The 1153433-nt window shown below is 36.1% G+C and overlaps 25 protein-coding genes and 6 long non-coding RNA genes across 57 annotated transcripts; 14 read left to right on the top strand and 17 right to left on the bottom strand.

Moving 5' to 3' along the window:
- The first annotated feature begins 16228 nt into the window (after positions 1-16228).
- On the top strand, positions 16229-18502 carry LOC105204480. The gene is made up of 2 exons (XM_026132398.2): positions 16229-16532; positions 16741-18502. The coding sequence occupies exon 2, from the start codon at positions 16746-16748 to the stop codon at positions 17508-17510; it is 765 nt and encodes a 254-aa protein (XP_025988183.2). The 5' UTR covers positions 16229-16532; positions 16741-16745; the 3' UTR covers positions 17511-18502.
- A 1466-nt stretch (positions 18503-19968) lies between these two features.
- LOC120357607 lies at positions 19969-20889 on the top strand. The gene has a single exon (XM_039448448.1). The coding sequence runs from the start codon at positions 19969-19971 to the stop codon at positions 20887-20889; it is 921 nt and encodes a 306-aa protein (XP_039304382.1).
- Positions 20890-21299: 410 nt separating this feature from the next.
- Positions 21300-27433, top strand: LOC120357606 (uncharacterized protein K02A2.6-like). The gene is made up of 4 exons (XM_039448447.1): positions 21300-22376; positions 22639-22642; positions 22702-23663; positions 27290-27433. The coding sequence occupies exons 1-4, from the start codon at positions 21300-21302 to the stop codon at positions 27431-27433; spliced, it is 2187 nt and encodes a 728-aa protein (XP_039304381.1).
- A 7612-nt stretch (positions 27434-35045) lies between these two features.
- LOC120357605 lies at positions 35046-35879 on the bottom strand. Its single transcript, XM_039448446.1, has one exon. The coding sequence runs from the start codon at positions 35877-35879 to the stop codon at positions 35046-35048; it is 834 nt and encodes a 277-aa protein (XP_039304380.1).
- A 10044-nt stretch (positions 35880-45923) lies between these two features.
- Positions 45924-143475, bottom strand: LOC105204129 (solute carrier family 26 member 6). 10 transcript variants are annotated; one of them, XM_039448573.1, is made up of 12 exons: positions 137226-137311; positions 136856-136908; positions 136636-136779; positions 135067-136453; positions 97679-97860; positions 97439-97603; positions 91155-91259; positions 90932-91065; positions 59924-60086; positions 59523-59723; positions 56833-57081; positions 45924-46454 (listed from the first exon to the last, which is right to left on the bottom strand). In XM_039448573.1, the coding sequence occupies exons 5-12, from the start codon at positions 97835-97837 to the stop codon at positions 46017-46019; spliced, it is 1614 nt and encodes a 537-aa protein (XP_039304507.1). In that variant the 5' UTR covers positions 97838-97860; positions 135067-136453; positions 136636-136779; positions 136856-136908; positions 137226-137311; the 3' UTR covers positions 45924-46016. The 10 variants fall into 10 exon arrangements, with proteins under 10 accessions (XP_039304507.1, XP_025996134.1, XP_039304504.1 ...); XM_026140349.2 differs by lacking the exon at positions 135067-136453 and adding an exon at positions 143291-143475 and having other exon boundaries at positions 136636-136908; positions 137226-137429; XM_039448570.1 differs by lacking the exon at positions 135067-136453.
- LOC120357630 lies at positions 79558-80413 on the top strand. The gene is made up of 3 exons (XR_005574643.1): positions 79558-79768; positions 79844-80009; positions 80300-80413. It is a non-coding gene; the product is annotated as an uncharacterized LOC120357630 (long non-coding RNA).
- Positions 79892-90608, bottom strand: LOC120357628. Its single transcript, XR_005574641.1, has 2 exons — positions 88289-90608; positions 79892-86633 (listed from the first exon to the last, which is right to left on the bottom strand). It is a non-coding gene; the product is annotated as an uncharacterized LOC120357628 (long non-coding RNA).
- Positions 86204-87132, top strand: LOC120357629. The gene is made up of 2 exons (XR_005574642.1): positions 86204-86422; positions 86549-87132. It is a non-coding gene; the product is annotated as an uncharacterized LOC120357629 (long non-coding RNA).
- On the top strand, positions 143220-181840 carry LOC105204358 (bifunctional peptidase and (3S)-lysyl hydroxylase JMJD7). 4 transcript variants are annotated; one of them, XR_005574638.1, is made up of 6 exons: positions 143220-143457; positions 146084-146563; positions 180541-180787; positions 180865-181058; positions 181437-181517; positions 181583-181840. XR_005574638.1 is itself a non-coding variant. In XM_039448574.1 (5 exons), the coding sequence occupies exons 1-4, from the start codon at positions 143397-143399 to the stop codon at positions 181052-181054; spliced, it is 978 nt and encodes a 325-aa protein (XP_039304508.1). In that variant the 5' UTR covers positions 143220-143396; the 3' UTR covers positions 181055-181058; positions 181437-181840. The 4 variants fall into 4 exon arrangements, 1 of the variants encoding a protein (XP_039304508.1); XR_005574639.1 differs by having other exon boundaries at positions 143327-143457; positions 146242-146563; XR_005574640.1 differs by having other exon boundaries at positions 180541-181058.
- Positions 181087-198648, bottom strand: LOC105204356 (zinc finger protein 184). Of its 4 annotated transcripts, none has more exons than XM_011173406.3 (7): positions 198493-198648; positions 188284-189073; positions 187461-187667; positions 185844-186077; positions 183332-183597; positions 182281-182674; positions 181087-181750 (listed from the first exon to the last, which is right to left on the bottom strand). In XM_011173406.3, the coding sequence occupies exons 2-7, from the start codon at positions 189049-189051 to the stop codon at positions 181493-181495; spliced, it is 2127 nt and encodes a 708-aa protein (XP_011171708.1). In that variant the 5' UTR covers positions 189052-189073; positions 198493-198648; the 3' UTR covers positions 181087-181492. The 4 variants fall into 4 exon arrangements, with proteins under 4 accessions (XP_011171708.1, XP_011171707.1, XP_011171709.1 ...); XM_011173405.3 differs by having other exon boundaries at positions 198175-198494; XM_011173407.3 differs by lacking the exon at positions 198493-198648 and adding an exon at positions 197993-198477.
- An 11017-nt stretch (positions 198649-209665) lies between these two features.
- On the top strand, positions 209666-210840 carry LOC105206439. Its single transcript, XR_005574587.1, has 3 exons — positions 209666-210003; positions 210080-210268; positions 210547-210840. It is a non-coding gene; the product is annotated as an uncharacterized LOC105206439 (long non-coding RNA).
- A 10970-nt stretch (positions 210841-221810) lies between these two features.
- On the bottom strand, positions 221811-226043 carry LOC120357625. Its single transcript, XR_005574635.1, has 2 exons — positions 225586-226043; positions 221811-221979 (listed from the first exon to the last, which is right to left on the bottom strand). It is a non-coding gene; the product is annotated as an uncharacterized LOC120357625 (long non-coding RNA).
- Positions 226044-245535: 19492 nt separating this feature from the next.
- Positions 245536-250150, bottom strand: LOC113004598. Its single transcript, XM_026138395.2, has 2 exons — positions 246371-250150; positions 245536-246063 (listed from the first exon to the last, which is right to left on the bottom strand). Exons 1-2 carry the CDS (start codon positions 250148-250150, stop codon positions 245536-245538), a joined length of 4308 nt encoding a protein of 1435 aa, XP_025994180.2.
- Positions 250151-269382: 19232 nt separating this feature from the next.
- Positions 269383-270940, bottom strand: LOC120357604 (tigger transposable element-derived protein 6-like). The gene is made up of 2 exons (XM_039448445.1): positions 269714-270940; positions 269383-269649 (listed from the first exon to the last, which is right to left on the bottom strand). Exons 1-2 carry the CDS (start codon positions 270938-270940, stop codon positions 269383-269385), a joined length of 1494 nt encoding a protein of 497 aa, XP_039304379.1.
- A 46069-nt stretch (positions 270941-317009) lies between these two features.
- Positions 317010-386211, bottom strand: LOC105197244 (E3 ubiquitin-protein ligase MARCHF5). 4 transcript variants are annotated; one of them, XM_039447740.1, is made up of 7 exons: positions 385883-386211; positions 380474-380688; positions 380235-380403; positions 363550-363755; positions 347436-347754; positions 329727-329910; positions 317010-317781 (listed from the first exon to the last, which is right to left on the bottom strand). In XM_039447740.1, exons 2-7 carry the CDS (start codon positions 380649-380651, stop codon positions 317632-317634), a joined length of 1206 nt encoding a protein of 401 aa, XP_039303674.1. In that variant the 5' UTR covers positions 380652-380688; positions 385883-386211; the 3' UTR covers positions 317010-317631. The 4 variants fall into 4 exon arrangements, with proteins under 4 accessions (XP_039303674.1, XP_039303673.1, XP_025995910.1 ...); XM_039447739.1 differs by having other exon boundaries at positions 363550-363758; positions 385883-386208; XM_026140125.2 differs by having other exon boundaries at positions 317596-317781; positions 329727-329895; positions 363550-363758; positions 385883-386205.
- Positions 386212-407315: 21104 nt separating this feature from the next.
- On the bottom strand, positions 407316-407954 carry LOC105205576. Its single transcript, XM_011174975.1, has 2 exons — positions 407856-407954; positions 407316-407789 (listed from the first exon to the last, which is right to left on the bottom strand). Exons 1-2 carry the CDS (start codon positions 407952-407954, stop codon positions 407316-407318), a joined length of 573 nt encoding a protein of 190 aa, XP_011173277.1.
- A 39-nt stretch (positions 407955-407993) lies between these two features.
- Positions 407994-408722, bottom strand: LOC105205575. The gene has a single exon (XM_011174973.1). It carries the CDS (start codon positions 408720-408722, stop codon positions 407994-407996), a length of 729 nt encoding a protein of 242 aa, XP_011173275.1.
- A 27623-nt stretch (positions 408723-436345) lies between these two features.
- Positions 436346-660336, top strand: LOC105200444 (sodium/potassium-transporting ATPase subunit beta-1). The gene is made up of 7 exons (XM_039447782.1): positions 436346-436481; positions 436558-436746; positions 493536-493655; positions 531796-531971; positions 552569-552664; positions 607961-608126; positions 658881-660336. The coding sequence occupies exons 1-7, from the start codon at positions 436346-436348 to the stop codon at positions 658982-658984; spliced, it is 987 nt and encodes a 328-aa protein (XP_039303716.1). The 3' UTR covers positions 658985-660336.
- Positions 558959-565861, top strand: LOC105201604 (52 kDa repressor of the inhibitor of the protein kinase). Of its 6 annotated transcripts, none has more exons than XR_005574467.1 (4): positions 558959-559278; positions 559642-559678; positions 559769-560199; positions 564500-565861. XR_005574467.1 is itself a non-coding variant. In XM_039447783.1 (2 exons), exons 1-2 carry the CDS (start codon positions 559480-559482, stop codon positions 560113-560115), a joined length of 546 nt encoding a protein of 181 aa, XP_039303717.1. In that variant the 5' UTR covers positions 559428-559479; the 3' UTR covers positions 560116-561972. The 6 variants fall into 6 exon arrangements, 1 of the variants encoding a protein (XP_039303717.1); XR_005574466.1 differs by having other exon boundaries at positions 559627-559678; XR_005574468.1 differs by lacking the exon at positions 559642-559678 and having other exon boundaries at positions 558959-559085; positions 559180-559278; positions 564500-565858.
- LOC105197009 (myosin regulatory light chain 2) lies at positions 659141-675405 on the bottom strand. Its single transcript, XM_011163198.3, has 5 exons — positions 675250-675405; positions 667079-667297; positions 662774-662957; positions 662623-662695; positions 659141-660907 (listed from the first exon to the last, which is right to left on the bottom strand). Exons 1-5 carry the CDS (start codon positions 675250-675252, stop codon positions 660754-660756), a joined length of 633 nt encoding a protein of 210 aa, XP_011161500.1. The 5' UTR covers positions 675253-675405; the 3' UTR covers positions 659141-660753.
- A 10799-nt stretch (positions 675406-686204) lies between these two features.
- On the bottom strand, positions 686205-941889 carry LOC105197011. 2 transcript variants are annotated; one of them, XM_039447795.1, is made up of 19 exons: positions 941697-941889; positions 917882-918104; positions 915090-915255; positions 914685-914895; positions 901764-902040; positions 885592-885857; positions 878578-878761; positions 842463-842702; positions 842297-842387; positions 838069-838313; positions 820943-821117; positions 765239-765510; positions 764164-764275; positions 746368-746454; positions 746160-746294; positions 727072-727346; positions 724020-724144; positions 686543-686698; positions 686205-686425 (listed from the first exon to the last, which is right to left on the bottom strand). In XM_039447795.1, the coding sequence occupies exons 1-19, from the start codon at positions 941764-941766 to the stop codon at positions 686340-686342; spliced, it is 3396 nt and encodes a 1131-aa protein (XP_039303729.1). In that variant the 5' UTR covers positions 941767-941889; the 3' UTR covers positions 686205-686339. The 2 variants fall into 2 exon arrangements, with proteins under 2 accessions (XP_039303729.1, XP_039303730.1); XM_039447796.1 differs by lacking the exons at positions 746160-746294; positions 746368-746454.
- Positions 734616-736358, top strand: LOC105203282 (120.7 kDa protein in NOF-FB transposable element). The gene is made up of 2 exons (XM_026141217.2): positions 734616-735594; positions 735996-736358. The coding sequence occupies exons 1-2, from the start codon at positions 735042-735044 to the stop codon at positions 736286-736288; spliced, it is 846 nt and encodes a 281-aa protein (XP_025997002.2). The 5' UTR covers positions 734616-735041; the 3' UTR covers positions 736289-736358.
- On the top strand, positions 755803-758494 carry LOC120357462. Its single transcript, XM_039447798.1, has 2 exons — positions 755803-757883; positions 758247-758494. The coding sequence occupies exon 1, from the start codon at positions 756163-756165 to the stop codon at positions 757879-757881; it is 1719 nt and encodes a 572-aa protein (XP_039303732.1). The 5' UTR covers positions 755803-756162; the 3' UTR covers positions 757882-757883; positions 758247-758494.
- On the top strand, positions 806632-807940 carry LOC120357463. Its single transcript, XM_039447799.1, has 2 exons — positions 806632-806988; positions 807072-807940. Exons 1-2 carry the CDS (start codon positions 806941-806943, stop codon positions 807429-807431), a joined length of 408 nt encoding a protein of 135 aa, XP_039303733.1. The 5' UTR covers positions 806632-806940; the 3' UTR covers positions 807432-807940.
- On the bottom strand, positions 868044-868490 carry LOC120357464. Its single transcript, XR_005574470.1, has 3 exons — positions 868476-868490; positions 868207-868375; positions 868044-868098 (listed from the first exon to the last, which is right to left on the bottom strand). It is a non-coding gene; the product is annotated as an uncharacterized LOC120357464 (long non-coding RNA).
- An 8201-nt stretch (positions 941890-950090) lies between the features above and the next one.
- LOC105206767 lies at positions 950091-952167 on the bottom strand. The gene is made up of 6 exons (XM_039448444.1): positions 951689-952167; positions 951100-951150; positions 950920-951000; positions 950622-950869; positions 950216-950387; positions 950091-950155 (listed from the first exon to the last, which is right to left on the bottom strand). The coding sequence occupies exons 1-6, from the start codon at positions 951912-951914 to the stop codon at positions 950091-950093; spliced, it is 843 nt and encodes a 280-aa protein (XP_039304378.1). The 5' UTR covers positions 951915-952167.
- Positions 952168-1042254: 90087 nt separating this feature from the next.
- Positions 1042255-1090727, bottom strand: LOC105199278 (putative U5 small nuclear ribonucleoprotein 200 kDa helicase). The gene is made up of 6 exons (XM_026140413.2): positions 1090525-1090727; positions 1090155-1090318; positions 1075466-1075985; positions 1074363-1074609; positions 1050601-1050928; positions 1042255-1047885 (listed from the first exon to the last, which is right to left on the bottom strand). The coding sequence occupies exons 1-6, from the start codon at positions 1090567-1090569 to the stop codon at positions 1042788-1042790; spliced, it is 6402 nt and encodes a 2133-aa protein (XP_025996198.1). The 5' UTR covers positions 1090570-1090727; the 3' UTR covers positions 1042255-1042787.
- A 1686-nt stretch (positions 1090728-1092413) lies between these two features.
- On the top strand, positions 1092414-1094777 carry LOC120357452. Its single transcript, XM_039447723.1, has 5 exons — positions 1092414-1092611; positions 1092694-1092927; positions 1093049-1093211; positions 1093328-1093429; positions 1093566-1094777. Exons 2-5 carry the CDS (start codon positions 1092897-1092899, stop codon positions 1094005-1094007), a joined length of 738 nt encoding a protein of 245 aa, XP_039303657.1. The 5' UTR covers positions 1092414-1092611; positions 1092694-1092896; the 3' UTR covers positions 1094008-1094777.
- A 13-nt stretch (positions 1094778-1094790) lies between these two features.
- On the bottom strand, positions 1094791-1097001 carry LOC120357603. Its single transcript, XM_039448443.1, has 2 exons — positions 1096381-1097001; positions 1094791-1095781 (listed from the first exon to the last, which is right to left on the bottom strand). The coding sequence occupies exon 2, from the start codon at positions 1095757-1095759 to the stop codon at positions 1094791-1094793; it is 969 nt and encodes a 322-aa protein (XP_039304377.1). The 5' UTR covers positions 1095760-1095781; positions 1096381-1097001.
- Positions 1097002-1103747: 6746 nt separating this feature from the next.
- On the top strand, positions 1103748-1132354 carry LOC105199494 (serine--tRNA ligase, mitochondrial). 2 transcript variants are annotated; one of them, XM_039447808.1, is made up of 5 exons: positions 1103748-1104207; positions 1104313-1104402; positions 1109823-1110562; positions 1120954-1121121; positions 1131902-1132354. In XM_039447808.1, exons 2-5 carry the CDS (start codon positions 1104400-1104402, stop codon positions 1132242-1132244), a joined length of 1254 nt encoding a protein of 417 aa, XP_039303742.1. In that variant the 5' UTR covers positions 1103748-1104207; positions 1104313-1104399; the 3' UTR covers positions 1132245-1132354. The 2 variants fall into 2 exon arrangements, with proteins under 2 accessions (XP_039303742.1, XP_039303741.1); XM_039447807.1 differs by lacking the exon at positions 1104313-1104402 and having other exon boundaries at positions 1103750-1104207.
- Positions 1132355-1135091: 2737 nt separating this feature from the next.
- On the bottom strand, positions 1135092-1150002 carry LOC105199493 (protein krasavietz). 2 transcript variants are annotated; one of them, XM_026140493.2, is made up of 8 exons: positions 1149844-1150002; positions 1149255-1149326; positions 1148647-1148927; positions 1141058-1141362; positions 1138361-1138604; positions 1138064-1138283; positions 1135626-1135787; positions 1135092-1135541 (listed from the first exon to the last, which is right to left on the bottom strand). In XM_026140493.2, exons 2-7 carry the CDS (start codon positions 1149313-1149315, stop codon positions 1135636-1135638), a joined length of 1263 nt encoding a protein of 420 aa, XP_025996278.1. In that variant the 5' UTR covers positions 1149316-1149326; positions 1149844-1150002; the 3' UTR covers positions 1135092-1135541; positions 1135626-1135635. The 2 variants fall into 2 exon arrangements, with proteins under 2 accessions (XP_025996278.1, XP_039303798.1); XM_039447864.1 differs by lacking the exon at positions 1149844-1150002 and adding an exon at positions 1149458-1149627.
- Between the last annotated feature and the right edge of the window lie 3431 nt (positions 1150003-1153433).

Raw genomic sequence — 1153433 nt, 5'->3', positions numbered from 1 at the left:
GTGGACGCAGGCTGCGTGGAATCCATATGGTTACTATACAGATCGTTGTCCGACGGCGGATTCTCAAATTCCTCCTCGTCTGAGAGATACAATTCAAAGTCTTCGTCTTCTTCGTCTGTTTCTTCTAATAAACCGGCTATAATTTCTGCGTCTTTCGGGTCATTAGGATTCAAGATTTTATTATGCTTAACTACATTACAGATTCTTTCATTGCAATTTACTGGATTTCTAGATAAAGCGTCGGCATTTACATTAGTTTTGCCGGCTTTATATACTACATCGTAATCGTATTCTGCTAATTTAAGTCTCCAGCGAAGTATACGCATGTTGGCATCTTGTGCATTTTTGAACCAGAGTAGGGGTTTATGGTCTGTGACTAGCGTAAATTTGCGTCCGTATAAGTATGGACGAAAATGTTTGACGCAGTATATTATTGCTAATGCTTCCTTTTCGTAGGTGTCATATTTTATTTCATTATCGGTTAGTGTTCGAGATGCGTATGCTACTGGTCGATCTTTATTTATTTCTCCTTGTGACAAAATGCCTCCCACGGCTATTCCAGATGCGTCGGTGGTCAAAATAAATGGTTTAGAAAAATCAGGATATTGCAATACTGGTTCTTCGCATAATTTCTCTTTCAATGCTTCGAAAGAATCCTCTTGAGCGGATGCCCATTCGAAGCGAACGTCGTTTTTTAGCAAGTTAGACAGTGGTTTGGCTAGTGCAGAAAAATTTGGTATAAATCGCCTGTAATATCCCGCTAGTCCAAGAAACTGTTTAATATTTTTCGGAGTTTTTGGTCGAGGAAATTGTCTTACGGCTTCTAATTTTTTCGGATCGGGCTTAACACCGTTTCTACCTATTATATGCCCAAGGTATGTCACTTCAGTCTTCAGAAATTCACATTTATCAGGTTGTAATTTTAAATTTGCTTTGCGGAGTCGATCCATTAATAGATTATATTTTCTTTCATGCTCTTCCAGTGAAGTAGCATAAATAACTATATCGTCCATATAGACGAATAATTCCTTGCCTTGCAATCCGGATAATACTAAATCCATTAAACGTTGGAAAGTCGCAGGTGCATTTTTTAATCCGAATGGCATTCGTTCGAATTCATAATGCCCGAAGGGAGTAGTAAATGCCGTTTTGTGACCATCGGCGGGGTCCATTTTTATTTGATGGAAACCAGAAGCTAGATCGCATACGGAGAAATATTCCGCTCCTCCTAATTGATCCAGGATGTCAACAATGTTAGGTAATGGATAAGCGTCGCCAATGGTTTTTTCATTTAAAGCGCGGAAATCTAAAACCATTCTCCAGCGTTTGTTTCCCTTTGAATCTTCCTTCTTAGGCACTATCCATATGGGCGTATTGTAAGGTGACTGAGATAATTTTACTACGCCTCCATCTAACAATTCTTCAACTTGTTTATTTATTTCTTCTTTATGAATTTGAGGAAATCGATATTGTCTAGTATTGATGGGTCGGTCGTCTGTTGTCGGTATTTGATGTTGCAACACGTGAGTCGCTGTTAATTTTTCTCCGGGTATGTGGAATCTATCCTGGCTGCCGGATATAAGACTTATTACGTTATCTCTTTCTTGGATATTTAAATGATCGAGACGTAATAACTCCATAATTTCTGCGAGCCTATTCTGCTCCAAATTTTCAGAAATTTGAAAACATTCGCGAGGTATTTTATTTTGCAAATCTTGCTTCTCTTCTTCTGTTTGAATTTGTTTACTTTTAAAATTTTCACTCATTTGTTGAGTTGAGGCAACATTTTCTGCAAGAGATTCATTTTCTTTAGAATAATATAACTTACTTATTTCGGGGGTCGCGGTTCTGTTCTCCTTTGAACGTATTTTTGTAATTGAATGAGAGATGTCATCGTTTCTTATGACTGTTTTGTTTCTAAGAGATTTTATTTTTTCTTGAGAAATAGAGGAACTCTTTTCCTTCGGTTCCCTTAAAATAAAAACCGCATCGCTTGACGAGGTTTGGTAACTTCCCTCTTCACGATCGGCAGGAATGAAGTGCTCTGAGGGAGGGGTTTGGAAACATCCCTCACTAATAATTTTTAGATTCTTGGATAATCCATTAGAAGTTTGGTAGCTTCCCTCCGTTTGGATTTGTGAATCGCTAGATAATTTAGGAGGAATTGGGAATTCTCTCTCCCTAAGAATTTTAAGATTACTGGACAATCCAAGGCAGGTTTGGTGATTTCCGTTTTCTTGAATTTTTGAATCTCTGGGCAATTCAGGAGAGATTTGGAAGCCTCTTCCTCCAAAGTTTTGGAGATCTGGATTTTTGAAATTAAAATTGTTATTCAATTCTTCATTTTCCTTTAAGATTTTATCTTCAGTTTTCTCTTTTATTTTTGCCTCATTTTTAAATTGATTTTCCTTTATATTCATTCTTCCATTTTCCTTTTCTTCGAGATTTTTCATTTTTATTTGATTACTTAATTTCTCAATTTTTCCATCAATTAAATTTACCTTCTCGTAATGTGTATTATTTCCACCTTCATTATTAATTTCTTCGTTTACTTCTTCTTTGTTAGTCTTGCATTTTATTTCCATAATTTCTTCTAGTTCATTTGGCATCTCGATTTTATCCTCGTGATCGTCGAGTATATCATTCAAAGGCTTGAGATACAGAGTCGGTACTTGAACTTCTACTTCCTCATCCAAAGTACTTATAACATTCAGGTAGGCTTTTCCGTCAACGTTTTCTGCTATAGTTTCCTTTGAATAAATTCCATGGGCAATTTTTAATTTAGGTATGTACCCGATTTTTATATCAGGGTTCCCTACTCTCACATAAAATAATGATTCGGACCGTGGAGCTGCGGTAATAATTTCTGGAGAAAAGAAAGGAACGTTAGTGCCTGCTACGTTTAAATAACCATTAGCATAGTCGATTTTGGAAAATGTTTGTTGAAAGAAATCGTTACCTAATATACCGGATTGTGATATAGGAAAATTACTTGACACGATATGGAATGTTACTTCTTTCCCGAAAAGAGGAAGAACGATTTCTCCGAGAGTATAAACCGGGTATTCGTTTATTCCGCTTAACTTCAAAATATTATTGTAATTGATAACTATGTCCGTGGGTATAAAATGTTCTTTAATTATATTCGGTCCTGACCCAGTATCCAATAAAAAGGTAGTTTGCGGAATCGTTTCACAAAAATTTACCTGAACGGTAGGCACGCGACTATGCTTGTCAAGATTTATGGTTACTTGGCGGGCGGTCAACACATGCTTATTTACTTGGTTTCTTTGGCTGGCGACGGGTGTGAGATCCTTCCGGACCCCTGCTGCACACCCGACGTCGAGGGTCCATCCGCGTTTCCCGAATTGTTTGCTTTTCTACGATTGTTGCTTGCAATTCGCAGTTCGCAATTCTCGAGGAGGTGCCCCTGCTCTTTGCAATATCGACAAACTACCAAATCTTTAGGTACCGCATCTACCTTTGGATTTGATCGACAATTTTTTGCGATATGCCCGAAATTATTGCAAATTTGACAGGTGATTTTTAATTTGTGCACCTCGCCGCGTTGCTCATTTTGTTTTTCCCAACAATTATTGGCCGTATGCCCTAGCCGATCACACCACTGGCAAACTAGAGAGGGCTTATTTTGAATATTAATTTTATTATTTCTACATGACTTAGCGTCATGCCCGGATTTAGAGCATAATTGACAAATGACGTTATTTTCCCGTATCATTCTAACAGACTGTCGAGTTTGAGGATCGCGTAACCGACATTTGTCGGCACTGTGCCCACGTTTTTTGCAAATTTGACATATTAAAATTTCAGTTCCTAAATCGGATCCGATATGACCCAGCTGAATTGTCTGAGTCAATTTTCTGCATTTTGAAGCTGAATGTCCCTCCTTGTAACAAATTTGACACGTTTCGCGCGGCCGACTAATAATTGTTTCTCGGTCGGCAGCGCTACCTTTGCCTTGTCGCAAGTCGGTCATTGAGCGTAGTTCGCGCTCTATTCTTAATGCATCGGATACGGTTTCGTGAACATTTAAATCTCTCGCGATTCTTTGCTCAATTTCCGGTTTCAATCCTCTAATGAAACATTTGCACATGTCTTTTTCCAGTGATATTTTTACATTATGATCGGGTGGGCCATTTCCCCATGCTTTATATGCTTCTAAGATTTGTTTTCCTAACAATTTTACTCTATTCGCATAAGTAATTACATCTTCTTCATTTTTTTGATAAATGCACCCTAATTCCCCTTGCAATTGATATACGGTCTTAGATGCCCCGTATACTTGTTTTAAATATGCGGTTAATTGAGCAACGGTATCGAAATTTTGATCCTGAATTGTACGGCGCGCTTCGCCGACGATTCGTGTTCTAATTATGCGAGCAAATTGAAGCTCCGCCTCGGCGGGTAGCATGGACTTAGCTTCCTCGCATCCCTCAATAAAATAAGATAACGGAATATTTTGTCCATCAAAGAAAGGGACGGCTTCTACCGCGTACTTCAAAGAAGCGAACGGATTTGAGTGAGCCATTCCGGGTGGTTTAGTTTTAACGATAAGTTCGGGTCCCTCTATTCTTTTTACTGTATCGTCTCCCGCAACGTCGGAGTCGTCGAAACCAGGTATTAGCGTCTTGTCGCCACCTCCCAACGAACTCTCCGAATCATGCAAGGTAAGATCAAATAATCTAGGAATTTTTTTAAAGGATGTGGTGGGAGTTGATGTCTGTGTAATCGTGACTGGTTTACGTCCAGGTATACCCTGGTTTTCAACAGCAGATTTATAAATGTTATCGATTTCTTCTTTATTTGATCCGGACCTCGTAGTCATTCCTGCTCTTAAAAATTGCACTTCTCATCCCGGAGGGGCCCCCAAAATTTCTCAAATGGTCTGTTACGTCCAGAATTCTCGAAATAAGTCTCTCGGGTCGGTTGGCAGGTAGAGACTTAGAGAAATAATTCGAGCGAGGTAGGAAGGACGGAACAAGCCTAATCTCTCGCACACATGTCTCCGGGCGAGTGCGACGAGTCGAATGCGTCAGGTGAGTCAGAATGTAGGTCAGGTGTCGAGGATGACGACCTATGACTCTCATTCAGACTCTTGCATTCGTGTAGTCCTTATTTTGCGTAAACGAATCGAATCGCTTTTACGCGGGATCGGACTAAGTGCAATTTTATCGGAGCGGGAATTAGAGGTGGTTGAAGTAAAGAAAAATGATTGAGACTAAGAATTACAATTTATTTTAACATCATAAAAGAAATAACCAATTACAATGATAGGTGATGACTAAAATAATAATTATTAATGTACAAATAATATTTTTGTTAGTAGAAAACATGTATAATAAAAAGAAGAAAAATCTTATGTTTTTAATAACAAAAAAATTGTGATTATAACTTAAATTCTAGTTGGTTATAAGTGTGCATGTGTAGGTGTATTTTTTGATCAAGGAATTTTTAGTTATCCAGGTAGGCTTTGGAGCGAGTCGAAGATTTCTTCAAATTCATTGAGTACTCTTCGATTCGCTTCGATATTTTCATTTACTATATTCTCTACCTGTTCGGAAGTAAATAATGAATCGGAATGCGGGTTTTCTTGGGGAAACTCTAGCGCGGGGGAATATGGATCTTCCGGAGGTCTTCGAACAGGTGAATCGGAATTACGATAAAAAAAATCGGGGGAAGGTGTAGGAGGAAAGTCTGTAGGAGAAAAGGTTGAATCCCGAGGAGAGGCTAAGGGTTCTGCAAAAGGATCGAAGGTAGAAGACGGTGACCCTGGTGGTTGTTTAAAATCTGGTTCTACATGAGATCCAGGAGAGTAAGAGGGGGAAGGATAACGACAGGGGGAAAAAGAGTGTGATTCAGGGGACGGATTTGAGACTGGCGGAGATGAGTCGGTCGGTTCGTCGGAAGTACTCAAATTAATTAGAGCGTTAGGTAAAACAGAAATTTTTGCTCGCTGTTTGCGTAATTTACCGCAGAGCGACAACGATGCGCCAAGCCTCCGGAGCTTCTTATTTCGGCGATTCCGACAGTTCTTAATGGCTCTTCGAGTTTTATGGTCAGGGACTCGCTTACGCACTAAAATGAATTTGAGAATTGAGGCTACGTTCTCTCTTTCTTATAAAGGGAAATAAAATTTATATTATAACTTCTTGAAAGAAGAAAAAGGGAAAGCAAAAGAAAAAAAGGTTTGAATTAATAAAAGGAACAGAATTCTTCGTTTCCGCTGGAAGCAAAGAAAACTGCGAATTCAATCGAACGGGAGTTCGATTGTATCCAGCAGGGAATAAAGAGAGTCGTGGACCCAATCGAAAGAGCTCGATTGTATCCTACGGGAAATAAAAAGAGTCGCGGACCCAATCGAAAGAGCTCGACTGTATCCTGCGGGAAATAAAGAGAGTCGTGGACCCAATCGAAAGAGCTCGATTGTATCCTACGGGAAATAAAAAGAGTCGCGGACCCAGTCGAAAGAGCTCGACTGTATCCTGCGGGAAATAAAGAGAGTCGTGGACCCAATCGAAAGAGCTCGATTGTATCCTACGGGAAATAAAAAGAGTCGCGGACCCAGTCGAAAGAGCTCGACTGTATCCTGCGGAAAATAAAGAGAGTCGTGGACCCAATCGAAAGAGCTCGATTGTATCCTACGGGAAATAAAAAGAGTCGCGGACCCAGTTGAAAGAGCTCGACTGTATCCTGCGGGAAATAAAGAGAGTCGTGGACCCAATCGAAAGAGCTCGATTGTATCCTACGGGAAATAAAAAGAGTCGCGGACCCAGTCGAAAGAGCTCGACTGTATCCTGCGGAAAATAAAGAGAGTCGTGGACCCAATCGAAAGAGCTCGATTGTATCCTACGGGAAATAAAAAGAGTCGCGGACCCAATCGAAAGAGCTCGACTGTATCCTGCGGGAAATAAAGAGAGTCGTGGACCCAATCGAAAGAGCTCGATTGTATCCTACGGGAAATAAAAGAGTCGTGGACCCAATCGAAAGAGCTCGATTGTATCCTACGGGAAATAAAAAGAGTCGCGGACCCAATCGAAAGAGCTCGACTGTATCCTGCGGGAAATAAAGAGAGTCGTGGACCCAATCGAAAGAGCTCGATTGTATCCTACGGGAAATAAAAGAGTCGCGGACCCAATCGAAAGAGCTCGACTGTATCCTGCGGGAAATAAAGAGACTGAGAGTAATAGAGGGAGAAAAGGAAGGGTAGTGCAATAATACTGAATATATGAATGTTTTGAAAAATATAAATCAACAAAACAAATATCTTATGAGAGAGAGAAGGTAGTCTTATGAAGAGTAAAAATAAAAAAATAAAAATACTGGACGGCTGAGACTTACTGTTGGGTGAAGTTTTGAAGGTGCGAACGATTTAGTGGTTGGCAGAGCGGATTCAGCTTACTACGGCGGACGGTTGGTCGACGGTTGGCACTCAGAGTGTTCGGATCTCACAATGCCGCGTCGAATTTAAGTACGGTGAATACGAATCCGAACGTCACAAACTCGGACATATAATGTCACGGAATGTGCGCCGGATCGAACTAGAGTGAATCGCGAAGCGAAAAATGAGCGATTGATCAGAATGAAAAAAGGTGCGGTATGTGCCCGTAAGTGACTGTAAATGATTGTAAGAAAGTAAGTAAGTAAGTGCCCGTAAGTGACTGTAAATGATTGTAAGAAAGTAAGTAAGTAAGTACCCGCGGGCTCCGGAGCTCCTTCCTTTTATACCTGATTCTGCCTATGATTTCTATGGGATTTTAATCCGCAGGTGTACTGCTTCCTATTGTCGTCCGCGCGCTACTTTTTAATTGTACGACAAGTGTTTCGTGTCGATGGGGTCAATCATCCGCCAAAATCGGCACGTGTCAAGGATGGACCAGCCGTATTGACTCGACTTTAGTGTATCTGCGCGGTTAAGGTAGATCATCTTTTCGAAATTTTCGGTTGCTTGGCTGCATCGATTTCGAAAGAAAAGAATTGTTACTCCACAGGACGTAACAAAATAGAATAGGTAACTTCGTATCAGCATATACTAGATGTATCGTGTACAAGTCCATCATAGCACCTCATTTCGAGTACTGTGCCACTCTATTAGTTGGGATGGGTGAAACGCAATTGAATAAACTTCAGATAGCTCAAAACCGTGCCATGAGAGTAATTTTACAGTGCAGTAGATATACCAAAATTGAACACATGCTACACGCCTTACAGTTCATGTCTGTAAGGCAACGGTTATATTATAACGTTAGTGTATTTATCTTTAAAATATTAAATGGCATGGCTTCGGAGGCGTTAAACAATAAAATAGAGATAGTGGGAGGAGAATGCGATAGACAAACGAGGCAGACAGGAAACTTAGCAGTAACTTTCCGTAGAACTAGAAGTGCTCAAAAAAGCCTTTTTTATGAAGGTATAAAAATGTATAATTCGTTACCCACTGTGATTAAGCAATGCAGCGAATTAGTAGCGTTTAAGAGACTGTTAAAAGAGTATATATTAGGTAATATTAATATATAGTTATAATAATTGTGTACAAAAAATAGCTGTGAAAGCTAAATAAAGGTCTATCAATCAATCAATCTCTCTCTCTCTCTCTCTCTCTCTTCTCTCTCTCACTCTCTCTCACTCTGTCTCTCTCTCTCTCTCTCTCTCTCTCTCTCACACTCTCTCTCTGTCTCTCACTCTCTCTCTCTCTCTCTCTCTCTCTCACTCTCTCTCACTCTCTCTCACTCTCTCTCACTCTCTCTCTCACTGTCTCTCACTCTCTCTCTCTCTCTCTCTCTCTCCCTCTTTCCACTTTGTTTAAAAAATCTTAAACATCCTAAAATGCACAACTAGAATAAACGTATCGGCTTTTTTGCAATAATTTATTAATTTAATATGAAATAATTGTTTATTTTATTACAGTTACAATAAATGTTCAAAGTGTGCTCCTACATATTCTTGCGTTTTTTCGTACATTTTGCGTAGCTCTTCGAACTTGATCATTGTCAATTTTTTCAATAGTGCGGAATACCAATTCCGTCATCTCGTTAGCTGTCTGATGTGCATAAATATTTTTTCTTTTATTGTTACCCCCCAAAAAAAATTGCATGGATTGTAATCCGGAGATCGAGCAGGCTACGGAGTAAATACCCACACAACACATGGACGTCCCCGGACGTCCAATACATGTCCACAAAAGTCCTTGTAATGTCCTAGTATCTCGTACGTCCATAGGACGTTCCAAAGACGTCCGAAGGACATCCTGGTTTATCATAGCTGCAGTATGACGTTTGTAGGACATCCGCAAGACATATTTGGGATGATTCGTAATATTTAACATATTATGTATATTAAACATGTTTCCAACATACATAATAAATATACATTCGAAAATTGCGTTGTTCTTTATATTAAATAAGACATTTTGAAGATGTTCTAAGGACGTCCTTTAAATGTCTAGCAGATATTAGTAGTACGTTCCGAAAAGGTCCGTTATATACATATACGAGGTGTGTTCAAAAAGTATCGCGAATTTTGAATTTTCGCGGGTTACGTATATTCGAATTTCGATCTTTTTGTGGCGTTATGTTGGTACTCATGTCTCTCACTTATGCCGACAAGCTCGGCCATTTTGAATGTTCACTTAATTGTTGACAGCTGCTTTGCTTGCACGTGTTTTGGATCGTCTTCGATTTTTACCTATTCAAAAAAATGGATCAAAGAACCTGTATCAAATTTTGTGTGAAAAACGAAATTAAGTGCGCGGATGCATTCCGAATGTTGACTGTGGCATACGGAGAAGCTACCTTGGACCGAAGCAACGTTTATCGGTGGTACAAAATGTTCTCAGAAGGCCGAGAAGATGTGAACGACGAAGAGCGTGCCGGACGCCCGAGCACTTCAACAACAGACGAAAAAATTAATGAAGTGGAGAAAATGGTATTGGCCAATCGTCGAATCACCGTTAGAGAAGTTGCTGAGGACCTAAACATATCGATTGGCTCGTGCCATTCGATTTTTATCAATGATTTGGGCATGAGACGGGTCGCCGCGAAATTCGTACCAAAATTGCTCAATTGCGACCAAAAACAGCATCGCATGAACATTGCTAATGAGATGTTGGACTCTGTCCGCGACGACCCAAATTTGCTCCAGAGGGTCATAACTGGTGACGAATCGTGGGTTTATGGTTATGACGTGGAAACCAAAGCTCAATCATCTCAATGGAAGCTGCCGCACGAACCAAGACCGAAAAAAGCTCGCCAAGTTCGGTCGAATGTGAAAGTTTTGCTGACAGTTTTCTTCGATTGCAGGGGCGTGGTGCATCATGAGTTCTTGCCACAGGGTAGAACGGTCAATAAGGAATATTACCTGTAAGTTATGCGCAATTTGCGCGAAACAATCCGCCAGAAACGCCCGGATTTGTGGAAGAACAAAAATTGGCTTTTGCACCACGATAACGCCCCTGCTCACACATCGTTGCTTGTGCGCGACTTTTTGGCCAAAAACAACACACTAATGATGCCGCAGCCACCGTATTCCCCAGATCTGGTCCCCTGTGACTTTTTCTTGTTCCCTAAACTGAAGAGGCCCATGAAAGGACGACGTTACGCTACGCTTGACGAGATAAAGACGGCATCGAAGGAGGAGCTGAACAAGATAAAAAAAAAATGATTTTTTGAAGTGCTTCGAAGATTGGAAAAACCGTTGGCACAAGTGTATAATATCTCATGGGGATTACTTTGAAGGGGACAAAATAGATATTCATGAATAAATAAATAATTTTTGAAAAAACACAAAATTCGCGATACTTTTTGAACACACCTCGTATGTCAACAAAGTTGAGTATTTTTATTATTATCATCATTATCATTATTATTATAACACAAGAATTTTATAAATTATAAAATTATAAAGATAATTTTTCGTGTTAAAAAATATTTAACAAAAGATATATTTAACCATATATAAACATAAACTACAAATTTTGATAATATGAGAAGCTTTAATATACAGTATATAGCTTTTTAATAAAATATATTATTCGTTAATATTTAATATTTCATTATATATAATATTTAAATTATGTAATATTTAATACATATGTATAATACTATAACGATTAATTTAATATGCTATTTAATGGCTATTTTATTTGTGAGGATAAACCTACTCAAAATATAAATAAATAATAACGTATATTATATCAAGTAAAATTTTTCTTGGAAAAAACGTTTTGGAACGTAAACTTAAAATATAAAGAAAGTAATTATACATCTAGCAGGTATAATAAAAGGTATATATATTTGATTTACAGAATCATATCTGTTTACATGATTCTGTGAATCAAATACATGTATACATTAAAATTCGATTTAATTATAATTTATGAAATCCTGTAATTTCGGATTGAAATGAATTTAACAAGTGAGTGCTGGCACCACTGCTAGGCGGTCACGCCGCGAGAGATCTTCTCGTGAGTCGAATGCGGCCACGGGCGTTATATCTAGGCGCCACCGCGGCCGACTCCCCAGCTCATAACTTCAGTAAGACTTTTAGGAGCTGTTTGTTGTAACCTCGAGACGAATACTCGCTCAGTCTTTTCAAATGTGACGTGTGTGTGGAACGCTGTTCCACATAAATTTTTATAATTTTTACATGTAAATAACAATTTGTATTGTTATTTAATCTTGTACAAAAATGAAATATTTAATTCAAATTTAATCTTTTTTTAGTCTTTTTCAACGAAAAGGATACAAGAAATATTTTTTTGTAAATTAAACATTTATAACATTTTATATTAATGTATTCTGTTTTAATAAATCTATCTGGGTTCCGATTTTATAATATTTTCAATCTGTCTTTACACCATATTTTCGGTGCAGAAATCTCGATTGATTCGGATTACTTTTTTTTTTAATCGGTTTTAATCGCACATTTTCGGCAGGGTTAATACTACTTTTACTAATAAATATCATTTTTTACTAAATAAAGTCCTAATCGCGCAATATAAAATAATGTCCAAACAACGTCCATAAAAGTCCTTTTTGTGTCCTGCTGAGATGTCCTAACGACGTCCATTTGACGTCAGAAGGCGGTACATTGTACGTCCGAAAGACGTTTCCTAGACGTCTACAAGACACAATTAGTATGTCATCTGGACGTCAAGACATGTCCGACCACGACGTCCATTGGACATCTAAAGGACGTCCTTGTGTTGCGTGGGTATTACTTCGAAAAAGTAAGTAATACTTCAAAGAAATAATATTTTCTACAAACAAGTAATATTTATTTACGTAAAGTAAATAATTTGCTTGAATGATTCTAATATCATATTTACGTAAACACGAAAATACTTTTTACAGTGCACATACATAGAATAACTTGCTTTTATACAATGACTTCTCGTTAATTAATTATAATTAATATTAAAAGCATATCGTTTGTTTGAGACAAACTTTACATTCAAGTCTATTTATCTATTACACTACTTCCAATATCATAAATCTTATTTAAAGGCATAGTTTGCCGTTATGAAATTTTCCCCCAATGGTTCGGAAAAGGTGCAATAACTCCGTGGTGTGCTCGATCTCCGGATTATAATAATCCATGCAATCTTTTTTTTGGTGATAAATAAAAGAAAAAAATATTTATGCACACGAACATCGAGACAGCTAACGAGATGACGGAATTGGTATTCCGCACTATTGAAAGAATTGACAATGATCAAGTTTGAAGAGCTACGCAAAATGTACGAAGAAGAGCAAGAATGTGTATCGAGGAGCACATTGCAAATATTTATTGTAACTCTAATGACCCAGATAGACAAATTTCGGCATATTGTTTGCATATTGCCGAAATTTGCCAATTGAAAATGCTTGCATAAAGACGTCAAGATGCGTCGCCAAATAAAATAAATGTTATAAAATAAAAAATGTCTTCTTATGCTGCAAAAATTGCGGCAATATGCTGCTTATTTAATCAGAAAACTAGTGTGATTATATATGTTTGCAGCATATGGAAGAGTTTATCTGATGACAAGGCCTAGTTTACACCGAGCACTTGATACGCGTACTAACTCGTAACTTTCTATTAATTTATCTTACTGTCGACAATGCGTGTATACATAATACATATATTTAATTATCTTGATACATATTGTACCAACTTAATATACTATTTTTTAAATTTATTGCCGAAATTAAGATAATTTAATAGAAAATTACTAGTTAGTACGCGTATCAAGTGCTCGGTGTAAACAAGGTCAAAGCCAATGAACACGACTGTATAGTCGTGAGCTAAAAGGTTGCAACCTTAGAACATATAGACATGGAAGGAGAATGCTTATTGTTCTCGAAAGAAAAATATGTCCAGGGGAAGTGAGAAAAAAAATTATAGTTGCCTCTCTCTCTTATGAGTAACTGCTCAACAGTGCGCAGTGTAGCTTACGTTTGCTTGGCCGGTTTTATCCATGAAAATAGGTTAAGATTCTTTAAGGTTCCAAAGTTGTTAAACGTACTCTTTCGTGAACTGTCAAAAGTTAAACAATGGGCTTATATTGCATTTTATGTGGTAAAAAAGACAAAAATATCTACATATATCTACATCTACAGATACGATGCTTGTATGCGTCAAATTGGCGCGCATGCGCATTTTCGAGCAGTTACTCACAAGAGAGAGGTAAAGTCCCTAGAAGTAGAGAGTCTGGGCATCTGCCCCTAAAATGTCGGTGATGAATATGCAGCGTATGTACGTGAGCTTTATGTATGTGTATGTTTATCATTGTGTGCACTTGAACGTGTTGTATGCTGTTATCGCATTGGCTAAATAGGATTAAACAAAGATCCGTATTGGTGCTGCCATTTTAGGTGCACAATCACTTTCATCCAATCACGTGAAACCCCGAGATGTCCAGACTCTCTACTTCTAGGGACTCTAGAGAGAGGCAACTATGACTTTTTTTCTCACTTCCTCCGGACACATTTTAGTCTGCTATTCTGCTTCCATGTCTATATGTTCTAAGGTTGCAACACATTTTCTTCGATGGTTTTTGGAATGTAGAATTACCCATCAATCAGCGAACGTGATTGGTTGTATCCACAAGTAAGAACCAATTATGTTTGCCGTTTGATGAGCAAGTCTACAGGTTACATCGGCCAGCTGTCAAAACATAATTTATTAACACTACGATACATTCATGATCGCTGACGCAGCATCCGCTTATAATAGTCATGAACGTAAAAACAACTAAGAACAAAACGTGGATCCTAGAATCGGACCCCAGGCATACCTGGCACAAACTGTACACCCAAGGACTTTGATTCTGTCCATGGGAAAATTTTTAAAACTGAAAAGTCGCTATCTTTCTACATACTTACAGTTCATGATTAACGTAACAACCAATAAGCTCTAGTTGTATCATTAATCATGAACTATGAGTATGTAGAAAGTGGTGACTTCTCAGTTTGGAAAATTTCCTCATGGACAAAATCAAAGTCCTTGGGTGTACAGTCGTATTCATTATAGTTGCGACACTTTTTTTTCGATGGTTTTTGGAATGTAGCTTTGCTCATCGAGCGGCAAACGTAATTGATTGGATCCACGAGTAAGAACCAATCATGTTCTCAGCTTTCGTTATAGTTGCACGTTCAGAAACACATCGAAGAAAAAGTTTCGCAACTATAATGAACACGACTGTACACACTTTATTTTATTATTAATTGACGATTATTAAACTTGTTAATTGTTTTCGAATTAATTTTAAATCAATTTGTATTTTTCACATTACATTTAATTACTCCTACAACTTTTTATCTCGTATTATTATATAATTTAGCAAAACAAGAACGAATCATTTTTTTATTTAGTAATAAAATGATGTTCTTCTGAATTACTCCATTATTTATTCGGAGTTATTTGTACCAATCGTACCAATTCTTACTTAAAATGTAGCTAAGTAGTTCTCGATTTGGCCAATTTTCGGACCCGGGGGCACTGAGATCTTAGATTCTCGGACCTCTCCTTCTATCTTATGGAAAAGTGGAGGTATTAGCATTCCACGGTATCGATTATCTAACTAAAATATGGTGAAAATGTGAAAAGTGAACAGTTTACGTGATTTTGTAATTTTCACCATGGTGAAAATGTGAACCATCTCACGTGAATTTATTCGACAAGAAATGTCTTGCCGAATAGTGAGATTGAAAAGAGAAAAATAACTGCTACATGCACACATGAGAAAGATAAATATGCCAAACTCGCTACATAAAATATTATACGCATCGATTGAAAATAATCGCAGAAATCGTAATCGCTGTTATTTGACGAAAAAAATGAAGAGGAAGAATAAATATTAAAAGTTACAAGAAGAAGATTGAGGGATCTAATCCGTTTGCATTACTAGAAACTCAATTTCGTTCGTTATATAGGTGAAATTTATATAATATTAATGGAAGAGATTATGTCATAACTGTATCCTATTAAATAATAAATAAATTGCAGATTATCTAGAGAATGGATTTCTGTTCAAGCCTCAGTACTATATTTTATTATTTCTAACTCTCACTGAGTCACAGTACCACGTGAAAAAATAGTATAGTCTCGAACAAAATTATATTCCCCATATTAGTAAACTAGTCGTATTTTCACTTCATAGTTACACAATTGGGTGAATATTTTCACGTGAGATAAAAATGTGAGAAGTGAACCATCTCACCAAAATTATACAATCATGCCCAGAGGTATCCCACATAGCACGTAATATTTCTGTGATATCACAGAATCATTGCAATATCACAGAAATATTACATATTACTGTGAAATATCACAGAAATATTACTGTGATATTACACAGTGATAATGACATTGAAATATTCCACTGATATCACAGAAATATCACAGAAATATTACTGTGATATTACACAGTGATAATAACATTAAAATATTTCAATGATATCATTGCAATATACTGTTGCAATATTTAATTCCAAAGAACAAGGTAATGTCAAATGACTTTTTTATTATGTCTTATTAATGCAACGTCACTATCTCTTTGATTAATTTCGATATTTTCAATATCCATAATATTCTTGGTAATTTCGGTATCCTATAGAAGAAATCAACTTACAAATAAAATAATTATGTCTTTGCCCTTTCGTGGAATAAAAGTGAAAGTTAAGAAAAAAAGTTAATTAACTTTATTATTAGTTTAGATATTTACTTAGTTTATCCCTTAAACTGTATATATGTATAAACTATAATGTACGCTCTTCTATGTAATCTATCAATTTAACCCTTACGAGGTAACGTCGGGTCACTCGTGCCTCGGCAAAAGTGACTCTCATTGGTAGCTCGGGGAGGAGGGAAGGGAGCCCGACCGAACTGTGCTGGAAAAAATTGTATAGTAGTAGGCTACTAGATTTCCAAGTGCCGACTCCGCAGTACCTTACCAGCAGTCGTGAGAGCCAGACGTATTTTGGAAAAGGCACGAGTGACCCGACGTTACCGACAACGAGTGCAAATAGTGCAAGGTAAGAAATTTAGTTTTTTCGATTTTTTGCTATTTTTTGACTACAAAAGTGTGTTTTTACAAAAGGATACATAAATCTAAACGAAAAGAGTTATCTAAACGAAAGAGAAACATTGAGTATTCTAATGTAATTCTTGAATGTAAACAGGTATTGAAAATTGTAAGGTTATTTGTAATGTTTTGATGGAAATTTTTATTTCATTATATAGAAAATATGTTTCAACGATCACCTGCTCAGATTGATCGCATTTTGCGTCCTCGAGAGCAAGAAGTCGATTACGGCGGCGAAGAAAGCGACTCCGAAGTAGATTACGTGGAGGATCGAGAATCCAGCGAGACGGAAGCTTCGTGTTCAGAAGGCGAGTCAGACGAAGTAGAAGACGAGATAGAAGATGAAGAAGACGAAGCAGCACCGGTCCAAAGGCGTCGGCGAAAATTTGTGTACGGCAAGGATAAATATAAGTGGTGCCTCGAAACCCCGGAAACACGCGGTCGTCGTTCCGACTCCTTGCGGTTACATTTACCAGCAGCAGAAGGTAATAGCTTGAATGCTAGCAATCCTTATGAATCGTGGAACGTGTTGTTTACCGATGAAATGCTTGAACTGATTTTGAAATGGACCAATGCTGAAATTGAGAGGCATAATATAGATAATAACGCGAATAATGCAGAAGCTGCAACTTTTGCTCCTCTTTCAATTAACGAATTGAAAGCATTTATCGGTTTATTGTATTATCAAGGAGTAAACAAAAACAATCATTTGAATCTGACCGAAATGTGGTCTAATGAATTTGGGAGCAATTTGTACAGGACTGTTATGTCTGAAAAAAGATTTAGTTTTATCGGGGCACGGCTGCGCTTTGATGATAAGAGTACTCGAGCTGAGAGACGTACGGTTGATGTGCTCGCTCCTATTCGCGAATTCGGGATTTGTTTATCGGCAATTGCCAAAAAAATTACACACCGGGCAAAAATTTGACGATAGACGAGCAGTTATTGGGGTTCAGGGGTAAGTTTTCAGCTCGCGTGTACATTCCATCGAAGCCAGCTCGCTATGGCATAAAAATTTTGTCGCTGAATGATTCAAAAAACTTTTATTTGTATAATGCGATTCCGTATACTGGGAAAGTTCAGCCGGAGCGAGCAGAATCTGTACCAACTTTCTTTGTAAGGCGTCTTTCCGAGCCAATTCACGATTCAGGCAGAATAATCACATGCGATAATTGGTTTTCTTCGGTGGAATGTTTCAAAAAAATGCTTGAATCCCACGATTTGCGAATGATTGGCACTTTACGGAAAAACAAAAGGCAGATCCCAGAATCATTCAAACGCACCGCTTCTGCTGGTACAATGAGAGTAGGCTACGACGGAAAACTTTCGTTGACTTCTTACTGTCCCAAAAAAAATAAAGTAGTGCTCGTGTTGTCGTCAGTGCATAAATCCGTGAAGATGAATGAAGATAAGTTGAAACCCGAAACAATTCTGTACTATAATGAAACTAAAAGTGGAACAGACGTTTTCGATCAATTGTGCGGCAATTATTCATGTGCCAGAAATACACCGAGATGGTCGTTACGTTTATTTTTTGGAATTATTGATCAGGCAGGAGTTAACAGCTGCATCCTGTGGAACTTACTTACCGAACACGAGATTTATACGCGTCGTGAATTTCTAAATAACTTAGTTCTTGCTTTGGTGAAGCCGTATTTGCACGATCGCATGAATATTCCAAGACTACCAAAGGCGACGCAGCAAAATATTAGAGTCATCTTGGGTACTACTGAGAATCACAAAGTTTTTGAATCAAATAAAATGGCCAAACGAAAACGGTGTGCTTATTGTGAACCGTCAAAAGATAAAAAAACATTTTTGTGCTGCAGCAAGTGTCGCAAGCTTGTTTGCGAAGAACACCGATACGAAATCTGTATTCATTGTGTGTAATTGTAATATTTTATATTTTTATACTTAATAACATAAAATTACACATAAATGTTATTTTCATTAATACATTAATTAAAAAATAAGGAAATGTCTACTTTATTGTAAATTTTATACATTTACGCATTTTCTAAAAAATCGATTTTTCATGCTCAAAACTTAAGCATTCTCTAAATTTGTTGAGCAATTTGAGTTTTTCTTCTTCAAAGTACAACTCTTAAGCTTTCATTTTCCGTTAAAATCATTACAAAATATTAATTTTATCAAAAGTTATTTAGAAAAAAAAATTTTTTAAACATTTTCATTTGTTTATTTAATTATACAAAAAAAAAAATAATAATAAATTGCCAAAATGGTTAATCGTCTTCATTCTAGGATAGTAAATGAGTCACCAAGAATTTTTTCAGATTTTTTAAAGCATTTTTAAGCAAAATTTTAATCATCGGACACGAGTGACCCGACGTTACCATGTAAAGGTAGTAAAAATGACGTTACCTCGTAAGGGTTAATTATTGCTTTACAACTCGATCAATAATGATTTTATTAAAAAATTACATTACCTTTGTATTTGTCTTATTACCATTTATAATTTTTACAGGAGCACAAAAATCGATTTTAATTTTTAAAAATTTTTATCATAAGGTATTTAAAAAAAAAAAGTTTACAAAAAGTTTTGTTAATACACATTTAATATTCACTTGGCAATAAATATTTTAAAGTATATTTAGAAGTTTTTGAAAAAAATATACATTTTTACGTCGTTTAATATTTACTGCTCGGTACATTATTTTATGAAATAGTTTATTCATTAATATTGATTAGACTATTAAACACCACAGTAAAAGGTTTTTCAAGTTTTTAAAATATTAAATTTCCAACAAATTTTTCTTTAGATTTCATTTTTTTTCAACTCTATTAAAAAATATGATTATATATATTCTATCATTAATTAGGTATTTTATAATGTTCATTAATTATATGTATGTGTATAATGTTGCGGCTCGGTCACCGACCGTCACACATACGACGAAACAAGTGAGCGCGTGCACAGCCGCTATGCGGTCCCGCCGTGTGTATAAGACTCCACGCAAACAAGTGAGTGCTGGCACCACCGCTAGGTGGCCGCGCCGCTGGAGACCTTGTGGCGTTCTTACACTCTTTCACTTACACTATTTATTCTTACACTTACACTTTCTACACTTGTTACTTAGCAACACACTAAACATCTTTTGTTAAAAACATTTACTTCTTTATTAATATATTGTCTGTCAAGGAATGAACACGTTTATAATAAATATCTTTCAATCTCGAATAAATCTAGTGATTTATACATTAAGTCGCTACATTTTTGGTGACCCCGACGTGATCACGGTGTGAGCTGAAATATCTCTTGACGCGGGAAGTTTGATTTCCGAAGTGCCATTTGGTGTCTACAAGAATCTTCGAATTTTGATTTCTGGATCGTCTTGGTTCTTCTCTGGAAGCATCAGTTTAATAAAATGCCTGTGGACAGAACTCCTGTTAAATCTGAGTCAACTCCGTCAACTTCTACTACTTCAGCGTCAACCGTAAGCCTACAAGAACAGGTCGGAACAGAGATTTTAAATTTATCTTTTGGTTTTGAACATCAGTCATCGGGTGAGTCCACTCAGATTCATTCAAATGAATTTCGCCTTTTGAAACTTCCAACCTTTTGGCATAAACAACCTAAGCTGTGGTTTGCTCAGATTGAGAGTGAATTTACTGTATACCGTATCCGTTCTGAGGATATTAAATATAGTTCAGTTATTCGTCATCTTGATGAACAAGCGTTAGTCGCGATTTCAGAGATTGTTGAAAATCCGCCTGAAATTGATAAATATAATCAGTTAAAGAAAGCACTCGTTCATCGTTTCACGGATTCTGAAGAAAAACGTTTGAGACAATTATTAGCTAGTATTGAGTTAAATGACAAAAGGCCTTCAGAACTTTTACGTGAAATCCGTCAATTATCCGGTGGTTCTTTAGCAGATAACATTTTACATTCGATTTGGCTACAACGTTTACCATATAAAGTTCAAGCGACTCTTGCAGTGGTTGAAAATGTACCTTTAGTCAAGCTCTCGGAACTCGCGGATAAAATAGTTGAACGTGATACTGGTTTTCAAGTCGCGGAAGTTAATACGCAATCAACCTCTAAACAATCTGATTTTGCTGATTTGGAACAAAGAATCGCTGCGCTTGAAGTATCTCATCGTCGTGGCAGATCTTTTAGCCGATCTAGAAGCAAATCAAAATTCAGATCAAATTCACGAAATAAAAGATCTAATTCTAAAGATCAGTCAATTTGTTTTTATCACAAAAAATTTGGTAATAAGGCAAAGAGATGTACCATTCCTTGCTTGATGTCAAAAACTCTTACCGACTCTCAGGAAAACTAGAAGCGCCGTTGAAGATTGAGGCTGCTTACAACGGTTTACCTTGCCATCGCCTCGTAATTTTTGACAAATCAACTAATTTACATTTTCTTGTTGATACTGGTGCTGATATTTCCTTAATACCTAAGAGAGTTTTGTTTAAACCATTACCAGCTAATTTTAAACTTTTTGCTGCCAATGGTACTCAAATTCATACTTATGGTTCTAAAACTCTTTCTTTGGATCTTGGCCTCAGGAGAAATTTCCGTTGGAAATTTTGCATCGCGGATATTCAACGTCCCATTTTAGGTGCAGATTTCCTTGGATATTTTAATCTCCTAGTTGACATTAAAAACAAACGCTTGGTCGACTCTGTTACTGGCCTTAAACATTTTGGAAAGATCCAAGAAGTTTCACAATTATCCATATGTACCATGTCTCCTGACTCTCCTTATCACAGGATTTTAGCGGAATTTCCTGGACTTACTCGATTTGCTCCTCTTTCTTCGGTGAAGTCTTATGGAATTGAACATCGTATCATCACGGAAGGATCTCCTAAATTTTCAGTTCCCAGAAGACTTTCTCCGGAAAAACTCAAGTTTGCCAAGGAGGAATTCAAGTTTATGATGGAACAAGGAATTTGTAGACCTTCGAGTAGTACTTGGGCAGCCCCTTTACATATGGTTCCCAAATCGGAAAATGTTTGGAGACTTTGTGGTGATTATCGTGCATTAAATTCGGCTACCATTCCTGATCGTTACCCACTGCCTCATATTCAAGATTTTACTTCTGGGCTTTATGGTAAGAATATCTTCTCCAAGATTGACTTAGTAAAAGCGTACTATCAAGTACCCGTCGCCAAAGAGGATATTCACAAGATCGCCGTTACCACACCTTTTGGACTTTTTGAATTTTTAGTCATGCCTTTTGGTCTTCGTAACGCAGCTCAAACTTTTCAAAGATTAATGAACTCACTGCTCAGTGATTTAGATTTTGTTTTTTGCTATCTTGACGACATTCTTATAGCTTCCAAAAATGAACAAGAACATATTGCCCATTTGCGCATTATTTTTGATCGTTTATTACAAGCCGGAATGTCAATTAATGTATCCAAATGTCTTTTTGGACAAAAAGAACTTTCTTTCCTTGGATACCTAGTTTCAGATCAAGCTATTAAACCTACAACAGAAAAAGTAAAATCTATTATTGATTTTCCTAAACCTAAGACAATTCATGATATGCGCAGATTTATTGGCATTATCAATTATTATCGTCGCTGTCTTAAAAATGCAGCCGAACATCAAGCTTTACTTACTGAATTTTTAAAGGATAGTCGCAAGAGAGATAGAAGAGTTATCCCTTGGAATAATGAAACTGAAACAGCCTTTCAAAATTGTAAAGAAGAACTTCTCCGAGTTACTACTCTTTCTCATCCTGCTCCACATGTTCCTTTGATTTTAACTTGTGATGCTTCTAATTTTGCTGTTGGAGCGTCTCTAGAACAAACCATTGTTAGTAAACTTATTGCATTCTTTTCTAAAAAACTTGATCAAACTCAGAAGAATTATAGCACCTATGATCGAGAACTACTTAGTATTTATTTAGCTATTAAGCACTTTAAATATTTACTTGAAGGACGTCAACTGATTATTAGAACAGATCACAAGCCTTTGATTTATGCTTTTCGGCAGAAACTTGATAAAGCATCTCCTAGACAGATCAGACAATTGGATTTTATAGCCCAATTTTCTACTGATATTGTTTATATTTCAGGCAAGTGAAATTCTGTAGCCGATGCTCTTTCAAGAATTGAATCAGTTTCAATGCCAATTATAGTTTCTCTTGATGAGTTAGCTGATTATCAAAAAGAAGATGAAGAACTTCAAGACTTACTTTCTTCGAACTCTTCTCTTCAGTTAAGGAAACTTATTCTTTCTGGTTCAACTTCTCCTATTTATTGTGATTGTTCCTCTGAACTAATTCGTCCTTATGTACCTAAATCTCTTCGCAAGAGGATTTTCGATGTTGTTCATGGTCTTGCTCATCCCAGTGGTAGATCAACAGCTAAACAACTTTTGCATAAATTTATTTGGCCATCTTTAAAAAAGGATGTTAAAGAATGGACTCGTACGTGTCTGCCTTGCCAACGTTCCAAGATTTCAAGACACACGAAGAATGTTCCTGTTAGAATCGAGATTCCGGATCAACGTTTTCAACATGTCCACTTAGACTTGATTGGTCCTCTTCCATCTTGTCAAGATTTTCGTTATTGCCTCACGATTATTGATCGTTTTTCACGTTGGCCTGAAGCTATCCCTCTTAAGGAAATCTCTGCTGATACTGTTTCTACAGCTTTTTATACTCATTGGGTAGCTAGATACGGTTCTCCCTTAACCATCACCACGGATCAAGGATCGCAGTTTGAAGCATCTCTTTTCAAGGCTTTAACCAATTTGATTGGTTGTGACAGGAAAAGAACTTCGGCTTATCATCCTGCTTCAAATGGCATTTTGGAAAGGTGGCATAGGACTGTCAAGACTGCCATTATGTGTCATCAGACGAAGAATTGGCTAGAGTCTCTTCCTTCAGTTCTTCTGGGTCTTCGTTCATGTTTTAAAGAAGATTTAAAGGCTTCACCTGCGGAACTACTCTATGGAACCACTCTTCGGATTCCTGGAGGATTTTTTATTGAAGAGGATTTTCCTGCGGATCCTGAAATCTTTTTAGAAAAACACAGAATTCATATGAGGAATGTTAGATCTTCACCAACCAGTCATCACATCAAGAAATCTCCTTTTGTACATAAAAATCTTTGTGATTGTACTCACGTTTGGATTCGTGATGATGCTGTCAAGAAATCTCTTCAACCTCCTTATTCTGGGCCTTTTCTTGTTGTCAAACGTATTTCTGATTATTTGTTCTCTATAAACGTTTCAGGTAATATTGTTAATGTTTCTACGGAACGGCTTAAACCAGCTTTTCTTCCAAGAGAAGATTTCTCTGCAGTTTCTACTTCCTTACCTTGCTCTTCTTCTACGGAACCTGTAACCAGTTTGGATGTTCCCGCTTCTATTTCTGTTCCTGTTTCAAGACCTTTAAGAACTTACCCGGCTAAGAAGAAAGTTCATTTCGCAACGTAGTCGTCGCTTAGGGGGGAGTACTGTGGCGTTCTTACACTCTTTCACTTACACTATTTATTCTTACACTTACACTTTCTACACTTGTTACTTAGCAACACACTAAACATCTTTTGTTAAAAACATTTACTTCTTTATTAATATATTGTCTGTCAAGGAATGAACACGTTTATAATAAATATCTTTCAATCTCGAATAAATCTAGTGATTTATACATTAAGTCGCTACAACCTTCTCGTGAGTCAAGTGCAGCCACAGGTGTTATATCTAGACGCCACTGCGGCCGACCGAGCCGACTCACCACGACTCACTAGCTCACACTTAAGTGATGAGATTTTAAAGAAAATCGTTGCTTGTTGTAATTTGAAAACGAATACTCGTTCTAATTTTTTTCCCAATGTGACGTCCCTTGAAAAAAAGTTGATAAACTTGTTCTAATGAACTGATTTCTGATCAGTAACGGATTATATTTTGTCAGTTAACTGATAAAATGTCATCAGTTACTGATCAGTAATCAGTTTATTGAAACAAGTTTATCAACTTTTTTTTCAAGGGGTACGTGTGGAACGCTGTTCCACATAAAATTTTATATTTTTACATGTAAATAATATTTTGTATTGTTATTTAATCTTGAACATAAATTAAAATTATAATTCAAATTGAATCTTTTTTAACAAAAATGAAAAAGGATACAAGAGATTTTTTTTGTAAGTTAAACATTTATTACGTTTACATTATTGTATTGTTTTAATAAATATAATTATTTTTTTCTATGTCTAATATATATTACATATAACAATATGAAAATAATATTAAGTATAACAATAAAAATGAAATAAAGTAAAATAATTTATTTATTTAATTTCTTGCAATATTATTTAAATATCACATAAACATCACAGAAATATTTTGAAATATGACAGTAATATTACTATGAAATATCACAGTAATATTACAGTGATGCGTTTTCGCGGACATTTTGATATTACTGTGATATCACAGTAATATTTCGTGATATTTCTGCAATATTTCATTTGTAATATTGCAATGTAAAAGTGATATTGCTGTGATATCACTGCAATATTAAGTGCTATGTGGCCCACATAGCACGTAATATTTTTGTGATATCACAAAAATATTGCAATATCACAGAAATATTACATATTACTATGAAATATCACAGAAATATTACTGTGATATTACACAGTGATAATGACATTGAAATATTCCACTGACATCACAGAAATATCACAAAAACATTACTGTGATATTACACAGTGATAATAACATTAAAATATTCCAGTGATATCATTGCAATATATTGTTGCAATATTTAATTCCAAAGAACAAGGCAATGTCAAATGACTTTTTTATTATGTCTTATTAATGCAACGTCACTATCTCTTTGATTAATTTCGATATTTTCAATATCCATAATATTCTTGATAATTTTGATATTCTACAGAACAAATCAACTTACAAATAAAATAATTATGTCTTTGCCCTTTCGTAGAATGAAAGTAAAAGTTAAGAAAAAAAATTAATTAACTTTATTATTAGTTTAGATATTTACTTAGTTTATCCCTTAAACTGTATATATAAACTATAATGTACGCTCTTCTATGTAATCTATCAATTTAATTATTGCTTTACAACTTGATCAATAATAATTTTATTAAAAAAATACAGAAAAACCTTTGTATTTGTCTTATTGCCATTTATAATTTTTACAGGAGTACAAAAATCGATTTTAATTTTTGAAAATTTTCATTATGAGGAATTTTTTTAAAGAAAATGTTTACAAAAGTTTTGTCAATACACATTTATTATTCACTTGGCAGTAAATATTTTAAGGTATATTTAGAAGTTTTTGAAAAAATATACATTTTTACGTCGTTTAATATTTATTGCTTGGTACATTATTTTGTAAAATAGTTTATTCATTAATATTGATTAGACTATTATACACCACAGTAGGTTTTTCAAGTTAATTAAAATATTAAATTTCCAACAAATTTTTCTTTAGATTTCATTTCTTTAACTCTATTAAAAAAAAAGATTATATATATTCCATCAATAATTAGGTATTTTACAATGTTCATTAATTATATGTATGTATATAACGTTGCGGCTCGGTCACCGACCGTCACAACATACGACAAAACAAGCAAGCGCGTGTACAGCCGCTATGCGGTCCCGCCGTGTGTATAAGACTCCACGCAAATAAGTGAGTGCTGACACTACCGCTAGGTGGCCGCGCCGCTGGAGACCTTCTCGTGAGTCAAGTGCAGCCACAGGTGTTATATCTAGACGCCACCGCGGCCGACTCGTTAACTCACACTTCAGTGAGATTTTAAGGAAAATTGTTGCTTGTTGTAATTTGGAGACGAATACTCGTTCTGATTCTTTTCCCAATGTGATGTGCGTGTGGAACGCTGTTCCACATAAAATTTTATATTTTTACATCTAAATAATATTTTCTATTGTTATTTAATCTTAAACATAAATTAAAATTATAATTCAAATTAAATCTTTTTTAACAAAAATGAAAAAGGACACAAGAGATATTTTTTGTAAATTAAACATTTAATACGTTTACATTATTGTATTCTGTTTTAATAAATATAATTATTTTTTTCTATGTCTAATATATATTACATGTAACAATATGAAAATAATATTAAGAATAACAATAAAAATTAAAGAAATTAAAACAATTAATTAAAATAATAATTAATTCCTTGCAATATCATTTAAATATCACATAAACATCACAAAAATATTGTGAAATATCACAGTAATATTACTGTGAAATATCACAGTAATATTACTGTGATGCGTTTTCGCGGACATTTTGATATTACTGTGATATCACAGTAATATTTCGTGATATTTCTGCAATATTTCATTTGTAATATTGCAATGAAAAAGTGATATTGCTGTGATACCACTGCAATATTACGTGCTATGTGGGGATGCATATCATTTTTTGGGGGTGTGCATCGTTACAATTTAAAGAATAGTATACTAAGCTGGTACAATATAAATCGAGATATTTAAATATATGTACCATGAATACACGCATTGTCGAAAGTAAGATAATTTAATAGAAAGTTACGAGTTAGTACGCGTATCAAGTGCTCGGTGTAAACTAGGCCAATATGACACGCTTGCTCCTTGAACTCTGACTACGAAAAGGCGCGCTCCTGCTGTTTGCGGGAGCCTATATAGCTTGCGACACGATCTGTTCCCGAGGGTTTCACGTGAAACTTTTTGCGGTTTTGCAGGGAACAAATCGTGCCGGACTTAGCCGTTCAAAATACGCGAGATCGTCGCCGAACGCCAATTGGTCAGCTACCGCGCGCATCACTCGCGCAATCACGCAGGCGGTAGACCGAGCTCACCGCTTCGCTCCGATCGGCAAACAATAACACGTTAATTCCAAAGCCAAGAATCGATCGTCTGAAACTAAAAAATAATAATCTCAGCGCTTCGTAACATTCTTAGCTTTAGAATTAATGACTGACAATTTAGAATTAACTCTGAAAAAAGCTGGAAAATTGTGGCGTTCCGCAACACAAACTAAAAAATAAACTATGATAAAATAAGAAATAACTTAAAATAATTTTTTTCTTTTTTGCTTTAAATAAATAAAGTATCAACAAGCACATACATCAATAATATCAACAAAGAAAATATTTTTTTATATTAATAAAAATAAAATATTACGTACGTATTAATAAGATTATAATTTTTTACCTGTGGAAACTAATTTTTATTTGTTCTAATACTTTCTAAAATATATTTTTATATCTGTCTAAAGAATTTGTCGTGAAACATTCTGCTACTATGCATTTTACCATTTTTATTTTTAAAGAGTGAATTAACGTTGATGAATAAGACGAATGAGTTTGAGTATCTAACCTAACTTTATAGCTGTCACACTAACACAGCGCAAACGGAATGTTACTGACACATATCTATGTATAAGTTTTTTGAAACCAAGATGGCGAAGAACGGTTCCCTCTAGAGCAGAGCTCGGCAAGAAATGCACATTTTGCCCGATTTTCAGTTGACTCCACCTAGCGCTCGTCCCTTACCTCGACGTCCCGCGCGCAGCCTACGAGCCGCGCGAGGCTCAGGACCGTGTCACCTCGCGACTCGCGACCGTATCGTGTCACCGGTCACCGGACCTCGAATACATATTTTTAATAGAGTTGAGCAAAAATTCACTACCTGTGAATTAGTCACTGATAATAAAAATTCACGTTCACGACCTGTGAACAAATATGAAAATTCACTGTGAATAGTATGAATGAGACTTTTGGCTTTCCGCACTGTCGGGTAGTCACCAAATTACAAAATTATACATTAAAATGCGCAATTAAAGATTATTTGCAATGCAAAGTACAAATTAGAATCTAAGATTTATTAAATAAAAGTTTTATTTTACGTTTTTTATAATATATAATATATATTATAATATATAATATATAAGATTTATTAAATAAAAGTTTTAGTTTACGTTTTTTATAATATATAATATATATTATAAAAAACGTAAACTAAAACTTTTATTTAATAAATCTTAGATTCTAATTTGTATTTTGCATTGCAAATAATCTTTAATTGCGCATTTTAATGTATAACTTTTTAATTTGGTGACTACCCGACAGTGCGGAAAGCCAAAAGTCTCATTCACACTATTCACAGTGAATTTTCATATTTGTTCACAGGTCGTGAACGTGAATTTTTATTATCAGTGACTAATTCACAGGTAGTGAATTTTTGCTCAACTCTATTAAAAATATGTATTCGAGGTCCGGTGACCGGTGACACGATACGGTCGCGAGTCGCGAGGTGACACGGTCCTGAGCCTCGCGCGGCTCGTAGGCTGCGCGCGGGACGTCGAGGTAAGGGACGAGCGCTAGGCGGAGTCAACTGAAAATCGGGCGAAATGTGCATTTCTTGCCGAGCTCTGCTCTAGAGTCCAATATAAAGAGAGAAGCGACATTGATGTCCGAAGCTCTGATTGGTAATCTGATTGATACTTGATTGGCTAAACGAGCAGCCATAATGTAAACACAGCTGTTGCAGAATGATACTAATACGGTGTTTGATGACGTTAGAGCGGTCCCAAAATGGCGGTGAAGGACTCAATTGGATACTGAAGGTTGTGGTGGGGGTTCGATGTCGCTTCTCTCTTTATATAGGACTCTAGTTCCCTCTGCATGCCTGAGAGAACACCCCCTCTTGCCTAAAGTAGGGCTTTATGCTCCGTCCTTCTATTCCTAAGTTCGTGTTAAGAAAAGTGAGAAAGCCAGAGTGAGCTGGGAGTGTGGTAAAGGGGAAGGAAGGGAGGCAAAGCGCGCGTGAGTAAAGGCGCGTACGCACGGTAGTGCGTTCATAAACGCATTCCGTCCGGCTTGTCCAATTAGCAGACGCCATAAAGAAATAAAGAAAAGTAGAGCGGAAACCGAGCAGGAATAGGAAGAAGGATGGAGGAAGGCAAGAGTCGCGTAAATGAAAGAGGCGAAGAAAGAGGTAAGGGAGAGGTTGAAAAGAGGAGAATTAAAAGAATTGAGAGGTGGGGGAAGAGAAAGCAGTAGAAGTTTGGGAGTACTGGAATTATGGAAAAGGAAAAGGGATATGACAGAGGGGATGAATTTAAGAGAAGCAAAAAAACACTGAGAACGCCGCCAAGAAGGGGAGGAAGGGAGAGGGAGGGGGAGGTAATGTTGATGATGAGAAAGGTGAGAAGGTGGATGGAAGAGTGTAGTAAAAAATGGAAGAGGATGGAGGGTGTTTACGATAACCTAAGTTGAGTTGGTTTCCACTAGGGCCAAAAAATATTAAGCATGATTCTCTCTAGTACCTTTATGATTCATGACAACTCAACGCTGTATCGTATTGCCTGAGTTAAGTTAAACCTTGTGCTCAATCGGTAGACTGCGTAGAATAGTCGAAATATGAAACAATACGATTATAAGGCACGAATTAATTTTAAAAATAGAAACATCATGTATGCAAAATTAAATAAATGTTTTGAATATATTTCCAATTTAAAAAAAAACTCCATATGGAAACATGCTCATTAATTCTCGTAAAAACGCTAAATTTTTAGGTTCTTGTATTTCAATTAAATGTTTAATGGGATTATGCTTTGCGAAAAACCAAATTCTTTGTTATAATATATTTGCACTTTCAAATTAAGTCAAGATCATTTAAAACTTATGTTTAGTATTATAAGACAGCAGTCTAGATGCAATAATAACCCTATAGTTTAAAGCAATTTCAAAGTGCAATAAAAAAAATTTTGCTTCATATGGAATTAAAAGAAGATTCATCTGGAAACTGTATTTTATTATCAAATATAAATATATTACATTTTACTTTTTGATTAAATTTAATTACGACAGTAAATAAAACCTCCAATAATGAAAAATAGACATTAGTAACTGATGCATCAAATTGTGATAATAAAAACTAGAAATATATGATATTGCTTTGTATTGTAATAAAAATAACTCGCAGCTAATTAGGAAATGCTCCCGCAGTATTATTTCATACATATCAGGCATTGCAGTACGTTTTTTAACAAAAAAAAAATTTTGAACAATGTGTTGACGCTTTGACAGAACTCCAGCTAAATTCTTACGACCATGATTTGATTTCCATAAAAAATAAAGGAGGCTTATTATTTCCTTCAAAAGATGCAATATTTATATGTGAGGTTTATGAGAAACTTATACAAATAGCTATTCTGAAATTTCTACATAGTACATCGGCTGAGCACGAGGTCTAACTTAACTCAGGCAATACGATATAGCGTTGAGTTGTCATAAATCATAAAGGTACTAGAGAGAGTTACGCCCAACATTTTTCGGCCCTAGTGGAAACCAACTCAACTTGGGTTATCGTAAACACCCGGAGGAGAGCTTAACAGGCATTGTGAAAGAGTTAGAGGGGATGAGAAAGAGGGAAGAGGAGTGGAGGGTGGAAAGGAATAAGATGGAGAAAAGAATAAAAGATGTGAAAAAAAGTGGGAGAAAAGACTGAAAAAAACGAAGGGGGGAAGGGGATAGAGAAGTTAGAAAAAAGGGTCAACGAGCTAGAGAGTAGGGAAAGAGAAAAAGGAGAGGAAGGAGAGAGACGGGGAATGGAGGAGAGAATTAAGAAAATTGAAATGATTTGGGAGAGGAGAAAGAGACAGGAGAGAAAAAGGAAAGTGGTGTTGAAGGGATATATGGAAGATGGAAAAAAAATAGAGAATAAAATAAGGAAAATATTTAAAAAAATTGGGGCGAAAGTAGATAGAGGAAATAAAAAGGATCAAGGAAGGCAGAGAGGAATCGTTGAGAGAATGCCTCTGCAATCCCGGGGCGTCCCTCACGTCCCATGTAAAGGTGGATCACCATGGGGTTTTAGCCGGTAAGAGTCCGGCATAACCACCTCCCTTCCCCCCGGAAGGGAGGGGTATCCTATGAGGATTTCCCCATGTAAAAAAAAAAAAAAAAGGCAGAGAGGAATGGGGGGGAATGGCAGTAGTGAGATTGAAATTGGAGGTAGAAAAAGAGGAGGTTATGAGAAGAAATAAGGTGCTGAAAGAGGAAAAAATATGGATAGAGGATGATTTAAAATGGAAGGAGAGGCAAAGCAGATGGAAGATGAAGAAGGTGGCTAGAGCGGAGAAAGTAAGAGGGGCAAGGGTGTTGGTAGGGAATAATAAGGTGAGAATAGAAGGTGAATGGTGGTTTTGGGATGAAGAGGGGGAAACTTTGAAAGATAGATTGGGAAGGAAAAGAGACAGCGGAGTGATGAGGAATTCGGGGGAAGGGGAAAAAAGGGAGTAAATGGAAAAGAGCAAGGGGAAGAGGATAACGGGGAATGTTCAGTGGGAAATACTTAAATTTCACACACTGTATTTATTTAAATGTTTTATTTATAAGTGCACAGTTCAAATAATTAATACAATTCACACGTGTATTCCTCACGTACTGCGAAACGATTGGATGAGCACGCGTGTGTCCAGAAGGACGTATTCACCGCAACAACGCCGAGAGGCAGTAACCCTGAGCCCGTGAGGACGTCGCCGTGGAGCCACTGCCCTTGAGTCGCGGAATTGTAAATACGAAAATTTGTGAGCGTGTCTCTTTCTCGATCGCGGAGAATCACTCGCGTGCACGTCTTTATAATAACGTGTTTTTTCAGTCTCGGCAGCGTTAAGGGGCAGCCGCCCTGAGTCTACGAGGACGACGCCGTGGAGCGAAGCGACGCGATTACGCGACTATCCCGCGTCTTGATCAGTAATTGATTTTGACTCGTCTGCTCAGCTCTGCGGTCGAGGACGTAATGAATCCGAGACGCGGATTCGAGACAAAAAACTGATATTGGATTGCAATTATTTTTAATGAAAAGACGTGCGTTTGGCGACAAGGAATCCCGAGACGCACGTCTGCCTGGTAACAGGCAATCCCGAGGTGCAAATTCCTTGAATTGACCGAGACTCATCTTTTGTTTAAATCGCGCCGCGCTACCCGTCCATCGTTCACTCTCGTTGACACATGTATACATTCGCACACGTGTGTGCGAGTGCGTGCCTTGCTTATTATGTTTATGTTCGCATGTGTGTATGTGGGTGTCGTGCACGACGCGCCTGTGTAAATGTACGTTTGTACTTAACATACTCCCCCCGTTGAGAGGGTGATCCGATCAACTCTTTCGCACGAGTATGTTATCTGCAGATTAAATCGAATTGTTATAATATTGTTATTGATTAACAATTACGCATTTTCCCTGAACTGTTTCACGACAACGCCTAAGGGTTAATGCCCTGAGTCGATCCACAATAACATTCATGGGTTTTTGTAATGTATTGTGTTTACAAGGTTTTTTCGCATGTTATTAATATTTCGTCATGTACTTGCGCAATATCGTTACACGGCTATCGCTCAATTGGGAGTGAACATAATGCCCTCGCTGCATGCTTTATATTTCCGGTCGCAGTTTTTATCGTGGCGGCTCGTACTACTCCAGCATCACCCGGATGTACTTCTGAAATCCTGCCTAAGATCCATTGATTGCAAGGCAGATTCTTATCCTTGATGCATATGACAGTCCCCACTTCGAGTGTCGGTCCTTCTTTTGTCCATTTACTCCGGATTTGAAGTTCATTCAAGTATTCCAGGTTCTATCGAGCCGAAAAATCCTGTCGGACCTTTGAAATGTGTTGCCATACGGATAGTCGATTAGCTGGAACACATGATAAATCGCTTTCCGGAAGGGTGATTAGCAGCTTGCCGATTAAATAGTGAGCGGGAGTTAACACAAGCAAGTCATTCGGATCTGACGATAAAGCTGTGATCGGTCGCGAATTAAGAATACCCTCGACTTCGGTAGCAAATGTATTGAGCTCTTCAAATGTAAATAATGAATCTCCCACAACTCGTTTAAAATGGTGTTTGAAAAGTTTCACCATCGATTCCCAAATTCCACCGAAGTGTGGAGCTGCGGGAGGAATAAAATGGCAAGCAATTCGATGTTCGTTTATAAATTTGTTGATAAAGGTCTGATATTGTTCAGAATTGAATAATGCATATATTTCTTTTAATTGATTATTTGCTCCCACAAAATTACTGCCGTTGTCGGAGTGAATGTGGGCTGGCAGTCCTCGTCTCGCAACAAATCGTCGCAATGCTGCAATAAAACCCTCGGAAAACATATCGCTCACAACCTCGAGATGCACCGCCTTGACTGACATACATACGAATACACATACACAAACTTTAATTCGCGTTCGGTTCCTGAACTTCTTTTCTTTAATATAAAAGGGTCCACAGAAATCAATACCGGTGTTAGTGAAAGGTATTGCTTCCCGTACACGTGAAATCGAAAGATTTCCCATTTTATGCTCGATCGCTTGGGCATTGAATCGAAAACAACGCAAACAAGAACGTATAATTTTGCGTACCTGATTCCTACCGTCAAGTAACCAGAATTTCTGACGAACGAGATGTAATGTTGTTAATATGCCGGGATGATGATATTTTTCATGCGTTTCGCGAATGATATTATCGGTCAAACGATGTCAACTTGGGAGTAAAATTTGGTGTTTTTGTGTAAAGGACATATTTGAAACTTGAAGTCGTCCTCCGACTCTGATTAGACCGGCGTCGTCTAGAAATGGATTCAAATTTGCAATTCTACTTGTATGACTTAAACTTTTATTTTTTAATTTTGCGATTTCGTCAGCAAACCGGCTAATCTGTAGGCCCTTTAATATTCGAATTTCGGCCTTGTCTAATTCTTTTGCGTGTAATGGACCGGAATATTCCTTAGTAATCCGAAAACGAAGGCAATACGCTACAATTCTACATAATCTGTAATAGGATGAATATTTATTTAGCAAACTGAAATTGTTTAACTTTGTTGTTAAACAGATGTTCTTTTTTAGTTCCGGTATTTCGATTGTTTGTGTGACTTTGTTTGGCCACTTGATCTCATTCTTGACTAACCACAAAGGCCCGGAAAACCAAATTTTATTTTGTATAAACGCGCGCGGCAATTGACCTCTCGAAATCGCGTCCGCGGGGTTGTCCTCGGACCGAACGTGCCGCCATACGTGAGAACCGACGAGTTCCTGTATTTCTGCGACTCGATTTGCCACATACGTTTTGAGTAAGTAAGGCTGTGTTCTTATCCAATGCAACACAATCGTTGAATCGCACCAACAAATCATTTTGGCAGGGACAATGTTCAATGCTTTACTTACTTCACGATATAATCGCGCTAACAACAATGCGCCGCATAATTCGAGCCGCGGTATCGTAACGGTTTTCACGGCGCGACCCGAGACTTGGCGCACAATAATCTCGTAACTATATTTTTGTTTTTTCCGCGCGTCCGTACATACAAACACGTCCCGTAACCGACGTTACTCGCGTCGCAAAATCCGTGTATTTGCATTTCCTCATAGTCTTCTCCAAATAATTTGCGTTCGAAAAATACTTTATTGATTAAGTCTAATTGTCTAGCAAATTCTGCTCACGTGGTATAGATGTTCTGTGGGACGGACTCGTCCCAATGTAATTTACATCGCCATACATCTTGCATAAGTTTCTTTGCATATAATATCACGGGGCCTAATAAACCTAATGGATCGTATATTTTCGCGATTTCCAAAAGTATGTTTCGTTTAGTTATTTTTTCTGTAACTTTAATTGAATTTATTGAATAATGTAATTTATCTCCATCTGTACTCCACGCTATTCCCAATGTTTTAAAAAATCGACCTTCATCGAACGTAAACCTTGCGTGTAATGCACTGGTCGCCAGATCATCGATAATACGCTTATCATTCGAAGCCCATTGCCGAATAGAAAACCCGCCTCGAGCAAGCAACGCGATTATTTCGTCTCTAATTATTCGCGCTTCCTCGATGCTGTCGGCTCCGGATAACAAATCATCCACGTATAAATGAGATTTGATCACTCGCGCGGCGGTAGGAAATGCGTGCGCTTCATCGTCAACGAGTTGTTGAAGGACACGAATAGCAAGAAATGGCGAAGACGATACACCAAATGCAAGTTTATTAATTTGATACGTTTCCACATTATCGTTTTTACGCCAAAGAATCCGTTGATAACGCCGATCATTTTCGTGTAATAATACTTGCAAATACATCTTTTCGATGTCGGCGGTAATGACGTATTTGTATGTACGGAATCGAATTAAGTGCGAAAATAATTTATCTTGAATTGTTGGTCCGACCATTAATATGTCATTTAATGACAGGCCGTTCTTTGATTTCGCCGACGCAAACACTACTCGCAATTTAGTAGTGCTGCTGGTTTCTTTAATTACGGCATGGTGAGGCATGTAGTATCCGTCATTGCTCTTTCGTTAACGAGATATGCCCTAACTTCACGTGTTCTTCAATTACTCGCGTATACTCCTCTCGGAATGCCGAGTTCGCGTTGAATTTGCGTTCTAATGATGTTAAACGATTAAGTGCCAATGTTCACGATTCACCAATACGTTGATTTGTCCTGCAAAATGGTAAACTAACTGTGTACCGTCCTGTATTATCGCGAGAAACAGTCTTTATAAAATGTGCTTCGCATTCGATTTCCTCTTCGGAGTTTAATTTATCCTCCGCGATTTCTTCGATTGTCCAAAATTTTGTTAATTGGGTTTCTAAATTTGTTAAGTAGCATGCAAATTTCGAAGGGGCTTGCCAAGACGCTCCCCCGGCGACCACCCATCCAAGACGCGTCTTTTGCAAATATAAATCGTCCCCTTCGGGTGACAAATTAATTCGACCAACGGAAAGCATAGACAAAGTCGCGCCCGAACCGATCAACAAATCGACTGTACGTGGTATATGAAAATCAGGATCTGCTAATTTGATATTGGGAGGAATCTTTATCAAATCTCGCGGAAAAACCTCCAAGGGAATTAAATCCACGATAGCTGGTATTGTTAAGCATGTCAATTTTTTGGAAAAACTGTTTTGCATTGATTGTATAGTCACATGCACAAAACCCTTTGATTCAGGCTATCTATTGCACCGATGGATAAAGAATGTGCCATCACCGGGATGCCCAAGTATTTAACGAAAGACTCAGATATAAAATTTGCAGTGGCACACGTGTCTAAAAGAGCTCAACATTTAATTAAATTGTTTTCGCGGCCGCAGATATAAACTACAGCACTCGTTAATAATTGCGGTACAATTGCACGAGAAATCGTGGCTAAACTCGTGACTCTATTGTTCGTCGTATCGGTTAGTCAATTGGTTTTGTCATTAGACGTCTCGGTACTGGATGCGATTGTTTTGACTGGCTTTGATAATTTGTCAAGGTGGAGAAGCGAGTTGTGTCGTTTTTGACAGATTGTACAGTTAGAAAATTTGCACGGACTGTCGCGATGAGATCGAAGGCAATTGTAACACAACTTCGCATTCTTCGCTATTTCTATGCGCTTCGGCACAGGCAATTGTTTGAATGCATCGCACATGTATAGCGGGTGTCGTTTAATTTTACATACCACACAATTACGTGCCGAGTTGACTACGAACGCTCGATTTGACGGGTGTGTTCGCTTTCTTTTTATCGGGGGCTCGGCCGTGCCTTTATCTGATTCGCATAATTTCGTTCTTTCGCGCCTTGATGCACAGACCGCGGTTTTATATATAAATTCGTACAATTGATCTAAAGTCGGGAGTTCGTCTCGATCTAGCGTCGTCTCCCACTTATTCAATGTAGGTACTTTTCGGCAATTTACTCTCAAGCAAGTATAGGATCATTTCGGATCTGACCGATACGTATAACGCGGACAACGAAGCGAGATGTTGTTGAGTTTCATCCGCCAATTTAGATAAGCCGATCGTAGTTTCTTTATCTAATACTGGTAAATTTACAATGAGTGATAAATGCCGTTGAACTAAAATTCGTTTAACTTCATACGACCGCTCCAATAACCCATGCCTTTGCGTAACTTATTCCGTCTATTTCGAGTATTTTTACTTTATTAGCAGCTTCTCCCGTTAATGCTGATCTCAAATAATGTAATTTGTCGATGTCTGTCAAATCTGTTTGACCGCCGATCATGCTACGAAACGCATTTTTAAATGACAGCCAACTTTCAAATTTACCATCGAAAGTGGGCAGAGGCGCCTGAGGCAATTTGATTCGCCGTTTTTTCGTAATAGCTATGGAATCCGCGTTGTCACTTTGAGATTCATGATTCGATGTACCGGCATCCGAAGTATTCGCAACGTTCACGATGTTTCCGATTCTAGCCGCGAGATCATAATACCGATTTTGAATATTTAAATACTCGTCTCGATGAATATCACTCAGATCCAACATCGCGAGCTCGTCATTATACTCTTCAAACGCGTGAAACAAGTCCGTTAAACGGGCGATTCGGAGCTATAATGCAGCACCGTCAAATGCACCTTTGTCGAGGATACTCGATAGATTTGTAATCTGAGACTTCAGTGAAGTCCGTTTTTGCAAGAGGAATTTAATTCTATCAGGCATCGTTGCGGTCGAAATAAATTGAAATCGAATGACTTACTTTACATGTAAATACTCAATGCTTTTTGCTCCCGGGCCGGACTCCTCTGCTAGTGTGAGCCAGCCAACCAACGCCGTACTCGTCGTACTCGTCTGTCGAAGATTGACTTCTCTGAGGACGCTGCAACTCGCCGTATGAATCCGCCAACCACTTGGATATCTTGTTTGCACTTCGTATCGCAACTCAGAGTCCGCGATACCTCACAGGAGGCACCAAAAATGTTCAGTGGGAAATACTTAAATTTCACATACTGTATTTATTTAAATGTTTTATTTATAAGTGCACAGTTCAATTAAATTAATACAATTCACACGTATATTCACCACGTACTGCGAAACGATTGGATGAGCACGCGTGTGTCCAGAAGGACGTATTCACCGCGACAACGCCGAGAGGCAGTAATCCTGAGCCCGTGAGGACGTCGCCGTGGAGCCACTGCCTTGAGTCGCGGAATTGTGAATACGAAAATTTGTGAGCGTGTCTCTTTCTCGATCGCGGAGACTCACTCGCGTGCACGTCTTTATAATAACGCGTTTTTTCAGTCTCGGCAGCGTTAAGGGGCAGCCGCCCTGAGTCTACGAGGACGACGCCGTGGAGCGATGCGATGCGATTACGCGACTATCCCGCGTCTTGATCAGTAATTGATTTTGACTCGTCTGCTCAGCTCTGCGGTCGAGGACGTAATGAATCCGAGACGCGAATTCGAGACAAAAAACTGATATTGGATTGCAATTATTTTTAATGAAAAGACGTGCACTTGGCGACAAGAAATCCCAAGACGCACGTCTGCCTGGTAACAGGCATCCCGAGGTGCAAATTCCTTGAATTGACCGAGACTCATCTTTTGTTTTAATCGCACCGCGCTACCCGTCCATCGTCCACTCTCGTTGACACATGTATACATTCGCACACGTGTGTGCGAGTGCGTGTCTTACTTATTATATTTATGTTCGCATGTGTGTATGTGGGTGTCGTGCACGACGCGCCTGTGTAAATGTACGTTTGTACTTAACAGGGGAGGTAGGCAGGTTGAGAAAGAATGAGGAGAATATTGCGGAGAAGAGAGTAAAGGGAAAAAGGAGTGTTAGGGAAAAAGGAGGGCAAGGTAGGGAACGAGATAATGAGGAGATGAGGGTAAGGAAAATAGCTTTTTGGAACGTAGCAGGAGTAGGAAACAAGGATAGAGATTTTTGGAGGGGGATTGTGGAATGAGATGTGGTGATGTTAGCAGAAATGTGGATAGAGATAAAACACTGGGAAAAAGTGAAAGAAAGGTTACCAAGGGAATTTAAATGGAAAGTGAAATTGGCTAGAAGGAAAAATAGGAAAGGTAGGATAATGGGAAGGGAATGTTGATGGGAGTAAGGAAGAGGATAGAAGAGAAGAAGCAGGAAGAAATAGAGGGGATAATAACGAGGATAAGAATAAAGGGGGAGAGGTGAAGGATTATTGGGGTTTATATAAATGGAGACTTTGAGGAGAAGTGGGCTAGGATTAGGGATTGGGTGGAGAAGGGAAATGGAATGAGAACAATAATAGATGGGGACTTTAATACGAGGATGGGGGAGTTGAGAGAGGGAGAGAGGAAGGGAGAAAGTCGAAGGATAAAAAGATAAACAGGGAAAAGTGCTGGTTGAGAAAATTGAAGGAGATAGAATAGTTTATATATAATGGGTGCGGTAAAGGAGATAGGGAAGGGATGTGGACGTACGCAGGGGCAAAAGGGGAATCGGTACTAGACTACGTGATAAAAGATGGGGAAGTATGGGATAGAGTGTTAAGGGTGGAAGTGGCGGAGAAGGTGGACTTGGACCACATCCCAATGGTGATTTCAGTTAAAAGGGAGGGTAAAGGGGTGAACGGGGGAGATCAAAGAGTAAAGAGATGGGAGTGGACAAAAGTAGGAAAAGAGGGCGGATCCCGATAGCGCACGGGACCGATAGTCCACCACCACTCACAGTGGCCGATGCCTAGAGTTGGTTTTTCCGTTGGTTGGGTTAGATAAGTCAAGATGATTAGTTGGTGGGCTATCGCACCGTGCGCTATTGGATCCCATCCAGGAAAGGAGTTATTTAGGGAAACGATGGAGAGAGCTCTGGAGAGAAGAGAGGAGGAGTGAGAGAGGGTGGGGTGGGAGGTGTTGAGGAGGAAAGTAAGACAACATTCTTGTTTGGTATACTTGCTTTCTGCAGTGATTGCAATATTTCTCCACTGTGTTCACACGTCTTTCTGGTTTTGGCAGAAAGAAACAATTTGCGTAGGAACTGCTTCGGCAGTCTTGATCGTAATGCCCAGTTTTTCCACATTTTTTACATTATATTGCGGGCTGATAGGAAATTCGTTTCGGCGGCTCGTATTTATTTTTTCCTGTAAACGGGTTGTGGCGATTATTGGGGTTTCTAACTTTTTTCTCTGCTATGGCGCCTGTTATTGCCTCTGCCAAGGATGTATAGCGCTGGGAGCGCACGAGTAACTTGATGTCTTCGTGTAGCCGGCGGTTTGATAATTGTGAAGGGCCAGCTCTTTAATATTTTCTAGTATCGTTTTTGCTGAACGGTGTGTTCTTTCCCTTCTTCCATGGACTCAAATAACTCTATTGCTAGTTGGTCCACGCGACGGCCAAAATCTTGGGCGCTTTCATTGTGCCGTTGCTTTAGCGAGTTGAATTCTATTTGGAGGTGGGCTGTACTCCGTTTTCCGAGGTATTCTTGTTCAAGTTCTCGTTTAAGTTGATTGAAACTATGAATTTCACGCGTTTGAAAGTCGGTCATTGCTTTGTCTTTGAACTTGGTGCATAAAATGGCTTCCAGTAACGTATGCTTCTCGGCGAAATGTATATTTTTTATGGCGTAAGTGCTCGCGTTTATAAATTCTTTTACGTGATTTCGCTTGGTACCATCTATTTCGGGTATCATGTTTCTAGCGTCTTTAAGCGGCAAAAAGATGACTGTGGACGTTGGTTCCTTATATCCTGCGAATACGGGTCGTGCAAATTGTCGAATACGTGTTCGTGGAAGCTTAATCGGCGGGTCGTGGTAATTCGTGAAATGCGAGCTTGAGCCTCATTTTCATCTATCCGTATTTGTAATCTTCGTATCTCGCGCATGATAACTTGTAGTCAAGTTTGCCTCTGGGTCGGCACCCAGGGGGTCTGGTATTAGTTGCGTTTCACGAGTTGTTACGGCGTTTGACGGGCCAAGATTACTTGGTCCCGCGGCCGTTCCGGCGGGAGAGCATGCCATTCGGAAGTTGGCATTAAATGGTAGTTCCGTTTTCGTTGCGTTAGTATTGTCGTTGTCCATTAGAAGTTGAGCAATCGGATTAAAGTGGCGTTCGGTAATCACGCGGGTTGAGTCGTACTTGACGGAGTCGGTTAGCGCTTTATCTGCGTCGCGGTGCGTTTGTCTAAGCGCGTTTTCCTCTACTCCACTCGTGTTAGGTGAGTCAAATAGTTCGGTTCCCTTCGTGGTTAGTGAGTCGCTTTTCTCATCTGACATTTGCGGGAAAAGGAGAGTGATAGTGACTTACAGTACGATGAGAATGACTGCTCGCATATTGTCGTTTCGGTCTGCGCTGCGTAATCTGATACTCAGCGGTTTATCAGCAGGGCAGTAGGTCAGCGTTGGCCTTGTCAACTCTGCAGGTCGTTGGCTCGTTGACTCAGCGTTTTAGCGGCACGACGGCTCGGTGGCTTGGCGGCTCGGTAACTCGTTGTTCAATGGATCTGCGACTCGATGGCTCGTGGCTTGATTGCTTTGTGGCCTTATGGCTCGATGGCTTTGTGGTTCTGCGGCTCAATGGCTCGATGGCTTTGTGGCTCTGTGACTCTGTAGCTTAATGGCTCGATGGCCATGTGGCTCTATGGCTCGATGGCTCTGTGGGTTTTTGGCGATACGTAGATGGATCTTGGGTTCTGGCAAGGGTATCTCGCCCTGGCTTGCCCTTTATCTTCCTTATCTCTCGGGCTTACTTCTTTTCCGTGGTTTTGGGATAGATCCCGCTTCTGACACCAGGTTTGTTATGCGGCAAACGCACGAGGTAAGCCTAAGCTCGCGGACACCAAGGATCTCGAGGTCCGGTGGACAGGATTAAGAATGACAGAGTCCGATGACTTCAAATAATAAATATAATTGCCTTACGGTTGGTTACAGCGTAGTTACACTTAGATGTAGCTTCTGGTACGACGAGACACACTATTGCACGAGCGACTTCATTGATTACTCTTCGTCGCTTGATCGCTTCGGCGGTGCTTTTGTACAGAGGTGATTGCGCTAAGCCGTTGCTTAGCGCAATCGTTCGTCAGCATTTTCATGACATGGTTAATCTAAGTAGTCCGCGGGTTTTGGGGATTTCGAGCTCCGTGTTGCGAAAATGCTTTACATTCGTTGCATGGTAACCTCATTTGGTTGTCATGCCTCGCGTATTGCTTAATTATAACATTTTTGTGGCATGGTAATCTCATTTGGTTGTCATGCCTCGCGTTATTGCTTAACTATTTCACAAGCTGATGTGTATTTAATATTACATTAAGAAATTGAATTTTAGAAATTGATAAAGAAGCGAAAGCAGCACCTATGAAATTAAATCAAATCGAATCGAATCTTTGAAATCGAATTGAATCAAATTAAAAATTTTCACATCAAATCAAATTTTTCCAAATTTCTATTACATACAAATTTAAATAATGTAATAAAGTGTTTTCAATGACATTGTAGAGTTTCAACAGACGAGAAGATTATTAGCAAGAATTTTAGAAATTACAAAAAATAATGTGCTGAGTAAAAATTTTTAACAGGTATTGGATAATAAGTATAAAGGTAAATTGAGAATTAAACATTAAATACATATACAAATTACAATGTCATTGTTCAAGTATTTTAACACACTTTAAATAATAGAAAAATATAACAGCAATTTTTAATTTTGATAGAGCGATTCAATATTCAATAAAATCATTAAACAAAACTATAAAATACTGAAATTTTACAAAAATGATTGTTCATCATGTACACAAGTTTTTAAATATTTTATAAGATTTATTATACAAATGACAAAAAAGTTTTGGAAATGAATGAAGCAATATTTACAAAAAAAATTGTTAACCAAATAAATTATTATATATTATATAAGTATTATATAAGTTCAATATTGTAGCCACGCCTCCATTTCCCAAACTACACTGCTTTTATAATTGTCACCGGCGGTAAAATGTAAGAACTGATTTGCATAAATTATATAACGGGCAATAACAAAAATTTATTTAATAATTAACACAAAGAACCACTTCTCCGGTCAACGGATTAGATCGCATGAATGAGAAGAACGTCAATACGCACAAATTTTCAAACGCGCGTATAAATCCGGTACGGGTTTAAAAGTCTCTTGTTTGCTTCTAAAGAAAGCAAGTTGTATTTGAGCATCAGAACGAACGCGTACTTCTCGAAAATTTATATCCTATTCACTGAGAGAAAACTCCTCGATCGCGTATTTGGGCAGCATATTTAAGAGAGCGTAGCGTGCTTACCCAGTATCGTATACGTAAATACGGCATGTTGGACCTAGGATTAGAAAATTGAGCAGATGAAGTACATTTCACTCTATATTTCAATGTGATATTAAATCGAAATAGTAATATATTTAAATTACACACTTCCCTTAAAGATATTGAACCGTTCGACGATATTATTTTGTGAATCAATAACAGCAATAATCACGAAATCTTTTAATGCTACCTACATGAATTCATTACGAGTCTGCATGAGTCTGAGTGAGCAGTAAAGAAGAGGGTTTATCAATTTCTGTAGGCAGAGCCAGCGCAAAACGAATAAGTTTTTGTCTGGGTCAAGAAGTTCTTTCTCAGTGAGTAGGTTATCGATTGTCACATTTGCACTTCTTATAATTAAGAAATGTTTAAATCTCTTCAACTTAAGCCTGCCGCAGACGATGCATTTTTTCTTACTAGATTGCTTGCTTGCTCCCCTCTGCTGGCAATCTTGCTGGTTGATGTACTGGAAATGTATAGCCTACTGGCCACGCTGCTGGCTCGTTTGCTGGATTTTCGTAATAGATCAGGTGTTATCAGGTTTCTTACTTGATTTTGTACTGGTTTATTGTGAGAGCCAATTAGGACGTAGTCTGTATAGGTTATATTGGGTTATACCAGATTATACGATCGAAATGTCGTCTTTACATCAAAGTTTAAGTGGATTCACTTCAAATTTTTCAATAATTAAAAATAATCCAATTTTATAACGATGCACCACTGTTGCAATAATTTCATTTATTTCATCCATATTTATTCTGTCAAATAAATTTCAGTTGTTCAGCCTGCACGAAAACTGGCGCACCGTATGAAACCACAGCCAGCAGCACTGCAAGTATTGCTGCCCGTGCGGTAGCAAGCAAGAAAATCCAGTTAGAAATCCTAGGAAAAACGCATCATCTGCAGCAGGCTTTAGTTTCAACTAGTTTAGGATCGTTATCAGGATGCTTACTATGTGATTAACTAACAAGGGGAGGATTCATCAATGATCGCCGATTTTAATAAAATTTTATGAGTGTGCAGTATTCACTCACACCTTTATTGTAATAAAGACGTTTGTTGCGAAACTTAGGCATTCTCGAGAAAATGACGATTAAATATTTTCAGCATCTATAAGTACCGTTACAGAAGAATGATTCACAAGTAAGCGGTGTGGCGTAGGGCATTACGATGTCGATTGGTACGCTTGGGATCCCAAGTTCGATCCCCGTAGATGCGTTTCTTTTTATCTTATATTTTTTAATTGTATTATATAATTTTTAAACCGTTTTTAATTATTTAATATAAAATGTTATTTTTTAAAAATGAAGGAATTTAAAAATGCTTTTTTATTATTAATTAAATTAAAATTCCTCATAAACACGAAAAATATATAATACAAGAATAAAAGACCTGAAAAATAAGAACAAAAAATATATTTACAATAAAAGTTTACAATGATTGTTTTACAATTTTAAACAAGGAGTTTCGTATATAAGCTAACATAAAATCTAAAAAAAAGAAAAAAAACTATAACAAAACCGTTTTACCTGGAGACCGTTATAGGTATGATGATTAATAGAACCTTTTATTTTGACGTTTTTAAAACAGTCATTGCAAATTTTTATTGCAAATATATTTTTGTGTGTTCATGAAAAATTTTAATTTAATTAATAATAAGAAAACATTTTTAAATTCTCTCATTTTTAAAAAATAACATTTTAAATTAAATAACTAAAAACGGTTTAAAAATTATATATAACAATTGAAAAATATAAGATAAAAAAAATCGTATCCGCGGAAATCAAACCTGGGATTCCAAGTGTACCAGTCGACATCCTATGCCACGCCGCTTACTTGAGAATCATTCTTCTGTAACGGTACTTATAGATGCTGGAAATATTTAATCGTCATTTTTTCGAGAATGCCAAAGTTTCGCAACAAACGGCTTTACTACAATAAAGATGTAAGTGAATACTGCACACACATAAAATTTTATTAAATTTTCGGCGAGATCATTGTTGGATGCTCTCCTTGTAAGCACGGGAAAATGCATATAGTCAATCTGGACCTAATTGATCATCGAACATAATCACGCACATGCGAGTAAGTCAGAAAAACTAAAGCAAACCAGAAGTCTTTGTCCAAACAGAACTTCTCGCTATTTCGAATGTTCGAAATGAAATTGCTAGCGCATTAAGAATATGTGGAATTTTCAAATAAATGTAAATAAATAAGTGAAAAAGTTAATTTTTTTGTAAATTTCTCTTAAAATAAAACAAAAATGAGCTAATTTCTAAAGAACTTTTTTTCTTTTACAAATTTATCAATTTCCATACGTTCCTGTTTAAATTCGCAACACTTTATATATATGTCTTATTACATAGTATAATAAAAAACTATTCCTTTTATTATCTTGGGGCCATTTCATTTTGAAAATGAGCGATGGCATCTTGTATAGTCGCAAAGATTTTCAACGACATCATCCCATATATATACAAATCACATTTCTTGATTGTTTCGAAAATAGGACTAGGACAATTGACGAAGCAAAAGTCAATATTTACCCGCGCAAACTCCTCTACGATCGTATGCAATACCTGAACGCTACTAGGATCGATGTAACTCAATGCACTCATATCCATTATTATACATTGCAATTCGCACATCTCTTTGAAGTTGTTTTCTTCCAAGAAGTGACCCTCCTCAGCCAATTTTTTTCTATGCTTGATAACCTTTTGGGGACACACTCCTACGAGTCTGTACACGATGGACTTGAAATAACTATTATTGGCAAAATTCAAACTCCCGCAATAGTGAAATATTTTTATTCCGCGTATTTCCATCGCCTGAAAATGAGGATCAATATAAAAATTGATTAATAGTTCATCAGGATTATTAACGTAAAAAACCAAGAAGATTTGAACTTTAAGGAAATTTCCTTTTTAAATAAAATTACAGATAATGAGAAAAAGGAAGTGCGAGTCAAACGCGGACGTTGGTGCGTCAATAATAAGTACAAATATATTTACTGAGTAGTCAATACATCAATAGCGCAAAAACGTAAATAAGATTCAAACGCGTTTTGACTTTATTTAAAGTCATTATCAACGGAGGTTAGTATTTAAATTAATATGCTAATATAACAATATAACGTAGTAACAATAAACATTGTGAAAAACTTCTTCAATTGACCAAGCACTGATTGTATGCGACAAACAGAGCGAGAATATGGCAGGCTGTATGGTCCATAACAATCAATGTTCCAACAAAGTTGATAAGCCCGGTGGACATGAGATATGTTGTAAGCAATAACGAACAGTAGAAGTTACAACATAAAAAATAAAATAGAAATGTCACAAACTCACCAGCACTGCCACATAATGCTCTTTAACAAAGTGTTGACGTCAAATCGTAAATTAACACCGTTAATTAAAAACTTAAAAAGTCAAACGTAGCATTAATAATAAATTAATTGAATAATCAATAAGGAAGCACAAAACAGTGTAATAGATGTCATATTAATAAAGTGGTACGGTAATAATCAGTGTTTTATCGTCAACGGTACAAGCACAATCGAGAGCGAAATCATTGCCGACGTACAAGAGAGGTCAAAATAACAGTTATAATTTGTCTAAAATCACAGTGTAGGCATGGTTTAAAACATCGGTATCTGTTTGTAAATTCAAACTCTTATTCTGAGACTTAATGTGTAGCATCTTAGAAGTAAAACGTTTAAAAATGTTTCTCTCAACATCAAGAATTCGTATATTATTCCAATCGAACTCATGATTCTAATACAGCCTATAGTCAGTAATAACAGAATTCGTTGTTGCATTCCTGTGTCTATGTTGATGGTGTTCTGAAACTCTCGTGTTTAATTGTTTCCCTGTCTGACACACATAAGAGGCGTCACAATCTTTACACAAAATTTTATAAACAACGTTTCTTTTGGAAGTATTCTGGAGAAGGTCTTTATGAACTTTAATGAAACTTCCGAGTTTATTGATACTGTAAAACGCTAAACTAGAGTCAATGTCTTTAATAGTGCCCCTGAATTTGTTGGATACAGAATCAATAAAAGGGATCGTAAACCAATTTTATATCTGTTCAGAATTAGAATTATTGGTGGAATCTTTGTGTTTAGTATTAAGATTGTAAACCAAACTTTTCAATTTTGATCTTATAGTTTTGAAAATAAATTTTAGTGGATAGTCATTGTTTAATCAAATATTCACAGTTGATTTTAGATTTCTCTGTTGGAAGTCAGGGTGTGATAAGAAAAAAGCTCCTATCGATCATATCCATAACACCTCTCTTTTGTGAAAGAAGATGCTGAGACAAAAAATTCAAATATCTCCCTGAAAAAGTAGGCTTATGGAACCAGTCAAATTTAATCTTTTTGTTGTAAATTAGAATTGTAGTGTCCAAAAAATTAATTTTATTGCCACCAACTTCAATAGTGAACTTAAGTCTTGAATGAATCGTATTAAATCTGTTCAGTAACATGTCAATGTATGACGGTAGTACCGCTGTTACAATATCATTTACGTAATGGTAATGAAAAGCGATGGGAAAATCAATTGTCTCGAGCATCTCACCCTCCAAATCGTGCATAACTAGATCGGCAATGATTTGAATACTAACCTCCGTTGATTATGACTTCAAATAAAGTCAAAACGCGTCCGAATCTTATTTACGTTTTTGCGCTTTCAATGTATTGACTGCTCAGTAAATATATTTGCACTTATTATTGACACACCAACATCCGCGTTTGATTCGCACTTCCTTTATCTCATTATCTAATTTTAATATTGTAAAAGTTTGTTTTCTTTGTTTTGAATTTTGTTTTCTTTTTTAATTAATATTTAGAATAAGGTCGCAATTTGTATATTATTTTTATTGTAACTTTTTAACAATGGGTATTTTTCTGAATATAATATTATAAATTTAAATATTATAAAATTTAGAAACGTTTAAATATTATACTCAGAGACTTACGATCAGCAATAATTCAAAAAGATTACAGCTATTTCAATAACCTTTTAGTAATAGTAATAATTCAGAAAAATTTCATATTTTTTTTAGTAACTTTCAGTAATTTTTCTGCAAGCATAAGAATTGTACATATTTTGCTATTAGAAATATCTTAGAAATGTTATAAACATATTTCGCAACCTTTATGAAATATTTCATTTTTTCAGTTGAAAGATTTGAGACATCTTTGAAAAATTTAGATCCTGTATAAATACATTCTCATATAACAAGCAAGTTTTTATTAAAAAACTCAGTGACCGTAAAAGACAATACACCATTCTAGACTGACTTTATTTGAATTCTGTATTTTCAATCAGTTAGATCCATATTTTGAGACCACAGATTATTATGTGTTATTCAATTAGTATTTCTTTTTTTTAGTACTTTTTCAAACATAATATTCAAAACTTAACGAACCTTTCTTTGGCAAGTGCATAATTAAGAAACATTAAAATATGTATAATAAAATGAAAAAGTAGTAATTTTGGTATTTACGTCGCAGAAATACAAAATATATTGGTAAGAGGAGTGAGAATAATTCACACAAAACCATTTTGTTATGTATCTTTATGATATAATATTACTCATATAGCACATTGCCGTCTTTGTTGTCGTTTTGACACCAAAATGACACCAAAATTATCACTTGACATCAATTTTATGTCAAATTGATATCAAATGACAATTTCGGTATCATTTTGGTATCAAAACGACAACAAAGACGATAATGTGCTATCTGGGTAGTACTGTTTGATTTTAGTTTTTTACTGTTGATATTAACGAAACCATACTGACAATGAGAGGTTACTCTCTGCTCTTTATCGATTTTGATAAAATTACAGCGATGTTAAAGGAATTTATCAAGTGAATACTTTTACAGTTGTTTCTTTCAAATAAGCCTTAGAAGCTGAACGAGTAATTATAAATACATACCCAGGGAGAAATGATAAGTCGAACGACATCAATTTGACATCGATGGCGTCTATAATGTTTCCAAGTCGAGACATCGACGTCAATGTTTTCCAAGTCGAGACATAGCAATCAAATCGACATCAATTTGACGTCAGTCATCGATGTCAATCAACAGCATTTACAATTTTTGTTAGGTTTAGTAATAATACCGATAAAAAATGGTAAGTTTAATAACATTTAAAATTGAATAAAAAATAAATTAATTAAAAATTGTATTAAAAGAAATTGAATTAAGTTAAGTTAAAAGTTAATTTTTAAAAGTATTCTTTGTATTGTTTTAAATAAGAATGTAATTTTTTAAAATTTAATTTTTAAAATTATTCTAAATAACCAAACAATAAAAAAACATATATGAACATATTTTATATATAATTATATATATTTTTTACATAAAAATTTTTTACCGGTAATTGAAATTTAAAATTTAATTATGTATAAAACAGAAAATTAAATTATTATTATATTTAATTGTATGTATAGAAAAACTTATTTACATGGCAACATGCTTTAAATTATTTGGATGTTTAGAATTCCGTTATTGGGTGCATAGACGTTGCAAGAAAAAAGGAGCGCTGCAGAAACTAGAATAAAATGATAATAGAATCGATGTAAAATTGACATCAAATTGACATCAATTTGATGTCGCATCATTTCGATATTAATTCAATAAGTCATTTCTCGTAGAGTTATATAATAATAGCGATAAAAAATTGTAAGTTTAATCAAATTTAAAAATTGAATAAAAAATAAATTAAAAATTGCATTAAGAAATTAAATTAAGTTAAATTAAAAATTAATGTTTAAAAGTATTATTTGCATTGTTTTAAATAAAAATATAATGTAATCTATTTGACACCTATACGTTAACATCTACACTATCTATATTTATCTTTCAAAATCTATAGATATATATTATACATTACATATATATATATATACACATATATATTACTTTTATACATATTTCTTTTTTTAAATTTAATATATCTCTAAGCTGTTAAGAATTTCCAAAAATTCAAGAAAATTCGAAAGATTTTATTTTTCTAATTTTATAAATTGTTTAAGTATAATGCATAATAAAAAAATTTTTAAAAATTTTAATCAGTTGCATTAAGAATCCTAAATACTCTCAACGTACACGTTTAGGAATCTTGACATTAGTAGCGAGAATAGATACGCTGAGACGCAAAAAATTCTTGCGTGCTATTTTTAAGTAAAAAGCTATTTTGATAAAATAATATTGTAAATCATTTTAACTAATTTGTAACTAATTTTAACTAATTGTTCGAAAACTATTTTTTTTTCTTGAAAGTTGTTTATTAACTGCCAAAAAAAGCATAGCTTTCGAACAATTTTACAAGTTTATTAACATGATTTATAGTGTTTTCATCAAAATATCTCTTTATTTAAAAATGGCACACAAGAATTGTCAGCGTCTCAGCGTGTCACATCGCATTAAAATTCAATTTAATTATAATTTATAAAATCCTGTAATTTCGGATTGAAATGGATTTAACAAGTGCTGGCGCCACCGCTGTGGATCTTCTCGTAAGTCGAATGCGACCACAGGCGTTATATTTAGGCGCCACCGCGGCCAACTCCCCAACTCATACTTCAGTGAGACTTTTAGAAGCTGTTTATTGTAACTTCGAGACGAATACTCACTCTCATTCTTTTCATTCGTGACGTGTGTGTGTGGAACACTGTTCTATATAAAATTTTATATTTTTACATGTAAATAACAATTTGTATTGTTATTTTATCTTGTACATGAATTAAATGTTTAATTCAAATTTAATCTTTTTTTAATCTTTTTTAACAAACAAGATATAAGAAATATTTTTTTTGTAAACTAAACATTTATTACGTTTACATTAATGTATTCTTAATTAATAAATTCTTAATTAATTAATTTATTTATTCTTATTTAATAAATCTATCTGGGTTCCGATCTTATTTTCAATCGATCTTAATACGTATTTTCGGTGCAGAAATCCCGATCAATTCGGATTACTTTTTTTTTAATCGGTTTTAATTGCACATTTTCAGCATATTATATTTTTTAATAAAATGTATTTTTAATTAAATATTTTAACTTCTGGATTTTTCCATCTTTCCAGTTCATTAAACGATTCCTGTGAAATAATAATGGAATCGATGTCAAATTGACATCAATTTAACATCGAAATTATTTCGACGTCAAATTGACATCAATTTGACGTCGTCATTTCGATATTGATTTGATATAGGTCATTTCTTGTTGAGTTATAGTACCAAAAGGATGTTAATATAATTTATTAAATGTTTTATACACTTTGATATTGACATCGAAATGGCATCGAAATTTGAAGATTTTAACATCAATGTTGACGTCAAATTTGATCTCATTTCGACCGTCAAAATGACGTCAATCCGACCTCATTTTTCCCTGGGATAACCTCCATATGCGTATTGGTATATATTATTATTGCAATAAACCAAAAACTACGTAGGCTCTGTCAACGATTAAAGTGCTGAACTACGGTTCCATAGGATTTCTCGCGTAGATTCGACCGATGAATAAAATTTTTTCTTTTTTTTATACATATTATATGGAAAAATTATACATATTATATAAAAATATATATCACCGTTGTACCATTCTAATTGGAAAAATTTATTTCCAAAAAACATCGTTCTTATGATAACGATTCGTAATATTTATAAATATTTTTAATGCTGTCGCGTTTCTCAAAAAAAAATATATTTTTTATATATTAATTAATTAAATATAATTTTATATATAAAATTCTACAAGTATAAAATTTCATAGATTCTGGCATTATTTTTTTTTAACTTTTCGAAATATTTTTATTTTTTCCAGAATTTTTTTTCGCCAGGACTCCTATTTTTCTGATTTCTGCAGTATAAATCTTCGCAAATATCGTAAATACCGTAGTTACCCTAAGGCACATTGCCAGCAAATAAGCAACACAGATTTGCACAATTCTGCTTAGATGTACTTTATTATCTGAGTGTATTTGGAAAAAAAAGATGGGGTATTATAAATGGCAGATCTTCAAGGTTTTTATTAATTTTCTATACTTTGATAGTATACGGATACTATCACCATATGATTCTACGGTTAAGAAACTACCCAGATAGCAATGCATTCCTGGCACATAAAGAGAAATATTTACTATTACAAATTTTCCTTTAGTTGCAATCACGTTGCTATAATGAAGATGGTAATCCCTTCGTACACGGCAACCTAAAAGCAACAGGAAGGAAACTGTTTGCCAGGCAACTGAAGAGCAATAGCGTACAGAACTTATTAATATAAAATTTCCAGTAACTTATTATAAAGTCGTATACGCGGTATGCGTTGCTGGCAATATCAGAATTGGAAGCCGCTTTCCTCAAACCTCTCGAAGTGTCACTCCGATTTTAATGAAACTTTACACACATTTAGGTAACATAATTAGATGATTTTAGAACTATCAGTTGCGGCCCATATTCAATTTCAAGGGGTGAAATCATCCCTTATGTGTATAGCGGTTTTCAGTTTTTTTCATTATATCTCGGAAACTATTCGAGATATCAAAAAATGTTTTATACAAAACATTTACAATAAATTTACCTCTATTCATTTACGTTAATAACATTTTTTAAAAATAATCATTAAAAATATTTTTTTAAATAATTGTTTAAAGAATTATTCGAAAAAGATATTAGTGACGTGAATAAATAGAGATAATTTTATCGTGAAACTTTTGTATAAAATATTTTTTTTTATATTTCAAATAGTTTTCCAGATATAGAGAGAAAAGCTAAAAATTGCTTTACACATAAGAACTGATTTGACCCCTTAAAACCGTGTATTGACAGCAACTAATATTGTCTAAAATCATCTAATTATGTTACCTAAATGTATGCAAAGTTTCATTAAAATCAGATTATGACACTTTGTGTTTTGGCAATAAAAGAAGACCTTTTAGAACTTTTTAAAAAAGTATTAATTATTAACATGTAACGACCTTTCTGCGCACGCGCGGTAGTCGGCCGGAGAACGAGGACGCGGAGGAGGTCGCTAAGAGAACTAGATGTGTTTATATAGATATTAAATATAACAACGGTTTTATTCGAAAAGAAAAACAAAGTCGAAAAGATATATACAATGCGTGGTGAAGCCACAAACGCGCGGATGGACGTTACGAATATGTTTATAAATCTACACGCGGACGAACGAACAGGTAATCTATAATTGAGTGACGCGCGGACGGACGGAACGGATAAAAGAATACGCGGGTACGGACGCGACGGAAAAATCGCGACTATGTACACGAACAGGTGATTCCGAGACAAACTCAAAATCCTTGTTCACAAGTCGTGCGATCTATTATTCGCTCGGCCTTGCCGAGGGTGCGGCCACGGCGACTGGCGGTGACGTATCGCGCGCATTACAACTGTACTTCCCGATTTGCGACGCGAAGCGATTAATATCGCAATGATGTACGACGGTGGCAACAACTTACGCCAAGAGCACTTGGTAGAGGCGCGGAACTCCGCACCCCTGGTCGTGAGTAGTTGCCCGGCGGAAGGAGAACGAATGGTGGATCTTCCGATGACCAAGATCTGTTGGTCGGAGTTAGTTTAAACCCGTGAATTGGCGGTCTAGGAGTTGGAACGTTAACTGTCAAGATCTTTTGACGGAAGCCAAGTTCGCTTGACTTCTAAGCTAGCACGGGAGACATTTTTTTACGGACAGAAAGATTCGGACGGAAAGAAGGCAATTTTCAAAGAAGCGGCGTCGCTTATATACCCGTATCTCGAAAAAAGGGGATGGTTTAGGAGCGGTCGGTATCTCGACGGAGATGGCCCCGCCACTCAAGATCGGCAGCGGCCGCCATTTCGGTCGCGTTTACGGCGCGTGCGTGCGAAGAATTTTTCGACGCGCGGATACGTTCTCGCGCATCACGCGTAATTTGAAAATATTTATTGGCGCTAAGCGCCGATTCTTTGCTGTTCGGCGGGTAATCAGCCAGATAGCACGGAACGATAGACGGTCCGGGGAGGGGAAGGGAAGGGGGCAGAAAGGTGGTTTGTTACAAACAAAATAATAAACTGCTATCATTTTTACATCACCTTTTATAAGGTAGATTAGCATGGTGCGCTTTTTTTATAATGGTTTTTCCCGTAGGTCTAATCCACTCTCTATTCCATTCTCTATTTTTTAATGCACGAATTTTAAATGTCGTCTTCACTTTCTTGAAAGATATATTATTATTACATAAAAATTCATCCAACTTTTATATGACAAAACATCTTATGTTATAATGCGACAAAAAAATAAAACTTTTTATTTTAAATCTGCACAAATTTCGATATTTCCATGATATCAAGATGAATTACCATACCATATATTTCCTGTAATGCATAAGCACAATTTTTTATTATAAACAGTAATAAATGTATATTGATTAATTTATAACTAATTGTAAATGTTGTTATTAATACTAACGTGATAATTATATGACAAAATGTTCGCAATTATGATATTCTTCAAAAAAATGCTACATACAAAAATATTTCTTGCACCAGGAACATCGTATTATAGCAGGAGCATTACATATGGAGCAGAGTGATAGTTCTTGAACATCTTTTCCAGAGAAATAAAAAACTAAATTTTTGAAATGTGGCGGCCTCGATGTATCCACTTTTAAAACAGGCATATTTAAAAAGATTATGAAATCGCGGAAAAGATAGTTGTATATGCGTTAAAGATTGCAATTTGATAACATTATTTCTCAAATGTAAATTAATATCATAATTTAATAACATAACGCGATCATTGAATGTTCTCACAAAGTTTATTCATATGCTAAATCCATAAACATCCAGTAGACTTTTGTTTCTCTGGAAAGGATATTTAAGAAATACCACTCTGCTCCATATGTGGTGCACCTGCTATAATATGATGTTCCTGGTACAAGGAATATTTTTGTATGCAGCATTTTTAGAAGAATATTATAATTGCGAACATTTTGTCATATAATCATCACGTTAGTATTAATAGCAAAATTTACAATTAGTTATAAAATAATCAATATAATAAATACATTCATTACTGTTTATAATAAAAAAATGTGCTTATACATTACAGAAAATATGGTACGGTAATTCATCTTGATATCATGGAAATATTAAAATTCATGCAGTTTTAAAATAAAAAGTTTTATTATTTTGTAGCATTAAAACATAAAAGGTATTTTGCCATGTAAAAGTTGGGTGAATTTTTATGTAATAATAATATATCTTTCAAGAGAGTAAGGATAGCATTTGAAATTCGTGCATTAAAAAATAGAGAATGGAATAGAGAGTGGATTAGATCTACGGGGGAAACTACTATAAAAAAAGCTCACCATGCTAATCTACCTCATAAAAGGTGGTGTGGAAATGATAGCAGTTTATTATTTTATTAATAATTAATACTTTTTTAAAAAGTTTTAAAAGTTTTATTGTCAAAAAACAAAGTGTCACAACCCGATTATAATGAAACTTTACATACATTTAGGTAACATAATTAAATGATTTTAGAAAATATTAGTTGCTGCCAATATATTGTTTTAAGGAGTGAAATCAATCCTCATTGTATAAAGCGATTTTTAGCTTTTCCCTTTATATCTCGAAAACCATTTAAAATATAAAAAAATGTTTTATACAAAAGTTTCACGATAAAATTATTTATTCACATCAATAATATTTTTTTAGAATACTTCTTTAAACAATTATTTAAAAAAAATTTTTTAAATATGTTATTAACGTGAATGAATAGGTAGTAGTAGAGGTAATTTTATTGTAAATCTTTTGTATAAAACATTTTTTGATATCTCAAATAGTTTCCGAAATATAACAAAAAAAGCTGAAAACCGCTATACACATAAGGGATGATTTCACCCCTTGAAACCAAATATGGGCCGCAACTGATAGTTTCTAAAATCATTATGTTACCTAATTATGTTACCTAAATGTGTGTAAAGTTTGATTAAAATCGGGGTGTGACACTTCGAAAGGTCCCTTGTTAGTAAGCATCTTTTTTCTAATTGATAGCAACATGCGGAAAACTTGCTATCTGGATTTAAAAGACAATGCAAATTTTATATGCCAGCTTGAAATAAATTTGGTTTTTTTTTGTAAACACCCTACTCATGATTTTCTGACTTATTTGGTAAATCTTACCGCTTTGTATCTACCCGTATCCAAGTACAGATCTGTATGCGGTATGTGACCCAGCAAACATGTGTAAGGCTGAATAATTTGTAGTAGAATCGTGACTAGTGACACGAGCAATCCTACCAGCAATCCGATGTCAATGTTTATCAGTGTCACAACGAGAAACGTTACGATCCAAATTACAGCGTCAATTTTGCTCAGTTTCCAAAATTTAACGAGCTGATTAGCTTGTTGAAACATTCCTTTTAAAGCTACCTATATAAGAAATCTTTAGAAATTATACGCTTTTTTATAATAATTATCCTGCTGAAAATTTTTCTCAGAATTTTTCATAACATTTGTCAAAATATCAACATATAAATTTTATAACTTTTTTTAAAAAATTCTTTAGATCATTTTCCTTTACGAATTGAAAAATTTTTCAGAAATATTAAGAAAATAATGTGAAAATCCTCAATATTTTTCAGATTTTTGCAGACTAACATAAAATCTAAAATATTCAAATAAGGATATTTAGATCAATATGAACTATTAGACACAGATATCCGCACTAGTATATTTCATATACTGTAATGTATTGTCAAAACACTTAATTTATTTTTATTTTGGAGCCCAACGGAAGCTTACCTTCAAACCGTCACTATCATTATACCATCATTAAAAAATATAATAATGCTTTATGTTTATTTTATCCATGAATTTTTAATTACGAAAAATAGAGATTTGAAGATATATTTGTCGAAGGTGCCATGCATTGCTTTGATCTCAATATAATTAAAAAAGAATTCTACTTTAAAAAAGAATTTCTTTCAGAGCAATTATAAAAAATATGAAATAGTTACATCTTTTCCAAAAATCTTCATATATAAAACCTGATATACTGTAAGAATTTTAACCCCTTGTGTCGTAGTGTAGCCCTCATTCAAGATTATTTTATCAATAAATCAATTGTTTCATGTATTTTTTTATGTTTAGTATTGGATTGCTAAAGGTTTTCCCCTCTTAACTAATAAAATAAGTTTTAGAATGAGATTTTAAATAAATAATTTGTTAATAAATATATACCGAAAAATTGCCGTTTTTACAGATTAAATTTATTTGTATAAAATGTTGCTTTATAACTTAACCTAACCTATACCTCAAAATCACTATCTGGGGGTTTTCGAGGTCGCTGATTACGGATCCGATGTCAAAAATCTAAAATTCAAAGTGTCGGATATATGACAAAAAAATTTTCAAAATTTACTGGTATTCGCTTAAAATTTGGTATATTGTAGGGGTTTTCAAGGTTGCTGATTACGAATCCAATGTCAAAAGTACAAAATTCAAAATGGCGGATCCAATATGACGGACAAAATTTTCAAAATAAATTTAATTCAATTATTGAATATTCAATTTTATAATTTTGAATATTCAATTATTGAATTATTCAATTTTATAATTTTGAATACAAATTTATATATATTGTCTGAAGAAAATTGTAAGGATTACATTTCAGCAATATGTTAGAAAAAAATACATTTACAAACAGTTTTTTTAGACATATTCACCAAGCTAGCTCCTCCATTTTAAATTTCATATCTTTGACTCCAGTTTTGTAATTTGCAACACCAAAAATCCCCCCGTAGCCATTTTCAAACAAATTCAATTAATTTTGAAAATTCCGTCCGTCATATTGGATCCAATATTTTAAATTTAAAATTTTTGACATCGGATTCGTAATCGGATTCGTAATCAGTAACCTCGAAAATCCCTAAACAGCAAATTTCAAGTGAATCCATTTTGAGTTTTGTATTTTCCATACCGGAATCATACTCAGCGACCTTAAAAACCTCCGGATAATAAATTTTACAAAATTATATTCACTAGAAAAAAAGTGACGCAAAGGGTTAAGAATATCATATTTTCTATAATTTCTGAATAAATCTTATAAAATCTGAAAAATATAAAAATATATATATGAAGTCTTTTTTTTTAAACTTGATATATGAATTCTGATATATTCTCAGATTTAACCAAGATTGAGTTTTATATATTAAGTTAATATTTTTTTTAACTAAATTAAGTTAAAATTAATGATTTATAAAATTAATTTAATTTTGTTAAACGTTACATAAATAAAAAACGAACTAGTTAAAATTACGTTAAGATTAAATTAACTAAAATTAAATTAAAAGTTAATTTAAAAAGTTTTTTATTTATATAAAGTTAAAAATTCATAAGTTTATTCATAAAATTATATTACTCAAAACAATTACAATATGGATCAACAAATTTAATATTTGTAAATCAAGTTTATATAAAATCACAAAGAAATATTGTTTTTATGTGGAAATGTATTTTTTTATAATTTTTTTACGTAAACAAATGTTTAACTTAAGAAAATTCATAAATTAAAGAGAGTTTATTTAAAAAATAATTAGTTAAACTTAAAAATTTAATCATTAAAAATTAACTGATTGTAAGTTAAATTACAAGTTAATTTTTTAACTTTATTAACTTTTTCACTAGTAACTACTCAACCCTGGATTTAACATTATAATTTATGATAAAAATTTAAAAAAAAGTCTGAAAAATGTAAATTCTTTTTTAGAAACTTGAAATATAAAAAATTCGTAAAAGTACTGACATATTATAAGAACAATTTTCAGGATATACAAGATTTTATAATAATATTGTAATAATTCTAGACATACAACTATTATGGAAGCCAAGACACATCTCGGTAGAAGCTCAAAAAATGGCCCAATCCATAAAAGTATAATAAGCAACAACAAGCAGGATACGATGCTCGCTATCTGCGTGCGTCCCCCGACGGTTTGCTGAATAAGAGATCTACTCAAGGAAGCCGATATTGGCATACACGAAAAGAAGGAACCCATTATGTTACTAAGGCCCTATATAATTAAAATAATTTATCAAATATTATTAATCGGAAATCAATACGATAATTAATAGGCTTGTTTTCTATTCCTGCACTAGACTGCACTAGAACGTTCCTTCTTGCTTTCACTAACTTTCAAATATATATCCATTTCATTTTAAGTGCACACTAATTCAGGGAGTTCAGGAACAGAAAACAAACAAAATGTCTCACCATTGCCAGAAGTTCCTGATTCGATTCTATCTCATAGCTAAGCTTCTGCGCAAATATCAACGCCATTGATATAGTGATAGTATACGAAACCATGGTTATCGCAATACTGTCGACCAATACTAACGGTAATAATTTAACATTTGGTAGTTCTGGCTTAGGCAATCTATGTAAGAAACACAAAAATATAATATTTTAGTAACATAACTAAATTTTCAAGTAAATTTTAATAAAAAAATTTTAACGAAATTTTGATAAAATTTCGATGAACTTGACACGTAAAGATGTATGATAGAGTTTTGAAGATAACACCATTACTATAACATTTCGCTAAGATTTGCTTATTAATGTATTTTATTTCTCTATGTAAAATTTAAAGTCATTTAAAGAATTGTTTTTAAGAAAATTATTATGAAATATTCGTAATACTCTTATAATAACAGTATACACATTGATCATTTGTTTATTACACTATCTTGTACTAACAAGAATAAAATAAAAAACATTATAAGTATTATAATAGTACATTATGCAACATGGAGCCGAGTTTTGCTGTTCTCAACTGAAGACGATGTTTTCAGTAAGACCGGTTTTACAATGCGTCGTGTGTCGCTGTCGGATGTCATGTCGTAAAAGATGGGAAATGTTCATTCATTTCAAAGGCGACTGCCGACTAACCGACAATACAATATGCATGTGCCCGACATCCGACACCGACATACGACGCATTGTAGAACCGGTCTAAAACACGCAGCTACGCACGCTTCACGCGCATAGCGCAGCCGAGTGCTGAAAACAGCGTCCGAAGTCGAGAACGCGCTCGACCCCATGTTGCATACGGTATTTTATGCAAAGAAAGTACGTTTTTTACGGCATTCGAGGGAGAATAAGCGCGTTTTCTTGTCATTGCCTGTCCCGGTTATAGGTTATAAGAGATCAGTATACTACCTTCGCCCTTTGACCCTACACTCAGCGCATGCGCCATGAAACGTTCACAATTTCTTGACAAAAGCACAATTGCGTATGCGAACCGTACGAGAATATTGATTTTGCCGTCCACGGACGGCAATATTCCCCACTCCAAAGATTGCTCATTTACGGCCATGTTACCAACTGTTTCAGAATGTCGCGAAAACATGCTTTCTTTGTATAAACTAATAGCGATTTCGGCTGAGGCACACCAGTTGCACATTTCAGGTGTCGGTGCAACTTTTGTATTTGGCTAGTCAAATAATTCAGTCCCTTAATGGTGCCGCGTGTTCGTCTTTGCTCGATACACCTCACAAGTGCATATTGAATGTACACAAAGTGGACCTGAGAAAATAGTTGGAGCCAGTTTGTGTGCCACCAGTACGGTGGCACACCGGTGCGCTTCAGCCGAAATCGCTATAAATTTTTCGACGAATACATAAATTATAAATTATAAATTATAAAATATAAGTAAGTCACCAGGTAATTTATAAAAAAAATTATCTCCAATACCTTTAGAGAAAATGTCATTTTTGTTGCTAAGTACTTTAAAGAAACTTGGCAATAATAACTGCGTTCCGAAATTCACTACTAGTACTAAAAAGCTATAGTATACGTAACGTAAACTATAGATTTTCAGTACTTACAGTGAATTTCGGAATACAGTTAATACATGAGGAAGACGCGCGCAATATAAATGTATAACTTCAAAACGTTATCTTATTTATTATTCATAAAATTTTGTTTTTATAAACTCTTAAAAATTTGAAAGTAAGAAAAAAATAAAAGCGCAGGGAATAAAATATCAAATAATCTTATTGATAAATTAAAGATGAAATAAAAAATGTATAAAAGATAATATAATGGATATAAAAATTTAATTTAATAATGAATTACGTATGTTTCTTATTCTTATTTTATCAAATTATTATTAATACATAAATTGTGTAGGGGAGAGGACGGTAAGATGACGACCTTAAGGTTTATCAATTTTTGTTTATTTCTGTAATAATGTAAAAATAACTATCTATTCTTTTAAGGTTCACTAAAACCTTGTTTATCATCAGTAAAAGTTAGAAATTGTGAAATAAACTAAAATTTTTTTAAATTTAAATTATTTTAAGACACGTCAATTTCGTCATCTTGCCCCCATATGCGGGTAAAATGATTTGTAATTCCAAATAAGGTGAAAAACAGTCAAATAAAATTAAAAATGTACTCTTATGAATAAAAAAGATTTATTGTAATATAATAATTTTATACTATTTTGATATTACAACATAGTTAAAGAAAAACGTAAATAAAACAAAAATATTTATCTTATTTGTAATTGTAATCTGCAAAAATAAAATTATTAAAAAGGATGAACTAAACCGAGGATCAAAACGTCTAATTGTTCAATAATTGCTTGTCAATTAAATTAAATTAATTCTCACCCAAACATCTTGTGTTGGCTCTTACGGCATTTATTCATAATATTGATTTATTTCTTCAGAGCCTTTCCTATTTTATGTAAAATTATTAAAATTATGATATACATTACAATACATATTGCAATTAAAATTGCGTTATATATAATCAGAATGCTGTTAAAATCGAAAAACTAATGCACAAATGCATTACCTTACTTATGCACAATTTTCGTCATTTTACCCCCAGTCGCCGTGTTTATTTGTTTATAAAATATAAAATATTGCAATATGAAAATTGAAAAATATAAATACATTTAAAGTAGAAAGATATTCGATCGTTCATGTAACATACAAATCTAAACAAGAACGCCTTCCACGGTTGTAGCTGGATATTGGTGCTTTTGTATTCACTGCAGTTACGACCTCCATGGTCGTTCTTATTTAAATTTGTATGTTACATAAACGGTCGAATATCTTTCTACTTTAAATCACGCAGCCATCAAATGCGTTCTAACTCATATCCAATTATTGCGAGAAATATCATCACAGCCTCAGTGGTCGAGTTGGCTAACAAGGAGATGCTACGAATTGTGAAATATGAAATCAGATGAGCCTTAGTTCATTCGAAGGGGGGGGGGGGTCGAGAGTATAGAAAGTGCTAGAGCGTTTGAGTGCATGGGCCTTCGTTTCCGAGAAATTTACATATGAAGTTTGGCATTCGCCGCGCGGTGCGTTAAGTACGATTGCGCGGTAGATTAAAGCATGAAGCGTGATGGCTGAGGAGACTAAAGCGCACCTCCTATTTTGCCCTTGGCGGCCGCGTAAAAAGAGGTGTTCGAATCCTCGCAGTGCCAATTTTTTTTTCAATAATTGCTACATTTATCAATTATAAATAATTTTTATTATTCTTAGCAAGATATTAATCGTTATATATTATTCGTTACATATAATAAAATGTAATAATCAGAAAGTTTGCATATTTATTCAAGTTTATTTATTTATTTTTATTCATTATACAATTCTGATATTGCTGTACAATGTTGTGGGTGAAAATTTACGTAAAAGCATTGGAAATATTTGTGTACATATATTGTTTCGAAGCATGAGACTCAAATGAAATGAATTTTTTGTATCTGCGTTAAAAAAGATTCTGGATCAGGGGGTCGATCATGAAACTTTTTCCCTAGGGCGGAAACGTGAAAAGTAAAAATCTATACCATTGAAGTTAATGGAGAAATTTTTCATTTTTCACGTTTCCGCCTTAGGGAAAAAGTTTCATGATCGACCCCCAGGTATCTGTTCTCATGTCAACGCATGCGCAAAAATCACAATGGAAAAATCCGTTAGGATTACATAGCGTTCTCTTTGTTAGTCACGAGTATCGATCAGTAAAAAAGTCTCCATTTATTCTCTTCATTACACAGTGATTTTATACATTGTAAAAATGGAAGAAGTACATGTGGATTCATTTTTGAAGGAACATTTACAGATAATAACAAATGTGATATTTCAAAAGAAGATTTAACTGCTAGCATCGCATATTTTAAAAGTATGTAACGACTTGACTTTTTCGCGCACGGGGCGGCGTGAATTCGGCGGACGCGACGCGCGGACGGACAAATGACGGTGACGCTCGGACGGACGTGACGATGACTTATTGCTACGCGTGGACGGACTAACGAACGGGTAACGCGCGGACGGTCGGAACAGAGATAGCACGCTCGGACGGACGAAGACGGGAATTATCGCGCTCGGACGGACGGTATTTACAAGTCGCGGTGTTATGTACAAGCGAGGGATTCCGAGTCGAGTTTCTCCGAATTCGGAATCCCTGTTTACGTGCCGGTGTCGTGGCCTTGCCGAAGGCCGCGGCCACGGCCGAAGACGTCGCGCGCGCGGTACAGCTGTACGCGATTCGGAATGGTCGCGACGCGCGGCGGTTAATACTGCGATATTGTGCGGCGGTGGCAATCGACTCACGCCAAGATCACTTGGTGGAGGCGCGGAGCTCCACAGTCGTGAATCGATGCCGAGTAGGAAGAGTGGATCGGAGATGTTCCAACTACCAGGATCTTCCGGTGGAGCCCAAGATTGAGCCCGTAAGTCGGTCGGTCTAGGATGCGGACGGCTAGTCGCCAAGATCTCTTGGCAGAAGCTAAGCTCTCTTAACTTCCGGCTAGCACTAGGAGACACTTCTTTTGTGGACGGAAATCGGACGGAAAAGAAGTCTCGACTGTAGAAGCGGCGGCGCTATTATCACTAGAAAAACTACTGCATATGTAATAACTACTGGGACTTGGTTAGGTAGTGTGATGGCGTGCGGATGTGGACATGGATATAAAGTGAGGCTGAGTATAAGTGTTGTAGTGTAGGAAGAATTAAGAAAATAAAGAGATATGAACTAGAAAGGTAGGGGGCTAGAGAAGACAGGTAATTGGAGGCAGAATTAGGGAAAAAGGATTTGTGGTGATATTGGAAGATATAGGAGGAAGGAACAGAAATAGGTTAGGGCGGACAATGAGGCGGGAGAATCCAGGAGGACCGGTAATAAGGTAGGAAGGTAACGGACTGAAACTAGGAAGGTGTTGTAGTAGTAATAGAAGGCTCATAGAAGTGCGGCTTGAGGTATGGTAGAGGAGGGGGCAAGAAGAAGGAAGATGGCGAGCAAGCAGAGCCGTGTAGAGACGAAGGTGAATAAAGACTGATAGTGAGTAACAGACAACACGTGGTTCATTAATAAAAACCCACACGTTACATGGCGCTGCGGCCAAGAAATATAATAGATAATTAAAGAAAGGAAAAATAGGCAACATACTGGATCTGCTCGATTGCGGAGGAAAAAGACATCATGCCGGACACTGAGGGTATTCCACGGATCTCGGGATTAAAACCCCCGGAAAACTTGTCAAATTTGACGACAGAAGGGTTTAAACGTTGGAAGCAGAAAATTGAAATATATCGTATAACCTCGGGAACAGATAAGATGTCAGGAGAAGTACAAGTGGCCATTTTGTTACACAGTATAGGAGAGGCATGCCTGGATGTATATAACACATTCAATTTGACGAGTGAACAGCAAAAGAATTACAGCGTGGTGATAAATAAGTTTGAGGAGTATTTTGTGCCAGTAAAAAATGAAAGTGTGTGCTCACACATTTTTTTTACGAGGAATCAACAAGTTGGAGAAACATATGATGCATATATAACAGAACTGAAAAAGTTAAGTGCAGATTGTAACTATGGTGATCTCAGAGATCGGCTGATAAGAGATAGAATTGTTGCTGGCATAAGTGACAGAAGACTGAAAGATAGGCTTCTTAGAGAATCGGACTTAACTCTGACAAAAACGATCCAGTTATGCAAGACGGCGGAACTAGCAGAACAGCAGGTAAAGCAGATGGAACCTACAGCAGAGGTCTCTGTGGTAAAGAAGAAATCGGTGAAGCAGAGACAACCGTTTGCAGCGACATCGGTGGTTAAGGAGAGGGCGAAACGACAAGCAGGAGAGGAAAGGTCAACGCGTGAAGGAGTGCAAGAAGATCAAGAAACATGTCAGCGGTGTGGATACAGTCACAAATATAGAAACTGTCCAGCGTACGGCAGAATATGTAAGAAATGCGGCAAGATAGGACATTTTTATAAAATGTGTAAACAAGAGAAAGAGGTAAAATTTGTTGATACTAATAAGAGCGAAACGGAGAGCGATGAGGAGGTTATGATTGAGGTAATAAGTGTGACATGGTAGATGCGAGAAAAGAATGGGTACAACAAGTGAAGTTTGTAGACTATAATGATAAAAAAGTAGTATTTAAAATTGACACAGGCGCGAAATGTAATGTAATTTCAAAAAATGTGTGTCGAAAATTGGGTATAAAGCAGATAAAAAAATCTAATTTAAAGTTAGTAAATTATACAGGAACTAAAATTGAGACACTTGGTAAAATAAAATTAAGGTGCAAAACTCATAATAAGATCAAAAGTGTAGAGTTTCAAGTTACGAATGATACATTAGCTCCAATATTAGGACTAGAGACTGCTTGTGAATTTGATTTAATAAAAAGGGTTGAAGGTTCAGAGGAGGAAAGTGTAGCTGTGATTGACAAAAGGAACACCGATAATTTCACACATAAATATAAAGATGTTTTTCACGGGGTAGGAAGAATTAAAGATTTTCAGTATAAAATTGAATTGAAAGAAGGCAGTGTAGGGAAAATTGAGCCATGTAGACATGTTCCATTTAAAATGATGAATAAATTAAAGAAAGAACTAGTAGAGATGGAAAAAAGGGATAATTTCAAAAATAGAGAAGCCAACAGATTTTGTTAACTCACTGGTAATGGTTGGAAAATCAGATGGCACCGTTAGAGTCTGTTTAGATCCGCAGTACTTAAATTCGTGTATAAAAAGAAAACACTTACAATTGCCAACGGTAGAAGAAATTGCAGCTAAGCTAAAGGGAGCAAAATGTTTTACGACACTGGATGCTAATAAAGCGTTTTGGCAAGTTGAGCTAACTAAAGATTCCAGTAAATTAACAACATTTAATACTCCATTTGGGCGATATCATTTTAATAGATTACCATATGGCCTGAGCTCAAGTCCAGAAGTGTTTCACCGGGTATTTAGTCAAATCTTTGATGGGATAGAGAATGCAGCAATTTATATAGATGATCTATTGATATTTGCAAATAATAAAAAAGAATTAGAATTAACAACGGAAAAAGTAATGAAACGCGCACAAGAGTATGGGGTAAAATTTAATAAAAAAAAAATGTCAATTTGGTGTTACGCGAGTTAAATATTTAGGACATGATTTAACAGGTGAAGGAATAGAAGTGGATCAAACCAAAGTGAAAGCAATTAAAGAAATAAGAGTACCTGAAAATAAAAAAGAATTGTTGACTTTTCTGGGAACAGTGAATTATGTAGCTAAATTTATACCAAATTTTGCGCAAATAACGTCAAGTCTAAGACAATTAACAAAAAAAGATGTTCAATTCACTTGGAGTGAATCTCAGCAAAAAGCGTTTGATAATTTAAAACAAAAACTTTGTAAGCCACCAGTGTTGGCATATTTTGATGTGACAAAACCAATTACATTAAGTGTCGATGCCTCTAGTGAGGGTTTAGGATGTGTAATTTTTCAAAACAACAGATCTATAGCGTATGGGTCAAGGGCGTTGACGGAAACCGAAAAAATGTATAGTCAGATTGAAAAAGAATGTTTAGCAATTGCATTCGGGTGTAAAAAATTTAGTCAGTATTTGTTTGGGCAAAAATTTGTAGTGGAAACAGATCATAAACCGTTGATCTCTATATTTAAAAAACCATTGAACAAGAGTCCGATAAGATTACAAAAAATAAGAATAAAATTACAAAGTTTTGATTTTGTTCTAAAGCATATTGCAGGAAAAGAAATAATAATAGCGGATCACTTGAGTAGAATGTATTTGAAAGAAACAACGTTAGAAGATGAAAAAATAATTGAGGCTTTTGTAGCAATGATAGAAACGAGTGTTAATATTACAGATATAAGATTAGAAGATATAAGAAAAAAGACTAAAGTAGATGCACAGTTGCAGGAAGCAATTAGATATATTCGAGAAGGCTGGCCTGAAAGTAAGTCAGAAGTCAGTGAGGGTGCTAAGCTGTTCTTTTCGTTTAAGAATGAGTTAAGTGAAAATAAAGGGTTAGTATTAAAAAATACATGTGTAATAATACCGCAATGTTCTAGATCTGAGATGGTTAAAAAAGTGCATTATACTCATCAAGGAATGGAGAAATGTAAAGCGCTAGCGAGAAAAAGTATATTTTGGCCGGGAATGTCAAAGCAAATAGAAGATGTAATTAATAATTGCGATATTTGTAAAAGTTACCAGCGTGCGAACACAAAGGAACCATTGATTCAAAGGGAATTACCAAATGAACCGTGGGAAATATTAGCTACAGATATATTTTTTTTACATGGAAAACAATATTTAATTGTGGTAGATATGTTTAGCAAATATGTAGAAGTTGAAGAACTTAGTGATTTAATGGCTGAATCTACAATAGGAGCAATGAAAAGAATTTTGTCAAGACATGGAGTACCAAAAATTCTTTATTCAGATGCCGGAACACAATTTACAAATTATAAATTTGAAAAATTTGCAAACTATTGGAGTTTTCAGCACATCAAAGTAACGCCGAAGCACCACCAATCCAATGGATTGGCGGAAAGATACATTCAAACAATTAAAAAAGTGTTCATGAAAATTTTTAAAGAAGGAAAGGATAAAGAGTTAACTTTATTACATTATAGAAATACGCCAATTGATAGTGATGGTGTTACGCCGGCCGAACTATTGTATGGGCGACAAGTACGAGGCATATTGCCCACGTTTGAAGATAAAAGAAAAATTGAAAGAGATAGCTTTAAGGAAGTATTAAAGAAACGACAAGAACGACAAAAACAATATTATGACAGAACTGCTAGGAATTTAAAGGAATTGAAAGTGGGGGATGTAGTTAAGGTTCATAATGAAAACAGACAGCTACCACATAAAAGCGGAATTGTAGTTGCGTTACATGAGAATCCAAGATCATACAAAATCAAAACGGAACAGGGGCAAATAATAAGCAGAAATAGAAAAGCATTATCGGTAGGAAACAAATTTGAAGCACAGGCTAATGTTTACTTAGGAGAGTCGGAGACAGAAAGTCAGGTAGCTGGTGAGGAAGGGTCTAAGGTTGAGGAGGAAGGAGAGCGTGAGATTGAAAGTAGGGATAATGATAAAGCGAAACAAATAACAACAAGATCAGGACGTATAGTTAATAAATCGTCGCATTTGCAAGATTATGTTTGTAATATTGAAGGTTCTTAGTTATTATATTAGTTATTAAGCTGAAAATATTGTTTGTGTAAAAGAAGGAAGATGTTGTAGTAGTAATAGAAGGCTCATAGAAGTGCGGCTTGAGGTATGGTAGAGGAGGGGGCAAGAAGAAGGAAGATGGCGAGCAAGCAGAGCCGTGTAGAGACGAAGGTGAATAAAGACTGATAGTGAGTAACAGACAACACGTGGTTCATTAATAAAAACCCACACGTTACAGAAGGTAAGAAAAACGAAGAGGGTGATGGTATGCAAATAGAAAGAATGTTAGGAGAAATGTTAGAAGAATAAATCGGTAGAAACAAAGACAGAAACAGCTACAAGAAGGATAATGTGACAGGTAATGCAAGGAATCTGGCAGAACGGAGAAAAAAGCACATATTGTAAATGAAAGAATAAATGAAAGAAGATTGGAAGGAATGTACAGAGGTACGGAGACGGTGAAAAGAGTGATAGTATAGGAAAGAAGTATCAAAGGAAAATGTATTTTAGGATATAAGATAGGAAAAGGATCAGGTATAGATATAGGTACAGATATAGAAATTGGACGAGATCCGATAACGCACGGTGCAATAGCCCACCAACCAATCATCTTAACTTATCTAAACCAAGCAACGGAAAAACTCTACGCATCGGCCACTGTGAGTGGTGGTGTGCTATTGGTCCAGTGTGCTATCGGGATCCGCCCATAGAGATTGTGAAAGTAAACATAATGGAAATGGAAAATGTAAAGATATGAACGAATGTATAAATAACTGTTAATTAAGGATCCTGGGCGGCTTGGTATATAAAGAAGAAGACGGAGGGAACTTAGATCACCGGCCGTTGGAGATTGAAGTTATAAAGCATAAAGAATGGAGGAAGAAATATAGGAGATGAATAAGAAGAAAAAGGAAATAGAATAAATATATCATTAATTATCAATAAGCGAATACAAAATTATCCTGATATTATTGTTGACAGAGAAGAACAGAATTGAATACGCGGTATGATGCAATCAAAATTCAATCGTTAATACCTTCAATCGTTATTATCTGCACCGAAATTTAAAAATATGCTACAATTTGCTTGGTACGCGTCAAAGTTAACACATGAACGCTAAAATTTTTAGTAATGTGAATCAATTATGTTTTCCTATAAACTTACATAATATTAAATATTCTTGTAAAACACGTCCCTTACAAAAAAGAACTATTGCCGGCCATATGATTATTACACGCGGTTATATGATTATTACTGGTGGCTCTGTAATTATCAAGGCGAATATTCCCAGATAACCAAGCTAGATTCAACGCATCGGGCAAATTAATGCATTGCATGTATTGTTATGAATTTGCAGGCAATTTGCTGGTTACAGAATTTAACGTAAAACTGAGTCAGCAACAGGAGAGCAAAAACACAACATCAGTTAATGAAATGTTAAGAGCAAACGTTTATTAATAGTAAATTATCATGTTGACAGCAAACTGTCGGCTCGTCATGAGCTTGCATTCGTATATGTCATAATGACAGCAATATATTATTTAACAAAATAATAGCACGTATGATATTAAAAATTTAATACAAAAAGTAAAATATTTGATGAATATTGTTAAAGATTCTAAATTGCAGCTTATTATCGACAATTTGGTGACATGACAATATTCGATCTCGCCGTGTGTAAGACCTCACGCGAACAAGTGAGTGCTGGAGCCACCGCTAGACGGCCACGCCGCGAGGGATTTCTCGTGAGTCAAGTGCGACCACAGGCGTTATATCTAGGCGCCACCGCAGCCGACTCCTCAATTCATACTACGGTTCATACTTCAGTGAGCCTTTAAGAGCTACATGTTGTAACATCGAGGCGAATACTCGCTCTCTTTCTTTTAAAACATGACGTGTGTATGAAACGCTGTTCCACATAAAATTTTATATTTTTGGTGCAGAAATCCCGAACGATTCGGATTCTTTTTTTTTTTTTAATCGGTTTTAATTGCACATTTTCGGCAGGAAAGCATCTTGAGACTGTATTAATATTCTGGTGAAAGAATTTTGCAAATATTGTAGCAGATATATACAAATTTCTTGCAAGAATTTGACTGCAGAATTTTAAAAAAAAATTGAGCATAATGAGAAAGCAGATCATAACGTCCTGCTGGCAGAATCTTTCAAGAATCTACTGCAAGATTTACTGTAGTCCTGCAGAAAATTACTACTAGGGTAGTAATCAAATTGCCGACAACAAAGTTTCACGTGTAGATATCATATATGATGATGACTTGCTGACATTTTGATATCAAACACATCAGTTGAATGTAGTGTACGCATGATAACAATTTACTGAATTTAAATGAAGACTTTAATGACGTCAGAACAATAAACAGTTTGTAGAAACACCTTGGTTCTAGTTTGATGAAATTGAATGTGGAATAAGTGACAGCAAAATGTCATCTGATTACAGTCATTTGGCTATCAGAGTTATTGCTTCTATAATAATTACTAGCAACGGAATATTACTCGCCTGTTGGGTATCACTAGAAAGACTACTGCATATGTAATAACTACTAGGACTTAATTAGGTGGTGCGATGGCGTGCGGATGTGGACATGGAGATAAAGTGAGTATGAGTGTTGTAGTGTATTAGGAAGAATTAGAAAAATAAAAAGGTATGAACTAAAGAGGCAGGAAGATAGAGTAAACAGGTAATTGAAGGAAGAATTTCCATATTTCACTGTACTGTTTTGTTTTATAAATTTAATTCCTAACTTTTTCAAATAAATTTAATTCACCCAATAAATATCTTTATACGACACAGTAAAAATCGATGAACAACAAAAGAAAGCCTATTATAACACAGAGCTCACAAGCTTCCGCATCATTAGTCCAAGCGACATGCAAGAAAAGTTTTAATGTCTTTGAAGAACGCAAGAAAAACGTTAACTAATAAAAATGTTACGCACACGAATATAATAGTTCAGGGAATCACATCATTAATTCAATCATCACATCCATGCTTACTACAGAATATTAATACGGATTCCATTTTCCAACAGGATAATTTCCAAGATGCTTCTTCCATTAATTCTATCACGAAAGAATACGAATCTGTAATGATAGAAAATTCTGATTCTATTGATAATACTGTCCCAGATCTATCAATTTCATTGTAGACAGTAAAAAAAAATATCAGAATAAATTAGCAAAAGCACTTATTGACGTTAATCATGTTCAGGGAAATCGTATTCTCAGTGTTATTAGAATGCACGAATGTTTATTTTATTTACCGAAAGATATAAAAACATTATTATGTACCCCACGTGTTTTATCCAATTTATTGATAAAAGTAAGCCCCGGTGTATATCTGCACATTAGTGTTGAAGAAGCTTGGTTATGAACACTGACACTTACTCATCCACAATTAGTACCTACTATACTAGAAATTGACATCAACACCGATGGTGCGCAACTAGGTACACATGGAAAGTCAAATTTGGCCCATGCCGAATTGCCAACATACCTAGAAGTATGCCGGAAGTAATTGGCCTTTATAAAGGACCGTCAAAACCCCACAGCGCTGATCAGTTTTTTGATACTTTTGTCAATGATTTCAACGATGTAACACAAAGTGGTGGAGTGAAATTTCAGAACAAGAAAATACCCATTCGTTTGAGATGCTTCATTGCTGAAACACCCAGCGAGAGCATTTATTTTTAATCATAAGAGTCATATGTCTTCTGTCCCATGCTCAAAATGTAAAGTAACAGGTTCGCGATATGACAAATTTATGATTTTTCCCGGCATTGATCATGTTCGTAGAGCTAATGATGAATATGCTAATTGTACTGATGAGGATCACTATAAGAATAGATATAGCCCACTAGCACGTTTGCCACTTGGTCTCGTATCGGACGTTACTTTTGATTATATGCATCTCGTATGTTTAGGTGTAATGAAGAAGTTACTTACTACTTGGGTAACTGGAAAATACACAAAAAAACAAAGTTTTCAGCTCGCCAACTGTCGTTATTAACAAAAAGATTACAAATAATTACAGCATATTGCCCTCGTGAATTTGCACGACGCCCCACATCTATTCAGGAACATTATAAATTTAAAGCAACTGAATATCGTCAAATTCTTTTGTATACGGGTGTCGTAATACTGAAAGATATTTTTAAACAATCTGCTTACGTCCACTTTTTACTTTTACACGCAGCATTGAAAATTCTTGTATCCGCATCTGTTTCAAGTCATCAATTAAAATTTGCGAAGCTGGCAATTGAAAAATTTGTTGAAAGATGTGTTTTGATATATGACCCCACGTTTATGTCGTATAACATTCATGGTCTGTTACATCTTATTCAAAATGTTAGCCGATTTGGTCCTTTGAATTCACATTCGGCGTTTCCTTATGAAAATAATATGATGTATTTCCGAAAATTATGTAGAAAACCTCATCTTCAATTGCAACAAATCGCATTAAGACGAGCAGAAGAAGATAATATATCACGACGAAACATTCCGATTAATGACATTGACCTAGTTTACATCGTTAAAACTTTGGTACTCGTATTAAGATTGGTGCGCACCAATGCTTTAATACAGGCTCGTTTACATCAAACGTACTAACGTTTCTTACACGACATTTTTTAATATGTTATCGTTTCAGAGAAACCAAATAAGATTACTTATCATAAGACCGATCAATTAAGGTTATATTTAATAGGCCTAATCCGCTACAAAATATGTTTCAGTGTTTACATCGTCATTTGTATCATTTGGTACGCGTATCAGTTTGGTACGATACTCTTGCTTGATACGTTCGTACCAATTTGATCCGGCATCGTTTACATCGTGAGTACTAAAAATTTAGTACGAATTTGATACGAATATAATGCTTAATACGCGTATCAAGTGCACGATGTAAACTAGGCCATTAACATTAAAATATCGAGCAAGCACCAAGACGGCCCGCTTCCTTCGGATAGTATTCCCTTGATGAATTACCAACAATATAAAAGCATGAAAACTCCTGAATTCTTTCTTGACCAGTCTCAACGTAACAATTATTGTATTTTACATGATTCAAGAGTGTGCAATGTCGTGAACATTCTATCAAATGGCAAAGACCATTATCTTGTAGTAAAAGTATTTAGTTCTGTTTGTGAATTTTATGATATTGGTATAAGGTCTTCGTCAATTGGTATATTTAAATGCTCCGAACTTTCTGATACATGCATCACAGTTTCCCTCGAAAATGTCAAAGCAAAATGTTTTAAAATGCCTTTGGAAAATGGAATTTCTTCTACAAATTCGGATATAAGTGAAGATGAGGTAAATGAGACATCGGCACAAGAACATATTATTGCCACACTTTTATGATTGTGGTCGATACTACATTCGTTATATTACTCGTTATTTATATTATTTTGTTATTTATATTATTATTGTAATTATTATTATAAATAAGCGTGGCATTTACTTCAACGTTTTTCTTCAAAACGGACACGATGTAATCGCTGAAACATTTATGGGAATTAAGGTTCGTTTGTTATTTCAATAAGGTCTTATTTGGTTCCTTACTAGTCTAGTATAAATACGCAGTTTGTTACTTTAACATGATCGCTTTCTGCGAAGTTGTTCATATATTTTTACTAAACTAAATTTGCATTCTTTACATTTATGCCACTTAGAAATTTGCTAATATTGCTTTCTATGGAAATTTTAATTTCAAGAAATGTTTAACATACATAAACATTTATTTGCATCTTTGATATATTACAAAATAAGTTTATAAATTGTGCAAAAGAATTGGTTTACGAATGTACCCGAGAAAAAATTTGTTTATATATAATTATATAATATGTATTTATATATAAAGGATGCATAATTATATGTAATTATAATATATAAAAAATACGTTTAATTATATCTATTTTAATACGTATGGACATATTTTATTATACATATAATCATATATAATTACATATAAATATATATAATTCGTATGTATATATAAAAGCAGCAGTAACTCGAGGGCGTAGCTACTGCTGCTTTTCCCTCCTCACCGCGCCTACAGCCGCGGCTGCCTACGTCTCGGCGACCGGCGGGCGGTCCTTGCGCGCGGTGATACGCGCTTATTCGCAGACTTCATTAATTTTTTTTTTTTAACTATGGCAATATTAAAAAATGATAAAGGACTTTTCTGCTCAGTTTTACTTGATCTATCAATCCACGAAACTACGGGCGGTAGTTACCTGACACCCTGTATATACATATATATATTTGTATACAGGGTGTCCCAGACCAATGTATAAAGATTATCACGGTGAGGTAGAAGGGATCGAGATAAATGAAAAAGTCTAATACCATTTTACGATATTTGCAATAATTTTTGAGTAATAAAATATTAAGCTCAGCCGAATAAGAGCGCGCGGAGAGACAAGCGGTCGCTCGTCTGAGCCGTAGGACCGCCCACTGTGGCCCGATTGTAGGCGACGGTAAGTGGCGCGCGGCGAGGGAAAGGATAGCTTGGCATCGCACCGTGTCGAGCCGGGCGGTCTTACGGCTCAGGCGACCAACTATTTGCCTCTCCGCGCGCTCTTATTCGGCTGACTTTAATATTTTATTACACGAAAATTATTGCAAATATCGCAAACTGTTATTAGACATTTTGATTTATCTCGATCCCTTCTACCTCATCGTACTAATCTTTATACATTGGTCTGGGACACCCTGTATACAGTGTCGCGCGGCGAGGGAAAGGATACAGGGTGTCCCAGACCAATGTATAAAGATTACTACGATGAGGTAGAAGGGATCGAGATAAATCAAAAAGTCTAATAACAGTTTGCGATATTTGCAATAATTTTCGTGTTATAAAATATTAAAGTCAGCCGAATAAGAGCGCGCGGAGAGGCAAACGGTTGGTCGCCTGAGCCGTAAGACCGCCCAGTTCGACGCGGTACGGTGCCAAGCTTTCCTTTCCCTCGCCGCACGCCACATACCGTCGCCTACAATCGGGCCGTAGTGGGCGGTCTTACGGCTCAGACGAGCGACCGCTTGTCTCTCCGCGCGCTCTTATTCGGCTGACCTTAATATTTTATTACTCAAAAACTATTGCAAATATCGCAAAATGGTATTAGACTTTTTCATTTATCTCGATCCCTTCTACCTCATCGTGATAATCTTTATACATTGGTCTGGGACACCCTGTATATAAATATATATGGGCATATTTGATTTATATATTAGGAGTACAAATTGAAAACCGCTGTTTTTTATCAAAATTTGAGGATTGATTGTTGAAAAATGGTTACATACTTATTCTTGAAAGTATTGTCCATCGCTGGCCACTACTTTCTCCCACCTTTCGGGCAGCATACAAATCCCGCGTCGAAAAAACTGCTCGTCTTTTGCGGCGATCCACGAATCGACCCAGTTTTTGGCCTCTTTGTAATAATGGAAGTGCTGCTCAGCCAGGCCATGCGCCATTGATCGGAACAAGTGGGAATCTGAAGGGGCGATATCAGGAGAATACGGCGGATAAGGTAAGACGTCCCATTTCAATGTTTCCAGATAGGTTTTAACGACCTGAGCAACATGTGGCCGAGCGTTGTCGTGCAGCAACATCACTTTTTCGTGTCTTTGCTCGTATTGTGGCCGTTTTTCCTGCAATGCTCGGCTCAAACGCATTAGTTGTGTTCGGTAGCGAGCTCCTGTGATGGTTTCACCCGGTTGCAACAGCTCATAATAAATCACGCCGAGCTGGTCTCACCAAATACACAGCATGAGCTTCGAGCCATGGATGTTTGGCTTGGCCGTCGATGTTGATGCATGGCCGCGGTAGCCCCACGATTTTTTTCGCTTTGGATTATCATAATGGATCCACTTTTCATCGCCGGTTACAATACGATGCAGAAAACCCTTCCGTTTTTGCCGTTGGAGCAGCTGTTCGCACGCGAAAAAACGCCGTTCGACGTCTCTCGGCTTTAATTCGTATGGCACCCAGTGTCCATGCTTTTGGATCATTCCCATGGTTTTCAAACGATGTGAAATAGCTTGTTGAGTCACGCCCAATGAATCTGCAAGCTCCTGTTGCGTTTGAGATGAATCTTCATTCAGTAATGTTTCCAATTGTGCGTCTTCAAACTTTTTCATCTGTCCGGGACGCTCCTTGTCTTCTACGCCGAAATCACCACTTTTGAAGCGTTGGAACCATTCTCGACACGTTCTTTCACTAATGGAAGCCTCACCATAAGTTTTTACAATCTTTCGACGCGCCTCAGCCGCAGATTTTTTCGAATTGAAGGCAAAAAGCAAAACTTCCCGCAATGACGCTTATTGGGCACAAATTTCGACATTTTCGATCACAAAAAAATATATAACGCCGATAAAAATTCACAACTGCAATGATAAGGAATTGTTGCCAGATGCCCAACATTAAAAATTTTTGATCTAACGTTTGGCGCCAGCATTTACCGCTGGCGCTATTTACTGGAAAACGGCGGTTTTCAATTTGTACTCCTAATATAATTATGTATAATCATATATAAAAAATTGTTTCCCGGGTAATGCTAAAAATTGGAATATTTCATAATTGCATGTACTCATTTCGTTTACGTAAAATCAGTGACGTAAACCATGAAGTCTTATTACAAACTTTATTGATAATTAAATTATTATATTTTTTTTATATTATTTATGTACATATACAATGCAACTAAAATATTATTGTAATAAAATTGTTATTTCAGTAGTACACAGCGTCCAAAGCGACCTATAAAACCGCTCAGGCGGTACAAACGCAACTCAAGAAACTCTGACAAATATAAAAGATTTAAAAAATGTGATGTACAGTCTGTGGAACAGATGCTAAGCCATGATATCGTCAATATAAAAAAAAATGTAAGCTAACGACACAGTGAGGGACTCGGAAAATTTTGAATCCTGTTCTTCCGAAACAGAATCGTCGGGTTTAGATAAAGCACAAGGTTCTTCCAAATCTGGTGTTCGTTCCGCTTGCGAAAAGCATACAACTTTAGCTCTGTCAAATGTTAAAGTGGACAAAAAACGATTTCATTACACTCTTCTACAAACGTTTCAACCAAATGCTGTCCCATCTACATCAGTAAACAATTCAAATAATTTATCTAGTTTAGTATATGCGCTGTATACAGATAATAGAAGAAATTATACGGAAAGACCATTTTGTCCAAGTGGAAATTCTTTCATGCAAGCTCAGCTAGGAACTGTTTTGCCAGTGATCGCAACATCAACAACGAGCTACGTGCAATCTCAGTCTTATGAAACACTAGCCTACAGTCCAGTGGTCTTAAGTAGCCAATCTAATGAAACGCCAATCAATGTTCCAATAATCTTCAGTAATCGTACTGGAAAAAGTATACAAGTTTCCGAAAATCCACCAGTCAGCGAATCAATAGAAAATAATTTACCAGCAATCAGCGAATCAATAGAAAATAATGCTTCGAGAAGAAACACATTCAATATGGCAGTATAGGAAGAACCCACGGAAACTGCGAGACCTTTAAGTCGCAACTTAATTATCTTAGATGAGATAAGGTATGCATAAATGTATGAAGATTCATATATTTTATGAAGAATATTTGACAAATAAGATTTATATTCTATATGTACACCCAGCATTATCGATTCTGTCCTTCGAAAAATTTTCTAAACTGAGAAGTCGCTATCTTTCTACATATTTACATTTCATGATTAACGTAAAGACCAATAAACTCTAGTCGTTTCATTAATCAAGAAGTGCGAGTATGAAGAAAGATGGAGACTTCTCACTTTGGAAAATTTTTTGAGGAATAGAATTAATGACGCTGGATGTACAGTGCGTTGCATTGATGCCTGGGGTACCGATTTTAGGGACCACGTTTCTTTCCTTGTTATTTTTATATTCATGACCGAATGCTGCGTCAACGATTACCGCAGCATTCGTTTATGAACGTAAAAATAACCAAGAAAGAAACGTGGTCCCTAAAATCAGTACCCCAGGCATCAATGCAACACACTGTACATTCGACAAATAATATTGTATTCTATATGTACAGAAAATGACGCTTTGATCAGGTGGACCAACAATTGCAGTAAGTTTTGACTAATCATCATTGAATTATTTCTCAACTATCTATTACATTATATTAAACAATTTATGAAATGCTGTTATGTTATGTAAATATTTTTGCTAACTACAAAGTAAAGTAAGGCTTCAGAAGCTTAGATATTAATTCCAAAAGCATAAAAAAGTAATTAAAAGAATGTATCAAAAGAATGTTTTGTATTTGTGAAATTATTACTACTATATACGACGTTATTTTTACTAATACATTTAATTCATTTAAAAAATCGCCAATCCATTGTAATGAAAAATCATGAAAAATACTATATTTTTCAGTCTTCGAAGAGTATATACCCTTAAATGTCATAACGGTACATTTGTAAGATATCATTTTTGTTTGAGAAAATTAAATAATATTATATCACGCCACATAGAGCACCGAATGCCAATAAAGCCGCAAATTCTACCATTTCAGTCAATCGAAGCGTTTCAAGAGTTCGAAAATGATGAAAATCTTTTTAATGAGATCGTGAGTTTTCGTTCACTTCTACATGTATTATTCATATTTATTATAATTCTGCACACTAAATTTGATCATTTTCAGGTTGCCTACTTTAAATGGTTAGGCGGATATACGCTAAAGGATTGTGTGCATTATTGCATGACCGAGAGTCTTTCTAAAAAAATTAGTGAACATTTCACGTGGTGGGGAAATGAAAAGAAGAAAAAGCTATCACTATATAAAAGCAAGCTTATTTAAGCAATATACAGTACGTATATGTAATGTATGACATTCCTGGCTAAAAGGCTGATCAATTGGGAATATCGGAAGTATTGGTGATCCGATGTCACTGATACATTTTCAAAACTCTATTCTTTAAAAAAATGCAAAAATAAAATAAAAAATCAAGTTTTTCAAATTTTTAGCCTAGACGACCTTAACGTTTAACAAAATTTATGCTTGCAATAAGAAGTACAAATTTTGTTCAAGAAAATAAAATTTTTTATATATAAAAAATTATAATCTTAATAAATATATTTTATAATTCCTCTGTTACAGAAGCAGTGTCACAAAATCCAAGTTTTCCATCACCAACTCAAAATTTGTTACAAGAAAAGGTTTCAGAATCTCTTCGGGTGATTAAACAAAAACAAAGAAACATGTTCAGAGAGGAGAATCCGGAGAATATCGGTAACCGCAGACGTCTTGAAAACGAAGCAAACGATTTATATAACGCAGACGTACAATAACACTTTTTTTATGTTGTCAAATATATATTTTTGTTTCAATTCGATTAAAGCATTTTTTGTTTCGTTTTTGGTTTCAATATTTTTCAGAAATATAATATATGTAATATATTATAATATAATATATACACACTCACCTTATGTAGTGTGAAGTTTTAATTCATGCTCTCTAATACTGTCTCTGTCTATACAGCAAGTTCAAATTATAAGTATCAAATGTTGGCTTATTGTATACAAAATCTTCAAATATCTGATTTTTATCATGAAATAATTCTAACTTCAATTCTTAGCTTAATTATTATTGCAGTACAATCCTTATATCCTTATATCTTTCATATTCCTTTTATGAATACCATATAGATCTCGTTATAGAATCTGTATTAAATTCCAATACCTATATATTAAGAATACATATACAGAAAATTACTTAGCAGACAGAGCAGATCAGTGAACGCTCAGTGATTCTTTATTATGATTGGTTTCTAGATTCAGCGAAGAACTAAAAACCAATAATGTTAAGAAATCACTAAGCGCTCACCGATCTGCTCTATCTGTTGAACATAAGTCTTGATATGACACAGATTCCGTAACGAGATCTATATGGTATTTATAGAAGGGATATGAAAAGGATTAAAAATACTTTTATCTATTTTTTATAACAAGACGGTAATTTAAAAACACAATATGTTGCACGTCAATTGTTCACAAATTGCTGAAAATCGATGTCATCAGATTGCCGACGGATTTTCTACAAGTTTCTTGCATTGTCTGCAATCTGAGGGCAACCTAACAGCAACACTTGTTTCCTACCCATTGTTTGGATTTTAAGGATTCCTGACGTGTTGCGCGCCAGTTGCCGGCAAGTTACTGAAAACTGAGTTTAAAGTATATTGCCAATAGATTGTTGGAAACTTGCCATTATTATATTTTGAAAATTGTTACTGACAAAAACATACTGAAAAGAGGATAGCCCCTTCTATTGCTTTGCTGACAACTTAGGAGCGATATTTGTGGTAAATTGCCGACAATTTGCAATCATTTGGTTATCTGGGTACTGATAAGGCAACAATATTTTAGTAATATAATTTTTAGTTGATTTTGAAACGAAAATTATTGGACATAATCAATATATTTACTACTATTTCAGTTATGAAAAAACAGCAATAATATATTTTGATCATTGTGTCTAATACTAACTTTTTTTTTTAATTAACGGGAAATCATTATTAAAATATTGTTGTCTTATCAGTAACTACTGAAATTATTCCAAGAAACCTCTTTTATTTAGGCAGTAATATTTTGACAGTAATATATTTTGGCAGTAATATATTTCGGCAGTAGTACAAAATAATTATTGAATTTTATGTAATTGCCAATAATATTTTCTGTGATATTCTGTAATATTTTCTATGACATCCAGTAATATTTTTTTGTAATATCCAATAATATTTCCTGTAATATCCAGTAATATTTCTATGTAATTATCAGTAATATCCATATGTAATCGGCAATAGTTTTTTTTCGTAAGGAGTTATTCTTTTATACAATGTTCATGATGTACAGTCAATTTGTGTTTCCAATGCTTTTACGTTTTTAAATTTTTACCCACAACATTGTACAGCAATAACAGAATTATATAATGAATAAAAATAAATGAATAAACTTGAATAAATATACAAACTTTCTGATTATTACATTTTGTTACATGTAACGAATAATATAAAGCGATTAATATCTCGCTAAGGATAATAAAAATTATTTACAATTGATAAATGTAGCTATTATAAAAAAAAAATTAGTACTGCGAGGATTCAAACACTTCTCTTCACGCGGCCGCCGAGGGCAAAATAGGAGGTGCGCCTTATAATAGTCTCCTCAGCCATCGCGCTTCATGCTTTAACCTACCGCGCAATCGTACTTAACGCACCGCGCGGCAAATGCCAAACTTCATATGCAAATTTCTTGGAAACGAAGGCTCATGCACTCAAACGCTCTTACACTTTTTATACCCTCGACCCCCCCTTCAAACGAACTAAGGCTTATCTGATTCCATATTTCACAATTCGTATCGTCATCTCCTTGTAAGACACCCGTCCCGGAGATTCAGGAGACCCAGGGTCGAACCCTGGCTGAGGTGATATTTTTCACAATACATTCTTTATAGTTTTTTCAGGGGGGAGAAGGTTAATATTTGATGCTAGTGAGCATCGTGTATTATTAAATTAATTTTAATTTAATAATAAGTGTGATATTACTGACTCTTGTTCGATTATAGCTGTATTACAACTGAAAGTAATGGCGCGCAGTTTGTGTTAAATCTGAGAAAGTATATAAAATCACACGAGTAAATACAAAAGTACCAAGATTTAGCTACGTGGAAGGCGTTCTTGTTTAGATTTGTATAAATATGTTTTTGCATACGTTTTTAGCTATACAATATTGTGGTTTTATAGAGAAAATGAAAATATTTATTATAATTATGTTATTCCTTATGAACAAACACTAAAAAGTTACGGATAGGTGCTTCCAAAACACATTTCTTATTATATTATCTATTCTTATGGACAGATTGAAATCAAATTAGCACAGATTATTTGTTAGCATCTAAAATCTCTAATAAATTAAGCCTCGAATCGTTATTTGTTATTAACTTGAAAAAATTAACAATGCGTCATCCCCCCCTCTCCTCTATGTTAAATAAAATTGTTTTTTGTTAAAAAAATAAAATTTATATGAGCAATATTTATATAAGCATAATATTTATATAAGTATTTTTTTGTTTATGTTAAAACATTAACATTTTAGGAATTTTTACACTTAATTTTTATAAAAATACAGTACATAGTTCATTTGTATATACTTCTTACGATTATAATAACCCTTATACATATTAATAATCTCTTCAGAGAAAAATTATTATAATTTTTCATACTTGTTTACACTTTTCTCATGTTTGTCATATAACGTATAATCTATAAATGTTACAGTATCAAGCCAAGTTTAATAGTAAGTTGTTAAGCTATTTATCATTTAATGCAATGTTATCAAATTTCATTAATAAAATAATTTAATTTTTGCAACAAAATAACTCTTCTTTCGAAATAATGCAGATATTTATATATAAAATATATTATATATAATATATAAAATAACACAATATAATATTATACATAGTATATTCTTAATTCTGCTGGTGAATAAATTATCCAAAACATAAATTTTATGTTTTATAGTTTGGTATTGAAGTCAAGAGAGCTTCTATGCTTTAATTTGTAAATAAATTCTTTTAAAATTAAATAGTGATTTACTTACACAGAAAAAAAGACTATTGAATCAACAGCATTAATCTAATTAAAATATTTTGTTAATTCAATAACATTATTAATGAAACATAAAGATTAAAAGTAAAGGCAATAACAAATATAATTAAATAAATTTTAGTTGAATTAAACTATGTTTTAATTCATATTACAGCATTTTTTTGTCTGTGTAGAAATAAATAGTTAACTGAAAATTAAACATAATAATTGCATTTAGAAACTATTCTGTTATTAATAATAAATACTTTATTATCCTAAATTTTATCAAATGCAAATGTCGTTTGACTAGAGAAGTGCTATCATACATCTTTAAAAGAGGGTATATGAAAATGACCAAAATTTACCCCAAGCAGAAACCTAAAAAACTAATTCCATAATATTTCTTGATACATATGAAAGAGAAAAATAATATTTATAATGACGAGCAGTGCGGAGAAAATTGCTGATAAAATATCATGTAACAACCTGTGTTTGTCCAAGCACGGACGAGCTCAGGGAAGCCAGGGCTCGAAGAGAGGTTGCCGAGTCAATTAAATCTGAGATCGGGAGTGCGTTAAAGAAAATACAAATTTATTATAGCAGAAATAAAAATAATACATGCAAGTATGTGCTCTAAAAATAGAGAAACGCGGTACAAGAACTTCGGTGTGGTCTAGAAATAGAGGAACGCGGTATGTACAAGAACGGCGGCGGTTATTTACAATGCTCTGTCTTTTCCTCTCGGCTCGCGGCCGGTGCGAGAGAACGGCGCGGTAGCGTTGTCTTTGTCACGCCCGTTCGGTTACGACGCGTATTCTTTGCGGTGTTTACCTTTTCGCAGTTTCGTGGCCCGTGACGCGCGCGGGCTGGGACGCTATTCAGACGGCGCGCCGGTGTTCTTGGAATTCGGTCTCGCGACAGGTGTTCTACGGGATTCCCTTAGTAGGGAATCCTTGTTCGCGCGCCGGTGCCGGCTGCCTCGAGATCTCTCGATGGAGGCAAAGATCACTTTACCTCCTGGATGGCAGTCGTCACCGCGGACTCTGAGGTGAAGACGGATTTCGGCGGAATCGTCGAGATCACTCGACGGTGGCAGAGCTCGCTCTACCGCTTGGATTCCTTGGGTATCAGGAAAGTGGGATCGGAAATCACTGAGATTTCTCAGCGGTGACAGAATTCTCTACCACACGGATTTCCTTGGTCTGGCTCGGAAGCTGGACCGGGAAAGAGTCGATCTCTTCTCGAAATCGCCCGCCTTTTATACCCTGATCTCGGAGAGTCGAGGATGCTCGGGTGGAGTTCGGTTCTTCTCGGCATACAGCATTCCCGCTGCTCCGAGATCGGTCCATTATTGCGCTCCCGCTCGCGCGTACGCCTCTTTGTTGCTCCAACGCCAGGAGCGTGCGGCTTAATGCGCGTGCGCGCAAGGTTTGCACGATTAACGGCGCGTTTGCTGGGCCGTTCGCGCGCGCGTGTATCGGCGCATAGCACCTATTTGCCTGTTCGGCGGGTGTTCGGCCGGACAGGGGGGCGGTTCGTGGCCTCAGGGGAAACGGTGCGGAGGTGCATCGTTACAATCATACAAAATATGTAATGCATATGTGACATTATCCCAAGCAACATTGAGTCGACTGTTAGTCGACTATAAGCCGGCAGAAGAAGCTTACAGTCGACTGTAAGTTTTGACTAATTGCCGGCTTATAGTCGACTAATAGTCGACAAATGTCCCGATAATTGCCGGCTTTTAGACAACCAGTGTAGTCGACTTTTAGTCGACTGTTTCTTGCCGACTGTCAGTCAACTTTAATTGCTGACTTTAATAGTCGACTTGAAGTCAGCTTTTAGTCAATTTCACATCGATTGTAATTATTATTGAATTTTCATTGAATATATTGGCATCTCAACTAAAACACAATGTAAACGTTACCAAATAGTAAAATAATTATTTTTTTATTAGTTTACGATTTGATAACTTCAACATTTTGTGTTTTAGCTGGGATGTCAATATATTCAATAAAAATTCAGAATAATTACAGCCGACATAAAATTGACTAAAAGTTGACTTCAAATTGACTGGTAATCGACATAAGGATATGCTTTTTAAAAATTGTATTCTATTTTCATTGTATTTGCAATATTTTATTTTATTGTCACACATACATACATACTATATATAGTTTAAGCGATTTTTTGTAGTAAGCAATACTCGCAGATTTGTCATTAAACTTTACCAATGTAAAAAACCGTTTTTGTAAGTCACATATGTGAAAATGGGAAAAATATTGGGCAAAAGTGAAATTTGTTATTATTAATTTATATTAACTGTGTAATTATGTGTAACAATATAAATAGAATTAAAGTATATTGCATAATGAAAATAGATATTTGGTGGAAATATATAATATATCTAGATACGGATGTAGAAAAAAAAACTAAAAAACTAAAAGAAAAAACAATAAATGTAATTATATATAAAATATATTTTTGTGCAAGTAACAAACGCAATCGGTCACCAGCTCGTCGCAGCCAATCTTGCATCAATAATTCTATCTCGCTGATAGTCGCCTCGCTATTCTTCATAACAGTTTCTACAATACAAATGTAATCATCCTCCTCATCAATCCATTTCTCCTCAGGTAATATATTGTAATCGTTAACATCATGAATAGTCTCATCATCAGGTACTACTGAGAGCTCTTCATATGATTTTGTCAAATTGCATTCTTCATTGGCGTTAATAGTGTCCGAATTTTTATTTTCAGATGTGTCAGTACTGTCTTCTCTCGCGTATGCACAAAGACGGCGATTTTTTTGCCGTCTGGATAACTCTTGAAAAGCCTTTGGCATCTGTAGTAACAATTGATTTATACACTATGATTGAGTATAGGATAGACGTTCGGCTTATGACATTTACGTAATTTGTAGCTTATCATAAATTTTATTGAACTGTAACATGATAGACGTTTTATATTTTAAAGCTATTAATATGTTATGATTCTGTATCTTTTTATGTTCTTGTAAAAGATCTTTATTAAACAATAATACATATACTCTAGCCATCAGCCTTTTACAATTTTCATCTTAATCAATGTAATGAAAACAGGAAGCTGGTTGAAATAAAAAAAGAAAAAAATATAAAGATAACGTTAATAAATTGAATGGAGTTCAAAGACAAATAGATATAGCAGCACAAGCTCGGTGACTTAAAAGCTCAGAATCTCCTTTTCAAATTAATTTTTTATTAATTTCTGTATGATAATTACATGCTAAGCTATTGATTTATTAGGGAATATTTTCACAGGTGTTCTCATATTTTTGACTGGTGCTGTAATTTAAAAAAAAGAACTTATACAAAATTAAAAAAAAATATAATAAAATATAAAATATATGTATATACAAAACCGAACGGCTTTTAGTAAATAATAACAATATACAATTTATAATTATACGTGCAAATTATGTGTTTTTTTTTTACTTATTGCCTTTTAAAGTGGACTCTACATCATAAAAATTTCTAATTCAAGACACGATTGGCTGATTACTGTATCTTAAATCTATGCTAATTGCTTTTCCATGTGATTTATAAATATACAGAAGAGCTAATGAGGACACAAGTATAAAGCTCGAAATAAATATATAATTTTTACAGAAATGCATATAAAGATTCTTCTGTAGACAATATTAAGTATGTTTACATATGTATATTTAATATTCTATCTACTTTTATGTTTTTATATTATTGTTTTTTAAGTTAACTATGTATGTTTTTCAATAATAATGAAGGTCTAATAAGAGCATGTTTAATTTTTATAACTTTATATTCCTTATGTCTTCATCCTAACACAAAAACTGCTTGTTCAGCTAACATCAAGCCAATATCAATTTACGAGTAAAAAAGGATTTTCTATAATGCATATATAACAATATTGTTAAAATTGAATGTGCAAAAGGGAACAAAGGAGCAATGTTATAATTGGAAGGAACTAGAGTCCCTAGAAGTAGAGAGTCTGGACATATCGGAGTTCCACGTGATTGGATGCACGTGATTGTGCACCTAAAATGGCAGCACCAATACGGATCCCTGTTTAATCCTCTTTAGCCAATGTGATAACAGCATACAACACGTTCAAGTGCACACAATGATAAACATACACACACATAAAGCTCACGTACATACACCGACATATTCATCACCGACATTTTAGGGGCAAATGTCCAGACTCTCTACTTCTAGGGACTCTAGAAGGAACGACATCGAGCAGCCAACGAACATAACCAAAAATTATTATCACATGCGAGGACCATTATTAACATTAACCTATAAATAACTACATAACAAATAACAATTTTCAAATTGGTATATTTGTTTATACAGACGATTGTACTGCAGAATAAATCAGAATTAAACAAATATTTTGTTGAACCACACCTAAGTTGAAAAAAACAATATAAATTCTTTATGTAATTATATTATTTGATATTAATAATTAATATTCGCTTACCTTGCAGTTGGATTATTCGCGAACGCTATACACTTCTGTTTTTTGTCTACGCACTAAATAATAAAAATATTTACGAAATTTACACTTGTTCACACTCACCGGAATGGAATAAGAATAATAAGAACAAGGAATATATAGGTTATAGAATGCAGGACTGCAATAGCTGATTGCAATAGTCAGCATCAAGTCGACTGCAATAGTCGGCAAATAGTTGACTGAAAAAAGTCGACTTACAGTCGACAAATAGCCACTAATGTTGCTTGGGTATGTTTCAATTTTCTTTATTTCTACGTAATCAGATTTATATATATTATATTTTATAATGTATGTATTTATATTTTCAGATGCTATGGCATACAAATTTATATGTAATAGCAATTTTTAATAAAAAAATATAAAATTTTTTAAAATCACTCTTCTAATTCAGCGAAGACCTAGTGATTAGTCGTCTCATTTACGTACATACGACGTACCGTGTACGATTTTTTACATTGCCATAACATTTTTATAATTTAAAGACTAGGATAGAGGTTTAAAAAACTTTATTTTCACTGTGAGAATGCACAAAAGTTTAAAAAGGGTACTTGGTATGTTTGTGTGGGAAATTTGTAAATTTTCGGCGTTCTGGATACCCCTTTATTTTTAATTAAATATTTTATCAAATATACTAAGTACCCTTTTATACGTTTACTGGGTTTCAAACAGTATAAAAGTAAGTATATGAAACTGTAGAATTAAAAAAAATTATTTTAATGTAATGAATATGCATTATTACGTGCATTGTAATATTTTTTTATCTTTTATATACGCGCAAATACTGTGAAATTTCCGGACTCTTCTTGAGGTCCTTAAGGTTTCCTTAATTATTGTTGTCGGAAAGTTAAAATTTCCGATGGGCCGGGATCATACTAATAAAGTCCTAAGTGTAGCTTTGCGGCGAGAAGTAGATGAAATTCGTTAATCAACTTGAGTTCTTAATGTATATTCGTGCACTTTATTTGATAGTTGAAATACAAAAGTTTCCTTACTGCTCGGATTGATTTCGAGAAAAGAACTATATCGTCTGAGATCTAAACAGAATCGGAATCTTCGAATTTTATGCAGAACGGTCGGAGGCTTCGAGCCCTTTCTTCTCGACACGCGCTTTTCGAGAATTGGTCAAAAGAGAAAAGCAAGAGAGATGTGTTAAGCGCGAAGTATTCATTATGGTTGTGACCGATATTGTTTGTCTGATATGATGTAAATGCGACCGTCTCTCTTGTCCTCTTCGCTTAGACGGCAACAATTGTATATACAATAATAATATTTATTCATTACAACTATTTATCTATCATTTTACATTGTTCAAATAATGTTATTTATTAGTAAAATCATGATTTGCAAATTTTTCAAAAATGTCGATTTTCAAATAATTAAATTTTTTGAAATGTCTCATATCAAATTAATTTTTTTTTATTAGTCCAAGGGTCAATTAAAAAATTCTACTGCTTTTTTGCTTTAAGTTAAAAGCTTTAAAAGGGTTGTCATGTGGCTTTGTGTGTAGAGCATCGGACTCGTAAGTATCAGGCTGCGAGTTCGATTCTAGACATCCCGTACATATAAATTTTTAATTCGTATCTTTAAATATATGAAAGGCACAATGGACTACAGTCTGAGTGCCACAGGCAGATTCTCTAAACTTTTGAACTTCCCTAATCAGAAACAAAGTACGATAAAATTAAAAAATTTGAGATTTTTTTACTCAAAGTACTAATTTTTTGTGGATTTTTGCAACACAATTTTTTAAAATTGTAATTACTTGAAAATAAAATATTTTTTATTCGGGTCTCATTTATCGTTTTTATCAGATTCTGAAGCATCAATTTTATATATTATGAGATAAAAAATATGTTTTCTATTCAGAGATATAGCGTGTACAATGTTCCACAAACCCATAACTAGGAAGGAAAGTAAAAAAAAATAAGTATGAGGAGCTAAAGTTAAAAATTGCTGCTGTATATGTATGTGTAAATCTGCAAAATGCATCTGTATGCTCATATATTAAAATACATATATTAAAATATGTACAAGTCTGATCATAGAAAAATAAAGGAAATTAAAACATAATATCATATGCATTATATTTTGTATATTTTATTGTTTAGTGTTTTTCCTGCACTACTCGGCATTATAAATGTTATTTTTCTCTTTTATATACATCAAGAAACACTGAAAAATTAGTTTTTTAGGTTTCTGTGTTCGGAGCAAATTTTGGCCATTTTCATATATCCTTCTTTGATATTTCATTATATGCAACAAAATTTTAATATTTCTATGAAAAAATGTTTTATATTAAAAACCGGATATTATTTTGAGAATTTAAGGAAAATCTAATAAAACTAACAAAAAAATTTTATTATTATGAAAATTATATAAAATTATTTAATAAAATTTAATTTTTTTTTATTATTTAATAAAAATGTAAGAAAATTTTATTGAAATTAATTAAGTTTTTACCAATTTTTGATGAAATCACTTATCAAAATGTTTTAAGTTAAACCTAAAATTCACAAAATGTCATCAAAGTTTCAGTAAAAATTTTTTCCATTAAAAAATATTCGAATTTTTGTAACTAATAAGACAAAAAGATACTTATTTACATACCCTGTAGGAATGTGCCCAACGGTTTCAATGTTGTAAATCTTTGGTAAATCGCAATATCGAGAGACTAATGTCCCACCAACCACTGCAATAAGTTCAATAGGTATTGGTATGCTGCACTTTTTGCTCGCTCTTGGCTAATGGAATGTAAATCACATGTCAGCTTACATAAATAAAAAATTGAACAAAGCATTCAATTAAAGGATTAAATTTATACACTAGTTACCTTTAGAAATTCATTGCTAAAAACAAGAATAATAATTGATACAATTGATACAATCGCAGCAGCTATATTGGTATTTTTTATTTCTTTAAATATATCTATAATAGTCTGAAATTAAAAAAAAGAATAAAATCTTTGTTCTTATAATATTGCACTAACTCATAATTTAATGAGTACATTAAGGGGATATTTTCGCTTTTTGGTATCATTTTTGTATATTTTTTTTAGAAACTTTTTGAAAAAAAATAGAACTATAAATCAAATCTTTTGTACATTCATTCTTTAATATTTGAATTTTCTTTATATATTTTTTCAAACATGAAAAATATTTTTTGCAATTATTACAAATCTTTAGAGATACAACTTAATTCTCAGCCTTTTTAAAGAAAGAATTTATTTACAAAAAACATAATTTTTTAATCTTTAAAATCTCCGTTACTTTCTATACATTTCTGCTACTTTTGAGATAACTGTCAAAATCTGCTTCAAAAGAAAGATGGTGGACTCGCGAAAGATGAATAAACTCCTTCATAAAATATTAATCATTAAAAATCGCCGACTTAGTCCGGCCATCGCCAAATCCAAACGCATGGCAAGATATACTATGGGCATGTTTCAAAATTAACTGGCAGTACCGAAAGTACTGCTTTATCGTTTCGAAATAGAATTTCTTGTGATATCGGATACTGAAAATTATTAACCACTCTGCATAAATCAACCCTGCGGGATTGCTGTCTTCCGGTTGTTTTTACTCGATCCCCAAAGGTGAGGCACATGCAGTAAAAGCAGTACAGAGCGTGAAATTGAAGTTCTTGCGAAAGTTGCTGAGCAAGAGTACCATAAAAAAAAAATTATGAATTCGGATTCTCGAAATCGACTATAATAAAATGCAATAAACGATATAACGTTAAAGTATCGATAGTTTCCTAATTAAAGGGTATCGATACTACCTTAACATTCTATATTTTTCATTGCATTTTCTCTCTCTCGATTTTAAAAACTTTTCAAAACACTATAAATAAGTTTATTTTTGTTAAGTGCTTTCCAAGTTATGACGCTTGAAAGTTATAGTACATTGTAGCTTTCAAGCCTCACAACTCGGAAAGTACTCAACAAAAATAAACTTTCTTGTAAGATTTTGGAAAGCTCTTGACACCAGCTATTAGATTCTGGAATCAAAAATAGGGTGTTTCATTTAAAAAAGTTAATGTAATTTCGATATGACCTTGGCAATGCCATCCAAGGTTAAAACTGATAAGATCAATAAATAGATCTTTTAAAACCCTACAACTTTTATCTCAAACACTTTATCCAAAAATGCTTAGTTTTTAAAATAATCAAAGGGTCCGATACTTTTTGATGACCCTATATATGTCAGAATCGGTTAAATATTGAGGTTATGATATAAGCTACAAATAGTTTTCTTACTGCTTACAATGCTTTTCCGTTCTAAAATCTAGTACTAGACAGTAAAAACTTGAATTTCGGAACGCTAAAAATCAGTCATTTCAGTAATAACAGCGCCAGTACTTCCGGCTAATTTCGGAACGTTCCCTATATAGGACCGCCCAGCGGCTCCACGAATTCCGGCGCTAGAAATCTGCAAACGTCTTGTAGCCAATGTCACTTGTATTAAGTGTTAAACTTAATTCCTGTCGCTCGCTACTAGAGGGTGTTGGCTCCAACTGGCGAGTTTCGACGATGAAGTCATGTCTTTTGTAGTTTAGACATCGCTGAAAATGATTCAATCCTCATAGATTAGATTTGTCAATGCCAAAGACATTTTCCAATCGACTGAAAATGAATCGCGATAAGCTTTTTCCATCATGTGCTTCTTCACTACTTTGACCTCAAAAAAACCGCAGCTGAAGCACATCGCTTATTATCCAAAGTGAATAGTAATGAAACTTCCTCGGAAAGAACATGTAGAGTATGATTTGAACGCTTCCGAAACGGTGATTTTGATGTGATAGACAAAGAACGTCTAGGACAGCCGAAAAAATTTGGAGATGTCGAGCTGCAAGAATTGCTCGATGAGAATCCAGCCCAAACGCTTTTAGAGTTGTTGGAACAGTTAAATGTTACACTAATGGCCGTTTCAAAACGCTTGCATGCCATGGGAAAAATTTATAAGGGAAATGGCTTCCACACAAGTGTCAAAAAAATGCCATTTTGAATCGTTTAACTATTGCGACTTCTTTGCTTGCCAGGCAAAGAAAAAAAAGTTTTTGTGGCGCATCGTGACTAGCGATAAAAAATGGATATATTTTGATAATTCCAAGCGGAAAAAATCATGGGTGGACCCCAACCAAACATCCGCTTCAACACCGAAGAAAAATATTCACGGGCATAAGACCTTGCTGTGTGTTTTGTGGGACCAGAAAGGTGTGCTGTATTATGAACTCTTGGGTCCAAATAAAACCGTTACAGCTGATCGATACCAACAGCAATTATACCGATTGAGTGACGTATTGATGCCAAAAAGATCATCCGTAATCAACAATCGATGCAAAGTCATTTTGTTGCATGATAACGCTCGACCGCATGTTGCGAAAAACGTGAAGCGGGTACTTCGCGATCTTGAATAGAAAGTTCTGCCGCACACAGCGTATTCTTCAGACTTGGCACTGTCGGATTACCAACTCTTCCGATCAAGGCAACACGCACTTACGGACACACACTTCTCCAGTTACAACAAAGTCCAAAAATGGGTGGATAAATAGTTCGCCTCGAAAGACACCGCGTTCTACCGTCGTGGGATTGCTCTGTTGTCGAAAAGATGGGAAAAAGTAGTAGAAAATGAGGGAAATTACTTTGATTAAGATATTCATTCATCTTCCCTTCAAAACAAATCGATTTTATAGACAAAAAAACGGCAGAAATTAAGTTTAACACCTAATAATTAACAAACAAGAGCAGAGTACATGAAACTTTGACTTCCCTTTTTTCCCCCAATATATACGCACGTATGCACAGACCCACACACAAGATTAAATTCGATTAAGTAACCTCCACATGGTACATCTTGGGTAATGCTGATGTTGGCGGTACTGTAACTTTCAAGCCTCATAACTCGGAAAGTACTTAACAAAAATAAACTTATTTATTATTCCGGGAGACAAAGGTTAATATTTAATAATACATGATATTACTTAATCTTTTTCAATTTAGAATTGTGTTATGAATGAAAATTAATTCGACACGAAGTTCATTGAACTTGAGAAAAGTATATAAAATTACACAAACAATACAAGCACGAAGACCTAGCTGCAACGGTAAAAGGCATTCTTGTTCAATTTGTATTGATACAACAACGGTCAAAATATTTCTCTCTACTACTTATTTATTATGTTTTGAAAAGCTCTTGACACCAGCTATTAGATTCTGAAATCAAAAATAGGGTGTTCCATTTAATCAAATTAATTTGATTTTGATGTGACCTTAGTGACGCCATCCAAGGTCAAACTGATAAGATTAGTAAATAGATCTTTGAAAACCCTACAACTTTTGTCTGAACATATTTTTGATTAGACCTAATCCTGCAAAGATAAAAAGGGTGTACGGATGGTTTGGGATACTTGTATATATCGGACTATTTGCATAACGCCGCCATTTCTTCAAATTCCTTGAGCCACCTCGTCATGTTGATTTTATCGTCTCCATTGAATGTTCCCAAAGATTCTTCGATTATTACGTCTCTGATTATTAAGAAATAATTTCTTCGAGATCTTCTATCAGCCGTTGACGCATCTTTTTCGTCTTGAGAGTCGCTACTATCTCTCGCATCGTCTTACTGTCGCCGCGTGCTTTCATTTTTGTCCCCATCATCGTGTTCGCCTTATTCACGCGCTACGCTCATAATTGCCGCAAATCTTACAATTAGAATAAGTTCGTTTTTCAGCCCAGTTGTCTTCAATCGTCGTTTTTTTCTATTTGGTTTTTAATTGCACCATCGTCATTTCGACCAACTTAGATTGTCGTCTATCGCGTTAGAGCCTCGTGTCAACATTGTCTTAAATATTAAATCTTGAAATACGTCTAATAACTTCTTGTGCAAGTCACCGCCGCGTAATTGTTTAAATACACCTTGACTTCTTTTTTACTGTTCCGTTAACTTCCTCACAGTTAGACTCATAATTTCACTTGCATCTCTTTCGGCTAAATCCACAAAAGTTTTAAATGAGTACGATTTTCTAAAAGTCTTTTACAAGGGGCGATTAAAAAGTAAGGTTACAAAGCCTGCAATGAAAACAGAATGCTTTATTCAAAAAAATCAAACCACTTTGAAGTATCATCCCTAGGATTATTTTTTCAATATAGTCTCTGTTAGAGATCATTTCTATGGTCGCTAATCGATTATATTGATACTAGCGCTATCAATATTATGATAGCATTGCATGTGTGGGCGGCGCTCAGACAGACAAAGCGCATAGCGACAAAGAGCTAGAGTTCGACATCGTTCAGTTCAACTGTCATTAGATTCTTTTTACTTTTATATATTAAAGCTGCACAATTGTATATTACTACAGAATAAACACTAAATAATACCTTTTAACGGTTGTATTTTTCTTTTAATCACACGTGATATCACCACAAAAAACCTACAGTCTTCATGGCAATTTAGGCACTTATTGCTTCGTGGGATGAGGTTGAAAATTCCTTTTTGTAAAATGCCTGTCCTTGCGCGTTCAGCTAAGTTGTCGCAAAGTCTTTCACCTTCTCATTCGAAGCGAATCGTTGGCCTTCTAAGTGCTCCTTGAAGTAAGAGAAAAGGTAAAAGTCACTTGAAGCGAAATCCGGGCTGTAGAAACGGTGGTCGCAATAACGTCCCAACAAAACTGCTCCAACAATGTTGAGGTCTTCTGTACCGCATGAACCGCGTTTCGACACCATTCTGCGACGTATTAACGAGACATTACATAGTCTCCCCCTTTTAAAACTCTATCAACTATCGGTACATTTCGATCGCCGATACCTTTTTTGCTCACAGAAACTGAATAACTGAGCAGATTTCTTGGTGAGACCAGTTTTCCGAATGATTCACCATTTTTATTTGAGCTGTAATTAGCGCTGTAGGTAGGAAATGAAAAAAACTCTGCAGTCTTTCCAGCCAAAAGTACTAGAATAAATGCACACTCCTCACTTCTCTAGTTCGCAGACGTACTTCCCGAAATATGGGCCTTGTAACCTTACTTTATGATCGCCCGTTGTACTGTAAGGAAGAATTCATACCTTGATAGAAAAAAGCAGAAAAAAGAGCAGAAAACCAATCAGAACTTATATTGGTAATATATTTGCAGAAAAACAAAATCTACTATTTACAGCGCGAACTCGGATTGACCTTTGCTCTTCTGCTTTCTACTTTTCTGTCAAAGGAGTGAATTCTTCCTATAAAAAGCACTCTATATATTGAATACGACTTCTCTGAGGTATAAAGTTTTGCTTTAACATTGCGCACATTAGTTTGCTCTTTCTTCCATTTTTTTGCTTGCAAGTTGTAATTTTATGAGCAGATATACGATCCATTCAACCAATCAGAGTTCTAGTAGTCACACAGCGAGTCTCCCTTTGTAGGGTCTCTAAACTACAGGTGGATCCCAATAGCACACGAGACCGATAGCACACCACCACTCATAGCGGCCGGTGCCTCGAGTTTTTTCGTTGGTTGGGTTAGATAAGTCAAGATGATTGGTTGATGTCCAATCGAGCTGTGTCTAAACGGGTGTCACCCCTAAACTATACCCGTGAGCTAGCACCGCCATACAAGCTTCATGGCCGCCCGCTGGTCGTGTATACAGTGTATATAAACCCACCACTTATTCATATTTGTAACTCGTTCGCTTATCGCATCTGAATATTTTGTAATTACTTTATAATTTCGTTTCGTCCTGATAAATATCTTGTTTCATTTTGAAATCATCTCGTTCGTCTTGAAAAATATCTTATCTAAATTTAATAAATCTCGTGACAGTTTCAGCTATCGCATTCAGCATTTCATATACTTTCCTCTCATTTGAATCAATTTTTATTCCCGACAAGATCAAGCTACTCCGCCCAATAAATATTACGGTTGTTTTAACGTTAATAAAAACTTTTGCATATCTCGTACCTTTAATATGCTCTCTCTCTCTCCCCCCCCCCCCCCTCTCTCTCACTCTGTCTGTCTCTCTCACTCTAACTATTAAAAAAATAAAAGAAATAATCCACTTTTTGAAACTCAAAAACAAAAATATCCCATAATACATCATTATGTTACATATGAGAAACTATAATTTATGTTTACTTACAAAAATCAATTTAAAGTAACCTTTTTGCTTTGGTAGTTTTAAACCAAGGAGATCCTTAATCTGAGATATTAAAACATAAACAGCAGCTGCCGTTGTAAAACTGTTCACCAAAGTTTCGCTTAGTAATGTTGTCACTATGCCTAATCGGAAGATATACATCACTACCTATAACGATAAAAAAGATCTCTTCATTTTCCATCTTTTCAAGTTTAGAGCCTTCAAAGTTAACAAAACATTTACCTGAAGTATTCCGACCATTAATGTCACAGCTGTTGCTACTTGCATAGGTGTATATACATATGCGACATCTCCGTGATTTTGTGAAACGGCATCCGAAATATTCATGAATGTATATCCTGCGTCTGGAGTCGAGTGAAGTGTTACTACTTTGCCAGTCATTAGGCAAACCACAGCAAAAGTTCCTAATAAGTGCCAAAAATATTTAATTGTTCACGATTGTTGAATAAGATTCATTGATAGTAAAAATAACGGACAGAAACGAACAAAAAATGCATCCTATCCCATGTCTGCTTTACTATGTTTCTTAATCTATAATTACGGACAGATACAGAAAAAATGTATTCACAATTTATCGGTTTGAACGGACAATTGCAATTTTTATCCGTTTCTGACTGTAAATACGTATATACATCTTGTTTGTCTCTGACATTCGGATACATACGCATTATGTCTGATTCTGTCTGCAATTAGATACACATTCTGTTCGTTTCTGTCTGCAAATGCATATATGTACGCAACCTATTGATTTCTATCTGCAAATACGTATACGCATCCTGTCAGTTTCTGTCTGCAAATGCGTACACGAAAAAAAAACATTTTTTTTAGTCTTTTAACAGATCTTATTATTTTTATTGTAGTTTAATCTGATTCATTGTTTTGCATCTATTCTATTTTACTAATACACATTATTTTACAAATTTCTCAAAATGTGTCGACGGGATTCTAAGATTTCGGAATGATAGTCTATTACGCTATCACTGAGCTATTTGCACACTTGATGTATCATTAATAAAAATTTAGATTTGAAGCAAAGTTGATTTGAACAGGAAGAAACTTGCACATTAAGTACCGCGCAAACATTTTCACTAGCTCTTTCATTATTTATTCTTAAAAATTTTATTTATCTCCTTTTAATATTTTTTATTTTCTATGAGTATATAGATTCGGCTGTTATGTCATATTTTTCAAAACATTTTTGAAAAACTTAAAACTAATGTATTAAAATGTTTCTTTATATTTTAACATAAATAATCACAGGACTACAATGAAATTTTAAACTTAAAACTAATCTATTAAAATGTTTTTTCATGTCACATCCGTAACGCCGCGGATTATTTTTTCGCCGTTGATATTAGACACACCGAACAAGCCGGCAATTTGATAACAATAAACTTAACCGTCGATACACGTTTTGTTACATTTTCCGGTACCGAAGAGTCGCGACAGGACTCTGAACGTACTGTTTATATAATCGTAAAAATCATAGCATTATTTCCTAGATACTTTTGACGCCGGATGTCGCAATAGATCAATTTGTACGCACGGCATTCATAAAAATCAAAGCTGACAGTTCCCTTATTTCCGAAAACCAAAGGGCGGTTGCATCAGCTTCAACTCTCACTTAGCATTGCCGACTTGCCGCGCTTTTTCGCTTTATCTAAAATTGGTATAAATAGTGGTGCGGCCCACAGCTCTGGGCAGTTCGAGATCAGGGCCAGTCCAGCTAAGACAGTTCCGTATTGTAGTATTCGCGATCGAGTTCTGTTCAAGCTACTAGTCAGCGCCGAACGTCAAAGTGTTTTTGCGAGTGCGCAAATTCAAGTCCAAACAATTCCAATTCACAACCAATCCAAATCCAAATCTCGATTCAACTTAACTTCAATTTTAACCTTAAGACTTAACTCTAACTCTAAGTCAATTCTAATTGAAGTTCTAATATTAACAAGAGGAGGATCAGCTGAGTCACCCTAGGATTTGAACCAAATTTTTTTAGTTATTTTGGAGACAAAAAAAAGTTTACGTCTCCCGGCGTTTGAAAAAATAGGCCTTAGTTTCGAAATAATAAATTTGTGAAAATTGGCCATACCGCGGCGCGCCATATGAGCCTTCCCGGTAACTGTTCTCCCAACCAGTGCAGTCGGCTCCGTGCGTTAGGTTCTTGCTTCACAATTGTAAGAACCGGGTTTGCTCCCGGATATGTGCAATATTTTTTTTTTTTTAATAAGTGTATTTATTTATCTTGATGATATTGATGTAGTATGCAAATTTCTAAAATAGAAAATTTAATTTAATATCACTTTCTAAACATTAATTTAAATTTAATTTAAAGGGAATTTGAATTCAAATAATAATATTTGAAATAATAAATAGGTAGTAATAATAATAACAGGGGGTGAGGTTAAGTCTTAACCAGCGGCAGGCGTAGCGCATACAGTACTTTAAGGGCTATAGCTTCTCCCTGCTGAGAATCGTGGTGCGGGATGAAGAATCCCACCCTTCTCGAGGTGCCCCTGTCTCACAAAACACCACGCATCTAGACCAGTAAAGGTCAAGAAACCATCCCCCGCTCCAAGCCATCGTGTCGTGGCTAATGAGTATTGCACCGGGGTAAACGACGCCGGGCGGTGTGATTTCCTCTCGCAGGATCACGCCCGTCATACCTCCCGCTGCTGTCTGCGGTCATGTTTCGCGAGCAGAAGGGGGGGGGGGTCTTAGCTTTAACGCTCGGACCGAGAGGAGACCACCTCTCTAAAAAACCCCAAGCCAGTGGTGGAACAGCGTGTGCCGATGGTTGCATGACCGAGGAGGTGATCAGCCACTAACATGCGGACTCTGGAGACGAGGGGACCTCCAGTTTCAATACCCTTACCACGGCATGCGGGCTCTGCCGTGGCGGACCATCCCTTCCCAGCTCCTCGTGGGATCAAAATGGATTTGCAGAACAAACTCAAAGAGGGGGATGCCACTCCGAGCGCATCAACACACACGGAGACGGTGACGGAAAAGGCAGCAACTCCCCCCGCTGCCGGCTTCGACGACAGCTCTGGCCTGGAGGACGCCGCGCAACAGCTCTAGCACTCTGTGGAGAAGCTGAAACTGCTCGACAAACGCCTCAGCGGAGCCGCAAAAAAAGACACAGGTGACTCCTGAAATAGGGGACTCCTGAGGATCAGGCAAAACTACAAGCCATGCAGCCGATGAACACTGAGAGCAAGGGCTCTAAACGGGCCCGGTCCGACGGCTCGACACCTGAAGCGCTGGCGAAAAAGAGGCCAAAACCCACGGGCTCTGAGAAGCTCTAGGATACCTCGACGGCGAAAAAGGCTACATCATCCGTCAGCTTCAAGCAAACTGTAAAGATTAAGAAAGAGGGGATCCTTGTCACCGCGGCTAACCAACAATCTCATTACCGCACGTAATCATTCACAGGCAATGTCAAGCACGCGCAACGCCACAAAAAGGGACGTGGAGAGAGCCGCTACGCCAAATTACACAAAATGTGCGGGAAAAAGAGGAAGAAAAAGAGAGACCGAACGACGCAGAGATACCCGGAACACCCGAACAAGCAATCACGCCGGGAAACTATGAAGCAAGAGGAGAGTCAGGAAGAGACCAGCCTGACGCATCCACGCTGACAAAAGATGACAAAAACGATGTCAACGCGGCACGCAACGCGGAGCGTGACGAAACTCTGTAAATATATATATAATGCATATTTTAAGTTTTACGCTAAAGAAAAGCGCGATAATTAATTTAAGTTTTCATAAAAATCGGCATACCAACAAATGCCAACGCGCGTTAAAATCTCAAGTAATTACAAAACAAACATTTCATATTTTTTATTATATTATATACTTCATTAAATTTAATATTTTAAATCGCATAACGTTCATCACCACGTGCGCAACCAAATTAATCAGACGCAACATAATTATTTTATTTTAACTTCCGTATTTCGCCTTATATCATTTTATCGTTTATTTTCTCATTTAATTTACGTTATACATTATAAAAGCGCATACGCGGAAACAAGAAGCGAACAAACATGCGAATAATATGCATGATCACCGAACAATGGCGGACCAACAAACTGTCATTTAGAAAACTACGCATGCAAAATAAGCACGGAAATAAAAACCACGGAAAATACCGTAACGATAAAAAAAATCCACCAAAATTCTTTAATCATGCATATGACATGCGACAAGTGCGATCCGCAGGCACGACCGTTATAACAACGGGCGTGTCGTTTACTACGTAAAGGGCCGTGATTGGCCGGAGAAGGAAGAAACCCAACGTGGTATGGAAAAAGAGCCCCGCGACGTGGGGATCGTCGCGAGAAGCGACAGTCGGAACTAGTCAGCCGAACGTGAGAGTCGTTTTAAGAAGTTCGTTCCGTAATCGCGATCGGGCGAGGAAATATATCTCGCGATAACCCGACAGTAATATCGCGGTGTGAACGAACAAAAAGCCGTTTCGCCAGTGACGCAAACCGTGAACTGAGTTTATTTTTTTTTTATTTCATTACTTTATTTTGTTATTTTAATAATTTCTCTTATCGACTTTGAGCCCACGGTGCTCAAAGGCGATCAACCGTGCGGACGTTAATTTCGAATTATCACGTGTTTGAGACTCGCGTGTAAAAACGCCGTGCGTACGCGAGTGATGCGTGACGACGCATCATCATTAATTTTAGTGTGTGAGAGCGTGAATGTATGTGCGGATGAACGCGCAGCAAACGATTGTACGTAACAATTTCGTGGACGCGTTGTTTCATTTGTAAAGTCACGCAATAGACTATGTGATATATCTGTGAACACTGAGTCGCATCATTTTACGCGAACCAATTCCCACCGCACCGTGCACGTATTTCAACACACGCGAACGATCGCGCAATAAGACGACAACTACCATACGTAATTCGCTGAGCATCTACCGTGCCGAGGCACCGAGAGACTGAGGGACCTGACCTAGAGCCAGCCGAACGCAGAGACGTGCCGCTGCTTAATACCAGGTCGAACGACACCGTGACCAAGGGCGTACTTCATCGGGTAAATGACGTGATTACCGGTACGACCCGCCCGGTGATTACCTTTCTTGTTTTGGGTGATTAAAACAAGTGGCGACCGTCGATATCGATGACATACCAACAATGCTTAGCTTTTTGAAGATTTTCGATATTAATTCCGGTTATCTTGGGCTTATGTAACATTAACACGTCGAGTTCGGTTACATCCTCCACTACGGATATCCGGAGAAAAACCTCTCAAATGAGGAAATAAAGGCTATCCAGGAGGCGATTCTCCAAAAAATCGTGAACTCGGGAAGAAGGCCCCGTGAAGCCGAAATTTTTAGAGTCTACCTTCAGGACCGGCTAGATTAGATGGTCCTCAACTGCACTAATGAGGCCACCATGCAGTGGCTGCTGAAAAACGTGGGCTTTTTGACACCATGGGAGGAAGCCAGGTTGAAGGCCGTGGAGGAAAAAGACCTGCCTAAGGCCCTCATAGTCAACGCCTTCTTCCGGGACAGTGCGGAGGACAAAAACGGCAGGATCCTCAAGCTTGTTAAAGGCCAAAATGATGGCCTTAATACTAACGACTGAAGGGTCCTAAAGAGAACGCAAGAGGGAGCTACCGTATACCTAACGTTGTCGGTAGACGGACCCTCCCATGAGGCTCTCAAAAAATGTGGCTACAAAGTCAGCTATAAGTTTGGCCAGGTGGGCATTAGACCAAAGAGCGCTGCAAAATCTCTGGCTAACCCACCGACCTCTAGCAACAAGTCGAAGGGTGACTCCACCCTCACGACCACCGGACCTGGGCAAAAGCAAAGGAAGAGAGCTGCCTTGAAACCGCCCACAGCCAAAGGAGACGTCGGGAACCGGGGAGGCAAAAGTGAGACTACGGGGGCCAACGGTGCTGAAGTACGGCCAGATCTCCAAATAAGGGCCGCAAAGACAAAAGTCCTGCAAATTAACCTGCAGCACAATAAAGCGATCTCCGATGTGCTGAGCAAGACGTTCAACAAACGGGTAGACATTGCTCTTATCCAGGAGCCCTATGTCTACGGAAGCCTAGTCCGCCGACTAGCAACAACGGCAGGTAAGCTAATCTATGGAAAGGGACTGGAGAGGCCAAGGACTGCGATCCTCCTCAAAAGTCACGTCAAGTTCCTTCCACTACCCCAGTTCACTTGCAGGGACCTTACAGCAGCACAGGTGATGCTGCCAACAAAAGGGGGATGACAAGAGGCGATTATAGCCTCAGCCTATTTCCCAGGGGACGCTCCTAACAACCCACCACCGGAGGAGGTCATAAACCTCATACAATTCTACCGGAAGAGGAACAGAGGACTCATCCTCGGCTGCAATGCCAACGCATACCACACGGTTTGGGGCAGTTCAGACATCAATGTTAGAGGTGAGTGTCTCTTCGAATATCTATGTCAAACTAACCTCGTAATTGCTAACAAGGGCAGAGAACCCACATTCGTTACCAGAGCTAGACAAGAGGTGCTGGACCTAACTCTGGCGACTCCTGCACTCAGCTCAAAAATTTCTAACTAGCACGTCTCCAGAGAGGCCTCGCTCTCAGATCACAGGCACATTGTCTTTGACCTAGAGGGATAGAGAGCCTAATGGGAGAGGTAAAAAGAGTCCCTAAGCGCACGGACTGGCCGCTCTATAAGGAGTTGCTCAGAGGTGACTTAGAGGAATCAAAAGAAATTATCACATGTATAGAGGAACTGGAAAGGGCCTCATTTACACAATTCACAGGGCCTATGAAGGTAGTTGCCTGCTGAAACAAATTAAGTCGGCAGCCTCAACCTCTTGGTGGAACCAAGGCCTGGAGGAGTTACGCTCTTCAGCCAGAAAACTCTTCAATAAAGCTAAAAAGACCAAATGTCAGGAACATTGGGACCGGTATAGAGAAGCCCAAACCAATTACAACAAAGAATTGAGAAGGTCCAAGAGAAAATCCTGGAGGAGCTTTTGCGAAAGCATCAGTGACCTCCCGATCGCAGCTCGCCTACAAAAAGTAATGGCTAAGGACCACTCCAACCAACTAAGCCATCTGATAAAAGCCAATGGCAAATATACGGTTGACGCTGGGGAGGTGCTAAAGCTTCTCTCAAGCACCCACTTCCCCGGTGCCCGTATCATCAATGATGAAGTCACAGGGAAGGAAAGGACGTCGGTGCTTTACCACCCTCACTACCATCAAAGAGTTAAAAACTTGGCTAACCGCATCTTTGCGCCAAGCAGAGTTAGGTGGGCCATCTCATCCTTCAAACCCTACAAATCACCTGGAGGTGATGGGGTCTTCCCAGCTCTACTACAACGAGGCTTGGACTACTTGCTACCTCGCATTACAGATCTGTACAAACACAGTTTTGTGTTAGGACACATCCCCAAACTATGGAGGCAGGCTAAAGTGGTCTTTATACCAAAAGGAGGGGGGCGGTCTAGTGCCCAACCCAAATCATTTAGACCTATTAGCCTTACCTCGTTTATGTTGAAAGGCATGAAAAAAACCCTGGATTAATACCTAAAAAATGAGATGCTGACTCATGCCCCTTTCCACAAAAATCAGCATGCCTATCAGAAGGCAAAATCGACCACCACTGTCTTACATAGATTGGTAGGTAGCATCGAAAGGACGCTCGAAGCCAAAGAGATAGCCCTATGCGCCTTCATGGACATAGAAAGAGCTTTTAACAATACAATTGTACGACTCAATTGAGGAAACAGCCAATGGAAAAGGCTTCCATCCTGCAATCATCGCATGGATCAAAGCCATGTTGAGCAAAAGAAGGGTCAAAGCAACGGTGGCAGGGGAATCCGCAACCATCATCACTGAAAAGGGGTGCCCCCAAGAAGGGATATTATCACCGCTTCTCTGGTCGGTGGTTGTGGACGATCTCCTGGATACACTGACAATGAATGGATACGAGGTGCAGGGCTATGCCGACAATATAGTCATTACCATCAGAGGACAGCTGGATGCCATCGTTTCACATAAAATGCAAAGGGCCCTAAACATCACGCAACAGTGGTGTAAAAGGAAAGATCTACGCATCAATCCAGAAAAGACCACCCTGGTGCCGTTCACCAATAGAAGGAAGCTGCATCTCACGGCACCCATGGTGGACGGCACTAGAGTCGGCCACACAACAGAAGTGAAATACCTCGGAGTAACCCTTGATCAAAAGCTGACATGGAACTCACATCTGAAAAAGATCCAGTCAAAAACCGCCTTGGCACTTCACACCTGCCGCAGGCTCTTCGGCAGGAATTGGGGTTTAAGACCAAATATGATCCACTGGTCATACACTGCCATAATCAGACCCATGGTCACCTATGCTGCTGTGGTATGGTGGCCTAAAACTAAACAGAAGACGGCGCAGTAACAATTGCAAAAGATACAGAGGCTTGCCTGCCTTAGTGTCACGGGAGCTATAAAAACCTGCCCGACAGCAGCCATGAAGGCCCTACTGGACCTGCTCCCCCTCCATCTACAGGTTCGGAAAGAAGCCATTGGTTCGGCAATCCGAATCTATAATTATCACAAACCCATGCTGCTCAATCGAACCGGTCATATGAGTATCCTCATGACGGACGATTTGAGCGACATAGCTCTACTCCCCACGGACTCGATGAAGACCAGATTTAACCTCGAGCACAACTATGAAGCTGTCTATACAGACAGAGAGACGTGGGCACTGGGAGGGCCCCCTTTCAAAAGGGATGCGCTACAGTGGTATACCGACGGATCCAAAACAGCCACAGGAAATGTGGGAGTCGGCATCAGCGGGCCCAATTGCCGCTTATCGATCTTCCTGGGCAAGACGCCTTCTGTCTTCCAAGCAGAAGTGTACGCTATGAACTCCTGCGTCTCTATCAACCTGAACAAAGGTCTGAAAGGCGCAACCATAGATATCCTAACAGATAGCCGAGCAGCGCTAAGGGCTCTCACACGTGCGACTCTTTTCTGATCTAGGATTGTGTTACAAACCTCATGCACCTGGCCGGAGACAATCAAGTCACACTGTGGTGGATGATCCCTGGTCATGAGGGCATCAAAGGCAATGTAGAGGCAGACGAACTTGCCAAGAAAGGGGCGAGCACGCTCCCTATAGGGCCGGAGCCCTGGTATGGAGTGACTGCCAGCTACATTAAGAAACTAATATGTAACTGGGAAAAGAGGCAAAAGTCCTCTTACTGGAGCGGCACGACACGGCTTGCCCAAGCCAAGAAATTTATTTCATATACGCCGCAAATAACTAGGGACGCACTGTCCTTAATCAAAGGGGATCTAGCTATCCTCATAGGCCTGCTCTCAGGACACTGCCAACTCAGATACCACCTCAGCATAATCGGCAAGGCTGAGGACGATGGATGCCGATTCTGTATGGAGTCGGCCGAGACGGCTGAACAATGTGCAGCTGTCCGGCCATCGGCCACCTCAGACAGAAATTCATGGAGGACTCGTTACCCCTGATCAAATTAGGGTCACTCGTTACCCCTGATCAAATTAGGGATCTTGAGCCTAGGCGGGTCGTGGCTTTCTACAAGAGCCTAGCCCTGGCCAGAACCTGAGTAAGGGCATAGTCAGAATAGATCTCGGTGAGGTCTTGGCGGTATTCGCTCGGGCCCTCTTGCCACTTAATAATAATAATAATGATATATAAGTTATTTGAAATGAATAACATATAAAAGTAACGTATCTAAATTTTCAAATTGTTTAATATTTAATTGGAAACAATATTAACAGTATTTTAAAATTCTAGTTTTTAAAATAATTAATCGTAGAAAAAAATACCAGTGTTAAATTTAAACAATTTGAAAATTTAGATACGTTGCCTTTATATGTTATCCATTTAAAATAACTTATATGTTATTATTATTATTATTACCTATTTATTATTTCAAATATTATTACTTGAATTCATATTCTCTTCAAATTAAACTTAAATTAATGTTTAGAAAGTAATATTAAATTAAATTTTCTATTTTAGAAATTTGAACACTATATTAATATCATCAAAATAAATACACTTATTAAAAAAAAAAAATATTGCACATATCCGGAAGCGAACCCGGTTCTTACGATTGTGAAGCAAGCACCTAACGCACGGAGCTGACTGCACTGGTTAGGAGAACAATTACCGGGAAGGCTCATACGAGGTGTGATCAAAAAGGTGACTTTTTGAATTTCGCGCGCTCTGTACACTCTAATTTCAAAATTTTTTTTTTTGTGTTGGTACACTCGTCACGATCATATGTTCACAGTTTTGACTATATAGCATGTGTTGTTTTTATGTGAGAGGCATAAAGGTTAGACTCGTGTTTGCGTGCTCGGCGATTTTTTGCTGTTGAAAATAATGGAGCAGAGAGTTTGTATTAATTTTTGTGTAAAAAATGGTATTAAGTGTTCAAAAACTCTTGAAATGTTGACAGTGGCGTACGGTGAGTCAACTTTGAGCAAAAAAAATGTTTATAAATGGTATAAGTTATTCCAAGAGGGCCGAGAAAATGTTAACGATGAACCTCGCTCTGGACGCCCCAGCACGTCAAAAACCGACGAAAATGTTCAGGAAGTGAAAGAAATTGTGTTGAAAAATCGTCGAATCACGATTAGAGAAATAACTAATGATCTTAACATATCGTTTGGCTCATGCCAATCAATTTTAACGGATGTTTTGGGTATGACACGTGTGTCAGTGAAATTCGTCGTTACTAGTGAGTACTTTTTGGGCCAAAAACAATACTATCATCATGCCTCAGCCTTGGCCCCCTGCGACTTTTTCCTCTTCCCAAAATTGAAAAGGCCTATGAAACGACGAAGATTTGCGACGATTGAGGAGATTAAGGCTGCATCGCTGGAGGAGCTCAAGGCAATACCCAAAAGTGCATTTCAGAAATGTTTTGACGACTGGAAAAAGCGCTGGCACAAATGCATTGTATCAGAGGAGGATTATTTTGAAGGGGATAACATAATTTTGAATGAATAAATGAAAATTTTTTTATAAAAATGAAAAGTCACCTTACTTTTTAATCACACCTCGTATGGCGCGCCGCAGTATGGCCAATTTTCACAAATTTATTATTTCGAAACTAAAGGCCTATTCAATCAAACGCCAGGAGACGTAAACTTTTTTTTCGTCTCCAGAATAACGAAAAAAATTAGAATCAAAATCCCAGGGTAACTCACCTGATCCTCCTTGTAAGTTAATTCCTAACCCTAATTTTAATCTCTCTTTAAGTCTCACGCTAGCTTAAACAATCGCTTTATGTAGTTCATATGTTAATTTGTTGCTCATTATAATAAACACTAGTTACGCGCATTCCTCGCTTTCTGCCTATCTATACCCGCTTGCCGCGTTAAATCCGCGTACATCTGTAAAAATAACCGGAATCTGAGAACCACCAGATAACTAGAAGGGTTCAGAGGCACCACTATAACCAGCGCAATCTACGACGAGGACAACAACACGAGTCATTTCTACAAAAAACTAAGTTACTAGCATGTCACACAATCACCTTAATCACATCGGAACTCCCTATTTTCAATGGCTAAATTCTGCACTTTATTGTCTAGCTACTTTTCACCGCCACCAATTCAATTGTAACGTAATCTGCGTCGAATGTCATTCTAACTTACCCAAACGCGATTGTGTCTACGACCAAGTCACGCGTTATTATACAATTATCGGTGGAGACGAGAATTGCGAACAGTGCTCGTCTTGCAACAACATAATCTTTTACTCTGAAACCGCGGTTGCTTGCGCCGAGTGCTACGAAGCACTATTCGATTTTGCGCGTCATCTATATAACTCCAAAAACAAGCCGTACCTCGGATCCGAACCCACCGTTATCAAAATTGAGAAAACATTCACGTGCCCGTGTCCTGAAGAATAATAATTAACGAAATCGGAGCATGTGCCCCCTGCCGCGAATCGTTATACAGTCAGCTCGCGCTCAACGCAAATCGAATCACGTTTTCGGCACCTGGTTACGCAGCGCGCGGTGCGTAACTTCTTTATACTTCCGTAGGTGCAACGAACCGTCTATAGAGTGCCTCGAGTGCAAAAGCAAGCACTCGAGTGCCAAGAAAGGGGGTTACTTCGAAGTAATCACCCTTTACATACATTTCGGGAGTACGTAGAATCCGAAAAAGTGCAACCTTTGCGACGTGCTCGTAGTTGCCCGCCGTCACCCCTTAGATTGCAATCGCTGCCCCAGCAAATTATAACACTTTATTTGTTATTTAATCAGAGAGGGCAATTCCCCTTGGAACGACACTGACGAGATCGTATTAGCGCTGTCGTAAAACATATTTTGAGGCAATAAAAATCCTGTTTTCGATCCTCGGAAAATCGGGCCCGCCCGCCGGTAAATCCGGCCACGTAATCTGTCCCTGTGGAGTCCCCAAAGCTTAAGCTTCAAAAACAGCTAATCCTGTCAAAACACGTGCCAGGTGTAGAAGTATAAAACCGGAAATTTTTTATTAAAATTACACGTCTGTTGTTTGAAAATGATAAAAAATATTTTATTCAAAATAATCTCCATTGCTATTTATACATTTTTCCCACCTCTCCGGCAGTTTATGAATGCCACTCCAAAAAAATAGTTCTTTTGAAGCGAACCAGTTATCGAGCCATTTTCGTACATTTTCATACAAATTGAAGCATTGTTCAGCGAGAGCGTGTTCCAGTGATGCGAAAAGATAATAATCGGACGGAGCCAAGTCTGGAGAATAAGCCGCATGCGCTAGTATTTCCCAACTGAACGCCTCGTTCGTTTCTCTGACCCGTTTTGCTGGGTGTGATGGGGCATTATCATGGAGCAAAATGACTTTGTGTTGCCTTTTTCCATATTCCGGTCGTTTCTCACGTAATGCTCAATTTAAATCGATCATTTGCTGTTGGTAGCGATCAGTGTTAACGGGTTTACCAGGTTTTAGCATCTCATAATAGATTACATCCTTCTGATCCTACCAAACACAGAGCATTGTTTTTTTTCCAAAGCAATTTGGTCTTGCAGTGAATGTCGATGGTTCGCCTGGATTTACCCATGATTTACGACGCTTAGGATTCTCAAAATATATCCATTTTTCATCACCTGTCACGATTCGATGGAGAAATGACTTTCTTTTGTATCTGTCGAGCAGCATTTCACAAGCGGTTTTTCGATTTTCTTGCTGTCTTTCATTCAGTTCATGCGGAACTCATTTTCCCACTTTCTGAATCTTTCCCATAGCTTTCAAGCAAATGGAGACGGCTTTCTGCGTCACATTCAAGCCGCAAGTTCTTGTTGAGTTTAAGTATCATCTCCATCCAATAAGGCTTGCAATTCGTTGTCTGCGAACTTTTTCGGTGGTTTCCCACGCTCTTTGTTTCTCAAAATCACCACTTTTGAATTTTTTTAACCACTCGAAACACTGTGTTTTACCAAGAGCATGTTCATCATAAGCTTCGACAAGCATTCGATGCGATTCTGCAGTAGTTTTCTTCAAATGATAACAGAAAACCAATGCTGTCCGCAAATCGTAGTTTTGTAGGCACAAAACTCGACATGTTTAAGGCTATAGAAAAATATACCGCTGTATGAAACTTGGGTTATTGTGTGTTGAAAATCTTCGTCAGCTGTTAGAGAGAGATGATGGCGCTGCAGAAGCAGTCTTACAATCCCTAAACCCCTACTGATGGCTAGCACCATCTATAGGGAAATTCCGGTTTCATACTTCTACACCTGGTATATTCTGCTCAAAAACTAACCGCGCTCAGTCGGGACGTAACATTCATATTTTAACATAAACAATCACAGGACCACAAAAAATTTTTTGAGAGTTACCTCAAACCAGAGTAAGTGTTTCTTATAAATTTTGGGTCGCAGAATACGAATTTGTAAACCGTTTTGCTTCATTATGTCCAGTTTTTTTTTAGATAATTATGAAAAGTCATGGAAAATCTGTGAAAATTGAAATATTTGAGAAAAAAGCGACAGTAAATATGACATTAAAATGTCCTAGAATGGATTTAAACATATTTTAAAAAGTTAAATAAAGTGTAGGAAGTAAAAAAAGTTTTGTTATTATAGCCTATATGTCGTAAAACAAATCGACGTAGTCTATTGTGTAACAGATAGGCGATCTTCGTAAGTAAATTTTAGATCTTTTCAGAAATGGATTTTAATTGTTATTGTTGGAAGAGAAGTTAGATAGATTAGAAAGTAAGTTATTAATCAATTAGTTAATTAATTAGTTAATTAATTGGTTAATTAATTTTTTGTATATTTTTATATTTTTATACTATCAAACATTTTTAAGTAAATGTGATATATATGAAAATATAAAATATAGAATGATGTATAAAAATATAAAATTATACAAAACAAATTAACTAATTAACAAATTAACTAATTGATTAATTTCTAACTTAATTTCTAATTTATCTAACATATTTTCCAACAGTAACAACTAAAATCCATTTCTGAAAAAAATCTAACAAAGGGAGGATCAGGTAAGTCACCCGGGGATTTCAATCCCAATTTTTTTAGTTATTCTAGAGACAAAAAAAAAGTTGACGTCTCACGGCGTTTGATCGAATAGGCCTTAGTTTCGAAACAATAAATAACCTAAATACATAACAATAAATACCTAAACAATAACAATAAATACCTAAAAAACTGAACGTGATGGAGCAAAACGGCTTACAAATTCGTATTCGGCAACTCAAAATCTATAAGAAATACCTACTCTGGTTTGAGATTACTCTCAAAAATTTTTTTTGTGATCCTGTGTAATAATTAACCCTTAAACACACCGATCTTGTAAAATACGGAAACACATTTTCGGGTCATCTTTTTCAACTTTAAGAAGTTATAATTTTGATTACAATCAATATTTTTCTACAATTGTTTTTTTAATGAAAGTTCAGAATCTCAGGAGTGTGACTACACAATTGGCATTGCCGAAAAAATAATTTATTGTGAAGTTATAAAAGGCAAAACCATTAAGCAAAAATGAGAAATTGGTCAAAAATCCACTTTTCCTTCAAAAAATCATATCTTCACAACAAAAAACTTTTAATGACTTTCAAATACGGTGTTTTAAAGCTAAAGGATCACATTTTTAAAATAAAATTTGGCAAAGTCATTCCTTTTAAAAAGTATAATTATGTAACATAGAGAATATAAGATATATTTAGGCATCTAAAAATCCACTTTAAAAAAAAATCATATCTTTGCAACAAAAAACTTTTAAAGACTTTAAAATACGGCGTTTTAAAGCTAAAGATTCATACTTTCAAAAAAAAAAAAAATTATATCATTGTCATTTCTATTAGAAAATGTACTTATATAACAAGACGAATGAGGTATTTTTGATTAAATTGTGTCTAAAATTAAAAATTGATGTGTTTCACGATATATTTCGGAAAAATTCTCTTTTCTACAGCCTTTTATAGTATTCCAACTTTAGACAGAGTATATGCGAGTAACATCCGCGAACCGACCTGTTCGAACGTATTTTGTCCAGCTTTTTTATATAAAATACTCACAAAAAATATTTCACTTACACACTATATAAGTCGCATTAACCCTAACAAAACTTTGCTGCCGTGCCGTTCGAATTCTAGTTGACCAAAAAAGTTGATCAACTATATCAATCAAAAAAGGAGATTTCAAACTTTTTTTACGTCTTGGTCTGAACCTCCTATCTCATTCCGTCTTCACAAAAGAAGGGTTCGAAACTTCATATGGGGTCTCTCAGACCCACTTACGGGTTTAAAGGTTAAGTATAATTATTAAAAGTTTTTTTAATTCGAATTCCGTACATCTTTTAAACCCATTTAAAGTCCATGACCAGACCACTAAAGATAGCAAAAAATAAAAATTTGAAATATGACAGAAGCATGAAAAAACGTTACTGACGTAAAAAGTACTTTTCAAAAATCAATGTTAAAACTATTATTATAAACAAATTATTAATTATTAAAAATTGACTATAAACGTAAACTGATTACGCCAATCAATTCTACGAAAAAAATCACTAAAGAAACATATATGACTATTAAATAATTCATATTTTATGCAAAAAAAATAATTTATACAAATAATTAAAATCCGTTTCTGCCCATAACCAGACCAATAAAGATAGCCAAAAAATAATAATTGCAAATAAAACTAAAGCAAGAAAAAACATTTATGACATAAACATTTATGACATAAAATACACGTTGCAAAAATCAATTTTGCAACTAATTGTTATAAACAAATAGGACAAAAACGGATAAGATTGCTATACGTAATTGCGGACAGATGCAGATAACAATCTCGACATATACGATGCACATAGAAACAGACAGAATTTCTGTACGCAATTGAGGACAGATGCAGGTATAATGATTAGGTACAGGATGCGAATAGAAATGGATAAGATTCCTGTATGTAATTGCGGATAGATACAAGTGAAATGTGATTACGTACAAGATGCAGACAGAAACGGGTAGGATTTCCTGCTGCAGATACAGATTTTCTATTTGCATGTTATACGAGGTCTGTCCCAAAAGTATCCGACCTTCTTTTATATTTCTCCACTGGTGTTATTTTGCGTCATCAGGCTGGTGGCATCTTTCGAAGTAGTCCCCATTTGATTGAAGAATACGCTACCAACGGCCTTTCCACTTTTGGAAGCAGTCCTGGAACTTTTTTGGTATAGTTTTTAAAGCGTTTGACGTATTAGTTTCGACTGTTTTTTTGTCGTTGAATCGGTGTCCATTGAGCTGCATTTTTAATCTTGGCAACAGTCAAAAGTCGCAAGGAGCTACATCAAGACTGTACGGAGGCTGACGGAGCTGTACGACTTTGTGCTTTGTCAAATATTGCAGCATGAGGTTCGATGCATGCACTAGCGCGTTATCGTGATAAAGAAGCCAGTCACGCAATTAGAAGAAAACGGCCTCAGCTTTAGTCAAGCGGTGACTGGCTTCTTCATCACGATAACGAGCATGCATCGAATCTCGTGCTGCAATATTTGACAAAGCACAAAGTCGTACAGCTTTTGGCTGTTCCCAAGATTAAAAATGCCGCTCAAAGAACACCGATTTGACGATAAAAAAAAGCAGTCGAAACTAATACGACAAACGCTCTAAAGGCAAACCAAAAAACGAGTTCCAGGACTGCTTCCGACAGACCTCGTATTTTCAAATAAAATGGACAGCTTACTGTTAGAAATGAATGGAAATCCTGTCCGTTTCTGTTATTTTTACTAAAGATATTAGGATGTATTATTTCTAACTTATCTATAACGGAAGTCAATCAAGTAAATGTATTAAACCAAAATAATCACAAACTGTAAAAAGTATATATATCCATGATAGTAGAGATGTTTTCAATTATTTTTGGAAAATGAGAATGTTGGAACATAATTTTATCATACATCGTTAAATTCGTAATAAAATAAGCTTTATTTTGCTTATAAAAAAAATAAAAATTTAAGAAAAAAGTATGTGGTGGAGAAAAATATAAGATTTTTAAAAAATTTTATCATTGTTATAAAGTACTCTTCAAGTCATTCAACTTTCAATTGGAACATTCTTTTCTATCTCCTATATCGACGATGTACGCTTAAAGAAAACCGATTTTCTTCAAAGAGGTGTTTTACTCTCTAAAAGTAAGTATGGGTACGTATAAGAATATAGGTGTCCCTTATTTTTATATGTACTGCAACATATTAAAATCTCATCAAAATCGGAGGAGGACTTTACCTCAAAAGATTATGAGGTAAGACCAGATGCCTATAAACCGAGGTTAAAAGAATACGCTGTGCCAATTTGCCATAATAACAATGACGATATATCTTCCGTGAAGAAGAAACATACATCTTTCGATACATCTTTCGTGAAGTTAGCACGATTGTCCGTGTTACAAATGGCGGCATATCCTATCCATGCTTCAATTTTGCTATACCCCCACTACATAAGTTAGCGATCTAGTGTCGTTTAGAAATCTGTACCTAGAACCGACACCTAACCCAGTAAGCAAAATATCATTTCAGCAATGTTACTGCAACAATATCCCAGCAACATGTGACGTTGTAAAACTTGTAGTTTGTAACGTTGTATACAACGTTGTTGTGAATAAACTTTGACGTACATATTGAAATTTCCTGCAACATTGAAATGGAAGATATGTAACATTGCATATAATGTTGCATTAATGTTTTTCCTACGTTGCAATAACGTTTATCCTAATATCAAAATAACATTTCAACAATGTTGCAACAATATTTTTCTTATGTTGCAACAACATTTATCCCAATATCAAAATAACATTTCAACAATGTTGCTTTAATGTTTTTCTAACGTTTCAATAACATTTTTCGCAATATCAAAGTAACATTTCAACAATGTTGCATTGATTTTTTTTCTAACGTTTCAACAACATTGTCCCAATTAACAAAATAACGTTTCAACAATGTTGTGTTAATATTTTTCTTACGTTAGAACAATATTTATTCTAAAATCTACTTAAAATTATAGTTTTAAAAAAACCGCTTTTTTCACATCGTTGGAAAGAAGTTAGAAAAATTCCGGTTTTTTTCTAAAAAATTGCTTTTTTGCGAAAAATTGCAGTTTTTGCTATGTAAATTACATGCTATCCAATTTTACAATATTTTTAAAGTAAGACACTTGTATAAGTGCTAGAATTAATATTGAGCTAATTTTTATGTTTATATTTGGAATAATGTACATCACTTGAAGTTTAGAAATTATCATAATTATTAAACAAACTGTTTTAAAAACAAATGTAATCCTAGCAACTAGTTTAAAGACTAATTTAAGTTAATATTTATACTAATCATTTGAAGAATTGTTTTAAAATATTAGCTATTATTAAGAAGTATACGAGGTGTGTTCAAAAAGTATCGCGAATTTTGAATTTTCGCGGGTTACGTATATTCGAATTTCGATCTTTTTGTGGCGTTATGTTGGTACTCATGTCTCTCACTTATGCCGACAAGCTCGGCCATTTTGAATGTTCACTTAATTGTTGACAGCTGCTTTGCTTGCACGTGTTTTGGATCGTCTTCGATTTTTACCTATTCAAAAAAATGGATCAAAGAACCTGTATCAAATTTTGTGTGAAAAACGAAATTAAGTGCGCGGATGCATTCCGAATGTTGACTGTGGCATACGGAGAAGCTACCTTGGACCGAAGCAACGTTTATCGGTGGTACAAAATGTTCTCAGAAGGCCGAGAAGATGTGAACGACGAAGAGCGTGCCGGACGCCCGAGCACTTCAACAACAGACGAAAAAATTAATGAAGTGGAGAAAATGGTATTGGCCAATCGTCGAATCACCGTTAGAGAAGTTGCTGAGGACCTAAACATATCGATTGGCTCGTGCCATTCGATTTTTATCAATGATTTGGGCATGAGACGGGTCGCCGCGAAATTCGTACCAAAATTGCTCAATTGCGACCAAAAACAGCATCGCATGAACATTGCTAATGAGATGTTGGACTCTGTCCGCGACGACCCAAATTTGCTCCAGAGGGTCATAACTGGTGACGAATCGTGGGTTTATGGTTATGACGTGGAAACCAAAGCTCAATCATCTCAATGGAAGCTGCCGCACGAACCAAGACCGAAAAAAGCGCGCCAAGTTCGGTCGAATGTGAAAGTTTTGCTGACAGTTTTCTTCGATTGGAGGGGCGTGGTGCATCATGAGTTCTTGCCACAGGGTAGAACGGTCAATAAGGAATATTACCTGCAAGTTATGCGCAATTTCCGCGAAGCAATCCGCCAGAAACGCCCGGATTTGTGGAAGAACAAAAATTGGCTTTTGCACCACGATAACGCCCCTGCTCACACATCGTTGCTTGTGCGCGACTTTTTGGCCAAAAACAACACACTAATGATGCCGCAGCCAACGTATTCCCCAGATCTGGCCCCCTGTGACTTTTTCTTGTTCCCTAAACTGAAGAGGCCCATGAAAGGACGACGTTACGCTACGCTTGACGAGATAAAGACGGCATCGAAGGAGGAGCTGAACAAGATAAAAAAAAAATGATTTTTTGAAGTGCTTCGAAGATTGGAAAAACCGTTGGCACAAGTGTATAATATCTCATGGGGATTACTTTGAAGGGGACAAAATAGATATTCATGAATAAATAAATAATTTTTGAAAAAACACAAAATTCGCGATACTTTTTGAACACACCTCGTATACGTTTTATTTTACTTAAAAAATTCATTAATTCTGTTTTTATTTATGTTTCATGATATGCTTTTTGTTTCCCTCATATTCATATTATCATAAATAAAAAGAAAAACTTTAAGAACAAAAACTAATATTAGTTTAACTTTATACGGACCGTTTTCTAATTATTTTTCATTAACACAGATTTTTAACTCTAGTCCGCCATATCCTGATCAGGTAAAATTCTGAAATGTAATCTCATTTTATAGTTTACTTCTTTCTATATATAATTGTTACAAATTTAATTATTTCAAATCATCCTCTCAATCTGCTATTATCTTATAATATTTAGACTACGTATTTTTTAATTTTTGCAATACAAGCTTTAAAATATTAATTACAATACAAGCTAAAAAATATTAATTAGAATGAAAGTGACGAAACAAAAAGTCGAGCTATCTTACGAATAAAAATATGGCAAACTACCACAAACTACGGACTCGAACACAAGTGTGGCAAGCTACAGTTAAGAAATCATATCATGAAATAGTTGATACTGATGAAGTACCATTAGTATAACACTTTGTGAATTTTTCCAATAAATTTTTTTATCCCTGAGAAAAAACCCGAAAAAATCCGCGGAAAAATTGAAAAAAAAAAACGGGTTTTTTCCTAAGCCTTTAAAACTATACTTAAAATTGTTCCAAATATTTTATTTCTATTGTAAATAATTTGGTAAATTGTTGAAAAATATGTTACAATAAAAATAATATATTTATAACAACTATACGTAGATTTTAGAATAATGTTCTATCGTAAGAAAATTATTAACACAACATTGTTGAAATCCCTTGCTAACTGAAACAAATATTGTTCTAATGTAAGAGAAACATTAACGTTGTGTACGAATATTTGGATGTGAAATGACAGGAAAATGTAAAAGATTGAACATTTTACATTTTATTTTTTATAAATATTATACATTTTATTTTTATAAACATTTTATAATAATGTGTTCTACATAAAAGTTAGATATTTTAATCAGGTATTCACATACATATATTAATGAATTTTGTATATTATTACAATAAAATTTAACAATGTCGCATTAATGTAACAGTAAATCAACAAGTGATATTTTTTCAGCAAAAACCCTTTAACTTTTTGCTGAAAAAAAATATCGCAATTCAAAGCTCAGAACGAAAAGTTAAAGGCTGTCACTACATTTATCGCAGATTGGGACTTAATCTTCTACTAAGATTCTACTGAGATTCATTCATTCAAAATTAAGAACTAATGATGAATTTTATTTTCAAATTAATAAAAATTATTACGAACAAATGTTTCTTATGTGTTTTAAAGATTGACCTTGTTACATTAGTTCCTTTAGACAACATGCATTTGGTGTTACTAGGAATTATAAAATATTAAGTGTAATAAAAAGAAATCCATTATTTTTGCATTAAATTAAAGGCCTTATTTAGCATAGAATGATTCGATTTAAGTCCAATATGCATCGTTTTGTTTAATAACTTATTGCCATTTTGAAGGTAACTTCATTATGCCTCTCTCATAAAAATCCTCATCCCTATTGGCAAAAAACTGGGACAGTCGATTTTCACAAGCTTCTCTTGAGGCGAATTTTTCACTAGCAAAATCATTCATCATAGAGAGGAACAGCCCACGCAACACAAGGATATCCTTGGGACATCCATTGAACGCCGCGGTCCGACATGTCTTGACGTCCAGATGACATACTAATTGTGTCTTGTAGACGTCTAGGAAACGTCTTTCGGACGTACAATGTACCGCCTTCTGACGTCAAATGGACGTCGTTAGGACATCTCAGCAGGACACAAAAAGAACTTTTATGGACGTTGTTTGGACATTATTTTATATTGGGCGATTAGGACTTTATTTAGTAAAAAATGATATTTGTTAATAAAAGTAGTATTAACCCTGCCGAAAATGTGCAATTAAAACCGATTAAAAAAAAAGTAATCCGAATCGATCGGGATTTCTGCACCGAAAATACGGTGTTAAGATAGATTGAAAATAAGATCAGAACCCAGATAGATTTATTAGAACAGAATACATTAATGTAAAACGTAATAAATGTTTAGTTTATAAAAAGAATACTTCTTGTATCCTTTTCGTTAAAAAAGATTTAAAAAAGATTCAATTTGAATTAAATTTAAATTAAATATTTAATTTTTGTACAAGATTAAATAACAATACAAATTATTATTTACATGTAACAATTATAAAAATTTATGTGGAACAGCGTTCCACACACACGTCACATTTGAAAAGAATGAAAGCGAGTTTCGTCTCGAGGTTACAACAAGCAGCTCCTAAAAGTCTCACTGAAGTTACGAGCTGGGGAGGCGCGGTAGCGCCTAGATATAACGCCTGTGGCTGCATTCACGAAAAGATCCCCCACGGCGTGGCCACCTAGCGGTGGTGCCAGCACTCACTTGGTAAATCCATTTCAATCCGAAATTACAGGATTTCATAAATTATAATTAAATCGAATTTTAATGTATACATGTATTTGATTCACAGAATCATGTAAACAGATATGATTCTGTAAATCAAATATATATACCTTGCTACTAGATGTATAATTACTTTCTTTATATTTTAAGTATACGTTCCAAAACGTTTTTTCCGAGAAAAATTCTACTCGATATAATATACGTTATTATTTATTTATATTTTGAGTAAAATTTTTCTCATAAATAAAATGACCATTAAATAACATATTAAATTAATCATTATAGTATTATACATATGTATTAAATATAATTTCAATATTATACAGGGTGTCAGAAAACAATTGTTGCTCTCGTAGGTTAATAGAATAAGTCAAACTGAGAAGAAAAATCCTTTACCACTTTGCAATTTTCGTAATAGTTAACAAGTTATAAATTAATAAAAATAGCGGATTTAGTCCCGCCCGCCGCCAAATCCAACCGTGCGATCGTGGTTGTCAAGAGTGCGGAGAGTTGTTTTCTAATAGCGATGGCTGCGTAATATTATTGAATATTTAATAATATTCTATATGTAGGCGCACAATATTATTTAATTTTAAATAATATTTTAATTAATGTACTATAATGTAAACATATTTAAATTAAGAGTACGTTAAATAGTATTTTCGAAATATTAATATAAATATGTACATGTGTAATATTATAAAAATATTCTTATAGTTTTTAGATTTAAAGTAATAAATGTTTCTTTATCCAATTATTATAATAATAATAAATGGTACATTTAAACTCATTTTTTTGTGGTACAAAATTTTACATATTACGTATTTACGTACTATTTTGTACGTAAATTTTATTTTATTTTAAGAAAGTACATATTTACATTAATATTTCAAAAATACTATTTAACATAATCTTAATTTAAATTAGAATATTATTTAACATTAAGTAATATTGTGCGCCTACATATAGGATATTATTAAACATTAAATAATATTACGCAGCCATTGCTGTTAGAAAACAACAATTCTCCACGCGCTTGGCAACCACAAACGCGGTTGGATTTGGCGGTGGGCGGGGCTAACTCTGCTATTTTTATTAATTTATAACTTGTTAACTATCACGAAAATTGTAAAGTGGTAAAGGACTTTTTTTCTCAGTTTGACTTACTTTATCAACCCACGAGAGCAAAAACGATTGTTTTCTGACACCCTGTATATAATAAAACATTAAATATTAACAAATAATATATTTTATTACAAAGCTATATACTTTATATTAAAGCTTATCGTATTATCAAAATTTATAGTTTATATATGGTTAAATATATTTTTTGTGTTAAATATTTTTTAACACAAAAAATTATCAAACAACACAAAACGAAGGTTAAGGCTCTTATAAATAAATTAAATTTGAGAAAAGTGAGTTCAAGAGCCACGCAGGATGTCGGGTGCGAGTAAATAAATAACGAATAAATCCAATGTCAGGCAAACGTTTCGACCTTTAATGACGGTCTTCTTCAGTAGTATTACAAGTCTATAAAACAATCAATTTAATCACACTAGTTAAGATACAAATTCATCAAAATAAATAAAGATCAAAAATAAAAAATAAAAAAATTGAAAACCAGTTACCGAATAGATAGAGATTGTGCATAACCGCGGTGTACATCTTATTTCAACGTCTTAGCATAATAATATTGTGAATGACTTCACAGAGCGTGTACAGAGACAAGAGTTTCGTAAAACCACATAGATTGGTTGTTAACAAATAAATAAATAAATAAGAAAATAATATTAAAACAATGACTTCAAAACTTGCGACAGATAACAATACAAATAAATAGTTAAAAAAAAGGGAATAAACGAAAAATTAATAAAAAAATTAAATAAATAAAAATAAATATGAAAACTGTACAAGTCATTCGATATAAAATTGTAAAAAAAACGCATTATAAAAATTATGCAAATTCAAAAAGAGGGGGAAAAAGAAATTAAATCGAAGCAAAAATTATATACAAAATACCTCTAAGCACCGAAACTCGGTCACAGCCTTGAGATGGGATGTTACATCTCGGTGAGAATAGATACAAATAATAAGAACCGAAACGAGATAGCCTCGGTGGCCCAAACGAAAGAAATAGAAGGAGAAGGGGTGGTAAACCTAACAAGGGGGAATACGATCGAGGATAGGAAGATACGCATCCGAGAGAAGTTCGGTATCGCTTTGTTGATTGAGTCCATGCATTTCATTTTTAATGTGTAACATCTCGGATATAGATCTTTTAACATAAGATGGCTCCTTGTCTAAAATTTCAACGTTCTCCCAATTAAATTCGTGATTTTCTCCAAGGTGATGTAGCGAAATAACAGAAGGAGAACTGGCTTTCCTAATGTCTGCTTTATGTTCGCTGACTCTTGTTTTTAATTGGCGTTTCGTCTGTCCCACATAAGAAGAATCGCAGTCCTTGCAATTGATTTGATAGACCACGTCATTACATGAAAGACGCTCTATATGGTCTTTGCCAGTAGTAATAAATTTATTCAGTTTAGAAGGGATCGTGAACGCAAAGCTGCAATCAAACTTATATGAAAAAGACGTCATTAAAGGTCAAAACGTTTGCCTGACATTGGATTTATTCGTTATTTATTTACTCGCACCCGACATCCTGCGTGGCTCTTGAGCTCACTTTTCTCGAATTTAACAAAAAATTATCTTTATAATTTTATAATTAAAAAACTCTTGTGTTATAACAATAATGATAATAATAATAATAATAAAAATACTCAACTTTATTGACATATATGTATATAGCGGATCTTTTCGGAATGTATCACCGATATCTTATGAACATTTAATGGACGTCCTTGGAACATCTTCGAAATATCTTATTTAATATAAAGAACAACGCTCGCAATTTTCGAATGCATATTTATTATGTATGTCGGGAACATATTTAATATACATAATATGTTAGATATTACGAATCATCCCAAATATGTCCTGCGGACGTCCTACAAACGTCATACTGCAGCTACGATAAACCAGAATGTCCTTCAGGCGTCCTTGGAACGTCCTATGGCCGTACGAGATACTGGGACATTACAAAGACTTTTGTATCGGACGTCCGAGGATGTCCATGTGTTGTGTGGGAGGTGGTAACTACTTGGTGCCAGGTCCGAACAATAAGGTGGATGCATAAGAACCTCCCAACCAAGCTCCCGAAGCTTCTGGCGAGTCACTATCGTTGTGTGTGGCTTAGCGTTGTCCTGATGGAATACAATTCCTCTCCTATTAGCCAAAGCTGGCTGCTTCTGGGCGATTATTTCCTTCAGATGATCCAATTGTTGACAGTACAGATCCAAATTAAGAGTTTGGCCGTAGAAAAACAGGTCATAGTAGATGATTCCCTATTAATCTCACCAAACACACAGCAAAACCTTCCTGACCGTCAATCCTGGCTTTGCCACCGTTTGCGCCGGCTCACCGCAAGTCGACCACGACCGTTTTCGCTTGACGTTGTCGTAAGTGATCCACTTTTCATCACCAATAATCATCCGCTTCAGAAATGGGTCGATTTTGTTGCGATTCAGCAGCGATTCGCAGATGAAAATTCGATCTAGATGAGGTTTTTTTGCGTTAACGATGTGGCACTCATATATCGAGCTTCTTTTTGTATCCAGCCTTATTTAAGTGGTTCCAAACGATTTTTTGTGCAATGTTTAGCTCCTGGGCAATCAAAACAATGCTTACATAACAATCGGACTCGATGATTTCCATAATAAATTTCTTTTCACTACACTTAATAATAAGTTGAAAATACAGTTCCTTAATAGTTTTTAACAGCAAATTTAATTCTGAAAGTCATCTTATTGATTTGAAATTGTCCTTCAACGTCATTTTATTCAACTTTGGTATGAATTGAAATTTTTTATGAACAAGATTGCTTAAATGATATTAATTATTTAAAAAAACGTAATAAAAAAATGTTATGCAATTAATTATCTCACCTTATAAATAATTTTTGTATAATATTAAATACAACATTCTTTTCTTATTTTGTAAACTTTGAGCGATATGTCTCCAATAGATACATTACTTTCTTCATTAATTACGTAAGCGAGACTATACTAAAGAATGTTACTTGATAACAATTTTACTAATTAAAAGATTATTTTTCGTAGTTTTTTTTCTTTTTTTATATTGCGTAATTCGAATTTGGATATATAATAATTTGATAGACACATATGTTGATTATGCTCATGAATTGTTAATATACTTTGCAAGTAAATTTGGTAATTTATATGAAAATGAATACATTTATCAAAATGTCCATAATCTCATTCACTTAACTGTAGACGCAAAAAAATTTGTTTCATTAAATAAATTCAGCAGTTTTCCACTTAAAAATTACATGCATAAAATTAAAATAACGTTGAAAACGTCCAATAAACAATTATCATTATTTATAAAAAGATTTTTAAAAAATAATAAATATGCTTCATATAAAATACAAAAAAAATTATACCTCAAAGAAAATGGTTTTCTATTTATTAATAATAAACATGTGGAATGTTTTTTATTAATTTATTGTAAAAATTTCAAAATTGAGATTAAAGAACCCAATTGCAATTTTTTTTTTTAATAATGAAGTCATAAAGATAATTAGTAGGACTTCCGTTTCCGGTAGCGAAAGTGACAGTTGTGTATATGGAAAGTGTGCTTGGTGAATGGGTAAATTTGAAGATAAAGAGGGCTGTATTGTAGTGCGAGCGGGTGAGGAGTTAGGGAGGTAACAAGTGAAGTTGAGAGAATAAGGGATAGGGCAGAGATAAGGGAATAGAGAGACAGGAGGAAACAAGAGCTCAGGACGGGTATGAAGGAAGAATAAAGAGTAAAGAGAAGCAGGAAAGAGGCGGAGGCAGGGACGCCGGGTGGTAAGCGCGAAAGAGTAAGCGCGGGCGCGGAAAATTTTAAATAGAGAAAGTTGATAGATTAGGAGATCGACAGGATGGAGGAAGGAGGAGAGAAAGGGATGGAGAAAAAAAGGGAAAGGAAAAAGGAAATGGAAAGAAAAAGAGAAGGGTGGGAAGACCGAGCAGGGCAGAAAGTATGATGAGGGACAGAGCAAATAGTATGTTCTTGTTAAAATTATTTAAGAGAAGAGAGAAAAGGAAGAGGCTAGAGGGGGAGGAGGAAGAAACAGAAAAGAGAAAACCTTTTAAAAAAAGTACGAAGATAAAAAGATCGCCGGAAAAACATGAAGAGGGGATCTGAAAGAAATATTAAGGGAGATAAAGGAAGGTTTTAGGGAAATAAAAAAGGAAATAAAAGAAATAAGAGAAGGTAGAGAAAAGATGGGAATGGATGAAAGAAATGGAGAAAAGAGTAGACAATTTGGAGAAAAGAATAGAGTAAATTGAGAAAGGAAAGAGTAGGGTGGAAGAGGAGGGAGGAAGGGAAAAAGATAAAGGGGAGGAGAGAGAGCGGATGGAGATAAAGGAAAAAAAGGAATTAGTAGAAAAGACGAGGAGATTGGAGGGAAAAGAATAAAAAGCAAAACAAAAAAAAGAGGAAAAGAATAATAAAAGGGGTGAGAGTAAAGGAGGAGGGAGAAAAAGAGCTGAGGAGAGAGATAAAGGAAATAGTGAAGGCAACGGGAACGATAGCTAGAATAGAAGGGTTGAGGAGGATAAGGAATAAAGATAAGGGGGGAGAGGAAATGATGTGGGTGAGATTTGCAAGTGTCGGGGAGAAAATAAACGTGATGAAAGGAAAGGCAAAGCTAAGGAATAGGAAGGAGTGGATCACGAACGACTTGACGGAAAAAGAGAGAAAAGTAGAATGATGGATAAAAAGGGAAACGGAAAAAACAGGAGGGATGGGAAGAGAGTAAGAATAGAATATATGAAAATATGGATTGACGAGAAATTGTGGATATGAGATGAGACTAGTGATGAGTTAAGGGAATGACAGGGAAGAGAAGTAAGAGAGGAGGGAAAAGGGAGAGAAAGAAAAAGAGGTTTTTTAGAAGAGGGTGGGGGGAGAAAGAAGGGGAGAAAGAAGAGAATAAAGAAAATGTGATAGGAAAATATGATAGAGAGAGGAGGAATGGAAAAAAAGGGAGTGGAAAAAAATATAAAATAGGGTTCTGGAATGTGGTCGGCATGAAAAATAAAGAGGGGAATTTTAGAAAAAAATTGAAAAAATGGAATGTGATGTTCCTGAGCAAGACATGGCTACAAAAAAAGAGATGGGAAAAAATGCAAAAATAGTTACCGAAGGGATACGTTTGGGAGATGCAGGAAACGGGAAGGAGTAAAAAAGGGGAGAGCAATGGGAAGAATGATTGTAGAGATAAGGGAGGGATTAAGAAAAGAAAAAAAGAAGACAGAAAGGAGAGAAATAGGATTGCAGGTGGTCAAAGTTAATCTAGGAAGATAATGGTGGAGGTTGGTGGGAGTATATGTAAATGGAGACATGGAGAAAAAAATGAAACAACTAAAAAAGTGGATAGAGGAAAGAACGGAGAGGATAAGAGTAGTAATAGGGGGAGATTTCAATGCGAAAACGAGAAGAAGGGAAGTAGGAGAGGAGAGAGGGATAGGGTTAGAGAGAAAAAAATTCAAAGGATAAAAAGGTGAATAAAAGAAAAAAAAATTTTGTGGTTTTTTTAAAAGAATTAGGATGGTCGATATTGAATGGATGCATAAAAGGGGATGAGGAGGGTGAATAGACGTATACTGGAGGGAAGGAGGGAACTGTAATTAACTATGTAATCGGGAATGAGGAAACGAGAGAGAAAGTGGTAAAGATGAAGATGGAGGATTAGGTAGATTCTGACCATTAGCAATTAACAGTATATGTGAAGGAGGGAAGAAGGGAGGAAGAAAGCAATGGGAAAAGGAAAGAGAAAAAGAAGGGGGGGGGTGTGGACGGAAGAGGGAAGAAATTTGAGAAATGCGTAGGGAAGAGAGATAGTGACTGGAAAGAGGTAGAAGAGGGTTGAAGGAAGTTGAAGAGAAGAGTGAAAAGGACATTAAAAAAAGTAGAGAAAGAAAAGAAAAAAGTGCAGAAAGGATGGTGAGTGTAAGAGTATGAAAAAAAGAGGTAAAGGAGGAGTTTAAGAGATGGAAAAAGAGAGAGGAGAGGGGGAGAAATATAAGAAGATAAGGAAGAAATATAGAAAGTATTGGAGAAGTAAGGAGAAGAAAAGAAGGAAGAGAGAAAGATAAGAGAGGGAATTGGAAGAAGTAACATCGGAAGGGGATGTATGGAGGGTAATGAACAGGGGGAGGAATTATATTTACAGTCTCCTAAACCTGTCCCTGTTTATTTTCCAAATTTGGAATTGTAATTGAATATCTGTCATTATTTTCCTAAATTCAATAACAAAGTCAGAGAAATCATCTTCATCAGCATCTATTTGCTGAATTACTATTGGCGCATTGGTCTACGACCAAGGTTAATAATCTTAGATCAATGGGTGTTGGGACTGTCTTTTTCTTAATTGAAAGGTTACTTTTTATCGCTTTTTTGTTAAAAAACAAGTCACTGTTTCACTTTTCGATCTTATAATTGAATGGCAGCATTGTAATTGCATTTACAGTTAGTACTTTTAACATGTGTTTCCTATGCTACTCATACAACACAAAGTCTAAAAGACATTTCCAAAAGTAGTCACAGCGCAAAACGGTATTTAAAAATTAGACTACTATTTCCTCATAAGCAAAAACAAAATTAATTTTATTCTTACTTATCATGCCAGATAAACAAAAAGGTGTATTCTATGACATATTTTTTTCGAGAATAATTCCAATGATTGAAGCTCGATTAATAATTTCGATCAATGAGTTATATGTGTGCATACATATATTATACAAGTCATAAAGACTTTTGATATTCATTATATACACTGCCTACCAAAAAAAGCGGTACACTAAAAATTTAAGAAAAATTTACCAAACTTTAAACGCTTGTAAAACAGGAAATATTTATGACACAGGGGTGTTTCAAAAAAGGAATTAAAGCTTGAAACCAGTACTTTGAGAAACTTTTAATGCCGATTAAGTAGCATGATTAATTTGCTAATAGCCAATGATAGAACAAAAACTTGCAAAATCGATAAATAGAACGTATAGTTTCTAGAGTTGTGTGGAGTGAAGCAGTTGACGTAACTCAATGAGATAAAAAGCGCAAAAAGGTTCGAATTTTTCCCTTTAAAATGCAATTTTGCGGAAATCGATACGATAATTTTTCGCTAGTTATGCCAATTTAAAGAAAAGTTGTTTTTTACGAGATAGTAATGAATTATGAATTGCAATGTCACCGTTATCAATGCAAATCACTACAATTCCGTCCAAGACATGTTGTTGGTTTAAAAACATATCCATGTGTGTGTGCGTGCGTGCGTGCGTGCGTGCGTGCGTGCGTGCGTGCGTGCGTGCGTGCGTGCGTGCGTGCGTGCGTGCGTGCGTGCGTGCGTGCGTGCGTGCGTGCGTGCGTGCGTGCATGCGTGCGTGCGTGCGTGCGTGCGTGCGTGCGTGCGTGCGTGCGTGGATGGGTGGGTGGGTGTGTGTGTAACATATAACTCATTGATCGAAATTATTAATCGAGCTTCAATCATTGGAATTATTCTCGAAAAGGATATGTCATAGAATACATCTTTTTGTTTATCAGATGATAAGTAAGAACAAAATTAATTTTGTTTTTGTTTATGAGGAAATGTAGTAGTCTAATTTTTAAATACCGTTTTGCGCTGTGACTACTTTTGGAAATGTCTTTTAGACTTTGTGTTGTATGAGTAGCATAGGAAACACATGTTAAAAGTACTAACTATAAATGCAATTACAATGCTGCCATTCAATTATAAGATCGAAAAGTGAAACAGTGACTTGTCTTTTAACAAAAAAGCGATAAAAAGTAACCTTTCAATTAAGAAAAAGACAGAAGACAGTCCCAACACTCATTGATCTAAGATTATTAATATTGGTCGTAGACCAATGCGCCAATAGTAATTCAGCAAATAGATGCTGATGAAGATGATTTCTCTAACTTTGTTATTGAATTTAGAAAAATAATGAGAGAATTTATAATACGCGCGCGGACAGACGGATACAGATAATCGATAATTAAATGCGCGGACGGATGGACGAATAATCGCGGACGGACAGGATTGGATATACAAAACGAAAAGATCCCGATTATTTACAGCGTATGTGATTCTGAGACGGATTTCTCCAAATTCGGAATCCCTGTTTACTTCCCTGTACTGGTCTCCTGCGCGATCGCGATACGTGACGGTTAATATTGCGATGTTGTTGCGGTGGTGACAACGACTCACGCCAAGATCTCTTGGTAGGGGCGTGGAACTCCACGCCCCAGGTCGTGAGTCGGTGTCGACGGAGAGGAGAAAAGATGTTGGTTTCTCCGATCACCAAGATTTCTTTATTGAGCCCAAGCTTAACTTGAGTCCGTGAATCGGCAGTCTAGGAGTAGAATGCTAGTTGCCAAGATCTCTTGGCAGAAGCTAAGATCACTTAACTTTAGAGCTAGCTCGGGAGACACTTCTTTGCGGATGAAGATTCGGACGGAAAAAAGCGATTTTCGTAAAAACGGTGGCGCTTATGTACCCGTATCTCGAGAGGAGGGGAGAGCGGGCAACACATCGGCGGAGAAGGGATCCCCGCCACTCGAGATCGGCAACAACCGTCACTTCGGTCGCTTGTACGGCGCGTACGCACGGAGATTGCTCGACACGCTACACGTGTTTGAATTTTATTATGGGCGCTACGCGTGTTTGAATTTTATTATGGACAGTATGCACCTCTTCTTTGCTGTCCGGCGGATGATCAACCGAACAGCACGGAGCGGTGGACGGTCCGAAGGGGAGCGGAAAAGCAGTTCGTTACAATTATAAACACTGAACAGAACTAATTTAAGCCAAAACATATTTGCATTTGATTACATCTGTTCTTTGTAAATCGACTTACAAAGAACAGATGTAAATCAAGACATCATTCAGATGATTTCTGCAATAACCCACTATATTATCCGCTTGTAAAAATTGATCATGTTAGTATTACATTATATGTAATTTGCATAAAACTATGAATTTAGATTTAGATAAATTTAGATTAAAATTATACTTGATCTTGTAAAATGTTTACAAAATGACAGTTAATTATTTATCATAAACACTAAACAGAGCTGAAATACACAGAGCACAATTTAGCTGGAATAAAGAATAACATTCGATAAAAATTTCTCTAAATTCATGGTGCAAACTACATATAATGCAATATTAACATGATCAATTTTTACAAGCAAATAATATAATAAATTATTGCAGTCGATTTACAAAAAATAGATGTAAATCAAATATGACAACGTTCGGTTGATTTCATTTAAAAATTGTGTGTTGAAGCACATGCATTTTAATTAATTATACGTAACGCATTTACCTTCCTTTTCCGTACTTCTCCGATCTGCTCGGATGCCTCACGATCCGGCTGTATCCAATCGATCTTCTAGATGGATTGGTCTTTTCGGTTTTCCAAAAGAAGCACCACGTACGTTTCTACTTTTGCTCTGGTCGGTCTGCTGCACGCGCTATCAAACCTATGCGTAAGTCCACCTAAAAATTTCATCGCACCTTAAAAAACTAAACTTGCAAAGAACAGATATAAATCAATTAAGACATCGTTCGGTTTATTTCTTGTAGTACGAAGTGTGTTGAAGCACCTACATTTTAATTAATATGTTACGCACTAACCTTTCTTTTCCGTTATTCTCTGATTGCTCCTATGCATCCGATCCGGCTGGATCCGGCCGGTCTTCTTCTTCTAAATGAATTGGCATTTTTGGCTTTTTGTTTCCAAAGGAAAAACCGGAAAAACCACACGTTTTCACTTATTCACATCCGGCAAATTCCCGGCATCCCGGCACGCGCTTCCAAGCCCAAGCGAGTCGAGTCAACAAGAAGCTGGACAAAATGGTGGAAGATAGCAAGCAAGCGCGCATCTTGAGCCTAATGCAGATTGCACTAGATTTTAAGCCTCGATCATTAAGGCATGGATAATGAGATGAGATGAGTGTCTAATTCATCGATTGGTCAATCGCATTATATGCAGCAAATGCGGCTTTTATAGAGCAAAATTGCATTTGAGAACAATGCGATTATATAAATCGATGAATTAAGAACTCATTATTACAAATATTATAACAACGTTATAACAATACAAAAATCTTATTATTTAAACATTACATGAAACATAAAATAAAATATTTTTAAACTATTGCAAATACATTAAATTTACTTCAATAAACGTATCATAGTAATATTTATGAAAGATTTCAAGCAATATTAATGAAACGTTTTTTAAACATTCAAAAATACGTTATTTAGGTAATCTTTTAAAAACATTTTGACAACATTTATAAAAACGTTGAAAAAATATTTAGGACAACATTATTGAAACGTTTTTTAAACATTCGGAATTTTCACATTAGTAGATAATGTTTCAAAAACATGTATACAATATTATATAACAACGTTGATAAAAGTCACAAGAAATCAATGTTTCAAAACGTTTATATAATGTTCCTTGCTTACTGGAAAATTATTTATTAGAAACTATTTATGAGATCCTTTAACAGCAGAAAAATATTATTATTTGTCCACCAAGTCTAGGGAAAGTTAATAAAAAATCGGGGTTTATTGATTGCTGAAGTATAATACAAGTAGTTATATAAGTGTTCTATTAAGCTTTATACTATTAAAATAAAATTAATTGTGCATTTATGGGCTCAAAAAAGTAAATGGTAAATGCAGAATGAGATTTTAGTTCGCATAATATACAGAGAGTCCGAAAATTCCTGGATCGCTTAAATACTAGCCTGCAAAAATAGACAATTTTATTGCAGATGTAATAAAACTACGTGATTATTATAAATTTTTGCGTAGTGACACGAATCCGTTGTTAAAATTTGGCTATCATGTTACAATTTTGAGAAAAATGATAAAATATCAAAAAGATAAAAAACGGCGATTTTGAAGATTTTCATGATGTCGTAACACTTTTAGCAAAATGTTTTTTTAAATTGTGTTTACGCCACGTAAAAGTATAAATTTTTAGATTTAAAATCCATTTTGTTTCATTTCGCTGAGATTTTTTGTTTCGCTCGGTACAATGTCTCTCCAATGAGTACGAATAGTTACATCACAAAAGCAATGGTATCAAGACAAATTATAATTATTCTTGTTCTGCTTGATGTCATTTTGTGATGTAATAGCCAAATTCTATTAATGTTTTCATATTTAGTATTCAAAAATACATCCAAAATAACTATTCGTACTCATTGAAGAAATATCATACCGAGCAATCATATTAATGATACGCGCGGACAATTAATATTTCTTCTTCCAACTATATCTAAGAAACAAAATATCTCAGCAAAATAAAACAAAATGGATCTTAAAGCTAAAAGTTTATACTTCACGTGACGTAAACGGAATTTAAAAAAAAAAAAAAACATTTTACTGCGGGTGCTACAACACCATGAAAACCTTCCAAATCGTTGTTTTTTTACCTTTTTGATATCATTTTTCTCAAAATTGTAACGTGATAGCCAAATTTCAATAACGGGTTCGTGTTCAACATGAAAAAATAATCATGTAGTTTTATTACATCAAAAATTGTTTATTTTTGTAAGCTAGTATTTAAGGGATCCAGGAATTTTCAGACAGTCTGTATATTATGCAAACCAAAATCTTATACTCTCTACATATACTACTCACATTTTTGAGTACATAAATGCACACTGAGATCTAACAACGAAAACAACATTTTTTTTCAAAAATCATTTTTATTCATCAATATAATCTCCTTTTAGAGTGATACAATCTTTCCAACGCCTCTCCAACTTTTCTATACCATGTTTATAGAAGGATTTATCCTTTGCTTCAAAATAGGCTTCAGTTTCGGCAATGACCTCCTCATTCGAGCCAAATTTTTTTCCCTGGAGCATTTTTTTGAGATCAGCAAAGAGCCAGTAGTCGCTGGGGGCTAAATCTGGCGAATACGGAGGGTGGGGAAGCAAATCAAAGCCCAACTCGTTGAATTTTACCATTGTTTTCATGGACTTGTGGCATGGTGCATTGTCTTGATGAAAAAGGATTTTTTTCTTCTTCATGTGCGGTCGTTTTGCTGCGATCTCCTCCTTCAAACGTACCAACAAGTCAATATAATAATCACTGTTGATCGATTTACCTTTTTCCAGGTAATCAATGAAAATCACGCCATGTGTATCCCAAAAAACAGACGCCATGACTTTGCCAGCAGACTGCTGCGTTTTTGGACGCTTTGGGCGACTTTCGCCAGCCGCGCGCCACTCAGATGATTGCCGATGCGACTCCGGAGTGAAATGATGAATCCATGTTTCATCCATGGTTACGTATCGACGCAGGAAATCCTTTTTATTGCGAGTAAATAGCGATAAACAGCTCTCTGAATCGTCGATTCGTTGCTGTTTTTGTTCCATTGAAAGCAATCGCGGCACCCACTTGGAAAAAACCTTTTTCAGGCTCAATTTTTTATGAAAGATTGTAAATACGCTTCCAGATGATATCTGTGTCATTTCTGCAATGTCACGGACCTTCACTTTGCGATTGTTCATTACGATTTTTAACACTTCACTCACATTTTCCGGTACAACGGCTTCCAATGGCCTACCCGAACGTTCCGCATCGTTTGTGTCCGTACGACCACGTTTAAACTCAGCATACCAACGACAAATCGTTGATTTAGATGGAAAGGAGTCCGGATAACATTTCTCAAGCCATTGCTGGGCTTCTACGGTGTTTTTACCCATTAAAAAACAATGCTTTATCAACACGCGAAACTCACTTTTTTCCATTTTTCAAACAAATTACAAAGTGACTTTGCTCTAACCTCAATAACTCAGCTGTTTGTGGTCCGATCGACGTGAAATTTGTACACGTTTCATGTGAAGGTTCGCATTCTAGGGAAACGTGGCCAGCTTGGTACTACTAGCGTTATCTCTGGGTTAGTCTCGGGCAAACCAAAATCTTATACTCTCTACATATACTACTCACATTTTTGAGTACATAAATGCACACTTAATTTTATTTCAATAGTGTAAAGCATAAAAAATACTCATATAACTACTTGTACTTCAGCAATAAATAAATCCCGATTTTTTATAAACTTTCCCTGGACAAATTATTTTTTTCTACTGTTAGAGAATCCTGTTACGTCTAGCGCCCAAAAATTTTCTTTAATTTTCTGCGCCATCTGCATACATTTATTAATATAATTCTCAATATGGTTAAATTTTCTAAAATATGACAGAAACCAATTATAACAAGAAATTTGACATATAATAATAATAAAATAATAGACTCGTGATCGCATGATGATTGCGTGTACCGAGTGCTATCGCGCCGTACACGTAAACCTGAGATCACTATTTAAAATATCAATCATATTAAATCAGAAACAATATGTGAAACCGTTCCCCACCCCCGATACACCTCATCTACAATCTGAGGGTATAAATACGGGGCAAATTCAAATTTCCATGTCATTATAGATCTGACTGATCGGTAAGGCGCGTACCCAACGCGACTTCCAAACGCAAGATCATCTTGCTAGATTGGATGGGCTACCTATTTTTAAGATAATAGAACTTCCGCGAGACCAAATATATAGATATCCAAGAATTATTCTCAATCTTAAAATTTATTTTTCGCTGAGAAATTTTCCTAAAAATTATTTTCTCTAAATTTATTCTCTTGCTACTTACATCTCCAGAAATTATTTTCTCTCTAAATTTATAAAATATTATTCAAACGAGATTTATTTTTCATGAACTAACTAACCTCTATTCTTCTTTTCCTTTCAACAACAGTCAGGACGAGCGATATGTAGCTACCACTAGGTAGCGTAACCCTGATCTGCTTCCCGTCTAATCATGTACCCTCCAACAATCAGAACGAGCGCCTCCTAGTATCACTAGGTGGCGCTCGTTCTGATCATCCTCTTCTTCCGAATACTAGAATTTATTTCTGAAAGATAAAATCTCGTTTGAAATTAAATTAAAAATACAACAAGCCTAGCGCTCTATTTCATACTAATTTTCTTACATTGGTCTTGGAGAAAATCTATTTAAAAAAATCACGCTTATACGTTAATTACTCTTCAAAAATTTTCATAACTAATCAGCTTGCTTATTTTAGAGATTTCTTTTGTTTTTTTCCTCTCCTTTCTCTTTCTTCGCTTCTGCGGCTTTGTTTTTCTCATCTAAAAATCAAATTTTCTCTTCAGAAAAATAAGAAAACCGCTAAGCATAAAAATACATTAACTCTAAATATTCTTTGGCAAGCCTACTAATTACGCTGCTTTGCAAAATGGGTCCCAGGGTATGAGCAAGGAAAAAAAAAAACGAGGCAAACACGTGCCACCCAGTTTGACCCGTCCACTGCGTTCCCTCCTTCTCCGCCACGCACGAACACAGTTTCAAATAGGCCGGAACGGCGATTACGGACCTCTCTGCTTGTCCCAAAAAATCGAGCCAATCCTCGGGACACATTCGCTTCCATTCGTACCCCAACGGCCCACGCAAATGAGCATCTACGTGCGAAAACCTCCGTCGCCCGTACGGCTGCACATTAAACACTATAATCCAGTCAAATGCAACATAACTAAGACACCCGCAAAACATTTTTTAATTTCTTGAAGCCAAATTATACTCACAATCAGCTATACACCCACCTATGTATTCTATGTTTTTTTCTTTTTTTCTTTTTTTATATACTTAATACATATATTAAGAGTTTAAGCTAACAAACACTCTTATTATTTCACACACACCCACACTCACCTCACGCAACCCACGAATCCTTCCACACGCAAATAAATAAACGGAAAAAGAAAAACTCCTCACATTCAAACTTCAGTCAAATACTTAAAATTAATTCCACTTCACATCTCTCTTAAAATTTGTTGTTAATTAAATGAAAGAGATCCTCTATTTAAGTGACAACTGGTGGCAGCGGCCAAAAAATACAAATAAACCAATTACACCGCCAGTTCATAACCGGCGGACGTAACAATCCCATAAACAGTTTCTAATAAATAACTTAGGGGTCGGTTCTAGGTAAAAAATCACCTCCATTTAACATCCTCCTTTATGAAGCAGCTCATATAGTTTATAGTGGTCTAAATATCCTTATTTGAGTAGTTTAGACATATTAATCTAAAAAAAATCTAAAAAACATTCAGAATTTTTTCAAATTATTTCCTTATATTCCTGAAAAGTGTTTCAATTTGGGCAAAAAATCTAAGACTATCTAAAAAAGTTACAAAGTTTACGTAATAATTCTAAAAAAATTAAATAAATTGTGACACAAGTTTTTAGCAAGGTTTGTTTTATCGCTTCGTATTCTTACCTATAGAAACGTGCTTAGACGTGCCGAAAAGAAAGTATACAAAGACAGGAAAGAAGGCCATATATATGCCAACTACTGGTGGTAGATTTCCCAGAAGCGCATAAGCCATACCTTGCGGTATATGCATAATCGCCACAGTTAGACCTGAAATAATATCGGGCAATATGTTTTTTCTCCAATTGTATTGACTGAGCCATTGTACCACTGGGACTGTCGATACCATGCAAGATTGCCAGTTCTTCGATTTAACGTCGTTTATAACATTCCGTATCACTATGAACAGATAATTTGTGTTTACAAATTTATCCTGGTAAAAAAATTTTAATAAAATTTTGATAAAATGTTAATGGCATTTTATTGAATTTTATGTTCATTTTAGAACATTTTGACTAGTGATTTCTTAAAAATTTTATCACAAATTTATCAGTCAAAAAAATATCAAATAAAAAAAATTAAAATTAACATTTTCAATAAAATGTCACTAATTTGTCAAAACATAGTATATGCACTATTTCAATTTCATAAAAATTTATTACAATTTCAATACAATTTCGTTATCTTCGTATTTATGTCTCATTATTGTAACTTACGGGATGACTTTGGTTTCTGATAATCATAATTTTGATTTAGCGTTTCATGTTCGTAGAGAGGCCTTTCCAAGCGTATTTGCAATAGCGTATTGCTCTTATTCATGGCTGATTCACAATTATGTGAGTGCGCTTAATTTTAAGAACTGTATTAGTCTCTAGATTCAACGTGAAAACTGTAATTATCTCCTTATATCTGCATTATATCTGCAATCAAATCAATATCGTATTTTTATAACTGATATAATATCTTTCATCTTAGATAAAGTATATCTAAAATTCGATGTTTCTTTATTGTATCGATGATTGCATATCTTGATTAGAACAGAGCCAAGTCTTTTACATTAAAAATTGTATTTTGTTGCTTATGCTTTGGTTGAAATAAAAAAATACTATTAAAGCAGATTTTTCCTTGATTGAATATTTGAAAATATATTTCTCTATTTTAATTGGAACAATTGTGTTATCTTTTTTTTTTAAGGAGAATAAAAATACAATCGCGTAGAATAGGAATTTTCTCAATAAAGATATTGTTTCTTCACAGAATTTATTTTAATTTTGTGACATTATTTTTTTAAGACTTAAATCCATGCCCGTAATAGATAACAATGTATATACTAATATGTTATTTACAATCATAACATATATTGCTATTAGAATTCCAGCAATTAAGTCTGCATTTGCTTCTAACTTAACTTATTATTCTTATAATTAACAACTAACGTAATTACTTTATATATTTCAAACTCTTATTCGTTACATAGCAATGGTTTGCAATTAAAAGAATGAAATATAAATTATCTTTAAGAAAAGCTATCATATGGGTCATTCTACATCATTTCAACCAGAATTGGTCGCTTCATCACTTTAAAAAATTTTGATGCTGCAATCATTTATTAATTCATATTTGGAAAGTTCAAAACCAATTAAAAAAAAATTTTTTAACCTTATGTTTGATTGTAGCAGCCATTTTAAGTCGGCGACGTACAGCAATTTTTTAATTTATAAGCATTTACGTTAATTACTGTAACTTTTATTCTATTTGTCCAATTTGAATGAAAAGCCATTCAGAGCTTAAAATGTTTTCTTTTAGGTCATCACAACTTTTTCTATAAAGTTAATAGTTTATATGTTATCTTAGATTTTTTCCGTAACCTCCAGATCACCTCAATCAATTTTTAATATAATGTTGTATATGTAAAGGTCTTACTGACATGCAAATTTCAGATCTTATCTAGGTTCTCCATTTTAATTAAAACTACTAAAATATTGGACTGTTTTACAATTTTCTCATTTTTGAAAACCTATAAAAAATAAGAAAGAAAACACCTCAAATTTGTTATTTTTATTCTTATCTGGTACTCACTATTCACATAAAACATTGATTAAAGTGTTTTATCCCTTTCGTGAAATTTTGTCTTAAACATGACAAAAATTTAAAATTAGTATCTCGGATATAATTCAAAATAATATAAAAATTATTAACTTTATGGAAAAAGTTGCAATAACCTAAAAAAAAAAAACCATTTTAACCTGAAGAGAATAGTTTTTAATTCATTCAAATCAGACAAATAGAGTAAGAGTTACAGTAATTAAAATAAATCTTAAATTAAAAAATCGCTGTATGTCACCCACTTAAATCTTACTACTTAGCCAGCGTGGAATCATTCGCGTTCAAACAAAATTTCTTGCTTTGCATACGCCGGTACAGTACGTACTATACGCGCTTATACCCTGCCTAAAAAAATTTTGTTGGTAGGGAAATATGGAGCCGCTTTTTAATTACTATTATTTCAAGACATGTCAGTGTGAAAAATTCATAGTGCACTACTGAAGCTTGGCAGGTAAAAGTGCTAAAATTGGAAATAATTTTTTTATTTTTTATAATATTTTATTTTACCAATATATTTGCACATATTTGTAGCTTTTAACTTTTTATTAATAAAAGTATTTGATTTTTATATTATTGTAGAAATGTTGCATCATACGAATACATATAGTTTAAAAAAATATATAAATATAAAGATTTAATTTTTACTTTTCAACACTAAATTTGTATTAAATTCATTAAACTCACAGAAATGAAGTTACATTTATTAAAAATCTCATATTGTCTGCTAATATTATATCATAAAAATAAGCATTTTTTATATTGCTAAATTAACATTAAATTATAGATCCAAACCAATGGAACATTTTTTAATAAAAATATGATTCTTTAACTTTAATTCCTCTTTTAAATCAGTTCTCTATAAATATTTTTAAGAAAATTATGATTTTTTTAAAAATTACTCTACAATTATCGTAACTTTGTTCACATACTTGCCAAATATATATAGTTTCATCAATTGTTATTGCCATTTCACTTTTTAATCATATAGTAGAAGGTTGAAACTAACAACCCATACGAAAAAAATCACTGGCCATGTATTATAGTACATGTAATATAAATATTACAATAACCACACGTAAATATTATTGGATTTTGTGTAATATTTTCGTACAGTATGTATCGTCTTATTACAGGAAAAATAATACACGGATTACAAGAAACGTAGTACAGGGATTACATGAAACGTAGTATATGGATTACAGGACAATTATTCTTATATAATACAGGCTATAAAATCTTACAGGTCAAATTTTACACAGGCTAGCTGTAATATTTGATAGCCTGTATTATACATTTAATAAAAATATGTACAAATGTATATTATATAAATTATATTAAAATTTTTATTAAAATAAATGTATAGGTATGAAATTAGAAATGACAAATAAGCAGTTTGTTATCTAAGTATGATATACAAACTATTCACTGTATTTCTATAAATAATATGTAATAGAAGCAACAAGTTCAAAATTTTAAAACCTGTCTACTTGAATATAACTAAACTTGAATATAATTAAACCTCAGCAGTGAGAAATTAAAAGAATGGATGTCCTTGTAACATAATACGCTCAGCTCCATCCACAAGAAATAATGTCTCTTGTATAGACAAGGTCATATATTACGCTGTTACGTGTGCTGTGCATCAAATGAAATCAAACTATTCACTGCTTTCTGTAAACAATATATAATAGAAGCAACAAATTAAAAAAAAAATGCCTATGTGAATATAACTAAATTTCAAAAATCAATTCCTCACTAATGTAAAATGAAAAAAATGGAAGTCCTTGTAATAACAAATCCTCAGCTCCATTCATAGAAAACAATGTCTCTTGTATAGACAAGGTCATATATTACACTCTTAAGAGTGATGTGCATCAAATTTTCCAAGTGTTATAACATATAATTGACAAAGTGTGACATGAATATGGTAACGAAATAAAGCTAATTAGATCAAATGCGCATTATTAAATCTGTTTTTGTCTTCCTACCTTCCTTTAATGCCTATCTTGCTTTTTTCATTGAAAATGTGATTCGCTTTCTCACATCTGTCTCCAAGTCATAATTTTTTAACTCTAGCGTTAATCTAAATGTATATTTTGAATGAACTAATGTTTGAAACAAGTATCAAATGATTGAATAAAGATAATAAAAATGATTCCGATGCCTGTTGTACATTTAATTTTACAAGTTGAGTCTTAAAGGCCTCAACGCTGCATGTTCTCTCTGTTTTTAAAAATTTGTAACTGAATTAATTAATAAGTAAGGTAAGTACATTTTGAATCATGTTTATTAAAATTAAGTATAACTTTTACAATGTATATAAAGTTCACTAAACTAGATAAAATAATACATGATATTGAATGTAAAAGTAAATGTATAACAGACATTAGAATCATTCTTATATCTTCATTCAATCACTTCCCCTATAACCATTTCTGCAACTGCAAAGGTTAGTAACAGATTTTGATCCGCATATGGCTTACATTGATATTTCCGGTACTGTTAGCAGATTTATACCAAATATACTACAACTTTGTTGGCAGAGTATATGACAAATTGGCGTTGAAAAGCAAGTAAATCTGTTGAAATTTTTGACGACAAATTTATAACAAATATTGAACAAGTTTACTATTGCAAAAATGTTAGCAATTTTCACGCAAGAATGCAATATTATCCCTTTGTCAAAATACACGACAGATTGGAAGTTGATAGCAGACAAATCTGTTGTACATATGATTGACAAATTGATGGCAGATAGTAAGCAAGCTTGCTATTACGAAAATGTCAGTATTTATCACACAAGAATGCAACATTAGTTGAGTTCCGTAAAGGGCATAATGTGCATGATATAATCCTTGTTGATCATTAAAAGTTGAACAAGGATAAAATATGTTACATTACGCACGTCATGCTCTCTTTACGAAATTCGGCCATTATCTTTTTGTCAAAACAATTATGCAACTAATTTGTTTATAATAATTATAACAACTATAACAATTAAGAAAGCGTTATATGTTTTTTTAGTAATTATTTCCGGTGAATCGATTGGTGCAATCAGTTTTTCTCTACATTCATTTTTAATAATTTGTTTATAACAATTAATTGCAAAATTGACTTTTGCAACGTGCTCTTTACGTCAATAATGTTTTATAACGTCAATTATGCTTCAATACTACTTCTAATTGTTATTTTTTGACTGGTCTGGCCACGGGCAGAAAAAGATTTTGATTATTTATATAGTTTATATTAAAAATATCTAAGGCTAAATAATCATAGGGTTAGTGATAGTTTAGCAATATTCAAAACGCAAGTTTCTTTCGGTTCAATTCAGCTTTACTTCAAATATAACTTTTTATTAACGATATCACATGTGTACGATTAGCTCACAAGAGAACCTTTCAAAGTGTCACACCCCGATTTTAATGAAACTTTATACACATTTAGGTAATTTAATTAGATGATTTTAGAAACTATCAGTTGCGGCGCATATTCGGTTTCAAGGGGTGAAATCATCCCTTACGTGTATAAAGGTAAGGAAATTCATGTGCAACTTGAGTGCATCTCTAGTAAAAAAATTTTTATAAAATTTTTATGACATTTTGTTGAATTTTATGTTCTTTTTGAAACTATTTTAAATAATTTTATCAAAATTTTATTGAAAATTTATTACTTTCAATAAAATGTCATTAATTTGTCATTACAGTCTCTGCAATTTTTCATTGCAATTTCATAAAAATTCATTATAATTTCAATGAAATTTTGTTACTTTTTCATTAAATAATATTAAGTATTTAATAATTTTACGTTACATTTTCATTGAATTCTCATTATAATGTCGTCAGCTGCTTTTCATTAAACGCAAAAGTAATTTTTTTAACAAAATGTAATTAAAATTTTATTTTATAAGTAAGAACTTTGAATGGCAATACAAAGATTTAAAAAATAATTGCAAATATAAAGATACATACCTAGATCAAACTCAAAATTATAAGAGGATCAGGATGTGTGTGACATCAAATATTATAGAAATCACTTTAAGAATAATTGTTATGATTTTATTTGCTACTTCTTTGACAATAATTTTGTGATAAATTCTTGATACAGTAATAATTTTATAATAATTAGTAAATTCGTTAAAAAATTACTTTAATATCATTGCCATATGAAGAATTCATCACAAAATAAATTGTCAATAATGTATTAAATAAGATCATAATGATCTTATTTAATGATTTTTCCTAAAATTGTTTCCACTTAATCTTATTTTGATTTCTTTTGTCTACTAGGTTTTTAAAATTATACTACATATATAATAATTTGATGAAAGTTTTATATAATTAATGTATAAAAACAAATTTTGCAACTTATTCATTAAATACGCTGAATGTATAAATAGCTAGTTTTAATGTTATATTCTATATATTATTATAAACATATTTATAAAACTTACATTAGATTGAAATTATAAAAAACATTTCTTGATCTTTAATTGTCACTGTCTCGTGCTAATTATTCACTGGCTAAACTTACATTTACATATTAAAGTCCTTCCTTATAAAAAGACAATGAGATCTTTATATATATATACATATATAATAGCGCGTGACTATTATTCACGAGTGTCCATTAGAAAACACATTCATTGGCTGTGTACACAATATTCATTCACACTTACATGAAGTGAGAGTTTTCTAACCTACATCTGCTTACATCCATCATCATCGTCGTTGTAACGAACTTGTCAACAAACGTCCTGTTACATTCCTTTTATCTCGAATAAAATGTCTAATGCTGAAGTTAGAATCCAAAAGGCGTTCCACATTCTGTCACAAGAGGCAAAAGGTTTGTCTTTCTATTTCTTAGCAGATTTCCTAGCAGATACGCAAGTTAACCTTACATTCAATAGCACACCAATTCCCACGTGTTTGTATGTATCTATGTATATACATACATACATATGCATATACCGTAGTAGAAACATTTTAAGTAAAAATTTGATGAACTAGACATTTCATTAAATTTAATTAAATTTTAATGATTGTAAAATAAAATTTTAATTACATTTCGTTAAAAAAATTACTTTTGCGTTTAATGAAAAACAGCTGACGACATTATAATGAGAATTCAATGAAAATGTAACGTAAAATTATTAAATACTTAATATTATTTAATGAAAAAGTAACAAAATTTCATTGAAATTATAATGAATTTTTATGAAATTGCAAAATCGCAGAGACTGTAATGATAAATTAATGACATATTATTTAAATTATAATAATTTTGTAACAAAAAATCGCAATAAATCTCTATAATAATACTTTGTATAATAACACTAATAATGACTTAACATTTTATTGAAAGTAATAAATTTTCAATAAAATTTTGATAAAATTATTTAAAATAATTTCAAAAAGAACATAAAATTCAACAAAATGTCATAAAAATTTTATCAAAATTTTATAAAAATTATTTTACTAGAGATGCACTCAAGTTGCACATGAATTTCCAATTTTTGTTTAGTTAAATATTTATGTAAACATAAAATGTAATTTATGACAAGAATATATTAGTTTTATTTATTTAGTCTGTGTAGTAATATGAGTATTAATATCCCAAATATAGGGTATACCATTTGGTCCCATTTTATTTTTGATAGTCAAACATCTAGAAATCAAGGAATTTTATAGAAAAAATATGTTTTAGATAGAAATTAGAGAATTTCGAGGGGAATAAATCAAAAGTAATAAAATCAACTTCCAAAGAAATAAAGAATTTTCAAAGTTATCATTTTTTTTTATGGAATTAAGTTTTTTACATTTTACATAATAGAATTCTTTTAGTTATTTACATTAAAAGTATTAAAGTTATTCGAAAGTCCACAATTTATTTTATATTTTAACATATTTTTCCCAATAGCAACATCTGTATTATTGCTGGCGTATTGCTTGCATCTTAATATTGCTATCAGAATAAGTTCATATTTATTGGCAAATACCATCATGATATGATAACTTTGGCAACTTGTCACTTAATTGTCAAAGGGTGCAGAAATCACACAACTTGAATGGTTTAGTTTACACCTAGCTGTTCAATCCTAATTCATCCTAAAGTGAATTGGATTACGAAAATGTTTACGTCACATTGAGCTTATTCTTAGCAAGAGCAGAATGAAAATAAAATGTGGCTAACCTAGTAAATCATAAACATGATTTATAAATTTGAAGTTATGAGGTAAACGTTATTATATTCATTCAGAATAATAATTAACATTTGTTTCGTTTGTTTTTGTAGTTTTACTAAAAAAAATACCTATTCTTATATATTATCCTTTGCATTTGATCTTGTTACTGTTAATTAGTTATGTTATATGTTGGTAACACTCGCTACGTTTCAATCCTAAGCGTTTACACTATTACACTTATTCCAATCCTTTACTCTACTCTGCTAAGAAAAGAAGATTAAAGTGGATTGTAACTCATTTACATCCAAGAAATTTTACTTTACTCTAGAATGAATCGGAATTGAATGGCTGAGTGTAAACTAGGTCAACAACGTACTCTCTATTCCACAATTCTATATTACGCACCATGGTTTCGGCTTTTTTAAAATTGTTATTATTAAAATTCATGTTGTTGTCATTATATTGACTTTAGGTCTGTTCTTAGCTGACCGTCTTGCATAATTCTCATCTTTTCTCTTTTTCTCTCCATCGTAAAAAGAAAATGAATAGATGAACTACATATAAAGTTCAACTAATAGCTACAAAGAATTGCTTTATAGTAATTATAAGACCATACAATGCTCCGTTATTGCCGATAATACAAGAATACATGTATACATTATTTTCATTTTGCTTACGTCAATTCGAAATCGTTGAAGAGAAATATACAACAAGTTGTCAGCATCATAATATCACAGATTTGCACGATTTTACTGAGACATGCATTACTGGGTTAATATAAAATATTTCGTGAACTATTCATGAATTTTTAATCTTACATTTTATAAAAATAAAAGGCTAGAATTAAACTCTTCCTTTTTTATACATTATTTTATGTAAGAATTGAGACTTGTGAGCAGTCACTATTTTTGTAATACTAATCGTTAATATATACTGAAGAGAGATGGCTCGAAGAAAAAAGGATACATAAACAAAAACACACTCGCACAAAATACCTATATTATGTTAATGCAAAACGAAATTTTGTCCCTTTTTATGTTACAATTTTGAAGAATTTTGATATGTCCTTTTAAATTATCATAATTTTTTACAAGCTAATAGCTCAGTATTGTATTACAAAAAAATTCTTGAAAAAAAATTTTTTAATGACTATTTTATCACTACAATAATTCATCGTCATAACATGAAGTAATGAAATTTTTTTATACGATAACAAATAATAGTACAAATTTTTTTCTAAATGTTATACACTTGTATATAATTTTATTATAATTTCTTATATTTTAGAGTTGTATTTGCAAAGCGAAGTTGCAGAAATAAATCATTCAATTACACCACTCGTCTTCTATCGAGAGTACGTCTCGAAGAACATACCATTAGTCATAAGAAATGCGGTAAAACATTGGCCTGCAATAGATAAATGGTCTATACCATATTTTCACAAGGTGCTTGGCGACGAAAAAGTCTCGGTCGCTGTAACGCCAAATGGTTATGCGGATGCAATAGCTAAAAGAGATGGCGATGCCAAAGAATTTTTTGTAATGCCCGAAGAACGTTTAATCACAATATCAACATTTCTTGACATGTTGGAGAACACAAAAGACGACAGTGTATTTTACATACAAAAACAAAATTCGAATTTTATGCACAGCTTTTGTAAGTTGTGGCCGGACGCAGAACACGAGATAACCTGGGCCAGCGAAGCTTTTGGAAAGCAGCCTGATGCTGTAAACTTTTGGATGGGAGACGAAAGAGCTGTAACTTCTAGTAAGGTTTTATTTTACTTGATAATATAAATATACTTAAAAGTATTTCGGTATTTCATATTTAAACAAAATGGTTGTATTTATGTAAATTTTATTTTTGTAATTTCAAGATTTTTGCAAATTGTATTTCTCTTCATACATGACTCATATATATGTATATATATATATATATATATATATATATATATATGAGTCTAAATGAATCCACAATAATGTAATACTTAACAATATAATATAGATATGATACTATACAACATAGAAATATGTTAATATTATATAACATTACATCTATGTTATATTTGGGATTTGCTGGACATATAAATATTTCTGTAATATGTGTGTAATCATATAATATTGCGAAGAAATAAATTATTTTATAATATTTTTGTACTACAATTATTAGGTGTACAACTTAATTTTCGGTCTTTTAAAAAAATATATTATTATTTACAAAAATAAATCGAAATAAATCGAAAAAGATAATAATGTAGAATTTAAAAGTTCTGCTTAAAAAGCGATGACTAATGATAAAAAATATACACTTGATACCAAAATTAAAGAATCACCTATTCTGATTCCCAAAAATAGGCGAAATTTAAGAAAGTGTAACTTTGTTAAAAATAATTGTAAAAATATGTTTAAAAAAGTATTTTAAAGCTTAAAATCTCTAGTTTCGGGATTGATAATTTATTAAATGATTTACAGATTGTTTACGAAGTCACACGGATTCAAATGAAAATGCGTCAAATCTTAACATTTTTTACAAACTTTGCAAAGCTCCATGGCGTGAAATAAAAATTGCACACAAATGTGGTTTACAATATTCGAAAGCGTGAATTTTTATCTTTAATTTGTGTATTTGTTGAGTGTTGTACGATTTTTATTCACTGTATTATTCAATATTGAAGCAAAAGAAACCATTGTTGCTTTAGTGTTGAATAACTTAGTGAAAAAAAATCGTACAACGTTTAACAAATACGCAAATTAAAAGAAAAGGTTCACGCTTTTAAATACTGTAAACTGCATTTGTATGCGATTTTTATTTCACGCTGTGCAACTCGATAAAATTTTTATAAAATTTTTACATTTGACGGATTTTTTAAATAAAATTTGCAAAACTCCACGGCGTAAAATAAAAATCCCACAGAAATGCGGTTTATAGCATTCACAAGTGTGAACCTTTACCTTTAATTTGCGTGCTTGTTGAGCATTGTACGATTTTTATTTACCGAGTTATTCAACATTGAAGTAAAAAAGGCCATTTTTTTTCAGTGTTGAACAGCGCCAAATTTTTGTAGTTTAAACATTTTTTATTTTAATAAAATTTTATATTTTTTTTTCTTTAATTTTTTGCGATTAAATGTTAAATATGGAGCATTATTTATAAAGTAATCCACCTTTCCTCCCCCAAAAAAAGAAAGTTTTCAGCGTTTAATGCCGGTAACTTCTAGTAGACTATTTTGATTTTAAAAAATCAGTAGAGGTTTTGAAAGCTCTTTTCAAGTCCTTTCACGTTTTTCATCTTATGAAATTGGTTTTTTTGAAAAGTCAAAACTTATGTAAGATTTTTGAAAAACAAAAATAATCTTTTTTTTTCAAATTTAGACATCTTTGATTTTTTTCGCAAATATCTTAAAAAAAAAGTAGAAATTTTCCCCTTTAGCTTTTTATATGACAGAGCGCGTCATCCACGGTACAGCTCGGGCGTTGTTGCCAGTACAAATGATTTAATTAGCTTTATTGCTTGTGGCTAAACGTAAGATAACTTTTTTATATATGTATAAAAAAGCTATATGGACGAGCTGTACCGTGAATGACGCGCTTGGTCCTACAAAAACTATATCTTGAAAACTAAAAGGCTGCCTATCTTGATCATGATCTCATTATAAAGGGGAAGATTTCTACTTTATTTTTTTAAGATATTTGCGAAGAAAATCAAAGATGTCTGAATTGGAGAAAAAACGATTTTTATTTTTGCTTTTCAAAAATCTTACATAAATTTTGACTTTTCAAAAATCTGATTTCATAAAATTAAAGGGCGTCAAAAGAGCTTTCAAAACCTTTAGTGGTTTTTTTTTAATTGGACTAATCTACTAAAAGTTACCGGCGTTTGAAGTTAGACGCCGAAAACTTTTTTTGGGGGGAGGGGGAGGATCACTTCATAAATAATGCCCTATATATTCCATTGAAACTTTTCAATTAAATACATCTACTTGGATTAGAACAGATTTTTCATTAGAAACACACGGATAGTATCACTTCAATTTTATTTAAAAAGAAATTTAAGATATCACTGCTTGGGTTTTATTAACCCGTTGAGGTTATACTTCCAAATAATAACGGTCACATGGGATCCATTGGAACCCCCCTACACAAAATCAGTTGCTATTTACCAGCTTTTTGATATTTCGTCGCAAAAATTTTACTAGACATACCTTGGTCTATTCTTGGTCATCCAATAATTTTTTAAAAATAGAATTTAACATAATAAAAAAATTCAAATAAAATAACGGCAAAATTTGACTTTTACAAAAATTTTATAAAATTTTTAATTTTTGAGATAATTCAACAAAAATTTAGGAGTGTATTCTCAAGATAGTATACTTTCAGATAAAAATTAATTTCGTAGAAGGTTGTTTGATTTTGAATGGTCTGTGTACCTTTAAAATTAGCGTGGGGTCTTTTGGACCCTAGTAACCTCAACGGGATAAAAAATAAAAATACTATCACTTCCATTTTATTTGTTAAAAGTAATACAGCAATTATTTCTAAGAGTAATATACAATATTTTCCTTATAATTGGCGCAATTTAAAGATTTCATACTTTTTTGGAAAAATACATTTAGATTAGATTAAATTTAAGATATTTATATTTAAGTAAATACCATTTGGGTTGGAATAGAAAAATTTTTTAATGATAATACAGAAATATATTTACGTTTTGTATAGAAATTAAAGAGATTTTCTATTCTAATCACATGGGTTAGAATAGAAAATTTTTTCAATAAGGATACAAAGATGATATCACTTGGGTTTTGTAGAAAAAAATAAAGATTTGAAGAGTACGCGCGCGCGCACACACACACACACACACACACACACACACACACACACACACTCACTCACTCACTCATCCACTCACTCACTCTCCTACCCCTTTTCCCCCTTTCCCCCAATTATTTGAAGATCACTTTCTCAGTTACGACACTATCGTTCAAAGATTAATTTTTATATCATAAAAATCTTACCAACAATAGTCATTATTACAATGGGAAAAAATTTTCGTGATTCAAGTAAATATGTTATCAGAACCATTCAAGCAAATTATTTACTTTACGCAAGTAAAGATTACTTCAAAAAAGTAAGTAATACTTCAAAGAAATATTTTTTACAAACAAGTAAGATTTATTTATGTAAAGTAAATAATTTGCTTTAATGATTCTAATAACATATTTACTTAAACCACGAAAATTTTTTTTACAGTGTACATACATAGAATAACTTGCTATTATACAATGATTTCTCGTTAATTAGATTTATTATAATTAATATTAAAAACATATCGTTTGTTTGAGACAAACTTTACATTTAATTGTAATTATCCATTAACTCTTAAACATGTAAGTAGGTCTGAAAGACCCCATATGAAGCTTTGAACGCTTGCTGTGTGAAGTTGGAATGAGATAGGAGGTTCGGACCAAGACGTAAAAAAAAGTTTGAAATCTCCTCTTTTGATTGATATAGTTGATCAACTTTTTTGGTCAAACAGAATTTGAACCGCACGGCAATAAAGTTTTGTTAGAGTCAATACACACGCACGCGCGCGCGCGCACACACACACACACACAGGGTGTAACAAAACTATCGCACCTGAAATGTGTGTGTGTGTGCGTGTGCGTGTGTGTGTATATGACTTAGTAGCAATTTTCTGCAAGACTGCTGTAAATCTAGCAGTAGATTCTTGAAAGATTCTGCCAACAAGACGTTATGATCTGATTCCTCATTCTGTTCAATTCTCCTGAAAGATTCTGCAGTCAAATTCTTGCAAGAAATTTGTATATATATATCTGCTGCAAGATTTGTAAAATTCTTTTAGCAGAATATTATAGTATAGCCTTAAATATAGCCTATATAGTATAGCCTTAAAATGAATTAAAAAAAGATTAAATTTGAATTAAACATTTCATTTACGTACAAGATTAAATAACAATACAAATTGTTATTTATATGTAAAAATATAAAATTTTATGTGGAACAGCGTTCCACACAAACATCATATTTAAAAAGAATGAGAGCGAGTTTTCGTTTCAAGCAGCTCATATATATATATATATAAAAGAGCTCACTGAAGTATGAACTGGACAGTCGCCCGCGGCGGCGCCTAGACATAACGCCTGTGGCTGCACTCGACTCACGAAAAGATCTTCCACAGCGTGATCACCCCGGTGGCATCAGCACTCACTTGTTAAATCCATTTCATTCCGAAATTGTTATAAACCTTGCAGCAGATCTTTCTGCCGCTGATTAAGCAGAATCTGTACAATGTCTGCACAAGATCTACGCGTCATTTTCGTTGTAAGAAACTTACAGAAAACTGCTGATCATATTTGAACAAAATCTGTAAAATATTTGCATGCTACTTCTGTTGAAAAAATCTTATGTCACTCTGCTGAAGAACTTTGCTAGACTGCAGTTGCGAGAAGAATCTGCTTCAAGATAGCTCAATATTTGTACCAAGTTTCTGCAAACAGTTCATATACAAGTACAGTGCACGAATATTGAAGTAGTCTGCTAGCAATCTACCAGCATGGCTGTATTGAGAATAATCTTCTGCACATCTGACTCAATTCTACTGCAATTAACTGCACGCAGATTCTATCTTGCAGAAAATGCTATTAGGGTTAGATCATCACATCATTAACGTCCTCCCCGAAGATTACCTTTGCGTGCTTACCGATATCTACAACGAGCTTTTTGCAGAAGGGATCTTTCCCCCTCAATGGCTTGACTCTCTAGTGGTCTTTATTCCCAAGTCACACGGCAGCGGAGTTAAACCTTTTTCACTTTTATCATGTTTCTTCAAAGTATTGGAAAAAGCCATTTATTTCCGGTTGAAATGGTTCATCGAATCACGCGACCTCCTTCCACCCTTCCAGATGGACTTCCTCTTGCGTAAATGCGCTTCTCTCAAATGTTTTGTTTATGCTAATCTTATTTCATACAAGATATGCGCATTTCTAGATATCAAAGGGGATTTTCATAACGTCTGTCCCAATATTTTAATTAACGATCTGACTAACCTAGGCATCCTGGCCCGCACCCGGAAATTTATTTTTAATCTTCTTGTAAAGAGACACTCCTATTTTGTCATCAACGACATTCTCAAGGGACCCTTCACTTCTCGCAAAGGCACTCCTCAAGGAGAGTTCTTCACTTAGCCCCTTGTTGTTCAATATTTATCTCAAAGATGTCGGTGATTGCTTAGTTGATGGCGCTTATATTGTCCAATACGCGGACGATATTACTATTTTTGCCGCTGCTCGTGATATTATCTCCGCCAAAGAACTTGTCCAAAAGTCCATTGATAATTTTCACAACTTCCTAACTCAAAGGGGACTTGATTTAGAACCCGCCAAATCTCAAGTCATGGTTTTTAGCAAGGGCAGATTTCTTATTCATATGCGCCCCATCCCTATCAATCAAGAGGAAGTTCCCAGAGTTGAAACTGTCAGATTCCTTGGCCTTTACCTGGACTCAAAGCTTTCAGGAAAAACACACTTCAGATACCTACTTAATAAGAGTCACAAATGTCATCTCCTCTTTGACTGGCACCAAGTGGAGCTCTTACCCCACTCTTCCCGTACAGCACGTAATATTGCTGCAATATCGTTGTAATATTTTAATATTGCGGTAATATTACAAGGAGATATTGCAGCAATATTTTTTAATGTTATTGAATAATATTAAAGAACATTACAGAGATATTGCTGTAATATTGCTGCAATACGAGGTGTGTTCAAAAAGTATCGCGAATTTTGTGTTTTTTCAAAAATTATTTATTTATTCATGAATATCTATTTTGTCCCCTTCAAAGTAATCCCCATGAGATATTATACACTTGTGCCAACGGTTTTTCCAATCTTCGAAGCACTTCAAAAAATCATTTTTTTTTATCTTGTTCAGCTCCTCCTTCGATGCCGTCTTTATCTCGTCAAGCGTAGCGTAACGTCGTCCTTTCATGGGCCTCTTCAGTTTAGGGAACAAGAAAAAGTCACAGGGGGCCAGATCTGGGGAATACGGTGGCTGCGGCATCATTAGTGTGTTGTTTTTGGCCAAAAAGTCGCGCACAAGCAACGATGTGTGAGCAGGGGCGTTATCGTGGTGCAAAAGCCAATTTTTGTTCTTCCACAAATCCGGTCGTTTCTGGCGGATTGCTTCGCGCAAATTGCGCATAACTTGCAGGTAATATTCCTTATTGACCGTTCTACCCTGTGGCAAGAACTCATGATGCACCACGCCCCTGCAATCGAAGAAAACTGTCAGCAAAACTTTCACATTCGACCGAACTTGGCGCGCTTTTTTCGGTCTTGGTTCGTGCGGCAGCTTCCATTGAGATGATTGAGCTTTGGTTTCCACGTCATAACCATAAACCCACGATTCGTCACCAGTTATGACCCTCTGGAGCAAATTTGGGTCGTCGCGGACAGAGTCCAACATCTCATTAGCAATGTTCATGCGATGCTGTTTTTGGTCGCAATTGAGCAATTTTGGTACGAATTTCGCGGCGACCCGTCTCATGCCCAAATCATTGATAAAAATCGAATGGCACGAGCCAATCGATATGTTTAGGTCCTCAGCAACTTCTCTAACGGTGATTCGACGATTGGCCAATACCATTTTCTCCACTTCATTAATTTTTTCGTCTGTTGTTGAAGTGCTCGGGCGTCCGGCACGCTCTTCGTCGTTCACATCTTCTCGGCCTTCTGAGAACATTTTGTACCACCGATAAACGTTGCTTCGGTCCAAGGTAGCTTCTCCGTATGCCACAGTCAACATTCGGAATGCATCCGCGCACTTAATTTCGTTTTTCACACAAAATTTGATACAGGTTCTTTGATCCATTTTTTTGAATAGGTAAAAATCGAAGACGATCCAAAACACGTGCAAGCAAAGCAGCTGTCAACAATTAAGTGAACATTCAAAATGGCCGAGCTTGTCGGCATAAGTGAGAGACATGAGTACCAACATAACGCCACAAAAAGATCGAAATTCGAATATACGTAACCCGCGAAAATTCAAAATTCGCGATACTTTTTGAACACACCTCGTATATTACATCCGCAAAACAATGGTCATAGAAATATTACTGCAATATCTCAGTAATATTGCTGCAATACATAATGTCCGCGAAAATTTATCGTAGTAATATTACTGCAATATTTCAGTAACATTACTAAGATATTGCAGCAATATTCTTTAATGTATTGTATAATATTAAAGAATATTACAGAGATATTGCTGCAATATACTACGTCCGCAGAAAACGGCGGGTCCCGATAGCGCACATCCCGATAGCACAAACCACTCACAATGGCAGATGCCTAGAGATTTTCCGTAGGTTAGATAAGTCAAGATGATTGGTTGGTGGGCTATCGGGATGTGCGCTATCGGAACCCTCCCGCAAAAAATGGTCATGAGAATATTACTGCAATATCTCAGTAATATTGCTGTATTACATAATGTCCGCGAAAATTTATCGCAGTAATATTACTGCAATATTTCAGTAATATTTCTGAAATATTGCAATAATATTCCTGTGATTAATTTTCGCGGACACGAGAATAGAGGTTCAAATAATGACGCTTAATGATTTAGCAACCATCTTAGGAGTCTTAAAAGGCTACTTCCGTTTCACGGGTTACTAGAAAGCCTCCTTTCTGATTTTCTTACTTTGGTAATTGATATATCATATTGCAATATTGCTGCAATGTCATAGCAATATTATAATTCGATATATCACATTCGAATATTTATGCAATATCACTGCAGTATTGTAATATGATATATCATATTGCAATATTGCTGCAATATCATAGCAATATTACAATATCGCTGTAATATTACTGTAACATCATAATATTGTCGCAATATTGTTGCAATATTATGGGACATAGCAGGATTATGCTACAGCAATTTCCTTTATTTAATTATGTTATCCGACTTGATTACACTCTTAAAACTATTTTCCGCTTCAAGGTCCCTCCTTGTATCCTCTTTTCCTTTGAGTCTTGCGTTTCTTGCCCAAACGTCGACATCTCACTCCAGAAGCTGTTCAAGGGGGAAACCAAACAAACTGCGACTAAGGCTAAGGCGCTCATTCGAGAACACGCGCAAAAGGCGATAATTATATTTATTGATGACTCAGTCCAGAACAACGGGGACAAAGTCGGATCAAGTGTTTTTGTACCTATTATAAATTTAACAATTTGTTGTGTCCGGTGGTTGTCCGTAAGCACGTTGGTAGATATTTCAGGGATCATTACAGCACCTGAGGAGTTAGGACTTGAGGAAGGGCCGCATTGTCGGGTTAGAGATTAGACGCCCTTGAGTTCCCAACGTTAATATTAATGTATATTTCTTCAGTTTGCTCTCGTTACATTTGTGTGACAATATCTGTCACTCATACACTTGCTTTCCCGGACAACCCGGTATATATAGGTCGGCGCTTATCTCCGGATTGTGTTACCGACTCGACGTGTAATCACGCACGGCGAGTAATACACCGGACAGCTGTTTGTTAGACTCTCCGTCGCTTTCCGATTTTGTCGTTTTATTTATGCAGAAATTTGTCGTTTGGTTCGGCCAATCGTGTTCCTGCAGAATGTGATTCCCACGCTTAGCGGAAATCCAAATACCGGAAAGCGACTCAGCAATAGCTGGTGTGGCGTGAGTTAGTATTTCGGGCCGAAAGCTTGAAAGACCAGCGTCTTTCGATTCTTTAGCGTATGCGGAATTTGAATCCGCTGCGCATATGCATAGCAATAGGAATCTTAATTGATTACCTGTTGCTATGCAGATTATTAGTGTATTTGTACTGGGTACACAAGCGGTCATTAATGTCTTCTCTAAGAAGGTTAGGCGTGTTCCAAACACACGCATTGCATCTAGGTATTCATCACGCATGATTGTTAAATCTGACTTGCCAGATTGGTCAGATTTAACAACCACGTATGATGAAAACCTAGATGCGATGGATGTGTCTGGAACGCGCTTGACCTCCTTAGGGAAGGCATTAATGACCGCTTGTGTACAACAAATTGGACACAAGTTCTCTTCTGACACTTCAATTTTCTCTGCCAAGGCTTGGGCAATCATTCAAGCTACACTCCTCATAAAATCCCGCAATTGGACCTCATCTGTCATCTTTTCGGATTCTCTCAGCATCCTCCGTTGCCAACGCTTGGGGTAATAACATTCAATTAATTAATAGAATCAAATCTGAAATCTTGGAACTCCAAAAGAACAACATTCAGGTCATGCTCATCTGGATATCCCCAGATGTAGGCCTGCTTGGCAACGAAAAAGCCGACGAAGCGACAAAAGAGGTTGCTTACTCTGGTCTCAGATCTCACTTCAGGATTCCTCACGCAGATCTATTTGCCGACTCTATCGCAGCTAAAGATCGACTCTTTAAAAACTATTTGGAAAATGCGACCCGGAATAAGAGTCGTATGTACGCTGTATTATGCCAAAAAACCTTGGTTTTACAAGAAAAACCTTAGCACAGAACAGTTCGTCACCATCTACAGAACTAGGTCCAGTTACTACAATTTGTCGGAGAACTTACATAGGAAAAACATCGTTCACATAGCATACTGTCACTGCGCTGAGGCTAAGGAAGATATAAATTACGTCATCTTCCACTGCTCTCTGTATAGAAACAACGCCCGCGCTCTTCTTGCATACTTGAAACTTTCCCGAATTCCCCGCCTAACACGTTACATTTTAAAAACTCTTATCAGCAAACTATGTCGCCTTCTGATTGCTTTCCTCAAATCCTGTTCTCTCAACATTTGAATTCTCCCGTCTCTTAATGTACCCCCTTTTCCTCACGCGTCGTGGTGTTCATGCTCCAACATCATACGCAGTTCTGACTTTGGCTGCGTTCTCATACCCACTGCAAGTATTGAAAATCTATAATTTACGTTACGTGTACTATAGATTTTTAGTATTAGCAGTGCATTTCGGAACGCAGCTTTTGTTTAGCCTTTGGAATAGAGTCCTATATAAAGAGAGAAGCGACATCGAACCCCTACCATAACTTCCAGTATTCTATTAACCATAGAAAACCTCTAGGAGAGAGACTCGCCAAGGGGGGCTTACGTGACCGACTCTGTGATTAGCTGGCGGAAATGTGCAGATTTTGCATTGCGACGTCAATGCGTTGACAGGCTTCGTCGCGAGGAACCATCGGTGATTCCGCGTGATGCGTGCCGACCAATGCAAAATCTGCACATTTCCGCCAATCACAGAGTCGGTCACGTGACCCCTCTTGGCAATTCTCTCCCTTAGAGGTTCTTTAATTAATCCTACCCAACACCTCCAGCATCGCCATATTGTGACCAATCTAATGTTATCATACACCATTTAATATAAACATATTTCACTTGAAACACTTCAAACTGTTACACAATCATAAATGACATATGTTAACTATGTTTCTGTTTTCATTCAGTTTCAATTTTGGATAACCATTAAGGGTACGAACCTATGGAGCGGAATAGCGTAACGCAAAACAAGAGCGGAACCAATCATATGCGTTCCGCGTTACGCAGTTTTCATTATGCTGTTTTTAATTCCCTTTATCTCCATGGAGCGGAACGAACACATCGCGGACTTTGCGCAGCCAATCACAAGTGATTATTTCAAAGAGATGCTTTAACTTCTTTGAAATAATCACTTGTGATTGGCGGTGCCAACGTAATGCAGAACGCACGTGATTGATTCCACCAGGGCTACGTTCCGAAATCTAACCTTGGTTACCGTGGTCCGTTCCAAAATACTAATGGTTAACCAATGGTAACCGTTCCAAATCGCGTAGTTAGATTGATCACAAAGGTAACTGAAACTTACTTCACAAGGTTTGAATTTCGCGCAAATTTATTACTAAATAACTTCGTACAGGATTCTGCGCTCGACACGACACGACAAGGTTTTACAATAACTATCGACTCGACGCGACTCTCGCAGAAGGACATCCGTGCCCAACGCCGACGGAACAGAGAGTGTGTTCCGATTTCTGTTACTCCGAAATCAGGAGCCTGGGGGATCGACCGATCGATCGCATTGGTCAAATTTCCTATTTACGCGCAATGACGCGGAGGTGCGTACGCACGCCGCAACGGTCGCGGGATCGTCGCGCTCATCGCCGGGAGCTGGCGTCCTCGGCCCTCCTGTACGTGCTTGGTCCTCCAAGCTTTTACCGTTTTCTTTTTCTTTTCTTTGTATTCACATTTCACTTCCCGAACTGACACTACCGATGCACGAACTACACTTCTCTTATTCTTTTTTTTTTAATCATTGATACACTTGTACGTCGCAGCTTAATTTTGGGTGGGAAATCAAATTTAATTTTATACAACTAATTTATACTATGACTCGCATAAACAGAATTATACAAAAGAATTACATTTTATATACATTGTCTTGACTCTCATCGCTCATCGGAGGGGGCGGCTTGACCCAGAGTTTTATTCTGTCCGATGAGAGAATCGTGTCTAACGGACGAGGCGCGAGGCTGCATCCAGGGATATCTGTGATTACGTAGCGATTATTTCCCAAATCTTTGGCGACCTGGTACGGCCCTTTGTAATTGGCCTTTACCTTACTGCTAGTTCCTGGTTTCACTCTCGCGTCTCGTATGGAAACAAAATCTCCAGCCGATATACCGAGGGGCGACGCAATCGGCGATCTCGGTATATCTTATTATAATTTTGCAGCTTTTCTGTTGCCCGTAGGGCTGACTCGGCTGCTATTTTTCGTTCGCTCGCTATGTCGTCGTCTACGGACGACCATATCCGGGTGAAACGTGAAAGCGGGTAATCGAGGTGATTCCGCTGGTCGTACTCAAAGGTTAATTTAGCCGGTGTCGTACCTATACCGGAATGGAACGTGTTGTTAATTATGTATTGTAATTCCGTGACTTTATCGTGCCACTCGTTAGGCTCGCTCACAATCTTCGTCAGCGTACTCTTTATGAATCGATTTACTCTCTCGGCTAGACCATTTGCCCACGGCACCGCCACGGCTACTTTGCGATGCCTGGCTTTAATTTGTTCGACGAACTCGGCAAACTCGCGGGACGTAAAAGCGGTCCCTCTATCTGTAACAATTTCCGTCCGGTTTCCCAAGGTCGCGAAAATGCGTTTCAGAATTCACGTTTCACGCGTGGACGTGGTCTTCGTGGGTGTTATCCAAGTGAATCGAAAGAATGCATTGATCACGACAAGAATATGTTTACTGCCATCGGCCGCTTCCGACAGCGGCCCGAAATGATTTATGTGGATGGTCTGCATCATTGTCGTCGGCGACGGATACGCCGATGTTTCTCCTTTGAAACGGTTCAGCGAATCGTTGGCCGTCAAACAAGTGAGGCAATTTTCTAAGTGGTTTCTGATGTGTTTTTGCATCGCGGGAAACCAATAATTTTGTCTGACGCCATAATGCGTCTTATCTATGCCGACGTGCTCCACCTCGTCGTGATGCGCTCTAATAATTTGAGAAATCATTGCTTCTGGGACTATAAATCTCAAGTTGTCTCCGACTTTAACATATAACAGACCGTCCACAAGCGCGAATTTTTTACTATCTCCGCGCTCAAGCTCGGTACAAATTTCTTTGATACGCGAATCCGACAGTTGGCGAAACTCCAACTCGCGCTTGAGAGGAAGTTTGCCAATGAGTCCGATGCACCGACTCAAGGCGTCGACGTGTTGCGCCCGGACGATGCAATACTTTAAAACGGAAATCCTACAGCACTAATGTCCATCGCGCGATCCTCAGATTTAATTTTGCTTTATTAACGGCATAAACGATTGCGTGGCAATCTGTCACCACGGTGAATTCCTTCCCGTAAAGATAAAGGCGAAAGCGTCCTGACTACCGCGAGCATCTCAAGCTCATAGCTGTGATAGTTTTTCTCCGCCTGATTTGTCGATTGACTAAAATACGCGATCACTGCCCATCGGCGGTCGAGCTGTCTTTATAGGAGGATCGCACCTAGACCGATGCCACTTGCATCGGTATGGAGTTCCGTTTCTGCATTCGGTACAGCGCTAGAACGGGCGCTCGTGTTAGCTCGCCTTTTAACATCTCGAAACCGTAACGCAGCGTTCACTAAAATCATACTCAGCGTGCTTTCTCAGCAATTCATGAAGCGGTCCGGCTTTTATGGCAAAATTTTTTATGAACTTTCTAAAATAACTGGCGAGCCCCAGGAAGCGCTGAAGTTTGTGTACATTTTTTGGTTGGTTAAAACTACGGATCGCCTCCGTATGTCTTTCGCTTAGAGTGATTCCATCGCACGTGAGTATGTATCCCAAAAATTCTATTCGACTTCGCAAAAATTGGCACTTTTTATAGTTTAATTCAAAATGATAACGTTTTAGTTGTAGCAAAACCTCTTCCAAAATAGTTAAATTCTCTTCCGCCGTACGCGTTGCAATCAGAATGTCGTCAATGTATACGAGAATCGGATTTTTTTAAATGAAAGGCTCCAAAATTTGCAGAATTTGTCTCTGAAATTCCGCGGGCGCCTCGGAATAGCCAAACGGTAAGTACCGATATTCGTACTGGCCATCCGGAGTAGCGAAGGCAAAATACTGGGTATGCTTGCTGTGAACTTTTATTTGATGAAACCCGTCCTTTAAATCTAGTAATGTGAAGACTATTTTTCCAAACAATCGCGCCAAACAATCTTCGATAAGTGGAAATGGATATTTTTGCTTGATAATTCGACTATTAAGCGGTCTTAGGTGAACACACAGCCTGAGTTCACCGTTTTTCTTTCGGATCGAAATCACTCTAGCGCAATAAAGCGATCTACTATGTTGAATAATCCCTCGTGAAAGGAGATCTTTTATGATCTCGCGCATTTCGATGCGCTCCAAAAAAGCAAAACGCCGGGGCGCGTACGCGTAAGTTGTTTTGTCTTTAATAGGGACGCGTACTGCATAACCGTCATTCACCGATTCGACTTTCTCATTCTCGACTCGTATGATCGTGTTCATTAATTCGCACCTTGCATTATGTCCAAAATCTACATGCGACTCGCGAATGAGCGACTCGACCGTTTCTGTCGTCACCTATATTTGCAAAAGCTGAGTTATTATATTTTCTTGCTCCGAGAAGCCGTTAACATCTGTTTTCGTGATTTTATAATTCAACAACAGCCTTTGTCCCGCGACGAAGTCACGACCAAGAAGCATGTTAGGAAAACACGCGCTATCATCTACGACGTAGAACTCTATTGAAAAGCTTCTGTCCCCGAGTGGCTCTAGCGTGATCGCTGTGTTTACTATTCCAAGGACTGGGAGGCGGTCATTGGTAATTCCGCGTAACCATATTTTCACGGGCAAAAACTTCTCTCCTTGCGGCAATAGAAATTCTTTAAATATTTCAAATTTCATAATCGACACGGGACTACTTGTATTGACTAAGGCGGATATATAGCAATTTATCTCGTTAACAGAGGTAACTGTCGCGCACGTCCATCTTTAGCTGACCGCCGCTCGTTAGGTGGATCATGGGTACCACCACGTCTTCTTTCGCATCTTCCTCGACCGTTGCATCCGTTGCTTAAGCTGAGATGGTTGACATCCCGATTTCTTTTTCAGCACCGGGCAGTCGAACTGCTGATGTCCTTGTTCTTTGCAGTAGAAACAGCTGGGCTCCGCGCGGCAGTCCGTATGTGGCCTTTTTTACCACAGTTCCGACACGATTTCTCCTTAAGCTTCTGTGAGCTGGCGGGCATGTTCGTCTTTTTCTCTTGCTCTGCGGCACCCTTCGCCATGCAGCGCATCTTTACCAGAAACTGATTTATAGAGTGATCGGGCAATGTCAACGCCGCTGACTTCACGGCACTCAGTGTAATCCCGCCAATCAACAAGTGGATTTTCTCCTTTGTCGACAATTTTAGCCGATTCATTATCGCCAGCTTGGCGATAGCGTAGTCATGGAAGGATTCTTTTGCGGGTAGCCACATCTTGGCTTGCACCCTCCGGAGTTCTTTATAGGCGAACTCATTACTTTCGAACATGAGGGCAAGCTCGCCCTTTAGCGCCTGCCATGTTTTGAGAGGTTCACCCTCCAGCGTGTCATACCAATCTTTTACGCTTTTCTTGAATCGACTGGAAGCAGCAAACAAAAACATGCCGTCCGTAGCGCCGTGTATGCGCCCGACGTGGTCGACGCGCCTTATCCACGCAGCAACGTTCTCTTCTCGGGTGCCCGAAAACTCTGGAATCTGCGTCGCCAAACATTGTACGACGTTACCTTTCGGGAGACGATTCGGCCGCTCGCCCGAATCTCTCCTCGGGAACTCCGCAGAGGACCCCGATGACGACTCCTCGCGCTCCGGCGGCGGTCCGGGTGGCCCATCGCTCCGACATTCTGTGCTGGTCTCTCGACTCGACTCAGGCGCTCCAACACGAGCGTCATAAACTGCTGCTGCTGCAGCTGCATCTTTCTCTGCTGCTGCGTCACGTTTTCGGCGAACAGCTCGATTGTCCTCCGAAGCTGCTCGGTGGTCGTGAACTCTCCGGAGCTTCCTGTTCCTCTTCCCGCCACGTTGCTTGGAGTGGGCTGACCATGTCTCTCTCTCTTTATGAGAATCGCTTCCACTAAAACTGCACAATCCGGCGTGAACGGGAGGCCGCACGCGATTGCCTTCTTTTGTAAGGCCTCTAGCGACGCATTTTCTAGCGCCTCTTGATCCATGTTGCGCACCGTAGCACCAACTCGAACTCCGCACTACTATCGGCTCGAAATTACGACGTACCTATACTCTTTAATTCGGCGGGCAGGCTCCAGTTTCAAACGTACGCACCGCGCCACACCCGTTATCATGCAGCCGGCGCGTGCCGACACGGCAAGAATTCGCGCACGCTCGCCAATCGCTGCGATGGTCCTCGCACGCGACGCACCTGAACGACTTGACAAGAACTACGAACTCGACACCTTTACTGCAACGAAGAATGTCTCTTTCCTCTTGTTAGTGTACGACACAGGTCACACCTAACGACTCGGCACGCAAGGTCTATCTCCCTCGATGTTTCTCAGACGGCACGGGGAGTTATCCTACTTCTGAGGCTGAAAGCTACTTCACAAGGTTTGAATTTTGCGCAAATACTTTATTACTGAACAACTTCGTACAGCACTCTGCGCTCGACACGACACGACAAGGTTTTACAATAACTATCGACTTGACGCAACTCTTGCGGACGGACATCCGTGCCCATCGCCGACGGAACAGACAGTGTGTTCTGATTTCCGTTACTCCGAAATCCGGAGCCTGGGGGATCGACCGATCGATCGCATTGGTCGAATTTCCTATTTACGCGGAATGACGCGGATGTGCGTACGCACGCCGCAACGGTCACGGGATCGTCGCGCTCATCGCCAGGAGCTGGCGCCCTCGGGCGGCTGCCTCGCTTTGCCGCTTACTTTTTTACACAAGCGGTCATTAACGCCTTCCCTAAAGAGGTTAGGCGCGTTCCAGACACATGCATCACATCTAGTTGTTTATTATGCATGATTGTTAAATCTGACCAATTTGGCAAGTCAGATTTACAATCGTGTGTGATGAACACCTAGATGCGATGCGTGTGTCTGGAACGTGCCTAACCTCTTTAGGGAAGGCATTAATGACTGCTTATGTACCTCACAAAATTCTGAAGTTGAGAAGGTAATAATATATATTTATTGATCCCCTTAAGGCTACAATCTTTTAAATACAAAACAATACTTAACCTATACTTAAACACTACCTTAGAACTACCTTAAATCTAGAACGCTCGCCCCACACACACACACGCCCGGGACCTCCACTTCCGTCGCAAGCCAACTATGCCCTCCTGCCTTCCTTCCTTTTTATCATTTTCTAACAACATCCTTAAGCTTTCCATTCGTTCCCCCTTTCATCCCTTAAACACACAATTCATACTTCCGCCTCTTACACATTCCCTCTCATTTGCCTTACTCTCTCACTCCCTCTCGCTCTTTCCCTTCCCTCCCATATCCCCTGTCCGATTCCTTTCCCCCCTTTCCCATCCCTTCCTTCTCCCTCTCCAACTCTCTCATCCATTTCTCTCCCTCTCCCTCCTCCCCCAAAATTCAACTGAATACCTCCTGCCAACTCTTCCCTCTCCTCTCCCTCCAACTTCTGCATTCCTCCCACACGTGCTCCCATGACTTTATCTCTCCTCTACACAGCCTGCATTTCTTCTCCCCCACCCCTTCCCAATACATCCTTTCTCTTATCTCGTTCCCTAATCTGAACCTCGCGACCCTCCTCCATCTACTCTCTCCCCAACTCTTCTTCAGGTATTCCGGCAGACCTTTGCCCTTTTCCTCCCCGTACCACATGTTGTACCTGAAGCTTCTTATTCTCTCCTACCTCTCCCTCTCCTGCATCTCTTTCCTTTTAACTTCCTCCCACATCCCTTTCCCCTCCTCCTTCCATCCTCCCACTCTTCCCGCCACCACTCCTTTTTTCTGAAAGAACCCTCTTCTCTCCTCTTTCCAGCTCGACCAAACCCTTTCCCTTTTTGCTCTCCCTCTTATCTCTATCAAGCACCTTGCCAACTCCCCTCCCCTCTCCTCTTCTAACCTTTTCTTGAAGCCCCAGGCCCTCCTCGCCGCTCTGCTTCTCATAATCTCCCTCTGCAGCTCCTCTCTCAACAAATAACCCGGTGTCCTCCCCTCCACCCCTAACACCCATCTCAAAAATTGTTTGTGCACCCTCTCTACCCCTTTTCTCTCTTTCCATCCCTACACCTCTACTCCATAGCCCATCACTGTCCATACCAACCTATCGAACAATTATACCCTCCTGCTCCAATCTTTACCATATCTTCTCTTCCCAATCCCCCATACCTGTCTCATCACACTCGCTGCCTTTCTTATCCTCTCTCTTAAATGTGCTTCTTGCCCCCCGTTCGTCTGAAACCTGTATCCCAAATAGTCAAACTCTTTTACTTCCTCTATCCCACTCCCCTTTCATCTCCATTTTACTTTCCTCCATCTCCCTTCCCCCTTCCTAAATCTCATTAACTTCGTCTTTTTCGCATTCACCTTTAGCCCCTTCCTGTGCATATAGCTCTCTAACCTCTCTATCATACTCCTCATTTCTCCTTCCTCCTCCGCCAACAGGACGATATCGTCCGCGTACAATAAGGCGTATACTTTCTCCTCTCTCAATATTACCCCTCTCCACCTCATCTTCCTTATCTCTTCTTCCAAATCCGCCAACACCAAGTTGAACAGCAAAGGACTGAGTGGACAACCCTGCCTCACCCTCCTCGCTGTTTAAAAACTTTCTCCTTCTTCCTCCCCCACCCTCAACCTACACCTTGTTTCCCTTAGTAACTCCTCCACTCTCTCCACCAGCCCCGCCCTTACCCCTCTTCCCCTCATTGCCCCAATTACCGTTTCCCTGTTCACGGAGTCAAATGCCGCCTTCAAGTCCACGAACAAAGCCACTAATATTCCTTTTTTCCCCCAGTTGCCTGTTCATGAGATAATTTAGGACGTATATGTTGTCCCCTTTCCCTTCCTGAACCCTATCTGCCCCTTCTGGAGCATCTCCCCCTTTTCTACTTCCTCTTCCAGCCTCCCGGCTAACACCGCCGCATATATCTTGTATAACGTCGGCATCAACGTTACCCCTCTATATTCATTTACCCTTTCCTCCTCTTAACTATAGGGACTATTACCCCGTCTTTCCATGCCTAAGGTCACCCTTTCCCCCTCCACACTCTATTGCATATTCCCCATACCCAGTCTATTACACTCTCCCCCCACCCCCATACCTCCATACCTCATTGGGTATCCTGTCAATTCCCGTCGCCTTCCCATTCTTCAGTTTTCCAAACACTCTCGCTATTTCCTCCCTTCTTATGTTTTCTTCCCCATCCGCCCTAAACCCTCTCCCCTTCCCAGCACCACTCTTCCTTCCACCTTTTCCAATAAATCCCTAAAGTACTCCTTTCATGCCGCCGCTATCTCTATATCCCTGCTTACCTGCTTCCTCCTCTTCCTTTCCCTCCTCACCACTTCCCAAACTTGCCCTTCCCTTTTCGCCTTTCCCACCACCTTTTCCCATCTCCCATTCTCCTCTGTCTTTTTACTCTCACATAGTTCCTTGTACGCTTTTTTCTTACTCCTATATTTCTCTCCTCCTCCTTCCCTCCTCCAGACTCTCAACTCTCTCCTCACCTCTCTCTTTGCGACCCTACATTTCTCGTCCCACCAGCCCTCTTTTCTCTCCTTCCCTCTCACCATCTCTTCCACCTCCCTCAGCGCTTTCCTCACTTTACTCCCCACCGCCTCCAAATCCTTTTCAGTCCCCCCCCTCTCCCATTTCCACCTCCCCTAACCTTTCTTTAAACCTCTCTTTCCCTTCCTCATTTCATACCCCCCTACTAATTTTATTCTTCTTCCTCTTATCCTTTCTTGTCCCCCTTTCCCCTTTCTTCAGCCATACAACTAATGGCTGGTGATCTAATTCTACATTGTCCCCCACCTCCATACTACTAATTTCTTCTTTGTTCTCCTCCCTTACCATCCCTTGTAATCACCGTCTCTCCTCTTCCCCCGTATATGTCCACTCCCCTCCCTTATCTCCTTTTATCCCTCCATTCAAGATAATTCATCCCCTTTCCTCCATAAAATCTACCAGCTTTTTCCCCTCCCCATTTATCTTCTTATCCTTCGATTGCCTGCTTCCTTCCTCTCTGTTCTCCTCCAGCCCCACGCCTCTCCCTCTTTTCCCCGTCCTTGCATTAAAATCTCCTCAGTTATTACTCTCGTATCCTGACCTCTTTCTTCTATCCATTCCTTTAGTTCCTCCAACTTTCCCTCCATATCTCCGTTCACATACACCCCCACTACTTTCCATCTCGTCTTTCCGCACCTCATCTCTACAATCCCCCCTCTCTCTTCCTCTCTCTCGTCCTCCCTCTCACCACCAACTCCTTCCTGATCTCCATCAACATTCCACCCAACGCCCTCCCTTTTTTCTTTCTTCTTTTCGCTTCCTGCCACTTCTACACATACCACCTTGGCAGCTTACTCTTCACCCACCCCTGCGCCTTTCTTTCCACTCACGTTTCCATCAACACTATGACATCCCACCTCTTCAAAACTCCTCCTTTCCCCGCAGCCCTCCCACGTTCCAAAACGTCATTTTCAACCCCTTGCCATCTTCCTCTCCCTGCTGTACTCCCCCTTCCCTCCTGCTCTCTCCCTGTGTCTTCCACCCCTCTCCTAGACTCTTCTCCTTCCTGCTCTACTTGACCCTTTTCTTTCCTTCCCTCGACCCTCCTGACCTCTCCTCCTTACCTCCCCACTTTTTTTTCCGTTCTATCCTTCAACTCTCCCTCTTCCTCATCACAGAACCACCACACCCTGTTAATTATCACTCTGTTTTCTCCTGTCCACACTTTGACCCCTTTCCTTTCTTCCTCCCTTGTCACCTCCCTGATCCTCCACCTCACTTGCCTTTCCCTCCACGTTAAGTCGTCCTTTATCCACACCTTGTCCCCTCAGTCCACCCTTCTTTCTCATTATCTCCTTTTTCTCGCTTTCTGTCCTAAAACTCACTACTACAACCCCCCCCCTCCCCCGCTCCTCTTACCCAGTTTTCACCTCCCTCACTTCTTCCACCTTAACCTCCGCTCTCACTTGCTTTAATATCTCCTCTACTTTACATTTCACGTCTTTCCCCTCTGCTTTATCACCATCCTCCTTCTTTCCTTCCTATCCCTCCCTTCCCACATCTCCTCCATCTTCCTTACTCTCTTTTCAAGCCCTCTATCTTCCCCTTCTCCCTCGCCTCTTCCTCTTCCGTCCTCCAATCTCCCTACTCTCCGCTCTAGATCTCCCACTCCCTTCCCTCTCCTACCTTTAAACCTTCTTCCAATTTTTTCTGCAAGCTACTCTTTTCTCCATCTTCTCCTTCTCTCTCCTCCACTCCTCTTCTCTCCTCTAACTCCCCCATAATCAGCTTCATTCTCTCCTCCATTTTCTTCTCTAACCTCTCCTCCACCTTTCCATCATCTCCAATTTCTTCCCCTCCGCCTCCCGTACCGGCAATCTCGTCTTTTTACTCCTCTGAAATGCGTTTCCTACCTCCATCCCTTCCTCTCCCTCCCCTCCCACCTCTATGCCTCTTTTCCTCTTCCACATTTCCAACCCCCCTGCTGTACTCCTACTGCGCCCTCTCCCTCCATTCTTCAACATCATCACCTTTCTCTTCTCCATCCTCTTCATCCCCTTCATCACCTTCTCCATTTTCCCTTCCCTTTTCCCTCTTCGCTCCAGCGATAAGCCTAACGGTTGAAAGCAGCCGCCCAGACAACCGCTATTTTCCAAATTTTCAGGCAGCTGATTATTTCCACAGCCATTTAATGACTACTCAATTTGTCTATTCTTGCAGCCTCATTATCTGATATTTTAATTAATAAAATTATTTTGATATTTTTTACGATTTTTACCTATTTGTTTCAATCTATGTAATCAAAGTTATGTGATTTAAACTTTAACATGAACTACAAAAGAAGACAAATTATATAAAAATGCTTGTATGACTGGTGCGTTGAAAGCCGACACCTAACACAGCCCCCGCCCACGAAATAACGGCCTGTCACTGCTTCAACTCTCTTACCGCCTTCCGCTTTCTTCTTTCTCGAGTCGCCTCTCTCTTCGCTGCCTTCTTTCTGGCCGTAGCCATGCGCGCGCGCACCTCTCAGTCTTCGCAACACCGCTCGTCTGCTCTCTCGCCTCTTCCGCCTCTATGCTTCACTCTCGCGTTCGTGCACTCCTTTCTCCCTTCCCCGCCCTCCTCTCTTCTTTTCTTTTCTCCCCGCAACTTTTAACCTCACTTTTACTCTGCTTTCTCTCCCCCCCCCCTTTCTCTCATTCACTCCACCCGATCTCTCTTCCCTCACTCACTCTACCTTTCTATCCCTCTCACTCTCTTCCCACACACTCCGCTTTCTCCTTCTACTCCCCGCAATCACTCAACGTCTGTTAACCTTCTAATCACACTCGACTACTCTCGCTCGCTCCGGAAACGGAAGTCCCTGAGGTTGAGGTTACCATCAAGGTTAACCAAGGTGATTTCGGAACGTAGTCCAGAGAGAAACCTGAGAGCGGCCATGCCGGCCTTTTTCTTATAACGCTAAAATTTCCAGTGCGCTAACGACGCACATACTTACAAGCAAACCCACCCAAGTGTTACATTTCGATTTTGATGAGCTTTGAATATGTTGTATTCTAGGTTGAAATAAGAGACACATATTTTTTTATACAGGTCCTTACGCATTTTTAAGGAGTGAACCTCTTTGAAAAAAATTGTTTTTTTCTTTCAAAGCGTATATCGTCGAAACTATAAGAGATAGAGAAAAATGTTCTAAATGAAAGTTAAATGGCTTAAAAAATACTATAGAAAAGTGATAAAAAAATTTTTATTTTTTTATACTTTTTTCCATTATATACCTATTTCTTTCAAAATTTTTTTTTATACGCAAAATAAAGCTTATTTTATTACAAATTCAACGATATAAGATAAAGTTATGTTTGGACGGAATCCGATAGCGCACGGTGCAATAGCCCACCAACCAATCATCTTGACTTATTTAACCCAACCAACGGAAAAGCTCTAGGCATTGGCCGCTGTGAGTGGTGTGCTATCGGAATCCGCCCATTATGTTCCGACATTTTTATGTTCCAAAAATAATTAAAAACCTCTCTATACGCATGGTATGTACGCGCACCCGTTCGTACGTTACGAAAGTGTCCTCTTCCAATTTTGACGAGCATTTAATATGTTGTAGTACAGATAAAAATATGGGACACGTATTTTTATATACCATATGACTGTCAAGAAAGTGAAACACGTTCTTGAAATAAATCGATTTTTTAATTTCTGAGGTAATACCGTCGAAACGATAAAAGATATAAAAAAAAAGTTTCAAATAAAAATTTTAGAGATTTCTGTGTACTTTATAATTTGCTCAGATTTTTCAAAAATGTCATTTTTCTCAAAATCCCCTTCTTCTTCTAAATTTCTGAAAATTTTAAAATTTACCTTGTGATTTCCTCGGATTCGTTTGGTAGGAGCTCGTCGATCGGAGACGTTTGAATTAAACACTCGTTGTACGGTTAATAATAAAATTCTTTATTCAAGATAGTTACACTGCTTTTTATTTGAGATAGCTAGAATAGTACCGGACGCGACGCGGTACTGTCGCGTGCTTTAACCTGAGTCCATCGCATCTGTCGTTGGCTCTCTATTTATTGGAGAGCCGGCCGATCTGGCCTTGCCGACTCAGCAGATCTGTTGTCCACTCGAGAAGGTCGCCTGTTCAGCGTTCCCGGTATCGGTTACTATATCATGATGTCGACATTACCGATACCGGTGGCGTAATATAAACAAATTGTATTTTGTAATTAATTGTTTCGTCAGCGGTGGCTTTCGCCATTCGTGACAACCTTATATCAAAACTTACAGCATATTTAACAACAAATTCAAACATGTATGATAAAGTTATAGTCCGAAGACACATTTTTCAGAAATAAACTAAAAATATCTACAGGGATTGGACAAAATAATATGAATATTCTGACTTCGAAAAATAGGCGTAATTCAAGAGAGTGTAATTTTGTCAAAAATGATCGTAAAAAAATTGAAAAAAAAGTATTTTAAAGCTTGAAATTTCTAGTTTTGAAATTGATAAGTTGTAACGACTTGACTTCGCGCACGGGCGGTGTTGATTTGGTGGACGCGGGTAGGTCGCCGAGAGAACTAGACTGGTTTCTAACAATGACAAAAGAACTCAGTTTATTGTATGTATTTACACAGAAGAAAATATACAATGAAGTATTCGCGGACGCGGCGCGCGGACAGATAAATAAAGATGACGCTCGGACGAATGTGACGTTGAACTTATCTCTACGCGCAGACGGACAAAACGGAAAAGTAACGCGCGTACGGACGGAACGGAAAAATAACGCGCGGACGGACGAACGATGGCGAATAATCACAGGATATATACACGCAGGTGATTCCGAAACGAATTTCTCCGAACTCGGAATCCCTGTTTACAAGTCGGCTCGGCCTTGCCGAAGGCCGCGGCCATGGCCACGGTCGCGCGGCACAGCTGTGCGGTACGATGCGATCGCGACGCGTGGCGGTTAATACCGCGTTGGTGTTGCGGCGGTGGTAACGACTCACGCCAAGATCTCTTGATAGAGGCGCAGAACTCCATACCCCAGATCGTGAGTCGGTGCTGACGGAGAGAAGATTAGATCGTGATTTCTCCGATCCACCGAGATCTCTCGGTTGAGTCCAAGGCACTTGAGCCCGTAGAAACAGAAGCGGTCAGAATGCTCGTCGCCGAGATCTCTCAGCAGAAACCAAGGTCGCTTGATTTTAAATCGGAACGAAACAGAGTACCTACTTCTTAGCGGACGAACGGTTCGGATAAGAAGCCTCGTTCGTAGAAGCGGCGATGCTTATATAGTCGAATCTCGAAAGGAGAGGCAGCGCGAGGGTACGGACGGTTCGGTAACGGAGACGGAATTCCCGCCGCTCGAGATCGGCAGCGACCGCCACTTTGTTTGCTTTTTAGGCGCGTGTGCGCGGAGATGTTCGCGACGCGCGGTTGCGTTTTCGCGCGCTACGCCGATTGAAAATATTTATTTGGCGCCGTGAGCCGGTTGTTTGGCTGTCCGGTGGAATATCCATTCGGCCGCACAGCGTGGAGCGGTCCGAGGGGGAAGCAAAAAGGCGGTTTGTTACAAAGTCATTAAACGATTTACAGATTGTTTACGAAGTTACGCGGATTTAAATTGGGATGCGTCAAATCGCAAAATAATTTACAAACTTTGCAAAGCTCCACGACGCGAAATAAAAATTGCACGCAAATGCGGTTTACAGCATTTGAAAGCGTGGATCTTCACCTTTAAATTTGCGTTTTTGATGAGCGTTGTACGATTTTTTTTCACCGAGTTAGGCAACACTGAAGCAAAAATGGCCTCTTTTGCTTCAATGTTGCATAATTTAGTGAATAAAAATTGTACAACGCTCAAGAAAAACGCAAATTAAAAGTAAAGATTCACGTTTTCGAATACTGTAAACCGCATATAATTTAAAAATTTTTAAATAAAGGAAGAATGGGTAAATAACATGTGATATTTGATATTTTGTGTTAAAAAAATAAAAATTTTTCTAATAGAATATTATCAATTTTAGTAAATATTTATAAATTTTTAAAATTTTTTTCTAATGAAATTTTATTTATTTTAGTATTATAAATATTTTTAAAAACGTGAAATGATTATAAAGAAGAGAAGAGAAAAGGAATGGAATAGTATTCTATAATATTAAAAAAAAGGAAGGAAGGAGGAAGGATCAAAAGAATTTAGAATGGAAATAAAATAATTAAAAAGAAAAATGAATTGAAGGTGTTGGAGAAGGTAAAGATTTTTAAATTAGAGTTGAATAAAGTAAGGACATCAATTAAACATCAGATTAAGAGTTTTTTTTAATAATAGGCAAATATTACATGGTATATTGATATTTTGTGTCATAAAAATGAAAATTTCTGTAATAGAATATTATGTATTTAATAAAATTTTTTAAAAATGAGAAATGATATAGAAAAAAAGGAATGGAAAAATATAGAAAAAGAAGGATCGAAAATGTAGAATGGAATGTAGAATGGAAATAAAATTGAATAGAGATAGGAATTGAAGGAGTTAGAGAAGTAAAGGTTTCTGAATAGAATAATACGAAAAGGAAAGAAGGAAAGATCAAAGAAGTTTAAAATAAAAATAAAATTAAAAGTAGAAATGAATTGAAGGTGTTGGAGAAGGTAAGGGTTACTAAATAAAGAATGAATAAAGTAAAAACATCAATTAAACATTAGACTAAATGTTTTTTTTTAATATTGGGCGAATATTACATGATATTTTGTGTCATAAAAATGAAAATTTCTGTAATAGAATATTTTGTATTTTAGTAAAATTTTTTAAAAATATGACATGAAGATATAGAAAAACGAGGAATAAAATAATATAAAAGGAAAGATTGAAGGAGTGTAGAATGGAAATAAAATTGAATAGAGATAGGAATTGAAGGTGTTGAAGAAGGTATAAGTTTTTGAATAGAATAATACGAAAAGGAAGGAAGGAAGAAGGAAGGATCAAAGAAGTTTAAAGTGGAAATAAAATTGAAAGGAGAAATGAAGATGTTGGAGAAAGTAAAGGTTACTAAATAAACGATGAATAAAGTAAAGATATCAATTAAACACCAGATTAAAGATTTTTTTTTAATAATGGGCAAATATCACATATTTTGATATTTTGTGTCATAAAAATACAAATTTTTCTAATAGATTATTATGTATTTTGGTAAAATTTTTAAAAATGTGAAGTGAAGATATAGAAAGGAATAGGAATAGAATAATATAAAAAGGAAGGATCAAAGAAGTGTAAATTGAAAATAAAATCAAATGGAGGTAGGAATTCAAGGTGTTGTAAAAGGTAAAGGTTTTTGAATAGAATATGAAAAGGAAGGAAGGAAGTAAGAAGGATCAAAAAATTTTAGAATAGAAATAAAATTTAAAGGAAAAATGAATTAAAGGTGTTGGAGAAAGATTTTTAAATAAAAGATGAATAAAGTAAAGACGTAATTAAACATCAGATTAAAACTTTTCTTTAATAATGTGCAAATATTACATGATATTTTGATATTTTGTGTCATAAAAATATAAATTTTTCTATAATAGAATATTATGTATTTTAATAAAGTTTTTTAAAAATGTAAAATAAAGATAGAAAAGAAGGAATAGAATAATATAAAAAGGAAGGATCGAAGGAGTATAGAATGTAAATAAAATTGTAAGGAGGAAAGAATACAAGGTGTTGGACAAAATAAAGACTTTTAAATAGAATAATATGAAAAGGAACGAAGGAAGGAAGAAGTATCAAAGGAGTTTCGAATGGAAATACAATATAAAATTGAAATGAGAAATGAATTGAAGATGTTTGACAAGGTAAAGATTTTTAAATTAAGGATGAATAAAGTAAAGACATCAATTAAACACCAAATTAAAAGTTTATTTTTAATAATGGGCTAATTTTACATGATGTTTTGTTATTTTTTGTCATAAAAATGATAATTTTTCTAATAGATTATTATATATTTTAGTAAAGTTTTTCAAAAATGTTAAATAAAGACATAGAAAAGAAGAAGAATAGAAAAATATAAAAGAAAAAAGTGTAGAATAGAAATAAAATTGTATGGAGATAGGAATTCAAAGTTTTGGAGAAGGTAAAGGTTTTTGAATAGAATAATACAAAAAGAAAAGAAAGAAAAAAAAGGATCAAAGAAGTTTAAAATGGAAATAAAATTGAAAGGAGAAATAAATTGAAGGTGTTGGAAATGGTAAAGATCTTTAAATAAAGGATGAATAAAGTAAAGACATCAATTAAATACTTGATTAAAAGTTTTTTTTAATAATAGGCAAATATTACATAATATTTTTATATTTTGTGTTATAAAAATAAAAATTTCTCTAACAAGTTATTATGTATTTTAGTAAAGTTTTTTAAAAATGTAAAATAAAGTCATTGAAAAAAAGAGAAATAGAATAATAAGAAAGGGTAGGAAGAAAAGAGGAAGGATCAAAGGAGTGTAAAATGGTAATTAAATTTGAAGGAGAAAGGAATTGAAGGTGTTGGAGATGGTAAAGATCTTTAAATAAAGGATGAATAAAGTAAAGACATCAATTAAATACTTGATTAAAAATTTTTTTTAATAATAGGCAAATATTACATAATATTTTTATATTTTGTGTCATAAAAATAAAAATTTCTCTAACAAGTTATTATGTATTTTAGTAAAGTTTTTTAAAAATGTAAAATAGTTATTGAAAAAAAGAGAAATAGAATAATAAGAAAGGGTAGGAAGGAAAGAGGAAGAATCGAAGGAGTGTAAAATGGTAATAAAATTGAAAGGAGAAAGGAATTGAAGATATTCTGGGAAGGTAAAGATTTTTAAATAGAGTTATATAAATAGAATTATATAAAAAGGAAGGATCAAAGAATCAAGAATTGATTGAGTTTTGAATAAAAATAAAATTGAAAGGAGAAAAAAAATAAAGGTATTGGAGAATGTGATAATTTTTAAATAAAAGACGAATAAAATTAAAAATGCTATTGAATACTGGTATGAAGGTTTTTTAAATAATGGTTTTTTTAAATATCGTGTAATATTTTTATTTTTTTTTGTCATAAACAATAAAAATTTCTGTATTGGAATATTACCTATTTTGCTAAATTTTTTTAAAAATTACTATTAAAGATGAAGAAAAGAAGAGGAAAAGAATAATATAAATTAGAAGGAAGGAAGGAGAAAGGTTCAAAGGAATTCAGAATGAAAATGAAATTGTAGAAAAAAAAATTTGTGATGAAGGAGGTAAAGATTTTTTTAATAGAGTAACATAAAAAGGAAGGAAAAAAGAAGGAAAGATCGAAAGAGTGTAGAATGGAAATAAAATTAAAAGGAAAAAGGCATTGAAGGTTTTGAAGGAAATAAAAATTTCTGATTAGAATAATATGAAATGGAAGGAAGAAGTGGGGATGGATTAAAGGAGGTTAGAAAGAAAGTAGAATTGAAAGGAGAAAAGAGTTGAAGATGTTAGAGAAAGTAAAGATTTTTAAGTAAAATAATACAAAAAGGAAGGAAGGAAGAAAGGAGGAAAGATCGAAGGAGTTTAGAATGGAAATAAAATTGAAAGGTGAAAGTAATTGAAGGTGTTTGACAATGTTAGGATTTTTAATTAAAGGGTGAATAAAATTAAGACACGAAATGAACATTAGTTTGAAGTTTTTTTTTAATAATGTCCAAATATTATGCGATAATATTTTCTACCATAAAAACAAAAATTTTTTTAATGGAATATTACATATTTTATTAAAGATTTTAAAAAATGTTAAATAAAGATAAAGAAAAAAAGAGATATAGCATAATGTAAAATCGAAGGAAAGGAAAAGGAAGGATTCAAGGATTTCAGAATAAAAATGAAATTAAAAGAATAGAATTGAAGGTGTTGGAGAAGGAAGGGTTCCGATAACGCACATCCCGATAGCTCATCAACCAATCATCTTGACTTATCTAACCCAACCTATGGAAAATCTCTAGGCATCTGCCATTGTGAGTGGTTTGTGTGCTATCGGGATGTGCGCTATCAGGACCTGCCGGTTGGAGAATATAAAGATTTTTGAATACAATAGTATAAAAAGGAAGGAAAGAAGGAGAAAAGATCAAAGTAGTTTTGAATGGAAATAAAATTGAAAAGAGAAAGGAATTGAAAGTGTTTGAGAATATTAAGATTTTTAAAAACAGGATAAATAAAATTAAAATTAACATTAATTAAATACCAGTTTAAAGGTCTTTTCTTAACAATGGGCGAATATTACATATATTGATATTTTCTGTCATAAAAATAAAAGATTCACTAATAAAATATATATTTAAGTAAAATTTCTTAAAAATGTTAAATAAAAATAAAGAAAAAAAGAGGAATAGAATAATAATAAAAAAAAAGGAGGAAGGCTCTAAGGAGTGTAGAATGGAAATAAAATTGAAAGTAGAAAGGAATTGAAAGTGTGTTGGAGAAAGTTAAGATTTTTAAATAAGAAATGAATAAAATTGAGACATCAATTAAACATCAGTTTAAAGCTTTTTTTAATAATGGGTCTATATTACATAATATTTTGATATTTTGTGTCATAAAAATAAAAGTTTTACTAATAAAATATTACCTATTTTAGTAAAGAAAATTTTAAACATGTGAAATAAAAAAAAGAAAGGAGTAATAAAATAATGGGAAGGAAGGAAGGAGAAACGATCGAAGGACTGTAGAATGGAAATAATATTAAATGGAGAAAGGAATTGAAGGTGTTGGAGAAGGTAAAGGTTTTTGTATAAAATAATATAAAAAGGACGGAAGGAAGCAGGAAAGATCGAAGGAGTTTAGAAAGGAAATAAAATTAAAAGAGGAAAGTAATTGAAGATATTTAAAAATGTTAAGGTTTCTAAATCAGAGATGAATAAAATTGAAAATGCTATTGAATATTGGTTTGAAGGTTTTTTTTAATAACGAGTGTATATATTTTTATAATTTTTGTTATAAAAATAAGAATTTCTTTAATATAATATTATCTCTTTTAGTAAAGTTTTTTAAAAATGTATATTAAAGAGCAAGGAAAGAAGAAGAATAAAATAATATGAAAAGGAAAGGAAGAAAGGAGAAAGAATTGAAGAAGTTCAGAATGAAAATAAAATTGAAGGAGGAAGGAATTTATGGTGTTTAAAAACGTAAAGATTTATGATTAGAATAATATCTAAATCAAGGAAGAAAGGAGGAAGAATTAAAGGAGTTTAGAAAAAAAATAAAATTGAAAGGAAAAAGAAGTTGAAGGTGTTTGAAGAGGTTAAGGTTTTTAAATCAAGGGTGAACAAAATTTGCAATTCTATTAAATAGTAGTTCGAAAGTTTTTTTTAAAATAATGCGTGAATATTATTTGATATTTTGATAATTATAAAATTATAATTATTATAAAAATAAAAATTTCTCTAATAAAATATTATCCATTTTAGTAAAGTTTTTTAAAAATAAGTATTAAAGATAAAAGAAAGTATAGAAATACAATAGAATAATATAAAAAAGAAGGAAGGAAAAAGGATTGAAGGTATTTTGTATGAAAATACAATAGAAAGGAAAAAAGAATTAAATGTATTGGAGATGGTAAAGATTTGTTAATAGAATATTATAAAAAGGAAGAAAGGAAGGAAGGAGGAAGGAACAAAGAAGTTTAGAATTGAAATAAAATTGAAAGAAAGGAATTGAAGTTGTTGGAGACGATAAAGATTTTTGAATAGAATAATAGAAAAAGGAAAGAAGGAAGGAGAAGTATCGAAGGAGTGTGGAAATAAAATTGAAAGGAGAAAGTAATTGTTCGTGTTTGAAAAGGTTAAGATTTTTAAATAAAGTATGAATAAAAAAAATTAAGACATCAAATAAACACCAGTTTGAAGGTTCTTTTCTAATAATGTACTAATATTACATGATATTTTGATATTTTGTGTCATTAGAATAAAATTTTCTCTAATATAATTTTATCTATGTTATCTGTTTATTTCGACAAATTGTTTAATTTATTACTTGTATCACGGATCCTGCAATATAGACTCTTATTCAACATGTTTTACATTGATCGTATTTCCAGTTATTATTCCCATATAATCTTCTCAAGTTAGTCATTTATTTTAAATTATTCATGCCTGTTTATATAAACAACACAAAGATCTCTTTAAAATTTTTGTAGTAATTATCTTCTTAAATAATTATTGATACAATTAATATTTAATATTTTAAAATACTAAAATTATTTTAAAAAATTTATAAATAATAAAATGCAAGCACCTAAATGTATTAATAAAATTCTAGCTCAATGAGTTCCGAAAACACAAAAATATAAATGGCGAATTTATAAAATCCAATTGAAGAAAAATTCAACCTTTTTAAAAACCACAAATATTTTTATCTGTATCTTAGAAAAAATTAATATGCTATTTTAACTTGCTTAAGTTAATTAAAATTTTATAAATTTGTAATTTTTGTACAACACTCAATATATGTAAAATAAAATAATCTTTGAAGCCTATATTATATAAAGGTAAAGGTTTGTAAATAAAGAACGAAAGAAATTAAAAATGCAATTGAACGCGAGTTTGAGGATTTTTTAATAATGGTTGAATATCATATCGTGTTATAAAGTTTTGTGTTATAGAAGTGAAAATTTCGTTAATCGAACATTATCTCTTTTATTAAAGATTTTAAAATATATGCAATGAGGATAGAGAAACGGAGAGATATGAAATAATATAAGAAAAAAAGAGAAAGAATCGTGAGTGTAAAATAAGTAAAAAATAGAAAGCAGAAAGTAATTAAAGGTGGAGAAGGTAAAGTTTTAAATAAAATTCGAAAGAAATTAAGAATATAATTTTACACAAATTTGAAGGTTTTTTTTAATAAAGGATGCATATCATGGTATATTAATATTTTGTGTTTTAAGAATTACTATTTCATTAACCGGACATAATCTTTTGTAGTAAAAATTTTAAGTGTGAAATAATGTAAGGAAGAAGGAAGAAGAATTGTGAGAGTGTAAAATAGGAAAAAAATAGAAAGTAGAAAGGATTTAAAGAAGATTGGGAAATGTGAAGATTTTTAAATGAAGGACAAAAGAAATTAAGAATGCAATTGAACACAAGTTAGAAGATTTTTTTAATGACCACGTATATCTCAGAAAATAAAATTTCGAAAGTGAACTTTTCATTGTGATATCTCTGTCCATAAAACACGGATAGAAAAAATAAAAACATTTTCATTATAAAACTTTACCCATCGTTTGAGAGTATTTAGAACTTGATCGATTCAAAAGTTATTGAGATATGATAATCTCGTGTGCTTGGAAGTTAATGACTTGTGTATAATATTTGTTTTTAATACAAAAATGCAATCATATCACATGCTAAGTATAAACGTTATTGTATATTAAATAATTATAAACTAAATAATTATAACATGTTTAAATTTTAAATTTTGTGTAGATTTTGGTTATATAAAAAAGTTGTAAACAAACATAAAAAAGTTGTACATATGGATATCAATTACAAGAATCTGATATACTACTATTAATGATAATTTTAAAGACATTTATCCTATTAGGAAGCAATATTTTTTAAATATTTAAAAGACATTATAATGAAGAATATATATATATATATATATATATATATATATATATATATATATATATATTTAATTTCATGTTTACATATAAATATAAATAATAAGAATTTCAAAAATTATACATTCATGATTAAGAATAATACAGTTCACGATGACAAATGACAGATCATGTTCTTGATGACAGATTATGAATAAATAAAAATAGAATATGATTTGATTTATTATTACCCTATCAGTAGACAATGTTTTTTAAATGTTATATATATATATATATATATATATAAATAGAATATGATTTGATTTATTATTACCCTATCAGTAGACAATGTTTTTTAAATGTTATATATATATATATATATATATATATATAACATTTAAAAAACATTGTCTACTGATAGGGTAATAATAAATCAAATCATATTCTATTTTTATTTATTCATAATCTGTCATCAAGAACATGATCTGTCATTTGTCATCGTGAACTGTATTATTCTTAATCATGAATGTATAATTTTTGAAATTCTTATTATTTATATTTATATGTAAACATGAAATTAAATAAATGGCGCGCGCCTAGCGCGCGCTTGTTGTTCTAGTGTATAAAAATTCTAATGTCAATTTGTATAAAATTCAATAGTGCTTTTCTCTATGAAAACTTGCAAGTGTCATGTTTGTTGTACTTGGTATGCTAAAAATGGAAACGGTATGGAAACATTCAAAATCATTTTGGATTTGAAATAAAGCTGGCAATTTTGAAGAAGAAACTTGCACATAGAGTATCGCGCGAACACTCTTACTAACTTTTATTTGTCCATGACAATTTTCAGAGTTTAACATTATTTATTAAACCATGTATTTTTACAATTTGCAGTGCACAAAGATCCTTATGAAAATATATATTGTGTCGTATCCGGCGAAAAGAACTTTATTTTACATCCTCCCACGGATTTACCATGGATACCATATCGAAATTATCCATCTGCAATTTACAAAGAATGTGAGCCTGGGAAATGGATTATCAAATCGATAATTAATGAAATGCCCAATTCACAAGGAATCACAAATCTCACATCAACGCCATGGATATGTGTAGATCCTCTAAATCCAGACTATAAAAAGTTACGCACATATTAATAAATTTATTTTCAAAATGACATTTATTTTAAAGATTAAGAAGAAACCAATTTATTTATAGATATCCAGAATATCGTAATACACACAGTTTGAAAGTCACACTCAGAGCTGGAGACGTATTATACTTGCCGTCCTTATGGTTCCATCACGTAACACAGTCTCATGCTTGTATATCCATCAATTATTGGTACGATATGGAATTCGATATTAAGTATGCCTACTTCAAAGCACTCGAGACATTGTGTAAATGAACAAGTAAGTGATTTAAGGCACGCTTTAAACATTGTGTGTATAGACGATGTTATTTTATTTTAAGTCATTTGGTGCATGCAAGAGATTAAAGGAATCTTATATATCTATATTTTTCTCTCTACCACTCTCCCTTTGTATATGTTTGCGCACGCGTGCGCACATGTATACGTATGCGTGATATTTTGTATAGAGATGTGTAATTTATGGCTTATAATAATACATTACTACATTTGTATCCTATTCTATAATATAATTATATACTAATTTTAACATCTACACGAATCTTCTAATTAATGTCGTTGAATTATTAAATTAAATGCATATCTTATCATTACATCAATGATACAAAGATATTAATAACATATATTATTATTCTTACAGAAGTTAGAATGTTGTGCCTTTTACAAAACTGCCACAAGACTATAAGAAAATTTAAATCAGGCTGTATCGTCGTTATCCTCAGTAAGTAAATTATATTTACGCTTTGTACCATAATTTTGAGTTTCATACATCTTTCGATTTTCTAGGTACTTTCTGTAATTGTTCTCACGTTTTCTCCGCTGCTCCTCCGCCTGTTGCCGCAATCTTTCAGGATTCATATGTGTGGTCACCATATGCCTCGTTAATGAACTCATGAATTTGTATGTAATTCCACATACATCGCAGGAAAGTATTTCCTCATTTCCTCCCTGTTGCTATTTGTAAAAAAAAAAAAAATAATTTACAGTACCTCAAATCCAAATAAAAAGATTACAAACGTGCAAAAAAATATAAAATTATGCAAATATTCGGTATATTTTCTCTTTTATATTTAAGACCACTGTACCAATTAGTAAAATAAAAAATTGAAACAATCAATAAACAAATAAAAACAACTTAATATAATTACATTTCCAAATAAAAATGATATGTTCTTCTGATTGATATTTTATGAAATTTGTATGAAAACTATTTAAAAAAGTATCAATTTATGATTTATTATTTTTGTCTTATTATTTTAATATTCTTAGAGTAAAGAGTATATTCCGTAGCTTTCAATAACAGGTACTATTACATTATTATTGTACAGCTTTTTACTTTTTAAAAACCTAAACAATGGCAATATATAACATCAATACTGTTGTTAAGAATTACAGAAGATTTTTTAAAGTCATTTAGCGAATGGTACAGTAAGCCTATAAGGAAAAAAGGAAAGATTATAAGTAATTAAAATAATTATACATACTTGTTGATGTACGAGCATGTGTCTTTGTAGATTGTTCAATCTATTAAACTCGCGACCGCATACTTCACAATCGAATTTCTTGTCAGGATCGTGATGCTTTTTGTGCATACTTAAGTCAGTCACGTGGTGAAAAGTTTTTTGGCATATATCGCATGTGTACTTGCGCTGCTCGTTAGGCATGTGAGACTCCTCGTGTTTCGCTAAACTGGACTTGTCCATGAACCGCCGACCGCAGTATATACAAGGAAGCGGTCGAGATTGAGAATTATGTAGCGTCAAATGACGACGTAGCGCTGTGGACGTGGGAAAGTTTTTGTGGCATTCCAAGCATTGGAATGGTCGATCACCGGTATGAGTTTTTCGATGGCGAGCAAGCGAACCCTGATCTGGATATCTGGTAAAAAGTAAAAAAATTGATAAGACAATTCCAATTAATAATTTCAGTAAATAAAATAATATAAATAAGAGTAGAGTGAAAGAAAAGAACAAAATTATATCAAGTTCTATATGAAGTTCTATACACGCACACGCACACATCATACAAGAGGTTTAAATCCAATGGGCAATCTCCATGTGGTACACCTTAGGTAATACTAACGTTCAACCCTCACAACTCGGAAAGTACTTAATAAAAATGAATTTTATTATAATGCTTTAAAGAGCTCTTAACACCAGTTATTCTAGAATCAAAAATAAGGTTTTCTAATTAGAAAAATCGATGTGACCTTGTCTTGACCTTGATAATGCTATTTATGATCAAACTAATAAAATCAATAAACCTTTTTAAACCCTATAACTTTTATCTAAAATATCTTTCTTAAAAATGCTTTATTTTCAATATATTTGACTGTTCCAGAACTATTGGGATACCATGTATATATTTCCCTCGAAACGATTGGATCTCGCGATACTTCATATTTTTGAATTTTTTTCCAAATATGAGGTAAGAACAGAATAACTTTATACATACCGTGCACGTATGTGTGCGTGCGTATGCATCCGCGCCAACACCTGCGCGTGTGTGCTTACACGATTAAATTTTTCAACTAACCTTTTAGGACACGAGTCACAAGGAAAGTTTCTTGTAGTTATGTCTTCTTCTCGAGCATGCTTGAGTCTATTATGCCTGAGTAACTGGAAAGATGTTTTAAAGCTTTTATTACAGATGTCACACTTCAAACTGTCCGTCGTTGGTATAATGACTTGAGTTCTCTTTTGCCCGTTCTCATCTTCTGATATTATCAAGGATATCGTTACAGTATTATCCTCATTGTCAAAATCTTGAAGCGACGACGATGATACCGTACTACTGGTTGTCTAGTAAATTATAAACACAAATAAAAAAAAAAACATTTATTCGTTATGCATATGTTACAATATATAATATATAAAAATATAGATAGTATCGCTATATATAACATTAATATATAATTAATATAGATCATATGATTAATGTTATACATACAAAGTATATGGAAACAAGTGTGAGAAAATTTAAGGAGTAATTCTAAAATAAAACAAGAATATAAAATTGTGATTAAGGCTTCAGTTTTTTATTGTAAATTGTAAATATTTAATTGTTTAAATAACTTTAGACACTTTTCATGTCAATACTTAAATATTTAAAATTACAAAATAAAAAATAGAAAAATTTTGGTGGAAACTTTGTTTTTTATTTATAATGTCTAAATAATTATAAATAATGTCTAAATACTTTAGGTTATTTTTACATAAATATATGAACATTTATTACTAAAAACCGCCTCAAATTCGTAAATTCATTATTTTTGATTTTCGTTTTATTTTATCATCTAAAATTCACTCTTTAAATTTCTTCCAGCTATTATCAAACATTAATATATAATTAGTATGTATAATGTTATGTACTGGATAAATGCAAACATTCATGTCCATTTATTATTAACCTTTAAATGGTACACCTCACTTGAGTACTTACTAATGAGATTTGACATTTTTAATTGTAAATTTATCTCTGAGGGTTAAAATAGACATTTTTTTTTAAACCCCTCTTCAATGATAAAATTTTCTTACAATGGCATCACTCAAATTTAACAAAAAAATTATTTTGCAATTGAAAATCCGTTACAAGTAAAATACCGTTTCAAACAGCTTTTTTCGAAAAAATTTATAATTCGAAAATTTAAATATTTTTCGAAAAAAAAAACCTGTTATTTTCTTGTAATTTCATAAAATTTACTGGATTTTTTAGTAAAAATAACATACTTTAATTAAAAATTATTGTTGCAAAAATAAAAAACGAAATATTTTTTCACACAACCAGAAGTAGATTTTTTGTTTATTTAATAGTAATTTAACTTTCTAGAATCTTTTAAAAATAATTTTAACAAGAATTGTTTTAACAAGAATTTTTAACACTTTTTCAATAAAAAGCATTTATTTTTTACTATTCTATTTTTCATAATATGCTACTGTATTTTATAATTTTATTCAATTTCCAATAAAGATCAATAATAAGGTGGAATCGAAGAATTATGCTAATTACAGAACAAAGTCCTAGAATCTAGAATAAGAAGATATTCATATTCTAATATTCTAATAGTCTATTTAATTTTTTATATAACTCGTAAAAAATCAAAATGTTTATAATTTCAAAATAGTATAAATAACAATTAATATACAAAATAAAAATATTTAAATTAATATTTAAATAAAAATAAGTATCTGCGAATAATGAAGAAGCATTTCCGATTTAGCATGCAGTATTAGTATACAGATGCTGATGTGCCGTAACGAATTTTGGAACTTGAGCAACTGAATGGAACTCTGCATATTTATTCCTGAGGTCCGAGGGGACAGACATATTTAACTTAGTGGGCAATTATCGCGGTAATTGTTTTTGCATAATTACTAAGTTGAAAATGTTCGTGATGCGAATTTAAAATACTATTTGAAAATTAAAACTAAACAATAATTTATCATGTAAATTTTTTTTATAATTCGATGTCTAATCGTCATCGTTTTCTACAATCCTCTCCCAATGTTCTGATAGCATACAAATAACTTGATCATAAAACAACCTAGTTTTGCTTTGACAACTTAGTTTTGCTTTGAAGAAAGAAGAATTATAGTTGTTATAATTTCCAAAGATGCAATTTTTTTTCCTATTCAAATCGTTTTGCAAGTCAAACAAATGATGATTCGATGATGCGATATCAAGAGAATGATATTTCATTTTAGTTCCATTAGGTTTGGTTTACAGCTGCAATTGCAAAATCTGTGCAATCTGCACTTAGATTAGCAGCAAACTTGATATCTGAATAGAGGATGCCTTGTTGATATTAGTTATTATATATTAAATTGTTCGTCAATTTAATTAAGTAATGTTACTTTTCTGATTCAATTTAAGAGCTAATGAAGACAAGTTGCATTTATTGCATGTTATGCTTTATGCATTTCGGAAAGGTGTAAATTAAAACTGGTGTAAAAAACATTTATAATGTTTATCAAAATCATGCCATCAGCCAATACAATGCTCTATATATAATATTATAAAACTTATTGATATATAATAATAATAATACCTGTTTATTAGAAGCAGATTTGGAATCTAAATCGGGCAAAATGAAGGTTTCTTCCTCTTCAAGTGCACTGCTGGTCTGATGCGACTTTGATGGCGATTCTTTATTGGCATTATCATCACCGCTTTCAGCAATTGCATAATTTCCGTCCTCGGTTAAATATACCGGTTGTAAAGTTCCACTAGCATCTTTGAAGTATAATTGACCATCCTCGTCCTCGTGCAAAAATATTTGATCCTAAAAAACAGGAACAAGTATAATATATTTTTAATGTTTTAAGGTTCTTCAGTCTTTTCACATAATATAAACACTTAAACTTTGAAAATATGATTAATGTGTTTCTTAAGGTATTCCTGTTTTTTTTTTCAAATTTTTTTACTATATAATTTTCTTTAAATAACTTTCTCTACTAGCATTGAGTCTCATGGAAAGGAAAGTTTTAAATAATTTAATAACATATAACAATTTTTTAAATTATATCCACAAAAAATATTTACAAAACATTTTAGAATTAAAAAAATTAAATCTATCATACTATAAAAAAAGTTTTATTTTCGAGTAAGAGTGTAAAATGTTTATACAATTCTATTCATGACATCATATATTAGTGATGTTACACTAGTGTTTATTGTTATCAAATAGCAGATTATACTGCTCAAAAATATATCGACATAATTATCATATACGATATTGCCGAAGAAAACATTTATTCTGCTGCTCGTTTGTAACGTGCTACGTGAAATAGTTTCTCGAGCGCGGACATTCCAATGTCAATTAGAGATGTATCCAACATTTGCAGAAAACGGGATCTGTTGCCGAATTACTATCAAGCTATTATTGATGCACGTGTGCATCTTTGCGTGGATGTTAAAGATTCTTGCAAACGTTCGGAGAAAATCCTAGAAACAGCGTAAACTGTGTGACTTATTTCCCTAACAGAATATTCTAGAATAGAGAAGACTAGGATTAAAACAACAGGGGTAAATTATAACATTTATATAAAATATATGTTATGAACAAGATAAAGGTGTAAAAAAGATAGAAATTCATGATCGCCATAACAAACTTCTATTTTTTTTACGCTTTTGTTTTATTTATAAATTTTTTTATATAGATACTAACACTGAACAATTTACTAGTGTTACTTTTAACCTCTCCTCTATTCATACAATATTTTGTTGTTAAAGTTGGCCAGAACAATTTAACCAGTTTTAACATGCTCGATTATTTCATAGACTACATTAAAGATCAAATAAAGCACAGACATCGATATGGAAAACGTAATGCGAAAAGAAAATCTCAGATTTCAACACCATCACTTCGGAATTAGCATATCGTACGACGACTCACATAGTACAGATCTCTTAAGGACATCTATGGAATGTTTAAAAAACGTCCTTGAGAATTTGAAAAATTTCTGTTACAGTATTTTATGACGAAATTCTTCCAGAATTATCGCATATAAAATTGTGGAAAGTTGAAAACTTTTTAAAAACTTTCCATTACAATCGGTGCTATATAGATTAAAAGATATGACTGAAAAGTTACATGACTCCCAGTTATTTTTAAGCTGAAGAACCTTCCTATAACCTTTTCAAATGTAAATGTTATATTATATACTTGAGAACTATCCTCCTCTTGATTTTGATTAGTCTCGGGATTTGCCACTTCCCAGGATATTTGTTCATCTTGTTCTATCGTCGCATTATCATACTGGTACTGCTCATTATCGTCAACGGCTTGCGCTACGTACAATGTCTCCATGTTATCTCCCTCATAATAAATAGTACCTTCAACCGGTATAGTATTTGCCTGAAGTCGTTCCATCTAAAATAATAATTTGTTTGATAATAACATTAAATTTTCTATTTTGTGAAGCTACTTTTTTTAAATCTTTAAAAATTTATTTTTAAAAATATATTTTTCAAAATTATTTTCCATTGTTTATTATTTAAAAATTTATATTTTTTTAATAATATGAATTATTATCAAATATGAATATTATCAATACTTGACATATGCAGTTTATTAATGGCCATGATTCCAAATCTCCTAGTAGAATTAAAAATTTAAACATCATTTTAATCAAAACATTTACACAATTATTGTCGAAACTTAAATTATTTTAATAACTCAATTTTTTCGCAGTTTGAACATATAAAACAAAAATAAAATCGAACTTCTTTTAACAAGTGCCATTTATTTATTTATTGAGCAAAATGAAAACTACTTAGGACGATAAGGATAAGTGCTCTGATTATAAACCTGATGCTTTTGAGCTTTAATATGTTAATAACTTTTTTATTAAAAAAAATAGCAAATCAAACTTCAATGATAATGAATAAAGGACGAAAGATAATTTTAAAAATTAGTTACTCTTTAACAGAAATTCCTAAAAATGTAAAAAATCAATACAACAATCGTACAGATTAGGAATACTAACTTTAACATAATGATCATTAAGCTTCTCTTGTTGCTGTTTAGTAGAATCTTGCTTTTTTGTTCCAAGTACAGTGTATAACAGATTATTCTCCGTATTTTTCACTATTTCTTGAGTCGACTCACCATCATCTTCAATACTATTTACTTTATTGCCATTATCATTTCGAGATTTGTCCGCTTTTCCCGCAGAGTCCACGTGAATTTTTAAATCTAATCTGTTTGATTGTAACAGGATAGTTTGATTTACATTTTTCTTATCAATTTGCACCCGTAAAGAACTCGCACGATTATCTGACAATTCGGAATTATTGTCCAGACCATCTGCACGCTCCAGTTCCTCATCCTGCCAATCCTCATCAACGTCATAATTTATAACTTGCTTCTTAGCGGTTTTCTGTGTACTATTTTTTACATTCTTGGTCGGTTCTTTGTCGATTTGAGAGGTAAACATTACATTCTCCTCGTCAAAACTGTAAAGCTCTATATTTTTACTGGTCGTTTTATCATTTCTCTTTTCAACTGTTTCAGTATCTTTTGCATCCGTCGATTTGTCTTTATCCGAGGCATCGCCATTCGGAGGTGTTTCATCAATTTCTTCAACTTCTTCAATGATCTCTATAATTTCCTCTATCTCCGTTTCCTCAGAATCTTCATTGGCTTCAGATTCAAATATGATATCTTCTTCCGTAACATTTCCATCTTTCAATACCTCCATGACATCCTTGTTATCCATAACCAAGTTCTCCAATATCTCTGATGATAATTCCATTTTTAAACTCCTGCAAAAACTCCTGAAAAATAAATACATATGTTTGAGATATTGTATACTAAGGTACCCGAGTCGAATAAGGCCCACCTAACTTATTTTATTTTTTATAAATTCTATTTACAAAGATATTGAACTAAATGAGAATAAAATGTTTCAACCACTCGCCAAAATAAAATTATCTTCTATATAAAACATTTTTAAGTAAACAAAAAAGAAATGTTTTTAAACTCTGAAATTGGGCCTTATTAAATTCTTGTGCTTTTAATAAGAGCCGAATTAAAAATAAATTGAAAATAACAAAGGAATTAAGTATTATTTTCCAACTCACTGTTAAAATGATTATTAATCACAAATACGAAATCTTTTAAGATCTATTTTACCAGTAAAACATCACAATTATTTTTAATTTTGTCTATAATTAATATTTTAACTTTAAGAAATTTTGGCTATTTCAGTGCAATTTTAGCTTATGGAAAGTTAGTATCATTGAAAATTGTTATTCTCTGTTGCAAGTCACATACATAATAAACAAATAACAATGGCTATAACAATAAATGTACAAGTGGGCACAAAAAATTATTTATTAATACATTATTTATAAAAAAGCATATTTATTCCAAAAAATTGATATACATATTTGTTTTTTCCTATAGTTAGAAAGTTGAATAATATTATAATATGTTGTAAACCATAAAATAATGTATACTTATTAAATTTACAACACATTTTTATAAAAACGACTAATTTACCCACTTTGTTACAAGCTTTCGTTGCACTGAATAAACGTGTTGCCTCCGGTATCAATTTCCTATTCAGTCTTTATCTACTTCCTATGACATATCTTTTAAGCATATATTTTAAACATAAAACGGGTTTTTAAATGGTAAATTGAAAAGTGAGCCTTATTTAGTACTGGGCTTTATTCGGCTCAAGTACCTTATAAAATCTGTTGAACAAGTAAAGAACAGATTAATTCATTAAAGCCCAAATCAGCCAAGATAGCCAAAAAATAACAATTGAAAATAAGACCGCAGCATAAAAAAACATTATGTACTGACGTAAAAAGCACTTTTCAAAAATCAATTTTGCAACTAATTATTATAAACAAATTATTAAAAATGGGCTGTAGAGGAAAACTGATTGCGCCAATCGGGGAAATTCTACAGGAAAAATGACAAAAGAAACATACATATCCGACTCTTTCTTAAATCATTCATACTTTATGCTAAAAAAAATAAGCTTTATAAATAATTAAAAAACCTGTTTCTGCCCATAACCAAACAAACAAAGCCAAAAAATAACACTTGGAAATAGGACTGGAGCACAAAAAAACATTATTGACATAAAAACCACGTTGCAAAAATCAATTTTGCAACTATGTGTTATACACAAATTAGTTGCAAAATTGATTTTTGCAATATGCTTTTTATGTCATTGTTTATGTCCTAGTCCTATTTCCAATTGTTATTTTTTGACTATCTTTGTTGGCCATGGACAGAACGAGTTTTAATTTAGTTTTTTTTTGCATAAAATATGAATGTTTTAAGAAAGTCATATATGTATGTTCTTTCAGCAATTTTTCTCGTAGAATCAATTGGCACGATCAGTTTTCTTTTACAGTCAATTTTTAATAATTTATTTATAACAATTAGTTGCAAAATTCATTTTTTAAGTAATTTTTAAATTGATTTTTGTCAACGTTTTTTCATGTTCCAGTCCTATTTCCAATTGTTATTTTTTAGTTATCTTTGTTGTTCTGGCCATTGCTTTTAATAGGTTAATGCTTCGCCACTAAAAATCTTTAGGACTCACAAATAACTGGTCTGTACAAAAGCCAAAATATAATCCAGTATATTATCATTAGATAGTCAAATTTGTCAGGAAGGTATTAATATACATTCGTAATCGAATGTGTTGCATAAAAGTAATAGAAATCTAGCAATAGTCGTAATCTGTTTCTCTAATATTAGAAATGTATCAGAAAACGAGAAGACGATATAATGACAAAATGTATACTACATTTGTTTATTTTTTCGGATTAATTTTTTCATGATTTTAAAACATTTAATATTATTATTAATATATTTACAAAATTATACGTATAATGTTTATAAAATATTATAGTGATAAACAATCATTATTTTACATTATATTGTCAACATTTAAATAATAAGAAATAAAATCTAACATTTTTAATAATCTGTTGCTTCATTTTAATATGATTTTTATGAAAAAGTTACTTTTAATTTTATAAAATTCTCACTTTGTGTTGAGATCTTTGTTAACATTTGCGTTATATTTCAGTTTATTTTTAATAAGTGGTAGATTCATTATTGTAGGAATGCGGAAAGAGAAGGCGCTGTAAAATCACTTAATTTATGCCTAAATGATGGAACCTTTCTAAAGCATGTTTTCTTATATTTTTTGATGTGCTGAATCATTTGTAATGTTTATTTCAAAATTGATTGATAGGAAAATATTAAAAATCGCATTCAAACTAGCAAAATTTTATCGAAATCTGAGCAAAAACTCGAGAATACATGACACCTTTTATCTTTATCATTTCCTATCCCACCCTTCTACTCGCGTGCGTGTGTAATGCGCGCATGGATGTATAGGGTATTCCAAAAGTGCCAGGAACCCTTAATATTTCAGAAACTAAACTTTTCTGAAAAAAATTTCAGACAAAAGTTGTAGGGTTTAAAAAGAACCATACTGATCCTATCAGTTTGACCTTGAATGGCGTCAAGATCAGGTCAAGATCAAATCAATTTTTTTAATGAAATGCCCAATTTTTTATTCCAAAATCTAATAATTACAGAGACGTATAACTTACAAGCCTCATAACTCAGAAAACACTTAATGAAAAATAACTTCATTATAGTGTTTTGAAAAGCTCTTGACACCACCTATTAGATTTTGGAATGAAAAAATAAGGTATTTTAGGATATTCCATTAAATGATAAATGTAAAAGGAAGATAAGATGTCGTGTAATCCTCAAATTTTTATTCAGATTTCGACGAAACCTTGCTACTTTGAATGCTATTTTCAATACTTTCCCATCAATCCATTTTGAAATAAATATTTGCAAATGATTCAGCACATAAAAAAAAACATGCTTTAGAATGATTCCATTTAAGCATAAATTATGTGGGTTTGTGCTCTTGAATTTTCATTAATAGTATATAGGAGTTAATAAATCTATTAAAAACGCATAGCTTAGTAATGAGAAAAAAAGTTAAATTACACTAGGATTAGCAATAAGTTACGTCGTTCCAATTCTATCATATCAATTTATTACTTTTTGTAGAAGATTGTCGGTTTACAGTATTGATGGAATAAAAAGTTAAGAATAAAGTATAATATACAATTTTTATTACACTAGTTTACAGAAAAAAATTTTTTTTATTGTTTTGAACCAGACAAGGCATTTCATATAGATTTTTGAATGTTAAAAACAATGCCGCAAGCCAATTTTCACTAACACGGTAGGTTTTCAAAGTAACTGAGATTTAATGTACAAAAAATAATTACTTTCTTGATATAAAATTTTTTTGCACAAAAGTCAACATTACCTTGAAATTCTGATCAAAAGTCATGAATGTATTGTTCTTTTCCTAAAATAAAATCCATTTTTTTTTAATATATCTTACTTTTTAACCGTGTTATGAAAGGTTTAATTAAAGTTTTGATGAGATAATAAATATTTTGCCTATAATAATAACATCATATACTTATATTTATAGTTTAGAATTACTAATACACGTACAGTGAATAAAATCAATTTTAGAAAAAGATTCATGAATGCGACGCTACCTTCTAGCTTTAATCTTTCATAACATAGCTAAAAATTATAATATTAAAATAAAAAGAATTCTATTTTATAAAGGACAAATAATACATTAATGATATCTGATCAAAATTTCAAGATAATGTTAACCATTTTTACAAAAAATCTCTAATATCACAAAAGCCATATTAAATTTTAAATATTTTGAAAACCTAACGTACTGGTACAATTTGATTAACCACATCATTATCAGCACCAAAACTCTGTAAGAAACACTTTATATAATTTAAAATAATTTTCGGCTGTAAACTGTTATTAGTAATTAAAAGATGTTTACATTATTGAATTACATTAATATCAAAAAGTAACAAATGTGATAAAAATAAAAGTTTTAATTAAATTAAGTTATTATGTAAGGGAAGGTGAAGTGAGACATGGGGTGAAGTGGGACAATGCTACTATAGGATATACGTAGTAAAATTTCAGAGCAACCAATAGCTGTCATTTATTGTGCGTCAAGCCAAACCATTTTAGATTAGTCTTTGGTGAACGTGCACGCATATTTTGTTGCTGTCATAACTACAATTTTTTTGCATAAAAGTTTTTTCCAACATTTACGGAGTTTTTATTTTCAATAGTTTTTCCTACAATTTGAAGAAGGTAAATATATGCAAAGTTCTCGTTTGTTGTTTAGTTTTATTATTTAATTTTGATTGCAAATGTTTACGAAGCATATTTTCGATGATATGCGCCATAATTTTGAAACATTGGATTTGGGGTGAAGTGGGACATTTTTTGTGGGCTGAAGTGGGACATTTTGTGTGGCTGAAGTGGGACATTTTTTGTGGGGTGAAGTGGGACATTTTTTGTGGGGTGAAGTGGGACATTTTTTGTGGGGTGAAGTGGGACACGCCATTAAAGCTGAAGATCACGTGTATGCTAACCACAGCGCAAGTCGCTACATCTCGTCGATGATAGGTATCCTAACCTCAACAGTCATCTTGATATCTCGGTTTGCAATTACCTATTATTGATAATTTTCATTCTCTAATCATTAAATAAACATTACAAATTCTATTTCAGACAATTCTTACTTGATTTTTGGTCAAATTTGACCAAAAATCATTGTGTCCTACTTCACCCCACAACTTTTTGAGATGGCCAAAAACTCACTTTTTGGAAAATCCAAAGAAAAATATAATAAAAAGTATAATTTTAAAATTCTGTGAGCATAGAAAGTTAGTTAATGAAATTTTCTATCAAATGGACATCTCAAGTTTACAAAATTATGATTTTTTTTTAATTTTTTTACGAAAAAATAACATAGTCTACTTCACCGCACATTTCCCTAAATATTATTAACTGAAAAATTTAAGGTAAGTTTTATTTTTGTTTTATAAAACAATATTTTCAACATTGTATGTACAATTTTTTAATATACTAATATAAAAACCTAATACAAAATATTTTTCAATTTTCATTTTTTCTGTACCAAAATCTTAAAATGTTAATTAATAAATCAAGAGATGACTAATTAGCAAGCGACAATAAGATGTTTATTTGTATAAATTATTTGAGATCAATTTAAATACATTTTTCGACAACTTAGCACTCTTTGGTGCTTATAAATAATCAAATAATCATATTGGTTTATAAAACGTTTATATTATTTTTGACTTTTGCAAAATATTCACATAATGACATGTAATTATTTATTATAAACACTGGAGAGAACTAAGTTAAATCAAAACACATTTGTATTTAATTTAAATTGATTTTAAATAATGTATACAAATAAGCATCTTATTGTTGCTCGCTAATTGGTTTATCTCTTAATTTATTGCTTTGCATCGAGCTTGATGTCATTGTTATATCAATTGAGCCCAATAAATAAAATTAAAATTCCTTCAAAACTAATAACGAATTCAATTGGGCTGCACTAGTGCGTACTGATGCACATTAAAACCGTTATATATTGATGATCTAAGTAAAAATAAAATGCAAATATCTCAAATGATAAAACATATATTTTATAAAACAGCACAAGTATATTGAGGATTTCGCTGTTTACTCCATTTGTATATTTATATTAAACACACATCTTTACATGGATTTATATCCAATAACTCTAATGTGAACTATTAGGTCCAACCAAATTTGCTATAAGAATTTCCGCATCTTTGCAATTATAGATTCAACTATATTTACTTACTATTACGCATTTGTAAAACTTCATCGATATCGAACTTAAGGAGTTTTCTAAATCCTTGTCATGAAAAATTCTTATAGTAGAATACATTAAAATTTAAATATATGTATAAAGAATTCGGGAAAAGATGTAGACTTTTTCAGCACTTTTAAAAATTCTCTAAAATGTTAAAAAATTGTACAGAAATTTTGAGAAATTCTGAAATAATATATGAAAAATTCTATGAAAAATTTTCACCTGAGAAATAATATTATATATATTCACATTGTATACACATAACATTGATTACTCATTTTATGTATAAACACTCAATCCTGCAAGCATTAAACTTAAAGTCTTACTTTACTTATTTTATACTTCTTATATTCATTGTGTGCAATAAATATAAAATTTTGTATTATTCAATTGTTTATATCTTGTTTATTGTTCTCATTATACATACATCTAAACTTTATCTAAATTTTATTGACTGTATAAGTTTTGTCTCGGCTTTAACTTGTGATTGTTAAACATTGTTAACATATGATGCTGAAAAATAAGTCCAAAATTTCCATGAATACTGTTTTATTCTCATATTATTACGTAGTTTTGATTTGAGAATCAATTATATTACTTATATCTAACTTAAATGTTCATTATTGATATTTTCTTATTATACATCTAAACTTTAGCTAAATACATTCTTAAATACACCTAAACTTTATTTAAATTTTATTCACTATACAAGTCTTGGCTTAGCTCATAAACTTTAAAAAAGCATAAAAAATCCTATAATTATAAATTTTATCTCTTGATTGTATGCAAAATAGTAGTTCCAATGTTATTAACAATGAGTTTTGACAATTAAAATTTACTGTCCATTAGCCACATTTACTTAGATGATTCAATCACAGTGAATTATAATGAATTATGATTACATACATTGAGCTAATTACTCATTTGTTCATATATTATGAATCTGTATTTTTATTTTCGAAATGGATAATTCAATTTTAGATGTCATCGACTTTGTCGATCTCAGTAACTCCTAATAGAACTAGACATTTACACATAAAATATTAATAGTCTACATTTCGGATATATAATATAAATTATGTAAATTATTCCAGATTCTCAAATCCTGATTGAGATATTTTTTTATAACAAGTTCTTTACACTTTTCAAAGTTTATAAATTTGATATTATCAATTTAGCATTGTGGTTACTCTCTCTCTATTCTGATTCAATTTAAAAACTGTTTCAAAATTAAATGTATCAGTGCACAATTTGAAAACCTTTAATAAAATGTATATGTATACAAACTCAAGAAATATTAAGCAGTAAGATCCTGCGCTGATCATTCATTGACTCTTTCATCCATTTAATTTGTTATACATATCACAGTATTATCTCATTTATTGTTATATAAACTATGGCTATTCATAGTTCATTCTCAAGATCAGTTTCTTAAATACAATCTTAAGACACTGATGCAAATCTTGTAATTAATTCATATCTTAAATTTGTACTAAGGATGAGATATTATATAAGAACAAACTATTACTACATTTACATGTCATCATTAATTAGGTGTAGAAACGTCTGTAGTTATGAAACTGGTCAATTACAGTCATTCCATTCTTCATAGTGCTTGTGATTAGTCTGTTTTATAATTACTAATATTATTAAATCTAATTAATGGTGACATATAAACATAATATATGAACACCAGCCCATGTCATCTATCTAAACAATAATCTATCATCGAAGATACAGAAATAATGGAATTTACATTTCACTTTTCAATTCTTCAATATATTGGGTTGGCAACTAAGTGATTGCGGATTTTGTTAATAGATGGTCTTAGCACATTTTTTTGTTTGGTCAACGTAGCACCTAACCTATAGTTTTCTTGTTGTTTGGACTTCTGCCTGTAATTTAGTAAAAAAATTTTATTGATTAGTTATTTAGTTATTTTTATCCCAATTTAAAAATGGAAGAACAAGCACATTTCAAACATATTTTATTGTATTATTTCTGAAAAGGCAAGAATCGCATCGCAAGCACACAAGATGTACTGTATATGGGAATGAAGCCTTGAAAGAAAGGCAGTGTTAAAATTGGTTTGCGAAATTTCGATCTGGTGATTTTTCGTTGATTTTAAATTGACATAAAAACAAAACTAAATAACTAATCGATAAAACTTTATTACTAAATTAAAGGCGAAAGTCCAAACAACAAGAAAACAATATAGGTTAGGTGCTTTGAACACGTTGACAAAACAAAAAAATGTGCTAAGACCATCTCTATTGACAAAATCCACAATCACTTAGTTGCCAACCCAATACTTTAATTTTATCAATATTATAGTCAGATATATTAATATTAAAATTCAATAACTTTTTTCTGTATTGTTATCCAATTTATTATTTTTATTGTTTGTATTGTCTAAATGAAAACTCATGTAAACATAATGTAAACAATATGTAAATAATCCATGTAGACATTAAATCTGAATTATATAGTGCAGCTCTCTAATCCAAATTCCAGATGAAAAGTTATAGTTTATCTACAGTGAAAATGTCTTACTCTCGATTTAGCTCATAAATAAACTTTTAGACATCTTAGAAACCTATAATTTATGAGTTTTTGTTAATTTTTTTAATTGGACAATTAAATTTGCGATAATATCGATCTCTTCACAGATCTCGATAATTTCTATGATGAGGTAACAAACCCATGTTATATATCTATCTGTAGCACAGGGCCCATGGGGTAACTTCTCTAACCCTTTTTTCAGAGTTTCTCCATAACGAAAGTTACGTGTCAAGGCTAAACAACACGACATGAAAATCAGCGGATTCATCGGCGTATCATCATGTGCATAAATTCGTGTAGAAATTGTTGACCGATGCTAAGAAAAAAATGCGCGTCCAACGTGCCGACGGATATTGCAACTCACTTTCTCTTTCTCTCGCAAGCCAAACTTGTGCGAAGACGAAGAATGAGAAGCGCAAGAAGAGATATCAAAGGAACGAGATATCAAAGGAAAAACAGTTGCAAGAAACGGAGGCGAAGGGGGTGCGACGTCAAACGTGACCGAAATGCCCGCTTCGCACGGCAGCAACGGTTCCTCCCGCTTACCGCAACGAACGGCGTCCTCGTTGTTCCACACATGTCAGGGCGGTCAGGACGATGAACGGTGAACGGACCGGACGAAGATGCGTCGCCACGACGTTGCACGCGACGCCGAGAACTCGCTCACCCGTCGGTACGAAAATCCCGTGAATTTATCAACGGCTAACAATATGGCCAACCGTGGGGACAAGGGTACGCGGGGCGGGAGGGGAATAAACGAGAAAGCGTTTATCATGCGGAATTGCGAAGAGGAAAAGGCGGAGAAAACGCGATGTGTTCGATATTAAATTGTTGTTACTAGTTGATCTGATCACCGTAACGTACCTGTCGTAGTTCTACGAGTTTGCGGGCGATACGCCACTGAGCTAATGGTTCGATGAGTGTGCTCGGTCGATACGCCGATTGTCGCAGAGATCGCCTCCTCTGTCTTCTCCACCAAGCGAGCGAGCGATGCCAAGGCAGGCCCGCGCGGGAGTTTTGCTACACAGACGCGCACGCGCGACCGGAAGTATTGCGACCGCGCAAAACATATCGATAGTATATATCGACCAATCGAGTTTAGCTGGGCTGCGTTCAAAAAAACGTTATAGAGCATTTCTATGTAGCATCAATGGTCCTAGTTTACACCGAGCACTTGATACGCGTACTAACTAGAAACTTTCTATTAAATTATCTTAAGCCTGCCGCAGACGATACGTTTTTTCTTACTGGATTTCTAACTGGATTTTCTTACTTGCTACCGTACGGGCAATGGTACTGGCAGTGCTACTGGCCGTGGCTTCACACGGTGTGAGTTTTCGTACGGGCTGAGCAACTGAAATTTGTTTCATAGAAGCGGCACGCTTAAATATGGATGAGATAGATGAGATGGATGAAATTATTGCAACAGTTGTACATTGTCGTAAAATTGCTATTGCATTATTTTTAATTATTGAAAAATTGCGACAACAAAATAAATATCGCCGACGTTTATGGAGTCGACAGTCAATACATTCTTTAATGCCTTACTTTTACTGTGCTTATTATGGTAATTTGGTGTGTTTATCGCATATAAACATGGTTCCTATTAGTAAGCCTCTATTAAACATAAAATACTTTTTTTGGACTATTTTGAAGTTTTTTCATTTTTGCACGACGTCATGTTTGCGAAGTGAATTCACGTTTGAACTTTGACAACACTTCGACAGTATAACCTGGTATAACCCAGTATAACCTGTACAGACTGCGTCCTGATTGGCTTTCACAATAAACCAGTACAGAATCACGTAAGAAAAATAGGACATGATCTATTACGAAAATCCAGTACGCGAGCCAGTAGCGTAGCCCGTAAGCTACCCATTTCCAGTACGGGAGCACGTAAGACTGCCAGTATAGGAGCACGTAAGCAATCCCGTAAGAAAAAACGTATCGTCTGCGGCAGGCTTTAATTTTGGAAATAAATTTAAAAAATAGTATATTAAGTTGGTACGATATGAATCGAGAAAATTAAATATATGTATTATGTATACACGCATTGTCAAAAGTAAAATAAATTAATAGAAAGTTACGAGTTAGTACGCGTATCAAACGCTCGGTATAAACTAGGCCAATATAACTGCGTTCCGAATTAAGGTTGGTCAAAGCTGAATGCACAATGAAAAGCACAGGCAATAGGAACAGGGAATAACAACAAGCAATAGATTTCAACTAGAGTCCTATATAAAAAGAGAAGCGACGTCGAATCCCCACCACAACCTTCAGTATCCAATTGAGTCCTCCACCGCCATTTTGGGACCGCTTAACGTCATCAAACACCATTCGTATCATTCTGCAAACAGCTGTGGTCACAATATGGCTGCTCGCTTAGCCAATCAAGTATCAATCAGATTACCAATCAGAGCTTCAGACATGAATGTCGCTTCTCTCTTTATATAGGACTCTAATTTCAACCAATCAAAAATCAAGGAATATATGCGAATCAATCAGAAGTTTCGAAATTTATTGTCTCTTGTTATTCCCTATTCCTATTGCTAGTTCTTTTCATTGTGCAACCAGCTTAAAGATTAGTTTATGCAAGCAATAACCGCAGGTGACACTTTTTTGGACACAGCACGATTGGACACCAACACTCACAGAGCTTGACCAGTGGAAAAACTCTAGGCATTGGCCGCTATGAGTGGTGGTGTTCAATCGTGCGGTGTCCAATCGTGCGCACCCCAATAACCGCTAACTTATGCCGAAAACGGTAAAAAATTAACCAATAATGATTAATTTATAGAAGTATAATTGATTATAATTGGTCAATTTTTTATCGGTTTTGGCATAAGTTAACGGTTATTGTCTGCGTTAAAAAATCTTTAAAGCTGTTCTACACAAGCGGTCATTAATGCCTTCCCTAAGGAGGTTAGGCGCGTTCCAGACACATGCATCGCATCTAGGTATTTATCACGCATGATTGTTAAATCTGACCAATCTGGCAAGTCAGATTTAACAATCATGTGTAATGAACACCTAGATGCGATGCGTGTGCTGGAACGCGCCTAACTTCCTTAGGGAAAGCATTAATGACCGCTTGTGTACAATACCATAAACACAAAACCGTAAGGTTATAAAGCGTTAAGCCTGTTCTACAATAGCATAAACACAAGACCGTAAGGTTGTAAGGCGTGGTTTTAAGGGCTCGTAAGCGAATGAAAAATTTTCATTTCTTACGTTACACCCTTATGTCTTGTGTTTACTGCTTTTGTAGAACAGGCTTTAAGGGCCTCGCACATGAAATGCATAACAAAGCATAAGCGTAGCACAAAGCCTCTGGACCAATGGGAATCTTATGTAAATCAATATGGCGACTTTATGCTGGATGCTCATTGGTTCATCGGTCTTGTGCTCTGCTTATGTTACGTTATGCATTCCATGTGCAAGGCCTTTTATTTTAAAAGCTTGTAAGCAAATGAAATCCCGTTTTCGACTGCAGTGGGTTTTAACCCAGGGGGCCTATTCTCAAAAAATATCGCATACGATATTTCACAGATGTCACTAGAATATCACATTTGGTGGAAAATTTGTATTCTCAAATTTTCATAAGTAACTCATATGCGATAATTATTGCATATTTGACGTCGAGTGGGTCAGACCATGCGATACCAAATATCGCCTACGTAATTTAAGAAATACTATCATGGATGCAACAATGCGAACACAGTCACATAAACAATAAAAAGGAAAGGGAGAAAGTGTCGACTTGTAATTGAAACATATTGCTTCTGTCAAAGCTATACGTATTCTTTTACGGATAAATACCGATCATTTGACATCGTTTTCAAAATCGCGTAAAAATTAAAATAACATAAAACTATAGCTACACATCATTTTAGCTGTGTACAATTGTATCGACTTTTGTCACAGTTGAAAAACACAAATAATTAAATTGTACCGGGCCTAGTTTACACCGAGTACTTGATACACGTACTAACTAGTAATTTTCTATTAAATTATCTTAATTTCGGCAATAAATTTAAAGAATAGTATACTAAGCTGGTACAATATGAATTGAGATAATTAAATATATGTATCATGTATACCTTAGAACATATAGACATGGAAGCAGCATAGACTAAAATGTGTCCGGAGGAAGTGAAAAAAAAAATCATAGTTGCCTCTCTCTTGTGAATACCTGCTCGAAAATGTGCATGCGCGCCAATTTGACGCATACAAGCATCGTATCTGTAGATGTAGATATATGTAGATACTTTTGTCTTTTTTGCCACATAAAATGCAATATAAACCCATTTTTTAACTTTTGACAGTTTGCAAAAAAGTACGTTTAACAACTTTGGAACCTTAAAGAATCCTAACCCATTTTCATAGATAAAACCGGCCAAGCAAACGTAAGCTACACATGTGCACTGTTGAGCAGTTACTCATAAGAAAGAGAGGCAACAATGATTTTTTTTCTCACTTTCTCTGGACATATTTTTCTTTCGAGAACAATAGGCATTCTTCTTCCATGTCTATATGTTCTAAGATGTATACACGCATCGTCGAAAGTAAGATAATTTAATAGAAAGTTACGAGTTAGTACACCCAAAGACTTTGATTCTGTCCATGGGGAAATTTTCCAAACTGAGAAATCGCTATCTTTCTACAGACTTACAGTTCATGATTAACGTAACGACCAATAAGCTCTAGTCGTTTCATGAATCATGAACTGCAAATATGAGGCTTGTTTTCTGTTCCTGCACTAGACTGCACTGGAACGTTCCTTCTTGCTTTCGCTAACTTTGAAACATCTATTTATTTCATTTTAAGTGTACACTTATTTAGAGAGTTCAGGAACAGAAAACAAACGGATGTAGAAAGTGGTGACTTCTTAGTTTGGAAAATTTTCCCATGGACAGAATCAAAGTCCTTGGGGTCGATCATGAAACTTTTTCCCTATAGCGGAAACGTGAAAAGTGAAAATCTTTACCATTGAAGTTAATGGAGAAATTTTTCACTTTTCACGTTTTCGCCTTAGGGAAAAAGTTTCATGATTGACCCCCTTGGGTGTACACCCAAAAACTTTGATTCTGTCCATGGGGAAATTTTCTAAACTAAGAAGTCACCACTTTCTACATACTCGCAGTTCATGATTAATGAAACGACTAGAGCTTATTGGTCGTTACGTTAATCATGAACTGTAAGTATGTAGAAATATAGCGACTTCTCAGTATGAAAAATTTCCCGATGGACAGAATCAAAGTCCTTGGGTGTACACCCAGCGACTTTGATTCTGTCCATGGGGAAATTTTCCAAACTGAGAAGTCGCTATCTTTCTATACAGGGTGATTCAGAACGACCCATGTGTCCCTGTAAAGACGTGTTCTTGGATAAATTCTGAGACGATTTTTCCTGTACGAAAATTTTGTCCGACGCTTACTTTTTGAATAATAAGAGGATAAAGTTAGCAAATCACGGGCCGTGTACACATGGTAGACAAAGACGGCGCAACTCACCGTCCGACGCGGGCGCTTACCCGTATCGGACGGTGAGTTGCGCCGTCTTTGTCTACCATGTGTACACGGCCCGTGATTTGCTAACTTTATCCTCTTATTATTCAAAAAGTAAGCGTCGGACAAAATTTTAGTATAGGAAAAATCGTCTCAGAATTTATCCAAGAACACGTCTTTACAGGGACACATGGGTCGTTTTGAATCACCCTGTATACTTACAATTTATGATTAACGTAACAACCAATAAGCTCTAGTTGTTACACTAATCATGAACTGCGAGTATGTAGAAAAATAGCGACTTCTCAATTTGGAAAATTTTTCCATGGACAGAATCAAAGTCGCTGGGTGTACATACAGTCGTGTTCATTATAGTTGCGACACTTTTTCTTAGATGCGTTTCTGAACGCGCAACTATAACAGGAGCTGAGAACATGATTGGTTCTTACTTGTGGATCCAGCCAATTACGTTCACCGCTCGATGAGTTGAGAACATGATTTGATTGGTTCTTACTTGTGGATCTAACTAATTACGTTCGCCGCTCAATGAGCAAGACTACATTCCAAAAACCATCGAAGAAAAAGTGTCGCAACTATAATGAACACGACTTGTACAGTCGTGTTCATTATAGTCGCGACACTTTTTCTTCGATGGTTTTTGGAATGTAGTCTTGCTCATTGAGCGGCGAACGTAATTAGTTAGATCCACAAGTAAGAACCAATCAAATCATGTTCTCAACTCTTCTTATAGTTGCGTGTTCAGAGACGCATCTAAGAAAAAGTGTCGCAACTATAATGAACACGACTGTACAATCGTGAGCTAAAAGGTTGCAACACATTTTCTTCGATTGTTTTTGGAATGTAGACCTGCTCATCGAACGGTGAACATCATTGGTTCTTACCTGTAAATCCAACCAATTAAGCATCGAACCATCTAACCATCAAAGAAAATCCGTTTGTTTTCTGTTTCTGAACTCCCTAAATTAGTGTGCACTTAAAATGAATTAGATATATATATATAATAGTTAACAATGGCAAAAAAGAACGTTCTGGTGTAGTCTAGTGCAGGAATAAAAAACAAGCCTTGTGTGTTTCAACCTTTTAGTTCACGACTATACAGTTGCCTGCATTATAGTTGCAACACTTTTTCTTTCATGGTTTTTGGAATATAGCCTTTCTCATCAAGCGGCGAACTTAATTGGTTAGATCCACAAGTAAAAACCAATCATTCTCAGTTCTCGTTATAGTTGCGCGTTCAGAAACGTATCGAAAAAAAGTGTCGCACTTAGAAAGTTACTAAGGCTGAAGTTACTATAGAAATCCCATTTATTAATAAATAAATTATTACATTATTTATCAATATAATTAGAATAATACTTATATATTTGGAACTAGCAAACGATTAGCAAACAATTCAACACTGAATTATTCAAGAAATCACGAGATAAAGGCTAAAACGGTTTTTTACTTGTCCAAATTTGTCCAAATTTTAATTTCAATTTTTTGTTTAAACTAATTAATATGCAAACAAAACAAAAAAACATGCAAACACTATCAAACGACTAGCAAACGAATGACACCTTTAAAATTGTTATATTTGTCAGGGTGCCGTCACATGGGGCGTAACTTGCGTAGCGTAATTTGCGTATTCTAGTAACTTCTAAAATACGTTACGTCATTTTAAAAGCCTTCTTTCACATGAAGCGTATTTCGCGGAATTTCAAGAAATGCGTATCTAATGCAACCAATTGCTGATTAGAGTTTCTCTTGTACTCTCTAACAGAAATGCTAAACAAATTTACGATTGGTTTTTGTAATTTACGCGTCTCGGAAAGTACGCCTCATGTGAAACTAATACTCTGCACACTAGTATGTGTGAATCATCTATGTGCGAATCTAACCTGTGCGGGCATACATTTCTGTTACTTCTAATTTTCCAAACTTTATGTATTTAAAACAAAATAAATATATGTTAGGCATTTAAGAAAAAGAAAGCATTTCACATGCAAAAAATTCAAGCAACACGGACATATCTATTAATGTACAACTATAACCTTAAATTTTTATATCAACATATCGCAAGAAGGTTGGATATGACAGAATGTTATTACAGAATAGCTATTATAAATAATAAATTTGATATAAAACTATTTCTTAATTTACCCTGATTTCATTATCCGTCTTTCAATTTTGTTCTGTTTATTTAAGTAATACATGTGTTACCAATACATGTATTACTACATGTACACAGCGTTTCTTACGCAGGTAATTGGATTCGACGTAACGATAATAACATAAAAAGCGTAAAGTAACTAAGCGGAAGTTGATGTTCCAGTAAAACGATATCATTGGTCGAAGCAAGTTACGCTTACGCAAGTTACGCCCCATGTGACGGCACCCTCAAGCCCGTGTCCCACTACGTATTGCGGATGCGGATCGGATTGGGATTGCAAATCGCGAATTAGAATGCAGCCAATCAAAGCTAGGCAGCTTCAGGGCACGTATTACGCATTTGTTCGGAATCGATTCCGATCGGAATTATTCCGTTTTTCCCTAAATTTCTATTGTGTTTTCTAAGGAAAACGGAATCATTCCGATCGGAATCGATTCCGAACAAATGCGTAATACGTGCCCAGATCCGGATTGCAAATCGTAGAATAGATGACTTCCTATTTGCTGCATTCTAATTTGCGATCCGCAATCCTAATCCGGGTACGTATTACGCATTTGTTCGGAATCGATTCCGATCGGAATTATTCCGTTTTCCCCTAAATTTCTATTGTGTTTTCTAGGGAAAACGGAATAATTCCGATCGGAATCGATTCCGAACAAATGCATAATACGTGCCCCGATCCGCATCCGCAATACGTAGTGTAACACGAGCTTTAGTCCGACAGCTGGGGTCACGGAGGTAAATTTGGCCAAGTTTGAAGATTTGTCGCACGCAACAAGCGACACAACTCAACTTAATCCTCTAATCGACACAAATAACGAATCAACACGGACAGATACCGATAGACTGCCGCAGACACGGGACACGAGACGAGACGTCGACAAAGAAATTTAAAAATATAGAAAATTTAAAGTTAATAAGAAACATGTCAATAAAGTGATTGCCATCACCTTGTTCATTACGTTTTTGATTAATAGATCGAACCCACCATTGACGTTTTCGTTCATTTACATTAGTTTTTTTTAATCTAATCCACTAAATAACTATAAATAACTTCATATTCGTATCAATTTTTTTACCTTTCTTTTGTAAAAGATATAATAAAAATAAAAACCGTTTTTGCTGTTTATTGCTCATCATCATTATTCTAAAAAATAATATAGAATTTATAAAAATTAAAGTAATAAAAGCTCGTATTATGAGAAGCAAATATAAGAAGATAAAATGTGAAAACAATAACGAGTAAAAGAAAATGTAGAGCCATTAAATTTTTAACCCTAATAGCACAGGGACGTCCTAAGGACGACCTGTCGGGATGAGCGGGATATTCTGAGGACTATCTGTTATAGTCCCGAAACGTCTTTTGGACGTCCCGTGGACTAGCAAATGAGCGCCTCATTCTTGCCTATAGATATCCTGTGAACATATCCCATCGGTAGTCCTAAAGATATCCATTTGCAATCCTCGGGTTATACATACGCATTTCAGGACTATTTTAGGATATTTAAGAAATATCTGCATAAAATATTATATTATTACACTACATAATTCCAATTAAACAAAACAATATTTTAATAACATTAAAAAAAAATTTTTCGCAAAAAAATCAGGAATTTTTTCTCAAAAATCCCTGGATTAAAAATTAAAATTTTTTTATTTTTATCAAAAAGAAAAACGTAGTTGCTTACCCAGATAGCACACAATATTTACGATAAATATTAATAAATATATATCATAAATATTTTTTATAAGTATTATAGAAATATTTTATACATATTTTATATATATGACGGAAAAAGATTAAAAAAACTTTATCAAAAATATTGTTAAAATATTTTCTAAAATATTGGTCGCGACTTGGATGGGTGACTGTTTCGGAATTTCCGAAAAAAATTCCTAAGAATGGAATTTTTTTACGAAAATTGTTTTCTAAAATATAGAAATATTGTTTTACTCATTGGGATTATGTGGTGTAATATAATATTTATGCGGATATTTTAAACATTTTCAAATAATTATCATAAATCATAAATATTTTTAAAACATTTATGATAAATATTTATGATCAGTCCAATCTACGGCCATAAAAACATTTATTAAATGTTTTGATAAATGTTTATAAAATATTAAAATAAATATTATAAATATTTAGTAAATATTTCATAAATATTTTGTGCTATCTGGGTAGTTTTGAAGAAATTTGCAAAAAGAAATTAATATGTTTTAAGTAAGTCTTTTATTAAAATCTTATAAACCCAGATAGCACATTGCCGTCTTTGTTGTCGTTTTGACACCAAAATGACACCAAAATTGTCACTTGGCATTAATTTGGCGTCAAATGCACTTGCACCAATCAGGCTACAATACATGTCGAAATAACGCCGCGAGCCGCCGTGACGTGACGTTACGCATGAGCCTAGTTTAGAGATCCTCAAGTAAGAGATTGGACATCGCTTATAGCGTTTTCGATTGGGAAAAAGTTAGTGCGCACCAGTGCGCACTCAGTTCACGCCAACACTGGACAAGTTCCATGAGTTGCACTGAATAGTGCAAATGCAAAAGAACACGCCCAAATTTTCAGTGCAAGTGTCACTTGAGTTAATTATAATAGATCACGCGAAAAAGAAAAAAAGTAACCTCGAAAAAGTAATCTCGTGCTCAGTAAGTAATGATTTTTACTATATGTAATTAAATAGTATATAATCATTAAAAAAATGCTATTATATTACATCAAATAATTAATTATATTTTAAAAAATATATAAAATTGATGTACTTGTATAAAAGATATAACACTTACGGTGTTGAGATGTAGAAGAGGGGGTGGGAGACAGAAAAAGATAATATGGAAATGGAAAGGAAATGAAATAGAGGAAGTAAAAAGGTATAAATATTTGGGCTACATGATGATGGCAAATGGGGGACAGAAAGAACATATAGAGGAGAGAGTCAAAAAAGGAGCGGTGGTGATGAGAGAAGTATGGGGAATAGGGAAAAGGAAATTTGGAAAGAACTGGGCTAGAAGGATGTGGTTATTTGATAGGTTGGTATGGACGGTGGTTAGCTATGGGGCAGAAATTTGGGGGTGGAAAGAAAGGGAAAAGGTAGAGAGGATACAGGACAGGTACTTGAAATGGGTAATAGGGGTGGGAAGGTACACACCGGGGTACATGGTAAGGGAGGAGATGCAGAGGGAAAAATTAAGGGGAAGGGCAGGAATGAGGGCATGGAGTTATGAAAAGAAACTGGGAGAAGGAGGAGGGGGGAGTTGGCAAGGTTGTGTTGGAGGTAGAGCGAAGGAGGGAAAGGTGATGGGAAAATGGGAGGAAGAAAGAAGAAGTTTCTATGAAGAAAAGAGCTGGAACATCAAGGAGATAGAAAAGTTGAGAGAAGAGGGAGGGTTACGGGGGGAAGAGGTGGTGGCAAGAGAGAGGAGGCGGCAGGAAGAGGAAAGGTGGGAAAAAATTAGGAGCTCGAAGTTCAACAGATGGTACAGCAGAGTGAAGGGAAAGGGAGTGCCGGAGCACTTGAAGAGGGATTGGAAAGAGGAAAGATGGAAAAGGATTGCGAGGTTTAGGTTAGGAGATGGTATGAGAGGAGGTAGATACTGGGAAGAGAAAGAGAAAAGAAAGTGTAGGATATGTGGATGGGGAGAGGAAACGTGGGAGCATATATGGGAGGAATGCACGGGTTGGGGGACGGAGAAGGGATGGCAGGAGATGGTAGGAGAGGTTTTAGGTGAGAGGGGGGAGGGAGAAGTTTGGATGAGAAAATTGGAGGAGATGCGGGAGGGAGGAGGGTGGCTGGGTATGAATGAGAGTGTAGAAGGAAGAGAGGAAAGGGTGGAAGAAAGCGGCGGAAACGGAAGTCCAAAGAATGAGTGTGGAGGTGTGGATGGATGAGTGATTTTTCTCTCTCTCTCTCTCGTGTGTTGTAAAAGAAGCAATGAATAAAAAGGTTGAAACTATGTAAGCGGAGCGGAAGTCCGCAATGTACTCCGCAAGGAATAAAGTACCTACTACTACTACTATAACACTTACGGTGTCATTATCCATTTTTTTTCACACGTGTTACATATTTACAGTTTTTGGAATCATTCTTCTAGTTCGGAAGATTGCAATTATTTCTTCTTCCTCGCTTGAACTAGAAGAAGATTCCAAAAATGTCTCCAAAATATTAAAAAGATCCAAATCCGGATTGCTCACTTTTTCAAATTTAAAACTTTGTTCGTTATTGCTTACAATAGCCCTAACAGCAAAACCATTCATATGTCGACTGTAAGTCGACTTTTCTAAGTCAGGTTTTCAGAGTTGACTGCAAGTCGACTTTGCATAGACGTCTGCAGACGTCCAAAGTTGACTTTAAGACGTCTAGAAAAAGACATTTTGAAATCGACTCGACTGAGCGCCACTGTAGTGAGCGAGCACCGCTGTCACCGCTGCTGCATGTAGCGCCAAGCGAGAGTCATCAAGTTTCTTGCAAGAGTCAATCCGCATTGTTGTAATCCTACCCGTCTGTCGGGTCTTGTGCTTATTGAATAAAGACTATTAGCTGCAGCCGTTCGGACATACAAAATTCTCTTGTACTCTCCGCTATTTTTTATTATCCATCGGAGCGTGTGCAGTCATACCGGTCATATGCGATTGCCATTGTGAGCCGTTGTTGAGGGACAGACGAGTCGTGAAGTAGGACTATAGTATGTATTTTTTTGTAAAACCATATCAATTAGATATAAATCCGAATATTTAAACGATCAATTGCGAATATTTTAGTTTTGAGATCAGTGATGCCGAAGCAGTTAAAAACACTGGAGATATGTGTATCGAGATTTCTCTGCCAAAGCATTTCCAATCCATGGTATTTATGTCGGTGTCGAGGTTGAGTGGCAAGAAAACTGGCAGAGTCATAAAGAACTTTACGTGACGGAGAAAAGAAGCTACAACTGAACATATTTACTACAAGTGAGCTTTGTCTTCAAAATAAAAATTAATTTGTTCATTTGAAAAACAACATACGTCAACAACTCTCACTTTTAGAGAATTAAAGATGTTTAGTTTTTACAACTGCAGCACTAAAATTAATTAAAAATTGATATTAATTAAATATTGTTATAGATATTAACATTTTGATTTTGACGCTCAATTAATTTTTTTTTTATTTAAGTTGAATTATTTTTTAAATGATTGATTCAATTGTTTTTTTAATAATATCACTTTCAATTTGTGCATTCTAATTGCAGAAAAGAACACAAGGAATGTACCAGCAATCAAGATAAACAAATTATCCCTCAATATCTTGAGTAAAACAAAGTGACATTCTTTATCTACTAGAGATTCGAGTTGCAGAATGCAAAATAAAAAAGAATATTTTATCTTTGCAGCATCTACAACAAAGGATCCATTTCTTAAAAAGTTAGCTAAGTTCTATAATTTATATAGAAAGAACATTTTACATTGACATTGTATAAATTTAGAATCTATACATGTATACAGGATATTTAACGAGAGGTGAGAAATAAAGATTTTTTTTCTTATGTGACGTCCATTAATATAATATAGTTAAAAGTTTTTATTATTTTTATTATTATTTTTCTTAACAAATGCATCTGTATACAATAGTAATATTATGCGAGATAATTTTATATACATTAAGTTATTGTGATATACATATACACACACAAAGTTAAACAAATGCGCACAATACATATACACAGATATACACATTTATATTTGCTTTACATATTATAACAATTTTCTTTTTTTTTTTTTTTAATAAAACGAATCAAACAAGTAAAAAATGTTATAACATATTTTCCCAATTTCAATATTCCTTCCTTTACAACTGCATAGAATGTCTGTAGGATGGCTAACTATAGTCGACTTATAGTTGTCTTCAAATGTATGACTTATAGACGTCTTTAAGTCGTCTAAAGTCGATTTATGTCCATTTTCCAGACGTCTAGCAGTTATGGCCGACTCATAGTCGACTTAAAGTCGACTTTGTGCTGTTAGGGAGGCTTGTTTTCTATTCCTGCACTAGACTGCACTGGAACGTTCCTTCTTGCTTTCGCTAACTTTGAAACATCTATTTCATTTTAAGTGTACACTTATTTAGAGAGTTCAGGAACAGAAAACAAACGGAATAATGCACTGATGCTTGCATGTATCCAGTGCACTGAACTGGCACGGTCAAAATATCTCGTGCCACTTATAGCGTTTTTCATTAGGAAAACTAGTGCGCACTGAATGTGCACTTGCTACAGGTAATTGGGCGTTTCCGTTGGCACCGTCATCGCGCAAACCGAAACGTCCAATTGCCAGCGGCGAGTGCACACTCAGTGCGCACTAGTTTTCCCAATAAAAAACGCTATTAGTGCGCACTGAGTGTGCACTATGCGAGTGTCGTGCGTTCAAACGAACACGTGACACTAGCCAAGTGCGCATTGGCACTGCCAATCGAACATGCACCTGACACTGAGTGCAGCCAGTGCATCCCAATCAAAAACACTATTAGACAACTTTTGATTAGTGCTTTGATTCGCCATATTGTTCAGGACACTTTCGGCGCGCTTTCAAAAAATATTTAAATCAATTTAGTATATATGTAGATTATTAATATACAAAAATAAATTTAACTAAGAATTCGGGTGTTTACTATAACTAATCGGATCTCGGATTGGATTGAATAATGGTACTCAACGTAGGTATAGAAAATTTCCCTAGGCTAATCGGATTGACGATTGCTGTCTCAAATGTAATCCGATTGATGACGAAAGCGTAGAGACCGAGAAGCATGCTTGAAAAGTCTCTTTATTTTTTTAAATAATAACACAAAAAATCAAAGATAAAGTTAAAAAGAATGATTTGAATTTAGATTTATTGTAATTTTTTTGTCTAAACATTGGATTTCGTTTAAATTTCTCTTTGTAAAAATTAATTAATCTATTCTAAAGTTTGTGGTTATATCGGAAACAAATCAAAGTTAATAAAACAATTATTAATTATTAGGTACATATTAAAGCATATAATATTTCAAGCATATCATATAGAATTCATGTTTATTATAAACTCAGTAAAAATAACTTTGAAATTATTCAACTACATTATACATTAATCAATATTAATTTATATGTTAAAAATCAATAATGTCGCTGAAAATGTTTTTTTTATTCTTTTCCAGATCGTAAATAAACTTCAACTCCAAGAATAAATAAAAATTACTGGAAAATGGATTGACATGAAAAGGGCATTATTGAACATTATCAATTTGTGCTAACTTAAAATTTGTAAAATCTGCTATTCTTTGTTAGTTGTTCATTAGAGAGTAATAATATAAGAACGGAATATACATAAATAAAATTAAAATAATTGTATGCATATATGATGCGTATATTTCATTTTATATTGTATGCATATATTCATGATGCGTAAATTACATTTTTATATTATTACTCTCTAATAAACAACTAATAAAGAAAAGTAGATTTTACAAATTTTAAGTTAGCACAAATTGATATTGTTCAATAATGCCCTCTTCATATAAATCCATTTTCCAGTAATTTTTATTTATTCATGGAATTGAAGTTTATTTACGATCTGGAAAAGAATAAAAAGAACATTTTTAGAAACATTATTGATTTTTAACATATAAATTAATATTGATTAATGTATAATGTAGTTGAATAATTTCAAAGTTATGTTTACTAAGTTTATAATAAACAGGAATTCTATATAATATGCTTGAAATATTATATGCTTTAATATGTACCTAATAATTAATAATTGTTTTATTAATTTTGATTTGTTTCCGATATAACCACAAACTTTAGAATAGATTAATTAATTTTTACAAACAGAAATTTAAACGAAATCCAGTGTTTAGACAAAACAAATTACAATAAATCTAAATTCAAATCATTCTTTTTAACTTTATCTTTGATTTTTTGTGTTATTATTTAAAAAAATAAAGAGACTTACTTTTCAAGCATGCTTCTCGGTCTCCACGCTTTCGTCATCAATTGGATTACATTTGAGACAGCAATCGTCAATCCGATTAGCCTAGGGAAATTTTCTATACTTACGTTGAGTACCATTGTTCAATCCAATCCGAGATCCGATTAGTTTTCGTAAACACCCGATATTCAAGAAAGTGATACTCAATGCATTGAAAATGAATCTATTTCAGATAAATTGGTTAATATTAATAAAGCAACAAATAATATAGAAGTAAATATTGAAGACGATATGGAAATAAATAACAAATCTGTAAGTAATATGGATAGAAACGACAAATCTATAAGCAATATGGATATAATTGATAACTCTACAAATTATATGGATTCAAGCCACGAAGATATTGAATTAAAAAACAGTGACATATCAGAAGTAACTTCAAATTTATGTGATAATTTAAATTCCTGTGATAATTGTTTTAGATATAAAATGAAAGTAACAGAAGTACAAAAACATTATACTAAATTATTCAATATTCAAAAAAGAATTCAAATAAAATTAAAAAATGCTAATTACAAAATTAAAAGACTGCAAGAAGAAATAAATAAAAGTAATAGAACTTTAATGGAAAATGCTATTTCTAAAGTTTTAACAAAGAATCAAATTAAATTATTAACTGGCGAATTCAAGAAAGTTCCAAATTGGGATAATAAAACCATAAAAAAGGCATTAAGATATAAATTTATGTGTGGTCGTTCGGGATATGAAGAAATAAGTCGCGATTTGCCATTACCTTCGTTAAGAACGCTACGCCGACGATTGGAAAATGTCAAATTTACAAATGGGATATTAGAAGAAATTTTCGATTTTTTCTATATTAAAGTGTCTGCTTTTCAAAGTAATCTTGATAAGCACTGTATGTTAGTTCTAGATGAAATGTCTATAACCCTTAGCAGATCATTTGATATTTCAACAAATTCATATGTTGGTTCTGTAGAATTATGTAAGAATAGCGATACAAAAAAATTTGCTTCTAAAGCACTAGTATTTATGCTAGCCGATATTGCCAGTAGATGGAAGCAAGTCGTAGCTTATTATTTCACAGATAACAGTGCTGACGGTAATAACTTTAACTCAATTATTTGTGATATTATTAAAAAAGCTATAAAAAAAATATAGGATTACAGGTTCAAAGTGTCACGTCTGATATGTGATCAGCAAATATGACAATGTGGAAATCATTTGGAATTAATCCGTTTGTTTTCTGTTCCTGAACTCTCTAAATAAGTGTACACTTAAAATGAAATAAATAGATGTTTCAAAGTTAGCGAAAGCAAGAAGGAACGTTCCAGTGCAGTCTAGTGCAGGAACAGAAAACAAGCCTAATGTGTCAAGGCACAGTACAATAATCAATTCCTGTCAACATCCTAATGACAAAAGTCGTAAACTCTTTTTCTTTCATGATTGTGCTCACACCTTGAAAAATATAAATCAAGGTTCCTTTAAAAGATGAAGCAATCACTATACCTGATGAAATTGTTACCACGTTTGATTTGCCAACTAATATAGCCAGAGCAAAAGATTTAAACGAATTCTGTACTTCTCAGAATGAAATAGATTATGGTTTAAGTTTGGCGTTAAAATTAAAATTACAATTGCTAGATACAAAAAATCATTATCAAAAAATGAAAGTTAATAATGCGAGACAAGTATTAAGTCATTCTGTTGCTTCAGCGTTAACATTTGTTGGGAATAATAATGGTAATATCAGTTTTATTACAACCGCATGGTTTATTGATTTCATATCAAAATGGTTTACAATTATGTCTTCAAGAACTCCAAAATTAGCTTTAAGTAAATTAAATATGACTAAATTTGAAGAAACAATAAAATTTTTACATGATGTAATTGCTGTAATTTTAAAAATAAAAGTTGGCAAATCAGAGGCATGGAAACCTTTTCAAAAAGGAATAATTATTTCTACAAAATCTGCTATAGAATTAAGTACCTATTTATTAGAAAAAGAAAATTTCGAATCTGTCTTATTAGGTAGATTTATGCAGGATTGCCTCGAAAATTTATTTTCAATTATCCGAATGAAGCACGTCATTCTAAATGCTATACAATTTAAAAATGATTTAAAATTAATAACACTTTTACAATATATAAAAAATCCCGAAAATAGTAGTTATGATTTTGATGATAGAGAATTCTTTTCAGAATTTTTGGACATTGTTGTTGTCAAAAATCGACAATTAAAGAAAGACAAAACCAAAGAGAATAATAAAATAGTACATACAAATATAACTGATATTTGTGAAAATCAGAACATAGTTTTTAATAATATAAGTTTAAATTGTTTATATTACTTAGGAGGATATGTAATTTGTAAAATAAAAAAAAGATACAATGTATGTGATGACTGTATTAGTGCAACAGGCAGTACAATTACAACTACATATTCATATGCTGCATTAACACGTGCACGTTGTTTTAAAAATGACACATTATTTTTTATCAATGTGCAGACATTTGATTTTATTTTAAATATTGAAAAAATATTTAGATTTTATTTTAATTTAGTCTATGACAAATGTATTAATTTAAGAAATTTTTATACTAAGATTTGTAATAATCTAATATATGATATACCAAATTGTCATTCTTTGAAACAAAAAATTATACAGTATTGTAAGCGGCGAAACGCGACGGCCGCCCGATGGTGCCAGTTCGTGGAGACGATCGCGAGGTTCCCGCGCGATTGCGATGTGCGTACGCCGCTCAATATGTCATGTCTTCGTCACCGCGCATATCGACCAATCTGATTGATTGGTCGACCACCTTACTCCGAAATCCCGGAGTAACGGCGGGGAACACTCTTAGTTCCGTCGGCGTTGGAGCAACACGCTCCTTTCGCGAGAGTCCTGTCGAGTCGAGGGTCGTGATATTAAGTCTGTAAGCGTAACGTTTGTAAGATCTCGTCCGAATAAACGGGAAGTGATTCTGAAGTGAGTGTCGATCAGTTGCCTGTCCCTTTTCCCGAGCATCCAATAACGGGAGGGAGCCGGCTTGCCATCTTGACAGTGGAGCACGCGGTCTCGCTCGCGAACCGGAGTAGCGCGAGTGCGGGGTGTCCGCTGCCGTGTCGTCGTCGTCGTGAGTAGCGCGGTCGTCTCGAATAGAGGAGAGCGATCCGGGCGCGAAAACGAAGTTCAAAAAGAGAAACTTACAGTATTTTATTGGTGTAAGATTAAAGCAAATGACTATAATATCACCTAATACACATGTAAACGACAATTCTTTTGCAAGCAAAAGTGTAGCTATGCATACTCGTGTTAAATAAAACTGGTTATTGATTTCAAATATTTATTTATTTATTGCAATTATGCATATTTTATTAAATTGCTTTTTGTTTCTACAGGTGCAAAAATTATATTATTTTTTATAAAATTCTTGTAATTTAAAAACATAAATAGAAATATTAATAATTTTCATAGTATAATTGTATAACATAATATATTCCACGCTACTGTCTAGATAATTTATAATGACGTTTTTATTTTAAAATTTTTCTAAAAATAAAATTTTCTTTAAACTATTACATAAATGTATATGAATTCTTAAATCAATTTTTATTAATAAGCTACATATGTATTAAATTAATTTAAACATTTGAAAGCGCGCCGAAAGTGTCCTGAACAATATGGCGGATGGACGACGGTGTCCAATCTCTAACTTGAGGATCTCTAGCCTACTTTACACCGAGTACTTGATACGCGTACAGTCGTGTTCAGTCGTGTTCATTATAGTTGCGACACTTTTTCTTCGATGGTTTTTGGAATGTTGTTTTGTTCATCGAGCGGTGAACGTAATTGGCTGGATCCACAAGTAAGAACCAATCATGTTCTCAGCTCCTGTTATAGTTGCGCGTTCAGAAACGCATCTAAGAAAAAGTGTCGCAACTATAATGAACACGACTGTTCATTATAGGCTGTGTTCCGTTTTTACTGGCAGTGCAGTAAATGTGACGTCATGACAGTACACTGTCACAACTGTTCCAATATTACTGCATTACTGCCAGCACTGCTATAGCATCGTATTTCGGAACAGCATAGTAGCCATATTGCACTGTAGCTACCTCACCTTGGAAGCTGCAGTAGTCACAGTGGCAATATGGCTACCATTCATGACGTCATTGATGTTACTATAGATGCTGTCGCAGTGCGCTGCGTACCAATAACGGAACGGATTTTTCACCACTGCCAGTACTGGCAGTTATATCGGAACACAGCCATAGTTGCGACACTTTTTATTTGATGGTTTTTGGAATGTAGCCTTGCTCATCGAGCGGCGAACGTAATTGGCTGGATCCACAAGTAAGAACCAATCATGTCCTCAGCTCTCGTTATAGTTGCGCGTTCAGAAACGCATTTAAGAAAAAGTGTCGCAACCATAATGAACACGACTGTACATACACCCATGGAATTTGATTCTGTCCATGAGGAAATTTTCTAAATTGAGAAGTCACCACTTTCTACATACTCGCAGTTTATGATTAATGTAACGACTAGGGAGTCAATCATGTAATTTCACGTGGAACTTTTCACGTTTCATAGCGTTTTTCACTGGGAGAACTGGTGCGCACTGAGTGCGCACTCGCTACGGGCAACGTGTTTCACTGAACGTTTCGGTGCGCATGAAACCGGTGCGCGCTGTTTCACTGGGAAGACTAGTGCCGAATTTTTGCCCTTTCGTGCAAGATTTCGGCACGAGCTCCCAGAGACGGTGCCAGTTCAGTGCAACATGGCTGCGCGGGACGCACGATTAGCAATTGCATTACTAGATTTGCTTTCTTCATCATCATCTAGCAGTGATGAAGAAGAAGTATTAAAAAATCCACGGAAAATTCCGAAAATCAAAAATTTTGTTCAGGTGGTGCATAACTTAACGGATAAAGATGTAAATACATCTGTTTTCATTGTTTCTGCAGATTATATTGTATTACACGTGAAGCAATAATATATATTGTATAAATATATAGTATCAATAATACAAATAATTATCAAAATATTTAAGATAGACTTGGTAGTATTAAAATTAGAGAATAAAACGTAGGAAATGCGAGTCAAATGCGGTAGTTGGTGCGTCAATAATATAAATAGTAAATATATTTCGCTATCAGTACATAAATGTGAATACAAATAACGGACGCGTTTCGACTTTCTTTGAAGTCATTCTCAACGATAATTTTAAATTAACAATTAGCATATATGATTTTGTTAATTGAAAATTATCGTTGAGAATGACTTCAAGGAAAATTGAAACGCGTCCGTTATTTGTATTCACGTTTATGTATTAATAGCGAAATATATGTATTATTATATTGACGCACCAACTACTGCGTTTGATTCGTATTTCCTACGTTTTATTCTCTAATACAAATAATTATATTATTAATAATTGTATTATTAATTATATTATTATTATTACTATTATTACTATTACTACTATTACTATTACTATTATTATTATATTACATTATTATTATTATTTTTAATCTAATGGAGTCTGTGGTACTTACCAATTAATTTTATTATTTTATTAATTTTATTATTATTTTTATTAATTAATTTTATAGAAATTTATCAATTTCTTTTCTAACATGTGCATTGAATAACCTCAAAAACCAAGATCATAAGTATATACTTACTCTTTAATTTATTATATAAGTCCGTTTCAAGCGGCTCAAGGGTTAAAGTTAATATTTCAGTATTTATTCTAAAAGAAATACACAAATTAATCGATCCTTCCATATTAAATTACAAATTTTTGTGATGCTAATGTTCAAAAGGTATCGAATATAATGCGCCATAAAACTGCACGGAAAATAATGGACGTGTTTAGCTGAGAGTGCAAGAAACTCGCACTGTCAGTGCACTCGGGCAGTGTCGCCTGGGGGTCGATCATGAAACTTTTTCCCTAAGGCGGAAACGTGAAAAGTGAAAAATTTCTCTATTAACTTCAATGGTAAACATTTTCACTTTTCACGTTTCCGCCCTAGGAAAAAAGTTTCATGATCGACCCCCTGAACTCGGCGAGTTTCCAGTGCACACTCAGTGTCGTCCAGTGAAAAACGCTATCACTTTCCGCTTTTCACTTTTCACTTTTCATTTTTCATTTTTCACTCAGAGAGTTTTCACTAGAGAGTTCACATGAATCTTTTCAGGCACAGCGATTATGTATGAATAATGCGCGGAAGTTTAGTTTGCGTTTCGAAATTTACCATTAGAGGCTTTGTCATTGCAACTATCAAGTGATCGTGAAAAAGGTTTCTACCTGCTTTTACAGTATAATTTTTACTGTAAAAATTTTATTATATAAAAAAAATTGTAAAAAAGTTATTCATAAATAAATAGCAATATTTCTTACTTATATTGCATAAACTTAATTTACAAATATAATATATATTACATTTATTTTTAATGATCCATATATTGTAACAACTATTTTATTATGTAGTAATCTAATACTCAAAATTACATTGTAATTTAATTCAAACATTGTTTTTCAAAATTAATTTTAATTAGTTTTTTATGTGTGCAAATTTTAAAGTGAATTAATTTCATTAGTCATTAAATTTAACTTTGTTTAATTAAAAAATATTGAATAATTTAGAATACGGACCTTGATCAAAACTGAATTCTCCACTCACACATGTATTTTCCAAATTTATAAGTTATAAACACTTACATGATTGATTAATATTCTATTTCACAAGACGCACTTTTCTTATATCATTGTGTATCAAAACGCGTTTAAAGTATATTTTTATTTAAATTTGCATTTGATGAAACCTTATTCTATATAATTATCAAAATATCAATTTGTCAAATATAAATATCAAACCTAATTACATCACAAAAGCATTATTTTTATTTATGTATGTATTACTTTATCCTATCAACGCAATGCAATACCAAAAAGGTTAATCTCTTCAATAATACCTCTTCAAACTGTTACCACACTTTCATTCTTATTTCAAAATACATACAATTTATTAAGTCCCTAAATTTTCACCTTTTCGCCATCACGGCTGATGGCGAAAAAGTTCACGTGAAAAAGTTCATATTTCCGCTCATGAGTGAGTTACATGATTCCCTGGAATCGTACACCCAAGGACTTTGATTCTGTCCATGGGAAATTTTTCTAAATTGAGAAGTCACCACTTTCTACATACTCGCAGTTTATGATTAATGTAACGACTAGATTTTATTGGTCGTTACGTTAATCATAAACTGTAAGTATGTAGAAAGATAGCGACTTCTTAGTTTGGAAAATTTCCCTATGGACAGAATTAAATTCCATGAGTGTACAGTCGTGAGCTAAAAGGTAGCAACACATTTTTTTTGATGGTAGATGGTTTGATGCTTAATTGGTTGGATCCACAGGTAAGAACCAATGACGTTCGCTGTTTAATGAGCAAATCTACATTTCAAAAACAATCGAAGAAAATGTGTTGCAATTTTTTAGCTCACGACTATACATATCTCCAGTGTTTTCAAATGCTTTGGCACTACTGGAAATGATCTCAAAACTAAAGTATTTGTAATTGCTCGTTTGAATATTTGGATTTACCATATATCTAATTGATATGGTTTTACAAAAACATACATACCATAGTTCCACTCCATGACTTGTCTGTCTCTCAATAACTCACAATGGCAACTGCCGCACATGACCGGCACGGCTGCACACGATGCGATAGATACTGACTTTGTTTACACCGAATACTTGATACGCGTAATATTTAGTAACTTTCTATTCAATTATCTTAATTTTGATATTAAATTTAATGAATAGTATATTAAGCTGGTTTAATATAAATCAAGATAATTAATTAAATATAGATATTACGTATACATTTACACGTATTGTCGAAATTAAAACAATTTAATAGAAAGTTACTTGTTAGTATGCGTGTCAAGTGTTCGGTGTAAACTAGGCTTATGAATCATGTCGAAACCAACCACGTTTCCAAACAAGATTGTCTTGGACAAGTCTTGACTTGAGATTTTACTCAAGGAGTATGTGAATGAATTTATCGGTAGCATTCAATCAAGGTGTCACAGTCCTTTCAGAAATTGAAATATTATTATTAGAGAATTGTTGCAGCACTAACAAAATTAAGAATTTGCGTCCAACGATTGAACAATTTTTTCATTATCACGAATCACTTATTTAGTTTTGTGTTATATATTTTTTAATGATCTTTTAACAATTTGTAACCGCCTTCTTTATGCATAATTACGCTTTAATAATAAATTAATTGCTTTCCTACTTCTGCTTGATATAAACAAATTCAATGTATTTGCATTGAGAGGGTCCCAGATGCGCACAGACTCGATCGGACATCACCAATCACGTAATCTAATCTAACCCAACCAACGGAAATACTTTAGGCATCGGCTGCTATAATTGGTGGTGTCCAATTGGGTCTGTGCGCATCTGGGACCCTCCCTTACTTTTAGTGTATAACCAAGAATATTATATATTCGGATTGTGAACTTTATTCGAAAGCAGCGTTGTCCCATCGTTTTTACATATAGACTGTTGAATAAAACCAATCATCTGAATTGTTCTTCATTGCATAATTTCAAGTTTCAATTACAATATTTGCTGGATTCTTTGAATCTAACAATCTTTCCGTTGTCATCGAGTGTCTGAAATAATATTTTATATATATTGTAACTTTTAGAAACATTTTTTAAATTAATAATAGAAATATAAATATATATATATATATATAATGTACACACACACACACACACGCGCGCGCGCACGCACACGCACGCACGCACACGCGCACACACACGCGCACACACACACGCACGCGCGCGCGCGCACACACACACACGCACGCGCGCGCGCGCCACACACACACACACACACACACACACATATTTATTTATTTATTTTACTTTACATTTTTTAATTATTAGCATTAAGGGAGACGTAATGCATTTATAAACTAGGTGTTTTGAATGATTTCACGCGACAATACCTTTCTTTCGAAATGTCGAGCTTAATTACCTCCCTCCGTAAAGCAGTAAACTAATTTTCTGTAAAAATGTAGCACGTTTTATATGATAACCAAAGAACATGTTGTTTACTCTATTAATTACTGCAAATGGATAAATATTATCTACAACATTTTGGAAATATATGTATTTATTTATATTAATACTTTCTTTAGTTCAATTAGATCAATTTTTTAAATTATTTATTTTACGCCAAAAATAAATATAAACGTTTCCATTAATAATTCCTTTTAGTTCAGTAAGATAATTTTTTAAAAATATTTATCTTACTGAACTAAAAGAAATTATTAATTAAAATGTTTAGATTATTTATTTAATTTATTTTTGGCGTAATTGTCTTTTCTGACTGAGATTTTCAATATTCGTTTTTTATGTGCTTTCAATGCTCAATAAATTATTGAAAATTAATTTAAACTGTCATACATTATCTGTCATAATTTGAATTTAGCGCGTTACGATACGTTAGGAAGCAACAACGTTGTCAGATTTGACAATGGCTGCGTTCAGCAGAAAAAGCAGCTTTGCAACTGTTGTAAAATTCTTCAATATGATTGGTTTGTGCATTTAGATCTGGCAAGAACTAAGGGCAAGAACCAATCGCATCCAAGAATTTTATAACAGTTGCAAAGCTGCTTCTTCTGCTGAACACAACCAATCATGCATGATAAAAACCTAAATGCGACGCGTATGTCTGGAACGCGCCTAAGGCGCGCCTAACCTCTTTGGGGAAGACATTAATGACCGCTTGTGTATGCACATTTCTATCAAAGCGCATGCTCAGTTCGTTATAATACACCTAGATGACAGATATCCTAACCTGTATAATCGCTAACTTTAACGTTTGATATCTCGGTTCGCGGAGCAGAGCGACACTTTTTGCTGCCAGATTCGTTGATTTTGAGTGAAAACGGGTCAAATGAGTCTAATTGTGTCAAAATCGGATGTGAAGTAGAGATATCGAAACAAATACCCAAGAGAACTCTGGCTGTCCAAACGGCTGCAGTTAATAGTTTTTATTCAATATAACAAAAACCCGACAGACAACTAGGATTACGACAACACAGCTTGACTCAATTTCACGCAAACGTGTTGGAGCAGGACGGGATCCGATAGCGCACGGTGCAATAACCCAAGAACCAATCATCTTGACTTATCTAACCCAACCAACGGAAAAACTCTAGGCATCGGCCACTGTGAGTGGTGGTAGGCTATCGGTCCCGTGTGCTATCGGAATCCACCCATCGTACACTCTAGATTCACCCGTTTTGCTTCGTAGCAACATGCCTTGTTGATCGTAGTTTAATATTATTGTAAGGTTTGCCCATTATTGTAACTTTCAGTATTATTCTTCGTTCTACATTCCTCGGTAAATTCCGGCAGGTTTATTCGTATTCAAAAGCTGCTTGTTCGCATGATTTACTCAAAAATAAGCGCAAGAAATTTTACGTGATTCCCGAGTGGACATCACCAGCCTATAGGCTATTTCTTCTCTCAAAGGCAGATTCGGGAGCTCCGCAGCTTTTCCATCGTTGCCAATTTTCAAATTCGGCCGAGATTTCATGCGAGCGAGACAAAATTAAGAGATAGTTGTAAACTACGCGGAAGCGTTTAGATATTTTGTGAGTGATCAGCAAATTCCATGCCGTGAGTGCTAGTTAACAGCCATTCGTGCCAAAGAACAGACATTTGTTCGCTTGCCTGCTCCGAAATGCACGAGGAGCAGTCGTAGCTGCACTAATATAAACTGTGCTCGCGAAGTATTCGCAGTTGTATTGAGGCAACAATCTCGTTGCATCAATAACTTATTGAAATAGTGTGCACAATCGTTTACAATAAATACTACTTTTGACTCAAACTCATAAAACTCTCGGTGGAAATTAATCAAACTCGCCTGCTCCTACTCTTATATCGTTCTCTCGCTTCCACTTTCTCATTTCTCCTTCGCTCTCGCTTTCTCACGTGCATGATTTCCATTCGTCTACGCACTCTCAAGATACCTTATGCATTCTCGCACGATCGTTTTCTTTCCAATAAAAAAAAAGGGGGGAACTCATTTTCGTATCTCGAACCATGCGCTCTCTCTGAGTGATACCGGCGGTCTGTTCAATCAATCTCGGTTCTCAAACACAAATGTTTAAAATTATAAAATCCATTAGCGATTGGTATTCAATGTTTGAATTAATAATATAATTGTTAAATGTGGATTGGTTAGAGCGGGCTCGTAGATAAAGAACACGTCCGTCCGTGGTAAGCATCAGTCAGAGAGTGGCCTAGTTTACACCGGGTGTTTGATACACGTACAGTCGTGTTTATTATAGTTGCGACACTTTTTCTTCGATGGTTTATGGAATGTAGCCTTGCTCATTGAGAGGCAAACGTAATTGGTTGGATCACAAGTAAGAACCAATCATGTTCTTAGCTCTCGTTATAGTTGCGCGTTCAGAAACGCATCTAAGAAAAAGTGTCGCAACTATAATGAACGCGACTGTACAGTCATGTTCATTATAGTTGCGACACTTTTTCTTTGATGGTTTTTGGAACGTAGCCTTGCTCATCGAACGGCAAACGTAATTGGTTGGATCCATAAGTAAGAACCAATCATGTTCTCAGCTTTCGTTATAGTTGCGCGTTCAGAAACGCATCGAAGAAAAAGTGTCGCAACTATAATGAACACGACTGTACACTCAAGGACTTTGATTCTGTCCATGGGGAAATTTTCTAACTAAGAAGTCACCACTTTCGACATATTTGCAGTTCATGATTCATGAAATGACTAGAGCTTATTGGTCGTTACGTTAATCATGAACTTTAAGTATGTAGAGAGATAGCGACTTTTCAGTTTAGAAAATTTCCCCATGGACAGAATCAAAGTCCTTGGGTGTAGAGTCCTATATAAAGAGAGAAGCGACATCGAACCCCCACCACAACCTTCAGTATCCAATTGAGTCCTCCACCGCTATTTTGGGACCGCTCTAACGTCATCAAACACCATTCGTATCATTCTGCAACAGCTGTGTTCACAATATGGCTGCTGGCTTAGCCAATCAAGTATCAATCAGATTATCAATCAGAGCTTTGGACATTAATGTCGCTTCTCTCTTTATATAGGACTCTATATTCGGGTATTCGGCTTACAGATCGAGACTGTCTAAACCTTTTGCCACATAATCGGCTCTTTTTAGAGCTCCCGCGTATCATAGTGTTGAGTAAACCCTTCGGGTGACGTACTTTCGCGCGGATCGCTGATTTTCTAGCTAGGCCGGCTACCGCCTAGCTGGCATCATAGCGGATCGGGACCCGGGCGGGGGGCTTGGGCGTTCGTCCACCGGGACTCTCACCCGGAACCCTCCTTCTCATCCCAACAAAACACCGGATTCTTCAGGAATCCCGTCCGCTCCTTTGTCCGTGTTTCAACAATTTGAAGAACTCTCCGCTTCCAACTCTAATAGTGCCTTAGAATCTACGACAAATCCGGGAGGGGGTACAGATTTGAAATTAACAGCCACATTTGCAGGGAATGAAAACGATACCGTTACTTCTACCAGAAGTCGGGTCAATAAAGCCTGTCGCAGACAATACGTTTTTTCTTACTGGATTTCTAACTGGATTTTCTTACTTGCTACCGTACGGGCAATGGTACTGGCAGTGCTACTGGCCGTGGCTTCACACGGTGTGAGTTTTCGTACGGGCTGAGCAACTGAAATTTGTTTCATAGAAGCGGCACGCTTAAATATGAATGAGATAGATGAGATGGATGAAATTATTGCAACAGTTGTACGTTGTCGTAAAATTGCTATTGCATTATTTTTAATTGAAAAATTGCGACAACAAAATAAATATCGCCGACGTTTATGGAGTCGACAGTCAATACATTCTTTAATGCCTTACTTTTACTGTGCTTATTATGGTAATTTGGTGTGTTTATCGCATATAAACATGGTTCCTATTAGTAGGCCTCTATTAAATATAAAATACTTTTTTTGGACTATTTTGAAGTCTTTATATTTTTGCACGACGTCATGTTTGCGAAGTGAATTCACGTTTGAACTTTGATAACACTTCGACAGTATAACCTGGTATAACCCAGTATAACCTATACAGACTGCGTCTTGATTGGCTTTCACAATAAACCAGTACAGAATCACGTAAGAAAAATAAGACATGATCTATTACGAAAATCCAGTACGCGAGCCAGTAGCGTAGCCCGTAAGCTACCCATTTCCAGTACGGGAGCACGTAAGACTGCCAGTATAGGAGCACGTAAGCAATCCCGTAAGAAAAAACGTATCGTCTGCGGCAGACTTAAGTCAGATAAGAGGGATAGAAGTCGTAGTTCACGTCAGGATAAGCCAACCGACAATCAGGTAAACTGCGCAGCTACCATAACCTCGTCAGTTAAGCCAATCATAAATGTCGAGATGGGTCATTCTACAGGCAAAGGTATGTCTCTCAATAATGAAAACAAAAACACTACGAATATGGACATTGATGCTATAAATCCAAAAGAAACTAAAAGATCTGCATGCGAACACACACCCTCAGCTCTGCACGATTCAAACACAAACTGTCCTCTACTAAACAATACACCCCTAAAGAAGGAGGCTGCTAGGACAAAGATACCTAAAACTAACAACATGACACCCAACACTAACGCGCCTCAACAACGAATAAATATTCCCAGAAAAAATAAATACCTTCCCACTGACAAACTTCCTTACACTATTTTTATATATTCAGACAAGAACTTGCCCAGTGACAAAATCCCACACCCAGTGTTGGTGGGCAAACTTATCACTCAAATTGCCATCAATGACGTAATTATCAACAAATCTTTTGGTAAAGGAAAAACGTGCGTAGAAGTCTCAAAAGCCTCTACTGCCAACAATCTCCTGCAATCCACCCTACTCAAAGCGCACAATTTCAATGCTTTTATTTTGGCTTTTTGCTCTCACAGAACCGGAATTGTTCGAAATATTCCAACATCAGTCTCTTTGGAGGAAATCAAGGAAGGATTGGAATCCCCCTGTAAAATCCTGGACATACAACGCATGAATAGAAGAATCACCATAAATGGCGAATCTAAGACCGTGCCCTCGTCCACAATTAAGATCTTCTTCGACGGACAGGAGCTACCGAGATACATCTTTATCTTCAAATTTAGATACGAGGTCGTTCCTTTTGTACCTCAGGTCAGGGTCTGTTTCCAATGTTTTCGAATTGGTCACATTGGCGCCAACTGCAAAAGTAGCGCGAGATGTCTTACGTGCGGCAAGAACAGACATCCCACGGGGACAGAATGCCCTCGCGGTGGGCTTCCCCCCAAATGTCTTAACTGCGGGCTTGAACATTTTGCCACCGCGCCTGAGTGCGGAGCCTTGAAAAAATACACACTGGCTACTACAATGGCTGCTTACGACAATATTCCACTCATGGAAGCCAAGCGCAGAGTGAAAATTATGTATCCCTCTCATGATAGCCACAATAGCAGCTCTGAATCGCCAAAAAACTCTCTCAGTATTGTACATAACCAAAACAACAAGAATAGCTGCGACGAAGCCATACAGTTTGTTCGTAGCCGAACAAGAGACCGACGTGATTTTCCACCTTTAAAACATTACAACAATTCTACCTCTAACAGCGAACCGCTGTTTTACAGCAAAAATAGCTTTGAAGCGCTAGAATCTTCTCTGTGTACAGAAAGGGAACGAAACATCTCTATGACACGTTCGTCTCACGCGCAGGTTGTTGCAAACATTCGCAGAAACCGAGATAGCAACGTCTCCAGCAAACATAGCAAACATAACAACACAATTCCACACTCCGCTTCCAAGAAGAACCAGACGGTGTGTGTCTCACTGAACAACTCCAACGCCCACGAAAGACACAAGGAACAGCGCTCAGATAAAACATCTCTGCCCTCGGGATGCTCCGTTCCCTCTTCGAGCAAAGGACACACCAGACCCATCCTGAGAAACACGCCATCTGTCTCAATGGATAAAAGTCTTTGCAAAGAATCAATTTCTGACAACGCAGAATCCTCAAAAACACTCTCCAATTCCGGAACCAACAGCGCACGCAAAGAAAGATGGGCAAGAACGGCCTCAGAGGGCCCTATCTATTATCCGCGAAATCAAAAATACTGTAGTCAAGATAATGACTTGGACAGCTCCGTCAAAGATCACAATTATTTTTAAAACCTCCCTTATGCATCAGATACATCAAACTTACGATTGGCATTTTTAGACTCCGCACAAAGAAATCTTATCCCCTGTTTAAAAGCCGACATTAATACCAAAGATCTTTTACAGCAAGTTCTCAATTTCACAATCAATTTTATAACCAATCTCAATCAACACTAAACAAAAGATTACACTCTAAACAGGACACAATAAGGACATCTTACAACTAACATGACCACTTTTTCTGATCAACACCGCTCTACGGTCGGCTCGATGCTCGATGCTCGTCGCGCGGAGCTGCGTATCGCGCAGTGGAACTGTTGGGGCTCTAGAGGCAGCCTTCCTTTACTACAACACACCATACATACATATAATATTGACATCATCTGTCTACAAGAAACGATCCTCACCAATTCTAATCAATTCTTCATCAGAAATTACTGCACGGTAAGAAAAGACATCGACGCTCCCGGTCAAAGAGGTATATGCATTTTGATCAAAAACTCCATACAATTTGAAATAATCGACCTAAGCAACATTCAACATCATTCAGTAGAACTGCAAAGCATTTCAATTAAAACAAAAGAATTCAGACTTGTAATAATTAACATTTACAGGCATCCAAACTCTCGTACGCCAAGATGTTTCTATAACGGGCTCTTTAATTTAACCAATACATTTAATCATATTCTAATACTCGGGGATTTCAATGCTCATCACCCATATTGGTTTAACACTTATGAGGATGCTCCTGGACGCGTGCTCGCTGGGGAAATGGATGCCACCAAATTCTGCATACTGAATGACAAGTCCGAAACCATGATCCTCGATCCTAACAGAAGAAAGTCCATTATCGACCTTACAATCGCCTCGGCCTCACTCACTCCGTGGTGCTCCTCCAACGGGGATGATGCCTGGGGCAGTGATCATCTACCACGCTTCACCAATAGGCTCCCGAGCAGCTAACACAGTATACTATAAATATAAATTTCAATTAAGCCCGAAACAATTCCGAGCGTTCACATCCTTATGCGCAAACACTCCGCTTGATGGTCTTAACTGCTTGTACCCCAACGCCGTGGAGGAATACCTATACTTTGAAGATCATATTAAGAACATCATCTTTACACTCATCCCAGAGAGTGAACATATACCAGGCCCAAGATCTATGTCACGCAGGGACGGCCCACCCCCTCTGTGGTGGAATGATGTCTGCCAATCGGCGGTGGACGAATGTAAAAAAGCCACCTTGAACTTTAGGAGAGTGCCTACACGGGACAACTACGAAAAATTTACAGAGACATCCAAAATCTGCAAAAAAAACCTTAACCAAAGAAAAAAGGAAAAGTTGGAAAAAATTTTGCAAATCGTTCAATAAACATACTCCTTCTACAAAAGTATGGTCCCTGGTCAAAGGCTTCAAAAAAAAGAACTTAAACTCTAACAATAACTCTGGCTCTTAGGGCGAAGCTGCCGCATGCTTGGAAATAATCAACAATCTGTGCCCACCTTCGTGCCTTTTCGATAACCGTGTCAACATCAACACAATGAACGAGCGAGATCACCTCGCGCTGAGACGCAGCGAAAGAGTCCAGCTGTTCTTGGAGCTGGACGAAGACTTCTCTTCACAAGAACTTATAAATGCCTTATTCTCTATGAAAGCAAACTCAGCACCGGGCCTGGACAGGGTAAACTATAGCATCATTCGCTATGCCTACGATATATGGTACTTAGAAAAACTTGTGCAAATATACAACAATATCTTCAACTGTGGTGACTTTCCTGACACATGGAAGCAATCTTTAATTATTTTTATATCTAAACCCGCCAGCTCAGGCCTCGGACCAATCTCGCTACTCTCATGCTACATGAAACTATTTAAAAAAATGGTGTATAACAGATTGAGATGGCTTGTGGAGTCGAAATGTCTGCTTCCGGATACACAGACGGGATTTAGGGTTGGAAAATCCTGCATCGACAGTCTTACCACTTTAACCAGCTTCATACACGGGTGACACTCTTTTGGACACAGCACGATTGGACACCAACCAATCATCTTGACTTATCTAACCAAACCAACGGAAAAACTCTAGGCATCGGCCGTGAGTGGTGGTGTCCAATCGTGCGGTGTCCAATCGTGCGCACCCCTTCATATACACCAACTTCCTTAAGAAACGCTCTGTTATTTGCATATTTCTAGACATCAAATCAGCATTTGATAATGTCATTCCATTTATCCTCATCAATGACTTAGAGACAATTGGTATCCCAGCAAAAACACGCAAATCCATTGAAAATTTAATCTGGAACAGAAAAGCATTTTTCGCTATCAATGGCAATCTATCGGCGCCACTCAATTTACAAAAGGGCACCCCTCAAAGAGCAACTCTAAGCCCCATCCTTTTCAACTTATATCTTAAAGACATCATCAAATCTCTTCCACCAGGAGTCAAATCACTGCAATATGCAGATGATCTGGTGATCTATGCTTCTACCAAGAACGTTGTTTCTGCAAGTGATATGCTACAACAGGCTATCGACAATGTACATCTTTTCTTAACAAACAAGGGCCTGGAGTTAAATCCTTTTTTCTCATATTCTCCAAAAATAAAAAAGTGCAGGATTCTAACGTTTCTTTAAAAATACAAAATTTAGAAATTCCAAGAGTTAAATACGCCAGATTCTTAGGCTTCTGGCTAGATAAAAAGCTTACTGGCAAAATACAATATCAATTTTTAGTTAGCAAATATCGCAAGCTAGTAGACATTATTTCAGCCTTGGCCGGAGTTTGGTGGGGATCACATCTTCAGCTTCTAATAAACATATACCGAGCCATAATCCGAAGCGCGCTGGAGTACGGATGTCAGATATACCAATATGAGGGTAACTCAACAATATTTTTAAAAATTTGCCGTTTGCAGTACAAAGCTATTAGAATTGCACTAGGCTACAAGGGCTCTACACCAATCAACGTCATGTTAAGTGAAGCCAGAGAACCAACTTTGGTCGCTAGATTCGACTTTCTAACCATCAAGTTTATTATAAACAGCCTATCAAGAGACTGCAACCCAGTAACCAATGCACTCACAGATCTCATGTGTGCAGCTCGTTCCCCAGAAGCACGTGCCAATATCATAAAAATCTTTCCTTTATTTAAATTCTACATTTTGTTTAAACATAGTGCTAACGTCATGTATAAAAGTGTCACACCTTACCCAGAATATGATCAACCTCTCAAATCAAAAACCTTTTATACTAAACATCAACACTTCCATGAAAACATCAATTCCAAACTCTCGCAATGCTTCCAACAATCTAATTCAACAAACTTTTAAAATGCAAATAGAAAAAATTCTCATCGAGGACACTGCAGCCCTTTATACAGATAGATCTAAGTTGGCTAATGGAGTTAGCGTGGGCGCTAGTATCTACATTCCCCATCTTAACCGTAGTATTTTATACAAGCTGCCTCCTGATGCCTCAATATTCTTTCCCGAGGTACTTGCAATCTTGGAAGCAATCAGAGTCATCCTACTAATGAATCTGAAGAAAGCAGTAATTTTTATAGATTCTCTCAGTGTATTACTCGCCCTGCGCAAGACTTCTACCAAAAAAGAGAGCTACCTCATCACCAGAATCAGGAGAAAATTACATCAAATATACCTGGATAACTCTTCAGAAATATTGATATTTTGGACTCCAGCACACTACGGAATTGATGGTAACAAACGTGCTGATCAGGCTGCCAAAGATGCCGCAAAAAAGGCATCCCGTTTTAAGTCCCACACACAGATCTTTACTCATATGCTACAGATTTCAGAGACAGAAAATTCAAGGGATATCTGGAAAAGCGGCGCAAGACAAGGGTGTTCTGTACGCTCAAGAATATCAGCCATATCTACTCAAGAGAGCATAGTTTCATAGAAAATTCTTTAAGCTAAAAAGAAAAGAAATAGTGATCGTTAATCGCATTCGGAGTAATCATTACAATCTCGCTTACAGTCTATGGAGAAAAAATATGATGCCATCACCAACATGCCCATGTCAAAGAAGCAACCAGGATATCAATCATTGGCTGTTCTTTTGTTCCTCTTATTCGTAGATCCTCTCTTTTCCTATCTAAGAGATGTATATAATCTGTCAGAGTTTAATATCTTTTCCGTTCTCCAACACCCTTCACGCAAGCTGTGCCGCTTACTGTGGCAGTTCTCCAAATCCTGTAACACTCTGTTATAACTCAGCAATCATACACCGCTTCCCTCCCAGGGGATCCTCCCCCCCCCCACGTTATTCCTTTTATCTTCTTGTACCTCTACCCTCTACCACAGTATATCCAGTAGCGCAACTCCCTGTCGGCACCTTTGATCTTAGCGTGTACGAAATTGAACTGCACATGCGCGAGCTAAGTAGGTAACCAATCATAGATCTGCTCTTTGGTGCTGCACTAAAATGTTGTATCTCGCTTTCACTAAACTTGAAATGTATATGTATTTCATTTCAAGTACAACGGCTGTTCCCTTGTCATCCTTTTATCATTTCCCTCTCTTTTTCAAACGTATTATTTGCAAGTTGGTTGTTATATTTAAGATATAAATTAAATAAAAACGATATAAATAAGTAGTTAATCACGCAATATACTATTCAAACAATAAAAAATGTGTAAATAAAGAAAATATATATACAATTCAACAAATATTGATAAAAAAGAAAGTGTGTGTGTGTGTATATATATATATAGTTTCTGTAAAAAAATGCGTAAAATTTAAAAAAAACGTTGAGTGTAAATAAAGAGAAAACACTACCTTTAAAACTCAACTTGTGTAAAAACAAATATTACAAGCACTAGAACAACTTATAATTCTTTATTTTATCATTATAAACTAAGCCTAAATGTTTAATCACCAGGAATATTCATTATAATAAAGATAAAGCAATAACTTATGATTTAAATTCAGTTTTGCGAAAGCGAAATACCTCTAAGACTCAATTTGTGTAATTAAAAATATTACAAATATTAGAACAACTTATATTTATTCATTTTATCATTAAAAACTAAGTCTAAATATTTAATTACTGGAAATATTTATTATAATAAAGATGAAGCAATAACAGTAATGATTTTGATTCAGTTTTATGAAAGCGAAACATCTTGGTGATTCTAAACTTTTAATCTAAATCATAACTGTTTTTGCTTTATCTTTATTTTCATAAATATTTCTGGTGATTAAACATTTAGACTTAGTTTATAATGATAATATAAAGAAATTTAAGTTGTTATATTGCTTGTAATATTTTTAAGTACACAAGTTGAGTCTTAGAGGTAATTCGCTTTCGCAAAACTGAATCTAAATCATAACTGTTATTGCTTTATCTTTATTACAATGAATTTTTCTGATGATTAAACATTTAGATCTAGTTTATAATGATAAAATAAAGAAATTTAAGTTGTTCTAATACTTGTAATATTTTTAATTACATAAGTTGAGTCTTAGAGCTTTAAATCAGAGAGCACATTTTTACAGTGAAAGGTGAAATTTACATGGGACAAATTAGAAAGGTAAAAATAAGTTTGTTTATACACATTTGGCTTAAATAACTTTACTTTGTAATCATATACATAATTTATAGATTTTTAACTGATTATAAAAATTTGATACGAAGTGTATTTAAGAGTGATACGTAAAATCTTTCTATAAATGTTTAGATCATACGGGGAATAATAGAAACAATTAAAATAAGACTAATAATATTTATAAAACAAACATTATATTAACATTCTTATTAACCTAATATTAACATTATGTAATTATAAATGAATTAACTTCTAATAAAAATTTATATTTTGAAAGTTATACACAATTTCAAACTTTTTATATATAATAGTAGTATTTATACAATTCTTCTTCTTCTTGTAGTTTTCTATTTATTAATGCAGCTATTATAATTCTTGGCACAAGAAACAGGAACATAAACAGAAACAGAACATACCTTCCACATGCACGTATCTATTGCAACCATCTATGAATTTTACAGAAAATTATTAATATAAAAAATAAAAAAAAATATATATATAGATACATAGATGATAGATATAATATAAAATAAATATAATACTGAATTGCATATGTTTAAAAAAAAATTATAAAACAAAACAGTACCTATCATATTCCTTTGGAAATAAAAAGAAGTGTCTTTTCTCCGTAGTATTGTTACACTCCTTTACGACACACCATAAACTTGATTTAGAAGCTGACATCCTCTTTCCTTATATTTTATTATCTGTATCTTCCAAGAAGCTGCACCTGCAACAAAGCTAAGATCAAAGGTGCTTCTAGAAGAGAATAGAAAATCTGTATAAATCTTATAATTAAAATTTATACAGATCAACTATTCTCTGAACAAAGATTCTCCTCGACAGTTAATATTAATTTCCACTCAGTCACTGAACACCACTGAGCACTGAACACTTCTCACTATCTTTTTTTTTTTGACACAGCTTTTCACTTCGATTCTATACAGCTGATGTACAGCTAAACGTCTGCTCCCGCCAATTCTAACCGAATTCTACATGGCATTTAAATGTGTGACAGAAAGAGCTATAGAAAAACAGTAAGAGAAAATGCGACAGAAAATCTGTTATGTGATTGGTTATCTACTTAGCTCGCGCATGTGCAGTTCAATTTTGTACACGCTGAAATCGGGAGAGTTGCGCTACTGTATATACTGTGCCTCTACCTTCTGGACGCACGCCGGAGTTTATCGCGCGCGTGTGTACAGTCGTGTTCATTATAGTTGCGACACTTTTTCTTAGATGCGTCTCTGAACACGCAACTATAACACAAGCTGAGAACATGATTGGTTCTTACTTGTGGATCCAACCAATTACATTCGCCGCTCGATGAGCAAGGCTACATTCCAAAAACCATCAAAAAAAAGTGTCGCAACTATAATGAACACGACTGTACACACCAACACACACGCGTCTGCTCCGACTCTGGATCCTGCCATCTTGTCGGAGCTGGTCGGAGCTCGATTAAAGGGCCTCGCACATGAAATGCATAACATAACATAAGCACAGCATAAGATTAACGGACCAATGAAAATGTTATGTAAATCAATATGGCGACTTTATGCTAGATGCTCATTGACCCATAGGTCTTATGTTATGCTTATGTTATGTTATGCGTTTCATGTGCGAGGCCCTTAAGGCTCAAGCACACACTTTTGCATAGCTGCATAACCATATGCATTAAGGAATTGATTGGTCCATTTCCTTATGCATGCACTAATGGACCAATCAACTTCCTTATGCTTATGATTATGCAGCTATGCAAAAGTATGTGCTTGAGCCTTTAGACTCCCGGAACATTGTGAGTTTCTATGTAACGTCGCGTGCGCAAATACAGCCATAGAAACCAGCTTACCATTCGCAATCAAATTACGTGAATTCATTGCTACCAATCACTCTAAAGAAAAATTAGACTTTGGCACACTGGTCGTATCACTCCCGCCCAACCAATATCTAGGGAGTGGGTACCACTAAACAAGAAGAAGAAGAAGAAGCCTGAGTTAAGTTAAACCTCGTGCTCAACCGGTGGACTGCGTAGAATAGTCGAAATATGAAACAATACGATTATAAGGCACAAATTAATTTTAGAAATAGAAACATCATGTATGCAAAATTGCGTTGTCGTAAATCATAAAGGTACTAGAAAGAGTTACGCCCAACATTTTTCGGCCCTAGTGGAACCCAACTCAACTTGGTTTACCGTGCAAACACCCATTGTCATACACACAATGCAGAAACCTGTAAAAAAAGACTCACATGGACATCGAAAAGAGTTTTGGAGAGGAAAAACAGACAATAGAAGAGTTTATTTTTTTATATAAATTTATTTTATTTATATTATAAATAGTGTTATATTAAAAAGAATGATATTGTAAAAATGATATAAAAATATTATAAAAGTATTATAAAAGTAATATTATAAGTGGGAGGGTTCCGATAGCGCACATCCCGATAGCCCTCCAACCAATAATCTTGACTTATTTAACCCAACCTACGGAAAATCTCTAGGCATCTGCCATTGTGAGTGGTTTGTGTGCTATCGGGATGTGCGCTATCGGGACCTGCCGATTATAAGTGCTATATTATAAAGAATAAAATATATTTTGCCAGTCAATTTGTCACATTGTTGAACAAAGAGTTCTATACTATTAAATTTTAGTAGAATATATCTATTTAAACTATCTAGTTAAACTGTATGATCGTAGCTGCAGTACGACGTCTGTAGGACGTCCACAAGATATATTTAGAATGATTCGTAGTATCTAACATATTGGCCTAGTTTACACCCAGCACTTGATACGCGTACTAACTCGTAACTTTCTATTAATTTATCTTACTTTCGACAACGCGCGTATACATAATACATATATTTAATTATCTCGATTCATATTGTACCAACTTAATATATTATTTTTTAAATTTATTTCCGAAATTAAGATAATTTAATAGAAAATTACTAGTTAGTACGCGTATCAAGTGCTCGGTAAACTAGGACATTGGCCTAGTTTACACCGAGTACTTGATACACGAACTAACTAGTAATTTTTTATTAAATTATCGTAATAAATTTAAAGAATACTATATTAAGCTGGTACAATATGAATCGAGATAATTAAATATATGTATCATGTATACACGCATTGTCGAAAGTAAGATAATTTAATAAAAAGTTACGAGTTAGTACGCGTATCAAGTGCTCGGTGTAAACTAGGCCATTGGCCTAGCACTTGATACGCGTACTAACTCGTAACTTTCTATTAGTTTATCTTACTTTCGACAATGCGTGTATACATAATACATATATTTAATTATCTTGATTCATATTATACCAACTTAATATATTATTTTTTAAATTTATTTCCGAAATTAAGATAATTTAATAGAAAATTACTAGTTAGTACGTGTATCAAGTACTCGGTGCAAACTAGGCCAATCTCGATTCATATTGTACCAGTTTAGTATATTATTTTTTAAATTCATTACCAAAATTAAGATAATTTAATAGAAAATTACTATAATAGTACGCGTATCAAGTGCTTGGTGTAAACTAGGACAGTAAAGAGGAACCGATAGTTCATACATACATCGAAACAGTATAAAAAAGAATAAGAAAAGCTACGGAACGGTACCACTAATATTTTATTTGTATTTATCATAAATATTTACATAAATATTTTTGTAAATATTTATTCTTCATTTATTATAAATATTTTGGAAAATATTTAATAAATATTTTAACAATATTTTAGATAAAGATTTTTATAATCTTTTCCGTCATATATACAAAATATTTATAAAATATTTCTATAATATTTATAAAAAATATTTATAATAAACGTTTATTAATATTTATCATATATATTGTGTGCTATCTGGAAAAGAACCATTAAAAAACGTTTAAACAGAAACGTTTTTGAAACCATAGTTTAAAAAACGTAATTTTTACGTTTCTTCTGTAAATACTGTAAAAAAGTAATACTGTAAAAAACAGTTTTCTTAACATTAAATAAAATAGAAATGTTTTTTAAAGTAAAAAAATCAAAAATTTTTCTCAAAAATTTTTTCCGGAAATTTTCAAGCGGGCACTCATTCAAGTCGTAATCGTAAAAGAGTATAATTTTACATATGTTTATATAAATAATATGCTTTAATTATATGTTTCATTATTTCAATAACATATATTGACTTGATATACATGTGTTAACACAAAGTGTTCACAGATCAATCATCAGGCATCAATTCGCAGCAGTCTTACAGGTCAAGCAACGTTCGGCGAGGTTACGACTTGAAAGAGGGTAACCGCTTGAAAATTCCCAAAAAATTCTTGAAAAAGATTCCCAAAATTTTTTTATTTTAAATAACTTCTATTTTATTTAACATTAAGAAAACTATTTTTGACAATTAATTAGAAATTCTAAAAAAGTAGAAATTAAAAAATTTTTTTATCCGTAAAAAAACACGTTTCTATAATGGTTTCTTAAACGTTATTTTATCGGAAAAGAAACGTTTCAGTTAATGTTTCTCTGAGTGGACATTTTAACGCATGAGAAACGTTTCTAAAAATTGGTAATAAAATGTTTCGGAAAAACGTTTATAAAACGTTTTTGAAACGTATATGTGCTACTTGGGGAAGAAAGGGGGGAGAGAGAGAAAGAGAGACGGGGGGACCTTCGAATAAGTTTAAGCACGTTTACTCACGCACACGACGATTAGCTTATTGTTTCCACGATGATGTAAATCGTATTAATCAGTATTTTCATTGCCGCGTTTTGACTTATGGCTTTAACCAATCGTTCGACACTCTCATAACGACATAACCAATAACATCCAGTCGACTGCTTGATATCGTCGAGTGAACACGTGTTGTGTGATCGTTACGTAAACACGTGTTTCTCCGAGTAATTTTAACGCATTGAATGATTGTAGTAATCAGAGTAGTGATTAATAGTAATTAATAAAGTCGATCGATCGGTTCGTTGCGTAATTCCGTGTTTATCGATCAAGTGCAGAGTAAATAGTGTAAATGTGGTGAAATGTGAAAAAACTTCGGGGGATAGATCTGGATAAAGGACAAATTTAAATTAAATTGTTGCATCGTGGAAACAATAAGCTGGGGGCCTATTCTCGAAAAATATCGCTTACAAAAATACTACGGAACTCTATAATATATGTAACGTATACTATAGTATTTTCGTATATTTTCGTATGCGATATTTTCCGAGAATAGGCCCCCTGATCGCCGTGTGAGTGAGTAAACGCGCTTAAACTTGTTCGAAGGCCCCCCCCTGTCTCTCTCTTTCTCTTCTTTCTTCCCTTTTTGTGCGTTTTAAAAATACTACTTTTAACTTGCAAATGATATTTAAGTAATCTCATTTGCATTAAATTTTATAATTTGCGGACGTATGTACATTCATTATAATAACCCTTACGGAAATGGACTATTGTAACTATTAGTAAAGCTATTAATAAAACTATTGGATTATTCGTCATAGTTTTTTCGCGGATTATTGGGACGAACTATTACACAGAACTATTGAAAAATTATTTGAGCCCAATAGTCACTACAATTTATATAGTCATAAAAAATATGTATTGATAAATCAATAAATTAAACGTAATAAATTATAGTTTCCAAAAAAAAAATTTCTTTTTTTTCGTTCAAAAGAATTAAATAAAGAATAAATCTGAATTAAACATTTATGTACAAAATTTAATAACAATACAAATTGTTATTTTTACATGTAAAAATATAAAATTTGAATAATTATGACAAATAATTATGTGGAACAGCGAACCACATACACATCACATTTGAAAAAAAAACGAAAGCAAAATTCGTCTCGAAGTTACAACAATTAGTTCGCAAAAGTTTCACTGAAGTGCGATTTAAAATGATAATCACGGTGGCGCCTAGATATGCCTGTAGCCGCACTCGACTAACGAGAAAATCCCCCGCGGCATGGCCACCTAGTGGAAGCCGCGCAAGCAGCGAAGGCGCGAAGACTGGCGTCGCGAAAAAGCTTTGAGACCATAGACAAAGTCAGAGCCGTAGCTAGAACAAATTTTGTGAGGGTGCCTGGGGAAAAGTAGAGGGTGCTTGCAATTTAATCAAAATAACATTTTAGGATATCAATTTAATGCCTTTTTAACAAACTAAAAAGTAAAATATATTAATATAAAGATTACAAACACAAAATAATAATGTATTATATCTTTGTAGATATTATGTCTATGTATAAACAAAAAAGGAACGTTTTTCATTGCATTTATGCATACAACTAAAATATTAAACTCTTAACATTAAAAAATAATAGTAATATAATTAGAATAACTGCAGTCTTCTTTCTTTGGCATTATGAAATTCTCTTAAAAAAGAATTCATATTTATATTTGTAGTTTTTTTCTTTTCAAAGGCTAAAAATATAAGATTAGCCATTCTTTGGTGAGTCATAGACATTCTTTGTGATCGGTTAATTTTAGTTAGAACCGAAAATGTAGATTCACACAACGCAGTGCTACATGCAAACGTTCTACATGCTACTAAGTAATTGTAGGTATCATTGAATGCTACTCTTTGGTTATACAGCTTTGAAAACGTGTCTCCTTCTTCGTTACTTTTCTCAAGATAACTTTTAACTACCATTATTTCATGTTTTTGAGGAATCTTTATACCTAGTTTTTGCAGACATTCAGATTTTTGGAAATTTAGATCTTCTGCATTGATAACAGCATCCAAAATATCACTGTTTTGGGAAAAACGTCTCTTTAATTCAATAAGAATAATATCTAAAATTTCGAAAAATAGTGGTCTAAGTTTATCTTGGTCGTCCTCCTCATTAATGTGATGCATTATTAAAAAACCGTCTATATTTTTACTGCGTTTCCTTTGTCTTTGTGCTCTTTCTTCGTCTATATTTTCATTATTTGAAAATTCTTTCATTAAGTTTTTTATTTTTTCATATTCTTCACTAGTTCTTATCTTTTCAATTTGACTAATCACAGCCGTAATTATTACCATTGCATCCTTCAGGCTAGATTCTCTTGCTTGTAGAATTTTATCTGCAGGATGAAGAATTTCCAAAATAATTTTAAATATTATCATGCAAAATAAAAATTCTGGTTTCTTCATTACTTTTAATAAACCTATACTTTCAACAATATATTCGCCCTTAATCTGTTTGTTATTTTTAATAAATGCAAGAGCCTCAATAATTTTTGCGTAATTATTGTTAATAATTTGAGTAACGCACAAGTGTCCTGACCAACGTTGCTCTAACAAGCGTGCAAGTGGCTGTCCTTTATAAAAGTTAGATATTGATCCTCTTTTCAAGAAATTGTATAACATTGAGCACTGTTCAAAAAATTGTGTGGCAATTGGTATATCATTAATTGCCTTTATAATGACGAGATGTAGTCGATGATTTGAACAGTGTATGTATGGAATTTCTCGATTTAATTTTTTTTGGATTAAGGCTTGTACTCCTCCTTTGTGACCACTCATGACTGAAGCACCATCGTAGCATTGACTTAATATATTGAAGTGATCCAGTCCACATTCTTGGAGAAAATCGAGTGTCAAATTAGCAAAAGTTTCAGCATCCAATTTCTCAACGGACTTGATTCCCAAAATTGATTCATGTGCTTTCCCGTTTTTTATGTATCTAACACCAATAGCTATATTTTCTCTATTGTTTTTGTCACGCGTGCCATCTTCTAAAATCGTGTACCATGGAATATCAGCTGCTTTCACGTCCTGTACTATATCTAATCTAACCATCTTAGCCATAATTTCAATAATATCATTTTGAATTTGGGGTGATAAATATGTTGTATTAGCAGGTATTAATTTGGCACACTCCGCTAATTTGCTGTCTTTTTGCATGGTATATTTAAATAAATTATTGAATAAACTGTTTTCCTCTTCTGTTGTGATGTCATAAGTCCCTCGTGAAGCAAGTTCATTAACTGCCAAAAACTGAATAACTTCTGCTACAGATTTTACATAATATCTGTGGCGTTCAAGAACATCATTATTCAACACAGTACATATTCTTTGTTTAAATTTATTCTATTTTGTTTATCACACCACATTGACATGGCAGCAATGTGTACTTTAGACGTTTCGTGCCTCGGAATACCTTTATTTTTGCACAATGCGGTTTTCCAATTCGAAAATCCAGTTGAGATGAATGCATTTTCTTTAGATTGGTGCGCTTGAAACTGTCTACAGGGATAGCAAAAGATTGCATTCATTGATAATGAATATTCTAACCATTTATATTTATTGAACCAATCTGCTTGAAAACTTCTTTTATATTTGTCTTTGGGATACTGGTCACATTTTATTTGTACTATATTACCACCTATTTTGGATATATCATCGACAGATTGTATGACAAATACTTTAGTTTTTGATGTAGAAGTAGAACTGGAAGCAGAATAAGATGATAATTGCGACGATATCAATATTTCTGAATCACATGCGGCAGTGGATGTGGAAGGTTTTTGTTGTTTTATGATATATTTATCCATCTGCAATGTAAAGAAAAGATCTGCTTACGTTATTGAATAAGATGTATTGTGATGGTTTTTTTTTTTAGTAAAAATCCTATATTTGGATATTTTTTTCAAAGACATTACCATAACTTTTATAGAATTCTTACCACTCTTAGGTCATATACATACCTTAATTTATAGTTTTCAAATTTTATTAATCTGCTTAGTTGCTCACTTTTGCTACACTTTTGTAATTTATAATTTTAAGTAATCTCGAAATGCACTGTTACAAAATATCAATAAGTCAAGAACGGAAGTGCAATGAAAATAATAATCGAGCTAGAGCAATAATGCCAGAAACTGCCCGGTATGCAGTAGCATGGGAGGAGATAAACAAACAAGCGCGAATCGTTTATGCGATTCGCGCTTGTCGTCCCCTCCGCTTGTTATAGGATAGAATGATGTCTGGGTGCACCCGGGTGGGAAATCTGAACGCAGCCCTTGAGGGGCCCTCCATATGCTATTGCATGCTATCGGATTCAGTTTCGGGCATGGTGGAAGGGATAGCTGTTATACTTCTACCATGGTTTCGGGCATCACTCTAGATCTAAAGGATGAGACGTATTGTATATTGCGTAGACGAATCGTGTGCGATTGTGTAAAGATACATTAATCGTTACTTGTTCTGTTTAGAGGGTGCCAAAAAAATGTTTGAGGGTGCCGGGCACCCTCTGGCACCCCCTTGGCTACGGCCCTGGACAAAGTCTATGTTTGAGACTCAAAACGAAAGCAAATTGCTCGATTTTTGAAAGCACCGTAATATGTTTTTACGTGTAAAATAACTATTAATAATTGAATGTCTTGGATATTAAGCGTATTCGGTATTTCTAAAATGATTTATAAATGTTTTTTATTTCATAAATAATATACGTTAATAATAAACATTTAATTAGCTATACCAAATGTGTATAAAATACGTTTATTATTCGTTTAAATATTGCTGCAATAAAAACGTATAAATATAATTTACGCTTAAACTTTTATTAACATATTTAAAAAGTATATCATACCTGGATATTAAATCCTATTTTTGATACGTTATTTATAGGGACACCTTTTACAAATCATAAACATATTTAAGAAACGTTTAATTAGTATATGGTAGTATTTTATAGTATTTTTATACGTGTTATAAACGTAAATACATTTCTGGCATTTTATAAACCATTTTTCAACGTATAAAATACGTTCCGTATTATATATACGTAATAAGAATGATTGTTCAGTGAACTCGGTTTCGGTGATTTAAGATTTGACGAACGAGCACTGGAAGCCGGTTTTTTCTCAGAGAAAGAACGCGGGAGCTGTGAATTTTGAATTCGCGCGATACTGCTAGCGAGCGTTGAGAGCGCGAAAGACAGCAATACCGCGAACGACGAGGAAAGAGAGAGCGCGAGAGAACGATGACGACATACGCGAACAGGAGATAACCGAGAGGTGTGGCGCTCGAGTGCAGGAACGGACGACAGGAGGTGATCAAGGATGCACTAAATGTACAGTTTTGTCGGTTCTCACAAAGTGTTTATTATCACTTGTCACAAAGTTTCTACTGTCACTGATAACTCGGATCGAGAGCACTACAATGTTCGGTATCGATATAGAGAAGTCTGATTCTGTTCGCGCGGTCACTTTTGCAAAAGGGAATTTGAATCGATCGCGTTTCTCTCGCTTCTGAGGCGTCGGGCTCTCGAACAATAGCACGAACCCCGGAAAAACGGTGCTCCGCGAAGGAGAGTCGGGAGGAGCGAATTGTTCCCGAAATGAAGATTATTGGCCAAGCGGCCCTCCTGATAGGAGTTACCGATTTGAACGAACGAGCGCGTACCGTTCAATTCGGTGTTTTGAAAATATCGATGTTCGTTGACTCTCCTTCGCTCGCGCCTTGGCGCGAAACTTGTTTGCTTCGGAGATGAGCAAATTAACGGGCAGAGATGCTCGTGAAAAGAATAACAGAATCCTCGGATTTGACCGTGACGGGAGACAAATAGAGATGAAAAACAACTTCAAAGATATTTACAAGTATCAGTGTCAAGATTGCCTTAATAATTATTGCGAGGAACAGAATTATAATTTTCAATCGAACAGTTATCAGTTTTGAAAATTTATGCGATATGCTAAAATACAATATATATAATAAAATTTGCGATTAAATACATTTGGTTCTGAACATACCGCCCGCCTCGAAATATTCGTTTCGAAAGATGAACTCGGCGTCTTCCGAGTAAGGATAGAGCGAGGCGATCGATATGTGCGCTATTTCGGAGGCTCGCCGTCGGTGTTCGATTGTTGCTCAATGTCGATCGGCAGAAAACAAAGTTTACTCAGCGGACGCTTGTATTCCGACGTAGCTGTTTTTACGGTGACAACTCGCGAGAGCCCGTCGGAGCCAGGATGACACATTATTATACGGCCCAATTCCCATTTGCACGGCGGAAGAAGCGAGTTTCTAAGCAAGGCTAGCTGCCCAACGCGAACATCGGTTTGAAGTCGGCGTCTCCACTTAGTTCTCTGCTGGAGAGTATTAACATAATCACTCTGCCAGATTTTCCAAAATTGTTCCGTCATCTGGCGAACGAGCTGCCATCGCGTGAGGCGATTTTCTTTAATATTGAGCGTAGACGGTCCAGGGCGAGCGGTTAATGCACCGCCGATCAAAAAATGTCCCGGCGTTAAAGGTTCATAATCGTCGAGCGCGTCAGAGAGCGGCGCTAGCGGCCTTGAGTTGAGGCATGCTTCGATGCCACAGAGGAGAGTGGACATCTCTTCGTATGTGAGCGTATGAGCTCCTATCATGCGACGGAGATGATGCTTGACACTTTGCACCCCCGCCTCCCAGAGACCGCCGAAGTGAGGCACGGACGGAGGTATGAAGTGTCAGCTGGTGTTGTCGGTGGCGGTTCGATTTAGAAAATCCGAGTTGCGCAGCGCTGCGCGAAAGGCGATCGTCATTTCTCGGTCGGCGCCGACGAACGTGGTTCCGTTGTCTGAGTAGATGGACTTAGGAAGACCTCGTCGAGCAACGAACCTGGCATATGCCGCTAGAAACGTAGGAGTGGCGTACCCGTCTACAATCTCCAGATGGGCGGCACGAGTGGCCATGCAGATGAATATGACAATGTATGCCTTTCGCGACGCGATTCCACGACCGGACATAGATCGGATGAGAATGGGTCCAGCATAGTCAAGGCCGCAACTCAGGAAGGCGCGCGAAGGAGGCGACACTCGCACTTGAGGGAGATTTCCCATGAGTTGTGTCGGAATCGCGGCGCGTTCGCGTGCGCATACAACGCACTTATGAATCGCGGCTCTGACGACACTGCGTCCACGAAGCAGCCAAAATTCCTGCCGCATCACATTGAGAGTCAGTTGAGTGCCAGCATGGAGTGATCGCAAATGAGCGTTCTGCACGATCAACTCAACCAACGGGTGAGATGTTAGCACAATAGGATGTTTGGTGGTGAACGGGAGCGGGGCATGAGCCGCCCGCCAACGCGAATTAGTTCCTCTTCGTCGAGGAACGGAGTGAGCAGATTGAGACTGCTTTTCGAGGCGAGAGGTTTTCCTGACCGAAGAGCGTGTCGGTCGAGTGGAAATGAATCTCTCTGAATATATTTCAGCCAAAAGACTCGAGCGTACCGGATCTCGCCAGCGGAGAGAGAGAGAGAGACCCGTCCCGCTGAATTCCGCGCGGCAAGGAGCGATCACGTACCCGAGACACAAACCGCAGGATGTATGCCGTGACCCGGAGCAGTTTCGGCCATGACGAATATCGCGAAGCAAGATCCCACGGCTCCAGCTGCCCGACCAGGTTCACGGTTTTCTCAGATCTTTGTTCGGGTAGCTCTCCGGCAGGAGTGGGGGCGATCGGCGATGGCCAGTCAGAGCTGGCGAGACGCAACCATGACGGACCACTCCACCAGAGATCGTGTGACGCGAGCTGACTCCCGAGAATGCCGCGAGACGCGCAATCAGCGGGATTGTCATCAGTGGAGACGTGCCGCCAAGCGGCATTAGGGAGGCGGGTTTGAATATCGGCGATACGATTTGAGACAAACGTCCTCCACTGCGACAGGTGTTGAGTCACCCAGGCGAGAACCACTGTGGAATCCGTCCAACAGTAACACGGAGTCGTGTCTGGAAGCCGCAGTGACTCCAGTGTAAATTCCACAAGGCGGGAGAGTAACACGGCCGCAGCCAGTTCCAGCCGTGGCACGCTCCACGGTTTTATTGGCGCAACTTTCGATTTGCTGAGAAGCAGCATCGACGACCGTTCGTCCGATAACGAGGCTAAGTGACTGTATACGGCGGCCGCGTAGGCTTTCTGAGACGCGTCTGAAAATCCGTGTACTTCGCACATGACGGTGTCCGCACCCTTCCGTATCCACCGATCAATGAGGAGGCCATCGATGGCCTTGAGAGAGTTCTCGATCGACAACCATTCATCGCCTAGACTAGCATTAATATCCTCATCCCAGTCGACGCGGATTTGCCACAGCTTCTGAAGAAAGATTTTGGCGCGGATTGTTACTGGGGCGCTCCAGCCGAGGGGATCGAAAAGACGCGCAATGACCGAGAGAATCGACCTCTTCGTACGAGGAATCGAGGATGGAACGGACACGCGGAATTGAAACGCGTCCTGCGACGGACTCCAGCTAATTCCCAGAATTTTCAGCTGCTCGTCTTCCTGCAGAGTTTTGCTACAGGCGAGACCATGATTCTCTTCAGGAATGTCGTCGAGCAGTCGAGAGGAGTTGCTTGACCATTTTCGCAACTGAAACCCGCCCCGGCCCAACACCGCGCACGTCTGATCGCGCGTCTGACGCAGGAGCGGAATGTCATCGGCGCCAAAGAGCACGTCGTCGACGTATATGTTATCCTGAAGGACTGACATGGCGAGTGGAAATGCCGGTCCTTCATCGTAGAGAAGTTGGCGCAGTATTCGAAGCGCCAGGAACGGAGCGGCTGCGGTTCCGTATGTGACCGTGAGTAATTTATATTCGCGAGGGCAACTAGAGTCGTTTTTGCACCAGAGAATGCGTTGATAATTCACGTCCCGCGGATCGACAAGAATTTGTCGATACATTTTTGCGATGTCCGCTGAATAAACGTATCTGAATTGACACCAACGCAAAATAACCGCGGTTAACTCGGTCTGAAGCTTCGGTCCAGCTAACATATGATCATTGAGTGAGGTCGCGTTGGAGGTAATGCTCGATGCATTAAATATTACCCTGAGACGCGTAGTGCTACTTCCGTCGCGGATGACAGGATGATGAGGAATGAACACGCATTGAGACGATTCGGAGAGCGGAGGCGACTCCCGCATGTGACCCATCTCTTCATATTCGCGTAAAAATTCCGAATACTCCTTCTGAAGATCCGGCGATTTTTGAAATCGACGGAGTAAGCTGCTGAGATAGCGAGCAGCGGTGCCGCGAGATGATCCGATTTTGATCGGCGGACCATTTTTGAATGGTAGACGGACGATGTACCGCCCATCAGAGCAACGCGAATGCGTTTTAAGAAAATGCTCCTCACATTGTAACTCGTCCGGAGTGAGCACCACCTTCCGCGGAATCTCCTCCACTTCCCAGAATCGTCTCAATGCCTGGTCAAGGGTGGGCGAATCACCGCGTGAGCACGTTACTTGCGAGCAACAATGAACGGATGCCGACGAGAGGAACGGCGAAGAGGACGTCGGTCCGGAGAGTACCCATCCAAAGATGGTGTTCTGCGCGTAAGGCTGACCGAATTCTCCTTTCCGACGGCCATCGAGGAGAATCTCACCGTAGAGATCGGCACCGATGATAACTTCAATCGGCGCAGCGCTTGTTGGATCTGAGTCGGCCAGCGAGAGGCCGTCTAAATGACTCCACGACCCTTGAGACGCGGCGCGCGACGGAGAATATGGTGTGAGTGAACGCATGATAGTCGCAATGACTGAAAAAGCCGGCTCGGGCGAGTGGATCGACGAGATTTCGAATTTAGCGGCGTATCTACACGATCCGGCATCCACGCATCCGACCCCGGAAATCGAGACAGGTAGACGAAGGCGCCGCAATTTCAATTCCCGACTTAAACGTTCTGAAATGAGCGTAAGTTCCGATCCGGGGTCGAGGAGAGCGCGAACGGTGCGCGTTCGACCGAGGGGGGAAGTTACAAGAATTTGTGCGGTGGCAAGAAACACCGGCGGTCGAGATTGGAAATCGCAAGCCGCGGACATCGAAATTGCAGTTGAGACTTCCGTCGTTTCGGAGAGCGTCGACGCGTTTGGAGCGATGGCGGTGACCGCAGACACGGAACCCGGGTCAACGTGAAGGAGAGTGTGATGTCGTTTTTGACATGTCCGACATGAATACTTGCTCGGGCAAGATTGAGTGGCGTGCTTCGTACTGAGACAATTTAGACAGCGCTTTGCCTGTTTGACTACCTCCACTCGTTGACTCGGACTCCGGTTCAAAAATTGAGCGCATTTATTTACATAATGAGAAGCGTTACAAAGCGGGCATGAGATCGTAGATGCAGTCGAAGCCGTCACTTGTGATCCCTTCGCACGACTGGTCGAGGTGGTCGAACTTGAGGGACTGAGCTCTTCTAGCGCGCGAGCGCGTGCTGCAAGGAACTTGTCGAGATCCTCGAACGTAGGAATGGTCGCGTCTTCGCTTCCCTTTAGTTTCCACGCTTTTCGCGTAGAGCTATCGAGCCTTCGCGAGACTGTGTGAACTAGGATGTCGTTCAGAATCTCTTCGGAGGATCTGTTCAGCTTTTTTAGCGAAGCGATAGCGCGATTCGCCTTATCGCGAAGGTCGTTTAATTCAGCCGCCGACTCCCGATTGACTGAAGGCAGATTGAGCAGCGCGGCAATATGAACGTCGACGAGGCGACGCTTATTGTCGTAACGCGAGAGCAGAATCTTCCACGCGATGTCAAAGTTGTCGGCGGTGACTGGTACAGTTTTAATCGCGTCGAGAGCGCTACCCGTTAGACTTGACGCTAGAAAGTGCATGCGGGAAAACGCGGTTAATTCCTTGTTTTGAATTATCAGCGAAGAAAAGCGATCGCGAAAACTCTCCCAATCTTCGGGTTTGCCCGAGAATGGTGGAATTTTAATCGGCGGTAAGTGAGACACGGAGGAGGACGCGGGATCCGCGTATCGAAACGTAGGACTTGCCAAGGAAGCTGCGGGCGACACGGGCTCTAATTCCTCCAGGCACTCCGTCATGTAGTCGAGGGCCGTCCGGAAAAGCTCCTCGTGTTCGTCGAACTGCTGCAGTGCAAAGTACTCGACACCCTTCTTCTGGTCCTCGGGAGTGACATGCATCAGGGCTGCATGAGCGTTTACGCACTGGCCCCAAGCGTCCTTGAGCGCGTTGATTCTAGATCGAATCTTCGCGGGAGTGTAGTTATTTCTTCCCAGTTTTTTGAAATTGGAAAGAGCGTTTGCGATCGAATGAAGCAGCGTCTGCTGCTTCGCTAGCAACTCGGTCATTGTCCCGGTCGTCAATCACAACTGCACTGATTTGATGTTGAGAACGTCGGCCTGTTCGGCGCGATAATCTCACGAGACTCACCGCGATCCGGCTCGAAGGACCAAAATGTTCAGTGAACTCGGTTTCGGTGATTTAAGATTTGACGAACGAGTACTGGAAGCCGGTTTTTTTTTCAGAGAAAGAACGCGGGAGCTGTGAATTTTGAATTCGCGCGATACTGCTAGCGAGCGTTGAGAGCGCGAAAGACAGCAATACCGCGAACGACGAGGAAAGAGAGAGCGCGAGAGAGCGACGACGACATACGCGAACAGGAGATAACCGAGAGGTGTGGCGCTCGAGTGCAGGAACGGACGACAGGAGGTGATCAAGGATGCACTAAATGTACAGTTTTGTCGGTTCTCACAAAGTGTTTATTATCACTTGTCACAAAGTTTCTACTGTCACTGATAACTCGGATCGAGAGCACTACAATGTTCGGTATCGATATAGAGAAGTCTGATTTCATTCGCGCGGTCACTTTTGCAAAAGGGAATTTGAATCGATCGCGTTTCTCTCGCTTCTGAGGCGTCGGGCTCTCGAACGATAGCACGAACCCCGGAAAAACGGTGCTCCGCGAAGGAGAGTCGGGAGGAGCGAATTGTTCCCGAAATGAAGATTATTGGCCAAGCGGTCCTCCTGATGGGAGTTACCGATTTGAACGAACGAGCGCGTACCGTTCAATTCGGTGTTTTGAAAATATCGATGTTCGTTGACTCTCCTCGCGCCTTGGCGCGAAACTTGTTTGCTTCGGAGATGAGCAAATTAACGGGCAGAGATGCTCGTGAAAAGAATAACAGAATCCTCGGATTTGACCGTGACGGGAGACAAATAGAGATGAAAAACAACTTCAATGATATTTACAAGTATCAGTGTCAAGATTGCCTTAATAATTATTGCGAGGAACAGAATTATAATTTTCAATCGAACAGTTATCAGTTTTGAAAATTTATGCGATATGCTAAAATACAATATATATAATAAAATTTGCGATTAAATACATTTGGTTCTGAACAATGATTATTATAAACGTATATTGCATTAACGTATAAAAACCGTTTTACCTATATACATATCTGCCACATACCTATACTTGTATTATACCATACTTGCGTTTAATAAACGTATAAAACAATCCAGTTCTTATTGGGTTTATTGTGAATAGTTGACTAATAATCATTTATATAATAACTATTAAAAGTAATGTGCTGGTGATTATTCTAAATAACCTGATTATGAAATCAATAATCATTCCATAAAAAAACTATTGGGGAATGATTATTGCAAGTAATCTCATTATGAAATCAACAATCACTCATTCAAAAACTATTAGGAAATGATTATTGCGAATAATCCAATTATTGGATGCTACATAATCACTATTAAAGAATGAATAATCACTATTGTAAGTCAATAGTGATTATTGCCTTTCCAATAGTTCATTTCCGTAAGGAAATGTAAACTTACTCGAAGATTTTACGGTCATCCCGATATTTGACGGCTGGATGAAAGAGATCGAAATTTGACAAGTTAAATGTAACATAATTAAAGTGACAGAGAGAGAGAGAGAGAGAAAAAAAGAAAAAGTTTAAATAACAATGTGCAGTCCGTGTTCTTTTGTCAGTCATTTGAGCGCAGAAAGCGCCTCACTGAAACATCCGCGTGTAACAGTGAGTCGTTCCTGTCTACCACTTGTATCCGACTCGTCATACGCTAAATAATTTTCTTGTAACTTGAAAACTAAGTCCCGGACAAATTTTTGCAAAAGGAAAAATCGTCTCAGAATTCGATTACGAATATGCCAGCTTCGGGACCAATATTGAATCACCCTGTATAAACATAAACTATAAATTTTGATAATACAATAAGCTTTAATCTAAAATACATAGCTTTTTAATAAAATATGTTATTCATTAATATTTAATATTTTATTATATATAATATTTAAATTATATAACATTTAATACATATGTATAATAACATATTAATTAATTTAATATGCTATTTAATGGCCATTTTATTTGGGAGGAAAATTCTACTCAAAATATAAATAAATAATAACGTATATTATATCAAGTAAAAGTTTTCTCCAAAAAAACGTTTTGGAATATAAACTTAAAATATAAAGAAAGTAATTATACATCTAGCAGCAAGGAATATATATTTGATTTACAGAATCATATCTGTTTATATGCAGCCACAGACGTTATATCTAGGCGCCACCGCGGCCGACTCCCCAGCTCATAACTTCAGTGAGATTTTTAGGAGCTGCTTGTTGTAACCTCGAGACAAAAGGCCTGTTCGTGTTGCTGCCCTTTTTGAATTAATTTCTTTGTCGTCTCTCTGTTTCTTACGATCAAATATATATTTATCTCATCTCAAGTGCAAAAATTTTTGGGGATTTCAAGCAACTCAAACAAACCTAAATACTCGCTCTCATTCTTTTCAAATGTGACGTGTGTGGAACGCTGTCCTACATAAATTTTTATAATTTTTGCATGTAAATAACAATTTATATTATTATTTAATCTTGTACAAAAATTAAATATTTAATTCAAATTTACTTTTTTTTAACAAAAAGGATACAAAAAAAATTTTTTTTGTAAACTAAACATTTATTACGTTTTACATTAATGTATTTTGTCTTAATAAATTTACCTGGGTTCCAATATTATTTTTAATGTCTTAATACTGTATTTTCGATGCAGAAATTCCAATCGATTCGGATTACTTTTTTTTTGTTGTCGGTTTTAATTTCACATTTTCGGCAGGATTAATACTACTTTTATTAACAAATATCATTTTTTACTAAATGAAATCCTAATCGTGCAATATAAAATAATGTCCAAGCAACGTCCATAAAAGTCCTTTTTATGTTCGAGACGTTCTAATGACGTCCATTTGGCGTTGGAAGGTAGTGCATTGTACATCCAAAGAATGTTTCCTAAAGGTCTACAATACACAATTGGTATGTGACTGGACATCAAGATATGTCAAGACTGCGACGTCCATTGGACGCCCAAAGGACATCTTTGTGCTACTTGGGATGTTTTTATTTTCCTTTATATTTTAATTTTAGTTTATAACTTAAATATTTTGTCTTAAAATAATGGCATATATCTTACACTGAAAAAAATATTTGTAGAATCAACAAATGACGTTCATTAATTTGAATTTCAAATATTTAATTTCAAATATTGATACAATAATATAATATAATTTAGGAAATTGTAACAACCCGCTTTTCTTGTGTAGAAATCGCGCTCGCCAGTAATTCCAGGGCACGATCTAGGTTGAGAGAAAATTAGACGGTGATTTGAATGTATAACATATGTACAAGTTTATTTAGAAAAATGAATATAAGACAAACTGATTCGTAATAACGTGACGAAAATATTTACAAGATAGGCGTAAACGGGTCACTGGTAGTTTCGTATCGTCGGTCGTATAATCCACCGGTGACAATCGTGCTGCAATTGCACGATTTTTATTCGTTTGCCGGAAGGGCGAATTACAGTAAAGCCCTTGACTCGGTAGCTTTGAAAGTGCGGTTGTCGATACTCGTGCGGCCGATGCGCGTTCTTGCCGACGGCACGGGCCTTCGACGCGAGCGATTGTTCGGCTCAACGGGCGGTCCGCTTTTTCTGTTCGTATTTTCCAAAAACTAGATCGCATCGGGCTTCACGATCGCCGGCGTGGTAGCGGGACGCGGGGTGACGCCCAGCTGAGCGTCCCTTTAAATCTGATGGATCCGCGGCGCGTTATGATTTGCAGGCGGAATGCAGCAGCTATGTCGAGTACGCTCGACAAAGGCAAAGACGCTTTATCCCGTTTGTCTTTAGCCACTGCGATGGGATCGGATCGGTGTTAAAATGCCGGTCGGGTAAAAACGCTTGCCAAAGCCCAAGCACGCTTGAACCCAGCTTCGGCAAGGAAAGACGGGTGGGAGAGCGATAGCCGCCGAGAACATTCGACAGAGGCCAAGACGCTTGATCCCAGGACTACTTCGAGAGACTTCTTCAGAAACTAGTCGGCGGAGTAGCTTTCCGAAAAGTCGGCGGAGAAGAAGCGCAGCATCTTGCTGCTACGCTCTTTTATAACCGAAGAGACGTCGAGGATGCTCGGTGGCGGTTCGGTTCGTTTTGGTGTCAGCATCCCCGCCGCTCGAGATCGGTCGCACGGAGAGTGAACGGAAGCGAGCAAGCACGCCGATAGCGTGTGCCGGTTTGAATCGGTGCGCGTGCGTGGCGAGATACTCGGCACGCGGATGTCTCATTGTCCGTATAGGCGCATTTGAATTGTATCATGGGCGCGCAGCGCCTTTTCCTACGCCGGGCGGATGTTCGGTCGGACGTTTTGTGAACGATGACCAGTCCACGGGGGTTTGCGAGAAGGCGGTTTGTTACAAAATGTTTTAATAACAAAACTTATTTTAGAATAGAAAAATATTCAATCAATAATGTAACAACAGATTAAACAAGAACGCCTTCAACGGTCGTAGTTAGATTTTAGTGCTTATTCGTGTAATTTTATATACTTTTTCAAATTGATCAATCTGCGCGCCAAATTACTTTTTCAGTTATAACACAGCTCTAAGTTGAATAAGAATCAGTAATATCGCATTTATTAAATTAAAATCAATTTGATAACACAACACACAAAAAAAGTGTCATGTCTGAAAAACTACACCTATGTATCCCTATGTATTTTGACGCCCTGAAACCGAATATAACCTCAGAATTGCGCCAGATTAGGATTTTTTACTAGGTTAAATAGTATAACTTTAAAGAATATTTGACCATTTTTTTGAGTGTAAAAAAAATCCTCACCTCATGGAGCAATTCTGAGATCATATTCGGTTTCAGGATGTCAAAATACAAGAATACATACTAGGTGTAGTCTCTCAGACATGACACTTTTTTTATGTGCCTGTGTAATAAATGATGCTAATTAGCATCTAAATATTAGAACCCTTTCCTACTTGAAAAAACTATAAAGAATTTATTACAAAAAATATCAACTCAGCCAGGGTTCAAAATTAGGATCTCCGGTAGGGTGTTTTAGCCAACTCGACCACATTTTACATTTGACGACATCTTGTGTTCGATATTTGTTGCGATTTTGCCATGAAATAACTAATTAATCAAATCGTGTTTTGTACCTGCCGCGTTTTCGCTGTTATGTCATGACGATACGCCGTGCACGATTTCTGCTGCGATTTTGCCGTCAAGAGATGATGAAGCAGACCATGTTCTATATCTGCCGCGTTTCTGCCATCATGTTATAATAACACGGTGTGTTCGATTTCTGTCAATAAGTTTTTTTTGTAAGGGAAGTGCAATAGTGTAGTGGTGCAGTAATACTACGGCACTACTGCACCACTACACTACTGCACTGAACACTATTGCACTTCCCTTACAAAAAAGATGCACTGGCTAGGAATTGTAATTCATGGGATTATTGTAATCCCGCACGAAAATATAACATTTGGTGGACCACATGCGTATAGTTATTGTAATATGAATATTACGGAGACTAACTTATTACAGTGATAGGATCAACTTACTACATTGTACTATAGTAAACTCTTGTTATGAACCTCATTATATTGGAATTTAGGATGTCGCGCTGATGCAAGTCTGATTTCGCATTCTCACTCAGAGACCACATAGTTTTAAATAGTTTTTTGTAGTATTTAGTTTTACAAGTGTTCAATGTGTAAGAGCAGCAAATCTTGATCAAGGTCAGTAAATGATTTATCATATTGACAGGTATAGGTTAGGTTAGGTTTCCCCCGTATATTTAATAAAAGTATTGTTAAAATTACATAAATCGAATTTTCAATATTACTATATTTGTTTTATAAATATTAGTCATATCTTAATCTTTTTATTAGTCCGCATATGATTTAAACATTTATAGAGATGTTATATATCATTCTTCCTTCCCTGCTGAAAATGTCCAATTAAAATTATTAGAAAGCTCTGTTCAGTCTAATAAGATTGAATTGTGTTTTTAAATCTGCATCTTTTAGTAAAACATAATACCTATTGTTAGTTTAAATTGTATAAAAGAATTAGCCGTTTCACAGTTCACAAATTATTTATTATACAGGGTGATTATTAATGACTGTTACACCGTTTTACCCTAAGAAGATAACATACCGACAGAACACTGTAATATACTCAGCGCTCGTTAGATGATGTTAGTTGCGCTTGCCGCGCAAACGTTCCCGCGTCCCCGCGGCCCCGCGTCATTTTTTGCCGCGCGACAAGCGTTCCCGCGGTATGCAGGCGCCAGTAGTCTTCGCGTCAGGTCAGGTTGGGTTATATATGTTGCGCGTTCTTATTTCAAGTGATTACAAGTCGAGTAATTATTCGACTTAAAATTAACTATTAATACTGATTAATAATAATAAAATAATAGAATCGTTTGCAAACTTCTTGTGCTGTTCTTGTGCTATCCATCAAGTGTGTGAGTAAATCCGTGAAATTGTAACAAGTTTTGCGATTCAATTTTTACAGGAGTAACAAACTTGGTGTATTTCTCGACGTTAATTTGTCACACAAGAACGTGAGGGGTCTTTATGTTACTTCTCCACGATCGTGAAATTCATTCAAGTAGCAACAGTAAAAACGTCGAATCTAACAAGGTAAGTGACAGACAGAGATAGAGGTGTGTGTGTGTGTATGTGTGTGTATGCGCGCGTATGCTTATGTGTTTTATGCTTTCGTGCAGTAGAATAATTGTCAAACAGTGATCGGAAGGGTGCCCCGCGCAAGCGCCCGCGTTGGACGTTGAGTTGCGCCGCCTCTGTCTACCATGTGTACGCGGTCCATGATTTGCTAACCTTATCCTCTTGCAATTCAAAAAGTAAGCGTCGGACAAAATTTTCGTAGAGGAAAAATCGTCTCAGAATTTACTCAAGAACATGTCTTTGCAGGGACACATGGGTCGTTCTGAATCACCCTGCATATATATTGTCACGTACTTTTTCTGACGCCGAAGAGCAACGGCGAAATACGCGATCAAACAACGGAATAACTCGCGAAACACGCGCGGGAGCGACGAGCGAACTGAGAAACACCAAACGCTCGCACCAAATCGCGAGATTGGGCGCCAGACGCGATGATACCGGTCGCATCTCCGGGTTCACTTTTCTACTCTAAACACGGATTCACAACACGCGAGAATGCGTCATGCCGAAACGCGAAATCGTCGCTCGCACGCGGCCAGCTAGCTCCTCTAACCGGTAGAGGGGCGGGGTAGCGGAGACAGGGACGAAGCGGCTCTCTTACGGGAGGCAACGGGTAGGCGAGAAATTAAGTAAAATCGGGCCGATGTAACAGATAGAGATCACATATATTGCAGTGCATAATAGAGACGGCGTACAATAGAACAAGAAAAGAAAACAAATAGCGGTTAACGTAAGACGGAAAGACAAAGAGATAAGGAGTTGACAAAAAGAAATTAATAAGCCGGACGCGGGAATTATTTCAACTCAGACCATCATTACGCTACACACGCGGCAGCCGACAGCTGGGTGCCTCGACGAGGTCTCGTGCTTGAGGTGGAGGGCCAGCCAAACACCAAGAAGCAAGGTGCGTTCAATCGCCACGCGGCGGACGCACTCGCACACCAACCTAATGGCTCCACCTCAGAACACGAGCCGGTCGACACCGACAGCTCGGGGCTTTATACAGCGGTTAGACGGGTCACCTCGACTTCAGCACGGTCCTCTTCCGGGTCCCTAGGGTCCTCGTGGATCCTCAAAACGTTCCGACGAAGCTCGCCAAGGCCGGGCACTCCCTCCGATAGCGGACACGCCGATAGCCGACCGATAGCTCGCTTTTTCTGCACACGCACGCAGTCGAACGGATCGCACGCAAAAGCCGAGAGGATCGCGCTCGATGAGCGCTACCCCTCTCACAGGGTGCGCGATATCCTTGCGCCTAGCGGCGCGGCCTATCAGCGGCCGCCCTTATCTAGCCGTGACGTCACGGTAGCGCAGTGTCGGGTCTCCGCAGGTGTCGTGCGGTCCCCATCGGCATCCGACATCCTCGTCGTTCTTGTCGTCCTCGCGGACGACAGCAGCGGAATTTTTCCAGCGACGACTCTTCGCCGCTACCCTCCTCGATGGACAGCCGGCATTTGACGGCCCTCGTCCTGGCCGTTCGTCCGCCCCCGCCTGTCCATCAGCTGTGCTACTCGCGAGTCTCCTTTGCGTGGAGCTTATCTGTCGCCACGTCTTGTCTCGTCCTCCTCTCCGTCGGCGGCTTTCGGTGCGCCGGCCCTGGACGATTGCCCTCTCCTTTCCCTGTCGCTGTCCGTCTCCCTCGCCGCTGCTGGTCCTTCGGCGGCGTTTGTCGAGGTGCCCGCGGTTACATGTAATAAGCCGCGAATGAGTAAATAAAATAACACGCCACGCAGTCCCGCCGGAGATTTCGTTCTCTCGCAGAGTGCCCGACCCGGTCATACGCGCCTCCTTGCGCGACGCTTAGGCGGAAGACGGAGTGGCGAGGCAGCCAAAACTGCCACGTCACAATATATATATATATATATATATATATATATGTCTGTATATACGTAGGTACATACAGGATATCCTATTGTATTTTTATTTTCTTTTTTTATATTCTTTTATATTCTTTTTTTATATTTTTTATATTTTTTTATATTTTTTATATATTTTTATTATATTTTATTTTTTTTATGTTTATAAATCTTTTTCTGATTCTTTTGATTCATCTGATTGTAAATTGGATGGAAAAACATCGTCTTCATGAATCCCTGGTTTATTAATTCTATCTTGGAATCTCGTGTAACTAAAAAAACCAAATTATCATAGTAATATGTGAACAACATGCAAATATATGATATGGTCATTTAAAAGACCCATTTTTAAAGAAATTCATAAAACAAGTGGTCTTTGAATTCAAAATTACTATTAGAAAACATGTATCGCAAAACTAGGTTTTTGTGTAGAAATATCGTATTTTCATAAAGTTCTCTGCACTTTGAACAATTTTAAATTTTATATTCGAATTCAGCAGACCCAAAAACATAAAAATATACCACATTCACAGGTTCCCCGTTATGGGTAACTTTCGGCCCTAAAGTGCCTTCGTTCTTTACGAGCGATTCGGCGGCAGTCGAACCGAGTGTGCCCGCGCTGTTTACAGCGCCAGTAGCACTTGTTCTTGTCATAAGCCATGTCGGCGGAACTCGCGGAGGGCTTTGGCGTAAGTTGTCTATCGCGGCATTGCGCGTTTATGTACTCGAACTCTTCCGTGTGTTGCAGCAATTCGGTTGTTCGGTGAATGCTTTCGCAGTGAACGTAAAGCTTGTACTTCGGGTGCATGTTTTCGTACAGAAGATCGAGTTGATCATCCTCTACATAACTTTCGGCTTATCATTGTCAACATGTTTGTTAAATGTTTGCGGTACGGTTTGTCCGACGCCTGTGTCCGAGCTTGAATGTCTCGACGCAATTTCGCGTAATATCGGTGCGGCAAATAATATTCGCGAAAGTCGTCGACAAAATTTTCTCATGTCTCCTACGCGGTTGTTACGGTACCACAAGGCGTCGCCGCGATACATCTCAGGCGGGCAAATCGTGATAGCACACGGTACCGATAGCACACTACCACTCACAGCGGCCGATGCCTAGAGTTTTTCCGTTGGTTGGGTTAGATAAGTTAAGATGATTGGTTGATGGGCTATCGCACCGTGCGTTATCGAATCCCATCCATTTCGGGCAAGCCGCGGAGAAGTAACACGTTGACTTAGTCGTAATCGGCCTGGAATCCTCCACGTGTTCCAGGAAGGACACCGAGTTTGTCTCGTTAAAATGACACCGCCATTTGCGGATTTGACTCATAACTTTAGCCGGATTTTCGTCGGCGATATGATCTGGCATCAAAACGCGGATTTCCGGCGAATCGAGCATGGTTTTGGTGGGACGGTACTCCGGATATGATACACAATATTCGCTCAATAGGCGGTGAAATTCGTCTACGGTACCGTTGGTAAAACATTTTGAGGACAATCTGTGTCTAACGGGCGGATTCCGATAGCACAAGGAACCGATAGCACACCACCACTCACAGCGGTCGATGACTAGAGTTTTTCCGTTGGTTGGGTTAGATAAGTCAAGATGATTGGTTGGTGGGCTATTGCAACGTGCGCTATCAGATCTCGTAGGTGTCTAACATGATCCGGGGATCTCCGGAAGCATGCTGCACGCGTTCCCGGAGCCCCCCAGTCACGGACCAGGGCAGGACACCCGGAGAGGTTTTAGTGGGTATGTCCCCGCCGACACGTCGTCGGCGGGGAAGAGCCCCACATAACCACCAGGCCTCCCCCGGGGCCTGGGGTATGCGATAATGCATTTCCTCTCCGTTAACAAAAAAAAAAAAAAAAAAAAGGTGTCTAACATGAAAACGCAGACATCGAGGAAAACATTAACGTAACTCTTGAATTTATACATGTCAATACTGCCGAGACGTAAACATTCTATTTCAAGATAAAAATGACCCAAAGTGCACGCGATAAGAAAATTGACTTTAATAATTTTTCTACATTCGCTTGACAAATTGAATTTAATATATACTGAATTGACTAAAACATTTTTGTCGCATTAAATAAAAGACAACGTAATAGCAATTAACACATACACACACACACACACACACACACACACACACACACACACACACACACACACACACGCACGCACGCACGCACGCACGCACACGCACACGCACACGTACACGCACACGCACGCACGCATTAATCATAATTAGTTCCAATCCTCAGGTTCTGACTTGCAAAGGCGAAGCTCAGATGAATAATGCAATTCAAGTATAATGAACACATTTAATTGTTATGTAAATGTGCAGTTTTCTTGAAATTGCATTATCGAGGAAAATATTTTCCCGACTAGACATATCAGTATATAAATAAAATCTGTAATGCCAAGACATATCAATAGTGTCGAAACGTGGAAGATTAAACTCTAAAGTATAATTTCCTATCTTGAAATAGAATGTTTACGTTTCGGCAGTATTGACATGTATAGATTCAAGAGTTACGTATGTAAGGACCCAAAATGCCCGCGCCAGTAGGGTGGTTATGCATATTTCTACACTAATTGAATTCAATAAACACATTAATTGAATTGTATAAATGCAGTTTAAAAAATGAAATTTCTAACTAATTTTTTAATTAGTTTCATCTTAGTTCTCTTGTTGTTAGTTGATGAGCTGGCGTTAGATAGTGAAGGTATGGAATGTGTGAGTAATAATTTTTTGTAATCCAAGTCTTCTTATCTGTAAAATGTTGAAGAGAACAAATATTCTAGTCGAATCATGTAGACCAGTAAATAAATGTTTATCTTATATTAATTACATATTATTTTCTAAACAAGAAGTTAATGTCTTACAACACCGTAATTGTTGTTATTCTTTAGTGTAGTGTCGTTTTATTTTGTAGTAAAAGTATTTCTTGATGTCTGCGTTTTCATGTTAGACACAGACTGTCCTCGACATGTTTTTGTCATTTTATGCAAGAAAAACATGCTTTCAACTTTCATTGAGAACATTTTTCTTTATCTCTTATAATTTCGACGATACACGCTTCGAAAAAAAACCCGATTTTCTTCAAAGGAGTGTTTCACCCTTAAAAGTGTTTTAGGGCACGTGTAAAAAAATACGTGTCCCTTATTTTAATCTGTACAACATATTAAAGGCACGTCAAAATCGGAGGGAATCACTTCCGTAGCGCACAAACGCGCGGACGGGTGCGCATACCGTGCGTATAAAGAGGTTTTTAATTATTTTAAAAAAATGGGAATATTGTATCGTAACTTTATCATATACCGTTGAATTTGTAATAAAATAAGTTTTATTTTGCTTATAAAAAAAATTAAAAATTTTGAAAAAAATAAGTAAGTGGTGGGGTAAAGTAATAAAAAGAATAAAAAAAATTTTTTTTCCGCTGTTATAAATTACTCTTTGAGCCATTTAACTTTTATTTAAAACATTTTGTTTTATCTCTTATAGTTTCGACGGTATACGCTTTGAAAAAAAAAAAAACGATTTTCTTCGAAAGGGTGTTTCACCCCCTTAAAGTGCGTATGGGCATGTATAAAAAAATACGTGTCTCTTATTTTTATCTGTACTACAACATATTAAAAGCTCGTTTTAATCTGAGGCGGACACTTCCCTATGTTTCCTTGTGAGTTGACGGATTAATTCGGTATATCCAGCTTCGTGGCATTTCTCGTATACATATAGTTCTCTGCGGACAGAACCGGTTTCTGTTCGGGCACCATGTAACGACCTGTCTTTCGTGTACGGACATTGGTCGGCCGGAGGACAAAGACGCGGGTAGGTCTCCGAGAGAACTAGATGCGCGAATTGATGTTAAATAGAAACTCAGTTTATTTAAAAAAAAAAAAAACACAAAAAAAATATATTTATAAAACATGGTGAAGCTACTAACGATCGGAAAGACGCACGGATGTATTTATAATCAGGAACCTTGCTCAAAATAAAATTTCGGTTCGGTTACGGTTACGGTCAGAGATTATATTCAATTATCAATTTTGGTTTTGTTATTGATAGCGGTTACGGTCACCGTTTTGATTTCGGTTTTTTTTCGGTTATAGTTACGGTTACAGATGTACAATTACCTATTGTAAAATTAGTAGTAACGTATAAAAATGATAATGTATAAAAGTAATACAACTATAACTATTATATTATAAAAAATTCCTGTATTGTTGTGTTGAATGTAAATAACACTTGTTTAACTAAAAAATGTTTGAAAATCATTTGAGGTTTCGGCTCTTTCAAAATCTTTTTTTATTTTTGTTTTACTTCAACATTTTCAACAACTTGCAGCGTTAATGGTCGTTTCTTTACTGGTATAAATGGTTTTCTCTATAAAATAACATAATAATCTTAATCAAATTATCATAATAAAAGCAAAGAAATAAATAAGTAACTCTCCGTAGACACTCTGAAATATAGTTATTTATTGAGAACCTAGAAGTAAATATCTACGGTCTTAAAAGTTTAATTGTCAAATTTTTTCGGTGCTCTAAAAAAGCCGAAAAAATTGAAATGTAATTTTAGTTTTAAAAATTTAGTTTTAACATTACAAAGATCTTATTTTTTTGTATTCACTTTATGTTCACAAATTGAAGGAAAAGTTAATCTTTAAAATTAACTGCATATTTATAAAGCATTAAAAATATTAAAAAAATAAATGAGATATAGATGCCGTGTATCTTTTTCTCTTATTCTTATCTCGTACAGAGAGAAGTCTACACAGCACACGCTTTTTTTCCTTTTTTACGTGATTTCCAGTATAATTTTTAATAGCATTTCTAAAAATCTAACCAAAAAAATCGGAAATATATTTTCGGTCAGGTTACGGTTACGATCGATTAACTTGCACAATATTTTGGTTTCGGTCTGACTAAAGTAACGGTTATGATCACGGCTATATATAGTCGTCTATATTATAGTTGCGACACTTTTCTTTCAATGCATTTCTGAACGCGCAACTATAACGAGAGCTAAGAACGTGATTGGTTCTTACTTGTGGATCCAACCAATTACGTTCGCCGCTCGATGAGCAAGGCTACATTCCAAAAACCATCTAAGAAAAAGTGTCGCAACTATAATGAACACGACTGTACACCTATGGAATTTGATTCTGTCCATGGGGCAATTTTCTAAATTGAGAAGTCACCACTTTCTACATACTCGCAGTTTATGATTAATGTAACAACTAGATTTTATTGGTCGTTACGTTAAGCATAAACTGTAAAGCCCGTATCAGACCTCGCATTGAAGATTGAGATTGAAGATTAAAGATTGAAATTTGACCAATCAAAACAAGGAAATTTTAACTCCTTTTATTTTGATTGGCCAAAGCTCAATCTTTAATCTTCAATCTTCAATTTTTAATGCGTAGTCTGATACGGGCTTAAGTATGTAAAAAGATAGCGACTTCTTAGTTTGGAAAATTTCCCCATGGACAGAATCAAATTCCATGGGTGTACACCCAAGGACTTTGATTCTGTCCATGGAAAAATTTTCCAAACTGAGAAGTCACCACTTTCTACATACTCGCAGTTACCTTGTCTCGTTCTTATCACCGACTGCGTCACTTTATATATTTTTTCGATTCTTCCTATCAGCTGCTTCTTTATACCCATATTCCTCAGCACTTTCGATAGTTCCTCTCTATTTACTCTGTCGAAGGCCGCCTTCAGATCCGCGAAAAGCATGTACGAGGTGTGTTCAAAAAGTATCGCGAATTTTGAATTTTCGCGGGTTACGTATATTCGAATTTCGATCTTTTTGTGGCGTTATGTTGGTACTCATGTCTCTCACTTATGCCGACAAGCTCGGCCATTTTGAATGTTCACTTAATTGTTGACAGCTGCTTTGCTTGCACGTGTTTTGGATCGTCTTCGATTTTTACCTATTCAAAAAAATGGATCAAAGAACCTGTATCAAATTTTGTGTGAAAAACGAAATTAAGTGCTCGGATGCATTCCGAATGTTGACTGTGGCATACGGAGAAGCTACCTTGGACCGAAGCAACGTTTATCGGTGGTACAAAATGTTCTCAGAAGGCCGAGAAGATGTGAACGACGAAGAGCGTGCCGGACGCCCGAGCACTTCAACAACAGACGAAAAAATTAATGAAGTGGAGAAAATGGTATTGGCCAATCGTCGAATCACCGTTAGAGAAGTTGCTGAGGACCTAAACATATCGATTGGCTCGTGCCATTCGATTTTTATCAATGATTTGGGAATGAGACGGGTCGCCGCGAAATTCGTACCAAAATTGCTCAATTGCGACCAAAAACAGCATCGCATGAACATTGCTAATGAGATGTTGGACTCTGTCCGCGACGACCCAAATTTGCTCCAGAGGGTCATAACTGGTGACGAATCGTGGGTTTATGGTTATGACGTGGAAACCAAAGCTCAATCATCTCAATGGAAGCTGCCGCACGAACCAAGACCGAAAAAAGCGCGCCAAGTTCGGTCGAATGTGAAAGTTTGCTGACAGTTTTCTTCGATTGCAGGGGCGTGGTGCATCATGAGTTCTTGCCACAGGGTAGAACGGTCAATAAGGAATATTACCTGCAAGTTATGCGCAATTTGCGCGAAGCAATCCGCCAGAAACGCCCGGATTTGTGGAAGAACAAAAATTGGCTTTTGCACCACGATAACGCCCCTGCTCACACATCGTTGCTTGTGCGCGACTTTTTGGCCAAAAACAACACACTAATGATGCCGCAGCCACCGTATTCCCCAGATCTGGCCCCCTGTGACTTTTTCTTGTTCCCTAAACTGAAGAGGCCCATGAAAGGACGACGTTACGCTACGCTTGACGAGATAAAGACGGCATCGAAGGAGGAGCTGAACAAGATAAAAAAAAATGATTTTTTGAAGTGCTTCGAAGATTGGAAAAACCGTTGGCACAAGTGTATAATATCTCATGGGGATTACTTTGAAGGGGACAAAATAGATATTCATGAATAAATAAATAATTTTTGAAAAAACACAAAATTCGCGATACTTTTTGAACACACCTCGTATACCTTTTCGTTCCTTCCTCCTTTTCCTTTCTCCCTCTGCATCAAGTGACTGAGAACGAAGATGTTGTCCATGGTCGACCTCCCTCTTCTAAAACCCGCTTGACTCGCCGGAACCAGGTCTCGATCTTCCACCTCCGTCTCCAGTTTATTCCTGATAAATTCCGCATAGATCTTATACGCCGAACAAAGAATAGAGATACCTCTGTAATAGCTGGCCTTCTCCTTCTCTCCTCTTTTATATAACGGCATAATTATGCTCATTCTCCAATCGTTTGGCACCTCTTCTGTATACCAAATCCGTTTCATTATCTTCACCAGCCTTTTCCAAAGTTTTTTGCCCGCGTACTTCCATGCTACTGCCGGAATCCCATCAATACCTGCTGCTTTCTTGACCTTAATTTTGCCAACTGCTTTAATTATTTCTGCCTCCACTATTTCTTCCTCTTCTTCTTTTTCTTGCTGCTGTTTCTCCTCCATTCTTACTCTCCAACGGGGTGCGCACGATTGGACACCGCACGATTGGACACCACCACTCACAGCGGCCAATGCCTAGAGTTTTTCCGTTGGTTTGGATAGATAAGTCAAGATGATTGGTTTGTGTCCAATTGTGCTGTGTCCAAAAGAGTGTCACCCCTCTCCAACGAGCCCATCTCCAAACCGTCAAGCAGGTCCATGAAGTGTTTTCTCCATTCTTCCTTTTCTATCTTTTTGTCCATCATTGTTCTCCTCCCTCTCTTCCTATTTATATATTTCCACACGTCTGCTTCATTTTTCATCCTTCTCAGTTCCTCCTCTTCCTTTCTTCTCTTCTCCTTTTGTTTCTTTTCTAGCAGTTCTTTCAGATTTCTTTTCTCCTTCATATATCTGTCTCTTCCTATTCTTCTTTTCCTCCATTTCTTGTAGATTCTTTTACCTCTCTCTTCTTTCTGGTGCAGCTTCTGTCCTACCAATCTTTATGACCTAGCTCTTTCTCCCTTCTCTTTATTCTTTTCTTCACCATTGCTTCCTTTACAATCTTCTTTATCTTTTCCCATTCTTCTTCTAATGTGTCCAATTCCTTTTCTTCCAGCTCTTCCGTGTTACACAATTGCTCCGTCCTTTCTGCGTACATCTCCTTCGCCTTGTCATCCCATAGAATCGTTTCTATTTTTACTTCCTCTTCTTCCTCTTGTTTTTCTTCTGGATCCATTTCTTCTTCTCCCCCGCTGAACTCCATCTCCAACGGCATGTGGTCCGAGTCCACTCTGTCCCCTACTCTAAACTTATAAATTCTATCTCTTATATCTACGCTTACAATTACATAATCTATAACCGTACATCCTCTTACTCCTACGTATGTAAACTCACCCTCCCAATCTCCTTCCATTGTCCCATTCAAGATGAACCAGCCTTTTTCCGTTATCCACTCTACTATTTTTCTTCCTCCATTACCTATTACTTTATCTTTACTGTGTCTCTCTCCTTCTCCTATGTCCTTACCTCCTAGTTCTCCTATCCTCACATTAAAATCTCTTATTATTAAATTTCCTTCCTCCTCTTCTCCTATAAGTTCCTCTAACTTCTCATTCAAATCCTTTCCTCCTTGTGCTCCGTAAACTGAAATAATTCTCTGTTTCTCATTCTCCTAAGCTATCTCTGTCATCACCATTTCCTCCTTCTCTTTTATTATCATTATCCTATTCCTTTCTCCTATTTCCTCTTTCCTCTTGCCTATTATAAATCCTCCTCTCGCCCTTCTTTTGTTTTTTTCCTTCCTTGCAAAACTACAAATCCATTCATGCGATTCAGGCAACCTATCTTTCATGCGCTCCCATCCGCTCTCTTCTACCCAGGTCTTACACATACTGATTATCTCAAACTCTCTCACGTATTTCCAAAATTCTTTATCTTTGTTTCCTATTCCCGCCACGTTCCAAAATAGGCATTTTCTCCTGTTCCTCTTATTTATTACTACTCTCTCCCCGCGTCTCCCTTCCTCTTCTCGGCTTAGCTGAAATTCCGATTCTCCTCTCTTCTGTCACCTGCTTCTTTTTTCTCTCTCCTTTCCTCCTCCCTCTTTATCTCTTGCTATGGTCTCCATATATCTCCTATTTTCACTCTGCTGAATCCTATTTTTACTTGAACTCCTTTCTCTTTCTGCTCTTTCCACCATCTTTTTATCCTCTCCTGCGTTCTTCTCTGTTCCCAGCTCATGTCGTTCTCCAAAAATATCCTTTCTCCTTTTAGCTTTAACTTCGACTTATTAATCATTACTTCCTTTTTCTTTTCCTCGTTCTCCAGTTTTGCAATTATCACGGGTCCACTTACTCTACAGCTTATTATCTTGCAAGTTACTTCTATTTTTTCCTTTATCAAATCTTCTGCCCACTTCCTTCTTTCTAACCTGTCTTTCTTCACTGTCTCGGGCATGTTTACACCTTTTATAATAATATTGAGTTTCCTATCCTCCCAATCTCTTTCCGCTGCTCATTTCCTAAGACTACTTATCTCTCTCTCGCTTAGTCCGCTAGAATCTAAACTCGCCTTACTGACCGTACTACTCCTCAGGCTCCATACGCTTCCAACGCTTCTCCTGTTTTCTTGCTCTCCTCCCTCCTCCACGCTTGTCAAATCTTTCTCCCTTTCTTCCTTACAATCCTTTTCCATTTCATCTATTTTTTCTTCTAGCCTTCCTATCTTTTTCTCGCATTCTTTAACTACTTTCTTGAATTTTTTCATCTTTTCTTGATACACTTTCCTATCGCCTTTCAGTATTTTTAATTCCTCCATCATTACCTTAATTAAATCTTCTCGCTCTCCTTTTTCCCTCTCTTCCGAGAGTTTGAAAGTCACTCTCTTTCCTCCTTCTTTACCTTCACTTTTACCGACTGTAGTCAGTTTGAGCTGCTTCCCTACCTTACCGACCTTCTCGTCCTTGCCTAATCCCGACATTTCCTTGCCTACCTCCTCTTTCTATCCTCGCTTTAATCCGCCTTTTTCTCCGCCAATTCTCTCCACCTACCTTCTCCTCCAATTCCCCTATCTTACCTCTCTACCTCGCTAATTCTCGCCTCCTTACACCTGTATCTATCCTAATATTCGCTATTTCGCTTCTTATCTCACATCGGCTCACACCATGCAACCGCATACCTTCACTCAGCCTAACCAAGTCCTACATACTCGCAGTTTATAATTAATGAAACGACTAGAGCTTATTGGTCGTTAATCATGAACTGTAAGTACCGTCAAATGGGGCAATTAGTAACAAAAAAAAAGTTCAAACTCATTTCTTTCGACATTTTAAAAGGAGCGATATGCGGTTTGAAGCAGATTCCACATGATGTGAGTCTGAACTTTAGATACATCTGGTGTTTATATATATTTTTACTTATTATCCTATATTTTTCTTAAAAAAAGTGGTGTTTTTTGCAAAAGTCTAAAATGGGGCAATAAGTAACACGCATAGATTTATATTAATAGAAACGTAATTTTTATCTAGAACCCATTGGAAATATATTAAAATAAAGTATGTGAAAAAATAAATATGATAAAATAAATGAATTAAAAACATGGAATTTTATCTTAACCCTATGATGAATCGGAGTCCAAACAAGCGTTCACGTTTCTTGCTCTCAATGTTCGAGCTCTGGTTGATTTTCTGGAAGCCTGTGGAGCTGGTTCTTGCTGTTTTTTCGGTCTTCCACGCTTCTTAGGTTGGTTCCAGTTCTGTTGAGTGCCAGAGGTTGATGGCTGCGGTTCCAGCAACTCGGCCATCGCTTTTGGATTTAACAAATCTTCGACAGAAACACTTTTGCCCGCAGCGACTTTTTGCTTCTTTTTTTGTTGCTGTGCAGGCTGCTCGGTTGGTTGCAGCGATTGCATGAAAGCGATAAAACTGGTTGTGTAGAGCTTCTTCTACGTTTGGTCCGTTCTGGTGCGGAGTTTCAGGCGCTTTTGGCAGACGGCTCAACATCTCTGTTAAATTCAGTGGATGTATGCCGCATTTACGGAAACCACTGATGACATTTGCCTTAAGTGTTGGAGTCGCTTTGTCCATCAGCTTCGTGAGAAGCGATGGAAATACGCTTTTGGAAACCGTAGTAGCGATCATCCCAGACGATTTCTTCCAATCAGTGAGTATTGTACGCCAGTAATGCTTTAATGGCGCATACACGGCCACATCTAATGGCTGCAGTAGATGCGTGGAATTTGACGGCAAAAATACAAATTTTATGTAATGCAATTCGCAAAGGCGAATGACTTCCAGCGACAAATGAGACGACAAATTGTCGCCAATTAGAATTTTAATGCCGTCAAGGCGTCGAAGCGCAGGAATCACGATAGTTTTAATCCAATCTTCGAAGGTGACTTTATCGAACCATCCATTCTTCGTTCGGTTAAATCGCGTTTGTGGAGGCCCACCTGACATCCAAGAATCATACATATTGGTAGCCTTATACACGACATAGATCGGCAGCATTTGACCAAGAGCATTTCCACAAAACATTACTGAGTGGGCGGTTTTCGAATTGTTCATAATTCTTTCAACGTATTTCGCCTTTCGTTTGCACAAGAAATTTTGTTCACTGGGGTTATCGCTGAAATTTGTTTCATCATAATTGAAAATGTTTTCGACAGGAACTCCCTTTAATGATTTGGCTAATTCATCGTAATACTCCGTAACGATCTCTGCGTTCACGGCGGCACGTTTTCTTTTAATATTTTGGCACAACCGAAAGGTTAGAGTGTCGCGGTGGCGCTTCAAAAACCCACGCAAATAGTCAGTTCCTGGAATGTTGTTTGTAAATCGTGGTACTTCGATGTTATTATCTGCCAGAAATTGAAAAATCAATTGTTGCAATTCCAACATTGTCAACGGATATCCCCATTCAGCACAAATAATCAAACGTTTACAAATTCTGATCTCAATTGAATGTGTTAGTGCTGTGGTTCTACCTGCTTTATTTTGTGTGTCGGGAAATTTTAATCGACGATGAATGCTAACGTAATTTACTTTAAATTTGTTTGCTGCTTCACGTAGTGTCATATGGTCTTCCGTGACCGCCTTTAGAGCTTCGCGTAGCCTATCCAAGTCGACTGTCGCTCTGCCTCCTTTGCCGATGATCCTTTTGTACGTCCTTACCATCTGACAAAATGATAAATGTCACAACAGATATTGCAATCGAAATTACGTCATTTAGCGTTGCCATAACTCTCACAAACACGTGTTACTTATTACCCCACTTTCCTAAAAATGTTGACTTTTTTCACGTTTCACGTTTCACCAGACGCAAATATTATACTATCTTCATCAAATCCGTTTTTTTTTAATCACAAAGAAATAAAGAACAACGTATGGGTTTATGGTGTAATTCGTAACGCTCCTACTTACCTGTACAAGTAAAGTTTTTCAGATAAAATTTTTCAACAAAAATTACGTTTACTTTCATTATACAACAGATTAACTAAAACGTCATCAAGTTATGGCAAGTGTCACAGAATCCGATAGTCAGTGCTGCCACCTTTCGAAAACTGTTCAATTTACGAACATCGGATAACAACAACGTCGATAAAAAAAATCCCGAAACAGAATTTAAAGTGCTGTTACTTAATGCCCCAGTGTTACTAATTGCCCCATTTGACGGTATGTAGAAAGATAGCGACTTCTCAGTTTGGAAAATTTTCCCATGGACAGAATCAAAGTCCTTGGGTGTACATACGAGGGGCGGTTAATAATTAGTCGGCCTAGGCAAGAAAATACAAACTTTTTTCGGCAAAACTAATTTTATTTCTCAACATAATCTTTAAGCTCTACATTTCGTTCAATGATTCTCCAATTTTTCGATGCTCTCCGAATAATACGATTTTTGGAAATAGGCCTTTATTTTAGCAATAACCTCATTTGTCCTAAATTTGACCACCGAGCCATTTCTTCAATTTTGGAAATAAATAATAGTCGGATGAAGTCAAATCAGGAGAATATGGCGAATAAGAAACCAATTCGTAGCGCAATTCATAGAATTTAGCCATTGTGATAGTCGATCATTGCACAATTCGATTTTATTCATTTTTGTAAAAATGCAAAAGTTGTTTGCTTTTATTTACTGTCAAACACAAATTAAATGACGTAGCGGGCTGAAAATTGGAAAGCAGTCATTTAAAAGTTAGTATTTACGAATAACAACAGTGTTGTAATATTGGTAGGCGCCGACTAATTATCAACCGTTTCTCGTACATATTGCGTAAATTGCCTATCCGCATTATAAAAATATATATATATATATATATACAGGGTGATTATTAATGAATGTCTCCACTTTGTACTTTAGCAGCGTGATTTACCGACGGATACGTATTTCTAAAATATTATATTAGAAATTACAAATGCGTGTTCCTATGGTAAAAAGTAGGTACAACCATTAATAATCACCCTGTATATATAAATTATATATGTCACTCCGCGTTACTAAAATACATGTGTAAATCCGCGTTTCCAAAATATGTTTGAGATCCGCAACTCCAAAGTATCTGTAAATGTATTGTTTGCACGCGTTACAAAGAATTTTTATATGTAAGCAACTATTGTTAACTCAATAAATATCATATTAATTCATTAACTGCATTCGATGCTCGTTATTCGCCTTTCCTCTCACTCGAATTAATTTTTGTCATCCGTCACGCATTGACAATATGAGCCAATTTTGCGCGATTAAAAATACGGTTTATTTCAGGGTTTTACAAAAAAAAGATTAGAAATGTACATACATATTTGGTGTTTTTTTGCTTTTCTTGAAAAGGTAATTTTATTTCTTCTTATTACGTCTATCTTCTTGCGCGTGATGCTTGATTTCTAGCAATCATAAAGTAGAAACACAACGATTGTTTTTCGTGTTACTCGTAATTCGTGTAGAGATACGGGCTTCGTGTTTATTTAGCACGAGACACCACTGTATCTCTTGATCATATGTAAAAAGGCATTAGGGGAGACCGGGGCAACTCGAAAAATGGAAATATCTTTTTATGGATACATATTAAAAATTTACTTTAATTACTGTAAACGCGTCCTAATGTAATGATGTTGCTAACAAAGTTTTGTTGGTAACGGCGACGTATTGAAGTCATAGTAGTGAAAAATGTGTTTTGCGACAGTTAAAGTATTTTCTGATAGTCAGTATTTCTTCGAGATTTAAGTAAGATAAATAAAATTCTCTTTAAAAACTTTGAATGTATCGTGTCCAGTTGAATGTATTTGAAACATTTCGTGTTTACTTTTTGCTGTGTGATGTCTATTTTTTGTCAATCATACTCAATAATGCACACAGTTGATGTCTGGGACTATTCGAAACACCAAACGTTGAATCGTCGTTCGGACAATTTTTTTCTTTCATAATTGCGTCCCAGGGATGGGCATGATTGACATTTAATGATTGACGATTGGTGAATAAAAATTTATTCGTTATTTGGCCTCTTGTAAATGATAAATAAAAATTTATTTATTCAGTTACTTATTGTAGGCATATTTCTGTTGTCGAGCATGGCACTGTCGATCACAATGCCGTGGGCACATTTCCATTGCCAATCATGTTACGTACAGAGGAGCACAGCGTGATTTCCGAGACTGTGATTGGCTCTACGGGATTGCATGATCGGCCCTGATTTGTTATTGTCATTGTACCCTTACGCGCGTTTTGAGAGAACCCCGAATTTGACGCGCGATTCGGCAGTTCTACCGGAGCAGCCTACGAGCACTGTACATATTAATAATATTAATATAATATACGGACACTTTATACGCAATTGACGACTTGGCTCGCGTTAATTTGCCTACTGACTATCCATCTTATGGACCATCCTTGACAAAAACCCCTGTAAATAATAAATAAAAATTTATTCGTTATTTGGCCTCTTGTAAATAATAAATAAAAATTTATTTGTTATTCAACTACTTGTGAATGATGAATACAAATTTAATCATTATTCAGCTAGTTGAAAATGTCGAATAAAAATTTAAACGTTATTTAGTCATTCTTGAATAATGAATAAGCACTTTTCCTTTATTCAATACATCTTGAATAAGAAACAAAAATTTATTTCTTTATTCAATTCTCTTTGAATAACGAAATTAACGACTGAAATTATTATTATCTCGTTATAGTCACCAGGTGTCTTTTGGACCCCATGCTAACTTTAAGAGTACACCGTACAGACCATTCAAAATCAAACAACCTTCTATGAAACTAATTTTTATCTGAAAGTATATTATCTTGAGAATACATCTTTAAATTTTGGTTGAATTATCTTAAAAATAAAAAATTTTATGAATATTTTTGTAAAAAAAGTCAAATTTTGCAGTTTTTTATTTATTTTGAATTTTTTCATTATGTTAAATTTTAACTTAAAAAAATTATTGGATAATAAAGAACAGACTTCAAGGTATGTCCAGTAAAATTTTTGCGATAAAATTTCAAAGAGCTAGCAAAGGTGTATGTTACTTGCACACCGTTCACATGCCCATAGACCACTCACACCAGTAAAAAATCTCTAGACATCGGCCGCTGTGAGTGGTAGTGGGCAAATGAACGGTGTGCAAGTGAACTGCTCCTTCTGGCAAATAGCAACTGATTTTGTGCAGGGGAGTCTCTAGTGGATCCCATGTGAACGTTATGTTATTATCGGAATTGTGACCATTACGGGTTATTTTTATTCTATAAATTCTGTAATAAATGTAATAAATGTATCATATTAAAAATTTAAAAAACTATGTTAAGCAATAACATTTTTTTCAAATGCTCCTTTACATTCTTTAATTATCAGTAAAATAATTTTAAATTATTAAAATATATATGGTCAGTTAATGCTAAGGTAATTATTTGTTACAAACAAAATTATAAATTAATCTTTATTCGTTATCCAGTATTTATAAAATAAAAATAATAATTTTATTTTATTTTGTTATTCAAAGAGAACTAAATAAGAAAATAAATTTTTGTTCCTTATTCAACATTAAATAAAGAATAAGTGCTTATTTATTATTGAAGAATGACTAAATAACGTTTAAATTTTTATTCGTCATTTTCAAGTAGCTGAATAACGAATAAATTTTTATTCATTATTTATAATAGCCTGAATAACAAATAAAATTTTATTAAATATTTACAAGAGGCCGAATAACGAATAGATTCATCATTCACAAGTGGCTAAATAACAAATAAATATGTATTCATTATTTACGAGAGGCTATAAATTTTTATTCATCACTTATAAGAGGATAAATAACAAATAAATTTTTATTCATCATTCACAAGTGGCTAAATAACGAATAAATTTTTATTCATTATTTACGAGAGGCCGAATAACAAATAAATTTTTATTCATCATTTACAAAAAGCTGAATAACGAATAAATTTTTATTCATCAATTTCTTATTCTTTAAATAAAAAATTATTCAATAATGTTCATCCCTGTTGCGTCCTATGTATCAAATACACAATTTAATACTCAACAGATGTAATTACACGAAATATGAATAGTCCCTGACTTGTTCCGAAAACGCTAAACAATAAAATTCTCTATTGTGCGTTTGTATTCTTTTATTGTATGTAACACTTCTTCATAATACTATATCCGTTTCTGAATAAAACAAAATTTTAACAATAGCTTTTTTTACATTTTTTTTTCATCTTAAGACATAAATTTCAGAATATTTTCGGACTAGCTTCGAATTCTCCCGGGATCGGGGTTATTTGAAATATTTGACATTGGTAGACTTTTTTATAAGTACTTTTTATATGTACAAAGCAAGTGCATTTCTGTGTTCTATCTATAATGACATTGTGAAGGGGAAGATTCAACATTTCAAACCGTCCAATTTTTTTTTAATGAATACAGGATTCAGGAGACACAAAAGAAAAAAAGATCTAACGAATAGCCCCGGTCTCCTCTCTCTCTCTCTCTCTCTCTCTCTCTCTCTCTCTCTATATATATATCTCTCTCTCTCTCTCTATATATATATATATATATATATACTGTGAGAATACGCAATGTATGGTCACCATTACTGAATGTAAAGTAACTAGAATACTCTAAGTTTCGTTTCTATGTTATTCATTTTGTCTTTGCTTTTTTCCCCTACGTGACGCTGCCTGGTTCTCTTCACGTTTTGTCTCTCTCGCAGTCTCTCGTTTTTCGTCCCGCGTGTACTGTTTGAATAAACAGTTCTTTGTCCTCCTATATAATCGCTTACTCTTTATTCTAAAACCCGTAATCTCATCGATATATGTATAGGGGAAAGTAGGGTTATTGTACGCACTGGGTAATTGTACGCTTCGTGGTTTGGCACCTTCCCGATGAATAAAACTTATATCACGACGATATTTGTAGGCTGAAGGCATTTTTTAAATATATAACCATACGTTATATCATTTAAAAACGTAGTTAATTTAAAAAATAAGAAAAAGTAAAATCATGATTTTTCTTGCGATTTTGGCGTTCAGAAAATAAGGCAATAAGTCTGTATTTTTACTTTATTCGTTTAATTTTGTTATACCTAACAAAAGTACGTTTTTTCCTGCGTTCTTTGAGCTATTGTTTATTAAATTTAATTAAATAGTCATCCAGTAATTGTTTATTTATCAAATCAAGTCCGCCGTCGACAATTTTACGCATCCATCTTGAAAGGCGTGAGACCACGTGAGATCAACTATAGTGCCACTAGTACAGTGTAGTGCAGTGTAGTGTAGTTAAAAGAATGGGCTATAACCTCATTTTTCCTCCGCGTCCATTTATCCAACCGCACGTACAATTACCCAAGGCCCGAGAAATTTTTTCGTTTAACCACTTGCTTCTTTTTGCTGAATATAGCATTATCAAATAAAAAATTGTTCAATATGACAATACATAATGATAAAAAAATGTTTAAAGTTTCTATTTCTGTACTCGTATCGATTTCAACTTTAAAAATCACTTCACTGCGATAAATTTCCCTTAGGTGCGTGCAATTTACCTACTTTCCCCTACAGGGTGATTATTAATGACTGTTTCACCGTTTTACCCTAAGAGGATAACATACCGACAGAACACTGTAATATACTCAGCGCTCGTTAGATGACAGCTGCGCCGAGCAGTGCCGAGTGATACGTACGTATAGGCCCCTGCTAAAAAATTTTTCTCAGATTACTTCTATATAATTTTTCAAAATGTCTGTATAATTTTATAGTTTTTTCAGACTTTTTTTATAAGAATTGGAATACTTTTTATTAGATACTTTTATTAAATACTTAGAATGTCTCTATCCTTTTTTATTCCTATTATTTTTTGTTGTATAATTTCAGATAAAATATTATAAAATTTAAAGTAGTTAAAAGTATTTTATAAAAATTATAGGATGAGAAATCTCAGAACATTTCAGAATTCACACGTATAAAAGATTTAAAGAGAAGACGTACTCTTTCCAAGTAATTTTGATTATTTCCGAAAAATGTTCCAATTTGTACAAAGATTACGAGAAAGACTTTTATAAGGGATGTTTTCGAGAAAAATATAAAAAATTATCATAATTATGGAATCGCTCTGAAAAGTTATGGTATTTTTTTATTTCTTGTTGGAAAGAGATTTAAGAAAATCTAATTATCATCATTTTTATACATCATTTTTATATTATGCAAATATAAAATGTATTTAGTATTTTAAATTACGTTATTACGTACTACGTTTATTTATTAATCAGATTAATAAATAAAAGTAATAATCTAAGTAATAAATGCAATATAACGGAGTATGCACAGCTTTCCCTGGAGAAACTTTTATCATAATTTTCTATAAAAGTTTTCATAATGTGTCATGCCAACAATTTATAAGTAATTGTGTAAACTTGTGTAAAAAGTTTTTCAAATTTTCTCACATTTTTCACTAAAACATAAAATATAAAGCTTCATAATATCACAATAAGATCAGAAAACAATCCCATAAAAAATATAAAAAAATTTTTTAATTTTCTAATATTTTGACACACTTTTCCAAAAAAGACATAACATAAGAAATCACATAATTTCTCAAAATATTCGTATGTAAAGTTATGTGAAATTCTTCAGATTTTCTAACATTTTTTAAAATCTTTTTCCAACAAGAAATAAAAAATAGCATTACTTTTCAGAGCAATTCCATAATTATAAGAATTTTTCATATTTTTCTCGAAAATATAATAAAAGTTTTCCCTAATAAAAGTTTTTCTCGTAATCGTTGTACGAATTGGAACATTTTTCGGAAATAATTAGAATTACTTGAAAAGTGTACATTTTCTCTTTGAACTTTTTATACATGTGAAGTCTGAAATGTTCTGAAAGTTCTTATCCTATAATTTTTGTAAAATACTTTTAACTATTTTAAATTTTATAATATTTTATATAAAATTATACAACAAAAAATAATAGAAATCTTAGGATACTTCATAGTTAACACATTTAAAAATTTTGAAAAAAGATATAGACATTCTATATATTTATAAAAAGTATTCTAATTTTTATGAAAAAGTCTGAAAAAACTATAAAATTATACAGACATTTTGAAAAATTATATAAAAATAATCTGAGGAAAATTTTTTAGCAGGAGCCTATATGTATGTACGTATCACTCGGCACTGCTCGGCGCAGCTGTCATCTAAGGAGCGCTGAGTATATTACAGTGTTCTGTCGGTATGTTATCCTCTTAAGGTAAAACGCTGTAACAGTCATTAATAATCACCCTGTATATATATATATATATATATATATATATATATATATATATACATATATACATCTCAATCAGCACACGATATTTAAAAAATGTTTTTAAAAACATTTAAAAAACATTTTTAAAAACATTTATAAAAACATTAAAAATAATGGATTAAGTGCCCTTTTTTTCATTAAAAAAATGTTTATTTTAACATTAAAAAAAAATGTTTTTCAAATATTATAAAAACGTTTTTAAAACATTTAAAGAAAACGTTTATTAAACGTTAAAGAAACGTTCTTTTTAACGAAGCATAAATGAGCAAAACATTATTAAAAAAAAAGCTTTTGCAATAAAAAATTTTTTCAAAAACATTAAAATTAGTGTACTACACCCCTTTTTACATTAAACAATTTTTTTTAATATTAAGGTTTTTTTCTTAAGAATTTTTTTCTCGGAAATTTCCACGTGGTCACCCATCCAAGTTGCGACTCCAGTAAACGTTGCTTGACTTTTATGATCGCTGCGAACTGATCCCTCGTGATGATCTGTAAACACTTTGTGTTTATGCATGTACACCACTGATAGATCAGGTCAATATGTCATCGAAAAGACGAAATATATATAATTAAAGTATATTATTTATTTAAATATATATAAGTTAATTTTTTACTGATTTTCATAGATGTTATTGAAACATTTTTTAAACAAATTTTAAATTCAATAATAATTGAAAAATAAAGAGCTTAAATGTTAAATAAATAATAAATAAACATAATTTTATAGAGATGAAAAATAAGTAAAAAAATTAATATTAAATAAACATTAAATAAACATTTAACAAATGCTTACTAAAATAATTTTTTTTATTAAATAATTCATGAAAAATAAATACTTAAACAATATTAAATAAATATTTAAAAAATGTTTATTAAAAATAATAAATAATAAATATTAAATTAATATTTAATAAATGTAAAATTAATGTTTTTGAAATTGTTGTTTCAAATAAAAAATTAATAAAATGAATATTAAATAAATGTTAAGCAAATGTTAAATTAATGTTTTTATAAACGGTTTTTTTAAATAAAAAATTATTGTAAAATAAATATTAAATTAATGTTGAATAAATATAAAATTAATGTTTTTAAAACATGTTTATTCAAATAAAAAATTAATGTGAAATAAATATTAAATTAATGTTGAATAAATGTTAAATTAATGTTTTTAAAAAATGATTTTTCAAATGATGAATTAATGTGAAATAAATATTAAATTAATGTTTAATAAATTTTAAATTAATATTTTAAAAAAATGTTTTTTTAAATGAAAAATTAATGTAAAATAAATATTAAATTAATGTTTAATAAATGTTAAATTAATGTTTTTAAAAAATGTTTTTTAAATAAAAAATTAATGTGAAATAAATATTAAATTAATGTTTAATAAATGTTAAATTAATGTTTTTAAAAAATGTTTTTTTAAATGAAAAATTAATGTGAAATAAATATTAAATAAACGTTAAATAAACGTTAAATAAATATTTTCCCAAATCATTATTTTAAATATTTAGTTAATGTTAAATAAATGTTAAATAAACGTTAAATAAATTTTAAATAAATATTTTTTCTAAATCATTATTTTAAATATTTTGTATAATCGTGAGGCTGTGCCTCTCCACGAATGCCACTGGAATTTGCTCGGTGACCGTGGCCGAAAGACATGTGTCTCTCTACGTTTTGTATGTCCGCTACCTTTATGATACGGTGTACTCGCTGGGTGGGGAACAAGGAGAAACTCCGCGCACCTTTTATGAAACTGTATTTCGCGTAGTACAAACGTTCACAAGAGATGACGAGAACAACGTCTATAGACACGCACCGTGGCGGCTCACAACGCGCTCGCACTTGACGACAAGACGTAGCCAAAAACAAACGAAAATCGCGGAAAAGGTCGCGAGACTCAAAAGATGGCGATGCCTACTCGCGAGGCGTAGGACGAGCCTAAAGATGTGGCGCGAATACTGGACGGCGCGAAACTTATTAAATTAAATTAAAGATACTATATATACGTAATATCGTACATATTTAATTAATGTTAAATAAATATATAATAAATATTTAATAAATATTTTTGTTATAATGAATTGTACAATGAAAAATTAATATTAACTAAATATTAAAAAAACATTTAAAAAATATTGTGTGCTGATTGGGATGGGCTGAAAAGTCCCGGGATTTTTAATGAAAACAAGCGTTTTTTTGAGCAAAGTTATATTTATTCCTTAACATAGTTGCCTTCGAGCGTGATACACTTGGTATAGCAATTTTCCAACATTTCGATGCTCTTTCTGTAGTACAAAACGTCCAAGCCTTCAAAATACGCCTCGGTTTTCGCAATGACTTCCTCATTCGATGTGAATCTCTTTGCCTGGAACCATCGCTTAAGGTTTCGTTTCTATGTTTTTCATTTTGTCTTTGTTTTTTTCCTCTACGTGGCGCTACCTGCTCTTCTTCACGTTTTGTCTCTCTCGCAGTCAATTTTTCGTCCCGCGTGTACTGTTTGAATAAACAGTTCTTTGTCCTCCTATATAATCGCTTATTCTTTATTCTAAAACCCCTAATCTCATCAGGTTATGGGCTTAGTTAACTAACACGTATAGATAAAGAGGAATAGAGTCGCGGAAATCTCAGTTTGCTATTTGAGGAAGAAAGTGTAAGTGAACGTGACTACAATGACGGACGACGAGAAATACAAAGTCTCACTCTTAGAACATATAGTACTGGAAGGAGCATAGCCCTATCAGCCCCGTGCATTTGATTGTCCGAGAGTAGATTGACAAGGTTGGAGAGATGATGGTCCTAACTTGTAATGCGCATGCTCCATACAGATGCGTGCACGGTCGCCATCCAAGGCATCTAAGCTAACCTTTAATTGAGCTTTGTAAGTATTGAGTTGTATTGAGTTCAGGACGCGTAATCAAAAAACCCCTTTGGAAGAATTGAACACTATTCTACGAAATTGTGACAATAATGTATTGCTACATTTGCAAGGAACAAAATCGAGCGTCTACATATCACATGTAAGTTTAATTATCTACAAGATCTGTTTTTTAATCACAGAACAGAAATGATTAGATTGATTATTAAACAATATTTAAAGATTCGAATTCATCATACGAATAAGCAACTTTGCAAAAAAGATAATTATATCAAGCACAAATATATGAAACTTGTACTGTTCGATAACCAATAAATAAATATACAAATTATTATTCACCTTTGAATGCGTTTTTATTCAGTTAATATAAATTATAATTTGTCACTTGTCACTTCAATATTTTTTTTTATCATAAATTAGTTTTTTTATTGACCTTTATACATATACCGTTTTGTGCTATAATTCATTTGCCCGCGCTTCCCTGGTCATGCGCATTACAAACTAGTATCATCATCTATTTATCTTTGTCAATCTATTCGACGACACTTTCAAGAGACTATGCTCCTTCCAGTATTATATGTTCTAAGGTCCCACTATTCGACGGGACGAACTATAGCAACTAGAAGTTTCGGATGCAGATTCTACGTAAGGAGCACGATCTCTGTGATTTAGCCGAGAAATCGCTTGATACGCTCATTTCAGAGCTGCCGACAGTAGGTATCTGCGAGTGCTCAAAGTGTCGCGTTGTGGAAAAGTGATAGGAAGTGTAAATCGATGATCACGCAGCGCATCGCTTACAGCCGTCTTAAATACGTGAAGGAAAAAGCTACTGCGTTTAAGATGTGGCGAACCCTTTCGGAAAGTTTCGAGCGAAGGGGAGTAGCGAGTTAACTTCGCCTAAGGAAGATGCTCCTGATCATACGTTATAGTACGACGGAAACAATGGCAGCACATTTCTTAAAGTTTGATAAATTTATACGTGAATTGAAGTCGACTGGTGCTACTTTAGAAGAAACGGACATAGTGTGCCATTTGTTATTGACAATGTCGGAAGAATATAATGACGGCTTTGGAAACACTCTCAAGTAAACAATTAACTATTAATTTCGTTAAAACAAGATTGCTGGATAAGGAGACGAAGCAAGCTGGTACGAGTGCGAGTACAAAAGGCGCAAACTCGTCAGCAGTTTTTTCGGCCGCAATGAATAAACGGAAAATGAACGTAAATAAACACGATAGCACGGCTAACGAAAAACAACGCGAACGGCTTGGTTTCAAGTGTCATCATTGTGGTATACTAGGACACAAGCGGTCGGAGTGTCATAAATTTAAACAAAAGGATAAAAATTCGGGATCGGCAAAGGTCGCGCTTGACGAAGATGTCGACAAAAGTCAGAAAAAGTTTGTGTTTATTGCTAAAGAAAAGAACACTATCAATGCTACATGATGATTTTTAGATTCGGGATCCTCAGAACAGTTAGCAACGAAGGAAACACGCTTGATTGTGCGAAATATAACGCCTTCTGTGACTATTCGCGTCGCGAAATCGGGACAAGTTCTAACTACAACCGAAGTTGGTGATTTACCTGTACGTGTGCGAGCAAACGGAGAAATTTGGAAAATCGTAATATCCGGAGTATGTGCCGGGACTTAAGTGTAATCTCCTTTCGGTTCGCAAATTGGAGATAAACGGATTTACGATAACTTTTAAAAACGGAAAAGGAATCATCCATAAGGAGAATACAATTGCCGCGATCGCTCATCGTACGGAAAAATTATTTAAACTGTATTTCGAATATGATCTAGAAGTCGCAAATCTTTGCAAGACAGAAGAAGATTCTTTGTTATGATCGACGACTGGGTCATCTCAGCAGTACAGAGATAAAGAAACTTGTAAAGATGACCGACGGAATAAAATTAAAGGACACTGATCTCTCGTCAGAAGTATGCGAAATATGTGTGGATGGTAAGCAGACATGTCTACCTCATCAAACTGAACGTATTAGAGCAAAGCGCCCTCTCCATTTGGTGCATAGCAATTTATGTAGCCCTATAGATATTACGTCATTCGATGGAAAAAGGTATTTATTAACGTTCATTGATGATTATACGCATTTTACAGTAGCATGTACACTTTGAAGACCAAAACGGAAGTATTTAAGTATTTTAAAATGTTTTAATCTATGGCGCAAGCGCATTTTAACTTGAAGATTAGTAGATTCAGCTGTTACAACGGAAGGGAATATATATCCAATGAGATTCGACAACATTTCGAGAGCTGCGGGGTTCAATATGAGTTCACCATTCGTTACACGTCTCAGCAGAACGGAGTTGCTGAACGGATGAATCGAACCATAATTGAAAAAGCACGGTGTATGATCTTGAACTCTAAAATGAGTAAAACCTGGTCGGAAGCAGCAATCTATCTAACTAATCGCAGTCCAACAATTGCTTTGAAAAAAAAACTACCGGCCAAACTCTGGTTTGGAAAAAAACCAGAGCTTCGTAAGTTAAGAATTTTTGGATGTGTTGCATATCTTCATATTCCAAAGGAGTTGGTAGACGGGAAATTCGAGTCTCGTTCGAAACATTGCAAGATGGTTGAGTATTCCCACATAGAACTAAAACCTCCAATGGACGTCTAATGGACGTCTGCCGTGGAAGTTCGGATCTTCCAGTGGACGTCCCATGGATATCCAATGGACGGCCACTAGGCATCCACAGTTCCGCATTGCGCACGTCCATTGGACGTCCATTAGACGTTAACAACGGATGTCCGTTAGACGTTACGTGGATTATTAATAAAGGGTTCATAGAGCCTTAGTGGATGACAAACCGACGTCACGTGGATTATTAGTAGAGGCTTTATGGAGTCTCAGCAGACGTAATTTAGATTATTAATGGACGTGTACCGTGGAGGTTCGGACCTTCAGTGGACGTCTTATGGACGGTAAAAAAAATTTTTTTTTAACAAATTTTATTATTTTTATAGCTTAATCTGTATTTGCTGTTTCACATATAACATTTTAATTCACTAATTACAATTACGTATTATTTTATAAATTTTTGAAACGCATCGGCTCCGGCGGGATTCGAACCTAAGATCTTCGGAACGATAACCTAGTATCTTAACACTGAGCTAAACGTACACTTGTGAGATTGTTAATAAAAAGTTATATTTGAAGTAAAGCTGATTTGAACAAGAAGAAACTGGCGTCTTGTATCGCGCGAACACTCTTATTAACCTTTTGTTTATTTAGCTTTAGATATTTTTAATATAAATTATATAAATAATTAAAACCTGTTTCTGCCCATGGCCAAATCAGTCAAAAAACAACAATTAGAAATAATATCGAAGCATGAAAAAACATTAATGACGTAAAAAGCCCGTTGCCAAAGTTAATTTTGCAATTAATTGTTATAAACAAATTGTCAAAACTGACTGTAGAGGAGAACTGATTGCGCAATCGATTCACAGAGAAAAATTACTAAAAAAACATATATGACGCTTTTTTAATTGTCATAGTTGTTATAATTGTTATAAACAAATTAGTTGCATAATTGTTTTAATAAAGAGATAATGACTAAATTCCGTAAAGAGAGCGCATGATGTACGTAATATAACATTTTATCCTTGTTTAACTTCTGGTGATCAACAAGGATAACGTCATGCGCATTATACGCTTTACGGAATCTATCTGACTTCTATGATAAAAGTAAAATCTGATGATGCTATGAAAATTTTATGGACTTCTAATGGACGTCCATCTGACTTCCATGATGGAAATAAAATCCTATGAAGCTATAGAGGTTTAATGGACTTCTAATGGACGTCCATCTGACTTCTATGATGGAAATAAAATCCCATGGAGCTATGGAGGTTGGATAGATGTCTAATGGAGATCTATCTGACTTCCATGATGGAAGTAAAATCCCATGGAGCTATGGAAGTTGAATGGATGTCTAATGAAGATCTATCTGACTTCCATGATGGAAGTAAAATCCCATGGAGCTATGGAGGTTTCATGGACTTCTAATGGACATCTATCTAACTTCCATGGTGGAAGTAAAATCCCATGGAGCTATGGAAGTTTCATGGACTTCTAATAGATGTCCATCTAACTGTTATGATGAAAATAAAATCCCATGGAGCTATGGAGGTTGGATGGATGTCTAATGGAGATCTATTTGATTTCCATGATGGAAGTAAAATCCCATGGAGCTATGGAGGTTTCATGGACTTCTAATGGACGTCCATCTGACTTCCACCATGAAGATAGACGTCCCATGGAGCTATGGAAGGGCGACGGACATCCACTGGAGGTCAATTTCTATGTGGGTTGTGTCAATGGCTATCGACTCTGGTGTCCTGAAGACAATAAAATAATCTGTGGACAAGATATTATTTTTAATGAGTCAAAGTTCGCATTTGAAAGCATCCATTCAAAAGCATCCAAAGGAACCAGTGAACACTGAGGAAACCTCCACTTCAGGCGGAGAAGAAAGTGAAGTCGGATGAAACCGGTACAACACAGAAGCAAGATGTCAACATTCTGCGGAAAAGTACACGGAAGATAAAGAAGCCTAATTATCTAGAAGATTATACGATTTTGGCGCTTTATGCGGAATCATTCGTGGAAAATGTACCTGAAGACTTCGATGACATCAAAAGAAGAGACGATGAGAAACATTGGCTGAATGCAGTTAATGAAAAAATGAAATCACTCATTGAGAATAAAACTTAGGACTTGGTTCTATTACCTCCTGGAAAGAAAGCTATTGACAACAGGTGGGTATTCAAAATTAAAAGAGACCACGACAGAAATATCGATAAATATAAAGCACGCCTTGTAATTAAAGGATGCTCGCAGAGGAAAGGCCTGGATTATAATGAAACTTGTGCGTCTGTTGCATGACTAACAACTGTACAAACTCTTCTATCAGTTGTAAATAAATTCAAGTTGAAGACCAGACAACTAGATATTAAAAATGCCTTTTTACATGAAACAATCAATGAAGTGATTTACATATATGAAACAACCTCGAGGGTTTGCCAAGGACAATGAAGTGGTCTTGCTTGTAAGTTAAATCGTTTGTTATATGACTTAAAACGAGCATGCAATTCCAGATTTCATGAATTTATTCTACGGCAAGGTTTTGAGAAATCAAAACGAGATAGTTGTCTTTACACAGGATTTTCGAACAATCACCGCATTTTTCTCCTACTATATGTGAATAACATTATTATCGCAGGAGATAATGAACGATGGATACAGAGGATTGTAAACTCACTTAAGAATGAGTTCTCTGTGAAGGATATGGGTGATTTGAAGAACTTTCTCGGAATAAGGATCGAGCAGACGATGGAAGGCATGTTGTTGAGTCAAAGGACATATATGGAAAATATCCTCTTTCGATTTGGAATGACAGAGTGTAATCCTTCGAAGACACCGATGGAAGTAAACGCCGAAAAACAAACAGACCCCGAAGAAAAAACAGTGATTAAGTTGAAACTTTATAGAGAACTCGTGGGCTGTCTGATGTACCTTATGCTTACTACACGGCCTGATCTGAGTGTTGCTGTAAATTTCTACAGTCGTTTTTAGAGTAATGCCAAACTTGCTCATTGGAAGAGACTGAAACAAATCCTTAGATACATTAAAAACACTCTAAATTATGAACTACATAATTCAAACCCAGAAGTGCCTCTCCAGACATATGTTGATGCAAATTGCACGGATAATGACCGGAAGTCAACAACTAGATACCTACTTCAAGTCGGATCTACAGTAGACTGGTCAATAAAAAAGCAGGATGGAGTAACCTTATCGTCTACAGAAGCAGAATATGTTGCCTTGGCAACAGCATTAACTGAAGTGATTTGGTTAAAAGGACTTTTGAAAAGCTTTGGTGTTCGTGTTGATGACCCTATCAAGGTGTTTGAGGACAATCAGTTTGTTATACATTTGTTAGGTAGATGGGATCATCGTAGACTTAAACATGTAAACGTAAAGTACAATTTTGTTCGTAATATGTATCAAAACAAAGAGATAGATGTGCAATACTTAAACACCAAAGAACAAATAGCGGACATGTTAACAAAAAGTCTTGAAACAGGACAGTTCGTTAAACTTTGTTCTTATATTGGAATTCGTAAAATCTAAACATGTTTTCTTTTATTTGTTTGCATACATTGAGGCGGAGTGTTAGAATAAGCAATGTATGGTTGCCATTACTGAATGTAAAGTAACTAGCATACTCTAAGTTTCGTTTCTATGTTATTCATTTTGTCTTTGCTTTTTTCCCCTACGTGGCGCTGCCTGGTTCTCTTCACGTTTTGTCTCTTTCACAGTCAGTTTTTCGTCCTGCGTGTACTGTTTGAATAAACAGTTTTTTGTCCTCCTATATAATCGCTTACTCTTTATTCTAAAACCCGTAATCTCATCATTATATATATATATATATTTTATATATATATGTATATATTTATTATATTATATTATATATATATATATATTTATATTTTGCGGAACTTGATACGATAATTTTTCGCTAAGTTATGCCAATTTGAAGAAAAGACATGTTGTTGATTTAAAAACATATCTGTGTGTGTGTGTGTTTGCATACCACAAAGATAAGGACCCCGTGGTTCGTCAATTCCACAGTATTTAAAGACTCCAAACCCTCCTTGTGGAGAGTGTGTGTGTGTGTGTGTGTGTGTGGTGTATTTGCGTACCACAAGGATAAGGACCCCGTGGTTCGTCAATTCCACAGTATTTAAAGACTCCAAACTCTCCTTGTGGTATGTGTGTGTGCGTGCGCGCATATGTGCACTAATAATGAATATGACCTTCTTGTCCGCGTAATACTTCATTCATACGATGAGGCATACTTTTTATAAGTCCTTTAATTTCATCCTGCGTTATCGTATTCCACTCGTTTTCAAGAACTCTTTGAAATTCTCGCAGTGTTTGAGGAGCAGGTACGTGATTTCGTACTTTCCTACCAAGGTTGTCCCATAAGTGTTCTATGAAATTTAAATCTGGACTATTTGCTGGCCAATCCAGTCAATTTATGCCAACTTCATCCAAGAAATCAAGCACTTTTCTCGCAATGTGTGGTCGAGCATTGTCTTGTATAAATAAGAAATTATCTTCACACATACACACACACACACACACACACACACACACACACACACACACACGCACGCACGCACACACACGCACAACCGCAAATCTACGCACGCACGCCCGCCCGCCAGTACGCACGCACGGATATGTTTTTAAACCAACAACATGTCTTAGACAGAATTGTAGTGATTTGCATTGATAACGGCAACATTGCAATTAATAATTCATTATTATCTCGTAAAAAACAACTTTTTTTCAAATTGGCATAACTTAGCGAAAAATTATTGTTTCGAGTTCCGCAAAATCGCATTTTGAAGGGAAAAATTCGAACTTTTACGCGCTTTTTACCTCATTGAGTTACGTCAACTGCTTCACTCCACACAACTCTAGAAACTGCACGTTCTATTTATCGATTTTGCAAGTTTTTGTTCTATCATCGACTATTAGCAAATTAATCATGCCACTTAACCGGCATTGAAAGTTTCTCAAAGTACTGGTTTCAAGCTTTAATTCCTGTTTTGAAACACCCCTGTATCATAAATATTTCCTGTTTTACAAGCGTTTAAAGTTTGGTAAATTTTTCCTAAATTTTTAGTGTACCGCCTTTTTTGGTGAGCAGTATATATATATATATATATATATATATATATATATATATATATAGGGGCATTCTCCGTCAAAAAGGCCACCCCTGCTGCCCATTTCAATTTTTGAGATAAAATGTTCGAAAAGGGCTTAAAATTTTCGTTGAAATGTCTATTTTTCGATGCCGTTTTTGCGATTTCAAAATGGCGGACCTAATATCACGGCTAGAATGAAAAAAGCCTTTGAAAAAATACATAATAACGTGAATAAATGTGCAAGATATGACGTAGCAGAGGTCTAATCCTTATGTGTAAGTGTGTGAGTGTGTGTGTGGGGGGAGGTGGGGGGAGGGGAGATACGCGCGCTCATACGCGTGCGTGTATAAATGAATCACGTAAAAATCCTTGCTTAACATGGTCTGGCTATCAAGACATTTGCATACAAAGTTTCGAATCATTTCATTATCCTTGTCCTGAAAAAGTACGTCACAAAAAAACCTACGGTACAGAAAATATTGTTCTTTAAAAAACATTTTCTCCACAGAATAATAGTAAGGTTACTTAAAATTACTTTGAAACTTATATTATCCCTCATAACATTTCTTACAATTGCAAATGTTGGCAACAGATTAGTTAGTAGAAAAACCGCAAACAGAAAACATACTTTGTTATAGTCAATTATGGTAGCACACTTTTGATAATATGCAATAATCTTGGTAAAATATATGACAGAGTGGTTAACAGTAAGCAAATGTCGAACATATTGATGACAGACTGTTAACAAACGCCAAGCAGTTTTTTTATTGCAAATAGTGTTAGCAAACATCACGTAAAAATGCAGCAGCATCTGTTGATCAAAATACATAAGATTGACAGTCAATAGCGAACAAGTCAATCGAATATATTGACGACATATTCACTGCATGAACCCAAAAGATCTATCTTTAAAGTCGTACACCTGCGAGTAGTACGCGGTATCGCCGCTAGATGGATGTGGCAGTGCTTATATCTCGTATAAAAAACTACACATATGGAATAAAAGGCACAGCAATATTTTTTCATTTTTCAAATTTTCTCGTCTTGTTTTGGATTAGAGAACCTCATCACAATACATTTATTAGTCACAGAATTTATCGAGTTAATTAATTATAGTTTGCAATTCAGTCAATCAATAAGTTTTTTTATGTTAAATAAAATATTCAACTCACGTTTTTGTCTCTTCTTTATCGACTTTTACTTTTTCTACAATTATTCCAATTATCTCTTACCTGTACCACATCCAAAATAAAAAATGTCGGCTAAATCTCGTACAGATAGATGTATGAATCCATTCAAGAAACTTGGTGAAAAAGGACATTGTGGTAAAAATTTACGAGTGATACCAAAATTCATTCGGGACAAATTTCCTGAGATACCGACTAATTCTAAAATTTGTTGTGCATGTAGGAAAAAAAGTAGGGCTGAATATGTTGATATGTCTTTAGATGAATCTAATGATTGTGTCACAAATATGGAATGTGATGGAAGCTCATTAACAATGGATATTGATAACTCAGAGATTTCTTATAATGAAGATAACATTCGATCACCTAGAGAAATTGAACTGGAAGAAATGCTTGATGGTCTTAAACAAAAATTTTTCACCTTGAAACACAATGATCCTTTAAGGGTGCGAATTCTCACTATAGCTCCGTCGTCTTGGAGTGTGAGAAAAATAGTAAAAGAATTTGGTGCATTACGATATTTAGCAAAAAAATCTAAGGAATTGAAATTCAACCATGGCGTATTAGCTGATACTACTAAAAGAGTTGGGAAAGTTTTACCGCAAACTACTGTTGAAAAAGTAATTGAGTTTTATAATAGTGATATAAACAGCAGGATAATGCCTGGAATGAAGAATGCCATTTCTTTAATAAATAATAATAAACGGATAATAGTGCAAAAACGTTTTTTACTATTAAATTTAAAAGAACTGCATGCCTTATTTAAAGAATCCAACCCAAAATATGATGTTAGCTTTAGTACATTTGCTAAACTTAGACCTAGAAATTGCATACTCCCTGGGGCTTCTGGAACACATTCCGTTTGTGTTTGCACAATCCATGAAAATGTCAAGTTAATGATTGATGCAATTGATGTACGGAAACTAACAGAAAATATAGACAAGCCACTTTCCAATTATAAAGATTGTTTGAATGAAATTATATGAAAGGAATCGAATCCTGATTGCTATCTTGATAAATGTGATCAATGCCCAGGTACTACCGAGCTTTCTACAAAGCTTTCTAAACTATTGGACGATTCATGCATTTCCCATGTTCAATGTTCTTTATGGACCGGAACTGATCGATCAACTCTATTAACGCAACAGTTAAAAGTTGATGAGTTCATAAACGAGTTATGCAACAAATTACAAATTCTGAAATCTCATTCATTTATCGCCAAACAACAAATGCTTTTCATTTCAGAAAAAAAAGAGAATCTTTGTGAAGATGAAGTAATTGTCATGTTTGATTTTTCTGAAAACTATTCATATGTTTGTCAAAATGCCTCACAAGCATTTCACTTCAACAATGATCAGTGTACTGTGTTTCCTGTTATTTACTATTATAAAGAAAATTCTGAATTGAAGCACAAGAGTAATGTATTTTTATTAGAGAGTTTGAAACACGATACCGCTGCCGTTTACACTGTACAAACATTATTAATTCCAGAGATTTTAAAAAATGTCAAAAATCTTAAAAGAGTATTATACATGACGGATGGGGCGAAACAGCATTTTAAAAATAAATTTCAGATTGCTAACTTAGTGCATCATAAACATGATTTCAATATTCAAGCAGAATGGCATTACAGTGCGACTGCTCACGGTAAAAGTGCTTATGATGGCATTGGTGCTACTTTCAAAAGAGAGGCATATAAAGCAAGTCTTGTTGCTAAACCACAGGATGCAATACTAACATCTCAAGTTCTTTTTAATTGGGCTAAAAAACATTTCAAGAACATAAAGATTTTTTATTTAAAAAAAACTGACCATGAGAAGGTAAAAAGAAAACTTAAAAAGAGATTTGAAACTGCACCGCCTGTACCGCAAATTCTTAAAAATCATGGGTTTATAGTTGTGGACGAAAATAAAGTACTAATCAAAAGGTATTCCAATGATACAAATGGAATACTATGTCAGTTATGAGAACAAAAGTAAGAAATATAGGATAAAAATAAAAAAATATTTCATGAAACATCTATCTACATATACAGACACACATACACATACACGCACACACGTACACACGTGAGAGGCAAGGGAACTCACGTAAATTAAGCACCCCAAATGTGAGAGGCAAGGGGACTCACTTAAATCAAGCACCTCGAATGTGAGAGGCAAGGGGACTCACGTAAATCAAGCACCCCGAATGTGAGAGGCAAGGGGACTCACGTAAATCAAGCACTCCGAATGTGAGAGGCAAGGGGACTCACGTAAATCAAGCATCCCGAATGTGAGAGGCTAAGGGATTTGCGTAAATCAAGCATTTCAAACATAAGAGTTAAAGTGACTAATATAGATCAACTATCTCAAAAAGAGGAATATAAGTATAGTATAAGTTTCAAAGTAATTTTAAGTAATCTTACTATTATTCTGTGGAGAAAATGTTTTTTAAAGAACAATATTTTCTGTACCGTAGGTTTTTTGTGACGTACTTTTTCAGGACAAGGATAATGAAATGATTCGAAATTTTGTATGCAAATGTCTTGATAGCCAGACCATGTTGAGCAAGGATTTTTACGTGATTCATTTATACACGCACGCGTATGAGCGCGCGTATCCCCCCTCCCTCCACCTCCCCCCCACACACACACTCACACACACTCACTTATACATAAGGATTAGACCTCTGCTACGTCATATCTTGCACATTTATTCACGTTATTATGTATTTTTTCAAAGGCTTTCTTCTAGCCGTGATATTAGGTCCGCCATTTTGAATTTTCCAAAAGGCCAAACGGCATCGAAAAATAGACATTTCAATGAAAATTTTAAGCCCTTTTCGAACATTTTATCTAAAAAATTGAAATGGGCAGCAGGGGTGGCCTTTTTGACGAAGAATGCCCCATATATATATATATATATATATATATATATATATATATATATATATATATATATATATATATATATTGTGACGTGGCAGTTTTATCTGCCTCGCTACTTCGTCCTCCACCTAAGCATAGCGCAAGGAGGCGCGTATGACCGGGTCGGGCACTCAGCAAGGGAGCGAAATCTCCGGCGGGACTGCGTAGCGTATTATTTTCATTTACTTATTCGCGGCTTATTTCATGTAACCGCGGGCACCTCGACAAACGTCGCCTAAGGACCAGCAACGGCGAGGGAGATGGACAGCGGCAAGAAAAGGAGAAGGCGATCGTCCAGGGCCGGCGCACGGGAAGCCGCCGACGGAGAGGACGAGACAAGACGTGGCGACAGATAAGCGCCACGCAAAAGAGGCTCGCAAGTGGCACAACTGCTGGACAGGCTGGGGCGGACGAATGGCCAGGACGAGGGCCGTCGAATGCCGGCTGTCCTTTGAGGAGGGTAGCGGCGAAGAATCGTCGCAGGAAAATTCTGCTACTGTCGTCTGCGAGGACGACGAGAGCGGCGAGTATGTCGGACGGGGACCGCACGACACCTGCGGAGACCCGATACTGCGCTGCCGTGACGTCACGGCTAGATAAGGGCTGCCGCTGATAGGCCACGCCGCTAGGCACAAGGATATCGCGCACCCTGTGGGAGGGGTAGCGCTCATCGATCGCGATCCTCTCGGCTTTGCGACCCGGTGACAAGAGCGCGTGATATCGGAAGCGAGCGAGGAGGATATCGTCCTGAGCTACCGGAAAGCGGCTATCGGGTGCCCGGCCTGGCGATCTCTGCCTAAAGAAGCGACCGAGATCGTAATACATCCACCAAGAGAGGGGGGACGTCTACTGCTTGCAAACGCGCCACGCTACAGGGTGGATTAAAGGAGCTGTCGGCCGGGGAGAGCGCGCGGAATTTTTGGCGTCGGAGATATCGGACGTTCCCGCGAAACTCGGAGCGACGTCGCTGACGGAACACCGTATAGATGTCGGCGGGCACGCGCCCATTAAACAGCATTATTACCCCGTGGGTAAGGTACAGGAAGCGATCTATGCCGAGGTCGATTCGATGCTTGAGTCCGGTATTATCGAAACCTCGAGTAGCGCGTGGTCAACGCCCATCGTAATGATCAAAAAACCAAACAACACGTATCGCTTTTGTTTGGACTTTCGCCGATTAAACGAGGTATTGAAGAAAGACGCGTACCCCCTGCCATATATGAACGCGATTTTGGATAAACTTCGGCCGGTTACATTTCGACCATCGACCTTAGCCAGGCTTACTTACAGATTCCGTTAGAAAAAAATAATAAAAAGTACACCGCGTTCACGGTACCGCGAAAAAGACTCTTTCAATTTACGCGGATGCCGTATGGCCTCACGGAAGCGCCTGCAACGTTTCAGAGGCTTTTAGATCGTTTGATAGGTCCGGAGATGGAACCGCATGCCTTTGCCTATCTCGACGATATCGTTGTTGTGACACGGACTTTTGAGGAACATCTTACGTGGTTAGGCAAAATATTTGAGCGTATTAGAGAAGCGGGGCTCATGATTAACCCGGAGAAAAGTAAATTGTGTCGCTCCCAAGTGAAGTATCTCGGTTTTCTCGTGCAAAACGAAGGATTAACGGTGGACCCAGAGAAGACCGCCGCTTCGAAGTGACACTCCGAAGCGGACAACGCTATGGTGTGACTCGAACGGTTCGAGGGCTCTCCGCGGCGACGACAGTTCCCTAGGAATCTATGCAAGTAAGCTGTCACTCGAATCAGCTTGGCCCAGTTGGAATACCTCGACGCGAGATCCCACTCCGGGCTCGCGCGGGCCGCGTGAGCGTGAGACCCTTTTTCTTCCTGGCTGGTTTCCGGAGCGGTATGAGTGGGCGACCGCGGCCACTCCGCGTCAGTAGACAACAACCAGGGCGGGCCGCTCCACCATAACGAGTTTGAAAGGAACTCAGACCCAAGAAGTCCTCGCACAATCTGCTGGATTCTCCAGCGTAGGCACATAATGCCATTCGGCCTCTGGCAGACGGGTCTGAATGTCGCTGACGCGATTGGCGACGAAGGTTCGCCATCGCAAAGGGCGCCACGCTAGTACGACCGTGGAATCGGTCCAACAATGGATGGAGCTTGGTTGAAAATTAAGGGCGGCCTTGACGAAGTCGAGTCAGGAGGGCAGCAGCGGCAAGTTCCAGCCACGGCACGCTCACAAGTTTGAGTGGAGCGACTTTGGACTTGGCGGTGAGTAAACGCATGGTAATTGCGCCGGTAGATGAAACGGTGCTGGTATAAACAACCGCGGCGTAAGCTGCGGTGGACGCATCGGCGAACCCATGTAGTTCACATCAATGAATGTTGGCTTGATAGCCGATCCAGCGTAGGATGTGGAGAGAGACTAGCTGTGACAGCTCGCCATATACTTTGATCCATTGGTCCAGAGATACAACGGGAACCGGATCATCCCAATCTAATTTTAGCAGCCAAAGCTGCTGCAGGATGATTTTTGCTGCGATAATGATCGGCGCGACCCACCCGAGTGAATCAAAGAGCTTGGCGATAGTGGACAGAATCTGCCGCTTTGTACATGGGACACTCTCTTCTACGATCACGCAAAATTGGAAGCAGTCTGAGTGGGGATTCCATGAAATACCCAAAATAGTCAAATTGTCGTCCAGCTGAAATAATTTATCGCTCGCGAGTCCGTGATTTTCGGGGGCGATATCGCTAAGCAAATCACTACGATTGCTCGCCCACTTGCGTAAATTGAACCCTCCACGTGCGAGGAGGTCGCAGACCTGAACTCGAATGTGACGCAGATGTGACGCGTCATCGGCTCCAAAAAGTACGTCGTCCACGTAGATATTTTCGGATAACACGGACGCGGGCAACGGGAACTCCTCGCCCTCATCTTGAAGGAACTGCTTCACGATGCGCTGAGCAAGATACGGCGCGGCTGCCGTACCATACGTTACTGTATTTAACTGATAATCGGTTACTTTGTCGGATTGGTCGTACCATAAAATTCTTTGATAATCACGGTCGCGAGGGTCTATCAAGATCTGACGAAACATTTTTGCTATATCGGCAGCGTAGACAAAAGGGTATTGCCGCGATTTTGTTAAGACGGTCGTTAAGTCGGTTTGTAATTTAGGTCCAATTAATAAGTGAGAGTTTAGCGACTTGCCATTCGTCGAAGGCTGGAAGCGTTAAAAACCACACGGAGACGCGTGGTGGTGCTTGTGCTGCGGATCACCCCGTGGTGAGGAATATACGCGACCTGACGGGCCGTAGAAGGAATCGGCGTCACTGAGCTCATATGACCCAGTGATTCATATTCCCTCATAAATTCGCTATATTCAGTCCTCAATCTCTCGTCCATCGAGAGTCTACGGGAGGTAGGCAGCGGTCCCGGTTAGGCAGCGCAACGCGATCGATCTCGATTTTCCAATGTCAATCGGAGGGCCCTGGTTAAAGGGGAGTCGAAGGACGTATCGACCTTCGGGGGTGCGAGAGTGCGTGGTTGAGAAATGCTCCTCGCACCGCTGTTCATCGGGGGAGAGAAACCTTTTTGCGGGGAATTCTTCCATTTCCCATAACCTCTTTAAGTCTGGCTCTAGAGAACAGCGAAACGCACAAATTACGCTGGACGACGCCCAGTGGAGCCCTCGAGCGGCCCGGAGATTAACCACCCGAGGTGGGAGTCCTGAGCTATCGGCTGTTCCGGAGCTCCCTTCCTCACACCGCCCAAGATGACGCGGCTGTACACATTTGCTCCAATTAACATGTCAATCGGAGCTGAACTAGTGGGATCATCATCCGCCAGCCACAGGCGGTCAAAATGCTTTAGGCGGTCGATTCGTTGCTTTACTGGCGGGCAGTACTTGGTGATGGGAGAGAGGATAAAGGCCTTGGTCATGAAGCGTGGGTGGGATTTGCCACGAGAATAAAACTCAATTTGAGTTACATGCTTGCATGTCCCGACTATAGAGCCGCCAACGGCGGACACTCGCGTTAACGTTCGAGCGCGCGGCACTCGTAACTCCTGTGCGAGACTCTCCGTGATGAAGGTTACTTCCGAGTTCGGATCCAGGAGAGCTTTGACGACTTGTTTCCGACCGTTGGAAGCTTGAACTATTATCTTAGCTGTCGCGAGCAAGATGGACTCAGGTTCTGGGGCGATGGTGATAGAGGACATTACGATCGCGCTTGACGGTGACCCGCATTCCGCCGACTCCTGCGTCTCTGACTCGGAGGCAGCGCGACCGCTCGCAGCGTGCGAAGTCGCCGAGGTCGCCCCGGCGTCTCACTGAGAGCTCGAGTCAACGTGCAGCAACGTATTGTGCCTCTGTTGGCACTTTCGGCAGGAATACGGTGAGCAACATGTATCAGCTGAGTGCAACGTGCGCAGACAGTTCAAGCATCGAATTTAGAATCGAATATAAACGCTCTCCGTTGACTCGGGCTTCTGCCAAGAAAGACTTCGCACTTGTTAAGATAGTGTGCTCCCGAGCACAGTCCGCACTTCGGCTCTGAATTGTTCAAGGTGGTAACGTTATGTACTTTAACTCTTTTCGTCGTCCTGGCGGCCGCAGGAGACAATTCCTCAAGAACTGCCGCCCGCGAGGAAAGGAACTTCATGAAATCATCAAAATCAAAAGCGTCCTCTGAGTTGCTACACTTTAATTTCTAAGCTCTACTGGTCGCGTGATCTAGTTTTGTCACGACGAATTGTATCAATATGTCGTTGAGTATGTCGTCACTCGTACGACTCAGACACTTCAGAGCAGTTACTGATTTTATCGCTGCATCTCGCAATGCGTACAACTCGACTGCGGACTCACGCGGCATGGGAGTCAAATTGATTAACAACGTGATATGAGTTTCAATTAATTTTTGCTTATTTTCATATCGATCCTTCAATGCGGTCCATGCGACATGGAAGTTATCGGAAGTAACTGGAATGCCGGAAATCGCATAGCGAGCAGATCCAGTGAGGCTGGACGCCAGAAAGTGCATGCGGGAGAAATTCGTCAAATCTTTATTTTCGATAATGAGCGCGGTAAACCGATCGCGAAACGACTCCCACTCCGCGAACTCGCCGGAGAATGGCGGTAACTTGATCGGGGGGAGATGCCGCAAAGACAACGCGGATTGATCGGATTTTACAAAAGAAGTCTCGTTAAAGGCGGTACGCAGCGGACTTGCCGGTGGCTCAAGTTTCTCGAGGCTCTCCGCCATGTAGTCCAGCGCCTCCAGGTACAGCCGCTCGTGTTCGTCCATCGGCTTCGCCTTGAAGTAGTCATGCTTGGCTCGTTCCTCCTTTTCCGAAAATAACTCAAGCAGGAACGCGTGGCTCTGGACGCACTTGGCCAACATCTCCTTCAACGCTGCGATACGGGAACGCACTTTGGCGGGCATCAGATTAGACTGTCCGATTTTTCTAAAATTCTCCAGTGCGCGAGCTACGCTGCGCATCTGCTCCTTCTGCTGCAGCAAGTGTTCACTCATCTTGATTCACGAACTGCCGCGCTTTCGAGAAGGTCATCAAACACGAGTTCCGATCGCGAGGATGAGCTCAAAATTCCCTTAAAGCGATTGTAGCTAGTCCGGAGTCTCGTGCGGATCGAACGCGACGCGTGTCGAAAGGCACTGAGTTTAGTAATTAAGGTTCATGATCCATCGCGTGAGAATCATGGTATTCGCGCTTCACTTTCGTGCGTTAATCTCAAAACTTCTTTAATGATTCCTTGCGCGAATCTGGTTGATTGGAGTGGACTGTATATGATTACGGGAATCGTATTAGTTTACGTGAGTTTTATTAGTTATCTGCACTTAATTTTCATAAACCTTTGTTGCGCGATGCGTGTCAGTATTGTTCGTTTCACTGATTAAGCGTTGGTCCGAGATCGATCCGGCTCGAAGGACCAAAATGTTGCGCGCGAGCGTAATCGTAAGCACTTACGCGACTACGTCACGGAAGCATCGCCGGAACACACGCCGATTGGCGTGCCGCATCTCGGACCTTGAAGTCCGGTAGTGGATGAAGGAGAGAATTAAGGATTAAAAAAAAGGAAGAGGAAAATTTGATGTTATAACACTGCGAGTTACGCACGTTTATTGATTGTCGATGATACATCCGATAGTGACGAGCAAGCGCAAACAAAGTCTTACGCACTGCGCGACATTAGGTTAGGTTGCGAGCACGCGAACGAGATCACAAGAGGTGCGCTCGCTCGGCGACGAGGGTGCGAGCAAGCGCGAGCAAGTCTTACGCACTCCGCGACATTAGGTTGCAAGCACGCGAACGAGATCACAAGAGGTGCGCTCGCTCGACGACAAGGGTGCAAGCGAGCACGAGCAAGTTTTACGCACTCCGCGACGTTAGATAGCGAGCACGCGAACGAGATCACAAGAAGTGCGCTCGCTCGGCGACGAGGGTGCGAGCGAGCACGAGCAAGTCTTACGCACTCCGCGACGTTAGGTTGCAAGCGCGCCAACGAGCTTGCAAGAGGTGCGCTCGCTCGGTGACGAGCGTGCTAGCGAGCGCGAGCAAGTCTTACGCACTGCGCGAGAGCGCGATGTCACCGACGAATCGCGTTGATTGCACTATTAGATTAGAAATTCGGGCGTAAGCGCTATACGGCCTCACCGTAGGACTTTCTTCTTCGAACTGAACTTATTTCAAAGCTCCGAGCGCGCACAAGAATGCGAGAAAATCGGGGAGGCCAATCGGAGCAAGCTGCTCCGATCTGGTGATCCATTGTCTTACTTGTTTACGCATTCCTGCATGCCCCGAAACTTGAAGGCCGAAAACGGTTGTGCTCTGCTGCTTTAAGTTAGCTCGATAGAATTTGCAAAATTTTTCGTTGTTCAATTTACGCGGACGTTCTCAGCATTACTTTTTACGTCAACCGTTTTCAGCTCTTCTTTTAATTATCGCTCAATTCTGAACAATAATTTTTTTTGTGTTGTGCCGTTTATTTTGGGAGATCGCAGTCGACATGCTGGAGATCGGTCGCTCTGAAGCGCCTTCCTCCGTAGCTCGTGACTGCAGAGGGGCATCTGGACCGATACGGTCCCGCTTGGCATGGGGGGGCAGTTTTATCTGCCCCTTTGTGATGTTTTATCTGCCTCGCTACTTCGTCCTTCACCTAAGCATAGCGCAAGGAGGCGTATGACCGGGTCGGGCACTCAGCAAGAGAGCGAAATCTCCGGCGGAACTGCGTAGCATATTATTTTCATTTACTTATTCGCGGCTTATTTCATGTAACCGCGGGCACCTCGACAAACGGACGAGACAAGACGTGGCGACAGATAAGCGTCACGCAAAAGAGGCTCACAAGTGGCACAACTGCTGGACAGGCTGGGGCGGCCAGGACGAGGGCCGTCGAATGCCGGCTGTCCATTGAGGAGGGTAGCGGCGAAGAATCGTCGCAGGAAAATTCTGCTGCTGTCGTCTGCGAGGACGACGAGAGCAGCGAGGATGTCGGATGCCGACGGGGACCGCACGACACCTGCGGAGACCCGACACTGCGCTGCCGTGACGTCACGGTTAGATAAGGGCGACCGCTGATAGGCCGCGCCGCTAGGCGTAAGGATATCGCGCACCCTGTGCGAGGGGTAGCGCTCATCGATCGCGCATCGAACGCGATCCTCTCGGTTTTTGCGTGCGACCCGGTGACGAGAGCGCGTGCTATCGGAAGCGAGCAAGGAGGATATCGTCCTGAGCTACTGGAAAGCGGTTATCGGGTGCCCGGCCTGGCGATCTCTGCCTGGGATCCCTCAAATGAAGAAGAGGACCGTGCCGAGAGTCGAGGTGACCCGTCTAACTGCTGTGTAAAGCCACGAGTTGTCGGTGTCGACCGGCTCGCGCTCTGGGGTGGAGCCATTAGGTCAGTGTGTAAGCGCGTCCGCCGCGTGGCGATTAAACGCACCTTGTTTCCTGGTGTTTGGCTGGTTCTCCACCTCAAGCACAAGACCTCGTCGAAGCACCCAGCTGTTGGCTGCCGCGTGTGTTTGAGCCGTCCCGCCGTAGAAGCCCGCAAAGCCCTCGCGCACGTGCGCGAGTAATGTTCCGGCCGCGACCGCACGGCCGCCCGCGTTATCGTATCGCGCATTTTAGGACGAATTTTGTAATTTGGCCGCGACGGCGTTGTCGTCAGCGGGTATCTTGGGTTGTGCTTCGTTTTGAATTAATTAATGCCTGTTAGCGAAAGTTCGGCTAGTGTGTTCTCGCCGCGTTGTTCAGAACGCGCGTGATTGGCTGTCGGGTTCCGCGCGGGACCAGCTGCTGTGGTTCGCGCCGTTAGCGTAATTGTTGTAGGATTTAAGAAAATTCTCGCGTTCTGCCTATTCGTTTTCGCCAACTCTTCAACTTTTTCGTTCTTTCCTTGCTTTGACTTATATTTTCTTCGTGTTTGGCTGTACTCCGTCTCTATTATACACTATAATATATGTTATTTCTACCTGTTATATCGGCTTGATTTTACTTAATTTCTCGCCTACCCGTCTCCTCTCGTAAGAGAGCCGCTTCGTCCCTGTCTCCGCTATCCCGCCCCTCTACCGGTTAGAGGAGCTAGCTGGCCGTGTGCGAGCGACGATTTCGCGCTTTGGAATGACGAGCTATCGCGTGGTGTAAATCCGCGTTTGGTGTTAGAGAATGTACCCGGCGACGCGACCGGTATAATCGCGTCTGGCGTCCAATTTCGTGATTTGGTGTGAACTTATCTATCGGTTCGTTCGTCGCTCACGCGCGTGTTTTGCGCGTAATTCCGGTTCCTTTGTTTGATCGCGTATTTCGCCGCTGCTCTTCGGCATCAAGAAAATACGTGACAATATATATATATATATATATATATATCTATATATATATACAGGGTGTCCCAAAATTCGCGCAATCCGAGTAGAAAACGTGATACTTTACGATAAAAGAAGCAACTTTTTCCTTTAGCAAAATTGCGTGCGACAAGTAGTTTTTGCAGGAAAGCACGTTAAAGTTAACGAATAAGCGTTCTTGGCTCTGCGGCGCTCAGGGCCGGCGTGCGCGCTTCTTAATCACTTGTACTTAGTCGTTGGCTAATGGTTGTAAGTAATGTCTTAAGATGCGATTCTATTACTATTACTAATTTTATATAATTATGTAATAATTATAACATTAAAAAATTAATCATTTTAAACAAATTCTTTGTTTTTTTTTAAACTTTATTTTCAAATAAACCTACGGAATCAGATAACTTTTTATTCATTTCTTACGTAAGGAATAAAATCAATATTTAATTTATTAACTTTTCATATTTTAAGCAATACGGAAGAGGTTAACGGCCGATATTCATTGATTCTTCAGTCTTAAAATGTCGTAACTAATTATAACAGAACTGTATCAGCGTCTTAAGACATTATTTACAACCACTAGCAAATGACTAGGTACAAGTGAGTGAAGAACGCGCGCGACGCCCCTGAGCGCCGCAGAGAGAAGAACGCTTATTCGTTAACTTTAACGTGCTCCCTTGCAAAAACTACTTGTCGCAATTTTGCTAAAGGAAAAAGTTGTTTCTTTTATCACATTAAAGTATCACATCTTGTATTCCGAATGCGCGAATTTTGGGATACCCTGTATATATACATATATATATATATATATATACAGGGTGTTTCAGACCAGCCGTACACCCCTTTTCTCTTCGCAGGATTAGGACCAATCAAAAATATGTTCAGACGAAAGTTGTAGGGTTTCAAAAGATCTATTCAATGATCTTATCAGTTTGACCTTGGATGGCGTCGCCAAGGTCAGATCGAAATCACATTAAGTTTTTTAAATGGAACACCCTATTTTTGATTCCAGAATCTAATAGCTGGTGTCAAGACCTTTCCAAAACACTATAAGAATGTTTATTTTCGTTGACTACTTTCCGAGTTGTGCGGCTTGAAAGTTACACTACCGCCAGCATCAGCATTACTCAAGATGTACCATGTGGTGGTTACTTAGTCGGATTTAATCTTGTGTGTGGGTGTGTGCATACGTGCATGCGTATGTGTATGGGGGAGGAAAAGGGGAGTCAAAGTTTTATGTACTCTGCTTTTGTTTATTAACTGGATTGATTATGTTTGATGATCAATCATGTCCAGATTGACTGTATGCATTTTCCCGTGCTTAGCATTATCCAGAATGAACGACGTGGACGTGACGAGAATTTCATCCCATTGGGGTGCTTGATTCACGTGAGTCCCCTTGCCTCTCACGTTTGGGGTGCTTGATTCACGTGAGTCCCCTTGCCTCTCACGTTCGGGAATGAATGAGTGTATGTTTTGTTAAGCGACTAAATGTTCAAAGTGAGCACCATTCTCTGCGATGCAAGCATCAACTCTATTTTGAAAATCATTGGTTGCTCGAAGAATTTCCTCGGCACGTAAGGATCGAATTGCTTCACTTATTCTACGAATCATATTATCCCTCGTAATCGGACGTTCATGATAGACCAAGTTTTTTATCCTTCCCCAGAAATAATAATTAAGGACGGTGAGATCTGGTGATCGGGGTGGATAATTGATTGGACCGTATTTGCCTATCCACTTGTCGGGGAACATAGTATTTAATGCCGCACGAGCAACTCTCGATGTATGAGACGGACATGCATCTTGTTGGAACCACATGTTCAGGCGCAATTGCAGAGGAATATTTTCTAGTAAGACAGGAAGATCTGTCATTATCAAGGCGGAATATCTATCACCGTTTAGATTTTCGTCAAAGAAAACAGGACCTATGATTTGACTTCCAATAATTCCACACCAAACATTGACTTTCCAAATGGTTTGATGATCTACTTCTCTCAACCAGTGAGGATTATTTTGTGCCCAATAACGAGAGTTCCAAGTATTAACAGATCCATCACTTTTAAGTGTACATTCGTCAGAAAATAAAATTTTCAAGTGGAAATCAAGTGGTTCCTGTCTTATAAAGTTGCAAAATACAAGTCTCTGTCTAATATCGTTATAATTCAACGCTTGATGAACAGACATTCTGTAAGGGTGAAATTTGTTATTTTTTAGAATGCGCCAAACACTGATTTTACTAACACCAGAATCTTGTTCTCGTCGTCTTAAAGAATCATAAGGGTTCAATTCTGTCGATGCAAGAATTTCCACTGTTCTTTCATCCATAATCGGACGACGAATTTGTGTACCTTTGTTATGTTGAGGCTGAACGACACCTTTAATTTTGATTCGTTTAGCCAAACGTGAAAAAACATTTCGCGAGTGAGGAGTCCGATCAGGATAACGTTCCCGCCACAATCTTTCCGCTGCAATGAATGTACCTCGACACTCACCTAAAATTAGCAGCATATCATATGCTTCTTCATTGGAATAGGACATGGCTAAATAAACCTAGACTAATAAAGAGGGTCGGATTTTTGTTGCGCGATTGATACTGATATGACGGTTATTGAAGACGTAGGTGACAAGTTTGAGAGAGTTATTGTCACTCGTGTTGAGTTGAGTCACTATAGCGTTGTGGTGAATACATCTCTACTACATCCTATGCAAATAACAATATGTATAAAATCACGAGTTAGACATCGTTACGCAGAAAGCCGCGCTCGTTATTGCTCGTGTGCTACCGTTAAAGTAATAATGTAATTATATAATATTATGACATACATATGTATGTGACTATCTACGGTCGCGACAGCTAACTTTCACGATTTTTCATGATCTGTTTTTGTTGGCCCGGCTCGCGTGTTTACTTTCTTTGTGTCGGCTGCATGGCTTTCTGCGTAACGCGTGATTTTATATTGTTATTTACATGGTGTTGGCGGTAGTGTAACTTTCAAGCCGCACAACTCGGAAAGCAGTCAACGAAAATAAACTTTCTTGTAGTGTTTTGGAAAGGTCTTGACACCAGCTATTAGATTCTGGAATCAAAAATAGGGTGTTTCATTTAAAAAACTTAATGTGATTTCGATCTGACCTTGGCGACGCCATCCAAGGTCAAACTGATAAGATCATTGAATAGATTTTTTGAAACCCTACAACTTTCGTCTGAACATATTTTTGATTGGTCCTAATCCTGCGAAGAGAAAAGGGGTGTACGGGTGGTCTGAAACACCCTGTATATATATATATGATAAGATTACGCGTTTTAGAATGTACATATACTTAGAGAGACAAATTAATATCTAACTTTACTTTACCTTTGTACCAACATAGTCTTGTAAAAACAGAAGATATCGACCGATTCATTGATCTAGCTATCACAGTAAATGAGGTTTGGCAACAGCGCGAGTTCTGTCGACTGTACGTATTTGCTCTTGCCATGAATGCGGCGCTCAGACGTATCACACGTTAACACTTTCAAAACATTTAATAAAAATTTTACGAAACAAAATTGAGAAAACAATCATCCAAATATAATCAAAAAAGTTGTAAATAAAAAATCAAAAAGTTCCATAGCCAAATGCCACGTTTATGCAATTAAAAAAAATTAGATGTGATCTGAGCGTCTGCCTCATACGAGAACAATGGAGAGTTAAGGCCTGGAACCTCAGCTGAGAACTCTGCGTTGACGGTAACAACATTTCGTCGTAAACAAAATTAGAACTAACAGACGTAAAACGATAGATTGACCATGAGATGTTGTCGTGCATATTATTTTGTTATTATGTGTTTTATTGTGAAAATATAACTTGTTTCGTATTTACTAAACTTGTATAAAGGGTTCGCAAGTAAAGTTTCTTTAAATTTTATACATAAAAGCACATTTTTCACTTCTTTCAATAGCTATGCGTGTTTTCTTGTCCAAATAGATGTCACTTTACGTGCTTTTTATGAGTATTTACTGACTGTTAGGCAAAAAAAGGATAGTCAAAACCCATTTTTACAAGTGTTTTAAAACTATCTGATTAGTCTGTTTTATACAAATTGTCTTTATTTACAAATGGTACGTCGGACAATATTATGTGTCATTTCACGCAATTTCACATTTCTGACGTCACGACTTCAATATAGTCGCGGCGAGTAGAAGCCTTAATATAAAAAGAAAACCGTTACAATAATATCTGATATATTTCTTATGAATATTCCACTTTATTTGAAAAGGAATTCTTTCTGTAAAAGTTTTTGCTTAGAATATGGGATTACAGGAAATTTGACTTTGTAACCTTTTAAATCAATTTTATTATGTTATATGTATTACCTAGAATATTTTTTTTTATGCAAACGCGTTAAAATTTGACTTCTCCAAGAGAGGATCGCCAACTGTGTTACGTGACCTATTCTGTGATTGGTTGGCTACAATGTGCGAATTTTATGTTGCGATGCCAATGCATTAACATCGGGACGTCACTGAAATATATTACTGGAACACATACGGCTATACAATTCTTTGTTAGGCTTACAGCAGGAAGCACACTCTTACATAGATGCGTAATCATGTGTATAAGGAAATTGATTGGTCCATTAACACATGCATAAAAAAACGTTCATTTAAATTTTGCTATTCTGAAAAATGTAATTATTTCAAAGCGCTCTAAAGCGGATTATTTCATTACAATTATATTCATCTTGATAGATTTAGACGGTCAATATTTTCAAAATAAAACGCCCCGTTAAATCAAATACTCGTATTCCTTAGAGTACCAAGACGGGAGTAAGTCGGTGAAAATCAATAAGTATTGAATTTGTTTGATCTAATCATCACGCTTTACGACGAGCTTCCCTCGACTTGCTCCTATCGGTGATCAACTATTCGGTACGAGAGGCGTTCCGCCAAAATTCAGAATCAGAGTCGCGAGCAACATATAATACATTGGTTTTGAAACGATCGAAATAATTGTACGCAATGCAGAACTCTTTTGTACAAAGACCAGTGATGACATTAAAGATTATTAATTTAAGTCATAAATCAGTACTAACTTTAATGAATCGCCCAGCTGATCCTCGTTCCTGTTCATGCCTAGATTTGCACTAAAAGCGAATCAATTAATACAAACTTTCTCGCACTTGTTTTATCATATAGCTCTCTCGTGCACAGTCGCGACAAGTGCCATATCGTTTTCCGGAAGATAAGTATCGCGACCAGAGCACAGCATTTTCACTCGCAATCTCTCTGTGTGAAGTCGGCGGTCTTGTTCGAGCATAAGGTTTCTCAAAGTGTATTCTCGAACAAATATATTTTTATATTCTGTAATGTACTAACAATAATCCATATGCATTTTATGTTCCAATTAGTAGGTAGAAATCTTTTTACTGGTCTTTCTTTATGTACAAATAGAGTTCATCCGTAACAAAAATATTTTTGTTCGTGCCCGATTTCAGTTTTATGGGGTAAAACATCCTTTTATAAAAAATTGATTCTTTCCAAGCAAATATCGTCGAAACTATAAAAGATAGAAAAAAATGTTCTAAATAAAAATTGAATGGCTCAAAAAGCTACTTTATGACAATAATTAAAACAAATTTTTTTAAATTTTTTATACTTTTCTAACCACTTTAAATTTGTTTTTTTTTTATTTTAAATATTTTAATAACAAAATTAAAACCTATTTTCATACGAATACAACCATATATAATAATATACATCTACAGCGTTTAAGCCAATGTTTTTAGATTGAATAGTACAACAATAGAAACAGACGGAATGGTACCCTCTCTCTCGTCCCGCATCTATCTCTTTTCTTCCTATTTCGACTTAAGCCTGTAGCATATAAAATGCCTGACACCGCACAAGCATAACATAAGATCAATAGAAACCACTGAGAATCTTGTGTTAATCAATAGGCCTGTTCGTGTTGCTGCCCTTTTTGAATTAATTTTTTCGTCGTCTCTCTCTTTCTCACGGTCAAATATATATTTATCTCATCTCGAGTGCAAAAATTTTTGGGGATTTCAAGCAACTCGAACAAATCTATTATGACGATTTTATGCTGGATGCTCATTGGTTCATCAGTCTCATGTTTATGTTCTGTTATGCATTTTATGTTCTATAGGCTTTAACCCATAAACACACCGATTCTGTAAAATACAAAAACACATTTTTGGGTCTGGGAGACTTTTTCAACTTTGAGAAGCTATAACTTTGATTACAATCAATATTTTTCTACGATTTTTTTTTTAAACAAAAGTTCAAAATCTCAGAAGTGTAACCGCATAATCGACATTGCTGAAAAATAATTTATTGTGAAGTTATAAAAGAAAAACCATTAAGCAAAAATGAGAAATTGGTCAAAAATCCACTTTTCCTTCAAAAAATCATACCTTCGCAACAAAAAACGTTTAACGACTTTCAAATACGGCATTTTAAAGCTAAAGAGTCACACTTTCAAAATAAAATTTGGCAAAGTCATTCCTTTTAAAAAGTATAATTATGTAACATGAAAAATATGAGATATTTTTGGGCATCTAAAAATTCACTTAAAAAAAAAATCATATTTTTGCAACAAAAAACTTTGAAAAACTTTACAATATGGCGTTTTAAAACTAAAAATTCATACTTAAAAAAAAAATTATATCATTGTCATTTCTATTAAAAAATGTACTTATGTAACAAGGCGAATTAAGGTATTTTTGATTAAATCGTGTCTAAAATTGGAAATTGATGTGTTTCATGATATATTTCAGAAAAACTCCCTTTTTTACAGCATTTTATAGTATTCCAACTTTAGACAGAGTATATGCGAGTTACATCTGCAAACCTACCTGTTCGAACGTATTTTGTTAGCTTTTTTATGTAAAATACTAACAAAAAATGTTTTACTTATACACTATATGACTCGCATTGACCCCAACAAACACTTTGTTGCAGTGCCGTTCAAATTCTAGTTGACCAAAAAAGTTGATCAAGCATATCAATCAAAAGAGATTTTAAACTTTTTTATGTCTTGGTCCGAACCTCCTATCTCATTCTGTCTTCACATAGCAAGCGTTCAAAACTTCATATACGGTCTCTCAGACCTACTTACGTGTTTAAGGGTTAAGGACCTTTCCGCACACTCATAACATAAGACCAATAAACCAAATAAGAATATTACTTAAATTAATATGGCGACTTTATGCTGGATGTTCATTGGTCCAGCAATTTTATGTTATGCTTGTGCTCTGTTATGTATTTCATGTGCAATAAGTTTAAGGCCGCAACATAGGTTTTTGCATAGCTGCATAATCGTATGCACAAAGAAATTGATGTTCATTTCCTTATGCATGTGCTAACGTACCAATCAATTTCCTTATACGGTTATGCAACTATGCAAATATCTGTGTCGCGGGCTTTAACTTCAGGCATTTGTACAATAAGCTATTAGTCGATGGCACAAGTTGTAAGCCATAAGAATTGACCAATTACAGTCGAATGTGAAGAGTATATTCAACTGTGATTGGTCAATTCTCACGGCTTACGACTTATAACACCGACTAATAGCTTATTGTAGAATAGGCTTTCCAATATAGATTATAATATATTGATATTAGCACAAATATACTTTTCACGGGACTGTACCATTCCCACTCCTGCATACGCAGTCAGCTTAAAGAGGGATAAGAGCCTCCACACAAGAACATCCGTAAGACATTACGTAATTATACTTATGTTACGGATTGCTTTGCGTTCGTCTAAGTTTATTTGTAAGTACGAGTGAAATTTATGGTTTGTATTTGCGTTACGGATTGCCTTGTGCGTTGGCCTAAGTTTATCTATAAGTATGAGCTTAAAGTTTATGGTTTATATTTAACGTAACATCTTACGAATGTTCTTGTGCGGAGGTTCTAAAGATACCTTTTAGACTGTGTCATTCCCCAAGCGGTGGGTGATCTCTGAAGCCTGTTCTACAATAGCAGTAAACACAAGACATAAGGATGTAACGAAAGAAATGAAAATTTTTCATTCGTTTACGAGCTCTTAAAACCACGCCTTACAACCTTACGGTCTTGTGTTTATGCTATTGTAGAACAGGGGGTCGAATATGAAACTTTTTCCCTAAAGGGGAAACGTGAAAAGTGAAAAATTTCTCCATTCACTTCAATAGTAAAGATTTTCACTTTTCACGTTTCCGCCCTAGAGAAAAAGTTTCATGATCGACCCCCAGGCTTAAGTGACTGGGTAAGTGGGCGGAGCTAATAAAAAGCTCCCTAGTGATTTATGAAATCTGAACGCACTCTTAAACATTAGGTGTGTCTAGTAAATAACGCTGAAAACAAATAGTAATGTAAATATCTCAGATTCAGAATAAATTACATAATAAATAAAGATAAACGATAAAGATAGTACATAAATATTTTACTATAAATATTTTTATCATTATAACTGAAATAGATGAAAATTAAATGCTAGTAGAATAAGACAAATCAATTGAAACAATAAAAATAAATTCTTATTTTAACAAATTAGATAAAGATATATGTTGCGCATATCATCTATTATATGTATATTTCATTAGTATCAGAAAATATTTGATAATACTAAAAATCTTTAACGTAATAATCTCAAATATAAATATACAACGGATTTGTGAGACTGCAGACCAAGAAACCCTACATTAATGGGATAAAAGATTATTATTTATTAGTCTAATTAGATAAATAAAATAATGAACAAAACGTTTGACCTTTACTTTGTCATTAAGATTTTTCTTTATTATACTATACATTTTAATTTTTATTTACTATGATATTTTTAATTAATCTTATTTTTGTATTTCTTATTTTTGTAAATTTGTTTTAAATATACGACCTTTATCACAATTATATATAAATTTTTATAGTGATACATTTTGGAACGCACCTTTATGTCACCCACCCGTTTCACCCGGCTCAAGGACCCATGTGGTTTTTCCACTCTCTCGAGATAGACAGAGTGACAATGTAAACGACCCACTTGATGTTTGGTAGAGGCACTCTAAAGGAACGCTTTTAGGTGCCTGGGTGCACCCGGGTAGGGAATCTGAATGCAGCCTTAATATATTTCCAGTAATATATTTCAGTGGCGTCCTGATGTCAATGCATTGGCGTCGCAACGAAAAATTAGCTAACCATCAACATACAGAATGGACTGCTGATGACCGTGGTGGACAGAGTAAGTAGACAGAGAATGTTCTTCGTATTGTCCGTTTCTCACTCTAGCTGTCTTTCTATCCCCACTACGGTTATCAGCAGCCCATTCTGGGTAGCGATCATGTAACTTTTTCCTTAGGGCGGAAAGGTGAAAAGTGAAATCTTTCGCCATTGAAGTTAATAGCAAAATTTTTCGCTTTTCACCTTTCCGCCTTAGAGAAAAAGTTACATGATTGCTACCTTGTATGTCAATAAAACTAACCAATCACAGAGTAGGTCATGTGACACAGTTGGTGATTTTCTCTCAGAGGTTCGCCTATTTAAGATAGGTGCCTTACTTTGTATTTTAACAATTTTTCTGAAACATTGTATTACAATATGCCATATTGCAATGTTTCTTCAAATAAAATCCTCTGCGTATGAAAATATATATACAATGCTTGTTTAAAATACTTGCTGTTTGAATAAACAAATTAACAAATATTCAATCCGTATGTGGTTATTAAGTACTCCGCTATTTAGCATTGATTTTGAGTAATAGATACGCTTGGGTGTATTTGTAACTTGGAATGCCCGATGTCCAGTACGACTACAAAACATAAATATGTATATAACACGCAACAAATTGTAACCACGGACACTGTGAATTTATATAACTAAATAATTATAATTTTCTTATATTTGCTAAAAAGATTATTTTGTGACAGCATTTATATATGAGATTGGATTACAAAATATAGTTTATGAACATTAAATTCTAGTAGATTTGGTATACATACATACATACATATATATATATATATATATATATATATATATATATATATATACAGGGTGTCCGGGAACTAGGGAACTTACCGCTTTGACAACTTAAAGGAGATAAAAAGGGACAAAAAAGTCTTATACCATTTTGCGATATTCGCTATAATTATCGAATTATAAAATAAAATATATGAGCCAATGCGGCGAATTCAGATCGTCGCGCCGTGCAAATTCAAACAACGACGCGTCATCTGTCCCGCCGCGCGCTCTTGCCTACGAGCTAGGCGCGATGGCGCGGCGTCACCGCACATTGGCTCATACGTTTTATTTTATAATTTGATAATTATAGCGAATATCGCAAAATGGTATAAGACTTTTTTGTCCCTTTTTATCTCCTTTAAGTTGTCAAAGCGGTAAGTTCCCTAGTTCCCGGACACCCTGTATATATATATATATATATATATATATATATATATATATATATATATATATATAGGGTGGACACAGCTCGATTGGACACCAACCAATCATCTTGACTTATCTAACCCAATCAACGGAAAAACTCTAGGCATCAGCCGCTGTGAGTGGTGGTGTCCAATTGGTCCCGTGTCCAAACAGGATCCCCATATATATATATATTGTTGTGCCCGTTCGGCCGAGCTTGAGAAGCTGGCCGAAGGAAGTTTTATCGATAAGACAAAAGAAGCGCGGCCGGCGTTTGTGTGTTGTTGTTCTGTTCTGGACGCGTAGCTGTCAAGCGACATTTAGATAATTCCGCTTCCAGTAAATTGTATATAATTACTTAATTAAAGTCAGTGTTCTTTTGTACAAAAGAGAGAGTGTAGTTCTTTCGTGCTGTGTGCTCGCGCGAGTGTTTTTGTGTGCTCGTCTCGACGAGCGTAACATTTTTGGGGGCTCGTCCGATTTCGGACCACGTAATGGACATCTCGGAAGATTTTACGGCAGCGTCTCCTGCGAGAGCGGAGAAACGTCCTCTTCTCGCCGTGGAGTTGCGTCGGCTTCTGAGAGACAAAAGCAGCGGCGGCGTGAGGAGGAAATGCAGGCACTGCTCCAAGAACGCGACGAGAGACTTCAGCGTCTAGAGGAGCGGCTGCAACATTTTTCAGGCTAGTCGTTGCCTTTTTCTGTTTGTCCTCCGATCGCGGAGATTCCTCGAGATTCCGGAAACCCAGGCGTCAATTTTAAATTAAAGCCGGATATTTTCGACGGGAGTGTTCCGCTGCGCGAATATTTTACACAATTTGAATTGATTGCACAAGCGAGTAACTGGGAAGATTCTACGAAAGCGGTCGCGTTAACCTCGAGTTTGCGGGGGAAAGCGCGTTCAGTTTTAGACGGAATAACGGAATTAGAAAATTTAAGTTATGGAGAAATTAAATCAAAGCTTGAATTACGTTTTGGAGAGGGAGAGGGTCATTTATCTCAAACTTTTTACGCTCAATTTACGAATCGTAAACAAAAATTTGGAGAAGATTTAGCTTCGTTGGGAGCCGATTTAGAACGATTATCACGTTTAGCTTATTCGGAATGTTCTCTAGAAATGCGCGACAAAATTGCTTGTGCTCAATTTATTATTGCAGTCTCTGACGGATTTTTGAGACGCACTCTTCAACTTGAGGGAATTACTTCCTTGCATTCTGCAATTGAGAGGGCGAAAGCAATTAAAACTATTCAAGAAACCAGTTTTTCTCAGAAAAGGGAAAATAAAGAAGTAGAGAATGTTTCAGTTTAGGTTTTGTAGTTAAAAATAAAAGATGAGAGAGAGAAAGAGAGAGAGAGAGAGAGAGAGAGAGAGTTACGGTTTTAGATTTAGGATTTCTTCTTTTCAAAGTTGAAATTTCGTCTCGGGGGGGAGGGAGACGTTCTATTGTTTCTTTTTCTTCCTGGAGGGCATTGGATTGGGAATGACACGGGCGGCGCTCGGTAACCCGTGGCAGGAGTCCGGGGTAGAACAGGAAGTCGTCGTGCTTCCCTGAAAGTCCACGCCTTGGAGGACGGGTTCGGAGAATCGTTCTTTCTTCGGAAACTGAGAATGAATTTCGATTCTTTTTAGAATTTCTTGGTTAAATTTAAGGGAATAAATTTGCAGCGAACGGTGTTTAGGTTTGGTTAATAGCGTTTAGCTTCCCGTAGCAAAGGCCCGGGTAAGAGCAGGAGGTCGTCGAGTGAATTCTGATTTCAGAAGTGGACGACGTTCGGTAACCTGTGGCAGGAGCCCAGGGTGGAGCAGAAGATCGTCAAGTAGATGGTGATTGCAGACGCGGACGACGCTCGGTAACCTGTGGCAAAAGCCCAGGGTAGAGCAGTGGGTCGTCATTTTGGTCTGAATCGCGGAGGACTCGGTTACCCGTGGCAAAAGCTGGGATGAAACAGAAGAGAATCTAGGATTTCTTTTTCTTCCAAAAAGGTGCTGATTTGGAAGTGACACTGACGTCGTTCGTTAACCTGCGGCAGGGGCCCAGGGTAGAGCAGAAGATCGTTGATTTTGTTTGAATGCTGTTTTATTTTAAAGATTCTAGTCTGTTGGAAGTTGTGACGGTCTAAGGTTTTCTTTTTCTTCCAAAAAGGTGTTGGTGTGAAGTTAATGCGAGCGACGCTCGGTAACCTGTGGCGGAGGCCCAGGGTAGAGCAGGAAGTCATCGTGCTTCTCTAGAAATCCTCGCCTTGGGGGATGGGGATTCTGAAGATCGTTTTTCTTCCAAAATCGGGGGGTGTGAAAGAGGAAGAGAGAGAGGGAGGTAGATTAATGTTTTGTGAATTGAGTACTCGTTGGATTTTATTTTATTTCAGTTTGGAGGCTTGCAAGATGGAACCATTTCGACGCGTAGAGGGAAGTCTGCGAAATTTTTTTTTTAAGAAGACTGCCTCGCCCCGGTTTTTGATTCAGGGTTTTCCCGTGGGCTTGGAGGCAAATGTCGAGGCGGGGACATGGGAGCCTTTAGGGCGTTGGGTCCCTGAAAGTTAATTTTTCCCCTCTTGTCCGAAGAATCAAGAAGGAAGCACTCAAAATTTAAGATGGAAAGTTTTGTACGAGCGAAGATTGAAGCAAGAAGATTTCGTTTTGAAGAAGAGGTTTCGCAGATTTATGTTTTTTGGAGAACAAATCTTCCAGTTTGGTTGTCGGAACGACAACCTTAAAGAAGGGGGGCAGTGTTGTGCCCGTTTGGCCGAGCTTGAAAAACTGACCGAAGAAAGTTTTATCGATGAGACAAAAGAAGCGCGGCCGGCGTTTGTGTGTTGTTGTTCTGTTCTGGACGCGTAGTTGTCAAGCGACATTTAGATAATTCCGCTTCCAGTAATTGTATATAATTACTTAATTAAAGTGTTCTTTTGTACAAAAGAGAGAGTGTAGTTCTTTCGTGCTGTGTGCTCGCGCGAGTGTTTTTGTGTGCTCGTCTCGACGAACATAAATATATATTTGTGTGCTCGTCTCGACGAACATAAATATATATATATATATATATATGTGTATATATAAAGGCATAAACATTTATTAATTTTATTTATGTATGTATATAGAAGGTGTCCGGAAAATGGAAAACCTACCGCTTTGAGAGCATAAAGGAGATGAAAAAGGATAAAAAAATATTATACCATTTTGCGATATTTGTTATAATTATCGACTTATGAAATTAAACATTTGAGCCAATGTGCGGTAATGTCGCGCCATCGCGCCTAGCTCAGTGGCAACGGCATGCCGCGGGAAAGATGACGCGTCGTTATTTGAATTGGCACGGCGCAACGGTCTGAATTCGCTGCACCGCGTGTATAAAATCAAATGTATTATTTTAGCTAAAGCTTCTTCTTATACATTCGATAAATAACACATTTGATTTTTGCAGTGTATGTATATGCGGTGCAGCAAATTCAGACAACGATGCGCCACCTTTCCCGCCGCGCGTCGTTGCCTACGAGGTAAATGCAATGGCGCAGCGTCACCGCTCATTGGCTCAGACGTTTTACTTTATAAGTCAATAATTACAGCAAATATCGCAAAATGCTATAAGACTTTTTTGTTCCTTTTCATCTCCTCTATGTTCTCAAAGCGGTAAATCCCCTAGTTCGCAAATATTCTGTATACAGGGTGTCCCAGACTAATGTATACAGATTATCACGATAAGGTAGAAGGGATCAAAATAAATCAAAAAGTCCAATACCATTTTGCGATATTTGTAATAATTTTCGAGTAATAAAGTATTAAAGCCGAATAAAAGCGCGCGGAGAGAAAAGCGGTCTCTCGCCTGAGCCATAGGACCGCGAACTTCGACGCGATGCGGGGGCATGAGGGAGCGGCACGGTGCTAAGCTATCCTTCCCTCGCCGCGCGCCACTTATCGTCGCCAACAGTCAGGCCGCGGTGGACGGTCCTACGACTCAAGCGAGTGAGCGCTTGTCTCTCCGCGCGCTCTTATACGGCTGACTTTAACATTTTATTACTCAAAAATTATTGTAAATATCGCAAAATGGTATTAGACTTTTTGATTTATCTCGATCCCTTCTACCTTATCGTGATAATCTGTATATATTGGTCTGGGACACTCTGTGTATGTATGTATGTGTGTATATGTATATATATGTATATGTACACACACATGCACGCACGCACGCACGCACGCACGCACGCACGCCCGCACGCACGCACGCACGCACGCACGCACGCACGCACGCACGCACGCCCGCACGCACGCACGCCCGCACGCACGCACGCACGCCCGCACGCACGCATACACGCACGCACGCACACGCACAGACATGTACGACGCACGCGTTGCGCACACACATATACAGATGTCATCGTTTTGTAGACGTATCTGGAGTCACAGTAAATAATTTTACATAACAAACGTTTGTCATAGTAATTTGTTACACATTAATTTTTTTTCTGCAATAGCACTTGAGTTTTTTATTCTACTGTAATATAAAATTCCAAAATAATATTCTTTAATAGGTTAATTAAAGTTAGATAACACTAGTAATGTAGACAAAAAAAGTTATGTTAACCATTTCTGCTTTCTTCATTCTCTTACCATATAAGGAAGGATGTAGAAAGTATTACCCATGTAATATAATTATTAAAAAGTACTGTTCCTCTAAATGTTAATTTAAAGGAGATGTCACCTTTACATTGCCCAACACCTTTCATTTTTTAGAAAATACAATTTTAAATAATTCATTGACCTCGCTCAGATACATACAATCGTTATCTTTGTATGCTTATGTACAACTATCTATTTAGTTTATATATCTGTGTGATCACCGTATATATATATATAATATTAAAGGTATATGTGTTAGACTATTTATAAATAGCACTACTGCAAAGGTATTATTATATTTGTCATACGATAAGTTTTTCAAGCGTATAGATTGGCTGTAAGATTTAAAAAAACTTCTCTCTCTGCTTGAAAAATTCATCGTACGACAAATGTGAAATCAGCCTAAAGCGCTGATCTACTTTACATTTGAGAAGTTATGTTCACATTAATCAATATTTGAATATTCACTGACATTTTATTTCACTTCAATCACTCTCGTAGTCTTGTTGCCTTTTATATAATGCTACATTGCTCTCTGTATAGTCCATTACGCGACGCTGACATTGTCTCTTGTATTGTTGTTGTTTATGATAAATTTTGAACGCACCTTTTATTGTTATAAAAGCTGCACCACCCTGTGGATATAAAAAAAAATATATTGTCATAAAAAAAACTATACACATATACACGGTGATATCATAATGCTTATCCATTTAAAGTTATTGTGTCCAGATTATTTTTAATGTACGTAATGTATATTTATAGAAATTGGAACTGTTACTAACTTCAGATGGGTAGACATTATTGTTCCTGTGTGTACAGTCAGAAGAAAAAAGGTTGCAACACTTTCGTTTCGATAAGTTTCGGAATGCAGTCTGATCACCGAGAGATTGGTTCTTACTTATGGATCTAATCAATTATGTTCATCCGCTCTACGAGCAAGGTTAAGTTCCGAAACTCATTAAAAACAAAATGTTCTTTGTGCTGTATGAGTAATGTTATATATCGTAAAATATTAACATTATTTTAATTGCTACAATAATAAATTTATTTCTAAACAATTACGTACAATTGGTCAATAAAAGGTTGCAATAGGGTGCAATACTTCTTTTTCGATGATTTTCGGAATACATTTCTTCATTTCATCTTGTATAATTCACATCCGTATTATTTTAACAGCTAACCACTCACTATATGCATCCAGAGATATCGGTCCACATTATTAAAATTTTCCTGAAAAGTTTCGAAAAAAAAGTCTAGCAATCTATGACAACCTTTTATTAACCGATTGTACATAATTGTTTAAAAATAAATTGGCTATTTAAATAACGTTAATATTTTAAGACGTATGAAATTACTCATACAACACAAAAAATTATAATAACATTAATAAAATATTTCATCACTTTGTAGCAATGGTAATAATCTTTTAAAAATATTGCGGTAGAATATTAGCATTTTAGCATAAATAACTTTCAATAAAACTAATTCAGAGCACATATAAAACTTTCAAAAATTAATTCAAGGATTACATCTGTGTAATTATGGTCTTTATTTTATCAATCGTTCCAAATAAATGCGATTACTGTTAAGAAGTCTTGCGCATAATATATGTAATTATACTTCTTTTGTACTCAAATATTCTCATTATTTATCTTGTTTGTATACGTCGGTTGAAGAAGATCAAGTTAAATCGAAACATGTCAAGATTGATATTTATTAACATTTATTTAAAAATTAAACTTTCAATCTACTAAAATTGTAATATTGTTCGTTATTTTAGCCTATATTTCTACAACAATTTGTTAATTCAGGAAATATCATGTTCTAAATTAATTTTTATAAAAAAAAAATTTTACTGTTAAATACATCTTATTTACTTTTATCTTAAAACTTAATTTTTTGGGGACTTCTCTGTTAAAAGAATCATTTAATTAGATTGAAAAATCTTACAATGTTGCGTGTTTCATTCTATTTCAGAGCTCAGCAAGAAATGCACATTTCAGTCAATTTTCAGATCAGCTCCGCCTACCACTATTCCTCTTACTTCACCGTCCTCTGTGATCGACATTCAGAATTGTATGACGCTTGTCCGTATATGTTTATAATAAATATCTATGTTACTTACAAGATGTAATTATTAACGTGTTTTTTTTTTTAAGTGATATTCCCGGTAAGCCTACAAAAATGTATATATACAGGGTGTGCCATTTTAAATGATCCAGCCAAATATCTCGAAAACTAAACCCAGTAGACAAAAATGTTGCAGACAAAAGTTGTATGATTTCGAGGGGAACATAAGATGGTGTCATTAATTTGACCTTGAATAGTTGCTTGAAGATCACGTGAAGGTCATCTTCAATTTTTTAAATAGAACTGCCTATTTTTTATTGCATATTCTTGTAGCTTATCACGAAACTTTTCTAAAATAGTATAATTTTTTCTTTTTCGTTAAGTATTTTTCAAATTGCAAAACTTGAAAGTCATAATACCGCCGGCATTAGCGTTATTTGAGATGTACCACATGAAGGTTGCCATGGTCAGATGTACATCGTGTGTGTGTGTGTGTGTGTGTGTGTGTGTGTGTGTGTGTGTGTGTGTGTGTGCGTGGGCGCGCGCGTGTGTGTGTGTGTGTCGGGACTGATCCAACCGATTAAAGCAAGATCGGGACTGATCCGACCGATTAAAGCAAGATTTGCAGTGAACATAGGTATAACAGGCGGTTTTTAAATTGGCACATTTCGAGTGCACAGCTCGATCGCATTCATTGTAATATATAGAATTGTTTTTGTTCAATTTCTTCGGCATAATAGCTTTGCAGATGATGCAGAATTCTTTTGAAACAAAATCGCCCAATTTTTCATTCGAAACAGTTGAAGGATCTACGTTTGCCTCATTCAGTTTCGAAATATAGCGAGTCAATTTATACCTATCGATGTTATATACTCGACCAACGGATCACACCGCTTTCTTTTCAATCGTCACCTCTTTGATGGCAGTCACTATGGCATTAATATGATTGTTGGCTTACTAGATTCACTTGTATACTTATGACGTGGCATGATGACTATATCTACAATTAAAACACGAAAAAATCACGAAAACTACTAAATTCACTATGAAATTGCATGAAACATCCAAATTATACATGAATATTGCGAAATACGCATGAAAGATGCCAACTTAAGTTGATAAAATGGCAAAAATGTAGTGACTCACAATTCCCTAAATGTTACATTATCAAAATAGCCGCATAGTAATTAACACATCAAATGTTCATGCAAAATTTCTATTGTGCATCGAAACAGTAGTTCACCAGTAATAATTTCGTAATATATTTATTTTTGCAATCAGTTCAAAAAAATAATTAAAATCACAAATATAAATGGTCAAAAAAACTTTTTGAAAAAAATTAAAAATTAAAATCTGGATAGACATTTAGATTATGTGTTAATGCGACGAGTGCTAATCAAAAAGTAAGATTGTATGGAGAGAAACATTTTAGCGTAGTTGGATCATGTTAAAATTTCAAATATGGCCGACTTGGAATGCTGGCTCACAACTCCCAAAACTCCCCTACTTATTTCTCATTATTTCTTTTTTATATTCATTTTTTAGCTTCACTAATACTACCGTTCTACTCTTCTTACACCTATTTTTACACCTTTCATTATGATGTTATTTCTCCTTTCCTCTGTATCTTTTTCTCTCATCCACTTCCTGATTTTTCCTACTTCACTCTCACTTAATGCACTGCATTCACTCATCATTTCTTTGCTACTAATCTGCTTGCTCTTTATCTTATGCTATATATGCTTATACTCTTACCTTCCCCCTTTCACCTTCCTTTTTACCTACCTCCATTCTTTCCTTTCTTTCTAATTCTAGTTTTAGTTCCTCTATTCTTTCCTCTAACTTCTCGATCCTCTCTTCGTACCCTCACTTCGCTTTTGATACCTCCATCTCCTCCTTTAACTTCTTTCTATCTTCTTTCATACCTTTTACCTCTTTTTTCAGTAATTCTTTAAGCTCTTGCCTCAGCCTAACTCACTCCTCTTTCCAGTATTTTTCCTCTCCTACTTTAAGAGTTACTGTCTTTCCTTCTAACTTACTTCCTATCATCAACTTTCTCTATCTTTCATCCTGAGATCTTGTTTTTCCCCCTTTACCGGCCGCACCTATCTCACCTATCTCTTTACTCACCATAACCTCACTTCCTACTTTTTTATATTTCGCTTGGAATTCCGCTTTTCTCCTACTCGCCTATTCTCACCTTTACCTCTCTATATTCTCTGCACGCCCTCCTATCTATTCTCCACATTTACACGCCTCTCCTTCACCTTTATTCGTCAAAATCTCTTTTCAAAATCCACTACGCTTTCATATACGTACTCGCTCTTATGCACACTCTAACCAAATCCTACAAAAAATTAAAAAAAAAAGAAATTCTTTCTTAAATGATTCTCTATCTTATTTTAGGCAACTTGCTATGTGCAATATGCTGATTGCGATGTTTTTGCGCACTCTCGTTTATACAAAATTCTCAAAATTAAGTTAAATGCTCTTCTCATTTTGCTTATATTCAATTACTTAACCCGGAGAGTATGTGGTGCAAAAAGATTACTTTGAGTATGTGGCGGAGTGTGACATACCCCAACACATAGGGTATGTAAAATTTTGTTTACGCCAGAATCACGTTAAATAACTGCAATATATTGTAAAAGGAGATAATATAAGAAACAATTTCAATAAAAAATAAATAATATTAATTGTATTTTAATACAATTACTTGAGATAGCAATGGCACTTTGTGGTTACAAAAACCTACTAAGATTAATAAGCTTTTATTTAAACTAAAAAAACTCTAGAAACATAAACAACATGAGATTTTGAACAAACTAAACATATAAAATCTTATTATATCATTGAGAAACATCTTAGAAACTGGAATCAAAATTAGTAGTCTTTGCAAGAAACCCCATAGACGTTTACATGCGTGTATCGTAAGCGCCGGCTGACGCAACACTGCAATTCTGCCACTATCCCCTCCCACACTTTCTTAGCTTCAGCTACTTAAAGTTGCTAAAATGTCACAATAAAAAATAAAAAAATATACCAATGAAAACAACAGGTAGGGTATGTCACACCCCGCCACGGACTCGCTAGATTAAAAGCTTGTATAAGTCATCAATAGGATGAAGCAAGAACTCCGATTATTGGGGCAGTCTGTCTCGCTCATCAGGCGGTTTGGCCATCCGAGGGTAGAAAGGTAGGCCTGGTGCGGTCGGTGACCCACCGGACCTTGGGCACGGGGTTGGCGCGAAACTTTCGTAGTTCGGCGCTCGCCACTGGCCCTAAAAGAGCGCGGAGGAGAGGGAGCGTATCTGTGTTTCAGGGCGTCCCCCTGAGATGGGGAGGAGGTTCGCAAAGCCAAAATAATTTCGGCTAGACCTCCCAAGCTCCGCTCCCAACTCGACTAACTGGCACATAGGAAAGCTCACGTTCCGATCTCTGGGGGAAGGCTACTGATGTTATGACGTATTATTGGTCGGGGCCTTTCTTCGCTATGGGCTTAGTGGGTTTTTAGTTGGTAGGTGGGGCGGGACGATCCGGGCCACTAAAAAGCGGTCAGGACTCGCGCCTGACTTAGGTCCAACACTCTCAGGTCTAGCCAGACTGGGGTCCAATGAGAATTTCACCATCGTTACAGCAAAATAAAAAATAAAAAAAAATTAAAAATCATCAATAGAATAAGCTTATTGACTATAAAAAAACGCGTTTACAATGGATAACGGGTAAATATTATACAAGGTATTCCATTTTAAATGATCCAGCCAAATATCTCGAAAACTAAACCCAGTAGACAAAAATGTTTCAAACAAAAGTTGTATGATTTCGAGGGGGACATAAGATGGTGTCATTAATTTGACCTTAAATAGTTGCTTGAAGGTTACGTGAAGGACACCTTTAATTTTTTAAATGGGATTGCCTATTTTTATTACATATTCTTGTAGCTTATCTCGAGAGCTTTCCAAAACACCACAAGAAAGTTTATTTTCGTTGAGTACTTTCCGAGTTGTAAGGCTTAAAAACTATAGTGTACGGTAACTTTCAAGCGTTACAACTCGGCAAGTGTTTAACAAAAATAAACTTTCTTGTAGTGTTTTGAAAAAGTCTCAAAATAAGCTACAAGAATATGCAATAAAAGATACAATGTTAGAGTATCGGAAGTTCCCTAATTAAAGGGTATCGGTACTTCCCTAACATTCTATATTTTTTATTGCATACGCAGTTAATGTTAAAGCTATTCGTAATACTGAGCACCGGGGCGATTCGTTAATACTGATTGCAGCGCCTATAGGTAACCCTAACCTTACGTTGACTGCGTTACGAACGTCTACGCTACGCAGAGTTAAGCATTTAGGTAAACTAAAGTTCTTCATTGATTTAGTTCAAACTTGATAATATTGTATTTTAGTAGATAGAACATAAATATGAATATAAAATCGTCGCTCTTAAGCAGGTAAAAAGTTATAAAGCGATAAAGATTGACACTTGTGAGGTTAGGAAATCTGTCACACCGATGACATAAAAAGACATGCAAACGTGTATGTTTCCATTTGTTTTTTTTATACTTATATCCTTTTTTTAAATAAAAAAAAGTCTTAGCAACAGTTTTTTACAGTCTTTCAACTTAAAACACAAATTTCGGGATATTCTCGGACTAGTTACGAATTACCTCAGACTTGGGGGTATTCGTAATTCTTGGCATCAGTCGACATTTTTATATGTACTTCAAAGCAAATACACTTCCATGTACTATCTATAGCGGCATTATGAAGGAGAAGGGTCAACCTTTCAAACCGTCTCACGTTTTTTTTTTTTTTAATGAATATAGAACTCAAAAGACCCAAAAGAAAAAAAAGCTCTAACGAATAGCCCCGATCTTCTCCCTTATATATATATAAAATGTATACGTATGAGCGTCGTATAATCCTGACTATCGACCGGCACTTGGAGCAGTGAAATAAAAGGAATAGCGATAGGTGAAGTTGATGTAAAAATCGGTTGAAATGTGCATTTTTTGTTAAACTTTGTTCTATTTTATGCGGTTTAATTACGAGAAACTTTACTTTGAACTTTGCCGTAATTATTTGGTGGCGCGTGATGCTTGGGTGAACCATAGGACATTATTTTTTACAATATTTTTGAAACATTACTGCAATATTTTGTGTTGTATCGGTAACGTGTGTACAGAGTGTTTCATAAATGCATGTCAATACTTTAGGAGATAAATCTACATTAAAATAAAGAACTGTTATATGAACAAGGCATGCAATAGAATAATTCTTGTTGTCAGACAGTTGATCATAAGGATGCCCCGCGTAAGCGCCCGCGTCGGACAATGAGTTGCGCCGTCTCTGTCTACCATGTCTACACGGCCCGTGATTCGTTAACTTTATCCTTTTATAATTCAAAAAGTAAGCGTCGGACAAAATTTTCGTATAGAAAGAATCGTCTCAGAATTTACTTAAGAATATGTCTTTACAGGGACACAGGGTGAGTCGTTCTGAATCATCCTGTATGTCGATTTACGAAGGCATTGTTTAGGAATGTTTATTTCAAGATGGAAATAAAACAGAGCACTATCGTGTGCAAATCACAAGTTTTACCTGATAGCCAAGGGTATATTATCCAAAAATGGTTTAATATGTATTGATGGATATTGTTTATAAATATTAGATAAGGTCGAGACGTACTAAGCTATACAGTAATGTGTTGACACAAAGCGGGCAGTTCAAACATTATCTTTAATGATCCATAACGTGAAAACTAAGGTATGCAGGACAAATGTTCATATAACGTTTCTTACTTATTTTAGTGTAGATTTATTTCCTAAAGTATTAACATGCATTGATGAAACATCCTGTATATTTGAAAAAAAGATATTCTGAATTTCTTACAAAAATTGGAGGAATACTTAATTTTTCTTTAAAAAAATAAACAAAATTCAGATATCTGTAACTTCGTTAAAAATAAATGAAATTTAAATTTGAAAAAAAGCTTGTCACAATTAAAAACAATTGAATTAAGGAATATGTAAACCGAGTTAAATATTCGTGTTGACATTATTTATGTACAATCAAATAAAAAAAAAAATATGAAGACTGATCTTGTTAGTCATTAAAAAATATAAATGCTAAGGAGTGAAATACTAATACTTATGTAATAGCTTTTTAGGAATTGTATTATAAGACGCAAATTAACATTTAATTTCATGAACTTACATCCAGCGCGGCTTATAGGCTCTTTAATTCGATTGTTTTTAAAGAAAGGATTTTAACCCTTAAACACATAAGTGAGTCTGGGAGACTTTCCCGAAAAAGCTTTACTTTCGTGCCATTTTATTTTAGTTAAGCAATAAAGTTGGTCAATTGTAGCAGTCGATAGAGGAGACTTCAAACTTTTTTCCACCCAGCCCGATTCTTTTTTCTCAATCAGTCTTCACACAGTAAGCGATTGAAAATCTAGGGGAATTTTCAATATGTGTTTAAGGGTTAAAAAGCTTAAAATCTTACTTTCAAAAAGTCATTATGTTATTTGAATTACTATGTAGTTCAGTAATGTGTAGTTTAGTAATTTTTACATATACAAAAGTATAAGCTAGACAAAATAGGAAGTTTTTTTCTCATTATGTAAACTTTTCACATGTAAAAAAAATCTGTGAAAATTTTCGATTTCCGAATATGAAAACTTTATAAGTTTTTCTTACAAAAATCTTTTTTTAATTATCTATTGATTTTTTGTTACTGATTTTCTACGAATTAAATAAGAGATGAACATTTCAAATTTGATTGCTTATAACTTCGTCAAAAATCATATTGTTGCAAAAAAAAAAACGATTTTTAAGGCTGAATTTTTGCTTTGTTAAATGATATAATTGCTAAGATTTTTTTAAATACATGAAGACATCAAGGCTTGGAAACTCTAATGACAGAGATTGTTACACAGTAATAGCGATAAGTTACACCGGAAGAGTACACGCAATTTATTTATTTCATGCAATTTATTTATTTAGAATTGAAATAATAAATATGGCATTACCAGTTGAAAGATTTTAGTGCTCAATAATTTTTTCTAGGTAAATTTATAAATATTTACAAAATTCCCCCAAACTGCGCCGCAATTTTGCTCTTTAAAGAAACGCACTTCAAAGAACTAAATAAATGATTATTTATTTAGCTCTCTGAAGTGCGTTTCTTCATAGAATATACATTCAAATGCATACTAGAAAAACAGTTTCAAAAGAATCTTAAAGGCAATTGAATTAATTTTATATCCAAGAACAACTTTAAATTCCAAAAATTTCTTTTTGTGAGCAAAAACTTGTTAAGAACTCACGACAAATCACTCCCCTGTGAAAGGTTGGAAAAGTACCATGATCAGATTATCCTCGCGAATGAAATAGACCTCTAAACATAGTGTAGTGTTTAAATTATGATACGTAAAATTTTCATTATAAAATTCGATTGAGAATAGGTATATGTTAGCGCTCATGTAACACTTTCGTATTGATGTTCGTTAGTTATTTAGTTAATATCCGAGTCATTTGTATTAAGTAAATATTTACGTAATTTGTATTAGCGTTCCTTTGAATGTAAATGTATATGACCCTACATGTTGGGCATTGCAATGCAGATAGCGCCTGCGACGTAAGCTTTTCCCCCACCGGTGCAACGTCGCGCTATAGAAATGTGACCGTCGATCGCGGGCAGTGTTCTGTTGCACGACGACTCGTGCAGACTCTTGTCGAAAATAAAGAAGCAATATATAGCAAACTAGTTTTCTTTACCATTTCCAACAATATATATATATAAATATATATATATATATATATATATATATATATATATATATATATATATAAATATATATATAAATGTTGCCACGGCGACACTAAACGGACACGTGAATTACACTTGTCAGGGGGCTGTTGACTAGTAAGGGTTAAGCCAGCTCTACCCAATATTTTTCATATTTTCTGCCAAACGGTTCAAACCTAGTTTCGAATTTCAGCACTAAATTAGCATCTAATTAGCACTTAATTAAAAAATGTTTTAAAATAAATTTTGCCTTGGTAGAGGGGAGTGGTAGCTAGCTTAAGGTGCCATAATTTTCGGATTCCGTAACGCAATAATTGAGGGCACTTTATTCTTATGCACTTGTGCTCTTATGATTTTTTGCCTATAATTCAGCTTTATATTATAATTCTTCAAAGCTTAAACTTTATATCTTGTATAGCTTGACTCAATTTTATAGGAGTTTGTAAAAGAAAAAGATTGAAACAGTTATTTTACAAAATGGAAATCTTTTCAAATCACTAAAAAATGAAAAAGAAAAAATAAAATTTTCATTGTAGACATTTGTGGAATACGACAATATTGTCCAGTCATTTATAGTCGAATGCTAGAATGCATAAATACAATATTTCATAATATTCTTGTACTAAATAAAACAGTTCTATAAAATTTAGGTAGGGTCTTGTTCTTTGAACTTTAAAGGATGTTTCTATAGGATTTCAATGCGCTGAAAATGACTACGTTGTCCGTTCTTTCCATCATCATACATTTTTTTAAATAATTGCAAAGAGTTTTTTTTTAATTTGATTTCTTTATGATTTTTTTCTGGCTAAAAAAAAATGATAGCAAGATCAGCTTTATAGCATTTTAAAATATTCCCACAATACTGAAAATATTTTTTTTGCAACTTATAAAAATATTTTATGCGTACCGTAAACAAAAATCTTTGATAAAATCGTGAAAAATGGTAAAAAAGTTAAATTTTGAAATATAAAACCAAGTAATTCGAAAAAAAATCTTAAAAAATATTTGATTATTTAGGCTTACAGTTGTATGTTTTTAATTTAAATATTTTTTTGAAAAATTAATTTCTGATTATTTTTTAAAAAGCTACTGAATTTAAAATATAAATGTATTTTGCGCGCGGCATTATCTACGGTGCGCAATCAGACTCGAGAGGACATCATAAAAAAATCAAATTCAAAACAAATTGTTTTTGCGATTATTTAAAAAATAGAAGGTGACGGAAAAAACTAGAGAGAACGTCTTCTTGAGTCTGATCACGCACCGTAGGTGATATCCGCGTTGGATGTATTTGTGCTTTAAATTCAATAGCTTTTTAACAAATGGTCAAAAATTAATTTCTTAAAAAAAAAAAAAAGGATTTAAACTAGAAACATGCATCCATAAACTTTAATAATCAAATATTAATATTTTTCAAGATGTTTTCTTTCAAAATATTTGATTTTGTATTTCAAAATTTATCATTTTTTTTACCATTTTCACGATTTTATCAAAGTTTTTTATATACAGTTTGAATAAAACATTTTTATAAGTAGCAAAAAGATATTTTCAGTATTCTTTAAACATTTCTATGTACAATGTTGTAAAGCTGATCTCGCTATCATCTCTCCTTTAGTCAGAAAATTCATAAAAAAATCAAATTCGAAAAAAACAGTTTTGGATTATTTAAAAAAATAGAGGGTGATGGAAAAAACGGACAACGTAGTCGTTTTAAGCGCAACGTAATCCTATAGAAACATCCTTCAAAGTTTAAAGCACAAAATCCCGCCTAAATTTTGTAGAACTGTGTAATTTTTTTTTGTTCTTGCTGACAGTAGAAGTCAATGTAAAGTCAGTGCACTAGAAATTACAATAATTTTTCAACATTAATCAGATTTTATTTTTCTTTTTTTTTTATTTTACTGAAGTTAAACAATTTCACTTTTTTGTGTATGTTTTGCACCATAAAACTATAATGGCTACAAAGTAAAGAATCTTATCGCTATTCGGAAAATTGTTAAACTCAAACTACTTAAAAGTACAAAAAATATAAAGAATAAATTTTTCTTGTTTTACACAATTATTTTTTGGTCAAAATAAAAAAAGAAAATATCGCTAATTTTTTGTCATTTTCATTCATTTGCTTCACATCTACATACTTTTTCAAAATGTTTGGCACTTCGCCTATAATTCGAGGCAGTTCCAGTTTTAAGAATCTTTTACAGTTCGATTTTTAATGGAGAATAAACAATCACATACAAATTGAAAATGCTTACTTTATATTTAAATCGTGATAACTCAAAAAATTGTTATAGAAAAAGTGAAAAAAAAAAAAAAAAAAATTTTTTTTTGTAGGAAAAACTTGAAACTTTCATATTCGGAAGTTGACAATTTTTTTGTTTGGCAGTCGAACACAGACTTTTTGGGTACATAATAAAGTTATGTCCAGACAAAGACAGACTTTCCCAATTTTTAAATGTTCAAGTTTTATTTTTCTATATGTAAAAATTATTAAACTCACAGGAACTTAAAGAGCATAGTAATTTTTAAAAAAACATAAGTTTTAAGATTTAAAATTCTTTTTTTTAAATTTAAATTTTATTAATTCTTAATAAAGTTACAGCTAATTGAATTTTATTTTTCTTTTAAAAAAAATTAAATGTTCTAATTCTTGTGAGTTTATATTTTGTATTTTTACTTGAAAAATTTATACATACCAACAATGTTCTCTGAAAATTGGAACTTATACTTTCAAAGAATATTCTTCCACATAGACTAGCAATGGTTGGTAGTAAAAGTGCGCCACAAAGAACACGCGTTGCCGATACTGGATCGTTCATTGGTGGTATATCCTCAGATTGTATACTTGTGTCTTCGTCGATGTAACTATAACAATTATAGCTTAAAAACATTATTTTTTAAATTGAATACACTTTTCATTATATTTTTTTATTTTATTATTTTGTTTTTTCATAAATAATGTTAAGTTATATATTATACAGGGTAATCCAAGTAAATCGGAGTATCTCACAAAACATCATTTACATGAGTAAAAAGTAGATCTTGAAAATACATTTTATGTATAAACAAATAAATTAATATTAGGTGCGTAACTAAGTTCTCGCTGTTTTTTTTTATGAAAATGCAACTTTATTGTGAAAAAATGGTTACAAATAAATCATTCAAAGTATTGCCCATCGCTAGCTACAACTTTTGCCCATCTTTCTGGCAAAGCTCGAATACCGTTACGATAAAAGTGTTCGTCTTTTGAGGCTATCCACGAATCAAGCCATTTTTTGATGTCTTCATATGAGCGGAATGCTAATCTGCTGATTAGCCAGACCATGTGTCATTAAACGGAACAAGTAATAATCGGATGGCACAATATCTGGGGAATATGGCGGGTGGGGTAGGACTTCCCATTTGAGCGTTTCCACGTAGATTTTAACGGGTTTGGCAACATGAAGCTGAGCGTTGTCATGCAGTAGAATCACTTTGTCGTGCCTCTGCTCGTATTGTGGCCGTTTTTCGCGCAGTGCTCGGCTCAGTCGCATCAATTAAAGTCGATACTGTTCCCCAGTGATGGTTTCGTTCAATTTCAACAGCTCATAATAAATAACACCGACCTGGTCCCATCAAATATACAGCATAACCTTCGCAGCGTAAATATACGGCCGAGCCGACGACGTAGAAACATGACCGAGCAGTACCCATGACTTTCTTTTCTTTGGGTTGCTGTAATAAATCCATTTTTCATCACCCGTCACGATACGATGAAGAAAACCTTTCCTTTTTTACTGCTGGAGCAGTTGTTCACAGGTGAAAAAACGACGCTCAACGTCCCTTGGCTTCAAAATCATAAGAAACTCAAATTCCTTGCTTTTGAATCATTCCCAACGCATGCAATCACTTGGAAATGGCTTGGCGGGTAACTCCTAATGCTGAAGCAAGTTGTTCTTGCATTTAACACGGATCCTCATCGAACAATGCCTCCAATTCAGCGTCTTCAAATGTTTTTGGCCTTCCTTCACACGGACGGTCGTCAACATCAAAACACCGTCTTTAAAGCGACGGAACCAATCACAGCACGTTGTTTCACTTAGAGCATCATCTCCGTAAACTTTTAGGAGCTCTCGATGCGCTTCAGCCGCTGTTTTCTTCGAATAAAATAAGAAAATCAACACTTCCCGCAAATGACGATTATTTGACACAAAATCAGACATTTTCACGCAATTAAAAGTATATGACGCCAAAACAAAAATCACTAACGTGTCAACGCGGTTTGTTTACCATATGTCTAAGCTTGGTTCATGACGTTTTGGGTATGTCTAAATCGACCAGCACTTACTGCTGGAGCCATCTATTGACAAACAGCGGGAACTTAATTGCGCACCTAATAAATAAAATCAATATTAGTAAAATTATTTAATCAAATAATATTGGAAACATCAGACAATAAACATTTCCAAAACTTCTTTACAAAAAGTTATATCACAAACAATAGAAAATATTAGATAAAATTTACATTTAAAATTAGCATTTAATATAAATAAATATATCATATTCAGGAAATAAAATAAACAAAATTCCAAATTATGATATGAGAAAAAAGGAGAAGAGTAAACAAATAATAAGCTATATTATTACTACAAATTATATTAAAAATTTTTAAATACATTCTAAATAATGTTTCAAAAATTTTAGAGTAGTTTGAAATAGCCACCATCCATTTTAATACAAAGTTGAGCACGTCTAATAAAGTTCTCTAACAATTGTTGTATTATTTTATGCATGATAGCTGCAAGCGCTTCAACAATTTGATGACTTATTTCCTCGACAGTACTTATGGGCATGCAATACGTATATTCTTTTATTGTTATAAAAAATATGTAAGAAAAAAAAATCAAACAGTGTTGCAAATTAAAATGCAGTTTAAAGATGTATTAAATTATAATTTTGTTTCTAAGATTTAAATATGTATTGACATTTTGAGATTATTTAAATTAGCCTCACATAATCTTTATGGAAATTTGGTTTCGGAGGAATTGGTTAAAAATGTAATATGTTGTACATCTTGTCATCCTGATGAAAAATCTCCAGGGTCACAACCTCCAATAATTGATCATTTTACCTTCACGAGGAGCTACTTGTCAAAAATGTCTAATGTCACACCTTATTTTCATCGAGTAACATGCATGCTTACATCATTATTTTACATACTTTCTAATTATTTCGGTGTATAATTTTAAATAAAAAACTGCAAATGTGACATTGACTTAAAATCGGTAATTTTAAAAATTAAAATTGTATTGAACGCTGTCGTTTCACATCAATTAACTCAGGATCTAAAATTATTTTGAAATGTGTTTGTAGGAGATTACAATAAGGAGAGCGAGTGAAGGTGAGTGGCTTTGGAAGGATTAATTAAAGTATTTTCGCCTCTTACTTCGGGGTGCTTAATTAAAGTGAGTCTCTTCGCCTTTTACTTCGGATTGTTCATCTTTCATCGGGATGACAAGATGTACAACATATTAAATTTTCAGCCAATTTCACCAAAATCCAATTTCCATAATAAGCTTTCTACAACAAGTCGGTATTATTAGTCACGTCATAAAACTTGTTCAATCACAGTCAAATATTCTCTTCACATTTGACTGTGATTGGTTAATTTTTATGTTTTATGATACTGACTAATAGCTTATTGTAGAAAAATCATAAAAATTGTGCGGGATCCTTTAATTTTTTAAACTCGAAAACTTAAATCATATATTGTTGCAGTAGTCAATTTAACATCTGGTAAAATTACTGTAGTTAATTCTTTATAACGTTATGTTATTTTCACAACACTCAATTTTTTTATGAAAACAAAAAATATATATCGCAGGCCCATAAGTACTGTCGAGGAATACATATGTGTATTTGTTCCTCTGGTTGATCTAAATCATTCTGTATAACTTTTGAAGATTTGTAGAGAGAATGATTCATGAGAAACTAGATTAAAATAAATCTTGAAAAATAAAATTGTTTTTCTAAAAAAGATATTTGTATGTAACCTTGGTTCACAGCAAGAACACATCTAAGTCTACGCATATGAATAGCATAGTAGGAAAAGCGTTACTTACAAGGGGAGTCTGCGGCAAGTATCAATTTTAATAAAATTTTATGGCTGTGTATTATTCATTAACATCTTTATTGCAGTAAAGCCTGTTTGTTGTGAAAATTAAGCATTCTCGAGAAAATAACGATTAAATATTTCCAGCTTCTGTAGTCTCGCTACAGAAGAACGATTGTCGAATTAGTAACGTAGCGTGGGGCGTTAGGATGTCAATTATACATACAATAATTTAAAAATATAAAATTTAAATAAAAAAAAATCTCATCCGCGGGAATTGAACCCGGAACCTCACACGTACTAGTCGACATCCTATAACGATCCACGCTACATCGCTATAACTCGACAATCGTTCTTCTGTACTATAGATACTAGAAATATCTAATCGTCATTTTCTCGAGAATGCCTAATTTTTACAATAAACGGTTTACTACAATAAAGGTGTGAATAAATACTACACAGCCATAAAATTTTATTAAAATAGGTAATATACTTGTGGACTCTCCTTGTCAGTATACGTAAATATGGCACGCTCGGACTCACGCTTATTGTTAAAAAATTGAACAGATCAAATAATCTCTATATTTCACTGTAATTAAGTCGAAATCTTAATATATTTAAATTACACAATTGGGTGTCCATAATTTACGAAATAGTTAAATCCATAATAAAAACAAATTTTTATTGAAGATCATTTTTATAATTAAGTATTACAATAATAATAATAATAATATACAAAATAAATGTAAAAATTAAATTTTATGGACTTACTAAAAATTTAAAAAAAAAAACAACATAATAAACTTTATTGTAAGTTAAACAAAACAAAACATAATTCTTATTTTATAAAACCTTATTACAAGAGTTATTGCAGTACTGTAAAAAAACTAAAAATTGTAATAAAATAAAAAAGTAATATAATATAAATAATATATCGAATTGATATACAAAGAAAAATTATAGTTATAAGTATTATGTTAGTTTTTGTTTAAAGTTTATAAAATAAACAAGAATCATCAAGACATTCAATGTCCTTTTGCAAATTAAATTATATTGTTCTTTAATATGTAACATATTAAAGAAAAATTAATATTGATATGCCAAATCAATGCTCTTATGTTACCCGCTGTAAAAAAGTAAGTTTACTGGCCTAAGCGGAAGGCGTTCTCCTTCTGTAAGGAAACATGCGCGAAACGGACAAATTTTGATTTGTGCTAGATATGTTCTTGCAATGAATCAAGTATAGCATGCGTAGCAAGAAGTAAGAGAGACGATAAAAAGGGACTGAGTTGATAGCAAGTAGTAGATCAGCAAACCATTGTTCTGAGAAAAAAGATTGATTTATAATTAAAAAATTTATTAAAATAAGATTATGTTGACAATTTGTGTATCCTTAATTAAGGTATTTTATTTTATTGAATTCAGAAAAGGTCCGTTTTCAAGAACTTTTAGAAAAAATATTAAAGAACTTAAAATAAACTTCTGTAGAAATATTTATTTTTTGTAAATTATGTATTTTTTATTATCGTTAATTATTCAGTGTGGATAGATTAAAATAAGATAAAAATAATGTTTAAAATTAAAATAACATCAAAATAATTTTTGAAAACTAATATTTTTTCAATTTTTAGTTTTAATACTGGTTTCATTTCAATCAATATTTGAAATGTAAATTGAGAATATTTTTATTTTTCAGGTTTCAATTACTTAGAAAGATCCATACTCGGTTCACAATCAAGAAGCGCGGTCGAGCCTCGCGCCAAGTGCACGCTTTAGCAAGTCGCAGACCCTCTTTTACACGAGTCAGCGAGTTCAAGCATAACGAGATTATCAGATCTCAGTAACGGTTGAACCGATCAAGTTCTGAGCAGTCTCAATGGATAGCTTGGGATTGAATTGTATAATAAAAGTGTTTTTATTTTTTCTCTCTTCATAAGACAAGCTGTATATTTGTTCACTGATTCATTTATTTATGCATTTTAGATCTATTTATTTAAGAAATTATTTAATTATTTATATACATATTTATGAATTTATCTACACAGAGTATCCCAGACCGTTCTATGAAGTTTGTCACATGAGGTAGAAGAAATTGAAACAAACAAAAAAAGTCTAATACCATTTTGCGATATTTGCAATAATTTTCGAGTAATAAAATATTAAGGTTAGCCAAATAAGAGCGCGCGGAGAGATAAACAGTCGCTCGTCTGAGCCGTAGGGCCGCCCACCGCGGCCCGACAGTAGGCAAGACGGTGAGTAGCGCGCGGCGAGGGGAAGGATAGCTTCGTATCGCCGCGACGCCGAATGTCCCCGTACCGCGCCGAGTCATGCGTCAAGGCTATACACTCACGATCACGATTATTAAGTATTTTGTTTTTTGTAATATCTCTATCATTTTTTATAGCAAAAAAAAACCAAAAAGTTAAATAATGTAACTTCGCAAATGTAGCATCACACCTCTCCCTCTAAAGTACAAGAACACAGTAAATATTATTTCTTTAAACAACAGTTCTAATTAATAGTATTCGAATCTCACTATTACGTATAATTTCAAGAACAAAATTTAAACTATTTCCATTTTTTTACACTTTTCATTAAACGTAAGATACTCGGATAAATAGCATCATGCTTATTATAATTTATCACAGTTCTAACGACAGTTTTCATTATAAATATTTACGTAACAATATAGCACATTGTTACTGTAAATGTAATGTCATTAAATGTAATTTAATACATTATAAAAAAATATAAAGTCTAACATTAAAAAATATGTTGCCGCTCTAATTGTGCTTAAATTGATGATTGTAGAGCGAAATATTCTATTAAAATTGCGATAAATGTTTATTTATCGTAGTTCTAATCAGTACAAAATTACTTTTTCAAAAAAGGTAAAAAAAGGCGCTTGTTTTTGTGCGCGCGCGCCTAAAAGTCTTTATTTTTTAAATCAAAATAATGTGTATTAATATTTTCTACAAAATCTTTTATTCAAAACGAAGTGGTATTTACTTAAAATAAATATCTTAAAATTGTATAATCTAATAAAAATGATGCGTTTGTCCAAAAAATGTATGAAATCTTTAAAGTGCGCCTGTTATAAAGAGAATATACTTTTTCTACAAAACCCAAGTGGTAGTATTTGTATTTTCAAAAAATTTTTAATTTTTTGCACAAAAACAGGCGCTGCTAGAAATAGTAATAATCAGGTTTTGTATAGAAATTATTCAATTGTTCTCATTGCTTTTCCTATCTTTTTATTTTTTATTAAAAATATACATTTATTTATTAAATTTATATCACAAATTTATTCAAAATATACATTTACATTAACGCTAGAATTAAAAAAGTATGACTTAGAGTCAGATCTGAGAAAGCGAACCACATTTTTGCTGGGAAAGGTCAAAATATGCATTGGAGAAAGATAAAAATAGATTTAATAAGGTGCATCTAATTACCGATCTAATTAACCTCGTTTCATTATCATATTCATGTGCACTTTGTAAATCATATCTTATGACACTTGAAAAATTTTATACGTAGCACTCGTAGGAGTATAATATAATATTGATTCTAGCTAATGCAAAATATATATTTTTAACTGCACATATTTATTAATAATAGCATTTAACGCATTTTTGCATCACGCAAACAAATTCGACAAAAAAATGTGTCGTTTGCCACAAACCAAGATATTATTGACGATTCAGGTTACAGGTTAGGAAACCTGTCATACGCGCAATCATGATCGCGGTCACGTGATGCACATCACATGGTCGCATAAATGCTGATAGTGTAGTAGCGAGCCTTTCACACTGTGTCGAAAATGTGAAAGGAAGAATTCCTGAGGGCGACGACCAAGGAGATGTATCTTACAGAAAAATGTAGAGAAATTAGAATTTGCATCGCGATATCTCCGCTCATAGGGCACGGAGAAAAAAATAAAAACACTTTTGTTATGCAATTCGTTCCCAAGCTATCGATTGAGACTACTCAGAACTTGATCGGTTCAGCCGTTGCTGAGATCTGATAATCTCGTTATGCTTGAACTCGCTGACTCGTGTAAAAGAGGCGCTCGGTCTCTCTCGCTTCGTTCGTTCAGAGAGATTCAGAGATGAGAAAAGTTTTCTTTTAAAAAAACAAGCGCGAGTCGCGACCGGGTCTCTTAATAGAATATTTCGCTCTACAATCATCAATTATCTTATTTTTCTTATAATAATGTATTAAATTATATTTAATGACATTACGTACATTCACAGTAACAATGTACTATATTATTATGTAAATATTTCTAATGAAAACTGTCGCTAAAAATAGAATAATTTATAATCAGCATGATACTATTTATCCAAGTGTCTTACCGTGTTTAATATAAAAAGTGTAAAGAAATGGTAACAGTTAAAATTTTTTTCTTAAAATTACACATAATGGTGAGATTTGAATAGTATTAATTAGAACTGTTGTTTAAAGAGATAATATTTACTGTGCTATTGTACTTTAGAGGGAGAGGTGTAATGCTACATTCGCAAAGTTACATTATTTATTTTTTGGTTTTTCGCTATAAAAAATGCTATAAATATTACAAAGAACAAAATACTTAATAATCGTGATCGCGAATGTATAGCGTTGACGCAAGCCTCGGTGCGGAAGCGGTGCGGTATCAAGCTATCTTTCCCCTCGCCGCGCGCCATTTACTATCATCTACAGTCGAGCCACGGTGGATGGTCCTACGGCTCAGGCGAGCAACCGCTTGTCTCTTTGCGCATTCTTATTCGATTGACTTTAATATTTTATTACTCGAAAATTATTGCAAATATCGCAAAATGGTATTAGTCTTTTTGGTTTGTCTCGATTCCTTCTACCTCATGTAACAAGCTTTATAGAACGATGTCTGGGACATCCTGTGTGTGTATGTGTGTGCGCGCGCGCACGCGTGTGTGTGTGTGTATGAGATCGGGGGAAATTGTTAGACGGGATAATTCGATAATTGGAAATCTTTTTATGGGTACATATTAAAAATTTACTTTAAACACTGTAAACACGTCCTAATGTAACGATGTTACTAACAAAGTTTTGTTGGTAACGGCGTCATATTAATATCGTAGTAATGAAAAATATGTTTTGCGACAGTCAAAGTAATTTCTGATAGTCAGCATTTCTTCGAAATTTAAATAAGATAATAAGGTTTTTTTGAAAACTTTAAATGTATCGTGTCTAGTCAAATGTATTTGAAACATTTCCTGTTTACTTTTTGCTGTGTGATGTCTATTTTTGTCGATCATACGCAATAACGGGCACAGTTGATGTTGGGGCTATTTGTAACACCGGGACGATTCGTTAATACTGATTACAGCGCCTAACCTAAGTTGGATAACCTTAACCCTTTGACTGTGTTACAAACGTCTGCGCTACGCAGAGTTAAGCATTGAGGTAAAGTTCTTCATTGATTTAATTCAAACTTGATAATATTGTGTATTTCAGTATATAAAACATGAATATGAATATAAAATCGACGCTCTTAAGCAAGTAAAAAGTTATAAAGCGTTAAAGATTGACTTGTGAGATTAGGAAATCTGTCACACCAATAGCATAAAAAGACATGCAAACGTGTATGTTTGCATTTGTTTTTTGTATACCTATATTTTTTTTTAAATAAAAGAAAGTCTTAACAACAGCTTTTTTACAGTCTTTCAACTTGAAACACAAATTTCGGAATGTTCCCGGACTAATTACGAATTACTCCGGGCTAAGAGCTATTCGTAATTTTTGGCATTGGCCAACATTTTTATATGTACTTCAAAGCAAGTATACTTCCATGTTCTATCTATACCGGCATTGTGAAGGAGAAAATTCAACCTTTCAAACCGTCCCATGTTTCTTTTTTTTAATGAATATAGAACTCAGGAGATACAAAAAAAGGTCTAACAAATAGCCCCGGTCTCCCCTATATATTTTACATAGATTTTTAGATAGATACAAAATAGATTTTTTTTTAACGTCATGGTAAAGTAAAAATGATCATTTTTGACAGTTTTTTAAGAAATCTGACGTGATAGAGCAATTTGCTTATCAGATTCGTATTCAACGACCCCCCCCCCCCAAAAAAAATATATAGGAAATGCTACTTGTATTTAAACAACAGAAAAAAAGTCTAAAAACGGCGCTCTGTGTTATAAGAAATCATCACCTTTCAACCCTTTATTATCTCCGGAACCGCGCTCATGCTCATCTTAAAATTTCTCTGGAATTATTATGTTCCATTATATAGTAATATTTGGTATAAAAAAGTTTGAAATTCGGGATCCAAGAAATGGGCTAAAAAACAGGTCTTTTTGGTGTTACTTTTTTTAAATATTCCTACACCATTATAATATCAAGCATACACCATATACAGGGTGATTATTAATGGTTGTACGCACTTTTTACCATAAGAGCATGATTTACCAACGCATTTGTAATTTCTAATATAATAATATATTAGAAATATAAATTTTAATGCAATTTTAGCTTATGGAAAGTTAGCGTCATTAAAAATCATTATTCTCTGTTGCAAGCCCCATACATAATAAACAAATGGTAATAGCTATCACAATAAATGTATGTATGGGTCTTATTTAATAATACATTATTTATAAAAAAATATACTTATTTCAAAAAATCAATATATATTTGTTTTTTTTTATGGTTAGAATATTAAATAATATTATAATATGTTGTAATAAATCATAAAATAATGTATACTTATTAAATTTACAACAAATTTTTATAAAAACGGCTGATCCCTACTTTGTTACAAGCTTTTGTTGCACTGAATAAACGTGCTACCGATATTAATTCCCTAGTCCCTCTTTATCTACTCCCTATGACACATCTTTTAAACATATATTTTAAACATAAAGCGCATTTTTAAATAATAAATTTAAAAGTGGGCCTTATTTACTACTGGGCCTTATTCGGCTCAAATACCTTACAAATATAAAATGTGGATTTGAGACAACAGATGGTGCACTAATGCAATATGCAGTATAAAGATTGAACGTATATGCCATTTTGTTGTGCCAAAAAGAGCCAACGCGTACAAGTGATAAATTAAAAAAATTTTTGCATAGTATTATTTTGCTGTGTTCAATATGTCGAAATTTGTGCCAAATAAAGAGCATTCGCAGAGTTAATTTTTTGTTTTTATTTGTTTTTATTTGAAGAAAACTGCTGCTAAATCATACTGATTACTTCGGGAAGCTTATAGTGAACATGCTCCATCGCAAGATACGTGTGAACGATGATTTCGGTGTTTTAAAAGTGGTGATTTCGATGTTGCAGACAAGGAACACGGAAAAACCATCAAAAAAATACAAAGATGTAGAATTGCAAGTATTGTTAGACAAAGACGATTCACAAACATAAAAACAACTCGTAGAGCAATTGAGCATTAGTCAACAAGCTGTTTCTAATCGCCTACGAGAGATGGGATAAATTCAGAAAGTCGACAGATGGATATCACATGAGTTAAATGAGAGACAGATAGAGAGGCGCAAACATGTGAAAATTTGCTCGAACGATACATAAGAAAGTCGTTTTTGCATTGTATCTGTCTGCCGTTACTGAGAACAAAAAGTGGATATATTTTGAAAATCCCAAGTTAAAAAAATCATGGTTAGACCCAGGTGCACCATCCACATCAACCGCAAGACCAAATTGTTTCGGCAGAATGATTATGCTCTGTGTTTGGTGGGTTCAGAAGGGTGTGGTCTATTATGAGCTATTAAAGCCTGGTGAAACTGTTAATACCAAACGCTACAACAACAATTGATCGATTTGAACTATTCGCTATTCAAAAAACAACCAGAATATCGAAAAAGGCAACACAAGATCATTTTTCTCTATGACAATGCTCTATCACATACGGCAAAATCGGTTCGCGACACGTTGGAAGCACTCAGCTGAGAAATGCTAAGCCCATGCGCAGTGGCGGCGCTACAGGGGTGGCCCGGGCCCCCCCAAAAATATGTTGGGCCCCTAGCCGGCCCCCCCCCCAAAATAACATTTAAAAATAAAAATATTTCAAAAATGTATATTTATAAATATTTATAATTATTTATTTATTGTTACTGAGACATTTATCAATAGAGCACAGCTTATTTTAGTGAAAATAAGAAATGGAATATATTTGGCGATAAACAAAAGAATACAATGCCAGCCGTCAAGCTGCACGTGATAAACAAAAGAATACGATGGCTCGACGGTAGCCGTCGTATTCTTTTGTTTATCACGTGCAGTCAAACGGCACGACGGCATCCTGACAATCCTTGCCAGGCAGCGATATTACATCTATTAAGCAAGAAAACAAATATCTTTTCTTTAAAACGTAATAAGTATTCAATCTGTTGTCTGTAAAAGTAAATTATATAAGCGTATTATTTTTTAATTTACAATGTCTAAGCGACATGTAACTATGCTGGATTTTTTACAAAACAAAAAGAAAAAGAACTGTGAAGACGACGATAAAATTTCATGTTCAAATGCTACAAATAAAGCTGATTCTAATATAAGCGATATTAGTTATATTCAAGACAAAAGTGAAAATGATGATGATAGTGATTATACTAAATCTGATACTGATGACCAATATGATGTTATGGATGATAAACAAACAGAAGAATTGACGATTGAACAACACTCTGCTTCAACTTTAACAGCATTACGAAAACCTCCAGGTAAAACTTTACATTAGTCATAACTATATTAGTTTAAAATTGCGCGTTTAAACTGGAAATTATTTATTAATTAATTTATGAATTAAATAAATAAAGTAAATTGATGAATGTAAATACATATATAAAAACATGAATTCAATGTTTATTCATTCATATATTCTATATATAATCTATACACGATTTAATAATACGTATAACATTTTTCAATTTTTTCTAGGACCTGAAGATCTTTCTCAAACATTAATCGATGATCCCAAGCAGCCCAACTTGCAAGAATCCTACTACTCGAATCGGCAATAGAAGTAGATCATTTCAGAAAGATTGGTATAAAAGATACGACTGGTTAGAATATAGTGTTTTGAAAGATAAAGCGTACTGTTTCTATTGTCGCTTTTTTCAAATTAGTCCTGAGAACGATTCGAAAGATGTTTATTTCTGAAGGATTTCGATCTTGGAAAAAAGCTTTAGAACAAAATGGTGGGTTAAGAAAACATGCTGCTTCAGAGAATCATAAGCATTGTGCTATAAAATATACAGAATATCTAAAGCTTCATAAATCTTCTAAATCAGTTATGACCATGGTGAATGAAGCTCATGCAAAATTAATTCAAGAAAATAAACATTTAAAAACTGTAGCTGAATGTTTACTATTAACATGAAAATTAGAAATAGCTCACAGAGGGCATGATGAATCGAGTTCATCTTTAAATCAAGACAACTTCAGAGAAATAATGACTATGCTCAGTAAACATGATCCTATAATCTTTTCACGTTTAATTGATGGTCCAAAAAATGCTCAGTATTTACATCACGATATTCAAAATTTATTAATAAAAATAATGGCTGATCAAATAAAGTTTTCAATCGCTAATGAAATTAAAGAAGCAAAATATTTCGCAGTAATGGCAGATAAAAGGAAAGATTTAAGTAAGCAGAAGCAAGTTTCAGTAGTAATAAGATATTATTATAAAGGTGCAATATATGAAAGGTTTATGGGGTTTTGTCCAGCTGAAAAATTAGATGCAATAAGTATGTCAGATTTAATAAAAAACACTATATTAATTGCGGGATTAAACTTACACAATTGTGTTGCACAAGGTTATGATGGGGCAAATGTTATGAGTGGGCATTTGAATGGCGTTCAAGCCAAAATAAAACAATTTGCACCCAATGCTGCATATATACATTGTTTTAATCATATTTTAAACTTGGTCATTGTTGATTCTTGCAAAAGTAATAAAGATAGCTTCAATTTTTTTTCAATTTTAGAAAAATTGTGTTTATGTCGTGTTCAACAATACATCCTGTATTCATGCAAAAAAAACTTTACACGAACAGACAACCAATTGAATTGAAGCGATTGAGTAGCACAAGATGGACAGTTCAATACCGTGCATGTGATGCAGTAGAACGTACTTTTGCGGCTATTATTATTGTATTAAATAATGTAGCAATGAAAAAAGATCGACAAGCTAATGCTGATGCAAAAGGATTATTGCTGCAAATTGACCAAAAATTTCTCTTACATTTAGTAATATATAAAAATATATTCAGTACTACTACCAGCTTGTCTAATTATTTACAAAATCCATCATTGGACTACGTAAAGGCTCAGGTATTAATTGAAGAAACTAAAAGAATATTCGAAGAGTGGAGAAGGAATGACAAAACATGGAAAGAAATATGGGAAAAAACCGATCGTTTAACTAAAGAAGTTGGAATTGATGAAATGGATAATTAAAAAAAAATAAATAGCGTATGCGTAAAATTCCGGAGAAATTAAAGCCGTTTATTGTAGAATCTAATGTAGAAAATGATCTTTCTGCACAAGAAATAATTACTGCAAAAATATCGTGGTTTTAGCCTACATTAGATAAAATTTTATTGGAATTTAACAGACGATTTACCGATAATAATATTTTGAATGGTCTAAGTGCATTGCTTCCAGATAATGCAAATTTTTTAAATATTGAAATGCTCAAAACTTCAGCCATGCAATATAGCTTGAACACTGATCATCTGAATTCTGAAATTAATCTTATTAAAAAAATTTTATCAAGGCCTGAAAATCAAGATATAAAAACTTTATTATAGTTTTTACACTTATTTAGTGAATATAAAGATGTATTTGAAACAATTTTTAACTTGTTAAAAATTGCTGTTACAATTCCAATTTTAACAGCATCATGCGAAAGATCATTTTCATGTTTAAAGCGTGTAAAGACTTATTTACGTACTACAGGAAATTCAAGACTAAGCGATATAGCTATTATTGCTATTGAAAAAAAAACGTGCGACTAATATAGATTTAAATAAAGTTATAGACGTATTTGCTTCTTCACATGCTAACAGGAGAATTGTTTTGAAATAAAATTGTAATAATTTCTATTGCATAATTAATTAACACGTATTTTCTATTCCCTAATTTTAATATATATATACAGGGTGATTCAAAATAACCTATTGGTCCCGAAGCTGACATATTCGTAATCGAATTCTGAGACGATTTTTCCTTTTGCAAAAATTTGTCCGGAGCTTAGTTTTCAAGTTACAATAAGAATTAGCGTATGACGGGTCAGGTACAAGTGGTAGACAGGGGCGGCGCGACTCACTGTTACACGCGGGTGTTTCCGTGGGGCACCTTCTGCGCTCAAATGACTGACAAAAGTACATGGACAGCACATTCCTATTTAAACTCTCTCTCTCTCTCTCTTTCTCTCTTTCTCTCTGTCACTTTAATTATGCTACATTTAACTTGTCAAATTTCGATCTGTCATCGGGCCGCCAAATATTGGGATGACCGTAAAATCTTCAAGTAAGTTTACATTATTATAATAAATGTACGCCCGCGAATAATAAAATTTATTGCAAATTAGATTACTTAAATGCAAGTTAAAAGTAGTACTTTTAAAACGCACAAAAAGGAAAGGGGGGGGGGAGAGAGAGAGAGAGAGAGAGAGAGGAGGGAGGGAGGGAGGGAGGGAGGGAGGGAGGGAGGGAGGGGAGGGAGGGAGGGAGGGAGGGAGGGAGGGGAGGGAGGGAGGGGGTGGGAGGGAGGGGGGGGAGGGCGGGAGGGAGGGAGGGAGGGAGGGAGGGAGGGGGAGGGGGGGGAGAGGGAAGAGAGAGAGAGAGAGGAGAGAGAGAGAGAGAGAGAGAGAGAGAGAGAGAGAGAGAGAGAGAGAGAGAGAGAGAGAGAGAGAGAGAGAGAGAGAGAGAGAGAGAGAGAGAGAGAGAGAGAGAGAGAGAGAGAGAGAGAGAGAGAGAGAGACGGAGAAGAAGGAGGCTTTAAACAAGTTTAAGCACGTTCACTCACGCACACGGCAATCAGCTTATTGTTTCCACGATGCGACAGTTCAATTTAAATTTGTCGTTTATCCAGATCTATCCCTCGAAGTTGTTTCATATTTTACCACATTTACACTATTTACTCTGCACTTTATCGATAAACGCGGAACTTTGCGACGAACCGATCGATTAACTTTTTTAATTACTACTCTAATTACTACAATTATTCGATGCGTTAAAATTACTCGAAGAAACACGTGTTTACGTTACGATCACACAACACGTGTTCACTCGACGATATCAAGCAGTCGACTGGATGTTATTGGTTATGTTGTTATAAGAGTGTCGAACGATTGGTTAAAGCCATAAGTCAAAACGCGGCAATTTAATATGAAAATATTGGTTAATACAATTTACATCAATACAATTTATTAGAAAAATGTTGCAAATGTATATTTATCATTATTTGTTAAAAATTGAATGATAGTGACTTTATCAAGATAATTATTATTCATTCTAAATATTCAAGAAATAATTTTATCAAAATCAATTTTTTCTAAATATTTTTTCTTTATTTCTTATTTTTGAATATTTGCGAAAACTGTGAAAATATTCCTCAAAATAAAATATTTGGTTGCCCTAAAAAGGGCAGATTATCCGTTGCTGTAAGGAGATTTCAAGAATTATATCCTTGAAGTTTTTTTTATAATAAATATTCTAAATAATTATCTTGATAAAGTCACTTACAATTTTTAACAAGTAATAATAAACATACATTTACCACATTTTTCTAATAAATTGTATCGATGTAAATCGTATTAATCAATATTTTCATTTTGAATTACCGCGTTTTGACTTATAGCTTTAACCAATCGTTCGATACTCTTATAACGACATAACCAATAACATTCAGTCGACTGCTTCATATCGTCGAGTGAACTCGTGTTGTGTGATGGTAACGTAAATACGTGTTTCTTCGAGTAATTTTAACGCATAGAATGATTGTAGAGATTACAGTAGTGATTAATAGTAATTAATAAAGTCGATCGATCGGTTCGTCGCGTAGTTCCGCGTTTATCAATCAAATGCAGAGTAAATAGTTAAATGTGGCGAAGTATGAAACAACTTCGAGGAATAGATCTGAATAAAGGACAAATTTAAATTGAACTGTTGCATCGTGGAAACAATAAGCTGATCGCCGTGCGTAAGTAAACGTGCTTAAACTTGTTCAAAGAGCCCCCCGTCTCTCTCTCTCTCTCTCTCTCTCTCTCTCTCTTTCTCCTTTCTATCCCTTTTTGTGCGTTTTAAAAGTGCTACTTTTAACTTGCAAGTGCACATTTAAGTAATATAATTTGCATTAAATTATTATTCGCGGGCGTACATTTATTATAATAATGTAAACTTACTTGAAGATTTCACGGTCATCCCGATATTTGACGGCCGGATAACAGATCGAAATTTGACAAGTTAAATGTAGCATAATTAAAGTGATAGAGAGAAAGAGAAAGAGAGAGAGAGAGAGAGAGAGGGAGAGAGAGAGAGAGTTTAAATAGGAATGTGCTGTCCATGTACTTTTGTCAGTCATTTGAGCGCAGAAGGTGCCCCACGGAAACACCCGCGTATAATAGTGAGTCGCGCCGCCCCTGTCTACCACTTGTATCTGACCCGTCATACGCTAACTAATTTTTATTGTAACTTGAAAACTAAGCTCCGGACAAATTTTTGCAAAAGGAAAAATCGTCTCAGAATTCGATTACAAATATGCCAGCTTCGGGACCAATAGGTTATTATGAATCACCCTGTGTATATATATATATATATATATATATGGCACTATATAGGGTTAACTTAAGTTGGGGCTGGGCCCCCCCAAGAACATTTTTCTGGCGCCGCCACTGCCCATGCGGCTTACTCGCCAGGCTTCTTCCGATTACCACTTGTTTGCATTGATGGGTTAGGTTAGGTTAGTGCTCACGCACTTGCTGAGCAGCACTTTGGTTCGTACAAAGAACCAAAAATGTGAAAAAATGGCTCGATGAATGATTCGCGGCAAAAGGGAAAGATTTTTACTGGCATGGTATCCACAAATTATCCGAAAAATGGGAAAAATGTATAACTAGCAATGGAGCATACTTTGAATAAATTACTTTTTATCATTCTTCTGAATTTAACGTGTTTTTTTTTTTTAAAAAAGAATCCGCATTTCATACTTGTACACCTGGCATATGTAGTATTAAAAAGAGAAAGTTACATTAGAACATTAATTTACTATGATATGTGGAATTTATTAATTCAAAAATAATATTATTGATACAAACCTGCTCGGTAAAAAATGCCTTAAAATAGGAACTTTGGATGCGTGTCGCCTCAAAAAACTCAGAGCTTGGTCTTCCCAACGAAGCATTTTTCCCAAAACTAACATAATTGGAATAGTTGGCAAGCCAACCAATAAAACCAACGGATCGGCTTGTTCCATCATGGTAAGGCCATCCTTATGACCCACCACTTGCATAACAGTAACCGCACCATAAGTCACAGCTGTCCAATAGATAGATCCAACAACTATACCAGCAGCAATAAAGGGACATACTCGGAAGATAACTGCGTCGATCGTGTCGAGTACTACCACTAATGGACCTGCAATTGATTTGTGTGTAGAATACACTACATATGCAAAGATACAATATAATCTATTAGTAATAAAATAACAATAATAAAACCATGATTATTTAATCTCTCAAATTTTGTAAAAGAGTTTTTAAGGATTTTTGGATTTTCCAACAATTTTCTTTTTAATTCCAAGTAAGATTAAAACATTTTTTAAACATATGTTGCATACATTTTTACAAATGTATTAATTTTTAAAATTACGTTTACAGCAAATAAACTACATATACAGGATGTCTATCCATAGATGTCTAAACAAATATCTCAAAACTAGTCAAGTAACAATAAGAGTTTTAATAAGACTTTTAATAAGAGTTTTAATAAGAGTTTTAATAAGACTCTAAGTCAACTACAATGTGTATATAAAATTTTTTACTTCGTTACATTACCTTTTCAAGTTATAAAAAAGTTGAGTTTTTTTTAATAGATATCTTTTAAATAAATATTTAAAAAAATACATAAAACAATCATCCAGTGAAAAATTACTACTATGCACAAAATAATCGGCATCTTAAGTATTAAAAAATAGCTGGTTTTCTATACTACAATTTGAAAACTAAAATTTATCAGCCTACCGGTTGTGTTCCAAAATTCATCGCCAATACTTAAAAAACCCCTGCACACTTTATACAAAAAAGGGGGGGGGGTTGTCAAATGAATTGGTTAACCTTTTAACGACAGGGAAATGTAAGATAAAATCGACCTTTTATTAGACGTAAAATTTATAAGTAAATTCAATTAATTTCTTATGTAGAGTCCCCAACCTGACTGTTGGTCGATATATCCATTAACCCCGTCCGCAAGATAAAGTCCAATGTAAAAAATTTGGTGCGAAGGTTTGAGAGTATTTTCCTACGTAATTTGATGCGCTGAATACGGGAAAAATCGTAAAAAAAATCTTGGTAGCCTCCTTGACCTTTAAAATCACCATTTCAAGGTCAAATTTTTTTTGCTATTATTTTGGCCTCAAAGTTAGTATACCCACATTTTTAGATGCGCTGAGTAAAAAAAAAAAAATAGTCATATGTGTCGCAAATGTCACCCTCAAAAATATTTCAAGGACACCAGTTATTATAGAACAAACGTTTGTCAGTAAACATGCTTACTGCCCAAAGTGTCACAAGAAGTCTGTTAGTTGCTGAATAATTGTACATCATTTTCAAGCCCTTTTACTCACTTTTACTCGTCCATTCCTCAAATAATGACTTTTTCAAAAACCTAAATATGAAAGTGGACAATGGCTTCCTAAAATAGTTTTTCAAAAAACTTATATAAAAATTACATAAAAAATTATATAGTAGCTCAATATTTTATAAAAAAAATACTCTGACTTTTGTTCTTAACGTGACCCAGGATCACGTGAATATGGCAAAAATGTGATCCCTTTGGGGTGCTTGATTTTTGTGAGTCCCCTTGCTTCTCACCTCAGAACTTGACTTCATGATAATGTCGCTTGTGTGTGGTACTCTTCAAAGCATGGTGCTGCGCATAAAGAAGTATCACAACTGGGGCATATGTACATCGTTCGACGTGTAATCTTACGCAAAGAGCACAAGTGACACCTTCGACTTGTACCACGCCTCGGAAAATGACGACCAACTAATCAAGCAGGACTATCGTTGCGAGAAGTGATACGTTCAGTAGGATCAAGTTTCAATAATGATCTAACAAAATGAAAGAAACGGTGTATACCCTTCATTTTTCAATTTATATAAAGCATAAGCATTAGATAGACATAAATAAGGTGAAAAAATAACTTGCAATACCACTTCATTAATTTTCTCACTGTTTCTGTTATAGATAATTGTCTATCTACATTATCTACACCGTCTATATTTTGATTGTATTCGTGGACACACGTTGGTTTCATAATGTCTTCATTTGTTCAATGATTCCTTTTTCCAGTTGCACAGAATTCAAGTTCGTGCACACTTGTAAGCATGTGAACACTACGTTTATCTTGCCATTTCATTGCTATCCACATCATTATGAGCAACTTGTACTTCACCTTGCACTAATTTGTTTTCTAGCTTTGGCATTCCTTTTCTATTTGCTTTTACCGTGCCACATTCCTGTGTCACAATCATGCAAAAATTTTGCCAAAATAGGAGATGTATACCAATTGTCTACATACAACATGACCCTTATAAAAATAAGGTGGTAAGAAATGAGCGACAATATCGCCAGTAACAACCAAACCAAACTTTTAATAATCAATATCTGCAGCAGTGTAAACAATTAAGCCCAATATGAATCCAGTCTTGCAGTCTACTAACTCAAAAAGCTTAATGCCAAAACGATTTCTCTTCAAGGGAACATATTGCTTGAATCGAAGCCTACCTTTCCATAATAACAGACTTTTATCTATGCAAACACTATTTTATTTTTTTGCCTGGAATAAAAGCTGCCGAGAATTTATTTTGTAGGTGATCTATTACTGGCTTCATTTTCACTAAAGAATGATCAATGATTTCTGAGTCATCTTCGTTATCGTGAAAATGTAAATAACGCAGAATTTAAATATATCTATCAAGAGACATTATTTGACCAAAAATTGGAGTGTGCAACAATTGATCTGTAGACCAATAATTTTTTAACTTGCCTTTCCGAACATGGCCCATTAGAATAAAAAAACTGAGAAAATTTTCAAAGTCATTTGTTGTGAGAAAATACCAAGCTTTTATATAGGAAATTTGAACTTGATGATTTTGAGTTTAATAACGATTCGTCTCCTCTATAATCCTTTTAAGTAATGAAGAATCACAAAAATAATTGAAATAATCAATTGGCCTATTCCCTGATGTACAGATATTCGGATTTACTTCGGAGGTACCTTCAAAATCTCTGATAGATGGGTAAAAATATGCGTCCTCAAAAATTTGATTTCCGCCATAATCGTCTCCTAAATCAATATCACCAATTTCTTCAGTCTCTGAATCTCGTACCTCTAATTCGGACTCGCCACTACTCTAACTTCATTTTCAGCCATTTTATCAAAAATAAGAATCTGATGTACTATTTGGATAATAGTGTCAAAGTAATAATAATAATAATAATAATAATAATAATAGTAATAAACAAATACTGGAAGAGTTCTAATCAGTAATATATTATAAATGAAAAGTAACAATTTGCAGCATCTTTACTTTATACAAGAAAATGAGTAAACAATTTTAGTCTTTTACAAGAAAAAAAGAACCGAGTGTTAACCATAGACATATACACGCCCGCCCGCCCGCCCGCTCGCCCGCCCGCTCGCCCGCTCGCCCGCCCGCTCGCCCGCCCGCTCGCCCGCACGCCCGCCCGCACGCACGCACGCACGCACGCACGCACGCACGCACGTACGCACGCACGCACGCACGCACGCACGCACGCACGCAATAAAAGTTTCCCTCAACGATGTTGTCGACGTTCCCCTCAACGATGTTGTCGACGTTCCCCTCAACAATGTTGTCGACGTTCCCCTTCCAGACCGAAAAGCGACAGAAACAGCACCTTACTGCGTATCGTTCTGTCCTTTAAATGATTCAGACAACTCCTCTCATAGAACGCTGGGTCTATTTATATATAAGTCTATAATACTAACCCACTGGCAGGTACTAACAATAATTTCAATTTTTGACCTTGAATTCACCTTGAAGATGAGTTTCGCAATACATGGTACTATTTTTTTTGCATCTAGCGCATCAAAAAAGATAGATATGCCAACTTTCTGGCCAAAATAGCAAAAAAATTGGGAAAAATAGTGTAAAAATTCCTGTGAGCATCCTTGACCTTGAAATAGCAATTTTCAAGTTCAAGAATGCTCCCAGAAATTTTTACACTATTTTTCTCATATTCAACGCGTAAAATTTTCCCTAACAAAAAAAAATCAAATATTGTGTCTCCTGATTGGTCGATATATCAACCACTCCCATCTTTAAAAGGTTAAATTTTTTGTATGTGGTTACTTTTAGGATGCTGATTATAAATTTCAATGAGTATGACCTCAGAAAAGTTCAACTGTTTGGTTATAAAGTCCTAAATTGCTCAAAATTGTATTTACAGAAATTGTATTTTATCTACAAAATATCACTCATACTCATACACACAATACACGTTGTATTTGTTTGTATATGTAGAATATATAGTGTTTAATATTAAGTATAATACCGTTTATGGATAGATTTATGTGTGGCTTGATATTTCGTAACATCAGGTTGACATTAATCTTTATGTATAGTTTAAATTAAATAATTACTGATGAACAAGATAAAGTTTAAAAGTGACTCCTTATCATTACATAAAAAATTAAATTAATGTGTAGAAAGTTAGCCAGTGTACAAGGGCATCTTCACTATTGTGCTATGCCTAAGCGTAAAAATTTTGAGAGTTACAATTGAAAAACTTTAATAATTTATAATTTAAAAAGTATAATAGCCTCGACATTTTTGTATTAAGGTTTTCAACATTGTTAGAACATTTGAGGACAGGATTCTCAATTTATCAAAATACATGATTGCTTAATTTGTAAAAGAAATATTTGTAGTATAGCATGGAGTATAAATCTGTTAATCAGCCAATCAACTTTTCAATGAATACGTATCATTTTGAAGAAAAAATAACGATTTATAATTACTGAAAAGTGATAGCCTCGAGGTATAGCACTTAAGTGTGCGTAATAAAAATTAAACACAATTATTTTATCAACAAAAATATCCAGAACAAAAGATAATATATTAAACATTTTGTATATTTCGGCAAATTAAAAATTAATTGGGTCTATAGACTTAATATCTTGTAATTTTTTCTTTTGAGATTAAGCACATTGTTTACGCAATTGTTTATTGAAAATGAAAACATAAAATCATTAAAATTGTTGAAAGTATTACAGTAGAAATGGAGTAAAAGAAGAGAAATATTATAAAACGCGTTGTTACAACAAACATGATGGTCAAAATTCCGAGTAATTTATAGATGTTCCATAAAAAAACTTAAATTGTTTACTTTTTTAACTGCTTTGATTTAAAATAACATTCAAAAATACAATTTATTTTAATACTTAAAATGTTAATTATTTCATAAACAATGTATAACAACAATTTTTAACCAAATATGATTTTGATTATAAATGATCCCTATTATATATAAATATGCAAAAAATTATGGACATTCATTTAAAAAAATATGCTAATTTTTATAACTCAAAAAGCAATAAATACAAAAATTTTGCACTTTGTAGTTGAGCTGGATCCGTTTAAATTTCTGTTATTATTTCTTGACTTTTCGCCGCGGCTATATTAAAGTCATAACGCCATAAGCAAGAAATAACACGTAAAAGTTTGATCCGTGGCATTTATAAATAAAGAGAATTTGGATAAAACAAAATAAGATCGCTTTAAAATACTTGTAAAAATGACTTTAAAAAAAACTCGACGCCTTTTCTCCTTTGATAATCAGTAAATAGTCTCTATAAAAGGCCTCTAAAGTGAAACCAATTTAAGCAGGAAAACACAATTAAGCTAAATTTTGATCCGTGGGATTTTTAAATCAAGAACATTTAAACAAAGCAAAATAATAAAATCGTTTTAAAACATTTGTAAGCATGGGCCTTAACACTCTTTTTTCCGACTAACAGTCAGTAAATAGTCGTAAAAAAATGTAAAGCATATTAAGACAAGAAAACACACGGACAACTGTTGAAAGGAGTGAAAAATATGTTCTTACGTACAAAAATTCAAAGATAATTTTACTTGCGGCTTATTTTTACAAATTTGATAAATATGTGATGTCATATTTTCACAATAAACCTCATAATATCAAAATGACATGTAAGATAAAATTTCATTGTCAACTTGTCACGTTTCACGCTTATTTTAGTTCTAATTTTTTCCACAATACTACGCCACTACTGTCAACACGGAATTCTCAACTAAGAAGTCAGAAGTCTTAAGATGATGCTAAATATAATTCCATATAATTTTTTTTTACGAAATTAAAATACATGTTCGAACATTGATGTATATAACTCTGGTCCATTTTTGACCAAAAACAGGAAAAAAAAAATATATAGATTCTTTTATCAATTTTTACTTTAACTCTCCATTGCTTTCGTTCGACAAACAAACGTTAGTGTTCTCGTATGAGCGCCGCGCCGACCTATGTGTCGCTGTATTAGTGCAGCGTTGCCACATAAATTACTACATAATCTATACTTGTTTTGAAGACATTAATAAACAATTATTTAGACAGTCAAATTAATATCTAATTTTATCTACTTTTGTACCAACACAGTCTTATAGAAACAGAAGATATCGACTAATTCATTGATCTAGCTATCACAGTAAATGAGGTTTCGCAACAGCGTGAATTTTGTCGACTGTACGTATTTGTTCTCGTCATAAGCGCAGCGCTCAGACGTATCACACGTTAACATCTTCAAAGCATTAAATAAAAACTTTACAAAACAAAATTGAGAAAACAATCATACAAATATAATCTAGACGGTTGTAAGTAAAAAATCAAAAAATTTCATAGTCAAATTTTATGCCACGTTTATGCAATTAACAAAATTAGATGTGACCTGAGCATCCGCCTTATACGGAAGCAATAGAGGGTTAATATGGTGGTAAAAAAATCATCGGTACACCAAAACTTCGTGGAAATATTATGCAGGTTATGTATATAAAATAAAGACAAAACCAGGTGTAGAATAAATGAATGAATAATGTTGAATCGTTAGAATTAAGCTGGGAAGCCTAATTTAAGAGAATAGAATGTTTGACAAATTGTGTACATGTGTATGTAAGATCTTGATGTAGCAGTATGTAGAAATCTGTTGATTTTTCGTAAATCGTACGTACATATGTATCATAAATCATACATGTGTAAGTCGAGTTTGTCAGTAAAACTGACGACTCCAACATCACCTTAAACTTTCTTTTAATTAATTGTAAGATATTTGCTCAAACATCTATGAACCTGTGTATATGAAAATTATGTTTATAACATTATATTTTTCTTTAAAAAATTTTATTAAAAAAAGAGCAATTTTGTCAAAAAAAGATGAATTTAAATTTAAAAATAAAAATTCAAAAATTTTCTTATAAGTATCAGGATTTTAAAAAAATTCATAATTTTTTAAGGTAAAAAAAAAACTGTTAAAAAATTACAGATTTTTTGAGTTTTTCACTTGAAATGCAACTATTATAGTAATTTAACTTTACAAGACAATGATTGCGTTCAACAAACACAATAGTTGAATAAAGATAGACCTTTAAATCCATAAATCTGAAAGATTTATGGATAGAAGAATACACTAATAGCAACAAGCGCTCACTCAACTGTTATGTTCGTTAAAAGCAACCAACCATTATAATATAGATAGAGGAAAGCCAATACTGATATAGGTTTCGTCAAGTGATACCCTTTCCTTATTTCTCGAAAATTAATTACACTGTGCTATATTAATATAATCTGTTAAATAATTAAAGAAATAAAAAGTTTATACATTTATATTTATTTCTACATAAAATAAACAATTTTTTAAAATATGAGAATAACTCTTTGTGTTGCACTTTTTTATCTGATGGATTTCCGTAAAATTTTGCAGTTCTGTTTTTTAGGTTGCTGATTACAAATCTGAAGTTGCTGATTACAAATCTGAATCAAAAATTTAAAATGGCAGGTTGAATATGATTGTTATACAGGAGTAAATCAGTATAAGTGAATTACACTTTTAGTGTTCGACTTTTTAACAGAAAGATAAAGGTAATTAAGTTACAATGTTAAACCTTCCTGAAAAATTGATCAAACATCTGGTTCATACAAATTTATGTAAATTTATGAAAATGTTTTTGAGTTTCTTCTTTTTTCTAAACTTTACAAGACAGACAATTTTTGAGGTAATATTCGTATTCAGTACATTCTAATGACTAAAGAACTTCATTACAAAAATGCAAGAAATTTTTAACATAGTATAATTTTTATCTTCATGTAGGTAATTTTTTAATAAAAAAAATCTTTTATAAAAACTCTGTAAAAAATTTAGTGCAAAAGATTCTGCAAAAATATAGGTTATTCTACGTCAACTCGACCACTTTCCTGTTCAAAATTATATCTAACTAAATATAACTTGCGGTACTAATGGAATAGTGATGTTTAATTAGATAATGAATCCACGGATCTCTCTTAGCCCTCTCCCCCTTTGCTTCTACGTGGTAACACTAGTAACTTCTGTTGAGTAATCAATCTCGGTAAAAAGCATAGAAACAAAAAGAGTAGAAATTGATTCTTCAAGTTGAGGATTGGGCAATAGGTTAACAACCCATCTCCGCAGAACTCAATTGTTCAAAAACCTGAAGTCTGGAGCTTTGGAAAGGATCGGTCAACGGGGACAACTATGGCAAAGAAATATCGATTATTCATTTGGATCTTGGAATGTATGTAGTAAGAAGACAAAAAAAATGAAGAAAGATAAAAATGGAAATATCATTAGTGATATAACTAATATGAAAAAGAAATTACTTATTTTGCAGAACTCCTTAACCCATCAAGTATACCTCTATCACAGGAAATCGCAAGACACAAAAGAGGACAATCCTCATACAACTGGCACACTAATTGTAAAAGAAATAAAGGCCGCTATAACGAGTCTAAAAGCAAACACGGTGCTAGATGCAGATGAAATATCAGCAAAACTTTTAAAGGCTAGAAAAAGAAACATAATAGAAATCATTCACAGATTAATATAATACGTGGGCCATTTGAAAAATTTTCGGCCTCATTGACATAAACTGTAGAAAAAAATTTCTTTCGCCGTTCGATAGATGGTCTTGACATATGTAAACCGTAAAAATTTGAAGTCATTCTGATGATCATTACTTTCTCTATGGCAATCTTTCAAAGTTGTCAGCTGACATTGTCTGTCAACAATGGAGAAAATTGAATATCGCGCAGTGATAAAATTCCTTTATTTGAAAGAGAAAAAGACTCAGGAAATAAAGAATGAGTTAGACTCTGTATACGGAAAAGCCTCCCTTCATTTACAACGGTCAAACATTGGGTGGCCGAATACAAACGTGGTCGTACGAGCATTTTAGACGAGGAACGTTCCGGGCGCCCAAAAATCGCTACAACTGACGAAATGGTCAATTTAGTGCATCAAACTATGATGGAAGATCGTCGATTGACTGTTAAAGATGTTGCTGAGGCTTGTGAGATATTATCTGAACGGGTGCACAAGATTTTACATCAAGAATTGGATATGAGAAAATTATTCGCGCGTTGGGTACCGCACTTGTTGACGATCGACCAAAAGCGCATACGGATGGACATGTCGCGCGAGTGTCTTAGCCTGTATTAAAAAAATCCAGCGGAATTTTTGCAGCGAATGATATCCGTCAATGAAATCTGAGTACACTACCATACACCTGAGATCAAACAACAGTTAAAACAGTAGATTGCGATGGGGGAACCAATTCCAAAGAAGGCAAAGGTCGTTCTCTCTGCAGGAAAAGTGATGGTGACAGTTTTTTGGGATAGCCGTGGAATAATTCTTATCGATTACCTCGCAAAGAGTGAAACAATCAACAGAGAGTACTACGTTGCATTGCTGGATAAATTAAAGGCCATAATTAAGAAAAAACGCATTTGGCCAAGAAAAAAATCCTGTTTCACTAGGATAACGCTCGGGTTCACACGTCCATGGTCGCAATGTCAAAATTGAACGAATTAAAGTTTGAATTGCTTCCGTACCCTTATTCGCCAGATCTAGATCCCAGCGACTTTTTCCTGTTTCCAAATTTGAAAAAACTTTTAGGAGAAAAAAATATAAGTCAAATGCTGAAGTGGAAAACGCTGTAAACCAATATTTTTCAGGTTTAGACAATCAATTTTTTTCTGACGGTTTAAAAATATGGAAGAAACGTTGGACCAAATGTATCGAGTGGCATGGAGACTACGTCAAGAAATAAATTTTGTTTTGCTTCAAAATATGTGTTTTTCTTAAAAAGGCCGGAAACTTTTCAAATAGCCCTCGTACAATGCATCGCGGAGCAGGAAAATATACCAAAGAAAAAGTAAAGAAATATAACATACCCAATATACAAGAAGGGAGGTAGGTTGCGTGAGTTATAAAAGAATATCACTACTTTGCACAACATATAAAGTATTAATGAAAATCCTGGAAAGGGGTATCAAACCTACACCAAAAAAATTATTGGAGAATATTAAGGCGGATTTAGGACTAGGCAATCAATAACAGATCAAGTATTCACAGTAAAACAAATATTGAAGAAATGCTGGAAGTTCAACATCGACGTATACCAGACATTTATGGACTTTAAACAAACATACGATAGCATTAATCGATCAACTTTATATCTGATTATGCTGGAATTTAGAATTCCAGAAAAGCTAATAAGGTTTATTAGAATGACACTAGAATGACAGTGAAAAAAAGGAGAACTTCACGTACCTAAGATCAATTCTATCGAAGAATGAAGAAAACTTCAAATTAAAGACAAAGATAGAGAATCTGACATAACAAATTATATAACATATACGGTAAACCAGAAGTTCATCGGTTAAGCTAAAAAAACTGCAATAGACTGGGCACGCGCAAAAGATGAAAGACACAAGAATACAAAGAAAATGCTCAAAGAAAGAATACATATATGGAATTAGACTAAAAGAAAGACCAAGGAAGAGATGGAAGGTCTGTGGATCTAAACAGTGTTTTGCTTTTTGGTTAAGATTCTGAAGGACGGAGGCCGAGATAGATGAAGGCAATGCCTACAGGAGACCAAGGCACAATATAAAATGTAGACCTTTAATAATAATAATAATAAATATAATTTGCAAGGTACAAAAATTTAGGTTAAATTAAATTAAAGATTCCAATTTTTAATGTCATGTGGCGATTTTGAAAAATAAATATTAAATAATAATCTTGATTTTGTGTGTCACTAAAAAAAAGATTTTTTTTTTATTATTTTCTTATTCTGCTTCCACTATGTTTCGAAAATAAAATACAGTACATATTCAATGCAATTTTGCTGAATCCAAATCTAAAATTAAAATTTAATTTTTATCATAATTTTTATCACAAATACTTGTAAATAATATTTAGTTTTTATTGATATTCAAAATGTTTTTTCTTTTTCTAATATTTAACATTTCTATGAAATTAGCTACTTATTGTAACATTCGTAATTGTACCATCAATTTTTAATGATGCTATGAAAAAATTTTCTTCGTTTATAAAACTATCTATGGTTTATTTTTCAAAGCTCACATTACATTTATTTCTCCATCTTTTTAATTCTTTATTATTTAACTTTTTTATAATTTATTTGTTTAATATAAATCTTTTGTAATTTAATTTTAATCTTTCTTTACTGATAACAAAAACTTTTCTGAGTTGTATCTTTTTTTAATAATGAGAAGTTGTACTATTAGGACTTGAAAAAAATCTACTAATTAGATTTGTATCTTTTATTAGGATAAATGCAAGTTGTTTTGTATGTTCAAGAGCTATTGCGTTTTCAAATCAAAATTTTGTTATTTTTTGTTTTTTGTCACTGAAAAATTTATTTTTAATATTTCAAACGTAAATACTATTCCTAACATACAAAAACAACATGCATTTATACCAGTAGAAGATGCAAATTTAATTATCAAAAGATTAGGAAGATTTGTGCAACTTATTATAAAGTTTTCGTACTATTAATAAAAGAGTAAAATTAAATTACAAAAAATTAAATAAAAAAATTAAAAACAAAAAAATATTTTTTAAATAAAAACAAAGAAGTAATGCGAGCTTTGGAAAATAACCTATAAACAGTTTTAATTGTATAAACGCAGAAAGCTTTTTTATAACAAATCATTAAAAATCAATTGATAGTTATGTAGTAACTGGCTAATATTATAGAAATATTAAGTATTAAGAAAAGAAAAAAGCATTCTTAAAAATAATAAAAAATACTCAAAAAGCGGGCAAATGAGAGTAAGCGCAGTTATTGAAGCGCAACAATTTAATTGATAAGACAATCTTAATTCAAAATCATAAATCCATACAAACGTTTCGACTCGCTTTCGCGTCTTTAGTGTGTTAACTAAATTGTCATAATATGTATAAAGAAAGGATCACAAATTGTCCCGTGCTCCTACACGAAGTCACATCTTCTCGAAAAAACTGAGTGCCTCGTCTACCGTGGTTACACGGCTAATAAGAGATGTATCACCAATTTTAATAAAATTTTATGAGTGTGTAGTATTATATTTACTCACACCTTTACTGTAATAAAGCCGTTTGTTGCACAACTTAGGCATTCTCGAGAAAATGACGATTAAATATTTTCAACATTTATAGTATTGTTACAGAAGAACAATTGTCGAATTAACAATGTAGCGTGGGTCGTTAGGATGTCGATTAGTATGCAAGGGATTCCGGAAACAATCCTGGAGGATAAGATTTTTTTTTTATTTAAATAAAATATCTCATATTTTTAAATTGTTATAAATAATTTTCAAATTATTTTTAATTACTTAATATAAAACGTTATTTAAAAAAATTTTAGGAATTAAAAATGCTCTTCTATTACTAATTAAATTAAAATTTTTCATGAACACAAAAAAATATATTTGCAATAAAAGCTATTGTAAATTTTTACTGCAAATATATTTTTCGTTATTTTTTAGGTCTTTAATTCTTGTGTTTCATATTTTGTGTGTTTATGACAAATTTTAATTTAATTAGTAATAGAAGAACATTTTTAAATTCCTTGACTTTTTTAAATAATTTTATATTAAATAATTAAAAACGGTTTAAAAATGATATATAACAATTTAAAAATATAATTTAAATAAAAAAAAGTGTTATCCGCGGGGATCGAACCTGGGACCCCAAGCGTATCCGTCAACGTTTTAACAACCAACGCCGCTAACACAACAATCGTTCTTCTGTAACGGTACTATAGATGCATAAGTATTTAATCGTCATTTTCTCGAGAATGCCTAAGTTGTGCAACAAACGGCTTTACTGTAATAAAGGTGTAAGTAAATACTACACATCCATAAAATTTTGTTAAAATCGGTGATGCACTTCTCAAGAGTTCCCCTTGTAAATGGTGCACGATAAAAAGTGCACTGTAATATAGATAAAGCAATTCAGTTTAACATATAAGCACTTTTTTGTTTATGATTAGAATATATGTATGACTTACCCCAGAGCCAATGTTCGGATAATTATAGAGAAATTTTGATAATATTTGAATTTAATTATAAAAAGAAAAAACACGCAAATATACACAAATCGCAGATTTGTATAATAAATTTCTCTTGTGATAGTCAGATAACAAATAAACTCCACATTATTTAACATTTTACTTAACAATTTTCCTTCCACAAACACCAAAATGAAGAAGACTAGGCTAGGCCAGTGATGCCAGAGATGCCCCGCACTCGCGCATGTGCAGAGTTAGTAGCGCCAGTAAAGTATCTAAACCGTTCGTGAAACTGGCGTTTTTAGTCACCCCAAAGAAAAATAGAATTATGGACATAATGTATAAAGACATAACTCTTAGTAATATAATCTAATTAAATTAAAATAATTAATTGTGTGGCTAAATTATAACAAAAAGATATTCTAACTAATGACTCAAGCGCGCAAACCTCATATCCCCCACAGCGTTATCTATAGCTACAATATTGCTATCTCAGTTGTAAACCAACGCGCATGCGCAAGTGCGGGGCATCTCTGGTACCACTGGGCTAGGCTAGACTTAAGTTAAGTTAGGTTAGGTTATATTAACGGATCGCGGTGCATACTAGCCCAATCCCGTGATCCGTCCCAAACCGAGACGCCGGAAACAGTTGGATTTTAGTGAGTATACCGGCTAATTTAGGTCGGTGAGTCCTACATACCCCGCGTCCTATCCCCACAGGCGCGGGAACCCATAAAGGCGCTCCTCCCCCCAAAAAAAGTTAGGTTATATTTATGATTTTGAATTAAGATAATCAATTAAATTGTTGCATCTCAATAACTGCACTTACTCTCATTTGTCCACTTTCTAAAAATGTATTTTTGATTATTAAAAGTTCTCATACTTTATTAAAAATAATAACTATTTTCATCTTTTAGATGTTGTTATCGATACAAACATTTATTTGCAAAAAAATATTTATAATAAAAATAGGTTAATTTTCATTTCGCTAGTTTCAACAAAATTACACTAAAAATAATTATTATACTTTATTTTTAAGAAATAGTGGAGATTAGAATAAGAAAATAACAAAAGTTTTTTTTCTATTTAACAGATGAAATTAAGGTGATGAAGGTTACTACTACATATTTTACAAAATCGTGACAGCAAAGATTAGAAGCTTTAACCTGAATTTTAATACTTTCAAATTATATTTACAATTAGTTAGATACAATTGGTCGGGAAGGGGGGGTGGGGTGGGGGTGTTGTCAAATTGACGTGGAATGACTTCTAAATATAATATTTTGACAGATGTAAAATATTCAGTCAAAATTTTTAGTCTCTTATCTTAAATATTTTCCAGACACAAAAAAAATCAAATAAAAGCTAATCAGAGTACAGTGCAAAGCATTAATTCGTGCGGTAAACAAACAAGTCTAGCATATACTGTATATGCTAGACTTATTTGTTTAGCTGCACAAATTAATGCTCCGCATTGTACAGCAGATATTAATGCAAAAGGCAAAATTATTAACAAAGTTTATTCATCTATAATATAATTAAACAAACAAACGAACTTTTGACTCGTTTTGTCATCTTCAGAGTACTCAATAACAAAATTCTAAAGAAATTAAATAGCCATTATCCAAAAAATCACATTGTTTAGTGCTAAAATCGTTCTTTAGTTCTTCATGAATAATTATAAATAAACAATAGGATACAAAAACGATAAAAAACATGTAAAGTAAATATTAATATAAAAAAAATGTAAAATTATAAGTAGTTATATTAAACTGTGAAGTAGTATATCGTAAAAGTAAAAAAGGTAAAAAGTATACTTTTCACTGCTACATAAAAGAATGAAATTTTGATGATCTTTTTTTGCAAATTGCATTGCAAAAATAGTATATTACAGATAATATTACAATCTTTTATGTTTGTATTTACCTAAAATTGTTTTGTTCACATTTTTCTGTATCTGCAGTTTTAAAAACAAAATCGGTCTAAAATGTAAACCGCCACATTTTTTTGTTACTAAGGATCAAATATATTAATGCATATTTGACAAATAATTTGTGTATTTCATTTCTAATAAATTGCTTATTTTTTAAATAAACTACTTTAGTCTTTATTAAATGCTTTAATTTTTTAAATATTTACTTGTAATTTTTTAATTATACGTATAAAATTCGTTTAACATACAGAAATATATTACATTATTTAATTTATTAATTTACTTTATAATTAGTTGTTTCACTATAGAAACGCGTCTGAATTCTGTTATTACTTGTCAGTTTTGGTGTCCAATTTCTCAGTTGCTCATTTTTGGTTATCTTACAAAAATATTAATTATAATATTATTACAAAATATAAAGTAGTTATAAAAATTCCTACAATATCTGATTAAAGATATTTGTAGTTTAAATTTATGATAGCAACGTTTTATTTTTAGCTTCTTGAAAAATATGATAAAACAAAGTGGTAGACTATATGTAGTATTGGCAACCTTCCTTCACTTACTTTTTTAAGTTTACATTTTGACATACACACTAACATACATACAAAATATAAATATATTTACCCATGTTTGGATATACTATAATATATTCTGTATTGCACTGTGGACATGCTACAGCATGTCCAGCGTGACCCTTTTGCTTTTCATCAACCCATCTCTGAATACAACCCTGATGAACCCATTTTGTAGTGCCTCGACAATGACATGGTTTAACCCACGCTGCAGTCGCATCGTCTTCATCAGTTGCAAAACATACCCAACAATATCGCCTGCTGGAGAAAGAGGTCAACATTATAAATTTATGCATAGAACAAATATTATAAAATACAAATAATCCTAATATGACCAAAAAGTATAACAATAAATTATTTAAATTAATAAAAACAGCAATTCCTGCTCAAAAGCAATTCTTAGTACTCAACATTTTTCAATGTAAGTTTATAAACATTTACAAGATTAAAAACAAGAATATTATTAAAGTTATTAATATTATTTTATGTAAGATATATGAATAATGGTTGTAATTCTCTACAGATTTTGATAATACAAAAATTAGAAGATACACAACAAATATGCACCTGCGCGCATGTATATATTCCATGTCAAATCAATTACTCTCCTGACTAAAATTGTATTAAACAAAATATAATTTGTAAGATATCAAAATTTAGGTTAAAGTTTTTAGTTTTTGATTCTGTATGGCAATTTTGAAAAATATCAAGAGATAACCTTGATTTTATCATAGAATACCTAGATTGTAATAGAAGAGTAGCAGTGGATCTTACGTAGAAAAGGACACTCCTTTTGTGATCGTGCGTTTTCTCTTGTTCGTGTATGTATACAAAGCGGGCGGATCCCGATAGCACACCACCACTCACAGCGGCCGATGTCTAGAGTTTTTCCGTTGGTTGGGTTAGATAAGTCAACATGATTGGTTGGTGGGCTATCGCACCGTGCGCTATCGGATCCCGTCCGTACAAAGCATACACATGTATAGGAAAGTTAAAAGAGGAACAAAAAATTGAAACAAACAGATATACGCGTTGTATGCATGCGCGAAAAAAAAATACACGGTCATGAAAAACATAGTGATTTTTTTTTATGTCGAGTCTACCATCAATCCTCAAATAACTTGAGGTTGCACAGTTTAGATATACTCGGAATTTTATTAGTTGATTTTATTCAGTAGAAAAAGTGAATCTTTATATGCACAAAAATCCAAAAAAATACCATCAGAAGCACACTTCAACTAGATTTCAAAAAACTTTACAGACGGAAATTAAATCAGTAATCATTCAACACATGATTTAAACTCTTATTTGTCCGCTCTAATTTACAGATATTATATAATTGATGAAGTATGCATCCACATAAAAAGTACTTAATGTTTTCAATCAAATAATCACTCCCTTTCTTATAAAAATTTTAAATGTATGTTTATATACCGGACAAATTTAAATATAAAAACTTTGGGAGTTTATAGAAGAACGATAAGCTACGAAAAAAACGTCCTTTAGAGATATGACCGTTTTGGAGAAATTCACAAAAAAAGATGAAATAGATACCGTAGATATTGTTCAAAATGTTGACCTCTTGCAACAATGGATGCATTCGGTACCCTAATATAAATAACAGACAGAAACCGACAGAAACGGACAGGATTTCTATCCTGTTTCTAATTGTAAGCTGTCTGTTTTATCTGTAAATACAACATGTGGATAAAAAATCCGCATTTACAGCAGTAGATCCTATCCATCTCTGCATTCTGTACGTAGTCGCATTTCACCTGCATCTGTCCGCAGTTACAAACAGCAATCCTATTTGTTTAAATCCGCATCTTGTTTGTAATCATTTCCTTTGTATCTGTCTGCAATTGTGTACAGAAGTTCTGTCTGTTTCTATCTGCATTCTATACGCTGCGATTTCTATCCGCATCTGTCTGCAATTACGTACAGGCATCCTATATCCGTTTCTATCCGCAGTGTATCCGTTGCGATTTTAATCTGCATCTATTCGCAATTACGGATAGCAATTCTATCCGTTTCTAACCACATCTTGTCTGTAATCACATTTCATCTATATCTGTCTGCAATTATGTACAGAAGTTCTGTCTGCTGCTATATGCCGTAATTTCTATCCGCATCTGTCTGCAATTACGTACAGCAATCCGTTCTATCTATTTCTATCCGTATTGTATCCGTCGAGATTTCTACCTGCATCCCAGCAAACATTTTGTACGCAAAGGGATATCAAATTGGCACCAAATTCCAGCGAAATTTTGTACCAAAACCGTATCCTACTGTGTCCGCATTAGGATGCCTAATGTAAACCAAATCTGACGAACATATCTGAAGTCAAATTGAAACCAATACCAAAACAAATTTGATAACAACAATGTGATGACAAAATGGCATCAAACACAAACCAAATCTATTATCAAACGCGTTGACAACATAATGTCAAACATACACCAAATCTGTTTTCAAACGTGCTGACAAAATGACACCAAATACAGATCAAATTTGATGTTTCCAAGAACAACAAAAAATTTCTTTTTTTTTAAAATAGGTTTTATTATTCATATAGCTTAATCTGTATTCACTGTTTCACATATAACATTTGAATTCACTTATTACAATTACGCATTATTTTATAAATTTTTGAAAACGTGTGTCGGCACCGGCGAAATTCGAACCTAAGATTTTGGAACAACAACCTAACACGCTAACACTGAGCTAATCGTACACTTGTGATATCGTTAATAAATAGGTATATTTGAAGTAAAACTGAACTAAGCCAAAAAAAATTCGCGTCTTGAATATCGCGCGATCGTTATCACTAACCCTATGATTATTTAACCTTAGATATTGTATTTTTAATATAAACTATATAAATAATTAAAACCTTTTCTTGCCCATAGAGAGATCAGTAAAAATATAATAATTACAAGTATTATAGTATCGAAGCATAATAAAACATTGACGTAAAGAGTACGTTGAAAAGTCACTTTTGCAATTAATTGTTATAAACAAATTGTTAAAAATAACTGTAGAAGAAAACTGATTGCACCAATCAATTCACCAGGAAAAATTACTAAAAAAATATACATGACGCTTTCTTAATTGTTATATAGTTGTTATAATTGTTATAAACAAATTAGCTGCATAATTGTTTTAATAAAAAGATAATGGCCGAATTCCGTAGAAAGAACGCATAATGTGCGTAATGTAACATTTTATCCTCGTTTAACTTTTGGTGATCAACAAAGATTATGTCATACGCATATGCGCTTTATGGAACTCAACAAATGTTGGATTCTTGTGTGATAAATGCTGACATTTTCGTAATAGCAAGCTTGCTTACTATCTGCCATCAATTTGTCAATCATACATACAACAAATCTGTCTGCTGTCAACTTCCAATCTGTCGTGTATTTTGACAAAGAGATAATGTTGCATTCTTGCGTGACAATTGCTAACATTTTTGCAATAACAAACTTGTTTACTATTTGTTATAAATTTTCGTCAAAGCTTACAACAGATTTGCTTGCTTTTCACCGCCAATTTGTCATGTACTCTACCAACAAGGTTGTAGTATATTTGGTACAAATCGGTTAACAGTACCGGAAATACCAATGTATGTGAACCATATGTGGATCAAAATCTGTTACCAACCTTTGCAGTTGCAAAAATGGTTATAGGGGATCTGTTCACAATTGCGTACAGCAATCCTAACTGTTACTATCTGCATTGTATATCGAGATTTTTATCCAAATATATAAATAATTAAAACTCGTTCCTGCTCATGGCCAGACCAACAAAGGTGGTCAAAAAGTAATAATTGGAAATAGGACAGGAGCATGAAAAATATTACTTACGTAAAATGCACGTTGCAAATATCAATTTTACAATTAATTGTTATAAACGGACAGGATGCAGATAGAAACAGATTAGATTGCTGAACGTAATTGCGGACAGATGTAGATAGAAATTACGTTTATAAAATGCAGACAGAAACAGGATTTCTATATGCAATTGGGACAGAAACGGATAGAATTCTTATATGTAATTCGGAACAAATAATGGATAAAAATCGCAGCACATAGAGTGCAGACAGAAACAAACAAAACTTCTGTACGCAATTGCAAACAGGTACAGATAGACATCACGGCGTGTAAGATACAGATAAAATGTGATTACAAACAAGATGCGTATAGAAACGGATAGAATTCTTGTACATAATTGTGGACAAATGCAAATAGAAATCACGACGTAGGATGCAGACAGAAACAGACAGGATTTCTGTACGCAATTGCGCACAGATACAAGTATAATATGATTACGTAAAAGATACGGACAGAAACGGACAAGATTGCTATACATAATTACGGACAAATGCAAATAATAATCTCGACGTATGTAATGCGAATAGAAACAGATAGGATTCCTGTATGTAATTACGGATAAGTACAGATAGAAATCAGGATATGATACAGGTACAGACAGAAATCAGCTTTACTTCAAATCCAAGTTTTTGTTAACAATACTACAAACGTGTAATTAGCTCATTGTCAGTGTTAATGTATGAAGTTAAAATTCCAAAATCTTAGGTTCAAATCCCACTGATGCGTTTTCAAATATTTATAAAATAATGCATAATGATAATTAGTGAAAAGGAATATATGGAAATCAGATTAACTTATAATAAAAATAAAAATAATAAGATCTGCAAAAAAAATAAAAAAAAATTTTATAACAAAAAATTTTTTTTTCGTGTACTCATTTACAGACAGAAATGGATAAAATTCGCAGTTGTTCATCCATTTTTACGGACAGAAATCAATAGATTATGAACACATTCTATTTACATCTGTCTGTAATTATATGGATACAGAAACGCATAGTAAAACAGACAGGTACGGATAGGATACGTTTTCTGTCCGTTTCTATCCGTAATTTTTAACTATTTTTAGTATACTACATTGCTTACTAAACGGCTAAGTAGCAATTTAAGGGGGTAGGACCCTTTGAAAAGTTAAAAAAATTGATTTTTTTTTTAATGTATTTTATGAAAGTACATACTTTTAACCCTTAAACACACCGATCCTATAAAATACGGAAACACATTTTCAGGTCTGGGAGACTTTTTCAACTTTGAGAAGCTATAACTTTGATTACAATCAATATTTTTTTACAATTTTTTTTTTTCAGTGAAAGTTCAGAATCTTAGGAGTGTGACTGCACAATCAGCATTGCCGAAAAATAATTTATTGTAAAGTTATAAAGAAAAAACCATTAAGCAAAAATAAGAAATTGGTCAAAAATCCATTTTTCATTAAAAAAATCATATCTTCGTAACAAAAAACTATTAAGAACTTTCTAATACGGCGTTTCAAAGCTAACGAGTCACACTTTCAAAATAAAATTTGAGTTCGTCATTCCTTTTAAAAAGCATAATTATGTAACATGGAGAATATGAGGTATTTTTGGACATCTAAAAATCCACTTTTTTTTAAGAAATCATATGTTTGCAACAAAAAACTTTTAAAGACTTTACAATACGGCGTTTTAAAGCTAAAGATTCGTACTTTCAAAAAAAAATTATATCATTGCCATTTCTACTAAAAAATGTACTTATGTAACAAAGCGAATATGAGGTATTTTTGATTAAATCGTGTCTAAAATTGAAAATTGATGTGTTTCATGATATATTTCGGAAAAACTCCCTTTCTACAGCATTTTATAGTATTCCATCTTTAGACAGAGTATATGCAAGTAATATCCGCGAACCGACCTCTTCAAACGTATTTTGTCCAGCTTTTTTATATAAACTACTCACAAAAAAAGTTTCACTTACACACTATATGTGTCGCATTGACCCTAACAACAATACTTTATTGCCGTGCCGTTCGAATTCTAGTTGACCAAAAAAAATGATCAATCATATCAATTGAAAGAGGAGATTTCAAACTTTTTTTACGTCTTGGTCCGAACCTCCTATCTCATTCGGTCTTCACATAGCAAGCGTTCGAAACTTCATATGGGATCTCTCAGACCCACTTACGTGTTTAAGGGTTAAGAATCAATCCTTAAATTTTTTATCAAAAAATTTGTATAATTACGGAAGTTATAACATTTTATTCAAAGTAAAAATTTTTACATGTGTACTTCTTTTTGATTTTATTTTATTATTTTCCATTGTAATAAGTACACTTTGCTTCCAAGTGTCTGATTAGCAATGCTTTTACTCAAACATTACAGAAAACTTATTACCTAGAATTACTGATTAGAATGACACGTATGTACTAAAAATAGTAAGTAAAACGAGTAAATTGTACTCTAAACTTTAAACACATTTTTCTCGAAACTATGTTTTTCAAACTGGTAATCACAATTTCAGACAAACTAATGAACCGATTAAATTCGCCTTTTATTTATGTATTCGAAATACTTCTTTCCATCGTTGGAGCTAGCAAAATTAAAATATATTATTGTGTTCGTTTTCTTTTTACATTAAACTTTCAAAATTTTTTGTGATTTCTTAGTTTGCTTTTACATGCATAATAATTATTTAAAAAAAAAGTTCGATTTTAAAAATTCTGGTTTCAACAATAACCAAACATTTGTAGATTAAAAATCTTTTTCGATTTGTTGTCTCAGATAATTAAGTGTTGAGATTTTATGGCCATCATGAAACAATGCGCGCTCGGACACGTCGCGCAAACAATGTTATAATTATTACAATTTTCGTTATTTTTACTTGTAAAAATTCCTAATTAACAACAAAATATAGATAAATATGTGCGCAAAATTTCAAATCAATCGTTCATATAATTTCTGTAAAAAAAAAAAAATCATAAAAATAGGCCTTTTTATCCACCGAACAATCATGCCTTCTTAATATGATTTATTGAATCTAAAGGTAAAAACTTATCACATTTAATTGCTACTTAGCCGCTCACTAAACAGTTGCGCATTTGGATGCATCCATTGACTCACTGTCTTGGCATTTTTTTGTGTAAAAATTAATGCGCACTACCTTCGAAGTATTATCGTTGTTCAAATCATACACGAGACAGTACAATAAGAGCAACTAAGAAACCAAATCGTGAAAGCAGTGCACAAAATATCAGTATTTGACTGCAATGAGCTATTCGTACTATGCAATGCTTACGTTGTTGCAAGAGGTTAAATATTTTGAACAATATTTACATTAAGTAAGTGACAATGTGAATAAATAAGTGTAAAAATATAAATAATAAATAAATATAATACAAAAATAAAAACCGTCTCTTTTGCAATTTTCTCCGAAACAAAGCAAAACAAAACAAAAAGAGCATATCTTTAAAGGACTTTATTTTTATTGTTAGTTCGATTATACACGCTTTCGAAGTTTTGACATTTAAGTTCGGGAACTCTGTATAATAACTGTTTATATTATTTGTTAATGTTAAGAAACATGCACAAAATAACATTTTGATTATTATAAAATGGTGAAGAAGTAAAACCAAAACATGTTTGTTTTAATTTAAATTCATAACAAAATAATTTACAAAAATAAACATTTTTTTGTACTCGCCATTTGATCGGTTATCTCTTTATTTATTGCTTTACATACAACAACAAACTTGTCTTGTATTTGTTATTAAAAAATTAATTTTTTTTCCCATTATTTCCTTATTTGAGTCTGCACTATTTCTTGCAAGTACAATAATCATTTGCAATGTAATTTTGCATGTTTAACCCAAATCTAAATTAAAAATTAACCGATATTTAAATTGCGCAAAAAAAAAAAAAATTAAAATTGCTGCTTTTGATAATAATTGTGTTTTTTGCAAATAAACGTATAATTTTTATTGATATTTACTTCTGAAGAATTTATAAAAATATTATTTTTAAGTGTTACTATTTCTAGGGAAGCTTTTTTCGTTTTGATACAGCATTTCTACGCTATAAAATTAAGCAGTTATATGCCGTACAATAATGTTGACATTTGTTGACATCAGTTTTTAATGATTTGTTATGTGTTTTTGGGTTATATAGAATTAAGACTGTATACCTATTATTTCCTAAATTATTTTTTCCTCTTTTGTAATTTAATTTTAATGCAATACAATATCGTAAGAAAACCGGAAAGAGTAACAACATATTTAAATAACAAGAAAGCTATATTGATCAAAAGCAGATTTTGATGATCCTGAATGTAATTATGAAATTAAATTGAAACAACAAACAATTGGGAATAAGACTACTGAGAGTCGGATATAAGTGCGCAATTAAAATAATTACTGTTCTTATAATTATTTATTCATCTTAAGCAAAATAATAAAATTAAACGAATGTTTCGATTCGCTTTGGAGTTATCTTTAGCGAATTAAGGCTCCTGACTCCTCAGCCGAGAACTCCGCGTTGACGGTAGCGACATTTCGTCGCGGACAAAATTAGAACTAATACACGTGAAACGTGATAGATTGACGATGAAATGTTATCGTGCATGTCATTTTGTTATTATGTGTTTTATTGTAAAAATATGAATAATAAATACTTGCCTCGTATTTACCAAATTCGTAAAAATGGACCGCGAGTAAAGTTTCTTTGAATTGTATACATAAAAGTACATTTTTCACTCCTTTCAATAGACATCCGTGTGTTTTCCTGTCTGCATAGACGTCACTTTACATGCTTTTTACGACTATTTACTGACTGCTGGGCAAAAAAAGGATAGTCGTGACAATATTTAGAAGTGTTTTAAAGCCATCTGATTAGTCTGTTTTATCCAAATTGGCATTATTTAGAAATGACACGTTGGACAAAATTACGTGCCCATGTGTTTTCCTGTTTCAATAGCTTCACTTTACATGCTTTTTACAACTATTTACTGACTGTTAGGCGGAAAAAGGATAGTCGTGATCAATATTAAGAAGTGTTTTAAAGTCATCTGCTTAGTCTGTTTTATCCGAATTAGCTTTATTTACAAATGGCATGTCGGACAAAATTACGTGTCATTTCACGCAATTTCTCACTTCTGACGTCACAACTTCAATATGGCCGCGGTGAGTACTCAGGAGCCTTAATGTAAAAAATAAGAAAAAAATATTCTAGCCATCAGTCACCAAAAACAGGATGCAGTCCAGTCACCAATGGCTTGCCAAATCCGTAGTGGTATCTTTACCCAGTGTCGCAGAAAATAACACTTCTCTATACAACTATCATATATTTTGTTTTAGGTAAATATATCGAATAGGGGAGGCTGCCCCAATGATCTTGACCTTGACATACGTTGGCAAGGTCATGACCCTGAGTAACGTTCAACAAGTTTTAGCCGTCGCTCGCCCTTCGTTAAAAAAATTATAATCATAAAAAGTTTATGAAAATTAAAAGCAATAATTACACATATACTCACATATACAAATCTAATATCATTACAAATTTCGACAAAAATAGGGATAGGTTAGGTTAAAAAAAATACGGAGAGGGGGTGCAGAGGGAGGGGCGGAGCCCCTCCCTCGCCCACTCGTTCTCTGTACCACATTTTTATGTGTATATGTGAGTATATGTAAATATATGTGAGTATATATGTAGTTATCGCTTTTAATTTTCATAAACTTTTTATAATTATAACTTTTTAACGAAGGGCAAACAACGGCTAAAATTTGTTGGACGTTACTCAGGGTCATGACCTTGACAACATATGTCAAAGTCAAGGTCATCGGGGCAGCCTCCCCTATTCGATATATTTACCTTGTTTTAGATAGCAAATAATTATCGTAATTAAGACTATACTTTCGTGATTCATCTATTTGAACTGATAAATACTAATAAAACCTTGAATAAATTTTTGTCCATCGAAAATTATTTTTTCCTGTCAAAGTATACACTCAAGCGTTCCACAACAATGCGTGCTCACAGTCTCAAGTAGAAATGTATATTAACTGTTTAAATCAAGTTGCTCTAATATCTTACTTTAATGCCACCAATAGTCAAGCGGTCAAGAATATAAATAATAAATAAATACACATATACAAACGTAAAAATAATAAAAGAGAAAAAAGTCATGTTAACTAAAAATATAAATAAATAAGAATAAAACTAAATTAGCAGCGAGTCAGCTTTTACAATTAAAATATCACAAATTAAATAAAAAAGTATATAAATAAATAAATAGAAATAAATTAGCGGCGAGTCAACTATTACAATTAAAATAAGTCATAAATTATCATGTTGGATAAAAATAAAAATATATAAATAGAAAATAAAAATAATTAGAGGTGAGTCAACTATTAATAAAATAAATAAAAATGAGTCACAAATTGTATATCGTTCCGGAGGATATAATTCTATTACAATTTTTTTTTAATAATGAAAGATATGCATAATGCAAGCATTCAGTGTCTGTTTGTAAATTGAGACTGTTATTTTGTAATTGAATATGTAACATTTCAGATATCAAACGCCTGCCCAAGAAACGTTTATTGTCTAAGATTTTGATGTTCTCCCAATCAAAATCGTAATTATAATTAAGTCTGTGTTCAGTAATAAATAATAACAGTAATTATTTGAATCTAAAACAAAAAAATATGATAGTTGTATAGAGAAGTATCATTTCCTGCGACACTGCCACGGGTAAAAATGCCAGTATGGATTTGACAAATTGTTAGTGACTGGATTGCATCTCGTTTTGTATGACTAATAAGGGCTAAAATATTTTTTTATTTTTTACATTAATTCATTGAAGATGATTGCTAAGTAAGTCGAAACGTTCATTTGATTTTGTTATTTCGTTTAAGATGAATAAATAATTTAAGAACATTAATCATTTTGATTGCGCATCTATATTCGCGCTGTCTCTCAGTAGCCTTATTCTCAATTGTCTGTTGTTTTAATTTTCGAGAGTCCTGAGTTACATATCATTAGTTTGAAATTAAATTGCTAATTAATTTAATAATTTTTGATGTTTACACGCATCTCTACAACTCTCCTTATCCCCAAAAAAACTGTATAGAATTTATTGCAAAAAAATATTACCTCGGCCAGGGTTTGAATCTAGATCCTTCAATTTTCCAAGCGGGTGCCTTAGCTATAATAGTTCGACCACTGAGGCACTTGACAATATTTATCGTAATAACCAGTAATGTGAAATGAGCGCATCAATAAAGAAGAGATAATAGTAATGTTTGTAAACATAAAAAAATTATTAAATTGAGTACGAAGGGGTAATCACTCGGAAAATAGATGTACACTGGACTACAAACTCCATCAAACTTTCGTTGAAATTCAATGAAATTCATTACGATTGCTAAAAGATCCTAAAAAAAGATTATCAAAAATCCCTCCTTAATAACTAATTAACTGGTTTCGACCAAAAATTCGTTATAAAAGCCAAAATTTCATGGTATAATACATAAGATTTATCAAATTATACCGGACTTCATCGAACTACGCCGGACTTCATCGGACTTCAAGGAATTCAACAAACTTCAAGGACTTCTAGCGGGTTATACACCGGAATTTAAGAGTGGTTACTCCCTCAATTGAGAATCAATTTAATTTTCGTGATATTAATTTCTTAGTTCTTCTTAAAAAGCTGTGTTTTCATACTACAATATCAATATTGTATGCATGTATATATGTACATGCACAAATTCCCAAGCACACTAATTTTTCATATTAGATATTTAAGCATAATTTTAAGAATTGAATATTGTATTTTCGTGTAATGCATTTTCTGCATTCCAACTCATTTTTTTTTTTTTTTTTTGTATAAATACCTTACAGAATTTTTGTATAAAACAACAATATTGATAACGTTGACAGCTTCAGATTAGGTTAAGAATAAATAAAACAGATCTAAATTTCTTAATTTTTTGTTTTTTTCCCGATATATTGGTGTGCAACTTAATTCGGTCCAATGATAATAAGAAAGCCTTCTTCGATCGTAGCTGGATCTTAATGCCTATGTTTACCAGGTGTAGAAGTGTGAAACCGGAATTTTCCTAGAAATGATGCTAACCATCAGTTTAGGGATCGTAAGACCACTTCTGCAGCGCCATCATCTCCCTCTAATAGCTGACAAAGATTTTCAACACACAACAACCCAAATTTCATACAGCGGTATATTTTTCTATAACCTTAAACATGTCGAGTTTTGTGCCTACAAACTACGATTTGCGGACAGCATTGGTTTTCTGTTATCATTTGAAGAAAACTGCTGCAGAATCGCATCGAATGCTTGTCGAAGCTTACGGTGAACATGCTCTTGGTAAAACACAATGTTTCGAGTGGTTCAAAAAATTCAAAAGTGGTGATTTTGAGAAACAAAGAGCGTGGGAAACCACTAAAAAAGTTCGCAGACAACGAATTGCAAGCCTTATTGGATGGAGATGATACTCAAACTCAACAAGAACTTGCGGATCAATTGAATGTGACGCAGAAAGCCGTCTCCATTCGCTTGAAAGCTATGGAAAAGATTCAGAAAGTGGGAAAATGAGTTCCACATGAACTGAATGAAAGACAGCAAGAAAATCGAAAAACCACTTGTGAAATGCTGCTCGACAGATACAAAAGAAAGTCATTTCTCCATCAAATCGTGACAGGTGATGAAAAATGGATATATTTTGAGAATCCTAAGCGTCGTAAATCATGGATAAATCCAGGCAAACCATCGACATCCACTGCAAGACCAAATCGCTTTGGAAAGAAAACAATGCTTTGTGTTTGGTGGGATCAAAAGGGTGTAATCTATTATGAGCTGCTAAAACCTGGTAAAACCGGGTTAACATTGATCGCTACCAACAGCAAATGATCAATTTAAATCGAGCATTACGTGAAAAACGACCGGAATATGGAAAAAGGCAATACAAAGTCATTTTGCACCATGATAATGCCCCATCACACACAGCAAAACGGGTCAGGAAAACGATCGAGGCGTTCAGTTGGGAAATACTAGCGCATGCGGCTTATTCTTCAGACTTGGCTTATAATATTAATTTAATATTTATTTTATTTTTTTTAAATAAATGTTTAATATTGTTTTAGTATTTATTTTTCATAAATTATTTAATTGAAAAAATGATTTTAGTAAGAATTTTTTAAATGTTTATTGAATATTTATTTAATGTTTATTTAATATTAATTATTTTGTTTATTTTTCATCTCTATAAAATTATGTTTATTTATTATTTATTTAACATTTAAGCTATTTATTTTTTGATTATTATTGATTTTAAAATTCGTTTATAAAATATTTCAATAACATTTATAAAAATCAGTAAAAAATAAACTTAAATATATATATTTATATAAATAAAATACTTTAATTACATATATTTCGTCTTTTCGATAACATATATTGACCTGATCTATCAATGATGTACATTAGCATAAAGTATTTACAGGTGATCACGAGAGATCAATTCGCAGTGATCATAGAGATCAAGCAACGTTCACCGGGGTCGCAACTTAGATGGGTGACCGCGTGAAAATTTCGGAAAAAAAAATCTAAAAAAACCCTCAATATTAAAAAAAAAAATTTGTTGAATGTAAAAAGAAGCATGAATCTATTAATTTTAACGTTTTTAAAAACATTTTTTAAATATTGTGTGTTGATTGAAACGTAAAAAAAAGGGCAATGATTAGAATTTTTGAGTGCCATATGCATGCATGCAAGCAATGAGTCTCATTTGGAGAACGCATTTGAGGCTCATATCGCTCGCACGCATAAGTATCGCACGCGTGCGACTGATATGATTCTCATATGATGACGCATCTGTCGGATACCGTGAGCTCACACCGTGTGGATAATCTGCATGGTATGCGCGCTCTGTGAACTCACTATGTGCGCATTTTGTTATCTGGGTTATTCAAAGTATTGTCCATCGCTAGCCACTACTTTTTCCCATCTTTTTGGCAATTTATGGATTCCATCGCAGAAGAAACGTTCATCTTTTGAAGCCAAGAATGAATCGAGCCAATTTTTGATACCCTGTTCTGAAGTGAAGCGTATTTCAGTCAAAGCGTTCTGCATCAATCGAAACAAATGGTAGTCGGAAGGGAAAAGGTCTGGGCTATAAGGCGGGTGAGTCAGAACTTCCCATCCGCTATTTTCCAAATAGTTTTTAACGGAAACAGCAACATGGGGCCGAGCGTTGTCATGGTGAAAGATTATAGACTCGTCTGATCGCATATTCTAGACGTTTTTCGGCTATAGCTCGCTTTAAACGTATCAATTGTTGCCTGCAAAAGTCTCCCGTGATGGTTTGACTAGATTTTAGCAGCTCATAGTGGATTACACCCTTCTGATCCCACCAAATACAGAGCATTACCTTGGCACCATGGATATTCGGCTTCGGCGTTGATATTCCCGATTGACCGGGCTTTACATATGATTTTTTGCGTTTCGAGTTGTAGTGAATTCATTTTCGTCCCCGGTAATGATTCGATGCAGAAAAGACTTCTTTTTGTACTGTTCAAACAACATTTCGGACATGCAAAATCGTCGTCCGATATCTCTCGGTTTCAATTTGTATGGGACCCAATTTCCTTTCTTTTGGATGTATCCCGCGGTTTTGAGTCGCTTCGAAATAGCTTGTTGAGTAATTTCCAATGTTTTTGCAAGCTCTTCTTGCGTTTGACACAAATCTTGATCGAGTAATGTTTCTAATTCTTCATCTTCAAACTTTTTCAGTTGACCCAAACGCTCTTTGTTTTTAATACTAAAATCACCACTTTTAAATCGTCGAAATCATTCTCTGCAAGATTTATCCTATGGCACAGATTCACCATATACTTCCACAAGCATTCGATGCACTTCAGCTGCACTTTTCTTCCAATTGAAATCAAAACTTCCCGCAAATGGTGCTTATTTGGAACAAAGCTCGACATTTTCAACGCAGTAAAACTTAAACTTGTTGTGCAAAACTCAAAGACTTGTAAACAATATTTGGTTGACAGATGTTAACACTTCACGATACAGCAAAAATCAGCTGTCGCCGTCAACCATTTATAGCACCTAGAGCCATCTTTTGAAAACAGACCAAACTAAGTTGTACATCCAATAAAATCGATGAGTTCGTACTCTATTAGTGCCTATATATTAATTATAAAAAAGGACTTTTAAATGCATAAAAAAATTATAAAAATAGTATGCGGGAAAAAATCATGTTCTGTCAGTAAAACAAGACGACTTCAGAATTTTCTTAAGTTTAAATTCATATTCATATTTAACAAATTACATTTAAAATGTTACTAATTACATTCAAAACTTATATTCTTTTATTACATGTTTTATTTGAAAAAAATGGTGCAAATTTGAATAAGGAAATAATATAAAAACTTATCTATTTGATCAATAAAATCAATCCTACTTGAAGGACACTACTTGACATCTTTCAAAACTGCCAGTCAACATAAAAAAAAACCAGAAACTTTAATCTAAATTTTGATGCCGAACAGTGAGAGTCTATTTTTTATATAGAAAATCTTTTCTAGAATTCTTGACATATGTAAATTCTTTACATATAAAAAAATATATTTCAAAGATTTATCAATTTATAATTTCTAAAAAAAAAAAATGTATGAAATCTAAAATTTTATTTTATTTTTTTTAGAAATCTTCAAAAATATTAATTATGAAAAATTCTTGAAAATATACAAATTTTATCAGTGTTTATTCAAATTTTGTAAAAAAAATTCCTTAAGAATTTTAGAATTTTATTCAAAATTTCAAGATTAGAGAATTTTTTATTGCAATTTTAAAATATATTTTATTGTATCTTTTAATATTCTTTAATCATACAATCACACAAAAGCTATTTAAGTTTCGAATATTAAATATAGACAAATATTTTAAAAAAATATGAACTATTAAATGCACACAATAATCTATCGCCACGCATAGATCCAGCTCATTGGATATAATTTAAAAAGTGACTAAACATATAATATTAATTAAAAACAATGTATTGCCATTATTTTTTATAAAACGTGTGAGTCACACGATAATGTACAATGAGGTGCATTACTGAGATCCTTTTTCGATGTAGCTAGTGCAAAAGTCACAGCAACCTTAGCCAATCAGACGAACTCACTAAGCCAATGGCAACACATGATTGGTTAAATTGCTGGAGTTCCTACACCAAAAAAGGACCTCATTAATACACCTCATTGTACGTAGATATGCCATATTTATTGCTCTAATCAATTTGTAAATTAGTAAGAAAATGAAACAATTCTGTTAGAAAAAGACAAGAATTTAAATTTATGAATAAAGTTTCTTCAAAAATTTTCCTGAGAATCAATAAAATTCTATAATTTTCAAGATTGAAAAGAAATCCCCTGAAAATTCCAAGTTCTGCCAATTTTTTTGGTATTAAATATTCCGTTTCTTTTTTTAATCACGTTATCTTTATTTTTTGAGATATGCAGCGATCATGACGCAGAGAATTGTGTGTTTACTTTCTGTGTCAAAAATCTAAATTCAAATTCAATTAAAAACATAGAATTTTTAATCAATTGTTACCACTCGGAAGACAACTGCAAACCTTTGAGAGTACCTTGTCATGAAAATCCTTCTAAAGAGATTATTCGAAATCGACATTTAAATTGTAAGTCTGTGACAATTGTACAACATGTAAATCAAAAATACTTTCTCAAGGATTATCATGTTCTCTGAGGTTAAAGACAAAAAAATATCTTCATTTTTTTTAAATATATGCAATACATAATTGCTCCAAATAATATGCGTGAGCTTACTCTTCTTCTGGAGTCAATGATGGCACACTAGACGTAATTTGATTTGGCGAGGAAGCTCCATCAGTAATATCAACAGATAGTTCATGATCCGTTATGTCATCCCACGCATTTTGAGAACTATCTTCTTCCAGCGATGCTATTTGTGCCGTAGCTTGAGAATCAGATATCTCTGTAATAAAAAGACATAAATAACTTATAAATTCTCTTTTTATTAAGCAGAAGTATGTCACTTGCTGTACCATTGTTAGGGTCAGTTGTTTGCCTATCGGATCTTAAATTTGTGCTAAGTCTTCTTAAAGCCTCTTCTAAACTTGGAAGACGTCTGATGTTGGCCCTTGTTATACCCGATTCGATACGCACTATCCTTCCACGGCTGTCAAGTCCGTAAGAGATGTGCGGCATATTATCATCCGACATCGTGCTTCAGCAAAGCAAAACCTTCACAGTTTCATCACTATTTTGAGAACATATTAAAATTATACTTAAATTACTCCTATAAACGAATCATTACTCTCTGACTTGCAAGTACTTTTAGGACTATGCTATAAATTATAAGATTACGCTACTGAAAATTGTTTACTTAGTTGCGTTTCAAAATTTACTGCAATATTGAAAATTTATACGTAATATAAATTATAGATTTTTAATAATGGCATTATACATCGGAGCGCAGCCATTTATGTAGATAATAGCAATGTTAATTATATTCTGTATTGAATAACACAATACAGAAAAAAATAATTACAAAATAAAACATTAAAAAAACAATATTACTAAGAGATAGCAATGTTAATAAATTAAACTGTGTTTTTCAATATACTAAACCTATATTGATTTTTCTTCAATAATTGTTAATATTATTACAATATTAAAACAATATTAAACAATTATATTTAAAAATTTAAAAGAAATAATATATATGTATAAATATATTTTATTATATAAAAAATAAAATTTTCAATAGACAATTTAAAAAATATACTTAACATTTATAAATTCAACTTCTCACACTTGACAAAGCATAAGGACTATTTTTTTAATCATTTGACAAGTATTTTAACCACTTGAACATAGACTATTCTTGCACTAATTATATACAATTTTATACTAATACACAGCACATAACATGGGCAGAATTTGAAATTGAATAATATCAACATTATATATATACACACACACACACACGCACACGCACATACATACATACATATACATATATATACATGTGTGTGTGTGTGCACTCTAAGTTGTGTGGAATTATGTAATTATGATTAATTTTGGTTACACGACAAGTAGAGGTTTGAGTAAATATTTTAATTTGTAATTAGTAACAGCTGATGATAGTCGAGTGAGATCAAAACGTTCCGTCGACAGTGTGATTAATACTAAACAAAATTATATTTTATATAAATAATAATTTTTCTCGTTTTGGCCTTTTATTTCTAACTATTTGTTTTCATACAAGCAAGAAATCTTCGTTATTTTTTATAATAAAGTAAATTTTTAAAAGAAGGTCAATAACCGAGCAAATTAAGATAGTTATAAAGTTATAATATATTGAATCAAGTGTTACATTAAGTTTTTTTGCAAACAAAACGTTTTGATTTCACTTACAAGGAAAACTCTTGAAAAGTGCCTCACCGATTTTAACAAAATTTTATGGGTGTGTAGTATTCACTCACATCTCTACTGTAGTAAAGCCGTTCGTTGCACAACTTAAGCATTCTCGAGAAAATGACGATTAACTATTTCCAGCACCTATGGTACCGTTATAGAAGAACGATTGTCAAGTTAGCGATGTAACGTAGGGTTTTAGGACGTTGACTAGTATGCGTGAGGTCCCGAGGATTCGATCTCCGAGGATAAGATTATTTTTTTATTTAAATCTTATATTTTTAAATTGTTATAAATAATTTTTAAATCGTTTTTAGTTATTTAATATAAAATGTTATTTAAAAAATTCAAGGAATTTAAAAATGTTCTTCTACTACTAATTAAATTAAAATTTGTCATAAACACACAAAATATGAAACAAGAATTAAAGGCCTAAAAAATAGTGTTTATGAGAAATTTTAATTTATTTAGATAATAGAGCATTTTCAAATTTCTTGATTTTTTTAAAAATAATATTTTATAGTAAATAATTCAAAACTGTTTAAAAATTATACATATATAACAATTTAAAAATAGAAGATTTAAATTTAAAAAAAGTCTTATCCGCGGGAATCGAATCTGGAATCCCACGCATACTAGTCAACGTTCTAACACCTTATGCTATGTCATTAACTCGACAATCGTTCTGTAACTGTACTATAGATGCTGGAAATATTTAATCGAATTATTTTCTCGAAAATGCCTAAGTGCAACAAACGGCTTTACTACAGTAGAAAGTGAATACTACACGCTCATAACATTTTATAAAAATCGGTAAGGCACTTCTTAAGGGTTCCCCTTGTTAGCCTTTTTTAATCGTCTTACCTATTATAATATAAAATAATAATATTAATAATGAGAGCTACATTTTCGATTAAATATAATATAAACTTTTACAATTTCATCAAGCACACATTTGTGCAAAGGAAGTTATGATGATAATGAGAGCTTACATTTTTGGTTCAATATGTACAAAAAATACAACAAATTTATTGGATAAACTAGACAAAAGAGACAATTAGGCACCAGAATTAAAGAGCACAAAAATAACAAAATTAGAACCATCAAGACATTCAGTATTCACTGAGCACAAAGCAAATAAAAATCATACATTTGATTGGGATAACACACAAATCATAGACATAAAAAAACATTTCTACGAAAAACTTATATCGGAAACAGTACACATAAAAAAGTAAAAGAACATAAATTTAATAAATGATACTGAATTGCTTGACAGTGCTTATTTCGATATTCTAAAAGAAATTGCCGATATCTCCTTCTCTTAGCCTTCTAACCTTCTATGTTTGGGTCTTTTTCGACCCAAATACTTTTTAAAAATTCTCGTGGTATAAGAGTATTATTAACAAAAGGTTTAAGCTTCGCAATTTTTTTTTAATATCTACAATATTTTGACACATTTTAGTGGATAGAGTATTACAATATGCAAAAATGTAACTATACTCTAATATCACTAGAATTCCCAAAAATGTTGAGATTGGAAAAACCCAAATACAGTTAGAAAGTTCATATTTTATATTTATATATTTACACTTCCAACATAATATTATCCACCTCCGCGCTAAACTTAGTCCTTTAGTCAAACATGAGATCTTCTGTTAAGAGATGCAGACATATCAAGCAGAAAATTTGACATCTTACACAAGACTCCTTCAAGGTATTTCTTTTTAATTTTTAACTTATAGATCATTAAAATTTAACGATAATTACTTCGATATAGGCTTTCAGATAACCCATGAAAACTCGTTTTAATTTTGACACATAAAACTGGACAAAACATATTCATGCCTTCAAACGAGTAATCTGTTGAAAAAATTGTGGCTCCTTCTGCAAGAACGATTTTTTAGAAATTTAAAACATTTTTTGTATTTGTACATGATAAACCAAAAATGTAAGCTTTCATTATCATCATAACTTTCTTTGCACAAATGCATGCTTGATGAAATTGTGAAAGTTTATATTATATCTAATCAAAAATGTAGCTCATTATTATTATTGTTATTATTATTGTCATAATAGATAGAACGATTGAAAAAGCTATGTAAAGCCAAAAACATTTTGTTTGTCAAAAAAAACTCGATGTAAGAGTTAATTCAGTACATATATATTTATAACTATCTTAATTTGCTCAGTTGATCTTTTAAGTTAAGAATTTGCTTTAGCACACATGAGCCAATCTTATTGTTTCGATTTTATAATAAAGTTAATTTAAAAGGTTTAAATGTAGCATCTTTCCCCAATTCATCTTAAATAAATAAAACAATTTTATATATCAAATTAATTGTCTGAGCATAAAAATATTAGAAGTATATTTTTAATACTATAAATCAAAAGCATATTTTTTATGAAAATATATCTCTGGCAAAGATTTTCAATTTCAATTGAGTTTTCAACTAAGAAATTATAATATTTGATGAATTTGTAGGATAAGACAAACTTTCGTATTGTGTATCCAATAAGTCCTGTAACTATATAAAAAAAATTTATTAAAATGTGTGAAACATTTTCTTAAATTGTTGAAAAAAAAACTTAAATTTTAAAAATAATATTGATTCTTGTAACGGTCTAAAATGGACTTTATATAAATAAATATATATATGTAAATGTGTGTGTGTGTGTGTGTGTGGGGGGGTGGGTGTGTGTAATCATTACAATTTATATATAGTACATTTTAAAAAAGCAAAACCAATTTTAAATAATAAGACTCATAATGTTACTTTCTAAATTTAGATTTTATATTATGTAATATGCGTGAGCTCTATATTATATATACACTGAATAAATGTTGGAACACTATTGAATAATATTCTTGAATGTTGAAAGGCAATGTAAGTGTTAAGATGTAATCGTTGTCGATTAATCGAGATATTAATATGTTATTAAAATGAAGTTTGAAACTAATGATGTTAGCACCGTATTCTTGCGTTTATCTTATTTCTATGTTGCCTAGATCTTTATAAACAGATTCCGCTGTAAGACACGAAAGCATACACACGTTTTAATTTACTGAACGTTCTCTTTTCTAACAGTTTATTCAAGTTGTAATAAATATTTGTATTGAACACAAACGAAACTGTTATTAGTAGTAAAACTTATCTGTAAGGAAAACAATAAAAAAAATATTAATTCAACAAACATTGGATGTTTCTATGTCTCCTCAAAGTTAAATCTACATTTTGAAACATTGACATTGAGTCTGAATATTGATTTGCAATAATTTGTAATGTTTCTGAAAAGTCAATTCAATGTTTGTGCTCCGTTTAAAAATTGTTAATATATTTAATTTGTGTATTGATAAAATAAAAATATAATATTAAAAATAAAAAACCAATATAAGATCTGAATTTTTGATAATCCACAAATTATTGTCTATGTAAACAATACATTAAATATAGCTTACACAGTTTACATTGTACACATGTAACTGCATATTATTTATATTTCACACATCAATCTATTTTTAATCAGTATAGTAGAAATTTGCTTTTAATGAATAAATCTTTCCATCAATTTTGATATTTTTTTTTGTTTCCAATATAAAAGTTATATGACACATTTAGATTTTGCTAAAAATTAATATAATTTTTCTTATAATAAAGTAAAATGTGATTTTCAATATTTTTACTTCTGCTTTTCTCAATTACATGTACAACATAGTTTTGATATCCGAATACAAAGAGGTTATGATAGGTTACGTCAGCAGAAAATTCTGTCGTACGAGTTATGTTTTCAGATTCCATTACGCAAATCATATAAATATTATGCAAATATTTTTTGTATAGTATATGTAAAACGGATTACACGACAATAAATTCACAAATCACGTGATTGCACATAGAGATTAAATTACCGACATTTGTCCTGCACAATGTTAAAAGACGTAAATAAATCTGGTTGAACAATAATGTAAGAACAATCGTGAATCATTTTCATCATTATGAGAAAAATTACGATTGTTAAGCGATATAACGTACGTAAGTGTGATGAATGGAGCCGTATGTAAGAACAATCGTCTGCAATATAAGCAATCCAAAGTAAACACACGTCGTGCACAGAACGGCACGAGTTATAAAACTGTCGGGCTTGTAACTGCAAGGCATGGAAAAATGTATGCGTCTCACAGATTTTACGTTGTTCGATTGGTGATTTCTCTCGAATACGATTAATCACACGATGACTATGCGTGAATACGATGTAAAACTGACACTTTTGTGACTCTCGTGAGCAAGCGCGAAAAAAAGAAAAACAACAGTCTCTGGTAACGCTTGCGATGGACGGCGGCGTTTGTATTCATTTCAACAAACAGTAATGAGAATAAAACGCTGCAAGGATTGGTTCTATATCAACAAATACCTATTACACGTTTGGAGAAAAAATATACTATAATATTTATATATAAAAAAGTATACAGTAGTAACTGATTAAAAATAAGTTAAACAATAAAGTTAAAAAGATATAATTTAATGAATTAATTTTAAATAAGTTTATTTTTAATTTTGACTTTTCCCATAGCATAGAGAGCATACAGCATAGAGAGATTGCAGAAACATTGCAAGATGATTTTATTGGAACATTCCCATACAGTACAGAACATTGCAACAACATTGTAGCAATGTTGCAAATTGCAGTACAATATTGCGTAGATATTGTAGTACCCATACAGCACAGAGAGATTGCAGGAACATTGCAGAATGATTTCACTGAAACATTGTAATATTGCATATTAATTGCGAAACATTGCTGCAACATTGCTGGAAGATTGCAGCAACATTAAGACGTCCGCTTTTTGAAATATTGCATTGAAACATCCCATTTTTCCAAAATATTCACATAAATATTATTACACCACATAATTCCAACGAACAAAATAATATTTTGTAACATTTAAAAAAAACATTTTTCGCAAAAAAATCTCAAGAATTTTTTTTTTCGGGAATTTCCAAGCGGTCACTCATCCAAGTCGCGACTCCGATGAACGTTGCTTGACCTCAATGATCGCTGCGAACCGGTCCCTCATGATGACCTGTGAACACTTTATGTTGATATGTATATATAACTGGTAGATCAGATCAATATACGTTATTACGAAAGAATAAAATATGTATAATTAAAGCACAGTATTTATATAAACAAATATAAAATTATAGTTTTTTTTACTAATTTCGCAAATGCAGAATCCAGCAAACACAGAATATATATGTTATATAATATAGGAGTAACATGTAATATAACAGATGTTATACTCTATTTATATTATAATTATAATATTACTTTATACATGCAATATAACTAGATTATGAAACTATTACTTTTTTTGCACAATTTGTCTCTTCTTTTGTAGCTAAAAAGAACAGACTTGGAGTCGGGTAGAGTCAGCAAATCGAATACGCTATGGCCTAGTTTATACCGAGTACTTAATACCAGGGTTGGGCAATTTAGCATTTCGAGAGGTTTCTTACATTTCCTACGTATGAAACGTATAATACGTAGAAAACCTGTATGAAACGGATTATACACGTTAAATCTTTAAAAATCCATTGCACATAATATTCAATACATCATAAATATAATTTGTTTTGCACTTTTATACAATATACAATACTCGCTATACCGATGAGCATTATTTGTCCTTATTTAATATTTGAGAAACCAAATGAAATTAGGTCTGTTCGTGTTGCTTGCACTTAGAATCTTCGCGATACGCGACAAATCGACAAAGCGTATAGCTTTGTTTAATTTGTCGATAAAAACTGCATACTTATTAGATTGTTGCGAGTCGCATGTCACATCATTACACTGACCTGCAGCCTTAGGTTTGTTCGTGTCGTATGCTCCAACATACTCCAAACTCCAATACATTTGCTGCAAATGCATTGGAGCCATTGGAGCTTGGAGCACTTTGAAGTATACTAGAGCATGTGAGGTAACAAATCTATTAATACAGAAATTTCTTGGATTCACGACAATGTTTAAAAATATATATATTTTAAATTGTCTACGGATTCGTTGTACTGTTTACAAATAAAAAGATGAATTCTAAAAGTGATCAGATAAATAATCAACAAATGATGTCACATATATATCTTAATTATAATTCACAGGACGACAGTATTATAATCACTTCATTATATTCTAGGTTATCCGCTTTTTGATAGAGCGGCCACAGTAACTTGGGGCGTTACGATCATTCCATACAAGTTATTTAACGCAAAAATAGAAACTTGAAAATCTAAAGCAGGAATTCAAACAGTTGTTGATTATGAATCAATCGACGATTTTTAAAATATTTGCACGTGCTATACGTGCGTATCATACAGTGGCGCCACTTTGGTTTTGTTTACACCGAATACTTGATACGCGTAATATTTAGTAACTTTCTATTCAATTATCTTAATTTTGGTAATAAATTTAATGAATAGTATATTAAGCTGGTACAATATGAATCAAGATGATTAATTAAATATACACCCGTATTCATAGCCTTCCTTATTTTAAGATTGAAGGAAGCCTCCGTGAAGGATTCCTCGAATCTCCAAGACTTCCTTGTTTCATAGACAAACCTCAAGTCTCCCTTCTAGAAGGAAGGAATATTTTAGGGATTTTTAGTAACTTACTAGAGGCAGCACCGTTTTATGGCGCTTACAACGAATTTCAAATGTTTCTCGATGCGGTGCAAGTTACACACAAAATTTTTTTTACATCGTCCGTGTACGTGTTGAGACGTGTTGAGACGTGAAAAAGGTGAACAAAGTGATAGCATTTTGCTTCAATAATGGACCAAGATAAAAATATTCATTATACAGAGCGGGAGAGAATGCTCTTGGTGCAGCTTATTTCGGAAGAAAAAGCTGTTGAAAATAAAAAGACCGGTGCGACAGATTTAAAAGACAAAGCAGAAGCGTGGGAAAGGATAACGCAAAAATATGCTAGTCAAGGAGTTACGCCTCGCACTACAAAGCAGTTAAGGAAGTGCTGGAATAATATAAAACAAAAGTAAGCACAATATCAATAATCTTATTCCTTAGCGAAAAATGATAATAGAATCAATATCAAATCGACGGTGCAATTTCATTATTTCTCGCTGGGTGATAATCAATCATATATATTTTTCTTATTACCTGATTTTACTTTTTTTAAGTATATATTTTCTTTTCATATTGTTGTACCCTGTACAACTACGATAATTATACGCATAGCAACAGGAAATCAAGATTCCTATTGCTATGCATACGCGTAGCGGACTCGAATTCCGCATACGCTAGAAATATCGAAAAGACGCTGATGGTCTGTCGGGCTTCCGGCCCGCAACACCATCGCGCTGCGCCAGCTAATGCTGAGTCGCTTTCCGGTATTCGGATTTCGGCTAAGCGTGGGAGCTGCATGCCGCAAGGAACACGATTGGCCGAACCAAACGACGAATTTCCCTATAAATATCGCGACAAAATCGGAAAGCGACGGAAGAGTTTGACAAACAGCTGTCCGGTGTGTTACTCGCCGTGCGTGACTTACACGTCGAGCTTGTAACACAATCCGGAGATAACAGCCGACCTATATATACCGGGCCGTCCGGGAAGAACAAGCAAACGAGCGACATACATAATCATACCACAAGTGTAACGAGGGCAATACTGAAGAAAATACATTATTTTAACGTTGGAACAAGCAAGTGTTTTATCTTCAACCACCGAGCGGCCCTTCCTACGAGTCCTAACTCCTAAGGCGCCCAAAAGATCCCGATATACCTACCGACGTCCCTGGAGCCATCACCGGGGCACAACAATATGTAATATCTTTATTATTGGTTTCTATTATATTTTGATACTTATTATTTTATTAATTGATCATTTTAGGAAGAGAAAATTAAACACGACAATCCAGCACGAACGTCTTATGACAGGAGAAAGTCCTCCGTTAGTAGAGCCAAATGATCCAGTGATGGAGTACATGGATGCAACCAATGCAAATTTAGATGTTGAAGTTGGTTGTACATTTGACAGCACTGCTGTGTTTGAAAAACAATGTATAAGCATTATACCCCACATAGCACGTAATATTGCAGTGATATCACAGCAATATCACTTTTACATTGCAATATTACAAATGAAATATTGCAGAAATATCACGAAATATTACTGTGATGTCACAGTAATATCAAAATGTCCGCGAAAACGCATCACTGTAATATTACTGTGATATTTCATAGTAATATTACTGTCATATTTCAAAATATTTCTGTGATGTTTATGTAATATTTAAATAATATTGCAAGAAATTAAATAAATAAATTATTTTACTTTATTTTATTTTTATTGTTATTCTTAATATTATTTTCATGTTGTTATATGTAATATATATTAGACATAGAAAAAATAATTATATTTATTAAAACAATACAATAATGTAAACGTAATAAATGTTTAACTTACAAAAAAAATCTCTTGTATCCTTTTTCATTTTTGTTAAAAAAGATTCAATTTGAATTATAATTTTAATTTATGTTCAAGATTAAATAACAATACAAAATATTATTTACATGTAAAAATATAAAATTTTATGTGGAACAGCGTTCCACACGTACCCTTGAAAAAAAAGTTGATAAACTTGTTTCAATAAACTGATTACTGATCAGTAACTGATGATGTTTTATCAGTTAACTGACAAAATATAATCTGTTACTGATCAGAAATCAGTTCATTAAAACAAGTTTATCAACTTTTTTTTCAAGGGACGTCACATTGGGAAAAAAATTAGAACGAGTATTCGTTTCCAAATTACAACAAGCAACGATTTTCTTTAAAATCTCACTGAAGTGTGAGCTAGTGAGTCGTGGTGAGTCGGCTCGGTCGGCCGCAGTGGCGTCTAGATATAACACCTGTGGCTGCACTTGACTCACGAGAAGGTCTCCAGCGGCGCGGCCACCTAGCGGTGGTGCCAGCACTCACTTGTTTGCGTGGAGTTTTATACACACGGCGGGACCGCATAGCGGCTGTGCACGCGCTCACTTGTTTCGTCGTATGTTGTGACGGTCGGTGACCGAGCCGCAATATTATATACATACATATAATTAATGAACATTATAAAATACCTAATTAATGATAGAATATATATAATCATATTTTTTAATAGAGTTGAAAAAAAAATGAAATCTAAAGAAAAATTTGTTGGAAATTTAATATTTTAAAAAACTTGAAAAACCTTTAACTGTGGTGTTTAATATTAGGTGTTGGAATTAATTCGTAGCGTTTTACGAGAGATGGCGGGGATACTACAGTTTTCTGTTTTTACCGTCAGAAGCAAATTTATCTTAAATCAATTGTCAGGTTAGGTGTTATTTTTACGACATCTTACTTTCACTTGTTAATAACATCAAGTTATAATTATTTAAATATGTCTAAATTTATACCAAATAAAGTGTTTTTGCGGGGAGTTTTATTACATTACTTTCATATGAATAAAACTGCTGCGGAAAGCCATAGGATTTTAGAAGAAGTTTACGGTGAGCAAGCTTTAGCTGAACAAACGTGTCGGAAGTGGTTTGCGCGATTCAAGAGCGGTGATTTTGACTTAGAAGACAAGGAACGACCTGGACAGCCAAAAAAGTTTGAAGACAAAGAATTGGAGACATTACTTGAGGAGAGCTCAACTCAAACGCTCGAAGAGTTGTCCACATCGTTGGGGGTTGACTTTTCAATAGTGGGAAAACTTAAAGCGTTAAGGATGATCCAAAAGGAAGGACATTGTATCCCATACGATTTAAAGCCGAGGGACGTTGAAAAGCGTTTTTTGACTTGCGAGTTACTGCTTCAACGGTACAAAAGAAAAAGTTTTTTACATCGGATTGTTACGGGTGATGAAAAGTGGATATATTACAATAACCCCAAGCGCAAAAAATCATGGGTTAAGCCTGGACAACCATCATCATCAGTACCAAAACGTAATATTCATGGATCTAAGCTTCTTCTTTGCATTTGGTGGGATTAACGGGGTGTGGTTTACTACGAACTGCTGAATCCGAATGAAACCATCACTGGGGATCGTTACCGACTGCAATTGATACGCTTGAGTCGGGCATTGAAGGAGAAACGGCCGGAATGGAGCGAAAGGCACGACAAAATTATTTTGCTGCACGACAATGCTAGACCGTACGTCGCAAAGCCAGTGCAAACGTACCTGCAAACATTGAAAAGGGAAGTCCTAACCCACCCGCCGTATTCTCCAGATATTGCTCCTTCGGATTATCACTTGTTCCGTTCGATGGCCCATGGTTTGTCCGCGGAGAAATTTACTTCTTATGAAGAATGCAAAACTTGGATTGATTCATGGATCGCCTCTAAGGACGAAGCGTTTTTTCGACGGGGTATCCGTCTCTTACCCGAAAGATGGGAAAAAGTTGTGGCAAGCGATGGAAAATATTTTTAGTAATCTATTTTTATATTTGAACTTAGAATAAATCGTTGTTTCTCTCTAAAAAAACGCTACGAATGAATTCCAACACCTAATAGTCTAATCAATATTAATGAATAAACTATTTCACAAAATAATGTACCGAGCAGTAAATATTAAACGACGTAAAAATGTATATTTTTTTCAAAAACTTCTAAATATACTTTAAAATATTTATTGCCAAGTGAATATTAAATGTGTATTAACAAAACTTTTTGTAAACATTTTTTTTTAAATACCTTATGATAAAAATTTTTAAAAATTAAAATCGATTTTTGTGCTCCTGTAAAAATTATAAATGGTAATAAGACAAATACAAAGGTTTTTCTGTAATTTTTTAATAAAATCATTATTGATCGAGTTGTAAAGCAATAATTAAATTGATAGATTACATAGAAGAGCGTACATTATAGTTTATACATATATACAGTTTAAGGGATAAACTAAGTAAATATCTAAACTAATAATAAAGTTAATTAATTTTTTTTCTTAACATTTACTTTTATTCCACGAAAGGGCAAAGACATAATTATTTTATTTGTAAGTTGATTTCTTCTATAGGATACCGAAATTACTAAGAATATTAAGGATACTAAAAATATCGAAATTAATCAAAGAGATAGTGACGTTGCATTAATAAGACATAATAAAAACGTCATTTGACATTACCTTGTTCTTTGGAATTAAATATTGCAACAATATATTGCAATGATATCATTGGAATATTTTAATGTTATTATCACTGTGTAATATCACAGTAATATTTCTGCGATATTTCTGTGATATCAGTGGAATATTTCAATGTCATTATCACTGTGTAATATCACAGTAATATTTTTGTGATATTTCACAGTAATATGTAATATTTCTGTGATATTGCAATGATTCTGTGATATCACAGAAATATTACGTGCTATGTGGGACATATATACATCCTAACAGTAGGACAATTCTTATTTTTCTTTTACAACAATTATTTTTAATTTTTAGATAATGTAAAGACGGATTGTACATCCCAAAAAACATTAATCATCCATGATACAAATGTAGAGGAAGAGGAAGATATAATTGATCTATGTAATCAAAATGTTCTGACCAAAAAATCAAGTGTTAAAAATATAGAGGTAATAAAAAGCTTATTAATTAATAATCTTAATTAATGATTTTGTTGTCAATAATGTCATTAATAAAGCAAATATCGTAACATGTCATATATTAAACTTGATATGTTACGACATAAAATAAACATAATTTTAGTTGATTTGTATACAATAAAATATAAAAATAAAAATACTCTTCTTTTTTGCTTTAGTAAAAAGAGTAATCTTTATTTCAATAAATTAATAATAATGAAATATTATAATGAAGTATTTGATTTTCAGAACATCCGTGACGAAAAAACGTTACGATTAATAAAAATTCGAGAAGCAATTGAACAACAACGGGAACTTCATGCTTCAAAAATGAAGATTGCTGAAGCAGAAGAGAAGATTGTTTTGTTAAAGCTTTTGAAGGAGAAAGAGGCAGTCAAGCAACATGTATAATACGATAAATATTAATAACGCATAATACATACATTAAGATATTAATGTATGTATTATGCGTTATTAATATTTATCATACTATATAATACCTGTGTTACTTTTTTCAAACTAAAGAGATAGTTATATGTCGTTAAAACATGCATATTAAGTTCCTAAATACCTAGTTCTTCTTGTAGTATAACATAAAATTTTTTTTTTTATTTAACAGAGACTGTACTTATATATTACATACGATGAAATTTTATTTGTTTAGACTTTGCTATTTTCAATAAGGAATATTTTGTTTACATTTTTGTAAAATAAATAAAATATTTTATGAATAAAAACTTATTTTTATTTTTACATTTGTACAATTATAAACTTGTATAAATCTTGACGTGCCATTCATATAAAAAATATAATTGGTTCACGATACAGTAGTTACGAAAAATGTGTTATAATAAAAGCATTTTTATGCGCAAGTCCTATGCCATCTTGTTCTCGATTTACAATATTCTCAAAGATTTGTTCATTTAGCTCCTCTTCGAGCACTTCGCCTAGATTATATTTAATGCATATGTTGTGCAAAACGACTGCACAAACAATTGCCACCGATGTGCTCAACTTCGTTCTTATGCCATAATACAGACGTGGAAAGCAACGTTTCCAAACTCCGAACATTTGTTCAACGATAACTCGCGTTTTCTTGTGTGCAGTATTGTATCGAAGTTCTGCGTCTGTCTCAGGTCTTAAAACAGGCGTTAATAGATATCTGCGGCACGCATATCCATTATCTCCAAGTAGAATTCCATCTAGATGCCCTAGCTTGAAACGACAGCGCAGACCGCTTCGATCAAATATTACGGCATCGTGAGTTGAACCTGGATGCCTGACAACTAGATCAAGAATTTTTCGTTGGGGTCCAGCTACAGCCTACAAATACAATAAATAATAAGGATTATAAATTTATTATTAATTCATTCATAATTATATAACATACAAAATTACGTTTAACATGCAAAAAAATAGTTAAAAAAATATACCTGTACATTTAAAGAAAACCATCCTTTTCTATTCCGGAATACCTCTCCATAATTCCCTCCAGGATTCTTAATGCATATATGGGTGCAATCGATACATCCTATTACAGATGGAAAGTTGGTCACCTCATAAAATTTATTTTTATTATTCCGACGTTTTTCTTCTGTAGAAAAATTAATAAATTCGTTTAAGGTGGTTCGAAAGTAAACTAAAAGACTAGCCACATAAATAAAACTTTGGGAGATTGTTCTTTAATATATAATAAACCATCTCTTAAAATTTGAGACCCTGTTGCCATGTAAATTATTGCAAACAAGCAATATAAAAAATCACTTTTTAACATAGCTCTTATGGGAGGTTATTGAATTTTTACCGGAAATGATATGATATCTTTTAAGAAAAACCAGAGATGTTAATAAAAAACTGATCACTGAAAGATGAAATCACAAGCTTTCCAGTGGTATATGAAAGGTTGTGTGTTGCCATGGATTTTTAAGAAAATTTAATTGAGAAAGTGATGATGCATGCGTGTCACGGAAGTAAAATGGTTAAGAGGTTATAGACGCCAGCGGGAAGACGGCGAGTCGGCTGCTAGATCTACACTATCTTCACAGTATTTGCGCACTGACGCGGAAGAAAATGGGTCTTGCGATCAAGACAATATTAATCAATCGACCTTTTATAATTATTATAAATTTATAAACTATTTATAAAAATCATTGGGAACATTATCAATATTAATAATTTTTATTTAGATAAGATGTTTAGGAAAAATCATAATGTATTTTATCAAGTTTTATGTGAGTTGTATTATTGACTAACGATGTCACTTTAGAGCCACCTTAAGTGTGATGCTAAAATTTTGGAAACTTATACAACAATTCTCGATACTGTTGCTTGGCTGTATCCTCGCAAGTCTCCATTAACAATCTGCAATTAAAACAGCATATAAATGATATGAAAATGAACTGTCTATTTATTTACTACGGTATTAGAACAAAATTTACCTGAAAACTGCTCGTTGCATAAAAACGTAGTGTTATTAACAGCTGCATTAACGGGGAAACCGGCAGTCCACGATTATTTAAACGCCTCAATTGAGCATTTACCAAAGGTAATAAGGTCTCGATCACAGCTTCTTTGCTGAATCTGTACCTTTTCCAAAAAGGAACATCTTCGTAAAATTTCGTGGGATTTTCCCAATCACGTATGTACCTTTTCGCAAGCCGCCAGATTTCGATCCTCTGGATTTTCGTCTTCAAATCCATCATTAGAATCATTTATAAATTCATTGTCCATTACCTTTTTTTTCTTTAAGTTCTACAATAGAGAAATATTAGGTATTAGGAATAGGAATTATAATTTTAGATTTAATTTTCTTGAATGTTAAACATAACGCACAATGGATACAAACAAAACATAATACATAAATATGTCGTACAAGTTGTAATTACAACATAAATTATTATTAATTTATAATGTTTATTGAAAAAAATAATTCTAAAATTTTAATTCCTATTTTTAATATGTAATATTCCTTATTGTACGCAGGCCCATACAATTTTAGTTTGAAAACGCGATACCACAAGTAATCACAAATCTGTTTTAATTTGTATCTCACACGTACTTGTGACACGCAATGGCCTAGTTTACACCGAGCACTTGATATGCGTACTAACTCGTAACTTTCTATTAAATTATCTTACTTTCGACAATGCATGTATACATAATACATATATTTAATTATCTCGATTTATATTGTACCAGCTTAGTATATTATTCTTTAAATTTATTGCCGAAATTAAGATAATTTAATAGAAAATTACTAGTTAGTACGTGTATCAAGTACTCGGTGTAAACTAGGCCATTATCAACCTTGCTCGAAACTTTGGGGCAACATGACAAATGTGATAAACTAATTTTTGAAGCTTAGATTTCATTTATATTTTACGCGTCGTCTGAGAAGGTTGCATCTCCTCTTCAAGGAAGCTCGTGACTTCCCTTGAGATAAGGGAGCCAATAAGGCTCCTTGTTTGATTCAGGAAAATTTATGAAACGTGGAATGAGGAATAAGGAGTCCTCATTTCTCAAGGAAGGACTATGAATACGGGCGACAGATATCACATATACATTTACACGTATTGTCGAAATTAAAACAATTTAATAGAAAGTTACTTGTTAGTATGCGTGTCAAGTGTTTGGTGTAAACTAGGTCTATGGCCTAGTTTACACCGAGTACTTGATACACGTACAAACTAGTAATTTTTTATTAAATTATCTTAATTTCGGCAATAAATTTAAAGAATAGTATACTAAGCTGATACAATATAAATCGAGATAATTAAATATATGTATCATGTATACACGCATTGTCGAAAGTAAGATAATTTAACAGAAAGTTACGAGTTAGTACGCGTATCAAGTGCTCGGTGTAAACTAGGCCAATGGCTTTGTTTACACCGAATACTTGATACGCGTAATATTTAGTAATTTTCTATTCAATTATCTTAATTTTGGTAATAAATTTAATGAATGATATTATATATTAAGCTGATACAATATGAATTAAGATGATTAATTAAATATAGATATCACGTCCCACATAGCACGTAATATTTCTGTGATATCACAGAATCATTGCAATATCACAGAAATATTACATATTACTGTGAAATATCACAGAAATATTATTGTGATATTACACAGTGATAATAACATTGAAATATTCCACTGATATCACAGAAATATTATTGTGATATTACACAGTGATAATAACATTAAAATATTCCAATGATATCATTGCAATATATTGTTGCAATATTTAATTTCAAAGAACAAGGTAATGTCAAACCACGTTTTTATTATGTCTTATTAATGCAACGTCACTATCTCTTTGATTAATTTCGATATTTTTAGTATCCTTAATATTCTTGGTAATTTCGGTATCCTATAGAAGAAATCAACTTACAAATAAAATAATTATGTCTTTGCCCTTTCGTGGAATAAAAGTAAATGTTAAGAAAAAAAATTAATTAACTTTATTATTAGTTTAGATATTTACTTAGTTTATTCCTTAAACTGTATATATGTATAAACTATAATGTACGCTCTTCTATGTAATCTATCAATTTAATTGTTGCTTTACAACTCGATTAATAAGGATTTTATTAAAAAATTACAGAAAAACCTTTGTATTTATCTTATTGTCATTTATAATTTTTACAGGAGCACAAAATTGATTTTAATTTTTAAAAATTTTTATCATGAGGAATTTAAAAAAAAATTGTTTACAAAAAGTTTTGTTAATACACATTTATTATTCACTTGGCAATAAATATTTCAAAGTATATTAAGAAGTTTCTAAAAAAATATACATTTTTACGTCATTTAATATTTACTGCTTGGTACATTATTTTGTTTATTCATTAATATTGATTAGACTATTATACACCACAGTAAAAGGTTTTTCAAGTTAATTAAAATATTAAATTTCCAACAAATTTTTCTTTAGATTTCACTTTTTTTTAACTCTGTTAAAAAATATGATTATATATATTCTATCATTAATTAGGTATTTTACAATGTTCATTAATTATATGTATGTATATAATGTTGCGGCTCGGTCACCGACCGTCACAACATACGACGAAACAAGCAAGCGCGTACACAGCCGCTATGCGGTGGTCTCGTCGTGTGTATAAGACTCCACGCAAACAAGTGAGTGCTGGCACCACCGCTAGGTGGCCGCGCCGCTGGAGACCTTCTCGTGAGTCAAGTGCAGCCTCAGGTGTTATATCTAGACGCCACTGCGGCTGACCGGGCCGACTCACCACGACTCACTAGCTCACACTTCAGTGAGATTTTAAAGAAAATTATTGCTTGTTGTAATTTGGAAACGAATACTTGTTCTAATTTTTTTCCAATGTAACGTCTCTTGAAAAAAAAGTTGATAAACTTGTTTCAATAAACTGATTATATTTTGTCAGTTACTGATCAGTAATCAGTTTATTGAAACAAGTTTATCAATTTTTTTTTAAGGGGTACGTGTGGAACGCTGTTCCATATAAAATTTTATATTTTTACATGTAAATAATATTTTGTATTGTTATTTAATCTTGAACATAAATTAAAATTCAAATTGAATCTTTTTTAACAAAAATGAAAAAGGATACAAGAGATTTTTTTTGTAAATTAAACATTTATTACGTTTACATTATTGTATTCTGTTTTAATAAATATAATTATTTTTTTTATGTTTAATATATATTACATGTAACGATATGAAAATAATATTAAGAATAACAATAAAAATAAAATAAATTGAAATAATTTATTTATTTAATTTTTTGCAATATTATTTAAATATCACATAAACATCACAGAAATATTGTGAAATATCACAGTAATATTACTATGAAATATCACAGTAATATTACTGTGATGCGTTTTCGCGGACATTTTGATATTACTGTGATATCACAGTAATATTTCGTGATATTTCTGCAATATTTCATTTGTAATATTGCAATGTAAAAGTGATATTGCTATGATATCACTGCAATATTACGTGCTATGTGGGGTATATATTTACACGTATTGTCGAAATTGAGATAATTTAATAGAAAGTTACGAGTTAGTACGGGTATCAAGTGCTCGGTGTAAACTAGGCCATTATGAAGCACTTGGTAGTCGGTAGAGAATCTCTAGGAGAGAGAATAGCCAACCGGGGTCACGTGACCGACTCTGTGATTGGCTGGCGGAAATGTGCAAATTTTGCATTGGACGTTAATGCATTGGCCGGCATGCATCACGCGGAACCACCGATGATTTCTCGCGACAAAGCACGGACTTAGGAATAAAGGGACGGTGCATAAAACCTACAGGGGAAAGGCACGTTTGCGGCGGGGGAGGCCGCCATGTTAGTTTCAAAGCTCGCACACATTAAACTACAGGGTGTTCGTTAATGGTTGTCCAGCCTTTTACCGTACGTAGATGCCGTACCGACTGAGCTTGCTAATTTGCTAAACGTTTCCTAGATGACAGCTGCTTCGGTTGAGCGCGCGAACGCGATCTCGCAGGACCGAGTGACACGTACAGGCCCCTGGTGAAAATTTTTCTCATGTTTTTTTCGTATAATTTTTCCGAACATCTGTATAATTTTTTATGAAACGTTATAAAATGTAAAAAAGTTAAAAGTATTTTTTTAAAACTGTGAGATGAGAAATCTCAGAATACTTCAGAATGTACGTGTATGAAAAGTTCTAACAATAAGAGATGTAGACTTTCTAAGTATTATTTCTACGTATTTCTGAAAAATGTTCCTATTCGTATAAAAATTATGAGAAAAACTGTAACCAGGAATGTTAAATTCTATAAACGAGAAATTTTATAAAAAATTATTAGAATAGTTTTTACCGGGGAAAGCTGTGCATACTTTGTTATATTACATTTGTTACTAAGCTTACTATTTCTATTTATTAATCAAATTAATAAATAAAGTAGTAAATAGAAACGTAGAATACTGAATACATTTAATAATATATCCACACAATTTTTATCACAAATTTTTAATACTTGTAATCTTTTGAATTTAAATATTATCTTTGAAGTACTTTTAATTTAAAGAACTTCAGAAATAATATTGTAATGTGATATCAAGTAATGAAAGCTAAATGGTAACGTGGACTTCCACACCACCTTTGAGGTTCCACGATTGGCGCGTTAGGTTTTTTGAAGTGGACCTTCGCCTAGAGCCATATTATACCACATTAAAGACCTATTTTTTTGGTACATAAAGCTTAAATAGATATTTTGAAGTCATATTGCGTAAGAACACACGTAGATGAAAAGTTACATCTACGTATGATCGTGCGTAATATGACAACAAATTATCATATTTTTAGAGCAAGTGCTCGAAGTGTCTCCCTTCTTCCTGCTCACAACGTAAAGCCCGACTCAAGATTGCTTGCTCAAGATGGAAGCGAGCCGATTTCAAAGCTTTATGTACCGTACTCAAACGAACTCCTAGATTCCGCGCTATGGTTCGTATACTGATGGTTGGATCATCAGTAACCATTTGTCGTATTTGCGCGGTATGTATGCGCTGTGGTCGCCCTGTACGGAGTATAAAAATAATGATACAACAATAGAATATTTAAAATTGTATTATCAAAAAATTTTATAAATATGTACCTGCAGGCTTAATAGGTTTAAATTGACCGTATGTTCGCTGCCTCGACTCCAGCCTTGCAAACATATTTCGATATGGCTGTCGTCGCTACGGATATCTGCGCGTATAGAGCAACGTAGCTTCTCACGAATCTCTGTCGCACACTGCATAAATCATGATCATGTCACACATTTCATCAAACGTAAAATTGTGAGCCATATTGCATGCACGTTCTCTCACATTTTTAATAATTTTTTTCAATTTATACCATTTTTATGTGTGGTATACAGAAAAAGTAATACAAGTAATGATAAAAAGCACAATAATGAATACTTTATCATACAATTTTATAAATAAATATGTATTGGAACATAATTTTAAAGAAATTGATCGTTTTTTCGCAACTACAACTGTAGCCTTGTAAAGAAAGATATGGCTTGCTTGCTTCTATTCTGAGAATTTTAGAGTAAACTTTCAAAGTCTCCCGCGGAAAAGAAATATCTGTCGATTTTCAATTGTTGCTGTTTCTTCGTTGTTTCTTGCAACTGTTTTTGTCGTCTCGTCTCGATCCCGTGTGAGAGAACGTGCGTGCAACCATGGCTCACAATTTCACGTATGACGAAATGTGTGATATGATAATGGTGTATGCAGTGTTCAACAGGGATGCGCGAGAAGCTGCGTTGCTCTACATGCGTAGATATCCGGAGCGGCGACAGCCTTATCGAAGAATGTTTGCGAGGCTGGAGTCGAGGCTGCGAAGATATGGTCAATTTAGACCTATTAAGCCTGCAGGTACATATTAATAAAATTTTTTAATAATGTAATTTTAAATATTCTATTCTTTTATCGTTATTTTTATACTCCGTACAGGGCGACCGCAGCGCATAGATACCGCGCAAATACGACAAATGGTTACGGATGAGCCAACCATCAGTATCCGAACCATAGCGCGGAATCAAGGCGTTAGCGTGAGTACGGTACATAAAGCTTTAAAAGCGGCTCGCTTCCATCCCTACAAAATAACCTTGACTCAAGAGCTGCATATTAACGATGAAGCTCGCAGATTGAGATATTGTCAGTGGTTCTGTAATGAATGTGAGGAAGATTATAATTTTCCCAAACGCATTGAATTTTCGGATGAATGCGTTTTCCATAATAATGGCACCGTCAACCGCCATAACATGCATTACTGGGCCACTGAGAATCCTCACTGGATGCAGCAAGCACATACCCAAGTGAGGTGGTCGGTGAACGTTTGGGCAGGTATTCTTGGAGACCACATCATTGGGCCATATTTTTTTGATGGTAAAGTCGATGGCAATGCATACCGAACATTTTTTGAAAATCAATTTGTCGACCTGATGGGTGAGGTGCCACTGGAATCACGTTTAACATGTGGTTCCAGCAGGACGGCCATCCTGCACACACCGCCAGGGCGACAAGAGAATTATTGAATCGAAAGTTCGGTGCTCATTGGATCGGTCTTCACGGTCCTCATGAATGGCCACCGCGTTCACCAGACCTTACACCACTAGATTTCTTTCTGTGGGGTCATCTTAAACAGCAGGTGTATGCAACACGACCCGAAAACGTTCAAGACCTGAAAGATAGAATTGTACGAGCTTGCCGTGCAATAAGTCCACAGGTCTTGGAGCGGGTACGTGAAGCAATCGTGAGTCGGGCTTTACGTTGTGAGCAGGAGGAAGGGAGACACTTCGAGCACTTGCTCTAAAAATATGATAATTTGTTGTCATATTACGCACGATCATACGTAGATGTAACTTTTCATCTACGTGTGTTCTTACGCAATATGACTTCAAAATATCTATTTAAGCTTTATGTACCAAAAAAATAGGTCTTTAATGTGGTATAATATGGCTCTAGGCGAAGGTCCACTTCAAAAAACCTAACGCGCCAATCGTGGAACCTCAAAGGTGGTGTGGAAGTCCACGTTACCATTTAGCTTTCATTACTTGATATCACATTACAATATTATTTCTGAAGTTCTTTAAATTAAAAGTACTTCAAAGATAATATTTAAATTCAAAAGATTACAAGTATTAAAAATTTGTGATAAAAATTGTGTGGATATATTATTAAATGTATTCAGTATTCTACGTTTCTATTTACTACTTTATTTATTAATTTGATTAATAAATAGAAATAGTAATCTTAGTAACAAATGTAATATAACAAAGTATGCACAGCTTTTCCCGGTAAAAACTATTCTAATAATTTTTTATAAAATTTCTCGTTTATAGAATTTAACATTTCTGGTTACAGTTTTTCTCATAATTTTTATACGAATAGGAACATTTTTCAGAAATACGTAGAAATAATACTTAGAAAGTCTACATCTCTTATTGTTAGAACTTTTCATACACGTACATTCTGAAGTATTCTGAGATTTCTCATCTCACAGTTTTAAAAAAATACTTTTAACTTTTTTACATTTTATAACGTTTCATAAAAAATTATACAGATGTTCGAAAAAATTATACGAAAAAAATATGAGAAAAATTTTCACCAGGGGCCTGTACGTGTCACTCGGTCCTGCGAGATCGCGTTCGCGCGCTCAACCGAAGCAGCTGTCATCTAGGAAACGTTTAGCAAATTAGCAAGCTCAGTCGGTACGGCATCTACGTACGGTAAAAGGCTGGACAACCATTAACGAACACCCTGTATACTCTAATGGCTCTGGCAGACCAGCGCGATTTGCGACACGCGACGCGTGATTATCCAATAGGCGTACGTCTTTTCAAAAAATTGTAAACGCCTATTGGATAATCGCGCGTCGCGTGTCGCAAATCGCGCTGGTCTGCCAGAGCCATAACTGGAATGGGCACTAGCCAGAAAACGTGACGAGAGAGAAAGCCATTTCAAAGGGCTACCTCTCTTTGTCAGTACAGTCACGTTAGAAAGTTTTGCAGTACCGGCACATGAGAATAGATAAACGAGCGATTTGAGTGACATACAGTCGTATTCATTATAGTTGCGACACTTTTTCTTCGATGGTTTTTGGAATGTAGCCTTGCTCATCGAGCGGCGAACGTAATTGATTGGATCCACAAGTAAGAACCAATCATGTTTTCAGCTGTTGTTATAGTTGCGTGTTCAGAGACGCATCTAAAAAAAGTGTCGCAACTATAATGAACACAACTGTACAGTGCGTTGCATTGATGCCTGTGGTACCGATTTTAGGGATCACGTTTCTTTCTTTGTTATTTTTATATTCATGACCGAATGCTGCGTCAACGATTACCGCAGCATTCGTTCATGAACCTAAAAATAACCAAGAAAGAAACGTGGTCCCTAAAATCGGTACCCCAGGCATCAATGCAACGCACTGTACACCCAAGGACTTTGATTCTGTCCACGGGGAAATTTTCCAAACTGAGAAGTCACCACTTTCTACATACTCGCAGTTCATGATTAATGAACCGACTAGAGCTTATTGGTCGTTAAGTTAATCATGAACTGTAAGTATGTAGAAAGATAGCGACTTCTCAGTTTGGAAAATTTTCCCATGGACAGAATCAAAGTCCTTGGGTGTACATAAATAAAACAAAAGCAAAATTGTATATTTTTTTAAGTATTTAAGTAACTTTTTAAGTAAAAGTTAATTTCTTCCTTGTTTCCACGGATTCTGTTACATGCTGTATCAACATGAAAACAAAGAAGAAATTTAACTTTTGAGTAGGAATGTAAGTTGAATGCTGACGCATGCGCAGAGAACGCTTAGAAAAAGAGAGGTGGCCCATCGCATTATGCTATTTCTATCACGTTTTCCGCTTACGGACGTTATATGGCAGTGCCCATTCCAGTTAGAGTATAGTTCAATTTGTACACCCAAGGACTTTAATTCTGTCCATGGGGAAATTTTCCAAACTTAGAAGTCACCACTTTCTACATACTCGCAGTTCATGATCAATGAAACGACTAGAGCTTATTGGTCGTTAATCATGTACTGTAAGTATGTAGAAAGATAGCGACTTTTCAGTTTAGAAAATTTCCCCATGGATAGAATCAAAGTCCTTGAGTGTACATCAACCTCGTCGACAGATAAATCGGCGGAAAGCCGCAATGAATGCACGGGTCGTAAGATCCGTTACCGCCTCCAAGTGGCTAGCCTTTGTGACAAGGCAGATAAAAAGGCATATGTAGCCCTTTGTTGCCCTGTGAACTCGCCTCTTGAAAGTTCGTATACAAAGCGGTTCAGCGTAGTCCACGTCAGACGAGAGGAAAGGACACGACGGACGCACCCTCTCTATCGGTAACTGGCCCATGCGCTATTGATCTGTTGCGGCTTTATAGCGCGCACAGCGTACGCACTGCCGCGCGATCATCCGGATTTGCGAGGAGCCGCCCAAAATCCAGAAGTGGCGCAGCAAGTAGCCTTTTATCAGCTGAGGGCCTCCATGAAGAGTAGCCAAATGTGCGTGACTGATCACCAGCATCGTGAAATGTCCGGACCTTGGGAGAAGCCACGGATGCCGCTCTGTCTGCGGTATTAGAGCTGCTTGAAGCCTGCCTCCCACGCGCAGCAGCCTTGTCTCATCAAGGAGAGGGTGAAGACCGTGCAAAGAGAGCGACGCGTTACAGGGCGGTCGCCTCTCAGCGCAGTGAGTTCGCTCTCAAACGCCCGTTCCTGGACCATTCTCACCAATGCACAGCGGCTTAAGTTAGGCTCGTCAGCAGTGAGATAACCATTTCGGGGAGGTTCTCGCCCCCACGCACGATGATAAAATCTAAAACAATAAGCAGTCATTCTAATAAGCTTAGTTAGAGAAGAAAATCTCTCCACAAAGGTCTTCTGCAAGAAAGTGTGAGTCTCGTGTACAGCCACCCGCCGTTTTTCATCATGGAAGGCAGCGCCGACGGGCTCGCCTTGGACGGGCCAGCTTTCAGGGGGCTGGTTAAGACAAGGCGGCCCATGCTACCACAAGTCTATAGCCAGCAATTCCGCCGGGCAGTCGCCTCTCGTCGCAGCATCCGCTGCGATGTTGGGATGTAGTTCTATTGGTCGATCGGCAGAAGGCTCTGAACTTCAGCCACTTGGATGGCTACAAATGGCTTACACCTTGAAGCGTGGGACTTCAGCCAGCTGAGGACCATCTGCGCGTCTGTCCAGGCATAGATCGACTTTACCGGGAGACTGAGATTCCCGGCGGTACGAGCGAGTAGCCTCGCCAACAGTAGAGTCCCGCACAACTCAAGGCGTGGGATGCTCTGAGTTTTTATCGGGGCGACCTTAGTTCGCGCTACCAATAAGTGTGTTGCAACTTCGCTCGACTTCTGTACTGCTCGCAAATAGACGGCAGCGGCATAGGCTCGCTCCGAAGCATTGGAAAAGCCATGAAGCTCGAGGGTGACCGTGTCTGATCCGCGCTGGACCCAACGAGGTAAGCGCACGTCCTCCAAATGTTGCAGATATGCTCGGAAGGTCTGCCACGACTGTGTCAGCTCCGTGGGCAGAGGATCATCCCAGCCACATCCGGTCAGCCATAAATCCTGAAGAAAAATCTTTGCAAACACGAGAACCGGTGCCGCCCATCCAAGAGGATCAAAGAGCTTGGCCACTTCCGAAAGTGCTCCTCGCTTGGTCATGGCCAATGGTACCTAAGAGCGTGAGTCCCCAAGCGGGGACACTCTCAAAGCGAGAGTGTCACTCTGAGGGTTCCAGATGACGCCCAGGGCGTCCACGGCCTCCTCAGTAGAAACCAGTCTCTCCTCTTGATCCGAGCGAGGGCATAGATTCCTCCAGTTGGAAGTCCACTTGCTCAAGGCGAAACCCCCCCCCCCCAAGAGCGCACTCAGTTACTTCTGGACATCCCTGGCCTCATCGGGAGAATCACCACCTGCAAGAATGTCATCTACATAAGAGTGCTTCCAATCTCCTCGGAAACCGGGATGATTTGTTCTGAGCCAGCTGCCGTAGTGTCTGCAAGGCCAAGAACGACGCCAAAGCTGTCCATAGGTGACGGTGGTAAGACGGTAATCGCGGACTTCCTCAGACGGGTCCGCTCGCCATAAGATACGCTGGAGGTCAGCGTCATCTGGATGGAGTCGGATTTGTCGAAACATCTTAACGATATCGGCCATGAATCCGACGCGGAAAAGTCGCCATCTCGTCAAGACGATCCACAGATCCGACTGAAGACGTGGCCCTGGCAGGAAGGCGTCGTTTAACGAATAGCCCGACATAGTGCGAAACGACCCGTTAAAAACAACTCAAATCTTATTAGCAGAGTCTCCCGTCTTGAATACCGCGTGGTGCGGCAGATAATACGACTCCCGTGCGGTGAGAGCTTCAGGACTTACCAAGTCCATGTGGCCAAACGCTAGATACTCGACCATAAAGTCGACGTACCGTTTACGGAGTTTCGTTTTCGTGCCTAGTCTGCGCTCGGAATTCAAGAGTATGATCATCGCGGCTCGACGTGAATCGCCGAGTTTGACTTCTCCTTCTCTTCTCCTTGGTTGACGGACAATGTAGCGTCCGTCTGGATCCTTGGAATGCGTCTCGCAAAATTGCTGCTCCGCCCAAATCTCGTCAGGAGTCGGAGGCGACTGAGAGCTGACCTCCTCTAACTCCCACAGGCGCTGAACCGCGCGAGACAGATCCTTGTTAGTTTGCGCAAAGTTAACCGAAATGCGATGTGAGGCCGTCGTCCTATGATCCACCAGTGCCAGCCCGGACAGTACCTAACCAAACGCAGTAAGCTGCGCAGAGCGAGAGCCCGGTCCGTGACGCAGGGCCGGTTCCATCACCAGATCATAGACATCCGAGCCGAGCACGGCGTCGACCGGGGCCGGGACGTCATAGGTTGGATCCGCCAGCTCCAGCCTGCTGAGATGCGACCAAGACATCGTCTTCACGCGCTCCGGCGGCAATAAGTTTGTCAAGCTTCAAAGCACCAGAGCTTCGGTTGGGAGGCATAAGCTCGGCTTATTAGGAGAGCTCACAGTGAGCCTGCAGGAAGAAGAAACCACACCCATTCGAGCCTCCTGGAGGCCCAGAACCGTCACGTTCACTCGCTGTCGCCTAGCGTGCAACTGCTGCGCAACCCACTCCGTCACGAAAGTTGACTGTGCACCCGAGTCCAGGAGTGCTCGGACCTTGATCGCGTGCCCCGAATCATTGAGCAAGGTGACCATAGCCGTCTTCAGGAGAACCGTGGGCGTAGTCGGCGCCGCCAGGGCAGCAACGCTCGTAGTCGCAGTGCTACTACTCGTCACCGTGTCGATTTCACCTCCCTCCAACGAGTCGAGGTTTGCAGCGTGCTGAAAGGTAAAGCCATGTAGCGATGTGTGATGTTTACCGGAACAGATCAGGCATCGACCCGCCGCACATGCGTCTACTCGATGCCCCGTGCGTAGGCAGCTGAGGCATAAGTTAAGTTTCTTGGCCAACTTGTCCCGGTTAGCCACGGTCATGCCTTTGTATTTGGCGCAGTATGAGAGAAGATGATTCTCTCTGCAGAGTGGACACTTTCCGTTCGGTTTTGGCTTGAAAGTAGAAGACGCATTCGCAGTGACACGCGTAGGTTTGACAGCCCTGGATCCCGACGCGGGCGCGGCCTGGGTAGGGGAGACATCCGGGTTTGCCACTTCCAGAGCTCGGATGCGATTCTCCATCTAGTTTTTTAATTGCTGAAAAGAAGGAAAATTGTGCAAATTTCCCAGCGAGGTCTCCTACTGAAGACGTGTCTGGGAGTCCATCTTGGTGACGAGCAAATGCACGAATCAATCATCTCACTTGTCGACGGGACGCTCTAACGACGCAAAAGCTCGAATCGATTGCGTTACAACTCCGAGCAAACGTTTAAGCTCCGCCGGCGACGCCTTAGACAGACCTGGGCACGACAGCAAGCTACGCATGTGACTGAAAAGTAAAATGCGCCAGTTATTATACCGAGCGACCAGATCGCTCCACGCTCCCTCATAGGCGGCATCGGTTACTGGAGCTTTCGCCACCACCGCCGCTGCCTCCCCAGAGAGACAGTTTCTCAGATGTTGCAGTTTTTGCACCGCGGGGATATCCGGCACATTATGCACGAGCGAGCTGAAGAGGTCGCGGAAATCCTCCCACGCGAGTTGATCGCTCGAGAACTTTGGAAGGTCGAGTTTCGGAAGATGCAATTGTTTTAGAAAGGGTTGCGTACCAGCTTCCGATTTATCGGTTTTCCGCTCCGGCGGTTGTTTCTTAGATAAGGCTGTCAAAAACTGAGCTCGCACAGAGAAATAACTTTCTTTAGTGGTGGTGAAGACATCGTTCTTATTATACGCGCTCGCCTCGAAACCCTCGAGAGCGATCAGCTCAAAGTGTCGCTCTTGAAACTGCTCCCAATAATTGTCAAGCCGCGTCAAGCGCAATTTAATTTCGTGTTGATCAATCTTTGCTTGGCCAAGTTTCTGCATATTCGTCGACATACGAGAGATATAGCCAGCCTGCATGGTTTGCGCTGTTTAACAAATGTCTCCAAAGTAGCCATGCCGAACTTCAATTGAATACGCGGTTGCACTTAGCAACAAGAATGCAAAGAAGCGGAGCAGTGTATCGCGCACTTTTTGGGACGCCCGGTATAGTTTCCGCGGGAATCGAATCCCGTTTCATGGTTTGCGCGCGTGCCAGACACGCGGTGCAAGGCAACTCCGGGATACGCGCTCCCAGTAGCAGCCTACAAGAGTGAGGGAGAGAGCCCGTGATCAGATGCGTGTAACCCGTGGGAGCATCCCATAGACAGCAAGCAAGAGAAGTACAGCGAGCGCGCGATCAGTACGAGTAAGACGCGCGAGTATGCCACTAACGGCGAGCACGAGAGAGAGAGAGAGAGAGAGAGAGAGAGAGAGAGAGAGAGAGAGAGAGAGAGAGAGAGCAAGACAGAGCGCGTGATCAACGCGAGTAAGGCGCGTGATAATCACTGGTCACTGGTGCGACGAGATCGCACTTACCGTTTGATGTTCACTGCAGTAAGCCTCCAGCAGGCAAACTCTGTCCACTGCATTCACAAGTGTATTAAAAAAGTCACGCCGCGAAGCGCGATGCGACAAAGATCGCCACAGCTCCGACGAGAGCGGTCACGCGGTTTGTACAATGAGCGCGAATCACTGGCGAACTCGCGATGCTCCGTAATTTTAAGGATCGGAATGATCCGGCTCGAAGGACCAAATGTTCGTATCGTAAGCTCGGTTGCCTTAATTTTGAAGAACTTAGAGTCTTTCCACGGTGTCAGTGGTCGGAGTAGGCGAATGAAAAAACACTCGGTTTGGAAGTCACTATTCCCTTTTAATGTGCACTCGATTCTCTCGTGAAAATACAAAAGACGGGCAGGCGCGCGCCTCGCAAGCCGGCAAGCCGCGCGTTTTCCTTCCCCCGCCGGCCGAATTCCCGCTCTAGCTGCTCGATCCACCGGGGCAACGGGAACTCGGCCGGCAGGTACAGCCATCTAGTCTAGATTTAAAGTATAGGCAATATGAATGCAAACAGAAACATTTTGGCATCCTCTCCATGCGCGCCCAAAATCTTTAAATTCCACCTGTGCATGATATTATTGTCTGCGGCAGCCAACCCGTCTCCTGGACCTGGTGGCCAGCCTCCGCCACCACCGCGCGACATACTGCTGCCGCTGCTTTGCGACGCGCCACCGCCACTTTGCGCGCGAATATCCCTTTCGGCTTCGAATGGGCTGCCCGGTCTCTCCGCGTCTTTCGCGAGGAGATTGAGATTCTCTATCTCCGTCATCGCGCGAATTCCATCCACCGACGCAAAGCTCAAACAAACGGTTTGTGCGTGTCGCAATAAATGAAGGGTGAGCGCGGAGTCGGAGCATTCGGTTGAGAGTCCTTATCGCTCTAATTCAGCGATCACTTGCCGGCGATCTGATAGCGCGGCCCACTGGTCGTCGTTGTCGCCGGGCAAGCTCATAAGTTCAAACGATTCCTTAAGCGCGTAATTCTCGTCGTTGTCGTGCGTGTATTGTCTGTCGTCTGAAACGGCGAATGCGCAAAAAAATTTTCTATTTGCCCGCGGAAGCCACGGCGGGTCCGAACGCAAACAGTTAGGATTCAAAATTCAACGATCGCAAATTTTATGCCCACCCAAAACGTGTTGACAATGCGTGGCCTTTGCCGATCATGCACTTTTCCTCAAATTCCGGAGCGTGTTTACGCGGAGACTAAGTATCATGTACGGCAACATTGTTTCCACGGCACAACTTCCACAATGTTATCCGCTAGAAAAGTCTCGCGAAATTACACTCCGCGAAAATTACACTCAGCGAATAATCAACACTCGCGATAGCTTTTCTAGTTAAAAATCGAAATTATTACGCGAAATTGGTCCGCTTAATTGCAAAAAAAAAAAAAAAAAATAAATCGTACATAAAATAAAAATCAGCCATGCAAAAATAATCTCAGATTTATGCTACAAAAGAAATGGAAAAGAAAATTATAACGGTGTTAGTCACAGAACACAGAAAGCGCTACACACAAATTACATGCACAAGAATATCTCGCCAACCCGATAAATTTCCTCGCAAGTTTCCTTTAAAGCAGTACTCGCAACGATCTGCACATTTCAAGGCGATTCCTGAAGTGACGCCCACTGCTTCCCCCATTACCGCTCGGCAGAGCGCCTGCCGCGTATTCGTGAGTTCGATTTTTGAGCGGCTAGCGGTAGTGGGAGAATCAGTAGGCCTCGTTCCAGGAATTGACCCGAAATGTGCAGATCGTTGCGAGCACTGCTCTAAAGTCAACACAAAAAGAAAAAAAAAGTTTATCTCGAACAGAGGTCACTAACGAAAACAAACGAAATTTATTTTTCAGGATCTTTTCCTCAACATGCCCGACACGCCAATTTTTGTCACGCCGTTTTTGCGTAACTGGCGTGTGAACGGCACGAACAAATAAAGGCTAAGATTATAAATTACTTATAGTCTCCTCTTGTCAAAATTATTTTGCGTCGTTCAGACGGCTAATCTCAATATTGCGACAATTAGTTAACGCTAACATGGATAAGTTGGGCGCCAGATGTGCTCTTCGGCATATTAATTCACTAATTAACCAATCACGAAAACGAATTTACGCGACTGCAGCTATCTACACGCGCGAGAGCCGGCTAACTCCACCGAACGGTAGAGAGGCGGAGTGAGGCGAGGTGTAGAGCTTTTAACGCTGGCCCTACGAGGAAGTCAGAGGACAGACGAGAAATTCGACGCAGATTAGTAACAAAAATAACATTTATTCAAGAATGAGAACGTTTATTCCGTCCTGAGACCGGCGTGAATTAAAGTGCGTATAATTAATAACTCGACGACAATCCGCTCGCCGTGACTCAAATACTCGAGTGTCATCGAAAAATGCCCGAACGGAGTGTTACGTCCTGCGGAGTAACGATTCTTTCCTTCGCAACCAGCGGATATTCTAATTAACGGGCGAGCGACGGTGATCTCACCCCGATCCTAAGAATTCGGTGACTCTCACGGCAATAACCGGATGTCGGAAATTAAGTAGTTATAAATTCATCAATTGAGGAGATCTGAGGTGACACCGTTGCTCGATACCGGAAACACTCAAGATAGTAAAATCAGGGATCTGGAAGACGCACGTGTGCATCCCTTTGAGTTCTGATGCCCGACACCCGCATAGCAACAAATCAAATAATTTTGTGACATTTAATGCTTCTGAGAGTTCAATTGTCAAACCTGCCGCTTTCTCGGATAACAATTACCGAGGAATATTAAAAAGTCGTAAAAGTAAATATTGCACGTGGGTGTATTAATGAATAAAGTGATGCACACGGCCCTCGATGGGACAAAGGGAATCACAGACAAAAATTTGTATAAATAGGCGCGTTTTCCAGCGGAGCGCGCAGTCTAGTCTTGATCATTCCGAATCGCAGTTCCGTGGCATCTTGTATGCTCGAGTTCTGCGACTCTCGGATCGCGGCCTTTAAACTCGTACGGAGTGCAAGTCTCGGTCGAAAGAAAAAAGTGCCATTCGAAACGTCCCTGGTTGGGATCTGCAGACCACTGTCCATCGCACGCGCAATCCCTCCGACCGGACCTGTCATCTCCCGCTGAGTGCGGCCCAGTTTGGAGGCCTGCGGCTCCGAGAGTATTCCATTCACTATCACCGACACTCACACATTCAGCAAGTAGTAAGTCCAGAATTAATCACCTAGTTTATTTCCGCTCTTGATTTTTTTTTTGAACACCTTTTCTCTCTTTGCGAAGGATTTTTGTAATAAATATAATATATTCATTAAACTTATTACTCTCCCCTCTCATACTCTCTCTCTCTCTCTCTCTCTCTCTCTCTCTCTATCTATCTCTCTCTCTCTCTTTCTCTCTCTCTCTCTCTTCTTTTCTCTTTGCAACATTTTCCTTCTTCTTGGGATTTACTCACAAGAGGAGATCCGGAAGAATCTTTTTTTTTTACTAATTCTCCTTCTTCTTGGGATTTACTCACAAGAGGAGATCCGGAAGAATCTTTTTATTACTAATTTTTCCTTCTTCTTGGGATTTACTCACAAGAGGAGATCCGGAAGAATCTTTTTCACTAAATTTCCTTCTTCTTGGGATTTACTCACAAGAGGAGATCCGGAAGAATCTTTTTATTACTAATTTTTCCTTCTTCTTGGGATTTACTCACAAGAGGAGATCCGGAAGAATCTTTTTCACTAAATTTCCTTCTTCTTGGGATTTACTCACAAGAGGAGATCCGGAAGAATCTTTTTATTACTAATTTTTCCTTCTTCTTGGGATTTACTCACAAGAGGAGATCCGGAAGAATCTTTTTCACTAAATTTCCTTCTTCTTGGGATTTACTCACAAGAGGAGATCCGGAAGAATCTTTTTCACTAAATTTCCTTCTTCTTGGGATTTACTCACAAGAGGAGATCCGGAAGAATCTTTTTATTACTAATTTTTCCTTCTTCTTGGGATTTACTCACAAGAGGAGATCCGGAAGAATCTTTTTCACTAAATTTCCTTCTTCTTGGGATTTACTCACAAGAGGAGATCCGGAAGAATCTTCTTTTTTTACTAATTTTCCTTCTTCTTGGGATTTACTCACAAGAGGAGATCCGGAAGAATCTTTTTATTACTAATTTTTCCTTCTTCTTGGGATTTACTCACAAGAGGAGATCCGGAAGAATCTTTTTATTACTAATTTTTCCTTCTTCTTGGGATTTACTCACAAGAGGAGATCCGGAAGAATCTTTTTTTACTAATTTTCCTTCTTCTTGGGATTTACTCACAAGAGGAGATCCGGAAGAATCTTTTTATTACTAATTTTTCCTTCTTCTTGGGATTTACTCACAAGAGGAGATCCGGAAGAATCTTTTTCACTAAATTTCCTTCTTCTTGGGATTTACTCACAAGAGGAGATCCGGAAGAATCTTTTTATTACTAATTTTTCCTTCTTCTTGGGATTTACTCACAAGAGGAGATCCGGAAGAATCTTTTTATTACTAATTTTTCCTTCTTCTTGGGATTTACTCACAAGAGGAGATCCGGAAGAATCTTTTTATTACTAATTTTTCCTTCTTCTTGGGATTTACTCACAAGAGGAGATCCGGAAGAATCTTTTTTTACTAATTTTCCTTCTTCTTGGGATTTACTCACAAGAGGAGATCCGGAAGAATCTTTTTATTACTAACTTTTCCTTCCTCTTGGGATTTACTCACAAGAGGAGATCCGGAAGAATCTCTTTATTACTTCTGTTTCACTCGTAAGAATTTCTTTCTTCCTAGACTCACTCGAACCTTTTTAAACTTCAATCTCTTTCTCTAGTTTCACTCGAACCCTGTTCGGGTTAACCCGAAGGAGTGTTTAAACTCCAACCTTTCGATAAACATAGAGAGAAACGGAGTTTTGTTTTGTTTTTTTGTAAATAATGATAATATTCCCCGAATCCACGAATATAAGTCCCGAGCAGCCGTGAGGCGGCACCGGAATCGCCACAATCGCCGAATCCGCCGCCTCAAAGCCATAGAGGAACAAATAAATAACATCGCTGCCCAAGTTAACTTAAAAATTATAGAGCCTTTAGTTTAAACCGTTGTTTTTTTTTTTATGAATATAAATCATTTTTCAAAATAAACAAATTGTATTCTTATTTACTACTGATTAAAATAAACCAGGTACAATAATTAATTGGTGCTAATTTCATAACCACTACCACCATCCCTCGCTCTTACAAGATAAGCACTAGGTCCAATCCCGAGGTAAAGCAATTAAGTTTGTTGCCTCAAAATAGGACCAAGGGACGCGAAGCATCCCGGATATTTTGCCATTGGGGCCTCCCGCTGCGGGCCCTACTGACCTATATCCCGGGTTGTCGACCGGGTCTTCCGTGCCGCACGTGCACACTCTCGAATTGTTACGTCCCTCCCTTCTCCCTCTATATCTTGTCTACCCTTCTTTAACCCTGGACGTAACAGGAGAAAGAAATAAAACCGAGCTCGCAAAGGCAAATTGGGTTGTATCCCGGCTTTTGCGTGCGACTTGGCTTACAATAAGGACCAAACGTTACTTTCGGCAAGCGAGCGAGATATCGGGCGTAATATCGGCGAGGCGTGTCTGATCCGAACGTGCTCTCTCCCGACGGTTCTTAAGACCGGAGGACAAGGAGCAGTGAAGCTGTGTCGTCGAGGTGACCTTTCTACGATTCGTGTAAAGCCACAAGCTGCTCGCGCTGACCCGCTCGTGTTCTGAAGTGGAGCCATTGGTATTAGTGTGCGAGTGCGTCCGCCGTGTGGCGATTAAATACACTCTTTTTGGTGATTAGTAGGCAATCCACCTTAAGCACGAGACGCTGTCGAGCTACTTAGCTGTTGGTTGCCGCGTTTCACGATATCTGTCCCGCCGTGAAAACTCGCCAACGATCGGTTTCCTGGGAAGTCGCAAAGCTCTCGCGTACGTGCACGAGTTGTGTCGCAGTCGTTATTGCACGGCCGCCGGGTATATCGGTACGTTGTTGTACAGATTGTTTTTAATAATTTTGTTTTTGGTTACGACAACTGCGTTGTCTCCAGCGTGTACATTTTATTGCGTCCTTCTTAAATTAATGAAATCTGTCACGTATTTTCTTTACGCCGGAGAGCGACGATAAAATACGCAATCAAACAAGGAAACTGAGGTGATACGCGAAACACGCGCGAGAGCGACAAAAATACCGATAGCTATGTTCAAACCAAATCGCGAAATTGAGCGCCAGACGAGATTATACCGGTCGTGTCGCCGGGTTCACTTTTCCACGTTAAACGCTAATTCATATCATGCTTAGAACATATAGTACTGGAAGGAGCATAGCCCTATCAGCCCCGTGCATTTGATTGTCCGAGAGTAGATTGACAAGGATGGAGAGATGATGGTCCTAACTTGTAATGCGCATGCTCCATACAGATGCGTGCACGGTCGCCATCCAAGGCATCTAAGCTAACCTTCAATTGAGCTTTGTAAGTATTGAGTTGTATTGAGTTCTGGACGCGTAATCAAAAAACCCCTTTGGAAGAATTGAACACTATTCTACGAAATTGTGACAATAATGTATTGCTACATTTGCAAGGAACAAGATCGAGCGTCTACATATCACATGTAAGTTTAATTATTTACAAGATCTGTTTTTTAATCACAGAACAGAAATGATTAGATTAATTATTAAACAATATTTAAAGATTTGAATCCATCATACGAATAAGCAACTTTGCGAAAAAGATAATTATATCAGGCACAAATATACGAAACTTGTACTGTTCGATAACCAATAAATAAATATACAAATTATTATTTACATTTGAATGCGTTTTTATTCAGTTAATATAAATTATAATTTGTCACTTGTCACTTCAATATTTTTTTTATCATAAATTAGTTTTTTATTGACCTTTATACATATACCGTTTTGTGCTATAATTCATTTGCCCGCGCTTCTCTGATCATGCACATTACAAACTAGTATCATCATCTATCTATCTCTGTCAATCTATTCGACAACACTTTCAAGAGACTATGCTCCTTCCAGTATTATATGTTCTAAGATATCATGCGATAGCTTGTCAAACGTGAAATCGTCGCTCGCACGCGGCCAGCTAGCTCTTCTAACCGGTAGAGAGGCGGGGTAGCGGAGACAGGGACGAAGCGACTCTCTCGCGGGAGGAGACGGGTAGGCGAGAAATTAAGTGAAGCTTGGCCGATGTAACAAGTAGAAATCACATGTATTATGGTACATAATAAAGACGGCATATAGCGAAACAAGAAAAAGATATAAGTAAAGAAAAAAGAAAGAACGAAGAGATAAGGAGTTGGCAAGAAAAAAAAGAAATAAGCAGAACGCGAGAATTTCCTTAACTTATACAACAATCACGCTAAAAGTCCAGACTACGGCGGCTGGTCCCGCGCGGAACACGACAGCCAATCACGCGCGTTCTGAACGGCGCGGCAAGAGCGCAGTAGCCGAGCCTTCGCTAAGACGAACTCAAAGACGAAGTATGTACAGTAAAAGATTCACGCCGACGGCAACGCAATCACCGAAACCGCACTACAGAATTAGTCCAACACGTGCGAGACAACAACGCACCGATAGCTCGGGCAGCCGTGCGATCACGCCCGTAACACGACTCGCGCACGTGCGCGAGGGCTTTGCGGCTTTCCGGGAAGCCGGTCGTCCGTGAGTTTCTACGGCGGGACAGCTAACGCACATGCGGCAGCCGACAGCTGGGTACCTTGAAAAAGTCTCGTGTTTGAGGTGGAGAGCCAGCCAAACACTAAAAAGGTGTGTTCAATCGCCACGCGGCGGACGCACTCGCACACTAACCTAACGACTCTACCTCAGAGCGCAAGCCAGCCGAAACCGGCAGCTGGTGGCTTTACACAGCTTTTAGGGGGTTACCTCGACTACGGCACCGCTCTTTCTCCGGTCCTGGGTCAGCGAGGACTCGTCCGCCTGGCACGTCTTCCGATATCCGCCTCCGATATCTCAGACCAATATCCGGTACGCTCGCTTACGCCTCGCACATGTACGGAACGCCGGGTCGCACGCAAAAGCTGCGAGGATCGCGTTCGATGCGCGATCGATGGGCGCTACCCCACAGGGTGCGCGATATCCTTGCGTCTAGCGGCGCAGCCTATCAGCGGCCACCTTTATCTAGCCGTGACGTCACGGCAGCGCAGTGTTGGGTCTCCGCAGGTGTCGTGCGGTCCCCGTCGGCATCCGATATCCTTGTCTCTCTCGCCGTCCTCGTGGACGACAGCAGCTTTTCCTCGTTCCTCCGTCGCTATTATTTCGGACGGACAGCCGGCATCCGACGGCCCTTATCCTGGCCGTTCGTCCGCTCTAGCCTGTCCATCCTCAGTGCCTCGCGCGAGCCTCTGCCGACGCTTACTTGTCGCCAAGTCTCTTCTCGTCCTCCTTTCCGTCGGCGGTTCCCCGTGCGCCGGCCCTGAACGATCTTTTGCTCCCTTTCTCGCCGCCGCTTACATCCCTCGTCGCTGCTCCTTCGGCGTCGTATGTCGAGGCTCCCGAGTTGACATAAAAATTAAGCCGCGAATAAGTAAATGAAAATAATACACGCTATTCAGTCCCGCCGAAGATTTTGCTCTCTCGCTTAGTGCTCGGCTCGGTCCTATGCGCCTCTCCGCGCTTTGCTTAGGCGGAGGGCAAAGTGGCGAGGCAGGTAAAACTGCCATATATGTATATATATATATATATATATATACCAGGTGTAGAAGTATGAAACCGGAATTTTTTTGTAAAAATTACACGTTTGTTGTTTGAAAATAATAAAAAATATTTTATTCAAAATAATCTCTATTGCTATTTATACATTTTTTCCACCTCTCCGGCAGTTTATGAATGCCACGCCAAAAAAACAGTTCTCCTTTTGAAGCAAACCAATTATCGAGCCATTTTCGTACATTTTTATACGAATTGAAGCGTCGTTCAGCGAGAGCATGTCCCGAGCGAGAGTGATACAAATAGACGATAATCGGATGGAGCCAAGTCTGGAGAATAAGTCGCATGTGTTAGTATTTTCCAATTGAACGCCTCAATCGTTTCCCTGATCCGTTTTGCTGTGTGTGATAGGGCATTAGCATGGAGTAAAATGACTTTGTGTTGCCTTTTTCCATATTTCGGTCGTTTTTCACGTAATGCTCGATTTAAATCGATCATTTGTTGTTGGTAGTGATCAATGTTAACGGTTTCACCAGGTTTTAGCAGCTCATAATAGATTACACCCTTTTGATCCCACCAAACACAGAGCATTGTTTTCTTTCCAAAGCAATTTGGTCTTGCAGTGGATGTCGATAATTTGTCTGGATTTACCCATGATCTACGACGGTTAGGATTCTCAAAATATACTTATTTTTCATCACCTGTAATGAAATGTATGGTTTGAATCTGGTAACTTCTTGACACACACGGTCATGCGCCGTCGTTACCGTACGGATAGGTGTGCGCAGCCGCGCGGGGGAGCGACGATTCTCGAGGGAGACAGCGGCCATGGCGCACTGAGCGACAGTTTGGACAAAATACACTTTTAGACTTTTATATCTCAAACAGTGCCTCTCTTTATTATCCTTCTCCTAACAAAAATTAGAAATGAGATTCGAACCTGAAGTGGGCTAGAATCGGGAGGTTAGAGAGAGTAGTGAACAAGCGGTTTATACAGTGTGGAAAACGAATCGAAAAGTGAAATAGATCGCTAGGCGGACACAAACGAGAAACGTGTAACATTGTGTGGTGTGAGCCATTCCGCAGTAGTGAAAATACTTGGTCAGGGAGTGAAACATTTTTTCGAAGAGACTTTCGATTGCCTATCGAAAAATGTCTGATCCGAGCAAGCTTAAAATAACGCAGCTAAAAGAGCTGTTGCACAAATGGAATTTGCCCACGTCGGGAAACAAGGCGGAACTGATTGCCAGGCTGCAAATGGCGGATCCAGATGGACAATGGGAAAACAAAGTGGACAACAGACGTGAAACTACGGCCGCCGGAAAGGATTTAGACGACGGGGATGCTTCGACAATGCCGCTTATACCCGGTAGCACTAGTAACAAAACGACGCACGACCCCGCAAGAAAAATCGAGATGCTAAGGCGGGAACAGCGCTTGTTAGAAAGAGCTGCAAGTCGCCGAGAGAGATAACAGATTGCTGCAGGACAGAACGAGTGACAGAGACAGTAGACCGGAAGTACAATTGAGTCAGTATCAAGACATTGAGCGAATTCTCGAGTGAGTTCAATGGATCGGAAAGTACGTTCCAAAATTGGGAAAGGCAGTTGAGGCTATTGATTGTAACCTACAAGTTAGATGCCAACAATGCCCAAGTGTTAATTGGAATGCGCCTTAAAGGGAAAGCATCAGAATGGTTACATTCGCGCCCTAAGCACATAGAATTGTCCGTAAAAAATTTATTGGCTGAAATGAAGAAAATGTTTGATCACCGGGAAAGCAAACTAAAGCATCGTAAACAATTTGAGCAGCAAGTGTCGAAGGCGGACAAGAGTTTCAGCACCTATTATCATGAAAAAGTAATCCTAGCAAATCGCATTCCGATTGACGACAAGGAAATAATTGAATATCTTATTGATGGAATATCAAGTACGCAGCTACGTAACCAGGCACGATTGCTGCGGTTTGACTCGAGAGCGGAATTGCTAGCCGCCTTCGAAGACATCAGCCTATTAGAAACAAAGAACCGTGATACCAAAGCATGGATCAAGGGGACGTTGGAGGGGCACGGACTCAAATAAAAAAGAAAACGTCACCGAAAAGGGAGACAACGCAGAACGTCGGCGGAGCGCAATCAAAGACACGGTGTTTTAACTGCAGCAAGTTTGATCATATGTCCAAGGAATGCAAGGCACCGAAGAGGGAAAAAGGCATTTGCTTCAAGTGCGGCGAGAAGGGGCACTTAATCGGAGAGTGTACGAGCGCCACTAAGGTAGAACTGAGCCAGGTCAATAGCGTAAACGTCACGGAAGTCAGTAATAATTTTCAGCGTTAAGCCACGTTAAAATTTAATAGTCCGAAACTCAATTGCAAAATAATTGTAGACGCGCTAATTAGTACGGAGAGCCCGATTAGTTTCATAAAAGAGAAAGTGATCTCTAGCGATTGTATTAATAACGTTAAATGAATTTTGCGGAATAAACAGGAGTAAATTAATTATTGTTGGGTCGGTTACAGTGAATGTTATTTGCGATAGTGTCAGAGAAGTCGGAGCCTAAGTCTATGTTGTCACGAATAATACGATGTCAATTTCCATGATACTAGGCCGAGATCTATTAAAGCAGGTCACATTATGTAAAAATCAGGCTAACAAATCAGAAACTGTTAGTGACGAGGGTGTTGCCAAACTTCTAAGTATTAATGCAGTAAAAATTACGAACAATGCTAGCGATTCACTAGTAATAGATCCTAAAGTTCCACAGGAAAAGCAAACAGAGCTCAAAAAAATTTTTGAAAAAGAATATGTAAAAGCGGAGCGTCCAGTTAAGCCGAAGGTGAATGCAAAACTGAAGTTACAATTAAAAGATGTACAACCTTTCCATTTTGCTTCGAGACAGCTTGCCTTTATGGAGAGGGAGGAATTGCAAAGGATACTCAACGACCTATTGGTCAAGGGGGTAATCAGACCGAGCACCTCGGAATACGCTTCACCTATTGTATTGGTTAGGGAAAAGAACGGTGAATATCGACTGTGCATAGATTATAGAACTCTTAACAAGTACATCGCGCGCACTAACTATCCTATACCTGTAATCGAAGATCAGATCAATATTCTGAAAAGAAAAAAAATATTTCAGTATTTTAGATTTAAAAGATGGGTATTTTCATATCAGAATGGATTAAATCGATTGAATATACAGCTTTCATTACACCGTTGGGGCAATTTGAGTATACAAAAATGCCATTTGGATTAAAGTCGGCTTCGGGTAGATTTCAAAGATTTGTCAACGAAGTACTCGGTGAACTAATCAGATCGGGCAATGTAATAGCTTACATTGATGATTTTCTTATTGCAACAGAATCATTGGAGCAGCATTTACTAATATTGAAAAAGATGTTTAAATTATTAGTGGCTAACAAGTTAAATTTAAGACTAGACAAATGTAAATTTATGTTCACCGAAATAGTATACTTGGGTTATCTAATTACCGCGGAGGATATTAGACCGACAACTAGTGGCATTAAAGCCGTTCTGAATTACCCTGTCCCTCGGAGCATAGGATCGATTCAAATTTTTTTGGGACTATATTCATATTTCCGGAAGTTCATTGAAGAATTTTCAGTGGTGGCCAAGCCACTCTGATTTGCTTAACAAAAGTACAGTATTCAAATTCACAGAAGTAGAGTTAAACGCGTTTGAGGAATTAAAGAAAAGGTTAGTGAAAGCCTCCATTTTGGCAATCTATGATCCACGTGACCCCACGGAATTACATTGTGACGCAAGCAGTCACGGGTTTGGAGCCGTGCTCATGCAAAAATATCTGATCTCCAATTACACCCAATTTTCTATTTTTCTAAATGCACCACGGCAACGGAGAGCCGCATTATCACAGTTTTGAGTTGGAGACGTTAGCAATCATTTATGCATTAAACCGTTTTTGAATTTATTTAATAGGAACCTCCTTTAAGATTATAACAGATTGTAATGCGTACTATGTATAATAGTGTTCTAATAATTATGTTCCATGCGTACCATGGAAAAAAACATGTTGTTTAGGTACCACGACCAAATGGGTCACCTTGGCGTAGAAAAAACTGTGGGTATGATACTACAGAATTATTGGTTTCCGAATCTAATGACTAAACTTAAAGAACACATAGCAAATTGTCTGAAATGCATAGCATACTCGCCGAAATCAGGCAAATTTAAAGGCACCTTGCACCCCATACCTAATCTCTTCGAAAGAAGAGATAAAACATATCTTAATCGCAACCGGCAAAGTAATGGTCAGGTAGAGTGTACGAATAGGACATTGATTCCCATATTAAGTACAATCGTCAATAAGGAGGAAGGAAAAAATTGGTATAAGCTACTACATGAAGCCGAATACGCGATAAACAATTCAAAGAATCAAAGTACCAGCAGAACTACGAGGCTTCTTTTTGGCATTGATCAGCGAGGTCAAATTAACGACGAAATTAAAGAATATGTGAACGCTAACGTTTGTACTAGGCCACGAAATTTAGAGGAAACTAGAAAGAAAGCAGCGGAGAAGATTAGCGCAAAAGTATAGCGAAAATTATTTTAATAAAAAACAAAAAGAACCGAATAAGTATAAGAAAGGAGACTATGTAATGCTAAGAAATTTTGATACAACAATCGGAGCATCAAAAAAGCTAATTCCACAATTTAAAGGACCCTACATTGTTAAAAAAGTATTCAGCAATGATCGCTATCTAATAACTGACATAGAGGAGTTTCAAAATACCCAGAAAAAATACCAAGGGGTATGAGAATCGAAGCACATGTGTCCGTGAATAAAGCCCAACTTCGGGACTAACAAATAAATATATGTTTTCTATAATCATTACTATGTAAGCGTTGTCATACTTCTGATAGTAATTAAGTTCATTGTAATCCTGATAGCAATTAAGTTTACTGTAATTCCGATATTAATTAAGTTCATTGTAATCTTGACAGAAATTTAAGTTGTATTACGGATAGAAATTAAGTTATGTTCAAGCGTGTTATGTCAAAGAGATTGAGGACGATTTGTGGCTAGGATAGCCAAAACTGTAATGAAATGTATGGTTTGAATCTGGTAACTTCTCGACACACACGGTCATGCGTAGTCGCTACCGTACGGATAGGCATGTGCAGCCACGCCGGGGGAGCGACGACTCTCGAGGGAGACAGCGGCCATGGCGCACTGAGCAACAGTTCGGACGAAATACACTATTAGACTTTTATATCTCAAATAGTGTCTCTCTTTATTATCCTTCCTCTAACACACTTGTCACGATTCGATGGAGAAATGACTTTTTTTTTGTATCTGTCGAACAACATTTCACAAGTGTTTTTTTGATTTTCTTGCTGTCTTTCATTCAGTTCATGCGGAACCCCTTTTCCTACTTTCTGAATCTTTCCCACAGCTTTCAAACAAATAGAAACGGCTTTCTGCATCACATTCAATTGATTCGCAAATTCTTGTTGAGTTTGAGTATCATTTCCATCCAATAACAGATGTAAACCCAGACAGAAATGATTAGTCGAATCGACGTCGATTCGACGTCGATAACACTGGTCGATCGACGGTCGAAATGTGTAGTCGATTCAACTTAAAAATGGGCTTAAATTTCGACCAGTCATTGATAAGTCGATTTGCTGTCGATTTGATGTCGAATTAATACTAATTCCCAGCGAGAAATGACCTATCGAATTGACATCGAAATAATATCATTTTGATAATTTCGATGTCGAATTGACGTCAATTTTGTCATCATTTATCACTGAGAATATCTAGAGATGAGATTATAACAGGTAATATCAACGTGTACTTGAGTAATATCGAATTGCTATTTATTACTGTAATATATTACTTTAATATGTGAATAAAATGTTGAGTGAAAATATAAATGCATATGTGTATTTGCCAAACAAAATATAATTAGAAATGCTTATCTGTTTCTTTGAACTTTTTATCACGTTTTCCAAAACTTTCATCATCTTGTTTTTGATATAGAGCATTCTTTAACCATTGTCCTATGTATAATGATAAATCTGTAACAGATACATCAGGTCTCTTGTTATGAATTGCGCCTAGAAAGTAAATGTTTTGTGTAAAATTACTAGATACAAATAAGAAATATTTGAAGGCAAAGTATTTTCCTACTGTTATAAAAAATACAAATAAAATTTATAAAGTAATATGTATTCACCTATAATCACTTCCAACAATAGTAATTTGCAAAAAGGTCTCTTTTGATTTCTATCGCCTCGAAAATTGTATTTACATGCAAGAGAATTACTAATAGCTGCAACCATAACTGAATACAATACTTCACTTTAAATTCTTCTTTGGCTTTTACTTTCATTTGTAAAAAATAATATACCTAATATAATAATGTAAATAAAAAAAAACATTATTTAACTAGAACAAACTATTTCATAATTAAAACATAAAATCAAATCAACATAGTAAAATATTCAAACAGACCTTTAGCTCTTGAAGAATACACCAATAACAGTAAACGCTCACTCAACTGTAAAACGCCTAACCATTCAAGAGACACAATTACAATTCGCGCCAAGTCTAAAAGCGTAAGTGATGCATACTTATATTACCGTACACTGCCGTTCGATAATAGTAATAGTCGTAATTTATCAACCTTGTTTGCACGATAATGATCAATGTGGGCGCATTTCGGGAATATATTTAATAATAATAAATATAATAATATAATAATAAGAAAATAATAAAAAAATCTTTTTTCTACATTTCTCATTTTACATTCTCATAGAAAGCTTATAAAATTTGACAATATTTAAGGTTTTTAAAAATTCCTTTAGAAAAATTTCAAATATGATGAATTCTTATAATAATTATAAATGTTATAAGATATGAAAATTATTATAAATATACATGTGTATAAAAAATGTTAGTGCAGCTTAGTGATATATTCATTGTAAATGCCCCGGGAAAAATATTTTATATATAAAATATGTCTAAACATAAATATATATGATTATATATATTTACATGTAATTTATATTTGTGTTATGTATATTTATATGTAAATAAATATACATATAATTATATAAAATTGTATATAATTACATATAATATAATTATAGATACGTACATATTTTACATATAAATGTACATAATTATATAATGATTATATATAAAAAAAATTTTTCCCGAGTGTCATTCTTTTATAACAGATGTTACAATTTTTAAGATCTATTTATTGTTATTAAAAAGTTGTTAAATCATGCAAATGATATATGCATCTTTACACAATTTGCAGATCAAGACTATATACAGGTTAAATGTTGATTTAATTGTGTATGTAAAAGAACACATATCGCATTCCGATATCTTAACTTTTTAGTGCATAAAAACAATGTAATAAAAAGTAAAATGTATACTGCGCCTTTCAATTTATGTTGATCTACGTAAAATTAAATAAAAGTCAATAGAAATTTTACAAAAATATTTGCAATTACTCAATAAACAATTTTTATGACAAAGTAGAAAATGATAAAAATATCGACTAGTTTTCGACCATCGACCATTTATCGACGCATTGACGTCGAATCGACGTCGATTCGACTAATTATTTCTGGCTGGAAAAAGTATAAAACCGGAATTTCCTTATAGAATTATAGATGGTGCTAGCCATCAGTTTAGGGATCGTAAGACCGCTTCTGCAGCGCCATCATCTCCCTCTAACAGCTGACATACCATCGCATCGCAATATTCACGGCAATGAAAACGCGGATATAATGGCTAAAAGGGCAGCTCAAGAAGGCCACCTCTTGGAACAAGAAATACCGTTTTCGGATATTGTCGGTACTTTTAAAGCTAAATGTAAGAAGGTCAGTGATTTAGAACTGATCAATAGAGCACGAATTCAGGGCAAAGGGGCTTATTACTTTGAAAATTATTTTAACCCCTAAACCATGGTTTGTCAAAAGAGAGAATTAAACAGAAAAGCCATTACTTCGATAAATCGGTTACGGAGCGATCATAATTCTCTTAAAAGTAGCCTTTTTAGATTCAGAATTATTAATAGTGATCTCTGTTTGTGTGGGGACGGTTCCGAAAACATGGAACATGTTTTCTGGGAGTGTTCCAGGTACAGCCAGGAAAAGAGAATTATGATTAAAAAATTTAAGAAACATAAAATAAACAGTCCGATAGATATTAGGGAGATATTAAAAAAATTGAAAACGAAAGAGATTGAAATTATCACTGAATTTATTCTCAACTGTAAATTAGAAATATAAAAAAGAAAAATACCAATTGTAATACGCGTTAACATTAAGTCTTTGTTATATCATATAATACTAATCAACTCGAGGGCAATAATTAATTAAATCTTACAAGATCCTACATAAGAATAATAGTACAATTTTCCCTAGTTATAAAATTAATTTAAGATATTTTTAAAAAAATGTATAGAAATCTGTATCAACCATAAGTTAGTTTTAATTTACTCCTTAAATTTGTTTCAAATACTACTTATTATGTAATGTCCATTGAATAAATTGTTGTAATCATAGACTAGTTTAAAACTACATGTGATAGTAGATATAAGCTCCATCAATAATGTTCCCTACAAGCAATACGCAATGTAATAGTGCTGTATACGAAAAGTCTGGCCAATAAACTATTATCTCTCTCTTGTAAGACCGCTTCTGCAGCGCCATCATCTCCCTCTAACAGCTGACGAAGATTTTCAACACAAAATAAGTTCCATACATCAGTATATTTTTCTATAACCATAAACATGTCGAGTTTTGTACCTACAAACTACGATTTGCGAACAGCATTGGTTTTCTGTTATTATTTGAAGAAAATTGCTGCAGAATCGCATCGAATGTTTGTCAAAGCTTACATGCTTTTGGTAGAACACTGTGTTTCGAGTGGTTCCAAAAATTCAAAAGTGGTGATTTTGACGTGAGAAGCGAAGAGCTTGGGAAACCACCGAAAAAGTTTGCAGACAACAAATTGCAAGCCTTATTGAATGGAGATAATACTTAAACTTAACAAGAACTTGCGGATCAATTGAATGTGACGCAGAAAGCCATCTCCATTCGTTTGAAAGCTATGGGAAAGATTCAGAAAGTGGGAAAATTGGTTCCGCATGAACTGAATACAAGACAGCAAGAAAATCGAAAAACTACTTGTGAAATAGTTACTTATTTGTCCGAAAATAGCTACTTATCCTCTCGTGGATTGATAGAGCAAGTCAAACTGAGAAGAAAAGTCCTTTATCATTTTTCAATACTCGCAATAGTTACCAAAATAAAAATTAGTAAAATTTAGCGAATGAGCGCGTACTTTCCCTGCCCACCGCGCGTGGGGACCGCCCGTCGGTCGCAAAGCCTTGGCTGCCGCGGCAGGCGGCGCGGTGAGGACGGAGAAGCAGCATTGTCTACCGGCCAGCGGCGTAAGATTCCCACTCTGAGTTGCTCGTTTCCTCGATTTCTTATTAGAATGAAATTTGTTAATATAAACTTAGAAATATGAAAAATGTATCTTTTTTATACAAATGTGTGTATGTGTGTACATACACGCATACCATGCATGCATGTATTCGTACATGCATGAACAGCGCGTGACACAGAATCGCGTCTCCAAAAACAACATTTAACAATAAAAAATTACAATGTATCCTCTAACTGTAAAACAGCAAATTCTTATTAATTTTGTGGTATAACGAATATGCTAATAAAAATTAAAACTTGTCACTAGTTTTCACGATACTTTAATTACAAGCATAATAAATCTGAGTTTAATGCGAGAAATAATGAATGATATCACTGTCCAATACCATTTTCAATACGACTACAAATATTCATTTTCGATGCTCACAAATCTATTTCTAAATTTAGCTGCGTCACAATTTTGGGAAAAATATTGAAGAAAAACGAAATTGAGAATATTCATGATATTATAGCACTGTTACGTCCTGCGGAGTAACGATTCTTTCCTTCACAACCAGCGGATATTCTAATTAACGGGCGAGCGACGGTGATCTCACCCCGATCCCAAGAATACGGTGACTCTCACGACAATAACCGGATGTCACGAATTAAGTATTTATAAATTCATCAATTAAGGAGATCTGAGGTGACACCGTTGCTCGATACCGGAAACACCCAAGATAGTAAAATCAGGGAGCTGGAAGACGCACGTGTGCATCCCTTTGAGTTCTGATGCCCGACACCCGCATAGCAACAAATCAAATAATTTTTTGACATTTAATGCTTCTGAGAGTTCAATTGTCAAACCTGCCGCTTTCTCGGATAACAATTACCGAGGAATGTAAAAAAGTCGTAAAAGTAAATATTGCACGTGGGTGTATTAATGAATAAAGTGGTGCACACGGCCCTCGAAGGGACAAAGGGAATCATAGATGAAAAATAGTATAAATAGGTGCGTCTTCTAGCGGAGCGCGCAGTACGCAGTTCGTAGTTCGCAGTACGCAGTTCGTAGTTCGTAGTACACAGTTCACAGTCCGAATCGCAGTTCCGTGGTATCTTGCATGCCCGAGTTCTGCGACTCTCGGATCCGCGGCCTCTAAGCTCGTGCGGAGCACAAATCTCGGTCGGGAAGGTGCTATAGCGAAAACCGGCATATCCGGGATCTGGTGATCGTTCCCCATCGCACTCGCAATTTTGGCTGACTGGAAAGTGCTATAGTGAGAGCGGGCATATTTGGGATCTGCCAACCATTCTCCATCGCACCTGCTATCCTTTTGGCTGAATTGTTCGTCTCCCGCTGAGTCCGGCCCCAGTTTGGAGGTCTGCGGCCCGAGAGTACCACATTTGTCAACTCTAATAGTTTAACTAACAAGTAGTAAGTTTCAATCATAAGTTTATCTTTCTTGACGGGCTTTTCTCTTTTACGGGAGATTTATACATATTCACATTACTATTTCCCCTCCAAATCGAATCAAACTCTGTTGATTCGATTCAATTTTGATTTCCATTCTGGATTAAATCGAGTTTCGGCTCGTTTGATTCAAAGGAAATTATACTCTTATTCTTCTGGATTGAATCAAACTTTGTTGACTCGATTCAATTTTGATTTCCATTCTGGATTAAATCGAGTCTCGGCTCGTTTGATTCAAAGGAAATTATACTCTTATTCTTCTGGATTGAATCAAACTCTGTTGATTCGATTCAATTTTGATTTCCATTCTGGATTAAATCGAGTTTCGGTTCGATTTGATTCAAAGAAATTTAGACTTTCTGGATTCGAATCGCTATCCTCCGATTCGATTCAGACTCACATTATTTTCTAATTCAACTACCTTCCCCTCCCCTCTCCCCAGCTAAAAACCTTTTTTTTTATTATTTTTATTTATTTATTTCCTTTTTTTTTCTTCTTTTCTTTCTCTTTCGTATATTAGAGAGAAAAGCGGGTCAAACATTTTTGTTATTTTCGTTCTAGTGAATAACCATATTCCACCCAAAATACACAAAAATAAGTCTCGCGCCGGAGCCCGCCACCGTCGGAATCGCAGAAACCGGAGAGCAAGAAAGCTTGCTGCGTCGCTCAATCTCCCTTCTGAAGCAACACCGTTTATCGCTAACTTATTGAAATTAGGAACATTACACAACAAACAATTCAACATCTCAATAACTTCCGGTAACACGCCCACCAATTTTTTCTCTGAACCAGTCGCTCTCGACGAAGAGGAACCGTCGACCCCCTCTGAACACATAAATTTACTCGCTGAACCCTCTTACTCTCCAGTCGTTCTCGACGAAGAGGAACCGTCGACCCCCTCTGAACACGTAAATTTACTCGCTGAACCCTCTTACTCTCCAGTCGCTCTCGACGAAGAGGAACCGCCAACCCCCTCTGAACACATAAATTTACTCGCTGAACCCTCTTACTCTCCAGTCGTTCTCGACGAAGAGGAACCGCCAACCCCCTCCGAACAAGCAAACTCCCCCGCCTCTATTTCGAGTCAACTCACGTATAGGATCTTCCCCGATTCTCCTATCTCCATGTCTCTACCTCCAAACCCCGAGGTTCCTGACTTCGGGGAGGACGGATTTCTGCGGAGATCTCCGAGCCCCGGGTTCCTCGATCTCGAGGAGGAGGAAGAAGCTCCCTTAGAGCCTCCGATCTTCGGATCCCACGATCTCGAGGATGGGCCTCCTCCCCCTTCTCCTGTCCCCAGCGTGGAATATCTAGACGACCTTCCACCACTTCCACCTCGTTCGTTTTTCGCTCCTGGCCCCCTCCAGTCTTTAAACGCCATCCTGTCTGTCCTCCCTTTGTGTTCCAATCCCCTCCCTCCTGGCGCATTTTCAGTCGGGCCCGACCAGTTCGATCTGGAAACCGTTCGCGCCTACCTTCCCCACCTCTCTCCTGACGGAACTATTCCCGTCTTCTTTCCCCACACGTACCCAAGTTATTATTTAGTCCCGAAATTAATGTTCCTTAATCATTTTCGCCCCAATTTCGCTACGGTAACTGAAATTAGCGAATAATATTTCTAGATAAATATGGACACGATTACACATACACACGTCCGAATACTCTGTTTGTTACATTAATATACAATATTATAAATGTAAATATATATATATATATATATATATATATATATATGTATATATATAAATGTGTATACTCGTAATTGCTAACCTCGAGTTTTCTATCACGAGTCTGTGGATTTTTTCTGTATTATCAAATTGTGTTCCTTAACTCTAATCTGTAATAAATTACTTCTACATAGAATTAATCCTTTTTTTTTTATACATATTTATCTTTCACATTTTCTTTCAATAAATCAATGACTGATTATAAGGAGTTTAATTAATTTCTCCACCTCACTCATCATCCCTTGCTCTATTAAGCCAAGCACTAGGTCCGATCCCGAGGTAAAGCAATTAAATTTGCTGCCTCAAAACAGGACCGGGGGACGCGAGACACCCTGAATGTTTGTCATTGGGCCCCCCGCTGTGGACCCATTGACCCATATATTCTGGGTTGTCGACGCGGCTCTGCCTGTGCCTCGTGGGCACATTCTCAAGTTTTTGCGTCCCTCCTTTCTCCCTCCATGTCTTACCTATCCTACTTCAACTCTGGACGTAACAGCACCAAGGACAACTTTTTTTTTCTAAATTTTATTAAGGCAACGCGAAAATATCAACGGTCATCAGAAAAATTATTTATATTTTTTGTATGCGTACATAGGTGCGTAAATACAGAAAAATATCATAATAAATTCTACTACTAACAAAAACGATTACCTTTCTCTTTAAGTAAATAAATAAGTTTTCTTTAATAAAGAACTTTTATTTTGATAATAATTTTAAACGTATTCATCACAAATTTTAGAAAAACTCATTATTAAAAAATCATATAATTAAAAAAATTACGTACAAAAAAAATATTTTATTTTGTTTCAAAGAATATTATAAAATTTACTCACAAAAAAGAATAAAAAACAATTTTTTTAACTTAGCATACTTAATACTTACTAGGATTCAGAATAAATTTTGAACAAATTTGATGCTAGTAAAGAACTGAATGTTTATGATAGATTTGCGAATGTATGAACTGTAATTAATATTTGAAATAAGTAATATTTACTTAATTCAAGTAATTTACAGTGTGTGTGTGTGTGTGTGTGTGTGTGTGTGTGTGTGTGTGTGTGTGCGCGCGTGCGTGTGTGTGTGTGCGTGTGTGCGCGTGTGCGCGTGTGGGTGTGTGTGCGCGTGTTCGCGTGTGTGTGTATACAGAAAATTTTAAATAAATATTATTAGTAAATGTTACTTGTGAGTGTATTTTAAGACTAATATCAAGAAGGTATTAAAAAAAAAAATCGCTACTTAAACAAAGTAAACAAAAATTGAATCATTGCTCTTTTTAATTAACTGAAATGATATTTTTCAAAAATATTATTCACATGATACGATGATATAGGCTCGCCTACGTGCACGATTCAAGAAGTAATTTTTTTGTCTTTTTTGCATGTGGCAAGAAAATGATAAAGCGTTATCATTTCCACACTACCTTGCGGTAGATAGCATGGCGCGTTTTTTTAAAAGTGGTATCCCCAGTAGGCCTAATCCACTTTCTTGCATTTTTAATGCAAGAATTATTCGAAGTGCCGTCTTCGTTCTCGTACGCAAAGTTCGTCCCTTTGAGTAATATTGCGCATTGCGCGATGCGCCATTTCCGGCGTCATGCCATTGAAAGCTGCGAGAATTGCTTCTCGCATCTCAATTTCCATACCATCACGTCTGTGCTCAACTAAATCTTTGATGTAACCCCAAACGAAATAGTCGAGCACCTTAAGATCTGGCAACCGCGCCGACCAAATAATTAGGCCACCTCGACCCATCTATCTGTTCGGATAGCGCTTGTTTAAAGCAATGCGTACTTGCCGCAAAAAATGCGCAGGAGCCCCGTCGTGCTGGTAAATAATATTTGCCCGTTTGCAAAGAGGAACATCCTCGAGAAGTTCGGGCAACACATTTTCTAAAAAATTGTTCGTAAATCGCCCCAGTCAATCTTGATGGGAAAAAATAAAGACCAATCTAAAAATTGTAACAGTGTGACTTTAAAAACTGAGTCTGAGAGAGAGAGAGAGAGAGAGAGAGAGAGAGAGAGAGAAACAGAACATTTCTTAATTGATATACTTACAATTCGGTCCGCTATTATTCCTGCCCATACATTGATTAACCAGCGATATTGGAACACTCCTTGATGAACGGCGTGCGGATTTTCATCTGTTCATAATATACGATTATGGGCGTTAAACACGCCCGGTGTGAACGGCGTGTTCAACGCCGCTTCGTCGTCCACAAGATGCAGTCGGGGAAAAGGACATTCCGCCGACACTGTGCGAGCAATTCTATGTTTATTTCGTCGGCAGTTAATAAGTTTCTTAAAAGTAGCGCAAACACTTCATGAAAATAATAAAAATACTTTCACAGAAGTAAATCCGCTGCTCTTCATCTCGCGCAAAAATTTGTTGCACTCGCTGATAGTGATACGGGTGCAATCCGTTCCGGCACAAAGTACGGTGCACCGCGTATCGTTACAAACCGAACGCACGAGCAACACGACGACTGCTAGTAGTAGAATTTATTATGATATTTTTCTGTGTTTACGCACCTATGTACGCATACAGAAAATACAAATAATTTTTCTGATGATTGTTGATATTTTTGCGTTGCCTTAATAAAATTTAGAAAAAAAATTGTCTTTGGTGCTATAATGTCATGAATATCATGAATATTCTCAATTTCGTTTTTCTTCAATATTTTTCCTAAAATTGTGACGCAGCTAAATTTAGAAATAGATTTGTGAACATCAAGCATAAATACATCGAAAATGAATATTTGTAGTCGTATTGGAAATGGTATTGGACAGTGATATCATTCATTATTTCTCGCATTAAACTCAGATTTATTATGCTTGTAATTAAAGTATCGTGAAAACTAGTGACAAGTTTTAATTTTTATTGACATATTCGTTATACCACAAAATTAATAAGAATTTGCTGTTTTACAGTTAGAGGATACATTTTAATTTTTTATCGTTAAATGTTGTTTTTCGAGACGCGATTCTGTGTCACGCGCTGTTCATGCATGTATGAATACATGCATGCATGGTATGCGTGTATGTACACACATACACACATTTGTAAAAAGATACATTTTTTATATTTCTAAGTTTATATTAACAAATTTTATTCTAATAAGAAAACGAGGAAACGAGCAACTTAGAGTGGGAATCTTACGCCGCTGGCCGGTAGTCAATGCTGCTTCTCCGTCCTCACCGCGCCGCCCTCCGCGGCAGCCACGGGTTTTGCGATCGACGGGCGGTCTCCGCGCGCGGTGGGCAGGAAAAGTACGCGCTCATTTGCCGAACTTTACTAATTTTTATTTCGGTAACTATTGCGAGTATTGAAAAATGGTAAAGGACTTTTCTTCTCAGTTTGACTTGCTCTATCAATCCACGAGGGCATAAATAGCTATTTTTGGACACCCTGTATATACAGGGGGAGGGAGGGGGGAAGTACCAAAACAGCAAAATATCTCGAAAATTGAGCATTAAAAAAAAAAGTGTTTCACATGAACGTTAGAGGGTTTCAAAAGATCTATTTACTAACATTATCAGTTTGACCTTGGATGGCGTCGCTAAGGTCAGATTAAAATCACATTAATTTTTTAAATGGAACACCCTATTTTCGATTCCAGAATCTAATAGCTGGTATCAAGACTATTCCAAAAGCTACAAAAAAGTTTATTTTTGTTGAATACTTTCCGAATTGTGAGGCTTGAAAGTTACAGAGTGTACTATAACTTTCAAGCGTCATAACTCGGAAAGTACTTAATGAAAAATAACTTCTGATTGAAATTTATAGGGTTACAATGGTATCACACAATCTACAGATAACATAAAAAACGCTCATTTTGCCATCCCTGGGAGGGGGCGGGAAAAGGGGGGCAAAAAAATCTTAAATACAATGCTGAAAAAATTACATATAAATATTCACACACAGAATCTGCCATTTTCTGTGATTTCCTTAGATTGGCAGTAATATTGCTGTATTACTGCTAATCTAAAGAAATCACAGAAAAAAGCAGATTCTGTGTGTGATTATTTATATGTAATTTTTTCAGCATTGTATTTAAGATTTTTTTGCCCCCCTTTTCCCGCCCCCTCCCAGGGATGGCAAAATGAGCGTTTTTTATGTTATCTGTAGATTGTGTGATACCATTGTAACCCTATAAATTTCAATCAGAAGTTATTTTTCATTAAGTACTTTCCGAGTTATGACGCTTGAAAGTTATAGTACACTCTGTAGCTTTCAAGCCTCACAATTCGGAAAGTATTCAACAAAAATAAACTTTTTTGTAGCTTTTAGAATAGTCTTGATACCAGCTATTAGATTCTGGAATCGATAATAGGGTGTTCCATTAAAAAAATTAATGTGATTTTTTTGGCAATAATAGTTTTTTATAAGGATAGGACGTCCTAGGATGTTATAATGCTTTAAACCTCTCTCATTCACGTCCCTGAACATTCAGGACGGATTCAGGATCATCCTATGGACGTTTTATACTGTTAGGATATGTACCTTTATGCACTTTAATGCACTGAAACTTTAATGACGGAAAAACCTATTTTAGACTAAAGAATACATAAATTAAGTATTCGTACATATTTCTTTATATATAAATAAACTAATTACAAACAAAAGAATTGATTTATATAATTTATGGTTTTATTTTCGATCACAAAATATGCTTATACATATTTGGAATAATCGCGTTTAGAATCAAAATGGAAAAAACTTTATTTGTCCAGTGACTTTAATCGGTTCTATCATTAAGCCGTGAACGATTGTGGGAGGACAGAAGTAGGCGTTATTTCAGAAATCAATTTGAAATATGCAACTAATTTTCAGCACTGGTATAATGAATAGAGCAATGTTGAATTCTTTGTTGCTCACTTCTGGACATATTCTACATTTTTTTTATTAACCTGTGTTAATCTGCTCAAATACACAAATGAAAAAAATTGTTTAAAATGGTTATTCTGCACGACGATGAATATTATCGAAACAGAATACCTGAACCCGATTTGGGAGCAATTCGAAATTTTTGGCGATTTGTTTGGAATCCAGATAAAAGACAGTTGCTTGGTAGAAGTGGCAAAGAATGGGGTAATTGCTAAGAAGTATATTTTTTTCAATTATTAATTGTTGATCATAAAATTATCCAATTTTTTTGCGTATATAGCTTTATTGGGACTCTTCTATTTGTGTTTCTTCGCCGTATTGGGTTCCTTGTTTGCATTGCAAATGTGGATTAGTATTGACTATGCTTCGAAATTAGAAAGACCATTTCTTCTTTATGGCGGCTTAACGTCTAGATCTTATTTTGGCGGCAACTTTCCACTTTTTCGTCAATTAGATTTTGATAGCCCAGGTAAATCTTTTATAATAAATAATGAAATATGAAGTGCTGTTTTTGGTGAAAATTTTTCTCATAATATTTTTAATAGTAAAGATTTTAATAGTAAAAAGAAGAATATTTAATAGTAAGATTAATATGCCATACAGTTTTTGGTAATATTTCTTATATTTTTTAAACTTAAAAATAAAACTTTGTAAACAAATACAAAGAACTTCTATATCTAATATACTTTCAAATTTTACAATAATTACAATAATTAAGCTTTAGTAAGATAAGTAAAAATAAATGATAAAAATGATAAAATGAGTAACGGACATCTCAAACAACAAATAATTTTTTCAAAATATTTTAAAAACATGGAAAATATTTTCAAGTACATTTTTGAAAACATTAAAAATATTGAGTTTTTTTAAATAATAAAACGTTATTTTAATTAAAAGAACATTTTTTAACATTTAGAAAACGTTTATTTATTTTAACATTTAAAGGAAATGTTTTAATATTAATATTAAATAAATGTTTTTTAACATTTTAAATTCCAAAATACACATATAAATGTTATAATAAAAAAAGTACTTCAGAATGTCTTGCGAGATTTTTCTTAGACACTTTTTGTAATTTTCAAGCGATCATTCATTCAGGATCGTCATTAACATTACTTGATCGTACGGGATATTTCTTGATGATTCACAAATGTTAATGCTTATATATTTTTTTCCAGAGACATATTTTTCAATTCAGTAGACATTGTTTAATTTGAGATCAAACAAAGTTAAAAAATATATATATTTTTTTAATAAATATAAAATTATGGTTTTTACTGATTTTCACATATGGGACATTCCACGTGAAAGAGGTTCACCTAAAAATAAATTGTTTGGGATTTTTAAAATGATAACGAAAACATGTTAGTGAATGTATCGTATTAGGTTAATGATAAAAAAAGTAAGCATTATATGCCTTGCATCAAAGATATTAAAGGCTATCATTTGAATTAAAAAAAAATTTTTTTTTAACATTTTTAGCTAAAATTATAAAATTCTTAGAAACATGATTTTTTTAGAATTTTTTCCGTACTTTCAGATAAATATATTAATTTTAGTGACAAAAATTTAATAGTATCGAAGAGAGTAATTTTTTAGTTTTAAATAAAAACATGAACAATTTTATCTATTTTTAAAAATCTGAAAAAATTCTCAAAAATACTTCTATACATGTAGAATATCGCATCACAAAGCAAATTTTGGGATCGCAATGGGATCCTTTCGAAAACAAATATTTTTTCCAATACAAAATTATAATTTCAACCAAAAGTTAAATAATATCAATTTTTATTGGCCAATTATTTAGTACTACGTAAATAACATATTTCTAACAAATAACTATAGAATACAAAATAGTTGTGACGTCTGCATTATATATTATTTAGATTTATTTATTTTTTCTTTATTTTTTTGGAGAAAAGTCTTGTTTTTCATCAAAACTGATTTTTTTTTAAATTAATTGGTCTCTCGCAGGAATAATCGCATGATATTTTAATGTACCCGGAATCGTTTTCGCTAATGCGAATCTTGGTTCCAAAAACTTACTTAATTTGTCGTGATTTGTCTTCGAAATAAATATAATTGTTTTCACTTTCATATTATTTTTAACCAACGTGTATGTACAATATCTCAGCATTGAGGAGTATACTTCCTTGCAAAGTAGCTTTTCTTATTAATTGTTTAAAATTTCCACCAACACCATCACAGAGACCTTTCCCATGTGCTGTAGTAAAGAAGTGCCATTCGGCTGTGATATCAAAAAATCTCGCGCATGGTAAAGCAAATTATAATTCTTAAATTATAATTATTAAATTAAAATTTGCAGTAAAAGCTACTTGCAAGGAAGTGCAAGGAATCCTCAATGCTGAGATATTGTACACGTTGGCTAAAAGTGGTATGAAAGAGACAACAATTATATTTAGTTCAAAGACAAGTCACGACAAATTAAATAAGATTTTGGAACCAAGATTTGTATTAACAAAAACGATTCCGAGTACATTAAAATATCATGCAATTATTCCTGCAAGAAATCAATTAATTTAAAAAAAATTCAGTTTTGATGAAAAACGAGACTTTTTTTCCAAAAAAATAAAACAAAAAATAAATAAGTTTAAATAATATATAATACAGAATTTACAGCTATTTTTTATTTTATAGTTATTTGTTAAAAATATGTTATTTACGTAGTACTAAATAATTCGCCAATAAAAATTGATATTGTCTAGCTTTTGGTTAAAATTATAATTTTGTATTGGAAAAAATATTTGTTTGCGAGAGGATCCCATTGCGATCCCAAAATTTGCTTTATGGTGCGATATTCTACATGTATAGAAGTATGTTTGAGAATTTTTTCAGATTTTCAAAAATGGATAAAATTGTTCATTTTTTAATTTAAAACTAAAAAATTACTTTTTTTGATACTATTAAATTTTTGTCACTAAAATTAATATTTTTATCTGAAAGTACGGAAAAAATCCTTAAAAAATCATGTTTCTAAACATTTTTTAATTTTAGCTAAAAATGTTAAAAAAAACAATTTTTTTAAAATTTAAACGATAGCCTTTAATATCTTTGATGCAAGTCATATAATGCTTACATTTTTTACCATTAACCTTATACAATACATCCACTAACATGTTTTCATTATCATTTTAAAAATCCCAAACAGTTTATTTTTAAGTGGATCCCTTTCACGTGGAATGTTTCATATACGTAATGGCATGTAAAATAATTTTTTTCTGTTACACATTTGAATAAGAAAAACATAATCAGAAAAAGTCAATATAATACAATAATTGAATTATTTATAGAAAGTGTTTTACTAATTTATAATAACAATTTATTTGCAAAAATAATATTTATTAAATCTTTATTAAATATTTATTTAACGTTTATGTAAATTATTTGAATATTTAGTTTACATTAATTACTAATTTAAAATAAGTATGTAATAAAATGTTTTAACATTTATTTAATAATAAAATTTTATATTTATTACATATTAATTATTTATTTCAATTAATGATTTGAAAAAATTATTATAAACAAGTCGAACATTTTATTTATTCTTAAACTTTTGCAATATAATTATCTTGTTCTGGAAGGACAAGATCTACAACTGAAGTAGGTTAATATCTCATTTCAACACGTAAAATTCTGCTAAAATTGACTTTAAATTCAAAAGTTGGTTATTTTTTGGAATTAATTAGGTTTTTGTCTAATCGTATTCAGCGACCAAAAAAAAAAAAAACATAAAGTACCATATTTTAAACCTCGGGTTATACCACGGAAGCTATTTCTTAATATTTTTTGACAAAAATATTAAGGGTGTACTTTTGGTATGAAATAGACGCTTTTGAGCCAAAAAGCAGAGAAAAATAAAATCTTTTTTTTTGGAGATTCTAATAATTATATATAATTATCATATAATTCTTATACATGTGTACTCATATTTATGTGTAATTATGTGTGATTACATATAAAATATGTCCGATTATATTAAAATATATGTATATACAGAAAAAAGAGGGATTATGGAATATCTGAAGTGGTGGATATCATGATATTTCGTATAATTTACGTTTAATTCTAAAAGCAACTTAAAATTATTTCGTACAGTCTATTTCGACTTTGTAGGGTGGTTACTGGTCATTAGTGTTCGCTGCAATTTTATGAAAGCTGAATTTCAGTTTTGCATATAACAGAAATTTTTACAGGTGTTTTTTTAATTTTCAGATGTATGTTACATATTAATTTTTAATTTTAGTTTAACTTAAAGGTCTTGAATGTAAATTTCAAATAATATTATTGAATTTAATGTGTATCATCATGTGCATATGAATTCGGCAAATAAAATCACGTTATAACATATGTGAGCTGTGGTTGTGGAATATGGTCGTCTGCTATGTGTATATTTCTTGTGATATTACATGACATCTTATTGTAGATGTTGCATAATGTTTATTAGAAGCAAAGGAAATATTTTAAAAAGATTTAAGTTTTATTTAAAATTTTTTAGGCCAAAAAATTATTTAAAGTAAGTTTCTTTAATAAAATTTATTTTATGAAATGTTCATAAAAACTTGCTTATATGTTAAATCTATGCAAGATTATTAATTTATGTTCTTTTATAAATAAAAATGTCTTTAATGACATTAGTTATTAGTATTCTACGACCTCACTGTTATTCCACAAACGCATTCTATTTTCCTTTCTTCAGTAAATTGTAAATTACGTTCATTCTATGTATCCGATGAACTTCTACTTATAGGGCGATTGGTAGAACTTTGGCTAATAAACTGGCGTTGGATAGAATTGTGTCTTGAGTATTTATTAAGTTGTTGACAAAAAACATAATGGGTAAAATTTCGGAAAAGTTACAGCAATCAAAAATTAAATGAACGTGCAGTTTTCCTATTTTTTGCTTCTAAAAACAAATTTTTTATTTAAATTTGGCGGTCGGCCATATTTCAATCGTCATCTCAAAAATACTAAAAAATCGAGGTTTTTTTTATTCTTTTACATATATCTCGGAAAATATTAATTTCCTAGAAAAAAGTGTCAAAATATAAAGCTCTTGAAATTGTTTACAATAAAGCTTCTTTGCATAATTTTTGTAATTACAACGATATACGCGTAATCATACTTTTAAATAGCGCATGTTCGTAATTGTGCAAAACAAAATACTACGAAATTGATGAGTCATAGGGTCTATATACGTGTAATAACTACACATATACTCACACGCATATTCATACACGCACGCACGCACGCACGCACGCACGCACGCACGCACGCACGCATGCACGCACACGCACCCACCCCGTTTTGGTAGATAGGTTGTAAAGCGGAGTCCCCTATCGATGGGGATGGGTGCGGGAGAAGGTGGGCCATAGGCCCACTCCTTGCTACTTCCCCGTGTGTGTATGTGTATGTGTGAGTGTATGTGTAGTTATTACACATTTATGGACCCTACGACTCGTCAATTTTGCAGCATTTTATTTTGCATAATTACGAGCATGCGCTATTTAAAAGTATAATTACGCGTATATCATTGCGATTACGAAAGTTATGCATAGAAGTTTTAGACAATTTTAAGAGCTTTATTTTTTATTTGACTTTATTTTTTTTCTAGAAAATTAACATTTTCTGAAATATATGTAAAAAAATAAAAATAATCTGCTTTTTTTTTTAGTATTTTTAAGATAATGATTGAAATAGAGCCGACAAAATGTTATGTCCGTCTCTCTCGGCACTCGCGTAATAATAACACGGATTTTTTAAAAAAAGAGCTTTAATGCAAAACTAAGAACACAGTTAAACAGGATATGGTATACGGTAATTCACCCAGAAAACGGGATCGTCCGCACAAACGTCAATACCGTTAAAGCGCCCGAATCGGACTCCGATGTCAAACTATTTACATCTCCATCCTAGAGACGATCTTCTTTTTCCGTCAATCAAAATTCCTTCATATCGATCGACTCAAGCAAAACGCAAGAACAAGACCAAAGGACATGACATTATCCCCCCGTTCTTAAGATTGTCGTCCCGACAATCTAACGGGGAATAATTTATTGCACCTTACCAACTAATTTTTTTTTCTTTGAAAATCAGGCGAGACTTCTTGCTCTACCCTGGAACAGTATTCAGGTTACCGAGCTGCTAACCTTCAAATTGTTGGCATAGGATTCTGGTTTTCTTCAAATTTTTGACGTTACATTCTAGTTGGTCTTCGTATGATGAATCTTCAGACAAGGGGGGCAATTAGTTCTCGAGGACCTAACGCCTTTAAGGCTCCCTATGTCTCCGCATCGGCATTTGCCCTTAGGCCCACGGGAAAACCTCGATTCAAAAACCGGGGCGAGGCGGTCTTCTTTAGAAAGTCGAAGAAATCAAATTTTGCCAAAGATGAAATTCTTCTCATTTCCAATACGTTTCTGGTAGATTTCTTGATTAAACTTTCAAAGTAACAGCCTCCTTTGTCCCACAGCTAACAACCACACTAACACACGTCGTTTTTCGCTGTGAAAAACAGAAATAAAAGTTTGTCTTCTTTTTCTTATGGACACGGTTCCCTTTACAAAAAAGAACATTTTACCCGCTTACCTGTCTCTCTATAAAAAGAGCTAACCTATCAGCCTTACACTTATGCCTACTATTTTTCCAAATTTGAAAAACTACCTCACTTAATTTTTTAACTATTTTATAAGGCTCTTCCTAATTTCTTTGCAATTTTGGAGCTCTCCCTTTCATCCTTTGAGGATTAAACAAGCAAACATCCTGACCAACACCGAAATTAATTTGCCTAGCTCTTTGATCATAGTAATTTTTAACTCAAGAAGATTGTAAATTCAAACGTTGTCTAGCATTATGATGGATGATGTTTAATTTTTCTCTTAAACTCTGAACACTATCTTTTTTAGAATTTTCTCTACCAATCGGAGGACTTCCTCTCAACAAATCTAAAAGAAGACGAAGATCACGAGCAAAGTATAATTCAGCTGGAGTTGCCCCCGTGGCTTCATGTTTAGAAGAATGACAAGCCAAAATACACAAAGGAATCCAATCATCCCAATCTTTTTGATTTTCCGAAATAAATTTGGATAGATAATTAAGAATCGCTTGATGCTGGCGTTCAACTTGACCATCGAATTGCGGATGTACAGGAGAAGTCCTTGTTTTTTAATTCCTAATAAATGAGCTAATTCTTTGAAAGTTTTTACCTTGATCAGTGTGAACTTCCAAAGGTACACCATGACGAGAAACAAATTGATTAACAAAAACTTCTGCAATGGTTTTAGCTCTGCAATTTTTAAGAGGAAAAGCTTCTACTCATTTTGTAAAACAGTCGATGATAACCAAAAGAAAACTATTTCCAGAAGAAGACATTGGAAGTGAATCAAGTATATCCATTTGAACTCTATCGAAAGAAGAGCCAGCATTATAAATCTGCAAAAGCGATTTCCCTTTTCCAGAAGGTCCTTTTTTTGCATTACATTCCTTGCAAGTCCTACACCAATCTTCTACATCCTGCTTACACGAAGCCCAATAAAAACGTTTACGGATTTTATCAAGAGTTTTATTGACCCCAAAAAGTCCACCAAAAGGAGAATCGTGAGCAGTTTCCAAAATTTGTTTAACACGTTTACGAGAAACAACGACCTGAAAAATTTCCAATTTAGATTTAGGAGATTCCCACTTTTTGAAAAGAACACCATTTTTAATTAATGAAGCGTCCCAATAAGAGAAATAAATTCTAGTTGAAGTATCCAATAAAGAAATTTCTTGTCTGAGAGGACGCCTACCTAACTCTTTTCCTTTAACAAAAAAGAGATTATCGAATCTTCCAATTGATGTTTTCGCCAGTTCACGGAAGTGTCTTCTTCTAAAACAATTCGAGCTACTGCATTTTCTTCTGAAGAAGTTTCTTTAGACTCAATTCTAGAGCAATAGCCACATCCTTCATTCAAACAAAGGCGTCTCGAAAGGATCAGTATTACTATGAAGCTGATCCTTTCGATGAATAATCTCAAACTCATATTGTTGAAGTCTTTCCAACCAACGAGCTAGTTGCCCTTCCAACTCCTTAAAAGACAAAAGCCAACGAAGAGAAATATGATCTGTACGAATTAAAAATTTACGACCATATAAATAATGATGAAAAGATTTTAAAGAACTAACAATTGCTAATAACTCCCGTCGAGTTACACAATAATTGCGTTCGGATTTATTCAATACCCGACTAAAATAAGCGATGACTTTCTCTTGGTCATTCTGTTTTTTGAGATAAAACTGCAACGACTCCATGATTTGACGCATCTGTATTAAGAATAAACTCTCCTTCTTCAGAAGGAAAAGCGAGTATTGGTGAAGAAATCAAAGTTTGCTTGAGAGCGATAAAAGCTTCTTGACAAAATTTAGTCCAGACAAACTTAGTGTGATTTTCCGTTAATTTAAACAAGGGTTTAGCAAGCAAAGAAAAATCTCTAACGAATCTACGGTAGTAAGAACAAAAACCTAAGAAACTACGCACTTGTTTCTTATTCTTGGGAACTGGCCAGTTTTCAACGACCGAAGTTTTTTCAGTATCCGTAGCGAGTCCCTCTTTAAAAACGATATGACCGAGTTATCTAACCTTTCTACTAAATAAAGAACACTTTTTGGATTAAGTTTTAAATTAGCTAACCTCAAACGAAGAAGAACTTCTCGTAAATTGTCTAACATCCCTTCAAAAGTTTTACTATAAACGATAACATCATCTAAATATAATAAGCAGATTTTATGTAAAATATCATCTAAAATTTTTTTCATCAACCGCTCGAAGGTAGCTGGTGCATTGCACAAACCAAAAGGCATTACTTTAAATTGCCAAAGTCCATTTCCAATGGAAAATGCAGTTTTTTTTTCTATCTTCAGAACGAATTCCTATTTGCTAATAACCACTTTTAAGATCTAAGGTGGTAAACCAGGAATTTCCACACAGATAATCCAAAGTAACGTCCATCTTAGGCAAGGGATAACTATCTTTAATTGTGACCGCATTCAACTCTCTATAATCTAGGCAAAATCTAAGTGAACCATCTTTCTTTCTAACCATGACTGCAGGAGACAGCCAAGAACTTTGCAATTCTTCGAACTCCCTGACGTTTTATATCACTAATAATAGATTCCACTTGCTGAATGGGAATCCGCCTCGGGACCTGTTTGATTGGCCTAGGGTCTGAAACATTGATACAATGTTTTAGGATTTTACAATTTTCCCGCAGAAATCTCTTCCGTGAAAACATCCTGAAATTCTGATAAAAAAAGAACAAAACTTTCCTTTTGTGTTTCATTGAACTCAACTGAGCTTTGTTGAAAAAGCTCGTTCAAAAATTCAGGAATCTTTTCATGCGAAACGCGAGAACAAATAAATGTTTCATTATTCAAATCATTTTCACTATTAAATTCTGATTCGAAAATTTCAGCCAAATTTACTTTTTTTAGGAAATCCAACCCTAAAATGCAATCGTCAGAAATTTCTGCTACCAAAAATAGGAATTCTAAACAGAATTTTCCTACTATGATTGTAGCAATTACTTTAAATTCAATAGTGACTTCTGGCCAAATTTAAATAAGAAATTTGTTTTCAAGAGCCAAAAATACACAGGAAAACTGTACGTTTATTTAATTTTCGGCTGTTGTAGCTTTTTAGAAATTTTACCTTTGTCCTTGTTGTTCATCAAATGTTAAATAAGAATAAATGCTCTATGCGTTTGTTGCGCTTTGAAACGTACCCACTATAACATCTTAGGTTAAATTATGTTGAAAACACATTTATCATTACAAAATATGAAGCAATATTATAAAATCTTCTACACTACTGAATAGAAGACACTTTCTACTTTATATTTATGTGTATCCGATCTTGCTCACGAAGATATATTTTGTCTTATCCCATGGTAAGGCAAGATGGAGAGAAATGCCATTTAAAAATTTTTTTAAAAACAAAGTTTATAATTTTCTAAAGATTTTATTTAACAACAGTTATAATGAAAAATTGATATTCAAAGAATATTTACAATTAGTGAAGAATATCTAGAAGCAAAGATGATTTGTTGGTTATGAAAATTGTAACGAACCGCCTTCCGACCCCCCCGGACCGTCTGACCGTCCGAACCGTCCGGCCGAACATCCGCCGGACGGCAGTTAAACGGCGCATAGCGCCTAATAAATATTATAAGATCGGAGCGAACAAGCTCCCGCGCTCTCGTCTTCGCGCGCACGCGCTCTCGTTCCCGCGCCGTCCGCAGCCACGCTATGCGAGCGTGGTCCGAAGCGAGAGGCCCGAGATCGAGTGGCGGGGATGCTGCCGCCGGACCGCTCCGCCGTAAAGCACCGCGCATCCCCCTCACCAAGATTCTTGGGTATATAAGGCGACGTTCGCCGGAGGCCGGGACCTGATCCGCTTTTGGCCGGTCCGCCGAATAGAAGCTTCCCCAGGTTGTTACCGAGATCGAGCGCCTCGGTCTCTGCTAAGCCACTTAGCCGCTTCCGCCTCCGATCCCAGATCCGTTTTCCCGACTCGTCGACCTGGGCTCAAGAACAACTTGGGTCCCGTTAAGTCACTTGACACGAAGGCGATTTCCCATCCAACCCGCCTCCCGAATCCGACGCCACCTCACGTACGGGAGTACGGTGCTCCGTGCCTCCACCAAGCGCACTTGGCGTGAGGGGGTGTCCTCCGGCGAACATCCGCGATAATAACTGCCTCGCGACGGGCCGCGCAACGAACCGACGACAAGACACGGATCCGTGTATGCGCCGCGCTCACCGCACCTCTCGCCGCGTCTCATCCGAGCGTCACGGCCACAATAACACGGCCGCTGAGATTCGAGGAAAAACACGCGACTAAGTTCCACGAACCGCGTTTCACGCGACAGGTGAACCCGCTGTAAATAGATTCCCGTGTTGATAGATGATTGCTCGTACCGAGTATACCGAGCCGACTTTCTTTATCACGTCTGTCCGCGCGCTTAGCCAATTTAAGTACTGAATATCTGTATTTCGTCCGTCCGCGCGCTTAGTCGATTTAAGCTCTGAATCTTTGTATCACGTCCGTTCGCGCGCTTAAAAACGAATCTTTGTATCACGTCCGTCCGCGCGTTCAGTTGGTTTTTCGAAACCCGCGTCTGACCACCGATGTAAATATACCGAAGTCCTGTAGAATAAACACATTGATATTTACCATCTTTATGAAACGTCTAATTCTTTCAAGCGACCTTTCGCGCCCGTTCCTGTATCGTCGACCGTCCGTGCGCGAAATACGGTCGTTACATGGCGCCCGAACAGGGACCGATCTAGACCGGGAGGAATTAGACCGCGCCGGGAATGCCACGTAATTGGATTTACCGCCTCGGCCGTGAACTATTAGTCCGCCAGCTACACCGACTTGAGCTCGACACCACCGGCACCGTCGAGCAGCTCCGCCACCGCTTAAGCGAATATTGCGTCCTGCATCCGGAGTATAGCCACGATATCGACATGCCGACTCCGCCGGAAACGCGCATCGACCTGACCGACTCCGCCGCGACCGAGGAGAACCCCGCAAAGCCGGTCAATCAAATTAGAAAGTGGGGATGCCATTTCGACGGCAGGGACACGATCTCGTTCCTCGAACGCGTAGAGGAACTGCGGGACGCGTATGGCTTTACGGGATCACAACTACTCCGCGGCCTCCCCGAGATGCTGCGCGGCGACGCCCTGTTGTGGTACCGCAACAATCGTTCCGCTTGGGGAGAGTGGGACACGTTCGCGGAGGACTTCCGCGCCTACTACTTGCCGCGCCGATACTCCGCGAAGTTGCAGCGAGATATCCAGTCGCGCATGCAAGGGGCCGAAGAGCCGTACCGAAAGTACGCCACGGACGTACTGACGATGATGCGCCGCGCCGGGGGGTACACAGAGGAGGAACAACTCGACCTCCTCTACGAGAACCTCCACCCGCGCTACAAACTATACGTCCGGCACGAGCAGATACGCCGCACCGCCGAGCTTCTACGCGACGCCGAGGAGTTTGAAGCCATACAGGCGCAGACTCGCGAGCGTCAGCCCGCTCCTAAGCCGTCCGCGAGTAATGCCGCCGCCGCATACGAGAAGAGCGAGTGTTGCTGGCGCTGCAAGCAGCGTGGACACACTCGCTTCGACTGCCGCCGACTCGCAAAGAAATTTTGCTCCCAATGCGGCAGAGATGGCGTGTTCACACGAGATTGCCATCCGCCGCCGGGAAACGCATCCGGGACCGGGGACAAGACCGCCGCGCCCCGGTCCTCCGTATAGATTTCACCCCGCGGCCGCACATACGCCTCGCCGTCGGAGGCACCGAGCTCACCGCCCTGTTGGACTCCGGTTCCGAGGCGTCCTTCATCAGCCCAGCCGCCGCCGATCGTCTTGAGCGACTGGGCTACGAGCGGCAACCGGCGACCGGACGCGTGTACCTCGCCAACGGGGCGAGCGAGCCCATCCGCGGATATCTCGTGCTTCCGATCCGCTTGCCGGGACACGAATTCAAACACGGATTTCAAATCATGCCGGGGCTAGACGTCGACATGATATTCGGGATCGACGTCACGGCACGTGCCCGCATGACAATTCCGCCACCGCCGCTTGTGCACAACCCCCCGCCGACAGTCGCGTCCGCAGCTCCGCGCACCGACACGATCGTCGCTACTACCGGCCAGTCCGCAAGCTCCGGCGCCGACGAGACCGACCGACTACGCGCGTTCCTCGCAGAGGAATTACCGCTCTTCGAGCGCGTACGAGGACCGACCGACCGTGTGCAGCACGAAATACGCGTGAAAGATAACCACGCGCCGATCAAACAAAGATACCGCCCGCGAAATCCGGCCGTACAGGCGATCATTGACCGCGAGGTCGACGAGATGTTACGCGACGGCATCATTGAGCGATCGCAGAGCGCGTGGAGCTCGCTCGTCGTCATTGTCAAGAAGAAGGACGGGAAACCGCGGTTCTCCATCGACTTCCGGCGCGTAAACGACGTCACGGAGCGTGACGCGTACCCTCTGCCGCAGATACCGGCCTCGCTAGATAAGCTAAGGGGCGCGCAGTACCTGTCAACGCTCGACTTTAAAAGCGGGTATTGGCAGGTACCCCTGACACCCGCAAGCCGCCCCATCACCGCGTTTACCGTACCGGGCCGGGGGTTGATGCAGTTTACCGTAATGCCATTCGGGCTACACTCCGCTCCCGCCACGTTCCAGCGCCTGCTGGACACCGTACTCGGTCCCGAACTCGAACCGCGCGTCCTCGTATATCTGGACGACATCATCGTCATTAGTCGCTCCTTCGACGAGCACCTGACCACGCTCCGCGAAGTCTTTTGTCGACTCCGGGAGGCGAGGTTGAGAATTAACCCCGAGAAGTGCCGATTCTGCACCGACCGTCTGAAATATCTGGGTCACGTCGTCGACCGAGAGGGTATCCGGACCGACCCCGATAAGACGGCCGCAATCGTAAACTGGCCCGCGCCGCAGACCGTACGGCAAATCCGCCAGTTCCTCGGTTTAGCGTCTTGGTACCGCCGCTTTATCCAGGACTTTGCGACCGTCGCCGCGCCGCTCACCGCGCTAACACGGAAAAACGCGCGCTGGACGTGAGGCAAGAACGAGCAAGAGGCGTTCGAACAGCTAAAACGCACGCTCACTTCCGCACCGGTACTCGCCTGCCCGGATTTTGACCGAACGTTCGTGTTGCAGATGGACGCAAGCGCGACCGGCTTGGGGGCAGTGCTGACGCAATACTTTCCCGAGGGAGAGCGCGTCATCGTCTACGCGAGCCGCACACTTAACCCTGCCGAACGCAATTACAGCGCAACCGAACTGGAATGTCTCGCCGTACTATGGGGGATACGGCGTACTATGAGGGAATACTTAGAAGGGTACCACTTCAAGCTGATAACCGATCACCAGTCCTTGAAGTGGCTACAGACCCTAGACTCCCCGACTGGTCGCATCGGTCGCTGGGCGTTTGAGCTCAGGCAATACGACTTTGAGGTCCAATACCGCAAGGGGATGCTCAACAAGGTCGCGGACGCGCTATCCCACTGCAATACCGCTTCGCAAACGGCGTGTACCTGGTACCAGCGTTGGCTGGAAACCGTACGAAACACCCCCGCCGACGCCCCCGACTTCCGAATAGAGAATGACCGACTATACCGTCACGTACTGCACGACCTGGACTTTACCGAAACGCCCAGCAACACTCAATGGAAGGAGTGCGTTCCGCGAGAGCACCGCGCGGAGATCCTCGCGAAGTACCACGACGCGCCGACCGCGGGGCATCTCGGCATCGCCAAGACGATCTCGCGAATCGCACGCCAATATTATTGGCCCGGCATGTTCCGGGAAATCGCGCGCTACGTCCGCCAGTGCCGGACGTGCCTCGCACACAAACCGGATCAACGCCGATCAGCCGGTTTGATGCATCCGACCGCAGTAACGCAACCGTGGCAGCACGTCACGATTGACCTAGTAGGTCCGCTGCCCCGCTCGAATAAGGGAAACACGTGGCTGCTCACGATGCAGGACCGCTTTACGAAGTGGTTGGAGATGCGCGCACTACGTCGCGCGACCGCCGCCAACGTCATATCCGTGATAACCGAAGCCGTTGTCCTGCGCCACGACTGTCCAGAGGAAGTCTGGTCGGACAACGGCACGCAACTCCGCTCGGCTTCCCTGACCCAGCTACTGCGAGCGCTCCAAATAAGACACCGCTTAACGCCGACGTATGCCCCACACTGCAACCCGGTCGAGCGTACAAACCGAACAGTCAAGACCATGATTGGACAATACGTCAATCGCGACCACCGCAAATGGGATAATCATCTCGCCGAGTTGCAGTTCGCCTACAACACCGCAACCCACGATGCGACGGGGCATACGCCGGCGTTCTTAAATCACGGTCGCGAGCTGCGGCGAGCCGAGGAACGAGAGCGTCACGATGAACCACGCGCACCGCACGTGCTACAACGCCGGCTACAAGACGCGTTCGAAATCGTCCGAATACAACTCGCGCGCGCTTTTCAGCGCCAGGAAAAGTATTATAATTTACGCCGCCGCGCGTGGCGACCGCAATTAGGGGAGTGGGTCTGGAAGCGCGACCACCCCCTGTCCCGCCGGGCAGACGCCTTTAATGCGAAGCTTGCACTAAAATTTATAGGGCCGCTACAAGTGCGGCGAATAATCTCTCCGGTGATCATAGACCTCCGGAGCGCGGGGGGGAGATGGTACCGACACGTACACATCCAGGACCTGAAGCCATCCCCTCCCCCGGCCGTTACGGACGAGGACAGCGAATCCGACTCCGACACGGAATAGTCGCTACAAGCCGGACTAGGAAGCGCGACAACAGCCGCCGCCGAATTCCCGAAAAACGTCAACATCGATGACAGGGAGGGGTCACGACGACTGCCAAATATCCGCCAGCTCATTTTCGCTCCGAGACATGGAGCCATACGAAGCTCTAGCCGCGCACGTCGAGGCGCAAGCAACCGCTGTAGAAGCATACGATCCTGCACGCCCGGGCTTGAACGGGGAACCGCCGGCTGACCACCGCCGCGCACGACAACTACCCTGGCTCACCGGCGCACCGCCTCCGATGCCCCAAGTCATCGCACCTCCACCCGGCGAGCTGCCACGGCCGACGCTGAGCCCCAGCTATGTCCTCGGCCCAGTACCACCACCTCCGATACCAGTCGAAGCTGCCCCCGGCGTCGTGGTGGACGTACCGTACTTCGCCGTCTGGATCGGCCGCAAATACACCGCCAGAGCAGGACACCGCCGATGGCGCCTGCTATTCGACCGCGCGGGGCATCTGAGGTCCAGCCGCGAGCTGTCATCGCAGCAGCTGCCAAGGGAAGACATGTAGGCCTCTATGTTCAGGCCTCATTAAAGGAGGGGGTGGTGTAACGAACCGCCTTCCGACCCCCCCGGACCGTCTGACCGTCCGAACCGTCCGGCCGAACATCCACCGGACGGCAGTTAAATGGCGCATAGCGCCTAATAAATATTATAAGATCGGAGCGAACGAGCGATTGCTCCCGCGCTGTCCCAGCCTATGCGAGCGTGGTCCGAAGCGAGAGACCTGAGATCGAGTGGCGGGGATGCTAGTAGAATGCATAGGCGGATTCTAACTCGGGGATCTCAGGGGGGTGCGGGGAAGGGGGGGGGAATATTTCGGGTCGCGCGGGGGGGTCTAACCGGCGATAAGGTCCCGCGGGTGGACCAAACCGGATGGAGGAGGGGGAGGGGGGCTTAAAACGGGGGCACACGTGTAAACCTAACCGGTAGTTCTGCGTAATCAATGTTTATATAAACAGTGATAACGATTCGAGGACCATGTTCTTGACCGATGTTTAAATAAATTTGACACCTTTGAAATGTGCCGCGTGCGGGGAAGGGGGGAATATTTTGGGTCTCACGGGGGATCTAACTGGAGACGATGTCACACGACCGGGGCAGGGCGAGGGGGGAATTAAATCGGAGACACGTGTATGAACCTAACCGGTAGTTCTGCGTAATCAATGTTTAAATAAACAGTGATAACGATTCGAGGACCATGTTCTTGACCGACACCTTTAAAATGTGTCGCGTGGAGGTAACTGATCATTTAATGTAAACATGGACCATGTACTTGTCACTCTGTTTACATAAACAGAATAAATCACACCGCGAGGAGATGTGTATGACTGTACTTTTGAAATCGGAAATGTCTGTCATCACGAGGAGGATAAGCGATACGATGGTGAATATTTTGTGGGATGTGCGCGGCTATTTCCGCGGGGCCGCCACGCCGCCGCCGCCGCCGCCGCCGCCGCCGCCGCTCGCTATCCTCTAATAATTTTTGGTTAAGGTGGTTGCAAGAGAGAGAGAGAAAAGCGCTGAACAGCTCTTTCGGCTATGCTAATAACGCGTTGAAATAATATTTAGATTTGTTTACGTGAGCTCTCTTTCGTGCACGGTTGTCGCCCAGTGGCATGTCTAATCTTGCAAGATATCTTTCTTAGTAAAGAGAAGCGCCGATAGTCCGGCTTCTAATGACACGTGTAAATGATATTTAGATTTGTTTACGTGAGCTCTTTTTCGTGTGCGGTTGCCGCCCAGTGGCATGTTTAATCTTGCAAGGTATCTTTCTTAGTAAAGATAAGCACCGATAGTCCGGCAGCTGCACGTTAAAACAATATTTAGATAATGCAAGACGCAAGCGTTAATCTTTCGATCGATTAAACAAAACTCATGTTTCTGTTATAAGTTTGGTGAATGTATTATACGATCAGTCTCGATGTGGACACCGAATCAGTCGTAATAGTTACTCTCTAAAAGATGGTTGATCATATTGAAGTTCACATTAAACGCAGTCAAAATGGAGTTTGACGACGCATTGCTTGATATAGACATAAATCTATTTATAGATTTTGATCTAGAAAAAATCGTGTACGTTCTCGATAATATGTTTATGCCGGAAGAAGAAGAAGAAACCGATGTTCCACGACGACGAGTATCGTCGATAAAATTCCTTCGCGATCGAGAATTAGGAATACGTGGGACTTGTGAACGCGCCGTGAGACAAGGTGTCATTATTAACTCAGAACGTGTTTGTAGATTGTCAGACTACAGGAAAAGAAAATTGTATTTGCTCATACTGGACCATCTGTGCGCGTTTGATAATTGTGAAGAAAAGCAATTAAACAAATACCAGTGGGCAAAAAAAATTTACCAGAATATCTCTATATACGATATCATTCTGCAGATTACGATTCTCGCTGGTCATAGACAGTGCATCGAATTTCTTGCAATAAACGTGTATACACCACCACCACAGAACTGTGACGATAAGCGCGAACCTGCAGTGATTAATTTATTTAACCGGTTGGTTGAAAAGAGAAATAGAGAGCAGGATGATCCTTGGTGGAGATACGCTATACCTCCTGATTTTTGTGAATTAAAATATATAAACGGACACTGTAACGTTCTAAGCGCACAGCGAATTTGCAAATCATGTGAACAAAATACATGCAAGTGCTCCGAGAAAGCGTGTGATACGTACTAAAAACTGAAAAAATGGAAAATAGTGAGCGAGTGGAACGTGAACTGCTCGAGCAATGCTCGCAGATTGCAAATTTAGCTGAATGTTTCGAGTGGTTGCAACGATGCGACGAGTACCTCGCGCAGCTCGAAGAACATTGTAGTGCCAAACGTCCTCGACTCGCCGTGGGAAAAAGACAATCACTTGTGTCAAGAATCGCGCGACTCAAAGGTGAAAAAGCGCAGTTAGAAAGACGTTTCATGCACGTTGGTGGCAATTATGCAAGTACTAGCGCCGGTGATAAGAATTCGCTCGTATGGCGCGAGAGCGAGACCGCGTTCAAGAATCGCATTGTGACTGGCGCTGTTATTAACATTGATTATATCGAGCCACGACATTTTTTGGAGGACGCCAGTGATTTGGTGATTGAGAGAGTGCAAGACGCTATCGCGAAACATGATAGTGTAAAGGTAAACACCGTATTTAATGGTGAATATTTTAATAATCATGATGAACGTAATATTAAAAATATCGCTACGAGGAACAATGAACTTTATCAATCGTCAAATTTGCGCGAGTGGTATGAGCAGAGTGTCATCGATGTCACGTTGGCGATGCTCGACGAGTTCCAAGAACGCGATAGCGGTTGGGCTCTTACGCGAATACTGAATTTAACGGTAAACATTAATAAACATAATCCCATGCACGCAGGATGTTGCATCGAATTGCCGCGGGGAATAAAGAATAAACGTGTCGTGATTAATGTGCAATCGAAAGACAATGCGTGTTTCGCGTGGTCGGTAGTGGCCGCTCTGTACCGAAAGAAATGCAGACCGGGAGTCGTCATATCCACATTATGCGGAAGTCTTGAATGTTAGTGACATAACATTTTCAATGAATATAAAAGACATTGGAAAATTTGAACGTTTGAACGACGTGTCGGTGAATGTATACGGTACCGAATTCGACAGAAAAGAAAAGAAACTACGTGTATTCCCGATAAGGCTCACCAAGGATAAGAAGGAGAAGCATGCCAATCTACTGTACTTGGAAGATGAACGTGATAATAGCCTCGGCCACTTTGCATGTATAAACAACCTGTCACGACTAATCAGTTTACAGTTGAACAATAATAAAAGAAGAAAGTACATTTGTGATCGGTAAGAATAATAAAATCTGTTAAAAAAAATATTTCTCACTTATAAAAATTGTTTTAATTTTAAAAATCGTCTTCTGTTTTTTTTTATAGTTGTCTGCATTATTTCTGCTCAGAAGAAAAGTTGCAGTCACACAAAGTGGATTGTCAGCAATTAAACGACTGCGCCGTTCTACTACCGAGCGAAGATAACAAATGGCTTGAATTCGATAATTACAACAACAAGGAGCGTGTACCCTTTGTTGTTTATTCAGATTTGGAGTGCATACTGCGGAAGATTGAGTCAGGAACAGAGAACACTTCAAATTTCTCGTATCAGCATCACGAGGTATTTAGTATAGCATATTATGTTGAGTGCTCATACGACGACGCGTTGTCAGAGTATCACTTTCGTCGCGATAACGATTGCATCGTGTGGTTCGCGAAAGAACTCGAAAACCTGGCGCATAGCGTGAAAGCCAGAATATCCGCCAATGTTCCTATGGAATCATTAACTAAAGAGCAGCAAGAGACATACAGTAACGCGAGGAATTGTCATATCTGTGAAAAACCGTTCGCACCGAATAGTATACGAGTGCGCGATCATTGCCATTTGACAGGGTCTTACTGTGGTCCAGCTCATTCAAATTGTAATTTAAATTACAAAAATTCGTACGTTATTCCGATCGTATTTCATAATTTATCTGGTTACGATGCACATTTCATCATAAAAGAAATTGCCACCACGTTTGAAGGCAAAATCGATTTACTACCGATAAATAAAGAAAAATATATATCTTTTACCAAATATGTCGAAAATACTTGTGATAAAGACATAATTTTCAAAAATGCACGAAATTGTATACGGCTACGGTTCATCGATTCGTACAAGTTTTTAAGTTCAAGTCTTGACAAATTGACATCATTTTTAAGTCTTGATAAATTAAAAATTTCTCATTCGGAATTTTCCTCGTTATCAAATGAAGACTTTGAATTGTTGATACGCAAAGATGTTTTTCCATACGAATACGTGGATAATGTTGAGAAACTGTATGAAACGCAACTGCCACCGCGTGAATCATTTTATAGTTCTCTTACCAAGCAGACAGTATCACAGACAGATTATGCTCATGCTCAGAAAGTTTGGCAGCGGTTCTCAATCAAAACCCTGGGTGAATACAGCGATCTATATCTCAAGACCGATGTCTTATTATTGGCTGAAATTTTTCAAAACTTCCGCGAAAGTAGCATTAATAGTTATGGTCTTGATCCCGCGCATTATTATACATTGCCAGGCTACACTTGGGATGCAATGTTGAAATTAACATGCGTAAGATTTGAGTTGCTCACCGATATAGACATGATCTTATTTATAGAACGCGGTATACGTGGTGGTTTGAGTCAATGCTCCGGTAGATATGCTAAAGCCAATAATAAGTACATGTGTTCTTATGATCCATCGAAACTATCGTCTTATCTAATGTATTTTGACATAAACAATATGTATGGTTTTGCGATGTGTCAACCATTACCATACGGTGAGTTTCAATGGATCGAAAACGTTGACAATTTTGACGTGAACGCGATCGCTTCGGATTCGCCCACTGGGTATGTGCTAGAAGTCGATCTCACATATCCACAATGTCTGCACAATCGACATACTGACTTACCTTTCTGCCCTACACACGATAAATCGCCAGGATCACGGCAGAAAAAACTTCTCGCAACGTTGTACGATAAAAAGCGGTATGTGATACATTACCATTATTTGCAACATTGCACGCGCAATGGGCTTCGCGTAACAAAAATTCATCGCATTACAGTTTGCTCAATCTCCATAGCTTCGCGATTATATAGAATTGAACACAAAATTTAGAATGAGCGCAAAAAATGATTTCGAAAAGAATTTGTACAAATTGATGAACAACGCCGTGTTTGGAAAAACTATGGAAAACGTACGTAATCACGTAGACGTAAAATTATTGATAAAATGGGAAGGACGTTACGGTGCAGAGGCAATGATCGCTAAACCAAATTTTCACAGCCGCAGCGTCTTTGCGGAAAATTTAGTTGCCGTCGAACTGCGTAAACTCGAGGTGAAATTTAACAAGCCGATTTATGTGGGTATGTGCATACTTGACATATCAAAAATCTGCTTGTACGAATTTCATCACGAATATATGTTTCCGCTATATAAAGACAAGTGCAAATTGTTATATTCAGATACTGATAGTCTTGTTTATTTCCTCGAGTCCGATGATATTTATTCAACGATGAAACGTGATATAGCAAGATATGATACAAGCGATTATCCAGCAGACAACCCGTACGGTATGCCTCTCGCGAATAAAAAAGTCCTCGGTCTAATGAAAGATGAAAACAACGGTGCGATCATGACCGAATTTGTAGGGCTTAGAGCAAAGATGTACGCGATCAAAGTAGATGGTAAAAAGGATACCAAAAAAGCGAAAGGTGTGAAAAACAATGTAGTAGCGCGAACTATTACTTTTGAAGATTATATGCGATGTTTGAACGATGAAATAGAATTAACTCGTAGCCAATCGTGTATACGTTCGAAGCTGCATCAAGTGTTTACGGTTTCAGAATCCAAAGTGGCGCTTTCGCCATATGATGATAAAGGATACCTTGTTCCATCATCATTAACAAATACATTACCATGGGGACATTGGCAGATACAGTTATAATCATAAGATGTTCTCACATTTTTACAAATATTATGCATTTTAATCTTTTTTGTATTACATTTTTTTGTATTTCTTACACGTTTAATATGCTAGTAATATTTTATATAAGTACGTTATTCATACTTTATACTTTGTATACGTTTTATATTCTGTATGCTTCATTTTACTCGTATACATCTTATGTATTGTTTCATATATGTTACACGCTTAATATATATATGACGTTTTATGAATAAGATATTTTTGATATTTTTTCAAATTTTAGGTATACGTTTTTTTTAATAAAAATTTTTATATGACATTTTGTATTAATAAGGATAGAAGAAGAATAAAGACCAAAAAAATTGTTTGTATTCATTTTGTATATTTTGTAAACGCTTATATGATATAAAATATACACATGTTTAATTGAAATAAATCAAATAACATCTTTTTTATTTATCCATGAGTTGTGCGAATCATCAAATCCCAGCCACTTGACGTAAACCTTGTTTCCTATCTTCTTTATTATCTTCTCTACCAGGTAAACATTTGGATGAGTCGTGCGATGCAACTCGTACTCATAGAAGGCACCCGCTATTTGTTTACCGCGATAATCTTCCAGGAGATAAGTTACGGGATTAGTGCGCTGTACTTTAACGATCTTAAACACCTCGGTGGTCCAATTGGGGGTGTACTCCTTAGAGAATGTCGTTTTGCTCACGCGCACCGAATCGTTTACTTTGAATTTCGCAGGTCCCATGACTTTTATGTGAGAGTATACAGTGCCTAGGAGTTTTTCAGCAACTTCCGAATTAACGTCGACTGGTCGCATGCCGATAGTACGATGCCTGCGGTTGTTGTAATCCGACACCAGACGCGGCAGCTCATTGACCCACTTGTGCGACCCGTTAAGTGTAAACATACGCCACATATCGTTCTTAAGTGTGCGATTCCATCTCTCTATTATCGATGCTTTTAAAACCGAATATGTAGAATAATGATTAATGTCATGCTTTTTCAAGACTTTTTGCACATCGGCGTTATAAAATTCCTTTCCCATATCCGTTTGCAAATTTTTCGGGCATCTTCCGCTCTCTCGAATTATCTTGGCGATTGCGTCAGCCGTCTCGCGCCCGGCCTTGCTCTTGAGCGGTACTGCCCAGGCGTATTTACTCAACGCACCGATGACGGTAAGTATGTAATTATGACCTCTATTGTACTTTGAATAGGGACGCATCTCGACGATATCAGCTTGCCAAAGATCATTGAATCCTTTGATTATAACACGTCTTCTAGGAAAATTGCGTCTAGCTGACGAGTGTAATTCTTCGATGATTCGCCTCTCGGAGCTTATTGTTTTCTTCGATGAACTCATATTTCGGCGCGTAAACGAATTGCATTACGACTGATTCGTTTAGCGGTTACACGATGTAATTTATAATGTCGGCATTGCAAAGTTCCTCTACTTTGTTTAAAAAACGTTTTTTCTCCGTTTATCAGTATTTTCTGTCTTCCTTTAATAACTTTTCTTTGTCTTCCGGTTTCTGTCGATTAGATAATTTTTCATACTCATTCTTGACTCGATCTACGGCCATTCGATAACCATCCTTCACTCATTCTTGTGTCTTTTCATAGCGATCCTGAGCCGATCGATAATTGTCTGACAACCGTTCTTGAAACGTCTGATTTTTATTTAAGAATCGTTCAAAGTCATTCGTTAAACGTTCGTAACCGTCTTTTCGACGTTCATTGCTGCTCATTTTTGTCGTCTATCGCACGTCCTTCTCAAACAAAATCAACCTCTCGTCTGACTCGTTTCGTGAGTATACGATTTAATTTATAATTATGCTAGCTTCACGAAGTTCTTCCACGATGGACAACATCTCGTTGCCGTGAGCGTCGTTGCCCGCTCGATGTGAAGCGTCTAGCAATCGTAGACGATCTACTAATTCGTTCGGATCGTCCCAGTGCACGTAATCAATCGCGTTGTCGTTTAGTATCATAGCGCGAGGTAATCCCTTTCCGGATTTATTCGTTCTCTTTGGTGTAGATTCGATTGACATCAATGGTGCGATCACGTATCTATACTTGTATCCTTTGTTGCCTCGTAGTCGACTCTTCGCGGTGTAATTACGTCTATGTACGTTTGTAGTTAACAATATGCTCTTGTACTTTTGCAAATCGTCCTCCTTATAGAGAAAATCATCGGGGAGTCTCTTAAAAATCAACTCGTAAAGACCGGGTGTGCCAGCGTATCGCACGCCATCGATAATTATGTTATCATTGATGTCCACGTCAAACTTTTTATTACCAAGCATCATTCCATCCTTGTCGAGACGAATACCATACATGGTGTCTATAATTTTCTCTTTTCCACCACCGCTGAAGAAATCTCCGATGTACTTTTGAACGAGCGGATCTAAATGCTCAGACAACGTTTTTCGACCTTCCAACGTTTGCATCTGATGTTGAACAGACGTTCCAAACGAATCGTCTGTGGTTTCGAAAACGTTCTCGAGAGTCTTGTTAGTTAATGTTGCAGGACCAATCATCGTACGCGGTGTTGACGTTATCGCTGGTGAATCCATTGCGTCGTACGCTTGTTCAAAACGTTGCTTTTTGCTCGATGTTGCTTTCGACAATTCGTAAGATGCACCATCGTCTTCATCGTCGTCGCTCGGTCTTTTCTTAATTATTCTTTCTTCCTTGATTTCTTCTTTTCTTTTAATCGGCTGAGATTCCTCAACAATCTGTTTCAGAGGTGCGACGATGGGCTTGAAACGTCTCTCCATTGCAATTTCCTCCTCGATCCTGCCGGTTTTTAAAGCGCGATGTTTCTTGCGGATCGCATCGCTCGTTTTTTCAATCTTCCTCGCGAGTTGCTCACGCTTGCGTATATCTTTGTTATTTTCCGCCATGTTCAACGTTGACGTATCGATAATGATTAATCGTTTTGCGGTACCGCGAACTCGTTAAATCCTTTTCTGTATCGTCCGTTACTAAGCGCGCTGTCCTTGTCTAACACTAGAAATCCATACTTTTGTTGCCAACAAGCACGGCACAAAGCACAAAATTCATCGTACGTCATGTCGGTGTTTACGTGATCGTTGTAAACGTGTTTGAGGTTGGTATCATCCTGTTTAAACAGACTTAGGAGAGTGGCGTTATCACGTATCAGATGTTTAGGTATCCTCGCGTACGTTTGACAAAGATAAAAGCAGTCGACATTCGAGTGGCGGCCTATTGAAAAGTATTCTCTCACCGCATCCTGCTTATCGCACGCAACGTCGTCGAAGACGAAGACTGAATTCGGAAACGCCTCGCTCGGTGGAATAACGTCGCTATTATTGGAGAACGTAAAGTAGCCGATTTCATCGATCGATGTCAACAGATTTTCAAGATATTGATACTTAGGCTGCTGCAGCGACTTGGAATAAATATAAATATTCTCGAAACGTACACCGTGCGGACTTTCCAACAAGCTTATGAGAACATTAGTTTTGCCGCACGAAGATGGTCCCGCAATTATTGCGCGGATGGTACTCGGCAGCATTTCACCGTGTTTCCGCAACTGCGCGTTGTCCCCCATCATTCGCAATTTCTCGTCGCAGTTTGTGATGCGTATCGTCAGCGACTGCCGCACGAATTTCATGTTTCACACTAAACTCGCGTGACACGTCGAGGGCCTATTTAAAGATGTGTGAAATCTTGAGTAGCTCAGTATCAAAAATGTTTCTCGCGCTGTCACATCCCAGCGATATTCTGGACCTAAGCGCTGAGCAGTTGCAATATATACCTAAAGTCGTACTGTTACGCGTGTACGGTAATTACATGGACCACGTTTGGGAACGGCTTCCGAAACATATACAGGTGGACCCGGTAGTTCAAACTTATTGTCGCTGCGACGAGCATTATAATCAACCTTGGCAGCGTACGCACATCGACGGCCCTGCACCGAGGATAAAAGATTGCAGCGAATGTCAGCGTCGAACAAAACCGGAAGTTTGCTGAATCGAGCGATAAACGCGCTTCCTTTCGAGTTACATATCCCCGGCTACCAGTTTTGCGGTCCGGGCACTCGGCTGAAGAAACGGTTAGCCAGAGGCGACACGGGCGTAAATCCATTGGACTCAGCGTGCCGCGAACACGATATTGCGTATTCTAAGAGTAACGAACTCGTCGATAGACACGCTGCTGACGATATACTCGCAGCGTCAGCACGGAAACGCATTACAGCGAGAGACTCGACTTTGGGCGAGAGAGCCGCCGCTGCAGCCATCTGGGCAGCGATAAAGGCCAAGACCAAGATCGGCATGGGTATGAATGCAAAGACAAGAAAGAGGAAAACGACGACGACGAAAAAAAAACGAGTACTTCCGTCGGCAAAACGAGGCGGCATGTTACCGATTCTGCCAATGTTGGGCGTTCTAGGATCTTTGATCGGTGGAGCTGCAAATGTAGCAAAAACGGTAAGCGCCCGCAAAGATGCGCGACGTCAACTTGAAGAACTGCAACGTCACAATCGCGCGATGGAACAAGGTCGCGGTCTATACTTGGCACCTTATAAATACGGACGAGGAATTTATCTCGGACCGTATAAACGCGGACAGGGCGTATCAACTAAGAGAAAAAAAAAAAACGTGAAAAAGACGATAAAAATGCCCGCGGGCGTGACCACCGACGTGCAATTGAACCAGCTGGCGAGACGTATACGCATACCGTATTTTAGAGGTATGTACATGCGTAATGCTTTACCGACGAGTGGTATACGTCGAAACGAGAGCGGTATCGTTAATTTGGACGATATCACGGGCCCTGGCACGCACTGGGTGGCTTACGCAAAGAGGAGCAACCGCGTTGTGTATTTCGACAGCTTTGGCAATCTTCGGCCGCCTCGAGAGTTGGTGCGATATTTCGGAAGCAATGTTACGATAGAGTACAACCAAACGTTCTATCAGACGTACAATCAAAATTTCTGCGGACAAATGTGCCTGAGATTTTTACAAACTGTTGACTTTTAAAAAGATCGATGAGGTGTTGAAGAGTCTCAGTATTCGTCGAACGCTTTTTCCATCATGTCGTTTACGCTAACGCTAAGCGGAAAGAGCAGCGTTCTCGCTGCAAATTACTCTCCGGCGATAGATTTGACCGATGCCGAATACGAACTCGGTTTAACGCTTTTTGAAACTTATAACACGATACCGAACGTAAATGCCTCAAACAATAAATTTTATTTCGGCAAAGACGATGTGGAGATTACGATACCCAAGGGATCATACGAGTTGCCGGCCATTAACGAATTTTTGAAACGCGCAATTTCGCAGAAATGTCCACGACGCAACGCGCCAGATGCCGGTGACATGCTAGTTGTCCGCGGCGATATTGGCGTGATCAATGATGACAGCGAGGAAGCGATAGTGATTCGAGCTAATCATAACATGATGAAATGTGAAATTAAATGCGCTTACAAAATAAACTTTAACAAAGCCAACAGCATTGGATCGCTGCTGGGATTCTCGAAGCGTATACTGCAACCACGTAGATGGCACAAATCGGACATGTCAATTAATATTATGAACGTAAATATTATCCGCGTCGAATGTAGTATCACCGCAGGTGCATACAATAACGGTGCGCGTGTGCATACGATCCATGAATTTTCGCCGAGCGTGCCTTCAGAATATAAGCTCAGTGAAAGGCCTGCAACAGTCATTTATTTGCCAGTGATCATACGAAGCGTTACGGATCTTACCATACGCATTGTCGATCAAAACGGACGATTGCTGGATTTTCGAGGGGAGGAAATTACCGTCAGGTTGCACGTTCGAAAACGATAACGTGACACATGAGATGTTGAGTGGAGCTGAGCGAGCAAAGAGAGATAACGCATTCTTTACAAGACCGGTGACATCATCATCATCATCATCATCATCATCGATTGATAATCCGACTCGATCAACTGAGAAGAGAAAGAAGCTCAGTGTATCAAACGTTAAATTTTTACAATCACTGGGATTCGCGGTACGACAATCTTGATTAAAAAAAAGAAAAAATGACTGATATTCTAAATATCGGAGACGAGCTAATCTTTGACGATCGAATTGTCAAGATTGAGACCCATGCTTATTCGCCGTATGCAAACACAACGTACGGGCACAGTGACGAGATAAGAATACCCATACAGCAACAGGATTTGTATACATTGCCGTACGAGAGCTTTCTATATGTCGAAGGGAGGCTGACAAAAAAGAAGAAACCTGAGGAGGTCGGCGGTGACGTGGTTTTGGGAAATAATTGTTTTGCGTTTATGTTTGACGAGATAAGATATGAACTCGACGGTGTCGAGATTGATCGTAATAGAAATGTGGGCATAACTAGCTCACTCAAAAACTATGTAACGCTGTCATCCGACACAAGCGTGATTTTGCGAAATGCCGGCTGGGAAGAACAGTTGTCTACCGCTGATGGCTGCTTCAACTTTTGCATTCTGCTTTACGTGCTGTTGGGATTCTGCGAGGATTACCGTCGAGTAGTGATCAACGCTCGTCACGAATTGATCTTGATACGAGCGCGCAACGATAACAATTGCCTAAAGGGCAATTCAGCGGTAGAGCCTGTAATAGAATTGTTTAAGATTCAGTGGCGAATGCTGCACGTAATACTGAATGAAATAAATAAACTTTCGATGCTGCGCACATTGGAGAGCGGACGATACCTCAGCATGGCTTTTTACTCGTGGGATCTTTACGAGTATTCGCTTTTGCAACGTACGACCAAGCACTCGTGGGCTATCAAAACCGCTACTCAACTCGAAAAGCCGCGATATGTCATCTTTGCTCTGCAAACCGGTCGAAAAAACGTCATGTCCGAGGACACGAGCCGATTCGACCATTGCAATTTAATCAACGTGAAACTGTACTTGAACTCTGTTATCCTTATGAAGATATGAATTTAGATATTAGTAAAAATAGATGGGCTATTCTGTACGACATGTATGCACGTTTCTGCAAAACTTATCTCGGATACGAGTATCTCGAGCCGAATCTCACAGTGACAAATTTTATACGTCACGGTCCTTTCATAATAATAGACTGTAGTCGGCAAGTTGAATCAATCAAGAGCGCAACCGTTGACGTGCGATTGGAATTTGAGACAAAGGATAACGTACCAGAAAATACATACTAGTGCCTATTGCTTGATAATACACGATCGCGTGATTCAGTACAACCCGTTGACAAACATTGTGCGCAAAATCAATTCCACGCATGTATATATATATATATATATATATATATAATACGATACATCGACGTAGACCACAGTCTTCGTTTCGACCGCGACATGTCCGTGCCAATGTTCGTGGATCTGCAAGGTTTCCCCTTTGGACGATTGAGTGGTTTCGTCGTAAAAGAATTTGCTGCTCTTAGAGGGGGAAACGTTCTCGCGCATTATATCTTTGACAGCCCCCAGCCATGGGATTGGCTGATGAAATCCGAAAGATCTTGTGCCTCCTGGCTCACTGCCATGCATCATGGGCTAAGATGGGGCACCGACGGGGTGGTTCCGTACCGGAAAGCGAGACAAGTGATTACAACTGCAGTATTGGGTACTGAAAATTTTGACAACAAGGAGATTGTATACGTCAAAGGACATGAGAAACGAAAATGGCTGGGAGAATTGATTCTGGACAGTCGGCGAGAATACGCATACATCGAGAGCCTGGATGTGGATTACGAAGACGTGGATAATTTGAATAATCTAGATGATGCTAATACTTTTCAATGTGGGTAACACCGTACGAATAAACATTGTGCTTTACAAAATGTATTCAAACTTTACAATTGGTGGACACAATTGCATAAATAAACATACGTAATATACGAGATACGTTTTTTTTTCCCCTCTATTACATCTACGTTTCTCCAACGTTTTCTCATGTTTCTCACGTTTAGTTTAACGTTTTTCATGTTTAGTTTAACGTTATTTCATGTTTTTTTCACGTTTAGTTTAACGTTTTTCATGTTTAGTTTAACGTTTCTCCAACGTTATTTCATGTATGTACGTCATGTTTCACGTACGTCATGTTTCACGTTTCATGTACGTCATGTTTCACGTTTCATGTACGTCATGTTTCACGTTTCATGTACGTCATGTTTTACGTTTCATGTACGTCACGTTTCATGAACGTCATGTTTCACGTTTCATGTACGTCACGTTTCATGAACGTCATGTTTCACGTTTCATGTACGTCATGTTTCATGTACGTCATGTTTCATGTACGTCATGTTTCACGTTTCATGTACGTCATGTTTTATGTACGTCATGTTTCACGTTTCATGTACAACGTTGCCAGACCGCGAAAACGTGTTGTGACACGTTCGAGCGATAACTATGAAATTGTTTGATAGAGGGGAAAAGTATCCCCCACTCCTTTACAATTGCAGAAGCTTTAATCCTCCTACAAACGTCGCAATTTATAATCAGTTTTGAATCAGTCGCTCGTTTGAACGGTTCTGAGACAACGCATCTCTCTCTCGGTATAAACAATGGCAAACTATTACGTTCCAATCCAGACTGAAGCGTGCGAGAGATCGTAAGTATCTTTACATTTAAATTACGTTTTATACATTTATTGTACGTTTTACTCATCTCTCCGTTTTTTTTCAGCACGTCTTTGGAATCGCGGTATACGCCGCGTATTTTGGGTAGAAGGTTCCCTCTAACCTTAACATCCTACAAATGGATTGATATTGCTATGATGGTAGGACCTGTTTCCTGCTTTGTGGAAATGTCGATTGGCGATACGCGCGGCAATCGGATCGTTCTACCTTATAAAACATGGAAAGCTTTGATCGAGAGATGGTGTGGATATTGAGCGACTCGCCCAGTCAACAGAAGCATCATCATCATCATCATCGTTAACGATTCACGAACTTTGCGTGCAACTCGTAAAACTGCGCGATGAAAATATTGTTAAATTATCGTTGCGCGATGCTTGTATTTACCTAAAACCTGCAACTATGTTATTTATATTCAACCTGGAACATTGTGTCGAGCACATGTATTGTACGCTACATCAAAACACGATTACTGCCACTGAAAAATATAAATATTCAGTAAATTTATTGCGCTTGAACTGTATCATAAATAAACGCGAAGCGATACGTATGTTGCACAGATCTTACGATACAAATTCACAAATTGAGTGTGAATTAATAGCTTACGCTATTGATACTATTGTGAACGAAGCATTACATGAACAATAAAAAAGATTTTAAAAAATTCTTTAAAATGTATTTGAAAATCTATCCTTATCCATTGTTTCCTATTTTCTTAGTAAATAATATGCGAGATAGTAGACATTAAGGAGGCGCGTGAAAGAAACAAACGGGCGGGTAGGGAGAATGAACGCGCAAGCACACGCTTGACCGTGTACGAGAAAATTGAGCGCCAGCGGCTGGCAGCGGCGGCGGCGGCGGCGGCGGTGGTGGGCCCTGCGGAAATAGCCGCGCACATCCCACAAAATATTCACCATCGTATCGCTTATACCCCTCGTGATGACAGACATTTCCGATTTCAAAAGTACAGTTATACACATCTCCTCGCGGTGTGATTTATTATGTTTATGTAAACAGAGTGACAAGTACATGGTCCATGTTTACATTAAATGATCAGTTACCTCCATGCGACACATTTTAAAGGTGTCGGTCAAGAACATGGTCCTCGAATCGTTATCACTGTTTATTTAAACATTGTTTACGCAGAACTACCGGTTAGGTTCATACACGTGTCCCCGATTTAATTCCCCCCTCGCCCTGCCCCGGTCGTGTGACATCGTCTCCAGTTAGACCCCCCGTGAGACCCGAAATATTCCCCCCTTCCCCGTACGCGGCACATTTCAAAAGTGTCAAATTTATTTAAACATCGGTCAAGAACATGGTCCTCGAATCGTTATCACTGTTTATATAAACATTGATTACGCAGAACTACCGGTTAGGTTTACACGTGTTCCCCCGTTTTAAGCCCCCCTCCCCCTCCTCCATCCGGTTTGGTCCACCCGCGGGACCTTATCGCCGGTTAGACCCCCCCGCGCGACCCAAAATATTTCCCCCCTTCCCCGCACCCCCCTGAGATCCCCGAGTTAGAATCCGCCTATGCATTCTACTGATGCTGTCGCCGGACTGCTCCGCCGTAACGCACCGCGCATCCCCCTCCCCAAGATTCTTGGGTATATAAGGCGACGTTCGCCGGAGGCCGGGACCTGATCCGCTTTTGGCCGGTCCGCCGAATAGAAGCTTCCCCAGGTTGTTACCAAGATCGAGCGTCTCGGTCTCTGCTAAGTCACTTAGCTAGCAACCGCTTCCGCCTCCGATCCCAGATCCGTTTTCCCGACTCGTCGACCTGGGCTCAAGAACAACTTGGGCCCCGTCAAGCCACTAGACACGAAGGCGATTTCCCATCCAACCCGCTTCCCGAATCCGACGCCACCTCACGTACGGGGGTACGGTGCTCCGTGCCTCCACCAAGCGCACTTGGCGTGAGAGGGTGTCCTCCGGCGAACATCCGCGGTATTAACCGCCTCCTGACGGGCCGCGCGACGAACTGACGACAAGACACGGATTCGTGTACGCGCCGCGCTCACCGCACCTCGCGCCGCGTCTCATCCGAGCGTCACGGCCACAATAACACGGCCGCTGAGATTCGAGGAAAAACACGCGACTAAGTTCCACGAACCGCGTCTCACGCGACAGGTGAACCCGCTGTAAATAGATTCCCGTGTTGATAGATGACTGCTCGTACCGAGTATACCGAGCCGACTTTCTTTATCACGTCTGTCCGCGCGCTTAGCCAATTTATGTACTGAATATCTGTATTTCGTCCGTCCGCGCGCTTAGTCGATTTAAGCTCTGAATCTTTGTATCACGTCCGTCCGCGCGTTCAGTTGGTTTTTCGAAACCCGCGTCAGACCACCGATGTAAATATACCGAAGTCCTGTAGAATAAACACATTGATATTTACCATCTTTACGAAACGTCTAATTTCTCCAAGCGACCTTTCGCGCCTGTTCCTGTACCGTCGACCGTCCGTGCGCGAAATACGGTCGTTACAAAATCTAGCTTTTATTACCTATTAGCTTTGATTACCAAATCTTATATAATCCCGTCTTGCCCCGCCTACTTTTATGTTAATTCTGAGAAGCTGTTTCAATGTAAAATGCTATATCAATTTATAAAAATGTCTTATACTGTTCCGCTAGATGCAAGATGGAGCGTGATACTATATGTGTATAAAAATTAACACAGATAGAGCAACATTTCTGTATTATTGTTGATTTGTTGCTTTAATTATAATATGTGATGCTATTAGAATAGTAGCAACTGTTAATGAGTCTGCATTTGTTGTGACCATCTTATCACGGAGCACGTGACGTGCTGTACGTAACTTTAATGCAAGTATAACTGCCGCTGCTCAATTTCTCAGTGCGGTAATGGTACAAGGACTCACTGAGGAATATCAACCAATGTGTATGGCCTTTAAACATTCTGTCTCAGCGATTATAAGTGATTCGGTTAAAACAAAATTGCTACAAAACACTAAATAAAAACAAGAAGTAAATCAAATTGCTATATATTCTAATCCAAAGCAAAAAAATAGCCAAAGGTATAGTTAAACTAAAGAAACCATGGTGTTTTAATTATTGCACTGTCGGACATCACACAAGAGACTGCTTAAAATCAAAACGTATTGAAGATGCTAATTTCAAGAAATGAAATCCAAGTTGTTTATTGGACAAAACGTTCGACAAGAAACCTGAGAAGAAAAACAGCGAAAAAGAACTATTTTCAGCCTTCAGCATTTATCATAATAGTAATTAGCACAGCTAATATATTAACTCCTGCTGTTCAAAGACTATGAGCTCAATTAAAGAGCAGATGTCGAACTATTCGGAACAGACTGGTGCAGGTATAGAGGTAACTATTGCAAACAATGAAAAACTCTACAGTAATAGCACTGGTGACGTACCTATAAAAATAAAGAATCAATTTGGTAATTGTAATAAAATTACGTAATGTAATATATTGCTAATTTATCTGTTAATTTGTTGTCCGTCAGTGAAACAGTGAAGAAAGATTATGTAATTATTTTTAACTTTAGTGGATGTAAAATCTATGATGATGAGGATTATACAAATAAGAGGAATGTACAAACTAGACATTGCTGATGATGTCACTAATCTCAATACAACTAGTAAATCTGAGAATGCAAATATTAGCATGGCAATCAAAAAAATTTGGTATAGAAGACTAGGTCATCTAAACTACGCAAGTTTATATCAACTCAAAGAAGGCATTGCTACAGGAATGGCATTTACTAAAGTATCTACAGCTCAGCAGTCACAATGTATACAATGTCTTAAAGGCAAACATTCAAGGCAGCTATTTACAAGAAGCAAAGATAAGGAATTAGCCAAAAACAGATTGGACTTAATTCATACCGACTTGTGAGGGCCTATGCCTACTAAATCATGGAGCGGTAAGCGCTACATGTTAACGTTTATTGACGACCATTTAAGGAAAGTATTTGTGTACTTCCTTACAAAAATAAAAGCGAGGTTAAAATGATTATTCACAAATTTATAGTTATGGTAGAGACGGAATGTGATACCAAAGTCAAAATAATTTTGTCTGACAACGGGACTAAATATTATAACAATACATTAACAAATTTTTTTAAAGAAAAAGGTATCAAACACGAACTCACAGTATCATATAGCCCTCAGTAAAATGGTCTTGCCGAAAGATACAATCAAACCATTATTAGACAAGGTTAGATTTATGCTACAAGATTCAGGCAGTGATTCAAGAATGTGGTTAGAAGCAGCAAATACGGCTGTTTACCTGATTAATTGTTCTCTTACCAAGAAGCTTTCTGGTACAGTACCACAACAGGTCTGGACAAATAAATATCAAATTGAAGCATTTAAGAATATTTGGATGCGAGACCTACGCTCACGTACCGGACGAGAAAAGATTAAATCTAGATCCAAAGATGTATTTTCGTGGGATATTGCAAAAACAGCAAAGCCTACAGACTGTTTGATCCTGTGATTCACAACATAATAAAATCAAGAGATGTTGTATTCCTCGAAAATAAACCAGGAGAAACTTCATCAGAAGATGATCAACCTCGGGGAAGTGGTTAGAGAAATCTATCTATTGCCAAAAAGATTTTAGTAACGTCTATGTATTGTATCTGTCCGTCTATGTATTGTATCTATCTGTGTGGTACTTTAATTGTATGCATGTATATCCGTATCCGACGGCAAGAATTATCGCCGCGGCAGATTTTTCAGGTTTACCCGCGTAACTTGTAACGGTAAACTTAGAAAGCTGAAATCTCGCGATCAATGTTCTCTGCTTTAGGTCTGTTCGCGTGGAATTGTTGCCGCAAATGGGTACTCCTAAATAATGCCTGAGCTCCGCATGCGAGCATTACGATTGCTCGCAGGGGCCTCTACAATAGTGAATTCAAGACTCTTATCTCCATCTCGCGGGACGTCGCAAGATTCAGCAGTCGCCCTCCCGAACCTCGCGCCTTTTCCCCACCTGATTGGCTCCTTGATCAGCGATGTTTTGAGCGCAAGCCTCAGCTTATTGTACGACTTCGAGAGAGAAACACCTGCGCGAAAGTTGAATAAAGTGTTATCGCTCTTGTTAAATGCGTGCGCGTTATACTACCCGGCTCTGCTATTTCTCGTCCTCTCGCAACTTAATTCAATCTATTTGGAGCGCCTTCCTGCATCGGGAAGTGCGCCACCACAATATTGGTCCTTCGAGCCGGATTTCCAATGGGCGAATCGTAGCAAGGATGAGTGAGAAGCCGGCAACTCGCCACGCGGTTTGTGAGCCATCTTGGATGCCGGAACGGTTCTTCGGCACATTCCATGCATTCTGTGAACTCTTCGTCTTTGGCGCATTGCATGTGTGTGTGCGCGGACTTGCAAGTGCACGGTACATCAGGCTGTTGACTGGGAGCGAGGACATAGCCGTGTGGAGCACCAGAAGTCGGTCTCCAGGCTTTCCACTCTCTCACGCCGTGCTGCCGTGCGTGCTTGCACTCACCGTGGAGCAGGACATTGAGAAGGAAGCGGTGCGCAAAAACCTCGAGTCGTAAACGAGCTCAGAGCAACCGGAGGACCAACGGCGGAACGTGGACATCGTCCCCTCCCCCCACAAGCATTGTAAGTTTGGTAAGAGGGAAGCGGCGCAGTGAGGGACGATACCGCCATCTACGCTTTACGCATCTACACGTTTCGCACACGTGTCTCGCTCGCGCGGAGCACGGTGCAAAATCGGTCGCTTTTTCTCTACTGGCGCTCCAGCGTGCAGCGCTCTCGCTCGCACGCCCGCGAACGTGCCTGCTACAACATGCTCCGTATTGGACGCTTGCTCGCATTTAACGTGTCATCTCTTTGCGCGATTTGCAGATATTCGTGCGACTCTCGCTGACTCTTTCTTCGTCACTCGCATTATTTGCACGCGGCCGGTCTTGTTTACTTTTTTCCGCGACGGTGCTGAAATGATACGCGCCTTAATTTTATTTGCGCCGTTATTTGCTGCTGGCGCACGCGCTGTTTTCGGCATCATGCTGTTGGACCGTGCGGAAATTGACGAAACCTTGGCGCGTCAAAAGCGTGACCTCGAGCTGATCGCGAACTTTCAGACAAATACTTCTAAACAGAAGACAGCAAAAGACATGACGCTAAGCGATTATCAAACGCGAGATCGTCTCCTTGAAAATGATTGGAAAAACTTCCAGTCAAGAGATTATGCGCTCTTTCCTCATGCCAAGGAGCTCAAGGGTCGCATATATTTTAAGGAGAACTTGTACAAGTCAGGGTTGACGGCCTATATGTTAGCAAAGTCGTGGTTAACTGAGCGCATTGCCGCGAGAACAATGCCTGTGCTAAACGGTGGACCTACGTGCAGATCTGGTTGAATTGTTTCGATCTCGACTTCCCAACTCGAACGCGTCAAGCTCCCGAAATTCGACGGGACTCAAAGGGATTGGCAGAGCTTCAAGAGTAAATTCCAATCGCTCGTTTTGAACGATCCGAACATAACCGCGGTCATTAAATTTCAGCATCTTCTCAACTCTCTGGAAGGAGAGGCTGGAGGCAAGCTCAGGATTGAAGGTCACCGGAGAAAATTTTACTACTGTTTGGGAGTCGCTCTGCAGTCAATACGATAATATTTTTCTTAGGTTCTCTACTCAATGCGTTGCTCGCGCTGCCTTCGTCGGCTAAAGAGATAAACGCGCATTTGAGTGGCCTTCTCAATACGACTAACAAAAGCATAAACGCCTTCAAGTCCCTGAAGCTTCCTGTTGAACTCTGGGATATGGTGTTCATTCAATGCATCGAGTTCAAGTCAGCTCTTGCAACACGCATGGACTGGGCGAAGCAGGTTGAAACCCTTTAGGACGGTTTCTTCCCGAAGTTTGAATTTTTCAAGAAGTTTCTTGAAGACCGGATTCAGACCTTGGATAGAGTCGTAACTTAGGCGTCAGCAGATTCCAAGGGCAAATCCTCTAACGGTCAGCAAGGAAGCTCATCGGGCAAGCAACCAAGGGGTAAGAGTACCGCTATTTACACGACAATTTCCTCCTCTTCAAAATCGAATCGTTGGAAGTCCTCGGACCCTGGATCCTGTGCGCACTGCCAAGGACCACATTTCATCAGTAAGCGCAAGGGTTTTGCCTTTCTTTCGCATAGCAAACGAAAGTACCTTGCTGTCAGCAAAGGTCTTCGCACGAATTGCCTCAGCAACCGTCACAAGGTCGACGAGTGCAAATCTCAAGGGCGGTGTCTCGTGTGCGCTGGGTTGCATCACATGCGACTTCACCAAGACGGATAGCATTCCGAATCTACAACGCAACATCTCTCCAAATCTTCAGGGGAAACCACCACGCATGTTATATCCAGCTTTCTTCAGATTCTTAGTGAGTCCTGCGGCACTGAGCAACTTCTAACGACGGTCGTAGTCACATTGCAATCTGAGACTGGGGTGTCTCTGACTGCGCGCGTGCTCCTAGATTCCTGCACAGAGCAATGCAATGTTTTAGAATACGTTGTCCAGGCGCTTAACTTGAAACGCAAACCCGCTCACGTCATTGTCAATGGCACGGGTGGCATTTCAAATGCCGTTGCTCAGAGTCGAGTTGGACTCATTCTGAAATCGCAACAGGACGCTAATTTTTTACTTAAGTTCTCAACTCTAGTGTTGAGAAAAGTCTCCAGTCTGGTGCCCAAACGGCGGGTCAAACCTCAGGAGAGGTAAAGCCATCTTGACGGCTTTCACTTAGCCGACCCTCATTACGGAGTGCCCAGCAGAGACTGTATCCTCAGCTCGGCAGTCTTTGGCGTCGCTATGCTACCTGAAGTGCGAAAGGCTGTTAATCCTTTGGAGGCTCCGATAGCGCACAAGACCGTCTTCGGTTGGGTCCTCATGGGCAGCGTAGAACCAAACGATGATTTTAGTGAAAGGACTTCCGTGCACCACGTCTCCGTCGACCATGAGCTTACTAAAACCGTGGCCAGGTTCTGGAAGATAGAGGAGGTCCCGCGTGTGCGGGACCTCCTCTATCTTCCAGAACTTGGCCACGGTTTTAGTAAGCTGGCGCCGAACGACCAGGACTGTTGGGACCAATTTAAGAAGACGACCTTCCGCAACAGAGAGGGTCGCTACGTTGTACGGGTGCCCTTCTCCGAAACTCCTCAATTTTCTGACATTGACACGACGGCGCGGGCCTGTATAATGCGTCTCGAACATCGATTTGCCAAACAACCCGACGTCGCATCCGCATACTCTGCCTTCATGCGCGAGTACGTCGACCTCGTCTATATGGAGATGGTCCCGTAGAGCAAGGTGGTAACAAACCAGGCCTATTATCTGCCACATCACCCCGTTTTCAAAAGGGACAGTGGCAAAATTCGAGTCGTTTTTAATGGCTCTCAGAAAGACGCCGTAGGCGTCTCACTTAATTCCAGGCTCCATGCTGGTCCTAAGTTGCAGAAGGATCTGTTGGTCGTGCTGTTGAGATGGTGCTTCTTCTGGTATGGATTCACCTGCGATGTGGTAAAAATATATCGTTAGATGTTAATACACCGGCAGGATTTGGACTGGCAGCGCATCTTCTGGAGGTTCTCACCCGAGACGCTGTTGTTTTCGTACCGTCTGCTCACGGTAACATACGGTACCGTCTCTGCACCGTTTTACGCCAACGCTTGTTTATTGGACCTCGCCAAAGCGGAGGCGCATCGCTTCCCATTCGGGTCCAAGCTGGTCCAAAAAATTCGCTATGTGGACGATTTTTTTTGGGGGGGGGGGGAGACACATCCAAGAAAGCAGCAGCTGCTAGGACGGAACTTGTTGGCATCCTATCTTCTTCGGGAATGGCGGTGGACAAGTGGGCTGCCAATCACGCCGACCTTCTGATACAACTGAGCCGCTGCAGCACAGGAGGCTCACAGCAAGCGACGCAGTCTCAACCTTGGGCCTGAAGTGGCTGCCTCACACGGACGTTTTCAACTTTGAGGTGCGGCTTCCGCCGTCACCTTCTGCAGTAACAAAGAGCGCAATTTTGTTTCAAATTGCTACGCTGTTCATATGGGCAAAACTGCTTTTCCAGTGCCTGTGGCTTCAAGGTGCAGACTGGGACGCTCGAGTCACGGGCCGACTTGAGCAGTCCTGGCTCACATACCGGACAGAGCTGACGGATCTGGAGGCCATAGAAATTCCGCGCTGGCTGGGTACCAGTGAGATCATGGAGTGGCATCTCCACGGTTTCTGCGACGCTTCGGAGCGTGCGTTCACAGCCACCCTCTACGTCGTAGTATCAGCAGAATCTCACTCTTAACTATTGATGGCCAAATCTAAGGTGGCACCTTTGAAGGCTGTAAGCCTTCCCAAACTCGAGCTATGTGGGGCTTCTCTTCTTGCGCGGTTGATCGCTGGCACTCTGCCGCAACTAGAAGCTCAATCGGCGCAAATACATTGCTGGTGCGACTCGCAGGTAGTCCTGTCTTGGCTACAGTTGCATCCATCAGAGTAGAAGGCATACGTGGCGAACAGAGTCAGCGAAATTTTCACCTCCTTGCCCACTGCTGTTTGGCGCCACATTAAATCTGCTTAGAATCCCGCGGACCTGGCTACGAAGGGATGTACCCCGCGGCAGCTGCAGGGATCCGGGATCTGGTGGAGCGGGCCTGAGTGGCTGACTCGGCCATAGATTAAAAGGCCCTCCAAAACTGTACTTGAGGCCACAGAACTGGAGTTGCGCGGTCAAGTTAACGTTTGGCTGACTCGATCCGACCTTCCACTTTCCGACTGGCTGCGGAAATTCTCGTCTTTCGACAGGATATGCGCAATTCTTGCGTACGTTCATCGCTGGCGACTCAACTCGAAACTGGCGAAACTTGATCGCTGCAGGGGCTTCCTGTCCTTGCAGGAACTGGCCTTCGGATCATCGACGCTTCTCAGGCTGGTGCAGATGGAGGCGTTCTCAGAAGAATTCCGGAGCCTGGCCTTGAGAGGGGAAGTCCGATCTGGCAGCCTTCTTCGTAGACTTCTGCCATTTGTTGACACTCACGGGTTAATCCGCGTCGGTGGCAGACTGCAAAACTCTTTCCTCTCGGAATCCGAGAAACATCCTATCATTCTCCCTAAGGACCATCACGTGACCGCTCTCCTTATTCGCAAGTCTCACATCTCTACTCTCCATGGGGGTTACAAATTAGTACATAGCTATCTGTTGCAGAGGTATTGGATCTTATGCGCCAACACGTCGATCTGACGCATCGTGCGGAGTTACGTCAGGTGCGTTCGTCACAACGCCATCACCTTCGAGCAGCAAATGGCTCCGCTGCCGGCCATCCGAGCTAAACCGGCTACCATTTACGGACTCTGGAGTCGACTTCGCCGGCTACTTCTGGGTGAAGGCTTCACCCGGGCGAGGTCAAAAGACATCGAAAGGGTACGTGTTTGTGTGCCTTGTGGTCAAGGCCATCCATTTGGAGCTGGTCTCTTATCTGACCATCGACGCATTCTTAGCGGCATGCCGTCGCTTTACCGCTCGGCGTGGTCTTTATCGGGTCATCTACACCGACAACGGTATCACTTTTAAGAGCAGCGAGGCCGAACTGCATAGATTCTTCTCGGAGACCTCCGCCATCGGTCAAGCTATAGCGGCTGCCGTGGCGTTGGATAAAGTGGAGTGGCGATACATTCCTCCTCGAGCTCCAAATTTTGGGGGCATCTGGAAGTCTGAAGTGAAGTCAATGAAACGTCATTTTTATAGAGTCATTGGTGACTTTAAGCTCACATACGAGCAACTGTCGACCGTGCTGGCTAGCATAGAGGTCTACCTTAATTCTCGGACAATCAGCGCGCTCAGCTCGGAGCAATGCCTCAGCCTTGACACCTGGTCACTTCATCATCGGAAGGCCTCTGGTTGCTCCCCCGGAGCCTTTTACGGAAATTAATCAGGCAGGGCAACCCTGCTCCGGATGGCATCCGCTTCAGCTAATGAGGAGTTACTTTTGGCGGCGCTGTCGGTCGGACTACTTGGCTTAGCTGCAGCAGTGGGCCAAATGGCTCAAGCCAGACCGGCAGCTCCAGGGGGAGACTTGGTCCTGTTCAAGAATAAGCTCGCTAATCTGACAAAGTGGCCATTGGCCAGGGTGGTGCAACTTTATCCTGGGAAGGATGGGCTGACAAGGGTTGTCACCATCTGCTCATCGACGTCGAAGTTGGTGCGAACCGTCAACAGACTCATTCTGCTGTCGGTACACGAACAGACACTCGTTAAGTTTTCTCAATTCGAGTCTTCCATGGCGGGCGGCGCTCATTAAGAGAGCTGTATCAGGACTCAAGATATGTGAACTCTCTTATGTATAGTGACTGCTTACATCAAGTCTACCAAAAATACCCTCAATCCTTCTAAATTGCCACTGAGTGTTTAATCTCTAGGTGTTGCGTGTGCCTAATTCATCTTGTAATATATAATTGTTCCTTTAGTTTAATTTAATTTTCTGCATAGTCATGCGTTCTGGTTTTATTAGTTACGAATTCTTTCAATTTATTCAAGTAATGTTTAAGAGATTGTAATTTTAAGACCCTCTTCACAGCCATTTAATGTTTGCTGAATTGTGATATTGGTCCTGTTAACATTTAACTCAAATCTGTGAATTTTTGGGTGTATTCACCTCCGACAAGTTGTATTACAGTATTATCTTTCATCCTGTAATCTCGTTTGTGTCTACCGCGACATGTACGTTAGGCGGTGACCACACCAAGTTATTCTATTGTTCGATCGTTTGAATCTGACATTTTGAGCGATGGCGGGCGGAATGTTTGCGCGGAATTGTTGCCGCAAATGAGTACTCCTAAATAATGCTCGAGCTCCGCATGCGAGCATTACGATTGCTCGCAGGGGGCTTCTACAGTAGTGAATTTAAGACTCTTATCTCTATCTCGCGGGACGTCGCAAGATTCGGCAATCGCGCTCCCGAGCCTCGCGCCTTTCCCCCTCCCTGATCGGCTCCTCGATCAGCAATTTTCCGAGCGCGAGCCTCAGCTTATTGTACGACTTCAAGAGAGAAACACCTGCGCAAAAGTTGAATAAAGTGTTATAGCTTTTGTTAATTGCGTGCGCGTGATACTACCCAGCTCTGCTACTCTTTGTCCTCTCGCAACTTAATTCAATCTATTTGGAGCGCCTTCCTGCATCGGGAAGTGCGCCACCAAGGTCAAACATCAAATTTGGTAATGAGGTGAAGGGATGGTTAGCGGCAATAAGCCTTGACTTTTACGTTATATTTTTAATATTTGTAATACCAATAATTAAAAATTATTGTATTTCAATAAAAAATAACGAAAAGAAGTAAAAGGCATAAAATACGTGTCTTATTATTTGCAATAACTTAACCAAAGAAAAAAGTTGCTACGAGTTTCCATTTATTATCTAAAGAATTTTAATTGTAATATTCACATGTACAATGCACATGTAAAGGAGATATACCTCTTCCCCTCTATGTATTTATGCATGTGCTTATATGAAAAAAATAATCTTAATAAATTGCATCGTTAGCCTTGAACACGTATCGACAGGTTGTTTGTGGCGCACGTCGCTGCAAATATGCGCTACGCTCAAGCCTGCCTTTTTCCTCTGCGATCAAGATTTCTGATGTAGAGACACACACTGATACAATGCAACTGTATATACATATATGAATGATCTAGAATATTCTATGGGTTCATTGATTGGTGGGGATAGACTTTTTCATGCTCCCGTTAGATGATGCAATTTTCATCAGACAAAAAACAACTATAATAAATATGTAATTAGCGTTCGGACATCAATAAATGTCTCTAAAGCATATTGAATCTATTGTCGGCGGTCCAGAAATTCCGCTGGATTTAGTTGATCAGTGCCCGGAAATAACTCGCTTTTTTGAAGCAAAGTTCACACGATATCCATATTGCATTCTGCACATACAGCAGTACTGTAATTCATGTAAAGAAAAAATTTGCGAGTGCTCCGAGACAACGTGTAATACGTAATAACTGTGACAAAATTAGAGAACATTGGACGTGAACTGCTCGAGCAATGCTCGCAAGTCGCAAATTTAGCGGAATGTTTAAAGTGGTTGCAACGATGCCACGAGTGCCTCGCGCAGCTCGAAGAATGTTGTAGTATTGCCAAACGTCCTCGACTCACCGTTGGCTCTAGACAATCCATAGTGGCGAGAATCGCGCGACTTGCGGGTGCAAAAGCGCAGTTAAAAAGACGTTTTGTGCACGTTGATGATGGCGCGCACGCTAGTACCAGCGCTGGTGACAAAAAATCGCTCGTGTGGCGCGAGATCGAGGCCGCGTTTGAATTACGTATTCTTACAGGTGCTGTAATAAACGCAGATTATATTTAACTGCGGCATTTCTTGGAGAATGTTAGTGATTTGGTGATCGAGCAAATGCGAGACGCGATCGCGAAACATAGAAGTGTAAAGGTGAACACTGTATTCAACGGCAAATTTGTAAACATTCGTGACGACCGCGATAATAAAAGTCTTGCGACAAAGAACTATAAACTGTATAGAGCATCAAATTTGCGCGAATGGTACAAGCAGCGTGTAATCGAAGTAATACTAGCGATGTTCGATGAGTTTCAGGAACGCGATAGTAGTTGGGCGTTACACCAAGTACAGAACTTGATGGTGAATATAAACCAACTTAATCCCATGCACGCGGGATGTTACTTTGAAGTGCCGCTGTCGGTAAGTGACAAACGTGCAATAATTAAGGTACATTCAAAAGACAATGCTTGCTTCGCGTGGTCGGTGGTGGCTGCCCTGTACCCTGTTGAAAGAAATGCATCCCTGGAGTCATCTTACTTGCATTATTTGACTGTTTTAAAGTTTGACGATATACAATTTCCAATGAAAGTGAAAGACATTGGAAAATTTGAACAATTAAACGACGTGTTGGTGAACGTGTACGGTACCAAATTTGATAGAAAAGAAAAGATACTTTACGTTGTACCATTACGCCTGACTGAAGATAAGAAGAAGAAACACGTCAATCTTTTTTACGTAGAAGATAAACATAACGTCATTCATGGCCATTTTGCGTGGATTAAGAACCTGTCGCGACTGGTCAGTTCATAGCTGCGCAAAAAAAAAAACAAGAAATTCATTTGCAATCGGTAAGTGTAATAATAACAAAAATTTACACATTTAATTATTGTTTAGTAAAACTAAATTTGTTTATTACAGTTGCCTGTATTACTTCCACTTAGAGGAAAAATTGCAGTCGCACAAAGTGGAGTGTAATAAAGTAAATGACTGCGCCATCATACTAGCGAGAGAGGACCAGAAATGGCTAAAATTCAACTCATACAACAACAAGGAGCGCGTACCCTTTGTAATTTACGTCAATTTGGAGTGCGTATTGAGGAAGATGAAGAACAAAACAGAGAACACATCGAGTTTCGCATATCAACACCACGCGGTATTTAGCATAGCTTACTATGTTAAATGCTTGTTTGACGACGCGTTATCAATGTATCGCTTTCGCTGCGTCGCGTGGTTCGCGAAAGAATTAGAAAATCTGGCGCATGACATGAAAACCCGAATATCCGTTAATGTTTCAATGGAACAATTAACTAGACAGCAGAAAGAGGCATTCTTAAACGCAACGCAGTGTCATATATGCAAAAAACCGTTTATATCAGATAAGCGTCTTACCCGTTACGAGTGGCTTGATAATCGGTGGGTGCGTGATCATTTGACCGGCAAGTATCGAAATCCCGCTCATAATAAATGTAATCTAAATAATATTATAAGAATACGTACGTTATTCCGGTCGTTTTTTACAATTTGAGCGGTTACGACGCGCATTTTATAATAAAAGAAATTTGTCTCGCGTTCGAAGGCAAGATTGATATACTATCGATAAATAAAAAAAAATATATTTTGTTTACTAAACATGTCGCAGCTACCGGCGTAGGAACAGAATAGGGCAAAGTACGAAATTGTATACGATTTTGATTCATTGACTCATATAAATTCCTAAGTGTGAGTCTCAAACAATTGGCGTCATTTCTAAGTATTGATCAATTAAAAATTATTTGTTCCAAATTTTCCTTATTGTCAAACAAAGATTTTGAAATCCTCGCAAAGGCGTTTTTCCGTACGAGTACGTTGATAATGCCGACAAGCTTTTAGAAACGCGTTTACCGCGTGAATCATTCTACAGTTCGCTCACCGAGCAGATGGTATCAGAGAATGATTACGCTCATGCCGAAAACGTATAGCAGCGGTTCGCAATTGAAACCCTGGGTGAATACAGCGATTTATATTTGGAAACGTATGTCTTATTATTAGCCAACATTTTTGAACAATTTCGCGATAAAAGCATGCAGAGTTACGGTTTAGACCCCTCACATTACTATACATTGCCAGGCTGCACATGGGATGCAATGTTGAAGAAAACGGGTATAAGATTCGAGTTGCTCACAGACATTGAAAAACTATTTGTGGAACGTGGGATTCGTGACGGTTTAAGTCAATGCAGTAAATCTTTACAAAAGGGGAGCAGCCTCTGACGACCTTGACCTTGACATATGTTATCAATGGGAAGGTACTGAGTGACATACGAAAGGTTTTAAGTAATGCTCACGTTTTATTAAAAAAATATCATTAGAGAAAGAAAAAACAGTTTTTCTTACTTATTTCAGAAAATATTCATTTTACAAAAAAATGTGTCAAACAAAAAATGAAGCTCGTGATAAGTTCTATATAAAAAGTTATATGCATATTTTACCTAACTTTAATACTGTAGTTGTTATAGTAGAAAAACTGTTTTAAAATAATTTTTTTTTAGTTTGAGTAGTTTTGCGGGAAATGTAGATGCTTGAGCGGGGGAGGGGCTTCGCGGAGCCCCTTCCCTGCACCCCCTCCCCGTATTTGTTCTAACCTCTAGTGCTCGCAATGATCTGCACATTTTGGGTCGATTCCTGAAGTGACACCTACTGCTTCCCCAACTACCATTCGGCAGAGCGCCTGCCGCGTATTCGCGAGTTCAACTTTTGAGCGGCCAGCGGTAGTGGAGGAAGCAGTAGGCGTCGCTTTAGGAATTGACTTGAAATGTGCAGATCGTTGCGAGCACTAACCTAATTTAATCCTAATCCTATTTTCGTTGTAATTTGGTCAAGGTTATCTAACACATCGTTCAATAAGTCCCGAGACTAACAACGAAAACAACATTTTTTTTCAAAAATCATTTTTATTCATCAATATAATCTCCTTTTAGAGTGATACAATCTTTCCAACGCCTCTCCAACTTTTCTATACCATGTTTATAGAAGGATTTATCCTTTGCTTCAAAATAGGCTTCAGTTTCGGCAATGACCTCCTCATTCGAGCCAAATTTTTTTCCCTGGAGCATTTTTTTGAGATCAGCAAAGAGCCAGTAGTCGCTGGGGGCTAAATCTGGCGAATACGGAGGGTGGGGAAGCAAATCAAAGCCCAACTCGTTGAATTTTACCATTGTTTTCATGGACTTGTGGCATGTTGCATTGTCTTGATGAAAAAGGATTTTTTTCTTCTTCATGTGCGGTCGTTTTGCTGCGATCTCCTCCTTCAAACGTACCAACAAGTCAATATAATAATCACTGTTGATCGATTTACCTTTTTCCAGGTAATCAATGAAAATCACGCCATGTGTATCCCAAAAAACAGACGCCATGACTTTGCCAGCAGACTGCTGCGTTTTTGGACGCTTTGGGCGACTTTCGCCAGCCGCGCGCCACTCAGATGATTGCCGATGCGACTCCGGAGTGAAATGATGAATCCATGTTTCATCCATGGTTACGTATCGACGCAGGAAATCCTTTTTATTGCGAGTAAATAGCGATAAACAGCTCTCTGAATCGTCGATTCGTTGCTGTTTTTGTTCCATTGAAAGCAATCGCGGCACCCACTTGGAAAAAACCTTTTTCAGGCTCAATTTTTTATGAAGGATTGTAAATACGCTTCCAGATGATATCTGTGTCATTTCTGCAATGTCACGGACCTTCACTTTGCGATTGTTCATTACGATTTTTAACACTTCACTCACATTTTCCGGTACAACGGCTTCCAATGGCCTACCCGAACGTTCCGCATCGTTTGTGTCCGTACGACCACGTTTAAACTCAGCATACCAACGACAAATCGTTGATTTAGATGGAAAGGAGTCCGGATAACATTTCTCAAGCCATTGCTGGGCTTCTACGGTGTTTTTACCCATTAAAAAACAATGCTTTATCAACACGCGAAACTCACTTTTTTCCATTTTTCAAACAAATTACAAAGTGACTTTGCTCTAACCTCAATAACTCAGCTGTTTGTGGTCCGATCGACGTGAAATTTGTACACGTTTCATGTGAAGGTTCGCATTCTAGGGAAACGTGGCCAGCTTGGTACTACTAGCGTTATCTCTGGGTTAGTCTCGGGACTTATTGAACGATGTGTAATTGACCATGTTGCGATATTTGATTTGAAATTAAGGCCCACCCTTTCCCGCGTCCACCACATTATTAGTGAACTCATTGAGACGGGGTGGGTTAGGTTAGAAAAAATACGGAAAGGGGGTGCAGGAGAGGGGCGGAGTTCCTCCTCCGCCTACGCGTTCTCCGTACGACATGTAAAAATTTGAATTTGTTAGAGTTTTTTTAAAATGGTTTTTTAATTATAACTCCTAAAGTATTGGAGTTAGGTAAAATATGTATAGAACCTTATTTGTAGAGCTTATCACAAGCTTTATTTTTTATTTATAACATTTTTTTGTAAAATGAATATTTTTTAAAATAATTAAGAAAAACTATTTTTTCTTTCTCTGATAATATTTTTTTAATAAAACGTGAGCATTACTTAAAACCTTTTGTATGTCATTAAGTACCTTCCTATTGATAACATATATCAAGGTCAAGGTCGTCAGAGACTGCTTACCTTTTGTAAAGTTTTACCGTCAATGCTCGAGCAGATATGCACAGGCCAATAATAAGTATATAAAATCATACAATCCGTTAAAACCATCGACATATTGTCAATATTACGATGTAAATAACTTTTATGGGTGGACAATGTGTCAACTGTTGCTAAACGGTGAATTTAAATGGGTCGAAAACGTTGACAATTTTGATGTAAACGCGATCGCATTGAACTCGGATACCGGGTATATATTGGAAGTCGACTTTGCATATGAGAATCATCTGCACGATCGACACAGTGACTTACCGTTTTGTCCTTCGAGCGATAAGCCTTCAGGGTCAAGGCAAAATAAGCTTTTAGCGGCAGTGCATGATAAAAAGCGTTACGTCCTCCACTACCGCAATCTTCAACAGTGCATGCGTCATCGGCTTCGAATCGTAAAAATACATCGCGTACTTCAATTCGCTTAATCCATCTGGCTCAGCAATTATATAGAATTAAATACAGAGTTTCGAACGAACGCGAAAAATGATTTTGAGAAAAATTTATATAAATTAATGAATAATGCAGTTTTTGGTAAAACAATGGAAAATGTACGTAATCACGTTAATATAAAATTAGTAACGAAATGGGAAGGCCATTACGGGGCAGAGGCCATGATCTCTGCTCCGAATTTTCATAGTTGCAGCGTTTTCGCAGAAAATCTGGTTGCCATCGAAATGCGTAAACTCTCGGTAAAATTTAACAATCCCATATACGCAATCAAAGAAAAAAAGATTGCTCTCAGCCCGTTTGATGACAAACGTTACATCTTGTCTGATTCGATTGAAACATTTTCTTGGGGACATTGGCGTATACTATCGTAATACATATATTGTAATTAGGTTAATACATTTTTTATACTTCTTATACTTTATTTATATTTTTTATGACATTTTGTATTACTATATGATAGTTATTGCGATGCTTATCTTTATTACTAATTTAAATCAATTCTGTGTGACTTATTAAAAAAAGTATTTTAAAAAGTATTTAAAAAAAAACATTTTACATAACAATGTAAGTAAATAATTTTGCGTGACTTATTATTATTGTAACAATATAGTATTTAATATAGATAATTAATTTTGTGTGACTTATTACAAGTATATCCTTCCCACTTTTTTCTTTCGTATACTTTTATATCAAATGTATGTTATTTTTCAAGTTGCATGTGTGATACTGTATGCTATATCACTTACATGTTTACAACAAGTATACCGAGGAGAATAAGGAAAAGTATTTACAATTATTCCTTCTTTTTATGAATACCTTTATATCGTTTTTACAATGTTTTTTACAAATACATGTGTGTATTACAAATATATAAATCAAACAACGTCTCTTTTATTTATCCACAAATTATGCGATCCATCAAATCTCAGCCATTTCACGTAGACTTTATCTCCTTTATTTTAAAAATTTTCTTGATAAAGAAAACGTCTGGACACTTTGCTTGCCATTGTACGTAATTCAAGAGCGATGCCAAAAACTGTTCAAACGAGCGACTGATGCAATACTGATCGCCAAATGGTAATGTTTGCAGTTATTAATGTTGTATTGGAAACGTATAAATGGAGAGGGGAGGCTTTCCCCTCTTTTCAATAATTGTATCATAGTCATTATTGGTTGAACATGTCACAATACGTTTTTGCGTTCCGGCAACGTTGTACAAGAACGAAACGTTAAACATAACGTACATGACGTACGTGAAACATGAAACGTGAAACACTAAATGAAACATCTATAAGAACGTTAAATATGAACAACCTATATGACATATGAAAAAACGTTGGGCCAACGCGGCGCCGTGGGGGAGCATCTGCAAACATTCTGGTGGGTGGTTGCGGCGGCGGCGGCGGCAAGCTTCAAAATTCGCCGCAAAATTGAGCCGCAAAAAGCGCCGCGGAAATTTGCCGCGTTATTATAAAAATATAATACACGCCGGTTCTAACTACGGGCTTCCCCCTTCTTCCACCGTTACCTCGGCGGTTACTAGAATCCTATATAAAGAGAAAAGCGACATTGATGTCCAAAGCTCTGATTGGTAATCTGATGGATACTTGATTGGCTAAGCGAGCAGCCATATTGTGACCACAGCTGTTTGCAGAATGATACGAATGGTGTTTGATGACGTTAGAGCGGTCCCAAAGTGGCGGTGAAAGACTCAATTGGATATTGAAGGTTGTGGTGGGGGTTCGATGTCGCTTCTCTCTTTATATAGGACTCTAGCGGTTACATACCGCACAGGTGACTCACCCCCATCTTCGCAATCAGTCCCACCTTTTGGTCAGTGGGTGACACCATCCACTACATCATGAGGATCAACACCCATTCCCCGTAAGTATCACTCCCCACTCCGGGTAGGACCGCGGGCTGACTCGCACGTGCGGTCAGTATCACGGGCTGACCCCCACCTCCCAGGTCAGGCCTCGTGGATCACCATCCATTCCGCGGTCAGTACCGCGGGTACCCCGCGCCTACATTCCCCTTTGCCCCTTACCCCCCCCTCCCGCCTTTTTATTGCCCCGTAGTTAAAACCCGCCTAGACTATCTACTCACGTTTGAATATAATTTGATAACGCAATGAAAATATGTAGTAAGTACTCAAACGTCTATTGAACCACTTACATGTTATGAACGAACATCTTTTGTATGTTTATTGAACACGTATCGTACGTCTATTGAATACATATCGTACATCTATCATATTATATTGTACCATGATAGAACATTTTCTGTACCACACTCTCTTGTACTATCCACGTATTATTTATCAAACATCTATTATACGTCTATCAAACGGGAGGGTTCCGATAGCGCACATCTCGATAGCCCACCAACCAATCATTTTGACTTATCTAACCCAACTTACGGAAAATCTCTAGGCATCTGCCATTGTGAATGGTTTGTGTGTTATCGGTATGTGCGCTGTCTGGACCCGCCGCTATCAAACCGCATTGTATTGTGGTTGAACGTCTAGCGTACGTTCATCAAATCGCTATGAGTCCGTTATCAAACCACACTGTATCATTATTAAATTGCTATCAAAATGTTCGTTAAAGACAGTAAAAATAATCACAGATTTAATTTTAATTTATTCACATTTTATTATATTATATCTTCTATATTACATAATTATAATATTTTATAATTTTTTTACATTTATTTATCATGTAATACATCACATACAATATACAAGCCTTAAAACACTTTACAATACGTAAAGCGGATTGATTTATTAAAAATTTTAATTTTTGAAATAAAACTTCTCGTGAAAGATTTTACCAATGGGAACCAAGTGCTATTACAAACACGGCGCAAGTACGGTGAGCGTGGTATATCATAACACAGTTGTACTTTAGATATGATTTCTCGGAAGTTTATTTTTAATACTATTCTTTGCAACATATATTTAGTTTAGCTCTCACTGTACTAAATATATATATTACAAAAAATACTCTCTACTGAATTATATGATTTCATTACCATCATCTAATTTAGTGGATTTCTACTCGTCAATTTTTGATGATAAGACGTTACAGACATTTCCTGAATCAATATAAAGTTTTATATATTTTTCAAAAAAAATTAATAGAAATGTCGATAATTTTTGCTTATCGCGTTCATTGCTAACAGCTCTAGCATACGTGGAAATGCGTTTGTTTTATAGAGGAACATTTTTCAAAATACTTTGGTAGAGAAGAGGGTATTATGGTTACTGTGGACAATTTGGCTACTCCTATTATTTCCGTTATTAGGTGACGTATTTTAACAATTGTTTATAAAATTATTTGTTTAGTAGCCCGCCGTTTCTTAGTGATGCTAGTATGTCAATACATAATGACTGACAATTGTTATAAGGCATTTTTACTTTTGAACACTTTTAAACTTTTTTCAAGGTACACTTTTAATCTTTAATTACATACACTTCCTCATTATTCTTAAACTTGAGTGTATTATCACACGAAGGTATATACAATTGAGTGTTTTTTTTTTTATTATTTAACTTTTTATTCGACTGTATACACTTCGAGTTATGCAAAGTTAAAACAATAACATGGAATTTTGTTAATATGGTTTTTTAAGCAAAATTTTTATATCAAAATAGTTCTTCGATAAATCGATTATCATTCTACAGGGCGGTGTTTAGAAACATTAGAGACTTCATTTTATGCTTGTTGTTTAAGAAAATGCTATACTGACGGGAATTACCCACACATTACAGTGTTCATTAATTTTCGAATTGGCTCTACAGATTACAAAATCCTTTTGCAGAATAAAAGTACGCACTAAAACAAAGTCCGGGCTAGTTTACAAAAAAATTTTACGAGAAAATAGAATAAAAGTTAAAAATTTATTCATTTTCGGCTCGTGAATCTGTCAGCCGAGGTTAACTTTTGTCATTTACTGACGTTCTGTAGCTCGTATGTATGAAATGAAACTAGTCCGGACTTCAGAAAACTCTAACAAACAACACTGACTATGTGTCATTCCAGTCAAAAGCCTAATAAAAAAGCTTAACATATAAACAGCTGTACAAATTTTGTTTAGCGCACGTAAACGATGGCAAGCAGAGTAGTGACTGTAGTTGATAGGTCTTTTCGTAGATGGCAAAATAATCAAAAAACAAAGATATATTTATGCGTTGGACAAAGAGCGATAGCCTGGTTTCCCTCGAAAAATAATCTGCAGTGTCGACGTCGAGGGAGTTCTTCGGTTACTATAGCATCCTCTTAATGTTAAACAAGGATAAAGTAATATTTCTAATAAACTTTTTAATGGTATTTCTAAAGTTTCTGAACATATAAAAATTCTAAATCAGGAAAATTCTAAACAATGGAAAATTAAAAATATATAATTTGGTAACAATTACATTGGCTATGGAGGTAGGTTGCCTCGCAACTGCCCCTGCAACTTATCGGGTTCCAGGAAGGTGGGGAGGGAAAGTAGAGTACACCAGTAGAGCGCACCTGCACCCCTCACCCCCCCACCCCCAGAAGCCCAGAGCGTCACAGAGCACGGACATACGCCGGGGCCTCCCCGACTTACCTTTCTTTTTTATAATTGGGGAATGCATTGCGCATCTCCGTGTCTGTGGGGACAGAGCGCGGAGTATGTGGGATTCCCCGCTCTTAGGGCGGTAAACTCCCCTCCCCCACTAAACTCCAACTGTCGGCGTCTAAGCTCGGGGCGGACCACAAAATCGGACTGAGCACACAGGTTCATCCTAACCTAAACGAGTCTCCACTCAAGAGCGGAGACTCCCTTCCGGAAGTTAGCAAATGACTATTGAACAGTCAGCCGCCCTAACCGGGATGCAGGAGTGACACTTCTGGCTCCCCGGCTCTCCGTGTCCCGCATTCCCAGCCCCAGACGGGTTAACCGGGCAAATACCCCGCCGCAGACACCTCAAGGGGCATACTTCACTGTTCTCTGGGAATATGAGATGGGAACCACCAATGTGTGGTGAATTCCCATCGTACTGTTCGGTTCCCTCCGTCTTAAAGCGAAGGAAGGGACCGCGTCGGGCAGTCCCGCGCAGCGGCGCCACTCGGAACGGCTATGCTGACTTAACAAACAGGGGAAGGATGGTCTATGTATGTTGTTGTAGGAACTTACGGCGTTTTCTCTTACCCTTGCGCCTTCTCTCTGAGAAAACCCCCGGATCATTCTCCTGGGCCCGTTTGGCGACTTCCTTCCGCGCCATAACTGTTACGCAGAAGGAGGCCACCGCCTCCCAGCACTCGGTGCTGGCGAGCATCTGTCTAACGACGCTGGGCAGATTCAGGTCGTTGCCGACTTTGGATGCGAGGGCACGGCACTCGTTAGTCCAGGCCGAACATCCCTCTAAGGTGTGCTGTGTCCCTCGCCTCCGGACAGTGGTGACATTTGGCGAAGGCCTCCTGTCCAATCTCCTCGTGCAGGTAGTCTCCAAAGCATCCATGTCCGGAGAGCACTTGCGTTAAGTGGAAAGAGAGGTCTCCGCGCCTTCTTCTTATCCACTGTTCCAAGACGGGCCTAATAGCCTCGAGCACTCTTAGAGCAGCTCTGGCGTGAGGGATCCTCTCCTGTTAGTGTCAAATCATTTCCTGTCTGGCCAGTGTTCTCCTGGCCTCGACCATCGCCTGTGTGCCGGCTTGTCTCCACGGGCGAGTCTTTCCTTCCATTCGTATCTTGGTAAGCGAGCGCGCTAAGTATACCCATTATGTCGAGCTGGTCAACACGCACGCCGCCTCCCACGGGATGGTGGAGTACACCCTCACAATCTTGACGGCCATCTTTCTCTGCTGCCTGTGCAGGAGCTTGATATTGCGGGAGGAGGCCACTAGAGCATCGCACCATACGGGTGCCCCGTACATCACGATTGAGCGCAACAGTTTCATGTAAATGCGGCGTCCCTGACTTACTTAACTCAACCCAACTCAAGCTCGCTTTACACAAAAACAATATTTTTTTACTTTTATTTTATTTTTTACACAATATATATAATTAATAAACAAAATATATGTTTAATTAATATAACAGAACAAATATATGCTTTATTTTGCACAATTACAAGCATGCATTATTTAAAAGTATGATCATACTTTTGCGATTACGAAAATTATGTATAGATGCTTTATTGTAGACAATTTCAAGAACTTTATTTTTTATTTGACATTTTTTTTCGAAAAAATCAATATTTTTCAAGATATATGTAAAAAATTTTAAAAACTTGATTTTTACTTTATTTTTTTATCTTGAAGATAATCTTGTCAATGATTTTTATTATCATATTTGTAATCAATGCACCAAAGTACAGTAGTACACTAATTGGCAACCAAATCGGAGGGTTTACCTTTTCAGAACTCTACCCCTCTTTTTAATTATTTTTATCGCGCTCGTCGCATGTGTACACAAAAATAAGACCGCTGTACGTTACGGAAAACTGTAAGAGTACGAGGCAAAATAACGTCAACACTTAGTACCTATCTCAGCGTGAAAGACCCCGTGAGAGGTACTTCAAAAGAAAAAATCCGGAATAAATTCTGACTCTGGATCTGAGCGAGGAGGTCGCGGACTAGAAGAAAATCTGTCAGCTTAGTCGTTTGATGTCGGAAAACCAGTAAAAATTACGAGCTATCCAACGACCCAACATATCTTAAATTGTGTGCCAAAGATCGACAGCACGATTCGCGCGAATTGCGAGAACCGCCTAATAAGGCGGGTCCAATCGCGAGGCGCGATAAACTCCCGTGCATGGGGGTGAAAAGTTCTGCGTGTCCCTGCGGAAAATCCGAGCGTTATGGAACCATTACCGGCAACGACAAGTCGAAAGGATCACCTGTCTGCTTCGACGAGAATATTGAGAACATTGATAAATTGGGTGCGTGGTGAAACAAACCGATTTCTGTAAAGCTGCTGATTTCGTTGATCGAATGAGTCGCGCGCAGTGTACGCCGGTGTCTTCTTTTAACAGATCGGCTTTTTTTTGCATAATCCACGAATATTATTGCGTCTGTTCTAGTATCGCGTGTGTAATTTTGTCGTGTATTAATTCCGTTAATTTTATGTTAACGCATCTAACGACACCACAGCTAAGCGCATCGCATCTCGTTATCGTCCGTATTATGTTTTATTCAATTCTTATTGTCTTTATTTAACGCGTGCGATATTTCCGATCATGTAGTTCCGACGTTATATTGAATGTTTGATCTAGAATTGTCGCGTATATTAAGCGTGTGCGAAGAGTATGGCTTATAGAATGTCGTGTTCGAATATCGTGTATCGTCAGATTATTGTTGTATCACAATAATTGTAACGTCGCATTCTGTGAATGAGCTCGTACCATTGGATGTATCGCACATTTTCCGGCTACGCCCGTGAACGGAAAACGCATTGTTGTCACAAATGAATGTTAGTAAGTGATGCAACTTGTCAACAAATAAACTTTTTTCTCTGACAGAAAAAGTAACTTTTATTTTAACAAATATAAGTTACTTTCTTCTCTGTTACAAGTCAAATACTCAGTAAGTTTTTTTGCTCTTCTCCATCCTCCAGCCCGCTCCAAACCACCCCTCTCCTTCAGTCGATTCCGTGGCTGAGTAATCAGTTATATTATTACCCATGACTTTTTAAAAAATTCCAAGTTAAACATTTTGTTAGTTTTTGCGTAAGAGTATAATGCTCTCTCGTATCTGGCGTTCAACTTATTTTAGTAATTTCCGCGTGATTGGTTATTGTAATCTACAAATTTTTGTGTGATTAATGTCACGGGTACCCAACGGAGTTGCACGACGCTCGTAAATGCGATCGTAAATTTAATACAAAAAAGATCTGAGAAAATATTTTTTGCAATAAATTTCTTACAGTTTTTTCAGGGGGAAATGGGTATATAGATGCAAATCAGCATCAAGTATTATATTAAATTAATTAATTTAATATAAATAGTGATATTACTAATTCTTATTTGACATGCTGTGTTATGACCGAAAATTAATTCGGCGCACATTCTGGTTGAATTCGGAGAAGTATATAAAATCACATAAATAAAAATAAAAGCACTAAGATCTAGCTACGACCGATGAAGGCTTTCTTACTATCATTGTGTTGTTACACTATTGGTCCAATAACGTATTTGTGATTTGAAAAAAGTTTTTTAATGTAATAAAATTTACATGTATTTATATAAATTTTAAAAACCACAACATAACGAATTTTGAGAAAAATTTTCACCAGAGAATTTACGATGAAAGTACATTTGTGATGTTATACTGTTTTATATTTTCTCCAAACAGGAATTGCCTTCAAACCGAATATTTTGTTACCTACAAAATCTCCTATTATTTGGGTAGATAATTCTAGCGCAAATGCTCGTCCAAAGAGATACGTGCAAGTCTTGAGTGACTTTTTACAAGGTATAAATACTATTAGATGTACAACTTTGCTTCCGCCGTTTTCCAAATGACTTTAGCGATATGTGGTGGTGGAAATAAACAGATGTAGACGTCATACAATAAGCTTGAGCATTTGTCAACATAATCCCATCGAAGCATTAGTCGATTTGTGTCCGCATCGTAAAGTTATTCTCAATTGAGAATGCCAGTTTACGAGTCAAATTCTGGTCAATTGTGGGAAGTTTTAATTTTCTGTTCTTCAATATGAAGAAATCTGCGACTGAGGTTTATCGAGTGCTCTCAAATACTTATGGCGAGACCACTATTAGTGAAAGAACGTGTGGTGAGTGGTTTCAATGCTTCAAGAATGGTGATTTTGACATCAAAGACCGGCATGGAGGTGGAAGAGAGAAGGTTTCCAAAGATGCAAAATTGAAAGCATTACTTCATGAAGACTTGTGTTAAACGCAAGAAGAATTGGAAAGATCATTAGGAGTGACTTAACAAGTCTTTTTGAAACGCCTGAAAGCCATGGGAATGATTCAAACAAGGAAATTGGGTGCCGTACGACTTGAAACTGAGAAATGTTGAACGGCGTTTGTTTGCTTATGAACAGCTGCTTGAAAAACAAAGACGGAATGAGATTTCTGGATCGCATTGTGACGAACTGGGGACAAAAAATGGGATTCGTTGCAATAACCCCAAGTGCAGAAAATCATGGAGACTTCTCGGTCATGCTTCCACGTTGACGTGGAAAGACCGAATATTGACAGTTCAAAGGTCATGCTCTGTATTTGGTAGGAGCAGCTCAGCGTAGTGTATTATGAGATGCTGAAACCGTCTAAAATAAACACAGGCGATCTGTATCAAAAGCAATTAATGCGTTTGCCAAAACCAAGCATTAAAAAACAAACGGCCGCAACATGAGAGACACAATGAGAGACACGATAAAGTGATTTTGTAGCATGACATTGCTAGATCCCATGTCGCAAAATTGGACAAAACATACTTGGAAACGTTGAAATGGAAAGTCCTACCCCATCCGCCGTATTCTTTAAACATTGCTCCCTCTGACTATCACTTGTTTCGATCAATGACATACGGCCTGGCTCACCAGTACTTTCGTTCTTATAAAAAAGTCAAAAATTGGATCGATACGTTGATCGCCTCAAAAAATAAACAGTTTTATCGAAGCGGGATTTGTGCGCTGCTTGAAAGGTAGGAGAAAGTAATGATCCGCGATAGATAATATTTTCGTAAATGTATAATCGTAAATGTATAATTAATTTTCTACAATAAAGTCTCGAATATCGAAAAAAATGGAGGAAGCAAAATTATACACCTAATAAATAAAAACAAATAAGCATTTTTTAATTGATAGTGCAAATATTAATATTACGGCATTGTTAAAGTAGTGTTTTAAGGGATAACGCCACCACTAAAGTTAAGAAAGTTGATTTTCTTTTTTTTTGCTTAAATCATTATTTTATACTTATAAAAATATGATGCAAGTAGTTCTAGAACAAAATTCGAACTGTATTATAGTGTTTGAACTGATCACATAAATCGTCTCTGTGCGCCAACTTCAATCTCAAGAGGTACCCTTGTGGTACCATATCTTTTATGTACGCAACTGTTATTTTAATAAAATAAGATTGAGGTTTTTGTTAGTGAACTTTCATGTTTATTATAATGTCAGTAGCGAGCAAAAACACGGAACAACAGGGACCGACGGGGGCTCCGTCGGTAAGAAAACAATACATAAACTTCCATTGCTAAGAACCATGAACTTGCTAGTGAATAAGATACATTTGTAACACTCTTCTCGTCTTTAAAAATTTGTCAGTACAATAAAAAAATGACTGAATGTCCAAAACAGTTATTGGTTTAGTAATATAACGTTGGGGAGGACGACAAGGTCTCAAAAATCGCCGTAAGAAGGGGCCGTTGAATTTGGCGCGGGGAAGATCTTGGTAGTGGTGGTATTGAAAGTGGGGTCCAAAATAGCTCTCCTGGAGGTGTAGGTGACCTTGAGGGTGCAGGTGGTACAGGTGACCTTGGGGGTGAAGGTAGTACCTGCAACTCAGCTGTAACTGGTATTAAATGATTATCATAAAAATGAACTCGGCGAGGCATATCCTCTTCTTGCGGTATCCTGGTGTTGGGTTGCTCCCCAGTTCCCTTCTCGTCACAAGAACGAATTTGATCTACATGCCTCTTGAAGCGTTTGTTTCCGTAATCTATGTCATAGTGGAGATCACCCAGGCGTGTGACGATTGTGCCTCATTAATCCATCCTTGGATTGTTTGATAAAAAATGAACTATTTGTTTAGGCTGAAATTCTCGGAATGAAGCATTAAATGTAGCTTGTTGCTTTTCCATCACCTTTGTATGTGCGTTATCTGGTCGCACCAAATCTATTCTTCTACGTATGTTGCGTCCAAGAAATAGTTGAGCTGGTGTTTGACCTGTTGTAGTATGTGAAGCCTTCCTGTATTGTTGTAGGACCTTGTTTAAATTGGGTTGCAACGATTCTGGTGTCGTAGATATTGCGCGAAGAGCATCTTTAACGGTCTGCACATAGCGTTCCGCTTGTCTATTTGTCGCCGAATAGTAGGGTGCTGTACATTTATGATACTTTACCCCGCTCGACTGTGAAAACGCTTTGAATTCTGCCGCTGTGAACTGTGTTCCATTATCTAAAACGACTGTAATGGAGACTCCGTACGATGTGAAGATTGTCCAGGGTTGTGATTGTTAAAGCTGTTGTTGTAGAATGAGTTGCTCTCACCTCTAACCATTTGCTATAAGCGTTAACAACGATAAGTAACATAGTGCCTGCAACTGGGCCTGCGTAATCTATATGTATTTGTTCTCAAGGTCCTTTTGGATATCCCAATGGTGGTCTCGAAATTTTGGCGGGTGGTGTGCGTGTTTGGCGCACTCCTTGCAAGACTTGACGGTCCGCTCAATGTCTGCATCAATGCCGGGCCAATAAACAAAAGAGCGAGCAATACTTTTGATTTTAACGATACCTACATAAGCTGCATGTAGATCGCTTAGAATCGTTTTTTGTAGTAAAGTTGGGATGACAATCCAATGCTCAAATAATAAGCAGTTATATGCCACTGTGTACTTGGCCTTTGGAGCTTTATATCCTGCGCGTATCAAATATTTACCTGATTCAAGTAATGATGTTTCATTCAAGATGAGTTTACCTAACTTTGGATTCTTCCGTGTTTCTCGGGCTATATTTTTCGCACCGGTAATTGATTGATTTCGCATAATACAAATTCATTAAATTCATCTTGAACCGTTTCTTCCTTAACTGTGATTCGGTGGAAACTGTTTGTTGTTGGCAATAGCGCGCGAGAGCAGTAATCAGAATTTGCGTTCAATTTTGTTAGTTTAAAATCGATGTCGTAATTAAAATGAGAAAGGTAGTCAGCGTAATTTGCCATACGGTTAATCCATAATACCAGGAATGATTTTTCCGGATGTAGTATTTGCGTAAGGGGCTTGTGATCCGTAATAAGTATAAAATGACGTGCGTACAAGTAGTAGAAGAATTTTTGTACAGCTCATACTATTGCTAACGCCTCTTTGTCGATTTGAGGGTAGCGTTGCTCAGTAACCGATAATGTACGGCTTGAAAAGGCGATGGGACGTTCTTGTCTATTTCTAAGTCGATGAGACAATACAGCGCCTAGTCCTATTTTACTTGCATCCGTTGCTAGCAGTAGTAGAAGTATTGGATCGTATGGCATTAAAACTTGTGAAGAGATTAATGCTTTCTTGATGTCATTGTAAGCTCTTTCTATAGCTGCTGTCCATGTAAAAGGTTCATCAAGAAGTACTTAGTATTCGGCTTCTCGTCGATAAATCTGAAATGAAGGAGTTATAGTATGTTGCCTTGCCTAGAAATAATTGCAAGTCTTCTTTTGTAGGTGGTTTTGTAGGTGCCTCTCGAATTGCTTCAACATCTTTGTCCAATTTATATATGCCGTCAATTTTATGACCTAAGAATTCGACAGATGATGTGGCAAAAACGTATTTTGCACGATTGAGGCGAAGACCATGCGATTGTAGTCGCTCTAACACTTCGTCTAGAATTCGCATTAGGTTATCGAATCCATCGGCGAATAGTAATACGTCATGAAAGAAATTCAATACATTAGGAAGATCTTGTAGAACGGTTTCCATACAACGTTGCCATATGGCAGGTATGTTTGTTGCACCATAAATTGCACGTTTGGGACGAATTAATCCATGTGTTGGCGTGTTTAACGTTAGGGCATGCCTAAATTCTTCATCCACTGGTAAGTGCGTGTAGGCATTGGTAATGTCTAAGTGACAAAAGAGGTTGGCATCTTTTATCCGATTAAACAAATGTTCGGTTTTTGGGATTGGATGCTCATCAATAACAATGCGTGGATTTAAAGTCTGCTTATAGTTGCCCGTAATACAAATTTTTCCATTTTTCTTTACTACTATGTGCGTTGTAGAAGCTCATTCTGAGTATGCAACTTTCTCATAAAATCCCGACGCAATTTTTGCTTCAATCTCCTGTACGTATTTGTAACGAAGAGCTAGTGGTACTTTGCGTGCGCGCAAAATACTGGTGTAGTCCCCGGCTTGAAATGCACGCTGGCTGGAGATCCTGTCAACTCGTCTGCTGCGTCACTAAAAACATCCTTTTTTTTTTTATAACGGAGAGGAAATGCGTTACCGCATACCCCAGGCCCCGGGGGAGGCTTGGTGGTTATGTGGGATTCTTCCCCACCGATGACGTGTCGGCGGGGACATACCCACTAAAACCTCTCCGGGTGTCCTGCCCTGATCCGTGACTGGGGAGCTCCGGGAACACGTGCAGTATACTTCCGGAGCGAGCATACTTCCGGAGCTCACTAAAGAGAGAGAGAGAGAGAGAGAGAGAGAGAGAAGAAGAAACATCCTTGTAACGAGCTAGCAACTGGTCAAGTTGCTTCTGTTGATTTGGAGACAAGCAAGATGGTACTGTATTCAATACGTGAATTTTGTTAGTAATGGAGAATAATTCAGCAAGATTAATTTCTTTAGCAAATTCTGCTATCTATTCTCGTCCTAAGAGGTTAACAAAGTGCTCTGTAACTACGTACAGATTAAGTTTCCGCGTTGTCGTGCCTAATGTGGCATTTACCTGTAGAAAGCCAATGCATTTGATATGGTGACCCGTATAGCTAGAGAATTTTTGACCTGTTTTTTGTAATACAGAGTTAGGTTTGATAGAACATAGTATTTGTTCGCTAACTATGCTGCATGGAGCTCCTGTTTTGAGATTTATTTGTAATTCACAACAGTCGATTTTTACTGAAAGTATTTTTTTACTCGGGCATTTATTTGCATTAATTTTTTTAATTTTGCTGAATTGTTGCTGAGTTGTTGCAAAGTGCCGATCTGTTCCGCTGGTTATGCCGCTGTTGTTATCTGATCTGTACTTTGAATTGCTCGCGACACTTTCTCTGACTTACATGCTTTGGTAATGTGTTCTTTTATTGCGCATTTATGGTAGACAGCTTCGCGAAATGGGCATTTATCACGTTTGTGTAGTTCGCCGCATTCCCAGCAAGGATTGAGATTGTTATTGTAATTCTTGTTTCTTTGCGTCTTAGAGCGGTGATTGCGTTGTTGACTTCGGTTGCGCGATGATGATCTGAAACGAGTAGTTCGTTTATTATGTTTAACTTCCGGTGGCACGTTGCCTAATTTATGTGTTCCTTCCGTTATATTTAATACCTCTGCTGTTTTGACTTCATTCGTCGTATAGCGCGTTGCTTCGAGTGCACTTGCGATTTCATGTGCTTCCACGAATGTCATTGGCTTTTTTGCGATAATTTCATCGCACATTTCTCGCAATTCAAGTCCGTGTAGAAACTGTTCAATTAGCATCCTATCTAGAAAATCGCCGTATTCGCAATGGGCAGCTCTCTGCTTAAGGCGCAAAAACGAAATTAGCAATGCTCTCTTTTTTCTACTGAACAATAAGACAAAATTTAATGTTTTCAGCAAATTTATTTTTAGTACAGTCAAAATGATTGATGAGTACTGTGCGCAGTTTGTTATAGATTAGTTTTTCCGGCTGATAAATATAAACCAATACTTGTTACGCGTAGTGTTGCGTATACGTTTGCTTTATGTATTATTATAATCAAATTTATTACTCGAAATAAAAGGAATCACACGGGTTTCGTAACCGACTCGTTCGTTCAGGCTCAAATATGTTAAAACCTGCACGGGCGGTTAGGCAATCCGCGTCTTTTCATCCACATACGCGCGCATACACATGGACATTCTCCGAGCCAAAAGAACGACCAACCAGAATGCGGCTGCCAAGATGAGCACACGATTCGCTGGGAATAAAGGAGTGGGATCATCACGACTCCGGAAGAGTATATCGATCGCTCATCGATCGAAAAATCATTTTCATTCTCAATTTTGGCTGGCAATCGCGTAATCGTTGGAACAATTAGCAATACACTGCGCCGTTACCGTCAAGCAAAATATAAAAATGAGAATGCGTTGCGTTACGAATACCGTCAGTGAATAAGTGTCCTCTCGGAAACACGCGAAGACGTGCACGGACCAACTTGAGATCGTGCTGAGAAACGATAAAGTGCCGAACATTTTGGTACCTCCTGTGAGGTATCTGCCCTGGTTTGCGACGAAAGTGCCATCCTGAGCAGAGGCGGTGTATCACATACGAGACAAAGGGTGCGCTACGAAGTCAATCAACGGCGTTCCCAGCAAGAGGCTCTTCACATCATAAGGACGAGCTTGCCGAGAACAACAAAACAGGTCGATCAGGAAAGTACAAGTCAATTTAATTTGATACGAATTGCATAACGATGGCCACTAGAGTTGAAATATTGGAACAAAAACGAAAGACTCTAAAGGCACAGCTTACGAGTCTCGTGAATGCCCTCGACAAAAACAAGTACGACAACGCAACATTAAAATTGCGCATTGCCCGATTAATGGAACTATATCACGCGTATGAAGACTTCAATGCTGAACTCGTGGTGTTAGATCCGGACGATGAACACCAAGCGGAATTTATGGATATTAATGAAAGATTTTTTACTCTCGCGGGCAAAATCGATAATATTCTTTACGGAACAAATGCCTTGTCGAGCATTAGCGGCCCGACAAACGAAGACACTTGTAGACCCAATACAGCAGCCGCACCGGCGATTCAAAGAAGGCGTATAAAATTGCCAGATGCCCCGATGTCTTTGTTCAGTGGAAAATTCAAAGAATGGCTTTCTTTCAAGAACGCGTTCATTAATTTAATTGGATCGCGATCTGATTTATCGGATTTAGACAAACTTCACTATTTGACGACCGCATTGAAAGGTGAGGCGGTCAATAAGATAAAGATTTTTGCAAACAATAAAATAGACTATGCTACTGCATGGAATTTTCTAGAATGATCATATGAGGTAAAGCGTATATTAATAGTGCGGCATCTCGCGTCTATAGTCAACCTTCCGGTGTTAGACAAAGAGAACACAAGCGGTTTGATGAAACTCGCGGATGATGCTTAACAGCATCTCGCAGCGTTAAAATCTTTAGGGGTCACAGTCGGTTCTGAAATGGTAATATATCTTTTAGAGAGTAAATTGCCGAGACACACGATGGACAAGTGGGAAGCGTTAATCGAGAAAGATGAATTTCACACTCGAGCAAATGTGTGATTTTTTATATAGAACAGCGGTTTGCGCGTCAAGACGCGAAAAGACAAGGTCACGCGAATCTAAAAGGAACAAGGATGCACCCCTGGCGAAAAGGGCGCGAATATCTTCCTCAAATGGGGCGTTCGCGTAGTAACCGCGTCACGTAACTGCATCGTGTGCAAGGATAAGAAACATCCGCTTTATCTTTGTCATAAATTTAAGCAAATGTCTGTGCCGGACCGCATCGAGACAGTAAAAAATGCAAAAATCTGTTTTAACTGTCTATGGTCTCATAAAGAAGTACCGTGTAAATTCTCTAACTGTACAGTTTGCAAACGACGTCACAACACACTTTTACATCTTGAAAAACCAACAGATAAATCAGATATAACCAACACTGAAGTTTCTCAATTAAAATAACTAACTAATTCGATTGGCAGCCAAGAAACAAGTCTCGCGACGATATTATATTTCGCACCGCAGTTGTTAACAAGCGCGATGACATATGTCCAAGGTCGCGGTGGGCACAAGATAAAGGGCCGAGTATTGCTAGACACGTATGCCACGGCTAATTTTATTACCGAAACTTTTGTCAAACGTTTAGGTATACCGATAATTAAACATTCGGCCACAATCGGTGCAATTGACAACGCCAGCACTGTGTCGAGAGACATAGCGCAAATTATCATCCATTCGATATACGACGAGTACAATAAATCATTGACCTGCTTAATAGTACCTACGATTGCGGATTTGATATCCGCCGAAACGTTCTCGCGTGATTCATTTAAAATTCCGCAAAATATAAGGCTAGCCGATCCAGAATTTCACATTCCACGGGGAATTGATTTGTTAGTCGGATCCGGAACAACGCTATCGTTATTTTCTGTCCGGCAAATTAATTTATCAAACAAACATCACGATCTGTATTTACAAAAGACACGACTCGGTTGGATAGTCGCTGGAAGTCCGTCCGCGCTAAACTCTTCGAAATCCCCGATGTGTCACTTAACGAGTTTAGAACGGCAATTAACCAAATTTTGGGAAATCGAGGAAATAACGACGGACAAACCGATGTCGGAAGAAGACGCGCGATGCGAAGCGCATTTTTCAGAGACTGTATCTCGCGATAATAACGGGCGTTACGTAGTACGATTGCCATTTCGCAAAGATAGCGTGCGTTTAGGCAATTTACGGGCCCTTGCTCTTAAACGATTGTTATCCGTAGAACAAAAATTCAATATAAATGAATCATTTAAAATTGGATATATTCGGGCGATCAAAGAATGGCGTTAGGATACATATCTCGAGTGGAAAATCCCGGCAGCGACGGCTATTACATGCCTCACCACGCGGTGGTAAAAGAATCTAGTAGAATACTACCACTAAAATTAGAATCGTGTTTGACGCATCCGCAAAAACCAGCGAAGGAATGTCGTTGAATTCCTTGCTAATAACAGGGCCCACTATTCAAGACAAGCTATTCGTGCATTTGATTCGATTCCGTACTTATAATTACGTTCTTACGGCCAACATAAAAAAAATGTATTGTCAGGTGCAATTACATGAAAATGACCAATGCTATCAGAGAATACTATGGCGCGTAAACGAAGAGATCAAGACTTTTCAATTTAATACTCTCGGTGTCGCCTCATCCCCATTCTTAGCAATACGCGCGATTCACCAATTAGTAGATGACGAACATCATGTCTATCCTCGAGCTGCGGCAATTCTCAAGCGGCATTTGTACGTAGACGATCTGTTGACAGGTGCAGAAACTATCAAACAAGCGCGAATGATTAAAGATGAAGTGATCGCGTTGTTAAACCGCGGCGGATTTGTCATAAGACAGTGGGCGTCTAATGACGAACGGATCGTCAACGATCTGACTACCAATACACTGCACGTAAATTTCATATTGAATATCGATCGTTAATTAAAAACGTTAGGAATAACGTGGAAGGCGCGCGACGACAAGATATGCTATTCGGCACACTCCATTGAAATACCGGGAAGACTAACGAAACGGAACATTCTATCAAAAATCGCGAAAATATTTGACCCGATGGGCTTGCTGGGTCCCGTTGTCTTATACGCGAAGAAACTAATGCAGGACGTGTGGAAATGTAAACTTCAGTGGGACGAATCCGTCCCACAAGATTTGCATACCGCATGGATGGAATTCGCTCAACAGCTGGCGTCGATAAGTCAGGTTTCTTTCGACCGCAGGTTGTTCGCAGAGGGTTGCCGTGATGTTCAGATACACGGATTTTGCGATGCCAGCAATGTCGGTTACGGTGCCTGTTTTTACGCACAATCGATAGGGAAGAGCGGAAAAACGACAATTAAATTAATTTGTGTGAAATCGCAAGTAGCACCGTTAAAAACTATAACAATCCCTCAACTAGAGTTAAGCGGCGCGTTGTTACTCGCGCGATTGTATATCGAAGCGAGCGGCGCGTTGAGCATCATACTTAGTAGAGTCATTTTTTGGTGTGATTCAACAATCGTATTGCACTGCTTAAAAACGTCACCTCATTTATTAAAACCCTACGTAGCAAATCGAGTCGCGGAAATCCAAGAAATTACCGGCCCGTGCAAATGGCGGTGTTGTAGCCTCATTAGCTACCTTAATTGTCTTGCATATCCGCTTAGCAACAATCACGCCACGAGCGCCCGTTGCAGCGGAAATGCAAGATTGCAGAATTGGTCAATCGCGCGACCAGCGTAAGCATCGACGATTGACGCGAGCATGACCATATATGGTCACCGCGAGGGCCTAATGCCCCACCATATCAATAATACAGAAACTATAAGTTAGGCTGCCTAATTATGGGCAGCGGGAGATTCTTACGAAAAGCACGAACGGCACGCGCGCGCTCCGCGATAAGTCGGACACCCGACACCCCGCAAACCATCCAGCGGCCGAGTGCGCGACAACGCGTGATCCGTGCACCGCGATTTGATTCTATTAAGTGGAAAAACGTTTATAATAAAGTTTGGGGAATAAAAGTATCAGTAAAAAGGTGAAAAGTGTTATTTGCCACCCCGCGCGTTTTCCTCCAAGTATCCTCCTCGTGGGTCCTAACCCTTCAGACGGACCGAATCCCGAAAATTTTATCTTGTTGCACCCGCCGGTACAACAGCGGATCGCAAGATAATCCTGCCGACGCAATCTCTAGAGGGCAATTACCACACAGTTTTTTGCAAAATAGAATGTGGTTTAAAGGACCTTTGTGGTTGAAATGAGAAGAAGGAGAATGGCCGTATTTAGTGACGCAATCCATAGAGATATCTGAATTAAAACGAAGCGCGTGTATGATAATTAAGCATAATGATTCCAAAATATTGCTAAAATACGTGTCATACTCTAAATTGCTTCGCGTTATTGTATACTGTTGCCGATGGCGGCCCTGTAATAGACATACTGACACATTAAATATAACAGAATTAAATGAGGCCAAAACGCGAGTTTTGAGGCTTCTTCAATCTAGGCAATTTTCAAACAAAATCAAACTTCTTAGAGAAAATAAGCAATTGCCAAGTAACAGCAAAATTATTAATTTAAACCCTTTTTTAGATAACGATGGGCTAATCCGAGTAGGAGGGCGGTTACGATTATCACATTTAACATTTTCACAAAAACATCCAATTTTATTGCCTAGTTGGCATAATTTAGTTGATAGCATTATTCGCGAAATCCACACGAGACAACATCATACAGGAATTCAGACTACACTGTATAGCCTTAGACAAAAATTCTGGCTGCTTGACGGTAAAAACCAAGTGCGAAAGGTCGTGCGGGCATGCACGCGTTGCTTTCGTTTCAGTGCTAGCATAGCCGAATATAAAATGGGAAATCTCCCCACGGTGCGCGTGCGTTTCGCGAACGCGGGCATAGATTTCTGCGATCTTTTCTTTATTAAGAAAAGAAAACATCGCAATAGAACGAAACTTAAAGTATACGTGTGCGTATTTATATGCATGTCAATTAAAGCCGTTCATCTTGAGCTCTTGAGCAATTTGTCCTCCGATGGGTTTCTCGCGGCATTACGAAGGTTTATAGCAAGATGAGGGATGTCGAAACATCTTTATTCCGATAATGGAACCAATTTTGTCGAAGCTAACAATCAATTGAAGGAAATGTACGCGCTTTTTAATTCCGAATCTCATCAAGATCTCATAAATCAGTTCGCAAGTCAGCAACGTATAGTTTGGCATTTTATACCGCCCGCCGCGCCACATTTTGATGGATTGTGGAAGTCGACGGTGAAGCTCTTCAAGCATCATGCCAAACGCGTTGTAGGAGACTCTTTGTTCACGTTTGAGGAGTTAAATACGTTTATAACTGAAGTCGAGGGTATTCTCAACTCTAGGCCAATTACGACACTTTCCTCTGATCCAAATAATCTTTTGGCATTTACGCCGGCTCACTATCTTTTCGGCAAGCCATTAACAGCAATTCCAGAGGGTAACGTCAGCTCCACTCCAGTAAATCGATTATCTGCATGGCAGCACATTGCGAAGGTCCGACAAGATTTTTGGGCCCGTTGGCAGTTGGAATATCTTAATGAGCTTCAAAAACGGAGTAAATAGGTGAAAGACAGACCAAAACTTGAGGCCGGAACGATTGTACTCATAAAAAACAAAGGACTGCCGTGCACACAATGGGCGCTAGGTAAAATCACAGATTAACATCCTGGCAACGATGGAGTCGTACGTGTTGCTACCATCAAAACGACAAATGGAGAATTAAAACGCTCCACTAGACTGTTCTGTCCATTGCCGGTCGAATATCAACAAAGATGAAAGCTACATAAAATCACAAGTTTATAACAATGGCGATTATAATTGCCGTGACTCGAACGATTCGTTCCAGGCGTTGTCATGGACACGTAACACGTGACTCAGACGATTCGACCCAGGCACTGTCACGGACACGTGGCCCAAGCGAACAGCCCGAGGCGTTGCCACCATTATAATATGCCAGATTTAGGCAAGCAGTCCCAAACAATAAAAAACATGCACACAATGACACGTCATGTCGTGGCTCAGGCAGGCGGCCTAGGCGTTGCCACGAACTACCAGCAAGTGTAGTTGCGATTCAGACGAATAGCCTTAGGCGTTGTCACTTGCATACAAAAGATTGATCACGAGTACTCGATACAAACACATAAAAATAAATAAGATCTCAAGCGACTAATTATAACGATTCTCTTAAAATCCTATGTGATTAATTATAACTCTAGATTGTCATGCGTTTTGATCGGTGCCCTCTCAACGGGGGGAAGATGTTGCGTATACGTTTGCTTTATGTATTATTATAATCAAATTTGTTACTCGAAATAAAAGGAATCGAACGGGTTTCGTAACCAACTCGTTCGTTCAGGCTCGAACATGTTAAAACCTGCACGGGCGGTTAGGCAATCCGCGTCTTCACATCCACACACGCGCGCATACACACGGACATTCTCCGAGCCAAAAGGACAACCAACCAGAATGCGGCTGCCAGGATGAGCACACGATTCGCTGGGAGTAAAGGAGTGGGATTATCACGACCCCGGAAGAGTATATATATATCGATCGCTCATCGATCGAAAAATCATCTTCATTCTCAATTTCGGCTGGCAAATGCGTAATCGTTGGAACAATTAGCAATGCACTGCGCCGATACCGTCAAGCAAAATATAAAAACGAGAATGCGTTGCGTTACGAATACCGTCAGTGAATAAGTGTCCTCTCGGAAACACGCGAAGACGTGCACGGACCAACTTGAGACCGTGCTGAGAAACGGTAAAGTGCCGAACACGTAGATTAAATTTGTTCATTTCTTACGTTCGATCGTTGGACGTGCGCATCGTTAGGACGGTACCGATAAGTATTTGTTTATAGTTACGCTTTGCGATTGCTACCGTCTCTGTTTATTTACGTTCACCCGTTCCGAGGCATCTTGTTTCATTTTTGTATCATTTTTTTTTCTTTCATTCTTCAGTTTATTACTTATGTACAAGATTAGCTTCAATAAATCTTTTTTATTTCTTTTCTACCAATCCAAGTGCGATTATTTCTCCGAACCCGGCAATCCGGCGAGCTTATCCGTAACCGTTTCTCCCCTCTTCCCGTTTCTCCCAAACCGTCCAAAAACCACCAGCGTTACAATTGCTACACGTGGCGATTGTGATTCCACGGTTTTTGTGTGCAGGATTCGATTACAAACTTCTGACACAATTTTTGTGTACGCAACTGTTGTTTTAATGAAATAAGACTGAGGTTTTTATTAGTGAACATCCACGTTTATTATAATGTCAGTAGCGAGCAAAAGCACGGAACAACAGGGACCGACGGGGGCTCCGTCGGTAAGAAAACAATACATAAACCTCTGTTCGTTGCACGGCACTGGTATGCGAACTAGCATCGATGCAACTCGGCGGAATAAAGATGCCCGTTAAATTTCTGTGAATGCGCTTGTAGCGTTTGAAAATTATGACTTTTATCTCGCACTAGGATATTCGCTTTCTATTACCACGATACGCTTACTCATCGGAATTCGATTACGAAAAGGCGAGCTCCCGCCGTTTGCGGGAGCCTATATAGTCTGCGACACGATCCGTTCCCGAGGGTCTTACGTGAACTTTTCACGGTTTCTCAGAAAACAAGTCGTGCCGGGCTTAGCCGTTCGAATACGCGAGATCGTCGCGTATCGAACGTCAATTGGTCGACTACATTGCGCATCGCGCGACCACGCGCGCGATCACGCGGACGCCAGACCGAGCTCACCGCTCCGTTCTGATCGACAAACAATAACATGTTGACTTCAAAGCCAAGAATTGATCGCCTGAAATTGAAAAATAATAATTTCAGCGCTTCGCAACATTCTTGGCTTTGGAATTAATAATTCGGAAAGAGGCTAAAAATTGCGGCGTTCCACAACATTCCGCCCGCCGTCGTTGATACGGTCAACGACTAATTGGTACCGGCCTCGCAATTGCCGGACGACGACACCGGTAGGAGCACCAGCTTAGCGACAGGACGAGTCAGCTCGGAAGTATTGTACGCACTGTTACGACGCGGATTCGCCCATCGTCGCTTGGACGCACGCTAATGACCCGCGCAAGAGGCTACTTGGTCGGAGGGTTGATCTCGCTCCTCAGTAGGCACAGGCGACCCACTTCGATGTCGGAGTTGGTTGTCCACCACTTTGGTCGATGGCGTGGAGGTATTCTTGCGACCACCTATCTCACAGCTGATCCCGCATACGCTGCACCCGAGGCGGCCAGCGGGTTCGTCCCGTAAGGATGGCTCCGGCAAGGCGTTGATGGCCGATCCCACGAGGAAGTGGCCCGGGGTGAGAGCGGCTAAGCCCTCCGGGTCATCCGAGAGGGCCTGCAACGGTCTCGAATTCATGTAGGCCTCCACCTGCGCGAGAAGCGTCGTCATCTCCTCAAAGAGTGGTCTCACCGGGAGGGTTCCGATAGCGCACATCCCAATAGCCCACCAACCAATCATCTTGACTTATCTAACCCAACCTAGGGAAAATCTCTAGGAATCTGCCATTGTGAGTGGTTTGTGTGTTATCGGGATGTGCGCTATCGGGACCCGCCGGGTCTCACCTAGCACCCGCCGGAGGTGGTGCTTCATAGATTTGACGGCAGCCTCCCAGAGACCACCAAACTAAGGCGCCGCAGGTGGATTAAAGCGCTACCGTATTCCCTGGTTGCTCAAGCCGTCCGCTACTCGCTTACTCTCCACGGTGCTGTCTGCGAAGAGGTCGCGCAATTGACGATCGGCACCTACAAAATTAGTACCGCAGTCAGAATACAGGGTATGGCACAGTCCTCGACGAGAAGTGAAGCGTTTCAAGGCCGCGAGAAACGCCTTTGACGAGTAGTCGGAAACGACTTCTAAATGAACGGCGCGAAAGCTCAAGCAGACGAACACGGCTACGAAGGCCTTGTACGCATTTATGCCCCCGCCCCCAGCTTGTCCGCAGCATGACTGGCCCCGCGTAGTCGACCCCTGCGTGTAGGAAGGGTCGAGATGGAACTACGCGAGGTCGCGGGAGATCGGCCATTCTCTGCGTCGGCGTTGCCGCCCGTCATCGCACACAGGGCAGACAACGGTGGATGGCGGCCTTAACTGCCTCCCCCCAGAGATCCAGTATCGCTGTCGGATCAGGCCCAAGGTCGCCTGAGTTCCACCGTGCAACGCTGCGCGGTGGCAGTCCTCGATGACGAGCCGCGTCAGATGAGCCCTCCTCGGTAGAATCACGGGATGCTTCTCGTCGTATGACAACAGCGAGTACAGCAATTGTTTGCCCACTCGCAGAATGCCCTGATCGTCCAGGAACGGGCTCAGCTTGACTAGAGAGCTCCTCCTCGGCAGCGCCTGACCACACCTGACCGCGCCCAGCCGCCTTTCCCACCAGACCGACTGCGTCAGCCGTATCATAGACAGGCGAGTAGCCTCTAGCTCGTCCACGTTGAGGGACGCACCTCCACCTCCAACAGCCGACCGAACGCTGCCCAGCCACCGTCGATACCAGGCAGCGACGCGGATCAGCCGATTCAGCCCAGAGAATCGGGTCACCCAGGCCGGTTCCTCAGGATCAACCTCCACGTGATGGAACCGAATGCGCACCTCGGGCAGCTCCTGGTCCGCAGAGAAGGCGGAGGGAGGCCACTCAGTCCTCTCCTTTGTCAGGACCCGACCACCACAGCGGGTGAGCCACAAACTTGTCCGGCCGCACTCTCCTGGAAGCGCAATCGGCCGGATTGTCGCAGCCCGGCACATGCCGCCAATGAGCCCTCGGGACCGTTCGCTAGATCTCTGCCACGCGATTGGCCACGTACGTCGTCCAGCGAAACGGGTGTCCCTGAATCCAACTCAAGGTCACGGTAGAGTCGGATTAGAGAAAGACCGGCACGCTCTGCAGACTCAGCGCGGATTGTACATGCGAGACCAGGCGTGCCAGCAGAGCAGCACCGGCAAGCTCCAGACGAGGCAGCAAGACTTGCTTTAGAGGCGCCACTCTAGTCTTGGCCATGATAATTGAGCTGGTTCTCTCCTCAGCAGACCGCACGCAAAGATAGGCGACCGCTGCGTACGCCCGCTCAGAAGCGTCCGCAAACCCGTGGAGCTCCAGCTGGACATGATCGGAGGAGCACCGCAACCACCTCGGAACGTGAATCCGCCGCACCAGGTAAAGCTCGGACTGAAACGCCTTCCAAGCAGTGGCGTCTGCGTCAACCAACGGGTCGTCCCAGCCAAGACCTTGAAGCCACGTTGTCTGGATATGAATCTTGGCTCTGACCACGACAGAAGCCAGCCATCCAAGCGGATCAAACATTCGGGCAGTCTGAGAAAGAACGGAGCGCTTCGTGGGAACTGCTTCTGAAACTTCACTAAATGAGAAGGTAAAGTGATCTGAAGTCGGGTGCCATTGCAACCCGAGAGTAGGATGGCTTTCGAAAGGTAGCCACGAAAAAGAGGAGGTTGTTGTCAGTTGGTCGGCTGGCGGGATTTCCTCCAGAAGGGCGGCATCGTTCGTCGACCACTTCTTCAGGGGGAATCCGCCCGCCGAGCAGATGCATGCCAGCTGCCGTTGGATCTCTTTTGCTTCCTTGTATGTGGCGGCGCCGGTGAGGACGTCATCCATGTAGACGTCCCGCCGTAGGGTCGCCGCTCCGAGGGGATAAGCGCTCTCCTCATCATCGGCCAACTGCCTGAGAGTTCTCATGGCCAAGAACGGAGCGCAGGCGAGACCATAGGTGACCGTGTTGAGCTGATATTCTCTGACGTCGTCGGTCCTGTTGTGACGCCAGAGAATACGTTGCAGGTTACGATCAGCCTGATGAACTTGGATCTGCCTGAACATTTTCTCGATGTTCGAAGCTATGACGAACTTATGCGCACGCCACCGGAGGAGAACATCTGCTAGGGCTGGCAGCATGTTTGGTCCCGGAAGGAGACTGAAGACTTCATTTAGAGACCCACCGGAAGCGAGATTAGAAGAGCCGTTAAAGACGACTCTCAAATTGGTGGAGGCGCTCGCAGCACGCAGCACTCCATGATGAGGGAGATAGTACGTTCGATTAGCAAGGCGATCAGGCGAGGGATCAGCGAGTGACATGTGTCGCAGGTCCTCGTACTGTCGCAGGAACTCGGTGTACATCGTCTTCATGATCGCGTCGCGGTCGAGTCGCCTTTCGACGTGCGTTAAGACGCGAAGCGCCGTGGTGCGAAAGCTCGAGAAATCCGGCAGAGGCTCCATCAGCGGAAGGCTCACAACGTACCGCCCATCCTGCAAGCAACGATGAGTCTTGACGAAGTGGTCCTCCGCTGCCTGCTTATCGGGGGTAAGCGGAATGGTCGTTGCAGACGGAAGCTCTTCCTGCTCCCAGAAACGGCGCACGCTTAGTGCCAGGTCGTCTCCTACGGAGCACTGCAGCGAGCTCGTGCGAGGAGGCCCGTCCTTGTCCTCGTCCGTGAGGTCACCCGATATTATCCAACCTAAAATAGTCCTTTGTCTTATAGGCTGGTTCGGACCGCCACGTCCAAGACCGTTGCGGAGAATAGCAGCACAGGCACCGACGCCGAACAGCACCTCAATGGGATCATTGGCTAAGTAGTCAGGGTCGGCCAACTCCAATCCGCACAGATGGGGCCAGTCGCCGGCGCTGCCACTGCCATCGCTAGTGTAAATGGTGAGGCAAGGCACCACGAGCGCCTTGATCGTCACCGTTGGTCCGCCCAAGCGCGAGGTAAAGGCGAGCTTTACCTTTCCCCGCAATACAGCGGTCTGTACTTCGCAAACACCGAAGATCGCGTGAGCAGCACGAGAGCGCGGCAATCTTATTTGCTGCGCCAAGGCCTCGGTGATGAGAGAGGTTTCTGCGCCAGGACAAGCGCGCGAGCCGCATGTTCCCCTCCGAAACGGTCGATCACGTGGATACGAGCTGTAGCCAGCAGCGCGGTTGCCGGCTCGTGCGCCGGCCGGCCGGCGTGATGCGACGTGCTCGCGAGCGCGACTTCGCGGGAGGCAGCGAGGAATGATGACGTTCCCCGCACATCGCGCACGATCTCTTGGATGGACATTCGCTCGCCCAATGTGACCCGAGGCAATTGCGACAAAGGCTCCCCTCCTGCACGTACTGCATGCGCTCTGGAGGAGTCTTCTTCCGGTATGCCTCGCATTGCATCAGGAAATGCTCGGCTTTACATAGTGGGCATCGGCTCCGCTTCTGCTCTTGGCCCTTCACGTGGTGAACGCGTGTTGCCTTCGCGTCGCCAGAAGTAACCTTCGTTACGCTGCTCTCTGGATTTGGCGGTTGCACTGTCTCCAGTACTCGCAACCGCTGCTCCAGAAATAATTTTAACTCTGCGTACGACGGCGGGTCCGTACGATCCTGGAGCAGTTCCTCCCAATTGAGACGCGAACTCGGCTCGAGTTGATCAACCACGGAGTAAACGAAAAAATCCTCGCAATTAGTGATTGGTCGGCCGATGCACTCGAGGTTGTCAATCGTTCCGGTGGCTCCCAGATAGAGCCTTTGCAATTCACTCGCCAAACCGTTTTTTATCTTGCCGAGCGAGGAAAAATTCGCGAAACACGAGCGAACTAACAGGTGCTTGTTTTCATAGTACTCCTAAAGCCAAGTCCAAGCCCGTTGGTAATTTTCGCTTACGATAGACAGCGGTTTAATGAGCGAGGCGGCCTCCTTCTCTAAGCATGTTCGCAAATAATGCAGTTTCTCGACGTTGGAAAGATGCCGATCGTTCCCGATGATCGAGCGAAAAAGGTCGCGAAATGATGGCCAATCTTCGAACTTGCCCGAGAAGTCCGGCACGGTAATCTTGGGCAAGGTCGTGCGAGGAGCGTGTGAAGGTAACAGCGGAGGCTCACTCGCGGGCGGTCGCGGTTCCGCTCTCGCCGTGTTCCCGACAAGCGAGCGTCGTAACATGGTACGCGCGGTGCGTTGCGACAGATAAACTTCCTCGGTTTCGGCCGCGTAACCGTCGCGAAAATAATCGCTGTCCTCGTGATCATCCCAGTACTTACTATGTAATTCTACGTGCCTGGCCTCGAACCTCTCCCAATTTTTGTCGAGCAACTGGAGGCGGTCCTCGATCACATCGACTGTAATGTTCGCGGCATCGAGCTTTCGCACGTTCTCCGCCGCGCTATACGGCCACGCAGTTCGACTTGCAGTCAAACGGCACTCTCAAAATTCATGCTCATCTTTTCAGTCTATAGCTCACAGTTGTACTCCGAAAGGCACTGAGGAACGGAGTCACCACGAATGTCACTAATGCACTGCATGCGCCGGCGGAATGATCCGGCTCGAAGGACCAGAATGTTCGTTGCACGGCACTGGTACGCGAACTAGCATCGCGTGCAACTTGGCGGGATGAAGATGCCCGTTAAATTTCTGTGAATGCGCTTGTAGCGTTTGAAAATTATGACTTTTATCTCGCACTAAGATATTCGCTTTCTATTACCACGATATGCTTACTCCTCGGAATTCGGCTACAAAAAGGCGCGCTCCCGCCGTTTGCGGGAGTCTATATAGCCTGCGACACGATCCGTTCCCGAGGGTCTCACGTGAACTTTTCGCGGTTTCTCAGAGAACAAGTCGTGCCGGGCTTAGCCGTTCGAACACGCGAGATCGTCGCGTATCGAACGTCAATTGGTCGGCTACAGCGCGCATCGCGCGACCACGCGCGCGATCATGCGGACGCCAGACCGAGCTCCGCTCTGATCGACAAACAATAACATGTTGACTCCAAAGCCAAGAATTGATCGCCTGAAATTCAAAAATAATAATTTCAGCGCTTCGCAACATTCTTGGCTTTGGAATCAATAATTCGGAAAGAGGCTGAAAATTGCGGCGTTCCGCAACAACTTCTATTGCTAAGAATCATGAACTCGTTAGTGAATAAGATACATTTGTAACAATGTCATATCATCATACCTAAGCGCGCGAAATGTCAGCTCCATAATTCGAAAATTTTAATCGCGAATAATTTGGAAACCATTGTACCCGTGACATTTTTGTATTAGGATTTTTTTCTTAAAATGTTCCAAAGAATCCGGTCTTAAAAAGAGATCCAAGTTTTCTGGGACACCTTGTATATACAAGGTGTCCCAGTATAAGTGACCACCTCCCTTTATCTCGTAAACTAACAAAGATAGATCCAATAAATATAATATCAAATTAAATGGTTTGAACTAAAATTTATTGTGAGCACAGTGGTTACTTAAAAAAATTATCTATGTTAAAGAACGAAGAGATATGCACAACTTTTACATAGTAAAGTGAATATTTTTATATAATAAAAGTTGTAATGTTTTTTCTAATGAATACAATGATGTATGATTTATTAAAATTATTTTACAAATTATAGAAGTTATGTCGGTTTAATCTATCTTTGTTAGTTTACGAGATAAAGGGAGGTGGTCATTTATACTGGGACACCTTGTATATACAAGGTGTCCCAGAAAACTTGGATCTCTTTTTAAGACCGGATTCTTTGGAACATTTTAAGAAAAAAATCCTAATACAACTTATAGAAGTTATGTCGGTTTAAAGTTCCGCAGGCGACTAATACCATTTCAGTTTTGCCCCTGCGGTGTGGCTAACTTCCGACTCCCGCTTTGGCGATTGACGTGTAACATGTTGAAATCTGAATATAACATTCGATGTACGTAAAATGTAAGTAATAAGAATACGAAAATCTACAGGTTTATAAAATTATTGCACTAAATATTACAAGTGCGTGCGTGCGTGCGTGCGGCGGGCGGGCGCGCGTATGTGTGTGTGTGTGTGTGTGTGTGTGTGCATACCACAAGGATAAAGATCTAAGCTTGCTTCACAATCGTAAGGTCTGGGTTTGCTCCCGGATGTGTGCAATATTTTTTTATATTTTTTTTTATAAGTGTATTTATTTATCTTGATATAGTATGTAAATTTCTAAAATAGAAAATTTAATTTAATATCACTTTCTAAACATTAATTTAAATTTAATTTAAATTCAAGTAATAATATTTAAAATAATAAATAGGTGATAATAATAATAATAATAATATATAAGTTATTTGAAATAGATAACATATAAAAACAACGTATCTAAATTTTCAAATTGTCTAATTTAAAATTTAATTAGAAATAATATTAGCAGTATTTTAAAATTTTAGTTTTTAAAATAATTAATCGTAGAAGAAGAATAATAAACAATCATCTGATTGTGAATGTGAATGTAAATACTTTTATTACAAAATTTATTTATTCAAGTATTGCAGATTTATTACGAAATTAAATTATTTCGATGGGAAACAATTACTTAGATGATAAACATCATAAAAACATTTAAAACATATAAATTTTCTACAGTTTGCATAATGAATAAATGAAGGAGTATTACATATACATTTATTTTTTTGTAAGTCCGGGGGGAAGCATATTTCGTTGACGTTTTGAAACACATTTCTTTCAGGAATTAATTTCGATGCAAACCAAGAGTATTTTAACATATCTGTAAAAGCTCTCGCTAATAATTCTGAATAAATTAAAAAATGAATCTTTGTTGCGTCTTCTCGCAAAGAGAACTGCCGGTTTTGTTGTAAAACTTCAACAGAATTTTGAATTCTTCGAATGAAGTTTTTCACTTGTCGGAAAAAGTCGCTTGGTTGGCAGTACGGTGTGCAATGAGGTGAAATAATTTCCACTGTTGAACTGCAATTTTTATCGTCATTAGTAAAAATACTATTAAAATGTGCTGGATCCGTTTATCCTCCCCACGAGTCCAAGATGAGCAGGAATTTGTTGTCGTTGCAATATGGTTTGATAATGTTTACGAAGAATTGGCCCAAGTAATCTTTTGTTTACGACGAATTGGACAAAGTGATCTTTTGTTAATTTACCTGATTTCGAGGCAGTGACGTATATATTGCCATAGCATTCCGATAATTTGTCGATTGCAGCCGAGACACGAGGACCAAACACCCCTTTCGACTCTTGCATACACAGGGACACTTTTGGTAGCAGTTTTCCTCAGGCAGTTATCGTATATTGTGCCGTATAACTGTGGGTGATTTTGTTGAAATCTCCGAAAAAAACTTCAGTGCTTTTTTTGCCTTTAGCAGATAAAATTCTTCGCACATCGACTCGATATTCACAGCCGGTTTGGTCGGTGTTGATTACATAATCACTGTCAAATTTTAATATTTGCCTAGCTATACGCTTTTGAAATTTTCCTGCTTCTTTTAATATATTTGAAATATCTAAAGCATTTTTCGATTTAATATATCGCGTGACTTTCCTTTGTCGAATCTGAAAGCTCTATTTAAATCTAACTGTCCATTGGTGAGACGGTACAAAATTAAGACTTTTAAATTGTACCGCTGCTTGGGAAGCCTATTATTGCAGCATTCGTAATGTCACTGGTTTTTCCTGTTTCCCTTCGCGAAAACGATCAATTGTCCATTTGTTAATGTCGTATTTTTCTTTAATGCCACCACCTTGCTCGATTTCTGCACACCATCGTTTCAAATCACTTTTACGTTGAAGAGCACTTCCTCTACGTTGATGAATTGTTTGTATACTCCAATTGGGGTGTTCTCTTACCATATTTAGAACTTTTATCTTTGTTTCCAATGGTATGTAATCAGAAATCTTACGTTGTTTGCATTGCATCTTATACTCTTTTTCGGATTCTAATTGTGAAACAATGGACGTACTAGATGAAGTGGAAACCGTTTTCTCCGGTGATGAATCAGTTTGCGGTTCTTCTTCTTCATGTTCTTGCAAAATTTCTTCCTCTGGCAAAAAAAGGGCATAGTCGTCGTAGAAATCGAAATCTTTAAGAACCTCAGTGATGGCTTCGGTCATTTTTTTCCCCAGAATTTTTACTTTTAGACTTGTCACAACTTCACTTGGAGATCCTTCAGCAATTTTTAAAGACTCTAACATTTCACAACAAACTTTTAAACCGTCTGTAATGTCTTGTTTAAGCTGCCATAAATGGAAGGTTCTGTTGTTCAATATCACAGTCGATCGTCGCTCCACTTGTTGATGGTTAAAAAATATTTTCTTTTTTTGCTCCACTTGTTGATGGTTGAAAAATATTTTCTTTTTCTGCCATTGTTACAACTTTTCACCGTGAAAACTTTTTTGATCGAGAAATAACTGCGCATGTAGCTGTGGCTGTTTACAAGGGCAAACTGGCTAAGGCAGATGCCGCCAATAGGTCTTCTCCCACCACCTAACTATAACCGTAACTTTTTAAAAGTTTTCATTGTTGCCCTACCTGAAGGTGCAGTTACATGTAAGCGTCGAGATGCGCAGAGGTTATTGCGCAGCAAGGACAAAACGTGAAAGAATTTTGGCTTTATAACCGACTACATACCTGCAAGGGAATTAAAAACCTTTCGTTTATTTACCATTTTGTATCCGCTTCTTTTACCAGTGTTAAATTTAAACAATTTAAAAATTTAGATACGTTGCCTTTATATGTTATCCATTTCAAATAACTTATATATTATTATTATTATTACCTATTTATTATTTCAAATATTATTACTTAAATACAAATTCCCTTCAAATTAAATTTAAATTAATGTTTAAAAAGTGATATTAAATTAAATTTTCTGTTTTAGAAATTTGCATATTATATCAATACCATCAAGATAAATAAATACATTTATTAAAAGAAATATATATATTGCACACATCCGGGAGCGTACCCGGATTTTACGATTGTGAAGCAAGCACTTAACGCACGGAGGCGACTACACTGGTTGGGAGAACAGTTACCGGGAAGGCTCATATGGCGCGCTGCGGTATGGCCAATTTTCATAAATTTATTATTTCGAAACTAAGGCCTATTCGATCAAACGCCGGGAGACATAAACTTTTTCTTCGTCTCTAGAATAACTAAAAAATTGGGATTGAAATCCCAGGGTGACTCACCTGATTCTCCCCTTGTAAGATTAATTTACATAAAACTATACACATATTTATAGAAAGATCAAACCATCTCCTTTCATAATATACACGATGGAAAATTAGCATTTTGGGTTCGGCAAACTGTGAGTGACTCGTCCACACACCGAACCGACAATGATCTGATATTTCAATTGAATTTTGCTGTTGAAACTTATTATTAAACTGATGATGAGTTCAAAGAAGAGTTGAAACGTTCAAACTTGTATTGAATAAACAAAGAATTTTTGTGTATTTTTGATGTCTTATGCGCATTGTTAATCGCGTTGATTTTCATTAGCCTTTGTACTTATTTTTAATTGTTTAAATCTCGAGTCTTAATATATTTGTTTTGATTAATATAAGATTGGTCACTGCATATAATTTTTTTTTTTTTTTTTTTTATACGATGAGGGAAATGCTCATAGCACACCAGGTTGGCTAGACCATGGTAGTGTTGGACTCGAGTCAGGACGGTGCTAATTCGGCCACGTAATTTCAGCAACCAGGCTCGTCCTAACCCGCTTACCAACTAAAAACCTTACCGAGCTACCTCGCCCCAGATGAAGGAAGGCCCCGGCCGGCAATACGCCATTCCATCAGTAGCCTTCCCCCGGTGTCGGAGCGTGAGCCCCCCGACGCGCCAGTTCGTCAGATTGGGAGAGGACGTGCCAGGGCGGCAGCCGAGATACGTCAGCTGCCACCTTGTCCACCCCGGGGTAGCGCCGTGAAAAACACCGCACGCCCCCCCCGCGCTCCTTTAGGGCAGTAGGCAAGCGCCGAACTTACCCATTCCGCGCCAACCCACTACCCAAGGTCCAGTGGTCCCGAGGGACCGACTGGGCCTACCTCCTATCCTCGTGTGGCCGGCTCACCGGATGAGCGAAGACCCCTACTCGTCGGGCGGCCCAACAACCAGGGTCCTCGTCTTCTGGGCATCCCCGAGCGCAGGGGCAGCCGGAAACGAGGCCCAGGATCGCGGGATGGCCCTCCCCCCAGGGGGATCACTCCGCGGCCCTATCTCCTCCGAGAATAGGCGACCCCGGGGGAGAAGGCGTCAACGCCTTCTCCGCTCGGGGTCTCAACGCCTTCTTGAGAGGGGTGCTCGAGTCTCGTCCCACTCGCTTTTTCCGTTGCGGGAGAGGGAGGGGCTCGAGCACCACCTTCACCTGGGGGAGGTTCGAGGCACTCGGGCTGTCGAGTGCCTCGCACCTCTTTTTGGTCGGCGGACTCGTCTGGAGCCCAGAGGCTCCGGACGACTCCGACGATATCTCTATCACCACCGTGATGAGGGCCTCATCGACAGAGGCCTCCGCCACGGGAGGGGTCTCCTCCATGTCTATATCGGCCACTGGCCCCCCCGACACACCACCGTCCACGGCCTGAGCGCCAGGCGGGGTGTTAGGCAGAGGGGTCACCGGCCGATCTTCTTCTGGGTCTCCGCCCTCCTCTTGCTGCGGAGGAGGGGGAGCCCTCTTCCCCGGTCGAGCAGCCGGGGGAACCCGCTCGCATTTCTCACCGCCGAGGCGGTAATTATGCGCTTTACATTTGGAGGCACACTCCGGGCAGAACGGCCTATTCGCGCATTCTGCCTGGGTGTGCCCCTCCCCCCGCAATTGAAGCAGCACCGGGCCCTGTTGACATCGCCAGGGCACCGGTGCTGCGTATGTCCCTGGGCAAAGCACCGGAAACATCGCTGCGGAGGCGCCTTGAGCACCTCCACGCGAGCCGCCACCCAGCTCAGGGTCAGACTTCCCGCCCGGGTGATTTTCGCAGCGGCGGCGACCGGGCACTGCACTATCACAGAGCCCAGCCCCCGACTACCCGACCCACCTTGAGGTCCGCCACGAAGCAGTCCCCGGAGTCAGCGACCGCCGTGGCCACATCCTCCGGGGTCACTGAATCGTCAAACTCGGAGATGCGGATCCCTACCCTTCGCAGAGGGCAAGAGATCCGCACGTCCGCCCCCCCCCCGCGACGCGACGCATCTCGGAGGCCAGTCGCTCCGCCGCTGGCCTACACTGCATATCATTTAATTTATTTTGCATTAAGATTTTCCTTTTTATTTTTTTAATGCAAGATTTCATTGAAATATGATTATTTTAATAAACAGCAAAAAATTTTTTAACGGTATTTAGTTCTTATCAGTAGTTTTACAGAATCAGACCAATATGGTGATCTAATATATTTTGATGTTAAACCTCTGCTAATTTTTTAAAATACTATGGAATCTTTTGATGGTAGTTCTTCCATTAAATCAGTTAAAAAAGAAGCGTTTTTCATAAACTATTCATGTCCAAAATCATATTAATTATCGAAACATAATAATATACATACATATATACAGCGATTTTTATTTACAAAAAGTGATAAATTTAGCAGAATATAATTGCATTTAAATATCAAAGATCAATTCAATGAAAGATTTTCATGTTAAAATATTGTGTTTTAATAATAATAACTGTTGTGTCCCGGTGATGGCTCCGGGAACGTCGGTAGGTATATCGGGATCTTTTCGGCGTTAGGAGTTAGGACTCGTAGGAAGGGCCGCTCGGTGGTTGAAGATAAAACACTTGCTTGTTCCAACGTTAAAATAATGTATTTTCTTTAGTATTGCCCTCATTACACTTGTAGTATGATTATATATGTCGCTCGTTTGCTTGCTCTTCCCGGACGGCCCGGTATATATAGGTCGGCTGTTATCTCCGGATTGTGTTAGCTCGACGTGTAAGTCACGGCGAGTAACACACCGGACAGCTGCTTGTCAAACTCTTCCGTCGCTTTCCGATTTTATCGCGATATTTATACGGAAATTCGTCGTTTGGTTCAGCCAATCGTGTTCCTTGCGGCATGTAGCTCCCACGCTTAGCCGAAATCCGAATACCGGACAGCGACTCAGCATTAGTTGGCGCAGCGCGATGGTGTTGCGGACCGGAAGCCCGACAGACCATCAGCGTCTTTCGATATTTCTAGCGTATGCGGAATTCGAGTCCGCTACGCGTATGCATAGCAATAGGAATCTTAATTTCCTGTTGCTATGCGTGTAATTATCGTAGTTGTACAGGGTACAACACTCTTCCCCCGCCGGGAAAGAAAAACGAGAAAAAGGAGTTTTTCGTTTTTAACACCCCTCCCTCGCCGGGAAAGAAAACGTTGGCACGTAGTTTTCTACCTTATTTATTTATATTAATATTATTATCTCTTATTTATATTAATATTTTTAGTTTATTGAGTATTTAGAAACGCGTGCTTTGTGTGCGTTTTAAAATTGATCTAGGTAAAGTATTATAATGCTTGCCTTCGTATTCTAACGTTTCTCTCTTTTTGCTCCGTTTCCTTTTTACAGTACATAGTATTATCCCTATTGCAACTGCTACGATTATCAACATGGTAACGTCGCTTGTTGCCATAGGGTAAATAAAGTTTTTTGATTGAAAATATGAAGTGTCAAGACCCTCATTTAATTCTTTTAACTTAGTTTCTAAATTTTTTAATTTTGGATGGTCTTGCACTATTCTTTCTATTTTTATTTGAGACATATTCATTTTTTCTTGTATTATTTCTTTTGGTAATGAAATATTGTAATCTGGCATGCATGCCTCAATTTTTGTCTCGTTTAATATTTTAGGTGATTGTAGTGTTACCTCTTGTGTTATTAATTTGCAATTACTTTTAATGTGATTTTACCTGTATTTTGAATCGTTTTCTTTATTTTTCCGTGGTTTTCACATTGGATGATTATTGATTGTTTTCTTGTTGTCGAGTATAACCACGAATGCGGATTACCTAGTGGTATCCAAATTGTGTTATTAGAAGTTATGTATCTTATTTCGCAATTGTCCCTTTGTACTTTATTTTCTACGTATATCTCTGTCTCGCATGTTGGACTTGTGTTTATGCGTTGTATTGAAAAGTTTTCTTTGCATAAGTATTTTCTATCTATATTTTTACATGTATTTAATTTGTTTTGCAAGAGTGTAATATATGAGCGTTTTTCTGTACTGATTGCTATTACCGGATTTTTGATTTTAATGATAGCATATTGGTTTTCATTTCTTGGTATAGGTAATGCAATTACGTTAAGTATGCTATATTCTGTGTGTGAGATTAACGGAAATTTTAATATCGTAAATATTTTACCGTTATTATAGTATGAGTTTATTGTAGTTATTTTTTCGATTTCAAACCATTTATTTATGTTAATCCGAAATGGGAAATAAAGTCCTTCCGGTAATTGCAAGTTTGCTTCCTTTAGACTATCTATTATACTTGTTACTGGCGTTAATTGTGGGTGTAGTATCCCTTGTTTTATTAATACTAAATAGTCTGCTATGTCTTTTGTGTCACGTTTTAAATTTCCTAATATCGCGTTAATTACTAGAAAGTGTTTGTGTATGTTGTTTTGTCTGTCATTGAATTTTAGTTGTTGTCTTAAATTTTTCGTCACATTTCCGAGAAGGTCTTCATTTTTTTGTATTGTTTCCTCGGTTTTATCTATGTGGGCTATTGTCTCTTGTAGTATCTTAATTTGGTTTTTCGTCGCGTGTTGTATCGTCTGCTGTTCGTTTTGTAGTAAAGTTAATTGTTCATTAATTAGTTTTTCGTCATTTGCGTCCATTGTGCCGAACAGAGATTTCGCGATGGTTCCTATTCCATCAATTATACCTCTTTTTTCTATCCGTGATGATTGATACATTAATTTTATTTTTTTCATATTTTTATTTATTTCTTCGAAATCTCTTTTTGCTATTTCGTAGAGGCATGTTTCTTTGTGCGCGAATGCGAGTAGTTGGCACATGTTTTTTGTTTTTTGCATGTAATCGTGTAATTGCTCTTGTCGTTTTATTAGTGTGGTAAATTCTATTTCTATAACTATTTTCCATGTTGATTCTAATGGGTGTAATTCTCCTAATTTTTTATAATATATTCCTGGATGGTGAGTAAATTCTTCTACTTCGTACGGCTCGTTGCTCGTTGATTCTCTTACTTCTTCTGATAAGGTGGGGTTTTGTTTCGATCCCTGTATGCTGGTCTATATGGTATATAACCTGTAATCATCCGGTTACATATTATCGTATTTTATTCCACGGATCCTTTTCTTGGCACTGGTTGTGCCGTCTTTATGTTTTACTCGATTTATCAGCCTTCTCGTCGCTTTTGTCGAGTGTCTGGGAAAATGTCTCGTCTCCCGTATATTGAAGCAATTTCAGTCGTTAGAGAGGAATGTCCTATTAATATATGGGATCGGTTTGCTCTTCCCGATATAGTGTATGATTGTTATGAGGAGCCTTTTGAATTTGACGAGGTTCCTGGCGTGCTTCCGGAGCCTGGGCCGGAGGTACTCTCAGATGACGATAGGTCGTCTGATGATAATTGTTCTCTACATTCTGCAGAGACAATTTTGTTAGACGATTTCGATTTTGGAGGTGCTCCTTCTGGCAGGTCCTGGAGAGGTTGTGGTGAGTTTCTTTGAAGTCTCTGTGCCCTCTCTCTTCGACTATCAGGTTCTTTTACCTGGTGTCGTTTTCTTCTGATAATTTTTATTCTGCTGGTTCAGCTTCTGATTATCTTTTTCTCTCTGTGACCTTTATTCTTTATTTCTTCTCAGTCTCTTCTCGACTGTTTGTCGCTGTGTAACGCTGTTTGAATATGTTATTCTTAGTGCCCCATTTCCCGGAGGTGGACGAATCGGCGGCCACAGGGGATTTTGGTGATGAGCTGGATGTTAATCCTCAGTTGCTTGAGATGCATTTTGTGGCTGATGAGATGGTTCCTCTCGCTGCTGCAGATGACGATATTGTTTTTATCGATGGGGATCCCCTCTCCGATGACGAGATCGAAGATGCAAATGATCCGCTTCAGGCCGCGCTTGATGAAATCGAGGTTTCTGATGACGAAGGAGCGGGCAACTTGATCAATTTATTAATGGACCCTGATTTTCCTCCACTTTTTGTGTTTAATGAAAACGCAGTGGATGAGGAGGAGGGGGGGGGGAGTACCGCCTACTCCGCCGAAGACTCCGCCAGTCTTACTACAGTTAAATACGAGGTGTGTTCAAAAAGTATCGCGAATTTTGAATTTTCGCGGGTTACGTATATTCGAATTTCGATCTTTTTGTGGCGTTATGTTGGTACTCATGTCTCTCACTTATGCCGACAAGCTCGGCCATTTTGAATGTTCACTTAATTGTTGACAGCTGCTTTGCTTGCACGTGTTTTGGATCGTCTTCGATTTTTACCTATTCAAAAAAATGGATCAAAGAACCTGTATCAAATTTTGTGTGAAAAACGAAATTAAGTGCGCGGATGCATTCCGAATGTTGACTGTGGCATACGGAGAAGCTACCTTGGACCGAAGCAACGTTTATCGGTGGTACAAAATGTTCTCAGAAGGCCGAGAAGATGTGAACGACGAAGAGCGTGCCGGACGCCCGAGCACTTCAACAACAGACGAAAAAATTAATGAAGTGGAGAAAATGGTATTGGCCAATCGTCGAATCACCGTTAGAGAAGTTGCTGAGGACCTAAACATATCGATTGGCTCGTGCCATTCGATTTTTATCAATGATTTGGGCATGAGACGGGTCGCCGCGAAATTCGTACCAAAATTGCTCAATTGCGACCAAAAACAGCATCGCATGAACATTGCTAATGAGATGTTAGACTCTGTCCGCGACGACCCAAATTTGCTCCAGAGGGTCATAACTGGTGACGAATCGTGGGTTTATGGTTATGACGTGGAAACCAAAGCTCAATCATCTCAATGGAAGCTGCCGCACGAACCAAGACCGAAAAAAGCGCGCCAAGTTCGGTCGAATGTGAAAGTTTTGCTGACAGTTTTCTTCGATTGCAGGGGCGTGGTGCATCATGAGTTCTTGCCACAGGGTAGAACGGTCAATAAGGAATATTACCTGCAAGTTATGCGCAATTTGCGCGAAGCAATCCGCCAGAAACGCCCGGATTTGTGGAAGAACAAAAATTGGCTTTTGCACCACGATAACGCCCCTGCTCACACATCGTTGCTTGTGCGCGACTTTTTGGCCAAAAACAACACACTAATGATGCCGCAGCCACCGTATTCCCCAGATCTGGCCCCCTGTGACTTTTTCTTGTTCCCTAAACTGAAGAGGCCCATGAAAGGACGACGTTACGCTACGCTTGACGAGATAAAGACGGCATCGAAGGAGGAGCTGAACAAGATAAAAAAAAATGATTTTTTGAAGTGCTTCGAAGATTGGAAAAACCGTTGGCACAAGTGTATAATATCTCATGGGGATTACTTTGAAGGGGACAAAATAGATATTCATGAATAAATAAATAATTTTTGAAAAAACACAAAATTCGCGATACTTTTTGAACACACCTCGTAGTTATAGTGTTAGTGTAGTTGTAGTTTTTTAGTGTAGTTTAATTGTAATGTAGTTTAGTGTTTACTGACTATCCTGTTCGTTTCTTTGGGATTATCTCACTTGGATTTTTTGGATTATGATTTTTTATGGTAAGTTTATAAATTTTATCTTGCCCTTTAGTTTATTCTCTCTTTTGTATATATGTATATAGTTGTGTATATAATTTTCCCCCTTTTCCGTATTATTATTATTATTGTTATTATTATTATTATTATTATTATTATTACTATTGTTCCGTATCTATTTTATTTTTGTTGCTCGCGTCGCGTTAATGATTTATAAATAATTTTAATCTGCGTGTACGCGTATTTCCTTTCGGCCTTTCTTTATCGTGAGATTTAAGTCACTGTGTTTCTTGATCACAGTGTACGGTCCTGTCCATTTCGAGTCAAGTTTTTTCGATCTTCCTCGTCGTAGGGTTTCATCAAATAGTAGTACTTGATCTCCTATTCAAAAATTTTCTTCATTGGTTTTTTTGTCAAATTGGAGCTTTGCTTTTTGTTTTTCTTCTTTTAATTTTTCTCTTGCCACTTGATTTGTGGCTCTTATTCGTTCTCGCACTTCTTGTGCATAATCATCGTATGTATATTCTTGTTTCGGCGGTTTTGTTAACGCCGTGGGCATGGTTGCCTGATACCCATTAATAATTCGAATGGCGTGAAGCCTGTAGCTGTGTGGGGCGTGGTGTTGTATGTGAACATTGCGTACGGTAACCACTCGTCCCAATTTGTTTGATCTTCATTAATATAATGCCTTAGATATTCTGCTAAGGTTCTGTGCGATCGCTCTAATGCTCCATTCGTTTTTGGGTGGTAAGCGGTCGTCTGAATTTTCTCGATTTTTAGAATTTTACATGTGTTCTTAAAAATTTCACTTGTAAAATTTGTACCCTGGTCTGTTAGAACTTTTTCGGGTATTCCGTGTTCAAGCACGATTTTTGTTACGAACTCTTTTGCTATGGTATTTGCCTCTTGGTTTATTAGTGCAATTGCCTTGCTGAAATTTGTTAAGTAGTCTTGAAATGTTAGTGCGTATTTATATCCGGATGTAGTAACCGTTAATGGTCCTACTATATCCAACGCACATTTCTCGAATGGCTTTTTAGCCGTATCCGTTATTATTAACGGCATTTTAGTTTTTTGCCTTAATTTATTTTTTTGGCAATATTCGCATTTTGCGATATACGTCTCTATATATTTTTTCATTCCGTGCCATTGATGTTTTAATTTAATTCTCTCAAGAGTTCTTTTTACTCCCTGATGTCCTCCGAGGGGGGCATCGTGGTATTCATATAATATTTTCTCCTTTTCATCTTCGGAATAATTTACTTGTCCTTCTTCATCTTCTTCGTCTTCTCCTTTCTTGTCGTCGTCATCTTTTATCGCGTTTATATGCTCGTCCGTTCGGATCGGATTTCGACTCAAGGCATCGGCGTTCTTATTTATTTTACCAGTTTTGTGAATTATTTCGTAATCGTATTCTTCTAATTTAAGTCGCCATCTGATTAGTCGAGAACCTGGATCGTTTACATTGAATAGCCATATCAGTGCTTGTGATCCGTGATAATTTTAAATTTTGTACCGTATACATATGGCCGGAAATGTTTAACCGTCCAGATTATGGCCAATAGTTCCTTTTCGGTCATATTGTAGTTCTGTTCGGCTTTTGTTAACACTCGGCTTGCATATGCGATCGGCTGATCCTGGCCTATGATCCCTTGCGAGAGTACGGCTCCAATGGCGTAATGTGATGCGTCCGTCGTGACGATAAACTCTGCGTTGAAGTCTGGATACTTCGGGCGCCGTTATTAATTTATTTTTTAATGCATCAAACGCATTCTGTTGATCGTTCGTCCACTCAAATTTTTCTCTTTTTTTCATTAATTTTGTGAGCGGTTTGGCGATCTTTGAAAAATTTTCTATAAATTTTTTATAATATCCTGCTAACCCTATAAATGCTTGAATTTCCTTTACTCGACGAGGAGTCGGAAATTTGCTTACAGCTTCGAGCTTGGATGGATCTGGTGAGATCCCCTTTTCTGTTATAATGTGTCCCAAGTATATCACTTCCTTTCTTAGAAATTCACATTTGTCAGGTTGTAATTTTAGATTACTCTTCCGTAGTCGTTTAAATACTTCAATTTTTTGTTTGTTGTGTTCTTCTAAACTCGAACCGTATATTACGATGTAATCGAGATGTACTAGACATTTTAGTCATTGTAATCCTGTTAAAATACTATTCATTAGGCGTTGGAAGGTTGCAGGCGCATTCTTCAATCCGAACGGCATTCGATTAAATTCGTAATGTCCGTGCGCTGTTGAGAATGCTGTTTTTTGTTTATCATTTTTAGACATTGGGATTTGATGATATTCCGACGCCAAATCTAGTGTTGAGAAATATTTCGCATTGCCTAGCTGGTCCAAGATGTCAGTGATGTTAGGTATTGGAAACGAATCTCCAATTGTTAAATCGTTTAGTTTTCGAAAGTCGACTACGATGCGTAATTTTGGTTTGCCTGACGCATCTAATTTTTTGGGGACTACGAGTAATGGCGCATTCCATTGACTTGTGCTCGGCTGTATTATTTTTTGGTCTAGCATGTTTTTTATTTGCTTATTTATCTCGATTTTATGTTTCTCGGGTAATCGATACGGTCTGACATTTACACTTGCTGTGTCCGCGCGTGTTTTTATTTCGTGCGAAACCTTTGAGGTGCACGTTAGCCGTTCTCCTTCTAAGTGGAAAATATCGCTAAATTCTTCGCAAATATTTAAGAGAGTTTTCTTCTCTTCTTCATTTAAATGGCTTATTCTCAAGAGGTTATTTATTTGCTCTTTTCTTGAAATTTTTGGTGCGTTTTTCTTCTCGATTTTATTTATTGGTTTTTCGAGAGTATCTTCACATATTAATTCCTCGATTTTTACCTGTGGTGCTTGGATATCTATTTCCTCTTCCGTAGTATTTAATATACTCGCTGGGCACGTGAACTCATTTGGTTCTACCAAGCAGCATCCGATATAGACTCCTGCTTTTAATTCTTCTGATTTGATTATACGAATTTTATTTTGATTTGTTGATACTTGTACGATAGTTTCGCTTCGTGATTTTAGTATTATCCTTCGATATGGAAATAAGTTAAAGCTTGTTTTGCCAATGGTCACTTTTCTTGATCCATAATCGCATGTCATTATTTTTCCTGACAAAGTCGGCCCCGAGTATTCCATCGTACTCTAAAGGTTCGTTGTCTTTGATTACGTATACTGGGTGGCTTATTTTTGCATCTTGTACATGTATATGTAGATACGTTTTCCCAAGTGTGGTAATTGAATTGCCTGTTATCCCAGTTAGTTTTATTTCCCAGTTAGTTTTATTTTTTCATCTTGTATTATAGTCTCATCTTTTAATGTCTTCAATTTTATAATCGAGATTGTTGCCCTTGTGTCGAACAAGAAAGCAATATGATTTCTTTGGGCCTCTCGTACAGGCAGTGATATCATATCCAGCCCGGTATCTTCTCTTGGCGCGTGTCGCATGTGTGACACTCGATACGCGGCGACGTTGCGCGACGTTATCTTATTTATCTCTTCCTTCTTTTCTTCTTCGCTGCTTTGTGCGCCCGAGTTTTTTATGGCTCGTATTTTTTCTGTTTTATTATTTTTACCGTTTTGATAAGTTTTTGTTTCTTTCGTTGCGGTGCCTCTTTGATTGTTTAGCCACCAACATTCCTTGCGGGTGTGCCCTTTCTTCTTGCAATGATTGCAATATTTTTCAAAAGTATTTATGTGAGAGCGATTTTCCGGTCTCGGTAATGAGAAGCGGTTTGCATATCGGCTACTACGGCAGTCTTGTCCGTAGTGCCCGGTTTTCCCGCATTTTTTGCATTACGGTGTTCTAAACGAGGGGATCTGTTTTTGGAACTCTGATCTATTCCTTGGATAAAACTTCGAATTGCGATTGCTTGAGCCTTTAATTTTTTCCTCGGCCGTTGCGCCGGTTATCGTTTCAGCCAGCGTCGGATATCGCTGTGCGCGTACAAGGAGCTTGATATCCTCGTGCAATCCGGTTTGATAATTATGGAGGGCCTGTTCTCTAATGCCTTCTAAAATGGCTCGTTGTTGTTCTTGAGTGTGCTCCTTGCCCTCTTCCATTGATTCGTACAGATCCATTGCCAATTTATCTACTCGGCGTCCGAAGTCTTGCGCGCTTTCTCCACTTTTTTGTTTTAGTGAATTAAATTCGATTTGCAAATGCGCTGTGCTTCGTTTGCTTAAATATTCGTTTTCTAGCTCTCTTTTGTTCGTAACTTCTTATATCCCGTGTTTGGAAATCCGTCATCGCCTTTCCCTTGAATTTCGTGCAGATCATGGCCTCAAGCAGTGAGTGCTCTTCTGCTGGGTGAATATTTTTCATAGCATATGAGCTAGCGTTTATAAATTCTTTTACGCGATCTCGGGAAGTTCCGTCTATATCTGGGATCATGTTTCGAGCGTCTTTTAACGTTAAGAAATTAACCGTTGATCCTCTCTGATTTCTGATATCGTACACGGATCGGCCATAAGAAAGTTCGCGGGCATGATTATGGAAACTCCTTGTTTCTTGGTTCGTGTCCCTAGGTGGGGTACCGCGGGCTTCGGGTACGGTTCCCGTGAAAGATACCCGAAGTTCCCTTATTTCTCGCAATAGTTCATGCATTAGGAAATTTTCTGTTATTGGCAAATCGTAAGTTGTTGTTGGCGTTACTTCGGGCTCGGCGTATTGTTGAGTTGTATCATTTTCTGCTACATTGGCAGTTAATTTCCTCGACGTTCCGACGGGAGAGCGTGCCGTTGTGGCGTCGGTCTGTTGTGTCGAGGTTGTCCGTCCATATTTAGTAAACTAAAATCGTGTAATTTTACAGGGAATTCTCTAGTTGTTATAACAAAGTCTGTGTCGTCTGTCTCGCTCACCGTTTCGTTTAACACTTTATTAATTGCGTCGCGAATATCTTCTAACGCGGTTGCCGCGATTTCTATTGAGGACGATGATGAGTCTGACCTAACGTCGTTTGTTTTTTCGTCGTTAAGTGTCCCTGCAGGAGCGCGTTTCCTTCTGGGCATTTACAAAAGAATTTTCTAACTTACAATAAAATCATCGTGGTCGCTCGCATGTTGTCGAGTGCTGATTATCTGCCTCTCCTCAGCTGGCTCGGCTTACGTTGCTCTGTTGAGATAGGTCGGCGATCCTGATGCCTCGTTCTTGTTGACGTTTTCTGTAACTCTGGGTCCTCTGCTTCCCGTTGTGGTCTTGCAGGTGTTGTCTCTGTTGTTGGGCGTGCTGCTTCCCGGCGCTTCCGCTCGATTGTCGTCGTCACGACTTGCGGATGTACCGTCTTCTTGAGCGTGATCCCACCGCTGCCACCAATTTTAATGTTGTGTCCCGGTGATGGCTCCGGGGATGTCGGTAGGTATATCGGGATCTTTTCGGCGCCTTAGGAGTTAGGACTCGTAGGAAGGGCCGCTCGGTGGTTGAAGATAAAACACTTGCTTGTTCCAACGTTAAAATAATGTATTTTCTTTAGTATTGCCCTCGTTACACTTGTAGTATGATTATATATGTCGCTCGTTTGCTTGCTCTTCCCGGACGGCCCGGTATATATAGGTTGGCTGTTATCTCCGGATTGTGTTACAAGCTCGACGTGTAAGTCACGCACGGCGAGTAACACACCGGACAGCTGCTTGTCAAACTCTTCCGTCGCTTTCCGATTTTATCGCGATATTTATACGGAAATTCGTCGTTTGATTCAGCCAATCGTGTTTCTTGCGGCATGCAGCTCCCACGCTTAGCCGAAATCCGAATACCGGAAAGCGACTCAGCATTAGCTGGCGCAGCGCGATAGTGTTGCGGAAGCCAGACAGACCATCAGCGTCTTTCGATATTTCTAGCGTATGCGGAATTCGAGTCCGCTACGCGTATGCATAGCAATAGGAATCTTAATTTCCTGTTGCTATGCGTGTAATTATCGTAGTTGTACAGGGTACAACATAACAACATAAAAGATTTAATAATAAACATTTTCATTTTAGAATATAATAGAAGTAAAGAGAAGTATAAAACTTCTGCGGAATGCAGTGATGGAACGTCGATTGTATCAAGTATGAAACCTTGTTTCTTTGATGTTGAAAGCCTTGGTGTTTGCGGACAACCTCCGTACGGATATACAGATCCATTGCAGCCATGTGTCTTCATTAAATTTAATAAAGTAAATAATTTTTTTTTGATTTTAAGCATTTGCTAAGAAGAGTACTTTCTTCAATAACAGTAAAGCAGAAATTGCAATTTGGGCCAATTTTCGCCTCATTCAAATGTCGTTCAAACTCATATAAAACTATATCTTGAGGTAAATTATATTTATAATAATTTAAGTAATTTCAGTTTAAACGAAGATATTTAATACGGTCGTGTTGCCATTTTACTTTAAAAATCAATATTTTAAATATTTCATGTTGCATCAAAAAACCTTCCAAAAATTATAGCAGTCGTATTGGAAAATGATGTGAATTATTCTGGATTAGCAGACTTTTCTCAATTCTTCTTGCATTTAATGCTGATACTCTTACATGTTGAAATTCAAACAATATATTTCAATAAATTCCCAAAAGAAGAAAAATGTTTGAACAATAAGTAATAAAAGACCAAAGCGAACTGAATTGATTATTATTAATAAAAAATAATTTATTCTAACATTAATAATATACTGTTGACAGTTTCAACCTCATATAACAATATTTGACTTTCTTTATAAACTATCAGTAGCACGCACACACGCACGTACACACGCATATACGCATGCACACACAGCTGATAGTTTATACAGAAAGTCAAATACTATTCTTTTTTTAGAGAATTATTTTGGAAGGAAGACAACAACATCGCTCTAAATATCTTTGTTTAAGCTGAAATTATTCAAATATTATTCAAATTTGTTCAAACTCTTGGAAAAATGTATCTTGGGATAAATTATATTCAAATTGAATATTATTTATTCCAAAATACAGCTTTTCAAAAGTTTGAACAAAAGAACCTCGCACAATTTCTATATAAAATTAGATTCTGGTAAAATTAGTTAGTTTTTTAATATGTTATAACTTATGACCTGCTAAACAAAACATGTAAAACTTAAAGCAAAAAATGAACAGTTTTCGTGTTTGATTTATCCATAGTCGTCAATTTGTTATCATAAGATATTTAATAAATTTGAAACAACTGATCCAAAGTAGATAAAATTATAGTGCTTTAAAAAGATCTCAACAAGAGTTACAAAAATATATGGGAGATTTACATACGATTATACAGGGTCTCATTTTAATTTTGACATCAAAATATCTTGATGTACAAAAAATACTGAAAAAATGTTTTAAACAAAAATTGTAGAAGGGGAACATAAAGAGGTACCATTACTTTGATCTTGAGTGACGTCGCCAAAGTCAAATCAACGTCACATCAATTTTTTAAAATAAAACATCCTGTTTTTGATTCTAGAATCTAAGCTAGTGTCAAGAACTTTTCAAAATATAAGTTATTTTTTATTAAATACTTTCCGAGTTATAAAATTTGAAAATTACAATACTATTGTATTAACCAAAATGTGCCATGCGGAGGTTGCCCAGCCAAATTCACATCTCTTTTGTATTCAGAAACGGATGGGAGAATTATCCAGCTAATGAAGATCACTGACCGATCTTGTTTTAGTTGGCCGGATCACCAATCAATCTTGCTTTAGTCGGCCGGATCACTAACCGATCTTATCTTCATGAGCTGGATTATTCTCCAACATATCTTTGAACACAAACAAAATGTAAATACTGTTGGGCAACTTCGGCGTGATATGTTTTAGATAATGCAATAATAATTTTCAAGACTTATAACTTGGAAAGTACTTAATAAAAGTACTCAAATAAAAAGTAACTTACTTATAGTGTTTTGGAAAGCTCTTGACACTAGCTATTAGATTATGAAATCAAAAATAGAATGTTCTATTTAAAAAAAAATAATGTGGCATTGATCTACCCTTGGCAACGCCATTTAAAATCAAACCAATAATACCCTCTTATGTGTCCCTTTTAACCCTACAATTTTTGTTTGAAACATTGTTCCATATTTTTTGTACATTTTAAGATATTTCAATGTCAAAGATAAAATGAAACACTCTGTATAATAAAATGTAAACCTCCCACTTTTTATTACATATTTTTGTAACTCTTGTCGAGACCTCTTCAAAACATTTTAATTTTATCTACTTAAGATTATGAATTATTTTGAAATTATTGAGTATCTTGTGGTAAGATGTCGGCAACTAGGTAAATTAAATTGTATTACACGAGGTGTAATTGTATTTGTTTTGCAGGAGAAAAAGAACTTAATTTTTCTCACTGTAGTTTGGATAGTTTATTTCAAGTACAATGTACCGTTCACGCGCGTTTTATTTTGCCAAGTTTGCGGTTTCGAACTCGCTCTTTTCAAACGCTAACGCGTGTCTCGAGAGTCTCGACGCGCCTAGGGGTAACGGTCCTGGGTCTAAGAACCGTCGCCTGGCAACCGCTACCCTGAGTCTCGACTCTTGGTTTGCTTTGGGAAAGGGCACGACTTCGCGCACTCGTCCGATACTTCTTCGATTTACGAAAAGGTTATGCACTCTAGCACTCGGGCTGCTGGGACAGGCAAAAAGAGGCCCTGAGGGTTTTGTCCACCGAATATATACCCGCGGAGGTCTTTGCGCGCTCGTCCGGATTCGCGATGGCGATTCGCGCCCTTGTCCGGATTGGCCGCTTAGATCCTTAATTTTTGTGACCGCGACGAATCCGCGTAAAGCGGTTAGATCAATCGTCGACCAAAGAATAGGCTTCGATGCTAGTCACCGATATCGCTTCAGCTATCGCCGTTTCCGGCTCAAGAACTTTGCGATTTCAGCCCGCGTTCGACAGGATAATTGTTTCCTGATGGCACGCGGTTCCGCGTCTTCAAAGCCGCGACGCCGCGGTGTCGTGCAAGATGTCCCAAGGCAACCGCGATCCATTTCAATTCGGCGAGTTCGGAAATTTTCATAATTATGTGTCGGTACGCTTTGTCGTGTACGACGATATGTGTGTGTGTGTGTGTGCGTGCATGTATGCGTGTGCGCTGTACGTGTACGCTACTTAACAGTATTACAAAAGGTTTTGGAGAAATAACTCAAATTCAGAATTCGTGCCGATTTCGCTCCATGTTAATCTACCTCATGACAGGTGGTGTGGAAATAATAGCATTTTATCATTTTCGTAATAATTAATACTTTTCTTAAAAAGTTCTAAAAGCTTTAGCCAAGAAACGAAGTATCACACCTTGATTTTAATAAAACTTTACATACATAATTAGATAATTTTATAAAATATGAGTTGCTGCCAATATAGGTTTTAAGAGGTGAAATCAGTCCTCATGTGTAAAGCGATTTTTAGCTTTTCCGCTATATCTCAAAAAGCATTTAAAATATAAAAAAATGTTTCATACGAAAGTTTCACGATAAAATTACCTCTATTTATTCTTGTCAATAATGTTTTTTTAGAATAATTTTTTAAACAATTATTTAAAAAAATTTGTTTAAATAATTATTTTTAAAAAATGTTGTTAACGTGAATGAATAGAGATAATTTTATTGTAAATCTTTTGTATAAAACATTTTTTGATATCTCGAATAGTTTCCGAGATATAACAAAAAAAGCTGAAAACCGCTATACACATAAGGGATGATTTCACTCCTTGAAACCGAATATGCGCCGCAATTGATAGTTTCTAAAATCATTTAATTATGTTACCTAAATGTGTGTAAAGTTTCATTAAAATCGGGGTGTGACACTTCGAGAGGTTCTCTTGTTAGACTACTTGCGCGATTACCAAATTCCGCAAACTTGCATTTCCGATGCAATGGGTGCTTGTAGCGTTATTGTTAGTAAGCCGAAATGCATGATAATTTAAGTAGCCACTGAGACTACAACTCCGTGAATTTTTTTTTGTTTCTTCCTGTAAGGTCTAATGGAAGATTAAGCGGAAGTCTTCCCGCTGAGTTCTTTTGCACAAAACTTGATGACGAAGGGAAAGGGGCAAATACTGCAACCCAATATCAAAATTATTGATTGTTAATATTAATGGGACACTAACTAATGCGACAGCCTTAGCAGGAAAGGAAGAAAAGATATGTCACCAATCTCCCCTGTTCCTATTCTTTGTTTTCTTGCTTGCTTATTTCTCTTTCTCTTGGTCTTTTCCTATCTCTGTTACTTACCGACTCGTGTAAATATATTTGTATTTAAATGGATATATATTATTTACATATATGTCCGTAAAAGTTTATAAAAGGGGAGCAGCTTCTGATGACTTCGATCTTGATATATGTTATTAAGGAAAAGGTCCTGGATAATTTTTCCTTATAAATTAATCGACGCTTTCGTACAGTTTTCGAGATATACTTAAAGAAAAAAAAACTTCTGAATTATTTCAGAAAATATTTATCTTGTAAAAAAATGTGTTAAATAAAAAATAAAGCTCTTGAAATTGTCTATAACAAAGTCTTTATGCATAATTTTTGTAATCGCAACGGTATACGTGTAATCATACTTTTAACATGTTAACTGCCACGCCAGTTTTACGTGCCGTTCCGTTCACGCTACAGTTAGCCGTCAAGTAGGTTCTTTTGATTTGCTCGCTGATAGGCGAGCCAGAGTGGAAAGAGATGTCAGGTAACTTAGCCGATCTTAAGGGCTTGTTTTTGTTTGTTTTCCTCTTTACTTGCCGATGAGTTGTACTCGAGGGCCTTTTCCCAATCCCAATAAATACTGTTTTGAATTCGTATTAAAGATAGCCAAAAATGTAACGCAAAAGGTTACAATCTTCTGTAATGAATGTATAGACAAACCTTACTTTTGTTAATTTTGTTTTAATAAATTACATTAATGTTTTAAGTGTTATATTTTTTTCCATTGACCAAACAAAAACCGATGTCGCCTAAATTAAATGTTCAGTCTCACAAGTACGCAAGGACTGACTCGCGCGCGGCGATAATAAGAACGAAAAGTCTGCCGCCGATCTGTACGGACCGGCGAGACCTCAACGGAAAGTCTAATGCTGGGCCCTAGGGACCGGCATGGCAGTTAACGTGTTAAGTAGCAAATGCTCGTAATTGTGTGAAATAAAGCATATAAATGGATAAATATGCTACATTGATACAAACACATACGCACACACACACACGCGCGCGCGCACACGGAGGGATGCGGGGGGGGGGATACCTGTTTTAGAAACAAAAATTGGAGACAAAAAATGAAGAACTTAAAAAGCTTTGATAGATAATAGAAACGCTTGTATTAATGTTAAAAATCATAACTTTAAGAAATTAGACGAGCGAATTCTAATTCTAGTATAACGTAGTTGTAGCTTGAATAAGTTGTGTTGCTTTCTTCCTTACGCTTATGGCAATAAATTGTAATTTACACGCTTAAACGCTTTGCTCAATTTCCATCCCTACTTCCTCTTATCTTCATGCACGCAATATCGCTAATATAGTGCACAAGCAGAAGTGTTACGGTCGAGACCCGAAGACAACCGAGCAACCAGGAAGGACGAGGACGATCATCACCTGATCGGTGCGGCCACCAAGGCATAGGCAACAGTTTCAGAAGCAACCGCCATTCTAAAAGTTAAGTCGCAACGCCCAATAAGACATGTCACATAACACGTATTTCTCAACCCGAGCCCCATATTTCAATTGGCTTAACTCCGCGTTGTGTAGCCTAGCCACCTTCCATCAGCACCAAATTAATCACACTATCATTTGCGACAGGTGCCAAAATAACTTATCCCCTCGCGACCGCGTATATTACAACTCAATCACGCGTCACCATTTAATTGTCGGCGGGGACGAAGAAGCCATACGGTGCTCGTCCTGCAATAGTTTAATCTCATTTCTGGAGACCGCGGTTGACTGCGTCGAGTGCTACGAAGCACTAAACGATCTCGCGCGTCATTTATACGATTCAGAAGACAAGCCGTATCTTAACATCGAGCCCACTGTTCTAGAGATAGAAAAAACGTGCCCGTGTTCATGCCCCGAAGAATAATAGTCACATATGATAAATTAGAGCATGTACCCACCGCCGCGCATTGCCATTTTCTCGGTCCATGCCCAACACGAAGTGAATCGCACGTTTGGTACATGGTTACGCAGTGCCCGGTGCGTAACCTCTCTGTATTTTCGCAACGACGACGAATCAACGGTATTATGCCTCGAGTATAAAAGCAAGCACTCGAGCACCAAAAAGGGAGATTACCTCGGGGTAATTACCCACTATGTCCATCTCGGCCATTTATATAATCCGCAAAAGTGCGATTCTTGCTACGCGCCTGTAGCTGTCCGCCGCCACCCTCTCGATTGTGACCGTTGCCCCCACGAGTTAGAAGAATTCATAACGTATTTAATCCAAGAAGGAGATAGTCCCTGGAACGACTCTGACGCCACCGTACTTGCGCTCTCGCGGCACACCCTTTAAGGTTATAAAACCTCCCTTTCTAGGCCATCGGTCGCGGAGAATCGGGCCTGTCCGCCGGTAAATCCGGCTACGCGATCCGCTCCTGGGCTGTGGAGCCCCCGAAGCTTAGACTTCGAAACAGCCAGTTTCGCCGAAACGCGCGTATTCTGCCCAACGGCGACCGCGCTCGGTCGGGACGTATCAGTATCATTTCTGAAATTAATCTTTTTCTAAAATTTGTTTCTGACAAGCAAACCTACTCAAGTGTTACACTCCGATTTTGATGAGCTTTGAATATGTTGTATTCTAGATCAAAATAAGAGACACGTTGTTGCGTACAAGCGTGGGTCGGACGTGGAATTTTTGATTTTTTTATTATTTTTATTTTAGGGTTTTTATATTTTATTTTATAATATTATCTAATTGGGCTGCTGTCGCCAGTCCTGCATTTTTTGTCCACGACAAAATTATTGATTTTTATTAATTTAGAATATTTGATTATGATTATTTGAGATCAGTGATTATTTAATATTTTATTGAGTTGTGAAAATATTGTTGTTTATTTAGAAAGCGTGACTAGGAAGCGGTGGCATGGGATTAGGTTAAATAATTGTTAAAGCATAGTTATATGAAAATGTTTCTATATATTTTATTTAAGTGAAAATATATGAAGGAAATAATTGGTTACAAAATTTTAACATAAGAAATATTTGGTTTTAATTATACGAGTAAATGTATGAATGTTATAGATTTTTGTTAATATGTGTAATTATAATGATAATAGTGTAGGTAAATAAATATGTAACCTTAAATATAAACTTATTTGAATAGAATTAGAAAATAAAACGTAGAAAATGCGAGTCAAACGCAGTAATTGGTGCGTCAATGATAACATGTACAATATATTTAAGATTTAGTACATCGAAATGTATACCTTAATAAATCGGACGCGTTTCGACTTCCCTTAAAGTCATTTTTAACGATGCAATTGCTTTGTGTTCGTACCGTTGACGAGGAAACATCGACTATCTATTTGTTATAATTATTAGTTTTATTTTCTCCGACTCAATAACGTCTTTTTTAAAAAAATCTGTGTTAATTTATTATTTTACGATGTGACGTCTTACACTTTACAAAACGGCTTGAATTGACAGTGCTGATTACGGCATGATCGCTCATATGTCCATCTTGGTGGTCAACATTGATGGACCATAATGTGTAAATCCGCTATGAATTCTGGTATATAAAATAGCGATTACACGGCGTGTCAATTTCTCGCTCTTGAGTCGGAGACAACGTATGCCGAGCTTGAAATGTTTATTTCTTTAATGCGACCACCACGTCATGTAACGGTTATTAATATAATTGCATCATTGAAAATGACTTCAAGAGAAGTCGAAACGCGTCCGATTTATTAATGTATACAATTCGATGTACTAAATTTTAAATATATTGTACAAGTTATCATTGATGCACCAATTACCGCGTTTGACTCGCATTTCCTATGTTTTATTTTCTAATTTTAATACTGCCGAGTTTGTTTTAAATATTTTGATTTTATTTGAATAGGTAATAATAATAACAAAATGATCTTTATATTTAAATACACATATGTATATATGACAATAGTTAAACAGAATATAATAATAATTTTACAAAATCATAATATAATTCTTAATTACGTTTGGAAATATAAAATCCAGACGGAATTCTTAATACTTTTAAATTTCTTTTAAGGTCGCAAATAATTTGCAAATTGCTCCGCCTTAAGATCAGTTTTTTAGAGTATATGGTCGGAGGCTTTAGGCGTATCGGAATTCTCTCTGGTATACTACACGGGCTGAAAAATTCCGAGAATTTTTAGTAGGTAGCGCTACTAGAAAATGAACATGACCCACATAGAACTAAAACCTCCAATGGACGTCTAATGGACGTTTGCCGTGGAAGTACGGACTTTCCAGTGGACGTACCATGGACATCCAATGGACGGCCACTAGACATCCACAGTTCCGCATTGCGCACGTCCATTGGACGTCCATTAGACGTTAACAACGGATGTCCATTAGACGTTACGTGGATCATTAATAAAGGGTTCATAGAGCCTTAGTGGATGACAAACCGATGTCACGTAGATTATTAGTAGAGGCTTTATGGAGTCTCAGCAGATGTTACTTAGATTATTAATGGACGTGTACCGTGGAAGTTCGGACCTTCAGTGGACATCTAATGGATGGTAAAAAAAATTTTTTTTTAAACAAATTTTATTATTTTTATAGCTTAATCTGTATTCACTGTTTCACATATAACATTTTAATTTACTAATTACAATTACGTACTATTTTATAAATTTTTGAAACGCATCGGCGCCGGCGGGATTCGAACCTAAGATCTTCGGAACGATAACCTAGTATCTTAACACTGAGCTAAACGTACACTTGTGAGATTGTTAATAAAAAGTTATATTTGAAGTAAAGCTGATTTGAACAAGAAAAAACTGGCGTCTTGGGTATCGCGCGAACACTCTTATTAACCTTTTGTTTATTTAGCCTTAGATATTTTTAATATAAATTATATAAATAATTAAAACTTGTTTCTGCCCATGGCCAAATCAGTCAAAAAACAACAATTAGAAATAGTATCAAAGCATGAAAAAACATTAATGACGTAAAAAGCCCGTTGCCAAAGTTAATTTTGCAATTAGTTGTTATAAACAAATTGTCAAAACTGACTGTAGAGGAGAACTGATTGCGCCAATTGATTCACCGAGAAAAATTACTAAAAAAACATATATGACGCTTTTTTAATTGTCATAGTTGTTATAATTGTTATAAACAAATTAGTTGCATAATTGTTTTGATAAAGAGATAATGATCAAATTCCGTACAGAGAGCGCATGATATACGTAATATAACATTTTATCCTTGTTTAACTTCTAATGATCAACAAGGATAACGTCATGCGCATTATATGCTTTACGGAATCTATCTGACTTCTATGATAAAAGTAAAATTTCATGAAGCTATAGAAATTTTATGGACTTCTAATGGACATCCATCTGACTTCCATGATGGAAGTAAAATCCTATGAAGCTATAGAGGTTTAATGGACTTCTAATGGACGTCCATCTGACTTCTATGATGGAAATAAAATCCCATGGAGCTATGGAGGTTGGATGGATGTCTAATGGAGATCTATCTGACTTCCATGATAGAAGTAAAATCCCATGGAGCTATGGAGGTTGGATGGATGTCTAATGGAGATCTATCTGACTTCCATGATGGAAGTAAAATCCCATGGAGCTATGGAGGTTGAATGGATGTCTAATGGAGATCTATCTGACTTCCATAATGGAAGTAAAATCCCATGGAGCTATGGAGGTTTTATAGAATTCTAATGGACGTCTATCTAACTTCCATGATGGAAGTAAAATCTCATGGAGCTATGGAGGTTTCATGAACTTCTAATGGATGTCCATCTGACTGCTATGATGAAAATAAAATCCCATGGAGCTATGGAGGTTGGATGGATGTCTAATGGAGATCTATTTGACTTCCATGATGGAAGTAAAATTCCATGGAGCTATGGAGGTTTCATGGATTTCTAATGGACGTCCATCTAACTTCCATGATGGAAGTAAAATCCCATGGAGCTATGGAGGTTTCATGGACTTCTAATAGACGTCCATCTGACTTCCACCATGGAGATAGACGTCCCATGGAGGTATGGAAGGGCGATGGACATCCACTGGAGGTCTATTTCTATGTGGGGATTTATTTCGAGAGGTTCATCTGTCACTAGTTTATGTGTGAAGTTTTGAAGTTTCATGACATTTTGTTTGCTACAGACGTTTAAGTGTCGCTACCTTCGCCTTCGTAAAAAAAAGGAAAAACAGGAATATCGATATTGATCAAATATTGTTTTTTGATGCGAAAAACTCCTGAACAATCAATAAAATAGTTGAAGAAATGTTATCCCACATCTGCTCCTTCGAGAACAACAGTTTATCGATGGTTTAGTGAATTTAAAATGAGTCGTATAAACACCAAAAACGCACCTCGCTCTGAAAGATCAAAAGAGGCTACGAATCTGGAAATTATAAAGCAAGTGTATCGAATCGTATTGAGTGATCGTAAAGTTGCGCGAGTTAGCTGAGGCCGTTGGTATCTCAAAAGAACGGGTGGGATACATTTTGCACGATGTTTTGGATATGAAAAAACTATCTACGCGATTGGTGGCGCGTTTACTGACCGTCGACCAAAAACAGCAATGCGTTGATGATTCAACGGCCGGTTTGGCGTTATTGCAGCGTAATTGAGCGGATTTTTTGACGTTTTGTGACGATGGATAAAACGTGGATCTATTACCATGTGCCTGAGTCCAATATGCAGTCTGCAGAGTAGCTGAAAAGCCACGAAAGCCGACCAAAGCAGCCAAAAGATCAACGCTCGGCCGGAAAGGTTTTGGCTTCCGTTTTTTGGGATGCGCATGGTATAATCTTCATTGATTACCTGCAGAAGGGAAAAATAGTTACGGGGGAGTATTATACAGCGTTATTGGACAAACTGAACGACGGAATAAAGAAAAAACGGCCCCATATAATGAAGAAAAAAGTTCTGTACCATCACAATAACGCACCGTCACACACGTCCTTGAAAGGGATGGCCAAATTGGACCAATTACGATTTGAATTGGTTGCTTACCCGCCATATTCTCCTAACTTGGCCTTCAGCAACTATTATATGTTCCTAAACCTCCAGCGGTAGCTCCAGGGAAAGAGATTCACATCGAATGAGGAAGTCATCGCGGAAATCGAGACGTATTTCGAAGGCTTGGACGTTTCGTATTACAAAAAAGGCATCAAAATGTTGGAAAATCACTATACCAAATGTATCGCATTCGAAGACAACTATATTGAGGAATAAATATAACTTTGCCCAAAAAAACGTTTGTTTTCATTAAAAATCCCGAAACTTTTCAGCCCATGTAGTATAGTCAGGAGAGACTTTAGCTGTCCTTGCTCTAAATTCTGAAATTTCCTTTAATATGTTGCGCGGAGGAGGAAGTTTGGAATTCGGCGTTTGTGCTGATGGTAGTGACTTTTCCAAGGAAGACGGAAAGGAACGGAGCTCGAGCCAGTATTTTGACGGATTGAAATCACAAATAGAATTCAGTTCTTTACGGAAAGCACGTAAAAATTGCCTGCGGCCTCCGGTTTTGCTACGATGGATCCTCTTACCCACGTTTTTTTTAAAAGAATTGCCATTTTGCCGATTAATTCAAATTCAAATGATTAAAAAAATAAAAATAAGTTCTTACCGATTTCTGTAAAGTAAATTGATTAGAGAGAGAACTATATTAATGGAAGCGTGTTTATGTGAACACGAAAGCGGCGTGAGAAACAGCGGAGTAGGCTTAAAAATTATATATTTAAATTATTTAAATGAAAGATTAGTTAGGAATTAAATAATCAATTAGTGAAATTTAAATTTGACAATTGAATTTAACTATGACTTAAAATTAAATATTTTAATGTAATTTTAAGTTTGATGACTGGAGCGTCGAAGAATACTTCAGGATGTCGGTGGGGGTTAAAGAAGAAAATGAGGTTAGGAAATATGTCAGAAAGAAAAAAGGTGACGAAGAAGGCGCAACGCAAGTGTGAGCTTGGCCGCGTGCAGCTCAAGAAACCTCTCTTAGAGTAAGAGGAGAAATTGAAAGGGGAAATGGCAGTAGGTGTCAGGAAGTGGTACAAGCAAGTTATGTCGCGACCGACCCCTCCACCTAGGAAAAGGAGAATGAGGAAGGAGAGAAGGATCGTAGGTTAGGTCAAGGCCGCACTCAAGCGTATGCTTGGTGTGGTACTACTGTCATGTCCTACTAGGGAGAGGAAGTGAAGGAAGGAAACATCCCGATTCCCCGGCTGCTTCGTTCTTGAAAATAACCCTCCCGTCGTTGTGATTCCTGTTGCAAATAGGTAATTAGTTCAAGTCAGTTTATTTGAGTTATTGGTTAATTTTTTTTTTCAAGTCGCGAGTTAGATGGTATTCCTTTTGACTTATTTTCCGCGCACTGTCTCAGCTTCCCGGGTTATACGGTCGGATTGACCGCATTATTCTCTCTGTAATTGTACGCTTTTATTTAAATATATACTCTACATATGTTTTAACCTGACATATAAGTATTATACTTTACCCAAGAACTCTGCAAAACATCGAGTAAATAACAGATTATGGACCCAGACTGCGTTTCCACTGCGCCAATTATACAGGTACAGGTTAGAGTTCACTAAGATTATAGTTGAAGTCGAGTCAAAAGAGTAAGATATACTGACGATATCATACGGTAAGCAAAATGACATCAATTACACATGCAACATTGCGCATCACTACCCTGTCAGAGCCAGATAACTATAGGCTCTGGAAGTTCCAGGTACAAAATCATCTTTGAGTAAAAGACGCATTAAAGATTACACTCGGAGAGGAGAGGAAGCCAGATACCGAAACAGTGGATATAATAAAGAAATGGGAAGATGCGGATGCATACGAGATGTCAATTATCGGCGTTACTGTAGAAGCGGATATCGCGATAGATTTAACCGATTGCATAAATGCAGCGGAGATGTGGCGCAAGATCGCAAGAAAATGCGACGACCAAACAGATGAGACAATAGGATCTCTAATCGACGCAGTACAGAGTCTATCAATGGGTGATATGTCGATGGAAGAGTACGTAAAAGATTGCAAAAATAAGATAATGAAACTCAAAGCAGCGGGTGAAGCAATAACGGATAAGTATGCGGCGGCACAAGTATTACGTGGCGTAGTAACGTACAAGTTTTACAAAGTCACATGGGAAAATAAAAAGGAAGAAGAGAAGACGCTTGAATCTCAGTTGCGTGGATTAATGAGAGCAGACAAAAGAGAACAAAAAAAAAAAAAAAAGCGGATCTGCATTTGCTGCTAAAGGTGGTAAAGAAAAACAAGACTGTGGCAAAAAATAATGCTCATAAATTAAAAACCTCAAAGAAGACGAACAAGAAATGTTATTTCTGTGGTAAGCCAGGACATTTTAAAGCAGATTGTTATCATTACAAGAAAAACCCACACAAAGAAGAGAAAAGAAGTAAGGACGAGGCAGCTACGTTTGTATGTCAGGCGAAAGCAAACGTCTGTAAGAATTCAAGATGGATAGCGGACAATAGCGCGAGTTTTCATATGATTTATGATAGAAATCTGTTCTGCAAACTGGATCAGAACAGAGACGGTGAGTCTATCAAGCTGGAAGACAAGAAGGTAATTTCCAAAGATATCGGTAAGGTTAAGGTAGATGCTTGGCGTAGTGGGAGATGGAAAGAGATAACTCTCGAAGAAGTTCGATGGGTACCTAACTTGAAAAAAAATCTTTTTGCCTTCAACGCAGCAACAAAACATGAACACAAGATAATCACGACCATGAATGATGTCACAGTTATGCACAAAAGCTAAGTCAGTGCAATGAGTACCTGGGATGGGAATCTCTACCAAATGAAATTTCGTTCGAGACAGTCACAAGCGTGTACGACGGAAACAATTTCGTTGCAGCTTCTACATGAGAAGATAGGCCATGCATGTGCCGAAACATTAAAGAAGAAGGTCAATAATAAAACTGTAATAAGCATCAAACTGGGTAATCTTGACGAGTTTAAATGCAAGGCTTGTATATATGGAAAGCAAGCCAGAAGATCTTTTCTATCAGTTACACCTCAAAAATTAGAAGTAGGAGATATAGTACACACAGATGTGAACGGCCCACACGAACCAACCTACAATGGAGCAAGATGGTTCATAGTCCTTAAAGACGATACAATGACATGAATTCCGGATGGTATATATTTTAAGGAGCAAAGAAGAAGCTTGTAACAAGATAATTGATTATTGTTTTTATGTTCGAACCCATTTTAAAAAGGAAGTTAAGTTTGTAAAATGCGACAATGGTCGCGAGTTTGTTAATGAAAAACTTAAGAATGCTTTAGCTAAGCAAGGAACTGTTTTGGAATTGATGGCGCTCTACAATCCAAAATAGAATGGCAAGGCAGAACGTGAGATACGAACACTGACGGAGACGGCTAGGTCGATGTTGACGAGGATTATCAAAGATGCTCTGGAGTGAAGCGGTAAAAACGGCAGCGTATCTCAGAAATATGACCTGCACTACGAAGAATAGCAATCAAACACCTGATTGAATTGTGGTTCAATAAAAAGCCGGATTTATCGAATTTAGAAGTATTCGGCTCAGACTGTTATGAGAATGTTCCAAGGATTAAACGTCGAAAGTGGGACAAAAGAGCGGAAAAACAAATTTTTGTTGGCTATCAAGGTAGCAACAATTATCGCATCTACGATCCAATCAAAAGGAAAGTGGGAGTAGCGACAACGGTGATGTTCAGTCACAAAGAAGAAAATTTCCGTTTCTCGAAATTAAAATCAGTCGTCGAAATAGATAACAAGCCTACAAGTACTTCAGAAGAACCTAATAAAACAAAGGAGGTAGAAAAAACTTCGGAGGACAGACAAGAAGATAAAGCATCAAAAAAAGAAGTCCAAGACGTCAGAAAAAGTCACATCCGAAAAGATGAAGCTTCGAAATCGAGATTCATTAAAGAAACTCGAAAGATACCCGTGTGCGCTTGTATTAATAGCAAAGCCAACTACTTACTCTGAAGCAATAAAAGAACCAGAAGCAAATAAATGAAAACAGGCCATTTTCGAAGAAGTTGAAGCTCACAAGAAGAACTCAACGTAGAAATCGGAAGAAAAATCAGAAGATCAGAAGTCCATAGATTGCAAGTGGCTGTTCAAAGTGAAGCAAACACCAGGAGAAGAAGATTATTATAAAGCAAAGTTGGTAGCTAGGGGGTTTGCACAAAAAATTTGAATAGATTATGAGGATACGTATGCGCCTGTCGCGCGCTACAAAAGCATACAAGCATTGCTGGCAAAAGCAGCAGTTGAAGCTCTTAAGATTAAATAATTTGACGTCAAGACGGCTTTCGTATATGGAGAGCTGAAGGAAAATATCTGGATTGAATTACCGAAGGTCCATGGCCAGAAAACAAGAGAATCGTCAAATTAGTAAAAAACTTGTATGGACTAAAGCAATCTCCTAACTGCTGGAACCGGAAGTTTGATGATTTCCTCAAAAACTACCAATTGAAAAAGTCTTGGGCGGATAATTGTATCTACACAAGCAAGAAGGGCGACGAGCAACTTTATTTGATTCTCTATGTAGACGATGGGCTCGTTTTAAGCACTTCAATAAAGGTACTTGATCAGTTTATGAAGAAACTACGAGAAACTTTTGAGGTCAAGGTAAACGATCCCCAATACTTCGTTGGACTGGAGATTGAAAAAGATTGAGATGAAAGGTCAGTAAAAATTCATCAAAGTAGCTATATTCAAAAAGTATTATAATAGAAAAATTTAGAATGGTAGACGCAAAGGTTGCTAGCGTGCCACTTAATCCAACAATTAAATATTCAAGTAATATGTGTCCAAAATCCGAATAGGAGAAAGCAGAAATGGTCGAGAAACTGTACAATGAGCTACTAGGATCGCTACAATATGTAGCAAACTTGACTCGTCCAGACGTCTCATATGCTGTGAATTTACTAAGCAGATACAAGGCAAATCCTGGAATATAGCATTGAGAAGAAGCTAAGCACGTCGTACATTAAAGGAACATACAAAGAAGGACTCATCTACGGAGGATCAAGAGACAATTCAGATCTACTGACGTATTCCGACGCAGATTGGGCAGACGATCAAGATGATAGAAAGTCTACAAGCGGATATATCATGATGATGTACGGAGGTCCAATCACATGAGCTTCAAGGAAACAAGAATGTAATGCACTCTTAACTCTGGAGAGTGAATATATAGCCACAGGAGCGGTAGTCCAGGAAATAAAGTGGCTGCGTCAACTGATCATATCCCTAAATGGTCAGAGATATAATATCAAATTGTTGGTAGACAATCAGGGGGTTATCTAGTTCATTAAGTCGACGGAGTTTCATCGCAAGATCAAGCATATTGACAACAAATGTAACTTTGTAAAGGAAGAAGTCCAAAATGGTAATATCGAGATTGATTACGTGTCGACAAAGGAGCAGCTAGCGGATATATTAACGAAGAGCCTACCTAAAGAAATTCTGAATGTTTTAAAGATTCGCTTAATCTAATTAAGTGAAAGTGTTGCGAATAGGTAATTAGTTCGAGTCAATTTATTTGAGTTATCGGTTAATTTTGTTTTTTAAGTTGCAAGCTAGACGGTGTTACTTTCGACTTACTTCCCGCACACTGTCTCAGCTTCCCGGGTTTTACGATTGAATTGATCGCATTATTCTTTCTGTAATTGCACGCTATTATTCAAATATATACTCTATGTATATTTTAACCTGACATATAAGTGTTATACTCCACCCAAAAACTCTGCGAAACATCAAATAAATAACAATCTCTCTGGCAGTTTTACCGTTGGCTGTCGCCTGGTAAGCGTGCACTCCGACTGTTCAGAGCGATCTGTTCAAAAAATGCTCCGCGCGCGCTTCTTTTATGGTTTTGAAAATGTCGCCGCAACGCGCCCTCGCAGCCAGCGTCGGCTTCTACGCTTGTAGACGCTTGTGCGGGGGCGAGCCGCAAAGGTGGAGAGGGGGGAGGAGTTGTGTTCGCCGGGCGGCCGTAGAGTCCCTAGAAGTAGAGAGTCTGGACATTTGCCCCTAAAATGTCGGTGATGAATATGTCAGTGTATGTATGTGAGCTTTATGTGTGTGTATGTTTATCATTGTGTGCACTTGAACGTATTGTATACTGTTATCGCATTGGCTAAAGAGGATTAAACAGGGATCCGTATTGGTGCTGCCATTTTAGGTGCACAGTCACGTGCATCCAATCACGTGGAATCCACAAATGTCCAGACTCTCTACTTCTAGGGACTCTAGGCGGCCGTATTCCGTTGCGCGACCTCGCGTCGCCGTTCAAGAAACGCTGATGGCCGCGCGCGCTCGCGGGTGTATTCTTTTAAATTTTAACGTTTTAAAATTACAATTTCTAATTTATTTAGGCCAAATAAGTCTGATATAATAATTAATTATTTAAATTATTAGTACGCAATTTAATAAATGACAATTTAATGTTAATATTATTTAAGGAAAAAGTTTTAAATTGACGCAATTGTTTAAAAATGTTTAAATTGAAAAATATTATTGGATGGCGTGAGAAAGAAAAGAAAAAATTTTAAACGCCAGACGTAACACCCCCATCGTTGATGTAGAGCAAAATCGGAGGTTTCGAGATTTTGCTCGTCTCAAGCTTGTGTTTTTAATTAAAAATAAAAACTATAATTTTGAAATTGAAATGTATAGCAACAAAAGAAAATGTGGCTATGATTTGAATGGCTAATGAAATGGCATATAAAGAAAGCAGATAGCTAGAGAAAAGAAACATGAGTAGAAGCAGATACTCAATGTCCCGAAAACTTAAATAGACTAGAAAGTACAAGTAGATAATCGACGCAAGAATATAAGATTACATAAATAATTGTCGCAGAAGAAGGTATAAAGCTAGTAATATGAGGATGACGCAGTTATAAATTATAGAAATGAGTCTAACACAGAATAATATAGACAAAAATGAATTGATACAGAAAAGTATAAGCAAGAGGGAATGCTTATTAAAAGAAAATAATTATTGTTAGCAAGCGCAAGAAAGTATTATGTAAGCAAACGCAATTAATTGACGCAAAGAAATAAACGCAAGAAGATTAAAGCGAAAATAAGATGATATGCAATTATAATTACTTAGCTAAAATTTGTAATTTCGCATCAAATATCAACTGTATAATACGCATGTTGTGATAACTAATTACAGTTTTGTAAATTCATATAAAATAGAACTAACAAGGAAACACAGGGAAGTGTCCGCCTCAGATTAAAACAAGCTTTTAATATGTTGTAGTACAGATAAAAATAAAGGACACGTATTTTTTTATACGTGCCCATACGCACTTTAAGGGGGTGAAACACTCCTTTGAAAAAAATCGGTTTTTTTTTCGAAGCGTATATCGTCAAAACTATAAGAGATAGAAAAAAATGTTTTAAATGAAAGTTGAATGGCTCGAAAAGTAATTTATAACAGCGGAAAAGTTTTTTTAAATTCTTTTTAATACTTTCCCTCACTACTTACTTATTTTTTTCAAAATTTTTATTTTTTTTATAAGCACAATAAAGCTTATTTTATTATGAATTCAACGGTATATAATAAAGTTACGATACAACATTCCCATTTTTCAAAAATAATTAAAAACCTCTCTATACGCACGGTACGCGCACCTGTCCGCGCGTTTGTGCGCTACGGAAGTAACACCCTCCGATTTCGACGTGTCTTTAATATATTGTACAAATTAAAATAAAGGATGGTTATACTTGGCTATGCCATCACCGTGGCCATAAGAACGTTTCTATTAACTTTCTCCTGAGACCTTCGCAGCTACGCCTCCACCCTGTGCCCCCCCCCCTCACATGGTGAGCGAAACGGTATTGCAACATGGCATATAGGTGGTGTGAATCTGATTCGAGCTCCTCTACCACTCTTCAATTACTTATCAATCCAGTAGCAGGGGGAGTGGCAAGTGTTATGTCTATCACTGATTTCTTCACTCCATACAGCACAAAAAATTACAGCAACATTCCAGCAATGTTGCAATGTTGCTAATTGCAATACAATATTACGGAGACTTTGCAGAAACATAAATTAATAATATGCCTGCAATATCTCAGCAATATAATATTATTATTCCGAAAACATTGCAGTATTATAATTTTTTAAGCATAAAGTAAAATGGCAATAAAGAGCCAAAGCAGAATATTCGAGTATAAAGTAAAAAAAATAAAAAAAAGTAAAAGTAATGCAATTTTCTTGAATAAAAATTTATAATTCTAAACAATATTTGTATATTAACCAATTTGTATATTACTCAAATAAATTTATACTTAAAAATGTTATTACAAAGATGTAATTTTTGCTAGTTAAATAAATAAATAAGTAAATTATACGTTTGAAATTGCCAAGATTTTTTTTATATGGAAATGTAAAAGCTAGAGAAGACTTTTGTATAATGTATTATAACGACCCTACTTTGCACACGGACGGTGGTCATAAAAGAGAATATGTATGATGGTAACAGAAAAGAAATTAATCAGGCAATAAAAGAAACGGTTATTAATAATACGAGGGTCATTTTTAAAGTTAACATTTCAAATCGATCATCCCAGTAGTTTTTGAGAAATAATGACACCCACTTTGAAAAATGTCGTTTTGAGAAAAACGCGTTTAAAGTTTTCAGGCACTTTTGAGGTGGATAATGAATAATTTCAGTAACTTACCCTTAATCTCAGCTATGCTAAGACCATACAAGAGAGAGCTTTTTCAACTTCAAAAAATTCATATTGATTGGTTTTCTCTTGTCTTTTGGCAATTCTTTTCTCCTTTGTCTCATGTGATTTTTGCTGCTCTAAACGTTTGATGCGCTTGTTGTCTCTGGTATCGGTGAGGATTTTGTCATTTTGGTCGATTTTTAATTTCATTATACCCATTATTTGCAAAATTGAATGAAAATTTTCATTAAAAATGCAAACAACTAAAAAAGTTGCAATTGTACCGTTTTCTTCTCGCAGTGTAAATGTTTCGGTGCAAATATCCAAACTAATAAATTTAAATTTTCATTATTGTTTTACGTATATGAAAACACTAAAAAAACACATAAACACTAATAACATTACTTGATTCGCAACAATGCGTCCGTTGCATGGAAAATTCGAGGCGCGCCATGGAGGCTGCGTCCTTTAAACCTAAAACTTCGTCAATTTAATGAATTATGTCTTAATATTTTAGGAGCATATTTTTGAGATTCCAAACTATAAAAATATGAAAAAAAATGGATTTTTTTTACTCGTCACATGGGAATACTTCCTTAAATGTGGTGGGACGTTCCAATCAACACGCTTAACGCGTGATTGCATGATATTCGCAAGTTTATTAGAATCATTTTCACGGTGACAAGCAGCGCAGATAATAAGCGTTCACGCGCCAGACGTAGAAAGGTCATAAGTTACAACATATGAAAAAACCAACTGATTTTATCGGAATCCAATTTTACATAGAAATGTGTGCGGGGTTCTTTGAAGGAGGCCAAAATCGGTCCAAATTGCAACTCCATAATATTTGCGTTATTAATTAAAATTTTTAAAATTCTGTATTTATATTGCAGAGATTTAACTGGGTACCAATTCCTTATAATACATCATCTTTATTACCACAGAATATGCCGCGTGCTTTGCAACAAGCTATACAATTTTCAAACAAGGTTTGATTTGAGCCATATAATTTAATATACACAGTAAAAATTTTAAATTTAATACAATTAACATGTCTAAAATATTCTACTCAAATTTGTGTATTAATTTAATAAAATGACTATATTAAACAGTGACAAATATTGTCTGAAAGATTAATACAATGAAAATATAACAATGACACAACTTAGAAACATATATTTACAGTAGTAGACATTTATAATATTATGTTACGTTGACACGTACTTTATTTATCTATTTTAGACTTTGTGTTTTGAATTTATATTATTTCTATATTACATATTTATTTATCCATAAGTTGTAAAGGAGAAGATGGTATTATAGGCACCTGTTTACATTTTATTCAATGACGTTAATAAATCAATATTTTGTATTAAAATTTAAACGATTATGTTCATCAAAGTATTGTTTAATAAATTTTAGACTCAAAGTTGTGAAATATTTATTACCTAGAACATTATTTGTAAAAATGTGATAACACCACTGTTGTGAATTTGAGTGCCAAATTACTAGCTTCGAGAAACTATTGATATCAACTTTTGCTATTTTTTTTGTCCAAGGGACGCAATGTTATTAATGTAATGTTGAACGCGATCTTTTGACAACTGTATTTATTACTCGAGGCCGACGTATACAGTCGTGAGCTAAAAGGTTGCAACACATTTTCTTCGATGGTTTTTGGAATTTTAGGAATTTAGACTTGCTCATCGATCGGCGAACGTAATTGGTTGGATCCACAGGTAAGAACCAATTACGTTCGCCGTTCGATGAGCAAGTCTACATTCTAAAAACCATCGAAGAAAATGTGTTGCAACCTTTTAGCTCATGACACACACCAAGCGTGTTTGATTCTGTCCATGGAAAAATTTTTCAAACTAAACAGTTGCTATCTTTCTACATACTTATAGTTCATGATTAATGTAATGACTAGAGTTTATTGGTCGTTACGTTAAACATGAACTGTAAATATGTAGAAAGATAGCAACTTCTCAGTTTGGAAAATTTTCCCATGGACAGAATCAAACACGCTGGGTGTATAGTCATGAGCTAAAAGATTGCAACACATTTTCTTGGTTAGATGGTTCGATTCTTAATTGGTCGGATCCACAAGTAAGAACCAATAACGTTCGCCATTCGACGAGCAAGTCTACATTCCAAAAACAATCAAAGAAAATGTGTTGCAACCTTTTAGCTCACGACTGTACATACAAAACGTTAACCCGTTGTGGTTACACTGGGTCTAGATGACCCAAGGCCATTTTTAAGTTGCTGTAGCTTCCAAAACATGATTTTTTCACATTATTTTACTCCTTCAACATTGATTTATGTCATTTAGTGATTTTCATTACAATTACCAACTTCAATCGTCAAAATAAATATACTTTTTGAAAAACTCGATATAATACTATTTTTTTCTTAAAAGTATACTACTTTTGGAGTAGAATTCCGGTAATAACTTTGATTTTACTCAAAAATTAAAATTTTCAGGAATTTTTTAGTACAAAATGGCATATTTTTCAAAATTTTTTTCTTTGTGTCGTTTCAATATTAAACAATTTAATAAAGGATACATAAACGATTTGATTACGAAAAAGAAGTCTTAAACTTCATTTTTGTGAAGGATTTGAGTCGATTCATCAAAAGGAACGCAAATGGCAATTGTTTTTTTCTGCGTCGGGTCAACTGGACCCAGTGTAACCATTACGTTATTTTTTGGAGGTGTAACCACAACGGGTTAAACAAAAAAATGTGCAATTCTCGCCAATTGAGAGAAGAATACCCATACAGCACAGAAGGCTGCAGAAATATTGTTGCAACATTGCTGCAACGTTGTAACATTGTTGCAACGTTTCGACAATATTGTTGCAAGTTTTGTGCTGTATGGAATCATACAAAGCGCGCATGGGCGATAATAAAGTATCGCGAGGCTACACAAATATGCACGAACGCATGCTAACAAGACTAAGAAAAAAAAACTAGTGCCGGATACCATAGAATCTTGCCATAGAATCTTATAAGGCGGCAAATACAAATCTAAATACAAATATCTTACAACCGTATAATGGGTTAAAGAGGAATAGGATTGGTAATACGGGCAACTAAAAAATTGATTTTAAAAATTGATTTTGTTTACAAAACACACAGTATTTTGTTAGAAAATTATATATTTTGTAACAAAAATGTTAAAATAAGTATTTATAAATTATTACAAAAACATACAATGTAACTGTAAAGTTTTGTGATAGAAAAATCCTGAATAAATTTAATTACGAAAATAGATCATAAACTATTAAAAAGATAGATTTTACGTTACAAACTTAATAAAAAAAATATATATATATAATTTGGATAAATAATTACATATATATTATATGGAAACATCATTGCAATAATTAAACAAATACAACATGTCAGATAAGTATAGCTGGTATTCACATAAAATAAAGATGAATTATTTATGTACTGTATATAATTGCATACAGAAACGTTTTGTTGAACCGATTCTTTTCTTTATTTTTTTCAACTTTCCAGCTCTTCATGTAACCTGCTCAACAAAATGTTAATATCTAAGTCCTAGATCTAGGAGAACACTTCTCTGCAAATTAATAAGATTAGCAAATTCTGAGACTACTGGAGGAGGAGTGGAGACTACTTCAGGAAGAGTGTGTCCAAAGCAAAAGTTAAAATCTTAACATCATTATCAAAGTAGTCTCTCACTAGCAGTATGACGACAGATTGACAAGAACAAGTTTGTAAAACTGATATAATTACCATCATTCTCCCCTGGTGAAAAAATTTTACACAAATGTAGGAAATGACTAATGTTTTTCTTATTTTTCAGCAAACAGGGTTTGTTACTTACTGTAACAAGATTGAACATTAAACCTGCACATATTGGAAAAAAAAAACACAAGACCCAAGGAAATCAAGAAATCGTGTGAAACAACAAGAAAAATGCAAAGAAGAATATCGAGAACATATTTATGAATTTATTTTCCTACTAACTTTAATAATTTATACAAAATATCTAACAAGTCTAAATCATCGCTATTATCCTGTATTAATTGCTACATTTTTTGTATTTCTAATTCTTTTAAAGAGCTCCTTGTTCTTGTCCAAAATGTTGGGTGTCTGAGCATACTGTGTATGCTCTTCTAGTGCTCTGTTAAATTTGCTGTAAATAATATTGAAGTATAAGAATAATTGAATTGTAAGAATATTATAGAATTAAATGCAATAGTTTACTTAAAAATGCAACAATTGTTGAATGTTTTTCGAAACTTTCCTTCAGTTCCCAATTGTGTCGTTCCGAGATATTGTTGGTTCTGTCTAATTCTTTGTATACACAGAATGAATTTGGTTTGACCAGGCATCTGTGTAATATTCAAAGAATGACTCTAAATATTTAGAGTTATTAAAAATAATATCTCATATTACGTGGAAGCCATCCTTTATTAATTTTTCAGGCAACAAAGCCAAAGCTGTTAACAATTTTACAGCGCCCGTTCTCACTTCTCCATTGCCCTTTAATAATTTGTAACAACCTGTGTTTTGTCCGAGCGCGGACGAGCTCAGGGAAGCCAGGGCTCGAAGGAAGGTTGCCGGGTTAATTAATTCCGAGATCGGGCGTGCGTTTAATGAGAAACTACTTTTATTTGAGATACAATGCTGATAATATGCGCACGTAGTTCGGGGATACACGAGGTGTATCCGCGACGGTATGGTGACGCGATTTCACAATAATAAGACGCGGTGTGTACAGAACGGGGATCTATTTACATTCTCTCGGTCGCTCGTACTCGGCCCGCGGCCGGTATGAGAGAGCGCACGATAGCGCGGTCTTGCTCGCGCTTTGTTCGGTGTCGTCGCGAGGGCTTCACGGTGTTTACGTCGTCGCCGGCCTTGTCGATCCGCGACGCGCGCGGATCGGGACGCTCTACGTTAGAAACCGCGCCGGTGTTCCGCGAATTCGCGACAGGTGCGCGGCGGGATTCCCTTAGTAGGGAATCCCCGACGTGAGTCGGTGCCGGCTGCCTCGAGATCCCTCGATGGAGGCAGAGATCTCTCTACCCCTTGGGTGGCAGTCGTTACCGCGGACTCTCGGACGGAGATGGGTTTGATGGAATCGTTGAGATCTCTCAACGGTGGCAGAGCTCGCTCTACCACTCGGATTCCCTGGGTGCCGGGAAAGCGGGATCGGAAATCGCCGAGATCTCTTAGCGGTGACAGAGCTCACTCTACCACGCGGATTTCCTGGGTCTCGCTCGGAGGCTGGACCGGGGAAGAGTCGATCTCTCTGTGAAATCGTCCGCCTTTTATACCCCGATCTCGGAGAGTCGGGGATGTTCGAGTGGAGCTCGGTTCTCCCCGGAATACAGCATCCCCGCTGCTCCGAGATCGGTCCGGTATCGCGCTCTCGCTTGAGCGTACGCCTCTCTGTCGCTCCAATTCCAGGAGCGTGCGAATTAATGCGCGTGGACTTCGGGCGTTTAACGGTGCGTTTGTCGGATCGTTTGCGCGCGCGTGTGTGAGGCGATTATCGGCGCGTAGCGTCTGTTCGTCTGTCCGGCGGGTGTTTGGCCGGACAGGGGAGCGGTTCGTGGCCCCAGGGGGAACGATGCGGAGGTGCATCGTTACAAATTTATGTTTTTTTGCATTATGTAGTAATGCCTGTAATGAGAAAGTAATATAATGAAAATGTACATATTCATTATTATGTGTTTTATTTTTTATTACCTGGCTATAATGGAAAAAGCATCCAATAATTTTGGCGTCCGGAAACACGGTTTGTAGCGCGTTTCTTTTCGCTCTTTTATAGTCAGTTATCATTTTAATCGGTTTAATGTATCGGTTAATTGTATTTTTAACTTTTTCTAAAACTGACAGGTGATTCTCAATAATGCGGCCTTCCATTATTGCATAAACAATTGGAAATGTCTAAATATTTGAAAAAAATGTAATTTGATACTCATATATATTTACATGTAAAATACTTTTTACAATAATATGAATCAATAATTTAAGAATACAGTTCTAAATTGTTTTACTCACAATTGTCCAAAATTGGCAATTATTATTTTTTAATTGGGGCACCGTTGCGAATGTGCCATCAACAAATATATTCATATTTGTATTAACTTGATGTAAATAATAAAGCAACATATTTATCAATAAATATGATGCTTTAATGTCATTATTTTTAATGACATTTTTCATAATGAATGAATGCGTTGCATCTATTTGTATTAATTTTTCCCAATGTTTATTTGTTAACATTGCTCCCAACTTATTCAAATTTTTCGGAATTTGTCCGAAACAATTTTTCTTCTTAAACCTTTTAATGGACCTTTCAATATTGTTAATATTAGTAAGATCCAGCAAGTCATCATGCCTAAATGTTAATACAAAAAATTACTAATTATAAATTAGTAGTCATCTTTATGACAACATTTATTTTCTATTTAATTCATTGTTTTTACTTACTTTAAAATAACCCTTTTCTTTATTCTAGCCGACTCATGAGGCAATGAATTTTCAATTTTTTTTTAATGTTTAATAATTTAAAAATAGGCTTTTCATTATTATGTTTTCCAGATAAAATATAATTATTATCTATCATCTTGAGGCGGGCTTTGCACGTAACATTTTTATCTTTGCGGGAACTACATTCGTAATAGCTGTGAAAAAAATACTAATAATTAAATATACCGTTAAACATGGATTCTGCTGTCTGAAAGCTTTCTTCATTTTCCTTATGTTAATATATAATTGTAACGCGAAAGCTCCTGTAACACAAGGTCCGTGGATTGGCGTTGGAGGGGAAGGAAGGTCGTTGCATAGCCGCCATTTTCGAGACAGCGAGTCAGTGTTAGTGTATGTACGTAGATAGTAAGGTACTACAGCTATTAGTTGTGTGAGTGAGCGAGTGTGCAGTAAAAGTATGGCCGCCGCCATTTTCGTTCCACATCGTTGAAGTGGATGCAACGACCTTCCTTCCCCTCCAACGCCAATCCACGGACCTTGCTGTAACACGGTCAAAGACCGCGGCACTTAGATGGCATTCTACCTCTGGGAACTCTAACCTAGGCGGCGCTGACACGAGCGAGGAAACAGCGCGAGAAGACCTCACTTAACTTAACCACAGTATAATGGCTCTGGCAGACCAGCGCGATTTGTGACACGCGACGCGCGATTATCCAATAGGCGTACGTCTTTTCAAAAAATTGTAAACGCCTATTGGATAATCGCGCGTCGCGTGTCGCAAATCGCGCTGGTCTGCCAGAGCCATAAGAAGAACAGTAGGTCGACTTCGTCACAAAGCACGGCGAAAGTTGTCTCTCGCGCATGACCGAATCGCACAACCAGCAATATGGCGGCTAGTCAGCACATATAGTAGTGATAGCAGTTGTAGTATGCATCTATAACCTCTTTTTTAGACGAAAATATTACGTGTTTATTTATTGTGCTATAATTTATTACAAAATTTAATTATTATGAATGAAAGAGGTGGCTATCGTTGTTCCTTCAAAGGTTGTCAAAGTGCGAGCAGCGAGAGCCGAGGAATAAAAGAAACTTTGTTTCAATTTCCAAAAGATATAGAGAGGTTAGTTTACAAATAATGAATCAATTTTTAAAATCATTTAATATTAAACAGATTTTTAAACATTTTTAATTTTTGAAGATAATGTATTATCAGTTAATAATCAATAAAAGCAATATTTTTTATGTTTCTATTTAATACAATATAAAGTATAATAAATTTAAGTATTGTCACTACATTAAAAAGTTAGAAAATGTAAAAACAATGAAACAAACTGTTTGTTGTAAATCAAAATTATGGGTGTCAGCCTGTGGTAGAAAAGACTTATTTTTAAAAACAGCCATACAGCTTTATAACAATTATAGAATATGCAAACTTCATTTTGAAAACCCCATGTTTTTAAATTTTGAGAAAACCAAATTGCAGCCACATGCCGTCCCAAGTTATATTGTGAGAAATAATGGTAAATTATATTCTAATAATATAGCATTAAAATAACATTATACATGATATAACACTCATAATAACACTATTCATAATATAATTATTACAGATAAACAAAGTTCAAATACCTCAAATGTAAAATCATACTGTCTAAATGATGAAAATCAACAAGAAGAAAATGTCTTGGATACGACTACATTCAGTGAAAGAAGTTTGGACATAAGTGAGATAGACAAAACAATAAATATATCAGAAACGGAAGAAGATGTATTAGAAACAGGAATGCCAAATGTATCAGAAACAGGAACACAAACGCCATTATTACTATCTGCCAAATCTCCACAAAAAATACAACTTTATAATGAGTTAAGAAGATATAAAAGAAAAATAGCCAATTTAGAATTCGAATTACAACAAGCAAAAAAAAGCAAAAAAAGGAAGATATTAATTCTTTAGACGTATTGCTAGACAAATATTTTCTGCAACAGACATCCGAGTTTATAAAAATTCAAGTTCGTCTTTTTCAAAAAGATGCAAAAGGTAGAAGATATAGTAATGCTTCATTTAAATAATATTGTTTATCTATATATTTTTCAAGTCCTAAAGTATATAAAGATTTAGCAACTAAATTATTTTGTTTACCAAGTATTACAACTTTAAAAGTATTTTCATAAAATTGTTATATAAATCCAGGTTTACATGAAAACATATTTCAAATATTAAAAATTAAAGCTGATTACAGTCTAACAGAAATTAACAAATACTGTGTACTTTGCATGGATGAAATGTCTTTAAAATCACACTTATATTATAACATAACAACAGATAAAGTCATAGGATTTGAAGATGTAGGATATTCACAAAATTACTCACAATTGCCTGTACGTAATGTAGCAGTGATTATGGTGAAGAGTATTTGTAATCCATGGAAACAATCACTAAGTTATTTTTTTTAAACTCTTTAATAAAAGCTTCTGATTTAACAAGAATTTTACAAGAAGCAGTGAGAAAACTAAAAAGCATTGATTTAAACGTTGTTGCTCTTATATCAGATATGGGTTCCAACTTTTATCAGTTAATACAAATATTAAACATTAATGATAAAAATCCATATTTTACAATAGACGGAGAAAAAATATATTATATTTTTGATACTCCTCATTTGATAAAAGCAACTAAAAATAATTTACATAAACACAATTATGTATATGAGGATAAAATTGCTTCATGGAAACATATAGAAGAGATTTACACAATAGATAAAAAGGCACAATTTAGAGCAGCTCCTAAATTAACAGATAAACATATTAATCCAAGTAATTTAAAAAAAATGAAAGTTAAATATGCAACACAGATATTAAGTCGCTCAGTTTCAGCTGGTTTAAACACATATATTAGTTTAGGTTCTTTATCTACAGCGGCTATTTTCACAGTAGACTTTATAGAAAGATTTAACAAATTATTTGACATTTAAATTCTTCAAAACTTTACAGCAGTAATCCTAATAAACAAGCATTCATAAATACAAATGAGCAAGTTACTTTTCTTAATGAAACAATAAAATTTTTACAACACGTAAAAGTAATTACAAAAGATGGAAAGGATGTAACAAATTCTATTAAATCAATAAAATGTTGGATTATTACAATTAATTCTATCCTACAATTATGGAATCATTTAAAACAATTATTACCTTCTTTTAAATACTTATTAACCAGACGACTAAATCAAGATCATTTAGAAAACTTTTTCGGTGCCGTACGTAAACAAAATGGAAATGCATTTAATCCAACGCCAATACAATTTTATTATAGCTTTAAAAAACTATTCTGTATTGATTACATTAAAATAGAAAGTGGAAATTGCATAGTTGATGAAGAATCACTATTAATTCAATGTCAGGACATTCGAGAAACACAAAATGTGATATTCCAAACATCTTCAGAAACAATATCTTTAAATTTAGAAATAGATAATTATGATTATCGTCATTTGCCAGTAACCGAAGAAAATGTTTTTGTCTACATTTGTGGATATCCCTTGCGCCGCGTTTTTATTAAACATTTTTGTGATACATGTGCATTACTAGCCAAAGAAGTCTGCAATTTAGATGAAGCTTATTTATATTCTCATTTTAAAGCATATGATACAAATGATAATATATATGGCAGTTTATACGTACCAAGTGCTACATTTGTTAATTATATCACAGAATTGCATATAAAATTTTTTGAAAATATTAATATTATAAATCAAACAAATGTTATGCAAAAGTTTATGCAAATTTTGTCTACTGTTCAATTCTCATATCCTTGTGATTTTCCAAATAATTATCTGTTAAAACTTTTTATTAAAGTAAGAATATATTATATTTTAAAATTTATTAATAGAGATTTTAAAACTAATAAAAAAAGTAATAGAAAAGCTATTATTTTGTGCCATAAGTAATAATTTAAGCTTTATATTCTATTTGTATTATGCAATATTTTTTTGTTCAGTATTACATTTATTTTATAAGTTGTGTGGTTCCTATATATTATATACTTATGACTGAACATCGTTTATAAATATCTTATTTTGTTTATGACATTTACACACATATATTTTTTACACATTTAAGCAGTGCAATATGTTGATGCTGTGCAAATCTTTTATTGCTGTGTAAATCTTTCTGTTCCGTATTACATTTATTTTATAACTTGTGTGGTTCCTATATATTATATACTTATGACTGAACATCGTTTATAAATATCTTATTTTGTTTATGACATTTACACATATATATTTTTTACACGTTTAAGCAGTGCAATACATTGATGCTGTGCAAATCTTTTATTGCTGTGTAAATCTTTTTGTCATGTGATATTTTATGTATGATAAAGAATACGTCTTTTTGAATAATTTTATGTTTTTTTATGTTACGTTCTGAATTTATTTCTATTTTTATATACTTGTACACACAAATAAAATCATTTTATTAAAATTTTAATAATTTGACAATTTGTTTATTTTAAATCCTTTAAATGTATATTTAAACAATACAAAATCAAAATTAATACATCTCTAAAAATTGTGTTGTATGTGTAATAATTGCAATACTATGCAATAAATACCTGTCTATTTTCAAATAAATATAGTAACAACACTTACACTAGTAAATAGTTCCTGGAAACTTATTACAGTTCTTGAATCGAAGAAAACATTACAAAAGGGAGTAAAATCACTAGGTATTGACTAGTAAAGTTACAAATATTTTAGTAAATTTGCTCATTTTTGTAATTTTCATCTTGTTTTAAAAACTGTAATAAGCTTCCCTTTGTTAAATTATCTAGTGAAACGGCTCAAATTCCTGTTAAACATTTTCTTACAATTTATAAAAACAATTTACAAATTTTCTTCTACATTCTTTACGAACTACTAATTTTAATTATTTATTATTTGATTTTTTATCTAAGACATGCATGGTTTATTAAAATTCATATTTATTTCACATTTAGTATTGTATAAATTATTAACTATTAGGAGTACAAATTGAAAACCGCCGTTTTCCAGTAGATGGCGCCAGCGGTAAATGCTGGCGCCAAACGTTAGATCAAAAATTTTTAATGTAAGGTTGGGCATCTGGCAACAATTCCTTATCATTGCAGTTGTGAATTTTTATCGGCGTTATATATTTTTTTGTGATCGAAAATGTCGAAATTTGTGCCCAATAAGCGTCATTTGCGGGAAGTTTTGCTTTTTGCCTTCAATTCGAAAAAATCTGCGGCTGAGGCGCGTCGAATGATTGTAAAAACTTATGGTGAGGCTTCCATTAGTGAAAGAACGTGTCGAGAATGGTTCCAACGCTTCAAAAGTGGTGATTTCGGCGTAGAAGACAAGGAGCGTCCCGGACAGGTGAAAAAGTTTGAAGACGCACAATTGGAAACATTACTGAATGAAGATTCATCTCAAACGCAACAGGAGCTTGCAGATTCATTGGGCGCGACTCAACAAGCTATTTCACATCGTTTGAAAACCATGGGAATGATCCAAAAGCATGGACACTGGGTGCCATACGAATTAAAGCCGAGAGACGTCAAACGGCGTTTTTTCGCGTGCGAACAGCTGCTCCAACGGCAAAAAGGGTTTTCTGCATCGTATTGTAACCGGCGATGAAAAGTGGATCCGTTATGATAATCCAAAGCAAAAAAAATCGTGGGGCTACCGCGGCCATGCATCAACATCGACGGCCAATCCAAACATCCATGGCTCGAAGCTCATGCTGTGTATTTGGTGGGACCAGCTCGGCGTGATTTATTATGAGCTGTTGCAACCGGGTGAAACCATCACAGGAGCTCGCTACCGAACACAACTAATGCGTTTGAGCCGCGCATTGCAGGAAAAACGGCCACAATACGAGCAAAGACACGAAAAGGTGATGTTGCTGCACGACAACGCTCGGCCACATGTTGCTCAGGTCGTTAAAACCTATCTGGAAACATTGAAATGAGACGTCTTACCTCATCCACCGTATTCTCCTGACATCGCCCCTTCAGATTACCACTTGTTCCGATCAATGGCACATGGCCTGGCTGAGCAGCACTTCCATTATTACGAAAAGGCCAAAAACTGGGTCGATTTGTGGATCGCCGCAAAAGACGAGCAGTTTTTTCGGTGCGGGATTCGTATGCTGCCCGAAAGGTGGGAGAAAGTAGTGGCCAGCGATGGACAATACTTTCAAGAATAAGTATGTAACCATTTTTCAACAATCAATCCTCAAATTTTGACAAAAAACGGCGGTTTTCAATTTGTACTCCTAATATTTATTATGATAATTTATCAGCTTAAAATTTTTTTTCAGGTTTGTATAATATACATCAATAAGTTCAAATTAAGAAAGAAGAAAGAATAATTTACGGTATCATATACATTATGATTGATTAAGAATGGATACACATTTGTATATAGATGGATGGAACACATTTGTATATTTTATATCAAATTATATTTTTTTACGGTATAATTTACGGTATCATATACATTATAATTGATTAAGAATGGATACACATTTGTATATAGATGGATGGGACACATTTGTATATTTTATATCAAATTATATTTTCTACGGCTTGTAATCATCTACACACAAATACACACACACACATGCTTAATAAAATGATTGATATATAAAAATTATATAATATTAAACATTTATGCTACAACACTAATATAGCAAAAATGTATTCATAAGTAAAATCTTAATAAATAAGTATTACTATTATTACTATCCAAATATGTTTTTTAATTTTATCTCTCTATTATTTGTTAATTTATAGGTTTTTTTTATATACATTCAATTTACTACGTTTGATAATTAGATAATTATTGGATGTAATATGTGTTTATTTATATAGTGATTTTTATATCATAGTATTTTAATTAAATAAATTAGAATAATGTTTAATATAATTTTTATGTAGTATTTTTATGCTTTTCTATTAAATATATCCATTTGTTGTGACAGTCTTTTTATTATAAAAATTTGCAGCATTTTGTAGTGTTAAATGGACTGCGCCATATATCAAATGTCTTTCAAATTAGAACGCGCGCACAACCAGCAACATGGCGATCTTGTAGTCATCAGATCAAAGGTGCCGACACCGAGTCGACCTACTGTTCCTTCTTATACTGTGACTTAACATTACCAGTGTGTGAATCACGCAGAACATTTGGTCTTTTACTTGTATACGCTCTCAGTATTTGTCTAAATACATTTTGCTCAGTTTAAAGTCAGTGGTTAAATATTGTTGTCCTCTTCGATCTCAATAGTACTAATCTCGATAGAACTCGCTTCACCGGACTGGCGTTGCGTCGAGTACTCGACAGCAACCAGCCACGTCACATAATTAATTATTTTTACTTTAAGATATTTCCCTTTGTATTTCCATACGATTTATTTAAATGGTAATGGTATCCCTTATATTTGATTTTGGGCTGCTGGATTGATAGAATTATTTTTGTGAACACTTGAGAAATTATAATGCACACAATGAAGTAAACAATCCGCCATAAATAATACCACAATAGAAAAATAAATGACAATCAGTGAAAAACAAAGGCATGATAAAACGCAATATTTGAGTTATAAAAAGCGGAATTGTGAAAACAAATATTTAAAAAATAAAAAAATTCATAGAACTATTTAAAAGAAATAATGTTTCGATAAATCCCAAAAAATTTTAATGAGTTAAGAATTACTTTACAAAATAAAAATTGGAAAAGATTAATGCAGATAGATGTAGCACATTTATTTATTACAGAATATATGTGTTATTACAAATATTATAATGACGTTAAAGTTGTCATATTTAATAATAAATATTAAAAAAAGTTTTTAAAAGCATTAAATGATAAATTAACTATATTTATAGATGGAAATTTGCGACGATGCTCTAGTTAAATAATAATAATTGTTTCAATATTAGTGGACAGTTGTTATTAGATATAATAGCACAATAAGTAAAATGATTTAGAACTATATTTTTTAAATAAATAATTAATATTACTATAAAAGCTATTCTATAAATAAGTAATTTAAATTTTCCTTAGATAAATATATCAGATATTTCTAATTATTCAATGGAAGGTAATGTAATAATGGAAGGTTGCACTATCGGAAATTATATGGGAGTATTGAAAAAAGTTATTAATATTATTCAAATCTAAATTCATACGTTAATATTAAGAGTATAAATAAGTTTCCGCCGTTTCACAAAAAATGGCGCCACTAGTATGTTATGGTTGAAATTGTCTATTGTAAAACGTTATATCGTAAGGTTGGACATCTGGCAACAACATAACCTTAAAATATTAGTGATTTTGTATCAGCATCATATATCTTTTTCGTGCGAAAATGTCGAGTTTTGAGCCGAATAAGCGTCATTTGCGGGAGTGACTAAACCAGCAATTTCACATCGCTTAAAATCATTGGAAATGATTCAAAAACAAGGAAACTGAGTTCCATATGAACTAAAGCCGAGAAACGTTGAACGCCGATTTTTCACATATGAAATGCTGCTTGCCAGGCAAACGAAAGGGTTTTTGCATCGTATAGTCACTGGTGATGAAAAATGGATCCACTACGATAACCCAAAGAAGAAGAAATCATGTGGTCCACCTGGCCATGCTTCAACATCGACAGCCAAGCCGAACATTCATGGAAAAAAGCTCATGTTGTGTATTTGGAGGGATCAGCTTGGTGTCGTGTATTAGTTGCTCAAACCGAATGAAACCCTTACTGGGGCTCTCTACCAAACACAATTGATGAGATTGAGCCGAGTACTCAAGGAAAAACGTGCTCACTACTACTCCAGACACGACAAAGTTATTCTTCTGCATGATAATGCTCGTCCACATGTTGCGGCGCCGGTCAAAACCTACCTGGAAACACTCAATTGGGAAGTTTTACCCCACCCGCCGTATTCACCAGACATTGCTCCTTCTGATTACTACCTGTTTCGATCGATGGCGCATGGCCTGTCTGAGCAACACTTCACATCTTATGAAGATACAAAAAATTGGGTCGATTTGTGGATAGCTTCAAAAGATGAAGTATTCTTCCGACGCGGTATCCGTATGCTGCCAGAAAGATGGGAAAAAGTAGTGGCTAGCGATGGGCAATACTTTGAATAAAACATTAGGTACCGTTGTTTCACAATAAATGCCCAATTTTTGATAAAAAACGGCGGAAACTTATTTATACTCCTAATTCAAGATTTTAAAATAGTTTAACAAAAGCGCTACAGATTTTCCCAAGCGCTCAAATCATTGGCTGCTTTTTTCATTACAGCCAGGTATAAGTAAAAGATAACAATGCACATAATAATAAACATGTACATTTTCTTTATATTGTTTACTTAATTACACACTTTACTACATAATGCAGAAAAAAAAAACACAAAATATTAAAGGGAGAGAATCAAGAATTGGAATTAGGTGTAACAAAATTATTGACACCTCTGGTCTTATTATTCAAATAATTAATAGAGGAAGACTCTAATATAGTTTCTAAAATTATTTTTGACAATTCTAAGTATTTAGAATTTCTCTGGAACTATTATAAATTTGGATTAACGGATTCAAACCAAATTCATTTTGTGTATACAAAGAATTAGACAGAACCAACAATATCTCGGAACGACACAATTGGGAACTGAAGGAAAGTCTCGAAAAACATTCAATAATTGTCGCATTTTTAAGTAAACTCTTTATTGCATTTAATTCTATAATATTCTTACAATTGTTCTTATACTTCAATATTATTTATAACAAATTTAACAGAGCACCAGAAGAGCATACACAGTATGCTCAGACACCCAACATTTTGGACAAGAACAAGGAGCTCTTTGAAAGTAAAAGAATTAGAGATTAAAAAAATGTGGCAATTAATAGAGGATAATAGCGATGATTTAGACTTGTTGGATATTCTGTATAAATTATTAAAGTTAGTAGGAAAGTAAATTCATAAATATGTTCTTGATATTCTTCTTTGCATTTTTTTTGTTGTTCCACACGATTCCTTGATTTCCTTGGGTCTTGTGTTTTTTTTTTTCCAATATGTGCAGGTTTAATGTTCAATCTCGTTACAGTAAGCAACAAACCCTGTTTGCTGAAAAATAAGAAAAACATTAGTCATTTCCTACATTTGTGTAAAATTTTTTCACCAGGGGAGAATGATGTTAATTATATTAGTTTTACAAACCTGTTCTTGTCAATCTGTCGTCACACTGTTAGTGAGAGATATTTGACTACTCTGATAATGATGTTAGGATTTTAACTTTTGCTTTGGACACACTCTTCCTGGAGTAGTCTCCATTCCTCCTCCAGTAGTCTCAGAATTTGCTAATCTTATTAATTTGCAGAGAAGTGTTCTCCTAGATATTAACATTCTGTTGAGCAGGTTACGTGAAGAGCTGGAAAGCTGAAAAAAATAAAGAAAAGAATCGGTTCAACAAAACGTTTATGTATGCAATTACATACAGTACATAAATAATTCATTTTTATTTTACTAGCTACACTTGAATACTAGCTACACTTATCTGACATGTTGTATTTGTTTAATTATTACAATGATGATTCCATATAATATATATGTAATTACTTATCCAATTTTATATATATATATACCGGGTGTCCCAGACCACCCGTCCCACCCGATTTTTTCGTAAACGCGACATTTTAAAGAAAAATGTTTCAGACAAAAGTTGTAGGGTTTTAAAAGATCTATTTACTCATTTTATCAGTTTGACCTTGGATGGCGTCGCCAAGGTCAGATCAAAATAACATTAACTTTTTTAAATAGGACACCTCATTTTTAGTTCCAGAATCTAATAGCTGGTGTCAAGACCTTTCCAAAACACTATAAGAAAGTTTATTTTTGTTGAGTACTTTCCGAGTTGTGAGGCTTGAAAGTTACGGTGTACTGTTACCTTCAAGCGTCATAACTCGGAAAGTCCTTAACCAAAATAAACTTATTTATAGTGTTTTGGAAAGCTCTCGAAATCGACTACAAGAAAATGCAATGAAAAATATAAGCAGAGGACACCGACTTCGCCCATGGTATCACATCGAATAATGCTTTCTCTCTCGACCCAGCGTCGAGCGAGGAGGATGCACTATCGTAAAGCCCCCCACCACTTTCCGCCCGCACCCCGATCGTCGCCGCGCAGCCTAGACACACGTACGAGCGCGGCTCCGCGTGTGTGCGGCAGCCGAGCGCTAGCGTCGAGAGACACCATTTCTGCCGGTGCGTGTACCTATAGTCCTACGCGTAGAGTTTTGAAGATACCTAATTACCGAGATCTCTAACATTCGGTACAGCTCTATGATGCCGTTTATTCTTGATTTATTAATATTAATCTTCATTTAATGTTGATTATTGTAGCAATAAAGTAATTTTCACGAAAAAGCACCCTTACATACCACTCCTAAAAGTCATTGCTTAGAATTCATAATATTACGCAACTCGTCACCAATTCACGTTTTCTAATAAGCAACCCGGTCGTAAGCGTAATTTGTAGTTATGCCTTACCCGAACGAAGAAGCTGCGTTAATGATGTCAGTTTTGGGTAGAGCTGGAAGTTTTCGAGCAGCTGAAATAATGTGGCGAAATGAATATCCCGATCATACACCACATTCGCGCAAAGTTTTCAGTCGCTTACAACGTCGAATAATTGTAAAAGGTATTGTTCAGCCGGATCATAATAAGGGAAGGCAAATTCATCGATCAGTTCGTTCAGTAAGAGCACCTGATGTAATTGCATCTGCCTTTGTAACCCCGAATGATTCTTTAAAGCGACGAGCAAGAGATAGAGGAATAAGTCGAAGCACGATCAGTCGAATTTTTCGTGAAAATTCATTCCATCCATATCGAATGTCACTTCACCAGGCCATGACATTGAACGATCATAGACAAAGACTAATATTCTGTAATTGGATTACTCAACAATTACCTAATTTCCATAGAAGTATTTTATTTTCTGATGAGTGCATCTTTAAAAGTGACGGCAAAATAAACACACATAATTTTCGTTATTGGGCACAAGAGAATCCACATTGGTATCGAGAAATGGATCATCAACGTATCTGGAAAGTCAATGTTTGGTGCGGAATTGTTGATACGCATATCGTGGGACCATTTTTCTTTCAAGAGAATTTAAACCGTTTTTTATACGCCGATTTACTCGAAAACGAACTTCCACGTTTACTTGAAGATATTCCACTCCAATTACGTCTAAATATGTGGTTTCAACAGGATGGATGTCCCGCCCACACGTCTGTCATTGCTCGTCATCAACTGAACCGCATATTTCGCGGCCGATGGATAGGTAAACATGGTCCACATAATTGGCCAGCACGATCACCGGACCTTACAATTTTAGATTATTATTTGTGGGGACGAATAAAAGACCTTGTATACCGCGAACGACCTACGACTGCAGAAGATATGAAAAACAGAATTCGACAAGTCATTCAGTCTCTAGATACTGACGAAATTCGTCGAGCGACGGATGATTTCCAAAGTAGGGTAACAGCCTGTATAAATGCACGTGGTGGACATTTTGAACATCGAGACTGAACAACATGCGTATGCACAAAGGTGACGGCAAGGGGAACCACCTTATGAAAGCACCCCGACAAAGGTGACGGCGAGGGGAACCACCTTATGAAAGCACCCCGACAAAGGTGACGGCGAGGGGAACCACCTTAAAAAAGCACCCCGACAAAGGTGACGGCAAGGGGAACCATCTTATGAAAGCACCCCGACAAAGGTGACGGCAAGGGGAACCACCTTATGAAAGCACCCCGACAAAGGTGACGGCGAGGGGAACCACCTTAAAAAAGCACCCCGACAAAGGTGACGGCAAGGGGAACCACCTTATGAAAGCACCCCGACAAAGGTAACGGCAAGGGGAACCACCTTATGAAAGCACCCCGACAAAGGTGACGGCGAGGGGAACCACCTTAAAAAAGCACCCCGATAAGGTGTAAGTACGATCTTGTTACCTACACGTGGTATACCTTAGGTAACGCTAATACCTACAGGCGGCACCGATTATTTCGTTTTTACATTTTAAAAATGTTACTTTGACTTATACCTTTATGCCCAAGATCGATCTCAAGGTCGAATTCAAGATCATCATCAGGTTGATCCCTCGAAATCATGCAAATTTTGTCTGAGCCATTTTTTTGTACAAGCACATCCCTACGTTTTAAAAGGGTGAGACGGGTGGTCTGAAACAGGTATATTTTTCATTGCATTTTCTTGTAGTCGATTTCGAGAGCTTTCCAAAACACTATAAATAAGTTTATTTTGGTTAAGGACTTTCCGAGTTATGACGCTTGAAGGTAACAGTACACCGTAACTTTCAAGCCTCACAACTCGGAAAGTACTCAACAAAAATAAACTTTCTTATAGTGTTTTGGAAAGGTCTTGACACCAGCTATTAGATTCTGGAACCAAAAGTGAGGTGTCCTATTTAAAAAAGTTAATGTTATTTTGATCTGACCTTGGCGACGCCATCCAAGGTCAAACTGATAAAATCAGTAAATAGATCTTTTAAAACCCTACAACTTTTGTCTGAAACATTTTTCTTTAAAATGTCGCGTTTACGAAAAAATCGGGTGGGACGGGTGGTCTGGGACACCCGGTATATATATATATATATATATATATATATATATATATGTATGTATGTATGTATGTATGTATGTATATGTATATACACACATAATACATGTACATAACATTAATCATTGCATAATAATTTTTACTTTATATTCTTACTTATCCTGCGCACTTTATGTTTTTACTTTATTTAGTTTTATTTTAGTAAAACATTACAATTTTATACTTTATATTTACAATTTACTTTATTATGGTTACACAAAATACTTATTTTAAACACCACGCGCGCCAATGAGGTTATGTAAACTGATGGACTTACTACTTGAACAAATCTATAGAAAATAAAAACACGTTCTTTAGGGTTTGTCGTTAGTATCAACATTATCGCGGCCGTTTTTCAGGAAAGTGTCGGCTAACCTAAAACATGAAGCAAACGTTCCAGTAACTCTTATATTCATTTTACATGGTTTTAATATTATTTTCATTAAGGCTCCTAAGTACTCGCCGCGGCCATATTGAAGTCGTGACGTCAAAAGCGAGAAATTGCGTGAAATGACACGTAATTTTGTCCGACATGTTATTTGTAAATAAAGCCAATTTGGATAAAACAGACTAAGCAGATGACTTTAAAACACTTCTAAATATCTGTCACAACTATCCTTTTTCCGCCTAACAGTCAATAAATAGTTGTAAAAAGCATGTAAAGTGACTCAATTGAAACAGGAAAACACATGGGCACGTAATTTTGTCCGACGTGCCATTTCTAAATAATGTCAATTTGGACAAAACAGACTAATCAGATGGCTTCAAAACTCTTCTAAATATCAGTCACGACTATCCTTTTTTCGCCTAGCAATCAGTAAATAGTCATAAAAAACACGTAAAGTGACATCTATTCAGACAGGAAAACACACGGGTAGCTATTGAAAGGAGTGAAAAATGTACTTTTATGTATAAAATTCAAAGAAACTTTACTCGCGGTCCATTTTTACAAATTTAGTAAATGCGAGACAAATCATATTTTCACAATGAAACACATAATAACAAAATGACATGCACGATAACATTTCACCGTCAATCTATCACGTTTCACGTGTATTAGTTCTAATTTTGTCCGCGACGAAATGTCGCTACCGTCAACGCGGAGTTCTCTGCTGAGGAGTCAGGAGCCTTAATTCAACCATGGAACATAACCTCACATGTGTTAAACTGCATGAGAATGAGCGAACGTGAAATATACATTAACATTAGATGAATGCAATATAAATATGCTGTAATTAACATACAGCTTATTTATATTGCTGCAACTAATGTTTCACGCTAATCATTCTCATGCAGTTTGACAGGTGTAAGGTTATGTCCCTTGATTTTATTAATGAAATGAATGTTAAAACTATAAAATCAATGTGAGAGTCACCAGAACGTTTGTTTCATGTTTACTAATTGGTTACTTTAGTGATCCACGTGTATTGTAAATACTGAAAATGAGATATCATACATCACAAATAAATGCTGCACTTCAAATTTTCCAACTGTTATGATAGAAGTATATATAAATATGGTCATGAAATAAAACTAATTAGGCCGAATGCGAGTGATTAAACCTGTTATTATCTTCCTTTCCCTTGTAGAAAAATATTACTGAGCACTACTAGTGCGCAGTAGTATTTTGAGGCACTACTGCACCACTACACTACTGCACTACAATACTATTACACTATTGCTACTGTAGTGCAAAAAAGTGCAGTAGTTTTCAATAGTGCTAACAATAAGTAGTGTTAAGATTTTCTCTAGCTCTTATTGTTTTGTTTTGTCATAAGTTGTTTTTTATACATATTTGAAAAAAGTTATGTATAAATAATTGCGATTCTTATCACTCAAACACATTTTATTTAACAATACATTCACATGTGAAATAATAAGACTTTATATGACCACATTTTAATATAATCCTAGCAAATATCTTATTATTCATCATGCAAGTTTACATAAGATTTGTTATCACAATGGTATACGAACTAATCAACCCAGCTAACAAGACAACGTCGAAAACATAATTATTTGCAAATCGGTTGTACTGTATTGTATTGGTTGTATTATGTTTTACTGAAAAATTTAGATTCACAATTCAATTGGAAAATTGAAAAACATAATTCAATTAAACGCTATAGAGCTCAATCATTGTACTATACAACTGATTTATAAGGTATTATGTTTTACTAAAAAATGCAAGTTCAAAAACACATTCAATCTTATTAGACTGAACAGAGCTTTTTAATAATTTTAATAGAACATTTTCAGCGGGGAAGGAAGAATGATATATAACATCTCTATAAATGTTTAAATCATACGCGGACTAATAGAAACGATTAAGATACGACTAATATTTATAAAACAAATATAGTAATATTCAAAATTCGATTTATGTAATTTTAACAATACTTTTATTAGATACACGGGAAAATCTAACTTATACCTGTCAGTATGATAAATCATTTACTGACCTTTGATGAAGATTCGCTCTGAATCACATATTGAACACTCGTAAAACTAAGTACTACAAAAAACTATTTAAAACTATATGGTCACTGAGTGAGAATGCGAAATTAGATTGTATCAGCGCTGCATCCTAAATTCCAATATGGTGAAGTTAATAACAAGAGCTTATTGTAGTATAATGTAGTAAGTTGACCCTATTACTGTAATAAGTTGGCCTCTGTAATATTCGTATTACAATAACCATACGCATGTGGTCCATCAAATGTAGTATTTTCGTGCGGGATTACAATAATCACATGGATTACAATTCCTAGCCTGTGAATTTTTTCGTGAGAAAAGTGCAATAGTGTTCAGTGCAGTAGTGTAGTGGTGCAATAGTGCCGTAGAATTTCAAAATACTACTGCGTACTAGTAGTGCTTAATAGTATTTTTCTACAAGGGTTCTTCCTCAAATGCGTATGTTGCTTATTTTTCTAGGAAACATAATGTCAGTCATTATTTTTCTGGTTTTATCGTGAATGCAATGTGTATTTTTAAAGAATTGATTTTTAAAACAAGAATTTAATAATTGAATGGAGATATAAAAATGTTTCTAATGCTCGTTTATTGTAATAACCTTATTATAATTAACGGGATTCAAACTGTCTTATCAAACTTACTTATTAATTCATTATGTTACACACTTCAGAATCAGAGAGATTTCATAAACACTCTTGACCTCAAACACTCAGCTTTTAAAATTAATGCTATCACAGACATTTGAATCATTTTTTTATCTTCATTTATTCATTATATACTTCCCAGATAACATTTTTTGCGCACAAAGTTTGCGCGTTTTATGCATGTGAATTGTGCACGCGGTTTGCGTGAGTTTTGCCCGCAAGTTGAAATTCTGTAATTTCAGATTGAAATGAATTTAACAAGTGAGTGCTAACGCCACCGCTAGGTGGCCACGCCGCAGGAGATTTTCTCGTGAGTTGAGTGCGGCCACAGGCGTTATATCTAGGCGCCACCGCCGCCGACTCGTCAGCTCATACTTTAGTGACACTTTTAGGAGCTGCTTTTTGTAACCTCGAGACGAATATTCGCTCTCATTCTTTTGAAACATGGCGTGTGTGAAACGCTGTTCCAAGTAAAATTTTATATTTTTACATGTAAATAACAATTTGTATTGTTATTTATTCTCGTACATAAATTAAATATTTAATTCAAATTTAATCTTTTTTTAAATCTTTTTTAACGAAAAGAATACAAGAAATATTTCTTTTGTAAACTAAACATTTATTACGTTTACATTAATGTATTCTGTTTTAATAAATTTATCCGGGTTCGGATCTTATTTTTTAATCGGTCTTAATACCGTATTTTCGGTGCAGAAATCCCAATCGATTCGGATTACCTTTTTTTAAATCGGTTTTAATAGCACATTTTCGGCAGGGTATCGCTTATTGAAATTGCGCACAAAGTGTACTAGTGTTTTGCTAGCGCTATGACGACGCAGTTGGATAAGGTTTTGCTTGCGTTGTAGGAATCCCTTTTACGCGTGATTTGCTGGACATTTACTCGTAAAATGTTTTCTGGGTTGTGTAAAACGTTAATTCTTTCAGAATACATATTGCATTGACAATAAAGTCAAATATTGATTTAGAGAGCTCTGTTGAAGCGTTACACATTATTTTTCTTGATAAGAAAAATGATTGGCATACCCATTCGAGGAAGGTAGAAAGATGGCAGGCTTAATTACGCGCATTCGGCCTAATTAGCTTCATTTTGTAACGATATGTACACTTTGCCAATTAATACAGTCAGAAAATAGTGAACATTACATACAAAAAATACCTCAAGAAGTGCTGTGATACTTAATAAAAAGTCGCATTTATATAAAAGTTTGATAAATAAATAAACGATCATACGCGATAAAGGATGCAAAAAAAACAAAAAATTTTTTAAATTATTTCCAGCGTAGTTAAAAAAATTGTACAATATTGTTCTTTATTTATATTTTATATTTTTATATTATTTAACCACTTATTGAATACTTCTTATATTACTTTGACTATTCATATTTTATTTATATTTTTGTAAGAAAATTATAGATACGCTGTATGCATTGCAAATACGTTTTGTATGATTCATATTTTAAAAATTGACATTTTTATAAATTTATTACAAATGTAATACTAATTTCACTTCAAAGGTTTAATGTTTGTATTTTAACGTTTTTTTTCAAAATTTTTTATAGTTTTTATAAGATTTACATAAATTTAAATATTTAAAAAGATGGAATAAAATAATATATAATAAAAAAATATTAGAATTTATTGCATTAATAATTACTATTTGCCAGATGACTGATAAAAGATTCTTTTAATATTGGAATTGTTTATACCTTTATACATGTGTTTATTAACTATTATTTTTAAATAATATGTTAAAATATAAAAAAATTATTGTACTTTTATAATTATTACATTACAGTATTCTAAAATTTATTATTATTATTTATATGCTAAGTACTTTCTAAAATATTTATGTCATTGTTTCCAAATGCTGAGTCATAAGATTCGAAGAAATGATCATTCGGCTAAAAGTTCTTTCTGAAAATATTGTTTAGGACGGACCCCGACAGCACACGGAACCAATAGCACACCACCATTCACAGCGGCCGATGCCTAGAGTTTTTCCGTTGATTGGGTTAGATAAGTAAAGATGATTGGTTGGCTATCGCACCATACGCTATCGGATCCCGTCCTATTTACTATATCATAATTTAATTATTAATTTAATTTAATTTAATAATAATTTATAATTTTGATATTTGTTATAATATAAATTATACGTTATACATTGCAGAGCATCTCTGAATGCAGAAGTGCGTAATTCCATTAATAAATAAGATATTTTGAATGCTGTTTGTTATAATAATTTTATTTTAACGTTATTGTTATAAACAGCATTCAAAATAAACTTACTTTATTTGTGAATTGAATTACACATTTCTGAATTCAGAGACCCCATTTTTTCCGTGTTACCGGAAACCACGATACTAGTTTCACCCCGCGAGATAACAATTGAAAAATTTGAAGTGTAGAATTCATATGTGGGTAATGTATGATATCTCATTTTCAGTATTTACAATACACGTGGATCATTAAAGTAACCAATTAGTAAACATAAAGCAAACGTTCTGGTGACTCTCATTGATTTTATATAATTTTAATACTTATTTCATTAATTAAATCAAGTGACATAACCTTATACCTGTCAAACTGCATGAGAATGATTAAGAGTAAAATATTAGATGCAGCAATATAAATAAACAATATAAATAAGCTGTCTGTTAATCACAACATATTTATATTACATTCATCTAATGTTAACGTATATTTCACGCTCGCTCATTCTCATGCAGTTTAACACATGTGATAATGAAGTGGTTATAAAGTTATGTCCTTTGATTGAATTAATGAAAATAATATTAAAACCATATAAAATAAATGTAAAAGTTACTGGAACGTTTGTTTCATGTTTTGTATTTAGTTACATTAATGATGCACGTGTTTTATAAATACTGAAAGTGAAATATCATACATTTTACACATATGAATGTAGCGCAATAAATATTCGAATTGTTATGTTTGAAATGCACATGAATATAGTCATGAAATAAAGTTAATTAGGACAAATGCGCGTAATTAAATTTGACTTGGGACGTGTATTATCGGGACGTGCGTCATCGAGCAAGATGTTTTACTTCGTATTTATTGGGTTATTGAGACGTATGCTAAAAAGATGTGGGCTATCGAGACGTGTGCTAAAAAGATGTGGGCTATCGAGACGTGCGTTAAAGAGACGTGGGCTATCGAGACGTGCGCTAAAGAGACGTGGGCTATCGACACGTGTGCTATAGAGACGTAGGCTATCGAGACGTGCGCTATAGAGACGTGGGCTATTGAAACGTGCGCTAAAGAGACGTGAGCTATCGAGACGTAGGCTATCGAGACGTGGGCTATAGAGACGTGGGCTATCGAGACGTGCGTTATCGAGTACGTGCGGATTTTACTTTGTGCGTTATCGGGCATGCGTTTTTTTTCGTGGGTTACCGGCACGTGTGCTAAAAATACGTGGGTTATCGAGAATTATTTTAAATTTGACGTGTGCTATTGGGACGTGCGTTATCAAGCACGTGCGCATTTTACAACATACATTATCGGGCAAATGTGCATTTTAATTCGTGCGTTATCAGGTAGCTGCGCAGTCTACTTTGTGCGTTATCGGGACGTGTGCTAAAGAGACATGGGTTATCGGGAATTATTTTAAATTTGACGTGTGCTATCGGGGCGTAGGCTATCGCACCGTGCGTTATTGGAATCCGCCCGTCGTTTAAAACTATTTATGATTTTCTTGCTTGCAGTACACAACTCTGGATTCCTCCAGAAGTCCGCGCGTACAAAGGAGTTCACACGGGAGATCTTACTCTCGCTGCCGCTCACGCGTTGTCATGCCGCTGCCGACTTGGTTTCGGCACGAAAGCGCGTGATAGATTTGGCAGCCGCAAATATAACGGTGCGATCTCGCATATATGTACACCCAAGGACTTTGATTCCACTTTCTACATACTCGCAGTTCATGATTAATGAAACGACTAGAGCTTATTGGTCGTTACGTTAATCATGAACTGTAAGTATGTAGAAAGATAGCGACTTCTCAGTTTGGAAAATTTCCCCATGGACAGAATCAAAGTCCTTGGGTGTACACCCACGGAATTTGATTCTGTCCATGGGGAAATTTTCTAAATTGAGAAGTCACCACTTTCTACATACTCGCAGTTTATGATTAATGTAACAACTAGAATTTATTGGTCGTTACGTTAATCATAAACTGTAAGTATGTAGAAAGATAGCGACTTCTTAAGGCTTGTTTTCTATTCCTGCACTAGACTGCACTGGAACGTTCCTTCTTGTTTTCACTAACTTTCAAATATATATCTATTTCACTTTAAGTGCACACTAATTCAGGGAGTTCAGGAACAGAAAACAAACGGTTAGTTTGAAAAATTTCCCCGTGGACATAATCAAATTCCATAGGTGTACGTCCATGAAATGTCCGAAGGACCTAAAATGGATATCTTTTAGATGTCCCCAATATTCAAGGATGTTTTATGGATGTCCATAGGATATCCGTATGCTGGGTATGCACGAGATTTTTGTGCTCATCCAAGACAAGATAATACAAAAGTAAAAAATAGATACTTACTTTGATGGTGATTTTTCAAATAGGATGAACACAAAAATCTCTTTGTGTTATTCCAAGACCATATAAATAAAAATATATTTTAAACCTACAACCAACTTGCTATACATACTAGCACTTTGCTCTTGTGCGTGTTCACGTTAGAGGCGGTTTTTCGGTCAAAGGGGTTGAGCACAAAAATCTCGTTATGCATATTTCGAGAGGGGGTGCGCATGATTGGACACCGCACGATTGGACGCCACCACTCACAGCGGCCGATGCCTAGAGTTTTTCCGTTGGTTTGGTTAGATAAGTCAAGATGATTGGTTGGTGTCCAATCGTGCTGTGTCCAAAAGAGTGTCACCCTTTCGAGAGTACATAATTAGCACTAAATTATAGGGTAAACATTTTATTTTTAATTTTTTTTTTTAATGGGCATTCTAACTTTCTTGAAAGTTAGCAGAAAAATAATTTTTAGCTAAACGGCTGGAGCAATAAAATTGCGATTAAAGCAATAAATTAGCACATAAAAAGCATTAAATGCTCTGTCTGTCTCATGTGATTGACCATGTTAGTGTGTTAGGTTAATAGATATTTACTTAAAAGTTTCTGCAAGAACTACCTTGATAATATTAGAGCATCCATTATCTTGTCAATCAGTAATAATAATCAACTGAATAAGGATATATCTCAGCTGCACAAAATAAAAAATAACAAAAAAGAAAAACAAAAAAAAATTATTTACTTTCTTAAATTATCTTAAAATATTTATAACGATGCACCCCAGAAATGCACCGTTTCCGGCAAACACCAGCTGGGGAAAAGCCGGCGGACTATAACCGGGACATCACAGGTGTTCATTTTAATCGCGCCATTCGAAGTCCGCTTGACAGTAATCTTCTTCTTCTTAATGATAGCCCTGGACTTTAGACTTGCTCAAAAGTCTCATTGTCAATGTTTGATGTGAACTGTATTTAGACTTTGGCCAGAGGTCTCAGTATTTGGCGGCAATCATTATCAGAGGAAACGCGCCGGGTCCTTGTACGCGCCAAGTCGGCGCACACGCGCATTCCAGGGAGAGCGTTCTTCTCCACCCGACCTGGTCCGCCGCTAAGCGCCGAGAAATAACGGAGAAAAACGGAGATGCCTGATTGTCGGGTATAAATAAGGGCAATTAGCCTAAAATGAGAAACTTCGTTAACCAGCACGTCTGATTCGCTGCACTGCGACATTCCGCTTCCGTTCGGTACCAGTGATCGATGAGATCTTGGCCACGGCAAAAGAATACATTGTTTCCAAAAACAATCCCGTTCTCTTCTTGTTTTACGAGACCAAGGATTTCGCACGCTGTCAAATGTCTTGCAATCGAGGCCCCGACACTCTCTGGGAATTACCTCCTTTTTCTCCATTGCAACAAGCAAGCCGGGATTGTTATGTTCGGGATCTCGGGCCAAGGTACACCCAAGGACTTTGATTCTGTCCATGGGGAAATTTTCAAAACTAAGAAATCGCTATCTTTCTACATACTTACAGTTTATGATTAACGTAACTACCAATAAAATCTAGTCCTTACATTAATCATAAACTGCGAGTATGTAGAAAGTGGTGAATTCTCAGTTTGGAAAATTCCCCCATGGACAGAATCAAAGTCCTTGGGTGTATTTGGTACACCCATGGAATTTGATTCTGTCCATGGGGAAATTTTCCAAACTAAGAAGTCGCTATCTTTCTACATACTTACAGTTTATGATTAACGTAACAACCAATAAAATCTAGTCGTTACATTAATCATAAACTGCGAGTATGTAGAAAGTGGTGACTTCTCAGTTTAGAAAATTTTCCCATGGACAGAATCAAATTCCATGGGTGTAGGTTATACTTTATTTCTAAACCTTTACACGCGACGTTCTATCGTTCGTACACGTAGCTGTAACGATCCGCTCATCGATTACACACCCAGGCTAGCCCGCAGATCACGCAGTGAAGCTCGCTCATCACGCGCATCGCTCGCAAAACCGCGCCTGAACGGTACGACCATGGAGTAGGAGAATAGGAGACTAAACTCAGTACTCCAATTCTCAGTACTCCACGTTCTCGTTTCGTGTTCCCTATTGGAAGGATGGCCGCTGAAAAGAATAACTTATTACGGATGAGCGCCATTTGTAATAGTTATCCTAACTTGACTTTTCATGTATTTTCATAGAGTTCAGTGTTTCTACCCGAATAATGAAATATTTATTTATTTGTAAACCAAAAAATCAAGCAGGAAATGAAATTAATGAATAAAACAAATGAATAAAAATTATAAAAAAACAAAAAACGTAATTTCTAAATGTTCTATATTTTTTAAGTTTATGTTGTAACTCAAGTTTATGTTGTTACATAAATTTATGTTAATTTATGCATCTGTTAATGTATATGATAGTGATAAATAAAAAGGAAATGAACATAGAAACGGATATTTAATGAACCACTAAGTTTATATTCTCTTATAATGAAAATGTACAATCGTTTAAAAAAGGTTGAATAGATATATCAAATAAACTTTTATCGTACAGCATTAAGTAATTATAAAGACTTAAAGTTACTTTGATACAAATTGAAATATAAATCTCAGACCTTATATTAAACTATTTGATATCAGAATAAATAAACAAATAGTCTTCAAAAATCAAAATTGATTATTGGTTTTCTTTAATGACTCGGTCGATTCCATTTCACTTGTCAAATTTAATTATTGATGTAAAATCCTTAATTTCTTTAATTTTCTTGGATGCACACTTATTTCATCCTTAAAATATATATACAATTACAAGGAGTATAAATATATATACCATAAATATATATACAGTTAAAAAGAGTATAAATTAAATAGTATCTAATGTTTTCAAAATTTCATTTAAATTATTAATACTTAATACTTTAATATATCTTGAAAAGGGCATAATCTCATCATTGATATAAATATTAATATGTAAATTTGGAAAGACAGCAATTCTTTTTTTTATGCTAAAATCACTTTTAACTTTTGTAAAACCAAAGAATTTGTCGTTTCCAGTCAAAAATCCCCAATCCGAAGAAGGCAGCTCCACTAAATTCAAGTTTTGTTGCAAATATTTAAATTTAATTTTATCTGATGCATGATATATTTCCGTGAAGTTTCTTTCTATTATATCCCTAAAATGTAAGTTTTCGTATTAATTACTAATCAAATATACTATTTCATAATTATTATGTACTTTTTCATAATATAACCTCTCTGTCGCTTGTTTGACGCAACTTCTATTTTCCATTTCCGATTATTGGACTTAGCTTGTAACACGATGTACACAATTTACGATTAGTTCTCAATTACTATTACTTTGTTGTTAAAAATGTTGCAATAAAAATGATATTTTCCAACATTTTCTTTTAAAATCGGAGTAACAACTGGCATCTCGTATATGATCTCGTGTATGCGTTGCATGCGTGATCGTGAATTTATCACATTTTGCATGTGTGAGAGGCTTTTAAAGATGGCGATCATCGGTAAGAAGTTATTTTGTTTAGCGTATTTCCTCCCAATAAGGTACATAAATCAGGAACACCTTTGCTTCGCGCGCGTTATCAAGTTCGGTCTCCTATTCTCCTACTCCATGGGTACGACCTACGAACGAGCCACCTGGCTGGTAGTGACATCGCATACCAGTGCACGCTTCCACACGCGCCGACTCTGTTGTACCTATCATTGTAGATATTTCCGTTACGTCTATCGAATACCGTTACATTTTATGCGTTTGTTTTCTTTATATTCTGTAATAAACATGCGTATAACTTCTGTCCGTCTCATTGCTCGTAAAACACATTTAATAAACCGTATGTTTTCAATTGTAATTTTATAAAGCACGCGTAGCTATTCCAGAACATTTTTTCTTCCTTCCGCGCAAACCATTTCTGCTGCATCGATAAGCTATCACGGAAAGTTGATTTATTTCACATTAAATACATATAAACCATCATTCCGCGGAGTGTGATAGGGATCCAAAAAGAATGCTCAAACAATAAGTAAATGAGACAACAACAATATATGATAAACAATAATTATTCAATAATAAAATAAAAATCCACAAATATAAATTGATAAGACGACGCGACACCCGACAACAACAGTCTTTAGACGCCTCCATTGGTGATTTTTTTTAGAGGTTTATTCCTCGCGGTCCTGATAATTAAATAAAGTCTTTCAACCTTTTTCAGAGAGAAAGAATTACGTTGTGAAGTTCGTGAATGTTGAGAACGCTAGTTCCTATATCTGAAAATTATAAAGACCTTTAAACCGTTGAGAGAAACCTAATACGGGTGCTCATTATACACGACCCATAATACCATCTTCTCCTTTATTATTTTAATGCTCAGAAATGTTTAATATCAATTTAAAAAAGAATATCTAAGTAATATAATGAAACTATATGCTAAATTAACATTCAAAAGGAAAAGAAAACGAAAATGTCTCTCTCCGATTTTGATGAGTCTTTAATATGTTGCAAAATAAGAGACGGTATTTTTTATACGTGCTTTTTTTATTTTTAGGAGGTGAAACATTCTTTTAGAAAAAATCGGTTTTTTTTCTTTCGAAAGGAATATCATCGAAAATATAAGAAATAAATCTCTTTGAATGAAAGTTAAATGACTTAACTTTTTGGAATCTATCGGTACATATGTGTCCCATCCATGTATTACATGCGTCTAATAATACAAATCCATTTACATCCACATTTACATAAAACATGACTTCGGTTATAACACAAGTAAACAAAAAATAAATCAGACTCCAAAGGGTTAACTTATAATACTTTATAACAGCAATAAACAATTTCTTTTTAATTTTCCCTTATTACTTACATTTTTCTTAAAAATTTTTATCTTTTTTATAAACAAATTAAAACTTATTTTATTACAAATTTAACGATTTATGATGAAGTTATTTTCCAACATACTATTGTTCAAAAATAATTAATAACGTCTCTATATGCATGATATGCGTACCTGTCAATGCACTCGATTGTTCACGCAACATGTTTTACTCGTATCCTTTTTATTAAGGAGGTTCATCTGGTTAGTAATTAACAGATGGATTTTGAAAAAAAAATTAAATACAAGTTAAGATGTGTATAAAAATATATCTCGCAAATTTTTGAGTCCTTTGGATACCTCAATGATGAGATATTAATAAAAATATTTAGTGCAACTTTACATTGTGTCTTATGAAAAATGACATTTTTCGAGCCTTCTTCCACAAAATTTGTAAAAAATTAACAGACAGTTTTTGTAAAAATTAATGGTAATAACAAAAAAATATGTAAGAAAAATTTATGCGAATAGTGTAGATCGATTGGATATCTGAAAAATAAGAAATGAGTAGATATTTTTTGTAAAAATCTCGTTTACGCGTAGATTATCTTCCATTACTTGATGAGCGGCAACATCGGAACTTCTTACCAAAGCACGCGCTATTTACAATGTAAAAGTTTGAGAAGGAATATTTGAGAAAACCCATAACGTAGAAATTTGAAACAATAATTTATTATGAACAATCATATATTATGACAATAAAACATACAGTAAAATTTGGAACAACTAACTTATTAATCGGACATTTTTTCCAAAAATTCAGATATTTTTTGTATCATCGACCTGGATTTTGTAACTCGCACAATCCCATTTTCATCCTCGCCAAAAAGATTGAGCAATCCCATTAATTTATGTTGCTTAAAAGAATCTAATATTAAATCATAGGAAATATCGGCAGTAATTAATTTTTTTCTCGTAGCAAATAAAGTGCAAGTGCTTAAATACATTTAATTTCTTTAGAGCATTAGGTAAATTATCATGGAAAGATTTTTTTTCAACTGCCTGGTTCCAGGTTAAAGTGTTTTCTAGTATATTCTGATTTGGAATGCCTAATTTGATTATTATTTGTTCTAGAATTATAACATCATTAATAGCGTTATGCACATCGGTAGTTAGTATTTGTAAATTACTTGCTAATTGTTCTAATTTATTTTTGCCCTTTCCTGTTGGTCCAGTAAATTTTTTTATAATCGGCAACGTATCACAAAAACCATGTAACACATTTTTAAAATGATCAGTCAGAAAAATTTTCTGAATAGCTGCCAATAATCTTGGATAATCAAATTTGCAGTTATGCGCAATTAAAATACATTTTTTGTGAAAAACACTCAAAAACTTATAGAATTGTTGCATGGCCTTAGATAGGAGAAATGATGTAACTACATTATCACGATATTTTTACTGCTCTGCGTCGATTCGTAAGCCCGTAATCTGGCTTGCTTTCTCGTCAATTTTTTGAGTTGGGTTAATATAAATAGAAAAAGTTGATGTCTCGTGTTTAGCAGCGATTTGTAAAATATTTGCTGTCTTGGAAAAACCCCCAGCTTCCAAATAAAAAAAAACTATAATAGGAAGTGAAAGATTATTAGGTATTTCAACTATAGTAGATATATCATAGTTTAAGAGTGCCACATCTGATTGATATGTTTTAGGGCCTTCTGAAAATTCTTTTTTGTGTCGTATCTGAGTCTTAATTTTTTTAAGTAAAATGCGCCTTTTTTAAAAATCTTGAGTTAATGATCTTAAATATCTTTTGCGAGCATTTGAGGCTATTGTATTTTCATATTTTGCAGTATGTTTTCCGGGGGATAAAAATAATTTTTGTGCTAATTGGGCTACGTACTCCTCTCCATCATTTTTTTTTATTAATTGCACAAGCTAGTCTATAGTCGCCCGACGTTGACGTCCCATAAAAGCGGGACTTCGGTGCTTTGCTAGCTATAATTGAATTTAAGCTTTCGTTGGCATTACTAGAAACTCCGGCTACAAACCTTTCAGTTTTATTCGCGAGTACGTCAAACAAACATTTCAATGCTTCAAACAGATTTTCATTTTGAAAACCTTCGCCTATAGAGGAATGTTTGTAAGTTTCCGGATTTTTATGATAACCGCACCAAGTTCCGCAATTAGCATGTTGATTAAAACAATGATATGGTATGTTTTTTATAGCCTTAGCCATGTCCGCAGCATCGCCTACATTCTGAGCCATACAATATGCAAAACATTGTTAAATATGTTTTATTGCAACTCCAGTGAGTTCTTTGTGATTTTTTTTTTCAATTTATAGAGCTCAGTTGTCACACCTTTATTTGTATGGTTTTTATCAGCATGTTTTATAATTTTATGACAACTAGCTGCACGCATAGCTGAAATGGAGCTACTATAATTGTCACTAATTACAATACTCAATTCAACATAACATGCCTGAAAATTTTTATTGTCTGTAGCTAGTTGTACAGCGGCTTTGGGTTCCATAGCTTTTGTACTACTTCGGGGTCATGGCCACAATCACACATTCGACATTTGCGATTTAGCGAAGTATAAGCGAGAACTTTTTGGCTAAATAATCCAATAAGTGCAGCTGAACAAGTGAGGCTGTCATAATTACGTCCAGTACCTCTAGTTTACCATTCCATATCAAATAAAGCAGCAATTTGCACAGTATTCTCTAATGAAATAGGTGTATTTATTTCATATGCACCAGGTAAAGTAGGAAAGATAAAATTAGATTTTAAATGAACAGGTCTGAAAAGGAAACGAAATAATTATGATAGACGGAAATAAGAAATTCTTTTAGATTAACATTATTTGTTATAAATCTTTATACACCATGATACATAAGTTATACATACATGTATAAATAGGTAGAAAAAGTAATGTTATTTTTTATAATATAACATTATAACAGTAGTTATCAATTCATAGAATTCGTCGAAAAATGACTTATACAGTACATGTAGATATCAGATATAACAAAGATTGAAAATCTTATGTATGGCAATTGATTATTGCAACTCTTGATCGAGAAACGCATATATATATATATATATATATATATATATATATATATAGGGGAGACCGGGGCAAATCGTTAGACGGGGTAATTCGATAATTGGAAATATCTTTTTATGGGTACATATTAAAAATTTACTTTAAACACAGTAAACACGTCCTAATGTAACGATGTTGCTAACAAAGATTTGTTGGTAACGGCGTCATATTGAAGTCGTAGTAGTGAAAAATGTGTTTTGCGACAGTCAAAGTAATTTCTGATAGTCGGCATTTCTTCAAAATTTAAATAAGATAATAAGGTTTTTTTGAAAACTTTAAATGCATCGTGTTCAGTTGAACGTATTTGAAACATTTCGTGTTTACTTTTTGCTGTGTGATCTATTTTTGTTGATCATACGCAATAATGCGCACAGTTGATGTTGGGGCTATTTGTAATACCGAGCACCGGAGCGATTCGTTAATACTGATTGCAGCGCCTAACCTAAGTTGGGTAACCCTAATCCTTCGGCTGTGTTACGAACGTCTGCGCTACGCAGAGTTAAACATTGAGGTAAAGTTCTTCATTGATTTAGTTCAAACTCGATAATATTGTGTCTTTTAGTACATAGAACATGAATATGAATATAAAATCGTCGCTCTTAAGCAGGTAAAAAGTTATAAAGCGTTAAAGATTGACACTTGTGAGGTTAGGAAATCTGTCACACCGATGGCATAAAAGAACATGCGAACGTGTATGTTTACATTTGTTTTTTGTATACCTACATCCTTTTTTAAATAAAAGAAAGTCTTAACAACAGTTTTTTTACAGACTTTCATCTTAAAATACAAATTTCGGAATATCCCCGGACTAGTTACGAATTACCACGGGCTTGGGACTATTCTTAATTCTTGACATTGGTCGACATTTTTATATGTACTTTAAAGCAAGTACATTTGCATGTTCTATTTATACCGACATTGTGAAGGGAAAGGTTCAACCTTTCAAACCGGCTCATGTTTTTTTTTTAATTAATATAGGACTCAGGAGACACAAAAGAAAAGAAGGTCTTTGCCCCGGTCTCCCCTATACACACACACACACACACACACTACTAAAAAAAAAATAGGGAACACTTTTCAGGCATCAAAAATTAGGCTATTTTCAAATGACTGTAACTCGGTGAAAAATCATCGTAGATAAAAAATAAAAAGCATTTTGAAGCTTGAAGATCCAACTTTTACGCTCTATCAGCAGATTTTCAAAATTCTTTTAACTTCTTTGTCTCATGCAGTAAAAAGCACACCCTGTTTTGTTCTTTAAAATTTCGTATTTTTGACACTTTGCAGTTCGACCAACAAATTTTTTTCGAATAATTTAAGTAAATCTTCATAGACTACAACCTTTTTGCCTACAAAATGCTTTTTTTAAAATTTCTCTACGATTTTTTTGACCGAATTACGCAACTTTGAAGCTAAACCTGCATTTTTTATAAATGATATCCGTACTCCATGAAAATTCATCGTAGACAAAAAATAAAAAACCATTTTAAAGCTCGAAGTTTCAACATGTTATTAATGTCGTTCAAAAAAACGTCGCGTTATATTCGCCGTATGAGGTCGAGCGTTGTCTTGCATGAAAATAAAGTTCCGACAGGTTCGATTTTATTGCAAAACGTGTGGTCGTAAAATATCGTTGATATAACAAACACCCGTCATTGCCGGAGGTGGCAGGATTACTAGATCACTTTGTCTTGTAAGTGATATACACCATCACGGAACCGCCGTTGTAAGAGCGTACTGGCATAACGCAACGTCGATCATAGCGTTTATTTCGTCGACGCCAAGAACGACGATTAAGGCGTCGCGAAGAACAGCCGCAAAATTTAGAAGAATTGGGAGAAATTTTAACGAAAATTTGGCACAAAATTCCGCAAGATCGTATTGCAAGATGTATAAATATGCAAGAATGCTTGCAAGCAGTAATTGATCAGAGAGGAGGAAATACACACCATTGAACACTCATGCGCGCGCACGCATGCACGCGCACGCACGCACGCACGCACGCACGCACGCGCGCACGCATGCACGCACACGCACGCACGCACGCACACGCACGCACGCACGCACGCGCGCGCACACACACACGCGCACGCACGCACGCACGCACGCACGCACGCACGCACACACGCACGCACGCACGCACGCACGCACGCACGCACGCACGCACGCACGCACGCACGCACGCACGCACGCACGCACGCACGCACGCACGCACGCACGCACGCACGCGCACGCACGCGCACGCACGCACGCACGCACGCACGCGCGCGCGCACACACACACACGCACACGCTCTCTCTCTCTCTCTCTCCACCTTGTTTAAAAAAATCTTAAAATGAACAACTAAAACAAACGTTTCAACGTTTTTGTAATAATTTAGTGTGAATTAATTGCTTATTTCGTTACAGTTGCAATAAATGTTCGAAGTGTGCTCCTTCTACTTCGATACACATTTTTACTCTTTTTTGTATATATTTAACGCTAGATCGTCTAAATTATTTTTCTTTGAGACTAGTAAATTTGGCAGATTGTTTCTTACAAAATTGAGTTATCTTTGAGAATTTAACCATTCTGGTAGTATAACAGGCGAAAATAGACGAGCTACAATATTCTTGCATGATGGCATACCTGCCTATTCTGCACGTAAGATATCTTTTTGTTATAAAAATGTTTATTACTAATAAAATTTAAAATTTATTGAAATTAGTTGAAAATTGCTTTCTCAGTTATGACACTATCGTATACCTTTAAAGATTAATTTTTATATCATAAAAATCTTACTAACAATAGTAATTATTACAATGGGAACAAAATTTTTGTGATTTAAGTAAATATGTTATTAGAACCATTCAAGTAAATTATTTACGCAAGTAAATATTACTTCAAAAAAGTAAGTAATACTTTAAAGCAATAATATTTTCTACAAATAAGTAAGATTTATTTATGTAAAATAAATTTGCTTGAATGATTCTAATAACGTATTTACTTAAACCACAAAAATTTTTTTCACAGCGTACATAGATAAAATAACTTGCTTTTATACAATTTCTCATTAATTAGATTAATTATAATTAATATTAAAAACACATCGTTTGTTTGAGACAAACATTACATTCAAATGTCATTAAAATACTTTTAATATCAATCTCAATAAATCTTATTTAAAGGTATAGTTCGCCGTTAACTCGACGAAACTTTTCTTTCAATGGTTCAAAAGAGGTTCAATAACTCCGTGGCCTGCTCGATCTCCGGATTACAATCCATGCGATTTTTTTCTTTGGGGAACAATAAAAGAAAAAATATTTATGCACATCAACATTGAGATAACTGACGAGATGACGGAATTAGTATTGCGCATTATTGAAAGGATTGACAATGATCAAGTTCGAAGAGCTACACAAAATGTACGAAAAAGAGCAAGAATGTGTATTGAAGTAGAAAGAGAACACTTCGAACATTTATTGTAACTGTAATGAAATAAACAATTAATTAATTTACACTAAATTGATAAATTATTACAAAAACGTCAAAACGTTTATTTCAGTTGTGCATTTTAGAATGTTTAAGATTTTTTTAAACCAGATGGAGAGAGAGAAAATGAATGAATGAATGAATAAGCATTTATTCTGTCCTAGGGCAAGCCCTCTAAGGACGCGCAGAAGTACAGAAAAACGTAGAGAGTAACAATAATATCACTTACAAACTAAGAGCAAACGAAATTGCAGGAGAATACTAAGCTGCAAAGAAGAAGTAGATATAACTGAGATAACTAAACTATACAATAATTCTGTAACAACAAAACAAAACAAATGAAATAACATATCGGTGATAGTAATGTTTGTGGTGAGTGAAGTTGAAGAGCGCTATGAGCCTGGCGGGGGGGGGAGGGGTTATAGCACGACCGCGGCTCAATAAATAGCCGAAAAGCGAGCGCCTAAAGGCGCTAGTTGAGGCAGTCTCCCTGACGGCAGGAGGGAGATTGTTCCAAAGAGAGCATGCGGTCGAATGAAAGGAACGTTGGTAGGTGGAGGTGCGGCAGAAGGGGATGGCAAGATCGAGGGAAGAGGAGGGGGAGGAGCGCAGGTGTGAGAGAGGGCGGTGAAGAGGACGGAAATTTTCTGAGAGATAGGAGGGAGACGAATTAAGGATGATAGAGAATAGGAGGCAACATGTGAGATACTCCCTCCTGTCGTCAGGGCTGAGCCACCCCAACTTCTCGTAGTACCCCGAAATGTGCTCATCCTTGCGAAGATTGTAAATGAACCGCACGCATGAGTTCATTAAGCGTCTTAGCTTTAGTTTTTGTTGCCCCGTTAAATCTGTAAAGAGGGCCGCGCAGTAGTCAAAGACGGGGAAGATGAGAGCCGTGACGAGCTGAGTACGGAGGCGCAAGGAGAGGCAGCCGGAGAAAGCTTTTAGCCGCCAAAGGATACCGTTGACGCGGCTCGAGGTGCCGCGAACTTGTTCCGACCAGCTGAGAGAGCTGGATAGACAAATGCCGAGATTTGTGACCTTGTCGGTTATTTCAATTGGTGCACCGTTGAGGTGAAGTTGGATACGAGAGGAGGGGATGCTGTTGATAAATTTAGAGGACCCCAGGAGCATGGATTTGGTTTTGCGAGCGTTAAGGATGAGAAAGTTGTTCTGGGCCCAGGACTCGATTGCGGCAATGTCCGCTCTGACCTTAGCGAGAGCGGCGTCAATTTCAGCAGGTGAATGTAAATTTGAAGGTCGTCCGCGTACAGGATGTGGTTGCAATGTTTTAGGACGGATCTGAGATCATTAATGAAGAGTGAAAAGAGCAGGGGGCCGAGAACCGAGCCCTGAGGGACCCCGGCGAGAACAGGCATCCAAGACGAGAAGGAGCCGTCCGGGCCACGCACACGCTGGTGACGCCCCGTAAGGTAGGACCGCACCCATTGGCAGGCGGAGGGAGACAGGCGGAAGGAGCACAGCTTACGAAGAAGGAGCTCGTGAGAGACCGTATCGAAGGCCTTTGTAAAGTCGAACAGGACGAGCAAAGTGACCATCCTTTTGTCGATGGCCAGTCTCACATCGTCGAGCAGCTTCAGTAGAGCCGTTTGTGTGCTATGCCCCCTTCGGAAGCCGGTTTGGAGAGGATCAAGAAGGTTGTAGGTCGATAGGTGGGAGGAAAGTTGCTCGAAGGCAACGCGTTCGAGCACTTTGGACAGGAAGCAAAGCAAGGATATAGGGCGGAAATGGGAAGGTTCGGAGGGATGCTTGGATTTGGGAAGTGGAATAATGTGAGAGAGTTTCCAGGAGGAGGGAAAGGAGGAAGTGGTAAAGGACCGGTTAAAGATATCAAGGATGAAAGTAAAGATGCACGGAAGACACATTAAGATGAGGCGACGATTGATGTCGTCGAGTCCGGAAGAGTTGGAGGTGCTGTGGCGCAGAGCACGCAACAGAGCGTCGGGTGTAATGTGAAGGAAGTAAAAGGTGGAAGGGTCGGCTAGAGGCGAGGAAGAGACAGAGAAGCAAGGAAGAGGAGAGAGAGAGTAGGGTGAGCTAGAGGGAGAGATTTGAAGAGAGCCTGGCGGCGGGATAGGGGGGTCGGGTGAGGCGAGGTGAGCTAAGGAGAAGAAGGAGTTCAGGATTTCTAGAGAGACGTTTAGATGCGGACACTGGGTCCCAGCGCTAGCGAGGCCCAGAGAGCGCAAGTCGGACCATAATCGTGCTGCGCTGGAGGTCGAGCCAAGCCTTTTAGTCAAGTAAGTATTTTTGGCAGACTTAATAGCGGCCTTGGCTTGGTTGCGGAGCACTCGAAAGGTTTCCCTCCTCGAGGGAGAGGGGAGGCGGAGGAAAGCTCTCCTAGCTACGTCCCGCCTTCGCAGGAGATCACGGATGGTGTCATTTATCCAAGGGGCGGGAGGTCTCCTCGCTATGAACGATTTTAATGGGAAGAGTTCGTCACGAGCAGAGGTAAGGAGTTGACAGAAAGCGAGAACCATGTCGTCGACATGGAAGAAATTACGGATGCGTAGCCAGTTGGGAGATAGCAGGAGACTGTGGAGAGTCTGTAAGTCGGTCCTAGAGTGATCGCGGATGGTGACAAGGCGAGGGGGGAGGCGATGGATGAGAAAGTTGAGTGACACCTCGATGAGGTCGTGGTTGGACAGGAACGGAACTGGAAGTTGATGGTGAGACGTTACGAGAGAGAGGCTGCTAACGAGGCAGTGGTCGATTCTGGTATGAGAGGTGGTGGTATGGTGAGTGTTGCCGAAGGGAACGAAAAAAAGATGATTGGTGGAGCAGAAATCCAAGAGAGATTCCGTGTCGTGAGTGGAACGGTTGGTGTCGATGTTAAAGTCTCCGATGATGACTGCGTTGCGGAAAGAGGGAAGGAATTTTTCAAAGTCGGCTTGGAAGATGGAAAGATGACCGACTTTGGGAGGTCGATAGATGACGGCTAGAAGGAAAGGATGGGAAGCCCTTGGGGAAACGCGAAGCAGCATGTATTCAGGCTGGCAGTTGTAGGGACCAGGGGACGCTGCAAGGATAGAAGCGCCGATGTCGCCGCGCACGTAAACGCCAATCCCCCCTCCCCCCCTCCCCTCGCGGTCGCGTCGAATGACGCGATAGCCGGGAAGGGAGACGAAGTTGTCGGGAACATGAGGCTTAAGCCAAGTCTCCGACATAGCCACAATATCGAAAGTCTCCCGGTGGAAAAAGTCCGCGAATTCAGAGAAATGGGGGAGGAGCGACTGGCAGTTCACGTGGCAGAGACGCAGGTACTCCGGAGGCAGACGGGCGACCTGAGCAGACCGTCAGTCCTTTCTGGACCGCAGGACCCTAGCCGAGGCAGCCGCGTCGGAGTTAATGTTAGGAGGGGCACCCCGTGGGAGGGGACCGAGTGGAGTCGGCGGCGCGGGGGTCGATCGTGAAGCCAGGGGAGGCCGCGAAAGACCGGCGGCGCTCGCAGGCGCAGAGGAGGAGCGTGCACCGCTCGGAGACGGCCCGACATCAACCCCGCCCGAAGAGGGCACCGGCGCCCCCGAAATCAGCGATTGCAAGTGCGCACGGTCGCGGATGCGGATAGGGGGGGTGTTAGAGTGACGCCGGACAAGGATGAGCCCATTTCTCACCCACGAGCGATGCAGGCGTCCCTCCCTGACAGCGCGCCGCGCCTCGCCAAGGACCTCACGGGCCCGAGGAGAAAGCCGCTCGTTGATGTCGATGATACCAGGCGGAAGACCGGGAACGTCGGATCCATCCAGCATCCCCTTAGCTCTCTTCCCGGCGATCCACTGGTTCCGAGCGTCGCAGGTGGTCAGCTTGACGATGATAGGGCGAGGTCGTCCACCCTTGGCAGGGATGCGAAAGCACGAAGTTATATCGCCAGGGGCGACCTCCACACCAATGGCAGCAGCAATGCTCGAAACAGTCTCGCGGAGGGCTTCAAAAGGTGGCTCCCTGGCACCGAAGATGATAAGTTCCGAGCTCAGCTTGGCCCGCTCAAGAGTCTCCAGCCTTGCCTCGATCCCCTCGAACTCCCGTTGGTCGTCGGACGGACCGCGCATCTCGAGGGCATCCATGCGCCTACCGAGAGCATCCTGCTGCGTCCTGAGATCGAGGATGGACGCAGTGAGAGTGTCCGACATAGCGGAGAGTCGCGTGTCGAGGGCAGCAAGTTGCGGCTTAATAGTCGAGAGATCCAGCAGTTGCGTCTTGATTGTGGAGAGGTCCCGCAGCTGTGTCTCGATACGCGACATCTTGGAGAGCAGAGCGGAGAGGATGGAGTCAGAATCGGACTCTGGAGGAGCAGGGCAGACAGCGGCTGAGTCACTTGGTGTGAGAGCGGAAAGGCGAGAGCGGCAAGGTTCCTGACAAATTGGACAAAAAATGTCCGGAGAGGTTGCTGAGTCGGTGGGGAGCTCCATGCATTCCGCGTGGAAGGTGTGCTTCGCATCGCGCTCGCATTGGATTGCTGTTGTCGCCGACAGAAACCTTTTGCACACTCGGCAGGACAGAGGCATACTGATTGGCTGGAGATTGTTAGGCCGGCCCGTGAAGTGTTGCGGGACGCACAGGTGATGTGGAGCAGGTAGGTTTGAGAACGCGCTCAGGCGCGCGCTCGCCGGCGATGAGTAGCAGAACGCCGAAAGCGCTCCAGTCACGGCGCAGGCGCAAGAGCAGAATGCCGCTAAGAGAGACCCATAACCTCCAGGAGTAGAGATAGCCAGAAAAGCAGCGAGAGAACGCCGAAAGGTGAAGTTGACACTCACCGCGACAGTGTGGTGTCAAGTGAAAGAGGCCCTTGACAGACAGAGGCTGAAAGAAGCGGCCCCGGAGGGCAGAAAGCAGCAGAAATAAAGCTCAGAAAGCGGAGCGAACAGGCAAGCAAGTGATCTCACGTGATCGGAGAGAGAGAGAGAGAGAGAGACTGACTGACTGACTGACTCTTTATTAACATTCTAGGGACCTCCCTGTAAAAATATGTACAGTAAAGCAAAATCGAGATATACAAAAATTAATAGAAAAACTAAACTTAATACTAACAGAACAAAATGGTATAAAACAATAATGTAAATGCATAGAAAATGATGTACATTTTTAACTATAAAGCAATTAATAAACTTGAATAAAAATAAAACAAAACAAAACAATAGTACAAGTAATAATTGAATAGAACAGAATACAGAACTAAAAATAGAGAATAATGCATAATTAAACAAGATGCCTTTATTGAAGAGAACATTAAGAATAATATACTAAATAAAGATTAAAGACAACATAACGTTGAGAGAAAGATTGTGAGTAGCATTGTTAGTGACGCGTGCCTAAAAGTAACCGCGTCTTTACTTAATTAAGTTGCATTTGGGTTTGAGGTTGGCCCGCGCCTCTCCTCCGCAGATGATCGAAGAGTAAGAGCCTGAATGATTTTAGTGAGTTTGTCTCCCTCACACTAGGTGGATGGGAGTTCCACCACTTACAACTGGTATAAATAAATGAATGTTAAAAAATGGAGAAATGGCAGGAAGGTAAAGCAAAATCCATGTGGGAGGCGGTGGAGCAAAGGTGGAAAAGGGAAGGGAGGGAGGTCTGGAAATTGCTGGCGAGAAAGGGAGAAGATCTTGAGTGGATGATGATGTAAACCAGAATACAGGATATTCTCTCCGGTCATCGGCGGTAAGCCATCCGAGACGCTTGTAAAACGGAGACACATGCTCGTCCCGACGGAGGTCAAAAATGAAACGAACACACGCATTCATCAGGCGCTTGAGTTTAAGTTTTTGTTGTACGGTAAGATCAGACACGACGGCAATAATCAAAGAGGAGAAAAGCGAACGATGTGATGAGCCGTACTCTTAGAGAACGCAAAAAACTATTCCTGTAATACTTTAGGCGCCAGAGAATTCCGTTTACACTGCGTGAGGTGAAGCAGACTTGGTCGGCCAATTGAAACTGCTGGTGATGTTCAGTCCTAAGTTGCAAACAGAGTCCGCAAACTCTATTTGCATGTTGTGTAAGTAGAGTATTCGCGGTTGAGATGGCGTTAACATATCTGGCACTGCCAAGAAGCATGGCTTTTTTTTTGCATTAAGCCGTAGATGGTTCAAGGCTGCCGTTTAATTGCGACGATATCCTTCCTGATCATTCCGGTTGCCTTCTTGAGGTCGTGAGGGGGAAATTGAATGTAGATTTGCAGATCATCTGCATATAGCAGATGATTGCAATGTCGAAGCGAACGCCTAAGATCATTGATAAACATTGAAAACAGCAGAGCACTGAGGACAGAAGACAGAACCCTGAGGTACTAGCCCGGATGCGCGATCAGGAGGAGAATGTCCCGTCGGACCCTCGCACACTTTGGAATTTCCCTGACAAGTAAGAGCTGAACCAGGCCAATACAGATGGCAAAATGTAAAAATCGCGCATTTTGTGCAACAGGAGAGCATGTGAGACCAAGTTGAAAGCCTTGATAAGGTCAAACATGACAAAAAAAGTAACCTTTCGCTTGTCGATATCTAATCGAATGTCATCTACTAGTTTTATGAGAGCGGTTTGCGTGTTGTGGTTTCTCCTGAAGCCTGTTTAAAAAGGACCGAGGAGATTGTATCGGGAAAGATGATCAGACAGATCAAAGACGATTCGCTCAAGAATCTTGGACAAAACACAGAGCATTGAGATAGAACGAAAATCAGGAGGGGAAGTAGGATTATTAGTTTTCGGGAGGGAAAGGACGTGAGACCGTTCCCAGGATAGGAGGAAAAAGTGGAGGAGCTGAAGGAGGTGTTGAAGAGATCTAGGACTATCAGAAAGATGACGGGGAGACAAAGATTAATGAAATGACGGTTCAGACCATGCGGACCGGTAGAATTTGATGTGCTTGATCTCAAAGCCTTCAGCAGCATTTCCGGTAAAAGTACAGAAAATAAAACAGTGTAGAGGCAGGCCTCACACTCGCGGAGAGAGACGAGAGAGAGGAAGCTGTGAAAAGACGGGAAGGGGATTCAGGAGGGATTGTGGAATCAAAAGGGGGAGAAGGATGAATAGAAGTAAAGAAGGTGTTGAGTTCTAGGGGGATGTTGAAGAATGGATCGGTGAATCACTGCTTGGCCAGGCCATGTGAGCGAAGCTCTGACCAGAGTCTGGTAGGGCTCATTCTGCCACCTAGCCGGTTTTGTAAGTCGAGACTTCTGCTAACGTCGATGCGCGACTTTGCCTCGTTTTTCAACACCCAAAAAGCTTCCTTCCTTTCGAGAGAAGGACGCCGAAGGAAAGCTCTTCTTGCGGCATCCCTACGGCGTAACAGGGCTTTGATAGAATGGTTAAGCCAGGGGGCAGGGAGCTTGTTGGCGACGAAGACTTTAAACGGTAAGAAGGATTCGATGGATAAATTTAACCCTTAAACACACCGATCCTGTAAAATACGGAAACACATTTTTGGGTCTGAGAGACTTTTTCAATTTTGAGAAGCTATAACTATGATTACAATAAATATTTTTCTACAATTTTTTATTTAAACAAAAGTTCAAAATCTTAGGAGTGTGACTACACAATCGACATTGTCAAAAAATAATTTATTGTGAAGTTATAAAAAAAAATCATTAAGCAAAAATGAGAAATTGGTCAAAAATCCACTTTTTCTTCAAAAAATTATATCTTCGCAACAAAAAACGTTTAAGGATTTTCAAATACGGCGTTTTAAAGCCAAAGAGTCACACTTTCAAAATAAAATTTGGCAAAGTCGTTCCTTTTAAAAAGTATAATTATGTAACATGGAGAATATGAGGTATTTTTGGGCATCTAAAAATTCACTTAAAAAAAATATATATCTTTGCAACAAAAAACTTTGAAGAATTTTACAATACGGTGTTGTAAAGCTAAAAATTCATACTTTCAAAAAAAAATCATATCATTGTCATTTCTATTAAAAAATGTACTTATGTAACAAGGGGAATATGAGGTATTTTTGATGAAATCGTGTCTAAAATTGAAAATTGATATGTTCATGATATATTTCGGAAAAACTCCTTTTTTTACAGCATTTTATAGTATTCCAACTTTAGACAGAGTATATGCCAGTAACATCCGCAAACCGACCTGTTCGAACGTATTTTGTCCAGCTTTTTTATGTAAAATACTCACAAAAAGGTTTCACTTACACACTATATGGGTCGCATTGACCCTAACAAAACTTTGCTGCCGTGACGTTTGAATTCTAGTTGATCAAAAAAGTTGATCAATCATATCAATTGAAAGAGGACATTTCAAACTTTTTTTACGTCTTAGTCCGAACCTCCTATCTAATTCTGTCTTCACATAGCAAGCGTTCAAAGCTTCATATGGGGTCTCTCAGACCCACTTACGTGTTTAAGAGTTAAGAAAGGTAGAAACAATCAATTTTATGATCAAGGTCATTCATGCGGTCCAAGGCAGGCCAGTCGTGAGCTAGCAGAGAAGAATAGAAACCGCCCTGATAAAAGTTAAACTCGTCTCTTATGCGGATAGTGCAGGGTGGGACTCTATTGACAAGAAAATTGAGTGTCACCTCTATCAAGTGGTTTGAAAGAAACGGAACTGCCTGCTGATGCCAAGATTTGATGAGGTTTATATCACTGACTGAGCAGTGGTCGAGCTTAGAATGTGATAGCGGGGTTTGATACGTTTCTGCAAAAGGTACTAAGTGGAGGTGGTTAGAGGCAATGAAATCAAGCAAGAAGTCGGTGTCATGCGTAGACCGGTTGAGATTGATATTGAAATCGCCTAGTATAGCGGGGAAAACGGGCAGTTGTAAAGGATGAGTGCAGTCTCTCGAATTTGTTTCTGAATATCGAAAGGTGGCCTAGTTTAGGAGGCTGATAGACTACTGCGAGAAGAAGAAGCTTGCACCTTGTCGGGGAGATTTTTAATAGTAAGTACTCTGGCTGATCGCAGTACCCAGCTGGAGACGACGCGAGGATTACGGCTCCGATCCCGTGACGCACAAATACGCCCACGCCCCCCCCCTTTCCCCTCTCTGTCCCTTCTAATAATCCGGTATCCTGGAAGTTGAACTATAATATCGGGAATGTAAGGCTTGCCGGGCGTAGGGGAGGAGCGATCAGGGTGGAGAGATGCTACCGAGTAGTTGAATGGGTGAGATATCAGGGTGTCTTCTGACGAAGACTTGCCCGTTCCAAACTCAGGCCCGGCTTAGACGTCCCTCTCTAACCGCGCCCCTTGCCGCTGCAAAGACTCCGCGGGTGGAGGACGGCAGACGTTTGTTAATTTCGATGGTTCTCGGCTGCAAATCCGGAAACGATGATCCGTCGAGTACATCGTTCGCCCGTTTTCCCCGCCAGCAGGTGATTCCTAAACTCGATCGAGGAGAACTTGACTATTAAAGGGCGGGAACAATCTTCCTTGGCCGGTATTTGAAAGCACGCAACGATATAATCGGGTCCGACCTTGACGCCCAGAGCGCGCGCCATTTTTATTAAAATATTCTTTAGGTTTTCGGAAGAACTCTTTTTATTCCAAATAATATCTATTCAGAGCTGCGTTTATAGCGCTCTATTAAGATATTACAGTAATTTTACAACAATATTGTAATATTGCAGTGATATTGCAGAAATATTAAAACGCGATATACCACACTGTAATATTGCTATGACATTGCAGCAATATTGCAATAGGATATTTTACATTGCAATATTGCAGTAATATTGTAGAAATATTAGAATGCGATATATCACATAATAATATTTCTGCAATATCACTACAATATTGTAATATGATATATCATATTGCTGAATTGCTGCAATGTCATAGTAATATTGTATTATGATATATCATATTGCAACATTGCTGCAATGTCATAGGAATATTATCACGCAATATATCGCATTTGAATATTTATGCAATATCACTGCAGTATTGTAATATTATTTATCATATTGCAATATTGCTGCAATGTCATAGCAATATTGTATTATAATATATCATATTGCAATATTGCTGCAATATCATAGCAATATTACAATATCGCTGTAATATTAATGCGACATCATAATATTGTCGCAATATTGTTGCAATATTACGTGCTGTGCGAGTATTTAAATACTTAATATAAATTTAGTTACTTCTTTATCAGAATACTAATTTATAATATTAATAGATATAATTTTGTACTTTTGGTCTTTTATTTTTAATATAATTTGCAACTATAAAATTCACTACTTTGTCATCATTCTTACTGTTACTTTCTAGTATTTCATTTAAAAATATGAATTGGTCAAATTCCATTGTAACCTTTTTACACGTTACTTTGTACTAGTAGTAATAGAAAATTGCGTTACTTTGTACTAGTAGTAATAGAAAATTGCACAGCTAAAATTGGCCGTGCAATAAATTTTGCACTCCATCAGTTTGCTTTGTGTATTCAAATATAAAGTCAGTGCTACACTAGTGTAATGAGACAGTCATCGAAAACACCATAAGATGTGCACTATAACAATGCAATATAACCAAATACGACGAGCGCAGTGCACTGAGCAGAGGACATCGATCGAACACGTTGTACTGAGAAAATTTGCAGTGTACACTAGTGCAAGCGATCGAATTTGCTATTAGTGTTAGTGTCGGCGTTGCGTCTGCCGCGGTTGAACGCAAAAAATTTGGTGATTCAGGGAGTCGATCTCAAGTACGGGAATTTGCCGGACCGTCCAGCTGTCGGCTGCTACGTATTTGTCCCCCTGTGAAAAATATGTGAACGATCGGCTGCACCGGAAAGCCGCAAAACCCGCGTGCACGTGCGTGAATCGTGCCGCGGCCGTGATCGCACGACCGCCATGTCCATCGTTTGATTGGCGGACGGCAATCGCGTTGTCATTATGTTGTATCTTTTCTTTCACTAATTCGGAATCGGTTATATTTTCTTAATGTAAGCCTTGCTATCGGATAGGTTTGCGTTCAGCCAAAGCTGCACTTGATCTCGTGTACATTATTTCGATAAGTTAGATTAAATAAGTTATCATAAGTCATAGTCCTTTCTTCTGGTCATTTTAGTGCATCCGCTTATAATTTTTTCTTCATCTTGTATACCATTGTTATCCGTGACTACAATATATTTTATTCATGTTTGTTACATCAACCTCAATATTTTCTTTGCTTGTTGTGACGTCTCACCTATCCGTATCTTTCTCCGCGAGAGCAGTTTTGCCCCTGTCTCCGCTTCCCTACCCCTCTGGCGGTTAGAGAAGCTAGCTGACCACGTATGAGCGACGATTTCGCGTTTTCACCTGGTAATTTATCGCGCGGTGTAGATTAGTGTTTAGCGTTGGATATTGGATCTGATGACGCAACCGTGTCTGGCGCCTAACTTTTTGTAATTTAGTAAATTTCGATATGCTCTTCGTCGCTTTCGCGCGCGCTTTGCGTATGACTTCCCCTCTCTGTTTATCCACGTATTTCGCCGCAACTCTTCAGCGACCTATAAAACACGTGATAATACACACACACACACACACACACCCATACACATACATGCACGCACGCACGCACGAACACGTATCATGCTTTCTCTCTCGACCAAGTGTCAAGCGAGGAAGATGTACGATAAAGCGTGCCCCAATCACCTTATGCCTGCTTTCCGATCTCCTCCGCGCTAACACGTGCGTGCGCGGTTTTGCGTGTGTGGCAGCCGAGCGCCAGCGCGCTGGTCGGTAGCAATTGTTGCTTCTCTCTTCTTATCGCGCCGCCACTTCCGATTGCTCATAACCTGGCGATCGATAGGTAGACCTCGTGTACGGTTGACAGGGAAAATACGCGCTCATTTGCCGAACTTTACTAATTTTTAAATCGTTAACTATTGCAAATAATGAAAAAGACCTTTCTTCTCTATCTAGTTTGACTTGCTTTATCAATCCACAAGAGCAAAAATGATTGTTTTTTGACACCTAGTATAAAATAAATTTTATTATAATAGCAAAATATTACATCAGTGACCGAATGATGTTCCTATTGTCATAAATCCAATGGCAAAATATATTATACTACTGATCGAATAGTACTCCTATTGATGAGTATCTAATGGTAACTAATACACTATTGATTGAATGATATTCTTATTGCAGTACATCCTATGGTAAAATATTTTATTATTGAACAAAGGATTTTCTTATTGAACACCTCAAATAGTAAAATCATTTATTAATGAGAATGATATTAAATGTGTATGATTTTATCATTAGTTTAAATGATTTTACCATTGATCCGCAAAGTTCCCAAGTTAGAATAGACGGGACAAAAATATCGGGACTAGAAAAAGAAATTGAATTATTTTCTTCCGGTGTTTTATTGTTTAAAATGAGATATTTGTTGGATGTTTTAATTTGTTTCAGTTTGCTCGTTTATCCCGCATCATTTTTGGGAGGAAAATCGTCTTTTGCGGAGTTCAACTTCTTTCCTAAAGAAGACCGCTTCGCCTCGGTTTCTTTTATCCGAGATTTTTCCATGAACCTCGGCAAATTCATGCCAATGCGCGCGAAAAGCGACTCCATGTACACGATAGAGACTAGCGCCACGCCACATGCAGAAATTGAAACTGTTGATGTTTTCAAATAAAACTAATTGTAACGCAGTACATATATAAAAACAAAAATTAATATTTACTAATTGTAAGATTTTCTTTTTAAGATAATAAATTAGTAAGGTAGAAGATTTTAACATTATCATATTTTAAATATTAGTGCATTTTATATAAAATTTATGAGTATGAAATATTAAAAAGAAATTTAATAAAAATTAACTTTCTTGTAAAGCAGACATCTGTTGCATGCTTTAATTTAATTTTTTCTATACTCGTCAAGTTAATAAAACAAAAAATTTTAGCAATAATTTTATGAAATGTTATTTTACAACGATACATTTCACAGGAACTTTTGCTAATTTTTAATAAGTTTCCATTCTTAGTATATGACAAACTCATGAATTTAGTAAGGCGACAGATTTCAACAGTTTAGTCAGTAGGAGTCTGACATAACCTCCCCCTTTTCCCCGAGAGTAGGGGATATCCATGATAGATTTCTCCATATAAAAAAAAGCTTGCAAGTGGCTGTCCTTATGTTTATCGATATTTGATTGATGATTGATCGTCGTTAATTGTTGACGCTTTTGTCTGTTAGTTTTGATTTTGATGTTACACGATATGTCAATAAATCGTTACTTTAAAAGCTTGTCTAGTATACTAAAAGCGCTAGTATTAATGTAATTGCGCGAGTGCAAGAGTGCGAGCAATTTTTTTGGTCATAACATTTTTTGTTACGACTGGGGAAGATTTGACAGCAGAGTTGACGTGTATACATAACATGCGTATAAGGACGTTTTTAATAATTTGTTGTGCCCGGTGATGGTCCAGGCACGTCGGTAGGTATTTCGAGATCGTTACAGCGTCTGAGGAGTTAGGATTCGAGGAAGGGCCGCGTTGACGGGTTAAAGAGTAGATTCTTGAGTTCCCAACGTTAATATAAATGTATATTTCTTCAGTTTTACCCTCGTTACACTTGTTGTGTGATTATATGTGTCACTTGTACACTTGTTTTCCCGGACGGCCCAGTAGATCGGCGCTCCTCTCTGGATTGTGTTACCGGCTCGACGTGTAAGTCAAGTCATGCATGGCGAGTAACACACCGGACAGCTGTTTGTTTGACTCTCCGTCGCTTTCCGATTTGGTCGCTCTACTTATCCACAAATTTGTCACTTGGTTCAACTAATTGCGTTCCTGCAAAATGCAACTCCCACGGTTAGCCGAAATACGAGTACCGGAAAGCGACTCAGCAGTAGCTGGCGTAGCGCGATAGTATTTCAGGCCGGAAGCCTGAAAGACCATCAATATCTTTCAATTCTTTTGCGTATGCGAAATTTGAATCCGCTGCGCATATGCATAGCAATAGGAATCTTAATTTCTTGTTGCTATGCGCGTTATTAACGTGGTTATACTGGGTACAACAAAATTTTGAAAAATAATATGTTAAAAAGTAACTTTATCATGTATTGTTAAATTCGTGATAAAATAAGCTTTAATTTGGTTATAAAAAGAAATAAAAATGTTTAAAAAAAAGATAAGTAGTGAGGGAAAATAAAAAAAAAAGTTGTTTATCAATGTTGTAAAGTACTTTTTAAGGATGTACTGGCGATAACGTCTAACATTGACAATGCTTTGAACATTTAAAAAATTTTTTCTATTTACTGTCTGAATACATGTTTAAAATTTGAAATCGATCTTTTAACTGGTTCACGAGTTATTCAACTTTAAATTTTGCATGTATTCTTATAGTGTAGCAGTGCATTTCCATTTATATCAACAAAATTATAAAGAAGCAACATTGTCAATATTCTGAAACTTTGTTTATGAGTAAATAAAATATTGAGCAATATTTCTAAAAAAAGTTTATATCAACTTATTAACTTGTTATTAAGATAACAATGACGCAAAATTTCAGTAAACTTCTAATTTCCGAATGGACTACATAACCACACTATAAAATCACACTCTATTTTTACTTGTATGAAGTGCTAGAAGGGCAAATATTAGAGAAGAAGAGGATATTATGGCTACTGTCGACAATATGGCTACCTCTATTATTTCCGTTATTAGTATTCTAACAATGGCTTATGGAGTTATTCGTTTAGTAGTCCGCCGTTTTTTAGTGATGCTAATATGCCAATACATAATGACTGATAATTGTTATTAGGCATTTTTACCTTTGAGCACTTCTAAACTTTTACACATTTAACCTTTAATTACATACACTTTCTCATTATTCTTAAACTTGAGTGTATTATCACACAAAGGTACATACACTCAAATGTTTTTTTGTTATTTTACTTTTTATTTGGCCGTATACATTTTGAGTTATACAAAGTTGAAGCAATAACAGGGAAATTTGTTAATATGGTTTTTTATGCAAAATTTTTATATCGAAATATTTCTTCAATAAATCGATTGTCATTCTAAAGAGCGGTGTTTAGAAGCAATAGAGATATCATTTTACGCTTGTTGTTTAATGTTAAACAGGGATAAAATGATATTTTTAATGAAATTTCTAATGGTATTTCTAAAGCTTCTAAACGCAAGAAAATTCTAAATTAGGGAAATTCTAAACAATGGAAAATTATAAATATATAATTTTGTAACAAGGTACTGTGTTTCTTTTAAAGTAAACTAATTTTGTAAAATTATTTTTATGAATAGCCATATTACAACCACTTTTTTTCTTCACCAATTATGCAGCGCATTAGATTTTTATAAATCATGCCCTAAATAATAAATATTTTATTACTTTTAGTCTAGAATGTGTCAAACAACACTCTGACGAATGTAATCGTTCAAGTTTCAATAGTAAATACTAATTTTAAATAAAGGTATTTAATAAAATGGAAATGGGTGCCATGTTACCCTCTTCTCTTCTATGTTAATGATATTTATTTAAGTAACTTATGGATTTTTAAATATCATTCGATATCTAATATATATTAAATTACATTAAATGTTATCAATATGCGTTTAGTTTTTTCATTTCTTACAGTTAATTTCTAGTAAAATTTACGTCCAAAAGTTTTTTGTCGACAATCGCAAAAAATACAAATATATTTATTTGTACTGCCAAATATCATGTTAACTGGCATTATTCAAGTCCTATACATGATACGAGCACATATTGTGCACGTCTTAATTTATAATAACGCAGAATTTCATCAATTTCAAATTTAAGCAACTTTTGTTTGGGATTGTCTAGCCAGAATATTCTTAAGCTATTCAATTTTTATTCAGAACATTTTTTTGATTTTTTAACACTTTTGACGATATATTTGCTTAAAAAAAACCGATCTTCTTCAAAAGTGTGTTTTACCTCTTAAAAGTAAACGAGCACGTATAAAAAAAAATTTGCATCCGTTAGTTTGATTCGTATTAAGGTACCTTAGCCGAATAAGGCTCAGCACTAAATGAGGCCCACTTTTAAATTTACTATTTAAAAATGCACTTTATGTTTGAAATATATGCTTAAAAGATATGTCATAGGAAGTTGATAAAGAGGAACTAGGGAATTAATACCAGTAACCACATGTTTATTCAATGTAACAAAAGTGTGTAACAAAGTGGGTAAATCAGCTGTTTTTATAAAAATTTGTTGTAAATTTAATAAGTATGCGTTATTTTATAATTTATTACGATATATTATAATATAATTCAACCTTCTAACTATTGAAAAAAATAAAAATATATATCGACATTTTGGAATAAGTATACTTGTTTATAAATAATGTATTATTAAATTAGGCCCTCTTATACATTTATTGTTATAACCATTGCCATTTGTTTATTATTTATGTGGCTTGCAACAGAGAATAACGATTTTCAATGACGCTAACTTTCCATAAGCTAAAATTAAACTAAAATAGCCAGAATTTCTTAAAGTTAAAATACTAATTATAGACAAAATTAAAAATAATTGTGATGTTTTACAATAAAATAGACCTTAAAGGATTTTGTATTTGTAATTAATAATCATTTTAACAGTGAATTGAAAAATAATGTTTAATTCCTTTGTTATTTTCAATTTATTTTTAATTCGGGTCTTATTACAAGCACAAGAATTTAATAAGGCCCAATGTCAAAATTTAAAAACATTTCTTTTTTTCTTTATTTAAAAATCTTTTATATAGGAGATAATTTTATTTTAGCGAGTGGTTAAAATAAATATTTTATTCTCATTTAGTTTATTTCAATATATTTGTAAATAGAATTTATAAAAATAAAATAAGTTAGTTGGGCCATATTCGGCTGGGGTACAACTTCAAAATCGGAGGGGCATACTTCCGTACCTGTCCTTGTCAGTTATTAAAAATTTAATACACAAATTTTAAAAGACAGATTTTATTATATACATTTTTTATTACTGTGTACAGAGATATACATGTGTATGTACAATAATCCGTTTTATAACATTTAAACAGTTCCAAATCTGGTTGTGGTGCGACGGAGTGAACAATGTTGATAAAGAGCATGTTGGAGAAATTGAGTATTTACCGAGTCCTGGCTTTTCCGTGCAATACTTTCCATTTGTGGGACAATCAGATTATTTGGCACCAATAGTCGCGCTTCATTTTAAAAATATTACATGTAAACCATTTTGATATCTTCTTCACTTTTTCTTTTTTTTTCTTTCTCCCATATAGAACTGTTGTACCGACGGGTGCAACAAGATAAAATATTTGGGATTCGGTCCGTCTGAAGGGTTAGAACCTACGAGGAGGACGCTTGGAGAACGTGCGGGGTGGCAAATAACACTCTCACTTTCTTATTGACACTTTTATTTCCCGAACGTTAATATAAAAGATTTCTCTTTTTTATATAATCGAATTGCGGTGAACGGATCACGTGCTATCGCGCACTCGGCCGCTGAATGTTGTGCGGGGTGTCGGGTAACCGACTTATCGTGGAGCGCGTACGTGCCGCTCGTAATTTACATTAAAAATCTCCCGCTGCCCATAATTAGGCAGCCTAACTTATAGTTTCGGTATTTCCCATATGGTGGAGCATTAGGTCCTCGCGATGACCATATATGGTCATACTCGCGTCAATCGTGCGATGCTTACGTTGCTCGCACGATTGGCAAATTCCGCAATCTTGCATTTCCGATGCAATGAGCTCTCGTGGCGTGATTGTTGCTAAGTGGATATGCAAGACGACTAAAGTAGCTAATGCTACAACAAAACATAACATTCATTAGATATCTTCCATAGTCATAGCTCAATGGAACGTCTATTAAACATCTATTATGGATATATATGATGAATCTTAACGGTTAAGCCAACGTTTTACGTAAAAGATTACTTATCGATAACAACTGTAATCCAGTAAAATCCATCTTCATAGATGATAGCTGCTCGTGTCGATCGTGCGTACTGAAAGTCCGAGTGTGATGAATAAGCAGGTTGTGTTAGCTATAATGTTAAGTGTATGTATATGCTACGTTCGCTTAGTATGTGGTAGAGAGGCACAGTTTTACCTCTGTTAAGCTAGTAGGACTAAATGAGGAAAATTAAACGGGATTGTATGATTTAGTGTTCATTTTGTACTAATTTATGCAGTAAGAAGCAATTTTGTACCTCGTATCGTTTATAAGAATTCGTAGCGCTGCTAACTTAACAACAAGCCATCAAAACCATTAAAAAAAAAAAAGAAAAATAAAAACAATTACAATTAGTGCTGTTTTGGTGTTAATTTATGCCACAAAAAGTAATATTCACAGAACTTATGGTAATGGAAGGAGAATACGGCCGACGAGTTGTGATATAAAGGACAGAACTTTTTGTTCTTCTCACGGACTTTTCTTCTCTTTGCGCACAATCACGCTTTGACAATCAAAATTTTTAGATATCGGAGGATTATTTGAATTGTTTCCATGACGATTCCTTCGGAAAACGTAATAAAAGTTACAAACAAGTGCAAAAAAATTATACGACAGAATAATCATCTTATTTTTGTTTAAAAAAATTTTAAAGATTTCTTGGCGTTGAGAGTTTTTAACGTTGTAATTAATTATAGTTTTACATGATGCTACATTTGAACATATAAAAAACCAAGACATTTTTGATAATCATAAAATACAACTAATAAAATGTATTATTGAAATTTATGTTAAAATAGATTTGTATCTTAAAGTTAGATCTTCAGGTGACACTGAAAAAACAACTGATACATTTTTATCATCAATAAATTATCTATAAAATATTTTTCTAAAAATTTTTTATTAATTCCATTACATACTATACGTAAACTGCATATTTCTTATTGTGATACTATATTATATCATAATTGTACTTTTCGAAAGTATTTTTTGTATAATAATTTAATATCTTTTTACACACACCCACGCATGCACACACGCACGCGCACGCACACACACACACACACACACACACACACACACACACACACACCTCTATCTCTGTCTGTCACTTACCTTGTAAAGATTCGACGTTTTTACTGTTGCTACTTGAATGAATTTCACGATCGTGGATACGTAACATAAAGACCCCTCACGTTCTTGTGTGACGAATTAACATCGAGAAATACACCAAGTTTGTTACTCCTGTAAAAATTGTATCGCAAAACTTGTAACATTTTCACGGATTTACTCACACACTTGATGGATAGCACAAGAACAGCACAAGAAGTTTGCCAACGATTCTATTATTTTATTATTATTAATCAGTATTAATAGTTAATTTTAAGTCAAATTACTCGACTTGAAATCACTTGAAATAAGAACGCGCAACATACCCAACCTGACCCAACGCGAAGACTACTGGCGCCTGCATACTGCGGAAACGCTTGTCACGCGGCAAAAAATGACGAGGGTTGCAGGGACGCGGGAACGTTTGCGCGACAAGCGTTCCCGCGTTCCCGCGTCGCACTTTATCGCGCAGCAAGCGTTTCCGCGTCCAGTGTGCACCCATATGCTCGATGACAACAATCAAGCAGATTGAGGTTCTGAGAATCAATACAATCTGATTTATCGGTCTCCTGTAATGTGATGCAAGATGATAAGTCAAGCTGCGACTATGAGCGCGTGAATGACCTTGCAGCATTTACAATGCCAATGAACCAATGCTTGCTTGTAGCTTGTAGGGTACTGTAGCGAATGTCACAAAGTTTCAAATATCATAATTATTTTTTACAATATTTACTAATATTATAAAAAATATTGAATAAATTATAATTATTTAATTTTGATATTAAATTTAATATTAATATTAATATTAAATGTAACTTTTTTCTTTATTTGTGAACTAAATTATTTGCGAAAACGAGTTGTTCCATGAAATGAAATATTTGATTAATAATTCGCAGAAGCTGAGTGGTCACGAGAAACGGAGTAGGGAGCGTTGACCTCCCGCGAAGCACGGATAAATAGGGAGAAACGATTTAACCGTGAATCAATTATCTTTCGATTCCTGCGTACAACGAATCTTGAAAGAAGAAAAATTGCACACCTATCATTACAGCCGCATGCAACACCTACGAGAAGAAAATTATCCTCAGAGAATGAAGTTTTGCGAGGACTTTCTAAGAAGAGTTGACGAAGATCCAGAACTTCTTTCTTATGTAATATTTAGCGATGAATCGCTAAATATTTACACGAGAAGGAGTTCTGAACTCGCACAATATGCACGTATGGAACGATGAGAATCCGCGAGTGACGTGGCTGAGAAATTTTCAAGTTCGTTGAAAATTGAACGTCTGGGCTGGGATTATGGGAACAACAATGTTGGGTCCAATAATTCTGCCAGAAACGCTAAATAGCGCTTCATATGTGGAATTTCTAACAGAAAATCTACCAGATTTTCTAGAAGAAGTACCGCTCTTAAATCGAAATAAAATAATATTTCAACAAGACGGTGCTGGTCCACATAACGCCAGAATCGTTACAAATTTTTTAAACCAACAATTTCCAGGACGTTGGATGGGTCGATATGGCCCGATACACTGGCCCGCAAGATTCCCAAATCTTAACCCATTAGATTTTTTCTTGTGGGGATACTGCAAGGAAAAAATATACAGGCAACTTCCCGAGGAAATTGAAGAACTAAATGACAAGCTTCACTATATTTAGTCCATCGAGAATGCAGTTATGGAGAGAATGTAGACAAATTTATTGAGACAAATGAGAGCATGCATCACAATGGAAGGCGGACATTTTGAACATCTATTATAAAAAAAGAATAGACGTTACAAAATAATCTGTTCTTTTCAGAGCAATCAAATAATTATTGATCTGCCCTTTCCAGGGCAACCAAATATTTCATTTCATGGAACAACTCGTTTTCGCAAATAATTTAGTTCACAAATAAAGAAAAAAGTTACATTTAATATTAATATTAATATTAAATTTAATATCAAAATTAAATAATTATAATTTATTCAATATTTTTTACAATATCAGTAAATATTGTAAAAAATAATTATAACATTTGAAACCTTGTGACATTCGCTACAGTACCCTACAAGCTACAAGCAAGCATTGGTTCACTGGCATTGTAAATGCTGCAAGGTCATTCACGCGCTCATAGTCGCAGCTTGACTTATCATCTTGCATCACATTACAGGAGACCGATAAATCAGATTGTATTGATTCTCAGAACCTCAATCTGCTTGATTGTTGTCATCGAGCATATGGGTGCACACTGGACGCGGAAACGCTTGCTGCGCGATAAAGTGCGACGCGGGAACGCGGGAACGCTTGTCGCGCAAACGTTTCCGCGTCCCTGCAACCCTCGTCATTTTTTGCAGCGTGACAAGCGTTTCCGCAGTATGCAGGCGCCAGTAGTCTTCGCGTTGGGTCAGGTTGGGTATGTTGCGCGTTCCATTTCAAGTGATTTCAAGTCGAGTAATTTGACTTAAAATTAACTATTAATACTGATTAATAATAATAAAATAATAGAATCGTTGGCAAACTTCTTGTGCTGTTCTTGTGCTATCTATCAAGTGTGTGAGTAAATCCGTGAAAATGTTACAAGTTTTGCGATACAATTTTCACAGGAGTAACAAACTTGGTGTATTTCTCGACGTTAATTCGTCACACAAGAACGTGAGGGGTCTTTATGTTACGTCTCCACGATCGTGAAATTCATTCAAGTAGCAACAGTAAAAACGTCGAATCTTTACAAGGTAAGTGACAGACAGAGATAGAGGTGTGTGTGTGTGTGTGCGCGCGCGCGCGCGCGCGCGTGTGTGTGTATGCACGCGTATGCTTATGTGTTTTATGCTTTCGTGCGGTAGAATAATTATTAAACAGTGATCGCAAGGGTGCCTCGCGTAAGCGCCCGCGTCGGACGGTGAGTTGCGCCGCCTCTGTCTACCATGTGTACGCGGCCCATGATTTGCCTAACTTTATCCTCTTACAATTCAAAAAGTAAGCATTGGATAAAATTTTTGTAGAGAAAAAATCATCTCAGAATTTACTGAGAACACGTCTTTGCAGGGACACATGGGTCGTTCTGAATCACCCTGTGTATATATATACATATATATATATATATATATATATATACATATGTATATATATATATATATATATATATATATACACACATATATACACATATGTCTTACATTATACCGTATTTCATATTTTATATCTTACATTTATCCGTATTATAATATGACACTTTGCAATTATATAAACTTAGTAAAACATTGCGCCTCACTTGGCACATGCGCAGAGAGAAGAAAAGTTTCTGAGCAGGACAGAAATATATTTTCTGTCTCTCAGATGTTGCTCACATTCTCCACTTATTGTCAGAGTAAGCTATCTTCCATTACTATCATTTCTAAGATAATATTGTAATATTTGTTGATTAAAAAAAAGTTTATTATTATAATTCAAAATTTATTCAAAAATAGTTTTACGCTCGTGTTATAAATTACAGTAGAAAGGTCAAGACGTGCAAGACGGTTGTTGATTTAAATAATTTATTAGAATCTGACAAGATTTAGAGTGCGATACGTTTCGATCTGACTTGACCTTCATCAGCCGCAAAAATAGTATTAAACTATAATAATAAGGAATTCGCACGATATATAGCACATGTCAAAAATTGATTCGATGTAGATAACATTAAACTATCATAATTAAGCATTTGCATGGTATTTAACGCATGTCAAAAATCCACCCGTTTTGTTATTATGTGTAAGGGTGTACATAGCTGATTTTACGGTGCTTCATGAGATCAGTCCAAGTCCTTGCACGATTGATTATTACGTAATTAGTCCAAGTAAAATTGTGAGTTTCCGAGCACGGACGAGCTCAGGGAAGCCAGGGCTCGAAGGGAGGTTGCCGGGTTAATTAACTCTGAGATCGGGAGTGCGTATATAAAAACGTAGATTTATTATAAATGAAATAGAAATGATATTCGAAAATATAAGCGATGTAAGAATAGAGAACGCGGTATGTACAAGACGGCGGTAGCCGAGGTGCGGGAACGGCGTGGTAGCGATATCTTCGTCGCACCCGTTCGGTTACGGCGTGTATTCTTCGCGATGTTTATCTTTCGCGGTTGCTGGCCTGCGGTGCGCACAGGTTGGACGCTACGCAGACGGCGCGCCAGTGTTCTTCTCGGAATTCGGTCTCACGACAGGTGATTCCAGGATTCCCTTAGTAGGAAATCCTTGCTCGCGCGCCGATGCCGGCTGCCTCGAGATCTCTCGATGGAGGCAAAGATCACTCTATCCCCTGGGTGGCAGTCGTCACCGTGAACTCTGAGCCGGAAGGAGATTTGACGGAATTGTCGAGATATCTCGACAGTGGCAAAGCTCGCTCTACCGCTCGGATTCCTCGGGTATCGGGAAAGCGGGCTCGGAAATCACTGAGATCTCTCAACGGTGACAGACCTTGCTCTACCACACGAATTTCCTTGGTCTGGCTCGGAAGCTGGACCGGGAAAAGAGTCGATCTCTCCATGAGATCGCCCACCCTTTATACCCCGATCTCGGAGAATCGGAGATGCTCGGTTGGAGTTCGGCTCTCCTCGGAATACAGCATCCCCGCTGTTCCGAGATCGGTCCGGTATTGCGCCCTCGCTTGCGCGTATGCCTCTATGTCGCTCCAACGCCAGGGCGTTTGGCTTAGTGCGCGTGCGCGCGGAGTTCGCACGGTAACGGCGCGTTCACTGAGCCGTTTGAACGCGCGGACATGTGACGTTTATCGGCGCTTAGCGCCTGTTTGTCTGTTCAGCGGGTGTTTGGTCGGATAGGGGAGCAGTTCCTGGCCCCAGGGGGAACGATGCGGAGGCGCATCGTTACAAAATTATTGTTATGCGACATCTCAGGATGTCGTGTTTCTATTTAAAACAAGAGAATAAACAGAGTATGATGACTGTGTAAAATTGAATAAATAATGGAATGTGAAATACAACGCTTACACAGAATAACTAATAAATAAAATAAATAAATAATATCAAATAATTTAACTTACTTACAAATTATATTACAGTGGATATACATATATTGTGCCCGTTTGTGTCTGTACCGTGCGATGTTGTGTACACGACTGACTGTAACGAACTGATCGCGGAGAACGTGGAGCGTTCAGAAATCAAGACAAATCATTGCCTCTATGTCTTACGCCATGACCTTAATTTTTCTGGCCAGCCTATCAAGCAAATCAAAATAAGATTCATCAAACAGCTCCGTATCTTTCTGTAAATTAAAACCGCTGTTTTGATCCTTTAAATGTATCATTTCAGAGATCAGCCTTTTGAATGTGTGTGAAGTTAGCCCTGCACTTTTAAATTTTGTATTTGTTTTTTAATTAAACTGTTTTGTGCTAATTTGTGCCACAAATCGCAGCTCAATAACACAAAACATTTTTTTTTATAAATAAAGCACAAAATTTTTGCCTGCCCTGCACTTTTCAAATTTTGCATTATTCTTAATTATGCTGCGTTGGGCTACATTTGTGCTGACTTGTACCATAAGGAAAAAGTCGATAACTCAAACAAAAAATGCAAAAATAATAATAATTACCAGTCCCGCACTATTCGTGACAGAGTTCAAATTTCTTTATTAAAATGCTATTACCTTGTGCTATGTTGTGCCGTCAAAAAATATTAATATCATATTCCGTTTCGATAAAAAAAAATTTACAAAGACAAACAAAAAAAGTATAAATAATTTGCAATGGTTGTAATACTTAAAAAAATATATGTAGATATTCTAGGAGTTGTGGTTTTATACTGAGGTAAAGTTGTAACGCTGGTATTTCTCGGTGAAGCGGGATATCGGAATCGGTCGCTCGGAAGTGCTCGCCGGGGTTGGCGAAATGATATCAGCCTATAGTTCAGTATAATAGTACAAAGCGCAAATATATTTTACGATAATTCGATTATACAAGAAGCAAACAAGCAGAGCGTTTGATTAAACCTCGTAAAGAAATAATGAAAGAAAACTAAGCGGTTAGCGGGTTCGCCTAGATTTCGGAAAGAAACGATTAACTCGGTATAAAAAGTGTGCAACCTAACACAAAACTCAGAAGGTAACTCAGAAGGTAACTCGATGTGCGCGAATAGTACATGCAAACAGGAACTCGGATACACGGGCAACGCAAAGTAATAATACTGTCTCGAACGCACGGGTAATACAAACGGATTCGTGTAATAACGGACGGGCTGGTATTATCTACAATACGCCCGGAGGCGGTAGTCGGAGTTGCCGTGGAGTGGCGAACTTGCGGAACGATGACACGGGCCGAGATTGGTCCGTGCGGTGATCGGTTACGGTCGCAGGATCAACGGTTCGCGGCGCGGCGGACGGTTTCACGCTGTGCGAGGGTAGTCGAACGGTGGTGGCCTGAGTGGCCTCATCCTGCGGGGGTGAACATTCCGTGGGGTACGGTGAGCCGAACACGAGGACGGTGTCGGCGGGATTGGCCCCCAAGCATACTCGGAGACGTGCGGGACGGACGGTTGCGATTGGCCGAGCATGCCCGGCCACGGGAACGACGAGAATGCCCATTGCGGTAGTCAGATCGGATTGGCCGAGCATACCCGGCCGCGGGAACGACGAGAATGCGGGGGGCTGGGACAAGGATGCCCGTCCCGAGGAGGTGCTCGAGAATGCCCGAGCTAGGAAGCACTGAGTATGCCCGGTGCTGGAGAGGATCCGGTGTGAGATCGGTTGTTCGGATAGATCTGTCTTTTGGCTGCCCACTGCCGGCTTATATATCGGTCCGCGCGGCTGGACGCACCATTCAGTGCGTGCGGCCGGGCCGGCCGAAGTGGGAACGCTTGCTAAAAGTTAAAGTAAAATCAAGAGATAATAGTCTCTAAAAGCTTAGGTATTCATAAAAATTAATAAAAAAAGGGGAACGATGAATAAAAAACTTTACATTTTAGAAATTTTTTCAGTTGTGACGGAATGTACTAGAGTAGCACAACAACATTTCCTAATGACAAAATTTTCGCAGATCAACACATTTCGCAGTACAGACAAATTTATAGAGCACACGTTAGGAATTGTAGTAATAAAAAATTTCAAACTCGTGTAACTTAGAAATGGAAAAAGATAATTGAATTCTGCGAGATGTTTTAAGTTGTGCTATGCAAAATCCACGAGCCACAAGCACAGAAAGCAGGGATTAGCTGAGAGGGACGATTATAATTAAGGAAAAAGGGGAAGGATGAATAAAAAATTTCACATTTACGAAACTTCTTCAGTTGTGCCGAAATATGCTAGAGTAACACAACAACTTTTCCTAATGACAAAATTTTCGTAGAGAAACACATTTCGCAGTACAGACAAATTTATGGAGCCGACGTTAAGAATTTTTGGAATAACAGTTTCAAACTCGTGTACCTTGCGAACGGGGAAAGATAATCGAATTCTGCGAGTCGTGTTGAGTTAGGTTAAGTTGCCACGCAGGATCCACAAGGCACATGCATAAAGAGCAGGGATTAGGTGAGAAAGACGATAAAAGTGAATGAAGAAAGGGAGGTGTGAATTAAAAATCATACCTTTTCAAAATTAATGTTGTAACAAACCGCCTTTCCGCTCCCCCCTCGAACCGTCCACCGTTCCGGGCTATCCGGCCGAACAACCGCCGAACAGCGAAAACACGGCGTAGCGCCAATAAGAAATACGAACACCGGCGTAGCGCGCGTTGACGCATCCGCGCGTCAGATCTCCGTGACAGATCTCCGCGCGCACGCGCTCGACCGGAGTGGCGGCCGCTGGACCGATCTCGAGCGGCGGGGAGACCCCCACCGATTCCGTACCGTTCCGTACCCCCGCACCGTCCCTGCCCTCGAGATTCGGGTATATAAGCACCGCCGCTCTTAGAGTCGAGGTTCTCTTCTTCTCCGTCCGATCTCCCGTCCGCAGAAGAAAGCCTATCCTGAGTGCTCACACGAAGTTAAGAGGATACTAAAATACCACGAATTACCGACATTTACAGTGCATTAAATATTTTTGGATTGGCTTTACAGAATCACAAAAACTTTTTTTAGAATTGAAATACGCGTAAAAAGAAAGGGTGCTCAGGTCAATTTTATAAGAAAATCGAACAAAAATTTAATAAATCATTAAAAATTCACACTATAGCCGTCACCTGAGGTTAACTTTACCTTAATACAGAAGTTGTGTAGTTTGTGCGTACAAAATGATAGTAGAGCACCTTTCAGAAAACATGCACGAATAACACTGACCTTGCAAAATTACGATTGAACGCCTAACAAAAAAGATACGCTAATGTGCTTTTACCACGCGCATATTTCGCTCAGCGAAGCTGAACTGTCATAAACAGAGCAATATGGAGCCCAACAGTAGTTGATAGGACTTTTCGCAGATGGCGAAATAATCAAAAAACAAAGACAGATCTATGCAATGGACAAAGAGCAATAGCCTGGTCTTGCTCGAAAAATAATCTACAGTGATCTGTAGGACCGACGTCTAGGAAGTTCTTCTGTTACTTTAGCATCCTCTTAAGCGCCTTAGTTTCAGTCAAGCAATCTTGACACGAGCCATCCGCCTTCCTAGATCGCCGGTTCACGGGCTCAAGTCCATCTTGGGCTCCACCAGGAGATCCTGGTAGTCGGCACTTCCCGATCCGCCGTCCCGTCTCGGTATTGGCTCACGACTTGGGGTGTGGAGTTCCGCGCCTCTACCAAGAGATTTTGGCGTGAGTCGATCACCACCGCCGAACATTGCGGTATTAACCGCAGCGCGCCGCGATCGGGATAGAGTACAGCTGTACTCCCCGCGCGCGCGTCGTCTACGGCCGTGGCCGCGGCCTTCGGCAAGGCCACGGTACCCGCGCGTCAACAAAGATTCCGAGTTCCGAGAATCTCGGCTCGGAATCCCACTTGTAAATAGACCCCGTTTACAATACCGCGCTTAAAAGCCGACCGTTGCAAATCTCGCATGTAAATACCGTTCGTCCGTCCGCGCGTTCTGGTTTCCGTCTGTCCGTCCGCGCGTAATTTCTAAGTTTTGTTACGTCCGTCACCCGAGCGTCACTGCCATTCGTCCGTCCGCGCGTCGTGGCTAAAACGCCACGCTATTATTTTGTACAAAACGTTACGCGAAATAAAGATTCGCTGATTTCTTTCCACACAAAAACTGTCTAGTTCTCTTGGCGACCTCAATCCGCGTCCTCGTCCGCCGAACTCACGCCGCCCCGTGCGCAGAAAAAAACAGGTCGTTACAATGTTAGAAATGTATCTGTTTTTTAATTGTAATTAGTGGTTTTATAAGAAAATATTTTAGTTTTTTTATAAACCTAAGCATGATTACTATGAAAAACATAGACGTGTTTCTAACAAATATAAGGTTTACTTAATACAAATACACAAACGGTATTTTATTGCAATTGTTGCGCATCTGTTAGAATAATGCGGCACATCCATAGAAAATGTCAAATTTGGCAAATTTGAAATTTTTTATTCCTAAAATTCCTAACGTCTGCTCCATACATTTGTCTGTACTGTAAAATGTGTTGATCTGCGAAAATTTTGTCATTAGGAAAAGTTGTTGTGCTACTCTAGTACATTTCGGCACAACTGAAGAAATTTTGAAAATGTAAAATTTTTTATTCATTGCTCCTCTTTTATATTAATTTTTATGAATTTCTAAGCTTCTGGAGATTATTATCTCTTGTTTAAACTTTAGCTTTACCTCAGTATAAAATCACAACTCCTAGAATATCTATATTTCTTTAAGTATTACAACCATTGCAAATTATTTATATTTTTTTCATTAACCTTTGTAAATTTTTTTATCGAAACGGAATGAGATATTAATATTTTTTTGACGGCACAACGCAACACAAATTAATAGCATTTTAATAAAAAAATTTTAATTGTGTGGGGTTGGTTATTATTATTATTTTTTTTTTTGTAATTTTTGTTTAAGTTATCGATTTTTTCCTTATAACACAAGTGAGCACAAACGTAGGCCAACGCAGCACAATTAAAAAAAAAAAAAATACAAAATTTGTAAAGTGCTGGCAAAAATTTGATTTTTTATTTAAAACTTTGTGTCATTTCGGAAAATATTCATTTTACAAAAAAATGTGTTAAACAAAAAATGAAGCTAGTAATAAGTTCTATAAAAAAGGTCATATACATATTTTACCTAATTTCAATATTTTTGTCGTTATTGTAGAAAAACTGTTTTGTGTCGAAAAGGTTTTCGACGCAAAATAGTTTTTCTACAATATACAGAGAAGGCGTCGGCGGGAGAGAGGCGGAGCCCCTTCCGCTGCATCCTCATCCCGTATTTTTTTTAATCCAACCTACTTTGTCTCAGGTCCGCTAATGACGGGATGCGGGAGGGGATGGGCCTTAATTTCAATTATCGCAACGTTAATTAGATATCCTTGATGAAATTACAATTAAAATAGGGTTAGGTTGGGTTAGAAAAAATACAGGGAGGGAATGCGGAGCCCCCCTCCCCCAAGCATCTACTTTTCATAAAAAACTACTAAATAGAAAAAAAAAATTATTTTAAAACAGTTTTTCTACTATAACGACTAAAGTATTGAAGTTAGATAAAAAATATATATAACTTTTTTTATAGAGCTTATTACTAGTTTCATTTTTTGTTTGACACATTTTTTTCGTAAAATGAGTATTTAGTGAAATAATTGAGAAAAACTATTTTTTCTTTCTCTGATAATATTTTTTTAATAAGAAGCGAGCATTACTCAAAACCTGTTGTATGCCACTCAGTACCTTCCCAATGATAACATATGTCAAGGTCAAGGTCGTCAGAGGCTGCTCCCCTTTTGTAAAGTTTTACCAAAGAAAGTTGAACACCAGAATCAAAGAACATGCAAATAACATAAAATTGGATTTGTCTAAGCACTCTGTTATTTCAGAGCATAGTACACATTACAACCACTCTTTTGACTGAAAAAATGTATTAATTTTAAACACAGATCCTAAATATTACAAAAGGCTGGTCTCTGAAACATACATATAGTATAAAGGAACAAAACAACGGTCTCAATTTACAAAAAGATACGGAGCTGCTTGATGAATCTTATTTTGATTTGTTTGATAGGCTGGCCAGGAAAATTAAGAACACGGCGTAAGACATAGAGGCAATGATTTGTTTTGGTTTCTGAACGCTCCACGTTCTCCGCGATCAGTTCGCTATAGTCAGCCGTGTACACAACATCGCACAGTACAGACACAAATGGGCACAATATGTATCTACTTTAATATAATTTGTAAGTAAAAGTTAAATTATTCGGTATTATTTATTTATTTTATTTATTAGTTATTCTGTGCAAGATTTGCATTTCACATTCCGTTATTTATTCAATTTTACATAGTCATCATACTCTGTTTATTTTCTTGTTTAACATAGAAACACAACATCCTGAGATGTCGCATAACAATAATTTTACTTGGCCTGATTACGTGATAATTAATAGTGCAAGGTCTTGGACTGATCTCATGAGGCACTATAGAATTAGCTATGTACATTCTTACACATAATGACACAACGGGTGAATTTTTGACATGCGTTAAATACCGTGCGAATGCTTAATTATGACAGTTTAATGTTATCTACAACGAGTGGATTTTTGACATGCGCTATGAGATGCCAAGCATCTACTTTTCACGCAAAACTACTAAAAATAAAAAAAAAATTATTTTAAAACACTTTTTCTACTATAACGACTAAAGTATAGAAATTAGGTAAAATATGTATATGACCTTTTTTATAGAGCTTCTTACTAGCTTTATTTTTTGTTTGACACATTTTTTTGTAAAATAAATATTTACTGAAATAATTAAGAAAAACTATTTTTTTTTCTCTGATAATATTTTTTTAATAAGAAGTGAGTATTATTCAAAACTTTTTTATGTCACTTAGTACCTTCCCATTGATAACATATGTCAAGGTCAAGGTCGTCAGAGGCTGCTCCCCTAAAGCCCGTATCAGACTACGCATTGAAAATTGAAGATTGAAGATTAAAGGTTGAGCTTTGGCCAATCAAAATAAAAGGAGTTAAAATTTCCTTGTTTTGATTGGTCAAATTTCAATCTTTAATCTTCAATCTCAATCTTCAATGCGTAGTCTGATATGGGCTTAATGTGAACTTTTATCAAAATTACTAATAATTCAAATATTTTATACAGAAAAAAATGAAGTATCAACAATTTAAGGAAAAGGCTAATTTATCATTAATCTCGACCCTTACTAAAAAATATAGTGGAAAAGAAAGTATTATGACTACTGTCAACATGGCTACCCCTCACCGAATAACTTTGTTATTAGGCGACGTATTTTAACAATTGCTTATTGTACAAGAAATGATTAATGCTACTGCAATCGTTAGCTTGAAAAACAGTATATTTGAGCATTACTTTTCTTACAAAGGATTGTTGGCTCGACAACGTCGATGTGCATTACACGGGAGACGGCGCTGGAGAGAGAGCGCGCGTTCACTCAACGCTCGCTATATAGCGTCGCTTCCCCTAGAATCTAGGGGCGCTGGTTAACACAAAAATGGCTTCACATGCTGCGAATAATCAAAGCAGAAAATGTTACTAACGCCTTTAAATAAAATAATATAGAAATAAATGAGTTTGATAATAACGAGAATATTATACACTTATGAAGTTATTTGTTTAGTAGCTCATCATTTTTTAATGATGCTAATATGCCAATACATAATGAGTAACAATTGTTATAAGGCATTTTTAGTTTTGAGCATTTCTAAACTTTTTCAAGGTACATTTTTAACTTTTAATTACATACACTTTTTCATTATTCTTAAACTTGAGTGTATTATCATACGAATGTACATACATTCAAATGTTTCCTTGTTATTTAATTTTTTATTCGACTGTACACATTTCAAGTTATACAAAGTTAGAACAATAGTATGGGATTTTGTTAATATGGTTTCTTAAGCTAAATTTTTATATTAAAATATTTTTTCAATAAATCGTAATTCAAGAGGACGGTGTCTAGAAATATTAGAAACATTATTTTATGCTTGTTGTTTAATGTTAAACAGGGATAAAATGATATTTTTAATACAATTTTTAATGATATTTCTAAAATTTCTGAACGCAGGAACATTCTAAATCATTAACATTCTAAACAATGGAAAATTAAAAATATATAATTTTGTAACAAGGTACTGTGTTTCTTTTAAACTAAACTAATTTTTAAAAATTATATTTATGGATAGCCATATTAATACTTTTTCTCTTCCACCGATTATGCAGTGCATTACATTTTTATAAATCATGTTCTAAATAATAAATATTTCATTACATTGAGTCTAAAATCTGTCAACCAACACTTAGACGAATACAATGGTTCAAGTTCCAATAAAAAATATTAAATATAAACAAAGTTATTCAATAAAATAAAAATGGGTGCCGCATTACTCTCTTCTCCTCTATATAGAACAGTCATATAGAAGTAAAATATCAAAATTTGTTGTTAATTTGTTCTTAATATTAACGTTGAGAATAACTGGTTTTTGATGAAACGTCACGTCATGCTTTAAGGTCCTTTATTCGATCGTTAAAGAATTTGTTGCTCTCATTATTATGGTTAGGTCCTAAAATCATCCTCGTTCATCGTACCATCGATATATAAAAAGATTTGATTTTGTTGCTAACAGTAACGCATTGGAAATAGATTGTTTATCCGCGGAACGCGCGGGTATTAAAGTCCGTTTCCTGATCATCAAAGAATTCGTTGTTTGCATGAATATTAAAATTATCCTCAGATATTGTATATGTTACGGTAAATTTGATTAATCTGTTATTATGCATAATAACCGGTTATTATGAATAATTCACAATTTGTTCGGTTAATATGATAAATAGAACAAAATTAATCAAATTTATTGGTTATTATACATAATTCCCAATGCCAAACTATTATTTTGATAAATCATCTCATTTTAATTTCTTGGCAGTCTAAGGATGCTCTTCAACAACGAAAAACAGTCAAACACTGTGACACAGTGTTACGTAGTGACGACTTGTAGCTGAAGTTGTAACTTCCACACAAAACAATTTGATTTAATTATCGTGCGAGAAGTAAATGCTTGAAAGAGGGAGCGGTTTCGCCCCCCTCCCTCTTTTCCTAATCCAACCCTACCCGAATCCAAGTTTTAATTTAAAAATTGTTTTGTGTGGAAGTTGTAACTTCTATCTGTAGATCTCGTTTCGCTCGCGAGGGCAGGGGGATGAGGTGGACCTTGCTTTGCGTGGAAAGTTGCAAATCCATGTGGAACAGTACATTTGTAAACTTCGTTTTGCTCGCGAGGGCAGTGGGTAGGTGGGGTAGACTTCGCTTTGTAAGTAAAACAAGTTGAGATTGTAGAAAACAGTCTTATTTTTTTTAATACTTTTAAAATATATTTAGTAGTTTAAACCATTAATCATATTGTCCACTTCTCCGTGGACATTATGCATAATTACCGGTAATTTTAATTAATTTGAACATTTTTGATTTCATTCATCAAATTGACCAAAACTAGCGGTTATTATACATATTAATTGGTTATTATGTATAATAACCGTATTCATCAAATTTACCATAGCATACATACATCCACGGTAATTGATTCTCTCCCTCAGAAAATTTTTCAAACTGAGAAGTCACTATCTTTTTACATACTTGCAATTCATGATTAATGTAACGACTAGAGCTTATTGATTGTTACGTTAATTATAAACTGTATGTAGAAAAATAGCGACTTTTTAGTGGAAAATTTCCGAGGGACAGAATCAATTACAGTGGGTGTACCATCGAAATATAACAAGATCCGATTTTGTTACTAATCGTAACGCACTGGAAATAATTTGTTTATCCGGAAACGCGTGGTTCGAGTACTAAAGGCCGTTGCCTAATCGAAGATTCGAAAGAATTTGTCGCTCGCACGAATATGGTATTAAAATCATCCTCAGTACCATTGAAATACAACAAGAACCGATTTTGTTGCTAATCGTAACGCACTGGAAATAATTCGATTATCCGGAAACGCGCTGCTTGCGCTCTAAAGTTTATTGCTCAAACGTTAAAGAATTTGTTGCTCGCATGATTATGATATTAACACTTACTAGCCAGCATAATTTTTTGTTCCTTATTAGCCAACGTGGAGTCACTGTAATGAGATGGATTTCAACCATAACTTTGTTTATATGTAAACCTACCCAAGTGTTACAATCCGATTTTTATAAGCTTTGAATATGTTGTAGTCTAGGTCAAAATAAGAGACACGTATTTTTTTATACGGGCTCATATGTTAAGGGAGTGAAACACGCTTTAAAAAAAAATTAATTTTTTAATGTGGTAATACTGTTGAAACGGTAAAATATATAAAAATGTTTCAAATAAAAGTTTTATGGTTTTCTATGTACTTTATAACAGTCCACTCGGATTTTTCGAAAATGTCATTTTTCTTGAAATTCCCACTCCTCTTCTAAATTTTGGAAAACTTTAAAATTTATAATCATAAAGTTGAATAGGCTCTGAGTAATAAATTAAAAGTGATGTGTAATGCCAAATAAGAGCCAAACACAAGGTCTTCTGTGTGAAATCGTGTATTCTTCCTCAAAAATCATTTTATATACGTTTCGCTCTCTGATTCGGACCATCCTCAGTGTGACAAAATTCTACAAATAAAGTAAAAAATCGGTCAAAATGAATTAAGTGTCGCATTACGTACAAATATTTTGCTCAACTCGACATTCTCTTCTTATAATTTTAGTCCATCATGAACATGCTCACTGTAATAATTTAAATTTGGAAAAAACACTAAATCTTTTTTTTTAAATAACCGTAATTAACAAAAACTCACGATTCGTGCTCGGCGAAGAGCGCACAATGTGACCAGTACGTAGAACAAAATACATTTAAGCGTATACTGTTGTGTACAAGAGAAGAGAGTAAAGATGAGAGTAAAGTTGGAACATTCACTTTTTACAAATAAACCTACGGAGATGATAATCACCGATTTTAATGAAACTTTGCATAAGTGCAGAACTTTGAAAAAAATTTGACATGTATTTTTTCCTCTTTCTCTTCCAGCGATTCTCTAATTTTACTCCACGGCAAGGAGTTAAATCTGTTAGCTACATCTAAGCTAACTGCTATAAACACCTCCCACATCAACTCCCTCCGTTATTAATTTGTAACAACCTGTGTTTGTCCAAGCACGGACGAGCTCAGGGAAGCCAGGGCTCGAAAGAAGGTTGCCGGGTGAATTAATCCTGAAATCAGAATTGCATATACAAAGAGCTTTTATTATAAATGAATAGACGCCACAGGCGCCAGATAACACGATTTTATAATATAATGAAGTAAAGAATAAACTGACGGTATATACAACGCGGCAGTGTTATTATTTACAAAGTGTAGCGTTATCCTGATCGCTCGTACTTTTGACGCGTACTCTGTCGATCTGTTTACGTCGGCCGGCGCAAGGTTCGAGACGCGGATCGTGGTGCGCGCGGTCGGGGCGTCTCGTAAACGGCACGCCGGTGCGCTTTTCGGATTTTTGTCTTGCGACTTACGACAGGTGTCACGCGGTTTTCCCTTAGTAGGGGTTTGCTGATACGATGACGACGACTGTCCCAAGATCTCTCGATGGAGACAGAGATCTCTCTACCCCCTGGGTGACAGTCGTCGTCGCGGACTCCGGTGTGGAGTTAGAGATAGCCAACACCAAGATTGCTCGGCCGTGACAGGCTCGCTCTACCGCACGGATTTCTCTGTTCTCGCTCGGAGGCTGAATCAGGAAAGAGTCGATCTCTCTACGAGATTGTCCCCCTTATATATTCCGATTTCGGAGAGTCTGAGATGTTCGGGTGGAGTTCGGCACTTCTCGAAATACAGCATCTCCGCTGCTCCGAAATCCGTTCGGTGTTGCGTTCTCGCTCGTACATCTGCCTCTTCGTTGCTCCAACATCAAGAGCAGGCGGCTTAGAGCGTGTGCGCATGGAGTTCATGCGCACACGCTCTAAGCCGCCTGCTCTTGATGTTGGAGCAACGAAGAGGCAGATGTACGAGCGAGAACGCAACACCGAACGGATTTCGGTAACGGCGTGTTTGCTGTGCCGTTCGAACGCGCGTATGTGTAAGCGTTTATTGGCGCACAGCGCCTGTTTGCCTGTCCGGCGAATGTTCAGCCAGATAGGGAGCCGGTTCGCGGCCCCAGGGAGAACGATGTAAAGGCGCATTGTTACAAGTTCTTTCGTTTACTCTATAGCATTAATGGTAGATATGTTTTTCCGAAATTCGTACTGTTGGTCTAAGAAACTCTCATTTTTCTCCAAATGACCGTTTATCCTCTTTGCTAATACTCTTTAAAAAAACTTTCTTGCTTCCGTTATTAAGCATATGGGCCTATAGGAGGAAAGGACCCCGTCCAGACTATTTCTTTTCTTAAGTGGAACAAGTCTGACTGCTTTCCACTCTACTAGGAAATATCCTCCCTGCAAACATTTGTTAAAACATTTAATCCACTTCAATATCAGTGAATTTTACGTCCATTTGATCACCTTTCCGTTAATCCCATTTGGGTCAGGTACTTTGTTGTTGCTGATTCTTTTAATTGAACGCACGATGTCGTCTTCAGTGATTTCGTATTCCTCATTCCACTCGAACTGTATAGATTGTTTCTTGATGGTGGGATAATCCGGAAAAAGATGTTTAATAATATTTTTAACATCCGCCGGTGGCAGCGACTCACATATTGATGGATCTGATTTCTTTAGTTTACTAGTCATTATTTTATAAGGCTTGCCCCACGGGTCTGCGTCTTGAATGGCCAGTAAATCCCACGCCTTTGTCTTTGCCTCTGCTTTTCTCAAGGCTCTTCTTGTTGTTTTGACTTTCCCATCTAGTGTTTTTAGGTTTCTGGAGACATCTTAGCCTTAGCTCTAAAAGCCTTCCTTCGTAAACAGTTACACTTTCCTCTGAGCTCGGAGATGTTACCATTTCACCAGTAACATGGCTTTATGCCTAGATTTTGTACGTGGCGCGGCCGCATTCATTGCTTCAACAAGCGTTGATTTCATCCAACTTACCCATTCCTTTGCTGACTATTTTTCGATAGTCTCGGACCATAACCTTATTTCCGTCGCAGCCTCCAACAGATATTTTTCCGCACGCTTAATGCTATATCAAGAAAACATAGAGTTCATTAATTTAATATGGTTCCTATCGATAATCTTTCTATCCTTAATATTTACAAATATACAAAAATAATCCGAAAGAGAAGTATTCTGATAATTCACCCGCCAACCTAATAGCATTCCAAATGCACCCCGGGTTAGCCCAGGTTAAATCTACTGTCAATGTTCCTCTGAAATGATAAGTTTTAGGTAATCTTTTTAGATTAAGTAGAATTTCGAGGCCCCTAATCCGAGGCCTATTCACTCACTGCTTGCCTCTTGTATTCAGAGTTACGTTCCATTGATGAGCACGCCCATTAAAATTGCCCATAAACAATGTAGGTTTATCCTTATATTTCCTGCTAATAACAGCCAAATTATCAAAGAAAACAGTGTATTTTTGTATCAATTTATTTAGTGAGAAGTAACAATCTTCAATAATCATTTCTTTCCATCCTACGACTACAAACTCTTGTTTTCAGCTTTTGACATATTTGTACACGGGGCGTCTTGCTACATGGTGGATTCTTTTCCAATGAGTATCATCTCGTGTGCCCATTTGGGACTGAATGCTCCGAGACTACTACCAGGGAGTTTTCCAGTTTCCCCATCTTTTTAATAAGTACATCTCGTGTTGCTTTGCTCCTGTTTGTGTTTAATTGAGCTATCAGGGTCATCGTTATAAATCGGAGTCCTCTTTAAAAGTCCTCCAAACTTCCTTATTTGCTACATTTTCTAGCGTATTTATAAGATAACTTAAGAGTAATTAATGCATCTAACCAAGAAAAGAATCTTGTATATGTACATATATGTATGTATAAGACAATTTTTATTTAACCGTTACGTTAGACACACGATATGCGTAGCTAAAAAACTCTCTCAAAAATGTGATATAGCACGTATAATACGTCTAATGCATATTAACGTCACAGGTAGCCTACATGCCTGTGCGGAAAAAAACTATTACAATGCCAATAGTAACTAAGAGAATACTAATAGTAACTATTCAATAGTTATAAGCATTTACTGCAATGAGTACCATAACACCAGTAATAAATAGTTTCCACTACAATTATAAACTATTGACCAGTGTAAACTTTTAGAATGAATAGTAAGAACTACTGAAATAACCACTAGTGCAGACATTTACACTACTTTCATACTAATAGATGAATAGTACAAACCAACAGTGTACAGAAATGTGCACTATTAAACTAATAGTGCACATTTTGTACAATGTATACAGTTGAATATTTCTTGCAGTATTTAATAATGTATACTCTTCGGTATAATACATTACACTTTAATGCCTTTCCGGTGCATATCTATATGCACATGCGTTCATATAGAATATGTTACGTGCATTACATGAAAAGATAAGGAAGGACTGTATGAGGAAGACATTAATGACTACTACTCATGTATTGTTATTCATCACTACTGAATAGTATTATTAAACCATGGCGATACTTCTTAGAATTTTTTATATTATTTCTCACCATTTTTATGAAAAGTTCAAGATTTTTTCGGACCTTTTAAGTTTATTTATACAAATTGAAACTTTTTAGAAAAAATCAGATAAAAATTGAAATTCCCAGAAAGTTTTATGTCTACAAATACTAAATTATTTACAGAATCTTTATTCAATTATTTCGGAAAATAACTGAAAAATTTTACATGTTTTTTCCCAAAATTGACTGACTTTTTCTGAAAATTATTTCAGTTATATGTACAGCTTGACCACTAATGTCTCTTCTTTCGTGGCACGACAAAAGAATTATTTATGACGTTATCGCTCGTACAGGTCATAAGAGAATGTAGAGAGTAATTTAATAAAATAACATCGTATTAACAACCCTTATAGAAAAAGTGTTATTATTAAAGTGAAAACTATTGAATAATTGGTGCGGACTATTAGTGTACATTACTAGTGCACACTATATCAATAGTAACGGGGCAAGACCCTTTGGAGGGTCAAAAAAATCGATTTTTTTTAAATTGCATTTTATGAAAGTACATATAGTACTTTTAAGAATCAACTTAATTTTTTATTAAAAAATATGAAAAATTACGGAAGTTGTAACATTTTATTCAAAGCGGTAAAAATTTTTACATGTAGTATTTCTGTTGGATTTATTTTATTATTTTTTTCATTGTTATGTCAGCTAAAATTTTCTTTAATTTTCCGCGCTATTCGCATACATTTAGTAATATAATTCTCAATACGGTTAAATTTTCTAAAATACGACAGAAACGAATTATAACAAGAAATTTGACATATAAAAATAATATAACAAGCAACTACTATAAATCAGATTTCATTATATTTTCATTATCTTCATTATATTTAAAAATATAAATGAATAGACTCGTCATCGTATGATGATTGTCTGTACCGAGTGCTATCGTGCCGTATGCGTAAACCTGAGATCACTATTTAAAATATAAATTATATTAAATCAGAAATAATATGCGAAATTTAAGGAATGCGACTCACATCGCTCGCACCTTCTCCGTGCCTCGCGGTCCTCGCCAGCGCCGCGAAACGCTCGCGCGCTAGCGCTTCGCAAATTCTCGTACGCTTAATTCGCCCATTTTCACGGCACAATTAAAAATAGTAGTAGCAACAAATTTACGAGTTTCGACCCGGTATTAATGGTGCACTAGGCTATCGGGCCATGCATGCTGTATCAAAATCGCATAAAAATTAAAGCCGCTAAAGTCGTGTATAGATTTAATACCGATAAAGAATAGTTTACGTTGAAAAATTCTAATTTTTGACTATATAACGATTCAGAAAAATCAATACTACAGTTCCGCATACTTAGAATTAAAATCCCTTAAAAATTGTATTTTATATTAAATTTCAAAAGTATCAAAATGTAATTTTAAAATCGAATGTGTCTCACCGCGTCTCGCAATCCCCGAGCTTACAAGCTTCTGCGAACGCGAATCAGAGCGCGAGCCGCGCGGTGCCGTCACATAGGGCGTAACTTGCGTAGCGTAATTTGCGTATTCTAGTAACTTACTAAAATATGTTATGCCATTTAAAAGCCTTCTTTCACATGAAGCGTATTTCGCGGATTTTCAAGAAATGCGTATCTAATGCAACCAATTGCTGATTAGAGTTTCTCTTGTACTCTCTAACAGAAATGCTAAACAAATTTACAATTGGTTTTTGTAATTTACGCGTCTCGGAAAATACGTCTCATGTGGAACTGATGCACTCTGCACACTAGTATGTGTGAATCATCTATGTGCAAATCTAACCTGTGCGGGCATATATTCCTGTTCCTTGTAATTTTCAAAAATTTATATATTTAAAACAAAATAAATATATGTTAGGCATTTAAGAAAAAGAAAGCATTTTACATGCAAGAAATTCAAGCAACACGGACATATCTATTAATGTACAACTATAACCTTTTTTTTTTGTTCACGAAGAGGAAATGCGTTACCGCATACCCCAAGCCTCGGGGGAGGCCTGGTGGTTATGTGGGGCTCTCCCCCGCCGACGACGTGCCGGCAAAGGCATACCCACTAAAACCTCTCCGGGTGTCCTGCCCTGGTCCATGACTGGGGGGCTCCGGGAACGCGTGCAGCATGCTTCCGGAGCCTCCCGGACTCAGTCGGCCAGTTGACGGCCGACTCGTCTCGCCAGGGGCGCCTTAGCGATAGGCGCCCCTGGCAGGGCTTAAGGGAGCCTAGTCTGCCCTAGGTCGGGGGAGAGGGACACCGTCCCTCCCACGCCTCTTCCCCTGTTAATGTTGGGGGTACAGGCCCGGGGGTCCGGCCCCCGCCGGATGGTTCCCAGGCCTCTTCGCGCCGCGCTGACGGCGGCGTGGTCCTACTTCCTACCCTGGGGGGGAGAGAGAAGACCCTTCCCTCTCCCCTCACCCCGGCGAGGCAGCTTATGCCGCAGGGTCGCTCCCCCCGGACCGTCAGGTCGGATCTGCCTCGCCGGGCTCACCGGTGTGAGGAGCCCTTCTCCCGCGGCTGTGTGTCCCAAAGGCGGAGCCGGCAGCCGCAGGGGAGGAGGGTCGCTTCCTCCTCTCCATATTGGTGCTGTCGCTCCCCTCCTCCTCAATTGTGGGGAGGGAGGGGGCGACAGCTGCTGATCTGCTGGCCCCTCGCCGCCTTTTTGCAGACGGGCCGCGTGGGCCCGGGGGGCGGGGGGCAAGCTTTCTTCTTCTTCGGGGCGGCCGGGGAGGGAGCCAAGGTGAGTCGTGGCCTCCGTCCCCGCCGCCCCTGTTATCGTTGTCTTCACCAGAAGGCATGCGTCCCCCCAGCCTCCGCTCTCTTATAGTTTCGGCCTCCTCCTTCTGCCGCATTATTTGCTCGCAGAAGGAGAAAACCGCTACCCAGGCGCTCTCCCTGCTGACCATCTGGCTGATGATGGCCCGCAGGGAGAGATCGTCGCCATTACACTTCTCAGGACTCCGCGCAGCTCTTCCCACGCTGGACAGTCTTCCAGCGTGTGCTGCGCGGAATCCCTGTCGGCGTCGCAGTGGTGGCACTGCGTCGTCGGCTCCTTACGTGCACAGGTACTCACCGAAGCAGCCATGCCCGGTGATCACCTGTGTCGTCCGGTAGGACAAGCCGCCCCAAGAGCGGCCCACCCATTCGTCCAAGTGGGGTAGGACGGCCTCCAAGATCAGGACGCCCTCCAAGATCGTACAACTATAACCTTAAAATTTTGTATCAACATATCACAAGAAGATTGGATATGACAGAATGTTATTACAGAATAGCTATTATAAATAATAAATTTGACATAAAACTGTTTCTTAATTTACCCTGATATTATTATCTATCTTTCAATTTTGTTCTGTTTATTTAAGTAATACATGTGTTACCAATACATGTATACACAGCGTTTCTTACGCAGGAAATTGGATTCGACGTAACGTAACAATAACGTAAAAAGCGTAAAGTAACTAGGCGGAAACTAATGTTCCAGTAAAACGATATCATGGTTGGCGCAAGTTACACTTACGCAAGTTACGCCCCATGTGACGGCACCCTCAAGGTGCGGCATTTCAAAGACCTAAACCTAAACCTAAACCATATACGAGGTGTGTTCAAAAAGTATCGCGAATTTTGAATTTTCGCGGGTTACGTATATTCGAATTTCGATCTTTTTGTGGCGTTATGTTGGTACTCATGTCTCTCACTTATGCCGACAAGCTCGGCCATTTTGAATGTTCACTTAATTGTTGACAGCTGCTTTGCTTGCACGTGTTTTGGATCGTCTTCGATTTTTACCTATTCAAAAAAATGGATCAAAGAACCTGTATCAAATTTTGTGTGAAAAACGAAATTAAGTGCGCGGATGCATTCCGAATGTTGACTGTGGCATACGGAGAAGCTACCTTGGACCGAAGCAACGTTTATCGGTGGTACAAAATGTTCTCAGAAGGCCGAGAAGATGTGAACGACGAAGAGCGTGCCGGACGCCCGAGCACTTCAACAACAGACGAAAAAATTAATGAAGTGGAGAAAATGGTATTGGCCAATCGTCGAATCACCGTTAGAGAAGTTGCTGAGGACCTAAACATATCGATTGGCTCGTGCCATTCGATTTTTATCAATGATTTGGGCATGAGACGGGTCGCCGCGAAATTCGTACCAAAATTGCTCAATTGCGACCAAAAACAGCATCGCATGAACATTGCTAATGAGATGTTGGACTCTGTCCGCGACGACCCAAATTTGCTCCAGAGGGTCATAACTGGTGACGAATCGTGGGTTTATGGTTATGAACCAAAGCTGGTGGAAACCAAAGCTCAATCATCTCAATGGAAGCTGCCGCACGAACCAAGACCGAAAAAAGCGCGCCAAGTTCGGTCGAATGTGAAAGTTTTGCTGACAGTTTTCTTCGATTGCAGGGGCGTGGTGCATCATGAGTTCTTGCCACAGGGTAGAACGGTCAATAAGGAATATTACCTGCAAGTTATGCGCAATTTGCGCGAAGCAATCCGCCAGAAACGCCCGGATTTGTGGAAGAACAAAAATTGGCTTTTGCACCACGATAACGCCCCTGTTCACACATCGTTGCTTGTGCGCGACTTTTTGGCCAAAAACAACACACTAATGATGCCGCAGCCATCGTATTCCCCAGATCTGGCCCCCTGTGACTTTTTCTTGTTCCCTAAACTGAAGAGGCCCATGAAAGGACGACGTTACGCTACGCTTGACGAGATAAAGACGGCATCGAAGGAGGAGCTGAACAAGATAAAAAAAAATGATTTTTTGAAGTGCTTCGAAGATTGGAAAAACCGTTGGCACAAGTGTATAATATCTCATGGGGATTACTTTGAAGGGGACAAAATAGATATTCATGAATAAATAAATAATTTTTGAAAAAACACAAAATTCGCGATACTTTTTGAACACACCTCGTAGAAAAACTAACAGAAAATGGGAAATCGTCCTCCCCCCCACCCCAGTACACCTCATCTACAACCTGAGAGTATAAATACGGAGTGAATTCGGATTTCCGTGTCATTGTAGATTTAGCTGATGATCGGTAAGGCGCGTACCCAGAGCGACTTCGAAATGCAAGATCATCTTGCTAGATTACGGGCGGGCTATCTATCTTGAAGATAATTGAGCTTTCCCAAGACCAATCAGACTTAGACAGATTATATTCTGTCTTGAAATTTATTTTTCGTTGAATATATTTTCTCTCTAAATTTATCACTACAAATTATTTTCTTTCTAAAACTTATAAAATCTTATTCAATCGAGATTTATTTTTCCGAGATAATTAAATCTCTACTCTTCTCCTCCTTCCAAAGGTAAGGTCAGGACGAGCGCTTCCTAGTTACCACTAGGTAGCAAAACCCTGATCTGCTTCCCGTCTAATCATACACCCCTCCCACAATCAGGACGAGCGCCTCCTAGTATCACTAGGCAAATTCTATGGCGAAACCCTTCTTCTTCCGAATATTAGAATTTATTTTTGAAGGATAAGATCTCGTTTTAGATATATATAAAGTTTATATATATATATATATAATATATATATATATATATATATATATATATATATATATATATATATATATATATATATTGCGACCGCACTCACGAGCGTGGTGCAACTGCGTTAATTGCTCGTGACGCTAGTTAGGCAGCCACGGTAATCGCGAAGTCGCTCATATCAAAAGCGCGAAGTTAGTCGATACGATTGGGCGCCAGGCACGAGCGAGCGTGCCACTCTCAGATCGGAACGTGACCGATCTCTCGATTCATACCGGAAAAGGAAACGCGAAAATACTCTACTTCGTCACGGGCAATAACGGGCTCTTTTAACCGGCAGCTCAGCCACGGAATTGGCGGAGGGGGTGGTTCGCGACGGACGAGGAGACAGAGGAGAGCGAGGGAACTTAGAGACAACGCTTCAGTCCGACAGAAATGAACAATATATTTCCGATAGATCACGCTACTCACAAGGTTCTGCGACGGTGTTTCGCGACCCGGACGCGAGCGGAAAATATCACGCGGTCGTCGGTACGAGCTCACCGAACGGAGAGAGGCACAATTCCATTCTGAGCGGCGGCAGACAAACACCGTGCACTCTCGTCACTCTACACACGCACTCTCAATTCACGCAAAATGATGGCGATTCGGTACGAAGCAAGCGTTCGGAAGTACGCCGAACAAAACGGACATCGCCCAACAGAAACGCATACATATTACAGACGACATACAAGAATGCATCACAATTAACGCGACTTGGCTGTGGTGTCGGCGACGCTCTCAATAAACGGAACCGAAAGGATCAAGACGCGACTTGGTCGGATGAGGCGCACGGCGGTTGAGCACGCGGACCGAACGCGAGCACTAGCGTGTTCCCGTTCCGGCGGAGGATTGTACGGCGAACGTGAACTCTAAAGACGACTCTCGCACGCGCGACTCATCCGGCCGGCGAAATCGGTGGCTTTACACTAGTTCGTTCGTCTCACCACGACGCTGGCTGGGCCCGAACTCATCCTCGTGCGGGGGTGTAACTCGGCCTCGAAAGCGGCTCCCGTCGTCTCGGCTCGTGGCAGCGCACTCGTGACGATCCACAGCGAAGTGATCGATAGCGCGAGGAAATTTGGCAGGCGGCACGCAGGATCTCTCGCCCCCACGCACGGGGGTTCGTCGCGCCGCGCTATTGGTTCCGCCTCATAACGCGGTCCTCGCGACCCTCTAATCAGGCTGTCGCGCCGCGGCGCGCAATTCGAGGTAGGTCGGTGCCTTCGGGCAGCTTGCGACTCTTCCCGTGGTTTTCCCGAGGCCGGATGGCTATCCCTACGGACTCTTCGACGTCCGGTGCCCCCGCGCTCGGGACCACGTCCGGAACTTTCCCTCGCAGCTCCTTGTTCGGAGTCTCCTACGCGATGATCTGCGTGGAGTGTCGACATCTCCTACGCCGGACCTTTCCTCTTTGCGTCCTGCAATTTCAGCGGCTTTACTGTTGCGTACAGGCGCGACGGTAAGAGGTAACATAATTAAATGAAGAGAGATCACCTGTCGTGCGCGCTACTGCGATCCTGCGCACGGTCCGGAAGGTCTCCAGTGGCGGCAGCCTCCTCCTTCTTCTAGTCTGCTCGTCGGGTGAGATCTTGTCGATACAAAAAAAAAGGAATATGCGCTAGCCGCCGATCCGCCAAACGTCGCTAAAATTAACGGACGGACACACGCACACAAAACAAAAACGCGGAATTATAAGCGCACTCGCCGACACGTCCGTCTCCGAGCCGAGAGGACGTAAAGCCGCAGCGTGCGTTCCTCGTTCGGATCTTACGATCCTTGTGACGGACAGCCAAACGGGATGCACGTCACAATATATATATATATATATATATGTAACGATACGCCCCTCCACCGTCCGTGAGTCTCCGTTCCGTCCACCTAGAGTCCCTAGAGAGTCTGAACATCTCGGGGTTCCACGTGATTGGATGCACGTAATTGTGCACCTAAAATGGCAGCACCAATACAGATCCCTATTTAATCCTCTTTAGCCAATGTGATAACAGCATACAACACTTTCAAGTGCACACAATGATAAACATACGGGGTGCGCACGATTGGACACCGCACGATTGGACACCACCACTAACAGCGGCCGATACCTAGAGTTTTTCCGTTGGTTTGGTTAGATAAGTCAAGATGATTGGTTGGTGTCCAATCGTACTGTGTCCAAAAGAGTGTCACCCTAAACGTACACTCACATAAAGCTCACGTACATATACTACATATTCATCACCGACAATTTAGGGACAGATGTCCAGACTCTCTACTTCTAGGGACTCTACGTCCACCGAACGACGAACGCCGAGCGTAGCAGGGGACCACGTGCGCGCACGATCGAACTTCGCCGTGCGATCACGCGGCGACACGCGCGCCGACCGTGGCGTTCCACAACGCTCCCACTCTGGCTTGGCCAACCGAGCGCGCGGATTGGCTTGCCCAGCCACGCGTTCGGATATATAAGCCGGCAGTGGAAACGCACAAGGCAGATCCGTCCGACTACCCGACCCGTCTAGAGACCGAGCATTCTCGATCGCTTCCTTAAGACAAGCGTTCTCGTCGCACTCCGATATCCTCGATGAGCATTCTCGTCGATATCCTCGACCGAGTATCCTCGACCAGTCGACTCCGATATCCTCGACGAGCATCTCGTCATCATCACCGGCCGAGCATTCTCGACCAATCACGTTCGAGATCCTCGACGAGCATTCTCGTCATTATCACCGGCCGAGCATTCTCGACCAATCACCGTCGTCCTCGAGTACCTTCACTGCCGCACCAACATACGGCCGCGTTTCGTAACCTATTCATCGGCAGGGCATAAGCAACCTGTCGATCGAGCGCCCCACTTGCACGGGGCGCGCTCGGGCGAATCGCGGAGGCAAACGCGCCGGCAACGATCCGCACTTGCGCACGCGCTCACATCACCGCGTTAGCCAATCCCGCCACACCCCGCGACTCCCTGACCGTACGGGCAAGCAGCCCGTGTAGCCCACCGCGTAGTATTTTACTGTACACTAGCTTATCCTAAGTATGTAATTAAGTTCTTTTGTTTCACTGTTATGCGCAGTTTCATTACCGATTGTGTACGCGTCTTTAGTTTTCCGTTCACGCGTTAGCTCCGAGTAATCGCGTTCCGCGCGCAATCGAACTAGTAATCATTGTATATATCTACGAGCGACTCTTTTTTTCTGTTGTAAAGTTAGTAACTATCTTTTTTTTTACTGAATAAATTATCATCTTTCTTTTGCTACTATATACTCTGGGTATGATCATTACAGACACCTGACCAACCGACGACCCTTATATGGACCGATCCCGGCATTCCCGCACCGTACCGCCTAACACCGAAACCGTGTACCGTTGTATACCCTATGATCAGAAAGTACCGGGAATTTTTTATTTAAAAGTACCGCGCATGCGGGAACCGGTTTATTTTTTTTTCTTATGTTGGTACGACCTTAAGACGCACATCTCTCAGGTTTTAGTGCCATCCGATCATTAGTGTCTGCCTGGCGTTTGTTTACATCAGTCAACTTTTTTCATTTTGTCGCATTTTACCATGAATAATTTTGTTGAACAAAGAGTTTGTTTGAAATTTTGTGTTGCGAACGAAATTTCGTGTGCCGATGTACTGAAAATGTTGCAAAAAGCATTTTGCGAATCTGCTCTATCAAAAACAAGAGCATACGAGTAGTATAAAGACTTTAAAAGTGGTCGTACAGTGGTGGAAGATTTCCCTCGTTCCGGACGTCCATCGACGTCGAACACCGATGAAAACGTGAAGAAAGTGAAAGAAATGGTGCTTGAAAATCGTTATACCAGCTTAAGAGAGATGTCTAGTGAACTTGGCATTACATATGGAACGGCACAGCATATTGTGGTTGATGTTTTGGGTATGAGACGCGTGGCAGCCAGGCTCGTTCCGAAGGATCTGAATTTCTTGCAAAAACACCACCGAAAGACAGTTGCTGAAGAGATGATTTCTGAAGCCCAAAGTGATCCAACCTTCATGAAACGGATAATTACGGGCGACGAGACATGGGTCTATGAATTTGACATGGAAACAAAGCAACAATCGTCCGAGTGGCGCTTCGAAGACGAGCCGAAACCGAAAAAACCGCGTCAAAGCCGCTCAAAAGTGAAGGTGATGTTGACTGTTTACTTCGATTGCCAAAGCGTTGTGCACTATGAGTACCTTCCACCGGGCCAGATAGTCAACAAAGAATATTATTTATCCGTTTTGAAGCGTTTGAGAGATGCTGTACGTCGCAAACGGCCGGAAATGTGGGCCGACAATTCTTGGATTTTGCATGATGATAACGCACCATCGCACCGAGCCCGAATTGTACTGAATTATTTGACCAAACATCAAGTAAATACCATCAAGCAAGCACCGTATTCACCTGATATGGCCCCGTGCGACTTTTTTTTGTTCCCCAAGTTGAAGTTGCCACTTCGTGGAAAGAGATTTCAGTCGATCGAGGAGATCAAAGAGAATGCGACGAGGGAACTAAAGGCCATCCCTTCGTCGGCCTACCAGGGATGCATGGAGGACTGGGTCAAGCGTTGGCACATGTGTGCTGCTTCAGATGGATCATATTTTGAAGGGGATAAAATAAATTTGCCTGAAATTTAACTCTATTTTGTTTTATTTAAAAATTCCCGGTACTTTCTGATCATAGGGTATATATATATATATATATATATATATATATATATACAGGGTGTCCCAGACCAATGTATAAATATTACTACGATAAGGTAGAAGGGATCAAGATAAATCAAAAAGTCTAATAACAGTTTGCGATATTTGCAATAATTTTCGTGTAATAAAATATTAAAGTCAGCCGAATAAGAGCGCTCGGAGAGGCAAACAGTTGGTCGCCTGAGCCGTAAGACCGCCCGGCTCGACACGGTGCGGTGCCAAGCTATCCTTTCCCTCGCCACGCGCCACTTACCGTCGCTTACAATCGGGCCGCAGTGGGTGGTCCTACGGCTCAGACAAGCGACCGCTCGTCTCTCCGCGCGCTCTTATTCGGCTGACCTTAATATTTTATTACTCAAAAATTATTGCAAATATCGTAAAATGGTATTAGACTTTTTCATTTATCTCGATTCCTTCTACCTCATCGTGATAATCTTTATACATTGGTCTGGGACACCCTGTATATATATATATATATATATATACAGGGTGTCAGGTAACTACCGCCCGTGGTTTTGTGGATTGATAGATCAAGTAAAACTGAGCAGAAAAGTCCTTTACCATATTTTAATATTTGCCATAGTTAACGAGAAAAAAATTAATAAAGTCTGCGAATAAGCGCGTATCACCGCGCGCAAGGACCGCCCGCCGGTCGCCGAGACGTAGGCAGTCGCAACTGTAGGCGCGGCGCTGTGTGGTGAGGAGGGAAAAGCAGCAGTGGCTACAGCCTGTGAGCGGCGCGACAAGGAGGGAGAAGTAGCGGGTACTCGCGAGCAGCGAGATCGTCGCTCTGAGCTGCTCGTTCCCTCGTTTTCTTATGAAAATGAAATTTTTTAATACAAATCTATCTAAATATGGAAATGTATCTTTTTTCACTGCAAATGCGTGTATACACATATACATGCATGAACAATGCGTGACAGATACGCGCAATTTAAGAAGTAATTTGTTGCGTTGTGGTAAAAAAATAATAAAGTGCTATCATTTCCACACCACCTTGCGGTAGATAGCATGGTGCGTTCTTTTAAGTGGTATCCCCAGTAGGCCTAATCCACTTTCTTGCATTTTTAATGCAAGAATTGTTTGAAGTGCCATCCTCGTTCTTGTACGCAAAGTTTAGCCCTTCGAGTAATATTGCGCGTTGCGCGATGCGCCATTTCCGGCGTGATGGTACGGAAAGCTGCGAGAATCGCTTCTCGCATCTCAGCTTCCGTACCATCACGCCTGTGCTCGACTAAATCTTTGATGTAACTCCAAACGAAATAGTCGAGCACGTTAAGATCTGGCGACCGCGCCGGCCAAATGATTGGGCCATTTTGACCCATCCATCTGTCTGGATAGCGCTTGTTTAAAATAGTGCGTACTTGCCGCAAAAAATGCGCAGGAGCCCCGTCGCGCTGATAAATAATTTTCGCCCGTTCGCGAAGGGGAACATTTTCCAGAAAAGCGAGTAACACATTTTCTAAAAAATGTGCTTAAATCAGCCCAGTTAAGCGAAATGGGAGAAAATAAGAACCAATCTGAAAATTGTTGTAACAGTGTGATTTTTAAAAACTGAGTCTGTGTGTGTGAGAAAGAGAGAGAGAGAGAGAGAGAGAGAGAGAGAGAATCAATATTTATTACGCGCTCTGGGATAAGATCCCCTCAAGCGCAACATCAAAATACATTTTTAGAGATAAACATTATTTAAAGTTGGAAGTTGCAGAAAAGGAACTATGATTACTTACAGTAACGCATGTAAATATGTACATCAAAATTACACTTAAGGTAAAAATAATAAAAATAGAATATAAAAATAAAAAAATAAAAACAATGATGATAATAACAATAATAATAATAGTAATAATAGTAATAATAGCTAATAATAGCTGCACAGAGACCAGAGAGCACCACAAGGCCAAATCAAAGAAAAAAAAAAGAAAGCAAGAAGCGACGACAAATCAGCGGTTCGCACTGAGCAGAAAATCATAGAGTCCGCTCTTAAAAACATTTAAGGATTTGGCATTTCTAATGTTCAATGAAAAATTATTCCATAGCTCGATAGAGGCACACCTGAAAGACCTCCTGAACAACTCAGTTCCACATTGTGGCAATGATAACGTATCGCTCGCAGCCCGGGTGTCGCGAGACGTGACGTCGCTACGGTGAACGTAACCTTTATAGATTGCGGCCGGCAAAGAGAGAGAGAGAGAGAGAGAGAGAGAGAGAGAGAGAGAAAGAGAAAGATCATTTCTTAATTGATATACTTACGATTCGTTCCGCTATTACTCCTGCCCATACGTTTATGGACCACTGATACTGGAAGGCTCCTTGCCAAACGGCGTGCGGATTTTCATTTGCCCATAATACTCGATTATGGGAGTTGAACACGCCGTTCGGTGTGAAGGTCGCTTCGTCCGTCCACAGGATGTGGTCGGGGAAAAGGTCATTTCGCCGACACTGCGCGAGCAATCCTATTGTTATGCTCGACGAGACGAGCACGCAAAAACACTCACACAAACACACAGCACAAAATAATTGAACACTCTCTTTTAAAAGAACACTGACTTTAATTAATTGGCTATATACAATTAATTGATAGCGGAATTATTTTAAATGTCGCTTGACAGCTCCGCGTCCCGAAAAACCACAGAACAAAAGCCGGCCGCGCTTCCTTTTTGTCCGATCGATAGATCTTCCTTCGGCCAGCTTCTCAAGCTCGGCCGAACAGGCACAACACTGCCCCCCTTCTTCAAGGTTGTCGTCCCGACAATCAAGCTGGAAGGCTTGTTCTCCAGAAACCATAAATCTGCGAAACCTCTTCTCCAAAATAAAACCTTCTTGCTTCAACCTTCGCTCGTATAAAACTCTCTATCTTAAATTTTGAGCGCTTCTTTCTTGATTCTTCAGACAAGGGAGGGAAAAATTAACTTTCAGGGACCCAACGCCCTAAAGGCTCCCATGTCCCCGCCTCGGCATTTGCCTCCAAGCCCACGGGAAAACCCTGAATCAAAAACCGGGGCGAGGCGGTCTTCTTAAAAAAAGAATTTCGCAGACTTCCCTCTACGCGTCAAAACGGTTCCACCTTGCAAGCCTCCAAACTGAAATAAAATAAAATCCAACGAGTACTCAATTCACAAAACATTAATCTGCCTCCCTCTCTCTCTTCCTCTTTCACACCCCCCGATTTTGGAAGAAAAACGATCTTCAGAATCCCCATCCCCCAAGGCGAGGATTTCTAGAGAAGCACGATGACTTCCTGCTCTACCCTGGGCCTACGGAACAGGTTACCGACCGTCGCTCGTGTTAACCTCACACCAACACCTTTTTGGAAGAAAAAGAAAACCTTAGACCGTCACAACTTCCAACAGACAAGAATCTTCAAAACAAAACATAGCACTTCAGACCAAAATCAACGATCTTCTGCTCTACCCTCGGCCCCTGCCGCAGGTTAACGACCGACGTCAGTGTCACTCCCAAACCAGCACTTTTTTTGGAAGAAAAAGAAATCCTAGATTCTCTTCTGTTTCATCTTAGCTTTTGCCACGGGTAACTGAACGTCGTCCTCCGCGATTCAGACCAAAATAACGACCCACTGCTCTACCCTGGGCTCTTGCCACAGGTTACCGAGCGTCGTCCGCGTCTGCAATCGCCATCTACTCGACGATCTTCTGCTCTACCCTGGGCTCCTGCCACAGGTTACCGAGCGTCGTCCACTTCTGAAATCAAAACTCACTTGACGACCTTCTGCTCTACCCTGGGCTCCTGCCACAGGTTACCGAGCGTCGTCCACTTCTGAAATCAGAATTCACTCAACGACCTCCTGCTCTCTCCCGGGCCTCTGCTACGGGAAGTTAAACACTGCTAACCAAACCTAAACACCGTTCGCTGCAAATTCATTCCCTTAAATTTAACCAAGAAATTCTAAAAAGAATCGAAATTCATCCTCAGTTTCCGAAGAAAGAACGATTCCCCGAACCCGTCCTCCAAGGCGTGGACTTTCAGAGAAGCACGACGACTTTCTGCTCTACCCCGGACTCCTGCCACGGGTTACCAAGCGCCGCCCGTGTCATTCCAAATCCAATGCCCTCCAGGAAGAAAAAGGAACGATAGAACGTCTCCCTCCGCCCCGAGACGAAATTTCAATTTCGAAAAGAAGAAATCCTAAATCTAAAACCCTAATTCTTTCTCTCACTTTCTCTCTCTCTCTCTCACTCTCTCTCACTCTCTCTCTCTCTCTCTCTCTCAAGAGAATTTTAAGAGGAAACGACACGCCATGCGTCAATTAAAACAATAAAAATCAATAGACGTAAATACAAGCGTAAAATGCGTTTGACAAGAATATTTTCTTCCTCAACCAAAGGCATGCCAAAACAACGCGAACGCAACGCGTCTCCCCATTCATCTAACACGAAACTCCTTGCGCAGAGGCAACGCGGACACAACACACCTCCAATATTCAAAGCAAAATCCCCCGCACGTAAACAAATATTTTTAGAAGGACTTAGCTGTGCCTCCCGAAGACGTAGTAGCTCCCCATCACGTTGACGAAATAACGTCGCTAACTCTTCCCAACGTTGTAGACAAATGGATCGCTCCTCACAGTACCGCTGCCTTTGTCTCTTAGTACGAAGCTGACGCAACTCCATGGCGACCGCCCGAAGAGAATTTGCTTCGGTGGAGAGTCGAGGTTTTGCAGGTGTTCGGGGACGCATTCCCTTACGAAGAGGACGTTTCTCCGCTCTCGCAGGAGACGCTGCCATAACATTTTCCGAGATGTCCATTATGTGGTTCGAAATCGGACGAGCCCCCAAAATGTTATGCTCGACGAGACGAGCACGCAAAAACACTCACACGAACACACAGCACGAAATAATTGAACACTCTCTTTTATAAAAGAACACTGACTTTACTTAATTGGCTATATACAATTAATTGATAGCGGAATTATTTTAAATGTCGTTTGACAGCTCCGCGTCCCGAAAAACCACAGAACAAAAGCCGGCCGCGCTTCCTTTTTGTCCGATCGATAGATCTTCCTTCGGCCAGCTTCTCAAGCTCGGCCGAACGGGCACAACACTATATTCATTTAGCCAGCAGTTAATATTTCTTATAACTAGCGCAAACACTTTATGAAAGTAATAAGAACCCCTTCACAAAAGTAAATGCGCTGCTCTGCATCTCGCGCAAAAATTTGTTGCACCCTCTAATAGTGGTGCAATCTGTTGCGGCGTAGAGTATGGTGCACCACGTCTTGTGATAAACCCAACGCACGAGCAGCACGACGCACTCTGTTCCGGGGATCCTCCTCGAACGCTTGTAAGATCCTCTCTTCTTGTACGCGACCTTGTATTTGTCGACCACAGTCTTGCTGAGAATGCAACACCGATCCTCTTTCCCGGCAACGTTGAATGCATCGCAAAATAACGTGAGGATCGGGATGTTGTTCTCGGTTGGGAAATTGTTCAGCGTACATGCGAGCAGCAAAGTTTGCGTCTCTTCCTGCTTCACCATACATTATTACCATTTCGGTATATTCCACAGCACTATATTCTGCCATTTGATCGCAACAAATAACGATACACAGCGATGATACACGACGGAAGCACCTCGAGATACGCAAAGACACGCAAAACACGATGAAGTGTGTAAAATAACAAATGACATTCGAAAACAACGCTTGTATCGCTGCCTGTTAATCTCCCGCCTAAGTGCGGCGACGTCAGTGTTTTTTTTTAATTTTCTTGTTTTATACACTTCAACGTGTTTTGCATGTCTTTGCGTGTCTTGAGGTGCTTCCGTCGTGTTTCATCGTTATTTATTGCGATCAAATGGCGGAATACAGTGCTGAAGAATACATCGAAATAGTGATAAAGCATGGTGAAGCAAGAAGAGATGCAAATCTTACAAGAGGAGGATCAGGTCAGTCACCCTGGGATTTTGATCCCAATTTTTTTAGTTATTCTGGAGACGAAAAAAAAAGTTTACGTCTCCCGGCGTTTGATCGAATAGGCCTTAGTTTCGAAATAATAAATTTGTGAAAATTGGCCATTCCGCGGCGCGACGTATAAGCCTTCCCGGTAACTATTTTCCTAACCAGTGCAGTCGGCTCCGTGCGTTAGGTGCTTGCTTCACAATCGTAAGATGCGGGTTCGCATCCCAGATGTGCGCAATATTTTTTTTTTTTTTTTTAATAAGTGTATTTATTTATCTTGATGATATTGATATAATATGCAAATTTCTAAAATAGAAAATTTAATTTAATATCACTATTTAAACATTAATTTAAATTTAATTTGAAAGGAATTTGAATTCAAGTAATAATATTTGAAATAATAAATAGGTAATAATAATAATAATATATAAGTTATTTGAAATGAATAACATATAAAGGCAACGTATCTAAATTTTCAAATTGTTTAAATTTAACACTGGTAAAAGAAACGGATACAAAATGGTAAATGAACGAGAGGTTTTTAATTCCCTTGCAGGTATGTAGTCGGTTATAAAGCCGAAATTCTTTCACGTTTTATCCTTGCTGCGCAATAACCTCTGCGCAACTCGACGCTTGCATAACTGCACCTTCAGGTAGGGCAACAATGAAAACTTTTAAGAAGTTACGGTTATAGTTAGGTGGTGGGAGGAGACCTATTGGCATCTGCCCTATCCAGTTTGCCCTTGCAAACAGCCGCAGCTACATGCGTAGTTATTTTTTGATCAAAAAAGTTTTCAATGTGAAAAATTGTAACAATGGCAGAAAAAGAAAATATTTTTCAACCATCAACAAGTGAAGCGACGATCGACTCTGATATTGAACAAGAGAACCTTCCATTTATGGCATCTTATGTTAAACAAGACATTACAGACGGTTTAAAAGTTTGTTGTGAAATGTTAGAGTTCTTAAAAATCGCTGAAGGATCTCCAAGTGAAATTGTGACAAGTGTAAAAGTAAAACTTTTGGGGAAAAAAATGACTGAAGCCATTATCAAGGTTCTCAAAGATTTCGATTTCTACGACGACTATGCCCTTTTTTTGCCAGAGGAAGAAATTTTGTAAGAACATGAAGAAGAAGAAGAACCGCAAACTGATTCATCACCGGAAGAAACGGTTTCTACTTCATCTAGTACGTCCATTGCTTCACAATCAGAATCCGAAAAAGAGTATGAGCCGCAATGCAAGCAACGCAAGATTTTTGATTACATATCATTGAAAACAAAGATAAAAATTCTAAATATGGTAAGAGAACACCCCAAATGGAGTATATAAACAATTCATCAACGTGGAGGAAGTGCTCTTCAACGTAAAAGTAATTTGAAACGATGGCGTGAAGAAATCGAGCAGGGTGGTGGCATTAAAGAAAAATACGACGCTATTAACAAATGGACCATTGATCGTTTTCGCGAAGCCAGGGAACAGAAAAAACCAGTGACAACACAGATGTTGCAACAATGGGCTTCCCAAGCAGCGGTACAATTTGAAAGTCTTAATTTTGTAGCGTCTCACCCATGGACAGTTAGATTTAAACAGACCTTTCAGATTCGACAAAGGAAAGTCACGCGATATATTAAATCAAAAGTGCTTTAGATATTTCAAATATATTAAAAGAAGCAGAAAAATTTCAAAAGCGGATAGCTAGGCAAATATTAAAATTTGACAGTGATTATGTAATCAACACCGACCAAACCGGCTGTGAGTATCGAGTCGATGTGCGAAGAATTTTATCTGCTAAAGGCGAAAAAAGCACTGAAATTTTTCTTGGAGATTTCAACAAAATCACCCACAGTTATACGGCACAATATGCGATAACTGCCTCAGGAAAACTGCTACCAAAAGTGTTCCTGTGTATGCAAGAGCCGAAAGGGGGGTTTGGTCCTCGTGTCTCGGCTGCAATCGACAAATTATCAGAATGCTATGGCAATATACACGTCACCGCCTCGAAATCAGGTAAACTAACAAAAGATCACTTTGGCCAATTCGTCGTAAACATTATCAAACCATATTGCAACGACAACGAATTCCTGCTTATTTTGGACTCGTGGGGAGGACAAACGGATCCAGTACATTTTAATAGTATTTTTACTGACAACGATGGAAATTGCAGTTCAACAGTGGAAATTATTCCACCTCATTGCACGCCGTACTGCCAACCATGCGATGTGTACTTTTTCCAACAAGTGAAAAACTTCATTCGAAGAATTCAAAATTCTGTTGAAGTTTTACAACAAAACCGGCAGCTCTCTTCGCGAGAAGACGCAATAAAGATTCATTCTTTAATTCATTCACAATTATCAGCAAGAGCTTTTACAGATATGATAAAGTACGCTTGGTTTGCATCGAAATTAATTCCTGAAAGAAATGTGTTTCGAAACGTCAACAAAATATGCTTCCCCCCGGACTTACGAAAAAATAAATGTATATAATACTCCTTGTAATACTCCTTCATTTATTTATTGCGCAAACTGTAGAAAATTTATATGCTTTAAATGTTTTTATGATGTTTATCATCCAAGTAATTGTTCCCCATCAAAATAATTTAATTTTGTAATAAATCTGCAATACTTGAATAATTAAATTTTGTAATAAAAGTATTTACATTCACATTCATAATCAGATGTTTGTTTATTATTCTTCTTCTACGATTAATTATTTTAAAAACTAGAATTTTTAAATACTGTTAATATTATTTCCAATTAAATTTTAAATTAAACAATTTAAAAATTTATAATAGATACGTTGCCTTTATATGTTATTCATTTCAAATAACTTATATATTATTATTATTATTACCTATTTATTATTTCAAATATTATTACTTGAATTCAAATTCCTTTCAAATTAAATTTAAATTAATGTTTAAATAGTGATATTAAATTAAATTTTCTATTTTAGAAATTTGCATATTATATCAATATCATCAAGATAAATAAATACACTTATTAAAAAAAAAAAAAAAAAAATTGCGCACATCTGGGAGCGAACCCGTATCTTACGATTGTGAAGCAAGTATCTAACGCACGGACCCGATTGCACTGGTTGGGAAAACAGTTACCGGGAAGGCTTATATGGCGCGCCGCGGAATGGCCAATATTCACAAATTTATTATTTCGAAACTAAGGCCTATTCGATCAAACGCCGAGAGACGTAAACTTTTTTTCGTTTCCAGAATAACTAAAAAAATTGGGATCAAAATCCCAGGGTGACTCACCTGATCCTCCCCTTGTTAGTGTTACATTCTCGGCAAGACCGTGGTTGACAAATGCAAGTTTGCATACAAGACGAGGAGAGGATCCTTCGAGCGTTTGTGGAAAACCCGGGAACCAGCATGCGTCATGCGCTCGGTCTATCACGGAACGTGGTGCACCGTACTTTACGCCGGAACGGATTGCACGTAATTTTCAGCGAGTGCAACAAATTTTTGCGCGAGATGCAGAGCAACGCATTTATTTTTGTGAAGTTATGTTTATTATCTTCATGAAGTATTCTCGATATTGTTAAGAAATACTAATTGCCGGCGAAATAAACACAGGACTGCTTGCGCAGTGTCGGCGAAATGCCCTTTTCTCCGAAGTATATCTTATTAAAAAATGATCTCTCTCTCTCTCTCTCTCTCTCTCTCTCTCTCTCATCCTCTCTCTCTCTGGTGTGTGAGTATCGCTTTGACGTGCCTTTTCTGCTCTGTCGCTTTCGAAGCTTTGCTGCCGCTTTTTGCCCTCCGGGGCTGCTTGTTACAGGTCTCTCCTGTCAAGAGCTTTTTTTGCTTGGCGCCTGCCTCCTGGGTGAGAATACCTCCGCCGTTTTCGCTCTCCTTTCACGGTTTTTAATCTACTGCTACGGCATAACCTCACTTTCACCGGTGGTCGCGCGCGCCGTCATCCGGACGAGTCTGTTCGTGCATGCTGATTTGCGGACCGCTCTCGCCTGCGCGCGCCGAGCTCGAGTACGTTCGTAAGTCGCCAGCCAATCGGTTTCTCTCACTGGTCAGTCAGCCTCTCTTTCCAGCCAATCAGCTTATTCTTCGTCGCCATGACGCTTGCGTGCACGGTTTGTAAGCGCTACATCTCCATCACTGATGCCTTGTGCTGCGACCGCAATCCCAAGCACATCTATCATGAAGTGTGTGCGTCAAGCCTGCTGGATCGTGCGTCGCGGTCCGATTCCCTGGTGCTTCCATGCCCTGCTTGCCGTGATTTGGGTCTCGTTGGGGGCCTGTCTGATTCCCTTGGCCTGCGAGTGGCGGAGCCACGTCATCTGCTCTTCCTCCCTCGGATCTCAGGGATCTTATCGCCACTGTGCTGGCCAAGGTGGAGGGCATTGAGCGCAGTCTGCAGGATCTTCCGGCCATGAGGGATCAGCTGCGAGAGCTTCCCGCCATGAGGACGCAGCTGGCTTCCCTCGAGAGAGGCGTCCAACAGTCTCTCGGTACCATCGAGGCCAGAACTGAGGAGTTGGCGGCATCTGTGTGCCGGGTCGATGCGGGGCAGGCTGCTCTGGATGCCCGTGTTCGCGCCCTGGAGGCGCGACCTTCCGGCGGCCCGGGCGTGTCACCTGGCGACTTCGAGGAGCGTCTGGAGGCGCTCGAGCGCGCCAAACTAAACAATGAGCTCATCTTGTTTGGCGTTAAAGAGCTCCCTTCCGAGGACTCTCGCGCCGTCGCGATTGGCGTGGCTTCCGCACTCGGGATAGAGGCCTCTCCCGATCTGATTTCTGCCACTCGTATTCCATCCAAGGGGAGCCGACCGCGACCGATCATCGTCAGGCTCTCCTCCAGTGAGGCGCGAAACCGATGGATAGACGGAAAAAGAGCCAAGGGCGTCCTCGAGGATGCCGAGGTGTCGGCTGAGCTCTCCGGTTCCCGAGTTGACGTCAACGAGAGACTCACATCGTCAGCGAGGACTATCTTCGGCGAGGCTAGGCGTGCAGTGCGCGGCGGTAGGCTGCACCGCGCCTGGGTCCGCAACGGCCTTGTATTCATCCGGCGACACTCGGACACATCACCCATCAGAGTTCGCCATCTTGGACACCTCGACAGCCTCACAGCCGGCCCTCCGCCCCCCGCTGCCGCCGGGGACGCCGGAGGTTCGGCGACTTCTTCTGCCGCCTCCACTTCGGCGACCTCGTCCTCGGCGCCTCGCCTTCCGCGGGCGCCGGCTGTCAGACCTCGTGTGCCCTCGGCGGCGTCCGGTGGCGCGCCTGGGGCCGGCTGTGCGGCTGTCGTCCCGCCCTCGTCCGCGCGTAGGACCTGACGCACCTCGATTGTCGACTCTGCTGCTGCTGGGTTCCTCCGTCTCTGCCATGTCAACTGCCAATCCCTCCTCCCCCATTTCATCGAGTTTCGCGACTATTTTTCTCGCAACCGCTTCGACATCATCGCTATGTCCGAGACGTGGCTTAAGCCCCCTGCTACTGACGATCTGGCTCGCCTCCCTGGTTACTCGCTCTTGCGGGTTGACCGTGTGGGCCGGGGGGGAGGGGGTATTGGTGTCTACGTGTGCGACGGGCTGTCCGCGAGCGTGCTTGCTACCTCGCCCGCGCGCTACTGCGGCCAACCCGAGTACATGATCGTGCGCATCTCTGCAGCTGGTCAGAGGCCGTTCCTTTTAGCTGTCGTCTATCGGCCACCCAAGCTGGGTTATCTAGTCACTTTTCAGCAGGAGTTCGAGGGACTTCTCCCCTCCTTCCCAGCGGCGGTCGTAATAGGCGACTTTAACATTGACTTAAACCGCCAGTCTCATGACGCCGCCTCCCTACGCGACTTCTGTCAGAGCAATCGTCTGCACATTATTCCGTTCTCCGACACCCACCATACCGCTACATCTCACTCCCGCATAGACCACTGCTTAGTCAGCAATCAGTCCTTCGCGTTGTCTCACCATCAACACGCCCTTTCCTTCCTGTCTTGCCACGACCTCATCGAGGTAACCCTCAACTGTAACTTTAACAGACTTCCGCCTCGCGTCATCTCTGCTCGCAATCTCTCCGGTATCAACCTTGAGACGCTCTCTCATTGTCTTGTCTCCCTTGACTGGGATTCCCTTCACCAGGCCACTGCATTGGACGACAAGGTTGATGCCTTCACTGCCCGTCTTCAGACCGCTCTCGACGCCGTTGCTCCACTCCGCACCTTTCGCGCTAGGAGGCCTCCAGCTCCTTGGATCGACAGGAACATTCGCGAACTCATGAACGAAAGGGACTCGGCCAGGAGAGCTCTTCGTCGGTGTCCCACTCTTGCTAGGTTGGCCACCTTCCGATTCCTGCGTAACAGGGTGAATATCCTTCTGGACACTGCCAGAAGTGGCTACCTCGGTCGACGCTTGGATTCTGCAGCATCGCCCGCTCGGCTGTGGTCTGAGCTACGATCACTGGGTCTTGCCAAATCTCGCTCCTCCCCTTCGACACTTGACCTCTCTCTCGACCAACTCAACTCCTTTTTCTGCTCCGCTCATCTCTCTCCTCTCTCCCCTCATCCTCTTGCCTCCTCCCCTCTGTCGGTCCCTCTCTCTCCTCTTAGCTCTTCCCCATCTTCATCTATCTCCTTATCCGATCCCTCTTCATTTTACTTTCTACATATCACGCCCATTGTCCTCCATAGGGCGCTCATCAGATGCTCCTCTAATGCCACAGGTCCTGACAACTTGAGTCGCCGCTTCATTCTTGATTGTCTCCCCTTCATCTTCCATATTATCCTCGATCTCCTGAACTTATCATTGAACTCCTCCACTTTTCCTTCCTCTTGGAAGCGTTCCCACATTATCCCTCTTCCCAAGGTCAAAACTCCCTCCTCTCCTTCCGACTACCGCCCCATTTCTCTCCTCTGTTTTCTCTCCAAGATCCTCGAGCGCATCGTTTTCGATCAGCTTTCTTTCCATCTCTCCTCTCTCCATCTCCTCGATCCTCTCCAATCCGGCTTCCGCTGCGGTTACAGCACACAGACTGCGCTCGTCAAGCTGGCGGACGACGTTAGACGGGCCGTTGATCAGAGAAAGGTCACCCTCCTCATCCTATTCGACTTCTCGAAGGCCTTCGACTCCGTCAGCCACGAGCTGCTTCTGCGTAAGCTTCCGCACTTCCACATCTCCCGCCCCGTCCTTCGCTGGTTCGAGTCTTACCTCTCTGGCAGGTCCCAGCGTGTTCGCGGTCACGACGGCTTCTCTTCTTGGAGTCTTATCCAAGCAGGGATAAGACGTTCCTCAGGGCTCCGTTATCGGCCCCCTGCTTTTTGCTCTATTTATTAATGACCTGAGGACAGTGATTCGCCACAGCCGACATCTACTCTACGCGGACGATCTGCAGATCTACCTGGACTTCTCTCCTGCCGAACTCGAATACGCGCTTGGGAGGATCAGAGAGGACATCTCCGCGATAGAGCAATGGGCTCGCAACAACCGACTCACCCTGAACGCCATGAAAACCAAGGCCATCCTCCTAGGTAGTGCTCGCTATGTCAATTATATTCTTGCTAATAACAACATCGTTTTGGAAATTAACGGCACTCCTATCGAGGTCACCGATCGGGTGGTCAATCTTGGCTTGATCTTCACCAGCACTCTTAGCTGGAACGAGCAGGTCAGGTCTGTGTCCCAGCGCGTGAATGGCGTACTCTGGCGCCTCAAATATTATCGGCACTGCCTCTCACGTCCCCTGCGCGTTCGCCTCGTGTCCTCTCTGATTTTCCCTATCTTTGACTATTGCTCTGCCGTCTTGACAGACCTCACCGGGTCGCATCGCCTTCAGCTCAGGCGTCTGATGAACTCCTGCGTACGCTTCATCTGCGACCTCCGCTGGGATGATCACGTCTCACATTTTTATTCCCAGCTTGGCTGGCTGCGGGCGGATGACAGGAGACTTTACCTCTTCGGCTGCTTCATCTTTGCCATCCTCCGTATCGGCATCCCTCCCTACTTAGCCTCCTTGCTCTTGCCCTATCCAAGACTCAGAGCGGCCTCCAGAGCTTCCCCACTGGACCTAGCGATCCCCTCCTGCCGCACCTCTACATTCCAGCGTTCCTTCGCCTTTACCGCTCCCTCTTTCTGGAACTCTCTCCCCATTGCTGTTCGCAGCGCTGAGTCTACTCGCTCCTTCAGACGTGGCCTCTTCGATTTTTTGCAGCAGCGTGGTGCGTCTCAGTCCCAGCCTCCGCCTTAATTCTCAGCTTATCTCTCAAGCTACTCTACCTTATTTTGTTCTCTCTTGTTCCACGCATATTCCCTAATCATTACTTTCATTTGTTTTCTCTTCTTTTGCGGCAATATACATATTTATTTTCTTTCACTTATTGTTTGTTCCTTGCTATTCAATCTTCGTATAGTTATGTATTTTCGTTTCTGAGCACTTCTTAGTCTTTATCTCTATTTTTGTTATTGCGATACTTTATCTGTATTCTATGCATCGTTATTCTACTTTAGTTGTTTTATTTTTATTTTTTTTTTTTTTATGTTTATAATTTAGTCTTAAGTCGACACTTTTTTTCTTTATCTGTTCTTGCTATGTATCTGCCTGTCCTTAGAGGGCTTGCCCTAGGACAGTAATAAACGCCTATTCATTCATTCATTCTCTTACGGATTCAGTTTATAAAAATTACTGTTATGATAATTTTCAGATTGGTCGCTATTTTCTCCTACTTCGATTAACTGACGATATTTACGCACATTTTTTGCAAAATGTGTTGCCCGCCGTTCTCGAGGAGTTCCTTGACGATTTTCCTCTTCGCGAATGGACGGAAATTATTTATTAACAAGACGGGGCTCCTGCGCATTTTTCGCGGCAAGTACACACTATTTTAAACGACCGCTATCCGGACAAATGGATGGGTCAAAATGGCCCAATTATTTGGCCGGCGCGGTCGCCAGATCTTAACGTGTTCGACTATTTCGTTTGGGATTACATCAAAGATTTAGTCGAGCACAGGCGTGATGGTACGGAAGCTGAGATGCGAGAAGCGATTCTCGCAGCTTTCCGTACCATCACGCCAGAAATGGCGCATCGCGCAACGCGCAATATTACTCGAAGGGCCGAACTTTGCGTATGAGAACAAGAACGGCACTTCGAACAATTCTTGCATTAAAAATGCAAGAAAGTGGATTAGGCCTACTGGGGATACCACTTAAAAAAAACGCACCATACTAACTACCGCAAGGTGGTGTGGAAATGATAGCACTTTATCATTTTCTTACCACAGCGCAAAAAATTACTTCTTAAATCGCACGTATCTGTCACGCGTTGTTCATGCATGTATGTGTGTATACACGCATTTGTAGTGAAAAAAGATACATTTCCATATTTAGATAGATTTGTATTAAAAAATTTCATTTTCATAAGAAAACGAGGGAACGAGCAGCTCAGAGCGACGATCTAGCACCGCTCGCCGCTCACGAGTACCTATTGCTACTTCTCCCTCCTTGCCGCGCCGCTCGCAGGCCGCAGCTACTGTTGCTTTTCCCTCACCACACAGCGCCGCGCCTATAGCCGCGGCTGCCTACGTCTTGGCGACCGGCGGGCGGTCCTTGCGCACGGTGATACGCGCTTTTTCGCAGACTTTATTAATTCTTTTTTTTTGTTAACTATGGCAAATATTAAAAAATGGTAAAGAACTTTTCTGCTCAGTTTTACTTGATCTATCAATCCACGAAACCACGGGCGGTAGTTACCTGACACCCTGTATATATATATATATATATATATATATATATATATATATATATATGTATATATAGGGTGTCCCAGACCAATGTATAAAGATTACTATGATGAGGTAGAAAGGATCGAGATAAATCAAAAAGTCTAATAACAGTTTGCGATATTTGCAATAATTTTCGTGTAATAAAATATTAAAGTCAGTCGAATAAGAGCGCGCGGAGAGGCAAATGGTTGGTCGCCTGAGCCGTAAGACCGCCCGGTTCGACGCGGTGCGGTGCCAAGCTATCTTTTCCGTCGCCGCGCGCCACTTACCGTTGCCTACAATCGAACCGCAGTGGGCGGACCTATGACTCAGACGAGCGACCGCTTGTCTCTCTGCGCGCTCTTATTTGGCTTACCTTAATATTTTATTACTCAAAAATTATTGTAAATATCGCAAAATAGTATTAGACTTTTCATTTATCTCGATCCTTTCTACCTCATCGTGATGATCTTTATACATTGGTCTGGGACACCCTGTATATATATAATTTCTATTAAGGAGTAACACCACTTTTGAGGCCCTAAAATGATACCTAAGTTTGGGAATTTATTGTCGGCAAATGAATAACTTTATATAAAAAAAGCTAAGATGGCTTTATTGTACATATATTGACGAGTAAAAAAATATTTTTTAATTTTCTTTCATGTACAAAATGGCGGCGTACTGGCCTATTTACGAAATCGTCTTTCCTTAAAGATGAATTTTTGCGTGAAAATCTTCTGCGGCATGATTTATGTTGGAACCAAGCAAAAAAAGTCTACATTATCTACATATTCAAAACTAAGGAAATACGTAGGGATTTTTAAAAATATTAATTTTTATCAAAATGGCAGCTATTTATAGAAAAAAGTGTATATTCACCCAAAAATTTGTTTAAAAAATGCTGATTACAAAAAGAATTTTCAACATTTCGCAAAAAGCCTACGTACTTCCCTGTAGAATAGTTACAAGAAAATTCTGTTAAAATTTTAAGTCAAACGGATAAAAGAGTGACGTTGCACGCAAATTTGAAAAACTGTGTTTTGAGAAAAACGCGTTTAAAGTTGTGATAACTGATTTTTTGTGTATAAAGTTAAAAATTTTTAATTTATTTGTAATCTGCGATGTCTGTCCCATAAAGCTGTCCTTCCACAAGTTTAGCAGCCTCATTATATTCTTTTCTTGTTGCTAATAATGATATTCTGGCCTTTTTTGCTTCTTGGGTGAGACTGCGCTCGGCAAGTACAACGCGCCGCGCATCCAATTTTTGGCAATAATAATGACAAGTAGTGTCCACCATGAGGTTTCAGACTTGCAAAATTTTCATTAAACTGTTATAGCCATCATTATAATTGCAAACAGCCAAGTTTGTTGCATAAACACAGAAAAACTAATGGCGTCGCATAAACACAGAAACCGACGCTTCCAAAACTATTTACTGATATAGCACAAGTAATAACATCTATATTGTGTTTGTTAAAAGTCTATTATCGGTACATAAATAAAGCCCAAATACCTACGAAGCATAGAAAAGACGGGGCCGCTCCAAATTGCTTGCAGCTGCTCAGTAGGCGCATAGAGACGATTCATTTAATCAACTCAAACACTATAATACAGTTTGAATTTTGTTCTAAAACTATTTACAACATATTTTTATAAGTATAAACTAATTATTTAAGCAAAAAAAAATTGATTTTTTCAAACCTCAAAGGTGGTGTTACCCCTTAATACGTACATACATATAGTCAAATATATTATTAGATATAAATTAAACAAATATGTTAAATTATACTAATAAATATACTAATGAATATATTATTTATCAAGCATTGTGTTAACTTCAATTAAAAATATATAATCATATATGAACTTATAGACGAAATAGGTTCATGAATGAAGAAACCTCGATCTACATCCTAATAAGCAGACAATATTTTTTAAATGTTTTTAAAATATTTTTGAATAAAAATTTTTTCATATTCAATTTAATTATTGTATTATATTGACATATACTTTCTAGATACATTCTTATTTAAACAAATAATAAAAGTTATTCCAAATGCTATTCCGCATTTGTAAAAATTAGTTTAATATTGCACATTTCTGCACACTATTGGTTTGTATTATTCAACTATTAGTATGAGAATAGTGTAAATTATTAAATATCTGCACTAGTGGTTATTTCAGTAGTTCTTACTATTCATTCTAAAAGTTCTCACTAGTCAATAGTTTATAATTGTGTAGTGGAAACTATTTGTTACTAGTGTTATAGTATTCATTGCAGTATTGATGAATACTTAAAACTATTGCCGGTGAATAGTTACTATTAGCATTCTATTAGTTACTGTCATTCTAATAGTTTTTTTCCGTACGGGTATAAACTATAATTTAAACATTTGTCGATATTTTTTAAATAAAAATATGCAATTATATAAATTGCATACAAAGTATTAATTGAATTTTGATCTTTAACATGTATTTCATTCATTTATTCAGGAATTTATTTATTTATATTATAGAAAATTAACGTAATCACGGAAAATGATTAGAACAAATATTTGAATCCATGAAAAAGAATCATGTTCTATTTCTGTACATAGATAGGAAATGATTCAATTTTATCATTTTCAATCCCTTTCTATTCGTATGTATGAATCAAGAATTTGGCCTTAAATAAATTAAAATGGATTAAAAAAACTAAACTATATGTTTGTAAATTATTATGATTACGCCTAATTTTACATATGAGGCAACTGAACTCGATCATTCACCTACTTTATTTCAATCATTTTATAAATAAAAATTGCATTTATTACCCAAAATAGTATCATATACTTGCCAGAAGCTTTATTTTAGAAGTCTCAAAAATTTACTTTGCTATTGAGTCTCTCCTACGCTAAATTATTAAAGGTTCCTTTCTACAAGAGCATTCTACATAAAAGCATTCTGCACAAGAGTATTTTACATAAGAACATTATTTACTGTACAAAAGTAGTTCTTCCTTTTTAAATAAGGGATGGAGAATAAAACATAGCATTTTGCTTCCAATTTCTAATCGTTTTCAAGATAAACGTGGTCAACTTATTTTATTAGACTTATCTTGCATATGAAAACTTTTTAAACGGAGTTAAAACTTCATTAAAACTAAAAATTATTTAAAGATAATAGTTACGAAGTCACGTCATTTTAAATATCTTTATATATCATTATCGGTCTGGCATTAATTCACTATTTTTGCATCACTTTAACGCTATCACATTGATCATTTTTGGTCATTTTTTGACCAAAGTTTGATATCATTTTGATGTATGCTTATATTAGCTGGGCGTTTATTAATACAATATTTTTAGTGTTTAGATTAGTGACTGTGGAATGTAGCTTGTGGGCGCTGAACATTAACGACGATGCACAGAACGCATTGGATTTTCAAATAATTCTGGGCGAAGAACTATAAAAGATTGTGATCGACGAATATTTATGTATTCCAAATATTTATTAACAAATATGCAGATATAATAAGAAGTTATACTTATTTTATGTAAAATAAAAAATAAATGTTCTTCATTTAGAGTTTTTGTAATTAAATATTTTTATTTTAAATTATAAATAATTTTCTCGTCATCAATGATTCCTTTATTATGTATTATATTACATTAATAGTACATGAAAATGTATATATTTTCTGTTATATTATATTTTTACTGAACGTAATGTGAGGTATATCTATAAAAATGGAGACAGCAGTTATGTGATAATGTTTTTGCTAATTAATTCAAACTATCTCTTATGTAAGTTTTCAGAAATAGTAAAAATATAATGTTTAATGTTCATCTTTCGAAAGTTGAAAGATTAAATTGAAAAAATTAATTCTGGTGACAGAAGATCGTAGACAGCTCCATTTATAGATTTAATATTTTTATTGAAATAAATAATTAATATTTTTACTATATATAAACGAGAAGAGAGCAGAATGAAGCTTTATTAAGTACATTATTGGTATCGACAGACGTATAGTTCGTATTAGAGTTTAGACAAAAAATTTAAACATGTATATTTGAACACAATATTAACAAAATGCCTTAACGGTCATAGCTAGATCTTAACGCTGATTACATATGTTTGATCTGTTCGAATAATTCGAAATAAAAAAGAATGAGCATCCAATTTGAATATTCGGACAAATCGGACAATTTAAGTATCGGTCTGTAATATTCATTATGTCTACAATTTGGACAGTAAAAAAGATTGGAAATGTAATATATTGGAAGTAAAAAGGTAAATTTTTACGAGTCTTTTCTTTTCCACATTAAAGAACTATACGTAATAAATGGAATAGAGAACAGAAAATAAAGAATAAGGAACAGTTGAATACATCGAATAAGGAACGTTTCTTATGTTTTTCATATTCAATATATTGAAACGTTCCTTATTCACTATTTCTTGTTCCATTTATTATGTGCAGCTTTTAATATTTCAGAAAATTAAATTTAAATTATAATTTTGAACGTTTATGAAATAAGTTAAAACAGTTCAAACATATTTTCTATTCAAAAAGGTTTGAATTTTTGAATAGAATCGATCTTGAGAGTCTAACTGTCCAAATTATTCAATCATTTAACATTTTCAAACACTAGTTTATATTTCTGGATGAATTGTTCTGGAATTTATTGCTTTTATCGGATTTGCTGTTTCTTCTGGAATCAGTAATGTTTTCTAATGAGAAGATGAAGACAAGTAGAGAGAGAAAGGGAGAGAGAGAAAGAAAATACAAATCAAAATGTTAGATGGAAAAATGAAAAGAGAAAAAGAACGACAAAGTGAAATAAAAAGAAAAAATCAGAAAGATTCATGGAAAGAGAGAAAGAAAGAAATATAAATACAAGAGAAAAAGAAAAAAAAAGTGTCAGAGAAAAGCAAAAAGTACCAAAAAAGACAAATAGAGAGGTATGAGGATATATAAAAGAAAGAGAGAGATAAACTGGAAGAGAATGAGAAACAGTCCAGATTGAATAATATAGCAGATGTTTTGTCCTCGTCACATTTTTGTCATGAAGTATGAAAAGAGAGAGAGAAAAGAGAGATAGAAGGAAAGAGAAAACAAAAAAAGAGGAAAGGCTCAATATAAAATATCTGTTTTCTTTTGAGGCAAATTGTGAATTCGATATTAATATGAGGCTTCAACCAAGGAATATTCTCTTCTTGATAATATATTTTCAGTTGGTCTTATTCCTCCTCTTCTTCGCCCGTGCCGGTCAACATGGCAATTAAGCTTGGAGTATCAATGAAACCTTTATCATCGATGTACATCTGATCGAATGCATCGTTTACTTCTTTTGGTGTAAATTTGTCACCCCACGTCATCAAAGCATGCCTTAATCTGTACAACAAACATAAAAATTATTTTTATAATTTAACATAAAAATTATTTTATATTTTTCCTCCATATGTACACGTGCATATGTATGTATGTCGCGCGCGGCCGTGTGGGTATGCGCGTTATAAAATTGAATTGTTTTTCAAAAAATTTTAATTCCAAAAATTCTCGGTAGATTAGTGGTTAAATATGTACATTAAAAGACTAGAAAATTCTTTATATAACTTCAAATTGAGAAATGTATGCATAAGTACATAAATTAAAAATAAAATCTTAACAGTTTATTTGCACTATGTATTTAAAATATTATTGCAACATTAAAATTATATGTCATCTCTACATTTTAACAATGTTTATGAGAAATTTAAATATACAAAATTGCTATATCCAATAAAAGCAGGATCGTTTTATACAATGTTTATTAAACGAAGTATGGCATAAAACATAGACGGTTATACATATTTTATACTATAAGTTTAATAAATATATATAAATACAATTCTGTTTTTAATGGGTATTGTTGCAATGTTATTGCAAGGTTTTGTATGCTATACAAAATTTTTTTTAAATATTAATTGATACATTTCAATTATGTACATAAAAATATTATATAGTACAATTATAAAAAAAAAATTAATAGTTGACAAGTATAATTGTTAATGTATAATTACCCGTGTAACATTAGCCCCCTCCCACATTAAAAAAAAGTAAACTTTCTTTAGCTTATTCGATTGCTCAACATTTGTAGATGTGTGCATACCACGATTTTTTGTTTGGACATTTCTAATAAAAAAGTTATATAAAAGAAAAAACAATTTTGAAGCCAACTTTACAATAATCCTCCAGGAGCAAATTAGATTGAAATGATTTTAATCGATAAATTTTTGTTTGCACACCTTTAGTTAAAAAGTTATAAACAATTAAAGTTTCGAAAACAATTAATTTTAGTAAGAAAACTAAAAATATAGATATTGAGTTTACAACGGCATTAATCGTAAGATTTTTGCCCATTACGGAAAAGATTGATTTCTCGTTTGCATACCCTTAATTAAGAAGTTATAAACAAAATAATTTTTGGAATTAACCTCACACGCTTTTCTTTTGAATTCTCATCAAAAACGTATTTTTTGACGTGTAAAGTTGACTCCTAAAAATTATTTTGTTTATAACTTTTTAACTAAAAGTGTGCAAACGAGACATCGACCCATTTCAAAATGTGCAAATGAAAATCTATCAATTAAGATCATTTTTATCTTTTAATCTAATTTGTTCCTAGTTTAGGAGCTATTGTGAAGTTGCTCTTTTTCTCCACATAATTATTTTTTTATTACTTTTTTAGTAGAAATGTGAGAACGAAAAATTCAAAGTGTGCACATATATGCAAACGATGAGCAATCGAATAAGCTAAGGAAAGTTTATTTTTTTTAATGTTGGAAGGCTAACTTTATACGGATTGTATAATTCTATTTTAAAAACTAATAATAATCTTTATGTAATCTTGAAAAATTGATTTCTTTCATGAACTGATTTTATCATTATTCATCAAATCTTTTTCAAGCCAAACAACTTTTATTTGTAATACTTTTTGGTAAAAAAATTATTTATTTTTTAGATATTTGTAATTCTTATATTATGTATCATCCTTTTTATTTCATTGTGATAGTCTTGAATTCAAATTAGAAAGTATGTATAATAATATTTCTGTTATATACACACACCTTTCGCCGTCGATTTTGCCATTTTCGTCGAATGTCTTGAAGGCATTGATTACAACATCGTCATCATCAGCACCTGATGAGGTAAAAAATTACATTAAATTTTGAAAACATTTTCCGATTATTTCTCCAATTAATAATAAAGTATGCAAACCTGATCCTGACATACGAACAGCGAATAAGTTCAACAATTGAGTGAAGTTGATGGGCGCTGGTGCTTCATTAAGCATTTCCTCAATTTCCTTATCAGTCGCCAGTCGACCAACGGAATCAAAGGCTGCACGAAGGTCATTCTTACCAATAATACCGTCTTTATCCGCGTCCATTAGCTGGAATGCCTACAAATATAACAATGTTGATGCAACAATTAACTTTAAAACTTTTATAAATTATTAAATTTAATTAAATTTTATTTTTTTGTGAAATTTTGCAAGATTAATATATTGAAAATTCTATTCAGGGTCTTTTATCTAAAACTTTTTTTTATGTACATGCTTCGTATAATGTGTAACAAATGATATAGTGGAAGATCAGAATATAATAAAAGAGTCTAAATAAGAATAAAATATATTAATTCTTAAACACATTCGATCTGGAGAATTACGTTAACACATTTATAATCTGGTTGACCACAGTCAATTTTAAAAAGTTGTAACTTTGATTTCAATCAACATTTTTCAACAATCTTTTTTTTTAAATGAAAGTTTAGAATCTCAAAAATGTGACTTTACAATTGGCATTGCTGAAAAGTTTATTGTGAAGTTTTAAAGGAATAACTATTAAGCGAAAATGAAAAATTGTTCACAAATCCGCTTTTTTCTAAATTATATCTTTGCAACAAAAAAAACTTTTAAGGACTTTAAAATACGGTATTTTGAAGCTAAAGAATCATAATTTCAAAAAAATTTATGTCATTGTCATTTTTATTAAAAACTATAATTATGTGCAAATGTAAGATATTTTTAATTAATTCAAGGTGTTTAAAATTGAAAACTGATGTTTCATGATATATTTTGGATCACTTTTCCACTATACAGGGTGTCAGATGAAGTTCGCCCGTGGTCGCGTGGGTTGATAGAACAAGTAAAACTGAATAGAAAAGTTCTGTACCATTTTTTAATATTCTTAATAGTTACCGAGATAAAAAGTAATAAAGTCGACAAATAAGCATGTACTTTCCCTTCCCACCGCACGCGGGAACTGCCTGTCGATCGTCAAACCATAGGTAGCCGCGGCAGGCGGTGCGATAGAGGTCCCCGCGTGCGGTGGGCACGGAGAATACGCATTGATTTGCCGATTTTACTAATTTTATCTCAATAATTGTTGCAAATATTGAAAAATGGTACAGGACTTTTCTGTTTAGTTTTACTTGCTCTATCAGCCCACGAGATTACGGGCGAACTTCATCTGACATCCTGTACATAGTATTCTAATTTTAGACAAAGTATATTTGAGTAACATACGCGGACCTGTTCAAACGTGTTTTGTTCGGACGGAATCCGATAGCGCACGGTGCGATAGTCAACCAACCAATCATCTTGACTTATCTAACTCACCCAACGAAAAAACTCTAGGCATCGGTGGCTGTGAGTGGTGGTATGCAATCGATCTCGTGCGCTATAAAGATGCGCTATAGGGTGCGCCCGTTTTGTTCGGTTTTTTATATAAAATTTCTCACAGAAAAGTTACACTCACACACTATATGAGTCCCATTGACCCCAACAAGACTTTACTGACATGCCGTTCGAACTCTAGTTAACCAAGAAAGGTGATCAATCATATCAATCGATGGAGAGATTTCATACATTTTTTACATCCTGGTCCGAACTTAACTTCCCATCTCATTCTAACTTTACAGCAAACGATCAAAATTGGTTAAGAGATCTCCCAGATCCACTAATATGTTTAAGGATTAAATCAGTATTGAATTAGCAAAATATTGAATATGTACTGAAAAATGGGTTTTATTTTTCATTACTGATCCTGTACTAGACGACTATTAAAATAATAATATTATAACTCAATACATAGATCGGTATTGAATAATAGTACTAGTCTATGAATTCCATTATCATATCCACTGCAATTAACAAAAGGAATACGTCAAGTGTCAATACTGAATTAATATATTGTCTGTAAATTTTCGGTACAATGTCCATATTAAAATTAAAAGATTGTCTTTTAGCTTGAAGCAGCACGGAACTGCCGCCAGAAAAATGTTGACTAAATTGTCTCTTATATGTAAAATATCTCGCAGTGCATTATAAGTAATGCACTGTGTAAAATTTAACATGTTCTTTCTTGTGTTAGAGTGACACAGAGTTTTTGTAGAAAATCATTACAACATTGAAAATCAATATCAATTTTTGGTACAATACTAATACTGTTATTGTATTAATATTAAGAATCAGTATGAATATTTGCTTCTATTGCACAAGAGAATCAGTATCAATTTTCAGGTATATATGTTATTTTTGTAAAAGCATTTAGAATCAGTATTGGTATTTGCAATATAAAAATCGGTATCGATTTTGGTACTGTTACGACACTCTAATCTCGTAATAGTACTTATTTTAAGTTTTGGCCTATTGTTATCATCCCAGTATTCCACTCCAATACTAACTAGACATTGAGATCTAATTTCAGATCTAACCGATATTCAATACTAAAAGTTAGTTAATACACTAAACTGGATTAATATCTCACCAATATTTAAGTTTCACTTGAAAATAAAGAAATAGTGTTGTTTTTTTTGTACTAAATTTTCTAAAAAAATAAAAAAAGACAAAATTCTATTTTTCCAAAATAAAACAACTGTGAACAATATTGTATTTTAAGGGCCACTTCAACCAACTCCAATTAATTTTAATCGACCAATTAGTCGATTGGAATTAATCAATGGCATTTGTCATTTCATATAATAGACAAATTCGATTGATTAATTCCAATAAACTAATCAATTAATTACAATTAATTGGTTGAAATAGCCCTAATAATCAAATATCCAGAAAAATAAAATTGAACAAAAAATCGATTTTTTCATTTTTTCTAAGTAATACGAAAACAAACAACTATGATAACAAGAATGGTAAAGATACTAATGTTCTTAATTTCTGGAGAAAAATGGAAGAAAAACCAAATTTTTTCCAATTTTTTTCTTAAATACGAAAAATGCGATTGTGATAATGACAACGAATCTCATTAATTTTATTATTAATTATAACTCTTAAATGTGAAAAAAATCTTAACCCTAGTTTTTCACGCATATTTTTGGTTATCTTGCTCCTCATCTATGGGTTTGTGAAAAAGTTTCTTGTAATTTTGACACGCTATATCTCTGAAAGATTATTTTTTAGCTCATTATATATGAAATCTATATCTCAGAGTCTGATAAAAATAATAAATGTGTACCAAATCAAAAATATTTTATTTTCAAGTAATTACAATATTTCGACAAAATTGTGTTGCAGAAATTTTCAAACAGTACTTTGAATGAAAAAATTTCAAATTTTTTTATTTTAATGTAAACCAAAAAATTTTGGTGGGGTTTTTTTAGTCAATCCTTTGGACTAACAAAAAAAAGTTCAATATTAGTTATTCCAAAAAGTTTAATTATTTGAAGTATCGAAAATCGACGCTTTTGAAAAATCGACAAATCATGATTTTAATAATGAATAAAATTTTATTATTTGAACAATATAAAATAATAAATAAAGTGTTAAATAAAATTATTTTTAATACTTTTGTGTATTTAATTAATGTGAACGAATCTCGGGAAGAGTTCCAAAAATTTCATAGTGTTTGCATGTGTTAGCATCTTAGAACATTCTAAGATAAGCATGCAAAAGGCGAAAGAATATTACAATGCACGTGATAATACGTATACATTACATTAAAATACTTTTCTTTATTCTGCAATTTTATATACTTATTTTTATATATTTGGAACCCAGTAAACGTATATTTAATAAAAAATAAAGAGGTATCCAATACACCGAAAATCCTTAAGTTACCAACACAAAGATACCAAATACACTTTTTAAACTTTCGTGTATTCTTATATTGAAAATAATAAAAAAAAGTGCCTACAGGCTTGTTATATCTATGGATAATTAAATTGTTTTTTAAACCTCAAACTTTGTTTTCAAATTACATTATAAAAAAGTTACAGTAATGTAAATAATTGTATAGGATGCGTCGTACCCATATGTATGGGGAGCTAGGGTTAAAACCAAGGACGTACAAAAAATAATAAAAATGGCATTATTTGGAAAAAAAAACCCGGAACAATACAGCAAAAAACTAAAAATAACTATTTTTTTTTAATTTTTCAGAATTTTTTGCTAAAACACAGTAATTGTTTTAGAATACTGAAAGTCAAAATAGAAAAATCTTGGGGAGAATTTTCAGGGAAGAGGTTCAAGGAGGGACATTTGAAAATATTATTTTTGAACTATACCTCCTTAAATTCAGCCACTTGTTTCTGAGAGAACATAGAGAAGACGCTGGATCCGCTGCGTTTAGCCTTGCGGCTGCCGCGGCTGCTTGCTCTGGCGGAACCAGAGTCCTTTGGTGTGCCTGTAGGAGTTGGTGCTTTCTCTTCAACTGGCGCTGGTTCAGGTTCGGCAGCTGGCGCCTCCTCCTTCTTTTTAGTTTTTTTCTTCTTTTCTTTATCCGCCTAGGATATAAAATGTCGCAATATTTTATAATATTTTATAATTAATTTTACTATTGTTGGAAAGAACTGTGGATCATGAAAGATATCTACATAATAATTTTATTTTACAAAATACCTGAAATTTGTTTAATGAAAAACGTAATCATTGTGATTACCACAGTGGTACAAAATAAACCCCGGAATGAAACTAGTCGTTTCCTATAGTTTTTTGCTGCTGAATACGAATCTGCTATCCGAAATGCTCCATCACGTCACAATTTTGAGAAATTTACAATTAAAGTTGCGAAAAGAGCAAGACTGCAATTAAAATTAAGTATGTAGTTAAGTACGTAAACTTTCAATCCTCAAAGGAGTTTTTGATGTCGTCTATGGTTAATATTCATGGGGTAAACTGCGGAAAGCGACGAATTTGATCATTGACAATTTACTAACTAGCTTTCAATTACATTTCTACATGATTTTAACAATATAATGTAACTTTTATTCTTTATTTTGAATTTTCCAATTTTAGTATTATATTTAGCATTATGTAAAACTTATATATATAAATTTTTGCAACAATTCGGAGATTTTTCAGTTTTGACATTCGTCATATTGAATCCACCATTTTAAAATTGTAACTTTGATATCGGATTGGTATTCAATAACCTAAAAACCTTAAGTTGTTAAAATAAATGTAACTGAAAGCTAATTTATAAATTATCAGTGATAGAATTTGCCATTTTCTGCAATTACTTCATATTTAACCCTCACTAGCTAACGTAATTTTTTGTTTCTCACCAGCCAACGTAAAGTCACTCGCGTTTTACGTTTCTATTAAAGAACACAACGTAATGAGATGGTTTTCAACGGTAATTTTACTTAGTTTCTACATTCTAGTATACGATTAAAAAATGAAATGACAATAACAATTGGTGAAACTAAGTAATTTTGGCACGTACTGTACCGATGTATGCGAAGCGAGAAAGAGTAACCGCAAACATAGTCCATTTTTCGTACCTCGATTTTTGCATCGAATTTTGTTTTAAATGATACCTTATAATGAGACACTAATCCCAGAAAAATTTTAAGTTGAACCTAGAATGGGTTTCGGAGTTAGGAGGGGGTAAAAGTACCCAGCAAACATTTTGTACGCAAAAGGATATCAAATTGGCACCAAATTCCAGCGGACCAAAACCGTATTCTACTGTGTCCGCATTAGGATGCTCAATGTAAACCAAATCTGACGAACAAATCTGAAGTCAAATTGAAATCAATACCAGAACAAATTTAATAATAATAATGTGATGACAAAATGGCAAACACAAACCAAATCTATTATCAAATGCGTTAACAAAATAATGCCAAATACAAACCAAATTTGTTTTTAAACGTGCTGACAAAATGATACCAAATACAGATCAAATCTGATGTTTCCGAGACCAACAAAAAAATTTATTTTTTTTTTTTTAACAGATTTTATTATTCTTTTAGCTTAATCTGTATTCACTGTTTTACATATAACATTTTAATTCACGTATTACAATTACGCATTATTTTATAAATTTTTGAAAACGCATGTCGACGCCGGCGGGATTCGAAACTAAAATTTCGGAATAACAACCTAACACGCTAATGGTACACATGTGATATCGTTAATAAAAAGTTATATTTGAAGTAAGTAAAGCTGAATTAAAAGGAAAGAAACTTGCGTTTTGAATATTACGCAAACACTATCACTAACCCTATGATTATTTAGCCTTAGATATTTATAATATAAGCTATATAAATAATTAAAATCTTTTCCTGCCCATGGTCAGATCAGTCAAAAAATAACAATTAGAAGTAGTATCGAAGCATAATAAAACATTATTGATGTAAAGAGTACGTTGCAAAAGTCAATTTTGCAATTAATTGTTATAAACAAATTGTAAAAAATGACTGTAGAGAAAAACTGATTGCACCAATCGATTTACCGGAAAAAATTACTAAAGAGACATATATGATGCTTTTTTAATTGTTATAGTTATTATAATTATTATAAACAAATTAGTTGCATAATTATTTTGACAAAAAGATAATGGCCGAATTTCGTAAAAAAAGCATGATGTGCGCAGTGTAACATTTTATCCTTGTTTAACTTTTGGTGATCAACAAGGATTATGTCATGTGCATTATGCGCTCTACGGAACTCAACTAATATTGCATTCTTGTGTGATAAATGCTGACATTTTTGTAATAGCAAGCTTGCTTACTATCTGCCATCAATTTGTCAATCATACAAACAACAGATCTGTCTGCTATCAACTTTCAATCTGTCGTGTATTTTGACAAAAGGATAATATTGCATTCTTGCGTGAAAATTGCTAACATTTTTGCAATAGTAAACTTGTTTAATATTTGTTATAAATTTGTTGTCAAATATTCAACAGATTTACTTACTTTTCAACGCCAATTTGTCATATACTGTGCCAACAAGGTTGTAGTATATTTGGTACAAATCTGCTAACAATACCGGAAATACCAATGTATGCGAACCATGTGCGGACCAAAATCTGTTACCAACCTTTGCAGTTGCAGAAATAGTTATAAGGGTAGCAATGTCACGTATATCTTTAACTTCAAGTCATTTGCAGTATTTTTCATTTAATTCTATGTTACAATAATTCGTGTTATTTTAAGTATCTTATAATATAAATATCAAATCAATATAAAAATATGAATTTATTCGATGATTAATTAGTGCGGTAGGGGAAGAGAACCAACTGGGCGGAGTGCATTTCCCTACATCTATTCAATTTTCCTTGTTAGTTATAACATGTGATTTTAATGTTTAGAAGAATTTCTGTGTTTTAATCATTTAAGATGAAAAACTATTATTAATCAATTGCATCTAATGTTAATTGCATCAAATGTTAAGCAATAAATGATACAATGTTATTGATAGTACTACGCTTCTTTCATTTTCTCGCGGGTGCAAGCTACATTAAATAAAGAAAATTAACTACATACATTTGAAGAAACTAACAACTGTATATCTTTATGTAATATGACTTTATGACAATCTGTCATGTCCTGAACACAAGAATGATCCAGCCACTTAAGAAAAGAGAATTCCAGTCACTGAAGGCAAAAGAATTCCAGCCAATGCCGGCAAGAGAGTTGTAACCACTTAAGACAAGAGAGATTTAGCCACTGAAGGCAAGAGACTTCCAACCAATGAAGGTAAGAGAGTTCCAGCCAATGAAGGCAAGAGACTTTTAGTCAACGAAAAAGGAACTCGCCGGTTGCACAACTCAAAAAGTTTCTGCGACACTTTGTGACGAATACTGGAACTACGTGATAACTAAAAAATATCAAGGAAAATTAAATACGTAGGGAAATGCACTCTGCCCGGTTAGTTCTCTTTCCCCCACCGCGCCAATTAATCATCAAATAATTTCACATTTTTATATTTATTTGATATTTATATTATATTATAAGACACTTAAAATAACTCAAAATATTGTAACATAGTATTGAAAGAAAAATACTGCAAGCGACTTGAAAAGTTAGACATATCGTCACTTTTATCCCCTCCTAACTCCGAAACCCGTTCTAGACTCAACTTAAAATTTTTCTGGAATTAATGTCTCATTATAAGGTTTCATTTAAAATTAAATGCGATGCATAAATTGAGGTACAAAAAATGGGCTAAAAACGCCTTGATTTTGAGGTTATTCTTTGCTCGGACGCGAGTAACCCCATGTTGGCTAGTGAGGGTAAATTATGAATATCTTATTAACTCTACCACAAGAACAAAAATTCCTTTTGAAGGTTGAAAGTTAAGATTTTCAACCTTGATAAGGAATTTTTGTTCTTGGCTACAGTTACCTAATTACATATCTACCTAATTTTAATTGCAATCGAACTTCTCTAGAATGTCACATTTCATAGTTATTTATAATATGACAAAGTACGTAAAAAAAGCTCTTTTTCGTAAATTGAATTGCAAATTTCTCATAATTGTGATGGAGCAATTTGGACATCGGATTCGTATTTAGCACCCGAAAAACTATAGGAAACGGCTAATTTCATTCCGGAATTCAAAAAGTTCTTTTTTGTGCTAATAATAAACGTTCTTTCTTTAAACATTTTTAAATAATTTGTATAAATTCTGGAATTATTTCAAGTATAATTTAAAACTAAAAAAGTTCTCACACATGTTTCAAAAAAACTTAAAATTTTTAAGTATTTTAAATTAAGCCTGTCCAACACTTTGGTCATGACCTAAAACGCTGTTATCTTTCTATTGTCTCTTTCAGTGAGACGGACACAAAAAGAATAGACGCTACTTCTTCATTTTATCTAATCAATATATAAATGATTAGTTTTAAAAAGTTCGATTTTTACTCTGTTATTTTATGTTTTCGAAAAGAATATAAAAAAATAAGTTGTTAAGACAGTTCTAAATGATATTCCAACGATAAATGTAAGTACTCTGATTAAAATGACGTTTAAATTTTTCATTTAACAAGTCTATGGGAGATTCAGAATCATATTTATCGATAACTGTACAGAGGTTAAATGGATCTATTACAGGTCTACAAAATTTAGAGAGGGGGAAGAGTGATAGATTATGTAGATATTATGTGCTTTGAACTTGGAAGAATGTTTTTCTAGGATTTTGATGCGCTGAAAACGACTATGTTGTCCGTTTTATTCTTTCACTCTCCAGTTTTTTTATAATTACAAATTTTTTTAAAATTAATGTTTTTATTATTTTTTCCCGATTACAAAAAAATAACATTGAGATTTGCTTTATGGTATTTTGCACATAAATGTTTCCACAATAGTAAAATTATTTTTTTTAATACTTATCAAAATGTGTTATGCAAACTGTGAACAAAAAACTTTAATAAAATTATGAACAAAACAGGGAAAAATAAAAAATTTTGAAATATAAATCTAACTAATTAAAAAATTTTTTTTAAATATTTAACCGTTTAAACTTATCTATATATGTTACTGGTTTAAATTTTTTTTTAATTAATTTCCGATTATTTGTTAAATTACAATATTATTATTTACATTATTTACAATATTTACGCTATACATAACAATAATTAATTTTAATATTAAATTTATATTTAATTGTAAATAATGAAGAGGAAGCATTACACATAAAATAAAATGTGTTTTTAGTGTAGTGGCTATGTTCTGTAATAAAGTGATATCTCCATGTGGTAGGGTACTAAACTTGGGTAAGTTGGCCATAGTTTTTCAAAATGTAAAAAACGCATTTTTATTTTTGTTATTTTTTAATAATGTTTAACATATCACTTCACTGAATCTTAAAGTTAATAATATTATTGAATTTAAAGAGAAAACACTTATTAAAAATCAAATATTAATAAAATATTATAACATATGTATTAGCCATCTTATCAAAATTTTAAGGAAAAGATGACCATAGTATTATGGGACAATTGGCTATACACGTTTCATGTTAAAAATGAATGTAATATTTTTTAAAGTGATAAATAAAACTTATAATTTTATATATTTAGTATAAACATACACACACACACACACACACACACACACACACACACACACACACACACACACACACACACACAGATAGTTTATACAGAAGGTAAAATATTGTTCTTCTTTTGTATTTATTGAAATGTATTGTTTGAATTCTAATATGTAAAAGTGTGGCATCAAGTACAAAGAGAATTGAGAAACCTTTGCTATTTCAAACTAATTCAGATTATTTTGTAATATGACTGCCATGATTTTTTGAAAAATTCTTTGATGTAACATCAGATACTTAAAATATTGACTTTTAAAGTAAAATAGCAATACCACTGCAGTAAGTATCTTCATTTGAGTTGAAATTGCTGAAATCGATAATTTACCTCAAAATATAGTTTTCCAGGTGTTTGAACAAAATTTAAAGAAGGCCAAAATCAGTCTAAATTGCACTTTCTCTTTTCCATAATTCATGACTTTTCTATAAATATTGGATAATTATGCGTTAAAAACGGCAACAAAAAAAATTATTTTTCGAGGAGATTTATAGATAAAATAAAAAATGCGTGTTTTTTTATTAAGAATTTAGAGATAAATTAAAATATAAAAATTATTTTGTTATTATATAATATTGTTCATTATCTTTATAAATAAAATTGACATGTCTAATCCAATTAGTGCATAAGAAAATTTACGGGTATTGCTAGTTATTGTTAAAAGTAGCAATTGAATTAGCAGTATAAAATAATTGAGAATAAATGGTATCATATGAAGAAACAATATAAATCAAACAGACTTTCGAGATTTAAAAATGCAAAAAGAGGCTAATAAATCAACTTATTAATGTATAATCAGTTATAATCATTCACTCTTGCAGCATTTATTGATCATAAATTTGATTCAGTTAAAAAGTTGTAATATACATTAATAACCGCACTTAATTCTCATTAGTCCTCTTTATTGTATTTTTTTTATTTATAAGAAGATATATCTTCAAAATGTTTAGGACATTTATATAATTTTTGCTTTTAAATGATATCCGAAATAATTCCATGAGCTTATTATTAGTTTCAATAATTTATAACGTTTCTCCTGATATTTAGCAGTTATACGTTATAAAGGGCGAAAGTAAGAGAAATTATAAAATAGATTAAACAATAATAAATTTTATCAATTTTATCAAAAATAAATATAACTTAAGAAATGATATGTACGAATAAACAAATAAAGAAAAAAGTTTAATTAAAAAAATTATAACATATAACTAATAAAAATATGTACATTTCATATTCGATGAACTATATCATGAATTATTCTTATTCTTTTCAAATTTTATAGAAATATTTTTACGACTGATTACAGGTAAAGTAAAAAATGCATATATTTGTTTTTATTAAGAAATAAATTAAATTAAAGTATAAAAATTATTTTGTTAATTATACTGATTAGTCTCTATAAATGAAATTGAGAAACTTAGTCCAATTATCGTACGAAAAGATTTATGGGGCGTTGCTGCTTAGTATCAAAAATAGAATCGCACGGAAAAGCTGCCAGGACGTATATAGAGCGATCATCCAGTTATCGTACTACCTCTCGTATTACCATTCTTACATAATTATTTTTGTACCGTCGTAATTACGGAAATGAAGCTGTATTAATATTGTGTATATGTATACATTTTATTTTCAACTAAATAATCATTTTCCACACAAAATGGAAACTGTACAGTTTATTATATTTTTTTAAATACGCTTTTTTATATCTTATGTAAGAATGTAAAAATATTAATTTTGTTTTCATCTAATTTTAAATATATGTTAAAAAGGAAAGATTCCCGAAATGAATGAGAAAGCTAGATTATTTCTAATATTTTACAGTAATTTTATACTGCAATAGAAGAAGAATAAAATAGATAAGCACATTAATATAAAGTAAAGAAGAAAATATCCTTCTTGATAACAAGGGAAGATTTTTGTATTAAATGATACTTCTATATAAATTTTTAAATACTTTTCTTGGTTCAATAAATTAATTTTAAAATTTTGTTAATTTAAAGTTTTATTTTAAAATAAACACATTAATATTTAATGTTTTTGGAATCTCAGCGAGAAAGTGACGATTGTATATATTTATTTAAAGTAATCTATAATATCGGAATTTCAAGCAATTTGCTATCAAAAAATTTGACGAAGATCACTATTGCACTGCATCGTCACAAGTCCATAATGCCAATATAATGCCTTTGTCATCAACTCGTTGCCACTTGGCATATATCGCTTCGCGCACTACGCGTAATTCATCCTCGCAAAAAGCACTCGTATTTGCGACTTGACGGTGTTCCTGCATTTTGTGATCACAGATATAAACTCTATTCCTCGCATTTCTTCCGAATCCCGTAAAATCTTATGCAATTCTCGAGAGCGGAGAATTGACAAAGAATTTTTTCGACTTACCATATCTACAGGTCGATTTTCTAAGAGGTGGACAATACGAGATGGTCACGACGAACCAACTGTCCGAATCATAGAGCCGAACTTGTCTAAGTAACTTTTGCAGATCTCCCCCACCAGCGGGCCAGAAGTCGGTCCGAGCCGGGGTGCCCTGCTCCGGGTGCAACGTCTATCTGACCATATTTAGTGCGAGTCGCCTCAAAATAGCGACCCTTTCGACGTTTCGACTAAAACAGTTTTTGCCAGGGAGTGTAGAACTTCGACAGTCCTCATTCTGACGAAGACAACGATCTGTTTCCAACGCCTAGATTTATATCCAGATGAAATACAGAGTCGTAGGCTTGTATTCATAGTCGATCCTTGTATTTAAAATCGTCTTAAGTGCTGCCTTAAGATGTCATCAACTAATCAGAGTTGGTATTATCTTTTTAAATCATTACTTAACACAATCTTGAAATAAAAATCGACTATGAATGTCGGCCATAATAACAACGTAAGGATCATTATCACTTTAATTGTCACTTATAAGTGATAATTAATGTCACGATGATGTCTTTATAATTATGATTTGTATTTTATATAGGCTAATTTCCTGGCCGATTATGAATCAGTCGAAAGCTTGTATCAAGGATAAATTACTATTTGGAGCAAGCATAATCAATAAAACAAACTTTTTTTTGCATATCATGAATTTAAAGAAAAAGAAATATAGCAAATATATAATTTTAATAATATTAACAAATTTATCTTACATATCATTTCGTTTATGTTAAGCGTAAAATAGGTATAGAGAAAGAAAATCTTACGTGTACTTAACTCAAAATATTTCTTACAAATATAACTCGATAATAAAACTAACAATAAGTCTCTCTATTTATCGTTCCATTTATAATATTTTATTGATAACGATTTTCTATAAAGCGGTTTACAGATTATCAAAGCATATTATTATTGTAACTGAACTGACGTATCAGTTTGTAGTACGATATCTCAAGCACGTGGATACTAAAAATAACTATCCGATATATTCAAGAATGTACGTGTATACTTATACACTTTGACTATATAACTATGGACTGCTAGTTACCCCCACTTTTTCTATTCTCACAATGCTTTGCTGTGTCTTCAACATAACGCGCCTTCGACAGCTAAATGGTAGAAAATTAAAACACAAAGTCGCATTTTTTTGTACATTTTATTTATTTATTACAAATGCAATGGTTTTGAACTTGCTAAGGATAATAAAACAACGCAATGTCATATCATATTCCATCTTTCTCTTTCTTCCTATTTTAACAGCAAAATGCAACTTCGTGTTTCAATTTTCTGTTATTTAACCGTCGAAGGCGCGCGTTATGTTGAAGACAGCGTGAAATGGCCAACTGGGAGTCCATAGTTATATAGTCAAAGCTTATACGTACGTACGATGTTACAAAGTTATGTGATATTAATAAACTCCATGTTTTGAACAAAATGGAGATAATTCTTTGTTATTTAAAGAGGTTCTCCAGCTTAAAAAAAATGAAAAATAGTCTGTTAAGAATATAAAGATATAGGAATTTCCAACACTGTTTTCTACAAAATAATTAATAACAAACAAAATTTAATTAAATAAAAATTTGTTATTTAAAAATATTTTCTTTATAATATTGATAAATGTAGGTAATATAGAAGAAAGTAAAAAAATATTTAAACGTTTTCAATAAACAAATGTTTTCAACTATATAAACAAATCCAAAAATTAAATTTTCCAAAAGCATAATTTTCTTATCTTTAAACTACGGTTTGAACATAAGAAAATTTTGTTGCTTGAAAATTTTAATTTTTGAATTTGTTTAGTTGAAAATATTTGGATTTCTTTAGTTGAAAACATTTGTTTATTGAAAACATTTAAATATTTTTTTTATTTTTCTAAAAAATTTTTCTTTGATATCAATATTGAAGTCCTACACAATATATGTATGGTGTAGGACTTCAGTATTAATATCAAAGTCAGAAAAAATAGAAAAAGCACCGGTAATTTAGACGCAACAATTCTGTTATTCTTTTACGTCACAATTATGTTGTGATGTGATTTCAGTGTTCTACTGTTTATATTATATTAACTAAATCATTCGTACAGCACTAAAAAATTGCAGAAACATCTATGTATTGAAATATTGCATTTTAATAATGCATGAACATTGCGAAATGTATCTGCAATGTTATTGTAAGCTTGCAGCAAGTTAAAATATTCCTCAGAAATACGAAGGCAGTAATGTCACAGTGTAACGTATTTGTTATATTGAAACGCGTTACTATTTTGTAGAATGTTTCAAAAAACTCCGCACAAATCTATCGGGAAATGGATCCCGATAGATTTAAGGGGGGAACCTCGTGTAAACAACCGTTTTTTTCTCGAATTTTTCAAAAAAGTATGAAAAATATATGGAAAATATATGTAAAAATGACAAAGTATACGATAATATTTAATATTTAACTAATTAAAAATATTTTTTTTTTGTTGAAAAACTTCAGCATGGCACAGCAGTTGTCTGAAGTTTACTCCTCAAATTTGCGTCGGAAAACCATAGAGATATTACATATAGAGTAGAGAAGTCAGCCTCAAAAGTGACCCGTTGATAGAAAAAAACAGGAAACGAGAGCTTTAGTCTATCTCTCTCTTAATGGCGCTAGTACAACAAAGACAAGAATATAGGTCCTATCTTCTCTCTCTTTCTAACGGGGGGACATTTCCACTTACAGATTTGTTTATGGCTCCTCTACTCTATATGTAATATCTCTATGCGGAAAACGCCGAGGTCACAAAATTAATCTGAAACAAAAATTTCAAGAAAATGTCGTTAGTTTATGTAAAAACGTACAACATATACCTAAGTAATTAAAAAAATTCATAAAATTGCAAAAACGGTGACATAAACAAGAAAAAGCACTTTAAACAATTGTTAATAATTATTGTCTAAAGCAAAATATTAATGAACGGATAAGTATATGCTGGGGCCAGATAGTTGGAAAATAAGCATGTAAAATTTGAAGATGATCTGTCAAGTAGTTTTTGAGTTGCATTTTCCGGCGCGCAAAACTTAGCGTTTTGAGAAAAGCACGTTTAAAGTTTTTGTAAAGACAAAATTGCGAAAAATTGTAATTTATTTAAACTTACCTCGATTTTTGCTCAATCAGCAATTTCAGGACCATACAGCGAGTCTTCCTCTTCCTCAAAAGCCTGGACTTCAGCTATTTTTTCTGTTTTATTAGGTGCGCAACTAAGTTTCGCTGTTTTTCAATAGATGGCTCCAGCAGTAAGTGCTGGTTAATTTAGACATATCCAAAACGTCATGAATCAAGCTTAGACATATGGTAAACAAACCGCGTTGACATGTTAGTGATTTTGTTTTGGCATCATATACTTTTGATTGTGTGAAAATGTCTGATTTTGTGCCAAATAATCGTCATTTGCGGGAAGTGTTGATTTTCTTATTTCATTCAAAGAAAACGGCGGCTGAAGCGCATCGAGAGCTCCAAAAAGTTTACGGAGATGCTGCTCTAAGTGAAACAACGTGCCGTGATTGGTTCCGTCGCTTCAAAAACGGTGATTTTGATGTTGACGATCATTTGCGTGAAGGAAGGCCAAAAACATTCGAAAACGATGAATAAGCTGTTGAAACCGAACGAAATTATCACTAAGAAACGGTATCGACTTCAATTGATGCGACTGAGCCGAGCACTGCGCAAAAAATGGCCACAATAGAAGCAGAGGCACGACAAAGTGATTCTACTGCATGACAACGCTTGGCTTCATGTTAGCAAACCCGTTAAAACCTATGTGGAAACGCTCAAATGAGAAGTCCTACTCCACCCGCCATATTCCCCAGATATTGCGCCGTCCGATTATTACTTGTTCCGTTCGATGGCACATGGTCTGGCTGATCAGCAGTTTCGCTCATATAAAGACATCAAAAAATGGCTTGATTCGTGAATAGCATCAAAAGACGAACACAATAGTTTGAATGATTCATTTGTAACTATTTTCTCACAATAAAATTGCATTTTTATAAAAAAAAAAAAATAGCGAGAACTTAGTTGCGCACCTAATACGAGTAGTACGGGCTTTTTTTTGTTGAACTGAGGCTGCGGCGCTCCTGCCGTTCTACTCTGTGTTTGTCATAAGCGTCCGTGAATAACTTTGCTTGCTGACCAATTTGGATATTTATATCTTGCATTATTTGCAGTAAAAATGAAAACCCATCATTAAAAATGCCAGCAGCTAAGTAAGCAGCTATTTGAATTATTTTTGTGCCACAATTTAAATGCTTCGGCGCTAAACGCCAAACGGTCGCATTGAAGCTCTCATTGGCATTCTGAGTATAACTGTAATAATATTTTCCCTTTCCCCTTGCTAAACTTGTTTTAAAGATATACAATAGAAAGGGACTGAAAAACCAAGCGCTCAACAGATGCTTGTATACCTACGCGTTCCGGCCGACTCACCTTTCTTTGAATTAACACAAAAGGAAGTCTCTTATAACTTTCTAATGTCTTTTTCATATTTTTGAGATAATTTCCTAACAATTTCAGCAAAAAAGAACATAAAGAATCGATTTTAAACGAGGTTCCCCCCTTAAATAAAACTTTGAAAATTTGTAGTTTACGATTGTTGTTTACAGATCCTGATGAATTACTCCAACTTGATGCATTGAGCCGTTTGGGCTCTAGGGACAGTTAAAAGTAAGAAATAGGCGACTGTGTAGGAAATTACCTAATAATGCTTCTCTCTCTTATCCTCTCCCTACACCTTTTTCTCTCTTTTTCTCTCCCCTTTCTTTCTCCCCATGTGTATGTGTGTGTGCGTACGTACGTGCGTGCATTACAGCAGAGATGAGTACCGTACGGTTCATTTCCGCAGTATTTTACAATTCCAAAGCCTCTTTGTTGTGTGCGTGCAAATGTGTGTGTATGTGTGTGTGTGTGTGTGTGTGTGTGTGTGTGTGTAGGGGAGGGAGAATAGAACATTGAACTAATGTTCAAACATCAATAACATTTGGTATATTATCAGGATTTTCTTGCGGTGGCCTATTCGTTGCACCGCAAATAGTATAAAGAAACCTTAATGTCGGGTACCGAACATGTTCGTTTCATTGCGTTTTCAATAAACCATAAAACATTCGCTATGTATGTACCTAGAGTTTGAACACCGGATTTGCAAGTGCAGTAATAACCTTGGATGTGAGGACCGTCCTGAACATCCATTCGATCGTTTATATCATGATCGTTTGTCGATCGATATGATATCCATAATTGATATTTCGTTGCATTGCGAAATCGAGAATATATTCTAACTTTTATTAACCAGGTTGATTTTGGGTCGACAGACGATCATGATATAGATGATGGAATGGATGTTCAGTATGGTCCTCACATCCGAGGTTACTATTGCATTTGCAAATAAAATTCTGGAGACATGTGCACACATAGCGAGTGTGTTATGGTTTATTGGATACGTACGACACAAACATGTTCGGTACTCTTCATTGATACTCCTTTATACTGTTTGCGATGCAGCAAATAAGCTACAGCAAGAAGATAATATAATAAATGTTATTTATGTTTAAACATTAGTTTATTGTTGTACCTCCCCCCCCTACACACACACACGCACGCGCGCGCGCGCACACACACACACACACACACACATTCATACGCATACAGCAAAGAGGGTTTGGAGTCATAAAATACTACAGAAGTGACGAATGGTAGGGTTCTCATCTCTGCTGTAACGCACGCGCGCGCAGGCACACACACCCACATACACGGAAAAGGGAAGGGGAGAGAAAATGAGAGAAAGAGGAGTGGGTAGGGGATAGGACAGGGAGGCATTATCAAGTGATTTCCTACACGCAATCGCCTATTTCCTACTTTCAACTGTTCCTAGGACCCAAACGACTCTATGCATCAAGTTGGGGCAATGAGAGTTTTTTATCAAAACCATGTAAACTACAAATTTCCAAAGTTTCAATCAAATCTACCGGGACCCATTTTCCATAAGATTTGTGCGGGGTCCTTTACTAGATAAACTTTGAAAATATTTAAATAAATCCAAAAACAAGGAGGTAATCACTCTTGAATTCCGGTGTACAATCCACTAGAAGTCCGTTGAATTCTTTAAAGTTCGATAAAGTTTGCTGATGTCCGGCAATGTCCAGCGAAGTCCGTTGTAATCCGATGAAGTCCGAAGTTCACAAAGTCCGATGAAGTCCAATGTAGTTCGATAAAGTCCAACATAGTCCGATAAAGTCCATGAAATCTGCGAAGTCCGATGAAGTTCGGTAAAGTTCGGTGTAATCCGATGAAGTCCATGTAGTCCGGTGAAGTCAGTAAAGTCTTGAAATCCGAAGGTTGGTGTACACTTATTTTTCGAGTGGTTACCTCCTCGTCCAAAAAAGATAAAAGAAAACTTGTTGCAATTATATAACTTCACAATCTTTTTGAATTTAAAACTTGGATGAAAAGATTATTAATTTACAAAACTACAATTTTTGAGTGCAATTTTTTGCACAATCCAAATAAAGCAAAATATTTTAACAGAGCAAGAATCAACATCAAATTTTTCATGAAAATCGGTAAAAACGAGCGAGAAATTTTTGTTAAAAACTATTTATGAGAGTCTGCCATGAAAACTGAAACTGTGTACAAATAGATGGACGGTTTAGGAAAAAGCGTCAATGATGACTCGACACGAAAGGGTTGCCTTTCAATATTATGTGTTGATGAAAATATTTAAGGTGGGAGTTCGATTTTTCGAGTCAAAAATATTGATTTTTTTATTTTTACGGAATATTTTAGTTTAACATCTCAAGAATGTTTCCAGAAAATTTTATTTCAAAATTCGTAAAATCTCCGAAGTTATGAGTCAGTCTTAATTGACCCGAATGCAGTTATTAATGAATTTGATCATGAACCGCCACTACATGAACATGTCCAGCAAGCCATAAAATCAATTTTCAAAGATTTATCAAGGGAATTGTTAAAAAGATGATTGGGTGAAACTCAAAATAGTAACAAGTTTTCACTCTACTGCAATTCGTGACTAAATACCTTCATTGTGAATCAGAAATAATTTAAATTGCGGTTTATTTAGCAACCAAAACTTTTAATGAAGTTTTTTATGCTGTCTTAAAAACTATGACAAAAAAAGGAATAATTATAGAAAAAAAAGTCAAAATATATTTCAAAGAGCGAAATCAATGCCAGCTTGAAAGATTATTGCGACGAAGCCTCAAGGCCCCAAAAGAAGTTCGGATAGAACGAAAAAACAAACAAATCAATCCCACGAAGAAGAGGAAGAACTGCTATATGACTCTGGAATATTTGATAAATTAAACTTAACACTTTAAATGCTGTTTTCTCGAAACAGCATTTTTGCGGCGGGGGGGGAGGGGAGGGCATGATATTTTTATAACTACTAAATCTTCAAATTTAGCCTGCATGTTCAGTAAACATTACTTTATCGTTTGATGAACCAGAATATTGATAGGTTACATACTTTTTTTACATAATAAAAATGGACGAATTTTTATAGTAAAAACAATAATTTTGATTTGAAAATTAATAACTTTTGCAATAATTTTTGTTTTAATTCTTGTTCACTAAACTGTGTAACGATGCACCTCCGCACCGTTCCTCCTGGGGCCACGAACCGCCCCCCTGTCCGGCCGAACACCCGCCGGACAGGCAAACAGGCGCTATGCGCCGATAAACGCCTCAGACACGCGTGCGCGAACGGTCCAGCAAACGCGCCGTTAATCGTACGAACTCCGCGCGCACGCGCATTAAGCCGCACGCTCCTGGCGTTGGAACAACAAAAAGGCGTACGCGCAAGCGAGAGCGCAATACCGACCGATCTCAGAGCAGCGGGGATGCTGTATTCCGAAAAGAACCGAACTCCACCCGAGCATCCCCGACCTTCCGAGATCAGGGTATAAAAGGCGGACGATCTCATAGAGAGACCGACTCTTTCCCGGTCCAGCCTCCGAGCCAGACCAAAGGAAATCCGTGTGGTAGAGCGAGCTCTGTCACCGTTGAGAGATCTCAGCAATTTTCGATTCCGTCTTCCTAGTACCCGTGGAATCCGAGCGGTAGAGCGAGCTCTGCCACTGTCGAGAGATCTCGACGATTCCGCCGAAATCCGTCTCCAACCCAGAGTCCGCGGTGACGACTGCCTCCCCGGGGGTAGAGTGATCTTTGCCTCCATCGAAAGATCTCGAGGCAGCCGGCACCGGCGTACGAGCGGGCATTTCCTACTAAGGGAATTCCGAAGAGCACCTGTCGCGAGATCGAATTCCGGGAACACCGGCGCGCCGTCCGAACAGCGTCCCCGTCCGCACGCACCGTGGGCCACGAAACCACGAGGAAGTAAACACCGCGCAGACTCCGCGAGCGCGACAAAGACAACGCTACCGCGCAGTTCTCTCGCACCGGTCGCGAGCCGAGAAGAAAGAAACCGAGCACTGTAAATACCCGTCCTTGTACATACCGCGTTTCTCTAGTTTTAGGTCACACCGCCGTTCATATAAATACCGCGTATGCTTGTATGTAGTATTTTTATTTCCTATAATAAAATTTTATCTGTTCTTACGCACGCCTGATCTCAGATTTAATTTACCCGGCAACCTCTCTTCGAGCCCTGGCTTTCCTGAGCTCGTCCGTGCTCGGACAAACACAGGTTGTTACAACTGAAACTACAGGTGTATAAAGTAAACGCCGTTTTGTTTTTCTGTTTCAAATTATCTGAAAGATCAATAACGTGCACACCAGTAGATGAAGAACTTTATGCAGCATAATATTCAATCATATATAACTTTTCTATTTATAACTAAAAATTAACAAAAAAAGCTATATGTTTTTAAAAAATTAATAAAAACATGATGCAAATTTCAAATTAATTGAATAGTTAGTTTATGAAAAAAAAATTCCTAAATTTTACTATGTTTTGAATCAAAAATCCGAATTCTCCCCTTAACGTATTTACGATTTGATAATGTTAGATCGTTATATTTAAATCGCTATTGAGCTGGGAATTGGTAAAAATAGTGTTCAAATAATTTTAAAAAAAGATTTAAATGATTCTCATGCGTTCTCACACTCGGCGCTCATTATTCACAAGTTTTTTGCAAAAAATCACATGATTATCATGGATAACTCTCCCTAATCGTCCCCTGCGATGTTTTTTGTTTCTTAAAGTGAAAACGATGCAGAGTATACATTTTAACGATGTGGAGAGCATCAAACATGAAACAACGAGACTCCTGAAGAACCTTCAGAAGTTGCAGTACTGTTTTCAACGAAGGAAGAAGCATTGGGCCAAGTACACTCAGTCAGAGGAAAAATACTTTGACCACGTTTTCGTTGCAGAATAATTAAAATTAAATTTTTATTTAATTTAGTGCATGAACTTTTCATCCATACTTTGCATCCTATATATAAGAAAATTATTATTATTATTTTTTTTTTTTTTTTATGAAATCTATTAAGGGAAGAGGTAGGGCAAGAAACAAGATGGTGAGATAAAGCAGGTATCCTCTGTACCGCGAAATTCAAATACAGGAATTACAATTAAGCATATGCATTAGATGTGGCGTTACAAATTACCCATAAGCTAGCAAAGTGACAGTTGAGTTATTAAGTTAGACGATAATTTATATTTTTTTGCAATTTTCTTTTGATTTTATCTCTCATTTTTTCAATTGCGATATTAATATTAAATTATAATATACTTTTAAAGTATATCCTATCTTGCCTGCGGGGATACCTCGTCTTATTCTTCCCATGGAGCAAACTGGGGAGAAATACATTTTTTTATTTTTTAAAATAAAGTTTATAATTCTTTGAAGATTTTATATAATAATAATGTTATTAAATAATTGACATCCAATGAATATTTAAGAAGTTAAAATAATTTGTTAATTAAGAAAATCTAGTTAGACACCAATAGCAGACATGGCTCATGTTTAAGATCAGCAACTGTCATATATTAAAGAGTTTTTTATTTTTCACGAAGGACATGTGGTAAGAGAAGCAACTCCTCTATTTAACATAGAAAGGAATAAGACAAAAAGGACTACTACCAACTTAACATATTTAAAATTAAATTTATAATTTAACATATTTTATATCAAAAATGTTTGATTTTTAGATTACACAATAATTATTTTTTGGTATTAGAAAGAAGAAACATTAATAGCTTGTATAATTATGTAATATCTCAATTATAACATAGAATATAAAGTTATCATCATTACCATTTCTGAACAGTGGACTTATTGAACTTGTGACATCATAACGTTACGTTATTGCTAATTGAAAGTTTGAATTTACGTATGTAATATAATGTATAGACAATGGAAAGAAAATATTCTTACTGAACAACAATATTAAAAACGCCTCAAACAAGATGCAAGACAAAGAAGAAAAAATTAATAATAATGAAAATGTTGTATTAGATGAATCTGTCTTGAAAGGTTGTCAAATTGTGAAACTAAAAGTGTTAGCAAAAAAATTAATTTAAATTTTTTGTAAGGAGATATAATAGTGTTACGCCCGGTATAGGGGTGTATTATGTTATAAACGTCTTTTGTCTATGAGTGGCGATGTTCGTGTTGTTGAGGTCTGAAGCCTTGTTTTGGTGATAGACGTGTAGAATAAACGTTGGAGTTTTTCAAAGATTCTGCTTTATTATTTATCGCACGCGAGTGCCTTTTGTGTGAGAGCGCGCGAGAGTGTTTGTGTAACCGACGGACGTAACAATATTAAGTTTCTTAAACATTGAGAAAGAACTAAGATTTTGCTTAATATCTATTTCCTTCATTCAGTGTCAAAAATGTTTGTTACTTAACTAAAGTGCCGACTGATAAGATGTATAAAAATCTTACAGAAAGGAAAAAGTACACGTATATAAGCAATACTAAAGCCGTGATTGGTAATCTTTTTACTCCAGCATTAATTTTTTACATTCTATATACCATACACACACACACACACACACAATACAAATATATTATACATACAATGATTATATATATTTGACTTAATATAAAAAGTTATATTATTTTATTTACTATTACTAGAAATGCTAGGAATATATCTGATATCAATGAGATAGATGCGCTACGGTGGATGTTGAAGTCTGTAACAAATATTGATCATAATATTAATTACAATTATTAATTGAGAAACAATAATTGTTCAAGTTACCATTTAACTGCAATGTTATTTATTTACTATATAAATTCAATAAAATTACTTTTGTCGTCCAGATCCCGTACGCCGCATTGTCGATATCCTAATGTACTTTTTCTTTTTGTTGGTATGTATCCGGGTATGTATAAACTGGGAGCTTCAAGTTTGCCATTGGACATAAGTCTACTAAAGTCTTGTTCTAATTTATTGGCAATGGGACCTGAAAAATTAAAAAATAAAAATATAATCAACAATTATGATAAGTGAAAGTATATCAATATACGTATGCACTGTAGAAGAATATGTAAAATTATATAAAAATAATAAATATCTAACAGCGGTGGACTTAGAAAATTAAATATATAAAGGTAATACCAATATAGAGCAAATTCTGTTTATTTTTGTGTAATATTATATAATATTATACATATTATATTATATTATATTATTTAACAAAATTAGCAACGTTAACATTTTGGTCTTATAGTTTAGACCATCCTCAGTATATTTGAGTTAGTAATAATTATAGTGATAATTACAATTTACAAGACACATGGTCACAGACACATGGTCAATTAACTATTAATGGTTACTATAGAGTGATTTACGTAAAGATTGCTACACATATTACCATTAGGACTGCGTTCGGGAATACACACCGAGTGCCTTGGAGTGTTGTTTTATCTTTTTGATCACTGAATGCTAAACAAGAATAAAATGATACTCGGAAGCACTCGGTGTGTATTCCCGAACGCAACCTAGATCATCTGTGTTCTCCTTGTTCACGATATTCTAGTAATCAAAGAAAACTGAAGCATAATGTATTTCAATATGTTATGTACTGTCTCGGGTCAAATAAAACATTCTCCAAAAAAATATTCTCAATATTATTTAATTTTTATTACTTAATTTACCAAGGTTAGACGACGTGAATCCGTCTATGGAGAGGGAGAGAGAGAGAGAGAGAGAAAGAGAGAGAGAGAGAGAGAGAAAGAGAGATTGATTGATTGATTGATTGACCTTTATTTTAGCTTTTACAGATATTTCTTGTACACAATTATTATACATACTCGTACATTAACTATATATTAACATTAACTGATATATATATTCTTTTAACAATCTCTTAAACGCTATTAATTCTCTACATTGCTTTATCATAGTGGGTAACAAATTATACATTTTTATACTTTCATAAAAAAAGCTTTTTTGAGTACTTCTAGTTTTACGGAAAGTTGCTACTAAGTTTCCTGTCTGCTTCCTTTGACTACCGCATTCTCCTCCTACTATCTCTATTTTATTGTTTAACGCCTCCGAAGCCATGCCATTTAATATTTTAAAAATAAATACATTAACGTTATAACATAACCGTTGCCTTACAGACATGAACTGTAAGGCATGTATTCAATTTTGGTAAATCTATTGCACTGTAGAATTATTCTAATGGCACGGTTTTGAGTTATCTGAATTTTTTCAATTGCGTTTCACCTATCTCAACTAATAAAGTGGCACAGTACTCGAAATGAGATGCTATGATGGACTTATACACAATACATTTAGTATATGCTGATACAAAATTACCTATTCTATTTAAAAAGCTAGTCTTTTTCCCTATTTTCCTAAGTATATAATCGCAGTGATCCTGAAATCTAAGTTTATCGTCTAGTATTATACCTAAATATTTCATGGTACCCGTTCTATTTTGATTCCATCCAGACACTTCACGGCAGTATTACCTCTTAATTCTTTTCTAATATTTCTAACTATATTTTGTTTTATCTGCGTTCATTTTTAACTTATTTATATTCATCCAACGTTCAATTACATTAAAAGCCATATTCATTTTTATTTCTACATCCATACTACTTTTTTCACTTACATATATAAGCGTGTCATCTGCAAACATTTTTATATTGCACCCTTCTGGACAGACTTCAATTATATTATTTATATACATTATAAATAGCAAAGGTCCTAGTACTGAACCTTGTGGCACTCCATATTCTGTAGGCAATAATTTAGACCATATCTGATTGAATCGTACCTGTTGTTTCCTATTATTTAAGTATGATTTGAACCACTCGGCACTCTAAGGTCATTCCTCTAATTCCGTATTGATACATTTTTTCTAACAATCTTTCTCTATCTATTGTTTCAAATGCTCTCTTAAAATCCATGAAGATAACTTCTACTATTTTTCCTTTGCTCACTATTAATTTGCATTCGTCTATGATTGAATCGCTGTTTCACACGAATAATATTTTCTAAATCCCGCCTGATGCTTTGTTATAATACCGTTTGATTCCAAATATATTTCAAGTTGTTCTTTTACTACTAATTCTAGCATTTTTTCATATATTGGTAACATATTAATAGGCCTATATTCGCTCGCTTTTTTGGCTTTATCTATCTTTGGGATCGGTATTATAGTAGAGGTTTTCCAACCTTCCGGACAGTGACCTTCTCTTAAAGAATTATTTATTAAAATCGCAAATTCTTCTTTTATTACAGAAAAAACTACCTTCAATATATCACTAGTTATTCCCTCTTCCGTACCTTTCTTTTTTGGTAATCCATAACTATTTCTTCTAACTGCTCTAGTGTAACAACCTCAAAACTTGCCATAATTCCTTTGTTCTCGATAGTATAGTTTTCTTATTTATATTCATCCAAAATTCAATTATATCACTGCCGGGTCTATCTACCTTTATAGAGTTTACTATACTATTAATACTTTGTATATAATATAAATTAAATTTATCGGCTATATTGCACTGTTCAGTATCGCCTAAAATCTCAAAATTTATACTTCCTACTTCCTTTATAATTATTGGTTTGCCACTAATTACTTTTTTCAAGGTTCTCCATATAGTCGTAGGATTTTCTTTATTAAAATCTATCATACTTTCGTAATATTCTTTCTTTTTTTCCCTGATTAATTTTAGTACTCCATTTCTTTCAATTTTATACTGTGACCAATTTTGTTTGGTATTGTTATACAATGCTTTCCTGTATGTCTTATCCCTTCTATCCGTAGCCTCTCTTATCTCATCTGAGAACCATTTTTTCCCCTCCCATACTTTTGGAATCCTAAACTTTTTCTTCGGTGCCATTACATTTAACGCATCTACTATATTGTTAACAAATTTTTTCGTTCTTTTACTCACACCCATACATTCACATTGCCATCCCTGACTTTCCTGTAATTTGTTTTTTATTAATATAACAAATTCAACTTTATTGAACTCTTTTCTAGCGCTAAATTCCCTGTATTTACTTTCAATTTTACTCACATTCTACTTTCAACCATGCATGGTCCGTAATCTTAGGTTCATGAATTACTTGTACTATTGTATTATTCTTAGAGAAAATTAAATCTATAATTGTCTGACTGTCTTTCGTAACTCTCGTCGGTTTGTTCACATACTGTTTCATACCCAAGATTAACATTGTCTCTTGCAATTTCTTTGCATAAAACAAGTCCGTTATAAGATCTATATTAAAATTTCCTATTACCATGCATTCTCCCTTTATTATTAACTTCTCTACTATATTCTCACAAAATCTCATGAAATCCCCGTGCGATGCGCTTGGTGAGTGATATATTATCATTATCACTCCTTTATAAAGTTTTTCTTTCATTTCTATCGCAGCACACCAGCAATTTGATTCTAACTTTTTTATTAATACTACTTCATATCTAATATCGTCTCTTATCTGCATAATAACTCCTGTGTTCCTATTTTCGCCATCACATCTAACTACAATGTAACCCGGCACATTTACTTCACTGTCTTTTATCTCACTAATCAGCCTGGTCTCCGACACCGCTATCATCACAGGATTTATCCTCTTCATAACCTGATGCTGAAATTTGTCTATATGCACTGATAAACTTTGCGCATTTGTATACATAATTATTTCTTCTTTTATTGGTAGTTGTTATTTTGTATTCTCCCAACCTGCTCTCCTCTTCTCTTCCTGTAACGTGATCTTAAAAGTCGGACATTCTCGACTGATGGCTTTATGTTCGTCACTTATCTTTAGATTGTATGTATTATTTTTGAACATACAATTCACACATTTGCTTTCCGTCGTTGTGCAAACACGCGAGCTATGATTCCCTGCGCATTTGCAGCATGTTTCTTCTCTCGTACAATTTTTAGCAATGTGGAAATACCCCCAGCATTTAAAACATCTTTTGATGTCTGACGTGATCACTGACGTGATTAAATACAGGACAGTTCTTCCGTCCTGTATTTAGTTTTGATTTCTTCAATATCAGCTCGTGCGTCTCTTTATTTCCTTCATCAATTATTATTGATCCTTCTTCATTTCCTCTTTTTTGATTTTTACTCTTTTCTATAATCATTCTCTTCACAATTCGCACATTTATCTGTATCTATTTTAGTCTGCTTCTTAATCGTATTTATAGTTTATTAACATTTAAGTTCATCTCTTCTAAATTTATGTTAACAATTTTTACTTTTGGTTTTGATTGAGACGACTCCAGCACTTTATAATTCTCTTTCAGTTTAGCTTGTACTGTCTCTTTCAATTTTTTCACCTCTTCTCCAATTTCACAACCCATAATTACTACTCCTTTGCTTCCTTTCTTTAATTTCATTATTCCCATTGCCATATTTTTTATATCTACCTTCTCTTTTATTATTTTTTTCGTGTCTTCACTCTCCTGTTGCAATTTTGGTTTAACAATTATAACGTTTTCTTTCTTCTTTTCTTTAACTGCTTCACTGTAGCTTCTCTATGGTCCTTTCTTTGATCCATATGCTGCTCCCTGTATCATTTTCTTCAAGTTTTCCAGTTCTTGACATTTCTTAATTCTTCTTGAATTACTTCTTTAATCATTATTTTAATTTCATTTTTACGCACCGCTTCATCTTTTATTTTATTTTACAGCTCTTATAATCCAATCTATTTTTTAATTAATACCTGACCCTTTACTTCCACTGTTCATTGCTGTAACCACTCTTGTAGACCCTACAGATCCTGTCGATGATGTCCTATCTCTTCCTGTCGGTGTTGGTACTTTCTTAATATTAATCAAAAATTCCTCAAATGGGCCTTTACACAGCACGTACTCTTGGTTTCTATCAGGAATTTTATGCTTAATTACACATCCTGGAGAGTAAAAAAGATTCGGGCAAGTTTTGCATTTAACAACTTTGCTCTTAATTGCCTTCCTACATGCTAAGCATCGGTATTCTGCATATTCCTCGTCCATTCTGATAATTATCGGCCGAAACCGTTAATATAAGCATAAGCGATCCATCACTGTGATCCACTTACACACGTCTATTACAGCACTATTGTATCCACGTATAATGTCTACTGTCTTGTAAGACTTCGATGTCCCGAACAATAATTTCACTGCTCACATTCACAGATCGCCATATCCCGGCTAGATAACTTTTACAGCTATCCCCGGTCTATGGCGGCGTAAGTCAAACAACTTATTTTACGTCTTTTCTCACTTTAAACCACTCAAAAGTTATTACATTTACAGAACAACTCTCGACACGTCTTCTCCTCACGCGCACGCGCGCGCGCGAGAGAGAGAGAGAGAGAGAGAGAGCGCATTCTCTAACGCACGCACATACATACACACTGTTGTTGCAAAAATAAAGAAAAACTCTAGCACGCACTAATGCCCTCTTTACCAAAAGTAATTGATTTTTAAGCAAACTACAAGGCGCGATTTACAAACGCATGAACTATATAATACAATAATATGCAATCTAAAAATGTGATGGGTTCTAATTGCGATTTATGCAATTTTTAAATACAATGTTGCTAGAAATTTTATTTATTAGGAACGGTGAATGTGCTTTCTGGTATCAAATAATTTTCTGTGTTTGAACTTTTTATTAATGTTCAAGATTTAATACTGATATAGAATGATATAAACAATACAAAACTTAGATTCCACCGTTATGATTGGCAAGAGTGGTGTCATTGTTGTTCTGAGTATTTAGAAATTACAGTGCACGTGCTGTGATACTTTGTAGTTAATTGCTAATTGCTATTCTGTATTTGTATAATAACTAAATAAAGATTCTATGGTACTTATCTCTTACTCTCTCTCTCTCTCTCTCTCTCTCTCTCTCTCTCTCTCTCTCTGTTCACCGCTCTCTCGTTGTGATATCTGTCGTTTACTCTCTTTGTTCGCCGCTCGCTCGCACGCTTCATCGCTCGCTCGTTTATTTCGTCTGGATGATAGAAAAGTTCCCGAAAGAAAGAACAGGCAATCTACGCGCACACCTATCTCCCACCAATATTTTGTCAACGCGCCATCTCATCGACAGCAGTCGATTTACTTATTTTATTTCGACAAGCCCGCGAGATCTGATTTGATATCAACTTGTAACTTGTGCAAAATTATTTCCTTCAACACACTCTCTTAATTTTGCACGGAGACAAGTACGGAGCTACTGCACAAGATTCTTTTTATATTTTTCAAACTTTTGCTTATTCAACGGTTTGGTGAGAGTGTCTGCCATTTGCGTGTCAGTTGGGCAATAATTTTATAATTTTCCGTTTAACAAGATCATGTGCAAATCGGTATTTTACATCTATATGTTTTAACCGTCTGTTGATCTTCATTAGTGATGATGATTAGACTCCATTAGTGATCAGCATCATCGCACTCTGATTGTCTACATTAAGCTCTATTGTAATTTTCTTATCTAGTAATTTCTCAAACAGGATTTTTAAAGTTTCTTGCAGCATTTCGCTGCCGCCACATACTCCGCTTCAGTACTGGAAAGTGCTATAATCGATTGTTTCTTTGAGCACCATGTTATGGCTCCGCCTGCGTAGAAGATGACATTTCTTGTGGTATTACGTCTTGTCTCCGTGTCACCGCATCACAATATGCCTCAAGTATATCGTCGTGTCTGTTGTTACAATATACAATTTCTTGTTTTATGTTTTTGCTGAAGTACTTCAAGATATGTTTTACATCGTTAATGTTTTCCTGTAAATGACTTTCTGTATACCTGTTGTTATAGTTCACCGCATATAAGATATCCGGTCTTGTTCTGGAAGAGACGTATACAGGGTGTCCCATTTTAAGAGGGCACCCCGAATAGTTCCGTTCCCTTGCATTTTCCAAGAAAATGTTTCAGACAAAAGTTGTATGTCTTCGAGGGGGACATAAGAAGGTACTATTGGTTTGACTTTGTATGGCGTCGTCAAGCTCAGGTCAAGGTCAGGTCACATCAATTTTTAAAAAATAGAACATACTATTTAAGATTTCAAAATCTATTAACTGGTGGCAAGAGCTTTCCAAAACTTTACAAGAAAGTTTATTTTCGTTGAGTACTTTCCGAGTTGTGAGGCTTGAAAGCTACAGTGTACTGTAACTTTCAAACGTCATAACTCAAAAAGTACTTAACAAAAATAAACTTTCTTATAGGATTTTAGAAAACTCTCAAAATTGACTACAAAAAAATGTAATAAAAAATATACAATGTTAGGAAAGTACCGATACCCTTTAATTAGGGAACCACCGATATCCTAACATCATATTTTTTCTTGACTCGACTTTTTTTAAATTTAACAATCAATATTACAAACAAAATTTCGGGACTCCTATGAGTTCTCCTAATCGCCTATTATTGCCGATTTAGTTATGCAGGATTTGGAGAGTGAGATGCTCGAGACAATTGATTTTCCTGTAGCTTTTTATTAGCGATACGTAGACGACATTGTCACAGCGGTGCCACCGTACATTGATACGTTAATGAATAATTTTAACGCGATTCATCCAAAGTTAAAATTCACTATTGAAGTCGGTGGTGATAAAATTAATTTTTTAAACACTACGATTTTAATTTCTGAGATTAAATTTGACTGATTTCACAAACCTACATTTTTAAAAAGATATCTGTATATTTTGTCTCAGCATCCGCTCTCACAAAAAAGAGGTGTTATCATGCGCATGGTTAATAGAGCCTTCTTTTTATCGCATCCTGAATTTCACCCAAACAATCTAGAGTCAGTAGTGAACATTCTTTTGAGTAATGACTACCCGTTAGATTTTATTTTTAAAACTATAAAAACAAGATTAAAAAATCTGACTCATAACCAAAATACCCAACAGGATAATTTCACTAATAATTCTAAATCCGAACAAACAAAAAATTGGTTTACGATCCCCTTTATTGATTCAGTGTCTAATAAATTCAGGAGCATCACAAATAATACTGACTCTGAATTGGCATTTTACAATCTCAACAAACTCGGCACTTTTATCAAAGTCCATAAGGACCCTCTCCAGGATACCTCCAAAAAGAACGTCGTGTATAAAATATTGTGCAATAACTGTAATGCTTCCTATGTGAGCCAGACGGGGAGACAATTAAACACGAGAATCTTAGAACACCGCCAACATATTTGTAGAAACACGTCAATTAAATCTGTTATTAGTGACCATAGATTGCATTAAGGTCATGATCCCATTTTGATCGGGACAATGTTCAAGTTTTTGATGTTGAAAAGAATATTTTCAAACGGCTCACTTTAGAGATGCTATATATCAGATCTCAGAGAGAGAGTCTGAATTTACAAATAGACACGGACTTTCTCGATCATACTTACTCGGCGATCTTAGACAGGTTGTGACCTCTCTGATATCGGCTATTATTTTGTGCTCATTTGTGTTCGTGCGGTTGACGAGGAAACATTGACTATCTCTGTGCCACTCTATTTTTTATATTTATTAGTTTTATTATTTCCGAATTGATGACGTCTTTTTTTTAAATCTGTGTTAATTTATTACGATGTGACATCAACATCTTACAAAATGGCTTGAATTGACAGTGCTGGTGAGTTGTCTGAATTTTTTATTTTATAACTTCCGAGGATTTATGTTCACAGATTACGGCATGATCGCTCATATGTCCATCTTGGTGGTCAACATTGATGGACCATAATGTGTAAATTCTTGTACACAAAAAAGCGACTACACGGCGTGTCAATTTCTCGCTCTCGAGTCGGAGACAACGCATGTCGAACTTAAAATGTGTGTTTCTCTTATTCAACGCAACCACCACGTGTCACAACGTTCATTTTAATGGAATTTCATTGTTGAAAATGACTTCAAGGGAAATCGAAACGCATCCAATATTTGTATTCATATTTATGTACTGATAGCAAAATATATGTACTATTATTATTGACGTACCAACTACCGCGTTTAACTCGCATTTCCTACGTTTTATTCTCTAATTATATTTTTTATTGCATTTTCTTGTGATTACAAGAAAATGTAGCATACAAGAAAATCGACTGATTTTGAGAGCTTTCCAAAACCCTACAAGAAAGTTTATTTTCGTTAAGTACTTTTCGAGTTATGACGCTTGAAAGTTACAGTACACTGTAGCTTTCAAGCCTTAAAACTCGGAAAGTACCTAACAAAAATAAACTTTCTTGTAAAGTTTTGAAAAGTTCTTGACACCAGTTATTAGATTTTTGAATCAAAAATAGTATGTTTTATTTAAAGAAATCGATGTGACCCTGACCTAAGGTTGACGATGCCATCCAAAGTCAAACCAATAGTACCTTCTTATTTCCCTCTCGAAACCATACAACTTTTATCTGAAACATTTTCTTGTAAAATGCAAGGGAAATATTTGGGATGCCCTCTTAAAATTGGCCACCCTATATAATAACATGCTTCCAACTGTCTCTCTATAAGGAAACAGATTGCATTTTAATGTTGTTTTGCTTATTTCACCTTTCAGTAATGATATTGTAAATAATTTTACGTTCTTCATCCCATAATGTTCTAGAGTCTTTTCGGTGTAGCTCTGCTGGGTAAATTAAATTTTTCTGTTTTTTTTTTGTAATTTCCAGCCTAACAAATAAAATACTTCGAGATTTTTAGCAGCTGTCATTTTGAATTCAGTACTTGCGATAAGCCAAGAAATTTTTTATATTTCATGGACGTTCCGAGAAACAGGAAACTTTTTTTACAACCTCTATATGTCGCAATATGTTGGTTAGAAACAATGGGATGTATTTTACTTGCACACCGTTCACTTGTCCATAGACCACTTACACGCTTGACCAGTGGAAAATCTCTAGGCATCGGTTGCTGTAAGTGATAGTGGGCAAATGAATCACACCCGAGATAATGTAGCCTAAATATTAAATTTCTTTTTTCATGAATTGACATTGAATGAATTGTTATAATTAATTTCCAAAGCGTATTGTTCCAAAATTTTTAAACATTAAGAAAAAATTTCTAAGTTTTCATCAACCATTTCGGTTGGGATCAAAATGTCGTCTAATATACTAATATTTTACCTTAATTTATCAATGATTGTAAAATGTACAACAAACGCTTTTGCAATTCTATTGGGCTTTCAAAATACCCAAATGGCAATTTTACGAATTCGTACTGTCCATCCGGTATAGCAAAAGAGGAGTACTTTGAGTGTTCCAAATGTAGGGGGATAGAATGAAAGCTTTCTTTTAAATGTAAAAGTGTCAGAACATCTTTTCCCGCTAATTATGTAAAAAAATTCTCGATAACCGGAAAGGTGTATTTTTGTTTTATTACCCAGTTGTTAAGTGGACGAAGATCCACGCATCGTAATTTCCCATTTCTTTTTTTAACCGGGACGATACGGTTATTAATATTTTTAAAATTCTCTTTTGATGATCTGAAAATTAAAGTTAAGTCGTTACGAGACAAAAAGTCTCATCCGAGGATTAAATGTGTAGACCAACGATTATTACTGAAAAGTTACTTGAAAGTTGACTCGAGTTAACACATTCGGTAAAATTGATGAATAAACATTAATTTCTTTTTGGCCGATTACATTAATTTAGGAATCATTCAACGTACAGAAATTTTTAAGTTTAGATATATCGAAAGTGAAGGATTGAGCAAAAAAGATTTTGAAGACGGATTCCTGTATGAATGATACTGGGTTACCCGTATCTATTAAAGCAAGTAAACTACATCTATTTCCATCAATAGATTCCATCAATTAACCTCGACTATAGATTCGCTTATCTAAGTTTGAAGTGTCTTTTCTCCTTTGTCGCAACCGACTTCTGGTAAGTTTTCCGCAACTTCCTTGGTGGTTTTTTTTAGTGGACGTTACTTCCATGTTATTGGACTTCTCCGCTGCTTCTACAATGGCACAAACTTTACCGCAAGACGTTGTTGAAGAAGCGTTTTTTTTGCTTTAAATTTTCAGCATTCTAACTTGACATGACCTTTTGTCTTACAATAGAGTTGCCCATCAAAGGGGTTCATACTTTCTTCATATGTGAGTTAGATGCAACACGTTCTTTAATTTTTTCCTGTTTCATTAGAAAAGGGGAAAATTTCTTTGTAATCTGACCATAAACATTGATCAACTGATACATTCTCTCAAGAAATTCGTCAACAGGTTTAACGTTCATTGAAACAGCAGAACTTTTGACAGTAAAATCATTAATTCCTTCTATTAGAGAGCTAATAATGTTTCTTTGTTTAAGTTATAATGGCTAAATCAACTTAATCTTTTTTCATTGCATATTCCGCGAAACTTTTCTTTGGGTAGTTCCAGCGACAGGAGTCTGCTTTTTGCATCACTGACGTAAATGATATTTGTCGTCAAAATCTCTTGGTGATAGCATCTTTAAAACAAATCCACGAATAACAAGACCAGTGTCCATATCAAACTAGTTTTTTGTCAGTTTTTGTAATTTACTAATTGCAGCAAGCAATTTAATGTTATTGTTGGCCCCATGGATAGCAGTAGTGCGTTCAATTTTACGCAGCCATACATCTATATCATCATCTGTAATTCCGTGAAACGTCGGAATCTGCAAGGCTAAAAAAGTAATAGCCTGTGCCGGCGGCACGGTAGCCAATACGAGAAGAACCTGATAGACAGGAAAGTTCAATGTACTTTTAGTCGATAATCTTGTTTAAATCATATCTGCTTTATTATCTGCACTATTGGTATAAGTTTGAGCACACGAACGACTGGGCTTAAAATCCAGAATGCCTGTATTAGATAATATAAAATCGATCAAAGTACCTTGTACTGCATTCAAAGTTGAAACATATGGTACACTTGTTCAACCTGCATTGGATTCAGTACTAAATCTGAGGCATTGTTTTGAGTCGTAGCCTGTTTATTCTTGATTAACTGCAAAAGTATAAGCTGTTGCTGTGCCAACTACCGCGTAAGTTTACTTAAAGTTTATTCAATCAAGTTTTGTAGGCTCGATGGTGCTGCATTCAGAGTGATTGCAGTATCGGAATCGCCTACGGTAGGATAATTTTTAACTAATAACCCTGTCTTCTGAGAAGGTCCTGACAACGTTGTAAGTGTCTGAGCTGCTCGTAGCTTTTCACAATGATTCATGATAGCATCAATGTATCTCTCCCTACTCCCTTAGGAATTAGCAATCCAAATTCTGTTAATTTTCTTATAAGTTCGGCAACGGAAAAATTATCCAACGATGAGTGATTCATCATAGCGTGATGATCACATGAAACTCACGTACAACGTCTTAACGGTTATAAGCACGACGCAATGCGGACAAAGGCCTAGCTTCGCAAACACAAGAGACAGTTGCAACAGTCGGTTGTTACTATGCCGACTCGTTCAAGATCATAGACTTTACGAACTTTCGTCGCGGTTCCCGAACACAAAAGAGAAATTGTTCAGAGGATTGAACTACCGATAAGATGATTCAAAGGCAGGAAAACAAACACAATAGTAATACTCGGCACACGTGTATGGAACTATTCTTTAATGGCGGCGACTCACTGAGTCGACACTCAACCTTGCGGACTGTCATGCAAAGGGGAAAACTCAATCGGGGGGCTCCAAAAGTAGGAGGGCTCCGGAAGTTGGGGGGCTCCGGAAGTATGCTGCACGCGTTCCCGGAGCCCCCCAGTCATGGACCAGGGCAGGACACCCGGAGAGGTTTTAGTGGGTAGGCCCTCGACGGCATGTCGTCGTCGGGGGAGAGCCCCACATAACCACCAGGCCTCCCCCGGTGCCTGGGGTATGCGGTAACGCATTTCCTCTCTGTAAACAAAAAAAGGGGGGGGGGAAACTCACGCAGACACCTGGCGAATGCAACGTGGTGTAATCCCACTTCTAAATTACTGTAAAACCCTGACGGGTTATTTGAATGACCGCCTTTCTGCGATAGATATACGGAAAAAATGCTGGTACATACACACTAATGCAATTTAAACACATATTCTCTGAGCGAGTTACAAAGGACTCTCAGGGCCTCTTTCATCAATCTCGGTTAAAGCTAACCAAAAGGTTAGTCCATTAGAATTGACCAATCGCGTTACCTATTGTGTGAAATAACAAATGCGATTGATCAATTCCAATGGACTAACCGATCGGTTAGATTGGTGAAAGAAGCCCCCAGTTACACACACACACACACACACACACACACACACACACACACGCACGCACGCACGCACGCACGCACGCACGCACGCACGCACGCACACGCGCGCGCACACACACACACACACACAGGCGCGCACACACGTGCACACACACACACACACACACACACACACACACACACACACACACACACACACACTTTTTCTCTCGGTTCTTTCTAGTTACATTCTTTTCCACGAGTTAGCGCTGATGGCCATGACGCAATCAATCCGGTATCTACCAAGATTGGTAGACCAATCATAGGCTTCAGATAAATATATGGATCTCAGACCCAATAGATAATGCTTAATCATGGGGCGCTAAATACGAATTTGAATTGTGGTTTAGGGAAATCTTACAAAAAGGTGCTTTACTCCCTAAAACTAAATACAGGCACGAACAAAAAATATTTGAATTACGGAAAAATTGCTCTATTTGTAAACAAAGTTCCAGAATTTTTTGAAAATGCGGGTTACCAAACGTTCTTTGTACAATAAATCCAATAGAAAGAAAAGAAATAGATGTGGAACGGGATAGAGGGCAAAGAAGCACAATCTTTTTCTACTAAAAAATAGAAAAAACTAGAAAGATACTGGAAGATACTTTTAATCAATCAGCTAAACGAGAAAAAAAATATACCTCAACAATTATATTTCTTTCTTTTTACGTGCCGAATAGAAAGAAAGTTTAGGTCCGGCCTTGAGCATGGCAGTTAGCCTTCTAGTATAGATTATCGTTTACTAGTTAAAACCCACACTTAGAAAAATATTTTTATTCTGTTAACAAAATCATTATGTTAACATATTTCTAATTATTTTACTAAATTATTTTACTCATTCAACAAAAACTTTTGTTACCAAAGCAAAATTTGTTACTTTGTTTAGAGTACAAAATATTTTTATTGGCCTATTGTGTTTGGCTGACAAATAAATTTTGTTATGATTACAAAAATTAAATTACACTTTTTTGACGTTAGCGCAAAGCGAGCGTGCCGACGCAATTGGGCTCGTCACCACGATGCGCCACGATTTCTTAATATGGTAGCTAATGTTAGTGATCAAGAGACACGGTAAAATCTTGAGCCAAGTGAACATGCAGTGTGAACAGCGGTGAGTCTGCTTAAGGCCGTGTACGTGTTTTATCCGAGTTTAGCATTTACTGAAACTCAGAACTTGGTTGTCGAAAAGAAGAGGAAGGGAACTGGTGCCAAAAGGAAAAAGAAAAAGATGAACAGCGAAATGGACACTGCGACCAGAGAGTTTTTATAAAATAGGGCCTGTCTGACGAGAAAACATTACACAAATTTGAAAGTAACAATCAAGATCGATATTAATTAATAGTTCGGTTTTAACCATTTCATGCAGTATTAAAGGCTTCGTTACGTTTTGTGCGTGCTGTGTTTATATACGTTGAAACGTGTGACTAGGAGACGTAGTTTAGCATTTTGATCATATTAAAAATCCATCATTGAGAGTCAATTACAAAATACGGCGCTCGACACGTAATAATATTCTTTTTGATTGCCAATGATTTATTGACGGGTTCTAAAAAATTCCGAAAACGCTAAAACATGCTTATCCAAAACCCGGTTAACGAGTTAAAGAGCTTTTATCTTTCCATCATCTCGATAAAGCGAAACAGAAAGTAAACAAAAAACGATTAACTCATAGGCTGATGGCAGAGAACGAGAAGTAAACACTTAAGTCTGACGTGACGTAATGTAAGGTAAGGCAGAGAAAGAGAGACGTAAGAAATGTTGTGTTAGATGTCTCAATAAGTGCATCAGAGAGACGAGATGAGTAATATTAATATATTATCTTGGGTGAGTGATATTAATATATCTAATGGGTTACAACTAAAAATTATCAGACTATCGTCAGACTTAAGCGTTTACGTTTTGTTTTCTGCCATCATCCTCAACCATAATATAGATATAATAGTAGTAACATCTTCCCATGCAATTCAATTTTTTTAGCGCATGATTGTAGCGGCCATGTTTATTTCTAGCTGAAATATACAGTAACCTAACCTAACCTTGTCACCGCCGTCAACCCATTCTGGCTCACTCACGCCTAAACAATTACAAGCCAAAAGGTGATTGAGCAGAGTAACTATGGGATCAGCCGATCGGACTCAGAGAGGAAACGGGAGGCATCTGCGCGCAAAACAACGCGGACGCATACGCCAGAGCATCCAATTACACCGAAGAGTGAAGTACTAGTCACCCCGGAACCAGTTATATCAAGGCGATACGACAGGGCGAATAGCGTACCATAGATAAGTTAATTTAACTTGCTTTGAAGTTTCCTTATTCGACTTAATTAGTCAATTTTACCTTGGCTCGCCAACCAACATCTTATATTTTCTAAAACTCTTTTATTCAACTTAATTAGTCATTTTTACATTGACTTGCCAACCAACGTCTCACACTTTTTAATTTTCTTAATTCGACTTAATTAGTAACTCAAAAATTGGCTCGCCAACAAAAACATTTTTTTTATTATTGTATTTTATTCTTTATTACCGGTGCTAAATCAAAATACAAATTAACCTATTCAAGTCGGCCCATGTACCAACGTACATTTAAAATTTAACGCAACATACCGTGAACGCTGATAATCAGGTGCTACTAAAGCGCGATAAATAATTTATCATTTATTACGATAATTTTATTTTGTGATAATTAGATTAATTAATCTTAAGCGTTCAAGAGTGTTGGTATGCGTGTTTGTGTGCGATTGCGAATAAGTGAGAGAGGAGAACGGCTAGTCAGTCATCTGGTATTTTTTATATATATATACCGGGTGTCCCAGACCACCCGTCCCACCCGATTTTTTCGTAAACACGACATTTTAAAGAAAAATGTTTCAGACAAAAGTTGTAGGGTTTTAAAAGATCTATTTACTGATTTTATCAGTTTGACCTTGGATGGCGTCGCCAAGGTCAGATCAAAATAACATTAACTTTTTTAAATAGGACACCTCATTTTTGGTTCCAGAATCTAATAGCTGGTGTCAAGACCTTTCCAAAACACTATAAGAAAGTTTATTTTTGTTGAGTACTTTCCGAGTTGTGAGGCTTGAAAGTTACGGTGTACTGTAACCTTCAAGCGTCATAACTCGGAAAGTCCTTAACCAAAATAAACTTATTTATAGTGTTTTGGAAAGCTCTCGAAATCGACTACAAGAAAATGCAATGAAAAATATAAGCAGAGGACACCGACTTCGCCCATGGTATCACGTCGAATAATGCTTTCTCTCTCGACCCAGCGTCGAGCGAGGAGGATGCACTATCGTAAAGCCCCCCACCACTTTCCGCCCGCACCCCGATCGTCGCCGCGCAGCCTAGACACACGTACGAGCGCGGCTCCGCGTGTGTGCGGCAGCCGAGCGCTAGCGTCGAGAGACACCACTTCTGCCGGTGCGTGTACCTATAGTCCTACGCGTAGAGTTTTGAAGATACCTAATTACCGAGATGTCTAACATTCGGTACAGCTCTATGATGCCGTTTATTCTTGATTTATTAATATTAATCTTCATTTAATGTTGATTATTGTAGCAATAAAGTAATTTTCACGAAAAAGCACCCTTACATACCACTCCTAAAAGTCATTGCTTAGAATTCATAATATTACGCAACTCGTCACCAATTCACGTTTTCTAATAAGCAACCCGGTCGTAAGCGTAATTTGTAGTTATGCCTTACCCGAACGAAGAAGCTGCGTTAATGATGTCAGTTTTGGGTAGAGCTGGAAGTTTTCGAGCAGCTGAAATAATGTGGCGAAATGAATATCCCGATCATACACCACATTCGCGCAAAGTTTTCAGTCGCTTACAACGTCGAATAATTGTAAAAGGTATTGTTCAGCCGGATCATAATAAGGGAAGGCAAATTCATCGATCAGTTCGTTCAGTAAGAGCACCTGATGTAATTGCAACTGCCTTTGTAACCCCGAATGATTCTTTAAAGCGACGAGCAAGAGATAGTGGAATAAGTCGAAGCACGATCAGTCGAATTTTTCGTGAAAATTCATTCCATCCATATCGAATGTCACTTCACCAGGCTATGACATTGAACGATCATAGACAAAGACTGATATTCTGTAATTGGATTACTCAACAATTGCCTAATTTCCATAGAAGTATTTTATTTTCTGATGAGTGCACCTTTAAAAGTGACGGCGAAATAAACACACATAATTTTCGTTATTGGGCACAAGAGAATCCACATTGGTATCGAGAAATGGATCATCAACGTATCTGGAAAGTTAATGTTTGGTGCGGAATTGTTGATACGCATATCGTGGGACCATTTTTCTTTCAAGAGAATTTAAATCGTTTTTTATACGCCGATTTACTCGAAAACGAACTTCCACGTTTACTTGAAGATATTCCACTCCAATTACGTCTAAATATGTGGTTTCAACAGGATGGATGTCCCGCCCACACGTCTGTCATTGCTCGTCATCAACTGAACCGCATATTTCGCGGCCGATGGATAGGTAAACATGGTTCACATAATTGGCCACCACGATCACCGGACCTTACAATTTTAGATTATTATTTGTGGGGACGAATAAAAGACCTTGTATACCGCGAACGACCTACGACTGCAGAAGATATGAAAAACAGAATTCGACAAGTCATTCAGTCTCTAGATACTGACGAAATTCGTCGGGCGACGGATGATTTCCAAAGTAGGGTAACAACCTGTATAAATGCACGTGGTGGACATTTTGAACATCGAGACTGAACAACATGCGTATGCACAAAGGTGACGGCAAGGGGAACCACCTTATGAAAGCACCCCGACAAAGGTGACGGCAAGGGGAACCACCTTATGAAAGCACCCCGACAAAGGTGACGGCAAGGGGAACCACCTTATGAAAGCACCCCGACAAAGGTGACGGCGAGGGGAACCACCTTAAAAAAGCACCCCGACAAAGGTGACGGCAAGGGGAACCACCTTAAAAAAGCACCCCGACAAAGGTGACGGCAAGGGGAACCACCTTATGAAAGCACCCCGACAAAGGTGACGGCAAGGGGAACCACCTTATGAAAGCACCCCGACAAAGGTGACGGCAAGGGGAACCACCTTATGAAAGCACCCCGACAAAGGTGACGGCGAGGGGAACCACCTTAAAAAAGCACCCCGATAAGGTGTAAGTACGATCTTGTTACCTACACGTGGTACACCTTAGGTAACGCTAATACCTACAGGCGGCACCGATTATTTCGTTTTTACATTTTAAAAATGTTACTTTGACTTATACCTTTATGCCCAAGATCGATCTCAAGGTCGAATTCAAGATCATCATCAGGTTGATCCCTCGAAATCATGCAAATTTTGTCTGAGCCATTTTTTTGTACAAGCACATCCCTACGTTTTAAAAGGGTGGGACGGGTGGTCTGAAACAGGTATATTTTTCATTGCATTTTCTTGTAGTCGATTTCGAGAGCTTTCCAAAACACTATAAATAAGTTTATTTTGGTTAAGGACTTTCCGAGTTATGACGCTTAAAGGTTACAGTACACCGTAACTTTCAAGCCTCACAACTCGGAAAGTACTCAACAAAAATAAACTTTCTTATAGTGTTTTGGAAAGGTCTTGACACCAGCTATTAGATTCTGGAACCAAAAATGAGGTGTCCTATTTAAAAAAGTTAATGTTATTTTGATCTGACCTTGGCGACGCCATCCAAGGTCAAACTGATAAAATTAGTAAATAGATCTTTTAAAACCCTACAACTTTTGTCTGAAACATTTTTCTTTAAAATGTCGCGTTTACGAAAAAATCGGGTGGGACGGGTGGTCTGGGACACCCGGTATATATATATATATATATATATAATACCAGATATACATATAGGCTGCGGTCCATTTAGTACTTCTGAACGCTCTGAATGCTACGTTCTAAACGCTACGTTATAATCGACATATATATATATATATATATATATATATGCAGGGTGATTATTAATGACTGTTCCGACTTTTTACCATAAGAGCACGCATTTGTAATTTTTAATATAATAATATGTTAGAAATACTTATCCGTCGGTAAATCATGCTCCTATGGTAAAACATGGAAACAGTCATTAATAATCACACTATATATATATATGTCATTTCATTACAAAGAGACGTCAAAACGCCATTGATACGCACGGGCGTGTCAGAAGTGGAAGCCATTGCGCTTTTACAAATTTTTCGCAATTTTCTTCCACCTATTCGCAAAATGAGGCGTGTAATTCGGCCTCATGTAATGTTGGAGGACGAAGAGTGATGTATAACTCTCGGGTAGAAAGTTTGAAAAGTTTCGCGCAAGATATTCCGCGGGGATATTTTTTTTTATTTCGGCAGTGTTTCAAATCGTTAAACAATTAACTTTTATATTACTTGATTTTTTTGTTTTCTTTTCAAGCCCACAACGTCCGAGGTTTATCAAATCGCGCGGCGATTATTTTTCTAACTAATTACCGCGATTGAGCACCGCGTATAAAAACGTTAATTACGGCGTCGGTGATGCGTGTACAATTATGCAACGAGAGTGTGTGAGTGTGTGTGGTGTGCGTAAGCGTAATACGGGAAAGCGCAAATGATTGTGAAAACACTATTTCGATAACACGTGATAGAGCATGTACGTTTTATAATAAACTTTATAATTGCTTATCAAATTATCGCATCATTATTTCACACGCCTACCGAATTTTCCCGACGCCCGCCGGAATACACACAAAACAATTACGCCTGTTAGTCGAGCATTGAGCTGCCGAGGATTGGAAGCCTGAGGAGCGTCGTACGGACGATAAATCATGCCAAGGGACGCTGATAATTAATTGGGACAACGTCATAGGTTAAAAATTAGTACGCCTGTTCCGCAGAATACCTCTCTCGTTCTCCAGTTAAGAACAAGTAGCGATCGTAATTTTAACGCTGGCACACCAACCTTTTAAAATTATTTCCAGGTTTTTCGATCTAATTACGCGTTCACAATCCGCGTCCGGTCACAACCTAACTTTGCAACCGCCGAAATTCAAACGTTTTACCCCCGATTTCACAATGTTACAGAAACCAGCAGAGACCGAGTGCGACGGAAAGACAAGTGCAAGTAACCAAATGTCCAAGAATGGCAGACCGACTACTCCGTTGCCGCGAGGTAACAATGATGACAGCGACGGCGTATTGCCGACAACCCCTCAAAGAGCTATCACACCTAAAGCTCTGACCTAGACGACCGACTCGACGTCGGGAAAACAGGCGTCCAAGCGGGAGACAGCGCGAAGCAGCGTCACCGAGCAAGCAGACGTGTGAGCGCATCGTATATACAAGTACATTTTATAATTTATTATCCATTGTGTTTTATAAGATTTTGTTTTACAAGGCAGTCCGATTTCTATGGCACGATTCTCAATAGTTTACAAAGTGACTTTATAGTTTTGTTTTAAGTGGCAGACCGACTAATGCGGCACCACAATTTTATTACAAAATATTTGTAATTTACTGACTTTTCGCGCACGGATCAGCTCGTCAAGTTTTTGGCGTTAAACCGCAAAAATAGTTCGACGCGGGAGAAAGGAAGTTCGGCGGTGCGGTTAAAATACTACACGCGAGATATAGCTTGAGTGCATTGACATGTATTTGGCTAATTTACGGGACGGACAATATGTACACGATAATATACAGGGTGTCAGGTAAATACCGCCCCTGGTTTCGTAGATTGATAGATCAAGTAAAACTGAGCAGAAAAGTCTTTTACCATTTTTTAATACTTGCCATAGTTAACGAAATAAAAATTAATAAAATCTGAGAATAAGCACATATCACCGCGCGCAAGGACCGCCCACCGGTCGCCGAGACGTAGGCAGCCGGGGCTTCTCCCTCCTTGCCGTGCCGCGCCGCTCGCGGGCCGTAGCTACTGATGCTTTTCCTTCCTCACCGCGCCGCGCCGCCAACCACGGCTGTCTACGTCTCGGTGATCGATGGGCGGTCCTTGCGCGCGGTGATACGCGCTTATTCGCAGATTTATTAATTTTTATCTCGTTAACTATGGCGAGTATTAAAAAATGGTAAAGGACTTTTCTGCTCAGTTTTACTTGATCTATCAATTTACAAAACCAGAGGCGGTATTTACCTGACACCCTGTATATATATTGTCACGTCGTTTCCGCGCGGCTATGCGAGAACGACGCGAGCAAAGATGGCCCTAGACGACAATACAGCAATTACCAGCGCGCTCAAACGTTGCCCCACGTAGTTCCGACGGCTGCGCTCGAAATCGCGACTATCACCCTGCACAAAATATTTAAGTTAGGCGCCAGACGTGCTCCTCGACACGTCAATCCACCAGTTAGCCGATCGCAAAACAAACATCCGCAAAAAGAGATCGCACGCCAACAACCGTCGAAACCCGACTGACTCTACCTAAGGAAGAGGGGCAGGGCCCCTTACACTAACATCGCGAGGACGGCGGACATTCAGGCGAGAAATGCTACATATACTTAACTTAATACTACGCGCATTTATTAACTAGGACAATCACAACACTGTCACAGCGGCTCGTCCGCGCCCGAAACGTCGCCTCACCGTCGAAGAAACGCCAAAAAAACACAGCACGTCTCCTCTGCACGTCGTGCACGGGGAGTCGTGACTCTTCTCTCTAGCTTACGTCATCCGGGCGACAGCGGGAACGAGGGATACACGCGCGGTGCGGGGCTCCGTACGGGATCCCGCACTTTCTTCGGCGACGGGGAACTTACACGCTCTCCAGAAGATCGCCAGCCAACACGCGATTCGCGGAATCTCCCCTTCAACTCGCCACGAGATCCGCGGAGAACCCCTCACACTTGCTGTCGATTCGCTTCCTCCTACACTAACACAAAATAGCACCTCGCGCCCACGAACTCTAATCATGTACGACAGCAAAATGTAAGCGCGGTTTCCGCCTCGCTCGCACGTGGGGGACACCGTTGAGGTTAACGCAACCTTGACACACAGGGCACGTTCACCGGCGTAGCGACTCTTCCTCGGCGTCGTAGCCTCCTTCCTCCTGGTCGCGGTCGTCTCGGTCCCTCGCTCTCTCTCGCTCACACGGCCTCGTCTCTCGTCCTCGACAACGACGGTCTCGCTTTCCGGGGATCGCACCTCACAGGCCCTGTTTCTCGACCGCAACCGTACGCCGAATGATGAGGATCGCAATCGATGGCGGATCGATGCCGCGCATCCTTCTTCCTCGCCGGGGTTGCACGCGACACTCGCGCGTGACGTCCGTGCGTGGCGACAGCCAATCCTTGCTGTTGGTGCGGGACCAACCTCGTATACGGGCGCGGCGCTGAAGGGCGTCTTCGGGACCCTGGCGCTACCTGGTGCGACGGCGAACTCGTACGCCCGCGCTTTTCTGGTTGCGTTATGGTCACCGCTTGTCCTTGTCCGGCGCGGTACCTTCCACCCGCGACTGTGCTCTCGGCCGGGTCCCCGCGCCTCTGCGCCCTTTACCGAACTTGCAACCCTTCTCTTCGGCAGTCTCGATCCTCGCCCGTTTTCCACACCTTCCAGTTCACCGTGCTTGAGGTGCGACACCCTGGACCGTGTTACGTTCCTGCTCGTCTCTCCCCATTGCGACGTGGCCGTAGCTTGTTTGTTGCTTCCTGCTAGCTCTCTAGTCGGCCGCGAACGTGCCCGCGAGTTTTAACATGAAAATAAGGGCGTGATTAATAAGCAGCTCAAAGACGCGGAGTTAACCCTCCCCTGGAGACCGCGGCAACAGAGGTGCAATTCCCGGTTCGGTGCGAGTGTAAACCCGCGCTCTGTGACGGCGGCGGGACGCGGCTCCGCTGCAGCAGACTGCAACGTCACAATATACCTATATATATATATATATATATATATATATATATATATATATATATATATATATAGGGTGATTTAGAACGACCTATGTGTCCCTGTAAAGACGTGTTCTTGAATAAATTCTGAGACGATTTTTCCTGTACAAAAATTTTGTTCGACGCTTACTTTTTGAATAATAAGAGGATAAAGTTAGCGAATCACGGACCGTGTACACATGGTAGACAAAGGCGGCGCAATTAACCGTTCGACACGGGTAAGCGCCCGCGTCGGACGGTTAGTTGCGCCGCCTTTGTCTACCATGTGTACACGGTCCGTGATTCGCTAACTTTATCCTCTTATTATTCAAAAAGTAAGCGTCGGACAAAATTTTTGTACAGAAAAAATCGTCTCAGAATTTATTCAAGAACACGTCTTTACAGGGACACATGGGTCGTTCTGAATCACCCTGTATATATACAGGGTGATTCAGAATAACCTTATGTCCTTGAAGAGACATATTCCTGAGGTTATTCTGAAACAATTTTTTATTTGGCAAAAATTTGTCCAAAGCTTAGTTTTTAAATTATAAAAAGAAATAGTTATCCAATAACCGGGCGTGTATAGCGGTGAGACAAGGCCGGTGACAATTGACTGTTTGTTATAGGCGATCGCAATGATCAGCTGACAGATCGAACACTGCTTTCCCTCCCTCCCATCCCTCTCTCTTCCTCTCTCTCTCTCTCTCTCTCTCTCTCTCTCTCTCTCTCTCTCTTTCTCTTTCTTCCGCTCTCTCAAAACCTCTATCCCATTCTCATTATCATTTTTTCTTATTTATTTATCAATTCATGTACTGACACTAAAGTAATGCTAGAATTAAAAACGATATTTAATTATTTGACGTCTTTTTTTTAATAATTTTGTACAAGTAAAAAAATATTCTTTTTAAGTCAAAAATAGCATATTTAAAATGCGTCATTAAAAAATAAAAATGCAGAGTGAAAAAGAAAGAGAGAAAGAGACGAGTTCAATAAAATTTGAACGTGTATACTCACTTATCATCCTGCACAGCAATCAGCTTTATCTTTACAAAGACAGAATATCCATATTGATCTTAAGATTTTCTTCTTTTTTTTTTTTAATCACATTACTTGTCACATGCACTGCAATCATTTTCTTGATCGAAAATTACTAACGCATCACTTTATACAAATCATTATCGTCAATTACTATTAGTCACTACTAATCACGCGTGAGAATTACTCAAAAAAAGGAACACGTACTTACACGACGAACACACGACACAAGTTTACAACAAAAAGATTAGGTTATATCCTCTTTGCTTTATAAGCGAGCAGTCGACTCGTTTTATTGTTCGCGGTATCACTGTGTAATCAACGTTCTAAAAGTTAGAAGGCGATAATCAAAAATTAAAAATACTGTTGCGCTTGTGACCATGAACTCGAAGATTTCACGGTCATCCCGGACGAGCCAAACGTTGCATTCGCGGCGCGCTCACGTTTCTTGAGCGACTGTCTCTTGTCTCATATCAAACTCGGTCTTTCGGTCGTCAAAAACCAGAATAACCTTGAAATCTTCGAGATCACGGTCACATGCACGTGTTTCATTTTTTGAGTAATTCTCACGCGTGATTAATAATGACTAATAATAATTGACGATAGTGATTTGTATAAAGTAATGCGTTAGTATTTTTTAATCAAAAGAATGATTGCAGTGTATGTGACAAATGATGTGATTTAAGAAGAAAAGAAAAACATCTCGAGTTTAATATGGATATTTTGTCTTTGTAAAGCTAAAGGCTGATTGCAATGCAAGATGATGAGTATACACGTTCAAATTTGATTGAACTCGTCTCTCTCTCTCTCTCTCTCTCTCTTTCTCTTTCTCTTTCACTCTGCATTTTTATTTTTCAATTACGCATTTTAAATATGCTATTTTTGACTAAAAAAAAAAATTTTTTTTACACGTTCAGAATTATTAAAAACAAGACGTCAAATAATTAAATATCGTTTTTAATTCTAGCATTATTTCAGTGTTAGTGTATAAATTGATAAATAAATTAAAAAAGAATGAGAATGAGAATGGAATAGAGGCTTTGAAAGAGTAGGAGAGAGAGAGGAAGGGAAAGAAAGCAGTTTTCTAGCTGTCAGCTTATCACTGCGATCGCCTCACGCAATTGCCCGTATCGAACGGTGAATTGCACCGGCCCTGCCTGCTATACGCGCCCGGTTATTGGATAACTATTTCCTTTTATTATTTAAAAACTACGCTTTGGACAAATTTTTGCCAAAAGTTGTTTTAGAATAACCTCAGGAATATGTCTCTTTAAGGACATAAGGTTATTCTGAATCACCCTGTATATACACACACACGCGCACACACACACACACACACACACACACACACACACACACACACACACACACACACACACACACACACACACACACACACACACACACACACATATATATATATATATATATATATGCAGTGTGTCCGGGAACTAGGTAACTTACTGCTTTGACAACTTAAAGGAGATAAAAAGGGACAAAAAAAGTCTTATACCATTTTGCGATATTCGCTATAATTATCAAATTATAAAATAAAACGTATGAGCCAATGTGTGGTGACGCCGCGCCATCGCGCCTAGCTTGTAGGCAAGAGCGCGCGGCGGGACAGATAACGCGTCGTTGTTTGAATTTGCACGGCACGACGATCTGAATTTGCCGCAGCGCGTGTACATACGTTGCAAAAATCAAATGTGTTATTTATCAAATGTGTAAGAAGACGTTTTAGCTAAAATAGCTAAAACGTCTTCTTACACATTTGATAAATTGTAAGCTAGGCGCGATGGCGCGGCGTCACCGCACATTGGCTCATACGTTTCATTTTATAATTTGGTAATTATAGCAAATATCGCAAAATGGTATAAGACTTTTTTGTCCCTTTTTGTCTCCTTTAAGTTGTCAAAGCAGTAAGTTTCCTAGTTCCCGGACACCCTTTATATATATATATATATATGTATGTATGTATGTTAAAATATCGTATATCTGCATATAAAAATTATCTATTAATTATATTTTTATATCTTTAAATGTAACAATGTGTTTTTACAAGCATTGCAATGAACAAATTCTTTCATTTGATGATGTTCCTGTTCATGATTGTTTCATTGAAACAGCAGTATTCATGGAAGAAGATAATAATAATTTTTTTATTTTATTACTTAGAAAACGTGAGTATAATATAAAAGTTTATTGCCCATTTTATTTTACTTTTTAGCTATCTAGTAGCTAATAAGATCTTATTAGTATTATTAAATAAGAACACTAGATATTTCATGGTACGATATAAGCAGATTAGCGGTTAAGTTCAAAACTAAACGCGTTCCAGCAAGTGCCTAAGCACGGTGTTTGGCCGTGTTACACAGTGTCGATCTGTGTTTTTTAGATGGAAAGCACCCAACATTCACAACAAAATATTTTACTCAAAAAGCTTATTTATTTAAAAAAAGTCCAATTAATTACGTGTAATTAATGTAAAGTAAATACAGATATTTGGTTTCAGTTTATTTCAATTTAAATATCGCAGGATAAACTTCGTTATATTAGGCTCAGAATATGGCGGCTAGTCTCAAGATCATGAAATTTGATTATACAAAGATCAAAGGTACCGCCACGTAATGTTGCTACTATTATACTATACTATGCTCTAAACTTGGAAATTTAGAATCCTGTCAGAGCTAATAGCGTGTATCTTTTTTTGTTTACTCTTTGTCTCACTTTATCGAGACAACGGAGAAATGCGCTTTAACTCGCAAATTTTGAACAAGCCTGCGCTAAAATATCTCGAAAACAATCAATTCTATAGCAAAAAATATGTAAGAAACAAAGCTAAGATTTAAAAAAGTATACTTAACGGTGATAAGAATTTGACTTAGGATGAAGTGTGCAAGGTCAAGTTAAATTTTTTAAATAAAATCTTTAATTGTTTATTGCATATTCTTCTAGCTTATTTAAAAAGCTTTCCAAAGTACTAATCGAGTATCTTTTTAAAATAAATTTCGAGTTATGAGGTTTTAAAGTTACAATAATGTCGGCATTAGCATTAGTCATGAAATAAGATTAAGGAGAGGTAACTGCATAGGCTGGGAAGAAAAAAATTAGTCATGAAAAATGTTCCGGGTTTGTTGAACAAAATAACTTGGACTATAGCGTCACCATATTAAATCAGTATCATGAAGTAAGTCATGATCAAAATATATACATACAGATTGCGTTTCCATTTCGTCTCCCTCAGTGCAGTATCCAGTGGCCGCCATTTTGCTGGATACTGCACTGGAGAAGCGTTCCCAAATTACTGGACTGGCTAAGTGGCTAGTGACAGCCTCGCACATGTATTAGCACATGTATTTTGAATCTCAGCTTCTTCAACTGCAGTTTCATCAATGCTTCTCTGAATGGACTCATTCGGTTGTTCATCCCGAATGAGCCCATTCAAAATTGATTGAGCAAAATATATATCTGTAAATTATTCACAATAAAATATTTATGAATGTGAAGTTTGAAGTCAGTTTAACCTCAAACTATGCAGATAAATTGAATTAAACAAATAAATTTCGAAAAAAACGTTACCATTTGCTACCCGCTTTGCATCTTCTGGCGACAGAAACGTCGTATACAATATTTTAGTTTCTGTATCTATTAATTGTGTCAATATTTTCTTTTTTAGCACAGAAAATTCCCCGAGCGACATTTTGATGAGGTACAATTGTCGCTAGCCAGTCCAGTAATTTGGGAATGCTTCTCCAGTACGTGCAGTATCCAGCAAAATGGCGGCCACTGGGTACTGCACTGAGTGAGACGAAATGGGAATGCAGCCACAATCTGTCACATTGCGCATTGAAACAGAAGTATAAAAGTAAGTTCTATAATTAATTTTGATAATTTTTAAAGATAGTATAGTTAAGTACATTTTATTTGTAATAATCGTATAAAATTTATAATAATACAGAATTACTTGCAGTTTATTTCAACTAAACTTTAACTAAAATCAGTTTGTATAACATAAAATTGTTTACACATTAATTGAATATAAATATTTAGTTATGGGCAATATATTTTATATTGATAATCAGAATAGATACATTTTTTTAATAGATCCGAACATCAATATAAATCTTTAGTTAATTATTTGTGCTTGCGTATTGTTAATATCCAGGGATCAATTTTTCCAAAAGTAGGTAATCAAATCTACGCCCTCAACGGTAACCCACCTTGTCGTGGTGAGAGAGCTCCCTCTTTCCTGTGAAGAGGGTCTAAGAGATCACCAGCGAAGGCGTTTGCTTTCAGTCTGAAAGCAAACGCAGGGCCTAAGGCGCATTGCGCAGAGGGCCTCTTGAGAAAAGGGGGACCGATGACCTCTGTGACTGGGGACAGTGTCGCTCTCGCCGCTTGCGTCCTAGCATGGGGGGAGTGGGAGAGGTGGACGGACCGGCAGGACTTTGGAATCTCCGAACCTGTCGGACTGGGCCGTCTCTGGGCCGCCCAGAATTGATCCGGGTTTGGGTCGGAGCGGCGGTGGATGCCCCGGCGCGGTCCCCGTGGAAAACTCTCCCCGGAGTTTCGGGCCGACGCAGCCCCGGAGCCACTCGGATGTTTTCCGAGGTTGGGGTTCGGGGCAAGTGATGCGGGACCGGACGCTCTTGTGAAGGGATTTTTCCCGGATCAGGGCATTTTGGTCCCATCGTACATGGTGGACGGGCCGCTGGGATTCCGGAACTCCCGGATCCAGCAAACTGGGTCGTCTCTGGGCCGCCCGGAAATATTCTGGGGCAGGTTCAGAGCGGCGGTGGACGGTCCGACGCGCATCTCGTGGGAAACTCTCCCCAAGGTTGCAGACCGGGCCGGCCCCGAGGCCGCTCGGAAATATTCCGAGGCAGGGCTCGGGATAAGACGCAAGTGCCCGGTGTCTCCGCGACGGCGCCCCTTCCAAAGCGGGACATTGGGTGGTGGTGTGTCTGTCGTGAGAGCCGTGTACCTCACGGCAGACGTGCTGGTCGCCACGGCGGAGGGGGCGTCACCTCCGTTGCCCGATCTGTGGGGCTCCCCGGGTGGCGCCACCCGTGACGGTCCCCCCACTGTCGGAGGTGGCGGACCCTCAAAAGCCGCGAGAGTCTGGGGCTTACCCCGCCCGCGGTAATTAAGGGGCTGGAGGCACCGGAAGATTAATTCCGGTGCCAGCGCCATAAACCGAACCCCCGGGAGTACCCGCGGCACCCCTTCCCATATTGGGGGAGGGGGGTGGGAGATACGCCGGTTGGTGCAGCCGTCACGAGGTGTGGGATAAACTAAAAAATGAACACTGACAACAACAATAAAAATCAAGGCGGGAGCGTGAGCACTAACACTTGCGCTGAGAGTGGAAAAATCGCTTTGGATCCCCCAGCGCCCACAGGCTACGGTGATGTAGCCCCAGCGGGAGGGTAGGGAGGACACTTCCTACATAAGGGGCCCCTACACCGCAGCGGGCGGGCTGGAATATTTCACCCAAAATGGTGATGAGGGCTCTTTTAGGAAGCCGGGACTTAAGGCCATGAAGACAAAGGTCTTGAGTTCTGTGAGAGTGACGCTCCCGTACACCTTACGGGAGTATCCCCCACTTAAAAAGAGGGGGGGTGGTGGGGCCTCCTCAGCTATTGTGGCTTTCGCAGAGGATGCGGAACGCATGGTGGTAGAACCAGATCTCCTCATGCACTACTCCGCTGATTATGATGGTGGTGAGTCGGATACCAGCAACGCAACGACGGCCACGGTGGCCAGTACCGCCACAAACGCAAGCCGGAAGAGGAGAGCCAATAAAGGGTCCTCCTCTGACGGCGACTAAGAAACCAAAACGCGCAGGACCATATCGGCTGAAGACCGCGAGGACGCTTACGTTCAAGCGGAGGCCGAATTGATTCAGAATTGGATGGCCAATAAAAATAACCCGGCGGCTAAAGCCCTCTCGGAGCTAGAATCAAAGGAAGGCAAGGCTAAAGCCATGTTAAAAAATCTGACCGTCCAGGAACTAAAAATTCAAATGGACAATGGGATGGCCCAAATCAGGGAAATCGCAAATTATAGGAAAAGACTAAAGAGGAAAAGACTAAAGAGAACGACAAAAAAGGCTCTGCGAGAAATCGCGACGCTTGCCGAGTCTGTCTTCAAAGAAATGAGCGAGCGATCGCGAAACGAGGAGGTTCGCAGGTTGCAGTCTGTAAATAATAAACTTAAAAAAGAAGATGACCTCTTCAAAGAGGAACTTCAAAAAATCAAGCAACAGCTTGATGATAAGGGCCAGAATAACGAAGCAGCTGCGAAGGAGAAAACCTGGAAGGCCGTGCCCGTCTGTGCCTCTTCAGCGGTGCCCAGCAGGTGCCGGCCTAACAGAAGAATCCTCAGCTCCTCGGAGGACGAGAATGCTCAAGCCAAGGACAACGCTGTCCGAAAACGACGCCCTACTATATCAACCCAAACGGCGGAAGCACAGGCCCTACCGCTGCCAACATCAAGGGATGCCGATGCCCAGGAAAAGAACCCGCAAACCAGGGAGGACGGCCTCCTTGACTTGCTGCTAAAGAAAGTTGGCTTTATGATCGACGCGAAATTCGCATCGATCGAAGAGAGGCTCCTACCAGAGAGATCGTGGAGACCTCCCTTGGCTAAGGTTCAAAAAGCCAGGAAAAAGAGAGTGGAAGCGGCGACTGAGCGTTAGGGTCTGGGGGTACCCCTTCCTTATGTAGTCTCTCAGAGCGCTTCTAGAGTCTCTAAGAGTGGAGGAAAACCTTGCGAAAACGTTAGAGGGGAACCCACCAACTTCGCCTCTACTGCGTTGGCGTCTTCGACCACCACGCCGACCAATGTGAAGACCTGGACAACGGTGGTGGGAAAGAAGGAAAAAAAGGCCAAAGCAAAACTGGCTAAGAAAGGGGCAAAGACTGGGACCACGGCGGCGCCAGCACCAGCTAAAAATGGGTATGGCGGAACCCGCAAGGGAAAGACCAACAAAACTAATGAGAAGAAAGCACCAAAAATAAAATATATCCCTACTATAGCTGCGGTGGTCTTAACAGCTGTGGACAACGCAAAGGTTACGGTGGCGGATGCCCTTGCCAAGATCAAAAACAACATTGACCTTAGGAGCAAGGCATCCAGTCGCTACGTTCCAGAAGGGCTCGAACGGGGGCGATCATTTACAAAGTCCCCGGTGAGCAGAGCCAAGAGGGGGCAGATAAGTTGGCAGCCACGCTTTGCGAGCACCTAAATAAAAACGAGGTGAAGGTCGCCAGACCCGTCAAAACAGCCGAGCTCCGGCTATCAGCCCTGGACGACGAAACCGATGCCTTGGCAGTCACTGAGGCGGTAGCTAGAGTCGGGGGCTGTCAGACCTGGGAAACCCAAGTCGGCGATATTAGGCGCCCAAGAGGCGGACTGGGGAGCGTATGGCTCAGGTGCCCCGCGGCGGCCCATAAGCTGGTGCAGGTAGGAAGGATACAGGTGGGATGGGTCTTGGCCAAGGTTGAAGCCCTGAGACCCAGACCTGCACAATGCTATAAATGCCTGAGAACGAGCCACACCATCGGCAACTGTACTTCGATGGTAGATCAAAGTGGCCGATGTTACAGGTGTGGCTGCGACGGCCACACTGCCGGCCGCTGTGAGGAAGAAGAACTCAAATGCCCGCTTTGTGCCGATCTGGGCAGGCCGGCCGGGCACCGTTTTGGGGGGCCGTTATGTAATCCTCCTCCTGAGAAAAGGGAGGGCGGTGGAAGGCGCAACGGAGTAACAATCTCTCGCAACTCTGACGCGACAATGGAGACAGAGGAGGGTCCAGTAGTGGACACAAAGCGGGCAGGAAGTAGTCAGGAGGAGGCAATGGACACGGCTCGCTAATGGCTGGTCATCGTCTCCTCCAGGCCAATATAAATCACTCCGCCAGGGCTCAGGACCTCCTGGGACATTGATACGGCAATCGTGGCCGAGCCATACGTCGTCCCCCCACCGATAGCAGGTGGCGGGGTGACACTGAGGGTCTGGTCGCAATCGCTGTCAGAAAAGGAAACACGGAGCTCTCGCTCGTCCTTGTGAACAGGGGCGAGAGCTTCGTCGCGTGCCGGTGGGGCACCAGGTTTGTCGTGGGGGTCTATATCTCCCCCAACATCTCGCTTGAAGAGTACGAGGAGAGACTGGACGAGGTCGGGAGAGTCGTCCGCCGGTTGCACCCAGGGTGGGTGCTGGTGGCGGGCGATTTCAACGCCAAATCCGTTCAATGGGGGTCCACTACAACAAACCCCAAGGGCGAGATGTTGGAGGACTAGCTCGCTGAGCTTGACCTCCACGTCATTAATAGAGGATCGGTGCCCACCTGCGTGTCAGCCTGCGGGAGCTCCGTGATTAACATCACCTTTGGGTCGGAGTCAACCTACGACAAGGTTACAAACTAGACGGTCTTGGACGAAGAGACTCTCTCCGATCACAAGTATATTGTGATGGGGATCTCCTCGCCGAGGCTTTCAGAGAGAGAAGAAGTCCGACCGGGGAGTGCTAGATACTCCCCCCCCCACCCCTCGCTGAGCCTTGAAGCGCCTCGACTGTGACGCGATCACCGTCGCAAAATCGTGGGAGGCGCCACCCGAAGAGGAGGACATTGACGTCGAGGCGGAGGCGGAGTGGTTCTGCGGAGCACTCACGCAGATCTGCGACGCCTCCATGCCTCGACGCCAGGGGAAAGGTCCTCCAAAGAAGGCGATGTACTGGTGGACGTCGGAGATTGCGGCTGTAAGGGAGAGCTGCAACTCCGCGCGTCGCCAGTACACCAGGCACCGCCGGCGAAGAAGGGTAGACGACAAGGAGGCATCCCGACGATACGCGTTGTATCGTGGGGCGAAGAAGACCCTCCAGGCGGCCATCGCCAAAGCAAAATCAAATGCCTAAGGGGAACTCATCGGGACCCTGGACGAGGATCCGTGGGGGCGTCCCTACCGCCTTGTCCGGAACGCGGGACCCCGCGGACGGAAACTCTCGATCCGGGGTTCCTGAGGGATGTCGTGTCCGCCCTCTTCCCGGCGGACGAGGAAGTGGAGGCCCGGTCTCGGGACGATTCGGCCGGGATCAAGCAAAGGGTGAACGGTCCGAGGAGTACAGTATCACTGAGGGTGAGCTCAAATAGGCGGTGGACAGAATGATGAGGAAGAAGGTCGCCTCGGGTCCCGATGGGATACCGGGGAAGGTTTGGTCCATCGCCCTGAGAGTCTTCGGTGACAAGCTGAGGCGCCTGTTTAACAGGTACCTCCAGACGGGCCAATTTCCGACCTCGTGGAAAGAAGCCGGATTAGTCCTGATCCCGAAGACCGGGCGGCCTGAGGGCGATCCCTTGTCCAAGCGCCCGATCTGCCTGATCAGAGAGGTGACCAAACTGTTCGAGAGAATAATAGCGTCTCGCCTCACGACGCACATGACAGAGGTAGGCCCCGACCTGGAACACTACCAATTCGGTTTTAGACCGAGGAGATCAACCGTCGGCGCGATACGACGGTTGAAATCCCTGGTCGACAGGGGTGGTCTCTCGGGGTGGGGTGGCGTTGGCGATCAGTATTGATATCTTCAACGCTTTTAACACTCTTCCCTGGGTAAAGATTAGGGAGGGCCTCCGCAGGAAGGAGGTTTCTCCCTATCTGCAGGAGGTGGTTGGAACTTATCTCTGTGGGCGCACAGTCATCTGCGTCGACCGAGACGAAAGGTGCATTCGCAGAGTGGTCAGCAGGGGGTTGCCGCAAGGCTCTGTGCTCGGGCCCCTCCTGTAGAACGTGGGGTATAGCCACGTTCTGAGGCTGCACCCGCCCGCCGGGATGTCGTTGGTATGTTATGCTGACGACACCCTGGTGGTCGTCTCGGAATGCGACTGGCGTGAGGTGAGATGTAGAGCGGCGACATGACTGCCTCTCGTTCTCAGGAGGATCGGGCAGCTCAGACTGAAGGTGGCCCTCCACAAAACAGAGGCTTGGGGGGACTCGGGAAAAAGGGCCACCGTGGAGGGGGATTCCGGTGGACGGCGTGTGGGTCGAGGTGAGGTCCCACACGCAATACCTGGGGCTGATCCTCGACTCGCACTGGTCCTTTGGGCCACATTGGGTGTGGATGGCCGCCAGGTTGGGCCTAGCGGTGCAGAGTTTCGCTCGCATAATGCCCAACCTTGGCGGCCCTGGCGAGGGGGCGCGCCGCCTCTATATGGGGGTGGTGCGCTCCATCGCGTTATACGGGGCACCGGTGTGGTGCGGCCCCCTGGTGGCCTCCACAAAAAACGTGGATCTGCTCCACGGAGCACAACAAAAGATGGCCATCAGGGTGGCGAGAGCGTATCGCATCGTGTCGCGGGAGGCGGCTTGTGTGCTCGCGGGCTCGGTCCCGTGGGCGTATGTGGCGTGCTCCTTAGAGGAGGTATATGACTGGAAGAAGAAGCATGCCCGCGGGCTCGGGTCGGTGGCGCATGAGTCGCTTCTGGAGAGGAGAACCCGTGTTAAACGGGAGAAGTTCCGGCACTGGCAGGAGAGGCTCCCTCATGCCAGGGTCGGACTCAGGATTGTTGAGGCCATTGGGCCCATTCTTGAACAATGGGTGGGGAAGGGTCATGGGGGCCTCTCGTTCCACATAACGCAGATGCTCACCGGGCATGGCTGCTTCGGGGAGCACCTGCACGAGAGGACTGGATGGGAGGCCACCACAAGGTGCCACCACTGTCCGGAGCCCGGAGACACGGCGCAACACACTCTTGAGGAATGCCCCGCGTGAGTTGACGAGCGCCGTGCCCTCGTGGAAGGAGACGATCTCTCCCTATCTATAGTAGTGAGAAGGATATTAGAGAGCCTGGAAAAATGGGACGCACTCGCCTCCTTCTGCGGCACTGTGAAGCTGCAGAAGGAGGCGGCAGAGCGGGCGCGCGAGGACGACCCGAACGCGCCCGCTGAAAGACGGCAAAGGGGGAGGGGGGAGACGGAGGAGGGTATACCTGTAACAACATCAGTAGGTTCTCCTCCCTCTCCAACCTCCCTGCGGGAGGGACTGAGCAGGGATGGGGTGAGCCCGTCGCCCTATCCCTGCCTACAATAGGAGATTGCCGGCGTCCCGGTGATAATAATAATTACGAGGTGTGTTCAAAAAGTATCGCGAATTTTGTGTTTTTTCAAAAATTATTTATTTATTCATGAATATCTATTTTGTCACCTTCAAAGTAATCCCCATGAGATATTATACACTTGTGCCAACGGTTTTTCCAATCTTCGAAGCACTTCAAAAAATCATTTTTTTTTATCTTGTTCAGCTCCTCCTTCGATGCCGTCTTTATCTCGTCAAGCGTAGCGTAACGTCGTCCTTTCATGGGCCTCTTCAGTTTAGGGAACAAGAAAAAGTCACAGGGGGCCAGATCTGGGGAATACGGTGGCTGCGGCATCATTAGTGTGTTGTTTTTGGCCAAAAAGTCGCGCACAAGCAACGATGTGTGAGCAGGGGCGTTTGGTACGAATTTCGCGGCGACCCGTCTCATGCCCAAATCATTGATAAAAATCGAATGGCACGAGCCAATCGATATGTTTAGGTCCTCAGCAACTTCTCTAACGGTGATTCGACGATTGGCCAATACCATTTTCTCCACTTCATTAATTTTTTCGTCTGTTGTTGAAGTGCTCGGGCGTCCGGCACGCTCTTCGTCGTTCACATCTTCTCGGCCTTCTGAGAACATTTTGTACCACCGATAAACGTTGCTTCGGTCCAAGGTAGCTTCTCCGTATGCCACAGTCAACATTCGGAATGCATCCGCGCACTTAATTTCGTTTTTCACACAAAATTTGATACAGGTTCTTTGATCCATTTTTTTGAATAGGTAAAAATCGAAGACGATCCAAAACACGTGCAAGCAAAGCAGCTGTCAACAATTAAGTGAACATTCAAAATGGCCGAGCTTGTCGGCATAAGTGAGAGACATGAGTACCAACATAACGCCACAAAAAGATCGAAATTCGAATATACGTAACCCGCGAAAATTCAAAATTCGCGATACTTTTTGAACACACCTCGTATGTCGTCGCCAGGAAAGCCTCGCTGGCGCGGCTGTATCTCCCTCCTTCCCCCTTCTTCGAATAGCCGAGAAGGAACAGTGGGGAGGGGGACCCTTGCAGCGCCGACTAGATCGGACAGAGGGCCCTACCCTCTTCACTGTTGAGGAGGTACGCCTCGGGCGGAATCAGCGGGATAGTTGCCCAGCTGACCCGTCTTGGGGCTTGGGATGCGGAAGTGCGTACCTAGGGCCCTCTTCCACAGGGGTCCGACGCACACCCGGCATCCCGGTTCGGACGGCTGGGGCTCGACCTCGGTTGAGCTCTGGCCGCTAACTCCGAAGAGGGGTTCCTGCTCTTGGGCGAGAACCCGTTTGGGCTAGGACGGATCGCGGTGCATGCTAGTTCGATCCCGTGATCCGTCCCGAACCCAGACGCCGGAAAAAGTTGGGTTTTAGTGAGTATGCCGGCCACTTCTAGGTCGGAGAATCTCACATATCTTGCGTTCCTGTCCCCACAGGACCGGGGACCCATAAAGGCGTTTCCCAACTATATAAAAAAAAGGGTAATCAAATCTAGCAGGTCTATTCTGTAATTCTTAACAACAATTTTGTTTTTATTATACATTTATACAGCTTTTTTAAAATAAATCAGCTCAATGACGTAAACGATAACCAAACTATCGTTAAGAGTCATTAATGTTTCCATAGCGACGCTGTGGTCCAAGTTATTCCGTTCAACGAACACGGAACACTTTTCGTGACCACTTTTAATCTCTGCAGTTACCTCTCTTTAATTTTATTTCATGGCATTAGTGTAACACATGAAAGTTGCATAGTGCGAATTTACAAACGATTTCATGCATTTTAAATGTAATACAAAGAGAACTGTATAAAAAAAATATCTCTTCGATTTCCGAATATAATTTACGTATTTTTCATTGAAAAGGATTCAATAGGAGATCAAAACATTTGAATATTGTTGTTAATAATAATCGATTTTATTTGTACGCATAAACAACCGTGGTGGTTTATAGAAAGACTTTGTAATCATTTATTTTTTAATAAATTTACAGTACTTCAGAAATGATATTTAAATTTATTAAAAAATGTTCACCAGGGTGTGTATTTTATAAATGGTGCGGTAAGTACTTACCTTTGAAGTGCAAAAGAAATTGTATGCATGCGCCATTATGTAATGTCTTTGTCTTTCTGCTATCAATGGATAACATCCACTCAGGAATACCCATCACTTTTCTTACTTCCTCTAAAAATTGCGCTCTGTAAAAATAAATGTATAAACAAACATATTTCTTTCACAGTCACAGCGGTTTTTGGTGTCTAATAATAATTTTTAATTTTAAAAATTTTCAACTCAAGTTGCGCGCTGCATATTCATGGGACTTGAAACGCAGTCATGAAGCCAGAATAGTAATATTAATGATTTTAGAACCATACATAATATCCCCCGTTTAACATAACTTAATCGTCAGATGGTAGCCAACATCAGAACCGAATAGGCACGACACGAAAAAAATGAAGAACTTAACTCAATTCATTTAACTTAGATTAATAATTGCAAGAAAATATCATTGCCTTGGTGATCGAAATGGTAGGACGCCCGCACGGAGTTCAAAAGATCCAGATTTGAAACCTGGTTCAGGTGTTATTTTTTTGCAATAAAATACTTTACAGTTTTTCCGGGGAGAAGGGATATTGTATATGCTTCTAAAAGCATTAATATTACTATTTTGGCTTTATGACTGTGTTTCAAATCCAACAAGATGCGGCGCGCAATTTGAGTTGGAAATTATAAAAATTAAAAATTATTATTCAGCACCAAGAACCGCTGTGACTGACATAGGCCTTCTTCCATTCTTGTGTTTTATTTTAATTTCGTCAGTCCATTATAACTTATTATTGTTTATATCTTTTCTTTTTTTCAGTGAATTATACTTTACAAATGTAAGTCAAGTAAAAATAGAAAAAGGTGCGGCAAGTATATAAAAAATGTAAAAATATATACATACCCAAGCAGAAAAAAAAATATTAAAAAAATGTTTTCAAAATTATTTAAAAGACGTTTTTAAAAACGTTTTCAAAAACATTAAAATGGGTATAGTCCTCTTTTTTCATTAAAAAAATGTTTATTTTTTATAAAAAAAAATGTTTTTTTAAATGTTATAAAAACATTTTTTAAAGATTTGAAGAAAATATTTATTAAACGGTAAAAAAACGTTTTTTTAAGGTTCACAAAAAATGTTTCTTAAATGTTAAAATAATCAGGAAAAAAAATTTTTCCTCATATTTTTACAATTATTTCAGAAACGTTTTCAAAAACATTAAAAATAATGAGTATGGTCTTTTTTTCATTAAAAAAGCGTTTATATTAATGTTAAAGAAGTGTTTAAAATCAAATAAAGTAAAAATAAAAATGTTTTCTAAATAAAAAAAAAATTTTTTTCTCTGTGAAACTAGATACTATAGAATTTTATCATATTTTAATTGTGGAAGCATCAGCTTCAAAGAGATTTTTTTCTCGGAAATTTTTTTTTTGGGAAGTTTATAAGCGGCCACCTATCCAAGTTGTAACTCCGGTCAACGTTGCGTTATTACTACGAACTGATTTTTTGTGATGTCTTATGAATATTCTGTCTAATACGCGTACATAACTGGTGGTTTAAGTAAATATACATGTTATCGAAAGACAAAACATATATAATTGAAGTATATTATTTCTATAATCATGGAAAATTATAGTTTTTTTACTAATTTTCACAAATAAAGCATCGGGAATAACTTTTCTGTTATTCATTTAAATACAAATACAACTAGAAAAAAATCAATATGGTACAATAATTGAATTAAATATGAAAAAATTCTTATTACTTTATTCAAAATTGTTATTCCAAATAATTATGTAAAATAAATAAGAACTAAAACAATTATTAAATAAATTTTAAAATAAATAATAATTGAAAATTAAATAGTTCAAATATTAAATAAACATTTACAGAATGTTTACTGAAATAATTTTTTTACATGAGTATTTTATAAAAAATAAATATTTATAAAATATTAAACAAATGATATAAAAATATTTAATAAAAACTTTTTACCAAATAAATAATTAATGATGAATAAATGTTTACATAATAATAAATAAACTTTAAAAAATATTAACTAAAATTATTTTGTCAAATGAATAATTAATGAAGACTAAATATTGAAAAAATATTAAATAAACATTATATAACTGTTTACTAAAATCGTTTTTTTAAATGTATAATTAATGGCAAATAATTGTTTACATAATATTAAATAAAATATTGTTAAAAAAATATTTTGTAAAATCCTCAAAAAAATTATTAATAACAAATAAATATTTATAAAACGTTAAATAAACGTTTAAAAAATGTTGACTGAAATCATTTTCTAAAGTAAATAATTCATGAAAAATAAATGTTTAAATAATATTAAATAAACGTTTAAAAAACGTTTTTCAGAAATCATTATTTTTTATGAAAGTTCAATGAAAAAAAAAGTCAAATAAATGTTAAATAAATACTTTTTCCCAAAATAAGTTGAGAAAATGAATATTAAAACAAAACAAACATTTAAAAAATATTGTTTGCTGCTTGGGTAATTAAATAAAAGTGCTCAAAAATATATCTGAAATCAATCTAATTAACCAAGATTACAAGAGATGAACTTAAAAAAAAAAACTTTTAAACTACATATACTTAATGACTAGAATTTTAGTTTTCTGATTATTGTGATTTTACGCAAATTCTAATTGTAAGTTATATGTACATAAAACAAGATTAAAATCGAAATAATACATAATAACTTCCCGGGTTGTATTTAATCAAATCGAAAGATATGATAGGTATAATTTCAAAATGTACGATTATTTCACTGAATGGTCAACACCAACTAATAGTAACATAACATCAATGTTATACTTTCACACTCAATATAAATACAGTGTACGTAACAGTTTTATTGTTGAGTGTAAAATTACAATATTGATATTATGTTACTATTATAATTAATGTTTTTTAGTGACTGGATCATAGAGTTTCAAGACTGGATCATAGAGTTTCAAGTCTAATCTACGATTAGACTTAAGACAATCTTTAATATAAAATTGAGTTGTAAATATTTTGTCTTTAATATTTAATATTGTTTTGTAAGTAAATACTTACACCACAAATCGCGGTGGTTTTCTAATATTTACATATTTTACGATATCATTATCAGGCTCAATATTTGTACAGGCAAATCTGTTGCTGCCAAAATCCTTATCGAAAATAATAATAGATTTGCCTATTGCAGATATCGATCCACCAAGAGGAAAATTGGAATCTGTAAATATTTGTCGCTTTTCTCCTATATTAATAGGTCCTAAACGAGAAGATATGTCGCCAACGTAACATCTAAGTGGTAAATCTGGTCCGCATTCTTCTTTATAAAGATCATTCTAGAAATAATAAGAAAAAATAATTATATTGATAGGAAGTGTATGAAGTTAGTCCCCCTTTTGTAGAAAATTACAATTTTGGAATAAATCTTAATCATGCGGAACAATGCTACTAAAGAGCCAGACACAGGATATTTGTGTGTATGTATTGTACAATAATATATTCTTGTCATAAATTACATAAGTATTTCAATCTGCAATTTAGACCATCTTCAGTACAAACAAAAAATAAGTTGCCGTTAAAAGATTTGGATGTTATAATTCATCAGAACTTTGATATCATTGAAATTATATAGCGTGAAACTTCAAAATGGTTAAGTTATAAGGCAAGTCGTAAAACGAAAGATCCAAGTATCGGTCATAATGTTACAATTTTATTCTAGGTTATTCTAACTTTGTACCACATTGTTCCAAAGCGATATTATTTCATTCCTAATGGTTCTACAATGAAACAAAAAGAACTTTTTTAACTAGCCTCTTTTTTTTAAAAATCAAATGATTCTTAAAAATTGTTCTAGTTCCAAACATTGTTCCAAAAAGGCGATTCTATAAGTCGATTAATAATTCGATGGAAGAGAAACCATTTTGATAATTATTTATTATAAGTCAGTCAGTTCTAATAACCTTGACTTTGACGTATATTGTCAAAGTCATGATTCTGAGTGACTTCCATGATTTTAATGCTACAATTTTCATTATCACTATTTATTATAAAATCATCATTATTAACAGGATAGAACTTAGCCATTATTTTAAAAAATGTATCTATATTGTTGTGTTAGTGTGACATTGCCATATAGTTTTCTTAGCTCACATGAAAATGATCGTTAAAATAAAAATAAATTAATAAAAAAAGATAAAAGTAATAAACACAATCAGTATATGTTGCATCAACACAGTTTTATAAAAACAAAAGGATAAAATACTTGATTCGTCGTTCTATCATATAAATTAGTGAGATTAGGCAACGACACGAATCGCGTCAAGTGTATGTATTTACTCTTGCATAGAGTATTGCATAGACATTTTTAAAATATTTGCTTTAAATATGCATTTAAGAGCTAAATAATAGTATATTTGTTCTTCCGTCACAAATATACTCACATATACAGATCACATGTAGGGGAGGCCGGAGTAAGATGTTCCTAGGGTACGTTGTTACGGTGGTTATAATTTCAAAATAAAAAAGATAGCAATATGTTCTGAGTACGTCACAAAACAACAACCGATCACGCAAGTGCGGCAACTATCTCAATATCGCAAGTAGCGTTTAACTTAATTTACGCCGCGGTCTGTGTAAAGACATGCTCGTAAATCAAGTAAGTAAATATTTATCCATCGTAATTTTTTGGTCTATTTCGCTTATTTAAGGTAGTTCCTATTATTTATAGTATTTATGTAGATGGATATACATTCAGAAATATGATACACAAGTGTTTATTCGTCCATTTTAATATGTAGGCAAAAAATTGTATCAAGATGTTACATGTGTCAAATGGGGCTAATTGTTACCGTAATTTGAGGTACGTTGTTACCCTGGAAAAATTTGCCCTGTCGCACATGTGCAGTTGTCTATATCGATTCTCATTTTGTTATAGGATGCGGACATATAACAAAAGATAGAAAAAGTTTTAATGGAATATACAACATTTAATCTCAAAGAATTAAAGTGGAAGCAGAAATGAGAAAATTTTATTAAAATAAAAAAATTTTAAACTACAAAAACTTGACGCTGTTAGATATTTAAATATCTATCTAATAATCAAATGTTGTAAAATATAATAGTAACTTAGAAAATTATAATAACTTATGTTGCGTTCGGGCGTGGGTCAGACGTTTTTGAGATTTGATTAAGTGTTATTTTATTTTATGATTTTTGTATTTTTGTATGAGCTGCTGTCACCAGTCCGGAATTTAGTCACGGACGATTTTAATGTTTTATTTATTTTGTATTTTTAAATTATTATAATTATATTTTATTGGTTAATTGGTTTAGGAAGCATGACTAGGAGTGGTGGCGTGGGATAAGGTTTAAATGATTTTATAACCATAGTTTTATAAACATAGTTAAGTGGTAATAATTTTATAAATTTATTTAAATGAAAAGATTAAAGGAAGTAATTAGTTACAAAAGTTTGACAGGAAGGAACTCGGACCAAAATTACGTCGGATCGAACTCGCGGATTATGTTTAACTCACGGCGGAGTACACGCAAGAAGCGTCTGTGGCCTCCTGCTTTGCCGCGATGGATCTTCTTGCCCATGTTGCTTTATAAAGAATTGCCATTTTGTTAATTATAAAAAAGAATTCCAATTAATGAAATAAAATCAAATAATTTCTTACCGGTTTTTGTTTATTAAATTATATGAAAGAGAGAGGATTGCTTTATGGAAGCGTATGCGCAGGAGTGCGACGTATGGAACAGTAGGAGTGATCTTGAAAATTAATTTAATTATTTAAATTTTAAATTGATGTAGGATAGGAAGTACTCCTTGAAGCATGTCCTGACACGTTCGTGCGGGATCGAGCCATTGCGTACGCGAACCGCGAAACCGTGCGTCCAGCGCACCCCTCCAGCGGGGCGCGGACCAATGGGGCCGTTAGGGCCTCCGAACGCGTAGTATATAACCTCTATCAAGTTAGTACCCCCACCACAGAAAATGTGAACAAGATATATATCAAAATTAAGTGCTAATTAGGTGCTAATTAGGTGCTCCATTCCTGATTTTAGTGCTCAAACAGTTTAGCAGAAATTCACATTTGAAAGTGGCGGTGCTAGATTGACGTCAAGATAGCACCGCCAATACAAAACGCGAATTAAAAAAAAAAGAAATATCATAAAATTAAGTGCTATTTAAGTGCTTTTAGGAGCAACAAACAGAATTGAAATATTTATTATATTTTAGGGGATACAAGTCAAAAAAGCAATTATATATAGTATACGAACAAGAGTAAAGTACTTTTTTATGATGTGATAGAGAATCGGTTCCGGTGTTAAACTGTTTCCTGATTTTGGTGCTCTCAAGATATGCGATATCTGATTTTGGTGCTCATCCCTCGTCGTCGAAAAACCACCCCTAACTTGCCGAGTAATGTAACAAGAGCTAGTTAAATGGAAACGAAAGTATTTGACCGATAATGTATAATACAAATTGAATAAAAATCGCCTTATACGGTCGTCGCTAGATCTTCGTGCTATGTTTGTTTTTGTGATTTTATATACCCATTCAAATTTAACGAAAGTCTGCGCTGATTACTTGTCAGACATAACACAGCTCTAAGTCAAATAAGAATAAGTAATATCACGTTTTATTAAATTAATTTTACTTATTAATTATTGATGCTTGCTTGCATCTAGATCCTTACCCCTCTGAAAAAACTGTAAAGAAATATATAAAATCACACAAAAACAAATATAGCACGAAGATCTAGCGACGACCATATAGGACGATTCTTATTCAATTGGTTAAATTGATTTTACATAAAAGAACATTTATTGCATATCAAAACATTTTATAAATAAAAATATTTTGTGCATGTATTGTGTAGTAGTACATATATGTAACAGTTTTTGTGTATGTAATATATTATTTTAGAAAGTATTATGTATATTATGTGTGTGTGTGTGTGTGTGTGTGTGTGTGTGTGTGTGCGTGTGCGTGTGCGTGTGCGTGTGCGTGTGCGTGTGTGTAATACTTATATAATTTAACATACTTATAATATACAATATACTTATATCATATACATGTATATACATATACATACATATATACACTTATTATATTTTTGTAAATAGTGTTATATTGCATACAAAACAATTTATAGAGAAACAACATAATTTTTGTTTAAAGTCTCTTCGTCATCTTTGCAATCGTCATACTTAATCCATTTATTGTTACTGCGGTAACAAATTGTTGTGTAATGGCCAATTATCGAATGCCTTGTTTGTTTTTTAAGTCCTGTGTAATTGACAATACCAATCAGATAATATTCTTTCTCGAGAAATGTGAATTTTATTTTTTTGGGGATGTCACGTAATTTAATTTCTGGCACTCCTTCATACGCATATGTTTCTAACATAACATAGGGTCCTAAAAAAGATTGGAAAACATTTAAAATTAAAAAGAAGTATACACAACCATTTAAAACTTCGGAACATTTGCAATTTTGGTGCATCTTACGAAAAGTTAAGCATTGCCATGGAAAAAAAGAAACAGTAGTAGTTTTCAAAAGTGCACTTCAAAAAGAGGAAAGATAGAGTCGTATATTTTTTTAAATTTTGTTTCTGCGATATTTTGTTTGTAAATTACATAGTGTTAAATAGTGTCACATAAAATTACATAAAATTAAATAGTGTTTTCTTCCAACGATCGTGTATAATGTAATAATAATGAGAAAATGTACAGCAACTAATGGAATATGATTAAACTATTATTAACAATTAATGTGTCAGTAATCAAATATTTAATATAATTTAGAATAATGATTACCTGAATGTGAAAACATTGTTTCCTCCAAGCCATTGCAGTTTATTCGACAGCAATGTCGAGCTCCTTCAATAATTATTGTATTTTCCAGAGCTTTAAAGTCCTGCCGCGTCAACAAGTTAATATCTGCATGCATCAGTGGAAATTCTTTTTTTCTTTCCACGCAACCGTTGGAACATTGAAAATGTTTACTGTTGAAAATGAAAATGTTTCTTATGTTTACTGTTTGAAACATAAGAAAATCAGAAGCTATAATTAATATTTCGAACACTCGAGGTCATTGTCGCATCTCTCATCTCTCTTGTCTCCCAAGATGCTTTATAGCTTCTGATTTTCTTATGTTTCAAACAGTCAGGATCCGCGAATGCCTCGTCTGTTCAGTCGATCTCACGATCCGTAGCGATTCTGAACGAAGCATTCTGAAAGTATTATTTGTGCGAGCATAATTTGAGTTGTGGTGCATATACATATAATTTGTTACAATTTGACATAGAAATTGTTAAAAATGTACAAACGCGGAAGACCTGTCAAAATAGACAGAAACAAAGTAATGGAATTATTAATAAATCATAAAAATGATATCGTATTTGATGGTGACAAAATTAAATCGAAACACGAGAGGATATGGCATACATTATCAGAGGAGATGAATAACAGTATAACATCAACTGCTTTGTATACGTTTGTCGTGTGCAATAAGCATAATGTTCGAAGTGAATTAATGGGCCATTTTCCGTCTACCGATCCGAATGCAAGTAAGACAGAAGATGAAGAAAGTAATACCTCTACAGAAGAATCATACGTGAATACTTCTTTGGCAACGAGCAATGAATCTTACGAGAGCATAATGAAATCATGTGAAGAAACTGTTTTCACAATTAATATACCTAAAAGTGACTTCGAAGCAATGCTCATTCATAAAAAATATCAGAGGAAAGATAAGATAAGTAAAAGAAGAATGACGCGGCATTACACAATTTTACAATCAGGAGTATGGCAGGACATATTTAGTAAGAAAATTTGGGAAGCCACTAAATTGTCATGTGGTTTCAATTTTAAAAATCACAAACTAACCCGTGACGGACAATTAGGATACGCAAATGGAGCTTGTCGTTGTGGTTCTACTATCAATTGCAAAATTGATAACTCTGAAAGTGAATTAAGTACAATAATAAGGTGCAGATTTACTGCTGGTGATGGACGCTGCGGTAAGCGTTATCTTCGCAGACCTAATCGAGAAACCATCGTTGAAAACATGCGCGGAAAATCTGCAATGGCTTATAGAGTACAACTGGTAGAACAATATATGGATATTAACGATGTGACAGAGTCTCCGCACTTATACACTGCTGAAGTGTTACGTAACGCAAAATATGAGATGTTACAAAAAAATTATATTGACAAAGATCCAATAAAAGCTATGCATATAATGCAATTTGATACGTTAGCAGGAGTAATTCATAGTATTGGGATACATCCGTTTTACATGCATTATTGGGCAAATTACCAATTAGATGTCTACAGAGCATATGCTGCTTCACAACCTGCTTGTATATTTATCGATGCAACCGGAAGCATTGTGAAGAAAATTCGAAAACCTAATAACTCGAATTCGAAACATATATTCTTATACAATGCTGTTATAAATTGTGATCGAAGCGGACTTTTCCCCGTAACGCAAATGCTAACAGAGAGCCATACGACAAATTCTATTCAATTTTGGCTTATCGAATGGATACGAACAGGTACACCTCATCCTCAAGAAGTCGTTTGCGATTTTTCCATTGCTCTTTTGACAGCAGCAGTACGTAGCTTTACGGGATATTTAACGCTCGAACATTATGCCGACGCTTGTAAAGATACTCGTGTACCTCAATGCTATATTCGAATCGACGTAGCACACTTCATGAAAACGTATGCAAATTTCTTGAAAGATGAGCGACCTCGAATTAAACAATTTTACTTATTTTTGTTGGGTCAATTAATTTTATGTAGAAATGAAGAAACAGCAAAAATGATTTTGGCATCTATTTTAATAATTGCACGCAGCGAAACGGAGGGAGTATCACTAGAAGATGGTACTATAACAATCTGCGAAGAGTATAAAAAAAAAGTAAAGTCTCTTATGTGTTCAACGATCGAAGAAGATTTAGGTGAACCAGTAAAAGAGAGCATGGACATTGTTGCTGAAGAAGAAGAAGAAGATAATATGAATATGAACAAGTGGACAGAATGGGCAAAAGCGATTGACAGAGATGTCGCAGATAAAATTAATGTTATTGATGGTGATCGCGAAAATGCTCATTATTTACCAAGATTTGCAGAAAAAATCATGACGCATATCAAATTTTTACCAATGTGGTCGTGTGTCTGTCGCGACAAATTTGGTTACGGTCGAGTTCCAGCTAGCAGTGCATCGGTGGAGGGAGATTTTAATATAATAAAAAATATATTCCTAAAAAATGAGGAAACACCAATGCGAGTCGACGAATTTGTAAAAAAGCATGTCAACTTTTTAAGTGGACGCACTAAACTTGTAAATGCGCAGTCGAAACACACAGAGAACACAATAGAAGAACCACACGCGGAAATAGAAAGAAATGTAATCAAAACATTTAATTAAACACTTTACGGAAAGAACGCTTTTGCTGAATATATAGATCTAAAAATAAATTTTATTGGATCATAAAAATAATTATGTTGGAATTTATTTCTCAAATTAATTAGAAAACTTAGAAAAATTTTTTGCAGTATTGCTTATCATGCGTTTCCAACATAATTATTTTGATGGTCCAACAAAATTTATTTTCATTTGTATCCAATTGTATCAATTTTCAGTAAAATTTTTAGGTCTTAACAAAATTATTAATTCTTTCAGTGTTCTACCAATTCATCGCAATCAAGCGCGACAGATTCATGTCCAGTGTGTGCGAATGGAGATACTCCTACCGGTGCACACAAATGTTACATTTGTAACAAAGCAGTGCATGCAGTAAACGAATGCTCTGCACCCGTAAACGAAGAAGGATACGGCCAAGCACGAATATGCAGAAACTGCAATAATAATAATATTGCAAAAGATGTATTGCCAACGAGAGAATTAGAAAATTGGCGCGGATTAGCCACGACTAAGGAAAAAAAGATAACAAGTAAATATCTGCATGCAAACAATATCAATAATTTATTTTCAAATAATAAAGTTACGAAAATGCCAATCATAAAAAATGGCAGTAATGTATCGATTAAGGCAATAAAAATAGGAACTAATAAGTTTTCTTATACAAATACTTGTGCCTTCGACAGCCTATTACAATTATTTACAGCAGGATATTTCGATAAAGAAGAAATAAAAAAATTTATATCGCAAAAAGAATCAAATACATTTTTTAAATTGGTGTTAGATGCAGCAACGCGTGGTATTACTAGACAATCATACAAGCTAAGAGCACAAATTTTGAATGAGACTGAGATCTTTACAAGAAAATTATTACCAAATAATATAATATTAATTGATTGTGTAGCAAACGTTGGTTCTTTAGCTAATAAATTATTTGCAAAATGTCCTCCATTTGAAGAAATTTCAAAATGTTCCAACGGTTGCGTGGAAAGAAAAAAAGAATTTCCACTGATGCATGCAGATATTAACTTGTTGACGCGGCAGGACTTTAAAGCTCTGGAAAATACAATAATTATTGAAGGAGCTCGACATTGCTGTCGAATAAACTGCAATGGCTTGGAGGAAACAATGTTTTCACATTCAGGTAATCATTATTCTAAATTATATTAAATATTTGATTACTGACACATTAATTGTTAATAATAGTTTAATCATATTCCATTAGTTGCTGTACATTTTCTCATTATTACTACATTATACACGATCGTTGGAAGAAAACACTATTTAATTTTATGTAATTTTATGTGACACTATTTAACACTATGTAATTTACAAACAAAATATCGCAGAAACAAAATTTAAAAAAATATACGACTCTATCTTTCCTCTTTTTGAAGTGCACTTTTGAAAACTACTACTGTTTCTTTTTTTCCATGGCAATGCTTAACTTTTCGTAAGATGCACCAAAATTGCAAATGTTTCCGAAGTTGTAAATGGTTGTGTATATTTCTTGTTTAATTTTAAATGTTTTCCAATCTTTTTTAGGACCCTATGTTATGTTAGAAACATATGCGTATGAAGGAGTGCCAGAAATTAAATTACGTGACATCCCCAAAAAAATAAAATTCACATTTCTCGAGAAAGAATATTATCTGATTGGTATTGTCAATTACACAGGACTTAAAAAACAAACAAGGCATTCGACAATTGGCCATTACACAACAATTTGTTACCGCAGTAACAATAAATGGATTAAGTATGACGATTGCAAAGATGCCGAAGAAACTTTAAATGAAAATTACATTATTTCTCCACAAATTGTTTTGTATGCAATATAATACAATTAACAAAAATGTAATATGTGCATATATGTATGTATATGTATATACATGTATATGATATAAGTATATTGTATATTATAAGTATGTTAAATTATATAAGTATTACACACACACACACGCACACGCACACGCACACGCACACACACACACACACACACACACACACACACACACACACACACACACATATAATATACATAATACTTTCTAAAATAATATATTACATACACAAAGACTGTTACATATATGTACTACTACACAATACATGCACAAAATATTTTTATTTATAAAATGTTTTGATATGCAATAAATGTTCTTTTATGTAAAATCAATTTAACCAATTGAATAAGAATCGTCCTATATGGTCGTCGCTAGATCTTCGTGCTATATTTGTTTTTGTGTGATTTTATATATTTCTTTACAGTTTTTTCAGGGGGGTAGGGATTTAGATGCAAGCAAGCATCAATAATTAATAAGTAAAATTAATTTAATAAAACGTGATATTACTTATTCTTATTTGACTTAGAGCTGTGTTATGTCTGACAAGTAATCAGCGCAGACTTTCGTTAAATTTGAATGGGTATATAAAATCACAAAAACAAACATAGCACGAAGATCTAGCGACGACCGTATAAGGCGATTTTTATTCAATTTGTATTATACATTATCGGTCAAATACTTTCGTTTCCATTTAACTAGCTCTTGTTACATTACTCGGCAAGTTAGGGGTGGTTTTTCGACGACGAGGGATGAGCACCAAAATCAGATATCGCATATCTCGAGAGCACCAAAATTAAGAAACAGTTTAACACCGAAACCGATCCTCTGTCTCGATTTTAGGAGGTACTTTACTCTTGATGGTTTGAACGCGCGGCAAGTTAGGGGTGGTTTTTCGACGACGAGGGATGAGCACCAAAATCAGATATCGCATATCGTGAGAGCACCAAAATCAGGAAACAGTTTAACACCGGAACCAATCCTCTATCACATCATAAAAAAGTACTTTACTCTTGTTCGTATACTATATATAATTGCTTTTTTGACTTGTATCCCCTAAAATATAATAAATATTTCAATTCTGTTTGTTGCTCCTAAAAGCACTTAAATAGCACTTAATTTTATGATATTTCTTTTTTTTTTAATTCGCGTTTTGTATTGGCGGTGCTATCTTGACGTCAATCTAGCACCGCCACTTTCAAATGTGAATTTCTGCTAAACTGTTTGAGCACTAAAATCAGGAATGGAGCACCTAATTAGCACCTAATTAGCACTTAATTTTGATATATATCTTGTTCACATTTTCTGTGGTGGGGGTGCTAACTTGATAGAGGTTAGTGTATATGCGGGTGCTCGATAGCGATCGAGACGAGACAATTCTCGAAAGCGTTGGTGTAAATCTTTCCGTTGCAATAAAGAAGCACATTTCAACTCTGGCTCGTCGATACCCTCCTAACATCCTACAAATTTTGGGGGCTCGTCCGGGATCAACGCAGTCAGATTGAAATACAGCAAGAAGCAGCGAGAGATAGCGAGAAACAGCGAGAAGCAGCAAGAGACAGCGAGAAACAGCGAGAAGCAGCGAGAGACAGCGAGAAGCAGCGAGAAATAGCGAGAAACAGCGAGAACAACATGAGTGTCAGAGAGCCGAGCGATTTCACCATCGTCGAGTTAAAGGAGAAATTGAAGGCGTTGGGGTTGAGCATAGCGAGAAATAAAGCCGAGCTAATCGCCCGATTGATAGAAGCAGACCCAGCGGGAGCGTGGATGCAAGATGCCCCCGAAGTTGCAGGGGCGAGCACGACGAACACGACGAGTACGGCGGCTTCAAGCGTCGCCGACTATCAGAGGGAAATCGAGCTGTGCCGACGAGAAAAAGAGCTTGCCGATCGCGAGCTAGCTCTTGCGAGGGCGGAGTTGCAGCTACTGCGAGACATGCAGCGAGCAAACGTGTCCGACCGTGAGCAGCGAGTAGAGCGGGAGGCAGTGTCGGCTAAGCTGAGCATAACGGCCATAGCAGATCTACTGGGCTACTTCAACGGAGACACCGGCGATTATGGAAACTGGGAGCGACAATTGACCTTGCTGAGGAGGACGTACGACCTGACGGAGGGCTATACCAGGGTTCTGATCAGCATGAGACTTAAAGGCAAGGCTCTGGAGTGGTTCCATTCTGAACCTACTCGCGTAGAGTCCGCCGTTGATGATCTGCTAAACGAGCTGCGTGAGATGTTCGACCACCGCCCGAACAAAATCGAGCTGAGGAAGACGTTTGAGCAGAGAGTCTGGCAGAGAGGTGAGACGTTTCACGAGTACGTCCACGCGAAGTCAATCCTCGCTAATCGAGTTCCTGTCGACAAAGACGAGGTGCTAGATTACATTATCGACGGCATTCCGGTGGTGAGTTTGAGGGACCAGGCATGCGTCGGAGGATTTACGTCGAAGGTATCATTGCTACGAGCTTTCGAAAAAGTAAATCTGAAGGAGAGGCTTCCCGCCAATGTTGCGAAAAAGATGGAGGTATCCGGAAGTCGTCGCCAGGATGCAGAGAAAGCGGGCAAAAAGGAGGCCCTACAGAACGAGAGACGGTGCTTCAACTGCGGCCAGCGGAACCACATGAGTGCGGACTACCCGACGAAGGCAGAGGGACCGAAGTGCTTCAGTTGCGGCGGACGCGGACATCTGGCATCAAAATGCGACAAGCAGCAAAAGACGGTGAGCGACACCGACGTTGTTACGCAAAGCATCCGAAAAAGGTATGTGAAAGAAGTGTCAATTAACGACCGGAAGGTAGAAGCGCTCATCGACACCGGAAGTGATATTTGTTTGATGCGCGCGGATCAGTATGTTAAAATAGGCGCTCCGAAGTTAGAGAAAAATGTAATTCGTTTTCGCGGTGTAGGGTCAGTAAATAACGTAACTTTAGGCGAGTTTAATACGATCGTAACTATCGACAATAAAAAATATCCGATGCTTGTTCGTGTCGTCTCAGACACGCTCATGAAACACAACTTACTCATCGGTGCAGATTTTCTAGAGACCGTTAAAACTACGATAAATGCCGGAAATATTGTCTTCGATGAACCGGAGCTCGACTCAATAAATAAAGAATTCAGTGAAATATAAGCAGATAAGCTTGGATCTCGACGAAGCAAATAACATAGACGTAACGCATATACCGGATGCGGAATGTAGAGACGCGGTTAAAATTCTAACTGACGAGTATGAGCCAAAGAAAACGCGAGAAGTCGGATTAAAAATGACAATATTGTTAAAAGACGATGAGCCTGTGTATCAGAGAGCGAGACGATTATCAGCGTTAGAAAGAGAGCAAGTCAACGCGCAAATAGACGAGTGGATACGCGAAGGCATTGTGCAGCCATCCTTGTCAGAATACGCGAGTCCTGTCGTGTTAGCCAAGAAAAAAAACGGTTCAATTAGATTATGCATTGACTATCGGCAACTAAATAAAAAAATAGTCAAAGATCGGTACCCTTTACCGCTTGCGGAGGATCAATTCGATTCGTTGCAAGGCGCGAATTACTTTAGTACAATCGATTTAGAGAGCGGGTTTTTACACGTTCCGATGGACGAACAAAGCCGGAAATTTACAGCCTTTATCGTGCCAGATGGGCATTTCGAATTTTTACGAGTTCCTTTTGGTTTGTGCAACTCTCCTGCCATTTTTCAAAGATTCGATAATATAGTTTTTCGAGATTTAGTACAAGCCAAAATAACATTAACTTACATGGACGATTTGATTATACCGTCCGCTGACCTTAAAACGGGAGTAGAGAATCTTCGGAAAGTATTAAAAGTCGCAGGTGAAGCCGGATTAAAGATCAATTGGCAGAAGTGCCAATTTTTACAACAGCGAGTGGAATATCTCGGTCATGTGATAGAGAACGGTCGCGTGAGTCCATCGGAACGCAAAACGGAGGCAGTGAGAAAATTCCCCGAACCCAGTTCAACTAAACAAGTTCAAAGCTTTTTGGGTCTCAGCGGGTATTTTAGAAAGTTTGTCCCTCAGTATTCGACTATTGCGCGCCCATTAACGAATCTGTTAAGAGCGGAGACGAAATTCGAATTTGGCGAAAAAGAGAGAGAGTCATTCGAGCGGCTAAAAGAAATTCTTTGTAATAGCCCGATTTTGAATCTGTATATAGTAGGCGCGGAAACCGAGTTGCACACTGACGCGTCGATGCTCGGATACGGCGCGATTCTTTTACAAAAAAATAAGAACGATAACGCGATGCATCCCGTTTATTATTGTAGTGGTAAAACCACGCCGGCGGAAGAAAGATACACAAGCTACGAGCTAGAAATATTAGCTATCATAAAAGCGCTTAGAAAATTCCGCGTCTATCTGTTAGGAATACCGTTCAAAATTGTTACCGATTGTCGTGCATTTGCGGCCACGATGAACAAAAAAAATTTATGCGTGCGCGTAGCTCGATGGGCTTTACTTCTAGAAGAGTATGACTACACGATAGAGCATCGGCCGGGTAAAAATATGGCACACGTCGATGCCTTGAGTCGCAACCCGTTACCGCGATGCATGTTAATAGAAGCTCGTAAAGACGGTTTATTAGCGCGATTAGGGAAGGCGCAACAAGACGACGTTGACGTTAAAAGAATTTTTGATACTGTTAAAATACGGAAAATTGATGGATACGTGATAAGAGGTGATATACTTTTTAAAGAAATAGACGACGATTTGCGAATTGTTGTACCCACCTCGTTGAGGTCTCAAATTATACGACGGGCGCACGAAAAAGGACATTTTTCGGTTGCGAAAACTGAGGCGTTATTGAATAAAGAGTACTGGATCCCACGCGTTAAAAATAAAGTTCAAGAGATTATTAAAAATTGTGTCCCGTGTATATTAGCTGACAGAAAGCAAGGTAAACAAGAGGGATTTTTAAATCCGATTGTGAAGAGAGAGGTACCACTCGATACCTATCATATTGATCATCTGGGACCGCTTCCTTCTACTAAGAAAAGTTACAATCACATATTTCTTATTGTCGATGCATTCTCTAAGTTTGTATGGCTATACGCGACTAAAACTACCAGTATAGCCGAAGTTTTAAATATTTTAAGAAAACAATCAGTAATTTTCGGAAATCCCCGTCGAATAATTTCAGACCGAGGCACAGCTTTCACCTCGAATGATTTTCGAAGTTACTGTAAGGATGAAAATATCGAGCATGTGCTTATAACGACCGGAATACCCAGAGCTAACGGTCAAGCGGAGCGAGTAAACCGCACATTAATTCCCTTATTAACTAAACTCGCGGATCCGAAGCGAGAAGAGTGATATAAGCATTTAGGTTTAGCACAGCAATGTCTTAATACAACGCTACATAGAAGTTTAGGTGCGTCCCCATTCAATGTATTATTCGGAACTAACGCGCGATTGCGAGACACTTGCGGAATGCGCGAGTTGTTAGACCAGGAATGGATCTCCGAATTTCAAGAAGGTCGCGATGAGATTAGAGACCACGCCAGAGAAAGCATTGCGAGAATTCAAAAGGAAAACAAGCGCGGATTTGACAAAAAGCGGAAAAAAGCGGCGAGTTACAACGAAAACGATTTAGTGGCGATTAAACGCACACAACAAGGCCCAGGACTCAAGTTAGCCAATAAGTTTCTAGGTCCTTACAAAATCGTGAAAGTATTGCGTAACAACCGATATATGGTCAGAAAGGCGGGCGACCATGAAGGTCCCTGGGAGACATCCACAGCCGCCGATTATATTAAGCCGTGGGCGAGCGAAATAGATGATTCACCAAACGATGAAGAAGCACACGATTTAGACTAATGGATATCCGGGTCGGATATCAATGCAGAATGGCCGAGTGTAGGATAGGAAGTACTCCTTGAAGCATGTCCTGACACGTTCGTGCGGGATCGAGCCATTGCGTACGCGAACCGCGAAACCGTGCGTCCAGCGCACCCCTCCAGCGGGGCGCGGACCAATGGGGCCGTTAGGGCCTCCGAACGCGTAGTATATATGCGGGTGCTCGATAGCGATCGAGACGAGACAATTCTCGAAAGTGTTGGTGTAAATCTTTCCGTTGCAATAAAGAAGCACATTTCAACTCTGGCTCGTCGATACCCTCCTAACATCCTACATTGAGTTTAGTTTTTTTTTGTTGACTTTATGTTATTTTTAGTTTCGATTTAAAATTAAACGTTTTAAGTTTAATTCTAAATTTGAATTCCGGAGCATCAAAAAATAACTTAGGATGCCGGTGGAAATTTTTTAAGAAGGAAGAGAGGTTAAGAAATATGTGATGGAAAGACAAAGAGATGCCGAAGAAGGCGCAAACACAAGCGTGAAACCAGGTCGCGCGCAACTCGAGAAAAACACACCTCTTGGGATATAGGAAAGAAGTGGACAATAGGTATCAGGAAGTGGTGCAAGCAAGTTACGCCGCGACCAATTTGAGGAAAGGAGAATGATGGAGAAGAGAGAGAACGAGTGTAGGTTAGGCCGCACTCAAGCATACACTCGGTGTGGTTCAACTGCCTACAAAGGAGAGGTAGTGAAGGAAGGAGACATCCCGATGCTATTCCTCGGCTGCCTCGTTTGCAAGAATAACCCTCCCGTCGTTAGGATCCCTCTGCCAGTCTTACCGTTGGCTGGCCGCCTGTTCAAGCGCACACTCCGACTGTCCAGAGCGATCTGTTCAAAAGATGCTCCGCGCGCGCTCCTTTTATATGCTCCGGACGCGCAAGGGTGGTTATGGGTTTGAAAATGGCACTGCAACGCGCCCTCGCGGCTAGCTCCGGCTCCCACGCTTGTAGACGCTCGCGCGGGGGCGAGCCGCAGAGGTAGGGGGGAAGGGGGGACTGCGTTTCGCCAGTGGCCGTATTCCGCCGCGCAACCACGCGTCGCCAAACGTTCGAGTACGCTGGACGGCCGCGCGCGCTCGCGGGCGCATTCTTTAAATTTTAATATTTTAAAATCAACACATCCACGCCAAATGAATTCAATACGTTAATAGTGAATTCTACAAAATAAACGCGATTATTTTAAAAAAATATTATCGGATGGCGTAAGAAAAGAAAAAATTTTGAACGCCAGACGTAACAACTTACAATGTTACTTAAATGTTAAAGAAACTTAATCTGTAACTTACTTCTAATTGTTTTTATAACGCATATTTTACAAGTGTTACATTATTTGCATTCGTTCTGCCAATTTTTTTCCTTGCTTTTCTTATCCAGTAGCGCCATGTTTTCATAGTTAAAAAATTTTTTATTTTAACAAAATGTTCTTATTTCTACTTTCTTTAAGTTTTTAATATTTAACTTTTTATTGTTCTTCTAAAAGAAGAACAATAAAAGGTTAAGAACAATAAAAAGTTGATTCCTTTTTTAATTTATTATTATTTAAATTAGGTACGTAAAAAGATCACAAAGATTATCTTAATATTGTTTTCCTAAAAAACTAATCATTTTTTTATTTTATTTTTATTTAGATTAGATTTTTAAATTTATTATTTAAAAGGATCGTAAAGATCATTTCAAAGTACTGATCTCATAAATACAAATGTTTGTCACAAAAAAATGAGATAAAATATAGTTTTAAATGTGGTTTATAATTATTATATACTCTATGATTGTTAACATAATTATAATTAAATATAAATATCAATTGTTTAGCTTTAATGTACCTGATTGTCTCGTTAATTTATTAAATATTAATTATAAATATAATTCGTGTTTTGATTTATTAAAAAGTTTTTTTTTTTCTAAATGGCTTTATATCTTTTGGTAACAAGTTACCCCAGCGCAGTAACAACTAACCCCATGAAGGGGTAAAACGTTCCTCTCTGACTCTTATAAATAACTTTGTACAAAAATTAATGATAATATACTACAATTAACCTTATAATCCTAAAATACAATATGATAATGATAATTGATGATAAATCAGTCAATAGTCAAAAGAACAACAAATTAATTTACTAGTCATTTTGGATATTTTCTTAAAATCGGAACTTTTATCCCCGATCTCCCCTACCCGTTATATTGAATTTTAAAATTTAATTCTCATATATGTGGATTCAGCAAGCTCAAAAACCTTATACTTTTATTTAAATATAAAACCTTATACCCTCCAATTTTAAGAATATTTATTAAGGATAATTATAAAATAAATTATTTATAAAAATCCACCTATTTTTCATTTTCGTTCCGCGATTTTGAATTTCAAAAGTATAACATTTAGATTAAATTTACATTTCACAACCCCCAAAATCTATATAATACAATTTTTAGCGGACTCAAAAACCTTATACTTTTTCATAAAAATTCACCTACTTTCCATTTTTAATCCGCCATTTGGAATTTCGAAAATGTAACATTAGCTTTAAATTCCGCAAAACCTATATAGAGCAATTTTTAGCGAGTTTAAAAACCTCAGAATATCTGTTTTCATAAAAATCTAGTTTTTCATAAAAATCGCACTTTTTTTGGTGCGTACTTATCCTACCAAAGGATTTTGTGATCTGTCAAATCAATTTGAAAATTAAAATAAACTATAACGTGTCAGTAATTCCCATTGATTTAGCATTCTCTTAAGAGGATGCTAAAGTAACAGAAGAACTTCCTTGACGTTGGTACTGCAAATTATTTTTCGAGGAAGACCAGGCTATCGCTCTTTGTCCAACGCATACATCTGTCTTCGTTTTTTGATTATTTTGCCATCTGCAAAAAGACCTATCAACTATTGTTGGACACTATTATTGCTCCATTTATGACAATTCAGCTTTACTGAGCGAAATATGCATGCGGTAAAAGCACATTAGCATTTTTATTTTGTTAGACGTTCAATCGTAATTTCACATGGTCAATGTTATTCGTGCGTGTTTTCTGAAGGGTGCTCTACTATTATTTTGTACGTACGAACTACACAACTTCTATATTAAAGTAAAGTTAACCTCAGGTGACGACTATACGAGTGAATTTTTAATGATTTATTAACTTTTTGTTTGATTTTCTTGTAAAATTTACCTGAGCACCTCTTCTTTTACGCGTATTTCAATTCTATAAAAAATTTTCGTGATTCTATAACGCCAATTTAAAGATATTTAGAAGCTGTAAATGTCGATAATTTGCGGTACTTTAGCATCCTCTTAACCCTTAAACACATAAGTGAGTCTGAGAGACTTTCCCGAAAAAACTTTACTTTCGTGCCATTTTATTTTAGTTAAGCAATAAAGTTGGTCAATTGTAGCAGTAGATAGAGAAGACTTCAAACTTTTTTCCACCCAGCTCGATTCTTTTTTCCCAATCCGTTTTCACACAGTAAGTGATCAAAAATATAGGGGAATTTTCAATATGTATTTAAAGGTTAAGAATCAAATGAAAATAAATATGTTGGACAAAAAACGCTAGCCTGGTCGTCTAGTATTAGCGCTATTCCCCTTATCCTTTGCCCGAAAAATAATCTGCCGTACCGGCGTCGAAAAAGATTAGTTTTAGGTTTAGCATCCTCTTAAAACAACAGTAATTGAGACAATTACCCTAACCTAATAGTTAGTGTAGCGAAAATGATCCTATTTTACTGTAGAACATTAACCGATTTTTTTTAATTTTTCAAACATGTGTAAGAACAATCTATAAAATTGTTTTTCTAATATTTCAAAAAGTAGATATTAACCATCCTCAAAAGGTAAGATTTTTAATTTTAAAATGTTTCCAAGAACATTATTTTATAATTATTTTTAAAGTTACGTACATTTGAATATAACCAATTTCTCAACCGGATCATAGTGAAGTTCTTATTTTTATGCATATCATATTAAGATATTTTTCGTAACTTAGAAAGTATACTTCAGGAATCAATATTATTTACGTTTAACGGATCAGCTAGTTGTGTAAAATAGGGATTCCACATGTATCCTGCTGCCACGCATCGAGTATCTTTCACTTTTACTGCGGCATCCACACCCACAGGGTTCACGTATATCGCCCAATTATGATTTCTGGTCTAAAATTAAATACTCAATTAATACAATGCACGTTAGATATGTCAGATAAATCTCAGATTATTTTTTTCTTACAATATTGCGGTCATGTTTTCCAGGATGTCTTAAATTTACTTCAATTACTGTCTCACTTTGGCTACCATCTTTATAAACAAGCTGCGTCTGCAATTATACATTGTCTCAAAAAATTGTGCAAAAAAAATACGGAAGGTTTCGCGCTAAGTAAACGCGTAGCGCCCGTGTCACTTTATGTGAGCTGATGACCCAATGAGCAAAACAATATTTTAACATTTTTTAAACATTCTTTTACAATAAAAAAATATTTTTAAATATGTTAAAATTAATGGAATAAATTTCTTCTTTACATTAAAAAAACATTTATTTTAATATTGTGAAAAATGTTTTCTTAATATTAACCCTTAAACACACCGATCCTGTAAAATACGGAAACACATTTTTGGGTTTGGGAGACTTTTTCAACTTTGAGAAGCTATAACTTTGATTACAATCAATATTTTTCTACGATTTTTTTTTTAACGAAAGTTCAAAATCTCAGGAGTGTGACTGCACAACCAGCATTGCCGAAAAATAATTTATTGTGAAGTTATAAAAGAAAAACCATTAAGCAAAAATTAGAAATTGGTCAAAAATCCACTTTTCTTTTAAAAAATCATATCTTTGCAACAAAAACGTTTAAGGACTTTCATATACGGCGTTTTAAAGTTAAAGAGTCACACTTTCAAAATAAAATTTGGCAAAATCATTTTTTTTTAAAAGTATAATTATGTAACATGGAGAATATGAGGTATTTTTGGACATCTAAAAATCCACTTAAAAATAAAAAATCATATTAGGAGTACAAATTGAAAACCGCCGTTTTTTGTCAAAATTTGAGGATTGATTGTTGAAAAATGGTTACATACTTATTCTTAAAAGTATTGTCCATCGCTGGCCACTACTTTCTCCCATCTTTCGGGCAGCATACGAATCCCGCGTCGAAAAAACTGCTCGTCTTTTGCGGCGATCCACGAATCGACCCAGTTTTTGGCCTCTTCGTAATAATGGAAGTGCTGCTCAGCCAGGCCATGCGCACTTGATCGGAACAAGTGGTAATCTGAAGGGGCGATGTCAGGAGAATACGGCGGATGAGGTAAGACGTCCCATTTCAATGTTTCCAGATAGGTTTTAACGACCTGAGCAACATGTGGCCGAGCGTTGTCGTGCAGCAACATCACTTTTTCGTGTCTTTGTTCGTATTGTGGCCGTTTTTCCTGCAATGCTCGGCTCAAACGCATTAGTTGTGTTCGGTAGCGAGCTCCTGTGATGGTTTCACCCGGTTGCAACAGCTCATAATAAATCACGCCGAGCTGGTCCCACCAAATACACAGCATGAGCTTCGAGCCATGGATGTTTGGCTTGGCCGTCGATGTTGATGCATGGCCGCGATAGCCCCACGATTTTTTTCGCTTTGGATTATCATAATGGATCCACTTTTCATCGCCGGTTACAATACGATGCAGAAAACCCTTCCGTTTTTGCCGTTGGAGCAGCTGTTCGCATGCGAAAAAACGCCGTTCGACGTCTCTCGGCTTTAATTCGTATGGCACCCAGTGTCCATGCTTTTGGATCATTCCCATGGTTTTCAAACGATGTGAAATAGCTTGTTGAGTCACGCCCAATGAATCTGCAAGCTCCTGTTGCGTTTGAGATGAATCTTCATTCAGTAATGTTTCCAATTGTGCGTCTTCAAACTTTTTCACCTGTTCGGGACGCTCCTTGTCTTCTACGCCGAAATCACCATTTTTGAAGCGTTAGAACCATTCTCGACACGTTCTTTCACTAATGGAAGCCTCATCATAAGTTTTTACAATCATTCGACGCGCCTCAGCCGCAGATTTTTTCGAATTGAAGGCAAAAAGCAAAACTTCCCGCAAATGACGCTTGTTGGGCACAAATTTCGACATTTTCGACCACAAAAAAATATATAACGCCGATAAAAATTCACAACTGCAATGATAAGGAATTGTTGCCAGATGCCCAACCTTACATTTAAAATTTTTGATCTAACGTTTGGCGCCAGCATTTACCGCTGGCGCCATCCACTGGAAAACGGCGGTTTTCAATTTGTACTCCTAATATTTTTGCAATAAAAAACTTTGAAGAAATTTACAATACGGCGTTTAAAAGCTAAAGATTCATACTTTCAAAAAAAATTATATCATTGTCATTTCTATTAAAAAATGTACTTATGTAACAAGGCAAATATGAGGTATTTTTGATTAAATCGTGTCTAAAATTGAAAATTGATATGTTTTACGTTATATTTCGGAAAAATTCCCTTTTCTATAACATTTTATAGTATTCCAACTTTAGACAAAGTATATGCGAGTAACATCCGCAAACCGACCTGTTCGAACGTATTTTGTCCAGCTTTTTTATGTAAAATACTCACAAAAAAAGTTTCACTTACACACTATATGAGCCGCATTGATTCTAACAAAACTTTGCTGCCGTGCCGTTCGAATTCTAGTTGACCAAAAAAGTTGATCAACCATATCAATCGAAAGAAGAGATTTCAAACTATTTTGACGTCTTGGTCCGAACGTCCTATTTCATTCCTTCTTCACATAGCAAGCGTTCAAAGCTTCATATGGGGTCTCTCAGACCCACTTGTTTAAGGGTTAAAGGGTTAAAGGGTCCGTGTTTAAGGGTTAAATAAAATTACAAATGTATTTTAAACTAAAAAAAGAATTCTTCCAAGTAATACCCCTTGTTTATTATGCGACACATTGTACATTGTGAAGCATATTAAAAGTGTACAACATCTTCATTAAAGAAAACAGTGAGCATGCCTGCACATTGCTCTACTGCAACATAACCATCTTTGAGCCATTTAAATCATTCTCTTATTTGTGTTTCACTCATAGAGTCATAAACTTTACGAATAATACCGATTGTTTTGGAACATATGTGATCAAGTTTTTGGCAAAATTTAATACAAATTCTCTACTCGAGTCGCTCGGTTATTGTGAAATGCAATGCTCGAAGTTTTCGACACTTATACAACTGCATAGCGTTGCCGACTGAACAACTGTTGAGTTATCATACCGCTTAATAACACAAGCACACAAAAAAACAAAAGTGTCATGTCCGAAAGATTACACCTATGTATCTCTATGTATTTTGACGCGGATTCTCGCCGGGACAGTCGAACTAAGCGGATGTGTGCAATCGCTCTCTCTTAAATTCGAGTGTAACGGTGTGGCGTGGTTGTGTGAGGGTAGCGAGTTGCGTTGAGTTGCCTTAGAGAAAATCATTAATAAGGGAACTAAGATACATTATAGCAAATGTTCCCTCGGCCCGATGAAGGAGCAGATATAATCCATATGCCAAGAGAGAGATTAAAACCGAAGCAAGGAGAGAGAAGAGGAGAATCAAGTCGGTGGTGAAGGAATTGGGTCCGAGCAACAAAGGACAAGAGAATATAGATCTCACTTCGGATATGGAGGAAAGCGGCGACAAGAATGTGTTAAAATACTGAGCATAGAACCAGATAAGTTTTTAGGGTTAGAAAGTGGCGAGATACAAGATAGGACCGTTACAGTAACGGAAAAAATTGATGAAACAAAGAATAACTCGAGCAAAGGAGGGAAGGACATGTTGGATCAAGTTGTGAAATAAACATGTTTACAGAAAGCGAGAGAACAGACCTTGTAGAACAGACAAAAGATAGGTTGGACGATACGAAATATTATAAGACGACTAAACCAGGTACGATCTTGGAACGCAATTCGAAAGGAAATACAAGTGATAGTAGTCTCCTACAAGAGAAATATGTAGTAATAGAGGGGAAATTAAAATTGATAAAAGATGTAGAAAAAAGTACTTATGATAAGTTGATTAAAGCAGTTAATTTCGATAAATCTATAAAGGAAAAATGCAAAATTAAATTGTACATCTAGCAAGGCCAAAAACAGTATTAAAATATCAATGTGGTACAATCCAAACCACGTTAGTTCATTAAGCATAGAAATAATTAAATATAATAATGCAATATTAAATTTCCAAAATTTAGTAAAAGCAAATGCTTGCTTAGATAAGCTCGAAAAGTAACCTAGCAAATGGCTGCATGGTTTTATTGAATTTTCAGATTCTTTCAGCAGGGGTGCCAATCATCAATTGGCCATATGATATTTCAGAGCTATAGGAAAACATAATGGGAAAAGAAGACATCTTGAAGATAGAAAAAATGAAGAGGAGAGTTTGGGATCAAAAGACTAAAAAATTCCAACTACAATTTACAAATAATTTTATAATCACGATGAAAGGTAATAAAATTAAAGATAGAATCAAGATTTTTGATAGATTGAATATTAGATTAAGAGTCAGACCGTATATAACATCAGTGATCCAATGCTTTAATTATTTTAAATTCGGCCATGTTAAAACCCAATGTAAAAATGAAGCCAAATATACAGTATGCAGTTTACTACATTCACCATGCACGGTGAATGTAATAAAGCGGTAACATGCAGAAATTACGCAGGTAATCATTGTTCTACCTACAAGAACTGCCCCGTTGTTCTTAAAAATAAAGAAATAAAGATGATTATGGCATACAATAACATATCATTTCGCAAAGCAGAAAGGCTAATAAATAACAGTTTTTCAAACCAAGAAACAACAAGTTATGATAGATACACTAACCCCACGAGGATTTCGCGCAACAACAGAAAGTAAGAGAGAAAGAGACGGAAATAAAGCTAACTGGATTTTCAAAATATTAATAAAATTAAGGAAAATAAAGCAATTACAAACTATCAGGAAAATTACAGAAATTCTAGTAAAAAACAAAAAAAAAGAGAAGAAGGGAAAAGACGAAGACAAAAAAAAAGAGAAAGAAAGGAAGGGGAAAGACGAAAACTAGAAGAGAAAAAGAAAGAAAAGCAGAAAAAAAACGAAAATAAGAATACCTGAAACATTACAATCAATTCAACAATAAAGGTATAAAGAAGGAAAAAAAGGGTTAGCTCTTTATCAATCAAGAGATAATGATACAAGTAGAGATCATTCAAACGAGATGAATAAAGATGAAAAAGAGATAGACTGGACCCTGAGCTTCGACTGGTCGTTACAAATAGCGAGAGACATATGCTTGGCATCTTGTGATTTTCGAAAAAATTGTTTAGAATTACGTAAGGAAACATAGCACTCATCTTCCTGTAAGAGGTAAACGCAAAGAGGAATATCAAGAGACAAATCAAGAGCAATTTACAAGACATAGATAAGAGAAAAAAAATACTAGGAAACATATCAAGAAGAATTAAGCAGAGCTAAACGAGCAAGTGTGGATGCAAGAAAAGGATATTAGGAGCGGGATATTGAAAGAGAGAGAAAGCTATGTTTAAAAATTGCGAATATTCTTATGTGAAACGCATGAGGTATTAGTAATAAAAAAGCGGAGTTCTCTACTAACATATTAAAATGAGGTTATAGCAGAAACAAAACTTAGCCGCAATAAGCCACTCTATATATCAGAATTTAATACATATAAAAGTCAAAACATAGATAATAATAGAGGGGTTGCAATTCTGGCTAAAAATAATATTGAATTTAAGATTATCGAAGAATGGGCTATTAACTCAAACAACATCGAAGCAATTGGAGTTAAAATAAAAGGTATTACTAAGAGTTATAATTTAATAGCTGTATATAGAAAACCATATGGTTGTGAACCAATATCGGCATGGTGCGATTTACTCAAGTTTAAAGGTGCAGATAAAGAAGATTCCATAATAGTCGGAAATTTTAATGCCCATAACAATGCATGGAATTGCATAAATACTGACAAAAATGGCGAGAGGTTATATATGACCAATATTTCAGAAGGGATACATCAATATCAACAATGACACTAAAACAAGGATGAATTATTATGGCCAAGTCGCAACAAATATAGACCTAATTTTTACAAACAGAGCCGGTAAAATTAATTATCAACAGCAACCAGATGCATGGGGTTTGGATCATTTCTCTGTAGATATATATGTGAATGTAAGCTTTCTACCTTACAAGAAAATAACTAACAGGATCTCGAATAAAAACCCCAACTGAAAACTATATCAGAATAAAATAGAGACCGAAATAGAAACGTCACAAGCTATTATCAGCAATATAAAAAAAGATGAAAATTTACATGAACTTTATTTTTGATTAATAATACTATGAAGAAAGCCACCCTGGTTGCTTCAAGGAAGGATCCGGATAAAATTAATAACCCTACAAACCAAAAAAGACAGGCCAGAATCGCAAGAGACAAGAAGTCAGAAGGTGGGACAACGAGTGTACCCAAGTGAGAAGAGATAAAATTGGCAAACTGAAAATATAGAGGTGCACCGGCGAAGTGTATGAAAAATCTAGAAATGAAGATTTCGTGGAATACAAAAGGTGTCGGGCCACGGCTAGGAAAATCATAAATAAAAAAAAGGGAAGATTTCATAACTTTCTGTAGCGGTATTAATTAGTTTACAAGCCTGTCATATGTTTGGAACACCATAAAAACTCTGAAAAACGTTCAAAATAAATTAAATTAGAATACATAGCAACACAAAAACAGAGAAGTGGAAATTGAAAGAACTATAGCAGATCTATCTCCACCGTGGGTAGAGGAAGTTAGAAATGAAAAATATGAGATAGCAGAATATTCTACGAATGAGTTGAATAATGAATTTTCAATGGACGAATTTTTCTGGGCCATGCATATGATCAGGAGAGATTCAATCCCTAGGCTGGACAACAACGATTATTTGATGCTGAAAAAATTATCCACAAATGGAAACTATTATTGGATATTTATAACATTGTATAGAATGAGAAATATATATCTCCAGACTGGAGTAAATATCAGGTCAATTTTATTGACAAGATAGGCAAAGACAAAGTGAGGCCAATTGCACTGTCGTCATGTATATGTAAGTTAATAGAAAGGTTAATCAATGAGCGGTTTTAGGATGGTTAAAAAGAAATGATAAACTGAATCATATGCAAAATGGATTTGAAAGATCATGTATAGAAAACCTTACAAAGATGATAGCAGATATCAAGGGTACTAATTTGGCACCGGTGATTATACCCTTGCAGCTTTTTTGGATGTAACCTCCGCCTATGATAATGATAAGATTTTAAAGTAATGATCAAGAAATTAAGAGAAGAAAAGTGCCCCTCAGACATCTACAACTTTATTAGCAAGTGGTTAAAACCCAGAGAAACTAGTTTTATTATTAATAGTCAGTTAGTGGAAAACGGAAAAGTATATAGGGATTTTCCACACAAGAGAATGAAAAACTTGGTTCAAGTTGTGCAAATTTCGGATGAAGTTGTAATTTATGTTCAAAGTGGTGACAAAGTTGAGAATAAAATTAATCTTGAAGTGGCAGTATACAAAGTTGCAAAAAATTTATCAACATTAAATTTAGATCTAGCCAAAAAACAAAAGTAGTAGAATTTTCAAAATCCGGCTTTTGCGATAAAAATTTATATATCAATATTAAAAAATGTAGAGTGTATAAAAGCCAAGGGGCCAGATTTATAGAAATTTGGCTTAACAACAGACTGAAATTTGATAAACATATTTCAGATATTAAAGGTAGAGTGAATAAAGCAAATAATATCATGAAGTACCTCAGCGGTATATCTCGAGGTAAATATGGCTTTGATGCTTGATGTATAAAAGCATGGTTAGATCTGTTCTAGATTACGACTTATTTGTGTACAGCCCTAATTTACAATCGCTACAGCTTAATCTGGAGAAAGCTCAGTTCTTTAGAATCCATACGGCCCTTGGGTACAGGAATATTACTCCTAATAATGTCATTATTGCGGAATCGAAAACAGTATTGTAGATAAGACCTTGGCTAAGAATTTTTGAAGTAAGATATACAAATATGGTGAGGACACAATTAGAGATAGTTTAGATAAGTTAAGAAACAAAGAAATGTTCGCAAAATTCAGAAAGTTGTTCAATAAAAGTGTGGTATGCGAAGCGTGAGATATGTTCGATGATAAATTAGGTAGAAAAGAAAAATTATTTGAAATTTAGGATTTAGAGTATAGCGCTATTACTAATAGAATTGACATAGATTGTGATATTGGAAGAAAAATAAGGGGGTCTAGACGCAAGAATAAAAATGTGATATAAGTCAAATCAAAGGATACCCAGTGAGCAAGATGTTATCAAAAAGAGTTCTTAAAGTATGCATGTTTGAGAGATGGACGTCTTCTAACACTATCAGAATGATAACATAGTGATATCATTATGTTATCCAATGCGACAATTTAAAGCAAAAAAAGACATCATATATATGACATCTAAAAGAATACAGCAATCTGACTTCTTATAAATGTCATCTAAAGGAGCACTGCAATCTGACTTTTTATAAATGTCATGTAAAGAAGCTCTGCAACTTAACTTCTTATAAATATTATCTAAAAGAATATTACATTTTGACTTTTTCTAAACCTTAAGAAAATGTTACTATTAAGAATTTTTTATTTATATTTATTGTACACATTTCATTTGAAAAAAAATATATACTCAATAATACATATACATAACTTTTTTATTATAAATATATATAACTCATATATTTTAGAAATCAGTATTACGTATTTATAAACGATTAAAAATAAGATCGGAACCTAGATCAGATTTATTAAAACAATATACATTAATGTAAACGTAATAAATAATGTTTAGTTTACAAAAAATATTTCTTGCATACTTTTCGTTAAAAAAGATTTAAAAAAAATTAAATTTGAATTAAATATTTAATTTATGTACAAAATTAAATAACAATACAAATTATTATTTATATGTAAAAATATAAAATTTTATGTTAATCAGCGTTCCACACATACATCACACGTGAAAAGAATGAAAGTGCGTATTCGTCTTAAGGTTACAACAAGTAGCTGCCAAACGTTCACTGAAGTACATATGAGTTGGAGAGTTGACTGCGGAGCGGAGAGCGGTGGCGTCTAGATATAACGCCTGTGGCCGCACTCGACTCACGAGAAGATTCCCCGCGGCGTGGCCGCCTAGCGGTGGCGCCAGCACTCACTTCCCAGTGAGCAATATGTTATCAAAAAGAGTTCTTAAAGTATGCATTTTTGAAAGGTGAACGTCTTCTAACACCATCAGAATGCTAATATAATGATATCATTATGTTATCCAATGCGTCGATTTTAAAGGAAAAAAAGACATCATATATATAACATCTAAAAAAATACGGCAATCTGACTTCTTATAAATGTGATCTAAAAGAGCACTGTATTTTGACTTCTTCTAAATGTCAAGAAAATGTTACTGTTATAAATTTTTACACTGAAAACAAATATTCTATTTTTTAGTGGTACCATCTTGATTCTGAAGGATTGCCTCTTATATACGGCTTTGAGAAGATACTCTAAAATGTAGAGGAATATCGAATAAGCATGGGAGGCTAGATTTAAGACAATCCTCTTAAGGGAGACTTCTTGTGTGACGGGTCAAAAAAATCGAAAAATTTTTTTTTCATATTTTTATAGTTTGACATCTCAAAAAAGTGTCTTTAAAATATTAAGACGAAATTCATTAAATTGACGAAGTTATAAAAGACGCAGCCTCCATATGGCGCGCCGACCGAGTTTTCCATGCGGCGAGCACATCGTTGCGTATCAGGTAGTGTTCTCACACCTAGCCAGATGGTGCTTAGGACGATTCTTTGTGATCCCTTAGGGGAATATCGTTTAAAATTTCCGTTACAAGAGGTTCGTTGAGATTAGTCTGCTCTCGTACTCCGAACGAAACAGACGCGAATTTTTGGAGTAAACATGGAGAGAAAAGGTAAACAAGGAGGTTACAAACGTTCGATTAAACGAAAATTTACCAATAATCAATATACTATTGAAGCTGAGACTAGTTATGCTAGTACATCGGCAGAAAAAATAAGAAACACTGGAGATAATGAGCTTCGTATTAATAGAGAACATAACTATAATATTTTCAACTTCTTTTCGGTTTTTTCTGCAATCAGTGCACTTGTTATTTGTAAAAACTGCAAAAAGGACATAACATTTAATGAAGCAAGTCCTCTTGGATTGGGATTCAAAATAGCAGTAGAATGCAGCTGTGGTGTAACTTATATAAATTCGTGTCCTTTAATTGATAACGCTTACGAAATAAACCGCAGAATTGTTCTTGCCATGCGACTCATAGGCATAGGTATAAACGGACTGAATTTATTTTGCGGTATCATGGATTTTTGTCAAGGACTTTCTAATACCACTTATTATGCATGTCTTCAAAACATCTATTGTGCAAGCGAAACCGTGTATAACATCGTGACGAGGAAAGCAGTCGACGAAGAGAAAGAAAAGAACGCTGAACACGGTAATCCACCATCGGAATTGATTGTATCCGGAGACGGCACGTGGAAGAAAAGAGGCTTCAGCTCTTTATTTGGTGTCTCTACACTCATTGGCATTTACAGCAAGAAAGTAATAGATGCACTTGTAAAATCAAGTTTTTGTCAAGCATGCAGTACATGGAAAAAGAATTTTGACACTGTGGAGTATCAAAATTGGAAAGAATCCCATGAAAATGAATGCACCAATAATCATGAAGGATCTGGCAAGATGGAAGTAGATGCGGTAAAAGAAATGTTTTTACGGTCGATGAATAAATATAAAGTAAAATATAAGAGATATGTAGGAGATGGAGATAGCAAGACATTTAAATCTCTTTCGGAGGCTCTGATATACGGGGAAGATTTTATAATTCAGAAAAAAGAATGTGTAGGACATGTACAAAAAAGGATGGGTACGAGATTACGTAATGCTAAGAAGAAAAACAAAGGCATCGGTGGAAAGGGAGCAGGAAAATTAACCGACAAAATTATTAGTGAATTGAGTACATACTACGGATTGGCAATAAAAAGAAATCCGGAGTCAGTTGAAGAGATGAGGAATGCTATATGGGCTACATTTGATCATAAAAGATCGACCGACAAGAATCCACACCACGAGCGTTGTCCTAAAGGGTCCACAAGCTGGTGCGCATGGCGTAAATCGGAAGCTGCAGGAACATTGTCTACCTTCACACATGACAAGGCACCGCTGAATGATGAAGTGTTAAATGTTATTCGACCTATTTATGAAGATTTAAGTAATGATACTTTATTAGAACGATGCCTCGGAGCATACACACAAAATAATAATGAAAGTCTGAATGCGTTAATTTGGAAAATTGCACCAAAACATTTGCACTGCGGGACCAAAACGGTGGAAATTGCTACTTTTTTGGCAGTATGTCTTTTTAATGAAGGTTTCAATTCAATTTTAAAAATCATGAACATAATGGGACTAAAAATCGGCCAAAATGCCAAAACTTTCGCCGATAATAGAGACAACGAGCGCGTCAAACGTTCGGAGCAGCACACATCACATGAGGCAAAGAAGGCCAGAATTACCAAGAGACAGGAAAAAACTGATCAACACGAATTTTTTGAAGTTGAGGAAGGTCTCTTATATGGCCCTGGCATAGCTGACTAAGGGTAAGTTACTGAAATTATTCATTATCTACCTCAAAAAGGCCTGCAAAACTTTAAACGCGTTTTTCTCAAAACGACATTTTTCAAATCGGGCGCCATGATTTCTCAAAAACTACTTGGCCGATCGATTTCAAATTTTACAGAAATGTTGTGCACATATGTAGCTATGGTGTGAACCAAAATAGTTTTGATATCTTTAAAATTACTATTTTTTCAGACTGTGAAATGTTAGAATTTTATAGTAAAAATCAGACCATTACACTTTAAGTGCCGCCATTTTGTCAATTTTTTTTCAAATTAATTTCTTTTGGTTCACACGATAGCCATTCATTACGAAAAAAATAAAAAAAAAATTATGTATTTCAGATGACCAGGACCGTATCAATCGTGGCGCCCGATGGAGGAGGATTTTAAAACTTACTTTTTTAAATAATTTGTATTTTCCATAATTTTGAGTAAAAAGGTTTGAAAAAAATTGAGGTACTTTTTAAAAGATGAATAAGTTTAAGTATAAAACATTAAATTTGTAGGTCTAACCATTTTTTTAAAATTAATTCTTAAAAATTGCATTGAAAACGGCCCGTCACACAAGAAGTCTCCCTTAATGCTAAAAAAAATTTCTTCTTTTAATAAATAACGTACAATAAAAATCATTTGTTTTTAGTTTTTAACAATCTTATTATTTTTATAGCTTAATTCTAAATTGCATATAAGATTTCTATTTCACTAATTCAAATTACGCACTATTTTACAATTTTTAAAAGTCGGCGCCGGCGGGATTCGAACCTACGATTTCGGAATGTAACCTAATACGCTAACACTGAGCTATTCATACACTTATAATATCTTTAATAAAAAGTTATATTTAAAGTAAGGCTGATTTGAATAGGAAGGAACTTGCATTGTGAGTACTGCCCAAACTCTAGTCTTTTGTTTATAACCGTTTACAATTTTTTAAATATATGTTCAATTTGATTTTTAAACTACATATTTAATATACTTAAAACTTATTTGTATCTTCTTTTCTATTTTGCCAATTCTTTGATTCCTACAAATCTTTTTCCAGAATAAAATATTAACGCTCTAATTCTTTTTATGCTCTAATAATATTCACCACATATGTGATCAAGCTAAGTTATGTTTTGTGAGAAGTTCTGTTTAGCGAAAAGATATATCATTTTTAAGAAAACTTAATGAGATTTTTAAAAAGTCCACTTAAAGAGCTCTTCCCTCTGAGACTCTAGATACATCTGTAGATAGACATCATAAAGAGCTCTTTTGAAAGACATCTTGGAAAAAGATAATTTATTGATGTTATTTTGAAGAGAAATTAATGAGATCTTAAAAAAGTTCTTTTAAAAAGGTCTTTCGAAAAACATCATGTACAAAGATAACTTATTGATATCATTTTTAAGAAAAATTAATGAAATCTTTCAAAAAAACTCTTAAAGAACTCTTCCTCTCAATAATGCTCACTGGGTATGTACAGGAAAATTTAAAACTAGTCAACGAAGTTAAAAACAATATAAATTGAACGACAGAACTCTCATTATGTATACAGGTGGCTCGAAGCCATAACATTCTGTATCTACAGGAGCAAGTGTAATATTAGAAGAGCAGGAGGATGGATATTACTTCAGGTTATCTAGGGAATGTTCTACATTCCCTACCGTAAAAGTCGTATGTGATGAAATTATATAAGATTGTATATGATATTAGCACATGTGTTTTTGGGATGCGATCGTATACGCCTGACGATTCATATATCTATCGCATACGAAAGAAAGCGTAAAGTTTTTTCGAAATAAAATTGTAGTAACAATTGTAGTTTAATTACTAGTAGTAATGAAGAGCGAATGAAGAACTAAGCCGAGCTTATCGTCTAGCTCGAGACGCGAAAAACAAAGTTATTTTTGTTTTTCACCTGTGTTTACATTTTTTAGGCTTCCAGCAGAGTTTCTTTTTCGAAAATGTTGACCAAAAAAGAAAGAATAATGCTGCTTACTTATCAAGGATTTGGAGACCGCATTAGATCATATCAAGAAGTAGCTAAACTATTCAATGCTACATATCTTAATTGCAATCCTATTTCTAAATCCACCGTTCAGAGGACAGTGATACGTTTTCACAAAACAGGAACAGTTAAAAACCGACTTCGCAGCGGAAGGCCAAAATCCGCAACAAATAATAATAATAGTTTGGATGTTTTACAATCATTTCAAGAAAATCCTCATTTATCTGTTCCAAAAGCAGCGCAAGCCCATAATGTCAGTTCCAGGAGCGTTGAAAGGATTTTAAAAAGGCAGAAATATCATCCTTATAAAATGATGATCATTCAAGAACTTTTGGAAAACGATTGTGATAGAAGAATTTAATTTTGTGAAGAAATGATGCATAGAAATAATGAAGCTAATTTTTTAAATTATGTTGTTTTTTTTTACGAAGCCACATTTGAAATAAACGGTGCTGTTAATCGTCACAATTGTAGATATTGGAGTGATGACAATCCACATTGGATGAGTGATCTTTGCACACAGTATTCACAAAAATTGAATGTCTGGACAGGAATCTGTAGTCGCGGTATTATTGGCCCATTTTTTATAGATAATAATTTAAATGCTAAAAAGTATGAAAACATATTGCAAGATCATATTATACTAGAAATTGAAAATTTATTTGACGCAAACATACAAAACGTGTGGTTTCACCAAGATGGAGCAGGACCTCATTATGCAGTAAGAATTCGAGAACTTCTAAACCGTGGTTTTCCTAATCGATGGATAGGTAGGAGAGGTACCATTGAATGGCCTGCTAGATCACCTGATTTGTCTTTTTTTGATTATTTTCTTTGGGGACATCTCAAAAGTAAAATTTGTGCGACAAAACCACGTAATTTGGAAGACCTTAGCAACCGAATAAAACAGAAAACATCTCTGATCACTTTAGGACAAATAAGAAATGTGATCAATAATTTCTATGAGCGTTTAGCTCGTTGTCAAACGGTAGAAAAAAAACATTTTGAATATTTGATTAATTGAGAAAGTGGGAAATGATATTTTCAAAGGTATATCACTTAAACACAGCAGAGAGGGTTTGGAGTCACTAAATACCGCGGAAGTGATGTGGGGTCCTAATCTCTGCTGCTACATACACACTCACACGCACACGCACACACACACACACACACACACGCATGCACGCACGCACCCACCCACGCACACACACACACACGCACGCACGCACGCACTCACGCACGCACGCACGCACGCACGCGCGCACACACACACACACACACACAAGATGAAAATCCGACCGTGCAACCTTCATGCGGTGCACCTTGTGTTATGCTAATACCAGCAGTACTGTAACTTTCAAGTCTTGTAACTCAAAAAATATTTAATGAAAAAACATTTATTTTTAGTGGTTTAGAAAGGTCTCGAGATAAGCTATAAGATTATGTAATAAAAAGTAAGCAATTCCATTTAAAAAATTCAATTTGATCTTTATATAATCTTTGTCCTCCACCCAAGATCAAATTTTTAGCCATCATTAGATACATTTTATTAAACCCTACAACTTTATTACTTACATATTTTTCGCTATAGTTAATCTTTTTCGAGATATTTGACCGTTGCCGGACTTTTGCCCATGTATATATTCTAACGGAGAGAGAACAACATGGCCAGCAACAACCGTTACCAACATAAAAAAAAATAACTGTTAACGCTACTTATATATTCAACAATTAAATCTTGTCCAAAAGCTTCACACAAATTTCGATGGGTCTAAAACACCTTTGTGCTCTTTTTAAATTTATAACAAAATTGTCCTAATTTGTTGCTTTAAAAGCTCTAATTTATAATTTTATTGCTAACTCGTAATACTTTACAGGCACACTTTGTAATAATTTGTACGGCAAAATTACGTGAATTAAAAACAATTACGTTTTTCCTGCCCTTTTGTGGACTGGTTTGAATGCAGACATCTAACTACGGCGATACAAATACGAAAACTTTCTGATCAACCTGATAACTTTCATTCAAGATTTCATTACACAAATTAATAATGTTCTATCAGAATTTTTATTAAATAACGTAATTTTTGTAAAAATTATAATACTGATATAATAAAATTTATAATCATATTAAGCTGCAGTCACGTTTTGTATTGCAACTAAATACACATACTCTTTATAAAATACGTAACACCACAAAATGCATGATATCTAAACAAAATTACCTTTTTTAAAAAACGATTAAAAAGACATCAAGTTTCTATGCTTCTCAAAAATTAAAACTTTGTACTAAAATTCAAGTGCTAATATCTTTAATTTTTTTAAAGAAAAACTTAAATGTCGTATCCCAGCTAACAAAACAATGTCGAAATAAAAAAGACATGATTTTAGTGAAAATGACGTCATGTGACTCACAAGGAGATGCTACGAATTGTAAAACACGGAATCAGATGAGCCTTAGTTTATTCGAAAGGGAGGATCGAAGGTATAAAAAGTGTTAAAGCGTTTGAGTGCATGGGCCTTTGTTTCAGAGAAATTTGCATGTGATGTTTGGCATTCGCCGCGTTGCGCGTTAAATACTATTGCGCGGTAGGTTAAAGCGTGAAGCGCGGTGGCTGAGGAGACTAGGTGCGCGCTTTCTATTTTGTCCTCGACGGCCGCGTGTGTTCAAAACCTCGCCAACTTTTTTTTTAATAATAGCTACATTTATCAATTGTAATTAATTTTTATTAATTTTAGCAAGATATTAATTGTTATACATTATTTATTACAGGTAAAAAAATGTAATAATCAGAAAGTTTGCATATTTATTTAAGTTTATTTATTTATTTTCATTTATTACACAATTCTCACATTGTACAATGTTGTGGGTGAAAATTTATGTAAAAGCATTGGAAACAAAGTGACTGTACACCATGAACATTGTATAAAAGAATAACGTGTTTTACAAGAACATTTAATATTATATAAGTTTACAGGAAAACATAATTGATTCACATTATTAAAAATTTCGCGTTTATGTGCTAACTTTGACGCGTATCAAGCAAATTGTAGCATATTTTCAAATTTCGGCGCAGATAATAAATAGTGTGTTAACGATTGAATTCTGATTGCATCATATCGCGTATTCAATTCTGTTTTTTCTCCGCCGACAATAATATCAAAACAATGTACAGCAATGTCAGAATTGTATAATGAATAAAAATAAATAAATAAATTTGACTAAATATGCAAACTTTCTGATTATTACATTTTGTTACATATAACAAATAATATATAACTATTAATATTTTGCTAAGAATAATAAAAATTAATTACGATTGATAAATGTAGCCATTATTGAAAAAAAATTGGCACTGGAAGGTTTTGAACACACGCGGCCGACGAGGACAAAATAAAAGGCGCGCACCTAGTCTTCTCTGGCACTGCGCTTCACGCTTTAACCTACCGCACAATAGTACTTAATGCACAGCGCAGCGAATGCCAAACTTCACATGCAAATTTCTCTGAAACGAAGGCCCATGCACTCAAACGCTTTGACACTTTTTATACCCTCGATCCCCCCTTTCAAATAAACTAAGGCTCATCTGATTCCATGTTTTACAATTTGTAGCACCTCCTTGTTAAATGGAACGTAATTATAACGTGATTTTTTATACTAAAATGATACCATTACGTGATTACCATTACATTAAAATGACGTGTTGTCAATGACAAATAAATGCGAACGTATTTTGTATATCTAAATATTACTCCTGTTCTTTTTATCTAAACCGGCTGCACAAATTCATTGTTCATTTTTCTCTCTTGACATTGGAAAAAGAAAGATAAACTTAAACTAATACAGCCAATTCAAACTATAAAGGAACGTGTATAAAATTTACCTAGAAAAAAATGATTGAGCGTGGTAATGCTGTATTAATTCTTTCAATTTGTTATTACAATTCCCGGTCTTATTAGATTATTTACATTGTATACACGCGTCAGTTGAAAAAGACGCTCATTTTTACATCCTCGATTATTGCGATAAATGTCCCTCGACGGTCAAACTGACTAAGACACTCTTCCCGGATGATTGGAGGGATCCAGGTTCAAAATTAATCACCTTTACACACCTTTCTTTCTTATATTCGTGAAAAGTACATGCCATTTTGATTTTTCTTTAAAAAAGTTATATTGTCACTTGGATTTTAGTAGTGCAAAAGTTCTTTTATTCGAAAATCTTTTTCATGTAAAATTTGTATATAAAATTTTCATGTGACAAATTACCATTTTTATATAACCATACACGAAGCCTTGTGGATGGTGAAATGATGCTACAGCACGTAACTCACTGGCATCGGTTGGAGAATATCCTCTTTCTACAGTAGAGCATGCCCATCTAAATGCATAAATGAGGTATCAATGTTATAACGAAAGGGAAAATAAATTATATACGTGTTGTCCCAGACCATTGTATAAAGGTTATCACGATGAGGTAGAAGAGATCGAGATAAATCAAAAATATAATACCATTTTGTGATATTTGCAATAATTTTCGAGTAATAAAATATTAAAGTCAACCAAGAGCACGCGGAGAGACAAGCGATCGTTCACCTGAGCCGTAGCATCGCGAACCTGGGCACGGTGCGGGGGCATGAGGGAGCGGTGCGCTGCCAAGCTATCCTTCCCCTCGCCGCGCACCACTTACAGTAGCCTACAGTCGAGCTGCAATGGGCGGTCCTACGGCTCAAGTGAGTGACAGCTTGTCTCTTTGCGCGCTCTTATTCGTCTGACTTTGATATTTTATTACTCAAAAATTATTGCAAATATCGCAAAATGGTATCAAACTTTTTGATTTATCTCGATCCCTTCTACCTCATCGTAATAATCTGTATACAATGGTCTGGGACACCTTATATACAGGGTGTCAGGTAACTACCGCCCGTGGTTTCGTGGATTGATAGATCAAGTAAAACTGAGCAGAAAAGTCCTTTACCATTTTTTAATATTTGCCATAGTTAACGAAAAAAAAAATTAATAAAGTCAAGCTACTGCTGCTTTTCCCTTCTCACCGCGCCGCGCCCACAGCCGCTGTTGCCTACGTCTCAACGACCGGTGGGCGGTCCTTGCGCACGGTGATACGCGCTTATTCGCAGATTTTATTAATTTTTTTTTCGTTAACTATAGCAAATATTAAAAAATGGTAAAGGACTTTTCTACTCAGTTTTACTTGATCTATCAATCCACGAAACCACGGGCGGTAGTTACCTGACACCCTGTATACATATATTTTATTTTTTTGATGTATTTGGAAATTTCAAAAATCCTGTCGCACTATAGATTTACCATCAAAATCAATTACCTTAAATTCTTTTCTTTCTTATGAATTACTACACTACGTCCTAGTATGCTTCTGGGACCAAATAGTGACAGCATTGTGTCGTTGTACAACATTATGTATCTCTTTTTATTATCCAAAGTACCGAATTTTCCACTCAAATCACCCATCTCGTATTGATCCAGCGTACCTTCTTCCGCAATTGGTATATTGCTTGTATTAACACTTAATGGATTCCAGTGTCCATAAATCGATGATTTCTCGCATGGAAATTCTAAACCATATTCTACAGGTGCCTGTAAAATATTATGCCTATTATTATTTGTATTAGAGTATAGGTACAAAATATTATATATACATATAGTGTGTATTAAATAAGTATACGAATATAGGAAAAATATATAGGAGAAGAGAGTATTATGGCTACTGTCGACAATACGGTTACGCCTATTATTTCCATTATTAGGTGACGTATTCTAACAATTGCTTATGAAGTTATTTGTTCAGTAGCCCGCTGTTTTATAGTGATGCTAATATACCAATACGTAATGACTGACAATTGTTATAAGGCATTTTTACTTTTGAGCACTTCTAAACTTTTTCAAGATAAATACTCAGATAGCACAGGACATCCTATGGACATCCGTTTTAGGTCCACACGTTCATGGACATAAAATGGACATTCATTGCATGTCTGATTTTGAACGTTTATTAATGGTCAATTTTTGGACTATAGGATGTTCGTATTTGGATGTCAATCGGGAAGCACGCTATTACCGCGCAGGTATAATGTTTCATGCGTCTTTTGTCGCAAATACAAAGTATGTTTACATTCGGACATTTTAAAAATGTCCATTTTATGTAAAAAATTTTTTAAGTCTACTCGCGACATGTTTCTTTTGCTGCAGATTTAACAATTTTTTTACGAAAAAAATATTTACTAATAAATATTTATTTTAGTATTGTAAAAAAGCGTTTTTTAATATTAAATAAAATAACAATGTTTTTTAAAGTAATAAAAATCGAACATTTTTCTCAAGAATTTTTTTTGAAAATTTCCAAGCAATCACCCATCCATGTCGTAATCGTAAAAGAATATAATTTTATATGTGCTTATATAAATAATATGCTTTAATTATGTTTCATCTTTTCAATATCATTTATTGATTTAATATACATGTGTTAACACAAAGTGTTTACAGATCATCACCAGGCAGTTCACAGTAGTTTTACATATCAAGCAACATTCAACGAAGTTACGACTTGGAGGGGTGCCGCTTGAAAATTTCCGAAAAAAAATTCTTCAGAAAAATTTCCGACTTTTTTTACTTTAAATAACATTTTTATTTTATTTAACATTAAGAAAAGTGTTTTTTACAACATTAAAATAAATTTTTATAAATAAATTTTTTTTTTCGGAAGGGTACTGAAAACTATGCTCCATTTTAGGTTTGTGGATGTCCAATGGACGTCCCGCATGAACATTTTATGGACGTCCAGCGGATTTGCAAACATCCTTCGAATGGACGCCCATCAGACCATAATTGGACATCCATTGCACGTCCCAATGTCCACAGGCGGACGTTCGATGGATGTCCGACAGATGTCCATGTGCTATCTGGGCTTTTAATCTTTATTACATACACTTCCTCATTATTCTTAAACTTGAGTGTATTATCACACGAAGGTACATACACTCGAGTGTTTTTTTTTTGTTATTTAACTTTTTATTTAACCGTATACATTTCGAGTTATACAAAGTCAAATCAATAACATGGAATTTTGTTAATATGATTTTTTAAGCAAAATATTTATTACAAATATATTTTTGGACCGATAGTGTAACAACACAATGATAGTAAGAAAGCCTTCTTTGGTCGCAGCTAGATCTTAGTGCCTATATTTATTCGTGTGACTTTTACATACTTTTTCGAATTTAACCAGAATATGCGCCAAAATTTTTCCGGTCATAAATTTAAATGTTGTTACACTATCGGTCCAAAAACATACGAGGTGTGTTCAAAAGTATCGCGAATTTTGAATTTTCGCGGGTTACGTATATTCGAATTTCGATCTTTTTGTGGCGTTATGTTGGTACTCATATCTCTCACTTATGCCGACAAGCTCGGCCATTTTGAATGTTCACTTAATTGTTGACAGCTGCTTTGCTTGCACGTCTTTTGGATCGTCTTCGATTTTTACCTATTCAAAAAAATGGATCAAAGAACCTGTATCAAATTTTGTGTGAAAAACGAAATTAAGTGCGCGGATGCATTCCGAATGTTGACTGTGGCATACGGAGAAGCTACCTTGGACCGAAGCAACGTTTATCGGTGGTACAAAATGTTCTCAGAAGGCCGAGAAGATGTGAACGACGAAGAGCGTGCCGGACGCCCGAGCACTTCAACAACAGACGAAAAAATTAATGAAGTGGAGAAAATGGTATTGGCCAATCGTCGAATCACCGTTAGAGAAGTTGCTGAGGACCTAAACATATCGATTGGCTCGTGCCATTCGATTTTTATCAATGATTTGGGCATGAGACGGGTCGCCGCGAAATTCGTACCAAAATTGCTCAATTGCGACCAAAAACAGCATCGCATGAACATTGCTAATGAGATGTTGGACTCTGTCCGCGATGACCCAAATTTGCTCCAGAGGGTCATAACTGGTGACGAATCGTGGGTTTATGGTTATGACGTGGAAACCAAAGCTCAATCATCTCAATGGAAGCTGCCGCACGAACCAAGACCGAAAAAAGCGCGCCAAGTTCGGTCGAATGTGAAAGTTTTGCTGACAGTTTTCTTCGATTGCAGGGGCGTGGTGCATCATGAGTTCTTGCCACAGGGTAGAACGGTCAATAAGGAATATTACCTGCAAGTTATGCGCAATTTGCGCGAAGCAATCCGCCAGAAACGCCCGGATTTGTGGAAGAACAAAAATTGGCTTTTGCACCACGATAACGCCCCTGCTCACACATCGTTGCTTGTGCGCGACTTTTTGGCCAAAAACAACACACTAATGATGCCGCAGCCACCGTATTCCCCAGATCTGGCCCCCTGTGACTTTTTCTTGTTCCCTAAACTGAAGAGGCCCATGAAAGGACGACGTTACGCTACGCTTGACGAGATAAAGACGGCATCGAAGGAGGAGCTGAACAAGATAAAAAAAAATGATTTTTTGAAGTGCTTCGAAGATTGGAAAAACCGTTGGCACAAGTGTATAATATCTCATGGGGATTACTTTGAAGGGGACAAAATAGATATTCATGAATAAATAAATAATTTTTGAAAAAACACAAAATTCGCGATACTTTTTGAACACACCTCGTATTTGTAATTTGAATCACGCGCCTCAAATGCGTTGTTACTCATATACGAATTGCCAGAAATATTACTGTGCCCCAGTGGTCGAGATGGTAAAACACTGGGACCGGAAATTCCGGAGGAGCCGGGTTCGAACCCTGGATGGCGTGTTATTTTTCGCAATAAATTTCTTACAATTTTTTTTAGGGGGAAATGGGTATATACAGGGTGATTCAGAATAACCCGTTGTCTTTCAAGGAACGTATTCCTGGTCGAATTCTAAGACAATTTTTCCTTTGCCAAAAATTTGTCAGACGCTTAGATTTTGAAATATTAGCCGATTAAGTTAGCGTATCACGGGTCGAATACAGATGGTACGCAGGGGCGGCGCACTCACCGTTACGCGCGGGTGTGTCGTGAGGTGCCTGTTGCGCTCAGCTGATACAACACACAAGTCTTTCTCTCCTCTCTCTCTCTCTCTCTCTCTCTCTCTCTCTCTCTCTCTCTCTTTTTTGTAGATTTCGTGCAATTCTTTGTTCGATTCTTCGACTGTACAAAGAATTTCCTGGCACTTCTCTTATTAAAATCATTAAAATTAAGAAGAAAATTAATTACATTTTTAAGTTAAAGCTAGCATTGTGATGTGACAGAGAGAGAAAAAGAGAGAGAGAGAGAGGGGAGAGAAAGACTTGTGTGTTGTATCAGCTGAGCGCAACAGGCACCTCACGACACACCCGCACGTAACGGTGAGTGCGCCGCCCCTGCGTACCATCTGTATTCGATCCATGATACGCTAACTCAATCGGCTAATATTTCAAAATCTAAGCGTCTGACAAATTTTTGGCAAAGGAAACATCGTCTTAGAATTCGACCAGGAATACGTTCCTTGAAAGACAACGGGTTATTCTGAATCACCCTGTAGATGCAAATCAGCATCAATTATTATATTAAATTATTTAATTTAATAAAAATAGTGATATTACTAATTCTTATTCGACATGCTGTGTCATGACCGAAAAAAATTTGGCGCACATTCTGGTTGAATTCGAAGAAGTATGTAAAAGTCACACGAATAAATATAGGCACTAAGATCTAGCTGCGACCGAAGAAGGCTTTCTTACTATCATCGAAATATTTATATCGAAATATTTTTTCAATAAATTGATTGTCATTCTAAAGAACGGTATTTAGAAACATTAGACACATCATTTTATGCTTGTTGTTTAATGTTAAACAAAATTGTGGATAAAATGATATTTTTTATGAAATTTTTAATGGTATTTCTAAAGCTTCTGGACGCAGGAAAATTCTAAACAATAGAAAATCAAAAATATATAATTTTATAACAAGGTACTGTGTTTTTTTTAAACTAAACTAATTTTTTTTAATTATTTTTATAGATAGCCCTATTACAACCAGTTTTTTTTCTTCCACCAATTATGCAGTGCACTAGATTTTTATAAATCGTGTCCTAAATAATAAATATTTCATTACTTTGAATTTAGAATGTGTCAAACAATATTCTGACGAACGTAATCGTTCAAGTTTCAATAGAAAGTATTAATTATAAACAAAGTTATTCAATAAAATAAAACGTGTACCATATTACCTTCTTCTCCTCTAATGTAGTCAGAAATATTTACTTGATACGATGTTGAATCAACGTCGAAAACTGAATGTCTAAATTCTGGTCGATTCGACATTGAAAGCGTAACAAATATCAATGGCTGCGTTCAGCAGACTCAACAGTTGAGTGAGCGCTCGCTATTATTGGTGTATTCTTCTGAATATGAAAATCTGATTGGATGATCTAGAAGAATGTCTCAACAATTTGATTCTGCTGAATGCAGCCAATGACTATTCAACTATCGTTTCGATATCGATTCAACGTCGAAGTTACTCGATGAAAACAGATACGTAAAATCCACGTCTTTTTTCACGTAGATCATCCAAGTGAAATCTAAGTGAGCAAAACAATATTTTTGTAATATTTACAAAACAATTTTCGCAAAAAAAGTTTCATTCTTAGGAATTCTTTTTTAGAAATTTCCAAACGGTCATCCATCCAAGTCGCGAACCTGGTGAATGTTGCTTCATTTCTGTGATTGCTGTGAATTAATCCCTCGTGATGACCTGTGAATACTTTGTGCTAATATGTGTATATAACTGGTAGATCAGTACCCAGATAGCACATAGACGTCCATCGGACATCCATCGAACATCCGTCTGTGGACATTGGGACGTCCAAGGAATGTCCAATTATGGTCCGATGGACGTCCATTTGAGGTACGTTTGTAAATCCACTGGACATCCATAGAACGTTCATGGACATCCAAAGGACCTAAAATAGGACATAATTTTCAGTACCCTTCCAAAAAAAAATTTATTTATAAAAATTTATTTCAATATTATAAAAAACCGTTTTCTTAATGTTAAATAAAACAAAAAAGTTATTTAAAATAAAAAAAGTCGGAAATTTTTCTCAAGAATTTTTTTTTGGAAATTTTAAAGCGGTCACATCGGCCCATCCAAGTCGTAACCTGGTCAAACGTTGCTTGGTCTGTAAGATCGCTGCGAACTGATGCCTGGTGAAGATCTGTGAACATTTTATGTTAAGACATGTATATCAAATCAATATATGTTATTGAAAAGATAAAAGATATTATATAATGAAAGCATATTATTTATATAAGCACATATAAAATTATATTTTTTTACGCTTACGACTTGGATGGGTGACTGTTTGGAAATTTTCGGAAAAAACTGTTGAGAAAGATTCTTGATTGTTATTACTTTAAAAAACATTGTTATTTTATTTAATGTTAAGAAAACACTTTTTTACAATATTAAAATAAATATTTATCAATAAATATTTTTTTTGTAAAAAAATTGTTAAGTCTGCAGCAAAAGAAACACGTCGCAAGCAAACTTAGAAAATTTTTTAAATAAGATGGACATTTTTAAAATGTCCGAATGTAATACTTTGCATTTGCGACAAAAGATGCATAAAACGTTATACCTGCGCGGTAATAGCGCACTTCCCGATTGATATCCAAATACAAATATCCTATGGACGTCTAGAAATTGACCATTCAACAATGTAATTGTTATACAATTCTCTTGTTATGTAACAATTACATTGTTGAGTGGAAAATTACAACTAACATTTGTATTACATGTAACTTTGTGTTTGCTGAAAAGTTACCATTCGGACCGAGTGTATGGGTGGCCGCTGTGATGGGTTCACCCATTTAACCTATGATCGGACAAATGAAAGATTGAGAGTAGTAGAAAACTAAAGTAGTGAGAGTAGTTTGATCAAGAAATAAGAGTAGATAAACAGAAGGTAGCAGGAAGAGGGAAAGAAAAAATGTTAGTGGGATTGGGAAAATCAACGATAGACCTTCCTCTAATTCGGAGAGAAAAGATTTGGCAATAAGAGTGATAGAGAAGAAAACATGCAGTGCAATGATTATAAGCAAGGAGAAAATTATTAGGATACATAGAGATATGGATAAGGAAAACGTTTCTTCTAATGGGAATAATGTGTGAGGTAAGAGAACGGCTACGGAAGATACGCTTAACAAAATTTCTGAAACATTTGTTTGTGAGGAAGTAAAGAGGAATGAGGAATGAAAAATGGCGTCAAATCGAAAAAGGAAAAAGAAGACAGACACAACGAAGGATATGATCGGAGAAGAAATGGAAAGAAATGGAGACAACCAATTAAAGGATATGAAAGTAGACATATCAGAACAACAGAAAAAAAATGAAGAGTTTGAGGACGCGTACTCAAACGAAGGGATAGTTCAAGAATTTATTGGAAATAAAGAAATAGAAATGGAGATGATAACTAATACAACACCTAAGGAAAGAGAAGTTAACCAAAGTGGAAGCAGCAAAACCAAAATAAGAGAAAGGTATATTAATGAAAAAAGAATGTTAAAAAGGATAAATGAAACAGACGCAACGAATATGAATTAATCACGTAAAAGTTGCTTCGACGACGAACACGTGAGTCCGGCAAAAGTACTCAAATTAATTAGAGACAGAACAACGGCTAGTCAAAGTAAAAATAATTTTAAGATTTTAAATGAAATAATAAAAAATAGAATTACCTTTAACTAAATCACAATGATAAATCATAATATAGCAAAAGTGACTTTTGAGAATTATACTGAAATAAATTTATGTTTAAAGAAATTAGAGAATAACAAGGACAGCATTACAATCAATATTGACCAAAGATGCCTACAAAATCGAGCGGTAGTGACAGATTGGGATAAAAATGTATTAGAACTATGGAAAGCAATAAATGATAATAATGACATAATCAAGATTGAGAAGATGTATAGCAAGGAGCACAACAAGGAGAAAGAGAAGACTACAGAAATAGAAACGGACAATATAGTAATTACATTTAGAGGAGGACAAACCAAAAGTAAATTATAATTGTGGAATAAAAAAGTCGCAATAAAGATGAGACCTTATACTATGCCGGTCAAACAATGTTATAAATGATTTAGGGTTGGTCATATAAAGGCATTTTGTAGGAGTAAAGAGATGTATATAATATGCAGTCATAAATTGCATGGAAGATGCACTAAAGAAAAAAGATGTAGAAATTGCAACGGACAACATAGATGCACAGATAAAAAGTGCACGGTACGAAAAAAAAATAGAAATATCCAAACATAAATAAATTTCATAACACGTCATATAACAGTGCAATAAAAATATTAGAAGAAAGAGAAGTATTAGAAAACATCGTATACAACAGATATAGAAAACCAGATAAATGGCGCAAATTACCACCAACGGAAGATATAACACATTTACGGACAAAAACACCTAAAAAAAGGAAAAATGAAGGAAAAAAGGAGTACTTAGAAAGAAAACAAATTGGAGAAAGTGCAATAAAAAAGACAAACTATGGCGACAGAGAGACAACATCAACAAACGAAGATTTAATCAGCGAAAACGGTATAAGATCCAAGAAGAAAGAAAATTCAACAAGAAGAGAGAAGAAAGAAGAAGATATCAGAAATATAAACAAGAAAAAAGAAAAAGAGAAATTAATCCTGTTCTGGAAAAAGTTCTCCCCCAATACGAGAGAGAAAGAAATCACGAAGGATAGCTACGGAGTAACCCTATCAAATCCACCGTTGAAAGTAATAAGTCTAAGATCACGGAATAGTAAAATAAAAAAAGGGAGGAAGTAAGAAATAGTGAGATAACAAGAGAACCACGTAAATTTAATATAGAAGGACTATATCTATTGAAAAAAGCAGTCAAAAAATTAATTAACAAAACTAATGTATAGACGAGGACAGGGAGAAGAGAAATCATGCACATGATGCTCAAAGCACCAAAAGCAATTGACCTAATGGAAGAAAACGTTAATAACAGTGAAGATGAAGAAACAACTGAAGAAATTAGAAAAAAGAAAAGAAAAATCAAAAATGAAAAAGAATTAGAAAAAATGTAACAAGTAGTTAGAAAAGCAAAAAAGAACTTCTGGAAGATAACGGAGAGAGAAAATTGAAATTAAAAAAAATCAAGAATTAATAAAAAGTGGAAAAAAGAAAGGAAAAAAATAGATTCTAACAATAATATAATTTTAACTCTTTTAAATGGATAAAAAAATAAAAATACTACTATAGAATTGTAGAGGTTATAAAAGCAAGAAAAATAAAATTAAAAAAAGAGTCAAAGAATTTAACATAGTAATACTAACGGAAACAAAAAATGAAATAATAGGATCTATTTACCTGGATTTAAAACAAAAAGTAAGGAAAGTACGGAAAACAGTGGAGAAGTAACGTAACAATACCAATACGACAAAAAATAGAATCAATAAATAAATGGCATAACATAGGAGGAACAATAAATATTATAAGAATAAGAACAAAGAACATGGAACAAAATTTTAATTTGATAGGAATATATAGAAGACCACAAATAAATGCAGAAAGGAATTACTGTAGAAGAATTATAGATTTTGATGATAAATGGAAACGATCACAAAAGGAGACTTCAATGCTCCTAATAGGGTGTGGAATTGCCAAAATACAGATGCAAACAGTGAAATATTATATGAATGGATGAAAAAGAGTTGATATGCTGAAAAACAATGACAAAATCAAGATTAGAAAATTCAGGACAATTATTTTGAAACATAGATCTATACTTTTGCTCACCGAATATATTAGATGAAATGAACTTTACACAAAAGAATGATACATAGGGGTCAGACCATTTCCCAATAGAAGGATATATAAACACAGAAATAATCAACTATAGAAAGAAAATAAACAGAATATATACAAAAAACACGAATTAAAAATACTTTAAAATAGAAATGCAGAATTACTTAGAAGAAGAGAAGGAGATTAAGGACAATTTGGAGAATCAAGGAACTGACATGAAAGAAAAATATGAATTATTTGAAAAAATTTTGAAGGAAGTGACAGGAAGAATTGCTAAAGGAAAAAATAAAAAGAAGAAATTGAAGGAAGAAGAAAGTGATTCATCAAAAAAAAAGAAAAAGACAAAAAAATGGAGGGATAAAGAATGCAAAGAAGCAATGACTCAAAGACAAGTTGCGTTCAATTCATGAGAGTAAAAACCAAATCGGGGAGACGTAATTAGTCGAGATATCTCGTTAATTATCAATTTTATTGTATTTTGCTAACATACGACTGTTTGGGGTGGTTTTTTAGGGGTTGCGGGTGGAGCAACAAATTCGGGAATTGAGCAACAAATTAGTAGATAAAGAGTTTATATTGCTTTTTATTTATTTATTTTTTTTTAATAGCTGTGCTAGCTTTAATCTTAAGTCAGCACAGCCACAATTTTCTCCAAATTGTGGCTGTGCTGACTTATCCAAATCAGTTTTGGAGCAACAAAATCTGGAATTGAGCAACAAATTAGCAACAAAAGAGCACTAAATTTCTGTTTAGTTTTATTGAATTGCTAAGTTTTATTGAATTGTTCTGTTAAGTTTTATTGAATTGTACTAAAGTGGCTGTGTCAGCTTAATAGACGTGACCGAATGGCGAACAAGCTGCGCACGCGTAAGCCACAGCGCTGATATTTCGTACGGCCGTACGTAAAGAGATGTTCGCGCTCGATTTGAGGTACCACAGAATTACCTCCGATTAAAAGAAGCTCGTGAAATGATACCGGACTTTGACAGTATTTCAAGAAATTGAGTCCGAGAATTTTTAAATGCAAGCAGCTACGCAATGTAAAATATTGACCTTATCAATGAGAGCACTTTATTAGAAGCGATACTATACACAAAACTTAAAGGCAAAGCGATGCTCGATTTTCAAACTCGCGATATCCAAAACTTCGAGCAATTAAAAAAAGCTCTCGAAAAGGAATACCTTAGCAAACAAAGTACAAGTCATTTGCAGATTGAATTTAATTCGTTGAATCAAAAACATGGAGAAAATGGCCAAGATTTCGGCCAAAGAGTCGACACGTTAGCCATGGAGCTTTACGAAGCCATGATAGAAGAAGGGACGCACGAGCCTGAGCATCAGAAAGCTATCTTAAAAATTGTAAGCGTTGCATAATTACCAACACGGCTTAAATAAAGAAATAAGATTAATTGTACGCTAACACAGAATATAACACACTATAAGAAACGATGACAGAAGCCAGCGCTGAAGAAAAAGTAAAAGGGCCGAATTATCGAAGTTATCATCAAAATAAGTCGAAAGCAATTGATGTCCGACAATTAAAAGATTCAAATTTCTAATGCCAAAGATGCGGAAAGATGAGACACTATGTACGAGATTGTCGCAGTAAGTTTATATTGCTGAGAGCAGAAGAAAGTTCTCGAGTAAATGTTGTGAACAAATTCTGCCAACACTACAAAAAGTCTGGACACATGCGCGACGAATGCGGGTTGTTGCACGGCCGACCCAGTAGAGAAAATGCGAGACAAAGAGAAACGAGTGTCAATCAAACAGCACGACACAAACACTATGATAAAAATTTAACCGTAGAAAAGTACAAGCGAAAAGATAAATCAGAAAAAGATGAGAGCAATGACGAAAAAAAAGATAAACGACGAATACGTCGTCCCATATCCGAATATAAAATTTCTCACATAAAGCAAGAGAAACTAGTTGACACTGCATTGGACTTATTTACACTGCCAATTCGCGAAATAAAGTTGATTTACTTTACGATACAGGAGCGGCTATCTCGATGATAAAAATGTAGAATTTCAAAGAAACCGCTCTGTTGCACGAGAAAAAAGTAAAATTGACTGGAATTACAGGACACGCTATGTCAACAATAAAAAAAGTCAACACTATTATTATATTAAAAAATCGCAAAATAACGCACCCGTTCTATGTAACACGAGACGACTCATTGCTCGAATATGACGGAATTCTAGGAGCAGATTTTATTCAAAAATACGTAAATGCATGCGATTATCGCTCTAAACTGATTAAAATCGAGAATAATTATTTTAAATTGCATCCGCATAGAAAAATCACTTTAAAGCCAACAAGTGAAACGATTGTGCCGGTAACGGTCGAACGAAACGTGACAGGCGTGACGCAAACAAAAGATGCGTTACCCAATGTTTTTATCGAGAGCTGCTTAGTAAAGCCCCGCCATTTTAAATGCCTCGTGAGCATATTAAATACAACTGACATGTAAACCTATCCAAGTGTTACTCTTCAATTTTGATAAAACTTTGCACACTTCTAGGGCGATGAAAAAAAATCGACACATATTTTTTTATATTGGCGGTAATTCAGTTTTAAGGGTAGAAATAACCCTTTGAATATTTGGGGATGTATTCAAGATTTGAATGATATCCATTAAACAATTTAAATTGTGAAAGCTTTATGGGGGTTTTCGATGTCGCTGAATCCAAATCTGATGACGAAAATATCATCAAAATGGCTGTTAAGACTATGGTTTGAATTCGGGCGCCCAACGAAATCTCACTAGCTAAATTCAACGCTAAGGAGTCTAAGAGATGGCGCGGACCTACCGGCAAGGGACTCTTCCCCTCTCTCTCTTTCTCTCTAGTAATCTGTTCTCACTGCTGTTTTTCTCTCCTTCGACCGTAATGGCCGAATTCGAAGTTTTGTAACAGAGCTGCGCCCAAGGCAGTCTCTGCATTTTCTACACAATAAACCAGTCTTTTTTGTCATGTGAAAGATAGACGACGCGAGTGATTATTATTACCTTGCGCTAAACACAACATAATTTTGGTCCTTCGAGCCGGATCCGTGGAATCGGCCGGATACGCGGATTCGTGAGTACACGAGACACAAGGTCTCTCTGCAACGTGGCGATCGCGTGAACGTCGAGAACGTTCTCGTGCATATCGCAGTGGGCCAGCACGAAACAAGGCTGGCTGGTTTGAGGCTGGCGCGCACCAACGCCAGGCAACAAGACCTATGCAAGGAAGCAGCGAAAAATCAGGATTTCGCAAGTCACAGCAGCCGTTACAGCTCAAGGGGGCGTCGCCGACAAAGCGCGCCATAATAAGTGCGAGTGAGCTGCATAACCTATCGAAACTTCTGGCAACGATTTGGTAAGTCTCCGGAAGTGCCCATTTCCTTATCCATTTTACCTTTTGCATTTCTCTCAATAATTTAGTAACAATGAGTCGAGGACAAGTTAAGGAGGTTAAGAGTGCGCAGAGGTCAGATTAAAGCGCAATGCACAAGAGCTCTTAGCACTCTCACATCGGACGCGGTGCATGATATGTCCCTAACGCAATTATCGGAACGTAAGGCAAAGGTCCAATTAACGTGGTCGCAATTTGATCAAGTCCAATCAGAGATCGAAGTATTGCAAGATTCCGCAGAATTCGCAGACACGCATGAGAACGAAAGAAAAGACTTTGAAGAGGCATATTATGACATTATGGCTAAATTTCAAGATTTGATTATTGTCAATAACGCGGTTAACGTTCCGTTAATTCAAGCACAGTCGGTAGCAGTAAATCATAATCAAACGCCCGCTAGAAATCTAAGGCTTCCTAAAATCGATTTACCGTCCTTTTCGGGAGTGTACGAAGAATGGTATCCATTTCACGACACTTTTCAATCTCTCATTCATCGCGATACTTCGATAAACGAAATTCAGAAATTTCACTACTTAAAATCTTCTCTCAAGGGGGAAGCCGCTGAAATAATTCAATCGCTCGAGATTTCATCCGAAAATTACAATGAAGCGTGGCAGATGTTAAAAAGGCGGTACGATAACAAGCGTCTCATCATACAAAAACACAGGCTTTATTCGAGTTGCAACCGGTCACCAAAGAGAATCACGCGGGTCTTCGTCATTTGCTGGATGGCGTACTGAAACACATAAGGGCCTTAAAGGCTATCGGTCGACCGACCGAGTCATGGGATGATCTTATTATACATTTGATAACGGGTAAGTTAGATCATATCACAAACAAAGAGTGGGAAAATAGCATTACGGAATCAGACATTCCCAATTTGCAACGCTTAACAGAATTTTTAGAGCACAGGTGTCATATGCTCCAGGCAATCAATAGGAAGATTCAGCCGTCATCATACTCACAAGTTAAACTGACTCAAGCAAGGGTCTCATCTTTAGTAAGTTCTAACACGGCGTCATGTCAGAAGTGTAAGGGAAATCATCCAATCTACGCATGCGAACAATTTTTGAAGCTATCCCCAGAGGAGCGACAAAAGGTTGTCAAGGAAAACAAATTATGCTGGAATTGCATGAGGGCCTCATCACACACGGCGAGAACTTGCAAATCAACCAACTGCAAGACTTGCGGCAAGCGACATAATACATTATTGCACAAGGATGAATCAGAAACGGCATCCACAGCGCAGCCAACACGTCAACAAGCAGATCCTTCTGTGACGAACGTCGCGCATGCAACAATGTCAAATTCACCATCACAAATTTTCTTGTCAACGCGTCAGACGCGAAAGACTGTCAAGGAAGGAGACAAACGTGTCGCATACTTCTGGATCCAGGATCGCAGTCTCACCTCGTAACAGAGGATTTAGTACGACGTTTGGGCCTTACAACAAAATCAGTTAACATCTCTATCTCTGGAGTCAATCAAACACTCAGTAAAGCACAGAAGCAAGTTCAAATTCAGATCAGCTCAAGGCATTACGAATACAAGGTCATCATCGACTGTCTGGTCTCAAAACGAATCATAGATCCTCTACCCACTGTCACAATGGACAAGAATCATTTCAAGATTCCATCGAATTTGGCATTAGCAGATCCAGCATTTTATCGTTCCACGGACGTGGACATACTTTTAGACGCTGAGGTGTTTTGGAAGATTTTGTGCGTCGGACAGATAGAGGAATCATCAGATCATCCTCTGCTCCAAAAAACCTTGTTCGGATGGATAATAGGTGGTAGATATCCGATTAACTCTCCTCATCAAAGGGCAGTACAATGCAATCTTTCAACATGTCATGATAATTTGGAACAAGCAGTTGAGAGGTTCTGGCAAACGGAACAGGTTTCTCTCAAACCAGTGCTCACCGCAGAGGAGCGGCAATGTGAGAAGCAATTCAAGCAAACCTATCGCCGAACGGAACTAGGTAGATTTGTCGTACAGTTGCCGATTAAAGAAGACAAGCTAAATACATTAGGGCATTCCTACGAAACCGCTTTGAAACGTTTCCATTCGCTAGAGCGTAAATTAAATCTCAATCCTGAAATGAAAAGGGAATACACACAATTCATACACGAATACCGTCAGCTCAAGCACATGCATCTTGCCACATTGGAAACCAAGGGAGCATTCCCTGCATATTACATGCCGCATCATGCCGTCTTCAAGGCCACCAGTTCTACTACAAGGATCCGTGTCGTCTTTGACGCGTCATGTAAGACGGACACAGGAACATCACTCAATGACATTCTGATGGTAGGACCAACCTTACAGCAAGATCTCATTTCCATTTTAATCAAATTTCGCATCTGGCAGCTCGTCCTTACGGCGGACGTGGCCAAGATGTACAGACAGGTGTTGGTCAACGAATCACAACAAAGCTTGCAGAGAATTTTGTGGCGAGACAATGATGACGAAGAAGTGAAGATCTTCGAACTGGCTACCGTGACATACGGTACTGCATCCGCATCATTCCTTGCAGTACGCGCCTTACAGGAGATTGCAAATCTAGAGCGACGTAACATGCCGATAGGAGCTTCAAGAATCTTGACTGACTTTTACGTGGATGATCTTCTGACAGGTGCCAACACGATTCAGGAACTCATAACAATACGAAACGAAGTCAATACTATACTGAATAAAGCGGGATTTTCTCTACGCAAGTGGGCTTCAAATGAGCAAGCGGCATTAGAAGATTTATCAGGATCACATTCTAGTTGCATTTTGAACATAAATGAGGATGCAAACTCACCTACACTTGGCTTACAATGGAATTCTTCAAGCGACACATTTCAATTCCAAATCACGATCTTTAAGCATGCTAAAATCTCAAAGAGAAGCATATTATGTACCATAGCACGCATTTTCGATCCCTTAGGAATTTTGGGACCAATTATAATCACAGCAAAAATTATTATGCAACGACTGTGGCAATTAAAGGTTGATTGGGACGGGACTGTTCCCAGCGATATACAAACTCAATGGTCTCGTTACGAATCGGAACTTCACACCTTGAATCATCTTCAGATACCACGCAAGATTGCTTCTCAGCATTCAGAGGTCATGGAACTATGCGGATTCTCAGACGCCAGCGAAAGGGCATATGGCGCTTGTGTATATGTTCGCAGCAAATTAGCAGAAACTCAGTACGAGGTAACTTTATTGTGTGCAAAATCAAGAGTAACTCCGTTAAAAAATCTGTCATTGCCTCGTCTGGAATTATGTGGAGCAGTACTTCTGTCTCAATTAATGCACAAGGTCACGGAATCTGTAGATTTCAAATTTGCGCGAAAACGCTATTGGTCAGATTCAACCATAACACTTGCTTGGATAAAGTCATCTCCTAGAAAATGGAGCACCTTTGTTGCCAATCGCGTCAGTGCGATTCAGGATACGTCCGATCCAAACGAGTGGTATCATGTCGACTCATTGCACAATCCTGCAGACATTATTTCAAAGGGGATGGCACCAGCGTTGCTACTTAAGTCGGAATTATGGTGGAAGGGTCCCCCGTGGCTCTCACGAGACACTGCTGAATGGCCTGTCAAGGCATTGCCACTAAATCAAGAAATTCCGGAGCAACGAAAAACGATGGCAATCACGACTACCGAGCTAAAATCACCATGGTTGTTCGACAGATACTCGAATTTTATTAAATTAATTCGAATACATGCATATATTTTACGTTTTATCAACAATTGTCTTTCCAGAAAGCCTAAGTTCAAAGGAAGGTTATCCAATGAAGAAATAAATGGTTCTGTACAATCTTTAGTTAAGATTATCCAATCATCTGCGTTCACAAATGAACTCAAATGCCTGCGCACTCAACAGCAAGTACCCAGAAACAGCAAACTCCTATCTCTCAGCCCGTTTCTTGATGAGCAAGAAATTTTACGAGTAAGCGGAAGGCTTCAGAATGCCAAGCTACCATATTCAGCAAAGCATCAAATGGTGCTACCTTCCAAGCATTCTTTCACAAAATTGTTAGTAGAATATGAGCACTCCAGATTACTTCACGCTGGCTCGCAAACTACTTTAGCAGCCATACGTCAGAAGTTTTGGCCGTTAGATGGAAGAAACACGGTTCGCCACATCATGCATCAAATGCTTTCGCACAGCGCCTGTAGCTACTCAGCCAATTATGGGCAATCTCCCATTACACAGAGTCCAAGTCGCACGAGCTTTCGCGAACGTAGGAGTCGACTTTTGCGGCCCATTTCAACTTCGTGAATCTAAACGACGAAACGCTAAAATTGTGAAATCGTACGTTGCAATTTTTGCATGTTTGGTTACAAAGGCCGTTCACGTAGAGATTGCTTTTGATTTATCCGCCGAAGGTTTCATACATGTTCTTAAGCGCCTGATAGGACGAAGAGGCATACCCAGCAACATTTTTTCCGACAACGCAACTAACTTCGTGGGAGCGGAGCGAGAATTAAAGGAATTGCGGGACATGTTCATCAAAGAAAAACACAAAATAATTCATGATATAACTAGCCAAGGTACTCAATGGCATTTTATACCTCCAAGAGCTCCAAATTTTGGTGGCATTTGGGAAGCCGCCGTGCGATCTTTCAAATTTCACTTCAAAAGAGTAGTCGGCACAGCCTTGCTGACAATAGACGAAATGCAAACCCTAGCTATACAGATAGAGGCCATATTAAATTCTCGTCCTCTTACTGTTATGTCCAATGATCCCAACGATTTATCCTTTCTATCTCCCGGGCATTTCCTCATCGGAGACACACTTACCGGCATCCCGGAACCTACGTTGCTAGACGTACCAGAAAATAAGCTTTCCAGATGGCAGCGAGTAGAGCAGATGCGTCAGCATCTATGGAAAAGATGGTCCAAGGATTATCTAAATCAACTACAGCAACGGACAAAGTGGCAAATCAAAGATACCAATGTTTCCCCCGGGGACATGGTACTCATTCGAGAGGACAATATCCCACCTCTGTGTTGGCCTCTTGGTCGGGGTTCAGGAAATTCATCCCGGCGCGGATGGTGTCGTCCGAGCTGTGACAATTAAAACGGCCAAGGGAGTTTTTAAACGGCCATGCAATCGATTAAGTTTATTACCTCTGAAGCAATAATCATTTGATTTCATTTTTTGGTTTCTTATCATTTGGCTAATCATCGTTAGGCTAAGCTGCTTACGAACAACATTATTATTTTAGTTTTGTTTCAGTTATTGATAAAACTCCAAGGATTGTTTATACATTGAAAAGCTGAGCTTTCCAAGGCGGCCGGCATGTTAAGACTATGGTTTGAATTCGGGCGCCCAACGAAATCTCACTAGCTAAATTCAACGCTAAGGAGTCCGAGAGATGGCGCGGACCTACCGGCAAGGGACTCTTTCCCTCTCTCTCTTTCTCTCTAGTAATCTGTTCTCACTGCTGTTTTTCTCTCCTTCGACCGTAATGGCCGAATTCGAAGTTTTGTAACAGAGCTGCGCCCAAGGCAGTCTCTGCATTTTCTACACAATAAACCAGTCTTCTTTGTCATGTGAAAGATAGACGACGCGAGTGATTATTATTACCTTGCGCTAAACACAACAATGGCGGATTCAAAATGGCGTCTCACTTTCCTATAAAAGGATATTTTTTTAATTTTGTCTAGAATCGGTTCTTTGATGTTAGTAATAAAAGGCACAAAAGGGTTTTCAATATCGCTGTTACGTCCGGCCTTAGAAGTGTGATTCTTATCTTACGATAAGCTGGATTTAGGAAAAGGGGTGGGAGGACGCAACGATGAGCTCGTGCACGCGTGTTATGGGGCGTGACACGAAAGGAGCGCACTGACGTTCAGACCATGTGTCAATGGTTGATCAGGATCCAATGACAAATGGCCAGCCTGCCGCTTGCGCTCTATGGTCCTGTTTCGGGGCAACGTATTTAAACGCTCTCCCCAGGATCGGACTACGTGCTGAAATCTTTCAAGAGCCAGGGATGGTGGTAGGGTCGATGATCAAGAAAAATTAATTCAAATTAGAAAAAGAAAAAAAGTTTGTTTAATAAAAAAAAACATTTTATACAATTAAAATTTATAAAAAGTTTATTTTTAATATAGTCGGGGTGTTTATAAACAAGATATATACTTAATCAACAAATTTTAACATTATTTTTAACTAACTCTACGTAAAAAAAATTTTTTTTTGTTGTGTTGATTGTAACGTATGTGTGAATAGCGGGGTGTATATTGATGTAATGATTATGTTCGTTTTGGAGCGGAGAACCTTGGTGATTATGCCGCTGCTGATGTAGATGTGAGTTACAGTTCCTCTATCTCCATCGTAGGTGGGGGGGAACATGACATGGAATCTGGTGACAGGAACTAAATAGGGGTCCGGATGACCAGAGAAGAAAAATGGGATAGCCGCCCTGTGGAGCCCGAGAGACGGTATCCCTTAGTTCATCAAGGTCTATCAGACCAGGACCAATGCGGAAGACACGGAGATGGAGAGGGGCATTGTATGTTGGAAAGGTGAAAAATTCATTGATCACGTTTACGATCTCGTGAGGATGGACATGAAGAGAAGGAGGCGGCGGGGGAATTTCCTCAAAATCGTGTGAGAAGGAAGGGGGGAAAGAGAAATCAGAGACCTCTTCGAGTCCTGGCAAACACCCCTCCTCGCACTCTCGAGGGGGTGGAAAAAGGGGAGGAGACGCGTAGGGCGAAATCTTCACACGTGGAGGTGATAAAGAGAGGGGAGCAGAAAAGTCTTTGCACACCAGTGGGGGTGGTGAAGAGAGGGGAACGGAGAAGTCTTCACACACCCGTGGAGGCGGTGAAGAAGAAGAAATAGAGATTTCTTTTATGCTTGGTGTAGGGGAAGGGGAGGAGTGCCAAGCAAATTCGGGAGATTCCGAGTGGGAAAGATCGGGCTGTGGAGGGGTTTGGCGGAATAGGTGATTATAATACTCTTCGTCGGCGACCGAATTGGCCGGAGAGTACGGGGGTGAATTATGTGGATTAAGTTGTTGGGGGAGGACTGGGGAATATGAAATGGTCGAGACCGATTCAGGGGGAGAGTCAGGAGTTATTTTGTAAGATAATAAGGAGGAATTTGAAGGGCCTGGGAAATCGAGATGAGGAGCCTGAGGGGCCTCAGGGGACTCGGGCTCTTCGAGAACAGGAGGTGGAGGCGGTCGAAGAGGAACTGGCTCAGCTCGTGGTAGGCTGTGGCCTATTCCTCGGAGGAACTCATGATAGACCAAGGAGACGACGCGCTCTCGAAGTCCTCTCTCTTTGGAGGCGTTTTGCGGCCTGGGGGGTTCGGTTTCGGCGTTTGTTATTGTTAGGCACTAAGTAAAAGAAAATATAGAAAAAAAAGAAAAAAAGAAAAAGGGGTGGGGAGAGGGGAGAGAAACAAATTTGTTATTAACTTACTATTGATGGTTTGTTAGCACTATATATGGTGGTGGTGCGTATGTGGTAACTCTCGGCCCTGGAGGTATCCGTTCGGTAGAGTGCCTCAGAATCAGATGCGCTCGTGAAAGAGTCAGGCGTGGTCGACGGCTTCGCTAACCAACGTCGAACGGGCACTTGATATAAAACTCAGTGAGTCGTCCAAGACACTTCGTGACCGAACGTTAGGTGTAACTATTGGTGCGGGATCACAGACTCGAACAGCAAGGCTGCCACAGACTCGAACAGCACGGACTGTGCCACTGCTAGGACAAGAACTAGAATGCGCTCTCCGGCTTATATACTAATTTTGGCCCATAATTCTTACATTTTTTAAGGGCTGGGTATTTTATTTTTCGTTAAGTGCGCCCACGCACTGCCAGAATCCTGGTTCTCATTACCTCTAATGTTCTCCAAAGCGACGCGCTTCCGCATAATGCCGCAAAGCACTATTTCTTGGAGCAACCTCGTAAATTGATTTTATTTTCTTTTAGACAATCTAGGCGACTCTTAGAGGATCACCTATTCAATACTTATGACATGTTTATTTGTGCCATGTGCACTGACTCTTGGCGTCAAGAGGGTAGCGATCATGAGAACTACAATTTTTGGGTATCAAATTTCTAGCGTGCCCAGATGTTACCCACTTAAGTTCGATCTTACGTTGGGCGCTATTCTTTCAAGAAGCTTCGCGTTTCAATTTTAACGTTTGACAGCTATTGCAGGCGACCTTTAGAAAATCACTTATTCGGTGAGGGTTGGCATGTTTATTGCGCCATAGATTTTTGGCGCAGAGAGAAAGTCGCGGTCGTGGAAGGGGGGGGGGGGATTCAGTGTCCTGGCTTTTCCTATCTCCGGCGCTCGCCTACACAGCTCACCCGTCTCCGGTGTCAAAAGCGTTATATTCTTAAGATCCTTCGTATTTTAATTTATCTGTGCGGTTAGTGGAGCTGACCTGTCGGCGAACCTCGGAGGCAGTTTTAATACTTTATGATGCCAGGCACACCGATTTTTATAATTATGGTTTGCATGTGCCTCCGCTTTTCGGTTGTCCTCCCCTCTTGTCTTAAGCGCTTCCTAGTCAACTCTGCACGTGCGTTAAGCAACGGTGTATTTATTCTCGAAAGAAAAGAACCGTTACTCCGCAGGACGTAACACGCTAAATCTAAATTTTTAACTGAACATTTCATAATCAAAATGTTGGATGAATATGGTAGCTATAAATTTTTTAACAAAAGAATATTTTACAAATCGGACTTGAATTATTTTGTTTATATTACTTTTAAAACCTTTAAAGTAGGATTTGATAAGATAAAGATTTAAAGTAGGTCTTGATAAGATTTATTTATTAACAGTAGCTTTGACAATAATGGTAATCCATGAAAAATTGTTTCATACACAAAGATTTTTTGCGCCACCCACATTTCATAATTGCAGTATTATTGCATAAGTCGCAAACCGGAGCACAATCTTTTAAACAAAAATCCACTGGGCTTTCAAATGCTGGTGGTTTTTCTGGTAAATAACCACTTTTGTACCAGGCATATTTCAGTAGATTTGAAAAACTAGGGGAAGAAAACTGGTTGTGAATCACTGATTGGAGCTTGATGATATTATTGCGAAGATGTAAGTTGATTTCATAGTTGTATAGAACAACTATATCAGAAAAATGCTCAATAAAATTTTTCCAGGGTTTGGAAAAGAAAACATCAAGGGGGCGATCATACCTGTTGTTTCTGCCGGAATGGTTTTAAATTTTAAAAATCTATTCGATTTTAAAACAGCTTGGAAAGTTTTTTTTATTTTGATCACTCCAAGAATCCAATAATAAAACGGTTTTTTTGTTAGATACTGGAAAAAAATCTTCTTCAAACTATTTTTTCACAAGATTACATGTCATTAAAACCCGACTGATCAAAATTCAAAACATTCTCTTCTCCAACTACAGAAATATCTCTTTTTATTTTTTCTACAAATGTTTTGATTTCTTGTTCTAATTTTTTTTTATTCTCTATGGACTTTTTGGTTACAAATTTATTTATTTTTCGAGACACAATTCTATGCTTTTATTTGAACTTATGAACCTATTTCAAAAAAGCATTAAATAAACGTGGTGGGAATGAAATCTTATCTCGTGCTTGTAAAGCCCATTTACAAAGATCTAAATCAGTAATAGATTTTTCGACAGCTTCATTGAATCTCTCGAACACAAATTCTGAAATTTCCTTTAGTTTCTTGATTCGATTTCCTCCGTTTGAGATTTGTTCCTCCCACCGATGTAACTGACAATTTAAAGTCACGCGTTTAAATTGAGATTGCACTGTCTTTAGTTTTAGTTTTCGTTTTTTCCCCGACTTTCAATACTCAACAACTTTCTGTTTATAATCGTCTTTAATATCTGTGTTTTCACAAAAAGTATTATCAGATAAGTTGAAAGACAAATTCCCCTCGATCTCAATTAAATCAGCATTATTATTATTTCCATCTTCAATATCACACGGATCTATAATTTAGTTTGTATCCTCAAAATCTAAAGAATCATAAGTTTCTACGAAGAATGAATTTCCTATTGAATCTTTTATCAGAACTTCAAGATGAGAACTAAAAGCTTTCTCATCTTCAGTTATTATGCTTTCCAAATTATATTCTGGTTGATCGAAAACTTTTAGTAATAATTGTACACTATTCTTTGGATTCATACACATGTTTTTGTTATTGTAATGAATACACTAAAATCTGAAAAAAAGCTATAATTTTGTATAACAATTTATACGTAATATAATACGTAAAGAAACATTTAAAATTTGAAAAAAAACAGTATAGAATAAATCAGCTAGCTTATATATTCAGCTTTTTACGTATTAATGCAAAAACAAATATTCAAGTAAAAGACGCAGTCCTAGACTTACCTTGTCTTACTTAAGTTGTTCTATACAACTATGAAATCAACTTACATCTTCGCAATAATATCATCAAGCTCCAATCACTGATTCACAACCAGTTTTCTTCCCATAGTTTTTCAAATCTACTGAAATATGCCTGGTATAAAGTGGTTATTTACTAGAAAAACCATCAGCATTTAGAAGTCCAGTGGACTTTCGTTTAAAAGATTGTGCTCCGGTTTGTGACTTATGCAATAATACTGCAATTATGAAATGCGGGTGACGCAAAAAATCTTTGTGTATGAAACAATTTTTTATGGATTACCATTATTGTCAAAGCTACTGTCAATAAATGAATCTTATCAAGATCTACTTTAAATCTTTATCTTATCAAATCCTATTTTAAAGGTTTTAAAAGTAATATAAACAAAATAATTCAAGTTTGATTTGTAAAATATTCTTTTGTTAAAAAATATATAACCACCATATTCATCCGACATTTTGATTATGAAATGTTCAGTTAAAAATTTAGATTTAGCGATATTGAAAACCCTTTTGTGCCTTTTATTACTAACAACAAAGAACCGATTCTAGACAAAATTTTAAAAAATATCCTTTTATAGGAAAGTGAGACGCCATTTTGAATCCGCCATTTTAATGATGTTTTCGTCATCAAATTTGGATTCAGCGACATCGAAAACCCCCATAAAGCTTTCACAATTAAAATTTTTTAATGGATATCATTCAAACTTGAATACATTCCTAAATATTCAAAAGGTAGTTTCTACCCTTAAAACTGAATTACCGCCAATATAAACAAATACGTGTCGATTATTTTTTGTCGCCCTAGAAGTGTGCAAAGATTCATCAAAATCGAAGAGTAACACTTGGGTAGGTTTACTTGTGAGAACAAAATAAAAATAAAAGTTTCGCATGTTGAAATCGAGGAATTAATAACGCCTATTGAGGAGCCTATAAATATGATAACAAAGGAAGAAGAGACGAAAATCTCTCAAGAAAAAATTCGCAACCTCTTAAGAGTTTCTCATCGCAATAGCAAAAAAAAGAAAGCATTAGTTTCATTATGCAAAAAATACAGTGACATATTTCAACAGAGAGCCACTATCATGCACGAGCAGAGTAACGCACGAGGTGACGATGCAAACTGATACCGCAAGCATAAACATATGCCCGAGAAGCATAAACAAAAAGTAAATAAACAAATTAGCAAAATGTTAAAACAAAAAATTATACGTCCTAGCAGCAGTCAATGAAACGCGCCTTTATTAGTAGTGCCTAAAAAAGCAGACGCATCAGGTAAATCAAAACTTCGCATTGTTGTAGATTTCAGAAAATTAAACGATCGAATGATAGGAGATTCATTCTCTATACCGAATATAACGGATATATTAGATCAATTAAGAAGCGCAAAATATTTTACTACCTTGGATCTTGCATCTGGTTATCATCAGATAGCAATGGCTGAGAAAGATAAGCATAAAATTATATTCTCTACACCTCATGGACACTACGAGTTTAGCCGTATGCCGTTTTGACTTAAAAATGCGCCAGCAACGATTCAGCGGTTTATGAATACAATACTAGCAGGCAGGCAAGGACTACAATGCCTAGTATTATTGGATGACATCATAATTTACGCATCCAGCTTAAAAAAACACAACAAAAGATTGAAAGAAATATTCGATAGATTACAAAAAAATAAATTAGAGCTACAACCAAAAAAAAATGCAAATTTTTACGCAAAAAAGTAATTTATTTATGGCATTAGTAGAATGTATAGGCGGATTCTAACCCAGGGATCTCAGGGGGGTGCGGGGAAGGGGGGAAATATTTCGGGTCGCGCGGGGGGACCTAACCGGCGATAAAGTCCCGCGGGTGGACCAAACCGGGCGGAGAAGGGGGAGGGGGGGCTTAAAACGGGGTCACACGTGTAAACCAAACCGGTAGTTCTGCGTAATCAATGTTTATATAAACAGTGATAACGATTCGAGGACCATGTTCTTGGCCGATGTTTAAATAAATTTGACACCTTTGAAATGTGCCGCGTGCGGGGAAGGGGGGAATATTTCGGGTCTCACGGGGGGTCTAACCGGAGACGATGTTACGCGACCGAGGCGGGGCGAGGGGGGATTAAATCGGGGACACGTGTACGAACCTAACCGGTAGTTCTGCGTAATCAATGTTTATATAAACAGAGATAACGATTCGAGGACCATGTTCTTGACCGACACCTTTGAAATGTGTCGCGTGGAGGCAACTACTGACCATTTAATGTAAACATGGACCATGTACTTGTCACTCTATTTACATAAACATAATAAATCACACCGCGAGGAGGTGTGTATGACTGTACTTTGAAATCGGAAATGTCTGTCATCACGAGGGGGATAAGCGATACGATGGCGAAGGGGTGTGCGCGGCTATTTCCGCGGGGCCCGCCGCCGCCGCCACCGCCGCCGCCGCCGCCGCCGCCGCCGCCGCCGCCGCCGCCGCCCCCCAACGCTCGATATCCTCTAATAATTTTTTGGTCAAGGTGGATGCAAGAGAGAGAGAAAAGCGCTGAACAGCTCTTTCAGCTGTGCTAATAACGCGTTGAAATATTATTTAGATTTGTTTACGTGAGCTCTCTTTCATGCGCGGTTGTCGCCCAGTGGCATGTCTAATCGTGCAAGGTATCTTTCTTAGTAAAGAGAAGCGCCGATAATCCGGCTTCTAATGACACGTGTAAATAATATTTAGATTTGTTTACATGAGCTCTTTTTCGTGTGCGGTTGCCACCCAGTGGTATGTCTAATCGTGCAAGGTATCTTTCTTAGTAAAGATAAGCGCCGATAATCCGGCTGCTGCACGTTGAAACAATATTTAGATGATGCAAGAGGGAAGCGTTAATATTTCGATCGATTAAACTCATGTTTCGGTTATAAGTTTGGCGAATGTATTATACGGTCAGTCTCGATGTGAACACCGAATCAGTCGTAATAGTTACTCTCTAAAAAATGGTTAATCATATTGAAGTTCACATTAAACGCAGTCAAAAATGGAGTTTGACGACGCATTGCTTGATATAGACATAAATCTATTTATAGATTATGATCTAGAAGAAATCGTGTACGTTCTCGATAATGTGTTTATGCCGGAAAAAGAAGAAGAAACTGATGTTCCACGACGACGAGTATCGTCGATAAAATTCCTTCGCGATCGAGAATTAGGAATACGCGGGACTTGTGAACGTGCCGTGAGTCAAGGTGTCATTATTAACTCAGAACGTGTTTGTAGATTGTCAGACTACAGGAAAAGAAAATTGTATTTGCTCATACTGGACCATCTGTGCGCGTTTGATAATTGTGAAGAAAAGCAATTAAACAAATACCAGTGGGCAAAAAAAATTTACCAGAATATCTCTATATACGATATCATTCTGCAGATTACGATTCCCGCTGGTCATGGACAGTGCATCAAATTTCTTGCAATAAACGTGTATACACCACCACCACAGAACTGCGATGATAAGCGCGAACCTGCAGTGATTAATTTATTTAATCGGTGGGTTGAAAAGAGAAATAGAGAACAGGATGATCCTTGGTGGAGATACGCTATACCTCCTGATTTTTGTGAATTAAAATATATAAACGGACACTGTAACGTTCTAAGCACACAGCGAATTTGCAAATCATGTAAACAAAATACGTGCAAGTGCTCCGAGAAAGCGTGTGATACGTACTAAAAAACTGAAAAAATGGAAAATAGTGAGCGAGTGGAACGCGAACTGCTCGAGCAATGCTCGCAGATTGCAAATTTAGCTGAATGTTTCGAGTGGTTGCAACGATGCGACGAGTACCTCGCGCAGCTCGAAGAACATTGTAGTGCCAAACGTCCTCGACTCGCCGTGGGAAAAAGACAATCACTTGTGTCAAGAATCGCGCGACTCAAAGGTGAAAAAGCGCAGTTAGAAAGACGTTTCATGCACGTTGGTGGCAATTATGCAAGCACTGGCGCTGATGATAAGCAATCGCTTGTATGGCGCGAGATCGAGACCGCGTTCAAGAATCGCATTGTGACTGGCGCTGTTATTAACATTGATTATATCGAGCCGCGACATTTTTTGGAGGACGCCAGTGATTTGGTGATTGAGCGAGTGCAAGACGCTATCGCGAAACATGATAGTGTAAAGGTAAACACCGTATTTAATGGTGAATATGTTAATAATCATGATGAACGTAATATTAAAAATATCGCTACGAGGAACAATGAACTTTATCGATCGTCAAATTTGCGCGAGTGGTATCAGCAGAGTGTCATCGATGTCACGTTGGCGATGCTCGACGAGTTCCAAGAACGCGATAGTGGTTGGGCTCTTATGCGAATACTGAATTTAACGGTAAACATTAATAAACATAATCCCATGCACGCGGGATGTTGCATCGAATTGCCGCGGGGAATAAAGAATAAACGTGCCGTGATTAATGTGCAATCGAAAGACAATGCGTGTTTCGCGTGGTCGGTAGTGGCCGATCTGTACCCTGTCGAAAGACATGCAGACCGGGAGTCGTCATATCCGCATTATTCGATTGTTTTGAAGTTTGACGATATACAATTTCCAATGAACATAAAAGACATTGGAAAATTTGAACGATTAAACGACGTGTCGGTAAATGTGTACGGTACCGAATTCGACAGAAAAGAAAAGAAACTACGCGTATTCCCGATAAGACTCACCAAGGATAAGAAGGAGAAGCATGCCAATCTACTGTACTTGGAAGATGAACGTGAGAACAGCCTCAGCCACTTTGCGTGGATTAAGAACCTGTCGCGACTGGTCAGTTTACAGCTGAACAATAATAAAAGAAGAAAGTACATCTGTGATCGGTAAGTGTAATAATAAAATCTGTTAAAAAAAAAAATATTTCTCACTTATAAAAATTATTTTAATTTTAAAAATCGTCTTCTATTTTTTTATAGTTGTCTGCATTACTTCAGCTCAGAAGAAAAGTTGCAGTCACACAAAGTGGATTGTCAGCAATTAAACTACTGCGCCGTTCTACTACCGAGCGAGGATAACAAGTGGCTTGAATTCGATAATTACAACAAGAAGGAGCGTGTACCCTTTGTTGTTTATTCAGATTTGGAGTGCGTACTGCGGAAGATTGACCCAGGAACAGAGAACACTTCAAATTTCCCGTATCAGCATCACGAGGTATTTAGTATAGCATATTATGTTAAGTGTTCATACGACGACGCGTTGTCAGAGTATCACTTTCGTCGCGATAACGATTGCGTCGTGTGGTTCGCGAAAGAACTCGAAAACCTGGCGCATAGCGTGAAAGCCAGAATATCCGCCAATGTTCCTATGGAATCATTAACTAAAGAGCAGCAAGAGGCATACAGTAACGCGAGGAATTGTCATATCTGTGAAAAACCGTTCGCACCGAATAGTATACGTGTGCGCGATCATTGCCATTTGACAGGGTCTTACCGTGGTCCTGCTCATTCAGATTGTAATTTAAATTACAAAAATTCATACGTTATTCCGATCGTATTTCATAATTTATCTGGTTACGATGCACATTTCATCATAAAAGAAATTGCCACCACGTTCGAAGGCAAAATCGATTTACTACCGATAAATAAAGAAAAATATATATCTTTTACCAAATATGTTGAAAATACTTGTGATAAAGACGTAATTTTCAAAAATGCACGAAATTATATACGGCTACGGTTCATCGATTCGTACAAGTTTTTAAGTTCAAGTCTTGACAAATTGGGATCTTTTTTAAGTCTTGATAAATTAAAAATTTCTCATTCGGAATTTTCCTCGTTATCAAACGAAGACTTTGAATTGTTGACACGCAAAGGTGTCTTTCCATGCGAATACGTGGATAATGTTGACAAACTGTATGAAACGCAACTGCCACCGCGTGAATCATTTTATAGTTCTCTTACCAAGCAGACAGTATCACAGACAGATTATGCTCATGCTCAGAAAGTTTGGCAGCGGTTCTCAATCAAAACCCTAGGTGAATACAGCGACTTATATCTCAAGACCGATGTCTTATTATTGGCTGATATTTTTCAAAACTTCCGCGAAAGTAGCATTAATAGTTATGGTCTTGATCCCGCGCATTATTACACATTGCCAGGCTACACTTGGGATGCAATGTTGAAACTAACACGCGTAAGATTTGAGTTGCTCACCGATATAGACATGATCTTATTTATAGAACGCGGTATACGCGGTGGTTTGAGTCAATGCTCCGGTAGATATGCTAAAGCCAATAATAAGTACATGCGTTCTTACGATCCATCGAAACCATCGTCTTATCTAATGTATTTTGACATAAACAATATGTATGGTTTTGCGATGTGTCAACCATTACCATACGGTGAGTTTCAATGGATCGAAAACGTTGACAATTTTGACGTGAACGCGATCGCTTCGGATTCGTCCACTGGGTATGTGCTAGAAGTCGATCTCACATATCCACAATGTCTGCACGATCGACACACTGACTTACCTTTCTGCCCTACACACGATAAACCGCCAGGATCACGGCAGAAAAAACTTCTCGCAACGTTGTACGATAAAAAGCGGTATGTGATACATTATCGTTATTTGCAACAATGTACGAGCAATGGGCTTAGCGTAACAAAAATTCATCGCGTATTACAGTTTGCTCAATCTCCATGGCTTCGCGATTATATAGAATTGAACACAAAATTTAGAATGAATGCAAAAAATGATTTCGAAAAGAATTTGTACAAATTGATGAACAACGCCGTGTTTGGAAAAACTATGGAAAACGTACGAAATCACGTAGACGTAAAATTATTGACAAAATGGGAAGGACGTTACGGTGCAGAGGCAATAATCGCTAAACCAAATTTTCACAGCCGCAGCGTCTTTGCGGAAAATTTAGTTGCCGTCGAACTGCGTAAACTCGAGGTGAAGTTTAACAAGCCGATTTATGTGGGTATGTGCATACTTGACATATCAAAAATCTGCTTGTACGAATTTCATCACGAATATATGTTTCCGCTATATAAAGACAAGTGCAAATTGTTATATTCAGATACTGATAGTCTTGTTTATTTCCTCGAGTGCGATGATATTTATTCAACGATGAAACGTGATATAGCGAGATATGATACAAGCGATTATCCCGCAGACATCCCGTACGGTATGCCTCTCGCGAATAAAAAAGTCCTCGGTCTAATGAAAGATGAAAACAACGGTGCGATCATGACCGAATTTGTAGGGCTTAGAGCAAAGATGTACGCGATCAAAGTAGATGGTAAAAAGGATACCAAAAAAGCGAAAGGTGTGAAAAACAATGTAGTAGCGCGAACTATTACTTTTGAAGATTATATGCGATGTTTGAACGATGAAATAGAATTAACTCGTAGCCAATCGTGTATACGTTCGAAGCTGCATCAAGTGTTTACGGTTTCAGAATCCAAAGTGGCGCTTTCGCCATATGATGATAAAAGATACCTTGTTCCATCATCATTAACAAATACATTACCATGGGGACATTGGCAGATACAGTTATAATCATAAGATGTTCTCACATTTTTACAAATATTATGCATTTTAATCTTTTATTGTATTACATTTTTTTTGTATTTCTTACACGTTTAATATGCTAGTAATATTTTATATAAGTACGTTATTCATACTTTATACTTTGTTTTATATTCTGTATGCTTCATTTTATACATCTTATGTATTGTTTCATATATGTTACACGCTTAATATATATTTGACGTTTTATGAATAAGATATTTTTGATATTTTTTTTCAAATTTTAGATATACGTTTTTTAATAAAAATTTTTATATGACATTTTGTATTAATAAGGATAGAAGAAGAATAAAGACCTAAAAATTGTTTGTATTCATTTTATATATTTTGTAAACGCTTATATGATATAAAATATATACATATTTAATTGAAATAAATCAAATAACATCTTTTTTATTTATCCATGAGTTGTGCGAATCATCGAATCCCAGCCACTTGACGTAAACCTTGTTTCCTTTCTTCTTTATTATCTTCTCTACCAGGTATACATTTGGATGAGTCGTGCGATGCAACTCGTACTCATAGAAGGCACCCGCTATTTGTTTACCGCGATAATCTTCCAGGAGATAAGTTACGGGATTAGTGCGCTGTACTTTAACGATCTTGAACACCTCGGTGGTCCAATTGGGGGTGTACCCCTTAGAGAATGTCGTTTTGTGCTTGCTCACGCGCACCGAATCGTTTACTTTGAATTTCGCGGGTCCCATGATTTTTATGTGAGAGTATACAGTGCCCAGGAGTTTTTCAGCAACTTCCGAATTAACGTCGACTGGTCGCATGCCGATAGTACGATGCCTGCGGTTGTTGTAATCCGACACCAGACGCGGCAGCTCGTTGACCCACTTGTGCGACCCGTTAAGTGTAAACATACGCCACATATCGTTCTTAAGTGTGCGATTCCATCTCTCTATTATTGATGCTTTTAAAACCGAATATGTAGAATAATGATTAATGTCATGCTTTTTCAAGACTTTTTGCACATCGGCGTTATAAAATTCCTTTCCCATATCCGTTTGTAAATTTTTCGGGCATCTTCCGCTCTCTGGAATTATCTTGGCGATTGCGTCAGCCGTCTCACTCCCGGCCTTGCTCTTGAGCGGTACTGCCCAGGCGTATTTACTCAACGCATCGATGACGGTAAGTATGTAATTATGACCTCTATTGTACTTTGAATAGGGACGCATCTCGACGATATCAGCTTGCCAAAGATCGTTGAATCCTTTGATTATAACACGTCTTCTAGGAAAATTGCGTCTAGCTGACGCGTGTAATTCTTCGACGATTCCTCGCCTCTCGGAGCTTATTGTTTTCTTCGATGAACTCATATTTCGGCGCGTAAACGAATTGCATTACGACTGACTCGTTTAGCGGTTACACGATGTAATTTATAATGTCGGCATTGCAAAGTTCCTCTACTTTTGTTTAAAGAAACGTTTTTTCTCCATTTATCAGTACCCAGATAACATTTTTTGCTGGCAAGTTTTGCGCGCGATGTGCATGCGAACTTTGTAACAGATTTGCATGCGTTTTGTTCGTAGAACGTGTTACATCGTGTATATTGCTTACAAGTGGCTAGCTCATGTATTGTCCAATACACCAGCATATCACATGCAAATGGATACCATTTTGCATGTGATTTACTGGTGTATTGGATAATTATATTTGCTCGTAAGTTGCTTGCACCCAGATAACATCCTTTGCGCGCAAAGTTTGCGCGTCTTATGCATGTAAACTGTGTACGCGATTTGCGTGACTTTTGCCAGCAAGTTGAAATTCTGTAATTTCAGATTGAAATGGGTTTAACAAGTGAGTGCTAACGCCACCGCTAGGCGGCCACGCCGCAGGAGATTTTCTCGTGAGTTGAGTGCGGCCACAGGCGTTATATCTAGGCGCCACCGCCGCTAACTCGTCAGCTCATATACTTTAGTGACACTTTGAGGAGCTGCTTTTTGTAACCTCGAGACGAACATTCGCTCTCATTCTTTTCAAACATAGCGTATGTGTGAAAACGCTGTTCCACATAAAATTTTATATTTTTACAAGTAAATAACAATTTGTATTGTTATTTAATCTTGTACATAAATTAAATGTTTTATTCAAATTTAATCTTTTTTTAAATCTTTTTTAACAAAAAGAATACAAGAAATATTTTTTTTGTAAACTAAACATTTATTACGTTTACATTAATGTATTCTGTTTTAATAAATCTATCTGGGTTTGGATCTTATTTTTCAATCGGTCTTAATACCATATTTTCGGTGCGGAAATTCCGATCAATTCAAATTAACTTTTTTTAAATTGGTTTTAATAGCACATTTTCGGCATGGTATAGCTTATTGAGATCGCGCGCAAAATGTGCTAGCGTTTTGCGTGCATATCGCTTATTGAGATCGCGCGCAAAGTGTGCTAGCGTTTTGCGTGCATATCGCTTATTGAAATTGCGCACAAAGTGTGCTAGTGTTTTGCTAGCGCTATGACGACGCAGTTGGATAAGGTTTTGCTTGCGTTGTAGGAATCCCTTTTGCGCGTGATTTGCTGAACGTTTACCCGCAAAATGTTTTCTGGGTATTTTCTGTCTTCCTTTAATAACTTTTCTTTGTCTTCCGGTTTCTGTCGATTAGATAATTTTTCATACTCATTTTTGACTCGATCTACGGTCATTCGATAACCATCCTTCACTCGTTCTTGTATCTTTTCATAGCGATCCTGAGCCGATCGATAATTGTCTGACAACCGTTCTTGAAACGTCCGATTTTTATTTAAGAATCGTTCAAAGTCATTCGTTAAACGTTCGTAACCGTCTTTTCGACGTTCATTGCTGCTCATTTTTGTCGTCTATCGCACGTCCTTCTCAAACAAAATCAACCTCTCGTCTGACTCGTTTCGTGAGTATACGATTTAATTTATAATTATGCCAGCTTCACGAAGTTCTTCCACGATGGACAACATCTCGTTGCCGTGAGCGTCGTTGCCCGCTCGATGTGAATCGTCTAGCAATCGTAGACGATCTACTAATTCGTTGGGATCGTCCCAGTGCACGTAATCAATCGCGTTGTCGTTTAGTATCATAGTGCGAGGTAATCCCTTTCCGGATTTATTCGTTCTCTTTGGTGTAGATTCGATTGACATCAATGGTGCGATCACGTATCTATACTTGTATCCTTTGTTGCCTCGTAGTCGACTCTCCGCGGTGTAATTACGTCTATGTACGTTTGTAGTCAACAATATGCTCTTGTACTTTTGCAAATCGTCCTCCTTATAGAGAAAATCATCGGGGAGTCTCTTAAAAATCAACTCGTAAAGACCGGGTGTGCCAGCGTATCGCACGCCATCGATAATTATGTTATCATTGATGTCCACGTCAAACTTTTTATTACCAAGCATCATTCCATCCTTGTCGAGACGAACACCATACACGGTGTCTATAATTTTCTCTTTTCCACCACCGCTAAAGAAATCTCCAATGTACTTTTGACCGAGCGGGCCAAAATGCTCAGACAACGTTTTTCGACCTTCCAACGTTTGCATCTGATGTTGAACAGACGTTCCAAACGAATCGTCTGTGGTTTCGAAAAGCCTCGAGAGCCTTGTTAGTTAATGTTGCAGGACCAATCATCGTACGCGGTGTTGACGTTATCGCTGGTGAATCCATTGCGTCGTACGCTTGTTCAAAACGTTGCTTTTTGCTCGATGTTGCTTTCGACAATTCGTAAGATGCACCATCGTCGTCATCGTCGTCGCTCGGTCTTTTCTTAATTATTCTTTCTTCCTTGATTTCTTCTTTTCTTTTAATCGGCTGAGATTCCTCGACAATCTGTTTCAAAGGTGCGACGATGGGCTTGAAACGTCTCTCCATTGCAATTTCCTCCTCGATCCTGCCGGTTTTTAAAGCGCGATGTTTCTTGCGGATCGCATCGCTCGTTTTTTCAATCTCCCTCGCGAGTTGCTCACGCTTGCGTATATCTTTGTTATTTTCCGCCATGTTAACGTTCAACGTTGACGTATCGATAATGACTAATCGTTTTGCGGTACCGCGAACTCGTTAAATCCTTTTCTGTATCGTCCGTTACTAAGCGCGCTGTCCTTGTCTATCACTAGAAATCCATACTTTTGTTGCCAACAAGCACGGCACAAAGCACAAAATTCGTCGTACGACATGTCGGTGTTTACGTGATCGTTGTAAACGTGTTTGAGGTTGGTACCATCCTGTTTAAACAGAATTAGGAGATTGGCGTTATCGCGTATCAGATGTTTAGGTATCCTCGCGTACGTTTGACAAAGATAAAACAGTCGACATTCGAGTGGCGGTCCATTGAAAAGTATTCTCTCACCGCATCCTGCTTATCGCACGCAACGTCGTCGAAGACGAAGATTGAATTTGGAAGCGCCTCGCTTGGTGGAATAACGTCGCTATTATTGGAGAACGTAAAGTAACCGATTTCATCGATCGATTTCAACAGATTTTCGAGATATTGATATTTAGGCTGCTGCAGCGACTTGGAATAAATATAAACATTCTCGAAACGTACACCATGCGGACTCTCGAGCAGGCTTATCAGAACATTAGTTTTGCCGCACGAAGATGGTCCCGCAATTATTGCGCGGATGGTACTCGGCAGCATTTCACCGTGTTTCCGCAACTGCGCGTTGTCCCCCATCATTCGCAATTTCTCGTCGCAGTTTGTGACGCGTATCGTCAGCGACTGCCGCACGAATTTCATGTTTCACACTAAACTCGCGTGACGCGTCGAGGGCCTATTTATAGATGTGTGAAATCTTGAGTAGCTCAGTATCAAAAATGTTTCTCGCGCTGTCACATCCCAGCGATATTCTGGACCTAAGCGCTGAGCAGTTGCAATATATACCTAAAGTCGTACTGTTACGCGTGTACGGTAATTACATCGACCACGTTTGGGAACGGCTTCCGAAACATATACAGGTGGACCCGGTAGTTCAAACTTATCGTCGCTGCGACGAGCATTATAATCAACCTTGGCAGCGTACGCACATCGATGGCCCTGCACCGAGGATAAAAGATTGCAGCGAATGTCAGCGTCGAACAAAACCGGAAGTTTGCTGAATCGAGCGATAAACGCGCTTCCTTTCGAGTTACATATCCCCGGTTACCAGTTTTGCGGTCCGGGCACTCGGCTGAAGAAACAATTAGCCAGAGGCGACACGGGCGTAAATCCATTGGACGCAGCGTGCCGCGAACACGATATTGCGTATTCTAAGAGTAACGAACTCGTCGATAGACACGCTGCTGACGATATACTCGCAGCGTCAGCACGGAAACGCATTACCGCGAGAGACTCGACTTTGGGCGAGAGAGCCGCCGCTGCAGCCATCTGGGCAGCGATGAAGGCCAAGACCAAGATCGGCATGGGTATGAATGCAAAGACGAGAAAGAGGAAAACGACGACGAAAAAAAAAAAACGAGTACTTCCGTCGGCAAAACGAGGCGGCATGTTACCGATTCTACCAATGTTGGGCGTTCTAGGATCTTTGATCGGTGGAGCTGCAAATGTAGCAAAAGCGGTAAGCGCCCGCAAAGATGCGCGACGTCAACTTGAAGAACTGCAACGTCACAATCGCGCGATGGAACAAGGTCGCGGTCTATACTTGGCACCTTATAAATACGGACGAGGAATTTATCTCGGGCCGTATAAACGCGGACAGGGCGTATCAACTAAGAGAAAAAAAAAAAAACGTCGAAAAGACGATAAAAATGCCTGCGGGCGTGACCACCGACGTGCAATATAACCAGCTGGCGAGACGTATGCGCATACCGTATTTTAGAGGTGTGTACATGCGTAATGCTTTACCGACGAGTGTCGTACGTCGAAACGAGAGCGGTATCGTTAATTTGGACGATACCACGGGCCCTGGCACGCACTGGGTGGCTTACGCAAAGAGGGGCAACCGCGTTGTGTATTTCGACAGCTTTGGCAATCTTCGACCGCCTCGAGAGTTGGTGCGATATTTCGGAAGCAATGTTACGATAGAATACAATCAAACGTCTTATCAGACGTACAATCAAAATTTCTGCGGACAAATGTGCCTGAGATTTTTACAAACTGTTGACTTTTAAAAAGATCGATGAGGTGTCGAAGAGTCTCAGTATTCGTCGAACGCTTTTTCCATCATGTCGTTTACGCTAACGCTAAGCGGAAAGAGCAGCGTTCTCGCTGCAAATTACTCTCCGGCGATAGATTTGACCGATGCCGAATACGAACTCGGTTTAACGCTTTTTGAAGCTTATAACACGATACCGAACGTGAACGCCTCAAACAATAAATTTTATTTCGGCAAAGACGATGTGGAGATTACGATACCCGAGGGATCGTACGAGTTGCCGGCCATTAACGAATTTTTGAAACGCGCAATCTCGCAGAAACGTCCACGACGCAACGCGCCAGATGCTGGTGACACGCTAGTTGTCTGCGGCGATATCGGCGTGATCAATGATGACAGCGAGGAAGCGATAGTGATTCGAGCTAATCATAACACGATGAAATGTGAAATTAAATGCGCTTACAAAATAAACTTTAACAAAGCCAACAGCATTGGATCGCTGCTGGGATTCTCGAAGCGTATACTGCATCCACGTAGATGGCACGAATCGGACATGTCAATTAATATTATGAACGTAAATATTATCCGCGTTGAATGTAGTATCACCGCAGGTGCATACAATAACGGTGCGCGTGTGCATACGATTCATGAATTTTCTCCGAGCGTGCCGTCAGGATATAAGCTCAGTGAAAGGCCTGCAACAGTCATTTACTTGCCAGTGATCATACGAAGCGTTACGGATCTTACCATACGCATTGTCGATCAAAACGGACGATTGCTGGATTTTCGAGGGGAGGAAATTACCGTCAGGTTGCACGTTCGAAAACGATAACGCGACACATGAGATGCTTGTGTTGAGTGGAGCTGAGCGAGCAAAGAGAGATAACGCATTCTTTACAAGACCGGTGACATCATCATCATCATCGATTGATAATCCGACTCGATCAACTGAGAAGCGAAAGAAGCTCAGTGTATCAAACGTTAAATTTTTACAATCACTGGGATTCGCGGTACGACAATCTTGATTAAAAAAAGAAAAAATGACTGATATTCTAAATATCGGAGACGAGCCAATCTTTGACGATCGAATTGTCAAGATTGAGACCCATGCTTATTCGCCGTATGCAAACACAACGTACGGGCACAGCGACGAGATAAGAATACCCATACAGCAACAGGATTTGTATACATTGCCGTACGAGAGCTTTCTATATGTCGAAGGGAGGCTGACAAAAAAGAAGAAACCTGAGGAGGTCAACGGTGACGTGGTTTTGGGAAATAATTGTGTTGCGTTTATGTTTGATGAGATAAGATATGAACTCGACGGTGTCGAGATTGATCGTAATAGAAACGTGGGTATAACTAGCTCACTCAAAAACTATGTAACGCTGTCATCCGACAAAAGCGTGATTTTGCGAAATGCTGGCTGGGAAGAACAGTTGACTACCGCTGATGGCTACTTCAACTTTTGCATTCCGCTTTACGTGCTGTTGGGATTCTGCGAGGATTACCGTCGAGTAGTGATCAACGCTCGTCACGAATTGATCTTGATACGAGCGCGCAACGATAACAATTGCCTAAAGGGCAATTCAGCGGTAGAGCCTGTGATAGAATTGTTTAAGATTCAGTGGCGAATGCCGCACGTAATACTGAATGAAATAAATAAACTTTCGATGCTGCGCACATTGGAGAGCGGACGATACCTCAGCATGGCTTTTCGCTCGTGGGATCTTTACGACTATCCGCTTTTGCAACGTACGACCAAGCACTCGTGGGCTATCAAGACCGCTACTCAACTCGAGAAGCCGCGATATGTCATCTTTGCTCTGCAAACCGGTCGAAAAAACGTCATGTCCGAGGACACGAGCCGATTCGACCATTGCAATTTAATCAACGTGAAACTGTACTTGAATTCTGATAGTTATCCTTATGAAGATATGAATTTAGATATTAGTAAAAATAGATGGGCTATTCTGTACGACATGTATGCACGTTTCTGCAAAACTTATCTCGGATACGAGTATCTCGAGCCGAATCTCACAGTGACAAATTTTATACGTCACGGTCCTTTCGTAATAATAGATTGTAGTCGGCAAGTTGAATCAATCAAGAGCGCAACCGTTGACGTGCGATTGGAATTTGAGACAAAGGATAACGTACCAGAAAATACATACTAGTGCCTATTGCTTGATAATACACGATCGCGTGATTCAGTACAACCCGTTGACAAACATTGTGCGCAAAATCACTTAATTCCACGCATATATATATTATACGATACATCGACGTAGACCACAGTCTTCGTTTCGACCGCGACATGTCCGTGCCGACGTTCGTGAATCTGCAAGGTTTCCCCCTTGGACGATTGAGAGGTTTCGTCGTAAAAGAATTTGCTGCTCTTAGAGGGGGAAACGTTCTCGCGCATTATATCTTTGACAGCCCCCAGCCATGGGATTGGCTGATGAAATCCGAAAGATCTTGCGCCTCCTGGCTCACTGCCATGCATCATGGGCTAAGATGGGGCACCGACGGGGTGGTTCCGTACCAGAAAGCGAGACAAGTGATTACAACTGCAGTACTGGGTGCTGAAAATCCTGACGACAAGGAGATTGTATATGTCAAAGAACATGAGAAACGAGAATGGCTGGGAGAATTACTTCTGGACAATCGGCGAGAATACGCATACATCGAGAGCCTGGATGTGGATTACGAAGACGTGGATAATTTGAATAATCTAGATGATGCTAATACTTTTCAATGTGGGCAACACCGTACGAATAAACATTGTGCTTTACAAAATGTATTCAAACTTTACAATTGGTGGACACAATTGCAAAAATAAACATATGTAATATACGAGATACATTTTTTTTTCCCCCTCCATTACATCTACGTTTCTCCAACGTTTTTTTCATGTTTCTCACGTTTAGTTTAACGTTTCTCATGTTTAGATTAACGTTTTTTCATATTTCACGTTTCATGTACGTCATGTTTCATGTATGTCATGTTTTACGTTTCATGTACGTCATGTTTCATGTACGTCATGTTTCATGTATGTCATATTTCACGTTTCATGTACGTCATGTTTCACGTTTCATGTACGTCACGTTTCATGTACGTCATGTTTCACGTTTCATGTACGTAACGTTTCACGTTTCATGTTTCTCACGTTTAGTTTAACGTTTTTCACGTTTAGTTTAACGTTTTTCATGTTTTTTCACGTTTAGTTTAACGTTTTTTCATGTTTCTCACGTTTAGTTTAACGTTTTTCATGTTTAGATTAACGTTTTTTTCATGTTTCACGTTTCATGTACGTCATGTTTCATGTATGTCATGTTTTACGTTTCATGTACGTCATGTTTCATGTACGTCATGTTTCACGTTTCATGTACGTCATGTTTCATGTACGTCACGTTTCATGTACGTCACGTTTCATGTACGTCATGTTTCACGTTTCATGTACGTCATGTTTCACGTTTCATGTACAACGTTGCCAGACCGCGAAAACGTGTCGTGACACGTTCGAGCGATAACGATGATGATGAAATTGTTTGATAGAGGGGAAAAGTATCCCCCACTCCTTTACAATTGCAGAAGCTTTAATCCTCCTACAAACGTCGCAATTTATAATCAGTTTTGAATCAGTCGCTCGTTTGAACGGTTCTGAGACAACGCATCTCTCTCTCGGTATAAACAATGGCAAACTATTACGTTCCAATCCAGACTGAAGCGTGCAAGAGATCGTAAGTATCTTTATATTTAAATTACGTTTTATACATTTATTGTACGTTTTACTTATCTCTCCGTTTTTCTCAGCACGTCTTTGGAATCGCGGTATACGCCGCGTATTTTGGGTAGAAGGTTTGCGCTAACATCAACTTCCTACAAATGGATTGATGTAGCGATCAACGTTGGATCTGTTTCCTGCTCCGTGGAGATATCGCTCGGCGATACACGCGGCAACCGGATCGTTCTACCTTATAAAACGTGGAGAGCTCTGTTAGATAAACGTGCGGATTTCGAGCGATTCGTCCAGTCAACCGAAGCACCATCGTTACCGATTCATGACCTTACCGTGCAACTCGTGAAACTGCGCGATGAAAATATTGTTAAATTATCGTTGCACGATGCTTGTATTTACCTAAAACCTGCAACTATGTTATTTATATTCAACCTGGAACATTGTGTCGAGCACATGTATTATACGCTGCATCAAAGCATTGCAACTGCGACTGAGAAATTTAAACATTTTGTAACATTTTTGCGTCAAAACTTTGCCATGAACAAACCAAACGCGACAGAATTATTGCGCAAATTTTACGATAAGAGTTCGCAAATTGAGTGTGAATTAATAGCTTACGCTATTGATACTATTGTGAACGAAGCATTACATGAACAATAAAAAAAGGATTTTAAAAAACTCTTTAAAATGTATTTGAAAATCTATCCTTATTGTTTCCTATTTTCTTAGTAAATAATATGCGAGATAGTAGACATTAAGGAGGCGCGCGAAAGAAACAAGCGTGGCGAGGTGGGGGAGACTAAACGCGCAAGCACACGCTTCACCATGTACGAGAAAATTGAGCGAGCGAGCACTATAGAAGAGTTTCTTTCTTTGAAAGTTTACATTAGTAATCGGGGATACTTCAGTTGTTTATATGACGTAGATTTTTGAAGAGGAGGAACTGCATAGACCTCTGCTTGCAGTCAGAGAGTCAGTCAGTCAGTCGTGAGACAGTCTTCTTGTGAAAAAGACTAAAAACAGTATTCAGTTTTTCGAAAAAATGGAAAGATTATTTCACGTAATTCGAGTTACGTATCCGGCGGATGCGGTAAGTTCTTTTCATCTTTTTTAACCCTGACATTTTTGAAAAAATATATACATATGTTTTTACATTTTTAATATTTTTTTCAGAGATTGATGGTACATAATGAGGAGCAACTCGTTGTGCCGATAAGGCACTTATTAGAATTAAGGATTACCAGCCTCCGCCCCGTAAGTTTTATTATTTATATCAATTTTAAATTACTATTTTATGTGTACAATTGTAATATTAAATGTTTTTTCCTGCTTTTGTTTCAGAACATTTCTCGAGACCAAATTGAGATAGCAGGATTTATCAATATATCCGATGCGAAATATAGGCGCTGGTACCGTCAGTGGGACCAGTGGTATAATGAAAGAGAGTGGGTCTGCAACGAGTGGGACCTGGAGGATCAATGGGACCTTCAAATATTATTCGGAGAGCGGGTCTACCAGGAGGAGATCTGGTGAAAAAAATTATTATAGAATTTTTTAATACAAAAATTTTTTTTCTGTTTTTGTGTAAAATTTTTCAAAATACATATATGAATTTTAATTTATGTACCAATTTTTTTCTCCTATCACTTATTCACCTTTCCTTCAACCCCCTCATTAAAAAAATTATCGTGAAAACAGCGATAGCGGTAGGGCGGTAGCGGGTGCTGGGTGGGGAGATGGGTCGCATACGACGAGCGAACGCGCTATAGAAGCTAGTGGATGGAAAAAGCGAGCGAGCGAGCGAGCGAGCGCGTGAAAGAAACAAGCGTGGCGAGGTGGGGGAGACTAAACGCGCAAGCATGCCCGTTACCGCGTACGGGAAAATCGAGCGAGCGAGTAAGCGAGCGAGGGACGGAGAGAGCGAATGCGTAAGCGCCAGCGGGTGGCAGCAGCGGTGGATGGTGGTGGTGCCAGCGGCGGGTGGCGGATCGCCCCAGCGGACCCCGCGTTAGACAGCGCGCATCCCCTCCACGCACGCGGCGGCGGCGGCGGCGGATCGCCTCAGCGGACCCCGCGTTAGACAGCGCGCATCCCCTCCACGCACGCGGCGGCGGCGGCGGCGGCGGCGGCGGTGGCGGCGGCGGCGGGCCCCGCGGAAATAGCCGCGCACACCCCTTCGCCATCGTATCGCTTATCCCCCTCGTGATGACAGACATTTCCGATTTCAAAGTACAGTCATACACACCTCCTCGCGGTGTGATTTATTATGTTTATGTAAACAGAGTGACAAGTACATGGTCCATGTTTACATTAAATGGTCAGTAGTTGCCTCCACGCGACACATTTCAAAGGTGTCGGTCAAGAACATGGTCCTCGAATCGTTATCTCTGTTTATATAAACATTGATTACGCAGAACTACCGGTTAGGTTCGTACACGTGTCCCCGATTTAATCCCCCCTCGCCCCGCCTCGGTCGCGTAACATCGTCTCCGGTTAGACCGCCCGTGAGACCCGAAATATTCCCCCCTTCCCTGCACGCGGCACATTTCAAAGGTGTAAAATTTATTTAAACATCGGCCAAGAACATGGTCCTCGAATCGTTATCACTGTTTATATAAACATTGATTACGCAGAACTACCGGTTAGGTTTACACGTGTGACCCCGTTTTAAGCCCCCTCCCCCTCCTCCACCCGGTTTGGTCCACCCGCGGGACCTTATCGCCGGTTAGGTCCCCCCGCGCGACCCGAAATATTCCCCCCCTTCTCCGCACCCCCCTGAGATCCCTGGTTTAGAATCCGCCTATACATTCTACTCATATTATAACAGAAAACGGACTTTTGCCCGAACCAACGAAATTAGACGCAGTAAATAAATTTCCTGTACCAAAAGTAAAAGATATAATACAATCATTTATAAGTCTAGCCGGATATTACCGCAAATTTATTGATAACTTTTCAAAAATTACAATACCTTTAACAAAATTAACAAAAAAAAGAAGACAAATTTTCATGGATAATGGAAACACAAAACGCGTTCGATACATTGAAAATTTAATTAACTACCGCGCCCATCTTGAAATATCCCGACTTTGAGCAGGAATTCATAGTGATGACGGACCCATCAGATTACGCCGTTGGAGCGGTGTTATCACAAGGCAAGGTAAGGCAAGATCACCCGATCGCGTATGCAAGCCGTGTATTATTACGCACCGCGAAGAATTATAGCACAACTGAAAAAAAATTATTAGCAATTGTATGGGCCGTGAAACATTTTAGGCCATATCTTTACAAAACAAAATTCAAAATAATTACAGACCATAAATCATTAACATGGTTATTTAACGTAAACAATCCTGGATCGCGATTAATCCGATGGAGATTAAAATTAGAAGAGTACGATTATACGTCATACTGTATAAATCAGGTAGGGCTAACGAGAACGCAGACGCGCTAAGCCAAAATGTGATCCTCACGGACAACACTACAAACAAAGAGAGAGAAAAAGAAAAAAGAAGAACAAGGAAAAGAAAACAATACGAACACTCCGATAAAAATTGATAATGAAGAAAAGAGAAAGCAAATCTTTTACAAGTACCACGATGCACCGATAAGAGGGCATCAAAGAATAAATTGCACTAAAGTCACTAGATTAATAAAGTACCACAATTCATAAGACTCAATGTATAAAGATTTGGAGCCAAAATGGCGTCGGAAAGTGTAAAAAGTGCACACTTTTATAATGTATCTACACGTTAAGTGCAATTATTTATCGTGTGACACCGTGAGATGTGTGAAATCTGTTGTGTTATTGTTGTACTCTGAGAAATAAAACAATATTAAACGTTTAAAAACATGCCTAATTTCGAATAAATTAAAATCTTTAGATTTTATAGAAATGTTTTTAAATAATTATCATACAGACTTTGTGCCATCAGACCATAATATTGTTTTCAAACTTATCAAAACATTTATTATAGCACGCATCTTTTTTACCTTAAAAAAAGAAAATATTAATATTAAAGAATTGAACACATATAATAGTAGAAGCGTTGCAATAAAATCATATGTGAATAAAAACTATTGTAAATAAAATTGATTTTTATATGCATATGCACGTTTTAAATGTGCCGCATATTACAGTCAAAATAGTGAAATGATTGCGGTACTTTATAAATCTAGTGACTTTAAATTGTACCTTGAAGAGAATTCGAATGCAATATACGTGGCCAGGAATAACCACAGACGCTGAAAAATATATTTCTAAATGCGAATTATGCCAAAAGAATAACATAAAAGATAGAAAAAAGGCACCTCTAATAATTATAGATACGCCAGAGAGCCTTTTTGAGAAATGTGCTCTCGATAGTGTTGGACTGCTAACTGTGACGGACAACAACAATAAATATTTATTAACATTCCAAAATTGCTTAACTAAATTGAGCAAAGCAATACCGATACCAAATGGAAGCTGATACTATTGCGAAAAAATTCGTGCAAAAAATTGTACTGGAACACGGAATACCAGAAAAAATTTTAATTGACGAAGGAACTAATTTTGTTAACAAATTATTCAAAGACGTATGCAAATTACAATACTAAAAATACGAAAAAAATCAGACAACTGCTTATTATCCGGAAAGCAACGGAGCTTTAGAACGTACGCATAGAACTTTAACAGAATATTTACGTTAATGAAAACCAGACAGACTGGGACGAATGGATACATTACGCAATTTAATACAACTCCTCATACAGCGACAGGGTACACCATTTGAATTAATCTACGTACATCAAGCTACCCTACCGTCAACGCTAACTATCTCTCCAAAACTCACGTATTCCTACGAAGATTACGCCAAAAAATTAAGAAAGCAGCTACAAGCAACAAACCAAATTGCAAAAGAAAACTTGAAGAAGGGAAAGTAGAAGACGAAGGAATATCAAGATAAAAAGGCGAAGAAAATAAAATTTAAAATAGGAAACAAGGTATTACTTTACGACGAAACGCTCCGCCGCAGACGATCAAAAAAGCTTGACGCGTTATGGACCGGACCGTATACAATTTTAGAAAAAAATTCCGATGTTAACTATACAATAAAAATGGGGCGGAGAAAGCTTCTAACACACGTAAACCGCCTTACGCCTTATATCTAATATTAAGATATATAAATAAAAAATTAATATATGTAACATTACGCCCCTCCACCGTGCCGCCACTCCAGACCGACCAACCGTCGGACGCACCGCAGCCGAGCACGTGCGTCTTACGTAAGACCACCGCGTGCTACCGCGCGCGAACAGCGCGCCACACGCCGCGTTCGGCAAGCGTTCCCACTCCGGCCGACTCGACCGCGCGAGCTAATTGGTGCGTCCAGCCGCGCGGAACGGTATATAAGCCGGCAGTGGGCAGCCAAAAAGAGATCCTTCCGAACACCTGATCTCCTCGGATCATCTCCAGCGCTGGGCATACTCGATGCCTCCTAGCTCGGGGATTCTCGAGCACCTCCTCGGGAACGGGCATTCTCGTTCCAGCCGCCCCGCGACGGGTATACCCGTCGTCCCCGAGGCCGGGTATGCTCGGCCACTCCGATCCGCTCCGCCGCGCGACGGGCATTCTCGTCGCGCAGGCGATCCAATCCGCGGAGCCGTGCGACGGGCATTCTCGTCGCGCGGCCAATCGAGACCATTCAGCCGAACGATGGGCATTCTCGTGCGTCCGGCCAGGTCCAATCCGCATCCGTTGCACCGTGCGGCGGGAATTCTTACCGCACGGCTTATCCATTCCGTTCAGCCGGACGACGAGCATTCTCGTCGTCCGGCCACTCCGACCAGACCGTTCCAAGTGTCCCCGGGAATTCTCAGGGACCGTCCGCGCCGACACTGTTCCTGTGTCCGCTTACCGTACCTCCCGAGGTGTTAACCCCGCGAGATGAGGCCGTACCGGCCAACACCGTCGACCTCGCGCAGCGTGAAACTGTCCGTCGCGCCGCGAGCCGTCGAGTCCGAGACCGTAACTGGTCAGCCGCACGGGCCAATCACGACCCGAGCGCGGCATTAGAGTTCGCCGCCGCGCGGCCACTCTAAATACGGATACCGTACGCTTAGAGCATAAGCCGAATCCGTCCGTATATCGCACGACTCATCCGAGTTCGTTCGTTTCCGTAACCGCGAGTCCGTTCTTGTATATCACGTTCCGTCGCAAGTTATATATGTTGCCCGCGAAACCAAAGATTGTTTCACCGAGCAACTCCGATTGCTACCTCCGAGCGCATAGCGCATAGCATGTGTCCGTCCGTTTTCCTTAGTTACTTGAAACCGTTCTTTCTTTGTATTTAGATATTAACGCCGCGAATAAATTGTGTCTGTTCCTTTTAGTTTCACGCGGGTCCGGCTATTGTGCAACCGAGCACTCCGGTGCCGCATTCATACGCGTGTATTTCAGTATTATCCGATAACGATATCGGGACTGTATGATTATTTTGTATTAAACCAACGTCTCAAAATATATTTAAACTATTTCGTTTCCACCACCAAACCACGGCGTTATCATTTGACACGAACCCGGACATCCGGCGAGCACATCCGAGCCACCGATCCTGAACCTAAATCCCGTAACCGACACCGAGAAACTACCAGCGTTACATATGTACAAAATAAAGGAAAAAATAATGACACAAACTAACTAAACAAAACATTAAAATACTTGAAAAAACTAATAACAATTGAATAAAACACAAGATCTCCGAATCAGCGGACTGTACGAAATTGAAAGCTTTAATCACAATCCAGGAGTATACTTCGAGAAAATAAGAAACCTACACTTACCAGACTCATCTTGGAAACTAATTATTTGAATAAGTATTACGTCACTAAGCCAAAGACTAGAACTACTAAGATCATACATACAGAAGACAAAAAATATGTGTCTATTGATAGTATTTGTAGAAAAGAAACCTGCCAAAATCTATACCAGATAACGAAAGAAGATTATGAAAAAATAAAAAAAGATATAATAAAAATAAACTCTATGTGTGAATCGTCAGAAAGACGAAGAAGAGAACTTATCGACGAGATAGGTACTATTACAAAATTACTATTTGGAACAATTACTATTTGGACACAAATGACGAAAAACTTATTAACGAACAATTAACTTTACTACATGACACGCAACAGACGGCACAGCATATAATAAAAAATCAAATAAAAATATTAAAACAGACGATAGCACATATTGACAATACCAAACAGACAATAGAAAAAAATGCGCACTTTCTCGCAAATATTACAAAAAAATTAAAAAAACAATTATCAGCGAACGAGCGCCAAAATAGCTTACACGAACATTTTATTATAATAAATACAATATTAGCAGACCTAACACACGCGGGACAGGAATCGATGGGTCGGGACAGGAATCGATGGGTCCTGAAGAAACTCGACCCAGAAGCCCTTGAGGTCAGCCTCCTCGCCTCCACTTGGCCGGAGGGAGGAGCTGACCTCGGAGCCGAGGAGGAGGCGGAGCGCCTCTGCGCGAAGATGTCGCGCGCTTGCGACGCCTCCATGCCCCGCAGCAGACCAATGGCGCGTCGTGCCGCCTACTGGTGGTCCGCGGAGCTCGCCGAACTTAGGCGAGCTACCGTGGCCGCCAGGCGGGCATACACGCGCGCCAAGCGGCGGGGCATGGAGAATGAGCTGAACAATGCCGAGGCGGTCCTCAGGGAAGCCAGGAAGGCCCTGAGGACCGCCATCGCGAGGGCGAAGGCTGCGGCCTGGGAGGAACTCCTCTCCGAGCTGGATCGCGACCCATGGGGGAGACCTTACAAAATTGTGAGGAAAAAGCTCCGCCCGTGGGCGCCTCCAGTCTCGGAGACGTTGGACCCCCAGTTCCTCGGAACGGTGGTGAACACCCTATTCCCCACCAGGGGGAGGGACATACCGGAGAAGACCGGCCCTCCCCCGGGATGGACCAAGGAACTGGAGGTGTCCAGACACGAGATGATCGCGGCCTTCGCCCGAATAAATGGCAGAAAGGCGAAGGCGCCCGGGCCGGACGGAATATACGCCAAGGTCTGGGCCCGGGCGTCTTCGATAATAGGGGAGGCACTTCGTGGCCTCTACACGAAGTGCCTCCGGGAAGGTACTTTCCCCAGGAGGTGAAAGAGGGCCCTTAAAAAGGAGGGCAAGCCAACGGAGAGTCCCTCCGCTTATAGGCCCCTATGTATGTTGGATGATGCGGGTAAGATTTTCGAGCGAATCATCGCCAACCGCATCATCCAGCATACGAGGTGTGTTCAAAAAGTATCGCGAATTTTGTGTTTTTTCAAAAATTATTTATTTATTCATGAATATCTATTTTGTCCCCTTCAAAGTAATCCCCATGAGATATTATACACTTGTGCCAACGGTTTTTCCAATCTTCGAAGCACTTCAAAAAATCATTTTTTTTTATCTTGTTCAGCTCCTCCTTCGATGCCGTCTTTATCTCGTCAAGCGTAGCGTAACGTCGTCCTTTCATGGGCCTCTTCAGTTTAGGGAACAAGAAAAAGTCACAGGGGGCCAGATCTGGGGAATACGGTGGCTGCGGCATCATTAGTGTGTTGTTTTTGGCCAAAAAGTCGCGCACAAGCAACGATGTGTGAGCAGGGGCGTTATCGTGGTGCAAAAGCCAATTTTTGTTCTTCCACAAATCCGGGCGTTTCTGGCGGATTGCTTCGCGCAAACTGCGCATAACTTGCAGGTAATATTCCTTATTGACCGTTCTACCCTGTGGCAAGAACTCATGATGCACCACGCCCCTGCAATCGAAGAAAACTGTCAGCAAAACTTTCACATTCGACCGAACTTGGCGCGCTTTTTTCGGTCTTGGTTCGTGCGGCAGCTTCCATTGAGATGATTGAGCTTTGGTTTCCACGTCATAACCATAAACCCACGATTCGTCACCAGTTATGACCCTCTGGAGCAAACTTGGGTCGTCGCGGACAGAGTCCAACATCTCATTAGCAATGTTCATGCGATGCTGTTTTTGGTGGCAATTGAGCAATTTTGGTACGAATTTCGCGGCGACCCGTCTCATGCCCAAATCATTGATAAAAATCGAATGGCACGAGCCAATCGATATGTTTAGGTCCTCAGCAACTTCTCTAACGGTGATTCGACGATTGGCCAATACCATTTTCTCCACTTCATTAATTTTTTCGTCTGTTGTTGAAGTGCTCGGGCGTCCGGCACGCTCTTCGTCGTTCACATCTTCTCGGCCTTCTGAGAACATTTTGTACCACCGATAAACGTTGCTTCGGTCCAAGGTAGCTTCTCCGTATGCCACAGTCAACATTCGGAATGCATCCGCGCACTTAATTTCGTTTTTCACACAAAATTTGATACAGGTTCTTTGATCCATTTTTTTGAATAGGTAAAAATCGAAGACGATCCAAAACACGTGCAAGCAAAGCAGCTGTCAACAATTAAGTGAACATTCAAAATGGCCGAGCTTGTCGGCATAAGTGAGAGACATGAGTACCAACATAACGCCACAAAAAGATCGAAATTCGAATATACGTAACCCGCGAAAATTCAAAATTCGCGATACTTTTTGAACACACCTCGTATGTCCCGGTATGGTCCCGAATTGTCCCCCGGACAATATGGATTCCGAGAGGCGAGATCGACCGTCGATGCCATACGACAGGTCCGATCCCTCTCGGAGTCCATCGCGGGGGACGGGAAGGTGGCGTTAGCGGTATCCCTAGATATCGCCTACGCCTTCAATAGTAAACCGTGGGGCGAGGTAGTGGCGGCGCTTAGCGAACACTTTCGCTTGCCGCCCTATCTCGTTGCCATTGTAAGAGACTATTTCCGGGACAGGGTGCTGGAGTTCCGGGACAAAACCGGACTCCAGCAGCGGAGGGACATGTCGTGCGGCGTTCCGCAGGGGTCCGTGTTGGGCCCCCTGCTATGGAACGCCGCATACGACAAGGTGCTCCGAGTGGCCCTCCCCCCCGGCTGCCATGTAGTTGGCTATGCGGACGACACGTTCGTGGTAGCCGGGGGAGACTCCTGGGGAAAAGCTGCCGCCATGGGCAGCTGGGCTGTGGCCTGCGTCGTCGGCTCCATCAAGAGCCTGGGCCTGCGGGTAGCCCCGGAGAAGACCAAGGCCATCTTCTTCCACGATGGCTTCTCCGGGGTGCCGCCCGAGGCCTTCGTCCGGGTGGACGACACCCGAATCCGAGTGGGGGCAACTCTCAAATACCTGGGGTTGCAACTGGACGGTCGCTGGGCCTTTGTCGAACACTTCGACAAATTGGCCCAGCGATTGGGCAGAATGACGGACGCCCTCCTACGGTTGATGCCCAACCTCCGAGGTCCGGGAGTAGGTGCGAGGCGCGCATACGCCTACGCGGCCATGGCCGGGGCCCTGTATATGGAGCTCCGGTCTGGTTTCGCGAGGCGTTGACCAGCCGCCGCATAAGGAATGTGCTGCACGCCGTGCAGCGGCGGCTGGCGCGGAGAATTGTGCGCGCCTATCGCATCGCCCCTAGCGCGGCGACCTTAGTACTGGCGGGACTCCCCCCGGCGGAATTCACGGCCGACGCCCTGGCATGGTCATATGCCAGGGCGAAGGCCGTCCGCCTGCAGGGGGGAGTGATTACCCCCAGGGTCGCCGCGCTACTGCGAGAAAGGGCTCGCCGGCGGGCCATGAGGTCTTGGCGGGAGAGTCTCGCCAATGACCCGCCGGCGGCGGGATCTCGGATCTTGGAGGCCGTCCTACCCCACTTGGACGAATGGGTGGGCCGCCTGGGGCGGCCTGTCCTACCGGACGACACAGGTGCTCACCGGGCATGGCTTCGGTGAGTACCTGTGCAGGATAAGGAAGGAGCCGACGCCGCAGTGCCACCACTGCGAGGCCGACAGGGACTCCACGCAGCACACGCTGGAACACTGTCTAGCGTGGGAGGAGCTGCGCGGAGTCCTTAGAAGTGAAGTTGGAGACGACCTCTCCCTGCGGGCCATCATTAGCCAGATGGTCCGCAGGGAGAGCGCTTGGGTCGCGGTCTCCTCCTTCTGCGAGCAAGTTATGCGGCAGAAGGAGGAGGCCGAAACTATCAGAGAGAGGAGGCCGGGGGACGCATGCCCCCCGGCGACAACAACGACGATAGGGGCGGCGGGGACGGGGACCGTGACCCACCTTGGCTCCCCCCGGCCGCCCCGAAGAAGAAGAAGGCCCGCCCCCCACCCTTCGAGCCCAGTGGCCCGTCAGCCAAAAGGCGGCGGGGATGCGGGCGATCAGCTGCCGACGCCCCCTCCCTTCCCACAATTAGGGAGGAGGAGGAGAGCGACGGCGCAAACACTGTGAGGGGGCGACCCTCCTCCCCTGCGGCTGCCGGCCCCGCTTTCGGGACGCGCAGTCGGGCGTGGAGGGGGCCCCACGTTATAATGGGGAACCCGGCGAGGCAGACTCGACCTGACGGTCCGGGGGGGACGACTCTGCGATGTAACGCGGAGCCGTACCCTCCGTCTGCCTCGCCGGGGAGGGGGCGAGGGAAGTTTCTCCCTTTCCCTCCAGCGCAGTTAGGAGGACCGCGCCGCCGCCAGCGCGGCGCGCGAAGAGGCCCGTGGCTACGGCGGGGGCCGGATACCCCGGGCTTTACCCCCAAACGATCAGGGGAAGAGGCGGGGGGGGCTGGTGTCCCCCTCCCCTACTTAGGGCAGATCAGGCCCAGCCCTGCCGGGTGCGCCCACGTTAGGGTGCACCCGGCGTGACGAATCGGCCTATGGCCGACCGGGTCCGGGGGGCTCCGGAAGTATGCTGCACGCGTTCCCGGAGCCCCCCAGTCATGGACCAGGGTAGGACACCCGGAGAGGTTTTAGTGGGTATGTCCCCGCCGACACGTCGTCGGCGGGGAAGAGCCCCACATAACCATCAGGCCTCCCCCGGGGCCTGGAGTATGCGGTAACGCATTTTCTCTCCGTAAACAAAAAAAAAAAAAAGACCTAACACGCGATACAAAAGATATGTTAGATTATCTAGTTTTAATAAAGCAAAGAATAATACCAATTGCGAATATAATACGAAATCTAAGAGACGCAAGCACTCAATTATCAGAAGGATTATATTTTTTATTTAGAATCAGAGAAAATAAATGGTCCGAAATTGAAAAGATTACGACAATAAGAGCGTATTGTAACGACGAGAATATATTTACCGTATTAAGATTCCCTCTAATATTGCACACGCAATACGAAATATTAAATGTAATTCCGTTACCCGTGCCAAACCACGGAAACCTGTTTATTATAATTGAAATAAAAAATTCCCTAACAGCCGTAAATACAAAATTGCGTTTATATCTAATATTATCAAAAGACAGCTTGCGATCATGTAAAGAAATCATCAGAAAATACATATGCGAGCGAAATTTTTCAATACGTTGCGTGAACATTAACTCGATTTGCGAAACATATATCTATGTAAAAAGTAAGTCGCAATATAAAAATTGTAATATCAAATATGTTGAATCTAATATTACCTTTTGGATACCGTTACATGATACACACTCGTGGTTGTACTCATCACCAATAAAACAATCGATAATTATTAAATGTAAATACCACGGGCAAATAAAAATCACGATTGAAAATACAGGAAAAATCTCATTACAAAATAATTGTGAACTAACAACTCATGAAATAACGTTAAGAATACAAAATATATTAAGCGAGACAAAATTAGAATCATTTCTACCTGAATATAATATCTCATTACTAAAAGAAAAAATAAAAACAAACATCAATAAATAGAAATAGAAGAGGTCATTCAAGACCCTTCAAAATTGAGAAACTTAAAGACTAATTGAAAAAAATAAACAGTGAGCTTGACAATAGCTCGTATTTTCAATCAGAAACTTTTATTTACCCTGTGGCAACTAGCGGATCAGCTATATTGTTAATTATAATGATTGCCAGGAGTAATAATATATATTATTACGTTCACGTTACAGTCGTGAACCACGTACTCTTGCGGAACCACGTTCTCACTCGCGCACAAAATAACAAGATAAATTTTGTAAAAATGTACGTTTTTAATCTTCGTAAGTCTTACAAATCAAATCAAGACAACACAACAACAACACGAACTCTGTCACTCATTGACAGAAGATGTTTTCAACTTAATTCACGCCTATACCGGGCGTAACAATATTATGCAAAAAAAGAAGGAATCAACCCAAGAAATATGTAACAATAGAAGACGCCAACGATGAATTCCGGCTACCAAGACTAATTCTTAAAAAACATAGACGTAGTACACCTTTTATAAATCAAATTTCTTTTTCTCATTACAGAAAAACTCCATTCCTCCGTTTTTCTTTTTTCAACGGGGGAGGGGTGTTGTAGCCTCATTAGCTACTTTAATCGTCTTGCATATCCGCTTAGCACCAATTACATCACGAGCGCTCGTTGCATCGGAAATGCAAAATTGCGAAATTTGCCAATTGTCCGAGCAGCGTAAGCATTGCACAATTGACGCGAGTATGACCATATATGGTCATCGCGAGGGCCTAATACCCCACCATATCGGAAATACCGAAACTATAAGTTAGGCTGCCTAATGGGCAGCGGGAGATTCTTAATGTAAAGTACGAACGGCACGTATGCGCTCCGCAATAAGTCAGTCACCCGATATCCCACAAAACATCCAGCGGCCGAGTGCGCAATAACACGTGATCCGTTCATTGCGATTTGATTATATAAAAAAGGGAAATCATTTATATTAACGTTCGGGGAATAAAAGTGCTAATAAGAAAGTGAGAGTGTTATTTGCCAACCCGCGCGACCTCCTACAAGTGTCCTCCTCGTGAGTTTCAATTCTTCAGACGGACTGAATCCAGAATATTTTATCTTATTGCACCCGCCGTTACAACAGAAGGAAATTTTTTGCAAAAATTATTTTTTAAAATAGTATAAAAATATTGTTTGCTTATGTAGATTCCACTTGGATAATCCACGTGAAAAAAAAACGTGGATTCCACGTACCTGTTTCCATCGTGTTACTTCGACGTTGAATCGACTTGAATTTCGACATTCGGCTTTCGATGTTGATTCAACGTCGTATCAATTAGACATTTCTGACTAGGTTCCAGTTTTCACTCGTGAAATTGATTGCTCACAATAGATAACACTCTCCTTATAGAGTGTTGAAAAAAAAGGGTTACATATTTTGACAGCAGGTAGTATTGATCAAAACAAGAAGAAAAGTTCTTATTAACATGGGAAAAGTTCTTATTAACCTAAAACTAATATTTTCGAAGATACAAGCTATTTTGTTATTTAAGCTCTTTGTCATTTTCTTATTAGTTGTATCCTAATCCTAACCCGTCGTTGACATTCAAACACTGCAGGATCGCATTTTCAATACATGTCGGCAAATTTCTGACCAACCAGATGTATTTGAAAGAGTGCGTGATTCTTTAAAACGTAGGGGTAAAACATGCGTAAAAGTGAATGGCAATCACATAGAACATCTCCTCTAATGCTGAATCAGCATTAAAATTTTTTGTTTTTTGTAAAAAAAAAGAGTTTTTATTTTGTTATCATACATTCAATTTCTTTACTTCAATTTTTTTATGGAAGATAAATGATTTAATATTTCATATTTCATATTAAAATGAAAATTGTTTCTTTATCTCTTTTTGTTTATTTTTTATTTTTTGAGACACTTAAAAAAAAGATATCCCCATTGTACTCTACTCTCCCTACTCCTTTGTTCATTACATTCTAAAGATGACACGACTAATAAGAAAATGACAAAGAGCTCATATAACAAAATAACTCGTAACCCTTGAAGATATTAGTTTTAGGACCCATGTTAATAAGACCTTTTCTTCTTGTTTTGATCAATACTACCTGCTGTCAAAATATGTAACCCTTTTTTTCAACACTCTGTATTTCCATGGTATATTGTACCATGTCATCTTTCTAAATGTTTGACATGTAGTGTACAACGAAAACTTTGTATGTGACAATTAATATTAAGCAATCAGTATTACCATATGTATGTGATATCTGCTCATTTTTCCATCAAGTCCTTCGAGAGATATTTCCACGTTGGTAACATCGTATTCGGTCTGTTGCAGGAACTCCAATTTTCCTCTTAAAGATATTTGTTCGCCATTACCGAACCAATCTCTGGCTACTGCTTTACGTCGATAAACGCCACCAATTCTAAAAATATAATAAAATGTAATTGTACTGTTTATTAGAAAAATTATAGTCCAGTACTTAGATAAAAATCGAATAAAAGCTCGGAAAAAATGTATACCAGCTGTATTTTTGCACAGATCTTCATTTTTGTGTTTAGTTAAAAGGCAATCAAAATTTACCATTGTATAGTAACTGTCAAGAAAAATAATTAAACAAATAAGCCTAAAATTCCAGTTTTTGGCTAATTTTTAGTCAACAAATTTTATTAAAAAAAAAATAATAAAAGAATAGAAAATTAAACAATTTTACACAAAAAATGTTCTGTAAGTTTTTTTCGTACAAACAATACTTTGTACTTAAAAAAACTATACAAGGTGTTGGTGGCGCGATGAATGTATGGAGCACGCCGATAGACAACAAATAAAGCATAGTACGCGCGAACAAAGAAAATGTCAACTTTTGAATTGATCATAATAGAACATGATCAATACAGAAATGAACACAATATCATTGGAAAGCTAAAATCTTTAAGTTTTTGTACCATTTATTTCATTATTATAAGATAATTATTGAAAATTTCCCATAACGTTCAAAATATTACAATTTTTATCGTTTTTCATAAACTTAAAAACAAGTAAGTTCCAAATTGTTAAAAAAAACGTGCTTTCAAAATATTAGAAAACATATATTTCATATTTTTACTCAACAAAAAAAAAACCCTAAAAAATATTTTTTTTAATCAAGCTATTGACGTTTTTAATTACTTTAATTAAACGTAAAATTTGAAATCGTAACTTTGCAAAAAATTGCATTAGAAAAAGTTTTTAAAAAAAAGAATTGAAAGCTTTTAATGTCTACTTTTAGTTCCACATTGCAATATTCTGTAATTTTTTGAATTTTTATTTTTTATGTAAATATACAAGTTATCGCAAAAAACTTGTTACTGATGCTGATTATCATTGATATAATGTCTTAGAATTTATAAACAAACGATATATACTCGTAACGGTTATCTAAAGATGAGGAGTAGAGGAAAAGAAGAAGGTGCTTGTAAGAACGTTGTACGGTCAAGGGCAAATGTTTGCAATACTTTTTTTTTTAATATGTTTTGGAAATTACAAGAGCATATTCCCAAGTGTAAATTTCTGGTTTTAATGAACCTTTGTATACATACAAGTTACATAAATAAATGAATTTAGAAAATATCAGTTGCTGCCCAAAAACGATTTTAAAATTACCCCTCTAGTAAAGCGATTTTCAGGGTTTTTGTGATATTTCAAACATTGTTGAAGATATTAAAAAATGTTTTATACAAAAGTTTTAAATAAAATTATCTCCCATTTTAAATAAAATTCATTCCCCTTAATATTTTTTAAAAATATTTGTTGAAAAAATTTTTTTTTATTATTTCACATTCAATTCTTTTTGCTGCGCTTTTTCAATTTATTGAAATATACCTGGTACCAATCCAAATATTTAGAAGATTGATCACTAGAATTTGAAAATTCTGCTCAATTTTGTTTTGTATTATGTTGCCTGTGTATTTTGTGAAGAAGTTTCAATCATATTGTGTTCATGGTTTAAAAATCTATATGTCTTCCGCTATGTGCACCTCTTTTGAGACTTTACAATCTTATTGTAGACATTAGATAATATTTATTAAAAGCAAAAAGATTATTTTAAAAAGAAAACATACTTAAGGTTCAATTTGAAATATGCAAATAATAAGTTAAATGGATTAGAGCCCGATGATAACAGCTACGTTGATTTCATGTTCTATCCACGTGTATATGTGGATAGGACTTTATCGACTTGATATCCACATGAATTCTACGTGGACACTTCCACGTAAATTTTAATATATTTTATCCATAGAATTACTGATGAAATTTGACGGAGATTAAGATAAGTGACAGCAATATGGATTTCATGAGAATAAATTCACATCGACTTATCCTGTACAATTCATGTAGAATTATTGTTTCAATTTGAAGGAGATAAAAATAGGAGATAACAATATAGAATTCACGTAATTTCTTTATTTTGATTTTAAACTCCAAGATTTCTTTCTTGAATACAGTACTGTTGAAAAACATAAATATTATTGATAGACGAAATAGATTTATGAATGAAGAAACCTCGATCTACCATATATCTCAATGCAAACAATATTTTTTAAAAGTTTTTTAATTGTTTTTTTAATAAAAATTTTTTTATATTTAATTTGGTTATTGTATTATATTGACATATATTTTCTGGTTGCATTTTTATTTAAACAAATAACAAAAAAGTTATTCCAGATATTTTTCCGCATTTATAAAAATCATTTTAAAAAAATTATAATTATATATACAGGGTGTCCGTCCATAAATGTCCGAGCAAATATCTCGTAACTGGTTGAAGTTAGAAGAAAGTTTAATAAGGAAAATTTACATGGTTTTTAGTCGGCTATAAAATGCACGTAAAGAAATTTTTTTTACTCGTCACCTTTTTGAGTTATGAAGGTCAATGTAGGTTTTTTAAATGGGTACCTATAATTTTTTTTGCATATTTACATAGTAGAGGTAATTTTCAATCAAAATTATATTAGGAAAAAAATTGCTACGACGCATCGTTTACGAGATAATCGGCATGCAAAGTATTAAAGTAATAATTTGGATCGAGTATTGTTGAACAAATTTGGAATATCAAATAGGTTGAGAAAGTAAACATTGTTTTTTCATGAAATATTTATTAACAAATTAATTAAGAAATGGTTCGAAATTGTTACCATCATGATCGATACAGCATTCAACGCGTTTTATAATGTTTCTTATTGTTAACTGCAGCATTTCTGTTGTAATACTTTCAACAGCTCTAGTGATTTTATGTCGTAAATCTTCTTCATTTTCAGGAATAGTTACATAAACAATATCCTTAATATACCCCCAACTTCTGTTGTAATACCACATCTCGAGCATATCACACTTTTCCGTAATTGTAAACATTGTTCTCACGCGCTCGTATGAAGTCTGTTATATCGAACAGGATCGCTGACCTTCAACTTTTCAAAATACACGACTGTTTGATTTGTAAATAAAGTATTTGTATAGCACGTAATATGAATTACAGAGTAGTATGAGTAATGAGATTATTGGACCTTTTTTTTCCATGGTCATCTTAATGGTGACAAATACTTGGAATTCTTGCAAACAACTTTCTCAGATTATTTACGCGATCTTCCATTATCAGTTTTTCGAAATATTATTTTTCAACAAGATGGTGCTCCAGCACACAATACACGTGCTGTAATTAACTTTTTAAATAATAGATTTCCTAATTGTTGGATGGGTACTAATGGTCCTGTACGATGGCCACCGAGATTTCCGGACTTGACACCTTGCGATTTTTTCCTTTGGGGGTATATTAAGGATATTGTTTATGCAACTATTCCTGAAAATGAAGAAGATTTACGACATAAAATCACTAGAGCTGTTGAAAGTATTACAACAGAAATGCTGCAGTTAACAATAAGAAACATTATAAAACGCGTTGAATGCTGTATCGATCATGATGGTAACAATTTCGAACCATTTCTTAATTAATTTGTTAATAAATATTTCATGAAAAAACAATGTTTACTTTCTCAACCTATTTGATATTCCAAATTTATTCAACAATACTCGATCCAAATTATTACTTTAATACTTTGCATGCCGATTATCTCGTAAACGATGCGTCGTAGCAATTTTTTTCCTAATATAATTTTGATTGAAAATTACCTCTACTATGTAAATATGCAAAAAAAATTATAGGTACCCATTTAAAAAACCTACATTGACCTTCATAACTCAAAAAGGTGACGAGTAAAAAAAATTTCTTTACGTGCATTTTGTAGCCGACTAAAAACCATGTAAATTTTCCTTATTAAACTTTCTTCTAACTTCAACCAGTTACGAGATATTTGCTCGGACATTTATGGACGGACACCCTGTATATGTATATAAATAATGGTTTAATTATACATGGTTCATCTTTTAGATAATACATATTCACTTAAGGGGATGCTAAAGTCGTCCTTTTTTACCGACCGAACGTTAATTTTCAGGCATGCCGTTCTTCTAATTGCATTTACAGATTTAAAAATCTTTTTCCACAATTAAAGTATAGACAGTAATGTATAATGGACGCTATATAAGGATAATGAAAACGAAAAAAATTGACAAATTATTCTCAATTTTTTTTGTTTTCCTCCAGTTTGCAGCGATCCAGTTTGCAGCGATCTTGAAAGTCAAGCAGCGTTGAGCGTGGTCACAAATTGAATGGGTGACCGCTCAGGAATTTCCGAGAAAAAATTCCTAATCTTTTTGTAAAAAATATTTTTTGAAATATTACAAAAATATTGTTTTGGAATTATGTAGTGTAATAATACAATATTTATACGGATATTTCGAAGAAATTCATAGAAGAATTTGAAACATCGATTAGATTTTGACGTGGATTCTAGTAACGTATTTGAGTGGACCATTCACTTGATTGGTTATGTAGATTCCACCTGGATGATCCACGTGAAATGATTGTGGATTCCACATATTTGTTCTCATCGGGAAAGCGATAACAACTATTAGTGTCAAATAAATGTGTAAAAATAAAAACTATTTATATTCGTATTTTACGTAACACAGTTTATTTATTAAATAAACTGTATTATATAAAGTATACGCTTTGACCTTTTTACTAACGGTTTTCATCAGTGTGTTTACAATCGAACTAGTGTGTAACTTACAATGTGATCATATCGCATCTATTATTACAATTCAGATTGAAGTTAATAGTCCAGACCTCTTCTTAACGTAAAGCTCGCGTTCCACATTTTTGGACATAGTTCAAAAATTTTTTTCTCTTGGTGGAATTATTTATTCGTAATGTATCTTGTTGGGAAAGATCGACTTTCAATAAGATGATAGGATTGCTGTGTGTTATATAAAAAATTACAATTATAGTATAGAAAAATTAATAGTCAAAATATGATTAAAGTAATAATAATAATATTATTTTAATTTATTGTATAATTTATTATATAAAAATAAATTTTAGTCAATAATTTAAAAATGTAAGAATAAATAATTAGTTAATAGAAAGAGAATTTATAAGTTAATATGTAATCAATGTACTGAAAAAATAAAAATAAAACATTTAAAATAAATAATAAGATTGTGATTGAAGGAGAATAAAGGTTTTGGAATAAGAAGACATTGAGTGATAGAATGGGGAGGAAAAAAGAGCAGAGAGATAAATTCGGAAGAAAATTTGGATCAACTTCACACATGTCCAAATTTTCCTAGCACGTTTCAACTCGGCAATTTTTCGTCGGTTAGCACTTTCGGCACCATCTTTGCGCACACCTTCTGCATTTGCAGATTGTAACAATCTTATAAATGATAATTTTTGGTATGTCTAATAACTGACACTAAACGAACACTCAATCAACGGTCTTTGATGACGACGATTATTAGACATACCAAAAACTATCGTTCATGAGATCATTACGAACAATCTGCACATACGGAAGGTATGCGCGAAGATCGTGCCAAAAGTGCTAACCAACGACCAAAAATTGCGCCGAGTTGAAACGTGCCAGAAAAATTTGGACATGTGCAAAGCTGACCCCAACTTTTTAATCAATGTTACGGGATCCATGAAAGGCAAGCATTTCGAAACCATTAAGGGGATCAAAGCAGCTTGCACCGCGGCTTTAAAGGACGTTCTGGAGACATCCTACCATGACGCATTCGATGCCTGGAAAACTCGCTGGAGCTGATGTGTCAACTTAAGAGGAGCTTATTTTGAAGCATTTTGATGTGTAGTACCAAAAAAATTCAATATTCTTTGTAAAAAAATCACTGACATTACTTTCCGGACGCATCATGTATTTGCTGACTTAAACGGAGAATATGGTGTTGTTGGCGGAGAAGGAGAAGGAGATGAGGGCAATGATAGCAAGATTTGAAGGGCGGATCCCGATAGCACACGGACCGATAGCACACCACCACTCAAAGCGGCCGATGCCTAGAGTTTTTCCGTTGGTTGAGTTAAATAAATCAAGATGATTAGTTGGTGGGCTATCGCACAGTGCGCTATTGGATCTCGTCCAGGTTTGCAAAGTATACAGGGTGTCCCAGACCAATGTATAAAGATTACTACGAAGAGGTAGAAGGGATAGAAATTAATCAAAAAGTCTAATAACAACAAGCGATATTTGCAATAATTTTCGTGTAATAAAATATTAAAGTCAGCCAAATAAGAGCGCGCGGAGAGGAAAACGGTTGATCGTCTGAGCCGTAAGACCACCCGGCTCGATGCGGTGCGGTGCCAAGCTATCCTTTCCCTCGCCGCGCGCCACTTACCGTCGTCTACAATCGGGTCGCAGTGGGCTATCCTACGGCTCAGACGAACAACCGCTTGTCTCTCCGCGCTCTTATTCGGCTGAATTTAATATTTTATTACTCAAAAATTATTGCAAATATCGCAAAATGATATTAGACTTTTTTATTTATCTTGATTCCTTCTATCTCATCGTAATAATCTTTATACATTGGTCTGGGACACCCTGTATAAGGAAGAAAGGCTTAGTGAAAAAAAAATGAATTTCTGAAAAAAAAAGAGAAAGAGAAAAAGTAAGTTGGCGATAGAAAGGGAAGGTGATAGGGGAAATAAATAAATACGGGTTTTAAAGAAATGGTAGGCAGGAGGAGTAAATAAGGGATAGGGTGAGAAGGGAAATGACGGTGATGGGACAAGTTTGGGATAAGAAAGAGGAAATTTGGAAGGAATTACAAGAAAAAATTTGGCTTTTTGCTGCTTTGGGCGGTAATAGCGTATGAGGTGGAAATTTGGAGATGAAAGAAGAGAGGTGTTGGAGGGGATATAGAACAAATATTTGAAATGGGTATTGGGGTGGGTTGGAAGACACCGGAATATTTACTAAAAGAAGAACTACTAAAGGACAAATTAAGGATACGAGCGGATAGGAGGGCATGGGGTTTTGAGGAAAGATTAGCGAAAGTGAAAGAAATCGAACTGGTGAGTTGTTGAGAGGAGATAAAAGAGAGTAAGAGGGCACAGAGAAAAGGAAGGATATTAGATTGTGAAAAAGAAAGAAATGGTTGTTTTTCAGAATAAGGGGATAAAATTAGGAGAGATGAAAAAAGACAGAGGAGAGGGAGTATTTTTACAAAGGTGAGGAAAGGGATGAAGTTAAGCAAAGGGAAGAAAGATAGAAAAAATTAGAGGATTAAGATGTAATAAGTAGTATCAGAAGGTAAAAGGGAGGGAAATACCGAAATATCTCATTGCTCTTGCTAGCCAGTGCAAAATCTTCGCCGTTGCGAATTTTGAAACCCCGTGCCGACATCCGCCAACGCGTCAATCTTCAAATTCGCAATCGTATGCAAATGAAAAGTATTTACTTTAGCATGGCATCTGATATAACAGATTCTTATATCGCACTTTTTTGCTGCGCTTGCTGGACGATACCCGTCGTAGGCTTTCGGTGCAAATTTCAGTGCAAAGGTCTACGCGGTTTTTGTATCGAGCGCGTCGAGTCATCCTAAGACTTTCTACTGACAGTACGAGTAAAGGAAAAAAATCGTGGAGCTTGAACATAACAATATTTAGGAGATATTAAGTCTGATAATCAGAATCAGTACTAATTTAAACAAGTTTTTCGCAATAACTTGTATATTTACAATTTACATAATAAATATACGAAGGGGGACCCAAAAAAAAAACGGGAATTTCATCAAAACTTCTTTATTTCTTAATATTTTTGCACCAAATTTTGATCGCCTTTAAAGTATTCTCCATTGATCACAACGCACCTCTCCAAACGATCCTTCCATTGTTCAAAACAGTTTTTAAATTCACTTATTGGGATGTTCTTAAGGGCTTCCAGCGATTTTTGTTTAACCTCCTCCACAGAGGCAAAACGCTTTTCTCGCATGCCCTTTTGAGTCTGGGGAACAAAAAGAAATCACAGGGGACTAAATTCGGTGAGTAGGCGGGGGGGGGGGAGGTGGACAATCGGTGTCATGCAGTTTTTGGTCAAAAACTGCTTTACGGAGAGGGCGCTGTGGGCCGGCTCGTTGTCATGATGAAAGAACCAGTCGCCTGTGCGCCAAAGATCTGCCCCATTCTTCCGGATACTCTCCCTCAATCTTTTCAAAAGCTCCAAGTAAAATTTCTGGTTAACAGTTTGACCCGGGCGAACGAACTCCGCGTGCACAACACCTCTGCAATCGAAGAAACAAATAAGCATTGTCTTGATGTTTGACTTGACTTGGCGAGCTTTTTTGAGAAGAGGAGAGCCAGCTGTTTAGTTTCCGCGGCAGATTTCCCCAACAGGAAACAAAATTTCACAGCCGCGCGTTGCTCTCGACAATCTGCCATCAGGATGTTAAAAGACACTGTTTGCGTTTTCGCCAAAATGGAAAATGTTGTTTAACTAACAAAATTCTCACGACCAAATCGATGCACTCACAGCGACACTACTTCGCACACTGACTCAGGAGGAGTGACCTTAACAAACACCTGGTCAACAATAAGTTCTCCCACTCTTCTTCCCCACCGCAGCCTAATTCCTGTTTTTTTGGGTCCCCCCTCGTACATTCAAAAACTTAAAAATTCAAAAAATTATAAAATATTACGATATGGAACTTAAAACAACTAGACATTCGAAGGTTTTAATTGCTCTTTTACAAACCTTTCTGATACAATTTTTTGCAAAGTTACAACAATTTCAAAATTTACATTTTACTAATACAAATTTAAACGGTAAACAAGGACGAGTCAAGCAATATAAAAATCTAATAAATTTATAATGTATCTGCGAAAAAAATTTACTACATAAACATGTTTTGGACTTACTTGTACTTTATCAGTATGTTATAATTTAAAATACTATAATAAATCGCGTAATTAATTAAAAATTGCTCATAGGTCAAAGAGCCCTGCATAAAATAACAAATAAAAAATAAAGGAATCTTATAAAAATGGAAAGAATATCAATGTTAGCTTATACGAAGAATTATTTACCAATATCGCAGTACATAGGATTTCTATCGGTAAACCTTTACAAAAGGGGAGCAGCCTCTGACGACCTTGACGTTGACATATGTTATCAATGGGAAGGTACTGAGTGACATACAAAAGGTTCTGAGTAATGCTCACGTTTTATTAAAAAAATATTAGAGAAAGAAAAAATAGTTTTTCTTATTTATTTCACTAAATATTCATTTTACGAAAAAATGTGTCAAACAAAAAATGAAGCTAGTAATAAGCTCTATAAAAAAGATCATATACATTTTTTATCTAACTTCAACTTTAGTCGTTATAGTAAAAAAACTGTGTTAAAATAATTTTTTTTTATTTTTAGTAGTTTTGTGTGAAAAGTAGATGCTTGGGCAAGGGAGAGGCGGAGCCCCTCCCCCGCACCCCTTCCCCGTTTTTTTTCTAACCCAACCTAACTCTATTTTAATTGTAATTTGGCCAAGAATATCTAATTGACGTTGCAATATTAGATTTGAAATTATGGCCCACCCCCTCCCGCACCCACCCATCATTAGTGGACGAGAGACGAAGTGGGTTGGGTTGGAAAAAATACGGGAGGGGGTGCAGGGAGAGGGGCGGAGCCCCTCCCCCGCCTACGCGTTCTCTGTATATTGTAGAAAAACTGTTTTGCGTCGAAAATCCTTTCGACGCAAAACAGTTTTTCTACAATAACGACAAAAGTATTAAAATTAAGTAAAATATGTATATGACTTTTTCATAGAGCTTATTACTAGCTTCATTTTTCGTTTGACATATTTTTTTGTAAAATAAATATTTTCCGAAATAAGTAAGAAAAACTGTTTTTTCTTTCTGTAATGATATTTTTTTAATAAAAAGTGAGCGTTACTTAAAACCTTTTGTATGTCACTCAGTATTTTCCCATTAATAACATATATCAAGGTATATGTATTATAATACATTTCTCAAAATATTGTTATGCCCGTTCGGCCGAGCTTGAGAAGCTGGCCGAAGGAAAATTAATCGATCAGACAGAAAAAGCACAGCCGGCTTTTGTTTTGTTTCGGGACGCGGAGCCGTCAAGAGTTATTCTGAATAATTCCGCTACGCTTTTATTGTACAAAGTCATTTGATTAAAGATAGTGTTTCTTTTTATAAAAGATTATCTAATCATTTTGTGTTGCGCGTTTGGTCTTCCTTTCGCAAGTGTTTTGTGTGTTCATCTTGTTGAGTACAACAATATATTTTCAAAACAAATTTTAAAAGCTAATATTCTATAAAAATTGAATTTCCTATAATACTCTATAAAAACCCAATATTGTTAAACATGAAAATTTGTACAATAGATCAATCTTCTTTAATCATGAACAATAATATTACGCTTTCATTATTTTACGATACATTTCTTATAATATATTTTTATAACAACCTTCGGAAACTATAAAGTTCTATAAAAGCTGCAGTTTTTATAACATCCATATAATGTGTATTTTTCAATATCTTATAGTATCTTATAATATTTTATACAAACTTAATAAGGTAAACCCGGGGGTTGAGCTACCTACCGGGCGCGTCTCCGGGTGGCGGATAGGAGAACGGCCGGAGGAGCCCGAGTCCCCCAGGGATAAAATCCTGCGTGGAATTAGGGTACCTCCGGTTAGTGGCGGTTATAACTGGTTTTCCAGGTGTAAAACCCTGCGTAGGGTCAGGAAGGCCGCTACCGCGGACCAGCTCCCTAAGCCAAGTTGTAAGCTATCGTGGCGATGGCTGCATGGCATTGAGGAAGCAGTGTCTTGAACGATGCCTCTGGGGCACCAGGCGACACCCTAGAGTAACAGCCTTACCCACGCATGCGGGGCTCTGTGTGGGCGAATCTTTTGTTCCTTAGCTACTTGTGGGACTTATATGGACTTTAACCAACTTAAGAACGTAGTGACGGAGATGGAGGACTCGCAGTGCGGAGGCAACGGAGGGGGGTGCGGATGGGGCTCGTCCGGGCTCCGGAGGCGCCACCGCCACCGTCTTAGAAAAAAGCTCCGCGCCAGCTCTGATGCGGAGAAAAGGAGGGCCAAACGGGAACCAGAAAGGTCTCAGTGCGGGACCTCCTCGGGCACCGTGACCCCCCCGGTAGCAACGCCGAGAGAGAGGGAGGGGCACGCCAGCGGCAAACGCCGGAAGGGCTCCACGGACACTCCTCCTTCGGCGGAAGGACTCGCTAAGAAGCATAGAACTCAACATACTGGGACTTATGCCGAGGTGGCGGACCCTTTAACAAGGGTTATCATCGCCGAGGGTTATCCCGAGGAGGAAATCACTGCTGAGCGGCTGGCTCTTTTGAAGCTGGCCGTCAGCAGGGCAATTAGTGGGATCCGGGAAGAACCCATTCCATGCTTCCGTCGTACCTTTCTTAGGGGAGGGGCCGCGGTAGTCGTAAGCAGGGATGAGGCGTCCCTAATCTGGCTCGCTGAGCAGATGGGGAACATCTCTCCCTGGGAAAACGCCAAGCTCAAGATGATGAGCCCAAAAGTGCTTCAAAGGCAACACAGGGCCGTGGTCTGGATCCCCGGGGCTCCTGATGAACCGGCCGCGGTCCTGGAGCGGCTGGAGAGACAGAATCCTGGGCTCAGCACCGGGAACTGGAAGATTATGGCTGAGAACGTAGGGGCTACCAGGGATGGTAGGAACCTGGTTCTCAGGATTCCAGAGTCCAGCATCCTTAAGCTGAAGGCGTTGGACTTCAAGCCCTACCTCGGGCACGACCAAGTCACCTTCAAGGTGGGCGGGGCCCAAGGTGGGGATAGGGAGGGCGAGAAAGGGCCCCCTATGGACGAATCGTAAAGTTCGAATATCCCGGAGTAACCTTTACTCAGATTAACTTGCACCACAGCAAAGGGGCCTCGGCGATTCTGTTGAGGAAACAGGCTGTGGTGCACACAGCCATTTCACTGATACAAGAGCCTTGGCTCGTCCGGGGCCGTATCAGTGGCGTGGCAGCATGCGGGAGGTTATTAAAGTCTCCAACAGCCAGAAAGCTCAGAGCCTGCATAGCGGTGAAGGGCATTGACGCTCGACTCATCCCACATTTATGTTCCAGAGATGTGGTAGCGGTTGAGCTTGATGTCGCCGATTCCTTGGGAAGCAGGAGGAGGGTGGTGGTATGCTCCGCGTATTTCCTTCACGACGAGGGGGCCCCGCCGCCGCCGGAACCGGTGACCAAACTGGTAGAGTACTGCCAGAGTAAGTGGCTCCCCCTGATAGTGGGGTGCGATGCTAACTCGCACCACACGGTCTGGGGAAGCACGGATACCAACAATAAAGGTAGAAGGCTGTTGGAATTTCTAGCGTCGACGGACCTGGAGATTCTTAACAGAGGTAACGAGCCCACCTTTTGCACGCCGGTGAGAAGAGAGGTTCTCGATCTTACTGTCTGTTCTAGGTCTATATCAAGGGACGTGGTCGGATGGAGGGTCTCGCGCAAACCTTCATTGTCGGACCATAGGCAAATCACCTTCAAGCTGGCTTGAGCCAGAGGAGAGGTGGCGATGTTCAAGGATCCCAGGAGGACCGATTAGGACTCCTATTAGGTGGACTTGAAATGCTATCTCGAGGGCTTCCCAAGAAAGCACGGGACCGAGGAGGAATTGGAGCTCTGCGTGGATCATCTGTAGAGGGCTCTGGTGGAGAGCTACGAAAAGAACTGCCCGCAGAGGGCGGTTAAGAACTCCAGGGGCAACTCCTGGTGGAGTCCCAAGTTGCAGGAGCTCAGAAGTGCGGCTCGGAGGGCCTGGAATAGGGCCAGGAACACGGACCGCCAGTTGGACTGGGAACTTCATAGAAAGGCCCAAAAAGACTACAGAGAGTCTGTGGTAAAGGCTAAGAAAAGAAGCTGGAAAGAGTTCTGCAAGTCGGTAGAGGGCGTGCCCGAAACCGCAAGACTATGCAGGATTCTAGCCAAAAACCCAGACATCGTCCTGGACTCCATTAGTCTCCCTGATGGGAAAATGGTGACCGGGGAGCGATGTCTGGTTCACTTGCTGGAGGCCAGCTTTCCGGGCTTTCGCAGGGAGGGTGAATTGTTCGCCCATAATGCGGCGGGCTCGCACAGGGCTCGTAAAGCGAACTGGGGATTAGCGGCCAACATTGTCAAGCCCGGAAAAGTGAAATGGGCGATAAACACCTTCAAACCCTTTAAGTCGGCGGGACCAAATCAAGTCTTTCCGGCTTTTTTTACAGGTACAAGACTAGCCCCAGCTGAATCAGTGAAATATCTGGGAGTGATCCTAGAAAAGAAACTGTCCTGGAGGGAATCATCTTGTGTATATATATATATATATATATATATATATATATATATATATACAGTGGATCAAAAAAGTTTTGGCACACTCACTTTTTTAAAAATATCTTTATTTATTGAAATGATATATTAATACAAAATATGTATTTTCGTGTCTTCTAACATACAGAAATAGTGTATTTTTCCCGAACTCGAAATAATGTGTTTATAGAAAATAAAAAAAAGAAAAACAGAAATTTCTTACTCAAAAAAGTATTGGCACACTTGTGATTCTAATATAAAGTCCATAGTTCTTTAGAATTGTTAGACAAAGCAAATTGTTAATATTTTGTGTGCAGGCCTTTGGCACTAATTACAGCTTGTAATCGATTTGGCATCGATTCCACAAGTTTTTGTGTTGTTTCCGGAGAAATTTTTGACCACTCTTCTAATAGTACCTTTTTTAAGTCATTCTTATTGCCTATTTTTCTTTTTCGAATTTGTAAGTCCAATATATGCCAAAGATTTTCTATCGGATTAACGTCTGGTGATTGAGGTGGTGTAAAAAGCTGTTTGGGTACGTTTTGAAGAAGCCACTCTCGTGTTTTTTTGGCCGTGTGTTTTGGATCGTTATCTTACTGAAACTGAAATGTTTCTTGTATGCCTAATTTAATTGCACTCTGTTGTAAATTATCTCGCAACACATCGATATACATTTGAGCATTCATAATTCCTTCGATAAATGCTAAATTTCCAACTCCATTGTACGACATACAACCCCAGACCATTACGTGTCCTCCACCATGTTTCACTGTCGGCTGAATATTCTGCTTTTCCAATTCGGTGTTTGGTCTCCTCCACACAAACTTCTTTCGATCGGATCCAAAAATGTTATACTTGCTCTCGTCAGAAAAAATAACATTCTTCCAAAACTCCATTGATTTATTAATATACGCTTTAGCAAAGCCAAGACGTTTTTGCCTATTTTTGTCGTTTATGAATGGCTTCTTTCTTGCTGTTCTGCCATAAATTTTAGCAGAATGCAGAACATTTCGTACAGTTTGAGCAGAAACTGTCTTTCCCGAAGATGTTTCGATATCGGCAGACAAACTCTGAGCACTCACAAATAGGTTTTTTACTACTTGTTTTATAATATTACGTCGCTCTCTTACTGTTAAGACCTTTGGCCGCCCTGATCGCGGTCTATTTTCCGTAGAATTAGTCTCTTCATACTTTTTTATTATATGTCTCACTGTCGAGAAACTTAACTTTAACGTTTTACCGATTTTTCGATAACTCTCACCGCGTTTACGCAGAAAAACAATTTGGTTTCGTACGAACGCAGACAATTCGCTTTTTTTAGCAGCCATGCTTTCTCTACTGAGCGTAAATCTAGACTGACTGCGTAAATCAAAAGAAGTGAGTTATATAAACAAAGTCTGTTTACATCTGTATCCTTACAATGTAAACAAAAGCGTGTAACTGCGAACTTTATATTAGAATCACAAGTGTGCCAATACTTTTTTGAGTAAGAAATTTCTGTTTTTCTTTTTTTATTTTCTATAAACACATTATTTCGAGTTCGGGAAAAATACACTATTTCTGTATGTTAGAAGACACGAAAATACATATTTTGTATTAATATATCATTTCAATAAATAAAGATATTTTTTAAAAAGTGAGTGTGCCAATACTTTTTTGATCCACTGTATATGTATATATATATATATATATATATATATATATATATATATATATATATATATACACAAGGTGATTCAGAACGACCCATGTGTCCCTGTAAAGACGTGTTCTTGAATAAATTCTGAGATGATTTTCCTGTACGAAAATTTTGTCTGACGCTTACTTTTTGAATAATAAGAGGATAAAGTTAGCAAATCACGGGCTGTGTACACATGGTAGACAAAAGCGGCGCAATTCACCGTCCGACACGGGTAAGCGCCCGCGTCGGACGGTGAGTTGCGCCGCCTTTGTCTACCATGTGTACACGGCCCGTGATTTGCTAACTTTATCCTCTTATTATTCAAAAAGTAAGCGTCGGACAAAATTTTCGTACAGGAAAATTCTTTTCAGATTTATCCACATGGGTCGTTTTGAATCACTCTGTGTATATATCTATATATATATATATATATATATATATACATACTTCCTTAAAAATAAAGAAATTTATATGTAAATTTTCTAAAGATTATTCACTTTTAAATATAATGGAATATTTATATTATACTTTTTACGTTTCAATTATTATAAATATATAACTACATTTGAAAGAACACGTCTAAAAATTGTCTTATAAAACGTTTTTATAACGTTTATTAAATTAGTATAAAAATTGTCTCAAATTTTAAACATTTATTTTTCAGTTTATACGTATAAAATTGATTTTCTACGTTTATTAAACATATTTTTTAACCAACTATGTTGCCTGGATACGCAAATATTCTAGATTCGTTAAAATAACAAATCTGTTGAAGTATAGAGACTGTGTTTGTATATAAGTTTCCTTGCCTACAAGCCCGTTATATTTGAAACAAATATTCAGATCGCCAATGTGTTAAGATCGTACACAATGTTATTGCGTTACCCCTACTCATTGTCAGTTCAGCATCCGTATAATCTCACCACTTGTAAGTTACAGTGAATTCGATGACATAATCAACGCCTTTGAAGATCATTTGTTAGCATAGGCTCTCTTTGACCTATGAAAATCTTTTAATTATTTACGCGGTTTATTATAATATTTTGAATTGTAACATATTGACGAAGGCCAAGCAAGTCCGAAACATGTTCATGTAGTAAATTTGTTATGTAGTAAATCTGTTTCGTTGATACATTATAAATTTATGATTTATTAGATCCCTATATTGCTCGACTCGACCTTTTTTATTAGTATTGTTTAGTATTGTTAAATATTTTAAGCTTGATTATAATTATTGCATTTTAGTAATTAAAAGTTACTGAAAACGTTGATAATTCGGTTTAAAAAATTTTATTTAATTTTGTCCTTTTGTGAAGTATAATCTTTGTAATATCTAATGGAATGTTTTTATAAATAAGTTGATACTATTTGTGATTAATTTTAAGATAAACAATAAAAATTTTAATATTTTATTTAAACCTTTGTAGAATTTTCAATAAATATCTTATAATAACAAAAATAAATTGCATTAAAAACTAGAGGGTTTCAACTTTATAACGATATTTCATTCATTTCAATTTAATTCATTTGTTATCTGTTGACTCTATACTTCCATTACAAATATCTTGCATAATTTTTTATGTAAAAAATTTCTCGTAAAAAATTTCTCGTAAAAAAATTTACAAAATCTTTTTTATACAGAATTTTTCATTCTTTCATTTTCTACTTTTGTGTTTTTGTGTAAAAATTAATATTTAACGATACTTAACAAGAAATTAACAAAGATAAAATTTAAGCTCTATTTGTTTAATTATTTTCTTAGCGGCCGTTATGGTGCAATTATAAACTCTTGTTTTCAATTTAATCTTACGAAAAAATGAAGTTCTATACAAAAATCCACTTGGCATATATTTTTCCGAGCTCATCTTAAATCCTGAAATGACTGAATTAGTAGTTTAATCTCTTGTAACTTATTGCACGTGTATTACATGGAACAAGCCAGCCGATCTCCTCTTGCGATTGGACCGTGATCATCATAAATAACTAAGCTTTTGCCAAACAATGCGTGAGGTCCTGATAAAGATAACATTGAGTCCGTAAAAAGTTTTCGTGTGTATGCCGAAGCGTTGACTTTTCTGCCAGCAATTTCGAGTGTCCCATGCCTCGTTAAATCACCCAAGCGACATAACGAAGCTTCTGCAGCAAAACAAAAGCTATTCAATTTCCAATCTATCTGAAATATTATAAAAATATTATATTAATTTGTGGTCCTGTATATGGATTATATAAAATATACTATATATACTATATATAGGATATACTAAAAGACACTACAAAGTAATATGAAATAAGTTTGCCATTTTAAGGAAGGAAAGTACAGCTAGATTTTTGACAATTTCTACTAACATTATTGTTCAAAAGTTTAGAACATCAAATTTCAAATTTTAAAATATTTTAAAATAAATCCAAATGTATGCAATAAACAATAAATTTTTTGAAAGAATTCGAGCATGTTATTTTCAAGCTGAGAGATCGATAGAAAAGAAAATGCGGAGTTGAAATTGCATGTAAAGGAAAACGACGTTTCACTACGTACCTTTATAGATTATCGATTGATGGGAAAAATAAGATATACTCTATTTTGGATTTATTAGTTCGAGACATTATTCATCGCATTTCTTTAGAGTACGTGTAACAAATTATGTTAGTGCAAAAGAAAAACAGGAATATTCAAAAGTGCGTAGATTATCGAACACTTAATAAGATTATGACTCACAATAATTATTCGCTACCGATAATCAAAGAACAGATTGACGCATTACAAAGAAAACGTTACTTTACGTCGCTAAATCTTAAAGATGGATTTTACTACGTTTATATAAATAAGAATAGCATTAAGTACACCAACATTGAAGCAAAAGAGGCCATTTTTGCTTCAGTGTTGTCTAACTCAGTGAAAAAAAAATCGTACAACGCTCATCAAAAACGCAAATTAAAAGTAAAGATCCACGCTTTCGAATGCTGTAAACCGCATTTGGGTGTAATTTTTATTTCGCGTCGTAGAGCTTTGCAAATTTTGTAAAATATTTTGAGATTTGACGCATCCCCACTTAAATCCACGTAACTTCGTAAACAATCTGTAAATGTTTAATGACTTATCAATTTCAAAACTAGAGATTTCAAAATGCTTTAAATGCTTTAAATGCTTTAAAATGCTTTTTTTTAATTTTTTTTACAATCATTTTTGACAAAGTTACACTCTCTTAAATTACGTCTATTTTTTGGAGTTAGAATAGGTGTTCATGTTATTTTGTTCAACCCTTGTAAATAGTCGTCAACTTTAACGAGTAATATCTTGCTTTTCAGAACAAAGCGACGCTTACTTTGTCACATTCTTTTCACCTAACCTAACCTATCTTGCTTAAATAATTTTTTCCCATTTCCCAAAGTTGAGACCATACACTTTACTTCTCATATTAAATACAATTTATATGTAAAATTTCAGATTGATCGAGGAAATAGTATTTAGAAAAACAACCAAATTTTATTTTAATAAAATAACTGCTTTATTACTTTAGCACAGTTTTTGCAAAATTTTTCTTAATTCATGATGTCGTTATTATTCATTTGTACAATCTAGAGGCGCGGTCGCGACTCGCGCCTATGTAGAAAATTTTTTTTTTTATGAAAGTCGCAGACCGACCCTCTTTTACGCGAGTCAGCGAGTTCCAAGCACGCGAGATTATCAGATCTCAATAACGGCTAAACCGATCAAGTTCTGAGAAGTCTCAAACGATAGCATGGCCCCGACTTGTATAATAAAAGTGTTTTTATTTTTTCTCTCCGTGCCCTACGAGCGGAGATATCGCGACGCAAAGTCTAAATATTCTACATTTCATTTAAGAAACGTCGTCGTCGCCCTCAGGAATTCTCCCTTTCATATTTTTGACACGAGTAGCGCTGGCATACATCAGTCAGCCGTATGCAACTTGTGATGTACTTGTGGTGTATGTGGTGTAGTACTTCTTGTCATCATCATCATATCCGTTGTGACAGGTTCTTTAACCTGATCTTTATTCGTCAGTCATTAACAATAATCTTGGTAAGAGTCTCTGACTAGCTTTGTTTTATTTTTTTTTTTTATTGTAAATTTATATATTTTATTATAATTTATTGCAGACATAAGGATTGCATTGAACATTGAGCTACAAAATAAATTATGATCAGAAATATTTAAATAGTCCGTCAGTGGAGGAGACAGACATTGCGCTGCAAATAGATAATAAAATATCACAAGAACACGATGCCGATATTGAAAAAAATATAATATAACAATTGTCAACTTTAAACAATCCGTTTTTCATGAAAGCTATGGAAAAGTACATGTCATGTGAATTATATAAAAACGATACGGTGGATGCTCGCATAATACTTATAATTCCAAAACAAGGTCAGATACATAATTTAAACGTATATATATATATATATATATATATATATATATATATATATATATAAAACACTACAAAACGCGTGATATCAGTACAAATAAATTACCTTTTCAAAAAAAAGGTAAAAAAAAGCGCCTATGTGTGTTGCGCGCAATTTATTTTGAAATTGTGTAATCTAATAAAAATGATATACATTTATAAAAAAAAATGTGTGAAATCTTTTAAAGTGCGCTTATTATAAAAAGAATATACTTTTTCTACAAAATTAAAGTAGTCGTATTTGTATTTTCTTTCAAAAACATTCCTATTCTAACCCAACTGGTAGTATCTTCAATTTTTATACAAAACCCACGTGGTACTATCTCTGTATTATTATTAAAAAATCTTCGTATTTTAAAAATGCAAGTGATAGCATCTTTAATTCTCATTGAAAAATTTTATTCTAACCCAAGTAATATTTCCTTAAATATTGTGTAATTTAATTCAACCTAAATGCATTTTTCCAAAAAATCTTTAAAACAATCAAAGTACTATTTTTGTATTTCCATTGAAAAATCTTTCAATTTTAACCCAAGTGGTTGTATTTAATTTTAATAAGTTTCAATGGAATATATAACATTTAATTTAAAAGATTAAAGAGGAAACGGTACAAAATGAGAAAATTTTATTGAAATAAAAAATTTTTGATGTACAAAAACATGGCGCTGCTAGATAGGAAAAACAATGAGAAGAATTGAATAATTTCTGTACAAAACCTAATTGCTACTATTTCTGTATTGTCATTGAAAATCTTCCAAACCAAGTGGAATTTAATTGAAAATAAATAATATATTAAAATTTTTAATCTAATTTAACCTCAATAATTTATATTTTAACAGAATTTTTATTTTTTTAAATAAAATTCAAGTGGTATCTTAAGTTTAACTTACAATAAGAATTACTTAAATGTTAAAGAAACTAAAACTTATTTCGCAAATTTTTTTTATAACGCATATCTTACAATTGTTACATTTATTGCGTTCTTTCTTACGTCTTTTCTGCTTTTTCTATCTAGCAGCGCCATGTTTTTGTACATCAAAAATTTTTTATTTCAATAAAATTTTCTCATTTTGTACCGTTTCCTCTTTAATCTTTTAAATTAAATGTTATATATTCCATTGAAACTTATTAAAATTAAATACAACCACTTGGGTTAAAATTGAAAGATTTTTCAATGGAAATACAAAAATAGTACTTTGATTGTTTAAAAGATTTTTTGGAAAAATGCATTTAGGTTGAATTAAATTACACAATATTTAAGGAAATACTACTTGGGTTAAAATAAAATTTTTCAATGAGAATTAAAGATGCTGTCACTTGAATTTTTAAAATACGAAGATTTTTTAATAACAATACAGAGATAGTACCACGTGGGTTTTGTATAAAAATTGAAGATACTACCAGTTGGGTTAGAATAGGAATGTTTTTCAAAGAAAATACAAATACGACTACTTTAATTTTGTAGAAAAAGTATATTCTTTTTATAATAAGCGCACTTTAAAAGATTTCACACATTTTTTTTTTTTTTTTTTATAAATGTATATCATTTTTATTAGATTACACAATTTCAAAATAAATTGCGCGCAACACACATAGGCGCTTTTTTTTACCTTTTTTTAAAAAAAGTAATTTATTTGTACTGATATGCTTTACACTTTACACCAAAAACATAATATCATATTTTTTATTTTTTTTAATCAGAAAATTAAAAATAAAATTTCAATACCTTATATGGATTGTAAGCTGATCCGGTGCTCAAACATCGATTTGTCCAGTTATAAAAGTCTTTTCCCGGTGAATTTTCATGTATCATCCATCTAAATAATAAATTTTACACATACATAAATGACTATTATTTATGGTAGTAAAAATATTTTAAAAGCAAAATTTACTTATGATCCACAGTATTATTTATTGCATTGCCGTCTGCATGCACAAGATGCTCTATTATTATAATAGTGTCCATTTCGGGTTCATCTCTAGGCTGTCGAAAAAGTATCTCACCAACAATAGGATATCTGAATATCACTTTTGCCGTGTACATCGGCATTTGCCAATCGGTATGCGGTATATAAAGGATGAACGTGCCACAAACCCACGGAATCATGCCTGTGTTATCAGTCTCATTGTATCTAATAAAAAAATACTTTTTACAATTTCATTTAAATACATTACGAAGAAACTCTTATAATATATAAAATACCTTATAAGATTATCGGACGTTCTTTTATAAACGAATTATTTAGAATATTTTAACAATAAAACGAAAACCGTAATACGAAAATGCCGAGGTTATAATAATTTTTAAATAAATAGAAACAATTAGAGAAGTTCTAGTGCTACTCCCTAGTCAATAAACAGTTTATTCTAAAAACTATATAAAACAATTAAAACAATAATACAATACAAATCCTAATAAGATCAGGAAGAGTAATAACAAATTGAAATAATGAATATATAATATAACATTACCGGTCGAAAGCAATTCATAGTGTTCAATAATTTTTTCTGGGTAAATTTATAAAATTTATAAAAAAGTGGGAGCCAATTTGGTGAATACGGTGGATGTTGTAATAATTTGAACTTTAATTATTACATTAATCATCGCACACATCTGATGCCTATTTTAACCTTCCGAAATCCTATTTCTTGGACGTCTTAAAAAAATTGGAGAAACGCTAAGAAAAATATATTGAGCTAAAAAAGGAAATTATGTTGAAAAATAAAAAAAAAATCTACCCAAAATAATTTGTTTTTCTATCACTTTCTAAGGACTTATTGAACAACTTTCATATTACATTTGATTTCATTTTTAAAGCCGCGTTTTAAAACCGGCAAAATTACGACGCACAGTTTTGAGGAATTTTGTAAAAGTTTATAAATTCACTTGGAAACAAATTATTAAGTACTAAAAACTGCTTTCGATTGATAATGCCGTATTCATTATTTCAATTTGTAAAAATAATAATATAAAAGCATTATCAACAATATTTAATTTGCTAGTGTCATTATACCTAATCATAATTAATTTTGTTATTTTTAAAATGTGAAGAAAGTTACGATAAATCTAAGACTTATTCGATGTAAATACCAAAAGTAGGAAAAAATATGAACCTAATGTTTATTTATTATTACTTAAAAAATAATAAATAAAATTTAATCAAAATTGAAAATACATAATCTAATATTTATTATTAAAAAATCATCATATTCTTATATATTATATTAAGTATACACTGCTTTATACTTCGTATTAAACTCGACAACATTGCATTATTTAAGACTTAGTAGCATTGTATAAATTAACTTAAGATCTTTGATATAAACTGTGGAATGTATCTTTATCACTCATTGTCAGTTAAAAAAAAAATGATAGGTTTGGTCAGTCTATTTGAGACTGTCATATGCGCCGTATATGTCATACATGCCTTACAAGAAACGTTTGCAAACCCGAAAATTCAAAAAAATCTAAAATTTTGTGTACACATACAGGAGTTCATCCATAAGACAAAAATATTTTTTGTTTGTGGCCAATTTCTGTTTAAAGGGGTGAAACACTCTTTCGAAAAAAAATCAGTTTTTTTCTTTCCAAGTGAGTATCATCAAAACTATAAGAGATAGAAAAAAATGTTTTGAATAAAAGTTGAATGGCTCGAAGAGTACTTTACAAAAATAATTAAAAATAATTTTTTTTGTTATTTTTTATACTTTTTCCACTACTTCACATTTGTTTTTTAAAATTTTTAAATATTTTAATGACAAAATTAGAGTTTACTTTTTTACGAATTTAACCATATATAACAAAGTGTCTTTCCAATGTACCATTTTTGAAAAATAATAACAAACTGCTTATATATGCACGCTATACGTACCTGTTCGTGCGCTTAATTGATTTTTCCGTGCTGGATTCGTCTCATACGTATCGTTAATCACTTATTACGTAAAAGAGCATTGAAGGCAAATCAGTATAGTATTATACAATGAATATTAAAACAAGATTTTTTTTAATAATAATAATAATAATAATAATAATAATACTTGAAATAATAAAGTAATAATGAGTTTTTTAAACGAGATTATTAAAATCAGTCAAATATTTTTAGCAATGTCAGGGTATGTACGCAATATTTTATTCATAAATCGTTTTTAATTGTACAAAGTATTGCGTACATACTTTGACATCGCCAAAAATATTTGACTGATTTTAATAGTCTGGTTTAAAATACTCATTATTATATTATTATTTCAATTATTATTATTATATTTAAAAAAATTATTTTAATATTATTTTAATATAATAAATTTATTGTACTATACTGATTTGCCTTCAATGCTCTTTCATGTAATAAGCGATTGACAATACATATGAGACAAATCTGTTCCAGCATAGAAAAATCGAACATACGAACAGGTACGTATAACGTGCATATATAAAAAATTTGTTATTATTTTTTAAAAATAGTACATCAGAAGGACACTTTATTATATATGGTTGAATTCGTATAAAAATAAGCTTTAATTCTGTCATTAAAATATTTAAAAATTTTAAAAAACAAATGTGAAGTGGTGGAAGAAGTATAAAAAACAATAAAAAATTTTTTTTAATTATTGTTGTAACGTACTTTTCAAGCCATTCAACTTTTATTCGGAACATTTTTTTTCTATCTCTTATAGTTTCGACAATATTCGCTTGTAAAAAAACTGATTTTTTTCAAAAGAGTGTTTTTCCCCCTTAAACTGAAATTGAGCACGAACAAAAAATATTTTTGTGTTATGGATAAACTCCTATATGTATACACAAAATTTCAGAATTTTTTGAATTTCTAGGTGCGCAAATGTTCCTTGTAAGCTATCTCTCCCTTTGGTGCGCGCTACTCATCGACGCCTACTGTCGGACCGCAGTACCGCGATGGGCGGTACGACTGTTTGTTTCTCCGCACGCTCTTATTTGTTTGATTTTAATATTTTATATCTCAAAAATTATTGCAATATTTGTAATAATTTTCGAGTTATAAAATATTAAAATTAGACGAATAAGAGCACGCGGAAAGGCAAACGGTCGGTCGCCTGAACCGCAGGACTGTCCATCGCGGCCTGACAGTAGCCGACAGTGAGTAGGGCGTGGCAAGGAGAAGGATGCCTTTCAACGCCACAACCTCATGCCTCCACACCTCGCCAATGCTCGTGTCAACGCTATATACTTGCAATTACGATTATTAAGTATTTTGTTCTTAGTAATATTTAAAGCATTTTTTATAGCAAAAAGCCAAAGTTAAATAATGTGACTTCGCGAATGTAGAATCATACCTCTTATTCTAAAGAACAAGAATGCAGTAAATATTACAACAATAGTTTGAATTAGTCATATTTGAGTCCCACCATTATGTGTAATTTTAAAAATAAATATAAACTGTTACTTTTTTTATACTTTTAAACATAGCACGATATTTGGAGAAAGTATGGTGCTGATTATCGCAGTTGTAATAGAATATTTTGCTTTACAATCATCAATTTAAGCACAGTTACAGCAGTAACAGACTTTTTAATGTTAGATTTTATACATTTTCTTATAATAATGTATTAAATTACATTTGTCGACATTACTTACATTTATAGTAACAATGTGCTATATTATTACGTAAATATTTCTAATAAAAAGTGTCGCTAGAATTGTGATAAAATTATAATTAGCATATTATTTATCCGAATGTCTTACTGTGTTTAATATGAAAAATGTAAAGAAATGGTGATCGTTTAAATTTTTTTTTTAATTACACATAATGGTGAGATTTGAGTAGTATTAATTAGAACTGTTTAAAGAGATAATATACTGTGTTCTTGTACTTCAGAATGAGTAGTGTAATGCTACATTCGCAAAGTCACATTATTTAACTTTTTGTTTTTTTGCTATAAAAATGCTATAAATATTACAAAGAACAAAATACCTATTAATCGTGATCGCGAGTGTATAGCGTTGACGCGAGCGTTGAAGTGATGGGAGGATATAAAGGAACGACGGTGCCAAGTTATCTTTCTCCTCCCCGCGCACTACTCACTGTCGCATACTGTCGGTTCGCGTTTGGCGGTCTTATAGTTCAGGCGAGCGACCGCTTGTCTCTCCGCACGCTCTTATTCCTCTGACTTTGATATTTTATAACTCAAAAATTATTGCAATTATCGCAAAATAGTATTAGATTTTTTATTTATCTTGATCCCTTCTATCTCATTGTGACAATCTGTATACAACGAACGGGATCCGATAACGCATGGTGCGATAGCCCACCAGCCAATCATCTTGACTTATCTAACCTAATCAACGGAAAAACTCTAGGTTGCTGTGAGTGGTGGTGTGCTATCGGTCCCGTGTGCTATTGGGATCCGCCCATATACAATGGTCTGGGACACCTTATATACGGGGTGTTTGATAAAACCTACTTATGCCCTCATGGGTTTATACAACAGATCTAACTGAGACGAAAAGTCCTTTACCATTTTTTAAAATTCGCAATAGTTACCAAGATAAAAATTAATAAAATTGGCAAATGAGAACATACTTTTCCAACCCACTACACGCGGGGACCGCCCATCGGTCGCCAAACCAGTGGCAGCCGCAGCAGGCGGCGCGGTGAGAAGAGAAAAGCAGCAATGACTGTCTTACCCGTCTCACCGCGCCACCTGTCGTGGCAGCCTATGGTTTGATGATCGACGGGCGGTCCCCACATGCAGTGGGTAGGGAATGAATGTGGTCATTTGACGACTTTATTAATTTTTATCTTGGTAACTATTGTGAATTTTGAAAAATAGTAAAAGACTTTTCTCAGTTTGACCTGCTCTATCAACCCACAAGAACATAAGTAAGTTTTATCAAACATCCTGTATGTACATGAATATATATTATTGTAAATTACCCGTAATTTAATACAATAATTACACACATGCGTTCCATTCTATGGCATGCCATATAATCCTTCTGCAACAAAATACTATAAAAATTTGATAATTGTAGTATTTGCAGTACAGTAACTACATGTATGTGATACGTCATATGTAATAATTTCGGGCGGAATTACAGTAACCATATGGATTATAATATCTAGCCAGTGATATCTTTTCGTAAGGGGAAAGAAGTAGTTGGGTGATACGGGATGAGGAAAAAGCAAAATTATTGGCTAGACATTTATATGAAGTATTCTAACAATTACAATAAATGTTGCATTAACCATAGAATATAAAAACGATGTGCACATAAAACTTATGACGCTAAGATTACGCAAGAAATTAACAAAAATATAAAATAGAAAAAGCGCCAGGAATTGATAAGATAATAACCAGAATGTTCAAAGAATGATCATAAAAGGCGGTTATGTTAATTACTACAATTATATCTTTAATGCTTACATTAGATTAGAATATGCATGATATTTTTAAAACAGCACAGTTTATTATGATACATATATCCAATAAACCTGTCTAAGAAGTAACATTGTACAGACCAATCTCGCTGTTTCCGATATTATCAAAACTATTTGAAAAATTACTCTTTAAACGACTTAAGCCATTGTTAAAATATCAAATCATCAACTTGGATTCCGTAATCAACACTCAACCATAGACCAAATACATAAGGTAACCTCAATAAATGAGAAAGCCTTCGCGGAAGGAATGTACTGCTCACGGGTGTTTTCAGATGTTGCACAGGCATTCGATAGGGTATGGCATAAATTGAGCGAGATGCTATCAGATAATTGTAGAATACTAGAGTCATCTCTTTCAGAACGTAAGTTTAGAGTAAAGTATGAAGAGGCAAAATCTGCATTCTATTCAATAAAAGTTAGAGTTCCGCAAGGTAGTGTCCTACGCCAATCTTATATCTAACATTTACCACAGATACATCGACAAAAAAAAACTGTCATAACCACTTTTGCTGATGATACAGCTATAATGGCTGTGATGAAATTGTAAGTTAAAGCAAATAAAAATCAATTCGCTTTGAATCAAATCGTAAAATGAACTACAGACTAGAAAATCAAATTCAACCAGTCAAATTCGACACATGTTACTTTCATGCTACAGCGTGTGGATCTAGATCAGAGAGTACAATTAGACAATCAACAAATACCATAGGGTAACTCGCCAAAGTAATGGGCATGCAACTTGACGCAAAATTGATGTGGAAATATCACCTACAAAAGAAAGCAAAACAAATCTGAATAAAAATACGTCAAATGTATTGGCTAATTGGATGTAAATCACAATTGGATTTTTATCACAAAAGATTAATTTACCTCATGGTAATCAGGCCTATATGGACATATGAGTTTCAACTGTGGGGATGTTAGAATTTTAATAAAATGATTATACAACGAATCTAAAACGGAATCATACGCATAATTTGTATAATTTTTATAATTTGTATAAATTATGACTTAATCGTATAAAATATGAACAAGGGATTATTTATAACTACTCTGCTCGACGTTTTGTGTGAAACTGATCACTGTTTTTATTATAACAGGAAATTTACTGGTTCATCATTCAAATTTTAATTCAATGTATTTAATTATACAGGTCAGAAAACTAAAACTTATGCTCTTGTGAGTTGATAGAGCGAGTCGTATTGACATGGAAGGTATGCAAACACGAAAATTCAAAAATGTCTGAAATTTTGTGTACACATAGAGGAGTTTATCCATAACCAAAAAATATTTTTTGTTCGTGCCCGATTTCAGTTTAAGGAGATAAAACACCCCTTTGAAAAAAATCGGTTTTTTCTATCGAAGCGTATATCGTCGAAACTGTAAGAGATAAAAAAAATGTTCTAAATAAATGGTTTGAATGGCTCGAAAAGTACTTTATAACAGCAAAAAAATTTCTTTTTAATTTTTTTTATATTTTCCTCCACCACATACCTATTTTGTCAAAATTTTTATTTCTTTTTATAAGCAAAATAAAGCTTATTTTATTATGAATTCAACGGTATATGATAAAGTCATAATGCAACATTTTTATTTTCCAAAAATAATTAAAAATCACCCCATAACGCATTGTACGCGCACCCGTCCGTCTACTATGGAAATGTCCCTCTTCGATGTTGACGAGTGTTTGTAGTACAAATAAAAATAAAGGACACGTATTTTTTTATACGTGTCCAATCTCACTTTTAGGGGGTGAAACACCTCTTTGAAAAAAATCGTTTTTTTTTTTTCTTTTAAAGCATGTATCGTCGAAATTATAAAAGATAGAAAAAAATGTTTTAAATGAAAGTTAAATGGGTTGAAGAGTACTTCACAACAATAATTAAAAAATATTTGTTTTTACTTTTTTATACTTTTCCCACCATTTTAAATTTGTTTTTAAAAATTTTCAAGTATTTTAATGACGGAATTAAAGCTTGTTTTTATACAAACCCAACCATATATAACAAAGTGTCTTTCCGAGGTACCATTCTTGAACAATACTAATAACCTCCTTATATATGCACGCTATACGTACTTGTTCGTGTGCTCAATTTTTCCGCGCTGAAACGGATTCGTCTCATAAGTATCACTAATCCCGTATTACGCAAAAGAGTGTTAAAAACAAATCAGTATAGTACAGTAAATATTAAAATAAGAGTTTTTTAATAATAATACTGTAACGGTACGCGATTTCGGTGTGACGGTGCGGGAATTCCGGGATCGGTCCGGATAAGGCTCGTCGGTTGGTCAGGAGTCCGTAATGATTATACCCAGTGTTTCAAGTAGACAAAATAGAGAATGATTTATTTAGGACATGAGTGGTAGTTGTGACAGAACAATAATTGCGAAATGGACGCGCAAGAAAGAGTTAACAAAAATGAAAGAGAGCTCGTCGATGTCCAGCCAATCGCTGGTAATCGGATCTAGTTGCGCGACAGAGTGACTTCGGAGACAAAAGGTTTATTCACGATTTATACTTAAACAAAAGAGCTTAACTACTTATTTACATACTTAGGCTAAACTAGTGTGTAGTCGGATACTATGCGGTGAGCTATGCGGGCTGTTCGCCCGTACGGTCGGGAAATCGCGGGGCGTGGCGGGATTGGCTAACGCGGTGGTGTAAGCACGTGCGCAAGTGCGCCTCCGCGATTCGCCCGAGCGCGCCCCGTGCAAGTGGGGCGCTCGATCGACAGGTTGCTTATGTCCTGCCGATGAACAGGTTACGAAACGTGGCCGTACGTCGGTGCGGCAGCAAAGGTATTCGAGGACGACGGGGATTGGTCGAGAATGCTCGGCCGGTGATGATGACGAAAATGCTCGTCGAGGATCTCGGACGTGATTGGTCGAGAATGCTCGGCCGGTGATAATGACGAGAATGCTCGTTGAGGATATCGGAGCCGACTGGTCGAAGATACTCGGCCGAGGATATCGACGGGAATGCCCGTCGAGGATGTCGGAGTGCGACAAGAATGCTCGTCTTAAAGAAGCGATCGAGACTGCTCGGTCTGTGGACGGGTCGGATAGTCGGACGGATCTGCCTTGTGCTTTCTCACTGCCGGCTTATACAGGGTGCGAGAAAAGTTCCGGGACGGCGAAATATCTCGAAAACTAAGCATTTTAGGAAAAAGTGTTTCAGACAAAAGTTGTAGGGTTTAAAAAGATCTATTTACTGATCTTATCAGTTTGACCTTGGATGGCGTCGCCAAGGTCAGATCGAAATTACATTAACTTTTTTAAATGGAACACCTAACTTTTTATTACATATTCTTGTAGCTTATCTCGAGACCTTTCCAAAACATTACAAGAAAGTTTATTTTCGTTGAGTACTTTCCGAGTTGTGAGGCTTGAAAGCTACAGTGTACTGTAGTGTGGGTCCAGCCAGTTAAGGCAAGAGTGGCGTGTGGGTCCGGCCAGTTAAGGCAAGTGTGGCGTGTGTCCGGCCAGTTAAGGCAAGTGTGGCGTGTGTCCGGCCAGTTAAGGCAAGTGTGGCGTGTGTCCGGCCAGTTAAGACAAGAGTGGCTGGACCCACACTACAGTACACTGTAGCTTTCAAGCCTCACAACTCGGAAAGTACTCAACGAAAATAAACTTTCTTGTAATGTTTTGGAAAGGTCTCGAGATAAGCTACAAGAATATGCAATAAAAAGTTAGGTGTTCCATTTAAAAAAGTTAATGTAATTTCGATCTGACCTTGGCGACGCCATCCAAGGTCAAACTGATAAGATCAGTAAATAGATCTTTTTAAACCCTACAACTTTTGTCTGAAACACTTTTTCCTAAAATGCTTAGTTTTCGAGATATTTCGCCGTCCCGGAACTTTTCTCGCACCCTGTATATCCGAACGCGCGGTTGGGCAAGCCAATCCGCGCGCTCGGTCGGCCAAGCCGGAGTGGGAGCGTTGTGGAACGCCACGGTCGGCGCGCGTGTCGCCGCGTGGTTGCACAGCGAAGTTCGGTCATGCGCGCACGTGGTCTCGTGCCACGCTCGGCGTTCGTTGTTCGGTGGACGGAACGGAGGCGCACGGACGATGGAGGGGCGTATCGTTACAATACTAATAATAATTGAAAGAATAACAAATTTGGCCCATTTCTTGGACCTCGAATTTTAAACTTTCTTTTATGCCTAATAGTATTATATAATAAAACATTAATCCCAGAGAAATTTTAAGATGAGCATAAGCGCGGTTCCGGAAACATAAAGGGTTAAAAGTGATGGTTTTTCATAACACAAGGCGCTGTTCTCAGAGTTCTTTTCTGTTGTTTACATAAAAGTTATTATTTTCCATGTATTTTTGTGTGCTAAACACAAATCTGTTAAACAAATTGCTCTATCACGTCAGATTTCTTAGAAAAGTGTCAAAAATGATCATTTTTACTTTATCATGGCGTTAAAAAAAATCTATTTCTATTTATCTAAAATATCTATCACTCACATTAAAAAAACACCCCAATCTGTGAGAGCCAATAGGGCTCACATTAAAAAAGCACCTCAATCTGTGAGAGGCAAGGGAATTTTTAGTAAAAAAGCATTTCGATCCGTGAAAGACGGTGTCACTTCAACTCTATCTATCTCGGTGAGTTTTCATACTAGACGAAAACTAAAATCACATTATAATCCGGGATAAAAATCCATAAGAAACAACGTTTCATTTTGTTATATATACCGGGTGACCCATTTTAAAGTATCCCCTAGAATATTTCGAAAACTAAACATTTTCAGCAAAAATGTTTCAAACAAAAGTTATCTGGTTTCGAGGGGGACATAAGTTGGTGGTATTAATTTGACCTTGTATAGTTGCTTGAAGGCCACGTGAAGGTCACTTTCAATTTTTTAAATGGACCCATACAGCACAGAAGATTCCAGCAACATTGCAGCAACGTTGCAATGTTCCAGATTGCAATGCAATATTACGGAGACATTGCAGAAACATAAATTAACAATATGCCTGCAACATCGCATGGCATATGCCAGTAATATTGCGGAAACATTGCAATATCATAATTTTTTAATAAAGTAATGGCAATAAAGAGCCAAAGCAGAATATTCGCGTATAATAATATATTAATTTAACTCATCCATAATTATTCATCCGCATTTAGCAAAGGTCGGGCGACGTTACTAAATTTTCCGCTCAATCTTTACATTCCCCAACAGTACAACCGTCCATATATCGACTGTAAGTCGACTCATCCAAGTCAGGCTTTCAAAGTTGACTGCAAATTGACTTTGCATAGACGTCTGCAGACATCCTTTAAATGTTGACTCTAAGACATCTAGAAAAAGGCATGCGGTCCAGTGGTGCTGTGTGCATCATAGTATTGTTAAGAAACATAAATATTTATATCAATAGATGAAATAGGTCCATATATGAAGAAATCGATCTACTGCCCAATGAACAATCTTTTCTAATTGTTTTTTTAATAAAATTTTTTTTATATTTAATTTAATTATTCTATTGTATTGATATATATTTTCTAATTGCATCTTATTTAAACAAATAACAGAAAAGTTATTCCAGATGCTATTCTGCATTTGCAAAATTAGTAAAAAAACTATAATTTTATATTTGTTTATATAAATGTTGTGCTTTAATTATACATATTTCATTTTTTTGATAACGTATATTGACCTGATCTACTAGTTATCAGCACATATCAGCATAAAGTGTTCACAGGTCATCATGAGGAATCAGTTCGCAGCGATCACGGAGGTCAAGCAACGTTCATCGGAGTCGCGACTTGGATGGGTGACCGCTTAGAAATTTCCGAAAAAATATTCCCGAGATTTTTTTTTGCAAAAAATGTTTTTAAAATGTTACACAAATATTGTTTTGTTTATTGAAATTATGTGATGTAATAATATTTATGTGAATATTTTGGAAAAATGGGATGTTTTAATGCAATATTTCAAAAAGCGGACATCTTAATGTTGCTGCAATGTTCCAGCAATGTTGCAGCAATGTTTCGCAATCAAAATGCAATATTACAATGTTTCAATGAAATCATTCTGCAATGTCTCTGTGTTGTATGGGGAACGGCCTACTTTTTATTACATATTCTTGTAGCTTATCTTGAGACGTTTCCAAAACATTATAAACAAATGTTTTTTTGTTAAGTATTTTTCGAGTTGTGAGGCTTAAAAGTTAATTTTTCAAGAAATACACTTTAGATCAAAAAATTAAAAAAAAACTAAAAAAAAACTAAAAAAAATTTAAAAAATGTGTTTAATATTTTTTTAAATGCTATGTAATAATGGCTATATTTTTTCATCATACCGCCGGCTTTAGCGTTACCGATGTACACCGCGAGGAGGTAGCACGGTCGAATTTTGTACATCATGTAGCCCTTAAAAGGGCTGACGTTATAATTGATCTTTTTAAGCAATAAGGTTCTCAAAAGTGGCACCGTTAACCTGTTGACAAAGCTGGATTCGGCGTTGAAAATGAGTAACAGTATACAGAAGTACTCAGAAGTCAGAAGCAGACTTCAAAAAGTTTTCATCGTTTTGAATTTGCTGTACTGCCCACTGACAAAACAATTGCCGTTCTTCGTGATCCTGCTCATTTAATGCTTGGTTCAAAGACACATGAGTGTTTACATTGTATCCACACTGTATCCACGTTACATCCAAATAGTTACATCTGAACCTTAAAGTCAATAAAGTCTTTTGTTTTGTGTCTTCCTTGTGTGTAAAAGTTTTCATTATCTGTTACTTCGATTTCTGAACAAATTATTAGATTTATATCATCTGAGAATCGGGCGGAATGGGTGATTACTCTCCGAATGAAATCATGGATATTCTCTTTGTTTTAAGAGAATGCCACTGTTTTATAAAAGAGCAGCAGTATTGTATCGTAGACGATATCCTATGCGACTGCATCACCCGAATGCTTCCGCAATTTGCAAAATTGAATCAAGAATTCGAAGAGGAAATATTCGGCGACAACAAAAATGACGTATAATCGACGATTATCGTATGAATGCGCGTTTTCTTACAGTTTTGGCGACAGTTCATTTGAACCCTAACATATCAACGCCCCAAATTCAAATTCAAATTGGTATCCCAAGAGAGACTGCGCAAAGATACAAAGATTGAAAGTCGTGAAGTACCACCCTTACCATTTGTCTTTGAATCAAGCGTTAAATAAGCAGAATCACGGCTATTGTTTTGTCAGTGGGCAGTACAGCAAATTCAAAACGATGAAAACTTTTTCAAGTTCGTAATGTTCTCTGACGAAGCCACATTTCACAGTGATGGATCATTGAATCGACACAACAGCCACTACTGGGTCCCCATGAACCCACATTGGATGCAGCAAATAGATCATTAACACCGCTGGACCGTCAATGTGTGGTACGGAATTGTAAATGGCTACCTCATTGGTCCCTATTGATAACACTGTCAACGGTGAAAGTTACTTGCGACTGCTAAGAGACGATCTTCCATTTTTGCTAGAAAACGTTGATCTGCATACAAGAATGAGAATGTGGTTTCAGCAAGATGGTGCTCCTCCACATTTTGCACACGTCGTAAGGAACTACCTTAATGAAATGTATCCTGAAAAGTATTAGGCAGAGGAGGTCCAATTAAGTGGCCATCAAGGACACCAGATTTAATTGCTCCTGACTGCTCTACTTGTGGGGCTTCCTCAAAAATTATGTCTATCGAGAAAGACCACCCGAGCCGATATGATAGAAAGAATTCAAATAGCGTGCAATAATATCACACGCGATACATTTTTGCATATTGTTACTCATTTTCAACGCCGAATCCAGCTTTGTCAACAGATTAACGGTGCCACTTTTGAGCACCTTACTGCTTAAAAAGATCAATTATAACATCAGCCCTTTTAAGGGCTACATGATGTACAAAATCCGACCGTGCTACCTCCTCGCGGTGTACATCGGGTAACGCTAAAGCCGACGGTATAATGAAAAAATATAGCCATTATTACATAGCATTAAAAAAAATATCAAACACCTGTTTTTTTTTTAATTTTTTTATCTAAAGTGTATTTCTTGAAAAATTAAATTTCAAACCTCACAACTCGAAAAATACTTAACAAAAAAACATTTGTTTATAGTGTTTTGGAAACGTGTCAAGATAAGCTACAAGAATATGTAATAAAAAGTAGGCCATTCCATTAAAAAAAATTGAAAGTGACCTTCATGTGGCCTTCAAGCAACTATTCAAGGTCAAATTAATAACAGCACCTTATGTCCTCTTCGAAACCATATAACTTTTGTCTGAAACATTTTTGCTGAAAATGCTTAGTTTTCGAAATTTTCTAGGGGATACTTTAAAATGGATCACCCGGTATATATGTATATATAGGGCATTTTCCGTCAAAAAGGCCACCTTTGCTGCCCATTTCAATTTTTGAGATAAAATGTTCCACAAAGGCTTGAAATTTTTGTTAAAATGTCTATTTTTTTATGTCGTTGGGCCTTTTGGAAAATTTAAAATGACGGACCCAATATCACAATTAAAATGGAAAAAGCCTTTAAAAAATACATAATAACGTAAATAAATGTGCAAGATGTGACGTAGCGGAGGTCTGATCCTTATGTGTAAGTGTGTGTGTGTGTGTGTGTGTGTGTGTGTGTGCGCGCGCGCGCGTGCGTGTGCGTGTGCGTATGCGTGTGCGTGTGCGCGCGCGCGCGCGTGTGTGTGTGTGTGTGTGTGTGTAGAGGGGATGCGCTTGCGCACTCACTTGTGTGCGTGTATAAATAAATCACCTAAAAATCTATCCTTGTTCAACATGATCTGGCTATCAAGAAATTTGCATATAAAATTTCGAATTATTTCATCATCCTCGTTCAGAAAAAGTACGTCACAAAAAACCTATGGCACAAAAAATATAGTTTTTTAAAAAAAACATTTTCTCCACAGAATAATAGTAATCCAGTCGACACAATTTGTAACTGCTATATAATCAGAGAATAATAGTTTATATAACAAATGTTTCATAATATTTACATCACAGCTATGTCTATTGCTTCTTTCTATCTAATATAAATGTGCAATTGTTACATAGTATTAGCATAACAAATATGTAATGCTCCAATATATAATCAGTATTGTAACATGATATTGTCGCAATATAAAATCAATATAATTAATTAGTTACATGATAATACTATTATTATATAGAATTTAATTATTGGAACTATATAGACGTTTTATATTTTGATGATAGGTTTTCTAACCTATACAATCGCCAACTTTAACGATTGATATCTCGGTTCGCGAGACAGAGCAACACTTTTTTCTTCCAAATTTGTTCATTTTGAGCGAAAACGCTTGAATGAGCTTAATTTCGTCAAAATCGGAGGTGAGGTGGGGTATTCTGAAAAATTACCGTTGATTAAATATTAATGTTACTGTAACGTTAAAGCAACATTGAATAAATTAATGTCAATATACAAAATAAGTTTGTTGACAAAAAGATCTTGATCTTAATGATTAGACAATATTTTTTAAATGCTTTTTTAATGTTCAAAAAAAATTTTTTTTATTTTTAATTTAATTATTGTGTCATATAGATTTGTTTCTAATTGTACTCTTATTTTAACGAATGACAAACAAAATTATTCCAAATGCTATTCCGCATTTGTAATAATCAGTAAAAAAAACTATATTTTTATATATGTTTATATAAATATTATGCTTTAATTATACACGTTTCATCTTTTCTACATATATTCACTTAATCTATCAGTTATATACGCATTAGTATAAAGTGTTCACAGATCATTACGAGGTTTCCAGTTCGCAGCAGTCGCAGAAGTTAAACAACGTCCACCGCGGTCACGACTTAGATGGGTGGCCACTTGGGAATTTTCAAGAGAAAATTCCCGAGATTTTTTTTTGCAAAAAATGTAAAATGCTACAAAAACATGGTTTTGCATTAGAATTATGTGGTGTAACCATATTAATATTTACATTTTAGAGAAATTTTAACATTGATTCAAGGGACATTAGACATTGCTGCAATGTCTCATTAATATTGCGATTAAATATTGCATGAAATGTTGATACAATATTAATGTGCTGTATGAGCTATGATCTACGGTGATTTATTTCAACATAAATATGTCGTCACTGTTACTTACGAAAAAGGGCGAAATTATAATATAGCTACAATATTGCAGTAACTTTCACGTTATATAAAACGAGATATTGAAATGTATAACTATTATATAGTAAACATATAACTGTGTCGACTGGGAAGATTACTTAAAATTACTTTGAAACTTATAATATCCTTTATAACATTTTTTGCAATTGCAAACGTTGACAACAGATTACTTAGTAGAAAAACCGTAAACGGGAAACATACTTTGTTATAGTCAATTCTGTTAGAACACTTTAGATAATATACAATAATCTTTCTTGGTAAAATATATGACAAAGTGATTAACAGTAAGCAAATGTCAAACATATTAATGACAGACTGATAACAAACACCAAGCAGTTTTGTTATTGCAAATAGTGTTAGCAAATATCTCGTAAAAATGCAACAGCATCAGTTGATCAAAATACATAAGATTGACAGTCAATAGCGTACAAGTCGATCGAATATATTGACGACATATTGATTGCATGAACCCAAAAAATCTGTCTGTAAAGTCGTTCACTTGCAAGTAGTACGCGATATCGCCGCTAGATAGTGGCAGAGTTTACATCTCGTAAATAAGAAAACTACACATACGGGATAAAAGGCGCAATAATATTCTTTCATTTTTCAAATTTTCTCGTCTTGTTTTGGATTAGAGAACCTCACAATACGTTTAATAATTACGGAATTCATAGAGTTAATTAATTATGGTTTGCAATTCAGTCAATCAATAAGTTTTTTCAAATATTCAATTCACGTTTTTGTCTCTTTTTTATTGATTTTTATTATTTTCTACAATTATTTTAATTATCTCTTACCTGTACCATATCCAAAATAAAAAATGTCGGCTAAATCTCGTACAGATAGATGTGTGAATTCATTCAAGAAACTTGGTGAAAAAGGACATCGTGATAAAGATTAACGAGTGATACCAAAATTCATTCGAGAAATTTCCTGAGATACCGACCAATTCTAAAATTTGTAGTGCATGTAGGAAAAAAAGTAAGACTGAATATGTTGATATGTCTGTAAATGAATCTAATGATTGTGTCACAAATATGGAATGTGATGGAAGCTTATTAACAACGGATATTAATAACTCAGAGATTTCTTATGATGAAGATAACATTCGATCACCTAGAAAAATTGAACTGGAAGAAATGCTTGATAGTCTTAAACAAAAATTTTTTTGAAACACAATGATACTTTAAGAGTGCGAATTCTCACTATAGCTCCGTCGTTATGGAGTGTAAGAAAAATAGTAAAAGAATTTGATGCATCATGATATTTAGTAAAAAATCTAAGGAATTGAATTCCAGCCATGGCGTATTAGCTGATACTACTACAAGAGTTGAAGAAGTTTTACCGCAAACTACTGTTGAAAAAGTAATTGAGTTTTATAATAGTGATATAAACAGCAGAATAATGTCTGGAATAAAGAATGCCATTTTTTTAATAATTGATAATAAATGGACAATGGTGCAAAAACGTCTTTTACTATTAAATTTAAAAGAACTGCATGCCTTATTTAAAGAATCCAACCCAAAATATGATGTTTGCTTTAGTACATTTGCTAAACTTAGACCTAGAAATCGCATACTCCCTGGGGCTTCTGGAACACATTCTGTTTGTGTTTGCACAATCCATGAAAATGTCAAGTTAATGCCTGATGCAATTGATGTACGGAAACTAACAGAAAATATAGACAAGCCACTTTCCAATTATAAAGATTGTTTGAATGAAATTATATGTAAGGAATCGAATCCTGATTGCTACCTTGATAAATGTGATCAATACCCAGGTACTACCGAACTTTGTACAAAACTTTCTAAACTATTGGACGATTCATGCATTTCTCATGTTTAATGTCCTTATGGACCGGAACTGATCGATCAACTCTATTAACGCAACAGTTAAAAGTTGATGAGTTTGTAAACGAGTTATGCAACAAATTACAAATTCTGAAATCTCATTCATTTATCGCCAAACAACAAATGCTTTTCATTTCAGAAAAAAAAAGAATCTTTGTGAAGATGAAGTAATTGTGATGTTTGACTTTTCTGAAAACTATTCATATGTTTATCAAAATGACTCACAAGCATTTCACTTCAACAATGATCAGTGTACTGTGTTTCCTGTTATTTACTATTATAAAGAAAATTCTGAATTGAAACACAAGAGTAATATACTTTTATTGAAGAGTTTGAAACACGATACCGCTGCCGTTTACACTGTACAAATATTATTAATTCCGGAGATTTTAAAAGTGACAAAAATTTTAAAAGAATATTATATGTGACTGACGGAGAAAACAGCATTTTAAAAATAAATTTCAAATTGCTAACTTAGTGCAGCATAAACATGATTTCAATATTCAAGCAGAGTGGCATTACAGTGCGACTGCTCACGGTAAAAGTGCTTATGATGACATTGGTGCTACTTTTAAAAGAGAGACATGTAAAGCAAGTCTTGTTGCTAAACCACAAGATGCAATACTAACATCTCAAGTTCTTTTTAATTGGGCTAAAAAATATTTTAAGAACATGAAGATTTTTTATTTAAAAAAACTGATCATGAAAAGATAAAAAGAAAACTTCAGAAGAGATTTGAAACTGCACCGCTTGTACCGCAAATTCTTAAGAATCATTGGTTTACAGTTGTGGACAAGAATAAAGTGTTAATCAAAAGGTATTCTAATGATACAAATGGAACACTATGGCAGTTGTAAAAAACAAAAGTAAGAGATATAGAATAAAAAAATATTTCATAAAACATTCATCTATATACACACACAGGCACACGTATACACGTGAGAAGCAAGGGGATTCACTTAAATCAAGTACCCTAAATGTAAGAAGCAAAAGGACTCACGTAAATCAAGCACCCCGAATGTGAGAGGCCAGAGGATTCGCGTAAATCAAGTATTTCAAACGTAAGAGTCAAAGTGACTAATATTGATCAACTAACTCATAAAAGGAGCGTGGGAGTGCATACATACATACAGGAATCAGACCTCCTCTACAAAAAGTATGCTAACAAAATTGACTATAACAAAGTATGTTTCTCATTTGCGGTTTTCCTACTAACTAATCTGTTGCTAACATTTGCAATTGCAGAAAATGTTATAAAGGATAATATAAGTTTCAAAGTAATTTTAAGTAATCTTACTATTATTCTGTGGAGAAAATGTTTTTTAAAAAATAATATTTTTTGTACCATCGGTATTTTGTAACGTACTTTTTCAGAACGAGGATAATGAAATAATCCGAAATTTTATACGCTAATGCCTTGATAGCCAAACCATGTTGAATGATTAATTTTTGCATGATTCATTTATACACGTACACGAGTGAGCGCGCGAGCGCAACCCCCCTCCACCACACACACACTCACACACTTATACATAGAGATCAGACCTTCGCTACGTCACATCTTGCACATTTATTCACGTTATTATGCATTTTTTCAAAGGCTTTTTTTATTTTAGCCGTGATATTGGGTCCGCCATTTTGAATTTTCTAAAAGACCCAACGACATCAAGAACTAGATATTTCAACAAAAATTTTAAGCCCTTGTAGAACATTTTATCTCAAAAATTGAAATGAGCAGCAGGGATGGCTTTTTGATGGAGAATGCCTCTCATATATACACATATACACACATACACGCACGCACGCACGCACGCACGCACCCAGGGTTCGAACCTGGCACCTCCGGATTAGAGTCCTATATAAAGAGAGAAGCGACATCAAACCCCCACCACAACCTTCAGTATCCAATTGAGTCCTCCACCGTCATTTTGGGACCGCTCTAACGTCATCAAACACCATTCGTATCATTCTGCAAACAGCTGTGGTTACACTATGGCTGCTCGCTTAGCCAATCAAGTATCAATCAGATTACCAATCAGAGCTTCGGACATCAATGTCGCTTCTCTCTTTATATAGGACTCTACTCCGGATTGTCCGGTACCAGTGTCTTACCACCTCGACCACCGGGGGACAGTGATATTTCTCGCAATATTGGTATATGAGTGACAACGCATTTCTAGGCGCGTGATTCAAATTACAAATATGTTATTAGACCGATAGTGTAACAACACAATGATAGTAAGAAAGCCTTCATCGGTCGTAGCTAGGTCTTAGTGCTTTTATTTTTATTTATGTGATTTTATATACTTCTCTGAATTCAACCAGAATGTGCGCCGAATTAATTTTCGATCATAACACAGCATGTCGAATAAGAATTAGTAATATCACTATTTATATTAAATTAATTAATTTAATATAATACTTGATGCTGATTTGCATCTATATACCCATTCCCCCCTGAAAAAACTGTAAGAAATTTATTGCAAAAAATAATTTTTAGGGGGGAATGAGTATATAGATGCAAATCAGCATCAAGTATTATATTAAATTAATTAATTTAATATAAATAGTGATATTACTAATTCTTATTCGACATGCTGTGTGACCGAAAATTAATTTAGCGCACATTCTGGTTAAATTCGGAGAAGTATATAAAATCACATAAATAAAAATAAAAGCAGTAAGACCTAGCTACGACCGATGAATGCTTTCTTACTATCAACAAATAATTTCATTCTTATCTATACGCAGTTGCATGCAACAAAAAAAAAATAAGATGCTTTTAATATTTTCTTATAAGTGTCACCATTCTCGAAAGTTATTTTGCCGAAAAGAAAATATACATTTTCTTCAAGGAGTGATTTTATCCCCTAAAGCTATAATTTGATGCAAGTAAAAAATGATTTTGTGAACTATTCTACTTGCACATAATATTTTTAAGTTTACTGAATTCTCGGGTTGCCCAACATTCGTCAATAAAATATTAACCATTGCAATCAACTGTTCTACAGTCAAAATTAAATAAACGATATTTTGCTAAAAGAATTATTTATTCATAACTCGTTTTTAATTTTACAAAGTATTAGGTACATACTTTGACACCGCCAACAATATTTGACTGATTTTAGCAGTTGAGTTCAAAAAACTCATTATTATTTTATTATTTCAATCACTATTACTATTATTATTTAAAAAATTCTCATTTTAATATTCATTGTACTAATATTCATTGTACTAATTTGTCTTTAACACTCTTTCGTGTAATACGCGATTAGCAATACATATGAGACGAATCCGATCCAGCGCAGAAAAATCGAGCGCACAAACAGGTACGTATAGCGTGCATATATAAAAAGTTTGTTATTATTGTTCAAGAATAGTACATCGAAAAGACTTTGTTATACATGGTTGGATTCGTATAAAAATAAGCTTCAATTCTGTCATTAAAATATTCGAAAATTTTTAAAAACAAATATGAAGTAGTGGGGGAAGTATAAAAAATAATAAAAAAGTTTTTTTAATTATTATTGTGAAGTACTCTTCAAGCCTTTCAACTTTTATTTAGAACATTTTTCTCTATCTCTTACTTTCGACGATACACGCTTCGAAAGAAAAAAACTGATTTTTTTCAAAGGGGTGTTCCACTCTCTAAAAGTGAGATTGGGAAAATATAAAAAAATACGTGTCCCTTATGTTAATCTGTAGAAAGAAAAAACAGATTGTCTCCAAAGGGGTGTTTCACCCCTTTAAACTGAAATTGGACACGAACAAAAAATGTTTTTGTGTTATGGGTGAATTCCTCTATGTGTACACAAAGTTTTAGAATTTTTTGAATTTTCGGGTTTGCAAACCTTCCTTGTGAGAAGAAAAGTCTTTTACCATTTTTCATTATTTGCAATAGTTATCAAAATAGAAATTAGTAAAGTTTGTCAAATGAGCGCGTATTTTCATTACGCACACGGAAACCGCCCGTCCGTTGCCAACCCATAGGGAGCCGCAGCAGGCGGCGCGCTGAGGCGGGTAAGACTAGAGTCCCTAGAAGTAGAGAGTCTGGACATCTCGGGGTTCCACGTGATTGGATGCACATGATTGTGCACCTAAAATGGCAGCACCAATACAGATCCCTATTTAATCCTCTTTAGCCAATGCGATAACAGCATACAACACGTTCAAGTGCACACAATGATAAACATACGGGGTGCGCACAATTGGACACCGCACGATTGGACACCACCACTCACAGCGGCCGATACCTAGAGTTTTTCCGTTGGTTTGGTTAGATAAGTCAAGATGATTGGTTGATGTCCAATCGTACTGTGTCCAAAAGAGTGTCACCCTAAACATACACACACATAAAACTCACGTACATACACTGACATATTCATCACCGACATTTTAGGGGCAGATGTCCCTTAGAACATATAATACTGGAAGGAGCATAGTCTCTTGAAAGTGTCGTCGAATAGATTGACAGAGATAGATAGATGATGATACTAGTTTGTAATGCGCATGACCAGGAAAGCGCGGGCAAATGAATTATAGCACAAAACAGTATATGTATAAAGGTCAATAAAAAACTAATTTATGATAAAAAAAATATTGAAGTGACAAGTGACAAAATATAATTTATATTAACTGAATAAAAACGCATTCAAATGTGAATAATAATTTGTATATTTATTTATTGGTTATCGAACAGTACAAGTTTCATATATTTGTGCCTGATATAATTATCTTTTTCACAAAGTTGCTTATTCGTATGATGGATTCGAATCTTTAAATATTGTTTAATAATTAATCTAATCATTTCTGTTCTGTGATTAAAAAACAGATCTTGTAAATAATTAAACTTACATGTGATATGTAGACGCCTGATCTCGTTCCTTGCAAATGTAGCAATACATTATTGTCACAATTTCGTAGAATAATGTTCAATTCTTCCAAAGGGGTTTTTTGATTACGCGTCCTGAACTCAATACAACTCAATACTTACAAAGCTCAATTGAAGGTTAACTTAGATGCCTTGGATGGCGACCATGCACGCATCTGTATGGAGCATGCGCATTACAAGTTAGGACCATCATCTCTCCATCTTTATCAATCTACTCTCGGACAATCAAATGCACGGGGCTGATAGGGCTATGCTCCTTCCAGTACTATATGTTCTAAGAGATGTCCACACTTTCTACTTCTAGGGATTCTAGATAAGACAGCCATTGCTGCTTCTGAATATAAAAAATTTTTTAAGGGAATAAGTATTATTACTCAGCCGATTAAAGATAGAATGGCATTCAATGTATGAAGTTCTAAATATTGAACCTTTCTTGAGAATTTATACCATTGCATGATATAACTAACGGAACTTGAACCATAAGAATCCAAAAAAAAAAAATCTGGAAAACAGTATCAACCACGATTTTGCGTTTTAGAACTTAAATTTGGATTCGTGCTCAGTGACCTCAAAAGAATAAAAAAAACATATTTTGTGGAGTTTGTCTTTTAGAACTGTTGAAAAATAACAGTTAAAGATATTAAGTCCGTTCTGTTTTATTCATTGTGTTTGCATTTGAATGATTGGTGTAAGAGATGAGCGGAAGGCGCATTCTGCAATAAGTTGATGCAATGATTCGTGAAGGAAGCATGGTGGAAGGATAACATGGTGCAGTTCACGCGTGTCTCTCTCTAAAAGTTTGCCCTCTTTGTCTATTGGTGGGTTATTATGTACCAGACAGCCAACAGTGAAAAGCAAAATTATTTAGCGTCAGCCTGTTGGTATGCCGAATCATCTGTCCTTGTTTCATGCACTTATTCAAGTATCTGCTTCTCTTTCTATCGGGAACAATTATGCACATGAAGTGTTACACTAATTTTTGACCGAAGATTCGGTTCATTCGGTTAGTTTCCTCTAGAGTCCTATATAAAGAGAGAAGCGACATCGAACCCCCACTACAACCTTCAGTATCCAATTGAGTCCTCCACCGCCATTTTGGGACCGCTCAACGTCATCAAACACCATTCGTATCATTCTGCAAATAGCTGTGGTCACAATATGGCTGCTCGCTTAGCCAATCAAATATCAATCAGATTACCAATCAGAGCTTCGGACATCAATGTCGCTTCTCTCTTTATATAGGACTCTAGTTTCCTCCATTTCCTCTTCATCGCGAGAACAGGTGTGAAAGAAATAGGAAACAGCATAAGAGTTCGCAAGAAATTGACAAGCCTTTAATATGTTGTAATACAGATAAAAATATGGGACACGTATTTTTATATGTATTACAACAGGCCCACATGATTGTCAAGAGGATAAAACACGCTCTTGAAATAAATTGATTTTTTAATTTCTGAAGTAATACCGTCGAAATGGTAAAAAATATAAAAAAAGTTTCAAATAAAAGTTTTATATATTTCTATGTATTTTATAACACTTTGTTTAGATTTTTTTTAAATGTCATTTTTCTCGAAATTCTCCTTCTCTCCTAAATTTCTGAAAAATTTAAAATTTATTTTATATGAAAACTTATAGCATATTTAACAACAAATTCAAACATGTATGGTAAAGTTATAGTTCGAAAACACATTTTTCAGAAATAAACTAAAAATATCTATATCGCTATACACGCGCCCCATCCATATCTGCTTTATGGCGTCTATTGTTAATATATATTTTTTTTTTCATGACTACAAGACTTTCGTATTATTATATTTTTATATAATTTTTAGGTTTAATTTTATTGTCTTTTTATTTTTTATTTATTTATTTACTTAGTTATTTTTTATCTATTTATTTTTTATTGCTAAAAATCTATACAATAATGAGGACGCTCAGAATTTAACTGAGCGAAAATAACTGTATTTGCTTGTCTTATTGTTAAGCCTTTCCAATTTAATATTTAATTTTGATATAACAACAAACTTGTTCAATTGTAAAATATTAAAAAATATCACTTACATGCAAATCACACCTTCCTTCTGACGTATGTAAATCGAGCCATGGAAATATACATACAAAGATAGAAAGAGAAACTAACATGTGTGAAACAAAGAAGGTAGATCCAGCATACCAACAGGCTGACACTAAATAATTTTACTTTTCACAGTTGGCTGTCTGGTACATTGTAGCCCTTGCAGAGCAAAAGTGGGCGTGGTTTAGCCGAACTGCACACACCATCATGGTGGAAGGGATAGCATGGTGTGCTCAATTTGCAGCCTTCTTTCTCTAAAATCTGCGCTCTCCGTCGTTTTTCTGCTTCTTATTCCAGAGGGCTGCCAACTGTGAAAAGTTGAAGTATTTCACTTTCTAAAGTCTGTACACCTGATATAACTGTCTTTGTCGGACGTTTCCTATTTTCACTCTATCTCTTTTCTTGCAGATAGTTACCGCTGTAAATAAATGTTATTAAATACAACACGACACAAAAGACTAATTGCGCTCATTGTAAAAAATTAATAAAAATTAAACAGTTTGTGTAAAATATAAAGATTAATAGTATTGAATAATAAAATAATATTTGAAATAACACTACAAATATAAATATCGTAATAAATTTTACGGTAATTTTAATAATAAAAAATAAAGTTCTTAAAAATTTAAAAAACAACTATTGATATACAAGAATTTTTTCCAAAACAAGAAATAAATAGAATTATTAAGTCCACAAATCATTACAGAATATTAATTTTTTGTAAATAAAAAATTATTGAAATTTGAAGATATTTTTTCATTAAAAATGAAAAGAAAAAAATAGTTAAGATAGTTAAATTGAATTAAATAATATTCATTGATTTTATGCTTGAGCCATGTGTTGGTGTTTTTGAATGAACTGACTAAGACAATCTCTACCGACAAAATGTGAAGAAATAAGTCATTATTTTTTATGCAAGTTTCATGATAAATATAATAATTTATTATACACAATTCTTATATTATACAGTTTTTAGATACACATAATTATTTATTATTTTATACATTTCAAAGTTAAAAAACTAAGAGCTAAAAATTCTATTTGATTTTTTTCATTTTTTTCTTGTTTTTGGTGGCGTTCAACACATTGCATATGTTTCCTCCAGCCTTCGATTACTGTAATAATAAAACAAAACATCATTGTTTATTGTATATACCAAGAATTTTGTGGTAAATTAAGATAGCAAATTACTATCATCAGTAATCGTTCAATGTTGTTCTTACCTTCTAAATCGACCCTTCGGTGATTCTGCATCTATCATACATTCCTGTATATTCGATGGATCATCAGGGCTGACGAGTAACTCGGAAGACTACATGTACATTTTCGTGGATGACGGGAAGCGGAAAATCTTCGGCTATGACTTTGAAGTCCATATTACTTTCATTGTTACTAAAATAGAAAATATAAATGTTACTTTGATAATGTTATGCAAAAAAAGGAATGTATTTTTCAGTAATTAATACATCAATTATTATTTATTCATTTTTACCTATTTTCCGTTTTTGGTAACAATAATGTTGGAACTGCACTCGGCAAAAGCGACTGTCTTCGAATGTCCATAGGAGGTCGAATCTTTTTACTTCTCACAAACAAATATTCTGTGAAGTGTGCTAAGCATATATTTGCTGAAAATTCAAATGACAGAATAATAGTTAAGTTAACTAACAATTAATAAGTTAACAATTGTCTTAGTTTACATCAAGCACTTGATGTGTGCTATGTAACTTCCTATTAAATTATTTTAATTTCGACAATACGTATAAATGTATACATGATACGTACATTTAATTATCTTGAAACATATTGTATCAGTTTAATATACTATTCTTTAAATTTATTGCAAAAATTAAGACAATTAAATAGAAAGTTGTTGGTTAGTATATATATCAAGTAATTGGTGTTAGGTTAGGTTGCTCTATTAAGATACAAATATTTACAATATTTTCTTTTGGAACAGTATTGGAATGTTGTGTGTGTGCCTGTATGTGTAATACAAATTGCAATGGAAATAATGTCATTACAAAAAATTGGCTAATAATATTTAATAAGACTTACCATTCTTAATATTTTTCGGCATAAAACTCTCTCCGATTCTCTGAATTCAGCCTTCACGCATTACTGCATTTTCCGGAAATCGGAAAAAGCTTACTTGCGCCGGTAAGTACGTTTCGTTGCAATTTTTACACGATTTCACTACACAATGTACCATTTTCACTTTATTTTACAATAAAGTTTAAAAAATAACCTCAAAGCACGTGTTGTTACTATGGACGCTATGAAGCAAAGACACTGAAATTGGAGCAATGACGCTGGCGGCGCTGGTATGACAGAAAAAGACGCAATGCATGCACTCGTACGTGTGACAAAGATGCGACCATCTAGGTTCAGCAACTTTCCGACATTAAATATTTCATTTTTTCACAGTTGGCAGCCTTCAGGAATAAGAGACACTTTGCCGTGAAAAGGGGCGTGGTTTAGCCAAATTGAGCACACCATGTTATACTTCCACCGAACTGCACACACCATGCTATCCCTTCCACCATGGAAGGAAGTCAGTCGCGTCGGTCACTTTGTTGAGTTGAGACGTGTATGATTGTCCGTTCTTTGTATTAATCTCTTATTTTTAGTTGTCTTAATAAATTTATTCACTTGTAATCATTGTTCAGTTTCCTCTCTTTGCAGATCCTAAACTTTACAAGAACTAAATATACGAGGACTATTTTTTAATTAACCTCCGATAACATTGTACAAAATGCTTAATTGCAATACAGAATCCGTTCTTGCGCAATTAAGTTGGTAGCACTGTTACCTGTATCCCCACCATTGGTCACCTCAGTGAAGTTAGCCGGGCAACTTCAACGTATCGAACTTTAATTAATTGCATTTGTTTGGTGGTCGTTTGGTGGTCTTTGGTAGTCTAGTCCGATCGTTTGGTGGTTAGTCGTTTTCCTGTAAAATAAAGAAGTAATTTTCGGTGTGAAGTTAGCCGGACAATTTTTATTTTTCAACCGATTTAACTCAAACAGGGCTCATTCAACGCGGAATCGTTTGATGGTCACGAATATCACGATGAAAACGTTTGGTGGTCAATCGTTTTCCCGGAAAATAGAAAAAACCGTACGCTCACGCCATGGGTTGCATGAAAACGTGACCTAAGCTGTGTAATTTGGTGGATAAATATTATTTTTCAACCGATTTAACTCAAACAGGGCTCATTCGATGCGGAATCGTTTGGTGGTCAACTGTTTTGTTGAAAAATATATGTACAAAACCCATAGGCCCACTTTTTTGTTCATAAACGATTCGTTTCATTACGAACGATTTCAAAAATAGGTACCCAGGACGCGATGTGAATCAGCCAGTAAGTTATTGCTCCGGCCGTCACGATATATTTCATCATCAACTCGTGTGCAATTATGCGTGCTTGCCATACAAAACAATGCAAATTGGAGTACAATTGTGTTTTTCATCATTTGAGAAGCGATACCTTTCAGAGGAAGATATATAAATTAAGTAATCCGATATTTATAAACTTTTGTTTCGACGTGTTTCTTTCTCACGTTTTGAATATGGTTATTCGTACATTTACACTTTGACTTTTATTGGCAAAAGACAATTTGTTCTACTCCGCTAGTACTCCTATTCACAGTATTCCGTTAACATGTTTTGTCGTAATCGCGATTTTGATATCGTTGACTCAAGAATGTAAAAATTTATTGATAATAAAGATAATTAACAATGCACCGATACAGACATGACGATTTTTTTTCAGAAGTACATTGGATATGCTACAACCTGCTGATCGTTATAATGGGATTGTATGCCAGTATAACAATGGATAAAATGGACAACTTAAAAGACAGCTAAGGTGCAATGTCATTTCTGTCACAGAACGAGCAACACTTTGTGGTGGCTGATAATGACTACAGTGGACAGACTCATTGTTTGAGGATGAAAATGCTACTATTGTTACACTATACGAAGATCCAGTAAGTTTGTTTTTATTTTCATCAATGTCTTATATGGCATGTTGCACTAAACAGTAGCATAGCTATACCACAGCTATATTGGTCTAAGCAAGCAAGGAACTGTCCGTTACTTTCTATAATCTCAAAAATATTAGTAAATTTGAGCTCGATGTATAGGTCCTCTTTTCAATTTTGTTAAAGCTGTTTTAATGTATTAAGAAAAATGTTTAAAATGTTTAACTCCATCTCTCTGTTGTATACGAAGGGCTCACTTAGATTCTTTTGGTGTTCTTATCAATAGAGAGTTCTGTAAAGAGTTGTGAATGTCAGTGGATTAGTTTACACCGTCCGTATGATACGCGTACTATACCATATATTCGTATCAAAACTGGATTTACACCGGCATAACCAGATATTTAATACGGATTTGATATGGATATAGTACTACTTGGTACGCGTATCAAACGGACGGTGTAAACTAATCCACTAACATTCACAACTCTTTACAGAACTCTCTATTGATAAGAACACCAAAAGAATCTAAGTGAGCCCTTCGTATACAACAGAGAGATGGAGTTAAACATTTTAAACATTTTTCTTAATACATTAAAACAGCTTTAACAAAATTGAAAAGAGGACCTATACATCGAGCTCAAATTTACTAATTTTTTTGAGATTATAGAAAGTAACGGACAGTTCCTTGCTTGCTTAGACCAATATAGCTGTGGTATAGCTATGCTACTGTTTAGTGCAACATGCCATATAAGACATTGATGAAAATAAAAACAAACTTACTGGATCTTCGTATAGTGTAACAATAGTAGCATTTTCATCCTCAAACAATGAGTCTGTCCACTGTAGTCATTATCAGCCACCACAAAGTGTTGCTCGTTCTGTGACAGAAATGACATTGCACCTTAGCTGTCTTTTAAGTTGTCCATTTTATCCAGTGTTATACTGGCATACAATCCCATTATAACGATCAGCAGGTTGTAGCATATCCAATGTACTTCTGAAAAAAAAATCGTCATGTCTGTATCGGTGCATTGTTAATTATCTTTATTATCAATAAATTTTTACATTCTTGAGTCAACGATATCAAAATCGCGATTACGACAAAACATGTTAACGGAATACTGTGAATAGGAGTACTAGCGGAGTAGAACAAATTGTCTTTTGCCAATAAAAGTCAAAGTGTAAATGTACGAATAACCATATTCAAAACGTGAGAAAGAAACACGTCGAAACAAAAGTTTATAAATATCGGATTACTTGATTTATATATCTTCCTCTGAAAGGTATCGCTTCTCAAATGATGAAAAACACACTTGTACTCCAATTTGCATTGTTTTGTATGGCAAGCACGCATAATTGCACACGAGTTGATGATAAAATATATCGTGACGGCCGGAGCAATAACTTACTGGCTGATTCACATCGCGTCCTGGGTACCTATTTTTGAAATCGTTCGTAATGAAACGAATCGTTTATGAACAAAAAAGTGGGCCTATGGGTTTTGTACATATATTTTTCAACAAAACAGTTGACCACCAAACGATTCCGCATCGAATGAGCCCTGTTTGAGTTAAATCGGTTGAAAAATAATATTTATCCACCAAATTACACAGCTTAGGTCACGTTTTCATGCAACCCATGGCGTGAGCGTACGGTTTTTTCTATTTTCCGGGAAAACGATTGACCACCAAACGTTTTCATCGTGATATTCGTGACCATCAAACGATTCCGCGTTGAATGAGCCCTGTTTGAGTTAAATCGGTTGAAAAATAATATTTATCCACCAAATTACACGGCTTAGGTCACGTTTTCATGCAACCCATGGCGTGAGCGTACGGTTTCTTCTATTTTCCGGGAAAACGATTGACCACCAAACGTTTTCATCGCGATATTCGTGACCACCAAACGATTCCGCGTCGAATGAGCCCTGTTTGAGTTAAATCGGTTGAAAAATAAAAATTGTCCGGCTAACTTCACACCGAAAATTACTTCTTTATTTTACAGGAAAACGACTAACCACCAAACGATCGGACTAGACTACTAAAGACCACCAAACGACCACCAAACGAATGCAATTAATTAAAGTTTGATACGTTGAATTTGCCCGGCTAACTTCACTGAGGTCCATTGGTCGGAATTTCCATTGTTAGTGACAGTAGAGTAGCGAGTGTGTAAACATATCAACTACGATTGAATCTATCACCAAGTGCGAAGTACAGTCGTGTTCATTGGCTGTGTTCCGATATAACTGCCAGTACTGGCAGTGGTGAAAAATCCGTTCCGTTATTGGTACGCAGCGCACTGCGACAGCATCTAGTAACATCAATGACGTCATGAATGGTAGCCATATTGCCACTGTGACTACTGCAGCTTCCAAGGTGAGGTAGCTACAGTGCAATATGGCTACTATGCTGTTCCGAAATACGATGCTATAGCAGTGCTGGCAGTAATGCAGTAATATTGGAACAGTTGTGACAGTGTACACCCAAGGACTTTGATTCTGTCCATGGGGAAATTTTCCAAACTGAGAAGTCACCACTTTCTACATACTCGCAGTTCATGGTTAATGAAACGACTAGAGCTTGTTGGTCGTTACGTTAATCATGAACTGTAAGTATGTAGAAAGATAGCGACTTCTCAGTTTAGAAAATTTCCCCATGGACAGATTCAAAGTCGCTGGGTGTACTGTCATGACGTCACATTTACTGCACTGCCAGTAAAAACGGAACACAGCCATTATAGTTGCGACACTTTTTCTTAGATGCGTCTCTGAACACGCAACTATAACAAGAGCTGAGAACATGATTGGTTCTTACTTGTGGATCTAACCAATTACGTTTGCCGCTCAATGAGCAAGGCTACATTCCAAAAACCATCGAAGAAAAAGTGTCGCAACTATAATGAACACGACTGTACACCCAAGGACTTTGATTCTGTCCATGGGGAAATTTTCCAAACTGAGAAGTCGCTATCTTTCTACATACTTACACTTCATGATTAACGTAACGACCAATAAGCTCTAGTCGTTTCATTAATCATGAACTGCGAGTATGTAGAAAGTGGTGACTTCTCAGTTTGGAAAATTTCCCCATGGACAGAATCAAAGTCCTTGGGTGTACATACGTTTTATTCTCTCTCCAAGTGCAAGTGCATTCTGTTATTTGCTTTTTGCAGACCGAATAACGCAGCTGAAATTCATCGAAGAATGTGTCGTGTGGACGATGGCTTTAGTTGCCACAAATTTTCTTCCCCTCGAACGTAGTCGACATGTTTACACTCTCGCTGCTTCACTGTCATTAACAATGGAATTCCAACCTATGATGGGGATACAGGTAACAGTGCTATCAATTTAATTGCGCAAAAACTGGTTTCTGTATTGCAACTAGGAATTTTGTACAATGTTATCAAAAGTTAATTAAAAAATAGCCCTTGTACCTATGAACGGATGGATGACATCCGATTGCCAAGGGCGTTAATTGGCTAATTTAATGTCTTTAAAATTTTCTAATTAACTAATCCAAGAGCTGTGAATGACTGTGGTCAATTGCAACATAGTCAAATGAGATTCTTTCTAAACAGGTGCATAGATTAAGTTAGTTTCAGTGAGATTAGGTACACCCAAGGACTTTGATTCTGTCCATGGGGAAATTTTTCAAACTGAAAAGTCGCTATCTTTCTACATACTTACAGTTCATGATTAACGTAACAACCAATAAGCTCTAGTCGTTTCATTAATCATGAACTGCGAATATGTAGAAAGTGGTGACTTCTCAGTTTGAAAAATTTTCCCATGGACAGAATCAAAGTCTTTGGGTGTACAGTCGTGTTCATTATAGTTGCGACACTTTTTCTTAGATGCGTTTCTGAACGCGCAACTATAACAAGAGCTGAGAACATGATTGGTTCTTACTTGTGGATCCAGCCAATTACGTTCACCGCTCGATGAGCAAAACAACATTCCAAAAACCATCGAAGAAAAAGTGTCGCAACTATAATGCAAGCGACTGTACAACCTGAAAGTTATCTTTGTTTGATTTATTTTTTATTCTATAGCAGTAATTTAGATTTTTTGTTTCAAACTTTGAAAAAGTTGCACTTCCTATTTCAGAGTTATTAATCATAAAAAAGCCAAAATTGTGATTTTTAGCAACTTTAATATCAGATTTTTTGAAAGCATAATGTAATAAAACATTTCACGCCTAAGTGTTTAATTAACCAAAAGTACATAAAAAATGATTTATTAAACTTAATGTAAAAAAATATTGACTTTTTGTTACTTAATGTTATCATTCACATAATTAATGTTGGGATTTTAATTATGGGCGCCTCAATAAGGATATTCCACGTCTATGTTCACACTACACTTTCAAATATGAGTGTAGTATGAACATAAACGTGGAATATCTTTATTGAGGCAGCCATAGTTAAGGGTGTTTACGATAACTAATCGGATCTCGGATTGGATTGAACAATGGTACTCAACGTAAGTATAGAAAATTTCCCTAGGCTAATCGGATTGACGATTGCTGTCTCAAATGTAATCCGATTGATGACGAAAGCGTGGAGACCGAGAAGCATGCTTGAAAAGTAAGTCTCTTTATTTTTTTAAATAATAACACAAAAAATCAAAGATTAAGTTAAAAAGAATGATTTGAATTTAGATTTATTGTAATTTTTTTTGTCTAAACACTGGATTTCGTTTAAATTTCTGTCTGTAAAAATTAATTAATCTATTCTAAAGTTTGTGGTTATATCGGAAACAAATCAAAATTAATAAAACAATTATTAATTATTAGGTACATATTAAAGCATATAATATTTCAAGCATATCATATAGAATTCCTGTTTATTATAAACTTAGTAAACATAACTTTGAAATTATTCAACTACATTATACATTAATCAATATTAATTTATATGTTAAAAATCAATAATGTTTCTAAAAATGTTCTTTTTATTCTTTTCCAGATCGTAAATAAACTTCAATTCTATGAATAAATAAAAATTACTGGAAAATGGATTTATATGAAGAGGGCATTATTGAATAATATATCAATTTGTGCTAACTTAAAATTTGTAAAATCTACTTTTCTTTATTAGTTGTTTATTAGAGAGTAATAATATAAAAATGTAATATACGCATCATATATGCATACAATTATTTTAATTTTATTTATGTATATTCCGTTCTTATATTATTACTCTCTAATGAACAACTAACAAAGAATAGCAGATTTTACAAATTTTAAGTTAGCACAAATTGATAATGTTCAATAATGCCCTTTCAATCCATTTTCCAGTAATTTTTATTTATTCTTGGAGTTGAAGTTTATTTACGATCTGGAAAAGAATAAAAAAAACATTTTCAGATACATTATTGATTTTTAACATATAAATTAATATTGATTAATGTATAATGTAGTTGAATAATTTCAAAGTTATTTTTACTGAGTTTATAATAAACAGGAATTCTATATGATATGCTTGAAATATTATATGCTTTAATATGTACCTAATAATTAATAATTGTTTTATTAATTTTGATTTGTTTCCGATATAACCACAAACTTTAGAATAGATTAATTAATTTTTACAGACAGAAATTTAAACGAAATCCAGTGTTTAGACAAAAAAAATTACAATAAATCTAAATTCAAATCATTCTTTTTAACTTAATCTTTGATTTTTTGTGTTATTATTTAAAAAAATAAAGAGACTTACTTTTCAAGCATGCTTCTCGGTCTCCACGCTTTCGTCATCAATCGGATTACATTTGAGACAGCAATCGTCAATCCGATTAGCCTAGGGAAATTTTCTATACTTACGTTGAGTACCATTGTTCAATCCAATCCGAGATCCGGTTAGTTATCGTAAACACCCTAAAATTCCAATGTAAAAAAATGAAATATGTAAAATATAAGAAAAAATATAAAATAAATATGAAATATATCTCACATGGAAAATGCATATTGATATATTACTATAACTATGACATTAATATTGTATTTAAATAATATAAATTTAAATATAAGAGGAGAAGAGGGTAATATGGCATCTATTTTTATTTTAACTTGGTCAATAGCAATATTTAATATTAAAACTTGAACGATTATATTCGTCAAAGTACTGGTTAACAGATTTATAACATTCTATAGATTCAAAGTAAATGACAGTGTGCAAATCTCTGCATTCAAATGCATTTTATCCTCGTTTAATAATTGATAACTGACAAAGATAGAATGATATCTCTAATATGTTCCTGAATACAATTCTCAATCGATTTATCGATAAAATTCTTTGATATGAAAATCTCGATGGTATCCATATTACATTATGAGGCCGATTAGATAGCTGCATATCGAAAATACTACGCTATTGAATAACTTTGCTGGAAATATTTATAGCTGAATAAAAAATAAAAATATTAAAAAGACATTTGAGTACATATATTCGTGTGATAACCCAGTCTTAAGTTTAGAAAGAATGAGGAAGTATGTATAATTGAATGTCGAAGTATATTTTGTCAAGGCTTTCTAAATGCTCAAAAATAAAAAGGCTTTATCATAACTATCTGCTGTTGTATATTCCCAGGTAGCATGAAACAATGCGGCAATATTGCAACGTTGCTGCAATATTTCCGCAATGTTTCATGCTACCTGGGTTGACATATATTAATGCCATTAAAAAATAATGGGCCACTAAACAAATAATTCCATAAGCAATCATTAGAATTCGTTACCTAATAATGAAGACAATAAGGGTAATCATAATGTCCGGAGCAGCCATAATACCTTCTTCTCGTCTAATATTTACTTTTAAAAAATAACTTAATTCATGATAGTGTGCAATGCATTATTATTTATAATTACAAGTTGAATAATTTTAAAGTATAACTTCAGATATGCAAATTAAATATTGCTGTTTTCTTATTTTAATTTTTTATCTTATGTATCTTTATCTTATGTATTAATTGATTTATCTTATAATTTTATGTTAAGTTAGTAAAATAAGATAAACAAATAAAAATAACTGTTGCAGAATAATATTAAAAATTAAATCGTATAAAATTTTGTAAATTACTAGATTTTTCATTTTATTTCAATAGTTTCATGTACAAAATGTTCAGTAGTAGATGAAAGAAAATTTAAGAAGTGATTCTAGGTGATAAAATGAAACAAAAATTAAGAACAATAAAAAATAAAGCTAGTCTACTCAAAATTTTGTTATTTTTTGTCTTATTTTAACATCTAGATTCATTCCATAAATTTTCTCTTATCTTATATTATACAGAGTGTTTCCGAACGCCCTGTATAATATAAAATATATAAACAATAAAAATCATGTTATATTAAAAACGAGTATTATTAAAGACGGATGCTTTTTTGCGTACGTTTCATGGTGAAAGGCATAGTACGCTTGCATGCAAATTCATAATCTATTGTACCCAACATAAATCCTTATAAAATTCTATGAAATGGAATATATGGAATATTACATAAAATATTTTTCTAGATAAGAAAAACAATGATAATAATTGAATTAATATATTAAATAATTGAAATAATATATTAAAGTTATTTATCTTGTGTAGTTTCACAAATTAATTACTTGTAAAGAATTAAAGATCTGTGGACAATACTGTGGATTCCAGAAAGTGGCAAATATGTATCCCAATAAATTCCATTCAGCGTAGCACTCCCGGGTAGAATATTATTGTGATACGATCCTTCTTTTCGGTCTTGAAGTTTTCCAGATAAATCGCCAACAGCATACTGGTCCTGAGTACCAAGACCTACACAGTTCAATTATAAAGAAATTAGAATGTTACTTCCCAGCAAACACAGTAAATAATAGTTATATAACTTGTGTGTGTCACGTTATATAACGAATTTTTACATTCTAGTAATATTGTAGTTATGTAAAATTGAATTGTTGATATTACAACACAATAACTTATAACAGTCATATAACTGCCGTTTATTAGGTTTATATAACAAACATTTTATTTTAATAATATAACTGTTATAAAACTGAATTATTAATACGACTCCTCCCTGCCAAAAATGTGCGATTAAAACCGATTAAAACGGAATCCTTTTTAATTGATTTTAATCTGTTTTAATCGATTCAATCCACGAGCGGATTAAAAGGTAATCGGTTTTAATTATATACGAATCGTAATTGATTTTAATATCGCTTTCGTGAATTATTTAAGTGTAATGAATAATATATAAATTTTTTAAAATTTTAATTCATTTGCATTAAGACTCCTAAATACTCTCAGCGACCACGTTTCAAAATCCTGACATTAGTAGCGAGAAATGATATGCTGAAAGGCCAGAAGTGAATGCTAAAAATTCTTGCGTGCTATTTTTTAAATAAAAAGCTATTTTGATAAAATAACATTGTACATCATTTTTACTAATTTGTAAAATTGTTCGGAAACTATTTTTTTCTTGACGGTTGTCAAGAATTATTAATTGCCAAAGAAAAACATAGCTTTCGGACAATTTTACAAATTTGTTAACGTGATTTATAGTATTGTCATCAAAATATCTATTTAAAAATGGTACATAAGAATTGTTAGCGTCTCAACATGTCACATTGCATTAAAATTTGATTTAATTATAATTTATAAAATTCTGTAATTTTGAATTAAAATGGATTTAACAAGTGAGTTCTGGCGCCACCACTAGGTGGCCACGCCGTGGGAGATTTTCTCGTGAGTCGAGTGCGGCCACATGCGTTATATCTAGGCGTCACGGCGGCTGACTCCCCAGCTCATACTTCAGTGAGACTTTTAGGAGCTGCTTATTAACCTCGAGACGAATACTCGCTCTCACTTTTTTCAAACATGATGTGTATGTGTGGAACGCTGTTCCATATAAAATTTTATATTTTTATGTGTATATAACAATTTGTATTGTTATTTAATTTTGTACTTAAATGAAATGTTTAATTCAAATTTAATCTTTTTTTATAATCCTTGTTAACGAAAAAGATACAAGAAATGTTTTTTGTAAATTAAGCATTTATTACATTTACATTAATGTATTCTGTTTTAATAAATCTATCTGAGTTTCGATTAGGTTTTTATTTTCAATCGGTTTTAATACTATATTTTCGGTGCAGAAATCCCGATCGATTCGGATTACTTTTTTTTTTATCGGTTTTAATCGTACATTTTCGGCAAGGCTGTATAACAAATATGATACAACTGTTATGTAACTGTTATTTTTCTTATGAATGGGAAATTACAACTAACATGGACATTACATGTAACGCGCATGTTATATTGCGTGTTACTTTCGATTTTATTTTATTAACATTGCTGTTATGTAACTGTGTTTGCTGGGTTATATCTTTTATTCTTTTAAATTTTGCTGTTAGTTTAAGAGTTTCTCTTTAATTAACCTGGTGAAAATTTGTCTCAGTATTCTTTATACAATTTTTCAGAATCTTTATATAAAATAATTTAGACACAAATATTTAACAATTTTTTTAAAAAGTTACTTACAATAAGTTGAACACTTATTGTCTATATATTTTATATAAAAATAGTATTTATTCTTATTTGAATCGTATATCTAAAAATTGCGATTTTTTTACTATTTGTATATCGTCATAAATTAATATAATTCTGAATTGTGTTTCTAAACAACAAATGTATATAGAGAAGATTTGTCAAATACGTATCATTTAAATTATTGTTATGCCCGTTCAGCCGAACTTGAGAAGCTGGCCTAAGGAAGATTAATCGATCTGATAGAAGACGCGCGGCTTTTGTTCTGTTTCGGAATGTGGAGCTGTCAATAGATATTTTTAATTATTCCGCCACGATTTAATTGTACAAAGTTCTACCATTAAAGTTACAGTTTCTTTTGTAAAAGAGTGTCTGTTCATTTCGTATCATGCAAACGAATGATCTTGCGCAAGTAACTGTGTGCTCGTCTTGTTGAGTATAACACTATCTTATATTACATTTTGGGGTGAATGAGGGAGCGTCGGAAAATGTAAATAAAGAAAGGGAAAAGATACAATAAAAACGAATAGCTTGCAACGGAAGCAGAGGTCCCGGGCGTGTGTGTGCGTCCCAGAGAGAAATAATACTTCAAATTGATATCGATTTGACGTTTATTCTAGGGTTGACGATTATCCGTTTATCCGGATATTCGGATATCCGAGATAGAGATAGATCCGAGATTAAATATCCGATTGAAGCGGATATCCGGATCTTTCGGATCCAAATTTGAAGCCGTTCGGATCCAAACCATTAAATTGTTTGTTATTCAGATGATTCTTATAGAAAAAAGATCTCATTATAAAGATAAATTTTTATTTCTTGACATAGAACGAAAACATAATATATAGAACAAAAACATAATATATAGAAGTTTTATAATAATAACTTCATAAATTAATAATATTTTTTTAATTGGTCAATTAAACAAGTTAATTAAACAGATTCCGATTTTGGAACAGAAAGACAAGAACATCGACATTGGCAGGATCAAGGCAACATCTTTTTATAGTTACAGTGTTTCCACACGTGGAAAACACTCTTTCAGATCCAGCTGATGATGCGGGTATGCTGAGATATTCAAGCTTGTCTGCGGAAGCCGTGCAATATTGCCATACCCAACTTCTCTTCTTTGACATAGTACACTTCTCAAACACTGATAAGTAGATTTTCGTTTTCTAAATGCCAATAACGCTGCCAGACAATGATAATTCAAAGCCGCGTGTTAGCGAGCTCAACCTTCGAACGGCGAGTGTGAGTGTCAACATAAACAGACACTGGCAATGTCAAGCTGGTACTTTTCGTTCTCTTTGTAACACAATTTTCAAATCCGGATCCGGATTTTTATACCAATTGTAAACTTTTTAGATAAGATGAAAAAAAATAATCCGGATTGATTCGGATATCCGGATCTTCATATTCTATCCGAAATATTCGGATATAGAATCCGGATAATATCACTATCCGGATACTCGGATATCCGGATATCCATAGATTCGGATGAAATCGTCAACCCTAGTTTATTCATCTTTTTTGATCATATTTTATGCAATTTTTGTCTGGTTGTTAAACATCGAAATCTCAAATATTTTCAGATTATTTCGATGATATAATATTTCGATATTTATTGATAACAGTAATAATATAATATAATGTTTTATCAAGATTTTTAATGTTTTTTCATGATTTTGTTTAATATCGATTTGTTGTCGATTTGACATCAATTCGATATTCGGGGTATAAGTGGATGATTATAAGATATATACAGGGGCTCAGACGTTTTATTTTATAACTTGATAATTACAGCGATTATCGCAAAATGGTATAAAACTTTTTTGTCCCTTTTCATCTTCTCTATGTTCTCAAAGCGATAGATTCCCTAGTTCCCGGACACCCTGTATATATATACAGTAATTTCTTTTATAATCTTACTTGTAAGTTGAAATCATGACTTATCACAAAAAATATATAATATTGTTGAACACTACAAAATGCGTGAAATCAGTACAAAATTACCTTTTCAAAAAAAGTTAAAAAAAGGCGCCAATGTATGTGTGTGCGCTTACCTTATTTAATTCAACCTAAGTGTATTTTTTCTAAAAAATGTATGAAATTTTTAAATTGCGCTAATTATAAAAAGAATATATTGCTCTTTGAAATAACTGCTGTATTTACTTAAAAATAAATATCTTAAATTTAATCTAACCTAAATGTATTTTTTCTAAAAACTGTATGAAATCTTTAAATTGCGCCAATTATAAAGAGAATATATTGCTGTTTGAAATAACTGCTGTACTATTTTTAACGAATAAAATGCAAGTGATAGTATCTTTATATTTTAAATAACGATTTAATTCCTTTTTAAATAAAATTCAAGTGATACTATCTGTGTATTTCTATTAAAACATTTTTCTGTTTTAACCTAAGTGGATGTATTTACAATAATTTAAAAAAGTTTCAATAAAATATATAAATACAAATTAAACAAGAATGCCTTCTGCGGTCGCAGCTAAGCCTTCGTGCTTGTATTATTTGTGTGATTTTATATACTTTCTTCAAGTTCAATAAACTGCGTGCCGAATTAATTTTCATAACGAGTTGACTAAGACACCCCGGAGATTCAGGAGGTCCCAGGTTCGAACTCTGGCTGAAGTGATATTTTTTGCAACAATTTTTTTACAGTATTTTCAGGAGAAAAAAAGGTTAATATTTAATAATATGTGATATTACTTAATCTTGTTCAATTTAAAATTGTGTTATGACTGAAAATTAATTCGACGCGCAGTTTATTGAACTTGAGGAAAGTATATAAAATCACACAAACAATACAAGCATGAAGACTTAGCTGCGATCTTAAAAGGCATTCTTGTTCAATTTGTATTAATACAGCAACGGTCAAAATATCTCTCTCTACTATTTTGAAATATATAACATTTAATCTCAAAGAATTAAAGAGAAAACAGAAATGAGAATGTTTTATTATAAAAAATTTTTATACTACAAAAAATTGGCGCTGCTAGATGTGTAAATATAATCTAAATAAAATGTTGTAAAATATAATAGTTATAGTTATAGTTACTTAAAAAATTATAATGATTTAAATATTACTTAAATGTTAAAGAAACTTGATCTTTAACTTACGCAAAGTATTGCATTATTACTTTTATAACACATATCTTACAAGTGAAACATTTATCTCATTTTTTTTATGTCAATTCTTTTCATTGCTTTTTTTATTTAGCAGCGCCAAGTTTTTGTAGTTTAAAAATTTTTTATTTTAATAAAACATTCTCATTTCTGTTTCCTCTTTAATTCTTTGAGATTAAAGCCTGATCTACAATATGCTTTTTGCTTCCTATTTCTTGCTTTTTGCCTCTTGCTTTCTTGTCTCTTCGCGCACTGTTTTACCGACAATCGTGTTTTTTGTCACGTGTCGTTTGTCTTTTCTGAAGTTCGTCAAATTTTATCTCGGACAACAAAGACAAAGAAACATGTTGGTTAGGTTAAATACAACCACGGTATCGTGGTGAATCGAACATAGTCTGATAAAAAATATGTCTGATAAAGAAAATAAAGCTGAGATACAAGTAAACGAAGCTTTTGGCGAATTGTTTGCTAATTTTGTGTAGAAAAATCCTTGCCTTTTGTGCATGACGATATCTCTCGGCTTCGTGTGACAAAAATACACAAAGCAAGGAAACAAAAAGCAGAAAGCACAAAACAAAAAGCAAAAAGGACAAGACAAAACGCAAAGAGCACATTGTAGATCAGGCTTAAATGTTACATATTTCATTAAAACTTTTTTAAATTATTGTAACTACATTCACTTAGGTTAGAACAGAAAAATGTTTCAATAGAAATACACAGACAGTATCACTTGAATTTTATTTAAAAATAAATTAAAGATACCGCTAATTGGGTTTTATTTAAAAAATAAAGATACTATTACTTGCATTTTATTTCATTAAAAATAGTACAGCAGTTATTTCAAACAACAATATATTCTCTTTATAATTTAAAGATTTTATACATTTCTTGGAAAAAATACATTTAGATTGGATTAAATTTAAGATATTTATTTTTACGTAAATATAGCAGTTATTTCAAAGAGCAATATATTCTTTTTATAATTAGCACAATTCAAAGATTTCATACATTTTTTTACAAAAAATACACTTAGGTTAAATTAAATAAGGTGCGCGCAAACACATACATTGGCGCCTTTTCCTTACCTTTTTCTAAAAATCTTTTCTAACGCAGATACAAAAAATTCAGTTTATTTGAATCTTATGCCTCGAAACAATATATATACACAAATATTTCCAATATTTTTTACGTAAATTTTCACCCACAACATTTTATAGCAATGTCAGAATTGTATAGTGAATAAAAATAAATAAATAAATAAACTTGAATAAATATGCAAACTTTCTAATTATTACATTTTGCTTCATGTAATGAATAATACATAACGATTAATATCTTGCTAAGAATAATAAGAATTATTTTCAATTGATAAATATAGCTATTACTAAAAAAAAATTGACACTGCGAGGTTTTGAACACCTCTCTTCACGTAACCGAGGACAAAATAGGAAGCGTGCGCCTTAATCCTCAGCCACCACGCTTCACGCTTTAACCTACCGCGCAACAGTATCGTGCGACGAATGCTTCACATACAAATTTCTCTGAAACGAAGGCCCATGCACTCAAACGTTCTGACACTTTTTATACCCGCTCCCCCCCCCCTTTTTTTCAAATAAACATGGTTTATCTCATTTTGTATTTTACAGTTCGCGGCATTTCCTTGTAAGTAATACGTTTTGTAAAAACGTATCATGTTTTGTAAAAAAAAATTGTAACCTCAAGGGGAACAATAAATATTTATCTTATAGTACATTTCATATTTGGCGCCTATCTTGGATGCAAATCCAAATTTGAAATTACTTCATAAATATAAAATATGAAAAATTTTTTAAACATTTTAAAATGCATTATGAAACAAATTTTCACCAAAACAATTAATTGTGTGATAAAAAAATATATCATATTTTTAAAAATATATCGTATTTATATTATTTGATCCTTAAATTCCTAATTACCTGGTGGTGGAATTGTTTTTTCGTCAATGTTCAAGGGATTGAACAACTTTTTAGTAGTTAAACATGGATTAACAGTAACTTCGTCATTTTTTACATGTTTTGGTGGTAACTCGTGAATCCTGTAAGATGCTACTTTGGTGGCGTATCGTAGTCTAACTTCCAAATCTTTTATTGTTGTTAATGAGATGTTAACCCACGTTGGATTGAATGGCGTTTCTTGGATTGCCGTAACTTGACCTTTTATGCCACGTAAATTAATTATGACCCTAAATATTTATTAAGAATTATTGTTTTAAGAAATTTCGTTTCCATGTAAAAATCATATGTATAGGGGAAAGTGGGCTAAATCGGACCGTGTCCCAAATAGGACTTTTTTAATTTAAATGAACAGTTAAGCAGATTTGGATGCAATTTATAATGTAAAATCTTTATACCCAAAGTGTGACAACAGTTTGACAGTTCTCTATTACAACATTCATAGAATATATGCGATGTGTATTTTTAGCCATCTGTAAAAATTTTTTAAAAGAAAATTTTTTAAAATTATTATTTAAAAAATATTAAAATTTTAAAAGGTAATTGATTTAAAGAGTGCAAAATTAAAAAAATATCAATTTTTTTGTAATCACTTTTGCGGTTTATTGTAAAATTTGTTCCAAAATTTAAAAGAACTCATGTCTAAATCGGACTTTTAAATCAGAATTGCAACCTGATCGTACCATTGATTATCAGCCGACCAAATTTGGTCCTAGAAATATTAAATCATTAAAATATAAGTCATCATACTCGAAATAATTGAATTTTATTAATTTCAATTTTAATTATATAATAATAACATTATAACATAACCGGGGAATGTCTAATTATATAAACTGTTTGTTTTGTTTTTGATAACATTTTTATTTTATACTGTCAAACTGCTTGTTTTTATTCAATACTAAGAAAAATATATTAAAATCTTTTAAACTTTTATTTAAAAGCCGATATAAATGGAAGTTTAGAACGAATAGTTCCAAATCAAACTGGAAAACATGCATTTTTACATTTTCCATTATAGTTCAACACAGGTGAAAAATACGCAAAAATGGTTTAAATAAAAAATGAAGGAAATTATATTATTTTTCCAACAGCATCTTTGTTTTTACGGTTAGGCTTTATTTGCACATTATAGAAAACTGCAAATAGGTCCGACTTACCCCATTCTCCCCTACTCATAGAGCACTAAAATTTTTCAGATATAAAAGAAGTAAATTTTACTGTCAAAAATTGAAAAAATAAAACATTTCATAAAAATTGCGAAATATTTCTGCAGTATTTAAAATATCTTTGGGGGTAGCAAAATGTCCACAATTTTTGCACTTGAAACCTGGCAAAAAAATGAAAGGTTACTAAAAATCTAAAATGTCTTTTTGAAATATTATTAGAAAGTTGCTGTTTACAATATATGTATATATAGGTTATTTGGTAGAGTTCATTTATACTCTCGTGGGTTGATAAAACAAGTTAAACTGAGAAGAAAAGTCCTTTACCATTTTTCAAAATTCGCAATAGTTACCGAAATAAAAATTAGTAAAGTCGGCGAATGAGCGCGTACTTTCCCTACTCACCGTACGTGGAAACCGTCCGTCGGTTACCAAGTCAGTAGCACCCGCGGCGCAGTAAGGAGGGAGAAGCAGCAATGTCTACCGGCCAGCGACGTAAGATTCCAGCTCTGAGCATCTCGTTCCTTTTTTCTCTCGCCGTGCCGCCTGCTCCTGGCTAGAGGACCACTAGGCGGTTTCCGCGCACAGTAGGTAGAGAAGGTATGCACTCATTCACCGACTTTATTAATTTTTATCTTGGTAACTGCTACTGTTGGGTAAGGTGCTTAGAAAACACACGAATTTTAGGAAAGAAAGTGTATTTGCTATTAGATACAGTAAAATCGATAAGCGCTTACCGCGTGGCAAAGAGCGAAGCGGAACCCAAGGAAAGAACAGAAGGAACATTAGATGTCATGCTAACGCATGCAGCGCTCGCTACAGCGCCATCTCAAATCAATATCACATTCGAGCTATCACTACTCAACACTCCGACTAAGATCTCGGATGCATACTTAACAGTTTTTTTAATTTATTAAACCGAGACTTTGGTAAGGCTTTAGTGAACAAATCAGCTAATTGATCTTCAGTGGGACAATACTCGACAAAAATTTTACTTGACTCAACTATTTTGCCTATATACTTGTATTTAACGTCCACGTGTTTAGTTCGCTGATGGAAAACCTGATTTGTAATCAGCTAAATTGTAGCTTGGTTATCTACTTGTAGTTTGATTTGGTCAACCTCCTCTTCTTGAAGTCCGTACAAATCAGCCAACATTTGTCTCAACCATTCAGCTTCCTGTGCTGTCTGTGAAGTAGCCACCAACTCGGCCTCCGCAGTTGATAATGTAACAATTTTCTGTCGACGAGATTTCCAGGCCATAAGTACATTCATGACAGCCACGTATCCAGAAGTGGAACGACGTTCATCCTCATCTCCTGCAAAATCTGCGTCTAAATAGCAGATACAATTACGTATTGGCGTTTCCTGGTTAAACTAAATTCCTTTGTCACATGTTTCCTTCAAATATCTCAGCACTTGTTTTGCTGCACTCCAATGTCCGGGTCCTGGATCTTGCAAGTATCCTGCAAGCTCAGCGTGTTAGCGCTAAAAGCAATATCAAATCGAGTTACGTAAGTCAAAAACTGTAGTAATCCAATCAACTCGCTATATGGAGTATTGGACATGGTTTTTCTTTCTGCATCATCCAATGAACTCATCTTCTTTGATAACTTTACATTTGGATCAGCTGGAATGGAAATTTTCTTTGCTTCTTTCATCTTGAATTTTTTGATTAACCTCTTGATGTATGTAGCTTGATGGATCTTGGTTAACCTCTGGTTCTGATCTCGATCAATTTCAATGCCCACAAAATAACTTGGAGCACATATTTTTATTTCAAAGTCCTTGTTCAATTGTAAGAAATAATGTAACACTTCCGACGATTTGCAAAGTACAAGGCCGTCATTTACAACACTAGATATAGTTTTTCTTTACCGATCTTGCCAATATATATGCAATCATCTCCTTCCAATTTTTGAAAATGATATTTTATCAGAACTTCATTAAATTTTTTATTCCAACGGTGAGGAGACTGTTTTAATCCGTACAATGACTTGCAAAGCTTTACTATACGGTCCTCTTCTGGCCAAGGTCTTTTAGGTAATTGAAACGTCCAAACGTCTTTTTTTAATATTCCATAGAGGAAAGCGGTCTTAACATTGAATTGTAACATGTCGAGTTTTTCTGAAGCAGCCATTGTTAAAAGCATGCGAATGCTTTCATAAAGTACTACTGGTGCATACATATTTATGTAATCGACACCATGCCGCTGTGTGAATCCTTGAGCGACTAACCGAGCTTTGTGCCTACTTGGTTCACCTGGCGTTACCTTCTTCTTGGAAATCCATTTACAAGATATTAGCTTCTTGTTATCCGGTTTTGGTGATTTGAACCACGTTTCATTTTTCTCATGCGCTACTAATCTCTGATGAATCGCTTTTTTCCATTGTTTAGCCGTTGTACTTTGCAATGCCTCTCCAAACGTTGTTGGTTCAGCCTCTGCTACATTTACTTGTGGATAACATAACCTTTCAGATTTCTTTATCTTCGTGCGATCGCGTAATGCTCGTTTTTCTCTGTTACTTTCAATCATCTTCTTGGGTTTATCTTCTCGTGTAGGTTCTTCTTCTTCGTCCGAGTCACTGCTAACACTGAACCATTTGATTATTTCTTCTTCTTTCTTCAGAGTTGTCATCTTCCAGACAAATAAACGCACAGTTGTTTTCTCTTACTCCCACTGTCTTTGAAGGAACTGAATAAAATGTCTCTTCGTCGAACCTTGCATTGCAACGATTATTTTCCGCGTCGTTGGATCAAACAGCCTATAATTTTCAGAATTTACCTGATATCCCACAAAGATCAGCTTTTTCGCTTTGGGATCAAGCTTTCGCCTTTACTGATTCGGTACATGTGCGTAGGCGACACATCTGAAAACTTTCAATAAGGATAGATCAGGTCTCTTGCCATTCCATTTTTTGAAAGGTGACTTGTTGCTCTTGCTAGTAGCTGACCTGTTCAGAATATATACGGCCATATTAATTGCTTCGGACCATAGATATTTAGGAAGATGCCTACCGAAAATCATGGATCTAATTATCCCATTGATTGTTTAAATTTCTCTTTCCGCTTTAGCATTCTGCTCTGGATACAACGCTCTGGAGCAGTTGTCTGATGTTCTATACCACATGCTCTAGTGAATTTCTGAAACGGCTCATTAATGTACTCTCGTTATCCGTTTTTAATATCTTGTTTGAAACGATTGCGTAAAATATTTGTATATTGAACAAATTTTTTGAAAACATCAGCTTTAATTGCGTAGATACATCGATACTCACTTGCATCGTCCTTGAACACAACTCAATATCGGTTGCCGTTACATGACTCTGTCTGAAAAAGCCCGCATACATCTGAATGAATCATTTCTCCTGGTTTGAACTGCTTTTCCTCTCGAGGCTTAAACGATTTCCGTTTCAATTTTCCGAAAATACAGGCTTCACATTTAAATTTCTGCAACTCCTCCTTCTTCAAGTTAATTGTAGGATTGTTTTCAAGCACTTTCTTCATTGTAGTAAACCTAGCGTGGCCAAGGCGTTCATGCCACAGCTGTAATTTCTCAGTTTTCTGTTCCGCTGCATTGGTCTCTGCGACAGTTTGTTTTCTAAATTCCATCACATACTATACACATCTTCTTCTGTTTCTAGCTACAGTGTGAACTTTACCATTTTTGATTACTTTCATCTCAGATTTCCCGGACTCTATCTTATAGCCATAATCCGTGCATTGTGAGAAAGAGAATAAGTTCTTACGCAAATCAGTACACATAAAACATTAGTTAGGCGACACGGTTTTCACTTACCGTTTATTAAAGCCTCAATTTTAACATCGCCTTTTTCAATTACTGGACGACTTTTATCGCCAATTTAATGTGTGACATTTCAGCTTTCTTCATGTTCTCGAACAGAGACTTGTCATGAGCCATGTGATAAGACGCTCCGCTGTCTGCAAGCCATATTTTATCATTTTTTTCTTCAGCTACATGAGCCCGTGCGACGAATACTGCATCTACTGTTTCTTTATCCTCTTCCTTATCCTTACGCTTATATTTAGTATTCTTATTCTAAGTGTTAGATTTCTTTGTTTCATATTTAGACTTTGCATAGTTAAACTTGCGGCATTCGGATTTTCTGTGTCCTGTTTTCTTACATCAGAAGCACTGGCCTTCGAACTTCTTCTTGTCTCTTTTCTCTGATGGCTTTTGTACCTTATTTTTATTTGTTGCCGACGCTGTCATCGCCGTGACTTCTTCATCCTGAGCAGATAAGAGTACTTCCGCTGCTATCAATTCTGTCTCTAAATTCAGTAACATCTTGTCTGCAAGCGGCTTGCTGTTCCAGCCAAATAAGAAACCGCTGTACTTTACGGATGGCAGTCCTTCGATAATTATCGTTTGTATGTTGTCTGAAACGCTTCGATCACCTGTAATTTCAAGCTGTGCAGCAAGATTGCGAGCTTGTGCTATGTAGTCACTCACCTTTTCGTCTGAGCCAAGTTTGAGGTTATGTAACTTTTGTTGCAACATTGTTACCTGAGCCGCTGATTTTTTTCCAAAAAGATTGCAGATCTTTTCCCACATTTCCTTGGCAGTCTTGCAATGAAGAATATACTTCGTGAAACGCTGCTCAATCGTCGCCGCGATGCAGTAGCGAGCTTCACTATCTTTCTTGCACAACGCTCTGCATACCGCAATATCCGCCTCTACCGGTTTTATCTTGTTTCCGTCGACAATATTCTTAATGTCCTTTTTCTCGAACAGCAAGGACATGTCGAATTCCCAAAATTCGAAATTATCGTCGTTAAGCTTGTCTATCGCAACGATGTCTTTGTCTACCATTTTTCCTCGCGCTTGCTCTATCTCGTACTTTCTAACCTATTTATTTTTCGCACGCTTTTCCGGACTTATCACGTGTTTCGTACCTTTTATGGGCCCACCACGCAGTGGAAGCGTGGTGGGCCCATAACCTGTCGGGTAAGATGCTTAGGAAACACACGAGTCATAGGAAAGAAAGTATATTTGCTATTTTATACAATAAGAATAAGACAAGCGCGTACCGCGTGGCAGAGAAGCAAGCAGAAGCAAGAGAGCTACATAAGATAGACCACGCTAATGTACGCAGCGTTCGCTATAGCGCCATCTAACAATAAAATTATTCAAGAGATCGCCTCTCAACAAGGATAAAAAAAATTTTTGGACAAATGATGAAAGCGCTAATGAGAATGTTCGCGCGGTACTCAACACGCAAATTTCTTACTGTTCAAATCCCCTTCACTTTAAATATAATTTTTTATTAACGATATCACAAGTATGCGATTAGCTCAGGTGTTAACGTACTAGGTTACCGTTCCGAAAGGTTTGAATCCCGTCGATGCATTTTTCAAAAAAATAATGCGTAATTGTAGTGAAATAGAACATATGCGAAACAACCCATGCGAATTAAACTATAAAAATAAAAATATCTGGTAAAAAACTAAAAAAAATGTTTTTTATACATATATTGGTGTAACTAAGAATCCATTGAAAGTAACGCACAAATGACGACAATTTGCTGTTAGTTTGCTGATTTACAATAAAGATTTTGATGACTTCAAAACAACAGACAGTTTGTGGAAGCACCTTGGCATTAAATTGCTACAATTAAATGTGGCATGCGTGACAGCAAAATGTCAACATTTTGTTCTCATTTGGCTATCTGGGCCTTGTGCCTCTACACCACGACGAGGCTCGCGTCAACGCTATACACTCGTGATCACGATTATTAAGTATTTCGTTTTTTATTTGTCTTTTTAATATTTATAGCATTTTTTATAGCAAAAAATCAAAAGTTAAATAACGTAACTTTGCGAATGTAGCATACATCTTTCTTTCTAAAGTACTAGAACATAGTAAATATTATTTCTTTAAACAACAGTTCTAATTAATACTATTCGAATTTTACTATTATGTGTAATTTCAAGAAAAATATTTAAACTATTACTATTTTTTTACACTTTTTATATTAAAAACGGTAAGACACTCGAATAAATAGTATCATGCTGATTATAATTTATCTTAGTTCTAATGACAGTTTTCATTAAAAATATTTATATAATAACATAGCACATTATTACTGTGAATGTAAGTAATGTCATTAAATGTAATTTAATACATTATTATAAGAAAAATAAAATAATTAATGATTTTAGAGCGAAATATTTTATTACAACTGCGATAAATAATTATTTATTTCAGTTCTAACAGAATATTTTGCTCTACAATCATCAATTTAAGCACAATTACAGCAGCAACATATTTTTAAATGTTAGACTTTATATTTTTTTTATAATATTGTATTAAATCACATTTAATGATATTACTTACATTTATAGTAACAATGTGCTATATTATTACGTAAATATTTCTAATGAAAACTGTCGTTGGAACTGTGATCAATTAAAATCAGCATGATGCTATTTATCCGAGTATCTTATAATGTTTAATATAAAAAGTATAAAGAAATGTAAATAGTTAAAATTTTTTTCTTGAAATTACACATAATGGTGAGATTCAAATAGTATTAATTAGAACTGTTGTTTAAAGAGATAATATTTACTGTGTTCTTGTACTTTAATGGGAGAAGTATGATGCTACATTTGCAATGTTATTTAACTTTTTGTTTTTTGCTATAAAAATGATAGAAATATTACAAAGAACAAAATACTTAATAATTGTGATCGCAAGTGTATAGCGAACCTTGGCGCGGTGCGTGAGCATGAAGGAGAGGTGCGATGTAAAGTTATCCTTCTCTTCGCCGCGCGCCATTTACCGTCTTCTACAGTCGTGCCGCGTTGGGCGGTTCTACGGCTCAGGCGAGCGACCGCTTGTCTCTTCGCGCGCTCTTATTTGGCTGACTTTAATATTTTATTACTCGAAAATTATTAAAAATATCGCAAAATGGTATTAGACTTTTTGGTTTGTCTAAATTCCTTGTACCTAATGTGATAAGCCTCATACAACGGTCTGGGACATCCTGTACATGTATTTGTGTGTATATGTATATGTATATGTATATTATACACAATTTTGGGCCGCGCGCGGCGGTGAGGTAAGGGGGAAGTGCTCGCAGTCGCAAGCCTTATCCGATGGTCTGGCCCACCGGACGCGGGAACCAACCCAGAACGCCGAGCTATCCTCTTCAAACAGAAGAGGATAGCTTCTGTTTGAAGAGGATAGCTCTTCTTGTGACTCGTCAAACAGTGTTACCATGTTGCCTTTTCCGTTTCGATTCGCCAAGCCGTGTTGCCGATGCCACGAGTGGCGCACTATTTTCACTTTCTTTACAACTGAACTATAAATAATTGTAGAAAGCATAATTCGTGATACATACGTGTGTACAATTATTTATTAATATATATAGAATTATGTATAAAAGTTAGTAGGAATTTTCTAAATTGTTATATACAATTTTTCAATTGTCTTTGACTATTTAATACAAAGTATGTTATTTAAAAAAAAATTAAGAAATTCGAAAATGCTCTTCTATTATAAATTAAATTAAAATTTCTCATGAACACAAAAAGTATATATGCTATGAAACATTACAATGACTGTTTTAAAACGTCAAAATAAGTGTTTCAACATTTTACATCTTTTGTGTTCAACTTTCATTAATTATAACCAAAGAGCATTTTTTAAATTCTTGATTTTTTTTAAATAAAAAGTTTAAAAAAAAAGATACCGTGGTATATTGTCCGCTTGCATAGCGCAAAGCAGAGAATAGCGCATTTCTCCATAACATCACGTCGTATCATGCTTTCTCTCTCGACCGAGTGTCAAGTGAGAAAGATGCACTATTGTAGTGTCTCCCACTACTTTCTGCATCTTTCTCGTTTGAGGCTGAGTCGAGAAAGACAATGCCGCGTAATGCTATAGGCAAGTTGGTGCCGAGTAATGAGGATCTCAGCTCGTTTGCCGTTTCGCGTTAATTTTCGGTTGTCAGGACATAATTAAATTACGCATTGGGTACATCGGAAGTGCAAGGCGCCGCGCGATCTTTATATCAAAGTAATTAGTATCGTATGTACCGGCAACTTATTAGATCGCGAATTTCGTTCGATCAAAGATTATGCATCACTGATCCATCGCCCGTCGGTCGATTTGATCGCATTTTTCAATCTGCGGACCGCGACTGTTTGTTTTTGATTCATATATTTGTGAGGCCTGATTTTTTATTATCTGGTTAACTTGTAGTTAAACTTAACCTGATGTTTTAACCAATGAGCTTCACCTATGGCATCATCATAAGTAAAGTTCATTGGATAAAACCTCAGGTTAAGTTTAACCACAAGTTAACCAGATAATGAAAAACCGACCTAAGTATACATACATGCAAAACGTGGATATAATAATCGTCCGGAGACACGCGTGTGTTGTGTGTCAGTAATGACTACGGCCAAGCATTTCAAAGGTTATGTTGCGCCACGCGGCGCGGCGTGAACACAGCACAGAGAGATTGCAAGAACATTGCAGAATGATTTCATTGAAATATTGTAATATTGCATTTTGATTGCGAGACATCGTTGCAACATTGCTGAAAGATTGCAGCAACATTAAGATGTCCGCTTTTCAAAATATTGCATTGAAACATCCCAGCAACATTGTAATGTTATAAATTTTTCCAAAATATACACATAAATATTATTACATCATATAATTTCAATGAACAAAACAATATTTTTGTAATATTTTAAAAAACATTTTTCGCAAAAAATCTCGGAAATTCTTTTTTGGAAATTTCCAAGCGGTCACTTATTTAAGTCGCGACTCCGGTGAACGTTGCTTGATCTCCGTGATTGCTGCGAACTGAATCCGACCTGTGAACACTTTATGCTGATATGTGTATACGAGGTGTGATCAAAAAGTAAGGTGACTTTTCATTTTTACAAAAAAATATTCATTTATTCATCCAAAATTATGTTATCCTCTTCAAAATAATCCCCCTCTGATACAATGCATTTGTGTACAGCGCTTTTTCCAGTCGTCAAAACATTTCTGAAATGCACTTTTGGGTATTGCCTTGAGCTCCTCCAGCGATGCAGCCTTAATCTCCTCAATCGTCGCAAATCTTCGTCCTTTCATAGGCCTTTTCAATTTTGGGAAGAGGAAAATGTTTCGTCACCAGTTATAACCCTTTTGAGCAGATCAGGATCATCATTGATGTCGTTCAACATGTCTTGGATGATGTTCATGCGACGCTGCTTCTGATCAAAATTAAGCAGTTTTGGAACGAATTTCGCTGACACACGTCATACCCAAAACATCCGTTAAAATTGATTGGCATGAGCCAAACGATATGTTAAGATCATCAGCTATTTCTCTAATCGTGATTCGACGATTTTTCAACAGAATTTCTTTCACTTCCTGAACATTTTCGTCGGTTTTTGACGTGCTGGGGCGTCCAGAGCGAGGATTATCGTTAACATTTTCTCGGCCCTCTTGGAATAACTTATACCATTTATAAACATTTTTTTTACTCAAAGTTGACCCACCGTACGCCACTGTCAACATTTCAAGAGTTTTTGAACACTTAATACCATTTTTTACACAAAAATTAATACAAACTCTCTGCTCCATTATTTTCAACAGCAAAAAATCGCATAGCACGCAAACACGAGTCTAACCTTTATGCCTCTCACATGAAAACAATACATGCTATATAGTCAAAACTGTGAACATATGATCGTGACGAGGTACCAAGATAAAAAAAAAATTTGAAATTAGAGTGTACAGAGCGCGCAAAATTCAAAAAGTCACCTTACTTTTTGATCACACCTCGTATAACTGGTAGATCAGGTCAATATACGTTATCAAAAAATGAAATATGTATAATTTAAGCACAGTATTTATATAAACAAATATAAAATTATAGTCTTTTTTTATTAATTTTGCAAATGTAGAATAGCATCTAGAATAACTTTTCTGTTATTTATTTAAATAAGAATGCAATTAGAAAATATATATCAATATAATACAATAATTAATATAAATATGAAAAAATTTTTATTAAAAAAACAATTAGAAAATATTGTTTGTTCATTGGGATGTAGATCGAGGTTTCTTCATATATGAACCTATTTCGTCTATTAATATAAATATTCATGTTTCTCAACAATACTATGATGCACACAGCACCGCGGGAGCGCATGCCTTTTTCTAGACGTTTTAGAGTCAACATTTGAAGGATGTCTGCAGACGTTTATGCAAAGTCGATTTGCTGTCAACTCTAAAAGCCTGACTTGGATGAATCGACTATTACAGTCGACATACGGACGATTGTGCTGTTAGGGAATATAGAGATTCAGCGGAAAATTTAGTAACGTTGCCCGACCTTAGTTTGCTAAATGCGAATGAATAATTACGGATAAGTTAAGTTAATATATTATTGTACGCGAATATTTTGCTTTGGCTCTTTATTGCCATTACTTTATTAAAAAATTATGATATTGCAACCTTTTCGGAATATTATTGGCATATGCGATGAGATGTTGCAGGCATATTGTTAATTTATGTTTCTGCATTGTCTCCGTAATATTGCATTGCAATCTGCAACATTGCTACAATCTTGCTGCAATTTTTTGTGCTGTATGGGAAGGTGATCGCGTGATTCTTTGGTGCTCAAAATTCGTCGTCCGCCGCGTTGACTTCCTCGACGGCGTTGCGGGTGACGGTAGATGCAGATAACGTTTGCGTCTTTTTGCGTTGACTTTCCGTTGTCGCACTGTAATGAACTGCTCGTCATACACTGGAGTATCATTCAGGATGTTGCGTGATTATCGCGGTGATTATTGCTAAGTATTGTTTTTTTGTAAGTGAGTTCCATAAAAAAAAAAGTAACAAACAGAAATAAAAGAGGAGGAGAAGGAGGAGGAGGACGACCTGAGAGACATCAGGCAACGGCAAAGCAACCACGGAGTCAACGTTGAAAACTTCGCTGCTGCGCATTGCATATCGGAATTATGAGCAGCTCGTATGAGATAGAAAACATGAGCTTGTTACAAGACCTCAAATTGAAAGGGAGAAAGGTCGACTCCCGATCATAGAGATTATGCATGAAAAAATACACTTGAGCAATATGAGCAGAAGCGTGTATACCGACGGTAGTGCTGAAATAAATACCAAAAACGTCTATTCAGAAGATACTGGTTAAATAAATATCAGAAACGTCTCAGATGATACTGATGAAAAAAATAGAAATGTGTATAACAATACTCCCAGTCGACACAATTTATAACTGCTATATAATTTGGGAGTAACAGTTTATATAACAAATGTTTCATAATATCTACATTACAGCTATGTCTATCTATTGCTTCTTTCTATATAATATAAATGTGCAATTGTTACATAGTTATTACTGTGCATAGTTACAACATGTTAACATGACAAGTATGTAATGCACCAATATATAGTCAATATTGCAACATGATATTGTAGCAATATAAAATCAATATAATTAATTAGTTACATGATAATACTATTATTATATAGAATTTAATTATTGGAACTATATAGACGTTTTATATTTTGATGATAGGTTTTCTAACCTATACAATCTCCAACTTTAATGATTGATATCTCGGTTCGCGAGGCAGAGCGACACTTTTTTCTGCCAGATTCGTTCATTTTGAACGAAAACGCATCGAATGAGCCTAATTTCGAAGGTGAGGTGAGATATTCTGAACAATTACCGTTGATTTTTCTACATTAAATATTAATGTTGCTGTAACGTTAAAGCAACATTGAACAAATTATTATCGATATACGAAATAAGTTTGTGGACAAAAAAATCTTCATCTACATCTTAATGATCAGACAATATTTTTTAAATGCTTTTTCAATGTACAAAAAAAATTTTTTTTTTTAATTTAATTATTGTGTCATATAGACTTGTTTCTAATTGTATTCTTATTTATACAAATGACAGAAAAATTATTCTAAATGCATTTGTAATAATTAGTAAAAAAAACTATATTTTTATATATGTTTATATAAATATTATACTTTAATTATACATGTTTCATCTTTTCTACATATATTCACCTAATCTATCAGTTATATACGTATTAGTGTAAAGTATTCACAGATCATCACGAGGGTTCCAGTTCGCAGTAGTCGCAGAAATCAAGCAACGTCCACCGCAGTCACGACTTGGATGGGTGGCCACTTGGAAATTTTCAAGAGAAAATTCCCGAGATTTTTTTTTGCGGAAAATGTAAAATGCTACAAAAACATAGTTTTGCATTGGAATTATGTGGTGTAACCATATTAATATTTACATTTCAGAGAAATTTTAACATTGATTCAAGGGACATTATACTTTGCTGCGATGTCTCATTAATATTGCGATTAAATATTGCATGAGACGTTGATACAATATTAATGTGCTGTATGGGCTATGATCTACGGTAATTTGTTTTATAAATATGTCCTCACTGTTACTTACAAAAAAGGGCAAAATTATTATATAGCTACAATATTGCAGCAACTTTCACGTTATATAAAACAAGATATTGAAATATATAACTATTATATAGCGAACATATAATTGTGTCGACTGGGTGTATACCCACAATTTAAACTTAAGTAGCTACTAAAAGATTTGCCAGAATCTGAAAAATGCAGGATAGAAACTCTGTGCATAAATGCGGTAGGTCAATTCGCCACCAAAAATCTATAATCTGCTAATCAATCTTCCAGCGTGGAAAAAAATAGCTTTATTATTTTATCTTAAATAACAGCGTGATCGATCAATGCAAATCTTGCTCTAAACTGCAGCTGATATCATTTTTCAATGATGAAAACAAAAGCATGGCAAGTTTAGATAACTATTCAAATGTAAAAAGAAAGCATTTATTCGTTACAATACATCTTTGTGTTCGTCTAATCCAGTAGAGAGATTATTTTTATTTGCCATGTTTATTAGCTCTCCAGCGTGCAGTTCTCTCTCAGATACATCTTTTGAGACATTATTGTCTTTAAAAGGCAATAATAATACACTAAATTAAATAACTTTTAATATGTTACACAATTTCTAAGTTTAATTTTGAAATTAAAACGCAATCAAAACCAAAGTTTCAGTAAGAAAAATAAAGTATATATGAAAACATTATTAACATTAAATAATTTTAAATAAAATTGGAAAAAGTATTTTGTATTTGAAAAAGTATTTATCAAATACTATTTTGTATTTTGTATTAAAATGTTTCTTTTGAAAGTATTTTGTATTTAAATACAATTTTTAATGTATTTTGCCCACCTCTGTCCCTTGTAAAATCAGATAAAAAAAGATATAAATTTAACATTTTTGGCATAAAGTCAATCACTATGAGGTACATTAATGCCTATACTTTAATTTAAAAAAAAAGATTTTTAAATTTGTAAATGCAATTTAAAAAACGGTGTGCGCAAAAATTAATCATTTTTTTTGTCGGTAAAAGAGACATCTTTAGCATCCTCTTAATGATTATATTAATTATTATAAATATTTTAAATATGTTGAAACACTGAGGCAATTTATTTTTCTAGTACTTAGAAACTGATTACAATTAGTCAAAACGTTTTTGTTTTTGTAACCATTTAATTCAGTTAATAAAAATAGTATTAACATTATTTTTTCTGTAAATAAATAAATGAAAAAATTTTAAGTTATTATTTCTCTTGCCATTTTGTACATTAACTATATAAAAAGTATACAAAATAGAATATGGAGTTGAATCCGACCCTATCTTTCTGTATATGTTCTGAAATTTCACTTTGCCACAGGAGGATTAATTATAATGCATTGCATGATATTCTTTTTACGAAAGAACGCAGTTCTTAGTACCGCATCCTTCTAGAGATGGTGTTCCGTAGTAATTATGACATAAATTAAAACTCTAGCAAACAAAAATGGATTCAAAATATTTAAAATGGATAGAAATGGATTCAAAAAATCAAAAATTTGGATTCAACAATAATCACATAAATCCATTTTTATCCAATTAAAATTTAAAAATTTCTTGAATCCAATTTAATCCATGAAGTGAGATTGAAATTACAAGATTTCTATTTTTTTTAATCCAAAAAAGTTATACAGGCTGTATAATCCATTTTAATCAATGAAAATCGATTGAAATAAGCGATTTTTATGTTTTTAATATAAAAAAGGTTTCCGCGGATTATCCAATCCGATTTAATCCGTGACATAGGATTGAAATGACTTAATTGCTGTCTTTTAATCCAAAATACATTCAAATGAATTACAATAGATTATAAATTTTCAATCCATTTACGTTTACGGGAAACAAAAATAAAAAGCCTATGACAGTCACAACGGTTCTTGTTGCCAAATTTTTAACTTTTACAATTTCTAACTCAAACTACACGCTGCATATTTGGATTTGAAACACGTGAAGCCGGAATAATAATATTAATGGTATAAGAAGCATATATAATATCCCTTCTCCCCGGAAAAACTATAAATTATTTTATTGCGAAAAAATAACACTTCAACCAGGGTTCGAATCTAAATCTCATGAATTTCGTGCAGGCGTCCTACTACTTTGATCACCGAGGCATATGATGATATTTTCTCGCAATAACTAATATAAGTTAGATGAACATCGAAACTATTATTGTTTAATATAAATGTATTTATTTGAAAGCATAATGATATAAAAGTATAATATGTTTATCATCGCTACTAAAATTTTGTTGAAATAAATTAACCTATACAAGCTAAAAATTTAGTTATTATATCATTTTAATTGTTTCTGTATAATATACCTTTTTATTAATACAAATTGTTAATTCAATTCAAGCAAAATAGTTCAATTAAAAAATTTTATTTATTCAGCCAAATGAGTCTTTGAAATTTATTTAAGATGAATATTTAAGATGAATTTCATGAATAAGCTGAATTTCCTATTTAATGCGATTAGTAATGCAGTACTTACTTGGTGTATATTGGTTTACGATGATTGATTTTTGCACAAGCTAAAAACGAATCTTCATGCACAGGATGAAAGATGACTAAGTATAAGTGACGATGTGGACCAAGCAGATCCGCCGGCATTAAAGACAGTTCTGAATCTTTGTAGAAAGTTTTATACTTTTCTTGTGTAACAGCAACTTTTACCTTGCCTAAACGTACATCGATATCTCCAATAGATTTTCCAGCGTCAGAATTATTAGGATCGAATACGTTTTGGAGAATATTACAGTCGTTTTTATCTAAACATGTAAACAGTTTAAACGTAACTATAACATCATGCATTATTTCAATAATGCACACACAAAGAAAAACGTTGCTTTATATTTAGTATTGTATTTTTGTTTAACTTATATTTACTTGCAAAACATATAAATTAAATTAGGCCAGAATAACTGAGCGAGAAAGAAGTTAAAAATAATCAAAATCATTTATCTGTACAAATTAAGGAAGCAAAACATTTTAATTTTACAAAGATCTCTTCAGACGCAAATAAAAATAAAACGTAATACATTTTGTAATTAAAGTAATTCATCATGCTACCGACAGTAACATATCGTATCATATCACATTATCGTAGTTTTAATCCTTGACATTAAATCGATTTTTTAAACTTTGTAGGTATTTTTCAAATTATTTATTACGAATTAGAAAGCAGAATTTTAAAATCCAAAATGGGTAAAGTTCCGAAAAGGTAAACCCTCTGATTTTGTTGATTGATATACTACTATATTTTGGTGCACTGATTACGAATATGATAATAAAAATCACCGAGAAGGTCATCTTCAAGATTAAAACTCAAAAAAATTCAAAAAGTATTGGTTTTTTAATATTATTTTGATAAATATTAATTTAGCAAAAAACGTTTTAAATAAAAGTTATAGTTCTTGAAATAATACATTATTCATGTACTATACATTTTTTACATATAATTAAGTTTTCGGAAAAAAGATAATCTGAAAGACACTAGCCCTCTTAACTTAATTTTAACTTATCAACAAGGCACATAATAAAAAGTGATGAAAACAAAAAAATTTATGTCGAATGGTACAATTAATGACCTTGTTTTGTTCCGTAAACAGAGAAAGGTGTGAGATGGACCTCAGTTTGCGTGAAAAGTTGCAAACCCATGTGGAACAGTACAATTACAGACCTCGTTTCGTCCTAAGCAGGGAGAGGGTGAAACAGACCTCGCTTTGCGTGGAAAGTCGCAAACCCATGTGGAACAGTACAATCATGTACAGACCTCATTATTTGGAAAGTAAAGTCCGATTTCTACATAGTTTCCGTACTTGTTTTTGGACCTTACTTTCCGAATAATTCTTGTAGAAGAATTAAACGATTTTATTTAAGAAGAAAACATAAGAATGCTTTAGCGCTATAATACTGACTATGACACGGTCATGGAAATACGGAATTATTACAATACGGGTGGTTACACGGGGTACGGAACTTACACACGGACTAAAATGATAATTGCTACAATGATTACAGACGCGGTCAGAAAGACGGTCAGATATACGCGGGCTTGTATAATATGGCTTCACAAGACAGAGTTCTCGGAATCAGCTACTGTTTACCTCGAATTCAGCCAGGTTAAAAATAGCACATACGCAACGACCGAACAATAGATTCTAGGCCCGGTGCGGTGTGGGCACGGTGGGAGTACGACACGGTGCACGGATCCGTGACTTCGATTTCGCGGCCCGTCGCGAGGCGATTAACAACTGCTATGGTCGTCGAGTGACACTGCCTTGCGTCAAGTGCGCTTGGTAGAAGCATGGAACACCGTACTCCCTTACGCGTAGCAGTATCAAACTTAAATACGGCGAGGAAAGTTTGCCTCCGACCAAGTATGCTTGGTGGAGCCAAAGCTGGAGTTGAGCCCTATGTGAAAGCGGAAGCGGAATCGGAGCGATCTTGGCCAAGTAATTTAGCAGGAACCTAGGAACTGGATTCCGGCTAAATCTATATCGTCTCCTCGGAGAGGTGGTTTAAATCGGAAAATCCTAGCTATGCGGAATCGGCCGGCTTATACACCCGTATCTCGTAATCGCAAATTCATACTGTCGCGCCGTACCAATTCAGACAATGATGCGTCACCTTTCCCGCCACGCGCTGCCTACAAGCTAAGCGCGATGGCGCGGCGTCACCGCACATTGGCTCAAACGTTTTATTTTATAATTTGATAATTATAACGAATATCGCAAAATGGTATAGGACTTTTTTGTAACCTTTCATCTCCTCTATGTTCTCAAAGCAATAGGTTCCGTAATTCCAGGACACCTTGTATACATAGAGGAGACCAGAGCTATTCGTTAGACCTTTTTTTCTTTTGTGTCTCGTGAGTTCTATATTTATTAAAAAAAAACATGAAACGATTTGAAAGGTTGAACTTTCCCCTTCACAATGTCGGTATAGATAGAACATGGAAGTGTACTTGCTTTGAAGTACATATAAAAATGTCGATCAATGCCAAAAATTACGAATAGCCCCAACCCGGGGTCGTAACTAGTCCGGGAATATCCCGAAATTTGTGTTTTAAGTTGAAAGGCTGTAAAAAAACTGTTGTTAAGATGTTTTTTTATTTAGAAAAGGATATAGGTGTAAAAAAACAAATGCAAACGTACACGTTCGCATGTCTTTTTATGCCATCGGTGTGACAGATTTCCTAATCTCACAAGTATCAATCTTTATTGCTTTATAACTTTTTACTTGCTTAAGAGCGACGATTTTATATTCATATTCATGTTCTATCTACTAAAATACACTATATTATCAAATTTGAACTAAATCAGTGAAGAACTTCAGTTTATCTCAATGCTTAACTCTGCGTAGTGTAGACGTTCGTAACGCAATTAACGTAAGGTTACGGTTACCCATAGGCGCTGCAATAAGTATTAACGAATCGCCCCGATGCTTGGTATTACGAATAGCTCCAACATCAACTGTACGCATTATTGCGTATGATTGACAAAAATAAACATCACACAACAAAAAGTAAACACAAAATGATTCAAATACATTCAACTAAACACGATACTACATTCAAAGTTTTCAAAAAAATCTTATTATCTTATTTAAATTTCGAAGAAATGCTGACTATCAAAAATTACTTCGACTGTCACAAAATACATTTTTCAATACTACTACGACATTAATATGACGCCGTTATCAACAAAACTTTGTTAGCAACATCGTTACATTAGGACGTGTTTACAGTGTTTAAAGTAAATTTTTAATATGTACCCATAAAAAGATATTTCTAATTATCGAATTACTCCGTCTAACGATTTGCCCCGGTCTCCTCTATATATATATATATATATATATATATATACAGGGTGTCGGGTAAATACCGCCCCTGATTTCGTGGATTGATAGATCATATAAAACTGAGCAGAAAAGTCCACTTTGCAGTTTACCACTTTGCAGTTTTCGTAATAGTTAACGAGTTATAAATTAATAAAAATAGCGGATTTATTCCCGTCCGCCGCCAAATCCAACCACGCAATCGTGGTTGGCAAGCGCGCGGAGAGTTGTTGTTTTCTAACAACGATGACTGCGTAATATTATTTAATGTTTAATAATATTTTATATGTAGGCGCACAATATTATTTAATGTTAAATAATATTCTAATTAATATACTGTAATGTAAAATTATTTAAATTAAAATTATGTTAAATAGTATTTTCAAAATATTAATGTAAATATGTACTTTCTTAAAATAAAATAAAATTAACGTACAAAATAGTACGTAAATACGTAATACGTAAAATTATGTACAATATTATACTTTTTTACGATTACGATTTGAATGGATAACCGTTTAAAAATTTCCGAAAAAATTCTTAAGAAAGATTCTCGATCTTTTTTTACTTTAAAAAACGTTTTTATTTTATTTAATGTTAAGAAAACGTTAAACGGTTTTTTACAGTATTAAAATAAATATTTTTTTCAAAAAAGTTGTTAAGTCAGCAAAAGCAACACGTCGCGAACAGACGTAGAAAATTTTAAAAATAAGATGAACACTTTTAAAATGTCCAAATGTAAACATACTTTTTATTTGCGACAAAAGACGCATGAAACGACCTGCGCGGTAATGGCGCGCTTCCCGATTAACATCCAAATCCGAATATTCTACCCTGTGAGCATTATTGAGAAGAAGAGTTGTAACAAACCGCCTTCCGACCCCCCCCCCCCCGGATCGCCTAACCGTCCGAGCCGTCCGGCCGAACATCCGCCGGACGGCAATTATCGGCGCATAGCGCCTAATAAATTAACCGACAACGGAGCGAACAAGCGATTGCCCCCGCGCTCGCATCTCCGCGCGCACGCGCTCTCGTTCCCGCGCCGTCCGCAGCCACGCTCTATACGCGTGGCCCGAAACGGAAGACCCGAGATCGAGTGGCGGGGATGCTGCCGTCGAACCGCTCCGCCGTAACACGTCGCACATCCCCTCGCCACGATTCTCGGGTATATAAGGCGACGTTCGCCGGAGGCGAGCACCTTGTCCGCTTCTGGCCGGCCCTCCGAATAGAAGCTTTCCCAGGTTGCTACCGAAATCAAGCGCCTCGGTCTCCGCTAAGACACTTGGCTGGCAACCGACTCCGTTTCCGACTCCGATTCCGCTTCCCGACTCGCCGCAACAGGCTCAAGTGAAACTTGGGCCCTGTCAAGCCACTTGACGAAAAGCGCTCCTTTCCGCCTCCTGAGACCGACGCTACCTTGCGTAAGGGGGTACGGTGCACCGTGCCTCCACCAAGCGCACTTGGCGTGAGGTAGTGTCTTCCGGCGATCGCTGTAGCGGTCTTAAGGCGATGCTGGACTGACGGTGAAACTCACTCGACGTCGGTATTTCAGATTATTGCAGATTTTTCTTCTACGAACTCGGGTCGCGCGTGAGGCAAAGAGTAAGGGGAATAGGCTAGCGCTCTTTGTCAAACGCACTTATCTTTCCTTGTTTTTTTTTACTTCAGCGCCTCTAATGCAGGATTTCTGAACTACCATGAACGCAATTTATGCTTTTTGCATCAATATATGTGAAAATTACATAAACAAATTTTATTCAGGCCTTTCTCTTATACTAGAACTTCTAGGATCATTCTGCAAGCGTCGTATTGTTCTTTCATTTTTTTTACTCGCCGTAAACTACTTATTTTATACATACCAAGTCTAAAACTTTTATATGGGGCACATGTTGTCACGAGTCGGCTGCAAATGCAGATAATTAAACTATAATTTTTTAATCAACTTTCGTTTTTCGTATTGAATTATAGTTTCCGGCAAATATTTTTGTCACTACTTTAATCGTGTAAAAGGATTTTGAGATCAATAAAGCCAATTAAGAGAAAAGCCGGAATAAAAATAAGCACATATATATATGTTGTCCAGCATCGCCTTAACCGCCTCGCGACCGGCCACGCGCAGAACCGACTCCGACCACACGGATCCGTGTACACGCACCGGCATAAATGGTGTCTCTCCGCGCTGACGCTCGGCTGCCGCACACACGCGAGCTACGCGAAGCGCGCACGTACGTGTTTCTTGGCAGTGCGGCGGAGGTTGGGGTGCCGGCAGAAAGTAGTGGGGAGCGTTTCAATACCGCATCTTCCTTGCTTGACGTTGGATCGAAAAAGAAGACACGGAATCGAAGCGTTCGAGAAACTGACAGAAATGGTATCCCTCGCGCCTATACGGCCGGTATACGGGATACCGCGGTTCGCCGCGCGCTGTTGTAATTTTTAATTGCATAAAGAAATTTACTCGGATACGAGTATTTGTTTGAAAAATAATGTAAATAGAATTATGATTTTTAATAATAAATTAAAATTATGTCATCGCGGCAATACAGCACTTACACGAAGAAAAAAATTTTCTTCATCTAAGCAAATTATGTCTGTTTAAAATCATAAATTTTTCCAAGATTTTATATTGTTGCTTATATATGAAACAATGAATTGTTGAGTTGACATTTAATTTTTTTCTGTACAGTAATAAATTAAAATTATGTCATTACGGCAATATATTTTAGCTTCAATTTGTGGGACTATTACTTTAGATAGAGACATAATTTTAATTAATTAAAAAATGTAAATCTCTTTAATTACTTATTAAAATAATCTGTATTAGAAAATAATTTTAATTTGATTAATTTATAGCTATGTTAACATTATTGGGCAAGCCAGTTTACTTTGTAATTGGCGTAAAACAATATTCCGAGAGAACACCCGAATGAACGTCTAATTTTTCTTTAATTTCGTACAGTAATTTGTAACGTCAAAATATGAAGAAGTCTGTCACTTCTCCGAATGCCCCACATCCTTGACGAGAGCCGAGAGAGAAAGCATGATACCATCTCTCGCAACGCGGCGTCGGGCCTTGTCATATTCTAACGCTTCTATAAGCGTCCCTATTTGGTATGGAAGTTTTATTGGCCCTGAAAAGGGCCGATCGTGGTTCAAGAGCGGCATATTTTAATAATCGGTCCAGTATGCAGACCGGTCAATCACTTGATTGAGTCGATTAGGTATCGAATCAATCAAGTTTGCAAGGAAGTCTGGGTGGAACCAAAGTTCTTCCTAGATTTCTCTCGCGTGATTAACTAACGCTGCTACCGTCCACTCCCTTCTTGGTTCCCATCGTCGAACCATTTGGGCCCAAACATTTTCGATTAAATTTAGATTTGGTGAACTAACAGGCCAGTTCACTAATTGTATCTCCGGATGATTCCGAAACTACGTTTGTGTTTCATGCGAAGTGTGGACTGCGGAATTATCTTGCACTAGTCGTATAACCGGCATGTCCTCTACGGAATATACTGCGCGTACTAAAGGAAGAAGAACTTCTTCCAGTATGCGAATATAGTCCTGAGAGTTCATGCGTGTGGGAGTTTTCACCAGTTCGCCGACAGTAATGCCGGAAATCCAGCTCCACATTGCGCATGAAATCCTTCCACTTCTGTAGAGGGGCACAACGTGATTTGGATGCAACCGTTGATCTCTTAGTCGGCATACATGAGATTGGCGGTCAGCAGACGATACAAAGACCTTTTCATCGGTCCAGATCGTCGCCTCCCACTCCTCACGGCTCGTCACACTGTTCTCCAAAGCGAACGCGATTCGCTGCTCCCGATGAACAGGAATCAGCGGAATTTTGTAGGCTAGACGGTAACAGCGATACCCAGCTTCGTTAAGACGACGCCAGACGGTCCTCTCAGATATATCCACGTCAACTGCGTTGCTGAACTCCCAAACGCTACCGAACGGTCGATCAGCAGCCGCAGCGACGATCGCCTCTACTTCGTCGGCACCGATTTTTACGGGGACGATGATCACTCAAAGTGTCATCGCCGCCTTTTGCGAAACGTCGTATCTATCGTCGGACAGATTTTTTCAGAACACGGAATATCAGCAGCAATTTCTGTTACTGATTTTCCGCCCTGAGCTTATCCGACGATGCGACCTCGCTTCTGGCAGGACAAGTTTTGAGGCATTTTACTCGCGAATACACCGCACTGTGCAAGAACACCACGGAAAATGAACTGCAGAAAACATATTTCGCGATATCTCTTGCTAGTCTTTTGTTAGATGCGTTATTATCTTTAGACGTACGAGCGAAAAAGATAGAAAGAAAACAAAATACGTCCTCCCGGGGCCTGACGCCGCGTCGCGAGAGATGGTATCATGCTTTCTCTCTCGGCTCTCGTCAAGCGAGAAGGATGTGGGGCATTTGGAGAAGTTACAGATTTCTTCACATTTTGACGTTACAAATTACTGTACGAAATTAAAAAAAAATTAGACGTTCATTCGGGTCCTCTCTCGGAGTATTGTTTTACGCCAATTACAAAGTAAACTGGCTTGCCCGATAATGTTAACATATCTATAAATTAATCAAATTAAAATTATTTTCTAATACAGATTATTTCAATAAGTAATTAAAGAGATTTACATTCATTAATTAATTAAAATTATGTCTCTATGTAAAGTAATAGTCCCACAAATTGAAGCTAAAATATATTGCCGTAATGACATAATTTTAATTTATTACTGTACAGAAAAAAATTAAATGTCAACTCAACAATTCATTGTTTCATATATAAGCAACAATATAAAATCTTCTTGGAAAAATTTATGATCTTAAACAGACATAATTTGCTTAGATGAAGAAAATTTTTTCCTTCGTATAAGTGCTGTATTGCCGCGATGACATAATTTTAATTTGTTATTAAAAATCGTAATTCTATTTACATTATTTTTCAAACGAATATTCGTATCCGAGTAAATTTCTTTATACAATTAAAAATTACAACAGCGCGCGACGAACGGCGGTATCCCGTATACCAGCCGTATAGGCGTAAGGGATACCATTTCTGTCAGTTTCTCGAGCGCCGCGATTCCGTATCTTTTCTCTCGATCCAGCGTCGAGCGAGGAAGATACGGTATCGAAACGCCCCCCACTACTTTCTGCCGGCATCCCGACCTCCGCCGCGCTGCCATGAAACACGTACGTGCGCGCCTCGCGTAGCTCGCGTGTGTGCGGCAGCCGAGCGTCAGCGCGGAGAGACACCATTTATGCCGGTGCGTGCACGTATACGCGCTCCGCCTTACCGCACCACGCACCGCGTCTCGCGACAGTTTCACGGCCACAATAGCAAGGCCGCCTGGTTTCCAGGAAAATAACGCAATGACGTTCCGCTCAACTGTGTCTCGCGTAGCAGGTGCTCTGTGTACAAATCTTGTAAATAGCTTCTCGTATTTTTGTCTGCGAAGTTCCTTGTTACGTCCGTCCGCGCGTTTTAGTTATTAGTTCAAGTTCCGCGATCGATTTCCGTCCGACCGCGTCTCTGTCATTTTTTGTGACCACGCCGCTGGTATTATTGCGTACCACCGATTGTATGGGCACAAGACATATGCTAGTCTCGCCGCACCTCGTCTGTTATCAATAAACGCTTTTATTCTTCACCAACCAAAAACGAAGTCTAATTCCCTCAGGCGACCTTTCGCGCCCGTTTCCGCACCGCAAACCGTCCGTGCGCGAAGTACGGTCATTGCAGAGTTCTTTAAAAGTTCTTTTTAAAGATTTCATTAAATTTTTCTTGAAAATAATATCAATAAGTTAACTTTGTACAGTGCGGTGCAACGATTCAAAGGGTCATAGTAGATGGCTGACTTACCAACACCACAATCTAGCATACATTGTATGTTAGACTGTGGCGTCGGTAAGTCAGCCATCTACTATGACCCTTCGAATCATTGCACCGCAGTGTACATGATATCTTTCAAAAGACCTCTTTAAGAGAACTTTTTTAAGATCTCATTAATTTCTCTTCAAAATGACATCAATAAATTATCTTTTTCAAGATGTCTTTCAAAAAACTTCTTTGAGAAAACTTTTTTAAAGATCTCATTAAGTTCTCTTAAAAATGATATACCTTTTCGCAAAACAGAACCTCTCACAAAACCTAACTTAACTTGATCACATATGTAGTGATTATTATTAGAGCATAAAAGGAATTACAGAGTTAATATTTTATTGTGGAGTCAAGAAATTGGCAAAATAGAAAAAAGGATACAAATAAGTTTTAAGTATATTAAATATATAGTTTAAAAATCAAATTAAACATATATTTAAAAAAATTATAAACGAAATATAGTGTTCGGGTAGTACTCACGACGCAGTTCCTTCCTATTCAAATCAGCCTTACTTTAAATATAACTTTTTATTAAAGATAATACAAGTACGATTAGTTCAGTGTTAGCGTATTAGGTATTTGCTATTCCGAAATCGTAGGTTCGAATCCCGCCGGCGCCAATGCGTTTTTAAAAATTGTAAAATAATGCGTAATTGTAATTAGTGAAATAGGAATCTTATATGCAATACAGAATTAAGCTATAAAAATAATAAAATTGTTAAAAGACTAAAAAAAAAATTTATTTTTATTGCACGCTATTTGCTAAAAAAGGAAATTTTTTTAGCATTAAGAGGATTATCTTAAATCTAGCCTTCCATGCTTATTCGATATTCCTTTACATTTTAGAGTATCTTCTCGAAGCCGTATATAAGAGACAAATTTTTCAGAATCAAGATGGTACCACTAAAAAACAGAAGTTTAAAAAACAGAACTTTGTTTTCAGTGTAAATATTTTTAATACTAACATTTTCTTGACATTTAGAAGAAGTCAAAATACAGTGCTTCTTTAGATCACATTTATAAAAAGTCAGATTGCAGTGCTCCTTTAGATGACATTTATAAGAAGTCAGATTGCCGTTTTCTTTTAGATGTCATATATATGATGTCTTTTTTTCCTCTAAAATCGACGCATTGGATAACATAATGATATTACTATGTTATCATTCTGATGGTGTTAGAAGACGTCCACCTCTCAAAAATGAATACTTTAACAACTCTTTTTGATAACATATTGGGTATGGACGTTCAAAAATTGGCCATTAATGGATGTTCAAAATCGAACATACGATGGACGTCCATTTCATGTCTATGGATATAAAATGGACCTAAAACGGATGTCCATAGGATGTCCTCTGCTATCTGGGTGATGTATTATTTCAAGAGCTATAACTTTTATTGGAAATATTTTTTTGCCAAATTAATATTTATCAAAATAATATTAAAAAAACCAATATTTTTTTACTTCTTTTGAGCTTGAAGATGACCTTGACGGTGATTTTTATTATCCTATTCGTAATCAGCGCAACAAAATAGAATAAAAATTGGCAACAAAATCAGAGGGTTTACCTTTTCGGAAATCTATCCTAAAATTTTATGATATTTTGCAGAATCTTTTTAAAAGTATTGCATGTAAAATGTGAAATATTAAAACTTTTTAAAAACTTTCCGCAACAAACGATGCTGTATAAGAAATAACTTTATATACATATATACATATATAATATTATAAGAAATAAATTAATAATACTGGTAATCCAAACTATTTTTCTGTGCAATGCTTCTTAAATCAGTGACACTAAAAGCAGAAGCACAATTAAAAGTTATGATAATAAACGTTGATATGTGTTGTATGCTAATCAATGTTTTATAAACGTACAGATAATAAGCACACTTTCTTAATTTTTATTTTATCTCAGCAAATCTATCATAAATATTAAAATAACAGTCATCTAATAATTTGATGTTATCGTTTTTTAACCGATTCTTTTACTCTTTTATGTAAACTATTGTATTGTTAACATGATTCTCTTACAATAGTTTAGCTCGACATCAAGTATTTTACAATTATTCCAATCACAAAAGTGATTGAATTCTAATATACATATTACCAGGTGTACAAGTATAAAATGCGGATTTGAGACAACAGATAGTGCACTAATACAGTGTGTAGTATAAAGATTTGACGTATATGCCATTTTATTGTGCCATCAACAAAAGTCAACGCGCACAAATGATAAATTAAAAGTGTTTGAATAGTATTGTTTTGCTTTGTTCAATATGTCGAAATTTGTGCCAAATAAAGAACATTCGCAAATAGTGTTAATTTTTTGTTTTTATTTGAAGAAAATTGCTGCTGAATCATACCGTTACTTTGAGAAGCTTATGATGAACATGCTCTATCGCAAGATATGTGTGAACGATGGTTTCGGTGTTTCAAAAGTGGTGATTTCGATGTTACAGACAAGAAACACGAAAAACCACCAAAAAGATACGAAGATGTAGAATTACAAGTATTGTTGGACGAAAACGATTCACAAATACAAAAACAACTCGCAAAGCAATTGAGCGTTAGTCAACAAGCTGTTTTCAATTGCCTAGGAGAAATGGGAAAGATTCAGAAGGTCGGCAGATGGATACCACATGAGTTGAGCGACAGGCAGATGAAGAGGCGCAAAAACACATGTGAAATTTTACTCGAACGATACAAAAGAAAGTCGTTTTTGCATCGTATTGTTACTGAGGATGAAAAGTGAATATATTTTGAAAATTCCAAGCGCAAAAAATTATGAGTAAACCCAGGCGCATCATCCACACTAACAAGATGCAAGCAAGAGCAAATCGTTTTGGCAGGATGACGATGCTCTGTGTTTGGTGGAACTAGAAGGGTGTGGTCTATTATGAGCTGTTAAAGCCTGGTGAAACGGTTAATACCAAACGCTACCAACAACAACTGATCGAGTTGAACCGTTCACTACTCGAAAAACGACCAGAATATCGAAAAAGGCAACACAAGATTATTTTTCTCCATGACAATGCTCCATTACATACGGCAAAACCGGTTTGCAACACGTTGGAAGCACTCAGCTGAAAAGTGCTAGCCCATGCAGCTTACTCACCAGACTTGGTTCCTTCCGATTACCACTTGTTTGCATCGATGGGTCACGCACTTGCTGAGCAGCGCTTTGGTTCGTACGAAGATGTGAAAAAATGGCTCAATAAATGCTTCGCGACAAAAGGGAAAGATTTTTACTGGCGTGGTATCCACAAATTACCCAAAAGATAGGAAAAATGTGTAACTAGCAATGGAGCATACTTTGAATAGATTACTTTTTATTATTCTTCTGAATTTAACATGTTTTTTTTTTGGAAAAAAAATCCGCATTTTATACTTGTATACTTGGTACAGAGACTGTTATTTTTCTGGCACTAAAAATTTACAGCAAACTATACTCGTAATCTGTTTCTTAGGTCTAATTATCAAGAATTATTTGAAAAATCAAACAATTGCGTTTCTTTAAATATTTATTTAATTCAAATATTCCGTTGCATCTTCTTTGAGTTTAAGAAAATTTGTTAATTTTGAAGAAACATTTTTCTCTGTGTCATAATATGCGTTATTAAGAGTTTACAAAACAAACAATAAGAATTATCAAAATTAAAAGGTATGACATCTTATAATTATGGATACTAACCTTTGCCAGTTTTTAAAATATCAGTAACATATATTTTCCAACGATGTTCAGTGTAATTTAGCGATTGTAGTTTCTGTTTGTGAACGTGATGTAAATTCGTGTAGATAATCGTATCCGTGTAATCGGTTCCTAACCATCGAAATATTACTGTTCCAGCAATAGGACCGTAAAAACGGGCTTGAGCAAATTTCTCAAGATTTTTTTCAAAAACCTAAAATAAAAAAATATTTGTTATTGATAATAGCACAATTATCTATTAATTGAAGTTATAAAATTAATAACTAACTAGTCAACTCACAATTAGAACAATTGTATGTATATAATAACTTTAATTTATTATTTTTACATTTATAATTTTTTTTATTTCTGAACACAATTTTTTATACATATATGTTGCTAAATTACCGTAATAGAAGCACATATCGTTCTTGATGAATAGTTATCTTTTAATACCAAACTCCTTCCCCACAAGCCCATTTCTCCAGTTAAAGATAAACCCGCGACTTCTATCGAACCTGTTTGATTTGTTGGCAATTCAAGTGGCCCGACTCTTTCCGTCAAATCAATGATACTGTACATAAAATGAAACATCACAGTAACAAAAATAATAATTATTATAAGATTTAAGATTCGTGAAATTGTTAATATAACAGAAAATAAGGCGGCAAATACGAGTCGAGCATGATGAACGCTGCGCAATGAGTATTATAGTAATCTCAATGTATAGTATTATTTAAAATCACATAAATTTAATAACGTTTCAGGTCCTGCTTCAATTTGAGCCATCTTCAGCATAACATTATCTTCAATACAAGGCGAACAATAGCAGCCATTAAGTTGTAAATTTGCTCGACATTTGGCCTAATATTCATTTTTATTTGTTGTTGACATAAACAAGCTGGTTTATTTGTTTTTTCTTTTAAGATTATAAATGATAGAAAGAAGCCCGAGACTTGAAAATTTGAAAAACTTGGAGCCATTTCAACCAAATTTAGATTAACCTAATCAAACGATTAGTCCATTAACCAATCGCATTTGTCTATTATATGAAATGACAAATGCGAATAGTCAATTTTAATGGACTAATCGATCGATTAGATTAATCAGAGTTTGATTAAAGTGACTCTTAGTTTTTTTGGTGACAAAAAAATGGGCCAAATTTTAGGTAAATCCATGCATTGAGGGAGCATTTCGACTCTTCTTATTCGGCTAGAGCCTTTAGTTGAACTACTAAATTTCTTGATTAAAATAATTTAATTATTTAGTAGAAACAATAAATTTCTTTAACGAAATTAATAATTTAATTGTTTATTGAAAACAATACATTTCTTTATCGAAATAATTTAACTGTTTGTTTAAAACAATAAATTTCTTTATTAAAATAATATTAAATAAAGGATGGACTTTTTCATAAAAAAACAAGTCTTTATTATAATAAATTCTGCAACGGCTCTGTACAACGTCACGTATAATAAAACAATTGCAGCGTTACAAAAAGTCAGCGACACGTGCGAAAACAGAATAAATATCGCGAGCACCTCACAAAAGACGTATCACAATATAGATCACCAATCGTTCGATCATTATTATATATAGATGAGACAGAGCATAGTTTGTTTGTACACTACTCGAGTAAAGCACGGATCAACGCTTGAGCAAGCAAATGTACAGTGCGCGTCAATAATTCGCTGGGTCATGGTAGGTAGCTTGACTTACCGACACTGAGTTGATAACGATAAACGCCCGTGCGTCCGCGTTTATTCGAAAGAGACATGAATAATAAATATTTGGCACGGAGAATATACGTTACTGATTCTCTTAGTTATCCTCTTCTTTCTTCTTAGTCTAATTTAGGTTAAATATTTTTATTTTTTATGTTAAAATGTCTACATGTTAAGCTGCATAATAAAATAAATAGTAAAATTAAAATTTAACACACGACTTTGATACTTTGTTTTCAATTTTAAATTTAATTTATTTAGTTTAATGTAATTGTGTTTTTTTCTATTGGGTATAAACAATAATGTATTCATATAATTACATACGTAAAATTGTTAACGCTGAAATGCACGTAGAATAACCTCTGTTATGTTATATTTACACCGCTTGTAGATCTATCCGTATAAATTTGATTCAGTTTTATGTTATTTTTGCACAGACAGAGATATACATAACAACAAAGATAAATGTGAATGAAGAGGTGGAAAAAGTAAAAGAATAAGTTATTTATTAAAATTAAAAATATATTAGTTTTTTAATATATTTTTATTTTAATTAAATTTTGCGTTCTTGATGAATGTTCTACCGTTAAATAACTTGGTGATTTTGAAAAGAACCGTTTGAAATAATACTGGCACCAGCTAATAGTCGGTCCAGTATCCTTCCCGTGCAACCACTTGCTGCAATCGCCTTTCTACCGAATCGTTTAAATGTGCAAAATATTGAGGCTTATGCCTCAAATTTTCCGAGTTCTTGGCATGTGCAACCAGTTGTTCTTTAGTTCTCTCATGTCTCATGGATAACTAAGAAAATCAGTAACATATATTCTTCGTGCCAAATATTTATTATTTATGTCCCTTCCAAATAAACGCACACGCGGGGGCGTACATCGTTATCGACTCAGTGTCGGTAAGTCAAGCTATCTACTATAACCCAGCAAATTATTGACGCGCACTGTACATCAAATAATTTGTTTATTTCAACTAACTATTATTATAAGGTGAATTAATTGTAAATATTTCAAACATATTTTATAACATTTACGCAAAAAAATGTTTTTTCCTTGAGTATTATTTAATTTAATTAAAAAAGTATTATTTCAAACAATCGTGTTTTTTTCCAAACAATATAGTTTAATACAACTAAACTAAATTATTTGGTATTCAACAAAATAATGTTTTAGCTTAAATGATATCGTTTTTGTAAAATAAATGTAAAACAAATAAAAATACTGAATGTAAAGAAACTTTTCTCTCTCTATAAAACACATCATAAATAGAGTCGTAAGACGCCTTAAAGGCGTCTTATTGACATCTTTTTGATAAGTATTTTGATATTTTGTAAAATTTGATATTTTGTAAAATATCTTATGAAATTTAAGGCGTCATAAAGTTGTCTGGATCACGATTCTTGTTAATTAAAACTTGACAATAAAGTAATTATTATAAAACGGTGTTTTAATTGCATATGTATATTACCTTTGTCCAATATGTTGTTCGTCGCATCTGCCATCGATGATTGTATAATCGACTGGAAACTGAGAGACTGACCACAACCATTGTTGATCTGGATATTGCAAGGTTGGCTTCAAAGAATATCGTAATCGTATCGAAGATTCTGTAGCTTTTTCAAATCGAATTTCTCCGTGAAGACCGCCAGAAGATATATATGCAGCAAGTCTAAGCGAGCTCGTGACAGTTGCTGAACAAATTATCTTTTTTAATTTAATATTTTTACAATGCAAACAAATCCTAATATAACTGACAAGGAAAACCCTTGACAATCTCACCGATTTTAATAAAATTTTATGGGTGTATAGTATTCACTCACACTTTTGCTGTAGTAAAGCCGTTTGTTGCACAACTTAGGCATTTTCGAGAAAATGACGATTAAATACTTCCAGCATCTATAGTACCGGTACAAAAGGATAATTGTTAAATTAGCGATGTAGTGTATGTCGTTAAGACGTCGCGTCGATTGGTACGCTTAGGGTCCCGGGTTCAATCCTCGCGGGAAACTTTTTTTATTTAAATCTTATATTTTTAAATTATTATATATAATTTTTAAACCGTTTTTAATTATTTAATATAAAATGTTATTTTAAAAAGTCAAGGAATTAAAAAATGCTCTTCTATTACTAATTAAATTAAAATTTGCCATGAATACAAAAAATATGGAACATAAGAATTAAAAGCCTAAGCCTAAAAAATAACAATAATAAATATATTTGCAATAAAAATTTACAATGACTATTTTATTAGTTTACAGTTTTTAGGGTGGTACTTATCGTAACAAAACCGTTTTACTCAGAGACCGTTGTACGTATAACGATTTATACACATTTATTTTGACGTTCTTAAAACAGTTATTGTAATATTTTATTGCAAATATATATTTTTGTCTTCATGACAAATTTTAATTTAATTAGTAATAATAGAAGAGCAATTTTAAATTTCTCGACTTTTTTAAATAACATTTTATATTAAATAATTAAAAACAATTTAAAAATTATACATAACAATTAAAAAATATAAGATAAAAAATAATCGCATCCGCAGGGATCGAACCTGGGATCCCAAGTCAACGTCCTATAGCCCTACACAACGTTGCTTGCTCGAGAATCGTTTTTCTATAACGGTACTATAAAATATTGGAAATATTTAATCGTCATTTTCTCGAGAAACCGTTCGTTGCCTAAGCTGTGCAACAAACGGCTTTACTGCAGTAAAGGTGAGAGTGAATACTACCCACCCATAAAATTTTATTAAAATCGGTGAGATCATTGTCAAGGGTTTCCCTTGTGAAAAGTATATCAACACATATAAATAACAAAAATGGCCAATACATTAATATTTTTAATCAGTTTATTCAACATTTGTTGAAAAAAATTTATTGTTTTCTTTGATAAATTTCTTTAATATCTTGTGGAGATCTTGATACTCGCCGCGGCCATATTGAAGAAGTGATGTTATAAGCAAAAAACCAAATATTAAAGTTTCCGCCATAGCATAAATAAAGAAAATTTGGATAAAACAGTATAACAAGATTACTTTGAAACACTTGTAAAAATGGACTTTAACTATTCATTTTTCTCTTAACAGTCAGTAAATAGTCATAAAAAGCATGTAAAGTGAAGCCTATTTAGGCAGAAAAACACACAATAAAGCTAAAGTTTTCACCGTGATATTTGCAAATAAAAAGAACTGGGATAAAGCAGAATAACGAGATTGCTTTAAAACACTTGTAAAAATGGATTTTGACTATTCTTTTTTTATATCGTTTTTAAGGAAGGCGGCATCACTATCATATACTCCCATGGATTGATCAACTTTAAGTTTTACTTTTTAATATGAATGAAATTTAAATCGTCCGAAGCCCCTCTAAAGAGGCCCTAAGGAGCAGACTAGAGTAATTGATAATACGCTAAAAGACGAAGATGAGAGTGTAATAGAGGACTCTGAATAAGCAGAAAGGGAAAGAAAGATGATGAGAGAGGCGGGAGAGGCAAGAATGCAAGGAATAAATATAATTATTTAAGGTAGGAATTAAGATTGAACAAAGATTGAAAGTTTACCGAGGACGACAGAGAGTTATTTGATGAGAGAAGTTGCTGCAGTAAATCAGGATCAAGACACATAACGATAGGTTAGCGGGCTAACCAAGTTTGATACACATATGTAACTCCGTGACGCATCTAAATGTACTTAATATATTAAACAAGGATAAAATATTAGGGTCAGTCAAATGAAAACGAGACAGACTGTATAATGAGCATGGCACGAACGTTACATGGTAACCGTTTTCTGTGTGTTTATGGACGTGACCTCTATTGGGAATTAGGGGAGAACGGCGTGAATGTTCACCGCTGTGTCACTTGTTTGCTAGACGTGCTCGAAGTGAAGTCAGCGCGTCGTGTGTGCGTTCGACATCACAATGGAGGTCGGGAAAGAAGAACAACGAGGTGTAGTGCGGTTTTTGACTGCAAAAGGGGTGTCAGAAAGTGCAATTCATACCCAAATGTCTGCTGTGTATAGCGACCACAGTATGTCACGTGTGGAATAAACAATTTTCTCGAATTCATTAATGTATGTAAATCTTCTATGTATGTTTATACACACACACACACACGCGCACGCACGCACGCACGCACACACAAAAACACACACACACACACACACTCACGCACGTACAAGTTTTGTAAGGAATAAGATATTATAAAATGTTATAGGATATTATAAAATATAGGATATTAAAGAATATTATAGGATATTGTATAATATTATAGAAAATATAGTTTGTATAAAATTTTATAACTTTCAAATCTCGTCATAAAAACATTATGAAAAATGTATCATAAAATAATAAATGCATATCATTGATTATCATTAAAAAGAATTGACACATTGTACAAATTTTTATGTTTTACATTAAATTTGTATAGAATATTATAGGATATTCTAAAAAGTATAGCTTTTACAAAATTTTATAGCTTTCAAAGTTGTTATGAAAATATATTATGAGAAATGTATCATAAATTATTACATGCATAATATTTAATTGTTTATCATTGAAAAAATTGATTTATTGTATAAATTTTCATATTTTACTTTATTAAGTTTGTATAAAATATTATAGGATACTATAAAATATTGTAGAATACACATTATAAGATATTATAAGAACTGCAGCTTTTATAGAACTTTATAATTTTTGAAGGTTGTTATAAAAATATATTATAAAAAATGTATCATAAAATAATAAAAACGTAATATTATTGTTTATGATTATAGAAGACTCATTGATCCATTGTATAAATTTTCATGTTTAACGTTATTGAGTTCTTATAGAGTATTATAGGAAATTCAGTTTTTGTAGAATATGGCTATAGAATATATAGAATTACAGCTTTCAAAGTTTGTTTTGAAAATATATTTTGAGAAATGTATTATAAAATAGTAACAAATGTATAACATTATTGCTTATGATTGAAAAACATCAAAGGGATTTTCAAATTTCTTTACGTAACATTATTAAAAAGAATCGTAACATAAAATATTATTAAATTAGATAGAAATTCTATGTACTGCGACATTGGTAAATGATTCGTCATATTAAGATAACATTGATATTCTTTCCATTTCTATAAGATCCGTTCATTTTCTATCTATCATTTTAAGCAGGGTTCTCCATAGTACTTAATTATTTTTTAACATTATTCTTAGTGTTGTGTTAAGTAGTTATGTTCTATTTGTGCTAACATTTGTCTACTAATAAACAGTAGTTATACGTATTTTGTGCTTAACTTTCTGTGCTCACTCATATCCGCTCCCACGCATGTGAATCAATAAGCGCTTTCCTGGTGAAAGTGTTGGAAAGATTCAAATATAGATTTGTTTATATGTATGTAAAAGTTAATTCTACATCTCTGCACATAAACTGCATTAACGCCGATGTCCTGCCTTTGGACAAACACTTCAAAAAACCATCGAAGAAAAGTATCGCAACTATAATGCAGGCGACTGTACTATAAATAAAATGAGTATAATGCATAATAAAACCGAAACTAGATCATAAAAAATAAGTAATGTATTAATTATAAATGAAAACTGGATTGAAAAAATTGATGTACTGCATAATGGAAAAAATCCCAAAAAAATAAAATGTTCCATAACTGTTTCTTCGTTCAGAAGTGTAAAAAAAATGTAGTCAGATAAAATTTTATGAAATGTTAATCAGGAGTAACTTATATTATTCATATTTTTTTGTCTTTATCATAAAAATTTAAACATGGAGGCTAAATAAAATTATATATTAAATTAACAAATTTCAGAAATTTATAAGTTTATAAAATTAAAATACTAACTTAATAACTGTTACGTTCTGAGTAGTAATAATTCTTTTCTTTTGAACAGATACACCGTTGTTCGACAAAAAGATACGCATAAGCTTCGTTACCGGACAGGAAGTCGATAGGCACAGATACGCAGCCCTTTCCACTGCGTAATATTTCGCGCCCGCACCACAATAAATCACTTTAAAAACTGTTATTTTCCGCAGTTCAATAATAAATCACCCACGCTCTTTACCGAGAAGCCTACTGTCAAAAAGAAATTATGAGGCTCCTTAAGTAGACGGCGCTTTTTGATGCCTGACACGTATGTGGTCGGAAAAGCGTTAGAGACAAAGAGCTTATTAAACAGAAACTCGTGGAAGAGCGCGTAGGCGTTACAATAAATAAAATCGGTGCGCACGGCCCTAAGAATCATCGGCCAAAACAGGTATAAATATGCAGCCCTTCCTAAGTAGAAAGACCATTCTTTCTTTCCATTTCATCATTTCTAATCCGTCGCATAGTCCGTGGCATCTTGTATGCTCGAGTTTGTGACGCTCGGATCTGTACATATATTCATCCTATCCATTCAAGTCTATCAGTTCGTCGGTACTCACTCTCTTCCTGCACTGAGTTTGTCAATTCGTCGAGACTCAGCTCAAACCAAATCACTTTCCTTCTCTGAGTCTATCTGTTAGTCTGCACTCAACTATATCCATTCAAGTCCGTTAATCCATTATTCAGTCAGTCACCCAGTGCCGGTTAAGTTCGCATTTTTACTTTTCCCCGAATGTTCCACACCTGAGTGTCACGAGGCTAGACATCTACTACAAGCGTACCTCCTCACGATAGGCAGTCAACAATCCATTGGGCACTACCATATTTGTAAAAAGTTAGAAGTCCGGGATTCGTTTGAGAGTTCCGCGCTACACGAAAAATAGTAAGTCACCGTTCATTCTTTCCTTCTTTCTTTCTCACCCCCCTCTATTAACTAAAAATCAATTACTAAGGAATAATCACGATAATTAATATCCCGTCTCTTGCCGATATATCGAATTAATTATAATCTGGTCAAATGTTTGAACATATCTTATAATTTTACATACGCATATTTATATACATTTGTAACAATTGTTTAATAATCTACAAGTTATAACTATTTGATTAATATTGTAATAATCGAATAATATTATTTAAAGTATATGTTTCGATTATGAACTGTCAAATATGTAACATTTGCGAATCATTCCTTTTTTTTATTTACTTACAATTCAATGAGAAAAATTAACGTTAAACCAATACATCCCTAGTAAGAAATAAATACGGCAAATCGAATTCTCAAATGTGAAATTTCCTTTTCTCTTTTTATTATATATTAATAATTATTCCATTATGTACAATAGTATAATATATGTTTAATAATATATATTAAATTATTTTTTTTACAAACACAATTAATTGTTAAAATTTATTTCATTTCTTCCTCAAATTAACCCGTCTCGTTGAATAACTCTCCTCCTAGTAAAAGATGGTCACTCACGTGAGGTCTGATCACGAATTAAAGGGATTAGATTCTCTGACTCAAATAAGGACCGACAATCGCACGACTGTCAAAAGAGCGTTAAAGCGTATCATGACACGGTGACCAGAGTCATAAAATTGCGTTCGCCCTTGTGTTGTACATCCATCTAGTACGACCACGAGTTAAAGATTTTGTTGCGTTCTTTCCTACCTTCCCTAAATTCCAAATGGTTTTTCCTCAACCATCTTTCCTTTAAGGCAGGACGTAACATAACAAGATCTCAAATTAACATAAAGATATATGTCAAATTGGATTAAAGAGGCTTCTTTCTTGGAACGCGTATCTTGCTTGACTGAGGTAATAGTCAATATAAAAACAAAAATAAACAACAATGTCATATGTGATCAATAAAAACATGCTTAAACTTTTTCGTTAGATAGCAAGCCAACCAAACAGTAATACGAATCATCGAGGAATTTAGACAATAATTTATTTTGAACTACTCCCATTGGCCAAACAATTAATTGTGACAAAAAGGAAAAAGGAGAGTAAGATGACGATTTTATGATTTGTCGATTTTTTCTAATTTTTGTGATAATGTAAATATAATGATTTTTTTCCAGATTCACTAAAGTGACATAATCTGTAAAAATTAAAAACTATTAAATAAATTAAAATTTTTTAAAATTTAAATTTTTTAAGAACATTTTAACTTTGTCATCTTGCCTCTATATGTGGGTAAGATGGTAATTAATCAAATAAAGTTAAAAATATAAGGTCAATTGGAGGGAAATGTCACACTCAATAAGTTTTTTTCTAGAATAACTTTATCAGATTATGGATTTGAGCGACGAAAATTAATATAATATTTTTGAAATTTTTATTTATACAAATAAATTAATACAAATTTTGACGTTCCAGATTTTTGAAAAAAGAAAATTAGTTAAGTCCTGCAAAACTGTCACCTTCCCTAACATACATGGATAAGATGCCACTTCCTAGAAGAAAGATGTCACAATTATTTTAATATTATGACATAATAGAAACTTGCATATTTTGTTTATTGAAAATCAAGTTTAAATTATAAAAACGCAGAAATAAGTAATAAAACGTAAATGGAAAATTTACTTTGAAAAGCAATTTTTTATACGGCCATATTTACAAGTTTAAACAGCATTTCACAAATTTAAATGTTTCAAAATGTTAAAGAAAATTGTTTTTCGCGCCTCAAGAAAGCAGAGTCAAATAAGCGCCCGCGTGCGAGCCAGTACGAGTGATGTGAGATGACGCTCGAGAGCGTGGCGTCTGCGTGCACCTTTTTCATGTATGCGGTTGGGCGAATTTCTTTGCTCGCATTTCCCGTGTGTGCGTGCACGAACAAGCATCCGCATTGTGCCTCTGTCTTACATATAATTAAATAAAACATTTTGTGTTCCTCTGAATACCGTTCCGCCCGAGTATTTTCTTTCACCACACCTCATAATTCCAACACAAAATGTTTAGATTTATATAAAGCACCTAAAATTTTTCAAACTATTTTAATGAAGGTATCAAGCTCAAATAATAGTTTTGTATAAACTGGCATCTTACCTTCAAATATTAAGAAATGCCACTGAAGTTTGTATTATTTTATTTATTGTAATATTTGAAATTATCGGGAATACTATAACTTATAAATACAATAATTATGAAGCTTATGATTATTTTATGCATAATAATTTACATTAATTTTTGAATAAAAATAATATTCGTAGAACATTTTTTACAGATATTAAAATAACATATTACGAATATTATATAAAGCGAACATATAACATTAATACAATATTTCTATATATATATATATATATATATATATATGTTCGTCTAAGGGTTGTTGCAAGGACCTTTTTTGACATAATTTTTTTTATTAAAAACACTAAAATATACCTAACTGTTTTTTTATGAATTTTTAAAATCACCGCATTAATTTCTTAGATATTATGTAAAACATAGGAAATGGTTGTTCCGGGGACCGTCCTATTTTAATGTTTTAATATGATACAAAACTTTATTAATACTTTTTTTGCATTGTAGTAACATATTTTAACAATTTCATATAACTGTCTTATGAGAAATGTACATATTAAATTAAATTAATAATATTTTTAATTTGGTCCCGGGAATCACCAAATGTATACAGCACAATTTCGGTTTACCATTTAAAAATTTAACCACTAAGGTTAATAGAGATACTCCGTACGCGATTAATTTATTTGATTGTTTCACATTAACTTTTTTTAAATGGAACATCCCATTTTTGATTCCAGAATCAAATAAATGGTGTTAAGACCTTTTCAAAATCATAAGAAAATGTTTTTAAAGAAACTTTTTGGAACATTTCCTTTAACCTTCTATTTTACATTAATATAATCATTTTCATTAATCTTCTATTTTATATTAATATAATCACTATTGCACGTAATATGTATCTTTTCAGGACGTTAAGATTTTTAGCATATCTAATTCCAAATGCTTTCTTTGTTTATTTTAAGCAATTACATATTATTAGTCTTAATATTGACAATTAAGAATTTAATGCTTATATTTCGATATTAATAATAATAATATTTTTTATTTATTTCAAGAGTTTTGTTTATAGGTGTGCAAATTATACGAGATTTTTCGACTATTTATGAAATGTAAATTATTATTAGGATACTACAACATTAAATTCTTTACTAAAATCAATGAAACATACATTTATTTTATATTTACGTTTGCATATTTATAATAAGTATCGGTATGTTTTTATTTTTTATAAATGAATCACTACGTACGAATATATGCAATTAGTAAAAATATACGCATTCACGTGATGCATTTACGTTTAAGAACCCAATAAATCTGCCGACTGTGTTTTAAAATAATAATCTCGTATATTCATGTATGTGTAGTCAGTCAATAAAAGGTTGCAATAGATTGCAACACTTTTTTTGAAACGCAGAAAAATTTTGGTAATGTAAACTAACATTTCTGGATATAATGTGCGGTTAGGACAGCTGTCAAAATAACACAGTTGTGAATTATACAAGTTGAAACAAAGAAATGTATTCCGAAAAAAATCGAAAAAGAAGTGTTGCAATCTGTTACCTTTTTTATTGATCGACTGGACTAGATTAACACAAAGAATTAATAACAAAAATTAATAAATGTGACGGTTTATTCGATGATAAATCTATTAATCATTAGTGGTAACGGTATTACACGTTATTTTTATTCAAGAAACTGTTTTATTTCATATATCTTAAAACGATTTTAATTACAATGTTATCATCTACTTGAAATTAGCAATCACTACTATTAAGCAGTACAAAAAATTGTCAATAATCTATTAACTTTTAGCGGTCCTGGTAACATATGTTTTTTCTGTTTCACATGATTCACATACATTTAAAAATACAATAAATCTAGTAACTTGTTTCACAATAGCAATTTCATCTCATTGTTAATTAGAATAACGCTTAACGTATCATTAATTAATGTGAGTAATCAAAGAACAATATCTCAGTTTTTAGTAATATCAGTAACGTAAATTCACAGATATCTATACTAAACTAGATCGCTAACCTGTGGCATTAGCATATGACAGTATTGAGGCAGGAAGGATATCCGGTTTCAGCCATGTTACCTACAACAAAATGGCCACTCCAATGCCGCTCTTGCTTGTCATTATGGCACGATATCGAAAAAACACACTCGATAATCGCAATTAATATGCTCAACGGTGCTCAGCGGTTAACCGGTTTAGTTGTCAAACCTGTCAAACACATACGCACTAACCTAATCTACGCGTAGGCGGCATTTTCTTGTTGGGTAAGATGGCCGAATCCGGATATCCTGCCGGACACAGCTATTCAGCCGAAGGTAGCGATCTAGTTGTTAGATAGATATCTGTGCGTAAATTACACAGACATACAAAAAACAAAAGTGTCATGTCCGAGGGACTACACCTATGTATCCGTATGTATTTTGACGCCTTGAAACCAAATATGACCTCAGAATTGCTCCATCAAGTCAGGATTTTTTCACACTTAAAAAATTGCCAAATATTCCTTAAAATTACACTATACAGCCCGGTTAAAGAAATCCTGATTTAATGGAGAAATTCTAAGGTTATACTATATTCTGTTTCAGAGCCTCAAAATACATAAGAATACATAGATTTAATCTCTCGGACATGACACTTTTGTTTTTTAGTATGTCTGTGTAATTGATTTTTTCTTTACCACATCGTATTTTCCCGTCTGTTCTATTAATGCATACATTTCTCTGGTGATGTAGAGAATGATTGACAAAAACGTCAAAGATATGTGTGAAAAATCTTAACCAACAATTTTGCGTAACACAATAAATCTGTTCTTTATAATTGACACAGTTTACATTTGCTGCATTTAAAGTACAATTAGGTTTATTCTTTATAGTTAAATTAGTGTTTGTGCAACATTGTATGTACTTAACTTGAAATAGATGTACATTTGCAGTGTTTTTGATGAAAGCAAAATAAAATGTTTTACAGTCCAGTTATAAAAAATAAATTCGTTAATTAGCGGTACCGGTAACATACAATGAGTACATTCAATACTATGATCACTCACTGAGCGGCTATGTGGCAATTAATTGAAATTGGTTAGATTTAAAAATAAAAACTGATCACATTCAATTACTGCTTAATCGCATCGTGAATGATCGTAATACTGAATGTACGCATTGTATATTAACGGTACCGTTAATTAACGGATTTGTTCTTTATAGCTGGACTGTAAAAGTTTTTATTTTCCTTTAGCTAAAAATACGTCAAATATATATCTATAAATAGTAGCATCCAATGCTTCATGTACTAGAACAATACAGAATTAAGAAATGCGAGTTCGATGATATATTTATTAATGGTACCAACATCGTACGTTATTTCCCATAAAACTTTCATTTCATGAAACCGTCTCAGCAAACACAGTTACATAATAGTAACGTTGACACAATAAACCTGGAGGTAACACGCAATATAACGTGTTTGTTATACGAGGTGTGTTCAAAAAGTATCGCGAATTTTGTGTTTTTTCAAAAATTATTTATTTATGCATGAATATCTATTTTGTCCCCTTCAAAGTAATCCCCATGAGATATTATACACTTGTGCCAACGGTTTTTCCAATCTTCGAAGCACTTCAAAAAATCATTTTTTTTTATCTTGTTCAGCTCCTCCTTTGATGCCGTCTTTATCTCGTCAAGCGTAGCGTAACGTCGTCCTTTCATGGGCCTCTTCAGTTTAGGGAACAAGAAAAAGTCACAGGGGGCCAGATCTGGGGAATACGGTGGCTGCGGCATCATTAGTGTGTTGTTTTTGGCCAAAAAGTCGCGCACATTGCTTCGCGCAAATTGCGCATAACTTGCAGGTAATATTCCTTATTGACCGTTCTACCCTGTGGCAAGAACTCATGATGCACCACGCCCCTGCAATCGAAGAAAACTGTCAGCAAAACTTTCACATTCGACCGAACTTGGCGCGCTTTTTTCGGTCTTGGTTCGTGCGGCAGCTTCCATTGAGATGATTGAGCTTTGGTTTCCACGTCATAACCATAAACCCACGATTCGTCACCAGTTATGACCCTCTGGAGCAAATTTGGGTCGTCGCGGACAGAGTCCAACATCTCATTAGCAATGTTCATGCGATGCTGTTTTTGGTCGCAATTGAGCAATTTTGGTACGAATTTCGCGGCGACCCGTCTCATGCCCAAATCATTGATAAAAATCGAATGGCACGAGCCAATCGATATGTTTAGGTCCTCAGCAACTCTCTAACGGTGATTCGACGATTGGCCAATACCATTTTCTCCACTTCATTAATTTTTTCGTCTGTTGTTGAAGTGCTCGGGCGTCCGGCACGCTCTTCGTCGTTCACATCTTCTCGGCCTTCTGAGAACATTTTGTACCACCGATAAACGTTGCTTCGGTCCAAGGTAGCTTCTCCGTATGCCACAGTCAACATTCGGAATGCATCCGCGCACTTAATTTCGTTTTTCACACAAAATTTGATACAGGTTCTTTGATCCATTTTTTTGAATAGGTAAAAATCGAAGACGATCCAAAACACGTGCAAGCAAAGCAGCTGTCAACAATTAAGTGAACATTCAAAATGGCCGAGCTTGTCGGCATAAGTGAGAGACATGAGTACCAACATAACGCCACAAAAAGATCGAAATTCGAATATACGTAACCCGCAAAAATTCAAAATTCGCAATACTTTTTGAACACACCTCGTATACATACATAATAAATATGCATTCGAAAATTGTGTTGTTCTTTATATTAAATAAGACATTTTGAAGATGTTCTAAGGACGTCCTTTAAATGTCTAGCAGATATTGGTGGTACGTTTCGAAAAGGTCCGCTATATACATATATATATGTCAACGAAGTTGAGTATTTTTATTATTATCATCATTATCATTATTATTATAACACAAGAATTTTATAAATTATAAAATTATAAAGATAATTTTTCATGTTAAAAAATATTTAACAAAAGATATATTTAACCATATATAAACATAAACTACAAATTTTGATAATATGAGAAGTTTTAATATACAGTATATAGCTTTGATAATATGAGAAGCTTTAATATACAGTATATAGCTTTTTAATAAAATATATTATTCGTTAATATTTAATATTTTATTATATATAATATTTAAATTATGTAATATTTAATACATATGTATAATACTATAACGATTAATTTAATATGCTATTTAATGGCTATTTTATTTGTGAGGAAAATTCTACTCAAAATATAAATAAATAATAACATATATTATATCAAATAAAATTTTTCTCGGAAAAAACGTTTTGGAACGTAAACTTATAAAGAAAGTAATTATACATCTAGCAGCAAGGTATATATATTTGATTTACAGAATCATATTTGTTTACATGATTCTGTGAATCAAATACATGTATACATTAAAATTTGATTTAATTATAATTTATGAAATCCTGTAATTTCGGATTGAAATGAATTTAACAAGTGAGTGCTGGCACCACCGCTAGGCGGCCACTCCGCGAGAGATCTTCTCGTGAGTCAAATGCGGCCACGGGCCTTATATCTAGGCGCCACCGCGGCCGACTCCCCAGCTCATAACTTCAGTAAGGACTTTTAGGAGCTGCTTGTTGTAACCTCGAGACGAATACTCGTTCTCAGTCTTTTCAAATGTGGTGTGTGCGTGTGTGCGTGTGTGTGTGTGTGTAACGCTGTTCTACATAAATTTTTATAATATTTACATGTAAATAACAATTTGTATTGTTAATTTAATCTTGTACAAAAATTAAATATTTAATTCAAATTTAATCTTTTTTTAGTCCTTTTTAACGAAAAGGATACAAGAAATATTTTTTTGTAAATTAAACATTTATAACGTTTTATATTAATGTATTCTGTTTTAATAAATCTATCTGGGTTCCGATTTTATAATATTTTCAATCTGTCTTAACACCATATTTTCGGTCCAGAAATCTCGATCGATTCGGACTACTTTTTTTTTTATCGGTTTTAATCGCACATTTTCGGCAGGGTTAATACTACTTTTACTAATAAATATCATTTTTTACTAAATAAAGTTTTAATCGCGCAATATAAAATAATGTCCAAACAACGTCCATAAAAGTCCTTTTTATGTCCTGCTGAGACGTCCTAATGACGTCCATTTGACGTCAGAAGGCGGTACATTGTACGTCCGAAGGACGTTTCCTAGACGTCTACAAGACACAATTGGTATGTCATCTGGACGTCAAGACATGTCCGACCGCGTCCGAAGGATGTCCTTGTGTTGCGTGGGAAGTGCATTTCAGAAATGTTTGACGACTGGAAAAAGCGCTGGCACAAATGCATTGTATCAGAGGGGGATTATTTTGAAAGAGATAACATAATTTTGGATGAATAAATAAATATTTTTTTATAAAAATGAAAAGTCACCTTACTTTTTGATCACACCTCGTATGTATGTATGTATGCATGCATGCATGTACGTATGTATGTATGTATATACATATGTAAGATACCAAATACAAATACCGAATAATGGCTTAAGTCAGACTGTTGATATACAAGGAACAAACACCAAGATGCCAGTGGAGTCTTTATCTAGTAATAAGAAAACTAGCAGTCGGAACGACGGACCTTGAGTTCAAACCCACCTAAGCTATTTTATTTTTCCAACTATCTTACAGTAAATTTACATCGAAGCAAAGGCATATGAAACAGTAATAGCGGAATCTTGCAGATCAACAGACAGTATTTTATAGATTTTCCTCAGAAGTGGGATAAAGATCACACAGGCGAATCGTGATTTACCTGCAGAAGGACAGAGAGATGCCTAGAAGAAGAAAAACAGAAAATACAGGGTGACCAGCTTCGGATTAGATAGACCACCGGCGCTTATGGAAAAATACATATAAAAGAAAAAAGATGCAGGGTGACCGGCATTGGAACAAGGTACCACCGGCGCTCATGGAAAAATAAATATAATAGAAAAATTGAAAGAAGATGAAAGTTAAAAGAGATAGAAGAAGATAAAGGCTAAGGAGATAGAAGAATAAAAACCTCATCGTAATAATCTATATACATTAGTCTGGGACACCGTGTATAAACCATAGTCCTAGTGATAATTCCAGTGACAATTCTAAAATGCTCATATGATAATGAAAGAAATCAAATTAAAAATGTTGACATTATTGATCGATATTATCGACACTTTTAGTTCCATTTAGTAGATATCGCAGGACCGTCGGAGTTTGGTCATCTCTCTAGCATCTCTTTAATGCATCCAAAACATTTCTTACTATAAGGTACTTGAACCGAATAAGCCCCAGTACTAAATAAGGCCCACTTTTAAATTTACCATTTAAAAATGCGCTTTATGTTTAAAATATATGCTTAAAAGATGTCATAGGTAGTAAAGAGGGACTAGGGAATTAATACCGGTAGCAACACGTTTATTCAGTGCAACAAAAGCTTGTAAGAAAGTGGAGATATTAACCGTTTTTATAAAAATTTCTTGTAAGTTTAATAAATATTAGGGTGGTCCAAAAAAATCAACTATTTTTTCTTATGTGCTTTTACCAGAAATCAAAAGTATATGTTGCAAAAGTAAATTTTGTTTTCTATTCAAATTTTTAAAAAATGTTTTAGAGGTCGCTGTAGTTGTTTAAACACGAAAATCGAGGTAACATAATATTTTAATTTTTTTAATCACATTGAGCCATATCCTGTTGAGTTGATCATTGAGATATTGTTGTCAGGAATCAAATATATAAGTTTGAATTTTTGTAGTCAAAAATACTGACAGAAAGTCATTTATTTAATTCAAAACTCGAATTTTTACAAAAATGAACATTTAAAGGCTTAAAAAATCTATTTTGACCAATCGCAGTCGAAAATCGTTTATGGTATCGGTTTTCTTGTTCAATGGAGAATATATTATAATATACAGAAACTTCAACATTTATTGATAGATAGCGCAACAGTCATACAGTTAAGAAGAGCTTTATGTTTAAAATATATGCTTTAAAATATATGCAAAAATATGACACAAAAGATGTGTCACAGAAAGTAGATAAAGAGGGAATCAATACCGGTAGCAACACGTTTATTCGGTGCAACAAAAGCTTGTAACAAAAGGCGTGTTTTCTATTCCTGCACTAGACTGCACTGGAACGTTCTTTCTTGCTTTCGCTAACTTTGAAATATCTATCTATTTCATTTTAAGTGTACACTTATTTAGAGAGTTCAGGAACAGAAAACAAACGGAAAGTGGGGAAATCAGCCGTTTTTATAAAAATTTGTTGTAAATTTAATAAGTATACATTATTTTATGATTTATTACAACATATTGTAATATTATTTAACTTTCTAACTGTAGAAAAAAACAAATATATTATAGGGCATTCCTAGATCTTGTCCTAACAATCGATAACACACGATCGGTAACGAGTAATAAATACTCATGCAGGACGCATAAATCATTGGCGACACAAACGTTTCCGGTTACGCCGCTACGAGAGCCGGCGAACAGTTGAAAATAAAGACTTGAGCCTGCAAAAACACGTTCACGACTAATCTTGTGATTTTCCCTCTGATTCCCCACAATATATATCTTGATTTTTGGAATAAATATATTTTTTTATAAATAGTGTATTATTAAATAAGGCCCACTTATACATTTATTGTTATAGCCATTGCTATTTGTTTATTATGTACGTGGCTTGCAACAGAAAATAATGTTTTTCAATGATGCTAACTTTCTATAAGCTAAAATTGCACTAAAATAGCCAGAATTTCTTAAAGTTAAAATATTAATTATAGACAAAATTAAAAATAATTGAAATGTTTTACAATAAAATAGATCTTAAAGGATTTTGTATTTGTGATTAATAATCATTTTAACAGTGAGTTGGAAAATATATTTAATTCCTTTGTTATTTTCAATTTATTTTTAATTCGGGCCTTATTAAAAGCACAAGAATTTAATAAGGCCCAATGTCAGAGTTAAAAAAATTTTTTTTTTGTTTATTAAAAAATGTTTTATATAAATAATAATTTTATTTTTGCAAGTGGTTGAAATAAACATTTTATTCTCATGTTCATTTCAATATATTTGTAAATGAAATTTATAAAAAATAAAGTAAGTTAGGTGGGCCTTATTCGGCTCGGGTACCTTATTATCCCCTTTTGTGAATTAACATTAAAAACTATCAGAGATTTATTATTATCCAAAGTCTTTAATGAATTAAACATCGACTCATCATTTGTTATTAAGTTAAATAAATTAACAATTCGTCATCTTACATTGATATCCCCCTTTCTTCTAGTGTCAGCAATTAAACAATTTAAAGATAGTAATTTAGAAAAAGCGTCTAATTCTGGTCACTTGTAAAGAAATTATGGCTCCTGCACACTAGACGCGGAAATGCTTGCCGCGCGGCTATTAGGTGACATGTTCTAACAATTGCTTATGGAGTTATTCGCGGAAAACGCGATTAATTCGTTATATTTAATCGTGTACACAACATCACACAAAACAGATACAAACGAGCACAATACTCATCCATTGTAATCTATTTAAAGGCTACATCCCGAGATGTTGTCACATAACAAAGAATTTACATGGACTAATCATTTATTGACCATTAATCGTGCAGGGACTTATACTGTTCTTGCGGGGCAACGAAGAATCAACTATATACACTCTTACACATAATGATACAACGAGTGGATTTTTGACATGCGCTCAAAACCGTGCGAATTCTCACGTCTGTAATTAGAATAGATTAATGTTAATGTTACGGCCGAAGAAGGTCAAGTTAGATCAAAACATACAGTATTTGCAATCTTATAAAATTTTAATAAATTATTTAAATAACAACTGTTTTGCTCGTTCACGGTCTTTAATTATTCTGTAATTGCTTAAAAATTGTTTTTATGAATGGCCATATTACAACCATTTTTTTCCTTCCACCGATTATGCAGTGCATTAGATTTTTATAAATCGCGTTCTAAATAAATAAATATTTCATTACTTTCAGTCTAGAATCTGTCAAACAACACTTTGATGAATGTAATCGTGCAAGTTTTAGAAAATATTAATTGTAAACAAATTTATTCAATAAAATTAAAATGGGTGAGGTCCATATTACCCTCTTTTCCTCTAACATTTTTAATAAAGATTTTGATTTTTTTCCTTCATGTATATAAAATATCTATAAAATATTTATATAGTAATAAATATTTGTAAATATTTATCATAAATATTGATTAGAATAGACTAGAATAGATTAGAACATCAATTTGACAACATTGTCGAAAAAAGTTATACAAGTCTATGCTAAAATCATGTGACGGGGTATAATTTTTTAGTATAATTTTTTATCAATTTCAAAAATGAATATATTAGTAATAGAATACGGAGATTCTGACAGTTCCACGAAAAAATTTAGCATAGTCGCTTTCAGGTTTTTTTCGAGATAAACCGACATTGTTCGTAATACGATATTTACTTCATGTAAAAATGTTGCAACCTGTACAAAACAAAATCAGTCCGAGTATGAATTGCATAATAAAACATTGTATTCTTAAACTTTGACTTAGATACTTAATATGAATAATTAATGTGCTTGAAATTAATTTGTGCATTTATATGCATGCAATATTAATGTAGTAAGGTAAAATCGCGTATTATGAGATAGGTTCCTAATATACAGGGTGATTCAGAACGACCCATGTGTCCCTGTAAAGACGTGTTCTTGGATAAATTCTGAGACAATTTTTCCTGTACGAAAATTTTGTCCGACGCTTACTTTTTGAATAATAAGAGGATAAAGTTAGCAAATCACGGGCCGTGTACACATGGTAGACAAAGGCGGCGCAACTCACCGTCCGACGCGGGCGCTTACCCGTATCGGACGGTGAGTTGCGCCGCCTTTGTCTACCATGTGTACACGGCTCATGATTTGCTAACTTTATCCTCTTATTCAAAAAGTAAGCGCCGGACAAAATTTTCGTACAGGAAAAATCGTCTCAGAATTTACCCAAGAACACGTCTTTACAGAGACACATGGGTCGTTCTGAATCACCCTGTATAAGGCAGAGAGGTTTCGGCTATATTAATAAATGCATGTAGTTGGTACCATCATAAACTTATTACTCTTGGGGTGAAATTTATTTCGTAGAAAATTCATTATTAGATCATGCGTGCAGTCGTTGAAAACAAAATTTTTTGAAATTGGATGTCAAGATTTATTGAGATGAGTCTTTAAACCCGTTTATTATAAAATAAACAAATATTTGATAATAAATTCTGCGTGCACTAATAAAGTAAAGTCGTATTAATAAAAAAATACAGAATGTGATGATTTGCTTAATTATAAATATTAGATTTGGTGATCGTGAAACCGTAAAACGTAAAATTCATAATATGAGACACCCAAAAATCCCTATTTATTATTGCATATTCTGACTTCGAGAGCTTTTTAAAATGCTATAATAAAGTTTTTTATCGAGAATTTTTGAATTATGAGGCTTGAAATATAACCCTCAACATTAACATTGAGACTTAAAATATCTCGAAGAGAATATATTTTGAAGAAAAATTTTACGTACAAAAGTTTTTGAACATCGAAAGAGCTATTTGGTCAACTAGATTTTCAGTCTAAAGCCTAATTTAAACCTAATGAGGTCCAAGTCAATAAGACCAATTTTATATAAAAAAAACCTTTGTGTCTCATATTGGGAACCCTTTTTGAATTACTAAAATTGGCAATTTTGATAAAAAATTTCATTTTGGAGATGAAACTTTTATATATTTATTATAATTTGGATATAAAAATAGGAGTTAATATGATATAAATGAAATAAATTATAAGCTATTAAAAAAAGATATCTTATAATAGACCACTTTACCCTATTTATTCTTTAAAATGTTAAAAAGCTAATTTATATAAATGTTAAAAAGTTAATTTATATAAAATTAACAAAACTATTTATATAAAATTAACAAAATTATTTTTGACCTTTTAAAAATATGTTTAAAAATATGTGAATTCAAAACCAAGCTTTAAAATTTCAAACATTTTAATTGATTGCGTTCAAATATTTTAACAAATATTTTTAAAAACATTGTTGATTACATTGATAGAGTGTATACAGGGTTATCGAAAAAATATCAGACCCTTTGATTATTTTGAAAATTAAGCATTTTAGAAAAAGTATTTCAGACAAAAGTTGTAGAGTTTCAAAAAATATATTTACTGATCTTATCAATTTGACCTTGGATGGCGTCGCCAAGGTCATATCGAAATCACATTAACTTTTTTAAAAAAGAGTTTTTATTTTGTTATCGTACATTCAGTTTCTTTACTTCAGTTTTTTTATGGAAGATAAATGATTACATTTTATATTAAAATAAAAATTGTTTCTTTATCTCTTTTTGTTTATTCTTTATTTTTTAAGGCATCTAGAAAAAAAATTTTTCCATTGTACCAATGGAACGCCCTATTTTTGATTCCAAAATCTAATAGCTGTATGATGTTAAGAGCTTTCCAAAATCCTACAAAAAAGTTTATTTTTGTTGAGTATTTTTCGAGTTGTGGAGCTTGAAAGCTACAGTGTACTGTAACTTTCAAGCGTCATAACTTGGAAAGTACTTAACAAAAATAAACTTATTTATAGTGTTTTGAAAAGTTTTTGAAATTAACTATAAAAAAATGCAATAAAAAATATAAAATGTTAGGGTAGTGCCGACACGCTTTAATTAGGAAACTATCGATACTCTAACTCTTATATCTTTTATTGCATTTTCCTATAGTCGATTTCAAGAACTTTTAAAAACATTTTAAATAAGTTTATTTTTGTTAAGTACATTCCAAGTTATGACGCTTGAAAGTTACAGTACACTGTAGTTTTCAAACCTCACAACTCGGAAAGTACTTAACAAAAATAAACTTTTTTGTAGGATTTTGAAAAGCTCTTGACACCAGCTATTAGATTCTGGAATCAGAAATAGGGTGTTCTATTTAAAAACGTTAATGTGATTTTGATCTGACCTTGGCGACGTCATCCAAGGTCAAACTGATAAGATCAGTAAATAGATCTTTTAAAACCCTACAACTTTTATTTGAAACGCTTTTTTCTAAAATGCTTAGTTTCCAAAGTAATCAAGACAGGGTGTTGAATAAAAAGGATCACATATTTTGATAGCAGATAGTATTGATCAAAACAAGAAGAAAAGATTTAATTAACATGGGTCCTAAGACTAATATCTTCAAAGATACAAGTTATTTTATTATTTGAGCTCTTTATCATTTTCTTATTAGCCGTGTCATCTTTAGAATGTAATGAACAAAGGAGTAGGGGACAGTGAGGTACAATGGGGATATCTTTTTTCTAGGTGCCTTAAAAAATAAAAAATAAACAAAGAGAGATAAAGAAACAATTTTAATTATTTTAATATGTAGTCATTTAGTAGTTTAATGTAATCATTTATCTTCCATAAAAAAAACTGAAGTAAAGAAACTGAATGTACGATAACAAAATAAGAACTCTTTTTTTACAAGAAAAAATGTTAATTGCTGAGTCAGCATTAGAGGAGTTGCTTTATGTGATTGTCATTCACGCTCACGCACGTTTCAGCTCTATGTCTTAGAGAATTACGCACTCTTTCAAATCACGCATTCTAACTTCATTTTTCTCTCCTGATATTTACGTTTGGTTCGCAATAGATACTACAAACCTACTCCTTTGTTCATTATATTCTAAAGATGACACGACTAATAAGAAAATAACAAAGAGCTCAAATAACACAATAGGTTGTATCTTTAAAAATATTAGTTTTAGGACCCATGTTAATTAGACCTTTTCTTCTTGTTTTAATCAATACTACTTGCTATCAAAATATGTGACCCTTTTTTTCAACAGTCTGTATATTTCAAAAAAATATAAATATGTATATGGAGCATTCCACGTGAAAGGAGTCCACCTAAAAATTAACTGTTTGGGATTTTTTAAATGATAATGAAAACATGTTAGTGGATGTATTGTATAAGGTTAATAATAAAAAAAGTAAGCATTATATCCTTTGCATCAAAGATATTGAAGGCTATCGTTTAAATTTAAAAAAAAGTTTTTTTTTTTTTTAACATTTTTACCTAAAATTAAAAAATATTTAAAGACATGATTTTTTTAGGATTTTTTCCGTACTCTCAGATAAAAATATTAATTTTAATGACAAAAATTTAATAGCATCAAAAAAAAGTAATTTTTTAGTTTTAAATAAAAAAAATGAACAATTTTATTTATTTTTAAAAATCTGAAAAAATTCTCAAAAATACTTCAATACATGTAGAATATCGCATCATAAAGCCAATTTTGAGATTGCAATGGGATCCTCTCAAAAACAAATATTTTTTTCAATACAAAATTATAATTTCAGCCAAAAGCTAGATAATATCAATTTTTATTTGCCAATTATTTAGTACTACCTAAATAACATTTTTCTAACAAGTAACTATAAAATAAAAAATAGTTGTGACGTCTGCATTATATATTATTTAGACTAATTTATTTTTTTCTTTATTTTTTTAGAAAAAAGTCTCGTTCCTCATCAAAACTGAATTTTTTTTTAATTAATTGATCTTCTCTCGCAGGAATAATTGCATGATATTTTAATATAGCCGGAATTGTTTTCGCTAATGTGAATCTTAGTTCCAAAAACTTACTTAATTTGTCGTAATTTGTCTTCGAACTAAACATAATTATTGTCTTTTTCATATCATTTTTAGCCTCAGCTTGTACCAACAATACCTCAGCATTGAGGATTACACTTCCTCACAAAGTAGTTTTTCTTATTAATTGTTTAAAATTTCCACCAATACCATTACAGAGACCTTTCACATGTGCTGTAGCAGAGAAATTCCATTCGGCCGTGATACCAAAAAAATCACGCACATTGTAAAACAAATTATAATTATTAAATTATAATTATTAAATTAGAATTTATTTTACCATGTGCGTGATTTTATTGGTATCACGGCCGAATGGCATTTCTTTGCTACAGCACATGGGAAAGATCTCTGTGATGATATTAATGGAAATTTTAAACGATTAGTAAGAAAAGCTAGTTTGCAAGGAAGTGCAAAAAAATAATCCTCCCCGCTGAGATATTGTACAGGTTGGCTAAAAATGATGTGAAAGAGACAACAATTATATTGAGTTTGAAGACAAATCACGACAAATTAAGTAAATTGTTGAAACCAAGATTAGTATTAGCAAAAACAATTTCGGGTACATTAAAATATCATGCAATTATTCCTCCCAGAGAAGATCAATTAATTTTAAAAAAATTTAGTTTTGATGAGGAAACGAGACTTTTTTCCAAAAATATAAATAAGTCTAAATAATATGTAATGCAGACGTCACAACTATTTTTTATTTTATAGTTATTTGTTAGAAATATGTTATTTACGTAGTACTAATTAATTGGCCAATAAAAATTGATATTATCTAGCTTTTGGCTGAAATTATAATTTTGTATTGGAAAAAATATTTGTTTTCGAGAGGATCCTATTGCGATCTCAAAATTTGTTTTATAGTACAATATTCTACATGTATTGAAGTATTTTTGAGAATTTTTTCAAATTTTAAAATAGATAAAATTGTTTATTTTTTTATTTAAAATTAAAAAATTACATTTTTCAATACTATTAAATTTTTATCACTAAAATTAATATTTTTAAGTGAAAGTACGGAAAAAATCCTAGAAAAACCATGTCTCTAAAAATTTTTAAAATTTTTGCTACAAATGTTAAAAAAAGAAAAAAGTTTTTTTTAATTTAAACGATAGCCTTCAATATCTTTGATGCAAGGCATATAATGCTTACTTTTTTTATCATTAACCTTATACAATACATCCACTAACATGTTTTCATTATCATTTTAAAAATCCTAAACAATTTATTTTTAGGTGGACGTCTTTCACGTGGAATATATTAGCCTCATATATTAGATGGATGAAAATTATATATTTTATATAAATTTTAGCATATGTTTTGCTTTGCGATTAACTCTTTGCTCGATTTTTTGTAAGTCGAATATTGTAGATTCTAATTTGCATAAGTATTCGCAAATTCATGTTTTGAATATTAAGATTTCGAAACATGCGAACATTTGCTTTAAGCATCTCGTCACGTAATAATTTAGATAATTTGGATTAATTTAGATAATTTGAATATTGTATTATATTCAGAAATATCTCTCTCTCTCTCTCTCTCTCTCTCTCTCCCTCTCTCTTTGTTTTAATTTATGAAGTTGGCCAAATATTACAAATGGAATCACAGACACGTTTTCACTCACTACAGCAAAAGAACACAAGCCACTGTATTGTTCTTGATGAACATGGAAAAACGTTCAATTTAACTCTCATATTTAAAATTGTATTAATTTGAACGCGAATAAACTGAAAAATTATTAACGTGCATTGCAATCTATACAATCCGTATGAAATTGCGACCAGACGGTGATACGATGAGTCGATCGACCAGACTGGCTAAAGTAACGGCTTGTACTTTCTTATTTCTTGTGACAGAACTGGTGGGAGTACGGAGCAGAAGAGAACGATGACCTCAATAAAAATGAAAGTATGATCAGTGTTTGCTACACCTAACAGTTTTAAACAAATATTTATCTTGGCGGGAAATCACACAATTTTAAAAAATTTATATTTATAAGTATATACGTTTACGTCGTAGAATTTATAAAATGCTCCGTCGAAGTACGTCATGCGAAACGTCTCGTAATAAATTTATTGTATGTTTAAAGATTAATAGAAAGCAATCAAATATGAATGTTAATAAATAAATATTACTTGAAATATACACTGAACACATGAATGTTTCGGGTTCACTTGCTTCTTTTCAACATGCAAAAAAAATAAATAATTTAATTACATATTCAGGGATTCATAAACGGAAACAGACGAACAACGGTCTATGTTCAAAATTATTTAATTAAACGCTAACGCAGACGTAATAATATGGACCGAGATTTCTTCTTCCATATTAGAGATAACATTTTCCCCGTTGACAATGTGTAGAGATGTAATAGAATTATTGTTGAGCCAATCGCATTATTTGTTTTTAGATGGCAACTTCGTAATTAAGTGATAACAATTTTGTGTAAAGTTATCCTACATAAAAACAATTTGTTGAAATAACGAATGAATGATATTGACTTAACGATCTGGTCAGAATAGATTAAAACTTACGTGAAAAACGTCATGTCTATTAATTAAGATTGTTGTCATAGTCAATACTTTCGGTCCTGACGGAGCATACTATTATCGACTTGTTTCCAAGAAGAGATGTAACGGACTGAGTTTCGAGTATCTATTTTGTATTATAAGTATATGAATGTGTTGTGTGTGGGATGTTATCTTTATGTACCTTTACAATTTTATTTAATTTGTTAAGGCAGCGATATCCTATCAAATGATTTTTACTTAGTTTTTTTAGTTATTGCATCAGTAGTATGATGTATGTACGGCATGACCAGACGAGAGATTTTTTATCTATAATTACATTTGATGCACTTTCTTTAGTGATGATTATCATCATTTTCATTATTTTTATAAGTGACGTCATTAGAAATAATTAATTTTTTGATTCTACGGTTGATATTGGTGAATATAGTGTCCAGCGGGTATCCATTATTAGTTAGAATTTGGATGCATATTTCCAAATTTTTCTTGTGGTATAGTAGCTGTGTTACAACCGAAAGTAACGGCGCGCAGTTTGTGTTGAGTCTGAGAAAGTATATAAAATCACACGAGTAAATACAAAAGCACCAAGATTCAGCTACGACCGTGGAAGGCGTTTTTGCTTAGATTTGTATGTTAAAAAATTAGTTTAGTTAAAAAAAACAATACCTTGTTACAAAATGATATATTTTTAACTTTCCATTATTTGAAATTTTCCTGCGTTTTGAAACTTTAGAAATACATTAGAAATTTCATTAGAAATATCATTTCATCCCTGTTTAACATTAAACAACAAACATAAAGTGATGTCTCTAATGCTTCCGAACACCACCTTCTAGAATGACAATCAATTTATCAAAGAAATATTTTAATATAAAAATTTCGTTTAAAAATTACATTAACAAAATTTCATGTTATTGCTTTAACTTATAACTTGAAATATGTACAGTCGAATAAAAAGTTAAATAACAAAAAACACTCGAGTGTATGTATAGTCGTGAGCTAAAAGGTTGCAACACATTTTCTTCGATTGTTTTTGAAATGTAGACTTGCTCATTAAACGGCGAACGTCATTGATTCTTACCTGTGGATCCAACCAATTAAGCATCAAACCATCTACCATAAAAAAAAATGTGTTGCTACCTTTTAGCTCACGACTATACATACCTTTGTGTGATAATACACTTAAGTTTAAGAATAATGAAAAAGTACGTGTAATTAAAGGTTAAAAGTGTACCTTAAAAAAGTTTAAATGTGTTCGAAAGTAAAAATGTCTTATAATAATTGTCAATTATTATGTATTAGCATATTAGCATCGCTAAAAAACGGCGGGATACTAAACGAATAACTCCATAAGCAATTGTTAGAATACGTCATTTAATAACGGAGATAATAGGGATAACCATATTGTCGACAGTAGCCATAATACCCTCTTCTCCTCTACATCTTAGAAATAAACATAATAAATGTCATAATTGTACATTTTATCAATTAAATTGAGATCAAAGATATTTAAAATAATACGATAAGCAATCACGATTAGCGGTCAACTTAACCATTTTATATTAATTTTATAAAAAACCAACTTGTATAAGATACTAAGAAATATACAATAAGATTATATAATTCAAACTTTATTTATGCAAAAGCAATATTAAATTATCAAAAAGTCGATAGAGAGCAATCAAATATGGGTGTTAATAAATAAGTGTGATTTTCAACTTGATTGACCGGGTGCTACTTTTATCACAGCCCAAATACTATATAATCGAACAAGAGTCCATAATATCACATTTATTATTAAATTAAAATTAATTTAATAATATACAATGCTCACTAGCATCAAATATTAACCCTCTCCCCCCTGAAAAAGGTATAAAAAATTTAATTTTTTAAAATTATTTTTATGGATAGCCATATTACAACCACTTTTTTTCTACCACCGATTATGCAGTGCATTAGATTTTTCTAAATCATGTCTTAAATAATAAATATTTCATTTCTTTGAGCCTAGAATCTGTTAAACAACACTTTATAAAGACGAATATAGTTCATATAATAGTTCAAGTTTCAAAATAAAATATTGATTATACAGCCATATAAAAAAAGTGTCATGTCTGAGAGATTAGATCCATATATTCCTGTATTTTGAAGGTCTGAAATCGAATGACTTCAGAATTGCGCCATCGGGTCAGGATTTTTTTGCCGAGATGAATAGTGTAATTTTAAGGAACGTTTGGCACAATTTTTTAAGGGTAAAAAAAATCCTGATTTGATGGCGCAATTCTGAAATCATATTCGGTTTCAGAGTCTTTACCAACTTTAACAGTTCCACCATTTTCCGATAAGCATCACATACATTTATTTTTCAAATTAATTTCTTTTTGTTTATCATCAGAATGAAACGAAGTACATTTAACTTGATATTAAATTTAATAAAACCTTCATTATTAAGAACAAAGAGTGGACGTAAAAGTATATCTGCAGAAAAACAATTTTTTATTGCAATTTGGAAAATGGCTACACCAGATTCGTATCGGTACATCATTAAAATATTCCCCGTCAGCCAAACGTGAACAAACAGATTATTCGGAGAGTCTGCTATCACTTTCTGTTACCAGAAAGGCAACAGATTTCACACAGACTCTGCAATATCTGCGGTGTCAGCAAACTGCTGTCAGAAATAGGACAGAAACTGTTGGCATTTAATTTCAGCAGAAATCGAGCACATAGTGTTGACAGGACTGTTGTCAGATTGGCGGCAGAAATCAAGCATAGCCTGCGCAACACAATCTAACGGCAGACTGGCAGCAGAAATTGAGCACCGCGTGCTGACAAGATCTGACGTCAGATTGGCGGCAAAAAACGAGCCAGATCTACGCGACAATTTAACAGCAGACTGGCAGCACCACGCGAACACGCCGTGCTGCCAGCAGCTTATGTCAGATATGCGACAGAATTAGAGCAAGACCTGCACAACACAATCTGACGGCAGATTGTTAGCACCAATCGAGCACCCCGTGCTAAGAGAACGTGACATCAGATTGACAGCACAATTCAAGCATAACCTGCGTAACATAATCTGACGGCAAACTGACATCACAAATCGAGCACCCCGTACTGACAAGGTCTGACGTTACGTTGACGCAGCACAAATCAAGCAAACCGTGCTGTTTTGCATATTAATTTTTAAATTGTGACGTAATTCTTCATGAATTTATTAAGGGCCTTTTCAGACAAACTTGCATAATTGCACGCATAAATAACATATGCATAAAGAAAGTGATTGATCCATTTTCTTATGCATTTGCTTAATTATTGGACAAATCAATTTCTTTATGCATATGTTCTGTCTGTTTCTGTTTGCATTCTATACGCTGCAATTTCTATCTGCACCTGTCCGTGATTGCGTATAGAAATCCTATTCGTATCTGTCCGCATGTATTTGTCTAGATTTCTATCTGCATCTGCCCGCATATATAAATAATTAAAACCCGTTCCTGGCCATCTGACTAACAAAAATATTCAAAAAAATTGGAATTGGAAATAGGACTAAAGCATGAAAAAACATTACTGATGTAAAAAAAACTTTTCAAAACTCAATTTTGCAACTAATTGGTATAAACAAATTACTAAAAATTGACTGTAGAGAAAAACTGATTACTCCAATTGATTCTACGGGAAAAATTACTAAAGGAACGTTGCAAAAATAAATTTTGCAATTAATTTGTTTATAACAATTAAGAAAGTGTTATATATGTTTCTTGAGTCAGTTTTCCCAAAGAATCGATTGGAGTAATCAGTTTTTCTCTACAGTCAATTTTTAGTAATTTGTTTATAACAATTAGTTGCAAAATTGATTTTTGTCAGCGTGCTTTTTACGTCAATAATGTTTTTTCATGCTCCGGTACTATTTTCAATTGTTGTTTTCTTGACTATATTACTCTGAAATGGGTTTTAATTATTTAATTATATAGTTTATATAGTTAATTTTTAAAATATTTAAGACTAAATCAAAGGATTAGTGAGAATGTTTGCGCGATACTGAACACGTAACTGTAAGTTTCTTCCTGTTCAAATCAGCTTTACTTTAAATACAACTTTTTATTAATGATATCACAAGTGTACGATTAGCTCAGTTAGCGTATTAGGTTATTGTCCCGAAATTTTAGGTTCGAATCCCGCCGGCGCTAATGCGTTTTTAAAAATTGTAAAATAATGCGTAATCGTAATTAGTAAAATAAAATATATGCAAATTAGATTAACCTATAAGAATAATATCAGCAAGAAAACTAAAAAAAACTTTTTTATAATAAAAATTTTTGAAAATTTTAAATAAAAATGCTTGATTTTTGCTGCCAGCGTGACGTCAGAACTTGTCAGCACGGCGTGCTCGATTTGTGCTAGCAGTCTGCCGTCAAATTGTGTTGCGCATGTCATGTTTGAACTCTGCCGCCTATCTGGCGTCACGTGCTGGCAGCACGGCGTGCTCGTCTGGTGCTGTCATTCTGCTGACATAAAATATCAACAGATTCTGTTAACAGAACGTAAGCAGAATTTGAGATCAGTTGAGTTCAGTCTGTCAACACGTGATCGAATCTGCCGCCAGCCTGCCGACACAGTGCTAACATTTTGCTGACTGGGTTTATACTTGTCTCCCCATCAGCCAAACGTGAACAAACAGATCATTCGGAGAGTCTGCTATCAATTTCTGTTGCTAGAAAGGCAACAGATTTCACACAGACTCTGCAATATCTGCGGTGTCAGCAAACTGCTGTCAGAAATAGAATAGAAACTGTTGGCATTTAATTCCAGCAGAAATCGAGCAAATAGTGTTGACAGTACTGTTGTCAGATTGGCGGTAGAAATCAAGCACAACCTGCGCAATACAATCTGACGGCAGACTGGCAGCAGAAATCGAGCACCGCGTGCTGACAAGACCTGGCGTCAGATTGGCGGTAACAAACGAGCAGGATCGACGCGACAGACTGGCAGCACCACGCAAACACGCCGTGCTGCCAGCACCTAATGTCAGATAGGCGACAGAATTAGAGCAAGACCTGTACAATACAATCTGACGGCAGATTGTTAGCACAAATCGAGCACCCCGTGCTAACAGGATCTGACGTCACGCTGGCAGCAGAAATCAAGTAAACCGAGCTGTTTTGTATATTTTTAAAATGTGACGTCACTCTTCACGAATTTATTAAAAGCTTATTTAAACAAACTTGCATAATTGCATCCATTAATAACATATTCATAAAGAAAGCGATTGATCCATTTTTTTATGCATTTGCTTTTAATTATTGGACCAATCAATTTCTTTATGTATATGTTCTATCTGTTCCTGTTTGCATTCTATACGCTGCAATTTCTATCTGCATCTGTCCGCGATTACGTACAGGAATCCGTATCTATTTGCATGTATTGTGTCCAGATTTCTATCTGCATCTGCCCGCATATATAAATAATTAAAACCCATTCCTGGCCATGGTCCGACTAACAAAAATAGACAAAAAAATTGGAATTGGAAATAGGACCAAAGCATAAAAAAATTTTATTGACGTAAAAAGAACTTTTCAAAACTCAATTTTGCAATTAATTGGTATAAATAAATTATTAAAAATTTACTTTAAAAGAGAACTGATTGCGCCAATCGATTCTACAGGAAAAATTACTAGAAACGTTGCAAAAATAAATTTTACAACTAATTTGTTTATAACAATTAAGAAAGCGTTATGCATGTTTCTTGATTCATTTTTTGAGTAAAATTAGTTGGAGTAATCAATTTTCCTCTACAATCAATTTTTAGTAATTTATTTATAACAATTAGTTGCACAATTGATTTTTGCAAGCGTACTTTTTACGCCAATGTTTTTTTTATGCTCTAGTACTATTTCCAATTGTTGTTTTTTTGACTATTACTTTGGGCAGAAACAGGTTTTAATTATTTACATAATTTATACAGTTTATATAGTTTATTTTAAAAATACTTAAAGCTAAATAATTAAAGGGCTACTGAGAATGTTCGCGCGATACTCAACACGATAAATTTTTTTCTGTTAAATCAGCTTTACTTCAAATATAACTTTTTATTAATGATATCACAAATGTACGATTAGCTCAGTGTTAGCGTATTAGGTTATCCCGAAATCTTAGGTTCGAATCCTGCCGGCGCCAATGCGTTTTTAAAAATTGTAAAATAATACGTAATCGTAATTAGTAAAATAAAATATATGCAAATTAGATTAACCTATAATAAAAATAAAAATAAAATCTGCAAAAAAACTAAAAAAAAATTTTTATAATAAAAATTTTTGAAATTTTTGAATAAAAATGCTTGATTTTTGCTGCCAATGTGACGTCAGAACTTGTCAGCACGGCATGCTGGATTTATGCTAGCAGTCTGCCGTCAGATTGTGTTGCGCATGTCATGTTTGAATTCTGCCGCCTATCTGGCGTCACGTGCTGGGAGCACGGCGTGCTCGCTTGGTGCTGTCATTCTGCTGACATAAAATATCAACAGGTTCTGTTAACAGAACGTAAGCAGAATTTGAGATCAGTTGAGTTCAGTCTGTCAACACGTCGTGATCAAATCTGCCGCCAGCCTGCCGACACAGTGCTAACATTTTGCTGACTGGGCTGTTAATTTGTAAATACAATTTAATTATAAACATAATGTCCTTTAATAATTTATAGATCAATTTGTGAAAAATTCAGTGTGGGTAAAGCCACAGCGTTACGCGCTGTAAGAAGAGTATCTAAAGCAATTGCCAAATTATCTCCTCTTTTTATTATATGAATAGAAGGTAACAGAGCAGAAGATGTTATGAAGGGATTTTTTACCACGTTGCAATTGACCACAGCCATTCACAGCAGCTGGTGCCTAGAGTTTTTCCACTGTTTAAGGCGATGCTGGACTGACGGTGAAACTCACTCGACGTCGGTATTTCAGATTATTGCAGATTTTTCTTCTACGAACTCGGGTCGCGCGTGAGGCAAAGAGTAAGGGGAATAGGCTAGCGCTCTTTGTCAAACGCACTTATCTTTCCTTGTTTTTTTTTACTTCAGCGCCTCTAATGCAGGATTTCTGAACTACCATGAACGCAATTTATGCTTTTTGCATCAATATATGTGAAAATTACATAAACAAATTTTATTCAGGCCTTTCTCTTATACTAGAACTTCTAGGATCATTCTGCAAGCGTCGTATTGTTCTTTCATTTTTTTTACTCGCCGTAAACTACTTATTTTATACATACCAAGTCTAAAACTTTTATATGGGGCACATGTTGTCACGAGTCGGCTGCAAATGCAGATAATTAAACTATAATTTTTTAATCAACTTTCGTTTTTCGTATTGAATTATAGTTTCCGGCAAATATTTTTGTCACTACTTTAATCGTGTAAAAGGATTTTGAGATCAATAAAGCCAATTAAGAGAAAAGCCGGAATAAAAATAAGCACATATATATATGTTGTCCAGCATCGCCTTAAGCACTATGAGTGTGGCTGGTGATTAATTGCAAAGTAGTCAAAAGACTCCTACCCGTTGTACATAGCATTCTATAAAAAAAATTACAAAGTAAAACATAAAAGACAATAGGTATAAACTTACTATGCACTGGCTTTTCATCGTCCAAGTTAACTCTACTACTACTTGGTCCAGCTACATCGTTACATGTATCACTTATGCTATTAAATTCTGAAGATTTTTCAGTCCTTTTTCCCGTTGAAGACAAAGTCGTTAACGGTGACATATATTTGGAATGTAATAATTCATCCATGTTCTAAAATTAAATTAAAATATTCTAAATATTTTCCTCGGAAAATTTTCCAAACTGAGAAGTCCTTTCTACATACTTATAGTTTATGATTAACGTAACAACCAATAAGTTCTAGTCGTTATATTAATCATGAACTGCCTCTTAATATTCAATATAATTAAATGATTAATTAATATTCTTAATATTAATATTCTTAATATTAATATTAATATTCTTTTAATAGTAACTTACAGAAAAATATGGCCACATTCTTGCTCCTGATCCTGATTTTTTATTATTATCTTTTATACTTTTGTATGTGCGTTTGAGTCCGGAAAACTTCGACAAACATTGCGGTCCAGTTACATCATGCCCATGTTTTTTCATTTCTTCTGCAATTGAAGCCCATATTTTCCTCTGTGAACTTTTTCCGCTGGTAAAATCTGTTTCCCTTAATTTATATTCTTCTATTAATAGAAGAATGGCTTCATGCGGCCACTTAAAAACTGTAAATATTTTTTTTTCATAAAATTTAAAAATTTTACGCATTTAAAAAATTTATGAAAAATACCTCCAACTTCTTCATTCTGGTCACGTGATGAAGATTCTATTCCAATATTTTTTACGCTGTTATCATCTAAAAAAATAATTGTATCATAAATATCTTTGTAAAATAAATATTTTATTTATATTACATGTCATAAACTATTAAAGCTGACAAATTTCTTTGACTTACCATATTTATTATGTTTTGCCTCATTTAATTTTTCAATTGCAAAAATGATATCTATTTAAAAAAAATAATAATAATGTTAATATCGGGAATACAATGGGTTATAGTATTAGTAGTTATTATTAGTAGCAGTTATGAGTTTGTTATTTTTTTTTATTTTTATTTTTTTATATATAGAAATTAAACTTTATTTATAAACTAAATTTTATTTTACTTGCCCACAGATCTCTCACACGCTTGGCCAATGGAAAATCTCTATACATCGGCCGCTGTGAGTGGTGGTGGGTAAATGAACGGTGTGCAAATGAACCTTTGGGAGTTGAGTAGAGTTAGCCAATTGTTTAACTTTAAATATTTTGCGATATTAATTTCATCTTTCATGATTTACAAATATCTTCTACATTTTTTAATATTAAGAACATTATTAAATATTAAGTGTGCGAAAGCTGTAAATGCATGATAAAGAGCATAAAATCAATATTTCAGCTCTGTATCAGCCGACACGGATCGCGCAGTCGGGGCGTGATAGAGTTAGCCAATTGTTTAACTTTAAATATTTTGCAATATTAATTTCATAACAATTTAAATTTACCTGTTTCCAAACGTTTTGCTTCCTCTGGAGTCACTAAAATAGAGAAAACTTCATTGTTCTCTGCATCTTGTAAAAAAATTTTTACTTTATCAGAAGCCATATTTTCACAGAATTGTCCCACAGAAGTTTCCTCAAGTTCGATAGTTCGAAGACTAAAAATTAAATCAAAATATAAAAAAGGAATCTTAACAAAAGTGGAATAACACAAATTTATAAGTGATTGCATCAGCAATCTTGCAAAAATTTTGTAATGGACAAACACGTACCTGGTCTCAAACAAACTCACAAGTAAATATATAAGCCACAAATAGCGGTGAACTAATACTAATTTCGAATCAGAAAAATCGTCTTTTCTGATTCCAACGAGGTTAAAGGAAGCAATAAGCGTAAAGGCTCACGTTTTATTTGAAACATTTGAAACGTGAGCGCTCGCGCTTTTGCTGCCTTACCTCGATGGAAAAAGCGTATTTGAGCGGGAATAATCACGTCAATGATGATGTCATTAAACGATCTGTTAGCGCTTACAGCGCCATAAGGAACGATGAAAGCGCCGCTTATAAGCGCTTAAAGCGTGTAAGCGTCCAAACGGAACGCACCCTACGTATTGTGTTAAATTTGATACATTTTTTCATTCATCTATTACACCGAAGAGAATTCAGATCTATGATCGAAACGTATGTTACCAATACATTCAAATTACACGCAATTGAAGAATTATTATTTGAAACGCATGAAGATCCACATTAGCTCGCAGTTGATTTTTGTTTTTCAAGAAGCGCGACTCGCACCAAGTGAACGCGTTAGCGAAAGACCACGTCTCTTTACGCGAATTTATTTTTACTTGAATTATATTTAATGATTAATATGTAAGATGTTTCTTAAAATGACGTAAAGAATATACACTTGTAAAAATTTCTACTGCCCGCAAAACTGAAATTCAGCTTTTATAAAAACACAGTAAACATTAATGACCAATAATTATCCTACAATGTCAAAGTAGACTGACAAAATAATTTTAATAGTTGCTCTTAGAAATCAACGCGAATTAAACGAGATATCATGATATTCCGCCACTACAGACATATTCTACGTTCGCCGTCCTTCCTCTATTAAATAACATGAATTATTAATGATTATTTTTCTGTCTTTTGTGTAATGTTTTTTATTGTTGCAAATTTTTTTGTTGCAAATTTTATTGTCGTAGATCCATAGACACAGTGTAACAGATAAAATATTTTGCATTGGCATTTACGAAAGATCTTATTGAATTTCTTATCAAAATATTTACTTTGCCCATCAATCACAACACTAAATTCTCAACTTAATAATAGTAATATCCTATGTTGGAATGCAACAATAGTTATATGGGCTTTCTGAACGCGATCAGAAGATCACCAGACAGCGCTAGTGTCTATTGTAGTAATGTGGTATGCCTGTGTGTGCTCTATAGCATTCCGCTTTCTTTGGCTTTGTTTCCTGTCTTAGAGTAAACCTTTACAATTCAGTAGTCACAATTATTATTCACACGTTTTGTAATTTGCATAAAGTATTTACACAGATTAAATCTGTATTGGCATTACCAAGTGTAATAAAACAAGTTTTATACTGCCTATTTCCAAACATCATTCTTAACCTTTTATAGGTTATGGGCCCAGGTTACGTGGCATAAAGAGAAATAATGGCAGATTATACGCGGTTTAATATTACAAAACTAAACAATACAAATTTCCAAGTATGGAAATGTAAGTTAGAATTGCTACTGATAAGGGAAGACTTGTGGCATACGGTTAGTAAAGAGAGACCAGCAGCACCGGACGAGCAATGGCTCAAAGCGGATAGACAGGCACGTGCTACGATCGGCTTGTTGGTTGAAGATGATCAATTAAGGCATATCAGGGATACAACCAGTGCAAAGGAAGCATGGACAGCGTTGCAAAGTTATCATCAGAAAGCCTCGCTAACGAATCAGGTATTTCTGTTCAAAAAGATCTGTAGCATGAAACTCTCAGAGACCGGTGATATGGAAAGTCATTTGAATGCAATGCTCAATTCGGTGGATCAGCTCGCTGCTCTAGGTGAGGCGTTAAAAGATAAAATGATAATAGCGTTGTTATTGTGTAGTTTGCCGGAATCATATAACACTCTAATTACGGCGTTAGAGACAAGGTCGGAAGACGAGTTAACCATAGAGCTTGTCAAGGGAAAACTTTTAGACGAGGACAGAAGACGGAAAAATGCGAAAGATCATACAGACGAACGCGATGATAAAGCGCTCAAGGCACAATCTAAAAAATTTGTAAAAACTACACAAAAGCAAGACGCGAAAGATGTTACATGTTTTTTCTGCCACAAATTAGGTCACCTGAAGAAAGACTGCATAAAGTACAAGAAGTGGAAAGCAGGAAAGGAAAAAGAGAAAGCAAATCAAGCAGTTAACGAAAATAATGATCCTCACATTTGTTTCGGTGTCAAGGACAGGAGCCGCAGTAAACAAACGTGGTATATTGACTCAGGGGCCACTAGTCATATGACCAACGACAGAAATTTTTTCGAGGTACTTAATACTTGCACAAACGAAAACATAATGCTGGCGAATGGAGATAATGCAAGAGTACAAGGAGTTGGAGATGGTTATCTCACTTGTAATGACGATAAAGGTAAACGAAATACAATTATGGTTAAAGAAGTATTATACGTTCCTACGCTAGAAGAAAATTTATTATCTGTAAGGAAATTAACGGAAAAGGGCCTTCAAGTAAAGTTTACAGCAAAAGAATGCAGGATAATAAAAGATAAAGATACTATAGCTACTGCAGACCTTAGCGGAAATCTATACAGATTGCGGTTTGATCACAAGGCTTTAATGGCAGTAAACAAGCACACGAAAGATTGCAACACATGTTACATAGGAAACTTGGTCACAGGGATCCAGAAGCGGTAAAACAGATGATAATACAAGATCTAGTAACAGGCTTGAAAATTGCAGATTGCGGTATTAGAAGCGTCTGTGAGACATGTATAAAGGGGAAAATGACGAGGAAGCCATTCCCAAAGAAGTCATCCAGTAAATCGGAAGAGTCACTAGATCTAATACACACAGATGTTTGCGGACCCATGCAAACGGTAACTCCTGGAAAGAAGCGCTACGTGCTTACCCTAATAGACGATTACAGCAAGTATACGGAGGTATATTTAATGGAACATAAATCGGAAGTAACGGAGAAGATCAAGGATTATATAAGAAGAAACCGTCGTTGCAACATTTACACATATTCGGCTCTAAGGTGTATGCACACACTCCAAAAGAATTAAGAAGAAAATTGGATGAAAAAGCAAAGGAGTTTGTATTCGTGGGTTATGCGGAAAATGCAAAAGGATATCGTTTGTTAGACACGAGTACAGATAAAGTTACAATAAGTAGAGATGTTAATTTTCTTGATGAAGGTAACGAAACTAAAGAAGTAATCATACAAAAGGAACAGAAACAAGAAACAAAGGATAATAAAGAAGTTATATGGAGTCCATTAAAAAAGGAAATTGAAAATAAAGAAAGCATTCAAGAAAAAGAAGGTCAAGAAGAAAAGGAGACAGACATACAGGTGGAGAGCAACAGTGAGGATAAAGAGTTACGAAGATCACAAAGAGAAAATAAAGGAGTCCCACCAGATCGATATTGTAACCTAGCATATTATTCAGGAGGAGAAGAATCGTTTGAACCAGACACATACGAGGAAGCAGTATCTTCATCAGACAGTATCATGTGGATGAAGAGCATGAAGGAAGAATATGATTCACTCATAAAAGCTGGTACGTGGACATTGGTGGACGAGCCTATAGATAAGAACGTCGTGGGATGCAGATGGGTCTACAAAGCAAAGTCAGATGCTCAAGGACGCATAGTGAGGTATAAAGCAAGACTAGTTGCGCAGGGCTACTCTCAGGAGTATGGAGTGGACTACACGGAGGTATTTGCACCTGTGGCAAGGCACACTACGTTCAGGACGTTATTGGCTGTAGCGAGTAAGCAGAATTTAACAGTTCGGCACTATGATGTAAAGAATGCGTTCTTAAATGGAATACTCGATGAGACGATCTATGGCACAACCCAAGGGCTTCGAGGTAAAGGGAAAAGAAAACATGGTATGTAAGTTGAATAAAAACATTTATGGCTTAAAACAAGCTGCTAAAGTTTGGAACGAAAAGTTAAGTAGTATTTTAATTAAAGAAGGATATAAGCAAAGTCAAGTAGATTTATGTTTGTATACTAAAAAGGTCAGTAATGATAAAGTTTATATGATGTTATATGTAGACGATATAATAATAGCAAGTAATAATATAAAGTATATATCAAACATGTATAAAAGATTATGTAATCATTTTGAGTTAACAGATCTCGGAGACATTAGTTTTTATTTAGGTATTAATGTTACTAAGGATAAAGATGGTATATACAGCATTGGTCAAACGGGTTATATTGAGAAGCTACTAAGGATATATAAGATGGAGGATGCAAAGGAGTCCAAAATTCCACTCGACATAGGTTACAGAAACATGAAGGATGAGTCAAATAAGATTGAAAAGAAGAAATACCAAAGTTTAATTGGAGCGTTAATATATATTGCTACGAATACTAGGGTAGATATAACAGCTAGCGTATCGATACTCAGTAGAAAAATGAATTGTCCTACAGAACAAGATTGGATAGAAGCGAAGAGAATAGTTCGTTATTTAAAGGGCACTAAGCATTTAAAGTTAAAATTAGGTTCCACAGAAAAAGATGAAAAGGATGTTCTAGTTGGATATGCGGACGCTGATTGGGCACAGGATATAGAAGATAGAAAGTCTAACAGCGGGTATTTATTCAAATTTAACGGAGGCACAATAAGTTGGGCCTGTAGAAAGCAGACGTGCGTAGCACTGTCTTCTACAGAAGCCGAGTATATCGCCCTAGCAGAGGCATGTCAGGAAGCGATATGGTTGCAAAATTTACTTAAAGATTTTAATGAGAAGCAAGTGTATCCAACTATAATATTCGAAGATAATCAAAGCTGTATCAAATTAGTAAATAAGGATAAGTACAGTAAAAGAACTAAACATGTCAGTACTAAGTATAATTTTGTAAAGGATTTAAGCGATACGGGCGTTATAAGTTATAAGTACTGTCCGACGGAAACAATGATTGCGGATATTTTAACCAAACCACTTGAGCGAATAAGATTAAGGAATTTAAGACAGCTGAGTGGTATGAATGGATAACTAATTATTGTTGAGGAGGAGTGTTGGAATGCAACAATAGTTATATGGGCTTTCTGAACGCGATCAGAAGATCACCAGACAGCGCTAGTGTCTATTGTAGTAATGTGGTATGCCTGTGTGTGCTCTATAGCATTCCGCTTTCTTTGGCTTTGTTTCCTGTCTTAGAGTAAACCTTTACAATTCAGTAGTCACAATTATTATTCACACGTTTTGTAATTTGCATAAAGTATTTACACAGATTAAATCTGTATTGGCATTACCAAGTGTAATAAAACAAGTTTTATACTGCCTATTTCCAAACATCATTCTTAACCTTTTATATCCTATTATAACGTGGTTGCACTAAATTAATTCTTAAACACACCGATCCCATAAAATACGTAAACATATTTTAGGGTCTGAGAGATTTTTACAACTTTGAGAAATTATAACTTTGATTCCTATCAACATTTTTCAACAATATTTTTTTGCACATAAAAGTTCAAAATCTCAGAAATGTGACTGCATAATTGGCATTGTCGAAAAATGATTTATTGTTAACTAATAAAAGAAAAACCATTAAGCAAAAATTATAAATTATTCAAAAATCTACTTTTCCTTTAAAAAATTATATCTCTGCAACAAAAAACTTTTAAAGACTTTCAAATACAGCGTTTTAAAGCTAAAGAGTTATACTTTCTGTTACGTCCGTCGGTTTGAAAAATAGCGGTGTAATTGCTTTTAAAATTTGTTTTAGCCGCTGTCACCAATTGTTACTTAATTTGAGGGACTCCCTCAATTAATCAACAACGATTTTAAAAGAAACATGGAATAGATTTAATTTTTAAGTGTTTGAGTGAAGTTGAATGTGAGAAGCTTTTCTCTCTTCTTTTATTTATATTTGCGTGGAAGGATGCGTGGATTAGAGCGTTGCGTGGGATGAGTGTGTATGTGTAAAATAAAGAGTATGATTGTTTGCATTTGACTGACAATGAGTTTATTACGAAGATGGAAAGAAAAAATTCTAGTACATATTACGATATCACAAAATGCCCGTCATGCGTTCTCGATATTTTGTAGTGGACCGGTTGTCCTTGATCATATTCTATACCGTTCATTTTAGAAGATGACATAATTAATATGATTGCCATAAGAGTAATAGAGTATAAGTTTTTTTTTATGCTTACCGTTTCCTTAGTAAGAAAGCTATAGGCAGGAAGCTATAATTATAGGCTGTTTTTAAAGACAGAGAGAGATATCAAGCCGCAGAGAGAAACAAGCGAAAGAAAATTTCTAAAAGAAATAGAATGATGATTAGGAGTCTGAGAGTAATTCGAGTCCTATTTATCTAGAAATAGGTAAGAGTGATTTTAATCTGGAAACATATGGTGATTCCCTGAGACCGTTGATCTTAATTTTAATTCCATTTTAATTCTATTTTAATTTCATTTTAAAAAAGAAATAATTTTACACTATACGAGTTTTATTCTTTAGAAGTGGAATCATTTTTTCAGAAAAGGGAAGATCAGGGTTTTGCTATCCTGGAGACTGGGAAGCGCTCGTCCTGTTCTATGGATAGGTGGAAGATTTTTAGACAGGATGGTTATCACGGTTTTGCTATTCTAGTGGGTAGGAAGCGCTCGTCCTGATTTTAGGTATATGGAAAAAAAGAAGTGGAGAAAATTTTATACAGGATAGAAAAATAAGTGTTCTAAAAAGTAAATCTCAAGATCATAAGATTTTAAAATAATTTTTAGATAAATTTTTAGTTCAGAGAAGGCTGAATTCAGAAAATAAATGTAGAGATTCGAGAATATGATTTTAAGTCGACCTGTATTCAGGAAAATAGATTTGTAGTAATATAGATTTCCAGAAGGGTAAATAATTTTCGACAAGTTGTTTGGTCTCGGGGAAAATCTATAGTGTTAGGAAAAGTAACCCGCCCGTAATCTAACTGAATAATCTTGCATTTGGAAGTCGCCCTGGGTACGCGCCTTAACGATCATCAGCCAGATATGAACACTGATGAACACTCGGAGCTTTGGGATTGCCCTATTTATACTGACAGGTTGTTGATGCGGTGTGCCGGGGGGGAAGATTCCCCACTTTTTGTCAGTTTTTCAATATGATTTAGGCCCTTTAAATGCCGCACCTTGCTACGCACCGCGCACCTCGCGCGCCCTGACTCCCACTCGTGGAAGCTTGTAGGCATTCGCGAGGATTGATTGCAAGACGCGGTGAGACGCGTGCAATTTTAAAGTTACATTTTGATACTTTGAATTTTAATATAAAATAAAATTTTCAAGGGATTTTGATTTTGAGTATGCAGAACGGTAGTATTATTTTTGCCGAATTGTTATGTCGCCAAAAAGTTAAAGTTTTAATATTGCTTCTGGGTGAAAATAATTTTTATTCTTTAAACATTTTTAACGCTCTCAATTTTTTTGTTATCTCAAATCTATGTGCACCGTGCGATAGCGAAGTAGGCGTACTACAAGATTGCAAGTTGAAACTTATGATTTTATTGTTGCTACTATGAGAAAACTATTTTTCTTTGTGCCTGAATAAACTTTAGGAATCGGTGCGCGCGAGCGCTTTGCGGCTCTTGCGGAAGTCGAGAGGTGCGGGGTAGACGCGCAAGCGAGTTGGGCTTTTACGATTTTTACCAGCTATAATTTTTAAGATATTTAGATGCGACAAGCGCAATATAATAACTGAATGTACGCACAACATGTTTCCAGGTCAAAAATTATGGATTTATAGTTGATACTAGGCAAAAACTATTTTTCTTTGCGTCTGAGAAAATAATAGAGATCGAGCCGCACGAGCTTCTAGGCGCGAGCCGCGGGGCAGAGGAAAGATGCGTGCGATCGCTATGAGTCGCATTCCTAGATTCCGCGTATAATATTCGATACAAAATAATTTATATTTTAAATAGTCATCTCAGATTTACGTGTACGGCGCGATAGCACTTGGTACACGCAATCATTATGCGATTGCGAGTCTATTATTTTATCATTATTTATATTTTTAAAAATATTATTCAAAAATGAGCGGTTGAACGTAGCGATTTCGATATAAATTCTGATTTGTAGTAATTGATTACGTTAAATTATTTTTATGTGTCAAATTCCCTACTATAATTTGTATCTATTGTGTTTTTGAAAAATTTAATCGTATTGAGAATTATTTTGATGAATGTATGCGGATGGTGCAAAAAATAAGGAAAAATTTTGGCGCCTGTAACACTTTCAAAAAAAATTATGGTATTGTTATTCCTTTTAAAAAGTAAAATTATATAACAAGGAAAATTTGAGGTATTTTTTGGGTGTTTGAAAATCCACTTTTTTTTTAATCATATCTTTGCAATAAAAAATTTTTAAAGACTTTACAATACGGCGTTTCAAAGCTAAAGAGTGGTACTTAAAAAAAAAATTATGTCACTGCCATTTCTATTAAAAAATATACTTATATAACAAGACAAATGTGAAGTATTTTTTATAAACTCAAAGTATTTAAAATTGAAAATTGATGTGTTTCATAATATATTTGGACCCTACGCAGAAGTCCTCTTTGTCACGGCACTATAGTATTTTAACTTTAGACAGAGTAACAGACGCGAACGGATCTGTTTGAACGTGTTTTGTTCAGTTTTTTTACATAAGATAACTCACAAAAAAATTTTACTCACACACTATATGGGCTGTATTGATCCTAACAAAACTTTGCTGCCGTGCCGTTCGAATTATAGTTGACCAAAAAAGTTGATCAACCATATCAATCGAAAAAGAAGTGTTACATCCAGCCTTAAAGGAAAGATGGTTAAGGAAAGGCCATCTGGAATTTAGGGAAGGCAGGGAAGAACGCAACAGAAACTTAAACTCCTTAAACTCGTGGTCGTATTAAACGGACGTACGACACGAGAGCAAACGCACTTTTATGACTCTGAAAATTGGGTCACCGTGCCATGACACGCTTTCACGCCCTTCCAAGAGTCGTGCGATCGTCGGTCCTTATTTGAGTCAGAGAATCAAATCTCTTTAACTCGGGATAGGACCTCGCGTGATCTTTTACTAGGAGAAGGCGTTCAAGAGACGGGTTAATTTAAAAAGGAAATGAAATAAATTTTAACAATTACATTTCTTTATAAAAACTAGCATAACATATATTTTAAAACTATCGTACATAATTGGGTAATTATTATATATTATAAAAAGAGAAAAGAAGATTTTACATTTGAGAATTTGATTTGTCGCATTTATTTATTACTAGGGGTGTATTGGTTTACCGTTAATTTTTCTCATTGAATTGTAAATAAAAGAGATGATTAATTGCGAACGTTACACATTTGACAATTCATAATCTAAGCATATAATCTAAATAATATTATTCGATTATTACAACATTACTCAAATAATTATAATTTATAGATTATTAAACAATTGTTACAAAAAATATATATAAGTAAGCGTATGTATAATTATGATACATTTTCGAGGGCGATTTGACCAGATTATAATTAACTCGATATATCAGGAAAAGACGGGATATTAAATTCCGTGATTATTCCTTAGTAATTGGTTTTTAGTTAATAGAAGGGGGGAGAGAAAGAAAGAAGGAAAAAATGAATAGTGACTTACTATTTTTGTGTAGCGGGGAACTCTCAAACGAATCCCGGATTACTAACCTCTTACAATTATGGTAGTGGCCAACGCGGGTTTCTGATTGCTCATCGTGTAAAGGTATGCTCGCAGTAGATGTTTAGCCCTGTGACTCGGGTGTGGAACACTCGCGGAAAAGTAAAAGTGCAAATTTAACCAGCACTGGGTAACTGACTGAATAATAGATTAACGGACTTGAATGGATATAGCTGAGTCCCGATAACAGATAGACTAAGAGAAGGAAAGTGATTTGGGTTGAACTGAGTCTCAACGAATTGATGATCTCAGTGAAGGAAAAGAGTACCCGTACAGCACAAAAATATTGCAGCAACATTGCAGAAATATTTCATCGCAAGATTGTAATATTGCAGAAATGTTGCAAAATATTGCTGCAATGTTTCAGCAATATTGCAGCAACGGTAAAATGTCCGCTTTAACAATATTGCTGAAACATTGCACGTAATGTTGCAGCAACATTGTAATATAACGTTTATGTAATATTATACTTTGCGTATAATGGAGGAGTACTTGCAACAATATTGCAGCAAAACATTACACAGTGTACAGCAATGAAGGAATACTTGCAGTAATATTGCACCAACATTGCTGTAACGTTGGAATGTTAATTGCAAACTTATGTATTGTATGGACTAAATATCAGACATACAAAAAATTTGAAATAAATATTAAACGAAACGCACAATAAATACAAATAAGCCATAAAACATTATATTCACTGTGCGTGTTACATTTAAGAGGGGAAAGTCATGTAATTGGCGGAAAAAAGCTGATTTTCATAATTCTTTTTGCGGCAGAAGACTTTTAATGAACTGTTCATAACTTTTCACACATATTTCTTATAATTCTACATCTACGAATTATAAGAAATATGTGAGAAAAGTTATGGACAGTTCATTAAAAGTCTTATGCCACAAAAAAATTTATAAAAATCAACTTTTTCCTGATCTTCCCTCGTTAATCTGTTTCTAATTTTTTTGTTTCTAATATTTAATAATCATATCTATTCCTCCATTGTACACAAAACCTTACTCATAGATTATATACAACTTGACATAATATTTTTAACACACAAAGTAATTAAAATTGTTCTAAAAAGACGCATCGATCTATTATGGGAAATTTTAGTATTACTGATATATTAAGACTAATATGCCAATTTGTATGTATAATAATATAACATATTTCATTTAAGAATTCTTAAAGGTTAAAAATTATAAAAGTAATTATTAATATTACACATATACACATATTAAATAACCATGCATTTATAATACAATAGAATAAGTCATATTTTTTAAAATATTTTTTAAATAATGCTGCAATATTGCTGAAATAATATTGCAAAAAAAATATCTTTGCAATGTTTCTGCAACATTGCATTGCAACGTACAACATTGCAGCATTGCAGCAATGTTGCTGCAAGCTTTTGTGCAGTACGGGTAAATACCGACTGACTCGGATGGATGAGATGAAACAAAAGAATGAATCCGAGCGTTACAGACTCGAGCATACAAAATGCTACGCACTGTGCGACGGATTAGAGATGATGAAATGGAAAGAAGGTATGCCCCTCCTGCTTAGGAAGGCTGCTTATTTATACTAGTTTGGCCAATGATTCTTGGGCGCACTGATTTTATTTATTGTAACGCCTACGCGCTCTTCCACGAGTTTCGGTTTAATAACGCTCTTTGTTTCTAACGCTTCGCTGACCAGACACGTGTCAGGCGTCAAAGAGCGCCGTCTACTTAAGGAACCTTATAATTTCTTTTTGACAGTAGGTTTTTCGGTAAAGAACGTAGGTGACTTATTAGCGAACTGCAGAGAATGATAGTTTTTAGAGCGATTTATTGTGGTGTGGGCGCTGTGTTTCTGGAAGCCGAAAGGGCTGCGTACTCGTGTTTATCGACTTTCTATCTTTAGCGTTTGGTGGGGGAGCTTATACGTATCTTTCTGTCGAACAACGGTGTACCCGCTCGAAAGAAAAGAATTGTTACTACGCAGGACGTAACAGAAGATTTCAAACTTTTTTACGGCCTGGTCCAAACCTCCTATCTCGTTCCGTCTTCACACAGCAAGCGTTCAAACTTCATATGGGGTCTCTTAGACCTACTTATGTGTTTAAGGGTTAATGATTAAATATTTAAAACAAATAGCGACAGATATACATGCTGAAGCTAAGAAGTTTATTACTCTTATATGTCTTCAGCCATTATCATATAATCAGTTGCATGATAAAATTATTGATTTTGAAATAACTGCAGAAATAGAAAGACAGGAAAAATAGCTGATTATCCTAGCAAACAAAAATGGATTCAAAATATTTAAAATTGATAGAAATGGATAGAAATGGATTCAAAAAATCAAGAATTTGGATTTGGCAATGACCACACGAATCTATTTCTATCCAATTAAAGTTTAAGAATTTTTTAAATCTGTTTTAATCTATGAAGTGAGATTGAAATTACAGAATTTTTATTTATTTTTTTTTTTTTTCATCCAAAAAAGTTATGCGGACCATATAATTTATTTTAATCCATGAAATAAAATTGAAATAAAGTGATTTTAATTATTTTTTTTTTTAATCTAAAAAGAGTTTTTGCGAGTTACCCAATCCATTTTAATTCATGACATGATTGAAATAACTTTATTACTATCTTTTAATCCAAAATGTATTCAAATAAATTATAAATTTTCAATCTATTTTCGTATACTGGGATGCTATTACGTGCGTCTATTTTACTTGCGATGCTTAAAAATAGGAAAGAAGATGCCGTTCGAGTATGGATTTTGTGAGAGTAGTACAAAGATTGTCCAACTAATGCAGTATTTATCAACAATGGTTGATAAATATGATGTATTGTTTAACACCAACAATCACAATATGCGATCAAGGAGCCTCAAATATTGTCGCTTTAAATACTCTAATTAGTAAAAGTAATAAAATACGTACAATAAGAAATTTATGTACAAGAAGTAATAAATTATTACATGTGATACACAATTTGTGTTTTCATCAACAATCGTACAATTTTAATATTTTAGTACAATAATAAAAAGTAAAAATAAATGTGCATCTGTTTCAGAAAACAGTTTTCTAATAAGAAGATATCAAATAACCTAATGTTTGATTACATACATTTATTAAGAGGAATCAGTCAATAATTTATTATTAAGAGATTTGTGTGTACACAATAACAACAAATTTGAGGAAAGAAACATGCTTCGTGGAATGACATTATTACGATATAATGACAAACATTCTTTACTAAAGCTATGTTAAATGCCCAAGTTTACAGATAAGCATGTTATACCATAGTTTATTTCGAAATAAATGAAAACCAAGTATGCAGCTAAAATATTAAGTAAGACTGTCTTTAACTTCATGGATATCATACTATATTTAAGTGCAGATAAAATTAAATATAAAATATCTGGAAACGTACAGTATAGAATACATATTCCTTATGAAAAAAATAAATCGAAAATATTAATAACAAAATGTTGTGATGTTTATAGTTTACAAATGGTGAGCATTTGAAACTGTCCAATCATAGGACGCGATGTTGGCGCCAAGTGTGGCGCAACTAAGCGGCTAGCCAGGCGCTTTGAAGGTCCGTCTACAATGGAGAGTATTAGGTCGTAACAGTAGATTGTAAGTGACGTAATTCCGGTTTTTAAGATTGTAGCAGTAGCCGTAAGCAAAGCGAATCATTTTCATTTTGATTCTGCCTACAGCCTACGGCAAGCGTCTTGCATTGCGTTGCGTTACTTTGTTTGATGTTATTGTGCGTATTCATTTAATCATTTTTTAATTATGTTGGATTTTTCGATAAATTTAGTGCAATGTCTGAAAAATCATTTGAAGAAAGTGTGATTGACGAGATAGAAAAAAACGACGATGATGAACAAGATACATTACTAAAGCAGGAATTGATCGCATTTGTCAAGGCAAATCCTGCTTTATATACAAAAAACTGGAAAGAATATGCTGGCAAAGATTTTTGTAAAGATCTAGCTTGGGAAAATATTGGCTTTAACTTGTCGAAACAAATGTCAGATGAGGTGTATATAAATCAATCAATATGTTTACCTGTCACGGTAAGGTTAAGTTATATTATTATTACAAGTTTTATTTCTATTATCAATAGAGAAAGATGCCGCAAAAATGTGGTACAATATTCGCCAGCGATTTGGTAAAGAAAGACAAAAAGTTATAGCAGTTCTAAAAGGAAGATCTGATCAAGAAACAAAGCCTTTATACGTATCACAATGGCAATTTTACAATTTTTGTTTATTATTAATGAATCACATCCCAGTAAACGACAAATGAATTGGATTGAATAAATTCATATGAAAGCAAGTTCCTGAATCCGCGAAAAATGTATTGAATTTTATATAAACTGAACACATTGAATGCGTTTCCTATATCTCTAATTAAATATAATTTATTGCATTTTTTTACGTAGATCATTCAAATGAAATCGACGTAAGCAAAACAACATTTTTGTAATATTTTCAAAAACAATTTTTGCAAAGAAAATCAATTTCATAAGAACTTTTTTCGGAAATTTTCAAGCGGTCACCCATCCAAGTCGCGACTCCGATGAACATTGCTTGACCTCCGTGATTGCCGCGAACCGATCCCTCATGATGACCTGTAAACACTTTATGTGCATATAACTGGTAGATCAGGTCAATATACGTTATCGAAAAAATGAAATATGTATTAAAGCATATTATTTATATAAACAAATATAAAATTATAGTTTTTTTACTAATTTCGCAAATGTAGAATAGCATCTGGAATAACTTTTCTGTTATTTGTTTAAATAAAAATGCAATTAAAAAATATATATCAATATAATACAATAATTAAATTAAATATAAAAAAATTTTTATTAAAAAACCAATTAAAAAATATTGTTTGCTCATTGGGATTTAGATCAAGGTTTCTTCATATATGGACCTATTTTGTCTATTGATATGAATATTTATGTTTCTCAACAATACATGATGTACATCAGGACTACAGAACCGCATGCCTTTTTCTAGACGTCGTAAAGTCAACATTTGAAGGACATCTGCAGACGTCTATGCAAAATCGACTTGCAGTCAACTCTGAAACCCCTGTTGAGCTGGCCCCCCCCCACTTTGGAGAAATTAAAAAACAAATAGCGTTAAATTACAAGCTATTTATGAGCTTTCATATCACGCAGATTAAAAATTTTGAGCTCCTTACACTGGGCAGGAATTTAATATTTTTTGTGGAGGGGCTGAGTCAACGTTGACTCAGCCCCCCCACTACTTAAAAATAGAGATATTGAATCGATCTTTGCGGCAGAATTACGAGCTATTTATGAGCTTTCGAAGTGATATAGTTTTGATTTTTGAGCTCATCCCTTTAACCCCCAAACAACCCTTTAACTGATTCAACTCAAGAGAAAAATGTTGAGAAAAATTAAAATATGTCGTATCGCGGATATAATTCGTACAGCGTATAAATTCTAAGAATAAACTCTTAAAATACGCGCATTTCGATTATAGAGCTACAACCCTTTCGTAAGAAAACCTCCTCACCTTCCCGGCTTAAGAGAGAATTGTACTTAAAATGAATAAAATTAATTATTTTGCAACTAAATATCGTTTACTAATTTATGAGCTCGCAAAATACGCGCATTTCGATTATTGAGCTACAACCCCTTCGCAAGAAAACCACCCCATCTTCTCGGTTTAAGAGAGAACTGTAATTAAAATAAATAAAATTAATTATTTTGCGACTAAATATGGTTTACTAATTTATGAGCTCGCAAAATACATGCATTCTGATTATTGAATTGCAATTTTTTTTGTAGTAATATTTTATATTCCTGCTGTACGAAAAAGTTATAAGTTATACTTATAGAATATTAATGTACATTTTATCTAAATTAATTCTTTAATAGCCCAAAGTATACAATAATTTGTTTACATCGTGTAAATCATAAATTTAAAAAAATTAAATTAATTGCATTAATTTTTTAAATTGCTTTTTTTGTGAATTACATCAATACGTGAATAACAATAAAAGGTAAATTTTCCATAGAGAATTTAATCTTAAATTCTATATTACAACACAACATTTGATAATTTTCTTACATCTTATTCTTACATTTATTCAAAAGGATATAAAATAATTACTGGAATTAATAACAATTCTCACTATCTGTTTAAAAATAAATTTATCTATTATATTCTTATTACATGTGATTTTGGATCTTTATATAAAACAAAATTGCTTTTATTATATAGGAAAATAGTACATTAGGAAAATATATTTTAAACACATTTTATTTATTAAAACTCTAGTTATAGTATAGTTTATTTAAATAACAATACTTAACATAATTAGTTATGTAATATTATGTAATGCTTAATATATATAATAGTATATAGTACATATAATATATATGTATAAGTATATGTATATTATATTAAATGAAATATAATAATAACTGTACATTTCCGTTGAAATTTGGTGATACGGTAATTTCTGTCGCCTTTAAATCGTCGTACTGTATCCAGGAATTATTTCTCCTTCGACAAATAGCAGTAAAGTGTCCTATTGTTTTTGGATCAGATTTGCGTGTTCCAGAAGATCTTAGATTAACCACTCCTCTTAAGTAGTACGGTTAAGACATAAAACTGCATTTTAGAGTTGTTGGTATGTCAGAAAGTCGTATAGTTTTATTAATATTTTCGATATCATATAATTCGCATATTATGAAATGACCTGCAAGATAAAATGTATCATTCTAAGTAAAATATAAAATCTAATAAAATACATTCGTATAGATAAAATTATTTAACAGAAAAAAAACGTTATTCATTCTAATACTTATTATAAACACTTGTTACTATTTATATATCCACTTTAATTATACATTAATTACACAATTCTTATATTGTTGCATTGCATTTATCTGTTCAAATAACTCTTTACTAAGATTGCAATACTACAAAGAACTTATACACATAGAAACGCTGTGTCTATTATAACAACTGTCGGCACGTGGCACTTCTTTGTAAGGGGCGGGGGGGGACTACGCGCGGCTTGAATCGGACACCTCTTTATAAGTTGCAGCGCGGCTTACAATAAACAATATAAAAACTGCCGCTTGAGAAAATAATGTACTTTTGTGGAGATCCGATATACCGATTACATGTATTTCGGTTACTCTTAAATTATTGAAATTGGTTTGCGGCCTGTATTTCGTCAAATATCATAAAGTCGCGCCGCGAGCTTAGATCAAAAGACGCGGCATCTTAATATCTTTTGATCTGTCCCTAAATAAGAGAGATTTCCATAGTTTCAGTAGTCAGTCTATCGAGAGAGCTCGCGTTGTCGTTTAGTCTTGCAAGTCTGTTTCGCTAAAAAGAAGTTTCGAGTAAAAGTGAACAGTTTCGAGTTAAGGCAGAATACCACCTTTGTACTTTCAAAAAATCAAAAATTTTTTTTTGCTTAAAGTACTCTTTCAAGTGTATAGAATTGAAATTCATTCATTAGAAAGGTGACCAAAATCTTTTTCTAGTGTTATAAACCGGTTTGGAGCAAGCGCTCTCGGCGCGTTTCTCAGGCTGCCGAGCGCGCACAGACTACCTGTCTCATCCTACTAGTTAATTTACCGACCTAGGTATGACCCCTTTTAGTTCCAAATAGTGAAGTATATGTCGCTAGTTACTTTTTTCATTATATGACGTATACTTCTATGTTTCATATAGTTTATAACGAATTAGTCGTGTAAACATCATTCACGTGTTGCTTGGTTTTGTCTTTCACAAGTTACTTTCAAACGTTTATTCATTATTCATCATGGGGAAGACAAAAGTAGTGGAGAAAAAAGGGACAAGAGGAGGAATTAGTCGTGCCTCTAAACCGAGAAGCAGCGGAAGGAAGCCGCTGAATCGATACATGTTAGAAACAGAAAGTGAGAGTGTCAGTACATCGGCAAAGAAGCTAAAACTTAGTGAACATGAATATCGTTAAATCCATTTATGAAGAACTCAGCCAGGATGAACTATTAACACGGTGCTTGGGTGGGTTTACGCAGAACAGCAACGAGTGTTTCAATTCTGTTCTGTGGGCGCTCGCTCCTAAAATCATGTCCAGTGGCAAAAAAATCATCGACATTGCTGCTGATATTGCAGTATGTAATTTTAATGATGGATTACAGAGCATTATGGACATTATCAGGGTGTCCACTACCTGGAAAAACCTGGAAAGTCATGGATTTCACATTATGCCCCCTGGAATCCTGGATTTTCCTGGAAATTTGATTAATTTGGTCATTAGTCCTGGAATTTTTTGAAGTTTTACTTCTAAAATTTTATATCTTTTTGACAAAATAATTTCTTACATTTTTTAAATTTAGTTCATTGAAATCACAAATATTACGTTATATACGTCTTTCAAATTTGTGCACTTTTCATATACCATAGAGCATGCGCATGTTGTCATGGCGCATTTTCATATCACTATATGTACCTTACCGAAGTTAGGGAAAGATAGAGTATGTATGTTGGCATATTCCCTCCTTCACCCTTCCTCAGGGAAGAGTGAAGGGGGGAAAGCCGGGAAAGAACAGTGGGGAGGGGGGACTCTCACAGCGCGGCTAGACCGGACAGAGAGCCCTACCCTCTCCACTGTTGAGGAGGTATCTCGGTTCGGGTGGCTGGGGCTCGACTTTGGTCGAGCTCTGGCCGCTAACTCCGGAGGAGGGTTCCTGCTCTCGGGCGGGAACCCGTTTGGGCTAGGACGGATCGCGGTGCATGCTAGTTCGATCCCGTGATCCGTCCCGAGCCCAGACGCCGAAAAAAGTTGGATTTTAGTGACTATGCCGGCTACTAGCTAGGTCGGCGAGTCTCACATATCCCGCATTCCTGTCCCCACAGGACCGGGGACTCATAAACGCGTTTCCCAACTATAAAAAAAAAAAGTGGATGTTGGCATATGCGGATGATTTAGTGTTACTAGCGAAAAATAGGGAAGCTATGGGTGACATGATGGGAACTTTAGGAGGGTTTTTAAGAGAGAGGAATTTAAAGCTGAATACAGATAAATCAAAAATGATGGTGTTCAATAAAGGTAGAAGAGAAAGAAAAGGAAATGGGAATGGTGAAAGAAAGAAATCGAGGAGGTGCAAACATTTAAATATCTTGGTTTCAATTTTAATAGGAGAGGAGATTATGATTATCGTATAAAGGAATTAAGGAGAAAAGGAAGATTGGCAGCTAATATGGGAATTAGGAGAAAGGATCTGTAGGGAGGATTTCATAAGGAGATGGATGTTGTTTAAGTATTTGGTGGAGAGTATAATGTTCTATGGGGTGGAATTATGGGAGGAAAAAAAGGAATTAGAGAAGATTTCACTAGATTATATAAGATGGATGTTCCAAATAGATTTCTGTACACCAAGATATTTGATTACGCAAGAATTAGGGTTGGACAAGCGAAAAGTAAAATGAGGTATTAGAGCGAGAAGTAATAAAGAAAAGATTGAAGAGATGGGAGAGGAGAGATGGGTAAAAGTGTGCTGGTTGGAAAAAAGAAGGATGGATGGAAAGATTTATATGGAAGAGAGAGGGAAAAATATTATAATAGAAATGGCTTGTAGCGATAGATGGTATGCCAGGGATAGAGAGAGATTTAATTAAGGAACTAAGGAAAAGAGAGAATTGTTAATCGAGGTTAAATCAATATAATCTATTCCCTTTTAAGGACAGATAATTTAGTGCTCACAAACAGAGCAAAAAGTAACTTCAACGTTGGAGATAACCATATTATATAATGAGTATTAAACGTCTTTTCATTATATAAGGAATATCAAAAGTCTTTATGACTTGTATATGTATGCACACATATAACCCATTGATTGGAATTGTTAATCAAACTTTAATCACTGAAACTATTCTCGAAAAGAATAGGATACATCTTTTTGTATATCTGGGATAAGTTATAATGAAATTAATTTTGTTTTTGCTTAAGAGCAAATAAATAATAAGAAATTTGAATTTTGCGTTCCCCGTGCAATAAATACATCTTTTACACTTTGTATTGTATGTGTAACATAGGAAACATATCTTGAAAATAACTAACTTTAAACGCAATTACAGTGCTGCCATTCAATTGTCGGATTAAAAAAGTGACTTGTCTTTTGACAAAAAGCGATAAAAAGTAACTTTTTAATTAGGAAAATTGTAACATTTTTTAATCAAACTCTTAAAATAATTAGAACCAATGAAGCAAAAACATAATTACTCTTATTGTTTTCAAGTTTATTTTTGGATAACCTAGAATCCTAAATAGACAAATGGATGTGTCCTATGATAGCACCCATTGATCGAAGATTAACCTTGGCCGTGGACCAATGTGGACTCTATCCTCTTTGGAGAACAGTCCCTGCACCCATTGATTGAAGCTCGATCAAGAGCGTCAATCAACGCGGATTCTGTTCTCGAAAGAAGACAGTCCCAACACCCATTGATCGAAGATTAACTTTGGCCGTAAACCAATAATAAAAAAAATTTTTTTTTAATGATTTAAAATGAACTGCAGATACCCGTATCTTTTATAACTTACTCGATTAGCGCACTGTGCGCTGCATTTACATACTTCCGAATACTTTTGTCTACCCCGTTTACATCCACATAATCGCGTATGGCATTTTTTCTTGCATCTACAACTTCTTTTACTTAATGTTACACCATTTAATGCAATTTGTATTGTTATTTAATCTTGTACAAAAATTAAATATTTAATTCAAATTTAATCTTTTTTTAGTCCTTTTTAACGAAAAGGATACAAGAAATATTTTTTTGTAAATTAAACATTTATAACGTTTTATATTAATGTATTCTGTTTTAATAAATCTATCTGGGTTCCGATTTTATAATATTTTCAATCTGTCTTAACACCATATTTTCGGTGCAGAAATCTCGATCGATTCGGATTACTTTTTTTTTTAATCGGTTTTAATCGCACATTTTCGGCAGGGTTAATACTACTTTTACTAATAAATATCATCTTTTACTAAATAAAGTCCTAATCGCGCACTATAAAATAATGTCCAAACAACGTCCATAAAAGTCCTTTTTATGTCCTGCTGAGACGTCCTAATGACGTCCATTTGACGTCAGAAGGCGGTACATTGTACGTCCGAAGGACGTTTCCTAGACGTCTACAAGACACAATTGGTATGTCATCTAGACGTCAAGACATGTCTGACCGCGGCGTCCATTGGACGTCCAAAGGACGTCCTTGTGTTGCGTGGGATGTTGTCATGGCGCATCTTTATATCGCTATATATACCTTATCTGACAGGTTTCCTAACCTAAATTCGTCAACTTTAACAATTAATATTTCACTTCGGGGGGCAGAGCAGCAATTATTTCTGTCATTTTCTTTTATTTTGAGCAAAAAGTTTACTTTTATTGAAATTGGAGGTAAGGCCCGTATAGTTATCCAATGTAGAAATTTCGTTCCTATAGTTTGAATTATTTTCAGTAACAAAAAAACAAAAATTAAAGTAACAGTATTAACAATTACAGCGACTATTATGATTTTCTCAAAGGCGCCCGTCGTAGGAATTGTAATAGTCACCGTAATTAATAATATTATCACTTTAATTTTTGTACTGAAGATGATCCAAATTATAGAATCAAAACTTCTACATTGTTAATTTTTATTCAATAATAAAATTATTATTTGATTATTATGTACAGATTGACGGCTTCTATAATGTTAAAATTAATAAAATTTCAAGAAATCTGTCTTAAAAACTCTGAATTTCAAAACTGGCTACAGCCTATAACAGAGAAGCCAAATTATGCTCGCTGTATTTTATGTTATTGCAATATTTTTTTGAGTAATATGGGAAAGTCAGCTCTTGTAAGTTACGTGAAGAGCAAGAAACACATTGACCGATGTAATTTCATATCATTAAGAGATTTTTTAGCTACAGCTGACGATTCTGCTTCAGCTGTTTCTTCTATTTCTTCCTCTGACTCAGCTCAAGTAAATCCTGAATCTTCCTGATCCTATTGCTGAATCTTCATCTACGTGTTTCTATACTAATCAATTTTTACCTAATCAATCGATGCAACATTGAAACATTTTTGTTGAAAGATGATATTATAAAAGCTGAAGTACTATGGTGCACAGAAACTGTAATGACCCACAAATCATTGCGTGATTCAAAAAAAGACGTACGTGTTCTTAAGAAAATGTTTACGGATAATTACATTGCTCAAAAAATGCAACTGATGAGAACCAAAATTGGATATATTATTATGTACGGCGTCGCTTCTTTCTTTAAGAAAAAATTAATAGAAAATGTAAACCGTGCAACTTTTATTGCTGTTGGCTTTTACGAATCTTTTAACAAAGTTATAAAATGTCAACAAATGGATATAAATGTAAGATTTTGGTAAGATGAAGAAAAAGAAGAAGTAGGAACACGATACTTAACTTCACGTTTTCTTCGACGCAAGAGCAACAGATCTTTTTGAAGCATTTAAAGAAGGTATTGGACATTTTTCTGACAGAAAAATTGTTGCAAGTATCTATAGATGGACCAAACGTAAATTGGGCTTTCTTAAAATAATATAAATTGGAATTCTCAAACAACAAATTACTTGATATTGGAAGTTGCGGTCTCCATTCTTTGCATTGTGCATTCAAATCCGGTATATGTGCTACAGATTGAAACATTATCTCATACATGAGAGCATTGTATAATCTCTTCAAAGATGTGCCAGCTCGTAGAGCTTTATACATTCATTATTCTGGTTCTGATATTTTTCCACTTAAATTTTGCTCCATAAGATGGTTGGAAAATTGTGCAGTAGCTCAAAGAGCAATTGATGTCACACAAGGCATTAAAAAATTTGTAGAAGGTTTACAACGAGACAAAATTGAACCAACGTGTGAAAGTTATAAAATAATTCTAAATGCATTCAAGATCCTTTATTATGTGCAAAACTTGCTTTCTTCACATCTCTTGCTTCCGAGAACCTTTTTTAAGGGAATTCCAGTCAAACGCACCTTTGGTTCCTTTTTTACATAGTGCTCTTTGTTTAATGTTGAAAAACGTACTAGAACATTTTATGAAATCCGAAATAATAGACAATATGTCATCAATCTCATTAAAAGATGTTCAGACACAGAAAAATTTACTTTCAGCAAAAAATATTATATTAGGATTTGATACTCTAAAAGCAATAAAAAAAGTCGACATTAAGAATATAGATTTTCTTTAATTTTGACAAGATTGTAAGAAGTGTCTCCAGAAATTTGTTTCCAAATTAATGATACAATCTCCGTTAACATATACTTTGACAAAAGCTGTTACTTGCTTAGATTCAAGTCTCATAACTTCAAATTTAAATTTAGCCAAAAAACGTTTACACAATTTATGTAGTATTAATGAAAACAGTCGTTTAGCTGGATCAATAGTTGATATCGTAATTCGACAGTTTCGAGACCTTACATCGCGACCGTACATCATGGATACCATGAAATCTTATAATCGTAATGAAAAACGCTTAGATCACTTTTGGCGAAATATTGTAGGTCAAGATTTTAAGGAATTCATGAATGTAATAAAAATGATTTGTTGCCTTTCACATGGCAATGCAAATGTAGAACGAGGTTTTTCAGCAAATGCTGAATGTCTTTAAAAATATGCGGTAAGAATCCATAGTTGTGCGTCGACAAATATATGATGCCGTATTACATGAAGGTATTAATGTTTTACAAATACCTAAAGCTTTTTTGCTTATTGTTTGAAATACTCATTTCCGTTACATAGAAGATCTTAATCGACGTCGACAGCAAGCATCTGTTGTAGAACAAGAAGCGTCTATGAAAAGGAAAAAAACTTTAGAAGTAACAGAATTGGAGAACAAACGTTTAAAAATTCTAGAAAATGCTCAGAAAGAAGCAAATGCACTTAAAGAACAAATTGAAACTTTAAAAACATAAATATATGTATATATGTATGTAACTACTTTGTGCTTACTAAATATTCAATTATTTAATTATATATAAATATTAATTTTTTTATTAGATATATTACGTTTGTTATTACAATTTTTAATAAGTTTATGTTTATATAGTTTTTGAACTATTTTTGTCTGAAAGAGATTTATGTTACATATGTTTTGTGATTATATAATACATATTTAAAGTATGTTAAAAAGTATGTTAAAAAATGTGAAATAAAATGAATTTATTTTAAAGCTATATTCAAAAATTCTCTAATCTTACCTGGAATCTTGATAAAAATTCCTGGAAAATCCTGGATTTTCATGGAATTGATTTATAAATTTTGAGTGGACATCCTGATTATGCAAACATTGAACTTACCTATAAGTCAAAGTTGCTACGATTTTTGTGTAAAAGCCGATAATTATCGTATTGAGAGAGCGGAGGTTTCGATTACTGAAGATCTCGCTGCTCGAGAGGCTAGAAGAAGTAGTGTTTCTGCTCAAAAGCTTGCTAATGAAGAAGAAATAGATGCTGAAGGTATCCTGTATGGCGCAGGTATTGCAGATTGACGGTTAGTTGAAAATATTTATTAGTTTCATGTATGTAAAACTTTAAACGCGTTTTTCTCGAAACAATATTTTTTAAAACTGCGTGTCAAATTAGTCTTCCAATTTTCATCGGATTGACTTGAAACTTTGCATAATTCTTCCCTATGGTATAATCTAAGGATGTACGTAGGATTTTTTCTGTAGCGTTGTTATTTTATTTTTGGTGCACAGTTTTATAAACTTTTTTGACCCTAAAAAATTGAATTCTTTTTTTAATGACCGCCATTTTCTTAAAAATCAAAATTTCGTAAAATCCCTACGTACAGACTTAAAAAATATTATTATTAATGAGAAAAAATTTTGATTTTTGTTTTAGGAGCCACGTAGAAGAAGGAATTTGACACGCAGACTAACGGTGTTCCTCAAAAGCCGTAGACTTTGGCCCCACCTACAAGAGGCTATTTTATACTTTTTCGACATTAAAAAAATTTTTATTGCAGCTTAAGATTGTCTTAATAAATGGCTAAAACAGATTTTCTTTTTGCGCATTTTTTGTATGGAAAAAAAAATCATGAAAAACGCCTCCAAAATTGCAATCAAAGGTGGTATCCTGCCTTAAAGTGGACAATAAAAGTAAAAATTTGTTACGATATGGCACTTCAGCGAGGAAGACCGCGTGTATTGAACGAAGAAGTCATCAAGCGTACTATTCTCTGCTATGCGCAAGAAATTGTAACAAGCCAGGGTAAAATCGTGTCCAAGCATAACGAGATATGGGTAACTATATCAAAAGAAATAGGACAAATACAACCGCATGCTGTATATACCCTTGTTGTAAATAATCGTTACAATATAAAAAGCATCTTGCTTGATGTGACAATCGGATCAAAATCGGAAATAAATAAAGATCTTTCGAAAACTAGTTCTTTGGGTGCTAGTATTGCCAATTCATCAAGAATAACTTTGTCTTCATTAGATGAAGAATCGGGACGTAGCGAAATAAATGTTGTATTTAATAGAAATGAATTCGACAATCTTATAGAGACGAAACAGTATTCAAGAACGGAAAAGAAAAGACCCAAGTCAACTTTTAGACAATACCAAGTATTAAATGCAGGAAAATGGCAAGATGCAATTACAACAAAATTATGGGAAGCATGTAAATTGCAATGTGGATACCAATTTAAAAGAAATAAGATTTTCAATAATACTTAAACAATATGCGGAAAGTGCAATTGCGGTAGTATTATAAATGGAATTGCGGAAAATATTACAGACAGTAAATCTATTGTAATTAAATGCACGGTAACAAAAGGATTAGGAAATTGCAGTAAAAGATATTTACGAAATCCCACACGTCTTGAAATAAGTGAAAAATTATATAAAGAAAATGAAACCGCTATGATTTATAGAACTAAAACAGCTGCAAAAATAATGTCACCAGGCAATTGTGAACCTCCTTTTTTGTACAATCAACAAGCTCTCCGTAGTGCGGTACACGAATATAGAGATTCACAAATTTTTGATAAAAATCCAATTATATCTGTACGCGCTGCGCACACGTTATTTGAATATTCGCAAGTTGGCGCCGTAACGCGAGTGGCCACCGCGATCTCGCCGACGTCGCTAGTTGTATCCGTCTTCTTCTTTCGCGCGCCACGCGATCTCGCCCGCTTCGCCTACGCCATTTTTGTCTAGTGTGTAGTTCACGTATCGCTCGCACGTGCGTTTCGTTAATTTCATTATAATCAGTAAATCCCGTATTAGGGCCTAATTATAAGTTTGTAAGCAAACTATTCGCAGTTGTGAATAAAGCTAAGTATGATTGAAAGAAGACTCTCTTAAATTCTCATCCAATACAAGCCAAGTTCAGCCACGAGGCTGGTGACGAGAGAGATAAAAAGCGCTGCACATAGCGCAAGGGGCTCAAGCTCCCACAATATCGTTGGCTGTAGCAAAACGAACTGTATTAACAAATATTATTCACAACATAGGACTGGATCCTTTTTTTACAATATATTGGTTAAAATATCAGCTTGATACTTACAGACAATATACATTTACGGAGCCAGCCTCTATAGCTATTGATGCTACCGGTAGCATTATTAAGAAAATAATTCATCACAATAAATCGCGTTCGAAACATGTATTCCTTTATACTTGCATAGTTAATTCATCTAAAGCAAAATATCCGGTTACGCAAATGTTAAGTGAATCGCATACCACAATAGCGATTTGGATGAGGTTAATACAATGGATTCAAAGTGGTACTCCTTTTCCGGGAGAGGTAACTTGTGAATCATCAACAGCCTTGCTTACTGCTGTCGTTCAAGCATTCACTAATTATAATTGTTGGAGGTTATGCATGAATCGACTGCTGTTGTATAAAGAAATACTTTATTGTATAATGAGTACAGTGATACTTTTCAAAAGGCGGGAGACGACTCTAGTAAGAGAGCGTGCGCGCTAGACAAAGAAAAGAAAGGAGGGCGTACTACGTGACTACCAAATGTGACGTTAGATCGCGCTATCCTTAACACTCCCACTCGAGATAACAGTCAACAATTACATCAAATTTAATTGATTTCGATTAATTTCAAATTTTCCCCGTGCCAAGGGCTTCGTTAAGATGTCGGCCAGTTGCGACTGTGTTGCCACGTGTTGAATCTTGATTTGATTTTGTTTGACCAATTCTCTAGTATAGTGGAATTTTATGTCAACGTGCTTTGACCTCTTGTGGAAAATAGGATTTTCGATTAGCTTCTGAGCTGCTGCGTTGTCACAAAAGAGAGTAGTCGGTTCAAATTGTTCGACTCCAATATCCTTGAGTAATTGTCGTGACCAGACAACTTCCTTAGTTGCATCATGGGCGGCCACATATTCTGCGTCAGTTGTCGATGTTGCTACGATGCTCTGCTTGCGTGATGACCATATTATTGGTCCGTCGTTCAGCATAAGTATGACTCCGCTGGTACTCTTGCGTGTATCCAAGCATGATGCGTAGTCGGCATCTGAATAAGCAATCAATTGATTGGGCTTAGAAGTCATTCCATTGTAGACTATCCCCAAGTTGGGCGTTGACTTCAAATACTTTAAGATTCTCTTCGCTGCTGTCCAGTGCTCCCTCGATGGTGCTTCAAGAAACTTGCTCAAAATACTGACAGCGTACGAAATGTCAGGTCGTGTTCCGACTGACAGGTACATGAGTGAGCCAATCAACTGCCGGTAGGGTACGTCTGCGATTTCTCCAGTTTTTCCGTCATCGTTCAAGTTGCGCTTTAATTGAACGTCTGGATCAGCAGGCACAGTTACGCCATTGCACTCCAACATACCGAACTTCTTGAGTACAGATTTCGTGTAGGCTGTCTGTGACAATTTAATTGTTCTCAGCTTACGATCAAGCATGAATTCTATGCCTAAATAGCATGTTGCAATTGAGCTTGTAATTTCAAAGTTGCTCTGTATTACTTCTAACAGCTTATCAATTTTTGACTTTGTATGACCAATCACTAGGCCATCATCAACGTACAGTGCTACACATAAATCAGTGCTTGTATACACACATGGATCTGCGTTTGAAGATTTTAGACCAAATCGTTGCATGAGCTTGTCAAATTTTTTATTCCATTGTCTAGGTGCCTGTTTGAGACCGTACAGGCTTTTATTCAGCTTGCATACTCGACCTGAGCCGTCGTTAAAACTTTCCGGTTGATCCATAAAAATAGTTTCGTTTAAATCCCCATACAGGAACGCCGTTTTGACATCCAGTTGATAGATTTCATAGTCCTTGACCGCTGCAATTGACAGCAATGCACGAATGGAATCGTGTCTTGCGACTGGTGAGAAGGTCTCCATATAATCAACTCCGGCTTTCTGCGAACATCCTTTTATTACGAGGCGTGCTTTAAAACGATCAATCGATCCGTCAATTTTTGTCTTCAGTTTGAAGATCCACTTATTCTTGATTGACCTTTTATCCTTTGGTAACTCGACCAATGTCCAAGTGTTATTTTGAACAAGAGAATCATATTCGCTCTTCATTGCTGACTCCCACTGTTCCTTGTGACTTCCCAACTTTGCTTCTTCAACTGTAGTTGGAATATGAACATCTGCTATAAAGGCACTTGCTGCGGTAACAATGTTCAGGGTAGCCTTGCTGCGTGTGCGGTTCGCGATGTTGTCGGTATTAACTTCCTTATCATCAATAGACTCAGCTTCGTCAGTTTCAATTTTGCTAATTGTTTGTGCTGACAAATCGGACTGTCTTTTATTCTCGCTCTGTAAATTATTGTCCAATGAGCCATCATTATTGTCTTCTGTCGTTCGCACAATAGCAGCTTGTTGCTTAGGTTTAGACTCAACAATGATTACATCGCGACTTACAACAACCTTCCGAGTTCCGCGTTTCCAAACACGGTAGGCCTTTTGCTTTGGCACGTATCCGACTAATATCAATTCTTGACTTTTCTTCTCGAACTTCGATTGCTTCTCGTTAGTCAGCGTGTATGCCTTACTACCTATGATGCGCAGATGTGAGACGTTTGGCCTTTTACCGGTCCACAATTCCATCGGAGTTTTGCCATCTAATCTCTCCAGTGGAACAAGATTTCGAATATAAGCGGCTGTGTGTACTGCTTCACCCCATAGTCCTTTTGGTAATTCAACTCCAGCTATCATTGTTCGTGCCATTTCGACTATAGTTCTGTTCTGACGTTCTGCACGACCGTTCTGCTCTGGACAATACACCGTTGATGTCTCCTGGAGGATGGAATGCTCTCGAAGTACCTTCTTCATGTCCTTTCCAATGAATTCTTTTGCGTTGTCCGAACGTACTCGTCTAATCTTGTGTCCAACTGCATTAGCTTCAGCGATGACATCCTTCATACAGTTAACGATGTCAGCCTTTGACTTCATTGAATACACAAATACCATTCCTGTGTAATCGTCAACAAAAAGTGCCATGAATCGAGCTCCACCGAACGATTCAATTGACATCGGGCCACAGATATCAAAATGTATGAGTGCACCAGGTTCGTCGGCTCGAGTTTTTGAGTCATTGAACGATTTTCGACTATGCTTGCCAAAAATGCACGCTTCACAAAACTGATCAGTTTCCTCGTCTGTGTTTGATTTACCAATCATCTGCATGCCATCGACTGCTGGGTTTTTAACCATTCGTCGAATTGCCTTATAATTAACACGGCCATACCTTTCGTGCCATACCTGTTCGTTGGCCGCTACCGAAGCTGACGTATTGACAACAGTCTCAAAATCCATTGAGTAAAGACTATGTGCTACACGCGTTCCATACGCTATGACTCCATTTTTAGACATCAACTTAATACCAGTTTTGCTTAGTCGAGCCTCAACACCATTGTCAGCTGCTGCGCCCACGCTCAGTAAATTTTTGCCTATATCGGGTACAAACAAAACGTTACATAATTTATGTTGTACCTTTTGACCATCAACCGTTGCGATGATGTCGATACTTCCTCGTCCGAGTGCGTAAATAATTTGATCATTTCCAACAGTTACTCCAAACTGTCCTTTTGTAATCGATTCAAAATCGTACATCCATTCGCGTCGATGAGTCATATGATGTGTTGCTCCTGAGTCGGCAAGCCAGCTGTCCTGTATTTGCATGTTGCGAGCGTATCCACTTGCTGTTACAAATGCTTGACCTGAAGCTACTGAGGCTGTTGATTTTCCTTGTTCTTTAGCTTGCTCAGATTTCTATTTTCGACAATCACGTTTGACGTGTCCAATCTTCTTGCAATGAAAACATGCCCGTTGTTCTCGCTTCGCCTTTGAGTTCCGTTCTTTTGCTTGCGTTATTAAAGCATCACCAGTATCTGTATTAGCAGCAGCACTAGATACATTAGCCTCAATCAGCATGAGCTGTTCCTTTAATTTGTCAAACGTAAGCGTCGTTCCGGAGGCTGCTTGTATGTAGTAATTTGACCTAAAATTGTCAAATCTTGAAGGCAAATCATTAACTAATTTAGCAATCAAACCTGAATCGGAGAGTTCCTCGCCGGCTGCTTTTAATTTCTGACGAATTACTGCTAATTGAGCACAATAGTTTGTAACGCTCTGATCTTCATTGAAACGCATTCGATGAAACTCTTGGTTTAGCAGATACTTATTTTCGTTCGATTTTGTCTCGTAAATCGACTGAATTTTTAACCAGACATCCCGCGAAGTATCACAGTCTCGAATTGCTGCGTGGTCGTCGTCGGAAAGAGCACAGGTTAGCACCCGCTGTGCCTTACCATCCATCTTAATCCATGTTTCGGCGTCTTTCTCGCTGCCTGACCCCGTTGGGTACTTTACCATACCGTCAACATGACCAGTTGCACCAATGCTTTTCAGACAGGAACGTACCTCGTACTTCCAACGCTGATAACTATCTTTGGTCAACGGAGTTAACCTCAAATCTTCCGTGGTCATCTTGTGACTCGGAGAAAACTATCCTCTTTTTATTAAAGACACGAGAGACTGTAAGATTTTATACACTTGCACGTGAGCCTGGGCCCATAACCTGTTGGAGGTTATGCGTGAATCGACTGCTGTTGTGTACAAAGAAATACTTTATTGTATAATGAGTACAGTGATACTTTTCAAAAAGCGGGAGACGAGTCTAGTAAGAGAGCGTGCGCACTAGACAAAGAAAAGAAAGGAGGGCGTACTACGTGACTACCAAATGTGACGTTAGATCGCGCTATCCTTAACAATAATAACATTGATGATTATGCCGATAACATATGGGAAAATAGAGAAGTACCTTCTTGTTACATTCGTATAGATGTTGCCCACTTTGTTAAAAAATACGCCAATTTTTTAAAAATTACACGTTTACGCGTAAAAAACATTTTATCTGACCAATATTAGCCAATTAATATTAGCTCGTAATATTGAAGAAGCGGAAAATATATTATTTTCTATTTTAACTATCGCTGTTAATGAAACAGAAGGAAATGATCCCGATGGAACAACCACATGCTGCGAAATTCAAAAACAGAAATTAAAATGTTTATTGACGAGCGAAACATTAAAGAATGAAGAAAATTATGCCACAACTAATGATGAGCTTGAAGATAAAGAGTTAGACAATACAAATATGGCAAATCGATGACAAAAATGGGCAAATAATATTAGTAAGCGTGTTCATAAAAATTTGAATAACAACGGCGACAGAGAAAATGCCCATTATCTTCCTCAATTAGAAATAAAGCTATTAAAGGACATGAAATGGTTTCCTCTCTGATCAGCTGTGTATCGCGATAAATTCGGATATGGAAGAGTACCTGCATTCAGTGCAGCTGTTGAAGCTGAATTTGGTATCATAAAAACGCTATTACTTTCAAATATTAAATTACCAATGAGAGCAGATTTATTTATTCTAAAACATGTTAAATATCTCAAAGGACGTCTTAATTTAACAAATAGCGTTATGCCAGAAAAAAATACTGAGCCGCAAATCGAAATATTAAATACGTCGCAAAACATCGACAATGAGATTATAAATACTAATATTAATATACAATCTAATACAACAATCACATCTGACAATTTACAAATTGAAGAACGTCCCGCTTGCAAGAATAATGATCTTCCCTTTGGTGCTTACAAATGCCACATATGTAAAAAAAATGTTCACGCATTAGATTCCTGTTCAAAAGCTATTGAAGAAGAAGATGAAGGATTTGGACATCGCATTTGTAGATCTTGTCAACGTATGTCACCTCGTATCACAAGTAAGATGTCAAGTCCCAACAATGAAGAAAATTGGCGTGGATTAGCGATACCAAAATCAAAATCGCGATATTTACACAAAAATTTCACAGAAAATGAGTTTATATTACATGATAAACTTTCGAAAGTTCCCATTTTATGTAATGGTAATTGTTTAAAACTAAAGGTTATAAATATAAAAGGAATAAAACTGACGCTGGCGAATACTTGCGCTTTTGATAGCGTATATCAATTATTTTTAGCAGCAGTTTATGATAGCAAAGAATTTGCAAATAAGTGCAGTTTAATGGCACAAAAAAATTTATTTTTCCAAATGATATTAGACACATCAACAAAAGGAATTTCAAGAAATACATATTATAATCGTGCCAAAATTTTGCAAGAGATTTTTCCGACTGAAGTAGGCTCTCACAATTGTGGCTTTATTAATTGTGAAATTGCTGTTGCATATTTATGCACAAAGTTATTTTTAACAACGCCAAGCCTGGAAGAAACATCTTGTGATGAAAACTGTCCTCCACGAAAGAAATATTTTCCAACATTGAAAATCCAACATGCATTTCTTATAGAAGAACAATTTCGTAAAATGGTTGAAGAACATTTTCTTTTGGGCAGCGCAAGTAAATGTTGCAGAACAAATTGTATTGGTGTTGAAACAACCGTTCCAACCCAAGCAGGTATAATAAATATTTTCTTTTATTTTTTTAAATATATTTTTTTGTAGTATTGCAATCTTAGTAAAGAGTTATTCGAACAGATAAATGCAATGCAACAATATAAGAATTGTGTAATTAATGTATAATTAAAGTGGATATACACTACTCAAAAAAAAATAGGGAACACTTTCCAGACACCAAAAATTAGGCTATTTTCAAATGACTCTAACTTGGTGAAAAATCATCGTAGATAAAAAATAAAAAAAGCATTTTGAAGCTTGAAGATCGAGCTTTAACGTTCTATCAGCAGATTTTCAAAATTCTTTTAACTTCCTTATCTTATGCAGTAAAAAAGCACACCTTGTTTTGTTCGTTAAAATTTCGTATTTTTGACACTTTGCAGATCGACCAACAAATTTTTTTCGAATAATTCAAGTAAAATTTCATAAACAACAACTTTTTACCTACAAAAAGGTTTTTTTAAAATTTCTCTACGATTTTTTTTGACCGAGTTACGCAACTTTGAAGTTAAACCTGCATTTTATACAAATGATATCCGTACACCGTGAAAAATCATCGTAGATAAAAAATCAGAAACCCATTTTAAAGCTCGAAGTTTCAGCTTTAACATGCTATTAATGGTTTTCAAAAATTTTCTCAATTTCTTAGTACTATGCCCCAAAAAAGATACACTGTTTTTTCCTTAAAATAACGTATTTTTAACAGCCTGTAGCTCAATAAAAAAATTTTTCTCGACAAATCCAATGCAAGTGCCTCAAAGTATGACATTTTCTCTACAAAATGCTTTTTTTTAAATTTTTTCTACGATTTTTGTTGACCGAGTTACAAGACTTCGAAGATATACATTTTTTACAGTACATTTTTCCGAAAAATGACGTCTACCGCCGACATTAGCATTACCCAATGTGCACCACGTGGAGGTTGTCGGTCGAATTTTTGCACATCGTGTGTGTGTGTGTGTGTGCGCGCGCGCGTGCGTGTGTGCGTGTATACGTGTGTGTGTGTGCGCGCGCGTGCGTGTGTACGTGTGTGCGTGTGTGCGTGCGTGCGTGTGTGTGTGTGTGTGTGTGTGTGTGTTACAGCAGAGATAAGGAGCCCACAGTTCGTCACTTCTGCAGTATTTAACGACTCCAAATCCTCTTTACTGTATACTCGTATATGTGTATGTGTGTGCGTGTGTGTGCATGTGTGTGTGTGTGTGTGTGTGTATGTGTGTATTACTGCAGAGATAAGGACCCCGCAGTTCGTCACTTTTGCAGTATTTAATGACTCCAAACCCTCTCTGCTGTGTGTGTATGCACGCGCGCGTATGAGTGTTCAATGGTGTGTATTTCGTGTGTGTTCGTTATATCAACGATATTCTACGACCATACGTTTTGCTATTAAATCGAACCTGTCGGAACTTTATTTTCATGCAGGACAACGCTCGACCTCATACGGCGAATTTAACACGTTTTTTTCAACGACACGCAATTAGACTGTTAAATCATCCCACCAATAGCCCGGACTTAAATCCAATCGAGCACATTTGGGATGAAATGGAACGACGATTAAGGCGTCGCAAGGAACAGCCGCGAAATTTAGAAAAATTGGGAGAAATTTTAACGGAAATTTGGCACAACATTCCGCAAGATGTATTACAAAACGTATAAATATGCGAGAACGCTTGCAAGCAGTAATTGATCAAAAAGGAGGAAATACATACTATTGAACTCTCATACGCGCGAGCGCATACACACACAGCAGAGAGTGTTTGGAGTCATTAAATACTGCAAAAGTGACGAACTGCGGGGTCCTTATCTCTGCAGTAATACACACACACACACACACACACACACACACATACACAGTAAAGAAGGTTTGGAGTCGTTAAATACTGCAGAAGTGACGAACTGTGGGCTCCTTATCTCTGCTGTAACACATACACACAGACACACACACACACACATACACGATGTGCAAAAATTCGACCGACAACTTCCACGTGGTGCACATTGGGTAATGCTAATGTCGGCGGTAGACGTCATTTTTCGGAAAAATGTACTGTAAAAAATGTATATCTTTGAAGTCTTGTAACTCGGTCAAAAAAAATCGTAGAAAAAATTAAAAAAAAAGCATTTTGTAGAGAAAATGTCATACTTTATGGCACTTGCATTGGATTTGTCGAGAAAAATTTTTTTATTGAGCTACAGGCTGTTAAAAATACGTTATTTTAAGGAAAAAACAGTGTATCTTTTTTGGGGCATAGTACTAAGAAATTGAGAAAATTTTTGAAAACCATTAATAGCATGTTAAAGCTGAAACTTCGAGCTTTAAAATGGTTTTTTGATTTTTTGTCTACGATGATTTTTCACGGTGTACGGATATCATTTGTATAAAATGCAGGTTTAGCTTCAAAGTTGCGTAACTCGGTCAAAAAAAATCGTAGAGAAATTTTAAAAAAACCTTTTTGTAGGTAAAAAGTTTTTGTTTATGAAATTTTACTTGAATTATTCGAAAAAAATTTGTTGGTCGATCTGCAAAGTGTCAAAAATACGAAATTTTAACGAACAAAACAAGGTGTGCTTTTTTACTGCATAAGATAAGGAAGTTAAAAGAATTTTGAAAATCTGCTGATAGAACGTTAAAGCTCGATCTTTAAGCTTCAAAATGCTTTTTTTATTTTTTATCTACGATGATTTTTCACCGAGTTACAGTCATTTGAAAATAGCCTAATTTTTGGTGTCTGGAAAGTGTTCCCTATTTTTTTTTGAGTAGTGTATAAATAGTAACAAGTGTTTATAATAAGTATTAGAATGAATAACGTTTTTTTTCTGTTAAATAATTTTATCTATATGAATGTATTTTATTAGATTTTATATTTTACTTAGAATGATACATTTTATCTTGCAGGTCATTTCATAATATGCGAATTATATGATATCGAAAATATTAATAAAACTATACGACTTTCTGACATACCAACAACTCTAAAATGCAGTTTTTGTCTTAACCGTACTACTTAAGAGGAGTGGTTAATCTAAGATCTTCTGGAACACGCAAATCTGATCCAAAAACAATAGGACACTTTACTGCTATTTGTCCAAGGAGAAATAATTCCTGGATACAGTACGACGATTTAAAGGCGACAGAAATTACCGTATCACCAAATTTCAACGGAAATGTACAGTTATTATTATATTCCATTTAATATAATATACATATACTTATACATATATATTATATGTACTATATACTATTATATATATTAAGCATTACATAATATTACACAACTAATTATGTTAAGTATTGTTATTTAAATAAACTATACTGTAACTAGAGTTTTAATGAATAAAATGTGTTTAAAGTATATTTTCCTAATGTACTATTTTCCTATATAATAAAAGCAATTTTGTTTTATATAAAGATCCAAAATCACATGTAATAAGAATATAATAGATAAATTTATTTTTAAACAGATAGTGAGAATTGTTATTAATTCCAGTAATTATTTTATATCCTTTTGAATAAATATAAGAATAAGATGTAAGAAAATTATCAAATGTTGTGTTGTAATATAGAATTTAAGATTAAATTCTCTATGGAAAATTTACCTTTTATTGTTATTCACGTATTGATGTAATTCACAAAAAAAGCAATTTAAAAAATTAATGCAATTAATTTAATTTTTTTAAATTTATGATTTACACGATGTAAACAAATTATTGTATACTTTGGGCTATTAAAGAATTAATTTAGATAAAATGTACATTAATATTCTATAAGTTGTGACGTGGCAGTTTTATCTGCCTCGCCACTTCGTCCTCCGCCTGAGCATAGCGCAAGGAGGCGCGTAAGACCGGGTCGGGCACTCAGCGAGAGAGCGAAATCTCCGGCGGGACTGCGGCGCGTATTGATTTCATTTATTTATTCGCGGCTTATTTCATGTATCCGCGGGCACCTCGACAAACGTCGCCTAAGGACCAGCAGCAGCGAGGAGGATGGGCAGCAGCAAGACAAGGAGAAGGCGATCGTCCAGGGCCGGCGCACGGAAAACCGACGGCGGAGAGAAGGACGAGACTCGACGTGGTGACAGATATGCGCCACGCAAAAGAGGCTCGCAATTGGCGCAGCCGAGGGACAGGCCAGGGCGGACGAACGGCCAGGACAAGGGCCGTCGAATGTCGGCTGTCCGTCGAGAAGGGTAGCGGCGAAGAATCGTCGCAGGAAATCTCTGCTGCTGTCATCCGCGAGGACGACGAGAGCGGCGAGGATATCGGATGCCGACGGGGACCGCACGACACCTGCGGAGACCCGACACTGCGCTGCCGTGACGTCACGGCTAGATAAGGGCGGCCGCTGATAGGCCGCGCCGCTAGGCGCAAGGATATCGCGCACCCTGTAGGAGGGGTAGCGCTCATCGATCGCGCATCGAGCGCGATTCTCTCGGCTTTTGCGTGCGACCCGGCGAACTGAGCACGTGCAGGACGAATCCGAGCGAGTGTTATCGGCGAGCGAGCTACCGGATTTTGGCTATCGGAACTGTGCCCGGCCTGGCGATCCCTGCGGAGGCGTCCACGGGATCAACGGAGGACCGGATCGTCGTCGAGGTGACCCTCTTGAGACGGTGTAAAGCCACGAGCTGCCGGTGCCGGCTGACTCGCGCTCTGAGGTGGAGCCATTGGGTTAGTGTGCAGGTGCGTCCGCCGCGTGGCGATAGAACGCACCTTTTTAGTGTTTGGTCGGCTCTCCACCTCAAGCGTGAGACCTTGTCGAGGCACCCAGCTGTCGGCTGCCGCGTGTACGTCGACTGTCCCGCCGTAGAAGCTCGCGGACGACCGGCTTCCCGGGAAGCCGCAAAGCCCTCGCGCACGTGCGCGAGTCGTGTTACGGCCGTGATCACACGACCGCCCGCGTTATCGGTGCGTTGTCGTGTCGCGCGTCTTCGAGAGAATTGTGCATCGGGACCGCGACGACGGCATTGCCGTCACCGGGTATCTTTGGTTGCATTGCTTTGAGTTAATTACTGTCCGTTAGCGAAAGTTCGACGAGTGTGTTCTCGCCGCGCTGTTCCGAGCGCGCGTGATTGGTTGTCTCGTCCCGCGCGGGACCAACCGCCGTTGTTCGCGCCGCTAGCGTAAGCATTGTAGTATTTAAGAAAATTTTCGCGTTCCGCTTATTCGTTTTCGTCAACTCTCTTCATCTTTTCCGTTCTTTGCTTGCTTCGACTGATAATTCCCTCGCGTTTGGCTCTACTCTGTCTCTGTCATATGCTACAATACATGTTATTTCTGTCTGTTATATCGGCCTGATCTTGCTTGATTTCTCGCCTACCCGTCTCCTCCAGTAAAAGAGCCGCTTCGTCCCTGTCTCCGCTACCCCGCCCCTCTACCGGTTAGAGGAGCTAGCTGGCCGCGTGCGAGCGACGATTTCGTGTTTCGTTCTGAGAAGCTATCGCGTGCTGTGCATCCGCGTTTAGCGTTAAATAGTGTACCCGGCGACGCGACCGGTATAATCGCGTCTGGCGCCCAAATTCGCGATTGGTGGTATCTATTGGTTATATCGTCGCTCACGCGTGTCTCGCGCGTAATTCCGGTGTTTGATCGCGTATTCCGCCGCTGCTCTCCGGCGTGGGATAAAAATACGTGACAAAGTATAACTTATAACTTTTTCGTACAGCAGGAATATAAAATATTACTACAAAATAATTGCAATTCAATAATCAGAATGCATGTATTTTGCGAGCTCATAAATTAGTAAACGATATTTAGTCGCAAAATAATTAATTTTATTCATTTTAAGTACAATTCTCTCTTAAGCCGGGAAGGTGAGGAGGTTTTCTTACGAAAGGGTTGTAGCTCTATAATCGAAATGCGCGTATTTTAAGAGTTTATTCTTAGAATTTATACGCTATACGAATTATATCCGCGATACGACATATTTTAATTTTTCTCAACATTTTTCTCTTGAGTTGAATCAGTTAAAGGGTTGTTTGGGGGTTAAAGGGATGAGCTCAAAAATCAAAACTATATCACTTCGAAAGCTCATAAATAGCTCGTAATTCTGCCGCAAAGATCGATTCAATATCTCTATTTTTAAGTAGTGGGGGGGCTGAGTCAACGTTGACTCAGCCCCTCCACAAAAAATATTAAATTCCTGCCCAGTGTAAGGAGCTCAAAATTTTTAATCTGCGTGATATGAAAGCTCATAAATAGCTTGTAATTTAACGCTATTTGTTTTTTAATTTCTCCAAAGTGGGGGGGCCAGCTCAACAGGGGTCTGTATCTCTGACAATTTGTGCATTGTGAGATATTATGCTTAGGTTTTGGAGCCTCAAAGGTAACCTGATAATGTAGTAAATATGTGATTTTATATATCTCTTTATTCCTTGTGCTCGGTTGGAGATCTGTGAAAAATATAAGCAGAGGCTTTTTTTGTTATTCTGCTGGAAATATTTCAAATATTAGTCACATGGTGTCCAGTTTTCTTAATAGCCACTTTTAATTCAGTAGTGTTTATTATTGGATGCATATTTTTAAGCACTACCCTAAAGCTTCTTTCCTGCTTAGATTTGTAAGTATAGAATTCAGTTTCCTTAATCCATAGTTCTTTGACTATGATAGAGTAAGCTTGTGATGTTTTTGGATTTATCTTGACCTACTCTTCCTGTAGAACTTTAATATCATAATCGCCTTTAGCCACTTTATTTAATAAGTTAATGAAGGGCTGGATATTGCCAACTTTATCGCCTAAGATTGGAAATGGCTTTATCAGTGTTTCAGCTTGCTCCATTTCTTCATCTTATTGGTCTGCGTTGGATAGACAAGTAAATGTTGTTAAAAAAGAACTCAACCAATATTCATTTAGTTTTAACTGTTTGCGGATCTTTGGCATTTGGTCAGGACTTCCTCTTTATCTTTTTTCTCGGTTACCTGCTTCCAGGCATTCAAACAACCCGAAATTCCGGAACGAGCTATAGGCTGCGTGGTAAGCTATATTCCATCTTTTTTATGAGATCTAGCCATATGTCAGTTTTGGTCCACCTCGGGTATTTTATTTCCCCGGTTTCCTCTGGTAAGCCAGCAAGCATTCTTCAATCCGCCACATGAAGAGGCGCCCGATGGGGGACTGACAGCCCCGTACGAGAAAAAACTCATTAGTGAAAGGAAGAAGGCTGTGAAAAAGGCTGAGGAGAAAAATAATCAGTTACTCATTGCACGTTCACAACTTCTACAATCATCATCGCAAGAGCAATTTAAACCCAGTCATGTGAAAAGTCTATGTGCATCTAAAAGTATAAAATCTCGAAAAAAAAATGTATTCAAAAAACTATATGATAACGCTAAGACAAAGGCTAAAGAAAAAATTTTAAAACCTGAAAGTTCCACGTCTTTTGTAGTAACCTTAAAAATTTCATCATGTACTTTAGAAAATCAGTTAATATCACTTTCTTCTGAAAAACAAATATCTATTGCAAGTCCCTCAAAAGTATCTGATGTTTCAAGGAAATATGACGATTTGGAATTAGAAGAATATAATCAGATAAATCCTGTTTCATTTAACAGTGAAAGATTCTTCACTACTCACAAAGGAAGAAAGTAGTTTACTTTTCTCTAACAAGGAGAGTCCGCGACAATTGACTCACCGATTTTAATAAAATTTTATGGGTATGTAGTATTCACTCACCCCTATACTGTGGTAAAGCCGTTCGTTGCGAAAGGCATTCTCGAGAAAATAACAATTAAATATTTTCAGCATCTATAGTACATTACAGAAGAACGGTTGTCGAGTTGGCGATGTAGCGTAGGTCGTTAGAATGTCGATTAGTACGCGTGGGGTCCCAGGTTCGATCCCCGTGAATGAGTTTTTTTTTTTTTTTAAATCTTATATTTTTAAATTGTTATATATAATTTTTAAAGTGTTTTTCATTATTTAATATAAAATGTTATTTAAAAAAGAATCAAGGAATTTAAACATGCTCTTTTATTATTAAATAAATTACGTGGAGAACCAGCAGGAAACAGCGAACAAGAAGTGGTTACGCAGCCAGGATGACCAAAGGTAGGGGCGTGCATGCGGCCTGGGAGCGGTAGAGCGTAGGAAATTCTGGAGAGTACCAAGATCGCATTTACGGAAGAAACTGTCGCGACGCTTTACGAACACCTGGAGAAGTGTAAGTCCTGTCGAGCGGACGTGGAGGAAACCAATAAATCCAACGTCAGATTGAAGCAACCGCCGCGGTAGCGTGGCTGAGAGAAAAGCGAGGGAGCCATTCTGCCAAGATATCTAATAGCGCCAGAGTCCTGCGAATGCCCTCCGGTGACAGGCCAGGATACGACAGTGGCACAGCAGCGACCACGAGAAAGCGCAGATTGGCTATCGCCACGTACGAGCGTCGCGCGCACCCCAAGCGGATAGCATGCGCGCATTCGATCCCGCATCGAGCGAAATCCTGCGGATTCGTCTGGCGGCAGCGGTTGAGCAAGCAATATTAAGAGGTGCGATTTCTGGTTGCGGATACGTTATTGAGCACCTCCAGAGGCAATAATCGAAAGGCGAGAGAGCTGCCGAGGCAAAAAAATAACCGAAACGAGTTGGAGGACGTGACAACGCCGAGGAAGAGTATCGGTGAACGTGCCCCATGTGACGAGGTTGCAATAACCTCACTTTTGTAAAACCGCGTGCAAGTGAGACAGAAGCCGCGCTTGCATTCTGCCGTCAATCACAATTAGTGTTAGTGGGCGCAAGGCGCCATTCGCTTTAGTGTAGAGAGAGAAAGAACAATCGACGGTAAGTGTGATGGGCTCTTCGCAGACCTCGTGGCAAGCTAAGAGGAAATTCTCGCAAATCGCGTAATTTGCTTTCCTGGGGACGCGTGATCTATCTACCGCAGAGACAAGTGCAGAATTCCGTACGGAATTCTGCACTACGTGCGTAAATCAGCTCGTTCACTTTGTTGCCCTTGCGGCACAAAGGAAAAGTAATTATGCACCGTATTTTGCAAACGCCTGTGATGGCTTGACGTTGAAATCTCGCGTAAGCTTTCGTGCTATTTTCGAATGTGACGATGCTATTGTCCCTTGCAATCTTCAGTTCAATTAACACTCGAATACCGGACTCATCGCGAGTTGCTTGCTGCCAAGGTACTAATTATTTTTGTATAATTCTGATCTTATAAGGAGATGACGCCAATTAGAAAATCGCTTTTCCAACGAGTCATAGTGCGTTCGATAGCTTACATATAGCTAATAAAAACCCTAAAGGCGTTTGTGCCAATGGGCCTTCGTTTAGGAGAAATTACAAAACAAAGTTAGGGTCACGCAACTATGTCCCATGTAAAGAAGAACATTAGAATCTTTTCGAGTAAGCGGCGTAGCTCAGTCGACTAAGGCTCCCGTCCATACATTTTTGCGCCGGCGGCGTGCGTTCGAGTCCCGCCGACGAACGGGGGCTTCGCTTTTTTTTTTCAATTTTGGATATATAAAAGACACTACATTAATCATTATTTATCTTTTTTAATTTATTTTGTTTTTCTATGTAAAAATAAGGACATTTCGGGATGTTTGAACGCAATACGAAATAAAAAACAGTTTTAAAGTCATGAACTGATTATATTTCTCATGCAATGTACATGTGTTATTTTGTCAAGAATATTTTGTACAATATAAACTTTCTTTTATAATTATATATTTATTTACATACGATAAAAGGTTTCCATCGCTTCGCAATGTTGTAGATGAAAATTGATGTAAAAATAAACATCGCATATCGATGTACATCTTGGCGGTATAAATTATAAATTATATTTTGGTTTATTATTTTTGTTGTAGAATTTTTTATATGTAGAATAAAAGTGTGAAATATTATAAAAAAATAATACTCGCAAAAGCAGGTATATTCGTCAGTGTTTACTTGTAAGAAAGGACCTTTGTTAGGTAGAGCCCCCCCTCCTTTCGACCTTTTTAACGGTTTTCACAGAGGGACTCTCACACGTTGTAACGGTCTGACCAGTTTCGTAGTAGCATTTGTAAAGAGAGCGTGATACGAAACATCAGTAAAAATGGAGACAACATTTATTACCAATAAAACTGTCGAATATGTGCAACTTCTTGCAAAGTGCGATATTTCGAAGGAAGACTTGACGGATGCGGTCGAATATTTTCGTGGTAAATATATTAATGAAGAATTAATTTTTTGCTTTCATAATGTCACAGTATATTTCAAATTATAATGTAAAATATAATCAGTTCGTGACTTTAAAACTGTTTTTTATTTCGTATTGCGTTCAAACATCTCGAAATGTCCTTATTTTTACATAGAAAAACAAAATAAATTAAAAAAAGTAAATAATGATTAATGTAGTGTCTTTTATATATCCAAAATTGAAAAAATAAAAAGCAAAGCAGTCGTCGGCGGGACTCGAACGCACGCCGCCGGCGCAAAAATGTATGGACAAGAGCCTTAGTCGACTGAGCTACGCTGCTTACTCAAAAAAGATTCTAATGTTCTTCTTTACATGGGACATAGTTGCGTGACCCTAACTTTGTTTTGTAATTTCTCCTAAACGAAGGCCCTTTGGCACAAACGCCTTCAGGGTTTTTATTAGCTACATGTAAGCTATCGAACGCACTATGACTCATTGGAAAAGTAATTTTCTAATTGGCGTCATCTCTTTGTTAGTCCCGACGTAAATCTCAAGATCGAACGGATGACCGCGGCGTACCCGATATCAAAATCTCTTACTAAATAAATGTGTAACGATGCACAACCCCGAAAAATGATATGCATCGTCCCCGGCCGCCGACAGCCGGAGAGAGAGCCGCCGGGCTATAACCGGGGGTGCCTCGCGCACCCAGTTATAAAAATAATAAGAACTACGCGCGGGAAAACCGTGTCGAGCCATCGCGCGCGCCAAGTCGGCGCGCACGCGCACACGAAGGAGCACGCGTTCGTCCCACTCCGGCGACCCCGCTGTCAAGCGCCGAAAATGACGGAGGCAAACGGAGTCGCCGGGTATATATAGGGCCGTATATATAGTGCTCCGATAGAGGCACCTGTTCTCCGTCAGCCAGCATCACCCGCTGATCCGCTGCACCTGACACCTCAGAGAATAAAAGTGGTCGAAGTTTGCTTGGCCACGGCGGAGGTAATCCGCAATTCTCGCACCGCTCCTTCCTCCTCCGCATTCTCGCGAGCCTAAGCGTCCAACTCTCGTCAAGGTCCTTGGCGAGGGGAGGACCCCCGACCAGCTCTCGAGTCTCGGTCACCTCCGCTCCTCCCACGGAATGCAAACAAACGGCGTAAACGCCGTAACGGGGTTTCGACCGAGGTACTCGGCGCGTTCCACGGCATCCCAATCGTCATCGCCCTCAGCACGCACGCGGCCGCCCGGTCGCCCCGCCGATTCGCGCATCGCCACATCGCGACGCAGAGCTCCGCCCCATCACGTACCGATATACGCGGAAAAGCCGCGCCTGCGTCTAGCCGTCACTCGCGTTCCATCACCTGGCGACAACTCGCGAACCTTATGTATATACTCCTGTAAATAACCGCATTTTCAAGATCCGTCCGTCCGCGCGCCGTCCAAAGAAATTCATGTACGTTGTCCGCCCGCGCGCATCGAACCACTGTAATCTTTCCGTTTCGTAAAGCTGAAATAATAAACGTATACAGATTTCATCTCGCACACCGCCACCTCGTCATTTACAAACACGACTGTTTCCTTGCTTCCCGTGCAAACCTTTTCTCTCACACCGCTCCGACGAGCTGATCCGCGCAAAAGAAAAACGGTACACTACAAATGTGCTTGTTATCAATACTAATCTGTGTCGAATTTTTCGCCCATACTCCGATTTCCTCGTAGAGTAAGCGTTAGTAACTCTCTCACCCCGCCCCTCTGCTGTTAGATAGAGTTAGCCGGTTTTCGCGCGTTCTGATGGCTGCTATCGCATGAATTCCTTTTGCGATTGGTTAATTAGTGACTTGACGTGCCGGAAAACACGTTTGGCGCCCAACTTATAGATTTTTGTGTCGATTAATTGTCGCGGTAATGAAAGTCTGAACGATGCAAAGTAAATTTTGAAAGCGCGGACTACGATCTATTTGTAATCTTTTGCATTATTTAATTGCGCCGTTCACCAGTCACGCGGAAAGAGCATGAGAATATATATACAGAGTCATCAAAAAGTATCAGATCCCTTGATTATTTTAAAAACTAAGCATTTTAGAAGAAAGTGTTTCAGATAAAAGTTGTAGGGTTTTAAAAGATCTATTTACTGAATTTATCAGTTTGACCTTGGATGGCGTCGCCAAGGTCATATCAAAATCACATTAACTTTTTTAAATAGAACACCCTACTTCTGATTCCAGAATCTAATAGCTGGTATCAAGAGGTTTCCAAAACCCTATAAAAAAGTTTATTTTTGTTGAGTACTTTCCGAGTTGTAAGGCTTGAAAGCTAAAGTGTACTATAACTTTCAAGCGTCATAACTTAAAAAGTACTTAACAAAAATAAACTTATTTATAGCGTTTTAAAAAGTTTTCGAAACCAATTACAAGAAAATGCAAGACTAAACAAAAAATTTGGATTGATGTCGCATTTAGTTCTTGCAAAAAAACCTTTCCAAATAATGTCCTTAGATACAATTGGTGGATTTGGTGGACAAAGATTGACAAAAAAATATCTACATCTACTGGTAGATCATTTTACTAGATTTGCTTATATCTCATGCTCAAAAAAACCAACTCGCTCAAGACTTCATCAAATTAATAGAAAAGGTTCCGAAGGAAAATGCAAATATTACTCGCAGATCAATATCCGGCCATCAATTCAAAAAAATTTTTTAATTACTTTAAGGAAAACATTGAATTAATCTTCACAGCAACAGACGCCCCCTTTTCAAACGGACTCAACGAGAAACTAAACCAAACCTTAGTGAACAGAATAAGATGTATGCTCAATAACGATGGTAAAAAAAGGCTTGGCCGAAGCCCGCAGAAGAATGTGTGAAAACATACAACAAAACAGTTCATACTGTAACAGGGTTCTCACCCACCTATCTGATGAATGGTGAATCCACTAATTTACTATCCCCGGAATTGAAAATTATAAACGATTATTTTAAAAATCTAGAACAAGATTGAAAGCTAGCACTGCTTAGATAAAAAAAATCACAGAAATACAACAAACTCTATTTGATAAAAATAGAGTAAAATATGATTTTCAAAAAGGTGATATGGTTTACATAATAAACGGCAATAAACTAAACAGGAAAAACATGAATGAAATAAGGATCGGCCCTTTTGAAATGGAGGAAAAAATCTCAGATTCGATGTGTAAAATAAACACTGGAAGTGGATGAAAAGCCGTGGGCTTATACCATATCACAAAGCTCGTTCCCATGTCTGACTGATTAGTAAAGTTTCAAGCTTAATTTCACTTTTAAAATAAGAAAAGAGAATTAAGCACCTCAAGAGAGGGAGATGTAAGCTTTATGCACATCCGTAAATCATCGACTGCCTAGACGGCGGTGCCACCAGACGGACAGGAGAAGCGAAGAGTGAGAGAGGCGGATGGAGAGAGAGAGATTGAGAGGCTAGAAAAAAGCCGGATTGCTTTCCGAATAGATGGAAGATTTTTTTTCCTCACCATCAAAAACTAATGGTGAATTTGTGACGGTGAAAATAGTGTTAACTACAGACATTTATTAGCTCACGATTAACATAAGAATGGAAAACATAAATATTTAATTGCTGATTCTCTTGTTTTTAGGTTAGGCAAACACGTGTACATATTGTAATTATACTTTCCATAAAAAAAAAACCATTCTGAAGAACTATATAAAAAATTCTAAGAAAAATTTTCAGGGAATATTATTATTAAAAATAATTTAATACTGTAAGCGGCGAAACGCGGCGGCCGCCCGATGGCGCCAGTTCGCGGAGACGATCGCGAGGTTCCCGCGCGATTGCGATGTGCGTACGCCGATCAAAACGTCATGTTTTCGTCACCGCGCGTATCGACCAATCTGATCGATTGGTCGACCACCCCGCTCCGGAATTCCGGAGTAACGAACAGCGGCGAACACTCTTGGTTCCGTCGGCGTTGGAGCAAGATGCTCCTTTTCGCGAGAGTCCTGTCGAGTCGATTGTCGTCCTGTATGGTCTGTTAAGCGTAACATCTGTAAGAACTCGTCTAAATAAACGAGAGTGAATCTGAAGCATGTCGAGCAGTATCCTGCTCCATTTTCCCAAGCATCCGATTACGATAAGAAGCCGGCTACACCATCTTGTCAATGGAGCACGCGGTCTCGCTTGCGAACCGGAGTTGCGCGAGTGCAGGGTGTCCGCTGCCGTGTCGTCGTCGTCGTAAGTAGCGCGGTCGTCTCGGATCGAGGAGAGCGATTCGGGCGCGAAAACGAAATTCGAAAGGATAAACTTTCAATACTGTGTAATATTACGAGTCAAACGGGATTTAGGAGAGGGGTAGGCACGATTGATCAAATCTACGTACTGAATTATTTGATAAACAAGAGAGTGGCGGTGAGAAAGAGCAAGATGGTAGTGCTATTTGTAAATTTGAAAGCTGCGTTTGACTTGGTGGATAGGAAAATCTTCAATCAGATAATGAGGGAACGGGGAGTTAGAGAAAGTTTGGTTATGAGGTGCGAGGAAGTACTGGAGAAAACCATCAGTAGAGTGAGGGTAGGAGTCCAGTAAGGTGGGGGAAAACTTTTGGACGGGGAGAGGGGTAAGACAGGGGTGCCCTCTGAGTCCATGTTTATTCACATTGTTGCTGACGGATATAGATGAGAAGTTAGAGAGAGAGGGGTGGGGGAGAGTGAGGGTAAAGGAAAGGAAAATATATTCGTTGGCGTATGCAGATGATGTAGCAGTGGTGACAGAGAAGGAAACAGGGATGAAAGAGATGATAAAGGCACTGGAAAGTTATATAGAACGGAAGGGATTAGAGGTCAATGTGGAGAAGACGAAGATAATGAGGTGTAGAAGAGGCGCGAGAGACAGAAAAAGATGGTGTGAAAATGAAAAGGAAGAGAGATAGAAGAAATAAAAAAATACAAATATCTAGGGTATGTAATGATGGCAAATGGGGGTCAGAAAGAACATATAGAGGAGAGAGTTAACAAGGGAGCGATGGTGATGAGAGAAGTGTGAGGGATAGAAAAGAGAAAGTTTGAAAAAAATTGGTCGAGAAGGATACGGTTGTTTAATAGATTGGTTTGGACGATAATGGGATATGGAGTGGAGATATGGGGCTGGAAAGAAAGAGAACAGTTTCTTGAAGTGGGTTTTGGGGGTTGGAAAATACACGCCGGGGTACATGATGAGGGACAAAATGCAGAGAGAAAAGTTGAGAGGGAGGGCAGGATTGAGGGCATGGAGTAGGGATGAGCGATCTCGATTCGATCTTTTGAAGAATCGATTCTTTTGTATCCGATTTCCGATTTTTTTAGATTGATCTTACAACTTCGATTAATCGGATGAATCGATTCTTAAGACCAAAAATCGAATCTATAAAAAAAAATAAAAATTATACAAGAGAGAAGTCTGATAGCTGCCATGCGCGGGCGATTTAAATGGGACTGTTTTCTAAAACGCCATCTCTATAGTATGGACGTACACTACTATGTCAATGTATATGTTATGTCTCTTTCAAACGCAGCCTACAGGAAAGACGCTAACAGAATCACGTGATCAGCTCAGATTTCAGTGTCTGCCAATCATACAAATTTCTGTTCCTAACAGAATTATGTCCATCGTGTCAGTCAGTCGTAGAATTGCATAGAATAGAACAGATCGCTGATATTGTCAGTAATAAGACAAAATGGGCAAAGTAAAAACAAGCAGCGTATGGCAGTATTTTATAAAAGATTCGCATAATGGTATTTGCAAACTCTGTCAAAAGCAAGTTACTCGTAGTGGCAATACCATTAACCTAACAAATCATCTAAAAAAACATCACAAAACTATTGCGGAAAATATTGCAAACAATTGTGGCATTCAACAATTACAAAAGGATGATCAACAAACAAAGGATGACCAATTCGCCGAAGAAACTCTTACTGAAACCTCATTTGTAAGTGTAATGCAGAAAAGAAAGTTATTTTCTTGTGTTTTTAATTGGCATGCATAATCGTAAAATTAGTTTCTTGTTAAGAAGATAATACTTCTTTGTTACTTTTGTATAAAAATCAATTTATTAATAGAATAATTTATCACTCATAATTATTACATCAAATGTGTAACTTTAAACAGACCATCATTATAAAAATTAATAATGTGTGTGGGGGGGGAAGACATTGGGATGATACAGTCAATCAATAGTGAGATTTAATTATATGTTTTTGCTCGGAATTTCTGTTATGTTTTGTTATGTACAATAAAAAAAAATATTAAAAATATAATTTTGTAAATGTATCATCTATACTTAATACACGGAATTTTTTCAGATAGAACAGGCTGAAAATATTACAGCTAATGTTAATCCTATTTTGACATACTTCCGTTTTTTACAAATTTAAATAATATTAAAATGCAGTTGTTAATAATTTACTTTCAAAAGTTTTGACCTTTTTTATTGCATTATCAATGCGTGGTTGCGATAAACTTTTCCTATGTGTATTAGATATTAACTTTTTAGAAATATCAGTAACTTGTAAATATAATTTTTTTATATTTAAAATATCAATATTAAAGTTATTTTTTGACCTTGTAATTAAAACTTTTCACTTGTATTACCGATGCTAAATTTGCTTCAATTCCTGTACTGTATTAGGAATAGAATGAGTAATAAATTATTCTATTAATAAATTGATTTTCATATAAAAGTAACAAAGAAATATTATCTTCTTAACAGGAAACTAATTTTACGATTACGCATTCAACAAACAAAATTTTGCAACTTTTATAAGATTTTTTATTAGTTTATACATTTAAATCCGGCAAGAACTAAAGAGCAAGAACCAATTGTATTAAAATACTTTACAATAATTACAAAGTTGTTTTTTCTAAACAGTCAATAATTGATTGTTAAAATTGTATGTTTTGTTTTTAATTGAAGTTACATCTATGATTATTATCTGATACATTTACATCAAACTGGTCAATTCAAAGATCTATGTTTATTTATTGTTTTGTTATAATATTTTTTAACATATGACATGCACAACACATAATTTTTATATTATTGTATTATTGTATATTATTGTATAATATTAAATATTATGATACAATTAAGACAAAAACAAATTGTCTTATAAATTAAAATTTTTTAGTTTAAGAAGGTAGATATACAGGTAGTCAAAAAGTATCGGACCCGGCCAGTTAAGGCAAGTGTGGCGTGTGTCCGGCCAGTTAAGGCAAGTGTGGCGTGTGTCCGGCCAGTTAAGGCAAGTGTGGCATGTGTCCGGCCACTCTTGCCTTAACTGGCTGGACCCACACTACAGTACACTATAGCTTTCAAGCCTCACAACTCGGAAAGTACTCAACGAAAATAAACTTTCTTGTAGTGTTTTGGAAAGGTCTCGAGATAAGCTACAAGAATATGCAATAAAAAGTTAGGTGTTCCATTTAAAAAAGTTAATGTAATTTCGATCTGACCTTGGCGACGCCATCCAAGGTCAAACTGATAAGATCAGTAAATAGATCTTTTTAAACCCTACAACTTTTGTCTGAAACATTTTCTTGTAAAATGCAAGGGAACGGAAATATTGGGGGGGGTCCGATACTTTTTGACTACCGTGTATATTAAGATATAATTTGATGGAAAATCTTTTAACATTGAAAATAAATTGTAACAGATTATCACATATATTGAAATCTGTTTATAATACGTGATTTTATTCGTACATACGTGTAACTCAGAAAGGCAAATTCGCTTTGAAGCAATTTTTGAAAACAATGCTTATCTATTAATTTTAGCTATTTTGTATATGATCTTACATATTTGTAAACAATAATAAATAAGTATATTATTTTTTAACTAATTATTTTATAGATGGAGGGGCTAAGGCAGCGGAGATAACTAATGCCCTTTTATATATGGTTGCTAAAGACAATACGCCATTGAATATGGTCGAAAAGGAGAGCTTTCAATACTTTTTAAAAGTTGCTCCGCTTTACAAAATTCCTGCTCGTAGACAATTTACGGAATTAATAGACAATAAATATGAAGTATTGTCGCGTCTCACGATGAATAAACTGTCGACTGCAACTACAATCACCTTAACCTGCAATGTGTGGCCGATGTGTGACCGAAATTCTCAATACAGTCAGTTTTTTGGGTGTAACTGCTCACTTTATGTTAGAAGGTGAATTGAATTCCATATCAATAGGAGTTTATGAATTAGATGAAAGGCATACTGCAACATATTTAGGAACCGTTCTAACTATAATCTGTAAGAATTAGAATATTCCGTTAAGTAAAATTCAAGCCGTGGTAACAGACAATGGAGCGAATATCGTAAAAGCAATAGAAATTGTTTTTAGCAAAAGTAAACATATTGCATGTTTTGCGCATTTGCTAAATCTTATTCCTGCTAAAATGTTTGAAAAATTACCAGAGTTAAAACTACTTATTGATAAAATTAAATCAATTGTAAGTTACTTTAAACATAGCGTTGTTGCGACGGATGAACTTCATAAAAGTCAAAGCGTTTCGGGAACTCCTTTGAAATTAATTCAGCAAGTTCCTACGCGATAGTCATCTACTTATTATACGAGTATGCTTGAAAGATTCGTGCAAATAACTGATCATGTGAGTGCAATTTTGATTAATCAGTGCAATTCTCCGCTCATGATATCTGCGTTTGAGGTAGCGACTATTCACGAAATATTGAAAATGTTAAAACCTTTTGAAATGACAACTACAGAAATATCTGGCAAAAAATATTTTACAATCAGTAAAGTCATTCCTATGATTTATTTATTACGTGATAACATAAACAAGCTAAATCCAGATTCTAACATTGGAAAACATTTAAAAAAGTATATTTTAGAAAAAATTAATACAAGATTCAGTAATATTAAAAATAATGAGCATTATGCAATTGCGACAATACTTGATCCACGATTTGGTAAATTATTCTTTGAAAATCAATTGTCATACTATAATGCAATTTACAAAATTGATAAATTACTTAAAGACATGACAAAGAATAAACAAGAGAATGACAAGAATCAAACGAATGAATATATAAAAGTCGACTCAACTAGTATAAAAAGCGCTCACGGTTCATTAATTGCAAAGACTAATGATTTTTCGAAAAATTGTTCTGGATTAAGTTTGCAATTAAAAAATTATTTAAGTCAAAATATTCTGCCTGTAAAAACAAATCCAATACAGTATTGGATTTCTTCAGGAACTAATGTGAACTTAAACAATATTGCCATTAAATATTTATCTACTTTAGCAACATCTGTTCCTTCAGAACAACTTTTTTCCCGTACCGATAATATAATGTCCCACGCAACACAAGGACGTCCTTTGGACGTCCAATGGACGTCGCGGTCAGACATGTCTTGACGTCCAGATGACATACCAATTGTGTCTTGTAGACGTCTAGGAAACGTCCTTCGGACGTACAATGTACCGCCTTCTGACGTCAAATAGACGTCATTAGGACGTCTCAGCAGGACATAAAAAGGACTTTTATGGACGTTGTTTGGACATTATTTTATATTGCGCGATTAGGACTTTATTTAGTAAAAAATGATATTTATTAGTAAAAGTAGTATTAACCCTGCCGAAAATGTGCGATTAAAACCGATTTAAAAAAAAAGTAATCCGAATCGATCGAGATTTCTGCACCGAAAATATGGTGTTAAGACAGATTGAAAATATTATAAAATCGGAACCCAGATAGATTTATTAAAACAGAATACATTAATATAAAACGTTATAAATTTTAATTTACAAAAAAATATTTCTTGTATTCTTTTCGTTAAAAAGGACTAAAAAAAGATTAAATTGGAATTAAATATTTAATTTTTGTACAAGATTAAATAACAATACAAATTGTTATTTACATGTAAAAATTATAAAAATTTATGTGGAACAGCGTTCCACACACACGTCACATTTGAAAAGACTGAGAGCGAGTATTCGTCTCGAGGTTACAATAAACAGCTCCTAAAAGTCTTACTGAAGTCATGAGCTGGGGAGACGGCCGCGGTGGCGTCTAGATATAACGCCCGTGGCCGCATTCGACTCACGAGAAGATCTCTCGCGGCGTGGCCGCCTAGCGGTGGTGCCAGCACTCACTTGTTAAATTCATTTCAATCCGAAATTACAGGATTTCATAAATTATAATTAAATCGAATTTTAATATATACATGTATTTGATTCACAGAATCATGTAAACAGATATGATACTGTAAATCATATATATATATACCTTGCTGCTAGATGTATAATTACTTTCTTTATTTTTTAAGTTTACGTTCCAAAACGTTTTTTCCAAGAAAAATTTTACTTGGTATAATATACGTTATTATTTATTTATATTTTGAGTAGGACTTTCCTCACAAATAAAATAGCAATTAAATAGCATATTAAATTAATCGTTATAGTATTATACATATGTATTAAATATTACATAATTTAAATATTATATATAATGAAATATTAAATATTAACGAATAATATATTTTATTAAAAAGCTATATACTGTATATTAAAGCTTCTCATATTATCAAAATTTGTAGTTTATGTTTATATATGGTTAAATATATCTTTTGTTAAATATTTTTTAACATGAAAAATTATCTTTTAATTTTATAATTTATAAAATTCTTGTGTTATAATAATAATAATGATAATAATAATAAAAATACTCAACTTCGTTGACATATATGTATATAGCGGACCTTTTCGGAACGTACCACCAATATCTGCTAGACATTTAAAGAACGTCCTTAGAACATCTTCAAAATGTCTTATTTAATATAAAGAACAACGCAATTTTCGAATGCATATTTATTATGTATGTATACATAATATGTTAAATATTACGAATCATCCCAAATATGTCCTGCGGATGTCCTACAAATGTCATACTGCAGCTATGATAAACCAGGATGTCCTTCGGACGTCTTTGGAACGTCCTATGGACGTACGAGATATTAGTACATTACAAGGACTTTTGTGGACATGTATCGGACGTCCGGGGACGTCCGTGTGTTGTGTGGGGTTAGACAATCGCAATCGACTGAAAGGCGATAGGCTTTCTATGTTATTATTTTTAAATTCTTTAAATATGATTGATTGACACCTTCAGAATATTGCTTAAGTTCACATTAGTTCTTGGGGGTCAATCATGAAACTTTTTCTCTAGAGTGAAAACGTGAAAAATGAAAAATTTCTCTATTAACTTCAATGGTAAAAATTTCACTTTTCATGTTTCCGCCCTAGGGAAAAAGTTTCATGATTAATCCCCTGAAGATAATGTGCTAGAAGAATCTTTGCGTTATCGCGACTTTTTCGGGACGCCGAATTGTAAACGGCGAAGTCACATTTTCGCTGCTTCACATGAGACACACATGCCTGCCTCTGTCATTGTTTATTTATGCGTGTGATAATTTCGCGCCGTAGGAACATATGTTTGCGCGTATATAAGGTGTGCCGAACCTACCGAATGTTCTCTCGGCTGCTGCTGACAGTGATGGAAAAACTGAGTAAAATAGTAATCGTTTCATTCTCTTCATTAATAGCTCTACCGTAAAAGTCATATGTGATGAAATTATATACAATCGTATATGATATCGTCACATGTGTTTTTGGGATGCGATCGTATGTGCATTATATACGATTCATATATCTATCGCATACGAAAAAAAGCGCAAAGTTTCTTCAAAATATCTATTAGGAGTATAAATAAGTTTCCACCGTTTCACAACAAATGGCGCCACTAATATGTTATGGTTGAAATTGTCTGTTGTAAAACGTTATATCGTAAGGTTGGACATCTAGCAACAATATAACCTTAAAATATTAGCGATTTTGTATCAGCATCTTTTTTCGTGCGAAAATGTCGAGTTTTGAGCCGAATAAGCGTCATTTGCGAAAGCTTTTGATTTACTTCTTTAATTTGAAGAAATCTGTAGCCGAGGTGCATCGATTGCTTGTAGAAACATATGGTGAAACTGCCTTAAGTGAGAGAAGTTGCCGTGAGTGATTTTACAAGTTTAAGAACGGTAAATTTGACTCTTTGTCGAAGACAAAGAACGTAGCGGAAGGCCGAAAGTGTACGAAGACGCGGAATTGGAAACATTATTAGATGAAGATTCGTGCCAAACGCAAGAAGCACTTCCACTTACACTACTTAGGAGTGACTCAATCAGCAATTTCACATCGCTTAAAATCATTGGGAATGATTCAAAAACAAGGAAACTGAGTTCCATATGAACTGAAGCCGAGAAACGTTGAACGCCGATTTTTCACATGTGAAATGCTGCTTGCCAGGTATAAACGAAAGGGTTTTTTGCATCGTATAGTCACTGGTGATGAAAAATGGATCCACTACGATAACCAAACCCAAAGAAGAAGAAATCATGGGGACCACCTGGCCATGCTTCAACATCGACAGCCAAGCCGAACATTCATGGATAAAAGCTCATGTTGTGTATTTGGTGGGATCAGCTTGGTGTCGTGTATTATGAGTTGCTCAAACCGAATGAAACCATTACTGGGGCTCTCTACCGAACACAATTGATGAGATTGAGCCGAGTACTCAAGGAAAAACGTGCCCACTACTACTCCAGACACGACAAAGTTATTCTTCTGCATGATAATGCTCGTCCACATGTTGCGGCGCCGGTCAAAACCTACCTGGAAACACTCAATTGGGAAGTTTTACGCCACCCGCCGTATTCACCAGACATTGCTCCTTCTGATTACTACCTGTTTCGATCGATGGCGCACGGCCTGTCTGAGCAACACTTCACATCATATGAAGATACAAAAAATTGGGTCGATTTGTGGATAGCTTCAAAAGATGACACATTCTTCCGACGCGGTATCCATATGCTGTCAGAAAAAATGGGAAAAAGTAGTGGCTAGCGATGGACAATACTTCGAATAAAACATTAGGTACCGTTCTTTCACAATAAATGCCCAATTTTTGATAAAAAACGGCGGAAACTTATTTATACTCCTAATACATAAATATGTATTATATTACACCACATAATCCCAATGCACAACACAATATTTTTATAATATTTTAAAAAACAATTTTTGCAAAAAAAATCCATTCTTAAGAATTTTTTCGGAAATTTCCAAGCGGTCACCCATCCAAGTCGCGGCCCCGGTGAACGTTGCTTAACCTCCAAGATCGCTGCGAACTGATCCCTCATGATGAGCTGTAAACACTTTATGCTGATATGCGTATATAACTGATAACAGGTCAATATACGTTATCGAAAAAATGAAATATGTATAATTAAAGCATAATATTTATATTTAACATACAATATATAAAATTATAGTTTTTTTACTATTTTCACAAATGCGAAATAGCATCTAAAATAACTTTTGTTATTTGTTTAAATAAGAATGCACTAAAAAATATATACAAAGTAAACAAGAATGCCTTCAACGGTCGCAGCTAAATCTTCGTACTTGTATTGTTTGTGTGATTTTTATATACTTTACTCAAATCTTGTTTAATTTAGAACTGTTATGACTAAAAATTAATTTGGCACGCCGTTCATTGAATTTGAGTAAAGTATATAAAAATCACACAAAATACAAGCACGAAAATCTAGCTGCGACCGTTGAAGGCATTCTTGTTCAATTTGTATTGATACAGTAACGGTCAAAATATCTATTTGCTACTTTAAAAAATATATGTTAATATAATACAATAATTAAATTAAATATAAAAAAATTTTTATTAAAAAACATTTAACAAATATTGTTTGCTCATTAAGATATAAATCGAGTTTTCTTCATTCATGAATTTATTTCGTCTAAAAGTATGTATATATATATAATTATATATTTTTCATTATTAATATCATTAATAATCTGTAAAAAGATTCAAATACTGCATAGATTACAAAAAATAAACTGATTTTAAATACATCGACAATATATGTATATTATCCAATATGTAACAGTCAAAATAAAATAATTATTTATTTAGAATGTACATAATTATAATTATTGCAATCAAATAAACAAATATAAAATACCTAATTTATAAATCGAGTTAATATTTATTGTTGTCATGCGGGAAGAAACTCGGTTTCAGAAGACTTTTTCAATGATGACTTCAATGATTTAATTAGAGGTACGCTTGGCAGAATATGTATGTATTTCGTATGAGATGTATATCGTATATGATAAATATGCTATCGTATAGAATCATATTTGATACTTATACGATAAATCCGCATGTTAAATGCGTAATTCTATATAATTTCCGCCCGTAATATGTAGTTCGTATGTGATCGCATAACGATTATATGTCTAATAATGCGATTGCCATGTGATCGCATACGAGTCATATAAAAATTGTATGTACACCCAAGGACTTTGATTCTGTCCATGGGGAAATTTTCCAAACTGAGAAGTCACCACTTTCTACATACTCGCAGTTCATGATTAATGAAACAACTAGAGCTTATTGGTTGTTACGTTAATCATGAACTGCGAGTATGTAGAAAGTGGTGACTTCTCAGTTTGGAAAATTTCCCCATGGACAGAATCAAAGTCCTTGGGTGTACCTTATACGCAATCTTATATGATTCGAAACATACGTCAAACATGTCACATGTGATTCCGAAACAAATGTCCAACGGTGATATGTAATTCGTATACCATCATATGTCTAATCATGCGATTAGCATGTGATCGCATACAATTCGTATAAGATTCGCATATAATTCTTATACGATCAGATATGATTCATATATCATTCGTATACTATTGATATATAATTCACATACCAAATTTACGGTAGGGAGATCTTAAATAATTGATCTTTATTACGTTTAACATGCACTTATTGTAACTATATCTTTACGCTAATATTAAAATTATCATTAATTCAAGTAAGTAAAATTTATTTGTAATTCGTAATGCACAAGTTACTTTTTTTAAGAACATACCTATATTTTTGTATTTATTTACAAGTAAATTTAGTTTTAAAGTTTAACCAAGAGTCAAATTATAGATATTTTATAATTTGATACATCAGTATAGGTATTTTGCGTTTGTTAATTCTGTTAACATCAGTGCAATTTAGCTTGCGAAAAGAAAACATTTTATTATTCTCTCAAAAATCTTCTCTTAATTTGTGCAATGAATTCCAAAGTGTAATATATATGTATATGTATATGTGGGTTAGCTTATCGTGTCAAAAGGTTCCACAAATGAACACACGCTCTATGTTCAACGTGTTCTTTAATAAAATTACTCCTTGATACAAGTGTAATTGCGTAAGTGTGTGATCTATATTATCTTTGGTTTTGACTCAGGCGGCGCCCGAAGGCGCTTAAAAAAGTCGGTCAGTTGCCGAATAGATTGCGGATCAGTTTATCCCTTTTCTTCTTCTTCTTCTCGCGTTTCTCTATGTAAAAAGAACGCCCTGGCGTGCTGGGACGCGGAGAACGAGGCGATGGAGCGACTGGAACGACGACAACACTTCTGAGCCTTGACGGAGTGTCTGTGGTAGACGTCTGAGTGCCGGTGGACGTAGTCGGAGCGGACGGTGACGTCTGGGTCTCCTGAGTTCTCGTGCAGACTGCGGTAAACCGGCGCCGAGAGTCGTCGTGTAGGTGTAGCTCAATCTACCGTAGCTTCCAGGGGAGGAACTCTACACTTTGATCGGGTATCGAGATATCCTGGCAATTGTCGGGGCAGATGCAGCCCGGACAATCCGGATGCGGATATGAACCGGGACGGTTCCGTCGAAGACGTCGACGAGGCAGTTTGACGTGCCACGAAGCTCTTTGATCAAACTACTGAGGGCCCTAAAGGGAGCGCACCTCGGGTTACACCAAGGTAGAGAGCCCGAAAGGGAGCGCACCTCTGGTTGCACCAAGATAGAGGGCCCGGAAAGGAGCGCACCTCTAGTGACGATTCTCGTGATCGAAGGGCTCAGTAGGGAGCTCTGCCTCGATCGGAGGATGCGTGAATGACAGGTTGCGGTCGCGTGTTATATGCGCTCGGTGGATGCATTTGATTCCCGAGTAAGCAGCCTCCTAGCGGCAGCGCCTGAACTAGCGCCGGCGCTCACGCCCACGCTGGCGCCCGCGGCTTGTCTCCGCGCTCGTGCGCGCGCGCATATTGGTGGTGGATTTTTGTTCGCCACAGTATACATATAAAATTAACAATCAATAAAAGTACGTTAATAAATTATAATTATAATGTTTATAATTGCTCAAAAATATTCTATTATAAAGAATTTTGTAATTATTTTAAATAATATTAAACATTTTATCAAATTAAATAAAAAGATCGATCTTTGATGGATCGATTCTTTAAACGGCAATTTTTTGTTGAATCGATTCTCAAGTCTATGATCTGAATCGATTCAAAAAATTGATTCTTTTGGAAAAATCGCCCATCCCTAGTATAAAGTTATAAAAAGAAACTGTGAGAAGGAGAGGGAGGGGAGCTGGCAAGATTGTGTTTGGAGGAAATGAGAGATAGTGCAAAGATAGGAAAAGTGATGGATAAATGGGAAAAGGAAAGAAGAGATTTTTATAAGAAAAACTGGAGCTTAATTAAGATAGAAAAGATAAGAGGGGGGTGGGGAGAGCTAAAGGAGGAAGAGGTAGTGGCAAGAGAGAGTAGGTGGCAGGAGGAGGAAAGATGGGAGCAAATTAGAGGCTCTAGATTTAACATATGGTATGGTAGGGTAAAGGGTAAGGGGGTGCCGAAGTACTTAAAGAAGGGATGAAAAGAGAAAAGATGGCAGAGAGTAGCAAAGTATAGGCTGGGAGACGGGATGAGGGGGAGTAGATATTGGGAGGGGGATGAGGAAAGGAAGTGGATATGTGAAGAAGGAAAGGAAACTTGGGAGCACGTATGGGAGGAATGCACGAATTATGGGGTAGAAAAAAGATGGCAGGAGATGGTGTACTCCGCAGTGTACTCCGCAAGGAATAAAGTACCTTTACTACTACTACTGTGTAATATTATTGATAAGTTATTGATCATTTAAGAGTCCTATTTAGACAAATATAAATTAAAAAAATTAAATACAAAGTTGTTAAATAAATATCGTCTATTATTAAAAATTACAATAATTTTCTCAAAATTTATGTATTTTGCATAATTGACAATTGAAAAAGAAAGCGATTTGACATTTGAGATTATGGCTGTATATATGACTTGAACCTACTAGTAAAATATTTCAATAATTGATTATATAATTGATTATAAATATTGCACACATCCGGGAGCGAACCCGGATCTTGCGATTGTGAAGCAAGCACCTAACGCACAGAGTCGACTGCATTGATTGAGAAAACAGTTACCGAGAAGACTCATATGGCGCGCCGCGGTATGGCCAATTTTCACAAATTTATTATTTCAAAACTAAGGCCTATTCGATCAAACGCCGGGAGACGTAAACTTTTTTTTCGTCTCCAGAATAACTAAAAAAATTGGAATCAAAATCCCAGGGTGACTCACCTGATCCTCCCCTTGTCAGTTGAAATATTTCTGTAAACTTGTAAAGATATTACAAATAGGATATTTCATTTGAAATATTCTATAGACATTCAATTTAAAATATTACAATATTCTCTTAATATTCAGGAGACATTTCGCTTTAAATCTTTCCGAACGTTTCATATAAAATAGTCTGGCGATATTCTATTTGAAATGTTTCAGAATGTTGCGAATTAAATATTTTAAAGACATTCTATTTTAAATATTACATTCGCAATATTCTCTTAATATTCTGGAGACGTTTCGTTTCAAATCTTTCCAAATGTTTCATGCGCCACCGCTAGGCGGCCGCGGGGATCTTCTCGTGAGTCGAATGCGGCCACAGGCGTTATATTTAGGCGCCACCGCGACCGACTCACCAGCTCACACTTCAGTGAGAATTTTAATTAGGAGCTGCTTGTTGTAACCTCGAGACAAATACTTGCTCTCATTTTTTTCAAATGTGACATGTGTGTGGAACGAAATTCCACATAAAATTTTACATTTTTACAACATGCTATCAATATCCTGTTAAATGCGGATAGCAAATCGATGGCAACAGTTGCCATCATGTTACTATCATACGTGTGTTTATTACCTTATTAAAAATTATAAAAGTATAAGGTAAACCCCATTTCGTATATGTAATACCTGTTTCAAAGAATACGTTCAGAACTATAAACATTTTTTCTATAGTGTTTTAAAGTAAATTTGCGGTAGGCATGAGACATTCTGTTGACATCGTCAGAATATCTCTGAGATATTCATCAAAATATTTCAAATGTAATATTCTAGCGACATTTTGAAGACATTCTGTGCATATATTTCCAGAATATTACACAATATCTCCAGAATATTGCCAAGTGCGAACATGAGACATTTTGATGACGTCGTCAATATGTCTCTGAGATATTCACCAAAATATTTCAAATTTTAAATGTAATATTCTAGCAATATTCTGAAGACATTCTGTGCTGTGTGGGAAGTTACGGTGCACCTAACTCAAATTCAAGACAGATATCGGACAAAATATGAAATTGCTGAATAAAGAGAAATGAACAATAAGAGACTTGAGAAAAACTACAAGAAAAAACGACGACTATGCAAACAGTTCGTGTTAAGATTTGCTTGGAAAACTATACAACGCTAGATCGTACTTTGACGCATTCTTATTAAACTCACCTCCGACAGGCCGTTTCTGCGAAAACTATTAAACAAATCCATTTTTAACGCAACGACGACACTCGCACTCTCACCTTAATTTTATCATATAACAATATATTGGCGTGAACTGTATCAACGGATCAGGCGCACTCGTGTTACCAGTATCCCGCGAACTAAAATATTAATTGTTAAATCGACGACTTTTCGGAAACCTCTCACATCGAGATCAAGGTATAAAAAGAAAGGTGAATGGGTAAATGCGTGAATGCGTGAATCTACCATTCTAGTGGATGCGTAATAGACTAAGAGTAGTAGGGGGGACAGTCAGCCAATCACACTTTGAGCTTTTATGCGAAAGTTAATATGGCTACTCATTCTAACGAAGTTGTCGCGTTGTCACATTGAATGCGACTGTATTATCGTTTATTATAGTCGTCTATCGTAGAAATCAGTATTTTTCATCGCAATTAAAATATCAGTGTGACACTGAAAGTGTACAGAAGATACCAGAGTGTTGCGTGCAAAATTGCAAAAACCGGACTGGTCGTTGTAATAATATAACGTTGTATTATTTTCCCAAAGAGCATGATTCGAGGAGACAGTGGCTCAAAGCTCGTCAAAGAAAAGAAGATTTAAAACTCAGCTGTGGTGAGTTTACGTTCCAAATGTTTAATAAATATAATTTTTTCATATTTTACATATACCCAGCAAACACAGCTATATAATAGCAATGTTGATGCAATAAACTTAAAGGTAACACGCAATATAGCGTATTCGTTACATGTGAGGTCCATGTTAATTATAATTTCCCACTCATAGAACATCATGGTTACATTATATCAACGTAACATGTAACTGAGAGAAAACATTGCTGTTATGTAACAGCAAAATTGCAATTATATACCAATAACCTAATTTGTGACTTTGTTACATTGATGTAATGTAGCTATTATGTAAAGCTTTAGTGTTGTTATTTGCTGCAATGATGCTATTTTATTAATCTCACTTAACCTAATTTGTTTCTTGCACATCTTAATCCTAAAAAAGTTTTTGAATTAATTCTAAGCCAAAGCAAACCAAACAATTCGTTTGCTTTTACAGAGAATTAATCCAAAGATCTTTTCTAGAATAAGAATAGGCAAGACATATTTCTAGCAAATTATGTTTTAACAAGGAAAGAAAAAAAAGTCTTTTATAATTTATTGCTTCATTAATTTTCCATGGAAGCACATAATAATAAATATGACTGTAAAAGTGAGTTTTTAGATAGAGAGACTAGTTTTATAATGGTTTTTATTAAGAATCTTTAATGAGGAGTCAAGCCATAAAGATAGTATTTTCATAAGTATATATTTCAAACAATATATACAAAATATAAATGAGTTTTTTAATAATTCTAGTATTAAACAAACCTTTATGCACATTAAAAATTGAATTTGTTTAGCTTTCTTAATTATAACATTAACAGCTTTATTTAAACTTCACATTTTTGTAACGTTTTACGCTTTAGCCTATGTGAGTCAAAATTTTAATTAAAAGCATATTCAACAACAAAAAAGTACTCGACTTATTGTCTTATGATTATAAACTTGATTATCTATAAAATCTTATACACAGACAATTAAAAAACTAGTTATAGTCACGACAAGAGTTGTAAAGACTCACATTTGCAAAAACAACATTTGCTCTTACCTAAAAAGTGATACCTTAAATTTAAGAAAGGCAAAAAGGTAAAAACAAATTTATTTACAAGTATTTGGTTTTATAAACATCTTACAATTTATGTGTTCTTGCACAGAACATATTATTTTATTATAAAAACACTTTGAAATCTGTTACGTTACAAGAGAGTGAATTAATTTCACAACATACTAAAATATATTTCTAAGCACCTGGAAACCGATAATACATGTATTATACATCAGTTACAGCATAAATAATAATCATAACGATGGCTGAAGGGCATTCGGCCATGGAATCCGAATGTATTCAAAGCTCTGCTGCTTATTTTGTAAAAATAGTTTGTTGCATGCTAATGCAGCTAATGCGTTTGGTCGTGTTTTGTAAATTTTTAAAAATTGTTGACACATATTTTTAAACTAATTCTATCTAACAAAAAATACGACCTTTATGTATTATATATATAGCTGAGTTAGCATGCGATAAACAAAATTTATAAAATAATGTCCATAACCTCTACGAGCAGAGTTTTGAGTGCATTTAATTTGATTCCATAGCCGAATGCTTTCGTTCTCTCTAATATTTCATAGTCTCTCAATCTTCTAGATAAACTAAACCCACCTTAGCAGTCATATTCAATCACACTATTCAAATGGGGAATCCGAACGTATCACAAAATCGGATCGTCGTACAGTCGTGAGCTAAAAAGTTGCAACACATTTTCTTCGATTGTTTTTGAAATGTAGACTTGCTCATCGAACGGCAAACGTCATTGGTTCTTATCTGTGGGTCCAACCAATTACGTTCGCCTACCGATGAGCAAGTATACATTCCCAAAACCATCAAAGAAAATGTGTTGCAACCTTTTAGCTCACGACTATACATCGGATAAGTCGAATGTCAAACATGAATCGCGTGTCGCAAAATGGCGCTACGGAAAGCTATTCAAAATTTAAATATAATTTCAATGTAATAGTTATATCTGATGCAAAATAAATACTATTTAACATTTTATATAACAACAATGTAGATAAAATATAAAATCTGTTATATAAGTTTTGTTATGTTGCTGTTATTTCAATATTACAAGAAAATAACAAAAAAATGTAACAGTTGCATAAAATAATTATATTGAAACCCAATAACATTTTAAATTGCCTTTACATAATTGTGAAATAACATTTTTTACCTCTCGTGTTACTCTAATGCAATGTTGCAGCTATATTCTGTGTTTGCTGGGATATTTTAACTTCATTTTGTAACGGTACGCGGTTTCGTGCAGTGCGGTGTGGGAATTTCAAAATCGGTCCAGATAAAGCTCGTCGGTTGGTCAGGTGTTCGAAATAATCGTACCCAGTGGTTAAGGTAAACAACAATTAAAGAGTGATTTATTTATCAAACAAAACATTGCCGCTAACAAAATAAATCGAGCGTAATTCTCGTTGTGAAAAAAGAGCGCAAAGCGCTGGGCGCCGATACAAGAGAAAGCGGCTTGGTGCGTGAACAAAATGTACGAAAAATAATATTTTGCGTGGACTAACGGAAGATACTAACAGGAGAATACTGTCTTGTGACTAACGTAATAAACAATGACGTCGAATTATCGGATTCTTATACTACGGGTTACGCGGACTGTTAGTCCGTTTAGTCGGAAAGATTGCGGTACGTAGTGCCGTGATTGCGCTCGCGGGAGCGTGTTGATCGGCGATGTCGGAATACGTGACGGTTAATTTGATTCCGCGATTTGTCCGAGCGCGCCCTCTGAAAAAGGGCGCACGATCGACAGGGCGCGAATGCCCTTCCGATTTGTCTAGATTACGAATAACGACCCGGAGTTCGGTGGCGTCGCGGGCACTCGAGGACGGCGGTGATTGGTCGAGAATACTCGGCCGGGGACAGCGACAAGAATGCTTGTCGAGAAGCTCGGAGATGATTGGTCGAGAATGCTCGGCCGGGGATAGCGACGAGAATGCTCGTCGAGGATCTCAGAGGTGATTGGTCGAGAATGCTCGGCCGAGGATAACGACGGGAATGCCCGTCGAGGAACTCGGGAAGCGACGAGAATGCTCGTCTTCTAGGAGCGATCGAGAATGCTCAATCGCCTTTAGGCCAGGTCGGAAAATTGGGAGAATCTGATCTCTGCGTTCCCACTGCCAAATTATATATCCAAACGCGCGGTTGAGTGCGCCCACTGAAATATACTACTGAAACGCGCACAGGCGTCAGATGGCGATCCGACAAAGAGGATCTTAACGGGGATCCTTGTCCCTTTCTAATACAATATGACCAAAAGTTTTATCGTACAGTCAAGATCTCAAATATATAGATCTATAGATTAAGCACAAATATACTTTTTATGGGACTGTAATATCCCCACTGTTCTCTACGCGTGCGCGGTCAGCTTAAAAAAGGATGAAGATCCCCGTTAGGACGCTCTCTCTCGGATCACGGCATAACAAAGGGTTTGATAGCCGTGCGCGTTCCAGTAGTATATTTCAGTGGGTGCGCCAATCCGCGCGCTCAGTCGGCCAAGCCGGAGTGAGAGCGTTGTGCAACGCCACGGTCAGCGCGTGTATCGCTGCGTGGTCGCGCCGCGAGATTAGGCTGTGCGCGCACGTGGCTTCTCGCCAAGCTCGGTGTTCGGTGGACAGAACAATATGGAAGCGCGCAGACGGTGAAGGGGCGTATTGTTATAAATTTTGAAAGTTTTAATCAGCGCGCTCAAGTAAAAGCTCAAGCTCTGATTAGTCAAGATTTTAGACCTCCGCCATTATGCGTATTGGTTCACCTTTCTACTTACACCATGGGCGGAATCAAGGTGTGTAACAGGCATAGGGCTCCTGTAAGTGGAAACGTTTAGCTAATAGTAAGAGAAAGAAAATGAGATGATCCCCACTGTCCTTGTCTAATGTTGTGCGCGCGCATCAAGCTGAGTGGAGAGATATAGTACTTTGTTTCAAATCCTCCCTACTTGACTGCGAAAATCAACAACGCATGCGCGATTGAACAAGGATGGTGGGGATCATCTCGTTTCCTGTCTCTTTCTATTAGCTTACGCATTCGTGGCTGGCTTTTCCCTTCTATAGTATAATCTTTTTGGACAAGATACATGATGACACAAATGTCATAGGTTACGGTCATGACTTGATATGAATGCCATCACATGGTTTCGCATTTCGCATAAATACGGCCGACTAATGTATGCTAGCGTTGCCAGCGCTACTGTGTCAAAAATATGAAATGGACATCCCAACGATGACGTTTTTTAACATGAAAAAGTCGAAAGGACCCCGCACAAACCTTATGAAAAATGGGTCCCGGTGGATTTGGCTGAAACTTTGGGAATTTGTAGTTTACATGGTCCTGATAAAAAACTCTCATTGCCCCAACTTGATATATTGAGCTGTTTGAGCTCTAGGGACAGTTGAAAGTAGGAAATAGGCGACTGCGTGTAAGAAATCATCTGATAATGCCTCCCTCTCTTATTCTCTCCCCACTCCTCTTTTTTTCTCCCTCTCCCGCCTCTTTTCTCCCCCATACCCCTCCTACACCCCTCCACCCCTTTCCTCCCCCACACCCTCTCATTCCTTTCCTCCTTCACACCCTCCCCTTCCTCTCTTCACCTCACCCCTCTCTTTATCGCCCTCCCCCTTCCTTCCCTTTTCCCGTGTGCGTGCGCGCGCATACTCGCGTGCGTTACAGCAGAAATGAAGACCCTACAGTTCGTCACTTCCGCAGATGTATCATTCTGTCGTTAATGCCGGAAAATCATTCAACTTCGTAAACAAAACTGAAGACAGATCTAAGATTCTGATTCAAAATATTTAGGAATCTGAAAAGTATCATCTATCCCAGCAAATACAGTAAATAATAGTTATATAACTTGTGTGTGTCACGTTATATAACGAATTTTTACATTTTAGCAATATTGTAGTTATGTAAAATTGAATTGTTGATATTACAACACAATAACTTATAACAGTCATATAACTGTCGTTTATCAGGTTTATATAACAAACATTTCATTTTAATAATATAACTGTTATAAAACTGAATTATTAATACGACTCCTCCCTGCCAAAAATGTGCGATTAAAACCGATTAAAACGGAATCCTTTTTAATTGATTTTAATCTGTTTTAATCGATTCAATCCACGAGCGGATTAAAAAGTAATCGGTTTTAATTATATACGAATCGTAATTGATTTTAATATCGCTTTCGTGAATTATTTAAGTGTAATGCATAATATATAATTTTTTTAAAATTTTAATTTATTTGCATTAAGACTCTTAAATACTCTCAGCGACCACGTTTCAAAATCCTGACATTAGTAGCGAGAAATGATATGCTGAAACGCTAAAAATTCTTGCGTGCTTTTTTTTAAATAAAAAGCTATTTTGATAAAATAACATTGTACATTATTTTTACTAATTTATAAAATTGTTCGAAAACTATTTTTTTTTCGGTTGTCAAGAATTATTAATTGCCAAAAAAAAACATAGCTTTTGGACAATTTTACAAATTTGTTAACGTGATTTATAGTATTGTCATCAAAATATCTATTTAAAAATGGTACATAAGAATTGTTAGCGTCTCAACGTGTCACATTGCATTAAAATTTGATTTAATTATAATTTATGAAATTCTGTAATTTTGAATTAAAATGGATTTAACAAGTGAGTTCTGGCGCCACCACTAGGTGGCCACGCCGTGGGAGATTTTCTTGTGAGTCGAGTGCGGCCACATGCGTTATATCTAGGCGTCACGGCGGCCGACTCCCCAGCTCATACTTCAGTGAGACTTTTAGGAGCTGCTTATTGTAACCTCGAGACGAATACTCGCTCTCACTTTTTTCAAACATGATGTGTATGTGTGGAACGCTGTTCCATATAGAATTTTATATTTTTATGTGTAAATAACAATTTGTATTGTTATTTAATTTTGTACTTAAATGAAATGTTTAATTCAAATTTAATCTTTTTTTAATCTTTGTTAACGAAAAAGATACAAGAAATGTTTTTTTGTAAATTAAATATTTATTACATTTACATTAATGTATTCTGTTTTAATAAATCTATCTGGGTTTCGATTGGGTTTTTATTTTCAATCGGTTTTAATACTATATTTTCGGTGTAGAAATCCTGATCGATTCGGATTACTTTTATTTTATCCGTTTTAATCATACATTTTCGGCAGGGCTGTATAACAAATATGATACAACTGTTATGTAACTGTTATTTTTCTTATGAGTGGGAAATTACAACTAACAAAGACATTACATGTAACGCGCATGTTATATTGCGTGTTACTTTCGATCTTATTTTATTAACATTGCTGTTATGTAACTGTGTTTGCTGGGATGATACTTGTTGTTTTTGTGTATTGTTACCCCCGAGCTGTCTCTTAGTATATTCAATATATAGTACTACTGTGTCCAAAAAGTAAGGTGACATTACATTTATTTCGAAAATTCTTTATTTATTCTTGCAAATCAATTTCGTCCCCTTCAAAGTAATCCCCCCCCTGATATAATACACTTATTTCAACGGATTTTCCAATCTTCGAAACGGTTGTAATAATCGATTTCAAGAATGGCCTTTAGCTCCTTCTTCGCAGCGGCTTGAATCTCTTCTATCGACTCGAAACGGTGATTCGTGATTTTTTAACCAAAAACTCGACTAATATCGTTCCACAACCACCGTATTCACCTGATTTGGCTCCATGCGACTTCTGGCTATTCAGCAAACTCAAGCGGCCGCTTCGGGGACACCGTTTCGCTGCGAAGAAGGAGCTAAAGGCCATTCCTGAAATCGATTATTACAATTGTTTCGAAGATTGGAAAATCCGTTGGAATAAGTGTATTATATCAGGGGGGGATTACTTTGAAGGGGACGAAATTGATTTGCAAGAATAAATAAAGAATTTTCGAAATAAATGCAATGTCACCTTACTTTTTGGACACAGTAGTATATCCGATTTTCAAAGCACATGTACATTTTTGTTTCCTCTAATCCTGCATAGCTAATATTATAAGCATTTCTATTTGGTGACTTTATTTTTTGGATGTATATCATCAACAAAAGGAAACGTTGATAATCTAGTTTAGTTCATACAAATATTTTCTTTGTAGCGTTTCAATAGCTAACTATGGCTTGGAAAAATCGTTTAAATTGTTACATTTGCGATAGGGATTTTGTACAGAATTAAATGAGTCGAATAGATAGAGACGAAAATGCAAACAAACGTGAAATTGCCATCCGTAGACGTGATGAATTTCAAAGGCCACCTCTCGCCGTGACAAATCTTACGAGGATTTGTATCATATGTAATCAATCTATTCACAACGAAATAACAGAAATGGAACGCGATTCTACTTATCTGCGACTCAATGTATTGACAAACTGCAAATCGTACTTGTGTGATTTGTAATGCTGATGACGATGTTCACAGAATTACACTTCAATGTAGAGTAAACGTTTTTGTTTTACGAGACATTTTCATTCCTGAAGATGTCAGATCATGTCAATATCATTTGGATGATCGAAGTTTTTTTCTTCAAGCATTGCTACCTGGCTTGCGATCCATTAACAGACCTTATGTCATCGAAGCATTGCAACTTCAAATGTTCCTACAAGGACTTTAAAATGTGGCAAAGGATCAAAGAAGATTTGTTGAAGAGAATAGTTTCACAGATGCTGAATTCGAATCCTTTTCTCCGATGACAAAACAGCAGTATCTGGAACTATTCGATTATTGCGATAAGGTATCTTGTCCAGGCGGCTATAGATACGTTTCTAAGAAAGACTTGTTAATGTTCTTATGCAAAATACGGCAAGGACTTTATGACAATTTTCTTAAAGTTATCTTCGAGTACCCGAGCAGACAAGCAACGAGTTTAGCCATTTCCACTGTCCGACAATCTTTGATGCAACGTTTTGTTCCGACCAATATCGATTTGAATGCAATCACGAGAGGAGATTATATCCAAAGACATGTAACTGATGTTGCCAATGAATTATATAATCCCGAACCACATATTCCTCGTGTAATTGCGTACATTGACGGTACTTATAGCTACATTCTTAAAGTAGCAATTTTTGTATTTTCCGACAGTCATTTTGTCTTTATAAAAGACGACATTTACTCAAACCTGTGCTGACAATCGCACCCGATGGCTACATACTCAATATTCAAGGTCCATATTTTTCAGACAGTCGAAATAATGATGCTGCAATCCTTCAGAATGAATTTCATAAGGATGTTGATAGAATGCGAGAATGGTTCCAAGAAGAAGATCTAATGATAGTAGATAGAGGATATCAAGATGCTACAGAGCTACATACTCGCCTTGGGATTCAATGGAGGATGCCAGCACTTGTCGAACTAGGATAAAGGCAACTCCTTACAGAGGAAGCTAATGATTCACGAATAATTACTAAGAAAAGATGGATTGTGGAGGCCAGGAATGGCCACATCAAATCTATCTTCAAATTCTTCCAGCAGACAATATCGATTACTCATCTTCCTAATTTAGGTAATTTTTATCGTATTGTTGGTGCAATAATCAATAGGTATCATCCTTCTGTTCAAATAGAAGGAGCTAATAGAGAATTGGTTCGTCAATTACTGGAAAAAGCAAATAAAGTGAATATCGTCCAAGCACTTGTTGAGGCTGAACATCTGAACATTCGTAATGCTCAGAGATGGGTACGTTTGAATGCACATGTTCCTGATTTTCCAATTTTGGATTTACATTTTCTAAGGGATCTTACTGTTGACATCTACCAAATTCATTTAGCACCATCATATATACAGGATAAGTTACAAAGAGAGGAATCAAAAGAATTCCAGATTGAAATGTTGAAGGACGTACAGAGGATACCACAACCTGGTTTAATAAGAGTTAGAGTGTATTCTCGATTTTGCAATGCAACAAAATATCAATTATGAATATCATATTGACCGACAGATAGTCATGATATGGATGATGGAATGAATGCTCAGGACAGTCCTCACATCCAAGGTTATTACTGTACTTGCAAATCCGGTGCTCGAACTCTGGGTACATGTGCACATATAGCGAGTGTGTTATAGTTTATCAAATACGCACGATACAAACATGTTCGGTACCCTTCATCGAGACTCCTTTATACTATTCGCGATGCAGCAAATAGGTCACCGCAAGAAAATTCTGATAATATATCAAATATTATTAATGTTTAAACATTAGTCCATTGTTCTAATCCCTTCTCCCACATACGCACACACACATGCACACACGCGCATACGCACACGCACGCATACACACACACACAGCAGAGAGGGTTTGGAATCATAAAATACTGCGGAAGTGACGAACCGTAGGGTTCTCATCTCTGCTGTAACGCACGCACGCACACACACATGCGCACACGCGCACGCACACATCCGAAGAAGGGAAGGGGAGAGAAAAAAGAAAAATAGAAGTGGGGAGAGGATAAAAGAGGGAGACATTATCAGGTGATTTCCTACACGCAGTCGCCTATTTCCTACTTTCAACTGTCCCTAGAGCTCAAACGGCTCAATGTATTAAGTTGGGTGAGAGTTTTTTATCAGGACCATGTAAACTACAAATTCCCAAAGTTTCAGCCAAATCCACCGGGACCCATTTTCCATAAGGTTTGTGCGGGGTCTTTAGACTTTACATTGCAATATCAACGTAAGGCACGGAGAGAAAAAATAAGAACACTTTTGTATACACAATTTTCCCCAAGCTATCTATTGAGACTACTCAGAATTTGATCGGTTCAGCCGTTGCTGAGATCTGAAAATCTCGTACGTTTGGAAGTCGCTGACTCGGATAAAAGAGGGTCGGTCTGCGACTCGCTAAAGCGTGCACTTGGCGCGAGACGCGACCACGCCTTTTGATTATTTAAAAAAAAAGTTTTTCAAATAACTGTTTAAAATTTAATAAAACATATGGTGCCATAAATACTTTAATTAATATATGTATGATTGTATTTCATTAATAAGGCATTTCATTTGTAATTTTATTTATACTATATTTTTCAATAAAATGTATTTTTAATCAAATGTTTTAACTTCTGGCATAATTTTTTTCCATCCTTCCAGTCCATTAAACGATTCCTGGAAAATGATAATGGAGTCAATGTCAAATAGATGTCAATTTGATGTCGAAATCATTTCAATATTGATTTGACAGGTTATTTCTCGTTGAGTTGTACAGTACCGAATGCATCAAATGTATAAAAATGTTCATATCATTTATTAAATGTTTTATAGACATTGATATTGACATCCAAATAGCATCAAACTTTGAACATTTTAACGTCGATGTAAACGTCAAATTTGATGTCATTTCAACCGTCAAAATGATATCAATTTGATGTCAATCCAACTTATCATTTTTCTCTAAGATGCGCATGTGGCTACGGCGTATCTTCACGTCGCTACATCTTGTTGATTTGACAGGTATCCTAACCTCAATAATCATCAACTTTAGTGCATGATATCTCGATTTGTGAGGCAGCCCGACGCTTTTTTCTGTCAGATTTATTTATTTCATGCAAAAACGAGTTGAATGAGCCTAATTTCGAGCACGTCTTTTCGTGCGCAACTAAACGATGTGCAAGTGAGCGGTGCGCATCTTTCTGTGTCTAACTAAGCGATGTGCAAGTGAGCAGTGCGCATCTTTCTGTGTCTAACTGAGCAATGTGCAAGTGAGCGGTGCGCAAGTAAGCGATGTGTAAGTAAGCGGTGCGCAACTAAACGGTATGCAAATATTCAGTGCACAACTGAACGGTGTCTAACCCAGTCAGAAATGTCTAGTTGATACGATGTTGAATCAGTGTTGAAAACCGAATGTCAAATTTCTGGTCGATTCAAAAACGTAATAAATAGCAATGACTTCAACAATCGTTTCGACGTCGATTCAACGTCGAAGTAACCCGATGAAAACGTAAAATCCACGTTTTTCACCAGGATCATCTAAGTAAAATCTACGTGAGCAAAACAAATTTTGTAATATTTTAAAAAACAATTTTCGCAAAAAAATTCCATTCTTAAGAATTTTTTTGAAAATTTCCAAGCGATCACTCATCCAAGTTGCGACCTGGGTGAACGTTATTTAACCTCTATAATCGTTGCAAACTGATCCCTCATGATGATCTGTGAACACATTGTGCTGATACATGTATATAACTGGCAGATCAGATCAACATACATTATTGAAAAAATGAAATATGTATAAATTAATGTACATTATTTATATAAACAAATATAAAATTATTTTTATAAAGTTTTTTTACTAATTCCACAAATGCGGAAAAGCATCTAAAATAATAACTTTTCTGTTATTTGTTTAAATAAGAATGCGATTAGAAAATAGGGAGTGTCCCAGTTGCGCACAGACCCGATTAGACACCACCAATCATAGTGACCAATGCCTAGAGTATTTCCGTTGGTTGGGTTAGATTAGATTACGTGATTGGTGTCCGATCTGGTCTGTACGCAACTGGGCCTCACCCAAAAAATATACAGGGTGATTCAGAATAACCTTATGTCCTTGAAGAGACACATTGCTGAGGTTATTCTAAAACAACTTTTCCTTTGGCAAAAACTTGTCTGAAGAATAGCTTTTAAATAATAAAAGGAAACAGTTATCCAATAACCGGGCGCACCTAGCGGTGAGACAGGGCCGGCGCAACTCACCCGCAGTCTGCTCCAGCTTTTACATTTCTCTCTTGATTGTTATATCATTTTAGGTGCGACAGTCGCAAGCACTTCATTATTTCATTCCATTCATGAGTGCCTTTAACAAAGAGCTCTAGCCTGCTCGCTCGGTCTTAGCCCCTTACTTAGTGAGAGATGATAAATTGTGTTATACCGTCACGGGCATTTCCACGTAGCAACAATTACGGCACAAGTAATTGCTGCCCCGGAAATGCAAGTCAGCAAAATCGAACGTCGCGCAAGCGATCGACACCGAACTTTACACCTACCATATATGCCCACATAGCACGTAATATTGCAGTGATATCATAGCAATATCACTTTTACATTGCAATATTACAAATGAAATATTGCAGAAATATCACGAAATATTACTGTGATATCACAGTAATATCAAAATGTCCGCGAAAACGCATCACAGTAATATTACTGTGATATTTCATAGTAATATTACTGTGATATTTCACAATATTTCTGTGATGTTTATGTGATATTTAAATAATATTGCAAAAAATTAAATAAATAAATTATTTCAATTTATTTTATTTTTATTGTTATTCTTAATATTATTTTCATATCGTTACATGTAATATATATTAAACATAAAAAAAATAATTATATTTATTAAAACAGAATACAATAATGTAAACGTAATAAATGTTTAATTTACAAAAAAAGTCTCTTGTATCCTTTTTCATTTTTGTTAAAAAAGATTCAATTTGAATTATAATTTTAATTTATGTTCAAGATTAAATAACAATACAAAATATTATTTACATGTAAAAATATAAAATTTTATATGGAACAGCGTTCCACACGTACCCCTTAAAAAAAAATTGATAAACTTGTTTTAATAAACTGATTACTGATCAGTAACTGACCAAATATAATCAGTTACTGATCAGTAATCAGTTTATTGAAACAAGTTTATCAACTTTTTTTTCAAGGGACGTTACATTGGAAAAAAATTAGAACGAGTATTCGTTTACAAATTACAACAAGCAACGATTTTCTTTAAAATCTCACTGAAGTGTGAGCTAGTGAGTCGTGGTGAGTCGGCTCGCTCGGCCGCAGTGGCGTCTAGATATAACACCTGTGGCTGCACTTGACTCACGAGAAGGTCTCCAGCGGCGCGGCCACCTAGCGGTGGTGCCAGCACTCACTTGTTTGCGTGGAGTCTTATACACACAGCGGGACCGCATAGCGGCTGTGCACGCGCTCACTTGTTTCGTCGTATGTTGTGACGGTCGGTGACCGAGCCGCAACATTATATACATACATATAATTAATGAACATTATAAAATACCTAATTAATGATAGAATATATATAATCATATTTTTTAATAGAGTTGAAAAAAAAATGAAATCTAAAGAAAAATTTGTTGGAAATTTAATATTTTAAAAAACTTGAAAAATCTTTTACTGTGGTACTTAATAATCAATATTAATGAATAAACTATTTCACAAAATAATGTACCGAGCAGTAAATATTAAACGACGTAAAAATGTATATTTTTTTCCAAAACTTCTAAATATACTTTGAAATATTTATTGCCAAGTGAATATTAAATGTGTATTAACAAAACTTTTTGTAAACATTTTTTTTTTTTAATACTTTATGATAAAAATTTTTAAAAATTAAAATCGATTTTTGTGCTCCTGTAAAAATTATAAATGGCAATAAGACAAATACAAAGGTTTTTCTGTAATTTTTTAATAAAATCATTATTGATCGAGTTGTAAAGCAATAATTAAATTGATAGATTACATAGAAGAGCGTACATTATAGTTTATACATATATACAGTTTAAGGGATAAACTAAGTAAATATCTAAACTAATAATAAAGTTAATTAATTTTTTTTCTTAACTTTCACTTTTATTCCACGAAAGGGCAAAGACATAATTATTTTATTTGTTAGTTGATTTCTTCTATAGGATACCGAAATTACCAAAAATATTAAGGATTGTAAAAATATCGAAATTAATCAAAGAGATAGTGACGTTGCATTAATAAGACATAATAAAAACGTCATTTGACATTACCTTGTTCTTTGGAATTAAATATTGCAACAATATATTGCAATGATATCATTGGAATATTTTAATGTTGTTATCACTGTGTAATATCACAGTAATATTTCTGTGATATTTCTGTGATATCAGTGGAATATTTCAATGTCATTATCACTGTGTAATATCACAGTAATATTTCTGTGATATTTCACAGTAATATGTAATATTTCTGTGATATTTCACAGTAATATGTAATATTTCTGTGATATTGCAATGATTCTGTGATATCACAGAAATATTACGTGCTATGTGGGTGGTCATGCCAAATTGCGATGACCATATATGGTAACGCCGACAGCCGATGCCCGGGAAATTAGGGAGTAGTACAAATCAGGCGACCTAAAACGGGGGCATCGGAGTTCGATCAGATTAAACGAAAGACGCGTTCCGTCCGTGTAAGTTCCGCTTACCGAGTTGTAACGCCTGCTGAACGCGTCACGTGCAACCTTACGCGCCGAACCAGAGATTCGAGCGCTCAACTATCAAAACAAATGTATAAAATAAAATACAACAGTGTATGAAATAAATAAAAAATCGTAACTTCAAATTTGTATCACTAACCGGCCACTATCCAGCGTCCTTCGTGGATTCCAATCCCTAAGACACTGACCCAATCCCGACATGGCTTTATATTATTTTGTATAATCCCACGGGTACAACAAAATTGGTGGCAGCGGTGGGATCCTGGTCAAAAAAAAGCTGCGATTGCCAACGCATCTGAAGGAGTCCGGAGACGACCCCAGCTTCGCAGTCAAAAGAGACATTACAAGACTGGTAAGTCTAAATAATAATAAAAGGCAGAAAAACAATCCGCTTACTTTAGCTTTCTGCAAACGAGAGAAAAGCACAAAAGGAAAATTTCCAAAACCACTAAGCTAACAGGCTGAATTAACATGCCAAGCCCATAACTTGAGCGGATACGCCGATCATCACTGGAAAAGAAAAATTTCCACGTCAGAGCCAGAGACCCACCAGGCCGAGCTAATAAGCCGAGCCACAACTCGAGTTGATAAGCCAAGAATTGCGAACCATTGCGAGAGGAATCAGCAGTTCAATAATCAACGCCTAGAGTCGCCAACCCAGAGGAGCTACAGGGATCAAAGGTGCCGACTACGAGGGCTTGACACGACGACCATAGCAGTTGCCTAGCAGAAACGAGTCTACGAGAAACAACACGACTACAGCAGCAGCAACCGCCAGCGAGAACGAGCTTACGAGAGAAAAACAGCAGTCACCACGACGGAAACGAACCTTTGAGGAACTTTCGAGAAGAGCGAGCGACAACCACCGCGATCCCTAGCGTTAATGTAAGTCGAAAATATTACAATATAATAATTTGCGAAGCGAATGTCCAATCCATAGGATACGCTCTCTCCAAACCAATCGTGGTTGTTAAGCAAGACGGCACAACGCTTGATTAACGCAATCCTGAGAACTCCGTGCAAATCGCGACTGATACACTGAAGAGATAATAATGCGAGTAAACGGAACACTAGCTTTACGCAAATCAAGTGTGAGCGCAGAAACCTCGCCAGTGATTGTAATAACAGAACGCGAATTCTCATTCGGTGATTTAGATTCGAGCTTAACCTTTGACCTACCCGCTAACTCCCGATTGCTCGGGCCACAAACGATTGTTTAATTCTTTTAGGAAATTATAACCTAAACATATGAACGTAACGAAAGATTACACGTAACTAAAGTAAGAAAATATCGAGAACAACTGAACACGAGTCTGGTTCATGTCGTTTACTTTTGTCCCGAATGAAGTACCACGAGCCAGACTCGTGTTATTTCTGTTTGGTCCGAATGAAGTACCACGAGTCAGAGTCGTGCTTATTGTTTTTGGTCCAAATTTCTTACCACGAGTCTCACTCGTTGTAGGACAAGGGATTAATAGAGACAGACACAATCGACGCACAACCAACTAACAGACGGACTAGACTATGCTTCAGTAGAACGCCTAGCAACTTGAGCCTGAGACGCAAATTTTCATTAACCTTTTACAAGAGTAAAATCTTCAATCCCGAAGAAATTTACCAACTGGTCGATAGAATGGCGCACAGTGATGGTGCAATGCCACCAGAGACACAAAGCAGAAAAAATCCGGAGAATAAACATGCCGATTTCTCTCGACAGTACAAATCAATCGAAAATCGAGCACCAGAAGACTCTAGAAACGACCTAGCCAAAATAGGAGAATCCTCCGCACTAGCAGAGCTCCTACGTGACTTCAACTATCACCAAAATAGGCAGGATCGTATACTAGAACGTCCAGGCGCAACTCACGTATCACAGAGAACAGTCCCGAATAAAACGCGACCGTGTAAGCTTCGACAATATTTCATACGGATGCACTCATGAAGATGTCCGCAATCGAATTAAAGTACCGCAAAATTATCTCCGGTTAAAGGAAGCCCGAGATATGATACCAGACTTCGACGAATGATACCTTACAAACCCGAGTCCGCAAATTCTTAAACGCGAATAGCTACGCGATGAAAAACATCGACCACTTAAACAAATACACGCTATTGGAAGCTATCCTATTCACAAAGCTCAAAAGAAAGGCTATGCTCGATTTCCAAATCCGCGACATTCACGATTTCAAGCAATTAAAAGACGCACTTGAGATAGAATATCTCAGCAAGCGCAGCACAAGTCATTTACAAATTGAGTTCAACTCATTAAAGCAAAGACACAGGGAAAACGTGCAAAATTTCGGCCAAATTTAAGAATCGATACACTAGTAATAGAGCTCTATAAAGCCATGCTAGAAAAAAGGACACATGAACCTGAGCATCAAAAAGCGATTCTAAAAATGATAAAGTTACAAGCATTACATAACTACTAACAAGGCCTACACAAGGAAATAAAATTGATAGTGCGTTCGCAAAAATATGTACATTGCAAAAAAAGCTATGACAGGAGCCAACGCTGAGAAAAAGGTTAAAGAGCCAAGCTATAGGAACAATTATCAGAACAGATCAAAAGCGATTGACGACCAACAAACAAAAACTTTAAATCCACAATGCCACAAATGTGGGAAAATAAGTCACTACGCATGAGATTGTCGTAGTAAGTTCACATTACCAAGAGCAGAAGAAAACTCTCGATTCAATGTTATGAATAAATTCTGCCAACATTGCAAAAAAACCGGACACGTGCGCGACGCATGCTGGTCGTTGCACGGTCAATTTACTAAAAAAAATGAGAAGCAAATGTGAATCAAAGCATTCGATACAATTACAATGATTAAAAAAATGGTGCAGAAAGCCTAAAAAGAAATGAAGAAATTGAAACAACTGAAAGTAATGATGAAGGGAAAAAAAATACACGACGAGTACGTGTCCTATCTCAGAATACAGTTTTCACACGTGAAAAAGGAGACGCTTACTAATATGACACTAGATTTAGTCATATTACCGATTTGCAAAGTAAAGCAAAATAAAATCAATTTACTTTATGATACAGGAACAGATACCTCCATAATCAAAATAAAAAACTTTAAGGGAAACGTATTCTTACACGAAGAAAAAATAAAACTTACCAGATTTACCGAGCATGCTATGATGACGATAGGAAAGGTCTATGCGACATTTATTTTACAGGATAGAGGATTAACCCTTAAACACATAAGATCTGAGAGACCCCATATGAAGTTTCAAACGCTTGCTCTGTGAAGATGGAATAAGATAGGAGGTTCGAACCAGGACATAAAAAAAGTTTGAAATCTCTTTCGATTGATATGGTTGACCAACTTTTGATTGGTCAACTAGAATTCGAACAGCACGGCAGCAAAATTTTGTTAAGGTCAATGCGTATAGTGTGAATAAAACTTTTTTGTGAATAATCTTATGTAAAAGAACTGGACAAAACACGTCTAAACAGGTCCGTTCATGTATGTTACTCTGTCTAAAGTTAAAATACTATAGTGCCATGAAAGAGAGGAATTTGCGTAAAATCCGAAATATATTATGAAACACATCAATTTTTAATTTTAGACATTTTGAGTTTATGAAAAATACCTCATATTTGCCTTGTTACGTAAGTATATTTTTTAATAGAAATGGCAATGACATATTTTTTTTTTATAAGTATGACTCTTTAGCTTTAAAATGACGTATTTGAAAGTCCTTAAAAGTTTTTTTATTGCGGAGATATGATTTAAAGAAAAAGTGGATTTTTGAACAATTTCTCATTTTTGCTTAATGGTTTTTTTTATAACTTAAGAATAAGTCATTTTTTCGGTAATATCGATTATGCAGTCACATTCCTGAGATTCTGAATTTTTATATAAAAAAAAGATTGTTGAAAAATGTTGATTAGAACCAAAGTTATAACTTCTCAAAGTTGAAAAAGTCTCCCAGACCCGAAAATGTGTTTACGTATTTTACGGGATCGGTGTGTTTAAGAGTTAACTCGAACATTTTACGTGGTGAAAAATAATTCATCACTCGAGTATGACAGCATCTTAGGAACCGATTTCATTCTAACACATACAGAATCATGCAAATATCGCAACAAATTAAAATAAGGAACACTTATTTTAAATTGCATCCGCATAAGAAAGTAACTCCGCAACCAAGAAGCAAAACTATTATGCAAGTCACGGCCGAAATATGATAGGTGTGACGCAATCAGAAAAGCCGGAATCTTTATCGAAAGCTACCTAAAGGAGTCCCGCGAATTTCATTGCCCTGTAAACATAGTAAATGCAATAGAAAATGAAATAAAATTAAAAACTCCCCAGGAGAAATTGAAGAAGTAACGAAGCCTATCGAAATGCCTACAAGTATAGTAACAAAAGAGAAGGAGACTAAAGTCCCTCACCAAAAGAAAATACAAAACCATTTATGATTAACTTAGCTCAACTGCAAAAAAAACGTTAGCTTTCTTATGCGAAGAATATAATGATAAATTTTTTCTCGACGGAAAACCACTGCCGTGCATGAGCGGAATAAGGCGTAAGATTATAACGCAAAACGACATCGCGAGTATAAACAAGCAACCAAACCAACTCCCTGAGAAATATAATTCGGAAGAAAGTAGACAAATAGGTAAAATATTAAAACAGAAAACTACTGAAATTAAGAAATACGAAAACGGAATCTCGCTAAAACCAATAAAACTAAATGCCGTGAAAAATCTCCCTACGCCAAAAAACATTAATAATATACGATCTCCTATATGTCCAACCAAAGATTATACAAAAGGTATTGAAAAATTTTCAAAAGAAACACGACCTCTAATAAACGTAAAGAAAAAAAAAAGAAAATTTTACAAGAATAGCCGAACAGCATAACGCGTTCGATCTATCAAAAAATAAATTCACTGCGCGTTGGAGAAAAGTTCATTATGCTGACAGACGTGTCACATTACGTCAATAAAGCTACATACAGTAGGTCAGGGGCGTGCTAAACGTATACACAAGCCGTGTTCTATCACGCGCCGCCATAATAAAAAAAATATACATATAGAGGATAAAAACGCAAATATATAAACATTAAAAAAGAGAAACAAGTTTTGACACGCATAAACCGCCTTAACCCTTTGTGTCACCTTTGTAGAAAAATACTATTAAGTACTACTAGTTTACAGTAGTATTTTGAAGTACTACGGCACTACTGCATCACTACATTACTGCACTGAAGACTATTGCACTTTCTTTACGAAAAAAATGCACGGGCTAGGAATTGTAATCCATGTGATAATCCCGCACAAAAATACTACATTCGATGGACCACATCCGTATGGTTATTGTAATACAAATATTACGGAGGCTAACTTATTACAATGATAGGGTCAACTTACTACATTGTACTACAGTAAACTCTTGTTATTAACCTCGTCATATTGAAATTTAGGATGCCGCGCTGATACAAGTCTGATTTCGCATTTTCACTCTTACGGAACTATGTAATGGACTATTGTATGGACTATTGTAACTATTAGTAAAGCTATTAAAAAAACTATTAGATTATTCGTCATAGTTTTTTCGCGGATTATTGGGACGACCTATTACACAGAACTATTGAAAAATTATTTGAGGCCAATAGTCACTACGATTTATATAGTCATATAAAATATGTATTGATAAATCAATAATTAAACGTAATAAATTATAGTTTCTAAAAAAATATTTCTTTTGTTTTTCGTTCAAAAGGATTAAATAAAGATTAAATTTGAATTAAACATTTATGTACAAGATTTAATAACAATACAAATTGTTATTTTTACATGTAAAAATATAAAATTTTATGTGGAACAGGGAACCACATACACATCACATTTTTAAAAAAAACGAGAGCGAAATTTGTGTCGAGGTTACAACAATTAGTTCACAAAAGTTTCACTGAAGTGCGATTTAGAAAGACGGTCACGGTGGCGTCTAGATATAATGGCTGTGACCGTACTCGACTCACAAGAAAATCCCCCGCGGCATGGCTACCTAGTGGAAGCCGCGCAAGCCGCGAAAGCGCGAAGACTGGCGTCGCGAAAAAGTTTTGAGACCATAGATATAGTACAAAGTCTATGTTTGAGACTCAAAACCAAAGCAAATCGCTCGATTTTTGAGAGCACCGTAATATGTTTTTACTTGTAAAATAACTATTAATAATTGAATGTCTTGGATTTTAACCGTATTCGGTATTTCTGAAATGATTTATAAATGTTTTCCATTTCATAAATAATGTACGTTTTCAATAAACTTTTAATTAGCTATACCGAATGTGTATTAAATACGTTTATTATTCGTTTAAATATTGCTGCAATAAAAACGTATAAATATAATTTACGCTTAAACTTTTATTAACACCCAGTAAACACAGAATATGTATGTTATATAATATAGGAGTAACATGTAATATAACAGATGTTACATTCTATTTATATTATAATTATATAATATTACTTTATACATGCAATATAACTATATTATGAAACTATTATGATGCCTGTTATTAACGTGTTATAATAGACGAATAGCAATATAATTACAATATTGCATGTTATATAATAACGGTTATATTACATACATTTTAATATTATATAATTTGAAATATGCGAAATTTTATTAACCTAACCTAACCTAATAGCAATGCCATTTTCAGTCGGTTCCGATACCAGAGAGGTTCCTCTCTGCCGATACTTCCCGCCATTAATTAAGGCAATTATAATTAATTAATTAATTAGGGTACTCGGTAGTCAGTGTGTATCAGAGTGCGGTCAAGTTAACATCCTTTAATTGGTCAATTTGTAAAATTCTTTGTTCTGATTGGTTAATCAAATGCTTCGAAGCATTTTGTAGTGTCCAGTTGATCGCAGCCTCAGTGTGTATCAGTGCAGTGTATTTACGAACCCAGCATACTTCTCCGGCCTATTTTGTGCATTGATAAGAGAAAACAGGTATGTAATGAAATATTATAATCATAAACACTGTGTGATACAATGTTATCACAGATAAATATCGATTATTTGATATCATTTACCCACGGATTATACATTTAGATCATATTTGACATCATTTTCAACATCACGTAGAAAATGAGGTTAAAAATGTTCGCTAGAGAAACGGCATTCATTCCAGTGATATAAATGTAAAAATCTTTTATCTGTAAAATGACATAAAAGTTGGAAAACACTGAATTGTATACTGTTATTATGGGAGGGTTCCGATAGCGCACATCCCGATAGCCCACCAACCAATCATCTTGACTTATCTAACCCAACCTATGGAAAATCTCTAGGCATCTGCCATTGTGAGTGGTTTGTGTGCTATCGGGATGTGCGCTATCGGGACTCGCCGGTTATTATAATGTTAATATAGTGTCGTTTTTATTCATGAAAAAAAATGCTTTAAAATTACTATAATTTAACTATAATTTATTTCAGTTGGTTCATAACAATTAGTTTTAGTATTAATTATAATTTATAATTGTTTTGGCATGCAGTTTGTACCTGATATTATTACTGCGTAAATAGTAAACAAATGTTAGTAAAATAGCTATATTCATTATTTTCCACATAGCACGTAATATTTCTGTGATATCAGAAATATTGCAATATCACAGAAATATTACATATTACTGTGAAATATCACAGAAATATTACTGTGATATTACACAGTGATAATGACATTGAAGTATTCTAGTGATATCACAGGAATATCACAGAAATGTTACTGTGATATTACACAGTGATAATAACTTTAAAATATTCCAGTGATATCATTGCAATATATTGTTGCAATATTTAATCCCAAAGAACAAGGTAATGTCAAATGACGTTTCTATTATGTCTTATTAATGCAACGTCACTATCTCTTTGATTAATTTGATATTTTCAGTATCTATAATATTCTTGGTAATTTCGGTATCCTATAGAAGAAATCAAATAAAATAATAATATCTTTGCCCTTCCATGGAATGAAAGTAAAAGTTAAAAGAAAAATTAATTTTATTATTAGTTTAGGTATTTACTTTTACTAGTTCATCCCTAAACTGTATATATAAACTAATGTATATATAAACTAATGTACGCTCTTCTATGTAATCTATCAATTTAATTATCGCTTTACAACTCGATCAATAATGATTTTATTAAAAAATTACAGAAAAACCTTTGTATTTGTCTTATTACCATTTATAATTTTTACAGGATTACAAAAATGATTTTAATTTTAAAAAATTTTTATCATAAAAAATTTTTTTAAAGAAAATGTTTACAAAAAGTTTTGTTAATACACATTTATTATTCACTGGGCAATAAATATTTTTAGGTATATTTAGAAGTTTTTGAAAAAAATATACATTTTTACGTCGTTTAATATTTACTGCTCGGTACATTATTTTGTGAAATAGTTTATTCATTAATATTGATTATTAAGTACCACAGTAAAAGATTTTTCAAGTTAATTAAAATATTAAATTTCCAACAAATTTTTCTTTAGACTTTGCTTTTTTTAATTCTATTAAAAAATATGATTATATATATTCCATCATTAATTAGGTATTTTACAATATTCATTAATTATATGTATGTATATAATGTTGCGGCTCGGTCACCAACCGTCACAACATACGACGAAACAAGCGAGCGCGTGCACAGCCGCTATGCGGTCCCACCGTGTGTATAAGACTCCACGCAAACAAGTGAGTGCTGGCACCACCGCTAGGTGGCTGTGCCGCTGGAGACCTTCTCGTGAGTCGAATGCAGCCACAGATGTTATATCTAGACGCCAACGCGGCATTCACTAGCTCACACTTCAGTGAGATTTTAAAGAAAATCATTGCTTGTTGTAATTTGGAGACGAATACTCGTTCTGATTTTTTTTCCAATGTGACGTGTGTGTGGAACGCTGTTCCACATAAAATTTTATATTTTTACATGTAAATAATATTTTGTATTGTTATTTCATCTTGAACATAAATTAAAATTATAATTCAAATTAAGGCTCCTGACTCCTCAGCCGAGAACTCCGCGTTGACGGTAGCGACATTTCGTCGCGGACAAAATTAGAACTAATACACGTGAAACGTGACAGATTGACGATGAAATGTTATCGTGCATGTCATTTTGTTATTATGTGTTTCTTTGTGAAAATATGACTCGTCTCGTATTTACCAAATTCATAAAAATGGACCGCGAGTAAAGTTTCTTTGAATTTTATACATAAAAGTACATTTTTCACTTCTTTCAATAGCTATCCATGTGTTTTCCTGTCTGAATAGACGTCACTTTACATGCTTTTTACGACTATTTACTGACTGCTAGGCAAAAAAAGGATAGTCGTGACCGATATTTAGAAGTGTTTTAAAGCCATCTAATTAGTCTGTTTTATCCAAATTGGCATTATTTAGAAATGGCACGTCGGACAAAATTACATGCCCATATGTTTTTCTGTTTCAATTGCTTCACTTTACATGCTTTTTACAACTATTTACTGACTGTTAGGCGGAAAAAGGATAGTCGTGACCGATATTTAGAAGTTTTTTAAAGTCATCTGCTTAGTCTGTTTTATCCAAATTGGCTTTATTTACAAATGGCATGTCGGACAAAATTACGTGTTATTTCACGCAATTTCTCGCTTCTGACGTCACGACTTCAATATGGCCGCGGCGAGTACTCAGGAGCCTTAAATTTTTTTTAACAAAAAAGAAAGGACACGAGAGATATTTTTTTGTAAATTAAACATTTATTACGTTTACATTATTGTGTAACGCTTGTACTTTTCCGGTGCGACGTGAGTATCGGGATATCTTTCGGTGTTGGGATATCGTGATCGGTTGCTCGGATGTGCTCACCGGATGCCAAGGTTTTTCGGTAGTAATGAAAACTCCGTGTTGAGTACAATGATACAAACGTAACAACATATTTATCAGATGTAGTTGAAATACACAAGTAATAATAATGCACCGGAGTGCTCGGTTAAACAATAATCGGACCGCGCAAAGTAAATGAACGACACGCGACGATTGGTCGGGCCGGACAAAACATAATACGCTGCGTAAATTAATATTGAAACAAAAGAATGGATGCGGATAACTAAAGAAACGGACGGACTGGTATTATGCGCTATGCGCTCGGAGGTAATAATCGGAGTTGCCGTGAAGCGGTTAAGCTCTTTGACTATATAAATATGGACTGCTAGTTGGCTCTTTTAGGCTGTAAGAAACATCTACAGCGCCATCATCTCCTAAGCGACGATTTCCAGTATAAAATAACATATGGTGTGGTGTTTTATATGCGACGTGGCTTTTATACGCGACAGTAATAAACATTTGTGCGATTGAGTGATATAATACAATAGTAGTATATTGTTTTATAAATGGTTGTAAATCAACCAAATATAAAAGTGTAAAAGAGAAACACATTCCTGTACCATTTTTTAGGTAAGTTATTAGTTAATTGCATTGTAACCTAAACTTTTTAATTTTTTTAAATTAAAAAATAAATTAAAAATGAGAAATATAATTCCTACAATGATTCAAGAAACATTAAAAAATCTAAGATTAGATACATTATTTATTAACTTTGACACACATATTAAAGATCTAAAAATATTAGAGAATCACAAATATGTAATAATAAAATTAATTATTACGTATTATTTGAACGTTAAATTAGCTTATGAAGGTAAAATACGTTGAATGAACACAAAAACTTCATAAGACGTAATTTAATTAAAACTGTTATTTTCAGCGGGCAATAATTTATATTGTACACTTTATTACCCGAAAAAGGCGATTCTCTAATGAGGCTTTCTTTATTTATATGATATCACTTATTTGTTTTTATTTTTAATTACTTTCTATTTTTTGCTTTATATATTTTATTATTTTATATATATATTAATTATATAATTTTTTTAAATATATCTTTAATAATAAAATGTGTATATTTTATATTAATTTTCTTTTAATTTAGTAAAATTAATTCTTATTTTACAGAAATATAATCGCATATTTTAGAGTGAACGTATAAATTCAAAGCGATATATTATATTCCGTCTCTTTCTTTTCTGATTTTCTACTGTCTCGTTTTTTTGTTTCACATTTCTGCCACTTAGGAGATGGAAGCGTTGCAGATCTTTCTTACACGAAAACATAGGAAAGTGGAGGGGTACTAGCAGTCCATATTTATATAGTCAAAGAGCCGGAGTGGGAACGCTTGCCGAACGCAGCGCGCGGCACGCATGGTAGCGCGTGATCGCGGCAAGCTTAGCCGAGCGCGTGCACGTGCTCGGTCTTACGCGTTATGTTCGGCGTTTGGACCGGAGTGGCGGTGCGGCGGAGGGGCGTACCGTTACAATTGTATTCTGTTTTAATAAATATAATTATTTTTTTTCTATGTCTATTATATATTACATGTAATAATGCTTTGTATTTTTGTGTGTATTTTTGACAATGTGTTATAAGCTGTTTAGTATTGTGTGTATTTTTAACAATGTGTCATAAGCTGAAATAAGGCATTAGTAAATTCAAATATAACAGTTACCTTATTATCATATAATAATTATATAACTAAGTAACAACTTATACTACATTTATATTACATTAAAATAAATTTATAAAATTGTTATATAAATGTTTGGATCAATTAATATAACGTTTTAGTAACACGTTATATGGATATTATATAACTGCAATTTCGTATGAGTGAGAAATTAAAACTAACATGCAAGTTATATGTAACGCACACGTTACATTGCCGTTACTTTCTGCTTCATTAAACTAATATAACTGTTTTATAATTGTGTTTACTGGGTGATTACAAAATACGAAACAATATTATAAAAACTGCTATAACATTTGATGAAAGATGTGGCGGCCAGTGCTTCGGCCGTCAAAACACAACGCAGGTGGCTAACGAGGCGCGCGCGCCGCCATTGACTCGCCGCCAAAATGGGGCCCAGACGAACAAGTAAATTAAAGCGCCGCCGCTAGACGGCTACACCGCGGGGGCCTTACTCCGGAGTAAAATGCGACCACTTCGCTTACAAATAGGCGCCACCACGACCAGATTGTCAGCTCGCAATCCAGCAAATTATTAACTGGAAACGCTGCTCGCTTAACCCTGTGTGTAGAGAACTCCCTTGTGCTCTCTCGCTGTGTTTAACCATATACAGAAAAGCCTTAAGAGCATTTCTCGTATATTTAGAGTGACTGCATTCGTCACGCTGGATCTTTGAGATCCTACGTGTTGGACACGGTGCAACTAGGAGCAATCTCTACACCTACTCGATCCCGGGGTCAGTTTCCTGCCTTAGAAAGTGATCCCCGTAGAGATTCCACAAAAATCTCCTCGGCCACGACCACCGATAGCCAAGCGAAGTCGGCCGTCATACACAAACTTCCACGGATACAAAAGTTGCAACGCAGACTGATAGTTCACCGGTAAAGAAGTAGAAGAAGGAAAAGGAGAATCGTCCTCCACGTTCTTCTCGCCCTCCAACACCAGGGCATTAGTGGGCGAGACTTCGCCCGGCATCTTCGGGTATCTTAATCTCTCCACACCTGGTCGGCTGACGAAACATCGGAGCCGACTTCAAAGCACAAGAAGTACTTTGTCAACCGACCGCCCTCTTCAATGACAACTTCTTCAAGACATGACTACGGTCGACAGGCCACCTCCTCCGATGGAGACTTCCCGGAGACACAACAACGGTTAACACTGCGATCGCATCGTCTGTAATTTAATTAAACTGACACACACATAAAATTAAAATAATCACGGTGTATAATAACACACACTCTGTAAAAGAACTCTACAATTATAATTTAAACTATTATATTTATTTTGTTGGAATTAAAGGAAGATAATAAACAATCGTATTTATTGCGATATTCTCTCTTAACGACGGTCCCATAAAAGATACTTTCTACTTTGTATTTATGATTTCAAAGTACATTTTGTCTATTGGGAACCCTCTCTTACTCTGTACATAAGACAAAATAGAAAAAAATCGCACTTCATTTTTCTTAAATAAAATTTTTTTAAGTTCTCTAAAGTTTTTTAAAATGATTTATTAGTTTTAAATTAATGATTTGATTTTTCAGAAATGTCGATTTTTGATACTTAAATTAAACTTTTTGGAACGTTTTATATCGTACTTATTTTGTAATCCAAAGGATCATTTAAAAAACCTCCATTAGTTTTTTGCTTTAAGTTAAAATTAAAAAATTTGAAATATTTTTACTCAAAGTATTACTTTTTTGCAAATTTTTGCAACACAATTTTTTTAAACAACTGTAATTACTTGAGAATAAATTTTTTATTCGAATCTTGTTCATTGTCTATCTAACTTTGAGGCCACTGAGGTATCGATTTCACACATTATAACCTAAAAAATATGTTTTCTGTTAAGAGAGATATAACCACGGGGTGACACTGCTTATACTTCGCTATGCTTTTACGCGTCCCTCGAATGTCTCCTTACGATCAGAAAATCCGCAAGAGGATGCGCTAGTTCCTACCTGCATCCTTTGATTTGACAGATTTGACTGACGCATAGACCTGTTAAACATTAAAACGATTAGAACTGTTAGAAAGCTTTATTCGGTCTAGTAAAATTGAATTGTGTTTTTTTAACCTGCATTTTCTAGTAAAACAATAACTTTCAATTCGGTTATAAGCGTTGTAAGGATGCAGGTCGACTTATGCGCCACCAAGCGGCTTAATGTTCCCATGAAACAAATCTAGACGCGTAAATCTCGGCAGTGTCATCCTCGTGGATATAACGTAATAAAGTTATAGGGTTCCATAGACTGATGAATGGCGAGAAAGGTAACCAAAAATAAGGATGGCAAACTAGGGTTAAAAAATAGCACTCTATTTAAATATAAAAATTTTATTTATTATTTTATTGTAACATTAATTATTTAAACGAACAGAGATTACTTAGATGCTAGAAATAAAACGTGTATAGTTTTTTTACAGTCATATATTTTCTTATTCTAAATATTTTAAATTAAATTTTTTTTGTATATATCATTCTCTCTCTCTCTCTCTCTCTCTCTCTCTCTCTCTCTTCCCCTTTTCTCTCACTCTTTCCTCTGTCACTCTCACTTTCTGATTACTTAAATTTGCTATGTGATTACAAAAATGGAAAAGAAAAAATAAGATGCACAATATTTTTATTTAATACATGTTATTATAGAAAAGTGAAAATTAAAAAACAAATTTTAGAATAGATTTTTAAAAAATTGTAGCTACTAAGTTTCACAATAAAGATTGCTCTAATAGTTTTAAATAAAAAAAAAGGTTTGTTTTAAATAAAAATGGTGATGTTGCAATATTTTTGACTTATCTTTTACGCAGGGTACAAGAAAATGATAGATATTATGAAACATTTTAATTTAGTGATTTCAATCGGAATCAGAACCAGAACTGGCATCCGATTCGTACTCTCCAACGTTGATCGTGAACTTATATTCTTGATCGCAACCCAGATAAGCGTCACTCATAAAATACAGAGTATAGGAATGCTGACCGGCCGCCGGAGCAACAAAATCCAACTTTATCTTCGCTTTCTGTTGTAAAGTCAAACGTTTGATAGAGAGCAGGGAGTTACTCTTCGGATCGCCGATCACTACCCACCAACCTTCCTCACGTTTTTGAGGGAAAAACGGCGCAACTACTGGCCCGATTACCTCGTCTTCCCGTTCTAGTTGTACAATCACGTTTACCGTACCGCCACTGTGTAACTTATCCTTTTCTTGTACCTCGTACGACATCTCAATATTGGGATACCGGTTACAGAACTTGGCCACGTCCGCCATCTGCGCGTCCGTTAATTGTAACAGTCGATTTCGATCGTCATCCTCGAGTTCCATTACGTCGAATACGGTCTCCACGCCCTTGTCAGTACAGCGTTTGATGGTTTCCGCAGTGAAGTGCGGAAGTTGTTTCAAATAGGAATCTTTGGACCACATCGCTTGAGTCACCATTTGTGCAAGTTCCATAGCGGCTACGGCAGGCGCTAACCATCCAGAAGAGCTCAACACGTCGACGCAGGCTTGTATCAGCCTTACAGCCTTACCCAGCACCAACTCTGTGTCCTTTTGCAATTCTGGGCCTAATTGTATCCTCGACAAGTGAGCTTGCAAAAGAAGCTGCGCCTTCACGTGAGGATCAGCCATTCTAGCGGCCTGTGGGGCATGAGGTAAACGCGCAGCCAAACTTCTCAACAAATTTTCTTCTCTTTGTCGCACCGGAACATTTTCATACTCAGCAGCTGCAGAAATAATCTCCAGCAAACCTCTGATTTTCGTCTTATTGTTGAGAGACAGACTGAACAATTCAATAGTGGCGTAATTGATGTAATAATAAGCGGCAATCATTCCCAGATTAAGTGGCAAGGTATCCATTTCATCTTCTACGGCAACACACTTGGCCTGCTCCAAATCAGTTAATGTACTCTCGACCAGTTCAGACAGATGATCCGAAAGATGCCGATGCGTAACACCTTGCAAACCATAATAATTAGGGTTTTGAGTAAGCCGTCGGTATAGGAAAGTCCATGTGAGATAGTCGACTGCATCTTGTTTGTTCTCGATCGTCTTCGTCACAATTTCCGCATTGAAATGATCATGTAGCCGACGATCCAAGTGACTCTCTACAGGTAACGGTTCGTTCAGAAATTTCTTGAAAAAATCCTTTTTAGAGCTTTGACACAAGAGTACGCATTTGGCGTCCTCGTCTTCTAGCGGACGATTAGCTCGTGCCACCATCTGTAAAACATCCGTGATCGGATAATCCTCGTACGCATGCGTCTTGCCATTGTAGCACTGTGTATCCATAACTACGACAAGATGGGAGCTGATAGATAAACTCCAACAGAGATCTCTTGTGGCAACCGCCACTTGAATGGCTCCGCTGTCGAATAGTTGTTCAACTAAACGACGGTCGTCAGCTGATAAACCTTCGTGAAGATAAGCCACGCCTTGCGATAATGTTTCCTTCAGTGTTTTGTCAATCATTCGATCTAGGAATGGTTGGATGTCTGCCTCTTCCGCATGGAAGAATCTCGAGGGTTGACCTTCAGCTGCTGTAAATGTTAGCAAGTCGATAGCCGTTAATCTTGCCTGTCGCCGAGTAGGTACAAATACGATAACCGGTTTGTGCGCGGCATGTCGAAGAATTGCATTATACACCGGTTTTGCCATGGCGGCTAATCTTGACGCGTTGTGAGTGACATTTATACCTTGCACGTGTAGCTCTAGAGGTACTGGTCGCACAGAAGGATGGAAATTGAAGGTTGCCGCTGCTGGTGCACCCAACCACTGTGCGGCATCTTTAGCGTCAGCCAACGATGCTGATAATGCTATTATCCTAGTAGGTTTATCAAGCTGTGAAGAGATGTATCGCGCTCGCGAACACGCAACCTCTAGCACAGGGCCTTCCTCGCCGCCAATTAATTGTAGTTCATCCACGATAAACAGCTGAATATTCTGCACATTTTTCCTTTGCTTCCACCTACGTGACAGCACGTCCCATTTGTCTGCTGTAGTGATAATAATCTGTCCTTTAGCAAGCAGTTTCAAGTCCGTTCCCGTTTCACCACTCAGTAAAACAACTTTTCTTCCCAACTTTTGACCAAATTTTGTTGCCCAGTTGACATAAACCAATTCGGCTAAAGCTTCTTTGCTCACCATATACACACATCGTCCTTCCGGATTCTGCGTTAGTAATCTCAACACTGCAAATTCTGCAATGGTCGTCTTTCCTGAACCTGTGGGCGCTCCAACAAACACATTATCATCGGAATTATAAATCGCGTTAAACACTTGTGTCTGGATCGGGTTAAATTGCGGAAAATTGTAATAAATATCTTCAAATTTGGCGTTCCGTAACGCTGTAATTGGCAGCGCTTGCAGATCCAATAGTTCTGTAGGCGGTAGATTTTTCTCGGGCAATATCAAATGTCGAAAACTCACAGGCAATTGCGTTTCTGCACCAATCCACCGATCGGATACCACGCGCAGAAAGTACTGCGGCGGCAGAGGCTCAAAGACTGGCACAAAAAACTTAATTATATGCTCGTCAGCTGAATATTTGGCCTTCAGCAAAAAATACTCATGATGCAATATCACTTCCGAGTCCACGTCTTCGACCAAGATCCAAAACGCTTCCGACATACCGTGAACCTTTTCATCCCACTGAAAATCTGGTGTAATGGTCAGCACGACTCTCAAAGTAGACCGTGTAATAGGTTGAATATGCGTGGACAGGCCCAGTTTTGGAAATTGATGGACGTATTTGTGTATAGTCTTGCCTAGCTTCGGTACGCGGATTAATTCACCAATCTCGTTAGGTCCCAAATCATACAGCCTCTCCCACGGAAAATTCTTCTTTTCTATCTTTTTCACGATTTCTTCCGGCATCTTACGAAACTGTCTGAGCGGCGACATCGATTGCCACATCCTACGATCGATCATCTTGCAGATGGATAGGCACTTGTCTGCCAATTGTGCCCAACCGCGGAAAAGAACTATCTCGAAAATAGCTCTCATAAGACGTGAAGCAGACTGTGTCACAAACACCATGTCAGACATGAGGGCAAATCCCTCAAGTTTCAGTTGTGAGATGTACGCTTGCAATAACACATTCACTTTCGCGCTTGGTTCCTCGATGCTCTCCTTCACCGGTATCGGCACTCTCTCCATTAGTTTTTGCAACTCCAGCTTCTCTTCCTCTCTGACATTAATATTCTTGAACTCGCCCGACAGTGAAAACACCCGAAATAATTCTATCTCACTCAGCGTGCGCTTCAACAACTGATTGTACGTAGACATCGTTTCGTGAGTGCAATAATAATGAGATGCTATTCTGCCCAATTCAGTCGCCTGGAAATTACCAGACTTGCGATCGTACTTGATCAAACCGCTGCGATCCAATCCGATTGCGGCCGAATGGATCAGATCAGCTCTATGCAACTCCAATAAAGGATCCTGTTTCAATTTGTCGTGACTTATTCCGTAGAGATTCGGACAACGAAGCATTCTTATGTAAAGATAAGTATAGCCAAGCCAGGTGACCGCATCTCTAATATTCTGGATCGTACCTAGCACTACCTCTGCGTTTAGCATATCGGACATCTTACTAATTAATTGGGATTCAATGGGTAACTGTTGATTCAAAAGTGACAAATAATACTGCAGTTCGCTGTGATTCGTGATAAGAATACCCTCTCCTTTGGTGTCGTACTGCGGTCGACCGGCTCGTCCTAACATTTGCAGCACGTCTAAAGCGCCCAGTTCTACCCACCTACCCTTCTCCGGATTGTACACCTGAGTACCCTTGATAATGACAGTATGAGCTGGCAAGTTGACGCCCCAAGCTAAAGTTGCTGTAGATACGAGAACTTGTATGTGTCTGTCGGCAAAGAGATCTTCTACTAGTGTACGATCCACGCGAGTCATACCGGCGTGATGAATCGCAAAACCATACGGTAAGAGATCCTTGAGTTCCTGATTTTTCACTTGCTCCGCTTCCGTTCTCAAAACCTCCATCGACGCGGAGCCTTCTCTAAGGAATTGGCCTAACGTATCCTTCTCCAAGCACATATCTCGAATAGCACGCGCCGTTTTTCCTGTTTCTTTACGCGAGTGCACAAATATCAGAACCTGATTCCTGCCTGCATGTTCCATGGTCTTCTCATAAACAATCTCATTCATCACCTGGAAGCGCTTCAGCGCTTTTTTCTCAGTAACGCCAATATACTGCTGTTCTAAAGCTACAGGCCGGAAACTGTTGTCAAAATAAAACAATCCCGTTTCTGGTTTAATGCGCAAAAATGCTGCGACATCCTGATAATTGGGCAATGTGGCTGACAAGCCAACAAGACGCACATCTTCCTGAGTAGTTTCAATGTTTCGTATCGTTCTTGCTACTAGTGCCTCTAAGACAGGACCTCTCTCGTCGTGCAACAAATGAATCTCATCAATAATAATCAAACGTACTAACGATGTGAAAGTCTTCTCACCACCCTTTCTCGTTATGATATCCCACTTTTCCGGAGTACATACTATCACTTGAGTAGCAGCAATTTGCTCTCGCGTTAATTGATGATCACCTGTCAATTCGGAGACAGTTAGATTGTACGTTGATAATCGTTTGCGGAAATTGCCGACCATCTCTTGTACCAGCGAACGCATCGGTGCAACGTAAATTACTTTAAACTCATCTGCATTAATCGTACCATCAGCGTTTATGTGCTTGCCAATTTCCCGCATCATACACAGCAGAGCCACATTAGTTTTGCCGGCTCCTGTTGGAGCGCACAGTAGCAGATTCTCGTCACTCTCCAATGCCGACTGATATAAGCGACTTTGTATGCGATTCAGTGTCTTAAAACCCTCGAAAGCAAGTTGTACGTATTTAGGCAATTGCTCAATTGGATGCAATTTTTCATTATCTGCAAACGGTTTCGGCTTCAAAGCAGGAACATGAACTTCCTCGTATCTGTAAGTATTATCACATGATAAAGTATATACTAAAATTGGCAAAGATAATAAACTTTACAAAATATATTATTACAATTCCTAAGTAATCGATCGAAATCTTCACGTTAACCGTAACAACGTAGCATCACGGAAAAAATTAGAATAAGCGTGAAAAGTGACATGTTGATAATGAACTTTTGTCTTGCATGCCATATTATTATTATTATTATGTGCTTTATTGTAAAAATGTGATTTGTCTTATACTCATGTCTTTTGTAAAAATAAACCGCAAGTCTTTAAATTTTATACGTAAAAACATATTTTTCACTCCTTTCAAATTGTCCATGTTTTTCTGCCTGAATAAGTTTCACTTTATGTACTTTTTACAATAATTTATTGTACTATTATGAAAAAAAAAAGAAAGTTGAAGCCCATTTTTACAAGTATTTTAAAATGATCTCAATTTCAAATTTTGTTTTATCAGTTAAATTTTCAACAGCTATACGTATATTTTGCTGCTTGAATAGACTTCACGTGCCTTTTACTATTTACCGACTGTCAGAGGGAGAAAGGAGAGTTGAGGCTTTGTAAGATTTTTACAAGTGTTGTAAAACAATCTCATTATTTTATTTTATCCAAATTCTCTTTATTTACAAGTAACTTTTATGTGTTATTTCTCGGTTATGACGTTATCGTGATTTCAATATCATCGCAGCGATTACTTAGGACTATTCTTGATAATATTTTTTAAATATTTACTGTCTTTGACTTTACCATCTCTTCATGATAATAATAATACACAAACATAGTTCACGCCAATTATATACAGTAACAAAAAATTGACTACTTTTCCTAAGATTTTATATTTCCTAAAAATTTTGAATTGTTAAACATAAATCTAATCACGGGCACAGAATATCTCTATTTGAATTTAAAAAATCCCCCGCGATGTTTTGAAAGTGGGCTTGCAAAATTAAATTTGGAAATAAAAGCAAGAATAAAGTGACAGGAATACTTATATCTAATAATTATTTGTCAGTAATATAATAATATAGTGTCTAACAAGTTCAAAACTATTGGTCTAAATATTCTTATTTGAGTATTTTAGATATTATGATAAAATCTGAAAAAAATATTCCGATATTTTTTAAATCATTTTAATACTTCTGAAAAGAAATACTGTAAAACAAAAATACAAAGAACTCATGTTTAAAATTAATAAAAAATCAAGCTATAAATAATCTAAGGTAAGTTTTTGTGTGCTAATGTAATAATTAAACAAATAAAATATTGACATTCAAAAATTATGTTTCAGCTTCTTGTCTGAAAAATGTTCCAATTCATAAAAAACACGTAATAATTTTTCTTTTTATAACATATAAACTTTTTACATAAAAATTTTTTTAAAATGATACTAAGAAAACTTTTCACCAGGGGATCATGTAACATTTTGCCGAGGAAACGTAAAAAAGTGAAAAGTTTCACGTGAACTGCACAATCATGTACGATTCCACAAGATCATGTAACTCACTCATGAACGGAAATATGAACTTTTTCACGTGAACTTTTTCGCCATCAGCTGTGATAGCGAAAAGGTGAAAATTTAGGGAATTAATAAATTGTATGTATTTCGAAATTAGAATGAAAGTGTGATAACAGTGTGGTAACAGTTTGAAGAGGTATTATTGAAGAGGTTAACCTTTTTGGTATTGCATTGCGTTGATAAGATAAGCTAATGTACATACATAAATACATACAAAAATAATGCTTTTGTAATATAATTAGGTTTGATATTTATATTTGACAAGTTGATATTTTGATAATTATATAGAATGAGGCTTCATCATATGCAAATTTAGATAAAAATATACTTTAATGCGTTTTGATACACAATGATATAAGAAAGGTGTGTCTTGTGAAATAGAATATTAATCAATCATGTAAGTGTTTATAACTTATAAATTTGGAAAATACATGTGTGAGCGGAGAATTCAGTTTTGATAAAGGTCCGTATTCTAAATTATTCAATATTTTTTAATTAAACAAAGTTAAATTTAATGACTAGTGAAATTAATTTACTTTAAAATTTGCATAAATAAAAAACTAAAGTTAATTTTGAAAAACAATGTTTGTATTAAATTACAATGTAATTTTTAGAATTAAATTACTACATAATAAAATAGTTGTTACAATATATGGATCATCAAAAATAAATGTAATATATTATATTTGTAAATTAAGTTTATGCAATATAACTAAGAAATATTGCTATTTATTTATGAATATATTTTTTTACAATTTCTTTTTTTATATAATTAAATTTTTACAGTAAAAGTTATACTATAAAAGCAGGTAGAAACCTTTTTCACGACCGCTTGATAGTTGCGATAACAGAGCCTCTAAAGGTGAATATCGGAACGCAAACTAAACTTCCGCGCATTATCCATACATAATTGCTGTGCGTAAAAAGATTCACGTGAACTCTCTATGAGTGAAAAATGAAAAAATGAAAAGTGAAAAGTGAAACGTGAAAAGTTCCACGTGAAATTACATGATTAACCCCCAGAATTTTACTGTCAAAAAATGCTAAAATTACGAATCTTAACAATTTTCATGACAATTTTCTCAAAATCGCGACATAATAGACTGCGGCCAGATTTGTATTAATCAAAAATACATGAAAAACAATAAATTAAACCTTAAAGCAAATTTTAAGTTGCTCAGTTACACTCACCCTTTTCGCTGTTTTCGAAAACTTCCATCAGGTAGTTGACAGCGTTTGTTAGCCATAAAATGACTTCCCTGAGCAAATATCAAATCCTCTAAATCTATTAAATTTCTTGTACCCTGAACCTGTCCCCCGGGTCCACCAGTATCCTCATTCTCTTCCCGCCTCTTGCGTTGCGATCTCGCCTCCATTGTCTCATCGGCGTCATCTTCGCCTTTACCCGTGTCTAACTGTCGCAAGATTTTTGCAAGCACCGGCTCATCGTTCATTTTATTACGGATTTTTTGTCTTTCTGATTCAGATTGCGACGAAGCCAACATCGTACAATATGCAACTGCAAATTTTACAAATAGTATATTTATATTTTTTTCCTTTAAAAGAATATATCTAAATAGATCAAAACAAGACCTTGCAATTCCAATGTAAAAGTCCGATTTGGATACGAGTTTCAAACTTTGAAACAAATTTGACAATAAACCGCAAAAGTGATCAGAAAACGCTTAATATTTTTTTAATTTTACACTCTTTAATTATCTTAAATCATTTACCTTTCAAAATTTAAACACCTTTTGAATAATGATTTACAAGGGTTAGCAAATATTTTTAAAAACAGAAAAAAATAAAGAAATAGTGAGTATTAAATTTTTGAAGATTATATCTTTCGCTATCTGACATTTTTTTATTAATTAGTGCAAAATTTCTTTTTGGAGACCAGTCAATGAGGAATACTACTATAAGTGTTATAAAGTGTGAGGCGATTCGCAAAAAATGACTGAATTTGTGGATAAACAATTCATAGATTTTGTACCACAATAACGCATCATCTCATACTGATGCTAGTACATGAGATTGCTACGCAATTTTTAGATCAAAAATTCAATAAATATTATTTCTCAAACACCGTATTCGCCAAACTTGGTCTATATAACTTTCTCCTAAAATTTAAATTATCACTTTGTGAAAAATTTAAATTAACAAAGATTGTAAAAGAAAACTCGCTGAAAGATATCTTCATCAATTTATTAAAAATATTTTGAAGAATGAATAAAACTTGAATACATGTTGAAGAGAATAGAAACTATTTCGAAGAAAACAAAAACTTAATGTAGATTGTAGATATTAGTCATGTTCACCAGAATATTTTAAAAATGCTGAAAATTTTTTTACACTAATAGAACTATGTATTTCTCTAAATCAAAATTTAAACATACAAGAATGTAATATACAGTTACTTGTTTTGTATCAAGGACGAATAGAAGTCAGGTGTGTACCCTTAATGATTCAAGTTGCCGACGTATTTCAAGTAAATAAAACATTAAATTTTTTCATAGTTTACATGTTTTGACATTAATTTCAATAAAAATACATATAAAAATTCTTATTAAAAATTATGTTTATTAAAAATAGGTTTCTCGATGATTTTTCAATGTTTTTTGTCAGCAGGAGAGAGTAAGCTAAATCATTCCAAATAGGATCTTTCTAATTTAACTAAATATGATTAAACAGATTTGTGTACATTTATAATGTAAAGTCCTTATAAAATACCGAATATGTGATAGTAGTTTGACAATTCTTTGTCATAACATTTATAGAATAAACGCGAATATGTATTTTCAGCCATTGTACAAAAATTTAAAAAAATCTTTCTAAATCATTATTCAATAGACGTTAAAATTTTAAAACATAAATGATTTAAGATAATTAAAGAGTGTAAAATTTAAAAATATTAAATGTTTTATGATCACTTTTGCGATTTATTATAAAATTTGTTCCAAAGTTCAAAAGAACTCGTGTTCAAACCAAACTTTTACTATATATCAAAACTGCAACCTGAACGTAGCACTGGTAATCAGCTTTTCAAATCTGATCCTAGAAATGTTAAATTAGTAAAACATTGAGTTATCAGACTCGGAATAATTGAATTTTATTGATTTCAAATGATCTTCTAATTATGATGACAATACCATAAGATGACAGAGAAGCGTCTAATTATATAAATTATTATATAATTAATATTTTTTTATTAATCTTTTTTTACTGTAGAATTGCTCGTTTTTATTCAATACTAAAAAAAATACATTAAAATCTTTTAAAATTCTAGTTAAAGGTCAATAAAAATAAAAGTATACAATTTGAAACCAGTAGTTCCAAATTAAATTGGAAAAAGCGTTTTTACATTTTTCATTATAGTTCAACACATTTAAGAGATACGTAAAAATAGTTAAAAGCAAAAATAAAGGAAATTAAATTATCTTTCCAACGGCATATTTGTTTTTATAATCGGACTTTATTTGGACCTTATAGAGAACAAAAACTGCAAATAGGTCCGACTTATCCCACTCTCCGCTGTGTGCGTGAGTAAAAGAGTTAGAGTAAATGGGCCTTACTTTTTAAAAAAATTGCAATTAAAGTTTAACATTAGGGCGTTTGTATTTTAAGTACTAGAATCTTGAAAGAGTATCCAAGAAAGCGTCGCAGCTGAGAAGGCTAAGTGCTAGCGTTACATTTTTTCTTCCGCGGCAGATCAGGTTCAAATCTCCGCAGCATCATTTTTTTTTTTAAGTCTTTTGCTATTATATTTTACAATTACATTTTTTTAATATTTTTAAACTAATAATAATGTACTTACATATAATAATAAAATTAAGCAATTGTTTATTAATAAAAAAATAACAAAAATACTTAATAAATTATTTATAAAAATAAACTTATTTATAAAAGTAAATAATTAGGCCTTAATAAGCAGATATATTTCAAAAAATAATATACTTTGAGAGTTTCTACAATATCATAAATTATAAGACCATAGTAAATTAGTTACGAGTAAATTATGGTCTTATAATTTATGAATTTTATAACATTGTAAAAACTCTCAAAGTAAATTATTTTTCCAAATATATCTGCTCGTTAAAGCCTAATTGTTTATCTTTATAAATAATTTTATTATAATAAATAATTAAATATTTTTATTAATATTTTATTAATAAAAACTTGCTTAATTTTATTATTATATGTAAATACATTATTATTAATTAATTTAAAAAATAATAAAGATAATACAATTATAAAATATAATAGCAAAACTTAAAAAAAAGTTGGTGCTGCAGAGTGTGTGAAGTTAGCATCTCAAGAGCATTTCACGATTAAACTACGTATTAATTAGCATCCAGCATAGTTGCATAGTTCTTGATAAGTTTTAACAATAGTTTTGTCAAATTTACTATAAAAATTGCGACTTTGAAGAAATAAGATGCTAATTTCCGACAATGTCAAATAGCATCTCACCATATCTTGAATATTTAACGGTGGGAAAGTAAAAATCAGTGGAGTTTTGAAATTTAGATAGGTTCACTGAATAGTTCTGAGAATTAAAACCCAATAATTATAAATAATTATTATAAGAAATGTACAATAGTAAGATGCTACAGTTCTGGCACGAGTTTTGGGCTGTACAAAAGTTTTAAATGACAAATTACGTTCCCACACACAAACTCGTGAAAAGTTGTGACAGCTAGCGCACTTCTAATAATTATAAATAATTATTATGAATAAAAAATCCACACAATAGGGAAATGCTGTGACACTGTCGCGAGTTATGGGCCCCAAAAATATTTTAAATCATGCATTGTGTCGCTACACACTAGTTCGTGAAGAGTTGCGGCCCCTGACCCGCTTCTGATAATAATTATTATGAATAAAAAATTCACACGATAATGAGATGCTGTGACACTGCCGTGAGTTTTAAGTCCCAAAATTTTTTAAATCATGCATTGTGTCGCCATACACTAGTTCGTGAAAAGTTGCGGCCTCTGACCCACTTCTGATAATAATAATTAACCCTTAAACACACCGATCCTGTAAAATACGGAAACACATTTTTGGGTCTGGGAGACTTTTTCAACTTTGAGAAGCTATAATTTTGATTACAATCAATATTTTTCTACGATTTTTTTTTTTTTTTTTTAAACAAAAGTTCAAAATCTCAGGAGTGTAACTGCATAATCGGCATTGCCGACAAATAATTTATTGTGAAGTTATAAAAGCAAAACCATTAAGCAAAAATGAGAAATTGGTCAAAAATCCACTTTTCCTTCAAAAAATCATATCTTCGCAACAACAAACGTTTAAGGACTTTCAAATACGGCGTTTTAAAGCTAAAAAGTCACACTTTCAAAATAAAATTTGGCAAAGTCATTTCTTTTAAAAAGTATAATTAAAAAGTATAATTATGTAACATGGAGAATATGAGGTATTTTTGGGCATCTAAAAATCCACTTTTTAAAAAAATCATATCTTTGCAACAAAAAACTTTAAAGAACATTACAATATGGCGTTTTAAAGCTAAAGATTCATACTTTCAAAAAAAAATTATATTATTGTCATTTCTATTAAAAAATGTACTTATGTAACAAGGCAAATATGAGGAATTTTTGATTAAATCGTGTCTAAAATTGAAAATTGATGTGTTTCATGATATATTTCGGAAAAACTTTTTCTACAACATTTTATAGTATTCCAACTTTAGATAGAGTATATGCGAGTGACATCTGCAAATCGACCTGTTCGAACGTATTTTGTCCAGTTTTTTTATGTAAAATACTTACAAAAAAAGTTTCACTTACACACTATATGGGTCGCATTGACCCTAACAAAACTTTGCTGCCGTGTCGTTCGAATTCTAGTTGACCAAAAAAGTTGATCAACTATATCAATTGAAAGAGATTTCAAACTTTTTTTACATCTTGGTCCGAACCTCCTATCTCATTCCGTCTTCACATAGCAAGCGTCCATACCTTCATATGGGGTCTCTCAGACCCACTTACGTGTTTAAGAGTTAAAAATTATTAATAAAAAATTCACACGATAATGAGATGCTGTGACATTGCCGCAAGTTTTGAGCCCCAAAAATATTTTTTTACATGGATTGTGTCGCCACACACACTAGTTCGTGAAGATTTGCGGCCCCTGACCTGCTTCTGATAATAATAATAAATTATTATTAATAAAAAATTTACACAATAATGAGATGCTGTGACACTGCCGCGAGACGCTGGTCTTTTTCAAAAAGTTCTGTGTAGGAAAAATATTTTTCCTACAGCTCTCAACATATTAAAGCGCCTTCCGATGAGTTCCGGTCATTTACGTTATTAATTAACAAAAAATTAATAACTTCCAAAAAAACTTAGATACGTTCAGAACTAGACAAAAAATATTTTTTCGTACACAGAACTCTTGAATATAGACTAGCGTCTTATCCATATAGGCAAAAGTACGTCGTTCGCATAAATAACAATTTTTTTTAATTAATAAATAATTGAATCGACCGGAACTCTTCGGAAGGCGCTTTAATATGTTGAGAACTAAAAAAAAAATATTTTTTCGTACACAGAACTCTTCGAAAAAAACCAGCATCTCACCCATATATGCGGAAAATCGGCTTTTTCAAAAGTTATTAATTTTTTCTTGATTAACTAATATCGGAATCGACCGAAACTCTTCGGAAGGTGCTTTAACCCTTAAAAACACACCGACCCTGTAAAATACATTTTTAGGTCTGGGAGACTTTTTCAACTTTGAGAAGCTTTGATTACAATCAATATTTTTCTACAATTTTTTTTTTAAACAAAAGTTCAAAATTTCAGGAGTGTGACTGCACAATCGGCATTACCAAAAAAAAATTTATTGTAAAGTAATAAAAGCAAAACCATTAAGCAAAAATAAGAAATTGGTTAAAAATCCACTTTTTCTTCAAAAAATATCTTCACAACAAAAAACGTTTAAGGACTTTCAAATACGGCGTTTTAAAGCTAAAGATTCATACTTTCAAAAAAAATTATATTATTGTCATTTCTATTAAAAAATGTACTTATGTAACAAGGCAAATATGGTTTAACAACTTGGTTTTTAACAACCAAGACGTCATATAACCATTATTCCCTGTGGGAGGTTGAGCACGTCGGACTTTGAGAAATCAAAGTCATAACCAAAAAAAAAAAATACAGCATTTTATAATATTCCAACTTTAGACAGAGTATATGCGAGTAACATCCGCAAACCAACCTGTTCGAACGTATTTTGTCCAGCTTTTTTATGTAAAATACTCACAAAAAAAGTTTCACTTACACACTATATGAGTCGCATTGACTCTAACAAAACTTTGCTGCCATGCCGTTCAAATTCTAGTTGACCAAAAAAGTTGATCAACCATATCAATCAAAAGAAGAAATTTCAAACTTTTTTTACGTCTTGGTCCGAACCTCCTATCTCATTCCGTCTTCACATAGCAAGTGTTCAAAACTTCATATGGGGTCTCTCAGACCCACTTACGTTTAAGGGTTAATATGTTGAAAACTGTAGGAAAAATTTTTTCGTACACGGAACTCGATAATCGTATAAATATAATTATTTTTCAATAATTTTAATTACAAATTAAACTCCTAATAATTATAAATAATTAAGAGTAAGCGAGGAAAGTGGAGGAGAGATGGAATGGCAAGCATGAGTTGGAGAATTGTGGAAAAGGGGTGAGTGAGAGTGAGAGAGAGAGAGAGAGAGAGAGAGAGAGAGGATTGCGATGTAATAAGCTATGTGCAAAGACTTAGCTATTTCTCCACTACCGCCCTATCGCCTAATAGTGTCGTATCGTTTCACACGTATATATTTATCGTTAATCTTTATCTTTTAATCTTTACGAAATCTTCACTTCTTCCATTAAGCTGCCGATAAGTGCCTTTATCTTACTGAGCATTCGTATGTCAATAGCGTTACTTTGTTCTGCAGCTACTTGTATTTTGATCAATTTATATCGTATACAATCTTTACAAATCATATAAAAATACTTTCATATGCTTACAAATTGGCATCGATGCTTCCATTCATCGTCCCTAAACTGTTTTTACTAATCACGATATACTTATTGCAAATTCACGTTATTTTTATTTCTTCATATTTTTTTATGTTTGGTTATTGTTTCAGACACAAAAACTACAAAACTATAATTTTAAAAAAATTACATAATTTAAAAGTTTTGAAAACTGTCACTTTTATTAGTCTGTTTTATATTTCTATTTAAAAAAGACTATAAAAATAATATCCCAGGTTCACAAAATTTATGAAATTTTATTAATGTAGGATAAGAGAGAAAGAGAGAGAGAGAGAAAAAAAGAGAGAGAATAAGTGATGTTTTGTGTGTTGAGACATGTCCTGACACGTTCGTGTAAGATCGAGCGAACTGCGAATTCGCGCCCCTCTAGCGGTGCACGGACCAGTAGGACCGTCAGGCTACCGAACGCGTGATATATATGCGGATACCATTAGCATTCGAAAGAATCAAGATATCAGATCAAAGAAAATCGGATAAGTCAGCGTAATTTCAGAAACCAATATAAATCAGTGAATAATCCATCTATAACATCTTACATTAATGTAATAAAACGTTTCACAAGCCTACATTTTGCATTACAGACTATCTCTTCAGCTTCATATTTTATTTAGTGTCGACACACAGCTCTCGTATGAATGTGGAAATGATAAAACAATTTAATTACCATTAAATAAACATTAGAAAATATTAATTCACATTTTAGATCAAGTCTATTACACATTAACAGAATGCCTTATAACAAAGTTATATTAAAAGAAATTTTGCTCCAGGATGATTGTCGAATTATTGATATTACCGGAAAAATCTTACCTCCATCAAATCAAGTTTATCACCTCATTGCCAATCGTATAGCGCTTCGTGGTTCACATATTGAACCATCTCACGTTTATACGATTGTCAATACGGATCGCAATGGATTCAAAACATTAATCGCCACAATGCGATAAAATCTACTCAGAGGAAAACAACAATCCTTACATTAGCAATTCTTCTATCGATACTGATTTAAGCGCCAACTCAAATTGTAACTCATCTGGGAGTGTGTATTCGAGGAAAATAAAATTGATATTGTCTCCTGAAAAATAATTGGAAATTAGTCCAAAAAAGAAAATTTCCGGTACGCAAATCTACTAGAAATTGCAAGGATGGACTGATGTCATTGCTGAACGAATATGCCAGCAACATGAATCGTGGACTGTGTATTTTCTCTTAAAAACAATTTAGTTACTCCATCCGCTACAGCAGAAACTTATGCAAAGTTTATTGGTAACTGCACCGAGTATAAATTAAAAATTACCGGTCGATTGTAAAATGCACCAATGAAAGATGTTGATGTCATTTTTTCGTGTACCATAGAAAATATTAATCCGCGTCTTCACGCAGAAAAAAGACAATTGAGAGGCAAACGTCTTGAAAGAATGGTCAATCAAATGATTGAGCAACGTAAAGATGTAGTCACGTTCCAACAAAATGAGGCAAAACGACTAAAATATTTTGAGGAAAAAATCTGCCAATTGTTCCGAATACCGCTACCCTCCACAAAGCAAAAGAACAGCAATTGCTAAAGTTACACGGGTTGGAATTCGCGAACGCTCCGATCAACTTGCTTCATCACTCAAAAATTGGAAAATATGCAGGATCTATTCATAGCATTAGTCTATTAAAATTTCATTGCATATATTGGTCACCAGAACAACAAATTTATACTGCTCAATGCAAAAAAAAAATCCCGATGCTATACTAACCATAGATGCAACGAAAAGTATAGTGAAACGGATAACAAAAAATGATCCACACGTTTTTCTGTACCAATACACAGTAGTAACCTAAGAAGAAGGAAGTGTCCCGGTATTTCAAATGATATCCGCTGACCAACGATCGTTTGTAATTGCACGCTTTTTACAATTCATTATTGTAAAAGGTGCACCCCGGCCTGCTATAGTCGTGTGTGATTTCGGACGCGCTTTGCTGAATGCCGTGGCAGAAGTATTTGGCAGATCTAATAATTTGCAAGATTATTTACAAAAATGTTACGATGTTGTACAAAATTTTCCTATAATACCAGCATCATATATAAGACTTGACGTAAGTCACTTTATCGCCATGGTGTCTCGATGGAAATGCCTTAATACACAAGTGATCGCCGCATGAAGATTCTACATACAATGCATTTCTCAAGCATATCAAATACATGATTTTAAGATGTTAACTTATTTCATTGAATCAGTACTAACAGTATCTCTAAGTAAGTTTATCGGAAATACGAATGATGGAGTGCCAGTGTCAGCAGAAATACGGATCCAAGTCCTCAATAAAACTATTAAAGGAATTTCTTTAAAGAAAAATTTAGATAATGTGGAAAAGGATAATGAAGATAAGGTTAACAAGAATATCAACACAGAAAATGACGCCATTGATACAGACTGGCAGATGTGGGCAAACACAACATATTGTAATGTCCAAGATATGGCCACGAGATCGAAAAACGGAAGTATAATTAACGCGTGTTTCAATCCCGACTTTACCTGTCGTTTGAAAAAACTGTTAATTCCGTATGTGCTACTTTGGACCGGCATTATGCGCCGATATTTCAAAAAAAGCTCAATAATAGCAACCTCCTCATCGGTAGAATCAGAATTTAGCGATTTAAAATATCGTGCGCTTAACATTAAATTGCCAATGCGCGCTGACAAATTTGTTTTCCAGCATTTGGATCATCTTGACGGCAAAATAAAACTGCTTCTAATAAAAAAAATCTGCCATCAATACAGGAAAGAAATTCAAAGGACATAAGCGTTACTTATAAAGATAGATTTGAATCATACGACCAAACTTCTCAAGACTTTGAATTCAATTCTATGACCGACAAATTGGAAAAAATATCTGATGCCGAACCAAACAAGGATATGGAAAACACCAAAAATGATAATGAAACATCTCATGATGATACTGAAACCCGTCCAATTGATCATAAAGAGCCAACGTCAACAGAGTTAAAAGTGGAATGCAGTGAATACGATAATGAGATTAATATCGAAAACGATAATGATGACGCTCTTTCAATCCAAAATCAGACAAAATTGGAAGAAAGCTGCGATAAAAAAATTTCAAATTTTGTTAACAACGAGATTGATGGTGAAGACAGTTCGTCTCGTAATCTATTCATAAGTGATCAAGATATTAATTCGAGTACAGCTAATGACTGTGACAATTAGAACACATGCAAAGATTGGCATAGAAAAGCTGCAAAAAAAATTGAAAAAAATCAGCCCTCGGTAGATTCCCCAAACAAAAAAAAAGAACAAAGCCTTCATATTTAGACACATGTCCAAAATGGGAATATATCAAAGATGGGTAGGTATCGAGACTTCCAGTATTTAAAAATAGCTTATTTTGTAAGCCCGTGATTATGCGAAAGATTAGAATCAACATACGGAACACTTGTGCATTCAATTCGCTCTTTCAAGTAATCATGAAGGCAATGGCATCAAATCAAATCTATTGTGAGATACTTAAAAAGTCTTCTAATCAAACTACACAATTGGCTATGAAAATACAAGCAAATAAAAACAGACAATAGCCGATTACAAAGAGTGGATGTACTCGCCAAAATGAAACTTTTTAAAATGGAATCGTACACAAGAATAATAAAACGAATGGATACTAAATGTAACGTCGCCCACTTAATTTAATATATATTTGGTGATATACCAAGTTATAAAATCAAAGTTCTCTGTCAATGCGGATATAACTTCGACACGCAACATGTTACTCTTAGCATCAATGTTGATATAATCTTGTGCCAAGGTTTCAATTTCATGCAGCAGGCAATTGATAGCGGACATAAAACAAAACAAACATGTCGAAAGTGTAAAACACTTATTAAAGACAAAGTCGAATATGGGCCACACATAATCATTGATACAACTGTTTTAACCGATGACAGGTATACGACCAGAAATAAAGATCTTCGTCACACGATAGATTCAATTACAAAAATTGTTAAGATAAAGAATAGAATTTATTTGTTAGCCGGTGCTGTGAGTTGGTCAGAGGGACACTACATCGGATACACAAAATCTGATATGTACTGGCACGAGTACAATGATATCGGACCAATCCATGAAAGCATTAATCCGGGCAAAATAATTCAACCTCATCTGATTTTGTATACATTTTCAGGTAAAAAAAAATCAGACACTGAAAACAGACAATAGGTAAAGAAATCAAGATAACTAAAAAAACCGAGATTTACCATTGCTTATAAAATCTATTTTAAAATTTTGTTGAAATTACAGTTACACGTTATTTTTCAGTTTATTAATTATTAATTATTTTTCAGTTTATTATTTTAGCTAATGTTTTATGTATACAAAAAATAAATAAATGTAATACCAAAAATTTAAATAATTACTAATTATACAGATAATTTTCTTAATTGCATAGATAGAGATATACCCAATATTTATAAAATAAACAATTTTAGTTTTTAAATAAAAAGGCAAAAATATGAAGCCAAGTCTTATTACAGTAAAAAATAAAACAGCAAAAAAAATAAAACAGCACATCAGCAAAAATATACAAAAAAAAATAAAAACAGAAAATACAAAAAAATATAAAATAAAAAAATTTTTTAAATAAGAAATACAAAAAATATAAAAACAAAAAAAATATAAAGCCAATTCTCACCACGTCCTTGTCGTTGACTCCAAGTAAAGCTAAATAAGAGTAAGAAATTATCATCGTATCAGTCAGAATTCAGAATCATAAGAAAATTTACATTTATGCTCTAACATTCTACAGTAGTACAACTTTTCTGTTTGTACTATATTTTGTAACTATTAACAAGGCTAACAAAGAGCTAGAAGATGGAGTTTTTCTCGAGATTGCCTGAGCAAACTCTATCGATGATTTAAAATTTTCTGAGTCCATTGTTCGTGTACCAAAATAACTGAGAACTGTATTTTTATTTATAAAAATTATTCATAATCATATTGCAAGCGCTGTAACTTTTCACGAGCTTATGTGAGAGGTGACACAATTTATCATTTACAATGTTGTAAAATATGAGCCCAAAACATGCGCCAATACCATAGCATCTCACTATTGTATGAATTCTTTATTCATAATAATTATTATTATCAGAAGCGGATCTCTCAGGAGTCGCAACTCTTCACGAACTAGTGTGTGGAGACATAATGCATAATTTAAAATATTTTGGGGGCTCAAAACTCGTGGCAGTATCACAGCATCTCATTATCGTGTGCATTTTTTATTCATAATAATTAATTATTAATAAATTTTTTATTAATAATAATTTATCATTATTATCAGAAGCGGATCAGGGGCCGCAACTCTTCAAAAACTAGTGTGTGGCGACACAATGCATGTAAAAAATATTTTTGGGGCCCAAAACTCGCAGCAGTGTCACAATATCTCATTAACGTGTAAATTTTTTATTTATAATAATTAATTATTATCAGAAACAAGTCAGGAGCCGCAACTCTTCACGAACTAGTGTGTAATAACACAATGCATGATTTAAAATATTTTTGGGCCCCAAAACTCGCGACAGTGTTACAGCATCTCCCTATCGTGTGGATTTTTTATTCATAATAATTATTTATACTTATTAAAAGTGCGCTAGCTGTCACAACTCTTCACGAGCTTGTGTAGGGATGTAATTCGTCATTTAAAACTTTTGTGCAGCCCAACTCGTGCCAGAACTGTAGCATCTCACTATTGTACATTTCTTATACATTAGATATTTATTTACTTCGGCTCATTTTTACATGCCAAAAAGGGACTTGGTTTACAATGAATTCCTTACCACACGCATCCATCCATAACCCATACTTTTGCCTCGCAACCGCTGCTTACCTACCCCACTATTTACATCCTTATTACCTAATATTTACAGTTCTATTACCCTACTACATACATTACATGTCTTTATCTACTCAAAAATTTACATTGTACTTTATTTACATTTTCATATGTGTTCGGGGTCGTGATATCCGCCGAACATAAGCTAACTGCGGTGTGTGTGAGAAGGGAGAGTAAAGAGCGAGAACGCAATATTAGTAAAAAAAAGTAACTTTTATTAATCAAAATTAAAAAAAAACAAGAGGTAAAACAAGATATGAATACAATTATGAGATGCGTGGCGCAATGCTTGCTGACCGAGCACGAACACACACAGGGAAGACTCGAGCCTTGGTTCTTATATACACGTGTAAGCGCGAATCTCTTGTTTAAAACGCTCCGAGCTGCAAATTATTGCCGTATATGGTAATGTTTCTAGACCATTACCATATTTGGCAATGTCCTGTGACCAAATCGATGGCTCTTTTGTCTCACACGCGTCATCTAAACGATGCTCCAAATAAATGTAATTATTTATCGCAATACAGAATTAATGAATTTCATGTAGATAAACTGGAGCAGTATCTTATATAATATACCTATCATCATTTCGCTTTATCCTACTCTGTGTTACCCATTTCTTTACATTCTCCCTTACCTTTACCTCTATTCTTACATATGTACGCTTACGCCAATGTTTACCCTACTTTTACCTGATCTTATACCTCTACCTCTCATATTGCCCCGTTCTGTTCAACTCCTCTTCCTCCTCCTTATTAATGTCTATTTTCTTTCTTAATTTCTCCTCCTGTTCTTTTATTTCTTTCCTCTTTTTTCACTTTCTTTCTCTTAATCCATATCCTTCCTAAAATACTTTCTTTAATCCTATCAAGGTCATCTTCCTATATTTTTTTCATAATCTCGTCTTTTCCCTTGCCTAATTCCGCCTAATCCTCTTTCAGTTCCTGACAATTCCCTATGTAGTTCTCCATATTATCCCAACCTTCTTCGCAGAACATGCATTTCCTTTCCTCTTCTCCTAATATCTATTTGCCTCTTCCATATTCCCACATCTCAGATTTATTAGTGCCCTGATACCCTCTCCTCTTTTTATCTTGTTTAAACTTTCTATTTCTAGATACCTAGGTCCGGATTCCCCACTCTTTAACCCTATTTTTCTGTATTTCTTGTTGTATCTTGACTCTAAAATCCTACTCTCCTCTTCTTGCTTCTGTATATCCCTTTCTCTCTCAATTATCTCCAATTCCATCTCTCCTCCCTCCCCCTCCCATGCCTCTACCGCGCTCACTTCCCAACCACTTCTATTGTAATATTTTTCCCTCTCTCTGTTATATAAATCCTTCCTTCCTTTCCTCTCTTTCTCCATCCAGCACGTCTTGACTAAATTATCCGCTACCCCGTTTTTAATCCTATCCTCATATCTTTTGGCCCTTATTCCCCACCCTATACGCAGTTTTTCCATTCCCAGTTCCCTGGTTACAATGTACCTTGGTATGGAAAAATCTAATTCAAAGAGCCATCTAACATAGTCTCACATTATTTTCTCCAACGCTTCTTTTTCTGCTCAACCCCATATTTCCGCTCCATACGCCATCACACTCTAAACTAGGTACCTAAACAAAGTCCACCTCCTTCTGAAATCATTTCTGTCTAACCTCTCTCCTAACCCCCATACCTTGTTTGCTGCTAACCTTCTTTTCCTACTCAATTCCTTTATATGATCTTTATAGTTCCCCTTCCTGTTAAACGTAAATCCTAAGTACTTAAACGTGTTTACCTCCTCTATTTCTTTGTTTTCCCATTTCCACACTTCTTTCTTTTCCTATTAAATAACAATACCTTTGTTTTCTCCGCATTTAATGCTCTCTCTAATTTCCTTTCTCTTAAAGCACCTTTTAAATGTTCCCATCATATCCTGCAAAGCTTCCCTATTATTCGCAACTAAAACTATATCATCTGCGTATATCAGGTTCCATATCCTCTCTTCGCCAATTTTCACCCCTCCTACCTCCTCTCTCTTAACCTATCCTCTACTTCCATCACATATATATTAAAAAGAAGTAAACTCATTACACAGTCTTACCCTGTCTTACGCCCTTCTTCGTGTAGAAGTTCTCTGTTGTTCCATACCTCGTCTGTCATACCTCACTGTCGTCTCCGTCATCTCGTACGTCTTTTCTATACTTCTTATCATCTTCTCCTCCGTGCCATTTCTTTTCATTATTTTCCATAACATCTCCCTATCATTGTCAAAAACCGCCTTCAAATCTGCAAAAAAAGGCATATATCTTTCTTCCCTTTCCTCCCTCGCTTATTTCTCTTTGGACCATGTGGCTGAGAACAAATATGTTGTCTATAGTCAATCTCCCTCTCCTAAATCCTGCCTGACCTTCTGACAACAACTTCCTCCTTTCTACTTCCTCTTCTAATCTGTTCCTTGCTATATCTGCATACACCTTGTACGCCGTTCATAGTAACGAGATGCCCCTATAGTTTTCCAATTTCTCTTTATCTCCTCTTTTACATAAAGGTACTATAATGCTCCTCCTCCATTCTTCTGGCATCTCTTCCTCTTTCCATACTTGTTGTATCAGCCTTATTACTTTTTCTCTCAAGAATCTTCCTGCATACTTCCACGCTTCCATTGAGATTCCATCTATCCCCGCGGCTTTCTTCTTCTTCATCCTTCCAATTGCTTTGCTTATTTCTTCTCTACCTAACTCCTCCTCTGTGAAATCTTCTTGCAACTCCTCTCTCTCTCCTTCTCCTTCGTTTCCCTTATTTCTTCTCCTTCCAAAAGTTTCAAAAAATACCTTCTCCATTCTTCCTTGCTTCTATTATTTTCTTTCCAGACTTTTTTTCTTCTCTTTTTTATTTATACAGGGTGTCCTATTTTAAATAATCCAGCCAAATATCTCAAAAACTAAATCTAGTAGACAAAAATGTTTCAGACAAAAGTTGTATGATTTCAAAGGAGACATAAGATAGTGTTATTAATTTGACCTTGAATAGTTGCTTGAAAATCACGGGAAGGTCACCTTCAATTTTTTAAATAAAACTGCATATTATTTATGACATATTCTTGTAACTTATCTCAAGACCTTTTCAAAACACTACAAAAAAGTTGAGTACTTTCCGAGTTGTAAGGCTTGAAAGCTACGGTGTACTGTAACTTTCAAGCGTCACAACTTGAAAAGTGCTTAACAAAAATAAACTTTCTTGTAGTGTTTTGGAAAACTCAAAATAAGCTACAAAATAAGCTACAAAAATATGCAATAAAAGATACAATATTACAGTATCACTAGTTCCCTAATTAAAAAGTATCGGTATTTCCCTAAGATTCTATATTTTTTATTGCATTTTCTTGTAGTCGATTTCAAAAGGTTTCTAAAACCCTATAAATAAGTTCATTTTCGTTAAAAACTTTCCGAGTTATGACGCTTGAAAGTTACAGTATACCGTAGCTTTCAAGCCTCACAACTCAAAAAGTACACAACAAAAATAAACTTTCTTGTAGTGTTTTGGAAAATTCTCAAAATAAGCTACAAAAACATGCAATAAAAAATAGGCAATTTCATTAAAAAAAATTGAAAGTGACCTTGATGTGACCTTCAAGCAACTATTCAAGATCAAATTAATAACACCATCCTATGTCCCCGTCAAAATCATACAACTTTTGTCTGAAACATTTTTGTCTATTGGGTTTAGTTTTCGAGATATTTGGCTAGATCATTTAAAATAAGACACCCTGTATATCTCCATACGTCTGCTTCCTTTTTCAATCTTTCCAATTTTTCTTCTTCCTCTCTTTTTTCCTTTACCTTTTCCTGCAAAAATTCTTTGTACCTTCCTCTTTCCAGCATATACTTCTCTCTTTCCATCTTCCCTGACTTCCATCTCTTATGCATCCTTTTTATTTCTCTTTTTTTCTTGTACAGCTCCTGTCCCACCAGTCTTTGTACCCTAACTCCTTTTTTCGCCATCTTACTTTCCTTTTAACCATTGCGCTATTAACTATGTTTTTAATTTCCTGCCATCTTCCTTCCACCGTGACTTGTACCTCCACTCCTTCTTCCTCTCTTTCCTCCATTGCCTTATTGAAACTCTCAATCGCTTCTCTATTCCATACTATTATTTCCGCTTACGTCTCTTCTTCCTCTCTCTTCCTCCGGATGTTCCTCTTCTTCTGCTTCTCCTATCCCTTCAAAGCTCCAAACACAGAAGCATGTGATCTGAGTCCACCCTTTCTTCTACCTTAAAATTAATTACATCTTCACGCATTCTTTCATTAACCATTACGTAATCTATCACGGTACTACTTCTTGGTCCTACATACGTAAATTCTCCTTCCCAATCTCCCTCCGTTGCCCCGTTCAAAATACACTACCCTTTCTCCTGTATCCATTCTATGAAATTCTCTGTCCCATTCCTTGTTTTTTTTTGTCCTTACTGCATCTTACCATTCCCTCCTCCTCACCTCCTATCCCCATTTCTCCTATCCTCAAATTGAAATCCCCTCCTAAGACTAGTTTTGCCTCTTCTACCTCCTTTAGAAATTCGTCTAGACCTTCCCTTAATTTCTTCTCCTCTTTATTGTAAATCGGTACAATATATACCTTTCCCTTTTTCAACCTTACCTCTAACAAAATCATTCATTCTACCTCCATCCATTCCCCATCCTTTTTTTTCTCAATTACAAAACCCCCCTTAGACCTTCCCTTATTCTTAACCTTCCTCGCATAACTGCATCACCACTCATGAGTTTTTGGCACTTCCCTTTAAATTTTTCCAATCCTTTTCCTCTAACCATACCTCACTGAGACTTATAAAATCAAAGCCTCTTATAAATTTTCAAAAATCTTTGTCCTTGTTGTTTACCCCTGCTACATTCCAAAACAAAATCCTTCCTTTCCTTTTTCCTCTGTTTCCTTTTCTTTTTTTATTTCTGGCTTTCTCCTTTTGTGCCTCCCTAAACCCACTCTCCCCCCCCCCTTTTTCCTCCTCCTTGTTCCCTTCTTAGCTTAACCAAAATTCTGTCTTCTCAAGCTATCCTCCCTCCTCCTCTTGTTTTCCTACTCGCTCCCTATTTCTGCCCAATCTATCCATTCCCCCTATTCTCACCCTTCCTCTTCCCACTTTTACGATTTTCCCGTTATCCCTCTGTTTTTTTGCCTATCTATTTATCTTCTCTTGTATCTTCCTATCCTCCCAGCTTAAATCGTTTGCAATGAAAATTGATCCCCCCTTTAGGCTGTTTTAATTTTTCATTACTTTTTCCTTTTGTTCGCTGCTACCTAATTTTACTACAATTACCTTGCCACTTACCGTATAATCCTCTACCTTACACTCTACCCCTATTTTATCTCTAATCCATTCGCTTAACCACGTGCATCCTTTATTTTTATCCTCTTCCATCTTCTTCCCTGATAGCCATGCATGTTTTGCAAAATCAGGCAACTTAATGCTGAGCATAAATTTTCGACTACGTTGCTGTGTATTTGCTAAAACACGTAACGCATAATCCTACATATTCAACAACATGAGAGCAGATTTGAGACATTTTATGTCAGCAGATTCAAAGCAAACGGAAAGCAACTGTTGCTTATTCTGTTGCCAACAAAATACCTTCTATTCGTAAAAAACATTTTGCTTTATCAATCATTTTCAACAACATAAAACGTGACGATAATAAAAAAAAAAATAATACTGCTGTGCTTTTGTCGTGTATTTGTTAAAAACATTAAATATATTAATTATTGTCTTGTAGCCAAATAAAATGTCAAAAATGATTTGTGTGTGTTCGCGCGCGTGTGCGTATGTGATTGTGTGTTTGCGCGAGCGTGTGTAATGTAATAAATAAACAGGAGTAAATTAATTATTTACTTGGCTATCAGATCAGATTGAAATGGATTTAACAAGTGAGTGCTGGCGTCACCGCTAGGTGGCCACGCCGCGGGAGATTTTCTCGTGAGTCGAGTGCGGCCACAGGCGTTATATCTAGGTGCCACCGCGGCGGACACCCCAGCTCATACTTCCGTAAGCTTTCAGGACTTGCTTGTTGTAAGCTCGAGATGAATACTCGCTCTCATTCTTTTCAAACGTGACGTGTGTGTGGAACATTGGTCCACATAAAATTTTATATTTTTATATGTAAATAACAATTTGTATTGTTATTTAATCTTGTACATAAATTAAATATTTAATTTAAATTTAATTCTTTTTAACGAAAAGGATACAAGAAATACTTTTTTGTAAACTGAACATTTATTACGTTTACATTAATGTATTCTGTTTTAATAAATCTATCTGGATTCCGATCTTATTTTCAATCGGCTTTAATACCGTATTTTTGGTGTAAAAATCTCGATCGATTCGGATTACTTTTTTTAAATTGGTTTTATCGCACATTTTTGGCAGAGTGGTGACAAGTCAGTAGGAAAAAGAATTAACTTATTTATTTTTTATATATTTGAAAAAAAGTACAAAACATATATTTAACCGTTTCGACATGTTGAATTTTTGCTGAAATTTATGACTCAGCACATGTTGTTGGTAACTTGCTCTTATGTTGCTCTTTATGTATAGCGATAAACCGTTGACAGCAAATACGCAGCATATTGGCAGCAAAACATGCTGAATTCATATGATGTCAAACCAAAGGCAAATGAGGCACACACCTTGTTCTAAATTTGCTGAAAACTAATGCCCTTTGTTTTCGGCAACATTACAGCAACAACACAAACAGGTGGCTATCAGGGTTCGTTTCCTCGATCCCCCTTATTATTATATTCCATTGTCTCCCTTTCCTATCTTTCTCTGACATCCATCTCTTTATTTTGTCCACTTCTTTATCGCTTAGCCCTGAGCTAGCCCTACTGTATTGTGAAAATCTACTCGTTACGCTTCTATCGTCTCCCATTTCGCTCATCCCTGCACCTTCTTCTCTCACGCCTTCCCTCTCTAAAGCTTCTAACCTCTCTTCCATTTTTTCCAGTCTCTCTTTCCACTTTTTTTTTATTTTAAATTCCTCCAAATATTCTCTCATCGCCTTTCTTTCTTCCTTCATTGCACTCAATTCCCTGCCTATCTGTTCCCCGAATTCCCTCCTTTCTCTTTTGCAACTACTATGTTCATCTTTTTCTGTCGACAGCCTAAAAGTTACCTTTTTCCCTCCTTCCTTATCCTCTACTAACTTTCTCTGCTTATTATCTCCCTTTGTCTTCCCTACACCTCCTACACCTGACCCTCCTGCACCGCTCGCGCTTCTCGTCGACATAACCTTCGTTTTCTCGTCCCGGTAAATTTCTCTTCACAGCTCAATTCTCCCTCTACCCTGCCTTCTCCCTCCATTCACCCTGCTTTCTTGCTTTCCTCCCTTACCCCTTACCTACAATTTCGCACTTTATACGCCTGTTACACACACGCTCTTACACTCCGTACACGTCCACTCTCACTCGCCACACGTAAATCCTTGTACATTTCTTATTATAATTACTTATAATTATTGGATTTTAATTGTCAGAACTATTCACTGAACCTATCTAGACTTCAAAACTTCACGGATTTTTAATCTCCCACCGTTAAAGATTCAAGATACGGTGAGATGCTATTTGACATTGTCGGAAGTTAGCATCTCATTTCTTAAAACCGCGATTTTTATAATAAATTTGACCAAACTGTTGTTAAAACTTATCAAGAACTATGCAACTATGCTGGATGCTAATTAATACGCAGTTTAAACGTGAGATGCTCACACGTGAGATGCTAACGTCACACACTCGATGCTGCAGAGATTCAAACCCGGTCCGCCGCGGAGAGAAAAATGTAACGCTAGCACTTAGCCTTCTCAGCCACAACGCTTTCTTGGATACTGCTTCAAGATTGTAGTACTTAAAATACAAACATCACAATGTTAAACAATTGCAATCTTCGTAAAAAGTAAGGCCCATTCACCCTAACCCTTTTAAACTTTTAATATAATTGTTCCCCTCTTTCGAATGAACTATGACTCATCTCATTTGGAATTTTACAGTTCTTACCCACTCCTTGTAAGTACTTCAAGTATTATATCGTTTGAAAGGATCTTCTTTTTATTCATTCATATAAGTTACTTCTTAATCAATTTTTATATGTAATCCGAAACAATTAAAAACTCTCCCTCAAAAACCGTCATTGCAATCTATGAAGTCAAAATTCCATATTGCTGGTAAAAGATTAACTCTTAAACATATCACTGGATCTGAGAGACCGTGTACAAAATTTCAATCGCTTGTGTAAAAAGGGAACAAAATAGAAAGTTCGGGTTAAAAAAAGTTTCCCCCAGAAAAAAATCTCCCCTATTAAAATATTGAGTAGCTTCAGAGCTGAACTAGAATTCAAACGGTACAGAAGTAAATTTTTATGACATCATATTCGCCTTGGTGTATAATTATACTTTTTAAAAAAAATAACAATGCCATAATTTTTTTTTAAGTATCACTCTTTAGTACGCTGTATTATAAGGTCCTTAAAAGTGTTTTATTGCGAAAATATAATGTAATTCAAAAAAATGGATTTTACAAATCTTTATTTTCGTTTAATAATTTCTCCTTAATATTTTCATAATAAAATTCGCCAATGCTGTTTATTCAGTCACATTTCTGAGATTCTAAATTTTCATTTAAAAAATTAGAAAAAAAAAAGATTAATTGGAACCAAAGTTATGACTTCTCAAAATTGTATGGGTCTCTCAAACCATGTGGTGTTTAAGGATTAAAGTAAATATTTTAATATAACTTTGTTATATAAAGGGTGTCTAAGCACTAGGGAACTTACCGTTTTAAGAATATAGAGAAAATGAAAAAGGGCAAAAAAGTTTTATATCATTTTGCGATACTCGCTATAATTATCGAGTTATAAAATGAAACGTCTGAGCCAATCAATGTACAGTGATGCCACGCCTTTGCGTCTAGCTCGTAGGCAACGGCGCGCAACAGAAAAAATGACGCGTTTTTGTCTAAATTGGCACGACGCAACGGTCTAAATTCCGCACCGCATGTATATACACTGCAAAAATCAAATGTGCTATTTATCAAATGTGTAAAAAAAAGCTTTAGTTAAAATAACACATTTGATTTTTGCAGTGTATGTGCACGCGGTGCGACAAATTCGGACCGTCGTAAGTAGTCCAAAATCAGAAAACACTATTCAAAATAGTCTACAAGTTGTATTTCTTAACCTATTTAAAAAAATTTTTTTAGAAATACTCAAAAATAAATTTAAAAAAACTGTCGGAGCCAATTTTAAAATTTCTTTGTAAAACTATTTAAATAAGTAAATGAACAATTACTATTTTATCATTGAATTATTTTTTACCTAGTTATAAACTACTTAAACCTCACTATAAAAATACTATCATATTACAAAAAAAAATAATTTAATGAACATTTAACTTAATTTTTATAAACAAATTATTGTAACAAATTATAGATTCCGCGGTTATTCACAGAAATCATTAATTTATCAACTTAATTCAATCAAAATTAGTATTGTTGTCTGTGTGTAAAATTTTGTAAATCGTTCCCGTGATAAAAACCATTTTTTTTCAATGGCTGTTCATTGATATCGCTGAATTAACTGCACAATCTCATTATCAACTTCTTCTTCAGACTTTTTCTATTGTTGTCTTACGGAACCAATGTAAAAATCAAAAAACACAAGTAATTTGTGAATTAAATCTTGATTTGTAACCAGTCAAAAATTTACATACCCAAAAATATTCTCGACTGGTCGTAAATTAGGATTTAATTCACAAATTACTTGTATCTTCTGATCCTTACATAACTTCCTTAAGACAACAATGGAAAAAACCTAAAATAGAAATTGATAATAAGATTATGCAGTTAATTCAGCGATATCAATAAACAGCCACTAAAAACAATTCTTATTACAGGAATGATTAACAAAATTTTACGCGCGCGCGCGCACGCACGCACGCACGTATGTGCTTCATACAAGTGTAAGAGGGTTTGGAGTCAAATAATACTGGAGAAGTAACAAACCCCGGAGCCCTTCATTACACATACATATTTTTCTATTGGATTTTAATAATAACAAGTTTACATTGTTGACACAATTTCATGTTGTAAAATTTATAATTTAATAATATTTGAATTAAATATAGAAAAGTAATGATTTATCTTAAAATCAATATTTATTTGATTATTTATAACAATAGAAATAGTTATTTTACAATTAAACTTTATAGGTCACTATTCTACGTAATTTTAAGTGAATTAGGTTGATAAATTATTTCTGTGAAAAACCGCAGAATCCATAATTTGTCACAATAATTTGTTTATAAAAATTAAGTTAAATGTTTATTAAGTTATTTTTTTTTTGTAATGTGAAAGTATTTATTTTTATCGATAGTGAGGTTGTTAAAGTAGTTCATAGCTAGATAAAAAATAATTTAATAGAAAAGTAGTAATTGATCATTTATTTAAATAGTTTTGCATTAACAAAGAAACTCCAAAATCTGCTCAGACAGTTCTCTTTAGAATTTATTTCCAAGTAATTAAAAAAAAAAATTCTAAAATCGGTCAAGAAATACGACCTGTAGACTATTTTAAACAGTTTTCTGATTTTGGACCACTGTACGTCGCGCCGTGCCAATTCAGACAACGTCACCTTTCCTGCTTCGTGCCGTTGCCCACTAGACGCAATGGCGCGGCGTCACCGCACATTGACTTAGACGTTTTATTTTATAACTCAATAATTATAGCGAATATCGCAGAATAGTATAAGACTTTTTTGTCCCTTTTCATCTCCTCTATGTTCTCAAAGGTAGGTTCCCTAGTTCTTAGACACCTTGTATATTGGATTAAAACAAAAATTCGTAATGGCACATACATGCTTGATCTATTAAATGTATAAATATCTAAATATAAATCTTATTTAAAGTTTATTTAAAAAAAACTATACGAACTTTTGTTTTAGGCTAATACAATGCTTTTCTTACCTGTATGTCTATACTTTTTAAGTTGTTTAATAAAGTCGAAGCAATCATAGCCTAATAAAAGTACAAGCTGATTCTCGCATTCACGATCATCCGCGGCATCTTTCAAAACAGCTAGTACTTCGGCAGCTCTCGCTTGCGACACCATGGCATCGTCATATATCCTACTTAATCTTCTTTGTAACCAATATGCATCTATGTCTAATGGATGTAATGGTTTTTCTTTCTTCATTTCTTCTGTTCCGCCCAGCTAAAAGATACATATCAGTTCATAAAAATACTTCAAATAAATTACTGACAATTATAAAAGGATTATTAGTAAAATAAAAAAATATCTTTTAATTTTTATAAGTTTTTCCGTCACTTTTTAGAAAAATTCTTCGACTAAAACCTAAACAAAACACTTAATAAAAACAAAAAAAAACCTACTACAATTTTATATTAATTAAAAACATGACAACAAATGACAAAATAAAATAAAAACTAACATTTATTATATTTTAAAGCACTTTTAATAAAAAAAAAATACTTAACTTTAATAAAATCTTTATAGTGTTTTCAAAATGCTTGTTAACATCAAAGTGTTAAACTGCTTGTGACATTACATACTCCAGCTTCAGTTCATAACTGTAGTTCAAATATCGACAAACAATTGACACAATTTTCATGGCTAATTGTAATTGTAAAAATTCACATAAAAAATACTATTAAGTACCAAGATCTGCTGCTGACTGATGACACTTTCTCATTTTTAGATTGACAAATTTATCGGTCTTAATTTCACTTATTGTAAATAAATATGATTATTTTTATTAGCAGAAAACAATTTTATCAATATTTTAATGAAAAAAATCTTTTAACAATTTGTTTATTTATGACCTTATGATTTTAAAGTATAATTACCTTAATTTTTTTAATTATAAATTTTCAGGTTTTAAAAGTTTTGAATTTTGAGAACTTCGAGAATTTTAAGACCTTACAAAATTTCAAATTCGAGTTTTAAGAACATAACAATTAGATTTCGACCCATACAAAAATAAAGCTTAAAAAACTATTAATTATAATTATCAAAAATCTTAATAAAAATAATACAGCAAAATACTCACATTTTCCGCATGAATAGCTCTGTCGTCATTAGCTTCTTCACCTTCATCCCCCTCGTCATCATTTTCTCGAACTTCTCCATATACATCCTCATCATCTTCCTCACTACTCTCCTCAAATTGTACATTGATTCCATATGTTTCGTCGATATTATCACCGTTTGTCGTACCCTTCTCGTCACTGCCAAAATCTGTGATCTTTTTACCAAGATTTACAAGCAGTGCAAATCTTTCCTCTGCTAATGAACCAAGTAAAGATTCTGTTTCTTTTTTCTTTTCTTTCTCTTTAGTTCGGTCATTTTTTAAAACAAGTAGTACTTCATCAGCTGCACCACAAAGAATATCGCGTGGTTGATCGCCCAAAGCTTCTTGTATAAAACTGAGCAATACCTCATAAGTTTGACGCGTCTCTTGTGTTTTTGGACGATAGGTAATACCAACCATTTCATCCACACCTTCGGATAACAATGTTGCTCCTTTCATACGTGTAAAATCATACTGCGCTTCATCGCGTTTCTGTCGTCTATAAAATACCAAAAATATTAACTTTGTATAAATTCCAATAAAACTATAAAAATCCAGGACTTGTAAGGTCAAATCGAATCTTTGATAGCATATTTGAAATCAAATTGAATCTCTCTAATCAGGGCTAGATTAAGGACTCACAACTGTTTCTCGAGTTTGAAAAGTAGTCAAAATGTGATAAGAATTTGTAAGAAAACTATTGGGCTAATTGATATTTCTTTTTTTTATTTTAAAGATGAACTTTAAGGAGTATAAAAGATATAAACTAAAAAATAATTAAAGACATGGCGGCTGCGTCCAGTGGCATAGAATGTGTTCTTTTTTATCGGTGGGCATGATAACTACCTCACCATTCGTCCAATTAACTTTATTTTTACGTATATACGTATTCTAAATTAGATTCACTATCGTACTAAGAGAGCTTTTTTGATTAAATTTAATCATTTTTGAATATCAATAAAAAATAACCTTTTCTTTTTGTAAAAATTACAACTTTTCTTTAAAAATTGTAATCATTTGCGTAATGTTTTTTTTTCTTAAATTCCTTTCGTCATACAAAAATTGATTCCAAAAAATAATAAAAAATAAAATTTTGTTTCAGATAAGTATTACGGAGTTGAATCATACCCACCAATAAAAAAAAAAACACGCCATTGGACGCAACCGCTATGTCTTTAATTATTTTTTAGTTTATTTATACGTTTTATGCTCCTTAAGAGTCCACCTTTAAAATAAAAAAAAAATAAAATCAATTAGCTTAATAGTTTTCTTACAATTTCTCATCACATTTTGACTACGTTTCAAGCTCGAGTAACAGTTGTGAGCCCTTAAGACTCATGCCGCCCCTAGAGATCTCTATTAAATCATTGCCGCCTTTATTCAAGCCTCAAGTGTAACTTAAACTAATCAAATTTTATATTCTGCAGATGCTGCTTTCTTCTTACATTATTTTATGTAAAAGATTGCAAGGATTAATTATAATTATAAATGTTAAAATATTAAAACATGTAGACCACCTATAAATAAAACTATGTAATTTAAATTTTCAATTTTTTTAGTTTTATTAAACTATTTTAATATAGTACTTTAATATTTTAATATATAATATAATAACATGTTGCAAATGTCAGGTTTGACCCAAAGTTAATATAAATTTTATTTTATTTAAAAAATTTTAGTTGATTGCGTCAGCCACTACAAGATAAGTTTAAAAAAAATTGTTTTACAAAATGCCGCCCTTCTAAATTTGCCGTCCCTGGACAATAGCCTAAATTAAGCTTGATAGCTAATCCGGCCGTCTCTAATTTGCATATAAGTCAAAATCAAATTTTCCCTTTACATTATACACTAATTTAAATGTGATAAAATTTTTTAATAACATTGCAAATCCATTTTAACAAATAAGAAAATTAATCGCAAGAATTTTAAAAAACAATTGCAAAAAAGTAAAGTGCTAAGTAAAAATTTATAATAAATACCAAACAATAAGTGTAAAAGTATTCATAAATGTTCAATGAACACATATACAATGTTACTATTGAAGTGATACTTTAATACATGTCATTACTTCCATTGCTCTTTCGGCAAACAAATATCAGTGTTCTCGTATAAGCGCTGGGCCTATATGTGTATCACTGTATTAGTGTGACGATGCTATATAATTTTCATAGCTCACATGGAAATAATTGTAGACAGGAAAAAAATTAATTAAAAAAATTAAAATAGTAAACATAATCAGTGTACGTTGCATTAACATAGTTTTGTAAAAACAAAAAGATAAAATGCTTGGTTCATCGCTGTATCACAGTAAATTAGTGAGATTGAGATTAGTACAACGGTACATATCACGGCAACTGTACTTATTCATTCTCGCCTTAAGAATGTTGCAGATATCTTTTTTTACCAATTAAAAACAATTAACTTTTGCGCACGCCATTTTTTTAATTGTATTTACAGATTTATCCTTCCTCAATTAAAGTATATACATTAATGTACCTCATAGGGCTCATAATAATCGACTTTATGCCGACAATGTTAAATTTATATCTTTCTTATATAAATTTTAATCCAACACGGCTTCTAAGCTATCAACGGGTGCTAATATTTTTTTCATACAATTATTTCACAATCTTTTTCTCTAAAATAAAATTACTGTGTGGTGGAAATTAAATACAAAAACAACGTAGAGTTTCCAAAATTTGGCTTAGAAGTCTAACATAAAAGATTTACTTGCCTAACAATTTATGCATTCAACGAAGATAAATCATGGTAAATAAAGCAGTTATTGTAGAACACAGTAGATGACAGATCTAGCGTTAAATGACGCTAAAGTCGAAGAACAAGGATAGTTGAGTGCGTTGGACAAAGATCAGTAGCCTATTCGCCTGGCCTTAGCGCTAATCCGTTTACCCTTTCCCCTGTGCGCGACCACGTGCCGCTCGACTCTCGTTCGAAAAAAAGGATGTCTGTAACAGCGATGTCGAGTGAGTTCGAGTGTCACTTTAACATCGCATTAAGAGGAATAACGCTAAATAACGCGAGAACTTCCTCGACGTCGGTACTGCAGATTATTTTTCGAGCAAGACCAGGTTATCGCACTTTTTCCAACGCACAGATCTGTCTTTGTTCTTCAATTATACCGCCATCTGCAAAAAGATCTATCAACTATTGTTGAACACCATTACTGCTCTGTTTATAACAGTTCAGGGTCGCTGAGCAAAATATGCATACGGTAAAAGATAAAAGCACATTAAGATATCTTTCTTGTTCGGCATTCAGTCGTAATTTCACACGGTCAGTGTTATTCATGCGTGTTTTCTAAAGGGTGCTCTACTCTCATTTTGTACGTACGAGCTACACAACTTCTGTATTAAAGTAAAGTTAATCTCAGGTGACGGCTATACAAGTGAATTTTTAATGATTTATTAACTTTTTGTTCAATTTTCTTGTAAAATTTATCAAAACACCTTTTCTTTTTACGCATATTTCAATTCTATAAAAAGTTTGTGATTCTGTAATGCCAATTCAAAGATATTTAGATGCTGTCTAAATATCGGTAATTCGCGGTACTTTAGTATCCTTTTAAGCGCCGCGCTCAGATGGATCATATGTTAACACTTTCAAAATCTTCAATAAAAATTGTATTAAACAAAACTAAAAATAAATAAATATAAATATAATCTAGAAGATTATAAGCAAAAAGTCAAAAAATTTCAGAAGCAACTTTTATGTTAAATATATGCAATTACAAAAATTAGATATAATCTGAGCGTTCGTCTCTTACGAGAGCAATGAAAGATTAGGAAAGTATAATGTATTTCAAATTTTATTTTAAATTGTATAAAATTAGGACACAAATAACTTATGAAATGTTAAAATAAATTCATAAAAATGTTTATTATCTATTGTGTAAGTATTTGAATAACTTCTAATAAAATTTTATAATATTTATAACATTAAAAATAATAAAAGTTTAAAAAATCGACAAGCAGGCACAAGAATTGATACCCATTGACATATTAGTTGCACTGAAAACTTTTTAGAAAAGACAAATGTTATACGCATAAAATTTTTCTACATTATAATTTTTTTAATTTCAAGATCATCACCTTTTTTACATAATACGATTTTCTTATTATGCATATAAAATCATAAAAACAAAATTATTAAAAAATCAATAGTTTATTTTACACTTTATACTTTATTCTGATATATTTTAACACAAATATAAAATATCTTGTAAACTATTAACCCTCCATTGCTCTCATATGAGGCGGATGCTCAGGTCACATCTAATTTTTTTAATTGCATAAACGTGGCATAAAATTTGACTATAAAACCGTTTAACTTTTCACTTACAACCTTCCAGATTATATTTGTATGATTATATTTGTTTTCTCAATTTTGTTTCGTAAAATTTTTATTAAATGCTTTGAAGCTGTTAACGTGTGATGCATCTGAGCACCGCGCTCATGGCAAGAGCAAATACGTTGTACAGTTAACAAAACTCGCGCTGTTGCCAAACCTCATTTATTGTGATAGCTAGATCAATGAATCGGTCGATATCTTCTGTTTTTACAAGACTTTGTTGATACAAAGATAAAGTTAGATATTAATTTGATTTATCAAGTATAATAATTGTTTATTAATGTCTCCAAAACGAGTATAGGCAGAGAAGAACCTGAGAGCGGCCACGCTAGCCTTTTTCTTATAACGCTAAAATTTCCGGCGCATTAACGACGCACATCCATTCTAGTCGGAATATAAACTAAAATTACATCCATTTTGTGACTTTGTCAATAAAAATGGTTCAAGTCTGTGCTAAAATCATGTAGTGAAGGTAATTTTAGTTCAGATTCCGACCAGAATGGATTTGCATCGTTAGTGCGCCGGGGAATTTTAGCGTTATAAGAAAAAAGCCGGCGTGGCCGCTCTCAGGTTCCTCTCTGGTATAGGTTATATAGTAACCTATGTGGCAACGCTGCTCTAATACAGGTGAGAGATGCCGTGGGGAACGGACGTATCTGTACAGAGCGACACACCTGTATAGTTATATATACCCATTATAAGATCTCAACAGGCAAAGCAGTGGTTTGAGTTGTGAGGTGATAAGAGATAAAGCAATTGGGCTAAAAAGGCCTCTTTTATAAAATGAGTCATATTCTCCCGATCGGACGGGGGAATGGAAGCGAAATGCCAAAGAAGGATCAAGCTAAAGAGAGTAATAGAGAAAGAGGAAAGAGAATAATGGATATACGAGGTGTATTCAAAAAATACCGGGAATTTTCGTTTTTTGAAAAAAATATTTATTTATTCGTCTACATTAATGTTGTCGCCTTCAAAATAGTCACCATTAGATATTATGCACTTATGCCAGCGCTTCTTCCAATCCCCGAAACACTTCTCAAACTCGATCTTTGGGATAGCCTTTAGCTCTTTCAGCGATGCGCTTTTAATGTCATCTATGCTTGTAAAACGACGGCCCTTTAAGATTCTCTTTATTTTTGGAAATAGGAAAAAGTCACACGGAGCCATGTCTGGCGAATATGGAGGCTGGGGCATCATTACAGTATTGTTTTTGGCCAAAAATTCACGAACAAGCAATGAAGTGTGAGCAGGTGCATTATCGTGGTGCAAAAGCCATGAATTGTTTTTCCATTGATATGCCAATTGATATGCCAACATCATTAGCGACTTCTCTGATTGTGATTCGGCGATTGTTCATAACCATTTCTTTCACTTTTTCGACGTTTTCATCGGTTCTTGATGTGCTGGGGCGTCCTTGGCGTTCGTCATCTTCAACGTCTTCACGGCCATCTTGGAAACAATTATACCACTCGTAAACTCTTGTTTTACTCATAGCAGACTCACCATAGGCCTTTGTTAACATTTCACACACTTTGTTACACTTTATGTTATTTTTTACGCAAAATTTGATACAAATTCTTTGATCCATTTTTTTTCAGAAACGAAAATCGCCGAGCTCATAAAAACACGTGTAACCTTAGCGGCTGCCACAGACAAAGTAAACAATGAATACAGCTCAACATTTCAGCATACTTCAGGGGCATGTACACCAACATAAACAAAAAAAAAATTTGACTGTCGGACTCTCCAAACCCGCGAAATTTAAAAATTCCCGTTACTTTTTGAACACACCTCGTACAGGAGGTTACGAGTATAAAAAAAAAAAAAGAATCTTGGAATTGGAAAAGGTACTGGAGAGGACAAAGGATATCTTGGAGGAAGAGATAGACCTAGAAATCATGGACGTGAATAACCAGGAACAAAGGGCAGATAGCAAAATTCAGCCGTTAACTACACAGGCAGAGACAGAATGCGTAGCAGGTAACAACGACCAACCGTTAAACGAGGTGAGTAAGAAAGCACATGTCTCTTCAAGACCAGAGGATTGCCGGCTCCCATCAACAAAGAATTCAATAATAGTTATTCAGAATAAAGAAAATACCAGTAATATAAACATTAACCGAAAAATTTTTTATATAATAGAAGGACAATTAGTTAACAAATGTGATATAACCGATAATGACCTTAAACAATTAAACTCAAGTAAGAATAGATTCGATAAGAATTATAAAGGTTTGTTTAAAGTGTTCTGTAAAATATATACAGATGATATTTTTAGAAGCAGAGGTAAAAATTGTATTAGATTGCTTAACTGGTGCAATAGTAGGAAAATATTCCCGGAAAAAGTAGATATGCTTAGATACAACTTGCCTAATCTGATATTTAAAACTCTTGAAGAAGCTAACAGCTTCATTGAACAATCTGAGAAATCGGATGTGAAATTTTTGTCGCCGTACATAAATAATAAAAGCGATACATATAAAGGCGGAATCTCCGATTGGCCTTATGATACTAAAGAATTATGGAATAATATAATAGAAAAAGAAGGAATAATTAAAATAGAACGGATGTATAAACGTATACGCTGTGAAACTACTAAAAAGTACAAGCTAGTAGCGCTAGATAAATTTATTATTACTGAAAGAAAAGCCTGTTTCAAAGATAAAATTCCTATTTTTGATAATATTTCGTTTAATCTAAGAGTTAGACCTTATATTGAGCCAGTTACGCAATGCTATCAATGTTTTAAATTTGGTCATATGAAGACACATTGTAAAAGTCATGTCCGTTGTATACAATGCGGAGAGGTGGCTCATGGAGAGTGTAACAAGCCAAGTAAATGCCGGAATTGCGGGGATGATCATCGCGCTATTTCTAAATTGTGTCCTATCTATCAAATGAATCGAGAAACTAAAGTTGTAATGGCATATAATAATTGCTCTTTCTTCGAAACTGAACGTATACTCCAGGGCTCGGAGAACAGTTCTATACACTACGATAAATACACAGAACCAAGGTCATGGCTAGACCAAATGGCTCTGCCAACAAACAAAGCCAGCGGGTCCCTAGACAAACAAATTCCAAGGAAAATATTACAAATAGTAGCAATAACAATATACGAAATTCTTCGCCACACGACTTGCCTTCTACTTCATATTCTCATAAACGTCAGGGGACATACGTTTCGGTCACTAAAAATAGAAAGTCTTTCGAAAATAAAAGAAATCCAGATAAGGAATATTATTCATCGTTTAATAATAGAGAACACGAAATTCGCAAAGAAAACTACGATGTAGCTTTAAATTCAAATCAGAATATTAAGTTAACAGAAGATGTAGAAATTGACTCTAGCCCCCATAATTCTATTCGGGAAGGAATCGGGGAACTTACCTCAGTACAAATTACCTGATGTAATTCAATCGAGTTCAGGATCGAACTTAGAAAGCTTATGAGAAAATATGCTACTCTGAAAGAGTTAGGAGAAAAGGAGGTACAAGAGAAACATGAACATGACGTAAATGCTATAATAGGTAAAAGAAAAAGACAATTTCAAAAATTAGATAATATGAAAAGGATTTCAGCGGATATTAAGTACAAATTTTGGAATAACTTAGATAACAAAATAATTTATAACTCAAACTAAAAATGGCGAATATAATACTATGGAACGCTAGAGGTATTAGCAACAAAAAAACTGAATTTAGTAATACAATTTTAGATTTTGATATTGCTGCTATCACAAAAACAAAATTAAGTACAAATAAAATACTTTATTTTAAAGGATATAAAACAATTAAATCTAAAAATAGAGATAATAATGGCGGTGTTGCTCTAATCATTAAAACTAATATTCAGTTTGACGTAATTCCGGATTGGCACATCAATTCTGAGAATTTTGACGTTGTAGGTGTTAAAATTAGAAACTTCTCTAAACTATTTAATATAATAGTGGTATATCGCAGACCTGGCTCAACAGATTCAGACAATTCTTTGAAAAATTTAACTAAATTTAACATGGTTGAGGATAATGTTATTATTATGGGGGATTTCAATGCCCATAACCATACATGGAATTGTAACAAGACAGACACCAACAAGGAAAGATTGTATAACGCTATGTTTAATAAGAGTTATTTTTGCTTAAATAATGACACTATATCGAGACTCAATTACAACAATCAAGCCTCGTCTAACTTTGATTTGATATTTGTAAGAGGAAGGATCTTAGAATATCTGGATTATAAACAAATTAATGATACATGGGGCTCTGACCACTTCCCAATAAAATTGAATATTGACACCTCTTTTTCTCCCTATACCAAAAAAAAAATAGAATTACAAAAAAACGGATTAGAGGCGATATTCTATTACAGTAAAGAAAAAATTACAAGATAAAGTTGACGTGTTGATAGATGATGTAGATTCTCTCAGGAAGACTTATAACGAGTTTACCAGTGCTATGATACAAGCAGTGCATGAATCGGTGGATAGGAAAAATGATAAGTCAAACAGCCAGTCTGGGGATCCAGGTTTAAAGGTTAACAAAGGGCAAAAGCAACAGATAAAATGATGGGATAAAGATTGTCAGGAGGCATTTGATACCAGAAAGACTAAATTTAATAGATGGAAGCATACAAGAAATTTACAGGATTTTATGGAATACAAAAAACATAGGGCTATGAAAATTGCTAAAAAAATTTTTAATAAAAAGAAAAGAGAGTTTCAATAAATTTTGTGCCAGTATTAATAGATTTACTAATCCTTCGTATGTCTGGAACGTAATAAAAACTTTCAAAAATGAAAGAAAAAGAATTAATTGGAATAACTGGCAAACCAAAGATCGAGAGGAAGTAGTAGGCAAAACCATTGAAGAATTATCTCCGCCATGGGTAATTAAAGATAGATCGAGCTTTACTTTACATAACCACAACAAACAATATGGTAGGTTGGACAATGCATTCAATATGGATGAATTGAGCAGAGCCCTTAATATGATCAGAAAAGATTCTTCACCTGAATTGGACCAAATTGATTATATAATGATTGAATATCTGCCAATTTGTGCTTTAGACTTGCTCCTAAAAATTTATAATACTATATGGTTTTTGGGAGATTTTCCAAAAGAATGGAAAAAATACCAAGTTGTCTTTATTGATAAAACTAACAAAGAAAAAGTGCGTCCTATAGCATTGTCCTCATGTATGGGCAAAATAATGGAACAACTCGTTAATGAAAGGTTGGTATGGTGGATGGAAAAAAATAAAAAAATAGCTCAAATGCAGAATGGATTCAGGAGAGGCAAGTCGTGCGCCGAAAATTTGGTAAAACTTTTTGCGGATGTTAGAAGGTCTACCTTGGTGAGTGAATTTTTTTTGGCAGCTTTTCTAGACGTCTCATCCGCATATGACAATGTGGATTTGGATATTTTGTTAAATAAATTAAAATTGAAGAAATGCCCCAAACGTATTTTAAATTTTCTAGCTGAATAAACAATGCCGAGACTCACTCAATTTATTGTTAGTCACCAAACCATTGTCGAGAAGTTGGTCGGTCGAGGACTACCGCAGGAGGCAGTGCTCAGTCCTGTGTTATATATGTTTTATACAAGGGATATTACTTTAGGTATAGAGCAAAATATAAAGATTGTACAATTTGCGGATGATATCGCAGTATATATCTGTGATAAATCTAGATTTAACAATAGAATACTTTTAAAAACCGCTGTAGACAGGTTAAAAAAAAATCTAGAAAAGATAGGTCTCTCGCTAGAACCTAAGAAATGTAAGCTTGTAGAATTTACCAAGTCGGGTTATTATGATAGAAACACATATATAAATATTAAAGGAAACAGAGTCAAAAATCAGGATGCGGCAAAATTCTTGGGTATCTGGTTCGATGGGCACCTCTCCTTTCAAAAACAAATTATAGAAATAAGAAGGAAAGTCGATAGAGCAAACTCAATTCTGAAATACTTAGGAGGAGTTCACAAGGGCATGGAAGTTAGTACCGCATTAATGCTTTACAAAAATATGGTGAGGTCTGTAATGGATTATGGATCATTTGTATTCTACCCCTCAAATAAAAATCTACAGCTTAAATTAGAAAGAGGTCAGTTTTTGGACATACGAACAGCCCTTGGTTATCGTAATAGTACGCCTAATGGAGTTATCATGGCAGAGTCCAAGGTAATGTACATTAGGGATCGATCTTTGATGCTTGCAAAAGCATTTTGCAGTAAAATATATAAATATGGTAAACAATCGATTAGAGATAGTTTAAACATGCTTAGGGAAGGAAAGAGGTTTACACGATATAGAAATCCAAGAGCTTTTCGGAGCATTATAGATCTTGCGTGGGAAGGTATATGAAAAAATCATGAGATAATGGGTCCTTCGATGGACACATTTGAGCTATGGAATATGGCATATCAACAAATTACTGACAGAATATTACATGACACTGAATTTGGTAATAATATAAAGCATACTGTACTTAAAAAAAAACACTGTGATATTGATAATATTAGAAACTATAACGAACTAGATATTAAGCTAACAATGTAAAAACTAAATATATGCTGTCTGACAACAATATAATAGTATATACAGACGAGTCGGGCGGTAAAGCGTCCTAGAGAACAGGGGCGAGAATTGTTATTAAAGGTCAGGAAAACGGTTATTGCATTAGCTTACCCAAGAAGTGTTCGATTTTCACTGCGGAAGCATTTGCTATTAAAACCGCTTACAATTATTTGTAAGATAGTTATGATAATGCTATTATTTTTTCGGATTGCAAATCTGTATTGCAAGCGTTAAGAAACAAATTGGATGTTTACCAGAACAAATATATCTTAGAGATTAAGAACTTACATGCTAGATTTAAAAAGCTCAATGAAGGCAAGAATATATACTTTATATGGATACCTTCTCATCGAGAGATATCAGGCAACGATCTCGCGGATTATCTAACCAAGCAAGGATCCAATGAACCTGCCTCGGAGGAAATAGAAGTCCCTATTAGTGATTTGAGAAGATATTTTAAAGAAGAGTCACATATTCTTACGCTGGAAAACAACATAAAAAAATTCAGTACGAAAGGAATTGCTTACCAAAGAAATTTTTTTCGCAAGGAGGATAAACATCCTTGGTTCAGCAAATTTAATATGGAAAGATATTTTATTACGTTAATTAATAAAATAAGAGCGAATCACTATAATCTAAATGCCTCCTTAGCTAGAAAAAACTACATAGCTGAACCTAGATGTGAATGTGGTTATGAAAGTGAGGATATAGATCACATAGTGTGGCAATGCCATAAATATGATGCATTAAGAATGAAGATAGGAGAACAGCTTGTGCGTCGACAACTAGATGGCGTCGAGAGCGTCGTTGACATCATCAAGAATGAGAAGTGAGACAAAATGGAGGTGATCTACAAGTTTATCAAGAGAACGGGAAGAGTGATATAGTCAGAGAGATTGATTGAATTGCTGATTTTCATCTCACGACGTCATATAACCATAATTCCCTGTGGGAGGTTGAGCACGTCGGACTTTAAGAAATCAAAGTCACAATTAAAAAAAAAAGCTGCTCTAATACAGCGACACACATATAGACGCGGCGCGGCGCTCCTACGAGAGCACTAACGTTCGTCTGTTGAACAAGAGCAATAGAGGATTAAATTTTTATAACAATACCTTAATACTTTTATATATAAAATGAGATAAATCAATTGGTTAGGTTAAAAAAAATAAAAAAAATATTTTCTTTCGCTTTTCAAAAAAATTATACAATATGCAATTCAAGTGTTTCCTTTAAAAATCAAACAAATCCCTTTCTTTAATTCTGGGTTATGACACTAAATTATTATAATATTAATTATCAGTAGCGTTACATCGTAAACAATTTTGTTCCACAAGAATTGAACAGAAAACGAGAGATAAGTAATAATTATAAAATTTCAGGAATGAAACAAATCCAAAGAATTCTTTTACTTTTTGAATTTTATTATAATAATATTAATCAAAGTTTAAAATTTTGTTCTTATACTTATTGTACGTTTAAAAAAAATTACCATATTTACACAATAAATAGTTTAAAGATGAAAACTTCCTTTGTTTTCTGGAAATTTACTGAAAAATTTTACCTTGTAATTATTATTATAAATTTATTTTAAAAAAATAAAAAATCTTATAAATTTATTTAACTCTTGAAAATTTATATTTATTACTTATTTATATTCCGCAGGGACGACTGATCCGCAGTCGTTTGGGTTTAGCAAACCCATGAACCCGAACTGTGGACATTCACACACATTTACATCACATACCTACACATATACATAGACAGTGTCTCGAATAATCCTCTGGGGCACCAGGCGACACCCCAGAGTAAGGGCCACTTGCACCAACGCCGATTAACTTAATCGGCTAATTTTTCTATCGGAATTGACCAATCGCATTTATCGTTAAATTAAATTGACCGATCACGGTTGACACTTAATCGGCAGTTAAGTTAATCGGCGTTAGTGCAAGTAGTCCTAAGTAGCCTTACCCACGCATGCAGAGCTTTGCGTGGGCGGACTTATATTTCCCTAGCTCCTCGTGGGATCAATATGGAAGACCAATTTATAGACGTAGCTGAGACGAAGGGCTCGCAGTGCGGGACCTCCTGCGCGGAGGCAACGGGTTGCGGACAGAGCTCACTCGGGCTCTGGAACATAGAGATATTACAAATAGAGTAGAGGAACCATAGACAGATCTGTAAGTGGTAATGTCCCCCCGTTAGAAAGAGAGAAGATAGGACCTATATGCTTGTCTTTGTCGTACTAGCGCCATTAAGATAGAGATAAACTAAAGATCGCGTTTTCTGTCTCTTTCTAACAACGGGTTTGTCTCTTTCTACCAATGGATCACTTTTAAGGCTAGCTTCTCTACTCTATCTGTAATATCTCTATACTCTAGAAGCGTTACCACCGCTGTCTCAGCATAGGAGACAAGTCTCCATTTTCTTTGTGACTACCCAGCCTATGCTGGGCTAAGGCTAAAGCTGCTAGACTCAGCATTTCCTGAGCCAGGGCAGATAAGCGAGCTACCAATAAGGGACCTGAGTCTTTTTTGGAGAGAATCAGGACTCCTGTAACAGGCAACTGGAGGAAGGCACAATGGACCTCAGTCTGGGTGCCAGAGGCAAATCTTTGACTATGAGGACTGCACCCTCAGTTTTATTATTATTATCATTATTATCCTTACTTATTTATATTTCTTGTTTTCTGTTTGATTGTTAGCAGAATAAAATTACTTACAATGTAATGCTACTAATACAGAATATTTAGTATCATAACTCAGATTTAAAGAAAAAAGTTTTTAGTTTTTAAAAAAATTACTTAAATCACATATTACATAATTTTTAGAAAAATTCACCTACAACTGAAAAAATCTGTAACTTACCTGAAAAACAACTTGGCCAGGGATAAAACCCAAGTTCTGCTGACTTTTTAGGATAAGTGTCTCTTAACAATTTTAACTATTGAACCATGTGTGTGATTGAGATTGTTATTTTTCATAACAAATTCTTTATAGCTTTTTAAAGGAAAAAAAAATGCTTCTTCTTAGTAACATGGTATTCTTAGTTTATTATATTATATAATTAATTGGTTTTCTTAGTAATATTATATAATTAATTATTGAGAACTTTCTTGCTATAGTATTGATTCACAAATTTTGGAATATCTTATAAAAAAAAATTTGAAAAAATGCAGGAATGGCATATAATATATATATATATATATATATATATATATATATATATATATGCCATTCCTGCATTTTTTCAAATTTTATATATATATATACATATATACATGTGTGTGTATATCAAACTTATTCTTAAAATTTGGTTAAGTTCTCATACTAGTGAGAATTGAAAAACTTTAATTAAAAAGACCAGTTCCCTGTAGCTGAATTAATGTGTATTCCTAATTAAGATGAAACAGATATATATACTCTACATTTGGCAAAGGCAAGAAAAGAAGTACAGCCTAGGGCAATGATACAGAATAGGTTAAAGCAAATATTCAGTTGAATATCATTTCAAGACCATCCCAAGTAGTCTTAAGATGTTAATGTAGCTCTGTGATTGGTTGATATAAGACAATACAAAACAAATATAACAATTAACTATAAATACCAACCTCATATGTGTCCAATTGTTTTCAACACATGAGCAAGAGTGCACATGAGCACCATGAAAAAAAAAAAAAAAAATCGGATAAAAATTGCATAATTCAAAAAAAAACTTACTTCACTTTGCGTTCTTCCGCCTTCCCAGGTTTGCTACGCTGAGCTCTGTCACCCATACGCGTACCATCCAATTTTCCCACAAGGGACATAACCTCACCGGTAGCCTCATCTCGGCTGCGTCTTTCTATTAACCGGACATCAGCTTGTAAAACGAGATTGGAATTCTGTAAATGTTAACACAATATAATGCGACATGACCATGCACATAATACGCTATAAACATAATATTCAGATTAAACGTCACAAACGTTACACTATAATCATCGTATGAATAAAAATTGCAAGTTATAGATAATATTAGCATATCAAAAAAATTAGCAACTACTGCGGCATTATTACAAATCTAATAAAAAAAATAAAATATACAAACCGCTTTATATTCGTATTGCAACTGACGAGCGGCAGCATCCGCCATGATTGTATTGTTTTCTTTCTTTCACTGACTTGTGGATTTCCGATTCATTTGAATCAAAGTACCACGATTTAAGATGCAGCTATCAGCATTACATATAAAAGTCAAGCGTCTTCTTCTCGAACTTCTGCCAACACACAGAACATATACTATGAGAAATAAAAGCTCTGTCACAGTATAAAGGGCCTGCCACATGAAATGCATAACAGAGCATAAACGTAGCATAATGCCTCTGAACCAATGGGAATCTTATGTAAATCAATATGGCGACTTTTGCTGGATGCCCATTGGCCCATCGATCTTACGTTGTACTTATGGCTGCGTTCAGTAGACTCAACAGTTTAGTGAGCGCTTGCTGTTATTGGTGTATTCTTCTAAATCTAAAAGTCTGATTGGATGATCTACCGTTTGTTTTCTGTTCCTGAACTCTCTAAATAAGTGTACACTTAAAATGAAATAGATAGATGTTTTAAAGTTAGCGAAAGCAAGAAGGAACGTTCCAGTGCAGTCTAGTGCAGGAACAGAAAACAAGCCTCTAGATGAATATCTCAACATGTTGAGTCTGCTGAACGCAGTCTATGTTACGTTATGCATTTCATGTGCGAGGCACTTTAAAGCCTATAGCAGGAACAACACACTCTTGCATAGCTCTATAACCATATGCATAAAGAAGTTGATTGGTCCATTTCCTTATGCATGCGCTAATGATCGCTGCGAACTGATCCCTCATAATGACCTGTGAACACTTTATGCTGATATATGTATATGTATAACTTGTGGATCAGATCAATATACGTTATCGAAAAAATGAAATATGTATAATTAAAGCATAATATTTATATAAACAAATATAAAATTATAATTTTTTTTTACTAATTTTGCAAATGCACAATAGCATCTAGAATAACTTTTTTGTTATTTGTTTAAATAAGATACAATTAAAAAATATATATCAATATAATACAATAATTAAATTAAATATAAAAAAAAATTTATTAAAAAAACAATCAAAAAATATTGTTTGTTCATTGGGCTGTAGATCAAGGTTTCTTCATATATGGATCTATTTCGTCTATTGATATAAATATTTATGGTTCCTAACAATACTATGATGCACACAGTATCACGGGACCGCATGCCATTTTCTAGACGTCTTACAACGTCTGAACCTACGGAAGAGTCACTCTCTGATTTTTTAAAAATTTGAATATGTAATAATGCATGAAAAACTAAGAGACACGTATTTTTTTTTAGCGGCGGAAAAACATATTTAGGAGGTGAAACGACTCCTCCCAAATAGAGAGTAAAATGAAAAAATTGCGTTATTTTTGAGATCAGTGAAGCGATCTTAATGATTTTTGGTATAAAAGTATCTTTTGATAGAAGACGAAAATCGGCCTAGGTATGTTGGAGGGAGAGTGAAAATTAGGAGGCCAACTACCCATAAAGTAACCAATTTTTTGCTGCAAAAAATCAGTTTTAATCCAATCAAAATAAAATTTATTAAAACTTTAAAAGAAAAGCTAATTAAGAAATATGTATTTTTTTTATATAAATATTTGGGGGGTAAAAAATCTCTATATTGTCGCGCTTGTTTGACATTACTTATAAAACAGCTTGTGAAACTATATTTTTGAACTGTTTGATCTTTTTAATATATTGGTTTCTGAAGTCGCTGAATCCGAATCTGAAATCAGATTTTCAAAATTCAATATGGCGGATCCAATATGGCAAACAAAAACTCTAAAAATTACTTGAATACGCAGTAACTCAACATGTGATTTTTAAAATGCAATAAAATCGACTTATGAAATTTATTGTTAGTTATGTGAAGTGAATTAGAAGAACGCCATATTGCTGCATAGGACGTAAAAATAGCGTACGCACATTGTCGAAAAATTTTTACCACCTATGTAGCCGCATAAGCATATGCATAATAAGGTTAACCAATCACGTGCTTAATATAAAGACTACAAAATTGCTCTACAACACATAAGCAGAACATGTGCATATGCAGAAAAATTTCATATTGTTGATATATTTATGTAAGTAAGGTTATGTTATAGGACGGCGCTTGACAAATCTTCGTATTACGATCGTATCAAATAAAAAATATTTATTTTGTAGTTATTTTATCTGTTGAAAATACTCTCAAGATGGATTGTGAATTAGCCAGTGACAAAGAAAACATGAATGAGCAGGATTGTACATACGAATATTGTGAAGAAGATGCTGATGTTGTTCTAATAGATCTCGTTAAAAACTTTCCCTTTTTTTATGATAAAAGTGCAACAGATTTTAAAAACGCAAAGAAGAAGGAACGTACATAGATGGAAATTTCTGAATATTTAAAGTTACCAAGTAATTTTTTATTATTTTTATAAATTATAAATTTTATATTTCATAAGTCATCAACTACATATTTTTCTCTTTACTTTTTTTACTTTGCTTTTATTAATATCTTTTTTATTGTTAATTACAGTTACGGATTGTCAAAATAGATGGCAAAGACTTAGAGAAAAATTTCCTCGCGAAAAGAAAAGAAGAGAACTAGAAACCCGAAGTGGCAGTGGAGCATCTACAAGACTTACGTTCTTATTATATAACAACATGAAATTTTTGGATTCTTTTGTTAAAAGCAGGAAGTAAGTTCTATTACCTTTCTATAAGATAAATAAGATTATATGCTTTTTTATTTTTATATATAACTAATTTTGTAATATAATTGTTTTATATAATTAATTGTATAATTAATTTTTAGAACTTATACAAACATTACACCACGAGGAACACATTTTATTTCTAATATACCCAAAACCAAATGTATTTTACAAAAGAGTAAGCCAGTTGAAACTATTAATAGGTGAGTACAACTCATTTAGTAATAATTTAACAAAGCTTTAATTCTTTTGTTTGTAGGTTGCAAATAATGGTAAAATATTTACTGGTTTAGTCATAATCTTTTTACATAAACTAATAAATAATTATAATCTTTTCAGCATTTCTGCTCCATCTGAGGTGTTAAAATCTTCATCACCATTATCAATACTGTCGTCTTCATCATCTGTACCTTCATCTCCATCTCTATCTTCAACCCCATCTTTATCGCCAAGTATTAATGAAAATTCGTCATTAATACAATCATGCATAAAATCTACGCCAGAAAATAAAGCAATTTTGTCATCAATGCAACCATGCATAAAATTTATGCCAGGAAATAAAAAAAACAAAGCAAAATGTACAATTATGCAAGAAGCGGACGAAGTTGACAAATCGTTTATGAATTTATCATCTGTTATGTCTCAACATTTCTCAGGTAAACAAAAAATGGATGAAGATGATGTTTTTGGTAGCACAATTGCATTTCAATTACGTAAAATAGAAGAACCACGGAAGACACCATTGAAAGGAAAGATTATGAAGATTTTATATGAGTTTTAAAGATAATTTTTTATTACATCTTATAACAGTTATGTTAAAATCACATTAGGTTTGCTCTCTGTAGCTGAAGTGGCTGCACTAGTTGAGTTTATCTTTTTCTTTCCAATGTGGAGTAAAAAAGATAAACTCTGAACTAGTATAACCAGTTCAGCTACAGAGAACAAACCTATTTCATGTCGAGACGGTTCTTGTTGTACAACTGCAGTAGGGTTTGCATAATTGCATACAAATATACAGCAATCTTAGAGCAATTGAATATTTTAAGTGCAAGTAAACATTTTAAGTCAAAATGTTAAGTTTCATTGCATGGACAAAAGCATATAAGACTGATAATTTTTTGTTTTTTTGTTTTAGTTACTATATAATTTTGTCTGCGGATAATATTTAATTTGTTGTTTTTATGCTTTATAAGTTGCTGTGCACTAAAAGACTTATATTAAACGTTTTGTTTATTTGAAGTTTTTTTAGTTTATTTTCTTTTTAATTTTATTTTCTATTACAAATAAAATAAGCATAAAATTTTTGTTTGCTTGAAAATAAACTTTTATTTATAACTTTAAGACGTATTAACGTGTTCTATGATAACAAATATTATTTTGTTCAAATGTATTAAAATTTTTACATTTCATTATAATCAAAACCAAAGTAAAAGTGATATTAAGTTATATGCATTGTTGCCACTTGTTTTACATTAATTATATATGTAATTCAGCACATAGATATGTATATTTTTGTACTTTTGATACAGAAATAAAAAAGTAAAAATAGTACTGGATACAATATTTATTCGTATAACGTATGATACGTAGATCCCACATGTATCCGTTCATATTGCCATGTAACTTCACCTACGGATGATAGCAAATATTCAGTTAAAATGTCTCTTTGCTCGTATGCTTCGCGAGTTGCCCTATGTGCACTGCAAGGCCTTAGACGTTCTATTCCTTCGTTTTCATCTCTCCATCTTCCCGGTATTACTGTTCCCATATCATTATCATGATCGACAAAGTTTGTTGGGCAGTATGTTTGTTCGCATGATGATTTTTTGGCGTTTTCAGTCATTAAAAAATTGTGTAAATTTACGCATGCTAAAACATATCGATCAACAGTTGATGGATGAGCACAAATTGGGCGACGAAGTATTCGCCATCTTGATACTAGAATACCAAAAGCATTTTCGATTGTACGTCTTGCACGTGATAAACGATAATTAAATATACTTTTGTTATCGCTCAAGTATCGACTAGAATAGGGACGCATAACATTTTTATGCAACTGAAAAGCCTCATCATCAACGACAAAATAGGGCAATTCTATATCACATCCAGGTAATTTCCTTGTTTCATGCGATATATTAAGTGTGCGATTATATAATGCTTTTCCAAATACTGATTTGGATAGAACACCAGCATCACAATCACTGCCAAAAGCACCTACGTCAACTACAGTGAACTTATACTCATGATCACATATAGCCATGAGTACTAAGCTAAAAGTCTTCTTATAATTAAAATATAAGCTCCCAGATTTTGGTGGTGCTTGTATCTGGATGTGCTTTCCATCCATTGCACCAATTGTGTTTGGAAAATTCCACGGTTGCCAAAAGCCCGTGCTTATATTTTTCCACTCATCCAATGTTGGTGGATTAAGATATTCAGTACTAAGTACGTTTGAAATTATTTCGCATGTTTCCTTAACTATGGAATGAGCAGTTAATAATCCAATGCGATATGCTAATGCTATTGATGTCATTTGGTCACCTGTTGCAAGAAACCTATTTTCAAGAAAAAGGACTTTATTATTATCTATCTATCTATCTATTTATATAAGTACCGTCTTCTGTCTGTCTGTCTGTCTGTCTGACCGCGAACTACTTATTCGTTTTAATGGACCAAATTTTTACTAAAAGTATGTAAAATAGGGGTAGAATTTTCCGGGGAGTGCTATGATGTGTATAGTTTTTCGTTACCGATTTTTTGGAAACCGGTTTGGAAATTATTAAAATTTCGAGAAATAATAAATATTAATTGACCAATTTTCTTGAAACCAGTGCCAAAATTTTTTTAATTTTTGGAAGATAAGTTTAATTTTTTATTAATGGATCAATTTTCTTGAAACCAGTGCTAAAATTGTTCTAATTTTTTGTTGATTTTAATGAAACTGGTACCAAAAGAATTTTATGGAGATGGCTACTATAGGGTTGGAAATTGGAGGTTTCATGGGGTTCTATTGATGCTCCTAATTAATTAGTGAGAAGGATTTGGGAAGAGGGGAATAGATTTTGAGCACGCGCAAAGCGCGGGCGAAAAATCTAGTAATTATATATAAAATATCAATAACAAGGTTCAGAATTGAATTTATTTATACAATTACCTGAGTGTAATAATCAAACGCTGCTCTGGAGACAAGAATCGCCAATTAGATTTTTTAAATATGATCCTATCTTGCTTAATAATAAATTAAAAGTATCTTCATTCATTCGTGTATATTTAAAAAACATATCTGAATCTTGTTTCAATTCTTGAAAGAGGTGGTCAAAATCTCCTTGATAAAATCTTAATGTATTAATTGGACGACACCACCATCTTCTCTTATGTTTTTTTAATAGACGATGTCGACGATGTCTGTATAATATATAACTCAAACATGACAAAGCACATAACTCTTCAGCTTCCATATTTCAATTTTTAGATTTTTCAGAGGATATGTCGAGTAACACGGATTGCACAATATAATATTACAAATCCACGGAATATATATATGTCAATTTGATAATATTTATTCTACAGTGACGATTGAACATTTTCTTTACGACGCTGCATATGTGTACACATATAAAGATACATTTGAGTAGCACTTTTCTTATTAGATATGTGATTGGTTCATTTCTTTATGCATATGTTTATGCAGTTATGCAAACTTCGTCTGAATTGACCCTTATTATGGTTATAATTGTGCATATGCTTATGGGCTTATGCAAGTTTGTGTGGATATAGCTTTAAACATGTTAAAAATATTAATTGTTTATAACCGCCGGCGTTAGCGTTACCCAAGATTAGAGTCCCTAGAAGTAGAGAGTCTGAACATCTGCCCCTAAGGGTGCCGTCACATGGGGCGTAACTTGCGTAAGTGTAACTTGCGCCGACCAATGATATCGTTTTACTCAAACATTAGCTTCCGCCTAGTTACTTTACGCTTTTTACGTTATTATCGTTCCGTCGAATCCAATTTCCTGCATAAGAAACGCTATATACATGTAGTAATACATGTATTGGTAACATATGTATTACTTAAATAAGCAGAACAAAATTAAAAGATAGATAATGATATCAGGGTAAATTAAGAAACAGTTTTATATCAAATTTATTATTTATAATAGCTATTCTGCAATAACATTCTGTCATATCCAACCTTCTTGCGATATGTTGATACAAAATTTTAAGGTTATAGTTGTACATTAATAGATATGTGCGTGTTGCTTGAATTTCTTACATGCAAAATGCTTTCTTTTTCTTAAATGCCTAACATATATTTATTTTGTTTTAAATATATAAATTTTTGAAAATTTCAAGGAACAGGAATATATGCTCGCACAGGTTAGATTCGCACATATCTATTAATGTACAACTATAGATAGATGATTCACACATACTAGTGTGCAGAGTATCAGTTCCACATGAGGCGTACTTTCCGAGACGCGTAAATTACAAAAACCAATCGTAAATTTGTTTAGCATTTCTGTTAGAGAGTACAAGAGAAACCCTAATCAACAATTGGTTGCATTAGATACGCATTTTTTGAAAATCCGCGAAATACGCTTCATGTGAAAGAAGGCTTTTAAATGGCGTAACATATTTTAGTAAATTACTAGAATACGTAAATTACGCTACGCAAGTTACGCCCCATGTGACGGCACCCTAAAATGTCGGTGATGAATATGTCAGTGTATGTACGTGAGCTTTATGTGTGTGAATGTTTATCATTGTGTGCACTTAAACGTGTTGTATGCTGTTATCCCAATGGCTAAAGAAGATTAAACAGGGATCCGTATTGATGCTACAATTTTAGGTGCACAATCACGTGCATCCAATCACGTAGAACCCCTAGATGTCCAGACTCTCTACTTCTAGGAACTCTACCCAAGATGTACATACCAGAAAATAGTGAGAAGTAAGGGGACTCGCTCTAATCAAGTACCTCGAAAATATGTAAAAACTGTTCTACAATGAGTTGAAAACGCTCCGTCGCCAGTTGCAAAGAATGGGCGGATCCCGATAGCGCACGGGACCGATAGCCCATCACCACTCACAACAACCAATGCATAGAGATTTTCCGTTGTTGGGTTAGATAAATTAAGATGATTGGTTGGTGGGCTATCGCACCGTGCGCTATCGGATCTCGTCCGCAAAGAATGGCAACTAGCGCTATTTCCGGTGGCAAGAGAGTGTCGCGGTTGCCAAACAATAGTTGGCCAACTTTTAACTTTGGCGATAGCAACTGGCGATAGCAACTGGCGATCGCACCACCTTAACCCTATAAAGTGAATTGAAAGAGCGTGGAGAAGCGTGGCGAGAATTACGACAAACGTGATTTGTGACCCTGCGCCGCCAGCAATTTTGAAGGTACCATTCGTTTGCTAGTAATTGCATGTTTTTTTGTTTTGTTTGCATATTAATTAGTTTAAACAAAAAATCGGAATTAAAATTTGGACAAATTTGGACAAGTAAAAAGTCGTTTTAGCCTTTACCGGGGTGCGCACGATTAGACACCGCACGATTGGACACCACCACTCACAGCGGCCGATGCCAAGAGTTTTTCCGTTGGTTTGGTTAGATAAGTCAAGATGATTGGTTGGTGTTCAATCATGCTGTGTCCAAAAGAGTGTCACCCGCCTTTACCTCGTGATTTCCTGGGGGTCTATCATGTAACATTTCCCCTAGGGCGGAAACGTGAAAAGTGAAAAGTTTCACATGAACTGCACGATCATGTACACCCAAGGACTTTGATTCTGTCCATGGGGAAATTTTCCAAACTGAGAAGTCGCTATCTTTCTAAATACTTATGGCTCTGGCAGACCAGCGCGATTTGCGACACGCGACGCGCGATTATCCAATAGGCGTACGTCTTTTCAAAAAATTATAAACGCCTATTGGATAATCGCGCATCGCGTGTCGCAAATCGCGCTAGTCTGCCAGAGCCATTACAGTTTATGATTAACGTAACGACCAATAAGTTCTAGTCGTTTTATTAATCATGAACTGCGAGTATGTAGAAAGTGGTGACTTCTCAGTTTGGAAAATTTCCCCATGGACAGAATCAAAGTCCTTGGGTGTACATACACCTAAGGACTTTGATTCTGTCCATGGGGAAATTTTCCAAATTGAGAAGTCGCTACCTTTCTACATACTTGCAGTTCATGACTAACGTAACGACCAATAAGCTCTAGTCATTTTATTAATCATGAACTGCAAGTACGTAGAACACCCAAGGACTTTGATTCTGTCCATGGGGAAATTTTCCAAACTGAGAAGTCACCACTTTCTACGTACTTGCAGTTCATGATTAATAAAATGACTAGAGCTTATTGGTCGTTACGTTAGTCATGAACTGCAAGTATGTAGAAAGGTAGCGACTTCTCAATTTGGAAAATTTCCCCATGGACAGAATCAAAGTCCTTAGGTGTACGATTCCACGGAATCATGTAAAGCCTGCCGCAGACGATACGTTTTTTCTTACTGGATTACTAACTGGATTTTCTTGCTACCGTACGGGCAATGGTACTGGCAGTGATACTGGCCATGGCTTCACACGGTGTGAGTTTCGTACGGGCTGAGCAACTGAAATTTGTTTCATAGAAGCGGCACGCTTAAATATGGATGAAATAGATGAGATGGATGAAATTATTGCAACAGTTGTACACCCAAGGACTTTGATTCTGTCCATGGGGAAATTTTCCAAACTGAGAAGTCACCACTTTCTACATACTCGCAGTTCATGATTAATGAAACGACTAGAGCTTATTGGTCGTTACGTTAATCATGAACTGTAAGTATGTAGAAAGATAACGACTTCTCAGTATGAAAAATTTCCCCATGGACAGAATCAAAGTCCTTGGGTGTACATTGTCGTAAAATTGCTATTGCATTATTTTTAATTATTGAAAAATTGCGACAACAAAATAAATATCGCCGACGTTTATGGAGTCGACACTCAATACATTCTTTAATGCCTCACTTTTACTGTGTTTATTACGGTAATTTGGTGTGTTTATCGCATATAAACATGGTTCCTATTAGTAGGCCTCTATTAAACATAAAATACTTTTTTTGGACTATTTTGAAGTCTTTTCATTTTTGCACGACGTCATGTTTGCGAAGTGAATTCACGTTTGAACTTTGACAACACTTCGACAGTATAACCTGGTATAACCCAGTATAACCTATACAGACTGCGTCCTGATTGGCTTTCACAATAAACCAGTACAGAATCACGTAAGAAAAATAGGACATGATCTATTACGAAAATCCAGTACGCGCAGTAGCGTAGCCCGTAAGCTACCCATTTCCAATACGGGAGCACATAAGACTGCCAGTATAGGAGCACGTAAGCAATCTCGTAAGAAAAAACGTATCGTCTGCGGCAGGCTTTAATTATAATAGATCACGCAAAAAAGAAAAAAGTTACCTCGAAAAAGTAATCTCGTGCTCAGTGGCCTAGTTTACATCGTGCACTTGATACGCGTATTAAGCATTATATTCGTATCAAATTTGTACTAAATTTTTAGTACTCACGATGTAAACGACGCTGGATCAAATTGGTACGAACGTATCAAGCAAGAATATGACCTAGTTTACACCGAATACTTGATACGCGTACTAACTCGTAACTTTCTATTAAATTATCTTATTTTCAACGATGCATGTATACATGATACATATATTTAATTATTTCGATTTATATTGTACCAGCTTAGTATATTATTCTTTAAATTTATTGCCGAAATTAAGATAATTTAATAGAAAATTACTAGTTAGTACGTGTATCAAGTACTCGGTGTAAACTAGGCCTATCGTACCAAACGGACACGCGTACCAAATGATACAAATGACGATGTAAACACTGAAACGTATTTTGTAGCGGATTAGGCCTATTAAGGCTGCGGTCCACTTAGCGCTTCAAACGCTACAGAGCATTCGTAGCATTAATATGGCTGGTCCATTTGACGCTTCGGAACGCTCCCAATAGCTCTTATTACGTCATCAATACGTCATCGTTTTCGCTCTCGATTCGCTCTAACTGCCTCACCTCGGGAGATGGGTTAGCTGGACCGTTTCAATATTTGGCGGGAAATTACGACTTGAGCCGTATTTCGATTCGCGCTCAAACCGCTGTTGGCTTCATCAATAGTTTGTTTGGGGCCGTATTTGTGTTCATACATGTTTAAACATGATATATCAATTGACAATAAAAAGGAATTATTATCATTAACTTTCTTTGTTTCTGTTACGCGAGAAAATATAAATTAAAATTATGACTTTACCTGAAATGACTCTTGAATTCCATAGCAGTGAGAGATGGGATAATACATTCTACATAACCTTCAATTTTAGGCGTTCTTCGTTTTCTTCGATTCATAACTCATTAAGCAAAATTCTATTTCTTCTTTCTCATCATCATATATATAAGATATTATATCGTTGAATGTATTATAAACATTTACTAAAATTGGAACTGATTCCATTATTAAATTTGGATAAACCGCGGCTAATTGATTCAAGTGCTACAAGTGCTACAAACTGGTCCACTTGTGTAGTGATTGTAATATTGGTAACACTAGTGGACCGATCATAGCGTAGCGTTTAGAGCGTAGCATTCAGAGCGTTCAGAAGTACTAAATGGACCGCAGCCTAAATATAACCTCAATTGACCGGTCTTATGATAAGTAATCTTATTTGGTCTCTCTAAAACGATAACATATTAAAAAAGGTCGTGTAAGAAACGTTAGTACGTTCAATGTAAACGAGCCTGTATTAAAGCATTCGTGCGCACCAAATTTAATACGAGTACCAAAGTTTTAACGATGTAAACTGGGTCAGTAAGTAATGATTTTTACTATATGTAATTAAATAGTATATAATCATTAAAAAAATGCTATTATATTACATCAAATAATTAATTATATTTTAAAAAAGGTATAAAATTGATGTACTTGTATAAAAGATATAACACTTACGGTGTCATTATCCATTTTTTTTCACACATGCTACATAATTTACAGTTTTTGGAATCATTCTTCTAGTTCGGAAGATTGCAATTATTTCTTCTTCTTTGCTTGAACTAGAAGATTTCAAAAATGTCTCCAAAATATTAAAAAGATCCAATTCCGGATTGCTCATTTTTTCAAATTTGAAACTTTGTTCGTTATTGCTTACAATAATGCACTGATGCTTGCATGCATCCAATGCACTGAACTGGCACGGTTAAAATATCTCGTGCCACTTATAGCGTTTTTCATTGAGAAAACTAGTGCGCACTGAATGTGCACTTGCTGCAGGTAATTGGGCGTTTCCGTTGGCACCGTCATCGCGCAAACCGAAACGTCCAATTGCCAGCGGCGAGTGCACACTCAGTGCGCACTAGTTTTCCCAATGAAAAACGCTATTAGTGCGCACTGAGTCCGCACTATGCGAGTGTCATGCGTTCAAACGAACACGTGACACTAGCCAAGTGCGCATTGGCACTGCCAATCGAACACGCGCCTGACACTGAGTGCAGCCAGTGCATCCCAATCGAAAACGCTATTAACCTGTGCAATTGCCAACTTTAACGCTTGATATCTCGGTTAGCGGGCCAGAGCGACACTTTTTTTGCCAGATTCTTTCATTTTGAGTGAAAACGCGTCAAATGAGCCTAATTTCATCAAAATCGGAGGTGCATTCCGTATTCTTAACAATTACCACTCCTTTTATTTTGATGGCCAAAGCTCAATTTTTAATCTTCAATCTTCAATCTTCAATTTTTAATGCGTAGTCTGATACAGGCTTAAGAGCCTTGCACATGAAACGCATAACATAATATAAGCACAACATAGGACCTATGGGCCAATGAGCATCCAGTATAAAGTCGCCATATTGATTTTTATAACATTGTCATTGGTCCGTCGGTCTTATGTTGTGCTTATGTAATGTTATGCATTTCATGTGCGAGGCCCTTTACACCCAGGCATTAGGTTTGTGCCAGGCATTAGAGGCTTGTTTTCTATTCCTGCACTAAACTACACTGGAACGTTCCTTCTTGCTTTCACTAACTTTCAAATATATATCTATTTCATTTTAAGTGCACACTAATTCAGGGAGTTCAGGAACAGAAAACAAACGGTAGGTTTCGAGTTGCTTGAAATCCCCAAAAATTTTTGCACTCGAGATGAGATAGATATATATTCGACCGTGAAAAAGAGAGAGACGACGAAGAAATTAATTCAAAAAGGGCAGCAACACGAACAGGCCTATTCTTGTTGGAAAGCACTCACTAGAGTCCTATATAAAGAGAGAAGCGACAACGAATCCCCATCACAACCTTCAGTATCCAATTGAGTCCTCCACTACCATTTTGAGACCGCTCTAACGTCATCAAACACCATTCGTATCATTCTGCAAACAGCTGTGGTTACAATATGGCTGCTCGCTTAGCCAATCAAGTATCAATCAGATTACCAATCAGAGCTTTGGACATCAATGTCGCTTCTCTCTTTATATAGGACTCTAGCACTCACTGAATCACTCGCAAAAAGCTTATTTATAGGCAAAAACAAAAAGCCGGTATGGCCGCTCTCACGTTCCGCACGTTCCTCTCTGGTTACGTCTTTCGAATGTAAAATGAGTAAGATGAGATGGTCGCTGGTTGGCCGTGTACCAGTAAGCGTGTTTGTAATAGAGTGAAAAAGCGCGGTCAGGATTGCTGATGCAATCCTTATTCCTTGTGCAAGCATATCCTGTATTCCTATTTAAGTCTTTTTGTTTCCCATATAACTATTGAAAGCAAGATAAGAAATACCTTGGTTACTATGATCAAATCGTCCCCGCCACGTTGTTACACTGGGGACGGGTACCATTAACGTTGAGAAGAAGAAGTAAAATGAGATTTAATCTTCAACAAAATTTCAAGTTTTGTCGAACGCAGCATTTGTGGCTACATACGTCGGTACGTAATATTATTATTCGTATAATTGTTTTCATACATTATTACATATTTAATTATTAATCATCTCTATACTAGGATTGTCAGATCTAATATCAACATTTCCAGGTCATTTCTCCAGGCGATAGATACAAAATGGATTATTAATATATCTCAGTTAAATATTGTATATCAGTTACTGTCCTCCCATAAATCATGGTACATTGTGATCAATTTTCATAATATTTTAAACTAAAATAACTTTAAAATAGGACAAGTTAAAACTATGATGTATAATTTTTTTTTTTAAAGGTTTTCTCATTATTTAGAAAAAACTTACGAGAGAACTATACGATCTAGTTTTGATTCATCCTATTTAAAAAAAAAAAGTTATTTTAGTTATAGTGTTATAAAACATCACAGTGTACACAATTTATTTGTATATATATAAATCTTTAAGTGTTGACAGTTAAAATTGTGGGAAGTAGCTAAAAAATATCAGATGAATCCTAAGATTTCATTTAAATTATGCATTGCTGAAACTAACCTTTATCTATTAGGCACAGGATAAATCAAGAAATTCTTGCACTTTCCTGGAAATTTCAGAGACTTGGCAACCTTGCTTTACACACAATGAAGTTTGTATCCTGTGCATTTGCTTTGAAAACTTAAGAATATTGTAATTAATAAAGAGTACTATTTATAACATATAATTTTTTTTTAAATGAACATTCATACAAATAGTTTTTATGATGTTTGAGTTACCGAAGAAAATTTCTATATTTCTAAAAAAGATAAATCTGAACATAAACAGTCACATAGTGTGCAGAGGTGTCAAAAAACAATGTGTGTATAGAGAGTTGGTAATAACGATAATAATGTTTAAAGTAATTGTATTATATTTAATAATAATGATATAAAACCATTATGGGTTAAGGATCAAGTAAGATTTTAATATTAAAAATAATTGATAAGTATTTCCAATATGTAGGGAAAAATGTTGCTTTAATTGTTATCTTATAAAACTATTGGATATTTTTAAAAATAAAAGTATATAGTTTATAGTTCGAATATCAAAAATAGTTTATAACCTACACTTTTAATAAATACAGAATTATGCTGCTATGAAAAATTATTTAAGTTATATGAAATAAATATTTTTAAGAGTTTTTGCAATCTTGTAAAATGTATGTATATTCTAGCTTACATTTAAATTGTCTATAAATTGTTTAATTTTTTATCTATGTGCGTTTGAAATATGCACAATGAGATTTTTGTGCTCATCTTCCTTGAGGAATGGCCTTTAGCTCCTTCTTCGCAGCGGCTTGAATCTCTTCTATCGACTCGAAACGGTGATTCGTGATTTTTTAACCAAAAACTCGACTAATATCGTTCCACAACCACCGTATTCACCTGATTTGGCTCCATGCGACTTCTGGCTATTCAGCAAACTCAAGCGGCCGCTCCGGGGACACCGTTTCGCTGCGAAGAAGGAGCTAAAGGCCATTCCTGAAATCGATTATTACAACTGTTTCGAAGATTGGAAAATCCGTTGGAATAAGTGTATTATATCAGGGGGGGGGGGATTACTTTGAAGGGGACGAAATTGATTTGCAAGAATAAATAAAGAATTTTCGAAATAAATGCAATGTCACCTTACTTTTTGGACACAGTAATATTATTCGCAAATGACCGAACTTCCGTTTGTACAATTCATATGTTTCTGTCATTGTGTGATATTGTGTGTATTAAGAAACGCATTAAAAAAGAAATACAAGATTAATCTTTAAAATGCCAAATTTGTTGTGTAAAATATTGTAAAAATATTTGACGACCATGTTTATATTTTTTTACATAAGTATATATATCACAAATTTCTGTTCTGTACAAAACTATGTTAGATAAATTATGTTATTTGACGTTAAATTATGTTATTTAAGTTTAAATATTTTGTACTTATTTATTATTTTATGAAAAATGTTATGTTGTAAATATTTTTAATATGATACGTTTAGATTCCTATTTAAGAGAGAAGAAGTATTGGAGAAATGGAATGATACAGTTGGAGATAATTTTAAGCCTGGAAAACATAGCTTAATCTGTAGTGATGGTTTTACCTCAAAAGATTATGAGGTAAGACCAGGTTCTTACAAACTGAAGTTAAAAGAATACGCTGTGCCAATTTGCCATAACAATAAATGACAATACATCTTCTATGAAGAAGAAACATACATCTTTCGATACATCTTTTGTAAAGTTGGCGCGAATTGTCCGTGTCACAAGTGGCGGTATAGCCTATCCATGCTTCAATTTTGCTATATCCCCACTACCTAAGTTAGCGATCTAGTGTAGTTTAGAAATCTGTGTATCAAATTGGTTATACGCTCAAGATATTCTCCTACTTATGTGCTTTCGAAATATGTACAATTAAATTTTTGTGCTCTTGCATGTGTTAACATCGGGGGTAGTTTTTTGGTGAAAGGAGATGAGCACAAAAATCTTGTCGTATTTCGCATATTTCGAAAACACATAAATAGGAGAACGTCTTGGTTCTATGAGCAATTTGATATCCGCTTTTTTTACTGGGACTTTACTCTTGTACCGAGAAGATGGATGCTCATTTCAAAGGCGGTTTTTCTGTCGAGGGGGATAAGCACAAAAATTTCGTACATATTTCGAAGGCACATAAATAACAGAATATGTTGGGTCTATGAATCATTTAATATCTTCTTTTTCATTGGCACTTTACTCTTATGTACATCGGGGGTGGTTTTTCGGTCAAAGAGGATGGGCACAAAAATGTTATTATGTATATTTCGAAAACACATAAATAGAGGAAAATTTTGAAACCAAGACCAATTTGATATTTGCTTTTTTACTGGCACTTTGCTCTTGTATGATGAATATGTATTTTGGGACGATTTTTTGTCGAAGAGGTTGAGTACGAACATTTGTTTGTATATAATTGGAAAGCACATAAAAAGCATTTAATTTTAGTGTATTAATTTTTGTATTGTTTAAACAATTACAGTTAGTGGGTGCTAGCTTAACGTTAAGCTAACATCCCCACTTTCAATCGTGATTTTCTGCTAAACTGTTTGAGCACAAAAATTAAAAACACTGTACATAATCAGCACATAAAAAGCACTTTTATAAGCAATTTTAGCATAGGTGCTGTTCCGATTTTTTGTGGTGGGGAGGTAACTTAATAGACATAAGGATATTGATTGGTCTATTAGCACATGCATAAGGAAAAGGATCAATCAATTTATTGCCAGTGAAAACATTGTACTTGGCAGCAGTAAAAATTACTGGCGTTGCATTTTGTTTCTTCCGTTAATAAAACTAGTAGATTGCAGTAATTTCAAATGGTTTCAAACTTCAAAAAAATCTTTCTATTTAAAATTGTACGTGTAATTAGTTTTTTGTGCGTTCAAAAGTTCAAAATAATGGAGACATTTATACAAAGTAAAATTATTCAAAGTTTCTTGATGAAGCAACGAATATAGAATTTATTATACAAGTCCAAAAAGAAGTCTATAATTATCAAAGAAGTAAGAATATCAGGAAGGAGGCTTTCTAGTAACCCGTGAAACGGAAATAGCCCTCCTATTTCCTAGCCTACAGAATCAATGTGTTTAAGGGTTAATCGAAAGAGGAGATTTCAAACTTTTTTTACATCCTGGTCCTTCTATCTCATTACGTCTTCACACAGTAAGCGTTTGAAACTTTATATGGAGTCTCTCAAACCCACTTATGTGTTTAACGGTTAATATAATACTTATTAAACAAATAATGGTTAGAATCACACCAATCCATATATTAGTAAAAAATTGCAAAAAATTGTATGTATCCAGGTTGGGAAATACCGCGTTATTTGTAACACCGTTACCGTTTTCATTACTTTTTTACGGTAATTACTTTTTTATGTCTATAACGGTAACGTCGTTAATTTTTACAGTAACGGTAACACATTTACTGTTACTTTTATAGCTACTTTAGTTCCTTATTATCTATTCAATAGATCGCACGCTGATCACGCATTACATTCTTGATTGGATACAAATATTCCAAATGAATGTTTCTATCCAAATCCAACAATAAATTTTCCAAAATCAAAATAATGCGCAATGTACATACAATTGAAAAATGTTCTTAAATAAGTGATTAATCATTAAATTAGTTTAAAGTTGATTTTTTTATTGATCAGTGTTTGATTAATCATCACTCATAATCAATCACAATCGTTCAAATGTAATTACGGATCGCATTTGTAATAACATTCAATGAAAGAATCATATTTGTGAGTGTACATGGAATGTTCTTTTTTCACGCAATGAATGGTTTTTTTTATTTTTCTATATTAAAGGACTCTACATGATTTGAATGAAAAAAACATTGATTAATTTTTTTTTAATTTTTATGTTATAGCTTCCTGACGAAAATTTAATTCACTGATAATATTTTTTTACCTAAATTGTTTTTTACCTAACGCGATTTTTTCAAAACTTTGTATTTATTGTTATATAAAAGCTTAAAAAAAATTTTTTTTTTTTTTTTTTTTTGTTAAATATATTGTTGCAAAAGTTTGCATTTAATTTTGAGATTTTAAATCTAAAAACAATGTTTAATCTAAATTTTGATGAAAATTGTACTATAATAATAGTAAAAAATAAATAAGATTAATATAAAGAAAAATTATTAGACAACTTTAATAAATATTGACAAAGCTATGTTCTGTATAATTATAATTTAAAGATTTTAAAGTTTTAATATTTATTGTCATAAATATGATAGCAAATGATAAATACAGTTTAACCATAACAAAACAGTAATTCTGAATAACATTAAAGGAATATTTCACGATAATACTACTTTTAACAGTGACAACATTTCAGATACGCGAGATACAAGTAAGTTCAAGTAATAGTATGTAAAGTAAAATATAATACATAAAGTAATATGTAAGATAAAATGTAAATTACTTTTTTTACTTTAGAAGTAAATAAAGAAAAATGGGGACATAGAGCTATACTTTTTCTAATATCTTTTTTTAAAAAAATCATATATGCTGGGAAAAAGTCAAAGAAAAATGTGGACAGAAATTTTTTAATGCATAAAAGAAAAAAATACAAGTTTTTGACTGATAGTGTAATAATAAAATGGATGTGGCTTTATTACAGTAAAGGTGTGAGTAAATACTATACACCCATGAAATTTTATTAAAATCGGTGATATATTTATCAAGGGTTTTCCTTGTTAGATACATGTAGGAGCAAAGGACTAAAATTTTTAGATTTGTTCTTCATTTTCTCTAAAAAGTAGGATACCTATAATACAAATGTTTCTTTAATATAATATTTAAAAATATTTGTTTTTAAGTAAACATTGGCATGTTTATATTATATACAGGGTGGGCCTTAAGTCAGTTGTCAAAAATGCGTTTGGTATAATAATGTTTTGACAATTGACTTAAGGCCCACTCTATATTTAAAATATTTGTTATTATTTTTATCATTAAAATCTTGATCAGCTTGCAACCCATGATTGTTTTATGTTAATTTTTATTATAATTTTTATGTTAATTGAGCTTTGTTATCATTTATTATTATTTTAATGTATAATGATATTTATAATAGCCGGCAAAAGCACCAAAGAACAATGCAATCAATGCAAGACTACTTCTGCCGGAACCAGAATACAACACAGATTTTTTATGCAATCCTGTAAACCGTGATACTATTTTCAACAATATTAGAAGAAGAAAAGGTATTGGAGACATTGACAAAGTCCTCGAGTATTCTCAGGATTCCAATAATCCTGAGAAGCAAGAGTTGCTTCTGCAGGAATTACGTAAGATACCAAACTGCACACACCCTGCAGTAACCGAATATGGTAATGAACCGAGATTGCTGAAGGAGTGCGGTAGGAAGCCGGAGTTTGACTTTGAGCCGCAGGAATTTGCTGAGCTCGTCACCAATTTGAAAGCGATAAGAACAAACACGCTGGGTCCCATTACTGGGCAAAAAAGTTACATACTTTTAGGTGATCTTGCAGAATTAGAAGAAGCGTTGATTCATTATTCGCTTAGAAGATTGATGAAGTATGGATTTAAACTATTGTCAGTGCCCGACATCATTCCTACTAAGATTATCGAAAGGTGTGGTTTAATAGTAGATGATGGTCGAACATTAGTATACAATTTAGATTCTTATTATGGAGACGACTATAGTCTGTCCGGAACTGCGGAAATGTCATTAGCTAGTAAATTGATGAATACTGTACTTTCCCATGATATGTTGCCATTGAAGTTAGCTGCTGTCAGTCGATGCTATCGCGCAGAAGGTTCAGGTGTTCTAGAGGAAAGAGGAATCTACAGGTACGACAGACTAATTATAAGTTGTTATTAACATTAATCTATTCACAGGAGGTCCCTATGCACTTTTTTATTTTAAATGTAACCTAATCCAATTTTTTAGACCGCAATTGATATTTAGAGATAAAAAGAGTTGCTTTTTTTGAAAATTTAGTCAGTAATAGGATATTTGGAAAGATAGAAGATTGAATAAGAAATAGAAAAAAAAGTAAAACTTGATAAATATTCCACAAATAAATGATTTCTCCTATTTTTATTATACATTATTCACTTAATAATTATATTAAGTTATATTAAAAAAATATTTATGTAGAAAAAATTTAAAAATTGTTTATAAAGTGTACAAGCGTTGTTGCTACATTTTCATTAGTGTGACATATATTTGTTAGAATCTCATATTTAAAGAGAATTGTACATACTATAAGTTAGTGCAACAAAGTGAGCAGAATTAATTTAAACTATTTTTTTTATTTGTTGCTTATTTGTTGCTAAAAAGTTGTCAAAAAAAAAAATTTGTTACTCTATTAATTTTCTTTTTAAATAATGTTCCGCTAAAGGAAGTTTAAGTTAGCGGGACAATACCCTTAAGACCGCGACACAGGCTTTTGTATAGCTGCATAACCATATGCATAAAAAAATTGATTGGTCCATTTCCTTATGCATGTGCTAACGGACCAATCAACTTCCTTATGCATACGGTTATGCAGCTGTGCAAAAGCCTTTATATCGCAAAAATTACACGCAAAAATAACGACGGAATTTGTTGCTAATTTGTTGCTCACAAAATATGCTGCTCTCGATATTGTGACTTACAAAATAAGTACCAATAACAATAAACAATCACCCATTAAACACAGTTACAAGAGTAAACTATGAGAAATAAATTTGTTACTCACATAACTATGTTTCCGAAATAATTCTCAGCCATTGTACTGTCGAAATATGTCAAGATCTGAATTTATTCTAACCATAAGATAGTAAAAATAATTAATTTATCCAGAGAACGCGCGCGCCACGCGCTATGGGCACGTTAACGAATGCCAAAAAATGTGCACGCTGGTATAATTATGGTATCAAAATAATCCCCGAACATTGCACTATTGAAATATGTAAAAATATGAATTTGTTGCTAATCATAAGACACTGAAAATAATTAATTTATGCAATAAACGCGTGCGCCGCGCGGTTTAGGCAAGATAGTGCCTATCAAATGTGTACGCTGGCATAATCATGGTAGAGGAGAAGAAAGTATTATGGCTACTATTGACAATATGGCTTCTATTATTTCCGTTATTAGGTAACGTATTCTAACAATTGCTTATGGAGTTAGTGTTTAGTAGTCCACTGGTTTTTTAGTGATACTAATATGCCAATACATAATGACTGACAATTGTTAGAAGGCATTTTTACTTTTGAGCATTTCTAAAGTTTTTCAAAGTACACTTTTAACCTTTAATTACATACACTTCCGCATTATTTTTAAACTTGGGTATAATACTTCGGAATAATACTTCGTATTATCACATGAAGGTATATACACTCGAGTGTTTTTGTTATTTAACTTTTTATTCGGCCGTTTACTTTTTGAGTTATACAAAATTAAAACAATAATATGGAATTTTGTTAATACGGTTTTTTAAGCGAAATTTTTATATCGAAATATTTCTTCGATAAAACGATTGTCATTCTAAAGAGCGGTGTTTAGAAACATTAGAGACATCATTTTATGCTTGTTGTTTAATGTTAAACAGATAAAATGATATTTTTAATGAAATTTCTAATGGTATTTCTAAAGCTTTTGAACGCAGGAAAATTCTAAACAATGGAAAATTAAAAATATATAATTTTGTAACAAGGTACTGTGTTTTTTTTAAACTAAACTAATTTGTAACAAATCGCTTTTCCGCTCCTCACTCGGACCGTTCACCGTTCCGCGCTGTCCGACCGAACACCCACCGGACAGCCCAACAACCGGCGCACGGCGCCAACAAAGATTTTGACAACTGGCGTAGCGTGCGAAAATTGACATCACATTTTTACTTTTATGCTTCTTGACTTCAATTTTGACTCTTTATTAATACACCATCCACTGTATAATTTAGTTGATTTTATTTATTTTTTAGAAAATATGGATTAGGTCTACAGGGAAAAACATGCAAAAAAACGCGCCTTATATTCTACCTCGAAGGTGGTGTGGAAACGAATGTATTGCTATTATTGTTCTTCGGACACTGTGTTGACCGTATAACGTAAAACGGTTGTTTGTACATGAAAAATGTATAGAACATTTTTTGTAGAGAACAGTTCAATCTACAATTTTGATAATAACCATAATTGACGTACGACTAATAGGAAACGAGATATTTACAAAAAATCGATTTTTGTGATCTTTGCCCTCAAATAACTTTTGAAGCTAACACGATATCGATGGGAACTTTTTGCATCTTGTTTATAATGTCTAAATAAAGGTGTGTGCAAAAAATTAGTTAGGTGGCATTTTTTTTTTTAAGGCTCCTGACTCAGCCGAGAACTCCGCGTTGACGGTAGCGACATTTCGTCGCGGACAAAATTAGAACTAATACACGTGAAACGTGACAGATTGACGATGAAATGTTATCGTGCATGTCCTTTTGTTATTATGTGTTTCATTGTAAAAATATGACTTGTCTCGTATTTACCAAATTCGTAAAAATGGACCGCGAGTAAAGTTTCTTTGAATTTTATACATATAAGTACATTTTTCACTCCTTTTAATAGCTATCCGTGTGTTTTCCTGTCTGAATAGACGTCACTTTACGTGCTTTTTACGACTATTTACTGACTGCTAGGCGAAAAAAGGATAGTCGTGACCGATATTTAGAAGTGTTTTAAAGCCATCTGATTAGTCTGTTTTATCCAAATTGGCATTATTTAGAAATGACACGTTGGACAAAATTACGTGCCCATGTGTTTTCCTGTTTCAATAGCTTCACTTTACATGCTTTTTACAACTATTTACTGATTGTTAGGCGGAAAAAGGATAGTCGTGACCGATATTTAGAAGTGTTTTAAAGTCATCTGTTTAGTTTGTTTTATCCAAATTGGCTTTATTTACAAATGGCATGTCGGACAAAATTACGTGTCATTTCACGCAATTTCTCGCTTCTGACGTCACGACTTCAATATGGCCACGGCGAGTACTCAGGAGCCTTAAGTAAAATCCTAAAATTTCTGGGCTAGTACGCGCCTGAGAAGCGAGCGAAGTGGCGGTCGCTGCCGATCTCGAGCGGCGGGGACTTCCTCTCCGTTACCGAACCATCCGTCTCCCGCGCTGCTCCTTTCGAGATTTGGCTATATAAGCGCCGCCGCTTCTACGAACAGGGCTTCTTTTTATCCGAACCGTCCGTCCGCTAAGAAGTAGTACTCTTTTCTGCTCCGATTCGAAATCAAGCGAACTCGGTTTCTGCCGAGAGATCTCGGCGACGAGCATCTCGACCGCCTCCGTTTCTACGGGCTCAAGCGCCTTGGGCTCAACCGAGAGATCTCGGTGAACCGGAGAAATCACGATCCGATCTCTTCGTTGGCACTGACTCACAATCTGGGGTGTGGAGTTTCGCGTCAGTTTCGCGTCTTCACCAAGAGATCTGGGCGTGAGTCCATCGCCGCAACTACAACGCGATATTAACCGCTACGCGTCGCGATCGCACCGTACCGTACAGCTGTACCGCGCGCGCGAATTGTGTTGTCACCGGGCCCGCGCGCCCATGGCCGCGGCCTTCGGCAAGGCCGAGCCAACTTGTAAACAGGGATTCCGAGTTTGAACCAATTTGTCTGGAAATCACTTGCGTGTACTATACATATTCCGCGATTATTCTCCGTTGTTTGTCCGTCCGCGCGTAACTGTCTATTCGTCCGTTTGAGTGCCGCAATTTTTTCCCGTCCGTCCGTGCGTTATCTTTCCGTTCCGTCCGTCCGCGCGTTACTTTTCCGTTTCGTCCGTTTGCGCGTAGAGATAAGTTCTTTGTCACGTTCATCTGAGCGTCATCTCCATTTGTCCGTCCGCTGCTTTCGCGAAGACCGCATTGTACATACTTTTCTGTTCACAATAAATCGATTTATTTTGTCATCCTTACAAACACGTTTAGTTCTCTCCCCTGCTTAAAATAATGGATAGAATATGATAGAAAATTTTGTCTATTATTTCCTATGGTGATTTTGTCTCCCTTATTTCGTAAGTGACTTAAGAAGTTTTGTATAGACAGATTTGTATTGTAGTTTATCATATCCCATATAAATATCTTATAATATTTTATAATTTTGTTTTGTTTTGGTGTATTCTATAATACACTGATTTACCTATGTTATTTAATGTTATTTTAACTATTTTTTGTACATTAATCAATATGTTTTTATCAGAGTTACAAAAGCATCTGCCTATCCTTATAATATCTTATAATATTCTATAATATCCTATATTTTATAATATTTTATAATATCTTATATTTTATAATAGCCTATAATATTTTATAATATCCTATAATATGATTTTGTCTCCCTTATTTTATAAGTGACTTTAGAAATTTTGTATAGACAGATTTGTACACAAAAAAATTTTTTTTTAGTTTTTTGCAGATTTTATTCTTACTTTTATTATAGGTTAATCTAATTTGCATACATTTTATTTTACTAATTATGATTACGCATTTTTACAATTTTTGAAAACGCATTGGCGCCGGTAGGATTCGAACCTAAGATTTACGGGACAATAATCTAATACGCTAACACTGAGCTAATCGTACACTTGTGATATTGTTAATAAAAAATTAAATTTGAACTAAAGCTGATTTGAACAGATAAAATATGAAAATTTATACAATGAGTCAATCCTTTTCAATGATATTATGCATTTAATATTTTATACATTTCTCATAATATATTTTTATAACAAACTTTGAAATTTTGTAAAAACTATACATGTTATAATATCCTATAATATCTTACATCATATAATATACTATATCTTATAATATCCTATACATATTTTATAATATTCTATACAAATTAATAATGTAAGATAAAAATTTCTACAATATATCAATTTTTTTTAATGATAATCAATGATATGCATTTATTATTTTATGATACATTTTTCATAATGTTGTTATGACGAACATTGAAAGCTATAATATTTTATACGAGTTATATTTCTTATAATATCATATAATATTCTATAATATCCTATATTTTATAATATTCTATATATCTTATTTCTTACAAAACTTGTGTGTGCGTGCGTGCGTGAGTGCGTGTGTGTATATAAACATATATAGAAGATTTACATATTGTAAAACATTTACATAATGTAAAAAACATAAAAATTTTTACAATGTGTCAATTCTTTTTAATGATAATCAATTATATGCATTTATTATTTTATGATACATTTTTATAATGTTTTTATGACGAACTTTGAAAGCTATAAAATTTTATACAAGCTACATTTCGTATAATATTATATAATATCAAATAATATTCTATATTTTATAATATTTTATAATATTCAATATCTTATTCCTTACAAAACCTATGCGTGCGTGTGTGTATATAAACATATATAGAAGATTTACATACATTATATAAAGGAGACCGGGGCTATTCGTTAGACCTTTTTTTCTTTTGTGTTTGAGTCCTATATTCATTAAAAAAAAAAGAAACATGGAAGGTTTGAAAGGTTGAATCTTCCTTTTCACAATGCTGGTATAGATAGAACATGGAAGTGTACTTGCTTTAAAGTACATATAAAAATGTCGACCAATGCCAAAAATTACGAATAGCTCCAAGCCCGGGGTAATTTGTAACTAGTCCGGGAATATCCCGAAATTTGTGTTTCCCTTTCAAGTTGAAAGACTGTAAAAAAGCTGTTGTTAAGACTTTCTTTTATTTAAAAAAAGATATAGGTATACAAAAAACAAATGCAAACATACACGTTCGCATGTCTTTATGCCATCGGTGTGACAGATTTCCTAACTTTACAAGTGTCAATCTTTAACGCTTTATAACTTTTTACCTGCTTAAGAGCGTTGATTTTATATTCATATTTATGTTCTATGTACTGAAATACACAATATTATCAAGTTTGAACTAAATCAATGAAGAACTTTACCTCAATGCTTAACTCTGCGTAGCGCAGACGTTCGTAACACAGCCAAAGGGTTAGAGTTACCCAACTTGGGTTAGGCGCTGTAATCAGTAGTAACAAATCGCTCCGGTGCTCAGTATTACGAATAGCCCCAACATCAACTGTGCGCATTATTGCGTATGATCGACAAAAATAGACATCACACAGCAAAAAGTAAACACGAAATGTTTCAAATACATTTAACTGGACACGATACATTCTAAGTTTTCAAAAAAAAACCTTATTATTTTATTTAAATTTCGAAGAAATGCTGACTATCAAAAATTACTTTGTCGCAAAACACATTTTTCACTACTACGACATTAATATGACGCCGTTACCAACAAAACTTTGTTAGCAACATCGTTACATTAAGACGTGTTTACAGTGTTTAAAGTAAATTTTTAATATGTACACATAAAAAGATATTTTTAATTATTGAATTACCCCGTCTAACGATTTGCCCCGGTCTCCCTTTTATATGTGTGTGTGTGTGTGTGTGTGTGCGTGCGTGCGTGCGTGCGTGCGTGCGTGCGTGCGTGCGTGCGTGCGTGCGTGCGTGCGTGCGTGCGTGCGTGCGTGCGTGCGTGTGTGTATGTATATGTATAATGTATGTAAATCTCCTATGTAAGTTTATATACACACACGCACTTATGCATGCACGCGCGCACAAGTTTTGTAAGGAATAGAATATTATAAAATATTATATGACATTATAAGAAATATAACTTGTATAAAATATTATAGCTTTTAATGTTCGTCATAACAACATTATGAAAAATGTATCATAAAATAATAAATGCATATCATTTATTATCATTAAAAAGGATTGACACATTGTACAAATTTTTATGTTTTACATTATTAAGTTTGTGTAGAATATTATAGAATATTATAAAATATTACAAGATATTATATAATGTAGATGTAGAATATTATCAAATATTATAGGATATTATAAAAAGTATAGCTTTTACAAAATTTTATAGCTTTTAAAGTTACGAGGGTAAGTCAAAAATTATCCGCATTTTTGCTAGAACACATCTTTAAGTTTTTCATACTGCGTTCCGAGCAAACAGGCTTTAAGTTGGCACTACTGGGATTCCGTGATTAAAGCTGGATCTTTATCGTGTCAGTTTATTTACCGCTACGTGTAAATATGACTGCTCCACTAGAAGTTTGCACCAAGGAGGAACAGAGAGCTGTGATACGATTTCTTCAGTCGAAAAGAGTGAAAGGTGCTGAAATTCATCACAGGCTTTGTGATGAATGTGATGTCGATCAACACAATGTGGAGACAGTGTTTTACCGCGCAGAAGTTATGAATGGATCGAAAAGTTTAAAAGTGAACGCACAAATGTGACACACGAAGAGGGAGCAGGACGCCCTTCCACTACCGACGAAAAGGTTCAACAAGGTTAAGAGTTGATACTAACAAACTGGCATATTGTGTTAAAAGCCAACAATGAATTTCAGAACCTTTCACTTCTTCCGACTAAATCGTATTACAACTCTTTGTTCCTCTTTGGTGCAAACATCTAGCGGAGCGGTCATATTTACACGCCCGAAGCGGTAAACAAACTGACGCAATCAAGGTCCAGCTTTGATTATGGGACCCCAATAGTACCAATTTAAAGTCTACCTGCTCGGAACGCAGTGTGACAAACTTAAAAAGGTGTTCTAGCAAAAGTGTGGATAATTTTTGACTCACTCTAGTAGTTATAAAAATATATTATAAGAAATGTATCATAAAATATTAAATGCATAATATCATTGCTTATCATTGAAAAGGATTCACTCATTGTGTAAGTTTTTATATTTTAAGTTTGTATAAAATATTATAGGATACTATAAAATATTGTAGAATACACATTATAGGATATTATAAGAACTGCAGCTTTTATAGAACTTTATAGTTTCCGAAGGTTGTTATGAAAATATATTATAAGAAATGTAACATAAAAGTGTAATATTATTGTTTATGATTGAAGAAGATTGATCTATTGTAGAAATTATTATGTTTAACGTTACTGAGTTTTTATAGAGTATTATAGGAAATTCAGTTTTTATAAAATATTATAGCTTTCAAAGTTTATTTTTAAAATATATTATAAAATAGTAACAAATCCGTAATATTATTGCTTATGATTGAGAAACATCAAAGGAATTTATGAATTTCTTTATGTAACATTATTAAAAAAATTGTAACATAAAATATTGAATTAAATACAAATCCTATATACTGCGACATTGGTAAATGATTCGTCATATAAATTAACATTGATAGTCTTTCCATTTCTATAAGATTTGTTTATTTTCTATCTGTCATTTTAAGCAGGGTCGGCGACGTATCTGCGTCCTCATCCACAAAATCAACACCGCCCGTGCGCGAAGTCAGGTCTTTACAAATTTTTTAAAATTATTTTTATAGATAGCCATATTATCACTTTTTTTCTTCCACCGATTATGCAGTGCATTAGATTTTTATAAATCACATCCTAAATAATAAATATTTTATTACTTTGAGTCTAAAATCTATCAAACAACACTCTGGCGAATGTAATCGTTCAAGTTTCAATAGAAAATATTAATTATAAACAAAGTTATTCAGTAAAATGAAAATGGGTATTACCGTATTACCCTCTTCTCCTTTATTAAAATAATTCCCAAACATCATACTATCGAAATATGTAAAGATATGAATTTGTTGCTACCCATAAGACACTGAAAATAATTTATTTATTCAGCAAACGAGTGCTTAAAGCGCGTTTCTTTGGTGGTGCCTGGATAAATTAGTTATATTCAGTGTTTTATGGTTAGCAACATATTCAGATCTTTACATATTTCGATAGTACGATGTCTGAGGATTATTTTGATACCATAATTATATAAGCGTACACATTTTTTGACATTTGTTAATGTACCTATAGCGCGCAACGCGCGCGTTTCCTGGGTAAATTAATTATTTTTAGTGTCTTGTGGTTAGCAACAAATTCATATCTTTACATATGTCGATAGTACGATGTTCGGGGATTATTTTGATAGCATGATTATGCCAGCGTACACATTATTTGATAGGCAATACCTTGCCTAAAGCGCGCGGCGCGTTTACCGCATAAATTAATTATTTTTAGTGTTATGGTTAGCAACAAATTCACATCTTTACATATTTCGATAGTACGATGTTCGGAGATTATTTTGATACCATGATTATACCAGTGTACACATTTTTTGGCATTTGTTAACGTGCCCATAGCGTGCGGCGCGTGGGTTCCCTAGATAAATTAATTATTTTTAGTATTTTATGGTTAGCAACGAATTCAGATTTTGACATATTTCGATAGTATGATGGCTGAGAATTATTTCGGAAACATAGTTATGTAACAAATTTATTTCTTATAGTTTACTCTTGTAACTGTGTTTAATGGGTGATTGTTTATTGTTATTGGTACTTATTTTGTAAGTAACAATATTGAAAGCAGCATATTTTGTGAGCAACAAATTAACAACAAATTCTGACGTTATTTTTGCGTGTGATTTTTGCAATATAAGGGTATTGTCCTGCTAACTTAAACTTCTTTTAGCGGAACGTTATTTAAAAAAAAATAATAATAGAGCAACAAATTTTCATCTTTAACAACTTTTCAGCAACAAATGAGCAACAAATAAAAAAATTAGTTTGAATTGATTCTGCTCATTTTGTTCCGCTAATTTATAGAACGTGAGAATTGTATAATTCATGAACATTTCATACTTTTATATGAAAATGATAAGGTAAAATTTTATTAGCTTTTAAAACCTTTATATTTTGTTTCCGATTAAAATACTTAAAATTTTTTTCATAAGACTTAATACTATTCTACAAATTAATTTAACTCTTTGCGACATACATTTTTCCACCAATTTCAACGAAACTTGATTCTTGGGAAAATTTTGGGTCGTTGATTTTAACATATTTATAATCAGTTATTTATAAAAAATTGAAAAAATATATAAAAAATTTGAAAAAATTGTAAAAAACTAAACAAAGAACATTGATAACATGTAGGTATATCATTTATACTGCAAAGGATTAAAGAAAATTATACAGTCAAAAAAATATATAAAATACCTAAATTTACTCATAAACTTATTCTCATAATTTGATCAAGTTCTTATATTGTTCTTATGTGAAAAGGACCAGAGAACTACCTTAAATCTTAAACCGATTTTAATTTTTAATAATATATTTTAACAGAGTTCACCAATTCACTAAAGTGGAGATGTTTATTTGTTCCGAGCCAAATCAATCTGAGGATGTATTTCAAGATCTTCAAAACATACAGGAGAAACTTTTCTCTTCATTAGGATTACATTTTCGAATAATGGATATGCCACCACTTGATTTAGGTTCACCAGCTTATAGGTAATAAATTCTGATGATTGAAGGGTTTCTTAAAATACCAATTAAGTCGTAAGATTAAATATTTGGATAACAAGAAATTTGTTATCTTAAAATTATTTATTGTTTAAATATGGTATTGTATAAGTATAGTATTGTGTATATAAAAATGATAACTTTTTTCCAGACATATAATAGATATAGGAATAAAATTGCTAGACTTAATATTTTGAGAATTTATTTAAAGAGAAAAGAAATTAAAAAACCTTTGGACTCGGTTAGCTTCTGTGGGAATTTTATATTTATTACTTATTTATTCTATTATATATATTATATTCTACATTTACCTTTTTTATAATCAATTAATAATAAAGGGAATTTATAATAATAACTTTATTTAATAACAATAATGCAAAATAATAATAAAGGAATAGAAATATTTAAAGATCTTGTAATCTTGTAAATATTTAAAGATCTTAGCTAATACTAATTAAAAGTTATCAAACTTTAAAAATTGCTGGCATCTTAGGTTTATTCTTTTACAATCAACAACAAAAATTTTGATTGTGAATATTCGAATTTTAGCCCTGAGATCAAAGAATAAAATGAATAATTTGTTTTAAATATAATGTCTTATGCAGCGTAAATAATCATGTTTTGTTTTAGTTTTAGATAAATAATTTTTAAACGAGTAAATGGGAGTGATAAATGTGGGTTATAAAAATAAATTTAAAAATTGATTTATTTAAAAAAAATTTTGTTATAAAATTATATATTTTTAAATTATATATTTTTCTTGGTTCAGAATATTTCTGCGTTAATATTAACGTAATATACTTTCAAATTGAAAATAATAAGAATTTCTTGCAATTGAAAGTATACATTGTACTAGAAAATATTGACACGCTTGTGCATTTACAATGAGATTGACTATTTCAATATTGAGATGTAAGAAAGTGAAAACTGTACATTTTATATGTGTCACCTATACAAAATTCATAAATGTGTTTATTTTCATAGTGCTTAAATTAGAAATGATATGTTAATAGAAAACGAACTGCGATGAAGGAACATGAAACGGATATTGTGAAAAATGTCATAAGGTACCTGAGCCGAATAAGATCCATCTAATTTATTTTGTTTTTTATAAATTTTATTTACAAAGATATTGAAATAAACTAAATGAAAATAAAATGTTTATTTCAATCACTTGCCAAAATACAATTATTATCTATATAAATCATTTTTAAATAAACGAAAAAGAAATTTTTTTAAACTCTGACATTGGGTCTTTTTAAATTCTTGTGCTTTTAATAAGGCCCGAATTAAAAATAAATTAAAAATAACAAAGGAATTAAACATTATTTTTCAACTCACTGTTAAAATAATTATTAATAACAAATACGAAATCCTTTAAGATCTATTTTACTGTAATACATCACAATTATTTTTAATTTTGTCTATAATTATTAGGAGTACAAATTGAAAACCGCCGTTTTCCAGTATATGGTGCCAGCGGTAAATGCTGGCGCCAAACGTTAGATCAAAAATTTTAAATGTAAGGTTGGGCATCTGGCAACAATTCCTTATCATTGCAGTTGTGAATTTTTATCGGCGTTATATATTTTTTTGTGATCGAAAATGTCGAAATTTGTGCCCAATAAGCGTCATTTGCGGGAAATTTTGCTTTTTGCCTTCAATTCGAAAAAATCTGCGGCTGAGGCGCGTCGAATGATTGTAAAAACTTATGGTGAGGCTTCCATTAGTGAAAGAACGTGTCGAGAATGGTTCCAACGCTTCAAAAGTGGTGATTTCGGCATAGAAGACAAGGAGCGTCCCGGACAGGTGAAAAAGTTTGAAGACGCACAATTGGAAACATTACTGAATGAAGATTCATCTCAAACGCAACAGGAGCTTGCAGATTCATTGGGCGTGACTCAACAAGCTATTTCACATCGTTTGAAAACCATGGGAATGATCCAAAAGCATGGACATTGGGTGCCATACGAATTAAAGCCGAGAGACGTCGAACGGCGTTTTTTCGCGTGCGAACAGCTGCTCCAACGGCAAAAACGGAAGGGTTTTCTGCATCGTATTGTAACCGGCGATGAAAAGTGGATCCATTATGATAATCCAAAGCGAAAAAAATCGTGGGGCTACCGCGGCCATGCATCAACATCGACGACCAAGCCAAACATCCATGGCTCGAAGCTCATGCTGTGTATTTGGTAGGACCAGCTCGGCGTGATTTATTATGAGCTGTTGCAACCGGGTGAAACCATCACAGGAGCTCGCTACCGAACACAACTAATGCGTTTGAGCCGAGCATTGCAGGAAAAACGGCCACAATACGAGCAAAGACACGAAAAAGTGATGTTGCTGCACGACAACGCTCGGCCACATGTTGCTCAGGTCGTTAAAACCTATCTGGAAACATTGAAATGGGACGTCTTACCTCATCCGCCGTATTCTCCTGACATCGCCCCTTCAGATTACCACTTGTTCCGATCAATGGCGCATGGCCTGGCTGAGCAGTACTTCCATTATTACGAAGAGGCCAAAACTGGGTCGATTCGATTGGATCGCCGCAAAAGACGAGCAGTTTTTTCGACGCGGGATTCGTATGCTGCCCGAAAGGTGGGAGAAAGTAGTGGCCAGCGATGGACAATACTTTCAAGAATAAGTATGTAACCATTTTTCAACAATCAATCCTCAAATTTTGACAAAAAACGGCGGTTTTCAATTTGTACTCCTAATAATATTTTAACTTTAAGAAATTCTGACTATTTTAATGCAATTTTAACTTGTAGAAAGTTAGCGTATTGAAAATCGTTATTCTCTGTTGCAAGCCACATACATAATAAACAAATGGCAATAACTATAACAATAAATATATAAGTGGGCCTTATTTAATAATACATTATTTATAAAAAAGTATACTTGTTCCAAAAAAATTGATATATATATTTGTTTTTTTCTACAGTTAGAAAGTTGAATAATATTATATGTTGTAATAAATTTATAACATGTATTTATTAGGGTTGTCCAAAAAAACCGAATATTTTTTTCTTCATGTGCTTCACCGGAAATCGAAAGTATATGTTGCAAAAGTAAATTTCGTTTTTTGTTTAGTTTTTAAAAAATGTTTTTGAGGTCGCTGTAGTTGTTTAAACACGAAAATCGACGTAACATTATATTCTAATTTTTTAAAATCATATTGAGGCATATCCTGTTGAGCTGATCATTGAGATATTGTTGCCAAGAATTAAATATATAAACTTGAATTTTTGTAGCCAAAAATACTGACAGTAAGTCATTTATTTAATCCTTCAAAACTTGAATTTTCATGAAAATGTACATTTAAAGGCTTAAAAAACCTATTTTGACCAATTGCAGTCGAAAATCGTTTGTGGTATCGGTTTCCTTGTTTAATGCAGTATATATTATAAGATACAGAAACTTTAACATTTATCGATAGATAGCGCTGCAGTTATAAAAAGCTTAAAAAATGCGATTTTTCTTAAACTTGTCTTTTATACCAACACCAGATTTAATTTTTGTGACAAATTTTTGTTAAAGAAAAATATTTTTATATAAAATATACTTTTATAAAAAATATATTTTATAAAAATATTTTTATAAAATTTTTATAGAAATTTTTTTAATGAAAACTGTTATAAAATATATTTTTTATAAAAGTATATTTTATATAAAAACATTTTTCTTTAACAAAAATTTCTCAAGAAAATTAAATCTGGTGTTGGTATGAGGGCCAGGCTTAAGAAAAATTGCATTTTTTAAGCATTTTATGACTGTTCCGCTATCTATCAATAAATGTTAAAATTTTTGTATATCATAATATATTCTCCATTGAACAAGAAAACCGATACTACAAACAATTTTTGACTGCGATTGGTCAAAATAGATTTTTTAAGCTTTTAAATGTCCATTTTTGTAAAAATTTGAGTTTTGAAGAATTAAATAAATAATTTTCTGCCAGTATTTTTGGCTACAAAAATTCAAGCTTATATATTTAATTCCTGGCAACAATATCTCAATGATCAACTCAACAGGATATGGCTCAATGTAATTAAAAAAAATTAAAATATTATGTTACGTCAATTTTCGTGTTTAACGACTACAGCGATCTCTAAAACATTTTTTAAAAATCTAAACAAAAACGAAATTTACTTTTGCAACATATACTTTCGATTTCCAGTAAAGCACATGAAGAAAAAAAATAGTCGGTTTTTTTGGACCATCCTAATATTTATTAAATTTACAACAAATTTTTATAAAAACGGCTGATATCTCCACTTCCTTACAAGCTTTTGTTGCATTGAATAAACGTGTTACTATCGGTATTAATGCCCTAGTCCCTCTTTATCTATTTCCTATGACATCTTTTAAGCATATATTTTAAACATAAAACGTATTTTTAAATGGTAAATTTAAAAGTGGGTTTTATTTAGTACTGGGCCTTATTCGGCTCAAGTACTTTATTTAATTTTTTACCGTTTAGTTTGGAAAATAGATAAGAATGAGCTGTATAATGTAATTTTCCATTATGTTTGATATATAAAGATGACTGAGAAAAGCGGCCAGTGAATATTAAGCAGCATTAGTCTATCTGAATTTTTTTCTGCGTGTGCGTATGGCACAACCAAAAATTTACTGGCGAGAGGGGGGAGTATTGCCACCGAGTGCGCGATGAGATTTAACTTTTGCATGGTATTGTCGTGAGTGTAAACCTTAACAGTGTACCTTAAACAAGTCTATTCTATAATAAGCTATTAGTCGGTATCATACATTGTAAGACATAAAAATTGATCAATCACAGTCGAATATTTTTATATTCGACTGTGATTAGTCAATTCTTATGACTTTTAACTTATGACATCAAGCTTATTGTAGAAAGCTTTATACGGATAACATATCTAATGTTTTTGAACGCAACCCTGTAAAATAACAATCGATTTATTGAAGAATTATTTTTACAAAAATCTCGATAGTGGCCATATTACTAACACTCTCTTTAATGTATATCTACATTAACAAAATACTATGCTACTGAATAACTTTGTATAATTCGAAATGTGTATAGCCGAAAAAAGTTTAAATAAAAAAACCACTCGAGTGTACATTTGTGTGATAATGCGCTTAAATTTAAAATTAATAAGGAAGTATGTGTAATTAAGATAGTTTTATAACAAAATAACTTTTTTAAAATTTATTTAAAACTTTTACTATTTAAAAATGTTATTTTGTATCCAGACGTATAATTAGGAGGGGAGGGCAATATCCGTAATCAGGTTCAAAAGATAATTGCATTTAAAGTTAATACTTTTAGTATACATTCCCTATGCTACCCAAACAACACATTGCCTAAAATTGGGTCGTATAAGACAGCTTTAACCCTTAGCTGGCACATTGGGTGTCATATACCCTGTTTTACAAAAATGTTTAGCATTCATAAATTGTTCGCTCCTGCTCGTTTGAAGATTTCGAATATATTTAATTTTTCGATTTTTGCACCCATTTAGTTTTTTTTTACCTTCTGGCGTATCGCTTAAAGAAAGAATTGTTCAAATTCTACGCATTAGATATCGAGATATACGCAATTGTGAAAATGGTTGGGTGACGTACACCTATGTGTGATAAAATATTGAATCCAATATAATGTGTCAGCTAAGGGTTAAGACATCTAAAGATATCTTTAAGATACATTTTTAAAAGTAGTTTTAAAGATATCTTTTAGACATTTTAAAGACGTTTTATAATTCGATTTTAGACTTTGTGTTGTCTAGGTAGGCATGTAGAGATAGTATGTTTTCTATTATAGCGCCAAAACGGTATTTACAAATTTGTACAAAAATTAGTGGATTATACAAGGTGTTCCAGAAATGCGTATTTTCCCGCTATGGGGGACATAGAAGAGATGAAAAGGATCAAAAAAGTCTTATACCATTTTGCGATATTTGCAATAGTTAACGGAATTATAAATTAATAAAAATAGCGGATTTACTCTTGCCTGCCGCCAAATCCAACCGCGCGATTGGTGCCAAGCGCGTGGAGAGTTTTGTTTTTTAACAGCGATGGCTGCGCAAGAACGGTTAATCCCTTGTTATGAATAGTAAATGTCTTCTGTCATTCTTATCAAAACAAAATCTTTTAACGGCATAGAAAAACTTTTGTGCGTATATGTAGGCGTGCAATATTATTTAATGTTAAATAATATTTTAATTAATATACTATAATATAAAATCATTTAAATTAAGATTATGTTAAATAGTATTTTCGAAATATTAATGTAAATATGTATTTTCTTAAAATTAAATTAAATTTACGTACAAAATATAGTACGTAAAATTTCGTACTACACAAAAAAATGTTTAAATATACCATTTATTATTATTATAATTGTATAAAGAAACATTCATTACTTTAAATCTCAAAATTATAAGAATATTTTTATAATATTACATGAATATTAAAGTTACACATCAACAAGAATGAACATGTAACATTAACAGAATATTTCTGTGATACTAAAAAGTATTAAATAATATTTTTAAAATATTTATACTAATATTATTTTAATTTTTAATAATATTTATATAATATTCTAGGAATAATAATTCTATGAATGCTCGTTCTTTTGCAACGCAAAATGTAAAGAAAATAACAGCCAAATTTAGAAGCAAATTAATTGATCTTGTAAATTACATAAGTGTTGAGAATTTATTCTTTTGCGAAGTATTACGCAGACGTTTCGACTATACAAGTCTTCATCAGTTTTACATAATTTACAATTATTCTGACATTGCAGAAATTATTTCAACCCGCATAATTGAATAACAATTTTAAACTGCGTACATCGTGCGTGCTAGAACACATATGACAACACTTATATTTAGCCCGGGCGTCTTCAGAAGTCGTCAACCCGGTTCAAAAGATAAAAGTTTTCTGTAACATCATTCGTCGATTGAAAGCGAGAATTTCGTTAAATCAATATAGTACGTTAAAAAGTAAAACCAATAAATTTCAATAGAAATGGATCTTCTAGGCATTTTAAAGTAATTAATATAATGTCGGAAAAAATTAAACTGATAAAATTGTAACGATCGTACTTCGCGCACGGATGGTTGGTGGTGCGGGAATGGGCGTGAAAGGTCGCCTGGAGGAAGTAGACGTTGTTTTAGGTTGATATGAAACAAAGAACGTTTATTCAGAACTTAAGACGCGGTGAAACCTACATAAGTCTCGTACATATATGGTCGGCAGTACGCAGTACTGTCGGCGGTGAGACAATCCAAAAATCCGGAGACGCGATCGGGCGGTAATCAAAACGCGGAGCTTAACTAGTAATAAAAATGCGCGGACGGACGTGACAATGAACTTCGGAAATCTATTTACATGATCGGTGAACACGGTACGGAAATCTATTTACTAGGCTATTTATATAGCGCACCTGCCGCGCGAGACGCGGTTTGCGGAATCGGCATCATATTGAAATCGCAGTAATGAAAAATGTGTTTTGCAATAATCAAAGTAATTTTTAATAGCCAGCATTTCCTTGAAATTTAAGTAAGATAAATGAGATTCTTTTTGAAAACTTTGAATGTATCGTGTCCAGTTGAATATATTTGAAACATTTCGTGTTTACTTTTTGCTGTGTGGTGTTTATTTTTGTAGATCATATGTAATAATGCGCACAGTTGACTTTGAGGCTATTTGAAAAACCAAACGTCGAATCGTCATTCGGATGATTTTTTCATATTCGCGTTCTATGTACCAAAATACACAATTTAATACTTAACGGATATTATTACACAAAATACGAATAGTCTCTGATTTGTTTCGAAAACGCAATAAATTTCTCTATTGTGTATTTGTATTTTTTTTTGTATGTAACATTACATTATAACACTATACATCCTTTTCTTAATAAAAGAAAATCTTTACAACAGCTTTTTTACATTTTTTAATTTTAAAACACAAATTTCAGAATATTCCCGGCAGGGACCCTGCCCGAAATAAAATTTTGGTCCGGTTACGGTTACGGTCAGAGATTATATCCAATTTTCGGTTTTGGTTTCGATTTCGGTCTTGTTAGTGATAACGGGTTACGGTCACCGTTTTGAGTCTTTTTCAATTACTGTTACGGTTACATATATACACCCCTGTAACCATTTCTGCAACTGCAAAAGTTAGTAACAGATTTTGGTCTGCATATGGTCCGCATACATTGGTATTTCCGGTACTGTTAGCAGATTTGTACCAAATATACTACAACCTTGTTGACAGACTATATGACAAATTGGCGTTGAAAAGCAAGCAAATCTGTTGAAAAGTTTTGACAACTTTATAACAAATATTAAACAAGTTTGCTATTGCAAAAATGTTAGCAATTTTTACAAGAATGCAATATTATCCCTTTGTCAAAATACACGACAGATTAGAAGTTGATAATAGATCTGTTGTTTGTATGATTGACAAATTGCTGGCAGATAGTAAGCAAGCTTGCTATTACGAAAATGTCAGCATTTATCACACACGAATGCAACATTAGAGTTCCGTAAAGCGCATAATGCGCATGACATAATCCTTGTTGATCACCAAAAGTTAAACAAGGATAAAATGTTACATTACGCACATTATGCTCTGTTTACGAAATTTGACCATTATCTTTTTATCAAAATAATTATGCAACTAATTTGTTTATAATAATTATAACAACTATAACAATTAAGAAAGCGTCATATATGTTTCTTTAGTAATTTTTCCCGGTGAATCGATTGGTGCAATCAGTTTTCCTCTATAATCATTTTTAATAATTTGTTTATAACAATTAATTGCAAAATTGACTTTTGCAATGGGCTCTTTACGTCATTAATGTTTTATTATGCTTCGATACTTCTAATTGTTATTTTTTGACTGATCTGGCCAGGAAAAGATTTTAAATACTTATATAGTTTATATTAAAAATATCTAAGCCTAAATAATCATAGGATTAGTGATAGTGTTCGCGCGATATTCAAAACACAAGTTTCTTTCGGTTCAATTCAGTTTTACTTCAAATAAAACTTTTTATTAACGATATCACATGTGTACGATTAGCTCAGTGTTAGCGTGTTAGGTTGTTATTCCGAAATCTTAAGTTTGAATCTCGCCGGCGCCGACATGCGTTTTCAAAAATTTATAAAATAATTCGTAATTGTAATAAGTGAATTAAAATGTTATAAGTGAAACAGTGGATACAGATTAAGTTGTAAAAATAATAAAATCTGTTAAAAAGAAAAATAAATTTTTTTGTTGGTCTCGGAAACATCAGATTTGATCTGTATTTGATGTCATTCTGTCAGCAGGTTTGAAAATAGATTTGGTTTGTATTTGGCATTATTTTGTCAACGCATTTGATAACAGATTTGGTTTGTGTTTGATGCCATTTTGTCATCACATTATTATTATCAAATTTGTTCTGATATTGGTTTCAATTTGACTTCAGATATGTTCATCAGATTTGGTTTACATTGGGCATCCTAATGCGGATACAGAAGGACACGGTTTTGGTACGAAATTCCGCTGGAATTTGGTGCCAATTTGATATCCTTTTGCGTACAAAATGTTTGCTGGGCAATTACCTATTGTAAAATTTAATAACGTATAAAAAATGATAATATATAAAAATAATACAAGTAGAAATATCATATTATAAAAAATTCCTGTTTATTGTTGAACAACATTTGTTTAATATAAAAATGTTTAAAAATCATTGGAGGTTCCGGGTCTTTCAAAATCTCTTTTTTTTTGTTTTTGTTTTATTTCAACATTCTCAGCAACTTGTAGCGTTAATGGTTGTTTTTTTACTGGTATTAATGGTAGTTTTTCTCTATAAAATAACATAATAATCTTAATCAAAGTATCATAATAGAAGCAAAGAAATAAATAAGTAACTCTTCGACACCCTGTAATGTCGCTATTTATTGAGAACCTAGAAGTAAATATCTACGGTCTTAAAAGTTCAATTAAGATTGTCAAAGTTTTTCGGTGCTCTGAAAGAGCTGGAAAAATTGAAATATAATTTTAGCTTTAAAAATTTAGGTTTAATATTACAAAGATCTTATTCTTTTATATTTGTTTTATTTTCACAAATTGAAGAAAAAATTAATTTTTAAAATTAACTGCACATCCATGGAGCGTTAAAAAAAAGAGATGAAATATAGATGGTATCTATAGCGTGTATCTTTGTCTCTTATTTTTATCTCTTAGAAAAAGAAGTCTACACAGCACGCGCTTTTTCTCCTTTTTTACATGATCTTCAGTATGATCTTTAATAGCATTTTTAAAAAATCTGATCAAAAAAATCGAAAAAATATTTTCGGTCAGGTCAAGTTACGGTTACGGTCGATTAGCCTGCACAATATTTCGGTTTTAGTCTGACTAAAATAACGGTTATCATCCGGTTATCGGTTTTGGTTTTGGTCTGGTCAGGGTCCCTGATTCTCGGTCTATTCGAGTTACCCCGGGTTTGGGGCTATTCGAAATACTTGGCATTAATCGACATTTTTTATATGTACTTCAAAGCAAGTACATTTCTATGTTCTGTCTACCGGCATTGTGAAGGGGAAGGGCAACCTTTCAAACCGTCTCATGTTTCTTTTTTCTTTTTTTAATGAATATATGACTCAGGAGACGCAAAAGGAAAAAAGGTTTTACGAATAGCCCCGGCCTTCCCCTATATTCAATTCCTATTACGTTCAATTTACATTTTCTTACACAGATGCAATTATTTTATTTTTAGGAAGTGCGATATGGAAGGCTGGATGCCTGGAAGAAAGTTATATGGTGAATTATCCAGTTGTAGTAATTGCACGGATTATCAGTCACGACGCCTCAATATTAAGTATAGGATGAAAAATGGAAACGTGACTCATGTACACACACTAAATGGTACCGCGTGCGCGATACCTCGCATGTTGATCGCATTATGCGAAACGTATCAAACAAAACATCATCGCATTGCCGTACCAATTGAATTGATGTCTCTGATGAAAGGCAAAACGCTCATTAAGAAGCAACCAGTTGCAGATATGAGAATTTACAAGTATAAACAAAGATTAAGTATAAAACAAAAAACTGAATAAGATGTAAATACGAAAAAGAAGTTCCTTGTAAGCACTATAATTTTGGAATAAAGAGTTTGATTTATCGACATTTAGCTCATATGTCGATAATACCATTAATTATTATTTAATTCGGTAGGTACTTGACTATGCAACTGTGATTCATAGGAAAGTAAAGACCATTTAAGAAAATAGATATAGTTCCAATTACGTTGCATGTAAACTGTGATCATAGATTAAACAAATTTCTTTTCTAGATAAAGTACTTAAAAAAAGAAAATTCCGCTAATTATATTAGGAAAAGAATGCAAAAAGTTGTGTTCAAAAGTATCGCGAATTTTGAATTTTCGCGGGTTACGTATATTCGAATTTCGATCTTTTTGTGGCGTTATGTTGGTACTCATGTCTCTCACTTATGCCGACAAGCTCGGCCATTTTGAATGTTCACTTAATTGTTGACAGCTGCTTTGCTTGCACGTGTTTTGGATCGTCTTCGATTTTTACCTATTCAAAAAAATGGATCAAAGAACCTGTATCAAATTTTGTGTGAAAAACGAAATTAAGTGCGCGGATGCATTCCGAATGTTGACTGTGGCATACGGAGAAGCTACCTTGGACCGAAGCAATGTTTATCGGTGGTACAAAATGTTCTCAGAAGGCCGAGAAGATGTGAACGACGAAGAGCGTGCCGGACGCCCGAGCACTTCAACAACAGACGAAAAAATTAATGAAGTGGAGAAAATGGTATTGGCCAATCGTCGAATCACCGTTAGAGAAGTTGCTGAGGACCTAAACATATCGATTGGCTCGTGCCATTCGATTTTTATCAATGATTTGGGCATGAGACGGGTCGCCGCGAAATTCGTACCAAACGCCCCTGCTCACACATCGTTGCTTGTGCGCGACTTTTTGGCCAAAAACAACACACTAATGATGCCGCAGCCACCGTATTCCCCAGATCTGGCCCCCTGTGACTTTTTCTTGTTCCCTAAACTGAAGAGGCCCATGAAAGGACGACGTTACGCTACGCTTGACGAGATAAAGACGGCATCGAAGGAGGAGCTGAACAAGATAAAAAAAAATGATTTTTTGAAGTGCTTCGAAGATTGGAAAAACCGTTGGCACAAGTGTATAATATCTCATGGGGATTACTTTGAAGGGGACAAAATAGATATTCATGAATAAATAAATAATTTTGTGATCATAGATTAAACAAATTTCTTTTCTAGATAAAGTACTTAAAAAAAGAAAATTCCGCTAATTATATTAGGAAAAGAATGCAAAAAGTTTCTTCCAGATTCATTTTGTTATAGCCTGTATAGTATAAGACAAAGACATGAATATGCAATATGATTTTAATAATGTTGTAGTAATATTTTAAACACACTATAAAATAAAACTGTTGAAATTTTATGGGTGTATAAATGTTTATATATATACGTGTACATTTTTTTTATTCATCCAGTTTACAGGCAATTTGATACATGAATCTTGTATTGCATTTAAGTATCAACCTATCGTGATTAATCAGTCGTAGTTATTTTAAAAATTGCTTACAAAGGGAGCCCGTGAGATGCGGGTTACCAATTTTAATAAAATTTTATGGGTGTGTAGTATTCACTCACACCTTTACTGTAATAAAACAGTTCATTGTGGATATTAGGCTTTCGCGAGAAAATGACAATTAAATATTTCCAACACCTATAGTACCGTTACAGCTTTTAAGTTTTTTTATGAGATCTAGACCAAAAGAAAACAATAACAAAACTTCTTCGGAGACCGTTGTAAATATAATAATTTTCCTAACGTTGGACGCTACGCTGCTGACTCGACAATCGTTCTTTTGTAACGGTACTATAGGTGCTGAAAATATTTAATCGTCATTTTCTCGAGAATGCTTTATTTTCATAACAAACTGCGTTATTACAGTAAAAATGTGAGTGAATACTACACACCCATAAAATTTTATTAAAATCGGTGACTAGCATCTCGCGGGCTCCTTATATTAGTAGTAATAATTTTTGCAGAGACTTTTGAAACAAAATACAATTCAATTTTATAATTTTGTATTTACAACGAAAGTTTTAATGGTAAACTTTAACATTATTCTAAGGTACTCTAAAAATTACGTTCTTTAAATTACAAACAAACTGTGGAACATATATGTATACAAATGTTAAACAATGAAGAAAACAATTACATAAATTCATTCACAGAAGATATCTGTCGGAGATGAATGTTTTATTTCAGCTAAAATTTATACAAAATATTACGAAAATCGCGTTGTCATTATATTTGTAGTAAAAAAGAATAAAAAAAGCATATCATACAAATTTACTGATATCTTGTATGGTCTGCACTACAAATGCAGATAATCTTGTTTATTATGTTTTAAGAGGATGCTAAACCAACGCGGCAATTACTGATGCGTTATAGAATAATTTAATCTTCGAATTGGTTTGACAAATCAGATAATCCTTTTGTAAAATGAAAGTACGCTCTAAATAAACTAGAAAAATTAAAAATTTACTTACTTTCTCGTGAATTTATTACTCGAAGTTAATTTTTGTCTTTACCTAACATTCTGTAGCTCATATGTATGAAATGAGAATTTCTTCAAGTGCGAAAAATTCTAACGACCAACATTGAATGAATTCTGATCAAAAGCCCAATAAAAATTCAATTATTAAACAGCTGTACGCGTATAAATTTTAAAAATCAAATTGCAAAATTTAGTTATTTAGCAGATTTTGCACCTAAAATCTAGACAAAAAAACCCATGGCTAAATATTACTTCTATGAAACAAAATCCTTCATAAACTTTTTATGCTGTAGGAAATATGAGGAATTATTATTATTAAAACTTCGTTATATTAAACACCACCTGTCAGTATATTTTCTATAAACTAGTACAATATTATTATACAAAGAAAGACAGGGATCCGAAAATTGTACGTACACAAGGATAAAGATTTTTTTCTTACAATTTCTTTGTTATTTTGTATATATTTTATAGCGGAGTTATAAAAATGTAACACAAAATATTTTTTCTTAAAGTAATACAATTCAAAGATGTTGTAAATTTACACTTCTTCACACTAATTTGGATGTTAGTGTTTAGTTCTTATTGAATTTAAAAATTTTTCTATTCTTTTGAATGCTTGATTCATTTTGGAGTGTACCTAACATTGACTTAAGTTTTATTTATATTGTATATTTCCGAGAGTCCATGTGTTTTTTCCAATTGATATTGAATTGTTCTTGATCTTAAAATTGCAGGACTATGTCATTTCTTGTCACTGGCAATGATGCATTCTCCTATAACGAGAAAAAGTCTTCAAATATAGTTATGAAATAATAATTTTTCATGCATTTTACATAAAGTTTTGTAAAAAAAATTACTTGAATGTCTTTAATCCTCTTCCTCTCCTGATTCAGATTCCTCTTCGGCATTCTGCAACCACTCTATAAATTTTTTCATTTGGTCTAAAAAGAGCATTTTTCCCTTCACCGAATGACCCTCTTTGTACCACTTCAATATTACATCTTCCGAAACAACTTCCGCTGAAAGTCAAACATTTGATTTTATTTGTAACAATATGTACAGCAATATTTAATTGTGTATACAAATCTAGTGCATGTTTCTTCTAACTTGAGCACTTAAAATATATATTGTTTTTGACATGAAAAAATGTTAAGATTGTTTTGAAGGAACAAGTATAACCAAAAAATAATTTTCAGGATAATATTTTTCAAGATTTTTTAAATAGAATGTGCATTTTTTTAATATGCTGAAAGAGATGACAATTACATTTTCATTTTGCTCTTTTTAATAAAAATAAAAATTATAGAATAAAAAATGTAAAACGGAAACAAAATGAGAATATATACGCCTCGCCACCTCCTCGTTGATTATTTCTGGATTCGGTAAAGAGTGAGAATGATAATGTTTATTCTATAAGATAAAGAACAAATTAATTTTGTTCGATCTGTCTTATTAAATTTTAAAATTCTAACATACATGGATTCAGCGAGCTCAAAAAATTCAGTATGCTCATTTTCATAAAAATCCTATTTTTTACTTTTAATTCGCCATTTTGAATTTCGAAAAGTAACATAGATTTAAATTCCGCGACCTTCCAAAAAACCTATAAAGTAATTTTTACGTCTTAGTGTGCAACAAATTAATCGTTGATAAATCGTAAGTACATAATTGTATTAATGAGTGGAAAGTAGGCTAATGAGAGTCAGCGCGCATCAAAGAGCACAATCACAAGTATCGATATTGAATCATTTATTTAATTCAAAATTACAAAACGTAAGTAGTAATAATCAAGATCGGTCAAACTTGAAAAACTTCAAACATGATTTTTTCAATTTTCTCAATAAAAGTAAAGTTTGATATAGATAGGTTGCATCATATTCTGAATGAATTTATTGATTTCAGAAGTTCTATCTAAAATTTAAAACTTATTAATTTATTAGAAATTCTAATTAGTAACTTAATAAAGAAATTTTACTTTGAAAAAAGTATAAAATCTAAAAGTACTTAAATAGTTTATCACTTACGAACTCTCATTTTAATTGTAAATAATAATTATATATCGATTTATTCTCTCTATGAATTTTAACGACATATGTGTCTAATCAAATTAATTTTTATTTTATCAATTTTTCGTAATGTTTTATTGGAACAATTATTAAGAAATGTTTAGTCGATAAGTACATTAGAGTTAAGTTACATTTATTTCAGCTCAACTTTATCAATATATTAAATCATTTTTTTCACGTAAAAAATGGTTATCTATCGATATTATTACAAAAATGTTTACCGTATAAGGGAAATATAGATATAGTTATAAATTGATTTTGATACATGTCATAATATCTCGTTACTAAATCAACATTTTGATATTTTCTGATGTTAATTATGCGTTTATAATGTATAATAATTCCACACAAAAACAAAAATAATTTCTCAATAAAAATATGTTTATATGAAAGTCTCGATGTTGTTTAAGAGACCTTCATGATATCACTTTTGTCACTTGTCATAGTACCATGCCTGAGCATGCAAAATGTCTACTCTACGATTTATGAACTTTGATTGCTAATATTTTAAAAACCATTATAGCCTTGACATTTTCATATCACTTTTTTTCTTAGAATATTCCTAAGAATCAGCTTTAACAAACCATCCGGTGATATTGGGACACTCTGTAAAAATACATTTATTATTTTATCAATTTCATTCCTTCACTACGGGACCGTGTTTGAATTCTGCCATTATTGCCTAGGTTGCCAGTTTTGCGCAATTTTTCAGATGTTCTTTTTGAATAACATGATAAAAACATTAATTATTACAAAATACGAAATAGTACTATAAAAACTGTTATATCATCTAACAGAGTGACAATTTTTAAATTGTATTTGTTTTTAAAGTTGTATTTTTAGCTTTTGTTTAAAAAAATATTGTTTAAATATTATTTAAAAACAAAATGGGATGCTAGTATTGGCAACTTTCTTCTATTGATTTTTTAATAACTGTAATATTTTTATATGCACTATACCAATAAGAGAATCAATTTATTAAATTAAAACAATAATTTTAAAAATAGTAATGACTTTAAAATCTCAAAAAATAATCTTGAAAAAACTTTTTTGTTTATCATAATATTTGTTCTTCCAAACCAAATAATCATTTATTTTAATATTTTTTTCGTACTATTAAAAACAAATAGACATTCTAGATATTCTATTTGCTCAAATTTGAAAAAAAATTCTGTATATAGATGCCTAGTTTTTGTAATTATTTTTAATAATGTATAGTATATACGTACTTTTATAAAAAAGTAAAACAATCTTCTGGAAGACTTTCATAAAATTCATGTTCTCATAACAGAACTCCTGGACCTTGAGAATGAGTGCGAGTTCAGATCTGGCAGTGGTTGTAAAAGCACCGAATAATGGAGTAAACGTTTTTAAATGCTTTAGTGCTTGTTCAGCGACCAACTCTTCTTTCTTGTTCCATTCGGCTTGACCCATCACGACAACCCAAATCTATAGTGATAAATGATATCTCTAAACATAATTCCATATGTCCCCATCGAGTATATGCAAAAAAGAAAATCCATTACCAATCCAATCACTTCATGTTCGGGAATACCACTCCTTTGTGCCATCTCTTTGAGATCTAATGTAATATCCTTCATTGGCCTATTTTCCGCCAGGTCATCCAAAAGAAGTTGTTGCAGATCTCGCTTGGCCTCCTGGCTCGCCTGAGCTTTGTGTAGCTTTACGATATCCGCCAAACCTACCGCCTCGAATACAGATCGGAAATGCTCTTCCGTTCGTTTATTTGGTGGTACAAACTCCATCAATCTAAAATATGCAAAAGTAATGCAAACAAAAGATGACAAATGAAACGATTGGAATATTGAGAGAGAATTAAATTCACTAAATTATGTAATAAATAACACAACAATCTGCGAAATTGAAGATAAAAACTTTTTTAACAATTGTAACTTAACAAATTTTTTTAATATATAATTGTGTGTGTTGAACGTGAATCCATTGTTCAAATTTGGCTATCACGTTAAATGTTAATAAAATTAAGGTATAATAAAATAAAGATTTAATAAATTTAACTTTTATTTCAAAAGTACTAATTAAAAAATTCTTCAATTATATCCAGAATTTGGAATAAAATTCCTTAAAAATCCCAAATAAATTCTTTTAATGTTTGAGAAAATATCCTGTAAAATCTTTTTTCTAACAATTTAAATTAATTTTAAGGCTCTTGACTCCTCAGCCGAAAACTCTGCGTTGACAGTAGCGACATTCCGTCGCAGACAAAATTAGAACTAATACACGTGAAACGTGACAGATTGACGATAAGATGTTGTCGCGCATGTCGTTTTGTTATGATGTGTTACATGTGAGAATATGACTTGTCTCGAATTTACCAAATTCATAAAAATGGACTGCGAGTAAAGTTTCTTTGAATTTTATACATAAAAGCACATTTTTCACTCCTTTCAATAGCTATCTGTGTGTTTTCCTGTCTGAATAGGCGTCACTTTACGTGTTTTTTACGACTATTTATTGACTGCTAGGCGAAAAAAGGATAGTCTTGACCGATATTGAAATGTTTTAAAGCCATCTGATTAATTTGTTTTATCCAAATTGGCTTTATTTATAAATGGCACATCTGACAAAATTATGTGCCATTTCTCGCTTCTGACGTCACGACTTCAATATGGCTGGGTAAGTATTCAGGAGCCTTAAGGATCTTGAATAGTTGCCGCGGTATATTGAAATTGTGACGTCATAAATGAGAAATCACACGTAAAAGTTTCTTGCGTACCATTTGCAAATAAAGAGAATTTGGATAACACAAAATAATAAGATCACTTTAAAACACTTATAAAAATGGGTTTCCACTCTCCTTTTTCCTCCTAACAGTAAATAGTTGTATAAAACACATGAAGTGAAGCCTATTCAGGCAGGAAAACACACGGACAATTATGGAAAGAAATAAAAACTATAATTTTACATTTACATGTCAAAGATAACTTTACTTGTGGCCTATTTTCACAATGGAAAACATAATAATGAAATTACATGGCTTAGCTTTTGATATTTATGTTACTGTATTATAATAACGAGCAGGTGATAAATATTTAAGAAATTCTGGCCTCATAATATATGTAAGATACAGAGATCTTTTTCCAGGCATAGATAGAGTAATTATTATATGTAAACAAGTTTAATTATCTTATTAAAGTGATTGAAAAAGACTAAGTTAAGTAAAAATTAGGCGACGATTGTTTGAATAAAGAATATTAAAAGGATAATAATCATTTACATCTTTGGTTTACTCATACCCTGACCTTTGATATTTATTATATGTTTACAATATATTTTTGTATTACAATAACAAGCAGGTGATAAATATTTAATTATTAAATTTGAGAAAATACTAAAAAGAAATAATATGAACTAAATGGCATATAATGATTTATTCATAGTACATAAATCTACTTATCGGAAATACAACATTTGAAAGATGATTAAATGCTCAATATTAATTTAGAATAACTAATTTGTCTTCTATTGTCATTAATTTTTTTATACTCAAATCACGAGAATATATTCAAATGTACACCCATGGAATTTGATTCTGTCCATGGGGAAATTTTCCAAACTAAGAAGTCGCTATTTTTCTACATACTTACAGTTTATGATTAACGTAACGACCAATAAAATCTAGTCGTTACATTAATCATAAACTGCGAGTATGTAGAAAATGATGACTTCTTAATTTAGAAAATTTCCCCATGGACAGAATCAAATTCCATGGGTGTACATAGTTGCCATATTTATTGTTAATCGATTGTAGACAATTTGAATTAAGAAAAATAATCGAGAAGCATTATTTTGTTAGAGAAAAGTTATAGACTTTATAGACTTTAAATTTGAAAGTAAAATGTTTCTAAATATTCTCTGATAAAATCCATAAATTTTTAAGAATAAAAAAAAGAAATTCCTTGAAAATTTCTGATTTTTTTGTTTTTTTTTCTGGTAGTAAATTCCGGGTGGATCCTGATAGTGCACGGGACCGATAGCCCATCACCACTCATAGTGGCCGATGCTTAGAGTTTTTCTGTTGGTTGGGTTAGATAAGTCAAGATGATTGGTTGGTGGGCTATCGCACCGTGCGCTATCGGATCCCGTCCGTAAATTCCAGTAGTTCCAATAGTAAATTTCTATTTTTTGATCCTCAATTTCCCAAGTTTGTGCAATTAATATAGATATTAACAATTTAACTTTACCTTCCTTCAATACCTCCTTTCTTCAGAGCTGTCATTAAACTAGATAAACCTTTTTCTTGTTTCCAAGTAACAAAAACTTCCAGTAAGAAATCCAATGCCAAGTTATCTTTAACAAGATGCTCATTGATCAAGACTGAGAGGACTGTAGGTGGTACGGAACCATTTGAGATCCATAGTGCTGTCATTCTAGCTAGCTTGATTCTTTCTTTAGGTGTAAATCCCTTCATGAAAACCAACACCTTCTTCATCTCTTCCTCAAACATCTTCTCTAAATATTTGTAACGTCGCATGAGCTTGATAAAAACCTATTTATTCAAAAAATATTTAAATTAAAGATATTTAAATCAAAGAGATTTAATTTTAAGATATTTTATTTTTAAGAAAATTTTCTAGTCTTTTTACATAATATAAGAATTGATAAAATTTTGAAGAATTTATGATTAAAACATGGGTATTCCTGAATATCCTAAAATTTTTGACTGTATAATTTTCTTGAAATAATTTTCTAAAATAACATTGAATCGTATAGGATAAAAAATTTTAAGTATTCAATCGCAAACAAAACATAAAAATTTTGAAAAATTATATTGATATTTATTAAAGAAAAAATAGAATTTAGAGAACATTTTAAAATTAAAAAATAATCTTCTTTTGTATCATTTTCATGTAACAGTTTAAAATGTTCAAAAATGATATAAATCTCTTTAAATATATTACTATTCAAAATGTAACAACATTGCTTGTTACTATATTTAAATCATTATTATAAATAATTTTTGTGTGATAAGAAGAGTAATAATACGAGGAAAAAACAAGAAATTTGAAAAAAAAATCGTATGGAAATGTATATAAAATTTGAAGAGTGACTAAGAGAGGAAGGTAAATAGGAGAAAAGGCAAAAACAAGAAAGGAGCAGTTGAGAGATAAAATAAAGACAGGAATCTGAGACGTAACAAAGGACATCATAGAGTAGAAAACCTCTAGGAGAGAATCGCCAAGGAGGGTCACGTGACTCTGTGATTGGCTGGCGGAAATGTGCAGATTTTGCATTGCGACGTCAATACATTAACCGATACGCATCACGCGGAATCACCAATGGTTCCTCGCGACGAAGCCTGTCAACGCATTGATGTCGCAATGCAAAATCTGCACATTTTCGCCAGCCAATCACAGAGTCGGTCACGTGACCCCCTCCCGGCGATTATCTCTTTTAGAGGTTCTCTATCATAGAGGAAACAAAAAGAAACGAACAGCTGAAAATAAATAAATAACAATACAATAAAAAATAACAATAATAATAGCAATAACAATAATAACATATTAGCAATATCAAATAAAAACAATGAAAAGAATTTAAGAAAGGAAAGCGTACAAAACTTATAAATAACATAAATAATACAAAACGTAATAATAACGCGAAGTAGGTTTAAGATTAAAGTTTCTATAGCATTTAAGTAATATCGCAAGTTATATAATTATAATTTTCTTAATTACTATAACAACTGTATTTTACAACCTTATTATATTTAGAAGTCTAGCAATGCCAAGTTTTTGTATTAAAATTTTTTTTATTTTAATAAAACTTTCTCATCACTTGAATTTTATTGTAAAAGAATTAAAGATATTACCACACTTGTGTTTTATTTAAAAAATAAAAAAAAGTACTACAATTTTATTTTATAATTCTTAAAAGTAATAGTATTAGTTTTTTTATAAATTAAAACTAAACCATTTGGATTTTATTTGTATGAATTTTTTAAAAATAGTATTACAGTTATATATTTCAAAGAATAATAATATATATTCTCTTAATAACATAACGCTGAAGCTAGCAGACGGACTTAGCAGACGGCCGCCGCGCGACACGCTCGACGCAGCGGTTCTCAACTAAGTTTGCGCTCACAGCGTCTGCTGCTCTCACAAATTTTTCTAAGCAACTACTTTAACAGCATATACATTATATATGCACTACACAACAGTGGTACAAAGTGACATTTTAGGTTTAAAAAAAAAACATGCTAAAAACATATAAGATGTTCAGAGAATTACAGGCTGCATTCGGAATTAAATTCTCGGAAATAAGTTTGTATGTCGACTTCTAAGAGAGCTCATTTTTTTTAAATTTGCACACACCTTCGGGATGACATCACAGAGTTACCAGTGAATTTTTAACAAATAAGCCCTCTCAGAAGCCGACTTATAAACAAATTTATTTCCAAGACATACGACAAAAAGCCGTTCAATTTAACAATTATTTATTTATATCTCGACTTCTAAGAGGGCTCATTTGTTAAAAATTCACACTCTCTAATGTCATCCCGAAGGTGTGTGCAAATTATAAAAAAATGAGCCCTCTTAAAAGTCGAGATGTAAATAAATAATTGTTAAATTGAACGGCTTTTTGTTGTATGTCTTGGAAATAAATTTGTTTATAAGTCGGCTCCTGAGAAGGCTCATTTGTTAAAAATTCGCTAGTAACTCTCAAATGTCATCCCGAAGGTGTGTGCAAATTTTTAAAAAATGAGCCCTCTTAGAAGTCGAGATATAAATAAATAATTGTTAAATTGAATGGCTTTTTGTCGTATGTCTTGGAAATAAATTTGTTTATAAGTCGGCTTCTGAGAGGGGTCATTTGTTAAAAATTCACTGGTAACTCTGTAATGTCATCCCGAAAGTGTGTGCAAATGAGCCCTCTTAGAAGTCGACATACAAACTTTCCGGGAATTTAATTCCGAATGCAGCCTGTAATTCTCTGAACATCTTATATGATGTTTTTAGCATTTTTTTTTTTTTTGTTAAACCTAAAATGTCACTTTGTACCAATGTTTTGTAGTGGTATATAATGTATGCTGTTAAAGTAGTTGCTTAGAAAAATGTGTGAGAGCAGCAGACGCTGTCAGCGAAAACTTAGTTGAGAACCGCTGCGTCGAGCGTGTCGCGCGGCCGTCTGCTAAGTCCGTCTGCTAGCTTCAGCGTCATCTTAATAACTGTCGCAATTAAAAGATTTTATACACATCATTTAAGTTGAATTAAATTACATAATTTTGCAATATTATTTTTTCTGAAGATTTATACACATTTGCATTGGAATAGCAAAATTTCAATAAAAATATAAAAATATAAAAATACAACTTGGGTTATGTAATAGTACATATGTACACCCAAGGACTTTGATTCTGTCCATGGGGAAATTTTCCAAACTGAGAAGTCGCTATTTTTCTACATATTCAAAGTCCTTGGATGTACACCCAAGGACTTTGATTCTGTCCATGGGGAAATTTTCCAAATTGAAAAGTCACCATCCTTCTACATACTCGCAATTCATGATTATCGTAACGACCAATATGCTCTAGTTGTTACGTTAATCATGAACTGCAAGTATGTAGAAAGATAGCGACTTCTCAGTTTGGAAAATTTCCCCATGGACAGAATCAAAGTCCTTGGGTGTACATACATTATGCTACAAGGAGCCGAGCTTTGCCGGTCTCAACTGAGGACGATGTTTTCAGCACAAGGTGTAGCTACGCAAAGCGCGCGTAGCTACATCTTGTGCTGAAAACAGCGTCCGAAATCAAGCGCTTTCCAGCGCTCGGCACCATGTTGCATACGGCATTTTATGCAATAAAAGTACGTTTTTCGCGGCATTCCAGGCAAAACAAGCGCATGACATTTTCCTGTAGCTGCCTATCTCGGTCAATCCCGGTAACAAGTTGTGAGAGATCAATGAATGACCGAGCGTGTTTGATTCTGTCCATGGGGAAATTTTCTAAACTGAGAAATCGCTATCTTTCTACATACTTACAATTCATACTTAACGTAACGACCAATAAGCTGTAAAGGGCCTCGCAGATAAAATGCTTAACAGTAGAGTCCTATATAAAGAGAGAAGCGACATTAATGTTCAAAGCTCTGAATGGTAATCTGATTGATATTTGATTGGCTAAGCGAGCAGCCATATTGTGACCACAGCTGTTTGTAGAATGATACGAATGATGTTTGATGACGTTAGAGCGGTCCCAAAATGGCGGTGGAGAACTCAATTGGATACTAAAGATTGTGGTGGGGGTTCGATGTCGCTTCTCTTTTTATATAGGACTCTAGTTAACAGAGAATAAGCGTAGCATAAGGACCAATGGGAATCTTATGTAAATCAATATGGCAACTTTATGCTGAATGCTCATTGGCCTATCTTATGTTGTGCTTATGTTATGTTATGCATTTCATGTGCGAGGCCCTTTAATCGTTACTTTAATCAGGGTGTCGTCACATAAGGCGTAACTTGCGTAGCGTAATTTGCGTATTTTAGTAACTTCTAAAATACGTTACGCCATTTTAAAAGCCTTCTTTCACATGAAGCGTATTTCGCGGAATTTCAAGAAATGCGTATCTAATGCAACCAATTGCTGATTAGGGTTTCTCTTGTACTCTCTAACAGAAATGTTAAACAAATTTACGATTGATTTTTGTAATTTACGCGTCTCAGAAAGTACGCCTCATGTGGAGCTGATACTCTGCACACTAATATGTGTGAATCATCTATGTGCGAATCTGACCTATGCAGGCATACATCCCACCTAGGTTAAAACCTAAACTCTTATTAAGAAATTGGAAATTTTGTCTATTAAAAGAACTCCTGTTAACAAAGTTTTTACATTTGTTAAAAAAAATATATATTGCTCCTAGGTTACCATATAACCTAAATCTAAAAAAGTAGGTTCACTTTTTTTTAAATATTACACTTAGAATATATTTTTTTTAAACTGCTAATTCAATTAATCATAATGCTTTGTGTTAAACGATTGTTGAAGACAATAAGTAATCGTTCGTACAATAAGTTTTCCAAGACTTGAGTCATCTTAAAGTAGTATAGCAGCATTATATGTATATTATTCATCATTCCAAGATACTAATTCTAATTAACACAAAGGTATTAATATTAATATTATAATTAATAATTTATTAAATTAAAATTCAATTTTGTTCTGCTTATTTAAGTTAAGAATACATGTGTTACCAATACATGTATTACAACATGTATAGTCGTGAGCTAAAAGGTAGCAACACATTTTTTTTGATGGTTTGATGCTTAATTGGTTGGATCCACAGGTAAGAACCAATGACGTTCGCCGTTTAATGAGCAAGTCTACATTTCAAAAACAATCGAAGAAAATGTCTTGCAACCTTTTAGCTCACGACTATACACCCATGGAATTTGATTCTGTCCATGGGGAAATTTTCTAAACTAAGAAGTCACCACTTTCTACATACTCGCAGTTCATGATTAATGTAACGACTAGAGCTTATTGGTCGTTACGTTAATCATGAACTGTAAATATGTAGAAAGATAGCGATTTCTTAGTTTGGAAAATTTCCCCATGGACAGAATCAAATTCCATGGGTGTACACAGCGTTTCTTACGCAGGAAATTGGATTCAACGTAACGATAATAACGTAAAAAGCGTAAAATAACTAAGCGGAAGCTGATGTTCCAGTAAAACGATACCATTGGTCGGCGCAAGTTACGCTTAAGCAAATTACGCCCCATGTGACGGCACCCTCATAAATTGCGAATATGTAGAAAATGGTGACTTCTCAGTTTGAAAAATTTCCCCATGGACAGAATCAAACACTCTGGGTGTATGTATGTATATCCAAGGGCTTTGATTCTGTCCATGGGGAAATGTTCCAAACTGAGAAATCGCTATCTTTCTACTTACAGTTCATACTTACAGTTCATAATTAACGTAACGACCAATAAGGTCTAGTCGTTTCATTAATCATAAACTGCGAGTATGTAGAAAGTGATGACTTCTCAGTTTGGAAAATTTCCCCATGGACAGAATCAAAGTCCTTGGGTGTACTGTATGTACTATCTTCGCTCATGCATTTCGACCCTACGCTCAGCGCATGCGCCTCAAAATTCTCAGTTTCTTAACAAAAGTGCGCATGCAAAAATGTTTGTTACGGACGGTAATATCTCCCAACCCAAACGGGGGGGTTTTTTCATTTACGTCCATGTTCCTGGGAGGATGCGAAAAACGTGCTTCCATCGCATACAAAAAATTAAAGATACCACCATTTGGATTTTACAAAAAAATAAAAGATTATTAGTACACACGCGCGCGCGTACGCTTTAACTCAATTTTTATTCAATTCAATACTTAAAGAATTGGCACACATAATTAATACCGTCTCAAAGTATAAACATTGTAAAAAAAAGGCTTATTCAAAACCAATTATTCAGTAAGACATCGTAATTTAAAATGACTCTTGTTTTTTTTATGATTTCAGCATGATACCGATGGCATTTGTGTAACGCGATATGCAACACTTACTAAAATAACTACATGTATGCAAAATCTGAATAAATAATTTTCTCGTGGTGCACATCGCATTACATAAATGCTGACAGTATCGTGCTGAAATATTAAAGTGTTATTTTTAATTACGATATCTTGCTAAATAATCATTGTAAAACAAAGTTTTTTTTCTTTATTTGAAAGGGCAAAATTTATATTTCGATATCAATGATTATATTCATTGATTTTTTTTGTTAGACAATGAAAGATTGCAAATTTCAAGATTTTGACTATCTGAGGCTGTGGTCCACTTCATGCTACAAATGCTTCAAACCGTTTAATAATCAATCGAAACAAAGAATTTTATGAATTAACCAATCATAGAATACTTCAAAGCATTTGTAAAGTAGACCATAGCCTGAGCTATGTCCTTTTGAAAGCTGACCATGTCTTTAAAACTTTCGAGTGCAATGGGTTTTAATGAAACTCAAGATGGATTAATTATAGGTCATATACTCAATTTTAGGCTCTAATTGGATGATTCCAGCATATAGTGTCATTAACTCAACTTGGGTTAAATTAAAATTTTACACTATACTTGAAGAAAGTACTATAAAGTATCAAACTAAATAAAAAATTCAACAAAAATATTTATAACAAAGTGTATTCTATAAAACCTTTTTTTTAATCTTTTATGTTAATTATTCACAAATTACTTTAAAAATGAACAAAAATTTAGTGAGAAAATAATCCTCTAATTTTTTGAGCAATGTTTATATGGAATATAGTGTACACATTGAGTAAATTGATTATTACTAGTTAAAAACTTTCACATTAAAATAAATGTTAAATCAATATTAAATGTTTCTAAACATTTGTTTTGAATGTTGATTCACATTCACAACATTGTAATTCAATTTTGTAAAGTGTTGCTTCAATGTTTGTGCTATGGATATGTGGAAAGATAAATACAAATAAAAAAGTTATGTGACTCTTCTTGTATTTCTTTGCTGAAGAATCTCCTAAAGCCCACTCTATATAAAATGCATAGTATAGCATACCTACAATATATGGATGCTAAATCAATGAGAATTTTATAGTGCTTTTGAATGTAGTGGATTAAAATCCATTGCACTTGAAAGTACTATTATGTTAAACTATTATGTAAAACACTATGGCAATTTTATGCTGAATGCTCCAGCGATCTTATGTTATGATTGTGCTTTGTTAGGCATTTTATGTAAAATATGCTTCAAAATGGCATAAAAACATTAAAGGTTTCATTTTTACCTGTTCAAAATTCCGCATAGACTCCATGTCCTCTGGCTGCTCAAAAACACATGCACTGGTTTTAACCGGTTTGTCGCCATCTTGAGCAATGGAACCACCAGGAACTAGAAGACCTCCAGCTATCATGATGTCAAACAGTGCCTCTCCATATCGACGATAGTCTAACTTAGAACCAGCCGCGTCCAGAAATTTAGAAATTGCTTCTAAGTCGTTACCAGCTTTCTCCAAACCAAGTAGTACTGCATCTCGAAAGCCAGTTGGGTCATACTTTTCTCTCTCATCTGTGAAATACAGGCTTTTTCATTCATATAATACCTTAAAAATTGACTTCGTAATTTCATTTAACTCTAGAATACAATTTCTTTTATGATAGTGCTACTCAGAGTGAGAGTCCATATAATTGAGTTTTACATTTTCAAAAATTCTTTAAATCTTTCTGCTTTACAAGTCATAAGATGTTAAAATAAGTGACCTAACACTATTTTAATATAAGAAATTATTAAATATTTTAAGCTATCAAAATTTTAACAACTACTAAATTCAAATTAGTATAGCACTTAGGTAAAAATTCACCTAGTAGCATTGTATAGTTAATATTTATCCTTTACCTCTTTTTCGGGTCTTTATGCGTTGACCTGATAGTATCGGTTTTTCTATTTTTTGACTCATACAATAGTCTTCTGGAAAAAAAAACATACAAGTCAATGCAGTTTAATGAGATTATTTCTCTTACATTAAATTATTCCAAGAACAATAAATTACGGAAAATTATTAAAAAATGCTTTAAAAATCGTGAGAAATTTATGCAAACCCCTATCCCTAAATCCCTATTTCTGTAACTCCAATCTCGAATCTATAACTTTGTAAAAACGTAAAAAGTCGCGTGAAGACGGCAACCGCATCGTTTGTGATGCGTTTAAACCCGGAATCGTAATCTCGGAGCTCAATCCTCAACAAATGGCGGCAGCGGGAATCGTCTACGCGTTACTGTTAGGTATGTCCGTGACGCATAAAGTCAGTGAATTACGATACGTAACGATAGAACGACGGTCGATTTGGAGGTTAAGATTCCGCGCGGTGCGTGACCACGATGATGGCCGAGGCCATTAAATATAACTCGACAAAATTTGGTGAAACGTATGAAACGAATCCGATTCATAGACGGGTGATGTCCTTTGCTTATCGCGTTAAACTTACTTTAAAGCACGTAAAAATCGTACAACAACCTCTTCTGCTCCAAGCGTATGTGACCAACGATGGATATTTTAACGAGAATTCCGGCACTCGAATCAAGTGAAACCAAAGAGCACCAAAGAGCCTCGGACAAAGAGAAATCGATGGTTGTCGAATTATAGACAAGAAACCGGCTGATCAATTTGCCTATTTGCGCGCCACATTGCGGAGAAAAAGAAAGATTTAACATCGAAAGTGTCCCTAGAATATAGAGGGCAGGAGGATGGGCTGCAGTTGAAAATTTTACTCGCGTTTCTGTGTTTCATGTAAAATCACCCTTACATATATTGGGTGCTTTCCAATAGCGATATTTTGTAACTCTAAAGGGCCTCGCACATGAAATGCATAACATAACATATGCACAACATAAGACCGATGGGCCAATGAGCATTCAGCATAAAGTCGTCATATTGATTTACATAACATTTTCATAACATTCATCCTTAAAGGGCCTCGCACATAAAATGCATAACATAACATAAGCACAACATAAGACCAATGGACCAATGAGCATCCAGTATAAAGTCGCCATATTGATTTACATAATAGGCCTGTTCGTGTTGTTGCCCTTTTTGAATTAATTTCTTTTTCGTCTCTCTCTTTCTTACGATTGAATATATATTTATCTCATCTCGAGTGCAAAAATTTTTGGGTATTTCAAGCAACTCGAACAGACCTATTATTCCCATTGGTCCAGAAGCCTTATGCTATGCTTATGCTCTGTTATGCATTTCATGTGCAAGGCCCTTTAAGAGCCTTGCACATGAAATGCATAACAGGGGGTCAATCATGAAACTTTTTTCCTATGGCGGAAACGTAAAAAGTGAATAATTTCTCCATTAACTTCAATGGTAAAGATTTTCACTTTTCACGTTTCCGCCCTAGAGAAAAAGTTTCATGATCGACCCCCAGAACATAAGCGTAACATAAGATCTCTGGACCAAGGTCCGTGGATTGGTGTTGGAGGGGAAGGAAGGTCGTTGCATAGCCGCCATTTTCGAGACAGCGAGTCAGTGTTAGTGTATGTACGTAGATAGTAAGGTACTACAGCTATTAGTTGTGTGAGTGAGCGAGTGTGCAGTAAAAGTATGGCCGCCGCCATTTTCGTTCCACATCGTTGAAGTGGATGCAACGACCTTCCTTCCCCTCCAACGCCAATCCACGGACCTTGCTCTGGACCAATGGGAATTTTATGTAAATCAATATAGCAACTTTATGCTGAATGCTCATTGGTTCAATGGTCTTCTGTTGTGCTTATGTTATGTTATGCATTTTGGGTGCGTTCGTTTATGCAGTCACTGCCGCAGATGTTCCGTCTGTTTTCTGTTCCTGAACTCCCTAAATAAGTGTGCACTTAAAATGAAATAGATATATATTTGAAAGTTAGTGAAAACAAGAAGGAACGTTCCAGTGCAGTCTGGTACAGGAATAGAAAACAAGCCTGTTGTTTGTTTACTCCATCTGCGAAAGCGACTGCAGCGCACTTTGGCTGCGGTCCACTTAGCGCTTCAAACGCTACATAGCATTCGTAGCATTAATAATGGCTGGTCCATTTGACGCTTCGGAACGCTCCCACTCTTATAACGTCATCAATACGTCATCGTTTTCGCTCCCGATTCGCTCTAACTAGGCCTGTTCGTGTTGCTGCCCTTTTTGAATTAATTTCTTTGTCGTCTCTCTCTTTCTTACGATCGAATATATATTTATCTCATCTCAATCAAAAAATTTTTGGGGATTTCAAGCAACTCGAACAGGGGGTCGATTATGAAACTTTTTCTCTAGGGCGGAAACGTGAAAAGTGAAAATCTTTACCATTGAAGTTAATGGAGAAATTTTTCACTTTTCACGTTTCCGCGCTAGGAAAAAAGTTTCATGATCGACCCCCAGACCTACTGCCTTACCTCGGAAGATGGGTTAGCTGGAGCGTTTCAATATTTAACGGGAAATTACGACTTGAGCCGCATTTCGATTCGCGCTCAAACCGCTGTTGGCTTCATCAATAGTTTGTTTGGGGCCGTATTTGTGTTCATACGTGTTTGTCTGTCACAAAAATTTTTACAGGATTGCTGATGCAATCATTGGACTTTTATGTTAATCAGCTTGTGTGTTAATAATATGATATTTTATAAATTTAATAAGACTTTTGTACAGTGCGTTGCATTGATGCCTGGGGTACCGATTTTAAGGACCACGTTTCTTTCTTCGTTATTTTTATGTTCATAACCAAATGCTGCTGTCAACGATCACCACAGCATTCAGTCATGAACATAAAAATAATTAAGAAAGAAACGTGGTCCCTAAAATCGATACCCCAGGCATCAATGCAACGCACTGTACTGATTTAATAATAAACATGATATATCAATTGACAATAAAAAGGAATTATTATCATTAACTTTCTTTGTTTCTGCTACGCGAGAAAAAATAAATTAAAATTATGACTTTACCTGAAATGACTCTTGAATTCCATAGCAGTGAGAGATGGGATAATACGTTCTACATAACCTTCAATTTTAGGCGTTCTTCATTTCCTTCGATTCATAATTTGATAACTCATTAAGCAAAATTCTATTTCTTCTTCCTCATCATCATATATATAAGATATTATATCGTTGAATGTATTATAAACATTTACTAAAATTGGAATTGCGGCGGGTCCCGATAGTGCACATCCCGATAACACACAAATCACTCACAATGGCAGATGCCTAGAGATTTTTCGTAGGTTGGGTTAGATAAGTCAAGATGATTAGTTGGTGGGCTATCGGGATGTGCGCTATCGGAACCCTCCCTTGGAATTGATTCCATTATTAAATTTGGATAAACCGCGGCTAGTTGATTCAAGTGCTACAATTGCTACAAACTGGTCTACTTGTGTAGCGATTGTAATATTGGTAACAATAGTGGACCGATCATAGGCTTTGTTTACACCGAATACTTGATACGCGTAATATTTAGTAACTTTCTATTCAATTATCTTAACTTCGGTAATAAATTTAATGAATAGTATATTAAGCTGGTACAATATGAATCAAGATAATTAATTAAATATAGATATCACGTATACATTTACACGTATTGTCGAAATTAAAATAATTTAATAGAAAGTTACTTGTTAGTATTAGAGTCCTATATAAAAAAAGAAGCAACATCGATCCCCCATCACAATCTTTAGTATCCAATTGAGTCCTTCACCGCCATTTTGGGACCGCTCTAACGTCATCAAACACCATTCGTATCATTCTGCTGTGGTCACAATATGGATGCTCGCTTAGCCAATCAAGTATCAATCAGATTACCAATCAGAGCTTCGGACATCAATGTTGTTTCTCTCTTTATATAGGACACTAATTAGTATGCGTGTCAAGAGTTCGGTGTAAACTAGATAATAGGCCTAGTTTACACCGAGTACTTGATACACGTACTAAGGGCCACTTTCACCAACGCCGATTAACTTAATCGCTGATTAGTCTATCGGAATTGACCAATCGCATTTGTCGTTTTTACTTAACAACAAATACGATTGGTCAATTCAATAGACTAGTCAGCGATTA

Source organism: Solenopsis invicta, chromosome 4 (assembly GCF_016802725.1).
Source record: "Solenopsis invicta isolate M01_SB chromosome 4, UNIL_Sinv_3.0, whole genome shotgun sequence".
In the NCBI taxonomy this organism is placed as follows: Eukaryota; Metazoa; Arthropoda; class Insecta; order Hymenoptera; family Formicidae; genus Solenopsis; species Solenopsis invicta.
This window is presented reverse-complemented; position numbering and strand designations above follow the sequence as displayed.

Bases quoted from the DNA above. Each gene is read 5' to 3' on its own strand.
- LOC105204480 (XM_026132398.2), top strand. From the start codon at position 16,746: ATGTTTCAACGATCACCTGCTCAGATTGATCGCATTTTGCGTCCTCGA.
- LOC120357607 (XM_039448448.1), top strand. From the start codon at position 19,969: ATGCCTGTGGACAGAACTCCTGTTAAATCTGAGTCAACTCCGTCAACT.
- LOC120357606 (XM_039448447.1), top strand. From the start codon at position 21,300: ATGTCTCCTGACTCTCCTTATCACAGGATTTTAGCGGAATTTCCTGGA. The intron at 23,664-27,289 runs GTACATAAAAAT...GCGGTTTTGCAG, and splicing joins ACATCAAGAAATCTCCTTTT to GGAACAAATCGTGCCGGACT.
- LOC120357605 (XM_039448446.1), bottom strand. From the start codon at position 35,879: ATGCCTCACCATGCCGTAATTAAAGAAACCAGCAGCACTACTAAATTG.
- LOC105204129 (XM_026140349.2), bottom strand. From the start codon at position 137,328: ATGAATAAGAGCAATACGCTATTGCAAATACGCTTGGAAAGGCCTCTC. The intron at 136,909-137,225 runs GTAAGTTACAAT...ATCTGTTCATAG, and splicing joins TCAGAAACCAAAGTCATCCC to TGATACGGAATGTTATAAAC. The intron at 57,082-59,522 runs GTATGTCTAGAA...TTTCTTATATAG, and splicing joins TCTTGGCTTCCATAATAGTT to GTAGCTTTAAAAGGAATGTT.
- LOC105204358 (XM_039448574.1), top strand. From the start codon at position 143,397: ATGTCTAATGCTGAAGTTAGAATCCAAAAGGCGTTCCACATTCTGTCA. The intron at 143,458-146,083 runs GTTTGTCTTTCT...CTTATATTTTAG, and splicing joins TCTGTCACAAGAGGCAAAAG to AGTTGTATTTGCAAAGCGAA. The intron at 146,564-180,540 runs GTAAGGTTTTAT...TACAATTTGCAG, and splicing joins CGAAAGAGCTGTAACTTCTA to TGCACAAAGATCCTTATGAA.
- LOC105204356 (XM_011173406.3), bottom strand. From the start codon at position 189,051: ATGGAATTATCATCAGAGATATTGGAGAACTTGGTTATGGATAACAAG. The intron at 187,668-188,283 runs GTTAGTATTCCT...TTATTATTTTAG, and splicing joins TTAATGATCATTATGTTAAA to ATGGAACGACTTCAGGCAAA. The intron at 182,675-183,331 runs GTTAGTTGAAAA...ACTTTTTACCAG, and splicing joins TGTGACTCGTGTCCTAAAAG to ATATCCAGATCAGGGTTCGC.
- LOC113004598 (XM_026138395.2), bottom strand. From the start codon at position 250,150: ATGACCGAGTTGCTAGCGAAGCAGCAGACGCTGCTTCATTCGATCGCA. The intron at 246,064-246,370 runs GTACGTGATCGC...TTGATCGTGCAG, and splicing joins TCCTGCGGTTTGTGTCTCGG to AACGCTCATTTGCGATCACT.
- LOC120357604 (XM_039448445.1), bottom strand. From the start codon at position 270,940: ATGGTAAGGACGTACAAAAGGATCATCGGCAAAGGAGGCAGAGCGACA. The intron at 269,650-269,713 runs GTAGAAGAAGCT...CCAACCGAGCAG, and splicing joins CGCACCAGAACGGACCAAAC to CCTGCACAGCAACAAAAAAA.
- LOC105197244 (XM_039447739.1), bottom strand. From the start codon at position 380,651: ATGTCGGATGATAATATGCCGCACATCTCTTACGGACTTGACAGCCGT. The intron at 347,755-363,549 runs GTAAATATATTT...AATCAATTGCAG, and splicing joins TATAGTATATCCAAACATGG to GTCCATTAGTGGTAGTACTC. The intron at 329,911-347,435 runs GTTTGTATCAAT...AATGTTTTTAAG, and splicing joins AGGCATTTTTTACCGAGCAG to CTATAATTGTTATAGTTACA.
- LOC105205576 (XM_011174975.1), bottom strand. From the start codon at position 407,954: ATGTCTTGGTCGCATCTCAGCAGGCTGGAGCTGGCGGATCCAACCTAT. The intron at 407,790-407,855 runs GTGATGGAACCG...GCGTTTGGTTAG, and splicing joins GCTCGGATGTCTATGATCTG to GTACTGTCCGGGCTGGCACT.
- LOC105205575 (XM_011174973.1), bottom strand. From the start codon at position 408,722: ATGGAGAATCGCATCCGAGCTCTGGAAGTGGCAAACCCGGATGTCTCC.
- LOC105200444 (XM_039447782.1), top strand. From the start codon at position 436,346: ATGGTTATTCTGCACGACGATGAATATTATCGAAACAGAATACCTGAA. The intron at 436,482-436,557 runs GTAATTGCTAAG...TTGCGTATATAG, and splicing joins TAGAAGTGGCAAAGAATGGG to CTTTATTGGGACTCTTCTAT. The intron at 436,747-493,535 runs GTAAATCTTTTA...TTCTCCAAACAG, and splicing joins ATTAGATTTTGATAGCCCAG to GAATTGCCTTCAAACCGAAT.
- LOC105201604 (XM_039447783.1), top strand. From the start codon at position 559,480: ATGAAACAAACTGTTTGTTGTAAATCAAAATTATGGGTGTCAGCCTGT. The intron at 559,679-559,768 runs GTAAATTATATT...TAATTATTACAG, and splicing joins TTATATTGTGAGAAATAATG to ATAAACAAAGTTCAAATACC.
- LOC105197009 (XM_011163198.3), bottom strand. The intron at 662,958-667,078 runs GTATAGTTCAAA...TTATATTTGTAG, and splicing joins AAGTGGCTGAATTTAAGGAG to GCATTCCAGCTAATGGACGC. The intron at 662,696-662,773 runs GTTTGCATACTT...TTACCTCATCAG, and splicing joins TGTTCGTATGTCAGGATCAG to GTGCTGATGATGACGATGTT.
- LOC105203282 (XM_026141217.2), top strand. From the start codon at position 735,042: ATGCCAATCATAAAAAATGGCAGTAATGTATCGATTAAGGCAATAAAA. The intron at 735,595-735,995 runs GTAATCATTATT...AATCTTTTTTAG, and splicing joins AACAATGTTTTCACATTCAG to GACCCTATGTTATGTTAGAA.
- LOC120357462 (XM_039447798.1), top strand. From the start codon at position 756,163: ATGGAGAGAAAAGGTAAACAAGGAGGTTACAAACGTTCGATTAAACGA.
- LOC120357463 (XM_039447799.1), top strand. From the start codon at position 806,941: ATGGAAAGATTATTTCACGTAATTCGAGTTACGTATCCGGCGGATGCG. The intron at 806,989-807,071 runs GTAAGTTCTTTT...TATTTTTTTCAG, and splicing joins TTACGTATCCGGCGGATGCG to AGATTGATGGTACATAATGA.
- LOC105197011 (XM_039447795.1), bottom strand. From the start codon at position 941,766: ATGAGAGTTAAATTGAACGTTTTTCCATGTTCATCAAGAACAATACAG. The intron at 918,105-941,696 runs GTGAGTGAAAAC...TAATTTGTTCAG, and splicing joins GCTTGTGTTCTTTTGCTGTA to CAACTGTCACGAGCTCGCTT. The intron at 842,703-878,577 runs GTAATTAATTTG...TTTTTTTATTAG, and splicing joins AGATCTTTAATTCTTTACAA to ATACAATGAGACTGATAACA.
- LOC105206767 (XM_039448444.1), bottom strand. From the start codon at position 951,914: ATGCAATCACTTATAAATTTGTGTTATTCCACTTTTGTTAAGATTCCT. The intron at 950,388-950,621 runs TTTTCTGTAAGT...ATTTAATTTTAG, and splicing joins GAGCAAGAATGTGGCCATAT to AACATGGATGAATTATTACA. The intron at 950,156-950,215 runs GTAAGTTTATAC...ATAGAATGCTAT, and splicing joins CGATGAAAAGCCAGTGCATA to GTACAACGGGTAGGAGTCTT.
- LOC105199278 (XM_026140413.2), bottom strand. From the start codon at position 1,090,569: ATGGCGGATGCTGCCGCTCGTCAGTTGCAATACGAATATAAAGCG. The intron at 1,050,929-1,074,362 runs GTAAGAAAAGCA...TAAAATTTGCAG, and splicing joins TAAAAAGTATAGACATACAG to TTGCATATTGTACGATGTTG. The intron at 1,047,886-1,050,600 runs GTGAGTGTAACT...TAATACTTACAG, and splicing joins TTTCGAAAACAGCGAAAAGG to ATACGAGGAAGTTCATGTTC.
- LOC120357452 (XM_039447723.1), top strand. From the start codon at position 1,092,897: ATGGAAATTTCTGAATATTTAAAGTTACCAA. The intron at 1,092,928-1,093,048 runs GTAATTTTTTAT...TGTTAATTACAG, and splicing joins TGAATATTTAAAGTTACCAA to TTACGGATTGTCAAAATAGA. The intron at 1,093,212-1,093,327 runs GTAAGTTCTATT...ATTAATTTTTAG, and splicing joins TCTTTTGTTAAAAGCAGGAA to AACTTATACAAACATTACAC.
- LOC120357603 (XM_039448443.1), bottom strand. From the start codon at position 1,095,759: ATGACATCAATAGCATTAGCATATCGCATTGGATTATTAACTGCTCAT.
- LOC105199494 (XM_039447807.1), top strand. From the start codon at position 1,104,142: ATGAGATTTAATCTTCAACAAAATTTCAAGTTTTGTCGAACGCAGCAT. The intron at 1,104,208-1,109,822 runs GTACGTAATATT...TATTTATAATAG, and splicing joins ATTTGTGGCTACATACGTCG to CCGGCAAAAGCACCAAAGAA. The intron at 1,121,122-1,131,901 runs GTAATAAATTCT...TTTTATTTTTAG, and splicing joins TTAGGTTCACCAGCTTATAG to GAAGTGCGATATGGAAGGCT.
- LOC105199493 (XM_026140493.2), bottom strand. From the start codon at position 1,149,315: ATGAGTCAAAAAATAGAAAAACCGATACTATCAGGTCAACGCATAAAG. The intron at 1,148,928-1,149,254 runs GTAAAGGATAAA...TGTATTTCACAG, and splicing joins CATAAAGACCCGAAAAAGAG to ATGAGAGAGAAAAGTATGAC. The intron at 1,138,605-1,141,057 runs GTAAAGTTAAAT...TGCATATTTTAG, and splicing joins AAAGGAGGTATTGAAGGAAG to ATTGATGGAGTTTGTACCAC.